This window comes from Somniosus microcephalus, chromosome 24 (genome assembly GCF_052327205.1).
Source record: "Somniosus microcephalus isolate GS21.2 chromosome 24, FLI_Smic_1.0, whole genome shotgun sequence".
Taxonomy (NCBI): domain Eukaryota; kingdom Metazoa; phylum Chordata; class Chondrichthyes; order Squaliformes; family Somniosidae; genus Somniosus; species Somniosus microcephalus.
The window spans coordinates 26,373,181-27,526,613 of record NC_141010.1 but is presented as its reverse complement, the minus strand read 5'-3'; the positions used below and the strand labels follow the sequence as shown (position 1 = coordinate 27,526,613).

Here is a 1,153,433-nt window from a genome sequence, read left to right as displayed (position 1 = left end):
CTGTGCAGTCATCAGCGAATATCCCCACTTTCCAGGAAGATTTAGGTAATTGATTCAACCAAATTGTACACACAATAAAGCGTTCAAAAACTAGGGGACATCATTTAAAAACTAGGAACTAATAGGGAATTCAAGCAGAACTATTTAACCAAATAAGTAATATACATATGGAGTAAGACAGCAAGGAAAGCCATTGAAACAAATGGGTCCAGGAGATAACTGAATGTATTTCTGAAGAGAAAAAAAAGGATTGAGGGATATGATGAGAATACAGGAACGGTGGGGTTGAGATCAATGAAAAATGAACAAGCTTGACAAACAGCATTGTAATGATCAATAACATGTCATTCTAGAGTGGTACACTAGATGGAGCCGTAGAGCTGTAGAGCTGTATATTTAGTTGTATGTGTTTAAGACTACACTACCCATGATGCACTAGGCTACCCACAAGGCAGTAGTCAAGATGGCTGCCTGCACACAGAAGTACACATGCTGAATCTCTACAGATGCTGTACCTAGAGAACGTGTACTGAATAAATGACTAGCTAGAAGCTAGCTGTTCATCATAAGAATGTCTAGTTATTAATGAACATAACATGGTACCAGGATTGGTGAAGATCTGCTGAAAATTGTGAAAAGCGACATGGAGAATTTAAGGCCACTGGAGTTTTTGAAACTCACGGGAAATGTCGACTACAATTGGCGGACTTTCAAACAACAATTCGAACTCTACATTGCTGCCATTGGGTTCGGTACGAAGCCAGATGCAAGGAAAATAGCGTTGCTGCTCACGGTTGCAGGCCCACAGGTGATAGAGGTATTTAATACATTTGTATTTAATCCAGAGGAGAACAGAAACAAATTAGACGATGTGCTAAAGAAATTTGATACACATTGTTCTCCCAAAAAGAATGAAACCTATGAGAGGTATGTGTTCTGTTCAAGGACACAGCAGCAAAATGAGACTTTTGATAGCTTTGTGACTGATCTGAAACTGAAAGCACAGACATGTAATTTCTCTGAGCTGAAAGCATCCATGATTCGTGACCAAATTGTGTTTGGTATTCATGATAAAAAGGTCAGGGAATGTCTGTTGAGAGAAACTGAACTAACATTGGAAAATGCTGTGAAAATATGCCAAGCCAGCGAGCTAGCTCAAAAGCATGCGAAGACTTTCAGTGAAATCATTAATGATGCGATTGTAGTCAGTGCTGCTGTCGGTGCTGTGTCCTACAAAGGAAAGAAACGTGGGCAGAACAGAAATGAAAAGCAATCGGAGGATGACATTTTTAATTGTAAACGCTGTGGTTACAAACACCAGTTAAAACAATGCCCAGTGTTTGGAAAAACATGCACAAAATGTAATGGAAAGAATCACTTTGCCAAACAATGCTTTTCAAAAGTAAAAACAAAGAAAGGGCAACAAGTCAATATGATTGAGGACACTGATTTAAGTGAGACATTTTTTGTAGGAATGGTGTCATGTGACAATATAAAAAAGGATACAGAAAATGTGCAGCCCTCAGGAATAAACAATGCTGAACATAAAGTTAATTTAGTAAAAGAGGACAAATGGATGATCCCACTGCAGGTAAATGGAGCATTAGTTACATTGAAACTAGACACTGGGGCAAAAGCAAACTTAATCAGTATGAGTGACATTAAAAATATGAAAGAAAAGCCCAAAATACAGAAAAAGTCAGTACTACTGAAGGACTATAATGGACAGAAAATAAATAGCTTAGGTGTATGCAGACTTAAAGTGACAGTCAAAGACAAAGTGCATCATCTCATGTTTTCTGTTGTGGCTGAAGGACTTGATTCACTACTGGGTGACAAAGCTTGTGAGGACTTAGAACTGGTCAAGAGAGTCTACCGTATAAACTGTGCCATAAGCAGACCAGATGACTCAGTGGATTCTGTAGTGAGTAATTTCCAGGATGTGTTCAAAGGATTTGGAGTTCTACCATTCACTTACAAGATCCAGCTAAAGGAGGATGCTCAGCCAGTGGTACATGCTCCACGAAGAGTTCCAGCACCCCTGCGTGACGGGCTCAAGAATGAACTGGACAGAATGACCACACTAGGAGTCATCAGGAAAGTCGAAGAGCCAACAGACTGGGTCAACTCCATGGTATGTGTAAAGAAAAAGAACAATGATCTAAGAATATGCATGGATCCAAAGGACTTAAATGCAAACATAAAACGTGAACACTACCAGATTCCCAAGCGAGAAGAAATCACCAGTGAAATGTCAGGTGCCAGATACTTTACAAAGCTCGATGCCTCACAAGGATTTTGGCAACTAAAACTGGATGAAGAGAGCATCAAATACTGTACCTTCAACACACCATTTGGCAGGTATTGTTTCCTCAGAATGCCTTTCCGGATAATATCTGCATCTGAAATCTTTCATAGAGCGATGGAACACATAATTGAAGGTCTGGAAGGAGTTCGGGTCTATGTTGATGACATCATCATCTGGGGCTCCACACTGGAAGAACACAATGAGAGACTGACTAAAGTGCTATAGAGCATACGCCGGAATGGACTGAAGCTCAACAAAGCCAAGTGTCAGTTTGGCATCCAGGGAGTCACTTTCCTAGGAGATAATCTATCTGGTAAAGGAATAGAGCCAGATATGGAAAAAGTAAACGCCATACTCAACATGCCCCGACCCACTGATAAAAAAAGAGTGCTACGCATCATGGGGATGATAAACTTCATTGGAAAGTTCATTCCTAACTTGTCAGCCAAGACAGCCTGTCTGCGAGACCTGCGACATAAAAGAAATGAGTTCGCATGGACAGACAGACATGAACAAGAGTGGATGAATCTTAAAACAGTGCTGACAACCATACCTGTACTCACTTTCTTTGACCCAACAAAGAGAATCAAAGTGTCAACGGATGCATCAAAAGATGGCCTAGGCGCGGTCTTGCTACAAGCAGAGGGTGAAGATTGGAAGCCTGTTGCCTATGCCTCCAGGTCTATGACTGATTCTGAGTGTCGATACGCCCAGATTGAAAAGGAATGTCTAGGCTTGGTAGTTGGACTAGAAAAGTTTCATGGCTACATATATGGACTTCCCACCTTCACAGTTGAGACAGCCCACAGCCCACTGGTTGCCATCATAAAAAAGAACCTGAATGAGATGTCTCCAAGGATTCAATGACTCATGATGAAGCTGCAAAGATATGACTTTGAACTGATCTACACACCAGGCAAATACATAGGGCCCGATTTTCGGCTTGTGTGGGAAATGGTCAGATTTCCCCGAATGTGGGGTTTCTGACACACATAAAAAAGTGTCAGCCAGCCCCACGCAATTTTCCCTCAATTGGCCAATTAATTCCCAGCATGTGGGAAGCCTTGCTAATTGTCTAAATCGAGTCAGAAATCCCCACACTATGATGTCATCATTCGTGGTGCTTTCAAAGTGTCCAGCAAGCTTCTCCACCTCTGCAGGCTTCTCAACCACTCTTGCACAATGGCAGAGGAGCCTGCACCAGCTGCTGCCAGCGGCAGAGGCCGAGTTGCGGGCAAATTAAACGAGACGTCATTGCAGACCTTGGTGGATGGGGTAAGGGCCCACAGGGAGGTCCTCTACCCTCGCTCAGGGAGGAAGAGGCCTCCCAAAGAGTCCACAGCTGCCTGGATGGAGGGGGCAGCAGGAGTAAACTCTCTGGATGTCACCCGTCGCACCTAGCTGCAGTGCAGGAAGCGCTTCCATGACCTTCACCGCACAGGGAAAGCAAGTATGAAGTTTCCATCACCCTCAACCTCATCCCCATTGCCTTTCCCCAACAGCACTCAGCTTCAGCAATCTCTTCTTCCACATCCCACTTCACAGTCACATCCATGCACCCTTACCCATTCCGTCTCTCTCAATGCTCACATTCACATAACTATTACACCATCCAGTATTGTAAGTAGTTTTAATGGCATAATTTTCCTGTACATAAACTTTATGTTGCCAGCTGCTGCAGTTATGGCGTCTGTCATTTGGCGAATGTGGATGTCACATAGAGGCCTTAGGATAAATTGCAGATGACTGCAAACTGGTCAAAGTTGTTGGTAAGTGCAGGCATGGGCCAATGTCCATGGTCAGTTCAGAAGCAGTGAGGCTGCAGTGTTTGATGTATCAGACTACGCAAATCTGGCCAGGATGAGTGCGTTCCTTGCATTCCGCCCAGCAATGTTCTCGCGCACTGGTGCCGCTGGTTGGCAGGCCTCTGCAGGATGCTCGTTTCCGACCTCCTCCTCCTCCTCCTCCTCAGGATCATCCTCAGCATCATCCTCATCCAAGGCGGCTCTGTGAGGAGCCTCTTGGTCCTGCGGAATCTGCAAGCCACGACGCTGTGCCATGTTGTGAAGCACACAGCATACCACAATGATTTTGGAGACCCTGGCTGATGAGTACTGTAGGGCTCCACCTGATCTATCGAGGCATCTGAAGCGCATCTTCAGCAAACCGATGGTTTGCTCGATTATGCACCTGGTGGTCATGTGGCTGGAGTTGTAGCGCTCCTCAGCTTCGCTGACTGGTCTCCTCAATGGCGTCATTACCCAAGTGCGCAGGGCATAGCCCTTGTCTCCAAGGAGCCATCCTTGAAGTTCGTTTGGCGGACTGAATAGCGGAGGCACAGTAGATTCGCGCAGTATAAAGGAGTCATGGCAGCTGCCAGGGTACTTGGCACAAATGTGCAAAATCACCTTCTTGTGGTCACACACCAGCTGAACGTTAAGGGAGTGGAAGCCCTTGCGGTTGACAAAAACTCCTGGATTGCGGTGGGGTGCCCTAAGGGCCACATGTGTGCAGTCAATGACGCCCTGCACCCTTGGAAAGTCTGCCAGCTCTGCGAATCCACGCGCTCGCGCCCTCACACTTGCGTGATCCCGGGTGAAATGGATGTGATTGTGCGCGAGGGCAAAGAGGGCATCGGTGACCTGCGTGATGCATGTGTGTGCAGCCGCCTGTGAGATGCCGCTGATGTCTGCTGCTGATCCCTGGAAGGAGCCTGAGGCATAAAAGTTGAATGCGGTGGTGACTTTGATGGCCACTGGCAAGTAGTGTGGACCTGTTGCTCTGGGCTCCAGGTCTTGCTGCAGCATTGCGCAGATGTCAGTCACAACCTCTCGCGAAAGTCGGAGCCGCCTCTGGCACTGTTGCTCAGTCATGTTGAGGTAGCTGACCCTGTGTCTGTAGACCCTGTTTGGGGGGTATCTCCTGCGCCGACGACCTTCCATGTGCTGGCCCCTTCTGGCCTGTGCTGCCCCAGGTGGCTGAGCCGCAACCTGCCGCTCCTGCTGGTGCGGCTGGTGTTGCTGTTGCTGGAGTTGCTCCAGTCTCCTCTGCTGTTGGAGATCCTCCAATGCCAGGAAGGGAAGGAAGCAAAGGCCTCCCATGCTTCTGGCAGATGCGTTGGTTGAGGAGGTCCTGAGTTACAGTGGTGAAAGGGGCTTCCCAGGAGCTCACACTGGAGAAGTGTGTGAGGCTCCAACTTTCTGCAGCTTCTCCTAAGGCTTCAAAAAGTTCCCCCAAGCCTTGGTCAACAAGGTCCTGCAGCCTGCAAAGGCTGCCTATTTAAATGTCTTCAGCCCTCAGCAAGCCAGCTGGTTTCACGCCAGCTCTCATCGGCGGAGTTCCCCGCAGGCGTGTTTCATGTGGGGAAAGCCCCAAAGTCGCAACGGCGCTGGAAAATCGCACTTAACAAGGTGATCATTGCTGATTAGTGCTCCGACGAGCAGTCCCGCCAGCGGCGGGCGGGACTGAAGCGGGGCGCGGGGAAACGGCAGTCCGAAAGTCGGACGGGGCGGGGATTCAGGCAGGGGGGTCCCGACCCGCTTTTTATGCGATTTTCGGACCACGGCCGCATGAAAAGCCGCCCGACAGCTGCCCTAAAATCGGGGCCAAAGCGTTAGCAGATGCACTATCCCGAGCAGCCACAATGAGTCATGTGAGCTCTACTGAAGAAGACGTGGATGTTCATGTGAGTATGGTCACTGCTGCGTTGCCCGTGTCAGACACAAAATCAAAGCAAATAGCAGAAGAAACAGTAAAAGATACAGTGTTACAAACAGTAATAGAAAACATTCATCATGATTGGCCAAAAGGTTCCTGTCCAAAGTACTATCACATAAGGTCAGAATTGAGTGTCGCAAGTGGACTATTACTAAAACAGAACAGAATAGTCATTCCACAGGCTCTACGTCAAGACATGCTCAAAAGGATTCACGAGGGACACCTCGGAATTGAAAAATGCAAAAGGAGAGCAAGAGACACTGTTTATTGGCCTGGCATAAATAAGGACATTGAGAACATGATAGGCAAATGTGAGATATGTCAGAAACACCAAAAGAAACAAACAAAGGAACCAATGATAGTAGCTGACATACCAACAGCACCTTGGCAAAAGGTTGGTATGGGCCTCTTTCATTTGAATGGTAAAGAATATCTAATAGTGATTGACTACTATTCTAAGTATCCTGAGACGGCGCTGCTCTCAAGCACCACAGCAAGCAGTGTCATAATGCATGTGAAATCCATCTTCGCCAGACATGGAATTCCCAGGATTGCCGTTAGCGACAATGGTCCGTGCTTCAACTGTAAGGAGTGGCAACAGTTTGCAGCACATTATGACTTTCAGCACATCACATCCAGTCCTTTGTATGCTCAGTCAAATGGTAAGGCAGAGAAAGGTGTTCAAGTTCTCAAGCAGCTACTGAAGAAAGCGACAGAAAGCAAGTCTGATCCTTATCTCACCCTGCTGAGCTACCGAGCCTCACCTTTAGACTCTGGTTCTTCACCTGCTGAACTACTAATGGGTTGCAAGTTGCGTACCACGCTACCCTGCTGTGCAAAAGAAAAGCAAAGTAAGGAACTGAGACAGAGACTTCAACTGTTAAAGCTGAAACAGAAATCATACTATGACAAGTCATCCAAAACTCTAAAATCATTGACAAGGGATGATGTTGTCAGGATTGAGGATCCAGATACATGGAACAGGAAAGCTACAGTTCTTGAGGAAGTACGACCAAGGTCATACACTGTTAGAACTGAGGAAGGACAGATTCTCAGGAGGAACCGCCGTTCCCTCCTGAAAACACAAGAAACTATCCAAGAGCAGATTGATGACAATGCCGCAACTGAATCTTGTCATTCACCACCAGAACAATCTCATGAAAACACATCAGACTTACCTGTGTTGAGAAGATCCACACGTGAAGTAAAAAAGCCTGATAGACTTAATCTTTGAGTGCAAAGAAAAACTATATTGAAAATGTATTGACTGTTGTGAAAATGTTTATGTTTATAGAGCACTAACAAAAGTGTTACTGACATCATCTTTATCGTGTTTCTTGAAAGTTGATTGATATTGATTTTGTTTAACCTCAAAGAAAGGGGGATGTAATTATCAATAACATGTCATTCTAGAGTGGTACACTAGATGGAGCCGTAGAGCTGTATATTTAGTTGTATGTGTTTAAGACTACACTACCCACAATGCACTAGGCTACCCACAAGGCAGTAGTCAAGATGGCTGCCTGCACACAGAAGTACACATGCTGAATCTCTACAGATGCTGTACCTAGAGAACGTGTACTGAATAAATGACTAGCTAGAAGCTAGCTGTTCATAATAAGAATGTCTAGTTATTAATGAACATAACAAGCATTTTTAAAAAAAGCTTCAAACTGGGCTGATGTGGATAAGGTCATTTTCTGGAGTGTAACTCTGCTCTTTCAAAGTATTTTGCTTAATATGCCTGGGAGTTGGTGAAACCCATCCTGTGTGATGAAAATCTGTTGGAATGTCTTCTGGAATTATCACCTTTATTTTAATTTAGCATGTTTTTTGTGGAAAATGTGCTGTAACAACAAACACAGTCGAGCAAAGGCCCCATGTGGATTGTACAATTAGAAGTCTTGTGCCCTGAAATTAAAGTGTGGGATATTATCATACAAATGCTTTATGTGCTTGTCTGAAACTCCTGCGTCTGCTAAATTTAGGTTTTAATCTGATTAAGATAAATGAGGTACAGGGGGTAATTTTAACTTTAGGCGATAGTGTAAAACGGGCAATGGAGAGGAAAATTGGAAGAGGTGTATAACGGGCAACCAATCTGATATCACCCGTTTTACACTATTGGCAAAAGTTAAAATGACCCTTAATGCCTCTGCCAAAATAGCACAGACAGGATTTTCAGACTAACATGCTTTGTATTTGAATACTGGGTATCTCTTGGCATAATGTCAGTCTAGATATAGTAGAATGTGACTTAAGTATATAAAGTCTTAATGGAAAATGTTTCTGTTGTTAACTAACATGAGAATTAACTGATCCAGTCATCGCTCAGCGAGATTAACCATATTTATTGTGTGCACACTTTGAAGATGGAACTGGCCTCCCAGACTCACCACCCCCGCCTCCAGTGGAACTGCCTCCTCCTCCTGCTCCTCCTCCACAGCTTTCCAATGAGGTCTGTCTCCCTCCTCCACCTCCCCTGTTAATGTCTGACTCTCCTTCATCAGGTGAGATGCCAGCTGGTTTACTTTTGTACTCAAAAGTCATTTAAATGAATGTGACGTGCGTTTTTAAAATTTCAGTTGGAAACAATTTCCAAGCAGCTCCCAGTTCTTACTCTTCTGGTCAAAAGGTGGTTGGAAACTTCTGGCAGTTCAATTAGAATTTTGAAAGCTCAGCAAGATATTTTTTGAAACAAAAGGAAATGTTGCTTTGCATAAAAGAAAATCAAACGATACATGCAATTGAATTCCCCCTGTGGTGTCTGTGCGTTTCTCTGTATCTGTGATATACGCTAGATTTTCAACTTGCCGCCATTAACGAATATATTAAAAAAACTGACGTTGCGGTTCGGCCGCCCATTATAGAAACCCCCCCGATATTAATTTCCAATGATGCCATGCGCAATCAAGCGGTTTTTACAATGGGTGCTGATCCACAACGGCAGGTTAACCTCCAGGCGGCAAGTTGAAAATCTACCCCATGGCCTCTGTAGACTAAACCAGTTGAGTAACATTTTTCACCTTGGCTCACTAAAGTGATCATTCACATTTCTTCGGAATGTGGTTTAGGGGAAGCCATTCCTTTTAAGGGTAAGTTGGTTTGTACTTTTCTCTGATTTCTTCACGCCGCCACCACTATCTGCAGAAGAGGAAAGGCAATAGGCAAGAAGCCAGCTCCTGAGCCTCTGTGACCAGCTGCTGGTGGTACATGATCAACCCCCTGGTCTTCTCTCCCTCTCTGTAGAGAAACATCGACCATCACCTGCTGCATCCCACAATAAAGTACAGATTGTCTACTGACACCACTGTGTCAGCCAATGAGTTGGAGGCGGGGCCATGATTTATGGCAGGACTCAGAGCAAACAGTTTATTTTACAGCAAATAAAGTCTATTTACTCAGCAAACAGTCTATTTAAACAGTGCACTACAGCAAACAGTCCACAGAATCTATTTAAAAAGAGTCTCTATGAAATACAGCAAACAGAACTCATGCCTGAAACTACAGCAATGCCACCCGCTAAAACCAAGGTGATTTCTCCAGCAAAATGCAGTGAGTGGAGGATAGTTATACACAAATTATGTGCATAAAATCAATCACCTACAACAGTGTGGTGTCCAAGCGTGAGTGATGGGGGCATTACCCAATCATCTCCATTCTGGCCGGGAATAGAAGTGTCACTATATGTAGCCAATAGAGTAACCAAGTGTCTGTGGAACTCACCAAGTAGGAGCATTGAGGGGTACGACTACTGCCCTGCAACTTTATGACACAGCACATTGGAGTACCAACCCTGAGGCACCTCTGTCCAACCCATACAAAACCAGAATGAAAACATGGATATCGAGATGGATGGGACGAAACCAGTAAATGAACAATCTGTTGGATTGTTAAGAGAACAATATACTGAATGGGACAATTTTAGAGCAGTATGAAGCCAGCTGTAAACATTGTTAGTCTGTGTATGGATAGTGCATGCTGATGGATTTATTTACTGTCCTTCTTAATCTTTAATGCAGCTAGCTCTGCTTCAGGCTGGCAATACCATTTTATGTGGCAGAGCTCTCGGCACAGCCATAGTGCAGCATCTCCTGCAAGCCTCAGGTGCAGGCACTCTGCAAGCTCTCCCACTTTACTGCAACCGCTTGTAAATGGTGTGTCACTCTCCTCTCCGATCTCAAGTAAGATTCCTTCATCTATGTGAACTTCAGAATTCCGCTTTGTGCAATTTAGTCTGATCCATTTGCGGTAATGACTTACAAAGGCTTCTATGTATCTCTACCACTTCCTTAGTCTGCTCCCCAGCACCTATCCTTTCCCCTTTATTGCAGTTTATTCCACAGATCCCCCTGACTGGCTTTGTTGCCCGCTTTCAGGAGAGCAGTAAGTTTCGACCTTCTGCACTTGCATGCTTGTCCATGTGGATATACTGGGCCTGATTGGATTCTCTTTTTTTTTTCATTGTAAAAATAATTCTATCAATGTCATAAAAATAATTTTTTTTTTTGCAACAGTGCGATACTTTTACATTTAATTACTGGTGTGTGCATAAACTAGTTAAAAGGTCGCCATCCCTGGACCCATTAGTTACTGGGCTGTAACCATTCAAACTCAGCTTACACTGGGTTCTTTCAGCCAGCAGATTAAGAAGAATTATTCAGCTCAACAGACGAGGCTGAATTCACACCCAGGCCATATAAGTAAAAGGACCGTGTGATCCACAGTGGAAGTTTGTCTCCAATAATTGTACTTTTTAAGCTTGGATAGATGTTTGTTCCCTGAGGAAAAGAATCTTGAATGGGACTTTGATTTTTTTACTATGATAGTTTGTAAGTTATGGACTCACCAAGAGCTTGGGTAGCAATTCCTCCATATTGCTGAGCACAAAACTATTGGGAATAAAGCACCAATAGCAAAACAATTCTTGTGCTATACTCCAATAATTAATTTACGTAAATACATTCGATTCACGCTGTGCTAATAGCAAATGTAAAACCTGGCCCATTGTAATTCAGCTGTATTTTAAAACCATATTTTCTTGTTACCATTATAAAATTCTTTACATGTACACTTCTCTAGTTAAGTTGCATATGAACTGGCATGTAATAGAGTTACAGGTAACAAAACAAAAGTGTATAAGGCCTAGCCACACCAATGAATAACTGTATGGCAGTTATTTGGAATGGCCCCCCAGATTCTCACCAACTTCTACCGGTGCACCATCGAGAGTATCCTGTCTGGCTGCATCACTACCTGGTATGGCAACTGCACCGCCACAGACCGCAAGGCTCTACAGATGGTGGTGAAAGCGACACAACATACTATAGGAATTAAACTACCTGCTGTCCAGGATATCTACCCCGAGAGGTGCCGGGGGAAGGCCCTGAGAATCTTTAAAGACGCGAGCCACCCCAGCCACAACCTCTTCGCCCTGCTCCCGTCCGGTAAGAGATACCGAAGCATACGGTCTCGTACCAGCAGGTTTCGAAACAGCTTCTACCCCCAGGCCATAAGACTCATGAACGTATAATTTATTATTATTTATTATTACTGTATTTCTATTTGTATTTTATCATTGTTATGCCATATTTATTCCAATGTTGGAAGGACTCATAAAAATCAACATTTAATTGTGCAGTACACACGTCTGCTGCATATATGACAAATAAAATTGAAAAAAAAAATATAAGGGGTAATAGTGGGACTTGCTTACTTCCAATGACCAAGCCTTCACAGGCTCTGAGTCAGCAAAGAAGCATTTGAAGAGCTGTGTCATCTGCTAGATACCTGCCACCAATCCACCATGTGGGTGGCACTGTCAGTGACAGTCAACTGTTACACCTCAGCCTGCTTGCAGGCCAGCCTGGGGAAAATGGTCACTTATTGAAGTTTCCAGACTCTGCTTGTAATAACTACCATTCCATTTCCCGCTCTGCATTCCCCGCCAGTGGTAATAGCTCTACGCACAGAATGTGCAAGAGCGTCATTACTAGTATGTAGCGCATGCAAGTGTGAGGACATCGCTATGCAGCCCTCCCTTTTCTGCGACTCGGGCAGAAATTCCAACCAGTGGTAAGCCTGACCTTTGAAACTAGGCACTGAAGGCTGGCAACATTATCACATTTGGGGGGGGGAAGAGGCTCTTAAATGCACACTGCTGTTTTTTTAAATCAGCTATTTTTCAGTAGATGAGGGGTTTCTTTTTCAAAGGTTTCCATGCCTGAGGAGGAAGAAGTAAAAAAAAAAGCGTGCCGGAAGATCAGCTGGCACTGGCGCTGGACAGGCTGCACCAAGCCATTATGCCAGTAACTATAACTGCAGGCCCTGGCACACCTGCCTCCCAATGGTGCCCCCGAACTCTGAGCCAGCGCACAGGCCATTGCAGAGCTTTCGGCCAATGCACAGATTTGCTCATCGTTCCTCCTGGGTATTTTTAAAAGATAGGAATTGTACTGTTTGATTACACACATTGCTGATTGGTTACACTGCGAATCTCAGGAATGCATGTTACCATTTTGAAATGACATTTGTTTTATGTCACTGAGTTACCACTGTAAAGTGGTACAAATAGCAGAGTGAAGAGGTTGAGGGTATTTTTATCTGTGGGTGACAGTGTAAAATGGGCAATATTGAATTAACTGCCCAATATACGCCACGCCAACAACAACAACTTATATTTATATAGCGCCTAGGAAAACACCCCAAGGCGCTTCACAGGAGTATTATAAGACAAAGAAATTTGACACCGAGCCACATAAGGAGAAATTAGGGCAGGTGACCAAAAGCTTGGTCAAAGAGGCAGGTTTTAAGGAGCGTCCTTAAAGGAGGAAAGAGGGGTAGAGAGGCGGAGAGGGTTAGGCAGGGAATTCCAGAGCTTAGGGGAACAGAAGGCACAACCACCAATGGTTGAGCGATTATAATCAGGGATGCTCAAGAGGCCAGAATTAGAGGAGCGCAGATATCTCGGGGGGTGGGGGGGCTGAAGGAGATTACAGAGATAGGGAGGGGCGAGGCCATGGAGGGATTTGCAAACAAGGATGAGAATTTCAAAATCGAGGCTTTGCTTAACTGGGAGCCAATGTAGGTCAGCAAGCACAGGGGTGATGGGTGAATGGGACTTGGTGCGAGTTAGGACACAGGCAGCCGAGTTTTGGATGACCTCTGGTTTACGTAGGGTAGAATGTGGAAGGCCAGCTAGGGGTGCGTTGGAATAGTCAAGTCTAGAGGTAACAAAGGTGTGGATGAGGGCTTCAGCAGCGGATGAACTGAGGCAAGAGCGGAGATGGGCGATGTTACGGAGGTGGAAATAGGCGGTCTTATTTATGCCGCGGATACGTGGTCAGAAGCTCATTTCAGGGTCAGATATGACATCTAGGTTGCGAACAGTGTGGTCCAGCCTCAGACAGATGCTAGGGAGAGAGATGGAGGAATGGAAGGGGAAACTGGGCAGGCGCATAATGGGCGACTAATTCACTATCACCCAGATAACGCTGTCACCTGAAGTTGAAATTACCTCCGATGTGTCTAAAAGCATAGGGATACAATTCTAAAGCTGAGGCTTAGAACCTATGGAACTACAGACTTACTTGCATAATAATCTGTGTTTATTCTCTATGAATTGGTTTAATTGCTGTAATACTTTATGCTTTTCATCAGTTATTCCACTGTTCTGATTTTAAGCTTGTTCTGCTCTTTCAGTCAGTGATTGTCCACCTCTACCTCCTCCTCCTGACTTTATGCCTGATGTTGATGAATTGTCCCCACCCCCACCACCTCCTATAGACTACTTAGACGAGCCTCAATGGATACCGACTAACTACATTGAAAAAGGTACTGGTAGGACTGTAAGAGTCATGAAAGTTTAAGAAAGTGTAAAGAAGAAAGAAAATACTTTAAAATATTGGTTAAATATTATGGTACAGTATGTATGTACATTTGTTTATTATTGATGCATATTCTAGTATAATATAGTTAATTTACCTGACTGACTGACTTATTGTATTGAGAAACCCCCTCTTTTCTTGTTCCAATTGTATAGTCTGAGAGACCCCCTTTATTCTTGCTACAATGGTACAGTCCTTAAGCTTGTCACATGATATCCAGCCATTTTTACCGTTCGAGCTCCACGAGACTGGAAAAGGTAGAAGCTTTGAGGGCTGTGGTGCAATACTGTTTTTGACCACGTTAAACGTGTTTTACTTTGAAATCCTGTTTGAAATGTATTACAGTAAACAATTAAAAGACAAAGTTACATTTTGGAACGTTTTATTTCGACACGCGTCTACTCGTTGCTAAAAGCCTCAAAGCTCAGTGGCTGCATATTGGAAATGACGGAGTGCCACTACAAGGACTTTTGTTTTCAGTTTTTATGGAATTCATTTCTTTTTTCTAAACGTTGATATTATTTCACATGAGTTGTATCAACTGCATGATTTTGAAAAATGTAAATGATTTTATTGTTAATTTGTAGGGCAGATTTTGACTTTGTGCAATAGTGTAAAATGGGTAATAGCGAGTTGCCAGCCTGTTTTACATCTCCCAATTTTTATTTCCATTGACTTCAATTTTAGCTGTTTGACACTTTCAGCTCACATTACTGCTAATGAGGATCAAGTCGAAATTATTGGCTTGAGAGGCACATTCAGATAAAGGGAGTTTTACTACTGTGAGCCGGTCCATAGTATACATTTTGGAACTGATACAGTAATGACACAAAATGCTTCACTGGACTATCTCTCATCTTCAAACCTAGACTCATGGGAGAAATTCAGTATTGCCCCGTTTGGGGCGCAATTATCGGCCAGGCGCAAAGTTTAGCGCCTGGCGCTAATTATCGCCTCCGAATGCAAACTTGGCTCTATCGCCCCTGGAGGTGATTGGAGTGCTAAATCAGGCGGTACACTCCTCTCTTAAGGCGCTAACGCCAAGGAGCGAGGCGCTACCTCAGAGCGCTGGCGAAGCTCATGTGATGTCAGTCAGCAATGGAACACAGACACACTGGCGCCAGCCAGTTCTTAAAGGGGAGGGTCGGTCTTGCTCGCCAGCCACACCCTGCTCATTGCAGCCTTGAATCTCAGCCTGGAGAGACCTGTACATCAATTCTGCTGGAAAGAACAATGGAGAGACCCAGGGAAAGAGCTCAGAGTGCAGCCCCCACAGTCTCTTCTAAATCGATGCAAGGAAGGTCAAATCAAAATGAACCTGCAAAGTGCTGCTCAGTACCCAAAACTTCTTCACATAGCATTGAATCTCTCCAGAAGTCTCTCTCTCTCTCTCAGAATGCGTGGTGCAAAAATGTCGCCGACAAAAAAAGGCAGGAAGCGGTCACCTTTAAATAGCGTTCCCCCAGTCCCTTCCCGACTGCAAAATGTTCCCCTCTACCTGTCGTTGCTAGTGGTAGGCGGAAAGGCAGGGGGCGCCACTCAATATCCGGTCCGGGGTGCTACCGGGGCGTTGCACACTCGACTGACGTCACGATCTGCGGTCGCAGGAGATCATGGTGGTAGTGTTTAGCGCCGCCACAAAATGTCTGGTCAATTTCGCGAGCGGCGCAAACATTGTCGCACCTGGGCGCTAGTTGCTTTGCGCCCCGTTAGTGCCCTCTTAGGGCGCTCACGGGAGGCGCCAATCAGCTGAATTTTTCCCCCATAGAATCCTAGAATGGTTACAGCACAGAAGGAGGTTATTTGGCCCGTCGAGCCCGTGCTGGCTCTCTGCAGCAGCACTGCAGCTAGTCCCACTCCCTCACCCTTTCCCCGTAGCCCTGCAATTTTTTTTCTTCAGGTACTTATCCAATTCCCTTTTGAAAGCCACAATTGAATCTGCCTCCACCACCCTTTCAGGCAATGAATTCCAGATCCTAACCATTCGCTGTGTAAAAAGGTTTTTCCTCAGGTCGCCTTTGGTTCTTCTGCCAATCACCTTAAATCTGTGGCCTCTGGTTCTCGACCCTTCCGCCAATGGGAACAGTTTCTTTCTATCTAATTTGTCTAGACCCCTCATAATTTTGAACACCTCTATTAAATCTCCTCTCAATCTTCTCTGCTCTAAAGGGAACAACTCCAGCTTCTCCAGTCTGTCCACATAATTGAAGTCCCTCATCCCTGGAACCATTCTTGTAAATCTTTTCTATACCTTCTGTAAGACCTTCACATCCTTCCTAAAGTGCGGTGCCCAGAATTGGACACAATACTCCAGTTGAGGCCGAACCAGTCTTTTTTAAAGGTTCATTATAACTTCCTTGTGTAGTGTATGTACCCGTCTACCTTTAAGGGAACTATTGAATGTAACCGTTCACCTTTAAGAGAACTACTTTAGGTGTGGCACTATTTGTTTGGCTTCTGTATACTGTAATACCGATAGTGACCACACCAGTATATAAGTGTTGTGGCAGGATTGCTGGGGCAGATTCGCCCGGACCTTCGAATAGTAAAGACCTGTTTGTTTGTTACTTCTGAAGTCTGTGTATTTATTAACTGCACAACCCACAGACTTTACACCTTGCTTTTGTACTCTATGCCTCTATTTATGAAGCCCAGGATCCCGTATGCTTTTTTAACCGCTTTCTCAACCTGCCCTGCCACCTTCAACGATTTGTGCACATATACCCCCAGGTCTCTCTGTTCATGCACCCCCTTTAGAATTGTACCCTTTAGTTTATATTACCTCTCCTCATTCTTCCTAACAAAATGTATCACTTCACACTTTTCTGCGTTGAATTTGATCTGCCATGTGCCCGCCCATTTCACCAGCCTGTCTATGTCTTCTTGAAGTCTATCACTATCCTCCTCACTGTTCACTATTCTTCAAAGTTTTGTGTCATCTGCAAATTTTGAAATTGTACCCTCTACACCCAAGTCCAAGTCATTAATATATATCAAGAAAAGCAGTGGTCCTAGTACCGACCCCTGGGGAACACCACTGTATACCTTCCTCCAGTCTGAAAAACAACCATTCACCACTACTCTCTGTTTCCTGTCACTTAGCCAATTTCATATCCATGCTACCACTGTCCCTTTTATTCCATGGGCTTCAACTTTGCTGGTAAGCCTATTATGTGGCACTTTATCAAACGCCTTTTGAAAGTCCATGTACACCACGTCAACCTCATTGCCCTCATCAACCCTCTCTGTTACTTCATCAAAAAACTCAATCAAGTTAGTTAAACACGATTTGCCTTTAACAAATCCGTGCTGGCTTTCCTTAATTAATCCACACTTGTCCAAGTGACTGTTATTTGGTCCCGGATTATTGTTTCTAAAAGCTTCCCCACTACCGAGGTTAAACTGACTGGCCTATAGTTGCTGGGTTTATCCTTACACCCATTTTTGAACAAGGGTGTAACATTTGCAGGGATGAGGTCCTGCAGGCAAATTTTAGGGAGCTAGGAAAGAGATTAAAAAGCAGGACCTCAAAGGTAGTAATCTCTGGATTACCTCCGGTGCCAAGAGCTAATGAGTATAGAAATAGGAGGATAGAGCAGATGAATGCGTGGCTGGAGAACTGGTGCAGGAGGGAGGGCATTAGATTCCTGGGATATTGGGACCGGTTCTGGGGAAATGGGACCTGTATAGGCCGGACGGGTTGCACCTCAATAGAGCCGAGGGGTGGGGGTGGGGGGGTGGTTGCTAGTGCTGTTGGGGAGGGTTTAAACTATTTTGGCAGAGGGATGGGCACCAGGTTTAGCATTAGAAAGGAGAAACAAGGTGCACAAAGGATTGGGAGAGACAGATAGCACTAGAGTAAGAAATAGTACGGTAATAGGTGTGGGCCAGACTAAGAGATAATACAAGAAAGTCTAAGATAGGTTTACAGTGCATGTGTGTGAATGCATGAAGCGTGGTAAATAAGGTTGGTGAACTGCAGGCGCAAGTAGACACATGGGAATATGATGTTGTGGCGATAACGGAGACCTGGCCCAAAAAGGGCAGGATTGGGTACTAAATATTCCTGGATATAAGGTGTTCAGGAAAGATAGGGAAGGAAAGAAAGGAGATGGGGTGGCAGTATTGATTAAGGAGAATATTTAAGTGCTGGAGAGAGAGGATGTCCTGGAGGGGTCAAGGACAGAATCTATTTGGTTAGAGTTGAGAAACAATAGAGGTGCCATGACACTACTAGGTGTATTCTGTAGGCTGCCAACTACTGGGAAGGATAAAGAGAAGCAAATTTGCAGGGAAATTACAGAGAGGTGCAAGAACTATAGAGTAGTGATAATGGCGGACTTCAACTATCCTAATATAAACTGGGATAGTAGTAGTGTAAAGGGCAGAGAGGGGGAAGAATTTCTGAAGTGTGTTCAGCAGTACGTTTCCAGCCCAATGAGGAAAGAGGCATTGCTGGATCTGGTTCTGGGGAATGAGGTGGGTCAAGTAGAGCAGGTGTCAGTAGCGGAATATTTAGGGAACAGTGATCATAATATCATAAGGTTTAGACTAGCCATGGAAATGGACAGGGAGCAATCTAGAGTCAAAATACTTAATTGGAGGAAAGCCAATTTCAGTGGGTTGAGAATAGATTTGGCCTGGGTAAATCGGAATCAAAGATTGGCAGGCAAAACAGTAATTGAACAATGGGCTGCCTCTAAAGAGGAAACAGTTTGGGTACAGTCGAGGTACATTCCCACGAGGGGGAAAGGTAGAGCAACCAAAGCCAGAGCTCCTTGGATGACGAAAGAGATAGAGAGTAAGATGAAGCAGAAAAAGGGGGTGTATGACAGATGTCAGGTTGAGAATAAAAGTGAGAACCAGGCTGAATATAGAAAGTTCAGAGGGGAAGTGAAAAAGGAAATCAGAGGGGCAAAGAGAGAATATGAGAATAGATTGGCAGCTAACATAAAAGGGAATCCAAAAGTCTTCTATAGGCATATAGATAGTAAAGGGGTAGTAAGAGGAGGGGTGGAGCCGATTAGGGACCAAAATGGAGACCTACGCATGGAGGCAGAGGGCATGGCTGAAGTACTAAATGAGCATCTGTCTTTACCAAGGAAGAAAATGCTGCCAAAGTCATAGTGAAAGAGGAGGTAGTTGAGATACTGAATGGGATGAAAATTGATAAGGAGGAGGTACTAGAAAGGCTGGCTGTGCTTAAAAGTAGATAAGTCACCAGGACTGGATAGGATGCATCCTAGGATGCTGAGAGAAGCAAAGGTAGAAATTACAAAGGTACTGGCCATAATCTTCCAATCCTCCTTGGATACGGGGCTGGTGCCAGAGGACCGGAGAATTGCAAACCTGTAGCTTTTTTTCTCTAAGTTTACTTTTTGTCTTCTTTTCTATTAATTTTTTTCTTTCTCTCTCCACCTCCCCGTTCCCTTTGACCTTATATTCTTCTATTCTTCATTGGTAGTCATCGGAATTTACATCAATTTAACTTTTTTCCAGAAAATGTCTTCCATTTTGGCTTATGTGTTCCCATTTGCTATGCCATACCTTATTTCTTTCTTTGTCTGAATCTACTTTTTAAGTTTAAGCTTGGGCTTAAAACTTATCTCCCAACTGCCTTGCATACCTGGCTGACCAATAACCTAACTTCCTCTGGTGCAGAGCAACCCATTAGAAAGGGAATGCAGACCAGTTTCAAGCAAGGAATGCCAAAGGCATAGTCAGAGCTGCATTAGTGGTTCCTATGAAGATGTTCCTATTAAGACACTTCTGCTCCACATTACTTAGCTCAGTGTTGCTGTATCTGTGCTTTGTGTCAGCCAACATTTGGATCTGTGTAATAACAGAAAATGCTGGAAAAACTCAGCAGGCCAGGCAACATCCGTGGAGAGAAAATAGAGTCAACGTTTTAGGTGAAAACCCCTTTGTCAAGACTAAAGAAGCACAGGAAATGAAATGGATTAAGAGGCCAGGCTGGGAGAGAACAAAAGAGAAGAAGAGACATTAAGAGGTATTCAAAACGAGACAAGATGATGATAGGACTAGTGGAGACAAAAGACGGCTCTAGATTAGGGCAGCACGGTGGTATAGTGGTTAGCACTGTTGCCTCACAGCGCCAGGGACCCGGGTTCGAATCCGGGCTCAGGTGACTGTCTGTGTGGAGTTTGCACATTCTCCCCGTGTTTGTGTGGATTTCCTCCCACAGTCCAAAAATGTGCAGGTTAGGTTGATTGGCTATGATAAATTGACCCTTAGTGTTAGGGGGATTAAATATGTGGGGTTACGGGGATCGGGTGGGATATGTGTCAGTGCAGGCTCGATGGGCCGAAATGGCCTCTATCTGCACTGTGGGGTTTCTGTGATTCTGTGATTAGGTGTGAAATGTGCTGGCAGAATGGGAGACAGCTGACATGTGGGAGAGAGAGAAAAAAAAAGAAAGAGGGAGGGGGGGGAGGCCAAAACAAAGGTGTGGATAAAAAATATAAGTAAAAATGTAATAGGGACCGAGGTTATGATCTGAAATTGTTGAACTCGATATTGAGTCCGGAAGGCTGTAAAGTGCCTAATCGGAAGGTCTGTGTGTTTTTCCCCCTCAGTTGTTGCACTGTACGCTTACAATAAAAGCAATGACGACGATTTGACTTTTCAAGAAGGAGAAGTCATCTACGTCATCACCAAGAATGAGAACGGATGGTATGAAGGCGTCATCAACGGGGCTATTGGCTACTTCCCTGGAAACTATGTACAGCTGGTGGATTAAGACAGCAGGGTGCAGAAAGGGTGTTACATGTTCCTGGAACCACCAGCAATGGGTAAATTAGACATTTAAAAAGTGCAAATGTTCAGTTAAAGACAGTTTTGCTTTAGCAATAAACACCTCTGGAAGGGGCTTTGATGTTTTTTTATTCTGTGGGCACTGTTGGTGTTTCTCAAACCTTGAAACTGACTGAAAATAGAACAGATGTCACAAGAACTCCTGAGGACATGAAAAAGCCACTTGGCCCATTGAAGCTTGGCTATTTGCTATCCCATGCTCATCCCTCTAGTATTCTAAACACAAGAGATATCACCTATCACCAGCATAGAGCAATTATGGGTACGGTAGCATAGTGGTTATGTTACTGGTCTAATAATCCAGAGACCTGGATTAATTATCGGGAGACGTGAGTTCCAATCCCACCATGGCAGTTGTGGAATTTAAATTCAGTTAATTACAGTAAATAAATCTGGAATTAAAAGCTAGTATCAGTAATGGTGACCCTGAAACTACCGATTGTTATAAAAAGCCAACTGGTTTAGGTGAAGGAAATCTGCCGTCCTTACCCGGTCTGGCCTATATGTGACTCCAGACCCACACCAATGTATGTGGTTGACTCTTAACTGCCCTTTGAAATGGCCTAGCAAGCCACTCTGTTGTACCAAACTGCTACGACAAGGTCAGTGCTGTGGGAGTACCTTCACCACATGGTTTGCAGCGGCTCACCACCACTTTCTCGAGGGCAATTAGAGAGGGGCAATAAATGTCAGCTTTGCCAGTGATGCCCACAACCCAGGAACAAATTTTTTTTTAAATTGCAAAGCCTAACCCAACAGCAACCACAGAATAACTAGAGTATAGGGCCAAGCAGTCCTTATTCTACCTTGAACAAAGTTCCACAGAACTTGTGAAAGGCAAACAGAAACTTCCAGGGGTGTAATCTCCCTTGTTAATTGTATGTGTCTTTATTCAGATCTGCAAATGTAAAACAAAAAAGTGCTCGGTCACTCGTAAAAATAAAATACATTAGAGAAATAAACTTTTGTATTTTTAAACATAATAATTGGAAGCCTGCAGAATTATGGCATAGATCACCTCACTGCAGAATCTTCTTGTTCTTCTTTTCTTGCACAAGATTAATTTCATAAAAACCTACACCATGGTGATATTAGTGATGAATCCAGATTAAAAATTCCTCCTGGATTGCTCACGTTCTTGGAAATCTGAAATCCTGTGCATATTAAACAAATCAGAAAGAACTTGCATTTATATAGTGCCTTTCACAACCTCAGGATGTCCCAAAGTGCTTAACAGCCAATGAAGTGTTTTTTAAAGTGTAGTCTCTGTTGTAATGTCGGGAAATGCGGTAACTAGTTTGTGCACAGCAAGCTCCCACAGACAGTAATCTGATAAAGACCAGATAATCTGTTTTAGTGATGTTGGTTGAGGGTTAAATATTGGCCAGGACACCGGGGATAACTCCCCTGCTCTTCTTTAAAATAGTGCCATAGGGTCTTTTATGTCCACTAGAGAGGGCAGATGGGGCCTTGGTTTAACGTCTCATCTGAAAGACGGCACCTCTGGCAGTGCGGCACTCCCTCAGCACTGCACTGGAGTGTCAGCCTAGGTTCTGTGCTCAAGTCCTTGGAGTGGGACTTGAACCTACAACCTTCTGAAATTCTGAAAGTTATGGACTGAAATTCTTCTCCATTGAGCATGCCTTTTATGTATCATGAATCAGTTCAGATCTGGCATTGTTATTATTAAAAGAAATGATAACGCCATCAAAGTGAAACACCTTCAATAATATACATGCTTACCTAACAAAATGAAAGTGTTGATTCATTTTAAAGAGCAGCTAATGGCAGATGTACACTTATGACAGCAAGTCTACAGTTTGTGACACATAAAGATTACTGCACTTCAACAGTTGAAAAATTAAAGCTTTGGTTTCGGTTTAATGAAACAAAATCTCCCTTAATTCTGATAAGGTCAAACATTCACCACAGAAAGAAATGTGCTCAAGAAACCCTGATTGTAAGTAGGTCAATGCCTCTGCTATTCCTGAGTACTGAACGACAAAAAGAGTGACGATTATAGCCGCAAAAAAATCACCAAATTACATAAAAATCTCGTGCAAATTAATCTCAACTTACTACCTAATCTTTTAATCCACTGTGAATATTTTATTAAATTTAAAACTTTGTAAAATATATTATTTAATAAATAATGATATTTTTAAAAATGATATTGCAATTGTTGTCAGCTATAATACATTGTCAGTGTTGGGTAGAGTGTGACTGGCTCAATGCACAGAGTGAGTAGGGCTGTGCCTCACACAATGGTTTCTGAAGAATCCAAGAGGCTGGTTCTGGTTAGTCTAATTGCTTTTTACTGTTGTGGCTGCATGCTACAGAGATAACGATGTCTATTCAAGCTTTTTTGATTGTATCTCCAACACTTTATAGACTTCAGTGGGCAGGTGTTTTCTTTCTTTCAACTGGCAATTTATACTCATAACTACATTGTGTTATTTCCCCCCCATACTATTCCAGCAGCTTTTGTACTTGATGCTGGATTTGCTGTCTCTTATTAAAGTATAAAGAACATCAATAGAGAAAGTTTAGTTCTGTTGTTACTAAGCAGAAGGGTAGTTTAGTTGGGCTGCATATAGTGACACCACTATTCCCAGCCGGAACGGAGATGATTGGGTAATTCCCCCATCAATCACTGCTGTAAATGAGTTGGATTGATTTTACGCACATAATTTGTATGTAACTATCCTCCACTCACTGCATTTTGCTGGAGAAATCATCCTGCTTTTATCAGGAGAAGTTGCTGTAGTTTCAATCATGAGTTGTTTGCTGTATGTCGTAGAAACTCTTTTTAAATAGACTCTGTAGACTGTCTGCTGTAGTGCACTGTTTAAACAGACTCTGTTTGCTTTGCAGTTTGCTGAGTAAATAGACTTTGTTTGAGTCCTGCCATAAGCCCTGCCCCGCCTCCAACTCATACCGGTAAAAGATGTAAACAGAATTTAGTTCTTTGTGCAGAACTAAAAAAGATGTAAGCCCAGAAATTAGTGTTTGTAAATGAACACTTAACACTTTTGTATGGGATTCACTATTTTAACTTAAATGTTAACCTGTCTGCTTTAAATGGGTTAATGTGTTGGTCACAGATAACGGAATATCATACAACCATGTTAAGTTTTTGCCCGCTGATAATTGCCAATATAATTTCTAGGCTGTACTGTATAAAATTATTTTTTTTTTGTACATTTGGTTAACACACTGAGCACTGAAAGATTATTTTGTACTTTTATATAACATCTGCAAAACCAAGTTTCTGTAGAATTAGATAGGTGGAATATTTTGTATTTCATGCAGTTCATTAAATGTTGTAATTATGTTCTATTTCATTTGTGCTGTAGTAATATAGCAGTGGCCCTGAAAGGGACATGGGTTCTAACAAATAAAGGATATAGCTCCTGTAATCTACCACTTTTTTTGAGCTAACACATATTTGGAATGTTTCAATGGTGTTAAAGAATCAGCTTTTAGGATTTGAAATAAAATAAATTCTATGTCATTCTGCCAATACAATTAACAGTGTTTACATTTTACTGCACAACATTCTCAAAATCAATTATGCAACTGTAGCCTTCTCTAATGATTTCAACAACAACTTGCATTTATATACAGTAGCATCTTTAACACAGTAAAACAGCTCAAGGCGCTTCACAGGAGGGTCATCAGATATTTCATGGCTGAATATTTACTTCTGTTCCAAACACAAAGGATGAAACAGAATTTATTATTCTACATATTCAGCCGTGCTTTCTTGTAGTTTTTACTCATTTCACCAAGATAATTTTAGTAAGATATACACAACAAAGAATGCCTAAGGAATTAGAAGGCTCCTATGGACGTTAATCTAAATGAGGTAGTATGAAAATAGCTTGGTGCCTCAGGTGATGAATGTTCCGATTTGTGTGTAACTGAGCCATACAGAGCTGGAAAGGTTTGATCACTGGACCATGCTGTTAGCTATCCTCAGCGGAAGTACCAGTTCACCTCTGAACCTCTCAACTAGGTAGGGGAAATAGCTGCCAGATTTCCCACTCTTGACCAATGCCCCTGCTGGAAAGTGGGCGTGTACGGATATTGGGTGAGGACAGGAGCGGGCTCACCCGTGATGGCCCGCAGTTTACTGGCAGTCACTGCCCAGGAACACAAGTGAAGAATTGCTCCTTGGGCAATGCATCAGTGGAACAGTACTTCAACATGAGACAGCACCCTCGCAGCACCAGGGAAGAAAATGGGAGGGAGAAAAATAGATTTTAAAAATTAGATAACCAAAATTTTTATGACAGTCGACCTGAGTGAGTTAGGATGAAATGCTTAGTAGTGAAAAATGCAAAATGATTGTCTGCTGAGAGTGTATCACAATATTGATCAATTAATGGTTAGCACAATGTTAAAATAAGGCTATCACTGGGGTCCATATCCAACATACCATCCTCCTGCATTATCTTAGAGCGCCATAATGTTCCAGAGACACAAACAGTTTGATATGTAGGACAACCTTCAGTACATAGAACAAACTATATAATTCAGGTAAGAATATTTTTTCACAAAGAACTGGCAGGTAGATTTGATTTTTTTTTGCTTACTCTTTCAAGATAAATTTGACAATTTACCTTTACTAATGCTCCAAAAAGTTGCAGTACCAATAAGTTCCTGGCAGTGGCGATGCTGAGCTATTAGAAATTACTTTAGCTCAGCACTGCCACCATTAGGAACTTAAAGAAACTACAATCCTAATATGCATCCTGTACTGTTTCATCCCATCACGAAATTAAGTTGGATTGGGAGATTCAGTGTTAACTGTCAACCTTCTAAATCAACTGCACAAATAGTTGACCATTTTTTCAATTAAATATCTGTAGAGTTCTTAGTTATTCAGCTTTTATTTTTTGTAAAATTGTCTTGGAATTTATAAACACTCCTTTTGAATAATAAAACACAAATTAAAACTGTAGAACAAAGACATTAATATTAATCTATTGCATAAAAAATAATGTAAACGAGCAGTAAATTTTCAGGGACAAATTACTTTTACAACTGCAAAAACTTTCATATGCACTTTTTGAGCCTTTGGCCTCATTTCTTTTACATTCAATACCAGTGAACATACATTTTTCAAAAGATACTTATCTGGTCTGATAGACTGGCTGTCCATTTTAACAATACACTAACATTTTTAGGAATACTATTACAGGACAACATACATGTAGAGCAAGAGATCCTCAGACAGGCAAAGAGAGAGAGAGAGAAAGAGATAATGACAGAGAGAGACCACTACACAGGCAGATAGTAAGAGCATTAAAGACTACCAGAGAGAGAGAAAGAGAGAACACCACACAGACACTGAAGGAGTAATAGAGTAGATTGGAGGTACAAAACTTTAGTCACTTGGGGGGAAATAGTGGGTTGATTTGCGCCTCTTGTTAGCGCCTGGGCGCGGCGCTGCTAACGCCTCCCACGAAATTCAGCGGGAGATTAGTGGCGGCGGTAACTGGTAGCGCGCCGCGGTGCTGCGCCTCTGGTGATGCAATCATCACCCTGCACAGCGCCCCGCTCGCACCCCAGCCACAAACTTCCCTTGTGCCCCCTGACCTATTGCTGAACGATATGTCCGACAGGATCAGGGGGGCTTTTTTCTACAGCAGCGGCGGCGCTCGTAAAGGGGGCAGGTGTCGGGCGGCCATTTTTATTTTGACCGACTGCCAGCACCTGCCCCCTTTCCCTTTTTTACGCGGGGTGCCGGCCGCGGTCGCTCAACCCGGCACTCCTCTTGAGTGCCGGGCTGTTTCCATGGCAGCCGGCTCCCCGGTGGTCCAGCAGGGCCCTGGTGGTCCAGCAGGGCCCCAGTGTGCGTAGCGCTAGGCCCCTCCCTTTTAATTGGGGGAGGGAGGCTGCAATGAAGTGGCGCTACGTGCCGACACGCGTGGCGCTGTTGCACGTAATGCCCCAAACTTCAGTCGTAGCACCCCAAGAAGAAGGGGAAGTGCTTCCAGTAGTGGTCCACCACCTGCTTGGGGCGCTACTAGTGAATTTCTGGCGGAGGGGCGCTAACTTTTTCGGGGAATTAAAGTTAGCGCCCCGGCGACGTTAGCACCCCAAAAGGGGCACCACCCAATTTTACCTCCTTAGAATTCAGATTCATTTTAACATAAAGCCCAACAGCATCAACAGGAACGGAAGCACTAGGCTGATAAAGAATAATTTCTGGCTCATCAGAATGACATTATATTGATATGATTTTATTACAATCAGAAATCTTACAGCCCAGGCATCCAGAATGCAATAGCAGGTGTTTTCCAAGGAAGGGAACTTTTACCCTAACATTCGCAGTTTCTCCGATGTTCCAAAAATTTTGCTCTTTTCGAACGAATACCAAGGTCCGGAGATTTATGCTTTGCCATCCGTCTCATAGACAGCTGACAAGGATGCCTTATAATCTTGTGCCAGTACTTATTTCCACCATTCTGGTAGCTTTAATCTCTATGTTGTGAATCTGGGTATCAACTTGATATTGTCTGCTGCAGCGAATTCCACTCCCTCTTCTGGAGGGCATTCTACTTAGACTAGCGAAGGTTGGGAATGTTGGAAGGGAGTTTAGACTATCATAATGGCCTTTCAAATGGGAAGATCATGATTATTTCTCTTAACTGGAAACAATAGGTTGACAATGGGCAATGTGGTTGACTCTTAACTGCCCTCTGAAATGGCATAGCAAGCCACTCAGTTGTAACAAACTGCTGCAGAAAACAATAATAAACATAAAACCGGACAGACCTCCCAGCATTGGCCTTGGCACCGACTTCAGACATGACAACGGCACACCCAGCCCAGTAGACCATGCAAAGTCCTCCTCACTAACATCTGGGGGCTTGTGCCAAAATTGGGAGAGCTGTCCCACAAACTAGTCAAGCAACATGTAGGATCGATTCCTCCCCCCCCCATGGTAAAAATATTGGACTGTGAAATATAAAAACCAAGAACTGCAGAGCCTGCAAAAAGGGCTCGGCAATAAAGGGTTAATTCAAACATTGCAGCCGAAACTATGAATCTAAAGTCTGAACAAGAACATTCGCATATTCATGTACCTTAAGGGGTTACATTGTCCACCTTAGACCGTGGCCCCCGAATAACTAGTTTCAGTGCAGGCCTAGACAATGGGCTGGGCCTTGAACCTTTTGAATACGAATGCTAACAGAAACCAACAACTTCACATATTTTGGGAAGGTTGCATTGTCAGAAAGGAATCTCTAATCAATGAACAATACGAGGGACATTAGCCATCAAGAGTTCTCTGCTGGGGACAATTCACACATTTTGATATGGCCATCGCATGCTCAGGAGGGGGCCAGGAAATACTGCAAGTTGGTTTTAGTTTAAAGTAAGATCACTTCGAAGACAGTGGTGTGGGAAGCCAATGGCAGAACAGTGAACAGAAAGATTCGGGCCGACAATCAACTCCAAGAGACAGCCGATCGGGAGTGGTGATTGTATGTTTCAGGCAAATTACAATAAAGGCTCTGTGATTGAGTCTGGGTAGCTTTATATGTAACAGTCAAATTGCAGATGGATTTAACTGTGTCATATTGTGTCGATGCAAATGACTCTTGCGTAGGGGTTTGTATTTTGGGGTTGTTAGCCTGATATAAATCGTAGGGATTTATACTGGGGAAGGTAATTGTGCGTGTGTGTTCAATAAATGAACGAATCAAAGGTTGAGCCAAAACCCTGCGCCGTGTGTATTTTGTTCTTATAAATCCTGACGTCCAAGAACTGTGTGTAACGGGGAACCAGTATCGGAGAAAACCCCTTACAACTCACAGAATCATACCTTTCAGCCAATGACCCAGACTCCTCCATCACCATCCCTGGGTATGTCCTGTCCCACCAGCAGGACAGACCCACCAGAGGTGGCAGTACAGTGGTATACAGGTGGGAGGGAGTGGCCCTGGGAGTCCTCAACATTGACTCTGGACCCCATGAAGTCTCATGGCTTCAGATCAAGCATGGGCAAGGAAACCGCCTGCTTGATTACCACCTACTACCCTCCCTCAGCTGATGAATCAGTACTCCTCCATGTTGAACACCACTTTGAAGAAGCACTGAGGGTAGCAAGCGCACAGAATGTACTCTGGGTGGGAGACTTCAATGTCCATCACCAAGAGTGGCTCGGTAGCACCACTACTGACCGAGCTGGCTGAGTCCTGAAGGACATAGCTACCAGACTGGGCCTGCAGCAGGGAACCAACACGAGGTAAAAACCTACTTGGCCTCGTCCTCATGACACCATTGGTAGCAGTGATCACCGCACAGTCCTTGTGGAGATGAAGACCCATCTTCACACTGAGGACACCCTCCATCGTGTTGTGAGGCACCACCACCATGCTAAATGGGATAGATTCAGAACAGATATAGCAGCTCAAAACTGGGCATCCGTGAGGCGCTGTGGGCCATCAGTAGCAGCAGAATTGTATTCCACCACAATCTGTAACCTCATGACCCGGCATATCCCTCACGCTACCATTACCATCAAGCCAAGGGACCAACCATGGTACAATGAGGAGTGTAGAAGAGCATGCCAGGAGCAGCACCAGGTGAACCTAAAAATGAGGTGCCAACCTGAGGAAGCTGCAGCACAGGACTACATGCATGCTAAACAGTGAAAGCAGCATGCTATAGACAGAGCTAAGTGGTCCCATAATCAACGGATCAGACCAAAGTTCTGCAGTCCTGCCACATCCAGTCATGAATGCTGGTGGACAATTAAACAACTAACGGGAGGAGGAGGCTCCATGAATATCCCTAACCTCAATGATGGCAGAGCCCAGCACATGAGGGCAAAAGACAAGGCTGAAGCGTTTGCAACCAACTTCAGCCAGATGTGCCGAGTGGATGATCCATATCGGCCTTCTCCTGATGTCCCCACCATTGCAGAAGCCAGTCTTCAGCCAATCCGATTCACTCCACGTGATATCAAGAAATGGCTGAACGCACTGTATACAGCAAAGGCTATGGGCCCCGACAACATCCCGGCTGTCGTACTGAAGACTTGTGCTCCAGAACTAGCCGCGCCTCTAGCGAAGCTGTTCCAGTACAGCTACAACACTAGCATCTACCCGACAATGTGGAAAACTGCCCAGGTATGTCCTCTCCACAAAAAGCAGGATAAATCCAATCCAGCCAATTACCGCCCCATCAGTCTACTCTCAATCATCAGCAAAGTGATGGAAGGTGTCGTCGACAGTGCTATCAAGCAGCACTTACTCACCAATAACCTGCTCACCGATGCTCAGTTTGGGTTCGGCCAGGACCACTCGTCTCCAGAACTCATTAGTCCAAACATAGACAAAAGAACTGAATTCCAGAGGTGCAGTGAGAGTGACTGCCCTTGACATCAAGGCAGCATTTGACCGAGTGTGGTATCAAGGAGCCCTAGTAAAACTGAAGTCAATGGGAATCGGGGAAAACTTTCCACTGGCTGGAGTCATATTTAGCACAAAGGAAGATGATTGTGGTTGTTGGAGGTCAATCATTTCAGCCCTAGGACATCGCTGCAGGAGTTCCTCAGGATAGTGTCCTAGGCCCAACCATCTTCAGCTGCTTCATCAATTACCTTCCCTCCATCATAAGGTCAGAAGTGGGGATGTTCACTGACGATTGTACAGTGTTCAGTTCCATTCGCAACTCCTCAGATAATGAAGCAGTCCATGCCCGCATGCAGCAGGACCTGGACAACATTCAGGCTTGGGCTGATAAGTGGCAAGTAACATTTGCGTCACAGAAGTGCCAGGCAATGACTATCTCCAACAAGAGGGAGTCTAACCATTGGCCCTTGACGTTCAATGGCATTACCATCACTGAATCCCCTACCATCAACAGCCTGGGGGGTCACCATTGACCAGAAACTTAACTGGACTAACGGCATAACTACTGTGGCTACAAGAGCAGGTGAAAGGCTGGGTATTCTGCGGCAACTGTCTCACCTCCTGACTCCCCAAAGCCTTTCCACCATCTACAAAGCACAAGTTAGGAGTGTGATGGAATACTCTCCACTTGCCTGGATGAGTGCAGCTCCAACAACACTCAAGAAGCTCGACACCATCCAGGACAAAGCAGCCCGCTTGGTCGGCACCCCATCCACCACCTTAAACATTCACTCCCTCCAGCACTGGTGTACCGTGACTGCAGTGTGTACCATCTGCAAGATGCACTGCAGCAACTCGCCAAGGCTTCTTCGACAGCACCTCCCAAACCCGCGACCTCTTCCACCTAGAAGGACAAGGGCAGCAGGCGCATCAGAACACCATCACCGGCAAGTTCCCCTCCAAGTTACACACAATCCTGACTTGGAAATATATCGGCAGTTCTTCATCATTGCTGGGTCAAAATCCTGGAACTCCCTCCCTAACAGCACTGTGGGAGTACCTTCACCACACAGACTGCAGCGGTTCAAGAAGGCAGCTCACCACCACCTTCTCAAGGGCAACTAGGGATGGGCAGTAAATGCTGGCCTTCCCAGCGACGCCCACATCCCAGGAACAAATAACAAAAAATAGGTACAGAAAAGAATGCAAATAGAATTTTTGATCAAGCAAATGCAATCTAAGCTCGAGAGAGAGCGAGATTAATTACCCTTTGAAATTCTTGCTTCCAGCCAAAACAGCTAGGATTGTCCAAAGAGAGATAATGCAGCAATGTGGCAAGCACTGCATACAGTCTCCTGTTTTCTCTTAGGGCGAAGTATTAATTTATCCACTTCAGATGGATGAAAGGCTAATTAATCATGGCAGGATTCAAACCATCCTCACATCCAGCACTCAATCAACTGAGACAGCTTACCCTGCTAATCTCACTCTGATCTCTGGGGACTATTCCCTAAACCAAAACATTCAGAACATCGTCCAACTCCAGTTTTGACATTACTTTAGTCTTCAGAGTGTCCGATTCTGGCACAAAAAAATGAGCTGTGCTCTAAATAGAGAACCTGGTAGAAAAAGGATTGGAAATGAATAGGCGCTAAATAATGTCAATAGAGAGTCAAGTGGAGGACAATCATCCTTTATTTTATTTTACAATACACAGGCCTAGAAATTCAGTTAAGGCCCGCCAGCAGGCTAACGGACAAAAGTTAGCGCTGCGCGCGGAGCCAGTTGCACCCGCCAGAAATTCACTTTTAGCGCCCCAAGTCGGAACCAGGCGCTGTTCCAGGGTGTGCCCGCCTCCGCTTGGGGCGCTGAAAGTGAATTTCAGCGCTCCAGCTGCCGCTGCGCCACCCGATGCGGTGCGGCAGGCTGGGGTACTGCAAGCCTCCTCCTTCTCTTAAGGAGGAGCTGCCTGCAGCCGTGAGATCGCCGCTGGATTCTGCCGGCAAATGAGCCCGGCACCACGGAGAAGTGCCGGGCTCGCGGGAATCAGTCACCAATGCCGCGGGGGGGGTGGTGTTGGAGGCCGAGGAGGGAGGTGCGGGCAGGCGGCCGCCGAAAAAGCGGCCGGCCGCACCTCCACCTTAAAGCGCCCCAGTAGCGCAGCAGTACGGCCCCGTTTTTCAAACACTGTTTGCGGCCGCTGCAGAAGAGGCGGCCGCAACTAAATATGGGGTTTGGGCCGGAAGCGGGGCGGAACCGGGGCACTGCGCACACCGATGACGTCATCGGTGTCGGCGCAGCGCTACCGGCTACCGCCGCCATTACCGCAGCGCTGAATATCAGCGCACCCTCTTACACTGGCGCAGAAACCCTCTTTGGGCGAAAAGTGGGCGCAAAGCCTACTGAATTTCTAGGCCACAGTGCCATAAAAACACCCAGACAAAGCATTGCTTAAGCCCACTGTCAGCGTTTCACATCTCTTTTTTAAGTTGTTTTTTCTTAAGTCTCCTTTTAAGAAAGATAAGGTCCACATACAGAATTCAACCCAAAATGGCAGAGGCGCAGATGAGGCCTCCATGCATGGCTCCAGCTAATCCATTGAGAAAACATCCTGACCTGCAAAAAAGTGCACAGGGATAAGAGAATGTTACGGTCTACAGGTCTGGAAATTCCCTAGAAATTAAGTAACCACGGCCCGAGAAACTGTTTGAGATGATTGCGGAATTTCTGTCAGGCTTTTTTTTAGAAAATGAGTAACATTTTAAATGCCCTGTAACAATGGAGAAAGCCATGGAAGAGTTTGGACATACCATGGCTATTATTTGTTAAAGTTTCAGAGTTTGAACATAAAAGGCTCATCTGATTAGGGCTCAAGCTGTGAGAATAATTGCCACCATCGAAAGTTTGGCAGCCCCCGCCCTCTCCCCGTCAATCTCCATTGAATCAGTGATCTGATGGAATTGGTGTGTGTCATGCCGAGAGCACATTTTTGTGACGAGGTTCAAAGTTTGCACCAGAGCTGAGACTGAAGAGAAGCAAATTACAAGCAATAAACTACGATTTATACTGCACTTCCTTTTGCCTAGGACAGCTAGTCTTGTCCAAGTATTGCTTGCGTCAGGTAGAAGGTATAAAAGGAGAAACAAACAGTAGAATAGACAGAGGCAAGCTCATCTCGGAAAGAAATTTAATCCAGCCCGTGTCCTCAGTTTGCAGCTCCAGTATAGTGAGCTCTGGAAGCTGAGACACGGCCAATCCATTCTTGTTTCCTCATTACTCATTACGCAATGACTGTATTGTCATTCCAGAGAAAAAAAGGTCCAATATTGTTCAAGATGTGATGTTCGAAGCATAAAGGTAAACTGCCACTGAACAGAGGCCAGACCTGATAGTCATTCTTCCCTGTAATGGTGACATATTACTGGTGGGTTACCTGAGTAAATAAGAATACTTAAATAGAGAGACATAGGGGGTGATTTTCACTCAGAAGTCGGGAAGGAGGCGGGACTACAACTTTCGGGGTTATAGTCCCGCCTCCATTGAGATGCGGCCAGTCCACGCGATTTTAACTTTATTGACCTTGTTGAGCCCGCCCCGCCCAATTAAGGGCCACCCGGCAACAGGTGACGTCACAGGCTGAAATTTCATCTATCAAGACGTTTTGACAGATGAAATATCAGTGTTTCACAGCTGTTTGAAGCTGTCAAACACTGACAATCTTACTCCTAACCTGAGTCCTTCTACACAGACTCAGTTAGAAATCTCTCCGGCACAGAAAGCTGCAGGCTGTCACTTTTGACAGTTCGCAGCCATTCTGCTTTCTGTGCCGGCTGAATGATGGACTCCCGAAACCTAGAGGAAGGAAGGCTGTAAAGGTAAGTACAGGTAATTTAAACTTCTTTACACACTTTAGACACACCAAACACACTTACCTTTGCACTCATGCACCCGTCACTCACCTGAATACCGACATCTCGACCCCTCCAAGTCCTTCAACCTAACGGTCCGACTCCTCTAACTTGGCGTGGTTTGGAGCTGTCGGGAATCCCACACTTCAAGGTTTAAACTAGGGATTAGGCTATAAACTGCCTGTTAACTACCTGTTAACAGGCAGTTAATTGGCACTAATCCCTTCCCGCCTCGGGTAGGCGGGTCCCAGTGCGGGGCGGGTACCCGCCTCCTTCGAAACTGGCATGGAGGCGGGTTGGGGGCGGGATGGTGTCGGGACCCCCGAATTCGGGACTTTAACCCCACGCACGCCTCCAATCCCAACTCCACAGGTCAGTTAAAATCGAGGCTATAGAGGAGAAAGAAATAGTAAAGAGGGAGGAGGAGAAGAGGAGCAGATAAAGCCGTAGAGAATGAATGGGTGGGGGGGGGGGGGGGAGTGTAGTTGGCTACACCTCCTCTCATTATGTTTCCCTGTTGGCAAAGGCAGGACTAACAGGGATTATACCCCTGTGCTACAAGAAAACTCTGCACGTAGCTCAACATTTTATGGAAGGGGTCTTGGTGCAGGTGAAGTATATATGTACATTCCAGAGCAATGTCCCCCTAGATTGTGAACATTGGGTGAGCGCGTGTTCCTCTTTGATATCAAGCTACACATCGCGCCAATGAGAGCATGTGAGAGTCATGTGAAGCTTTAGCTAAGACGGTGGAAGCAGTCTCTGTCCCAGTGAGACACTGAAGGCAGCCACATGACTGCAGCACCCGTGATAAGCTGCAGTATCCTGATCCAGAAGTCTCAAACTGAAGTTATCTCAGATGTGTACTCGTGATCCCTACTCAACACATTCCAGCCAGCATTCTGGACTGAGCTGCAGATAGACCCAGTTCAGCAACATTTGGACCCTTAAATGTCGTAACGTAATTAGAATTGGGTCTTTTTCAATTTCTTTAAATCCAAAGTTTACCTTTACCATGATACTACATTACAAAAAAGAGTAATTACATATTTTGGGGTACAAAATTTTGAATGAAAATCATTCATTAATTTAGAAAACCTAATCAGCACATTTGATAACAAGGCAAACTAATACTAGCACTGGGAGAAAGCCAATGTAATGCTCAAAGTGATAGCCTCAGAACAGAATTATTTTACACATGTGCCATTAAAAAAATCAGGAACACATCTCCTATCATTTCAATTTAATCAATTTTCTTTTGGCCTTCTAGGCATCCATTATGCTGTGCCTCACTCAAGAGCTGCTACGATGATGTGGATTATTGGTATAAACTATGTGGCTTTCACACTGGCTCCATTGACTCAGACCTTCTCAGGTATTCTATTTGGAGGCATCCAGGCTATTAAAATGTAGGGATTCTGCACCCTGCTGCACAACAATAGCACGGTTTGAAGTGCGGCGATCCGGGTAATGACTGCAGCTGCTCTGAGAAGCCTCGATCACTGAACTCACTGGCAGCTCCAGGCACAAGAAGAGCTCCCAAATGAGGAGGAAAGTGTTGACTAAACTCTTCCTGTTCGGTTTATTGCTGCTTTTTAAGCTGTAAACATGGGGAGTTCTTTATATCGACAGTACTCCTGCTTGGCATTCCTGTGACCAATGACTCAGTGAACTGCTTACCTGTTAGGTAGAGGTTTTTCACGGGAGTTTTTGCTCTGATAGTGGCAACAACTTCAGGGGTGAAGCGGGTGAGATTCTGGTCCGTACCATACTGAAAAGATTATTACTAGTCCTAGCCCCTTTAGGGCTACCCCGGATCAGGTGTATTCCCCAGACGTTCACTTTCAACTAAAGTTAGAGGTAGCCGAATCCTAAAGACACTTAATTGGGTCTGAAGGTCCAGACTATCTCCCCCTAAAGGAAAGGAACAACCTGAAGATGTTACCATCCTCCAGATAGCACTTTTAATAAGTTTAACTAGACTGTAATGTTCCGGATATTATGAGGGTCTGGAAAACTCCCCCAGAATTCTGCAACTCCTCACCAAAGAGTGTACAGAGATTGAGTTCGGGAGTTTGATACAGAAGTACTATATGAGACAATTCTAAAAATATATAGATTTATTAAAGAACCGACATGTATTTTACAGTTGGTGATTCAATCGCAACATTAACAGTTCCAAAAACAGAAATCTTACAATTCTGTTATCAGAGATCCTTATTCTCAAATCTTAACTTCTCTAGTTTTACAGTTCTTAGTTTATTCCAGGATATCCACCAAAATCAAATACAATACCTTGATCCCCGAGATACAAAGAGTTGAAGACTTACAGAGCTTGCCTCTGAAGCCGAGAATCGCTTTGCCCCTTTACAGCGAATCTATCATCCCATTTGAAAGTTCAATTTTTATACCCTTTCTCAGTGGTATTTCCTTTGAAGTTTTCTGTTGATGTAAGCTAATTATCTCTAGCCATTTTTCTGCTGACCCCTTCTATTCTTACAGTCAGTTCAGCTGGTAGCATTGCAGACTCATGTCTCTCCTTTAGGTGTTTGAAGCTTATCATAAAAAATGGTGTGGAGCAGGTGCATCTATTTGATGTCATTCTTACCAAGGTCTTCTGTGTAATTCTTAAGTCACCTCAGCTGGTTGCAACACAGAATCGTGTCTCCTAGGTGTTCCAAGTTCAACACAAAAACAATGTGATGGCTGGTGCCTCCCCAACTTGATGACATTCCCACGAAGGCATATGTTTCTTAATTTTCTGTGTTTGTTTACAAAGTGTACTTTAAAACACATTAACTGGGTGTGCCATTGTCTTTTTTCCAAGGCTTCAGACTATCAGGAACCTCCAACCTCCTGTTTCAATAAGGCTATTGATTCAGTGTCAACAACTTATCTTATCTCAATGCTGTTCACAGCTTCTCCATTGTTAGGTTTTTAGATTTTCAGACCTAGTATGTCATGTTTTAATAAAGTCAGAATTCTTTTATAGAATGGTGTATTTTTCTGAATAGGTATATTGCTTATTCCTTCACAATACATCTCCCCACGAGGAGCAGCAAAGTAGTATTGATTAGTGAGTGGGGTTGCAGCTTCAATGTATTCAATCTAGGATTTCCATGCATACACAGTAAACAGTTACAGTACTTCTCAAAATGATGGCGTTCATGTTCATCCTATTTCCATTGTCAGACAGCTCTGTTACAATGGCATCACATCGCTGCTAGTCAGGCTAAAACACAGATTACGAATATGAGGTAACAGTGTTTGCTCTTTAAAGAGACATTCTCATTTGGGTAATTGTCTTGTAAGACCATTTACTGTGAAATAAGAAGAATGTGACTTGTTAATTCCTTTTCAATGTAAAGGAAAATTGATCGGGGTTTGTAACAGGCAGATGATCTGATATTGTCCATTTTACACCATTGCTGAAAGCTACAATTATCCCCATGTTTCAAATCACCGAGCAAAGTGTTTTTGTGCATGTCTATGAACATCTGGTTCTGCTGTGGTAAAGCCACACTATTCAAAATCCTAATTTCTCCCCCTTTTAAAATTAAACGTAGAAATATAGGAACAACCCTCACTGAAGTACATGTTTTTACACTTTCTTTAAGTCTTTGGCAGGGAAATGGGAAACCGCATAAAATAATTTTCCCTGTGTGGTAAAATTTAACACAAAAAAAAACTTGGGCCTCGAAATTCGTCTCGGGCGGAATCGTAAAACGGGTGCAATCGGATCGACAGCAATGGAACTGAATATCAGCCGCTGCGCACAACGGGCGGCTGATCCCATACTGCCCGTTCTGCGTGACCGCCCGAGAAGAATTTCTAGGCCATTATTTCTGAGGCCAAGGCTTCGAGCGAATCCACCTTTCCTCTCAGCCTGACAATAATTCTCTACCAGGACACTTGGAGAGAGGGGCTGATGCCAGGTGCAAAATGATGGCAGCAATTGGAAAAATTTAGCAGTTCTCCACTTCCCCATTCATAATCAAGGAGGAACATCTTCCCTTTCATTCTTACACAGTTACTAGTGGTAGAATCCATCCTTTTATTGGTTCATCCTGTCCTGAATTACTGTACACAACAGGTTTCCACTTTAGTACAAAAGTATTCCTGTAGTCCTCCAAGTTTCAGTCCATATCTGCAATTAGCTTTGATTTGCACTTCCCCCAATTTCTTTGTTCCAATTTTTGACCCCCCTCTATCATTTTTCCTACTTCGGTCAAGCCTGGAGCTCCACAATTTACCATGGCTGTCACTAATCTGTGACCTTCTCTCTGAAGATGCCCTTGTGAGGGGCAGGACTAGTTCCGCGAGTACATCCTGTCACAGAGATGGAAGGACAAATTCAGTGACTCCGTGCTCCCAGTGGAGAAGCAGTACTTGATGTGAGTGCAGCTCAGAGCTAGGGCCAAACCGCTGCAGCCCTGATTCTCTGACCTACACACACTTTGCACATGAATCCATGCGGTGAGTGTGAAATTTACCCTTCAGTCTCAAATCAACATGTAGAACTGGGAAAGTTTCCCCAAAAAGGGTAGTCAAGTTTGAATGTCAGTTGATGGCTGGGATTAAAAAGTCCGCTGGTTAAGAGCCCAATGTTCGACTAGCCTCCATATTTTTTTTCAAAGATTTGGATCAATCAATTATTAAAAATAAATATTTACTATATGGGTTCATGGGTTTGGTGATACCTTATCTTTGGGTTGTGGAAATATATCTGTGGCCCAGTTTATTAGTTTTCTGGCAATAGCCATCTTCAAATTCTCATAATCCACTCCTCTGTTCTTTACTTTCGTGTCCTTCCATTCCTTGATCCACTCGTAGCATGCCATGGTCAGAATAGTCAGGCAGGAATTTCCTGACAATCAGAAACATGTAAAATTATTCTGCAGCTCAGCTTTCTGCAATAGACACCTCACAACGACGATTAAAGAAAAACCTGCCTCAAGTCTTGAAATGATGACATTTGCTCTTCCAAATTGGTGTCACAGGAAATGTCAACGTTAAAAAGTGACATTAAAGACTGAAGACCTTTTCATCTCTGCACACTAGAGAAAGATTATCTGAACAAATCAGGGTTTATTTAAGAGGCAATAACCTTTCTCTTTTACATAGACAATAATTAATAACATTCTCGCTTGAACTGTAAAAATCAACCAAAAATCTATCTAATTTTTATAATGTTTTCGTGACCGTTTCTACAATTCTTATTCTTTCCCTCTTCAGATTGCCTTCCACTAATCAGGTGATGATAAATGAGGCTCTGAATTGCTTCACAATTCCTTTCAATCACTGGCAGTGATTTCATCTATGTTGCTGGTGTCTGTGTGAGGCAATCCCTCACCTTTGAATGTGTGGTCTCAAGCCACTCTCAGGCACTTCAGAACTGGGGTGTTTAAAATATCAAGATATAAGTAGAGATGACGGACTCCATTCAGTCCATCTAGCTCATCATTCCACAGAAACCCCCATCAACTATCTGCCCCTTGAATGACTCCAGGGATTTAGCCTCTGTTGTCCTATCTGTAAGACCATTCTGGGTAGTAATTACTTTGTGTGAAGAAGTGCTTCCTGACACCAGTCCTGAACTTATCTTTTTTATCAATTTGTACCTATGTCCGCAGTTCGGTTTAACTTGAAATAGTGCTAACATTAATTAGCTTTGTTTGGTTGCAATGACCCCAACTTACGTTGAATGGTAGTTGTAGACTGATTTTTGACTTAAGTGAACTTTAGTAAGACTTAAGATCAGATGAGAATTCCTATTGTGACCAGCAGCGCATCTCTCTAAAGTAAAGACAGCAAGGGCAGTTACAGCCAATAACTTTCTGCCCTCAGGACATTGGCTTGTTGCTGTCATGTCATAACTATGAGAATATTATACAGAGGCTTATTAATATTTTAAACAAACCTGCTGAAATTGCAATTATGTAGATCAGAAATACATACGTTTTTGAGACCCTATTATGAGTGGTAATGGTGATAAATCTGAAACTATGGGATGCTTCACAGTAACAGCAGGCTGACAACTATTTAATGACATGACAGGTACCCAGAGTTTCTGGAGGCTATTCTCTGAGCTGTGTTCTTGAGTCCTTCTGTGTTTAATTTAAGTTATCATAATTTTGATTATCATTTTGCCATCGCAGGTTACACATGTACTGTGCATAATTGCATACAAAATGATTTTTAGCAACACATACATACATATAAATGCAAGTTCTTATTTATGTTTACATAATACAAACAAGCAATAAGCCATGATCTCATTGAATGGCAGAGCAGGCTCGAAGGGCCGAATGGCCTACTCCTGCTCCTATTTCTTATGTTCTTATGATAACAGATACAGTTCCTGTGGCCGTGTATATGAACTATCAGAATTGTTCTTGCTTCCTTATCAAGCCTAGAAGTACTGCATCTGTCCCATTCACACACTGCACTCTGCTTTTAAAAATGGTGCATAAAACGTGATAAAATTAGGCTTACTTGCTGAAGTAATTGTGTAACTAAGCCATAGAAACCAGAAGGTCCCAGGTTTCAGTTCCAGACTTGTGATAAACTAACTGATATCAGCCAGGGTGCCAATGGATCACTATCATTGGCCTCAGAGGTCCTGAACTGTGGAAACAATCAGGGTTCCTGCTCTTGATTGCTATCTAGTGAAATCTACTGCTTTTGTGGATGTGGGATGAGGACCTAGCTCAGCTGTGATGCCCTCCACAGTAATATAGGTTGCTGGCATTCACTATGTAGGCTTCCTTGCGAATAATAATCACTTGAGTGGCATCCCGGGGAGCAACTACTGCCTGTACAGCAGACAGACAAGCACGCAGAGAACAGCATACCATTTAGATCCTTTGTTAATTACACCATTTAACGGCTGGAGTTTTGCTTTGTTAATTAACCAACTACACACAACTAATTCTGAGTTTTAGATTGAGCTTTTTCTGAAGCTTTATGCAGGAAAAAGGTGTGAATAAAGACATCATTGCAGCACCAGTGGAGCTGTACCCCAACAGGAGTCTAATGCAGTAAGGGGAATGGGGGAAAAAATGGGGAACAAAAAATTAATCTTTCATTGGCCCCAGTTTTAAGTCCAGGTGGATTCCCCACTCAGGCCTGAGTTAAAATTACAGTCGGGTCTCAATGATGTCATCGGGCCGCAACATGCATATGTAAAGAAGGACCCTGTTGGCTCCGGGCACGTATCCTGGCTGCTTGCTCAGGAGGGCAGGTTAAAATTGCAGATGTTGCGATCATGGCGGCTTTCAGACAGGTAAGAGCCAGGGCGATTTTAACTGCCCCACAAGCCAGGTTTCTGCTGAGCGAGTAGGATTAAAACTGCCCCTGCCGTGAAAAGACCCACAACACTAATCTGAATCTAGTCAATAATGAGTTGACACACTACATAAAGTGTGTTTCGTGCTCTGGGTGACCAGAAGTCTGTTGTTACCTGGGTATCGGTCCTTCCAGGAGAAATCCTTGGCTGATGGGAAGGTAATAAATAACATCGGAATTGATTCAGTAAATTCCTCTCTGCTTGCAGTAATCATAGAGTCATAGAGTCATAGAGTCATAGAGTTTTACAGCACAGAAAGAGGCCCTTCGGCCCATCGTGTCTGCGCCGTCCATCAATCCCTGTCCAGTCTAATCCCATTTTCCAGCATTTGGTCCATAGCCTTGTATGCAATGGCATTTCAAGTGCTCATCCAAATGCTTCTTGAATGTTGTGAGGGTTCCTGCCTCTACCGCCCTTTCAGGCAGTGAGTTCCAGATTCCAACCACCCTCTGGGTGAAAAAGTTCCTCCTCAAGTCCCCTCTAAATCTCCTGCCCCTTACCCTGAATCTATGCCCCCTTGTTATTGACCCCCCTACTAAGGGGAAAAGTTCCTCTTTATCTACCCTATCTATGCCCCTCATCATTTTGTACACCTCAATCAGGTCCCCCCTCAGCCTTCTTTGCTCCAAGGAAAACAACCCCAGCCTGTTTAGCCTTTCTTCATAGCTGAGGCGCTCCATCCCAGGTAACATCCTGGTGAATCTTCTCTGCACCCTCTCCAAAGCAATCACATCCTTCCTATAGTGAGGCGATCAGAACTGCACACAGTACTCCAGCTGTGGCCTCACCAGCGTTTTGTACAGCTCCATCGTAACCTCCCTGCTCTTATATTCTATGCCTCGGCTAATGAAGGCAAGTATCCCATATGCCTTTTTAACCACCTTATCTACCTGTTCCGCTGCCTTCAGGGATCTATGTACATGTACACCAAGGTCCCTCTGACCCTCTGTACTTCCTAGGGTCCTACCACTCATTGTGTATTCCCTTGCCTTATTTGTCCGTCCAAAATGCATCACCTCGCACTTTTCAGGGTTAAATTCCATTTGCCACTTTTCCGCCCATCTGACCAACCCGTTTATATCGTCCTGTAGCCTGAGGCTTTCCTCCTCGCAATTTACCACCCCACCAATTTTCGTGTCATCTGCGAACTTACTGATCATACCTTTTACATTCTCATCCAAATCATTTATGTATATCACAAACAGCAAGGGACCCAGCACCGATCCCTGAGGTACCCCACTGGACACAGGCTTCCAGTCACAGAAACAACCTTCGACCATCACCCTCTGCCTCCTGCCACTCAGCCAGTTTAGGATCCAACGCTCCAAGGCACCCTGGATCCCATGGGCTCTTACCTTCTTGACCAGTCTCCTATGCGGGACCTTGTCAAAAGCTTTACTGAAGTCCATGTAAACCACATCCACAGCATTTCCCTCATCCACACACCTAGTCACCCCCTCGAAAAATTCAATCAGATTGGTCAGACATGATTTACCCTTGACAAAGCCATGCTGACTATTCCCGATTAATCCTTGCCTCTCCAAGTGGAGACTAATTTTGTCCCTCAGAATTTTTTCCAATAATTTCCCTACCACAGATGTTAGGCTCACTGGCCTGTAATTCCCTGGTTTATCCCTGCTACCCTTCTTGAATAATGGTACTACGTTAGCTGTTCTCCAGTCCTCTGGTACATCCCCTGTGGCCAGAGAGGTTCTGAAAATTTGTGTCAGAGCCCCTGCATTCTCCTCCTTTGCCTCACACAACAGCCTGGGATACAGCTCGTCCGGGCCTGGGGATTTATCCACTTTTTGGCCTGCTAAAACCGCTAGTACCTCCTCCCTCTCGATGCTAATATGTTCAAGTATGTCACAGTCCCCTTGCCCAATTTCTATGTCTACATCGTCTTTCTCCATAGTGAACACAGATGCAAAAAATTCATTTAAGACCCCGCCTACATCATCTGGCTCTACACACAGATTGCCACTTTGGTCCCTAATGGGCCCTACCCTTTCCCTGGTTATCCTCTTGCCCTTAATATACTTATAAAGCATCTTAGGATTTTCCTTTATTTTGCTCGCCAGTGTTATTTCATGGCCCCTCCTTGCCCTCCTAATTTCTTTTTTAAGTATGCCCCTGCACTTTTTATACTCCTCTAGGGCTTCCTCCGTCCTTAGTCTTTTGTAACTGCCAAAAGCCCCCCTTTTTTTCCTAATGCATTTTTGTATACCCCTTGTCATCCAAGGTCCCCTTTGCTTGTTGGTCCCGCCCTTGACCTTTACAGGAACATGTTGGCGTTGTACTCTCTCTATTTCCATAATGGTATGGTTCATTCTGAAACTAGAAACTCTGCCATAGAAAACACTTGCACCAGTTATTCTGCACAGACACTAATCCCTTTAATTCCTTTTCCAGCTTTCAGAATATCTGCAAGTATAATTTTTGGAATATTTATGGTATTATGAAAGGTTGTTCCACTTATTAGCAATACTGACAGGAGCAAGTCTGATCCATGTCTACATTTTCTCTGTTCATTTCACTAGCACTAACTTCCTGATAAGAACCAGGCATTCATTTTATTACCGATTTATATTCCTTTAGTCTAATTGCAAAGAAACTATGAGGGAAATGTCCAATTGTTAATTATTTATTAATGGATTTGCTTGTAGCTGACAGAAAGTTACTGTGTTCCCCCGATTAAAAACTTTTATCTTAAAACTATTTATCCAGAGGCATTACCTCTGTGATTGACAAATAATAGTGAACAGGTGAATTAATAATGAGAAAATACACTTAGAAAATATCAACGGGATTAGACAAAGTCAACATGGATTTATGAAAGGGAAATTGTGTTTGACAAACCTACTGGAGTTTTTTGAGGTTGTAACTGGTAGAATAGATAAGGGAGAACCAGTGGATGTGGTGTATTTGGATTTTCAGAAGGCCTTTGATAAAGTCCCACATAAGAGGTTAGTGTGCAAAATTAAAGCAAATGGGATTGGGGGTAATATACTGGCATGGATTGAAAATTGGTTAACAGACAGGAAACAGAGAGTAGGAATAAATGGGTCTTTTTCGGGGTGGCAGGCGGTGACTGGTGGGGTACCACAGAGATCAGTGCTTGGGCCCCAGCTATTCACAATATATATCAATGATTTGGATGAGGGAACCAAATGTAATATTTCCAAGTATGCTGATGACATGAAACTAGGTGGGGTTGTGAGCAGGATGCAAAGAGGCTTCAAGGTGATTTAGACAAGTTGAGTGAGTGGGCAAATACATGGCAGATGCAGTATAACGTGGATAAATGTGAAGTTATCCACTTCGGTAGGAAAAACAGAAAGGCAGAGTATTATTTAAATGGTGATAGATTGGGAAATGTTGATGTACAAAGGGACCTGGGTGACCTTGTACACCAGTCACTGAAAGCAAACATGCAGGTGCAGCAAGCAGTTAGGAAGGCAAATGGTATGTTGGCCTTCATTGCAACAGGATTTGAGTACAGGAGCAAGGATGTCTTACTACAGTTATACAGGGCCTTGGTGAGACCACACCTGGAGTACTGTGTGCAGTTTTGGTCTCCTTACCTAAGAAAGGATATACTTGCCATAGAGGGAGTGCAGCGAAGGTTCACCAGACTGATTCCTGGGATGGCAGGACTGTCGTATGAAGAGAGATTGAGTCGACTAGGCCTGTATTCACCAGAATTTAGAAGAATGAGAGGGGATCCCATTGAAACGTATAAAATTCTGACAGAGCTAGACCGAGCTGGCTGGTGGGTCTAGAACGAGGGGTCACAGTCTCAGGATACAGGGTAGACTGAGGTGAAGAGAAATTTCTTCACTCAGAGCGTGATGAACCTGTGGAGGCCAAGTCACTGAATATATTTAAGAAGGAGATAGATAGATTCCTAGACACAAAAGGCATCAAGGGGTATGGGGAGAGAGCGGGAATATGGTGTTGAGATAGAGGATCAGCCATGATCATATTGAATGGCAGAGCAGGCTCGAAGGGCCGAATGGCCTACACCTGCTCCTATGTTTCTATGTTCTATGTTTCTGAGTGTAAAAAGAAAGAAAGACTTGCATTTATATAGCGCCTTTCACGACCATTGGACGTCCCAAAGGGCTTTATAGCCAATGAAGTACTTTTTGAAGTGTAGTCACTATTGTAATGTAGGAAACGCAGCAGCCAATTTGCACACAGCAAGCTCCCACAAACAGCAATGTGACAATGGCCAGATAATCTGCTTTAGTGATGTGGATGTTGATTGAGGGATAAATATTGGCCAGGACGCCTGGGATAACTTCCCTACTTTTCTTCGAAATAGTGCCGTGGGATCTTTTACGTCCACTTGAGAGGGCAGACGGGGCTTCGGTTCAATGTCTCATCCAAAGACAACACCTCCTACAGTGCAGCATTCCCTCGGTACTGCACTGGAGTGACAGCCTAGATTTTTGCGCTCAAGTCTCAAGAATGGGACTATGAACTTTCAACCTTCTGACTCGGGGGCGAGGGTGCTACCAACTGAGCCACAGCTGACACTTGTAGTGTAGTTCCTGTAGGTTTCCTGTAGGTTGATCATGTTCATTTGATTATACCGTGCGATTTTTCCCCGCGATTGACTGATTATATCCAGATCGTTAGTCCTGAACAAGATCATGATCCACTAATATGCGTCTGGCTTGTGGTTATATTTGAGAATATATTGTTGAGCTTCCGTTCATTAAAATTAGTCTGGATCTGTATCGGGCCTAACTTGGGATGGTGTCCCTACTTCCTGTGGTATCTGCTGGATTGCTTCTGGTTGGGCACATTACAGTTTTATTGCCCAGGTCTACTTCTCTCTGATACTGAACTGGACCTTAAATTAACTTGGCATATCTAGAAAGAAATATGATGAAATGTAATACATTTGAAACAGGACCGTAAATGGTTATTGCTAAAAAGGTTGGGTGGGGAACAAAAAAAAAGAAAACAGTCTGATTAAAATCATGAGACAGCAATAAATGGAAGAAAGCAAGCCGAACCAAGCTGGCAACAGAAATGTTTTAATGGATTGAAGTGAAACATTACTTGCAGCAATGGATTTGAAGAACATTGTTTTACACTGGAAATTGGGTTCAAGTGAAGCTCATAGTGATGGGACGGAAGTCTCCTCTTGCTAGTGGTTGTAAAGGTCCTGAGGGGAAGGAGTTAGTGCAAGTCTTAACTAGTTTGTAATGGATGTGTATCATCAGTACACAACTGTTCATAATTCCATCAGTTAACATCTTATTCCAAAAGACTGCAAGGCTGCCTTATGTGGCCTTTGAAACTGAAACTGAGAGTGTGAGTGCTATACTGGAGTTGGGGTAGAGTAGAAGTTGCTTTTCGTTACAAGCCATGCTTTAACTGACCTGGGCATACTTGATGGCAACACTGGGTGCAAATAGCAGAAATATGTTCCATTCCCCAGCACCCGACACCTTGAGCAACATTCAATTACTGGTATTGGGATTGAGGCAGTTACGTGCTGCAGTGACTTACAGCTCATCCAGTAATTGGTTGCCTTCAATCCTAACTCTTCTGTTGTACCTTTGAGACCAACAAAGACAAGGAATGATCCCGTGCTATGCTGGACCATGCCAAGCTGGGATTGAATGGCTGCATGGGGGAAAAAAATACTGATTAGCATTATTACTATTGTGTGCTATTGCATGGCAAACCATACAAACTCTACATATTTATATAGTGGATGGGAGAAATGTGGCATATTAAGATTACAGCCCAGGTATAGTAATCTGGCTGATACCTTCAGTAATACTAATGAGGCTCTTTGTCAATGAGGTCACTTGATTGTTTCCAAATGACATAGGAACATAGGAACATGCTTCTATCTATAATAAGTGATATGCAGGGCTTGATTTTGCCATTGGGGGCGGGCTGGGGGCATGTCGTGTGGCCGTCGTGTCAGGATCCCGACTCGTATGTGAAGTGGGACAAAAGTGCGATTTTGCCCTAATTGGGCACTTGATTTCCAGAGTGTGGGAACCCCTGGCCCAATGAGCCTTTTCATACAGAAAGTCGCCTCCGATGATGTAATCAATGCTGCTGGATTTAAGGCCTGCAAGCAGCCTTGCTTCTTTTTCAGTCTTTAAACTTCATGCCCATTGTTCTGAGCGCTTCCTTCAGCAATTGTGTGCACCAGTAGACCAAAGTGTGCTCCAAGATTCGATGAGGCCTCCCTCCAAGCACTGGTGCAGGGAGCAAGAGCAAATAAGGAGGTGCTCTTCCCTTCCTCATGGAGGAAAAAGCCTCCCCAGCAGACTAAAGCTGTGTGGCTGCAAGTGGCCCAAGAGGTAAACGCAATTTCTATGTGCAGCAAAACCTGGCTGCAGTGCAGGAAGAGGTTTCATGACCTTCTCCGCACAGGAAAAGTGAGTATGACTTTCCCATCACCCTCAATCTGATCCCCATCGCCTCTCATCACCAGCACTCTGATTTGAAAATCTCTTCCTCCACATCCCACTTGACCCTTACATCCCTGCAACCTTACCCATTCCCTCTCTCTCTTTGGTCACATTCACTTAACTATTCGACCATGCAGCCCTCACACTCCCTATCACTGTGATGCAATGACAACCACTTACAACACACAAGGAGGGCCCTTTGTCTCCTTCTAAGCATCTATGCTATTGATTCTCTAAACTCACGCCTTCATTCACACTCAAACTCCACTTGTGTCCCTCATTGCAGGAAAAGAGAGAATAAGAGGTAAAGAGCGAGGACAGGAGGAGGGCCACCCTCAGTAGCCCAGCTCACCACTTCAGAGGAGGCAGCCCTAGAGATTGCCGGAGTGGCGGACGATTCGCAAGTGGGGGACGAACAGACGGGCGCATCACAGCAAGCTAGTGACTGAATAGTTTTGCATCTCTCTCATTGACATTGCATGAGTGACTGATAATGATTCTGATGCTCTAACAGATTGACTTATGATCATCTGCACAATTCAATGTGCATGCAACCTTTACCTCACATCTCTAACTCTTTCCTTTACTCCCCCAGAGGACCATCGACAGCCCCCGTCCCCACTCTCCAGGAGGAACAGCCTGTGTTTCAAGACTCCTCAGAGGAAGCTGCATCCACTGAGGGAGCAGTATCAGCAGAATTCAGCGCACCCAGCACCAGCGCAGACACTCACACCTCGGTGGGACTTTTGAAAGATAGAGTAGTGTTGTCACCTGGTGTATCACAGATCACAAGTGAGCATCAACAGATGGTGGAGACAGGGATGGCAGTGGAGAGTCCTCGTCGGAGGGCACAGGACTCTGCCAGCTCGGCTCAACTGCATGTTGACCCTGTGCCTCCGGGACCATCCAGAAGGAGAGCAGTGCTGGAACTCCAGGAACAGGTGCAGGAGTCTCTGGCAGGTTTTGTCTCCAGGGTTGCTGCGAGTGTGGAGCGAATGGAGGAGTCCATCGCGAACATGAGCAGAGCCTTTGTGGAGGCATTGGCGCATGAACATATCACCATGGAAAGGATGGCAACCTCCGTGGAAAGGATGGCTACCTCCGTGGTAAGGCTGGCTACCATAGAGGAGAGGATGGCTACGGTAGAGGAGAGGATGGCTACGGCCATGGAGGAGCTTAGTCGCCAGGGTATTGAAAACATGGTCATTGTTCAGATTAGATTGACATCTCTTGAGGAGCGATGGTCAGCTATTGAGCATAGAAACCAGACCTTCATGGAAGTCCTCTGGAGTAGGACTTCCAGTGCAGAAACGGGTCCTCATGGCCCCCCTGAAGTGCAGCAAGGTGCTGTCAAGCCACTTGCTAGCTCTGAAGTGGGGCTGATCCATGAGAGGGGTGTTGGTGGCAGACAACAAGGAAGTGGGGGCTCCTCTCCGAGCGCTCACACGACCATGCCATTGCAAAGCCCTCGGTCAGAGCCCCACCAGAATCCTCACCCAACTGAGATGGGCGTCTCAGCCCCTGCACAGCTGCAGGAGCAGCAGACTGTTGCCAAGCCTTCACAGGTTCGCAACCCCAGAGGATGGCCGCCAAAGGTGTCGAGACAGGAGCAGCAAGAAAGTGAGCAAGGGGCCTCCCATTGGTTGCTGTGCCTTCTGTTGCCTAGGCCCTAAGCTCTGAAATTCTCTGCCTAAACCTCTCCGCCTCGCTACCTCTCTTTCCTCCTTTAAGACGCTCCTTAAAACCTTCCACTTTGACCAAGCTTTTGGTCACCTGCCCTAATTTCTCTCTATGTGGCTCGGTGTCAAAGTTTTTGTCATTTAATATTCCTGTGAAGCGCCTTGGGATGTTTTACTATGTTAAAGGTGCTATATAAATTCAAGTTGTTGTTGTTGTTGTTGTTGTATGACTCTTGCAAGGGCATTAGAAGAGTGGTGTACTAACTGTGGGAGGAGGGATCACCCTTGTGATATGTGCCAATTGTGTAAGCGTGTTGATTGGATTTTTTACTCAGTGATAATACGATGGTTTGTGACATGATAAAACTCACTACGCACTTGGTTTGAGTATAAAGCAAGGCTTTAATCAACTTGTTTCAGAACATGGAGGTCTAGTTGTACTTCACTAGCTCCTTGTCTTACAAAATGTCCCTGGAAAGCTGGGGCCCACGCCCGAGTATTTATACTCCTTGGACGGCGCCACCAGCTGGCCGTCCAGCGTTATTTCATAGGTAGTTTCTCGATGATGAGATTCATGACAGTTATGACTTCCCAAGAAGTGTCGAGCACAGGAAATCTTCAGAATGCCTTTGTGATGCTGGTGCTCATAGGGATCATAATCTGCTGCAGTGCATGCTTTTTGTAGCTAGTAAACACAGCAGGTACGGTGCACAGGTGGTGGAGGGAGTGGATGTTTAAGTTGGCGGATGGGCTGACGATCCAATGGATGGAGTCGAGCTTCTTGTGTAAATGATTTATGAAAGAGTCATAAAAGCAGGAAGAAACTGAGATGAAGCAAAATATTTGGATGACAGGAAAAGATAGAAAATTGCTTTGCTTTGTATTTCTGAAAGTGCTTGCACTATCAAATCCAAGTGAAATGGTGCTGGATACACTCATATTTTTTGATGGCTGCCCCAAGTAAAAACATCAGTGGCGACTCAAAAAAAAAAATTAGTTAGAAATATACAGGAGGTCATCTGGATCAGCATCTGAAAGACATTAACAGGTTAACGTGATAGTAACCTAACGGCTTTATCTGTGATTTTACCCGGTTAAGTGGGAGAGAAGAGTAAGAAGCAAAATGAAAACTTCCTCTTACCGGTAAACATGTAACAAAAGACTGCTCTGAGATCCTGGTTTTCTGTTAGTTCACTATCCACCTCTGTAAGACTTGTGCTTGCAACCTTAAATATCGTGGAGATCCAATGGATAATGCCTGTGCTGACAAGAAATTTGGCTAACGGGAAGGGGACCATTTTCAGTATAGCCATCAGAGGGACTTGTTTTGAAACTCGCTGTAAAATCAAACAGAGTTACCGAAAATGTTCCCATTTAGTGTTCTTGGAACTGATTTACAAAGCACATTTTTAAGATATTAAGAAAATATCTCTTCATAGATTATTTATCAAAAGAATGTACAACTGCAATACCCTCACTGTCCCTCTGTCAAGCTTCACTTCGCTGTGGATTGAATAAGTCATGGAATGGAATATGACTGTCCCTCATGTATCGTTATTGTGTCTCAGGTCTACACAGATTACTCTTTCAAAGAAGGAGTCTGGATATCATCTTTCTTTTGAAGATGAACATTTATTCAAGAAGGAGTTGGATATATTTCTTAAGGCTAAAGGGATCAAGGGATATGGGGAGAAAGCAGGAACAGGGTACTGAATTTGGATGATCAGCCATGATCTCATTAAATGGCGGAGCAGGCTCGAGGGGCTGAATGGCCTACTCCTGCTCCTATCTTCTATGTTTCTATGTAACATCAATACAAAAGCAATATACCGCGGATGTTGGAAATCTGAAATAAAAACAGAAAATGCTGGAAATACTCAGCAGATCAGGCAGTATCTGTGGAGAGAGAAACAGAGTTAACATTTCAGGTCGATGGCCCTTTGTCAGAACTGCAGGATTAATGACTGAATCTCTGCTGATGTCACTTCATTTCTTTCATTTTAGTTCTGGCGAAGGGTCATCGACCTGAAACGTTGGGGGCGATTTTGGCACAGAGGCGGGTTTGGAGGTGGGACTGCCGGGAAAATGGCAGAAACTGGGAGCAGGTACCCATCCCGCCCCCAACCCGCCTCCGTGCCATCTTCCCGGGAGGCGGGTACCCGACCCGCGCCAGGTCCCGTCTCCTGGAGGCGGGAAGGGGATTACAGCCATTTCACTGCCTGTTAACAGGTAGTTAAGAGGATTATCCCCATTTTTCCAACAGACGTGCGGGCTTCCCGAAGGCTGCGAACCCCGCCAGGGTCAGTGAGGCGAGCAGTGGGTCTGCGGGGGTGAGAGGGGTCGAAAAGTGCGCTGTGGAGGTGAGTGATGGGTGCAACTGTGGAGAGGTAAGTATGTGAGGTGAGTGAAAAGTCTTAGAAAAAGTTTCCTTACCTTTGTTTCTTCCTGCAGGCTTCAATCGTTGGGGATTCGGAGGCTCCGGCATCTCAATGGCAGAGATGACAGAATGGCTGCTGTATTCTCCGATGCAACAACCATCTGCTTTCTGCTCAGAAAACAGGTTTGGTGAGTCTTGAGTACAAGAACTCACCAAGCAACAGAGAATGTCATTTTTTGATAGAAGAAATGTCATACGCTGACGTTCTCTGTCACCGGCTTTCCCGTAATTGGCTTGCTAAACCCGCAGGGCCGGCTTAACAAGGTCAATCAAGGGAAAATAGCGTGGGTTGGCCGGACGTCGATGGAGGCGGGACTAAAACCCGACAAGCAGCAGTCCCGGCTCCATCACGTCCCCATTGGCAAAATCACCCCCGTTAACTCTGTTTCTCGCTCCACAGACTGCTGCCTGACTTGCTGAGTGTTTCCAGCATTTTCTGTTTTTATTTAACACCAGTATCCTTTTACTGATTTGAAAATCTTTATCTTGCTTAAATACTATGATTTGGAGAGGGGCCAGGTTTGTAGAGTTATTCTGGCTCCAATTGTGTGAGGGAAATGAAGTAACATCAGCAGAGATTCAGTTAATAATTCTGCAGTAACACTCTCATTGTTTATCTTTTCCCATTTTTCCTCTCCTGAAGGCACTGATTTCCACCAGGCCGGTAGTATCTAACAGCTAATCAGAATTCTCATTATCAGTTTGATTTTTAATTTTGGTGGTTAAAACTAAGTAACAATCAGACATATTAAAGATAAAGACCTATCATCCTGTCTCCTGAAGATTCAAACAGGATAAGCACATTCGCCTGACTGTGCTTTATCCAGCTGATCTGAAAGCAATTAGAGCAGAGAAGGTGGAAAGGAGATTTGATGGAGGTGTTCAAGATCATGAGGGGTTTAGACAGAGTAGATAGAGAGAAACTGTTCCCATTGGCAGAAGGGTCGAGAATCAGAGGAAGATTTAAGGTGATTGGCAAAAGAACCAAACGCGACATGAGGAAAAGCTTTTTTACGCAGCGAGTGGTTAGGATCTGGAATACACTGCCTGAAAGGATGGTGGAGGCAGACTCAATCGTGGCTTTCAAAAGGGAATTGGATAAGTACCTGAAGGAAAAAAATTTGCAGGGCTACGGGGAAAGGGCGGGGGAGTGGGACTAGATGAAGTGCTCTTGCGGAGAGCCGGCACGGGCTCGACGGGCTGAATGGCCTCTTTCTGTGCTGTAACCATTCTATGATTCTGGGATTCTATGAAAGAACAAACCTTGGAAGACTGCAGGTGCTACTGAAGTGTTCAGATGGGGATGATGCACAGTAAATACTTAAAGAGTGTGCAAAATGAAGACAAGGAGACACACTGTTATGACTTTAGTAGTCTCCCCAGATTGTCCCAAGTATGGAGGGAGAAATTGGGCTTCGTCGCGCCTGATTTCAGAGCGCAAAATTCTGTAGCGGGGACAGATTTTGGGCGGCGGTATCCCACGCCCAACCTTCCCCGGAAGTTCGGCAGTTGCCATATTGGTTTGGGCGACATTTAGTTGTCCCGGGCAGCTGCCTGAATGGAGTGCTCAGGCAATTAAAATATGCAAATTAGGGTCCTTTGCCTGTCCAATTGCAATTGTGGCAATGCCATTTCACTGGTTCCTAGGCCTGCTTAGTGATTCTTGGCTACAAGACTAATCAGGCAGGCTGCTTCACCAATATTTATAGGGAGCCTCAGCTGCACTCAGGTAAGTCTTTGGTTAGTTGTTTTAGGCTGCTACTGGGCTTCGCGGAGTTTGTTTTGACTTCCATGGTGGAGATATTTGTTTGGCAAAGATTTAGAAAGTGACTTCAGTTATTTATTGTGGCAACATGGGTCTGTTTCTGGGGCTGCCTTGGGAAAGAGGAGGAAGGAAAGCAAGAAATAAAGTTTTGCATTTCTATAGCGCCTTTCACAACCTCAGGACATCCCAAAGCACTTTACAGCCAATGACGTGCTTTTGAAGTGTTGTCACTGTTGTAATCTAGGAAACACAGCAGCTAATTTCTGCACAGCAAGCTCCCACAAACAGCAATGTGATAATGACCAGATATTGGCCCAGAAATTCGGGTCGGGGGCTTCCCGCGGGTGCAAGCGCCCGACCTGCACTTACCTAGCGCGCCGGCCGTTGAGCTGTGGGTCCGCATGGGATTCCGATCCTGGGCCTCCTCCAACTGCCGGCGCGCAGTGCTTGCGTATCCCAGGGGCGCAGTTAGTTCGAAGCGTCCCCTGGGATCACGTGGGCCATGGAGAGCCAATGGTAGCAGGGAATGCTTCATTCATAAGTTTGACAGGAAGACCTGTCAAACCTATAAATACTATAAGCCCCAAAACATCACTAAATCTTCAAATAATTTTTTTAAAAAAAATCACATTTTTAAAATAACTATAAATTATATGAAATAACTATTTTAAACAATAATTTAAATTTTTGAAAAAATTTATTACATTTTCTAATGGGGCTAAAAATAAAGTTACCTTTCTTTAAAGTATTTAAAAATAATAAACCTGTGGAAAAAATGTTTTAATTTTAATTAATTCACCACTTACCTTGTAAAAAGCAGGCCTGGAGACTTACCCTCACGGGAAAACCTCCAAAAAAAACCCGTAAGTTCGATGCGCACGCGCAGCCTCTCCTGTGCACGTGTTCCACCTCTGAACCCCTTCTTTCAGGGGAAAGGAAGTGCCGGTTTCCCGCGCATGCGCAGTGCATGCACGAAACCGGCACTTCCATTGGGCTTACGGGTGAGTACCCCATGCGTACTCACCCGTGGAGACCCGAATTTCTGGGCCAATATGTTTTAGTAATGTTGATTAAGGGATAAATATTGGCCAGGACACCGGGGTGAATTCCCCTGCTCTTCTTTGAAATAGTGCCGTGGGATCTATTACATCCACCTGAGAGGGCAGACGGGGCCTCGATTTAATGTCTCATTGGGTCAGAGGGTGGCTACTTGGGGACAAGAGCTATCCCCTGAACCTCTGGCTCATGACTTCTGTAAGGAACCTGAGCACAAATGATGGACAACGCTACAATCAAAGCCACGCCACAACCAGAACTCTCATAGAGCAAACCATTGGTGTTCTGAAATAAAGATTCTGATGCCTGAAGGGGTCCTTCAGTAAAGTCCTGGGAGGGTCTCCAGAATCAACTTGGTGTGATGCATTCTCCACAACTTCGCCCTGCAAAGTGGGGGATGGGGGAAGACCTTGGAGACATCTCATGCAGAAGATGTGGAGGAGCAAGATAAAGTGGAAGACCAGGCAGCCGAGGATGAAGAGGAAGAGCAAGGTCCAGCAATGGTGCGAGCTTCTGCAGCTCTGCATCAGCAGCTAATCAATGAAAGGATCGGTTATATCATCCCTCCCTCCAACACACCAACAGTCCACTTCTTATACCCAGCTAAATAATGCCCTAATCTTGAACATGAAGATCAATACAAAGTAAATAAAAGCAAGCAGCAAACTGATTGAACATGCTTCATTTCAAATGTGTTTACAGTGATGTTAAAATCTAAAAATCACCCTTGTGCAAATTGACGTAAGAAAACTACGAGGCACTTGGTCTGAGTATTAAACAAACTTTAATCAACTGTTTTTCAACATGGAGATCTAGTTGTGTCCTTCACTAGTTCCTGTTAAAGAATGTCCTGAGCAAGCTGGGCCCATGCCCGAGTATTTATACACTCCCTGGACAGCGCCACCAGCAGGCCGCCCAGTATCATTTCATAAATCATTTCCACATGAATGACAAGATTCATGTCACAAACCTTTAGTGCCTATCCTCTGAGCTCATTTGCCTATTTTGGTTCTCCTACGAGATTGTTCCCCAGTGACAACAGTATGGGAGGTGGAAGGCTGCTGAACATCCACTAAAGGCACTTGGGATGGCTTTGGTGGGTGACTTCCAGGAGCTCGGGCCTTAGAGGACACGACTGCAGATTGCATCATGCTCAGGGCAGTCTGGCCCAGCTGGCTCTCTGGCACCAACACTGGCACTGGTTGAGAGGCTAGCGGGGCAGCAGGTGTGCTGTCAGCCTGAGAATGGGATGACTCTTTGGAAGCACCTTTCCATAATCTCCATCATGCTTTGAAAGCCAGAGGAGATGCTTGGACCTAGAGCTATGATATCAGCGGTCGGTGTTTCCACCGAAGCTGTCAGAGTTGTCATCAGAGGCTCCAACACTGCAGACCTTGCTACAATGTTCGGAGAGATAACCACATGCTAAGGAGAGAGTAAGAGAGCTGTGAGTGGGAGTTGTACCTTAGCAGCTCTACTGAGATCATTGCATTGCTATCGGCATAGCAGCCAGGTCAAGGGTACAATGCTGCTGGCATTCACCTGCTCCGCCACCGCTGTCTACAGTTGCCATGCGACTTGCCCAGGCTCCCTTCTGCCATCGGGAGGAAATAGCAGCTCCCTCCTCCTGGTGACCTCCTGCACTAACACCTACCGCACAGAGAATCGGGGAACCTCTGCTTGCCATTTTTTATTGTGTAATGGTAAATCAGCTCACAGCAGCCAAAGTGCACCTCCCCTTTAAGAGATGCAGGCTGCCTTTCCTGTTCCTTCCGCGTTCGCTGGCGTCACGATCCCCAGCCCTGCAGTCTCTTGCCCTCCCAATCCTCGGCCCTGTGTTCCCTGGCCCTGCGATTCCCACCCCCCTGTGATTCCTGACCCGACCCCTGGACCCACTTACCTGAGGGCTGCTGTGAAGTTAGCAGTGGCTGGGTTCTTTGCTGGCAGGCTGTTGTGCTTGGCTGGCTCCATTATGACGCGGCCTGAAGCCCAATAAGTGGGGAACCCCCCCCCACCTGCGACCTCTACCACCTAGAAGGACAAGGGTAGTAGACACATTGGCTGGTTAGCTCAGTTGGTTAGTGCATGATGCTAATAATGTCAAGGTCATGGGTTCAATTCCTGTATAGGTCATCCTGATTTTTGGACTCTATGGGGAATCAAGTTGGGCTCTCGATGAATCAACGGATATGGTGATAGGGCAGGAAAGTGGAGTTGAGGTAGAAGATCAGCCATGACCTTACTGAATGGCGGAGCAGGCTCGAAGGGCCAAATGGCCGACTCCTGCTCTTATTTCTTATGTTCTTAAATCAAATTTTGGTGACACCATGTGGCCAAAGTCAGACTTGCAGTTTTACATTGAGAGTTACAGGAGTGTGAAGGTGATAAGGTTCACAGTGGATGCACTGGCTGTTGATGTATATTTCCGCTTTGTGCATATGTCAGTTTAAAAATGAAGTTCCCCGTCCCACTCACCAGAGCATCGCCCCGTTAAGGAATGGTGTCACCTAAGGCACCGCCACTGTTACTTTTTTTCCCCATGATCTTATTGAATGGTGGAGCAGGCTCGAGGGGCCATATGGCCTACTCCTGCTCTTAGTTCTTATGTTCTCCAAGTTCCCCTCCAAGTCACACACCATTCTGACTTAGAAATATATCGCCATTCCTTCATTGTTGCTGGGTCAAAATCCGGGAACTCTCTCCCTAACAGCACTGTGGGAGTACCTTCACCACACGGACTGCAGCAGTTCAAGAAGGTGGCTCACCACTAGCTTCTCAAGGGCAATTAGGAATGGGCAATAAATGCTGGCCTAGCCAGCGGCTCCCACATCCCAGGAACGAATAAAAAAAACCTTTCAGGTGCAAGGAATGAACTCTGCACCCCCAAAAAATGGGCGCCTCATGTTTCTGGGCCAGTATCTTTTATTGCATTGATATGAATTCACATAACAGATGTCCCATCATTTTCATTATGCAAGCAGCATAAACATTTTGAAATAAATCACCTGTAGTCGCTTAATTGGCAATATTCTGCCAAACAATTTTGGAACATTAATGTTTATGTATATAGCTATTGTGCATATAGTTCTATTTAATGTTGCATTCTGAATTATTCAGCAAAATATGTCATCAGTTGAGGTCTCTTTAAAAAGCCCTGAAAGACAGCAAGTGACCTCTAGATGGAGCTGAAGAGCCATCGAAGGGATGAATGATGGCAAAAGCTGAAACCATTTATACCTTTTCTGACTATAGTTAAAACAAATTAACATTAGAAAAAAGAACATAAATGACAAAATGTGCAGAAAATATTTGCACTATTTAGATTTCGTAGTTTTGTTTAAATCACTTCCATGACAGATGGGTATTGTGTTAATAAGAGCATAAAAACATGAGAAATAGGAGCAGGAGTAGGCCAAATGGCCCTTCGAGCCTGCTCTGCCATTCAACTCCACCTTTCCGCACTATCCCCATATTCCCTGATTCCCTCAGTAATCTATCAATCTCTGTCTTGAATATACTCAACGACTGAGCCTCCACAGCCCTCTGGGGTAGAGAATTCCAAAGATTCACCACCCTCTGAGTGAAGAAATTTCTTCTCACCTCAGTCCTAAATGGCCAAATCCTTATTCTGAGACTGATGCCTAGTTCTAGACTCCCCAGCCAGGGGAAACATCCTCCCAGCATCTACCCTGTCAAGCCTCTTAAGAATTTTGTATGTTTCAATGAGACCACCTCTCATTCTTCTAAACTCTAGAGAATATAGGCCTAGTCTACTCAATCTCTCCTCATAGGACAATCCCCCCATCCCAGGAATCAGTCTAGTAAATCTACATTGCACTCTCTCTAAAGCAGGCACGACGGGCCGAATGGCCTCCTTCTGTGCTGTAAGTGTCTATGATTCTAAGTGTATTTAATTTAAAATATATTCTGGCACAATCATCCTCCCCTCTCCCAGGAACCTCGTCAGCATACTGTGTACAGTTTTGGTCTCTTTACCTAAGGAAGGATATACTTGCTTTAGAGGGCGTGCAATGTAGATTTACCAGACTGATTCCTGGGATGAGGGGATTGTCCTATGAGGAGAGATTGAGTAGACTAGGCCTATATTCTCTAGAGTGCCAGGCAATGACTATCTCCAACAAGCGCAAGTCTAACCACCGCCCCTTGACATTCAATGGCATAACCATTGCTGAATCCTGCACCATCAACATCCTGGGGGTCACCATTGACCAGAAGCTTAACTGGACCAGCCACATGAAAACTGTGGCAACAAGAGCAGGTCAGAGGCTGGGTATTCTGCAGCGAGTGTCTCGCCTCCTGACTTCCCAAAGCCATTCCACCATCTACAAGGCACAAGTCAGGAGTGTGATGGAATACTCTCCACTTGCCTGGATGAGTGCAGCTCCAACAACACTCAAGAAGCACGACACCATCCAGGACAAAGCAGCCCGCTTGATTGGCACCCCATCCACCACCTTAAACATTCACTCGCTCCACCACCGGCGCACCGTGGCTGTAATGTGTACCATTTACAAGAGACACTGCAGCAACTCGCCAAGGCTTCTTCAGCAGCACCTCCCAAGCCTGCGACCTCTACAACCTAGAAGGACAAGGGCAGCAGGCGCATGGGAACACCACCACCTCCAAGTTCCCCTCCAAGTCACACACCATCCTGACTTGGAAATATATCGCCGTTCCTTCATCGTCGCTGGGTCAAAATCCTGGAACTCCCTCCCTAACAGCACGGTGGGAGCACCTTCACCGTACGGACTGCAGTGTTTCAAGAAGACAGCTCACCACCTTCTCAAGGGCAATTAGCGATGGGCAATAAATGCTGGCTTTGTCAGCGACGCCCACATCCCTGGCTCTTACCTGTCCGAAAGCCGCCATGATCGCAACATCTACAATTTTAATCTGCTCTCCAGAGCAGGCAGCAAGGACACACGCCCGGAGCCAACAGAGTCCTTCTTTACGTATGCATCTTTATATACGTTGTGGCCCAATGACATAATTGAGACCCAACTGTAATTTTAACTCTGGCCTGAGCAGGGAGTCCACCTGGAGTTAAAATCGGGGCCAAATTGGCACAGTTGGTAGCACTCTCAAATCTGAGTCGGAAGGTTTTGGTTCAAGTATCACCATGAACCTCAACACATAGTTAAACCTGACACTTAATTGCACCTGAGGTTATGTCCGCCTGCACATGTGGACATAAAAGGATCCTGGTTGTAAAATTCACGAAGAGGCCTTGGACAGGGTCATATCTGGGGCGGAGCCCACTGACAATATCCCTGGTCCCAATCCAAAATCCCAGGAGCAGGCCAACTTAAATATAACACATAAACCAGAGCTTTATAGACTAAAGGAAGCACAAACACCAGCAAGATACAATGTAAATAAGCACCTATACAATGTGACTGTCTAAAATGGATCAAATATCCTTCATATGAACAGCTTATAATGGAATATAAAGGGTTGATTTTAACCCTGCCCACCCGATGAAAACTGGTTAGACGGGCTCTTAAAATGGCTGCAGTGATTTATCCCCACCGATCCCGCTGACTTACCATGGGTTGCAATCTTAACCTGCTCTATTGAGCAGGCGAGAGGGACATTTAGCTCCAATGGGACCACCTGAACCTAACTGCAATTTTTACCTGAGACCCGTGTTTGGGAATTGACCTAGCTTCCCCCGCTAGGCTATCCTGGTGACAAGAGGAGCAGGGGCCGGGAATCTCTGGGGGGAAAATTCATTCTCGCCCGGAAAGCAGTCGGTGTCCTCGCCAACTGCCGTTAACAGCCACCCAAAATGGCCGCCACGTTAAACACACCCAAGAAATGTAGCCTGCCCAGCCAGTGGGACCGCAGGCAGATGATTCCATCCCGGATATGCCGGCCACAAAGGGGCTGTCTGGGATGCATCCTTCCGTCTGATTGCTCCTCTTCGGCTTCCTCCTCTTCTGCATCTTCCTCTTCCCTCTGCAAGCGGACGCTGTAAATCTGAAATGACAACATTAAATGCTGCAAATACTCAGTTGGTCAGGCAGCATGCAGACCTGAGACGTGAACTCCACGGATGTTGTGTGACCTGCTAATTATTTGCTGCATGTTCTGTCTTCTCAAAGGCGTTCACTTACAATCCAAGTCCTTGCAAGCATCCAGCAGCACTCCCTATACACTTAAAAAACTTTTCACATCTATTGCAGAAAGCCAGCACTTCAATAAAATAAAAAAAACAGTCCAAACCCTTCCATTTAAACTTAGCTGACTGATGTGTGTGTCCCTTTAACAGCTGCAGATATCACCCCTGCCGGTGTCTGTCAGCTGCTTGCAAGTTGTTGTTCTTTCACATAAGAGGGACAAGATTGTTAATCAAATGAAGGATATAATCCTATTTATCTTTTGATCAAAAGGCACAGTCTGAACTTCAAGTAAAGGAAACATGAAAACAACAGATAGAGAACAAGAGGTCAGATATGCCTAAACTATTTTCACAAAGAGGTAGCTAAGGGGTTTAATAGCCCATCTATTTCTGTTATTATCATTATAAGAAAGATCATAACGCTACTGCAGCATATTCTAAGAGGTCTGCATAGATATTTTAGAAATGTATTACCAACATCAAACTCAAACCCCTTTTCATTGAATGTGTGGCAACAGCCTCCAGCCTGGTCATGCTGCTCTAGCACCAGAACATGTTTGCCAGCTTTGGCCAGAACCGCTGCCACCGTCATTCCTCCAATTCCACTGCCAATCACAATGGCATCAAGGTGCTCTGGCACTTTGCCCGTGGTAAAACTTGAAAAGACAAGGCAAAGGTAGAATATTTAGTCCTGGCGACAATACCTTGTGTACCAACTTTGCTTTGGATTAAAACAACCTACGGTGCACAATGTGGAAACTCTTCCCAAAGACTCCCGATAGTCAAAAGTTGAAAGATCCATTCCTAATCATATAATTGAGTTCCTCCAGTGGGTAGTATGCTGCTGAGTAAACTGATGTACTTAATTCAGATACATCAGTAAAAAATAGATTGGATGATGAGTGTCAGATATATTTAGTAAAAACTCAGTCATACCCAGGACACATACGATTTAGAGTAGTTCAGCAGGGCCCCGGTAAATTGGTTTTTAATTAAACAAGAAGCAAAATTTATTGTGAAGGAGAATTTGTAACAAGTGGAAGCTTGTTGATCTTTCAGCATCATACATCTATATCACCTTCAGCAGGTCTTCCCTCATTAGGGATTCATCACAGAGAGTTGCTTTAACAATATCCAGAAGATTGTAAAGTTTTGGGGGCTAAATTTGGTTGATTTGCACCTCCCTTTAGCACCCTAAGAGGGCGCTAACAGGGCGTAAATCGACTAGCGCCTGGGCGCAGCGCTGCTAACGCCTCCCGCGAGATTCAGCTTGAGGTTAACGGCGGCGCTAACCATTAGCACCATGTGGCACTGCGTCACCGGCGATGACATCATCGCCGTGCGCAGCGCCCCTCTCACACCCCGGATGCTATGTCCGACGGGGTCAGGGGGGCCTACCTGCAGCCAGGGCGGCGCTAGTTAAAGGGGAGGTGGCGGGCGGCCATTTTTGTTGCTGGCCGCCTGCCAGCACCTGCCCCCGTTGCTGTCCCCTCTTGAGTGCCGGGCTCGTTTACCGGCACTCCCGATCCCTGGTGGCCCAGAAGGGGAGGGAGGCCTGCAGTACCGCGGCGCGCCGTGCCGCAGCGCATGGCCAGAAGGAAGAAATCCAAAAAGAAAGGAAAAAGGAAAAAAACAGACAGAGGAAACGTCGACCGTGGGCAAGTGCCCTCTGATTCATCGAATTCGAAGATTTGCAGGAGAGGCTGTCGAGAGCTGGGCTTGTTCTCCAGTCTATGGTGTTCCAGCTAATCGGGCTGGTGGCAGGTAGTACACTGATCCTTCCTGGGCTGCGGCGGGCTAGAGCTCGATCGGGTGGCTTTTCAACGGGGCCGAGTAGCGTTGTCGGGAAAGAGGAGAGAGAGAGAGAGGGTGGAGCACACAGGGCGCGGCCGGTGCTACGAAGCCGGGCAGCGTACAGACCCGAGAAGAGGGAGGAAAGTGTCCCATAGGGTCTGCTCTGACGATGGGAACAGTAATTAAAATGAAAGAAAAAGAAATTAGAAGCGCACAAAGCCGCGAGGAGCTGCAGTTTGCCACGGGGACCGCGGAGAGCGGCGTTGGCAGCAGCGCAGGGGGAAGCACGCGAAGACCATAGGGCATCGCCATCAAGGCATAAAAACGCCAGCAACAGCGCTGGCAGCAGCGGAAAGGCAGAAAGCGCGGGAGGCGCCATCTTAATCCAGCGGGGAAGAAGGCAAAGCGCGGGAGGCGCCATCTTAGATCTCCAAGATGCCGAAGACTGGCAATATCACTGCCTTCGATAATGCAATAGAAGACTGGACCACGTATGTGGAAAGAGTCGAAGTATATTGCAAGGCAAATGAAGTAGCCGATGAGGAAAAGGTATCGGTACTACTAAACTTAATGGGCGCAAGAACGTATGGCCTATTGCGGAACCTGATCACTCCAGTCAAACCGATGGCGAAGAGTTTTAACGAAATTGTTGATATCCTACAGGAACACCTAAACCCTACACCGCTGCTGATAGCAGAAAGATTTAAATTCCACAAGAGAAATCAGCATAAAGATGAGAGCAATGCTGATTACCTTACGGAACTACGCAAGCTATCAAAGCACTGCCAGTTCGGAGCAGGACTGGCAGATACCCTACGGGACAAATTTGTCTGTGGACTCCTGAGTGAAGGAACCCAGAAGAGGTTACTCTCAGAGAAAGAGCTGACGCTAGATAAGGCTTTCAGCGTGGCAGTATCGTACGAAGCAGCAGCAAGGGGAGCTGCGGAAATACAGCAAAAGCCACAGGAATACGGCACCCATGAAATGACACGGGGATTTGAAAAATGTTATCGCTGCGGCAGAACAACCCATGACTGATATACCTATCAATTCCTCCAATAAAAGGCGAAGAGTTACGAAGGTGACTAAAGGTTTTTATTGACTAAATAACAGAGCCCACTCTCGTGGGTGATCCGATCCAAGCAGGAGGAATACCAGCCAGTCGCTCACCTTTATACCTGGCCTGGTGGGTGGAGCCAAGGCGGAGTCGGCAGTGGTCATCCCAGGTATAGCAGTGTGGCAAGAGGCGACCTCGTACCGTGATACAATAGTGGTCAGTGATACAGTTATAACGAACAGTGGTGAACAGTGCTAACTACTAACAGTGATACAATAGTGAACGTGGTTTACCACATTCACCCCTTGTTTAGAATTAAGTCCGGCGGGGTGAAGTGTACTACCAATTCTGGTAGGTCAGTCTGTCCGGAGGCTTCGTAAGCCTCTCCGATCGCCGCAGCGGTGGTGTTGCCTTATCCGGTGCTGGTGCCTTATCCGGTGTTGATGCTGGTGTTTGCGTGGTCGGCGAGGGCTCGTGGGGTTCCGGCATGCCGTCTACCTGGACTGAGGTTGGGGGGGGTGGTGGCGGTGTTTCCGGATCGGCTGAGGGTGCGAGGTCTCGTAGGGAGACAGTGTCCTCCCGCCCGTCTGGGTACGCCACGTAGGCGTACTGGGGGTTGGCGTGCAGGAGGTTCACCCTCTCGACCAGGGGGTCCGTTTTATGGGTCCTCACGTGTTTCCGCAGCCAGACCGGCCCCGGGGCGGTCAGCCAGGTTGGTAGAGTGGTTCCCGTAGTCGACTTCCTGGGGAAAACGAACATTCGTTCATGGGGGGTGGTGTTAGTGGCCGTGCAAAGTAATGACCGGATGGAGTGCAGCGCTGTCGGGAGGACTTCTTGCCAGCGGGAGGTTGGGAGGCCCTTAGACTTTAAGGCTAAGAGGACGGCCTTCCATACCGTCGCGTTCTCTCTTTCCACCTGACCGTTACCTCTGGGGTTGTAGCTGGTGGTCCTGCTTGCTGCAATACCTCTCTCTAGGAGGAATTGCCGGAGTTCCTCGCTCATGAAGGAGGAGCCCCGGTCGCTGTGTATATAGTTCGGGAACCCGAACAAGGCGAAGAGGGCATTCAGGCACTTAATGACCGTGCTACTGGTCATGTCGGGGCAGGGGAAGGCAAAGGGGAAACGGGAGTACTCATCAACGATGTTGAGGAAGTACACATTACGGTCAGAGGACGGGAGGGGCCCCTTAAAGTCGATGCTCAGGCGCTCGAAGGGGCGGGTGGCCTTGATCAGGCTTGCTCGGTCCGGCCTATAGAAGTGCGGTTTGCACTCCGCACAGGTCTGGCAGTTCCTGGTCATGGTCCTGACCTCCTCGATGGAGTAGGTCAGGTTGCGGGCCTTAATGAAATGGTAGAGTCTGGTGACTCCGGGGTGGCAGAGCTGGTCGTGGAGGGTCTGAAGCCTATCGATATGCGCGCTGGCGCATGTCATTCGTGAAAGGGCATCAGGGGATTCGTTCAGCTTGCCTGGCCGGTACAAGATCTCATAATCGTAGGTGGAGAGCTCGATTCTCCATCTCAAAATCTTGTCATTCTTGATTTTGCCCTTCAGCTTGTTATTAAACATGAAAGCCACCGAACGCTGGTCGGTGAGGAGGGTAAATCGTTTGCCTGCCAGGTAGTGCCTCCAGCGCCGTACTGCCTCCACGATCGCCTGGGCCTCTTTCTCGACCGACGAATGTCGGATCTCGGGGCCCTGTAGGGTCCTTGAGAAGAAGGCCACTGGCCTCCCCTCCTGGTTTAGGGTGGCGGCTAAGGCGAAGTCGGATGCGTCGCTCTCCACCTGAAAGGGGATGGACTCGTCCACTGCGTGCATCGTGGCCTTGGCTATGTCTCCCTTAATGAGGGAGAAGGCCGCGCACGCCTCCTCCGTGAGGGGGAAGGAAGTGGCTTTCAGGAGGGGTCTGGCTTTGTCCGCGTAATTGGGTACCCATTGGGCATAGTAGGCGAAAAGCCCCAGGGTTCTCCTAAGTGCTTTAGGGCAGTGGGGGAGGGGTAGCTCCATGAGGGGGCGCATTCTTTCTGGGTCGGGGCCGATGATTCCGTTCTCCACTACGCAGCCGAGGATGGCAAGGCGCGTGGTGTTAAACACGCATTTCTCCTTATTGTAGGTGAGGTTCAGCCGTTGGGCCGTACGGAGGAATTTCTCCAGATTCGCGTCATGTTCCTGCCGGTCGCGGCCGCAGATAGTGACGTTATCTAGGTAGGGGAATGTAGCCTGCAGTTCGTTCTGGTCAACCATCTGGTCCATCTCCCTTTGGAAGACCGAGACCCCATTAGTGACACCGAAGGGGACCCTAAGGAAGTGGTATAGGCGCCCATTCGCCTCGAAGGCGGTATACTGGCGGTCCTCAGGGTGGATAGGGAGTTGGTGGTAGGCCGACTTCAGGTCGATGGTCGAGAATACTTTATACTGTGCAATCTGATTGACCATGTCAGATATGCGGGGGAGGGGGTATGCGTCCAGCTGGGTATATCTGTTTATGGTCTGGCTGTAGTCGATGACCAGGCGGTTTTTATCGCCGGTCTTTACGACTACGACCTGGGCACGCCAGGGGCTGCTGCTCCCCTCGATAATGCCCTCTTTCAGGAGGCGCCGCACCTCAGAGCTAATGAAGGCTCTGTCCCCGGCGCTATACCGCCTGCTTTTGGTAGCGACGGGTTTGCAGTCAGGGGTAAGGTTAGCAAACAGAGAGGGTGGCGGGACCTTGAGGGTGGAGAGGCTGCAGGTGTTACGCGGTGGGCGGTTTAACGTTTGCTGGTTGTTGACTGTGAGTGGGGGGAGGGGTCCACCGTATGCTAGGGTTACGCTTTGGAGGTGGGATTGGAAGTCCAGCCCTAGTAGGACGGCAGCGCAGAGATGGGGGAGGACGAGGAGTTTAAAGTTTTTATACTCCGTGCCCTTAACCGACAGGGTCACGACACAGTAGCCGCTGATGTCCGTGGCGTGGGACCTCGATGCCATCGAGATTCGGCTGCGCGTTGGTAGGACAGAGAGGGAGTAGTGGCTCACCGTGTCTGGGTGGATGAAGCTCTCCGTGCTTCCGCTGTCGAACAGGCAGGTCGTGGCGTGGCCGTTCACTTTGATGTCCATCATTGACTTGGACAGATGGTGCGGGCGGGCTTGGTCCAGGGTGACGGAAGCTAGTGTGTAGCCGAGCGAGTCGTTGTCATCTGCGGGCGAGGCGGTCGGGCGTGGTGAGTAAAATGGCGTCTCCCACGAGGTAGGGCCCCATGAGGCACTATTGGGGTCGGTTGCCTTAATCAAAGATGGCCGCCCCCATGACTCATGTGTGGGGATGCTGGCCTCAGTTGCCCTAAACAAAGATGGCCGCCCCCATGACTCATGTGTGGGGATGCTGGCCTCAGTTGCCCTAAACGAAGATGGCCGCCCCCATAGTTCGCATGCGGCACTGCTGGCCTCTGAGGATCCGCTCCTGCAGGCCTTGGAGAAGTGGCCTTTCTTCAGGCAGGTTTTACATATGGAGTTCTTGGCTGGGCAGCGCGACCTCGGGTGCTTCTCCTGGCCACAAAAAAAACAGCCGGCGGCCCGATCGCGGATGCCCGATGTCGGGGCCGGTGCCGGGGGTGGCGGGGCCGGTCGGGTCCGGGACGCCGACGCAGAGGTAGGTCCCGGGGGCGGCGCTGGGAAGGGTGCTGTGGTAGGGGTCGGGCCCGAGTCCCAGGGTCGCGAGCAGTACCTGGTGAATGCTTCCTGATCTTGGTGGGCCACTTCCAGGGAGATAGCGAGGGCTTCAGCTTTTTCCATGCTGAGGTCTTTAGCTTCCAGCAGTCTTTGCCGTGAGTACTCGGACCGTAGGCCTTTCAGGAATGCGTCGCGGATATTATCTTCAGTATTTTCGGCTGCCGACACCGATTTAAACTCACAGTTCCTGGCGAGTGCATATAGCGCCTGTGAGAATTCGGCTACTGATTCTCCTGGCTGTTGCGGCCGTGATCTTAGGAGGTGCCTAGCGTACATGTAGTTTACCGGGGTCCGGTACTTCTGTTTCAGCAGGTTGATGGCGGTCTCGTAGGTAGTCATGTCCTCGATGAGAGTGTATACTCTCGGGCTCAGTTGTGCCTGCAGGACACTTAGTTTGGATGCCTGAGGGACGCTGGATTCTCTCAGGTATGATTCGAAGCAGACCAGCCAGTGTTTAAAGTCTGCGGCTGAGTTTGCTGCTCGTGGGTTCAGGTCCAGGTACGGCGGTCTGAGGGCTCGCAGCCAAGCTGGCTGGTGTGGCTGTGCTCCTGGGAGCTGCGCTGGTGGCTCCTCCGCCGGTTGTGACTCGTTGTTGGACATCATTAAATTTAGTCAATAAAATTGATATACCTATCAATTCCTCCAATAAAAGGCGAAGAGTTACGAAGGTGACTAAAGGTTTTTATTGACTAAATAACAGAGCCCACTCTCGTGGGTGATCCGATCCAAGCAGGAGGAATACCAGCCAGTCGCTCACCTTTATACCTGGCCTGGTGGGTGGAGCCAAGGCGGAGTCGGCAGTGGTCATCCCAGGTATAGCAGTGTGGCAAGAGGCGACCTCGTACCGTGATACAATAGTGGTCAGTGATACAGTTATAACGAACAGTGGTGAACAGTGCTAACTACTAACAGTGATACAATAGTGAACGTGGTTTACCACAATGACCAGAAGGACTGCTGGTCCGAGGACAAAACATGCAGGCAATGCGGAAAGATGGGACACATTGCATGAGTTTGCAGGTCCGGGAAGAAGACTAATGACAGCAAAAAGACTACTAAGGAACAGTACAGGAAAGTACAAAAGATGACGGACAGTAGTTCCGAAGACCAGAAGAGCGATAGTGAATCCGGGAACAAGAGACTAAGCTGTCTCAAACTACACAACGTAATCACAAAAGAGGATCACCGAACCATTTGGGTCACCCTCACGATAGCAGGGTCCCAAGTCAAAATGGAATTGGATACAGGATCAGCCCTGACCGTCATGAATCGATGAGGCTACGAGCGGCTATTCTCACACATACCCTTGAAAGACACATCCATTGTCTTGAAGACATATATGGGGCAGAAAGTATACCCCAGAGGGAAAATAAGGGTGCCTGTCGAATACAACGGCAAGGAAATACAGAAATTGTATCTGTACATGCTGCAAGATGGTGGACCACCGTTATTGGGACGTGAATGGATCAGAAAGATAAGTTTAGACTGGCACTCCATTCAGGCACTGACTGTGGCTGGTAAAAAGGATGACGACGTCATACCTGGACGATTGTCAAAAATCTTAGCTAACGCTAAAGAGGTATTTCAACAAGGACTGGGAACTCTTAAAGGCGTAACCGCCTCGATAAAAATAGAAGAGAATGCAATTCCCAAGTTTTTCAAAGCAAGACCGGTACCGTATGCAATTCGCCCAGCCATCGAGGCAGAGCTGGAGAATCTGGAGAATGCAGGCGTGTTATCTAAGGTAGACTGGAGCGAGTGGGCGACACCCATCGTTCCTGTCATGAAGAAAACGTCAAATCTACACCACGATCCTATACACCTGGTGATGAAACCGAAGTACCAATTGCATCTACCTCAGAATCGGTGATATTGGAAGCAGACGAACCAAACAATGACGTTGATCCCGAATCAACTTTGCCAGAAGAACCTGATACCCCAAAGAGGCGTTATCCGGACAGAATCAGGAAGCCTCCTCAAAGACTGAATTTATAATTGATTAACTTCAGCTAATGTATATAGCAACTGTAATTGTAAATATGTTATTTAATTATTAATCGAATGTTATGTACTGTTTAGCTAAAAGGGGAGGAATTGTAGTGTATGTACCTTGAAGAAGGAACTATATTCTGCAGCCCCTGTATACTGCAGTACCAGTAGTGACCACCCCTGTATATAAGCCTGTGAAGTAACTTTGTATAGTAGTTCCAGTTTTGTCTCCTTTCAGTAAACACCTGTTATAACCAACTTCTGCAGTCCGTGTCTCAATTACACACGGACATTACAGGTACTCTAATTGGTCTCAGGGTCTTTGAACTGAGGAGTGAATCTGAGGAGTGGAAACAATCTCTCCTCATTTCTATCCAGTGACAACTGCTGGAAAGTACAGATGTGTGGACATTGGGTGAGAATCGGATTGTTGTCCAAGGATGTCCTCCATGGTTGAATTATTTGCCAAGCCAATGCTGTTATTTGGATCACAGAGGAAGAATGGCTCCAAGCAAGGTACTGGAGAGCTGCCAGTTCCCATGGAGCCTTACCCAGCAACAGTTGGTGCCTTCAGGAAAGGAAGGGAAAAAATTGGGAAGTTGTTTTCTTTATTTAAAAAATGCTTTATAAATAGCATATGTTGCTAGATTTTCAGCTGAAGTTGGAGTAATCTTATATTTAAAATAGAACAGGAAAATTAGGATTTGATATAATGGGTCTTCTTATTTCAGTACAAAGATGGCAGTATATGTTCACTTTGCGTGCAGTATATGAATTTGAGTTCAAATTCCAAAACCTAAAAATAAACATGAATCTTTATCTGATTTCAAAATTACCTGTCTTATTTGTATTAACTGTAGGCAGGCAGCCTTTTGAAATAGTGACTCTTTAAGCCACACTACAGTGAAGCTATATGAAGGGTTGCCTAATGCCTGTCCTATCTTTCTATGATCAGAGAAGGAGCAGTAAAATCTCTGACAGAGCAATACTCCCATGAAGTGATAATAATTAAGGAGGACGTGACAGCAAAGTATCTGCTTATCATTGTACACCTATGCTCAGGGGAGTAACTTGCATGGGGTATACCCATCGACACATGTTTGGCCTAAATAAATATATTGGCCTATAAATTCGGCCACGCATTGCTGCCTTTTGGGCCCTAACTGGTCTACTAAGCCCCCAATATGGCGGGCAGGAAGTGCACATATCTTTGCGGCTGGAAGTGTGGCACCCACCTCATTGGAAAGGAAAAGAAAAATAGGCATCTGGAGTTAGGCCTTTTGCATGTGCAAATAAGGGGCCGAATGCCTGGTTGAGAACCCCCCCACCACTTCAAGATTGGTTTGTCCTGAGATAGCACGGGCCAACGGCGGCTACATTCAGTAAAATTAAACCTTGGGATTGTTTGCGACCTACAAGGTAAGTTTTTCACATTTACATACCTGAATGTGGAGCCTGGAGGAGCAGGAGTGCTCCTTCTGACACCACATTCAATCAATGCTCGCCATCGCGCCCAACCCCAACAACCCCCCCTCCACCCCGATCTACAGCGCACTCGATACCCACCAGCCTCCGATCCCAACTCGTCCTCCTATCCTTCCCTCCTGGCCTCCATCCCGCCCCCCACCACCACCACCCGGCTTCCCCGGATTCCACAGGGCAGGGGGAGTTAAATTTGGGGCCTGTGATTCAGTTCCACAGCAGGCAATGCACTTACCAACTGAAGTATAAGCACAGCTAAAACAGAAATGTTATTGACATGCGCACTCCATAACGTTGTTGAGACCACTATTTGGGAATAAGGCTGGAAAACAGCTGGACTCTGATTGTGCTTGCTACAGCTTTACAGCCAGCATCTGTGGAGAGAGAAACAGAGTTAACGGGCACGATCTTGCCAGCCCTGGGGAGGCGGATATGGAGGCGGGACTGCCGGGAAAATGGCAGAATTTGGGGGCGTGTGCCCAACCCGTCCCCAACCCACCTCCATGCCATCTTGCCAGGAGGCGGGTAGCTGTCCCGTGCCGAGTCCCGTCTCCTTGGAGGTGGGAAGGGATTACAGCCACTTAACTGCCTGTTAACAGATAGTTAACAGGAAGAAAATAGGCTTATCACCATTTTGCCCACACAAGTGCGGGCTTCCCGATGGCTCCGAACCCCACCAGGGTCACCGAGGCGAGTAGTGGGTCTGCGGGGGTTGGCGGGGTGCAAAAGTGTGCTGTGAAGGTAAGTGATGGGTGCAAGTGTGGAGAGGTGAGTATGTGAGGTAAGTGCAAAGTGTTAGAAAAAGTGTACTTACCTTTGTTTCTTCCTGCAGGCTTCAGTCGGTGGGTATGCGGAGAGTCTCGCACCTCCGCGGTAGAGATAACAGATGGCCGTTGCATTCTCCAATGCAACAACCATCTCATTTCTGCAAAAGAAAGAGGTTTGATGAGGTCTTGAATTCAAGACCTCATCAAACTACAGAGAATGTCAGTGTTTGACAGCTTCACAGAGCTGACGTTCTCTGCAATCGGCTTTCCCTTAATTGGCCTGCTAAGCCTGCTGGGCACGCTTAACAAGGTCAATCAAGGGAAAATAGCGTGGGTTGGCCAGAATTTGATGGAGGCGGGACTGAAACTCAACAAGTGGGAGTCCAGCCTCCAAAAGCTCCTCATTGGCAAAATCCAGCCCCATGGTTTCAGGTCGATGACCCTTCGTCAGAACTGGAAAAGGCAACCAGTACCATGTTTGGAGCCATTCTTCCTCTGTGACCAAATAACAGCGTTAGCTTGGCAAATAATTCAACTACAGAGGACATCCTTGGACAACAATCCGGTTCTCACCCAATGTCCACACATTAGTAACACGTATTGTTGAGTATGATTCCAGTCTAGTAATGCATATTGTTGAGTGTGTTTCCAGTCCAGTAACACATATTGAGGAGCTGTCCATTACTGTTGTGTATGTACCTTTAAGGGAATAACTGGTCTTAGACTGCAGTACCGGCAGTGACCACCCCTGTATAAAAGGCCCTAGCAGGCTTCTGTAGTTTCAGTTTCAAGCTGCCTCTTGTTCAGTAAAGTACCTGTTAACTGTTCTCCCGAAGTCCGTGTATTATTGAGGCGCGGACTTTACAATTGCCATCCTTAATTCCACAATAATTTCTGAATTGTTGAATTTCTATTTATTATCTCCTATTTCTCATCTACGTGCTTCCCCTTGGTGACATCATGCAAGAACACAAAGTCAGAATCCTCATGCTGATGACACCTAGCTCTACCTCACCATCACCACTTTTGACCCCGTCACTGCCTATGATTTGTGAAGCTGCATGTCCAAAATCCAGTATTGGATGAGCAGAAATTCCCTCCAATTAAACACTGGGTAGACCGAAGTCATTGGGCTTGATTTTAACTCGGCCGTCAGGCAGACTTTGAGGCGTGTGGGGGTTAAAATTGCAAAACCCGGTGGTCGGGACCCCCCCCCCAACCTGGTTCCCGACACCTAGCCATTTTAACCCAGGTGTGTCTGATGGTCCCGAATCAATCCCGCCTGCAACAGGCGGGATTGGTCTTTAGGGCCCTTAAACAGCACTCATTGGCCTTTATAATCCCATTTTAACAGGCCCTTGCCTGTTTAACCCTTTTCCCACGTAAAACGCGCCTGGTGGGGATCACGCCTGTGAAACCTGGCGTGAGCACTATTGGCTTGCTGACTATCAGCTGCAGGTCAACCATTAAAGAGGAGATTTGATCAGCCATCATTTGCAGGTGGCAGGACTTTGTTGTTTCAGGCCTGGGGCAACTTTTACCAGGCTTAACCACACCTGTGGAAGGTTGGAGCCTCACACACTTCTCCAGTGTGACCTCCTGCGAAACCCCTCTCGCCAGCCTCACTCAGCGCTTCCTCAACTGAGGCATCTACCAGAAGCATGGGAGGCCTTTTTTTCCTTCCCTTCTTGGCATTAGAGGACCTCCAGCCCCATTCGCGAAATGACACACGCCACAACTGCAGAAGTTGCCATCAGAATTTTTATGCAAAACTAACAGCTGATGGCATTTTTACAGAATACACAACATTGCTCCCAAGTGACTACCCTTGTGACTATTTGTGCTTTATTTTCCTCTTACGCGTGCTCCTACGTAGTGGTTCCCCTGTGGCTTCAGCAGAGGTGGAGACCCCTTGCTCACTTTCCTGCTGCTCCAGTCTCTACACCTTTGGCGGGCGTCCTCTGGGGTGGCGAGCCTATGAGGGCTCGTCAGCAGTGTGCTGCTCCTGCGGCTGTGCAGGAGTTGAGACGTCTATCTCAGTTGGATGTGGACTCCGGCGGGGCTCTGACCGAGGGCTCTGCAGTGGCATGGAAGTGTGAGCGCTTGGAGAGGAGCCCCCACTTCCTTGAGGTCTGCCACCAACCTCCCTCTCATGGGTCAGGTCCCCCTCAGTGCCTGCAAGTGGCTTGAGAGCACCTTGCTGCACATCAGGGGGGCCATGGGGACCTGTATCTGCAATGGCAGTCCTACTCAGAAGGACTTCCATGAAGGTCTGGTTTCTCTGTTCAATAGATGCCCATCGCTCCTCAAGAGATGTCATTCTATTCTGAACACTCACTATGTTTTCCATACCCTGGCGACTAACCTCCTCCATGGTCGTAGCCCTCCTCTCCTCTACCGTAGCCAGTCTTACCACGGAGGCAGCAATCATTTCCACGTAGGTAGCCATCCTTTCCGTGTTGATGCGTTCATGCGCCAATGACTCAACAAAGGCTCTGCTCATGTTCGTTATGGACTCCTCCATTCGCTCCACACTCGCAGCGACCCTAGAGACAAAACCTGCCAGAGACTCCTGCATCTGTGCATGGAGTTCCATCACCTCTGATCTTACGGATGGACCCAGAGGCAGAGGGTCGACATGCAGCTGAGCCGAGCTGGCAGAGTCCTGTGCCCTCCGACGAGGACTCTCCACTGCTGTCCCTGTCTCCACAATCTGCTGATGCTCACTTGTGAGCTGTGATACACCAGGTGACAACGCTACTCTATGTCCCGAAGGTCCCACCGAGGTGTGAGTGTCTGCACTGGTATTGGGTGCGCTTATTTCTGCTGACGCTGTGCCCTCAGAGGTTGAAGATTCCTCTGAGGAGTCTGGCATCTCAGGCTCTTCCTCCTGCACACTGGGGACGGGGGCTCCCGATGGTCCTGTGGGGGAGACAAGGAAAAAGTTAGAGATGTGATGCCAAGGTTACATGCACATTGCATTTTGCAGATGATCCATATGATGTAGCTTCAGAATCATTATCAGCGACTCATGCAATGCCAATGAGAGAGATGGAAAACTATTTTGTCACCAGCTTGCGGGGATGCACCTGTCTCTCCTTCCCCAACTTCCGCATCTATGTCAACCCCGACAATCTTCAGGACGCCTTCCTCCCAGGGGGTGAGCTGGGCTAATGAGGGCGGCCCTCCTCCTGTCCTGGCTCGCTCTCTCCTGTTGTGAGCTCTCTTTTCCTGCAATGAGGGAGACAAGTGGAGGTTGAGTGAGAAAGAAGGAGTGAATGCAGAGATTGCATAGCATAGATAGTTAGCAGGAGACAAAGATGGAGTGAGGTTGCAAGACCAAGGGCCCTCCTTGTGTGTTGTCAGTTGTGTTCAAAGCATCAGAGTGAGAGGGAGTGTGAGGGCTGCATGGTGGAATAGTTATGTGAATGTGAGCATAGAGAGGGAATGGGTAAGGGTGCATGGATGTGAGTGTCTAGTGGGATGTGGAGGAAGAGATTGCTAAAGCTGAGTGCTGGTGAGGAAAGGCAATGGGGATCAGATTGAGGGTGATGGAAACTTCATACAGTACTTACTTTTCCAGTGCGATGAAGGTCATGGAATCTTTTCCTGCACTGCATCCAGGTGCGCCGTGTGAGCCCCAAGGAGTTGACTTCACCAGCCACCTGTAGCCACACAGCCTTGGTCTGACTGGGAGGCCTCTTCCTCCCTGAAGAAGGGAACAGGACCCCCCTGTGGGCCCTAGCACCATCCAACAATGCCTGGAGTGAAGCCTCATCAAATTTGGGGGCAGCTCTTGCCCTCCCGCTGGCGGTTGCTCCTGCAGGCTCCTGTGCCATCTCAATGGTGAAATTTGGAAGCCTGCAGAAGAAGGAAGGCTTGCTGTGGGCCCTAAAAGCAGCAGCAATGATGACGTCATATTCTGCGACTTTCTGACTGGAAATACTCAATTGCCAAGGCTTCCCGCACGTTGGAAATCAATTGGCCAATTGAGTTAAAATTGCATCAATCTCACAGACCCATTTAGGTTCGTGTGGGAAACACCAAATTCGGGGAACCCGACAATTCCCCGCACCTGAGTTAAAATCGACCCCATTGTCTTCGGCCCCCACCACAAACTCCAATCCCTAGCCATCGATTCCATCCCCCTCTCTGGCCACTGGCTAAGGCTGAACCAGACTGTTCGCAACATCCTATTTAACCCTGAGCTGAGCTTCCGACCATAAATCCTCTCCATCACTAAGACCGCCTACTTCCACCTCCGTAATATCGCCCATCTCCGCCCCTGCCACAGCCCATCTGCTACTGAAACCCTCATCCATGCTTTTGTTACCTCTAGACTCGACTATTCCAATGCTCTGTTGGCCAGCCTCCCATCTTCAACCCCCCGTAAACCTGAGCGGATCCAAAAACTTTGCTACCCGTATCCTAACTCACACCAAGTTCCGTTCACCCATCACCCCTGTGCTCACTGACCTACAGAGGCTCCAGCAACGCCCCAGATTTAAAATTCTCATCTTTGTGTTCAAATCCCTCCGTGGCTGCACCCCTCCATAGCTTTGTAAATCTTCCAGCCGTACAACCCTCCAAGAACTTTGTATTCCTCCAATTGTGGCCGCTTGTGCATTCCCTATTTCTTTCGCCCCAATATTGGCCTCTCATAGAGGCAGCAAGTAGATGATTAAAAATAAACATTAACCATTATATGATTTCAACATTATCAGGTAGTGCGATCTTGTTCAAATTAACTTTAGGCAGGGAACCTTTTGAAACAGTCTTTAAGCAACACTACAGCGCAGCTATATTCAAGGTTGCCATCAGCTGACTAGCCCCTAAGCTATGAAATTCTCTCTCTGAACCTCTCCACCACGCTACCTCCCTCTCCTCCTCTAAGACGCTTCTTAAAACCTACCTCTTCCCCTAATATCTCCTTATGTGGGTCGGTGTCAAATTTTGTCTGATAACGCTCCTGTAAAGTGCCTTGGGATGTTTTACTACGGCCAAATATATGCAAGTTGCTGTTGTTGAATGGCCCCCTACGCAAGGTACTGGAGAGCTGCCACTTCCCATCGAACCTTATACAGCAAGAAAGGGAAAAGAAGGGAGAAAATTGGGAAGTAGTTTTCTTTATAAAGAGATGTTTTATATCGGGGAAGTATTAAATAGCAAATGTTATTTGATCTTCAAATTCTAGTCAGTGTAATCTTACATTTAGAATAGACTGGAACATGAAATGAATGATTAAAATTAGCATTTGATAGAATGGGTCTTCTTACTTCAGTACAAAGCTGTGTAGTATGTAAATTTAACTAGAGGTCAAATTCTAAAACCTAAAAATAACCATTAACCATTATATGATTCCAACACTTATCAGGTAGTGTGATATTATTCAAATTAACTTAATGCAGGCAATCTTTTGAAACAGTTAGGGGGAGAAATTTGAATCTTAACATCTCCAGTTAGCGTCTGGCGGGGGCGCTAATGGGGACGCTGAGGCAGTAGCGCCGCAGCGAGGCGAATCCAGCGGCGCATGGAAAATTCACCCCTCCCCCGTAGCGCTGCTGCTACGAGTTAGCGCTGGGGACTTCAGCACCAGGCAGATCGTGACGTCAGTGAGCATGCAACACTCACTGGGCGCCCGATCTGCCAAATTGAGTATCGCCCCCTGCCTTAGCACCTCGCCCCGACAGTGACAGGGAGAGAAGGCGTGAAGCAGTCGGTAGTCGGTTCCACGGGCGCTACTTCAACGGATCATGAGTAATGAGTCGCAGCTCTCAGGTTAGTGCTGTTTCACTGCTTCCTGGTCAGTTTGAGATTGTGCAACAGTTTAAGTCAATCATTTAAAGGTTGTTTAGTCTCCGGAGTATTGTGGCTACTAAAAATTAGTAACATTTACTCTCACAACATATCAAAGTGCTACACTTCGTTACATTAATTGGGGCTGTACTGGCAGTCAACCTCACCCTCCAAGATCTACGGCGGAGGCAGCGAGAAAGACTGTGGTCAGAGGGAGGAGGAGGGCCATGTGGGCTCTCAACAGGAGGCCTTACCCTCCGAGGGTCTTCCGACAGCAATTCTCCTACCAGTACTCGCCGGAGCGGGTGTCACTTTACGTCGTCGTCTGCTGCATGCTGCACAACTTGGCCATCATGAGGGCCCAGCCCTTGCCACCAGGGACCACCTCAGGAGGAGGAAGAGGGAGTGGAGGAGGATGAGGAGGAGGATGAGGAAGACGAGGACGAGGAGGAGGAGGACGAACAGGAGCGAAGGAGGAGGCAGCCACCAATCGGCCTTCTGGAAGGGCGGTCCGTGACTGCCTCATTAGACTGCAGTTCCAATAAATTAAACCCAGATCCCCATTGCTCAACACATCCCCATCATTCCATCTTTCTCACAGGCCATTTCACAGCGCAAAGCTGAAATGAGACAAACCACAAAATAATCTAAACTGAATTAATAAATTTATCAATAGTCAGGTAACACATATTGTAGTGTATGTGCCTTTAAGAGCCCCTTGTGTACTGTAATGCCGGTAATGGCCACTCGGGCTATATAAGCCTGTATATTGTGTTGTATCAGTTAGTTCCCCTCCAGACTTTGTTCAGTAAACACCTGTGAAACCAACTCCTGTCTTCAGTGTCTCTATTAACACACGAACACAACAGTGGCGACGAATTGGAAACGGACTTACCTGCAATTTGGCAGCACCTCAAGGACATCGATTCCTCTGACGTCCAAAGTCGAAGCAAGGAAAAGAAAAAAGCTGTGGTTTCACCAGCTAGCCGAGCTGGTGGCAGGTACTGCAATAATCCTTCCTGGGCGTCGGGCTGGGGCTCCAGCGGCTGGCTCTGCAGCGAGGCCAAGCAGCGAAGCCGGAGGCAAGCAGTAACAGACGGGGAGGGAGCACTCGGGAGACGGCCGGCGCTGCAAGCAGGTCGGCGTTCAGACCTAGCAGAGAGAGTCCGGCGGGAACGAGTCTCCACCTGTAAATAAAAAAAACCAAAAAAAAACCGTGGAAAACAGCGTTGTCATCGGCAGCAGCGGCGGGGAAGCGCGGGAAGCGCCATATCTTTTCTGCAGAAAAGAAAGAAAAGCGCGGGAAGCGCCTTTTTTTTCCAGGATGCCTAAGGCTGGCAATATTGATGCTTTTGATAACGATATAGAGGATTGGACCACATATGTGGAAAGAGTGGAGGTATATTGTACCGCAAATGGAATAGAAAATGATAAAAAGGTGTCAGTACTTCTAAATCTAATGGGCGCAAAGACATACGGGCTGTTACGAAACTTAATCACTCCAGCCAAACCAAAGGACAAGAATTTTAAAGAAATTGTTGATACCCTACAGGAGCACTTAAACCCAACACCGCTGCTGATAGCGGAACGATTCAAATTCTTCAAGAGGAATCAACACAAAAATGAAAGTAACGCTGATTACCTCACCGAATTAAGAAAGCTATCAAAGCACTGCCAATTCGGGGCAGGACTAGCAGATTATCTTCGAGACAAATTCGTCTGCGGTCTCCTAAGTGAAGGAACACAGAAAAGGCTGCTTTCTGAGAAAGATTTAACACTGGACAAGGCTTTCAGTATGGCTGTATCATACGAAGCAGCCGCAAGAGGAGCTGCAGAGATACAACAAAAGACACAAGACTTCGGCACCCATGAAATGACACAGGGTTTCGAGAGATGTTATCGCTGCGGCAGATCCACCCATGACCAGAGGGACTGCTGGTTCAAGGACAAAGCATGCAGGCAATGCGGAAAGATTGGACACATTGCACGGGTATGCCGATCTGGACAAAAAAAATCCACGGACAGGAAGAAAAAAATCAATAAAGAAAAGTACAGAAAGGTACAAATGATAACGGACAGTAGCTCCGAAGACCAGAAGAGCGATAGCGACTCCGAAAACAAGAGACTAAGCTGTCTCAAATTACATAATGTAATTGCCAAAGAAGATTACCAGACCATTTGGGTTACCCTCACGAAAGCAGGGTCCCCAGTTAAAATGGAGCTAGATACAGGATCAGCTCTGACTGTCATAAATCGACGGGATTACGAGCGGCTACTTCCGCATATACCTTTAAAAGACACATCCATTATCTTGAAAACATATACGGGGCAGAAAGTATACCCCAAAGGAAAAATAAGGGTGCCTGTTGTATACAACGGCAAGGAAATACAAAAGTTGTATTTATACGTTCTACAAGATGGTGGTCCACCGCTGTTGGGACGTGAATGGATCAGGAAAATACGTTTAGACTGGCACTCCATTCAAGCACTGACGGTGACCAGTAAGGAAAAAAATGATGATAACATCATACCTGAACGATTAAAAGACATCTTGGCCAACGCCAAAGAAATGTTTCAAGAGAAACTAGGAACCTTGAAAGGCATCACCGCCTCAATAAAAGTGGAAGATGCGGCAATTCCCAAGTTTTTTAAGGCAAGACCGGTGCCATACGCAATTCGTCCAGCAGTCGAGGCAGAGCTGGAGAATTTGGAAAAGGCAGGCGTATTATCCAGAATAGATTGGAGCGAGTGGGCAACACCCATCGTCCCAGTCATGAAGAAAACGTTGAATAATGATAAATCTGAAGAACAGAGAAAAATTCGTATCTGTGGAGACTTCAAGGTGACTGTAAACCCGGTTCTTCACACGGTACAGTATCCTCTTCCGAGGATAGAAGATATTTTCGCCTCACTATCCGGAGGGAAACGTTTCACCAAAATTGACTTGGCACAGGCATATCTACAGATGGAGGTTGAAGAGGCCTCTAAAAAGTATCTCACGATAAATACACACAAAGGCCTGTACCAGTACAATCGACTGGTTTTCGGAGTAGCATCCGCTCCAGCTATCTGGCAAAGAGCTATGGAGCAAGTCCTCCAAGGGATTCCGGGGACTCAATGCTACCTAGACGACATCCTTGTAACAGGAGAAAACGACAACGAGCACCTTGCCAATTTGGAGCAGGTGCTCACTAGGCTGAGAGAACGGGGCCTACGAGCAAATCGCCCCAAGTGCGAATTTTTCCAGAAACAAATATCATATTGTGGCCACATTATTAATAAGGAAGGGTTGCATAAGTCACCTGAAAAAATTGAAGCGGTCATAAAAGCCCCAGCACCTGAAAATGTTTCACAATTAAGGTCGTTCCTGGGATTAATAAATTACTATCATAAATTTTTACCGAACTTATCAACTCTGCTGCACCCTCTTAATGAACTGCTACAAACAGGAGTAATTTGGAAATGGAGCGAAGACTGTAAATGTGCCTTCCATAAATGCAAAGACTTAATCACGTCCAAATAAGTTTTGGCTCATTACAACCCATCACTGCCAATCAGACTGGCGTGCGATGCATCCCCTTACGGTGTAGGAGCGGTATTATCGCATAAATTCCCTGATGGCTCGGAACGGCCGATAGCTTTTGCGTCACGCTCATTGAACTCAGCTGAGCATAACTATGCCCAAATCGACAGGGAAGCACTCAGCCTGGTATGGGGAGTGAAGAAATTCAACCATTACCTACACGGACAAAAATTTACTTTGTTGACTGACCATCAACCCCTCATCTCCATATTCAACCCTAAAAAGGGTGTTCCCATTATGACAGCGCAAAGGCTACAGAGGTGGTCCCTTTTTCTAGGGGCACACCACTATGACATAGAATACAAAGGATCAAAACAGCATGGGAATGCTGACGGTTTATTGCGCCTACCGTTGCCAACGGTAGAAGAGGCACCTACCATAGACACAATGGAAATTTTCCACTCTACCATAGTCGAATGTCTACTAGTAACAAATTCTGCCATTGAAAGGGAAACTAGAAATGACCCGACTCTCTCACGAGTCTACGATTTAACAGTGAAGGGATGGCCAGCACATGGCGAACCACTGTTGCCAGCATTCTCGCAAAGAAGAGAACAGCTGTCAGTATGCCGAGGAACCTTGATGTGTGGATCCAGAGTGGTGATTCCACCCAAACTCCAGGATAAAGTTCTAAAGGAGCTTCACGAGGGGCATCTGGGTGGAGTGAAAATGAAGAACCTAGCCAGGGCGTTTGTATGGTGGCCAGGTATCGATGGAGACATCGAAGACATGACCAAGAGCTGCCTAGGATGCCAGAAGGTCCAAAACGCTCCACCACAAGCCCCTCTACATCCATGGGAGTGGCCCTCATCTCCATGGCAAAGGGTACACATCGACTTTGCTGGTCCATTTATGGACTCAATGTTCTTAATCGCGGTTGATGCACACTCCAAGTGGCCGGAGGTAATAAAGATGTCCTCCACCACCACGGAAAAAACCATCACAGTATTAAGGACCATATTTGCCAGGAATGGGCTGCCTGAACAGATCTGTTCTGATAATGGACCGCAATTTGTGTCCGAAGAATTCAGGAAGTTCTTAAAAAACAATGGGGTTAAGCACTACACGTCCGCCCCATACCATCCCGCCACCAATGGATTGGCTGAAAGGTTTGTCCAGACCTTCAAGAAGGCCATAAAGGCCATGGGTAATGAAGACATAAAACTTTAGCATAAGGTGGATAATTTCTTGTTTGCTTACAGGAATGCAACACATGTGGTTACAAACCAAACTCCCGCCATGATGTTCTTCAATAGAAGCCTAAGATGCCGGCTGGATTTGATCAAGCCAAACATCAGAAGGGACGTGGAGAACCGGCAATTTCAAGGCATGAATGAAAGGCCAACTAGAACCTTTCAGATAGGTCATCAAGTTTTGGCCCAGGACTACTGTACCGAGAAATGGCAGCCTGGAACTATCTGCACACGACTAGGACCGCTGATGTATACCGTGGACATTGGAGAAAGCATAATAAGGCACCATGCTGACCAAATCATAGAGTCATCCGAAAAGGGACAACCTACACCACAACTCTATACGCCTAATGATGAAATAGAGATACCCATAGTATCTACCTCCGATCCGGTGATACTGGAACACGATGAACCCGACACTGGCATTCAAGCCGAATGAGCCTTGCCAAAAGAACCTACTACACCACCAGAAACTACTACACCACCGAGGCGTTATCCGGACCGAGTCAGGAAGCCTCCAGAGAGACTGACTTATAATTGATTAACTGCAGCAATGTGTAGATTATTTTTCTTGTAACATGTAACAATGATTACTTAAAATATTATGTACTGGTTGGCTAAAAGGGGAGGAATTGTAGTGTATGTCCCTTTAAGAGCCCCCTGTGTACTGTAATGCCGGTAATGGCCACTCGGGCTATATAAGCCTGTATATTGTGTTGTATCAGTTAGTTCCCCTCCAGACTTTGTTCAGTAAACACCTGTGAAACCAACTCCTGTCTTCAGTGTCTCTATTAACACACGGACACAACACATATTTACAACAAAAATATTACCTATTCAACCTTGTGCAATCCCTTAGTGCCTCTCATTACTGTGCCTTTGCCTACTCTAGTGCTCCTATGAAGTGTTGGCTCAATGGCTGCAGCAGGGCTGATGGAGGTCTGCTGAGTGTCCATGCGATGGCCTTGCAGGACGCCCTCGACCAGCTCTGGGTCTGGAAGGCCCGGCTGTAGACTGCACCACCTCAGCATGGGTGGCAGCAGTCTGGGCTGGCTGGATGACAGGCAGTGACAAGGGCAAAGGTGGAATGGCAATGGTGGGAGCAGGAATGCTGTCATCCTGAGAGAAGACAGCAGGTTCCTGCTCCACTGACCCACTGCCACTCCCCCGGGGCAGCACCTCAGCATCCCTAGCAATCTGTTGCAGATTGCTGGCCTGCTGCGACACCGTGAAAGCCCTGGTCGATAGTGAAAGACCCAGTCACAATGGCAGCAGTCAGAGCTTGTGTTGCATCAAGCTGAGACTGCAGGAGAGCAGTCTGAGATTGAATGCCACCAAGCATATCTGCATTACAGCACTAAGGCATTGTGTCGCTTCCCCTTGTGCTGCAATGGAAGCTGCCAGATCGCCCATCACAGGCGGCATCCAGTCTGGGTCGCCACGGACTCTCTGGGAGTCTACCATCCTTTGCAGACTGCCAAGGATCGGCTCCATGGTGTGCGCAGAGTTCTGTGCAATATTGGAGGTGGACTCCTCCACGCTCCTTATCATTGCCGAGAGGCTCTCGGGCACCCTTGCCTTTGCACCTATCATCTTCGTGTGCATGCCCATCACCCTTCTTCTAAAGGCCACCCCATTGAGGTCCTCATCTGAGTCCTGTGCAGCAGAACTCGCCCTCCGGGGAACTGGTCCCCGAGCTTCCCCTTCCCCCTGGCCTTGCTGCAGCCCGCTCATCCCCAGTGTATCACCCTGTGAAAATCCCACTACTATACCAGCCTCTAAAGAATGTGTAGTGCCAGTATCTGAGCTGGTGCCTGCGGGTGAGACATGCAGTGGCGTGGTGTGTTCTTCCTCTTCCTTTTCTCCTGCCTCGCTCTCTACGGTGCCCTCAGGGATAGGCTGCTCAGGTGCTTGCTAATTATCTGAAAGCATAAAGGCACAAGAGTCGGGTTAAGGTGAGGGGAGGGGGGCAGGAAGGGAGAAAGACATGCATACAGCATGATTAGCTAGAAAGTGTGAAAGGCTTGTGGGGTGAGGGGAAAGTGGGCTGTGAGAAGAAGGAATAGGGATGAACATACCTCCTGCCACTTGTCGGGTAGAGCACCGCCCCCTGTCACTCCACAGCGGAAACCAACTTCTCCAATACTTGGTCTGAAAATCTGCGGGCACTCTCCCTGGGGCGTGGATCTGCCATGAGTAGAGCTGGTTGAGTCATCCGGTTCCTTGGACTTGGCCTGCTCTTGCTTGCTGACACAGGTTCACGGGCAGCAATACAACAACAACAACAACAACATGTATTTATATAGCCCCTTTAACGTAGTAAAACGTCCCAAGGCGCTGCACAGGAGTATTTTAAGACAAAAATTTTGACACCGATCCACATAAGGATAAATTAGGGCAGGTGACCAAAAGCTTGGTCAAAGAGGTAGGTTTTAAGGAGCGTCTTAAAATCGAAAGCGAGGTAGCAAGGCGGACAGGTTTAGGCAGGGAATTCCAGAGCTTAGGGCCTAGGCAGCAGAAGGCATGGCCACCAAAGGTTGAGCGATTATAATCAGGGATGCTCAAGAGGGCAGAATTAGAGGAGCGCAGATATCTCGGGGGGTTGTGGGACTGGAGGAGATTACAGAGATAGGTAGGGGCGAGGCCATGGAGGGATTTGAAATCAAGGATGAGAATTTTGAAATCGAGGCGCTGCTTAACCAGAAGCCAATGTAGGTCAGCGAGCACAGGGGTGATGGGCAAATGGGACTTGGTGCAAGTTAGGACATGGGCAGCCGAATTTAGGATGACCTCAAATTTACGTAGGGTGGAATGTGGGAGGCCAGCCAGGAGTGCGTTGGAATAGTCAAGTCTAGAGGTAACCAAGGCATGGATGAGGGTTTCAGCAGCGGATGAGCTGAGGCAAGGGTGGAGACGGGCGATGTTACAGAGGTGGAAATAGGCGGTCTTTGTTATACTGCAGATATGTGGTCGGAAGCTCATTTCAGGGTCAAATATGACACCAAGGTTGCGAGCAGTGTGGTTCAGCCTCAGACAGATGTTAGTGAGAGGGATGGAGTCAGTGGCTAAGGAACGGAGTTTGTGGTGGGGACCGAAAACAATGGCTTCGGTCTTCCCAATACTTAATTGGAGAACATTTTTGCTCATCCAGTACTGGATGTCGGACAAACAGTCTGACAATTTAGACACCGTGGAGGGGTCGAGAGAAGTTGCGGTGAGGTAGAGCTGGGCACCGTCAGCGTACATATGAAAACTGACGCTGTGTTTTCAGATGATGTCACCAAGGGGCAACATGTAAGACATGAATCAGTCATTCATGAAAGAAAGACTTATGAAATAATACTGAGCAGCCTATGGGTGGCACTGTCCAGGGAGAGTATAAATACTTGGGCACGGGCCCAGCTTGCGCAGGACATTCTTAACAGGAACTAGTGAAGGACACAACTAGACCTCCATGTTGTAAAACAGTTGATTAAAGCTTTGTTTAACGCTTAGACCAAGTGCCTAGTAGTTTTCTTATGTCAATGTAGATTATAAGATTTGTGATATTTACAAAATCCCAATTGTAAGTTTTTTGATATTTACAAAATCTGTAATGTATATTTAAATTGTCCATTGACTATAACAGACCACTCCTGGTACAGGTATATTGTGTATAAGTATAACATATATTTAAGCACTTTACATCCAGTACAAAGAATTAATACTTAACAAGACGATAGTTGCAATCTGTTCTTCGAAACCCCAGTAGAGTGTCCACTGGGTGGCTGCAGCGCGCTCCCTTTTCTTAGTCTTGTTGTGTTCTGTTGACTGAAGTTTCTGTTCCTCTAGCTTCGCGCTGCCTCCAGTGTTCAATAGCTATTCATTTATACCTTTTTCTTCCCTCAAAATACTTAGCAACTTGCAGCTGCTTGGGCTATCTCACCATTCTTGTTGCTAATCCCTGGCCTTCAATAGTACCGTCTATGATTCCCTCCCTTTTTCTAAATGAGCTATTCTATGAGAACTTTTACACAAACAAACTTCCCACAAATTACAACAGATGCCTTTTGCCTTTCACATAGCCCATTATCTAGCCTGGACTGAAACTTCAGCGATAAGGGATGTTAGGTGTTCAAAACCCTCTATCTTACTTTGAAACTTAATTAATGTTTGTCCTTCACTGGCTTCTTGTTTTTCACATAACAGAAAATCTATCTACTTCAGCACTATTCTCGCAGTTAACATAATGTTGGCGTAATTTTACCATCATGCTTTGCTTCTCAGACTTGTGTCTTTTTAACTAAGGTTATACATATTGTAACAGGTTTTATTCTTCTAACATACATTATTATATATCATAGTAATTTTAAGAAAAGCATTACATTTAAAACATTATTAAATTATACAGATAAGCTCTATTCTACAGATGAGAAATAGGAGGGGGCCAAGGATAGATCCTTGGGGGACACCAGAGGTAACGATGCCGGAGTGGGAAGAGAAGCCGTTGCAGGTGATTCTCTGGTTACGATTAGATAGATAAGAATGGAACCAGGCGAGTGCAGTCCCACCCAGCTGGATGATGGTGGAGAGGTGTTGGAGAAGGATGGAGTGGTCAACCATGTCAAAGGCTGCAGACAAGTCAAGAAGGACAAGGAGGGATAGTTTATCTTAGTCACATTCACAAAGGATGTCATTTGTGACTTTGATGAGAGCCGTTTTGGTACTGTGGCAAGGGTGGAAACCTGATTGGAGGGATTCAAACATGGAATTGCGGGAAAGATGGGCACAGATTTGGGAGGGTGACAACACATTCAAGGACTTTGGAGAGGAAAGGGAGGTTGGAGATGGGGTGGTAGTTTGCAAGGATGGGGGGATCAAGGGTTGGTTTGTTGAGGAGAGTATGTGATAATGGCAGATTTGAGGGAGAGGGGGACAGTACCTGAGGAGAGAGAACCATTAACAATGTCAGCTAACATGGGAGCCAGAAAAGGAAGTTGGTTGGTCAGCATTTGGTGGGAATAGGGTCGAGGGAGCAGGAGGTGGGTCTCATGGACAAGATGAGCGTGGAGAGATCATGAGGGGAGATTGGAGAGAAACTGGAGAAAGATGTGAGTTCAGGGCTAGGACAGGAGAGAACCTTAGAGGAAGTTTGGCCCAGTGGGCTAGGGGAAGGAAGGGAAGTGGCAGAGGCAGTTGAACGGACGGTCTCAATCTTAGAGACAAAGAAGTCCATGAGCTCCTCACACTTATTATCGGAGGTGAGGGTGGAGGAGACAGGGGAGAGGGGTTTAGGAAGATGGTTAGCAGTAGAGAATAAGAGCCGGGGTTTATCTTTGCATTCCAGAATGATTCTGGAATAGTGAGCAATTTTGGCAGACGAGAGCAGGGCTTGATAATGCTTTATGTGGTCCAGCCAGATCTGGCGGTGAATGGCTAAACCCGTTGTCCGCCATATCCGTTCAAATCTGCGTCACTTGGACTTAAGGGAGCGAAGATGAGAGACGTACCAGGGGGATCGGCCAGGGTGAGAGAGGGTAATTGTTTTAGTAAGGACTAGGGCATCAAAGATGGTGGTGAGAGTGTGGTTGAGCAGATCGGTAGCTGCAGAAATATCATGGTGAATGGAGGGCCAGAGGCTGGACAATTGGGATTTCATAAGTGCAGTTGTAAGGCAGTTGGGAGAGAGTTTTTTCCAGGGGCGAACGCAGAAGGAAGTAGGGTTGGGGGGTGGTGGGTGGAAGGGGGATGTGGGTGGAGAGCAATATGAGGGAATGGTCAGAGATGGCCTTAACTGCAATTGAAACGATGGGAATAGCGAGGCCACGAGAGATGGCAAGGTCAAGGGGGTGGCCGTGAATATGGGTTGGGGAGTTTACATAGAGGGAGAGACTAAGGGAGGTTAGGAGGCTTTGAAGGGGTGGAATAAGGGGAGATGCTCAAAGGAGGAGAAACTGCCGGAGGAATAGGGGGACAGACCAAGGTGTGATTTGGTGATGAGAGCCACACCGCCACCACAGCAGTCTGAGCGGGGCAAGTGATGGAAGGTATTGCCAGGTGGGGAGGCTTCATTTAAGGGTAAGATGTCATCACCCCTCAGCCAAGTTTCCGTCAGGGCCATGATGTCAATGCAGTCATCCACGATAAGCTCATGGATGGCAAGGGCCTTGTTCGCAAGTGAATGGATATTCTGTGGGGAGATGCAGAGAGGGTCGGTGATGGCTGTCCCCCTGCCAGCATCCACAGGGTCAGCGCTGGGGGGAGGGATGAGTTGGAAGGGGAGGAGATTGGCAAGATTTGCCCCCAGTGGGTGCGCTGGGCGGGAAGGTCAGCGAGAGAGTAGGATGGGACAGTTGGGGTTGCTGCTCATAAGGCAGCAGTGACGAGTGCCTCGATGGGCCCTTCATAGGGTGCCAAGAGAGGCAGAGAGGTAAGCTGTGGGCTTATCTAAGGGGGAGTCAAGCCTGGGACGTCAGTAGGAGAGTAGGAAGGTCAAAGAGTAATGAAGGATTGGGGTAGGGATTTGGGAGGGCAGTGTATCCGAGAGAGGAGAGAGGAAAGGAGGCATGATGACAAGAGAGAGCGGTCAGGGAGGGATAGAGAGAAAAGGAAAATAGGGGGAAAAAGTGGAATGGCTCGGGTCCGGAGCGGCAGCCAAAGTGCGCACACGAATGGACACAGGAAAAGCTCAGGTTACATAAGAACATAATAAGAACATAAGAAATAGGAGCAGGAATAGGCCACTTGGCCCCTCGAGTCTGCTCCGCCATTCAATAAGATCATGGCTGATCTTGGGCTCAAAGCCACTTCCCCGCCCGCTCCCCATAACCCTTCACTCCCTTATCTTGCAAAAATCTGTCTATCTCCACCTTAAATGTATTTAATGACCCAGCCTCCACGGCTCTCTGGGGCAGAGAATTCCACAGATTTACAACCCTCTGAGAAAGAAATTCCTCCTCATCTCAGTTCTAAAAGGACGACCCTTTATTCTGAAACTATGTCCCCGAGTTCTAGATTTCCCCACGAGGGGAAACATCCTCTCTGCATTTACCTTGTCGTGCCCCCTCAGTATCTTATATATTTCAATAAGATCACCTCTTATTCTTCTAAATTCCAATGAGTATAGGCCCAGCCTGCTGAACCTTTCTTCATAAGCCAACCCCCTCATCTCTGGAATTAACCTAGTGAATCATCTCTGAACTGCCTCCAATGCAAATATATCCTTCCTTAAATAAGGAGACCAAAACTGTACACAGTACTCTAGGTGTGGTCTCACCAATACCCTGTAAAGTTGTAGCAGGACTTCCCTGCTTTTATACTCCAACCCCCTTGCAATAAAGGCCATCATTTCATTTGCCTTTTTGATTATTTGCTGTACCTGCATGCTAACTTTTTGCGTTTCATGCACAAGGACCTCCAGGTCCCTCTGAACTGTAGCATTTTGTAATCTCTCTCCATTTAAATAATAATTTGCTTTTGTATTTTTCCTGCCAAAGTGGATAATAGGCCTGTTTAAATATAATAATTAATGGTATACATATTTCCTGGTAGCAGGGAATAGCTTGGGGACAATAGTAGGGAGACCAGGGTCAGAGTCAGAGGTCCCATGGAAGGACAAGCCGACGTAAGTAGGTTGGGGCCAGTATGGAGCATCGACGAACCGCTGTCCAAAGCAGGTGAGAGAAGTCCAGAAGCTATTTGAAAGGTAGAGAGTTCGAGGATGGAGGTTGTTGCTGTAGGAATGAGAGTCGGTAGCGATGCAGAAAGATGATGGTGAAATTGACGCAAGTTGCAGGTCACCGTAAATCAAAGCGGCAGAGAAAAAGTAAAACCATAAACCAGTGACCAGCAAAGCTGAAAACTGGTAGAACGAGTCACCGGACAGCAAGTGGAGCTGCTACCTACAAGCCAGCAGAGCTGAAAAACCAGTGGAACCAGTTCAGCAGACACACAGCCGCAAGTTTAAAGGTAAAAATCTTTTTGCAGCAGTGATAGAGGCACAGCAGTTAAGTCTTACAGTGTAATCCAGTGCAGAAACGTAGTGTAATCCAATGTAGTTCAAAGCAGAAATGTAGTCTAGATATCCGGAGAAGTCCAGGAGATTGGAAACCAATTTGACCAAAGAATTCCGCAGCTTAAGACTTGAAGTGACTGAAAAGCAGAGCAGCGCCACGGCCGCTGAGTCAAACCGTGTAGTCAATGAAGTCCTGCCCGTGAGGAATCCAGGGATAGAGGCCAAGTTTCAGCAGAGTTCCAACAGTTGAAAGAGCTCAGTGAGGACAAAAGACACTGGGCGATGGGCAGCGGACTCTGCAGGGGGAGCTTTAAACTTGTAGTTTGAACTTGTAGTTTGGGCTGAAATACCTTCACTATCAGAGGAAGGGTATCTTAAGCAATTGAAGAGAGGAGATTGGGGGAAGAAAGGGCAGCGGATGGCAATGGATGACCACGGATACAGTTGAAGAGAACAGCAATGCTGAGAATGAGGTTCTGCAGCATGAATGAACCGTCCCTTTAAGAACTGGAAAGAGCCTGTGGCAATGATGACTTGTGATTAGACTGCACCAGATATTGGTTAGGCCTTTGAGTGTAACACCACTGAGCTAGACCGTTAGCGCTTGATTTAGCACTCCCATCCTTTCTTTGAGCAATGACACTGAATTTTGCGTGCAGCGAGATTCATTAACGCCTGGCGCTAAATCTCAAACTTTTCCAAAGTTAGCACCCATTCCTGGGCTATAATGAATTTCTCCCCCTTAATATTTAAGCTACTATATTCAGGGATGCCTACTCTATCCTATGATCAGAGATGGAACAGTAACATCTCTAACATAGCAATACTACAATTAGTGATAATAAGTAAGTGGGAAAGGATAGCAAAGTGTCTGTTTATCATTGTACACCTATGCTGAATGGAGTAACTTCTATCAGGTGGCACGTTTGGCCTGCACAAATGCATTCTAATTTTCTAAACTTGTCTGCTGATAACATTCTAGGGAGTGAAGCACATTACAAATTGCTACTCCCAGTTATTTTTCAAACACTTCCAGGTCAAGTCAAGCATATGCCAGGTACAAAGTCAAGTTTCCCAATGATATAGCTTAGATTCACTCCAGAACCGCAACCCCTGCTGTACCAATGTGTCACTTCAATGCTCTCACCAGCCATCCTTGTCGACTCACTGAGCGAGAGTGGCATATTGTGGACCCTCGTGTACAAGGAATGAGGTTGAGACCTCAGAAAACATTTCACTGGATCATTACATTTAATGGAGAGAGAACGCTTTCACTTGATCAATGATTGTTCTGAGGCGAATAGATACCGTGATGAATCATTGTGCTTGCCAGTAAATATTGGGATTCATTTTATTTGAGAGAGTTTTCCCTTGTCCCCAATAGGATTTGACTGCAATTGTTCATCTGCCTTGAAGTCATGGATAAGTTTATGCACATTTTTAAAAGAAATTCCTCCCAAATATTTTGTTGCAGGCCAGAGGTAGTCGGAATCACAATTTCAGGTGTGAAACGAACCATTCCTACCTGATAAATTTGAAAGAAATGGTGCATCCCACAAGCTGTAAGATCTTGCACCTGCCAGATAGAATAAGATGCTCTTTAATGTCCAGATTTTCCCTGAACAATCTGTTTTTCATCTTTTTGTTGGTCTCTTATGACTCAGTTCTGTAATGATCAGTAACCTGTCATTCTAGAATGGTAAACTAGGTGGAGCTGTAGAGCTGTATGTATATAAGAGTAGACTACCCAGAAGGTAGTAGTCAAGATGGATGCTGTAGAAGTCCACATGGCATGAATAAAGTGACTAGCTCAAGCTAGCTGTTCATAATGAAAACGACTAGTTATTAATGAACATAACATGGTACCAGGAGTGGTAAAATCTGCTGAATATTGTGAAACGCGACATGGAGACTTTGAAGCCACTGGAGGGTTTGAAACTCACGGGGAATGTCGACTGCAATTGGCGGACTTTCAAACAACAATTCGTACTCTACATTGCTGCCATCGGAATCTGGTAGTGTTCACGTTTTATGTTTGCATTTAAGTCCTTTGGATCCATGCATATTCTTAGATCATTGTTCTTTTTCTTTACACATACCATGGAGTTAACCCAGTCTGTTGGCTCTTCGACTTTCCTGATGACTCCTAGTGTGGTCATTCTGTCCAGTTCATTCTTGAGCCGGTCACGCAGGGGTGCTGGAACTCTTTGTGGAGCATGTACTGTAGTGTCCGTGTGTAGATAAAGACACTGAAGACAGGAGTTGGTTCATAGGTATTTACTAAGCAAGTCTGGGGGGGGCTTCTAAAGGATATACACAATACACAGGCTTATATAGCCCAAGTGGCAATTACCGGCATTACGCACACCTGGGGCTCTTAAAGGCACATACACCATAATTGCTCTTAAAGGCACATACACCACAATTCCTCCCCTTCTAGCTAACTAGTACATCATATTTTAAGTAATTATTAATTACATGTTATATGCAAAATGATATACATTGCTGTATTAATTAATTATAAGTTAGTCTCTCAGGAGGCTTCCTGACTCGGTCCGGATAACGCCTCGGGGGTGTAGTAGTTTCTGGTGGTGTAGTAGGTTCTTCTGGCAAGGCTGATTCGGCTTGAAGGCCAGTGTCGGGTTCATCGGGCTCCAGTATCACCGGATCGGAGGTAGATATGGGTATCTCTACTTCATCGTTAGATGTATAGAGTGGTGGTGTAGGTTGTCCCTTTTCGGATGACTTGATGATTTGGTCAGCATGGCGCCTTATTATGCTGTCTCCGATGTCCACGGTATACATCAGTGGTCCTAATCGTGTGCAGATAGTTCCAGGCTGCCATTTCTCGGTACGGTAGTCCCGGGCCAAAACCGGTTGGCCTATCTGGAAGGCCCTAGTTGGCCTTTCATTCATGCCCTGAAACTGCCGGTTCTCCACGTCCCTTCGGATGTTGGGCTTGACCAAATCCAGCCGGCATCTTAGGTTTCTATTGTAGAACATCATGGCGGGAGTTTGGTTAGTAACCATATGCGTTGCATTCCTATATGCAAATAAGAAGTTATCCACCTTGTGCTGAAGTTTTATGTCTTCATTACCCATGGCCTTGATGGCCTTCTTGAAGGTCTGGACAAACCTTTCAGCCAATCCATTGGTGGCGGGATGGTATGGGGCGGACGTGTAGTGCTTTACCCCATTGTTCTTTAAGAACTTTCTGAATTCTTCGGACACAAATTGCGGTCCATTATCAGAACATATCTGCTCCGGCAGCCCATTCCTGGCAAATATGGTCCTTAATACTGTGATGGTTTTTTCCGTGGTGGTGGAGGACATCTTTATTACCTCCGGCCACTTGGAGTGTGCATCAACTGCGATTAAGAACATTGGCCTAGAAATTCAGTAGCGTTCGCCAGCCGTTAACGCCTTAAGAGGGGTAGATTTCCAGCGCTGGGCACTTAGCGCCCGGGCGCAGTCCGATCTGCGCCTACGCCCAACTTCAGTTGACATTTAGCGCCGGCGCAAAGTGTTTGTGCCCGCTCAGCTGCGCGCGCAGCTTATGACGTCATTTCGTCGTGCAACGCTGTTTGTGCGCCCCAAACCGGAAATTCAGTGGCACCCGCCCAATGTGGGCGTGGCGCTGTCAAGAACTGTGAACTGGAACGCAGCAGAGGCCCTGTGGGCCTCGGGGAGCACTAATTAAAGGGCACTGAGACTGAACTATAAAGGCCAGCCATTTTGCTGCAATGACTTTAGTGCTTTGGATTTCTGGACAGAGACCAAGGAACAGACCTTACTGATTTGGGACAACATAGGAGAGGTATTTTTGGCTTCTGGCCAGAGCTTGGAAATTAGACTCATTGTGATTTCACTGTTTGCAAGTTTATTATGGGGGCTGCATGCGGTTCCAACCCTCAGTTCCAGCATTATGTGCGAAGGGCTCGCAGACGCTGTGTGAGAGGGCCAGCCATGCCTAGATGCACAGGGGCCATCAGGCGTCGGCAACGTAGGCCTTACCCACTCAGGGAATACCGCCAGCAGGTGTTCTATCTCACCATGACTGCCGCGCATTGTGTTAAGAGGCTGCGCTTCAGAAGGGAGGTGGTTGCAGAGATCTGCCAGCTGCTTCACAGAGATCTGCGTCCACAGCTGATGTGCAGGATGTCTCCGTCGGTGGAAGTGAAGGTCACGGTGGCTCTGAACTTTTATGCAAGCGGCTCCTTCCAAGCCGCTGCTGGGGACATAGCGAACATCTCCCAGTTCGCCGTGCATCGCTGCATCCGGCAGGTCACCGATGCCCTTTTCGCAAGGAGACACCAATTCATCTCCTTCCCCATGACCCTAGAGAGGCAGGAGCAGCGTGCAGTCGGATTTGCCAGGATCGCCGACTTCCCCATGGTGCAGGGCGCCATTGACTGCACGCATGTGGCTATGCGGGCACCTATCGACAATGCCGAGGATTACCGCAACCGGAAGGGCTACCATTCCCTCAATGTACAGCTGGTGTGTGACCACAGGCAGCGCATCCCAGCTGTCAATGCCCGCTTTCCAGGTAGCAGCCACAATGCATTTATCCTGCGCCAGACTACTGTGGCTGACATGTTCGAGGCACAGCCTCCACCAAGGGGATGGCTTATCGGGGACAAGGGCTACCCTTTGTGTACATGGCTCATGACCCCGCTCCGCGCGCCCAGGACCCCTGCGGAGGAGGCATACAACGAAAGCCATCAAGCCACAAGGAACATCATAGAGCAAACGATTGGCATCCTCAAGCAACGGTTCCGCTGCCTGGATCGTTCCGGCGGATCTCTACAGTATTCGCCGGATAGAGTCTCCCAGTTCGTCGTCGTTTGCTGCATGCTGCACAACCTGGCTATCCGCAGGACTCAGGCACTGCCACCTCGCGTTGGACCACCACCTCAGGAGGACGAGCAGGAGGACCATGAGGAGGAGGAGGAGGAGGAGGAGGAGGAGTACCAGCCCAGGAGGGAGCCACAAAGTCCAAGGGCCGTCCGCCGGCGGCTTATTGAACGACACTTCTAGGCCCCCTGTCAGGGAATGGCTTGTGGCAATGAACGCACCTGAATGCAGCCGCTCCGCAAGCCCTCAGCCGGTTAACGCAATGACCACTTGAAACATGACACCTGGACAAGCTGAATAAATAAAAAGCTTTATTTAACAAACTCAGGGCCCTTCCCACATGAAACAGAAAAACAGACAAGACCCCCAAAAAACACTCACAAACATATCTCACTCCCACAACCTGGGGAGGAATAACAAAAATTGTCCTTCCAATTGGCCTTCATCCTCGGCCTTACCAAAATAAGCCCCCCCTCTCCAGAACACAAACACCCCCATATAAAAAAACATTTGCCTTCATCTTCGGCCTTACCAAAATAAGCCCCCCCCCCCTCCAGAACACAAACACCCCCATATAAAAAAAACAGTTGGCAACACACTCTACTTGGTGTGCCGAGAGGGCGAGTCCTTGTGCAGGCTTCTCCGGCCCCTGCCCGACCTGTTGCTCCGCCTCAACCTGGGCCCTGTGGGTGTTGCAAGGCTGGGGGAAGGCTCCTGAGGGGCACAATGCGTGACGGCAGATGCCCTTGGGGGTCGGCCTAGACGAGGTCCGGCCCTGGAGGGGCCGGCTGCTGACTGCTGCAGCTGTGGCTGGCCAGCATCAGTCTCTCCAGCAGCTCGTCGCACCTTGGCTGGGGGAGTGGCAGTGGCAGCTGCAGCAATGGGGGCAAGCTGGCTGATGCCAGGCGCTCGCTGGTCGCCAGAGACACTGGCACTCGGCTGGCCTGGCACTGCAGCAAGCGCAGCAATCTGGTGAAGGCCAGACCGCTGTGCTGCAGCAGGGCGGCGGGTGCCCTGGCGATGCTTCCGTGACACAGCGAGTGTGGCAGAAGTGAGTGCGCGAACTGCCCTGGTCTGTGCCCGCATCAGATCAGCCAGTGTCTGGACGGCACCACTCATGAACTCGCGACTCGCGTCCTGTGCTGCCGCGAGTTGGTCGACGCCCCTGGCCTGTGATGCCGCGAGTTGCTCGACACCCCTGGCCTGTGCTGCCGCGAGTTGCTCGACACCCCTGGCCTGTGAGTCCCCAAAATTGGCCACACTATGAGCCAGGGACTCAATGGCCTGAGGCAACTGTCCCACAACCCCCATGAACTCGTTGTGGCGCCGCTCCGAGGCCGCGGACATTTCATCAAGGAGGCGCACCTCCTGGGCGAGGACCGTCTCCGGACTGGAGGGCGGACTCTCCCTCTGGGGAGAAGGCCGCCGAGCTGCCCGACCCTTCCCGCGTGCCTGGACACCACTGGGCCCAGCAACTGCCCTCCCCTGCAACACTTCCCCCCTCTGGGGAGAAGGTAGCCGTGCTGCCCGACCCTTCCCGCGTGCCTGGACGCCACTGGGCCCAGGAGCTACACCCCCCTGCAACACTTCCCCCTGGCTCTCCTCCAGGCAAGACGTGTCCCCTCCATTGCCATCCCCTGGCGCGGATGAGGGTTCCCCCGATGTGCCGCCTTCCTCTTGGTCCTCGTCGTCCTCCTCTTCCGAGGGACTGGCACTCTCAGCTTCAGGGACCTCCTCCTCACCAGCTGAAAGCAGGAAGGCACAAGAGTAGCTTTAGAGTGAGGACAGGGCGTCAGCGAGGGAGGCATGAGTGGTGCCATTATGCGCATTGGTGGGACAGTGGCAAAGGATGTAGATCTGAAGTGCAAGGGGAACCAGAGAGGTCCAAACGGTCATGTCCTTACCATTGGGTCCCAGCACAGGGTCGGCATCTCCAATAGCAACGGGGCCAGTCACCCGGCCACGCACGAGTCGAGCCACGCTCTCCTCCAGCTGACTGAGCTGCTGGAACTGGGGACGGCCTCCCCCGGTGACAGTCTGGCTCTTCAAATTCCGCGCCAGCTTGGCCTGCAAGAGAAAGGACGGCCTCTAAGTACAGTGTGGTGCCCTGTTGTTGTGTGCACTGCCTCCCATGGTCGAATAGCTTGGCCAGTGTGGTGCCCTGTTGTTGTGTGCACTGCCTCCCATGGTCGAATAGCTTGGCCAGTGTGTTAAGTGCAGAGAGTGCTATTGATGATCATGCCAGTGCCATAGCTGCGGGAGGAGGGCTGGCCATTAGGCCTTTGAGGTCCCTTTGCCCATAATGTGAGGTGCACATGCAAGGATGAGGAGGACACTGGAAAGGGTACTCACCCTGACCAACCGACTGAGGTCGTTGTACTTCTTGCGGCATTGGTCAGCAGTCCTGGAGACATCGCTGTTGGCTGACACCCTCAGGGCGATTTCCCTCCAGGCTCTCCTGTACTGCCTCCTGGGAGCCTTCTTGCCACTGTCCGGGCACAAGATCTCTCTGTTCTTTTCCAACCCCCTAAGCAGCATCCTCAAAGCATGCTCTGAGAAGTGCTGCGCTCGTTCACGGGCCTTCTGCATGGCTTCAGGCGCTATTTGGGTCCACCAGCAGTGTTCAGGCCTAGCTGCAGGGCTCCACTATCCAGGGCGTGGCTGCAGACAAAGTCGACCCTTCCCCCTTTAAGAGCTGGCCGGCGTCAAGGTGTCTGCTGTCAATCAAAACATGACCGCACCTGCGCTGCGCCCGGCCTCGGCGTTATCAGTCCGCACTGCCGGCTTAGCGCCTAAAGATAGGAGTGCAACGCCAGTGTTGTGGCGCTTCTTAGTTTCCAAACAGGCAGCCACTGAGCTGTGGGGCTTTTAACAACGAGTAGACGCGTGTCGAAATAAAACGTTCCCAAACGTAGCTTTGTCTTTTAAACTGTTTACTATAACACTTTACGAACAGAATTACAAAGCAAACACGTATAAACGAACACGGTCAAAAACTGTATTGCTCCAAACCTCACAACTTCTGCCTCCTTCAGCCACGTGGAGTTTAAACTGTAAAATGGCTGCATACCATGTGTGGCTTAGGGACTGTACCATTGTGGCAAGAATGAAGGGGGTGTCTCGGACTATACTACTGGAGCAAGAAAATAGGGGGTTTCTTAATACAATAAGTCAATCAGGTAAATTAACTGTATTATGCTATTTAACCAATATTTTAAAGTATTTTCTTAAGCCTTTATGGCTCTTACAGCCAGTTTCAGCGCTCGCCCAAACTCCTTGGCCAAAGCTACTGAATTTCGGCGAAGTGGCCTCCACTTTCCGGCGGGCGCTAACTTTAGCGCCCGCCCGACTTTACCGCCCCAAAAGTGGCTATACTGAATTTCTAGGCCATTGAGTCCATAAATGGACCAGCAAAGTCGATGTGCACCCTTTGCCAGGGAGATGAGGGCCACTCCCATGGATGTAGAGGGGCCTGTGGCGGAGCATTTTGGACCTTCTGGCATCCTAGGCAGCTCTTGGTCATGTCTTCGATGTCTCCATCGATACCTGGCCACCATACAAACGCCCTAGCTAGGTTCTTCATTTTCACTCCACCCAGATGCCCCTCGTGAAGCTCCTTTAGCACTTTATCCTGGAGTTTGGGTGGAATCACCACTCTGGATCCACACATCAAGGTTCCTCGGCACACTGACAGCTGTTCTCTTCTTTGCGAGAATGCTGGCAACAGTGGTTCGCCATGTGCTGGCCATCCCTTCACTGTTAAATCGTAGACCCGTGAGAGAGTAGGGTCATTTCTTGTCTCCCTTTCAATGGCAGAATTTGTCACAGGTAGACATTCCACTATGGTGGAGTGGAATATCTCTACTGGGTCTACTGTAGGTGCCTCTTCTATCGTTGGCAACGGTAGGCGTGATAAACCGTCAGCATTCCCATGCTGTTTTGACCCTTTGTATTCAATGTTGTATTGGTGTGCCCCTAGAAAAAGGGACCACCTCTGTAGTCTTTGTGCCGTCATAATGGGGACACCTTTTTTAGGGTTGAATATGGAGATGAGGGGTTGATGGTCAGTCAGCAAGGTAAATTTTTGTCCGTGTAGGTAATGGTTGAATTTCTTCACTCCCCATACCAGGCTGAGTGCTTCCCTGTCTATCTGGGCATAGTTACGCTCAGCTGAGTTCAATGAGCGTGACGCAAAAGCTATCGGCCGTTCCGAGCCATCAGGGAATCTATGGGACAATACCGCTCCTATGCCGTAAGGGGATGCATCGCACGCCAGTCTGATTGGTAGTGATGGGTTGTAATGAGCCAAAATTTTCTCGGATGTGATTAAGTCTTTACATTTATGGAAGGCACGTTTACAGTCTTCGTTCCATTTCCAAATCACTCCTGTCTGTAGAAGATCATTAAGAGGGTGTAGAATAGTTGATAAGTTCGGTAAAAATTTATGATAGTAATTTATTAATCCCAGGAATGACCTTAATTGTGAAACATTTTCAGGTGCTGGGGCTTTTATAACAGCTTCAATTTTTTCAGGTGACTTATGCAACCCTTCCTTATTAATTATGTGGCCACAATATGATATCTGATTTTGGAAAAATTCGCACTTGGGGCGATTTGCTCGTAGGCCCCGTTCTTTCAGCCTAGTGAGCACCTGCTCCAAATTGGCAAGGTGCTCGTTGTCGTTTTCTCCTGTTATAAGGATGTCGTCTAGGTAGCATTGAGTCCCCGGACTTGCTCCATAGCTCTTTGCCAGATAGCTGGAGCTGATGCTATTCCAAAAACCAGTCGATTGTACTGGTACAGGCCTTTGTGTGTGTTTATTGTGAGATACTTTTTAGAGGTCTCCTCAACCTCCATCTGTAGATATGCCTGTGCCAAGTCAATTTTTGTGAAACGTTTCCCTCCGGATAGTGAGGCGAAAATATCTTCTATCCTCGGAAGAGGATACTGTACTGTGTGAAGGACTGGGTTTACAGTCACCTTAAAGTCCCCACAGATGCGAATTTTTTTCTGTTCCTCAGAGTTATTTTTCAATGTTTTTTTCATGACTGGAACGATGGGTGTTGCCCATTCGCTCCAATCTATTTTGGATAATACGCCTGCCTTTTCCAAATTCTTCAGCTCTGCCTCGACTGCTGGACGTATTGCGTATGGCACCGGTCTTGCCTTAAAAAATTTTGGAATTGCTGTATCTTCCACTTTTATTGAGGCGGTGATGCCTTTCAAGATTCCTAGTTTCTCTTGAAACACTTCTTTGGCGTTGGCCAAGATGTCTTTTAATCGTTCAGGTATGATGTCATCATTGTTTTTTTCCTTACTGGTCACCGTCAGTGCCTGAATGGAGTGCCAGTCTAAACGTATCTTCCTTATCCATTCACGTCCCAACAACGGTGGACCACCATCTTGTAGAATGTATAAATACAACTTTTGTATTTCTTTGCCGTTGTATACCACAGGCACCCTTATTTGTCCTTTGGGGTAGACTTTCTGCCCCGTATATGTTTTCAAGATAATGGATGTGTCTTTTAGAGGTATATGCGAAAATAGCCTCTCGTAATCGCGTCGATTTATTACGGTTAGAGCTGATCCTGTATCTAGCTCCATTTTAACTGGGGACCCTGCTATTGTGAGGGTAACCCAAATGGTTTGGTAATCCTCTTTGGCAAGTACATTATGTAATTTGAGACAGCTTAGTCTCTTGTTTCCGGAGTCGCTATCGCTATTCTGGTCTTCGGAGCTATTGTCCGTCATCATTTGTACCTTCCTGTACTTTTCTTTATTGATTTTTTGTTTTCTGTCAGTGGATTTATTTTGTCCAGATTGGCATACCCGTGCAATGTGTCCAATCTTACCACATTGCCTGCATGCTTTGCCCTTGAACCAGCAGTCCCTCTGGTTATGGGTGGATCTGCCGCAGCGATAACATCTTCCGAACTCCTGTGTTATTTTATGGGTGCCGAAGTCCTGTGTCTCTTGTTGTATCTCTGCAGCTCCTTTTGCTGCTGCTTCGTATGATACAGCCATACTGAAAGCTTTGTCCAATGTTAAATCTTTTTCAGAAAGCAGTCTTTTTTGTGTTCCTTCACTTAAGAGACCGCAAACAAATTTGTCTCGAAGATAATCCGATAGTCCTGCTCCGAATTGGCAGTACTTTGATAGCTTTCTTAATTCGGTTAGGTAATCAGCGTTACTTTCATTCTTGTGTTGATTTCTCTTGAAGAACTTGAATCGTTCCGCTATCAGCAGCGGTGTTGGGTTTAAATGCTCCTGCAGGGTATCAACAATTTCTTTAAAAGTCTTGTCCTTTGGTTTGGCTGGAGTGATTAAATTTCGTAACAGCCCGTATGTCTTCGCGCCCATTAAGTTCAGAAGTACTGAAGCTTTTTTTTCATCTGTTATTCCATTTGCAGTGCAATAAACCTCTACTCTTTCCACGTATGTGGTCCAATCTTCTATTTCGCCATCAAAAGCCTCAATATTACCAGATTTAGGCATTTCAGAAAAGATATGGCGCTTCCCGCGCTTTTTTTTTCTTTCTCTGTAGCAACGATATGGCGCTTCCCGCGCTTTCCCGCCGCTGCTACCGATAACAACGCTGTTTTACTGTGGTTTCCGTTTATTCACTGTTGGAGACTCGTTCCCGACGGAGGCCTAAACGCTGACCTGCTTGCCGCGCCGGCCGTCTCTCGAGTGCACCCTCCCAGTCCGTTATTGCTTGCCTCCGATTTCGCTGCCTGTCTCAGCTGTAGAGCCCGCCGCTGGAGCTCCAGCCTGACGCCCAGGAAGGATTAGCGCAGTACCTGTCACCAGCTTGGCCAGCTGGTGAAACCACAGTTTCTCTTACTTCCTTGAGTCTTCTGGACGCTGGAGGAATCGATGTCCTTGAAGTGCTGCCGAATTGCAGGTAAGTCCGTTTCCACCTCGTCGCCACTGTAGTGTCCGTGTGTAGATAAAGACACTGAAGACAGGAGTTGGTTCATAGGTATTTACTAAGCAAGTCTGGGGGGGGGTTTCTAAAGGATATACACAATACACAGGCTTATATAGCCCAAGTGGCAATTACTGGCATTACGCACACCTGGGGCTCTTAAAGGCACATACACCATAATTGCTCTTAAAGGCACATACACCACATGTACCACTGGCTGAGCATCCTCCTTTAGCTGGATCTTGTAAGTGAATGGTAGAACTCCAAATCCTTTGAACACATCCTGGAAATTACTCACTACAGAATCCACCGAGTCATCTGGTCTGCTTATGTCACAGTTTATTCGGTATACTCTCTTGACCAGTTCTAAATCTTCACAAGCTTTGTCACCTAGTAGTGAATCAAGTCCTTCAGCCACAACAGAAAACATGAGATGATGCACTTTGTCTTTGACTGTCACTTTAAGTCTGCATACACCTAAGCTATCTATTTTTTGTCCATTATAGCTCTTCAGTAGTACTGACTTTTTCTGTATTTTGGGCTTTTCTTTCATATTTTTAATGTCACTCATACTGATTAAGTTTGCTTTTGCCCCAGTTTCTAGTTTCAATGTAACTAATGCTCCATTTACCTGCAGTGGGATCATCCATTTGTCCTCTTTTACTACATTAACTTTATGTTCAGCATTGTTTATTCCTGAGGGCTGCACATTTTCTGTATCCTTTTTTATATTGTCACATGACACCATTCCTACAAAAAATGTCTCACTTACATCAGTGTCCTCAATCGCATTGACTTGTTGCCCTTTCTTTGTTTTTACTTTTGAAAAGCATTGTTTGGCAAAATGATTCTTTCCATTACATTTTGTGCACATTTTTCCAAACGCTGGGCATTGTCGTGACTGGTGTTTGTAACCACAACGTTTACAATTAAAAATTCCATCCTCCGATTGCTTTGCATTTCTGTTCTGCCCACATTTCTTCCCTTTGTAGGACACAGCACCGACAGCAGCACTATCACGTACTACAATCGCATTATTATTATTTTCACTGAAACTCTTCGCGTGCTTTTGAGCTAGCTCACTGGCTTGGCATATTTTCACAGCATTTTCCAATGTTAGTTCGGTTTCTCTCACAGACGTTCCCTGACCTTTTTATCATGAATACCAAACACAATCTGGTCACGAATCATGGACGATTTCAGTTCAGAGAAATTATATGTCTGTGCTTTCAGCTTCAGATCAGTCACAAAGCTATCAAAAATCTCATTTTGCTGCTGTGTCCGTGAAAGGAACACGTATCTCTCATAGGTTTCATTCTTTTTGGGAGAACAATGTGCATCAAATTTCTTTTGCACATCTTCCAGTTTTTCTCTGTCCTCCTCTTGATCAAATACAAATGTATTAAATACCTCTATCGCCTGCGGGCCTGCAACCATGAGCAGCAACACTATTTTCCTTGCATCTGGCTTCGTACCGAATCCGATGGCAGCAATGTAGAGTTTGAATTGTTGTTTGAAAGTCCGCCAATTGCAGTTGACATTCCCCGTGAGTTTCAAACCCTCCGGTGGCTTCAAATGCTCCATGTCGCGTTTCACAATATTCAGCAGATTTTACCCCACTCCTGGTACCATGTTATGTTCATTAATAACTAGTCGTTTTCATTATGAACAGCTAGCTTGGAGCTAGTCATTTTATTCAGCCATGTGGACTCTTATACAGGCATTCATCCTGACTACTGCCTTCTGGGTAGCCTAGTACATTGTGGGTAGCCTACTCTTAAATACATACAGCTCTACAGCTCCACCTAGTGTACCATTCTAGAATGACAGGTTACTGATCATTACAGTTGGGTAGCGATGATCTGACAGGATTGCTTTACAAATTATTTCCCCCTTTTTAAAAAAATCTCTTGATATATTGTTTGCTCTCTTCTTCTAATGTCATGTCTGTAATGTTATCTTAATAACGTAATTACGAGTCTCCCAAGCCGTTGTAGTGTAGTGCCATTTATTCAGTCCTGAATCTGTGTCTCCTAGTACAGTATTTCAAGCATGACCAAGATGGTGTCGGATCCCGCCTCCAGATATGACGTCAGCCATCAACCAGCTGTCAATCAAACCCTGCTGTCTTTACGACAGCTACGGTTATCCGTACATCTTCCCCCTTCAATGAAGACATAACACAGTAACAACATAACACATAGAACACTTGTTAACATCATATAGAAACAGTCAGTGTAACTACACCGTTGAATTAATTGCAGGTAGGTATAAACCTTACCCACACCCAGGAGTCCATTAACTGTTTACAGTCTTATCAATCCCTGTCTACAGGTCAAGTTTAACTACAGGCTTTCTGGTGCGCTGTGACATGCGTGGCTGAACGGGTGTTTGCTGAACCACCCCAGTTGTATCCCTTAAGTTCATGTCTGTACCACACAGGTCCCTTGTCACATTATCACTACTGTGTCCCTCGTCACTTTGTGGCATTTCCCTCATCTCGTCTCTTTGTGGCATTTCCCTCATCTCGTCATCCTCTCTGTCCTCCTGAGGCTGAAAGGTCTCTGTGGTTTTCAGTAGGTGCCTCCTGTTTCTGCGAAACACATTGCCGTTCTCTGTCATGACACTGTATGACCTGGGGGTGACCTGTTGTAGAACGGTGGCTCTTTTAGGCCATGACTCAGGCCCTTCAATGCGAACTATATCCTTCTCCTCTAGAGGCACTAGTGTAGTGGCTGTGCGGTCATGAAGTGTTTTTTGTTTCTGTTGTAGTTTCCGAGCCTTGTCTGCCCATACCTGATCTCTGTGGTCAGGTGTGACATAACTGGGAAGTCGTGTACGGATTTTCCGACCCAGTAAGAGCTCAGCTGGAGACTTGCCACTTGCTAGTGGGCCCGCCCTGTATGACATCAGGGCCAGATATGGGTCAGTGTTGCTGTGTGCTGCTTTCTTTAATAGTCTTTTCACAATCTGTACCCCCTTCTCCGCTTTTCCATTAACCTGAGGATAGAGCGGACTGGAGGTTGCATGATTAAACTCATACTCTGAAGCAAATGACTGAAACTTATGACTGGCATAGGGAGGGCCATTATCAGAGACCAGGGTTAGAGGGATGCCCTGCCTGGCAAAGATTGACTTCAGGTGAGTTATCACAGCTCTTGATGTGGTACTGGACGAGAGAGCCATCTCTGGATAATTGGAATAATAATCAATAACTAACAAATAGTCTTTTCCTTCATAGTAAAATATATCAGTTCCGACCTTTTCCCAAGGTTGTGATGGGAGCTCTGTGGTAATGAGGGGCTCTTTTGTTTGCTTGTAGTGATACTCCTGACATGTAGCACACTCGCTGATCAACTGGTCAATGTCAGAGTTCATGTTTGGCCAGTAGAGTGCCTCACGTGCTCTCCTTTTTGACTTTTCTGCACCCAGGTGCCCTTCATGTATCCTGTTGAGCATTTCTCGTCGCATAGAGGTGGGCACTACTATCCTGTCACACTTAAGCAGTAGTCCATTGACCACAGAGAGCTCAGACTGAGTGCGATAATATTGTTTACATGACCCTTTCTTCCAGCCCTCTTGAAGATTTCTCATTACTTTACTCAGGACTGGGTCCTTTGATGTCTCTGTGACTATCACTGATAGTTGTTCCTGTGTGGCGGGCAATGCTGCGTAGACCATATCCACGTGAAGAGCCACATCCTCTTCTGATTCACTGTTTTGTGTGGCATAAGGCGCAGCCCTGGATAGTGTGTCTGCAATGAACATTTGTGTCCCTGGCACATATGTTAGCTCAAAATCGTAACGTTGAAGTCTCATCATTAGGCGTTGTATCCGTGGTGACATGTCACACAGATTCTTCTTTGCGATCCCTAGCAGTGGCTTATGGTCCGTTTCTAGGATAAGCTTGGGAAGACCATAGATGTAGGTATGAAATTTTTCACACCCAAATGCCAAACCAAGGCACTCCTTCTCGATTTGCGCGTACCAGCACTCTGTAGCTGTCATGGAGCGTGACGCATACGCCACTGGTCGCCATTCTCCTTCATCTTCCTGTAGAAGGACAGCCCCTAATCCATTCTTAGAGGCATCTGTGGACACTTTCGTCCTCTTTTTAGGGCAGAAGAACTTCAGTAGGGGTTCACTTGCTCGAATGTGTAGCAGCCCCTTCCATTCTCTCTCATGTTCATGTCCCCATTGGAACTCTGTCTCTTGGTGCAGCAGTTTTCTCAGATGAACAGTTTTCACTGCTAGATTTGGAATGAATTTTCCTAGGTAGTTAAGCATGCCAAGGGCCCGCTGAACCCCTTTCTTGTCCTTTGGTTTCTCCATGTCATGTATAGCCTTTACCTTTGACTTGTCTGGCTGAATCCCCTCCGAGGAATGTGATTTCATTGACACTGAACTGACATTTGTCTTTATTTAGTTTGAGTCCATACTGCTGTATTCTCTGAAGTGTTTTCTCCAGTCTGGTGTCGTGCTCCCCCTGAGTGGAGCCCCATACTACCAGATCATCCACATACACCCGCACTCCCTCCAGGCCCTCGATGATTTGCTCCATTGCTCTGTGAAAGATTTCTGGGGCGGAGCTAATACCAAAGGGCAGACGCTGGTAGGAATATCGACCAAACGGGGTGTTAAACGTGCACCGCTTAGCACTTTCTTCATCAAGTTTCAACTGCCAGAAACCATGCGAGACGTCGATCTTGGAGAAGACTTTCGCTTCTGTTATTTCGTTGATTATTTCCTCTCTCTTTGGAATTTGGTAGTGCTCTCTTTTGATATTGGCGTTAAGGTCCTTGGGATCCATGCAGACATGCAATTTATCAGTTTTCTTTGAATTGACGCAGACCATGGAATTTACCCAGTCAGCCGGTTCCTCAATCTTCTTTATGACAGCTAGTCCTTCCATGCGGTCTAGCTCTTTCCTCAGTTTTTCACGGAGAGCCACTGGAACTCTCCTGGGTGCGTGAATCACAGGTTGTGCATCCTCTCTCAGTTTGATGGAGTATGTAAAGGGCAGTGCTCCGAAACCCTGAAATACATCTGCATATTTGTGTGCTATAGTCTCATGAGTCAGATTTGTACTATCTTGGGGGGCACTCTGCACACAGTTCAGTTCATTGATAGTATAGACTCGTTTTACCAAGCCCAAATCCACACAGGCCTTATCCCCCAACAGTGACTCATGTCCTTCAGGCACTATAACAAAGGTCAAAGGGTGAATGTGATTTTTTACCTTAACATTCAGCCTACACGTTCCTTTTGTTTCAATGCTTTGTCCATTGTATGCCTTCAAAGACACTGTCTTGTTCAGTATTTTAGGTCGCACTTTGAGATTCCGTGCATCACTCCAACTTATGAGGTTTGCCTTAGCACCTGTATCTAGCTTAAAGGGAACAATGGTGCCATTTACCAGCAAGGGAGCTATCCAAACTTCAGTCTTTGGTCCTACAGAGTGCACTTCATTAGCATTTTTGCCCTGTTTTGACTCATTTTGCACCATTCCAACAAACAAAGTCTCTGCTCCTGGCTCTTCAGTCTCAATAGCAGGCACTGTCTTTTTACCTTCAGTTTTCTCTTCCCACAAACACATCTTGGCAAAGTGATTCCTGCCTTTACATTTTGTACAGTTCTTCCCATAAGCAGGACGCTGTCTGGCTACGCGTTTATTACCGCACCGTCTGCATTCGTAAGGCATCATCATCTTGAACTCCGTGGGCCCTCTTGTGTCCCTTTTGTGTACCACATCCACCGGCAGGTTTTTCAGCCCCAGGGTGCTCCCGCCCGCTGCTGTGCTGCTCCCTTCGAAAGTTTTCGTGTGCATGGTTGAGAGTTCACTATCATGACATATTTTCACTGCTGCATCCAAATTTAGGTCATTGTCTCTAAGCATTCTCTCCCTCACCTTCTTGTCGAGTATTCCAAAAATGACTTGATCGCGTATCATCAATTCCTTCAGGTCCCTAAAGTTGCATGTTTGTGCTTTTATTTTCAAGTCCATCAAAAAAAATCAAAGGATTCTCCTTGCTTTTGCACGCGGGAACGAAATATGAATCTCTCATACGTTTCATTCTTTTTTGGATTGCAGTATTCGTCGAACCGTTCCATCACCTTGTCCAGATCATTTTTATCATCTTTGGCTGCAAACGTAAATGTATTAAACAGCTCGATTGCCTGCGAGCCAGCCACTGTTAGCAACAAAGATACTTTATGTGTTCCAGAGCTAGTCGAAGCGTCAATCGCTGTGAGGTAGAGAAGAAAGCGTTGCTTAAAGACACGCCAATTTTCATCCACATTTCCTTCTAGTTGCCGGAGGTTTTATTCCTTCCATTGTTGTAGTATGTCCTTATCGTGAGTTCTATAAATCCTGGCACCATGTAATGTTATCTTAATAACGTAATTACGAGCCTCCCAAGCAGTTGTAGTGGCGTGCCATTTATTCAGTCCTGACTCTGTGTCTCCGAGTACAGTACTTCAAGCATGGCCAAGTGAGCGTCGGATCCCGCCCCCGGATATGACGTCATCCGTTAACCAGCTGTCACTCAAACCACGCTGTCTTTATGACAGCTACGGTTATCCGTACAATGTCCACCTTGATAGTCTCCCTGGTAAATATGAGGTAAAGTGACTATTCAATATTTCTGTCATTTTGCTGTCATTACCTGAGAGTTTATCTTGTGCGTCCCTTAGTGGCCCTATCCCTAATCTGATTTTTCTTTTCTTATTTATGGGTCTGTAGAATACTTTATTTCTTTTTATATTCCTTGATAATTTAATTTTGTAGTTCCTCTTTGCTTTCCTAATTGTTTTTTGACTTCTTTCCTAACCTCTTCATACTCCCTTTTGCCATCTTCTCCTTTATTGTACTTAGTGTATGCCTTTTTGTTTAGTTTCAATTTAACCCTTATCTCTTTATTCATCCCTTAGTTCCCTTCTATGGGTGCCAAGTCCTCCACTTGAAGACATGCCTCAAAAGTGCCATATAATCACATCTATTACAGCAACCCAACAGTCAACTCACCATGCCAAACAGTTTTCTACTCATCCGCTTTTCCCTCAACTTGTTGCTGCAACCATTAGCCATTCTTGGCGTTTTAACAGCTAGACTCTGGTCTAGAAACTTGAGAGCTCCGGGGGCACAGGGGTCAATCCCTGTGCCTGACTGGACAGACCCTAAGCCAGGTGATATTGGGCCTCAGGCCTCATTATCATCGAACAGGCGAGCTGCAGACACCTAAGAGGCTTACCCAGGCAGCTCGCCAGCGAAGAGGAATCGATGATCGGGTCGCTGCAAGGCCAACAGCAGCCCTCTGGCTACTCATTACAGGGGCACCCTGAAGGGGCACAATCGGGAATGGGGCAATCGGGTCGGGATGGAGGGTGACCAGGCCGGGAGGGAAGGTGATTGAATCAGGAGGAAGAGCGATTGGTTTGGGAGAAATTGGGTAGCGATGATCTGACAGGATGGGTAACGGGCAGAAGTCGGGATCGGACAGGTCGTTGTCCGGGATTGGTGGGGCAGAGACTCCGAGATCAGGAGGGCTGATATCACCCTTCCTGTGAGAGACTAACAAATATCAGCAATTACAAAAATTCATTGCTTAATGTTCCATAATTCATAATGATTTTATTTCTAGAATTGCTGGTAGGATAATGTGTATTTATTCACAAACATGGCAGAAAACATTTCTCAGAAACAAATCCCTATTGCAATCAGTACAAATTACCGCAACTCAAATTACAAATTCACTGAAAGATGTCAACACAGCGACAGGAGTAGCTGTAAATTTGGATAAAATGATTGGCATCCATTAATAGCTATTCACAACTCTTTTAATGAAATGATTTCCACAGAACTTGTGCTAGTAATTCAAAAACCTGTGAGAAATCCATTACAAATAAGTCAGAATTTCCCATTCCACTTTGGATCATTTCAATAAGTCCATTCAATAATTCTCTTGTAACATTATTTAAATAACACCTTTGCTCATTTACAGAAGCAGGAAATAAACGCGTGAACATTTTTAAACAATCATATCAGCTATTGTGTCAGACATCATTTTACTAAACATATAGGGATGGGCAATAAATGCTAGCCGTACCAGCGACGCCCAAATTGGATCGTATAATCACCCCTTAAATTAAAACATGAACAACCATAGGTGGCCAGGCTGCAAAGAAAGATTTCTGTTCATCAGGAGTTACGTAAGATAAAGATGATTTGACTGAGATGCGAGTTCGATTGATTAGTATATGGGTTATAGTAAGTGTCGGATGCTTGAATCCCAGACAATGCGAGTTTAATTTCGCATTGGTATTCCATGGGTTTGTTTCCATGCTGCTCTGATTTGATGTTGTGAGTGTCTCAGAGATTGTTTGATCGCAGTGGATTGACAGCACAGTCTTCAAAGGAATATAAAACAAAAGACTTGCATTTATATAGCGCCTTTCATGACCACCGGACGTCTCAAAGCGCTTTACAGCCAATGAAGTACTTTTGAAGTGGAGTCACTGTTGTAATGTGGGAAATGCGGCAGCCAATTTGCGCACAGCAAGGTCCCACAAACGGCAATGTGCTAATGACCAGATAATCTGTTTTTGTTATGTTGGTTGAGGGATAAATATTGACCAGTACACTGGGGATAATTCCCCTGCTCTCCTTCGAAATAGTGCCATGGGATCTTTTACGTCCACCTCAGAGAGCAGATGGGGCCTCGATTTAACGTCTCACCTGAAAGATGGCACCTCCGACAGTGCAGCACTCCCTCAGCACTGCACTGGAGCGTCAGCCTAGCTTTATGTACTCAAATCCCTGGAGTGGGACTTGAACCCACAACCTTCAGACTCAGAGGTGAGCGTGCTACCCACTGACACATAAAGATGTAAAACAGGAGAATAGCAGTTTTAATGGGGAAATTGAACAGATATTTGGATTGCATCAAACTCCATGGGTATTTAGGATTCATATATTCCACGGATCACAAAATGAAAACAAGGAAATTGCATACTATTTACCAAAGAGCAAGGGATTCAATTAGATTCAAGATGCTGGATAAAAAATTGAAAGTAGAATTTTCTGTATTGTTTGGTGTTAATCACAGAAAGCGTGCTGTTTGAAAAGGGAAGATTTACCCCTTGTATTGCCTTAATTGACCCCATTAACGGAAAGTCGATCTTAGGAGTGGCAGGGCAAAAAGAACGGGGTCGTAACCCGCCACGGCGACCGGCCGCAGCCGACCCAACCAGGTACAGAAAATTCCAGTCATCTTCTCTACCTCTATCCTAGCAAAACTTTTCATAATCTTAAAGACCTCAGCTTCAGGTCACCCCTCAGCCTCCTCTTTTCTAGAGAAACGTGCCCCAACCTGTTCAATCTTTCCTGATAGGTATAACCTCCCAGTTCTGATATCATCTTTGTAAATCTATTTTGCACCTTCTCTAGTACTTTGATAACCTTTTTATAATATGGAGACCGGAACTGTGCACAGTACTCCAAGTGTGGTCTAACCAAGGTTCTATATAACTTTAACTTAACTTTCCTGCTTTTCAAATCTATCCCTCTAGAAATGAACCCCAATGCTTAGTATGCTTTTTTTTAACGGCTTTACAGATTGAGCGTCCTGAATCTGGCAACCTCAGGACCAAGGCCGAGCCGGTTTTTGTGTTTTTCTGGACTTCGGAACGTGTTTCTGATTTCCGAAGTCCGGAAATATCGCAACCTGGGCTCGGGCGTTTCCGGACTTCGGACATCAGAAACACGTTCCGAGTCCGGAAATGCCTGGGCCCAGGTTGCGATAGTTCTGGTTTTTGGACATCACCTTGTAGTTCTTCTCCTCGCAGGCCTTGTAGTCCTCGCTTCTTCGCAATGCATGGTAAGCCTCCCTCTCTTGTTTTTGCAACACAGTACTCTGTAACTGTACTTAATGTGAACTTCCCGGCCTGTATCTTTTGCTACCATCTTCAAATTTGAAAAGGAATGTACAGTACTCAAAGCATGAAATATAATAAAGGTAGTAGTGTAGCAGAGCCACCAAGGGGACTCTGATCTTATGTACATAATTATCTTTAACTAATTGTTAGCTACAGAATGAATCTGTATCTCTGTTCATATTATCGCATGTACATAGCGTGGTCCCTTTAAGACTGAGGCCCAATGCGATGACGTCATCACGTTGATCACGTGATCCTCCAGCGGCGGGAAAACGTGATGACGCCATGACGTCCGACCAGGGAGGGGCTCTAGTCAGTCCTCGTGGAGCTAGCAACCAGTACAGACCTGTTATCCAGCTTTCCATTGTTTTAGTCTGTTTATTAGTATTATTAAACATCGTTTGTTTAATAGACTGACTCGATCTCAGTCCTTTAGTTAGGAATCTAGCCGTTCCTACAGTGGTGACCCCGAATTTTCGTGGACAATTTTCGCGAAAGAAGCATAACGAAACATGGAAGCACACGCCGTGGCTTTGAAACTCCCACAGTTTTGGGAACAACATGCTGCCTCCTGGTTCGTCCAAGCAGAAGCACAATTCGAACTCCATAACATCGCCACGGATCAGACCCGCTACCTCCACGTGGTCTCCGCACTCGACAGCGCCACGGCCGCACGGATCATCAGCCTGCTCAAAAACCCCCCAGAGGCCAGCAAGTATGATGCTCTTAAAGTGCGGTTAATACAGGTCTTCGGACTCACGAAGGCAGAGCGGGCCCGCCGGCTGCTCGCTATGCCCGGCCTGGGCGATTCCAAGCCATCTGAGTTAATGAGCCAGATGCTCACGCTCCTGGGCTCCGAACCCCAATGCTTCCTTTTTCGGGAGTTATTCCTGAGTCAACTCCCCGAACAGGTTCAAGCCGCTCTCGCTAGATCGGACACCGCAGATTGCGCAGCACTGGCTGCAGAAGCAGACACGGTTTATGCGGTCACACAGCAATACTGCTCCACCACGAGACAACCCTCCTCCGTGGACACTGCCCCGATGCCTCCATCCCCCGGCTTGTATTTTTACCACGCCCGTTTCGGCGCGAAAGCCAGAAGCTGCTGCCCTTCTTGCAGTTTCGCGCCTAAAAAAAAACAGCAACCCCGGCAGCAGCCCCAGAAAAGGAGGATCGAGTTTAAGGTACGGGCCGCGGCCGCGATGGCGATTGGGAATTCCGGGAAGCTCCTCTACATTACTGATTCCCTTTTGGGCCGGCGCTTTTTATGCGACACCGGGGCGCAGTGCAGCATCCTTCCCGCCTCAGCACTTGACATCCAGTCTGGGAGGCACGGTTCCTCCCTTGTGGCAGCTAATGGCGGGGCCATTTGTACCTTTGGCAAACGGCAGGTCCGGGTGTGCTTCGGCAGACAACGGTTTCAGTGGGAATTTATCACAGCCAAAGTTTCACAAGCCACCCTCGGTGCGGATTTCTTATGCGCCAACAGCCTCTTGGTAGATGTCCGAAACTGTCGACTGGTCAAAGCGGCTACCTTCCATTCCATTCCGTGCTTCCGCAGTTCCGCACCGGCCCATACTGTCTCCTGCGCGTTACCCTCGCCGGACGAATTCACCCGCCTACTAAGTGAATTCCCGGATCTGACCAAGCCCACTTTCTCCGCCTCGGCAGCTAAGCATGGTGTTCAACACCACATTACTACGACCGGCTCCCCAGTGTACGCACGAGCTCGGCGACTGGAACCCGGTAAGCTCGCGGCAGCGAAGGCCGAGTTTGCCACGATGGAGCGGCTGGGGACTATTCGCCGGTCGAATAGTCCCTGGTCCTCACCCCTACATATCGTTCCAAAGCCCGGTGGCAGATGGCGGCCATGTGGGGACTACCGTCGACTGAATGATGCAACGACGCCCGATCGGTACCCGATCCCGCACATTCAAGACTTTTCCGCCCATTTGGCGGGAAACTCAATCTTCTCCAAGGTCGACCTCGTCCGGGGCTACCATCAGGTCCCCGTACACCAGCAGGACATCCAAAAAACTGCGGTTATTACTCCCTTTGGACTGTTCGAGTTCCTCAGAATGCCTTTTGGGCTCAAGAATGCCGCGCATGCCTTTCAATGACTCATGGACACGGTCCTGCGGGATCTTCAGTTTTTATTTGTCTATCTGGACGATATCCTGATAGCCAGCTCCACCAAAGCGGAGCACGTCGACCACCTCCGCACCCTTTTTCGGTGCCTCAGCCAGCATGGCCTCATAATCAACCCGGCCAAATGCCAGTTCGGCCTACATCAGATTGACTTCTTGGGCCACCGCATTACCCAGGAGGGTGCAATCCCGTTGCAGTCAAAGGTCGAAGAAATTTCGGCATTCCCGAAGCCACAGTCCACCAAAGCCCTCCAAGAATTCCTGGGCATGGTGAACTTCTATCACCGCTTTGTGCCGAAGGCAGCACAACTCATGCAGCCCCTCTACGAGGCCCTCAAAGGCAAGAGGGGAAAGGATGCAATAACCTGGACGGCGGCAATTGACGACGCTTTCGACAACACAAAAACCACTCTAGCCAATGCAACTATGTTGGCGCACCCTCTGCCAGGAGCCACCATCGCCCTCATCACGGACGCTTCTGACTATGCCATAGGCACCGTGCAAGCACAGTGGGTCAACGGGTCGTGGCAGCCACTTGCGTTCTTCAGCCGCCAACTCCGGCGCAATGAACGCAAATATAGTACTTTCGACCGTGAGTTGCTGGCACTGTTCCTGGCCATTCGCCATTTTCATTTCCTGTTGGAGGGACATCCCTTCACCGCGTTTGTAGATCACAAACCACTGACTTTTGCAATGGCCAAGACCGCCGAACCGTGGTCGGCCCGACAGCAGAGACAGCTAACTTACATTTCGGAATTCACGACAGACATCCAGCACGTAGCTGGCAAGGACAATTTGGTAGCCGATTGCCTTTCTCACGTGCCCGTACGGGCAGTCCAGTTGGGCATCGATTATGCCCTCATGGCCACCGACCAAGCATCTGACCCTGAAATGCAGTCGTATCACGCCGACACCTCTAGCCTCCAACTGGCCGATGTGCAATTCCACGCAGCAGGCACCTCGTTGCTCTGCGATGACTCCATGGGGGATCCTCGCCCGATCGTTCCAGCTGCCTGGCGCCGCCAAGCCTTCGATGCCATCCATGGGCTTTCGCACCCAGGTGTGAAAGCATCCCAAAAATTACTGTCGGCTAAGTTCGTCTGGAGAGGAATGCGTAAGGATATCCGCGACTGGGCTAACACCTGTGTCGTCTGTCAAAAGTCTAAGGTGCAGCGCCACGTCAGGGCCCCATTGGCCACGTTCACTGTGCCAGAACGACGATTCGACCACGTCAACGTGGATCTCGTCGGACCGCTGCCGCCGTCCCAGGGTTACACACACATTCTAACCATGGTCGATCGTACTACCAGATGGCCCGAGGCAGTACCTTTGGCGTCGACTACGTCTGCCGATGTAGCCAGAGTGTTCCTCTCCTCGTGGGTCGCACGTTTCGGCGTTCCGGTGGATATTTCTTCAGACCGCGGTCCACAATTCTTGTCCGAGCACCAAACTCCACCGCACTACGGCCTATCACCCACAGGCAAACGGTTTGTGTGCATGTTTCCACCGATCGTTAAAGGCATCGCTGAGAGCCAGCCTCCAAGGCGCCGGCTGGGTGGATAAGCTTCCATGGGTCATGTTGGGGCTGCGCACGGCACCCAAAGAGGACCTGCAATCGTCTGCCGCAGAGCTCGTGTACAGTCAGCCGCTCCGCGTACTGGGAGATTTCCTGCCGCTTCCCACCGCGCCATGGTCTGCGGCCGACCAACTCAGCAACCACCGGGAAATGGCCAAGGCTTTTGTGCCCATTCCGACTTCGCATCACGGCCTGCCATCTTCGCACGTTCCAGCGGAGTTAAAACATGCAGAATTCGTATTCATTCGGCATGATGCCCATAGGGATCCGCTCAAGGCTCCCTACACAGGACCTTTCCGCAATAGAGCCCGGCGACAAGAGTTTCTCGGTTGACATCGGTGGTAAGCTAGACCACATCTCTATTGATCGTCTCAAACCGGCGCATCTGGACATCGACCGGCCAGTAGAGACTGCACAGCCGCCACGCCGTGGCCGCCCTCCAGCTGCATCCGCACCAGTCCGAAGGCTCCCATCCGCCAGCCCGCCCGCTGTTCAACAACGTTCACTCCGAGAATACAGGAGTCGCTCTGACAGGCTTGTCAGGCCTCCTAGTCGATTGACTTTTACTGTTAAAGACAATTCTGGGGGGGCGCATGTGGCAGAGCCACCAAGGGGACTCTGATCTTATGTACATAATTATCTTTAACTAATTGTTAGCTACAGAATGAATCTGTATCTCTGGTCATATTAACGCATGTACATAGCGCGGTCCCTTTAAGACTGAGACCCAACGCAATGATGTCATCACGTTGATCACGTGATCCTCCAGCGGCGGGAAAACGTGATGACGTCATGACGTCCGACCAGGGAGGGGCTCTAGTCAGTCCTTGTGGAGCTAGCAACCAGTACAGACCTGTTATCCAGCTTTCCATTGTTTTAGTGTTAAACTCTATTTATTAGTATTAAACATCGTTTGATTAATAGACTGACTCGATCTCAGTCCTTTAGTTAGGAATCTAGCCGTTCCTACAGTAGTTGGATTTAATTTTTTGGCTTTTCACTGGGCCTGGCTGGCGGCGGATTCTGGGACATTCTGGATTCCCGAACTCCGGATTTTGGATGCTCAACCTGTATTAACCTGCGTTGCTAATTCAAGTGACTTGTGTACCTGCACCCCTAGATTCCTTTGCTCCGCTACCCCATTTAGTCCTGTATTTTCCAAGGCCTATATGGCCTCCTTATTCTTCCTATCAAAATGCACCGTCTTACACTTATCTATATTGAAATTAATTTGCCAATTACAGGCACATTCTGCAAGTTTATTAATGTTTTCTTGTATTTTGTCGCTGTCTTCCACAGTTTTGACTATATCCCCTAATTTGGTGTCATCCACAAATTTTGAAAGTATACTTCCGATTCCCAAGTCCAAATCATTTCTGTAAATGGTGAACAACAGTGGTCCCAGCACCGATCCCTGTTGAAAACCACTTCCCACCTTTTGCCAGACTGAGTAACTACCCTTAACCCCGACTCTCCATTTTCTGTTTTGTAGCCAGCTTGCTCTCCACTCTGCTACTTGTCCCCTGACTCCACATGCTTTGAACTTGGTCATGGACCTACTACGTGGTACCTTATTGAGGGCCTTTTGAAAATCCAAATATATTACATCTACTACATTACATTTGTCTACTCCTTCTGTTACTTCTTCAAAGCATTCAATAAGGCTGGTCAAGCATGACCTTATCTTTTGAAATTTGTGCTGACTTCTCTATTATATTTTCGGTTTCTAGATGTTTTTCTATTACATCTTTGAGTGAAGATTCCATTATCTTTCCTAACCCCAATATTAAGCTAACTGGTCTATAGATCCTTTGACTTGTCCTAACTCTTTTTTTAAATATAGGAATCACATTAGCTGTGTACCAGTACTGGTACTATTCCCTTTTCCAAAGAATTTTTATTTACATGTAATAGTGCCTCTGCTATCTCTTCCTTAACTTATTTTAATATGCACGGATGCAATCCACCTGGATCAGGGGTTTTATCCTCTCTAAGTTTGATTGCTTTACAAATTATTTCCCCCCTTTTTATCTTAAATCTCTTGATATATTGTTTGCTCTATTCTTCTAATGTCATGTCCACCTTGTTAGTCTCCCTGGTAAATAATGAGGCAAAGTGACTATTCAATATTTCTGTCATTTTGCTGTCATTACCTGAGAGTTTATCTTGTGCATCCCTTAGTGGCCCTATCCCTAACCTGATTTCTCTTTTCTTATTTATGGGTCTGTAGAATATTTTTCTATTTCTTTTTATATTCCTTGATAATTTAATTTTGTAGTTCCTCTTTGCTTTCCTAATTGTTTTTTGACTTCTTTCCTAACCTCTTCATACTCCCTTTTGCCATCTTCTCCTTTATTGTACTTAGTGTATGCCTTTTTGTTTAGTTTCAATTTAACCCTTATCTCTTTATTCATCCCTTAGTTCCCTTCTATGGGTGCCAAGTCCTCCACTTGAAGACATGCCTCAAAAGTGCAATAAAATCACATCTATTACAGCAGCCCAACAGTCAACTCACCATGCCAAACAGTTTTCTACTCATCCACTTTTCCCTCAACTTGTTGCTGCAACCATTAGCCATTCTTGGCGTTTTAACAGCTAGACTCTGGTCTAGAAACTTGAGAGCTCCAGGGGCACAGGGGTCAATCCCTGTGCCTGACTGGACAGACCCGAAGCTGTTGTGTATGTATCTTAAAGGGAATAACTGGTCTCAGACTGCAGTACCGGCAGTGACCACCCCTGTATAAAAGGCCCTAGCAGGATTCTGTAGTTTCAGTTTCCAGGTTGTCTCCATTCAGTAAAGACTTGTTATAATCAACTCCTGCAGTCCGTCTCTAAATTATACACGGACATAATACTGGCGACGAGTAAGAAACAAACTTACCTGCAACTCGGCAGCACCTCAGACGATGTTATTGAAGGTCGAAGCCAGAAGAAAGAAAAAAATAATAATCCAAAGAAACTCGAGAAACGGGAGTCGACCGTGGGCAATTGCCCTCCAAACCATCGAATTGAAAAGTGCAGGAGAGACTGTCGAGAGCCAGGCTAGATTCTCCAGTCTGTGGTTTCCCAGCTAATCGGGCTGGTGGCAGGTAGTGCACTGATCCTTCCTGGGCTGCGGCGGGCTAGAGCTCGATCGGGTAGCTCTGCAACGGGGCCGGGCAGTGAGTCGGGAAGCAAAGAGAGAGAGAGAGGGTGGAGCACACAGGGCGCGGCCGGTGCTTCGCAGCCGGGCAGCGTTCAGACCTAAGAAGAGGGAGGGAAGTGTCCTAGAGGGTCCGCTCCACGACGGGAACGGTTCTTCAATTAACGGAGCAAATATTGAAGCGTGATAGAAAAGTAAAAATACCGTGGAGAGTGGCGTTGGCAGTGGCAGCGGCGGGAAAGCGCGGGAGACACCATCTTAACTCGGCGGGGAAGAAGGAAAAGCGCGGGAGGCGCCATTATGATCCATCGGGAACGAAGGCAAAGCGTGGGAGGCACCATCTTAGATTTTCAAGATGCCAAAGACTGGCGATATCACTGCCTTCGATAATGCAATAGAAGACTGGACCACGTATGTGGAAAGAGTCGAGGTATATTGCGAGGCAAACGAAATAGCCGATGAGAAAAAGGCATCGGTATTGCTAAATTTAATGGGCGCAAGAACGTACGGCCTATTGCGGGACCTGATTACTCCAGCCAAACCGAAGGCGAAGAGTTTTAACGAAATTGTTGCTATCCTACAGGAACACCTAAATCCTACACTGCTGCTGATAGCAGAAAGATTTAAATTCCACAGGAGAAATCAGCATAAAAATGAGAGCAATGCTGATTACCTTACGGAACTACGCAAGCTATCAAAGCGCTGCCAGTTCAGAGCAGGACTGGCAGATACCTTACGGGACAAATTTGTCTGTGGACTCTTGAGTGAAGGAACCCAGAAGAGGTTACTCTCAGAGAAAGAGCTGACGCTAGATAAGGCTTTCAGTGTGGCAGTATCGTACGAAGCAGCAGCAAGGGGAGCTGCAGAAATACAACAAAAGCCACAGGAATACGGCACCCACGAAATGACACGGGGATTTGCAAAATGTTATCGCTGCGGCAGAACAAACCATGACCAGAAGGACTGCTGATCCAAGGACAAAATATGCAGGCAATGCGGAAAGATGGGACACATTGCACGAGTTTGCAGGTCTGGGAAGAAGACCAACGACAACCAAAAAGGCTACTAAGGAACCGTACAGGAAAGTACAAAAGATGACGGACAGTAGTTCCGAAGACCAGATGAGCGACAGTGAATCCGGGAACAAGAGACTAAGCTGTCTCAAACTTCACAACGTAATCGCAAAAGAGGATCACCGAACCATTTGGGTCACCCTCACGATAGCAGGGTCCCAAGTCAAAATGGAATTGGATACAGGATCAGCTCTAACCGTCATGAATCGACGAGACTACGAGCGGCTATTCTCACACATACCCTTGAGAGAGACATCCATTGTCTTGAGGACGTATACGGGGAAAAAAGTATACCCCAGAGGAAAAATAAGGGTGCCTGTCGAATACAAAGGCAAGAAAATACGGAAATTGTATCTCTACATTCTGCAAGATGGTGGACCACCATTATTGGGACGTGAATGGATCAGAAAGATAAGTTTAGACTGGCACTCCATTCAGGCACTGACAGTGGCTGGTAAAAAGGATGACGACATCACTCCTGGACGATTGTCAACAATCTTAGCTGACGCCAAAGAGGTATTTCAACAAGAACTGGGCACTCTTAAAGGCGTAACCGTCTTGATAAAAATAGAGGAGAATGCAATTTCCAAGTTTTTCAAAGCAAGACCGGTACCATATGCAATTCGCCCAGCCATCGAGGCAGAGCTGGAGAATGTGGAGAATGCAGGCGTGTTATCTAAGGTAGACTGGAGCGAGTGGGCGACACCCATCATTCCTGTCATGAAGAAAATGTTAAACAATAAGTCTGAGGAGCCAAGGAAGGTTCGCATCTGTGGGGACTTCAAGGTGACAGTGAACCCAGTCCTTCACACAGTACAATATCTGTTAAGTCTGTGTGTTCTAGTTGTAATTACTAACACAGACTACAAGATTAAAGTTCAACAGGTCTTTACTGGTTGGAGGTCAGGACTATACTAAAATACAATATTACTACACAGTGCTTATATACCGGTGGTCACCACCGGTATTACGTATACAGCAGCCAGAGAAAGTAGTACATCTCTTAAGGTGGAACAGGCTTAAGTTCTCTTAAGGTGGAACAGGTTACATACACCACAATCCTCCCTTTTTAGCTTAACAGTCATATCCCCATTTAACATAACATAATAACATATATAACTTCAGGTATAAACAGTTCAAAGGTTCAGTCTCTCAGGAGGCCTTCTGATTCGGTTTGGATAACGCCTTTCAGTGGTCTCTGATTCCTGTTGCTGAGGTGATTCCTCTAGTTGGTCTCCCATGCATTGGGTGTTATCATCCTCAGGTACATTCCCTGCCGAGGTAGATGCTTCAGGTTCATTAACGTCTTCCACAGTTGTCTCTGTCGCAACCATGGGTTCGACCCTTGCTCTCGATTCTACCAGTTGATCCGTATGACACCTTATCACATTGTTACCAATATCTACTGTGTACATTAGAGGTCCTTGTCTGGCCTGAATTGTTCCGGACTGCCATTTTTCGTTTCCATAGCCCCTTGCCAACACTGGTTGTCCTAAGTCGAAACTTCGAGTGGTCTTGTTATTGATATGCCGGAACTGTTTGTTTTCCACTTCCCTCCGCACATTTGGTTTTAACAAGTCCAACCTGGACTGCAACCTCCTGTTATAAAACATCATGGCAGGACTTTGGTTAGTCACTGCATGAGCGGCGTTTCGATATGCCATTAGGAAATTGTCCACCTTGTGCTGTAGCGGAATCTGATCATCGTTCATGGCCTTTATTGCCTTTTTGAATGTTTGGACAAATCTCTCGGCCAACCCGTTTGTCGCCGGATGATATGGGGCAGAGGTATAATGTTTCACCCCATTCTTCTTTAAGAATTTTTGGAATTCTTCCGACACGAACTGTGGTCCGTTGTCCGAACAGATCTGTTCTGGCAATCCGTTCCTTGCGAATATTGTTCTTAACACCGCAATTGTCTTTTCTGAAGTAGTGGTATTCATCTTGATTACTTCTGGCCATTTGGAATGTGCGTCCACCGCAATTAGGAACATGGAGTCCATGAATGGACCAGCAAAGTCAATATGTACGCGTTGCCATGGGGCTGAAGGCCATTCCCATGGGTGTAGTGGTGCGATCGGAGGTGCATTTTGCACTTTTTGGCACCCAGCGCAGCTTTTCGTCAACTCCTTTATCTGTTGGTCAATACCCGGCCACCATACATAAGCCCTAGCAAGACTTTTCATCTTAACTCCCCCCAGATGACCTTCATGCAGTTCTTTTAGAACTCTTTCCCTTAACTTGGGAGGAATAATCACTCTTGTCCCGTACATCAAAGTACCATGGCAGACGGACAGCTGGTCTCGCCTTGCCGAGAATGCCGGTAACAGAGGATCACCACGTGTTGGCCATCCTTTCACTGTCACCTCATAGACTCTGGACAGTGTCGGGTCGTTCCTGGTTTCTCTTTCAATACTTGCATTGGTGACTGGTAAACACTCGATGATGGTCGAATGAAATAACTCAACAGGGTCAACTTTCGTCGTTTCTTCTTCTTCAGGTAGTGGCAGGCGCGACAGCCCATCAGCATTGCCATGCTGCTTCGTACCTTTGAATTCTATTTGATATTGATGTGCCCCTAGGAAAAGGGACCATCTCTGGAGACGCTGTGCTGTCATCACTGAAACACCCTTCTTAGGGTTAAAAATGGATACCAACGGCTGATGGTCTGTCGGAAGTGTGAATTTTTGGCCCTGCAGGTAATGATTAAACTTCTTCACTCCCCATACAAGGCTGAGAGCCTCCCTATCGATCTGCGCATAGTTGCGCTCAGCGGAGGTCAATGATCTGGATGCAAACGCGACTGGCCTTTCCGTGCCATTTGGCAACTTGTGTGAGAGTACTGCCCCAATACCATATGGAGAAGCATCACAAGCCAACCGAATAGGCAGTGTCGGGTTGAAGTGAGCCAACACTTCCTCTGAGGTGATCAATTCTTTGCTTTTGCAAAATGCCTTCTTACAGTTTTCGCTCCATTCCCATGGTACCCCCTTCTGTAAAAGAGCGTTTAGCGGGTGCAGTACTGTGGATAGATTTGGTAGAAATTTATGGTAATAGTTAATCAATCCTAGAAACGACCTCAACTGAGAGACATTATCCGGAGCGGGAGCCTTTACAACTGCCTCTATCTTGTCAGGAGACTTATGAAGCCCCTCCCGGTCAATGACATGACCACAGTATGAGATCCGCTTCTGGAAGAACTCACATTTCTGCCGATTAACTCTAAGTCCATACTCTTTCAGTCTGTTGAGCACCAGTTCCAAGTTTGCGAGGTGTTCTTCATCACCGTCACCTGTAATCAGAATATCGTCCAGGTAACATTGTGTGCCTGGAATTCCCTGTAATACCTGCTCCATGGCCCTCTGCCAAATTGCTGGAGCCGATGCCACTCCAAAAACCAGCCTATTGTACCGGTACAAACCTCGATGCGTGTTGATCGTGAGGTATTGGCGTGACTCTTCTTCAACCTCCATCTGCAAGTACGCCTGCGCCAGGTCTATCTTGGTGAAGTGTTTCCCGCCAGACAACGAAGCAAAAATATCCTCAATCCGCGGAAACGGATACTGCACCGTGTGAAGCACCGGATTAACGGTGATTTTGAAATCTCCACAGATGCGAACCTTCCCTGGTTCTCCTGGCTTGTTGCTCGAAGGACGTTTCATAATGGGAACAATGGGCGTAGCCCACTCACTCCAATCTACCTTAGACAGTACACCTGAACGTTCTAGCGCTTCCAGTTCCGCTTCTACAGTAGGTCGTATTGCATAGGGTACCGGTCTGGCTTAAAAAATTTTTGGGTGTGCATGTTCATCAATCTTGATGTTTGCCGTAATTCCTCTCAGTGTTCCCAGTCCCTGCTGGAACACCTCTTTAGCATCATCCAATATTTTGGACAATCGTTTAGGTTTGACATCTGTTTCCCCGGAATCTACCGTTAGTGCCTTCAAGGAGTGCCAGTCAATATTCATTTTCCTAATCCACTCCCATCCCAGTAGTGGTGGACCTCCTTCAGGTAGCACATATAAGTCCATTACTTGGCTTTCTTCGCCCTTGTGGACCACTTTTACCTCTATCTTTCCGATGGGGTACACTCTTTGCCCCGTGTATGTTTTCAATATAATCTCCATATCCTGTAAGGGAATATGTTGGAATAACCTTTTGTAATCTTTCTTATTCATGACCGTCAATGCCGATCCAGTGTCCAATTCCATCTTTACTTGGACTCCTGCTATCTGAAGGGTGACCCAAATTGTCTGGAGATCTGCATCCTTACCAACGTTGTGTACTCTTAAGCTACCCAGTTCATTACTACTAGCGTCTGAATCTGACTTCTGTTCAGTCGAACTGTTCTTTGTCACCTTGTGTACCTTTATGTATTTTCCTTGCGGTGACTTTTTGTTGCTGGTCTTCTTTCCTGACCGGCATACTTTAGCTATGTGGCCAAGCCTGCCACACGTTCTGCATTCTTGGTTTTTAAACCAACACTGGTTCTGATCGTGCGTTGTCTTTCCACAACGATAACATTTTACAGTACTCAAACCCAATTTATTTGTACTGAGTTCCGGTGACCGTAGCTGCATTACTGCCGTGCCTCTCGCTGCGGCTTCGTGTGCTGCTGCCATAGTGACCGCTTTCTCAAGCGTCAGCTCATTCTCCTCGAGCAGTCGCTTTTGTGTATCTTCTTTCAATGAACCACACACAAATTTATCTCGTAGCGCCTCTGTCAGTCTCGTTCCAAACTGACAGTACTTTGCTAGCTTACGCAATTCCATTAAATATTCAGCATTGCTTTCATCCTTCAGCTGCCTTCTGCTGTAAAATTTAAATCGTTCCGCTAGCATCAGCGGCGTGGGGTTTAGATGATTTTTCAGGACAGTAACAATCTCCTCGAACATCTTATCTGCCGGTTCATCTGGTGATAAAAGGTGTTTCAATTGCCCGTATGACTTCGCACCCATTAAGTTTAATAATGTTAGTGCTTTCTCTTCATCTGGGATTTTATTTGCTTTACAATAATTTTGTATGCGTTCTACATACATGGCCCAATCTTCGATGTCGCTATTAAAGGTATTAATGTTCCCATGTTTAGGCATCGTTGCAATTTAATTTATTTTTATTTTTATCCAAGATGGCGGCTTCCCGCTCTTGCCTTCGTCCTCCGCCTACAAAATGGCGGTTTTCCCGCGCTTGGCAGTCTTCACCCGTCCCCCGACGCTGTCTCCGCTTCACTGCGGCTCTCGCGCCTTCAGTTGCCCCAGACGCTGCGCCTTTTTAGCCCGAATGCGGCCCGGCCCTTATCACCAGCCGCAATCGATGTCCCCGCGCTGCGCCTTTCGGCCCGAATGCGGCCCAGCCCTTATCTCCGGTCGCGATCGATCTCACCGCCCTTATTCCTCCGTCTTCCCTCCCCGTCTGTACAGCCAACGCGGCCGACTTTCTGGTCGCGTCGCTGCCCGGCTTACCCACCACCGAGGAAGAAAGAAGATAGCTGACAGCCGCTGATGGAGGCTTCGAGTTCAGGATGTCTTCTGCACTCTGGTTTCTCGATGTCTGCCGCGCGCCGTGTCTTCCAGCAGGGTGATGAGGGTGGAAACCTCTCTTCGACGTCCGTTCTGTCGACGAAGCCGCCGTGGATATAAACTGCCGCAGGGTAAGAATCGGACTCGTCGCCACTGTTAAGTCTGTGTGTTCTAGTTGTAATTACTAACACAGACTACAAGATTAAAGTTCAACAGGTCTTTACTGGTTGGAGATCAGGACTATACTAAAATACAATATTACTACACAGTGCTTATATACCGGTGGTCACCACCGGTATTACGTATACAGCAGCCAGAGAAAGTAGTACATCTCTTAAGGTGGAACAGGCTTAAGTTCTCTTAAGGTGGAACAGGTTACATACACCACAATATCCTCTTCCAAAGATAGAAGATATCTTCGCCTCACTATCTGGAGGGAAGCGTTTTACAAAAATTGACCTAGCACAAGCATATTTGCAGATGGAGGTTGAAGAATCCTCTAGGAAGTATCTCACGATAAACACTCACAAAGGTCTTTACCAGTGTAATCGACTGGTATTCGGAGTAGCATCAGCTCCGGCGATATGGCAAAGAGTGATGGAACAAGTCCTGCAAGGGATTCCGGGGGCTCAGTGTTACTTGGACGACATCCTAGTGACAGGTGAAGATGACAGTGAACACCTTGCCAACCTAGAGCAGGTGCTCACTAGACTACGTGAACATGGGCTACGAGCCAATCGCCCCAAGTGCGAGTTTTTTAAGAAACAGATATCGTATTGTGGCCACGTGATTGATGAAGAAGGGTTGCATAAGTCCCCTGACAAAATTGAAGCGGTAGTTAAGGCTCCAGCGCCTGAAAATGTGTCGCAACTGAGGTCATTCCTCGGATTGGTGAATTACTACCATAAGTTTTTGCCGAATTTGTCCACAATTCTGCATCCACTGAACGCCCTACTATGAACGGGAGTAGCATGGAAATGGAGCGATGAATGTAAGCGGGCCTTTCAGAAGAATAAGGACCTAATCACTTCAAGAGAAGTATTGGCTCACTACAACCCATCACTACCGATAAGACTGGCGTGTGATGCGTCTCCCTACGGCATTGGGGCGGTACTGTCACATAAATTCCTTGATGGTTCAGAGAGGCCGATAGCTTTTGCGTCACGCTCGTTAACTTCAGCCGAGCGTAACTATGCCCAGATTGACAGAGAGGCCCTCAGCCTGGTGTGGGGGGTGAAGAAGTTCAATCACTACCTGCACGGTCAGAAATTTACTCTACTAACTGATCATCAACCTCTCGTCTCCATTTTCAACCCTCAGAAGGGCGTACCGATAATGACGGCACAACGGCTACAGAGGTGGTCCCTTTTCCTAGGGGCACACCAATATGACATCGAGTACAAAGGAACTAAACAGCATGGGAATGCTGATGGATTGTCGCGCCTACCGTTGCCGATGGTGGAAGAAGAACTGGCAGTGGATCCAGTGGAGTTATTCCACTTGACTATAGTCGAATGTCTCCCTGTGACGAATGCAAACATAGAAAATGAAACACGAAATGACCCGACACTCTCCTGGGTCTATGATTTAACGGTGAAGGGATGGCCAGCACATGGCGAACCACTGCTGCCAGCATTCTCGCCAAGAAGAGAACAGCTGTCAGTGTGCAGAGGAACCTTGATGTGTGGATCCAGAGTAGTAATTCCACCCAAATTGAAGGATAGAGTGCTCAATGAGCTTCATGAGGGTCATCTGGGATGGGTAAAAATGAAGAACTTAGCCAGAGCGTTTGTGTGGTGGCCGGGAATCGATAGAGAAATCGAAGAGATAACCAAGAGCTTTACAGGATGCCAGAAGGTCCAAAACGCCCCACCACAAGCCCCTTTACATCCATGGGAGTGGCCCTCATCTCCATGGCAAAGGGTGCACATTGATTTTGCTGGTCCCTTTATGGACTCGATGTTTTTAATTGCGGTGGATGCACATTCAAAGTGGCCAGAGGTAATAAAAATGTCCTCAACCACCACAGAAAAAAATATCACAGTCTTACGAACCATATTCGCCAGGAATGGGCTGCCTGAACAGATTTGCTCTGACAATGGACCACAGTTTGTGTCTGAAGAGTTCCGGAGGTTCTTAAAGAACAATGGTGTTAAGCATTACACATCCGCCCCATACCATCTAGCCACTAATGGATTGGCCGAGAGGATTGTTCAAACATTCAAGAAGGCTATCAAGGCAATGTGTAATGAAGATATACCCCTGCAACACAAGGTGGATAACTTCTTGTTTTCCTACCGGAATGCGACACATGCGGTTACCAACCAAACTCCAGCCATGATGTTCTTCAATCGAAGACTACGATGCCGCTTGGATTTGGTTAAGCCAAACGTCAGAAGAGATGTGGAGAACAGGCAGTTTCAGAATATGAATGAAAGGCCGACCAGGAGTTTTAAGATAGGTCAACCAGTTTTGGCCCGGGACTACCGCACAAACAAATGGCAGCCAGGAACGATCTATACACGGCAAGGACCTCTAATGTATACCGTGGACGTTGGAGAGAGCATTGTAAGACGCCATGCTGACCAGATTCTAGAGTCACTGGAAAACGTCAACTCCACACCACGATCTGATACACCTGGCGATGAAACCGAAGTACCAATTGCATCTACCGCAGAATCGGTGATATTGGAAGCAGACGAACCAAACAACGACATTGATCCCGAGTCAACCTTGCCAGAAGAACCTGATATCCCAAAGAGGCGTTATCCAGACAGAATCAGGAAGCCTCCTCAAAGACTGAACTTATAATTGCTTAACTTCAACCAATGTATCTAGCAACCGTAATTGTAATTGTAATTAGTTATTATTTAGTTGTTAAATGAATGTTATGTACTGTTTATCTAAAAGGGGAGGAATTGTTGTGTATGTACCTTTAAGGGAATAACTGGTCTCAGACTGCAGTACCGGCAGTGACCACCCCTGTATAAAAGGCCCTAGCAGGCTTCTGTAGTTTCAGTTTCCAGGTTGTCTCCATTCAGTAAAGACTTGTTATAATCAACTCCTGCAGTCCGTGTCTCAATTATACACGGACATAATAGAAGCGAGCTGATATTGGGCCTCAGGCCTCATCATCATCGAAGAGGCGAGCTGCAGACACCTAAGAGGCTTACCCAGGCAGCTTGCCGACGAAGAGGAATCGATGATCGGGTCGCTGCGAGGCCAACAGCAGCCCTCAGGCTACTCATTACAGGGTCCCTGAAGAGGCACAATCGGGAAGGTGCAATCGGGTCGGGATGGAGGGTGACCAGGCCAGGAGGGAAGGTGATTGAGTCAGGAGGAAGAGCGATTGGCTTGGGAGAATCTGACAGGGTGGGTAACGGGCAGAAGTCGGGATCGGACAGGTCGTAGTCTGGGATTGGTGGGGGCAGAGACTCCGAGATCGGGAGGGCTGATATCACCCTTCCTGTGACTGACTAATAAATATCAGCAATTACAAAAATTCATTGCATAATGTTCCATAATTCATCATGATTTTATTTCTAGAATTGCTGGTAGGATAATGTGTATTTATTCACAAACATGGCAGAAAACATTTCTCAGAAACAAATCCCTATTGCAATCAGTACAAATTACTGCAACTCAAATGACAAATTCACTGAAAGATGTCAACACAGCGACAGGAGTAGCTGTACATTTGGATAAAATGATTGGCATCCATTAATAGTTATTCACAAATCTTTTTATGAAATGATTTCCACAGAACTTGTGCTAGTAATTCAAAAACATGTGAGAAGTCCATTACAAATAAGTCAGAATTTCCCATTCCACTCTGGATCATTACAATAAGTCCATTCAATAATTCTCTTGTAACATTATTTAAATAACACCTTTGCTCATTTACAGAAACAGGAAATAAACGCATGAACATTTTTAAACAATCATATCAGCAATTGTGTCAGACATCATTTTACTAAACATATAGGGATGGGCAATAAATGCTAGCCGTGCCAGCGACGCCCACATTGGATCGTATAATCGCCCCTTAAATTAAAACATGAACAACCATAGGTGGTCAGGCTGCAAAGAAAGATTTCTGTTCATCAGGAGTTACGTAAGATAAAGATGATTTGACTGAGATGCGAGTTCGATTGATTACTGTTTGGATTATAGTAAGTGTCGGGTGCTTGAATCACAGACAATGCGAGTTTAATTTCGCATTGGTATTCCATGGGTTTGTTTCCATGCTGCTCTGATTTGATGTTGTGAGTGTCTCAGAGATTGTTTGATCGCAGTGGATTGACAGCACAGTCTTCAAAGGAATATAAAACAAAAGACTTGCATTTATATAGCGCCATTCACGACCACCGGACGTCTCAGAGCGCTTTACAGCCAATGAAGTACTTTTGAAGTGGAGTCACTATTGTAATGTGGGAAATGCGGCAGCCAATTTGCACACAGCAAGGTCCCACAAACGGCAATGTGCTAATGACCAGATAATCTGTTTTTGTTATGTTGGTTGAGGGATAAATATTGACCAGTACACCGGGGATAACTCCCCTGCTCTTCTTCGAAATAGTGCCATGGGATCTTTTACGTCCACCTGAGAGAGCAGATGGGGCCTCGATTTAACGTCTCATCCGAAAGACGGCACCGCCGACAGTGCAGCACTCCCTCAGCATTGCACTGGATTGTCAACCTTACTTTATGTACTCAAATCCCTGGAGTGGGACTTGAACCCACAACCTTCAGACTCAGAGGCAAGTGTGCTACCAACTGACACATAAAGATATAAAACAGGAGAATCGCTGTTTTAATGGGGAAATTGAACAGATATTTGGATTGCATCAAACTCCATGGGTATTTGAGATTCATATATTCCATGGATCACAAAATTAACACTGGGAAATTGCATACTATTTACCACAGAGCAAGAGATTCAATTAGATTCAAGATGCTGGATAAAAAATTGAAAGTAGAATTTTCTGTACTGTTTGGTGCTAATCACAGAAAGCGTGCTGTTTGAAAAGGGAAGATTTACACCTTGTAGGCTTTTTTCAGTTCTCTTATACAAACACTGTGCTAGTTAATAGTTTTGCTATTTCAAATCAAAAATAAAAATCATTAGCCTGTACAAAGTGATCTATCATCATCATATAGGCCAACCACTGGATTGAGGAAGACATCTGTGCTCTCTAATTGGCAATTTGCTGTAATTGGGATTAATTAGATTGAGCAAACTCTTTGTGACAAAGGATAAAATACACAAGTATCAGTTGAAAAGGGATGGGGGTGGGGTGGGCTTATTTTGGTATTCTTGTGGGCGACTTTCCCATTGGAGACAGGTTGTAGGCGGGTTCCAGTTTGGGTCGGTTCCAAACCCGCCTCCACTGTCAGGTGGGAAAAGTTTGCAATTTTCCCCTAATTGGCCAGTTACTTTCAGTCTTTTGGGACTGAAACTCGCCTCTGCTGACATCACTTATCTAGCTTCATTTAAGGGCTGCTTGCTGCCTTGGCTCATTCCACTGGTTTCTGGTCGATGCTGCACCACCGCCAAACTTTCATCACAGAGAAGAATGGCCAGCTCCAAGGCAAGGGCCTCCCCGAGGTGCTCGGATGAGGCGCTGGGTATCCTGGTTGAGGGGGTGAGAGCTAGCAGAGGGGTGCTCTTCCCCTCATCTGGGAGGAAGAGGCCTCCCAAAGAAACCAAGGCTGTGTGGGCCCAGCTGGCAAGGGATATAAGCTCCAGATCTGTGTGCAGATTGGGTGATTGTTTCTATTTATTGATGAACTGCCATCCCTGTGTGAATGTATTAAAATTAGGTGATGACAAACTTTTGGCGTGATGGCATCTGTTATTTCGGCTTAGGCAGCTCCACTTTGCGGGCTCCGTGATACTTGCGTGGTCAGGTTGGTGGTCAGAGTGAAAGGAGGCCAGAGAGTCATGTCCATTGTCTATCATGTGTTAAGAAGGAGCCAAGCACATGTGCCAACTTGGGCAACCTATGCAAATCTGGCCAGGATTAGTGAATCCCTTGCATCACGGTCAGCAATGTGCTCGCCTGCTGCCGATACTGCTGGCAGATACCTCCGTTGGGGAAGCGCTCAGCCCAAGCGGGGAGAGGATTTTTCAAGGAGGTTCCACAGTTGAGAGATAAAAGCTGCAGCACCTCCAACTTTGGTAGGCCTGCTAAAAGTGCTGAAAGACCTGTGCAACAAAAGTTCTGCCACCTGCAACTGATCCCTGTTGAAAGCTCCATTTTAATGGTGGAGCTGCAGCTGTGGGGAGGCCACCCACTTGTCAACCCGCCAAGATTAGCTGGCGTGGTTTAGGAGGGCCGTGCAACACGCTGAAAATGTGGTAAAATAACAAAGGCCTGGCAAAATAGGATTATAGAGGCCCTTAACCACTATTTAAGGGCCTTAACTACCTCTCCTGACTGATGGAGGTGGGACCGAATTGCACCCATGAAACCCACCTGCGGCTTGGAGGCAGGCTCTGAACCCGCCCTCACCTTTTGCGATTTTCCCAACTGTCCCGCCTCCAAACCTGCCTCCACGGGGCTGGGAAAATCGCCCCCCTTGTGTAACGCCAGCTGGAGGTGGGCAGGGCAAAAGGTGCAGCCACCTGGTGGAGCCAGAGGGGGATGCGCCCCAATTTCTGGGTCATCCCTCATTTTACATGAGTTACATGAGCTGACAGTGTAAGTTGTGCTCATCACAAACAGCTCGCCAATTCGGGGTGGGAAGTCAAGCTACTGCTGTATGTTCTGGAGCACCTGCAGAAATATAAAGGGTGTTATAAATCTCATCATCATGAAGAAACGACTCATGAAATAACACTGGACGACCAGCTGGTGGCGCCATCCAAGGAGTATAAATACTCAGGTGTGGGTCCAGCTTGCCCAGGGACATTTTGTAAGACAGGAACTAGTGAAGTACAACTAGACCTCCATGTTTTGAAACAAGTTGATTAAAGCCTTGCTTTATACTCAAACCAAGTGCGTAGTGAGTTTTATTATGTCAAAGGGGAGGTGCATTTTTTGTGACCAAAGAAAGCAGGGAAGCAACACTGTGAAGCTGCAGGAGGATGTTTGGGGGCAGTAAGCTTACCAGTAGGGCCCCAAGGCTTTTGTATTCTGCTGTGGACAAGCTGGTGGAGCAAATTCTGGAGATGAGAGACATCCTCCTCCTCTTAAATGATCAGCATGTTTCAAGAGTTAGGGGGACACATTTGATAAAGGTAGTGCAGCATGTGAATGTGAAAGTGAATGATATTTGCAGCAGTGTAGGAAGAAGTTAATGATATATCAGTAGTGCCAAGGTCAAATTCTGTGACATGCTCCTCCTTTTGCACTGCCCCACATATCCTTACCTTTGCCTCTGTACAATAAATGATTTCCTTCTCTGCTCTCATGATTGCCCCTAAGCCAGCAGGGAAAACTTCATTGTATCCCCTTTCTGTTTTCACTTACAGCCTCAAAAGCTGCTACGCTCCTCACTTCTCCCTCGGCCAAACTTGCGGCTTCTTCCTGTCATTATGCACACGATGGTCATCAGCTCATATATGTTGAGGGTTGAAAGCCATTGCCTAGGACAAATATTTACCCACTTTCACTCTTCTTACAGGAGAAGCTTTCCCATAACAGGAGGGAGACAATCAGCCTCGGAGTAGGTCCTCCACTCCACAAACACTCATCTTTATGGATGTAGTAACCTGGGAGGTTATGAGTAACCTGATCCACCAGGTGGTGCTGTGGCAATTGCTCTCCTGAGTTAAGTCTGATCTGTACTGTTGTACTCTTTGTTTTTGCTGCCTCATGGCAGAAGCTTTTATGTGCAAGGGTTGATTAAACCATGTTACGGAGTTAACCTGTGTCTGTCTCCATCTATGGCCAGCTCAAGATACCACATATGGCGACGAGAATAAAGGATGGAAGAGTTTTGGAGTATTCGGAAGAGGTGCTCGGGTTGGTTAGCAAACTAGTCGGAAAAGCACGAGGCTAGGCCGCGGGAGTCGAAACGGAGTTTGATTTTTTGGCTGAAGTGACCGGACTCCAAGGATGGCAGGAACAGTAGGCTCCGTGGCACCTTTTGACAGAAAGTCGCAGTCTTGGGAGGAGTATATTGAAATACTGAGCCATTTCTTTATGGCAAACGAGGTGGACAGTGCTGAAAAGAAAAGGGCCATTTTACTGAGTTGTGTGGGAGTGCAAACCTATACACGGATGAGGAATCTGCTGAGCCCGGAGCAGCCAGGAGAAAAATCTTTTGACGAGTTGGTGAGTCTACTAAAGAATCATTTCAATCCGAAACCTAGTGAAATAGTACAGCGATGGAAATTCAATTCGAGGATTAGGAGGCCGGAAGAAAGCGTTACCGAGTATGTGGAGGAGCTTCGGAAGCTCGCACAGGACTGTAATTTTGGAAATGCGCTCACAGTCATGTTAAGGGACAGACTAGTATGCGGAGTTAACGACGACAGTATACAGCAAAGGTTGCTGTCAGAAGAAGGATTAACGTTTGAGACGGCACTTAAAAAAGCACAAGCCATGGAGACGGCTAACAAGGACATTAAGGACTTAAACAGTATGAGCAAGGAGAAATGGAGTAAACCAGGGGGAGGAGCTGTTTTCAAGATGGAAGCTGGCGCGAAAAGTCCACCAGTCGGGGTTGGGGATTGCTACCGATGTGGCGGGACGAGCCATTATGCAAAGGACTGCAGGTTTGCAAAGGCAAAGTGCCACAATTGTGGAAAAATAGGGCACTTAAAGAAAGTCTGTAAAAGGGCAGTGAGTGAGAGAAGCAGTGCTAAAGGGGCAAAGTATGCAAAAGGGGGGAGGGAGAAGTACACAAAGCGGGCAAATTACATACAAGAGGAGGAAGAGTCTAGTGAGTCTAGTGAGGAGGTTTTCACTACATACAGTATAGACACTTCAAGGCCCAACGTACCCCCTCTCACTCAGTATTTGATAGTGAACGGAGGTCAAGTAAAGTTTGAGATTGACACCGGATGTAGTATAGCCATAATGTCGCAGACTGAGTACGCCAAGCTATGGGGGGAAGCAAAAGTACCAGAGCTAGGTACATGCCCCATTAGTCTCAAAACCTACACAGGACAGAAGGTGGACATTTTGGGGGCGGCCGAAGTACAAGTGGAACACAAAGGAGTCACCAAAGAGCTTACGGTGGTAGTGGTAGCAGGGTCAGGGCCAAACCTGTTAGGGCGAGGGTGGATCAGTGAGTTGAGTGTGGACTGGCAGGCAATGAATAAAATGGAGGACAGTACAGAGGCACTGCAAGAAGTGCTGATGAAGCATGAGTTAGTGTTCAAGGATGAACTGGGCACCTTAAGGGGAGCCACAGCCAAGATTCATGTAGCCAGTGATGCCACGCCTCGTTTCTTTAAACCAAGGTCGGTACCTTTTGCAATGAAAACCAAGGTTGAGGCGGAACTAGATTGCCTGCTAAGGGACAAAGTAATAGAACCAGTGAAATTTTCAGACTGGGCGGCACCAATAGTCCCGGTATTGAAGCCCGACGGTAACGTAAGGGTGTGTGGTGACTATAAGTTAACAGTGAACAGAGTATCATCACTGGAACAGTACCCCATTCCGAGAATGGAGGACATGATAACATCGCTCGCTGGAGGAGAAAGATTCAGCAAACTGGACATGAGTCATGCGTATCAGCAGATATTGCTAGATGAAGAATCAAAAAAGTTTGTCACAGTGAACACGCACAAGGGGCTGTACACGTATGCCAGGTTACCATTTGGTGTCAGTTCTAGCCCAGCAATATTCCAACGGACTATGGAGGGCATTCTGCAGGGCATTCCAAAGGTGGCCGTGTACTTAGATGATATTCTGCTAACAGGAAGTGACGATCAGGATCACTTAAAAACACTGGACAAAGTGCTACAGAGGATGGAAGAGGCGGGGCTATGCCTGAAATGGAGTAAGTGTAGTTTCATGGAGAAGGAAGTTACATTCCTGGGACATCGGGTGGATGCCACAGGCCTCCATCCATTACCAGGGAAAGTGCGGGCAGTGCAGGATGCACCTGCACCCACCTCAGTGACTGAACTGAAAGCCTATCTAGGGCTCCTGAATTATTATAACCGGTTTCTTCCAAACTTATCGATGCTGCTGGCACCCCTGCACAAACTGCTGAGAAAGGAGGAGCCATGGCGTTGGGGGCCAGAGCAAGCGAAAGCGTTTCAGCAGTCAAAGGAGCTACTTCAGTCCAGCAGGGTGTTGGTGCATTATGACGAGAAGAAGGAGCTGATAATGTCCTGCGACGCATCACCCTATGGAGTGGGGGCAGTGTTGGCCCACCGCATGCCCGATGGAGCAGAAAGGCCCATCGGGTTTGTTTCACGCACGCTCACAGCTGCGGAAAAGAACTATTCACAGCTTGATAAAGAGGGGTTGGCCATTATATTTGGAGTAAAGAAATTCCATAAGTACATATATGGGAGGAAGTTTGTAATCAGTACTGACCACAAGCCTCTTATTAGCTTACTGAATGAGCTGAAAGCGGTGCCTCAAATGGCATCACAGAGAATAATGAGATGGGCAGTAATACTAAGAGCCTATGAATATGTGATCACGTACAGAGCCGGCAAAGAAAACGGGAACGCGGATGCTCTCAGCCGCCTGCCACTCTAAAAATCTCCTCGCAGTACTTCCCCTGAGGAGCACGTCCTGATGCTGGATCAGGAGATCAGTCCCCTGATGACTTCAGTGCAAATCCAGGGCTGGACAGCCAAGGACCCCGTTCTGTCAAGGGTCCGTGAGTATGTGTTGAAAGGCTGGCCAGATCACCGTGAGGGACCGGAGTTCGCGCCGTACAGACAGAGACAGCACGAGCTCAGTGTCCAAGATGGATGTGTGCTATGGGGAGCATGCATCATAGTCCCAGAGCGGGGACGCTCTACTTTGATGGAACAGTTGCATCAATCGCACCCAGGAATGACTAGAATGAAAGGACTGGCTAGGAGCTACCTGTGGTGGCCTAACTTGGATGCTGAAATTGAGTCAAAGGTAAAGTCATGCACTATATGTCAGGAACAGAGGAAAGCGCCTGCCGGGGCACCACTCCATCCCTGGGAGTGGCCCAGCAAACCCTGGAGGAGAATTCACATAGACTATGCGGGACCTTTTATGGGCAAAATGTTTTTGGTGCTGGTTGATGTTCACTCAAAGTGGATCGATGTTTATCCAGTGAGCTCTGCAATGACTGATGCCACACTGAATTGTCTCAGGAACAGCTTCAGCACGCATGGTATTCCAGAAATGATTGTATCCGACAATGCACAGTGTTTTGTTAGTGAAGGGAGCAAAGAATTCATGGTAAGGAATGGAATCACACATGTCACCTCGGCTCCATATCACCCAGCCTCAAATGGGTTAGCTGAGTGAGCCGTGCAGACTTTTAAGGAGCTCATGAGGAAGAGCTCAGGTGACACCCTGGAGACCAAGCTCAATAGAGCCTTGTTTAGTTATCGTATAACACCCCAAGCTACCACGGGGCTTTCTCCAGCTGAGTTGATGATGGGGAGAAAGTTGTGGTGCACGTTAGACCTGATACACCCAGATCTCAAAAGCAAGGTTGAGACAAAACAAACAAACCAAAAAGCGTACCATGACAAACATACTAGAGCTCGCCATTTCGCCATAGGGGACTCTGTGTACACCCGGAACGTCGGTTATGGACCTAAATGGATACCAGGACTAATCCAGGACATTGCAGGACCTGTGTCGTACTCTGTGTTACGAGGGGATGGTCGAGGGGTTTGTCGGCATGTGGATCAGCTTTTCAGCTGGCAGCAGGGGGAACTGCCTCAGAGGGAACAAAGGGCAGTAGAGGAGGCTGTTCCAGGACCCAGCACGGCTTATAAGGTGCCAGTGGACACTGGTACTGCCAGGCCACAGCGGGACAGAGTAAAACCAACATCAGAGACTACTCCAATCTCAAGTGCGAATGAATCTGAGAATCCACCACAAGTGGAATTAAGACATTCACAAAGGATTCGCAAGCAACCAGAAAGACTTATACAAACCTGTTAAATTAGTCAGGGGTTAACCATGGTTAGAGCATACTGGTTAATTAAAACGTAGTACCTAGTAAGGGTTATTGTTTAAGAATTGCATACGGCAATCTTAAGGGGGGAGGAGTGTAGTAACCTGGGAGGTTATGAGTAACCTGATCCACCAGGTGGTGCTGTGGCAATTGCTCTCCTGAGTTAAGTCTGATCTGTACTGTTGTACTCTTTGTTTTTGCTGCCTCATGGCAGAAGCTTTTATGTGCAAGGGTTGATTAAACCATGTTACGGAGTTAACCTGTGTCTGTCTCCATCTATGGCCAGCTCAAGATACCACAATGGAAGAGATCACCATTGGCATTTTGTGATGCGACATGACAGTCAGCACTAGAGATGGTGAAGCTGGAGGCCTAGTGGCACAGCAGGCTTTGTGGGCATCTTCGTTATATCTCCTCTTCATGCTTCACTCTTTCATTCACACCCTCACCCATTTCCAGAACATGACAACCTGCTATAGCCTAGCGCTGACACTGATTTCACATGTGATTGCCATCAAAACTAGATCCCAACCCTTGTTCAGCTCCCCTTTCTCTAGCTCCAACAGAGGACATGGACGCTAATGCCAGGCAGAACAAAGATGAAAGCTTTGATAAAGAGGCACCATTATTCGTTCTTGCCATGCCAAACATCAGCTCAGAAGTCTGCATCCCGTGTGACTTAGATAGTGACTTTGAGGGGATTTCACGAGTGAATCACTGAGAAGAAATGAGGAGGAGCAGGTGAAGGTGGCAAGGAAGGCCAAGGAATGAGCTATCTGGAGAGTCAGCTCATATCCTAGTTCTGTTAAAGAGGGCAGAGATGCAGTCTTCAGGGGTCCAACATTTAAAAAAGGATACTATCTGTGCACCAGCAATTGCCGCAGGCATTGGAATGCCTTTCTCGGAGCTTCAAAACATATTGGATTGTATGGTGTAGTCCACTACTCACTTGTGTGGGGTTCTCACGCATGGCATTAAAACTGCATCATGTGTGTGGTCACTTTGGGGCCATTTGTAGCTGAGATCCCCATGCTAGAGCATGTGATGCCAGTAAAAACAACTCACAGGAATGTTCATACTGGAGCTATGCAGGCCGGGACTCAACCATCTCCTTATCCTTGGAAAGGCTGGAAGATCGAATGGGTAAAGGCTTCTCTCATCTCATTGCTCTCCCACAGATCAGTGGGAGCGTTGAACTGCAGCCTAGTAACAGGGGCAGTCATGCAATAGGAATGGAAAATGTTGCTAGCTCCCACAATGACAATTCACATGTATCCTTGTCAACCCCTCAACCAGTGCTTGCCATCAGTGCTAGAAAGAAAGATGGGCCAGACTATCCCAACAGGGACCGAATTATTGCAGCCTGCAGCTGGGGTCTCTCAGGCCTGGGTTCACAGAAGTTGCGAACCATAGAATCATAGAATGTTACAGCACAGAAGGAGGCCAAGGGATATACAAGAATGGATTAGGAAAAAAAGGGAAACTTTTGGCAGATACAAAGGACTAAAAACAGTGGAAGCCCTAGAGGAGTATAGAAAGTGCAGGGGGGTACTTAAAAAAGAAATGAGGAGAGCGAAGAGCGGGCATGAAAAAACACTGGCGGGCAAAATAAAGGAAAATCCCAATGTGTTTTATAAGTATATTAAGGGCAAGAGGATAACCAGGGAAAGAGTAGGGCCCATTAGGGACCAAAGTGGCAATCTGTGTGTAGAGCCGGAAGATGTAGGTGAGGTTTAAAATGAATATTTTGCATGTGTTCACTATGGAGAAGGACAATGTAAGCATAGAGATCAGGCAGGGGGATTGTGATATACTTGAACAAATTAGTATTGAGGGGGGGGGGAGGTACTAACGGTTTTAGCGGGCTTAAAAGTGGATAAATCCCCAGGCCCAGAGGAGATGTATCCCAGGCTGCTGTGTGAGGCAAGGGAGGAGATTGCAGGGGCTCTGACACAAATTTTCAGAACCTCTCTGGCCACAGGGGAGGTGCCAGAGGACTGGAGGACAGCTAACGTAGTACCATTATTCAAGAAGGGTAGTAGGGGTAAACCAGGAAATTACAGGCCAGTGAGCCTAACATCAGTGGTAGGGAAATTATTTGAAAAAATTCTGAGGGACAGAATTAGTCTCCACTTGGAGAGGCAAGGATTAATCAAGGATAGTCAGCATGGCTTTGTCAGGGGGAGATCATTGAATGAATTTGATTGAATTTTTCGAGGGGGTGACTAGGTGTGTGGATGAGGGTAGTGCAGTTGATGTAGTCTACATGGACTTTAGTAAGGCTTTTGACAAAGTCCCGCATGGGAGACTGGTCAAGAAGGTAAGAGCCCATGGGATCCAAGGCAATTTGGCACATTGGATCCAAAATTGGCTTAGTGGCAGAAGGTTGTTTTTGTGACTGGAAGCCTGTGTCCTGTGGTGTACCGCAGGGATCGGTTCTGGGTCCCTTGCTGTTTGTTGTGTACATTAATGATTTAGATATGAATGTAGGAGGTATGATCAGTAAGTTCACAGATGACACGAAAATTGGTGGAGTGGTAAATAGCGAGGAGGGAAGCCTCAGGCTACAGGATGATATAAACAGGTTGGTCAGATGGGCAGAACAGTGGCAAATGGAATTTAACCCTGAAAATTGTGAGGTGATGCATTTTGGGAGGGCTAACAAGGCAAGGGAATGAACATTGAATGGTAGGACCCTAGGAAGGACAGAGGATCAGAGGGACCTTGGTGTGCATGTACATAGATCCCTGAAGGCAGCAGGATAGGTGGATAAGGTGGTTAAGAAGGCATATGGGATACTTGCCTTCATTAGCCGAGGCATAGAATATAAGAACAGGGAGGTTATAATGGAGCTGTACAAAATGTTAGTTAGGCCACAGCTGGAATACTGTGTGCAGTTCTGGTCGCCACACTATAGGAAGGATGTGATTGCTTTGGAGAGGGTGCAGAGGAGATTCACCAGGATGTTATCTGGGCTGGAGCATTTCAGCTATGAAGAGAGACTGGACAGGCTGGGGTTGTTTTCCTTAGAGCAGAGAAGGCTGAGGGGGGACCTGATTGAGGTGTACAAAATTATGAGGGGTAGAGATAGGGCAGATAGAAAGGAACTTTTCCCCTTAGTAGAGGGGTCAATAACCAGGGGACATAGTTTCAAGGTAAGGGGCAGAAGGTTTAGAGGGGATTTGAGGAAAAACTTTTTCACCCAGAGGGTGGTTGGAATCTGGAACAAGAAGCATTTAGATGAGCACTTGAAATGCCATAGCATGCAAGGCTACGGACCAAGTGCTGGAAAATGGGATTAGAATAGATAGGGCTTGATGGCTGGCGCGGACGCGATGGGCCGAAGGGCCCTTTTCTGTGCTGTATAACTCTATGACTCTATCTATGACTCTATGAAGCCATTTGGTCCATCATGACTGCGCCAGCTCTTTGAAAGAGCTATACAATTAGTCTCACTCCCCTGCTCTTTCCCTATAGCCCTGCCACTAGAAACAGTTTCTCCTTATTTACTCAATCAAAACCCTTCTTGATTTTGAACTCCTCTATCAAATCTCCTCTTAACCGTCTCTGCTCTAAGGGGAACAACACCAGTTTCTCTCGTCTTTCACATAACTGAATTCTATCATCCTGGTACCAATAAGCCTTAGAATTTCCAAAAAGCCTTCGATAAGGTGCCGCACAGTAGACTCATGACTAAGGTCAGAGTCAGGGGACAATTAGCAGAATGGATAGCAAGCTGGCTACAAAACAGAAAACAGAGACCAGGGGTTAAAGGTAGTTACCCAGATTGGCAAATGGTGGGAAGTAATGTTCCACAAGGATCGGTGCTGGCATCACCATTTACATAAATGATTTGGACTTGGGAATCGGAAGCACAATTTCAAAATTTGCGGATGACACCAAATTGGGGGGTGTAGTTAATACAGAGGAGGGCTGCGACAAAACACAGAAAGACATTAACAAACTTGCAGAGTGGTTGTGTAATTAGCAAATGAATTTCAATATATGTAAGTGCGAAGTAATACATTTTGTTAGGAAGAATAAGGAGGTCATATACTCCTTGAAAAATAAGTGTCTAAATGGGGTGGAGGAACAGAAGGAATTGGGGGTACAGATACACAGATCACTAAAAGTAGCTATGCAGGCTAATAAGGCCATAAAAAACCCAAAAAACTCTGGGGTCCATTTCCAGAGAGATAGAATTGAAAAGCAGAGGTTATGTTAAACTTGTATAGAACTTTGGTTAGACTTGCTCCATATTATAAAAAGGATATAGAGGCACTGGAGAAGGTACAAAAAAGATTTATTAGAATTATACTAGAACTGGGAGATTATACCTATCAGGAAAGATTGAACAGGCCGCGGTTCTTTTCTCTAGAAAAGAGAAGATGGAGGGGTGACCTGATAGAGGTCTTCAAGATTATGAAAGGGTTTGATAGGGTAGACATAGAGAAGATGTTTCCATTTGTGGGTGAGACCAGAACTAGAGGCCATAATATAACATAGTCACTAATAAATCCAATAGGGAATTCAGGAGACACTTCTTTACCCGGAGAGTTGTTAGAATGCGGAACTCGTTACCACAGGGAGTAGTTGAAGTGAATAGCATAAATGCATTCAAGGGGAAGCTAGATAAGCACATGAGGGAGAAAGGAATCGAAGGATATGTTGATGGGGATGGATGAAGAAGGGTGGGAAGTGGCTTGTGTGGAGTGTAAACAACGCCATGGACCTTTTGGGCTGAATGGACTGTTTCTGTGCTGTAAATACTTTGTACTACCAATCTAGCAAATCTCCTCTGCAACCATTCTAACGCTTGACATCCTTCCGAAAGTGTGGTGCCCAGAATTGGACACAATACTCCAGCTAAGGCTTAACCGGTGTTGTAGAAAGGTTTACCATAACGTCCTCGCTTTTGTACTCTGTGACCGCGGTTTTACGAACTTCGGCGGGTCCGTGGCTGGCGACGTCAGTGGAGGGTTCCGACCCCGCTGCTGTCTCCATCACAGCCTCTGAAATGAATTTCCCCTGATTGGGCTTGTTAAGCCCGCCCAGCCAATTAGAGGAAGCGGGTCTGGTGGTGTCATTTGATGACACGTCATCAGCCGGTTTCCTTAAAGGGACCATGGCCAACTTTCTTTTGACATTTGTGCTGCCAGTGTTCTACAACATTGAGGTGCTGCAAACACTGACAATCACTGCACAGAGGTGCACGGCTGCACCCAGGCTCTCCCATGGCTCCCTCCATATGCTTATGGAGGGAGTCACAGTACACAGGGAGGAAGAGACCTCCCCTGGAGATCAACACAGCTTGGTTGCGGATTGCAGAGGAGGCCACAAGCAGGGATGCGGTCAGGAGGACCTGGTTGCAGTGCCGCAAATATTTCAATAATCTCAGTAGATCATGAAATGTTAGTACAAAGCCACACTCAACCTCATCCTGCTGTGCCTCTCATCACATCCCCATCACTCTGCCTTCCCTACCCTACTCCTGCACATCCTTACTCACACCAACTTACCTTGCACCTCCACCCATCCCTCTCTCTCTATCTACATCATCACATTCCCATCTCACTAGCCACCCCTCACACTCACCCTTATCCGAGTGCAATCATACCAACTAACAACACACAAGGGTAGACATTTGGGTGTTTTATGCAAGATTCATGTGAAGTTTCTGTTAATGCGCTGTCAAACATTGAAATCTTTATTTTCAACACTTTGCATTCTTGGACAGATTTGTTTGCACCTTTGGAAGTGGCTTAGTGAGTTGCAATGAATGGTGAGACATAATGGTACCCCACGCAATGGTGATGAGTGTGAAAGGAATGGCTTGGGCATTGTAGCGATGCTTTATGGTGTTGGTGTGGGGTGATGCCAACCTAGCGCATCATGTGGAAGTCAGGGTGTACAGCGTCAAGTGAAGTAAATCTGGCCATGGTGAGGCCACCCCTGGCCTCCCGGGCAGCAATGTGGTCGGGTGCTGATGCCCTGTGTCCTGTGCAGCATCAGGTGATTGCGGAATAGTTTGGTGCTGTTGTTGGTGCTGCTGGTGTGCCTGGTGATGCTGGTGTTGGGACTGATCATGATGGGATTCTGAGAGAGTGAGTTTCAATGGCACTCATGCTGATGAAGTAGATGGCAGGTGAAGTAGAGATTACAGAAGCGATCTGTCAATGGCGGGAGAGGTAATGAGGTCAGACTGGATGGAGACTTGTGTAAAGATTTGCAGCAACCTGAATCTGTAGTGGAAATGCAGTTAAGAGAAGCTGGTGGTTAAGGGAACATTTCTCAATTAGCTGGGAGCTTTGACTTGACATTTGAAGCTGTCAACTCATCAGCTGATTCAATGGCCACTGACCTCCCATCTCAGCTTCACAGACGTCGTCTAGGCACAGCGGAAAACTGGTGGGCGACCTGTCAAATCCAAAAAGCTGGGGGAAAAAATATTGATAAGCGGCTGTAAACAAGTCACTAATGATTTTAATTGCCTTCACCGCCGCTGCGTGTCGGATCTGCTCAGCGCTGACGGACGTGATATTTGATAAAGGCACGTGGCGGTGGGTTCACAGTGGGGTCCAGACCCGCTGGGGAAAAAAAACACCTTGCCATCTGACCCACCACTGATTGCACCCTTAGTGAATGGCAAGGTAGGTGTGTGAAATATACAAACAATCTTGACCCAGGAAGTATAGAACCAGCATGATCAGGACCAGTGGCACACTTAATGGGTATGCCATTGCACTGTTTTCATAGATATAAAGCACTGGAGAGGTACCAACAATGCTGTCTCCGCAAGATCCTGCAAATCCATTGGCAGGATCGGCGCACCAACATCAGTATTCTCACTCAGGTCTCCTCAGCATCAAAGCTTTGACCACGCTCGATCAGCTCCAAAGGACGGGTCACATCATCCACATGCCCGATACGAGACTCCCAAAACAAGCGCTCTACTCGGAGCTCCGACACGGCAAGAGAGCCCCAGGACACCCTCAAAGCCTCCTTGAAAAAGTGCAACATCCCCAGTGACACCTGGGAATCCCTGGCCCAAGACCGCACAAAGTGGAGGAGAAGCATCTGGGAAGGCGCCGAACACCTCGAGTCTCTTCGCCGGGAGCAAGCGGAAGCCAAGCACAAACAGCGGAAGGAGCGCACGTTAACCCAAGCACCCCACCCACCCGCCCCTTCAACCACCGTCTGCCCCACCTGTGACAAAGACTGTAGGTCTCACATTGGACTCATCAGTCATCTGAGAACTCATTTTTAATGTGGAAGCAAGTCATCCTCGGTTCCGAGGGACTGCCTAAGAAGAAGATAGGAACATTGGATTTTCTAGATGAAAAAAGACCACGGTCCCTCTAGTTCACTTCCTACCATCCTGGTAGTTGCATGATATAATAATAATGGAGTTGTTGACCCATCATAGCAATCAATCTCTATTAATTAGACTACCACAGACCCAGAAATGACACTAGGAAGACCCCAGTGGTGGAGTGTTTTGTGTAAGATTTGGATCACAGGCCACACAGATTACCCAAAGGCTCTTAGGAGTTGTAAGGCTTTTTATTAGAGAGCTACAGTTTAAGCATAACTTAGATACTATTACATGCAATTGAAATAGATAGAGTAGACATACAACCCGTGACAGATTAGGGCGATCTACGACCCTGGAACAGAACAAAACGGACGGTGAGGCAGTACGGTGGTCTTGGATTGGGTGGATTCCTGATTCTGTGGCAGCTGTCACTTCCATTGGGTCATCCCTTGAGTTGTTGGAGGTGTTAGGCCATCAGCCAGCATTGATTCACCTCAGAGGCTAAACTTGACCGAAGTGTTAGGCTGTAGCCACCTTGGGGAAGCCTTCGCCCCTAACTGCCTGTTTTCTTCTCTGTTTTTATACCTTATTTCGATGGGCTGGTGGATACCTGGTGTCAATCATTTTTACCCATCCCATTATCCAATTACAAGGGAGAAGCTACCCATGACAGCCCCCTCCCAGCCTCATGAGGTCATTTTCCTCCTTATCTCTGTTCTAAAGGTCTTGTTGCCCTCTCGTAGACAGCTTGTTTATCCTACAGCTCCTTGCTGCATCCCTTATCAGGCCTAGCTATGCCCACTCGAAGGCCTGTTTTTGTGTTCTGACCTCGTAATTCAGCTCTCTGTACAGCTATTTTTCTGACATGACTGGAATCTTTCTGTGTCATCAACTTAGGCAAACTACTGATCTAGGGAATCCGTAACAGACTATAATTTCTTTCAATCCACGATTTCTTACATTTGGGAGCCATAGGTTCAAAGTCACCTTTTTCTTCCAAATGCTACACTTACCACATGTCATGTCTCAAATTATTCATATACCTTATCCCAAAATGCTATTTTCTGAGAAAAAAAAAATCTAATTTGCATTTGAATGAGTGAACCTCTTCTGAGTGTCGAAACAGCTTTGCGATCTGAAAATTATTGTTTTCTGTCACTAACAAGAGTGTGGATAGCAAGAGTGGGACAAAAGTGCTGACAAGGCAGATAAAAAGAATAAAAACCCTCTAGGAACAATTCACTACCTGCTGGAGGGAGACTCCACAGCTTCATTGGTTCCTTTCTGGGCCTCCAAGGTTGAGCGTCATGTCAGAACCATAAATCACAATTAACAGGGTTCTTTACAACAATAATTAACAGAATTAAATGGGTGCAGCAGCAATAAATCATAATACCGTTGAAAGTTTAACAATTTCACAATTGTCATTAAGTTCAATGAGGAACTCACGGCGAAAAAGGGCTTTTATCAGCTTTGGCTATGCTAATGGTGGACTGGCGTAATTTATCGTGGTGTATCTCTTACTCAGCAAATTGCTGGAGTTTTTTACGAATTAATAATGTCGAGCGCTGTTAAAGCGTAATTCTATTGCCTTGATTTGGCAGCAATTTCTGGCCCACTAAAAAAGATAATAAAGTCTGAATTGCAAATCAGTTACTTGGATAGAAAGCATTTAATGTACAGATGCTGTCCTGTCCAGAAATTTCAAATTGGTGTTTCTGATATTTAAAAAGTAATTAAGCACAAGCGAGGAAAAATTGAGTCGCGCCCACTTTGGGGCGCGAACTTCGCCGGGGCGCTGCTTTTAGCGCCTCGAAAAAATTAGTGGCCCCACGGCCGAAATTCACCGGTAACACCACAAGAGGGAGGCAGGGTGCTACTGGAAGCGCCCCGCCTCCCTCTTGGGGCGCTGCGAGTGAATATCACGGCGCTTCGTGCCGCAGCACCACGCTGCGGCACGAAGGGGAGGGACCTAGCGCAGCATGACCCGGGGCGCAGCTGGGCCACCAGGGATCAGTGTACTGGCAAAAGAGCCCGGTACTCAAGGGAAGTGCCGGGCTCACGGAGCGCAGCCAGCACTCCGCGGGGAGGCTGCAGAGGAGGTCGGGGATGGCAGAGGGGGCAGGTGCTGGCAGGCGGCCAGCAACAAAAATGGCCACCCGGCACCTCCGCTTTAATTTGCGTCGTCCCAGCTGCAGGTAGGCCCCCTGACCCTGTCGGACATAACGTCCAGCGGTAAGTCAGGGGGTGCTACCGAAGATCGCGGCCGGGGCACGAGCGGGGCACTGTGCACGGTGGTGACATCATCACCGGCGGCGCAGCACTGCGGGGCGCTAACAGTTAGCGCCGTCGCTAACCTCATGCTGAATTTCGCGGGAGGCGTTGGCAGCGCTGCGCCCAGGTGCTAGTTGCTTTCAGCCTCTTAGGGCGCTAACGGGAGGTGCAAAGCAACCGGATTTTTAGGCCAAGCAATATACAATTAAGAAGCTTTGAAGACTGTAGGACCTGTAATTATTGGACTAATTTTAAACCATTCTAGTGCAGAAGAGGTGATAGATCAGCAGGAATTCCAATCCATTGAGGTAAGAAAGCCGCCTCGTACTTAAATTCTTTTAGAAATGGTGATTCAGGCAAAGTATAGTTAGTGAGGAAAATTGTCTCCCCACCAGCCAGGTAGCCAGCCCAGTAACCAAATGTACCTATTGTCATTATAGTGTGATTACAATGAGCAAGGATAGAAAAGTCTTGAGCTACACTGGATTGTTTTGGGTCATCTGAAAAGAAAACATCACCTGTGGAATCATTAATGTTCTTCTTACACCAATCCATTCCATTACTTGTCACTACAAAAACAACATCCTTGTATTTATTTCTGAAGTAAGCCATTGCTTTTTCTAAATATTTCTTATCAGCTACGACTCCTTTCCAAATATTTGTCATGACATTTACGTAATCTCCTCTTCGAACATGGACACCAACATATGTCACATTCTTTCGCTCTCCCCTAATGCGTCTAAGGAATACATTTGTCTGATCTGTAATAAAGTCATGAATGGTGAACTCGCGGAGGATTTCATCTCGGATATCATGATAGAAGGTCCAGGAACATGGGTATCCCGAGAACTTAACATAGTCTCCGGGAATACTACGGTACTGATCATCCATCCAGTCATGGAGATGATAATGATTCCAATGTATTCTTTTGATCACACTTTGATGGACGGTCGGAAGGGTAACTTTGAAGATAGGGGACAGGTAATTGGCCATGGAAGGCAAAATGTATGCTTGATGACCGTTCAATTTTGCCAGTGCATATAATGTTGCATACTCCCCCATCTGGTTGCCAAGTCGTCCAATAGAGTTAATTGTCCAGATTCCTTTTGAAGTAGTCTTCATCCTTTCAGAGTCATTCACTGTTTCACTTTTCAATGTGGTGGTTACAGTTCCAAAAAATTGAAGATATTTGTTTGTTATGTTAGCATATCTTAGCTGATAATGGTACACTATGGAAGTTAATGCTACAAAAAAGAACATTAAAAAGATCAGCATTTTCTTGCTTAGCCAAGCAAAAACTCTGTTCAAAAGATCCATTTCCATAGACTCTTCACGTTGTGATTTTATGATTCTTTCCTCAATTCAGGTAGGAGATTCTGAAAGTCCAAAAAATATAAAACATAGATCATTACTACAGAACCTATGATGAATTTGAACAATTCTTCAAAATTTGCAGAAGGAGCATTTCTTTTTGAGAATGCTATTTTTGAGAAATACATAGAACATATTATTAGTGTAATTGATGGCATAACATTTTGCTCACTGATGTCCAGTTTGGATTCCGCCAGGAGCACTCGGCTCTAGACCTCATGCGGCAGAGTAGTAGGCGCAGGCAGGTAGTGCAGGGGTCCCCTGTGGCCATCCCCCTCTCAAACAGATATACCACTTTGGATATTGTTGAGGGAGATGGCTTATCGGGGGAAGGCAGCAACAGCTAACTTCCTGGCACCATGAGTGGTTCTGCTGCACAGGATGGGAGGAAAAAGACTGGGAGAGTTATAGTGATACAGGATTCTATTGTAAGGGGAATAGATAGGCATTTCTGCGGCCGCAAACGAGACTCCTGGATGGTATGTTGCCTCCCTGGTGCAAGGGTCAAGGATGTCTCAGGGCGGCTGCAGGGCATTCTGGAGGGAGAGGGTGAACAACCAGTTGTTGTGGTGCATATAGGTACCAACAATATAGATAAAAAATGGGATGAGGCCCTAAAAGCTGAATATAGGGAGTTAGGAGGTAAATTAACAAAGAGGACCTCAAAGGTAGTAATCTCAGGATTGCTACCAGTGCCACGTGCTAGTCAGAGTAGAAATATAAGGATATTTCAGATGAATACGTGGCTAGAGGAATGGTGCAAGGGGGAGGGATTCAAATTCCTGGGACATTGGAACCGGTTCTGGGGGAGGTAGGACCAGTACAAACTGGACGGTTTGCACCTGGGCGAGACCAGGACCGATGTCCTAGGGGGAGTGTTTGCTAGTGCTGTTGGGGAGGGGTTAAACTAAAATGGCAGGGGGTTGGGAACCAGTGCAGGGAGACAGAGGAAAGGGAAGCAAGGATACAAACAAAAGACAGGAAGGAGAAAAGCAAAAGTGGAAGGCAGAGAAATCAAGGGTGTAAATCAAACAGGCTACAGTAAATAATAATTCTAAAAGGTCTAAGAGTGTTAAAAAAACAAGCCTGAAGGCTTTGTGTCTTAATGCGAGGAGCATTCGTAATAAGGCGGATGAATTAGCTGCGCAAATAGATGTAAACGGATATGATGTAATTGGAATTACGGAGACATGGCACCAGGGTGACCAAGGCTGGGAATTCAACATCTAGGGGTATTCAATATTCAGGAAGGACAGGCAAAAAGGAAAAGGCGGTGAGGTAGCATTGCTGGTTAAAGAGGAGATCAACACAACAGTAAGGAAGGATATTAGCTCTGATGATGTGGAATCTGTATGGGTAGAGCTGAGAAATGCCAAGGGGCAGAAAATGTGAGTGGGAGTTGTATACAGACCCCCAAACAGTAATGCTGAGGTTGGGGATGGCATTCAATGGGAAATTAGAGACATGTGCAATAAGGGCACAACAGTTATCATGGGTGACTTTAATCTACATACAGATTGGGCTAACCAAATTAGTAACAATACTGTGGAGGAGGAATTCCTAGAGTGTATACGGGATGGTTTGCTGGACCAATATGTCAAGGAACCAACTAGAGATCAGGCCATCTTAGACTGGGTATTATGTAATGAAAAAGGATTAATTAGCAATGTCGTTGTGCGAGGCCCCTTGGGAAGGAGCGATCATAATATGATAGAATTCTTCATTAAGATGGAGAGTGAAGTAGTTGACTCAGAGACTAGGGTCCTGAATTTAAATAAAGGAGACTACGATGGTATGAGGCGCGAGTTGGCTAGGATGGATTGGGGAATGTTACTTAAAGGGTTGATGGTGGATAGGCAATGGCAAACATTTAAAGATCACATGGATGAACTACAGAATTTGTTCATCCCTGTTTGGCATAAAAATAAAACAAAAAAGGTGAATCAACCGTGGCTAACAAGGGAAATTAGGGATAGCACAAGATCCAAGGAGAGGACATATAAATTGACCAGAAAAAGCAGCAAAACTGAGGATTGGGAGCAGTTTAGGATTCAGCAAAGGAGGACAAAGGGATTAATTAAGAGGGGGAAAATAGAATATGAGAGTAAGCTTTCAGGGAACATAAAAACTGACTGTAAAAGCTTCTATAGATATGTGAAGAGAAAAAGATTGGTGAAGTCAAGCGTAGGTCCCTTGCAGTCAGAATCAGGGGAATTTATAATGGGGAACAAAGAAATGACTGATCAATTAAATACATACTTTGGTTCTGTCTTCAAAAAGGAGGACACAAATAACCTTCCAGAGATTTCGGGGAACAAAGGGTCTAATGAGAGGGAGGAACTGAATGAAATCAGTATTTGTAGGGAAATGGTGTTAGGGAAATTGACGGGATTGAAGGCCGATAAATCCTCAGGGCCTGATAATCTACATCCTAGGGTACTTAAGGAAGTGGCCCTAGAAATAGTAGATGCATTGCTGGTCATCTTCCAACATTCTATAGACTCTGGAATAGTTCCCATGGATTGGAGGGTAGCTAATGTAACCCCACTATTTAAAAAAGGTGGTAAACAGAAAACAGGGAATTGTAGACCGGTAAGTCTGACATTGGTAGTGGGGAAAATGCTAGAGTCCATTATAAAAGTTGTACTAGCAGAGCACTTGGAAAATAGTGACAGGATCAGACAAAGTCAACATGGGTTTACAAAAGGTAAATCATGCTTGAATAATCTACTGGATTTTTTTGAGGATGTAACTGGTAGAATAGATAAGGGAGAACCAGTGGATGTGGTGTATTTGGATTTTCAGAAGGCTTTTGATAAAGTCGCGCATAAGAGACTGGTGTGCAAAGTTAAAGCACATGGGATTGGGGGTAAGGTACTGACTTGGATAGAGAACTGGTTGGCAGACAGGAAGCAAAGAGTTGGAATAAATGGGTCTTTTTCCAAGTGGCAGGCAGTGACCAGTGGGGTACCGCAGGGATCGGTGCTAGGACCCCAGCTATTCACAATATGTATTAATGATCTAGACGAGGGAACTAAATGTAATATCTCCAAGTTTGCAGACGACACAAAACTGGGTGGGCGTGTGTGCTGTGAGGAGGATGCAGAGAAACTCCAGTATGATTTGGACAAGTTGGGTGATTGGGCAGATGCATGGCAGATGCAGTATAATGTGGATAAATGCGAGGTTATCCACTTTGGTGGCAAAAACATGAAGGCAGATTATTATCTGAACGGCAATAGATTGGGAAAAGGGGAAGTGCAACAAGACCTGGGCGTCCTTGTGCACCACTCGCTGAAGGTAAGCATGCAGGTGCAGCAGGCGGTTAAGAAGGCAAATGGTATGTTGGCCTTCATAGCGAGAGGATTCGAGTACAGGAGCAAGGATGTCTTGCTGGAGTTGTACAGGGCCTTGGTGAGACTACACCTTGAATATTGTGTGCCGTTTTGGTCGCCTTATCTGAGGAAGGATGTTCTTGCCATGGAGGGAGTGCAGCGAAGATTCACCAGACTGATACCTGGGATGGCAGGAATGATGCATGAAGAGAGATTGAGTCGATTAGGCTTATATTCGTTAGAGTTTAGAAGAATGAGAGGGGATCTCATTGAAACTTATAAAATTCTAACAGGACTAGACAGACTAGATGCAGGAAGGATGTTCCCGATGGTGGGGGAGTCCAGATCCAGGGGTCACAGTCTAAGGATAAGGGGTAAGCCATTTAGGACAGAGATGAGGAGGAATTTCTTCACCCAGAGAGTGGTGAACCTGTGGAAGTCTCTATCACAGAAGGCAGTTGAGGCCAACTTATTAAATATATTCAAGAAGGAGTTAGATATAATTATTAAGGCTAAAGGTATCAAGGGATATGGGGAAAAGCAGGGACAGGGTACTGAATTTGGATGATCTGCCATGGTCTCATTAAATGGCAGAACAGGCTCGAAGGGCTGAATGGCCTATCTTCTGTGTTTCTATGATTCTATTACAGCCTTGGTCCAAACATGGACAAAAGAGCTGAATTCCAGAGGTGAGGTGAGAGTGACTGCCCTTGACATCAAGGCAGCATTTGACTGAGTGTGGCATCAAGGAGCCCTAGTAAAACTGAAGTCAATGGGAATCAGGCGAAAACTCTCCACTGGCTGGAGTCATACCTAGTACAAAGAAGATGGTTGTGGTGGTTGGAGGTCAATCATCTTAGCCCCAGGACATCGCTGCAGGAGTTCCTCAGGGCAGTGTCCTCGGCCCAACCACCTTCAGCTGCTTCATCAATGACCTTCCCTTCATCATAAGGTCAGAAGTGGGGATGTTTGCTAATGACTGCACAGTGTTCAGTGCCATTTGCAACTCCTCAGATAATGAAGCAGTCCATGCCCGCATGCAGCAAGACCTGGATGACATTCAGGCTTGAGCTGATAAGTGGCAGGTAACATTCGCACCACACAAGTGCCAGGCAATGACTATGTCGAACAATTATGCGTCTAACCACCGCCCCTTGACAATCAACGGCATTCCCATCGCTGAATCACCCACCATCAATATCCTGGGAGTCACCATTGACCAGGAACTTAACTGGACCAACCACGTAAATACTGTGGCAACAAGAGCAGGTCAGAGGTTGGGTATTCTTCAGCAAGTGTCTCACCTCCTGCCTCCCGAAAGCCTTTCCACCATCTACAAGGCACAAGTCAGGAGTGTGATGGAATACTCTCCACTTGCGTGGATGAGTGCAGCTCCAACAACACTCAAGAAGCTCGATACCATCCAAGACAAAGCAGCCCATTTGAGTGACACCCAATCCACCACCTTAACCATTCACTCCCTCCACCACTGGCGTACCGTGGCTGTAGTGTGTACCATCTACAAGATGCACTGCAGCAACTCGCCAAGGCTTCTTTGGTAGCACCTCCCAAACCCACGACCTCTTCCACCTAGAAGGACAAAGGCAGCAGGCGCATGGGAACACCACCACCTGCAAGTTCCCCTCCAAGTCACGCACCATTCTGACTTGGAAGTTTATCGCCATTCCTTCATCGTCACTGGGTCAAAGTCCTGGAACTCCCTCCCTAACAGCATTGTGGGACTACCTTCACCACACGGACTGCAGCGGTTCAAGAAGGCGGCTAACCACCACCTTCTCAAAGGCAGCTAGGGGTGGGCAATAAATGCTTGTCTTGCCAGCGACGCCCACATCCCAATGAACGAATTAAAAAAAAAAGTGTATTGCTCCTATTTTACAAAGTACAGTGAAACCTGTAAATTAGGGACTGCTAAGGGACTTGCATCGGGTGTCCTTTATTTACAGGTCTTCTTACTTTCAAAATGATCATTGTATTTACAGTTAAGCCGGATGAGCCAAATATTCCAGTATGGCTTGTATCTCCTGCAGCGTTCCTTCTTTCTTCGCCCTTCAACCAGGTTCATATCTATTTCTGGAGACCTGCCAGCAGGGTGTGACTTCAGTTCATTTTCTGTTTGCTGGGTTTCCTAGGTCATTGCCACCCCAGGTTCCTTTTGCATTGAGGGAGGGATGTCCTGATCCTGGGATCTGCTATGTTGGCAGCCTGCGCAGGGCAAGATGGCTACTCTAGGGTCAGAGTGCCTGGCGGATCCCAGCCAAATTCGCCGGTGGGGAGGGGGAGTGGTGCGGAGGGGTGGAGGTGATTAATGTTCTGTAGGCCTCTGTCCAGGAACCCCCACCCTCAGTGTGCTGCAGCTGCTCATGTTTGAAGTGTTGAGGGTTGGGTGGGTAGAGGGCTGTTAGTGTTGTGTATGTACCTTTAAGAGAGAACTGTTTTACAGCTCCTGTATACTGTAGTACCGGCAGTGACCACACCTCTATATAAAGCCAGAGCAGGCTTCTGTACTTCAGTCTTGAGACTACTCTACTCCAGTAACTACCTGTTGATTGTTAAGTTACAGCATCCGTGTAGTTCTTGGGGAAACATCCTATTTAAAGAATCATGGATCTAACAGTGGCGACGAGTGTCGATTCGAATCTACCTGCAACTCTGCATTTCCCTTCGAGGATTCGCTCCGGGAGGGCGGTGGAAGAAAGTCGAGGCCAGAAACACGGGCGTTGACCACGAGCAACCGCCCAGTTGTCCGGCAGAGAGTGAACATCGCAGGGGAGGCTGTGGAGAGCCGGGCTTGGTTCCCCAGCCACGACGATCAGCAACAGACTGACGACAGGTACAGCGCAGACCCTTCCCGGACAGCGGCGGCTGGAGCCGACCGAAGGCAGAGAAAAAGCCGAGCAGCGTCGACGGGGTAAGATAGAGGGTGAAGCGCACAGGGTGCAGCCGGGGGTTGAAAACCGAGCGGCGTCGAGGAAAAACAAAACGGAGAGAGAGAGGGTAAAGCAGCAGCCGGGTTCAGGACCGAGCGGTGGAAACGGGAAAGGCGCACAGAAAAAAACAAAAAAACACGCAGAGCACAGCCAGGGCTCAAGGGCTGAACAGTGTCCACGGGGAGAAGAAGGGAGAGCGCGGGAGACGCCATTGAGCCATGGAGAAGAAGGAAGAGCACGGGAGACGCCATTTTTAGAAGCCGCAGCGGAGAAGAAGGGCGAGTGCGGGAAGAAAGGAAAGTGCGGGAGACGCCATTTTGTGCCAGCAGAGAAAAAGGGAAAGCGCGGGAGATGCCATTTTTGACAGTTAAATCACACCCAGGGATGCCGAAGAGTGGCAGTATCTCTACGTTCGACAATGAAGTCGAAGATTGGGCGACATATGTGGAACGTATTGAGGTGTACTGCAGGGCGAATGATGTGCCAGATGCTAGGAAAGCACTGGTTTTGTTAAATTCCATGGGTGCAAAAACTTATGGGTTACTGCGAAACCTAATAACTCCAGAGAAGCCTGTGAATAAGAATTTCGAAAGCATAGTAGAAATCCTACAGGACCACTTAAACCCCACACCGCTGCTGATAGCAGAATGATTTAAGTTTCATAAAAGGAACCAACACAAAGATGAAAGCAATGCTGAGTACTTAACGGAACTGTGCAAGCTATCGAAACACTGCCAGTTTGGAGTGGGACTAGCAGATACGTTAAGGGACAAGTTTGTTTGTGGGCTTCAAAGTGAAGGAACCCAGAAACGGCTTCTAACAGAAAAGAATCTTACGCTAGACAAGGCTTTCAGTATGGCAGTATCACACAAAGCAGCCGCAAGGGGCGCTGCAGAGATACAACGGAGACCGCAAGAATATGGCACCAATGAAATGTCCTATGGAACAGGGAAGTGTTATCGCTGCGGCAGAACAACACACGACCAGAAGGATTGTTGGTTCAAGGACCAAGTGTGCAGACAGTGTGGAAAAGCAGGACACATAGCAAGAGTCTGCAGGTCTGGGAAGAAAACCAACAGCAAGAAATCTCCACAGGAGAAGTACAAAAAGGTACACAAGGTGATGGACAGTAGTTCAGACGAACAGAAAAGTGATACAGACTCCGGAAGCAAGGAGCTGGGTTGTCTGAAACTACATAAGGTAACCAAAATGGAGGATCACCAGACTATCTGGGTTACACTCAAGATAGACGGAGTCCAAGTGAAAATGGAATTGGACACAGGATCAGCCCTAACATTCATAAACCAAAGGGACTACAAGCGGCTATTTTCACATATACCCTTGAAAGCTACAGAGATTGTCTTGAAGACGTACACGGGGCAAAAAGTCTACCCCAAAGGAAAAATAAGGGTGAAAGTGATATACAAAGGCCAGGAAATACCGAAAATGGACATATATGTATTGCCAGATGGAGGACCACCACTGCTAGGACGTGAATGGATCCGGAAGATACAATTAGATTGGCATTCCATACAGGCACTGAAGGTTGAGGCCAAAAAGGATGATGACGTCACACCTGGACGACAGTTAAAAATGCTAACTGATGCAAAAGGAGTGTTCCAGGAGGGACTCGGAACACTAAAAGGCATAACAGCAACGATTAAAATAGAGGAAAATGCAAGCCCAAAGTTTCTTACGGCCAGACCAGTGCCTTATGCGATCAGACCAGCCGTCGAAGCAGAGCTGGAAGGGTTGGAACGTTCAGGAGTACTGTCCAAAGTAGACTGGAGCGAGTGGGCTACACCCATCATTCCTGTAATGAAGAGGTCGTTGAGTAATACGTCTGGGGAACCAAAGAAGGTCCGCATCTGTGGGGATTTTAAGGTGACAGTGAACCCAGTCCTTCACACGGTACAATATCTGCTTCCACGAATTGAGGATATTTTCGCCTCGCTATCTGGAGGTAAACGCTTCACCAAAATTGATCTAGCCCAGGCGTACTTGCAAATGGAGGTAGAAGAAGCCTCGAAACAATACCTCACGATCAACACTCATAAATGTCTCTATCAATACAACCGGCTGGTGTTCGGGGTAGCATCGGCTCCGGCTATTTGGCAAAGGGTGATGGATCAAGCCCTGCAAGGGATTCCAGGGACCCAATGTTATTTGGATGACATCCTGGTCACGGGCGAAAATGAGAGTGATCACCTCACCAACTTGGAGAAGGTGCTCACCAGATTAAAGGAATATGGGCTACGAGCTAATCGCCACAAGTGCGAGTTTTTCCAGAAGCAGATCTCGTATTATGGCCACGTCATCGATGAAGAGGGGTTACATAAGTCCCCTGAAAAGATTGAGGCAGTAGTCAAGGCTCCAGCACCGGAAAATGTGTCACAACTGAGGTCGTTCCTCGGGCTGGTAAACTACTACCACAAGTTCTTACCAAATTTGTCCACGGTATTACACCCACTGAACACCCTACTGCAAACAGGGGTGCCATGGAAGTGGAATGACGAACGTAGACGAGCTTTCCAGAAGTGTAAAGAATTGATCACATCAAAAGAGGTGTTGGCCCATTTCAACCCAGCACTACCAATTCGTTTGGCATGTGATGCATCACCCTATGGTATTGGAGCGGTGCTGTCGCACAAATTCCCAGACGTGTTGGAGAGGCCAGTAGCCTTTGCGTCTCGGTCACTAACCTCAACCGAGCGCAACTATGCCCAGATTGACAGGGAGGCCCTCAGCCTAGTATGGGGAGTAAAAAAATTCAACCACTATCTGCATGGGCAGAAGTTCACCTTGCTGACTGATCACCAACCACTTGTTACCATCTTTAATCCTAAGAAGGGCGTTCCAGTGATGACTGCACAACGGTTACAAAGATGGTCCCTGTTTCTAGGGGCGAATCAATATGAAATAGAATATAAAGGCACGAAACAGCATGGAAACGCTGATGGGCTATCACGCCTGCCACTGCCTACTGTGGAGTAAGCACCAGCAGTGGACCCTATCGAGATATTTTATTCGTCAATAATTGAACGATTGCCAGTAACGAACGCGGATATAGAGAAGGAGACCCGCAATGATCCGACACTGTCTCGGGTATATGATTTGACAGTGAGGGGATGGCCAACACATGGCGACTCACTGTTGCCAGCACGCTCATCCAGAAGAGAACAGCTGTCAGTATGCCAGGGGACAGTGATGTGTGGATCCCGAGTGGTGATTCCACCCAAGTTAAGGGAGAGAGTGCTAAATGAGCTTCATGAAGGTCATCTGGGAGGGGTGAAAATGAAAAGCCTTGCTAGGGCTTATGTGTGGTGGCCGGGGATCGATCAACAAAGTGAGGACCTGACCAAGAGCTGCTCAGGATGCCAGAAGTTCCAAAATGCACCACCACATGCCCCTCTACACCCATGGGAGTGGCCCTCCTCTCCATGGCAATGGGTGCATATTGATTTTGCTGGTCCATTCATGGACTCAATGTTCTTAATAGCAGTGGATGCTCACTCGAAATGGCCTGAGGTATTAAAAATGTCCTCAACCACTACAGAGAAAACGATTGCAGTCCTACGGACCATATTTGCCAGGAACGGCTTGCCAGAGCAGATTTGCTCTGATAATGGACCACAGTTTGTGTCCGAAGAGTTTCGAAAATTTATGAGAAAGAATGGGGTAAGGCATTACACATCCGCCCCGTATCATCCAGCCACAAATGGATTGGCTGAAAGGTTCGTACAAACCTTTAAAAAGGCGATAAAGGCCATGTACGACGATGAAATTCCACTGCAGCATAAGGTGGACAATTTCCTATTAGCCTACAGAAATGCGACACATGCAGTTACCAACCAGACCCCGGCCATGATGTTCTTTAACCGAAGGTTGGGATCTCGTCTGGATTTGCTCAGACCCAATGTGCGAGGAAATGTTGAGGACAAACAATTCCAGCACATCAATGAGAAGCCAACAAGGAGCTTCAATGTAGGACAACCAGTCTTGGCCCGTGACTACCGAACAGAGAAATGGCAACCCGGAACGATATGCACAAGGCAGGGGCCATTAATGTACACAGTGGATGTCGGGGAGAACATTGTGAGACGCCACGTCAATCAGATCTTAGCGTCACAGGAACAAGTCAACCCCATGTCTCGAGTACCTGGGGATGAACCCGACATACCGGTAGCATCTACCTCCGAACCAGTAGCAGTGGAAACCGATGAACTAACCGACGAAAAGGGGCCAGAATCGCCTCCGCACCAAGAACAAGAACCTCAGGAAAGGCGCTATCCCAAAAGGATCAGGAAGCCGCCCCAAAGACTGAATCTAAAAATGGACTATTTTCAGTTAATGTTGCATGTTAAAAATGTTAATTGTTAAATGAATGTTATGGTACTGTTAATCTAAAAGGGGAGGAATTGTTGTGTATGTACCTTTAAGAGAGAACTGTTTTACAGCTACTGTATACTGTAGTACCAGCAGTGACCACACCTGTATATAAAGCCGGAGCAGGCTTCTGTACTTCAGTCTTGAGACTACTCTACCCCAGTAAATACCTGTTGATTGTTAAGTTACAGCATCCGTGTAGTTCTTGGGGAAACATCCTATTTAAAGAATCACGGATCTAACAGTTAGCAGTTCATAAGTACCTGAAATACTGGTGGATTAGGGTTGCCAACTCTGGTTGGAAGCCTTCCTGGAAGGTTGATCATGTGACCATCTGACCACTTGACATCAGAAAACGTAGGATGACCATGAGTGGTGAGAGGTGGGGTATAACACAGGATGACATCCTTGGGTTAGAAAAATGCCTATGCTATTTGTAATTGTGCAAACAATACTAGTGGTTGTTTTGATTATTATATGCTGTATTAAGCAAACTTTGAAAAAGCACATTAAAGATTTGTGTTTTTTTTACAATTGTCCTGGAAAACACAAAGCTTGGTTGTACCAGAAGGCGAAGTATTAACTAGAGAGCGATGTATGTCTTGGCAAAAGTGAATCAGTATGAACATCTAAAGACTCACTTGAGGAGGGACTGATTGATATATACGTCAACCTTTCTTGGTAGCTCAACATTCCTTGGAAACCATGCGACTCAGACTGCTTATACTGGAACAGAACACAGTGACCCCTAATACCACCGGAGACACACTGGCCCAGATTTTGCAGTAGCAATAACGGTGACACAATCAGCGTTCACCATTATTAAGGAGTAAATCAGAAAGCAACTTTCAGCGTCTACACATGCGCAGTTAAATGGGGAATCAAAAAGTTTCTGTCCGAGTTGCCCTGCTCCTCCAGAAACTGTGCTATAACAGTATCTTGCCAAGAGACTCGGCATTCATATACAGGGAAGGATGTGAAGTTAAGATACTTTTGTAAGAAGTCACACAACACCAGGTTATAGTCCAACAGCTTTATTTGAAATCACAAGCTTTCGGAGCGCTGCTCCTTCGTCAGGTGAAGTCACTTCACCTGACGAAGGAGCAGCGCTCCGAAAGCTTGTGATTTCACATAAGATACTTTTGTAATAGATACCCACTAATCACACTAGAGAAAGTTAGGGGTTGTCCATTCAAGCGTAAGTGAATTTTTAATGGTGTGATAAGTCTTAATTACTGTCAAACAACTGCTCTGGCACTGAAAATTTACTTTTAAAAGTGTAGAGTCTCATTCCGTCTAATTTTAATTATTGTTGGAGATTTTAAAAATGTTTTAAAGTTTTTTGAACTTTTTTTTCCTGTCTCTGTTGCCTCTAACTCTTACTCCCATCTTTCATTCCCTCTTTTTATTTTGCTTTCTGTACATGATTTGGCATTGAATTAAATATCCTAACTTACACTTCCTGGTTTAAACTCTGCGTGCCTCAGAAAGGATTCTTCAATCTGATTAGTTAAGGAGATATGCTATTGCTTTCCCTGTTCCCACAGGTCCCAGATCCCCTGTTTTGGCTCTCAGGTTACCACAAGTTGCAATGCAAAAGCCCACAGAAAGCCTGTGGGCAAGCGTAAGTGCAATGGCTGACCACAAAATCCGGGCCATTATAATGTCTGGGACCTACATAAAGAGTTTGTTGCACATGTTGAAAAAGTACTTTGAAACCAGACATGTCAATCAATTGATGCCTGCCTGTAGCAGAAAGATATAAATAGACCCTTATCCGGACGCTCAGCACTGCAGTCGGTGGGGAACACAGAATAACCGTCTCAGAGAATGGCCAAGAAAGAAGATCTCAAGTACCACGGAATTGATCACTCACTGACTTGACAAGGAACCCTCAAAAGGAACAGGTTGTATGTTTTATTGTTTATGAAATCAAACAGTAGTTTAGTTTATTAGACTGTTGTATCGTATTATTTGACTATTGCTTGGTCCATAAGTCCTGGTGGAATAGAATTCCTATCTGCCATCTGCTGCTCCCACCCAGTCTGTGCCACGTTCTACAGGGATCAAGGGGTATGGGGAGAAAGCAGGGACCGGGTTCTGAATTTGGATGATCAGCCTTGATCGCATTGAATGGCGGAGCAGGCTCGAGGGGCCGAATGGCCTACTCCTGCTCCTATCTTCTATGTGTGGTAAACCACTGTTATACCTGTCTGTATGTGTATGTGTATTCCACTAGGTACAGGTCTGGACATGCCTCGGCTGACTCCTCCCACTATTCCAGGTATATAAGTGACTACCTCCCAGTCCCTTAGTATTCTGGACGGGTCGACCACTCGAGACTAGACCTTCATTCTTTAGTTAATAAAAGCCTGGTTGTTACTCGCTTAACCTCAGTCTTTTGAGTAATTGATGGCGCATCAATTTTATTAACTAAATTTTTATAATGGAGAAGATCCTCACACCAGCATGCCTGGACCTGGACAGTCGGGAAGCAGACGCTTCCACCAAGTTTGCTCACTGGCTCATGTGCTTCGAGGCATTCCTGACTGCCTCCACTGCGGTCGTAACGGATGCGAACAAACTGTCTGTCCTGATCTCCAAGGTGAACCACCGAGTGTACTCAGTCATCCGGGACGCGACCTCGTACACAGCCGCCCTCCAGCTCCTCAAGACCCAGTACACGCGCCCTGTGAACGAAGTTTACGCCAGGCACCTCCTGGGGAGTCGCAAGCAACAACCTGGGGAATCGACTGAGGAATACCTCCAAGCACTGTCCGTGCTTGGCCGGGCCTGTGGGTGTAAGGCGGTAACGCCCACTAAGTACACGGAGGAACTGATCCGGGATGCCTTTGTAGTGGGCCACAGGTCCAACTACACCCGACAGCGACTGCTGTAGCAGTGACCTCACCCTCGACAAAGCCTCCGAAATCGCACTAACGCTGGACGCAGCCTACCGGGGCATGGATGCCTACTCCTCTGCACCGTGGACGCCGCGGGGAACGACAACCTGGGACACGGTAGGACAGCCCCATAGCACCGTGCCACCCCAGCCACAGCCCAACAACGGCCCAACCACCGCAGCAGTGTCCCAAAGCCAGACAGCAGTATCCCAAGGCCAGAAATGCTACTTCTGTGGCCAGGCCAAACACCCCAGAGCACGCTGCCCGGCGAAGAATGCGACCTGCTCGGGCTGCGGGAAAAAGGGACACTACGCTAGCGTCTGCAAGGCCAAAGCCACCCCGAACGCCAGCAGCGCCGCGTGTGGGCCGTGCGAGCCGCCATCTTGGGCCCCCAACAGCGCCGCGTGTGGGCCGTGCGGGCCGCCATCTTGGGCCTCCCCAGCCATGTGCGAACCACCGCAGCAGCAGCCATCTTGGACGACTCCAGCCACATGGGAATCATGGACGCTGCCATCTTGGACACCAGCCGGGACGCAGCAGGCCGCCAACCCCCCCCCATCTGATACTCGCAGCGACACACCGACCCCTACGCTGGCCTCTGTTACGCTGGACCAAACGAGACCGCACCAACTAGCTTGGTCCAAAATGGACGTTAAGGTAAACGGCCATGCAATAAACTGCCTTTTTGACTCCGGGAGCACAGAGAGCTTCGTCCACCCCGACACGGTGCGGCGTTGCTCTCTCCCAGTCCTGCCTGCGCACCAGCGGATTTCTATGGCTGCCGAGTCCCAGTCAGCGGACATTGGCGGCTACTGCGTGGTGACACTAGTAGTAGACGGGACTGTGTTCAATAATTTTAAACTCCTGGTCCTGCCCCAACTTTGCGCTGCCGTTCTACTGGGGTTGGATTTCCAGTGCCACCTCAAAAGCGTTACGATGGCGTACGGTGGCCCCCTCCCCCCACTCACAGTCCGCAGCCAGCAGCCTCCAAATTGCCCGCCGCGCACCAGATGCAACCTCTCCACACTCAGAGTCCCACCCCCCCCCACTGTTTGCTAACCTCACCCCCGACTGTAAGCCCACGCCACAAAGAGCAGGCGATACAGTGCCGGGGACAGGGTTTTCATCAAAACCGAAGTGGAGCGGCTTCTGAAGGAGGGGATTATTGAGGGCAGCTCCAGCCCCTGGCGAGCCCAGGTTGTGGTCGTTAAGACCGGCGAGAAACAACGCCTGGTCATCGACTACAGCCAAACAATAAACCGCTACACCCTGCTGGACGCCTACCCACTCCCCCGCATAGCTGACATGGTCAACCAGATCGCGCAGTACCGCGTCTTTTCGACCATTGACCTGAAATCAGCGTACCACCAGCTCCCCACCCGCCCCGAAGACCACCAGTATACTGCTTTTGAGGCAAACGGCCGCCTCTATCACTTCCTTAGGGTTCCCTTTGGCGTTACCAACGGGGTCTCCGTCTTCCAAAGGGAGATGGACCGGATGGTCGATCAAAACGCGCTGCAGGCCACTTTCCCTTACCTAGACAATGTGACCATCTGCGGCCATGACTTGCAGGACCATGACGCAAACCTCGAGAAATTCCTCCGCACCGCCCAACCCCTGAACCTGACATATAACAAGGAGAAGTGCATATTCCGCACAGACCGCCTCGCCATCCTTGGCTGTGTTGTGGAACACGGGGTCATCGGTCCCGACCCGGACCGGATGCGTCCCCTTATGGAACTCCCACTGCCCCACTGCCTAAAAGCTCTGAAGAGGTGCCTAGGGTTTTTTTCCTACTACGCCCAGTGGGTCCCCTACTATGCAGACAAAGCCCATCCGTTGATCAAATCCACCTCTTTTCCCCTGATGGCAGAGGCCCGCTCGGCCTTCCACCGTATCAAGGAGGACATTGCCAAAGCCACCATGCACGCAGTGGACGAATCCATCCCCTTCCAGGTGGAAAGCGATGCGTCCGACTTCGCTCTGGCCGCCACCCTTAATCAGGCGGGGAGACCTGTGGCATTCTTCTCACGAACCCTCCAGGGCCCGGAGACCAGACACTCCGCGGTCGAGAAGGAGGCCCAGGCTATTGTGGAGGCTGTGCGTCATTGGAGGCACTACCTGGCCGGAAAACGATTTACCCTGCTCACTGACCAGCGTTCAGTTGCTTTTATGTTCAACAACAAGCAGAGGGGCAAAATCAAAAATGACAAGATCTTGAGGTGGAGAATCGAACTTTCCACCTACAATTACGAGATCTTGTACCGGCCTGGGAAGCTCAATGAACCCCCAGATGCCCTATCGCGTGGCACCTGCGCCAGCACGCAGATCGATAGGCTGAGGGTCCTCCACAATGACCTCTGCCACCCGGGGGTCACCAGGTTCTTTCACTTCATCAAGGCCCGCAACCTGCCTTACTCCATTGAGGAGGTCAGGACCATGACCAAGAACTGCCAAGTCTGCGCTGAGTGCAAACCGCACTTTTATAGACCAGACAGAGCCCACCTGATAAAAGCCACTCGCCCTTTCGAACGCCTGAGCGTTGATTTTAAAGGGCCTCTCCCCTCCTCCGACCGCAATGTGTACTTCCTCAACATCATTGACGAGTACTCCCATTTCCCGTTCGCTATCCCCTGCCCGGACATGACCAGTGCCACGGTCATTAAATGTCTGAACAGCCTCTTCACCCTGTTCGGTTTCCCCAGCTATATCCATAGCGACCGGGGCTCATCGTTTATGAGCGACGAACTCCGCCAGTACCTGCTCGCTAGGGGTATAGCCACAAGCAGGACCACCAGTTACAACCCCCGGGGGAACGGACAGGTGGAAAGAGAGAATGCAACAGTTTGGAAGGCCGCCCTACTAGCCTTAAAGTCTAGGGGCCTTCCGACCTCCCACTGGCAGGAGGTGCTCCCCGATGCGCTCCACTCGATTCGGTCACTGCTCTGCACTGCCACCAATGCCACCCCTCACGAGAAAATGTTTGTCTTCCCAAGGAAGTCCACATCGGGGACAGCGTTACCGCCATGGCTGACGTCCCCAGGGCCGGTACTACTGAGAAGACACGTGAGGACCAATAAAACGGACCCCCTGGTCGAGAGGGTCGACCTCCTCCATGCCAACCCCCAGTACGCTTACATTGCGTACCCGGACGGGCGGGAGGACACAGGCTCCATACGAGACCTCGCACCCTCGGGGACCGCTGTAACCCACTACCCATTACCACCCCCCCCCACGACCCGATATCCAACCCCAGCAGCCGGCTCGCCTTGGACTGTCACCCACGAGGACTACACTCCAGTGCCCCAGCCTACACGGGACGCGACGCCGGAAGCTCCACCACCCCTGCTGTCGCCACGTCGATCACAGCGGCAGACAAGACCTCCGGAGAGACTCCAATACATGAACTTTTAAATACACTTCACCCCGCCGGACTCATTTTTAAACAAGGGGTGAATGTGGTAAACCACTGTTATACCTGTCTGTATGTGTATGTGTATTCCACTAGGTACAGGTCTGGACATGCCTCGGCTGACTCCTCCCACTATTCCAGGTATATAAGTGACTACCTCCCAGTCCCTTAGTATTCTGGACGGGTCGACCACTCGAGACTAGACCTTCATTCTTTAGTTAATAAAAGCCTGGTTGTTACTCGCTTAACCTCAGTCTTTTGAGTAATTGATGGCGCATCACTATGTTTCTATGTTTCTATACACAAATGCAGCCCCATTCTGGCCTCAATCCAAAAATCCTTGTTTCTTTCTCCACCAATTCCTACAGGGACTATTCCCCGACCGATCATGGTACTCTTCTAGCAATTGCCCAGCGCTTCAATAAATTGAATACGTAGAAATTAAGCACATCAGTAAATTATCATTGACTATCTGGGACCTGTGACAAGCAAAGGCGAGTCTCCTCAACTGATCAGATTGAAGAATCCTTATTGGAACACTCGGAGTCTAAACCAGGAAGTGTAAGTTAGAATATTTAATTCAATGCCAAATCACGTACAGAAAGCAAAGTAAAAAGAGGGAATGAGGGACTATGTAAAATTAATACAAATGTATATGTAACACATGTGCGCTGGATGCAAGACCACAAGCTACCAATTTTATCCACAAAGTTAAGCCCAAGATCAGACAATGCCTTCCCTCCCCATCAGTCTTCTGCTGATTAGATAGATATAAAAAGAAAAACGGAGCTAAGTAATACACTTGAAAAAGATTAAGTAAAAGATTAATGTTCCTTGAAGGTATTTCTATAACTTAAACTGTGACAAAAACCTATTTTGAGGTTCATTGAGTAACTATTAAAGCAGGTTATGCAATTCTAAGGTAGGTGCTATTCTTACCGTTGCTGGATACAGTTCTTCTTTGGGAGAGTAATTGTTCATGGAAATTAAGAATGTTCTGATACCTCTTCGATGTTGAAGTCAAGAACAATTGTCTTCTAACTTTATTCCTCCTTAGCCTTTACAGCAGCACGAATATGTCGTGTATCCTTTTTTACAGTCAGTCTGAGGCTTAATTCAATACCTGTATTCTTAAGATTAATGATTTACAAGAGGTGCGCAGTATTAATTCCAATGAATAGGGTTTTGCTCAGATAGGATTTTCAGGAAAATTAACCTCAGTCTAAATTAGGCTGATATAGTTTTAATTTCCTTCAAGCCATCACTCAACATTGATGCTTGTGAAGTGGGGTTTAATTTTAACATTTTTCTCAATTGGACGGCTGAAATACTTTTAAACATCACTTTAAAAAACTTGTTGGCAAAGTTGTCTTTTATATCGGGTGTCTTGACACGATGTCACTGTGTGCCCATGAATCTTCAGGACTGGTCCAGATGGTACTCTTAAAGGGAAGGTGAGCAAATATTGATACAAAGGGGAAGAAATTCAGTATCGCCCGGTTTGGGGCGCGATTATCGGCTGGGCGCAAAGTTTAGCGCCTGGCGCTAATTATCGCCTCCGACTGCAAACTTGGCTTTTATCGCCCCTGAAGGTGATTGGCGCGCTAAATCAGGCGCTGCACATCTGTCTTACGGTGCAAAGGCCAAGGAGCAAGGCGCCAACTCAGAGCATGGGTGCAGCGCAGGTGATGTCAGTTAGCGATGGAACACAGACACACTGGCACCGGACAGTTCTTAAAGGGGAGGGTCGATCTTGCTCTCCAGCCACACCCTGCTCATTGGAGCCTTGAATCTCGGCCTGGAGAGACCTGTGACTAGAATTTCCAGCCAAGTACTATGGAGAGGGTGAGAGAATGAGCTCAGCGCTTCAGCGAGCGGGCCTTGGAGGCTCTGGTTGGCGCGGTGGAGCGCAGAAGATCTACCCTGAGAGTGGCAGGAGGCCTTTGCTGCGTGACTACAGAAGAGTGTGGAGGGAGGTGGCTCAGAGCAACTCCTCCAGGAGCATGGTGTCCAGAACCCATACTCAATGTCAAAAAAAGTTCAACAACCTCACTCGGGTCATCAGGGTGAGTGGCTTTTTTTCAATACCTCTCCATCCCTCCATCTCAACCTCACTCTATGGCCAGAGGGTCTTAAAACCCCAATGCCCAACACTAATCCAACACCTATGGCCCTCTCATGAAATACACTCGCACATTCTACACTTTGAATACAGTAAGGGCTATTCAACAATGGGAGGCACATCAGGCAAGACCATGGCTGCATACATTAAGGGCTATTCAATTATGGGAGACACATCAGGCAAGACCATGGCTGTATATTTATTCAGACACCGTCCTTTTTCATGCACACCAAGCTATCTCATAATAGGAGGCAGCAGCAATGGACGGGTGGAGGGCGGCCTCAGCTGCAACCCCTCAGCGATCTTGAGGCGCGCGTCCACATGATTGTGGCAAGCCAAGTGATCGGTCCCGCCGCCCCTGGTGAGCCCGACCCCGTTCGGGACAGCAATGGTAAGGTCATCACCTTTTTCTCATTCCACTTGTCCCTCACAACACCAGCCTTTGACACTTTCAATCCAACTTACTAAATCGCTGCTCTCCTTCCTCCCTTACTGCCCCCCTGTCCTCACGCTAAAGCCGCTCTTGTATCTCCCTGCTTTCAGATGGTGATTCACCAGCTGAGGAGACGGGCCCTGAAGCTGCCAGTGGGAGTGAAGCTGCAGGCGAGGAGGAAGAGGAAGCCGGAGCATCAGCGCCACCCTCTCCCGAGGAAGCCCATGCCCACACTGGGACCATGTCTTCCCTCAAGGGGAGCAGAGGGGAAGGATCTGATGAGGGTGAAGCTCCAGGACCCAGCGGGCTGCAGCAACGCGATGGGGGTAGGGAAGCTCGGGGGGCCTTCTCCCCGGAGGGAGAGTAGGCCAGCGAGTCCTGCTGCACTGGACGCAGAGGAGGAGCAGCTCATCGCTGAAATGAACACCCAGGCGGTGGACATGCACACTCAGCTCATGGGTGCAGTGGGAAGGGTGCCCGATTGCATTGATGCACTGGCAAGGAGTGTGGAGCACTATGCTGTAGCACAGGTGGATGCCATGCTAATGCTTAGTGCTGCAATTCAGTCACTGGCGGCCATGATCCCATCTCAGACTGCTCTCATGCAGACTCAGATTGAGGCCACGCAAGTACTGACTGCTACCATTGTCGCTGGTTCAGACACATTTCCCCGGGGCTCTCACCATGCCGCAGCAGGCCAGCAATCTGTGCTCCAGCAGATTGCCCCGGATGCTGAGTTGCTGCCCCATGGGAGTGCCAGTGTGTCGGTCGAGCAGGGAGTTGCTGTCCTCTCTCAAGATGACAGCATTCCTGCTGCCACCACTGTCACTTCCCCATTGCACTTACCACTGTCTGTAGTCCAGACTGCTGCCGCCCATGCAGAGTTGGTGCAGTCTGCAGCCGGGCCCTCCAGGCCCAGAGCTGGTCGAGGCCGTCCTTCAAGGGCATCTGTAGTCTCAGGTTCTGACAATCAGCAGCCTTCCGCCAGCCTTGCTGCAGCCACTGGGGTCCCATTACGGAGGAGCAGTAGGGTGGGAAGGGGGGAGGTGCGCAAGGGAAGGAGATCACCCTCGAAGGGCAAAAAGTAGGAGGTCTGACGAAATGTTGGTCAATTATTTATTAAAGGCTGAGGTTAGTGTTCAAACTTTTGTTCAGTGTTTTGGACATTATCTCTAGGTTGTGAGAACCAGTTATGTTAATGAATGATTTTTTGTGTTTTTTTCTATCAGTTTTTCATGAAGAAATAACACACACAGAGTCTGTCAAATAAAAAAGTTTTTGTATTCAAAATGTACAGGTTTGGACTTTGGAATCATTGTTGCCTTGGCCAGCTTAGGGGTTGCGGGTTGCTTTCATTCATGTTGTTCTCCATGCCAGAAGCTATTTCCTCAGTAGGGGCCTAGAAGTGGCTTATCAGCCGTTGACGGACGGCCCTTGCAGTTTCAACATTGTGGGCCTCCCTCCCGCCTTGGTGCTGCTGCTGCTGATTATCCTCCTCCTCTTCCTCCTCCTCTGGTGGTGCTCCAAGGCCTGGTAGCATTGGCTGAGTCCTGAGGTTTGCCAGGTTATGAAGAATGCAGCACACAACTATGCAGAGGGAGTCTCGCTCATGCGAGTACTGTAGGGCTCCTCCTATGACATATGAGGAGATTGGGTCGATTCGGCTTATATTCGCTAGATTGGGTCGATTCGGCTTATATTCGCTAGAGTTTAGAAGAATGAGAGGGAATCTCATTGAAACTTATAAAATTCTAACAGGACTAGACAGACAAGGGATATGGGGAGAAAGCAGGGACAGGGAACTGAATTTGGATGATCAGCCATTATCTCATTAAATGGTGGAACAGGCTCGAGGGGCCAAATTGCCCACTCCTGCTCCTATATTCTATGTTTCCTGAGTGGTCCAGACAGTGGAACCATTGCTTGAGCACACCGATCAAAAGTGTGCAGTCTCATTCCTTCAGATTGAATCTTATAAATTTCTAACAGGACTAGACAGACTAGATGCAGGAAGGATGTTCCCGATGGCCGGGGAGTCCAGAACCAGGGCTCACAGTCTAAGGATAATGGGTAAGCCATTTAGGACTGAGATGAGGAGGAATTTTATCACCCAGAGAGTGGTGAACCTGTGGAATTCTCTACCACACAAGGCAGTAGAGGGCAATTCATTCAATATATTCAAGAAGGAGTTAGATATATTTCTTAAGGCTAAAGGGATCAAGGGATATGGGGAGAAAGCAGGGACAGGGAACTGAATTTGGATGATCAGCCATGATCTCATTGAATGGCGGAACAGGCTCGAGGGGCTGAATTGGCTACTCCTGCTCCTCTCTTCTATGTTTCTATGTTTCCTGAGTGGTCCAGACAGCGGAACCATTGCTTGAGCACACTGATCAAAAGTGTGGAGTCTCATTCCTTCAGATTTTAATTATTGTTGGAGATTTAAACATTTTTTAAAAGTTTTTTTAACTTTCTTTTCCTGTCTCTGTTGGCTCTAACTCTTAATCCCATCTTTCATTCACTTTTTTTATTTTGCTTTCTGTACATGATTTGGCATTGAATTAAATATCCTAACTTACATTTCCTGGTTTAGACTCTGTGGGGGAAAAATTAGATTGCTTTGCGCCTCCCGTTAGCGCCCTTAGAGTGGTCACAGTCTAAGGATAAGGGGTCAGCCATTTAGGACAGAGATGAGGAGGAATCTTTTCACCCAGAGAGTGGTGAACCTGTGGAATTCACTACCACACAAGGCAGTTGAGGCCAATTCTTGAGGCGCCACCAATCAATTTCGGTCATGGGGGCGCTAATTTTTCTGGGGCGCTAAATGTAGCGCCATGGCAATGTTAGCACCCCAAAGGAGGCGCAACTCAATTTTCCACCCTGTGTGCCTCAGTAAGGATTCTTTAATCTGATTGGTTAAGGAGATATGCTATTGCTTTCCCTGTTCCCACAGGTCCCAGATCCCTTGTTTTGACTCTCAGGTTACCACAAGTCGCAATGCAAGAGCCCATAGAAAATCTGTGGGCAAGCGTAAGTGCAATGGCCTACCACAAAATCCAGGCCATTATAATGTCTGGGACCTAGATAAACAGTTTGTTGCACATGTTGAAAAAGTACTTTGAAACCAGACATGTCAATCAATTGGCACCTGCCTGTAGCAGAAAGATATAAATAGACCCTTATCCGGATGCTCAGCACTGCAGTTGGTGGGGAACACAGAATAACCGTCTCAGAGAACGGCCAAGAAAGAAGATCTCAAGTACCACGGAATTGATCACTCACTGACTTGACACGGAACCCTCAAAAGGAACAGGTTGTATGTTTTATTGTTTATGAAATTAACCAGTAGTTTAGTTTATTAGACTGTTGTATCGTATTATTTGACTATTGCTTGGTACATAAGACCTGGTGGAATAGAATTCCTATCTGCCATCTACTGCTCCCACCCAGTCCATGCCATACACAAATGCAGCCCCACTCTGGCCTCAATCCAAAAATCCGTGTTTCTTTCTCGATGTATTACACCAAATTCCTACACAGACTATTCCCCAACCGATCATTGTACACTCCTTGCAATTGCCCAGCGCTTCAATAAACTGAATACAAGAATTGAAGTCAAGCAGAATTGTCTTCTAACTTTATGCCTCCTTAGCCTTTACAGCAGCACGAATATGTAGTGCATCCATTTTTACAGTCTGAGGATTAATTCAATATTTGTATTTTTAAGATTGGTTAATGATTTACAAGAGGTGCGCAGTATTGGTTCCAATGAATAGGGCTTCGCTCAGTTAGGATTTTCAGGAAAATTAACCTCGGTCTAGATTAGGCTGATATAGTTTTAATTTCCTTCAAGCCATCAGTCAACATTGATGCTTGTAAAGTGGGGTTTAATTTTAACATTTTTCTCAATTGGATGGCTGAAATACTTTTAAACACCACTTTAAAAAACGTGTTGGCAAAGTTGTCTTTTATATCGTGTCTTGACACGAAGTCACTGTGTGCCCATGAATCTTCAGGACTGGTCCAGATGTTAATCTTAAAGGGAGGGTGAGCAAATATTGATGCAAAGAATTTTGCAATTAGAGTTCCATTGTCCTTTAGTTTATCAGAAGGGGAAGAGGACAGATGCAATGGAGGTGACCTTGCATCAGAGGCGGATTTCCTACTATGGCAGAGATATGCAAGAGCTATAGAGTGGTGATATTGGGGTCTTTAATTACCCAAATATCAATTGGGATAATGCTAGGGTAAAGGGAAAGGAGGGGGAGGAATTTCTGAAATGTGTTCAGAGAATTTCCGTGACCAGTATGTTCTTGGCCCAACTAGAAAGGAGGCATTGCTGGATCTGGTGCTGGGGAATGAGGTGGGCCAGGTTGACCAAGTGTCTGTGGGAGAACACTTGGGTACGAGCGATCATCGTATCACAATATTTAGATTAGCAATGGCGAGGAGCAAGGGAAAATCTAGAGTGGAACTTCTAAATTGGAATAGGGCTAACTTCAATGGGATGCAAAAGGATCTAGCCAGAGTAAAATGGAACCAAAGACTGACAGGAAAAACTGTAACGGAACAATGGGAAATCTTTAAGGAGGAGATGTTCCAAGTACAGGCTACGTACATTCCAACAAGAGGGAAGTGTAAGGGAACCAAAGCAAGGGCTCCTTGGATGACAACGGAGATAGAGAAGATGATGAAACAAAAAAAGAGGGAGTATGATGAATGTCTGGTGAATTCTTCAAGGGAGAACCTGACCAAATACACAAGTTCAGAGGGGAAATGAAGATGAAAATAAGATTGGCAAAGAGAGAATATGAGAGTAGAATAGTGGTTAACATAAAAGGGAACCCAAAAATCTTCTACCGGCATGTAAACAGTAAGCGGGTAGTAAAAGGCGGGGTGGGCCTATTAGGGACAGAGAAGGTGACACATGCTTAGAGGTGCAGGGTAAGGCTAGAATACTCAATGAGTACTTTGTATTGGTGTTTACTAAGGAGGTGGATGCTGACAAAATATCAGAAGTGGAAAAGTTAGAGGCAATGGAAGGGGTGAAAATTGATATACAGGATGTACTAGAAAGACAGGGTATGCTTAGAATGGATAAGTCGCCTGGTCCAGATGGCTTGCATCCCAGATTGCTAAGGGAATTGTGGGAGGAAATAGCAGAAGGGCTTGCTATAATTTTCCAATCTTGCTAGATGCGGGGGAGGTGCCTGAGGATTAGAAAGTGGTAAATATGACACCATTGTTCAAGAAAGGGTGTAAGGGCAATCCTAGTAACTACAGGCCGGTCAGTTTAACATCAGTGGTGGGTAAAGTTTTAGAAACAATAATTGTTGTATCCGTGTGTTAATGGAGACACGGAATGCAGGAGTTGGTTTACAGGTGTTTACTGAACAAAGTCTGGAGGTGAACTAAAAGATACAAGACACTATACAGGCTTATATAGCCCGAGTGGCCACTACCGGCATTACAGTACACAGGGGCTCTTAAAGGTACATACACCACAATTCCTCCGCTTTTAGACAACCAGTACATAACATTTTAAGTAATCATTAATTAACATGTTTACAAGAACAATAATCTACACATTTGCTGCAGTTAATCAATTATAAGTCAGTCTCTCTGGAGGCTTCCTGACTCGGTCCGGATAACACCTCGGTGGTGTAGTAGTTTTCGGTGGTGTAGTAGGTTCTTTTGGCAAGGTCGATTCGGCTTGAATGCAAGTGTCGGGTTCATCTGGTTCCAGTATCACCGGATCGGAGGTAGATACTATGGGTATCTCTGCTTCATCATTAGGCATATAGAGTTGTGGTGTAGGTTGTCCCTTTTTGGATGACTCTGATCTGGTCAGCATGGCGCCTTATTATGCTTTCTCCAATGTCCACGGTACACATCAGCGGTCCTAGTCGTGTGCAAATAGTTCCAGGCTGCCATTTCTCGGTACGGTAGTCCCGGGCCAAAACTTGTTGACCTATCTGGAAGATTCTAGTTGGCCTTTCATTCATGCCTTGAAATTGCCAGTTCTCTACGTCCCTTCTAATGTTTGGCTTGATCAAATCCAGCCGGCATCTTAGTCTTCTATTGAAAAACATCATGGCGGGAGTTTGGTTTGTAACCACATGTGTTGCATTCCTGAATGCAAACAAGAAGTTATCTACCTTATGTTGTAGATTTATGTCTTCATTACCCATGGCCTTTATGGCCTTCTTGAACGTCTGGACAAACCTTTCAGCTAATCCATTGGTGGCGGGATGATATGGAGCAGACGTGTAGTGCTTAACCCCATTGTTTTTTAAGAACTTTCTGAATTCTTCGGACACAAATTGCGGTCCATTATCAGAACAGATCTGTTCAGGCAGCCCATTCCTGGCAAATATGGTCCTTAATACTGTGATGGTTTTTTCCATGGTGTGGAGGACATCTTTATTACCTCCAGCCACTTGGAGTGTGCATCAACCGCGATTAAGAACATTGAGTCCATAAATGGACCAGCAAAGTCGATGTGTACCCTTTGCCATGGAGATGAGAGCCACTCCCATGGATGTAGAGGGGCTTGTGGTGGGGCGTTTTGGACCTTCTGGCATCCTAGATAGCTCTTGGTCATTTCTTCGATGTCTCCATCGATACCTGGCCACCACACAAACGCTCTGGCTAGGTTCTTCATTTTCACTCCACCCAGATGCCCCTCGTGAAGCTCCTTTAGCACTTTATCCTGGAGTTTGGGTGGAATCACCACTCTGGATCCACACATCAAGGTTCCTCGGCACACTGACAGCTGTTCTCTTCTTTGCGAGAATGCTGGCAACAGTGGTTCGCCATGTGCTGGCCATCCCTTCACCGTTAAATCGTAGACTTGTGAGAGAGTCGGGTCATTTCTCGTTTCCTTTTCAATGGTAGAATTTGTTACTGGTAGACATTCCACTATGGTTGAGTGGAACATCTCCACTGGGTCCACTGTAGGTGCCTCTTCTACCGTTGGCAACGGTAGGCGCGATAAACCATCAGCATTCCCATGCTGTTCTGATCCTTTGTATTCTATGTCATATTGGTGTGCCCCTAGGAAAAGGGACCACCTCTGTAGCCTTTGCGCTGTCATAATGGGAACGCCCTTTGTAGGGTTGAATATGGAGATGAGGGGTTGATGGTCAGTCAACAAGGTAAATTTTTGTCCGTGTAGGTAATGGTTGAATTTCTTCACTCCCCATACCAGGCTGAGTGCTTCCCTGTCGATTTGGGCATAGTTATGCTCAGCTGAGTTCAATGAGCGTGACGCAAAAGCTATCGGACGCTCCGAGCCATCAGGGAATCTATGCGATAATACCGCTCCTACGCCGTAAGGGGATGCATTGCACGCCAGCCTGATTGGCAGTGATGGGTTGTAATGAGCCAACACTTCCTTGGACGTGATCAAGCCTTTGCATTTATGGAAGGCACATTTACAGTCTTCGCTCCATTTCCACATTACTCCCGTTTGTAGCAGTGCATTAAGAGGGTGCAAAACAGTTGACAAGTTCGGTAAAAATTTATGATAGTAATTTATCAATCCCAGGAACGACCTTAATTGTGAGACATTTTCAGGTGCTGGGGCTTTTATGACCGCTTCAATTTTTTCAGGTGACTTATGCAACCCTTCTTCGTTAATTATATGGCCACAATATATTTGTTTCTGGAAAAATTCGCACTTGGGGCGATTTGCTCGTAGGCCCCGTTCTCTCAGCCTAGTGAGCACCTGCTCCAAATTGGCAAGGTGCTCGTTGTCGTTTTCTCCTGTTACAAGGATGTCATCTAGGCAGCATTGAGTCCCCGGAATCCCTTGCAGGACTTGCTCCATAGCTCTTTGCCAGATAGCTGGAGCTGATGCTACTCCGAAAACCAGTCGATTGTACTGGTACAGGCCTTTGTGTGTGTTTATTGTGAGATACTTTTTAGAGGTCTCCTCAACCTCCATCTGTAGATATGCCTGTGCCAAGTCAATTTTGGTGAAACGTTTCCCTCCGGATAGTGAGGCGAAAATGGGATACTGTACCATGTGAAGGACCGGGTTTACAGTCACCTTGAAGTCCCCACAGATGCGAATTTTTCTCTGTTCTTCAGATTTATCATTATTCAACGTTTTCTTCATGACCGGGACGATGGGTGTTGCCCACTCGCTCCAATCTATCTTGGATAACACGCCTGCCTTTTCCAAATTCTCCAGCTCTGCCTCGACTGCTGGACGAATTGCGTATGGCACCGGCCTTGCCTTAAAAAACTTGGGAATTGCCGCATCTTCCACTTTTATTGAGGCGGTGACGCCTTTCAAGGTTCCTAGTTCCTGTTGAAACACTTCTTTGGCGTTGGCCAAGATGTCTTTTAATCGTTCAGGTATGACGTCATCATCATTTTTTTTCTTACTGGTCACCGTCAGTGCCTGAATGGAGTGCCAGTCTAAACGTATCTTCCTGATCCATTCACGTCCCAACAGCGGTGGACCACCATCTTGCAGAACGTATAAATACAACTTCTGTATTTCCTTGCCGTTGTATACAACAGGCACCCTTATTTTCCCTCTGGGGTATACTTTCTGCCCCGTATATGTCTTCAAGATAATGGATGTGTCTTTCAAAGGTATATGCGGAAATAGCCGCTCGTAATCCCGTCGACTTATGACGGTCAGAGCTGATCCTGCATCTAGCTCCATTTTAACTGGGAACCCCGCTATCGTGAGGGTAACCCAAATGGTCTGGTAATCTTCTTTGGCAATTACATTATGTAATTTGAGACAGCTTAGTCTCTTGTTTCCGGAGTCGCTATCGCTCTTCCGATCTTTGGAGCTACTGTCCGTCATCATTTGTACCTTTCTGTACTTTTCCTTATTGATTTTTTTTTCTGTCAGTGGATTTTTTGTTTGCAGATCGGCATACACGTGCCATGTGTCCCATCTTTCTGCATTGCCTGCATGCTTTGTCCTTGAACCAGCAGTCCCTCTGGTCATGGGTGGATATGCCGCAGCGATAACATCTCTCGAAACCCCGTGTCATTTCATGGGTACCGAAGTCCTGTGGCTTTTGCTGTATCTCTGCAGCTCCTCTTGCTGCTGCTTCGTATGATACAGCCACACTGAAAGCCTTGTCCAGTGTCAAATCTTTCTCAGAAAGTAGCCTTTTTTGTGTTCCTTCACTTAGGAGACCGCAGACGAATTTGTCTCATAGAGAATCTGCCAGTCCTGCCCCGAATTGGCAGTGCTTTGACAGCTTTCTTAATTCGGTGAGGTAATCAGCGTTACTTTCATTCTTGTGCTGATTCCTCCTGAAGAATTTGAATCGTTCCGCTATCAGCAGTGGTATTGGGTTTAAGTGCTCCTGTAGGGTATCAACAATCTCCTTAAAATTCTTGTCCATCGGTTTGGCTGGAGTGATTAAGTTTCGTAACAGCCCGTATGTCCTTGCGCCCATCAGATTTAGAAGTACCGATGCCTTTTTATCATCCTCTACTTCATTCACTGTGCAATATACCTCCACTGTTTCCACATATGTGGTCCAATCCTCTATATCACTATCGAAAGCAGTAATATTGCCAGTCTTAGGCATCCTGAAAATCAAAAATGGCCCCTCCCGCGCTTTCCTTTCTTCCCTGCTGAGAAAAAATGGCACCTCCCGCGCTTTCCCGCCGCTGCCGCTGCTGACAACGCTGTTCTCCGTGGTTTTTATTTACACAGATATTTTTAATAGTTGGAGACTCGTTCCCGCCGGACTCTCTGGGACTTTTCCCTCCCTCTGCTTGGTCCGAACGCCGACCTGCTTTGCAGCGCCGGCCGTCTCCCGAGTGCTCCACCCTCCGTCTCTGTTTGCCTCCGCCTTCCGGCTCGCTGCTTGGCCCCGCTGCAGAGCCACCCGATCGAGCCCCAACCTGCCGCCCAGGAAGGATTAGTGCAGTACCTGCCACCAGCCCGGCTAGCTGGTGAAACCACAGTTTTTTTTTTTTCGTTTTTTTTTCTTCGACCTTCGTCTGAGGAATCGATCTCCTTGAGGTGCTGCCGAATTGCAGGTAAGTCCGTTTCCAGTTCGTCGCCACTGTTGTATCCGTGTGTTAATGGAGACACGGAATGCAGGAGTTGGTTTACAGGTGTTTACTGAACAAAGTCTGGAGGTGAACTAAAAGATACAAGACACTGTACAGACTTATATAGCCCGAGTGGCCACTACCGGCATTACAGTACACAGGGGCTCTTAAAGGTACATACACCACAATAATCAAGGAAAAAATTAATGGGCACTTGGAAAGGTTTAAGCTAATTAAGGAGAGCCATCACGGATTTGTAAAAGGCTGATCGTGTTTGACTAATCTAATTGAATTTTTTGATGAAGTAACAGGAAGGATTGACGAAGGGAATGCAATGAATGTTGTCTACATGGATTTTCGAAAGGCGTTTGACAAAGTACCACAAAGGAGGCTGGTTAACAAAATTGAGGCTTATGGAATAGGTGGGTCAGTGGCAGCTTGGATAAGGAATTGGCTTAAGGACAGAAATCAGCGAGTTGTGGAAAATGGCTGTTTTTCAGAGTGGGGATGGTAGACAGTGGTGTTCCCCAAGGGTCAGTGCTGGGGCCACTGCTTTTTTTGATATATATAAATGACCTGGATATTGGAATACAGAGTAGAATTTCTCAATTTGCCGATGACGCCAAACTTGGGGGTGTGGCAAACTGTGAGGATGATACCAATTGACTGCAACAGGACATAGAAAGGCTAGCAAAATGGGCAGATGGAATTTAATACAGAGAAGTGTAAGTTGATGCATTTTGGCAGAAGGAACAGGGAGAGGCAATATACACCTAATGGCTAAGTTTTAAAGAGTGTGCTGGGACAGAGAGACCTGGGAGTTAATGTGCATAGGTCCCTGAAGGTGGCGGGACATATTGCAAGAGTTGTTAGCAAAGCATATGGGATCTTGGGCTTCATAAATAGAGGTATTGTGTACAAAAATAGAGAAGTTATGCTGAGCCTTTATAAAGCACTGGTTAGGCCACAATTGGAGTATTGCATCCAGTTCTAGTCACCACACTTTAGGAAGGATGTGAAGGCCCTTGAGAGGGCGCAAAGGAGATTTACCAGAATGGTTCCGGGGATGGGGGATCTTAGCTACAAGGACAGGTTGCCGAAGCTGCATTTGTTTTCATTAGAGCAAAGGAGGTTGCGGGGTGATTTGATAGAGGTGTACAAGATTATGATGGGTTTGGATAGGCTAGACGGGAAAAGGCTGTTCCCACTAGTTGATGGTACAAGGACTAGGGAACACAGATTTAAGGTTTTGGGCAAGAGATACAGGAGGCATGTGAGGAAAAACATTTTTACATAGCGAGTGGTGAGGACCTGGAACTCGCTGCTGACGGAAGTGGTGGAAGCAGACACACTGAATGTTTTCAAGGATAGAATGGATAGGCACTTGAGGGAAATAAACTTGCTGGGCTACGGTGATAGAGCGGGGGAATGGGACTGACTGGATTGCTCTACAGAGAGCCGGCACGGACTCGATGGGCCGAATGGCCTACTTCTGTGCTGTTATGACTCTATTACCCATACAGCCATTATTATAGACAGGCACACCTGCATGGGAGTATCTGAAGTTACTAATGCTTTGGGCAAACACCATAGGAATGCAGGTAAGGACAGGAAACAAAAGGACTTGCATTTATATAGCACATTTCATGACTTCAGGACATTCCAAAGAAATTTACAGTCAATGAAGTACTTTTGAAGTGTAGTTACTGTTGTAATATAGGGAAACATGGCAGCCAATGTGTGCACAGCAAGGTCCCAGAAACAGCAATGAGATGCATAACCAGATAATGTATTTTAGTGATGTTGGCTGAGGAATAAATATTGGCGAAGATATCGGGAGAACTCCACTGTTTTAATTTGAATAGTGCCATAGAATCAGTCTCAAATCGGCTCCCTGTTGGTCCATTCCAAACAAACATTCACTTCTGCCTTGGGTATAAACTCACCTCCTTTGCGTCCCTTCTTTCATCTTCTTTGTCAAGAAATCTCAAGTATGGAGTAATACTCATTAAAATATCTATTTTTGTTGCAATTACCAAAATATATCTGATTTGTGCTTTCACCTTGCCTCTTGAGCTTCATCTGAAGCTCCCTCACTGAAATTCTCAAGGCCAAGGTAAACACTTTCTCACAGTTCAACTGGTAAATACTGTTAATGATCTTAATGGGTCTAATTTGGAAGACCTCACACTTTCCCACATTGAACTCCATCTGCCACAGGTTTGCCTACTCATTCAATCTATCAATGTCCCTTTGAAACTTTCTGCTCCCATGTACACTATTTACTGTGCTACCTAACTTGGTGTTGTCAGCAAACTTAGATATACGCGTCTCTATTCCTTCTTCCAAGTCAGATATAAATATATTGAAAAGCTACGGCACCAGTAAAGATCCACTAGTCACATCCTGCCAATTTGAATACATACCCATCATCCCTACTCTGTCACCTACCTCCAAACTAATTCTCTATCCAAGCCAATAGGCTGCCTCCAATTCCATGTGCTTTCATTTTTGTTAAGTATGTGGAACCTTGTCAAATGCCTTCTGGAAGTCCATATAAATAACATCCATAAACACTCCCTTACCTATCACATTAGTTACCTCCTCAAAAAATTCAACTAGGTTCATTAGACATGAATTACCCATTACAAATCCATGCTGACTCTCATTAGCTCATATTTGTCCAAATGCTCACTGTCCTAATAACAGATTATAGTAACTTCCCCACAACTGATGTTAGACTAATAGGCCTGTAAGTTCCTAGCTTATTTCTTTTGCCCTTAAATAGTGGAGGGACATTGGCAATTTTCCAATCAAAGGGAACAATTACTGAATCAAGAGTTTTGGAAGATTATGATTAACACATCAACAATTTCCTCACCTACTTCTTATAATACCCTGGGGTGGAAACCATCAGCTCCTGGGAATTTTTCTATCAATAATCTCATCAGTTTTTCTATTAGCATTTTTATTTTATAAAAAAAATATTGAATCTAGTTAACTTCCTCCTCTTGAATTTTTTTTTAGTTCTCCTTGCATCTCTGGTATACCATGTGTGTGAAAAAGTGTTTTCTGATTTCATATCAAAATGGCCCAGCTCTAATTTTAAGACTATGCCCCCTTGTTCTGGATTTCCTCCACCAGAGGAAATAGTTTCTCTCTATCTACCCAACAAATTCCTTTACCATTTTAAACACATTGATTAGATCACCCCTCAAACGTCTTAACTCATCGGAAGACAAGTGATCATAACCTAAGCCGATATAATTCTGGTGAATCTACGTTGTACCCCCTCCAAGACTCTGTACAACTGCAGTATTATTTCTGTATTTCAATCCCCTTGAGAAATCCCAGCATTCCATTAGTCTTATTGAGGTATACAGAATCAAAAGTTTTTAGTGTAAACCAAAACTCAGTTTCTTGTAGAAGACGTGTCTGATGTCTATGAATATCAAAAATAAGAGAAGGTTAAGAGTGAGGTAAGGAAAGCCGAGAAGGAGTACAAGGACTTTAAAAAAAAGCAGCAGTAAGGTATTTAACAAATATCAATAAAATAAGAAATTTTAAAAGCAAAGTGAAACCCCCAGAAGGGAGAAGATTGCCAGTTTGTAGAGTATTATCAATAATGGCAGAGGTATTTAGTAAGTACTTTGCATTGGTCTTTACTAAAGAGAAGAGTATCAGATAGGAGATGAATCCTGAAGTGGTTGAAATCAAGAAGAGTGATACAGGAAACTGTTTTTTATCCGGCACGGATGGGACCGACGTGGTGCCGGTTCATCAAAAATTCCAGATAACCGAAAGCTATAGTAAAAGATACGGAGCTGAGAGCTCCGTATAAAGCAACAAACTCTGTAACTTCAGAACAATGGCCAGAAGTTGCAAGCCTCTCTGTAGCTTAGCAACAGCTGCAGCCACACCCATGCACAGCAACAAATGGAGGAAGGCAAGTAATAAAAGTTACCTGAACCTACTCCTGAATTTTGCCGGTTAACCGAGATTTCCGGTTATTTAGGTGCTGGTAAATCGAAAGTTTCCTGTATTGTGATGGATAAAAGGAAAAAATTAGATAAGTTAGTTAAACTAAGGAAAGAAAAAGGTGCCAGGGTACATCCAAGGATCCTGAAGGAGTTTTGAGGGAGTAAATCACAAAGGTCCTAGAATTTATAATTCAGGGCTGTAGGGGTTTGCAAAATTCCCCTATTTTCCCTGAAGATTGAAAAATATTGGTCCACATCGTGGACGAAGAATTGGGTGATGTGAATTGTCTACAATGTTTTAAAATGTGCCTAGAACCGCAAAAGACTGCTCTGAGATGGACAGAATGTGGACAACACCGGAGTCGAGGAGCTCTGTGGAAAATATTCACACACCTTAAGACAGTACTTTTATTAATAAAATTGTTCCCTGGAGTTTGGTGAATCAAAAGGGGTTTTAAAATGGCCATCAGTAAAAACATGGCAGAGACAATGCGGCTTGAAAAGGCAGCTTGAGTTGTCTGCGTGAAAAAGTGGGAGGATACAGTGGCAGTCAGACCTGTCAATCAAACCAGGGAGTTTCCCTCTCAGAAGCACTTGAAGTTGCTTATTGATTTAAGGGATTAACCCACTTGAGACTAACCGCAAAGACAATCGATTGAAACTGCTTCTGTTTACACAGCAATTCAGCCATTCAATAGCCCTTACGCACACACAATGGATATATCTAAACTCCGGAAAAGGACTTTTGAAAGGGAACAGTTTAAGAATTGAATGGGTTTTCGAATCACCCATCATTCTGAACAATGGGGCAGTTGGATTCCCTTTTGTTTTAGCCCAGGTGAGCTCTGGATGTGGGCGGGAACATTTTGGCCCCACAGTGCAGACACATTAACCCATTCCAACCACTTTGAATCAGCCAATCACAGCGTTTCTCTTGTATATTGGAACTTTGGGTGTGAATTTTGCAGACAGACTTTTTCAGCTATAAGGATAGCTCCTGAGAAGCTATCTCTCTCTTACTTCGCTGGACCACAGGTGAGCAGGTTTTCTGACTCCTCAGCAAGGCAACCTAGTTAGGGGGTGGTAATTAAGGGGATATTGCTAAGATTGTTCAATCAACATTGTAGCCATTAATCCCATGTTTTTGCTGTCTGCCTTCCCCTGTTAAGCTTTGTACTGTAATTGCTGTGTTCGTGTGGTATAGTTTAAGCAATTTACTGTAATTACTGTGTTCGTGTGGTATAGTTTCTTTTAGTTAATAAAGCTTGATTTTTCTCTCATCCAGACCATTTGTCCATTTTAATATCATCAATTATAAGTCCTTCAGTCAGAACTGGAAGGTGGGGTAGCGATTCAAAACCGCTGTTTAAATTGGTTTACAGTGTAGCAGCAAAAGGCTGCCTGACCAGGTGAATTACCGTAAACCAGGTAAAAGGTGGGAATTGGTCAGAGTGCAGGCAAAGGCTGCCTGACCAGGTAAATTACCTTAAACCAGTTAAAAGATGCCCCCCTACAAAATGGCGACCGCAGCATGACTGGAAGCAGTTTTTGATATAATAAGTGGTCTGGATCTGAAGAAAGCATCAGCTCTTGTTTCTCTCATTTTCAGTATGTGGGTAGCCCTGCGGATGTTAGCGGCAGCGTGTAGGCTGACCTATCATGGTGTAGGTGGCTGGGTTAAGAAGGGTGAGATGAGGGTGCAGGAGGAGTTTAAAGAGGCCAAGAATCGAGAGTCCCAGCTTGAAAAATGCCAGGCGGAGGTAGAACGCCTCAGAGAGGTGAATGAGGCCAGAGCTAGTGGAATGAGGGTGCGGGAAGAGAATGCATGCCTCATACTAGAGGTCACAAAATGCCAGGCATTTATAGAGCGCCTTGTGCTGGAAGTCACAGAGGCTGGAGACAGTGAGATGAGGCTACAGGAGGAAATTGCACACCTCACCCAAGAAGCTAGCGAGGGAAAAAGCCATGCAAGGAACGAGATAGAATTCCTAAGGTACCAAATTATAGAAGCAAAGAGGAGAGAGATGAGACTGTGGGAAGAGAATGCCCGCCTCACCTCAGAAGTAACAGAGCAGGAGGAGAAGGTTAGGAAGGTAAAGGCAGCTTATAAGCTGGCCTGCGACCAAAGGTTTAGTGGAGCAGATCATACCCCATGTAACAGAAAGATAGAGGGTTTGGGTATGGAGTTAAGGAGGACTAAGCTGCTTAAGCAGGGGAACAGGGAAGGAGAGTTCTGGGACCCCTGTAGAGCAGGTCCGGTAGCAGAAATCCGGGACAAGAGAGGCACACAGGGGATAGTTTTGGCCCCAGACCAAAGGCAGGTCCAAGTCCAAAATTCCCCATTTAAAGCCACCCGGGTAAGAGAACATGGCCTAGAAATTGGGTTGGGGCGCCAAAGTGGCACAAAAGTCGCCTGAGCGCAGGATTTAGCGCAGCGTTCGCGGCTTCAGTGATCGTCCGATATTCAGTTTCATTGCCCCTTGAGGGACACGGGGCGAGGCTTGAGGCGCTCCGCGTCCCTCTTAGGGCGCTGAAACTGAATATCACAGCGCAGCGTGCCGCAGCGCCACACGCTGCGGCACAGCACGCTGCGGTACTGCAGGCCTTCCTCCCACTGTTAAGGGGGAGGTGCCTGCAACAGCGCGAACCCCGATCGCGAGTGCCGGCAAACGAGCCCGGCACCAAGGAGAAGTGCCGGGCCCTCGGGAAACAGCTGGCAATGCCGCGGGGGGGGGGGTTAGGAGGCCGGGGATGGAGGTGCTGGCAGGCGGCCGCCGAAAAAGGCGGCCGCACCTCCACCTTAACTTGCGCCGCTGCCGGCACAGTAAGGCCCCGTGAACTGGGCGCGGGTAGTGAATGGCGCAACTGCGGCGTTCGCTACCAAATATCATGAATGGGGCACTGCGCACACTGATGATGTCATCGGTGGCGGCGCAGCGCAAAAGACTAACGCCACCATTATCGCCCCAACTCAATATCGCGGGAGGCGCAGCCAGTGGTGCTACAGCCACTGCCTGCCTCTTTAGGCGATAACAAGTGGCGCTACTTACCCAATTTCTCCCCCTATGAGTTTGCTGACCAGACAAGTTCAAGTTCACAGCCTGTAAAAACAGGCGCTGTGGCTTGTTTCCAGAGTAAAGTTGTCCAGCCCACAAATTGGGACACTTCCCCGCCCCAGTGGGACCTAAGTTTTGGCAAAAGCTTAAATTCGAACCAAAGTTTAAATTTGAGCAAGTTATGTGGCTCAAAACCAGAGAAACAGCAACCTCAGATTTGAAATCTGCAGGCTGCTGCCAATCCATTCACTGAAAATCACCTGGGGGGCTCGAGGGAGGAGAAGCCCTTTGAAAAGACTCCCCGCGCATGCGCAGTCGCTGGTCTGGAGACAGGAATTCCCCAGTTTTTTAAACAAGAGGTTTGCGCAGGCGCAGTCGCGCGCCTAAGGGGAGAAGTTTCCCAAGACCAGGTTTGCGCAGGCGTGGTTCCCCAGCCCGTAACCCCAGCGGATCCTTTTCAGTCTTCCCGCGCAGGCGCAGTCACGCACCCGAGGGAAGAGGTGCCCCAACACCGGGTTCGCGCAGACGCAGTCGCGGACCCGGAACCCCCAGCGGCTCTTGCTCAGTTTGAGGCCGAGCACGCAGGCGCAGTCGGCCGTTTAAAGATCCCCGCTTCCCAAACAATACGCACAGGCGCAGCGGCCTGCTTGGAAGACTCAGCGGTTCTTCCAACCCTTTTTAAAGAGATTGTTCACGCAGGCGCAGTTGCCTGCGGGACCCCAGCGGCTCCTCATAAGTTTTCCCGCGCAGGCGCAATCACCTGTTTGAAGCCAGAGGCTTCACAGCCTCTGCCGAGGGACTCCGAAAAGATAGTTTGCGCAGGCGCAGTTGCGGGCGGGACCACAGCGGCTCTTCCTCAGCTTTTTCACACAGGCACACCTGCTTGTTTAAAGACAGAGATTTCACAGCCTCTGCCGCGGGACTCCGGGGAGGAGATCCACGCAGGCGCAGTGGCCTGTTTAAAGGGACCAGCTTCCCAGCCCGCTTCCAGAGTGGCCCCCCCCCCCCCCATGATGTGGGACCCTGGGGAGGCAGGGATAGCAACCCCTCTTGCAGGAGTCATAGGGAGGGGGCTGTCACCAGGTTTTGGATCGGGAGAGAGAGATTTGTACCAGCAGGCTGCCAGGTACCTTATACAGTGCAGGCTGTTGGCACCAGGGGAAGAAGGTTCCCAGCCAGCTAGGGCTGCAACCCAAGCTCAGGATCTGCCAGCCAAAGTTTCCCCCACAGAGACGCCCCTCAGAAGGTCTCAGCGGGCCCGCAAGCCCAAGAAAAGGTGGTCACCAGGGTACCTGCCACAGAGAGCAATCTCCCGAGCCCGGGAGGAAATGGAACGCAGAGGTCCCCAATCAACAGCCATAAGCTGTGGGGGACCAGAGACAGGAGGCAGTCCAGCTTCGCTGCAGCCAGCAGCAATCTGCGACCACGCCAGAGATTAGCCTGGCCGTCCGGAGACGGGCAGCATTTGTATTATAGCTATGTGTGTATATAGCTTGCTTTAAGGTGTAAATTGTAAGCTTAGAATTAACTGGTAATTTTAAGTAAGTATAAAGTTTAAGTTTATAATTGTGCCAAATGTTTGTATTTTGGTCCGAGGTCGAGGGACCCGACCATGTCTCCACCTAAGGCAGCAGGTCAGTGAGACCTGGCTGCATGCCCTTTTAAGTTTTTGCAGGAGATTGGACAAAGAAGCAGCCCTGTTTGCCCAGCCTGAGCTGGGCATCGAAGGAAGATGTGGATACAGAATGTTGGGGATCACCTCACCACTGGACAAATCCAGAGGGAAACCCCGCAGCGACCTTCGGGAAAAAATGGACAGGGTCCGGAGGAACTTGCCTACTCCTCCTACGTGGAAGAGGTGGCCCCAGCTGGGTGGGGCACGGCCCCCAACCCAGCACTATCCTGACCGAAGTTCACTTGCGGGAGACCTCGCTGTTGAGGAGTCATGGTGGGGAAGCGTGGGCGCCTTGTCAGATAGGGATGCGTTCCCCGGGAGTGGGTGGTGATGGCCCGGGAAAGATTGTAAAGAGCAGGGGGAGACCCAAGAGTTGCGTGGGTGCGTTCGGGGGAGGGAGGAACTCACCCGGGGCCCACGGGCAAGGTTAGAGGGTAAGTGTGGCTGGGGAGGATGAATGGGTGGCCGGATCTGGGATCCAAGTTTGAGTGTGGGGCCAGGGAGAGCCGCCACACAGGCACCCATCATCTTCTGCAGCCAGTCGAGGGAAGACTGGAGGGGGAGGGTCTGGGAGTCGCGATCCCATACTCCCCGGTCTCGGTCTGTGCCAAGGTAATTTTAAACATGAGGGGTACCCCGCCTCCACAAAGGGACAAGGGAACGGCTCGGGGCTGGCGGAGCAGGCTGGTCTGTATATCCATTCTGTATGTTTAAAAGTTTAAGACCATCAAAGGGGGGTGGGAGGTACATTTACTGCCCGGGTGGGAGGAGCAATACCCTCTCGAATTTCGCGACCCATCATTGGCACGTGATGATCGGGGTTTTATTTAAGCATGTTGTTTCAAATGTTTAATGAAGATTTTTTGTATTTTGTTTTATAGTTCCAAGTCGAGCAGAAGCGTTGGACCCTCTCCATGCTTGGGATCATTTTGATTACATTGTGTAACTAAGATTGCAACATTTTGTAATAAGTTATAATGTAACAAGTGTTTGTAAATTTTGATTACATTGTATAATTTTACAAGCATGTAGGGGTATGAGACCCCTTATTGTAAACTGATGTATCTGTAAGATGCCTACCGTACCACGGTTTTTCTCGAATTTTAGGGGAATAGACGGTTTGGGGGATCAGTGGCAGATAGCTATTAGGTAAATACAGGGGATGGTTGTTTGTGAGGTGGTCTGAAAATTTTGCTCACTCCTTCGAGTTGATACTTCAATCAAGCTGAGAGTATCAAAAGGGGGGAATGTAGGGGTTCACAAAATTCCCCTATTTGCCCTGAAGATTGAAAAATATTGGTCCACATCGTGGACGAAGAATTGGGTGATGTGAATTGTCTACAATGTTTTAAAATGTGCCTAGAACTGCAAAAGACTGCTCTGAGATGGACAGAACGTGGACATCACCGGAGTCGAGGAGCTCTGTGGAAAATATTCACACACCTTAAGACAGTACTTTTATTAATAAAATTGTTCCCTGGAGTTTGGTGAATCAAAAGGGGTTTTAAAATGGCCATCAGTAAAAACATGGCAGAGACAATGTGGCTTGAAAAGGCAGCTTGAGTTGTCTGCGTGAAAAAGTGGGAGGATACAGTGGCAGTCAGACCTGTCAATCAAACCAGGGAGTTTCCTTCTCAGAAGCACTTGAAGTTGCTTATTGACTTAAGGGATTAACCCACTTGAGACTAACCGCAAAGACAATCGATTGAAACTGCTTCTGTTTACACAGCAATTCAGCCATTCAATAGCCCTTACACACACACAATGGATAAATCTAAACTCCGGAAAAGGACTTTTGAAAGGGAACAGTTTAAGAATTGAATGGGTTTTTGAATCACCCATCATTCTGAACAATAGGGCAGTTGGATTCCCTTTTGTTTTAGCCCAGGTGAGCTCTGGATGTGGGCGGGAACATTTCGGCCCCACAGTGCAGACACATTAGCCCATTCCAACCACTTTGAATCAGCCAATCACAGTGTTTCTCTTGTATATTGGAACTTAGGGCGCAAATTTTGCAGACAGACTTTTTCAGCTATAAAGATAGCTCCTGAGAAGCTATCTCTCTCTTCGCTGGACCACAGGTGAGCAGGTTTTCTGACTCCTCAGCAAGGCAACCTAGTTAGGGGGTGGTAATTAAGGGGATATTGCTAAGATTGTTTAATCAACATTGTAGCCATTAATCCCATGTTTTTGCCGTCTGCCTTCCTCTGTTAAGCTTTTTACTGTAATTGCTGTGTTTGTGTGGTATAGTTTAAGCAATTTACTGTAATTACTGTGTTTGTGTGGTATAGTTTCTTTTAGTAAATAAAGCTTGATTTTTCTCTCATCCAGACCATTTATCCGTTTTAATATCATCAATTATAAGTCCTTCAGTCAGAACTGGAAGGTGGGGTAGCGATTCAAAACCGCTGTTTAAATTGGTTTACAGTGTAGCAGCAAAAGGCTGCCTGACTAGGTGAATTACCGTAAAACAGGTAAAAGGTGGGAATTGGTCAGAGTGCAGGCAAAGGCTGCCTGACCAGGTAAATTACCTTAAACCAGTTAAAAGATGCCCCCCTACAGGGCTGTATTGTGTGTTAATTTTTTCCCTAGAACTGGAGAGAGGCCAATGTAGCACCCATTAAAAAAAAGGGAGACGGAGCTAATCTGGGTAATTACAGGCCAGTTAACTTAGCTGTGGTTAAAAAAAATAAGAGTCTTTAATATTAAGGATGAAATTACCACATATCTTGATAAAGAGAAAATAGTTGGAAGAAGCCAGCACAGATTTCTAAAGGGACAATTGTGCATGACAAACCTCACAGCATTCTTTGAGAAGTTTACAGACTTGAGAGAAATGCAGTGGATGTTGTTTACATGGACTTAAGAAAAACCTTTGATAAGTTGTCACATAGGAGATTATTAGAGAAGATTAATGGGTATGGAATTTGCCAGAGGATCACAAACTGAATTTAAATTGGTAAGAAAGGAAAAAAGAGCAGGAGTCAAGTGTAGCTTTTCCAGAGTGGTTGAAAGTGGGTAAGGGTGCCCCTCAGGGTTTAGTTCGGATGCCACTTCTGTTCGCTGTCCATTGATGCATATTGATAAGGTGGGGAATGGGCTAATAAGTGGCAGATGGAATTCAATGTCAGTAAGTACGAGGTGATGCATTTTGTTAAAAAAAATATCAGTAATGATGCTTTGAATGGAAGTAGGCTCGGTGCGGTGGAAGAGAAGAGGGACTTGGGGATATAAGTTCACAGGACATAGAATACAGCCCCTCAGGTTGTAAAAGAAAAATGAATAGAATTTTGGGCTTTATTTCAAAGAGGTATAGAATATAAATGCCAAGAGATAATAAGCCTATATAAAACCTTAATAAGTCCTCAGTTAGAGTACTGTGTGCATTATTGAGCTCCACAGGAGGTGTATTGAGGTTTCAGAGAGGGTGCAGCACTGATTCATTTGGATGTTGCCTGTCTGAAGAGCAACAAATTTGAAAAAGAAACTTGAAAAAGTTGTTTTTTTTAAAAATTGGAACAATGCAGATTACAGGGTGAAATATAAGAGATTTAGAACAGAGGGCAACTCCTTCACACGGAGCGGTATGGTTGTGGAATTCACTGCCATGGTTAGTAATTGAGGCTGAAACTATGGGGGTAATTTTGCCAAAGAGGGCGTGTTGGAGGCGTGACTGCTGCTTGTCGGGTTTTAGTCCCGCCTCCATTGACTTGTGGCCAACCCACGCTATTTTCCCTTGATTGACCTTGTGAAGCCCGCCCAGCGGGTTTAGCAGGCCAATTAAGGGGAAGCCGGTTACAGAGAACATCAGCGTATGACGTTTCATCTGTAAAAAAATGTTTTGACAGATGAATTGTCATCATTTGACAGCTTTTTGAGAAGCTGTCAAACACTGACATTCTCTGTTGTTTGGTGAGTTCTTGTACTCAAGGCTCACCAAACCTGTTTTCTGAGCAGAAAGCAGATGGCTGTTGCATCGGAGAATGCAGCAGCCATCTGTCATCGCTGCCATTGAGATGCCGGAGCCTCCGCATCCCCAATGATTGAAGCCTGCAGGAAGAAACACAGGTAAGGAAACTTTTTCTATCACTTTCCACTCACCTCACATATTACCTCTCCACACTTGCACCCTTCACTTACCTCCACAGCGCACTTTTGGACCCCTCTGACCCCCGCAGACCCTCTGCTCGCCTCAGTGACCCTGGCAGGGTTTCCCAACGTCGGGAAGCCCGCACCTATGATGGAAAAATGGGGATAATCCTCTTAACTTCCTGTTAACAGGCAGTTAAGTGGCTGCAATCCCCTTCCCGCCTCCAGGCGACGGGACCCGGCGCGGGTCAGCTACCTGCCTCCTGGAAAGATGGCACGGAGGCGGGTTGGGGGCGGGATGTGTACCTGCCCCCAGATTCTGCCATTTTCCCGGCAGTCCTGCCTTCAAACCCACCTCCCCAGGGCTGGCAAAATCACCCCCCATGTGTTAAAATAATCAGGATCGAGTGCAAACCAATATGGTGGGTATATTGGGGGAAAATTCAGTTGTTTGCACCTCCCATTAGTGCCTTTAGAGGGCGCTAATGGGGTGCAAAGCCACTAGCGACTGGGCGCGGCGATGTTTGCGCCGCTCGTGAAATTAACTAGACATTTTGCGGCGGCGCTAAACACTACCGCCACGATCTCTTGTGCTGGCAGATCGTGACGTCAGTCGAGTGTGCAATGCCCCGGACCGGATATTGAGTGGCGCCCCCTGCCTTACTGCCTGCCGCTAGCAACGACAGGTTGAGGGGGGCATTTTGCAGTCAGAAAGGGACTGAGGGAGTGCTATTTAAAGGTGACCGCTTCCTGCCTTTTTTTGTCGGTGACATTTTTGCATTATGCATTCTGAGAGAGAGAGAGAGAGAGAGACTTCTGGAGAGATTCAACGCTGTGTGAAGGAGTTTTGAGTACTGAGCAGCACTTTGCAGGTTTATTTTGATTTGCCCTTCCTTGCTTCGCCAGCGCTCTGAGGTAGCGCCTCGCTCCTCGGGCTTTGCGCCTTAAGACAGGTGTGAAGCGCCTGATTTAGCGCTCCAATCTCCTCCAGGGGCGATAAAAGCCAAGTTTGTCGTCGGAGGCGATAATTAGCGCCAAGCGCTAAACTTTGCGCACGGCCGATAATGGCGCCCCAAACGGGGCGATACTGAATTTTTCCCCTATTGTGTTTATTCAGAGTTTAAGACAGAACATAACACACTAGTTATACAGCAAAAACATATGACTGTGACAAGTAGCTGGTACCGGTCCTGATCGGCCAGATGGCTGGCATGCATGAACAGCTCTTTTTCTTCCCCTCTCTTCCTGAACTGCCCAAGTTTTAGACCGAAATCAGCATTAACTCCACTCTCAGGAGTCCTTTCTTCACCGTTTGTGCTAGGGACTTGTTAGGTCTCTCTTTTCTACCTTTTTGCTTTTAGGAGTGGACCTGATATAGAATATTGACAAGACCATTTAACCTATAGAGGTTCCCCTTAAAATAAGGTGCCCAATGGCATGCCAAGTTCTTTGTTTAAACCATGGAAAAAGGGTCAACCCTCATGTTATCTCCCACCTGTCAGGGGTCCTATTTAAACATTACACATGGTTTCTGTACCTTGCCAATCATGGCCTCATAGCACGTTGAGGACTGTTTTTTCCATTATCTCATCTGGCCCATTCCTTCCAAACAAATTCAGTTGCTTTGCACCTCCCGTTAGCACCCTAAGAGGATGCTAATGGGGCGCAAAGCAACTAGCGCCTGGGCGCGACGCCGCCAACGCCTCCCGTGAAATTCAGCAGGAGGTTAGCAGTGCCAGTAACTGTTAGCGCCCCGTGGTGCTGCGCCACCAGCGATGACATCATCGCCATGCGCAACGCCCCGCTCGCGATCTTCGGTAGCGCCCCCTGACTTACAGCCGGACACTTTGTCCGACGGGGTCAGGGCGGCCTACCTGTGGCCAGGGCACTGTGCTAATTAAAGGTGAGGTGCTGGGCAGCCATTTTTGTTGCTGACCGCCTACCAGCACCTGCCCCATCTGCCATCCCCGGCCTCCTCTGCAGCCCCCCTGGCTGCGCTCCATGAGCCCGGCACTTCTCTTGAGTGCCGGGCTCTTTTGCCGGCACTCCGATCCCTGGTGGCCCAGCTGGGGCCCGGGTCACACTGCGCTAGGCCCCTTCCCTTTAAGAAGGAGAGGAAGGCCTGCAGTACCGCGGCATGTAACGGCATGATATTCACACGCAGCACCTCAAGAGGGAGGCGGGGCACTTCCAGTAGCACCCCGCTTCCCTCTTGGGGCGCTACCAGTGAATTTCAGCTGCGGGGGCGCTAATTTTTTCGGAGCGCCCCGGCGGCGTTAGTGCCCCAAAGGGGGTGCGACTCAATTTTTCTCCCATAGTCTCTTATTTCATCCTGTCTTGTCCTGCCCAGTCAGGAAGCTCTTATCTCCTACTCATTTTACAGTAAAACACAACTTATACATTAACCCCTTTACTTGTCTCGAGCTCTAATACAATCATTTAAACACAGCATTATTTGCATCATACTTTCATTCGCGTAACCATATATTTTTTTGGTACCTAGGTACCCCTAATTCCTAACAGACTCCCCACCTTGAGAGGGATAAAAACACTATTTCGACCTCAATTCCGATTTTCCATCCATTGTGCCAACTCTAATTTATTGGTTTGATTGTTCAATCAGTGTGTCTATTTCAGGTTAGTTAGTAAGTGAAAGTAGCTTTCTCAGTATTCTCACAGTCCACACACTTGAGGGGGAGGAGCAGTCATCCAACCTCTCACCCAAATTCACTGTTCCAGTGTTCCAATTCCGCCCCGCCTGGGTTATCCACTGTTTGTTCTGTCTTTCCTGATCTTACCCCACTTGGGGTCTCCTCTACTTCATCTCGGGTCTTCTCTTTCGGTGTGCTCAATTAATTTGTTAGTGTTGATTAGTCATAGGTATGAGTACACAATTGGTTTATGCACAGACAAGAAAACAGACATTGTAAAGAAAGCTACAGTTTAACATCTAATCAACAAATCATGGATTAAAAGATTCTCAAGATCTGTCTTTCACTCGTATCCATCTTGTGGATAATTCTTGCTAAATATGATCTTTCCTTCGCCCTTAATTGTCCCAATACAAATTCTATGTAACTCTTTTTTACTTAAATTTTAATCCCTCTGACAGGTACCAGTGTATCCTGATAGTTTCTCAATGGAGTATGTGTCAATGCTTTAAAAGTTGTCCCACTCTCCTGAGCCACATTAACCATTTCATGTCTTGCTGTTGTCAAGCACATGTCTGGGACCTGTTCTTCAGTGCAAATTCACCAGACATTTTCGCATGCTAATTGCTTCACACATAACAAATCACATTTACACACTCACACCAGTATTCAAAATCATGCCACACGTGCCATCCGATAAAAGCCATTCTTGGGCTTTCAGGTGATCTCATCAAAAGATTGTAGTCGTCTTTGCTCATCTCCCTCTGCATGGTCCCGATGTCTCGGATAGTGGCCAGACTGTCAAATTCAATTTCTTAAAAAGTTCATTTAGGCAAGGACACAAATGTCTCCAAGAGAAAGCTATCAATTTGCTATTTTTAACTACTCTTTCCTGACTTCCCCTAGAAAGTACATGAATACCAGATTGCATTCAAGTTGATTTATGCCAATTCACCTAAGAAAATGATTCCCATTTAGTGGTGTAATGAAACATTTCCTGTTTCTATCTTACATCTTAAGTGGGGCTTCCCATTAATTACTATTCATATTTCATTCGTGAGCCCTGGAGGAAGTTTACTGTCCAATACAATATTAAAAATAGGAAACATAGATCAAACATTCCCACTTGCTCTAAGTTATTAACTTTTAAAAAATTCTTTATAACCCACTATATTGTGCCCGAGTCCACTTTATCATTTCAAACTTATCCCAAAGCCAAACAGCAGTATTGTTGGACTGACAGGTTTTATCGATGTTCAATTTTCTTTCCCCAAAAACTTTCTTCTTTAATACACAGCAATTGGCAGGACCACCTAGACTGCTTTCCACCAGTTTTTTTCTAGTGCAAATTTGACTATCCCCTTAAACTTTAGTTAGATTTTCCCTTCTCAAATGCTTGAAACAGCATATCAATTTATCTTTATCAATTTCTCTTATCATTTCCAATTTCAGAAACAAGTGATTGCCAGGCTTGGCGGTTTACATGGTGTTTTAACATTATAGACAGAAGTGCTCGCAATTAGTTTACAAGGTAACTTCCATATAACAAAAGAAAGCAGATAATCCATTGTGGCTTCGCTTAAGAGGCCAAAGGGTTAATTTATCAAATCAAAATTTTCTTTCTGTCACTGTGGGGAAATATTCACTTAAAATTAAGAAACTTAAATGTAATAATGTCCAATATCTTTAAATTTCATTCAACAATACTAAAGTTGTTGCGTGGTGAACTTAAGAAAAAAGCTGTCAGTGGAAAGGGTTTACTCCTTTGTAGGTTTATAAGGCAGAGCAAATATTGTCAGACACACACAATTGCGTCACGTCACGTAAAAAAAAATTTTAAATTCCCAATTGGAAAAGACAGTCTGGTTTTCACAATTTAATCGGTTAGTTAACTTTGATGATTCCAATTTAATTTCAGACCAATATTTTATCAACTAAATACGATACAAAACAGATACGATAAAACAAAAATAGCACATGCTTACAAAAACCCAGTAAATTATATCCTATTCTGCTTTGTTCTTTCTTCAGAAGCCTTTCCAAATGACTGTAAAAATACTGAATATAACTGGAGAAAAATTAGTTTTCATATTTAAACAAAAATCATGAACATTTTACACAAAAAGAAAAAAAAGTGCTTCCCTCAGCTTATAGCTTCGAAACATTCATACAGGCTTTTTTTATTAGAAAAAAGGGACACTGCACTGAAAGTAGAAAAGGGACAGAATCTTTCCCTTTCTCCTTTCTTTATTTCACCATAGACAAATTTATCCTTTCTCTTTCAACCCAATTTATAATTACTGATTACAGTAATCCCTCCCCAACCGCGGGGGATACGTCCCTGAAAACCCCCGTGGTTGGTAAAACCGCGGTTGGCAAATACAGTATAAATGCTCAAATAACACAATAAAAAAGAATATAAAAGCAATAAAATCATGTTATTTACCTTAATCCTAAATTAAAAACCGCATATACGCAAAATTCACTGCCGCGGTTGGCAGAAGTTGTCGCAGAGAGGAAACCGTGTATGCTTGAAATCCACGTATGGCAAAACCGCGGTTGGGGCGGGATTCCTGTACTATTTACTTATCAAAAACTTAGAGGGTGGGCGTCTCAGACGTTCAGTAACCAAATTAAGGAAACAGTGCTTTGCAAACGTTCGAATTGATTTAAAATGAGACCACACATTTTTAACTTAAACTATATAAGACAATAGCAATTTTTTACTCTATGGCACCATGGCAACCATAACTTCAAGGCTGAAGCTTATCTTTTGTAAAATAAACTGCCTCTGATTTACAGTTTGCTGTACAAGCCGTCCCAGTCAAAATATATCCGCCACAGCGTCTTTCACTTAAAAATGCAGATCGCAAAGTTTTCCCCACTTCTCCGGCGCTACCGCGCTTTGCGCCCCTGACACTGCCTCGAGAGGAAGTGGAGCCCCCGAGATAGCGCTACGCTCTCTCGCCGGGGCAGTAGCTGAATTTAGCGGCTGGGGCGGTACTTCCGCGCTGGGCACTGAATCTCCGGCGATAATTCGGTTACCGCCCCCAAACGGGGCGTAACCAAATTTCACCCCCCTAATCTTTTATACTTTTTTCCAACCCTGCTACGTCTTGTTCCCAACATGAACAACAGAGCTGAATTCCAGAAGTGAGGGGAGAGTGACTGTCCTTGACATCAAGGCAGCATTTGACCGAGTGTGGCACCAAGGAGCCCTAATAGGGGGATCAGGGGGAAAGCTCTCCACTGGCTGGAGTCATACTTAACACAAAGGAAGATGGTTGTGGTTGTTGGAGGTCAATCATCTCAGCCCCAGGACATCGCTGCAGGATTTCCTCAGGGCAGTATCCGAGGCCCAACTATCTTCAGCTGCTTCATCAATGACCTTCCCTCCACCTTAAGTGTCGGAAGTGGGGATGTCTGCTGATGATTGCACAGTGTTCAGTTCCATTTGCAATTCCACAGAAAATGAAACAGTCCATGTCCGCATGCAGCAAGACCTGGACAACACCCAGGCTTGGGCTGATAAATGGCAAGTAATATTCACACCACACAAGTGCCAGGCAATGACTGTCTCCAACAAGAGAGCATCTAACCACTGCCCCTTGACATTCAATGGCATTACCATCGCCAAATACCCCACTATCAATATCCTGGGGCTCACCATTGACCAGAAACTTAACTGAACCAGCCACATAAATATTGTGGCTACAAGAGCAGGTCAGAGGCTGGGTATTGTGCGGTGAGTGACTCACCTCCTGACAAAGCCTTTCCACCATCTACAAAGGCTTAAGTCAGGAGTGTGATAGAATACTCTCCACTTGCCTGGATGAGTGCAGCTCCAACAACACAAGAAGCTTGACACCATCCAGGACAAATCAGCCCACTTGATTGGCACCCCATCCACCACCTTACACATTAACTCCCTCCACCACCGGCGCACCGTGGCTGCAGTGTCTACCAGCTAAAGATGCACAGCAGCAACTTGCCAAGGCTTCTTTGGCAGCACCTGCCAAACCCGCGACCTCTACCACCTAGAAGGACAAGGGCAGCAGGCGCATGGGAGCACCACCACCTCCAAGTTCCACTTCAAGTCACACACCATCCTGACTTGGAAATATATCGCTGTTCCTTCATCGTCGCTGGGTCAAAATCCTGGAACTCCCTCCCTAACAGCACTGTGGGAGAACCTTCACCACACGGACTGCAGCGGTTCAAGAAGGCGGTTCACCACCACCTTCTCAAGATGGGCAATAAATGCTGGTCTTGCCAGCAACACCCACATCCCCTGAATGAATAAATAAAAAAACCCTGATTGATGTGTCAATCAAATCATTAGGCTGAAGACAGTTACAGAGAAATTCATGAACAAATGCCCCTTATAGGCAATGTTATTACTTATCTACGTTCCTTACGCAGATGTGACATTGCAAGAGTCAACAGTCTCTAGAATATATTTCCAGCACACATATCAAAATATATCTTTGCCCATCATGTCTTCATTGGCCTGGAATATGACATCATCATCGGCGACCACTCGAATTCGAGTATGGTATGTCCTTCATCAGTCATCTACTTGTGGGTCTTCAGGTGGCTGTGGAGGCCAATCCGAGATCCACAGACTACTACAGTGTGGGCATGTAAGGCTATTGGTAGTGACTGGAGTATGGCTCTTCTTAAGTTGTTGTCTCTCCTTACGGCGCTGGCATTTACCCTCAGCGGCACGCTGGAGATTCTTTTCATGTAGTGCGGCACCGTTGTGGATGCATTTTCTCCAATTGTCTCTGTCCAGTGCAATTTCCTCCCAGTTATTAATATCGATATGGAACTTTTTAAGGATTACTTTGATGTTATCTTTGTAACGCTTCTTTTGACCACCAGGAGACCTCTGCCCTTCCTTCAACTGGGAGTACAGAACCTGTTTTGGGAGACGTGAGTCTGACATGCGAATGACATGTCCAATCCATCGGAGTTGATGCTGCATGATGAGCGTAGTGATGCTGTAGATATTGGCCTCTTGAAGTATAGTCCAGTTGGTACGCTTGTCCTCCCAGCTGACCCTCAAGATTTTGCGTAGAGAGCGTTGGTGGTATTGCTCGAAGGCTTTGAGATGTCTACTGTACGTAGTCCAGGTTTCAGCTCCATATAAAAGGGTGGGAAGGATGATGGGTTTGTATACAAGAATTTTAGTTTAGACTTGGAGGTCATGATTTTCAAAGACTCTCCTCCTCAGTTTAGAAAAGGCTGCACTTGCACAACTCAGGCGGTGATGGATTTCAGAATCAATGTCAGCTTTGGAGGATAAATGGCTACCAAGATATGGAAAGGTGTTGACATTTTCAAGGGTGTTATTATCAATCTTTATAGAGGGAGGAGTTGCAAGCTGATTAGGTGATGGCTGGTGGAGCACCTGGGTTTTCTTTATATTCATGGTGAGGCCCAGAAGTTTGTAGGCTCTGGAAAAAGCATTCAAGGTGTTTTGTAGATCATGCTCGGAAAGAGCTGTGATGGCGTTATCATCTGCATACTGTAACTCCATAATGGTAGTGATGGAGACTTTACTCTTGGCCTTAAGCCTGTTGAGATTGAAAAGTTGGCCATCAGTACGGTAAAGGATTTGAATTCCGGTGGGCAGATCATTGCCGATGAGGTGGAGGATAACTGAGATGAACACTGCAAAAAGGGTTGGAGCAATGATGCAGCCCTGTTTTACTCCTGTCTCAACTGTAAAGGGCTCTGAAATAGAACCGCTGCTGCTGAGAACTGCTGCGGACATGTTGTCATGTAGCAGCCTCAGAACTAAGATGAATTTATCGGGGCAACCAAGCTTAGACAAGATATGCCATAAAGTCTGGCGGTGGACGGTGTCAAAAGCTTTAGTTAAGTCTATGAAAGCTATGAACAGTGGTTGCTTTTGTTCATGGCATTTCTCCTGTAATTGACGTGCTGTGAAGATCATATCAGCTGTTCCTCTGGATGGTCGGAAACCACACTGCGACTCCGGAAGCACCTCCTCAGATAACGGCAGAAGTCTGTTAGCAAGGACACGGGCAAGCACTTTTCCTGTGGAAGAAAGAAGGGAGATATCTTGGTAGTTACCACACACCGACTTTTCCCCCTTTTTAAAGATAGTAACAATCAAAGCGTCTGAGATCTTGTGGAATTTCTTCCTGCTGCCATATTTTTAGGAGGAAGGCATGTATGTGTGTCAGGAGCTCAGGGCCACCTTTTTTAAGGATTTCTGCTGGAATCCCATCTGAGCCAGCAGCTTTGTTGTTTTTCATGGACCTGATGGCATTCTGCACTTCTACAATGCTTGGGGTGCCCCCATTTCCTCCCTTTCTGGTCTCTGCGGTAATTGATTGATGGACTCCAGATCTGCGCTACTGTGTCGGTTGAGCAATTCTTGAAAATGCTCCCTCCATATGACATAATCACCATGAAGATGACACACTGCTCCTGCTTCCCTGTAAAGCTGAGAGGGACATATGGTAGGGGCTGCCATGCTGTCTTTTTCTTTCAAAGATTGAGCGAGCAAGGAAAGCTTGTCTGTCCGCTGTTGAATTTATCAACTGAATATTCTCTGACTATCTCTATATGGAACCAAGTATCGTTCACCCACCACACCTGTGCTTGCTAACCTACATTGGCTGCCAGTCCATAAACGACTCAATTTTAAATTCTCATCTTGTGTTCAAATCACTCCATGGCCTCGCCCCTCCCTATCTCTGTAACCTCCTCCAGTACTACATCACTCTGAGAACTCTACGTTCCTCCAACTCTGGCCTCTTGTGCATCCTCGATTTCCTTCGTCCTACCATTGCGTTCAGCTGTCTAGGTCCTAAGCTGTGCAATTCCCTCCCCAAACCTCTTTGTCTCGCTACCTCTGCTGGAGTGCTTAAAACTACTTTGACCAAGCATTTGGTCACCTGTCCTAATGTCTTCTTCTTTGGCTTAGTGTCAATTTTTCTCTGATTTACGCCCCTGTGAAGCACATTGGGACACATTACTACATTATAGGTGCTATATAAATGCAAGTTGTTGTTAAACATAACAAGAGTTTGAAATTACACTGCTCAATAACTGTGGACAGATGCTTAGAGGACGATTTTTGGCAGCGCGTTCAGGCGCTAATGATCCTCTGAGGTGGCCAAGATGGGACCTTGAGCTGAAATGTTGGTTTAGCCTGCGTTTAGTGGAAGATGCCATCTTGGTAAAGGAGTTGGAGCCTGCACTAGGAATGGCCGCTCCTTGTTAAGGAGCTGAATGCCACTTAAAGTGCCTGCTGGCGCTCATTAAAGAGGCTGCACGGTATTTTGGTGGCTAGTGCTTGTTCTAACGCCCTCTCCTAACAGCGACCAGCGTTGATGTCGATTTCAAGTGCTACTTAAAGGGATACTCACCATTTCATGTTCTGAAATACATCGGGAGACTTTCTGGGACACTTTGTCAAGACTTCACCAACACTCGAGCAACATTTATCCCAGATATTCTCTGAGGACTTCACCTAAAAAGTGTAAGTGCTGAGCTACTCCACGGGCTGGATTTTATCAATGAGGACACGTTGGGGGCAGGACTGCAGGTTGTCGGGTTTCAGTCCCACCCCCAACGACGTCTGGCCAACCCACGCGGGCTTAGCAGGCCAATTAAGGGAAAACTGGTGATAGAGGGCATCAGCGTATGACGTTTCATCTGTCAAAGATGAATTGTCAGCATTTGACAGCTTTGAGAAACTATCAAACACTGACAATCTCTGTTCTATGGTGAGTCCTTGTACTGAAGACACCAAACCTCTTTCCTTAGCAGAAATCAGATGGCTGCTGCATCTCTGCCATTGAGATGAGGAGCCTCTGGATCCCCAAGGGTTGAAGCCTGCAGGAAGAAGCAAAGGTAAGGAAACTTTTTCTAACACTTTACACTCCCCTCTCATACTTACCTCTCCACACTTGCAACCATCACTCACCTCCACAGCGGACTTTTCGACCCCTCCCACCCCCGCAGATCCACTGCTCACCGCGCTGACCCTGGCGAGGTTCGCAGCCATTGGGAAGCCCACACTTGTGTGGGTAAAATGGGGATAAGCCTCTTAACTGCCTGTTAACTACCTGTTAACAGGCAGTTAATTGGCTGTAATCTCCTTCCCGCCTCGAGGAGACGGGTCCCTGTGCGAGTCGGGGACCAGCCTCCTGGGAAGATGTCACGGAGGCGGGTTGGGAGTGGGGACAGTACCCGCTCCCAGTTTCTGCCATTTTCTTGCTAGAGGGCCCCCTTGGTCTGGACAAGGAATGGGAGGAGGACATGAGGCCAGGCAGAGCAGCACCAGCTGCTGCAGGAGAGAGGGACAGGAGAGCAAAATGGCATCCTTCCCCCCTGCATGTACAGGATATCCTGCCTTCTCTGGATCTCCTCTACCAGGACCTACCGTGCCACCCCCGAGAACCTGTGCATCCTCTCCCTCGGTCCCTGAGCCATCCTGCAAAGTGTCGCTGTGTGCCAACCAATGCATTCCACACTTTCAGTGGAAGTGGGTGCGAAGAGCCCACATATATTGCTCCACGAAAATTACGTCTAATCAGCACTTAAGTGCTAAACCTGCAGGATTCTGGTTTAGCACCTCCAGACAAGTTCAAATTATGGTAATCAGCAATTAGGACCAAAATTGTGTGCTAAAACTAGACTTTCAAACAGGCTTGTCTTATTAGCACAGCAGTCATTTAGCTCCTGTTTTCACCCTTTGGCCAAAATAACTCCCCCCCCACCCCCATGTCTAGAATTAATAGGTTAATGCTCCCACTAAAATAAGACACAGAGAACATTTATATCAACCTGTTAAGTGTTCATATACTGCTATGGCACACGTCGTTTCCAGGCCTGAGTAGACACTGTATAAAAACCTGATATTCTCGATACATGCTGGCATCACACTCTGACCTCACAGAAACTTTATTTCATTAGCACAAGATATATACAAGACAAGTAGATTATTTGTTTTGGAAATATGCACCAGTAATATGACTGACATGCCTATCAGACACGCTACATATGCACACGTAAAGCTCCTTCATCACCAGCACAACTTGTCACACTGTCACAGAGCAGCCTGTTGCTATAGTATATATACCACTGGCCCAGTTTACAAGCACAGCCAAGGGCACTGAGGCAGAAGTTCAAGCCCCATTCCAAGACTTTGGCACATAACCTAGGTTGATACTTCAGTGTAGCATTGAAGGAGTGCTGCATTGTCTTTCAGGCGAGATGTTAAAACAAGGCTCCATTTGCCTGTTCAGTTGGATGTAAAAGATCTCATGGCATTATTTGAAGAGGAGCAGGGGAGGTCCTCTGGTAGTCTGGCTAACATTCACCACTCAACCAACACTGTTAGAAAAGATGATTGGTCATTTATCTCATTTGCTGTTTGTGAGATTTTGTGGGATTTTGTTGTACACAAAGGGGGCGATTTTGCCAGCCCTGGGGATGCGGGTATGGAGGTGGGACTGCCGGGAAAATGGCAGAATTTAGAGGCGGGTAGCCATCCCATGCCGGGTCCTGTCTCCTTGGAGGTGGGTAGGGATTAAAGCCTATTAACTGCCTGTTAACAGGTAGTTAACAGGCAGAAAATAGGATTATCCCCATTTTGCCCTCGCAAGTGCGGGCTTCCCGACGGCTCCTAAACCCGCCAGCTCAGCGAGGCGAGTACTGGGTCTGCGGGGGTCGGGGGAGAGGTGCAAAAGTGTGGTGTGAAAGTAAGTGATGGGTGCAAGAGTGCAGAGGTGAGTACCTGAGGTAAGTGGAAGACGTTTTTAAAAGTGTACTTACCTTTGGTTCTTCCTACAGGCTTCAGTCGGTGTGTATGTGGAGAGTCTCGCACCTCCATGTTGCAGATGAGAGATGTCCATTGCATTCTCAGATGCAACACACATCTCATTTCTGTAAAAGAAAGAAGGTTGATGAGGTCTTGTATGCAAGACCTCATCAAACTGCAGAGATTGTCACACTTTGACAGCTTCACAGTGCTGTCAAATGATGACAATTCATCTGTCAAAAATCTTTGACAGATGAAACGTCATACTTTGACGTGCTCTGCAACCAGCTTTCCCTTAATTGGCCTGCTAAGCCCGCTGGGCAGGCTTAACAAGGTCAGTCAAGGGAAAATAGCGTGGGTTGGCCACAAATCGATGGAGGCGGGACATCGACCCAACAAGCAGCAGTCCCGCCTACAACGCGCCCCCAGTCACAAAATCGCCCCAAATTGGCTGCTGTGTTTGCCTACAGAACAACAGTCACTCGACTTTGAGTAATACATTGGTTGTGAAGCATTTTGGGATATCATGAGGACATAAAAGGTGCTAAATAATTGCAGCTTTTTTCTTATTTTGCTGCCTATTTAACTCATTAATTTCTCTAACAGTTGTCAGTATTTCTTATTCTAAGCTTCCACCTGTTATTCTCTTCGCTTCCCACACCTTTGATTTGTTTAGGCTGCCGACCCCATTAACATCAGGCAATAGAAGTTAAAATTGACCGAGAGGAGTCTGGGGTGGCAAAGGAGAAGTAAAACTGGGTGTTATTGGCCGACATAAGGAAACTGACCCAATCCTTACAAATATTGTCACTGAGTGGCATGTAACTGAGGAATAGGAGATGATCAATGATGGGACCTTGCGTCATGCTAAAGGTGACTGCACAGAGTACGAGAAGGAGCCCCAGCAGATGTGCTGGCTCCATAAAGGCAGGTAGGAACAGAGCCAATGAAGAGTGTCATAAATCTCATCATCGAGAAACTACCTATGAAATAACACTGGACGGCCAGCTGGTGGCACTGTCCAAGGAGTATAAATACTCGGGCGTTGGCCCCAGCTTGCCAGGGACATTTTGTAAAGACAAGGAAGCTAGTGGATACAACTAGACTTCCATGTTCTGAAATAAGTTGATTAAAGCCTTGCTTTATGCTCAAACCAAGTGCGTAGTGAGTTTTATTATGTCAAAGAGTGAAGGCAGAAATGAATGGTGGAGAAGGAGAATGGTGTTGTAACGAAAATGCCCTAAGCTTTGCCTTAAATGTGTCTCTCAAAGTGGAGTCAGGCATCAGAATGAATACTTGAAACTGGGCTAATGCTAATTAAAATCGTGAAAAAGAGAGAGAAAAATAACAGAAGTTATAATTATACCATTGTACAAAAACAAGTGTGTCACTTAAATGTCCAAGCTTCCCTAAAATCACTGGAAGTGAGATTTAAGCCAACTACTCCAGATGGCATGAAATTACCCAGGAGCAGAAAAGTCAAGGGGAACAGATAACACCTTTCCAGAAAGAAGCCCACCACGCTGATGTCTCAGAATGATACAAGCATCATTCCAGAGGAAGGCAAGGCAACCAGCTCCAACTCGTAAGGATGAGATTGTATAAGTTCTGGAAACATGGCTGACTATGAGCATAGAGACTTTAATCTATTCAATAGTCTAGCTATTTGATCCTTTGTCAACTATTTAAGGATTTGCATATATAATAATTGACTATATTCCAAACTGTCAAATTTATGATCAGTGAGCAGTTAATGTGGAATTACGGAACATCCTTTTTAACATCTGTTATTCATTCGGTCAATCCTGAGGAGGACTGCAATAAACTACAGGAAGACATTAATAAACTTGCAGAATGGGCATATAATTGGCAAATGAATTTCAACACAGATAAATGTGAGGTATTCCATTTTGGTAGGAAGAATAGGGAGGTCACATTACTTGGAGGGTGCGAGTCTAGGTGGGGTAGAGGAGCAAAGGGATCTCGGAGTACAAATACACAAATCACTAAAAGCAGTGACACAGGTTAACAAGGCCATAAAAAAAGCAAATCAAGCACTAGGGTTTATTTCTAGAGGATAGAATTGAAAAATAGTGAAGTTATGCTAAACTTGTATTGAACCTTGGTTAGACCACACTTTGTACACTGCATACAATTCTGGTTGTCATATTTAAAAAGAATATAGAGGCACTGGAGATCATGCAGAGAAGATTTACAAGGATGATACCAGAAATGCGAGGTTATACCTATCAGGAAAGGATGAACAGGCTGGGTCTCTTTTCTCTTGAAAACGAGAAGGCTGAGGGGTGACCTAATTGAGGCCTTTAAAATCATGAAGGGTTTTGATAGAGTGGATACAGAGAGAGTGTTTCCACTTGTGGGGAAGAGCATAACTAAAGGCTATCAATATAAGATAGTCACCAAGAAATCCAATAGGGAATTCAGAAGAAACTCCTTTACCCAGAGAGTGGTGAGAATGTGGAACTCGCTGTCACAGGGAGTAGTTGAAGCGAATAGTATAGATGCATTTAAGGGGAGGCTGGACAAGCATATGAGGGAGAAGGGAATAGAGGGTTACGCTGATAGAGTGAGATGAGGAAAGACCGGAGGAGGCTCGAGTGGAGCATAAACGCCGGCATGGACTGGTTGGGTCGAATGGCTTGTTTCTGTGTCATATATCCTATGGAATCCTATGTAATCATTCAGCCGGTGAATCTTATCTACTAAACAATTTGTACACTCAATGTTCACGTTTAAATGCTGCCAATTTTGTTCCTAAGTTAATAAAACAAGTGGCTGTTCATGACTTTATTGTCTGGCTTCCTTGATGAGTTGGTAAGAAACAGTTGATTTAAGACAGTTCAGCGAGCCACATTTAGGCATCATTAACTCCCAGGCATAGACTAGGCAGTTCCGTGTTGAGGAGTTAAAGTGAGGGGTTATAGACTCGTCTGGTGACCTTGATAAATATTCTTGCTGGGGTGCCGATCCCAGTGTTCTTACAGTGTGGACAATGCAATGCAAAGCTGCAGACAGGACGGGGACCAGGTGGGATAATGCACCATGGTCACTGTTACACATGATATTATTGGTCAATTTGATGAAAGTGGTTTAAATGCTACAGGTAGGATGGAAGTATAGTCAATGAGCTGGGCAAAGAATTAGAGGAAAAGTGACATTTAAAAAAAGCCACAGGATACATACACCTTAATTATCATGAATTATCAAGTCAACCCATTCAATATCAATCATACCTCAGAGCTATTCAACATGTATTGTGTGGACACATCAGCTTTGGATTTATACTGGTGAAGACCAGATTCAGTGATGGGGTAATCAAACTGTAACAATGATGAGAACTGGCATACATAAGAACATAAGAAGTAGGAGCAGGAGTAGGCCATACGGCTCCTCGGGCCTGCTCCGCCATTTAATAGGATCATGGCTGATCCGAACCTAGACTCACGTCCACTTCCCTGCCCTCTCCCCGTAACCCCTAATTCCCTTATCTGCTAGGAAACTGTCTATCTCCGTTTTAAATCTATTTAATGTTGCAGCTTCCACAGCTCTCTGGAGTAGCAAATTCCATAGATTTACTACCCTCTGAGTGAAGAAGTTTCTCCTCATCTCAGTTTTGAACCCAACCCAAAGTACTGTGGTTCACTCTCAAAACTTTCAATAGCCATCACACATTGTTTCTTAAAATTAATCACACAAAATTAATTAAGTCACCAAGGCTTATTGACACCGGAATGCTGGAAATACTCAGCAGGTCAGGCAGCATCTGTGGAGAGAGAAACAGAGTTAACGTTTCAGGTTGATGACTTTCATCAGAACTGTGCTCTCTACTGAAAGGGGAACCAAAATCCATGGAGTATATTTTGTAACCGGCAAAGTTTATTTTAGCTTTGTAATCAGAGGGCTAAATCCAACCTACTTTTCAGTTTCATCTGGGCTGCTAAGATGCGCTTCATCATTCCGGGGAAAATGCTCTGCTCATCCTCCCACTGCCAGCGGAGAGCCACAAATACACCCTATTAGTGAGAAGTGCTTGCCTGCTAAAGAGCCCCTGCCAGAAACAGGGGCTGTGACGCGATTCCAAACAGGCAGTGCGGGGCTGGCTGCTTCAGCATGAGCACAGAGGAGTGACACGTGCCTCCCGCTTCCAGCAGCGCTGCTCTCCCTCTCCAACTGGCACTTGGAGTAAGGCAGATTCCTGAGGCAGGTCCTGACTGAAGAGGAAAGAGCAGTGTTTCAGCAAGTGGGAGGCAGGTGTCAGCTCAAGTGCCCTCCTCCAAAGAGGGCACCTTACAATTTTTGATTCACCGCCTGCATACCAGCTATTTCTGCCACCATGTTTATTACCTTCCTGGGGTGAGCACTTTTCATTAATAGTGCTCGCCTCAATCATGTGCGGCTCTGCACTGGGAGTGGCGGTAGATCAATCCAAGAGTAAAGATGGTCTCACAGACTGGGACAAAGTTCAGCCTCTGTAGATCATATAATAGTGCACAAATATTACTTTGCACCCCTCCCTCCCCTGTCCTCCAGTGATGTAATGCAAAATAAAGCAAGCTACATGTTTTCAAAGCTCGGGATAGCATTGCTTGCAGTTGGATGTCACCATTTTATTCTGGCTTTCGGTAGACTGAGCTTTTAGAAACAGAACTGAGGGAGTAAAAAACATTAGTGAAGAGGGGAAGAGAGGGAAAGGAGAGAGAGAGAGAAAAAGAGAGAGAGAGAAGTGAAGGGCAAAAGTGAAGCTATAACAAAATAAACATAGATTGGTTACCACAAGACATGCCTTTGACTTGTCATGATTTCTACTACAGATTCCATAACATTTGACTTTTTTACTATGTGTAAGTGTAACCCATATATACTATGTCATATTTACAGCCTAGAAGTTTATTATGCTGCCTCCTCACTCTTGGGATGATAAGCATGAAGAACAGGGCTTCAGGGCAATCATGAGCGACATCTCTGAACAACATGACACACAACACCAGTAAACTGTAGGTTTCAGCTGTGACTGCCACGAGAATAGTGGAACAGATCAATTTTACGAAGAATCCCAGCTGATACTTGCTTTCTTACATTAGAAAATACTACTCAAACTTTCACAAAGGATATCAAGGGGTATGGAGCAAATGGATTTGAGGTACAGGTCACCCATGATATACTAGAATGGCGGAGCAGGCTCAAAAGGCTGAATGGCCTACTCCTGTTTCTATGGCACCGATTTTAACTCCCCTCCCCCCCACCCCTACCCGCTAGGTAGAAACCCAGCAGGTTGGGAGTGAAAATTAGGAAAATGACTTACTCCCTCTGATCGCCCAGCCTTCCCGATGGGTCCGAATATTAATTGGCTCTTCTGAGCAGGCGAGCAGGACGCACGTTCCAAGCTGGTGGGGTCCTCTTTAAATATGCAGATCCGGTCCCGATGATAGCGATGTCAACCAGGCTGCTGAGTGGGAAACCTGCATAAAAAATGTAAAAGATGTTCTGAAGTTAATATCTGCAGGACATCCAGGAAACCAGTATTTCCGGGTTTCCCCATCTAGAATTCCACCCCCCCTCCCTTCTCCCCTACCTCCCGCAGCTCCCTCCCCACCTCCCTCTAAATATCGGGGCCATGGTACAACATAATAAGGGTAATCTTCCAATTCTGATCCCCGTACCATTTGAAAGGCCATTAATGCTTTAGAAAGGATGCTGGGATGTACAACTGGGTTGATTGGTGAACTTAGACCATTTTGTTGTGTAGATAAGTTCAGGGTTCATATTCTGCTACTTAGGGAGACATGACACAAGAAGTTAAAACGAGGAAGGAAAGGGATGAAAGGAAGATAAAAGGAAGCGATTTGTACAAAAAAGGGAACAAGCATCAAATACTGACATTGTGAGATGGTGAAGCATTCTCAATGAGGTTTTTCCAAATACAAAATAATATTCAGACAGTAAATGGGGAAACCATTTACAAAAAACACAAGCTTTTTGACTCGAAAGCGAACAGCAGGATAGAGAGATACTGATCTAGACTGGGATAAGGAAAAATTGTCTGGATATTAGTTAAACTGAAAATAACTTCAATTATTTTGATGGGAATGTCTGGGGTACACATGAAGAGTACAAGTGGAATTGACACTATTGGTAAGCTCGATCAGGAAATCTGAATTATAATGGAGTGAGCTGAATGATCCTTTTTCATTCCTCGTCATATTTCATAGCTTCTCACGATAGCATTTTGCAAGATTATAAGTGTTAACTCCTGCTGATGCCTCTCCACTGTCAGAAGATCCCTAATGATTCATTTGATGTTTCAAATAAATCAAATGCCAACAGCTGTGATTCAGGTCTCTGCTTCACATCTGATGATCTCTGTTCATGGCGAGATTTATGCATTAATGGCTCCAATGCATTTAACTCATTTATCAACTACAACACATTAACCAACTAGGAAAAAAGCAAACAGCATCACACATTGTATATCGCAAAGAATGTCATGGATTGTAGGGTTTTTAACATAAGATCTTTGTTGGGTTTATAACATGAGCTTTCTCCATAGTTCTCTCTCTCCAGAGATGTTCAAAGCAAGGGATTACTTTGGATTCCACTTTCCGTGCCCATGGTACACTATGGATAGCTCCTGGGTTCACTCCTCGCTTAGTACGATTAATTAATCTCACACTCACCTCCTGTCTGTGTCAGCCATGGCTCAGTGGGTCGCACACTTGCCTCTGAGTCAGAAGGTTGTGGGTTCAAGTCCCGTTCCAGAGACTTGAGCACAAAAGTCTAGGCTGACACTCCAGTGCAGTACTGAGGGAGTGCTGCACTGTCAGAGGTGCCGTCTTTCAGACGAGACGTTTAACCGAGGCCCCGTCTGCTCTCTCAGGTGGACGTAAAAGATCCCATGGCATGAGACTGAAGAAGAGCAGGGGAGTTATCCTTGGTGTCCTGGCCAATATTTATCCCTCAATCAACATCACTAAAACAGATTATCTGGTCATTATCTCATTGCTGTTTTGTGAGAGCTTGCTGTGAGCAAATTGGCTGCTGCATTTCCTACATTACAGCAATGACTACAATTCAGAAGTACTTCATTGGCTGTAAAGTGCTTTGGGGCGTTCTGAGGTTGTGAAAGGCGCTATATAAATGCAAGTCTTTTTTTTTTAAGGGTCCGATTTGGCTCAGTTGGTAGCACTCTTGTCTCTAAGTTAGAAGGTCATGGTGTCAAGCCTCATCAGAGACTCGAGCACATAATCTAGGATGACTGAGGGAGTGCTGCACTGTAGGAGGAGCTGTCCCTTAGATGAGGCATTATGCTGAGGCCAATTTCCCCCCAAGGTGAGGTCCACATAGGCTGCTCACCAGCTGCTGCTGCTGGAAAAGATATCGCGCATGCGGGCAGCGGCCGCACAGCAAATTTTAAGAGATCGTGAACCAAAAAAAGAGAGGGAACATTGTCTGCCCTCTCAGATAGCACTATTCAAAGAACAGGAAGCTTTCCCAGTGTCTTGGCTAACATTTATTGCCCAAACAACATCAGTAAAATTGTTGGTAGTTGGACCTTGGTACATAATTATAGAATTTTTTTATAATGTCGGTCTGTGGGTGTAATGATGTTGAAACTTAGCACTGAATTAAACGTTGGGATTTGTTCCCCCTATCACTCAAGTACGTGACACTAATCGCAGGTTTTATTCTGTATTCGGTACAAAGGTATTTCTGCTACCTTGTGTACTAGTGCGCCAGACTGGGAGTAAAACAATGCAACATCTATTAAAGCCTTTTTTAATTAGTGACTAGATAGTTCATGACACATGAGAATGAGAGCTGATCTTATTGAAACATATAAGATACTGAGGGGGCTCGACAAGGTAGATGCAGAGAGGATGTTTCCCCTCATTGGGAAATCTAGAACTCGGGGGCATAGTTTCCGAATAAAAGGTCGCCCTTTTAGAACTCAGATGAGGAGGAATTTCTTCTCTCAGAGGGTCATAAATCTGTGGAATTCTCTGCCCCAGAGAGCCATGGAGACTGGGTTATTAAATACATTTAAGGTGGAGATAGACAGATTTTTGCAAGATAAGGGAGTGAAGGGTTATGGGAAGCGGGCAGGGAAGTGGCTTTGAGCCCAAGATCAGCCGTGATCTTACTGCATGGCGGCGCAGGCTCAAGGGGCCAAGTGGCCTATTCCTGCTCCTATTTCTTATGTTCTTATGTTCTTATTGCTGTTGCAACAACTTTCATTTATATAATGCTTACTGGAAAAAACATGCCAAGCACTCCATAGATAGGTAGAAAGCTGCTTCTGTCTTTCGGGGCATGCACAACTCATTACTGCCAGTGTGATGGCACACAGCAGCATGAGCATTCATGCAAAGGGACTCTCAGCAACTTGGCCTAGAAATTGGATAGCGCCTGAATTGGTGTGCGATCCCAGTGCACTGTCCGCTGCAAGCGCTTAATGACGATCACGGCTATTTTGTCTGCCAGCTTCATTGGTACAGTAACGAAAAGCAGCAAACACCACTGGCGGCCTCTGAGGCAGCTCATTGGTTGCGGGAATCAAGATTGTCCAGCTCGGATGTCAGCTGAAGATCTTGGGGGAGTCCGGATGGGAGAAGGCAATCAGCAAGGGGGCGGGTTGACAAGCGGTGGCCACAGCGGCCTGATAATTATGTCTCTCACTGTCTCTGCTTTTCCTCGGATTCCTAGTTAATGGTTGCCATGCAGATGGTAACAGACCAAGATGCTGTGAGGACAGATGCCACTTGTTAGATCCGTGATTCTGAAGGTATGCTGTTTTTCAATAACCACACGGATGCTGTAACTTAACAATAAACAGGTATTTACTGGAAGAGGGTAGTCTCAAGGCTGGGGCTACAGAGGCATGCGCAAAGCTTATATACAGGTGTGGTCACTGCCGGTACTACAGTATACAGGAGCTGTAAAAGTAGTTCTGTCTTAAAGGCACATACACTACAATTCCTCCCCTTTTAGATTAGTAGTACCCCTAATATTCAAATAACAATTAACACTTTAACATGTACATTAAACAACAATAGTCCATTATAGATTCAGTCTTTGGGGCGGCTGCCTGACCCTTTCGGGATAGCGCCTTTCCAGAGGTTCTTGTTCTTGGTGCAGAGGCAATTCTGACCCCTTTTCATCGGGTAGTTCATCGGGTTCCACTGCTACTGGTTCTGAGGTAGATGCTACCGGTATGTCGGGTTCACCCCCAGGTACTCGAGACATGGGGTTGACGCGTTCCTGTGACGCTAAGATCTGATTGACGTGGCGTCTCACAATGTTCTCCCCGACATCCACTGTGTACATTAATGGCCCCTGCCTTGTGCATATCATTCCGGGTTGCCATTTCTCTGTTCGATAGTCACGGGCCAAGACTGGTTGCCCCACATTGAAGCTCCTTGTCGGCTTCTCATTGATGTGCTGGAATTGTTTGTCCTCAACATTTCTTCGCACATTTGGTCTGAGCAAGTCCAGACGAGATCTCAACCTTCGGTTAAAGAACATCATGGCCGGGGCCTGGTTGGTAACTGCATGTGTCGCGTTTCGGTAGGCTAATAAGAAATTGTCCATCTTATGCTGTAGTGGAATTTCATCGTCGCACATGGCCTTTATCGCCTTCTTAAAGGTTTGTACGAACCTCTCAGCCAATCCATTTGTGGCTGGATGATACGGGGCGGATGTGTAATGCCTTACCCCATTCCTTCTCATAAATTTTTGAAACTCTTCGGACACAAACTGTGGTCTATTATCAGACCAAATCTGCTCTGGCAAACCGTTTCTGGCAAATATGGTCTGTAGGATTGCAATCGTTTTCTCTGCAGTGGTTGAAGACATTTGTATCACCTCAGGCCACTTTGAATGAGCATCCACTGCTATTAAGAACATTGAGTCCATGAATGGACCAGCAAAATCAATATGCACCCGTTGCCATGGAGAGGAGGGCCACTCCCATGGGTGTAGAGGGGCATGTGGTTGTGCATTTTGGACCTTCTGGCATCCTAAGCAGCTCTTAGTTAGGTCTTCGATTTGTTGATCGATTCCCGGCCACCACACATAAGCCCTAGCAAGGCTTTTCATTTTCACTCCCCCCAGATGACCTTCATTTAGCTCATTTAGCACTCTCTCCCTTAACTTGGGTGGAATCACCACTCTGGATCCACACATCACTGTCCCCTGGCATACTGACAGCTGTTCTCTTCTGGATGAGAATGCTGGCAACAGTGAGTCGCCATGTGTTGGCCATCCCCTCACCATCAAATCATATACCCGAGACAGCATCGGATCATTGCGGGTCTCCTTCTGTATATCCGCGTTCGTTACTGGCAATCATTCAATTATTGACGAATAAAATATTTCGATAGGGTCCACTGCTGGTGCTTCCTCCACAGTAGGCAGTGGCAGGCGCGATAGCCCATCAGCGTTCCCATGCTGTTTTGTGCCTTTATATTCTATTTCATATTGATTCGCCCCTAGAAACAGGGACCATCTTTGTAACCGTTGTGCAGTCATCACTGGAACGCCCTTCTTAGGATTAAAGATGGAGACAAGTGGTTGGTGGTCAGTCAGTAAGGTGAACTTCTGCCCATGCAGATAGTGGTTGAATTTTTTTACTCCCCATACTAGGCTGAGGGCCTCCCTGTCAATCTGGGCGTAGTTGCGCTCGGCTGAGGTTAGTGACCGAGATGCAAAGGCTACTGGCCTCTCCAACCCGTCTGGGAATTTGTGCGACACCACCGCTCCAATACCATAGGGTGATGCATCACATGCCAAACGAATTGATAGTGCTGGGTTGAAATGGGCCAACACCTCTTTTGATGTGATCAATTCTTTACACTTCTGGAAAGCTCGTCTACGTTTGTCATCCCACTTCCATGGTACCCCTGTTTGCAGTAGGGTGTTCAGTGGGTGTAATACCGTGGACAAATTTGGTAAGAACTTGTGGTAGTAGTTTACCAGCCCGAGGAACAACCTCAGTTGTGACACATTTTCCGGTGCTGGAGCCTTGACTACTGCCTCAATCTTTTCAGGGGACTTATGTAACCCCTCTTCATCGATGACGTGGCCACAATACGAGATCTGTTTCTGGAAAAACCCACACTTGTGGCGATTAGCTCGTAGCCCATACTCCTTTAATCTGGTGAGCACCTGCTCCAAGTTGGCGAGGTGATCACTGTCATTTTCGCCCGTGACCAAGATGTCGTCCAAATAACACTGGGTCCCTGGAATCCCTTGCAGGACCTGATCCATCGCCCTTTGCCAGATAGCCGGAGCCGAGGCTACTCCGAACACCAGCCGATTGTATTGATAGAGACCTTTATGAGTGTTAATCGTAAGGTATTGTTTCGAAGCTTCTTCTACCTCCATTTGCAAGTACGCCTGGGCTAGATCAATTTTGGTGAAGCGTTTACCTCCAGATAGCGAGGCGAAAATATCCTTAATTCGTGGAAGCGGATATTGTACCGTGTGAAGGACTGGGTTCACTGTCACCTTAAAATCCCCACAGATGCGGACCTTCTTTGGTTCCCCAGGCGTATTACTCAATGACCTCTTCATTACAGGAACGATGGGTGTAGCCCACTCGCTCCAGTCCACTTTGGACAGTACTCCTGAACGTTCCAACCCTTCGAGCTCTGCTTCAACAGCTGGTCTGATTGCATAAGGCACTGGTCTGGCCTTCAGAAACTTTGGGCTTGCATTTTCCTCTATTTTAATCATTGCTGTTATGCCTTTTAGTGTTCCTAGTCCCTCCTGGAACACTTCTTTGCGTCAGTTAGCATTTTTGACAGTCGTCCAGGTGTGACGTCATCATCCTTTTTGGCCTCAACCTTCAGTGCCTGTATGGAATGCCAATCTAATTGTATCTTCCGGATCCATTCACGTCCTAGCAGTGGTGGTCCTCCATCTGGCAATACATATATATCGATTTTAGGTATTTCCTGGCCTTTATATATCACTTTCACCCTTATTTTTCCTTTGGGGTAGACTTTTTGCCCCGTATACGTCTTCAAGACAATCTCTGTAGCTTTCAAGGGTATATGTGAAAATAGCTGCTTGTAGTCCCTTTGGTTTATGACTGTTAGGGCTGATCCTGTGTCCAATTCCATTTTCACTTGGACTCCGTCTATCTTGAGTGTAACCCAGATAGTCTGGTGATCCTCCATTTCGGTTACCTTATGTAGTTTCAGACAACCCAGCTCCTTGCTTCCGGAGCCTGTGTCACTTTTCTGTTCGTCTGAACCACTGTCCATCACCTGGTGTACCTTTTTGTACTTCTCCTGTGGAGATTTCTTACTGTTGGTTTTCTTCCCAGACCTGCAGACTCTTGCTATGTGTCCTGCTTTCCCACACTGTCTGCACACTTGGTCCTTGAACCAACAATCCTTCTGGTCATGTGTTGTTCTGCCGCAGCGATAGCACTTCCCTGTTCCATAGGACATTTCATTGGTGCCATATTCTTGCGGTCTCCGTTGTATCTCTGCAGCGCCCCTTGCGGCTGCTTCGTGTGATACTACCATACTGAAAGCCTTGTCCAGCGTAAGATCCTTTTCTGATAGAAGCCGTTTCTGGGTTCCTTCACTTTGTAGCCCACACACAAACTTGTCCCTTAACGTATCTGCTAGCCCCGCTCCAAACTGGCAGTGTTTCGATAGCTTGCGCAGTTCCGTTAGGTACTCAGTATTGCTTTTGTCTTTGTGTTGGTTCCTTTTATGGAACTTAAATCATTCTGCTATCAGCAGCGGTGTGGGGTTTAAGTGGTCCTGTAGGATTTCTACTATGCTTTCGAAATTCTTGTTCACCGGCTTCTCTGGGGTTATTAGATTTCGCAGTAACCCATAAGTTTTTGCACCCATGGAATTTAACAAAACCAGTGCTTTATTAGCATCTGGCACTTCATTCGCCCTGCAGTACACCTCAATACGTTCCACATATGTCGCCCAATCTTCAACTTCATTGTCGAACGTAGAGATACTGCCACTCTTCGGCATCCCTGGGTGTGAATTAACTGTCAAAAATGGCGTCTCCCGCGCTTCCCCTTCTTCTCCGCTGGCACAAAATGGCGTCTCCCGCGCTTTCCTTCCTTCCCGCGCTCGCCCTTCTTCTCAGCTGCGGCTTCTAAAAATGGCATCTCCCGCGCTCTTCCTTCTTCTCCGCGGCTCAATGGCGTCTCCCACGCTCTCCCTTCTTCTCCCCACGGACCCTGTTCAGCCCGTGAGCCCTGGCTGTGCTCTGCGCGTTCTTCTTTTTTTTTATCTCGACGCCGCTCGGTCTTGAACCCAGCTGTTCCTTTACCCTCTCTCTCTCCGGTTTGTTTTTTTTTTCTCTCGACGCCGCTCGGTTTTTAACCCCCCGGCTGCGCCCTGTGCGCTTCACCCTCTGTCTTACCCCGTCGACGCTGCTTGGCTTTCTCTCCGCCGTCGGTCGGCTCCAGCCGCCGCTGCCCGGGAAGGGTCTGCGCTGGACCTGTCGTCAGTCTCTTGCTGATCGTCGTGGCTGGGGAACCAAGACCGGCTCTCCACAGCCTCCCCTGCGATGTTCACTCTCTGCCTGACGACTGGGCGGTTGCTCGTGGTCGACGCTCGTGTTCCTGGCCTCGACTTTTTTTTTAGTTGCAGGTAGATTCGAATCGCCACTCGTCGCCACTGTTAGATCTGTGATTCTGAGGGTATGCTGTTTTTCAATAACCACACGGATGCTGTAACTTAACAATAAACAGGTATTTACTGGAGGAGGGTAGTCTCAAGACTGGGGGTACAGAGGCATGCGCAAAGCTTATATACAGGTGTGGTCACTGCCGGTACTACAGTATACAGGAGCTGTAAAAGTAGTTCTGTCTTAAAGGCACATACACTACACCACTCTTCTTTGGTTCTCTCATCGAAACACCTGTGTGAGGAACAATGGAGCTCAGAACTCCTTAACTTTGTACCTACCCACCAAGACCTGCAATTCGCATTGTAATCTGGTACAGGAAAACCCACGTCAGAGAAATACTACTGAAATTTGCCTGGCCTGTTAGCAGTACTGGACCCATAATCTTAGTGCCAGACAGCTTTTACTCCTTTAAAGAAATTTGGCATTTTTGCATCAACAAAAACATCACCTTTAAGTCATGGTTTATCTCTAATAGTTTTTAATATTCCTGTCTTTTTGTTTCAAGCTATTCAGACGAGCCCTTGTCTATGTTGTCAGCAACTGACAGAGCCTATTTGCACAGTGACCACCAGGTGTTGCTATAGTGTAATACGAGCTTGATGTGATGATCGGTTTATTTCTAATAATGTATTTACCCTGCAGTTATTGGTTGTATTTAATCCAAGAATTAATTAATTAAAAAGAATTAAAGCTCTCTTACAATCAGTAGCAATGAGCTATTAATTAATGCACTTACCTATGAAGTATATGTCCATAGAAAATAATTACCATGGCACAATACAAAATACATGCAATACAAAATCATAATGAACTCCTTTTATAATTAAATCTTGATCTGACAAAATGACACTACATCACAGCAGAGTGATTCATTGTGCGTGAAGAAAAACACACATTAAGTTAGAGGCAAGAAGAGGCGGCAGCACGAGAGCAACATTTGCACAACCTATGAATTTGTGATTCAAGTCTGCTTAAATCTGAGCAATTTCTTCAAGTTAATACAAAAGCATTTCCAAAAATAGCAGTAACGGGAAAAGTGTAATTAATCAAGTGTAAGAGACTTACATGGCTGGAGAATGAACGGAAAGTCAAGGTAATGTAATTCATTGGAGCTGTCGGTTGTGTAAAGGAACTTTTAGCAACTCCAAGCGCACAGGTCTTATGCAGTTGATTGCACCAACAAATGTAAACTTACAAGTCTCCATTTAGCTGCTGACAGTGTACACCCATTTTCTCATAGGTCACCTGAACTGCTGTCAGATTAAGGACCTCATGCTCTGAGCCCCTAAATGCACTCAGCTGGTTCAGTGAAGTCATTGCCCTTGTATCATGATGCAAAATAACACCATGAAGAGAGTAATTTGTCATGTAGGACCTGCTCAGGTCATTTCTTCATATTGGATGTAGCAGGTGTGCCAGACAAATAGGTGGAGATAAAATTCTATGAAGATGCAAATTATGCAGTGCCTCTATGCATGAAGAGGGCGCTAATAGGGCGCAAAGCAACTAGCGCCCGGGCGCGGCGATGTTTGCGCCGAGGCAAAATTGACTGGAGTTTTTGTGGTGGCGCAAAAGTTTAGCGCCCCGATATCCTGCGCCCGCAGATCGTGACGTCAGTCGAGTGTGCAACGCCCTGGTGTCGCCCCGGACCGGATATTGAGTGGCGCCTCCCTCCTTTCCGCCTGGCGTAAGCAACAACAGGGAGACTGGAACGTTTCCCAATCGGTGAGGGGTTGGGGGGGGCACTATTTAAAGGCGGCCTCTTCCTGGCTTTTTCTGTGGTAGACATTTTTGCACCACTCATTCTGATAGAGAGATTCTGAGAGACTTCTGCATAGAGTCAAAGCTGTGTGAAGTAGTTTTGGCTACTGAGCATCACTTTGCAGGTACTTTTGGATTTGACCTTCATTACCTTGATTGCCAAGAGACTATGGGGGCTGCACTGATTCAGGGTGTTGTCCTGTGCCTGCAGAATCGGAGGCAACAGAGACGTAGAGAGAGAATGGCAATCATGGCCAGACGGAGGAGGGCCAACAGGCCTCTGCATAGGAGACCTTACCCTCCCAGGGTATTCCGGGAACAATTCTCCTACATTCATTTGTCTGAGGAGCAGTGTTTGCACAGGCTGCGCTTCAGCAAGGAGGTGGTCATTGAGATCTACCACCTGCTGCAGCCAGATCTGCAGCCTCTACTGAGGACCAGGAAGTCTCTGTCAGTGGCAGTGAAGGTCACAGTGGCTCTGAACTTTTATGACACCGGTTCCTTTCAAGCAGCTACTGGGGACATCGCCAATATTTCCCAGTTCGCGGTCCATTGCTGTATCCGTCAGGTCACAAATGCCCTCTATAAAAGGAGACGCCAGTACATCTCTTTCCCGATGACCCGGGCCAAACAGCATGAATGCGCATTGGGCTTTGCTAGGATAGCGGGCATCCCCATGGTGCAGGGCGCCATTGACTGCACGCATGTGGCATTGCGGGCACCGCATGAGAATGCAGAGGTTTTCCGAAACCACAAGGGGTTCCACTCCTTAAACGTCCAGTTGGTCTGTGACCACAGACAGCTGATACTCGCTGTCAATGCCCGCTATCTTGGCAGCAGCCACGATGCTTTCATCCTGCGCCAGACCGCTGTGCCAGAACTTTTCCAGGCACCGCATCAGCCAAGTGGTTCACTCCTCGGGGACAAGGGTTATCCACTCTGCACCTGGCTAATGACACCGCTCCGTAACCCCAACACCCCTGCTGAGCTGCAGTACAATGAGAGCCATCTCGCCACCAGGAACATCATTGAGCAGACGATCGGCGTGCTCAAGCAACGGTTCCGCTGTCTGGACCACTCAGGAGGAGCCCTGCAGTACTCGCCTGAGCGAGTCTCCCTCTTCATAGTTGTGTGCTGCATGCTGCATAACCTGGCAATCCTCAGGACCCAGACAATGCCACCAGGCCTTGGAGCACCACCGGAGGAGGAGGAGGAAGAGGAGGAGGATGATCATCAGCAGCACCAAGGCGGGAGGGAGGCCCACAATGTTGAAACTGCAAGGGCCGTCCGTCAACGGCTGATAACAAGCCGCTTCTAAGCCCCTGCTGAGGAAATGGTTTCTGGCATGGAGAACAACATGAATGAAAGCAACCCGCAACCCCAAAGCCGGTCAAGGCAGCAATGATTCCAAAGGCCAAACCTGTTGAGTCTGTGTGTTCCAGATATACTTATTTTAAATAACTGGACACAGACAACAGGAAAAACTTAAACAGGTCTTTACTACTTGAAGGTCAGGGCTGAACTGCTTTACAAATTACTACACAGAGCTTATATACCGGTGTGGTCACCACCGGTACTACAATATACAGTAGCAAGAGAAAGTAGTCCATCTTCTTAAGGTAGTTCTCTTAAGGTGGTACAGGTTACATACACCACAATTCCTCCCTTTTTAGCTTAACAGTGTACACCCCAATTTAAACATAACATGGAGAACATATATACAACTTTCATGCAACTGTTCAAAGATTCAGTCTCTGAGGAGGCCTCCTGATCCGAGTTGGATAACGCCTTTCAGGGGTCTCTGATTCTGGTTGCTGGGGTGACTCCTCTAATTGATCTCTTATGGATTGAACATCCTCATGTACGTTCGCGTTTGAGGTAGATGCTACAGGTTCAATAATTTCTTCCACTGGTGTCTCTGCCGTAGCCATGGGTTCGACCCTTGTTCTCGATTCTACAAGTTGGTCAGCATGACGTCGTATTATGTTTTCACCAATCTCTACCGTGTACATCAGGGGTCCTTGTCTGGCACGAATTGTTCCAGATTGCCATTTCTCATTCTTATAGTCCCGGGCTAACACTGGTTGTCCTATTTCGAAACTCCGAGTGGTCTTGTTATTTACATGCTGGAACTGTTTGTTTTCGACTTCCCTACGCACATTTGGTTTTAACAAATCCAACCTGGACCGCAACCTCCTGTTATAAAACATCATGGCAGGACTTTGATTTGTCACTGCATGTGTGGCATTTCGATATGCCATTAGGAAATTGTCCACCTTGTGTTGTAGTGGAATATGGTCTTCGCTCATGGCCTTTATCGCCTTTTTGAACGTTTGTACAAATCTCTCGGCCAACCCATTTGTAGCCGGATGATATGGGGCAGATGTATAGTGTTTCACCCCATTCTTCTTCATGAATTTCTGGAATTCTTCTGACACGAACTGTGGTCCGTTGTCTGAACATATCTGTTCTGGCAATCCATTTCTTGCAAATATGGTTCTTAGAACTGCGATCGTCTTTTCCGAGGTAGTGGTCGCCATCTTAATCACTTCTGGCCATTTAGAATGTGCGTCTACCGCTATCAAAAACATGGAATCCATGAATGGACCTGCAAAGTCGATATGTACACGCTGCCATGGGGTTGAAGGCCATTCCCATGGATGCAGCGGTGCAATTGGAGGTGCATTTTGAACTTTTTGGCACCCTGAGCAGCTTTTCGTCAGATCCTCTATTTGTTTGTCGATACCTGGCCACCACACATAAGCCCTAGCAAGGCTTTTCATCTTGACTCCCCCCAGATGACCTTCATGCAGTTCCTTTAGAACTCTCTCCCTTAATTTAGGAGGAATAATCACCCTTGTTCCATACATTAATGTTCCTTGACAAACGGACAGCTGTTCTCGTCTGGCTGAGAATGCCGGTATCAGTGGTTCGCCATGTGCTGGCCATCCCTTCACTGTCAATTCGTAGACCCGAGACAGTGTCGGGTCATTCCTGGTCTCTCTCTCAATACTCGCATTGGTGACTGGCAAACATTCGATGATGGTCGAGTGAAATAACTCAACAGGGTCAACTGTCGGTGCCTCTTCCGCTGTAGGTAGTGGCAGGCGCAACAGCCCATCAGCATTACCATGTTGCTTTGTACCTTTGAATTCGATCTCATACTGATGTGCCCCTAGGAAAAGGGACCATCTCTGGAGCCTCTGCGCTGTCATCACCGAAACACCCTTCTTAGGGTTAAAAATGGAAACCAACGGCTGGTGGTCTGTCAGCAGCGTAAACTTTTGGCCTTGCAGGTAATGATTAAATTTTTTTACTCCCCACACGAGGCTGAGAGCCTCCCTATCTATCTGAGCATAGTTGCGCTCAGCAGAGGTCAATGATCTGGATGCGAACGCGACTGGTCTTTCCAAGCCATTTGGCAACTTATGTGATAGCACTGCCCCAATACCATATGGAGAAGCATCACAAGCTAATAGAATAGGCAGCGTTGGGTTAAAGTGAGCCAACACTTCCTTAGAGGTGATCAATGCCTTGCTTTTGTGAAAAGCCCGCTTACAGTCCTCGCTCCACTTCCATGGCACTCCCTTTTGTAAAAGAGCGTTCAGTGGGTGCAGCACCATGGATAAATTTGGCAGAAACTTATGGTAATAGTTAATCAACCCTAGGAACGACCTCAACTGGGATACATTTTCCGGAGCGGGAGCCTTCACAACAGCTTCGATCTTGTCAGGTGACTTGTGAAGCCCCTCCTGGTCAATGACATGACCACAGTACGAGATTCGCTTCTGAAAGAACTCACATTTCTGGCGATTAACTCGAAGTCCATACTCTTTCAATCTGGTGAGCACCTGTTCCAAATTAGCAAGGTGTTCCTCATCATCATCTCCTGTAATAAGAATGTCGTCCAGATAGCATTGTGTGCCAGGAATTCCCTGTAATACCTGCTCCATGGCCCTTTGCCAAATCGCTGGAGCCGATGCCACTCCAAAAACCAGTCTATTATACCGATATAAGCCCTTATGCGTGTTGATCGTGAGATACTGGCATGACGCTTCATCAACTTCCATCTGTAAGTACGCCTGCGCCAGGTCTATCTTGGTGAAGTGTTTCCCGCCAGACAACGAAGCGAAGATATCCTCAATCCGCGGAAGCGGATATTGCACCGTGTGAAGAACCGGATTAACAGTGATCTTGAAATCGCCACAGATGCGAACCTTCCCCGGTTCCCCCGGCTTGTTGCTCAATGAACGCTTCATGACGGGAACAATGGGCGTGGCCCATTCGCTCCAGTCCACCTTTGACAGTACTCCTGAACGTTCTAGCCCTTCCAGCTCAGCTTCCACAGCAGGTCGTATCGCATAAGGTACCGGTCTGGCTTTGAAAAATTTCGGGTTTGCATGTTCTTCAACCTTGATGTTTGCCGTAATTCCTTTCAGTGTTCCCAGTCCCTGTTGGAACACCTCCTTAGCATCGTCCAATATTCTGGACAGTCGTTTAGGTTTGACATCGTCCTTTTTACCGGAATCTACAGTTAGTGCTTTTAAGGAATGCCAGTCCATATTTATTCTCCTGATCCATTCCCGTCCCAGTAGTGGTGGACCTCCCTCAGGTAACACATACAAGTCCATTCCTTTGCTTTCTTTACCCTTGTGGACCACCTTTACTTTTATCTTTCCGATGGGGTACACTCTTTGCCCCGTGTATGTTTTTAATACAATCTCCGTATCCCTTAGGGGAATGTGTGAGAATAACCTTTTGTAATCTTGCTTATTCATGACCGTCAATGCCGATCCCGTGTCCAATTCCATCTTCACTTGGACTCCTGCTATCTGGAGTGTAACCCAAATAGTTTGGTGGTCTGCTGTGTTACCCACATTATGTATTCTTAGACAACCCAGTTCCTTACTGCTGGAGTCTGAATCCGTCTTCTGTTCATCCGAACTGTTCTCTGTCACCTTGTGTACTTTTTTGTACTTCTTCTGTGGTGACTTTTTGTTGCTGGTCTTCTTTCCAGACCGGCATACTTTCGCTATTTGACCGAGTCTGCCACATTTTCTGCATTCTTGATCTTTGAACCAGCACTGGTTCTGATCGTGCGTTGTCCTTCCGCAACGATAGCACTTTACTGCACCCAATGCCATTTGATTGGTGCTGAGTTCCGATGGCCTTAGCTGCATTTCCGCGGTGCCTCGTGCTGCCGCCTCATGCGATGCTGCAATGGTGACAGCTTTATCTAGCGTAAGGTCCTTTTCCTCTAGCAGTTGCTTCTGAGTTCCTTCTTTTAACAGTCCACACACGAACTTATCTCTCAGAGCATCTGCTAGTCCTGTACCAAACTGACAGTACTTTGATAGCTTGCGCAGTTCAATTAAGAATTCAGCGTTGCTTTCCTCTTTCAGCTGCGTTCTTCTGTAAAATTTAAATCGTTCCGCTATCAGCAGCGGCGTGGGGTTTAAATGCTTTTGCAGGATAGTAACAATATTTGCGAAAGTCTTATCCGCCGGTTTATCTGGTGTTACAAGGTGCCTTAATAACCCGTACGTCTTCACACCCATCGAGTTTAATAGGGTTAGTGCTTTCTTTTCAGCCGGTATCTCATTTGCTGTACAATAAACTTCAATACGCTCCACATAAGTGGCCCAATCTTCGACATCGCTATCAAAAGCAGTGATGTTACCGTTTTTAGGCATCCTTGTAAGTTTCTTTAAGTATTTTATTTGTATTTTTTTTTCCAAAATGGCGGCTTCCCACGCTTGGCGGCTTTCCCCCGCTGGCTACAATGGTGATTACTGCGCTGTTGCCGTTCTCGCCTCCCAGCGGTCCTTAATTTTCCCCGACGCTGCTGCTTTTACTCCCCGCTGTCCTCGTGGGTATTAGCGCTTCCTTTCTTGCTGCGCGTCTATTCCGATTGCAGCCCGGCCCTTTACACCGGCTGCGGTCGAGTTCTCCGCCCTTTTTCCTCCGGTCTCGCCCCCCTTCTCCACTGACAACGTGGCCGACTTTCTGCCCGTGTCGCTAGGTCGGCTTACCCACCGCCGTGGAAGAAGGATGATCACTGCCTGTCGCTGATGGTGGACTTCGTGGTCAGCAATTCCAACCCGGGTTCTCGATGCCTCCCGTGCGAATGCGGTGCTCAGCAGGATGATGAGGGCGGATGCCTCTTCTCGGCGCCCGTTCTGGGGACGAAGCTGCCTTGGATGCAATTGCCGCTGGGTAAGATCGACTCGTCGCCACTGTTGAGTCTGTGTGTTCCAGATATACTTATTTTAAATAACTGGACACAGACAACAGGAAAAACTTAAACAGGTCTTTACTACTTGAAGGTCAGGGCTGAACTGCTTTACAAATTACTACACAGAGCTTATATACCGGTGTGGTTACCATCGGTACTACAATATACAGTAGCAAGAGAAAGTAGTCCATCTTCTTAAGGTAGTTCTCTTAAGGTGGTACAGGTTACATACACCACAAAACCTGTACATTTTGAATACAAAAACGTTTTTATTTTACAAACTCTGTTGTATCATTTCCCCTTCATGACAAACTAATAGAAACAAACACAAAAATCATTCATTAACATAACTGGTTCTCACAAAAGTTTGAACACGCACCTTGACCTTTAATAAAAAATTGACCAACATTTCATCACACCTCCTACTTTTTGCCCTTCGAGGGTGATCTCCTTCCCTTGCGCACTTCCCCCCCTTCCCACCCCACTGCTCCTCCGTATTGGGGCCCCAGTGGCTGCAGCAAGGCTGGTGGAAGGCTGCTGATTGTCAGAACCTGAGACTACAGATGCCCTTGAACGATGCCTTCGACCAGCTCTGGGCCTGGAGGCCCCGGCTGCAGACTGCACCAACTCTGCATGGGCGGCAGCAGTCTGGGCTACAGGCAGTGGCAAGTGCAATGGGGAAGTGACAATGGCTGCAGCAGGAATGCTGTCATCTTGAGAGAGGACAGCAACTCCCTGCTCGACCGACACACTGGCACTCCCACGGGGCAGCAACTCAGCATCCGGGGCAATCTGCTGGAGCACAGATTGCTGGCCTGCTGCGGCACGGTGAGAGCCCCGGGGAAATGTGTCCGAACCAGCGACAATGGTAGCAGTCAGTGCTTGCGTGGCCTCAATCTGAGTCTGCATGAGACCAGTCTGAGATTGGATCATGGCAGCCAGTGACTGAATTGCAGCACTAAGCATTAGCGTGGCATCCGCCTATGCTACAGTGTAGTGCTCCACACTCCTTGCCAGTGATTCAATGCATTCGGGCACCCTTCCCACTGCATCCATGAGCTGAGTGTGCATGTCCACCGCCTGAGTGTTCATTTCAGCGGCGAGCCGCTCCTCCTCTGCGTCCAGTGCAGCAGGACTCGCTGGCCTACTCTTCCTCCGGGGAGAAGGCCCCCGAACTTCCCTAGCCACATCACGTTGCTGCAGCCCGCTGGGTCCCGGAGCTTCACCCTAATCAGACCGTTCCCCCCTGCTCTCCTCCAGGGAAGGCATGGTCCCAGTGTGGGCATGGGCTTCCTTGGGAGATGGTGGCAATGATGCTCCGGCCTCCTCTTCCTCCTCGCCTGCAGCTTTGCTCCCACTGGCAGCTTGAGGGCTCGTCTCCTCAGCTGGTGATTCAACATCTGAAAGCAGGGAGTTACAAGAGTGGCTTTAGCATAAGGACAGGGGGACAGTAAGGGTGGAAGGAGTGCAGTGATTTAGTAAGTTGGATTGAAAGTGTCAAAGGCTGGTGTTGTGAGGGACAAGTGGAATGAGAGAGGAGAGAAATGTAGGGGGTGGCGGGTGGCGCGTGCGCCCAGTCAGTTATGCCCCTGACTACTTGTGAGCGGTTCAAATCGCTCCCATGCCCCTGGGTTCTAGACACCGGACTTAGGTGCAGGCGGCGATACAGAAAAATCAAGTAGACAAGTGGTTTGGTGTAAGAAAACCAAGATTTTATTAAAACAGGAAAAAAACACAGTCTTATGAGAAATTACTGGCAAACAATTACAGGCATAAACAAATAACTATACTTATGCAGGGAATGGGGAACACACGGCACATCGAGGGAAAAACAACAACATTAACAATCCCCTTATCCTTATCCCACCCCCTATAGCTAACTAGATTAAGCTATGAGGGGCCAGGAATTCATGCTCACCAATCCAAGGCCTGTTGCTTTAACAGTTGCGAGTTTTGAGGTTTGGTCTCCTGTCCTTTGGGGTACTCCGTCACCACGTGGTCTCAGGGCGCGGTGCTGGAGCTGTTGCTGTGTCACACCTTTCACAGAATCACAGAAACCCCACAGTGCAGATAGAGGCCATTTCGGCCCATCGAGCCTGCACCGACACATATCCCACCCGATCCCCGTAACCCCCACACCAACACATATCCCACCCTATCCCTGTAACCCCATGTATTTAATCCCCCAAACACTAAGGGTCAATTTATCATAGCCAATCAACCTAACCCGCACATCTTTGGACTGTGGGAGGAAACCGGAGCACCCGGAGAAAACCCACGCTCCTCAGCTACCGTCGTCGTCTCGTCGTGATGGGTTCTCTTCTTCTTCTCCCTCGGGCGGTCGTTGGCGGTGACGGGGCAGTTGGCGGTCTTCACTGCTGGTTTGATTTTACTACCCAAGCGTAAAAACGCCAGCATATTCGTCTAAATTCTTCCCCAAGCATCAGCTTATAACTAGGCGCTCGGTCTTTATCAATGTGTCTTTTGCTGCCCTTCTTGTCTTTTGCTGCCCTTCTCTGCTCTTGTCGGGTCTTTAAAACAGCCCACCAAAAGTTAAACAATGGACTGACCTGATTTGGCGCGCAGATTAGGGCCTCGTTTCGTCTGCTCCTTTTCGTGGCCCATCTGTCCTGGGTGACTTTGGACTCAGGTCTCGTTACCCTCTCCACGATTGGTATGGATGGCCTTGGTTGTTGAACAAAGCGGGGAACGAGAAGGGAACCCGCCACGAGGCCAGGGCGCGAGTACGAGCGGCAGCAGCCCAAGAGGTCAGAGTCGAGAGGGCAGAGCAAGAGAGGGCGATTGCTACTGAGGGCCTACAATTATACTCCTTCCGAAGGCCCTAATCTGCGCGCCAAATCTGGTCAGTCCATTGTTTAACTTTTGGTGGGCTGTTTTAAATGATTATACCAATCTAAACTAACTGGCTTTAGATGGCCGTTTATCGCACCTGATGGCCCGATGTCCGAGTTGTATTGTCATTGATGCATTTTAATTGGCCTGTCCAGCCTTGGTGGCTTCCTTAAGCTGTTTCTGATTAGTTGTGCGGACAAACTAATGGCCTCATGCTTAGGCCTAACTGGGTTCGATCTGTTCCAATCTGACGCAATGCATATTCAATGTTTGCCTAGCTGTCTGGCTTTTCAAACACAAAGTCCTTTTCACAGAAATGCATTTTAAGTTTCAATTTCCCATAACTGCCTGCTCCGTGCTGCAGAGTCCAAGCTTTTAAAAATCTTACAGGCTTTTGGTCACGAGGTACGGACGCCATCTTTTTAGCTACCCTTTTTAAATTGTCCATGCAGGGTCCCTTTTATTAATAACCTTGGGGGAATGTGGGAATTTTGCGAATCTTACACTTTCCCCTGTGATACTAAAACTTGCTTGAAGTATCATCCTTACAAGGTGAGCAAAATTTCTGACCCTCCATATTCCACCTTCCCCTGTAATTACCTATCTAATATACCCACGACACATGCACTTCCCATTCCGTGAAAATGTAGTGTACATAAGCTTACATCGAATAACTACAGTTGTTTACACACATCCAAGCATGGAGGGGATCCAACACCCCTGCACCACTTGGTACACATACATCTTTATTAACAATGCGTCGCAAAATCTTTATTAAAAACAACAAACACACAAAAAAACAACAATCTTTAATCAAGAATACAAAAAAACTCACACAGACGTATCTCCCTCCACCTTCACATAATGTTCCTTCCAGATCCTCTGGTTCCGGAATTCTAGCATCTGACCTTTTCCCTTGCACTGAATGCAGACTAGATACAACACTATCCCTAACTGGCAAACCACGAGAATGTGGGAAGCCAGTCTGATCCACAAAGGGACCTCTATGTTATTGAAAATGTCCCACCAGGGTGGAATCACAATATCCAATATCTTAGCCCCTATCTCTATTGTTTTCTGCTCCAGAGTGTAAAAATGTTTCTGCGAAACTATAACGGCTTTCAGTATTTTGGTAAGGTGCTCTGGGAGAGGGGGAATTTCGTAGCCGAAATGCACTACGTACTTCTGCAAATTGGTAAAATTCTCCTTCACAGTGAGGTGAACAGTGGAGGGTTCAGGAATGGGGACAATTCGCTCCTGGGCCACTTAAACTTCTGCCTCGGGTTTAAAGCAGAAACTGCTGCCACTTACTGGACACCAGCTGTGCTGTCCATGCTGGTAGTGGGACACACCGGTGGTGACACAATATGTCCCACCTCCTATATATGCTACCTGCGGGGGAACATGGCCTTGTGCCATTGCCTCCATGGTATAATTTATAGGTTTCGCGCCAGCAGCTCTGAACCCGCACTGCGGTTTTGAATAGGCATTCAAGTGCTGGGGACACAGGATTATGTGTGCTCCCTGGCTCCGGCACCCTGAGAGGTCAGTACCTGTCATAGCGTGCTCCCATTTTATGACATATGGTGGGACCGCTGTGAAACAAATGTGCGCACCCCCTTGAATGACTCCAATGTTCTCCACCCTGTATACCGGCGCGGGTCGGGCTGTCCTACCCATGACCAGCATCCTAACTACTACTCCCATGATAGTGTGGTTGGACCGTCCACAATCCATTGGGACTGGGTAGGCTTCGGAAGCTAGCCGGAGTTGGCACGGGCTTAATACATTCTCAAACAGATGGAGGGCTGCGAGGTGTTTGTTGCTGATCCAGGAGGGGACTAAACCCTGTTTTAAATCCTCCAGATTACTGCGGCCCTCGCCCAGCAACCATGCCCCATACAGCACGCACACCTTGTTCTGCGCAGCCTGGTCAGAAGCATTTCTGTCCTCCCTTATGAGGGCATTTACCATCTTTGCGTGCTTCTCCAATTCCGCTATGATCTCTTTTAAATGGACTGTCATGGCCTGGTCCTCATGCAACTCTGAGCCCACTACCTTGTTCTCATCCATTAATATCTTCCTTAACTGAGTTTTTAAACCATTTATCTGCGTCTGCAGCTCTATGTCATCTAAACTGTTGATGACAGAGGACCCAGTATTAAACGCAGCAAAAACATCATTCCATACTCCCCTTCTTTGTCTCCCTGCATTACCCAAAAACTCGCGGTGTGTGGTGTACAGTTCGGTTTTGTCGACATTGGCGAAATCGAACTCATAAAACTTCTTGAACAAGTCCTTTAATAGGGCCTGGTATAGCTGCTCTGTTTCTTTGGGACACCACTCCGGCAAATGTACCTCGGTGAGATTTAAAATCACGGAGGCTACCGTGTAGTGTACCCCCTGGTACAGCATCTGGTCGGTAGGCACTAGTACCAGTCCATTCCCTGGTCCCTTGGTGGTGGTGGGGCACCCGTCCCTGGGTAACCTCGCCGCCTGCGCCGTGGGCAGGGGCTTTTGGGGGCGGGTAACAAGCTCAGTGGTGTTGACTGGGATCGGGGAGTATGGGACTGTGCACACCTTCCAGCTGGTATCCCACTTCATCCCCTCCCCGGTGTCTCACCACTGTCGGTGGAAAACAATGGATATGCCTGAGGGGCAGACCCTCTCTGACCCCCACATACAGATGTAAATCCCTTGATCCGGTTCCCACCACTTGTCCCAACACACGCTTAATCCCCCGTGAGTCCCTGTAATTGTCCGGTGGGTATTGTTCCCCAACCGTTCCCACTCGACTGCGGGGTTCCTCATATCTTTGCTCAGCTTTCTGAGCCACCACCACCTATCCAGAGGAATGTGTCCCTTGCACGTTAAACATACACGCTTCCCTAAGGTGATGCTGACCCTTGTGGTAATGACCCGTATGCTGGGGCACAGGAGGGGGGCCTCCCCGTACGTGAACCCGGTCTGGCTGGAGTACTGAGACGAATTGGACCCCAGCCACCCTGGCCACCTTCCCTCGTGGACGTAGACGGCGGTCTCCTCTGCATCCCATTCGCCGCTTCCGTCGGTTGCTATCGGCGCTCTCTCTCCGGAGCACCCATAGATGTGGGAGTCCTCTACGTCGCCCCTCTTTCCCAGGCTCAGTCCCATCAGGGCGAGTAGGATTACGATCCCCTTCATCCTGAAAATCTTTCTGCAACAGATACAAAAACTTGCAGCCAGGTCCCCAAGAGATTCTCTGGTTTGGGTGAAGCATAGTCAGGTCCTGCGACCTCGACTCAAATACACACACTCTTAGCAGATTACTACTTAATTAAAACTATCCATCACCTTACTTAACTTAAGCTAAAACACCCGAACTTAAGCTAAATACCTAAACTTAAAATATAAACTTACATTACCTAAACTATATACATCCGTCGCCCGTCTCCAGGCGGCCAGGCTAATTCCTGGTTTGACTGCGGCCGCTTCCTCCGGCGTGGCCGCACTGTCCTGCTCTGTTGGTCCCTCGCCACCCGTGGCTGCTGGCTGGAGACCTCTGTCCTTTGACTTCCCCCTGACTTGGGAGGCCGTCCCTTTGAACTGGGGAGCTGGTGACCATGGCTTCCTTGGCTGGGGCGTCCGTGGGGTCCTTCTAGAGGCTTTGGCGGGTGGGGTTTTCTTGGCTGGTGGGCCTTTAACTCGAACCGCTGCTCCCTCAGGCTTGACCTCTCCCGAACCTGGGCTAGGGGCAGGTAACTCTTCGCAGCCTGTTGCTGCAGGCTGAGAGTCTCCGCCCCCAGGTCCCAAAACTGGGTCCGGGGCGGGGTTTTCGCCCTCGTGTCCCTTCTCCTCTACACCTGGGTTAGGGGTGGGGTTTTTGCCCTCGGGTCCCTCCTCATCTGGAGCCCAGAAGAGCGGGGGAGTGTCCCAATCGGTGGGCGGGATGGCCCCTCCCTTTAAGCAAGCCACAGCGCCTGCCTGTGCAGTCTGTGAGCTCGCTCCTGCTGCAGGCTGAGGATCTCTATCCTCAGACCTTACCCCAACTGGCTGTTTCCTCCTTTCAGGTTTAAACAGTTTGCACTGATTAATATGAAACCATTTTGTGCGCCGAGGCATCTTAACGGTGTATACCATGGGGCTGGCTTTATCTACAATGCTGTAGAGCCCCATGTATAATGGTTCCAAACTCCCTACTCGGGCATAGTTCCTCACCATGACCTGATCTCCTACCTCCCACTCGTGGTGCTTTCGGGGTTCGAGCAGCAATCGGTTACTCCCATGCTGCTTTCCCATGTTCCCAGCCGCCTGCTCCTGGACCTGTTTAAGGTGCTCAAAGAGGTTTCGGGCGAACCTGTCCCGGTTTACCTCCCTGAGCTGACCCTCCATGAGCACCAGGGCTAGTACATGGGTGGGGGTCCGCATAACCCTGCCAGTCATCAGCTCGTACGGGGAGTACCCCGTGCTTTTAGACTGGCTGGCCCGGATCCCCATCAGAACCAACGGTAGGACTTCGGCCAATTTACGGGGCGAGTCCACCGTCTCCTTCCTCAATCTTTCCTTTAGGGTCCTATTCATTCTCTCCACAATCCCTGATGACTGTGGGTTGTGGGCCACGTGCCACTTCCCCTCAATGCCCAGCAGCATAAGGGTATTCTGCATCACCTGTCCGGTGAAGTGGCTCCGTTGGTCGGACTCCACATATTGTGGTAGTCCCCACCGCGAGAACACTTCCCGGACCAGGATCCTGGCAGTACCCAGAGCTGTGGCTGTTCTGCAGGGGAAGGCCTCTACCCATTTGGTGAACACATCCACCAGGACTAGGCAGTACTTATAGCCTCCCTGGGCGGTGGGCAGGGGCCCGATGTAGTCGAATTGTATCGACTGCCATGGTCCCTCTACCCTCCTGACGTGTCCCATAGGTACCTTCCTTTTGTGGGGGTCAGGGTTATTAGCAGCGCACACAAGACAGCCTGCACAGAACTCGTGGACATCTTCCCTGAGTCCTGGCCACCATCCCGCCTGTTCCATCCGTTGCCAGGTGGTCTCAGGCCCGGGGTGTCCCGCTCCTGGACCCTCATGGGCCAGTTGAAGGAATTCCCTCCGGTGCTGCTGCGGCACAACCCACTGTTCCCCCCGGAACAGCATGCCCTCTTTTACGGAGAGGGTTGCTGTGCCGTACGGACCCTCTACCCTTTTTCCCTCAGTCACTGCACTGAGGACTGCTTTGAGGACGGGGTCTTGAGCTTGGACCGTCTTAAGGTCCGGGGCTAACGCTACCCCTGCACTCCCTTGGGTCCCGTTCCTACCTCTGACCGCCGCCTTGGGTCTGGACCCAAATGGGTCCCAGAAAATGCCTGTGCGGGCACCCTCCTTGCCGAGCAAGTCAGCCTGCTGGTTGCCCTGGCCGCGGGGTTCTGTGGAGGAATGGGCTTTCACCTTGTGGATGTAAACCTCCCCTTCCTCCCCCACTGCTGCCAGGATCTTTTCCAGCAGGGGTTTTACTGTGAGGGGTCTCCCGTCGGCGGAGGTGTATCCGCGACGGGACCAGATGGCTAGGTACTCCGTATACGAATTGCACGTGAACATGCTGTCCGAGCAAATCGTGTAGGGGGTGGGGAAGATTTCGGGGTGTGTAACGACGTACACTACCGCGGACAGTTCAGCCTGCTGGGCGCTCATGGTGCTGGGGAGCTTAATCGCCAGGGTAATGTTTGCCGCTGGGTCGTAAACTCCACACCCCGTGAGACGCTCGCCAGCAGATACCGTGCTGGAACCGTCTACATAGGTCTCGCGGCCTGTGGGATGTATCCCAGCCCGTAAACCTATGTTCACTTCCCAAACCCCTTCTATGGAACACCGGTGGGCTGTTCCAGGATATACCAGGTTGGCTGCGAGCTTTGGCTCACAGAGACCCTTCACCTTAAGGTCCATCTGTGAGAGGAGCAGGGTCCAGCGGGCAATGCGGGCACTGCTTACTGTTCCATCCTTGATCCTCCCATCTAGAAGCATCTGGATGGGTGTGTGATGGGTGAGGAGGGTGATGGGAGAGGTGCCTGTGAAGATCAACAATCTTTTCACAGCCCAATGTGTGGCCAAGAGGTGCTGCTCACAGTTGGAGTAGCTCCTCTCCACATCCGTGAGTATCCTGGAGGAGTAGACCACCGGCCTCAGCCTGCCGTGCTGCTCTTGGAGCAGCACAGCACTCAGGCTGTCCCCGCTGGCTGCTACCTCCAGGAAAAACTCTTTCCCCCCATCTATGGCCCCTAGAGCTGGTGCGGTCTGTAAGTCTTTCTTGAGCCTGACAAATGCTGCCTGGCAACCCTCATCCCAAAGCCACTCCACTCCCTTGTGTAGGAGTCGGAGCAGAGGGGCCGCTGTGGCTGCATAGTCCTCAATAAAGTCCCTGCAGTACCCGGTTAGCCCTAGAAACGACCTCACACCCGTCACTGTGTTGGGGACCGGTAACTCTCGTACCGCCTCCCTCCTAGCCTTATCTATGGCCCTTTCTCCAGCGCGCATGGTCAGGCCTAGGAATTTCACCTCCTGCTGGCCGACCTGCGCTTTCTTGGGGTTTACCTTAAAACCCTTTTGCCCAAGCAGCTCCAGAAGTTCGGCCAATAGTGGGTCATGCTCCTCTCTTGAATCGGTGAAGAGAAGCAGGTCATCCACGTATTGTACCAACTGTCTGGGATGACTGAAGTCCTTTAAACTGTTTGCCATGCACTGATGGAACATGCTGGGGCTGTTGTGGAAGCCCTGAGGCAAGCAGTTCCAGGTGTACTGTTGCCCTTTGAACGTAAAGGGTAACTTGTACTGATCCTCCCTCCTTAAAGGGATGGACCAAAACCCGTTGGAAATATCCAGCACCGTGAAAGTGGTCGCGGATGCTGGAATACTTCTTATCAGGTCGGCAACTGCTGCTACCGTGGGTGCACAGGCTGGGATGTTACTATTGAGCACCTGATATTCCACCATGGCCCTCCAGGAATTGTCCGGCTTTCTAACCGGCCACAATGGAGAATTCACGTGGGTGGCTATCGGTCTCAGAACTCCCTGCTATACTAACGAGGACATGGCTGCTTCCATGTCTGGCTCCGCTTCCCTGGGGAAGTTATACTGTTTCTGTGGTCGGGCCATGGGGTCCCCGTCTACGCTGACCTCAAACCCGTTGACTCTCCCGCAGTCGTGTTTGTGTGTGGCAAATGTGGCCAGGTGGGCCTGCACAAATGCCTGGAACTCCCGTGGGGTGTTACTGACCACAAGCTCAAGGTTATAACCCTCTTTGGGCTTCATGGTGCACAGGGTCCCCTTCCCTTCTTTTCCTGGGATCACTACTACCTCACTGTTCTTTCCTTTACCTGCCCCCATAGGCAATGATTTCTCAAATCTACTAGGATCCCGTGACCTACAATAAAGTCAGCTCCCTGGACCCCTCTTCCACCTTCCACTTCCCATTTCATCAGGACACAGGTCCACTTAGAGCGGAGCCGTCCTAAACGAATGGCGAGCGGGATGGAAAACGAGCCGGCCTGTTCTTTGCCTGTGAACCCCGACATACTGTATGGGACCCTGTTAGATAGAGGCGAGGTGGTGGGGTTAGCTGAGTAGACCACGGTGCATGATGCCCCCGTGTCTAACAGGTAGGTCCCTGTCACCTTTTCTACCTCCATCTCCAAGAGGAGTCTTTTCCATTCATCATACCGGAGAGAACACAGGTAAACAGGCTGCACTGGCTCTAGTCAGGGCTGCGGGTTGGATGGGGCTGATGGGGTCAGAGCACCGGTAACGGCTGCTACTCTCCCCTGGCCAGTCAATAAGGACCTCATGGTGTCCAAAAGTGACTCGACCACTGCGGAAGTGATTCCTGCCTCCGCCTTTTGGGCTGGGGCTGTGGAATTCTTTCCCTTGATATCTTTCCAAGGGTTTTTGCACTCCTTCCGCCAGTGACCATCCTTCCCGCACCCGTAACAATTCGTCTTTGTGTTGGGGGGGGTTATTCCCTTCCTGGTGCCACTCTATCCTACCCGCTCCGGGTTTTACCTCATGCACCTTTCCCTTAGGTGGGTGTGCATCGGCTCCCCTACCGTTTTTATAGGCCAGAGTCAACTGTCTGATCACCGTAAGTTCGGTGGTCTTAGGGTTCTTGGGGTCGAACCAGACTTCTGCTTTGGCCCGGACCTGTGGCAAGCTGTTCGCCACCAGGCAACGGAGCCAATGGGCCAGGGGATCCCCGTTCAGGAACACCCGGTTCGGCGCCCCCGGGCAGGCCCTCTAGTACACCGGCCATAACCGGTCTGCGAAAGCCTGCGGGGTTTCCCCTGCGAGCTGGACTGTCTTCTCCACACGGGAGAAAGGACTTCCCTCATTCATCCCCATGGCCTCCAGAACTTCATCCCTGAGCGCCTCATACCCACTCTGCCCCCTCTTACACTCGTCAGAGAGGGATTGGAGGAGACTACTCTCCAGGGAGAATAGCAGCATCTTGGCCTGCTCAGCGCCATTGCAGTCGTTGACGCTGGCTGCCTGCTCTATGTCCCTGAAGTGGATCGAGGGGTCTCCCTTTTCGGAGAGCTTCGGGATATGGTTCACCATAGCCCTAAGCTGTTGGGTGCTATAGGGTAATACAAACTGGTTTTGGAGGGGTCCCTCATCGTCGCCATTGACGGGTGGGCCGAACCTCCGATGCCGTGCTGGGCACATCGGTCCCGGCTCCGACCTCTCTGGCGGGGGTTGTTCCACCTTCGCTCCCACCTCTGGCTCCACCCCCCCTTGCTGCCAGACCGCGCTGAAGCTTGGCACTACGGGTAGTAGTCGTGAGACCTCCTGTCCCTCAACCGGGTCGTCCCTGGGCACTACCGGTGACGTTGGAACAGTCCTCCCCTCGTTCCCCATAAAATCCGCCTGACCTGCCTTTGGGCTTATGAGGCACGCCATGCCTTTTGCCTTCCTGAGGGCCAGGCTCAGATTTTCTATCGCTCTTTGCAGGGGCCGTGGTCTGCCTCCTCAAACCCCCGTTCGCTCGCTAGCTTGTAAGCTGCCTTTACCTCCTGCACTTTCTCCTCCTGTTCCCTAACTTGCCTTGCCAAGCGGGTGTTCTTTTCCCGCGACCTTAACTCGTTTCCCTTGGCTTCGGTGACTTAGCACTGTAGGTATTCCAACTGGGCCTTGTGTTCTCCCATTAAATACACTCTCTCCTGATCCAGGGCCTGCAATGCTACCAATAACTTCTCCCCTGCTAGAGCCTTATCCTGGATCTCCAGGGCTGACTCCTTTAACTCGGCTGCCTGTGCTGCTACGAGTCTGTCCAAAAGCTGGACCTGCATTTTGAAACACATCAGCCAGACTGCCTTCTCTAAGGACTTCTTGTGTTCCTTTCCCTCTGTCCACTTAGCTGCTGCATCTACCGGACGCCCAGCCCTTAACAGAGTGGTGATCCACTTCTTTGTGATATTCACCTTGCTAAACACATAATCAGAAATCCTTTCCTCCATCATAGTTTGCTCATCCAAACCATTGTCTACTGTACCGCAACACTGCTGCCGGAGTCCTGCCGCGGTCGCCATTTTCTGTAGGGGGTGGCGGGTGGCGCGTGCGCCCAGTTAGTTATTCCCCTGACTGCTTGTGAACGGTTCAAATCGCTCCCATGCCCCTGGGTTCTAGACACCGGACTTAGGTGCAGGCGGCGATACAGAAAAATCGAGTAGACAAGTGGTTTGGTGTAAGAAAACCAAGATTTTATTAAAACAGGAAAAAAAAACCAGTCTTATGAGAAATTACTGGCAAACAATTACAGGCATAAACAAATAACTATACTTATACAGGGAATGGGGAACACACGGCACATCGAGGGAAAAACAACAACATTAACAATCCCCTTATCCTTATCCCACCCCCTATACTTAACTAGATTAAGCTATGAGGGGCCAGGAATTCATGCTCACCAATCCAAGGCCTGTTGCTTTAACAGTTGCGAGCTTTGAGGTTTGGTCTCCTGTCCTTTGGGGTATTCCGTCGCCACATGGTCTCAGGGCGCGGTGCTGGAGCTGTTGCTGCAACACACCTTTCCTCTCCTCAGCTACCGTCATTGTCTTGTCGCGATGGGTTCTCTTCTTCTTCTCCCTCGGGCGGTCGTTGGCGGTGACGGGGCGGTTGGCGGTCTTCACTGCTGGTTTGATTTTACTACCCAAGCGTAAAAACGCCAGCATATTCGTCTAAATTCTTCCCCAAGCGCCAGCTTTTAACTAGGCGCTCGGTCTTTATCAATGCGTCTTTTGCTGCCCTTCTTGTCTTTTGCTGCCCTTCTCTGCTCTTGTCGGGTCTTTACCTTCTTCTTCGTCTTGCCTCATCTCGCCTCATTTTGTCTGCCCCTTTTCGTGGCCCGTGTGTCCTGGGTGACTTTGGACTCGGGTCTCATTCCCTTCCCTGCAATTGGTATGGATGGCCTTGGTTGTTGAACAAAGCGGGGAATGAGAAGAGAACCCACCATGAGGCCAGGGCGTGAGTACGAGTGGCAGCAGCCCAAGAGGTCAGAGTCGAGAGGGCAGAGCAAGAGAGGGCGATTGCTACTGAGGGCCTACAATTATACTCCTTCCGAAGGCCCTAATCTGCGCGCCAACTCAGGTCAGTCCATTGTTTAACTTTTGGCGGGCTGTTTTAAATGATTATACCAATCTAAACTAACTGGCTTTAGATGGTCGTTTATCGCACCTGATGGCCCGATGTCCGAGTTGTATTGTCATTGATGCATTTTAATCGGCCTGTCCAGCCTTGGTGGCTTCCTTAAGCTGTTTCCGATTAGTTATGCGGACAAACTAATGGCCTCATGCTTAGGCCTAACTGGGTTCGATCTGTTCCAATCTGACGCAATGCATATTCAGTGTTTGCCTAGCTGTCTGGCTTTTCAAACACAAAGTCCTTTTCACAGAAATGCATTTTAAGTTTCGATTTCCCATAACTGCCTGCTCCGTGCTGCAGAGTCCAAGCTTTTAAAAATCTTACAGGCTTTTGGTCACGAGGTGCGGACGCCATATTTTTGGGTACCCTTTTTAAGTTGTCCATGCAGGGTCCCTTTTATTAATAACCTTGGGGGAGTGTGGGAATTTTGCAAATCTTACAGAAAGCTGATGACCTTACCATCGCTGTCCCGAACAGGGTTGGCCTCTCCAGGGGTGACGGGACCGATTACCTGGCTTGCCACAATTCTGTGGATGCGCACCTCAAGGTCGCTGAGGGGTTGCATTTGAGGCCGTCCTCCACCCGTCCATTGCTGCTGTCTCCTATTATGAGATAGCTTGGCCTACAAGAAAAAGGACGGCGTCTGAGTAAATATACAGCCAAGGTCTTGCCTGATCTGCCTCCCATAGTTCAATAGCCCTTAATGTATGCAGCCATAGTCTTGCCTGATGTGCCTCCCATAGTTGAATAGCCCTTACTGTATGCAGCCATGGTCTTGCCTGATGTGCCTCCCATAATTGAATAGCCCTTAATGTATGCAGCCATGGTCTTGCCTAATATGCCTCCCATAGTTGAATAGCCCTTACTGTATGCAAGGTGTGGAATGTGCATGTGTGTTTCATGAGTGGGCCATAGGTGTTGGATGAGTGTTGGGCATTGGGGTTTTAAGACCCACTGGCCATAGAGTGAGGTTGAAATGGAGGGATGGAGAGGTATTGACAAAAAGCCACTCACCCTGACAACCCGAGTGAGGTTGTTGAACTTTTTGCGACATTGAGTACGGGTCCTGGACACCATGCTCCTGGAGGAGACATGCTGAGCCAGCTCCCTCCACACTCTTCTGTACTCGTGCGGCAAAGGCCTCCTGCCACTCTCAGGGTAGAGTATAGATCTTCTGCGCTCCACCGCGCCAACCAGAACCTCCAAGGCCCGCTCGCTGAAGCGCTGAGCTCGTTCTCTCACCCTCTCCATAGTCCTTGGCTGGAAAATCTAGGCACAGGTCTCTCCAGGCCGAGATTCAAGACTGCACTGAGCAGGGCGTGGCTGGAGAGCAAGATCGACCCTCCCCTTTAAGAACTGGCCAGCACCAGTGTGTCTGTGTTCCATTGCTGACTGACATCACCTGCGCTGTGCCCACACTCTGAGTTAGCGCCTTGCTCCTCGGCCTTTGCGCCTTAAAACAGGTGTGCAGCACCCAATCACCTCCAGGGGCGATAGAGGCCAAGTTTGCAGTTGGAGGTGATAATTAGCGCCAGGCACTAAACTTTGTGCCCAGCCGATAATTGTGCCCCAAACGGGGCGATACCAAATTTCTCCCCCCAGATGTCCAATGGTGGGGTGAAGCGAGTGGGGAATGCACAAGGGTCCAGATTTGGAGGAGCACAGAGTTAGCATGCAGGTACAGCAAGCACTTCGGAAGGCAAATGGTATGTTGGCTTTTATTGCAAGGGGGTTGGAGTACAAGAGTAAGGAAGTCTTGCTACAATTGTACAGGGCTTTGGTGAGACCACACCTGGAGTACTGGGCACAGTTTTGGTCTCCTTATCTGAGGATGGATATACTTGCCTTAGAGGCAGTGCAACGAAGGTTCACTAGATTGATTCCTGGAATGAGTAATTTAAAGTAATTGGTAGAAGGAATAGAGGGGAGTTGAGGAAAAAAAGTCACCCAGAGGGTGGTGGGGGTCTGGAACTCACTGCTTGAAAGAGTGGTAGAGGCAGAAACCATCATCACATTGATAAAGTACTTGGATATTCACTTGATGTGCTGTAACCTACAAGGCTACGGACCAAGTGCTGGAAGGTAGTATTCGGCTGGATAACTCTTTTTCAGCTGGCACAGACACGATGGGCCGAATGGCCTCCTTCTGTGCCGTAAATTTCTATAATTCTATGAGAGGTTTGTCCTAAGAGGAGAGATTGAGTAGATTGGGCCTATACCCTCTGGAGTTTAGAAGAATGGGAGGTGATCCCGTTGAAACGTATAAGATTCTGAGGTGGATTGACAGGGTAGGGGTTGTTTCCCCTGGCTGGAGAGTCTAGAACTAGGGGGCGGAGTCTCAGGATAAGGGGCCGGCCATTTAAATAATTTCTTCATTCAGAGAGTTGTGAATTTTTCAAATTCTCTGCCCCAAAGAGCTGTGGATGCTGAATTGTTGAGTATATTCAAGGCTGAGATAGATAGATTTTTGTACTCATGGGGAATCAAGGGATATGGAGATCAGGTGGGAAAGTGGAGTTGAGGTTGAAGATCAGCCATGATCTTATTGAATGGCGGTGCAGGCTCAAGGGGCTATATGGTCTACTCCTGCTCCTAATTCTTATGTTCTCATTCCAGTCCACTTTTGCTTTGCTATGGTACAGCCTAAAAAAATATCATTACATGCTAATTGTTACAAATTTCAGGTCTGTCTTAGATATTCAATCGGATCCAGCAACGCAGGTCACTCCCACAAGTGGACCCCACATATAAACATACGAACATACGATTTAGGAGCAGGAGTAGGCCACTCGGCCCCTCAAGCCTGCTCCGCCATTCAATAAGATCATGGCTGATCCGATTACTCCACATTCCCGCCTACCCCCGATAACTTTTCACCCCCTTGCTTACCAAGAATCTTTCGACCTCTGCCTTAAAAATATTCAAAGGCTCTGCTTCCACCGCCCTCTGAGGAAGAGAGTTCCAAAGACTCACGACCCTCTGTGAGAAAACATTTCTCAGCATCTCTGTCTTAAATGGGTGACCCCTTATTTTTAAACTGTGACCCCCTAGTTCTAGATTCTCCCACAAGAGGAAACATCCTCTCCACATCCACCCTGTCCAGACCCCTCAGGATCTTATATGTTTCAATCAAGTCACCTCTTACTCTTCTAAACTCCAGCGGATACAAGCCTAGCCTGTCCAACCTTTTCTCATAAGACAACCCGCCCATTCCAGGTATTAGTCTAGTAAACCTTCTCTGAACTGCTTCCAATGCATTTACATCTTTCCTTAAATAAGGAGACCAATACTGTACACAATACTCCAGATGTGGTCTCACCAATGCCCTGTATAACTGAAGCATAACCTCCCTACTTTTGTATTCAATTCCCCTCGCAATAAATGATGACATTCTATTAGCTTTCCTAATTACTTGCTGTACCTGTATAGTAACCTTTTGCGATTCATGCACTAGGACACCCAGATCCCTCTGCACCTCAGAGCTCTGCAATCTCTCACCATTTAGATAATATGCTTCTTTTTTATTCTTTCTGCCAAAATGGATAACTTCACATTTTCCCACATTATACTCTATTTGCCAGATCTTTGCCCGCTCACTTAACCTATCTATATCCCTTTGTAGCCTCCTTATGTCCTCTTCACAATTTACTTTCTTACCTATCTTTGAGTCATCAGCAAATTTAGCAACCATACCTTTGGTCCCTTCATCTATGTCATTTATATAAATTGTAAAAAGTTGAGGCCCCAGCACTGATCCCTGTGGCACACCACTCATTACATCTTGCCAATCAGAAAATGACCCATTTATGCCTACTCTCTGTTTCCTGTTAGCTAGCCAATCTTCTATCCATGCCAATATGTTATCCCCTACACCATGAGCTTTTATTTTCCACAATAACTTTTGATATGGCACCTTATCAAATGCCTTCTGGAAATCTAAGTACAGTACATCCACCGGTTCCCCTTTATCCACAGCACATGTTACTTCCTCAATGAACTCCAATAAATTGGTTAAACATGATTTCCCTTGCACAAAACCATGTTGACTCTGCCTGATTACTTTGAACTTTTCTAAGTGCCCTGCTATAACGTCTTTAATAATAGCTTCTAACATCTTCCCTATGATAGATGTTAAGCTAACTAGCCTGTAGTTTCCTGCTTTCTGTCTCCCTCTCTTTTTGAATAAAGGAGTTACATTCGCTATTTTCCAATCTAATGGAACCTTCCCCGAATCTAGGGAATTTTGGAAAATTAAAACCAATGCATCAACTATCTCACTAGCCACTTCTTTTAAGACCCTAGGATGAAGTCCATCAGGACCCGGGTCTTGCCAGCCCGCAGCTTCAACAATTTGCTCAGTACCACTTCCCTGGTGATTATAATTTTCTTGAGTTCCTCCCTCCCTTCCATTTTCTGATTTACAGCTATTTCTGGGATGTTACTTGTATCCTCTATAGTGAAGACCGATGCAAAATATCTGTTCAATTCAACTGCCATCTCCTTATTTTCCATTATTAATTCCCCAGACTCACTTTTTATAGGACCAATGCTCACTTTGTTAACTCTTTTCTTTTTTAAATATCTATAGAAACTCTTACTATCTGTTTTTATATTCCTAGCTAGCTTTCTCTCGTATTCTAATTTTTCTCTCTTTATTAATCTTTTAGTCATTCTTTGCTGTTTTTTATATTCTGTCCAATCTTCTGACCTGCCACCCATCTTTGCGCAATTATATGCTTTTTCTTTAAGTTTAATACTATCTTTAACTTTTTTAGTTAACCACGGATGGTGGGTCCTCCCCATGGAATTTTTCTTTCTTGTTGAAATGTATATAACGTGTGTATTTTGAAACATCCCCTTAAATGTCTGCCACTGCAACTCTATTGACCTATCCCTTAACCTAATTTGCCAGTTCACTTTAGCTAGCTCTGCTTTCATGCCCTCATAATTGCCCTTATTTAAGTTTAAAACACTAGTCTTGGACCAAATCTTCTCTTTCTCAAACTGAATGTAAAATTCAATCATATTATGATTGCTACTACCTAGGGGCGCCTTCACTATGAGGTCATTCCTGCTTTCCGGTGTTCATGCGTACTGCCCAATATCTGAAATACAATCATGTAGTCTGGCGGGGGGGGGTGGGCAGGGGAGGAACAATCAGCTCCAGTTGTTATATGAACTGGATACGATGATCCCGCGTGCCTTTATGTGTGCCTCTCCAGTCTTCCAAATGGTGGAACTGATGAACAGTCTGGCGACACGAGGTCAATATAAAGTCAAGAAGTTGGTTTATTTTACAGAATACATGTGACTGAAGAGAGCGGCAATTTCAGACCCTTTTTTTTTAACACCTTCAATAATGCTTCCCATAACATACAAAACAAGAAAGCATGCTTCATGAGCCCAGTTAGCAGGCTAAATATTCACCTTTTCTCTTTCTGGCCAGCCCTACCTTAAATCTGACCAGCTGTATCTTAATTTGCAGCTGAGTCCCAGACCTGCCTCTCTCATCAGACTTCATAAACTCAATTTGAACACATGGGTCTTAGTTCTTTTGTGGCCTTGCTGGATAGGAAGTTCAGCAGTTTGACCCCTGACTCTTTTCCTGTCTGTGGATTGACCCGCAAAGCTGTCAATTAATTTGCCGACTGCCCTCCCAGGAGTAGATTTCTACGAGACAAGCCCATGCTGTGTATGTAGGAATGCAGTTTCTGCCACCTTCTCATGTGTGAATGCCCACTAGAAGCATCTGAAATGTGACAACAAACGCCCTAATGTCCCAGATTGTTATGGGTAACAGTTTTAAAGGCTACAATAGCAAAATACTGCGGATGCTGGAAATCTGAAATAACAACAGAAAATGCTGGAAACACTCAGCAGGTCAGGCAGCATCCGTGGAGGGAGAAAAACAGAGTTAACAGGCTGGATTTTGTCAATGGGGACATGATGGAGGCGGGACTCCCACTTTTTGGGTTGTAGTCCCGCCTCCATCGACTTGTAGCCAACCCACGCTATTTTCCCTTGATTGACCTTGTTAAGCCCACCCAGCGGGCTCAGCAGGCCAATTAAGGGACACCTGGTTACTGGTAACATCAGTGATTGACATTTGATCTGTCAAGAGCTTTTGACAGATGAAAAATCGGCACTTGACAGCTCTGTGAAGCTGTCAAACACTGACAATCTGTCTTCTAACTTGAGTCCTTCTACTCAGACTCAGTTAGAGAGATCTCCAGACCAGAAAGCAGAGGCTGCAGCTTTTGACAGTTCAGCGGCCATTCTGCTTTCTGTGCCGGTGAGCTGAGGGACTCCCGAGAACTGAAGGAAGGAAGCCTGCAGGAGAAAGTAAAGGTAAGTAAAACTTATTAAAGCACTTTACACTTGCCTCACACACTTACCTCTGCACACATGCACCCATTACTCACCTGCACAACGGACATCTCGACCCCTCCAACCCCTTCAGACCGACGGTCCGCCTCGCTAACTTGGCGTGGTTCGAAGCCGTCGGGAAGCCCACACTTCAGGGCTAAAAATAGGGATTAGGCAAAAAACTGCCTGTTACTACCTGTTAACAGGCAGTTAATTGGCACTAATCTCCTTCCCACCTTGGGGAGGCGGCTCCCAGCACAGGTCGGGTACCCACCTCCTGGGACATTGGCACGGAGGCGGGTTGAGGGCGGGATGGGTTCGTGCCCCATGATTCTGCAATTTTCCCACTACTCTTGCCTCCAAACCCGCCTCCTCGGGGCTTGGAAATTCGAGCCCAACGTTTCAGGTCAATGAAACTTCATTGGAACAGTTTTAAAGGCTGACTCGTTAACTCTCGGATGAGCTCATTAACATCCCAATTCCCTCTTTGTCTCAGTGACACCAGTCTGTCTTTCCCTGTTAAGGTGGCAGAAAGGGTTTTTGATCATTTGAGGAATAATCCGTAACAATCATGAACCTGACTTCATATCAGAAACTCATTATAAATTACACTGAAAATCCCTGACAGGTCAAATAGCCAATAACACCTAGTTGTGACTTTGGCCTAGTGAATGCTGGTATTTAATCACTTTCACATTCATATCATTCACATTTACGCAAGACCTTATAGATACTTCTGTCTCTGATCCTTTCAAGTACAGCCTGATATTGTGCTCTATGGATACATCAGAGGGAATAGGGTATCCCATCCTTGAGGAGCAATATCTGTGCGTTAAATGTGGTCATTGCAGGGTTTTTTTCTATGAAGCCTTTTGTCCTTTAATTCTAGATGTGGCACATTCAGATTAAGGGTGCCAGGATGCGTGGTACCAGATGGTGCACTGGAAATGCATTGGAGCTCAAATTTGGGGACAGCATTTGTTCTTAATAGTTAAATAAAGTAGAATAAAATTCTAGGGAAATGAAGAAAATACTCCCTCATCAGTCAAATAAAAGTAATATTTGGTTTACATGGTACAGAATACCTTTACATCTGTTCATTCCCTCTATAAAAGGAGAGATCCAAGTATTTTTTAAATGATGTAAAGCTAGGAACAGTGGAGGTCCTAAGAGATTAAGGCTCCATGTACACAGATCACTAAAATGTAGTGGGCAGGTACAAAAAAATAATCAAAAAGGCTAATGGAATTTTAGCCTTTATATCTAGAGGGCTAGAGCCTAGGACAAGGGGACATGACCTTAAAATCAGAGCCAGGCCATTCAGGAGAGAAGTTAGGAAACACTTCTTCACGCAAAGGGTGGTAGAAGTGTGGAACTCTCTCCCACAAGAAGCAGTAGGTGCCAGCTCAATTAATCATTTCAAATCCGAGATTGATCATTTTTTTGCTAGCCAAGGGTATTAAGGAATATGGAGCTATGGTGGGTAAATAGAGTTAGGATACGGATCAGCCATGATCTCATTGAATGGTGGAACATGCTCGAGGGGCTGAATGGCCTACTCCTGTTCCTAGGTTCCATTTCACCCAAACCACACTAATGAGTTATCATGGAGGAAGGCTGTGTGCTGTTGGAATGGCTCCATTATAGATACATCAGTGCTGTTAACTGGCATGAACTCTGAACCCAGAACTGCAAGACGTATTCTGTCCCACACCAAGTCAGCCCCCGTACTTGATGACCTACACTGTCTCCCCTCCCCCAAATGCATTCAATTCAAATCCTTGTCCCCATCTACAAATCCCTCCATGGCCTTGCCCCCATCTTAGTTCTGCAATGCCTTTCAGTCTTATATCCCTACTGAATGTCCGTCTACACAACCCTGCCTTCCAACACACCATTGGTAGCAGAGCCTTCAGTCACCTTGGTCCTACTCCTTGGAACTCTCTCCCTAAATCTCTCTGCCTCTGCATCTCTCTCTCTCTTTACCTTTAAAATAAAACTCCAAACCCATCCCTTTCATCTAATCTTTCTTCCTGGCTTGATGTCCATTTTCAAGCTATCTATTTAAATGTGTTTTACATTAAAGATGCTTAAAGAATGCAAGTTGTTGTATTGGCCAGAAGATGGCTGTTCACAAAGTTGCCACTCTTCAGGTATGGGGTCTGCAGTCCAGCCCAAAGCAACAAGTTCCAAATTACTGGATGGAGCCACTCTGGGATGCTTATGGGCCACCATCACAACATAGCTAATTGGAGTGAATCAGGGGATGAGTGGAGAGCTAAAATACGGAGCAGGCTCGAAGGGCCGTATGGCTTACTCCTGCTCCTAATTCTTATGTAAAATAGGGGGAAGGGGCAGGGGCTAGAGCAGTAACTTAATCATTTAATGGTGGTAGATATCTTGTTTTTTTTAAATGATACAAATAGGAGTATTTGTAGTGAAAATTTTCCTCATAGGCTTTCCTCCTTTAACAACAACAACAACTTGTATTTATTATTTACATATAATAAAACATCATGCTTCACAGGAGTGTTATAAAAATGTTTTTGACCATATAAGGAGTTCTTTGAGGAAGTAACATATAGGGTGGACAAAGGGGAACCAGTGGACGTAGTGTACTTAGACTTCCAAAAGGCATTTGACAAGGTGCCACACAAAAGATTATTGCTTAAGATAAAAAATCACGGGATTGGGGGTAATATTCTGGCATGGATAGAGGATTGGTTATCTAACAGAAGGCAGAGAGTTGGGATAAATGGTTCATTTCATTCTCAGACTGGCAATCAGTAACTAGTGGTGTTCCGCAGGGGTCAGTGCTGGGTCCCCAACTCTTTACAATCTATATTAACGATTTGGAGGAGGGGACCGAGTGTAACATATCAAAGTTTGCAGATGATACTAAGATGGGAGGGAAAGTAGTGAGTGAGGAGGACATAAAAAACCTGCAAGGGGACATAGACAGGCTAAGTAAGTGGGCAGAGATTTGGCAGATGGAATACAATACTGGAAAGTGTGAGGTTATGCACTTTGGCAGGAAAAATCGTAGAGCAAGTTATTATCTTAATGGCAAGAAACTGGAAAGTACTGAAGTACAAAGGGATCTGGGGGTCCTGGTGCACAAAACTCAAAAGGTTAGTATGCAGGTGCAGCAAGTGATTAAGAAGGCCAATGGAATGTTGGCTTTCATTGCTAGGGGGATAGAATATAAAAATAGGGAGGTATTGCTTCAGTTGTACAAGGTATTGGTGAGACCGCACCTGGAATACTGCGTACAGTTTTGGTGTCCATACTTAAGAAAAGACATACTTGCTCTCGAGTCAGTACAAAGAAGGTTCACTCGGTTAATCCCGGGGATGAGGGGATGGACATATGAGGAGAGGTTGAGTAGATTGGGACTCTACTCATTGGAGTTCAGAAGAATGAGAGGCGATCTTATTGAAACATATAAGATTGTGAAGGGGTTGGATCGGGTGTGTTAAGTCTGTGTGTCCCAGTTATGCTTATTATAAATCACTGGACACAGACCACAAGAATAACTTTAACAGGTCTTTACTATTCGGAGGTCAGGGCTGAACTGCCCAGCAAATCCCTACACAACACTTATATACCGGTGTGGTCACCACCGGTATTACAGTATACAGCAGCCAAGAGAAAGTAGTACATCTCTTAAGGTAGTTCTCTTAAGGTGGAACAGGTTACATACACCACAATCCTCCCTTTTTAGCTTAACAGTTATATCCCCATTTAACATAACATAATAACATATATATATACAAATTCATGCAAAACAGTTCAAAGATTCAGTCTCTGAGGAGGCCTCCTGATTCGAGTTTGATAACGCCTTTCAGGGGTCTCTGATTCTCGTTGCTGGGGTGACTCATCTAGTTGGTCTCTTATGGATTGGACATCATCATCAGGTACATTCACTTCTGAGGTAGATGCTTCAGGTTCACTAACTTCCTTCACGGTTGTCTCTGCCGTAACCATGGGTTCGACCCTTGTTCTCGATTCTACCAGTTGGTCAGCATGACGCCGTATTACATTTTCACCAATATCTACCGTGTACATCAGGGGTCCTTGTCTGGCCCGAATTGTTCCAGATTGCCATTTCTCGTTTTTATAGTCCCGGGCTAACACTGGTTGTCCTATTTCGAAACTCCGAGTGGTCTTGTTATTTATATGCTGGAACTGTTTGTTTTCAACTTCCCTCCGCACATTTGGTTTTAACAAGTCCAACCTGGACCGCAACCTCCTGTTGTAGAACATCATGGCAGGACTTTGGTTTGTCACTGCATGAGTGGCGTTTCGATATGCCAGTAGGAATTTGTCCACCTTGTGTTGTAGTGGAATCTGATCTTCGCTCATGGCCTTTATTGCTTTTTTGAACGTTTGTACAAATCTCTCGGCCAACCCGTTTGTAGCCGGATGATATGGGGCAGAGGTATAATGTTTCACCCCATTCTTCGTCATGAATTTCTGGAATTCTTCTGACGCGGTCCGTTGTCTGAATATATTTGTTCTGGCAATCCATTTCTTGCAAATATCGTTCTTAGCACCGCGATCGTCTTTTCCGAGGTAGTGGTAGTCATCTTAATCACTTCTGGCCATTTAGAATGTGCGTCCACCGCAATTAAAAACATGGAGTCCATGAATGGACCAGCAAAGTCAATATGTACATGTTGCCATGGGGTTGAAGGCCATTCCCATGGATGCAGCGGTGCAATTGGAGGTGCATTTTGCACTTTTTGGCACCCTGAGCAGCTTTTCGTCAGATCCTCTATCTGTTGGTCGATACCCGGCCACCACACATAAGCCCTAGCAAGGCTTTTCATCTTGACTCCCCCCAGGTGACCTTCATGCAGTTCCTTTAGAACTCTCTCTCATAACTTAGGAGGAATAATCACCCTTGTTGCATACATCAATGTTCCTTGACAGACGGACAGCTGTTCTCGTCTTGCTGAGAATGCCGGTAACAGTGGATCCCCATGAGCTGGCCATCCCTTCACTGTCACTTCGTAGACCCGGGACAGTGTCGGGTCGTTCCTGGTTTCTCTTTCAATACTTGCATTGGTGACTGGTAAACATTCGATGATGGTCGAGTGAAATAACTCAACAGGGTCAACCGTCGGTGCCTCCTCCTCTGTAGGTAGTGGCAGGCGCGACAGCCCATCAGCATTACCATGCTGCTTTGTACCTTTGAATTCGATCTGATATTGATGTGCCCCTAGGAAAAGGGACCATCTCTGGAGTCTCTGTGCTGTCATCACCGAAACACCCTTCTTAGGGTTAAAAATGGATACCAACGGCTGGTGGTCTGTCAGAAGCGTAAACTTTTGGCCCTGCAGGTAATGATTAAACTTCTTTACTCCCCACACGAGGCTGAGAGCCTCCCTATCTATCTGAGCATAGTTGCACTCAGCGGCGGTCAATGATCTGGATGCAAACGCAACTGGCCTCTTCAGGCCATTTGGCAACTTGTGTGAGAGTACTGCCCCAATACCATATGGAGAAGCATCACAAGCCAAACGAATCGGCAGCGTTGGGTTGAAGTGAGCCAACACTTCCTCTGAGGTGATCAATGCCTTGCTTTTGCGAAAGGCCCTCTTACAGTCCTCGCTCCACTTCCATGGTACTCCCTTCTGCAAAAGAGCGTTCAGCGGGTGCAGCACCGTGGATAAATTTGGCAGAAACTTATGGTAATAGTTAATCAACCCTAGGAACGACCTCAACTGGGATACATTATCCGGAGCGGGAGCCTTCACAACAGCTTCGATCTTGTCAGGAGACTTATGAAGCCCCTCCTGGTCAATGACATGACCACAGTACGAGATCCGCTTCTGAAAGAACTCACATTTCTGGCGATTAACTCGAAGTCCATATTCTTTCAATCTGGTGAGCACCAGTTCCAAATTTGCAAGGTGTTCCTCGTCATCATCTCCTGTAATCAGAATATCGTCCAGGTAACATTGTGTGCCTGGAATTCCCTGTAATACCTGCTCCATGGCCCTCTGCCAAATTGCTGGAGCCGATGCCACTCCAAAAACCAGTCTATTATACCGGTACAAGCCTCTATGCGTGTTGATTGTGAGATACTGGCGTGACTCTTCCTCAACTTCCATCTGTAAGTACGCCTGCGCCAGGTCTATCTTGGTGAAGTGTTTCCCGCCAGACAACGAAGCGAAGATATCCTAAATCCGCGGAAGCGGATACTGCACCGTGTGAAGCACCGGATTAACAGTGATCTTGAAATCTCCACAGATGCTAACCTTCCCCGGTTCCCCCGGCTTGTTGCTCGATGAACGCTTCATGGCGGGGACAATGGGCATGGCCCACTCACTCCAGTCTACCTTAGACAGTACTCCTGAACGTTCTAGCCCTTCCAGCTCAGCTTCCACAGCAGGTCGTATCGCCTAAGGTACCGGTCTGGCTTTGAAAAATTTCGGGTTTGCATGTTCTTCAACCTTGATGTTTGCCGTAATTCCTCTCAGTGTTCCCAGTCCCTGTTGGAACACCTCTTTAGCATCGTCCAATATTCTGGACAATCGTTTAGGTTTGATATCTTTTTTACCGGAATCTACCGTTAGTGCTTTTAAGGAATGCCAGTCCATATTTATTTTCCTAATCCACTCCCGTCCCAGTAGTGGTGGACCTCCCTCAGGTAGCACATATAAGTCCATTCCTCGGCTTTCTTTGCCCTTGTGGACCACCTTTACCTCTATCTTCCTGATGGGGTATACTCTTTGCCCCGTGTATGTTTTCAATACAATCTCCGGATCCCGTAGGGGAATATGTGGGAATAACCTTTTGTAATCTTGCTTATTCATGACCGTCAATGCCGATCCAGTGTCCAATTCCATCTTCACTTGGACTCCTGCTATCTGAAGTGTGACCCAGATTGTTTGGAGGTCTGCTTCATTACCAACATTGTGTACTCTTAGACTACCCAGTTCATTACTGCTGGAGTCTGAATTTGACTTCTGTTCGTTCGAACTGTTCTGTCACCTTGTTTACCTTTCTGTACTTTTCCTGCGGTGACTTTTTGTTGCTGGTCTTCTTTCCTGACCGGCATACTTTAGCTATGTGACCAAGCCTGCCACATTTTCTGCATTCCTGATTTTTGAACCAGCACTGGTTCTGATCGTGCGTTGTCTTTCCACAACGATAACATTTTACTGTACCCAAGACCATTTGATTGGTGCTGAGTTCCGGTGACCGTAGCTGCATTTCCGCAGTGCCTCTCGCTGCGGCTTCATGCGATGCTGCAATAGTGACAGCTTTATCAAGCGTAAGATCATTCTCCTCAAGCAGTCGCTTTTGTGTTCCTTCTTTTAACAATCCACACACAAATTTATCTCTCAGCGCATCTGCTAGTCCTGTTCCAAACTGACAGTACTTTGATAGCTTATGCAGTTCAATTAAAAATTCAGCGTTGCTTTCGTCTTTCAGCTGCGTTCTTCTGTAAAATTTAAATCGTTCCGCTATCATCAGCGGCGTGGGGTTTAAATGATTTTTCAGGACAGTAACAATATTCGCGAAAGTCTGATCCGCCGGTTTATCTGGTGACAGAAGGTGCTTCAATAGCCCGTATGTCTTCGCACCCATTGAGCTTAATAAGGTTAGTGCTTTCTCATCATCTGGTACCTTATTTGCTTTACAATAAACTTCCATGCGTTCTACATACGTGGTCCAATCTTCGATATCGCTATCAAAGGTATTAATGTTCCCATGTTTAGGCATCCTTGCAAGTTTTTTAATTTTTCTTTTTCTCAAAATGGCGGCTTCCCGCGCTTGTCTTCTTCCCCCGCCTACTAAAATGGCGGCTTCCCGCACTTGGCGGTCTTTCCCGCGCTCGTCTTCTTCCCCCGCCGACTACAATGGCGGATTCCCGCGTTTGCCTTCTTCCCCCGCTGGCTGCAATGGCGATTGCCGTGCTGCTGCCGTTCTCGCCTCCCCAGCGGTTCTCAATTCCCCGACGCTGCTTTTACTCCCCCGCGGTTCCCGTGGGCATTCACGCTTCCCCTGCTGTTGCGCCTCTCAGCCCCGCATGCAGCCCGGTCCTTTACACCGGCTGCGTTTGAGTTCTCCGCGGCTCTCGTGCCTTAAGCTGCCCCAGTCGCTGCGTCTCTCGGCCTCGATTGCAGCCCGGCCCTTTTCACCGGCTGTGGTTGAGTTCTCCGCCCTTTTTCCTCTGTTTTCCCTCCCCCACTCCACAGTCAACGCGGCCGACTTTCTGCTCGTGTCGCTGATCGGCTTACCCACCACCGTGGTAGAAGGGATGATCACTGCCTGTCGCTGATGGAGGGCTTCGTGGTCAGAATTTTTCTTTTTAACCCGGGTTCTCGATGCCTCCCGTGCGATGGTGCTCAGCAGGATGATGAGGGCGGATGCCTTTTCTCGACGCCCGTTCTGAGGACGAAGCTGCCTTGGATGTAAAACTGCCGCAGGGTAAGATCGGACTCGTCGCCACTGTTAAGTCTGTGTGTCCCAGTTATGCTTATTATAAATCACTGGACACAGACCACAAGAATAACTTTAACAGGTCTTTACTATTCGGAGGTCAGGGCTGAACTGCCCAGCAAATCACCACCGGTATTACAGTATACAGCAGCCAAGAGAAAGTAGTACATCTCTTAAGGTAGTTCTCTTAAGGTGGAACAGGTTACATACACCACAGGGTGGATGCGGGGAGGATGTTCCCGATGATGGGTGAAACTAGAACTAGGGGGCATAGTCTTAGAATAAGGGGCTGCTCTTTCAAAACTGAGATGAGGAGGAGCTACTTCACTCAGAGGGTGGTAGGTCCATGGAATATGCTGCCCCAAAAAGCTGTAGAAGCTACATCATTACATAAATTTAAAACAGAAATAGACAGTTTCCTAGAAGTAAAGGGAATTAAGGGTTACGGGGAGCGGGCAGGAATTTGGACATGAGTCTAGGTTCGGATCGGTCATGGCCCTGTGGGTAGCGGAGCGGGCCCAGGGGCCGTGTAGCCTGATCCTGCTCCTATTTCGTGTGTCTAATTCTGTTAGATTCAGGAGATGGTTCTGTGATAGTAGATTGGCGGTTAGGATCAGATCAGCCATGATCTTATTAAATGGCGGAGCAGGCTCGAGGGGCCGATTGGCCTACTCCTGCTCCTATTTCTTATGTTCTTATGTTCTTAGAGGCAGAGAGGTTTAGGGAGGGAATTCCAGAGCTTAGGTCCTTGGCAGCTGAAGGCACAGCCACCAATGGTTGAACGATTAAAATCAGTGATGCGCAAGAGGCCAGAATTAGAGGAGCGCAGATATTTCAGGGGGTTGTGGGGCTGGAGGAGATTACAGAGATAGGGATGGGCAAGGCCATGGAGGGATTTGAAAACAAGGATGAGAATTTTAAAATCGAGGCGTTGCTTAACCGGGAGCCAATGTAGGTCAGCGAGCACAGGGGTGATGGGTGAACAGGACTTGGTGTGAGTTAGAACACGGGCAGCCGAGTTTTGGATGACCTCTAGTTTACGTAGGGTAGAACGTGGGAGGTCAGCTAGGAGTGTATTGGAATAATCAATTCTGGAGGTAACAAAGACATGGATGAGGGTTTCAGCAGCAGATGAACTGAGATGGGGCGGAGATGGGCGATGTTATGGAGGTGGAACTAGGCGGTCTCAGTTATGGCGTGAGTATGTGGTTGGAAACTCATTTCAGGGTCAAATATGACACCAAGGTTGTGAACAGTCTGCTTCAGCCTCAGACAGATGCTAGATAGAGGGATGGATTTGGTGACGAGAAAATGGAGTTTGTGGCGGGGACTGAAGATAATGGTTTTGGTCTTCCCAATATTTAATTGGAGAAAATTTCTGCTCATCCAGAACTGGATGTCGGACAAGCAGTCTGACAATTTAGAGACCGTGGAGGGGTCAAGAGATGTGATGATGAGGTAGAGCTGGGGGTCATCAGCATACATGTGGAAATTGACACTGTGTTTTTGGATGATGTTGTTGAGGGACAGCATGTAGATGAGGAATAGGAGGGGGCCAAGGATAGATCCTTGGGGGACACCAGAGGTAACGATGCGGGAGCAGGAAGAAAAGCCATTGCAGGTGATTCTCTGGCTACGGTTAGATAGGAATGGATTCCAGGTGAGTGCAGCCCCTCCCAGCTGGACGATGGTGGAGAGGCGTTGGAGGAGGATGGAGTGGTCAACCGTATCAAAGGCTGCAGACAGGTCGAGAAAGACAAGGAGTGATAGTTTACCTTTGTCACAGTCACAAAGGATGTCATTTGTTACTTTGATGAAAGCCATTTTAGTACTGTGGCAGGGCGGAAACCTGATTGGAGGGATTCCAACATGGAGTTCTGGGAAAGATGGGCATGGATTTGGAGGCGACAACAAGTTCAAGGACTTTAGAGAGAAAAGGGAGTTTAGAGATGGGGCGGTAGTTTGCAAGGATGGAGGGGTCAAGGATTGTTTTTTTGAGGCGAGGGGTGATGACTGCAGATTTGAAGGAAAGGGGGACAGTACCTGAGGACCCTTTAACGTGGCATGAATCTGTAATAGATTAAAGAAAACACATCTGATGCATGTAATGTTATCAGGGAGTGAGTATTTACAGAGATAGGTGAAATGTTGCTGCATGTGAGCTACCCTCATACCATACCTCAATGGCCAACATGCAGGTTTCCTCTCACCCTGAGTCATTCCCATGACGTATGTTATAAGGGCTTCTCATCTGCATCCCAGATCGATTCAGTCCAATAATACGAAGCTTGGTGCTTCTTAAAGGGGTTTGCTCCAAGTTGAGCGAAGCAGGAGCTGATCAGCACTATCAGAGTGCACATGTCAGCAGCTGCCACCTTTAAGGTCAAAAAACTCTCAAAATCATAACCCATTGTCCCATGGCGAATGAAAAAGACAGAGCACACCAAAAAAAATTGACCTGCCTTCAGAGGGGCATTATCATACTAACAGAAAGAATAGACATCTGAAGCATTTTTCCAAAGTTTCATATGTCATTTCAATGTAGTTTAATGTGACTCAAACTGACTAAGTGGAAGTCACCAGTGTAGTTGCCAATGTTCGAATATGTTAAAGTGGCTTCGATGGTCAAGTATCCCAGTGGGCTTTGCATTTAACATTTTAGCCAAAAAGCAGTGTGAAGTATGAAGCAGTATAACAGCATAACTGAAGGAACGTAGAGTTCTCACAGGGTTGTAGGGCTGGAGGAGGTTACAGAGATAGGGAGGGGTGAGGTCATGGAGGGCTTTGAGCACAAGGATGAGAAATTTAAATTCGAGGTATTGCTGAACTAAGAGCCAATGTAGGTCAGCGAGCACAGGGGTGATGGGTGAATGGGACTTGGAGCGAGTTAGGATACGGGCAGCAGAGTTTTGGATGAGCGAAAGTTTACAGAGGGTGCAAGATGGGAGGCTGGGCAGGAATGCTTTGCAATAGTCGAGTCTGGAGGTAACAAAGGCATGGGTGAGGGTTTCAGCAGCAGATGGGCTGAGGCAGAGCAGAGATGGGCAATATTACAGTCTGCTGTTTAAATCCTGACTGATCATCCTGTGTCTCATTAATCAAATCCCCTCTATTTTAGTGGCGTTAAAATTGTGTTGGGGAGAGTTTCCCTGGATATTTTAGGGCCTAAAAATTCGGTTGCTTTGCGCCTAAGAGGGCGCTAATGGGGCGCAAAGCAACCAGCGCCTGGACACGGCACCGCCAACGCCTCCAGTGAAATTCAGCGGGAGGTTAGCGGCAGCAGTAACAGTTAGTGCCCCGCGGCGCTGCGCCGATGGCGATGATGTCATCGCCGTGCACAGTGCACCGGCTGCAATCTTAGGTAGCGTCCCCTGACTTACCGCCGGACGCTATGTCCGATGGGGTCATGGGGGCCTACCTGCGGCCAGGGCGGTGCTAATTAAAGGGAAGATGCCGGGCGGCCATTTTTGTTGCTCGCCTGCCAGCACCTGCCCCCCTGCTGTCTCCAGCCTCCTCTGCAGCCCTCCCGCAGAGTGCCGGCTGCACTCCGTGAGCCCGGTACTTCTCTTGAGTGCCGGGCTCTTTTGCCAGCACTCCGATCCCTGGAGGCCCAGCTGGGGCCTGGGTCGCGCTGCGCTAGGCCCCTCCCCTTTAAGAAGGGGAGGAAGGCCTGCAGTACTGCGGCACGTAGCGCCGAGATATTCTGTCGCAATGCCCCAAGAGGGGCTTCCCTCTTGGGGCACTACCGGTTAATTTTGGCCGCGGGGGCGCAAATTTTTTCGGGGTGCTAAAAGTAGCGCCCCGGCGAAGTTAGCACCCCCAAAGAGGGCATGACTCAATTTTCCCCCCCAAAGGTTCTAAAGAGCCTCCAAGTTGACCAAAATGGGGCCTTAAGCTGAAACACCGGTTTAACTCACATTTAGCGCAAGATGCCATCTTGGTAAAGGAGATGAAGCTTATGCTAGGATTGTCGCCCAGAGGATTGTTAAGGGGCTGATTGCCGCTTAAATTGTCTGCTAGCGCTCATTAAGGAGGCGGCACGGCATTATGGTGGATAGCGCTTGACCTAACGCCCCCTCCTAACAGCGGCCAGCTGATGGGGAGTAAACAAGTCATTGCAGAGGATTTTGAGCGCCACTTAAAGGTTTATCATCTTTTACTGTTCACTTGCTGCTGGAGGTTTGAAGAGGACTTTTGAAACACATCGGGAGACTTTCTGGGACACTTTGTCAAGACTTCACCAACACTCTATCAACATTTATTTGGAAATTCTCTGAGGACTTCACCTAAAAATAATGAGTGCTGTGCTAATAATAATAAAATAATAATAATAAAAATAATGAGTGTTGGACACCTCAGCAGGAAAAATGGAGAGCTTGGTCATCGGCATCTTGCTAGGGGTCCCCCTTGGATTTGCAGGAGGAATGGGAGGAGGACAGGAAGACAGGCAAAGCAGCACCAGCTGCTGCAGGAGAGAGGGACAAGAGGGACAGGAGGGCGAGGTGGACTTCACCCCGCTGTGGGTGCAGGACATCCCTCCTCCTCTGGACCTACTTTACCAGGACCTCCAGTGCTGCGTCTGAGATCCAGTGCACCCTCTCACTCAGACCCTGAGGCATCCTGAAACCTGCCGCTGTGTGTCAGCCAGCCCATTCCACACCTTCAATGGAAGTGGGTGCGAGGAGCCCACATGTACAGCTCCACAAAAATTGCATCTAATCAGCGCTTGAGTGCTAAACCTGCAGGTGTCTCTGTTTTAGCACCTCCAGGCAAGTTCAAATTATGGCAATCAGCAATTAGGACCAAATTGCGTGCTAAAACTAGACTTTCAAACAGGCCTGTCCTTTTAGCACAGCACCCATTTGTTAGATCCGGGTATCTTAATGTTGTGTCCTTCAATAATCAGACAAAGACGGCAGGGGACGATCAACAGGTGTTGACTGAATGAGGTTCAAACTGCAACTGACTGTACAGAGCACTACTCAGGGTTTATATACAGATGTGGTCACTGCCGGTACTACAGGATACAGGAGCTGTAAAAAGTAGTTCTCCCCCTTAAAGGTACATACATTACAATTCCTCCCCTTTTAGATTAACAGTACCATAACACTCATTTAACAATTAAATATCAAACTAATTACAATTAACACTTTTAACATGCAACATTAACTGGAAATAGTCTATTTATAAATTCAATCTTTGGGGAGGCTTCCTGATTCTTTCTGGATAACGCCTTTCCCGAGTGTCTCGCTCTTGGTGCGGAGGCGATTCTAACACCCTGTCGTCAGTTGATTCATCAGCTTCCAATGCTATTGTTTCTGAGGTAGATGCGACCTGTACATTGGGTTCCTCACCAGGTACGTATGGCCGAGACATGGAGTTGACTCATTCCTATGACTCTAGGATCTGGTCAGCATGGCGTCTCACAATGTTCTCCCCAACATCCACTGTGTACATTAGTGGCCCCTGCCGTGTGCATATCGTTCCTGGTTGCCATTTCTCTGTTCGGTAGTCGCGGGCCAAGACTGGTTGCCCTACATTGAAGCTCCTTGTCGGCTTCTCATTGATGTGCTGGAATTGCTTATTCTCAACATCTCTTCGTACATTTGGTCTGAGCAAATCCAGACGAGATCTCAACCTTCGGTTAAAGAACATCATGGCCGGGGCCTGGTTGGTGACTGCATGTGTCGCATTTCTGTAGGCTAACAGGAAATTGTCCACCTTATGCTGCAGTGGAATGTCGTCATCGCACATGGCCCTTACTGCTTTTTTAAAGGTTTGTACGAACCTCTCAGCCAATCCATTTGTGGCTGGATGATACGGGGCGGATGTATAATGCCTTACCCCATTCCTTTTCATAAATCTTCGAAACTCTTCAGGCACAAACAGTTGTCCGTTATCAGAGCAAATCTGCTCTGGCAAGCCGTTCCTGGCAAAAATGGTCCGTAGGACTGCAATAGTTTTCTCCGTGGTGGTGGAGGATATTTTGATCACCTCAAGCCATTTCGAGTGCGCATCCACGGCTATTAAAAACATTGGCCTAGAAATTGAGTATAGCCACTTTTGGGGCGGTAAAGTCGGGCGGCCGCTGAAGTTTGCGCCCGGCGCAAAGTCGAGGCCACTTCGCCGATATTCAGTAGCATCGCCCTAAGAGGTTGCTGCAGCGCTAAAACTGGCGATGCACGACTATCTTTAGGCGCTAAGCCGGCGGTGCTGAGCTATACCGCCGAGGCCGGGCGCAGCGCAGGTGCGGTGATTTCTTCATTGATGGCAGACACGCTGGCGCCGGCCATCTCTTAAAGGGGGAAGGGTCGATTTGTTTGGCTGCCACGCCCTGGACACTGCAGCCCTCCACCTAGGCCTGAGCACTGCTGCTGCAACTCTTTACCGCCCAGGACGATGCAGAAGGCCCGGGAGAGAGCGCTGCGCTTTAGCGAAGGTGACCTGAGGCTGCTGGTTAGCGCAGTGGAGCGAAGACGCCATGTTTTGTTCCCTGACAGTGGCAAGAAGCCGGTGCCCAGCGTCTACCGCAAAGCCTGGAGGGAGGTCTCCAACAAGGTGACATCCAACAGTGTGGTTGCCAGGAATCCTGTACAATGCAGGAAAAAGTTCAACGACCTCACTCGGATTGTCAGGGTGAGTACCCTTTCCAGTGTCCTCCTCATCCTTGCATGTGCACCTCACATTATGGACAAAGGGACCTGAAAGCTCTAATGGCCAGCCCTCATCCAGCAGCTATGGGACTGGCATGAGCATCAATTGCACATTCTGCACTTTACACACTGTCCAAGCTATTCGACCATGGGAGGCAGTGCAGACAAGATCAGGGCTACACACTGTCCAAGCTATTCGACCATGGGAGGCAGTGCAGACAAGATCAGGGCTACACACTGTCCAAGCTATTCGACCATGGGAGGCAGTGCAGACAAGATCAGGGCTACACACTGGCCAAGCTATTCGACCATGGGAGGCAGTGCAGACAAGATCAGGGCTACACACTGTCCAAGCTATTCGACCATGGGAGGCAGTGCAGACAAGATCAGGGCTACACACTGGCCAAGCTATTCGACCATGGAGGCAGTGCAGACAAGATCAGGGCTACACAATGGCCAAGCTATTCGACCATGGGAGGCAGTGCAGACAAGATCAGGGCTACACAATGGCCAAGCTATTCGACCATGGGAGGCAGTGCAGACAAGATCAGGGCTACACAATGGCCAAGCTATTCGACCATGGGAGGCAGTGCAGACAAGATCAGGGCTACACACCGTACTTAGAGGCCGTCCTTTCTCTTGCAGGCCAAGCTGGCTAACAACAGGCGTAGCCAGATTGGGACCGGTGGAGGCCGACCTCAGCACCAGGAGCTCACCGACCTAGACCAGCGCATGGAGCGCATTATGGGAGTCCGTCTGATTGGCCCTGTTGCCACTGGAGATGCCGACCCTGTTCTGGGCACCAATGGTAAGGGCATCACCTTTTGGACCTCTCTCGTTCCACTTGCGCATCAGATCAACATCCTTTGCCACTGTCCGACCAATGCGGTGAATGGCACCACTCATGCCTCCCTCGCTGACGCCCTGTCCTCACTCTAAAGCTACTCTTGTGCCTTCCTGCTTTCAGATGGTGAATCGCCAGGTGAGGAGGCGGGCCCAGAAGCTGCCAGTGACAGCCCCTTGGAAGAGGAGGAGGAGGAGGAGGAGGAAGAGGTAGCCGGCCCATCAGTGGCACCCTCTGCCGCGGCAGCCCATGGCGATGTAGGGGACACGTCTTCCCTGGAGGGGAGCCTGGGGGAAGGGTCGCAGGAGAGTGAAGTTCCTGGGCCCAGTGGCCTGCAGCAACGCGGGGGGGGTGGGGAAGCTCGGCGGCCTTCTCCCCAGAGGGTGAGTGCGGCCTCCAGTCCTGCGATGGTCAGCGCAGAGGAGGTGCGCCTCCTAGAGGAAATGGCTGTCGACTCGGAGCGCAGGCACACGGAGCTCATGGGGGTAGTGGCACGGATGCCTGACTCCATACAGTCACTGGCTCGGAGTGTGAAGGAATTCGGGGCAGCACAGGCCAGGAGTCTGCAGGAATTCGGGGCAGCACAGTCGGCGAATACCCAAGTGCTCACTCGTGCCGTCCAGTCACTGGCTGGGAGTGTGGAGGAATTCGGGGCAGCACAGTCGGCGACTGCCCAAGTGCTCAGTCGTGCCGTCCAGTCACTGGCTGGTCTTATGCGGTCACAGACCAGGGCAACACGGGCACTAACTGGTGCCACACTGGCTGCATCAGCCAGGCATCGCCAGGGCACCCACCGCCCTGCAGCAGCCCAGCGGGCTGTCCTTCAGCAGTTTGCTGCGCATGCTGCAGTGCTGGCCCGGGCGACTGCCACTGTCTCAGGTGACCAGCGAGCGCCTGCCATCAGCCAGCTTGCCCCCATTCCTGCAGCCGACACTGCCACTCCACCAGTGCAGCTGCCACCAGCTGCTGGACACACTGATGCCGCCCAGCCACAGCTGCAGCAGTCACCAGCCGGCCCCTCGAGGGCCAGAGCTCGTGCAGGCCGACCCCCAAGGGCATCTGCCGTCTCGCCATGTGCCCCTTAGGAGCCTTCCCCCAGCCTTGCTGCAGCCACTGGGCTCCAATTGAGGAGGAGCAGCAGGGCGGGCAGGGGCCGCACAAGTATACGCAAGGCATCGCCCTCGCGGGACAAAAAGTAGAAGGTGTGGGCAAATGTGTTGTTTTTATGAAGGCCGAGGATGTTGTGTTTGTTTTTATGAAGGCCGAGGATGTTGAGTTTGTTTTTATGAAGGCCGAGGATGACGGTCATTTTTGTTTCACTGTTTTGTTAATCCTCTCCAGGTTGTGGGAGCGAGTTATGTGTCTGACTGTTTTTGGTTTTTTTTTTCTGTTTTTGTTTGTCATGTGGGAAGGGCACAGAGTTTGTGGAATAAACAATTTTCTTTAATCAGATTGTCCATGTTTGAACTTTGAAGTTTTTGTTGCCTTGACCGGCTGAGGGCTTGCGGAGCGGCTGCATTCATGTTCTTTCATTGGCACAAGCCATTCCCTGAAAGGGGGCCTAGAACCTACGTTCAATAAGCCGCCGACGGGCGGCCCTTGGACCTTGTGCCTCCCTCCTGTGCTGGTCCTCCTCCTCCTGCTCCTCCTGCTGAGGTGGTGCTCCAATCTGTGGTGGCAATGCCGGAGTCCTGCGGATAGCCAGGTTGTGCAGCATGCAGCAAACGACCACAAAATGGGAGACTCGCTCCGGAGCATACTGCAGGGCTCCGCCGGAATGATCCAGGCAGCGGAACCGTTTCTTCAGGACGCCAATTGTTTGTTCGATGATGTTCCTGGTCGCTTGATGGCTCTCGTTGTATGCCTCTTCAGCAGGGGTCCTGGGCGCGTGGAGCGGGGTCATCAGCCAGGTACACAAAGGATAGCCTTTGTCCCCGATAAGCCATCCTCGTGGGTGAGGCTGTGCCTGGAACATGTCAGCCACAGTAGTCTGTCGCAGGATGAAGGCATCGTGGCTGCTGCCTGGAAAGCGGGCATTGACAGCTAGGATGAGCTGCCTGTGGTCACACACCAGCTGCACGTTCAGCGAATGGTAGCCCTTCCGGTTGCGGTATTCATCAGCATTCTCCAGAGGTGCCCGCAAAGCCACATGCGTCCAATCAATGGCGCCCTGCACCATGGGGAAGCCCGCTATTCTTCCAAATCCCATTGCACGCTGTTGCTGCTTGTCCAGGGTCATGGGGAAGGAGATGAACTGACGTCTCCTTCTGAAAAGGGCATTGGTCACCTGGCGGATGCAGCAATGCACGGCGAACTGGGAGATGTTAGCAATGTCCCCAGCAGCGGATTGGAAGGAGCCGGTGGCATAGAAGTTGAGAGCCACCGTCACCTTCACTGCCACCGACAGAGACGTCCTGCACCTCAGCTGTGGCTGCAGATCTCTCCGAAGCAGCTGGCAGATCTCTGTGACCACCTCCCTTCGGAATCGCAGCCTCCTAACACACTGGTCGTCAGACATGTTGAGATAGGAGAACTGCTGGCGGTAGACCCTGGGTGGGTAAGGCCTCCCTTGGCGACGCCTGTTGCCCCCTCTCCGTCTAGCCAGGGCTTGCACTCTCTCACGGCGTCTGTGAGCCCTTTGGATGTAATTGTGAAAGCCAGCGTTGACACCCATTGCAGCCCCCATAATATGCTGGCAAACAATGAGATATGAATGAAGGCAAAGACAATTGCAAAGCTGTGGCCTGAAGCCAGAAGTACCTGTCCTAGTGTTGGGCCAAAGCAGTAAGCTCTCCAAAGATCCGTTTCACAAGAATGAGTGCTGCAAAATGGCAGCCTTTTATAGTGCAGGTGAAGTGCCCTTTAATTTGCGCTCCCCGCGGCCCGCATCGGCTGAGCACCGTTCCACTCAACAGTCGCTAGGGACGCCAGGCGCACAATGGGCTGGCACGACTGAAGTTCCGGTTGGGGGCGCACAAAGGGCGTTGCACGAGGAAATGATGTCATGATCTGCGCGCGCAGCTGAGCGCGCGCAAAGACTTTGCGCTGGCGCAAAATGTCTACTGAAGTTGGGGCGAGGCGCAGATCGCGCTGCGCCCAGGCGCTAAGCGCCTAGCGCTCGACATCTACTCCTCCTAAGGCGCTAACAGCTGGCACAACCAACTGAATTTCTAGCCCATTGAGTCCATGACTGGACCAGCAAAATTAATATGCACCCGTTGCCATGGAGATGAGGGCCACTCCCATGGGTGTAGAGGGGCATGTGGTGGTGTATTTTGGACCTTCTGGCATCCTGAGCAGCTCTTTGTCAGGTCCTCGATTTGCTGATCGATCCCCGGCCACCACACATAAGCCCTAGCAAGGCTTTTCATTTTCACCCCTCCCAGATGACCTTCGTGAAGCTCATTGAGCACTCTCTCCCTTAACTTGGGTGGAATTACCACTCGGGATCCACACATCAAGGTCCCCTGGCATACTGACAGCTGTTCTCTTCTGGATGAGAATGCTGGCAACAGTGAGTCGCCATGTGCTGGCCATCCCTTCACCTTCAAATCATATACCTGAGACAGTGTCGGGTCATTTCGGGTCTCCTTCTCTATAGCAGCGTTAGTTACTGGCAAGCATTCAATTATAGTCGAATGAAATATTTCAACAGGATCCACTGCTGGTGCTTCCTCCGCAGTAGGCAGTGGCAGGCGTGATAGCCCATCAGCGTTTCCATGCTGTTTTGTGCCCTTATACTCGATATCATATTGGTGTGCCCCTAGAAAAAGGGACCATCTTTGTAGCCGTTGCGCAGTCATCACCGGAACGCCCTTCTTTGGATTAAAGATGGAGACAAGTGGTTGGTGGTCAGTCAGCAAAGTGAAGTTCTGCCCGTGCAGATAGTGATTGAACTTTTTCACTCCCCACACTAGGCTGAGGGCCTCCCTGTCAATCTGGGTGTAGTTACGCTCGGCTGAGGTTAGTGACCGAGACACAAAGGCTACTGGCCTCTCCGAGCCGTCCGGGAATTTGTGCGACAGCACCGCTCCAATGCCATAGGGTGATGCATCACACGCCAACCGAATTGGTAGTGCTGGGTTGAAATGAGACAACACCTCTTTTGATGTGATCAATGCTTTGCTCTTCTGGAAAGCTCGTTTATATTCGTCACTCCACTTCCATGGTACCCCCATTTGCAGTAGGGTGTTCAGTGGGTGTAGTACGGTAGATAAATTCGGCAAGAACTTATGGTAGTAGTTCACCAGCCCGAGGAACGACCTCAGTTGTGACACATTTTCCGGTGCTGGAGCCTTGACTACTGCCTCAATCTTTTCAGGGGACTTATGTAACCCCTTTTTATCAATAACGTGGGCACAATACGAGATCTGCTCCTGGAAAAACTCGCATTTGTGGCGATTAGCTCGGAGCCCATATTCCTTCAATCTAGTGAGCACCTGCTCCAGGTTGGCGAGGTGATCACTGTCATTTTCGCCCGTGACCAGGATATCGTCCAAATAACACTGGGTCCCTGGAATCCCTTGCAGGACTTGTTCCATTGCCCTTTGCCAAATAGCCGGAGCTGATGCTACCCCGAACACCAGCCAGTTGTATTGGTAGAGACCTTTATGAGTGTTGATCGTGAGGTACTGTTTCGAGGCTTCTTCTACCTCCATTTGCAGGTACGCCTGGGCCAGATCAATCATAGTGAAGCGTTTCCCTCCAGATAGCGAGGCGAAAATATCTTCAATCCGCGGAAGCAGATATTGTACAGTGTGAAGGATTGGGTTCACTGTCTCCTTAAAGTCCCCACAGATGCGAACCTTCTTTGGATCCCCAGGCGTGTTACTCAACGACCTCTTCATTACAGGAACGATGGGTGTAGCTCACTCGCTCCAGTCCACTTTGGACAGTACTCCTGAACGTTCCAAACCTTCCAGCTCTGCTTCGACGGCTGGGCGGATCGCATAAGGTACCGGTCTGGCCTTAAAAAACTTTGGGCTTGCATTTTCCTCTATTTTGATCGTTGCTGTTATGCCTTTTAGTGTTTAGAGTCCCTGCTGGAACACTTCTTGTGTGTCAGTTAGCATTTTTGACAGTCGTCCAGGTGTGACGTCGTCATCCTTTTTGGCATCTACAGTCAGTGCTTGTATGGAATGCCAATCTAGCTGTATCTTCCGGATCCATTCATGTCCTAGTCGTGGTGGTCCTCCATCTGGCAATACATATAGGTCCATTTTTGGTGTTTCCTTGCCATTATATATAACGTTCACCCTTATTTTTCCTTTGGGGTAGACTTTTTGCCCCGTGTACGTCTTCAAGACAATCTTTGTATCTCTCAAGGGTATATGTGAGAATAGCCGCTTGTAGTCCCTTCGGTTTATGAATGTTAGGGCTGATCCTGTGTCCAATTCCATTTTCACTTGGACTCCTGCTATCTTGAGCGTGACCCAGATAGTTTGGTGATCCTCCGTTTTGATCACATTATGTAGTTTCAGACAACCCAGCTCCTTGCTTCCAGAGTCTGTATCACTCTTCTGTTCGTCTGAACTACTCTCCGCCACCTTATGTACCTTCTTGTACTTCTCCTGTGGAGATTTCTTGCTGCTGGTTTTCTTTCCCAACCTGCAGACTCTTGCTATGTGTCCTACTTTTCCAGTGTCTGCACACTTTGTCCTTGAACCAGCAATCATTTTTGTCATGTGTTGTTCTGCCGCAGCGATAGCACTTCACTGTTCCGTATGACATTTCATTTGTGCCATATTCTTGCGGTCTCCGTTGTATCTCTGCAGCGCCCCGTGCAGCTGCTTCGTGTGATACTGCCATGCTGAAAGCCTTGTCCAGCGTAAGATCCTTTTCTGATAGAAGCCGTTTCTGGGTTCCTTCACTTTGAAGCCCACACACAAACTTGTCCCTTAAAGTATCTGCTAGTCCCGTTCCAAACTGGCAGTGTTTCGATAGCTTGCGCAGTTCCGTTAAATACTCAGCATTACTTTCATCTTTATGCTGGTTCCTTTTGTGAAACTTAAATCTTTCTGCTATCAGCAGCGGTGTGGGGTTTAAGTGGTCCTGTAGGATTGACACTATGTTTTCAAAACCCTTTCCTACTGGCTTCTCTGTGGTTACTAGGTTTCGTAGTAAGCCATACGTTTTTGCACCCATTGAATTCAACAATACCAGCGCTTTCTTGTCATCTGGCACTTCATTCGCCTTGCAGTATTCTTCTATGCATTCGACATATGTTGTCCAATCTTCGACTTCATTGTCGAACGCTGTGAAACTGCCACTCTTCGGCATTTTTGGGTGTGGTTAGACTGGCTTAAAATGGCGTCTCCTGCGCTTTCCTTTCTTCCCCGCTGCGGCTTAAAATGGCGTCTCCCGCGCTTTCCTTTCTTCCCCGCTGCGGCTTAAAATGGCATCTCCCGCGCTTTCCTTTCTTCCCCGCAGCGGCTTAAAATGGCGTCTCCCGCGCTTTCCTTTCTTCCCCGCTGCGGCTTAAAATGGCATCTCCCGCGCTTTCCTTTCTTCCCCGCAGCGGCTTAAAATGGCGTCTCCCGCGCTGCTGCCAACGCTGCTCTCGGCGGTCCTCCTGGCAAATGGCGACGCCCTGTGGGTTTCGTGCGCTGCTCCTGCGCTGCTGCAAATGCCACTCTCTGCGGTCCTCGTGGCAATGGCAGCGCCTCGCGTTTTCCTGCGCGCCTCTCTCCCCCGTTGACGCTGCTCGGCCCTTGAACACCGGCTGCGCTCTGCTCTCTCTCGCCTCTCTCCCCCGTTGACGCCGCTCGGTCCTGAACACCGGCTGTGCTCTGCTCTCTCTCGTTCACACTGTTCGGCCCTTGAACACTGGCTGCGCCCCGTGTGCTCTGCCCTCTCTCTCTCTCCCCCATCAACGCTGCTCGGCCTTTTTCTGTGCCGCTCGGTCGGCTCTAGCCACCGTTGTCTGGGAAGGGTCTGCGCAGTACCTGTTGCCAGCCCGTTTCGCTGGACCACCGTGGCTGGAAAGCCAAGCCTGGCTCTCAACAGCCGCCCCTGCGATGCTCGTGCTTCTGGACTCGACCTCCTTCCACTGTTCTCCAGGAGCGAATCCCTGGGAGGTGATGTAGAGTTGCAGGTAGGTTCGAATCTTCTCGTCGCCAATGTTAGATCCGGGTATCTTAATGTTGTGTCCTTCAATAATCAGAGAAAGACTGCAGGGAACGATCAACAGGTGTTTACTGAATGAGGTTCAAACTGCAACTGACTGTACAGAGCACTACTCAGGGTTTATATACAGGTGTGGTCACTGCCGGTACTACAGGATACAGGAGCTGTAAAAAGTAGTTCTCCCCCTTAAAGGTACATACATTACACCATTTAGCACCTGTTTTCACCCTTTCACCAAAACTCCCCCCGTGAATTCGCTGCCTCAAAACACAACACTTAAAGATGATTAATTCCCAAATCCTTTCTGTGAAGAAAGAAAATCAAAAGTCCTGATACATAGGCCGCGATTTTTTCAATGAAGGTGGGTTGGGTGCGGGTCAGGTGGTTTCCGGCTTCCAGTCCCGCCCCCAACTGCATCCGGCCCACAGGCGTGATTTTACGTTGATTGACCTTGTTAAGCCCACCCTGCGGGCTTGCCAACCAATTAAGAGGAAGTTGGTCAGATGACGTCATTTGATGCACAATTTTTTTTTGACAGCTGATTTCTCAGTGTTTGACATCATTGAGGTGCTGCAAACACTGGCAATCACTGTACAAAGGTGAACTCTTGCACCCAGGCTCTCCAGTGACTCCCTCCATAGGCTGGAATAGATGACAGCTGCAGGTGAGGTGACAGATGCGATCTGTCATTGGTGAGAGAGGTTCTCCCAATGAGGTGGCACTGGACATGGATTTCAAAACTTGTTACCTAAAGAAATGTGTAAATGCATTAAAAATGAATTTCCCAACATTTTCTTACCTCTGAGACTCACCAGTGCACCATTGGATCCTTCACACTTCTGCAGCTGTCATCAATCCAGAAACACTACAGCAGACTCACAACACGCCACACTTACCTGGCATGGTGTCCAGACGTCAGGAAACCCGAGGCAGAAGCAGCAAAATTAAATAATAGCCTGTCTATTACTGTCAACTACCTGTTAATAGGCAGGTAATTGGCTTTAATCCTCTTCCCGCTGCTAGGTGTCGGGTCCACGCGCAAATCGGGGACCCGACACTTGGGAAAATTGTTTGGAGGTGGGTTGACGGCGGGATCGCAACCCACTGTTAATCAAAATGATTTTACACTTTGACCCACCTCCAAACCCGCCCTCTGAGCGCCGGCAAAATCCAGCCCATAGAATATCACATTTCACTCATTAGTAGTCGCATTCACTCATTTTGGTTTAAAAAAGTGACCCATTTTGATACATTTCACTCTTAAAAACACAAAGAGCTGGATTTTCATTGAGGAGGCGGGACTGCAACTTTCGGGGTTGTAGTCCCGCCTCCATTGAGTTCTAGCCAACCCACACGATTTTGACTTGATTGACCCGGTTGAGCCCGCCCAGTGGGCTCAACAGGCCAATTAAGGGCCACCTGGCAACAGGTGATGTCACAGATTGACATTTCATCTGTCAAGACCTCAGGATGATTTAGAGATCTCCCCGGAACAGAAAGCTGAATGCTGCAATTTTTGACAGATCGCGGCCATTCTGCTTTCTGTGCCGGTGAGATGAGGGACTCCCGAGACCTGAAGGAAGGAAGGCTGTAAAGGTAAGTAAAGCTCCTTTAAACACTTTCAACACACCAAACACACTTACCTCTGCACTCATGCACCCATCACTCACCTGAACACCGGACATCTCGACCCCTCCAAGCCCTTCAGCTCGACGGCCCACCTCACTAACTTGGCGTGGTTTGGAGACGTCGGGATCCCACACTTCAAGAATGAAAATAGGGATTAGGCTAAAAACTGCCTGTTAACAGGCAGTTAATTGGCACTAATCCCCTTCCTGCCTCGGGGAGGCGGGTCCCAGTGCGGGTCGAGTACCCAGCTACTTTGAAACTGGCATGGAGGCAGGTTGGGGGCGGGATGGGTTCGTGTCCCCCGATTTCGGGATTTTAACCCCCCATACTCCTCCAATCCTGCCTCCACGGCCCAATGAAAATCCTGCCCAAAGGCTCCATTTATTTAAGTCGATTTACAATCTGTAACATGCTGTTGCTCATGCATTTCATGTCTAGCATTTCCTCCATGTTGGCAGCCTTGTAAATGGCAAGTTCTAAAAATATGTCAGTTTGAAAACTATGCCATAAAGCTGGAAGATGGACGAGTCTTTCTGGATCTGGTTAGTGTGAAGACTAACAGCAGCAATGAGTTCCAGTTGTCAATATGTTAATACTGGAAAAATAAACTTTGAATTCCAGCTTTTGGAAAATAAATGATTTTTTAAAGTAGGTCCATATTGCTCCATCTATTGCTTTGTGAGTAAATGCAACACCCAGTGTAATACTCAAGCTATACAAACCAAGACAATCACGGGTTCAATCCCCAGTCTCTGCTGCATTAGGTGATCTCAGCCAGTACAGCAATTAAGCTGTCACAGTTGACTTCAGTGCCTGTGGCCTATGGAGAGAAGAATAAGATCTGGCACAGGTCCCATTGCTGATTGTTGGCCAGTTAATCCTACAGGAGTGAGGAAGAGAGAAAAAACAAATATTGCATGGTTAAGATCAGGCTCAACTGTAATGCACCCTCTACAGTTGAATAACCCACCAACATTCACTATCTAGGCTCATACCTAAAGAATAACAAAGTTAATAAAGTAACAGAGAGCTCTCGGCATCCATGGAAGTTTATGCCAGCACAAGTATGTACCCTCTGGGAAGGATGATAGAAAATGTGACCATAACTATATTGCTGCTAAATCCACAGAAAAGTTACACAATTATAAAACCCAGATGATAATTGCCGCAATGATGTTCACTAATGTTACATCCGTGTATAATCAGACACAGACTGCGGACAATGGTACAAACGATGTTTACTCAACGTGGCTCAGGCTGCAACTGATCTGTACAGATTACTACTCAACATTATATACAGGTGTGGTCACTGCCGGTATTACAGTATACATGAGCTGTAAAAAGTAGTTCCCCCCCTTAAAGGCACATACATTACAATTCCTCCCCTTTTAGATTAACAGTACCATAACACTCATTTAACAATTAAATATCAAACTAATTACAATTAACACTTTTAACATGCAACATTAGCTGAAAATAGTCTATTTATAAATTCAGCCTTTGGGGAGGCTTCCCGATCCTTTCTGGATAGCGCCTTGCCCGAGTGTCTTGCTCTTGGTGCGGAGGCGATTCTGGCCCCCTGTCGTCGGTTGGTTCATCAGCTTCCGATGCTACTGTTTCTGGGGTAGATGCTACCTGTACGTCGGGTTCATCACCAGGTACGTATGGGTGAGGCATGGGGTTGACTTGTTCCTGTGACTCTAGGATCTGGTCAGCATGGCGTCTCACGATGCTCTCCCCAACGTCCACTGTGTACATTAGTGGGCCCTGCCGTGTGCATATCGTTCCTGGCTGCCATTTTTCTGTTCGGTAGTCACGGACCAAGACTGGTTGCCCTACATTGAAGCTCCTTGTTGGCTTCTCATGGATGTGCTGGAATTGCTTACTCTCAACATCTCTTCGTACATTTGGTCTGAGCAAATCCAGGCGAGATCTTAACCTTCGGTTAAAGAACATCATGGCTGGGGCCTGGTTGGTGACTGCAGGTGTCGCATTCCGGTAGGCGAACAGGAAATTGTCCACCTTGTGCTGCAGCGGAATGTTGTCATTGTACATAGCCTTTATTGCCTTCTTAAAGGTTTGTACGAACCTCTCAGCCAATCCATTTGTGGCTGGATGATACGGGGCGGATGTGTAATGCCTTACCCCATTTTTTTTCAAGAACCTCCGGAACTCTTCGGACACAAACTGTGGTCCATTGTCGGAGCAAATCTGCTCTGGCAAGCCATTCCTGGCAAAAATGGTCCGTAGGACTGCAATAGTTTTCTCCGTGGTGGTGGAGGACATTTTGATGACCTCAGGCCATTTCGAGTGCGCATCCACGGCTATTAAAAACATTGAGTCCATGAATGGACCAGCAAAATCAATATGCACCCATTGCCATGGAGATGAGGGCCACTTCCATGGGTGTAGAGGGGCCTGTGGTGGTGCATTTTGGACTTTCTGGCATCCTGAGCAGCTCTTGGTCAGGTCCTCGATTTGTTTATCAATTCCCGGCCACCACACATAAGCCCTGACTAGGCTTTTCATTTTTACCCCTCCCAGATGACACTCATGAAGCTCATTGAGCACTCTATCCCTTAACTTGGGTGGAATTACCACTCGGGATCCACACATCAAGATCCCCCGGCACACTGACAGCTGTTCTCTCCTTGTCGAGAATGCTGGCAACAGTGAGTCGCCATGTGCTGGCCATCCCTTCACCGTCAAATCATATACCCGAGACAGTGTCGGGTCATTTTGGGTTTCCTTTTTGATACAAGCGTTAGTTACCGGTAGGTATTCAACTATAGTCGAATGGAATATTTCGACAGGATCCACTGCTGGTGCTTCCTCCGCAGTAGGCAGTGGCAGGCGCGATAGCCCATCAGCATTTCCATGCTGTTTCGTGCCCTTATATTCAATCTCATTGTGGTGCGCCCCTAGAAAAAGTGACCATCTTTGTAGTCGTTGCGCAGTCATCACCGGAACGCCCTTCTTTGGATTAAAAATGGAGACAAGAGGCTGGTGATCAGTCAGCAAGGTGAATTTCTGCCCGTGCAGATAGTGATTGAACTTTTTCACTCCCCACACTAGGCTGAGGGCCTCCCTGTCAATCTGGGCATAGTTACGCTCGGCTGAGGTTAGTGATCGTGACGCAAAGGCTATTGGCCTCTCTGAGCCGTCCGAGAATTTGTGCGACAGCACCGCTCCAATGCCGTAGGGTGACGCATCACATGCCAACCGAATTGGTAATGCTGGGTTGTAATGGGCCAATACCTCTTTCGATGTGATTAGTGTTTTGCTCTTCTGGAAAGCTCATCTACATTCGTCACCCCAGTTGGCAGTGGGTGTTCAGTGGGTGTAGTATTGTAGACAAATTTGGCAAGAACTTATGGTAGTAGTTTACCAGCCCGAGGAACGACCTCAGTTGTGACACATTTTCCGGTGCTGGAGCCTTGACTACTGCCTCAATCTTCTCTGGGGACTTATGTAACCCCTCTTTATCGATAACATGGCCACAATAAGAGATCTGTTTTCTAAAAAACTCGCATTTGGGGCGGTTAGCTCGGAGCCCATATTCCTGCAATCTAGTGAGCACCTGCTCCAGGTTGGCAAGGTGATCACTGTCATTTTCGCCCGTGACCAGGATGTCGTCCAAATAACACTGGGTCCCTGGGATCCCTTGCAGGACTTGTTCCATTGCCCTCTGCCAAATAGCCGGAGCTGATGCTACCCCAAATACCAGCCGATTGTATTGGTAGAGACCTTTATTGGTGTTGATTGTGAGGTATTTTTTGATGCTTCTTCTACCTCCATTTGCAGATACGCCTGGGCCAGATCAATCTTAGTGAAGCATTTCCCTCCAGATAGCGAGGCGAAAATATCTTCAATCCGCGGAAGTGGATATTGTACGGTGTGAAGGACCAGGTTCACTGTTACCTTAAAGTCCCCACAGATGCGAACCTTCCTTGGTTCTCCAGGCGTGCTGCTCAATTACTTTTTCATCACAGGGACGATGGGTGTAGCCCACTCGCTCCAGTCTACCTTGGACAGTACACCTGAACGTTGCAGACTCTCCAGCTCTGCTTCGACGGCTGAGCGGATCGCATAAGGTACCGGTCTGGCCTTAAAAAATTTTGGACTTGCGTTTTCTTCAATTTTAATCGTCACTGTCATGCCTTTTAGTGTTCCGAGTCCTTGCTGGATCACTTCTTTCGCGTCAGTTAGGATCTTTGACAGTCGCCCAGGTGTGACGTCGTCATCCATTTTGTCAGCCACAGTCAGTGCCTGTATGGAATGCCAATCCAGTTGTATTTTCCGGATCCATTCACGTCCCAGTAATGGTGGTCCTCCATCTTGCAATACATACAGGTCTAGTTTTGGTGTTTCCTTACCGTTATATATAACGGTCACCCTTATTTTTCCTTTGGGGTAGACTTTTTGCCCCGTGTACGTCTTCAAAATAATTTTTGTGTCTCTCAAGGGTATGTGTGAGAATAGCCGCTCGTAGTCCCGTCAGTTTATGACTGTTAGGGCTGATCCTGTGTCCAATTCCATTTTTACCTGGACTCCTGCTATCTTGAGAGTGACCCAAATGGTTCGGTGATCCTCTGTTGTGATCACATTATGTAGTTTCAGACAACTCAGTTCCCTGCTTTTGGAGTCGTTATCACTCTTTTGTTCGTCTGAACTATTCTCCGTTATCTTATGTACCTTCTTGTACTTTCCTTTGGTCGGTTTCTTATTGCTGGTTTTCTTTCCCGACCTGCAGGCTCGTGCTATGTGTCCTACTTTTCCACACTGTCTGCACACTTTGTCTTTGAACCAGCAATCATTCTGGTCGTGTTTGTTCTGCCGCAGCGATAGCACTTCTCTGTTCCATATGACATTTTGTTTGTGCCATATTCTTGCGGTCTCTGTTGTATCTCTGCAGTGCCCCGTGCTGCTGCTTCATATGATACCGCAATGCTGAAAGCCTTTTCCAGCGTAAGGTCCTTTTCAGATAAAAGCCGTTTCTGGGTTCCTTCACTTTGAAGCCCACACACAAACTTGTCCCTTAAGGTATCTGCCAGTCCCGCTCCAAACTGGCAGTGTTTCGATAGTTTGCACAGTTCTGTTAAATAATCAGCATTGCTTTCATCCTTATGCTGGTTCCGTTTGTGAAACTTGAATCTTTCTGCTATCAGCAGCAGTGTGGGGTTTAAATGTTCCTGTAGTATCGTTACTATGTCTTCTAAACTCTTTTCCATTGGCTTCATTGTGGTTACTAGATTTCGTAATAAACCATACGTCTTTGCACCCATTAAATTTAACAATACCGACGCTTTCTTGTCATCTGACACCTCATTTGCCTTGCAGTATACCTCTATTCGTTCGACATATGTAGTCCAATCTTCAACTTCATTGTCAAATGTGGTGATACTGCCACTCTTCGGCATTTTGGGTGTGGTTTAAAATGGCGTCTCCCAATGGCTTAAAATGGCATCTCCCGCGCTTTCCTTCCTCCCCCGCTGCTGCCGGTTCTCGTGGCAATGGCGGCGCCCTGTAGGTTTCGTGCGCTTCTCCTGTGCTGCTGCCAACGCCGCTCTCGGCGGTCCTCGTGGCAATGGCGGCGCCTCGCGGATTTCTGCGCGTCTCTCTCTCCCTCTCTCCGACGCTGCTCGGCCCCTGAACACTGGCTGCGCCCTGTGCACTCTGCCCTCTCTCTCTCTCCTCCATCGACGCTGCTCGGCCCTTTGCTGTGCCACTCGGTCGGGCTCTAACCCGCCGCTGTCCGGGAAGGGTCTGCGCACTACCTGTTGCCAGCCCGTTTCGCTGGACCACCTCGACTGGAAAGCCAAGCCTGGCTCTCGACAGCCTCCCCCGCAATTCTCGAGTCTCTGCTGGATGACTGGGCGGTTGCCCGTGGTTGACACCCGAGTCTCTGGCCTTGACCTCCAATCCACTGATCTTCAGGAACGAATCCTCGGGAGGTGAAGCAGAGTTGCAGGTAGGTTCAAACCTGCCTTGTCGCAAATGTTACGTCCGTGTATAATCAGACACAGACTGCGGAGAACGGTACAAATGGTGTTTACTCAACGTGGCTCAGACTGCAACGGATCTGTACAGATTACTACTCAACATTATATACAGGTGTGGTCACTGCCGGTACTACAGTATACATGAGCTGTAAAAAGTAGTTCCCCCCCTTAAAGGTGTTGTGTATGTAATATGTGTGCTACTTTGAACCTATGGACAGGACTGCACTACTTGTTGGGCGTAGTGATACGCAGTACCACTCCTGGCCATAGGGGTATAAATAGTACTGTGGGTACTGATCCCCCTCAGTTCCCACCTGTGGGCATGAAGTAAAGACCTATGTATAGTCCCTACCTCCAACCAGTAAAGACCTGTTTGAGTCATACGTTTAAGTCTTTGTGTTAATTGTTCAATACAATACACATACTTAACACTGGCGACGAGTCAGGCTCTTACCCTGCGGCAGTTATTCCAGGCGGCTTCGTCCAAAGACAGGACGTTGAAGAGAGGTTTCAATCCTCAACACCCCACTCAAAACTGAAGGGCAGCAGAAATCCTGACAGCTTCCAGCGACTGGAAGCGACAGGCATTAGGACCCTGAAGCCTCCATCAGCTTGTGAACCGGAGTAAAGACAGGACTGGGGAAGAGAGAGAGGTAGGGCGATAGCGATCGGCAGATAAGGGCCGGGCCGCTTTGAAGTGAGGGGCGCAGCCGGGCCAGCGATCGGGACCAAAGATAAGAGCCGCACTCGGACTGAAAGGCGCGGCGGCTGCAGAAGCTCAAGGTGCGAGAGTCGCGGTGCACAGCGCGGGCTATCGATCGCGGCGAAGATAAGGGCCGCACTCGAGGGCTGAAGGGAGACGGCGTCGGGGGACGGGTGAAGACCGCCAAGCGCGGGAAAACCGCCATTTTGTGGGCGGAGGACGACGGCAAGAGCGGGAAGCCGCCATCTTTGATAACAAGTAAAGAAAATAAAATCTGAGAAATTGCAAATCTACAATGCCTAAACACGGGAATATTAGCACCTTTGATAGTGACCTCGAAGATTGGGCCATATATGTTGAAAGAGTAAAAAATTATTGTAAGGCCAATAAAATTCGTGACCAAGATAAAGCTCTAACATTATTAAATTTAATGGGTGCGAAGACGTACGGGCAATTGAAACACCTGTTATCACCAGATGAACCGGCGGATAAGACGTTCGATGAGATTGTTACTGTCCTGAAAGATCATCTAAACCCCACGCCGCTGATGCTAGCGGAACGATTTAAATTTTACGACAGAAGGCAGCTACAGCATGAAAGCAATGCTGAATATTTGCTGGAATTGCGTAAATTAGCGAAATATTGCCAGTTTGGAACGGGATTGACAGATGCACTACGAGACAAATTTGTGTGTGGTTTATTTAAACAGGATACACAAAAGCGACTGCTCGAGGAGAATGAGCTGACGCTTGAGAAGGCGGTCACTATGGCAGCAGCACACGAAGCCGCAGCGAGAGGCACGGCAGTAATGCAGCTACGGTCACCGGAGCTCAGTGCACACAAATTGGGTGTGAGTTCTGGCAAATGTTATCGTTGTGGAAAGACAACGCATGATCAGAACCAGTGTTGGTTTAAAAACCAAGAATGTAGAACTTGTGGTAGGCTTGGACATATAGCTAGAGTATGCAGGTCAGGGAAGAAGACCAGCAACAAGAAGTCACCGCAAGGAAAATACGCAAAGGTACACAAGGTGGCCGAACAGGAGTCCAATTCAGACGCTAGCAGTAATGAACTGGCTAGCTTAAGCTGTAATGAACTGGCTAGCTTAAGAGTACTCAACGCTGGTAAGGGTGCAGACCTCCAGACAATTTGGGTCACTCTTCAGATAGAAGGAGTCCAAGTAAAACTGGAATTGGACACTGGATCGGCATTGACGGTCATAAATAAGAAAGATTACGGAAAGTTATTCCAACATATTCCCCTACAGGATACGGGGATTAGATTGAAAACATACACGGGGCAAAGAGTGTACCCCATCGGGAAAATAGAGGTTGCAGTGGTCCACAAGGGCGAAGACAGTCAAATAATGGACTTATATGTGATATCTGAAGGAGGTCCTCCACTACTAGGACGGGAGTGGATTAGGAAAATGAATATGGACTGGCATTTCCTACAAACAATAACGAGTGAGAACTCGGTGAAGATAGTCGGCCCAGATTCTGGAACGGATGATGGTAAGCCCAACTCAGGTGCAAAAGACAAAGTTTCAGCACAGAATTCCACTGAGCAACAACAACATAGTTTAACTGTGGATTCTGAGTCTGGCAAGTCTACTGATGTGCCCATTTCTGAGGGACACCGGGCTCGAACTCAACTCCATTTCAAACTACAACAGCAATTAGAACAAATGCTTCGCCGTTTTGAGCAAGAGTTGAATGCAACGAAAGAGTTCTTTGATATAGAGTTGGAGAATCTGGAAAGACAACAGAAGCAGCTGATGGAGAAAATGGAGCAGGAGCACACAAAACGTCTGATGTCAGAGGAGTTAACGGTCAGCCAACTCCTGCATATGCTGAAGGACAGGACTCTGAAATGGGAAAAACTTGAACATGAACTTCAATATTCAAACGAAAGGGGTTCGGAGCTCTCAAAGGTTATTGGAAGAGCTGAGGTGGCAACACAGACTGAGATGACTGCAACAGAGCAGCCCTTGGATGCCAAAAGTACGCTGACTCACGTCAACGTAGAACAACAGACCGCTGAAACAGCTGCTCCGGTAGAGGGATTGCATAGTCCGATCAATCAATCTCCAAAGGAAGTTGAAGTATTAAAATCACAAATGAGGTCACTAGTAAACGACTTGCTGAAAGCCCAGAAAAAGCTGGATGCAGAGGTACACATGAAGAAGTCTCTTCAGGAAAGATGTCTGGATTTGGAACAAGAGCTGGCTAACGTCCAGCTAGGTATGGAGGAAATAGACGACCCTCTCACTGGTCTAGCTCAGGACGACACCGAATATTACGATGTCCTGTCCTGCCCAGCTTGTAACTTCGACTCCCAAAGTGCAGAAATTATGGAGGAGCACCAAAAGTCTACGGAACATCGGGAGAAGCTGGCTCTACGACGGAAACAGGAGGAAGAGAAGGAGGAACTGCGCATGCAGCTGGCAGCTGTGGCAGCTGACAATGGAGCCCAGAGAGTCTCCAAGAAGCAGAAAAGGAAAAGTAAAAACAGAAGATGACCCATCTGAACCATTATCACCTCTACCAGATCACACACGTGGTCCCTCCGAACGGAGCCAATTCAGTTCGGAAGTTCAAACTGTTAAATCCATGGAAGGACTATTGAATGAGTCACTCTAGCAACGTGAACCGACTACACCACAGAGATTGAATCTGTGAACTGTTTTCCGCAGAGACTGAATCTATGTTATTCTGTTATGTAAACCTGAAGTTATATATGTATATATGTTATTACGTTATGTTAAATGGGGAGATGACTGTAAAGCTAGGAAGGGAGGAATGTTGTGTATGTAATATGTGTGCTACTTTGAACCTATGGACAGGACTGCACTACTTGTTGGGCGTAGTGATACGCAGTACCACTCCTGGCCATAGGGGTATAAATAGTACTGTGGGTACTGATCCCCCTCAGTTCCCACCTGTGGGCATGAAGTAAAGACCTATGTATAGTCCCTACCTCCAACCAGTAAAGACCTGTTTGAGTCATACGTTTAAGTCTTTGTGTTAATTGTTCAATACAATACACATACTTAACAAAAGGTACATACATTACAACTAAATTCCCACTTCCCACTTGCTTCCATCCCACCCACTGGGGTCAAACACAAAACATATGTACCTCAAAAGACACCAAGATTAGATCAGTATGTTTTCTCTGTCAATTGTGCCAGGATAAGAAAGGGCTTGGTCTGCATGCAATCGCAGAGAGCAACAACAGTCGGGAGGTGGCCAAGCCAGGATTCAAACCCTGATTGACCTCGAGGAATCTGTCCTTCAAATTATTGGAGGGGCAGTCACAGAGTCCGTGGCCAGTGGAGAAGTTGAAACCATTGCCGATGATAACGGTATGGTCATACCTAATCCTTCTTCTCACATCTCGCTTCCGCCTCATCTCACAATAGGAAAAGGAGTAGGCAATTTAGCCCCTCGAGCCTGTGATGAGATCATGGCTGATCTGCGACCTAACCCCATATACCCGCCTTTGCCCCATATCCCTTAATACCTTTGGTAACAAAAATCTATCAATCTCAGATTTAAAATTAACAATTGATCTAGCATCAATTGTTGTTTGTGGAAGAGAGTTCCAAACTTCTACCACCCTTTGTGTGTAGAAGTTTTTCCTAATTTTACTCCTGAAAGGTCTGGTTCTAATTTTTAGACTATCCCCCTAGTTCTATACTCTCGAACCAGCAAAAATAGTTTCTCTCTAGCTACCCTATCAGTTCCCCTTAATATCTTGAAATCTTTAAATCACCCCGTAACCTTCTAAATTCCAGGGAATACAACCCAATCTCTTCTCACTTGCAGACACCAGCTCAGAAAACGGCACTGCGCGGAACATAGAGGGTAGTATAGAGGCGGGTTCCGCATAGGGTGTGTCACTGGGTATGAGTGGGCTGCAGCCAGGCCAGGGTGAAAGGGTAGCTCGGGTGCCAGCTCCCCAAAGGGCGAGTTCACACACAAGTTCTGCTCCACAGGACTCAGATGATGACCTCGATGGGGTGGCCTTCAGAAGAAGGGTGATGGGCATGCTAGGTGCACTGGCAAGCCTGCCAGAGAGCCTCTTGTCAGTGTCAAGGAGCATGGAGGAGTCCAGCTCCAACATTGTACGGGCCTTTGAACAGAGCAATGGACAACACCAGGAGAGGCCTTGTGGACCCACGGATGATGCAGGCTGTGATGGGCGATCTTGCAGCTTCCATTGCAGCACAGGCCAAAGTGACCCAACGTTTCACTGCCACAGTGGAAGTGCAGACTGCTCAGCTGGTCGTGGTTAGGAGAGGGCGGTAAGTAGAGTGGCAATGTCTAAAATAGCAGATCGTGTGTCAAATCAGCGTTGGACACTCATTGACATCACGATATGCCTAATCTAAATATCTGTGATGAGCGCAGGCAACAGCAGCGCTGACGAACTGCCCAAAATGGCAGCCGCCGTGTGATACAGGTGGAAGCGATTCGGCCGCCATTCTTTCTTCAAAATGGGCCTTAACGGTCAGCGCTAAACTCCAGAATTTCTAGGCCAAAATGTGTTCATCAAGAAGTAGCGGCTAAGTGACACAATGTTTGAGCCTTAAAAGCCGGTAGGTTGCAATATTAAGTGTACACAGTTCCTACATTTTTGGCATAAAACAAATCTTGGTTCGCAGTGAGACCACAGTAAACATGTCACTGAACTTATCTTTCTAACCATGACAGCTTATTTAATTGATATTCAGGTTGTCTTTATTATTTGAGCCCAATAAAAAAGAAAATATATAAAAGAGGAAAATAGAAAGACAAAGTAAACAGTAGTGAAGAGGTAAGATTATCCTAATTCCAGGAACAATACTTGGCAGAATATTTAAACCCTGTAGCTGTATTCTTTCCTGGTCTTCCTGGTGTAGTAATGTAGGGCTTAAAAATTCAGTTTGGGGCGCCCAGCTCGCCTGGGCGCCGGAATTACCGCTGCGCGCAGAGCCACTTGCGCCATCGGGATATTCAGTTCCAGCGCCCCAAGTGGAAGCCGGCCGCTAAACAAGGGTTTTGGCGCCCCACTTGGGGCGCTGAAACTGAATATCAGCGCGCAAAGTGCCGCAGCGCCACCCGCTGTGGCACGGCAGGCTGCGGTACTGCAGGCCTTCCTCCCACTGTTAAGGGGGAGGTGCCTGCAACAGCGCGATCCCCGCTTGCGAGTGCCGGCAAATGAGCCCGGCACCAAGGAGAAGTGCCGGGCTCTCGGGAAACAGCCGGCAATGCCGCGGGGGGGGGGGGGTGTAGGAGGCCGGGGATGGAGGTGCGGCCAGGCGGCCGCCGAAAAACCGGCCGGTCGCACCTCCACCTTAACTCGCCCCACTACCGCCACAGGTAGGCCCCTGTGTACCGGCCGCTGTTTGCAGCCGGCGCGGAAGAGGCGGCTGCGACCTAATATGGCGCTCGGGGCGGTAGCGGGGCGCTGCGCACACCGATGACGTCATCGGTGGCGGCACAGCGCTACAGGCTAACGCCGCCATTAGCGCCCCGCTAAATATCGCGGTGGTTGTGGCCAGAGGTGCAAAAGCCCTCTTTGGGCGCAAACTGGTGGCGCAGGCCACTGAATTTCTAGGCCTAGGTGTTTAGTGGAATTCTCATAGCAATAACAGCTGGGTAACCATTTCTAATTATATCAAACGTAAACCTTTACTGGCATGTGTACAGTTATGAAACAGCAATATTTCATGAATGTTGTGTTTCTTACTGACTCTCGGGACATCTAACATCACCGATGTATACTTTTACTGCGCTCAATGAAATTCAAAGGGCCCGATTTTGTGGATTGTGTGGGAAGTGGTCGGATTCCCCAAATGTGGGGTTCTGACCTGAAAAAAAATGGGTCAGCCAGCTGCACGCAATTTTCCCTCAAGTGGCCAATTAATTTCCAGCGTGTGGACAGCCTTGCTAATTGTCCATTTCCAGTCAGGAAGCCCCACAGTATGATGTCATCATTCGTGGTGCTTTCAAGGTCCACAGCAAGCATTGCTTCCTCTGTTGGCTTCCAAACGAACCATACAGGATGGCAGAGGAGCCTGCAGCAGCTGTGGCCAGTGCTAGACCCCAAGCTGCCTCCAAATTCAACGAAGCTTCACTGCAGGCATTATTGGATGGGGTTAGGGCCCACAGGGAGGTCCTCTTCCCTAGGTCAGGCAGGAAGAGGCCTCCCACTGAGACCAAGGCTGCATGGATGCAGGTGTCAGCAGATGTCAACTCGAATGTGCATGTAGCCTTGGCATCACATCTCTAACTCCTTCCTCTACTCCCCCACAGGACCATCCACAGCCCCCGTCCCCACTGTGGAGGAGGAAGAGGCTGTGCAGCCAGACTCCTCAGAGGAAGCTCCAACCTCTGAGGGCGCAGCGTCAGCAGAAGTAAGCGCACCCAGCACCAGCGCAGACACTCACACCTCGGGGAGACCTTCGTGACATAGAGTAGTGTTGTCACCTGGTGTTTCACAGCTCACAAGTGAGCCTCAGCAGATTCTGGAGACAGGGACAGCAGTGGAGAGTCCTCGTCAGAGGGCGCAGGACTCTGCCAGCTAAGCTCAGCTGCGCTGCATGTCGACCCTCTGCCTCTGGGTCCATCCGCAAGAGAAGAGGTGATGGATCTCCATGCACAGATGCAGGAGTCTCTGGCAGGTTTTGTGTCCAGGGTCGCTGCGAGTGTGGAACGAATGGAGGATTCCATAGCAACCATGAGCAGAACCTTTGTGGAGTCATTGGCGCATGAACGCATCACCATGGAAAGGTTGGCAACCTCCATGGAGGAGATAAGTCACCAGGGTATGGAAAACATGGTGAGTGCTCATAAGAGAATGATATCTCTTGAGGAGCGTTGGCCATCTATTGACCAGAGAAACCAGACCTTCATGGAAGTCCTTCTGAGTAGGACTGCCAGTGCAGATACGGGTCCCCATGGCCCCATAAAGCGTAGCAAGGTGCTCTCAAGCCACTTCCAAGCGCTGGCCCCTTCTGGCCTGTGCAGCTTCAGGTGAGTGAGCAGCAGCCTGGTGCTCCTGTTGCTCATCCTGCTGTTCCTGGTTCTGCTGCTGCCACCTCTGCTGCTGGAGATCCTCTAATGGCAAGAAGGGAAGGAAAAAAAGGCGTCCCATGCTTCTGGTAGATGCCTCCGCTGAGGAAGCGCTGAGTGAGGGTGGCGAGAGGGGCTTCCCAGGAGATCACATTGGAGAAGTGTGTGAGGCTCCAACCTTCCACAGCTGTGCCTAAGCCTTGAAGAAGTAGCCCCAAGCCTGCAACAACAAGGTCCTTCAACATACAAATGCTCTCCGATTAAATCGCAGCTTTCCCGAATGACCTGCAGCTGAGAGCAAGCAAGCCGGCAAGCTTCACGTCAGGTTTCATCAGCGGGGTTCCCCGCAGGCGTGTTTAGCGTGGGGAACCCTTGAAAATAGCAAGGGCCCCTTAAAATGGCATTAAACATGCCAATAATTGGTGATTAGGGTCCTGACGGCCAGTCCCGCCAGCGGCGGGCGGGACTAATTCGGCTCGCAGAGAAACGGCGGTCCGAAAGTCGGACGGGGCGGGGAATCAGGCGGGGGGGGGGTCGCGACCCCTTATTCTGCGATTTTCGGCCCCCGCCCGCCTGAAAACCCGCCCGACGGCTGGCAGAAAATTGGGGCCAAAATGTTTCCTGTGTTCATAATAGAGAAGATTCATTCAATATCAATATTTTGAAATAAAGTTCAGTAAAAGTGAACAAAAGAAAGCCTTTGCACATCACTGAAAGTTGTATACACAGCAAAAGTATTCATTATGGTCTCACGTAATAACCGGGGTATGGTAGCATAGTGGTTATGTTACTGGAACATTAATCCAGAGATCTGGGTTAATGAACGGGTGACCAGGAATTTCAATTCAGTTAATTAATAAATCTAGAATAAAAAGCTAGTACTGTATCTGTATTGTCGTAAAAACACATTTGGTTCACTAATGTCCTTTAGGGTAGGAAGTCTGCCATCCTTACCTGGTCTGGCCTTTATGTGACCTGCAGCAACGTAGTTGAAATAGCCTAGTAAGCCACTCAGCTGACAAAGATTAAAACTGGATGGACCACCTGGCATCGACCTAGGCACTGGACATGACAAAGGCACGCTCAGCCCAGTCGACCCTGCAAAGTCCTCCTCACTAACATCTGGGGGCTTGCACCAAAATTGGGGGAATTGAGCAACAGCCTGACATAGTCATACTCACACTCACAGAATTGTACATTTTAGCCAATGTCCCAGACTCCACACCATCCTTGGATATGTCCTGCCCCAATGTGATGAAATAACTCTGTGTTCTATCATTTGTATTGTTGTTGTTGTTGTTGTACTTGTAATGTCTGGAATGTTCCACCGGGGTAACCACTAATGCTCCTCCCTAGCCCCGCCCCTCTTCTGGAATGTTCTACCAAGGGCTGGGTCGGTGATGAACTGTGTTAACTTGATGCCATGTTCTTACTTAATAAAAGCCTTCAGTTTTAAGCTTTAACTTCACGGATTCAGGCAGTTATTTGGCACATCAATTTTATTAAGTAACAACTTTTGGAAGATGGATCAATTTTTGAAACCAGAGCATCTGGATATCGATCCCCATTTGGCAGACGCGTCGAAGAAATTTACACATTGGCTTCGATGTTTTGAACACTTCATCGCATCGTTCGATCAGACGGTTAACAAGTTGGGTCTTCTAACCAACTTGGTAAGTCATCAAACTTACTCTATAATTGAAGACATTACTACATATGAAGAGGCCCTCGCAGCTCTTAAGGCCCAGTACCTTAAGTCGGTTAACGAAGTATACGCCAGGTATCTCTTGTCTACTCGCAGGCAATTACCCAAGGAATCTCTGGACGATTTCCTGCAGGACCTTAAGGCTTTGGCTAAGGATTGCAACTACAAGACTGTCTCTGCCAAAGTGTATCAGGAAGAAGCCATCCATCATTCTTTCATATCTGGCCTCCGATCTAATTATATTAGACAGAGACTCCTCGAGAACGACTCGTTAGTTTTAAAAACGGTCGTCGCTACTGCTCGATCGTTAGATGTAGCCCAGAAGAATTTAGAAGTGTATGCATCAGCCCATGCGTCTCTCTCAGCCTCGTGTGTTCCGAGTATGGAGGCATCCATAACACCAATGGAGCCTCCACTTAATCCTATTGTTGCGGCTGTACCCCATAGGTCTAAGTGTTATTTTTGTGGCCAATCTAATCACCCCAGGCAAAGATGCCCAACCAGAGAGGCTACCTGTTTTAAATGTAAGAAACGGGGACATTTTAGTAAAGTGTGTAAGGGTAATCCTGTACCCGATGTATTTTCTGCTGCCGCCCATCGTTTTACTCTAGCCTCGGCTACGGTTGACCAGACCATACCGTGTTCCTTGTCGAAATCTATGATGGACATCAAGATTAATGGTCGTCCTACTGGGTGTTTGATAGACTGTGGCAGTACTGAAAGTTTTATACACCCCAACCTTGTTAACTCCTGTTCATTGAAGGTGTATCCTACTCGAAGTGAAATTGTGATGGCGTCCAAGTCCCTTACTTCGGAGGTAACTGGATATTGTAAAGTCACATTGACCATTAAGGATACGGAGTATAAGGACTTTAAACTCCTCATATTACCTCGTTGTGTGTGAACTTAATATTAGGCTTGGACTTCCAGTGTCAGCATGAGAGCGTTACCCTTAAGTATGGTGGATCTCAGCCTCCACTCACAAGTCTGCGGCCTTTCTACTTTAAAAGTAAGTCCGCCTTCTTTGTTCGCGAACCTTGCTCCTAATTGTAGACCTATAGCGACTAAGAGTCGACGGTATAGTTCAGAAGATAAAACATTTATAAAAGAGGAAGTGGAAAGGCTTCAACGGGAGGGAATCATCGAACACAGTAATAGCCCGTGGCGTGCCCAGGTGGTGGTGGTTAAAACTAATGAGAAGAAAAGACTTGTGGTCGATTATAGCCAGACTATAAACTTGTATACCCAATTAGACGCCTATCCTTTGCCTCGTATTTCTGAGATGGTGAACCAGATAGCTCAGTACTGCGTGTTCTCCACGATCGATTTAAAGTCTGCGTACCATCAACTCCCCATTAAAATAGAAGACCGACCTTATACGGCCTTCGAAGCTAATGGGCGCCTGTACCAATTCCTTAGGGTGCCGTTTGGAGTGACGAATGGGGTATCCATCTTCCAACGGGAGATGGATCGTATGGTGGATGAATACGCGTTGGAAGCAACATTCCCGTGCCTGGACAATGTTACTATCTGTGGGCGCGACCAACGAGAGCATGATCAAAATCTCGCGAAGTTCCTAGAGACTGCAAAGAGGTTAAACCTGACCTACAATGAAAGCAAGTGTACCTTCAATACTACACGTTTGTGTATTCTTGGTTGCGTTGTGGAGAATGGGGTAATCGGGCCAGATCCTGAAAGATTACGCCCACTTAAGGAATTACCTTTACCTCATACTGTAAAAGCTTTAAGAAGGTGTCTGGGATTCTTCTCGTACTATGCCCAGTGGGTAGCTAACTACTCAGATAAAGTCCGACCTCTTATTAAGTCGACGTCTTTTCCGCTATCGGCCGAAGCTCAGGAGGCTTTCCTTAATATCAAACGGGACATTGAGAAGTCAGTGGTATGTGCCGTGGACGAGAAGATCCCTTTTCAAGTGGAAAGTGATGCATCAGATTTTGCGTTGGCAGCAACTCTTAACCAAGCTGGTAGACAAGTAGCTTTCTTCTCTCATACATTGCAAGGACCAGAAGTTCGACATTCTTCAGTGGAAAAGGAGGCACAGGCGATTATCGAAGCAGTCAGGTATTGGAGACATTATCTCGCTGGCCAACGCTTTACGCTCATTACTGACCAGCGATCCGTGGCCTTTATGTTCAACACTAAGCAGAGAGGCAAGATCAAAAATGATAAGATTTTAAGATGGCGAATAGAACTGTCAACATATGACTATGATATTCAGTACAGGCCTGGAGTATTTAATGAGCCATCGGATGCTTTGTCACGAGGAGTATGTGCTAGTTTAGGTATAGATAAGCTTCAAAGTCTCCACGACGCACTCTGCCACCCTGGGGTTACCAGAATGAACCACTTCATTAAGTCCCACAATCTACCCTACTCTATTGAGGAGGTCCGGACAATGACCAGAACCTGTCGTATTTGTGCTGAATGCAAACCCCGCTTCTATAAGCCATCCGAGCCAGCTCATCTTATTAAAGCAACTCGACCATTTGAGCGTTTGAGTCTCGATTTTAAAGGTCCCCTTCCATCGAGCGACCGTAATGTCTATTTTCTTAATATTATAGACGAGTACTCTCGGTTCCCTTTTGTTATCAACTGACTAGCGCTGTTGTAATTAAATGCCTCTGCCAACTGTTTTCCTTGTTCAGCATGCCTAACTATATACATAGTGATAGGGGTTCTTCCTTTATGAGTGAAGAATTGCGACAGTTTTTGCTATCGAAGTGGATTGCAATGAGTAGAACTACCAGCTACAACCCTCGTGGTAATGGGCAGGTCGAGAAAGAAAATGCGACAGTGTGGAAGGCTATCATACTGTCTCTGAAGTCACGAGGCCTGCCGACCTCTCGCTGGCAGGATGTCCTGCCAGACGTGCTGCATTCCATAAGGTCTCTTTTGTGTACAGTGACGAATGTCACCCCTCATGAAAGGATGTTTAGTTTTCCAAGAAAAGCTACTAATGTAGTAATGTTACCCACATGGTTGATGACCACGGGCCCTGTGTTGTTGCGCAGACATGTGAGAGGCCACAAGACTGATCCACTGGTGGAGGAAGTACAACTCCTCCATGCTAATCCCCAGTATGCGTATATTCAATATCCGGATGGGCGAGAGGATACGGTCTCTATTAAAGATCTTGCACCTGCTGGAGCTCGAAAAGAGTTCGACTCTGAGAGTAGAGTTTTCAATCGTGGTATTGGACCTTCAGAGACACAAACCCTCAGTGTGGAAAATACTGATGAGTTGTTCCCAGAGGATTATCAGACCTCCTGACAGACTGAATCTATAGCAGGGGGTGAATGTGATGAAATAACTCTGTGTTCTGGCATTTGTATTGTTGTTGTTGTTGTTGTTGTACTTGTAATGTCTGGAATGTTCCACTGGGGTAACCACTAATGCTCCTCCCTAGCCCCGCCCCTCTTCTGGAATGATCTACCAAGGGCTGGGTCGGTGATGAACTATGTTAACTTGATGCCATGTTCTTACTTAATAAAATGTAAGAAGTCACACAACACCAGGTTATAGTCCAACAGCTTTATTTGAAATCACAAGCTTTCGGAGCGCTGCTCCTTCATCAGGCGAAGTGGAGAAATGCATAAAGACACAGCTTATATAGTCAGAGAATCATGTCAGATGTTTACAGGTAATATTTACAGGCAGTTGGAAATATTACCTGTAAACATCTGACATGATTCTCTGACTATATAAGCTGTGTCTTTATGCATTTCTCCACTTCACCTGATGAAGGAGCAGCGCTCCGAAAGCTTGTGATTTCAAATAAAGCTGTTGGACTATAACCTGGTGTTGTGTGACTTCTTACATTTGTCCACCCCAGTCCAACTCCGGCATCTCCACACCATGCTTAATAAAAGCCTTCAGTTTTAAGCTTTAACTTCACGGATTCAGGCAGTTATTTGGCACATCACCCACCGGCAGGACAGACCCACCAGTGGTGGCGGTACAGTGGTATACAGTCGGGAGTGTGTCCCTGGGAGTCCTCAACATTGACTCCAGACTCCAAGAAGTCTCATCAGGTCAAACATGGGCAAGTAAACCTCCTGCTGTTTACCACCTATGAACCAATACTCCTCCATGTTGAACACCACTTGGAAGAAGCACTGAGGGTAGCAAGGGCACCGCACATACTCTGGGTGGGCGACTTCAATGCCCATCACCAACAGTGGCTCGGTAGCACCACTACTGACCCAGCTGGTTGAGTCTTGATGGACATAACTGCCAGACTGGGCCTGCGGCAGGTGGTGAGAGAACCAACACGAGGGAAAGACCTACTTGACCTCGTTCTCACCAATGCTTCAGATGCATTTGTCCATGACAATATTGGTAGGATTGACCATTGAACAGTCCTTGTGGCGATGAAGTCCCATCTTCACACTGAGGGCACTCTCCATCGTGTTGTGTGGCACTAGTCCTGTGCTAAATGGAATAGATTAAGAACAGATCTAGCAGCTCAAAACTGGGCATCCGTGAGGGTTAGGGTTAGGGTTGGGGTTAACCCTAAATTCAGGGCCATCAACAGCAGCAGAATTATATTCCACCACAATCTGTAACCTCATGGCTCGGCATATTCCTCATTCTACCATTACCATCAAGCAAGGGGACCAACCCTAGTTCAATGAGGAGTGTAGAAGAGCATGCCAGGAACAGCACCAGGCGTACCTAAAAATTAAGTGCCAACCTGGTGAAGATACAACACAGGATTCCACACATTCTAAACAGCAGAAACAGAATGCTATGCACAGAGCTAAGCGATCCCACAACCAACAGATCAGATCAAAGTTCTGCAGTCCTACCACATCCAGTCGTGAATAGTGGTGGACAATTAAACAATTAATGGGAGGAGGAGGCTACGTGAACATCCCCATCCTCAATGATGGTGGAGCCCAGCACGTGAGTACAGAAGACAAGGCTGAAGCATTTGCAACCATCTTCAGCCAGAAGCATCAAGTGAATGACCCATCGTGGCCTCCTCCTGAGGTCGCCACCATCACAGAAGCCAGTCTTCAGTCAAATCGATTCACTCCACGTGATATCAAGAAATGGCTGAGCGCAGTGGATACAGCAAAGGCTGTGGGCCCCGACAACATCTTGGCTGTTGTGCTGAAGACTTGTGCTCCAGAACTAGCCGTGCCTCTAGCCAAGCTGTTCTAGTACAGCTACAACACCCGACAATGTGGAAAATTGCCCAGGTATGTCCTGTTCACAAAAAGCAGGACAAATCTAATCCGGCCAATTAGTGCCCCATCAGTTTATTCTCAATCATGAGCAAAGTGATGGAAGGTGTCGTCGACAGCGCTATCAAGTGGCACTTACTCACCAATAACCTCCTCACTGATGCTCAGTTTGGGTGTGGGTTCCGGCAGGACCACTCAGCTCCAGACCTCATTACATGAGACAAAAGAGCTGAATTCCAGAGGTGAGGTGAGAGTGACTGCCCTTGACATCAAGGCAGCATTTGACCGAGTGTGGCATCAAGGAGCCCTAGTAAAACTGAAGTCAATCGGATTCGGGGGAAAATTCTCCACTGGCTGGAGTCATACCTAGCATAAAGGAAGATGGTTGTGGTCATTGGAGGCCAATCACCTCTGCCCCAGGACATCGCTGCAGGAGTTCCTCAGGGCAGTGTCCTAGGCCCAACCATCTTCAGCTCCATCATCAATGACCTTTCCTCCATCATAAAGGTCAGAAGTGGGGATGTTCGCTGATGACTGCACAGTGTTCAGCACCATTCGCAACTCCTCAGATAATGAAGCAGTCCATGCCTGCATGCAGCAAGATCTGGACAACATTCAGGCTTGGGCTGATAAGTGGCAAGTAACATTCATGCCACACAAGTGCCAGGCAATGACTATCTCCAACAAGCGAGAGTCTAACCACCGCCCCTTGACATTCAACAGCATTATCATTGCCGAATCCCCCAATATCAACATCTTGGGGGTCATCATTGACCAGAAACTTAACTGGACCAGACATATAAATACTATGGCTACAAGAGCAGGTCAGAGGCTGGTTATTCTGCAGAGAGTGTCTCATGTCCTGACTCCCCAAAGCCTTTCCACCATCTACAAGGCACAAGTCAGGAGTGTGATGACACATTCTCCACTTGCCTGCATGAGTGCAGCTCCAACAACACTCAAGAAGCTTGACACCATCCAGGTCAAAGCAGTCCGCTTGATTGACACCCCATCCACCGCCTTAAACATTCACTCCCTCCACCACCGGCGCACTGTGGCTGCAGTGTGTACCATCTACAAGATGCACTGCAACAACTCATCAAGGCTTCTTTGACATCACCTCCCAAACCCGTGACCTCTACTACCTAGAAGGACAAGGGCAGTAGACGCATGGGAACACCACCACTTCCAAGTTCCCCTCCAAGTCACACACCATCCTGACTTGGAAATATATCGCCATTCCTTCATCGTCGCTGGGTAAATATCCCGGAACACCCTCCCTATAAGCACTGTGGGAGTACCTTCACCACACAGACTGCAGTGGTTCTAGAAGGCAGCTGACCACCACCATCTCAAGGGCAATTAGGGATGGGCAATAAATGCTGGCTATAGCAGCGACGCCTACATCCTACAAACGAATAAAAAAACATGTACTAACTAGTAGAATGGAAATATGCTCTCAGTATTTCTCTAACAATGTAGTTTGTGCAACTGATTTCCAACTTCTTAAACTTTACTTTCATTGGATTCCACATCCGATTAGCTTTTGTAAGCAGATAACTCCTTGTTTTCTATGTTTTATGCTTCAATTGCTATCAAAGTTAATAAATACTTTATGTAGTGAGTGAGTTTGTGGGGCTTAGGAGGACTGCATGTTGTTGATGGCGAGCAAATTGTGAGCACACACTATTGACTGTTTATAGAAGATGGCACTCTCAAAAATGCAGTGCCTCCTGGGTAAATTGTGTTTCAGGCTATTTCACAGAAAAATTGGGTTAAGGAAGTTTCCAATATTTATCTCCGTTAAATGGCTTGTTAACAGCTTGAGACGAGTTTGGAGGATCTCTAGATTCTGGCCCTTTCAAAGTTAATGGGTCGGAAATCCAGCCCAATTACTGGTGAACTGCACCGCTGACACGGGCTGCAACTAAACCGGATTGGGACCATGGTTCTACAAGAAAAGATAAATAGGACAGTAGAAAGGACTTTAAACCAGAACTTTAAATTAGTCATAATGAAATTACTGGAATCTATCATCAGGACATGAGCACTTGGACAAATATGAGCTGATCAAAGAGAGGCAGCATGGGAAGTGATGTCCGATTAATCTGGTTGAATTTTTTGCGGAGGTCCTTAACACATGAATAGAAGAGTGCCTGTGGATGGTATCTATATGGACGTCCAGAAGGTATTTGACCAGAGATTATTAACAAAATATAAACGCATGGAATTGGAGGTAACCTTATGACATGGGTTGTTAATTGGTTGGGAGGTAAAAGTCAAAGTGGGAATAGAGGGAATGTTCTCTCATTTGCGGGATGTGACAACTGGAGTTCCCACGGATCTGTACTGGAGCCTCAGCTTTTCACCATATATATCAATGACTTGGGTGAAGGAATAGAGTGTTGTATATCCAAGTTTGCAGATGACACTAAGTTACAAGACACAGTAAGCTGTGTAGATGGGAGCTGGAAGTTAAAAAGGGACATTGACAGATTAAATGAGTGGGCAAAACTGTGGCAGATAGAGTTCTATGTGGGGAAGTGAGGTCATCCACTTTGGATCTATAAAAGTCAAATCGGAATATTTTCTTAAAGGTAAGAGATTAAGAACAGTGGAGGAGCAAAGGGATTTGGGTGTCCATGTACACACATCAGTAAAAGCTAGTGCACAGGCACAAAAAGTAATCAAAAAGGCCAATAAATTGTTGGCCTTTATCTCAGGAGGACCGGAATACTTCAATTGTACCGAGCCTCAAAAGTACTGCGCTCAATTTTGTTGTTGGGGCCCATGGGCTTTGCTGTGTGCAGTGCACTCCGCCATTTCTTGATATCATGTGGAGTGAATCAAATTGACTAAAGACTGGCATCTTTGATGGTGGAGACCCAAGGAGGAGGCCAAGGAGGTTCATCCACTTGGCACTTCTGACTGAAGATGGTTGCAAATGCTTCAGCCTTGACTTTTGCACTCACATGCTGAGCTCTGCCATTATTGACGATGGGAATGTTCATAAGAGGCTCCTCCTCTTGTTAGTTGCTTAATTGTCCACCAGCACTCGCATCTGAATGTGGCAGGACTGCAGAGCTTTGACCTGGTCCGTTGGTTGTGTGACCGCTTAGCTCTCTCTAACATGTTGGTTCTGTTAGTTAGCAGGAGGAACAGTGTGTGGGATGATGTATGTTGAACTGAGGATGAATGAGAAAGGAATGTTTAGAGGAGCAAGGACCAAAGATGAGCCAGATCGTGACATCACAGTCATAATTCATAATTGCTGTGGCAATACCCTCATGAATTGATCGAGGAGGTGCATCTCATAAGATCATAAGTACATAAGAAATAGGAGAAGGAGTAGGCCGTTTGGTCCTTTGAGTCTGCTCCGCCATTCACTAAGGTCATGTATGATTTTCTACCGCAACTCCACCTTCCCGCACTATCCCCATATCATTTGATTCCCTTAGTATCCACATGTCTTATTAGTATTCCAGGGGATTGTTTCCATGCTGTTCTGAGTTAATGTTGTGAATGTCTTAGAGATTGTTTGATCACAATTGATTAATGGCACTATCTTCAAAGGAACAGAAGGATAAATGACTGGAGCTATGCAGGCCCTGGACTCAACTATCTCCCTTGCCTTGGATAGGATGAAAGATCAAATGGATAAAGGCTTCACTCATTGCAACACTCTAACCATGTTTGCTCTCCACAGATCTATCGCACTGTTGAACTGCAGCACAGTGACAGGGACTGTCATGCAAGAGCAATGGAAGATCTTGCAATCTCCCACAATGACAACACATCTGTATCCTTCTGGATTCTGCTGTTGGATGGGGGCGGGAGGGGTGGTGTTAGTCAATTGGCATTGAGAAAAGACAGAAGATTGCATGGAGTGGAGGTTGTGCCTGGGACTGAAGGACAGATTTACTGCATACCAGAACATTGGGAGGTGTTATATAAAACCATCCACCCTGTAAACTGATACTAAAATAAAGATCCTACCTGTTTGACTTGATTTGCAAAGTTTAGTGGTTTCATCTTGTGTAAGTCACCAGCTTCACACAATTTGTGTGCCTAAGCCTTTGGTCACAATGTGATAATTGAGGCTTACGCACACACCTACTACTAGATGGGGGAGAGATTCCCTCGGTATGGTATTGTAGCACAATTATAAATGTTCTCTTTGTGTGATTTTGCTGTAAGTCGCAGAGAGGAAATTATGCCCATGATGTTGTAAGAAATCGTGAATTGGAAGAAATAACTTGAGACAAAAAAGTCTCTTCAGACTGGTGTTAGAATCACTGGATAGACGCTTAGAATTTGCTGACGCTCTTGGTTCCCCGCGGATGTTCTAACATTCTGCACCGTGGTGGTGACCTTGTTTCCGGACTAGCTGTCTGCTGTTTGTGTGCTAGAAAGGTTGTTGACTGTATCTTTGAAAATCTACCCTAGGCCCAACCCTAAAAAGAGAGTAAAAGAGATATCTAAAGAGCTTTTAGCAGAGATGGTGAAGGGAAGGGAAGAGCTGTTCGCGCTCGCCAGCCGTCTGTCTGATCGGGACCGACACCAGCTGCTTGTCACGGTCGTATATCTATCTTGATTGCGTGTTGTACTTAACTTAAACGGCCGCTCCTTAATAAAATGCCTTACAACTCCAAAGACCCTTTGGGTAATCCGTGTGTGACCTGTGTTCCAAATCTTACAGTGGTATCAGAAGTGGGATCACAGAGTTGGGAGTTGGGTGTTGTAAGGTTCCGGTTGTGGGGACCGGAGGAACTTGGTCGACCACACGTGATTGTCGCTTAAGACTAAGTAGAAGACTCCCTGAAAGAAGGGAGAGGGAAAGACAGAGGGGTAAAGGTAAAGCCAGAGGTACAATGGCGTTGGCCTACCATCGAGAACAGCGAGTAGACAGCCTGACAGAAAAAGTCGGCACATCCACAGCAGCGGACCTCCTAAAAATCTTAGAAGATGGTAACAGGGGCTATGACTACACCCTTGAGAAACTCTCTGAGGATGTTCAGAAAACCAAACTTAAAACACAGAGAGGCCGAGACAGGTTAGCTTATGGGGCACATTTGTGCACTGCCCAGTTAAAGAGGGAGACTAAAGAGTTAAAAGGTTTAGTAAGCCAGATGCACAGAGAAAGAAGTGAATGGCGAGAGAAGCTTTCTGCTCTCCGCAACCAGTAGCAAAGGATTCATGACAAAATGCAGTATACACAGAAAAAATTAGATCAAATACTCGAGCAGAATATTGAACTACAGGCAGAAAACACCAGATTGTATGAGGAGTTAGAGGTTGCAAGGGGAGCGTTAAGGGAATGTAACTGTTTTTTGCGGTGGCCAATTTCCTATGGCCCCTGCTGCAATCGCCAATTACTGTAAGTGGTTTCGCCCTGCCCGTAGCGAGCACACAAACCCCCTTACTACAAGTTCTGGACGATAGGGATTACTGAGGACAGATTGGAACACGGACAGCGTTTTCGGGCTCACCCGTACAGTGTTTATTAAGGTTAACAAAAACCACTCCACTCGCATACAGTACGAGCAGTGTGAACACAACAGTACAGTTTAAAACAGTACAACCCTGACTTGTCCAACAAGCCCCTGCCGTGCTGACTTACCACGGCCAAAAAAACACCCTCCCGTGAACTAAACTATCACAGGACCCTTCCAACGCTAAACCCCCTCTGGTTTGGTAGGAACACACAGGCACCCCCTCACACAGCTAAGTGATCTTGTGGGTGTGCAGGCTTGGCAATGCTCACCTAGATTGCCCTTGATCTTACTTGCAGCTTCCTCCCGTACGTCTCAGCTACCTGGTTCCTTACCAGCCTTGCGGCATGCGAGTCCCAGCCTTAGTCGACGTTCGTCTCGGTTGGAAGAGCAAGGCTCAGCTCTTCTTGATGTTACGTTGTGTGGAGGGCAGGAGAGAGAAAGAGAGAGCGAGCTATCCAAACTGCTCTTTTTATACCCCTCCAATACACAAACTGTTGCCTGTGGTTTTAATGGACACATGGCCTGGGGGAATGGATTTTCGATCTCTTGAATGGTTTGAAATGGTTTTTGATCTTTCGATCTTCCTGCCAATTAACTTAACGAGTTCATCTTGACTAGAACAATGAGTCGTCAGCCTTGTTAATCAAGACTTGGGAGTGGGCCTCTCGGGCCATTGTTCACAGGACAGTTAGTTTCCATACGAATGAGTCATCTCCAGCTTGAGTGGGTTTTACACTGCTCCACCGCCCCCCCCCCCAAACAGCCTGTCCAGTTTTTAATAGGGGTTAAAAATCCAAAAATCCATGAAGTCTGCGTCGACTGCTACAGGAATTAAACCGGCGGTAAATCACTGCCTCCCCCGAAGCAGACCATGGCCCGTGCTTCGAAAAAATCCAACCGCTGCAGGCACAAATCGACCAATAATGGGCAGTGGTGGCTGCTGTCTCCAAACTCAAACCGGAAGATCCCGGCCTTTGCTGGGACAATCTAGCAGAGGATCCCATTCCCTCGGCTCCCTCTGCTCCGCCTCCACCGCCTCCACCATACAAGGATGGTGAAGCAAACAAAGCAAACAAGACAATACTGGTGTGTGTGGTCACTCGGGCCAATGCTGCCCATCAGCCTCAGCACCAGACTGAAGAGAAGGTGGAAGGCGTCCAATCCTTCTCCTCGACCACTAATGACAGGGGGAAACGGTCACCACCACCACTCATAGGTCCCTTTCCGCTGTTGAGGTCAGGGTACTAAAGGATGACCATGGGGCAGTGGACATGAACACCAGTCCCCTCGACTTCAGGCAGCGATGGAGGATTTTATAATCACCCAACCAGAACTAGAAGGGGACGACCTTAAACAGGTCTTCCTGGCTGCGTATTCCTCAGAATTAAAACAAGAAATGGATCAGGACATTCAGGTGTTTGGTGTGATAGAGGATATTGAGGTAGAACTATGCCAAGCACTCGGGGAGGAGGGTATCGACTTCCAACAGGTCCTAACTAGCACCAAACATGGCCCTACCGAAAGCCCGAATGTCTTCGCGCATAAACTCCATGACATTTTCCAGCGCACCAGGGGTGGTAGAGGGGATTACTTTAACTCCCCGGGCTTCCAAACCCTCTTTTGAACAACTACCAGCCACTGCTCCGTAATGCGCTGGGCGTTTACGTCTCCAAAGACACCTCGTGGGAACAAGTACGCACCCATGCCAGAACTGCTTGGGATCAGCCCCGTGCCAATATCCTTGAGACACCTGCTAAAGCTACAGTAGCAGTCGTCAAAGGCCCGCTGCCTAACCCAAAGTCAGGGCCGTCCAAAACTCCCGCGCCAGGAAAAGGTGCCTCAGTGCGTTGCTACATCTGCCACCGTCGAGGCCACTATGCCCATCAATGCAACAACAACCTCCCCAAGACCAGCAGGCCCCGACCGGTCGAACAGCGACTAGAGAGAATAGAGGCAGCCATAGGGGCTTTGACCATCGGACTGGGAGCCTGACCCGGTCGAACAGCGACTAGAGAGAATAAAGGCAAGCCTAGTGGCTTTGACCATCGGACTGAGAGCCCGACTAGTTGCTGCAGCGCATCAGCAACCCGAGTCGACGGATTCGTTTCCCCCTCCCCTGTGCCTCCCACAGGCCTCTCAGGTGGAGGTAACTTCCCCTCTCCGACACGATGGTGGTGGGAGACCGGTAATCCGCACTGTTGATTCTGGAGGCTGTCAACAATTAATGTTAGTCGACTCCGGCTCCTCTGCCACCATCATCATTCACGATCCCCACCCCGATCCTACAAAGGCGTGCCCCATTTTATCGGGCTTTGACAATTCAACCCAGACAACTATACAAGGATCCCTTGGAGCTAAAGCAGGGGGTTGTTCGCAAAGGCACATTCATGACCACTCCCCAGTTTGACCGCTTAGAAAACCGGATGACTATTGGCTATCGCAAACTCAACTCAGGCATCCCTGCGTGTGCCCCGGTGGTTTGGGAGACACCCATCCTACTCTCCCAGATTCCCAGTGGCAGTAATCAGTCAAAAACATCAGAAATTGACAATTGGCTTATGGGAAAAGCGATAAGATTAGTCTATGATGGCATAAAGAAAGGAGAAAAGGAAAGATTCTGTCAATTGTCTACTTTCAGTGTAGTGTCCCTTTAAAAAAAAAGCCTGTATGAATGTTGCGAAGCTAAAAGCTGAGGAAAACAAAAAAGTCTGTTTAACAAAAGATGAAGGAGGCTAAATTCGGTTGATTTGCGCCTCCCATTAGCGCCCTAAGAGGGTGCTAATGGGGCGCAAATCAACTAGCACCTGGTTGCGGCGCCGCTAACGCCTCCCGCGTAATTTAGCGGGAGGTTAGCGGCGGCACTAACTGTTAGCGCCGCGCAGTGCTGCGCCGCCAGCGATGAGGTCATCGCCGTGCACAGCGCCCCGCTCGCGCCCCGGCTGTAATATTGGGTGACACCCCCCAACTTTACTGTCAGACGCTATGTCCACCGGGGTCAGGGGGCCCTACCTGCGGCCGGGACGGCGCTAGTTAAAAGGGAGGTGGCGGGCGGCCATTTTTGTTGCTGGCCACCTGCCAGCACCTGCTCCCGTTGCTGTCCCTGGCACTCCTGATCCCTGGTGGCCCAGCTGGGCGCCGGGACGTGCAGTGCCAGGCCCCTCCCCTTTAATAAGGGAAGGCCTGCAATACCGCGGCACGTAACGCCACGATATTGGCTCGCAGCGCCCCAAGAGGGATGCGGGGCGCTTCCAGCAGTGCCCCTCCTCCCCGTCGGATGCTACCTGGGAAAATTGGCCGTGGGGGCGCTAACTTTTTCGGGAGCCAAAATTAGTGCCCCGGCGAAGGGATGATGGTGCAAGGCAAAAGGAGATGGTAATGGGACAAGTTAAGAAACAAAAGATGACTCTAGATGAGGTGTAAATGGCAATTGCAGAATCATCAACAGCTGCCATGTGAGAGAGAAAAAAATTGGGGCCGAGGTTAAGGTCTGAATTTGTTGAACTCGATGTTGAGTCCAGAAGGCTGTAAAGTGCCTAATCGAAAGGTGGGGTGCTGTTCCTCGAGCTTACGGTGAGCTTCGTTAGAACAGTGTAAGAGGCCGAGGATGGAGAGGTCAGAGTGGGAGTGGAGCGGAGAATTAAAGTGACAGGCGACCGGAAGCTTGGGGTGACCCTTATAGACTGAATGGAGGTGTTCCGCAAAGCGGTCACCCAATCTGCGTTTGGTCTCCCCAATGTAGAGGAGACTGCATTGTGAGCAGCGAATACAGTATACTAAATTGCAAGAAGTACAAGTAAATCACAGTTTCACTTGGAAGGAGTGTTTGGAGCCCTGGACAGTTGAAAGGGAGGAGGTAAAAGGGCAGGTGTTGCATTTCCTGTGCTTGCACAGGAAGGTGCCGTGCGAAGGGTGTTGGAGGTGATAGAGGAGTGGACTAGGGTGTCTCGGAGGGAGCGGTCCGTTCGGAATGCTGAAAGTGGAGGTGAGGGGAAGATATGTTTGGTGGTGGGATCACGCTGGAGGAGGCTGAAATGACTAAGGATGATCCGTTGAATGTGGAGGCTGGTGGGGTGAAAGGTGAGGACAAGGAGAACCCTATCGTGGTTCCGGGACGGAGGGGAAGGGGTGAGATCAGAAGTGGGGGAAATAGAACGGACATGGTCAAGGGCCATGTCAACCATGGTAGAGGGGAATCCTCGGTTGAGAAAAAAGGAAGACATATCGGAAGCATTAGTATGGAAGGTGGCATCATCAGAGCAGATGCGGCGGAGATGGAGAAACTGGGAGAATGGAATAGAGTCCTTACAGGAAGCAGGGTGGGAGGAAGTGTAGTCCAGGTAGCTGTGGGCTTATAGTGAATGTTTGTAAATAGCCTATCCCCAGTAATGGAGGCAGAGAAGTTGAGGAAGGGAAGGGAAAAATCAGAGATGGACTATGTGAAGATGAGGGAAGGGTGGAAATTGGAAGCAAAATGAATGAAATTTTCTAGTTCAGGGCGAGAGCAGGAAACGGCATCAATACTGTCATCAATGAACTGGAAAAAGAGGTGAGGGAGGGGACCTGAGTAGGACTGGAACAAAGAATGTTCCACATATCTCACTAAAAGGCAGGCATAGCTAGGGGCAATATGGATTTCCATAGCAACACATTTAATTTGGAGGAAGTGAGTGGAGTCAAAGGAGAAGTTGTTCAATGTGAGAACTAGTTCAGCCAGGCGGAGGAGGGTGGTCGAGGATGGGGATTGGTTGGGCCTCTGTTCAAGGAAGAAGCGGAGCGCATTAGTTACAGGCACTAATGCTTCTCAACTTTAAAAAAATTCTAGCACCAGTTAAAGCTAGCCTGCACCTCTTAAAGGAGAGGTGCATTGTGGCTGAAGCAGCTGCTGGCAGTCATTCAAGAAGTGAATCTGATCTGGGAAACATTGAAGAATGGCACAACACATCCTCCAAACACATGCTCAGAAGGCCGTGGGAGCAGATAGCTGTGGAGGTCAATGCCTGGAGTCAAACCCTGAGGACCTGGATTCTGTGCAGCAAGAAGTTCAATGGCCTCACATGAGTGGTCAAGGTAAGTGAATGCATTTTCAAGTGCCATATCCTACCAAATGCACCACTAGTATCAGCAACTGCTCAATGTACCATGGCCCCATCACTTACCTACCAACAATCTCTATCAATCTGGACTCATACCTAACCTTCATAGCTTCACCTCACCCTCACCCACTTAGCACTGCTGCAAGCCTCACACCCTTATCTTTCAGCTTGCACACACTGCCAGCTAATCAAGCATGACAGCCACATCACTTAAATAGATTGCACGACACTCACTGACACACTTCCCTCTCTCTTGCAGGACAAGGTGACACACAACCCTACACCATGGGAAAGCCCGCTCTCCCGGCAAAGCCAAATGCATGCTCGTCCTGCTTCTCTCTGGTCATGGGGAAGGAAATGTACTCTCTTCTCCTTCTGTAGAGAGCCTCTGTGACCTCCCGGATGGTGCAATGGATGGCAAACTGCGAAATGTTAGGCATGTTTCCTGTTGCAGACTGGAAGGATCTGCTGGCATAGAAATTGAGCGCGACGGTGACCTTCACTGCCACTGAGAGCCGTGGTGGTCCTGATCTGAGGCTCGAGGTTTGGCTGCAGGAGGTGGCTGAGCTCTGTGGCCACCTCCTTGGTGAAGCGGAGCCTTCTAAGGCACTGCTCCTCAGTTAAATTTATGTAGGATAAGTGCTCCTGGAATAACCTGGGAGGGTAAAGCCTCCTGTTGACAGCCCTGTTGTCCCTCCTCCCTCTGGTCACATTTTCCAATCTTTGTCTCTGCCTCCAATGCCTCCGACGTTAATGCTGGAGGGCGAGGTCGAGTGTCAGTACTGCCTCCATTAACGTATCCAAGTGTAGGAGTTCAAAATTTCAGCACAATGAAACCAACACATTTTTAGCAGTGAGAACACTCCTGAAAGTAATGAACGTTTACCTCACTGAAAATGGCTGTTTCCCTCAGTCAAACGGAGAAGGCAGCATTGATTGGTGACTAAAATGAAACCGGATGTTGATCCCTTTAAATCCCGCTCCTACAGCGGCCGTCCGAATGCATCACGCCTCCTCTTCCTGCCGTTGTTCACGCCGGGTGCTAAGGCAGGGGGCGGCAGTCAATTTTGCATCTGGGCCGTTAATGGGGCGTTCTACACGTGTTGATGTCACGATCTGGCAGCTGCTAAAGGCGTAGGCGCTAAATGGCGGGTGAATGTCGCGTGTGGCGTTGGATTCACCGTGCCCCACCGCAAATCCGTTAGTGCCCCCCCCAGGCGCGAACATGCCAAATTTCTCCTCCACAGTATTTATGTGTCTGGTCCAGTTAAGTTTCTTGACAATGACACTGAGCACCGGGTCGGGGGCAATGACACTGAGCACCGGGTCTGGGGCAATGGCACTGAGCACCGGGTCTGGGGCAATGGCACTGAGCACCGGGTCTGGGGCAATGGCACTGAGCACCGGGTCTGGGGCAATGACACTGAGCACCGGGTCTGGGGCAATGACACTGAGCACCGGGTCTGGGGCAATGACACTGAGCACCGGGTCTGGGGCAATGGCACTGAGCACCGGGTCTGGGGCAATGACACTGGGCACCGGGTCTGGGGCAATGGCACTGAGCACCGGGTCTGGGGCAATGACACTGAGCACCGGGTCTGGGGCAATGGCTCTGGGCACCGGGTCTGGGGCAATGGCACTGAGCACCGGGTCTGGGGCAATGGCACTGAGCACCGGGTCTGGGGCAATGGCACTGAGCACCGGGTCTGGGGCAATGGCACTGAGCACCGGATCTGGGGCAATGACACTGAGCACCGGGTCTGGGGCAACGACACTGAGCACCGGGTCTGGGGCTATGGCACTGAGCACCGGGTCGGGGGCAATGGCACTAAGCACCGGATCTGGGGCAATGGCACTGAGCACCGGGTCTGGGGCAATGGCACTGAGCACCGGGTCTGGGGCAATGACACTGGGCACCGGGTCTGGGGCAATGGCACTGAGCACTGGGTCTGGGGCAATGACACTGAGCACCGGGTCTGGGGCAATGGCTCTGGGCACCGGGTCTGGGGCAATGGCACTGAGCACCGGGTCTGGGGCAATGGCACTGGGCACCGGGTCTGGGGCAATGGCACTGAGCACCGGGTCTGGGGCAATGGCTCTGGGCACCGGGTCTGGGGCAATGGCACTGAGTACCGGGTCTGGGGCAATGACACTGAGCACCGGGTCTAAATGCTGCTCAACAAACTGAGGAAAGACATCTCCTTTTTATGAAAGCACAAATTATCGACTCCAACAGGGATAGGAGCAGTTGGGGACTGCATCTGAAAATGATGTTGAAGGATGTTATACACTTATCACTACCATACATACAGAAAGCAGGCTGAATCTTCCTTAAATAAGGTCATAATACTGAGTCACTGGTCTCAGCCAGGGTTGTGATAGGTGCTACAATTATCAGCACTACCCCAGGGTTTGTAAAGGAAAAACAGCCAGGGTTCTCTGCCCAGTGACCCCTGTTTTGAAGTGTTTGGACATCAGGTGAGTACTGGATCAAATTCAGCTGTAACGCCTCCCATTGTCAAATAGCTGGCCACAATCAATTAGTGATGAGTGAGGTACTGGAAGGCGGTCAGCAGTTAGTTTACTATTTCTTTCACAAATGCCCAACTAAAGGGCGTCAACAGTACGCTTACACTATAGAACAAGAAACTTAAAACACACAATTTTTGGTGATAGTTTGTGTTTTTTTTAATTATTTTAAAATTAGAAATACACAAATGTTTCAGAAAATAAGGATAATAGATGGCCCTTCTGTACAACAGTGAAACTCTGTAGATTTAATTAATAAACCAATTAACTCTAGTTTCAACTCCAGTATATAAGACAACACGACTAGACCTGGGAATATCAGGGAAGTATTGCGTAATAACAGTAATATTGCAGTTTAAGCAGTGATCATTCAATAGATACTCCAAACATTAAAAAAACTGATTATAGATAAATCACAACAGTAACTTTACAGACAACATGGATTTTCCTTTTGTTTTGTAAAAAGACATACTATTGCTCACCGAGAACAGGAAGTGACATAACCTACCATTAATAGGGTATATAATATTGGACATTCACACACAATATGTTTCGTCATTTGTACAAAGTAAAGGTTTGACCAAATTGAACAACTTTGCTCTTACTTCATTTAGAAAAAGCTACAACCAAAAAATACTGTTCACAATTTGTTTGAGACATGGATACAAAAAGTAACCACAGTGTCAAGTAAGCATCCACTGAATCACCTGCATTATAAGACAAACTACATCATTTTGCTACTAAGAAAAATATTTTGACTTACTTCTGTTTGTAAAGGTAAAATCTAGACCAGAATACAAATAATCTCAATGTGCACATCATACAGAAAGTTCTCCACTGTTTGGAGAAGGCAAAAAGTTTTAAAGGAAGCTGAAAGGTAATATACAATTGCCGTGTATTAAAAAAATTAAAAATGTACGCGTCAGAAATGCACTTCTCAAATATAATTTCTATTTTTAAAATCATTTTAAAACTGTAGGTTTAAGCAAAGTAAAAAAAAAAGTGGTCACCATTTTTATACGCATACAACTGAAAAACAAGACAAATAACTGAAGCTTTACTTGAATGTTCTTAATAATTTGAAGAGAAACATTATTTATGGAGCAAATTGAGTTATTAGGCATACTATGAGCATGAAGCAAAGAATCCATTTTGTTCTCACGTTGCAACCAGCAGGAGGAAAAATATATTGGTCGTGTACGTAAATAATTCCTATCAAGCTTTATGTGTGAATGGTAAACTTTAAAATTTTGTTTTTTGATTAAATCCAGATGTATCCAGCATTAGATAATGCAGGTTAATGATATACAGGATATATACTTGCGACTGTGTAGTTATAATCATCATTTAGGAATGTATAAGAGACTCTCAAAGAGCAAACGCTGTAAGTGTGAATGAACTACGAGATCTTTTGCAACAATTGAAAACTGCAGTGGAGTAACAGCACCATTCTGTGTACTCTGCCTTCACTGTAGAAGGTGGTACATTCAGTAATAATTTACATGGTCTATTTAAAACATATGAATAATACCTGCAATTTGCTATACATCTCACACACTGCTTACAACAACAGAAAATGCTGGAAACACTCAGCAGGTCAGGCAGCATCGTGGAGAGAGAAACAGAGTTAACGTTTCAGGTCGATGACCCTTTGTCAGAACACTGCTTATTTGGGCCTTACTGTTCCTATACCTCTAAGTGGCGTTTTGATAGAATAGAACATAAGGACATAAGAAATAGGAGCAGGAGTCGGCCATTTGGCCCCTCGAGCCTGCTCTGCCATTCAATGAGATCATGGCTGATCTTCTACCTCATCTCCACTTTCCTGCACTATCCCCATATCCCTTGATTCCCTTAATATTCAAAAATCTATCGCTCTCTGTCTTGAATATACTCAACGACTGAGCCTCCACAGCCCTCTGGGTAGAGAATTCCAAAGATTCACCATCCTCTGAGAAAATGCTGGAAACACTCAGCAGGTCAGGCAGCATCGTGGAGAGAGAAACAGAGTTAACGTTTCAGGTCGATGACCCTTCGTCAGAACACTGCTTATTTGGGCCTTACTGTTCCTGTCATACCTCTAAGTGGCAGTTCCGTAGAATAGCTATTAATGGAGTGCAGCTTTAAGATTCTAAAATATTTCTTAAAGCACAACAGTGTTCTAACCTAAAAACAGTAAAAATCATATTGTTCAAAGTGTCAGAATCCCCATCATAGAAATCTATTTTCAAAAGTAATGCTATAGGCCTCTGAATCTTGGCCAAAACAACCCATCACTAATTTATAAGACTTTAAATTAACTCAAGTGAATAATTGAAATGCACAGATATTTTGCTGCTCAAAATTTTAAATGAAAAGTCATTAACGTGAAAATATTGAATATTTTGGGCAGTCAAAATTAAATGAACTCGATTGTTCCAGGAAAGTTTGATGCAAGGAGTCACCAGGAAACAACAGGAGGCTGAGACGGGAAATTATAATGGGGAATAAGGAAATGGCAGAGACATTAAACAAGTATTTTGTATCTGTCTTCATAGTGGAAGACTCAAAAAGCATATCAAATATAGTGGGGAATCAAGGGGCTAATGAGAGAGGAACTTAAAGTAATTAAGATCAGTAGAGAAAAAGTACTTGAGAAACTAATGGGACTAAAAGCCAACAAATCCCCTGGACCTGATGGCCTACATCCTAGGGTTCTAAAAGAGGTGGCTGCAGAGATAGGTTGTGATCTTCCAAAATTCCCTGGTTTCTAGAACAGTCCCAATGGATTGGAAGGTAGCAAATGTAACCCCGCTATGTAAGAAAGGTTGTTACGCAAGATAATGGCTCATAGAGTTTGGGGTAAGGTATTAGCATGGACAGAGGATTGGTTAACACACAGAAACCAGAGAGTAGGGATAAACGGGTCATTTTCAGGTTGGCAGGCTGTAACTAGTGGGGTGCCGCAAGGATCAGTGCTGGGGCCTCAGCTAGTTACAATTTATATTAATGACTTGATGAAGGGAACGAGTGTGCTGACAATACAAAGCTAGGTGGGAAAGTAAGCTCAGAGGAGGACAGAAAGTGCCTGCAAAGGGATATAGGCAGGTTAAGTGAGTGGGCAATAAGGTGGCAGATGGAGTATAATGTGGGGAAATGAGAGGTTATTCACTTTGGTAGGAAGAATAGAAAAACAGATTAATTTTTAAATGGTGTGAAACTATAAAATATTGGTGTTCAGAGAGATTTAGGTGTCCTTGTACAGGAAACAGAGAGTTAGCATGGAGGTACAGCAAGCAATTAGGAAGGCAAATGGCATGTTGGCCTTTATTGCAAGGGGGCTGAAGTACAAGAGTAAGGAAGTCTTGCTACAATTCGACAGGGCTTTGGTGAGACCACACCTGGATTACTGTGCACAGTTTTGGTCTCCTTATCTGAGGACAGATATACTTGCCTTAGAGGTGGTGCAACGAAGATTGATGCTTGGGATGAGAGGATTGTCCTATGAGGAGAGGTTGTATAGACTGGGCCTATACTCTCTGGAGTTTAGAAGAATGAGAGGTGATCTCATTGAAACATACAGATTCTGAGGGGGATTGACAGGGTAGATGCTGAGAGGTTATTTTCCCTGGCTGGAGAGTCTAGAACTAGGGGGCACAGTCTCAGGATAAGGGGTTGGCCATTTAAGACAGAGTTGAGGAGGAATGTGTTCACTCAGAGGGTTGTGAACCTTTGGAATTATCTGCCCCAGAGGGCTGTGGATACTCAGTCGTTGAGTATATTCAAGACTGAGATCAATAGATTTTTGGTCTCTAGCGGAATCAAGGGATGTGGAGATCAGGCGAGAAATTGGAGTTGAGGTTGAGGATCAGCCATGATCTTATTGAATGGCGGAGCAGGCTCAAGGGGCCGTATGGCCTACTCCTGCTCCTAAGTCTTATGTGAGCTGAAACCTCACACTGACCAATGTGTATCAATTCCAACATCTCAGTATAACCCTGTGCGGTATGGTTATCAACTATATCTTTGGTAAAACAAAGTCAATGAACAAACGGCACGATAAGGCAACTACATCGGGTGCTACTTCCACTCATTGTCAGCTTCAACATGAATCCACAGATGGGTCATTGCACTGATTTGTTGACATTTCCCTGGTAATGCAACAGATCAATTTATTGATCAATTCAATGAGGCAGTAAATGAGACACATCTTTGCAACTTGTTGCTTGATGCTGCAGTGTGAATAAAACACACAAAAACCTCCTTGGTGTGATAAAACACTTGCAACGATTGACATCAAGAACTTGTACAGGAAAGATGTGTGAAAGGAAGCAAGGTTTATTTTGATCTTACCGAAGGGCACCTTCAAAACCCTTCAGAGATTGTGGCAAGATGGCAACAGTAACAAAATCCAAAACAAGTCATGTTTGAGAGAGATGCCTTGGCCCTATTCATTGACTTCAATAGAAAGAAAAATGGGGTGCAATGTACAACAGGCAGTTGAACCGCAACTGCCAGTTCATTCACCACCCCCGCACCCCCCCCCCCATCTCCCACCCCCCCAATTATCTCTGGCAAATATGGAACACATCATAGAACCATGATAAAGAGGAAGGATTTTGCATTTCCAAGTGCACAACATGTTATACCTGTTTCTGTCATAAATCTTTGTGTATCTACATATATGGATAAGACTATGACTATCAATCTGTGACTGAAACCTCAAATGCAGTAGCACTGAGATTCCTAAATGGCAATCCAAAAAGTTATGTTAGATTGGACATTGCTTTTCTTTCTTGCCAAATTTTTTCCCTTCCTTTTCCTCTCCTGAAAGTGCTGATTCCTTGCTGGCGTTTGATATTTTGCTACCCAGTGGAACCTCACCCAAATGGCCATTCTTCATCTGTAAACTTAAATAGGGAGTATTGGTAGGCTAATTGACCATAGGGGCAGCACAACTTTTTTCTGTCCTTACCTAATGCCTACACATGTGCATTTTGCAATAGGATCATTCGCTAATGATCAGGAGAGTGATCCGTGGCTTATTTTTCTCTCCCTAGCCTAGCTGAAGCCAATCTTAGTGCCCCCATCATTACCTCAACTCAGATCAACACAGACCAGGAATCACACTTGGGACCTGGTGGCCTATATGCCTCGGTAACATGCTGCCATTATCAATTGAACCACTGGGGAGTTCAGATTGGACACACTTCTGGATATGCACACAGCCATATCTCTCAGAATGGTAGAAGAGATGTGAACTGATAAGTTAAACAAAAAAGACTCAGTTGACGGGCAATAACTATAGGAGTGATTCCACAATCTGTGGCTCCCATCAGGCAGCAATGCTCCCAAGAAATGCATTTGGGAAATTGTGGATGAACAATCTGTGATATTCCATCCATTCACTGTAATAGATTGAGAATCTTGGGCTCAGGAGATTACTGCACTCAGCCCAGCATGGTTGACTGAAGAAAATGCAACTGTTCTTCCAGAAGAATTTGTGTGATAGGCAGCAAAACAATTTGGTGAATAAATCCAGCAAAAGGACATCAGAGTAGTGATTACATACTTAGAACGTAAAATATGTCCGTCAGTTGTGGAGATTATTAGCAACTGCAGTGGTGAACACCCCTTACACAGTGACGTATGGATCAATGAAAGGTCGGAATGTAATTTGGACAGAGTGTCTTATCCAGGTGTTGCTTATCAATGTGAATGATGATGATTCCTACAGTATCACTGATGAAGAGATTGAGTTTTCTGATGATGTTGTGGTCAGGGACTGACTTGATAGTTTAAAAGCATACACTGTGCCACTGACAAATTATAATCATGTCTAATGAAAGAGGTTTTGTGTTCCTACCATCGTTTCCAAACTGAAGGATGGTCTCCTTATAGTGGTTCCACCATGCACTAAAGATAGATCCAGAGATTTGTAAACACAAACAGCTTCAAAACTTCGCCATAAAACCAATACGTTAAAAATTTTAGATGGAAATGTGGTCACTTATATTTAATTTCTAAGCATCGGAAATTTTTGGCAATTTGAAATGGGACATGTATGTACAGCTATACATTAAAGGTGCTTCAAAATAATTGTCTGATTATAGAAAATTGTAAATGAAATTTTCTCTATATCGTAAACAAATACATATCAACAAATTGCATTCATATAGTGCCTTTAACATAGAAAAACATCCAAATGCATTTCACCGAGGCGCGAGGAAATGAATGCTGAGCTAAAGAAGGAAATAAGAGGAGTGACTCAAAGTTTGAACAAGAGGTGGGTTAGAAGGAGCTTCTTGAAGGAGGAGACAGGTGGAAAGGCAGAGAGGTTTAGAGAAGGAACTCCAGAGAGTGGGACCTAGGCGACTGCAGTCACAACCGCTTACGATGGGGTGAAAGGTTGTTGAAGCACAAGAGGTCACAGTCAGGAGAAGAGAAAGCTTGGAGAGGGGTGATCAATACCCAAAGTCATTCAAGAGCATATATAGATACATGGGCAACCCATCTCACAGTTTTAGCCATTAAAGTTTGGAGAGATGAATGAAACAAATTTCCCTCCCTCAAAAATCTGCAGTTTTAAACATGACCCAACTCCTACACACAATGGGTGGATTTAAAAAATGTTTTTGCTGCATTTTCATGATGTACAGATTATGGCAGAAGACTTTCTCTGTGCAGTGACAGTGACACTAGAAAGATGCTTATAAAGAATACATTTACAATTTTGCTTCAAATCTACTTGTGTGTATGTTCAGACCAAACCTCTCATGTCCAGGCATGAGATTTTTTTCTATTTGCTTTTGAGAAGCACAGGAATATATATAGGATTAGAAGATATCATTGAACTCCATTTGGTTGGTGGAGAATCCTGATAAAATGATGGGTTTGGAATGTATGAGGTTAAGTACGTTAAAAAGTAATCCTTTGTTCCAGAGCTGAGCCAGTTAATACTTGAAATAAAAACAGAAAATGCTGGAGATACTCAACAGGTCAGGCAGCATCTGTGTAGAGAGAAACAGAGTTAATGTTTCAGGTCGATGACCTTTCATCAGAACTGGTGAAAGGTCATCGACCTGAAACGTTAACTCTGTTTCTCTCTTCACAGATGCTGCCTGACCTGCTGAGTATCTCCAGCATTTTCGGTTTTTATTTCAGAATTCCAGCATCTGCAGTATTTTCTTTTTGTATCAATACTTCAAATCACCACTTCAAATATAACTTGAATCAACCTCCTTCTGAAAGGGACCTTGCAGGTCCCAGCCTTCCTCAGTGTCCTCCTGAATTATAAAGTAAAAATCGCTGAAGCATAAATTACTGCTTGAGAATGATCACAAATTTTTACAATCCTATTTATCTACAATGATTAGCTTTCATTCAGCAAAACACGATTCTGTGAAGTTCCAAAGAAAATATTAGTTTTGCAAAACTATACATATATTGGTGTTTGCTAAATGCAATATACAGCAATTATACACTTACAGCAATTGTATACTATCTCATCTATTTCTTTCAAATTACATTTATATTGAGTCTCTTTTTACATTGATAATTCCTTCACGTTACATATATAGAGATTTTTTTAATCTGTTACAAAGTTAAAAATACAATAAAAAACAACATTTTAAAAGCACCCTCATCCCAGGGATTTATTTTAAAAAATGATCTTCAATATATTAACTGACCAACTATAGAGGATGGGTCTGATTTTTAATCACTAGAAGCAATATCTTTTTACAATCGGCTAGCACTGGAAATACATTATAAAACAAAATCTACAAGGAATATCTAGATATTTAAGTATGAGCAATACTCTCTGCATTTCATCATTTACGTAAGATTAATCTCAGATCTACGAGGTGAAATTCTTCCTGTTAATTTTAGTGGAAAAATCACAAGTACAAATAGAATTTTTCGGGTTGTAGTCACATTGATTTTTTAAATTAAAATGATCAACCGGAGGGATTTTATCCCTGAATTTGTTTAATGATTACTGACTAGTGTGTATGAAGTAGAGGGTGGCACAAGAGCATGATCTAAATGAGTTTTTATAGATAGATTTACAAGGCATCTCTACAGTATATTAACAAAATATTAAACATGACAATGGTGATAATACTCTAGAAATACTCCATTAATACTAATTGTTCATCTGAAATGTATATTTTTAAATGAGTGTGTGGAATATTTGTGAAGGCAAAATTCTGTTCGTCCATTCACCAGCAACGAAGGTATTTTGCTCTGGGTGCTCTCTGTTGTAAATTTTATATCGCAATTTCACTCGAGTTTTATTTTATTGGGAAGCAGAGGTGAAGTTGGGTAAACGTCTAACCTTCCACCTCGAGGACCTGGCTTGTGATTTCAGCCCACACTGATGGCATGAAATGAAATTCGACAATGGCTGTCAATAGGCTGCAGTTAACATTGATGAACTCGAACCAATTCAGCTCACATATCAAGGGCATTAATCCACATCACTACTGCTCTGAAACTGTGATTCACAAAGGGGATAGAAAATTGGTTATTTTGTTTTAGGCACAGCTACGCTGCATGAATTATATCCAAATTATATTAAATTTTAAAAAAAACTACATTTGTCTATCACTGATGGGAGAGGGTAGTGGTAAAAAAAAATCCTATATGCTTTAGCAGTGAACTTAAACACAGTTCTGTGTCCTAAGAAGGCTCAATTAAAACCTGTTTTCCATTTTTAAAATATAGTCCAAGTGAGCCAATAAAAAGAGATACTGTCCCATAGAGGACCCTTGTTATTAGTAAATGTTAGTTCAAGTCTGATTGAAAAAGTCCTCTGGAATAAGAGTTGTAGAAAGCAAATTCCCAATGCTAGTACAGAGTGATATAATAGTGTCCAATTCAATTAATAACTAGTAGGACTCACAAACGTGGCAAAATCTGGGCTGAAACAGCACATGAGCATGTAAATGTGTTTGTACAAAATTCCTTCTCCATCATTTAATTAAGACATTAACATATTTATAATAAATAGTTTACTGTCTTCTGAAATAGCAGAGAAATGAAATTCATATAATTGTGTTAAAGCTGTCATGTGTGAATATTGCACAAGGTTTTCATTATATATTGTGTAGTTATTGCATGAAAACCAAGATCTCAGTGTCCAGCAGCCTATGGCAAGTGCAAATCTGTACAATGGAACTAAATTCTGATAAATCTTAACCAATGCTTTTGAAAATAATGGCAATAGTTTAAAGTTAGAATCCGGATAAGCTTTGAATTCAAACTCTGTCTCTCTCATCATTGTGAGGAACTTTAAACTAATTTAAATGTTAACAACTTAAACAAGAACAACCGCTTTGAATTCCAACACAAATGTGACCATTATTATTTTACCTTATAAGGAATGCAATAATTCGTTGTTTATTTTCCTGGTGAAATCCTGCAAAGAATAAAATAAGTGAAATCTTGGTTTCCTCGTGAATTTATTTGATAATTAATGGACTTGTAGGATCAATTAAGTTGCTTTAATAATCCAGCAGAATTTGCCATTAACCAACGCACTTTGTACACCACTGCCCAAGAATCTTAAATTTGCCTGATCCCTGTATTGTTCCTAAAATAAAAATAATGGTAGCCAGAGAGTATTCCCATCCTTTCCTTTAAAAACCCTTTTTATTTAACCTTCATTGCTGATTGGCAAAATATAATAGTTGGAACCATGAGCTGCTGTCCCAATTATGACTAGTCCAAATGGAGGTCTCCTTAGTTCTAAAGGACTTTTTCTATAAAGTTAATGGTGCTCTGTGTAAACCATATTCCTCTACCCTTTGGGAAGTGTTAGTAGACCCAGCTCACTGGCACCCACTGGGGTTCTGTGCAGAGTTTCTCCATGGCAGCCCGAAGTTTTTGGAAGGCCTTGTCAAGGTTATCATTCCTAATGTTGTGATCGAAGTAGTGGCTGTATGCTCGCTGGATGCGGGAGCTCTCATCCACAGTTTTCTTCAAATCGGTGTCCTTGAAAGAAATATAAAAGATTGGGACTTATTTGCTATACTGTGGAATACAAAATATTGCCTCACAAAATATTCCACATTTCATAGTGTAATGGATTAGTAGGCAAGTTCGAAAAGATTAAGAGCGTTAATATTACACTGCTCAATAACTATGTACAGATGCTTAATGTCTCAAATCAACAGGTTAATGTTCCCACTAAAATAAGACGCAGAAAATTTATATCAACTTGTTAAGTGTTGTTATATGCTGCTATGACACGTCGTTTCCAGGCTCGAGTGTAGATACTGCATAAAAGCTGACGTTCTTGATACATGCCGTGCATCATAAGAACATAAGAATTAGGAGCAGGAGTAGGCCATACGGCCTGTCTAGCCTGCTCCGCCATTCAATAAGATCATGGCTGATTTTTGATCTCAACTCCACTTTTCTGCCTAATCCCCATATCCCTTGATTCCCCACGAGTCCAAAAATCTATCTCAGCCTTGAAGATACTCAACGACTGAGCCTCCATAGCCCTTTTGGGTAGAGAATTCCAAAGATTCACAACCCTCTGAGTGAAGAAATTTCTCCTCATCTAAAGTCTTAAATGGCCAACCCCTTATCCTGAGACTATGCCCCCTAGTTCTAGACTCTCCAGCCAGGGGAAACAACATCTCAGCAACTACCCTGTCAATCCCCCTCAGAATCTTATATGTTTCAATGAGATCACCTCTCATTCTTCTAAACTCCAGAGAATATCGGCCCAATCTACTCAATCTCTCCTCATACGACAACCCTCTCATCCCAGGGATCAATCTAGTGGCAAGTATGTCCTTCCTCAGATAAGGAGACAACTGTGCACAGTACTCCAGGTGTGGTCTCACCAAAGCCCTGTACAATTGTAGTAAGACTTCCTTACTCTTGTACTACAATCCTCCTGCAATAAAGGCCAACATGCCATTTGCTTTCCTAATTGCTTGCTGTACCTGCATGCTAACATTCTGTGTTTCCTGTACGAGGGCACCTAAATCTCTCTGAACAACAACATTTAATAGTTACTGACGTAAGAAAACTACTGAGCACTTGGTTTGAGTATAAAACAAGGCTTTAATCAACTGTTTCACAACCATGAGCTCTAGTTACATCACTAGTTCCTGGTTACAAAAATGTCCTGAGCAAGCTGGGCCCACGCCCGAGTATTTATACTTTCCTTGGACGGCGCCACCAGCTGGCCGCCCAGTGTTATCTCATGAGTCATTTCTACATGAATGGTAAGATTCATGACAGTTACCATTTAAAAAATAATCTGTTTTTCTATTCTTCCTACCAAAGTGAATAACCTCACATTTCCCCACATTATACTCCATCTGCCACTTTATTGCCCACTCACTTAACCTGTCTATATCCCTTTGCAAGCTCTTTGCATCCTCCTCACAGCTTACTTTTCCACCTAGCTTTGTATTGTCAGCAAACTTGGATATATTGCACTCAATCCCTTCATCTACCTCATTAATATAGATTGTAAATAGCTAAAGCCCAAGCACTAATCTTTGCAGCACCCCACTAGTTGCATCCTGCCAAACAGAAAATTACCCATTTATCCCTACTTTTTTCATTTAATAAATCATCTATCCATGCTAATATATCACCCCCAACCCCATGAGCCCTTATCTTGCATAGCAACCTATTATGTGGCACCCTATCGAATGCCTTTTGGAAATCCATATATACTACATCCACTGGTTCCCCTTTATCTACCCTGCTAGTTACATTCTCAAAAAACTCGAATAAATTTGTTAAACATGATTTCCCTCTCATAAAACCGTGTTGACTCTGCTTAGTCATCGTATGATTTTCTAAGTGCCTTGTTACCACTTCCTTAATAATGGATTCCAGAATTCAGACCACGCAGACACTTACAAGAGAAGTCAATTATTTGTACAGGAAATATGCACCATTAATATGACAGACATGCTACATATGCACACTTAAAGAATAAAATGCTCCTTCATCACCAGCACAACTTGTCACACTGTCACAGAGCAGCCTGTTTTCTATTGTAGATATACAACTGACCTAGTTTAAAACAATACTGAAACTTGTATAACCTGTATAACAGTACAAATTAAATGTCAGATTTTGCCCCCAAGTGTTTATTTCATCATCTTTATATTTCAATTTCAAAACTAATCTGTGAAAAGGACTTAAATATCTACCATGTCTGATGGCTTACAACTAAATCAAATTCCTTTATTTATATTAATTAATCACTTAAAAGGTGTATTTGTCTTTTACTTTACTACACCGAACAAAATTGAAATGTTGTCATCAAATTGAGATTTGATGATGTTGGCTGGAAATAGATAGATTTACACAAACTCAACTTACGGTTAATTGTTTTGTTGTAACTCCTGCATCAATAGCAGCTCTGTGCATTGCCCGGAGTGTGTCCAAATCTGGAGCCTCAATGAATACCACATAAGGCATGAATTCAGATGTCCTCAGCACCTTCAGCGCCTGCAAAAGACAGGCACACAGAACGATTAATTTTCCCTATCAGTATCGTGGCCTTGATATTTACTTTATCTAAATCCTTCATGATTTTAAACACCTCTTGTGGGATTGATTTGGGAGTACATGACTGAGATACACTCTGTACACATAGTATGACAATCTTTGAAGGAACGGCAGTGTGATAACAACTCATATTGATATAATTAGAAATTATTTGAAAAATTAATAGATGAAGGTGAGGCTGACCCTGAAACTGCAGTGAAGTCAGCGCTCACATAACAAATACACTGGGGCGATTGTTTTGATGTGGGGGTGAAGGAAAGAGCTGAAACATTGACTGGCACATTGCAGCCCTTTCATATATACTATTGCTATTCATCCTTTACCATGCTGACTGACCTGTAAGTAAAAATCAATTTGTTTTACAATTACAATTTCAAAATCTTTCTGAACCTCTAAAATTAGAGCTAACGGATTTCAGGTTAAAATTTATATTCAAATTAAGTTACATCAGGATCTTGATTTAAAGGGTACAAAGACACAATTGAAATCCTAACTTCATTATTGTAAGTGAGTTTTACATTACTGTGATAACCACCCACGGCATGGATTTTACAGATTTCCAATAGAGGCTGCAGTGCATTTATTGCACCTTTTTAATGTGCATTGAAGGCAAAGAGCATTCTCTAGACCAATCCACAATGAATTGATTGCCAAATTGAAATTAATAGCAATATTATGTTGCAATTATTAAAATATCTAATCCTTCCTATACCTGCGGGTTTGCATCCAAGATGCATATTTTTCCACATTCAACAACCTCATGAATGGAATCAATCTTTGTTCCATAAAGGTTTCCTTCATATTCACCATGCTCCAGATACCGCCCGCCTTTGATGTCATTTTCCATTTCAGCACGGGACACAAAGGCATAAATATGACCATCGTTCTCTTCCTCCTTTGGCTTTCGTGAGGTGACTATAATGAAGAGATACAACAAGAATCTTCAAGCAGTTCAAAGAAAATGAAAAGACTGCAAACAAAAGCAGAGGTACACAACAGGTCTGTCAATGTCTGAAAAGAGAAAAGTTAATGTTTCGGGTGTAGACCCTTCATGTAGCACTGGAAACTGAAAGATAAGTGAGCACCTTAGCAGGACTTAACAGAGCAAAATGGGTGAAATCCTTCAATTAAAACCATGTTGGTTGGGGGTGGGGGGGGGGGGGGTGGGGGAGTCTGCTCCTGGATGCCAGCCTCATTTTGCTCATTTTGGGTGCTGAATGTTTCTACCATTTTACATTTTATTTCAGTTTTTCGGCATTTGTGGATTTTTGATTTTTATTTCCTCCATTTTCTTGTCTTTTATCTGTGTGTATTTTCCTATGCCCTTTCACTGACTTACTTAGTTACTTCCATGCCCTTTGGTTCTTTCATGACTTTCTCTGTCTCATTGAGTGTGTGTCATGCATCGGTTTAAATCTCTTCTCAAAAAACATTTAGCAATACCTGTAATAGCACTCTTGCCTCTGAGTTAGTCAGGCATGAGTTAAGGCCCCACTCCAAGAGGGGGATTTTTTTTGGGGGGGGGGTGTCGTCAGCGGGCACGATCGGTGGCTGATTGGGTGGGAAAATGCACTTTTTGACAGTGGGTCGGGACCCTGTTGTCAACCCGCCACCACACGCCTTTCCCAGATGTTGGGTCTGTCAGCGCTGAACAGACCTGACATGCAGCAGCGGGGGAGGCAATTCAGGTCATGAAGATCTTGTTAACAGCCTATTAAGAAATATTCTGAGCTCACCTTTACACTTTACGAGGTCGCCTACAAGGTCTACACTGCTCGGGGATCATATCAGGTAAGGAGGTCGAGAGTTGTATGACCATGGAATCATCTCATTACTTGACAGCTGCAAATGTGCTATAAAAGCTCCCATCTCACAGCTGTTCACTTTCCAAGCTCAGAAGTTGTTCTTTACTGCATTTGGAAGACAGGTTGAGCTTTATGCAGCTTGCAAGTGTTTGGAGTAAACTCTCTAACTAGTTTCACCTCATTGGAACAACCTCTCTCACCACTGACACATTGCTTCTGTCATCTCAAGTTTACTTGCCATCTATTACATCAGCATCGGTGCCCTTGACACTATCTCATCTTGGTCCTCAGAGTCCCACCACGATCAGCCCCAACACCAGCAGCACCAGGCACACCAGCAGCGTCAACAAAAACACCAACCTTCTCCGCAATCAACTGATGCTGCACAGGACACAGGGCATCAGCACCCAACCACATTGCTGTCCGGGTCACCAGGAATGGCTTCACCATGGCTAGATTTACTTCACTTGAAGCTGTACACCCTGGCTGCCACATGATGCACCAGGTTGGCACCACCCCACACAAACAACATAAAGCATCCCTACAATGCCCAAGCCATTCCTTTCACATCACCACCATTGCGGGGGTACCGTTATGTCTCACCATTCACTAAGCCACTTCCAAAGGTGCACACAGATCTGTCCAAGAACGCAAAGTGTTGAAAATAAAGGTTTCGATGCTTGACACCATTTTAACAGAAATTTTACATGAACATGCCTACCCTTGTGTGTTGTTAGTTGGTATGATTGGACTAGGATGAGGGTGAGTGTGAGGGGTGGCTAGTGAGATTGGGAAGTGATAATGTAGATAGAAAGGGATGGGTGGAGGTGCAAGGTAAGTTGGTGTGAGTAAGGATGCGCAGGAGTAGGGTAGAGAAGGCAGAGTGATGGGGATGTGATGAGTGGCACAGCAGGATGAAGTTGAGTGGTGATTTGCAGTAACGTTTCGTGATCTACTGAGATCGTTGAAAGGTTTGCACCACTACAGCCTGGTCCTCCTGATGACATCCCTGCTTGTGTCCTCCTGTGCAATGTGCAACCAGGCTGCGTTGGTCTCCTGGGTAGGTCTCTTCCGCCCATCGGAAGGGAAGAGAACCTCCCTGCGTGCTGTGACTCCCTCCATAAGCATATGGAGGGAGTCATGGGAGAGCCTGGGTGCAGCTGTGCAGTGCTCGTCAGTGTTTGCAGCACCTCAATGCTGTGGAACACTGACAGCACAAATGTCAAAATCAATTTGCGCCTGGTCCCTTTAAGGAAACCTGCTGACGACGCGTCATTAAATAACATAATCAGACCCGCTTCCTTCAATTGGTCGGCAAACGCGCTGGGCGGGCTTAACAAGCCCAATCAACGGAAAATCATTCTACACAGCGGGCTGGAGCCGGCAGCGAGGTCGGGACCCGCCACCAACATCGCCCGCCACGGACCCGCCAAGGTAGGGGAAATCGCGGCCCATGTCTTCAGCAGATACTCTAGGCTGGTAGGGAGTGCTGCATTGTCGGAGGTGCTGCCCTTCAGATGAGATGTTAAAACAAGGCTCTGTTTGGCTGTTCAGGTAAAAGATCTCATGGCATTATTTGAAGAGCAGCAGGGGAGGCGTTCTGGCATTCTGAGTACCATTTATACCTCATCCAACACCGCCAGAAGAGATGGGCTGGTCATTTATCTCACTTGCTACTTGTGGGACTTTGTTGTACACACATTGATTGCTGTGTTTGCCTGTTCTCCTATGAGTTGTATAATATAATTGAATGTTCTTCTATGGGTCAAACAAAGTGAATGATATTCTATGGCTTATATAACATAATTGACTAATTTTCTATGGGTCACATGAGATACAGATTGTGTCTGCCTGAGCGACACATGTCCTTTCTTACTGTACGTGATGCAAACTTTGAGGCTACTGTTGGAGATGCAGTAGAGAAATGGACTCTTATGGGAATATGAAATCACACTGATACTCTGAACTAATTAAAAATAGTAAACTAAAACCAGAACTTGGTTCAGATAATACCTAAAATGGGAACTCAAATGTCTTCTCTCTGTTAATTTGTGAGTTTCGATTAATCCCATCATCATGTAATATACATTAAAGGAAATGGAAATGCGCAAGAATTACCATCACTACTCAGTCCTCGCAGATCATCGTGCAATCATAGAAAATAACGTCACTCGCTAGATACCACAACACAGAGGGCTAGATTTTCGGGGAGCCATCAGGCGGGGAAGTCCCAAATTTGGGGGTCCCGACACCATCCCGCCCAAAACTCCGCCCCACGTAAGTTTCAGGGGCGGCGGGTACCCGCCCCGCACTGGGGCCCGCCGAAACCAGGCGGGAAGGGATTAGTGCCAATTAACTGCCTGTTAACAGGTAGTTAACAGGCAGTTTTTAGCCTAATCCCTATTTTGAGGGGTTTCGTGTGGGTTTCCCGACGGCTCCAAACCACGCCAGGTAGAGCAGGCAGGCCGTCGGGTTGAAGGAGTTGGAGGGGTCACGATGTCGGTGCTCAGGTGAGTGATGGGTGCATGAGTGTAAAGGTAAGTGTGTTTGGTGTGTCTAAAGTGTGTAAAGAACTTTTACTTACCTGTACTTACCTTAACAGCCTTTCTTCCTGTAGCCGTCGGGAGTCCATCACTCAGCCGGAACTGAAAGCTGAACGGCTGCGATCTGTGAAAAGTGACAGCCTTCAGCTGAGTGCCGGTGACAGTTCTAACTGAGTCTGTGCAGAATGACTCAGCTTAGAACTAGAGTGTCAGTGTTTGACAGCTTCAAACAGCTGTGAGACACTGATATTTCATCTGTCAAGATGTCTTGACAGATGAAGTTTCAGTCTGTGACGTCACCTGTTGCCGGGTGGTCCTTAATTGGCCTGCTGAGCCCGTTGGGCGGGCTCAACAAGGTCAATCAAGGGAAAATCGCGCGGATTGGCCGGACGTCGAAGTAGGCGGGTCAAAAACCCGAAAGGGGAAGTCCCGCCTTCTTCCCGACAGGTTCGGCAAAATCTACCCCAGAGTTACTGAAAACATCCAGAGCTAGAAATTCGGTGCATTTGCACCTCTCGTTAGTGCCCCCGGGGGTCCCGCAGAGTTGTGGGCTTGGGCCCTCCCCTTTAATGAGGGGAAGAGCCCTTCCATGCGGCAGCGCTACGTGGCCCAGTGCGTAGCGCTGCAGAACGCACCGCCATGATGTTCGGGGTTAGCGCTCTAAGAAGGAAGTGGAATGCTTGAATTAACACTCCACCTCCCTCTTGGGGCACTAAAACTGAAGTTAGCGATCGCCGGCGCTATTTTTCACCGGGTGCTAAATTTAGTGCCCAGGCAATGTTAGCGATCCAAAATGGTCGCTAACAAATCATCCCCCCGCCCAGTGCCTTCTTTACTGAAAGGGGAGCTCAACTCCATGGAGTATATTTTCCAACTGGCAAAGTTTATTTTTAAAGAGATATCATTTGCCTACAAAATGGTGCACAGGAGAACGCAGTACGAGTGCATTAAGCATTGTACTTGGAGGGCTAAATCCACCCTACTTTTCAGTTTTATCTGGCCTGCTAAGAAGCGCTTCATCATGCCGGGGAAAATGCTCTGCTCATCCTCCCACTCCTAGCAGAGAGCCACAAATACACCCCATCAATGAGAAGCCCTTACCTGCTAAAGTTCCACTGCCAGAAACAGGGGCTCTGACATGTTCTTATTTTCTTATGAATACCAAAAAATAGGAGCAGGAGTCGGCCATTCAGCCCTTCGAGCCTGCTCAGCCATTCAATAAGATTGTGGCTGATCTTCTAGCTCATCTCCACTTTCCTGCACTATCCCCATATTCCTTGATTTCCTTAATATCAAACAATCTATTGATCTCTGTCTTGAATATACTCAATGACTGAGCCTCCACAGCCCTCTGGGGTAGAGAATTCCAAAGATTCACCACCCTCTGAGTGAAGAAATTTCTCCTCATCTCAGTCCTAAATGGCCGACCACTTATTCTGAGACTGTGACCCCTGGTTCTAGGCTCCCCAGCCAGGGGCAACATCCTCCCTGCATCTACCCTGTCAAGCCCTGTAAGAATTTTGTATGTTTCAATGAGATCACCTCTCATTCTTTCATTAATAGCGCTCGCCTCACTCATGTGTGGCTCTACTCTGGGAGTAGGATGGAGGATTGCCATCAGGGCTCAGAGAACCCACATAGAAGTTTTGGACTCAGCCAAAACAGCTCTTAAAGGTTCACATAGGAGTGCTGAGCCAGAGCATGCCAGCACCCTGCTCCCTCCTCAACAGTCTATGGGGGAGAAATTTGGTATCGCCCATTTTGAGGCGCGAATATCGGCCGGGCGCAAAGTTTACCGCCTGGCGCAAATTATCGCCGCCGACTGCTAAATTTGCCTCTCTCGCCCCTGGAGGTGATTGGAGCGCTAAATCAGGCGCTACACAACTCTCTTAAGGCGCTAAGCCCGAGGAGCGAGGCGCTACCTCAGAGGGCGGGCACAGCGCAGGTGCTGTCAGTTAGCGATTGAACACAGACACACTGGTGCCGGTCAGTTCTTAAAGGGGAGGGTCGATCTTGCTCTGCAGCCACTGGGGTCCCATTACGGAGGAGCTGCAGGGTGGGAAGGGGGCAATTTCGCAAGGGCGGCAGATCACCCTCGAAGGGCAAAAAGTAGGAGGTGTCACAAAATGTATTTCATTGTTTTATTGAAGGCCGAGGGTCGTGGTCAAATTTTTGTTACTGTTTTGGACATTGTCTCCAGGTTGTGAGAGCCAGTTATGTGAATGACTGTTTCTTTTGGTGTTTCTTTCAATTACTTTGTCATGCGGAAATGAGACACAGTTTGGGAAATAAAGAAGTGTCTGTATTCAAAATGTGCATGTTTGGTCTTTGCACTCATAAGAACATAAAAAGTAGGAGCAGGAGTAGGCCATACGGCCCCTCGGGCCTGCTCCGCCATTCAATAGGATCATGGCTGATCCGAATCTAGACTCACGTCCACTTCCCTGCCCTCTCCCCGTAACCCCTAATTCCCTTATCTGCTAGGAAGCTGTCTATCTCCATTTTAAATTTATTTAATGTTGCAGCTTCCACAGCTCTCTGGGGTAGCAAATTCCATAGGTTTACTACCCTCTGAGTGAAGAAGTTTCTCCTCATCTCAGTTTTGAAAGCACAGCCCCTTATTCTTAGATTATGCCTCCTAGTTCTAGTCTCACTCATCAGTGGAAACATCCTCCCCGCATCCACCCGATCAAGCCCCCTCACAATCTTATGTTTCGATAAGATCGCCTCTCAATCTTCTGAACTCCAATGAGTAGAGTCCCAACCTACTCAACCTTTCCTCATACGTCAACCCCCTCATCTCCGGAATCAACCGAGTGAACCTTCTCTGAACCGCCTCGAGAGCAAGTATATCTTTTCTTAAATATGGAAACCAAAACTGCACGCAGTATTCCAGGTGTGGCCTCACCAATACCCTGTATAACTGCAGCAAGACTTCCCTGTTTTTATACTCCATCCCCCTTGCAATAAAAGCCAAGATTCCATTGGCCTTCCTGATCACCTGCTGCACCTGCATACTAACTTTTTGTGTTTCATGCACCAGGACCCCCAGATCCCTTTGTACTGTAGCACTTTGCAGTTTCTCTCCATTTAGATAATAACTTGCTCTTTGATTTTTTCTGCCAAAGTGCATAACCTCACACTTTCCAACATTATATTGCATCTGCCAAATCTCTGCCCACTCACTTAGCCTGTCTATGTCCTTTTGCAGGTTTTTTTATGTCCTCCTCACTCATTGCTTTCCCTCCCATCTTTGTATCGTCGGCAAACTTGGATATGTTGCACTCGGTCCCTTCCTCCAAATCGTTAATATAGATTGTAAAGAGTTGGGGTCCCAGCACTGACCCCTGCGGAACACTACTAGTTACTGATTGCCAGCCCGAGAATGAACCATTTATCCCAACTCTTTGTTTTCTGTTAGATAGCCAATCTTCCACCCATGCCAGTATATTACCCCCAATCCTGTGATTTCTTATCTTGATCAGTAATCTTTTGTGTGGAACCTTGTCTCATTGTTGCCTTGACCGGCTTAGGGGTTGCGGGATGTTTTCATTCAGGTTGTTTGAATGGCAGAAGCCATTCCCTCAGAGGCGGCCTAGAAGCGACTTGCTATGAGCCTTTGACGGACAGCCCTTCCACTTTGTGCCTCCCTCCCGCTTTGGTGCTGCTGATGTTCATCATCCTCCTCCTCCTCCTCTGCTGCTGCTCCAATGTCTGGTGGCATTGGCTGGGTCCTGAGGATTGCCAGGTTATGCAACATGCAGCACACAACAATGAAGTGGGAGACTCGCTCAGGCGAGTACTGCAGGGCTCCTCCAGAATGGTTCAGACAGCGGAACCGTTGCTTGAGCACACCGATTGTGTGCTCAACGATGTTCCTGGTAGCTTGATGGCTCTCGTTGTATCGTAGCTCAGCAGGGGTGCTGGGTGAATGAAGTGGGGTCATCAGCCAGGTGCACAGAGGATATCCCTTGTCCCCGAGAAGCCAACCTCCTGGGTGAAGCGGTGCCTCGAAAAGGTCTGCCACAGAAGTCTGGTGCAGGATGAAGGCATCGTGGCTGCTGCCTGGAAAGTGGGCACTGACAGCGAGTATCAGCTGTCTGTGGTCACAGACCAACTGAACGTTTAAGGAACGGAAGCCCTTTCGGTTGCGGAAATCCTCGGCATTCTCTTGCAGCGCCCGCAAAGCCACATGGGTGCAGTCAATGGCACCCTGCACCATGGGGAAGCCCGCTATCCTAGCAAAGCCCGTTGCGCGTTCTTGCTGCTTGTCCGGGGTCATGGTGAAAGAGATGTACTCTCGTCTCCTTTTAAAGAGGGCATTTGTGACCTGACAGATGCAGCAATGCACCGCGAACTGGGAGATATTGGCGATGTCCCCAGTAGCGGATTGAAAGGAGCCGGTGGCATAAAAGTTGAGAGCCACTGTGATCTTCACTGCCGCCGACAGAGACGTCCTGCTCCTCAGTTGAGGCTGCAGATCTGGCTGAAGCAGGTGGCAGAGCTCAGTGACCACCTCCTTGCTGAATTGCAGCCTTCGCAAACACTGCTCCTCAGGCATGTTAATGTATGAGAACTGTTGACGAAAAACCCTGGAAGGGTAAGGTCTCCTGTACCGACGACGCCTTTTGGCCCTCCTCTGTCTGGCCATGATTGTCACTCTCTCTCTGCGTCTCTGTGCCCTCTGAATGTGATGGAGAAGGACAACGTTCCCATCCATTGCAGCCCCCATAGTATCTAGGCAATCAAAGTTATGACGGTCAAAAAGCAAAGTACCTGCAAAGTTATGGTCAGAAGCCAAAACTACCTCAGACAGCATTGACTCAATGCAGAAGTCTCTCTCTTTCTCTCTCTCCAAATCTCTCTCTCTCTCTCTCTCTCTCTCAGAACGAGTAGTGCAAAAATGGCTACCACACAAAAGCCAGGAAGAGGCCCCCTTTAAATAGCGCCCCCCCTAGCCCCACAGTGACTGGGAAGCGTTCCAGTCAACCTGTCGTTGGTCATGCCAGGCGGAAAGGAGGGGGGCGCCACTGAATTTCCGGTCCGGGGCGCCCCAAGGGCGTTGCACTCTCGAATGACGTCAAGATCTGCGTGCGCACGAGATCGGCGCAATTTTTTAGCGCCGCCGCAAAATGTCCAGTCAATTTCGCGAGAGGCGCAGATATCGCCGCGCCCGGGCGCTAGTTGGTTTGTGCCCCACTTAGCACCCTCTTAAGGCGCTAATGGGTGGGGCTACCAACTGAATTTTTCCCCCTTATGTTCCTTCACTACTGAGAAGACTCTGCTCCTGCTCCTCCTCCTCTTCCCCAGTATACAACAGCTTTGCATTCCACCAATTGGCGGATGCATCAGCTACTGATTCAACTTCCTCCAAACTGCTGCCCGCCCTCGTGAGTCTCAATGCTGTGGACTCTTCCCACCTTCAACTAGAGACGCGCAAGGGGGATAGGCAAAAACAAGAGAATAAATAAGAGGAAAAGCAAATGGAAAGTGCAAAGAAGCGAGAGAAGAAGAGGTAAAAGAACTGGGAGAAAGAGACAGAAGAGAAACAGACATTAATGATGAAACACGGATGAAAATGAAGAGAACAAGACCAATGATGGAGGAGAGAGCTAGAAAGAGAAACAAAAACAGAAGTGGCGGAGAGAACAACCAAAGAAATGCTTGCATCTTTTCTCACATGACTGGAAAATCGCCAAACACTTCACAAAGTAAATTACTTTTGGACTGCAGTGAATGTTCTGTCAGCAAACACAGCAGCCATTCTGTGCCAGCAACACCCCAGAAGTAGCCCTGAAATGAAAGATAATGGCCTAGAAATTCAGTTAGGGGCGCCCAGCTCGCCTGGGTGCCGGAATTACCGCTACGCGCGGAGCCACTTGCGCCAGCGGGAAATTCAGTTTCAGCGCCCCAAGTGGAAGCCGGCCGCTAAACAAGGGTTTCGGCGCCCCGCTTGAGGCGCTGAAACTGAATATCGGCGTGTAAAGTGCCGCAGCACCACCCGCTGCGGCACAGCAGCCTGCGGTACTGCAGGCCTTCCTCTCATTCTTAAGGGGGAGGTGCCTGCAACAGCGCGATCCCCGCTCGCGAGTGCCGGCAAATGAGCCCGGCACCAAGGAGAAGTGCCGGGCTCTCTGGAAACAGCCGGCAATGCCGCGGGGGGGGGTGTAGGAGGCCGGGGAAGGAGGTGCGGGCAGGCGGCCGCCGAAAAAGCGGCCGGCCGCACCTCCATCGTAACTCGCCCCACTACCGGCACAGGTAGGCCCCGTGTACCGGTCGCTGTTTGCGGCCGGCGCGGGGGAGGCGGCAGCAACCAAATATGGCCAGCGGGGCGATAGCGGGGCGCTGCGCACACCGATGACGTCATCGGTGGCGGCGCAGCGCTACTGGCTAGCGCCGCCATTAGCGCCCCGCTAAATATCGCGGTAGGTTTGCACAGTGGCGCAAAAGCCCTCTTTGGGCGCAAACTGGTGGCGCAGGCCACTGAATTTCTAGGCCAATTAACCTGCTTTTCAGTGGTATTGGCTAAGTGAGCAATTTGGTCAGGATAACAGTGGGATTGTGGCAACATTTGGGAGAGAATCAGCGACAAACAGTTGTGAACAAGTTACTGGATGTAGCTCAGTCCAAGGGTAAAGACTGTGGGACAAAGTTCAGCCTCTGTGGATCATCTAATATTACACCAATGTTACCTTGCCCCCCTCCAGCACTGTAATATAAAATCAAATGATCTACATGTTTTCAAAGCTTAGGAAAGCATTGCTTGCAGTTGGATGCCACCATTTTATTCTGACTTTCAGCAGGCTGAGCTTTTAGAAACAGAAATAAGAGGGAAAAAAACATTAGTGTAGGCAGGGGGCGCTTGGGGTGCCTTTAACATAGTAAAACCTCCAAAGGCTCTTCACTGGAGTGATTATCAAACAAAAATTCGACAACGAGCTACATAAAGAAATATTAGGAGAGGTGACCAAAAGCTTGGTCAAAGGGTAGGTTTTCAGGAGTGTCTTAAATGAAGAGAAAGAGTTAGAGATGCGAAGAGGTTTAGGGAGGGAATTCCAGAACTCAGAGCCTTGGCAGCTGAAAGCACGGTCACTGATGGTGGGGCAATGGAAATTGGGGATGCGAAAGAGGCCAGAATTCGAGGACAGCGCTCTTGGAGGGTTGCAGGGGCGGAGGAGGCTACAGAGATAGGGAGGGGCAAGGCATGGAGGGATTTGAACACAAGGATGAGAATTTCAAAATCGTGACATTGCCAGAATGGGAGCCAATATAGGCCAGCAAGCACAGATATGACGCATGAATGGCACTTGGTGCGAGTTAGGATATGGGCAGCAGAGTTTTGGATGAGCTGAAGTTTATGCAGGGTGGATGTTGGGAGGCCGGCCAAGAGAGCAATGGAATAGTTGAATCTGGAGGTAATAAAGGCATGGATGAGGCTTTCAGCAGCTGATGGACTAAGTCAGGGATGGAAACATAGAAGATAGGAGCAGGAGTAGGCCATTCGGCCCCTCGAGCCTGCTCCGCCATTCAATGAGATCATGGCTGATCATCCAAATTCAGTACCCTGGCCCTGCCTTCTCCCCATATCCCTTGATCCCTTCAGCCTTAAGAAATATATCTAACTCCTTCTTGAATATATTTAATGAATTGGCCTCTACTGCCTTCTGTGGTAGAGAATTCCACAGGTTCACCACTCTCTGGGTGAAGAAATTCCTCCTCATCTCTGTCCTAAATGGCTTACCCCTTATCTTTAGACTGTGACCCCTGGTTCTAGACTCCTCCACCATCGGGAACATCCTTCCTGCATCTAGTCTGTCTAGTCCTGTTAGAATTTTATAAGTTTCAATGAGATCCCCTCTCATTCTTCTAAACTCCAGCGAGTATAAGCCCAATCGACCCAATCTCTCCTAATACGTCATTCCTGCCATCCCAGGTATCAAGTCTGGTGAATCTTCGCTGCACTCCCTCCATGGCAAGAACATCCTTCCTCAGATAAGGCGACCAAAATTGCACACAATACTCAAGGTGTGGTCTCACCAAGGCCCTGTACAACTGCAGCAAGACATCCTTGTTCCTGTACTCAAACCCTCTCGCTACGAAGGCCAACATACCATTTGCCTTCTTAACCGCCTGCTGCACCTGCATGCTTACCTTCAGCGACTGGTGCACAAGGACACCCAGGTCTCGTTGCACTTCCCCTTCTCCCAATCTATTGCCATTCAGATAATAATCTGCCTTCCTGTTTTTGCCACCAAAGTGGATAACCTCGCATTTATCCACATTATACTGCATCTGCCATGCATCTGCCCAATCACCCAACCTGTCCAAATCATATTAGAGTTTCTCGGCATCCTCCTCACAGCACACACGCCCACCCAGCTTTGTGTCTTCTGCAAACTTGGAGATATTACATCTAGTTCCCTCGTCTAGATCATTAATATATATTGTGAATAGCTGGGGTCCTAGGACCGATCCCTGCGATACCCCACTAGTCACTGCCTGCCACTCAGAAAAAGACCCGTTTATTCCAACTCTTTGCTTCCTGTCTGCCAACCAGTTCTCTATCCAAGTCAGTACCTTGCCCCCAATCCCATGTGCCTTAACTTTACACGCTAATCTCTTATGCGGGACCTTATCGAAAGCCTTCTGAAAGTCCAAATACACCACATCCACTGGTTCTCCCTTATCTATTCTACCAGTTACATCCTCAAAAAATTCCAGTAGATTAGTCAAGCACGATTTACCTTTTGTAAATCCATGTTGACTTTGTCCGATCCTGTCACTGTTTTCCAAGTGCTCTGCTATTACATCTTTTATAATGGACTCTAGCATTTTCCCCACTACCGATGTCAGGCTTACCAGTCTATAATTCCCTGTTTTCTCTCTACCATCTTTTTTGAACAGTGGGGTAACATTAGCTACCCTCCAATCCATGGGAACTGTTCCAGAGTCTATAGAATTTTGGAAGATGACCAGCAATGCATGGAGATGACAAAATAAACATAGATCAGTTACCACAAGACATGCCTGCGACCTCTGCCGATTTCTACCATAAATTACATAACTTTTGACCTTTTACTTAGTCTAACCCATAATTTGCTATGAAAAAGTTACAGCACTAGGCCTAGGAGTTTGCTGTGCAATATCTTATTGGGATCATAAGAATGAAGAACAGGTTCAGCGCAATTATGAAGGTTTAAAGGGATTAGATTTTGAGCGATAAATCTCTGAACAACATCAGACACCGAACCAGCAAGCTGTAAGATTCAGCTGTGACTGCCATTAGAATAGGAGCAGATCAATTTTACAAAGAATCCCAGTTGATTGCATTCTTACATTAGAAAATGCACCACCAATTTTTCATTGTCATAAAGGTATTTAGAGCTTGTAAAAAATAATGCCTGGTGTCAGCACTGACTTCATGTTGGAAGTGATCAGGGATGCCTTATGAGAGAACATGGAGAATTAGGAAAACCGCCTATGTGATAATTTTGTCTTCCAAGGTAAAAAGTATTGTGGTTGAGTATTGAGACCTTGCAGTATATAATGGAAGAACTTGGAGTTGAAGGTGTCAATGGCATCACCTGTACCTTCTCTATGGATTATGGTGACTGAAAATCACACAGCATTGCCAAACAGAAGTGCATTTCTAGTTACAGACATCCCAGAATACTCCTGGGGGGAAAAATTTGTGTTCGCCAGCAAAATTGCCGGTGTCACCAGCTACTGGAACTAACGGCTGCTGAAAAATATTCAACGTTAAAAAGAAGTCCCAAATGTGAATATTCAGCTCTTAAAGCTGAATTACCTTCCTAACCTCAACAGATGGGAAAACTGCCTCAGCACTAACACAAATGGCTCAGCAAGCCAGGGAAGGGGCACCGAGGGTCTCGCACGCAGCACTCCAACTTTGTGCAGGGGGTCAACACTGCAAGACAGGCCCTCTACCCACAGGGGTCAGGAGACCCTCCAGAAGAAAGGATGTGGGAGCACATCACCAAGGCTGTCACTGCCAGCAGTGTCGCTCCCACCACCTGGCTCCAGTGCCCAAAGAAGCTTCATGACCTCGGACCACTGGTCAAGGTCAGTGAATGCATCTTCAAAAGCCGTCTCCTACCAACTGCACAACTAGCATCAGACACTGCTCAATGCATGACCCTCAATCACTCACCTACCAACAATCTGTACCAATCATGAGGCACATCTCCCATTCCTAGCCTCACCTCACCCCCTTGGAGGAGACGGTGCAGGCCATTCTTGGCAGGGGCATGGCTGAGCCCTTGGCCAGTGGTGGGGCTGAAAGAATACAAGATGCTGGTATTCTCATACAATATCCTCCTTCTGGCATGCACCTCTTGCTTTCCCGCACTCCCGTCACCACAACTCCACCCTTGTGCCTTCCTCATTTCACACACCCAAGAAATGCAGCCTGCCCAGCCAGTGGGTGACCAAGAAGAGGGAAAGGAGAGTGAAGAAGAACAAGAACAGAAGAAGATTGATTTGACGCTCCCAGCCACCAGCTCCTCAAGGTCAACCAGCAAGTGTATTTGCAGTGTCCCCCACTGAAAGTCAGCAGCCTTCCACCAGCCATGCTGCAGCCACTGGGGTAGCAATGCGTGACATTAGCAGGATAGGCAAAGGCACATTCAAGACACTCGCTAAGAGAATGCATATGGATGCTGCGTTGATTTCTTAATGTCACATTGGATGGCTAGACGTATATAGGTGGATTGGGAAGTTTGCTTTGTGGTGCCTTTTATTTCAGCATCGTGGCCAAGTGGACGTTGTGATGTTCAGTAACAGATGGAAGGTAAGGCGTGGGTCTAATGTTGCGATCACTGGGATCGGAGGCGGATGATTCCATCCCCGATATCCTGGCCACAAAAGGGCTGTCTGAGATGCATCCTTCCGCCTGATTTCTCCTCTGCAGCTTCCTCCTTTTCTGTGTCTTCCTCGTCCCTCTGCAAGCGGATGCTATAAATGTGAAATGACAGCATAAAATGCTGGAAATACTCAGCTGGTCAGGCAGCATCTCGACCTGAGGCCTGAACTCTGTTTTTCTCTCCACAGATGTTGCGTGACCTGCTGAGTATTTGCAGCAAGTTCTGTCTTCTCAAAGGCCTTCATTTACCACCTGAGCCCTTGCAAACATCATGCAGCACTTCATACACACTTAAAGTACTTTTCACATCTATTGCAGCAAGCCACCACTTCAATAAAATCAAAAATACCCAGTCCAAAACCTTAAATCCAAACTTACCTGAACGGTGTGTAGGTGCCTTTAAGAGGTGCAGTCATCACCACTGTTTCCCAGGCGTGCTTAGGACACAGTGCTAGGGTCGAAGTTTGTGCTTGTGATGTAAAGTTGGCGTTGCATGCCGATTTACATCACACGCTGCCATTTTGTTCGGGATGGCACTGCCAGTTAGCAGCAGCGCAAATATAGGACTGAAAATGGTGGCCGTCGCGGGGGCTGCCAGCAGCTGGCGAAAGAGCGGCGGTCGCTGTTTTAGCACTATTTAATGGCACACCGGAGTGGCGCTAAGGCCATGAATTTCTCGCTGCTGCTGCTTTATGTAGTAATTTTACTATCAGGTAGAAATGTCATGCTCCAAAGACTCTAAAAATGCAAAATGCATTGAGAGTTGTATGTGGTGTTTAATCCTGATCAGTTGGACTACAAAGCAATTTACTCTTATATGGCCCACTCATTGTTCTGGCACATGGATCTGGTCTACTGCTCCAAAAGATTGGATACACTGATCTGATTTCTCTCTCTAAGGTTGGACTGCACTTCTCAGTTTTCATAATCTCCCTGTCCCATCTCCCCTTTCCTCCGTATCTACAGTGGTTCAGTCACAAACTAGCTAAATGACCATAAAGGTGATCATCAGACCACCTAGTAATCAGGGTTTATGCATACATAAAAGTTTACATCTACTCACAAGGAATGGTTGTTCCAAAACGCATTGGGTCAGACATAATAAGTCTGTTTTTTAAGCTTCTTCTCCCAACCCCCTGTGCTCCTATAAGGACCAGAGTTTTCCTTTGAAACGGTGGCATCTTCGCTACTTCCTCATAGATCAGAAGTTCATGTCGATCAAATTCTAGGAATTAAACAGAACAATAATCAGGGTACAGGGTTACTATGAATGCTGTTGAGTGTTCTGAATTGCAAACGTGGACTCTGCCATGTCTCCTGCCAAGAGTTTTTTCAGGAACACCAAAGAGCTCGTAATACAATAAATACACTACTGAACAATAGGAAATGTGATCCCTCCCACAGTGTCAGCTGTGGCTCAGTTGGTAGCACACTCGCCTCTGAGTCAGAAGGTTGTGCCACTCCAGGGACTTGAGCACATAAAGCAAGGCTGGCACTCCAGTGCAGTGCTGAGGGAGTGCTGCACTGTCGGAGGTGCCGTCTTTCAGATGAGATGTTAAACCGAGGCCCCGTCTGCTCTGTCAGGTGGACGTAAAAGATCCCATGGCACTATTTTGAAGAAGAATAGGGGAGTTATCCCTGGTGTCCTGGCCAATATTTATCCCTCAACCAACATAACAAAAACAGATTATCTGGTCATTATCACATTGCTGTTTGTGGGACCTTGCTGTGCGCAAATTGGCTGCCGCGTTTCCCAAATTACAACAGCGACTCCATTCCAAAAGAGTACTTCATTGACTGTAAAGCGCTTTGAGATGTCTGGTGGTCATGAAAGGTGCTATATAAATGCAAGTCTTTCTTTCTTCTTCCCTGAATCCCTTTACATGATTGGGATAAAAAGTAGCGGGCAAGTTACCGGGACCGTTCTTACATAGCTTTTGGTGACTGGTTATATGGGACTATTGCCAGATTTCAGGGAATTAATTGGCTGCCCATATTCTCAGATGGGTAATGGTGTTTGCTCCAGAGGGAACCCAAGAGGCTCAAAGGAAACTAAAAAGGGGAGGAGAAATGAAGAGATTTATAGGCCTAGAAATTCGGTGGCCCCCCATTTGGGACGCCAGTCTCGCCAGGGCGCCAGAAGTACCACCCCGCAAGGAGTCGCGAGCGCCCGCCAGAAATTAAGTTTGAGCGCCCCAAACGGAAGCGCGGCGCTACTCGAGGCGCCCCGCATCCGTCTTGGGGCGCTGCAACTGAAAATCGCAGCGCAACGTGCTGCAGCGCCACACGCTGCGGCACGGCACGCTGCGGTACTGCAGGCCTTCCTCCCCTTCTTAAAGGGGAGGGGCCTGCTGCAGCGCGATCTGAGATCGCGAGTGCCGGCAAAAGAGCCCGGCACCGAGGAGGAGTGCCGGGCTCTTGGGAGACAGCCGGCACAACGCGGGGTGTGGGGGGGGGGCTCAGGAGGCCGGGGACGGCTGCGCGAAGAGGTGCTGGCAGGCGGCCAGCAAAAAAAATGGCCGCCCCGCACCTCAGCGCCTCTACCACTGCAGGTAGGCCCCCCTGAACCGGCCGCAAATTGCGACCGGCGTTACAGCGGGGGGTGCTACCTAATTTGGCGATTGGGGCGGTAGCGGGGCGCTCCGCACACCATTAGTGCCCCGCTAAATTTCGCGGGAGGCGTGGCCAGTGGCGCTAAACCCACTAAGTGCCCTCTTTGGGCGCTAACTGGTGGCGCAGCCCACCGAATTTCTAGGCCATATATTTTTAATATATACGAAGAGCCTTCCTTCATGATTAAGAAACCGTACTTGGCAGGAACAGCTCCGATGGCTCAGCATGGTTAAACAGCGAGTTGTTGTGTGGTGTTTTTCTTGTTGGGTGGGGGCCTAAGACCGAAAATGGGAATGCCATGGGACTCTATTTTGAGATGGGGATTACAGGAGAGTGTGCCCGTGTCTGGTGGAGCAGCGATTAATTTAATGTACACTGTGGTCAGATTTGTGATCGTTCAACGAAGGAATGCTATGTTTTATAAGGGGAGAAAAATAATCCTGAAAGAGTATTTCAAACATAGACTAAAAGAGCATTACAAGGCTTTGTGGATTAATTATTCGGAACAGAATTTAAGGATGGCATCTTTTGACCAGTTTTTGAAGTTCAATAGATTAATATATGTCATGGGTGACACACTGTACTTTAATTTCTGAAGCTAATAAATGGTAAAGGAAAGTAGGTACAGTATAACGGAATAATAGTAAGGTTGTTAATACCTTCAATGATGACTTTAATTTCTGTAGCTAAAAACTGGTAAAGGAATGATTGTATGATACAAAGGAATGAGTACAATGTTGTAAATGTGTTTAATGTTGAATAAATCCATTAAAAAGAAACGGAGTAGCTGAGTGGTACAGACCAGAAAGACCCGAGGTTCGTTCCCTGATCCTTACTGAGTTAGCTAAAAGCAACTGGCAAGGCAGCTGGGAGCACTACCATTAGCCTCAATGCCCTCGGGTTAGGGAGGGGAATATCACCCACCCGTCCCCCATTGTTCTTGCTCCTGACCACTCCTGCAGCAAGTTCACGTAGGTGGACAGGATCAGGCGCCACTGTAATGCTGCCCATAATCAAACAGCCTGCCAATACTTAAGGACAGCCACTTGGGGGGAAATGCTAGAGGATGCTCAGCACTCATGGGACTATACCCTAGCAAGGAGTCAACACTTTGCACAGCAAAAAAGAAAGAGGAGACAATGGTGAGAAAAACTTGAAGACAAAAAAAGGGAAAAAAAGTGTTTGGAAAATATCCAACATAATGACCTAATTTGCGTGGAATATATCACCGTATCTCTAACATATCTAGGACTTGAGCACATAATCCAGACTGACACTCCAGTGCAGTATTGAGGGAGTTGGAGGGACCATCTTTTGGATGAGATGTTAAACTGAGGTCCCATCTGCCCTCTCAGGTGGACATAAAAGATGTTACGGCACCATTTTTTGAAAAAAAAAGCAGGGGCGTTCTCTCCAGTGTCCTGGCCAATATTTATCCCTCAACCAACTGCACTAAAACAGATTATCTAGTCATTGCTGTTTGTGGGACCAATTGGCTGCCATGTTCCCTACATTACAGGATTAATTAATGATCTCATAGTAAAGGATTCTCTAGGGAAGAGTGATCATAACATGATAGAATTTCACATTCAGTTTGAGGGAGAGAAACTTGGGTCTGAAACTAGTGTCTTAAACTTTAATAAAGGCAATGCCAAGGGTATAAGGACAGAGTTGGCTAAAGTGGACTTGGAAATAGATTAAAAGGTAAGATGGTAGATAAGCAGAGGCAGACTTTTAAGGAGATATTTCATAACTCTCAACAAAGCTATATTCCAGTGAGAAAAAAAGACTCTACGAGAAGGATAAACCATCCGTGGCTAACTAAGGAAGTTAAGGAGGGTATCAAATTGAAAGAAAAGGCATACAATGTTGCGAAGATAAGTGGTAGGCCAGAAGATTGGGAAACTTTTAGAAACTTGCAAAGGATGACTAAAAAATAATAAAGAGGGAGAAAATAGATTATGAGAGTAAACTAGCAAAAAATATAAAAACGGACAGTAAGAGCTGCTACAAGTATATAAAAAGGAAGAGAGTAGCTAAAGTAAATGTTGGTCCCTTAGAGGATGAGACTGGGGAATTAATAATAGGAAACAAGGAAATGGCAGAGACTTTGAACAAATATTTTGTATCTGTCTTCATGGTAAAAGACACTAAAAGCATCCCAATAATAGTGGAAAATCAAGGGGCAAAAGGGAGGGAGGAACTTAAAACAATCACTATCACTAGAGAAAAAGTACTAGGCAAATTAATGGGACTAAAGGCTGACAAGTCCCCTGGACCTGATGGCTGGTATCCTAGTGTCTTAAAAGAAGTGGCTGCAGAGATAGTGAATGCATTAGTTTTAATCTTCCAAAATTCCCTAGACTCTGGAAAGGTCCCAGTGGATTGGAAAATTGCAAATGTAACGCTCATATTCAAGAAAGGAGGGAAACAGAAAGTAGGAAACTATAATGTGGGAAAATGTGAGGTTATCCAATTTGGTAGGAAGAATAGAAAAGCAAAATATTATTTAAATGGAGAGAGACTACAGAATGCTATGGTACAGAGGGATCTGGGTGTCCTCGTACATGAAACACAAAAAGTTAGCATGCAGGTACAGCAAGTAATTAGGAAGGCAAATGGAATGTTAGCCATTATTGTAAGGGGGATGGAGTATAAAAGTAATGAAGTCTTGCTACAACTGTACAGGGCGTTGGTGAGACCACACCTGGAGTACTGCATACAGTTTTGGTCTCCTTATTTAAGGAGGGATGTACTTGCATTGGATGCAGTTCAGAGAAGGTTCACTAGGTTGATTCCTGGGATGAAGGGGTTGTCTTATGAGGAAAGGTTGAGCAGGTTGGGCCTATACTCATTGGAGTTTAGAAGAAAGAGAGGTGATCTTATTGAAACATATAAGATTCTGAGGGGTTTGACAGGATAGATGCTGAGAGGATGTTTCTCCTAATGGGGGAATCTAGAACTAGGGGGCATAGTTTAAGACGGAGATGAATTTTTGGAATTCTCTACCCCAGTGAGCGGTGGAGGCGGAGTCATTGAATATATTCAAGGCTGAGATTGACAGATTTTTGAACTACAGGGAAGTCAAGGGTTATGGGGAACAGGCAGAAAAGTGGAGTTGAGGCCAAGATCAGATCAGCCATGATCTTATTGAATGGTGGAGCAGGTTCGAGGGGCCGAATGGCCTACTCCTGCTCCTATTTCTTATGTTCTTATGTATTACAACAGTGACTACACTTCAAAAAGCACTTCATTGGCTGTAAAGCTCTTTGGGACATCCAGAGATTGTGAAAGGTGCTATATAAATGTAATCCTTCTTCCTTTCAACACATGACATCACGGTAACACCAGTAATTCATGGCTCTTCCTCCCCCCACCCCGGAAAAAAAAGTTTACGTTAACACTTTTTCATAAAGACAGTGCATCATTAAATTTCCATCAGGTATATTATATATGTACATGGTAAATTAACAATTGCTTGGGCCACTCAGAATGTCTAACAAACAGCAGCCAACTATATCAAATGGTTGAATTATCAGTAATCTAAATAGAAAAAAACTGGAGCTGGTCAGACAGAATCTGTAGCAAGAAAAGACAGATTACTGATGTGTGTGGGTGTAACCATCATCAGAACCAAATGTGTTAACAACTCGACAACTTTGTTGATAGTAACCTGCATTTTTAGTGGTCAGATACATCATCTTCTTCTTCCTTTTTCCACCCATACTCCCACATAGTGCTCCTGTCAATAAAATGAAATATTGTACATTTATAGTTGTAAAGGACAGAGATTGCTTTAAAAAAAATTAAAATCTGTATGACGTAATAAAACTCACTACGCACTTGGTTCGAGTATAAAGCAAGGCTTTAATCAACTTGTTTCAGAACATGGAGGTCTAGTTGTACTTCACTAGTTCCTGTCTTACAAAATGTCCCTGAGCAAGCTGGGCCCACGCCCGAGTATTTATACTCCTTGGATGGCGCCACCAGCTGGCCATCCAGTGTTATTTCATGAGTCATTTCTTCATGATAATGAGATTTATAACACTGTATATAACACCAAAGGGTTTAAACTGCCGTGTGATAGCTTCAGCAAGCGTGTCAGCATGGTCAAATTAGTTTACTCTGTCCCTAGTGTAATTCTTTTGTTAAAATAGGAGACAGAAGACTCCATCTGAATATGTTATTGGCCCAGAGATTGCTGGAAAAATAATGGCAAGTTCCCGGCGCCTGCCATTATTAGTTCGTAAAAAATCCAGCAATTTGTGACTTTCATCTGATTATCACTTGGCAGCGTTTATCACTATAATGCTGGCCCGAAGACTGGTGTGGACCCTCATTTCAGAGGCCTCTCAAACCAGTACAGCCTCTGTAGTGCAGTGCACATTACTGATAGTGGCTCATTTTGTACTTCTCATGTTGTGTGGCTGGGTTCTGTGCTGGAAAAACCGTCAATCTTTTTAGGAATCATTCTGCGCTAAATGCCCGGAGTTCTGACTCCCCACAAATTGCTGGACGATTTGTGCCGCTCCACCGTCAGGCTCACCAAAACCGAAAAAATTACAACTTCGCTGTGAGCCTCTCCATTGCACTAAATTGAGTGTCGCGAATTACGCCGTTGATGCGAATTAATCTCACCGCAGCCATTGAGGGCTAGTAATTAATGTTGTAAGGACCTGGTTAATGACATGATTTATGGTCCTGACATGCCGCTCAACCTTGGAGGCCCAGAAAAGGAACAATGAAACTGTGGAGTCTCACTCCTGCTGGTAGCAAATTGATCCTAGAGGTTTTTAAAAACATTTTTACCTAACTTGGCAGTAATTGTGTGCCAGTCTTGCCATCCACACTCCTGTTACTTGCATCATGTGACTAGCAGGATGGTAGAAGGCAAACTAGATGGATCTTGGTCTTTTTTCATCTAGCAATTCCTATGTCCCTACGAAAGCAGTTGTGGATTATTACTCTTAAGTAATTTACTTCTATTAATCAAGAATGTCAGAATCTGCTTTGTGAAGTGGAATGGGAACACAGTGACTTATAGATAACATGGCACTTACCAGAAGAAGTGGAGAAATCCCAGTCACGCTTTACAAAAGCTTTCCTCTTTTCCTCCAACAGCTGACTCGGGATCAGGCCCGCACTCCCTCCCTCCTTCACATGGCAGGCCTAGAAGACAACGGAGCAAAAAGGGTGACCAAAACCTTAGCAAGTGCTCCAATTCTAATCATTGCCTTGAAGTTTAACTTTTTATGGCAGTTTCGGTGAGGGGGGAGACTTTGAGGCCTCCTGCCTGGTGGAAATTGGGCTGTGGTGCCCTCAAAATAGTGGGGTACGAAATTGCACCCTGTTCCCACCAACTGTGTGGGCGACGCTTTATTCCCAAGAGCCAAGTTCTTTTAATATGCAATTCAAGTTCCCACGACGTACATAGCATCATAGACCATTTTAGGACACAACGGGGTGGAGCCTGCACCCCTATGCTCTTCTAGGCTTTACAGTAACAACCTGGGCCATTGCCACCTCCGCCTGCCCTCCTCCTGAGGATAGACCCCTCTCCCAGGGTCTACTTTTTTCCGGCCGCCCTGAGCCACCGGACTGCACTTTACTCCAGCAAACCCGCCAGCCACATGTTAGTAAGACCAGGCCCTCCAAATGGACTAGACGTCCTGCCAGGACTATCAGGTGACCTGCCGCCTGAATACCGCTCGGAGCAAACCTCTGCTCCTATATGTATTATGACCAGTCAGCTATACATGTTGACCATCGGCACGTCATGCTGACTTGTCAGTGTTCTGGGAGCTCAGTCAGTGTTTGTTGATTAATATCCAGTGCAGCCAGATCCCTTTCGCCTACCCAGTCTTGTTCCTCCTGATCTGTGCAGGAACAGGTTCATTGTCAGACCTTGCCACTCCCAGTGCCAATGGTTGGGGTTATGGCCTCTGTAGATAGTATGAGAACTCTTATGAGAAATGGCTTTCCCAACTATGGTGTGCAGAGGCCAAAATCCCAACTATTAGCACTGAGGGCGGCATGAACAACAGACAAGGGCCTGTTCCTCTGCATTAGCCAACAGACTGTATGAACTGCCGGGGTCCAGAGTAGATGGCAGTGAAATGGGGAAATGGATAGCAATGAAGGGGAGAAGGAAGGGAAAGTGAAAGGAGGAATGAAGAGAAGGGGGAAAGTGGTTAACAATAAATGGAAGAATTGGATGGAAATTGAAGAATGGTAAAGGGGAGATGGAAAGGGGCAGAATCAGGGAATGGTACTTTGGAAGGGAGAAAAGAAAGAAACTGGGAATGAAAAAGATTGGAGCAAGGGAAATAAAGTAAGTGATTAGTCAACTATCTCTTTATAGAATCATAGAATGGTTACAGCACATTCGGCCCGATGAGCCCGTGCTGGCTCTCTGCAAGAGCACTTCACTCAATGAGGAGGAGACTTTGAGGCCTCCTGCCTGGTGGAAATTGGGCTGTGGTGCCCTCAAAATAGTGGGGTGCGACTTTGTGCCCCATTCCCACCAACTGTGTGGGCAACGCTATATTCCCAAGAGCAGAGTCCTATTAATATGCAATTAAAGGTCCTACGACGTACATAGAATCATAGACCATTTTAGGACACAACTCCCCCGCCCTTTCCCCGTAGCCCTGTAATTTTTTTCCCTTCAGGTACTTATTCAATTCCCTTTTGAAAGCCACGGTTGAATCTGCCTCCACCATCCTTTCAGGCAGTGCATTTCAGATCCTAACCACTCGCTTTGGAAAAAAAAATTTCCTCATGTCGCCTCTGCTGGATTTAAGGCTAACGCATTGAATTGAAGTCCAAAGTGAGGAATTTTAATTCCCCATAATGCAAGGTAGAACACAATAAGGATAATCATCCAATTCTGATTCCCATCCTTTTGAAAGGGTTTTAATACTTTAGAAAGGTTGCAACTAGTATAATTGGAGAATTTAGACAATTTTGTTGTACAGATAGTTGAGGGTTCAGATTCTGCTTCTTAGCCCAAAATTGCTGTTAAAATAATGGCGAGGCGAATAGTGCTCACCGTTATTTACGTGCAAATGTCACAGCAACTTCAGGCGAGGGCAGATGTGCGATTAATTGCGGAAATCCAAAAGTTGCTGTCCGAGATGTGCTGCTCGACCGTTAGCTTCGCGAAAACGGCATCTTGCTGTCTGGCTCCCCAAACAAATGCATTGAGCAGCATGAAGTTCCTGTACTTGCACAGTAGACACAAACTAAACTAGCCACAGAAAGTTAGGGCTTGTCCATTTCAGTCTAAGTACCCCTTTAACGGCATGATAAGTGTTAATTACTTCCAGTCAAACTCTCTGGCACTGAAAATGAACAAGTGTGGAGTCTCATTCCTTCGGGTTTTAATTCTTGCAGATTTTAAAATTTTTAAAACTTTTTTAAAACTTTTCTATCCTGTCTCTTTTCTCTCTCTCCGTCAAGCCCATCTTTCTTTCCCTCTATTTCTCTTTATCTCTCTTTATGTGCCTGATTTAACATTAAATTCACTATTCTAACTTACACTTGTTCAAATCTTGCACTGTTCATTTCACAATCTTTCAATCTGATTGGTTAAGGAGATACACAGTTGCTTGCCCTGACCACACAGGTCCTAGATGCCCTGTAGAAGGCGCCACGAAGTTTCCATCTTGCATTTCTAGCAACTTGCAGGGCAAAATATCGTGGCGATTGAATGGGCACGGGCAAGTCTAACAGCAGGCACCCTTGGCTGGCCTGACATAGCAATTTTTGGGCCAATATTGCAGGGGAACATGGCACAAGAAGTTAAAACTAGGAAGGGGATAGATAAAATGAATCGATTATGTACAAAATCAGAGGACAAACACCAAAAATTGACGTCATGCGATGGTGAAATATTCTCACTGAGGTTTGTCCAAATACAAAATAAATGGTTAGTCAGTACAGTAAATGGGGAAACCATTCACAAAAATCACTTTTGACTCAAATGTGAATAGCAGGATAGAGATATTTTGATCTAGACTGGGATAAGGAAAATTGTCTGGATATTAGTTAAACTGAAAATAACTTCAATTATTTTAATGGGAATATCTGAGGTACACATGAAGAGTACAAGTGGAATGGACACTATTGGTAAGCTCGATCTGGAAATCTGAATTATAATGAAGTGAGCTGAATGATCCTTTTTCATTCCTCGTCATATTTCATAGCTTCTCATGATAGCATTTCACAAGATTAAGGGGGAGAAATTCCCCTCCTTTGCGCCTCCCGTGGGGATGCTAATTGGGCGCAAAGGCTTTTTTGCCCTCCCGACAAATTCCGCGGGAGGTTAGTGGCGGCGCTACCGGGTTGCGCCCCGAGATCGTGACGTCATCTCCGGGCGCATCGCCCCGGCACAAAAATTCCCCTTCGCCGCCTGCAGCAGTGCCGGGCGATGGCAGCGACTGCTGCAGGGGACGTGAGCTGGGCGGCTGGCTGCTAGTGGGGCGGAATTTAAAAGTCGGATTTTTAAAAACTTTTTATTTTGCGTCTCTGGACACGGGGTCCATGCCGCGATCAGTCAGCCTGGCACTCTGCTCGAGTGCCAGGCTGATCGCACAGCATTGCCGCTCCCTGGTGGTCCAGATAAGTTTACAAACAACTGCAGAGTTCGCAGCGTGGGGCCCTTCCCTTTCATTCAGGGAAGAGCCCCTGCAACGCGGGAGTGCCACGCTTGGCCACTCAGGGTGCTGCTGAGTACATCACCCCAGGTGCACCCCGCGGGGTCACGAACTTCCCCTCCTCTTGCGCTCCACTTCCCTCTCGGAGCAAAAAATGGGAATTTCAGAGAGGCTGGAAGAGGTTAAGCGCCTGGCGCTAACTTTTCCAGCTTTTCTGATTTAGTACCCCAAACGGGGCTCGAGGGGAATTTCTCCCCATAAAAGTGTGAACATCTGCTGATGCCTCTCCACTGTCAGAAGATCCCTAATGATTCGTTTGATGTTTCAAATAAATCAAATGCCAACAGCTGTGATTCTGTATTGAAAGGTCCCTACAGTCATTACTTCACATCTGATAATCTCTGTTCATGGTGAGATTTATGCATTAATGGCTCCAATGCATTCGTCTCATTTATCAATTACTACCCGTTAGCCAACTAGGAAAAACTAAACAGCATCATACACTGTATATCACCAAGAATGTCACTGAATGTAGGATTTATAACATTAAAATCTTTGTTGGGTTTATGATGTAACATAAGATTTTTGTTGGGAGTTTTTCCCATTGTCCTCTATCTCCAGTGATGTTCAAAGCAGCAGATTACATTGGATTCCAATTTCCATGCCCATGCTACACCACGGATAGCTCATTGAGTCCACTCCTCTCCTCTCCGCATTTCCATATTTCAGTGGCTGTGAAGCACTTTGGGATGTCCTGAGGCCATGAAAGGCACAATAGGAAAACAGGATCTTCCTTATTTTAAATATTATTTTCATAAAGTTGCTTTGCAGGTGCAATGATGCTGAAACTGGACACTGAATGAAACTGGATTTTTTTCTTCTCTATTCCTCAAGCGCTTGATGCTAACCCCAGTTATAATCTCTAGTTTTATTCTGTATTAGGTACAAAGCTATTTCCCCTACCTTGTGTACTGATACTCCAACTGGGAGTAAATCAAATGCAACATCTACTAAAGCCCTTTTTAATCAGTGACTGGATGGTTCATCAGGTAGTGGGGCACATTGCAGACAACCACTTACATTTATATAACGCTTACTGGAAAAAATATACCAAGTGCTTTGTAGATGGATAGAAAGCCGGCTTTCTGGGCATGCACAACTCATTGCTGCCAGCGTGATGGCCCACATCTGCATAAATATTCATGCAAAGAGAATCTTAACATATTATTTGCAAAAATTAAAATTTGTAGCCAAAGCATTGGACTGGGGAAAGAAGGAACTATTCCATTGGGATGGGCTCAGCTTAAACTGGGCTGGGACCAGTGGCCTGGCAAATCGAATAACTAGGGCTGTAGATAGGGCTTTAAATTTAAAAGTGGGGGAGGGGTCAGGTGAGGGGTAATTTAGAAATCTAAAGAGAAATGTCAAGGCAATGGAGCAGTGTAGCGATTTGGGTAAAGATAAGCAGTGACAGGGATAGAGAGTTTAACGGTAATAGTGTTTCAGCAAATAAGGTAAAAAGCCGGGAATAATGGTAAAAAGTTAAAATTAGAGGCCCTTGTTACAAAGCACAGAAAGGGAGTGGGGAGGGGGAGGGGTAGCCTTGAAAATAAAGGATGACACAAGGACAGTAGTGAGAAAGGATCTTGGTTCGGAGGATCGTGAAGTCGAATCGGTATGGGTGGAGATAAGAAAAAACGAGGGGCAGAAAATACTGGTGGGAGTAGTTTATAGGCCAAAGATAATGCAATAATTGTGGGGGACCTTAATATCATATAAACTGGGCAAATCAAATTGGCAAAGGTAGTCTAGAGGACGAGTTCATGGAATGCATTTGAAACAGTTTCCTAGAACAATACGTGATGGAACCAAGCAGGGAACAGGCTATTTTAGATATTGTATTGTGTAATGAGACAGGGTTAATTAGTAATCTCATAGTGAATGATCCTCTGGGGAAGAGTGATCATAATATAATAGAATTTCACATTGGTTTTGGGAGTGAAATAAGTCAAAAACTAGAGTCTTAGGGCTCGAATTTATCAATGGGGACGTGATGGAGGCGGGACTCCCACTTTTTGGGTTGCGGTCCCGCCTCCATTGACTTGTGGCCAACCCACACTATTTTCCCTTAATTGACCTTGTTAAGCCCACCCAGCGGGCTCAGCAGACCAATTAAGGGACACCTGGTTATTGGTGACGTCAGTGATTGACATTTCATCTGTCAAGAGCTTTTGACAGATGAAAAATCAGCGTTTGACGGCTCTGTGAAGCTGTCAAACGCTGACAATCTGTCTTCTAACTTGAGTCCTTCTACTCAGACTCAGGTAAAGAGCTCTCCAGACCAGAAAGCAGAGGCTGCAGCTTTTGACAGTTCAGCGGCCATTCTGCTTTCTGTGCCAGTGAGCTGGGGGACTCCCGAGAACTGAAGGGAGGAAGCCTGCAGGAGAAAGTAAAGGTAAGTAAAACTTTTAAAACACTTTACACTTACCTCACACACTTACCTCTGCACACATGCACCCATCACTCACCTGCACAACGGATATCTCGACCCCTCCAACCCCTTCAGACCGACGGTCCGCCTCGCTAACTTGCCGTGGTTCGGAGCCATCGGAAAGCCCACAATTCAGGGCTAAAAATAGGGATTAGGCAAAAAACTGCCTGTTAACTACCTGTTAACAGGCAGTTAATTGGCACTAATCCCCTTCCCGCCTCGGGGAGGTGGCTCCCAGCACAGTTCGGATACCCGCCTCCTGGGACATTGGCACAGAGGTGGGTTGGGGGCGGGATAGGTTCCTGCCCCCCGATTCTGCAATTTTCCCACCACTCCCGCCTCCAAACCCGTCTCCTCGGGGCTTGGAAATTCGAGCCCTTAAATTTAAATAAAGCCAATTACATTGATATGAGGGGCGAGTTAGCAAAGGTAGATTGGGAAATTAGATTAAAAGGTATGGCAGTAGATAAGCAGTGGCAAACATGTAAAGAAATATTCCAAAATTCATTGAGAAATAAAAACTCCACAGGAAAAGTGATCCATCCATGGCTAACTAAAGAAGTTAAGGATAGTATTAGATTAAAAGAAGAAGCTTATAATGTTGTGAAGAATACTAGTAAGCCTAAGGATTGGGAAAGCTTTAGAAACCAGCAAAGAATGACCAAAACATTGATGAAAAGGGAGAAAATAGAATATGAGAGTAAACTAACAAGAAGTATAAAAACAGATTGTAGGAACTTCTACAAGTATGTAAAAAGGAAGAGAGTAGCAAAAGTAAACATTGGTCCCTTAGAGGCCGAGACAGGAGAAATTATAATGGGGAATAAGGAAATGGCAGAGACTTTAAACAAATATTTTGGCCGGAACTTTCTGTACCTGGGCAGTTCGGGTGCGGGTGCAGGTGGTCGGCGTGGCGGATTGTGACTCCATTCTTGCTTCTATCCTGCTGCAGAATTAACTTGGCCCTAATGGGGCCTATTAAGCCTGCCCTATTAAATGGTGCGGGTCTGATGACGTCATGCATGACGCATTTTTAGCTGGGATATTTAAAGGAGCCATGGCCACATTGCATTTGAAGGTTCATCTTGGAAGCACACTGGAGGTTTTGATTGCTCCAAACAGTTGGGGAGATGGCCACACAGAGGCAAGGGGTAGCACCCAGGTTCTGCAATGACTCCCTCCATATGATTGTGGAGGGAGTCAGAGCACGCAGGGAGATCCTCTTCCCTTCCAATGGGTGGAAGAGACCTCTCCAGGAGACAAGAGCATGGCTCCAATTTGCAGAAGAGGTCAAAAGCAGGGATGTGTTAAGGAGGATCTGGGTGCAGTGCAGAAAACATTTCAATTATCTCATTAGATCTGGAAAGGTGAGTGCAAAGCCACACTCAACTGCATCCTGCTGTGCCTCTCATCACATCCCCATCACTCTGCCTTTCCATCCCTATTCCTGCACATCCTTACTCACACCAACATACCTTGTATGTCCACCCATCCCTCTCTCTCTATCTACATTATCACATCCCCTTCTTACTAGCCACCCCTCACACTCACCCTCGTCCTAGTGCAATCATACCAAATAAGAACACGCAAGAAGGCCACTTGGCATTGCCACCCCACTCCCTCATAGTCTCCCACTAAAGATGTAACCCATCCATTCCTTACACTCATTCCATCACTCAAACACAACCTTCTCTTCTTTCCCTCCTTGCAGGAGAAGAGAGCGCACAATAAGAGGGAGAGGGAGAGAACTGGAGGTGGGCCTCCATTATTTGCCACCCTCACAACAGCAGAGGAGGTTGCGTTGGAAGTCTCGGGAGCGGCTGAGCAGCTGGAGGTGGGGGATGGAGAGAGTGGGACATCTCAGCAACCTGGTGACACAATTACATATCATACAGCTACATGGCATACATCAATCACTCAGATGGGGACTGATGTCATCAGCCACTGAATGGTCATCCTGTGCATAATAGTATGTGCACCCATTCTTCATATGGCATCTCTAACTCATCGCTTTACTCTCCCACAGATCCATCAAGAGCCCCCCGCAAAACTCCCCCAACCCCACTGTCCAGGAGGAAGAGGAAGATGACTCCTCAGAGGAACCTCCAGCCTCTGAGGGTGCAAGGTGCAGAGTCACCCGACATGAGCGCACCCAGCACCAGCGCAGAGATGCACATCTTGGTGGGTCCCACGCGAGATAGAGTAGTGTTTTCACCGGGTCCATCACAAATAAGAGCAGATGGTGGGGACAGGGACAGCAGTGGATACTCCTCGCCGGAGGGCGCAGGATGCTCCGAACATTGCTCAGCTGCATGCAGACGCTGAACCCCGGGGGCCATCCAGAAAGATGTGCAGCAAGGTGCTCTCCAGCTCCTGGCTAGCAGGGAAGTGCGGGTGGCCCATGAAAGGGATGATGGGGAGAGGGGGGTGTGAGCTCCTCTCAAAGTGCTTACACTTCTCCCCCATTGCCACCCCCTTAGTCAGAGCCCCAGATGCCTCCTCGGATCGCGATGACCAAATCTGCTACTGCACAGTCGCAGGAGGAGCAGACTTTGGTGGGGCCGTCAGAGGCTCCAAAACCCAGAGGACATCTGCCAAGAGTGTCGAAGCAGTTGCAGCAGGGAAGTGAGCAGGCTGCCCCTACCTCTGCTGAAGCCACAGAGGTAGCACCTCGTAGAAACATGCAGAAGAGAAAGAAGACGCACATGTAGATTCACAAGGGTAGCCACTTGTTAATGTCAAGTTTCCATTAATGTATTGTCAACCATAAAAATCTTTATCTTCACCACTTTCCCACCTTGGATACATTTGTGTGCACCTTTGGAAGTGGTTTAATGAGTTGCAGTGAGTGGTGAGACATAACGGTACCTCTAGGAATGGTGCTGCGTGTGAAAGGAATGGCTTGGTTATTGTCGGGATCCTTTACGGTGTTGCTGTGGGGTGGTGCCAACCTGACGCAGCATGTGGCAGCCATATGGGTGTACAGCATAAAGTGAAGTAAATCTGGACGTGATGAGGCCATCCCTGGCAGCAATATGCTTGGGTGCTGGTGGGATCTGGCCCGCAGGTTCTTCCTGCTCCTCCTCCTTGCCTTCCAGCTGATGCTCCTCCTCCTCTGGAGAGGCTGTGCGCTCAGTGCTTTGCTCCTCATGCAGCGCTAATCCTCGCTGCTGTGCTATGTTGTGCAGGGCGCAGCAGACCACGACGATTCAGGAGACCCTGACTGGTGCGAACTGAAGGGCTCCTCCAGATTTGTCAAGGCATCTGAAACGCATTTTAAGCTTGCCTGTTGTCTGCTCTGTGATGCATCTGGTGGAAATGTGGCTTTCATTATATCTCTCCTGAGCCTCAGTACTTGGTCTCCTCAAGGGTGTCATGAGCCATGTCTTCAGTGGCTAGCCCATTTCTCCAAGCAGCCAGCTGGAAAGTCTGTTTGGAGGAGTGAAGAGCTGAGGGAGGGTGGACTGGCACAGGATGAAAGAGTCATGGCAGCTGCCAGGGAATTTGGCACACACATGCATGATGATCTTCCTATGGTTGCAAAACAGCTGCACATTGAGGGAGTGGGAGCCCTTGCAGTTGACAAAGACTCCTGGGTGATGTGGGGATGCCCTGATGGCCACATGTGTGCAGTCGATGACGCCCTGCACCCATGGGAAGCCAGTCAGAGTGGCAAAGCCGAGCGCCCGTTCAGTAACACTGGCTTCATCAGTGGCAAAATTGATATAATTCGCTGACTTGTCAAAGAGGGCATCGGTGACCTGTGTGATGCATCTGTGGGCAGCCGACTGCGAGATGCCGCAAATGTCTGCTGCAGATCCCTGGAAGGAGCCCGAGGCGAAGAAGCTGAGGGCATTGGTGACTTTGACAGCCACTGGTAAGACATGTCCACCCGCTCCTCTGGGCTGCATCTTGCTCGAGCAGTGTGCAAATGTCTGCGACGACCTGGCGTGATAGGCTGAGCCTCCTTTGGCACTGCTGTTCCGTCATGTTGAGGAAGCTCATCCTCTGCCTGTATACCCTCTGGCATGGTACAGCCCTGCGCTGATGCCCTCTGTCCTGTGCAACATCAGGTGGTTGAGGAGAAGGTTGGAGGCGTTGTTGTTGCTGCTGCCAGTGTACCCGGTGCTGCTGGTCTTGGGGCTCACCGTGGTCCAATTCTGAGGACCAAGGTGACACTGTATAAATGGCGCCCATGCTGATGGAATAGACAGCAGGTCAAGTAGAGATCAGAGGAGCAGGATGTCAAAGGTGTGATAGGTTGCAATAATGAGGTGAGATTGGATAGTGATTTTGATGTAAGCACATGTGTGCTGGGAATGCAGCCAGCAACAACTTCTGCCTGAGGAAAGTGATCAGCTGTGAGGTGGGAGGTTTTACAGTACATTTCATGCTGACATCTAATCAGCTGCAGCAATGGCCACTCAACTCCTGCCTCAGGCTGACAGACGTGGTTCCCGAGCTGCGTGAATCCCGTGGGCAGCCAGGGAAATTCAAAAGGTAGGCAGAAAAAAGGCTCTTAAGGGTCTGACAACTACCTGGTAATGATTTGAATTCAGGTCACCCGCCTCTGCCGGTTGGGTCGCTGCCACACCAGCAAACGCGCCTGAGGAAAAGGCGCGTGGGGGCGGGATGACGGCGGGTTCCGACCCGCTGCAACTTATTTCAAATTTCCCACCTAACCCACCTCCAATCGCGCCCGCGTGGACCCCAGAAAATTCCAACCTTTGTATCTGTCTTCACAGTAGAAGACACAAAAAGCATATCAAAAATAGTGGGGAACCAAGCAGCTAATGAGTGTGGGGAACTTAAAGTAATTAAAATCAGTAGAGCAAAGGTACTTGAGAAACTAATGGGACCAACAGCCAACGAATCCCCTGGACCTGTTGGCCTACATCCTAGGATTCTAAAAGAGGCGGCTGCAGAGATAGTGGATGCATTGATTGGAATCTTCCAAAATTCCCGAGATTCTAGAACGGTCCCAGTGGATTGGATGGTAGCAAATGTAAACCCGCTATTCAAGAAAGGAGGGAGAGAGGGAACAGGGAACTACAGGCCAGTTCGTCTGGCATCAGTCATCGGGAATATGCTGGAATCCATTATTAAGGAAGTGGTAACAGGGTGCATAAAAATCATAAAATGATTAGGCAGAGTCAACATGGTTTTATGAGAGGGAAATCGTGTTTAACAAATTTATTAAGAGTTTTTTGAGGATGTAGCTAGCAGGGTAAATAAAGAAAAACCAGTCAATGGCCCATATTTTCCGATCCCTACGGATATGTACGAAGTAGGGACCTCGCAAATGCCGGTGTCAGGCATGCACTGCGCATGCGCTGAAAACCGGCATTTCCGATCTATCAAGAATCCTCTTGACAGATCGGACGCCTGCCCTGGAGGAGGGCCTCTGCGGGCAGAGAGTTCCGCTTTCTGCAGAACCTCCGCCCGCAGAAAACCCTTAAAAATCTTATGCCTGGAAAAAGCCTGCTTTTACCAGCATAAGAGTTTTTAAAAAGTTTTTAAAAAAAGTTTCCACTCATTTAGAATTTAAAAATACTTTTAAAAAAAGGTAAGTTTATTTTTAGCCCCGTAAAAAACTTGAATTACTTTTTCAAAAAATTAAATTTTTGTTTAAAATATTTAATTTAATGTAATTTTAACTAATTTTAAAAACGTAATTAAATATTTTTTTTAATGTTTTGCTGTCTTTTTGGAGTGATCTCCATTCATACTTTTGACATGTCTAAGCTGTCAAAAGTATGAAGGGAGATTCCCTTCTCCCATTGGCTCCCCATGGCCCACGTGATCCCAGGGACACTTGTGAACCGCATGCGCCCCTGGGATACCTGGGCCCTGTGCATTTCATCGTGGCGAGGCCCAGGAGCGGAAGTGGCTGTACCTTGGGAGCCCTCGGGTAAGGGCATAGATTTTTTCCAGATCGGAGGCCTCCGCATGCAGGAAGCCTCCGATTGGAAAATATGGGCTATTGTAATATATTTGGATTTCCAAAAGACATTCGATAAGGTGCCACATAAAAGGTTGTTACGGAAGATAAGGGCTCATGGGGTTGGGGGTAATATATTAGCATGGATTGAGGATTGGTTAACGAACAGAAAAAAGAGGAATAAGAATAAATGATTTTCTGGTTGGCAGGCTGTAACTAGTGGGGTGACGCAAGGATCAGTGCTTGGGTCTCAGCTATTCACAATTTATATTAATGAGTTAGGTGAAGGGACCAAGGGTAATGTATCCAAGTTTGTTGACAATGCAAAGCTAAGTGGGAAAGTAAGCTGTGAGGCGGGCACAAAGATCCTGCAAAAGGATATAGACAGGTTCAGTGATTAGGCAATAAGGTAGCAGATAGAGTATAATGTGGGAAAATGTGAGGTTATTCACTTTGGAAGAAAGAATAGAAAAACAGAATATTTTTAAATGGTGAGAAACTATTAAATGTTGGTGTTCAGAGAGATTTGGGTGTCCTCGTACAGGAAACAGAGAGTTCGCATGCAGGTACAACAAGCAATTTGGAAGGTAAATGGCATGTTGGTGTTTAATGCAAGGGGGTTGGTATACAAGACTTGCTAGAATTGTACAGGGCTTTGGTGAGACCACACCTGGAGTACTGTGTACAGTTTTGGTCTCCTTATCTGAGGAAGGATATACTTGCCTTTGAGGCGGTGCAAAGAAGGTTCACTAGATTGAGTCCTGGGATGAGAGGGTTGTCCTATGAGGGGTGACTGAGTGCATTGGGCCTATACTCTCTGGAGTTTAGAAGAATGAGAGGTGAACTCATTGAAACATATTGGGCTAGAAATTCATTGTAACCCAGGAATGGGTGGTAAAATTAGAAAAGTTGGAGAATTAGCGCCAGGAGCTAATGCTTTAGACTGCACACAAAATTCATGCTCACCACTCAAAGAAATGATTGGAGTGCTAGTTCAAGTCTTTAAGCCCAATCTTAAAAAAATTCCAAACAAAAAGGGTTAAAAGTCGGTTGGACGGCAGACCGGATAGGTCTCGGCAGACCTGGAGGCTCTTGACATTAGTCTGGAAAAAAGCTAGAAATTCGGTATCGCCCCAATTGGGGCACCAAATTTTAAAAAGTTGTAGAATTAGCGCCAGGTGCTAATCCTTCTGACCTCCCACTAAATTGATTGTTAGCGCTCCAAGAAAGAACTGGAGCGCTAAATCAAGTGCTAATCACCTAACTTAGGGCGCTACACACAGAGATCTGGGTGCTACCCACAGAGCAATAACCAATTTCAGGTGCACGCCAATCAAGACTCATCATTCACACTGGCTCCTTCCAGTTCTTAAAGGGGAGGTTCAATCATTCTGCATAACCTCATTCTCAACATTGTTGGCTCTGAAGGCGACCTCCAAGCAACTCAACAGCTACACCTATTATCCTCATGGCTGATCCCAGTCCCAGGGAGAGAGCTTGCCATTTCAGCGACCAGGCATTGGAGGCAATGGTCGCGGCAGTCGAAAGAAAGAGGGCAGTGTTATTCCCAGCCACTGGCAGGAGGCCTTTGCCCCAGGTCTTCAGGGTAATGTGGAGGGAAGTGGCGCAGGACATCTTGACCAGCAGTGTGGTCCTCAGGACCCTCACACAGTGCCGTAAAATATCAGCGACCTCACTCAGGTGGTCACGGTGAGTACATGCTTCAACAAGTCCCACATACCAGCATCTGAACCTCAGTCTGTACACACTGCACAAACCACCACACCCCATCACTCACCCACCAAGCATCTCCACCTCCTAAAACTCACACCCACATCTCACGCCTTGCCTACAATCACAGCTATTCAACTATGACAGGCACATCTCCCAAACACACAGCTGCACACTCACTCACACACTTTCCTTTCTCTTGCAGGCCAAGCTGGGCCACCATAGGAGGGAGCAGCAACGAACAGTCGGGGGTGAAGCGGACATCCAACAGCTCACAGACCTGGAGGAGCAAGTGCTGAGAGTCATTGGGCGGCAGGTGCTGGGCGCCATGGCCATCGGTGATATTGAGCCCCTTGGGGGCAACAGTGGTATGTTCATCCCCTCTCTGTCTCTCATCCCAATTCCCCCTCACAGCGCAAGCCTTCCCCACTTTCCAGCTCCTGATACTGCGTTCCTTGTTCGCTTCCTGCCCCCCTGCCCTCACCTTAACGTGAGTCTTGTGCCTTTATGCTTTCAGAGAATCAGCAACCAGCTGACCAGCCTGTCCCTGAGCCTCCCACTGAGAGTGAGACGGGAGAAGAGGAGGAGGAGCAAAGCACCGCGTCACCATCGCTCACCCGCAGGCACCACCTCAGACACTGGGATTACGCGATCGTTATAGGCAAGGTTAGTAGAGGGGTCTGCGCAGGGTGATGCACCGGGGATGAGCGGAATGCAACAAGGCATGGGGAAGGGTAGCTCAGGAGCCAGCTCCCCGGAGGGCGAGTTCTGCTGCACAGGGCTCAGATGAGGACCTCAATGGGGAGGCGTTCACAAGAAGGGTGATGGGCATGCACAGCGAGATGATAGGTGCAATGGCAAGGATGCCCGAGAGTCTGTCGACAGTGGTAAGGAGCGTGGAGGAGTCTGCCTCCAACACAGATGTGCAGCCTGCCAAGGATGATGGACTCCCTGAGAGACCGTGGGGACCCAGAACTCATGCCGTGTGTCATGGGCGATGTGGCAGCATCCATTGCAACACAGGTGGAAGTGACGCAATGTCTTAGTGCTGTAATGCAGTCAATGGTTGCTGCCATCGAGTCTCAGACTGCTCTCATGCAGTCTCAGCTTGATGCCACGCAAGCTCTGACTGCTGCCCATTGTCGCTGTGTCCACCACAGTCCACCAGGTATCTCACCGGTGTCTCAGCGGGTCAGCAATCTGCTCCAGCAGATTGCTATGGATGCTGAGGTGCTGCCCTGGGGGAGTGGCAGTGGGTCAGTCGAGCAGGAACCTGCTGTCCTCTCTCAGGATGACAGCATTCCTGCTCCCACTAATGCCACTCCGCCATTGCCCTTGTCACTGCCTATCATCCAGCCAAGCCAGACTGCTGCCGCCCAGCTTGAGGTGGTACAGTGTACAGCTGGGCCTTCCAGGCTTAGAGCTGGTCGAGGGCGTCCTGCAAGGCCATCTGTAGTCTCTGGCACCGACACTCAGCAGCCTTCCACCAGCCCTGCTGCAGCCATTGGGGACAGACTACATAGGAGCAGTAGATCAGGGAAAGGAACTGTGAAGAGTGGAAGTAAGAGTTTGCACAAGAGTGCTTAGTTAATATTGTTCTTGTATATACGTGTTTACTGAATGTTGATAAATTTATGAATTGAATGTTGCAGATTTTGTGCTGTCTCTCATTTCAGCTTTGCGCTGTGATATGGCAAGCAAAATGGATGGAATGTTGGGGATGTGGTCAGCAACCGGGATGTGGGGTAGAATTTATTGGAACCGCACTCTGATCAGGCAGTTACGACCCGCCCTTCCAGAAGGCCAATTGAGTGGCTGCCTCCTCCCTCGCTGCTGTTCCTCCTCCTCCTCCTCGTCCTCTCCCTCTTTCTCTTCCTCCTCCTGAGGTGGTCCCACTTTGCCTGGTGGCAATGGCTGGGCCCTCATGATGGCCAAGTTGTGCAGCATGTAGCACACCATGACGAAAAGGGACACCCGCTCAGCCGAGTACTGGATGGCTCCTCCCGAGCAGTCAAGGCAGTGGAACCGTTGCTTGAGCACTCCAATGGTCTGCTCGATGGTGGCGGCATGGCTCTCATTACATCAGTGCTGGACAGGAGTGTTCGGATTGCAGAGGGGAGCCATGAGTCAGGTGGAGACCGGATAGCCCTTCTCTCCAAGCAGCCAGCCGCGAGCTTGACATGGTGGCTGGAAGAGTGCTGGCACACCGGTCTGGCGCAGGATGAAGGCATCGGGGCTGCTGCCAGGATAGCGGGCATTGACAGTGAGGATTAACTGTCTGTGGTCGCATGCCAACAGCACATTAAGAGCGTGGTAGCCTTTGCGGTTACGGAAGATCTCAGGATTGTAAGGTGGCGCCCACAAAGCCACGTGGGTGCAGTTAATGGTGCCCTGCACCATGGGGAATCCCGCTATCCTGGCAAAGCCACACGCGTGCTCGTCCTGCTTCTCTCTGGTGATACAGAAGGAAAAGGAAATGTAGTCCCTTCTCCTACTGTAGACAGGTTCTATGATCTCCCAGATGAAGCGATGGATGGCGACCTGCGAGATGTTAGCTATGTCTCCTGTTGCAGACTGGAAGGATCTGCTGGTGAAGAAATTAAGGGAAACGGTGACCTTGACTGCCACTGAGAGAGCCATGGTCGCCCTGATCTGAGGCTGGAGGTCTGGTTGCAGGAGGTGGCAGAGTTTTGTGGACACCTCCTTGGTGAAGTGGAGCCTTCACCACTGCTCCTCACTTAATTGGAGGTAGAAGTGCTCTCGGAATACCCTCGGAGGGTAAGGCTTCTTATTGAGAGCCCTGAAGGCCCGCCTCCTCCCTCTAAGCACATGTTTCAGTCTTTCTCGCTGCCTCCGCTCCCTCTGCCAAAGATCATGGAGGGTGAGTCGACTGCCAGTACACCCCCCATTAATGTAACCAAGTGTGGCAGTTTGATTTTTTAAGAATAAATGTAGCTACTTTTTAGCTGCCACAGCACTCCTGCTATTAAATAACCTTGAAATCACAGAATGGGAATGTTGCACTATGTGAAACTGACAAGAAAGCACTGAAACTCCACTAACCTATAGTTGCCACTCATTACTGATAATCCCTTTAAATAACATCCCTGGAGCCGGCTTCCTGCTGCGTCATGTCAGCTCTCCCTGTCGCTGTTTACTCCAGGCGCTAAGGTAGGTGGCGACAATCAATTTTGCAGATTGGGTGGTCAGTGAGCATTGCACACTCACTGACATCACGATCCACCTTGTGTTGAGGCTCCCGGCGATAACCGTTAGCAGCAGAGCTGTGGTGGGGGGGGGGGGAGGGGATTTGGTGTGCGGCATTGGATTCGCCTTGTCCCAGCGATAATGCTCCAGCGCCCTGTTTAGCGCCATCTACTTCCACTAACGGGAGGCACTAAGGTACCAAATTTATCCCCCATAAGATTCTGAGGGGGAATTGACAGGGTAGATGCTGAGAGGGTGTTTCCTCTAGCTGGAGAGTCTAGAACTATAGGAGATAGTCTCAGGATAAGGGGTCGGCCATTTAAGACTGAGATGAGGAGGAATTTCTTCACTCAGAGGGTTGTGAATCTTTGGAATTCTCTACCCCAAAGGGCTGTGGATATTGAATCGTTGAGTATAGTCAAGGCTGAGAGAGATAGATTTTTGGACTCTAGGGGAATCATGGAGATTGGGCGCGAAAGTGCAGTTGAGCTCGAGGATCAGCCATGATGTTATTGAATGGTGGAGCAGGCTCGAGGGGCCGTATGGCCGACTCCTGCTCCTAATTCTTATGTTCTTACTCTGTTTTGCAGCAAAAGAACTGGACTTGCTGAGAGAAGTTGCACTGCTAGCTGCTGGGCATTGCTTATAATGTTAAGCAGTCATGTAGCTCCATTTGAATGCTGGCAGGCTGGTGTTGTGTTGCTGCTTGCATGCAACAGAAAGGGTGTGAAACTGAACGTGGTTTTAGTCCTCCTGCTGTAATACATTAATGTCAACAATCCTGAGTTATACAACTACTCTTGTTTTTGTGTAAAGCAGAAAAGTATAACAACGTACTAAATTCGGAACATGAAAAGGCTCTAAATATAATAAGCATGTAAATCTACATGCAGAATCAAAGCTGTTCTAGAGAAATTCCATCCATGTGGAAGAGTTTTTGCCAGTAACACAGCAAAGTAGTGAATGTAATGACTGTGCTTACCTGCCACCAGTTGAGGTCTTCCTGATTCACAATCTGTAATATATCGCCACAGGTAAACTTCAAACCAGCTTCTTTGCAGGGGATCAAGTTATCATTGACAGGTTCATACTCAAAATGGGACTTCACAAAGACCTGAAAGATTTAAAAAAATTACACTAAGTTATTTCTATTCCAATAACATACTCACAAACGAGTGTGATCAAATTTGGAGCATTACCAGAACAGGAACTTTCATTTATATAGCACCTTTGACGTAGTAAAACGTCCCAAGGTGCTTCACAGGAGCACCAATCAGACAAAATTTAGCACTGAGCCACATAATGAGATATTAGGACAGGTGACCAAAAGCTTGGTCAAAAAGGTAGGTTTTAAGGAGCGTCTTAAAGGAGGAGAGAGAAGTGGAGAGGTGGAGCGGTTTAGGGAAGGAATTCCAGACCTTAGGGCCTAGATAACTAAAGGCACAGCCACCAATGGTGGGGTGAAGGAAATCACAAATGCACAAGAGGTCAGACTAGGAGGAATGCAGAGTTCTTGGAGAGTTGTAGGGCTGCAGGAGGTTACAGAGACAGGGAGGATGGAGGTCATGGAGGGATTTGAACATAAGGATGAGAATTTTAAAATGGAGGCGTTGGACCAGGAGCTAGTGCAAATCAGTGAGTACAGGGGTGATGGGTGAACAGGATTTGGAGCAAGTTAGGATACGGGCAGCAGAGTTTTGGATGAGTTTAAGTCTATGGAGGGTGCAAGATGGGAGGACGGCCAGGAGAGCATTGGAATAGCAGAGTCTGGAGGTAACAAAAGCACGGATGATGGTTTCAGCATTAGATCGGCTGAGGCTGGGGCAGAGACTGGCGATATTATGGAGGTTCAAGAAGGTGGAGAGGAAATGGGGTCAAAAGCTCAGCTAAGGTTCATATAGGACACCAATGTTGCAAACAATCTGATTCAGCCTGAGACAGTGGCCAGGGTGGGGGATGGAATTGGTGGCTGGTGCTGAAGACAATGGCTTCCGTATTGCCAATATTAATTGGAGGAAATTTATGCTCATCCAATACTGCATTTCGGATATGCAGTGTGACAAGGTGGTGAGGTAGAGCTGGGTGTCATCAGCGATCATGTGGATCCTGGCATTGTGTTTTCGGATGATGTTGCCGAGGAGCAGCATGCAGATGAGAAATAGGAGGGGGCCAAGGATAAATCCTTGGTGGGACTCAAGAGGTACCTGTGCGGGGCGGGAAGAGAAGACATTGCAGAAGATTCTCTGGCTATGACTTGATAGGTAAAAGAGTGAAACCAGGCGAGGGCAGTCCCATCCAGCTGGGCAACGGAGGAAAGGCATTGGAGGAAAATGGTGTGGTCGACCGTGTCAAAGGCTGCGGACAGGTCGAGAAGGATGAGGAGGGATAGCACACCATGGTCACAGTCACATAAGATGTCATTTGTGACATTTATTAGGGTCATTTCAGTGCTGTAGCAGAGGCAGAAACTTGATTGGGGAGACAATTATTACAATGTATTATTCAATAACAACTTGCATTTATATAGTGCCTTTAACATAGTAAAATGTCCCACGGTACTTTACAGAGTGTTATCAGACCAAACTATGACACCGAGCCACATAGAGAGATATTAGGACAGGTATTCTGACCAGAATTAGAGCAGGAAAGAATGAATTAACAAGACTATAAAAAAATGCAAACAAAGCATAATGATTCATTTCTAGAGGCATAGAATTGAAAAACAGAGAAGGTATGTTAAATTTGCATAGAACCTTGATTAGACCACACTTGGGGGAAGAAATTGTGTACCTTTGCACCTCCCGTTATCGCCTCCGGGGCGCGGTAACGGGGCAGTAATAACTTACCGACCGAGCACGGCGAGACGATCGACTCCCGCAATATTCGGCAGGAGGTTTGCAGCGGCGGTATGGCGTTGCGTCCTGATCTCCTTTGCCCGGAGACCGTGACGTCATCACTGTGCGCATCGCCCCAGTAGTGACCTGGACCTGAACTTTGGTTCCGCCCCCTGCAGCATCGCCAGGCAAAAACACCGACAGCTGCAGGAGGCGTTCATTGGGAGGCCGGGCGCTGCGGGGGCAATACTTAAAGGCGAGGTGGCCGAAGTGAGTAATAAAAAATCTGAAATGATGTTTCTGGGTTTTTTTCAGTTTTCTTCTTCAGCGATCGATCAGCCCGGAGTACTGTGCACAGTTCTGGTCTCCATATTATAAAAAGGATATAGAGATACTGGGGAAAGTGCAAAAAAGATTTACAACGATGATACCATTATCTATCATGAATGTCTGAACTGGCTGGGGCTCTTTTCTCTAGAAAAGAGATTGAGGGGTGACCTAATATTTAAAATTATCAAGGGGATTGATAAGGTAGACAGAGAAAATGTTCCCACTTGTGGGGAAATCCAAAACTAGGGATCATAAATATAAGACAGTCACCAATAAATCCAATAAGGAATTCAGGAGAAACTTCTTTACCAAGAGAGTGGTTAGAATATGGAACTTGCTACCACAAGGAGTAGTTGAGAATAGTATAGATGTGTGTAAGGGGAAGCTAGTTAAGTACATGAAGGAGAAAGGAATAGAAGGTTTTGCCGATAGGGTTAGATAGGGTTAGATAAAGTAGGCTGGAGGAGGCTCGTGTGGAGCTTAAACACTGGCATGGGCCAGTTGGGCCAAAAGGCCGGTTTCTGTGCTGTAATTTCCATGTAATTCCACGTGATTCTATGAATTAACAGTTGGTCTGGGCAGGAGAGAAGACCAATCACTACAGCTGTTTAACAGTGCATTATTCACTATAGTGTACATGATCTAATTTGGCATGATGGATGCAAACTGTATTTAGAAGAAGTTTACAGCCAAACCATTGGTTAGAGCAAAAATCACTGCACAGATTAGAGACAGAATCACTCCAAAAACAATCATTTTGTAAAAAGCATCAGACTATGTTAATTACAATACTGCACAATATAGTAATCTCAGAACGTTCAAGGTTTAAAAAAAGCTAACAGAATGATCAAATAGCACGTAGACCTATGTATTGTAAAAATTCTTGAAATATAATTAATAATAGTGATGTAATAAAACTCACTACGTACTTGGTTTGAGTATAAAGCAAGGCTTTAATCAACTTGTTTCAAAACATGGAGGTCTAGTTGTACTTCACTAGTTCCTGTCTTACAAAATGTCCCTGGCAAGCTGGGGCCACGCCCGAGTATTTATACTCCTTGGACGGCGGCACCAGCTGGCCGTCCAGCGTTATTTCATGAGTAGTTTCTTGATGACGATGAGATTTATAACAAATAGGATCCCTCTTCACAAATCAGCATCATCCTGTTTTACCCTTGCTATTTCTTGAAAAACAACAACAACTTGCATTTATATAGCGCCTTTAATGCAGTAAAACATCCCAAGGCGCTTCACAGGAGCGTTATCAACAAAATGTGACACCGAGCCACATAATGGGATATTAGGGCAGATGATCACAAGCTTGGCCAAAGAGGTCAATTTTAAGGAGCGTCTTAAAAGGAGCAAAGAGTGGTAGAGGGGGCGGAGAGATTTAGGGAGAGAATTCCAGAGCTTAGGGCCTTGGCAGCTAAAGGCACGGCCACCAATGATCGAGCGATTAAAATTGGGATTTTGCAAGGGTCCAGAATTGAAGGATCGCAGATATCTCAGAGGGTTGTAGACAGCTGTCTACAGGTCCCGCACAACCTGGGGACGGCTTTTCAAATGTGAAATTTTGCCCATGCGTGAAACTTTGATTAGGCCACACAACCTGTTAAAGGGACCACGCACCCAAAAAATATTAGGGGTAACACTGGCTGTGGGGCTGGAAGAGGTTACAGAGATAGGGAGGGGAAGGCCATGGAGGGATTGGAAGACAAGAATGAGAATTTTAAAATTGAGGCGTTGCTTAACCGGGTGCAAAATGTAGGTCAGCGAGCACAGGGGTGGTGGGTGAACGGGACTTGGTGCGAGTTAGGATATGGGCAGCAGAGTTTTGGGTGAGCTTAAGTTGATGGAGGGTGCAAAGTGGGAGGCTGGCCAGGAGTGCGTTGGAATAGTCAAGTTTAGAGGTAACAAATGCGTGGATGAGGGTTTCAGCTTCAGATGACCAGAGGCAGGGGCAGAGTCGGGCGATGTTACAGGGGTGGAAATAGGCGTTCTTAGTGATGGTGCAGATATGTGGTCGGAAGCTCATCTCAATGTCAAATACGACACTAAGGTGAAGGCAATGGCTTCGGTCTTCCCAATATTGAAGAGGAGGGGGACAATATCTAAGGTGAGGGAACTGTTAACAATATCAGCTAACATGGAGGTCAGGAAAGAAAGTTGGGTGGTTAGCAGTTTAGTGGGAATAGGGTCAAGGGAGCAGGAGGTGGGTCTCATGGACAAGGTGAGCTCGGAGAGGGAAGGAGGGGAGATAGGAGCGGGAAGGAGGGGAGATAGGAGAGAAACTAGAGGAAAATGCATGTTCAGGGATAGGGCGGGGGGAACAATCAAATCTTGTAAATCTACATGTAGGATCAATGCTGTTCTAGAGAAATTCTTTTAAATATTAGTACTTGACCTTTACACCGAGATCATTGTACTGCTTTAATTAGTAGCTATTTTCTTTGTGTGGTAGTGATCTTTCTAAATCACTGTTGTTCAATACAAATCACTAACCAGCCACAGGTATTGTAATACTGTTTTAACCACATGCATTAAATTTTAGCAGAAAGCGCCTTACACACACTCACACAATACAGGTTAATATACTTCACGGGGTAGAGTTTCTGCTTTGGGCGCAAACAGGAAATTGCCTCCATAATGCGCTTGAAATTGCGCTGGTTGGGTTAGGCTTCAAGTTTCCACAAAAATTCATTTACTTGATCACAAACGTAAGCTCTTCCATGAACCAGGGGACTCGGGCAGTGTAAGAAAACGTAAATGTTTCTTTTTTTTCTTTCCATTAAAAATTATTCCTTTGGTGAATTCAAGAGTGGTCACCTGGTGCAGTTTTAATAATACAGCTGAAAATGGGTTTAGCAACAAAAATAAGCATTTTTAATAAGGGTGTCCAGTTCTCCACCTGCTGATTTAAAAACACCAAAAATGACTTTAAAAAAATACTGAACCATTTAATAGTTTCATTGGTGAACACGAGTCAGTTTCTTAGTAAATTAAATCATTTTTGCCTGCTAGTTCCTGTGTGCCTAAGAAAATGAGCGCAAATTGAAAAATCTTCCCGAACCAGCGTAATTGGCGGAATTTCACAATTTTGTCCTGTGTGGGGGGGAGCTAATTTTGTGGACGGGGCCTGATCCCAGCGAAGTGAATCTTGAACCAGTGCAAACGATTGTGGAAAACACAAATGCAAGTGGTTTTGGGCGTAACTCACATACGTTTAAAATTCCACGATCCTTTGCGCTGGATTGGCCAACTCCGCCCGGGTGGAAGGAGAGCCAGGGAGAAGCAGGCCCCGGGACGTCGGTACCACGGCGGCTGAAGATCGTCGGGCAGGAGTGCGGGAAAGGCGGAGCGAGGCGAGAGCGGACCCTATTGTGATGGCGCCGATGAAAATGGCTGCCGTCCTTGCGGGCTCCGTGCGTACCAGGCAGCTAAGTGTCCTTTGCTGATTGGTGCGCTCGGCTCGTTAAGAAAAAAGCATTTCACTGACTGGATTTCACTTGTTGTATTTGGTTATGTGACAAATAAAATTGAAATTGAAATTGAAATTGAAATTGATTGCGCTGATATTACTAGCGGAAACAAGTGGAAACTCTACCTCCAGATGTGTATATTTATTTAACAAACACCTACCATTATTCAGTAATCAAGGAAGTAAAATGCTCACAACAATCAAAAAGCACTCACACACTCTGCTTTTCATCTTCTCATTTTGCCAACAAACAGATAAAAGGTTAGAATACACCATGCAAATATGAGCATTGTGATCAGCGTATAACATACTGAGGATATCAGAACATATAAAACAGGGAGAAGAACGTCAAGTGTAATTTAAATATAATAATTATGTCTCTGCCTCCGCTTTTCTCAGGGTTCCTAGTTAATGGCTACCATGCAGGTGCCAACAGGCCAAGATGCTGTGAGGACAGATGCATTCAGCTGATGCCTCTCTTTCATTCTTTCACCGAAACATCTGTGTGAGAAACTCCTTCACTTTATACCTATTATTACAATGCTGCAATTAGCTTTGTATCCTGGTACAGGAAAACCAATTTCAGATCGACTCTAGTGAAATTTGCCTGACCTGCTCGAAAACTATTTTTCATATTCCTATCTTTTTGTTTCAAGCTATTCAGACAAGCCCTTGTCTATGTTGTCAGCAACTGACAAAGCCAATTTGCACAGTGGCCACCAGATGTTGCTCTAGTGTGATACGAGCTTGATGTGATGATCGGTTTATTTCTAATCAGCGTTTACCCAGCAGCCTGCAATTATTATTGGATGCACTTAATCAAAGAATTAAAATTAAAAGCTCTATTTACAATCAGTAGTGATGAGCTATTAATTAATGCTCTTACCTATGAAGTATATGACCATGGAAAATAATTACCATGGTACAATAGAAAATACTGTGGTCTTTTACTGCAATGCAAATCATAATGGACTCCTTTTATAATTAAATCTTGATCTTACAAAATTACACTACTGCAATATATGTGGGTAGAACAAATGAAGGACAGAGACACGACGAGTTGCTAGTCCATGTGCTTGCTTTATTAGGCCAGAGCGAACTGAACATGCTCACACCAAACCATGTGATAATGGCCCAGAAATTCGGGTCTCCACGGGTGAGTACGCATGGGGTACTCACCCGTAAGTCCAATGGAAGTGCCGGTGTTGTGCATGCACTGCGCATGCGCGGGAAACCAGCACTTCCGTTCCCCTGAAAGGGGTTCAGAGGTGGAACGCGTGCGCAGGAGAGGTAGCGCGTGCGCATCGAACTTATGTTTTTTTTGCAGGTTTTCCTGGGAGGGTAAGTCTCCAGAAGTTAGACATGTAAAAAGCAATCGCAAGGCCTGCTTTTTACAAGGTAAGTGGTGAATTAATTAAAATTAAAACATTTTTTCCACAGGTTTATTATTTTTAAATACTTTAAAGAAAGGTAAGTTTATTTTTAGCCCCATTAGAAAATGTAATTAATTTCATGTAATTTATAGTTTATTTAAAAAATGTGATTTTTTAAAAAAAAAATTGAGTTTTTAGTGATGTTTTGGGGCTTATAGTATTTATAGGTTTGACAGCCCTTCCTGTCAAACTTATGAATGAAGCATTCCCTGCTACCATTGGCTCTCCATGGCCCACGTGATCCCAGGGGACGCATCGAACTAACTGCGCCCCTGGGATACGCAAGCACTGCACGCCGGCAGTTGGAGGAGGCCCAGGATCGCAATTCCACGGGGGCCCACTGCTCAACGGCCGGCGCGCAAGGTAAGTGCAGGTCGGAGGCTTACACCCACGGGAAGCCTCCGACCTGAATTTGTGGGCTAATACATTACACTGCTTCCCCCTTAAAAAAAATGTATGTATTCCCCTCTCAAATACAACAAAACTATGGTCGCACCTTTCCCAGCATTATATGCACCACCTAACAGAACTGGCTTTTTTTCTTTTAAATGAACTACAAATCCAGTTTAATAACAGGTTTGCGGAGCCTTCCTGATCTCCTTACAGAAGGTTTTGGTGTTGAACCAATTTTCGGGCTTTTTTTGTTTTGGTTTTGAACTCAAAGATGATCCTGTTTCTATCTCAGACTTGTTTGAACCTGGTACTTCAGTTATTGAAGTCTGAACTGAGGCAAACTCATATGTAGGTTTTCATGATTAAGTAGTTCAAGATCACTGTCCAATCCAGGCCAGTAAACAAAGCTTCTTGCAATTGATTTTATACTGATGATCTCTGGATGTTCAATACGAAGTTCAGGCCAGAATTCTATCTCTCAAAGAAGTAGGTACATAGAAACATAGAAGATAGGAGCAAGAGTAGGCCATTCGGCCCCTTGAGCCTGTTCCGCCATTTAATGAGATCATGGCTGATCATCCAAATTCAGTACCCTGTCCCTGCTTTCTCCCCATATCCCTTGATCCCTTTAGCCTTAAGAAATATATCTAACTCCTTCTTGAATATATTTAATGAATTGGCCTCAACTGCCTTCTGTGGTAGAGAATTCCATAGGTTCACCACTCTCTGGGTGAAGAAATTCCTCCTCATCTCAGTCCCAAATGGCTTGCCCCTTATCCTTAGACTGTCATCCCTGGTTCTGGACTCCCCTGCCATCGGGAACATCCTTCCTGCATCTAGTCAGTCTAGTCCTGTTAGAATGTTATAAGTTTCAATGAGATCCCCTCTCATTCTTCTAAACTCTAGCGAATACAAGCCCAATCGACCCAATCTCTCTTCATACGTCATTCCTGCCCTCCCAAGTATCAGTCTGGTGAATCTTCGCTGCACTCCCTCCATGGCAAGAACATCCTTCCTCAGATAAGGTGACCAAAACTGCACACAATACTCAAGGTGTGGTCTCACCAAGGCCCTGTACAATTGCAGCAAGATACCCTTGCTCCTGTGTTCGAATCCTCTCGCTATGAAGCCCAACATACCATTTGCCTTCTTAACCACATGCTTACCTTCAGCGACTGGTGCACAAGGACACCCAGGTCTCGTTGCACTTCCCCTTTTCCCAATCTATTGCCATTCAGATAATAATTTGCCTTCCTGTTTTTGCCACCAAAGTGGATAACCTCGCATTTATCCACATTATACTGCATCTGCCATATCACCCAACCTGTCCAAATCATACTAGAGTTTCTCTGCATCCTCCTCACAGCACACACGCCCACCCAGCTTTGTGTCTTCTGCAAACTTGGAGATATTATATCTAGTTCCCTCATCTGGATCATTAATATATAATGTGAATAACTGGGGTCCTAGCACCGATCCCTGCGGTATCCCACTAGTCACTGCCTGCCACTCGGAAAAAGACCCGTTTATTCCAACTCTTTGCTTCCTGTCTGCCAACCAGTTCTCTATCCAAGTCAGTACCTTACCCCCAATCCCATGTGCTTTAACTTTGCACACCAATCTCTTATGCGGGACCTTATCGAAAGCCTTCTGAAAGTCCAAATACACCACATCCACTGGTTCTCCCTTATCTATTCTACCAGTTACATCGTCAAAAAGTTCCAGTGGATTAGTCAAGCGTGATTTACCTTTTGTACCACTACTGTGTTTCCCCACTTGATACAACCTTGCTCACAAAACAATTCAGTACGACGGTTATGGAATGGTTTCAACTCTGTGTCCAGACACTGACCAGTCCATCCATTCAAGGTGTTTTCACACACTCTTTTCAGTACTGAGTCCTTGTGAGTCTCATTTGCAATCTCAGTTGCATTCATAGGAAAGACTTTGTCAACTGCACCTAGTGTGAAAATTGCACCTTCATTCCCAACACATGAATCCTCATGTGGCAACCTGGACAAGGCATCTGCGATTACGGTTTGCTTTTGTAGTCATATTGTGACAACAACACTGCCCAACATTGCATTCTTGATACGGCCATTGCAGGGATGGCAGCTTTGGGCCCCAATATTGCTAGGAGCGGTTTGTGATCGGTTATCAGGGTAAACTTTCAGCCGATCAACAACTGTTGGAATTTCTTGATTCCAAACACTATGGCGAGTGCTTACTTTTTAATTTGCATGTAGGTTCGTTCGCTCTTTGTGAGGGTTCGCGATATGAACGCGACTGGTTTCTCTTGGCTGTCATCCATTACGTGGCTTATGACAGCTCCCACACCATAGCTAGAAGGATCACATGCTAACTTAAGCTCACGCTCTGTGTTGTAGTGCACAAGTAGAGCATTGCCAGAGAGACTTCTCTTACTAGCATCGTAAGCTTCCTGTTGCTTTTTTGTCCACTTCCACTGGACATCCTTCTTGAGGAGCTCATGCAATGGAGCTAACATGGTCGCTAACTCGGTAAGAAACGTGCGTAGTACTGGACCATTCCAAGGAAAGATCTTAACTCAGACACATTCTGCGGCTTTGGAGCATTGATGACAGCATCAACATTTACCTTCTCTGGTTGCAAGCCATTTGCATCAACTTTCATACCAAGGTGCATAACCTCGAGCTGCACAAAAGCACATTTGCTCCTTTTCAATTTGACATTGTGAGCATTCAACATTTGAAGCACTATATCTAACACTTCTAGATTTTCTTCCTCACTGCATGTTGCGATCAGCACATCGTCTTGATTGCATAAGCAATTTGGAAATCCTTGCAAAATCATATCCATCGTAGCCTGGATGATTTTAGGGGAGGACTTTACAAAATACGGCAGCTTGGTGTATGAGTACAGTCCCTTGTGTGTGTTGATGTTGAGAGACTGTTGACACTCTGTCAACATTCAGCTGAATGTAAGTATACGGCAGGTCAAGTTTGGCGAAAACCTTTGACCAGAGTGCTGCAGACAAATCTTGCGATGTAGGTAACAGGTACTGTTCATTGTCAACTGCTTGGTTGACAGTAACTTTGTAGTCACCGCACAAGCGTACAGTTTTGTCTGCTTTGGGCTCTACCACAATCGGGGTAGCCCATTCACTTTTGTCAGTTTTTACTAGCACTCCGTTCTCTCTGCACTTCGCAAGCTCTTCCTCCACCTGACTTTTCAATGCATAGAGGACCAGCCTTGCCTTACAATAGACAGGCTTCACGTTGGACTTGATGCGGATATGCGCGTCATACCCAGTGATGCCCTCATAACTGTCTGTGAACATGCTTTTGTACTTGTTCAGCATTGTGTCGAGTCGCTTCTTTAAAGCATCTACACTGAAGATGTTTTTCCAGTCTAGTTTTAACTTTCTCAACCAGTCTTTGCCCATGAGAGTTGGCCTGTTGTTGTAGCTCGCTACAATAATAGGCAGCTTTACTGACTGGCCATTGTGTTGAACTGTACATTCCATTTGTCCACATGTCACTAGGATTTTTCTGGAGTAGGTTTTTTTAACTCTACAGTACTCTTTGTAAGTGGTATTTGATTAAACTTACTCTCATATGTGTCCTTACTCATGATAGAGCAGTCTGCCATCGTGTCGATACACATGTCAGTATATTGATCGTTGATCAAAAGTTTTGTACGAAAATCTTTCTCATGACTACTAGCATTGCTGCTAGTGGCATAGATACTGTAGATGCCTATTTCTTCAACATCAGGTGCCTTCACTTCAATATTGTGAACTCTTCCCTTTTATTGTCGCTGCTTTGCATTGCCACTAGAATGGTTCTTACTTCCTGCTTTCGATCTAGCTCTGCAAGCTGTTGAAATATGGCCTTGCTTCTGGCAGTGAAAACACTTCGCATTTCTGTATTGGCAGGACTGTGGTGAGTGATTTCCATTGCAGCGATAACAATTCACTGAACTGCTCTCACCAACATGCTTTTGACTCGGTCTCACAGCTTTAGATTTGGCGGTGGCTTTGTGACTGTAGACCTCAGCTACACTAGTTACTTGAGTTGGACGGAGCTCCTTAGCATTCTTAGACGCCATCTCCATAGATAGGGCAATTTTGCATGCTATGTCAAACGTTAGGTTCGGAGTGTTCAGTAACTTGGACTGTGTGCGCTCATCCACCAGTCCACACACAAACATATCTCGCAGCGCACGATCCAAAAATGTGCCGAAGCTACAATGCAAAGACAGGTTTTTAAGAGCTACAATGTACTCACTGAGGGTTTCTCTTTGTTTTTGGTTTCTGGTACCAAACTTATAGCTCTCTGCTATTTCTAACGGCTTTGGGTCGAAATGGTTCTCGGGTTTCTTGACAAAGTCTTCAAACGACGCACCCTTCGTTTTCCCTGGCGCGAGTAGGTTTGTCAACGTTCCATAGACATCTGGCCCGATGTCCGTTAGAAAAATTGCTTTCTTCCGTTCACGAATTACTTTATTTTGAGCTTGATCATTCTCATCTGCACCTTCAGTCTCAATAATGTTATTGGCCCTAAAAAACACCTCCATCCGCTCAATGCAAGAACTGAATGATTTGCGAGCTCGGTCGTACATGCCAAGGCTTTTGATGAATCCCATAGGTGCGGCCATGATTGTCCCGATCCCGTCAAACAGTGACTCAGCATGCAGCCTGTGTACCTGTGCAAATCAATGCCACTGTTGCTGTGTATACACACACACACACGAAGACGAAGCATAGACGATGCTGCATGAGCATTTACGGTAAAACATTGTAAAAATTCAGTTTAGGTGTCACAAATTCACCTTAAATGTGTCCACTTGAAGGTTGAACACTGTGTCCTTCCATGGTCTCTAAAAATGGATTTGGGATCCCATCCTCGTCGGGAAAATGTAATATATGTAGGTAGAACAAATGGAGGACAGAGACACGATGAGTTGCTAGTCCATGTGCTTGCTTTATTAGGCCAGAACGAACTGAGCATGCTCATACCAAACCATGTGACAAACCATGTGATAATACATTACGACTACATTACGGCAGAGTGATTGCACGTGAAGGAAAACACACATTGGGCCGGATTTTGCAGTAAAAATAACGGTGAGGATAACTGCGCTCACTGTTACTAATGTGTAAATCGGAAAGCAACTTTCAGTGACTATACTTACACAATTAAATGCGTAAATCAGGAAGTTGCTGTCTGAGATGCCCTGCTCCTCCAGAAGCTATGTGATAACAGTATGTCATCGAAAGACTCGCCATTGAAATACATTGACCAGCATGAAGTTGCTGTACTTATCTGATATATACATACTAAGCTCATCAGAAAAAGTTGGGGCTTGTCCATTTCAGTGTAATTACCCTTTTAACAACGCGGTAAGTCTTAATTACTGCCAAACAACCCCTGTGGAATGGAAAATTAACAAGTGTGGAGTCTCATTCCTTCAGATTTTAATTATTGTTGGAGATTAAAAAAAATTAAAAATGTAATTTTTTAAAAAACTTTTTCTTTTGGTCTCTTTTATCTCTCTCTCTCTTAATCCAACCATTCTTTCGCTTTCTATACCTGATTTGACATTGAATTAAATATTCTAATTTACACATCCTTGTTTAGACTGCTCAGCTCATTAACGATTCTTCAATCTTATTGGTTAAGGAGATACACAGTTGTATCTCTCTTCATAGATGCTGCCTCACCTGCTGAGTTTCTCCAGCATTTTGTTTTTATTTTACACAGTTGTTTGCCCTGTTCACACAGGTCCCAGGTGCTCTGTAGAGGGCGCTGTGCTTTTTGGATGGATGGCTAAGAGGAACTTCCAGTGCAAAAGCCCATAAAAAGTCTATGGGCAAGTGCATGTGTAACAAATGGCTGGTGCCATTCGGTCGCCATCGAACACAAAATCCAGCCCTAATTTAGAGGCAAACAGAGGTGGCAGCACGGGAGTAAAATTCACACAATCTGTGAATCGGCAATTCAACAATTTCAGATCATCACCTCGGCCCCTATTACATTTTTACTTATATTTTTTTCCACCCCTTTGTTTTGGGTCTTCCCTTCCCCCCGCCCCCTTTCCTTTTTTTTTCTCTCTCCCACATGGCAGCTGTCTCTCATCCTGCCAGTACACTTCACACCTAATCTCAGCCGTCTTTTGTCTCCACTGTCCTATTACCATTTCGTCTGGTTTTAAACACCTCTTAATGTCTATTTTCCTTCTTTTGTTCTATCGCAGCCCTGCCTTCGATCTATTTTATTTCCTTTCCAGTTTTGAAAAAGGGTTTCGACCCGAAACGTCAACTCTAATTTCTCTCCACGGATGTTGCCTGGCCTGCTGAGTTTTCCCAGCATTTTCTGTTGTTAATCGGCAATTCAAGTCTGCTTAAAGCTGAACAATTTCTTTAATTTAATACAAAAGCATTTACAAAAATAGCAGTAACCTGAAAAAGTGTAATTAATCAAATGTAAGAAACTTATATGGCTGGAGAATGAAAGGAAAGTCAAAGTAATGTAATTCATTGGCGCTGTCAGTTGTGTAAAGGAACTTTTAGCAACTCCAGGCGCACAGGTCTTATGCAGTTGATTGCACCAACAAATGTAAACTTACAAGTCTCCATTTAGCTGCTGACAGTGTACACCCATTTTCTCATAGATCTCCTGAACTGCTGTCAGATTTAGGACCTCATGCTCTGGGCCCCTAAATGCACTCAGCTGGTTCAGTGAAGTCATTGCCCTTGTATCATGATGCAAAATAACACCATGAGGCGAGTATTCTGTCATCTGAGACCTGCTCAGGTCAATTTCTTCACATTGGATGTGGCAGGAGATAAATTTCTATTAAGATACAAATCACGCAATGCCTCTACCAGATCTCCATTTTCCAAAATGGTTTGCATCATGCTTGCATGAAAGTGGAAGCACAGACTAATATAAACATTGGATAATGGCGCATGGAGGCTTGATCTTGTCATAACTCTGCCAAAAGCTGGAATTCAATATGAAAAAGGAATATCTGTTCCCTATCCCAGAGATGCAAGCCCTCCACTGGAACACAGCAACATAGAAACAAGAGTAGGACATTCAGTCCTTCGAGCCTGTTCCGCCATTCAATTAGATCATGGCTGATCTGTATCTCAATTCCATTTATATGTATATTTTTTCACTGTCCCAGCGATGCAATCTCACAGTCCTCCACTGTCCCAGGTGTCTGCCATTTTTATGCACAGGGTCCCTTGCACATCATGAACAATCTTCATCCCAGGGAGATTAATTCCATTTGAGTTGGTTGACACACACCTGCAGTTGCTTCCTGATTCTAGATTATACAATCACCGAATCATAGAAATTTATGGCACAGAAGGAGGCCCATCGTGTCTGTGCTGGCTGATAAACAGCTATCCAGCCTGATCCCACTTTCCAGCTCTTGGTCCGTAGCCTTGTAGGTTACAGCACTTCAAGTGCATATCCAAGTACTTTTTAAATGCGATGAGGGTTTCTGCCTCTACCACCCTTTCAGGCAGCGAGTTCCAGAACCCCACCATCCTCTGGGTGAAAAATGTTCTCCTCAACTCCCCTCTAATCCTTCTACCAATGACTTTAAATCAATGACCCCCCCCTGGTTATTAACCTCTCTGCTAGGGTAAATAGGTCCTTCCTATCCACTCTATCTAGGCCTCTCATAATTGAGGTGTATAAAATTAAGTCTCCCCTCAGCCTCCACTGTTCCAAAGAAAAAAAACCAGCCTATCCAATCTTTCCTCATAGCTAAAATTCTCCAGTCCTGGCAACATCTTCGTAAATCTCCTCTGTACCCTCTCTAGTGCAATCACATCTTTCCTGTAACGTGGTGACCAGAACGGTACGCAGTACTCTAGCTGTGGCCTAACTAGTGGTTTATACAGTTCAGGCATAACCTCCCTTCTCTTATATTCTATGTCTCAGCTAATAAAGGAAAGTATCTCGTATGCCTTTTTAACCACCTTATATACCTGTCCTGCTACCTTAAGGGATCTGTGGACATGCACTCCAAGGTTTCTCTGTTCCTCTACACTTCTCAGTATCCTACCATTTATTGTGTATTCCCTTGCATTGTTAGCCCTCTCCAAATGCATTGCCTTGCACTTCTCCGGATTGAATTCCATTTGCCACTTTTCTGCCCACCTGACCAGTTATTGATATCTTCCTGCAGTCTACAGCTTTCTTCCTCACTATCAACCACACGGCCAATTTTTGTATCATCTGCAAACTTCTTAATCATGCCCCCTACATTGAAGTCTAAATCATTGCTTTCTACCACAAAAAGCAAGGGACCTGAGCCCTGTGGAACCCCACTGAAAACAGCTTTCCAGTCACAACAACATCCGTCGACCATTACCCTTTGCTTCCTGCCACCGAGCCAATTTTGGCTCCAACTTGCCACTTTCTGTTGGATCCCATGGTCTTTTAGTTTTCTGACCAGTCTGCCATGTGGGACCTTGTCAAAGGCCTTGCTAAAATCCATGTAGATGATATCAAATTCACTATCTTCATCAACTTTCCTCGTCACCTCCTCAAAAAATTCAAATCAAGTTAGTCAGACACAATCTTCCCTCAACAAACCCATGCTGACTGTCCTTGATTAGCTCGTGCCTTTCTAAATGACGATTAATACTGTCCCTCAGAATTTTTTCCAATAATTAGCCACCACCGAGTTATTATAGTTTCTTTATTATATTTGGAGGCTTCTCCACGGAACCCGATAATTTCCATGTGCAACAATCTTGTATAAAGCTGCAGTTATGTATCTAATGGAATCAATTAAATGTGCTTGCCCTATAGCACTCCAAACTCTGTGGAATTTAGTGCATGTTTATCCCCCACAAATTTCTGCTCTGTATTAGTGATGCAGCACAATCTCTGACTTCAAATCTAGTCTTAATTCACTTTTACATCAACTTGAAAATAACAAATGCCATCTGGGCTAAAATGACATATCAGCACATTCCTTTGTTCATACTTCTGATACTTTAATCCTCATTAACTGCAAGACTTTATTCCATGTCTCTGACAGGCAGTAACTCCCCCGTTTAAAGGAGGCAGTAGCTGCCCCATTATGGTTATCAATAATAAAACTGAAAATGCTGGAAACACTCAGCAGGTCAGGCAACATCTGTGGAGAGAGAAACAGAGTTAACGTTTCAGGTCAATGACCCTTCATCAGAACTGGAAAAAGCTGGAGATGGAACAGGTTTTTAAGCAAGTGCAGGGGCAGGGAAAGGGGGAGGGGAGGAAAGAACAAAAGGGAAGGTCTGTGAAGGCCTTGCACCATCTCTTAATCCCCCTTAATGTCTCTCAATCTCTCCTGCCTTCCATCCTATCACAGACCTTCCCTTTTGTTCTTTCCTCCCCTCCCCCTTTCCCGGCCCCTGCACTTGCTTAAAAACCTGTTCCATCTCCAGCTTTTTCCAGTTCTGACGAAGGGTCATCGACCTGAAACATTAACTCTGTTTCTCTCTCCACAGATGCTGCCTGACCTGCTGAGTATTTCCAGCATTTTCTGTTTTTATTTCAGATTTCCAGCATCCGCAGTATTTTGCTTTTGTATTAATGGTCATTAATAAGTTGTCCCACTGCCAATTTCTATCTCGTCCCCTTAGCTATACATTCAGGATAAACATCCAAGACAATTCACTTGCTTAGGGACCATGATTTCCTCCAATGGGACCTGTTTTCCTGACTGCCATAGGCATATTGCACTTGCGAGCTTCGCAATGAACTCTCTATCCCATATATGGAGATCGAACACAAGTTGCAATCTCAAAGTGCAGCTCTACGATGCAGTAGGAATATCCATATGGCTCAGAAAGTTGGGTGCGCACAAAAGTAATGAATAAGCAAATTGATGCTTTTGATTCTAGAATGCTTTGCGAATATTAAAGGTTAAGTCTCAGGACAAATCTTGAATGAGACTGTACGCCACCTAACAAATCAAGCACCACTGTCCCGGTTGGTTAATCATTACCAATTCCTCTGGTATGGACACTGACATGAATCAACTGAGCGGCCTGCGGGTGGCGCTGTCCAGGGACAGTATAAATACTCAGGCACGGGCCAGCTTGCGCAGGACATTCTTAACAGGAACTAGTGAAGGACACAACTAGACCTCCATATTGTAAAACAGTTGATTAAAGCTTTGTTTAATGCTTAGACCAAGTGCCTAGTAGTTTTCTTATGTCAGACACCTCATGTGCCACCCCGAGTCTGACCTTCCCAGAGCATTCACCACCAACATGGAAGAGGTCATTAGGTAGACCCAGAACAAGATAGGATAACATCAAAATGCTCCTTAATAGCACGGACCATACTACCGATGAGGCATAAGTGAGAGTTCTGAACCTTTAAAGCTGGAAGAGGCTGGTAGTGGAAATGTCCTCTGATGGAGGAACCTCTAGATAATGACGGCCCAATATAAAGTACAGCATTTGGATTTTACATCATTAAGTAATACACATGGAGTCTCTATTCACTTCACTGGGAATACAAATCCCAAATCATTTTTTGGGAATACATTCTATTAATTAAAACAGAATTATACTCAGCTTTACATGTAGATTCGGCTGTATAATCATAGGAGTGCACACTGATATACAGAGGCCTAGGAATTTGTTGGTGTAGCTAGGGCAGTAACCTAATCATTTAATAGTAGATATCTTGGTGTTTTTTTTTTTTAATTATACAAATTGGAGTATTTGTAGTTGAGGTTTTCCCCCATAGGTTTTCCTCCTTTAACTTGGCAGCTCCATGTTCAGGGCCAAAATTTTCCTTATTTTGATCTGAAAAACATGAATTTGTAATAGCCCACAAAATGCACATCTGATGCCTGTAATGTTATCAGGGAGTGAGCATTTACAGAGGTAGGTGAAATGCCGCTGCATGTGAGCTACCCTCATTCCATACCTCAACGGCTCACATGCAGGTTTCCTCTCACCCTGAGTCACTCCAATGAAGCTCGTTGTAAAGGTGCCTCATATGCATCCCAGATTGATTCACTCCAGTAATATACAGCTTTGTTTTGCTCCAACTCGACTGTAGTAGGAGTTGATCTGCTTTCATCTTTAAGGTCCAAAACCTCTGAATATCATAACCTACTGTCCCATGGTTCCACAACTGCACTCAGTACTCAAACTGTAACCTAACCGATGTTTTGTGTAAATTCATCATTTACCTCTTCACACTTGCACTCTATGCTGTTATTTATAAAACCAAAAATGCTACTTGCATTTTTTTTACGTTAGCTACCTGTCCTTGCATTTTCATGGGATTGGCTCCCGGTTAAGCAATGCCTCAATTTCAAAATTCTCATCCTAGTTTTCAAATCCCTCCGTGGCCTCACCCCTCCCTATCTCTGTAATCTCCTCCAGCTCCACAACCGCCCCTCCCCCCTCCGCAATATCGGCGCTCCTCTAATACTGCCCTCTTGAGCATCCCTGATTATAATCACTCAACCATTGGTGGCCGTGCCTTCTGTTGCCTCTACCCTAAGCTCTGGAATTCCCTGCCTAAACCTCTCCGCCTCTCTTTCTTCCTTAAAGACGCTCCTTAAAACCTACCTCTTTGACCAAGCTTCCTGCCCTAATTTCTCCTTATGTGGCTCGGTGTCAAATTTTTTGTCTTACAATACTCCTGTGAAGCACCTTGGGACGTTTCACTACGTAAAAGGCACTATATAAATATAAGCTGATGTTGTTGTTGTATGTATTTGAACCCCTTGATCTCTGTGCTCAGCCACACCCGCCAGTGTCTTTCCATTGAGTGTACACCGCTTTGCTTTGTTTTTCCTCCCAAAATGTATCAGTAAATTATACATCACCTGTCTGCCCATTCCGCTATCCTGTCAATGTCTTCCTGAGTCTTTTACAGTCCTTTGTACTATTTGCCAACGCTCTGCTTTTGTGTTGTCAGCAAATTGGGATTGTGTTCAAATTCAAAATTATCCATATATACCGAGAACAAAAATGGACATTGCATTTAATACTGGGGTGCATCACTTCTGACCCTTCTCCCACCTGCACAACACCTATTTCCCAGGCAATTTGTTTTCTGTCCGTGAATCAACTTCCTTATTCATGCTGCTACATTTTCATGCACCGTACACCTGATGTTTTCTAATAGGCCTCTTACGAGACACATTTTGAAAATCCATATACACTATTACTTCTTTCTCTGTCTAACCAAACAGTCATTTAAAAAAAAATGTAAAGTTGCCAAATACAATTTGCCTTTAACAAATCTATGCTGTCTATCTTTTATTAGCTTATTCATTTCTAAATCATCACTAATGTTATGCCTTTTTTCCATAATTAATAACCCAGTAAGAAAATCATGGAAACATGTAAGTTTTAAATGTGGGATTTCTGCAAATAGGATTTTATCAAGGTCATTCATTATAGAGAAAAAGATGCATCTCCCGTTATTTTTTAATTTGACCCCATTTATTGGCTTCTGTCCATGTTACTCACAGGTGGTGGAGTAGACACTGATTAAAATGCTTATTTTTTGTGATAGACCCTAATTCAGCTGTAATAACTAAACTGCACCAAATGACCACTCTTAATATAGCAAGGAATATTTTTTAAAGCAAATATTTTAAATAAAAAAATACTTTCTGAAACGCTGCCTGATTGCACTGGTTCATGGCAGATTTTATGTTCGGCTTTGAGTGGAAACTCGAGGGGAAAAAAAAATCACTTCTCAAAACTAGCGCAATTTTGGGTGCAAATTACCCCGCTATGCTTATATTCTATCCTGCAGTTTAAATCTAGCTTTATTATATATAAAACAAGTGTTGGTCTCCAGTGACAAAATTCTATAGACTCTGGAACAGTTCCCATGGATTGGAGGGTAGCGAATGTAACCCCACTATTCAAAATAGGTGGTAGAGAGAAAATGGGGAATTATAGACCGGTAAGCCCGACATCGGTAGGGTCTAATGAGAGGGAGGAATTGAATGAAATCAGTATAGGGAAATGGTGTTAGGGAAATTGACGGCATTGAAGGCCGATAAATCCCCAGGGCCTGATAATCTACATCCTAGGGTACTTAGGGAAGTGGCCCTAGAAATAGTAGATGCATTGCTGGTCATCTTCCAAAATTCTATAGACTCTGGAATAGTTCCCATGAATTGGAGGGTAGCTAATGTAACCCCACTATTTAAAAAAGATGGTAGAGAAAACGGGGAATTATAGACCAGTAAGCCTCACATCGATAGTGGGGAAAATGCTAGAGTCCATTATAAAAGATGTAATAGCAGAGCACTTGGAAAACAGTGACAGGATCAGACAAAGTCAACATGGATTTACAAAAGGTAAATCGTGCTTGACTAATCTACTGGAATTTTTTGAGGATGTAACTGGTAGAATAGATAAGGGAGAACCAGTGGATGTGGTGTATTTGGACTTTCAGAAGGCTTTCGATAAGGTCCCGCATAAGAGATTAGCGTGTAAAGTTAAAGCACATGGGATTGGGGGTAAGTTACTGACTTGGATAGAGAACTGGTTGGCAGACAGGAAGCAAAGAGTTGGAATAAACTGGTCTTTTTCCAAGTGGCAGGCAGTGACTAGTGGGGTACCACAGGGATCGGTGTTAGGACCCCAGCTATTCACAATATATATTAATGATCAAGACGAGGGAACTAGATGTAATATGTCCAAGTTTGCAGACGACACAAAGCTGGGTGGGTGTGTGTGCTGTGAGGAGGATGCTGAGAAACTCCAGTATGATTTGGACAGTTTGGGTGATTGGGCAGATGCATGGCAGATGCAGTATAATGTGGATAAATGAGAGGTTATCCACTTTGGTGGCAAAAACAGGAAGGCAGATTATTATCTGAATGGCAATAGATTGGGAGAAGGGGAAGTGCAACGAGACCTGGGTGTCCTTGTGCGCCAGTCGTTGAAGGTAAGCATGCAGGTGCAGCAGGTGGTTAAGAAGGCAAATGGTATGTTGGCCTTCATAGCGAGAGGATTCGAGTACAGGAGCAAGGATGTCTTGCAGTTGTATAGGGCCTTGGTGAGACCACACCTTGAGTATTGTGCTTATATTCGCTGGAGTTCAGAAGAATGAGAGGGGATCTCATTGAAACTTATAAAATTCTAACAGGACTAGACAGACTAGATGCAGGAAGGATGTTCCTGATGGCAGGGGAGTCCAGAACCAGGGGTCACAGTCTAAAGATAAGGGGTAAGCCATTTAGGACAGAGATGAGGAGGAATTTCTTCACCCAGAGAGTGGTGAACCTGTGGAATTCTCTACCACAAAAGGCAGTTGAGGCCAATTCATTAAATATATTCAAGAAGGAGTTAGATATATTTCTTAAGGCTAAAGGGATCAAGGGATATGGGGAGAAAGCAGGGACAAGGTACTGTATTTGGATGATCAGCCATGATCTCATTAAATGGCGGAGCAGGCTCGAGGGGCCGAATGGCCTACTCCTGCTCCTATCTTCTATGTTTCTATGACAACCTTCACTCCTTCACAGGACAGCTATAAGTGGCTCTGTTTAACTATCTCTCCCTCCCAGGCCATCCAAGTTGACACAGGGAACAAGAGACCTACAGAAAGAGGCAGAGAGGAGTGAGAAAAAGAGTTAGTGATATACAGAGATGAAAGAGAGGGAGAGAAAGAAAAGAAAAATAAAGAAAGTGAAATATAGATTAGGCACGCATTAAAGTGCACTGATGGGGGCAGCCAAGTGTATTGGGAGACAAGGCAGAAATATTTGTTGATGCTATCATGACTGTTCCTATTTCAACATGTTGGGCAGAATACTGAGGAAATTAATATAATGGGCCAGAAATTCAGGTCCCCACGGGTGAGTACGCACTGGGTACTCACCCGTAGGCCCAATGAAAGTGCCGGTTTCGTGCATGCACTGCGCATGCGCAGGAAACCGGAACTTCCATTCCCTTAAAGGAAGGGGTTCAGAGGTCGAACCCGTGCGCCGGAGAGGCTGCACGTGCGCCTGGAACTTACGTTTTTTTTCCAGGTTTCTCCGGCAGGGTAAGTCTCCAGCAGTTACACTGTTAAAAAGCAGGCGCAAGGCCTGCTTTTAACAAGGTAAGTGGTGAATTAATAAAAATTAAAACATTTTTTCCACAGGTTTATTATTTTTAAATAATTTAAAGAAAGGTAAGTTTATTTTTAGCCCCGTTAGAAAATGTAATTAATTTTTTCAAAAATTTAAATTATTGTTTAAAATAGTTATTTTATGTAATTTATAGTTATTTTTAAAATGTGATGCTTTTTAAAAAATGTATTTGAAGTTTTAGTTATGTTTTGGGGCTTATAGTATTTATAGTTTTGACAGCTCTTCCTGTCAATTTTATGAATGGAGCATTCCCTGCTACCATTGGCTCTCCATGGCCCACGTGATCCCAGGGGACACTTCGAACTAACTGCGCCCGTGGGATACGCAAGCACTGCGCGCCAGCAGTTGGAGGAGGCCCAGGATCGGAATCCCACGCGGGCCCACAGCTCAACGGCCGGCGTGCAAGGTAAGTGCAGGTCGGAGGCTTGCACCCGCGGGAAGCCTCTGACCCGAATTTCTGGGCCATTGGATTTAGTCCTTAGTGACCCTGGAATGGTATCTTACTTTTATGTGTAGGATCATTTGGGTAACAGTGATCATTGCATCATCAGATTTCAGTTGTTTAGTCAAATTACTGCTGCAGATAATTGAACATTAATATCAGATTTCAGGAGTGCTCATTTTTCAAGTCTTAGAAAAGGCACATGGAGATATTCTGTTAGGCAGAAGTAAACAGTGATACACAAGAAAATTGAGTTAATTTAAATTGATACTTTAACAATTACACATGCTGTGCTTACTTTTTAATGTTGTTGGCATTTGAACTTATGTTGGTAGCTGAAAAACAGCAACAGTCTGATTTGTGGTTCTTTTCCCTCTTTGAAAAAGTTTCTACTTTCAATATATCCAGTTCACCTGTTTTTGTAGCAGCGTAGTGATAATGTGGAGTAAAATGATTCCTCGTGGTCCAAGATGGTAATCTATCCATGGTGTTTCTTTCCCCAGTGACCTAAGGAGCTACTAATGAATAGTGTCCGCAGGTTAAGTCTGTGGGGTCGATTTTAACTCGGGTGCGGGGAATTGTCGGGTTCCCCGAATTTGGTGTTTCCCACATGAATCTAAATGGGTCTGTGAGATTGATGCAATTTTAACTCAATTGGCCAATTGATTTCCAACGTGTGGGAAGCCTTGGCAATTGAGTATTTCTAGTCAGAAAGTCGCAGAATACGACGTCATCTTTGCTGCTGCTTTTAGGGCCCAAAGCAAGCCTTGATTCTTCTGCAGGCTTCCAAAGTTCACCATTGAGATGGCACAGGAGCTTGCAGGAGCACCGGCCAGCGGGAGGGCAAGAGCTGCCCCCAATTTTGATGAGGCTTCACTCCAGGCATTGCTGGATGGTGCTAGGGCCCACAAGGAGGTCCTGTTCCCTTCTTCAGGGAGGAAGAGGCCTCCCAGTCAGACCAAGGCTGTGCGGCTACAGGTGGCTGGTGAAGTCAACTCCTTGGGGCTCACACGGCGCACCTGGATGCAGTGCAGGAAAAGATTCCATGACCTTCATCGCACTGGAAAAGTAAGTACTGTATGAAGTTTCCATCACCCTCAATCTGATCCCCATTGCCTTTCCTCACCAGCACTCAGCTTTAGCAATCTCTTCCTCCACATCCCACTAGACACTCACATCCATGCACCCTTACCCATTCCCTCTCTCTCTCTATGCTCACATTCACATAACTATTTCACCATGCAGCCCTCACACTCCCTCTCACTCTGATGCTTTGAACACAACTGATAACACACAGGGAGGGCCCTTGGTCTTGCAACCTCACTCCATCTTTGTCTCCTTCTAAGTATCTATGCTATGCAATCTCTGCACTCACTCCTTCATTCTCACTCAACCTCCACTTGTCTCCTTCATTGCTGGAAAAGAGAGCTCACAACAGGATAGAGCGAGCCAGGACAGGAGGAGGGCCGCCCTCATTAGCCCAGCTCACCCCCTGGGAGGAAGGCGTCCTGGAGATTGTCGGGGCTGACATAGATGCAGAAGTTGGGGAAGGAGAGACAGGTGCATCCCCGCAAGCTGGTGACAGAATAGTTTTCCATCTCTCTCATTGGCATTGCATGAGTCACGGTGGCATAGTGGTCAGCACTGTTGCCTCACAGCGCCAGGGACCCGGGTTCGAATCCGGCCTCGGGTGACTGTCTGTGTGGAGTTTGCACATTCTCCCCGTGTTTGCGTGGGTTTTCTCCGGGTGCTCCGGTTTCCTCCCACAGTCCAAAGATGTGCAGGTTAGGTTGATTGGCTATGATAAATTGACCCTTAGTGTTAGGGGGATTAAATACGTTGGTTTACAGGGATAGGGTGGGATATGTGTTGGTGTAGGGGTTACGGGGATCGGGTGGGATATGTGTCGGTGCAGGCTCGATGGGCCGAAATGGCCTCTATCTGCACTGTGGGGTTTCTGTGATTCTGTGATTCTGTGATAATGATTCTGAAGTTACATCATAGGGACTTCCATGCCACTGCAGAGCCCTCGGTCAGAGCCCCGCCGGAGTCCACACCCAACTGAGATAGACGTCTCAGCTCCTGCACAGCCGCAGGAGCAGCAGACTGCTGACGAGCCCTCACAGGCTCGGCACCCCAGAGGACGCCCGCAAAAGGTGTCGAGACAGGAGCAGCAGGAAAGTGAGCAAGGGGCCTCCAATCTGCTGAAGCCACAGGGGAACCACTATGTAGGAGCACGCGTAAGAGGAAAATAAAGCACAAATAGTCACAAGGGTAGTCACTTGGGTGAAATGTTGTATATTCTGTAAAAATGCCATCAGTTGTTTGTTTTGCATAAAGATTCTGATGGCAACTTCTGCAGTTGTGGCGTGTGTCATTTCGCGAATGGGGCTGGAGGTCCTCTAATGCCAAGAAGGGAAGGAAAACAAGGCCTCCCATGCTTCTGGTAGATGCCTCAGTTGAGGAAGTGCGGAGTGAGGCTGGCGAGAGGGGTTTCGCAGGAGGTCACACTGGAGAAGTGTGTGAGGCTCCAACCTTCCACAGGTGTGGTTAAGCCTGGTAAAAGTTGCCCCAGGCCTGAAACAACAAAGTCCTGCCACCTGCAAATGATGGCTGATCAAATCTCCTCTTTAATGGTTGACCTGCAGCTGATAGTCAGCAAGCCAATAGTGCTCACGCCCGGTTTCACGTGGGAAAAGGGTTAAACAGGCAAGTGCCTGTTAAAATGGGATTATAAAGGCCAATGAGTGCTGTTTAAGGGCCCTAAAGACCAGTCCTGCCTGTTGCAGGCGGGACTGATTCGGGACCATCTGACACACCTGGGTTAAAAGGGCTAGTTTTTGCGATTTTAACCCCCCACACGCCTTAAAGCCCGCCTGACGGCTGAGTTAAAATCGAGCCCTGTGTGTTCAAAGCATATGATTTCCTTGTGGTCTCAACCCAGTTTAAGTCTAGAGAAACGCTCCCTGCTGACTCTGCACATTGGTAATGTTAATTTTAGATTTCAGATTTGGTCTAAATCCAATGCCAAACCAATCTGAATGCCTACCATTAAAACCGTGATTACACTTCAGAAGTACTTCATTGCTGTAAAGTGCTTTTGGACATTCCAAGGTCGTGAAAGGCACTATATGGATACAATTTCTTTCATTCTGCCAGTACCATTTGCACTGCATCTAGAGCCATCTTTTGTTTCTTAACTTGTTCCATTACCATCTCCTTTTGCCTTGCACCATCTCTTAATCTCTCTCAATGTCTCTTAATCTCTCCTGCCTTCCATCCCATCATAGACCTTCCCCCTTTTGTTCTTTCCTCCCCTCCCCCTTTCCTGTACTTGCTTAAAAACCTGTCCCATCTCCAGCTTTTTCCAGTTCTGACGAAGGGTCATCGACCTGAAACATTAACTCTGTTTCTCTCTCCACAGATGCTGCCTGACCTGCTGAGTATTTCCAGCATTTTCTGTTTTTATTTCAGATTTCCAGCATCCGCAGTATTTTGCTTTTGTATTAATGGTCATTAATAAGTTGTCCCACTGCCAATTTCTATCTCGTCCCCTTAGCTATACATTCAGGATAAACATCCAAGACAATTCACTTGCTTAGGGACCATGATTTCCTCCAATGGGACCTGTTTTCCTGACTGCCATAGGCATATTGCACTTGCGAGCTTCGCAATGAACTCTCTATCCCATATATGGAGATCGAACACAAGTTGCAATCTCAAAGTGCAGCTCTACGATGCAGTAGGAATATCCATATGGCTCAGAAAGTTGGGTGCGCACAAAAGTAATGAATAAGCAAATTGATGCTTTTGATTCTAGAATGCTTTGCGAATATTAAAGGTTAAGTCTCAGGACAAATCTTGAATGAGACTGTACGCCACCTAACAAATCAAGCACCACTGTCCCGGTTGGTTAATCATTACCAATTCCTCTGGTATGGACACTGACATGAATCAACTGAGCGGCCTGCGGGTGGCGCTGTCCAGGGACAGTATAAATACTCAGGCACGGGCCAGCTTGCGCAGGACATTCTTAACAGGAACTAGTGAAGGACACAACTAGACCTCCATATTGTAAAACAGTTGATTAAAGCTTTGTTTAATGCTTAGACCAAGTGCCTAGTAGTTTTCTTACGTCAGACACCTCATGTGCCACCCCGAGTCTGACCTTCCCAGAGCATTCACCACCAACATGGAAGAGGTCATTAGGTAGACCCAGAACAAGATAGGATAACATCAAAATGCTCCTTAATAGCACGGACCATACTACCGATGAGGCATAAGTGAGAGTTCTGAACCTTTAAAGCTGGAAGAGGCTGGTAGTGGAAATGTCCTCTGATGGAGGAACCTCTAGATAATGACGGCCCAATATAAAGTACAGCATTTGGATTTTACATCATTAAGTAATACACATGGAGTCTCTATTCACTTCACTGGGAATACAAATCCCAAATCATTTTTTGGGAATACATTCTATTAATTAAAACAGAATTATACTCAGCTTTACATGTAGATTCGGCTGTATAATCATAGGAGTGCACACTGATATACAGAGGCCTAGGAATTTGTTGGTGTAGCTAGGGCAGTAACCTAATCATTTAATAGTAGATATCTTGGTGTTTTTTTTTTTTAATTATACAAATTGGAGTATTTGTAGTTGAGGTTTTCCCCCATAGGTTTTCCTCCTTTAACTTGGCAGCTCCATGTTCAGGGCCAAAATTTTCCTTATTTTGATCTGAAAAACATGAATTTGTAATAGCCCACAAAATGCACATCTGATGCCTGTAATGTTATCAGGGAGTGAGCATTTACAGAGGTAGGTGAAATGCCGCTGCATGTGAGCTACCCTCATTCCATACCTCAACGGCCCACATGCAGGTTTCCTCTCACCCTGAGTCACTCCAATGAAGCTCGTTGTAAAGGTGCCTCATATGCATCCCAGATTGATTCACTCCAGTAATATACAGCTTTGTTTTGCTCCAACTCGACTGTAGTAGGAGTTGATCTGCTTTCATCTTTAAGGTCCAAAACCTCTGAATATCATAACCTACTGTCCCATGGTTCCACAACTGCACTCAGTACTCAAACTGTAACCTAACCGATGTTTTGTGTAAATTCATCATTTACCTCTTCACACTTGCACTCTATGCTGTTATTTATAAAACCAAAAATGCTACTTGCATTTTTTTTACGTTAGCTACCTGTCCTTGCATTTTCATGGGATTGGCTCCCGGTTAAGCAATGCCTCAATTTCAAAATTCTCATCCTAGTTTTCAAATCCCTCCGTGGCCTCACCCCTCCCTATCTCTGTAATCTCCTCCAGCTCCACAACCGCCCCTCCCCCCTCCGCAATATCGGCGCTCCTCTAATACTGCCCTCTTGAGCATCCCTGATTATAATCACTCAACCATTGGTGGCCGTGCCTTCTGTTGCCTCTACCCTAAGCTCTGGAATTCCCTGCCTAAACCTCTCCGCCTCTCTACCTCTCTTTCTTCCTTAAAGACGCTCCTTAAAACCTACCTCTTTGACCAAGCTTCCTGCCCTAATTTCTCCTTATGTGGCTCGGTGTCAAATTTTTTGTCTTACAATACTCCTGTGAAGCACCTTGGGACATTTCACTATGTAAAAGGCACTATATAAATATAAGCTGATGTTGTTGTTGTATGTATTTGAACCCCTTGATCTCTGTGCTCAGCCACACCCGCCAGTGTCTTTCCATTGAGTGTACACCGCTTTGCTTTGTTTTTCCTCCCAAAATGTATCAGTAAATTATACATCACCTGTCTGCCCATTCCGCTATCCTGTCAATGTCTTCCTGAGTCTTTTACAGTCCTTTGTACTATTTGCCAACGCTCTGCTTTTGTGTTGTCAGCAAATTGGGATTGTGTTCAAATTCAAAATTATCCATATATACCGAGAACAAAAATGGACATTGCATTTAATACTGGGGTGCATCACTTCTGACCCTTCTCCCACCTGCACAACACCTATTTCCCAGGCAATTTGTTTTCTGTCCGTGAATCAACTTCCTTATTCATGCTGCTACATTTTCATGCACCGTACACCTGATGTTTTCTAATAGGCCTCTTACGAGACACATTTTGAAAATCCATATACACTATTACTTCTTTCTCTGTCTAACCAAACAGTCATTTAAAAAAAAATGTAAAGTTGCCAAATACAATTTGCCTTTAACAAATCTATGCTGTCTATCTTTTATTAGCTTATTCATTTCTAAATCATCACTAATGTTATGCCTTTTTTCCATAATTAATAACCCAGTAAGAAAATCATGGAAACATGTAAGTTTTAAATGTGGGATTTCTGCAAATAGGATTTTATCAAGGTCATTCATTATAGAGAAAAAGATGCATCTCCCGTTATTTTTTAATTTGACCCCATTTATTGGCTTCTGTCCATGTTACTCACAGGTGGTGGAGTAGACACTGATTAAAATGCTTATTTTTTGTGATAGACCCTAATTCAGCTGTAATAACTAAACTGCACCAAATGACCACTCTTAATATAGCAAGGAATATTTTTTAAAGCAAATATTTTAAATAAAAAAATACTTTCTGAAACGCTGCCTGATTGCACTGGTTCATGGCAGATTTTATGTTCGGCTTTGAGTGGAAACTCGAGGGGAAAAAAAATCACTTCTCAAAACTAGTGCAATTTTGGGTGCAAATTACCCCGCTATGCTTTTATTCTATCCTGCAGTTTAAATCTAGCTTTATTATATATAAAACAAGTGTTGGTCTCCAGTGACAAAATTCTATAGACTCTGGAACAGTTCCCATGGATTGGAGGATAGCGAATGTAACCCCACTATTCAAAATAGGTGGTAGAGAGAAAATGGGGAATTATAGACCGGTAAGCCCGACATCGGTAGGGTCTAATGAGAGGGAGGAATTGAATGAAATCAGTATAGGGAAATGGTGTTAGGGAAATTGACGGCATTGAAGGCCGATAAATCCCCAGGGCCTGATAATCTACATCCTAGGGTACTTAGGGAAGTGGCCCTAGAAATAGTAGATGCATTGCTGGTCATCTTCCAAAATTCTATAGACTCTGGAATAGTTCCCATGAATTGGAGGGTAGCTAATGTAACCCCACTATTTAAAAAAGATGGTAGAGAAAACGGGGAATTATAGACCAGTAAGCCTCACATCGATAGTGGGGAAAATGCTAGAGTCCATTATAAAAGATGTAATAGCAGAGCACTTGGAAAACAGTGACAGGATCAGACAAAGTCAACATGGATTTACAAAAGGTAAATCGTGCTTGACTAATCTACTGGAATTTTTTGAGGATGTAACTGGTAGAATAGATAAGGGAGAACCAGTGGATGTGGTGTATTTGGACTTTCAGAAGGCTTTCGATAAGGTCCCGCATAAGAGATTAGCGTGTAAAGTTAAAGCACATGGGATTGGGGGTAAGTTACTGACTTGGATAGAGAACTGGTTGGCAGACAGGAAGCAAAGAGTTGGAATAAACTGGTCTTTTTCCAAGTGGCAGGCAGTGACTAGTGGGGTACCACAGGGATCGGTGTTAGGACCCCAGCTATTCACAATATATATTAATGATCAAGACAAGGGAACTAGATGTAATATGTCCAAGTTTGCAGACGACACAAAGCTGGGTGGGCGTGTGTGCTGTGAGGAGGATGCCGAGAAACTCCAGTATGATTTGGACAGTTTGGGTGATTGGGCAGATGCATGGCAGATGCAGTATAATGTGGATAAATGAGAGGTTATCCACTTTGGTGGCAAAAACAGGAAGGCAGATTATTATCTGAATGGCAATAGATTGGGAGAAGGGGAAGTGCAACGAGACCTGGGTGTCCTTGTGCGCCAGTCGTTGAAGGTAAGCATGCAGGTGCAGCAGGTGGTTAAGAAGGCAAATGGTATGTTGGCCTTCATAGCGAGAGGATTCGAGTACAGGAGCAAGGATGTCTTGCAGTTGTATAGGGCCTTGGTGAGACCACACCTTGAGTATTGTGCTTATATTCGCTGGAGTTCAGAAGAATGAGAGGGGATCTCATTGAAACTTATAAAATTCTAACAGGACTAGACAGACTAGATGCAGGACGGATGTTCCTGATGGCAGGGGAGTCCAGAACCAGGGGTCACAGTCTAAAGATAAGGGGTAAGCCATTTAGGACAGAGATGAGGAGGAATTTCTTCACCCAGAGAGTGGTGAACCTGTGGAATTCTCTACCACAAAAGGCAGTTGAGGCCAATTCATTAAATATATTCAAGAAGGAGTTAGATATATTTCTTAAGGCTAAAGGGATCAAGGGATATGGGGAGAAAGCAGGGACAAGGTACTGTATTTGGATGATCAGCCATGATCTCATTAAATGGCGGAGCAGGCTCGAGGGGCCGAATGGCCTACTCCTGCTCCTATCTTCTATGTTTCTATGACAACCTTCACTCCTTCACAGGACAGCTATAAGTGGCTCTGTTTAACTATCTCTCCCTCCCAGGCCATCCAAGTTGACACAGGGAACAAGAGACCTACAGAAAGAGGCAGAGAGGAGTGAGAAAAAGAGTTAGTGATATACAGAGATGAGAGAGAGGGAGAGAAAGAAAAGAAAAATAAAGAAAGTGAAATATAGATTAGGCACGCATTAAAGTGCACTGATGGGGGCAGCCAAGTGTATTGGGAGACAAGGCAGAAATATTTGTTGATGCTATCATGACTGTTCCTATTTCAACATGTTGGGCAGAATACTGAGGAAATTAATATAATGGGCCAGAAATTCAGGTCCCCACGGGTGAGTACGCACTGGGTACTCACCCGTAGGCCCAATGAAAGTGCCGGTTTCGTGCATGCACTGCGCATGCGCAGGAAACCGGAACTTCCATTCCCTTAAAGGAAGGGGTTCAGAGGTCGAACCCGTGCGCCGGAGAGGCTGCACGTGCGCCTGGAACTTACGTTTTTTTTCCAGGTTTCTCCGGCAGGGTAAGTCTCCAGCAGTTACACTGTTAAAAAGCAGGCGCAAGGCCTGCTTTTAACAAGGTAAGTGGTGAATTAATAAAAATTAAAACATTTTTTCCACAGGTTTATTATTTTTAAATAATTTAAAGAAAGGTAAGTTTATTTTTAGCCCCGTTAGAAAATGTAATTAATTTTTTCAAAAATTTAAATTATTGTTTAAAATAGTTATTTTATGTAATTTATAGTTATTTTTAAAATGTGATGCTTTTTAAAAAATGTATTTGAAGTTTTAGTTATGTTTTGGGGCTTATAGTATTTATAGTTTTGACAGCTCTTCCTGTCAATTTTATGAATGGAGCATTCCCTGCTACCATTGGCTCTCCATGGCCCACGTGATCCCAGGGGACGCATCGAACTAACTGCGCCCGTGGGATACGCAAGCACTGCGCGCCAGCAGTTGGAGGAGGCCCAGGATCGGAATCCCACGCGGGCCCACAGCTCAACGGCCGGCGTGCAAGGTAAGTGCAGGTCGGAGGCTTGCACCCGCGGGAAGCCTCTGACCCGAATTTCTGGGCCATTGGATTTAGTCCTTAGTGACCCTGGAATGGTATCTTACTTTTATGTGTAGGATCATTTGGGTAACAGTGATCATTGCATCATCAGATTTCAGTTGTTTAGTCAAATTACTGCTGCAGATAATTGAACATTAATATCAGATTTCAGGAGTGCTCATTTTTCAAGTCTTAGAAAAGGCACATGGAGATATTCTGTTAGGCAGAAGTAAACAGTGATACACAAGAAAATTGAGTTAATTTAAATTGATACTTTAACAATTACACATGCTGTGCTTACTTTTTAATGTTGTTGGCATTTGAACTTATGTTGGTAGCTGAAAAACAGCAACAGTCTGATTTGTGGTTCTTTTCCCTCTTTGAAAAAGTTTCTACTTTCAATATATCCAGTTCACCTGTTTTTGTAGCAGCGTAGTGATAATGTGGAGTAAAATGATTCCTCGTGGTCCAAGATGGTAATCTATCCATGGTGTTTCTTTCCCCAGTGACCTAAGGAGCTACTAATGAATAGTGTCCGCAGGTTAAGTCTGTGGGGTCGATTTTAACTCGGGTGCGGGGAATTGTCGGGTTCCCCGAATTTGGTGTTTCCCACATGAATCTAAATGGGTCTGTGAGATTGATGCAATTTTAACTCAATTGGCCAATTGATTTCCAACGTGTGGGAAGCCTTGGCAATTAAGTATTTCCAGTCAGAAAGTCGCAGAATACGACGTCATCATTGCTGCTGCTTTTAGGGCCCACAGCAAGCCTTGATTCTTCTGCAGGCTTCCAAACTTCACCATTGAGATGGCACAGGAGCTTGCAGGAGCACTGGCCAGCGGGAGGGCAAGAGCTGCCCCCAATTTTGATGAGGCTTCACTCCAGGCATTGCTGGATGGTGCTAGGGCCCACAAGGAGGTCCTGTTCCCTTCTTCAGGGAGGAAGAGGCCTCCCAGTCAGACCAAGGCTGTGTGGCTACAGGTGGCTGGTGAAGTCAACTCCTTGGGGCTCACACGGCGCACCTGGATGCAGTGCAGGAAAAGATTCCATGACCTTCATCGCACTGGAAAAGTAAGTACTGTATGAAGTTTCCATCACCCTCAATCTGATCCCCATTGCCTTTCCTCACCAGCACTCAGCTTTAGCAATCTCTTCCTCCACATCCCACTAGACACTCACATCCATGCACCCTTACCCATTCCCTCTCTCTCTCTATGCTCACATTCACATAACTATTTCACCATGCAGCCCTCACACTCCCTCTCACTCTGATGCTTTGAACACAACTGATAGCACACAGGGAGGGCCCTTGGTCTTGCAACCTCACTCCATCTTTGTCTCCTTCTAAGTATCTATGCTATGCAATCTCTGCACTCACTCCTTCATTCTCACTCAACCTCCACTTGTCTCCTTCATTGCTGGAAAAGAGAGCTCACAACAGGATAGAGCGAGCCAGGACAGGAGGAGGGCCGCCCTCATTAGCCCAGCTCACCCCCTGGGAGGAAGGCGTCCTGGAGATTGTCGGGGCTGACATAGATGCAGAAGTTGGGGAAGGAGAGACAGGTGCATCCCCACAAGCTGGTGACAGAATAGTTTTCCATCTCTCTCATTGGCATTGCATGAGTCACGGTGGCATAGTGGTCAGCACTGTTGCCTCAAAGCGCCAGGGACCCGGGTTCGAATCCGGCCTCGGGTGACTGTCTGTGTGGAGTTTGCACATTCTCCCCGTGTTTGCGTGGGTTTTCTCCGGGTGCTCCGGTTTCCTCCCACAGTCCAAAGATGTGCAGGTTAGGTTGATTGGCTATGATAAATTGACCCTTAGTGTTAGGGGGATTAAATACGTTGGTTTACGGGGATAGGGTGGGATATGTGTTGGTGTAGGGGTTATGGGGATCGGGTGGGATATGTGTCGGTGCAGGCTCGATGGGCCGAAATGGCCTCTATCTGCACTGTGGGGTTTCTGTGATTCTGTGAATTCACTTGCTTAGGGACCATGATTTCCTCCAATGGGACCTGTTTTCCTGACTGCCATAGGCATATTGCACTTGCGAGCTTCGCAATGAACTCTCTATCCCATATATGGAGATCGAACACAAGTTGCAATCTCAAAGTGCAGCTCTACGATGCAGTAGGAATATCCATATGGCTCAGAAAGTTGGGTGCTCACAAAAGTAATGAATAAGCAAATTGATGCTTTTGATTCTAGAATGCTTTGCGAATATTAAAGGTTAAGTCTCAGGACAAATCTTGAATGAGACTGTACGCCACCTAACAAATCAAGCACCACTGTCCCGGTTGGTTAATCATTACCAATTCCTCTGGTATGGACACTGACATGAATCAACTGAGCGGCCTGCGGGTGGCGCTGTCCAGGGACAGTATAAATACTCAGGCACGGGCCAGCTTGCGCAGGACATTCTTAACAGGAACTAGTGAAGGACACAACTAGACCTCCATGTTGTAAAACAGTTGATTAAAGCTTTGTTTGATGCTTAGACCAAGTGCCTAGTAGTTTTCTTACGTCAGACACCTCATGTGCCACCCCGAGTCTGACCTTCCCAGAGCATTCACCACCAACATGGAAGAGGTCATTAGGTAGACCCAGAACAAGATAGGATAACATCAAAATGCTCCTTAATAGCACGGACCATACTACCGATGAGGCATAAGTGAGAGTTCTGAACCTTTAAAGCTGGAAGAGGCTGGTAGTGGAAATGTCCTCTGATGGAGGAACCTCTAGATAATGACGGCCCAATATAAAGTACAGCATTTGGATTTTACATCATTAAGTAATACACATGGAGTCTCTATTCACTTCACTGGGAATACAAATCCCAAATCATTTTTTGGGAATACATTCTATTAATTAAAACAGAATTATACTCAGCTTTACATGTAGATTCGGCTGTATAATCATAGGAGTGCACACTGATATACAGAGGCCTAGGAATTTGTTGGTGTAGCTAGGGCAGTAACCTAATCATTTAATAGTAGATATCTTGGTGTTTTTTTTTTTTAATTATACAAATTGGAGTATTTGTAGTTGAGGTTTTCCCCCATAGGTTTTCCTCCTTTAACTTGGCAGCTCCATGTTCAGGGCCAAAATTTTCCTTATTTTGATCTGAAAAACATGAATTTGTAATAGCCCACAAAATGCACATCTGATGCCTGTAATGTTATCAGGGAGTGAGCATTTACAGAGGTAGGTGAAATGCCGCTGCATGTGAGCTACCCTCATTCCATACCTCAACGGCCCACATGCAGGTTTCCTCTCACCCTGAGTCACTCCAATGAAGCTCGTTGTAAAGGTGCCTCATATGCATCCCAGATTGATTCACTCCAGTAATATACAGCTTTGTTTTGCTCCAACTCGACTGTAGTAGGAGTTGATCTGCTTTCATCTTTAAGGTCCAAAACCTCTGAATATCATAACCTACTGTCCCATGGTTTCACAACTGCACTCAGTACTCAAACTCCAAGGTCGTGAAAGGCACTATATGGATACAATTTCTTTCATTCTGCCAGTACCATTTACACTGCATCTAGAGCCATCTTTTGTTTCTTAACTTGTTCCATTACCATCTCCTTTTGCCTTGCACCATCTCTTAATCTCTCTCAATGTCTCTTAATCTCTCCTGCCTTCCATCCCATCATAGACCTTCCCCCTTTTGTTCTTTCCTCCCCTCCCCCTTTCCTGTACTTGCTTAAAAACCTGTCCCATCTCCAGCTTTTTCCAGTTCTGACGAAGGGTCATCGACCTGAAACGTTAACTCTGTTTCTCTCTCCACAGATGCTGCCTGACCTGCTGAGTATTTCCAGCATGTTCTGTTTTTATTTTATATGAATACAAGCCTTTGCTTTACCACCAGGCACGTTGAGTAAAGTGGCATCCCAGTTTATAAATACAGTTCATATGAAAAGCATAGTTTCCAGCAACTGAAATCATGTGGTACTGAAGCTTGGATAGACGCAAGTAAAGGATAGCTGTTAGTTTAGGTACTGCACCAGAAGTAATTATTCCACAGCCCATCTAATAAAACCAAGCAAATTAAACATGCAAATTGCAGGTACATGTAAACTGCCTTTCGTTTACAAATTAACATTCCATGATTAATCACTACGACAAGCCAAACTTGCAGCCTCTGCTTGTGCATGAATCAATTAGCAGCTTTTCAGGATTCCTGTGGTGAAATGAAAGGTCTCTAATTATGAAGAAAAAGTGATTCTAATTATTCATTTAAAGCCACAATGTATTGGCTTTTCCCACCCTAAATCTCTCAGCCTCTCCACCTCTCTCTCCTCCTTTAGAACGCTCTTTGAAACCTACCTCTTTGATCAAGCTTTTGGTCATCTGTCCTAACCAACTCTTTATGCGGCACAGTGTCAAATTTTGTTTGATAATGCTCGATCTTGTCCTCACCTGTTGTCTATGCACATGTACTTTTATGCAGGGGTCACTGGATAGCGATCAATTTGGGGAACCCTGGGTGCTTCTTCCTCTCCCTAGCCCAGGGTTGTGGTTACTAATCGTAGCATCCTCTCATGAAATCAGCTAATTCAGCAGAAACTGGGGTTCAAATTCCTGATAAAATCTCTTGAATACATCATAATAGCTACATTTATTCTATTTACATTAAAAAAATTCAGGGGGAAAAATTCAGTTGTTTGCGCCTCCCATTAACGCCTTAAGAGGGCGCCAATTGGGGCGCAAAGCAACTAGAAGCCGGGCGCGGCGATGTTTGTGCCGCTCGCGAAATTAACTAGACATTTTGCGGCGGCGCTAAACACTACCGCCACGATCTCCTGTGCCAGCAGATTGTGACGTCAGTCGAGTGTGCAACACCCCATTAGCGCCCCGGACCGGATATTGAGTGGCGCCCCCTGCCTTACCGCCTGCCGCAAGCAATGACAGGTTGAGGGGAGCGTTATGCTGTCAGAAAGGGACTAGGGGAGCGCTATTTAAAGGCGACCGCTTCCTGCCTTTTTTTGTCGGTGACATTTTTGCACCACGCATTCTGAGAGAGAGAGAGAGAGAGACTTCTGGAGAGATTCAACACTGTGTGAAGGAGTTTTGAGTACTGAGCAGCACTTTGCAGGTTTATTTGGATTTGCCCTTCCTTGCTTCACCAGCGCTCTGAGGTAGCGCCTCACTCCTCGTCCTTTGCGCCTTAAGACAGGTGTGAAGCGCCTGATTTAGCGCTCCAATCACCTCCAGGGGCGATAAAAGCCAAGTTTGCTGTCGGAGGCGATAATTAGCGCCAGGCGCTAAACTTTGCACATGGCCGATAATGGCGCCCCAAATGGGGCGATACCGAATTTTTCCCCCTCAATGTTCTACGATTAGCTCATAGTTTAAGATGCATGCTTCTGAAAACGCAGTTCTAAAGCAAACGAGTCACCTATTGGACCCGAGATTGCATCTGATCCAGAAGAAAGCTTTCTCTCTCAGCCGTTTTAGCTCATCTAGCTATTAAAGCTCCTATGCAATCTAATTCATGGAATATCAAGCTATCTCCAGATAGACATCAGTACAACACTCAAATAAAGAGTTCTTTGAATATAGCAGGTGTAGATAGCTCAAAATAATATACTGCTGCAGTTCTACTGTTGTTATAGAGGCACATTGTTAGGGGAAAGCTGGGCAATTTTGTGTTACACAAACCAGTTCTATAAGTGACCTGAAATGCTTGACGCAATTGTTGATTGCAACAATCTTTTGATTACCCCTACATCATTCCTCAGCCAAATTCATTTTAATTGAATAAAGTCAGCATTTATTAAATTGTATTTGTAGATTTGAATCCCAATATTATTCACTATTTAATCAGCTAGGTAATTGGTGGATAAATATTTGCTAGGTTTAATTCATAAATTATTTTCTATTTTTTGCACCATAATAGCAATTTTTTGGGGGGAAAAAATGAATTAACTAATTGTAGTGAACTTTACGGCACCACATCATCTTGGCCCTTTCAAGATCTCTGGATAAAGTGGAAAATACTTACAGAAATAGCCGGCAAAAAAAATATCATCAACAATGATGGTTTTGGAAATCATTCAAAATGGATTCTTAATCGGATGTGAGAAATACATGCACAGACATGTAAATGTCAATTTACAGCCATCAAAAAACATGCTGCTAGTAGTGCAGTGTGAGAGATAATGTTTCTCACTTATTGTTCCAATAATGTCTAACAGTTACAATTGATTGGGAGCACAATTGTAGCACTCGCACAGCATGTTCGGATAGGTGGGAGACACTGAGCGTAAGTGCTATTGTTGGAATTAATGTTACCTGCTCTCAGAATGCTAATTTACTCAGCTAAAGATAATGGGGCCAAAGCTAGAGAGACAGACATGATAATGTCAGAACAGACCAGGAGTTCCAATCAAAATACAGCACACTTCTGTGGGATGCAGACTGCTGATTTTGTATCTGTTCTCCATCCCAGCTGAGAACTTCTCAAGTTACTCGGCTAATCATTATGGTAACTACGGACGGAATATTTACCTGCTCACGCGCTGGGAGGGCGCGGGTCCGGGAAACCCGGAAGTAGCTGCAGTGAGTCTGTCAGTGGCTTTTTGACCTAGCCACTGCAGTTGCATCTGACTTCCAGGTTTCCCAACCAATTAACATGAGCGGGCTTGATGACGACACGCGTGGGTCTATTTCAGTTGAAGTATTTAAAGGAACACTGCAAAGATGACATCCATCTGACTCACTCGAAGGTCTCTTGTTTCCTTCCTTGCAGGAGAAGAGAGCACAGGATACCAGGGAGAGGCAGAGAACCAGAGGTAGCCCTCCAGTCATTGCCACACTGACAGCTGCAGAGGAGGATACTCTGAAGTTAAGCTGAGTGTCGGCAAGCCTGGCAGTGGGAGATGGAGAGATGGGGGTCTCCCAGCTAGCTGGTGGCAGAATTAAATATCACACAGCCACATGGCATGCAATAGTCACTCACTTTGACTTGATGTCAGCAGCCAGTAAAATATGATCATGTGTATAATGTTCACTTAAATCATTCTTACCATGACAGTTCTAATTCATGTCTTTAATCTCCCACAGGTCCATCAAGTGTCCTGCAGGAGGTGATGTTGGAGGAGGATGACGACTCCTCAGAGGAGGTCACTCACTCAGAGGGTGCATCGTCACAGGACTCGGGCATACCATGCACCAGCGCAGACACACACACGTCGGTGGGACCAGTAAGGCTACGTAAGTTGTGTTGTCAGCTGGTCTCTCACATATCACTTGTGAGCAAGAGCAGATGGCGAAGACAGGGACAGAAGTAGAGAGTCCTTGTCAGAGGGTGCTGAACACTCCAAGCTCTGCTCAGCTGGGCGCAGAAGCAGAACCTCGGGGGGCCGTCGACAAAGAGGATGATTCTGGAGCAGCAGCAAAACATGTGTGAGGTTCTGGTAGGAGTTCCAGCCACACTGAGAATGGAGGATATCCTCTCAAGCATGAATGATGTGATGTCGCAGACGTTAGCTATGATGTGTTCGCCCATGGAAAGAGTGGCCACCTGCATGGAGCATCAAACGCGGCAGTCAAACGAGTGCTTGCTGGCCCTCACCAATGGCTTGCACATTCTGAATGCCCTCTTAACTAGGATTGATCAAAACCTAGCCTTGGCCGTTCAGTGCCCCACAGTAAAGTATTCTCCATCTTATAATTATCTTTGTGGTTGCAGACGAGCTACACAATGATGTAGTGGAAGCCCTTATGGTTCACGAACACCCCTGGGTGATTTTGGGGACGCCTTGATTGCCATATGTGTGCAGTCGATGACACCCTGCACCTGTGGGAAGCCAGCCAAAGCCAAAAACCCGAGCGCCCGCTCATTCTGGCTGGCATCATTGGTGGCAAAGTGCCCTGGCAAACATGGCATTGGTCACCTGTGTGATGCATTTGCGGGCGACCGACTGCGAAATCCTGCAAAAGTCTCCTGCAGATCCCTGGACGGAGCCTGAGGAAAAGTTATTGAGGGCGGTGGTCGCTTTGACAGCCACTGGTAAAGCGTGGCCAGCAGGCCCAGTTGGCAGCCGGTCTTGTTCCAGCAGGCTGCAAATGTCTGCCACAACCTGCACAATACCCTGAGCCTCCTGAGGCACTGGTGTTCGGACATGTCAAGGAAGCTGATCCTCTGCCTATATACCCTGTGTTGCGGGTATCACCTCCTGCAGCTGCACCTCTGTGCTCATCCCCTTTCTCCTGTGGAGCAGCAGGTCTGTAAGGAGAAGGCTGCTGCTGCTGCTGCTGCTGGTAGTGTTGCTACTGGTGCTCATCAAGGTGAACCAGTATAAATGGCACCCATGCTGATCTGATATATGACAGATGGAAAGTGGAGATCAGGCATACAAACCTCCAAAGCAGTGAGAGTGACCTCCAAAGTAGTAGAAATCAACTGCAAAGTACTGAAAAGACATTCTCAGAAAAAGTGCTGTGAGCAAAAGCCTTTCACTTCGGCAAGGAAGCAGGTGTGAAGCCTCAGTACTTAGGCGATTTTTTTTGCCTGTCGTGTTTTCTGCCCCCTTGCTTTCACTGGCGAGGTTCAGGAAGCCTGGGAAACCCGATGCACCCACAGTGAAAGTTGAAAACCCCTGTTAAAAAAGCTGTTATTTACTTCTTAACTGCCTCTTAACAGCTTTAAATCGGCAACCCGCCTCTCCCGAGGGGGGTTCTTGCACGCAGCCAAACGTGCTCCAGTTAAATGCAGAAGTCAGCGGGTTGGAGCCGGCTTCCTGACACGCTGTCAATTTCAGCGCATTTAACCACCCACCTGCTCCCAAACCCACTCACTCTTTTTTGTTAAAAATTCACCCCTATGAATCCATATACTGTGGAAATGGTTTTTAATATACAGCTATTGTGTCGTACAAATCACCATATCTAAAGCATCACTGAGTAATCAGAAGGTTAATCAGACCAAGGGAAGAATATTAAGGCTTCTTATGAAACAAGCAAAATAGCAGACAACATTCCAAAGAGGGGAAAATTATCAGATTACTGAAATATAATCACATGTTGTCATAAGGCTTAAATAATTGGAGTGAACACAATATTGGCCCAAAACCTATGGCAGAAGGCCAATTTGTATTATACAACAACCAATTGGATTTAATAAAGCTGTCAGCCATATCAAGGGATTTGGCAGAGTTGTTATTGTTAATCACTGATTTTATTGTTCACAATTTTACCCACCATTGACTCACAATGCTGCAAAATGTTCACTTTGAAGTGACATAGAAAATGAATATTGGGAAATATGCTTTGATTGGGGTGGGAAAGGGGTACAATTCATTTACTTACGCAGTGGACTTAATTTTCTCAATAGGGACTCTCTTGAGCTACAGAAAGTAGAAACTTGGGGTGGGGGGGAGAAATTCATATTAGCCAGGAAAGTTGCTGGGGAGTTAACGGCCGCCGAAAATGGCCGCAACGCCAATGAAGCTAAATTCGTCTGGGGGGGATGGAGATTGTTGGCACAGCGCTTACCTGCTGTGCAATGCCATCCTGTAGGCATCCCTGGAGACATCCAAGGCGAAGTTTGTGTGCAGGTGCGGCGTTGCAGCTTCTTACAGCCCCCGGAAGTGAGGCTGTGGAGCACGCAAGGAATTGTGGGTAATGAAGAGACCCGAGAATTAAAGGGGCCATGCACACTGAAGCAATACAAATTAAAATTAAGTGAAACAATGCAGTTTTCATCCTTTAAAAAAAATATTTAACATTAAGAAGTCCCAAATGTGAATATTCAGCTCAGAATTACCTTCCTAACCTCAAAAAATGGGAAAAATGCCTCAGCACCAACACAAATGGCTCAGCAAGCCAAGGAAGGGGCTCTCAAGGTCTCGCACGCAGGACTCCAGCTTTGTGCAGCGGCTCAACACTGCAAGATAGGCCCTCCACCCACAGGAGGCCCTCCACCCACAGGAGGCCCTCCAGAAAGAATGATGTGGGAGTGCATCACCGAGGCAGTCACTGCCAGCAGTGTCGCCCCCACCACCTGGCTCCAGTGCCCAGAGAAGTTTCATGACCTCAGACCACTGGTCAAGGCCAGTGAATGCATAATCTAAAGCTATCTCCTACCAACTAATGTAAAGGGCAGAGAGGTGAAAGAATTTCTGATGTGTGTTCAGGAGAACTTTCTTGGTCAATATGTTTCTGGCCCAATGAGGAAGGAGGCATTGCTGGATCTGGTTCTGAGGAATGAGGTGGGTCAAGTGGAGCAAGTGTCAGTAGGGGAACATTTAGGGAAGTGATCATAGTATCATAAGGTTTAGATTAGCTATGGAAAAGGGCAAGGAGCAATCTAAAGTAAAAATACTTAATTGGAGGAGAGCCAATTTCAGTGGGTTGAGAATGGATCTGGCCCAGATAAACTGGAATCAAAGATTGACAGGCAAAACTGGAATTGAACAATGGGCTGCCTTTAAAGAGGAGATGGTTCTGGTACAGTCAAGGTACATTCCCATGAAGGGGAAAGGTGGGACAACCAAAGCCAGAGCGCCCTGGATGAGGAAAGAGAGAGAGAGTAAGATGAAGCAGAAAAAGGGGGTGTATAACAGATGTCAAGTTGAGAATACAAGATAGAATCAGGCTGAATAAAGAGGAGGTACTAGAAAGGCTGGCTGTACTTAAAGTAGATAAGCCACCAGGACCGGATGGGATGCATCCTAGGATGCTGAGGGAGGGAAGGGTGGAAATTGCGGAGGTACTAGCCATAAACTTCCAATCCTCCTTAGATACGGGGGTGGTGCCAGAGGACTGGAGAATTGCAAATATTACACCCTTGTTTAAAAAAGGGTGCAAGGATAAACCCAGCAACTACAGACCAGTCAGTTTAACCTTGGTAGTGGGGAAGCTTTTAGAAACGATAATCCTGGACAAAATTAACAGTCACTTGGATTTGTCAAAGGCAAATCATGTTTAACTAACTTGATCGAGTTTTTTGATGAGTTAACAGAGAGGGTTAATGAGGGCAATGTGGTTGATGTGGTGTACATAGACTTCTAAAAGGCATTTGATAAAGTGCCACACAATAGGCTTGCCAGCAAAGTTGAAGTCCATGGAATAAAAGGGACAGTGGCAGCATGGATACAAAATTGGCTAAGTGACAGGAAACAGAGAGTAGTGGTGAACGGTTGTTTTTCGGATTGGAGGAAGGTACACAGTGGTGTTCCCCAGAGGTCAGTACTAGGACCACTGCTTTTCTTGATATATATCAATGACTTGGACTAGGGTGCACAGGGCACAATTTCAAAATTTGCAGATGACACAAAACTTGGAAGTATAGTGAACAGTGAGGAGGATAGTGATAGACTTCAAGAGGACATAGACAGACTGGTGGAATGGGCGGACACGTGGCAGATGAAATTTAACACAGAAAAGTGCAAAGTGATACATTTTAGTAGGAAGAACAAGGAGAGACAATATAAACTAAAGGGTACAATTCTAAAGGGGGTGCATGAACAGAGACACTTGGGGGTATATGTGCACAAATCGTTGAAGGTGACAGGGCAGGTTGAGAAAGCGGTTGGAAAAGCATACGGGATCCTGGGCTTCATAAATAGAGGCATAGAGTACAAAAGCAAGGAGGTTATGATGAACTGGTTCGGCCTCAACTGGAGTATTGTATCCAATTCTGGGCACCACACTTTAGGAAGGATGCGAAGACCTTAGAGAGGGTGCAGAAAAGATTACCGAGAATGGTTCCAGGGAAGAGGGGCTTCAGTTACATGGATAGACTGGAGTTGTTCTTCTTACAGCAGAAAAGGCTGAGAGGAAATTTGATAGAGGTGTTCAAAATCATGAGGGGTCTAGACAGAGTAGATAGAGAGAAATTGCTCCCATTGGCGGAAGTGTCAAGAACCAGAGGCCACAGGTTTAAGGTGATTGGCAGAAGAACCAAAGGCGGCATGAGGAAAAAAAAATTACGCAGCCAGTGATTATGATCTGGAATGCACTGCCTGAAAAGGTGGAGGAGGCAGATTCAATCTGGCTTTCAAAAGGGAATAGAATAAGTATCTGAAAGAAGACATTTTGCAGGGCTATGTGGAAAGGGCTGAAGTGTTCTTGCAGAGAGCTGGCATGGGCTTGACGGGCCGAATGGCCTCCTTCTGTGCTGTAATCATTCTATGATTCTAACTGCGCCACTAGCCTCACACACTGCTCAATGCACGACCCCCACCCCCAATCACTCACCTACCAATAATCTGCACCAATCACAAGGCACATCTCCCATTCCTAGCCTCACCTCACCTCTTTGGAGGAGACGGTGCAGGCCATTCTTGGCAGGGGCATGGTTGAGCCCTTGGCCAGTGGCGGGACTGAAAGGATACAAGATACGGGTATTGTAAAGTCTGTGGGTTGTATAGCGAAGTAATACACAGACTACAAGAGTAACTTAAACAGGACTTTACTATTTGAAGGTCAGGGCGAATCTGCCCAATAAATCCTGACACAGCACTTATATACTGGTGTGGTCACCGTCGGTATTACAGTATACAGCTGCCAAGATAAAGTAGTGCCACACCTAAAATAGTTCTCTTAAAGGTGAACGGTTACATACGATAGTTCTCTTAAAGGTAGAACAGTTACATACACTACAATCCTCCCTTTTTAGCTTACAACATACTTATTCCCCATTAACCATATCATTAGAACATATATACAAATTATGTAAAACAGTTCACAGATTCAGTCTCTCTGGAGGTCTCCTGACTCTGTCCGGATAACGCCTCGGTGGTGTAGTAGTTTTCGGCGGGGTAGTAGGTTCTTCCGGCAAGGCCGATTCAGCTTGAAGGACAGTGTCAGGGTCATCTGATTCCAGTATTACCAGATCGGAGGTAGGTGCTCTGGGTATCTCTGTTTCTACATTAGCCGTGTAAGGTTGTGGAGTAGGTTGGCTCTTTGTGGATGACCCTATGATCTGGTCAACATGGCGCCTTATTATGCTGTCACCAATGTCCACTGTATACAGCAGCGGCCCTAGCCTTTTTACAATAGTTCCAGGCTGCCATTTCTCGGTACGGTAGTCCCGGGCCAAAACTTGCTGACCTGTCTGAAAAGATCTAGTTGGCCTTTCATTCATGCCCTGGAATTGCCGGTTCTCTACGTCCCTTCTGACGTTTGGCTTAATCAAATCCAGCCGGCATTTCAGTCTTCTATTGAAAAACATCATGGCGGGAGTTTGATTTGTGACCGCATGTGTTGCATTCCTGTACGTCAACAAGAAGTTATCTACCTTATGTTGTAAGTTGATGTTCTCATTACCCATGGCCTTTATGGCCTTCTTGAAGGTCTGGACAAACCTTTCAGCTAAGCCATTGGTGGCGGGATGGTATGGGGCTGACGTGTAGTGCTTGACCCCATTGCTTTTTAAGAACTTCCTGAATTCTTCGGACACAAATTGTGGTCCATTATCAGAACAGACCTGTTCCGGCAGCCCATTCCTGGCAAACATGGTCCTTAATACTGTGATGGTTTTTTCCGTGGTGGTGGAGGACATCTTTATTACCTCCGGCCACTTGGAGTGTGCATCCACCGCTATTAGAAACATTGAGTCCATAAATGGACCAGCAAAGTCGATGTGTACCCTTTGCCAAGGAGATGAGGGCCACTCCCATGGATGCAGAGGAGCTTGTGGTGGCGCGTTTTGGACCTTCTGGCATCCTAGACAACTCTTGGTTATTTCCTCGATGTCTCCATCAATACCTGGCCACCACACAAACGCTCTTGCTAGGTTCTTCATTTTCACTCCACCCAGATGCCCCTCGTGAAGTTCCTTTAGCACCTTATGCTGAAGTTTGGGTGGAATCACCACTCTCGATCCACACATCAAGGTTCCTCGGCACACTGACAGCTGTTCTTTCCGTTGCGAAAATGCTGGCAGTGTTGGTTCGCCATGTGCTGGCCATCCCTCCACTGTTAGATCGTAGACCCGTGAGAGAGTCGGGTCATTTCTTGTTTCATTCTCGATCATCGAATTGGTTACTGGTAGACATTCTACTATGGATGAGTGGAACATTTCTACCGGGTCCACTGTAGCCGCCTCTTCTACTACCGGCAACGGTAGGCGCGATAACCCATCAGCATTTCCATGCTGTTTGGAGCTTTTGTATTCAATGTCATATTGGTGTGCCCCAAGTAACACGGACCACCTCTGTAACCTTTGCGCTGTCATAGTGGAAACGGCCTTGTTAGGGTTGAATATGGACACCAACGGCTGGTGGTCTGTCAGTAATGTGAACTTCTTGCCCTGCAGGTAATGATTGAATTTCTTTACTCCCCACACAAGGCTGAGGGCCTCCCTGTCTATCTGAGCGTAATTTCACTCCGCGGAGGTCAACGATCGGGACGCAAATGCGACTGGCCTTTCCGAGCCATTTGGTAACTTGTGTGAAAGTACTGCTCCAATTCCATAAGGGGAAGCATCACAAGCTAGACGAAGAGGTAACGTTGGGTTGAAATGAGCCAACACTTCCTCAGAGGTAATCAACGCCTTGCTTCTGCGAAAGGCCTTTTTAACAGTCCTCGCTCCACTTCCATGGCACTTCTTTCCGTAACAGAGCATTCAGCGGATGTAGCACCGTGGATAAATTTGGCAGAAACTTGTGATAATAATTAATCAACCCCAGAAACGATCTCAACTGTGAAACGTTTTCCGGAGCGGGGGCCTTCACGACAGCTTCTATCTTGTCAGGCGACTTGTGCAGCCCCTCTTGGTCAATGACATGACCGCAGTACGAGATCCGTTTCTGGAAGAACTCACATTTCTGGCGATTAACTCGAAGGCCATATTCCTTCAACCTGGTGAGCACCAGTTCCAAATTTGTGAGGTGTTCCTCCTCGTCTTCTCCCGTAATCAGGATATCGTCCAAGTAACACTGCGTGCTTGGAACACCTTGTAAGACCTGCTCCATTGCCCTCTGCCAAATTGCTGGAGCCGAAGCTACTCCAAAAACCAGTCTATTATAACGATACAAGCCTCTGTGCATGTTGATTGTGAGATACTGATGCGACTCTTCCTCGACTTCCATTTGTAAGTATGCCTGTGCCAGGTCTATCTTGGTGAAGTGTTGCCCGCCAGACAATGAAGCAAAGATATCCTCAATCCGCGGAAGCGGGTATTGTACCGTGTGAAGCACCGGATTAACTGTGATCTTGAAATCTCCGCAGATGCGGACCTTCCCCAGTCCCCCTGGCTTGTTACTTGATGAGGACTTCATGACGGGAACAATGGGCGTGGCCCACTCACTCCAGTCCACCTTAGACAGTACCCCTGAACGTTCAAGCTCTTCCAGTTCTGCCTCCACAGCAGGTCGTATCGCGTAAGGTACCGATCTGGCTTTGAAAAATTTTGGGCTTGCATGTTCTGCAATCTTGATTTTTGCTTTAATTCCTCTCAGTGTTCCCAGTCCTTGCTGGAATACCTCTTTAGCTTCGTCCAATATTCTGGACAACCGTTCAGGTTTGACCTCTTCCTTCCCGGAATCTACCGTCATTGTGTTTAGTGAATGCCAGTCTATCTTTATTTTCCTGATCCACTCCCGTCCCAGAAGTGGTGGACCTCCCTCGGGCAGCACATACAAGTCCATCCTTTGGTGATCTTTGTCTTTGTATCTCACCTTGACTTCTATCTTTCCGATGGGGTATACTTTGTGCCCCGTGTATGTCTTCAATACTATCTCCGTATCCCGTAGGGGAATATGTTTGAATAACTTTTTGTAATCATGCTTATTCATGACCGTCAACGCCGATCCGGTGTCCACTTCCATCTTCACTTGGACTTTTGCAATCTGTAGTGTGATCCAGATAGTTTGTCGGTCAGGTTCTTTACTCACATTATGACTCCTCAGACTACCCAGTGCCTTGCTGTTGGAGTCTGAGTCCGAATTCTGTTCATCTGGACTCTTCCCAGTCACCTCATGTACCTTTCTGTACTTCTTCTGCGGTGACTTATTATTGTTGTTCTTCTTTCCTGACCGGCATACCTTAGCTATGTGGCCAAGCTTGCCACATTTCCTACAGTCCTGGTTTTTAACCCAGCATTGGTTCTGGTCGTGTGTTGTCTTCCCACAACGAGAACATTTCGTTGTACCCGAAGTCATTTGATCCACACTGAGTACCGCTGTCTTCCGCTGCATTTCCGCCGTGCCTCTCGCTGCAGCTTCGTGCGATGCTGCAATAAGGACAGCCTTATGAAGTGTAAGATCGTTCTCTTCGAGTAGTCGTTTTTGCGTTCCTTCCTTTGACAATCCACACACGAACTTGTCTCGCAATGCCTCTGTCAGATTTCCTCTAAAAACTGGCAGTATTTCGCTAGTCTACGCAGCTCGACCAAGTACTCCGCGTTGCTTTCCTCTTTTCGTTGCGTTCTCCCGTAAAATTTAGATCGTTCCGCTAACATCAGCGGTGCGGGGTTAAAATGATCCTTCAGGACAGCAACAATATTATCGAAAGACTGATCCGCCGGTTTAGCTGGTGATAGGAGATGCTTCAATAACCCGTATGTCCTCGCACCCATTGAGTTTAATAAGGTTAGAGCTTTTTCATAATTTGCTATCTTATTAGCCGTACAATATATCTCGATGCGTTCTACATACGTGGGCCAGTCTTCCACCTCGGCATTGAAACCGTTGCTGTTACTATGCTTAGGCATCTTCACACTCTTCCTGAGAAACAACAACAATATTCTTTCTTTAACTCTTTTTTTTTCCAAGATGGCGGTTTCCCCACGCTTATCTTCTTTCCCCGCCCCTTTCAAAATGGCGGTTCCCGCTTCTGTCTTTTTCTCCGCCTACTGGCGGCTTCCCGCGGTTTCCCGCGCTTATCTTCTTTCCCCGCCCACTTTCAAGATGGCGGTTCCCGCTTTTCTTCCCCTGGCGGGAGGGGTAAGCTTTTCCCTCGGGCGACGGCCGCTGGCTTTCGGGGTTCGCAGCCTGCTCTTCGGCTTCAGCGCGTTCCCTCTCTCGGCCGGGCAACCGGCTCTGGGTACAACCCGTTGACGGCGAACGGTCTCAGCTGCTGGCTGGATCTCGCTCAGTCTCCCTCGGGCTCTGTCTCTCCCGCTCGCGCAGCTCTCGCTCGCTCTCTCTCGGGCTCTGTCTCTCCCGTTCGCGCGGCTCTCGCTCGGGCTCTGTCTCTCCTGCTCGCGCGGCTCTCAATCGCGCCTCCCAGCCCTCTCGCAGTCCGGTGCTTCCCTCCCCGGCTGCGGCTGAGTTCTCCGCGATTTATTTATTTTATCTCTTCCCGCGCCTTACGATCCCGGTCGCAGCGCTTCGTGGCCTCGGTCACTGTCCGACCTTTTTCACCCAATCGCTCCTCCCAGCCTCTCGCAGTCCGGTGCTTCCTCCCCGGCTGCGGCTGCGTTCTCCGCGGTTTATTTATTTTTATCTCTTCCCGCGCCTTACGATCCGGTCGCAGCACTTCGTGGCCTCAGTCACTGTCTGGCCTTTTTCACCCCAATCGCGCCTTCCAGCTTCTCGCAGTCCGGTGCTTTCCTCCCCGGCTGTGGCTGAGTTCTCCGTGGCTTATTTATGTTTATATCTTCCCGCGCCTTACGATCCCGGTCGCAGCGCCTCGTGGTCGCGGTCTTTACTATTCGAAGGTCAGGGCGAATCTGCCCAATAAATCCTGACACAGCACTTATATACTGGTGTGGTCACCGTCGGTATTACAGTATACAGCAGCCAAGATAAAGTAGTGCCACACCTAAAATAGTTCTCTTAAAGGTGAACGGTTACATACGATAGTTCTCTTAAAGGTAGAACAGTTACATACACTACAGGTATCTACATACGTTATCCTCCTTCTCGTATGCACCTCATGCTCTCCCGCCCTCCCATCACCACAAATCCACTTGGGCCTTCCTCATTTCACACACCCAAGAAATGCAGCCTGCCCAGCCAGTGGGTGACCAAGAAGAGGGAGAGGAGAGTGAAGAAGAACAAGAAGAAGAAGATTGATTTGACACTCCCAGCCACCAGCTCCTCAAGGTCAAACAGCAAGGACATTTGCAGGGTCCCCCACTAAAATTCAACAGCCTTCCACCAGCCATGCTGCAGCCACTGGGGTAGCACTGCGTGACATCAGTAGGATAGGCAAAGGCACACACAAGACACTTACTAAGAGAATGCATACAGGTGATGAGTTGATTTCTTGATGTCACATTGGATGGATAGAGCTGTATATAGGTGGATTAGAAAGTTTGCTTTGTGGTGGCTTGTATTTCAGCAGCGTGGCCAAGAGGACATTGTGATGGTCAGTAACAGATGGAAGGTAAGGTGGGGGACTAATGTTGGAAGGTGAATTGGGGTTGTGGTCACTGGGACTGAAGGCAGATGATTCCCTCCCGTATATTCCGGCCACAAAGGAGCTGTCTGGGATGCATCCTTTCATCTGCTTCCTCCTCTTCGGCTTCCTCCTCTTCTATGTCTTCCCCTTCCCTTTGCAAGCGGATGCTGTCAATCTGAAATGATAGCATAAAATGCTGGAAATACTCAGCTGGTCAAGCAGCGTCTCAACCTGAGACGTGTACTCTGTTTTTCTCTCCATGGATGTTGCCTCACCTATTGAGTATTTGCAGCATTTTCTGTCGTCTCAAAGGCCTTCATTTACCATCCAAGCCCTTGCAAGCATCCAGCAGCAATCCCTACACACTTAAAAAACTTTTAACATCTATTTCAGCAAGCCACTACTTCAATAAATAAAAAAACCACTCCAAAAGCTTAAATACAAACATACCTGAAAGATGTGTGCGTCCCTTTAAGAGGTGCTGCCATCGCCACTGTCAGCCTGCTTGCATAATCTGCCATGCTTAGGACCCAGTGCGGAATTCAGCGCTAGGATCGAAGTTCGCTTTGGAAACATTAAGTCAGCATTGCACACCTATTGACGTCACCACAATGCCATTTTTTCCAGCATGGCGCTGCCAGTTACCGGCAGCGCAAAGGTAAGCTCAAAAATGGCGGCATCCGCAGGAACCACCGCCTGCTGGTGAAAGAGCGTGCCCGCCATTTTGCCGCCATTTAATGGCGCTGAGGGGAGCAATTTCTAGCCCTTGGTCTTTAACTGTAAGCACTTGTAATCAACACTTCTAAGGAATATGCTTGAAAGACAGTGTTCAGGTTTCTTTTTATAGCTAGACAGATAATGGTAAGGTATATAAGACATCTACATGATATATATCAGAGTTTAAATATTTAGGAGACATAAAGTAGCTCCCACATACTAAAATGATGAGTACAAGGGATTCATTTTAATATCTTATAAACTCTTGAACTCTCACATATTTGCAGTTACACTTCATGATATGTTTTATATTTCATGAAAAGTAGGTTTAAGTTTCCTATTTTTTTTCAAGTCAGCTGGCTGGATCAAGCAGCCTTGTAATGGAGGATTATATTAGTGAAGGTGGACTCCAATTTATTCAAGAGAATATTTACTTCTAGTTCAAATTTAAGATCCCTTATGTATTCACATTTGTAACTGGGATAATTCAAATATCTACTGAAAAGGAAGTACTATACCAATTTCCAATAATGTATCTCTGGTATAACAACAGAAAATGCTGGAAATACTCAGCAGGCCAGGCAGCATCCGTGGAGAGAGAAACAAGAGTTAACGTTTCAGGTCTGGGACCCTTCATCAGAACTGGAAAAAGCTGGAGATGTAACAGATATTAAGCAAGTGCTGAGACAGCGGGGGGGTTTAGGAGGGGAGGAAGGAATTGAAAGAACATGCTGTGAAAATGTCGCAAATGGGAATGGCAAAATCATACTGAATGAAAAATGGGGGCAGGGATTATTATCTGAAATTGTTGAACTCTATGTTGAGTCCGGCAGGCTGTAAAGTGCCCAATCGAAAGGTGAGGTGCTGTTCCTCGAGCTTACGTTGAGCTTCATTAGAACAATGTAATAGGCCGACGACAGAGAGATCAGAGTGGGAGTGAAGTGGAGAATTAAAGTGACAGGTGACCGGAAGCTCAGGGTCACCCTTACGGACTGAACGGAGGTGTCCCGCAAAGCGGTCGCTCAATCTGCGTTTGGTCTCCCCAATGTAGAGGAGACCGCATCGTGATCAGCGAATACAGTATATTAAATTGCAAGAAGTACAAGTAAATCGCTGGAAGGGGTGTTTGGGGCCCCGGACAGTGGGAAGGGAGAAGGTAAAAGGGCATGTGTTGCATCTCCTGCGCTTGCACGGGAAGGTGCCAGGTGAAGGAGAAGGGCTGTTGGGGGTGATTGAGGAGTCTCTGCACCTGCTTAATATCTGTTATATCTCCAGCTTTTTCCAGTTCTGATGAAGGGTCCCAGACCTGAAATGTTAACCCTGTTTCTCTCTCCACGGATGCTGCCTGGCCTGCTGAGTATTTCCAGCATTTTCTGTTGTTATTTCAGATTTCCAGCATCCGCAGTATTTTGCTATTTTCATAATGTATCTCTGGTATTTCATTAAAAAAAAACGAATCTGCCCCATGACATTAGGGTAACTGGCATCATCTAACCACTACTTCTTGATTTGTTTTGCCTGCTACCCTACTCTTTTCATCGCACAGTGTCAGCTGTGGCTCAGTTGGTAGAATCCTTACCTCGGAGTCAGAAGGTTGTGGGTTCAAGTCCCACTCCTGAGACTTGAGCACAAAAAATCTGGGCTGACACTCCAGTACAGTGCTGAGGGAGTGCTGCACTGTCGGAGGTGCCGTCTTTCGGATGAGATGTAAAACCGAGTCTGCCCTCTCAGGTGGAAGTAAAAGATCCCATGGCACTATATCGAAGAAGAGCACAGGAGTTATCCCTGGTGTCCTGGCCAATATTTATCCCTCAATCAACATCACTGAACAAGCAAATTATCTGGTCATTATCACATTGCTGTTTGTGGGAGCTTGCTGTGCGCAAATTGGCTGCCACGTTTCCTACATTACAACAGTGACTACACTTCAAAAAGTACTTCATTGGCTGTAAAGTGCTTTGGGATGTCCGGCGGTCGTGAAAGGCGCTATATAAATGCAAGTCTTTCTTTCAGTTTTGCTGTTGTCCTGCACTGTGCGCCTTAGCTCATCACCTAAATTTCTCTATTAAATTAAACCCTAATCTAGTCCTCAGAGGCTGATAGTTCAATGAGAAAAAAAAGGATGAAGGAAGGTCAATGTTAATCATTGGTAATATTAATATAGCCAACTATTCCATCATTCGCAACTAAGTGTAGTAGCTGCAGCTCTTACCTGTCGTGGAGGATGTGGTTCCTGGTAGCTGGGCAGGATTTTAAGGATAACACTTCCGCTGGCATTCTGGAGCATTTCCTGCAGGACCTTTGGATCATTCCCAACCTCTTTTCCATTCACCTCCTTGATGATATCGCCTACATGAAGTAAACCCTGCTGGTCGATCATGCCTCCATGGAGAATTCGAGCAATCACAAGCTCACTGTTTTCCACCCTGAATGTCACACCCTGGAAAGGATTATTACTACTTGTTATTGACTGGCAGCCGTTCGTTCTAAAATAATCACTTTTTTGTCACAGAATGAGAAAGTTTTCCAACTGCATTTAAATTTAAAATAATGATTCAAACAGACAATATTACATCTGGAGCCCAAGAACACACCACCACATCAAACACCTGATCATTTTTCTCAGCTCACTGTGACTATTCTCAATGAAAAAATTGACACAAAATGCTCTGCATTTGATGATCCCAGTGCATCTATGTGGTGATTATTCCTTGTTTAGTAAAAGTATTGTGATTGGTTGTTTGTTAACTGCCTTGGGATATATGTTGTAATCTCATTGGTAGTTGATGATCACATGATGTGTTGTGGCCACCTTAAATTCAGTTCTTTTCCAGCTTTGGTTGGGACTGGATGTGGGAAGATGTGCTGCAGATTTTAAAGTTAATAAAGCCTAGCTTTGGAAGGCAAATCTATTCTTTATTTCAATTTATTAACTTTATGTTAGAATGGAGCGATATCTTCAACCAGAACGATTCAAGGCTGACCCCAATTCTGCTGGAGTGGATGATAAATGGAAACATTGGTATTGTACATTTAAAAACTTTTTGGGCGTGTTGGATCAAGAGTCTCTAAATAAGCTGAATATGCTGATCAACTACATTGCTCCGGATGTATATAAATATATTTTGGACTGTAAAACTTATGAAGTGGCTATTTCTACATTGGAAAAGATTTTTGTTAAACCAAAGAATGAGGTATTTGCACGTCACCTTCTAGCTGCCCGTAGGCAGCAGGTGGGAGAATCTTTGGATACTTATTTACAAGCACTTCGGTGCCTTAGTGTTAACTGTAATTATAAGGCCGTGACGGCTGAAGAATATAAGGAAGAATCGGTACGGGATGCTTTTATTAATGGATTACTGTCTAGATCAATTCGTCAGCGGTTGTTAGAAAATAAGACTTTGGATCTTAAAAGTGCTTTTGAGCAAGCTTCTACATTGGATGTGGCTCAGAGAAGTTCGGATTCTTATGCTCTCTTTAATCGGCCTGCGACTATGGTTTCGGCAGTTTCGGATGAAAAGGAATTATGTGGACTTAATGGGAGTGGTTTACTAGATTCTGAAACAGTTTCTACTTCGGCGGCTGTTGCCTCTAGGATTCAGAAGTGTTATTTTTGTGGGAATATCCGGCACCCTCGTCTGAAGTGTCCTGCTCGGGAGGCTGTGTGTAGTAAATGCGGCAAGAGAGGTCATTATGCACGCGTGTGCAAATCATCAGGTTCAATTACCTCCTCCTCTCCTGGTGTGGGAGGGCCCTCCTCCACTACCTCCTCTGTGACTATTCAGCCTTTAGATAGGGCGTTTATTGCATCAATTTCTGCTGCATTTGCTCATGGCCTAAACAAAGCTATAGTTACGGCTCAAGTTAATGGGTTGGAAGTGAAGGCCCTTATAGATACGGGCAGTACTGAGAGTTTTATAAGTCTTCAGTTTGCGAAGGAGAAGCATTTGAAAATTTCGCCTGTTACGTATCAGGTGTGTATGGCTCAGACGACCCTTACTTCACAAATAGCTGGTTGTTGCTTTGTGAAAATGATTCTTCTAGGTAATATGTATACTGATATACGCCTATCTGTTTTGCCTAATCTCTGTGCGGATATTTTGATTGGACATGATGTGCTTCAGTTACACGAGTCTCTTAGTCTTTCATTTGGAGGGACTAAGCCACCTTTATCTATTTGTGGATTAACCCCTTTATCTATTTCTCCATTATCACTTTTTTCCAATTTGATGTCGGATTGTAAGCCAATTGCTACCAAGTCAAGAAGATATAGTAGTCAGGATAGAGAATTTATTAATTCTGAAGTTCAACATCACTTATTGGAAGGAATCATTGAACCTAGTTGTTCGCCTTGGCGAGCACAGGTAGTTGTCACGACTAATGAGAGACACAAGAAACGAATGGTGATAGACTATTCCCAAACTATTAATAGGTATACTCAATTAGATGCGTACCCTTTGCCTAAGATTGATGAGCTTATCAACAAAGTATCTCAGTATAAGGTTCTTAGCACTATTGATTTAAAGAGTGCTTATCATCAGATTCCTATTGTTAAGAAGGATCAACCATATACGGCCTTTGAGGCTGGTGGAAAGCTGTATCAGTTTTGCCGAATACCATTTGGTGTTACTAATGGTGTTGCTTGTTTTCAACGGGCAATGGATGCTTTTATAAGTGATAACTCCCTCTCTGACACCTTTTCATACTTAGATGATATCACAGTGTGTGGCAAATCAAGGGTGGAGCATGATTCTAATTTAAAAAGATTCCTTCAAGCTGCGGAAAAAGTTGGTTTAACTTTTAACAAAGAGAAATGTATCTTTTCGACTACTGAGGTAAATCTATTGGGGTATATTATCTCGGGAAACAAGATTAAACCAGATCCAGAACGTCTGCGACCATTGATTGATTTACCTTGTCCTACTAATTCTAAGGCTTTGCAACGAGTTGTTGGACTGTTTTCTTATTATTCTAATTGGATTGCAAATTTTTCACGGAAGATCTGGCCTCTTATTTGGGTTACGACATATCCTCTATCATGGGAGGCCAGGACATGTTTTGAGAATTTTAAAAAGGATATTTTAGGAGCAGTTGTGCATTCTATTGATGAGCAGGTTCCCTTTGTGATTGAGACGGATGCTTCGGATTTTGCAATTGGGGCTACTCTGAACCAAAATGGAAGACCTGTGGCCTTTTTCTCACGTACTTTGAACAATAGTGAAAAAAGACATTCTTCAATAGAGAAAGAGGCATACGCAATAGTAGAAGCATTGCGTAAATGGAGACATTATTTATCGGGGCGACATTTCACGTTGGTAACTGATCAAAAATCTGTGTCCTTTATGTTTGATGTTAAACATTTTGGAAAGATCAAAAATGATAAAATAATGAGGTGGAGGATTGAGTTGGCATGTTACCATTTTGACATAGTTTATCGTCCGGGGAAGGATAATGTTGTTGCTGATGCACTGTCGAGGGCTTATTGTTCTGTGATTCACGGAGATACGCTTATTAATCTTCACAATGCCTTATGTCATCCTGGGGTTACGAGGATGATACACTTTGTATGCAGTAAGAACTTGCCTTTTTCAGTTGAAGACGTCAAGCGGATGACTTCATCATGTTCTATCTGTGCTCGGTGTAAACTGAATTTCTTTAAGCCTCAACGAGCTCATCTTATAAAGGCTACTTCTCCTTTTGAACGTTTGAGCGTCGATTTTAAGGGGCCTCTTCTTTCAACTACTCAAAACCGATATATATTTACTGTTGTGGATGAGTTTTCAAGGTTCCCTTTTGCTTTTCCTTGTGCAGATGTATCAGCTGCTACAGTTATTAAATGTCTGACTCAACTTTTTGTCATCTTTGGGATGCCTGCGTATATCCATTCGGATCAGGGAAGTTCTTTTATGTCTTCCCAGTTGAAGGAATACCTTCAGAGTCGGGGAATTTCTACTAGTAGAACTACCCCGTATAATCCCCAGGGTAATGGACAGTGCGAACGATACAATGGGGTGATCTGGAAGGCAGTTATGTTGGCTTTGACATCCCGGAACCTTAAGAATACACAGTGGGAAATGGTACTGCCTGATGCCCTGCATTCCATTAGATCATTGCTTTCAACGTCTACTAATGTGACCCCCCATGAAAGGCTCTTTAACTATCTGCGGAGATCTACTACGGGATATTCGGTACCTTCATGGCTTACTATGCAGGGACCTGTGTTGCTTCGATGCCATGTTAGATTGTCAAAATATGATCCTTTGGTGGAGGAGGTGGAGCTGTTGGAGGCAAATTCCCAATATGCTCATATTCGATTCCAAGATGGGAAAGAAAGTACTGTTTCAATTAAAGACTTGGCTCCTTGTGGTGGCCAGCCCTCTTCTGAGGATATTAACAATAGTCATGATTCAGATAATGTGGATGCTGTTACAGATACTACGAATATTTCCAATCCGATTGCAGATAATTATACTTCTATTAGTCAGCCCTTGATAGATGTTTATGACCGTCCCAGTTTACCTTCTGATGGGATTTCTAATCTGGAAACCGTTGAAAATCGGGATATGGATAGCCTTCCTGCTGAAGATACTTCTGTGCCTTCTGGTGTGGGAGGGCAAGGAATTTCACCAAGGTTAAGAAGGTCGACACGAACAAGATATCCGGTCGACCGATTGAAACTGGACTTTTAAATTGATAGTAATGTTTTAAAATTGTTGAAATATTATAGTATATTGTTTTAGTTGAGAGATACTTAATACTTATGTGCAATGTTACTATTTGTTGTTCACTTAGTATTGTGTCATGTGAACAGTTTTATTCTTGTTGTGCATAGTTTTAGTTGTAAATAATTAATTATAAATTGTAAAGGTTATTTAGGTTGGAGTATATTTTAAAAGGAGGGGTGAATGTGGTGATTATTCCTTGTTTAGTAAAAGTATTGTGATTGGTTGTTTGTTAACTGCCTTGGGATATATGTTGTAATCTCATTGGTAGTTGATGATCACATGATGTGTTGTGGCCACCTTAAATTCAGTTCTTTTCCAGCTTTGGTTGGGACTGGATGTGGGAAGATGTGCTGCAGATTTTAAAGTTAATAAAGCCTAGCTTTGGAAGGCAAATCTATTCTTTATTTCAATCTATTTACATACTATTAGCAGTTGACCTGTCCCAGGAGACTACAGGTTCAAGCAACAGTGTCTCCACGACCAGGCTCGATCTAATTCCTACATGATCACCCATGATTACAAAAGTTTGCCACTCTACCAACAGCCAGACTGCATATGTGAGCACTAAGTATAGGATTAAATGGAATATAATAACTAAGAAACAACACTGTGCTCAGAGAAAACACAAACACTACAGGTGATACTGAATAATGTCACAGTTCGCGCCACAGAAGTGCCAGGCAATGACTATCTCCAACAAGTGAGAGTCTAACCACCGCCCCTTGACATTCAATGGCATTACCATTGCTGAATCCCCCACCATCAACCTCCTGGGGGTCACCATTGACCAGAAACTTAACTGGACCAGCCACATAAATACTGTGGCAACAAGAGCAGGTCAGAGGTTGGGTATTCTGCGGTGAGTGTCTCACCTCCCGACTCCCCAAAGCCTTTCCACCATCTACAAGGCACAAGTAAGGAGTGTGATGGAATACTCTCCAATTGCCTGGATGAGTGCAGCTCCAACAACACTCAAGAAGCTCGACACCATCCAGGACAAAGCAGCCTGCTTGATTGGCATCCCATTCCACCACCTTAAACATTCACTCCCTCCACCACCGGCGTACCGTGGCTGCAGTGTGCACCATCTACAAGATGCACTGCAGCAACTCGCCAAGGCTTCTTCGGCAGCACCTCCCAAACCCGCGACCTCTTCCAACTAGAAGGACAAGGGCAGCAGGCGCATGGGAACACCATCACCTCCAAGTCACACACCATCCTGACTTAGAAGTATATCGCCAATCCTTCATCGTCGCTGGGTCAAAATCCTGGCACTCCCTCCCTAACAGCACTGTGGGAGTACCTTCACCACACGGACTGCAGCGGTTCAAGAAGGCGGCTGACCACCACCTTCTCAGGGGCAACTAGGGATGGGCAATAAATGCTGGCCTTGCCAGCGATGCCCACATCCCAAAAGCAAATAATTTTTTTTTTAATGTGCTGTACTGTGTTCCATTGTTTCTGGGAGGAAAGTGGATACCTATCAGGAAACAGAGGAGCATGAAAGATAAACCATTTCACCACTATGGGGCTCCATAACACACAAATGCAATAGGTGAAAGTGAATTGTATCACCTATGCTTTGGGTATTTTATTTTCCCAATTAACCCACTATTTTAATAGATCTTTTGTTTGTCCTACAGATATTGGTGCCACTGTTATAAAAGTAATATTTGTTGTCTTCTGTGAGAATTCTATAGGGCTTGGTTAGACTCTATGTTGCAGAACATGGTTGACCAGTCAATACTTTTGATGTTGACTGCCGTTGGGGATATTACAAGTCCCATTCTTTACATGGGGGAGGATCTTTTGACAGGAATCTTCAGTGGAAAGGAGTAGGGAGGAAGGAGAAGGAAGAAAGATAAGAGGGAGAATGAAAGCGGGATGAAGCTGAAAAAGACAGCTGCATGCAGGCAAGGAGAAAGACAGGAAGGTGCTGGGAGGACATTAGTAACTGCCAGCTGGCTGGTCTACGGAGAGGGGTTTGGTGGATATATTGCAGCACTGCAAATTAGTTCAAGCAGCAGTGTGTGAGATCCCTGAGCTGCCGAGGGTAAGGCACTATTGTAAACCTTTAATGTGTAGCTTAATCCTACAAAACTCACCCTCTAGGGAAAAATCTAAATGAAATTATCTGAGGCTTGAATCAAGCTGACAATATTACTTATGATAATTTACATTTCTTCTTCTGGATTTATGCATATCCTAAAACCTTTTTTTTGTGGTTCCTTCCGTTAATTACTGAAGCAACTGAATTGAAACTAATTGGAGTACAGTTTTCTAAAGGATTATTTCACAGTCCCATGAATGTCTCCAATTCTCCTTTTATAACGGCTATCACTAGAAATTTCCAGAAAATCAATTTTTTTCAATATTTTGTAACAGGGCTGATATGCCATCTTACATTCTGAAACTTCTTCCATGAATTAGATTTTGAAGGGGAATGCCTGCAGGATGGTATTAATTGCGATGCAAGTTCACAATGCACTTTCCCTTTACATTGCAATTCATAAATGTCCACCTCTATGTGGGATTCTATGAATAGGTAACATATAAAATAGATGAGGGCTGCAGAGTGTATTTCTTGAGCAGTAAAACAGGCTTGTATAATCCTCACTTATTTTCCCTCATTTGCTTTTTATGTTCTCTTTCATTTTTGCTCAATTCCTGATTTCCCCTTCAGCCATTTTCTTCCTCATTCTTTTCCTCTACAGTGCATTTATTTAAATGGTGATTTATTCGCACAGGATAGGGAGTAGACTCAGGGGAACCATTTTCATTTTCATACATAAAGGAAAAAAAGAACTTGTATTTATAGGACAGGAATTCAAGCTGGCTCCTGGGCAGTCAGTTCCCTAGGGAGCTCCTTACGATGTAGCTCTATCCTTGGCCTTCCGCGGCCATCCTTTGCCCATTCTCCCCCAATCTCCTCTTTTCATTGTTTAAGTTCCCCTGGCTCTAATAGTGGGTGCTTTTTAGCCCTAACTACAAGTTATCTGCTAGTTTAAACTGCCGCTGCCCATCGCCCGACCATGCCAGCCCTTTGCTTTCCTCAGTGGGCACTGGACCTTTTCTAAAATTTGGCTTCCAAATTCCTGGATTTCTCTGGACACCAAGGGCTAGAAATTCATTATAGCCAAGAAATGAGCAGCGTTTAGACTCTAAGGTAAAGCTGTGCCACCTGAAAATTGTCTAGAATGCACGCAAAATTTGTGCTAACTCCTCATTAACAGGATTGCAGTCATGATTCTAGTCTAACAGCTCAAGCCCATTGGTGTTACACTGAAAAGCTGAGCTGGAGCACGCGGTGTCCGCCGGCATGCTTGAGGCCTTCCGCGACCGGTGGGCGCCGCGGGGACTGGAGTGCATCATCACCCCCGGTCAATGAAATTTTAATTCAATTTGTTAAGGTTCTTTTAAAGTTTTATTAGTTACAGTTTATTTGTTTTATCACCCAAACCAAGAGTACACTGAAAAGCTGGACCAATATCGGGGGCAGTCTCATTGCAAGTCATGGTTGTCACAGGCTTTTTCCACTACTTAAAGGGGAGGTTCATTGAAGCTGCAGCACCTCATTCTCAGCATTGTTGTATGTGCAGCTGCCCCAACAGCAAATCAAAACATTAGTTAGAAGATATCTGTAGGAACCATGGCAGACCGGAAACGGAGGGAGAGAGCCCATAGGTTCTCGGGTGAAGCTCTGGAGGCATTGGTTTTCGCGGTGGAGAGAATGTGGGCGGTCCTGTACCCGCCAACTGGCAGGAGGCCCTCTCCACAAGTCTGCCGCACTATGTGGAGGGAGATAGCCGACCATGTCACGGGCAGCACTGTGGTCCCCAGGACCCACATCCAATGCAGGAAGAAGTTTAACGACCTCACACGGGTGGTCAGGGTGAGTGAAGGCTTCAACAAATGCTACATCCCACCATCTGTACCACAAGCTTCACACACTGCCCAATGCACCACACCCCCAGCACTCACCCACCAACAATCTCTACCTATCAACACTCACACCTTTCACAAAATGACAGCTACTCAACTATGGCAGGCACATCACCCAAACACATTGCACCACACTCACTGACACACTACCCTTGCTCTTGCAGTCTACGGTCGCTCACAATCGCCGGGAGCAGGAACGGACAGGCAGGGGCTAGGCTGATGTTAAAGAGCTGAGCCAGCTGGAGACTCGAGTGCAGGTTATCACACTGTGGCCACCGGCGACGTTGACTCCCTTGGGGACAACAATGGTATTTTCATTCCTAATCCTTCTCCTCACATCCCACTTCCCCCTCAGCCCACAATCTTTTCTCACTTTCAAGCTACTCATGCGGTATGCATGCATTTCTGGCTTCCCCGCCCCCTCCCCTCACCATAACCCGACTCGTGTGCCTTTATGCTTTCAGATAGTCAGCCTGTCCCCGAGGGCACCGCAGAGAGCGAGGGGGGGCAAAAGAGGAAGAGGCAGAAGACACCGCGTCCCTGCATCTGTCACACGCAGGCACCAGCTCAGATACTGCACAATGTGTTCTTTAGAGGCTAGTATAGTAGTGGGATCTGCACAGGGTGAGGCACCCGGAACGAGCGGGCTGCAGCAAGGCCAGGGGGAAAGGGTAGCTCGGGGGCCAGCTCCCCGGAGGGTGAGTTCTGCTGCACAGGGCTCAGAAGAGGACCTCGTTGGGGTGGCCTTCAGAAGTAGGTTGATGGGCATGCACACGGAAATGATAGGGGCAATGGCAAGGCTGCCCGAGAGCCTCTCGGCAATGTCAAGGAGCGTGGAGGAGTCCGCCTCCAACATTGCACGGGGCTCTGCACAGAGCATTGAGCCCAGGATTTCCAGTCTGGAAATGACGGTACACTCCCAGAGAGACCGTGGCGACCCAGTCATGATGGCGCGCATGATGCGCGATGTCGCAGTGTCCATTGCAGTGCAGGCGAAAGCGAATCAGCGTCTTAGTGCTGCAGTGGATGCTCAGACTGCTTTCATGCAGTCTCTGCTTGGTGGCATCCAAGTTCTGACTGCTTTCATGCAGTCTCGGCTTGAAGACTCCCACACTCTGACTGCTGCCATCATGGCTGGGTCTACCACCGTCGACCGGGATTTTCATGGTGTCGCAGCAGGCCAGCAATCTGTACTACAACAGATTGCTAGGGATACTGAGGTGCTGCCCTGGGGGAGTGGCAGTGGGTCAGTGGAGCAGGAACCTGTTGTCCTCTCTCAGGATGACCGCATTCCTACTCCCACCACTGCCACTCCGCCACTGCCCTTGTCGCTGCCTGTCATCCAGCCAGCCCAGACTGCTGCCGCCCATGCGGAGGTGGTGCAGCCTACAGCCGGGCCTTCGAGGCCCACAGCTGGTCGAGGTCATCCTGCAAGGCCATCTGAAGTGTCCCGCACGGAAACTCAGCAGCCTTCCACCAGCCGTGCTGCAGCCACTGGGGGAGAACTGCGTAGGAGCACTAGATCAGGAAAGGGCACACGAAAGACAGAAACGAAGAGCTTGCACAAGGGTGATTAGTTAATAGTATTCACGTAAATATATGCCAGATGATTATAAATTCATTAATTGTGTTTGGAATCTTTTGTGGTATCTCTCATTTCAGCTTTGCGCTCAGGAGGATACTGTGATATAGCGTGAGACAGGGATGGTATGATGGGGATGTGGTGAGCTATGGGGATCTGGGGTTTCATTCATGTGAATAAGAGTCTGACGAGCCAGTCACGGACAGCCCGTCCAGAAGGCCAATTGTCTGGCTGTCTCCTGCCTCCCTCCTGTTCCTCCTCCTCCTCCTGAGATGGTCCCACAATCCCTGGTGGCAAGGACTGGGCACTCATGATGGCCAAGTTGTCGAGCATGCAGCAGACCACTGCAAACTGGGGCACCTGCTCAGCCAAGTACTGGAGGGCTCCTCCCGAGAAGTCAAGGCAGAGGAGCCGTTGCTTCAGTAGGCCGATGGTCTGCTCGATGATGCTCCTGGTGGCAGCATGGCTCTCATTATATAAGTGCTGGGCAGGAGGGGAGTCATGAGCCAGGTGGAGAGCAGATAGCCCTTGCCTCTGACCAGCCAGCCACGAGCTTGACGTGATAGTTGGAAGAGTGCTGGCACACTGGTCTGGTGCAGAATGAAGGCATTGTAATTGCTGCCAGGATAGCGGGCATTGACACTGAGGATTTGCTGTGTGTGGTCGCACACCAACTACATATTAAGTGAGTGGTAGCCTTTGCGGTTACGGAATACCTCAGGATTGGTATACGGTGCCCTCAAAGTCACGAGGGTGCAGTCGTTTGCCCCCTGCACCATGGGGAAGCCCGCTAGCCTGGCAAAGCCACATGCACATTCATCCTGCTTGTCTCTGGTGATCAGGAAGCCAATGTAGTCCCTTCTCCTGGCGTAGAGAGCCTCAGTGACCTCCCGGATGCAGCAATGGACAGTGAACTGCGAGATGTTAGCTCTGTCTCCTGCTGCAGACTGGAAGGATCCACTGGCGAAGAAATTGAGGTGACCTTGACTGCCACTGGGAGGGCTGTGGTCTGAGGCTAGAGGTCTGGTTGCAGGAGGTGGCAGAATTTTATGACCACCTCCTTGATGAAGCAGAGCCTCCTCATACACTGCTCCTCGCTTAATTGAAGATAGGAGAAGTGCTGTTGGAACCCTAGGAGTGTAAGGCCTCCAGTTGAGAGCACTGATGGCCCTCCTCCTCCCTCTGCGCACATGTTCCCATCTTACTCGCTGCCTCCGCTCCCTCCACCATAGATCCTGGAGGGAGAGTTCAACTGCCAGTACAGCCCCGATGACATTTAGCAAGTGTTGTAAGTTGAAGCTTTTCAGGAATAATTATGGAGTTTTGTAGCTGCCAGAACACTTCCCGATACCAACTAACCTAGAAATAATTAAAGAAAACTCTTGCAGTTGCAGGAAGTAACTCACAGCCACTCAACCTGCAAAACCCTGTTAGGTGCGAGTGATGGGTGATGATCCCTTTAAATATCATCACTGGAGCCGGCTTCCTGCTGCTGCACGCCACCTCGACCTGTCGTTGCTTTCTCCAACCGATAACTGCAATGGCCAAAACGAAACTGGGAGATCGGGTGTCAAATGAGCGTTGCACACTCACTGACGTCATGATCTCCGTGATTGTGATGACCCCGGCGAACGAGTTTTGCGGCAACGCTACCAGCAAGATGGATATGGCATGCACCGGTGGAACTGCCATGAGCTGGCAGTAGAGCGCCCATCAGCATTTTAGCGACATCTTGTGGCGATAATGTATGATGCTAAACACACAAATTTTGCACCCCCCCCCCCAAGACAACGCTTCTGCACTGGACTACACCACAGGACTCAACTGCTGTGTCTCTGATCTGCTGTTCAGTTGCTTAAATTTTAAAGTAACTTTGATTAGCTTACAGCCCAAGCCCCACCACTGCTGTTACCTGGTGAGCCTGTGACTGGCCTACTGGTTTTTCAGCTGTAACTACAGTCTGGGTCTTGGCCAGAGTTTCAAGCTCCTGGGCCCAAATTTCTCCACCGCTTCTGGAACTTATGGTTATCTCCAACTTCGCCACCGTTTTTTTTCTGCCCTGCAACCGATTCTGCACACCTCCTGGATCTTCATTCCCACGGAAATACCTCCATCAGTGTATCCTCTGATAGTCAACCCTTCAAATAGCTTCTGAGCCACCACACCTGTCTCTGAACTTGGACAACAGTTTGTCGATGCTCCATGCCGACTCCACCCTACCTACATCAACTTTATCCCACCATGGAACCTCTGACTTTAACTCTGGACTCCCTCCTATTGTCGCCTCTCTATTTCCTGTTTACTACCAGAATCTTGCCCGTTTACTACCAGGATATATGTATCCTAATAATTGCTACATAACCAGGCCTATGTAACTTGAGTTTTCCGATGTCCTTTCGCATGCGTGTTTTGGCTGCCGCTCCAGACCCGAGCTCATCACTTCTATTTCCACTTTTTTCTTCCCCTTTTTTACTTCTTTTCTCTTTACCCCTCAAAAACCCCTCTCTCCTGTCATCATGCCTCCTTTCATTTCTCCCCTCTCAGGTACTCTGCCCTCCCAAATCCCTACCCCAACCCTTCAGCGCTCCTCGACCTTCCTACTCTCCTGCTGCTGTCCCAGGCTTGACTCCCTTTTAGATAAGCCTACAGCTTCCCTCTGTACCTCTCTTGGCATCCTCCAAAGGGCCCACCCGTGGCACTCGTCACTACCTCCTTACGAGCAGCAACCCCAACTGCCCTACCGTACTCTCACTGACCTTCCCACCCAGCACACCTGTGTCATGCCCATGTCACGTGGCCTCGCTACTCTCATTGTGTGAATCACAGATAAGATCATCTCTGATCACTTCCTTGTATCGCTCTCCACCCACATCCCCCTTCCACCTCCTAACCCTACTTCCTTCTGTGACCACCCCCCCGCCAATTCACTCACAACTGCACTTTCAAAATCACAACTGTCCAACCTTTGGCCCTCCACAACATTTCTGCAGCTACTGATCTGCTCAACCACACCCTCAGCTCCACCTTTGATGCCCTAGTCCCTAATAAAACCATTACTCTCTCGCACCCTGGCCGTTCCCCCTGGTATGGCCCTGTTCTCTTCTCCCTTAAGTCCAAGGGACGCAGACTTCACGGATATGGCAAATAACAGGTTTAGCCATTCACCGCCAGATCTGGCTGGACCCTGTAAAGCACTATTGGGTCCTGCTTTCCTCTGCCAAAACGGCTCACTAATCCAGGATCACCCTGGAATGCAAAGATAACTCCCGGCTTCTTTTCTCTACTGCAAACCGTCTTCTTAAACCCCTCTCCCCTGTCTCCTCCACCCTCACCTCCAACAACAAGTGCGAGGAGCTCATGGACTTCTTTGTCACGAAGATTAAGTCCATCCGATCAGCTGCCTCTGCCACTTCCCTCCCTTACCCCGAGCCCACCGGGCCAAACTTCCTCTAAAGATCCACCTTGCCCTAGCCCTGAACTCATATCTTTCTCTAGTTTCTCTCTAATCTCCCCTCATGCCCTCTCCGAGCTCATCTTGTTCACGGGACCCACCTCCTGCTCCATCGAACCTATTCCCACTAAACTGCTGACAACCCATTCCTGGCTCATCCTCCGCCATTTCCGCCATCTCCAGCATGATCCCACCACCAAACACATCTTCCCCTCCCCTTTCAGCATTCCAAAGGGACCACTCCCTCCGCGACACCCTGGTCCACTCCTCAATCCCCTCCCCACAGTACCTTCCCGTGTAAGGGAATGCAACACCTGCTCTTTTACCTCCCCCCTTCCCACTGTCCAGGGCCCCAAACACTCCTTCCAGGTGAAACAGCGATTTACTTGTACTTCTTGCAATTTAGTGTACTGTATTCACTGCTCACGATGCGGTCTTCTCTTTATTTGGGCGACCGAATGCAGATTGGGTGACCGCTTTGCGGAACACCTCCTTTCAGTCCGTAAGGGTGACCCCGAGCTTCCGGTCGCTTGTCACTTTAATTCACCGCTCCACTCCCACAATGACCTCTCTGTCCTCAGCCTCTTACACTAGAATCATAGAATGGTTAAAGCATGGAAGAAGGCCATTCGGCCTGTCGAGCCCGTGCTGAATCTCAGCTAGTCCCACTCCACTGTCCTTTCCCCATAGCCCTGCAACTTTTTTTCCTTCAGATACTTATCCAACTCCCTTTTGAAAGATAAAATTGAGTCTGTCTCCGCCACCCTTTCAGGCAGTGCATTCCAGATCTTAACCACTCACTGTGTAAAAAAGTTTTTTCTTACGTCACCTTTGGTTCTTTTGCCAATCACCTTACATCTGTGTCCTCTGGTTCTCGACCCTTCTGCCAATGGGAACAGTTTCTCTCTATCTACCCTGTCCAGACCCCTCATGATTTTGAACACCTCTATCAAATCTCCTCTCAATCTTTTCTGCTCCAAGGAGAACAACCCAGTCTATCAATGTAACTGAAGTCCCTCATTCCTGGAATAATTCTCATAAATCTTTTCTGCACTCTCTCTAAGGGCTTCACATCCTTCCTAAAGTGTGGTGCCCAGAATTGGACACAGTACTCCAGTTGGGGCCGAACCAGTGTTTTATACAGGTTCATCATAATTTCCACACTTTTGTACTTTATACCTCTACTTATGAAGCCCAGGATCCCGTAAGCCTTTTTAACAGCTTTCCCAACCTGCCCTGCCACCTTCAACGATTTATGCACACACACCCCAGGTCTCTCTGTTCATGCACCCCCTTTAGAATTGTACCATTTCGTTTATATGTCCTCTCCTCATTGTTTCTATCAAAATGCATCACTTCACACTTTTCTGCGTTAAACTTCATCTGCCACTTGTCCGCCCATTTCACCAGCCTGTCTATGTCTTCCTGAAGTCTATCACTATCCTCCTCACTGTTCACTATACTTCCAAGTTTTGTGTCATCTACAAATTTTGAAATTGTGCCCTGTACACCCATGTCCAAGTCATTAATATATATCAAGAAAAGCAGTGGTCCTAATACCGACCCCTGGGGAACACCACTGTGTACCTTCCTCCAGTCCAAAAACCAACCATTCACCACTACTCATTGTTTCCTGTCACTTAGCCAATTTCGTATCCATGCTGCCACTGTCCCTTTTATTCCATGGACTTCAATTTTGCTAGCAAGCCTATTATGTGGCACTTTGTCGAACACCTTTTGGAAATCCATGTACACCACATCAACCATTGCCCTCATCAACCCTCTCTGTTACCTCATCAAAAAACTCAATCACGTTGGTTAAACACGATTTAACAAATCTGTGCTGGCTTTCCTTAATTAATCCACCCCTATCCAAGTGACTGTTGATTTTGTCCCTCATTATTGTTTCTAAAAGCTTCCCCACTATCGAGGTTAAACTGACTGGCCTGTAGTTGCTCGGTTTATCTTTACACCATCTTTTGAACAATGGTGTAACATTTGCAATTCTCCAGTCCTCTGGCACCACCCCCGTATCTAAGGAGGATTGGAATATTATTGCCAGTACCTCCGCATTTTTCGCCCTCAATTCCCTCAGCATCCTAGGATGAATTCCATCCGCTCCTGGTGGTTTATCTACTTTAAGTACAGCCAGCCTTTCTAATACCTCTTGTTTATCAATTTTTATCCTATCAAGTGTCTCTACTACCTCCCCCTTCACTATGTCTATGGCAGCATCCTCGTCCTTGGTGAAGACAGACTGTTCCAATGAAGCTCAACGTAAGCTCGAGGAACAGCACCACATCTTTCTATTAGGCACTTTACAGCCTTCTGGACTCATTGTGTTCAACAATTTCAGACTGTAACCTCTGCCCCTATTTTTTCAGGCGGCAGCAGTTGATGATTCTGCCATCCTCATTGGCAACATTTAACCACTCCCGCCTGCCACCCTCTCACAGACCGTCCCTTTAGTTCTTTCCTCCCTCCCCCTTTCCCTGCCTCTGCACCTGCTTAAAATCTGTTACATCTCTAACTTTTTCCAGATCTGAAACGTTAACTCTGTTTCTCTCTCCACAGATGCTGCCTGACCTGCTGAGTGTTTCCAGCATTTTCTGTTGTCCTGGCTCCCATGTAAACTGATATTATGAACTGTTCTCTGTCCACCCTCCTACAAATCTGCCTTCATCAACCCCTCCTCAAAAAACCCCGCCATCCTTGCAAACTATCACCCCACCTCCAACCTCCCCTTCCTCTCCAAAGTCCTTGAATGTGTTGTCCCCTCCCAAATCCGTGCCCATCTTTCCCAGAACTCCCTTGTTTGAATCTCTCCAATCAGGTTTCCGCCCCACCACAGTACCGAAATGGCTCTTATCAAAGTCACAAATGACATCCTATGTGACTATGGCCGTGGTAAACTATCCCTCTTCATCCTTCTCAACCTGTCTGCAGCCTTTGATACAGTTGACCACACCATCCTCCTCAAATGCCTCTCCACCATTGTCCAGCTGGGTAGGACTGCACTCACCTGGTTCCACTCTTAACTATCCAGTCATAGCCAGAGAATCACTTTCAATGAGTTCTCTTCCCACTCCCGCACCATTACCTCTGGTGTTGCCCAAGGATCTATCCTTGACCCCCTCCTATTTCTGCCCCTCGGCGACATCATCCAAAGACACAGCATCAGTTTCCACATGTACTCTGACAACACCCATATCTACCTGATCACCACCTCTCTCGACCCCTCCACTCTCTGTAAATTGTTAGACTGCTTGCCCGACATCCAATACTGGATGAGCAGAAATTTCCTCCAACTAAATATTGTAAAGATCAAAGCCATTGCCTTCAGGCCCCGCCACCAACTCCATCCATAGCCACAAACTCCAGCCATAGCCACAAACTCCAGCCATAGCCACAAACTCCATCCATAGCCACAAACTCCATCCATAGCCACAAACTCCATCCATAGCCACAAACTCCATCCATAGCCACCAACTGCATCCCCCTCCCCGGCAATTCTTAGTGGCTGAACCAGACTGTTTGCAGCCTTGGTGTCATATTTGACCCTGAGATGAGCTTCTGACCACTTATCCACACCATCACTAAGACCGTCTATTTCCACCTCCATTACATCGCCCAACTCTGCCCCTGCCTCAGCTTATCTGCTGTGGAAACCCTCATCCATGCCTTTGTTCCCTCTAGACTTGACTATTCCGATGCACTCTTGGCCAGCCTCCCATTTTCTACCCTCTGTAAACTTGAGGTGATCCAAAACTTGGCTGCCCGTGTCCTAATTTGCACCAAGTCCTGTTCACCCATCACCCCTGTGCTCACTGGCCTACATTGGCTCCCGGTTAAGCAATGCCTCGATTTTAAAATTCTCATCCTCGTTTTCAAATCCCTCCATGACCTCGCCCCACCCTATCTCTAATATCCTCCAGCCCTACAACCCTCCGAGATATCTGCACTCCTCCAATTCTAGCCCCTTGAGCATTCCTGATTTTAATCACTCCATCATTGGCAGCCGTGCCTTCAGTTGCCTGGGCCCTAAACTCTGGAATTCCCTCCCTAAGGGGGAAAAATTGGGTTGTGTCCCCTCTGGGGCGCTAACTTTGCTAAAAGTAGCGCCCCGAAAAAGTTAGTGCCCCCACGCCTAAAATTCACCAGTAGCGCCCCAAGAAGGAGGCGGGACGCTACTGGAAGCGCCCCGCCTCCCTCTTGGAGCGCTGCGAGTGAATATTGTGGCGCTACGTGCTGCAGCACCACGCTCTGTGGCATGTCGTGCCGGGGAGGGGCCTTGCGCAGCACAACCCGGGGCCCAGCTGGGCCACCAGGGAATGGAGTGCCGGCAAAAGAGCCCGGCACTCAAGAGAAGTGCCGGGCTCATGGAGCGCAGCTGGCACTCCGCGGGGAGGCTGCAGAGGAGGCCAGGGACAGCAACGAGGGCAGCTGCTGGCAGGTGGTCAGCAACAAAAATGGCCGCCCGGCACCTTCCCTTTAATTTGTGCCGCCCGGCCACAGGTAGGCCCCCCTGATCCTGTCGGACATAGCATCCGGCGGTAAGTCAGGGGGTGCTACCGAAGATCGCAACCGGGGCGCTGCGCACGGCGATGACGTCATTGCCAGCGGCACAGCGCCGCGGGGCGCTAATGGTTACCGCCGCCGCTATGGCCCTCTTAGGGCGCTAACGGGAGCCGCAAATCAACCGAATTTTTCCCTCTAAATCTCTCTGCCTCTCTACCTCTTTTTCCTCCTTTAAGATGCTCCTTAAAACCTACCTCATCATCTGCCCTAATATCTCCTTCTGTGGCTCGGTGTCAAATTATGTTTGTTGACGCTCCTGTGAAATGTCTTGGGACCAAGGTCGCGCGCAGGCCGCTCACCGGATTTACAATGGCAATAGCTGAACATGCGCGAAAAATTGAATGGGCCATGCAGCGAATTAAAGGGCCCACCAAAACAAATTAGAAGGTACATTGTGTGGGATGCTTTAATACGTTAAAGGTGCTATTATAAATACAAGTTGTTGTTGTATATAGCGCCTTTCACAACCTCGGGACGTCCCAAAGTGCTTTACAGCCAAAGAAGTACTTTTGAAGAGTAGTCACAATTGTAATGTAGGAAACATGGCAACTAATTTGGGCACAGCAAGCTCCAACAAACAGCAATGTGATAATAACCAGATTAATTGTTTTAGTGATGTTGGTTGAGGGATAAATATTGGCCCAGGACACTGGGGCGAACGCCCCTGCTCCTCTTCAAATAGTGCCATGGGATCTTTTACATCCACTTGGGAGAGCAGATGGGGCGTCGGTTTAACGTCTCATCCGAAAGACGAGGCTTACCATGAAGCTTAACCCTTGTATTCAAATTTCTATTGGGCCGGGAGCTGAGGATTCAGTCCTGTGAATTTTGGACTTACATTGATAATTTCACACTCCATAGTCACAGCTTTAATCCACTACTGTATAAAATCATATTTTTAAAATTCTTAACGCTAGCAGTAAAGTAGAATGAGAGGAATACAATATATAACAGGATATTCTATCTCTCCTAAACAGGATAGTAATTCTTAGGAAAATTGTACATTCCAGTCAGCTGACCCAAGTGGATCATATGACCGCCCCATTCCTGCTACATGAAGTGAGGCTTCACAGAACTTTCAAGGTTACTGTCCCACAAGAAATAAAATAACTTTTTCTTAAATTTCCTTTTCTGCCATCCCTTCGCATTTAATCCACTTAGTACCATCCTGTCAGCCTCTCATCCTCAACCCATACTGATACTTAACAGCATCATTGCTGATGTTCACTGTCACAGCAGACAGAGGGACAGATGGCAGAGAGTCTCCTTTGCTCCTTTACATCCCATCATTCTGAAAAGGTTACGAGAAAACAAGCAACTCTCCAGAGCGGACTGGATGCTCCATTTTGATTAACATGTAAATCACAAGGCTGGCATCTGTGTCCCAAAAGGAGATGGAAGCCAGAGATATAATAATAGTAGATTCACAATACTTGAGAGCTATTGTATTATATAGTGTCTTTAATCCTTGTTTGGGGTATAATTTATTACCATTTTAATAATAATTTCTCAAGCCGTGCCCATAGTAATTTACAATCACATCTTGTTATTACAAACTCATTGGAAGAAGTAGTTTTTTTCCCCCATGGTCTTATCTAATATTGGTTTCAGCACCTTCATAGAATCAAAACGAGCTTCTTCTGAGAACATAACAATGTTATTAAAAAAGTTATTTACGACAACATTCTATAACTCGCACATGAGTAATCCCTTTAACAATGAACATTAGTTACAATTACTTTCTGTACCAGCTGCATGAAGTCCCTCTTTTTTCCTTCTGTAGTTCACCATTCATAAAAACACAGTTTCCTGCATCATGGGTACAGCTTTAAGGTGGTGTGAATAGCTGCATTTGTGAAACCAAAAAAACAAAAGACATCATAAAATAAACAATGACATCTCTGGGTTCACATGCAGCCACTTAATGCACTGCCAAGTAGACTTCTCTTTAAGATCCTGTTCCTTAAATGTGTTGAGATAGGGCAACAACAATGCATTCCTGATTCTTGGACTGGGCTCCCTGTGAGCTCCACTCCTCTCTGGGAACATGGGATTACCTTTCCAATTTTGGCAATGCCAGAGTGGGAAGGACAGGCACTCCCTGACAGCAAAGACGGCGGATGGAAAGAGAGTCGCTCAAGCTGCTTTTAGCTACTTGTGGCAAGTTACGGAGCAGCATTGGCAGAACCCTGGAACAAGCCACCTTGGCCCAAAATGGTGAGCCATACGGTGAAATTAAAAACTGGGAAAAGGCATGAAAAACTATGTAGAAACTCGCAGATTCGTAAAAACAGTCGTTACCATTCAATACTTTTAATGTTACCAACTCTAAGGTATTTGTTTTGGATCTTTATACCTACCAAATGTTCACCCTTGACCTTGCGAATCCCGACCATTCGGACAGCATCAGGCGGTACAGGCTGATTGTTGAACGTAGAGTCCATAAAAGACTCTGGACTTGGGGGAGGAGTTTCGTAGTTTTTGGAGGCAACTGAGTCATGAGCTTCCAGCAGGGACTGTAGGTAGAATGGGACATGTACTCAGCATCACAGTCTGGGGAACTCATTTCAAAAGAAAACCTGATATTTCAAATTGCAAAAATATGCCATTAACCAGCCTGGAGACTCATTTTGTCTCAAGTATTACGCTTATATAAACAAGACAAATCTTTTAAGTTTTATCACAACTATACTATTGTAGGAATGGCTAGATTCCTAACTAAAGGACTGAGGTCGAGTCAGTCTATCAAACAAACGATGTTTAATACTATTCAACAGAGTTTAACACGAAAACACAGGAGAACTAAATTACAGGTCTGTACTCTTTGCTGGCTCCACGAGGACTGGCTAGGGCGGCTCCCCAGCCTGACGTCATGACGTCGTCATGTTTTCCCGCCGCTGGAGGATCACGTGATCAACGTGATGACGTCATCGCGTTTGGTCTCATTCTTAAAGGGACCGCGCTATGTACATGCAATAATATGAACAAAGATACAGATTCATTCTGTAGCTAATAATTTGTTAAAGATAATTATGTACATTAGATCAGAGTCCCCTGGTGGCTCTGCCACACTATACTAAAAATAACTATTCATTTGACCATTTGGAAGAATCCTTTTCTGATGTACTGGTGCTGGCCCAGGGTGACGAATGTAACTGCAGCCTAATTTGATACAATCGAATTCAACAGTGTTAACTGATACTAATTATCATGACTTTTTGTGAGTGTATTTAGCCTCCTTATTAGTTGCTTGGGATAACTCCCTTGTCACCCTGTGGCACTTCTGGCAGAATTCTATGACATTCAGGTCATCTATGACACTTCTGACAGATTAGGTTACATTTTACTATTATCTGACGTAAAGGTGTATTCTCACTGCACAAGTTGAATGTGTGCGCGATGTCAAAATGGCTTTGTATCAATGCTAAATCTGGAATGTGAATCGGTGTCAAGGCCCAAACCAACTCAAAAGAGAAGCGGAGTGAAACAATCTCCTCCATGGAGTCTCAGTTCACTTTATTCCACTTGTAGGTCAGGCACTGACACCAGATTCAGGCTGTATTTACACTGTAAATGCAGTCATATAGAGATGCTACAGTTATATTGTGAATATCGCCCTAATTGCTTATCTTCAGCCCATAAGGCTTTGTCTCTGTGTTATCAGGGTGCAAATGTCGTGCAAGAGGCTGAGTGGTTACGACACAAAGCTGGGTGGGCATGTGTGCTGTGAGGAGGATACCGAGAAACTCCAGTATGATTTGGACAGGTTGGGTGATTGGGCAGATGCAGTATAATGTGGATAAATGCGAGGTTATCCACTTTGGTGGCAAAAACAGGAAGGCAGTTTATTATCTGAATGGCAATAGGTTGGGAGAAGGGGAAGTGCAACGAGACCTGGGTGTCCTTGTGCACCAATCACTGAAGGTAAGCATGCAGGTGCAGCAGGCGGTTAAGAAGGCAAATGGTATGTTGGCCTTCATAGCGAGAGGATTCGAGTACAGGAGCAAGGATGTCTTGCAGTTGTACAGGGCCTTGGTGAGACCACACCTTGAGTATTGTGTGCAGTTTTGGTCGCCTTATCTGAGGAAGGATGTTCTTGCCATGGAGAGGGTGCAGCGAAGATTCACCAGGCTGATACCTGGGATGGCAGGAATGACGTATGAGGAGAGATTGGGTCAATTGGGCTTATACTCACTGGAGTTTAGAAGAATGAGAGGGGATCTCATTGAAACTTATAAAATTCTAACAGGACTAGACAGACTAGATGCAGGAAGTATGTTCCCAATGGCGGGGGAGTCCAGTCTAAAGATAAGGGGTAAGCCATTTAGGACAGAGATAAGGAGGAATTTCTTCACCCAGAGAGTGGTGTACCTGTGGAATTCTCTACCACAGAAGGCAGTTGAGGCCAATTCATTAAATATATTCAAGAAGGAGTTAGATATATTTCTTAAGGCTAAAGGGATATGGGGAGAAAGCAGGGACAGGGTACTGAATTTGGATGATCAGCAGGCTCGATGGGCCGAATGGCCTACTCCTGCTCCTATCTTCTATGATGAGCCACAGCTACCTACTGACTTAGCTGTGCTCAGTAAGCAACAACTTCTGTAATTTGTCAGTGTGTTTTTAGCTTCCATGATTCTGGCTGTAAACTTTGTGTGAATGTTATGTTCTCACAAAATTGCTTTAATTTATAGTTACTGCAACATGCACATGTTAAGCACAAAGAAGTGATCACTATATCATTGCATTTAAACTTTAATGGAAATTAGAAATAACACTCATATCAGCTCTCCTGAATTGTGGCTGAAGATGTGACAAAGTTAGTAAATTTGTGGAATATTTGATATTTAACTGCAAAATTCTTAAATCGTGAGAAAATATGAATTAAAGGGACAATATTGCCAAATCAGTGTGCCTCATTTTGATATTTAACTGCAAAATTCTTAAATAAGAAGAACTTATGATTTAAAGGGGTAGTACTGCCAAATCGAAGTGTCTCACAGGACATTTTATTCATTAAGGCAGGACAGCACAATCAGGAAAAAAAGTGGCAATCATGTCTTCCACCACTGGCTTTCATAAACTCAACTCAATAAAACAAGAATTAAATCATACATTTAAAATTCAGTGCTGCTCACCAGAGCCAACATTGTGGCTTTGCTGGGGAGTTCTTAGAATAACCCGATCATCCCATAATTCCCCTTTAACCAAGCTGCTGACTATTAAGGGGCAGATAGGACTACATCGCTGTAAGTGGATGTTAAGAAAGGCGACAAAAATTTGAGGTTGATTAAAGAATTCCAGGGGAATCAATTAGCACTGAAAGAAGCAAGCTCAAGGTTGATCATTTACCCCCTTGAGATTCAGCATTTCCCCTGATTTTCCTGAGGACTTGCGACATTGTAATGGCGCATACCATGTAGAGACACGTGAACGGCGCACAAAAAAAGAGGAAATTACGGCGTAAGTGACTTACGCCATTAATTAGGCCACTCCACCACACGGACTGCAGCGGTTGAACAAATAAAAAAAAACCTCCATATTTTCCTGGGATTTTAAGCGCTGCTCCGTCGTTGCCTTTACCAAAAGCAGTGCGAAGTTAATCATAGACCTGCCCCCATTAAAATCAATGGTGATCGCGATTTTCCTGGATTAGTGCCAGTATTCATGCTGCTGCCACTTAGTCTTAAAAATAATGGCCCTCGTGGGCCCCTTGGTAACTTGGCAGCGGCATAAGTTATTGCTCTTAAAACAGTTGGCCTAAGCTTGTTTGCGTAGCTCTCAGTGAGCCTGATCCTTAGTCAAATGCTGCCTTTTTGCAGGTGTGAAATCACATAGCCACTTCACTCACAGTTTATCAAAATCGGAATAATTCAATCACAAAATAAATCAAAAACACGACTCCCTGGGTCAGCATTTCCGATTCGCTCCTGGATGTTTTCCAGGAAGAACATCAAGGTGCTTCCCCGGGACAAAGGAGCCATTTTATAGACTCGGATGGATTCCTCTTCAGGGATGTGTTGGAAATATCTGAGAGGCGGGTGGTTGGTTTTGCCCGACCACTTTCCTGGAGAAGGAGGTGCTGCTGGGAGAGATTGAGCACATCCAGGTCAGCAGACTGAACAAATGTATTTGTCGAATCGCTGAAAAACAAAAGGCCACACTGCTTCCAATTTGCTGCCATGCTTGCTGCGGAGGTTTCTAATCAGAAACGCAGGAAAATATGGAGCAAGGTATCAGAAACGTGATTGGCGCACTAGATAACTAAATTTAAGTCACTGCTGCACGAAAATCTGGGCCCAAGGCTCTGAGCTCAGCACAATAATCATCTAGAGATATAAAGTTTGAACCTATAGTTCACTGAACATTGATAAGGAGCTATAATTAATGGCTAAGACAAGTGATTCATTATGATGAGATACCTAGTAATTTTCTACACTTACTGCTTATGGTGTGATTTGCTGCCTGTGTATCACACTTTTTGTAAAAAGCCCCAATGAAAAGGCAGTTTCTGAGCAGATCTGAACAGTAACAAATCGCTTGCCCTATTAAGGGGTGACGATTTAATTTAAGGTCTGTCCAACTATTAAGTCCTTTATTTATTATGAAACCTGCATCGATGGGGTGTGATTCACCCAATTGTGGTTTAGCTGCAGCAAATCGATCAAATGAGGTACTTAATCAAGTGAGAGTACCACATATTTGATAGCTGTAGGTAATTGTGCGAGGGAGCCATTGCATTCATATCATTAAAATAATCAGATAAAGGTCTTGTTTCAGTAAATGTTTTCAATATTAGCACTGACAGAGCTTGAGTTGACTGAAATGTTCTAGTTACCCCAGTGCACTATTTGTTAAATTGATAATAAAGAAACAGTCATACCACTCATTAGGGTAAATGAGAGCATGGTGTCCAGCTGGAAAAATACAGCAAATAGAGCTGATTGTAGTTTAGCCTCAAGACCAGCAGAGGACTGAATGGACACAGAGGTCAGACAAAATAGCCTAGATTTTCCAACTGGCATCATTTTATTGTCCAGATTATTCATTATTGTTAAAGCAGGATGATTGAAAAATCTAGGCTAATGTCTCCATGAGGCTTCTGCCTGGTTTTTGATTGGCCCCTTTTCCACAAATTATATTTCTGTTACGTCTGCAGAGTGTCTAATTTTTTTTTAACAAGTGACTTTGGGTTGTTTTATGCTTTATTTAATATTTTATTGCAGTTTGTGCGAGGTTGTAGTTGAAGGTAAGACATCAGGTGATGAGGAAATTAACATTGTCTTGGGGGGGGGGGAAGGGCGGAGAGAATCAAGCGGCTGCAATGGCTGCCAGTCCACAACCTGGACATTTGGAGCAGAGGGGATCAAATTCAGAATAAGGTGATCAGCCTCAACAACATTTGTGACTTTGTGAATTTGCCCGATTCACAGATTGGGAGAGAAATAAAGAGAGAAATTCTCTCTCCCCATGAAACAACCAAACAACCGAATTAGAACAATAGTACACAATCAATAAATTGCAATGAAGTGGTGAGTGTTGGGCGAAATGGGTGACAGCATATTATTTGACAACTTTTATATTTTATAAATTCCTGGTCAAAACATATTCAGACCAGAGTTACAACAGATTAAAGCGTGGTTTGGCAATGGTCTAATACCATTATTGACCATTAAGAAGTTTCACTATGGTGCCAGTCACATTACAAATGGTTGATCATGGTTATTGGGTAGGATCCATACTTTTTAAAATGTTTCCCTCCTTTCAGCAATGGGCTTTTTCCTTTAACCTACACTGGCAAGATTACAGCCTGTGGAAGCTAGAGTGTGATGTCACTCAAGATTATAATTTGAACTGGCATGAAATGCATCGTCGCTACAGTACAAATAAAGAACATCAGACAATAGTGAGGCCGCCCTTTACCTGAAAATGTGGTTCTTGGAGAATATGACTGAGTTCAGCTGCAGAATCATTCTCCTTGGCAATTGGGGTGATATCATCAATGATCTCCTTCACTAACTCCAAATTATTATCACGCACAGCCTCCAGCTTAGTGTCTTCCAGCTTCTCATGGGCCTATGTGGTAAAAATAGATTCACAGTATTACAGAGAGATGGAACATGGTAGGATGGTGTAATTACAGAGTGAAAAGTTTACTTAAGAAATTTCCATTATAGCTGTGGGCATAAGAATTTATATTTGGGAAAGTTCACAGGACACACGTGCAGACAAAACTTGGGGGAGAAATTCGGCTGCTTTGCGCCTTCCGTTAGCGCCTGGGGGGTGGTAGTAATGGGGCGCTAAGGGGTTAGCGGCCGGGCACGGCGAATTTAGCAACACCCGCGAAAATCCCTGCCAGTTTAGCACTGGTGCTAACACCGCCTCGCCCTCTAGCGCCTCGCAGATTGTGACGTCATAAAGCACACAGCACCCTGTTACCGCCCCGGATGTGAAATTGCCTCCCGCCCCCTGCTGTATTGCCAGGCGTCAGCAACGGCAGGAAGAGGAGCCGTTTTCACCTCGGTTGGCCGCTTGGGGAGTGCTAATTAAAGGCAGTGGTTTTCAGGTAGGCCAAACTTTATTCTTTGCACCAGTCTGCACCTGCGCAGTCGCGCAGGTCGCCTGGCAACACAGAACTGATCAGAAGTATGTTGTGCACCATCAATGGCCCTTCCCTTTAAGCGAGGGAAGCAGCCTCCGATGCTGGTATCTTTGCACTCCACATTGTTCAGCGCTCTGCCGCTACCGCCCCGCTCTCGCACGTTAGCGCCCTAAGAGAAGTGGTTAGCACTTGATTTAGCGCTCCACTTCCCTCTTAGAGTACTAAAGCTCAATGGCCTAGAAATTCAGTGGGCTGCGCCACCTGTTAGCGCCTTAAGAGGGCGCTAGGTGGGTCGGAAGCCACTGGCCACGCCTCCTACTAAATTCAGCGGGACACTAATGGTGGCGCTAGCTGTTAGCGCTGCGCTGCTACCGATGACGTCATCGGTGTGCGCAGCGCCCCGATCGCAATATTTAGATGCGCCCCCTGCTTTAACGCCGGACGCTATGTGCGACCGGTTCAGGGGGGCCTACCTGCGGCGGTAGAGGCGCTAATTAAAGGAGAGGTGCGGGGCGGCCATTTTTGTTGCTGGCCGCCTGCCAGCACCTCTCCGCGCTGCCGTCCCCGGCCTCCTGAGCCCCCCCCGCCCCCACCCCCCCCCCCCTGCGGAGTGCAGACTGCGTTCCAAGAGCCCGGCATTTCTCCTTGGTGCCGGACTCTTTTGCCGGCACTCACGATCCTCAGGGGCCCAGCTGGCCCCAGATCGCGCTGCACAAGGCCCCTCCCCTTTAAGAAGGGGAGGAAGGCCCGCAGTACCGCAGCACGACGTGCCGCAGCGATATTCAGTTGCAGCGCCCCAAGAGGGATGCGGGGCGCCTCCAGTAGCGCCGCGCTTCCCTCTGGGGCGCTCCAACTGAATTTCTGGCGGGTGGCCGCGACTGCTTCCGGGGCGCTACCTTTAGCGCCCTGGCGAGGCTGGCGCCCCAAACGGGGCTATAGTGAATTTCTAGGCCAATCTCCCAGGACCAGAAAATGATTATTGCCTGGCAATACTTTTCCGAGATTACAGCAGTTATTGCCCCAAATGGGGCGTTACGGAATTTCTAGCCCAAGATTTTTTATTTAGATAGCTAGATTGCTTCATAGCCACTGAGTGAAAGGTACAATTCAAATGGTGCAACTTGCTAAGATAGAACACTTCACTACAGCATAAGACTTCTAGTGGCAACATACAGCACCATCAAATCTGAACCAAGAAAGAGCAAGGGGCAAGTAACGATGGTTGTGATATAATTACCCAACACCTTGAGCTACCAGGTTTGGATGAGGGTAACCAAAGATTAATGCATGTGGCACTATGCACTGGTATACAAGCTTACAATAATTGGAAAACAGTAGAGTATTTATAACAGTGTTCACTCCATATACCCAGTGAATGGAATAAAGGCTGATTCCGCACACAAATGGATGCCCCTGCTATAAAATAGATAATAGCATTCAGACAATTCCAGCAGAAGTAACAACAAACACCCTTGTTGTGAAGTTTAAATCATCCACTGTACAAGAAGAGATACATTTTCCTTTTCTTGAATAAGTCAATATCCCTCCACATGCTCCAATCACTCAGAAGTTTCCATTAAAAATGTAATCAACAAGCATGGATTACATTAGGACGTTTACTATTTCATTTCTTCAAAATAGAAAGTAATCTATTAGTGACATTAATTTCCCATTAGAATCTCCTGGAGCTTTACTGTTCCCCAAATTAATTTAAAACTGTAACTTCATTATAATGTTCTAAATTATTTTTCATTTGAACGTGGTAGCCTAAAATTGATTTTTGGTGATATTAACTGTTGGAGGCCGAATGCCTTCATACAACATCCTTTTGCTGTTTCCGTGCAACGTTATCCCACTTTAAATGGGTTAATTTCACCACCCAAATAATAGGCAAAGGGGTGTGATACAAAGACATTACATTTTAATCTGTTATAGTACCAACAATGCTTTCTTCAGTGATTGTATGATCCTTCAAAGCAGATACCACTGGATGCGCATTTTCCAATTCATTTCGGTTCAGTAATAATTGATTAAAAGAAAAGAGAACAAAAATGTTTAGGGCAAGGAATGATTAAATTCTATTCTGTATTTATTCAGTTTTGTAGCATGATGAGAACTTAGTTTTCAAGTGTACATATACTGCTCGAGTAATGGTACACATTGAAAGTAATACAGTGAATTATTTTCAAACCACATGTTTATAAAAATATTCAATTGCCTGGTATGGTGCACTGTTATGCCAACGTGCAGTCCCAAAGAGCAAAGGGCACAACTTTGGGCTCCCACTTTAGTGAATTCCAGCAACAAACAGCTGAGATCAGGAAGGCACTGGGCATTTCCCCCATGGTGAAATGGAAGATTGGAAGGAAAGTCCCTAAAAGACCACCACAGCATGCTTTAACCAAGAGTATGAGAGAGAGAAATGGCACCAGTATTATTAATCCACCTCACCAAGTCATTTCTTCACCAACGCCTTCTTCAATTTCACCACATCAACACAAAATTCATCAACAGTTATTTTTTTTTGTTCTCGGAACGTGGCTGCCACATTTACTGTGTCTCCCGAGTTGAAAGAAAAGACTTACATTCATATAGCGCCTTTCATGACCTGAGGATTTCTCAAAGCGTTTTACAGCCAACGAAGTACTTTTTGAAGTGTAGTCACTGTTGCAATGTAGGAAATGCGGCAGCCAATTTGCGCACAGCAAGCTCCCACAAACAACAATGTGATAATGGCTAGATAATTTGATTTTAGTGATGCTGATTGAGGGATAAATATTGGCTAGGACACCGGGGAGAACTGCCCTGCTCTTGTTCGAAATAGTGCCATGGGATCTTCTATGTCCACCTGAGAGAGCAGATGGAGCCTCGGTTTATCGTCCCATCTGAAAGACGGCACCTCCGACAGTGCAGCACTGCAGTAGAGTGTCAGCCTAGATGATTGTGCTCAAGTCTTTGGAGTGGGGCTTGAATCAACAACCTTCTGACTCAGAGGCAAGAGTGCTACCAACTGAGCCATAGCTGACACTCAGAAGGTAATGGTGGGCCTTCTACCTGTACTTATGGCACTCCCACAAGGGTGTTTACCCAGCGACAATAAAAGAACAGCAGTATATATCCAGGTCAAACTTCCAGCTGATGATGTTCCAAAGATCTTGCTGCTCTTGTCCTTCTCAGTGGCAGAGGTTGTCGGGCTAGGAGGTGCTGTCAAACTAAGCTTGATGAGTTGCTGAAGTGCATCCTGCAGTAATATATAGTGAAGCCCAGTGTGCTGGTGGTTGAGGTGGTTAAGTCCAGTGGCAGGGTACACTGATCAACTAAATAATTTATCCTGAATAGTGTTGAACATCTGGAGTGTTGCTGTGGCTGCACCCATACAGGTGAGTGGTGAGTATTCCATCATACTCCGAATCCTGACTTCATAGGGTTCAATGTTTATTCAGTAATGCTGAATGTGGAGACAAAAATCAGTGCCTCAGTCCCTGCACTAGTATGCTACGAATCAGTAAATTCTGCACAAAGCAAAAGACCCGGGGCAGACGTAAAAGCTACAAGCATTCAAGTTTTCGCCCACTCCTTGTTGCTAACATAAACAGTTATTTGCTTCTGACACACCCTGTGAACTGTGCAGGTGCCTTTAAACAGAAACACCTCCATAATTACACAACATATGTGAATCCTAGGGATTTTGCCCTATCTACTCTTTCAGTCTAAAAATACTCAGCTGATATTTCACATTGTGCTGCTTTAGTTTACCACAGATGCACACTGCAAATTAACTGATATAATACTCACTTTTCAAGCTTCTTGTCACATTCCCACTGGTACATGTATAATTTACATCTTTCCAAGATCAAAAGCAACTGTCTGAGGCAGTCTGCAACATTTCATCCTGAAAGTTACATATGAATGTCTAATAATTAACTGCTTTCTGAAATAAAATTGTCTTCTGAAGCAAATTGCTAAATATCAGAGAGTTTTCACTTCCAGGTCACTGAGGTCATTAATTAATAATGGTGGAAAATACCAGAGTTCATCACCCAGTACTGCAGAGAGCCAAAGCGATAAAATAGACAATTCTTTTAAAAAAAAATCCCAGACAACTTTGCTTAGAAGAACTTTAATTCAATTCTGAAAATGAACTATACAATGAAAAAAGCCATTCAGCCTAACATTCCTTCCATAAATTATGTGTGATTTGCTCTATCATGAACACTCCTCAATCCCGCTAATCTCCACATGTAGGCAAACTGTGGCAGGTAAACCTCCAAGATGATGAAGTTCTATGAAATTTCGCCACACTTCAAAGATCATCAAGCAACAGTAGCTAGAGTAGCCAACTTTACAATTCTAAACATTTGCTCAAAACTGCATTAGGCAGAGATGACTCCAGCTTCAGCACAGAAGTTTTCAAAGGCTGTGAACTCACTAATTGCAGAGTTCATTGCTACTAGTTAAATGGAGGTAGTTTGTGACATTCCAAGTTACCATTTTGTAGGGAATCTGATGATGAAAGTCAAAGGATTCCACATTCGCCTTGCTCCCTTTGAAGATTCTTCACAAGTGGCATAAAAATTGAGGGCTATGGTGACCTTCAAGTGATGTCATAGACGCCAGATATGCAGCTCCCGATAGGGGTGCAGCCAATGAGTAGCGCGGGGTAGTGCTGGCTGCATGCCTACATGATTATAATTAACAGACAGCACGAAAATTACATGCTGCCCGAATCACTAACAGGCCTGTTTTTCGGGTGCAATCGGATATCTAGCCCGGGATCTTTTACGTCCACCTGAAGTGGCAGACAGAGCCTCGGTTTAACATCTCATCCACTTCCCTCAGTATTGCACTAAAGTGCTAGCCAGGATTATGTGCTCAAGTCCTGGAGTGGCGCTTGAACCCATGACCTTTTCACTCAGAGACGAGAGTGCTACCACTGAGCCAAGGTTGAGACCCTGCACCTTTCTAAAAAAAAATGTAGGCTTCAAAGTTCAAAGTTTGGACATCCAAATATGAGAAAGCATAATAGAGCAATGCGCTTAATCAAAACCCATAGCAATTGTACCTTGAGATGGCTGGGAGAGGGAACAGTGTACTGACGTTCAAAGTATTGCTTGGCTCCAGGTCATCAGAAAAGCAATTTTCAATGTGATTAGGAACTTTACCAAATACACCATAAGAACATAAGAAATAGGAGCAGGAGTAGGCCATTTTGCCCCTCGAGCCTGCTCTGCCATTCAATAAGATCATAGCTGATCTTCTACCTCATCTCCACTTTCCTGAACTATCCCCATATCCCTTGACTCCCTTAATATCCAAAAATCTATTGATCTCAGCCTTGAATATACTCAACGACTGAGCATCCAAAGCCCTCTGGGGTAGAGAATTCCAAAGACTCCCCACCTTCTGGGTGAAGAAATTTCTCCTCATCTCAGTCCTAAATGGCTGACCCCTTATTCTGAGACTGTGACCCCTGGTTCTAGACTCCTCAGCCAAGGGAAACATCCTCCCTGCATCTACCCTGTCAAGCCCTGTAAGAATTTTGTATGTTTCAATGAGATCACCTCTCATTCTTCTAAACTCTAGAGAATATAGACCTAGTCTACTCAATCTATCCTCATAGGACAATCCCCCCTTCCCAGGAATCAGTCAGGTGAACCTTCATTGCACTCCCTCTATGGCAAATATATCCTTCCTTAGGTAAGGAGACCAAAACTGTACACAATACTCCAGGTGTGGTCTCACCAGGGCCCTATATAATTGCAGTAAGATGTCTTTACTCTTATACTCAAATCCTCTTGTAATAAAGGCCAACATACCATTTGCTTTCCTAATTGCTTGCTGTACCTGCATGTTAACTTTCAGTGATTCGTGTACAAGGACACCCAGATCCCTCTGAACACCAACATTTCCCAATCTCTCACCATTTAAAAAGTATACTGCTTTTCTGTTTTTCCTACCAAAGTGGATAACTTCACATTTCTCCACATTATATTCCATTTGCCATGTTCTTGCCCACTCATTTAGCCTATCTATATCCCCCTGAAGCCTCTTTGCATCCTTCTCACAACTTACATTTCCACCCAGCTTTGTATCATCAGCAAACTTGGATATATTACATTTGGTCCCCTCATCCAAATCATTGATATAGATTGTGAATAGCTGAGGCCCAAGCACTGATCCTTGCGGTACCCCACTAGTTACAGCCTGCCAATCTGAAAATGACCCGTTTATTCCTACCCTCCGTTTTCTGTCTGTTAACCAACCCTCAATGCATGCTAGTATATTACCCCCAATCCCCTGAGCCCTAGTTTTGTTTAATAACCTCTTGTGTGGCACTTTATCAAATGCCTTCTGAAAATCCAAATACACCACATCCACTGGTTCTCCCTTATCTATTCTGCTAGTTACAACCTCAGAAAACTCTAACAGATTGGTCAAACATGATTTCCCTTTCATAAATCCATGTTGACTCTGCCCAATCCTATTATTATTTTCTAAGTGCCCTGTTACCATGACCTTAATAATAGATTCTAGCATTTTCCTGACTACTGATGTCAGGCTATCTGGTCTGTATTCCCTGTTTTCTCTCTCCCTCCTTTCTTAAATAGTGGGGTTACATTTGCTACCTTCCAATCCACAGGAACCGTTCTAGAATCTATGGAATTTTGGAAGATGACTACCAATGCATCCACTATCTCTATAGCCACCTCTTTCAAAACCCTAGGGTGTAGGGCATCTGGTCCAGGGGATTTATCGGCTTTCAGTCCCATTAATTTCTCCAGTGCTATTTTGTTACTAATACTAATTTCTTTCAGTTCCTCATTCTTGTTAGACGCTTGGTTCTCCACTATTTCCGGGAAGTTTTTGGCGTTTTCTTCCGTGAAGACAGACACAAAGGCCGGAATTTTGCCAACGCGCAGAGGCCAGTTTGGAGACGGGACATCTGGCAAAATTGCAAAGATTGACAGCAGGTCGTAAACCCATTGTCAACCCGCCTCCAATCAATCTTCCCAAGTGTCGGGTCCCCGATTTGCGCTTGGACCCGACACCTAGCGACGGGAAGAGGATTATAGCCAATTAACAGGTTGTTAACAGGCAGTGAACAGGCTTTTTCCAATTTTGACACTTCTACTGCGGGCTTCCCAATGTCTGGACACCACGCCAGGTAAGTGTGGCGTGTTGTGAGTCTGCTGTGATGTTTATGCATTGATGACCGCTGCAGAAGTGGTGTGAAGGATCTGGTGAGTTTCAGAGGTAAGAAAATGTTGGAAAATTAATTTTTAATGCATTTAGACTTTTCTGTAGGTAACAAGTATTGATTTGTATGTGCAGTCCCACCTCATTGGGAGAACCCCTCTCACCAGTGACAGATCGCTTCTGTAAGCTGCCATCTGTTCTAGCCTAAGGAGGGAGTCTCTGGTGAGCGTGGGTACAAGAGCTCACCTGTGAACAGTCATTGTCAGTATTTGCAGCACCTCAATGCTGTCAAACACTGAAAAGTCAGCTGTCAAAAAAAATGTGCATGGCCCCTTTAAGAAAACCGGCAGATGATGCGTCATCAAATGATGTCATCTGACACTGGCTTCCTCCTAATTGGCCGGCAAGCCCACAGGGTGGGCTTAACAAGGCCAATTGATGCAAAATCATGTCCGTGGGCCGGATGTCGTTGGGGCGGGACTGGAACCCGGAAGCCACCTGACCCGCTCCCAAGCCGCCTCGAACCAAAGTATTTGTTTAATTTCTCTGCCATTTCCTTATTCCCCATTATAATTTCTCCTGTCTCAGCCTGATTGTGCTTGATGACATGTTGGGAGCCTCGGTATTTAAGGGGGCCATGTCCCCTTTGATTAGGAATTTCTTTTTTCTGCTCCCGAATGCTGGTTGCTGCAGGCATGGCAGCACAACGGACCAAGGCTGCTCCCCAGTTTGATGATGACTCCCTCCATGCTCTTGTGGAGGGAGTAAGAGGACGCAAGGAGGTCCTCTTCCCCTCAAATGGAAGAAGGAGGCCTCCTCAGTACACAAAGGCAAATCTGGCTGCAAATTGATGAGGAGGTCAGTGCAAAGTCGGTCTGTACACAAACTTGGGTGCAGTGTAGGAAAAGGTTTAATGATCCTTCGGTGGGTCATTTGCGAGATAGAGTAGTGTTGCCACCTGGTGTATCACAGCTCACAAGTGAGCAGGAGCAGATGGTGGAGACAGGACAGCAGTGGAGAATCCTCGTCAGAGTTTGCAGGGCGCTCCTAGCTCTGCTCAGCTGCATGTAGGTGCTGTGACTCTGGGGCCATCCAGAAAGAGAGTGGTGCTCGAGCTTCAGGAACGAGTGCAGGAGGCTCTGACTGGGTTTGTAACCACGGTAACTGTGAGTGTGCAGAGAATGGAGGAGTCCATCTCAAACATGAGCAATGCTGTGGTGCACGCAATGGCTAATGTAGGTACCACCATGGAAAGGATGGCAACCTCCATGGAGGACATAAATCGCCAGACACAAACCAACATGGTGAGTCTTCTAGATAGATGATCAGCTATGGAGGATAGATGGGCATCTATCATGGAGAGGAACCAGAGGTACATGGATGTCCCTGTTATGAGGACTGTCAGTAGAGAGATGGGTCCACATGGCCCCACTGATGTGCAGCAAGATGCTCTCCTACTTGTTAGCAGGGAACTGTGGGTGACCCATGAGAGCGATGATGGTGGTCGAGAACAAGAAAGTGGGGGCTCCTCTGCAAGCCCTCACACTCCCATGCCACTGCCGAGCCTTCAGTCAGAGCCCCAGATGCCTCACCCAACAGATAGGGCCATCTCTGCCCCTGCACAGCTGCAGGAGGAGCAAACTTTGACGGGGCCCTCCAAGGCTCCCAAACCCAGAGGACGACCGCCAAAGGCGTCTAAGCAGCTGCAGCAGGGAAGTGAGCAGGCTGCCTCCATATCTGCTGAAGCCACAGGGGAAGCACCACGTAGAAGCATGCGTAAGAGAAAGCTAACACACAAATAGTCACAAGGGTAGTCACTTGGGTGTTTTCATATAACCCAAAGTTATGTTTGTGCTCTTTATTTTTATTGTATTAAAGTCATGCGATGTGAATGTTTGAATGCGTTGCCCTATGTGTGCTCAGAATTGGAAGTGGCACAGTGAGGGGTGAGGGCACCTTTCATCTGCAGTAATGGTGGGGAGAGTGATAGGAATGCGCAGCTCATTGTACAGATGCTGTATGGTGTGTAATGAAGGTTGTACAAATACTCCTATCCATGTGCCAGCCACATGTCTGTGCTGCGTAAAGTTATGCGAATCTGGCATGGATTGGTCGATCCCTTGCCTCACAGCCAGCAATGTGCTCGCGTGCTGGCCGCACTGGGACAGCCGCCTCCACCAACTCTTCCTCATCTGCAGCCTCATTCAGCTCTTTCTCCTCCTCTGAGGAGGCTGTGAGCTGAGCCACTTGTTCCTCAGGCAGCGGTAAGCCACGCTGCAGTGCGATGCTATGCAGGGCACAGCAGACCTCGATGATTCTGGACACCCTGGCTGGTGTGTACTGTAGGGCTCCACCAGATCTGTCCAGGCACCTGAGGTGCATTTTGAGCAAGTCTATGGTTTGCTCTATGATGCTTCTGGTGGAAATGTGGCTCTCATTGTAGCGCTCCTCAGCTTCGTTTGATGACCTCCTCATCAGTGTCATTAGCCATGACTTCAGGGGATAGCCCTTGGAGCCATCCGGAAAGCTGGGTTGGCGGATTGAAGAGCTGAGGCACAGTGGACTGCAGCAGGATGTACGAGTCATGGCAGCTGCCAGGGAACGTCGCGCACGCATGCATAATGTTCTTCCTGTGGTTACACACCAGCTGGACGTTAAGGGAGTGGAAGCCCTTGCGGTTCACAAATACAGCTGGGTTGTGATGGAGTGCCCTGATGGCCACATGTGTGCAGTCGATGATGCCCTGCATTCTTGGGAAGCCTGCCAGATTGGCAAACCCAACCGCCCACGCGGTAACACTTGCTTCATCCATTGGGAAGTGAATGTAATTGGCCGACTTGGCAAACAGGGCATCAGTAACCAGCGTGATGCATCTGTGGGCGGCCGACTGCGAGATGCCGCTGATGTCTGCTGCTGATCCCTGGAAGGACCCTGATGCAAAGAAGTTGAGGGCGGTGGTGACTTTGACAGCCACTGGTAAGGAGTGTCCACCCGCTCCTTTGGGTTGCAGGTCTTGGTACAGCATTGTGCAGATGTCTGCGACTACCTCTCGCGAAAGTCTCAGCCTCCTTTGGCACTGCTGCTCAGTCATGTTGAGGAAGCTCATCCTCCGACTGTAAACCCTGTGTTTGGGGGTATCTCCTGCGGCACAGTGCAGCCCTGCGCAGATGGCCGCTGCCCTGTGCAGCATCAGGTAGCTGAGGAGAAGGTTGGCGCTTGTTGTTGCTGCTGCTGTTGTGCCCGGTTCTGCTGCTGCCGCGGCTGCTCGTCCTCCGAATCTGAGGACCAGGATGAGAGGGTATAAATGGTTCCCATTCTGCTGGTATATATGTCACTTGAGGCTGAGATATTATAAGCACTCAGTCAATGTGGAGAGAGGTTATTCCAAGGAGGTCACAGTGCATATAGATCTCATAGCACACACTTACAACCTCAATACACCTGAAATATGTCTTCCAAATCCTGAAATCCCCAAGTTATAGCATTTGAAATTGAACTGATGCAGCAGGTTAGCTTTAATGCTGCAGTTGCAGCTGTGAACTAGTCAGCTTGTTGGAACACCTGACAGACTCAGCTGGCGTGTTTGTTGAAGACGGTGAAAATGTGGCAAAATTGAAAAACCCTCTCAAAATAGCATTAAACAGGTAGTTAACAAGCAACTACCTTAAGTGCCTCCCCCGCCGCTTGGTGTCGGGTCTGATCTGGAGTCGCAGACCCGACATTTTGGAAAGTTGCGTGGAGGCGGGTTCGCAACCCGCCATCAATCATTTTGGATTTAACTCCTGACCCGCCTCCAAACCCGTCCTCTGAGTGCCGGCAAAATCGCGGCCTAAAGGTTTATGGTTTGTACAATCTTTGATATGTTATGTGATGGAGAGAATTTCTTTTTGTTATTATGTATAGGGAGAGGGTAAATGCAGTCAAAAAGTTTGGGCTAAAAATTGGAGAGCGTTAAAATCTGCCGGTGCCACCGTGGGCCAGAGTTAATGGCCGCTGAAATTCATGGCACTGGCAGGACTGGGGTATTGGTGCTGGTTGCTAATTAACATTAGCCTAGTGCTAAACTCACTGTGCAAGGCCAGTTCTCCTGGTGGTAGTCACAGCAGGAGGCCCCAATGTACCGTGGCCGTAGTGTCATTGCAGCAAGAACAGCCTTCCCTCAAAGCAAGGCTGTCATTTTAGAAAGCATTGGGGAGAGGTCCTCTACCCACAGGGGCCAGGAGGCCCTCCAGAAAGGAGGATATGGGACCAGATCATGGAGGCCATCACTGCCAGCAGTGCCATCCCTATGAACTAGTTCCAGATCCCAAAGAAGCTTCATGACCTCAGACCACTGGTCAAGGTCAGTGAATGCATCTTCAAAAGCCATCTGCTGCCAACTGCACCACTAGCCTTGCACACTGCTCATTGCATGACCCCGCTCTCCCTGCCCCCCCCCCCCCAATCATTCACCTACCAACAATCTGTATCAAACATGAGGCACACCTCCCATTCCTAGCTTCACCTCATCCCCTTGGAAGAGAAGGTCTGGCCATTTTTGGCAGGGGCACAGCTGAGGCCTTGGCCAGCGGCAGGTCTGAAAGATGCTCATATTCTTGATATCCTCCTTCTCACACGCACCTCTTGCTTTCCCGTCCTCCTCTCATAACTCCACCTTTGTGCCTTCCTCATTTCACACACCCAAGAAATGCAGCCTGCCCAGCCAGTGGTTGACCAAGAAGAGGGAGATTAGAGTGAAGAAAAAGAAGAAACACTGTCACTCAATTTTACACTCCCAGCCACCAGCTCCTCAAGGTCAACCTGCAAGGCCATTTGCAGTGTCCCCCACTGAAAGTCAGCAGCCTTTCCACCAGCCATGCTGCAGCCACTGGGGTAGCACTGTGTGACATCAGTAGGATAGGCAAAGGCATATTCAAGACAGTCACTGAGGGAATGGACAAAGGTGATGAGTTGATTTCTTGATGTCATATTAGATGTATAAAGTTGGATTAGAATGTTTGCTTAGTGGTGGCTTTTATTTCAGTATTGTGGCCAAGAGGACACTGTGATGGTCAGTAACAGAGTGAAGGTAAGGTGTGAGACAAATTTTGAAAGGGGAATTGGGGTTGTGGTCACTGGCACCGCAGGCAGATGATTCCATCCCGGATATCGCGGCTAGAAAGGGCTGTCTGGGTTGCATCCTTCCTTCTGCTTCCTCCTCTTCCACTGCCTCCTCTTCCGCATTATCCTCTTCTGCATCTTCCTCTTCCCTCTGCGAGCGGATGCTTGAAATCTGAAATAAAAACAGAAAATGCTGGAAATACTCAGCGGGTCAGGCAGCATCTCAACCTGAGACATGAATTATTTTTCTCTCTCCATGGATGCTGCTTAACCTGCTGAGTATTTCCAGCATTTTCTGTCTTCTCAGAGGCCTTCCTTTACCATCCAAGGCCTTGCAAGCATCCAACAGCACTCCCTGCACACTTTAAAAACTTTCAACCAGCATTGCACCAAGCCACTACTTCAATAAATAATTAAAAAATCCAGTCCAAAAGCTTAAATGCAAACTTACCTGAAAGATGTGTGTGTCTCTTTAAGAAGTGCTGGCAACGCCTGTGTCAGTCTGCTGCACGCTCACTTTTCAGGGCGAGCTTAGGACCCAGCGATAAACTCAGCGCAAAGGTCCAAGTTCACAGAGCACGGCATTAAGTCGGCGTGATGTCATGCTCTCCATATTTGCATGCCCAGGGCCAGCGCTGCTATCGGCAGTGCTGTGGCCCTCACTAAAATGGTGGCCACCGAGTCCCGCGCCAGAGAAGGGTGTTAGAGCGGCAGCCGCCATTTTTTTTTCAGGAAACCAGTGGTAACTTGTGGCGATAAATAGCCGAATTTTCCCTCCGTGGTATTTACAATGACGCTGCACATAATAATCGGAGGAATTCTTCTCCCCTCCCAGATCAATGATGGTGCAGAAGGGCAATAATAAATAGCAATATTTTTACTGTAGTGCTGATTGCTTTAACACTCAGCATCACTTTCTACCCTTAGTATTCACATAATCATGTTCCTTCACCTGATTAACTCATTCATTAAGCTCTAACTCCATCATATAATTTGTGACACCAAAGATCACAGGAGTTTCTTTTCCTGGGTGCAGAATCAGCAGGGGAAATCATTAAAGAATTAGTTAATGCAATACACATACAAATATCAACTACTCTAATTTTGATAAGTGTATGTGTGTAGGTTTGAATTGTACAATGTGCCCTGAAACTATACAAATAGATTACTATGCTAACGGTTTAGTTCTTTTTGGTGACAGATTAGCTTCCTACTCACCAAATTGGATAGCCTAGTAAATGTTCTTGTGACCCAAGTAGCAAATCTCTATTCAGGCCTTTTCATAATTTACCTCAGTGAACAACTGGTTACTGCAGTGAAGATTCATTATAACCATCTGAATATAATAAAAAATAGAATGGGCTTTTAGCAATTGATTTTTAGTAGCATTACTGCATCTCCTTGCATTTATATAGCATCTTTAATGTAAAGAAGTCCCAAAATGCTTCAGAGATAGGAAGTGAGAGATTAGGAGGAGTGACCAAAATCTTGGCTGAAGATGCATAAAAGACCAGAGCCAGGGGAACAGTGTTTAGGGGAGGATTATAGAGTTGCAGGAGATTGTAAATATTGGATGTAGTGAAACCATGGAAGGATTTAAAGATGAGAACTTCAAATGCAGTGTTTTTGAGGTTGGCAAGTGAATGTAGGACAGGGAGAATGGGAGGCGATAGTGAGCAGGACTTAATGCAGGACAGGATGTGTGCGGCAGCATTTTGGACAAGTGGACATTTCCAAAGGGTGGAAGATGGTAGCCCAGCGGGGAAAGCACTGTAGTAGTTGGAGATGGAACCGGTTTTTAAGCAAGTGTAGGGGCAGGGAAAGGGGGAGGGAAAGGGGGAGGGGAGGAAAGAACAAAGGAGAAGGTTTGTGATAGGATGGAAGGCAGGAGAGATTAAGAGACAAAAGGGATGATGGTGCAAGGCAAAAGGAGATGGGAATGGGACAAGTTAAGAAACAAAAGATGGCTCTAGATGAAGTGTAAATGGCAATGGCAGAATGATCGACAGCTGCCATGTGAGAGAGGAAAAAAAATGAAAAAAAAGATGGGGGCAGAGGTTATGGTCGGAAATTGTTGAACTCAATGTTCAGTCCAGAAAGTTGTAAAGTGCCTCATCGAAAGATGAGGTGCTGTTCCTCGAACTTACGTTTCTCCTGCCTTCCATCCTATCACAGACCTTCCCTTTTGTTCTTTCCTCTCCTCCCCCCTTTCCGTGCCCCTACACTTGCTTAAAAACCTGTTCCATCTCCAACTTTTTCCAGTTCTGACGAAGGGTCATCGACCTGAAACGTTAACTCTGTTTCTCTCTCCACAGATGCTGCCTGACCTGCTGAGTATTTCCAGCATTTTCTGTTTTTATTTCAGATTTCCAGCGTCCGCAGTATTTTGCTTTTGTATTAGAACTTTGTGTACTAAGTTACTGTGGTTGGTTATCCATTTTGCAAGCAATTTAATTTAATTATGTATGCAAATTTGACTTAACTAGCATACTTAAGATATTTTTCATAGCATTAAAAAATTCAAGTTGTTTAAAAATAGCGCTTAGATTATAAATGAGTAAAAAGATGCAAGCATTTCTGTCAATGACTGTTCATCTTTCTGCACTACCTTCTTACCCAAGCAGCCAACAATGAAACCAATGATGAAAGTCTATAATGATCAGACTCTGATCATCACTGAATAATCACTTAACTCTCTGAATGTTCACAAAATGTTTTTGCATTCTGAACGTACCAGGCTATGTCTTCTATTGTAATTTTCTGGAGTCGGATTGATGTTCTCAAAATGACACTAAAGATCATTGGTAGAGGTTGAAACAGATGGACACAAGAGGGAAGATTGGACAATGTGATGAAATAACTCTGTGTTCTGGCATTTGTATTGTCTGTTGTTGTTGTACTTGTTAATGTCTGGAATGTTCTACCGGTGTAACCACTAATGCTCCTCCCTAGCCCCGCCCCTCTTCTGGAATGTTCTACCAAGGGCTGGGTTGGTGATGAATGATGGTTGCCCTGTGTTAACTTGATGCCATGTTCTTACTTAATAAAAGCCTTTAGTTTTAAGCTTTAACCTCATGGATTCAGGCAGTTATTTGGCACATCAGACAACACCACCACAAGCTATAGATCTCAAGAATAGTGATCCTACTAGACAAGGTCAGGCAATCCTTATGCATTCCCGACCAGCTCCCACATCCCTCATGGCCACTGCCAATAAATCACCCTGATCCTGAAAGGTTTAGCACTTCAATACCAATGTATATAACAATGCAAGTGAACTCACTATTAATGTATACTCCTGAAACATTACATAAGCAAATTGTACAATTGCTCTATCATGAAAATAACTAAAAATTCTCAAATAAAATTAAAAGCACTTTCAACTGGCATTTACAAACTGATGTTCCCAATTGACTACAGAGCAAAGTATCTTCTTTATTCAATATTTGCATAAAAATGCTTACTTATTCAAAGAAGAACAGAGTAGTTCTCCTGGTTTCCTTGGAAAATATATATCCCTCAACCAAGATCATTACAAAGCAGATTATCTGGTCATTATCTCATTGCTGTTTGTGGGACCTTGCTGTGCACAAATTGGCTGCCCCATTTTCCCACAACAGCGACTACACTTCAAAAAGCACTTCATTGTACTTGCTTTGGGACATCCTGAGGTCATGAAAAGTGCTATGTAAATGCAAGTTCTTGCTTTCTTCTCTTTGTACCTATAAGTAGACAAGAATGCCACTAAAATTAATATGAGAAAGTCTTAAAAAGGCAACATTTATATCCTTACAAAGAGAAAACAATTACAAAAAGAAAATACTGCAGATGCTGGAAATCTGAAATAAAAACAGAAAATGCTGGAGATACTCAGCAGGTCAGGCAGCATCTGTGAAGAGAGAAACAGAGTTAACGTTTCAGGTCGATGACCTTTCGTCAGAACTCATTACACATCTTTTGCTTCATCTATTTTCTCCCCTTGCTTCCTCTCTGGGCTTATTTCTTAGGTACAATTACACAGGCAGCAGTTACTTTCCAGTGCATTGTTCAATTGACCATTATTCATGTATGAGGAGATTGAAAAGTGCACGTTGGCAGCCTATTGGACCATTAGGAGCACTTCCAGATGGATAGTTATCAGGGCCACGAAGCCTGGCTGATTTTTGTCACTGCTCCGGCCAAGACCAACGAACTCAGCACAGACTAGTGATTGAACCAGGCATCTTCCAGGTCTATAGGCCTCAGCTGCTCACTTGATAATTTGCTGAGCCATTAGGACATTTTCTTTAACACAATTATTTTTTTTAATTTTTTTTATTAACTCTATTGTTAAACAAAACAGTAATAAGAATATGCTAACATGCCTCCAATGACTGAACTACTTTAATTTATCATCTTTGAATATCTGGCAAATGGAAAAGATTCACCAAAATTTTCTGGATGAAGTCTTCACCCCTTTAAACCTGCATCTAAGCAAATTTGCATATCTTCAACCTGTGTTTATCCTACCTGGATTCAACAAAGGCCATTGAGGAATAAGTCGGTTATATATCCCGATGTTGGAAGGGGCTTGAACAAACTGGTTTACTCAGCTTATTTTAATTATTATTTTCAGTGATATTTTTAAACTACTGACAGGATATTACTCCTGGTAACTGTTCATGGGGTCTTACCCATAAGCTAATAAAGTCTGATGTAAGAATACTACTAGGCACTTGGTCTGAGTATTAAACAAGGTTTTAATCAACTGTTTTTCAACATGGAGTTCTAGTTGTGTCCTTCACTAGTTCCTGTTAAAGAATGTCCTGAGCAAGCTGGGCCCATGCCTGAGTATTTATACTCTCCCTGGACAGCGCCACCAGCAGGCCGCCCAGTATTACTTCATAAGTCATTTCCACATGAATGACAAGATTCATGTCAAAGTCCATCAAATGTTTCTTCTTAGAACAACAAAGATTTTGCTCTAATTTTAAACTAAACAGTAATAAGAATATGCTAGCATGCTGCCAATAACTGAATTACTTTCAATTATAAACCATAATTCTGCTAAGGGAAGAAGTGAAGGTGGAAATATTAGAGCCATTAAGAATAGGAATCTAGGAATTAGAATCATTTTCCTGCTTTACTGAAGCAGATGCATTGCCCGATATCGTTCTGTCTTTACCCGCGAAACAATGATCTCTCTGGTAATTCAGCTGGTCTCCAGTCAATGTCTGAAGTTCGGAGAAGTAGGTAAGAACATATACACTTAAACTACGGTCTGCTGATTGGCAACATGAGGTACCAATGGTCCAACATAATTTAGCATTTGTCAAACTGGATCAAATGCAACAGTAAAATACAAGAGGATTTGCCCAGAATGAATAGATGCATCAGATACTACTTGGTCAACCTACCTAGCTAAGCATACTAGCCTAATGAAGGATAGGTCATATCCCTATTGTGCACAGGGCAGTGAATACCAAAATAATAATGTCAATTAAACATTGCATTATATAAACAGCTAGTTCCAGTGATTATCATACTTGGCTGAACACAAGTGATTAGGTTGAGAAAATGCAGATCAAACAGGCCAATACAATCGCTAAGTAAAATATAAAAAATTCAAGCAAGACTATCTTACTTCAGCAATAAATGTATTTTTCCATAGAAATTATATTTTATTCATTTCATTGCTGTGAGATACAATAATTAATGACAGTGGGAAAATGACAAGCTTTCCCACTGGTCCTCATGTATTTGAAAAGACATGTCTCCATGGCGACCTCTCGCTGAGTAAAATATCAGTAACACTCCATCAGTCCGGAATATCATTTAACGATAGGGAAAGCTTTAGGATCAAACCTTCCCATGAAGTTGTTTGAAGAACTGTGTGTTACTTTCTGCTGGGAACTCAGCTGGAATTTAACTGTTTTAGGCAGGAAATTATTAATATTTTGATTTTAGTCTGAGTGAATTTTAACTTTAATATAAATCATGAATATGGAATGATAGGAAAATAGCATGAATTGTAGAATATTCTAATATTCATTCTCGCTCATGAATTTTTTTTTTAAAGGGGAAAGGAAATTTTCAGGGCTGTACTTTTTGTTCAAAGTACTTCCTTATTTTATAGAAAAAAATATTAGCTTGAAGTAAATAAATTCCTTCAAACAAATATCAATTTATTACCTCCATAAAGATCTGCAATTTGGATTTCTCTCCCTTCCTGGCCATGCCAGTAATGCCACTAATGGGGAGTGTTTTGTGTGTTCTGGAGCTGCTTCATATAAAACAGCAAGGATTGCGACTCTGGACTGGCTTCAGACCTATTCTGGTACTACCCAACTCTGTGGAGTCACACCACCATCTGATAAATCTCCATTCTTGGGCCCAACTCTGTGGAGTCACACCACCATCTGGTAAATCTCCATTCCTGGACCCGACTCTGTGAAGTCACACCACCATCTGGTAAATCTCCATTCCTGGACCCGACTCTGTGAAGTCACACCACCATCTGATAAATCTCCATTCCTGGGCCCAACTCTGTGAAGTCACACCACCATCTGACGAATCTCCATTCCTGGGCCCAACTCTGTGGAGTCACACCACCATCTGACGAATCTCCATTCCTGGACCCAACTCTGTGAAGTCACACTACCATCTGGCCAACCTGCACTCGTAATCTATAGTATGATTTACTGGTGTTGGGTGGCTCCGTAGCAGCAATCCAAAAAGATATTTACACCCACTTCCCCCACTGTTCCTTGTGGAGCCACACGGGGACATTACTTTTTGGCAATTGAGCAGATTTGGAGATGTGACTCAAGGAAAATTGGGGCTGAATTTTCGGCCCGGAGGTGGGATGGTGGCGGATCCGTTGTTTGGCAGGTTCCGGTCCCACTGCCAGTTCCTGCCACCCTGCAATAATGATTTTCCCCAGATTGCCCTCATTAAGGACGCTGTGCGCGCTACCTGGCCCAATCGGTGGGTGCGGGTTGGCTGATCGCGCTTGATGACGCGCTGGGAGCCTCGATATTTAAGGGGGCCATGTCCCCTTTGATTAATTTTTTTTTCTGCACCCGAATGATGGTTGCTGCAGGTATGGCAGCGCAACAGACCAAGGCTGCTCCCGGCTTGATGACGACGCCCTCCATGCTCTTGTGGAGGGAGTAAGAGGACGCAAGGAGGTCCTCTTCCCCTCAAATGGAAGGAGGAGGCCTCCTCAGCACACAAAGGCAGCCTGGCTGCAAATTGCTGAGGAGATCAGTGCAAGGTCGGTCTTTACACACACCTGGGTACAGTGTAGGAAAAGGCTCAATGATCTGCTGTGCTCAGCAAAAGCGAGTATAACATCACACTTACCTTCAATCTGCTTCCCATCTCTTCTCATCCCCATCACTCTGCATTGGCAACCTACTCCTGTACATCCCAACTCACGCTAATATCCCTTGCACCCTCACCATCCCTCTCTCTCTACATGCAGAATCAATTCACCATCCTACTATGCACCCCTCACACTCGCTCTCACTGTTATGCAATGACAACAACTAACAACGCACAGGGAGGGACATTAGTATTGGCACCTCACTCCATCATAGTCTCCCTCTAAGCATCTATCTTATCCATTCTTTACGCTCACTCCATCAATCTCTCTGAAGCTCCACTTGTGTCCCTCATTGCAGGGAAAGAAAGCCCACAATAAGAAGGAGAGGGGGAGGACAGGAGGAGGCCCACCATCCGTGGTCCATCTAACCAACACTGAGGAAGCAGCTCTGGAGATCATTGGAGGTGCAGGGGAGTTGGAGGGGGCGGAGAGACGGGTGCAGTGCAGCAAGCTGCTGACAGAATTGATTTCCAACCCTCTGATTTTGCATTCATGAGTGACTCATATGAGATCTGATGTTCATAAAAATTGAGTTCTGATCAGCTGCACAATGGGATGTGTCTGCAACCTACATATCACATGTCTAACTCCTGCCTTTAGTCCCCCACAGGACCATCCAGAGCCCCCCTCCCCACAGTCCAGGAGGAAGAGCAGGAGGACTCCTCAGAGGAACCTGCAGCCTCTGAGGGAGCAGCGTCAGCAGAACTGAGTGCACCAAGGACCAGCGCGGAGATGCACACCTCGGTGGGTCATGTGCAAGATAGAGTAATGTTGTCACCTGGTGTATCACAGCTCACAAGTGAGCAGGAGCAGATGGTGGAGACAGAGACAGCAGTGGAGTGTCCTCGTCGGAGGGCGCAGGGCACTCCCAGCTCTGCTCAGCTGCATGTAGACGCTGTGCCTCTGGGGCCATCCAGAAAGAGAGCGGTGCTGGAGCTTCAGGAACAAGTGCAGGAGTCTCTGACAGGGTTTGCAACCACAATAACTGTGAGTGTGCAGAGAATGGAGGAGTCCATTTCAAACATGAGCAATGCTGTGGTGCACGCAATGGCGAATGTTGGTGCCACCCTGGAAGGATGGCAACCTCCATGGAGGACGTAAATTGCCAGACACAAACCAACATGGTAACTCTTCTAGATCGATGGTCTGATTTGGAGGATAGATGGACATCTATCGAGGAGAGGAACCAGAGGTACCCATTATGTCAGTACAGAGACGGGTCCACATGGCCCCACTGATGGGCAGCAAGATGCTCCCCAGCTACTTGCTAGCAGTGAAGTACGGGTAACTCATGAGAGGGATGGTGGTGGTCGAGAACAAGGAAGTGGGGGCTCCTCTCCAAGCGCTCACACTCCCTTGCCAATGCCGAGCCTTTGGTCAGAGTCCCAGATGCTTCACTCAACAGAGATGGCCGTCTCTGCCCCTGCACAGCCGCAGGAGGAGCAGACTTTGGCAGAGCCCTCCCAGGCTCCCAAACCCAGAGGACGACTGCCAAAGGCTTCTAAGCAGGTGCAGCAGGGAAGTGAGCACGCTGCCTCTACATCTGCTGAAGTCACAGGGGAAGCACCACGTAGAAGCATGCGTAAGAGAAAGCTAAAACACAAATAGTCGCAAGGGTCGTCACTTGGGTGTTATCATATTATACAAAGTTACGTTTGTGATTTTTATTTCTATTGTATTAAAGTAATGCGATGTCAATGATTCAATGTGTTGCCCTATGTGTGCTCAGAATTGGAAGTGGCACAGTGAGGGGTGAGGCGCCTTTCATCTGCAGTGATGCTGGGTAGAGTGATAGGAATGCACAGTTTATTGTACAGATACTGTAAGGTGTGGAATGGAGGTCCTGCCAACCCTCATGTGCATGTGCCAGCCACATGTTTGTGCTGCTCTGAGGAGGAGGAGGCTGTGTGCTCTGCCACTTGTTCCTCAGGCAGCGGTAAGCCACGCTGCAGTGCGATGTTGTGCAGGGCACAGCAAACCACAATAATTCTGGAGACCCTGGCTGGTGCGTACTATAGGGCTCCACCAGATCTGTCCAGGCATCTGAAGCGCATTTTGAGCAAGTCTATGGCTTGCTCTATGATGCTTCTGATGGAAATGTGGCTCTCATTGTAATGCTCCTCAGCTTCGTTTGATGGCCTCCTCATCGGTGTCATTAGCCACATGTTCAGGGGATAACCCTTGGCTCCAAGTAGCCATCTGGAAAGTTGGGTTGGCACACATGCATAGTGCTCTTCCTGTGGTTACACACTAGCTGCACGTTAAGGGAGTGGGAGCCCTTGCGATTCACAATTACAGCTGGATTGTGATGGGGTGTCCTGATGGCCACATGTGTGCAGTCGATGATGCCCTGCCATATTGGCAAACCCAACCACCCGCACGGTAATACTTGCTTCATCCACTGAGAAGTGGATGTAATTGGCCAACTTGGTAAACAGGGCATCAGTAACCTGCGTTAAGAATCTGTGTGTGGCTGACTGGAAGATGTCGCTGATCCCTGGAAGGACCCTGACGCAAAGATGTTGAATTTTGACAGCTACAGGTAAGGAGTGTCCACCCGCTCCTTTGGGTTGCAGGTCTTGGTGCAGCATTGTGCAGATGTCTGCGACTACCTCTCGCGAAAGTCTCAGCCTCCTTTGGAACTGCTGCTCAGTCATGTTGAGGAAGCTCATTCCCGGCTGTACACCCTGTGTTGGGGGTATCTCCTGCGGCACAGTGCAGCCCTGCGCAGATGGCCTCTGCCCTGTGCAACATCAGGTGGCTGAGGAGAAGGTTGGCGCTTGTTATTGTTGCTGCTGTTCTGCCTGGTTCTGCTGCTGTCACGGTTGCTCGTCCTCCGAATCTAAGGAGCAGGATGCAAGAGTATAAATGGTTCCCATTCTGCTGGTATATATGTCACTTGAGGATGAGATGTTATAATCGCTCAGTCAATGTATAGAGAGGTTATTCCAAGGAGGTCACAGTGCATATAGATCTCATAGCACAAACTTACAACCTCAATACACCTGAAATATGTCTTCCAAATCCTGAAATCCCCAAGTTATGGCATTTGAAATTGAACTGATGTGGCAGGTTAACTTTAATGCTGCAGTTGCAGCTGTGAACTATTCAACTTCTTGGAACACCCGACACACTCAGCTGGCATGTTTGTCGAACGTCGTGGAAGACGGTGAAAATGTGGCAAAATTGAAAAGCCCTCTCAAAATAGCATTAAACAGGTAGTTAACAAGCAACTACCTTAAGTGCCTCCCCCGCCGCTTGGTGTCGGGTCTGATCTGGAGTCGCAGACCCGAAACCTTGGAAAGTTGCGTGGAGGCGGGTTCGCAACCCGCCGCCAATCATTTTGGATTTAACTCCTGACCCGCCTCCAAACTCGTCCTCTGAGTGCCGGCAAAATCGCAGCCTTGATGTTTATGGGGAAAAAAGTCCATTATTTTGAACAAAAAGTACAGGAAACTCTTTTTCATCCAGCACCGACGGGACCGGCATGGTGCTGGTTTATCAAAAAGTCTGGATTACAGAGAGGCATAGTAAAAGGTATGAGAGCCCCGTACATGGCCACAGATCCAGGCATCCCTGTTGCATGGCAACAGGTGCAGGAACCCCGGCCACAGATCCAGGCATCCCTGTTGCACAGCAACAGGTGCAGGAACTGTCAGGGTTGCTGTCACGGGGCCGTGTAGACACGGGGCCGTGCTGTCAGGGCGAGGCTGGTTCTGGACCCAAGTGCAGACAGATGAGGCGAGAAGCAGGTATGATGTCTTAAATAACAATACTTTACTAGAATCATACAGGTAAACAGTTACAAAACATAGGAGCTCAAGACAAGCTACCACATAGGCAAATGGCTAGTCAAGATAGGAACTCAAGACAAGCTACCATGAGGCAACCGGCTTGTCAAGACTGAGCTCAAGACAAGCTACCACAGGGCAACCGGCTTGTCCAAACTGAGCACCTTGTCAAGACCGAAAACAAAGGGAAGAACCACAGAACTTAAATAAAAGCAAAAACATAACACAGATAAACAGTTATAGACATAGGAGCTCAAGACAAGCAACCACTAAGGTAAACAGCTTGTCAAGACTTAGCCCAAGACAAGCTACCCCTAGGCAACCGGCTTGTCAAGGCAAGCTATGACAGGGCAACCAGCTTGTCAAGACTAAGCTCAAAACAAGCTACCACTGGCACCGGCTTGTCGGAACTGAGCACCTAGTCAAGACAGAGCACCTTGTCAAGACTGACTCCCTTGTCAGGACTGAGCCCAGAGGGAAGAAACCACAGAACTTAAATACAAGCAAAAACAGGTGAAACCAATAAACCAGATAAAAGGCAGTTAAATAATAAACACAGGAGAAACTAGTAACAATTAACAAAGGGAAACCAACCAGTGAAGGTGCCATCTAGGGGTTACTGAAGGAACTGACCGGCACCCTCACAGGAACCCCGGTTACACGGCCACTGATCCAGGAACGGCCACTAATATGAAGTAAAACTTACCTGAACCTACTCCTGAATTTTGCCGGTTAACAGAGTTTTCCGGTTATTTAGGTGCCGGTAAATCGAGAGTTTCCTGTACTTCCTTCCAACTTATCTTCTTTCAGAAGCAAAGGCTTTCTATGTGCACCATTACCATGTGTCTGATTTTAACATTGAAGGTCGAGTCAAAAGGTTGTGGGTTTGGTCCCACTCCAGAGACTTGAGCACAAAATCTAAGCGTTCACTTCCAGTGCAGTACTGAGGGAGTGCCGCACTGTCAGAGGTGCCATCTTTTGGATGATACGTTAAGCCGAGGCCCCGCCTTCCCTCTATGATGGACATAAAAGATCCCATGGCACTATTATGAAGTAGTGCCGGGGAGTTCCCTCAACCAACAGCTAAAACAGATTACCTGGTCATTATCACATTGCTGTTTGTGGGAGCTTGCTGTGCACAAATTGGATGCCGCAATTCCTACATTACAACAGTGACAACACTTCAAAAGGTGCTTCATTGGCTGTAAAGCGCTTTGGGATGTCCTGAGGTCATGAAAGGCGCGATACAAATGCAAGTTTTTTCTTTCTTTTACTTTCTTTCTGTGGAATCCCTTTTCCTACTTAACTGCTGACCAGTAATTAATGCAAAAGTTCTCTGTTTCTTGTACAGTGCTCCTGAGCAACAGACCCACTCCATTCCTTGTCCGCCAGTGAGTAAAGAAATATACAGATGTTACAAGGTTTGGAATTGCCTTAGATATTCTTTTGGAATAGCAGTGCTGGTCACTTCCATAAGTGATCCGAGTGTCTTACATTGAAGAGTGTGCCCATACTGCCCAATATTTAATGATATGATAGCATAGCCCAAGGGTGTAACACTAGGACCTCTCTGTTATCTGAACTGAATATTGTGTCTTTCACATGTGCCCTGGTATTTACTTCTCCAATTTTCCAAAGGCAGCCTGAGAAAAACAGTTTAGTGAGGCAAGGCCAAATATTAAGTCAGTTATTTTACAGAAAGCAAGTGAACGTACAGAATAACAATTGTAATTAAACCTCCCGTGCTTCACTCAATTTTCACTTCTCTGCTTGAAAAAAGAGAAAAATAATAAACCAACGTTTTCTTTGGAACTTCACAGAATCGTGTTTTGCTGAATGAAAACTAATCAATTCAATTCAATTTTATTTGTCATATATGCAGCAGACTGTGTACTGCACAATGAAATGTTGATTTTTACGAGTCCTCCCAATCATTGTAGATAAATAGGATTTAAAAAATTTGTGATCATTCTCAAGCAGTAATTTATGCTTCAGCGATTTTACTTTATAATTCAGGAGGACACTGAGGAAGGCTGGGACCTGCAAGGTCCCTTTCAGAAGGAGGTTGATTCAAGTTATATTTGAAGTGGTGATTTGAAGTATTGATACAAAAAGAAAATACTGCAGATGCTGGAATTCTGAAATAAAAACAGAAAATGCTGGAAATACTCAGCAGGTCAGGCAGCATCTGTGGAGAGAGAAACAGGATTAACGTTTCAGGTCAATGACCTTTCGTCAGATCTTTTGTCCCTTTTGTGGACTGACTTATTGTTTTAATATTACAATCCTTTCTGCACAACTTATTTATTACAAAAACAGGTCTGCTAATCTTAGCTTGCAGCTCTATGTCCAAGACAAGTCTCCCGATTTAAAACCTGACTTGCCATCCTTATGTCTCTTTTCCTCTTTTCTCCCTCTCTGTTTCCAGCAAGAGGGAGGGTTGTACATTCAACTCTTTCACCTTTCAGGGATTCACTAGTAAGCTTTTCAACCAAACTGAGTACATATTCTTAGCAGATAGGTCATGCTGGCCGAATGTGAAAAGGATTATCCCTACCATGATGTTGCATTGTTGTATTAAGCCATCAGAGAAGAGATAGCCAATTGCTTAATATCGCCAGTTGTCGTAGGCAACAATAAGGATGGTTGGCTCACTAATACACCAAATCCCCACTTATTTCAGTTGGAATAGCTGGTAGCTTTTTAAACCGGCGAGTTCACGGTTTCAAAACACAAGTCATTCCCAAATCTTTTCCGTGAAGAAAGAAAATCAAAATTCCTGAAACGTGACGATGGATGTGTCGCGTTTCACTCATTAGGAGTCGCACTCATTCAGTTTGGTTTAAAAAGGTGACCCACTTTGACACATTTCACCTTTGAAAACACAAAGGCACCATTTATTTAAATTGATTTACAATCTGTAACATGTTGTCACTCATGCATTTCATGTCTAGCCTTTCCTCCATGTTGACTGCCTTGTAAATGGCACGTTCTGAAAATGTATGAGTTTGAAACTATGCCATAAAGCTGGAAGATGGACAAGTCTTTCTGGATCTGGTTATTGTGAAGACTAACAGCAGCAATCACTTCCACTTGTCAATATGTTAATACAAAAAAACTTTGAATTTCACACGTCAAACTTTTGAAAAATCATTAATTCATATTTTCCCCCCCAATTGCTTTGTGAGGAAATGCAACACCCAGTGCGATACTCAGCTATACAAACCAAGACAGCCACAGATTCAATTTCCAGTCTCTGCTGGGTTAGGCAATCTCAGCCAATCAACCTCAGTGGCCATGGACCATGGAGGAAAGTATATAATCTGCTCGAGGTCCCATTTCTGCTTGTTAGCCAGTCACCCCTAATGGAGTGACAGAGAGAATGAGAGAGAGAGAGAGAGAGACGGGGAAGGAGAGATAGAAAACAAATATTGCATGGCTAAGATCAGGCTCAACTGTAATGCACCCTTTACAGTTGAATAGCCTGCCAATATCCACTATTTAGGCTCATACCTAAAGAATAGCCAAGTGAATGAGGTAACATAGAGCTCCCGGCATCCAGGGAATCTTATGCCAGCACAAGTGTGTACCCTCAGGAAAGGATGGTAGAAAAGTGACCATATTGGTGACTATATTGGTGTTAAATCCACAGACAAGTTACACAATTATAGTAAAATCCAGATGATAAGTAAATCACAGTAAATTCCCACCTCCCACCCACAGTAGTAGCTTTAATGGGGGTCAAACTTTTCAAACATATGCACCATCACGTTCACCTCACAAGACTCCAATAGATCAGCATGTTTTTTCTGTCAATTGTGCCTTTAGCATAAAGTGAAATGTCTATCAATGGATATATAGATATTATTAAAGGATTAAATCCACGACACTGAGCAGATTTGTCTGGCTTTCGATTGGAATGGGTCAATTTAAAAAGAAAAATCGCCTTAAGTCCAACCAACTTTCCTTTTTAAAACACAATTATTCAAATAATTGTTCCCATGTCCTTCAGTTGCTATCAATGTGATGTGAAACTAGGAAATCAGAGATCCAGTGTCCTCCCCAGTTCCAAAGAAGAGAACAGCAGCTTTTAGCAGCATTATAACAGTATCATGCATCATTGGCTCTCTGTCTAAGAAGTCATCAGACTGAAAGGTTACTCTTATACAATCAGCAAACTGTTCAGTTAAAACGAGATGCTGAGAGATAGCAAGATGTATTTTACCCTTCAAAACAGATGAAGTGAGAGGAGGATTTAAAATGTATTACTCATTCCCAATCTACTGAAGTGAACACAAATGGCTATTATGTTGCCATAAAAAAGCAATGCAATTGGCTGAAAGTAGAAATAGTCAAGTTAATGTTAATCAGAGAAAGCAGCAAAGAAAGATCTCATATTCCATCCTGCCAGTAGTCATGATCTTATGAACGATTTATTCACTTTACACTATTGCTTTAATATGTATAATTCTCAGGATAGGAGGGAGGGAGAATGAGTGAGACTGAAAGCAAGAGAGAAGTCTTAGAGAGAGAGAGAGCGCACACAATGGAGGGGGGGGGGAGAAAAGAGAAGGGGGGAGAAAAGGAAAAAAGAGGGAGAGAGAAAAAGAGGATGAGAAAAAGCAAGAATGGGAGAGTACCGGAGACAGTGGAAGAGAGGGGAAAAAGCAAGGGAGGGACGGGGAGAGAGAGAGTAAATTTTTCTGTCTTCCACCTTCTACCCCAGTGAGCTGGGTGCAGTAAAACGAAAGTGCGAAATCAATAAAATCGCTAATTAAATTGAGTGTTGGCAAATCTGGCGAAATTAAACTGACCAAAAGAAAATAGATGATCAGCAGTAACATTAGATACAAGTTAATAACTTTTCTGCCAAGAAAGAATTGGTTTGCATGCATTCGTTTTTGAGTTGTTAAATAGGCAGTGTTTAATGTTTTTAGTTAACATTACAGCAAATAGTTTTCACTGGGAGCATTTGTGGGGTGTAATGAAAGGAACTGTGCATGTTGACTTTTGTGTTGAATTTCATAAGAATGAGAACATTAAGACACAGACCTGATGAGATGGTAAAAAAAAAGTTAAATTCTTTTGAAACTGGATATCTCCCGTCTCTTAGCACACACGATGCCTCAGACTCAGCAACATTAAAAAAAAAAGTTCTGTGTCACACCCTGAAACCTCAACAAGTTTATCTAGTGAGTGAGTGAGACCTACAGCCTGGGAATATCCAAAGTCTGTGTTAAATCATCTGCGACACCTGTTGGGACATCACAATTGGCCTCATGCTCTTAGATTTTGGAGGGGGAGACAGCCAGATTTCTGCTGCTGAATCAATGACCTAAGCTGATGTGCATTTTGTGCAATCAGCTTATTGATGTCTTTGGAGGTTTTGCTGATTTTCCAACAAGTGCAAGGAACTAACGGACTTCATTGTCACTAAGATTGAGGCCATCTGTTCAGCTGCCTCTGCGGATTCCCTCCCTTCCCCATGCCCACCGGGCCAAACTTCCTCTACGGTTCCCCCTGCCCTGGCGCTGAACTCGCATCTTTCTCTAGTTTCTCTCCCATCAACCCCCATGCACTCTCCGAACTCATCTTGTCCATAAGACCCACCTCCTGCTCCCTTGACTCTATTCCCACCAAACTGCTGACCACCCAACTTCCCTTCCTGGCCCCCATGTTAGCTGATATTGTTAATGGTTCTCTCTCCTAAAGTACTGTCCCCCTCCCCTTCAAATCTGCTGTTATCACCCCGTTCCTCAAAAATACAACCCTCGACTCCTCTGTCCTTGCAAACTACCGCCCCGCCATAGTACCGAAATGGCCCTCATCAAAGTCACAAATTACATCCTATGTGACTGTGACCATGGTAAACTATCCCTCCTCATCCTTCTCGACCTATCTGCAGCCTTTGACACGGCTGATTACACCATCCTCCTCCAACCCCTCTCCTCCGTCGTCCAGCTGGGTGGGACTGCACTCACCTGGTTCCATTCTTATCTATCCAGTTGTAGCCAGAGAATCACCTTCAATGGCTTCTATTCCCACTCCCGCACTGTTACCTCTGATATCCCCCAAGGATCTTTCCTTGGCCCCTTCCTATTTCTCATCTACGTGCAACATCATCCGAAAACACAGCGTCAGTTTCCACATGTATGCTGACGACACCCAGCTCTCGCTCACCACCACCTCTCCTTTGTTACCTCTGGACTTGACTATTCCAACGCACTCCCGGCCGGCCTCCCATCTTCCACCCTCCATAAACTTACGCTCATCCAGAACTCTGCTGCCCGTATCCTAACTCGCACCGAGTCCTGTTCACCCATCACCCCTGTGCTCGCTGACCTACATTGGCTCCCAGTTGAGCAACGCCACGATTTTAAAATCCTCATCCTTGTTTTCAAATCCCTCCATGGTCTCACCCCTCCCTATCTCTGTAACCTCCTCCAGCTATACAACCCTCCTCCAATTTTGGCCTCTTGCATATTCCTGATTTTAATCACTCCACCATTGGCAGCTGTACCTTAAATGCCGAGGCCCTAAACTCTGGAATTCCCACCTCTCTACTTCTCTTTCCTCCTTTAAGACGTTCATTAGAACCTACATCTCTGACTTTTGGCCATCTGCCTTAATATCTCCTTATGTGGCTCGGTGTCAAATTTTGTTTGATAACGCTCCTGTGAAGTGCCTTGTGACGTTTTACTACATTAAAGGTGCTATATAAAAGTAAGTTGTTGATGTACAATATTTTTTCACCACCTGTCTTTGTTCGGATGCTTTCTCGTATAGTTAAAATGTGCTAGAAAATTACCACACACTGCCAGGAGTCTGTTTCACCTACAGGCCATCCCGATCACTCCAACCCAACTGTGGCAGCTGAGCAGAGGATGGACAACATGTTGATGGTGCAAGGCAACAATGAGCATGTGTGGGTCACTCAGAACTACAAATATCTGACATCTACAACAGAGAATGATGCACAGTTCATGTGAGTGAAGGAAATGTATACGATTAGGTGAAAGGCCAAGGTTCATAGTGCAGGGCAATACCAAGGTTGACAAGGAGAAGAGAGAAAATGCGTTTATCAAGAAGTAACAGCTAAGTGACACAACATTTGAGTTTTAAAAGCCGGTAGGCTGTAGTATTAAGTATACACAGTTCCTACATTTTGGCATAAAACAAATCTTGGCTCACAGTGAAACCACAGTAAACAAATCAATGAACTTATCTTTCTAACCATGACAGCTTATTCCATTGATATTCAGGTTGTCATTATTTGAGCCCAATAAAAAAGAAAGAAAGTCAATGGCCTAGAAATTGGCCTGAGGCGCCCAAGCGGTGCAAAGTTCGCCTGGGCGCTGGAATTTGCGCCGCGATCGCTGCATTAGCGATCGCCGCAAATTCAGTTGAAGTGCCCCTAGAGGGAGACGGGGCGCGGCTCGAGGTGCTCCGCGTCCCTCTTAGGGCGCTGAAAGTGAATTTCGCAGCGCTACGTGCCGCAGTGCCACACGCTGCGGCACGGCACGCTGCGGTACTGCAGGCCTTTCTCCCACTGTTAAGGGGGAGGAGCCTGCAGCAGCGCGAGCCCCGATCGCGAGTGCCGGCAAAAGAGCCCGGCACTGAGGAGAAGTGCCGGGCTCTCGGGAAACAGCCGGCAATGCCGCGGGGGGTGGGGGGGGACCAGGAGACCGGGGATGGAGGTGCTGGCAGGCTGCCGCCAAAAAAGCGGCCGCCCCGCACCTCCACCTTAACTTGCGCCTCTGCCGGCGCAGCAAGGCCCCGTGAACCGGGCGCGGGTAGCGAACGGCGCTACAGCGGCGTTCGCTACCAAATATCGCGATCGGGGCGCGAATGGGACGCTGCGCACACCGATGATGTCATCGGTGGCGGCGCAGCGCAAAAGGCTAACGCCACCATTAGCGCCCCTGCTGAATATCGTGGGAGGCGCAGCCAGTGGCGCTACAGCCACTGACTGCCTCTTTAGGCGCTAACAGGTGGCGCTACTCACCCAATTTCTCCCCCAATATATAAAAGAGGAAAATAGAAAGACAAAGTAAAAAATAGTGAAGAGATAAGATTATCCTAATTCCAGGAACAATAATTGGCAGAATATTTAAAACCTGTAACTGTATTCTTTCCTGGTGTTCCTGGTGCAGTGATGGTGTTCCCATGCACCTGCTGCCCTTGTCCTTCTAGGTGGTAGAGGTCACAGGTTTGGGAGGTGTTGCTGAAGAAGCCTTCGTGAGTTGCTGCAGTGCATCTTGTAGATGGTACACACTGCAGCCACGGTGCACCAGTGGTGGAGGGAGTTAATGTTTAAGGTGGTGGATGAGGTGCCAATTTACTTTGGCCTGAATAGTGTCGAGCTTCTTGAGTGTAGTTGGAGCTGCACTCATCCAGGCAAGTGGAGACTGTTGCATCACACTCCTTACTTGTGCCTTGTAGATGGTGGAAAGGCTTTGGGGAGTCAGGAGATGAGACACTCACCATAGAATACCCAGCCTCTGACCTGCTCATGTTGCCACAGTATTTATGTGGCTGGTCCAGTTAAGTTTCTGGTCAATGGTTACTCCCAGGATGTTGATGGTGGGGGATTCAGTGATGGTAATGCCATTGAATGTCAAGAGGTGGTGGTTAGACTCTCACTTGTTGGAGATAGTCATTGCCTGGTACTTGTGTGGCATGAATGTTACTTGCCACTTATCAGCCCAAGGCTGAATGTCGTCCAGGTCTTGCTGCTTGCAGGCATGGACTGCTTCATTATCTGAGGAGTTGCGAATGGAACTGAACACTGTGCAATCATCAACGAACATCCCCACTTCTGACCTTATGATGGAGGGAAGGTCATTGATGAAGCAGCTGAAAATGGTTGGGCCTAGGACACTGCCCTGAGGAACTCCTACAGCGATGTCCTGGGGCTGTGATGATTGACCTCCAACAACCACAACTATCTTCCTTTGTGCTAGGTATGACTCTAGCCAGTGGAGAGTTTTCCCCTGATTCACATTCAATTTTACTAGGGCTCCTTGATGCCACACTCAGTCAAATGCTGCCTTGATGTCAAGGGCAGTCACTCGCACCTCACCTCTGGAATTCAGCACTTTTGTCCATGTTCGGGCCAAGGCTGTAATGAGGTCTGGAGCCGAGTGGTCCTGGTGGAACCCAAACTGAGCATCGCTGAGAAGGTTGTTGGTGAGTAAGTGCCACATAATAGCACTGTCAATGACACCTTCCATCACTTTGCTGATGATTGATACCTGGACTTCAAGGATCAAGTTATGAGGAGAGATTACACAAACTAGGGTTGTATTCCCTAGAATTTAGAAGGTTAAGGGGTGATCTGATTGAAGTTTTCAAGGTATTAAGGGAAACAGATAGGGTAGATAGAGAGAAACTATTTCTGCTGGTTGGGGATTCTAGGACTAGGGGCCATAGTCTAAAAATTAGAGCCAGATCTTTCAGGAGTGAAATTAGGAAACTCTTCTACACATAAAGGGTGGTATAAGTTTGGAACTATCTTCCGCAAATGGCAATTGATGCTAGATCAATTGTTAATTTTAAATGTGAGATTGATAGCTTCTTGTTAACCAACGGTATTCAGTGATATGGGCCAAAGGCGGGTATATGGAGTTAGGTCGCAGATCAGCCATGATCTCGTTCACTGGTGGAACAGGTCGAGGGGCTGAATGGCCTACTCCTGTTCCTATATTCCTATTGAGAGTAGACTGATGGGCGATAATTGGATGGATTGGATTGGTCCTGCTTTTTGTGGACAGGACATACCTGGGCAGTTTTCCACATTGTCGGGTGGATACCAGTGTTGTAGCTGTACTGGAACAGCTTGGCTAGAGGCGCGGCTAGTTCTGGAGCACGTCTTCAGCACGACAGCCAGGATGTTGTCGGGGACTATAACCTTTGCTGTATCCAGTGCGCTCAGCCGTTTCTTGATATCACGTGGAGTGAATTGAATTGGCTGAAGACTGGCTTCTTTGATGGTAGGGACCTCAGGAGGAGGCCGATATGGATCATCCATTCGACATTTCTGGCTGAAGGTGGTTGCAAATGCTTCAGCCTCATCTTTTTCACTTGTGTGCTGGCTCCGCCATCATTGAGGATGAGGATATTCCTGGAGCCTCCTCCTTAGTTGTTTAATTATCCACCACCATTCATGACTGGATGTGGCAGGACTGCAGAGCTTTGATCTGATCCGTTGAATGTGGGACCGCTTAGTTCTGTTATAGCATGCTGCTTCCACTGTTTAGCATGCATGTAATCCTGTGTTGCAGCTTCCCCAGGTTGGCACCTCATTTTTAGGTACACCTGATGCTTCTCTTGGCATGCTCTTCTGCACTCCTCATTGAACCAGGGTTGGTCCCCTGGCTTGATGGTAATGGTAGAGTGAGGGATATGTAGGCCATGATGTTACAGATTGTGGTGGAATACAATTCTGCTGCTGCTGATGGCCCACAGCGCCTCATGGATGCCCAGCTTTGAGCTGCTAGATCTGTTCTGAATCTATCCCATTTAGCACGGTGGTAGTGCCACACAACATGATGGTGGATGTCCTCAGTGTGAAGATGGGACTGTGCGGTGGTCACTGCTACCAATGCTGTCATGGACAGATGCATCTGCGACAGGTAGATTGGTGAGAACGAGATCAAGTATGCTTTTCCCTTGTGTTGGTTCTCTCACCACCTGCCGCAGGCCCACTCTAGCAGCTATGTCCTTCAGGACTCAGCAAGCTCGGTCAGTAGTGGTGTTACCGAGCCACTCTTGGTGATGGACATTGAAGTCCCCCACCCAGAGTACATTCTGTGTCCTTGCTACCCTCAGTGCTTCTTCCAAGTGGTGTTCAACATGGAGGAGTACTGATTCACCAGCTGAAGGAGGCTGGTAGGTGGTAATCAGCAGGAGGTTTCCTTGCCCATGCTTGACCTGAAGCCATGAGACTTCATTGGGTTCAGAGTCAATGTTGAGGACTCCCAGGGCCACTCCCTCCCGACTGTATATCACTGTGCCGCCACCTCTGGTGCTTCTGTCCTGCCGGTGGGAGTCTGGGACATTGGCTGAAAGGTATGAATCTGTGAATATGACTATGTCAGGCTGTTGCTGGACTTGCCTGCGGAACAGCTCTCCCAATTTTGGCACAAGTCCCCAGATGTTGGTGAGGAGGACTTTGCAGGGTCGACTGGGCTGGGTGTGCCTTTTTCGTATCTGCAGCAGGTGCCTAGGCCAATGCCGGGTGGTCCGTCCGGTTTTATTCTTATTATTGTTTCTTGTAGCGGTTTGTTACAACTGAGTGGCTTGCTAGGCCATTTCAGAGGGCAGTTAAGAGTAAACCACATTGCTGTGGGTCTGGAGTCACATATAGGCCAGATGTTGCCTGGCCTGCTGAGTTTTTCCAGCATTTTCTGTTGTTATTTCGGATTTCCAGCATCTGCAGTATTTTGCTATAGGCCAGACCAGGTAAGGACGGCAGATTTCCTTCCTTAAAGGACATTAGTGAATCAGATGGGTTTTTACGATAATCCAGTAGTTTCATGGTCACCATTACTGATACTAGCTCTTTAATTCCAGATTTTTTATTTAATTAATTGAATTTAAATTCCCCAGCTGCCGTGGTGGGATTTGAACTCACGTCTCCAGATTATTACTACCTGGCCTCTGGATTACTAGTCCAGTAACATAACCACTATGCTACCGTTCGTCACGGTAGCTCTATTACTACAGGAGATTTAAAAATATATCATTGTATGAATACATTTTCAAACAATATTATTTTCCAATATTACTAATTACATATACAATTGTATATAGATAGCAAAAAGAATGGTTTGCGCCACTCCCAGTACAATGGCAGGGGAGTTCTCATCGCCGTCTTAGACACAGGAGTGGATCCTGGAGCATAAGGACTCCAGGTAATGGCACGCAATTGTAGTTCCGGCCTTGCGAAGCCTCGGGCTCCCCTACTCAGCACACTAAAGAGAAAACCTCTCGCGTTGGAGGCCACGTAGACTTTCAGTACAATATTTAATCGATCGATCAATCATTTCATTCATTTAATAATGGAAGATTCCACTATTTTACACTACTTATGTGTATTTAAAACAGTATCTGACTACTATCTGAATTTATGTTTATGTTATGTTAAGTCTAATTTTTTTTCGTGCGTGGTCCCTTTAAATTTGCATGCTCATATCTCTTCCAGCGACAGGAGTTGGTGAGCGGCCTGCGCATTTGACCTCGCGATTGGTGCGCGAGCATGTGGCCACGCTCTTTAGGGGGAAACATTGGTGTGCAGCCTTCAACAGCTCACCAAAACTTGTTAAGTGGCCCTCCAGCCCAAATAATTGCCCAGCCCTGGTCTCGGGTCACACATGAAGAATTGGTTGTTGAGTGAGGTGCTGGAGGGGTTACAGTGCCTTTGGATCAGAGCGCAGGATGTGGCAGAAAGATAGCACTTTCAAGAGAAAACATTGGGAAAAATATAAATTTTGCATGGGCATTTGCAGAGTTGCCTACGTTTGATTCAAAGCCAGCAGAAGAGGAGGTAGAGGCAAAAACAAAATAAAAGAAGAAAAATAAAGACCCCTTCACGTACAAGCTCCATGTCAATAATCCCTAGGAACGTACAGAAATAGCAGCTTTGCTGTACGTTAGTGCTGAAAGCTGTATCATGATTCAAGTATGGCACTCTCTGGAGCTAGTGAACATTAAGCAGGTAAACGTCTAGTACTCGCAAGCACTTTACTTACAATATGTACTAACTATACTAATTTCAAGACTTGGGAATTAATAAAGACACTTCTCCTGCCTTTGCCCTCCACATTGAACTGACTCTCAAAATGCAGTTGCTAAATTTTTACGTGGGTACCCAATGTCCTCTGGATCACCTCTTATCCCAATGGCCTTACGTTAACTACAGTACTTGTGCAAAACCACCCAAGATGGAGCCCCAAATTGCTTTGAAGATAAAAGAATATTCAAACTGTTTTGCTAATAATTACATTTAGGTGGTCAGACACTCAAAGGATTCAAACCCGTGTTTGCCCAGACAGATACAACTGCCAAAGAAACCTGTCCTGTCATGTCACAACCCCATTGGATGTTTGTATTTGAATGGAAAGGCTTGATTCCTCGCTCAGTTTCAAACAATGCGACCTAGAAATTTGATAAGGCCCGAAAACAGGCAGTGGCACCTTGGGGCGAAATTTGCTCGCACTCATAAAAAAAATCACAGGCAAAATGTTACTTTGGCGCAGCCTGCTCATTTGAATGATTTCAGCTTACAGACCAGCGACAAACACGCTGCTTCAGGCTGTGCGCTCAGCAGAAGGCCCAATGTCGCGTCCCTTTAGCGTCCCTGGAGAGAGGCAGAATTTTCTTAAAGCAAGGATGCCATTTTAGAAAGCAGTCTCCAGCCCTTAAAGGGGAACTGCCTTCTGGAAAAAAAATTAAAAATCATTCCAAATTAGGCAGTCTTCAGTTCTTAAAAGCTGAACTGCCTGCTGCACATAACAAAATGGTAAAAGTGCTTCAGCGCTAACACAAATGGCTCAACAGACCAGGGAATGGGCACCCAGGGTCTCGCACGCAGCAGTCCAGTTTTGTGCAGGAGGTCAAAAGTGGAAGAGAGGTCCTCCACCCACAGGAGGCCAGCAGGCCCTCCAGAAAAAAGGATGTAGGACCAGATCACCAAGGCCGTCACTGCCAGCAGTGTCGCCCCCCCACGACCGGACTCCAGTGCCCAAAGAAGTTTCATGACCTCAGAAGAGTGGTCAAGGTCAGTGAAGGCATCTTCAAAAGCTGTCTCCTACTAACTGCACCACTAGCTTCACACACTGCTCATTGCACGACCTCCCCACCCATCCCATCATTCACCTACCAACAATGCCTACCAAACACGAGGCACACCTCATATTCCTAGCTTCACCTCACCCACTTGGAGGGAAAGGTGCTGGCCATTCTTGGCAGGAGCATGGCTGAGCCCTTGGTCAGCAGCGGGGCTGAAAGACTACAAGATGCCGGTATCCTCATACCTTATCCTCCTTCTCACATCCCACTTCCCCCTCATCTCACAATATCTTCTGATTTACAAGCTGCACATGGTGTAAGTATGCAGCTCTTGCTTTCCCACCCTCCCCTCACCACAACCCTACCCTTGTGCCTTCCCCATTTCAGACACCCAAGAAATCCAGCCTGTGGGTCAACAAGAAGAGGGAGAGGAGAGTGAAGAGGAAGAAGAAACACCATCACTCAATTTCACACTCCCAGCCACCAGCTCCTCGAAGTCGTCCTGCAAGGTCATCTGCAGTGTCCCCCACTGAAAGCCAACAGCCTTCCACCAGCTATTCTGCAGCCAGTGGGGTAGTACTGCGTGACATCACTAGGATAGGCAAAGGCGCACACAAGACAGTCACTAAGGGAATGCACAAGGGTGATTAGTTGATTTTTTGATGTAATATTGAATGCATATATGGATAAAGTTGGATTGGAAATTTTGCTTTGTATTGGCTTTTATTTCAGCATTGTGGCCAAAAGGAGGCTGTGCTGGTCAATAACAGAGGGAAGGTAAGGTGTGGGACAAATGTTGAAAGGGGAATTGGGGTTGTGTTCACTTTTACTGCAGGCAGATGATTCGATCCTAGATATCCCAGCCAGAACAGGGCTGTCTGGATTCCATCCTTCCTTCCGCTTCCTCCTGTTCTGCATCTTCCACTTCTGTGTTCTCTGATTTCTCCTCTTCCCTCTGCTTGTCCCTTTGCTGCCTCTGCTTCATCTCCATGTGCTCCCCAGGACAGTGAGCAAGTGGTCTTCTCGGAGGCCTTCCTTTAACATCCAAAGCCATGTAAGTGTCCAGCAGCACTCCCTGCACATTTTAACAACTTTATAAATGTATTGCACCAAGCCACTACTTCAATAAAATACTTTTAAAAAACACTCCAAAGCTGAAATCGAAACTTAGCTGAAAGATGTGTGTGTCCCATTAAGAAGCGCTGACAGCGTTTCTTCAGTACTGCTGCACGCACGTTCTTCTGTGCATGGCTAGCAGAGGCTGTTATGGCATGCGGTGATGTCCAAAATCGCAGTAGTGCGTCAAATCAGGCGTTGCACTGGCGTCACGATCTGCAAGTTTGCATTGCAGAGGCGAGTGCTGGCAACGACTGCGCTATCGACCTCTCTAAGATGGCAGACGCTGTGTCCCGCGGCGGAAGCGAGGTGGGCCGCGATTTTCTCAAGAAAACCGGCATTAACGGTCGGCGCTAAGGTAGGGAATTGCTAGGCCTTTGAATAGTCTGCAAGATGAATCCCCTTCCAAGGCCAATGGTACCAACTAATCCATGTGCATCAAGGCCTTTGGCATATCAGAATGTAATGGATACTTTCTGCTGCTTGCAGAAACAGCTGTCCCTGCGTGTGCTGTGACAAGCAAGAAATAATCCAGTAAATAATTCACCATAAACAAAAATGCTTTATTTCTGTCACAGCTTCAGAGAAACAGGTCACAGCAGTTGAATCAAAGGTACAGCAGCAGTCAGACTTGTCTCCTGTATTGATTGCATATCAAGAGATCAAATTTTGACAGCTGTTTAATGGTTTTAGAATGTCTTCCTCCATGGCTATATAGTTAAACGATATCGTGTGGGATGAATGTAAACATGGAACATGGAAGGGTGAAATATCTGACCTTTTTACCATTACAAATGGTTTTATATGAAGTAACCTGTAATTAGGCAGTACTATCCTTCATGGCTGGAGATGCAGTGCCCTCTGCCAGAGGCAAGTTCTACTTTACTTCATTAAAGACTTAAATAAAGACAGCTTGTTTAATGAATATGAATAAAAACTGCTGCCTCCTTCTTCCACTGGAATGGAGTGGCAGCGGCCTGGAACCATCATTGTTGATGCATAAGCGACTGACAGGAGGGGGAGCGAGAATAAGAAAGAGAGTGCGAGAGCCCGTGAGAGAGAGAGAGAGGGAGAGGGTGTGAGAGCACGCGCCAAGAGGGAGGGAGAGAGAGAGAGCGCAAGGGACAGGAGGAGAGGAGAGGTAGAGATAGAGAGCGTGAGGAGTGAGAGAGCGTGGGAGGGAAGGAAAGGGAGAGAATATACGAGATAGATCAAAACAGTTAAAGAAAGCAAGCAAAAAAGAAAGAAAGAAATGAACAGGTCATGGTCCCAACACGCCCGAAAGCGCTGGTAGAACTCCAGGCTACCTTAAACTACAACTTTCTCTCCTCCACGACTTCAAATTAAATGTTAGATATTTCCTTAGATTTTGTTTTTAATCTATAAAAAGTGGAGAAAGTCACAGGTTTAACTCTTTGCCCTTATCCTAGAACCTTCCCATCATTTGATAAAAGATTGCCCCCCCTCCCCGCCCCCAAGATGGATAAATATGAACTACATCAAGCAGAACGACTTCATCCAGGTTCTGCTCAATGGCTTTACCAACAATATCCAGGATGGCTTTTGCTTAGAGACATCATGGCCTAGAAATTCGGTAGGCTTAGCGCCGCTTTTGAGGCACTAGAGGGCCTAGCGCCGGAGTTATGGCCAGTTTGGAAATTGAGTGGGTCCCTAAATCGGCGTTAGGCCGTTAGCGCTGCGCCGGCACCGATGACGTCATCGGTGTGCGCAGCGTCCCGGTTGCCATGGTAACCCGCCCGAACTCCGAAATTGACTTGCGGCCGCCTCGCCCGTGGCAGCCGCAAGCAACGTTCTGGCAGAGGTGCCTTACTGGACTTTGCGCCGGCGCATTAAAGGCCCCGCGGCGGCCGGCCGCTTTCCCGCCGGCCGCCTGGCCGCAGCTCCCTCCCCGGACTTCTCCCCCCCCCCCCCCCCGGGACAGATGCAAGCCCGGCACTTGTCCGAGGTGCCGGGCTCATTTTTACAATGATTTTCGCGGGCCGCGGCCGGGTGCAGGCAGCTCCTCCTTAAGGGAAGGAGGAGGCCTGCACTTCCCGAACCTGCCGCACTGCAGCGGGCGCCGCAGCGCCGGAATAGCGCCGCAATTCAGCGCGTAGCGCCAGTTTTCAGGCGCAAACAGCTTTCAGCAGCGCCGGCAGCCGTTTGGGCGCAGAACTAGTGAATTTTTGGCCCGCCCAGCGCGACTTAGCTCCGGCACTAACTTCCGGCGCTAAAGCCGTCGCTGCGCCAAAACCCAATTTCTAGGCCCATCACTTTGATTTTCACTTCTTTGGTTTTGTATTAATCAATGTCAGGGTGGACTTTCACCGAGACTAATTAGGTAACTTTCTAATGAGATGTTAACTGAGTGAATCTATAATGTACATCCTCCTGTGACTGCATTTCTACTTTACATGAAGATTCATGGGTTTATGTCAGTGCATTTCCATATGGCGTGTGTTAACTACGTTCTGAAGTCATCACATATTCCCTGTGTCTCCAAACTGCTGTAAGGTCCTGGTTGCTGTTGACCAAAGTGAGGCTAACTGGCCTCATGTCTGTGTTACAGTGTTTCTACAGCCCACATTGATTGGATGCAGTCAAGTATGAAATGTTTAAACGCAAGAAAGATTAGGAACAAGTTTCCAATAAATCTTGCATTTGAATTTGATGAGGTAAGGGACTTGAGCACATAGATCCATTTCCCCCTATTGGACTACCAAGGCTTTAAATACATTACCAGCCTCCATGAGAATGATTGGGATTGTACTCAGGATAGATCAGTATAATTGTTTCCAAATTGACTGCCATTTCAGAACTGGTCTTCATACATAATAAAGACACATCAGTGCTGGAAATGTCTTTCCATTCTCTGGGCACATAAACACTCAGAGAAGGCGGTAATTGATTCAGGGTCAACTGACAGCTTGAAACGGGAGCTGGATTTGGTGAGAAATGTGTTAGAGATATCAACAGCACTGCTTGTTCTTTGCACAGGCAAGATAGGGGAAACAGACCTAGTATTCCTAAAATTAAGGGGTCAAAGGGTCGTGATGCCAAGTAATGGGCCAGTGCATGATAGAACTATCATACAGGGACTCTGAATTGAGTGTTGAAATGAGGATGGCCCTTTCTTGAGCTTGACACAAGAACAGTATATGCATTATAATCCGAGGCCTAAACCCATTTGCAAAAAGAAGTTTCAATGATGCACGCTCAGTTTCAAGGCAAAATGTTTCAGACAAACACAAATGGGCTAGTCACTCTTGTTTCAATCAGAAATCAAGATTCACCAGAGCTTTATCAGGGCAATGTGGCTCATTATTGAAACTGGAGACAAACGGCTATATGGTGGAAGTAGTCCAGAATTTGAGGTTTGAAAAATGAAAAATCTAAAACAATGTAATGATGCACTGTACTATATGAAGTCAACATTAAATTTGTAAAAAAAAACAAAAGGGATGCCATTGGTGTTTGGCGCAAGCGCAAAACGAGCCAGAGCGAATCAGCAGGCTGTTTTACACAGTGCCCAATTATCAGTTCCAATTGAAGTCAATAAGCCCCATGTTTAGCTGGAGAAAGTGAAGGCTCATCCAACAGCAGTCCGACAGCACAGAGGCAGTGGTGGGGTCAAAAGAGGTCGTGGAGAGGTAGAGCTGGGTGTCATCAGTATTCTCTGCTGCTACATGCAAAACTGGAGACCATTGTAGTGTCTGCTAACCTGTTGCTGTGTTTTCATAATTACTTCATGAATAGTTATGCAAACCTGATTACCTAAAAGGGGTGGGGGGGGGGTCTAATCTTGTGCTGAGAATTAGATGGCAAGGTCGTGGACTCATATCAATTAAAATCAGACTTCATTACTAAGAATTCTGATAATTCTAACTCTTTCTCATAGATTTCTCATCTACAAGTTAATCTCCAAATGACACTGTCCAAATCATTTCACCTCCTGTATAAAGGCACAGCACAGATCTACATAAGAACATAAGAAACAGGAGCAGGAATAGTCCATTTGGTACTTCGAGCCTGCTCTGCCATTCAATATGATCATGGCTGATCTTCTACCTCTACTCCACACTATCCCCATATTCCTTGGTTCCCTTAGTATCCAAAAATCTATCAATCTCTCTCTTGAATTTACTCAACGACTGAGCCTCCACAGCCCTCTGGGGTGGAGAATTCCAAAGATTCACAACCCTTTGAGTGAAGAAATTTCTCCTAATTTTCATCCTAAATGGCCGACCCCTTATTCTGAGACTGTGGCCCCTAGTTCTAGACTCCCCAGCCAGGAGAAACAACCACTCAGCAGCTACCCTGTCAAGCCCATTGATTCCTAAATGATACAAAGATCCAGATCACCTATCTAATCATCCCAGCATACATTATTTGTTGTTGACAGATGCCTCTCATGGCAAGACAATTCCATGGCTTCAGCCATTCAAGAAACATCATATTTCCCACATGTGCACAGCTCTATCTGTACTTATCCTATAACTCTGAATCCCATTCTACTTAATGAAAATATGAGTCTCCATGTGTTAAAATACTGTTAAGTACTAGAACCACACATACTGTTTTTCTCTGAAACCTCATTAATGTCCTTTTGAAAGCAAAGTGCCCAAAACTTCAAACAATAGTCACAAAACTTCGCACAATCTTTCCAAATATGGCATCACCAAGCAATCTTTGCAAAGTTTAGTACCATGAGATGTTAATGGTTATAAGATTTAGAAATAAAACATCCAACCAATACTGAATTTACACAAGTGACTAATGCAACAATATCTCTAGTGGTTGGTCAACTTTAATATGTTGGCGGTCCAACCAGCTATCAATAAAAAGACAATTTCTACACTTGCTGCACCACCATGGGTTTCATACCAATAGGATACCAGTGCTGGTGCTGTGTAAATGAAGGCCTGGTCTAACACCACCACCACATGATCCTTTGATGCCCTTCCCATGTCCCCCAGCAACAGTGGAGGCTTCTGGTGACTCAGTATTTGTGTGTTGGCATTCTTGCTCACTGCTTGTAGAATTAGATTTAAAGGTTTCAAGTTCTGTAGTGAATGACATGTTACATAAATTGTACATGCAATTCATAGTAATTCAACACTTTGACATGGTGAACATGATATAAAACAGCCTCATTCTTTAGAAATATTTGTTTCTGAAACTTATTGAATTCTAGGTGTTCATTGCCAGCTGATGGAAAATTACAGAAAAAATGCCAGGATTGTCTGACTTATATATGGAGTGGTTGTTCAACCACATAATATGATACAAGTGAAAAAATTTCCATTCTTCTTCCCAATCATCAGTCACGTTGAGCAATGCTAGATTCTAGCTGTACTTTCCAGGCTATTGGACTTCTAACTTGAAGAAAATAGCCAGCAATCTGTCAAAAATGACATGGAGGAGCTTTAATTTTAACCAGACTAATTTTTCCGAAGGAGGCCATATAGTAACAAAATACATTTCCTCAAATAGAACTAACCTTTCAAACCTCCTGTATCACGAGGTTGTCCAATTACATTGCCCATCAATCTCTTTTATTTATTAGTGGAAAATAGTGAAATTCTGAGAACAGCGGTAGACAATTACTGGAAACACATTCGTATGTCTACTCTCATAGAGCGCTGGGAATTATGATTTTGATTAGTTTAATTCAAAATTGTTGCATTTCCAGGAAGATCTGGAGCTGCCTCAGTTCCCGGAATAACCAGGAACATCACCAAATCATATTGGTACACGTCATTTTACAATTCTGGTAAAATGTCATGCAGGTTAGTGCAACAGCATGATTTGTCCTTTTAAATAGACTGGTATAAGGATTTTTTTCATACAGGAAAATTTTTCAAAGAGTTTAAAAACCAGAGGATAAAAATTCAAAATTAGGAAATTTTGACTAAGAAAGGAACTTAAACAGAACTTAATTTTACATAAAGGCTAAGAGAGTTGAGGGATAAATATATCAAGGGAAGGGAGCTGAATTGAAGAACATAAATTGGTTCAAGAAGCAACAAGATGCATCTCTAGCAACGGAGTCAAATGTCAGCAGAAGACTACAGGTTTAAGCCCCACTCCAGGATTTGAATACATATCTAGACTGACACTCTAATCCAGTACTAGTGGAGGTGCCAGCTTTTAATGGACATCAAACCAGTCACATCTGACTGTTCTGGTGATTCAGATGGATGTTATAAACTTCCATGGCATTATTTGAAAGAAAGACTTGCATTTATACAATGCCTTTCACGATCTCAGGATGTTCCAAAGTGCTTTACAGGCAATAAAGTACTTTTGAAGTGTAGTCACTGTTGTAATGTAGGAAACATGGCAGCCAGATAATTATTTTAGTTATGTTGATTGAGGAATAAATATTGGCTAGGACACTGGGGATAATTCCTCTGCTCTTCTTTGAATAGTGTCACAAGATTTTTTACTACCTGAGAGAGCAGACGGGGCCTCGGTTTAATATCTCATCTGAAAGACGGCACTCTCTGATTACTGCACTGGAGTGTCAGCCTAGACTTTTGCGCTTAAGTGTCTGGAGTAGGACTTGAACCCATAACCTTCTGACCCAGAGGCAAGGGTGCTACCAACTGAGCCACTGGCTGACACACAACTCCTCTGTTCTTCTTCGAATAGTGTCATTGGATCTTTGACGTCCACCTGACGGAGCAGATGGGGCCTCAATTTCCGAAAGACAGCACCTCCGACAGTGCAGCACTCCCTGAGGATGGACTGCTTCCACTGTCCCAGCCAAGATTCCTTCCTCAACAAACACCATCAAAACATCGATCAACTGGTCCGTCATCTCATTACTGTTTGTGGTGCTTAGCTGTGCGCAAAATACATGCTGCACAACGTGATTGACTGCGCTTCGGGATGTTTGAGGGGTGTGATTAAGAGCTATGTAAAAATGCTGCTGCTACCTCTTCTGTGGAGGGAGAATAATCCTGGCAAACATCTACATGCAAAACATTAATCAAACTTCGCTCTTTTCAGATGCTGTGTGTTTGGAAGCAAAAAATTTACAACACTGACAGAAGCCATTTGGCTCCTCATGCCTGTGTAGGTTCTAATTCTTCAGTTAGAGTTGTTGACTCAAATCTCAGTGCCTTGTCCTTTCCCTTACAGAATCATAGAAATTACAGTTCAGCACTTTGTTTTAAATTTAGTTCCAGGATTTTCAGATTTGCTGCTGTGACTCCCACCAAATTTTTTAATAACCTCTAGCCTCACTAAAAGTTAACATGCAGGTACAGCAAGCAATTAGGAAGGCAAGTGGTATGTTAGCCTTTACTACAAAAGGATTGTAGTAGAAGCGTAAAAAAAGTCTTACTGCAATTATACAGGGCCTTGGGGAGAAATTTGTTCACTGTTGTGAATCTTTGGAATTCTCTACCCCAGAGGGTTGTGGAGGCTCAGTTGAGTATATTCAAGACAGAGTTTGATAGATTTTTGGATGTTAAGGGAATCAAGGGATATGGAGATAGTGCGGGAAAGTGGAGTTGAGGCAGAAGATCAGCCTGATCGTATTGAATGGTGGAGCAGACTCGAAGGGATGCATGGCCTACTCCAGCTCCTATTTCTTATGTTCTTATGTACCCCACTAGCTATTGGTAATTAGGGGTATCACCTTCTGAAGATTCCACATCTTTTTTCTTTCAGCTACAACAATTGGAACACAATCCTTTCAAATTTATCAAGATCTACCTGAAAATCTTGTTACCAAGTTATTTCCTATTAATTAAAGGCCAATGCGAACACAAGTCCACAAGGAATAAAAGTCCTAGCAGAACTGGTTCCCTGATGTTATTGGTCTAACCACCATTGTTTCTCAGGACAGACCTGGCACCTAATGAACTTTCCCTCACATCACAAAGTGTCTCTTTTACTCTTACGTTGGGGATTGCATGAACTTTTATTGAACTTATTATTGCCAAGATTTTTGTTGTTGTTATTTTTATAAACTAAAAGTAACATGAACAGGATTTAAAGCCTATTTATTGTCCTGTTGACTTTTCAGTCTGGTAAGAGACAGCAGAGCACATGCAGGATCCAGAATGAATAGAGAATGATACAGGCAATGTACAGGTAAACTTTTTTTTTAAACTATATACACTATGTGGCTGAACTGTAACTAGCACGTGGGAGCGTTTAATGATATGGTGAGATACATATATAAATCTCACATCAAAATGCCCACCAACTTCATCACAAGCTCCATTGCCCTTGGGCGGATCTAATGGTACAGGAAACTCTCGATTTACCAGCACCTAAATAACCGGAAATCTCTGTTAACCAGCAAAATTCAGGAGTAGGTTCAGGTAAGTTTTACTTCATATTAGTGGCCATTCCTGGATCGGTGGCTGTGTAACCGGGGTTCCTGCACCTGTTGCTAAGCAACAGGGACGCCTGGATCTTGTGGCCGGGGTTCCTGCACCTGTTGCTAAGCAACAGGGAAGCCTGGCTCTGTTGCTGTGTACGGGGCTCTCGTACCTTTTACTATACCTCTCTGTAATCCGGACTTTTTGATAAACCGGCACCACGCCGGTCCCATCGGTGCCGGATAAAAAAGAGTTTCCTGTATATTCAGCGTTCTGTGCACAATGGGGAGAAGAGCAGGTTCAGAACAGAGTGTTGCAATCGCTGGTGATCTGACACATTGCAAATCCTACGCGGGATCACACGTCAAGCGACAATCCAGCACCACTTATTCCAGGTCCCACTGCACATTCCACCTACACTGTCGGTATCTTGTTGCCCTAGCAGCAACAACAGCAGCTTGGAACTCAGCACACGGCACAATGTTTGGTGTGAGATTACAGCAAGTTTCTCACTCCATATCTTAAACTTGCTGCTTCCCACTGGAACACTTCTCGCACCTCGCAGTTTGAGAACTGATGGTTGAATGGCACTTTGGTGCCCCTAAAAATTTGTAGGTTATTACCTTTGTTTAAAGAGATGAATTTGATTTCTTTAGCATGGTGTGTGCTGAGCGAGCACTACGGAGTGAAATAATTATACTCTTGTGTAATATGATGCAGTTTTATATCTTGAAATGAATATTTAAACACATTTTTGGTGTGCTGGAATTAAATCTATGGGCATGTCAGAAACTACCTTGCTCAGCACAGAAAGCTTAAAAGGGCCATCTCCATCCTAGTTCCAAGAATACATAGAACAAAATTAAGATAAATGGCACACAAAATGTTGGAAGCTCCACTTTCCGCACTCTCTTATCTTATGTGCACAAATTAATGTTTTTAGGACCACTTTAACTGCATCTCAAAGTAAAACACCATGGGAAGCCAGTGTTAGAAAGTCTGTTCAACCTAAAATTGGACACACATGGGTAGCAAGGAAATGCAGCCAGTGTAGCTAACAGCTGGAAAAATTGTTTTTTCACCTCAATTAAAGCCACGGCTCATATTTAGAGTTAACCCATAACTAACCAGTAAATAAGGACCTCCTGAAACTCTCCAGTACGCGGAGGGTCCTGGCACAAGCACCACCACCAGATTTCTTCAGACGCTCCTCCTTTGGAGTGTCCCATAGACACAGCAAGAGGAAAGTGAGGCAAGAGGCTGAGAATGGCCCTCCTGCCTAATCTGCACTGTTATGCTGAGTCTGTCCCTGTTCCAGGTGCAAGCCCAGTTACTTCATTTTGGGGAAAGCCTCGGAAATCCAAGAGCAGCGTTGTGGTGATGGAATTGCACCATTTTCTCTTCATGTTCCATGGGTGCAACCAAATGAAAAATCCACCTCAAGATTTGAAATCACCTGATAATTGTGCTGCATCTTTAACTCAAACATCAACGCACGGTGTTGACTGCGGATGCAGGATGAATAAATCTATGAAATCGTATATTTTTGCATTTATTTCTCAGAGGTTCTCAACTTTTGGTCCATTAATCCCTCATTTGTGGTCAGATTCACAGTTGCAACATGAAACCAGCTTGAATGTGCACAATAAAACAGATTATAATAAACTGGAGAATTAACTTTAATGTTATCTGAAGATTTACCAATCATGCGCCTATGGCATTTGAGGGTGACACAGCTGACCTTCAAGGCACAACTACATTGAGATTTTTTGATGTCTCTTCATAGATGCAGTTGTGGGATCTGGAAGATGCAGTGAATATAGTGCTCAGCTAATCAGAGCTGGAAGGCTATGTTTCATGTTTTCAGTCTACTCTGCTCTCAAATTAGTTCTTAAAACAGACGTCCTGTAAATGATGTTGCATGGAAAGCTTAAAGTAAATTAAGAGTAAACAAAATCCTAATTTTACCAACCCCTATTTTTATATTTCTTTTCTGAAAAAGAAAGTAAACCAGAACATTAATGTTCTTCTATTCAAGTATCTAGTGGAGACTCCCGAGAGTTTTGCTCTATTTCCAGTCAAATCTCAAAAAGCAAAACATACTTCCCAAATCTGCAACCTCTCAAACTTTATAATTTCTCAGATCTTCACAGACATACAATGAATGTATTTACAAATATAAACTAGCAGATCTTCGGTGGCACTGCTCATGGTAAATCAAGCGGTTATGCTGTTTTATAAGGACGGGGTATTATCACATGCTGCTAAGGTCAGCTATGTTTCATTAAAGCCATAAGATCTAATCTAATATCTATAAATAGGTAAAATGGTCAATTAGCAGACAATTGTTTCTCGAGATAGATTGTCAGCCAGGCTGTAAATCTCTGGCTTCTCCCTCTGCTCAGAAAACCAGCAGGAAACTGGTGCTTTTCTGGAAAAAAGAAGATTGCTTTGCATCTGACGATGTCTGCAGTATGTGGGATATAGTCATACTGTTATACAGGTAGATCAAATGTAATAAAGTTCAATTGTAATATTCTTAAAATACTTTACTACATTGGGATTTATTCTTTTTATGGCTTTTGAAAATTTGAAATTTAGGTTTGGCTTTTCCTTATATAGTAGCTGTGATTTTTACGGATCAGGTCCAGATGATTCCTGTCACTTCGCCTGCTTGGAATGTACCAACATGGCGTCTGATTAATAGCCTTAGCTGGTTCAGGCAAATCTGAATACATTCAGGAATCATGCTGGACTCATTCCTACTTTCTACGAGTATGGAGGAGTATAGCAGTGATCACCTTAGTACCAAACATGTTCTCCGCCCCTGTTCCCAGACAACACAAAAGATAATTTAATAAATCACTCATGTACAGTGGTCTACCTGCAGAGTAATTTCACTGAGATTCTTCAGTATTAACAACAAAAACTAAAGAGGCATTTTTAATCTTGCCCGCCGAGCGGAACACAGGGCGGGCGGTCATTTAAAGCCACCCGCAGGACTTACCCGCTGAGATCCCACTCGCTTCCTGCAGTCTTTGATTTAACCTGCTCTTCTGAGCTGGCAGGAAGGACACCAATGTTGCCCCTAGTTTTTGTTTTGGGTTGCGCGGTGCCTTTAACGGGCTGCGTGGCCCATTCAAAATTTCTCACCTCCCATTGAAAAGCTGGTGGGCGGCCTGCGCAGGACTGCTGTGCAAGGACACCAGCCAGAAACAGGTGGGGTCCTTCTTTAAATATGCAGAGCAGGCTCCGATGACATCAGCAGGCCCTGACTGTTATTTTAACCAGCGGCCTGCGTGGAGAAGCCATTGTGTTTTTCCTGCCAGGCCAACCTAGCAGGAAGAGGAATTGGGGCTAGAAGAGGTCAAAAAGTTCTCTTTTTATTTTTGACTTTCCTTGTGGGGCCAGGAGGAGCAGGAGTGACTCCCCTGCCTCGGGCTTCTCCCCACCCCCACCAACCCTTCGCAAGGCCCTCCGAAAACCCCCTCCTCACGACACACTTGAGTGCGGGGGACCGTTCCTTCTGCAGCCTGCTGCTGCCAGACATTGCGCTCCAGCCCGACTGCCAGTTGCGGCTTCCAGCTGGTTTCGGGCGTGAACCTGTCTGAGGTTATGTAATGGAGACCCAGGAGTTGCCCAGAGAATGTAGAACTGCTCGTAGAAGTTGAATCCAGACCCAGTGACGACAGCAGCATCCTTGTTAGCACTAAAAATACATCTCTTTCTTACACAATAGCCTCGATTTTCATTGGGCCGTGAGGCGGGCTTTGAGGCGGGTGGGGGGTTAAAATCACAAAAAATGGCGGGCGGGACCCGCCCCTCCCGCCTGGTTCCCGACTCCGAGCAATTTTAACTCAGGCGTGTCTGATGGTCCCGACTCCGTCCTGCATCCAACAGGCGGGACTGGTCTTTAAGCCCCTTAATTTCCACTAAATGGCCTCTATAATCCTATTTTAACAGGCCCTTGCAACTTTAACCCTTTTCCCACGTAAAACACGCCTGGTGGGAATCACGAATGTGAAACCTGGTGGGAGCACTATTGCATTGGTGACTATCAACTGCGGGTAAACCATTAAAGAGGAGATTTGAACAGCCATGATTTGCAGGTGGCAGGACTTAGTGGTCTCAGGTCTGGGGCAACTTTCAGAAGGCTTAACCACACCTGTGGAAGGTTGGAGCCTCACACCCATCTCCAGTGTGACCTCCTGGGAAACCCCTCTCACCACCTTCACTCAGCGCTTCCTCAACGGAGGCATATACCAGAAGCATTGGAGCCATTTATTTCCTTCCTTTCTGGGCATTAGATGAGCTCAAACACCAGCCGCGGCACCAGCAGAACCAGGAACAGCAGCAGCAGCAACAGGAGCACCAGGCTGCTGCTCACCCACCTGAAGCTGCACAGGTCAGAAGGGGCCAGCGCTTGAAAGTGGCTTGAGAGCACCTTGCTGCACATCAGGGGGCCATGGGGACCCATATCTGCACTGGCAGTCCTACTCAGAAGGACTTCCATGAAGGTCTGGTTTCTCTGTTCAATAGATGACCATCGCTCCTCCAGAGATGTCATTCTATTATGAACACTCACCATGTTTTCTGCACTCTGGCGACTTATCTCCTCCATGGAGGTTGCCATCCTTTCCATGATGATGCGTTGATGCGCCAATGACTCCACAAAGGCTCTGCTCATGTTCACTATGGACTCCTCCATTCGTTCCATACTCACATCGACCCTGGAGACAAAACCTGCCAGAGACTCCTGCATCTGTTCTTGGAGTTCCAGCACCCCTGATCTTATGGATGAACCCAGAGGCAGAGGGTCGACATGCAGCTGAGCCGAGCTGGCAGAGTCCTGCGCCCTCTAACTAGCACTCTCCACTGCTGTCCCTGTCTCCACAATCTGCTGATGCTCACTTGTGAGCTGTGATACACCAGGTGACAACACTACTCTATGTCCCGAAGGTCCCACCGAGGTGTGAGTGTCTGCGCTGGTGCTGGGTGCGCTGCATTCTGCTGATGCTGCGCCCTCAGAGGTTGCAGCTTCCTCTGAGGAGTCTGGATGCTCATGCTGTTCCTCCTGGCTAGTGGGGACGGCTGCTTGCGATGGTCCTGTGGGGGAGTAAAGGAAAGAGTTAGAGATGTGATGCCAAGGTTACATGCACATTGCATATTGCAGATGATCATAAATCCATCTGTTAGAACTTCAGAATCATTATCAGCGACTCATGCAATGTCAATGAGAGAGATGGAAAACTATTCTGTCACCAGCTTGCTGTGATGCACCTGTTTGTCCATCCCCCACTTGCGCATCTTCCTCCACTCCTACGATCTCCAGGACCGCCTCCTCCCAGGGGGTGAGGTGGGCTAGTGAGGGTGGCCCTCCTCCTGTCCTTGCTCTTTCTCGCTTATTGTGAGCTCTCTTTTCCTGCAATGAGGCAGACGTGGAGGTTGAGTGAGAATGAAGGAGTGAGTGCAGAGAATCCATAGCATAGATACATAGAAGGAGACAAAGATGGAGTGAAGTGGCAAGACCAAGGGCCCGCCCTGTGTGTTGTCAGTTGTGTTCAAAGCATCAGAGTGATAGGGAGTGTGAGGGCTGCATAGCCGAATAGTGATGTGAATATGACCATAGAGGGAAAGGGAATGGATAAGGGTGCATGGATGTCAGTGTGAAGTGGGATGTGGCGGAAGAGATTGCTAAAGCTGAGTGCTGGTGAGGAAAGGCAATGGGGTTCAGGTTGAGGGTGATGGGAAATCCATACTCACTTTTCCAGTGCGCAGAAGGTCATGAAATCTCTTCCTGCACTGAATCCAGGTTCTGCGGGGTACTGATAATGAGTTGACCTCCTCTGCCACCTGGATCCACACAGCCTTGGTCTGCTGGGGAGGCTTCTTCCTCCCTGAAGAAGGGAAGAGCACCTCTTTATGAGCTCCTGCTTCCTCAACTAAAGCTTGCAGGGCCACATCATCAAACCTGGGAGCAGACCTAGGTCTCTCGCTGGTCATTCTGCCTCCAGGTCCCTCTAGCATGAAAGGCCAAAAGGTTGGCAGTCTGCAGAAGAAGCAAGGCTTGTTACAGACCTTAAATGCAGCAGCAATGATGACGTCATCGGAGGGGACTTTCAGTCAAAATCCCTTTGCAAAGGCTTCCCACACGTTGGAAATCAATTGGCCAATTGAGTTAAAATTGCATCAATCTCCCACATCCATTTAGATTCGTGTGGGAAACACGAAATTCGGATCACACACCTTCCCACACCTGAGCTAAAATCACCCCCCATGTGTCACCTCTAAAGATATGGCTCAGAATGAAGGGATAAAAGTCTGCTGGTTCTAAGGGTCCTATGTGAAATGAGTTTGAGTAGTGGGTATGGAGCCACAGCACAAAACTGCTCCGAACTCAGCAATGAATTGACAGACTCACTCAGACAGACCATAGGATGGTACCTGTGGGAAATAAGAAAATGTTGTGCTGGTGCTGACATATATTGCTGGGGAACAGTACAGGAAGGTTCACTCTGTACCTATTCATGCTATACCTGACGCTAACAATAGTCGCCCAAAATGGAAACTGTTCCAATTCTCCAGAACCAGCATGTCTCACCTAGCTAGATACAACAATCACAAAAGTAAAGTAATTAAAAATATCTACGGTCAGTATTGTCAATTGATAATATTTGTAATCTTATGCTACACTCTACTGTTAGAATTAAACTGTAAAAAAAACCAGAAAAGGCGAGACATCAGCCCTTAAAGATTTACTTTGCCACAGGCCATCGACAGCTGAAAATATCGGAAAGATATGCCCTCCTTATCAATAAATGTAAACTGTAATCATAGGAACTCACACTTAACTGCCTATTTTACTGTATCCTACTTTAAATTATGGACACAAGGCTATGGTCTATCACTCTGTGCACAGTGTAACTGTAATATGAACATGTTCTTTTTGCTAATGTTTCATTTAAGTTCAAAAATGTAATTTAGAGTCATTCCCTTAACATATTTCAGAAAGCTGGGGCCATGACTCACCAGGAAAATTTAATTTTTTTTAACAGCCTTTTATTGCACTTTTCTTATGTTCTTATATATGGCAGCCTAGAAAGTTCATAAAAGCTGACAGATAACTCAAAAGCAAATTGCTGACATGTTCTCAAAAATAAAAGCTGATGACTGGAATCAACCTTGAATATAGGCTTATCGCCAGCAGCACTTTTATGCTGAATGAATAAGTTAAATTCCATTTTTAAATATGGAATTCCAAGATTTTTACCAATGCTTTTGGAGATCACTTTCACAATTGGTCCATTCTTCAGAGAAATCCAAAGCCCAGTGATTTTGAATCTTGGTTTTTGTACCATCAGCAGCTTAAGGTATGCTTCTATCAACAACAACAGCAACAACTTGTATTTATATAGCGCCTTTAATGTAGTAAAACGTTCCAAGGCGCTGCACAGGAGTATTTTAAGACAACAAATTTGACACTGATCCACATAAGGATAAATGAGGGCAGGTGACCAAAAGCTTGGTCAAAGAGGTAGTTTTAAGGAGCGTCTTAAAGGAGGGAAGAGAGGTAGCGAGGCGGAGAGGTGTAGGGAGGGAATTCCAGAGCTTAGGGCCTCAGCAACAGAAGGCACGACCACCAAAGGTTGAGCGATTATAATCAGGGATGCTCAAGAGGTCAGAATTAGAGGAACGCAGATATCTCGGGGGGGTTGTGGGGCTGAAGTAGATTACAGAGATAGGAAGGGGCGAGGCCATGGAGGGATTTGAAAACAAGGATGAGAATTTTGAAATTGAGGCACTTCTTAACCGGGAACCAATGTAGGTCAACAAGCACAGGAGTGATGGGCGAATCACCCATCACATATCATAGCTGCAAGATAGGCACTAGACTTATTTTATAACAAACATAATAACATTATTGAAATAAGTAAATAATAACATTTTAATGCAAACACATTAATGTAAATAACACAACTTGCATTTCTATTACAGGTGCTCTCATCTATCCTTACATGGATCTTGTAGCTGGAGTACTTCCCAAACAAAACCCATGTGTTTCCATTGATTTCAGCTTCTTCATGAGGCATTAAAAGAAAGAGCTTACATTTTATATAGTGCAAATGCAGCAGCCAAAATTGCGCACAGCAAGCGCAGCAGGTAGCACTGGTTTTTTTTTTAATCGTGTTGGTTGAAAGATAAATATTTGCCAAGACACTGGGAGGACTCCCCTGCACTTCTTCGAATAGTGCCATGAGATCTTTTACTTCCACCTGAGAGGGTAGACGGGATCTCGATGTAACATCTCATCTGAAAAATGGCATCTCTGGCAGTGCAGCACTCCCTTAGTACTGCACTGAAGTGTCAGTATAGATTATGTGTGCAAGTCTCTGAAGTGGGGCTTGAACTCACAACCTTGTAGCCTATGAAAATCGATGAAACCAATGCAAGTGGCTTCCCCCTGAGCCTTTTGACCCTGGCTATCACAAATAAAGTCACAACCTACCCTATATATTCATCACAAGAGTAAAATGCAGCCTGGTCATTTCCAATTACTCTGCAAGCTTCAAAAAGATTTGATATGCGTCCCATGAGAACCTGAAGAACCACATTAAGCGAGATATTCCTCAGTCATATTCAGACTGACTAGGATCTGCTTCTTCTGGATAGAAACCAAAACTGCACTGAGGGTATGCATGCCTCATACAGAATCCTCTTCACCGAGTTCAGAAGAGGAAGCTCCAAGGCAAGTTGATAATTCCTGACACTAAGGGGGAAAAATTCAGTTGTTTGCGCCTCCCGTTAGCACCTTAAGAGGGCGCCAATTGGGGCGCAAAGCAACTAGAGGCCGGGCACGGCGATGTTTGTGCCGCTCACAAAATTAACTAGACATTTTGCGGCGGCGCTAAACACTCCCGCCACGATCTCCTGCGTCGGCAGATTGTGACGTCAGTCGAGTGTGCAACACCCCGTTAGCGCCCCGGACCGGATATTGAGTGGCGCCCCCTGCCTTACCGCCTGCCGCTAGCAACGACAGGTTGAGGGGAGCGTTATGCTGTCAGAAAGGGACTAGGGGAGCACTATTTAAAGGTGACCGCTTCCTGCCTTTTTTTGTCGGTGACATTTTTGCACCACGCATTCTGAGAGAGAGAGAGAGACTTCTGGAGAGATTCAACGCTGTGTGAAGGAGTTTTGAGTACCGAGCAGCACTTCGCAGGTTTATTTTGATTTGCCCTTCTTTGCTTCACCAGCGCTCTGAGGTAGCGCCTTGCTCCTCGGTCTTTGCGCCTTAAGACAGGTGTGAAGCGCCTGATTTAGTGCTTCAATCACCTCCAGGGGCGATAAAAGCCAAGTTTGCTGTCGGAGGCGATAATTAGCGCCAGGTGCTAAACTTTGCGCACCGCCAATAATGGCGTCCCAAATGGGGCGATACCGAATTTTTCCCCCCTAAGACCATTACCCCCTCCACCCATCTAGAACACCAAACACTGATGCAGCATGTACAGCATTATATAAAACTCAGTCTAAATCGTCAAAGTCCTGGGGTATATTTCTGCTCTATAAAAGATCTGACGGACCAAGCTTTCTTTCATGGCATGACAATAACTGAAGTTTGGCAGCCATGAGGAAGGCCCAATGATCATCAAACTTTAATGAGCTAGATTTATACTTAAATCTACAGAGAATGCTTCAATCGTTCTGTAAATGGAGGAAAATGTGTTTCTAGTTTTAGTGTTTATTGTGGCGTTGCCACATTGGGGAAACACTGTGGCCCCGATTTTCGGCTTGTGTGGGAAATGGTCGGATTTCCCCGAATGTGGGGTTTCTGACAGACATAAAAAAGTGTCAGCCAGCCCCACACAATTTTCCCTCAAGTGGCCAATTAATTCCCAGCATGTGGGAAGCCTTGCTAATTGTCTAAATCGAGTCAGAAATCCCCACAGTATGATGTCATCATTCGTGGTGCTTTCAAGGTCCATGGCAAGCACTGCATCCTCTGAAGGCTTCCAAATGAACCATACAGGATGGCATAAGGAGCCTGCAGCAGCTGTGGCCAGTGCCAGACCCCGAGCTGCCTTCAAATTCAATGAGGCTTCACTGCAGGCATTATTGGATGGGGTTAGGGCCCACAGGGAGGTCCTCTTCCCTAGGTCAGCGAGGAAGAGGCCTCCCACTGAGACCAATGCTGCATGGATGCAGGTGTCAGCAGATGCCAAGTCGCTGGGAGTCACCAGAAGAACCTTGGCATTATATCTCTAACTCCTTCCTTTACTCCCCCACAGTACCATCCAGAGCCCCCGTCCTCACTGTGGAGGAGGAAGAGGCTGTGCAGCCAGACTCCTCAGAGGAAGCTCCAACCTCTGAGGGTGCAGCGTCAGCAGAAGTAAGCGCACCCAGCACCAGCGCAGACACTCACACCTCGGGGGGACCTTCGAGACATAGAGTAGTGTTGTCACCTGGTGTTTCACAGCTGACAAGTGAGCCTCAGCAGATTCTGGAGACAGGGACAGCAGTGGAGAGTCCTCGTCGGAGGGCGCAGGGCTCTGCCAGCTCAGCTCAGCTGTGCTGCATCTCGACCCTCTGCCTCTGGGTCCATCTGCAAGAGAAGAGGTGATGGATCTCCATGCACAGATGCAGGAGTCTCTGGCAGGTTTTATCTCCAGGGTCGCTGCGAGTGTGGAGCGAATGGAGGAGTCCATAGTGACCATGAGCAGAGCCTTTGTGGAGTCATTGGTGCATGAACGCAGCACCATGGAAAGGTTGGCAACCTCCATGGAGGAGATAACTCGCCAGCATACGGAAAACATGGTGAGTGCTCATAAGAGAATGACATCTCTTGAGGAGCGTTGGCCATCTGTTGAACAGAGAAACCAGATCTTCATGGAAGTCCTTCTGAGTAGGACTGCCAGTGCAGAAACGGGTCCCACTGGCCCCCTAAAGTGCAGCAAGGTGCTCTCAAGCCACTTCCAAGCACTGGCCCCTTCTGGCTTGTGCAGCTTCAGGTGAGTGAGCAGCAGCCTGGTGCTCCTGGTAATCATCCTGCTGTTCCTGGTTCTGCTGCTGCCACCTCTGCTGTTGGAGATCCTCTAATGCCAGGAAGGGAAGGTGCCAAAGGCCTCCCATGCTTCTGGTAGATGCCTCGGTTGAGGAGGTCCTGAGTTAGGGTGGTGAGAGGGGCTTCCCAGGAGCTCACACTGAAGAAGTGTGTGAGGCTCCAACTTTCTGCAGCTGCTCCTAAGGCTTCAAATAGTTCCCCCCAAGCCTTGATCAACAAGGTCCTGCAGCCTGCAAATGCTGCCTCTTTAAATATCTTCAGCCCTCAGCGACCTGCTGCTGCAAGCAAGCAAGCCAGCTGTTTTCACGCCAGCTCTCATCGGCGGGTTTCCCGCAGGCGGGTTTCAGGTGGGGAAAGCCCCAAAGTCGCAACGGCACAGGAAAATCCACTTCAACAAGCAGATAATTGCTTGTTTGTGCTCCGACGACCAGTCCCGCCAGCGGCGGGCGGGACTGAAGCGGGGCGCGTGAAAACGGCAGTCCGAAAGTCGGACGGGGCGGGGAATCAGGCGGGGGGGGGGTCCCGACCCGCTTTTTCCGTGATTTTCGGACCACGGCCGCATGAAAAGCCGCCCGACGGCGGCCAGAAAATCGGGGCCTGTGTGTATGTAGATAAACCGGTGGTTAGCACTGTTGCCTCACAGCGCCAGAAACCCGGGTTCGAATCCGGCCTCGGGTGACTGTCTGTGTGGAGTTTGCACATTCTCCCCGTGTTTGCGTGGGTTTCCTCCGGGTGCTCCGGTTTCCTCCCACAGTCCAAAGATGTGCGGGTTAGGTTGATTGGCTATGATAAATTGATCCTTAGTGTTAGGGGGATTAAATACGTGGGGTTACGGGGATAGGGTGGGATATGTGTTGGTGTAGGGGTTACGGGGATCGGGTGGGATATGTGTCGGTGCAGGCTCGATGGGCCGAAATGGCCTCTATCTGCACTGTGGGGTTTCTGTGATTCTGTGAATCCCATTTTAACTGCTGTATTCCCCTCCCCCCGCAAGACAGTTGCAAGCTGAGAGGAATAAGGCATGTTCAGACTTGCCTGCTGCTGAGAGAAGGAAAACCAATCAGGTTCCAGAAGGTGACCAATCCGTGAGTCATCACAGGCTCGCGGGCTTTACGAATTCAGTACTGTATTGTGAGAGTTGGAGTAAAGACCTATTTCTTGTAGCTCGCTGTGTTGCCTATTTCTTTACGCGGGAGACTGTAGTCTCCCACATTGGTGACCCCGAATGTCGGCGGCCGAAGCCACCGACTCACGTAGCCCTACAGAGGCCAGCAACGACCCGACGGCAACCAGCAGCAGCCCGATGTCGGCCGGCGCCGCGTCCTTGAAGCTCCCCACCTTCTGGGAACACCAAGCACCAGCTTGGTTCGCGCACACGGAGGCCCAATTCACCCTTCGCAGGGTTCAAGACGATGAAGAAAGGTACCTCCACGTAGTCTCAGCACTAGCAAGCTCCACCGCCGCCGAAGTTCTCGACCTGCTGGGGAACCCACCACAGGCCGGCAAGTACTCAACCATTAAGGGCCGCTTGCTGCAGGCTTACGGCCTGTCCGGGGAGGAGAGGGCCCGTAGGCTTCTTTCACTACCAGGCCTCGGCGACTCTACCCCGACCCAGTTGATGAGCCGGATGCTTGCGCTCCTGGGCTCTGAACCGCAGTGCTTCTTGTTTCGGGCCCTTTTCCTCAGCCTGCTTCCTCAGCAGGTACAGACTGCCCTCGCGGGGTCCCCGATCATGGACTGCGTACAACTGGCAGCCGCCGCGGACAAAGTCTTCGCCGTCGCCCAACTCGGCTGTGCAGCCGCGAGGCTCCCCGACACCACCGAGCGCGCGCTGCCACGCCAGGCCGCAGAACTATGCTACTACCATGCGCGTTTCGGCCACAAGGCCCAATGCTGCAGAGCACCCTGCTCTTTCGATCAAACCAAGATGGCCGCCCGGCCCAACGCGCCAGCCCCGCGCCGCCGTCTAGGCCCGCTCGACTGCACCCCCGCCGCCACGATGGCCATCGGCACCGCAGGTAAACTGCTGTACATAACCGACTCCCTTTCAGGGCGCAGATTCCTTTGCGACACCGGAGCCCAATGCAGCATAATTCCTGCCTCCCAGCTCGACATCCAGGCAGGCTGCAGCGGCCCACCCCTCGTGGCGGCAAATGGCGCAGCCATCGCTACTTTTGGAAAGCGACGGGCCGAGGTTTGTTTCAACGGCCAGCGATTTACGTGGGATTTCGTGACGGCCTCGGTGGCACATCCCTTGCTGGGCGCCGATTTTCTTTGCGCCCACGGACTCCTGGTCGACGTCCGCGACAGGCGCCTGATCGACGCAGCAACTTTCGCTTCACTGGCCTGCCAGCAGAGCAACAGCCCGGCCCTCGTCGGGTCCTGCTCTGCCCCGGCGGATGACGACTACGCCCGCCTACTCGCAGATTTCCCGAGGCTCACACAACCGACCTTCTCAGCCGCGGCAGCCAAGCATGGTGTCGAGCACCACATCGCCACTACGGGACCACCAGTGTTCGCCCGGGCCAGACACCTGGACCCAGCCAAGATGGCGGTGGCCAAGGAAGAATTCGCCATGATGGAGAAACTGGGCATCATCCGCCGCTCGAACAGCCCCTGGTCGTCCCCCCTCCACATTGTGCCCAAGCCAGGCGGTGGCTGGCGCCCCTGCGGCGACTGCAGACGGCTCAACGACGCCACCACGCCCGATAGATACCCCATTCCGCACATCCAAGACTTCTCAGCGCACCTAGCAGGAAAGTCCGCCTTTTCCAAGGTCGACCTGATTCGTGGCTACCATCAGGTCCCCGTCCACCACGCAGACGTCCAGAAGACGGCGGTCATCACCCCCTTTGGACTGTTCGAGTTCCTGCGCATGCCCTTCGGGCTCAAGAACGCCGCACAGGCCTTCCAACGGCTCATGGATTCCGTCCTACGGGACCTGAGCTTCCTGTTCATCTATCTGGATGATATCCTCGTGGCCAGCACCAGCAAGGCCGAGCACATCGCGCATTTGCGCTCTCTTTTCCAGCGCCTCAGCCAACACGGGCTAATCGTCAACCCGGCCAAATGCCAGTTCGGAGCAGCCCAAATTGACTTTCTCGGCCACAGAATCTCACCAAGGGGAGCCATTCCCCTACCTTCCAAGGTACAGGCGGTGGCGGACTTTCCCCAGCCCACCTCGGTCAAGGTGCTGCAGGAATTTTTGGGGATGGTCAATTTCTATCACCGTTTCGTGCCCAAGGCCGCCTCACTCATGCGCCCCCTCTACGAAGCCACCAGGGGCAAAACGGGCAAAGAGCAACTCACCTGGTCCAGCGAGATGGCGACAGCCTTCCACCAGACCAAAAGCGCCTTGGCCAACGCCACACTACTGGCCCACCCCATCCCGGGCGCCAAGACTGCCCTCACCATGGATGCCTCGGATTACGCCGTCGGCGCTGTCCAGCAACAGTGGGTCGAAGGCGCGTGGCAGCCACTGGCATTTTTCAGCCGACAGCTGCGCAAGAATGAGCAGGCCTACAGCACGTTCGACAGAGAGCTCCTGGCCCTGTTCCTGGCAATCCGGCACTTCCGTTTCCTCCTGGAAGGCCGGCCGTTCACTGCATTCGTGGACCACAAGCCGCTCACTTTCGCCATGGCCAAAGTAACCGAACCCTGGTCCGCACGCCAACAGCGCCAACTCAACTTCATCTCGGAGTTCACCACGGACATCCGCCACGTCGCCGGCAAGGACAATTTGGTGGCCGACTGCCTCTCAAGACCCTCGCTCCACGCAGTGCACCTGGGCGTCGACTACGCCAGCATGGCGAGAGACCAGGCCGCCGACGCGGAGATCCAGGCCCTCAGGACGTCAACCACCAGCCTCACTCTGGCCGACATCCACTTCCACGCAGCCGGCACAACCCTCCTGTGCGACGTCTCAGTCCCCTCGCCTAGGCCGGTCGTCCCATCCGCCTGGCGCAAGCGAGTTTTCGACATCATCCACGGCCTCTCACATCCAGGGATGCGTGCGTCTCAGAAACTCATGTCCGCCAAGTTCGTCTGGCCTGGACTCCACAAGGATGTGAGAGACTGGACCAACACATGCGTGGCGTGTCAGCGCGCTAAGGTCCAGCAGCACACCAAGGCGCCATTGGAGTGTTTCCCGGTGCCCGAGAGGCGTTTCGACCACGTCCACGTCGATCTGGTAGGCCCCTTGCCGCCGTCGCACGGTTTCACACACCTGCTCACGATCGTCGACCGCACCACCAGATGGCCCGAGGCGGTTCCCCTCACCTCCACCACCACGACCGACGTCGCGCGAGCATTCGTCTCGACATGGGTGGCCCGGTTCGGCATGCCGACCGACATATCCTCGGACAGAGGCCCCCAGTTCACCTCCCACTTGTGGAATGCCATCACCGCCAGCCTCGGCACCAAGTTGCACAGGACAACAGCCTACCACCCGCAGGCCAACGGGCTCTGCGAGCGCTTTCATCGTTCCTTGAAAGCCTCCCTCCGCGCCAGCCTGGCCGACACCAGCTGGATCGACAAACTACCCTGGGTCCTCCTGGGATTGCGCACCGTGCCCAAAGAGGATCTCCGCACCTCCGCGGCCGAGATGGTCTACGGCCAACCGCTCAGAGTACCAGGCGACTTCCTCCCCCTGACAACGAAGCCGTGGTCGGCCGCCAGAGAGCTTTCCCTGCACCAGGACGTGGCCCAGCAATTCCGTCCAGTGCCCACTTCGCAACACGGCCCGCAGCCGTCCTACGTGCCTCGGGACTTACGACATGCGGAGTTCGTCTTCGTGCGCCGGGATGCGCACAGAGGCCTGCTGCAGGCACCATACACCGGCCCCTTCTCAGTATTGGAGACGGGGGACAAAGCTTTTCTTATCGACGTCGGCGGGAAGCCGGACCTCATTTCAGTAGGCCGCCTCAAACCGGCGCACCTGGACCTCAGCTTCCCATTTTGTCCGGCTCTTCCCCCACGGCGGGGCAGACCTCCTGTGTTGGCGGCGGCCCCACAAGAGGACCAAGACACGACAGAACCTTACTTCCCGGCCGCCGCCCCACCTTCGCCGGCAGCCCGTCCAGCCAGCCCACCGGCAGACCAGCCGCCAGACCAGCCGACGAACCAACCGGCCGACCTCCCAGACAGCCCTCCTCACACGCCAGATGGCTACTACAGCCGCTACGGCCGTTTGGTCAAACCTCCGCAGAGACTGACTTTTACAGTTAACGAGGATTCTGGGGGGGCGTATGTGGCATTGCCACATTGGGGAAACACTGTGTGTATGTAGATAAACCTGTATAATCCCCTTTTAACTGCTGTATTCCCCTCCCCCCGCAAGACAGTTGCAAGCTGAGAGGAATAAGGCATGTTCAGACTTGCCTGCTGCTGAGAGAAGGAAAACCAATCAGGTTCCAGCAGGTGACCAATCCGTGAGTCATCACAGGCTCGCGGGCTTTACGAATTCAGTACTGTATTGTGAGAGTTGGAGTAAAGACCTATTTCTTGTAGCTCGCTGTGTTGCCTATTTCTTTACGCGGGAGACTGTAGTCTCCCACATTATCAAAGCAAAAATTGAATTGGATTAGGCATCTTTCAAAATGTTTATGCAGAAATCTACATCACCGTGGAAGAAATTAATCTCAAAGTCTCAGCAACTGATCCAACGGTGTTTATAAACTGAATAATTTATCAGTCAGCATGACTTTGTAATTTGTGGCCTCTCAGCTGTACATTAATCATTGAGTTTTAAGCATGTAAACTCAGTGATTTTGGTTCAGTTATCTGCTACTGGGTGCCTGGGTCATGAGCCAGTGTGGGACCAATATGGTTGCATGGCTGAGCAGACACAGAAGAGATTTCTACAGCATTCTGCGATGATCTCAATGGAATGGCCAGGCAGTGTGGGAAGTATTAATCTCGTTGCTTTTTGTCAGCACTTGCTGACAAGCAGGCACAAGCCTAGAAACATCGACTGTCAGTGTGAAGTGCTGCTGGTTGGCATGTATGCTAACAATGCATCAATTAGAAACCCGTTTGTACCAGATGGCTGTTGCAAATTTCATTTAGAATTTGTTAGCAACGGAACTGTTGAAACTGCTACAAATATTGTTGTTTTAAAACATAATAATTACATTAATATAATAATGTTACTCCTTTTCATCCAATCTTGGATTGCAAATAAACTTCAAACAAGAACATCACTCACAGCATGTTGGTGATGTAAAACATGTCACCACACATTGTTGGCTTAAAAAGAAACGCCATTCATCTGCTTTCCCAATTAATCTTCAACCTTACAATGGAAGGCATCTTTATTGAGTGGTGCCTCGCAGTCCCTCATGTCCCACGTTATATTGTAAAACAGGTGGCCCAATTCAACCTTACAGACAGATAGCTATGTGTAGAATTCCCCTGCATAATGAGCGCTGGTCATGGTCCAGTATCCCCATTCCTGATGTCACTGGAGCAGAATCTTTCATCAGAGAACTTGGTCGATAAAATTCCTCTCCCCAGACAGCCTCTCACTTTTAAAGCAAGAAACAGTGAAAAATGGCTGATCTAAAAAAAACAAGATGTCCCTTCACAAGTCAGATGAATGCTGTTCTTTTTTAATTCTTTGGAAACTAAGTAAAACACACTAGATTCCATTTTCTTTTTGGTGTTGGAATATACAGCATTCTTCCAAGTATTAAGGGTAGCACTTATGGCTGTTTCTCTGCATTCTCTTGTTAAAAAGCTCTTCTCATATGAGGGTGCTTTGAGAAAAGTACATGCTCAATTTGTCAGAGTTCTTTGGATCAATTCAGTGGCTGAACATTAGGTTTCAACATATACTGTAAGCAACACTTCTTAACCTCAGTGGGCAATCAACCTGTGTTTCTCATTTAAGCATTTTGTGGCATTTGTCAGCAGTTAAGTTGAAAAACACATTTGAATATCCTTTTCATCTAATATGCTAAGACCCAACACCTGCACAGCAGAAGAGACATGCTTGCAACAAATCAAGCTTTAGCATATTATACGGTGGAGCTCTATAGACTGACACATTACATAAAACAATCCACAAAGCAAGAACTACAATACAAGAGTCTGTATAGGTTAAATAACTACCTTAGCTAGTGATCGTACAATTGGGCTCTCCATGATTCCCCTCAGGAAGAGTAAATCTAGATCCTTGGCTCCTGTAGCGTTTGGCAAGTCATTCAAGTTGTCCAGGACCTGCTGCATAGCTATTGAAAGAACAGAGTGCACATTTCAGTATGGAGTGCCCCATATATGGGAAGCCATTAAATACTACAGAAAAATCTGTACAAACTACTTGGTCAAATGCATTTTCTGATCCTGAGAATGTGCTATAAATGCAAACTCATAGGCCAAGTTGTTCCCCTGAAAAAGTATCATAAAATGTGAAGTAAGTTGCCTTGTGTGAATTACATTAAAGGTTACAAATATCTAACGTAAAACCACAACTTGCAGTTCCATAGCACCTTTAATGAAACTGTGGCCTTGCCATGGACCATGTACAGCAGGCATCTCAAAGCACTGGAGAGGTACCACCAACGCTGCCGCCGCAAGATCCTGCAAATCCATTGGCAGGATAGGCGCACCAACATCAGTGTTCTCGCACAGGCCAATATCCCCAGCATCGAAGCTTTGACCCGCTCGATCAGCTCCGATGGACGGGTCACGTCGTCCGCATGCCCGATACGAGACTCCCAAAACAAGCGCTCTACTCGGAGCTCCGGCACGGCAAGAGAGCCCCAGGTGGGCAGAGGAAATGCTTCAAGGACACCCTCAAAGCCTCCTTGAAAAAGTGTAACATCCCCATCGACACCTGGGAATCCCTGGCCCAAGACTGCGCAAAGTGGAGGAGAAGCATCCGGGAAGGCGCTGAACACCTCGCGTCTCGAGTGGCAAGCGGAAGCCAAGCGCAGGCAGTGCAAGGAGCGCACGTCAACCCAAGCACCACACCCACCCGTCCCTTCAACCACCGTCTGCCCCACCTGTGACAGAGACTGTAGGTCCCGCATTGGACTCATCAGTTACCTGAGAGCTCATTTTTAATGTGGAAGCAAGTCATCCTCTGTTCCGAGGGACTGCCAAAGAAGAAGAAGGCCTTGCCCCACAAAACCTCTGCCACCTTCTCTAGCCCCATATCCTAGCTCACACGTTATACTCTTCCAACCCTTGCATTTACAGACAAGGATGAGAACTTAGAAATCAATGAGCTGGAGCCTGTGGAGCTGGGCAAGGACAAGGGTGTTAGCTGAGCAGGATTTATTGTGGGATAAAATGCAGAGGGTAAGTTCTCGATGAGACGTTGCTTGTGTAAACTGAAGCTTAGGAGGCCTGCAAGGAGAGCATTGGAGAAGTCAGGCATAAAGGTGTCTGGCAAGGTGTTTGACTTTCTCACCTTGTTTCCCTTGTCCAAGATCAGCTTATATCTGAATAAACAAAGCAGGGCCTGTGGGTTTCATCAACCTCAACAATAGGGAAGTAATGAAGCTGGCTAGCAACAGCTGGGACAGTTTACAGTTGGTACAGCTAGCAGCAGGCACAGCTAGAGCAGAGACACTGCATTGTTCTATTGCCTTTTGTTTCAGCAGCAGGTAGCACTGCGGGATAAAGGTTATGCTTGACACTGGGAATAAGCTGCTAGAACGACTTGTGTAGATGCCATAACAAATTCATTCAGCACTATGCACAATATCGAAAATTTGCAATATTTTAAATACAGAGCATATTTTATTTATGCAAGACACAGCTGTAAGTAAACCAAGCAATCTGGACTAGACAATGTATAATTTTGCTATATTCTACATTCTACCCTACGTAAACTTGAGGTCGTCCAAAGCTCGGCTGCCCGTGTCCCAACTCGCACCAAGTCCCGTTCGCCCATCACCCCTGTAGTCGCTGACTTATATTGGCACTCGGTTAAGCAGTGCCTCGATTTCAAAATTCTCATCCTCGTTTTCAAATCCCTCCATGACCTCGCCCCTCCCTATCTCTGTAATCTCCTTCAGCCCCACAACCACCACCCCCCCCCCCCCGAGATATCTGCACTCCTCTAATTCTGCCCTCTTGAGCATCCCTGATTATAATCGCTCAACCTTTGGTGTCCGTACCTTCTGTTGCCTAGGCACTAAGCTCTGGAATTCCCTGCCTAAACCTCTCCGCCTCGCTACCTCTTTCCTCCTTTAAGACGCTCCTTAAAACCTACCTCTTTGACCAAGCTTTTGGTCACCTGCCCTAATTTCTCCTTATGTGGCTCGGTGTCAAATTGTTTGTCTTATAACACTCCTGTGAAGCGCCTTGGGACATTTTACTACGTTAAAGGCACTATATAAATACAAGTTGTTGTTATAACCACACACACTGGGAACGCCGTTTACACATGTAGGCAGAATGTGTTGCCTGCACGTGAAGCCTAGATGCTTGAAGATGCTTGTTCTCTACAGACTGGTCACGTAATCCTAAAATGTTATAAAGGGAGTTATCTATACACTTATCTCCATATTGTCCCTTGTTACCATGCTTTTGTGCTCAAACTGCTGGTTAGGGAAACCGTGGCAACAGGTGCTTTGTTGCCCAACGTGGTATCAAATTCTGACGCAAGAGAATTATGAATGCGGATTAATGGAATTGAGATTAATGAGAACTTCTCAATCATGACATGACGGCAGAACTTCATCTTGTCACATTGGTACACTTTCCCATATAATGTCTGGTCATAGCTGCCTCTAACCAGTAGTCTTTTAAAAGCATAAACAATAACAAGGGATGATTGAGAGACACTGATAAGTGACTGAGACTGAGACATTTGAAAGTGCGGTCTCTAACATTTAGAGATTACACAACAATTCAGCGGATAGCATTTATCTTTTAAAACACATCAACATTGCAGGTATGAGAGAAGTGTGCTGACATTTCCCAAATTAAATAGATTCACTGTCACATCTCCAGCACCACTCTGACTAAGGTTAACTAACTGAGGGCAGGCCATCAGTCAAACTTGTGAACTTCTGGGAAGGTGTGCCTCAGTATCACGAAAGACAATGGGCCGTATTTTCCGATCGGAGGCTTCCCGCGTGCGGTTCGCAGCGTCCCTGGGATCACGTGGGCCATGGGGAGCCAATCAAAGAAGAGAATCTCCCTTCATACACTTGACAGATAGACCTGTCAAATATATGAATGGAGATCACCCCAAAAACACTTTAAAACATTAAATAAATTTTTTTTAAAGTCACATTTTAAAAATTAGTTGCAATTACAATAAATTAAATAATTTAAACAAAATTTAATTTTTTGAAAAAAATAATTAAAGTTTTTTACAGGGCTAAAAATAAATTTACCTTTTTTTAAAAAGTATTTTTAAATGATAAATGACTGAAAAAAATGTTTTTTTAAAACTTTTTTTCAACTCTTATCCTGGTAAAAGCAAGCCTTATGCCTGCTTTTACCAGGCGTAAGAATTCTAAGGGTTTTCAGCGGGCGGAAGTTCTGCAGAAAGCGGAACTATCCGCCCGCAGAGGCCCTTCTCCAGGGCAGGCGTCCGATCAGTCAAGAGCATTCTTGACAGATTGGAAATGCCGGTTTTCAGCGCATGCGCTGTGCATGCCTGAAACCGGCATTTTCGATGTCCCTACGGGTGGGTACACAGCGCGTACACACCCGTAGGGATCGGAATATCCGGGCCAATGCATTTACCCACAGAGCTTCCGAGGCGACTAGCATAGATGCATTTAAGAGGAAGCTAGATAAACACATGAGGAAGAAAGGAATAGAAGGATATGATGATGGGGTTAGATGAAGAAGGGTGGGTGGAGGCTCGTGTGGAGCATAAAAAGCGGAATGGGCCTGTTGGGCCGAATGGCCTGTTTCTGTGCTGTAAATATTATACAACACGAGAGGGTGAAGGGGGCACCACTGGCATATGAGTCCAGTTCAAATACAGTGGCTCCTGGTTATTGTCTCTTTTGGGTTACCAGCTAAAAATAAATAAAAATAAAAATGAAATAACTATAACTAGAGTTTCACTTCAATTAATTTATAAAATATTCAAGATAAATCCTTTCACAACAAAATCACTTGGTTGTTCGTTTTAGTCAAATTACTTTTGTACTTCAGTGAGAATGATATTGCCCACAGCATATTTAACACCAATGACAAAGCACTGATATTTATATGTGAGTAAAAAAGTGAAAAAAGGTTTAAGTTGATAATCAAAATCTAATTAGTCAAAAAATTTAAAGAACTAGGATTCTACAATTAATGAGGGGAGATGTTGATAAATATAGTCCCTGAATTTGCGGTCGGAGGGAAATGCCTGCGATCCACAAATAAAATGCCCACATACCTGGGGCTTCGGGATCCATGGTGACTCGCGCTCCTGGGGCTCTCCGAGTATGCATGCATAGAGGCCCATGTTCCTCAGGGGCGCAGGCGGTTCGCAAGTACCTCTGGGATCACGTGGGTCGGACCAATGAATGACAGAAGGGAATCCCCATTCATGCTTATGTACGGAAACTCCATAAGCAAGAATGGGAATACCTCCAAAAAATACACCTGCACATCAAATAATTTTTTTTAAATCACATTATTTAAAATGAATTAAAATTGCATGTAATTAAATATTTAAAACAAAAATTAATTTTTTGAAAAATAAATGTACATGTTTTAAATGGGCTAAAAATAAACACCTTAGTTCACAGGTTTTTAAATGTATAAATTATTGATAACATTTTATTTTTCTGTTTTTTAGAACTCTTCTGCTGGTGAAAGCAGGCCTTACAACCAGGCATAAGAATTTCATGGGCATTCGCTGGGCAGAAGTTGGGCAAATAGCTCAACTCTCCACCCATGGATGCTCTTTTCCCAGGGATGCGGAGGATCTGTCAAGAAAACTTTGCGCGCCTAAACCCGGAACTTGCGCGGCCCTTACGGGCGTGTGCGCAGCTGTAGGGGCTGAAAAATATGGACCATAGTTTTTAATGTTGTCGGTTTTACGGTAATTCAACCATTGCGAAATTTCATTTGTGACATCACCCTTCCATCTTCCCTTATTACAGCAAAGACACGAATAAGGATAAGACCATTTAGTGAATGCTCTCTCCACAATTGTTACATTTTGTTCACTTCATTATAATTTTTTTACCCTCAAGGTACCTTTTGACACCATGTTTTACTTTTTAACTAACAAAGTGGAATGGGCTCAACCCCCAGTCCCCCCCCCACCCCGCCCCCATATCCGTATCCATCACCACCAGGTAATAAACTGAGAGAAAGTCCCCTTTTGGAAGTTATTATTACCATGTCCATCCATTTGTTTATTGGTAGAAGACACCCCTACCTTAGACTTTAAGAACGTACTGCGTGACACAAAAAGGACAACAAAAGGTTACGATTGATAGACGGAATTCCTGGTTCAATTTCCTTTGGGAGAGACATGCCGCAGAATTTATTTAAACATTTTTTTTTTTTTTTTAAGATTTTGCTTTTCTTGAATAGTTCACTTATAGCAAGCATCCATTTTACAATTGGTAAAATTTGCACAGGGCTAACACTGTCCTTGAGGGAGATGTGAGTGCAAAATTTCACAAATCAGATAAGGGAGTCTCCATTACAATTTAATTGCACATTATCTGTAGAATTGAGAGTAAAGTTCATATCAAGTGTTCCACCTAATCACCTAGCTAAGAACCACTGAAACTATCCAACAAGATTCAAACATCAGTGAAGGATAAGACTTTATGTTGGATTCTCTCTGGTCCAGATTGCACAGCAATATCACAAGGCTAATGAATGGATATTCATTTTTAAAAAATGATAAAATGTGAAGTTGACAGTTACCAAATGATCTTTTTTTTTTAATTGTACTAATCAAGGTCATTACTTTCTGAAACTACATTCTGAAGCATCAGGCCCACACGAAATGATCACAAATGCTTCAGATGAAGCAATTCATTAAAACTTTCTGAAGTATGACCCTATTTATAAACCTTAACATACAATTAACCAGAAAATGGGCTGAATTTGCTGTCAAAATAACAGCAAGGCTAATGGCACTTGGAGTTATTTATGGGTAACTATTAGAGCAATTTCAGGTGAGGAGCAGATGTTCGGGTAAATGTGAATATCAAAAGTTGCTGTCCAAGTTGTGCCACTCTGCCGTTAGCTTCACAAAAATGGCATCTCGCACTTAGCCTCCCCATTTATTATTTTTTTTTGGAACTTGCTGTATTTATCCATTAAACCCGCCACAGAAAGTTAAGTCTGGACATTACAAGCGTAAGTACCCTTTTAACGATGCGATGAGTGTTAATGACTGCCAATCAACCTCTGGCACTGAAAATTAACTATTACAAGTGTGGAGTCTCATGCCTTCAGGTTTTGAAGTTTTCAGGGAGATTTCAAAAATGCCACATTTTTCCTACTTTTCCTTTCTTAATCCAGTCTTTCTTTTTCTCTCTCTATTTCTCTTTCTGCACTTGATTTGACGTTGAATTCACCCTCCTTTAATTCACCCTCCTTCTCAGTCCTTCCTGTGTTTATTTCCCAATCCTTCAATCTCATTGGTTATGGAGATACAATGTTGGTTGCCCTGTTCACTCAGGTCCCAGATGCCCTGTTTCTCTCGCTGTGCCATTATCAGCTCACACTTTCAGCAACTTTGCAGGCAAAACATTTTTTGAGCTGAAGGATACGGCGGCAAGTCTAACTAGCGGCAGACACCGTTAGATGCCCTGCTGCAGCAAATTCTGGACCAAGGTGTTTCACTCTTGCTGGAAGTGGAAATGTGTGAATATCACCCTAGGACAGGTTGGGCTCATCTAGGTTACAAAGTTATCTATGTCATTTTTTGCTCTCTGTATTTTTTATCTGCAGTAAAATGAATACGCTAGCAATAAATTCTTCCTTACCTCTTTACGCCAATATATGATTGAGATACCTGGACAGCCATTCTATAGAAAATGATAATGACATGTTTTCATTTTTAAAAATTGATAATGACCATTTGTCTCATTAATGATGCACTCAAATACCGGGTCTCTTCCCTAGTGCGGTGTCACAGTGTGCAACATTTATCCAGAGCTGATTCAGAACTGACTCCGCATCAGGGGGCCAAATCAGCCCTGAAAATACAAAGGCAGTGTTTAATTAAGTGTCCAACTACACTGCATGTGACTTTGCATGAAGCTTGCTGCTAGGATAGGACATTTAATGGAGATTGTGATTGGGGCATTTTAAACTAGACTGTGGTGTTATACATTATTAAATTAGATCCAACCCAGGTAGACTTTTGATTAGTTCACTCATGAAGAGACCAGCATCAAGCATCCATCCACTTGACTTCCTCAAGGGGTCTATGCAGTGACATTTGCTGTCCTTGTAGGAAAGGTACAAGGACAGCCATTTCAAAAAAAGCTACAAGTAGCAGAAAATAATTTTGATTTTAGAGAAGGAAAAGCAAAATGAAGTCAGAGAAAAATCAGAAAATATTGAACATAGGAATGAGCTTCAAGCACTCAGCAAGCTTCCCACAAACGGTAGACAGCCCAACTGTTCATATGGAGCTGTAAAGACCAGGAATGTCTCGGGTATGATTACTGATCTGCACTGAGTTAGTTGATCTCCATCACCAAGGCAATCGGCTACAACTGACACAGCATTCTGGGCTTGTGAGCAGGGGAAGTAAAGGCTTTTAATGGGAAGTGCAAATGTGTAGATATCAACCTGGGGCAGGATTATCTGTGAAGCCCACCGCCCCACAGCTGAATAGCCTGGCAACACTCAGACATGAAGAATCGTCAATGAAACAACACAGAGCTGCTGGTGCTCAGAGTCATACACCGGTAGAATCAGTTCTCAGGAAGAGGAGAGATGGAAAAAAAGGGATACAATTGAGGGGGTAAAAACAGCAGCAGCTAAATTCTGAAGAAAGTAATACCAATATATTAGTTATATCCTGGCATTACTTCATTTGTATCATCTGAATGACAAAATACTCCAGGGTTCATTTGCTCCCAATGTCTTTTTATTTTTTAATATTCAACATTTTGGAAGTTGCAGAGATAATTTAGTACTCGGACGATTTTATTTTCAGTGAAATACTGTGAATATTATTAAAGCAAAGCATGTTTCAGTTCAAGTTTAATGTGCAGATGAAAAAAACAAATGCTTTCAACATATTACTAAAACCCTCAGCTGGCAGTATAATAGCTACCTAAAAATAGATGTGCATATGTCTCTTCCCACCATTAACAAAGACCAACTATAGTTGATAAATTTCCTGTTCTGAAGATTTCAAAGATATGTGGAGTCATTCCTTATATAAAAGATGTGATGATATTTTATTAATACCAGTGATTAGGCATTTGATGGAAAAACTAGAACTTGATCAGAGAGTATTCCATTAGCTAATATATTTTGGGCTAAAAATTGGGTAGCGCACTTTCCTTTGGGGCGCTACCTTCGCCGGGGCAAAAGGTAGCGCCCCCGGGGCCGATTTTCCAAGGTAGCGCTCAAGAAGGAGGAGGGGCGCTACTGGAAGCGCCCCGCGACCCTCTTGGGTGCTGCGAGCCAATATCGCGGTGCTACGTGCCGCATCGCGGTACTGCAGGCCTTCCTTCACTTAGTAAGGGAGAGGGGCCTTGTGCAGCGCGTCCCAGTGCCCAGCTGGACCACCAGGGATCGGGAGTGCCGGCAAACAAGCCCGGCACTCAAGAGGAGTGCCGGGCTCACGGAGAGCAGCCGGCACCCCGCGGTGGGGGGCGGCTTCACGGGTGCCAGAGACAGCAACGGGGGCAGGTGCTGGCAGGCGGCCAGCAACAAAAATGGCCGCCCGCCACCTCCCCTTTAACTAGCGCCACCCTGGCCGCAGGTAGGCCCCTCTGACCCCGGCGGACATAGCGTCCGGCGGTAAGTCGGGAGGGCGCCACCCAATATTACAGCCGGGGCGCGAGCGGGACGCTGCACCCGGCGAGCCGCGCAGCGCTAACGGTTAGCGCCGCCGCTAACCTCCCACTGAATTTCGTGGGAGGTGTTAGCGGCGCCGCGCCCAGGCGCTAGTTGATGTGCGCCCTGTTAGCGCCCTAAGAATGCGCCAACAGGAAGTGCAAATCTACCGAATTTAGCCCCCTTTAGGTTTAAAGGATGTAAATACTGCATTGCTGGGCTTTGCACAGGTTGCAATCTGTATATCCCCACCCCGCCCCCCCCCGCCCTCCATACTGTAAATACTGAAACCTATACTATTAACCTGGTTTGATAAATAGGTTAAAAAACTGTGAATCTTAAATCATCAGAATAGTTGTAAATTGGCAGAGTTTATTAAGTACGTGGAACTACTTCAAATTCTGTATCCTGCACACAAAACACAACAATAAAATGCTGGAACTCCTCTCCATCAGCTGCAAATTTAATCCTTGTAAAGATTCTCTCTCTCTCCCCTTACAGACTGCACAATGCGTGGAAGGTAATAGTGATATGCATTTTGAAGGATAGAGATATTGGGGGTATGTGCTTTGTTTGTACTGTTACCATACCTACAAGATGTTAGACAGACAAGTATCAACTACTCAATCATCAAACCAGCCCAGCTTGCTTTCAAATTCCAGCTCATCCATCCACAGCACAATCTGTCCCAATCTCAAATTCCAGCTCATCTATCAGTAACAAAGTTTGTCCCCATCTCAAACATCACCTTTACTGTGACAGGCATAACACAAAAAGTGTAGAATGAGAAAAGGTCATTTATCCCATGAAGATCTGTCCTTTCACAGGTCATGTACAATCTGTTCTGATATATATCCTATCCCACTCATTCATCTTTTGAAGGAAAACGCTGCATAAAAAGTAATCAAGCAAAGCTCCAGAATATTAATCCATCCTTACAGTTCCACTATTCAACGCTGGTCTACTTCTTTCCACAGACAACACACTACACAAACCCTCCCATCCCCACAGCATGGAAATAATTAGGTACCGTGGACTGTTCCTCGGAACATATGATCCTCTCAGTCTTCCTTATACTTATGAACCTCCAATTGTCATTCCCAATCATATATTTATCCACCTCCATTTTTAAAGTGTTTATCATTGCAATACCAGCTGCCTTTCACGCGAGTATGTTTCTCTTATCTATTATGTGGGAAAAATCTTATAAACTCTAGTTTCACTTTAGGCTTGCTAATTTTGACCTTGTATTATCTGGGGGAGAAATTCATTATAGCCCCGATTGGGGCGCTAAATTTTAAAAGTTTGGAAAATTAGCGCCAGGCGCTAATGTTTCTAAACTTTTAAAAAATTCGGTTTTGCGTTCCAAGAAGGTAGTGGAATACTAAATCAAGCGCTGCACTTCCTGCTGGAGCTCAATCAGCAGCAGGCGGGGCGGAGACTTCAGCAGCGCGGCACACTGGGCCGTGCAGTGCTGCTTCGTTCAAAGGCTCCTTCCCTCCCTTAAAGGGAAGGGCCATCGCTGCAGGCTCCGCAACAGAAAAATTATCTACCTGGACCACCGTGGCAGCCGCGATCCCGCACGATCAGCCCGGGCTGATCGATCGCGGGCAGGAACCCGCGAAAAAAAGCAGAACAAGAAAGGTAAGTTTATTTTTACTTACCTCGGCCACCTCGCCTTTAATCGTCACCCCCCCAAAGCGGCCGGCCGACCGATGCACGCCTCCTGCAGCTGTCGGGGTTTTCACCCGGCGCTGCTGCAGGGGGTGGAAGTCAATCTCGGGTCCGGGGCACTACCGGGGCGATGCGCATGGCGATGACGTTACGATCTCCGGGCAAAGGAGATCGGGACGCAACGGCCACCAACAAGCAGGTTGCATAGCCGCTTGGCCAACTTTGCGCCTGTGGTGATTATTCCTTGATTAGTAAAAGTATTGTGATTCGTTGTTTGTTAACTGCCCTGGGATATGTGTTGTAATCTCATTGGTAGTTGATGATCACATGATGTGTTGTGGCTACCTTAAATTCAGTCCTTTTCTAGCTTTAGTTGGGACTGGATGTGGAAAGATATGCTGCTGATTTTAAAGTTAATAAAGCCTAGCTTTGGAAGGCCAATCTATTCTTTATCTCAATTTATTAACTTTATGTTAGAATGGAGCGATATCTTCAACCAGAACGATTCAAGGCTGACCCCAATTCTGCTGGCGTGGATGATAAATGGAAACATTGGTATTGTACATTTAAAAACTTTTTGGGCGTGTTGGATCAAGAGGCTCTAAATAAGCTGAATATGCTGATCAACTACATTGACCCGGATGTATATAAATATATTTTGCACTGTAAAACTTATGAAGAGGCTATTTCTACATTGGAAAAGATTTTTGTTAAACCAAAGAATGAGGTATTTGCACGTCATCTTCTATCTGCCCGTAGGCAGCAGGTGGGAGAATCTTTGGATACTTATTTACAAGCACTTCGGTGCCTTAGTGTTGACTGTAATTATAAGGCTGTGACGGCTGAAGAATATAAGGACGAATCGGTATGGGATGCTTTTATTAATGGATTACTGTCTAGATCAATTCGTCAGCGGTTGTTAGAAAATAAGACTCTGGATCTTAAAAGTGCTTTTGAGCAAGCTTCTACATTGGATGTGGCTCAGAGAAGTTCGGATTCTTATGCTCTTTTTAATCGGCCTGCGACTATGGTTTCGGCAGTTTCGGATGAAAAGGAATTATGTGGACTTAATGGGAGTGGTTTACTAGATTTTGAAACAGTTTCTACTTCGGTGGCCATTGCCTCTAGGATTCAGAAGTGTTATTTTTGTGGGAATATCCGGCACCCTCGTCTGAAGTGTCCTGCTCGGGAGGCTGTGTGTAGTAAATGCGGCAAGAGAGGTCATTATGCACGTGTGTGCAAATCATCAGGTTCAATTACCTTCCCTTCTCCTGGTGTGGGAGGGTCTTCCTCCACTACCTCTTCTGTGACTATTCAGCCTTTAGATAGGGCGTTTATTGCATCAATTTCTGCTGCATTTGCTCATGGCCTAAACAAAGCTATAGTTACGGCCCAAGTTAATGGGTTGGAAGTGAAGGCCCTTATAGATACGGGCAGTACCGAGAGTTTTATAAGTCTTCAGTTTGCAAAGGAGAAGCATTTGAAAATTTCGCCTGTTTCCTATCAGGTGTGTATGGCTCAGACGACTCTCACTTCACAAGTAGCTGGTTGTTGCCTTGTGAAATTGATTCTTCTAGGTAATACGTATACTGATGTACGCCTATCTGTTTTGCCTAATCTCTGTGCGGATATTTTGATTGGTCATGATGTGTTTCAGTTACACGAGTCTCTCAGTCTTTCATTTGGAGGGACGAAGCCACCTTTATCTATTTGTGGATTAACCTCTTTATCCATTTCTCCATTATCACTTTTTTCCAATTTGATGCCGGATTGTAAGCCAATTGCTACCAAGTCAAGAAGGTATAGCAGTCAGGATAGAGAATTTATTAATTCTGAAGTTCAACGTCTCTTATTGGAAGGAATCATTGAACCTAGTTGTTCGCCTTGGCGGGCACAGGTAGTTGTCACGACTAACGAGAGACATAAGAAACGAATGGTGATAGACTATTCCCAAACTATTAATAGGTATACTCAATTAGATGCATACCCTTTGCCTAAGATTGATGAGCTTATCAATAAAGTATCTCAGTATAAGGTTTTTAGCACTATTGACCTAAACAGTGCTTATCACCAGATTCCTATTGTTAAGAAGGATCAACCATATACGGCCTTTGAGGCTGGTGGAAAGCTGTATCAGTTTTGCCGAATACCATTTGGTGTTACTAATGGTGTTGCTTGTTTTCAACGGGCAATGGATGCTTTTATAAGTGATAACTCTCTCTCTGACACCTTTTCATACTTAGATGACATCACGGTGTGTGGCAAATCAAGGGTGGAACATGATTCTAATTTAGAAAGATTCCTTCAAGCTGCGGAAAAAGTTGGTTTAACTTTCAATAAAGAGAAGTGTACCTTTTCGACCACTGAGGTAAATCTACTGGGGTACATTATCTCTGGACACAAGATTAAACCAGACCCAGAACGTCTGCGACCATTGATTGATTTACCTTGTCCTACTAATTCTAAGGCTTTGCAACGAGTTGTTGGACTGTTTCCTTACTATTCTAATTGGATTGCAAATTTTTCACAGAAGATCCGGCCTCTTATTCGGGTTATGACATATCCTCTATCATGGGAGGCCAGAACGTGTTTTGATAATTTTAAAAAGGATATCCTTGGAGCAGTTGTGCATTCTATTGATGAGCAGGTTCCTTTTGTGATTGAGACGGACGCTTCTGATTTTGCAATTGGGGCTACTCTGAACCAAAATGGAAGACCTGTGGCCTTTTTCACACGTACCTTGAACAATAGTGAAAAAAGGCATTCTTCAATAGAGAAAGAGGCGTATGCAATAGTAGAAGCACTGCGTAAATGGAGACATTATTTATCGGGGCGACATTTTACGTTGGTAACTGATCAAAAGTCTGTGTCCTTTATGTTTGATGTCAAACATTTTGGAAAGATTAAGAATGATAAAATAATGAGGTGGAGGATTGAGTTGGCATGTTACCATTTTGATATAGTTTACCGTCCGGGGAAGGATAATGTTGCTGCTGATGCGCTGTCGAGGGCTTATTGTTCTGTGATTCACGGAGATACGCTTATTAATCTTCACAATGCCTTATGCCATCCTGGGGTTACGAGGATGATACACTTCGTACGCAGTAAGAATGTGCCCTTTTCAGTTGAAGACGTCAAGCGGATGACTTCATCATGTTCTATCTGTGCTCGGTGTAAACCGAATTTCTTTAAGCCTCAACGAGCTCATCTTATAAAGGCTACTTCTCCTTTTGAACGTTTGAGCGTCGATTTTAAGGGGCCTCTTCCTTCAACTACTCAAAACCGATATATATTTACTGTTGTGGATGAGTTTTCAAGGTTCCCTTTTGCTTTTCCTTGCGCAGATGTATCAGCTGCTACAGTTATCAAATGTCTGACTCAACTTTTTGTCATCTTTGGGATGCCTGCGTATATCCATTCGGATCAGGGAAGTTCTTTTATGTCTTCCCAGTTGAAGGAATACCTTCAGAGTCGGGGAATTTCTACTAGCAGAACTACCCCGTATAATCCCCAGGGTAATGGACAGTGCGAACGATACAATGGGGTGATCTGGAAGGCAGTTATGTTGGCTTTGACGTCCCGGAACCTTAAGAATACACAGTGGGAAATGGTACTGCCTGATGCCCTGCATTCCATTAGATCATTGCTTTCAACGGCTACTAATGTGACCCCCCATGAAAGGCTCTTTAACTATCCGCGGAGATCTACTACGGGACATTCGGTACCTTCATGGCTTACTATGCAGGGACCTGTGCTGCTTCGACGCCATGTTAGATTGTCAAAATATGATCCTTTAGTGGAGGAGGTGGAGCTGTTGGAGGCAAATTCCCAATATGCTCATATTCGATTCCAAGATGGGAAAGAAAGTACCGTTTCAATTAAAGACTTGGCTCCTTGTGGTGGCCAGCCCTCTTCTGAGGATATTAACAATAGTCATGATTCAGATAATGTGGATGCTGTTACAGATACTACGAATATTTCCAATCCGACTGCAGATAATTATACTTCTATTAGTCAGCCTTCGATGGATGTTCATGACCGTCCCAGTTTACCTCCTGATGGGATTTCTAATCCGGAAACCGTTGAAAATCGGGATATGGATAGCCTTCTTGCAGAAGATACTTCTGTGCCTTCTGGTGTGGGAGGGCAAGGAATTTCACCAAGGTTAAGAAGGTCAACACGAACAAGATATCCGGTCGACCGATTGAAAATGGACTTTTAAATTGATAGTAATGTTTTAAAATTGTTGAAATATTATATTATATTGTTTTAGTTGAGAGATACTTAATACTTATGTGCAATGTTACTATTTGTTGTTGCTCACTTAGTATTGTGTCATGTTGAATAGTTTTATTTTGTCTGTGCATAGTTTTAGTTGTAAATAATTAATTATAAATTGTAAAGGTTATTTAGGTTGGAGTATATTTTAAAAGGAGGGGTGAATGTGGTGATTATTCTTTATGTTTAGTAAGAAGTATTGTGATTGGTTGTTTGTTTCCTGCCTTGGGATATATGCTGTAATCTCATTGGTAGTTGATGTCATGTGATTTGTGGTGGCCATCTTAAATTCAGTTCTTTCCAGCCTTTAGTTGGGACTGGGTGTTGAAAGATGTGCTACAGGATTTTTAAGCTAATAAAGCCTAGATTAGAAAGGCAAATCTATTCTTTATTTCAATCATCATCATCAATTAAATACCAGGACACATGCCCTAATTCCACCCTCTGACCTGTCCATCCAATTTATGTCCTTCTGTGTATAATGGGTGACTCAGATACCCACCATAACATATGACCAGTATATGTGAACAGGACAAGCTGTTAAAAATTAATCGAGTATCTGAGAGAGGAATAGCAGATATATGAGTCATGTACAGCTCCTGTACAAATGGTATAGGTTTCTAATACAAGTGGCACATTGAGCCAACAGCTGTCATAGAGCTGTAACACTCAAATCCTAATAAACACATTAGCTTGCCAAGAAATGTTCTGCTTGGATTAGAATTTCTATTAACTCCAGATTATTATTTTTTTCAAACGACCAATTATTAAATCTTTTTAACCAATGCCCATTTAATCCTTCATTTGGTAATTCATTCTGAACAAAAACAGGAAACAATTAACAGCAAGATATTTAATATGAAAGCGTTTTCATTTCGACAGAACATGGTTGTCCCCAGGTGAACTTTATACCAGTGGTGATGGTAACCACAGCACTGAGGGCCAGCTCTCAGAACACCAACTTCTTGGGGCAAAAGCAAAATACTGCGGATGCTGGAAATCTGAAATAAAAACGGAAAATACTGGAAATACTCAGCAGGTCAGGCAGCATCTGTGGAGGGAGAAACAGAGTTAACATTTCAGGTCGAAGACCCTTCATCAAAACTGGGTCCTTAGGGCAATTTGGCAAGGGCAATAAATGGGACACCCACATTCTGGGAACAAATAAAACAAAAATTCTTGCCCCAAAATAAAAATTGTAATCAATAATCAATTGTTTCTATCTATTTGAAAAATGCTCTAAATTAACACTATTCGATTCCGTACACTTCTGTTCTTTTATTTGATAACCTCAATATCAGGTAACGCAGATAAATGGGCTGCTATGTCAAGTGTGCGTATTGGAACTTTGACCGCACACTGCCCACGATCGGATATGGTAAGATCATTGTGGGCTCTATGCACTCGCATGTGTGCTCTTTATGGGTGAATCCTGTGGCAGTGTGAAGCCGGAAAATTGCCTCATATCCGCAAATGTTTCCAAAGGAGGCCATTTGGCCCCAGTGTCTTTGCAGTGGTACTAGGAGCCCACCCCTACAGGAGCTACGTACTCTAATCCCAGTTCCCTGATGTTTCCCCATAACCTTCAATATTTCTCTTCAGATCTCTTAAATGTTGCTTAACTTGGCTTCAACAGACACTTTGTGGTAAAGCATTCCAACTCCTAATAAGCCACTTTGTGTAAAAACAGAGTGCCACTGTACTATTCCACAATTCTTTTGTTACACTTTATTGGCTGACTTTAAAAGCTCTTTTTTTCCCCCTTGGAAGTTTACAAAATGGATGTTTTGCAAACTGAAATGCTTTTTCCCAGTAATAAACCAACAAAACCCAAATAATCTGGGAACATTTGACACTTTTAACTGAGCATCTTTTTCTAGCTGAATCTCATACCTGCATTAGGAATTACATATATCATAGAAGCAGCTGGGATAGGATTTATTAAAGAGAAATTTAATGCTTGGGTTTGGATATTAGGGTCAGGCATTAATTTATTTGCCGTCAAATGCAGTAGAAATGTTCCTTTCCATGAATCAGATTGTTCATTACTGCAGCTATTGTGTCTGAATAATGCTAAGACCTTCACACAAAATTCCAATGTACATGGAGTGAACCTGACACAGAGAGCAAGTGCATAGAGCCGGAATACTGGATACTCTCTGCAGGTCAGCGGATGCGGCACCTTTTCCACTTTACTTGTTCAAAGATCAAAGTGGTAGAATGAGGACTGAGTAGTGGGAACCCACAGTCCATTAATCTCACTAATGGTTTCAGAGCAGGCTAACTTTAAAACCCATTTTGTATTCAATCATTCAGTAGGGGTCTAAACCTTGCTGCAATGTGAAATTCAACGTTTATGGACTCTCCACAATTCTTTTTGAAAATTTACACATTTTGAATGCTTCTAATGTAATTTGGAAACAAACAACTTATTCGGTTTCTTTAAAAATTCAGCGATGTGCTGTAAAATGGAAAATAGGTCATATTGAGTCATGTTGCTCCGGTGTTGGCTCAGTCAGAGTGTTGCCCACCCATGTATTATTTCACCATCTGGAAGTCGAACAAACCTTAGTTTATAGAGATCACACGAAAGCTCACAAAGATGGTATTAATTAAATTTTAAAAAGAAACAGTCTGGGATACTGTGTGGGTGTTTGGGCTAACAGTCTGCCACTCAAAGGGCTGCGAGGGTGAACTGAGCTACTCTGCATGACGCTTTTCTTTATAAAGAGGGTGTGCTCTCGCATTTGATGACATCAAGACAGTATTGCACCATTAACAGTGCCTCCATCAGTAAGGTATTTTTTTAAAAAGCTAATCCATTGGAAAAGTTTGTCCTGATCTTCCACAACAACTTGCCAACCTGACAAACTGATAGCATTGTGGAGCATTCTGTTTCGTTCCGCAAACTCCCTAATGAGCTGACGGTTTCTATATAAGAGGGATATCTAAACTACTTAAGTGCTACTTGAAAGCGCTGCCAGCCAGCCTGCGCCAGACTTCCCACTGAGTTACTAAAACAGCTCCCAAGAACTAAAACGCTCCTACAATCACTTACTGGACAACACTTTGCAGAATGCCATCTCTTCACAGCTACAGTTTCTTTTGTTATAATCTATTTGCATTTTGAGTGCAGTTTTTAAAGTTATCTTTCGATTAGGCACTTTACAGCCTTCTGGACTCAACATCGAGTTCAACAATTTCAGACCATAACCTCGGCCTCTTTCTCTCTCACATGGCAGCTGTTGATGATTCTGCCATTCCTATCACAGACCCTCCCTTTTATTCTTTCCTCCCCTCCCCCTTTCCCTGCCCCTGCATTTGCTTAAAAATCTGTTACATCTCTTAACATTTTCCAGTTCTGACGAAGGGTCATCGACCTGAAACGAAGGCCGCGATTTTGCCTACTGCGGCAGGTCCAGTGCGGCTGGGGTGCGACCCCGCTGCTGGATCCAGCCCACGCTGTGAAAAGATTTTACATTGATTGGGCTTGTTAAGCCCGTTCAATGCGTTTCCCGGCCAATTGAAGGAAGTGGGTCTGATGACATCACTTCATGACGCGCCATTAGCCGGTTTCCTTAAAGGGACCATGCGCAAATTGATTTTGACAGTTGTGCTGTCAGTGTTCTACAGCATTGAGGTGCTGCAAACACTGACAAGCACTGCACAGAGGTGCACGCCTGCACCCAGGCTCTCCCATGACTCCCTCCATATGGAGGGAGTCACAGCACGCAGGGAGGTTCTCTTCTCTTCCCATGGGCAGAAGAGAGCTCCCCAGGAGATCATCACAGCCTGGTTGCACATTGCAAAGGAGGACACAAGCAGGAATGTGGTCAGGAGGACCAGACTGCAGTGGCTCAAGCCTTTCAATGATCTCAGTAGATCACGAAACATTACTGGATAGCCACACTCAACCTCATCCTGCTATGCCACTCATCACATCCCCATCACTCTGTCTTCCCTACCCTACTCCTGCACATCCTTACTCACACCAACTTACCTTGCACCTCCACCCATCCCTCTCTATCTACATTATCACTTCCCCATCTCACAAGCCACCCCTCACACTCACCCTCATCCTAGTCCAATCATACCAACTAACAACACACAAGGGTAGGCACTTGGGTGTTTTATCCAATGTTCATGTAAAGTTTCTATCAATGTGCTGTCAAACATTGAAACCTTTATTTTCATCACTTTGCATTCTTGGACAGATTGGTGTGCACCTTTGGAAGTGGCTTAGTGAGTTGCAATGAATGGCGAGACATAACGGTACCCCCCGCAATGGTGATGAGTGTGAAAGGAATGGCTTGGGCATTGTAGGGATGCTTTATGGTGTTGATGTGGGGTGGTGCCTACTGGCACATTATGTGGCAGCCAGGGTGTACAGCATCAAGTGAAGTAAATCTGGCCATGGTGAGGCCATCCCTGGCAGCTATGTGGTCAGGTACTGATGCCCTGTGTCCAGTGAAGCATCAGTTGATTGCAGAGAAGGTTGGTGTTGTTGTTGGTGCTGCTGGTGTGCCTGGTGCTGCTGGTGTTGGGGCTGATTGTGCTGGGATTCTGACGGCCAAGGTGAGATAGTTTCAAGGGCACCGATGCTGATGTAATAGATGGCAGGTGAACTTGAGATGACAGGAGCAAATCTGTCAAATGAAGTGGCACTGGATAGAAAGTTGGCTCCAAACACTTGCAAGCTGCATAAAGCTCAATCTGTCTTCCAAATGCAGTAAGCAACAGTTTCTGAGCTGGGAAAGTGAACAGCTGTGAGATGGGAGCTTTTATAGCACATTTGCAGCTGTCAAGTAATCAGATAATTCAATGCTGTATCCACTCACGACCTGCTGAGCTGACGTGATCCCTGTGCAGCGTATAACCAGAGGGGGAACTTGTAAAATTGAAAGTTAAGTTTAAAATAGTATTTAAGTGCCTCTTAACAATCTCTTAATGATCTAAATTACCTCCCCCGCCGCTTGGTGTCGGGTCTGTTCAGCACTGACAGACCCAACACCTGGGAGACTAGCGTAGAGGTGGGTTGACAGCAGGTTCCCTAACTGCTGTCAAAAAAATTTTCCTACCCGACCCGCCATTGATTGTGCCCGCTGACCCCCCCCTGAAAAATTCCCCCCATTAACTCTGTTTCCCTCTCCACAGATGCTGCCTGGCCTGCTGAGTATTTCCAGCACTTTCTGTTTATATTTCAGATTTCCAGCATCCGCGGTATTTTGCTTTTGTATTTAAAGTTATCCTCCATTTGAGTTTCTCCCATGGACTTTGATGATGTCCAATTAGGTTATGTTTTGGATAAAGTATTAGCGGATCTCCTGGGGCATTAGGCACGGTGGGTAGTCTCGAGTATGCTGCATGATTGTGATGATTAGCTAGTAAACTAACCAGTGCCTTTAAGGCCACTGCTCTAACCAGGCAAATTCAGGTCATTGTCGCTGTGGTCAATTAGAGGCCAATTGTAACTGCTCGTAGATTTCAGAAAAAGATTGTAGTGCATTTACAGTCCGCACCACTTAAACCACTCACGTTTAAATCGGGCAAACAGCGCAAACCATTTGGCATTACCTTTACTGTCAATTGCAAAGTCTCCGCTTACAGCGTGTTAACTGCGCCGGCTATTTCGGGCAGAAACCGGTGTTCAATGAGTAGTTCACACCTCATTAAGGTGCAATTACCTATTATATTTTTTCACCTCTAACTAGGGAGGTCAACTCTGCTTGGAGGCATTCATGGAGGTTTGTGACATTCTGACCACATGACATCTGACCATGATAACGTGATATCATGACTTCTACAAATGTTATTGCATTTACTGTAGAAAGGTTGGGCCCCCTGTAGTTGAGTATTTTTGCTTGTGGTTTCACATCAGCAGCTGTTGTGCGACGAGTTCCAAGAACCAGGAGGCCACCCATGAGCAGGCAAAGACGGGAGACCCGAGGGTGGGGAGGAGCGGAGATCCGAGGGTGGGGAACAGGGGAGACCCGAGGGCGGGAATGAGGGGAGACCCGAGGGTGGGGAACAGGGGAGACCCGAGGGCGGGAATGAGGGGAGACCCGAGGGTGGGGAACAGGGGAGACCCGAGTCGGGAATGAGGGGAGACCCGAGGGCGGGAATGAGGGGAGACCCGAGGGCGGGAATGAGGGGAGACCCGAGGGCGGGAATGAGGGGAGGCCCGAGGGAGGGGAATGAGGGGAGACCCGAGGGCGGGAATGAGGGGAGACCCGAGGGCGGGAATGAGAGGAGACCCGAGGGCGGGAATGAGGGGAGACCCGAGGGCAGGAATGAGGGGAGACCCGAGGGCGGGAATGAGGGGAGACCAGAGAGCGGGAATGAGGGGAGACCCGAGGGTGGAGAAGAGGGGAGACCTGAGGGACAGGAATGAGGGGAGGCCCGAGGGTGGAGGAGGGGAGACAGAGGGCAGGAATGAGGGGAGACCCGAGGATGGGGAATGAGGGGAGACCCGAGGGTGGGAATGAGGGGAGGCCCGAGGGTGGAGAAGAGGGGAGACCTGAGGGACAGGAATGAGGGGAGGCCCGAGGGTGGAGGAGGGGAGACAGAGGGCAGGAATGAGGGGAGACTCGAGGGCAGGAATGAGGGGAGACCCGAGGGCGGGAATGAGGGGAGACCTGAGGGTGGAGAAGAGGGGAGACCTGAGGGACAGGAATGAGGGGAGGCCCGAGGGTGGAGGAGGGGAGACAGAGGGCAGGAATGAGGGGAGACCCGAGGGGGGGAACAGGGGAGACCCGAGGGCGGGAATGAGGGGAGACCCGAGGGCGGGAATGAGGGGAGACCCGAGGGCGGGAATGAGGGGAGACCCGAGGGCGGGAATGAGGGGAGACCCGAGGATGGGGAATGAGGGAGACCTGAGGGTGGAGAAGAGGGGAGACCTGAGGGACAGGAATGAGGGGAGGCCCGAGGGTGGGGAACAGGGGAGACCCGAGGGCGGGAATGAGGGGAGACCCGAGGGGGGGAACAGGGGAGACCCGAGGGCGGGAATGAGGGGAGACCCGAGGGCGGGAATGAGGGGAGACCCGAGGGCGGGAATGAGGGGAGACCCGAGGGCGGGAATGAGGGGAGACCCGAGGGCGGGAATGAGGGGAGACCCGAGGGCGGGAATGAGGGGAGACCCGAGGGCGGGAATGAGGGGAGACCCGAGAGCGGGAATGAGGGGAGACCCGAGGGCGGGAATGAGGGGAGACCCGAGGGCGGGAATGAGGGGAGACCCGAGGGAGGGGAATGAGGGGAGACCCGAAAGCGGGAATGAGGGGAGACCCGAGGGCGGGAATGAGGGGAGACCCGAGGGCGGGAATGAGGGGAGACCCGAGGGCGGGAATGAGGGGAGACCTGAGGGCGGGAATGAGAGGAGACCCGAGGACGGGAATGAGGGGAGACCCGAGGGCAGGGATGAGGGGAGACCCGAGGGAGGGAATGAGGGGAGACCCGAGGGTGGAGAAGAGGGGAGACCTGAGGGACAGGAATGAGGGGAGGCCCAAGGGTGGAGGAGGGGAGACAGAGGGCAGGAATGAGGGGAGACCCGAGGATGGGGAATGAGGGGAGACCCGAGGGCGGGAATGAGGGGAGACCTGAGGGTGGAGAAGAGGGGAGACCTGAGGGACAGGAATGAGGGGAGGCCCGAGGGTGGAGGAGGGGAGATGGAGGGCGGGAATGAGGGGAGACTCGAGGGCAGCAATGAGGGGAGACTCGAGGGTGGGAATGAGGGGAGACCCAAAGGTGGGGAATGAGGGGAGACCCGAGGGCGGGAATGAGGGGAGACCCGAGGGCGGGAATGAGGGGAGACCCGAGGGCAGGAATGAGGGGAGACCCGAGGGCAGGAATGAGGGGAGACCCGAGGGCAGGAATGAGGGGAGACCCGAGGGCAGGAATGAGGGGAGACCTGAGGGTGGAGAAGAGGGGAGACCTGAGGGACAGGAATGAGGGGAGGCCCGAGGGTGGAGGAGGGGAGACAGAGGGCAGGAATGAGGGGAGACCCGAGGGGGGGAACAGGGGAGACCCGAGGGCGGGAATGAGGGGAGACCCGAGGGCGGGAATGAGGGGAGACCCGAGGGCGGGAATGAGGGGAGACCCGAGGGCGGGAATGAGGGGAGACCCGAGGATGGGGAATGAGGGAGACCTGAGGGTGGAGAAGAGGGGAGACCTGAGGGACAGGAATGAGGGGAGGCCCGAGGGTGGGGAACAGGGGAGACCCGAGGGCGGGAATGAGGGGAGACCCGAGGGGGGGAACAGGGGAGACCCGAGGGCGGGAATGAGGGGAGACCCGAGGGCGGGAATGAGGGGAGACCCGAGGGCGGGAATGAGGGGAGACCCGAGGGCGGGAATGAGGGGAGACCCGAGGGCGGGAATGAGGGGAGACCCGAGGGCGGGAATGAGGGGAGACCCGAGGGCGGGAATGAGGGGAGACCCGAGGGCGGGAATGAGGGGAGACCCGAGGGCGGGAATGAGGGGAGACCCGAGAGCGGGAATGAGGGGAGACCCGAGGGCGGGAATGAGGGGAGACCCGAGGGCGGGAATGAGGGGAGACCCGAGGGAGGGGAATGAGGGGAGACCCGAAAGCGGGAATGAGGGGAGACCCGAGGGCGGGAATGAGGGGAGACCCGAGGGCGGGAATGAGGGGAGACCCGAGGGCGGGAATGAGGGGAGACCTGAGGGCGGGAATGAGAGGAGACCCGAGGACGGGAATGAGGGGAGACCCGAGGGCAGGAATGAGGGGAGACCCGAGGGAGGGAATGAGGGGAGACCCGAGGGTGGAGAAGAGGGGAGACCTGAGGGACAGGAATGAGGGGAGGCCCAAGGGTGGAGGAGGGGAGACAGAGGGCAGGAATGAGGGGAGACCCGAGGATGGGGAATGAGGGGAGACCCGAGGGCGGGAATGAGGGGAGACCTGAGGGTGGAGAAGAGGGGAGACCTGAGGGACAGGAATGAGGGGAGGCCCGAGGGTGGAGGAGGGGAGATGGAGGGCGGGAATGAGGGGAGACTCGAGGGCAGCAATGAGGGGAGACTCGAGGGTGGGAATGAGGGGAGACCCAAAGGTGGGGAATGAGGGGAGACCCGAGGGCGGGAATGAGGGGAGACCCGAGGGCGGGAATGAGGGGAGACCCGAGGGCAGGAATGAGGGGAGACCCGAGGGCAGGAATGAGGGGAGACCCGAGGGCAGGAATGAGGGGAGACCCGAGGGCAGGAATGAGGGGAGACCCGAGGGCGGGAATGAGGGGAGACCCGAGGGTGGAGAAGAGGGGAGACCCGAGGACGGGGAATGAGGGGAGACCCGAGGACGGGGAATGAGGGGAGACTCGAGGGTGGGGAATCCAAAGGTAGGGGATGGATTTGCAGAGGGGAACCCATAGGTGGGAGGAACTTTGATTCCAGTAACTAACTGAAATTACACTAATAACTAATAGTAATGCTGGTAAAACTGAGATTCCCATCATAATCAACAGTAATACAATAACTCACTGATAGTCTATGTGTACCTGACAGTAATAGGTGCAATGCCCCAATAATCTACCTGTAACTAGTAGTACTCCTTTAACTCGCTGATATTCACCCTGAAACCATAGCCAGAATCTCCCTGCACTGCACAAGGTGCAGACAGGCTCCCCAGTCAGCCACTTTTAAAAGCCCCGATCTCTCTGCCCATCTCCTTGGACTCTGGTTTGGACTTTGTTTCTGTTTGAAGGTGACAACTCTGAACTGGGAGCCTCAGTGAGAGCTAATCTGTACTTGGCTATCACACGTCAAAACTGACCAGTATAGACCAACCTGAACCAAACCGAGACAACGCACAAAGGGCAGTGGGCTCGGTGTTTGGGGCAATTCCACAGGGCACATCATCCTGAATTCAGTTTAGCCCAAACATTTCTAAAACACTGAGCTCGGACTCAATAAATGTGAGTTTTCATAGAATTATAGAAATTACAGCATAGGCCACGGTGCTGGCGTTCTCTCCTATAACCCTATTCCCACCCCCAAAGATCTTTTTACATTCCTCCTATTCAAATCCCATTAGTCTCATATCAATAGTCACATGTGGTGAAGTATCCCACGGTCTAACAGCCCTCAGTTCAAGAACTTTCCTCCTCCCTTTCCCTCTTGTTTCTTCCAGTGAGAATCCTTCTTTTCTGTTACTTAGTTCCCCATTTACCCACCAATGGAAATAATCTTTCACGATCTACCCAGAGTAAGGTCTCCGGGTTTCACTCACCCTTTTCCTGGCTGCTCCTGTATACTGTAGTACCGGCAGTGACCACACCTGTATATAAACCCTGAGTAGTGATCTGTACAGTTAGTTCTAGAGTAACCCTCATTCAGTAAACACCTGTTGATCGTTCCCTGCAGTCTGTTGTCTGATTATTGAAGGACACAACATTAAGGTACACGGATATAACACCCCCCATTCCCCATTCTCCATTCTCCCCTTGATTCCCCATTCTCCCTTTGATTCCCCATTCTCCCCCCCATTCACCCCTTGATTCCCCATTCTCCCCCCCCATTCCCCCCTTGATTCCCCAGTCTCCCCTTGATTACCCATTCTCCCCTTGCTTCCCCATTCTCCCCCCCCATTCCCCAATCTCCCCTTGATTCCCCAATCTCCAGCTTTGCCCTGATTCCCATTCCCATCCCCCTTGATTCCCTATCTCTTCTCCCCTGCTCTTGAGCCCCTCTCACCGATTTCAGACCTCCCCCTATTTCAAGCTCCCCCCCCCGATTTCCTGAATGCTGACACCGGCGATTCCCGACTCTCCAGCCCTCCATCGACTGTGCTCCAGGAGGTCGCGGCTCTCTGCAGCAGTGCTCGGGTAACGCCACCGAGCCTAAGGCTTTAACAGCAGCCACGATATTGTGGAACGGTGGGGCACTGCAGCAGGAAATTAAAATCGCCGATCTCCCGGGGTTCTGGAGGCACAGCTCGGGAGAGGTCCTCCCGATTCTGGGAAAATCCCGGTCATTCCGGGAGGGTTGGAAACCCTTCCTCTAACTGGCGTCTACTAATACTTCAAAGGTGTCTGAAGAAATTGTGCACACAGTGATTGACAAATACGTGAACAGGGACAGCTTTCAAGCCTCAATTCGATTTTTTAAATGAGTTGCTAATAGGGGATTACCTATTCTAAGGTTAGCATCTGAAAGCCACGTTCACTTTCGGTACTTCCCGAATACTGAGCAAGACTTCTTAGCATAATACAAAAGCAAAATACTGCGGATGCTGGAAATCTGAATTAAAAATGCTGGAAACACTCAGCAGATCAGGCAGCATCTGCGGAAAGAGGAAAAAAGTTAACGTTTCCGATCGATGACCTTTCAGAACTGATGAAAGGTCATCGACCTGAAACGTTAACTTCTTAGCTTAATGTTCAGTTTTATTCAGTAGCATAAAAAGCAAAAGTGAGGAAATGATTCATCTCTCATACTGTTAGTTTTCAACTTCCATTTTCAAAATGTATTTTTTTCCCCCAGAGACCATAAGCATAAACATGCCCAGGTCAACAGGAGGGGTGTAAAAATGGCCTGCAAGGCTCGTCCTCTTGTTTACCCTCTACTTGTGTGAGGGTGTGACAGGCAACAACCTGCTGTGCAACAAACCCTGGAGACAATTTCCCCTTCCCAAATTCTAGCAGTCAACACATCACTGTACCCTGGATAATGCAAAGCCCCAGCGCAGAATAATAGCTTCCAGAGGATTGGCTGCAAAAATTCTTTGATCCCAGAGGCCACAAAGCATCCTTCTGATTATTTCAAATTTATGAGGAGTTCTGTTGTGGCTCATTTACTACTGGGTATAACATCACACAATAATGGAACCAGATTCATTTCCTTCTTTAATGATTTAGAATTTTTAATCAACACTAATGGAAAAATGCAAGCTGAATAAATAAAGGATTATCGTGACTGGAATATTATTTTACTACTTAGCAGCATTTGGGAGAAATAGTTGTCAGATGCCTTTCCTGAATAATTAAATGTTCATTGTTGACCTAATAAAAATGAATTGAGCAAAGCAGATTCAGCCCACAGGCGTTCTTCTCTATACACCAACACAAGTTGACATAAATGGATGGCAGTCTCAGCCAAGTACAGCAGGAATTTCTCACAGTCCACAAAGCAGGTTAAAACATTCTATCACAGCAGAGGAAGACAAAGCTTTTAGCATCAAGGATTGGATAGATCGAGGCAAAAACATCACAGTAAGTTTCTATCTCTTGATACCAACCTGCAGTGAATCCAAAAACCATTGCATTAAATTGGAAAAATTCTCAATTGTGAAGACGACTCAGTTTCCAATTGAGGAAGTCACTGATGTCTGTGTAAATTTTTAACGAACCATTTCAAAGCTGTGTTTTAAGTGCTCATTTATGGAAAGGCAGATCAGCATAACATAAATCCACCCCCCGCCTCCCCGGGGAGTTATAAAAGATAGCCAATCACCATACTTTGGCCTTGAAATTACGCCGTGCGAATATTAAAGTATGAACCTTGAATATTTTGCAATGTCATTCCTTTCAAGTTACAGGTATTTAACAGCAGCTTTAATCCGTTTAAAATAATGGACTAACACCTCCATTGAAATAGCAGAAAAAGGAACATCAAAGTGATAAGTGTTTATACTTTAATATTCACACAGCATTATTCCAAGGCTTTACAGAAGGAAATTTTTGGACCCTGTAGATATTCTTTTTTTGAAGTTTAGATTTTTGTTTGTAAGGACCCCGATAACTAACTGCTTTATTCTTTTTGAAGCTTTAGGAACTGTGTTTGCGAGTATAAACACCTCCAAGTACTCTTGTCAGAACTGGGATGTATTTGGAGGGCGTCCAGAGAAGAAGCTACTGAACTTAAGAAGCTGAGTTACGAAGATAGCTTGCCCACTCTGGGACTTTAATCTTTTGAGAAGAGGAAGGTGAAGGGAAACTTGCCAGAAGTCTTAAGATTTACACAGGAATGGAGAAATTAGATCCAGGAAAGTTCTCTGGACAGCTGAGTTTAAAGTTTCATCTTCTGTCAGGCTGAGTAAAAGGGAAATAGAAAATTTACGCAACTTTTTATTTGAAAGTTAAGAGGGTGATAGTATTTAGAACAGGTTACTGGAGGAAGGGGTGGAACAGGAGACTATGGCAGGTTTAAAAAATGACTAGATGAATTTCTAATAGGAAAGGGAGTAACTGGAATGCTAGTTCTAGAACCAGGCAAGGAATTTAATGGAAGGTTTGGAAGGGTAGGACAGTTAGATCACTGGTCTTTTGAATGAAAACATTACTATATTTCTACAATGTAACTAGGGTTTACTAGAACACTTGGAGTTATACAAAGTCCATCAATGGCAAAGATACCTCTCATGTCTCACCCTCTCAAACTATGATGCCCACTTTCTTCCCTAAAGTTATCTTTCTCACCTTTATAACCAATTTCTTACAGTGGCATATCAACTACAAATGTGAAGCTGGGTGGGTAAGCATCCTACAGACCTCCACTAATGATAATTTCTAGTGCTGTTCAAGAAATCCCAACAAAAGATCATCCATTGGGAAAATCTTTCCTACAGTGGCTTGGAGATGGTTCACCCGTCAATTCTCCCTGCCTCTTCCTTCCTCGCCAAAGTTTGCAAGTCACTGGACTTGGATCAGTACTTCTCACCTTGAGAAAATGGAGATGATCAGGAACTAAGCAGTATGAGGGACTTGTATCCAAGAGACAACAGGAACTCAATGTTGGAATAGTTTACTATATTATTCACTCTTGTCTTGTCGTTTAGATGCATTCATTATCATCTACTTATTTTAAGAGTATTCTGTGCTCTTATTAAGGACTATTTTCCTCTTAAAAATGACCAGAAGATCTCTGGTGGCATTGCTCATAGTTCTTTCTGGGATGTTGAGCTTGGTTTCTGAGTTTTACCACAGTCTGCTGAGGCCCCAGAATTCCTGTTCCTGCTCTGAACCGGCATCCCCACTGTGGCCCTGATGCAGACACTGCCAACACTCTTTGAATGGTTACTAGGGCTTTAGTCAAAGATAAAACCAACGATGAGGAAAACTAATAGAATTTCAAAGTAAAAAATGACAGGCATTCACAACAGATACTAATGTTGCAGACTGGAGTAATAACCCATCCAGTCCCAAGTGGACTCCAGAAGGAGGATAATATTTCAGCTCACTTTATTCATGGACCTTTTATGAATTTAATGCGTGTGTAGTTTTTGTCTGATTTTATTTCTATGGAGTGCCTTGGAACATTTTCTATATTCAAGGTGCTATATAAATGCAGTTATTGTCATAGTGAATGAGATGTAGAGTATCTCAGGGCTAACAATCTACACAGTTACTGCTGGATCAGACCAGAAATAGGATGGTTTGTCCACCATATCGTCCTGATCGCTCCAGTAGGTGGAGCACACTACATTGGCAGACCAAATCACTCAGGTTAAAACTAAGCATTTGTATAGAAGCAAAATAAATCAGATAAAATGGCAATTCTGTACTTCACTTTCTCTGATATTTTCAACCATTTTGAGAGACCAAAGCATCAAAAATATTTTGAAATCCTTGCGTTCACGGGCTGGATTTTGTCAATGGGGAGCTTTTGGAGGCGGGACTCCCACTTGTCGGGTTTTAGTCCCACCTCCATCGACCTGTGGCCAACCCATGCTATTTTCCCTTAATTGACCCCAGCGGGCTTAGCAGGCCAAGTTCGGCGAGTCGGGCAGAGGAGTGCAGCGCAACGAGCAGCAGCAGCAGACTCACGACACGCTGCAGCACGTCGGCCGGCAGCTCCATTTCGGGTAACTCGCAGTCCGGATGGGAGGAGGGGAGCCGGGCATGGTGGCCAGGGCGGGAGAAGCAGGCCACCACACGGGGAGCCGGCAACAGTGAGGAGGAGGCCGCGGTGAAGAGGAGACGGAGCGGCTGAGGGACATCGTGCTCCCACTGCCACGGGAAGCCATTGTATTGACTCTGAACGCGGCGCTGTATGTATAGCTGACGCGTCCCTACGGGGAACAAGCATTCCATTGTACTTTTGTACTTGTTACATATGGCAAATAAATCTAATCTGAATCTGAATCTGAATCTGAAATAAGGGGAAGCCGGTTACAGAGAACGTCAGCGCATGACATTTCATCTGTCAAAATTTTTTGACAGATGAATTGTCATCGTTTGCCAGCTCTGTGAAGCTGTCAAACACTGACATTCTCTGTTGTTTGATGAGTTCTTGTATTCAAGACTCATCAAACCTCTTTTGTGAGCAGAAATTAGATGGTTGTTGCATCGGAGAATGCAGCAGCCATCTGTCATCTCTGCCGGTGAGGTGTGAGACTCTCCGCATCACCAACGGTTGCAGCCTGCAGGAAGAAACAAAAGTAAGTAAACATTTTCTATCACTTTCCACTCACCTCACATATTTACCTCTCCACACTTGTACACATCACTCACCGCCACAGCGCACTTTTTGGACCTCTCCGACCCCCGCAGACCCACTGCTCGCCTCGGAGACCCTGGTGGGCTTTCCCGATGTCGGGAAACCCGCGCCTCTGGTGGAAAAATGGGGATAATCCTCTTAACTACCTGTTAACTACCTGTTAACAGGCAGTTAAGTGGCTGTAATCCCCTTCCCACCTCCAGGAGACGGGGCCTGGCACGAGTCAGCTACCCGCCTCCTGGGAAGATGGCACGGAGGCGGGTTGGGGGCGGGATGGGTACCCACCCCCAGATTCTGCCATTTTCCCGGCAGTCCCACCTCCAAACCCGCCTCCCCAGGGCTGGCAAAATCACCCCCACCCCCACTTTTCTCTGAATACTTTGAGAGGCTTGGATGCATATAAATATGGGCATTAAGCATCGTGGAGTTACGCCTTACTACAGCCACTTAAACATGTTGCTGCATCAAGTGAGCTGAAAAATAAACAGCTGCTCACACTACCTTTATGCCAAAAATGTGGAATTCGCTACCACACGGAGGTACCACATGGATTAGTTGAGGCGAATAGCATACATGCATTTAAGGGGAAGCTAGATAAGTACATGAGGGAGAAAGGAATAGAGGGATATGATGATAGGTTGAGCTGAAGGTGAAAGGAGGCGCGTGTGGAGCATAAACACAGGCGTAGACCTGTTGGGCTGAATGGCCTGTTTCTGGGCTCTAAAATTCTATGGCCTAAAAATTCGGTTGCTTTGCGCCTCCCGAGGGTGCTAACGGGGTGCAAAGCAATTAGCACTGGGGTGTGGCGCCGCCAACACCTCCCGTAAAATTCAGCGGGAGGTTAGCGGCGGCGGTAACCGTTAGCGCCCCTGCGGCGCTGCGCCCCGGCGATGATGTCATCACCATGCGCAGCGCCCTGCTCGTGCCCCGGCCGTGATCTTCAGTAGCACCCCCTAACTTACCGCCGGACGCTATGTCAGGGGGCCCTACCTGCGGCCGGGGCGGCGCAAATTAAAGGGGAAGTGCCAGGCGGCCATTTTTGTTGCTGGCCGCCTGCCAGCACCTGCCCCCTCTGCCGTCCCCAGCCTCCTCTGCAGCCACCCCCCCCGCGGAGTGCCGGCTGCACTCTGAGAGTCCGGCACTTCTCTTGAGTGCCGGGCTCTTTTGCCGGCACTCCGATCCCTGGTGGCTAAGGGGAGGAAGGCCTGCAGTACTGCGGTGCGACGAGCCGCAGCGCGCACCCCGCCTCCCTCTTGGGGTGCTACCAGTGAATTTCGGCCACGGGGGCGCTAATTTTTTGGGGGCGCTACTGCGAAGTTAGTACCCCAAAGGGGGCGCGACTCAATTTTTCCCCCTATGTAAAAGAAGTCTTTCATGTCACATGTGTTAATTGCAGCAATAACTGTCTTTTTAGCAGGATACCTGTGATGGGATAGCTATCAGTTGTCTCCTTCTTGTAGTGGCAAATGTGCATACATTGTCTGAGCAATTAATCAAACTACTTATTCCTGATCGAAGTCTGCCTGCAACTAATAATATAAATAGAGTTGACCAGTCTCCCATTGAAGCCAACACACAGACTGCATTTGCTTTATTTACAGACTCTCAAACCAAAGGAAAACTAAAACAAAAACAACAGCCATATTTAAAAAATGCAAGCTGAGGGAAATAAACAACACTGAGCTGTTCATGATGATGTGTGTAAACTCCTGCATGTGTGCATTATTAAAAGGCAGCAAATGTGCAGTGGCCCCATAAGCATTACAATAGGGCCTACGGCAACTACAGGTGCTGCAGGAATGGAGCAAAATGCCAGGTCGAGACTGATAAGAAAGTTAAGACCCAGGATGGGGGTTGGAGGATCAGAGAGGACTGCTGAAGAAATATGACAGCAGGGACAAGTAGGGATAGGGAAATCAACATTCACAGGTCAGGGATCTCTAAAATGGTGGGGGCAGAATTAAAAGATGGGAAATGACAAACTGTCTGGTATCCAAAGGCTGTTCCCTTTTTTATTGTTAAGAGATAAGAATGTGAATTATGTGAAATAGTGAAGGGGATAAAAAAGATGGGTGGGGGTCACAATATTGGTTAAGAAAACAATTATAGCTGTGAGGAGGGATGATATGTTAGAAGGATTATCATCATCATATGTTAGAAGGTTGAACTGAAGAGCAAATAAGGGGCAATCACAATGCTGGGAGTGTACTATAGACCCCCAAACAGTCAGATGGAGATAGAAGAGCAAATATGTAGGCAAGTTTCTGAGAAGTGCAAAAACAATAGGGCAGTAATAGTAGGGGATTTCAACCACCCTAATATTAACTGGGATAGAATTACTGTCAAAGGAATAGAGAGCGTAGAATTCTTAAAACACATTCAGGAGAACTTTTTAGCCAGTACGTAACAAGCCCAACAAGAGAGGGGGCAGTTCTAGACTTAGTTTTAGGGAATGAAGCTGGGCAGATGGAAGGGTATCAGTGGGAGATAATTTTGGTGGTAGTGACCATTCTTCAGTTAGATTCAGCGTAGTTATGGAAAAGGACAAAGATAGAGCAGGAGTAAAAGTTCTCGATTGGGGAAAGGCCAATTTTACTAAACTGAGAAGTGATACAGCAAAAATGGACTGGAAACAGCTACTTGAAGGTAAATCAGTGTCAGAGCAGTGGGAGGCTTTCCAGGAGGAGATAGTGAGGGTCCAGAGCAAATATGTTCCCACAAAGAAAAAAGGTGGGACTCCCAAATCTAGAGCCCCTTGGATGTCAAGGAGCATACAGGGTAGGATAAGGCAAAAAAGGGAAGCTTTTGTCAGATACCAAGAGCTCAATACTGCAGAAAGCCTAGAGGAATATAAAAAGTGCAGGGGTGAAATTAAAAAGGAAAATGGGAAAGCAAAGAGAGGGCATGAAAAAATATTGGCAAGCTAAATCAAGGAAAACCTAAAGATGTTTTATAAATACATAAAGAACAGGAGAATAACTAAGGAAAGAGTAGGGCCGATTAGAGACCAAAAAGGTAATCTGTGTGTGGAGGCGGAAGACGTGGGTATGGTTCTTAATGAATACTTTGGGCTCGAATTTCATCGGGCCGTTGAGGCAGGATTGGAGGCGTGTGGGGTGTTAAAATCGCGAAATCGGGGGGCACGAACCCAACCCGCCCCCAACCCGCCTCCTTGCCCATTTCACAGGAGGCGGGTACCTGACCTGTGCTGGGAGCCACCTCCCCGAGGCGGGAAGAGGATTAGTGCCAATTAACTGCCTGTTAACAGGTAGTTAACAGGCAGTTTTTAGCCTAATCCCTATTTTTATCCCTGAAGTGTGGGCTTCTCGACGGCTCCAAACCATGCCAAGTTAGCGAGGCGGACCGTCGGGCTGAAGGACTTGGAGGGTTCTAGATGTCTGGTGTTCAGGTGAGTGATGGGTGTATGAGTGCAGAGGTAAGTGTGTTTGGTGTGTGTAAAGTGTTTAAATAAGTTTTACTTACCTTTACTTACTAATGCAGTCCTTCCTTCCTTCAGGTCTCGGGAGTCCCTCATCTCACCGGCACAGAAAGCAGAATGGCCGCGAGCTGTCAAAATCTGCAGCCTCTGCTTTCTGTTCTGGAGAGATCTCTAAATCAGCCTGAGAGGAAGGAATTAACTTAGAGTGCAGATTGTCAGTGTTTGACAGCTTCACAGAGCTGTCAAACGCTGATATTTCATCTGTCAAAAGCTCTTGACAGATGAAATGTCAATCTGTGCCATCACCTGTTGCCGGGTGGCCCTTAATTGGCCTGCTGAGCCCGCTGGGTGGGCTCAACAAGGTCAATCAAGGGAAAATCGAGTGGGTTGGCCACAACTCGATGGAGGCGGGACTACAACCCCAAAAGTTGTAGTCCCGCCTCCTACACGCCTCCATTGATAAAATCCAGCCCTTTGTGTCTGTCTTCACAGAAGAGAGGGACGATGCAGACATTGTAGTTAAGGAGGAGGAATATGAAACATTAGCTGGGATAAACATAGAGAGGAAGTATTAAGAGGTTTAGCATCTTTGAAAGTAGATAAATCGCCAGGCCCAGAGGAAATGTGTCCCAGGCTGTTAATAGAGGCAAGGGAGAAAATAGTAGAGGCTCTAACCATCATTTTCCAATCCTCTCTGGCTACAGGTGTGGTGCCAGAGGACCAGAGGACTGCGAACGTTGAGCCATTGTTTAAAAAGGGAGAAAGGGACAGACCAAGTAATTACAGGCCAGTCAGCCTAACCTCGGTGGTGGGAAAATTATTGGAAAAAATTCTGAGGGACAGTATAAATCATCATTTAGAAAGTCACGGATTAATCAAGGACAGTCAGCATGGACCAACTTGATTGAATTTTTTGAGGAGGGTTGATGAGGGTAGTGCATTTGATGTAGTCTACATGGATTTTAGCAAGGCCTTTGACAAGGTCCCACATGGCAGGTTGGTCAAAAAAGTAAAAGCTCATGGGATCCAAGGGAAAGTGGCAAGTTGGATCCAAAATTGGCTCAGTGGCAGGAAGCAAAGTGTAATGGTCGACTTTTTGTGACTGGAAGTCTGTTTCCAGTGGGGTTCCACAGGGCTCAGTACGAGGTCCCCTGCTTTTTGTGGTATATATCAATGATTTAGACTTCAATGTAGGAGGCATGATTAAGAAATTTGCAGATGATACAAAAATTGGTCGTGTGGTTGATAGTGAGGAAGATAGCTGTAGAATGCAGGAAGATATCAATGGACTGGTCAGGTGGGCAGGAAAGTGGCAAATGGAATTGAATCTGGAGAAGTGCAAGGTAATGCTTTGGGGAGGGCTAACAAGGCAAGGGAATACAGAATAAATGGGATAATACTGCGAAATGTAAAGGAACAGAGGGACCTTGGCGTGCATATCCACAGATCCTTGAAGGTAGCAGGACAGGTAGATAAGGTGGTTAAGAAGGCATACGGGATACTTTCCTTTATTAGCCGAGGCATAGAATATAAGAGGAGGGAGGTTATGCTAGAACTGTATGAAACACTAGTTAGGCCACAGCTAGAGTACTGCGTACAGTTCTGGTCACCACATTACAGGAAAGATGTGACTGCACTAGACAGGGTACAGAGGAGATTTACAAGGCTGTTGCCAGGACTGGAACATTTTAGCTATGAGGAAAGATTGGATAGGCTGGGGTTGTTTTCTTTGGAACAGAGGAGGTTAAGGGGAGACAAAATTAAAATGTATAAAATTATGAGGGGCCTAGATAAAGTGGCTAGGAAGCATCTATTTCCCTTAGCAGAGAGGTCAATAACAAAGGGGCATAAATTTAAAGTAATTGGTAGAAGATTAGAGGGGAGTTGAGGAGAATTTTTCTTACCCAGAGGGTGGTGGGGGTCTGGAACTCACTGCCTGAAAGGGTGGTAGAGGCAGAAACCCTCATCACATTTAAAAAGTACTTGGATATGCACTTGAAGTGCCATAACCTACAGGGCTACGGACCAAGAGCTGAAAAGTGGGATTAGGCTGGATAACTCTTTTTTGAACAGCGCAGACACGATGGGCCGAATGGCTTCCTTCTGTGCCATAAATTTCTATGATTCTATGAAGTCCACTGTATGCATCCCTGAGTTCATATATTTGATTATTTTTTAAAGAGAATGTGAAATTTGAACAAATCAGCATGCTTCATACGCTACAGACAAATTTGACACTTACCATGCTCTATAGTCACATTCCCACGACAAGGCAGGTCCGTCAAACACACAACTTTTCAGTGTGTAGATTGGTAAAATGTGTAAAAAAAAAAAAAATCACATTTATTTATGGTTCCTCCAATACAGAATAAGTTTGTTCAGGTGGCACCTGCCCAACCATTTTATAAAAGTTTGTTATTCCATGACTGGTAATGACAGCATAGTTTTAGATTATAAAAAACAAATGTTTCAAGAAGATTGTGTGTTCTCTGGTGTAGGAGGAAGGAGAAAGATAGGAATCAGAAACTAAAGACATAAATTGCATCTGGAAAATATGGTTGGAGTAGAAATGTTGGAGGAAGAGATAAATAAAAAAGTTATCAATGTTTCTAGAATATTCGTGCTGAATACTGATTTTAACAGGGAAAAATTAGAACTTAGCACCATAACTCTCACATAAGTTATGCTATCCTTTTAAGACCCCCGCCAAAAAAAACCAGATATTATAATGAGTGAGATAGAACAGACTTGTCAATTCAATATACTTTTGTCTCTTCCTTCCCCTCCAAAGATAACCATTGAAATCAGAGGGTCAAACATTGATTCCCAAACCAATAATCACTACACAACCCATGTAATTGTGTACCTCAATTTACTCCATCAGAAGACTGGAGAACTCTGGAAAGCATACAATAAACTACTTGATTTTCAATTCATGCCATCCTATTCATTCTTCTACAATCAGGTTGGGATGTCTTAAATCAGAGTGCGATTCCTGCTGGTAATATCACTGCAATGAATGACTCAGTCTATTTCATGGTGGAATAAAGGTTAGAAAGCTGAGCAAAGCACGAGGCGCAGCTGGATGCTTTAAGTCAATTCAAGATCCCCCTGAGAGCTTGGAATATTCTTTACCTTAGAAAAACTACCAGATACACTTACATAAAAGAAAAAATAACACTGCAGTAAAATGAAAGGTACGGAAAAAGGCAATGAGACATTATCGTATTTTGAGGGAGGGTGAAATGAGGTGAAATTGGAAGGGTGAACTTGAGCAAATTTTCATGGAGATGAAAAGGCAGACTGGGAGTAAGAGAGATTGAAGAGATGAAGAGATCGGGACAAGAGATTTTATTGGCGTTCAGGGGGAGAATTCAACCGATCTGGCAGGGATAAAACCAAATGCTGATCATGTGGTAGAACGCAATGGAGGAAGGTTCTTCACTAAATTCATGAAGTGTACATAGGGTTGCCAACTCTGGTTGGAGGTTTCATCACACGGCCTTCCACCTCCAACTGACCCGCCCCCACACTCCCGCCATTGGTTGCCAGGCACATCCATCCTTGGGGCACATCGTCTTCCTATGCGAATTGGAAAGCGAACAGATTCTTCCTTACCCGACTAGATGATTCTTGACTGTCAGAGATGGTAAAAAAAAGGCCATTTGCCTGATATTTTTACAACTAATAAACTGTCGTAAGAAAATGTAAAAAAAAAAAATCACAATTTTTTAAAAATGATTTTCTCCAAGGTTTCTTGCAGCAGTGTCCTGAAGATTAATCTTTAATTCTTGGAGACTCCAGGACAATCCTAGAGAGTTGGCAACCCTAACTATACAGTTGGAGAGAAACTCTGATAGAGGACTCAGCTTTCTCTATAAGTAACATAACAACTATATCATTGGGATGAATTCAGCTGGGCTAGAGACATTGCTAATCATCAGGGCACAAAGATGCATTCCTCCATTATACAGACCACCAGGATCAGGTATATACTGCCATCAAACAGGGATGTATTCACACCAGGAGACTGCCAAGAATGGGATGCACGTAAGTCCAATAAATCACCACTCGCCAATGCACAAAACACAGAAATATAGCACAGTACATAGCATAATGACTAAAAGTAACTGGAAGTTTAAAACCTTGCGGTAGAACTGAATTTGTCACACTTCTTCCATAGGGTATGAAGCAAGCAGATTTTATAAATTCTAAATGCACATTACTATAGTTCTGTACCTCCATGCAAAGAAAATGTGTTGCTGTTTTGTAAAGTTCTCATTTAAAGAAACACAAGCTGTTCCCCAAAGCAAAAGGGAGAAATCAAATTTGTTTTTCCATAAAAGTACACTTAGACTAGATAACATTAACTGATTCTGAATTCGATTTCAGGCTGCAGAACTGAAGGTTCCACTAGGCAGTTCAAAACCCAACTGAAAGAAGTCCAGACCATTTCAATCTATTTCTTATTTAACTGAATCCCCAACTAAAACTTTGACACTACAGTCTCACCAACAAGCAACCAATTCTGCCACAATAGGTCAGAAGGATGATGTACTCTGCAGCAGAGTGTAGGGCATTATTGAATGCACTCAATGCCAATGGGCCAACATTTGCGATCGGAGGCTTCCCACGGGCGGACGCCTCCAACCTGCAAAATGTGTACGAAAGTACCTGGTGGCCCGGGATGAATGGCGGCTTGCGATCCTGGGCCTCTCCGGGTACACGCGGGTAGAGCCTCACGTATCCCACGTATGTACAGAACTGTCAAAAGTATGAATTGGGATCACCTAAAAAATACACCAACACATTTAAAAAAAAAATTCATATTTAATATTAATTAAAATGCCATTTAATTTAAAAAATATGTATGGGGGGGGAAATTAAATGTTTATGGGGCTAAATATAAACTTACCTCTTTGAAGAGTATTTTTAATTTATAAATGAGTTATCAAATTTCATTTTTCTATTTTTTAAAACTCAAGCTGGTAAAAGCAGGCCTTCCTGAGCAGCAGCCAACTTCCTGGCACCGGGGGTGCTTCTGCTGCTCAGGAAGGGAGGAAAAAGAGTGGGAGAGCAATAGTGGTAGGGGATTCTATCGTAAGGGGAACAGATAGGAGTTTCTGTGGCCGTAGACGTGACTCCAGGATGGTTTGTTGCCTCCCTGGTGCCAGGGTCAAGGATGTCACTGAACGGCTGCAGGGCATCCTGAAGGGGGAGGGTGAACAGGCAGAGGTCGTGGTTCACATTGGGACCAACGACATAGGTAGGAAGAGGGATGAGGTCCTGCAGCAAGAATTTAGGGGGCTAGGTAGCAGATTAAAGAGTAGGACCTCAAAGGTTGTAATCTCTGGATTACTCCCGGTGCCACGTGCTAGTGAGTATAGGGAATAGGAGGATAGAGCAGATGAATGCGTGGCTAATCAGTTGGTGCAGGAGGGAGGGCTTTAGTTTCCTGGATCACTGGGCCTGCTTCTGGGGAAGGTGGGACTTGTACAAGTCGGACGGGTTGCACCTGAACCAGAGCGGGACAAATATCCTTGCGGGGAGGTTTGCTAGCACTGTTCGGGAGGGTTTAAACTAAAATGGCAGGGGGTTGGGAACCTGAGCAGGGAGACAGAGGAAAGGGAAACAGGGATAAAAGCAAAAGATAGGAAGGAGAAAAACAAAAGTGGCAGTCAGAGAAATCAACGGTTTAAATCAAATGTGGCCACAGTAAATAATAATTCTAATAGGTCTAAGAGCGTTAAAAAAACAAGCCTGAAGGCTTTGTGTCTTAATGCGAGGAGCATTTGTAATAAGGTGGATGAATTGGCTGCGCAAATAGAGGTAAACGAATATGATTTGGTTGGGATTATGGAAACATGGCTCAAGGATGGCCAGGACTGGGAACTCAACATCCAGGGGTATTCGATATTCAGGAAAGATAGGCAAAAAGGAAAGGGAGGCGGGGTAGCATTACTGGTTAAAGAAGGGATTAATACAATTGTAATGAAGATTGTTAGCTCTGATGATGTGGAATCTGTATGGGTAGAATTGAGAAATACTAAGGGGAAAAAAACATTAGTGGGAGTGGTATATAGACCTCCAAACAGTAAGGCGAACGTTGGGGATGGTGTAGTGTATGTGCCTTTAAGTCAGAATTACTTTTACAGCTCCTGTATACTGTAGTACCGGCAGTGACCACACCGGTATATAAGCTTTGCGCATGCCTCTGTACCCCCAGTCTAGAGACTACCCTCCTCCAGTAAAGACCTGTAATTTGTTAATGTACAGCATCCGTGTGATTATTTAATAAGAGCATATCCACTGAACCACGGATCCAACAGTGGCGACGAGTGTCGATTCGAATCTAACTGCAACAAAAAAAAAAAAAAAATAGTCGAGGCCAGGAACACGGGCGTCGACCACGAGCAACCGCCCAGCAGTCAGGCAGAGATCCAATTTCGCAGGCGAGGCTGTGGAGAGCCAGGCTTGGTTCCCCAGCCACAACGAGCAGTAAGAGACCGACGACAGGTCCAGCGCAGACCATTCCCGAGCAGCGGCGGCTGGAGCCGACCGACGGCGGAGAGAGAGCCGAGCAGCGTCGACGGGGTAAGACAGAGGGTGAAGAGCACAGGGCGCAGCCGGGGGTTGAACACCGAGCAGCGTCGAGGAAAATAAAACAAACCGGAGAGAGAGAGGATAAGAAACAGCCGGGTTCTAGACTGAGTGGCGTCGAAAAATATAAAAAGAAGAACGCGCAGAGCACAGCCAGTGCTCACGGGCTGAACAGGGTCCGCGGGGCGAAGAAAGGGGAGACGCCATTGAGCCGCGGAGAAGGAAGAGCGCGGGAGGCGCCATTGAGCCGCGGAGAAGAAGGGAGAGCGCGGGAGACGCCATTGAGCCGCGGAGAAGAAGGAAGAGTGCGGGAGACGCCATTTTTAGAAGCCGCAGCGGAGAAGAAGGGCGAGCGCGGGAAGGAAGGAAAGCGCGGGAGATGCCATTTTGTGCCAGCGGAGAAGAAGGGGAAGCGCGGGAGGCGCCATTTGTGATAGTTAATGCACACCCAAGGATGACGAAGAGTGGCAGTATCTCTACATTCGACAATGAAGTCGAATATTGGGTGACATGTGTGGAACGTATTGAGGTGTACTGCAGGGCGAATGAAGTGCCAGATGCTAATAAAGCACTGGTCCTGTTATATTCCATGGGTGCAAAAACTTATGGGTTACTGCAAAATCTAATAACCCCAGAGAAGCCGGTAAACAAGAATTTTGAAAGCATAGTAGAAATCCTACAGGACCACTTAAACCCCATACCGCTGCTGATAGCAGAACGATTTAAGTTCCATAAAAGGAACCAACACAAAGACGAAAGCAATGCTGAGTACCTAACGGAACTGCGCAAGCTATCGAAACACTGCCAGTTTGGAGCGGGACTAGCAGACACGTTAAGGGACAAGTTTGTGTGTGGGCTACAAAGTGAAGGAACCCAGAAACGGCTTCTATCCGAAAAGGACCTTACGCTGGACAAAGCTTTCAGTATGGCAGTATCACACGAAGCAGCCGCAAGGGGCGCTGCAGAGATACAACGGAGACCGCAAGAATATGGCACCAATGAAATGTCCTATGGAACAGGGAAGTGCTATCGCTGCGGCAGAACAACACATGACCAGAAAGATTGTTGGTTCAAGGACCAAGTGTGCAGACAGTGTGGGAAAGCAGGACACATAGCAAGAGTCTGCAGGTCTGGAAAGAAAACCAACAGTAAGAAATCTCCACAGGAGAAGTACAAAAAGGTACACCAGGTGATGGACAGTGGTTCAGACGAACAGAAAAGTGACACAGACTCCGGAAGCAAGGAGCTGGGTTGTCTGAAACTACATAAGGTAACCGAAATGGAGGATCACCAGACTATCTGGGTTACACTCAAGATAGACGGAGTCCAAGTGGAAATGGAATTGGGCACAGGGTCAGCTCTAACAGTCATAAATCAAAGAGACTACAAGTGGCTATTTTCACACATACCCTTGAAAGCTACAGAGATTGTCTTGAAGACGTATACGGGGCAAAAAGTCTACCCCAAAGGAAAAATAAGGGTGAAAGTGGCATATAAAGGCCAGGAAATACCTAAAATGGATATATATGTATTGCCAAATGGAGGACCACCACTGCTAGGACATGAATGGATCCGGAAGATACAATTAGATTGGCATTCCATACAGGCACTGAAGGCTGAGGCCAAAAAGGATGACGACGTCACACCTGGACGACTGTCAAAAATGCTAACTGACGCAAAAGAAGTAAAGAAGTGTTCCAGGAGGGACTAGGAACACTAAAAGGAATAACAGCAACGATTAAAATAGAGGAAAATGCAAGCCCAAAGTTTCTGAAGGCCAGACCAGTGCCTTATTCGATCAGACCAGCTGTTGAAGCAGAGCTAGAAGGGTTGGAACGTTCAGGAGTACTGTCCAAAGTGGACTGGAGCGAGTGGGCTACACCCATCGTTCCTGTAATGAAGAGGTCGTTGAGTAATACGCCTGGGGAACCAAAGAAGGTCCGCATCTGTGGGGATTTTAAGGTGACAGTGAACCCAGTCCTTCACATGGTGCAATATCCGCATCCACGAATTGAGGATATTTTCGCCTCGCTATCTGAAGGTAAACGCTTCACCAAAATTGATCTAGCCCAGGCGTACTTGCAAATGGAGGTAGAAGAAGCTTCGAAACATTACCTTACGATCAACACTCATAAAGGTCTCTATCAATACAACCGGTTGGTGTTTGGAGTAGCCTCGGCTCCGACTATCTGGCAAAGGGCGATGGATCAGGTCCTGCAAGGGATTCCAGGGACCCAGTGTTATTTGGACGACATCTTGGTCACGGGCGAAAATGACGGTGATCACCTCGCCAACTTGGAGAAGGTGCTCACCAGATTAAAGGAGTATGGGCTATGAGCTAATCGCCACAAGTGCGAGTTTTTCCAGAAACAGATCTCGTATTGTGGCCACGTCATCGATGAAGAGGGGTTACATAAGTCCCCTGACAAGATTGTGGCAGTAGTCAAGGCTCCAGCACCGGAAAATGTGTCACAACTGAGGTCGTTCCTCGGGCTGGTAAACTGCTACCACAAGTTCTTACCAAATTTGTCTACGGTATTACACCCGCTGAACACTCTACTGCAAACAGGGGTACCATGGAAGTGGGATGACGAACGTAGACGAGCTTTCCAGAAGTGTAAAGAATTGATCACATCAAAAGAGGTGTTGACCCATTTCAACCCAGCACTACCAATTCGTTTGGCATGTGATGCATCACCCTATGGTATTGGAGCGGTGCTGTCGCACAAATTCCCAGACGGGTTGGAGAGGCCAGTAGCCTTTGCGTCTCGGTCACTAACCTCAGCCGAGCGCAACTATGCCCAGATTGACAGGGAGGCCCTCAGCCTAGTATGGGGAGTAAAAAAATTCAAACACTATCTGCTTGGGCAGAAGTTCACTTTGCTGACTGACCACCAACCACTTGTCTCCATCTTTAATCCAAAGAAGGGCGTTCCAGTGATGACTGCACAGCGGTTACAAAGATGGTCCCTGTTTCTAGGGGCGAATCAATATGAAATAGAATATAAAGGCACAAAACAGCATGGGAACGCTGATGGGCTATCGCGCCTGTCACTGTCTACTGTGGAGGAAGCACCAGCAGTGGACCCTATCGAGATATTTTATTCGTCAATAATCGAACGATTGCCAGTAACAAACGTGGATATAGAGAAGGAGACCCGCAATGATCTGCGCTGTCACGGGTATATGAATTGACGGTGAGGGGATGGCCAACACATGGCGACTCACTGTTGCCAGCATTCTCATCCAGAAGAGAACAGCTGTCAGTATGCCAGGGGACAGTGATATGTGGATCAAGAGTGGTGATTCCACCCAAGTTAAGGGAGAGAGTGCTAAATGAGCTACATGAAGGTCATCTGGGGGGAGTGAAAATGAAAAGCCTTGCTAGGGCTTATGTGTGGTGGCCGGGAATCAATCAACAAATCGAAGACCTAACTAAGAGCTGCTTAGGATGCCAGAAGGTCCAAAATGCACCACCACATGCCCCTCTACACCCATGGGAATGGCCCTCCTCTCCATGGCAACGGGTGCATATTGATTTCGCTGGTCCATTCATGGACTCAATGTTCTTAATAGCAGTGGATGCTCATTCAAAGTGGCCTGAGGTGATAAAAATGTCTTCAACCACTACAGAGAAAACGATTGCAGTCCTACGGACCATATTTGCCAGAAACGGTTTGCCAGAGCAGATTTGCTCTGATAATGGACCACAGTTTGTGTCCAACGAGTTTCAAAAATTTATGAGAAGGAATGGGGTAAGGCATTACACATCCGCCCCGTATCATCCAGCCACAAATGGATTGGCTGAGAGGTTCGTACAAACCTTTGAGAAGGTGATAAAGGCTATGTGCGACGATGAAATTCCACTACAGCATAAGATGGACAATTTCTTATTAGCCTACCGAAACGCGACACATGCAGTTACCAACCAGACCCCGGCCATGATGTTCTTTAACCGAAGGTTGAGATCTCGTCTGGACTTGCTCAGACCAAATGTGCGAAGAAATGTTGAGGACAAACAATTCCAGCACATCAATGAGAAGCCGACAAGGAGCTTCAATGTAGGACAACCAGTCTTGGCCCGTGACTATTGAACAGAGAAGTGGCAACCCGGAATGATATGTACAAGGCAGGGGCCATTAATGTACATAGTGGATGTCAGGGAGAACATTGTGAGATGCCACGTTGATCAGATCTTAGCGTCACAGGAACGCATCAACCCCATGTCTCGAGTACCTGGGGATGAACCCGACATACCGGTAGCATCTACTTCAGACCCAGTAGCAGTGGAACCCGATGAACTACCCGAGGAAAAGGGGTCAGAATCGCCTCTGCACCAAGAACAAGAACCTCTGGAAAGGCGCTGTCCCGAAAGGGTCAGGAAGCCGCCCCAAAGACTGAATCTATAAATGGACTTTTGTTGTTTAATGTACATGTTGAAATGTTAATTGTTATTTGAATATTAGGGGTATTACTAGTCTAAAAAGGGGAGGAATTGTAGTGTATGTGCCTTTTGTTGAATCCGTGTGTTAAAGGAGACACAGAATGCAGGAGTTGAGTTTAACAAGTGTTTACTGAACAAAGTCTGGAGGTGAACTACTATACAAGACGCTATACAGGCTTATATACCCGAGTGGTCACTACCGGTACTACAGTACACAGGGGCTTCAAAAAAACATAGTTCCTCTTAAAGGTACATACACTACAATTCCTCCCCTCTGAGATAAATAGTACATAACATTTTAAGTAATCATTAATTAACATGTTTACAAGAACAATAATCTACACATTTGCTGAAGTTAATCAATTACAAATTCAGTCTCTCTGGAGGCTTCCTGACTCAGTCCGGATAACGCCTCGGTGGTGTAGTAGGTTTCAGTGGTGTAGTAGGTTCTTTTGGCAAGGTCGATTCGGCTTGAATGCCAGTGTCGGGTTCATCTGGTTCCAGTATCACCGGATCGGAGGTAGATACTATGGGTATCTCGGCTTCATCATTAGGCATATAGAGTTGTGGTGTAGGTTGTCCCTTTTCGGATGACTCTATGGTCTGGTCAGCATGGCACCTTATTATGCTTTCTCCAATGTCCAAGGTATACATTAGCGGTCCTAGTCGTGTGCAAATAGTTCCAGGCTGCCGTTTCTCGGTACGGTAGTCCCGGGCCAAAACTTGTTGACCTATCTGGAAGGTTCTAGTTGGACTTTCATTCATGCCTTGAAATTGCCGGTTCTCTACGTCCCTTCTGATGTTTGGCTTGATCAAATCCAGCCGGCATCTTAGTCTTCTATTGAAAAACATCATGGCGGGGGTTTGGTTTGTAACCACATGTGTTGCATTCCTGTACGCAAACAAGAAGTTATCTACCTTATGTTGTAGAGTTATGTCTTCATTACCCATGGCCGGCCTTTATGGCCTTCTTGAAGGTCTGGACAAACCTTTCAGCTAATCCATTGGTGGCGGGATGTTATGGGGCGGACGTGTAGTGCTTAACTCCATTGTTTTTTAAGAACTTCCTGAATTCTTCGGATACAAATTGCAGTCCATTATCAGAACAGATCTGTTCAGGCAGCCCATTCCTGGCGAATATGGTCCTTAATACTGTGATGGTTTTTACCGTGGTGGTGGAGGACATCTTTATTACCTCCGGCCACTTGGAGTGTGCATCAACCGTGATTAAGAACATTGAGTCCATAAATGGACCAGCAAAGTCGATATGTACCCTTTGCCATGGAGATGAGGGCCACTCCCATGGATGTAGAGGGGATTGTGGTGGGGCATTTTGGACCTTCTGGCATCCTAGACAGCTCTTGGTCATTTCTTCGATGTCTCCATCGATACCTGGCCACCACACAAACGCTCTGGCTAAGTTCTTCATTTTCACTCCACCCAGATGCCCCTCGTGAAGTTCCTTTAGCACTTTATCCTGGAGTTTGGGTGGAATCACCACTCTGGATCCACACATCAAGGTTCCTCGGCACACTGACAGCTGTTCTCTTCTTTGTGAGAATGCTGGCAACAGTGGTTCGCCATGTGCTGGCCATTCCTTCACCGTTAAATCGTAGACTCGTGAGAGAGTCGGGTCATTTCTCGTTTCCTTTTCAATGGTAGAATTTGTCACTGGTAGACATTCCACTATGGTCGAGTGGAACATCTCCACTGGGTCCACTGTAGGTGCCTCTTCTACCGTTGGCAACGATAGGCGCGATAAACCGTCAGCATTCCCATGCTGTTTTGTTCCTTTGTATTCTATGTCATATTGGTGTGCCCCTAGGAAAAGGGACCACGTCTGTAGCCTTTGCGCTGTCATAATGGGAACGCCCTTTTTAGGGTTGAATATGGAGACGAGGGGTTGATGGTCAGTCAACAAGGTAAATTTTTGTCCGTGTAGGTAATGGTTGAATTTCTTCACCCCCCATACCAGGCTGAGTGCCTCCCTGTCGATCTGGGCATAGTTACGCTCAGCTGAGTTCAATGAGCATGACGCAAAAGCTATCGGCCGCTCCGAGCCATCAGGGAATCTATGCGATAATACTGCTCCCACGCCGTAAGGGGATGCATCGCACGCCAGTCTGATTGGCAGTGATGGGTTGTAATGAGCCAACACTTCCTTGGACGTGATCAAGCCTTTGCATTTATGGAAGGCACGTTTACAGTCTTCGCTCCATTACCAAATTACTCCCGTTTGTAGCAGTGCGTTAAGAGGGCGCAGAACCGTTGACAAGTTCGGTAAAAATTTATGATAGTAATTTATTAATCCCAGGAACGACCTTAATTGTGAGACATTTTCAGGCGCTCGGGCTTTTACGACCGCTTCAATTTTTTCAGGTGACTTATGCAACCCTTCTTTGTTAATGACATGGCCACAATATATTTGTTTCTGGAAAAATTCGCACTTGGGGCGATTTGCTCATAGGCCTCGTTCTCAGCCTCGTGAGCACCTGCTCCAAATTGGCAAGGTGCTCGTTGTCGTTTTCTCCTGTTACAAGGATGTCGTCTAGGTAGCATTGAGTCCCTGGAATCCGTTGCAGGACTTGCTCCATAGCTCTTTGCCAGATAGCTGGAGCTGATGCTACTCCGAAAACCAGTCGATTGTACTGGTACAGGCCTTTGTGTGTGTTTATCGTGAGATACTTTTTAGAGGCCTCCTCAACCTCCATCTGTAGATATGCCTGTGCCAAGTCAATTTTGGTGAAACGTTTCCCTCCGGATAGTGAGGCGAAAATATCTTCTATCCTCGGACTGTACCGTGTGAAGAACCAGGTTTACAGTCACCTTGAAGTCCCCACAGATGCAAATTTTTCTCTGTTCTTCAGATTTATCATTATTCAACGTTTTCTTCATGGCCGGGATGATGGGTGTTGCCCACTCGCTCCAATCTACCTTGGATAACACGCCTGCTTTTTCCAAATTCTCCAGCTCTGCCTTGACTGCTGGACGAATTGCGTATGGCACCGGCCTTGCGTTAAAAAACTTGGGAATTGCCACATCTTCCACTTTTATTGAGGCAGTGGCGCCTTTCAGGGTTCCTAGTTCCTGTTGAAACACTTCTTTGGCGTTAGCCAAGATGTCTTTTAATCGTCCAGGTATGACGTCATCATCATTTTTTTTCTTACTGGTCACCGTCAGTGCCTGAATGGAGTGCCAGTCTAAACGTATCTTTCTGATCTATTCACGTCCCAACAACGGTGGACCACCATCTTGCAGAACGTATAAATACAACTTCTGTATTTCCTTGCCGTTGTATACAACAGGCACCCTTATTTTCCCTCTGGGGTATACTTTCTGCCCCGTATATGTCTTCAAGATAATGGATGTGTCTTTCAAAGGTATATGCGGAAATAGCCGCTCGTAATCCCGTCGACTTATGACGGTCAGAGCTGATCCTGTATCTAGCTCCATTTTAACTGGGGACCCCGCTATCGTGAGGGTAACCCAAATGGTCTGGTAATCTTCTTTGGCAATTACATTATGTAATTTGAGACAGCTTAGTCTCTTGTTTCCGGAGTCGCTATCGCTCTTCTGGTCTTCGGAGCTACTGTCCGTCATCATTTGTACCTTTCTGTACTTTTCCTTATTGACCTTTTTACTGTCAGTGGATTTTTTTCCAGATCAGCATACACGTGCAATGTGTCCCATCTTTCCGCATTGCCTGCATGCTTTGTCCTTGAACCAGCAGTCCCTCTGGTAATGGGTGGATCTGCCGCAGTGATAACATCTCTTGAAACCCCGTGTCATTTCATGGGTGCCGAAGTCCTGTGGCTTTTGCTGTATCTCTGCAGCTCCTCTTGCTGCTGCTTCGTATGATACAGCCACACTGAAAGCCTTGTCCAGTGTCAAATCTTTCTCAGAAAGTAGTCTTTTCTATGTTCCTTCGCTTAGGAGGCCGCAGACGAATTTGTCTCATAGAGAATCTGCCAGTCCTGCCCCGAATTGGCAGTGCTTTGACAGCTTTCTTAATTCGGTGAGGTAATCAGCGTTACTTTCATTCTTGTGCTGATTCCTCCTGAAGAATTTGAATCGTTCCGCTATCAGCAGCGGTGTTGGGTTTAAGTGCTCCTGTAGGGTATCAACAATCTCCTTAAAATTCTTGTCCAGCGGTTTGGCTGGAGTGATCAAGTTTCGTAACAGCCCATATGTCCTTGCGCCCATCAGATTTAGAAGTACCGATGCCTTTTTATCATCCGCTACTTCATTCGCCTTGCAATATACCTCCACTCTTTCCACATATGTGGACCAATCCTCTATATCACTATCGAAAGCAGTAATATTGCCAGTCTTAGGCATCCTGAAAATCAAAAATGGCGCCTCCCGCGCTTTTCCTTCTTCCCTGCCGAGTCAAGATGGCGCCTCCCGCGCTTTCCCGCCACTGCCAGCGCTGTTCTCCGCGGTTTCCATTGCGACCTGCAGCTTTTCGCGGTATTTCTATTTTAAATTTTTTTTATTTTTATTTACACATATTTTAAACAGTTTCTCCGTCACTTGGAGAATCGTTCCCGTCGGACCCTCTGGGACTTTCCCCTCCCTCTGCTCGGTCCGAACGCCGACCTGCTTTGCAGCGCCGGCCGTCTCCTGAGTGCTCCACCCTTTGTCTCTGTTTGCCTCTGCTTTCCGACTCACTGACCGGCCCCGCTGCAGAGCCACCCGATCGAGCCCCAGCCCGCCGCCCAGGAAGGATCAGTGCACTACCTGCCACCAGCCCGTTTAGCTGGTGAATCCACAGTTTTTGTTTTTTTTTCTTTTCCTTTTTTCTTCGACCTTCGTCTGAGGAATCGATCTCCTTGAGGTGCTGCCGAATTGCAGGTAAGTTCGTTTCTAACTCGTCGCCACTGTTGAATCCGTGTGTTAAAGGAGACACGGAATGTAGGAGTTGAGTTTAACAAGTGTTTACTGAACAAAGTCTGGAGGTGAACTACTATACAAGACGCTATACAGGCTTATATACCCAAGTGGTCACTACCGGTACTACAGTACACAGGGGCTTCAAAAAAACATCGTTCCTCTTAAAAGGTACATACACTACACCTTTAAGTCAGAACTACTTTTACAGCTCCTGTATACTGTAGTACCGGCAGTGACCACACCGGTATATAAGCTTTGCGCATGCCTCTGTACCCCCAGTCTAGAGACTACCCTCCTCCAGTAAAGACCTGTTATTTGTTAATGTACAGCATCCATGTGATTATTTAATAAGAGCATATCCACTGAACCACGGATCCAACAGATGGCATTAAAAGGGAAATTAAAGAAGCGTGCAATAAGGGCACAGCAGTCATCATGGGTGACTTTAATCTACATATAGATTGGGTCAACCAAATTAGTAACAATACTGTGGAGGAGGAATTCCTGGAGTGTTTACGGGATGGTTTCCTGGACCAATATGTCGAGGACCCAACCAGAGATCAGGCCATCTTAGACTGGGTATTATGTAACGAGAAAGGATTAATTTGCAATCTTGGTGTACGAGGCCCCTTGGGTCGGAGCGATCATAATATGATCGAATTCTTCATTAAGATGGAGAATGAAGTCGTTGACTCAGAGACAAGGGTCCTTAATTTAAATAAAGGAAATTACAATGGTCTGAGGAGCGAGTTGGGTAGAATTGATTGGGGAATGGCACTCAAAGGGTTGATGGTGGATAGGCAATGGCAAACATTCAAAGACCGAATGGATGAGCTGCAGAATTTGTTCATCCCAGTTTGGCATAAAAATAAAACAAAAAAGGTGACTCAACCGTGGCTAACAAGGGAAATTAGGGATAGCATAAGATCCAAGGAGAGGACATATAAATTGGCTAGAAAAAGCAATAATCCTGAGGATTGGGAGCAGTTTAGGATTCAACAAAGGAGGACAAAGGGATTAATTAAGAAAGGGAAAATAGAATATGAGAGTAAGCTAGCAGGGAACATAAAAACTGACTGTAAAAGCTTTTATAGATATGTGAAGAGAAAAAGATTGGTGAAGTCAAGCGTAGGTCCCTTACAGTCAGAATCAGGGGAATTTATGATGGGAAACAAGGAAATGGCAGACCAACTAAATACATACTTTGGTTCTGTCTTCACAACTCTCAGAGATGCCAGAGAACATAGGGTCTAATGAGAGGGAGGAACTGAAAGAAATCAGTATTTGTAGGGAAATGGTGTTAGGAAAATTGATGGGACTGAAGGCCGATAAATCCCCAGGGCCTGATGGTCTACATCCCAGGGTACTTAAGGAAGTGGCCCTAGAGATAGTAGATGCATTGCTGGTCATCTTCCAGAACTCGATAGACTCTGGAACAGTACCCATGGATTGGAGGGTAGCTAATGTTACCCCACTATTCAAAAAAGGTGGTAGAGAAAAAGCGGGGAATTATAGACCGGTAAGCCTGACATCAGTAGTGGGGAAAATGCTAGAGTCTATTATAAAAGATGTAATAGCAGAGCACTTGGAAAGCAATGACAGGATCGGACAAAGTCAACATGGATTTACAAAAGGTAAATCATGCTTGACTAATCTACTGGAATTTTTTGAGGATGTAACTGGTAAAATAGATAAGGGAGAACCAGTGGATGTGGTGTATTTGGACTTTCAGAAGGCTTTCGATAAGGTCCCACATAAGAGATTAGCATGCAAAATTAAGGCACATGGGATTGGGGGCAAGGTATTGACTTGGATAGAGAACTGGTTGGCGGACAGAAAGCAAAGAGTTGGAATAAACGGGTCATTTTCCAAGTGGCAGGCAGTGACTAGTGGGGTACCGCAAGGATCGGTCCTAGGACCCCAGCTGTTCACAATACATATTAATGATCTGGACGAGGGAATTGGATGTAATATCTCCAAATTTGCAGACGACACAAAGCTGGGTGGGAGGGTAAGCTGTGAGGAGGATGTCGTGAAACTCCAGTACGATTTGGACAGGTTGGGTGATTGGGCAGAAACATGGCAAATGCACTATAATGTGGATAAATGTGAGGTTATCCACTTTGGTGGCAAAAACAGGAAGGCAGATTATTATTTGAATGGCAATAGATTGGGAGAAGGGGAAGTGCAAAGAGACCTGGGTGTTATTGTGCACCAGTCGCTGAAGGTAAGCATGCAGGTGCAGCAGGCGGTTAAGAAGGCAAATGGTATGTTGGCCTTCGTAGCAAGAGGGTTCGAGTGCAAGAACAAGGATGTCTTGCTGCAGTTGTACAGGGCCTTGGTGAGACCGCACCTTGAGTATTGTGTGCAGTTTTGGTCACCTTACCTGAGGAAGGACGTTCTTGCCATGGAGGGAGTGCAGCGAAGATTCACCAGGCTGATACCTGGGATGGCAGGAATGACGTATGAGGAGAGATTGTGTCGATTGGGCTTATACTCACTGGAGTTTAGAAGATTGAGAGGGGATCTCATTGAAACCTATAAAATTCTGTCAGGTCTGGACAGACTAGATGCAGAAAGGATGTTTCTGATGGCCGGGGAGTCCAGAACCAGGGGTCATAGTCTAAGGATAAGGGGTAAGCCATGTAGGACTGAAATGAGGAGGAATTTCTTCACCCAGAGAGTGGTGAACCTGTGGAATTCTCTGCCACAGAGGGCGGTGGAGGCCAGTTCATTAAATATATTCAAGAGTTGGATATATTTCTTGAGGCAAAAGGGATCAAGGGATATGGGGAGAAGGCAGGGACAGGGTACTGAATTTGGATGATCAGCCATGATCTCATTGAATGGCGGAGCAGGCTCGAAGGGCCGAATGGCCTACTCCTGCTCCTATCTTCTATGTTTCTATGTAAGACAACCCAAATCATGAGGCCGAAGATCTGTCTAAATGACCACTCAGCAAGAGTCCTCGGGAGGGACCAGTAGACCAAACATTTAATTCAGTGCCTAAAATATACACCACAGTCATCTTCATATGTGGCCAATATGCTTATGATATTAAGCCACACCTCATTTAGTACTTGCCAAACCTCAAATCCTATGAATCCTGAATAATTTCTCCACAATTACTGCAACATGCTTCATACTAAAATAAGTTTTATGACACATTCCAGTACCAGATGCCACAACTCTTACTCACCCTCCGATTGACTTTCTCCAGTGCTCCCCCTTAGTGGAAGATTATAACATTGATCTTTTACTTCCCAACAGTGGGCTCCTTCTAAATATTTCCCCAATGGAAGAAGAATGTAAGGTGGATGATTCTTGCTGTGTGCGTGTCTGTGGCTAGGGCTGGAAGTGGCCCAGTGCAATCGGAAATAAATAACGCTTTAAAAAAAGTTTTGGGGTTTTATAAATAGAGCAAAGAGGGTTGTGATCCATTTGTACAAGGCCATAATTAAGCCACAGTTAGAGTATCGTGCGCAATTTTGGATGTCCCATTATAAAAAGGATATCAAAGCCATCGACAGCACACAATACAGATTCACCAGAATGATATCTGGGATGATAATAGTTATAAGAAGTTTCTTGGAGATGCTGAGACTATTCACTGGAACGGAGAATGTCAAGAGGTGGTTTAATAGCTATTTTTTAAATTATGAAGCGTTTTGATAGATGAGTATAGAAAGATGAATTCCTCTGGTGACAAGGGATCAAGCATTTGAAACTGTCACCAAGACTAAGAGAGAGGTTAGGAAAAATTTCTTTGTGCAGAAGGTTGTTAGAGCATGGAATACTTTGCCACAGAATGCGGTTGAGGCATCTTTTAAGGAAAAATGGCTAAACATTTGAAGCAGAGGAAGATACAAGGCAATGGGAAGAGAGCACCGATAAAGGAAATGTTCTACTTTGCACATGTGCCACAGGAACAGAAATAATAGCATTTTTTGAAACCTTTAGCAGACTAGTGGCATGCATCCAAGTCTCGATTTTCTAGTGGGCATTCATTCCTGGCTGTTAATGAGGAGCAAGTGTCAGTTTGTGACTAGTTGTATAATACATTCCTGTTCCCTAGAGTTAAAAGGAAAAATTGTGAAATATGAAATAAAGACAGAAAATGTTAGAAAAGTCGATCAGCATCTGAAAGAGAAAGATAGATTCACATTTCAGTTGTGACCATTCATCAGAGGTGGCCAATTATGCCCTTTGACAGAGGGTCACACAATAACATGAACTCATCTTTCTCTTTCAGATGATCATCCTGCTCTGCATTTTGCAGCTTTTTCTGTTTTCATTCTTGTTCTCTACTGGTTCAGAGAGCCAAGTGCGCTGACTGGAAGGATCAGACTCAGTTTCATGAACACTCGAAGCCCAAACCATCTCAACGTCTGCACCTTAGCTTCATTCAACTCTTAATTTCATCAAAGGTTTAGAGTTTGAGGGGACTGATTCAAAATTGATACTGAGATGCTTCGGAGTATCTCCAAGGAAACAAACTCTTCACTCTCCTATAATGTTTTGGATCTTGTGATTAAGTATTTTAACTTCAACTGAGATGCCAACTCGGCAAAAAGAGTCTTGACAAAGGGTTTCGACCTGAAACGTTGACTCTATTTCTCTCTTCACGGATGTTGCCTGGCCTGCTGAGTTTTTCCAGCATTTTCTGTTGTTATTTCGGCAAAATTATTGACAGTGTTGTGCTCGGAACTCAGTTAGGTTGAAATTATCCAGACCCATTTCATTTAGGACCCTTATAATTACGAGAGAGAGAGAAAGAATACTTTCATCTCTTCAATAATAAAAACATAAAATACTGGAAATACTCAGCAGGTTGGGCAGTATCTATGGAGAGAGAAACAGAATTAACATTTCAGGTCGATGACCCAGAACTGTATTCAATCCGAATACACTGCCACTTTCATCTCTTCAATGTGGCCTGGATATGAACCCATGTTCCAGAGGTGAAGAAACAGTGCTCTAACTCACATCACCACCCAGTTCAAGAAGTATGCTAGCAATTTATAAATTATTTTCTTTAGATTCCATCACATTCTGGTTCATAGCACAGTAGTAAAAGTCACAATTATTTTTGTAAAAAGATACAGTCTAGACTGTATAATTTTAGATCTGCAAAAGCCAGATACAGTCAATAGGTGAAAACTTTTCCATTTTTCAGTGTCACGTTGTACCTTGATTAATCAACAAGATTTATCTCAAGCTCTTGCACCCTACTGGCCCCAAATTTTCAAGAAATATGCTGGGCTGCTCATTAGTGTTGATTAACATGACCCTGAACCACAGACATCCAGAGACCAGATTACCCATAGGGAGGGTTTTTACAGTATCTCTGCTACATTGTCAGATGGTAAATCATATTCCATTTTATCACTAACTGCAGCTGACATGTTGCAACAACAGAGAATTCAGAATGGACTAGTCAAGTAAAGGAGCACATACATTGAAAAGATGGAAACATATGCAGTGGAAGGCCAGAAATTATATTGGGAAAAGAACCCTTCCTACCTATTTTTAGATTAGATTTATCTGAGCAACCAGAAATTAATGTGCTACATCCTCGCCTTAAAGTACCATACTAGCTGCTGATTGAATACGGTAATAAAAAAGTAGTTGACAAAAATTGAACTGGTTCACCATAACCCCCCAAAGCAATTCTAATAGGATCTTTTTATATCATTCTAGCTACAGTACATTGAATGAGTCACTCCAGCACAACATCAGCCGAGGGCAAGATTCTATTTCAGTTGATGGTAAGCATCGAGAAGGAACTGGCAGTAATTCTTTATTTTAAACTTTTGTTTCTTTAGTATTAGAAAGGCCTGCAGCCCCCATCTATTGCTGTCTCCAATGCTCTCTGGAATGAACACTCTTGAATGTAAAAGCTTCTGTTTGCTTTACTCATTTGGGGCAATTTTACACGTCTGCACTCCTGGCAGAGAGCCTCGTCCACCTGAAGCACAACTCAAACATTTGGGAGTGTGCTGCCCATTATTTTCTGACCAGTGGACCAGAAGTGTGGACTTATAGCTTATCAGGCTCGCTCCATTACCACATCTCTTATTTCTGCATGACTGCCCTCCGGTCAGGTCACTCAGTATCTCACATGGTCTTTGAGGAGAAGTCGCCAAATCACACACCTGGCTAGTCCAGGGGCAAATTTAAATACTTCCTTCCTATCAGCAACATTAAGCCTCCCCTCCCCTTCATTGAGCTGCTTTGTAGTTTCCTGCGGCCTTTATCCATCAGTATAGCAGCAGGCTGACTGTTATCTTACTCTCTCAACACTAAGCAGCATTATGATCCCCATCCCATTGAGTAGAATCCTGACTCTCGTCTATCAGCCCCCACTGAGCATTGGTCTGGCCCTTGAAATTAACAACTTATGGTACCCACTTACCTCCCTCCACCCGCTGGTGAGTAGCTTTCTATGATGAAATAACTCTGTTCTGATATTTGTACTTGTAATGTCTGGAATGTCCACCGGGGGGAACCACTAATGCTCCTCCCTGGCCCCGTCCCTCTTCTGGTATGTTCTACCAAGGGCTCGGTCGATGATGGACTCTGTTAACTCTGCCATGATTCTTATTTAATAAAAGGCTTCAGTCTTAAGCTTTAACTTTGGATTTGGGCAGTTATTTGGCACATCACTTTCTGACTTTTGCCCCTCTGTCACAGTATTGCGACACCCCATACTTCCCCCTCCACTAATTATAATTCTGCACCCTCCTCCTCTGTCATTCCTGTCCCCCCATTTACCAATCCTCGTCTTCTTATCCCCATATTTTCACCCTCTTCTCTCCCTTCTCTCCTCCTCTTCCCCATCCCCTCCTCTTCCCCTGTCTCTTCAGCCGCTCCCTCTCCTCCTTAATCCCCTCTTTGTCTGGATCCAGTTAACCCCCACTGCCTAATGCTGCTTGATCAGAATACTGCACTTGATCTCAACTGTGTGTGCAACGCCACAGGAGATCAACTAGTAAATATATAAATCTGCGATTCCGGTGTCACTTATATAGAGGTAAATTCTCGAGCCAGTTTTCACACACAAAGTATTAAAGTTATAGACAAACAGCTTGGTAGGGAGTCTTTTTATTCATCGCAGTAAAAAAACTAATTTCACTCGTTAAAGGCTAAGACATTTGGAGAAGAGAAAACATTTGCAAATTGCAATTACTTTCACAATGCAAAGTCAGGAACAGCATTTAGGACAAAAGCAATCTCCAGAGATGACTCAATAAAAATGGGTATCACTCAGACTCATCGGTCTCGCTCCAAATCATATCTAACTCATCAGGAGAGGCACTCGTGCATTTTGGTTTAAAAATGAGACTGAATTTCATGCATCTAAATCTTTTTGTTTGTGCTTCCAAAAACACAATGCCAGGTGTCAGTCTTGGCTCAGTGGCAGCACTCTCACCCAAGAGTCACAAGATCATGGGTTCAAGCCCCATTTCAGAGACTTGAGCACACAGGCGGGCACTTCAGTGCAGTACTGAGGAAGTGCTGCACTGAAGATACCATCAAATAAAACTGAGGCCCCATCTGGCCTCTCAGGTTGAGATAAAAGATCCCAAAGCACTATTCAAAGAAGAGCAAGGGAGTTCTCCCAGTGTTTTGGCCAAGTTTTATCCCTTAGCCAATACCTATTACAGACAATCTGGCCATTTATTTCATTGCTTTTTGTGGGACCTTGCTCTACGCAAATTGGCTCCCGCGTTTCCTACATTACAACAGTGGCCACACTTCCAAAGTACTTCATTGGCCGTAAAGCACTTTGGGACATCTTTAGATCATGAAAAGGAGCCACACAAATGCAAACACTCTCTTTCTTACTCTCCCTAGCTCAAGGGCAAAGCATCAAAATCTCGTGCCCCACTGATGCCCCAGGCAAGATAAGACTGCATTTGCTTGGGAATCTAATCTGGGCCTGCATTGCCTGTACTGCTCAACATTGCATTAGCGCCTTTACCCACTGGATCATTGGAGGAGACTAATCTGACGTTGATTGAGTGACAACTGTTTTTATTATTGAAAATAAAATGACCTGTACCTATTACAGGGATTTCTGGGTCCCTCTTTTTGTACTAGAAAACAAATTGACTTATCTACTGTACACTCATCTTCTATGGTTTAAATTAAACAGACACGGCTGTGAGCTCTGAAACAGTTTAACCCCATCTTTCTCAACTGTTTCAACTTGAGAAAATACATACAGATGTGCTTGTGCCACTCACACATGCATTTTTCCCACTTTGAATTTTATAGCCAATTGCACGGTAATTTTGGATTGTACAAGTACAGCTTACACTGAATATTAAAAGCTCACTTTTTGGGAGTTTTTAATTTCCTTGGTGTTGGCAGTCAGTGCCTGTTGTGTTCTGGAGAGCTGTGTTTGCAAATACCTCAGGAAAGATTTAAAGCACTATCTTAAGTTGATTTGATATTTGCTTATTTTGAATGTTGGTCAAGCAAAGTGCATGTTTTTCTTCAAAATCCATTACATTCCTTCTGCCCAAAGTTATCCATCGCTGTTCACCTCCTCTGTGCCCCAAGTCCAAGATTGTAATGGTTCATCATACAGCGCGAGTGAATTTAGCAGACATATTCCAATAAAACGGAGAGCTGAATTTCATAAGTGCTTATCGTCTTGACAACCCAATTTTGTTGCTGTAGCGACTGCATAGTGAGCAAATGCACTGGCACTGGCCCCAAACAATTTTCTATTCTGCTTTACTCTGACTCAGTGACAGACTGACATCTGAATTAGCATATGCTGACAATTCACTGTTGTGATTTGGAAGCGGAGAGATCAAGCTGTCAGTGTCAACTTAAAGTACTGTGTGTTTTTAAATGTTTATAATGTTATGTTATTAAAATGTTATAATTTTTTAATAATGCACTTTGTCAGTATTCAGCCAACTATTGGCATTAACACATTGTTCACACCATAGGGAAGCTGCCATTTTCAAACTTAATGTGTTAATATCAAAACTTATCTTATATGCCTTTTCTGAGAGTAGCACATGATGTACCAACGAGGAGGCCCAAAAGGTGAACCACACCCGGAATACTGTGCACATTTTTGGTCTCCTAATCTGAGGAAGAATATACTTGGCTTAGAGGGGGTGCAACTAAAGCTCACTGGGGGAGAAATTCGGTATCGCCCCATTTGGGGCGCTAAATTTTGAAATGTGAAAAATTAGCGCCAGACGCTAATGAGTCTGAGGTTTCCCGAAATTGGCTGTTAGCGCCCCTGGGAAGAGCTGGAGCGCTAAATCAAGCGCTAATGACCTAAGCTGGGCACTACAGGGGCGCTACCAGCAGGGCGATAATGACCTAAGCTGGGCGCTACAGGGGCGCTACCAGCAGGGCGCTACAGGGGCGCTACCAGCAGGGCGATAATGAATTTCAGGTGCTACGCAATCGGGAATGATCCTTCACACTGGCCCCTTCCAGCTCTTAAAGGGGAGGTTGCATCATTGTGCAGGTCCTCATTATCAGCATTGCTGGCTGTGAAGGTGACCTGCAACCAACTCAATCCCCTGATCGTGATGGCTGATCCAGGGAGAGAGCTCGTCATTTCATGGAGGAGGCATTGGTTGTGGGAGTGGAGCGAAGGAGGGCAGTGCTGTTCCCAAACACTGGAAGGAGGCCATTGCCCTAGGTATTCAGGGCAATGTGGAGGGAAGTGACCCAGGAGGTCTCGGCCAGTAGTGTGGTCGTATGCAGCCTGACACAGTGGCGGGAGAAATTCAACGACCTCACTCGGGTGGTCAAGGTGAGTACATGCTTCAACAGATCCTACATACCAGCATCTGAACCTCAGTCTGTGCACACTGCACAAACCACCACACCCCCAGCACTCACCAACCAAGCATCTGCGCCTACTCAAACTCACATCCACATCTCACGCCTTGCCTACAATTATAGCTATTCAACTACGGCAGGCATATCTCCCTAACACACAGCTGGACTCTGACTCACACACGTTAGTTTCTCTGGCAGGCCAAGATGGCCCACAATAGGAGGGAGCAGCAGAGAACAGGCGAGGATGATGCGCAGCTCCAGAAGCTCTCAGACCTGGAGGAGCGAGTGCTGCGACTCATTGGGCAGCAGGTGGTGGGCGGCATGGCCGTCAGCGACGTCGACCCCCTTGGGGGCAAGAACGGTATGTTCACCCCCTCTCCTTCTCTCATCCCACTTCCCCCTCACACCACAAGCCTTTCCCACTTTCCAGCTCATTATACTACATCCCTTGCTCCCTTCCTGCCCTCACATTAACACGAGTCTTTTTCATTTATGCTTTCAGAGAATCAGCAACCAGATGACCAGCCTGTCCCTGAGCCTCTCACTGAGAGTGAGGAAGGAGAAGAGGAGGAGGAGCAAAGCACCGCGCCACTGCATGTCTCACCCGCAGGCACCACCTCAGATACTGGCACTATGCGATCTTTAGAGGCAAGTTTAGTAGCGGGGTCTGCACAGGGTGAGGCACCGGGGACGAGTGGGCTGCAGCAAGGCCAGGGTGAAAGGGTAGCTCGGGAGCCAGTTCCCCGGAGGGTGGGTTCTGCTGCACAGGACTCAGATGAGGACCTCGATGGGGAGGCGTTCACAAGAAGGGCGATGGGCATGCACACCGAGATGATGGGTGCAATGGCAAGGGTACCCGAGAGCCTCTTGGCAATGATGAGGAGTGTGGAGGAGTCCGCCTCCAACATTGCAGAGATCTCTGCGCACATCATGGAGCCGATCCTTGGCAGTCTGAAAAGAATGGTGGACTCCCCAAGAGACAGTGGGGACCCAGACCTCATGCTGCGTGTCATGGGCGATGAGACAGCATCCATTGCAGCACAGACAGAAGCCACGCAACATTTTAGTGCTGTAATGCAGTCAATGGTTGATGCCATCCAGGCTAAGACTGCTCTCCTGCAGTCTCAGCTTGATGCCACGAAAGCTCTGACTGTTGCTATCACGCTGGGTCCACCACAGTCCACCGGGGATCTCACAGTGTCGCAGAAGGCCAGCAATCTGTGACGCAGCAGATTGGTAGGGATGCTGAGGTGCTGCCCCGGGGGAGTGGCAGTGTGTCAATGGAGCAGGAACTTGCTGTCCTCTTTCAGGGTGACAGCATTCCTGCTCCCACCACTGCCACTCCGCCATTGCACTTGTCGCTGCCTGTCATCCAGCCAGCCCAGACTGTCGCTGCCCAGCCTGAGGTGGCGCAGTGTACAGCCGGGCCTTCCAGGCCCAGTGCTGGTCGAGGGCATCCTGCAAGGCCATCTGTAGTCTCTGACACAGACACTCAGCAGCCTTCCACCAGCCCTGCTGCAGCCACTTGGGAGACACTATGTAGGAGCACTAGATTAGAAAAGGGGACTGTAAATAGGGGAGGCAAAGGTTTGCACAAGGGTGATTAGTTAATATTGTTGCTGAAAATAGGTGGTTGCTGAATTTGGATAAATTTATTATTGGAATGTTGCAGATTTGGCGCTGTGTCTCATTTCAGCTTTGGGGTGTGGTATGGAATGAGAAATTGATGGAGGGTAGTGGCCTCGAATTCATTGGAACCGCAGTCTGATGAGGCAGTCACGGACTGCCCTTCCACAAGGCCGATAGAGTGGCTGGATCCTCCGTCGTTGCTGTTTGTCCTCCTGTTCCTCCTGCTCCTCTTCTTCCTCCTCCTCCTCGACCTCCTCCTCCTGAGGTGGTCCCGCTATGCCTGGTGGCAATGGCTGGGCCCTCATGATGGCCAAGTTGTGCAGCATGCAGCAGACGATGACCTAGAGCGACCACTTTTTACTCGTATCTACCATATTTGACTCACAAACTTTACCTGTTCTCCCCTTTCCCTTCTTTGTTTGGTTCAGTCCTTTAATTTGGAAATTCGCAGGCAACCTACAAGATATCTACGCTGTTACACTGGAAGCTTTGGCTTGAAAATCCAACTTGGATATTGGCATTTGATTTGCTTTGCTACTATCGTACGAAAGAAGAAGTCCTATAATTGGGTTCACGGTTTTCCTTTTTGTAATGAAAGGCCAATGCCCAAAATAGCCTTTTGTGATGCTGACTAACCTGCTGTATACTTCCAGCCTTTTATCTATACAAGTCCATTGCTCGGCTTGCGAGAGACATCTTCATTCTACGTATTATAGCACAGAGATGATGTGAGCCAAAATATAGTGTAATGAACCCATGCACAATAGATTTGAAGAAGGGTTTACACCTGAAATGCCAACTAACTTGCGCTTTCTTGACGGTTGATGCTGTCTGACCTAATGAGTGTCCCCAGCATTTTCTGTTTCAATTTCAGATTTCAGGCATCTGCAGTATTTTGCTTTTTGTTGACAATAAATTTGAGATGTTATAAACTGAAGCATGTCCCATGTCCTTTTTCTGGTAAGCATCCCAAATTTCAGATAGGACCCAAAATCCTATTCCAACTACAGTGCACTGAACGCTATTACCACAAGAACATTGGACCTTCTCTCTCCCAGAAACAGCCCGCTTTATTGCAGTGAATTTTAGCTCTCCCCAAGAGCTGCTGAGCATTTGAAAATAATTAAGAATGAAAATTCAACACTCTCTGAATTTGGCTTTCTATGTTTACAAATTTGAATTTTTACTAATCCAGTTTAAAGACTTGACCCCTGCTGTGTGTGAGCTGTGAATTCACTGAACTTGATGAACATGTTCCAGCCACTGAGTACCAATCATTAGACTATCTCGGAAGAAAGACCTGTACTAAATCATCAGGGGATTACATCACTTCTTCCTTTGATTACTAGGAGGTGCATGCCTCTACTGGACCCATCCATGTGTATGTACGAATAACTATAAATAATGGTCCTCCCTTTCTTCTTTGGCATATAATTTCACAGCTCCATTGCAACCTCTAACTAAACATAAAGCTCATTGGGTTTCTGGTGCGCTTTTTTTCCAATCACCCTGCAGAATTTCATTTGCTCACCCGTGCCTAAATGGTTTCACACAGCATATAAACACAAAGACAGCCATTTCCACCTAGGGACAGAGAAGCAGGAGCACTGTTTTTAATGAAGAAAAGACCAGTTCAACACATTATCATCAGGTGTAAAGTAGGAAAATGCAAAAAAAGCCTTGTGCCACTTATTCTGCTGAGCAGAATTCTTCCTCACTGTGGTTACGCAGCAGGAGGCACCATTGAAACAAAATAAGATGCCAATAGCTGCCTCCCGGCACCTACAATAATACTGCCTTTCTCGCACCTGTGATAGCACACTGCAAACCAAGTCGCTGTGGAAATGGGAGGTACAATACAACTGAAACTTGCATTGCAGAAATTTGTGGCAAACATGTTTTTGTCATGAGTAAAACAAATCTGAATTGGACAAAATTCAATCATTCAGAAGTTAACCGGAAATGATATATTTCCAATCACTGGCAGTTTAAAAGTGTGTGGGGGAGAAATTCGGTGGAGCCGCAAACGAGGCGCCAAGCTCGCCTGGGCGCCGGAATTAGCGCAGCGATCAGAGCAGTTGTGACCGCCGGAAATTCAGCTTGAACGCCCCAAGAGGGACACGGGGCGAGGCTCAAGGCGCTCCGCGTCCCTCTTAGGGCGCTGAAACTGAATATCGCAGCGCAACGTGCCGCAGCGCCACACGCTGCGCTGCGGTACTGCAGGCCTTCCTCCCATTCTTAAGGGGGAGGGGCCTGCACCAGCGCGATCAGAGATCGCGAGTGCCGGCAAAAGAGCCCGGCACCGAGGAGAAGTGCTGGGCTCTCGGAAAACAGCCGGCACTAACGCGGGGGGAGATCAGGAGGCCGGGGACGGAGGTGCTGGCAGGAGGCCGCCGAAAAAAATGGCCGCCCCGCACCTCCACCTTAATTTGCGCCACTGCTGTCACAGGTAGGCCCCGTGAACCAGGCGCGATTTGTGAAGGGCGCTACAGAGGCGGGCGCTACCGAATATCGAGATCGGGGTGGTAGCGGGGCGCTGCGCACACCGATGACGTCATCGGTGGCGGCGCAGCGCAACAGGCTAACGCCGCCATTAGCGCCCCAGCTAAATATCGCGGGAGGCGTGGCCAGTGGTGCTAAAGCCACTGAGTGCCCTCTTCAGGCGCTAACTGGTGGCACAGCCCACCGAATTTCTAGGCCCGTAAGTTTTACAATTGAGAGCTCTTGAAGCAATGCTTCCTATATCACGATGTGCCGGTGTTGAGAATTCAGGTGCTAAGATCTACATGCCCAATTTGCAGCCCACATGGGATGGACAGTTTCACAGGCCATAACCTGGGTGTTTGAATTCCCAACGCATGCTCTTGGTCAGCCTTGGCTTAGTAGCAGCATTCTCGCCTCTGAGTCAGAAGATTGTCGGTTCAAGCCCCACTCCAGAAACTTGAGCACATAATCTAGGCCGGCACTCCAGTGCACTACTGAGGGATTGCTGCAGTGTCGGAGGTGCTGTCTTTCAGATGAGATGTTAAACAGAGGCACTATCTGCCCTCTTCGGTGGACGTAAAAGATCCCACGGCACTATTTGAAGAAGAGTAGTTCTCCCGGTGTCCTGGACCACGTTTATCCCTCAACCAACACTTAAAACAGATGAAATAACAACAGAAAATGCTGGAAACACTCAGCAGGCCAGGCAGCATCCATGGAGAGAGAAACAGGGTTAATGTTTCAGGTCTGGGACCCTTCATCAGAACTGGAAAAAGCTGGAGATGTAACAGATATTAAGCAGGTGCAGCGACAGGGGGGGGGGGGGTGGGTGCAAGGGGAGGAAGGAATTGAAGGAACATACTGTGCTGAGGTAAGCGGCAGAAAAGATAAAATGCTGCAAATGGGCATGGCAAAATCATACAGCATGAAAAATGGGGGCAGGGGTTATAGTTTGAAATTGTTGAACTCAATGTTGAGTCCAGAAGGCTGTAAAGTGCCCAATCGAAAGATGAGGTGCTGTTCCTCGAGCTTACGTTGAGCTTCATTGGAACAATGTAAGAGGCCGAGGGCAGAGAGATCAGAGCGGGAGTGAAGCGGAGAATTAAAGTGACAGGCGACCAGAAGTTCAGGGTCACCCTTACGGACTGAACGGAGGTGTTTCGCAAAGCGGTCGCCCAATCTGCGTTTGGTCTCCCCAATGTAGATTTCCAGCATCCGCAGTATTTTACTATTGACTTGAAACAGATGATCTGGTCATTTATTTCATTGCTGTTTGTGGGAGCTTGCTGTACGCAAATTCACTGCCACATTTCCAACAATACAACAGTGACTACACTTCAAAAGTACATCACTGGTTGTAAAGCGCTTTGGGACATCCTGAGGTCGTGAAAGGTGCTATATAAATGCAAATCTTTCTTTCTTTCCTTCCTATCATGCAAAGCTCTATGGCAGGAGCTCCAAGTGTAAGATTTAGCCTGACTTGTTCGTAGTATACCTTGTGCCCGTTACACCACAGGTTTTGTGCTGAATTGATGCCAGTGGCAGCTGAGACAATGCTGGAGTACAGACAGCACATCCAATTTGTAGCACCATACTGAGCTGGCACAACTCTTGTGTTGCTTGCATCAGGGCGGAGCAAAAACTCCAACCCAAATTTGGACTCACATCGACCAGAGCTAGAGATAAATAAAAAATCCGAAAAAAAGGAAGTTTCTCGAATGGACTTTCTGTTCCACTTAAAAAGTTAGTGCCTTTTACGACCTCAGGTCCCAAAGTGCTTTAGAGCCACTGAAGTCCTTTTTGGGGGGAAATAAATTTGTGCACAGCAAGATCCCACGAATAGCAATGTGATAATGGCCAGAGAATCAGTTTTTGTGATGTTGGTTGAGGGATAAATATTGGCCAGGACACCAGGGAGAACTCCCCTGCTCTTCTTCGAAATAGTGCCATGGGATCTTTTACGTCCACCTGAGAGAGTGGACGGGGCCTCGCTTTAACGTCCCATCCGAAAGACGGCACCTCCGACAGTGCAGTACTCCCTCAGCACTGCACTGGGGTGTCAGCCTAGAGTTTGTGCTCAAATCAAATAGAGGAAAAGATCAAATATAACCTACTTGCCTTTTGGTTTCACTTCAATCTGACAGAAATATACACAGGTAGTTCATTGCAGTGTAACCCAGTCAGTCAATAAAGCATAGCGTTTTTTAAAAAATATATTTAAATTCAATTGCTACAGACTGGTGAAATGATTAGTGAAGGAAATCAATTATTTTTGTGGAATTGGCTAATTGCATAAATTAAACCAATTGCAATTTGCCCTATGTATCTATTTACAAATACAGCAGTCTTTGAAAGCAACATCATCTTTATGAAAAATTGGGTTTGGTCATTTTCCCCGCTTATTTTTACTGCTGGATAGATCACAAATGTAATGATTAGCCCTTTCACCAGTACCAGCTAAAATTGTTTTTAAAAAAACACTTTTGTATCTACCAGTTCCTTTAAAGTGACATTGCCTTTGTGATTCAAACCCAGAGAAGCCCCCTCTACCCAGCTGTCTGTTCCAATAGATTATGAAGTCATTATTACTTGGTTACAAAAATAAAAATGCCTGTTAAATTGACAGCTGATCGCCACTAGTAACTGACAGCAGGAAGAATTCTAAATTTGAATTTATAATCTTGATTTTAAGCTGATTGAGTGGAACGGTCACTTTTACGTTGCTGGGCAGTTCTACTGTCACATACAGTTTGCATTTTTGCTTGTGAATTTTTTTTTTAATTGAGAAAGCAATACGAAGGGTCAAAGCCTATAGTGCAGCACACCACCAAGGTTGAAATGAGTAAAGGAGAAGACGAGGTAGATGAGGAAGCAGCAATTAGATAACAAGAGCCTGAGGGTTAATAGCCTGGAGCGTGTAGGTGGGGGAAAAGACTGAGGGAGGTAAGGAGTTCTACAGTGTTGACGTCCTGAGAAAGAATGAGTTGGAGTAAAAGAATGCAGGATGAGTCTCACTTTCAACACAGTGGAAATGTAAGATGGTGGAACAGCATACAACAAGGCACCTCTACAGTTTAGAAGGAACAAGAGGTGTGCATAAGGTGTATGCCAGACGCAGTGGGCTGAATTTCCCAGGGAGGTAGTGGGTGAGATCGGTGGCGGGTCGGGTGGGAAAGTTGTTATTTTTGACAGCGGGTCAGGAACCTGCAGTCATCTCGCTCCCACGCACCTTTCCCACAGATGCTTCTGTCATCGTGGAGCCGACCCAACCGGCAGCGGCGGGCAACCCAATTGAAATTATTATGAGGTATTTTACAGGCACTTAAGAGCCTTTCCCCCCTACTTTTTAAATTTCCCTGCATGGCCACGGGATTCACATAGCTTGGGAACCACGTCCGTCAACCTGAGGCGGGAGTTCCGTGGCCATTGATTACTTGACAGCATGAAAAACAAACCAAAATAAAAACATGTTGATTACATCAGCTAACAGATTGATGGAGATTCTGTTCTACTTGAAAAGCTACTGGTAAATGTTAATTCAGAAATTCCTTAAGGGATGTAAGTGCGACCCTGGATGGTGAGGGAAATACATTTTTCACTGGCCATTCTCGACTGTTGCCTTCCAAACAGTAATTGCAGTGAATTGATCTGCTCTATAAAAAGTAGGATAAATTTTGGATAAATTTTTGTGTTGTTTCTGGTCAAGTTTTTCTCACAGTATACTGTGATTGTCCAGTTACACATTAAATCAAGTCATCAACCGTTAACAATTTCATTCTCATCACTCATTCCATTGGTTCAATTTGCTTTCAGTCCTTGAATATGACTAATTTAATTTTTCAGTCTGAGACTTTAGGGTGAATTTCTGCAGAGGTTCTCTCACTTGTCCATTGTTAACTTCAACGGAAGAGCTGCAGAAATCTCAGACACACATTGTAAGCACCACTTACACTGTTTGCCAGGGATTCCGCAGCTGTTCTGCTGAACTTGCATAAGATTGTAAATCCACCCTTTTACAATTACATTTCAAATCTGCTTAATTTTATGTATTACCTATACACATACATCTTTTATTTGTACCAGTTACAGATACCTGGGAAGGTGTTCAGAGGCCTCACGGAGGGGGGGGGCGGTCTCCGATCGCAGAGGGTGGGTATGGTCAGGACCCTGGATCCAGGAGGTAGGTATAAAGCCACTTACCTCCTGGATGCAGTAGTCCCTGCCTGTTTAACTGCCGAGTTTCAAGAATTGTGTGAAACCCGTCCACAGGCAGTTAAACACAAAATGGAGGGGAATATAGAGGCTTCCAGCCTCATTACAATGTTTAAATTGAGGTAACGCCCCTCCCCCCCCGGGAGTGGTTTCATGTCGGGAATCCCATTTTTAACACTTTAACTGCCCCCCATGCTCCAAACCCACCCATTTTTTTAGGGGAAAATTCCAGCCATGTCTTCAGCTGATAGAGAAGCAGGGTGTTGCCTAAATAAACAGAGGAGCAGAGTGTCTCCCACATGACTTTGGTCAATTTATTCATAACTTTCTCTACTGTCAACAAGACCAGGACGGGGCCACAATTTACTTTTGGGTCACAGGGGAAAATGTTTTCAAAACCTTTTGTAAAAATTCAAAATAATTTCTTGGTCATTGGGTATATTCAAAACAGAAGTCGATAGATTTCTGACTAGTGAGGGCATCAAGGGATATGGCGATAAGGCCGGTGAATGGAGTTGAGGCAGAAGATCAGCCATGATCTCATTGAATGGCGGCGCAGGCTCGAAGGGCCGAATGGCCTACTCCTGCTCCTATTTCTTATGTTCTTATGCAGTAGTTCAGGTGAGTATGTTCAATTCCCTGGCAGTCTATTCAAATCTCCACCAGTGTGTGCAATTCCTCATGGTCGTGTCAGACTTCCTCATGGTCAAATAATCAGATTACCTCCAATTCCCTGCTGTCCCACATACTGTAGCGATCTAGAGGAGAGATGATTAGTTTTGTCTAATAGATTCTCAACTTGACCAGACAGAACTCAATGGAAAAGAAAAGGCCATGCAACAAAAGCAACAGACTGTGTTTATATAGCACCTGTAATGTAGTAAAATGTCCCAAGGCGCTTCACAGGAACATTATCAAATAAAATTTGACACCGAGCCACATAAGGATAGATGAGCAAAAGCTTGGTCAAAGAAGTATGTTTAAGCAGACTATCAAGCTTACCCCTTTAACCCAGCCTAATGTTATTTCAAACTCCCTAACATCTCTGATTCTATTACCTTATCTACTACAACATTATTACCCTTTGAATAAAGAGTTTACTTTATTTCTGAACCCCATTTTAGATTTTAGGGCCTCTTGCTCTATTGGTCTGACTGAAAGTAATATTCGAGGCTCATCTTACCTATTACACAAACTCTACTTAAATCACTACCTGATTATACTGTTGCCTGATGGAGACTGAATTTAGCACCAAACAGACCACTATGTACTATATACTTTTCTTTCCCTGAAATAGCACAGCCTGACGCATCCCAACTATAGCAGAAGCTGCCAATGCCCACAGAATGACAGAGATGCTCGCAGCAGCTTTTAATCAGAGGCATGAAATAAACTACACAAACTGTTTTTTTAAACAAATATAAAGAAGCTAGTTTATATAAGGGTATCAAAGGATATGGAGCAAAGGTGGGTAAATGCATTTGAGGTACAGATCATCCAGGATCTAACTGAATGGCAGAACAGGCTCGAGGAGCTGAATGGCCTTCAACTGTTCCTATGTCCCGATACCTGTAATTTCCCATGTTCTGTGAAAACTCTTTTTACTAGTTGTAATGATGTATCGTTTTGAGTATGTGCATTTGGAGATGTTGCTTTAAGAGTCAATGTTTCACTAACCATACTAGTTAAATCCAAACTGGAGAGGTGAGTCCGTCTGCAAGATGGAGTTCGTTAGCCAACACTTAGCTGCTGAATGTACTGGTTAGTACAGAATAGGATCATCTACAAGTAGGACATCACTAACGATCATCGTCAATCTATCCAAACTAAAATAAACATAAATTAACTCAAAAGTACAGTGGTCTCATCTGGTTGAATGAGGCAATGAAACACATGTAACGGCTACTGGTCACAGACTTCCAGAGAACTGGTGTACACTGCGTACCTGTCCTCCAGGGGCACCTGGACACGTACCAAAGTTCTAAATGTGGGCAAGCAGTTTGATGCCATATGTAGCATCTATTAAAGCTACAACAAATACAATTGCCTTTATCATTCAAATTGGAAACTTTAAAAGCAATACGAGAACTCTACACTAGTCGTACAATGCTGAATTTCATCAAGTCCGTTGTCACACTTACCTGTATTGCTCCATCACTTATGGTCTTTTTACTTCCACCTTGAGCTATATTTGTGTGACTGGCAGGTGACAACGTGCATGATGATGTTTAAAGTATATTATTTACACCCTAAATCCTAACTACAGTACATGGTTTACGAGTATTCACACCCAACAGCTGAAGAAAATAACTACAAAAATCAGCAGCTAGCACGAGTAAACAAAGCAAACTTAATCGATTAGTAGAAACACTACGAGAGATGCATTATAAAAGAAATGGCTGGGAAAGGTAACACAAGCAATTCCGTCAGGAGAGTGAAATGTGCTAATGGTGAAATCCTGTAGTCATGGTCGCTAACAGATTCTCTTGATTTAATTCCTATTTTGTATTTCACTCACCGATCTGTTGACCTATACTTACTGTTTTCAGATGATGTTCTCAGTAGATATGACCTGGCAGGGGAGCTATCACTGCTCCCCTGCTCAGGCCTCAGGTTAAAATGGCAGATCAGGCCCCAATGACATCATCAGAGCCCAACCTGCACATTTAAAGAGGTGTCCTTGCCCTCTGCAATTTAAAATTTCAGTCAACCAGGTCATGGCAGGAATGGAGTGGGCAAATCCCCTGCTTGATTTTAAATGACCCCTCCCTCCAGCCTGGCACAAACCAGACGGGTAGATTTAAAATCAAGGCCATATTACCAGACACAAGGGAATTGTCCACTTTTACACAGTGGATGTATATTCTGCTCCCAATGAAGTGATGTCACAAAGGTACAGTCTCTTACAAAAAGCTTATGTCACCCAATTTGTGTAATTTCATGTACTTTATTAAATTCTGGAATGTTTTACATGAATTTTCATTTGCTTTTGCCTCTAATTTAGACTTTTAAAAAAATACCCAGAGTGAGGAAAAAGGAGATTGGTTTAAATACCTTTTACTAAACTCTCCAGCTCAATTAGTATCTCACTGTATTCCACTGCTAAGAACATATTCATTAAACAACCTCCACTAACATCCAATATGGCACAGTCGCTTGTGTTCTAATACATCATAGTATTTGATGCATTAGATACACACACACACACACACACACACACACAGTTCTCTGTACAACTATTATTTTTCAGTAAATTGGTTGACAGATTATCTTTGCTTTACAGCTGTGAGCTGGTTTCTAGGGAGTGGAGGTCTAACGGCACTGCTTAAAAAAAAGCAGAGACAAATGCAAAATGCTATGCTGTCCCTTCCGTAATAATCACGTTGTCACTTTTATAAATAAGCTTAAGCAACTGAGCAGGGAGGCTCCTACATCTACGCACCTCTCGTGTCTGCAGTCTGGCATTTCTGAAGGAAGATAGCATTGAACATCTGTAGGAACAGCCCATGCGCAAACAGCCCCACCAAAGAGGCATGATCAGTAACTCCAGTAATATAACTGGGTATAGTAACATAGTGGTTATATTGTGCTGAACTAGTAACCCAAAGTTTGAGAATTCAAATTTTTAAAAAATTCATTCACAGGATGTGGGCGTCGCTGGCAAGGCCAGCATTTATTGCCCATCCCTAGTTGCCCTTGAGAAGATGGTGGTGAGCCGCCTTCTTGAACCGCTGCAGTCCTTGTGGTGAAGGTACTCCCACAATGGCAGGTTATGAAGCTAAATTCAATACATTTGGTAATTTATGGGCTAGTATCAGGTAAAATGTTAAATGATAATTACAAAACTAGTTCACTAATGTCTTTTAGAGAAGGGAAACTGCACCCAGTTTGAATGGTTGACTCTTAGCAAGCCACTCAGTTGTTAAACAATTACAGAACAGAATCAGTGGAGAAATATTGGACAGATCTGTCAGCAGGGAGCCAGGACATGACCCAAACAATCACAGCCTTACAGGCGAAATGGAATAGTGCCCAAGTTGGGAGAGCTGTCCCACAACAGTTAAGCAACAGACACAGTTGTACTCTCATCATCCAATTGGATAGACCCACTAGAGATTGTGACTCCAGACTCCCATGATGTTTCATGGCTTCAAGTCAAATAAAGCCAATGAAACCTCCTGTTAATTGCCACACACGTCACCCCCTCAACTGACAAATCCATGTTGAACACCTCCGAGGTAAGCAAGCGCACAGAATGTGTTATAGATAGCTCAGTATTACCCTCACTGACCAGGTTGGCTGAGTTCTGAATGACATCGTTGCCAGATTGGGCCTGCAGGAGTTGGTGAAATAACCAACACGAGGCAGAAATCTACTTGATCTGATCCTCACCAACCTACCTGTTGCAGATATATCTGTCCACGCAATCCTTGTGAAGACAAAGGGCTAGATTTCCGTGGAGCCATCAGGCGGGGTTTCAGGCGTGTTGGGGGGGGGGGGGGGGAAATCCCGAATTTGGGGGTCCCGACAACATCCTGCCCAAAACACTGCCCCATGTAAGTTTCAGGGGTGGCGGGTACCCGCCCCGCACTGGGACCCGCCGAAACCAGGCAGGAAGGGATTAGTGCCAATTAACTGCCTGTTAACAGGTAGTTAACAGGCAGTTTTTAGCCTAATCCCTATTTTGAGGGGTTTCGTGTGGGTTTCCCGACGGCTCCAAACCACGCCAGGTTAGAGTAGGCGGGCCGTCGGGTTGAAGGAGTTGGAGGGGTCGCGATGTTGGCGCTCAGGTGAGTGATGGGTGCATGAGTGTAAAGGTAAGTGTGGTTGGTGTGTCTAAAGTGTGTAAAGAAATTTTACTTACCTGTACTTACCTTCACAGCCTTTCTTCCTGTAGCCGTCGGGAGCCCATCACTTAGCCGGCACTTAAAGCTGAATGGCTGCGATCTGTGAAAAGTGACAGCCTTCAGCTTTGAGTGCCGGTAAGAGTTCTAACTGAGTCTGTGCAGAATTACTCATGTCAGAACTCAGACTGTCAGTGTTTCACAGCTTCAAACAGCTGTGAAACACTGATATTTCATCTGTCAAGAACTCTTGACAGATGAAATTGCAGTCTGTGACATCACCTGTTGCCGGGTGGCCCTTAATTGGCCTGCTGAGCCCGCTGGGCAAGCTCAACAAGGTCAATCAAGGGAAAATCGTGTGGGTTGGCCGGACGTCGAAGTAGGCGGGTCAAAACCCCGAAAGGGGAAGTCCCGCCTTCTTCCTGACAGGTTTGGGAAAATCTACCCCAAAGTCTCAACTTCACAGTAACGACACCTTTCAACGTAAAGTCTGGCACTACCACTGTGCTAAATAGGACAGGCTAAGGACTAATCTAGCAGCCTAAAACTGGGCATCCATGAGACACAATTTAATAAGCCTGTGACCTCAGAGAGCTGTCTCAGAGCATGTTACATAACACTGAATAGCACATGGACAGAGTGTGCTGGGGAAGAGGGAAACTGGTTTCCTTCCTAATCTGTGAGAAGCACTGTGTAATTACCCATTTAGGTTTTAGGGAAAGATTTTCTAAACGGTTTTAAAATTAGTGTGAAAACTATTGATAACAGCTTTGAATCAGCCCTTATTTACATACACCATGACCAGGTAACTCACAATCCTTCATTGAAATTTGAGTAGGACCTTTTGTACATTTTGCTGGAAAATGTTTTTAAAAAGCAGATTGAGCACATTCCAGCCAGCTATGTATTATCAAATAAATGGTTAATCTCTCTGAATGAGGAGGAATAAAAGACTACCTTTATCTCACTACTCTGCTGAGCTCATGAATTTGGTTTAGTTCTGAACATGCGGGAGTTAAAATAACTGCACTGTATTTAGAAGAATTTCTTATTTACAAGCCAAAAGTTCCTGGTGAGAATATGCTTAATGCACCTTATAGTTACTTACACACACATGCAAAAAGCAGCACCGTCTCAATGATGCTACTGTTCACTAAAATCTTAAATGCTAGATCTTTTTTCCCCCAGTTGAGCACAATCATTGGAAGTTTACAATCCTATCTGCAAGTGATTATCAAAACCAACACTTGCTTCTGTCTGTGACCACAAAGTAGTAAAAAAAATCAAGAGGCATACAGTGAGATCTCTTTCAAAGGAATAAATTAACCTTAAAATTATAGACAATAAAATCCAAGGGTTCAGATAGAAGAGTGGCAAAGTAGATTCTCATTGCTGAGAACCTCAATTCCCATTGCAAGCCTTTTCAATACCGTCCACAGAATATTATGATTGGTTTTGAGGATTCTTCCCTCTAGGGTTTTACGTGGCTCCAGGAAAGACAGAATCCCAGCACAGGCGCCAAAGGATCTGCAGCAGTTTCTTCACCACCTTGGACCGTGTAGAAGGCATTTTGTATTGTATTCAGTTGTTTTTTCTCACCTGCTCTGTTGCCATGTCTGTCAAATTCTTTCCAGACTATGAGCTGTTTATAATGCTTCCTATTTTCCTCAGGTGGCATCTGATATGTGCCTACAGTTAGACAGTTATAGTGAACTCCTGACATTTTGTTTTGGAAAAGATTGAATTTTAGGCTTTAAAATATGATTCCAAACTGCTTGCAACAAAAAATAATTTCACTTACTACTGAATTCAATTCCATTTGTAACCACAATGTCCACGCTCTGCATTTATAGTCACCTAACACTATATGAATTGTGACAAACTTATTTTTCTATTGACACAGAATAGATACAGAAGGCTATTTTCGTCCATTGTAGCTCATCCAATCTGAAAGACCCTGCAGCCCACCCCAACCCCGAAGCACTGAAACCAACAGTTTCTTCAATGTTTCCAAGGTTTTTGCTTCGCCTGCCTTGCCCTGAAGTCCATTCCACATTTTTGTGTAAACAACACCCTGAAATCAATCCTAAATTGCTGTTTTACATGTTGGAACATAATCCCCTTGTCCTTCTGTCCAGGTTTAGTTTGAAGTCTTATTTTGGATTTGGATTTATCTCTTCTATACCAGTTACTATCCCATACCTCTCGATAAGATCACCTCTCAGTTGTTTCCTTTCATGGCCAAAAAGCCCAAGTTTCTTCAGTCTTTCCTCTAGAACTCAGTCTTCTGACACTGGAGATCAGTCACATGATTCTGCTCTGAACAACATCCAAGGTTTGATTACCTCCTTTATGTTGCACAGTCTGATTTAACGTTCAAAATGACACTAGCATTGCACAAATATAACCTGTCACATCTAATCATTCAGAAGGGAATTTACTCAATACAAAGGCAGGAGGAAAAATGCAGCTTTTTGCTGGAAGATGCCTTCAAAAATAAATGACCTGCACCAAATAATCCTCACATCCTATAATCTATAAACTTTTTAAAGCTCAAAGCCTAGCATCACGTAATCAGTACTTCCAAACTTACATCGACTTCTGTTCTTTATTATGGGCCTTCACGTAGACTGTTCAATTTGGTAAAATTGCAGTTAATACAAATGAAAACAGTAAATTAAAGCTGCAGTAGCCCACATACCCATTTCTATCTTCTGAAGATTAGTTTTGAAGGATGCTACTTACAAACCCTGCGTTTCTAATCGTCTCTTTCAGTTTCTATGGTTTAAGATTGCAGCCTTGATCAAACTTCTCAACGGTGCATTTCCCTTCGAAACGGTGCTGGCTTCCACACTGCACCAGCAGTTTCTCGCCCTGTGATGAACTGAATTTTAAGGCTGTAGCACCCCATAATTATCTTCGTACAGCATTTCCCAAAATAACCTTACATTGCGAAAGGAAACAATGCTGAGGCCCTTTTAATTACTGAGGAATAATACCAGTTATATTTGTCTTATTTTCGAGCTATGAGTCAACCATGTGGGTACGGCCGGAGCCACAGACTGCTGCCAGGCTGAAACCTCTGTCACACCCACAAGGCTAAGTAACCGCAAGCAATTCAACAGACTTTACATTACATCAGCTCAGAACCTGGACGAAGTTGAAAGCTCATTCTTTCAAAGCAAAGGGTAGTTTAGAAGGCACTTTCGAATTAAAAGGAAGAAAATGATGGCGCCATGCAGCTTTAAGTGCAGTGGGATGAAGATTCCTGCTTCTTACTAAGAAAATGCCCAGTTAAGGATTTCAGTCTTAGAACCTCTTGTATTTATAGAGAAATAAAGCCTCTTGAAGGAATTGTGTTTAAACACGTCTTGGCAAGTTCTATCCTTTACAAGGGATAGAATTTACCTGTGGGAACACTGCCGATCATACCACACCCAGAGACAGCTCTCCCACCACCTTACAATTATCACAAGACCAATGAAGTAATCAAAGATGACGTCATTCTTTTAACCATACAGTCAGAATAAAACCCGTTTGCAATTCATTATTAGATTTCTCAGTCTACCATTACCGCAAATATGTTGTTTCTGTCAAACTCAGATTTATCATTTGGGAACACAAAGCTAATCCTGTTAGGGTGCGACAATATCAGATGTTACAGGATTGATGTCATGTTACAACAATACACCAGGATGTAAATGTCTTCACTTTTTCTCTACTGGGTTTAAAGTACCCTACAAACACCTTCTGATATTACATAAAGCCTATTTTCTACAATCTGCCCCTTACTAAATCATGCTTTCTGTGCATTTATGAAAGACAACCTTTAGAGCAGGTCTCATATACTGCCCCTTACTGGTGCTATGACACAACATGGGCACTTTATATGTGTCGCAATGAGACCCACAAATCTAACTTTTATGGTCTGAAGCAGTTAGATAGCCGAGCTAACTACAGCATTATTTCAAAAGGAGCAAATTTTCTGGGACAGCACATTGGTGCAATATTTCAGAGTCCCATTGTGATAGAACGCCGATTCATAAGTGAATGCCCGACACAATCTCAACCAATACAGTTGCGGGAAGAGACTGAGCAGAGAGCAGGCACCTCCTCACCTGGGGGAAAGGAGAAACATAACACGCCACTCCTACCCACCTCCGAGCAGCTGGTTACAAAGCAACAATATCAGGGAGCAGGTTGTTTGTGCTCCTATCTGCTCTTCTCCGCCAGCCACCATTAATGGCACAGGGAGACCCAATAATAGGGGAGAATTAAAAACTTTCCAAAGAGGGCATCATTCAAAAAACAAAAGCAAAATAGAAAGGATTGCATTTAAAAAAAAAATTCTTCTAACTTTAATTCTCAAATCTATCGAATAATGCAGCCTTTCCTTGTCACGTAAAGCAACTAAAGTTTCTGGTGCCTCCTTTATATATTGCAACAGAAGCCTCTCATATTCAAATATCCCTCTCGATCATCCTAGCAGCTCCTAGCTATTTTCTGTCCAATTTTAATTATTGCCTCTTCCACAGAAATCCCACCTGGAAGCCACATGTCCTGTATGTGTCCCTGGCAGCACTTTGTCACTCACTACAGAAAGAGATCCTGAATGGCACTGTAATAGAACCAATTCAGTACTTCCTACATTACAACAGTGACTGCGTTTCAAAAGTACTTCATTGGCTGTAAAGCGCTTTGGGACGTCCTGAGGTCAAAAAATGGTGCGATATAAACGCAAGCTTTTCTTTCTTCACTCGAATTTGCCAGCTCAAGCACCTCCAGATCACCGCCCAGGCCAATCTCGAGTATCAATTACCACACAGAATACGAACTGCCCACATGCTCAAACAGAACACTGGAGTGGCTTCAAATGAAAGGAGATACTTGAAATTATGGGCCTCTGCAGGAAGGAAATGACTGACTGAAAAGATCTCCTGAAATTGAAGAGATGGATAGCTCTTTTCAATGGGTTTGTCTAATGAGTAGATGAGCCAAACAGACCAAGAAAGTTTCCGGTTCAATTTCCTGTCTGCACCGACTTAGCTGATTTCAGCTGGGCGAGTGGTTGAGGAGCTATTATTGGTCCCAGCTTTAGGGAGGGTAAAATCATACAGGGTTCTTGCTCCTGATACTATCCAATGCTGCCTGCTGGAATTATGGACATTGGGTGAGGATAAGATCAGGCTCGGCTCTTATGCCCCATCTGATTGAATAACCTACAGGAGGCAGGTAGGGAGCGGGGTGGAGTGGGGTGGGGGAGGGGTTAGAAAGCAGTCGGGAAACCTGGGAGAACGGGGCCAGAGGGGGATTACATAAGAACATAAGAAATAAGAGCAGGAGTAGGCCATACGGCCCCTCGAGCCGGCTCCACCATTCAATAAGATCATGGCTGATCATCGACCTCAACTCCACTTTCCCGCCTGATCTCCATATCCCTTAATTCCCCTAGAGTCCAAAAATCTATCGATCTCAGCCTTGAATATACTCAAAGACTCAGCATTCACAGCCCTCTGGGGCAGAGAATTCCAAAGATTCACAACCCTCTGAGTGAAGAAATTCCTCCTCATCTCAGTCTTAAATGGCCTACCCCTTATTCTGAGACTATGCCCCCTAGTTCTAGACACTCCAGCCAGGAGAAACAACCTCTTAGCATCTACCCTGTCAATCCCCTTCAGAATCTTGTATATTTCAATGAGATCACCTCTCATTCTTCTAAACTCCAGAGAGTATAGGCCCATTCTACACAATCGCTCATCATAGGACAGCCCTCTCATCCCAGGAATCAATCTAGTGAACCTTTGTTGCACCACCTCCAAGGCAAGTATATCCTTCCTCAGATAAGGAGACCAAAACTGTGCACAGTACTCCAGGTGTGGTCTCACCAAGGCCCTGTACAATTGTAGCAAGACTTCCTTACTCTTATACTCGAACCCCCTTACAATAAATGCCAACATGCCATTTGCCTTCCTTATTGCTTGCTGTACCTGCATGCTAGCTTTCTGTGTTTCTTGCACGAGGACACCCAAATCTCTCTGAACACCAACATTTGAAAGTTTCTCACCATTTAAAAAATATGCTGTTTTTCTATTCTTCCTACCAAAGTGAATAACCTCACATTTACCTACATTATACTCCATCTGCCACCTTACTGCCCACTCTTTGTGTTCTCCTCACAGCTTAGTGTCACGCCTAGCTTTGTATCATCAGCAAACTTAGATAATTACACTTGGTCCTTTCATCTAAGTCATTAATATAGATTGTAAATAGCTGAGGCCCCAACACTGATCCTTGCGGTACCCCACTAGTTACCTGCCTGCCAACCTGAAAAAGATCCATTTATCCCTACTCTCTGTTTTCTGTCCACTAACCAATCCTCTATCCATGCTATTATATTACCCCCAACCACATGAGCCCTAATCTTGTGTAATAAGCTTTTATGTGGCACCTTGTCAAATGCCTTTTGGAAATCCAAATATACTACATCCACTGGTTCCCCTTTATCTACCCTGCTAGTTACATCCTCAAAAAACTCTAATAAATTTGTCAAACACGATTTCCCTTTCATAAAACCATGTTGACTCTGCCTAATCATGTTATGATTTTCTAAGTGACTTGATACCAATTCCTTAACAATAGATTCCAGCATTTTCCTGACGACTAACTGGCCTGTAGTTCCTTGTTTTTCCTCTCCCTCCTTTCTTGAATAGCAGTGTTACATTTGCAACCTTCCAATCCACTAGGACCATTCCAGAATCTAGGGAATTTTGGAAGATCAAAACCAATGCATCTACTATTTCTTCAGCCACCTATTTTATAACCCTAAGGATGTAGGCCGTCAGGTCCAGGGGATTTGTCGGCTTTTAGTCCCATTAGTTTCTCTAGTACTTTTTCTCTATTTATATTAATTACGTTAAGTTCCTCACCCTCATTAGACCCTTGGTTCCCCACCATTTTTGATATGCTTTTTGTGTCTTCTACTGTGAAGGCAGATATAAAATATTTGTTTAACATTTCTGCCATTTCCTTATTCCTTATAATAATTTCTCCTGTCGCTGCCTCTAAGGGACCAACGTTTACTTTTGCCACTCTTTTCCTTTTTACACACTTGTAGAAACTCTTAAAATCTGCTTTTATATTTCTTGCTAGTTTTCTCTTATATTCAATTTTTTCCCCTTTTATAAATGTTTTGGTCAACCTTTGCTAGTTTCTGAAACTCTCCCAATCCTGAGGCTTACTATTAGAAACATAGAAAAATAGGAGCAGGAGTAGGCCATTCAGCCCTTCAAGCCTGCTCCACCATTCAATATGATCATGGCTGATCCTCTATCTCAATACCATATTCCCGCTCTCTCCCCATACCCCTTGATGCCTTTCGTGTCTAGAAATCTATCTATCTCCTTCTTAAATATATTCAGTAACTTGGCCTCCACAGCCTTCTGTGGTAGAGAATTCCATAGGTTCACCACCCTCTGAGTGAAGAAATTTCTCCTCATCTCAGTCCTAAATGTCTTACCCCGTATCCTGAGACTGTGACCCCTCGTTCTAGACCCCCCAACCAGGGGAAACATCCTCCCTACATCTAGTCTGTCTAGCCCTATCAGAATTTTATACGTTTCAATGAGACCCCCTCTCATTCTTCTAAACTCTAGTGAATACAGGCCTAGTTGACCCAATCTCTCCTCATGTGACAGTCCTGCCATCCCAGGAATTAGTCTGGTGAACCTTCGCTGCACTCCCTCTATGGCAAGTATATCCTTTCTTAGGTAAGAAGACCAGAACTGCACACAGTACTCCAGGTGTGATCTCACCAAGGCCCTGTACAACTGTAGTAAGACATCATTGCTCCTGTACTCAAATCCTCTTGCAATGAAGGCCAACATACCATTTGCCTTCCTAACTGCTTGCTGCACCTGCATGTTTACTTTCAGTGACTGAAGGACACCCAGGTCCCCTTGTACATCAACATTTCCCAATCTATCACCATTTAAATAATACTCTGCCTTCTGTTTTGCCTACCGAAGTGGATAACTTCACATTTATCCACATTATACTGCATCTGTCATGTATTTGCCCACTCACTCAACTTGTCTAAATCGCCTTGAAGCCTCTTTGCATCCTCCTCACGACTCACAATCCCACCTAGTTTTGTGTCGTCAGCAAACTTGGAAATATTATATTTGGTTCCCTCATCCAAATCATTGATATATATTGTGAATAGCTGGGGCCCAAGCACACCTGCGGTACCCCACTAGTCACCACCTGCCACCCCGAAAAAGACCCATTTATTCCTACTCTCTGTTTCCTGTCTGTTAACCAATTTTCAATCCATGCCAGTATATTACGCACAATCCCAGGTGCTTTAATTTTGTACACTAACCTCTTATATGGGACTTTATCAAAGACCTTCTGACAATGCAAATACGCCACATCCACTGGTTCTCCCTTATCTATTCTACCAGTTACATCCTCAAAAAGCTCCAGTAGGTTTGTCAAACACGATTTCCCTTTCATAAATCCATGTTGACTTTGTCTAATCCTGTTGATATTTTCTAAGTGTCCTGTTATCACATCCTTTATAATAGACTCTAGCATTTTCCCTACTACTGATGTTAAGCTAACTGGTCTGTAGTTCCCTGTTTTCTCTCTCCCTCTTTTTTTAAATAGTGGGGTTACATTTGCCACCCTCCAATCTGCAGGAACTGTTCCATAATCTATAGAATTTTGGAAGATGACAACCAATGCATCCATTATTTCCATGGCTATCTCTTTTAGTACTCTGGGATGCAGATTATCAGGCCCTGGGGATTTATCAGCTTTCAGTCCCATTAATTATTCTTTGCAACATTATAAGCTTCTTTTCAATGTAATGCTATCCTTAACTTCTTTAGTTAGCCATGGTTGTATCACTTTTCCCATGGAGTTTTTGTTTCTCAATGGAATGTATTTTTGTTGAGAATTATGAAATATTTCTTTAAATGCTAGCCACTGCTTATCTACCACCATACCTTTTAATCTACTTTTCCAATCTGCCTTAGCCATCTCGCCCCTCATACCTATATAATTGGCTTTATTTAAGTTTAAGGCTCTAATTTTGGACTTGGGTAAGTCACTCTCAAAATTAATGTGAAATTCTATCATATTATGATCACTCTGCCCCAGAGGATCCTTTACTATGAGATTGCTAATTAACCCTGTCTCATTACACAAAAGAAGATCTAAAATAACCTGTTCCCTGGTTGGTTCCATGACATATTGTTCTAGGAAACTGTCTTGAATGCATTCCATGAACTCGTCCTCCAGACTACCTTTGCCAATTTAATTTGTCCAGTCTATATGAAAATTAAAGTCCCCCAAGATTATTGCATTACCATTGTTGCAAGCTCCTACTATTTCTTGATTAATATTCTGTCCAATGTTATAGCTACTGTTAGGGGGCCTATATACTACTCCTACCAGTGTTTTCTGCCCCTTGTTATTCCTTATCTCCACCCATACTGATTCTACTTCCTGATCTTCCGAGCCGAGATCCTTTCTCGCTACTGTCCTTATGTCTTCCTTTATTATCATGGCTACTCCCCCTCCTTTTCCATTCTGCCTGTCTTTTTGAAATGTCAAGTACCCTGGAACATTTCGTTCCCAACATTGGCCACCTTGCAACCATGCCTCTGTCATGGCTATTAGATCAAATCCATTTATCTCTAATTGTGTCATTAGTTCATCTATCTTATTACAAATGCTTCATGCATTCAGGTAAAGAGCCTTTAATTTAAATTTTTTATCATTATTCCCTGCTTTGACCTTATTCTCTGTGGCACTCTTACCATTAAGCTGTCTGTCCGTTCCTGTCACACTCTGCTTATTTTTACCCAAATTGCTACACTGCTCTATTGGCTTGACCTTTCTCTTTACATTTCTAAATTTCCCCTCGCCTGACCCCTCCCCCTTTTTTTTAGTTTAAAGCCCTATTGGGGTAACTGGTCGGGGACTGGAGGAGGATTGTGAGGGGAGCGAGTGGTCGGGGGCTGGAGGAGGATCGGGGGAGGGTGAATCGGGGCCGGAGGAGGATGAATCGGGGCCGGAGGAGGATCGGGGGAGCTGGTCAGGGGCAGAGGATGATCAGGGCCAGAGGGGGGAGGCCGGGAAGGCAATCGGAGGCCGCTTGGCGGGGGCAGGGGAGGTGGCGGGAGGTCGTGGGTGAGCGGAGTCCTCATTGGGGAGGTGGGTTGGGGGGGGGGGGTGGTCCGACCGCGGTGAGTGGAACTGTACACAATGCCTTCCGGACAGGAGGTCAGAGGGAAAACTAGTGAGAAAAGAATCAATACATACAGGAGATGGAAGCACTGAAAGTGCTCCCCTTGCCCTGGCCCTTACTTCCCTTTGAAAAGCACTACCTGGTGAAGTGTCTTGGAATTGGTTGACATGACAGTATCACTGTGTCTAGAGTAAGTTCTTTTAATTATCAAATTGCAGGGGGGGTGGGGAGGATAGAGGGGGAAAACAGGACCTTACCGCAGTTGGGGAATGGGAAGCTTACAACAAAGTTTAATGCTGCAGCTACATCTGCTACAGTGTGAATTCATCTCATTTGTACTCTTTAGGCCTCCCCCCCTCCCCAGACATTTCCATCCATTTTGAAGTAGTACTAACTGGTTTGTGCTATTCCTGGCTGTCCAAAGAATTTGATCTGTTCAAACACTCCCCAATTCAACATCAAAACCATTCACATCAACGCTCTAAGAGAATGTAACAGGATAGCCATAGCAATGGCATTCTCATTCAATAACCGGATACACCGTTTTGAATGAGCTAATTTCTGAATGAACAAAACATCAAATACCGCTTCAGGACAGTCAGTCATAGTTTAATCAAAACCATACACTTGTCACCTCAGCAAACTTCACTTCTAACTGTGCACCTCTACCTAAAGACATTACAAGACATTCATTACTGCAGCCAAGTAATTTGTACCAAGTGGAGAAAATGACAAACTGCCGTGGGATTTTAAGTTTACTGAAAAATCAAAACTATTAAAATGTAAAAGAAAGACTTGTATCTATATAGCACCTTTCACGACTTCAGGACATCCAAAAGCGCTTTACAGCCAATTAAGTACTTTTGGGGCTGGATTTTCCAAGCCCCGAGGAGGCGGGCATGGAGGCGGGACAGCCGGTAAACTCGGAGAAAGTGGGGGCAGATGGCAAACCCACCCCCATCCCGCCTCTGTGCCCATTTGCCAGGAGGCGGGAAGATGTGCAGCTTCGGGTCCCATCTCCTGGAGGCGGGAAAGGCATTTAATCCTTTTAACTGCCTGTTAACAGGCAGAAAAAGGATTAGTGCTATTTTACCTTCACAGGTGAAGGCTTCCCGACCTCAGAGAACCCCACCGGGTTGGAGGAGACGTGGAGGAGGTCTGCGGCGGTCGGAGGCACCTGGAAGTAAGGTGTAGAGGTGAGTGATGGGTGCAAGCGTGGAGTGGTAAGTATGCAAGGTGAGTGATAAGTTTAAAAAAAGTATTCACTTACCTTGTTTTCCTTCCATAGCCTTTAGCCACGGAGGATCGGGAGAGACTGATGTGATCTTTTTTTTCCCACACTTAGACACGACAAACACGTACCACTCTTTAACCTATCATAGTAAAAGATCAAACTTAACATGAAATCCTTATATATTTCGACCTGGAATATCCAAGGTCTACGCTCTTCACTGCGAGAAGTGAAAAGTAGGACCCCAGAGTTCATAGATGAAACAAAAGACCTAGATATTATCATTTTACAGGAAACTTGGTATAAAGGAAAAGGACACACTGGCTGTCCCCAAGGGTACACTGAGCTGGTGGTCCCCTCCAATAAATTACCAAGTGTAACCCAAGGCAGAGACTCCGGAGGCATACTGATCTGGTTTAAAACAGAACTTAAGAATTACATCAAATTTATAAAAAAGGGCGAAAACCATATGTGGCTCAAACTTGAGAGGGAGATTATCTCAAACACCCAAGATGTTTACATTTGCGCACTTTATATCCCTCCAATCGATTCCCCGTACTTTAAAGAGGACACCTTCTCCAACATGGAGGGGGAAATTATCCAATACCAGGCCCAGGGGAACGTGTTGATCTGTGGGGACCTCAATTCAAGAACGGGCGAAGAACCAGACTTCACCAATAATCAGGGAAACAATTACGTTTTCGGGAATAACCACTTTGACATCCCTTCCCTTCCATACAGGCATAACTGCGACAAGCAGTCAAATACCAATGGAAAACAGCTACTACAGCTCTGTCGAAACCTGGGTCTGTACATTGTCAATGGTAGGTTCATAGGAGACCTCCTAGGAAGATCGACCTATTGCTCACCTCTTGGCTGCAGCACAGTAGACTATATGATTACAGACTTAGACCCATCCTCTTTCAGAGCATTCACAGTCAAACCACAAACAACACTGTCAGATCACAGTCAAATTACTATGTTCCTCAAAAAGACAGAAACAAACAACATAGAAACACAACCCAGTAAACTGTACAACACCAAAAAATCGTACAGATGGGCCAAAAACGACACGGAAAAATACCAGAAAACAATTAGCAATGCATCAACTCAAGCTCTCTTAGACACCTTTCTGGATAACATATACACTCACAATAAAGAAGGTGTAAACCGGGCAGTTAGTAAACTAAACAATATTTTTGATAATTTGGCAACAAATGCAAACTTGAAAGCTCGCAAGAACAAGCCCAAAACAAAAAACTATGAAAAATGGTTTGACCGAGATTGCCATAACATGAGGAAAAAACTTAGAAAAATATCAAACCAAAAACACAGACATCCAGAAAACGAGGAACTACGCCTTACTTATTGTCAGACACTAACACAATACAGAAACACACTCAGAACCAAAAAAGAGCAATATATTAAGAATACACTCAGCTCCATGGAGGAATCCATTGATTCCAATTGTTTCTGGGAAAACTTGAAAACACTACACAAAAAACAACACGACGATTTGGCCATTCAAAATGGGGACACATGGGTAAACCACTTTGAAAAATTATACCAGAAAAACACACTAAGACCAGAGCAACACCAAATATGCAAAAAACTGGAAAAGCTAGAAATGGCCATAAAAGATAACCAAAACCCGCTGGACGCCATAATAACAGAAAAAGAACTTCTTGAAAAACTCAAGGACCTGCGACCAGGAAAAGCCTGCGGGACAGACGGCATACTAAATGAGATGATTAAACACACAGACAACAAAATGAAACTGGCTATCCTAAAACTCTTCAACTTGGTTCTGAGTGTCGGTTATTTCCCTGATATCTGGAACAAAGGACTCATAACGCCCATATACAAAAGTGGGGACAAAATTGACCCAAACAACTATCGAGGCATCTGTGTAAACAGTAACCTGGGGAAGGTATTCTGTAGCATCATAAACAAAAGACTTATAAACTTCCTTGAGGAGCACAATGTCTTGAGTAAAAGCCAAATTGGATTCCTGCCAAACTATAGAACATCCGATCATATCTTCACCCTACAGACCCTAATTGACAAACACGTTCACCATAACAAAAGCAAAATCTACGCATGCTTTGTAGATTTCCAGAAGGCTTTCGACTCCATCTGGCATGACGGTTTATTCCTGAAACTTATCGAAAGTGGGGTAGGAGGGAAAACATATGATGTAATTAAATCAATGTATACAAACAACAAATGTGCAGTTAAAATTGGAGACAAACAAAATACTTCCCACAGGGGCGGGGGGTGACGCAGGGCTCGCCAATCTCACCGACACTCTTTAATATTTACATTAATGGATTGGCAAAACTACTTGAACAATCTACAGCACCCGGCCTCACCCTATATGAATCCAAGGTTAAATTCCTCCTCTATGCAGACGACCTGGTTCTGCTGTCACCTACTAAAGAGGGGCTACAGCAAAACCTGGACCTGCTGGAGTTGTACTGCCAGACTTGGGCCCTGACAATAAATCCCCAAAAAACCAAAGTCCTTGTGTTCCAGCAAAGATCCAAACATCAGGGACCCAAAATAAATTTCACAGTAGGAACAACCAAAATTGAACAAACCACTAACTACACATACTTGGGCTTAAAAATCAGTTCTACGGGAAACTTCAAACTGGCTGTGAATGAACTGAAAGAGAAAGCAAGAAGGGCTTTCTATGCCATCAAAAAATCAATCCAAATAGAAATCCCAATTAGCATTTGGCTCAAAATTTTCAAATCAGTAATTGAACCAATTGCACTCTATGGCAGTGAGGTATGGGGACCGCTAACTCAACAAGAATTTGCAAAATGGGACAAACACCCAATTGAGATCCTACATGCAGAATTCTGTAAAAGTATCCTCCGGACTCAAAGGAAAACAGTAAACAATGCATGCAGGGCGGAACTAGGCCAATATCCATTAATAATCACTATCCAAAAAAGAGCCACCAAATTTTGGAATCACCTACAAATGAGCAATCCCCAATGCTATCACTACGATGCCCTGAAATGCCAAGAGCTGACCATAAAGAAGAATACCCTCAGTCAACTAGTCCTGGGACTCAGTGAAGTAACTACTAACAATACTAACAATAACCAGCCCCAGGACAGTGACAGGGTAACACAAAGAATTCGACCCAACACAATCGTCGCTAAGCAAAAGGAAAAATATCTGACATATTGGGCAGAAACAACAAAAACCCAAAGCAAACTCAATTGCTACTTGGCCCTAAACAGACAATACAACATAGCTGATTACCTGACCATGGTAAAGGATAACAAACTGAGAAGAACCTTGACAAGGTACAGACTTAGCGAACATAGCCTAGCGATCGAAAAAGGCAGACACAGGCAGACCAGGCTGCCAAGAGAGGACAGGATATGCTCTCACTGCAGTCAGGGAGTGATGGAGACAGAGATGCACTTCCTCACAGCTTGTGGAAAATATCAGGGCATCAGGGAGAATTTCTACCAAAAATTCTCACAAATATGCCCTGATTTCAGAAATCTGAATGACAACCAAAAACTCCCATTCCTACTGGGAGAGGAGAGAAGCTGTATAACACTGGCGGCACACTATGTTACAGCTTGCCATGAACAGAGGGACAACCAGTAAACTAAGAAAAGAATATATATAAACAATGCGAATGTATATTTATACACTCAGGGATATACCTGTTTATACACTGTATGAATAGAACTGCGTTTATGTGCTAAACCATAAATGTATTTTGATGCTTTGGCAACATAAGATGTAACTTATCATGCCAATAAAGCGATTTGAATTGTGAATTGTGAATTGTGAGAGCCGACATCCTGCTTGTCAATTTCAGGTAATGGCTGATGGACCCTCCGATCTATCAGACATCTGAAATTTACAAATTTGCAATGTTTGATGAGTCCTCACCTCAAAGACTCATCAAACTAAAGAGAATGTCAGTGTTTGACAGCTTCACAAAGCTGTCATTTCTTCTTTCAAGAAGTCTTGACAGATAGCACGTCTGACGTTGACGTGATCTGTCAGTGACTTCTTCCCTAATTGGCCTGCTGAGCCCGCAGGGTGGGCTTAACAAGCTCAATCAGAGGAAAATCCCTCTGAATGGTCAGGCGAGGATGGAGGCGGGACTGATGCTTGTCGTGTCAATGTCCCGCCTCCAACTCGTCACCATTCGCAAAATTCAGCCCTTGAAGTGTAATCACTCTTGAGATATAATGAAAGTTCAAAGATATAATAGACAGAAGGCAGAATAAAAAAATATGGTCAGTGATTTGTAAAAGGTGAGGGAGGCTAAATTCGGTTGAATAGCGCCTCTCGTTAGCGCCCTAAGAGGGCGCAAATCAACTAGCGCCTGGCCGTGGCCACGCTAATGCCTCCCGCAAAATTCAGCGGGAGGTTAGCAGCGGTGCTAACCGTTAGCACCTCATGGCGCTGTGCCGCTGGCGATAACGTCATCGCCGTGCGCAGCACCCCACTCGCGCTCCGACTTACCGCTGGACGCTATGTCTGCCAGGGTCAGGGGGGCCTACCTAGGCCGGGCGGCGCTAGTTAAAGGGGAGGTGGTGGGCGGCCATTTTTGTTGCTGGCCGCCTACCAGCACCTGCCCCCGTTGCTGTCCCCGGCCCCCTCCTCTTGAGTGCCGGGCTGGTTTGGCGGCACTCCCGATCCCTGGTGGCCCAGCTGGGCACCGGGACGCACTGCGCCAGGTCCCTCCCCTTTAATAACACATATATTCAGGACCTCTCTGGCCACAGGGGATGTGCCAGAGGACTGGAGAACCGCTAATGTAGTACCATTATTCAAGAAGGGTAGTAGGGAAAAACCGGGGAACTACAGGCCAGTGAGCCTAACATCAGTGGTAGGAAAATTACTGGAAAAAATCCTGAGGGACAAAATTTGTCTCCACTTGGAGAGGCAAGGATTAATCAGGGATAGTCAACATGGCTTTGTCAAGGGAAGATCATGTCTGACTAATTTGATTGAATTTTTTGAGGGGGTGACTAGGTGTGTGGATGAGGGTAACGCAGTGGATGTGGTATACATGGATTTCAGTAAGGCCTTCGATAAAGTCCCGCACAGGAGACTGGTCAAGAAGGTAAGAGCCCATGGAATCCAGGGTGCCTTGGCACATTGGATACAAAACTGGCTTAGTGGCAGAAGGCAGAGGGTGATGGTCGAAGGTTGTTTTTGTGACTGGAAACCTGTGGCCAGTGGGGTACCACAGGGATCGGTGCTGGGTCCCTTGCTGTTTGTGGTCTACATTAATGACTTGGATATGAATGTAAAGGGTATGATCAGTAAATTCGCGGATGATACTAAAATTGGTAGGGTGGTAAATAGCGAGGAGGGTAGCCTCAGTCTGCAGAACGATATAGATGGGTTGGTCAGATGGGCGGAACAGTGGCAAATGGAATTTAACCCGGAAAAGTGCGAGGTGATGCACTTTGGGGGGTCTAACAAGGCAAGGGAATACACAATGAAGGGAAAGACCCTAGGCAAGACGGAGGGTCAGAGGGATCTGGGTGTGCAGGTACACAGATCCCTGAAGGCGGCGGAACAGGTGGATAAGGTGGTAAAAAAGGCATATGGGATACTTGCCTTCATTAGCCGAGGCATAGAATATAAGAGCAAGGAGGTTATGATGGAGCTGTATAAAACACTGGTTAGGCCACAGCTGGAATACTGTGTGCAGTTCTGGTCGCCACACTACAGGAAAGATGTGATCGCGTTAGAGAGGGTGCAGAGGAGGTTCACCAGGATGTTACCAGGGCTGGAGCGCTTCAGCTATGAAGAGAGACTGGGCAGATTGGGTTTGTTTTCCTTGGAGCAGAGGAGGCTGAGGGGGGACATGATTGAGGTGTACAAAATTGTGAGGGGCATAGATAGGATGGATGCTGAGGAGCTTTTCCCCTTAGTAGAGGGGTCAATAACTAGGGGGCATAGATTCAAGGTAAAGGGCGGGAGGTTTAGAGGGGATTTGAGAAAGAACTTTTTCACCCAGAGGGTGGTTGGAGTCTGGAACTCACTGCCTGAAAGGGTTGTGGAGGCAGAAACCCTCACAACATTTAAGAAGCATTTGGATGAGCATTTGAAATGCCATAGCATACAAGGCTACGGGCCAAATGCTGGAATATGGGATTAGATTAGACAGGGCTTGATGGCCGGCATGGACACGATGGGCCGAAGGGCCTCTATCCGTGCTGTATTACTCTATGACTCTATGACTCTAATAAGGGGAGGAAGGCCTGGAGTACCGCGACGTGCCACGTAGCGCCACAATATTGGCTCGCAGCGCCCCAAGAGGGATGCGGGGTGCTTCCAGTAGTGGGGGCGCTAACTTTTTTGGGGCGCTACCCAAATTTTACCCCTAGGATTTCCCAGGCCAATCATGTAGATACTGACGTAAGAAAACTACTAGGCACTTGGTCTAAGCGTTAAACAAAACTTTAATCAACTGTTTTTCAACATGGAGATCGAGTTGTGTCCTTCACTAGCTCCTGTTAAAGAATGTCCCGAGCAAGCTGGGCCCATGCCCGAGTATTTATACTCTCCCTGGACAGCGCCATCAGCAGGCCGCCCAGTATTATTTCATGTCATTTCCACATGAATGATAAGATTCATGTCAGATACTATACAACCATTGGGTAGATTGGGCCTATACTCTCTGGAGTTTAGAAGAATGAGAGATGATCTCATTGAAACATATAAGATTCTGAGGGGGATTGACAGGGCAGATACTGGGAGGTTATTTCCCCTGGCTGGAGAGTCTAGAACTAGGGGGCATAGTCTCAGGATAATTGGTCAGCCACTTAAGACTGAGATGAGGATGAATTTCTTCGCTTAGAGGGTTGTGAATCTTTGGAATTCTCTACCCCAAAGGGCTGTGGCTGCCGAATCATTGAGTATATTCAAGGTTAAGATAGATTTTTGGAGTCTAGGGGAATCGAGGGACATGGAGATTGGACGGGAAAGTGGAGTTGAGGTCAAAGCTCAGCTATGATCTTATTGAATGGCGAAGCAGGCTCGAGGGGCCAAATGACCTACTTCTGCTCCTAATTCTTATGTTCTTATGTTCTTAACCTGGCACTGCCTCTAAGTTTTGCAGAACTAATCTCTGGAATTGGCACTAATGTTATGGCTTCCACATATGGATAACAAAAACAGCAAAACAATGTCAAAGGGCAACACACCCTTTTGGTGTCCCTAAGAAATATCTGTGACTCATACCCACATTTTTATACATGCTATAACTTAAAGATACATGGCAAATTGCCTTTATGTATGGTATGTATACAATGAAGAGAGCATGCAGATCACATGAGTGATGAAGTAATGAAAATAAACACTGCATTCACTGCGTGTTCTCTTTGTACCATGGCTCTGGCCAGGTCACTGTGGTGAATATGAAAAAAAATTATCCATAATGGAGAATTCATTTGCAAATGTGATTGGGTTGAGCTAAAGCAGTTCATAGCAGGATCTGAGCAATGCTGGATGAATTGCCAACTATTCTGATAGGCTTGGCTGGGTCTGTCAAGAAAAAAGTGCAGGAGAAAGCCCGAGCAAGAATGAGAAAATGGAGAAAGACTGTGTCGAACCAGACACCAACAGCATTTCAAAATAAAAAGGGAGGTAATGATATGTGAGAATATGCACGAATATGGCAGGCTGGTCTTGAACATGTGTCAGGAGCCATTAGTGAAATCTCAAGGGTTCTTAATTGAACTTGCATTTTCCATATTTGGAATTAAACTGGTACTGTTAAAAAAAAATCACATCTGACAGATGTTATCCAATGGGTTCAGAGTCAGAAGCACAGTCTAAAATCTAGCCTAAGACACAAAGGAGTCAAGATGGTGGCCGAGACGGTCCGGTGCTAAGCGCGCTCTCCCTGCTTCGGGCGGCCCGCTCTCACCGCTCGCTCCCGCAACCGGAGCGAAGTGTTCGGCGAGTCGGACGGAGGCAGTGTAGCGCAACGAGCAGCAGCAGCAGCCACGACGACCCGCTAGAGCACGTCGGCTGGCAGCTCCTCGGCGGGAAGGCATTCCGACTGGGAGGAGGGGAGCAGAGCATGGCGGCCAGAGGCCGGACCTTGAGCGGGAGAAGCAGGCTCCGGGCCGTTGGACCGTGGAGCCGGCGACGGTGAGGAGGAGGCCGCAGCGACCGGAGCATTTACATCCCGACGATGTGTTCGGCGAGTCGGGAGAGGCAGCGCAGCGCAACGAGCAGCAGCAGCAGCCACGACGACCCGCTACAGCACGTCGGCCGGCAGCTCCTTGGTGGGAAGCTCGCAGTCCGACTGGGAGGAGGGGAGCCGGGCATGGTGGCCAGAGGTCGGATCGTGAGCGGGAAAGCAGGCCACCACACGTGGAGCCGGCAACAGTGAGGAGGAGGCCGCGGTGACGAGGAGGACAGAGCGGCAGAGGGACATCGTGCTCCCACTGCCGCTGGATGCCATTGAATTGACTTTCTGAACACGGCGCTGTAAGAATAGCTGACGTGTCCCTACGGGGAGTAAGCATTCCATTGTACTTGTACTAGTAGAGTCATAGAGTCATAGAATTATACAGCATGGATAGAGGCCCTTCGGCCCATCGTGTCCGTGCCGGCCATCAAGCCCTGTCTAATCTAATCCCATATTCCAGCATTTGGCCCATAGCCTTGTATGCTATGGCATTTCAAGTGCTCATCCAAATGCTTCTTAAATGTTGTAAGGGTTTCTGCCTCCACAACCCTTTCAGGCAGTGAGTTCCAGACTCCAACCACCCTCTGGGTGAAAAAGTTCTCTCTCAAATCCCCTCTAAACCTCCCGCCCTTTACCTTGAATCTATGCCCCCTAGTTATTGACCCCTCTACTAAGGGAAAAAGCTCCTCAGCATCCATCCTATCTATGCCCCTCATAATTTTGTACACCTCAATCATGTCCCCCCTCAGCCTCCTCTGTTCCAAGGAAAACAAACCCAATCTGCCCAGTCTCTCTTCATAGCTGAAGCGCTCCAGCCCTGGTAACATCCTGGTGAACCTCCTCTGCACCCTCTCTAACGCGATCACATCCTTCCTGTAGTGTGGCGACCAGAACTGCACACAGTATTCCAGCTGTGGCCTAACCAGTGTTTTATACAGCTCCATCATAACCTCCTTGCTCTTATATTCAATGCCTCAGCTAATGAAGGCAAGTATCCCATATGCCTCTTTTACCACCTTATCCACCTGTTCCGCCGCCTTCAGGGATCTGTGTACTTGCACACCCAGATCCCTCTGACCCTCCATCTTGCCTAGGGTCTTTCCATTCATTGTGTATTCCCTTGCCTTGTTAGTCCCCCCAAAGTGCATCACCTCGCACTTTTCCGGGTTAAATTCCATTTGCCACTGTTCCGCCCATCTGACCAACCCATCTATATCGTCCTGCAGACTGAGGCTACCCTCCTCGCTATTTACCACCCTACCAATTTTTGTATCATCTGCGAACTTACTGATCATACCCTTTACATTCATATCCAAGTCATTAATGTAGACCACAAACAGCAAGGGACCCAGCACCGATCCCTGTGGTACCCCACTGGCCACAGGCTTCCAGTCACAAAAACAACCTTCGACCATCACCCTCTGCCTTCTGCCACTAAGCCAGTTTTGTATCCAATGTGCCAAGGCACCCTGGATTCCATGGGCTCTTACCTTCTTGACCAGCCTCCTGTGCGGGACTTTATCGAAGGCCTTACTGAAATCCATGTATACCACATCCACTGCGTTACCCTCATCCACACACCTAGTCACCCCCTCAAAAAATTCAATCAAATTAGTCAGACATGATCTTCCCTTGACAAAGCCATGTTGACTATCTCTGATTAATCCTTGCCTCTCCAAGTGGAGACAAATTTTGTCCCTCAGGACTTTTTCCAATAATTTTCCTACCACTGATGTTAGGCTCACTGGCCTGTAGTTCCCCGGTTTTTCCCTACTACCCTTCTTGAATAATGGTACTACATTAGCGGTTCTCCAGTCCTCTGGCACATCCCCTGTGGCCAGAGAGGTCCTGAATATATGTGTTAGAGCCCCCGCAATCTCTTCCTTTGCCTCACACAGCAGCCTGGGATACATTTCATCCGGGCCTGGGGATTTATCCATTTTTAGGCCAGCTAAAACCGCCAATACCTCCTCCCTCTCGATGTTAATATGTTCGAGCATATCACAGTCCCCCCGCCCTATTTCTATGTCTACATCGTCCTTCTCCATAGTGAAAACAGATGCAAAAAATTCATTTAGAACCCCTCCTACATCTTCCGGCTCCACACACAGTTTGCCACTTTTGTCCCTAATGGGCCCTATTTTCTCCCTAGTTATCCTCTTACCCTTAATATACTTATAAAACATCTTCGGATTTTCCTTTATTTTGCTCGCCAGTGTTATTTCATGGCCCCTCCTTGATCTCCTAATTTCTTTTTTAAGTATCCCCCTGCACTTTTTGTACTCCTCTAGGGCTTCCTCCGTCTTTAGCCTTTTGTATCTACCAAAAGCCCTCCTTTTTTTCCTAATCCATTCTCGTATATCCCCTGACATCCAAGGTTCCCTGTGGTTTTTGGAACCACTCTTGACCTTTACGGGAACATGTTGCCATTGTATGATCTCAATCTCCCTTCTGAAAGCCTCCCATTGCTCCGATGCGGATTTTCCTACAAGTAGCTGATCCCAGTCCATTTTGGCCAGATCCTGCCTTATCCTATTAAAATCGGCCTTCCCCCAATTTAGAACCTTTATTTCCGGCCCATCCCTGTCCTTTTCCATGACCACCTTAAATCTTACCATATTATGGTCACTATCACCAAAGTGCTCACCTACTAGCACTTTTTCCACTTGGCCGGCCACATTCCCTAGAATTAGGTCCAGTACCGCCCCCTCTCTTGTAGGACTTTCTACATGCTGGCTCAAAAAGCTCTCCTGGATGCACTTTAAGAATTCTACACCCTCTGAGCCTTTCACACTCTGACTATCCCAGTTAATATTGGGGAAGTTGAAATCCCCCATTATTATTACCCTATTATTTGCACATTTCTCTGAGATTTGCCTACATATCTGTTCCTCTATCTCCCCCTGACTGTTTGGAGGCCTATAGTACACTCCCAGCAAAGTGCTTGCCCCCTTTTTGTTTTTAAGCTCCACCCATATGGCCTCATTAGAGGACCCTGCTAATATATCATCCCTCCTTACTGCAGTAATTGACTCCTTAATTAATATTGCGACACCCCCTCCTCTTATACCTCCCCCTCTGTCTCGCCTGAAGATTCTGTACCCCGGAATATTGAGCTGCCAGTCTTGCCCCTCCCTCAACCATGTCTCCGTGATAGCAACAATATCATACTCCCATGTGTTTATCAACACCTTCAGTTCATCCACCTTATTTGCAAGACTCCTTGCATTAAAATAGATGCCATCCAGCCTTGCCCTTATATATTTGCCCTGTCTACCAAGCTGACTTGTTTTTTTCTCTATAATTGGCAGCACATCCCCCCCTATTTCAGCTCCCCTCTGTATCCCATCCCCCTGCCAAGTTAGTTTAAACCCCCCCCAACAGTGCTAGCAAACCTCCCCGCAAGGACAAGTACTAGTTACATATGGCAAATAAAATTGAATTGAATTGAATTGAATCTGCCTAGAAGCACAAGAGGCCACCACTCAGCACGTTGTGCCTGATGCCAGTGCAAGGTCTTTAACTGGAGCTTTCTACTGTAATCCTATTTTCCTCTCACATCCCTCTATATTCTTCCTTTTCATATATTTATCAAATTTCTTTTTAAATTCGGTTATATTCTCTGGGATAATTTTCCAAGTTTGTCCTTCCGGGCAGGGAGCCTCATCAGCGGGCCATGTACGTTGGGAAATAGTGGGCAATGCAAGGCTCTCGCCAGTAAAGCAAACTCAGAAATAGCCTCTCGTGGTAAAGCATTCCATGGTCAGATAATCCTTTGTGTAAATTCATTTATTTTAACTTCTCCCCTCATGATAATCCTGAGTCTATGCCACTTGTTAGCGACTTGTCAATCAGTGGAAACAATCTTTCACTATTTACCTTCTCAAACCCTTTCATAATTTTGGAAACTCTATTGGATTCCCTTAAGCTTCTCTGTTCTAGTGAAAACAAAATCCCAATTTTTCCCCAGCATGTTTTAATGGGGCATCCACAGTTACATGTAATATTCTAATCTTGAATTAATCAATGTCTTGTACAAATTGATCACTTTTTTGCATTGGCATTCAATGCCCTTGCAACTCGCTAATGCAATCCTGCAAAACACTGGAAGAAGCCTTCTCAATTAATAGTTAATTTTTTCCCCAAAACATTCATTCATGCAGAGCCCGTCAGTAGATCCTGAGACAACTCTGATGCTACCACGTTCAAGTTCCTAAACTTAGCAATAACTGCGTCTGATCCCGAGGCACCAAGTTCAAGACATTCCGAATAGGATTGCGACAGCCTGTAACTTGATTTCTCAAACTCATATTTGGTTTTCTTTCTGCTGCAAAAAGTTTTCTTCAGATGGCACATGAATCTTATATTTGTAATCACCCATGGGTTCCTGCTGTGTCCTTATTATGTCATTCAGCTCACCAAGAATGTTCACTGCAATAATAAGTTGCACTGGTCATACTTGCCCATACTTTTTTAATCCATTAAGGAAAGAAAATAATCACAAAGACAACTTCCAAGAACTCTTCTTGGCCACTGAAGGTAATGTTAGTCTAAACATTACAATCTATATTACCCTGATCCAGTGACGTGCCACAGATGACGTTTCTTGGCTCCAAGTATCTGATTCTCTGTCCCTACATTTTTACAACTTCAAACTCCATTTTTAACGAGATGATTGCCCAGCTCCCGGCTAAAGGCAGCACTGTTTCAGCATCATCACTGTCAGAAGTGAATTCTTCAGAATACTTCAACAGTCATCACTACTGGCACCATAGAAAACTGAGACACCCACTTGGAAATGAAACTGTTACTGGCACAAATCCGTGTTCTAACATGTTACAGCTCAACACATTGCTTCATTGGCATGTCACACTACCTAGTGAATACACAAAGGAGTTAACAATTTGCTGTTCCTCCTGTCACAAAATCTGCAGAGAATCTGCAAATGACAACTTATTTCAACATAAAAATAAATTCAGAAAAACAATTGAACATTTTCTTTGGAACGTCTGTGCCAAGAAGTATGCAGCTTGGAGGCCATTTTAGGGCTCCTAGTGGGAAGTCTTGCCTGCCGGGATCATATATTGGAAATTTGGGCATACACTAGCCAAAATTTTCTGACTATTAAAATGAATGATTTTAATATTGTGGGCAGTCCCAGCCTGAATTTCTGATATGCATTTCTGATGAGCGAGGTTTACTGCTGAGAGTGCAGCCTTGTAAAGTTACCCTCTCCCACCACCCGTGTACATACCCTATTCTAATGTACCACTTTTAAAAAGCCAGTATTTCCTCCTATTTACTTTTCTCAATACGTGTTCTATTAAGTGCGCAATATTATCACTATATAGTTTTGTAACATACATATGCAACTTGCATGTATTGAAATGTTGCATTAAGATTAAGAGAGTCATTAGTATTTAATGAGCTTGGGATCCAATTAATTAGCACTCATTAGTTTACAGCATTTTACAGTTGAAAATAAGAGTATATGGTATTTGGAAATCACAAGAAATCAGTTGATTTAACAGTTCTGCTCGGTACCTCTTGGACTATGCCTTCAGTCACCTCCGTTAGATTTTCTACTTCTGCTAAGCATCCATTCCAGATTTAGCAAAGTGCCTTGGGACATTTACTATGTTAAAGGCAAGTTGTGACTGTTTAATATTTACATAAGTCTCCTATTCTGACACTCTCTGAGAAACCAAGACGAACAATATAAAATACCCAGAAATTCGGGTCTCCACGAATGAGTACGCACGGGGTACTCACCCGTAGGCCCAACGAAAGTGCCGGTTTCGTGCATGCGCGGGGAACCGGATCTTCCATTCCCTTGAAAGAAGGGGTTCAGAGGTGGAACGCGTGCGCGGGAGAGGCAGCGCGTGCGCATTGAACTTACGTTTTTTTTTCCAGGTTTCTCCGGGAGGGTAAGTCTCCAGGAGTTACACTTTTAAAAAGCAGGCGCAAGGCCTGCTTTTAACAAGGTAAGTGGTGAATTAATTAAAATTAAAACATTTTTTCCACAGGTTTATTATTTTTAAATACTTTAAAGAAAGGTAAGTTTATTTTTAGCCCTGTTAGAAAATGTAATTAATTTTTTCAAAAATTTAAATTATTGTTTAAAAGAGTTATTTTATATAATTTATAGTTATTATAAAAATGTGATTAAAAAAAACATTATTTTAAGTTTTAGTGATGTTTTGGGGCTTATAGTATTTATGGTTTTGACAGCTCTTCCTGTCAATTTTATGAATGGGCATTCCCTGCTACCATTGGCTCTCCATGGCCCATGTGACCCCAGGGGACACATCGAACTAACTGCGCCCCTGGGATACACAAGCACTGCGCGCCGGCAGTTGGAGGAGGCCCAAGATCGGAATCCCACACGGGCCCACAGCTCAACGGCCGGCGCGCTAGGTAAATGCAGGTCGGAGGCTTGCACCCGCGGGAAGCCTCCGACCCGAATTTCTGGGCCACGGTTTATACCTTCCATGAATAGAGGAAGTATATCAAAGTTCCCCTGTTAACACACTCATCACAATAAACTGCTACTTACAAGATTCTCAAAGACACTGTTCACTAGAGCATAGTGCACTTAACTGTAAAATATAATCTAATTCTGGCCCAAATATTCAGCTAAAAATCCATATTCAGCGTTCATGCAACAGAAAATCACACCAGATTTAAAGAGGTTTCCAGGAGCTGAACATTTACGGCATCACAAGGTAACAATTTCTCTGGTTGCTATGCGTGGCACTGATTTGCATGTGTTCATGAAGGTTTCCTTTGCTTGGTATATCTCGTAAAATTGTAAACAAGAATGTATCGTGCTACTTCAGAGTGATGAGAGAAATTCTTACCACTACATTCAGAATCAATAAGTACTTTGTTTTGTCAAAAAAAAAACCTGGTTCAGTCTAAACTTCGTGTAAAGACAAGGGCCTAGAAATTCAGTTGGGCGCGCCAGCCGTTAGCGCCTTAGGAGGAGTAGATCTCGAGTGCTAGGCGCTTATCGCCCGGGCGCAGCGCGATCTGCGCCTCTCCCCAACTTCAGGACACATTTAGCGCCGGCGCAAAGTCTTAGCGCGCGCCCCGCTGCGCGCGCAGATCATGACGTCATTTAATAGTGCAACGCCCTTTGTGCGCCCCAAACCGGAACTTCACTCGCGCCGGCCCATTGTGCACCGGGCGGCCCGAGCGACTGTGAAGTGGAACGGTACACAGCCGAGCCGGGCCGCGGGGAGCGCTAATTAAAGGGCACTTACCCTGCACTATAAAGGCCAGCCATTTTGCAGCATTCACTCTTGTGCGACGGTTTTTTGGACAGAGACCAAGGAGGAGAGCTTACTGGTTTGGACCAACACTAGGACAGGTATTTTTGGCTCAGGCCAGAGCTTAGCAATTATCTTTGCCTTCATTGAGAGCTCAGTGTTTGCCAGCATATAATGGGGGCTGCATTGGGTGCCAACGCTGACTTTCAGCCTTATGCCAGAAGGGCTTACAGACGCCGTGAGAGAGTGGCAGCCCTGGCTAGACGCAGAGGGGGCAACAGGCGTCGCCAAGTGAGGCCTTACCCACCCAGGGTATACCGCCAGCAGTCCTCCTATCTGACCATGTCTGCCGCGATGTGTGTTAGGAGGCTGCGATTCAGAAGGGAGGTCGTTGCAGACATCTGCCAGCTGCTTCACAGAGATCTGCAGCCACAGCTGATGCGCAGGACGTCTCTGTCGGTGGCAGTGAAGGTGACGGTGGCTCTGAACTTCTATGCCACCGGCTCCTTCCAATCCGCTGCTGGGGACATCGCTAACATCTCCCAGTTCGCCGTGCATTGCTGCATCCGCCAGGCGACAGAAGCCCTTTTCACAAGGAGACATCAATTCATCTCCTTCCCCATGACCCTGGACAAGCAGCAGCAGCGTGCAGTGGGATTTGCAAGAATAGCGGGCTTCCCCATGGTGCAGGGCGCCATTGACTGCACGCATGTGGCTTTGCGGGCACCTCTTGAGCATGCCGAGGATTACTGCAACCGGAAGGGCTACCATTCCCTCAATGTACAGCTGGTGTGTGACCACAGGCAGCGCATCCTAGCTGTCAATGCCCGCTTTCCAGGCAGCAGCCACGATGCCTTTATCCTGCGACAGACAACTGTGGCTGACATGTTCCAGGCACAGCCTCCCCCAAGAGGATGGCTTATCGGGGACAAAGGCTATCCTTTGTGTACCTGGCTCATGACCCCGCTCCGCGCGCCCACGACCCCTGCTGAAGAGGCATACAACGAGAGCCATCAAGCGACTAGGAACATCATAGAACAAACAATCGGCGTCCTCAAGCAACGGTTCCGCTGTCTCGATCGCTCCGGGGGAGCCCTCCAGTATTCGCAGGATCGAGTCTCCCAATTCGTCGTCGTTTGCTGCATGCTGCACAACCTGGCTATCCGCAGGACTCAGGCACTGCCACCTCACGTTGGACCACCACCTCAGGAGGAGGAGCAGGAGGAGCATGAGGAGGAGGAGGACGAGGAGTACCAGCCCAGGAGGGAGGCACAAGGTCCAAGGGCCGCCCGTCGGCGGCTTATTGAACGTCACTTCTAGGCCCCCTGTCAGGGAATGGCATGTGCCAATGAAAGAACATGATTGCAGCCGCTCCGCAAGCCCTCAGCCGGTTAAGGCAACAAACACTTCAAAGATCAAACATGGACAATGTTAATAAATAAAATGCTTTATTGTTCAAACTCAGCTCCCTTCCCACATGAAAACCAAAAACAGACGAAACCCCCAAAAAACACTCAAACAAATTACTCGCTCCCACAACCTGGAGAGGATTAACAAAATAGTGCAACTAAAATGGCCGTCATTCTCGGCCTTCGTAAAAAACAAACATCACATCATCGGCCTTCAAAAAACAAACATGCAAATCTCGGCCTCAAAAAACAAACACAACTGGCCACACATTCGACTATTTGGCCCGCTAGGGCGATGCCTTGGCCATCTTTGTGTGGCCCCTGCCCACCCTGCTGCTCCTCCTCAAAGTAAGGCCATTGGCTGCTGCAAGGCTGGGGGCAGGCGCCTGAGGGGCACATGTCGTGACGGCAGATGCCCTTGGGGGTCGGCCTAGTCGAGGTCTGGCCGTCGAGCGGTCGGCTGTTGAATGCTGCAGCTGTGGCTGGCCAGCATCAGTCGCTGCAGTAGCTCCTGCCAGCTCCACTGGGGGAGTGGCAGTGGCGGCTGGAGGAATGCGGGCAAGCTGGCGGATGGCAGGCGCTCGCTGGTCGCTTGAGACACTGGCACTCGCCCGGGCCAGCACTGCAGCATGCGCACCAATCTGCCGAGGGACAGACCGCTGTGCTGCTGCAGCGCGCCGGGTGCCCTGGCGATGCCTAGCTGACACAGCGAGTGTGGCAGCAGTGAGTGCCCGTGTTGACCTGTTCACTGACCGCATCAGAGCAGCCATTGACTGGACGGCACCACTGATCACCTGGCCAGTCGCTGCCAGAGCTGCCCCGAATTCCGCCCGACTCGCTGCCTGATCTGCCCCAAATTCCGCCCGACTCGCTGCCTGATCTGCCCGGAATTCCGCCCGACTGATGGCCTCTGAGGGCCCGAACTCGGTCACACTCCGAGAGAGGGACTCGATGGCCTCAGGCAACCGTGCCACTGCCGCCATGAGCTCCGTGTGCCGGCGCTCCAAGTCCACGGACAAGTCCTCGAGGCGTTCCATCTCCTCGGCGAAGACCATCTCCGGACTGGTGGCCGGACTCTCCCTCTGGGGAGAAGGCCGCCGAGCTGGCCGACCCTTCCTGCGTTGCTGTTCGTCGCTGGGCCCAGCAATTGGACTCCCCTCCGACGCATCCCCACTCTGGGGAGAAGGCCGCCGAGCTTCCACCCCCCTCCCGCGTTTCTGCAGGCCGCAGGTCCCATGAGCTCCCCTCCCCTTCGAAACTTCCGCCACGCTCCCCTCCAGGGAAGACGTGTCCCCTACATTGGCCTGGGTGGCCGCGGCTGAGGGTTCCCCTGATGGGCCGCCTTCCTCTTGCTCCTCCTCCTGCTCCTCTTCTGAGGGGCTGTCACTGGCAAGTTCAGGGACCTCCTCCTCACCATCTGAAAGCAGGAAGGCACAAGAGTAGCTTTAGACTGAGGAGAGGGCGTCAGCAAGGGATGCATGAGTGGTGGCATTCAGCGCATTGGTCAGACAGTGGCAAAGGATGTAGATCTGATGCGCAAGTGGGACGAGAGAGGTCCAAACGTGGATGTCCTTACCATTGGTGGCCAGAACAGGGTCGGCATCTCCACATGCAAGAGGGCCAATCACCCGGGCACCCATGATGCGCTCCACGCGATGTTGAAGCTCGGTGAGCAGCTGGATCTGGGGTCGGCCTCCCCCGGTCGCAGTCCGGCTCTTCCGATTATTTGCCAGCTTGGCCTGCAAGAGAAAGGACGGCCTCTAAGTACAGTGTGTCGCCCTGATCTTGTGTGCATTGCCTCCCATGGTGGAATAGCCTGGCCAGTGTGTTAAGTGCAGATTGTGCAATTGATGTTCATGCCTGTTCCATCGCTGCTGGATGAGGGCTGGCCATTAGGGCTTTCAGGTCCCTTTGCCCATAATGTGAGGTGCACATGCAAGGATGAGGAGGTCACTGGAAAGGGTACTCACCCTGACAATCCGCGTGAGGTCATTAAACTTTTTGCGGCATTGGACACCGCTCCTGGGGACCTCACTGTTGGCTGACAGCTTGCTGGCGACATGCCTCCAGGCTCTCCTGTAGACGCGGCACGGCGCCCTCTTGCCATTGTGCGGGTACAAAACATGGCGCCTCTTCTCCACAGCAGCAACCAGCACACTCAGATCACGCTCCGAGAAGCGCTGCGCACGTTCACGGGCCTTCTCCATGGCTTCAGGCGCTATTTGGGTCCAGCAGCAGTGTTCAGGCCTAGCTGCAGGGCTCCACTATCCAGGGCATGGCAGCAGACACAGTCGACCCTTCCCCCTTAAGAGCTGGCCGGCGCCAGGGTGTCTGCTGTCAATCACGAGATGGCCGCACCTGCGCTGCGCCCGGCCTCGGCGCTATCGATCAGCACCTCCGGCTTAGCGCCCAAACAGAGGCGTCCAACACCAGTTTTAGCGCTCGAGCGAACTCTTAGGGCGAAGCTAATGAATATCGGAGAAGTGGCCTCGATTTGGCGGCGGGCGCAAACTTTAGCGGCCGCCCCACTTTACCGCCCCAAAAGTGGCTACAATGAATTTCTAGGCCAAGAAGCCATTCCTTTAATACAAAAGCAAAATACTGCAGATGCTGGAAATCTGAAATAAAAAGAGAAAATGCTGGAAATACTCAGCGGGTCAGGCAGCATCTGTGGAGAGAGAAACAGATGACCCTGAAATGTTGACTCTGTTTCTCTCTCCACAGATGCTGCCTGACCTGCTGAGTATCTCCAGCATTTTCTCTTTTTATGTCATTCCTTTGCTGGTTTATTCTTACTACATAGTCTAACTGGAAGCTCAAGAAACAGCTTGGGGTTTCTCTGAACTTGAGCTCTGCCAGCTAAATAGAAGTCTGTTTATTTTGATATCCACTACTGACTGAGAGAAGCTACTCTAATAAGAGCTACTTTCAATGTAAAATTTATCCCTTTTTATATCTCAGTGATATATTAGAGTACAATATAATATAATACATAATATACTAGATGGAGTGCCCGGTGGTGCCGAGGCTTTTTCGAGGGCATGTTGTTGTTGGAAGAGAGAGAGGGAGCGACTGGGGGGAAGAGAGAGAGCGACGAGGGGGAGGGGGAGGGGAGGGGGGAGGAGGGGGAGGAGGGGGGAGGGAGGGGGGAGGGAGCGGGGAGGGAGGGGGTAGGGGAGGAGGGGAGGAGGGGGAGGGGGAGTGGGGGAAGGGGAAGGGGAAGGGGGGCGATGAGGGAAGGGGAGGGGGGAAGGGGAGAGGGGGAAGGGGAGGGGGAGGGAGGGGGCAAGGGGGGGAAGGGGAGAGGGAGGGGGCAAGGGGGGAAGGGGAGGGGGAAGGGGAAGGGGGGAAGGGGGACAAAGGGGGTGTGGGGGAGGGAAGGGGGAGGTGGAAGGGAGGGGGTGTGGGGGGGGAAGGGGGGTGTGGGGGGAAAGGGGGAGGGGAAGGTGGGAAAGGGGGGTGGGGGGAAAGGGGGTGTGGGGGAGGGAAGGGGGAGGTGGGAGGGAAAGGGGGGTGGGGGGAAGGGGAAGGGGGGAAAGGGGTAGGTGGGGGTGAAGGGGGGGTTGGGGTTGAAAGGGAGGGGGAGATGGAGGGGGGAAAGGGAGGGGGGGAAGGGGGTGTTGGGGGGTAGGGGGTGTGGGGGAAGGAGGGGGGAGGGGGGAGGGGGGAGCCAGCAGACGCTCTCCCCTTTGCCAGTGTTGGTCCCTGTCTGGGCCGGAAGCCTGGGACTGGAGTTGCGCTGCTGGCCGTTGGAGAAGCCTCGGGCCCCTGCACTGACATGGCCCAGCCTACCTTTTAATACCTTGAAACATGAAACTTAAAGTGCTTATAAAACATTTTTGGTAAATCTTTCTATAACATACACTTTACAACCTCACCAATCTTTTTATTAAAAAAGGGGTCCTCACCTGTCAGTGTGTTGTATCACAAACAATGGCCGCCGCTTGCTTTTCAGTTGGAAAGATTAGGCCCTGCCCACACAGTCAATTGTCTGTCCCGGTCACCAGGACCCGATTGGGAGCACTGAAGCCCCACCCATTCTATGTTCCTGTACTAAGATGGCCACGCATGCACTCTGTTACACACTGAATCAAAATGGCGTCGCACTGAAACTTTTCACCCTCCTTGACAAAGATGGCTGCCATTAACCTGGGGCTGTCAGCAGAAGAAATTCCCTCAGCTGCAAACACAGGATCTTCAGATTATTATTTGGGGCTTGCGACCTACCCCAGTTGCTTATGAAGCCTCCCCACCTACCGACCCCGGGAATGGAGCTGAGGCAGCACACCCTCTCCCCTGTGCCAGTGTTGGTCCCTGTCTAGGCCGGGAGCCTGGGACTGGAGTTGCGCTGCTGGCAGTTGGAGTAGCCTAGGCCCCGGGGCTGGAAAAACGGTGAAAGGTAGGAAAATTATAGAGGTTAGAGAAAAGATTTACAAATTAATTAACTTTTTTAAAAAAGAATGGCCTAGAAATTCAGTATAGCCACTTTTGGGGCGGTAAAGTCGGGCGGACGCTAAAGTTTGCGCCCGGCGCAAAGTCGAGCCCCCTTTGCCGATATTCAGTTGCATCGCCCTAAGAGGTTGCTGCTGCGCTAAAACAGGCAATGCACGACTATCATTAGGCGCTAAGCCAGCAGCCCGGGGCGCTACCACCGGAAGTTGGGCGCAGGGCCGGTGCGGCGAGCGGATCCTCCTCCTCCTCCTCCGTTGCAAAACGGCTGCCTTTTCTACTGCAGGAGTGCCCTTTAATTTGCACTCCCCGCGGCCCGCATCGGCTGAGCACCGTTCGACTCAACAGTCGCTAGGGCCGCCAGGCGCACAATGGGGCGGCGCGAGTGAAGTTCCGGTTCCGGGCGCACAAAGGGCATTGCACGACGAAATGACATCATGATCTGCGCGCGCAATGACTTTGCGCCGGCGCTAAATGTCTACTGAAGTTGGGGCGAGGCGCAGATCACGCTGCGCCCGGGCGCTAAGCGCCTAGCACTTGAGATCTACTCCTCCTAAGGCGCTAACGGCTGGTGCAGCCAACTGAATTTCTAGGCCAATATGTTTTAAAAGCAACTTTTTTTTTTGCTGGAAATGTAGATTTGAAAAGAAACACGCAGAAAGCGGGAAAAAGAAATGAACAGTTTGGAATCAAGATGGCGGCCACTCACCTCGGTTCAGAACAATAAGGCCCGCCCACACACGCACTGATTGGTCAACCGTCAGGTCACTGAACTGTAGGATTGGTCAATCGTCCTGTCACTCGACTGTAGGATGGCCCGACCGCACACGCAGATGAACCCGCCCCCGTGACGCAGCGATTGGTCGACCGTCGGGTCGCTCGACTGTACGATTGGTCAACCTTCACGTCACTCGATGCTAATGAGCGGATAATGAGCAGAATTTTGAACGTTTTTTGGATACCATCGGAACAATTTTTGTCCGACCAAAAAGTAAATACGCCTACAAGAGTCCCCTAATGATGAGCTTTCTTTTGATATAACATATGTGTAGGTACGCTCTATAACTTTTGATTGTATAGCCGGACAGAGAGGCAGAAAGACAGACAGAGCGACATACCGTTTTATATATATAAGATATAAATGAATATACACGCACATATATACATCCATATATACATACATACATAGTAATGTTTTGGACATGAGACATTGGTCCATCTGGTCTAACCTTTCAAACCCCCCATCAGTTTTCTTACCATGATCTAAGAGCCATGTAGACCCTTAATTAAGAGGAATAAATAATAAACTAATAGGTTTAAACCCTATAATGTTTTCTGTTCCACCTCCCTCGTCAGTAATCTGTTCCACAATTCTAGCGTCCTTTTACTAAACATTTGTTGCCTAAATTTCCTTAATTTTGAATCATGTCTTCGAACTCTCAAATCCTATCCGACAGAACTACTTTCCAGGACCTCTATCTATTTCCTCGTCACTTGCTTCTCCAGAGAGGAGATTATAACACTGCGTAACAAACATCTGCTGAACGAGCACCTGTGGGTTCCTCACTAAGTCAGCCGCTATGCAGAACTGCAACAACTGGAAACCCATTCCAAAATCATCATTTCAAGATATTCATATACAGATCTGACACTACTTATAGTTTATTCACAAAAATCATGAACTTTGGAAATATTTTTTTTTTTTTTTAAACACACAGACGTTGGAGGAGTTGATCGAAAGCAAGAGCAAACTATCTTGTTTCTAGGTGCTCTGTTTCAATTCTTGTTTACTTTTGTTACAATTTCTCTACTCCTCCTTTTAAGATATTTTGAATTGTAATTTTTGGCAGGTTCTTGACGTCACATAAAAGTACCTTCAAGTAACAAAAATTGCAGCTTAAAACTTCGGGGGGAAAAAAACAAAGCTAAAAATGATGGTTGCCAATGTGGTCGCATGATCACTTAATGTGCTCAAATTCCATTATCTGCTATTTTTTACCTGTTTATTGTAAATGGGTTAACACCTCCGTTACAACAGCAGGAAAAGGAGTTTGATACAAATGCACTGAGCATCTGCACGATAACATGGATGCAGTCATTTCCAGGCAATAGAGTGAAGGAATTTACTCTCCATGCTGTAATTTTGCAAAACACCATAACTAAAGAAAAGTTTTTAAAAAACGACAAGCAGGATCAAGTAATTGTTTCGCCAACAATTGGTCTCAGAAAGGACAACTCAAACAGTTAGCTCATCTTTAATTAATGCTCAGACAGCAGCAGACTGATTTAAATGCAAATCCTCTCTGCTCACCCACAGTATGTGTGTAGCCTGGCGAAGGCTTTGCTCCTCCAAAGCTTCACGAGGTGACACGAACATGAAAAGGTAAAATATTTGACACGCTCTACCCGGTATGGTTATGTCACGACAAGTTAATGTCAGCCTTGTTTCTGCATCTAGATTTGACACTTGGTGCCTGCTTCTGTAACTAAGTGGAATTGTCTTGAATAGCAATTCTCCAAGTATTCCTTACTGTTCTTGTTCTGTCACTGTTTTCTTTATCATTTAAAAGGAATAAAGTAGAGTAAAAAGGTACAATTATTCAAGTGAATCTAGCAAAACATGCATGATGGTTGGAACAAAGCTTTCATTTCAGCCTAATTCTTATATAAAATGCTGAACAGAGTTACATATACAAGAGTGCTATGCATTGACAGTAATGTACCAACCATAACCTTGAAAACAACAACAAAATCCTCATTACAGCAAACAGTGTGATGATAATTACAATCCAAATAGCTCATTGATAAGAGAAATCTTACCTCCTTCACTCTGGTTTGACTCAGTCCCTTCAAATGATGCTAAAGAACCCACTTCTAATGAGGTGCTGTGTGGCTGACCATTAGCCATGCTGGGCTTTACTTAAGCTCGAGAATATCTTTCTGCCTCTGCTGTGTGTGGTAAACGTATAGGCTCCCGATGCCCTCTTTCTACTTCAGGAGGTCAAACAGGCTACATGCCAGCTGGCTATTACAGAGTTCATCAATGAGAAGAGAGTCTGGCACATTTCATCTTTGACTGAGCAAACAGTTTAATGTGTATAGGGTCCCCTCCGTGGCTTCTGTCCAGCTAAGTGCTCCAAGCCCGGCTTTTTCCACACACACATACACAACTCGAATTGGCCTGAATTCTCAAATGGGAGGTGATATGGGAGCTGATGCAGTTGATATCAGCTCCTTTAGCTCTATTGTATGTTCGCTACACAAGTTCCTTCCGTCCCCCACCCCCGCCCAAAGTAATCTGATAGGCAGCAATTGTAAATTTTCTCTTATAGTTTAAATAACCCTTAGAGTACCGAACATCCATTTTGAATTAGTGACCTTCTTATTTTAATTCCTATCCATTTTCCCTCCCAATGGTTTTTCATGGTGCCCCAGACATCACTACGTGGTCTCTTAGTAGAAGATAACACAGACTGACCTAAAGCTTCTCATTGTGTGTCTGTGATCCCATCTTCCTAGCTTTTGCGCTAAATTTCCTTCCTTTGGTAGTTCCAGATAGCAATTGATTCAGGCCAATGATCAAATTTCTCCCTCCCCCCCTCCCCCCCCAATTTCAATATTTTCCTGACATCCCAAGCAGCCTAATGGACAGATGCATCTGGCTTTCCTGCTAGTTAACTGGATGGTAGCAATTCATTGAGAGGTCTGATTGAATGTTGCCTCATTCTATAATAGTAGGGTGATCATATTTTCTAAACTGAATCTGGGGATACTCAGGGTGGGAAGCACAGCAAAGAAGCCAGGATGGATAATATAGGTCGCACAGCGCAGCGAGGCAAAAACATTTTGCTATTTTGATGCAACCTGAATCCGCAAAAAGCAGCGGCAGAACTTTCCACCTGAATAATGCGGCTCCTCTCCCCTCCTCACAGCCCGACACTCACCCACACCATCCGAGCCCGCTGGCTCCCGAGACATCCACCTGCCTTGGCTCCAGTCGCCGCTCATTCGTCAGCGGCCCCCATTACGCGGACATTTAGGCTCCGGGGCCGATTTCTCGTTAACCAAACTTCACAGGACTATCCAGGGATTCGGTGGGGTGGGGGGGGGGGTGGCGGTTGGGATAGGGGGTGGGGGGGGAGGAGCATGCGGCCACAGAGCGCGATCTCCGTATAGATTAAATTCCCTCAGTGAGTCCACCCCTTCTACTGGTTGCAAACAGGAGATTGACATCCCTCCCACCAATCGGAAGCCGCCCCGCCACAAAGCCCCGCCCACTTTATTGACCGACTGCAGGGCCACTTGGGGGTCATGTGATTCCTGATTTGAACCCATGCCTATTTGCAGAGGAGATTCCTGAACCGGGAACTCTTCCGGGGACTGTCCCCGGAAAACGGGGATGTATGGTCTCTCTAATAATAGTCCATCGGGAGAAGTATGGGGAAAAGCATTTTACATGATACATTCACTTCAATTGCCTGATAGAGAGGGTATATTTAGTGCAATTGCCCCAGTTCCTTGATAGTCTGTCAGATAAATACCCATGCTGGTTTAACAACCTCGACAGACTACAAGAAATGTAATGCTGCAAAATACCATAAAAAGCAAACTATTTAGACGGTAAGCAATTTAAAAATTGCCAAAAGTACACACATAATCTCTGGAACAAGGTTAATGAGGAAAAGCCAGGTCATTAAGCAGGATACCTGCCATTGCATGGGGCTCAAATCACAATCAGATATCCATTGTTGGCCTCCTGTGATTCTCAGAACTACAGGGTGGTTTGCTCCGACCTCCCACTGCTATAATAATTGACTTTGCGGAAAATAGGGGGGTGTTGGGGGGTAACCATCTTTAGTAGCTTTCACAGGAGAGATTGACTGAGGCTGATTTCAGGTGTTCCCTCTCTGCCTGATACTTTCTCTACCCACTATAAAAGAGTATCGGTTTTGTCACTGGTGCAATGCTCGAACAAGCAGCTCACAGATGGGAACACAAGGGTGACGCATATTGGGCACTAAACCTGTCAGTGAGTCTCACTGGGATCTACAGTGTCACAGCAGCTCATGGCCCCAAAGGGGCCCAAGTATATGAACTCACATTCTCCTAGGCCACCACCTTCTCAATACAATCATACACACTCTCCCTATACTGTCACACCCCAGACCCCTTAATATGATCACTTCTGAGCTGCTCAATGCTCCTACACCTCAAGATTCCTCTCCTCAATCTTCCAAAAACATACAAACTGCTTTCCTAATTCTCCAATACTGCCTCCCCTCTATTAACTACATCCCAAGAACCTCCTCCCATTATTCCCACACTGTAGAACCACTGTCTCAGTGCTCCTACATGCTCGTGTCCTTCTCCCAGTACTCTCAATCTCTGAACTGCCCTCTCACCAGTATTATAATCTGGGTACCACCCCCTCTCCCCCCACAAGCATAAACCCCATTAAACCCACACCCCACTATCCCCTGAATTCCCATCCCTCAATTGCTCCCATTTCATCAAACCACCTCATTATTCCTGGAGACCTCCACTCCATTCCACTCCCAACATCTTGGTACCATCTTCCAAGCATTGCCATGCTTCTTAACCCCTCCCCTCATCACTATCACTTCCACACTCCCATAAACCATTACCAGATTTCAGGATCTCACCTCTCATTCCTCACGTATCCCATGACTCCTGCACTTAATCCTCCCATGCCCCAGAAACACTTAAACACTGTGCCCCAATTCTCTGCCTCCACATACTCACCAACACAAACCAGCCTTCCACCCAGAACGCAACCGAGTCACATCTATAAATAATTTTTACATCTATACACAAAATACTTCATACAAATTCTATCAGATACATATATCAGAGGAAAATATTTGCTCTACACAAATTGTACACACTAACACAATCTATATACAAATTACAGACATACACAGTTTAATGCAGTCATATTTCACATTAATTTATTTTAACTCCCATTCCCTTCAAAAGCCACACTACAAAAACATACAATATACATCTTAACTTTCATTTAATTATATTAATTTCAATTTCTACAACACTTTATCTATTTTACACTCTTTTCTTGAGTTTTAACCTTTACGTTATTCCAAACTACAACTAAAATGTATCACCACAGTAAAACATTGTCCATTACATCCTCCTTTTCCTAGCAAATTTATCCTCCAACTTCCCATGAACGATGACAGCAATCCACAAGTCATGCTTAAAATTTATTTTTTGCACTTTACATACCTTTCTATTTTGGAGATTGCATGTGAATTTTGTTTATTAATGGTTTGGGATTGGCTGGAAAAATGCTCCTGAGGCTAGTTTTGCAGCCAATTAAGGCAAAGAAGTATCATGGCAAGATAACTACTATGTTTTGCCACGCTGCTTGTCTGACATCCAGTATTAGATTAGCAAAAATTTCCTGCAATTAAATATTGGAAAGACCAAAGCCATTGTCTTTGGCCCCAGCCACCAACCCTAGCCGTAGATTCCATCCCCCTCCCTGGCCAATATCTCAGGCTGAACCAGACTCTGCCTCCTATTTGACCCTGAGCTGAGCTTCCGACCCTATATCCGCACCATCACCAAGACCAGCTACGTTCACCTCCACCTCCCATCTCCGTCCCTGCCTCAGTCTATCTGCTGCTGAAACCTTCATCCATGCCTTTGTTACCTCCAGACTCTAATGCTCTCCCGGCCAGCCTCTCATCTTCTACCCTGGGTAAACTTAAGCTGATCCAGTACTCTGCTGCTCGCATACTAACTCGCACCAAGTCCCATTCTCCCATCACCCCTGTGCTCACTGACTTACACTGGCTCCCATTCCAGCAAAACCTCAAATTTAAAATTCCCATTCTTGTATTCAAAGACCTCCATGGCCTCGCCCCTCCAGCTCTACAACCCTCCTACAAGTCTTTGGGCGAAAAATTCAGATACTTACTGCCACCTGTTAGTGCCAGCGATTCTCAAAAAAATGGCGGCCGCCGCTCTAGCGCCGGCTGGAGGCGGTCCCCCTGGGGGCCGCCATATTCGTGCACCACCGACTTAATGTCACCTATGCAAACTTCGACCCTAGTGCTCAATTCAGCACTGGGTCCTAAGCACGCCCGGTTAACCTGCCGTGCAAGGAGGCTGACAGAGGCGATATCTGCAGCTGTTAAAGGGACACACACATCAATCAGCTAAGTTTGAATGGAAGGATTTGGCCTTGGTTTTTTCAATTTTATTGAAACATAGAAACATAGAAGATAGGAGCAGGAGTAGGCCATTCAGCCCCTCGAGCCTGCTCCGCCATTCAATGCGATCATGGCTGATCATCCAAATTCAGTACCTGCTTTCTCCCCATATCCCTTGATCCCTTTAGCCTTAAGAAATATATCTAACTCCTTCTTGAATATATTTAATGAATTGGCCTCTACTGCCTTCTTTGGTAGAGAATTCCACAGGTTCACCACTCTCTGGGTGAAGAAATTTCTCCTCATCTCTCTCCTAAATGGCTTACCCCTTATCCTTAGACTGTGACCCCTGGTTCTGGACTCCCCGACCATCGGGAACATCCTTCCTGCATCTAGTCTGTCCAGTCTTGTTAGAATTTTATAAGTTTCAATGAGATCCCCTCTCATTCTTCTAAACTCCAGCGAGTATAAGCCCAATCGACCCAATCTCTCCTCATACGTCATTCCTGCCATCCCAGGTATCAGTCTGGTGAATATTCGCTGCACTCCTTCCATGGCAAGAATATCCTTCCTCAGATAAGGCGACCAAAACTGCACACAATACTCAAGGTGTGGTCTCACCAAGGCCCGGTACAACTGCAGCAAGACATCCTTGTTCCTGTACTCAAACCCTCTCGCTACGAAGGCCAACATACCATTTGCCTTCTTAACCGCCTGCTGCACCTGCATGCTTACCTTCAGCGACTGGTGCACAAGGACACCCAGGTCTCGTTGCACTTCCCCTTCTCCCAATCTTTTGCCATTCAGATAATAATCTGCCTTCCTGTTTTTGCCACCAAAGTGGATAACCTCACATTTATCCACGTTATATTGCATCTGCCATGCTTCTGCCCAATCACCCAACCTGTCCAAATCATCCTGGAGTTTCTCGGTATCCTCCTCACAGCACACACGCCCACCCAGCTTTGTGTCGTCTCCAAATTTGGAGATATTACATCTAGTTCCCTTGTCTAGATCATTAATATATATTGTGAATAGTTGGGGTTCAAGGACCGTGGCTGGCTTGCTGCAATATATGTGAAATTTTTTTTTAAGTGTTTTAGGAGCGCTGCTGGACGCTTGCAAGGGCTTGGATGGTAAGTGAACGCCTCTGAGAAGACAGAACATCCTGTGAATAGTCAGCAGGTCACGCTACATCCGTGGAGTTCACATCTCAGGTCTACATGCTGCCTGACCAACTGAGTATTTGCAGCATCTTAAGCTGTCATTTCACATTTACAGCATCCGTTTGCAGAGGGACGAGGAAGTCGCAGAGGAGCAAGACGCAGAAGAGGAGGAAGGCGAAGAGCAGGAATCAGACAGAAGGATGCAACCCAGGCAGTCCCTTTGTGACCGGGATATCTGGGATGGGATCATCCGCCTGCGGTCCCACTGGCTGGGCAGGCTACCTCTTCTTGCTGACCCATGGCTGCGCAGGCTACCTCTTCTTGCTGACCCATGGCTGCGCAGGCTGCGTTTCTTGGGTGAGTGAAATGAGGAAGACACAAGGGTTGTGCAAATATTCAATATTTAAAAGAAGTTCCAAATGTGATTATTCAGCTCTTAAAGCTGAATTACCTTCCTAAACTGAACATCTGGGAAAACTGCCTCAGCACTAACACAAATGGCTCAGCAAGCCAGGGAAGGGGCACCCAGGATCTCGCACGCAGCACTCCAGCTTTGTGCAGGGGGTCAACACTGCAAGACTGGCCCTCTACCCACAATGTGGGAGTATCTTCTGACGGGAGGGCGGGAAACCTAGCGGTTCATGCCAGAAGGGGATAACGTATGAGGGTATCCGCAACTTGTATCCTTTCAGCCCTGCCACTGGCCAAGGGCTCAGCCATGCCCCTGCCAAGAATGGCCAGCACCATCTCCTCCAATGGGATGAGGTGAGGCTAGGAATGGGAGATGTGCCTCGCCATTGGTGCAGATTGTTGGTAGGTGAGTGATTGGGGGTCCTGCATTGATCAGTGTGCGAGGCTAGTGGTGCAGTTGTTAGGTGATGGCTTTTGAAGATACATTCACTGACCTTGACCAGTGGTCTGAGGTCATGATGTTTCCTTGGGCACTGGAGCCAGGTGGTGGGGGCAACACTTCTGGCAGTGACGGCCTTGGTAATGTACTCCCACATTGTGGGTAGAGGGCCAGTCTTGCAGTGTTGACCCCCTGCACAAAGCTGGAGTGCTGCGTGCGAGATCCTGGGTGCCCCTTCCCTGGCTTGCTGAGCCATTTGTGTTAGTGCTGAGGCAGTTTTCCCAGATGTGCAGTTTAGGAAGGTAATTCAGCTTTAAGAGTTGAATAATCACATTTGGAACTTCTTTTAAATATTGAATATTTGTAAAAAGACAGAAAGGGCTGAAAAATGTATTGAATCAGTGCATTTTATTTTGTCTTGCTTCAATGTGCATGGCCCCTTTAAATTTCAGAGCTCCTCGCTGCCCACAATGCATTGCGAGCTTCACAGTCTCGCACAGAGACGCTCGGGGAAGGAGCGACGCCACACCAGGACTACAAATTGGTCCCGGATCCCTCGTGCAACGCCCCCAGGATGGCGTTGCACCCAAGGTTAGCATTGCGTCACCTACCTCCATGCCCCCCACACCAATTTAGGTTGGTTAGCGCTGCGGCCATTTCGGGTGGCCGTTAACGGCAGTTGGCGGTGAGACCGACTGCTTTGCTGGCACTCACCAATTTTTCCCCTACATTCCTCCAAATCTGGCCTCTTCTGCATCCCCTATTTTCTTCGCACCAACATAGGGGGCCGTATCTTCAGGTGTCTAGGCCCAAACTCTAGAATTCTATCCCTAAACCTTTCCGCTTCTACCTTTCTCTTCTCCTTTAAGACACTCCTTAAAACCTACCTCTTTGACAAGCCTTTGTTCACCTGTCCTAATATCTTACGTGGCTTGGTGTCAAATGTGGTCTGATAACGTTAAAGGTGCTATGTAAATGCAAGTTGTCATTGTTGTTAGCTTGCTCATGTATACAGCTTACTCTGATACATCAGTCATTTTTACACTTAAAAACAGAATTATCCAATAATCTGAATTAAGCAATGTAGCTAACACAGCAAAACCTGCGTTACCTGTACCGAAGATTAGAATATGATTTTTAATTGGTTCCCAGGCAGTGTAATTTTAAAACGAGAAGAATCTAAAATGGCCTGACATCATCAGCAGGGTCCACCGAGGGCTAGTGGTGGGGTCAGACTCCTTGCAGATGGAGAGTTGTGTTGTCACATTAGTGTCACAGAACTCCAAGTAAATGCTTGTGAATATTCACAGCGACAGTGTATTTTATGCATGCTTCGATACAACTCAAAACCAAAGTACAAATGCTAACCCTTTTAACATCATCAGATTTGAATGTGTCAGTTTGGCTCAATTGGTAGCACCCTTGCCTCTGAGTTAGAAGCTTGCGCAGGTTGAAGCTCCTCATCAGGGCTTGAACTCAAGCTAGGCTGACACTGCAGTGACATACTGAGGGAGTGCTGCATTGTTGGAGGTGCTGTGTTTTGGATGAAATGTCTGCCTGGTTCCTGTGCTTTAGGAGGTTGTTAAAAGATCGCTAGGCGGTATGTGGAGAACCAGGAGACCTTCCAGTATCCTGGCCAATATTCTTCCCTTGACCAACAGCACCAAAAACAAATGAACTGTTTTGTAATCTCATTGAAGTCTGCAAGATATTACTATAGGCATAGTGCCTGCTGCATTTGCAAGTATAGCAAGTCACTGAACTTCAAAGTCATTCATTGTATTTAAAGTGCCCTGAGACGTTTGTAAGGGGCATGATATAAGTCACTGTATAAATACAAGCTTTGCTTTACGTTGCGCTAAATCACTTTCAGCCTTGTACTGTACATATATATTGATCTTAAAAGAATAATGGATTACAAAACCACATTCTAATTTAAGGTTCAGATGTCAAAAACCACAAAAGCAAAGCCTGAGTGATGCATAATCCTTATCTGAACCCCAGGATGGGATTACTGCTTTGTGGAAAGGAAGGTGATTTTTTATTCCATTCAGCATCTACAGCCTGATATCCTGTGAGGGCCTATAAATCATCCCATGTACTGAAAGGTCCTTTATCGTTGCCCTATCTGATGCATTAAAAAAAGCCATTTTAACCACATATAACATTACGGGAGGATTACTGATAATCATCAAATCTCAAGATTTTGACGATGAACTGCTTGTGCTTCATCAACATGTTTTCAGATTCCATTACAGCGCCTTGATTAGATTACTATCTGTGATTGACTGTTAGCTATCCAGTGGTCACTCCAGGGTACAGCGATTTCTTTCTAATACACACTGAAAAGTTTATCGATGATTTTATTCCATATTTGGTCTGTTCTTGTGTTAACATTGGAGACACCGAAACTCAGGGTACTCTGTTAATATGTGATAATGTAAAAACTGAAAAATTAACACCTGGACATCATTACTGCAAGTTTATGAATGATTAATTTTGCTGTTGATTCCCAGGAAATCCGATGGCTACATATCTGCATATAATAAAAGCAATGTTGAGTACAATGCCTAGCAGAATTGCTACTGTGCTTCCCTATGCAAGAGTCACCACAATTCAAACAGTAATTCATTGTGTGAAGAAAGAACTGCGTTTATGTGCTAAACCATAAATGTATTTTGATGCTTTGGCAACATAAGATGTAACTTATCATGCCAATAAAGCGATTTGAATTGTGAATTGTGAATTGTGAAGTGCTTTGATTTGTTTCAAATTATAAGGTGTTATATAAAAGCAGGAATTGTTACAAGAAGTCATGGATCTTCAAAATAAAGTGACACGCCAAACTCTTTTCCACCCTGTTGTGATGGTGATATGATGTCTGAAGATGATAGCAGGCCACACCGCAGAGAAAAATTGTAATCAAGTGGTTGGAAACACGATTATGGCACATCATTGTTAAAGTGAATGGGACTGTGTCTACCCTCTAACCCACCAGTCACCTGAAGGAATAAACAGAAATCGGGAGCACTGCCTCAGGGCGAATGGGCTATAATTCTGGTGGAAAGGTGTATGAAACCTGTCCAGGTTAACTATTGAGCTGAAAATAGCTGCCAATGCGGAGTGTTCAACCGGGAGGGAACGAGCTTCACACGTAGCAAAGTCCTTACTTAAAATCTATTACTAATTACAGTAGTCTATAGTTGATTAAAAGGCAGGCCTTTGTTCAGGACACGGAATAAAACAATTCTACCATTTGGGCTTTTAAAAAAAAACTTGTTCAAACATTCTTGGCCAATTTACAGGAACACATATGTATACGTATTAATATATATTGTGTAAATACACATATTTTAGGATTAAACAAATTGATTTGTGTGCAGTGAAGATACCAAACTGCATTGCTTTCTCTATGCTCTCCCACAGAAAACACATTAAAAAAAAAGTATCACAATAACATACTTTCTCACAGTAACTTGCATATTTATGCAGTAATAAAAATTTTTGCATAATCAAAACAGGTCGCCAAGAGGTTACAAAAATAAACAGAACACAATAACCAAGTACAGCCACAGTACTAATCCCACTCAATTCAGTTAATTGTGGGTATCATTCGTTGCTGAATATTGAACACTGTGTGGGAATTCTGACAGCAATGCTACAGTAAGCAGATCCCTCACTGGCCTCCACGCTGCTAATTTTATGCACCGTGTGTCAGTAAAAAGCAGGAAAATGTAGTAGTCAGGATCCACATGTTTTCAACAGCTCCGACCCCCACTCGCAAAATTCCACTGTAAATTCTTAGGTAGTTGTATTATATGTGCCACCTTAGCTTAGTTTAAACATCTGAAATAATTGTGGCTTTCCACAGCAGTTTATTTTTTTTTTAAAGTTAATTTGATTAATGGATCGATTCACTCCATATTTTTGGTTTTTCCTCTCATCCCAACAGATTTCCGGGCCAATGGACTGTGAAGGCAACAGATCACAAAGCTGAGCCAATGCCTCTCTGGACCTGGCTGCTAAAAGGTGTGCGATAGAATGCAATATCCCATCTGTCCCTTCTGGCAAAGTACCTAGGTTACTGCTTCCCCTTGACTTCCTGGCCAAGATTTAATTGGAGCTTGCAATGTCAGGATTCATGAGCATCAACTCAAATTTGATCCTTTCGCAGTGCAATGCATTGATGTATTATTCCACTGGACTGCTTGTGTGAGTCATAGGGCCCGATTTTGTGGCTTGTGTGGGAAATGGTCGGATTCCCCGAATGTGGGGTTCTGACACACAAAAAAATGTCAGCCAGCTGCACGCAATTTTCCCTCAAAGTGGCCAATTAATTTCCAGCGTGTGGACAGCCTTGCTAATATCATTCGTGGTGCTTTCAAGGTCCACAGCAAGCATTGCTTCCTCTGTTGGCTTCCAAATGAACCATACAGGATGGCAGAGGAGCCTGCAGCAGCTGTGGCCAGTGCTAGACCCCAAGCTGCCTCCAAATTCGACGAAGCTTCACTGCAGGCATTATTGGATGGGGTTAGGGCCCACAGGGAGGTCCTCTTCCCTAGGTCAGGCAGGAAGAGGCCTCCCACTGAGACCAAGGCTGCATGGATGCAGGTGTCAGCAGATCTCAACTCGAATATGCATGTAACCTTGGCATCACATCTCTAACTCCTTCCTCTACTCCCCCACAGGACCATCCAGAGCCCCCGTCCCCACTGTGGAGGAGGAAGAGGCTGTGCAGCCAGACTCCTCAGAGGAAGCTCCAACCTCTGAGGGCGCAGCGTCAGCAGAAGTAAGCGCACCCAGCACCAGCGCAGACACTTACACCTCGGGGGGACCTTCGGGACATAGAGTAGTGTTGTCACCTGGTGTTTCACAGCTCACAAGTGAGCCTCAGCAGATTCTGGAGACAGGGACAGCAGTGGAGAGTCCTCGTCGGAGGGCGCAGGACTCTGCCAGCTCAGCTCAGCTGCGCTGCATGTCGACCCTCTGCCTCTGGGTCCATCCGCAAGAGAAGAGGTGATGGATCTCCATGCACAGATGCAGGAGTCTCTGGCAGGTTTTGTCTCCAGGGTCACTGCGAGTGTGGAGTGAATGGAGGAGTCCATAGCGACCATGAGCAGAGCCTTTGTGGAGTCATTGGCGCATGAACGCATCACCATGGAAAGGTTGGCAACCTCCATGGAGGAGATAACTCACCAGGGTACGGAAAACATGGTGAGTGCTCATAAGAGAATGACATCTCTTGAGGAGCGTTGGCCATCTATTGAACAGAGAAACCAGACCTTCATGGAAGTCCTTCTGAGTAGGACTGCCAGTGCAGATACGGGTCCCCATGGCTCCCTAAAGCACAGCAAGGTGCTCTCAAGCCACTTCCAAGCGCTGGCCCCTTCTGGCCTGTGCAGCTTCAGGTGAGTGAGCAGCAGCCTGGTGCTCCTGTTGCTTATCCTGCTGTTCCTGGTTCTGCTGCTGCCGCCTCTGCTGCTGGAGATCCTCTAATGGCAAGAAGGGAAGGAAAAAAAGGCGTCCCATGCTTCTCGTAGGTGCCTCCGCTGAGGAAGGGCTGAGTGAGGGTGGCGAGAGGGGCTTCCCAGGAGATCACATTGGAGAAGTGTGTGAGGCTCCAACCTTCCACAGCTGTGCCTAAGCCTTGAAGAAGTAGCCCCAAGCCTGCAGCAACAAGGTCCTTCACCATACAAATGCTCTCTGTTTAAATCGCAGCTTTCCCGAATGACCTGCAGCTGAGAGCAAGCAAGCCGGCAAGCTTCATGCCAGGCTTCATCAGTGGAGTTCCCCGCAGGCATGTTTAGTGTGGGGGACCCCACAAAATCGCAACGGCCCCTGAAAATAGGTTTAAAGATGGTAATAATTGCTGATTAGTGTTCCGACGGCCAGTCCTGCCAGCGGCGGGCGGGACTGATTCGGGTCGCGGAGAAACGGCAGTCCGAAAGTCGGACGGGGCGGGGAATCAGGCGGGGGGGGGGGCCGCGACCCCCTATTTCTGCGATTTTCGGCCCCCGCCCGCCTGAAAACCCGCCCGACGGCTGGCAGAAAATCGGGGCCATAGTTTGCCCCATAACAGTAACAATGGCCTCAACTTTAACCCCTTTGCCCAGCAAGAATGGTGCGTGGGTGAGGTTAAGATTTGGCCGAATCCACTTACCAGCTTGAGGCCACACCGTTCCCACCTGGCGACATCATATCTTCACCGACTTTGAAGTCAGCCAAGTTGCAGACAAGCGAGGGGCTAACTTAAATTTTAAAAAGTCATAGCACGATCACGTCATCAGTGCCACAACATGATTTTAATGACAAGTCAGGGGGAGGCCCGCCCGGTGTCAAACCCACCAGAGAAACCGGACTGGAGGCCAGAAAAGACCACGGTAAGTTTTTTAAATAACTTTGCCGTGAACTTCTTGTGGGCAAGGAGGAGAGTGCGCCCCCCAGGCCCCACAAGGAGTCCTTGGGCCTCCCTAGCCTGGCCTTGCATTTCCCTCTGTGCGCTGGCATCAGCTTCCAAAGACTTTGCCCAGCACTAACTTTATGCCAAGGACCATTCTCTTGGGTCTCCAAAGGCTCCCGACTTGATTTTTGGATCCTGCCAGCCGCCGCTGATATCAATATTTAAATGAGGCCCGGGAGTTAAAATGGCCTGGGCCTCACGCTGAGATCCCTGTGTGGGGCGGGGGGGGGGGGTTTCTCTCCCGCACGCACCCCTCCCCATCCTGAACGCGTTCCCCCAGTAAAATTCGAGGCCAGGGTGTTTCATTCACTTCTTTAAGAACCACTGCAGCTGAATGACAATTTCAGATGTAGAACTCTACCATCTGTGGGCAAGGACAGTTAAAGCAAAGGAATGAATAGATATTGTCCTCAAATTATCCCAGGCAAAATTCAAAGTGAAACACTGAAGCAGAACCAGAAGCATCCAGTAATTGGTGAACTGAATACATTTAACCTCACAGCTATGTGATGGGTCCATGTTCAGTGGAAGACTTCCTTGGCTTTGTCAGAAGTACAACTGATAAGATTTTAATTCCAACTAAATTCAGTTGGCAAACTAAAATACATAAATTTTCCCTTTTTTTTTAGAAACAGTTTTTCATATTTTGTAAAACCAATGAGCCCGATTTTAACTGTCCCCACCTGGCGACAACCCAGCAGGGGGACAGTTAATATAACGGCCGTCAGTTCCCCCCACTGATCCCGCTTCCATCCCGGTGTGTCCCCGTATTGACCTGGTCTTTGAGCAGGTGAGCAGGACACTGCAGAAATGAAGCGGGGTCCTGAGTTAAATATGCAGATCGGGTCTGATGATGTCTTCAGGAGCCAATCTGCAATATCAACCAGAGGCCTGAGCGGTGGGGCAGTGCCGGCTCCCCCGTCGGGTAAAACCTGCCAGGACCTGGATCCTGGTCCAGAAGAGGCCGAGCAAGGAAGGGCAAAATTTATTTTTCAGGTTTTATTGTGGGCGTGGAGCCTCCGAGCTTCACAAGGAAGCCTTGGGCCTCCGTTGAACCGGGCTACTCCCCTCCCCCGATCGCAGACAGACCCCCCCACCCCACCTCCCCGCCCCAGCCCCTTGATCATTACCTGGAGGCTCCTGCTCTCCCCACCCCACCACCAGTCCCTGACCCCGATCTCCAGCCTCCCCACTCCTCCCCATCCGAGCCTGGAGCTGATGCTCCCTTCCGTGTCCGTCCCTCCCCATACACCTTGAACTACAAGGGAGTCAAGGGGTATGGGGAGAGAGCGGGAAAGTGGTGTTGAGGCCAAGATTGGATCAGCCATGATCTTATTGAATGGCTCGAGGAGCCGATTGGCCTACTCCTGCTCCTGTTTCTTATGTTCTTATGGGTCCCCTGCTGAGGCTTCCTACTGCTAGTGTCTCCTCTCTCCCACCGGCCAGGCTGTCCATTTGGCCAGCTACCGGGCAGGAGATGACCCAAGTATATTCTAATGGGGCCCTGCCGTTAAGATCAGCAGGGCCTCCACGAACCCGGACTTGCCGGGTGCCTCGGCCGATTAAGCGCTCCCCCTCACCCTCCCCGCCCAGCTCCCTGTTAATATCAGGGCCAATGCTTTTTTAATTGCATGGCATATGCAAAGCTGTGCATTATGTTTTTTTTAAATTATTCGTTCCTACGACGTGGGCGTTGCTGGCAAGGCCAGCATTTATTGCCCATCCCTAATTGCCCTCGAGAAGGTGGTGGTGAGCCACCTTCTTGAACCGCTGCAGTCCGTGAGGTGTATGTACTCCCACGGTGCTGTTAGGGAGGTAGTCCCAGGAATTTGACCCAGCGACGATGAAGGAACGGCGTATATTTCCAAGTCAGGATGGTGTGTAACTTGGAGGGGAACTTGCAGGAGATGGTGTTCCCATGCGCCTGCTGCCCTTGTCCTTCTAGGTGGTAGAGGTCGCGGGTTTGGGAAGTGCTGTTGAAGAAGCCTTGGCGAGTAGCTGCAGTGCATCTTGTAGATGGTACATGTAATGATATCAGCAAATAGTGATGGTATTTGCCTGTTTGATTATTATGCCTTACCAGCATATTTGCCTGTTTGATTATTTATGCCTTACCAGCAGAGGGCATGTGAGAGAGGCAGTTTAGTTTTAGTTTTCGTTTTACATGGATCTCTAAGATGGTGTCTCCTGTAATGCTGTTAACTGAGTTGAACAAACTTTAGATTAAAAGACATTCTCTTTCATGAATGTGTCATCATTGAACCCACTTACAAAGCAATACAGTACATACTGCAGCCACAGTGCGCTGGTGGTGGAGGGAGTGAATGTTTAAGGTGATGGATGGGGTGCCGATCAAGCGGGCTGCTTATTCCTGGATGGTGTTGAGCTTCTTGAGTGTTGTTGGAGCTGCACTCATCCAAGCAAGTGGAGAGTATTCCATCAGACTCCTGACTTGTGCCTTGTAGAAGGTGGATAGGCTTTGGGGAGTCAGGAGGTGAGACACTCGCCACAGAATACCCAGCCTCTGACCTGCTCTTGTAGCCACAGTATTTATGTGGTTGGTCCAGTTAAGTTTCTGGTCAATGGTGACTCCCAGGATGTTGATGTGTGAAGGAATAAGCCATATAACCTATTCAGAAAAATACACTGGGGGAAAAATTCAGTTGGTAGCGCCACCCATTTGCGCCTTAAGAGGGCGCTAAGTGGGGCGCAAACCAACTAGCGCCCGGGCGCGGCGATATCTGCGCCTATCGCGAAATTGACCGGACATTTTGCGGCGGCGCTAAACACTACCGCCACGATCTTCTGCGCCGGCAGATCATGACGTCAGTCGAGTGCGCAACGCCCCGGTAGCGCCCCGGATGGAAATTGAGTGGCGCCCCCTGCCTTAATGCCTGCCGCTAGCAACGACAGGTTAAGGGGGGCGTTTTGCAGTCAGGAAGGGACTGGGGGAGCACTATTTAAAGGCGACCGCTTCCTGCCTTTTTTTGTTGGTGACATTTTTGCACCACACATTCTGAGAGAGAGAGAGAGACTTCTGGAGAGATTCTACACTGTGTGAAGGAGTTTTGGGTACTAAGCAGCACTTTACAGGTTAATTTTGATTTGCCCTTCCTTGTATTTATTTAGAAGAGACTGTGGGGGCTGCACTCTGAGCTCTTTCCTTGGGTCTCTCCATTGTTCTTTCCAGCAGATTTGATGTACAGGTCTCTCCAGGCCAAGACTCAAGCCTGCAATGAACAGGATGTAGATGGAGACCAAGATCAATCCTCCCCTTTAAGATAAAAACAGAAAATGCTGGAGAAACTCAGCAGGTCAAGCAGCATCTGTGAAGAGAGAAACAGAGTTAACGTTTCAGGTCGATGACCATTCATCAGAACTCCCCTTTAAGAATTGGCCGGTGCCAGCGTGTCTGTGTTCCATTGCTGACTGACATCACATGAGCTTCGCCAACGCTGTGAGGTAGCGCCTTGCTCCTTGGCCTTTGCGCCTTAAGACAGATGTGAAGCGCCTGATTTAGCGCTCCAATCGCCTCCAGGGGTGATAAAAGCCAAGTTTGCAGTCGGGGCGATAATTAGCGCCAGGTGCTAATCTTTGCGCCCGGCCGATAATTGCGCCCCAAATGGGGCGATACCGAATTTCTCCCCCACTATCTTATGAAAGCCTTCTGGCCTTATTAAAACATGACAAACTTGGTTTGGAAATTTAGAAACCGAACGATGAAAGAATTCTGGCTATTGAGATAAGACAGTTGTTGACCCTGAATAAATAACCTTATTGAAACAGAAGGTGCATGGCTCTGACAGGCTAACCTTTGGGAACAAAAACAATGGTTCACCCTGGATAAAGTGTTCTAATTTAAACTTTGTAAAGATGACATAAAATAAGGAACACCTGCCGTTCACACCTTCAGCTGCTGAGGCCCTTAGCTCTAGAAATCCCTCCCTAAACCTCTCCGCCTCTCTAGCTCTCTTTCATCCTTTAAGACGCTCCTTAAAACCTACCTCTTTGACCAAGCTTTTGGTCATCTGTCTTAATATCTCCTTTTGTGGCTCGGTGGCCAATTTTGTTTGATTACGCTCCTGTAAAGCGCCTTGGGGCATTTTACTACATGAAAGGTGCTATACAAATACAAACTGTTGTTGTTGTTGCGAACACCCACTAGGCATGTAGTTAAGATGGCCCAAGCTTATCACACTTACTATATTTTCACCCCTGGGTCAAACCCTGGTTCCAGATGTGAAAGGGCAGCGTGAAAAAACATTGCAACATGTAAGCCCCCCAGGGATCCAGGAGTTTGAATATGGCCTAGGCAAAGGCAAGTGGGGTATGTGCCCTCACCATTTATGGATTTTAGTGGATGGGTCTTCATTATAACATCGTCGGGTGTGCTGATTTGTGCACTTGAATGCAAAATATGGCTCCTACTGTGTTAAGTTCTGCACTGGGCGGGTAAGGGGGGTGGTCGTGATAAATCATAAAATGCATCTCATGTAATGCATAGGACAATTCATTGTGAGCTCTAGGGGAGAGAGGCAATACATTGGATAGGACCAAAGTATAAATCTGCCTGAATTATACAAATATAACATTGAAAATAAGTTCACAATTATTGTGGAAGAAAGAGCAAATAAAGGGGAAGCCGACAGAAAATGAATGTTTTGTGTATTTTCTTGAAAACTTGACAATGTATAAATAAGGTCCGATTTTGCAATTTTAACACAACTGGGTCTGAGTTGGGCTGTGGTGTGGAGGTGCCCGTACCATCAACTCAGGGTGCCAGCCATGACAAATTCTGCAAAGGAAGCTCCCACCCCTTCATAGGTTACAGGCACATGAAAAGCTTGTTCAGAGAACTTGGCCTATGGCATGGTTGGGGAGTCTTAAATCCAAGGAAGCAGCAGCTCCTAAAAAGGGATGCAGCTCATCGTTAAAGGGGAAGTTATGGTGTTGGTCAAAAAAAATGGAAAAATTGTTTATAACGGCACAGCAGAAAAAATTGGGCAACATTGCTCTGTTTGGTGTGGAAGAGTTGAAGATCCTGCTGCAGGAGGTAAACCAAGGGAGGGTGGGGTGGCTCCATTTGGGAGTAACACATACGTGCAAATGCATGGAGAGAGGCTGTCAACTGAGCCAATACAGTCACTCTGGTTCTTGGTTGCAAAGGAGGAACTAGTTTGATGCACACATTTCTTATGGGGCCCATCAACCTTAGCACAGAGCTAAGTTGGGAACTGCCACACCCTCTGGGAAGTAGCACTGTGCACAGACATTGTCTTTTTGCACCTGCTTTTTAATTGTGCCAATGCTCCAGGTCACACTTTTCTTGAAGATGGAGATGGTGGTTGAGGAACAGGTGCTGTGGCATCATTGCCAAAGTCCTCCTTTTGTTTTTAAGGGCTTCCTCAGTGGGATCAGCAGCCTTGGATGCAGAAGATAGTCCTGTTCTCTTAAGTGTTTCTTCTCCTTCAAGTAATGCAGACACCATGGACTGCACACAATCAAGGCGCCATGGCTGCTTCCTAAATGACAGCCACTGACACACACACACTGATGTTTTCTTTGGTCAGCTATCACCTGAACAGTAATTGAGATCAAACCCTTTCATGAAGGCCACTGGGTTGATACAAAAAGCCCTGATGCCCACAAGGGCACCACATGTGGCATTTGATATTCGGGGAAACCCTGCCACTCAGTGAAAGCTCTGCATCTTGTCTAGATGATGCCTCTTTTTCATGGGTAAAGTGATGACAGTGTTGCTCCTTAAAAAGACAGCATATGTCACTTCTCTGAGACATATGTGCACTGCAGACTGTCTGATATGGCAGGTGTCTCCTGAAGTCACTTGGAAGAGTCTGGTAGTATGAAAGCTTCATGCTGGGGTAACCCTCACTTCAATGGGAAGAGCCACTCCTGGTGCAGATGAAGTCAGGTCACTGTTGACATGCCCAGGTACATGTAGAGAAGTCCATACACACAGATCCTCAGGTAGTGGCAGGTGTGGCCAAAATACCCAAAGTGTTATTACACATGCATTTGTTGGCCCCTCACAAACTTCACTTCTCATCTCAATTATGCAGCCTGTTCAGAACCTCCCCCAAAGGAATATCTCTCCTCACCTCTTTGTAGGGTGTGAATTATATGCCAGCAGCCACCAAATATAATGAAGGAAAATACTGAAAGAGAATCAAACAAAAATGAAAGAGTATCCAGCAAAACCAATTAAGGCATAAAGTTGAATGCAGGAAAGTATATTTGAAGATGTAAAAAAATAATTACCATCCACCTTTAAGAAGCCTACTTCAGCAGGCCACGTCCTGCAGCTCACTGTATGGCAAACTGTTTATGATTGAGGCTTGCGCTATGGGCACAATCTTGCTCAACAGGTTTAACAGGTTGTTTAAATACTGTTATGAGGTTGTCGTGCTATCGCAGTATTTGTCCAAATTACCCATCATAAAATAGGGTGCCCACATATTGATTACACAAGGTTGGGTGCCTGATTTTACCAGCTGTGCCAGGTGTCAGTAAGGCCCCACAAAACCTGGGCTGTAAAGCCATATTGTGCTTTAAATATTGAAATAATTCCAAGAGTAGGTTTTACCACACATTAATTCTTGCTGTTTCTGTCAATTGGATCTACTGACTATAATACATCTATTAATATTTTACGTGCGACCACCCACTCAGGGGGAAACATAACCTCAGAAGACTTGTCGTGTTTCAGGAAAATTTTCCATTGTACACATCATGATCATGCCTCCTTCAGATAAAAGGGGTAAATTAAAGGCATTTCTTTTTCCATTATGGATTTAGATTGTCAGAATGAAAGTCTCATGTAGCCCTTTACTCTCTTCAAATGTAAAATAAATGAATCCTGACTCAGGTCTTTCAGAGGTGAACAGCGGTTTCCCAAACCACTCGGCTCCACCAATATTGTGGCAAATTGCCAGTTCATATTTTACTACCCTCCCACTCATATTCTTTTACCTTCCAATGCATTGCTAAACTGTAGTCTTGCTATACATCTACAATTTGTCTCCCATTTTTATAATGGCTAAAACTTTATTAAAGACACAAGCATAAAAATGACTGTGATATTAACTTATGAATGCTTTACACCATTTCAACAAAAGCCTTCTTTTGAGCTGGTGAGGGTGCTTAAACATAGAAACATAGAAGATAGGAGCAGGAGTAGGCCATTCGGCCCCTCGAGCCTGCTCCACCATTCAATGCGATCATGGCTGATCATCCAAATTCAGTACCCTGTCCCTGCCTTCTCCCCATATCCCTTGATCCCTTTAGCCTTAAGAAATATATCCAACTCCTTCTTGAACATATTTAATGAATTGGCCTCAACTGCCTTCTGTGGTAGAGAATTCCACAGGTTCACCACTCTCTGGGTGAAGAAATTCCTCCTCATTTCTGTCCTAAATGGCTTACCCCTTATCCTTAGACTGTGACCCCTGGTTCTGGACTCCCCGACCATCCTTCCTGCATCTAGTCTGTCCAGTCCTGTCAGAATTTTATAAGTTTCAATGAGATCCCCTCATTCTTCTAAACTCCAGCGAGTATAAGCCCAATCGACCCAATCTCTCCTCATACGTCATTCCTGCCATCCCAGGTATCAGCCTGGTGAATCTTCGCTGAACTCCTTCCATGGCAAGAACACCCTTCCAACGAAGAAATATCATGTGAAAATACTGAAGGGGTTTAAAGTTAGATTAGCGGCTTAACAGACTAGCTGACTGATGTTATAAAGGAGAAGTCTGGCAGAACAAAGACAGTTGCTGACAGTGGGTAAAAGCATATTACCCGATGATTGGGGGAGTGAAAGAAGGTGAAGAGGCCATGTATTGAACAATGGGCTGCCAATGTGATTTGCAAAGATGTGGTTAAGTGTATGAAATTGGATAAGAGCTAAAGAGTAGAACAATGACAGATGTGGAAACAGGGCAAATGAGATAAACAAGATGTGTTTTGTGGAGATGTGATTAAGTGTACGTGACTTGGACAATTAATTGGCCAAGCCCCGAAGATGTGAAGGAAACAAGATGTAAGATTGTATAAAAGCCAATTGCTCGAATGTAAAAATTAGACTCCCGTCTCTGCTCAGACTGAGAGGGCCTCTCCCTGCACGTGCTTGAATAAAGATCACTTGGAACCAGTACATGCTTGTCTCTGTCTGCTTTGGGGCAGAGAGAAATCCCACAACAACTTGGCGTAGTTGGCAGGATTCCCAGGACGCAGTCGAACGACCAACCATAATGGGACTGCAAGTCGGGTGAGTACCTTATATTACCACCCATAGTTAGGTGCGGAACCCCAGAAGGCTGCATGTGAGACTGTAGGGAATCTGAATAGGAGATTAACGGGTACTGGAGTGATCTCTGCGCAGTAGAATCGCGAGCCGCTGTAGGTAACCAGAACCGCGTTGTAGCAGGAAGGTCCGAGTTACCGTTTGCACAGGCCAAAGGAATAACAAAAATGGCCACAGGAGGGGAAGATTGGGGACCGGAAGGGTGCATAACCAAATTTATAGCAGGAAAAAATAAGAAACTAATCGAGAAAATGAGAAACAAAGGCTGGAGTCCAAACGACAGTCCGGACAGGCAAAGGGAATGGGGGGGGGGGGCGCCCAGTGTAAGGGTAAGGAAAAGAAGGGAATACTTATAATTATTAGTAGCTACTTAGGACTCAGTAAACATGTACAAAGTTATGTAGAAAAGGAAAAGGTTAAGGTCAGTGCGTTGCGAGCACCGGGACCAAGGTTTAGAGCGACAGACAATAATGACGACATTGACTGGGGAGAATTAGAGAAGGAAGCCGCAGACTACGACAGACAGGACGATGACAGGGGTTGGGAGCCCCCACCTAAATATGATGCAGTGGGGCCATCGGCCCCGCCACTGCCCGAAACCAGGACGAAGGGCGTAATGGCCATGGCCCCTATTACGACAGAGATTAGACAAGTGGGAAATGGGCAGGCTCAGACTACAGTACGATATGTCCCGTTCACCCCAGCCAAGAAACAGATGATGACGAGGGACCTCCCGATCCCTAAAACAAACTATGCAAACACCGACTTTTGGAATAAGTTAGAGGAGATGATAGATGTACACTCACTTCACCCAAAAGATATACACGTCCTCGTAAAGTCCAAGGTACCCCGGCAAACCTGGCTAGCGATGCCCAACTTAATCGTTAGTGGAAATTGGAAGGATGCACAGGGATTGAATCAGCTAGGAAGATAAAACCGTTTTAAGCGATTGGTAAAGGGAGGACTAGGGGAAGCCCGATCTAACTGGTCAGTGGTGGTGGGACTAACCCAGAATAAAGGTCAAGGCACACCAGAAAGTCCAGGATGATATCCAAAGGGGAAATCAGTGGGCAGACGAGGCAGCAAAGGGGACTGTGGAGATGGAGACCCTGAAGCTGGTGGCAGCTTGTGCCTTCGGTCCAGATGAAGTAAATGTGCAAAAATTACATGAGGAAACGACTGAAACAGAGAAGGAAGGGTGGAAAAGGAAAGGGGTAGACAAGGATGAGCACGGGATTTGGAAAAAGGAGGGACGAGTAGTAGCCCCTGAATGCATATGGCAAAACCTGCTCAAAATCTATCATAGGAATCAATACTCTGGAAGAATGCTATGCACTGGAGTATAGAACGGTGCTGGTGGTGGCCGGGGATGGGCAGGGACGTAGTAAAATATTGCCACAGATGTATTACCTGTGCCTAGTACAACACCGGCAAGGCCGTAAAGATCAGATTGTCCCACCAGCCTCGGCCTAAGGGGCCTTGGGAGCAAGTCCAGGTAGACTTCACCGGACCTCTGCCCCCTAGCTGAGATAAAATTATTGCCTAGTGGTGATAGATCAGTTCACGCGATGGGTAGAAGCATTCGCCAAAAGGGATTGCTCTGCTACCACCGTCGCAAAGATTCTCGCCGAGGAAATAGCGCCCCGATGGGCGATGCCACTGCAAATAGACTCAGATCAGGGAACACACTTCAATGGCAAAGTCCTCAAGCAGACATGCGGCCTATTAGGAGTAAAACAGAGGTTTCACAAACCATACCACCCACAGAGCTCGGGAATGGGAGAGAGAATGAATAGAACCTTAAAGGCCTCACTCACAAAGGCCATTGCCGAGACTGGCAGGGGATGGGCGGACCTACTACAGGAAACTCTCTTTTTACCGGCAGCTAAATAACTGGAAATCTCTCTTAACCGGCAAAATTCAGGAGTAGGTTTAGGTAAGTTTTACTTCATATTAGTGGCCGTGTAACCGGGGTTCCTGGATCTGTGGCCGTGTAACCGGGGTTCCTGCACTTGTTGCCATGCAACAGGGATGCCAGGATCTGTGGCCGTGTACGGGGCTCTCGTACCTTAGTAAGTATACCTCTCTGTAATCCGGACTTTTTGATCAACTGGCACCACACCGGTCCCATCGGTGCCGGATAAAAAAGAGTTTCCTGTACCTAGCATCCTAATGAGGTTGAGGGCTATGCCCAATCGCACAACCGGACTAACCCCGTTTGAACTAATGACCGGGCGGGTCATGAGACTGCCCGAGGGCACGATCATGGGTAGTGAGGACGTGGGACCAACCCAGGACAGGATTAGGTGGTTTATTAATGAACTATGCAAACAACTGCATGATCTGAGACAGGAAGTCAGGGACCAACAAATAGTCAGGGATATGGAATTGGAGGAAATGGAGGAAGAACAAAATTTACCAGTAGTAGGGTAGATGGTAAGAGTCTTACCCGCCAGGCCAGGATGGGCACCTCGCTGACAGGGACCCTATGAGGTCCTAATGACCAGCAACACTTGTGCATGCGTAAATATGAAAGGAAAAGGTTGGTGGAAACACAGGACGCAACTTAAGAAATTCAAAAGTACAGTAAATGATAAGGACTAAACCAGTGACGACTGGCGTCCACTGTTTATCTCCCTCTACAGGACTCAGATATGGATGACCTTACTGATATGCCTGGCCACAGCGACCACAGAAGGAGCCACATCGGTTACCTATGGGGCATGGCTAGTGGGGAAGGTGTGACATAATCTAGCACAGCTCCACAATGGAGAAGTGCCGGATTGGATTACGGATAGTGCACTGCAAGACTGGGTGCCAGAGAGCGGCAATTGCTCTTCGTGCACCTTACGAGGACTTATAAGGGTCTAGCCGACAACTAAACATTGTGTTACCACTCACCTCAGGCTGATAGGAATGATATTAGCTGTACCCAGTCTACAGGAATGGGAATCCAAGCCCCTCTACGAGGTAGAGAACGTCGGGTTCATAAGAGAGGGCAATTGGCTCAGGTACCACCACACACCCAGTTATGCAACCCAGAAAGGTTCCTTCTTGACGGGGATCTCGCTAGAGGGATGCAGAGAAAGGAGGAGTAACGTAGTGTGGTAAACCACTGTTGTTGTTGTTGTTGTTGTTACACACTGTTGTACCTATGCATGCCTCAACATGTCTCGGCTGGCTCCACCCACACAGGCCCAGGTATAAAGGTGATTGACCTGCAGCCCCCTGCCTTCTTGGAACCCAGTCAACCACGAGAGGCATGCTCTGTTCTTTGCTAATAAAAGCCTTTAGTTACTCTCTTAACTCTTAGTCTTTTATGAGTAATTGATAGCGCATCAATTTTATTAGCAAAAACAAAATGTCGACATTTGCTGAACAGCAGGCTGCTGCACCAAACGCTGAACAGCAGGCTGCTGCACCAAACGCTGAGCAACAGGAGCTGCTGCGAGCCCTCAGACCAACATGCCTGGACCTAGACCCCCAAGAAGCAGGTTCGGCTACCAAATTCGCGCATTGGCTGCGTTGCTTCGAGGCCTACCTGCAAGCCTCAACTGTGACCCTGGACGAAAACAAGTTGGAAATCCTGGCCTCAAAGGTGAGCCACCAAGTTTATACAATAATCCAGGACGCGACGACCTACGCGGCGGCTATCGGTCTGCTAAAAGGGCAATACGCACGCCCGGTAAATACGGTCTATGCCCGGCACCTCTTAAGATCCCGCAGACAGCAGCCCGGGGAATCGGTGGAGGCCTTCCTACGGGCACTACGGATACTCGGCCGAGACTGCGATTGCAAAGAAGCATCAGCCGCAGCACACACGGAGGGACTGATCCGAGATGCTTTCGTTGCGGGTCTAAGGTCCGACTACTCCCGGCAGAGACTGTTGGAAAAGGGAGAAATGGACCTGAGAAAGGCAGTGTCCCTCGCGCTCTCGCTCGACGCGGCCCACAGGAATATGGACGCCTTCTCCCCTAACCGCTCCGCAACATGGACGCCACAACCTTGGGTCATGGGACCGCCACCTTCAACTGCTGCTGCGATGTCCAAGGCACAGAAATGTTATTTTTGTGGCCAGGCAAAACACCCCAGAGCACGCTGCCCGGCGAGAAACGCTACCTGCTCCGGCTGCGGGAAGAAAGGACACTATGTCAGCGCCTGCAAAGGTAAAACCGCTAACGCCAGCAGCGCCGCGTGCGAACCGTGGGGGGCAGCCATCTTGTCCGCCATCTTGGACTCCCCCAGCCGCGTGGGGATCGGGACCATGGGCGCCGCCATTTTGTCCGCCATCTCGGACGTCTCCAACTTCAACCACGGGGGACCCGGACTCAACCACCGCCTCATCTGACGACCACATCGACTCGCTCGACCATACGCTGGCCTCCGTGACGCTGGACCAATCTCTCCCTCATCAACTGTCCAGGTCCATGATGGACATTAAGGTAAACGGCCGCGCCACTACCTGCCTTTTTGACAGCGGGAGCACGGAAAGCTTTATCCACCCCGACACGGTGCGGAGTTACTCTCTCCCGGTCCTGCCGACGCGACATCGGATCTCTTTGGCTTCCAAAGCCCAGTCAGTGGACGTCGGTGGCTACTGTGTAGTGACTCTTTCAGTAAGGGGCACAGAATACAAAAATTTTAAACTCCTGGTCCTGCCCCATCTTTGCGCTGCCGTTCTACTGGGGTTGGATTTTCAGTGCAACCTTAAGAGTGTCACATTAGCGTACGACGGACCCCTCCCCCCACTCACAGTCTGCAGCCAGCAGCTTTTAAATCGCCCGCCGCGCAACATTTGCAGTCCCCCCCCCCTCCTTGTTCGCTAACCTCACCCGCGACTGTAAGCCCATCGCTACCAAAAGCAGGCGTTACAGTGCCGGGGATAGGAGCTTCATTAAATCCGAGGTAGCAAGACTCCTGAAGGGAGGGATTATTGAAAGTAGCAACAGCCCATGGCGAGCACAAGTGGTGGTAGTGAAGACTGGCGAAAAACAGCGCCTAGTTATTGACTACAGCCAGACGATCAATCGCTACACCCAGCTAGATGCATACCCACTCCCCCGCATATCTGACATGGTCAATCAGATAGCACAATACCGGGTGTTCTCGACGATTGATCTGAAGTCGGCATACCACCAGCTCCCCATCAGGGCTGAGGGCCGCCAGTACACAGCTTTTGAAGCTGACGGTCGTCTCTACCACTTCCTCAGAGTTCCCTTCGGCGTCACCAACGGGGTTTCAGTCTTCCAACGGGAGATGGACCGGATGGTCGACCAGAACGCGCTCCAGGCCACTTTCCCCTATCTAGACAACGTCACCATCTGTGGCCGCGACCAGCAGGACCATGATGTTAATCTAGAGAAATTCCTCCGTACGGCCCAGCGGCTGAACCTAACATACAACAAGGACAAATGTATGTTTCGTACCAAGCGCCTTGCCATTCTTGGCTGTGTAGTGGAGAACGGAGTCATCGGCCCCGACCCCGACAGGATGCGCCCCCTTATGGAGCTCCCCCTCCCCCACTGCCAAAAAGCACTGAAGAGATGCCTAGGGTTTTTCTCGTACTATGCTCAGTGGGTGCCCAACTATGCGGACAAAGCCAGACCCCTCATCAAGTCCACCTCCTTCCCCCTGACAGCAGAGGCCTGTGCAGCCTTCACTCTCATAAAAGGAGATATTGCGAAGGCCACAATGCACGCAGTGGATGAGTCCATCCCTTTCCAAGTGGAGAGCGACGCATCCGACTTTGCCCTAGCTGCAACCCTTAACCAGGCGGGGAGACCCGTGGCCTTTTTCTCAAGGACCCTCCAGGGCCCCGAGATTCGACACTCCTCTGTCGAAAAGGAGGCCCAGGCCATTGTGGAAGCTGTGCGACATTGGAGGCATTACCTGGCCGGAAAACGATTTACCCTGCTCACTGACCATTGTTGTTGTTGTTGTTGTTACACACTGTTGTACCGATGCATGCCTCAACATGTCTCGGCTGGCTCCACCCACACAGGCCCAGGTATAAAGGTGATTGACCTGCAGCCCCCTGCCTTCTTGGAACCCAGTCAACCACGAGAGGCATGCTCTGTTCTTTGCTAATAAAAGCCTTTAGTTACTCTCTTAACTCTCAGTCTTTTATGAGTAATTGATAGCGCATCACGTAGTCTGCCCACATCCCGTGGGGACAGGGCCAGGAGCCACATGCGGCTTCAACACCACCCTCAACTGTCCCCTTGAAATTTCCAGCACCTGCCATGAGCCAACGCAAGCAGCACACCGGGGAAAAGGAGAATACTGTGTGACCACCAGTGAATCTCAATACCAGTATGGTAACATCCAGTGCCCAGTGCCCAGCTCAACTTTCCGCTTCCGCCCCCGGGCCCCAACAACGATCGGACATGCAACCATAACCTACCTACGGTCGCCCCGCGAGGAACGGTGAGTCCAACAGAGGACCTGAAGGACAGCATGCTCGAATATGTACTCCTGAGGGGAAGGACATCCCAAAACTACCAGAACACCTACTGGAACTGAGGAAAGAGGCCGGGGCGATAATTAAGCAATATCACCGAATTGAGCAAGAGGTCAAACAACTGGGGAAGGATGTGGAGGCCAAGCTGGCAGACACTTTGGGACTGGGGTATTAGGGTGGACATACACCCCTGGATCAGAACTGCATCTGATGTATTGGTGGTGGTGCATTTGCTAATTGTCATCATCCTTATGTTTGAGTATTGTACTCGATGTAAATGACGCCATAACCGAACAATTGCTAAAACCGTTGTTAAAACACAACGATTGGGAGAGAAGCAGGGAATGTTAGAGGTAGTTTAAGTAGCCACACCCGTACAAATCCAACCACCTGCCTGGCCAGCAGTGATGAGGCGAGGAGCACGGGCAGGTGAAGTTAGTTGGCCATCTTGGGCTATCACCAAGGGCCAAAAGGGGGGACTGAAGGGGTTAAAAGTTAGATTAGCGAATTAACTGACTAGCTGGCTGATGTAATACAGGAGAAGTCTGGCAGAACAAAGACAGTTGCTGACAGTTGGAAAAAGCACATTACACGCTGATTGGGGAAGTGAAAGAAGGCGAAGAGGCCATGCATTGAACAATGGGCCGCCAAATGTGATTTGCGAAGATGTGGTTAAGTGTACGAAATTGGATAAGAGCTAAAGAGTAGAACAATGGCAGATGTGGAAACAGGGTAAATGAGATAAAGAAGATGTGTTTTGTGGAGATGTGATTAAGTGAACGTGACTTGGACAAGTAATTGGCCAAGCCCCGAAGATGTGAAGGAAACAAGATGTAAGATTGTATAAAAGCCAACTGCTCGAATGTAAAAATTAGACTCCCGTCTCAGCTCAGACTGAGAGGGCCTCTCCCTGCACGTGCTTGAATAAAGATTGCTTGGAACCAGTACACGCTCGTCTCTGTCTGCTTTGGGGCAGAGAGAAATCCCACAACAATACTAAGCGTTCCTGCAACAGTTATATTTGGGCTCCAAAGGGAATCCCATTTTCAGGGTGATTTGCACATTGTAGAGATCTCTGCTGGTTGTTGTTGAATAAATGAGCAGAAAAGCGAGAGGAGCGGTCTTATCTTGTATACAACAATAAAACATTCCATCATTTCCCAGAGCTGTGTATGTGGGAATTAGCATACAGACAGGTTATCATCAACGTTCTTCCCTCCCGATAAGATTGAAGTCTACATCATGTCTCCTATCTTCCTTCACCAAAAGTCAGTTGAGCTCATTTACAGTCTCTAGCATACACCTGCCCAATTGTTGATACCATTCCATGGAGACCTCTTTTACACTGAATTATTCCAGCAACATATTTGGAAATTCATCATTACATTGTTTTTACACATGAGCAAAATATCCTTACTTAGCCATTACCACTGTTCATCAATCCCCTTTCTACAGCTAATTCTTCTAGATTTTAAACTCTTAATAGATATCTACAAGTCCACACTTCAAACACCAAGTCCATTGACATCATTTTTTTTCACTCATTAACTTATGCCTGAAGCCTCTGTACACTTTCTACATTCCTGTGTAGCAGACAATTATCTAACCACTGACAGCTGTTAATTTGTATTCCTCTCACTACTACACCAATACTAGCGAGTCCTCTCATCTCAGCTTTGCTATGTAACTGTAGAGCTTACAAGCTTATCAAACTCTTTTAGAAAATCCTCAACCACTCTGACACATCCCCAGTCTAACTCAAATTCCTGGTGAATATTAAGTGTCTGCTATTGAGCTACCATGTGTTGCAAAGTCCACCTGAACCAGCACTTTAAAAATTATAAATAGATTTAAACGGTTCAGAGTAATTGATGAACACAGTAAAGATTTTCCTATCAAGTGCTATTGTCTTCTCAATCAGTAGCTACAGGCACACAATCGCATCTTTTGTCTCAACTTGCCTTGTAGTAATCTTGCTCATATCTCTGAATGCTATCAATGTTATTCCTCAAAATATCATTATTTTGCTTAGGTGACTAATCAGACCAATTGCTTGAATTCTGTGAGCTGTGATTTCCTTTGGACGTTGACTGATTTGGGTCAACCTTTTTCTTTTAGGCAAACAGGAATAAGACTTTAAATGATTTAACAATGCAATTTAAAAGAAAATCTACTATTGATGTGACAACTTCAGCACAGAAACCAGTTCTACCTCAATGTCAAAAACCAATGGAAAGACATTGAAACACTAGTCCCGCTGAGTGTGGGTACCACACAGGGAACAACAAAACCCAACAGGATGTGGTATAGACAACGTTCAGATAGTTGCGCTTAAACCCAAAATAGCTTACCTCAATTTAAAGCCTACCCTGACAACCCTGCACACAGTCCATGACATGGATCTGAAGATTTGGTCATCTTTATATTAAAATTCAGAGAGTTAAAAATAAAACTTAAGAAAGAAAGGAAAACATAGGTCTTCCATTTATATAGCACCTTTCATGGCCTCAGGGAGTCCCAAATGGCTTTACAGCAAATTAAGTACTTTTGAAGTGCAGTCACTGTTGTAATGTATGAAATGCAGCAGCCAATTTGCACACAGCAAGATTTCACAAACAGCAATGAGAAAATGGCCAGACCATCTGTTTTAGTGATGCTGGTTGAGAGATAAATATTGGCCAGGACACCGAGGAAAACTCCCCGCTCGTCTTCAATATAGTGTCATGGGATCTTTTACATCCACTTGATAGGGTAGATGGGGCCCCGGTTTAACGTGTCATCTGAAAGACGGCACCTCCAACAGTGCAGTGCTCTCTCAGTACTCTACTGGAATGCCGGCCTAGATTCTTGTGCTCAAGTTTCTGGAGTGGGACTTGAACCCACGACCTTCTGACTTAGAGCTCAGAATGCTCCCAACTGAGCCAAGGCTGACACCTAGGGGGGAATTTTCCCAGCCCTGGGGAGGCGGGTATGGTGGCGGGACTACCAGGAAAATGGCAGAAACTGAGAGCAGGTACTGAACCCGCTCCCAACCTGCCTCCGTGCCATCTTCCCGGGAGGCAGGTCCCTGACTCGCGCAGGGACCCGTCTCCTCGAGGCGGGAAGGGGATTAGAGCCAATTAACTGCCTGCGGGCTTCCCGACGGCTACAAACCTCATCAGAGTCAGCGAGGCGAGCAGTGTGTCTGCGGGGGTGAGAGGGATCGAAAAGTCCACTGTAGAGGTGAGTGATGGGTGCAAGTGTGGAGAGGTAAGTATGAGAGGTAAGTGTAAAGTGTTCTAAAAAGTTTACTTACCTTTGCTTCTTCCTGCAGGCTTCAACCCTTGGGGATCCGGAGGTGCCTCATCTCAACGGCAGAGATGACAAAATGGCTGCTGCATTCTCAGATGCAGCAGCCATCTGATTTCTGCTGAGGAAAGAGGTTTTGCTGAGTCTTTGTGCAAGGGCTCACCTTAGAACAGAGATTGTCAGTGTTTGACAGCTTCACAAAGGTGTCAAACACTGACAATTCAGCTGTCAAAAAATTTTGACAGATGAAACGTCATACGCTGACGTTCTCTGTCACCGGCTTTCTCTTAATTGGCCTGCTAAGCCCATAGGGCGTGCTTAACAAGGTCAATCAAGGGTAAATAGTGTGGGTTGGCCTGACGTCATTGGGGGCGGGACTGAAACCCGACAACCAGCAGTCCCGTCCCCAACGCACCCCCATTGAGAAAATCCAGCCCCTAATTTTTAATAATGTTTTACAAATCACTAATATTGGAAATCTCTGCTCGTGACCCTTTCAAGTTGAACTATCCCATTACAACACAAGAAGACAACCTGTCCGTTACTGGATGTCTTCACATTTCTTAACCAACTTAAAAGACTCTCAAGGCCAATGATGGATAGAGTCACATGCAATATATAGCTCAATAAAATGTGCACCAAAAATAGTTCTGATTTTTTAAATAATGGTGTGGGCAGAAGCATTCCTTCATGGTTTTCTTGCCACCCACACTCTCAAAAATGTGTATGGTTCCTGCAAGATATTTTGTTAATGGCAGTGCCAGAGCCAGTGCTCAAGTTTTTACCCTATCTGTTTGTTCTGCAGTGCCAGAAGCAAAAGGAAAGTATTCTTATCTAACTGTATCAACCAGTCCATCACACTATGCCACTAAAGCAATTATCATTTACTATAAGGTAAAGCATAAACTCAATCATACAGTGTTAGTAGTGTGACACAATTTGTTAGCCATATTAATTAATGGCATTTCTTCCTGATGCAACTACAATGCATGTGGGCTTCATCCTGCACCATATTAATTATTTATATTTTAAAGGTTGTTTTAAATCTAAATTTTAACTAAGCATGGGGATCTGGTTATTTAGAATGGAAGTCAGCACTGCTGTTTCTGATAAGATTTCCTTTGTTTTGAGAGCTGTAGGTGAAGTGAATATTCAATTCTGTCTGGATGCATTACATGTTAATGGTACAGAAATTCTCCCCAGGGCTGTGTGTCATTTGGCAGTATGCGATAGCTTGCTGACAGATAGAAGCTGATAATGCAATGGGTAGCACCTGCACCCCTATTACTGGTCGCAGAGGCTTGAAACATCTCCAGGGCGCTTACCATGCCCCAGTGCGGCCAGCCAACATGAAGCATGCTTGGAGCCCGGCCACAAACCAGCAAGGGCTCATCAGACCCTGTAAAACAAAAAATTAAACCAGGGAGTCTCACAGCCACACAGAAATTGTTTGAAATAAACATTGAAAGAGATATCCCAATTAGTCCCATGCCCTGTCATTCTCCCCCACCCCCTCACCTGGAAAATCATGCCAGCACTCAATAGGCAACCAGTAGCCCTGGGTTAGCTGTTGGCGCCTTAAGTTCTGCTCCCTCCCCACTGACGCTTCGCGCACATCATGCGCTATCCATGGAGTGTGCCAAATTAGAATAATGAGTTGACCTACGTTTTATGAAGTGAGATCAACTCATTCCTCTGCTGGCGCATGGAGTTTCCGAACAGTATCTGCTGTGTGGGGACTTCATTATCAGTCCCATAGTCCTTCACAAAAGCCAGTTGCATGCCAGAAATAAAATTCTAATATCGGCTTAGTTTCAGGTCCGAATTGGTTAAGACAGCTTCCAATCAGAAATAATTAATATAGATTTAGGTAAGGCCGACTTCAATAGGATCAGACACAGTAAACTGGGCAAATCTGTTAATGGGTAAAATGACAGAAGTGGTAGGTGTTCAAAAAAGAATTTAACATGACACAGAACCAGTTTATACCCCAGAGCAAAGAGCTTTACTTGCCACAAAAAACAGTCATGGTCGACTAAAGAGGTATGAGACAACATAAAATTAAAAGAAAAAGCATACTAGAATGCAAAAAAATAGCAGAGATCCTAGCGAATGGGAGCGATACAAAGAACAAAGGCTGACAAAACAGATAGTAAGAGCTACAAAAAGGGAGTATGAAAAGAAACTTGCAAGGATATCAAAATCAACACAAAAAACTTTTACAATTATGTTAGGAAAAAGAGGGTGGCTAAGAGCAATGTAGGCCCCATAAAAACTGACAATAGTGATATTATAATTTTAAATAAGGAAATGATGGACATGTTAAATAATTACTTTGCATCAGTATTTACAGTAGAGGAAGAGGATGGCATGCCGGACATCCCAAGGAAACTAGTATTGAATCAGGGATGGGAACACACCAAAATTAATGCAAGCAAAATAACAGTCATGAAAAAAATAATGGCACTAAAGAGTGACAAATCCCCAGGACCAGATAGTTTTCATCCAGGGTTTTAAAGGAAGTAGATGAGAACATTGCAGATACCCAAACACTGATCTTCCAAAGTTCTCTCGATTCAGGAACCATTCATTTAAATTGGAAAATTGCACGTCATTTAAGAAAGGTGAGAGGGGGAAACCAGGGTATTATAGACTGGGTTAGCCTAACTTCTGTTGACGGTAAATTACTAGAGTCCATGGCCGCGATTTTATCGATCAATGTGGCATGGGAGCAGGTCAGGTGGCTTCTGGGTTTCAGTCCCGTCCCCAACGACATCTGGCCCACGGACGTGATTTTGCAACAATTGGCCTTGTTAAACCCACCCTGTGGGCGTGCCGGCCAATTAAAAGGAAGCCGGTGTCAGATGACGTCATTTGATGACTCGTCACCTGCCGGTTTTCTTAAAGGGGCCACGCACATTTTTTTTGACAGCTGATTTCTCAGTGTTTGACAGCACTGAGGTGCTGCAAACACTGACAATCACTGTACAAAGGTGAGCTCTTGCACCCGGGCTTACCAGTGACTCCCTCCTTAGGCTAGAACAGATGGCAGCTGCAGGTGAGGTTGCAGAAGTGATCTGTCACTGGTGAGACAGGTTCTCCGAATGAGGTGGGACTACACATACAAATCAAAACTTGTTACCTACAGAAAAGTCTAAATGCATTAAAAATGAATTTCCCAACATTTTCTTCCCTCTGAAACTCACCAGTGCATCACTGGATCCTTCACACCACTACTGCAGCTGTCATCAATGCATAAACATTACAGCAGACTCACAACATGCCACACTTACCTGGCGTGGTGTCCGAACATCGGGAAGCCCACAGTAGATGTGTCAAAATTGGAAAGAGCCTTGTTAACTGCCTGTTAACAACCTGTTAACAAGCAGTTAAGTAGCTATAATCCTCTTCCCACCACTGGGTGTCGGGTCCATGCGCAAATCAGGGACCCGACATTTGGGAAGATTGATTGGAGGTGGGTTGACTGGGTTTCCGACCCGGTCAATTTTTGCGATTTTGCCGGATGTCCCGCCTCCAAGCCCGCCCACTGAGCACCGGCAAAATTCCGGCCTATAATTAAGGGTGCAGTGACTGAACACCTTTAAAACTATTGTCTTCTTAGTTACCTCAGCTGGTTGTAACACAGACTCGTGTCTCCTGTGTTTCATTTGATGTCATTTTCACGAAGGCATATGTTTCTTAATCTTATGTGATTCTTTCCAAAGTATAATTTAAAACATCTTAACAGGGTGTACCACTGTGTTCTTTCCAAGGCTTCAGACTATCAGGAACCTCCAACCTCCTGTTTCAATAAGGTTATTGATTCAGTGTCAACAACTTATCTTATCTCAATAGCTTGAATGCTGTTTACAGCTTCTCCATTGTTGGGTTTTTAGATTTTCAAGCCCAGTTTGTCATGTTACAAAGGCCAGAATTCTTTCATAGAATGGTGTATTTTTCTGAATATGGCTTATTCCTTCACATGAACACCTTGAAAATTTTCAGCTGATCAGACAGAGCCAGCATGGATTTGTGAAAGGTAGGTCATGCCTGATGAAACTGATTGAATTTTTTGAAGAGGTGACTAAAGTAGTGGACAGGGGAATGTCTATGGATGTTATTTATATGGTATTCCAGAAGGCTTTTGATAAAGTCTCTCATAAGAGACTAAGCTAAAATTGAAACTCATGGAATTGAGGGCAAATTATTGACCTGGTTAGGAGATTGGCTGAGCGGCAGGAGACAGAGAGTAGGGATAATGGGCAGGTATTCTAATTGGCAGGATGTGACTAGTGGTGTCCCGCAGAGGTCTGCATTGGGGCCTCAACTATTCACTGTATTTATTAACGACTTAGATGCCGGGATAGAGAGCCACATATCTAAGTTTGCCGATGGCACAAAGACAGGCAGCATTCTAAGCAGTGCAGATGGAAGCATAAAATTACAGAGATATTAATATAGTGAAAGGGCAAAACTGTGGCTAATGGATTTCAATATAGGCAAGTGTGAGGTCATCCACTTTGGACCTAAAAAGGATAGATCCGAGTACTTTCTAAATGGTGAAAAGCTAGAAGCAGAGAAGGTCTTCCTCAAACAGCAGTTGATGCCGGGTCAATTGTTAATTTTAAATCTGCGAATGATAGATTTTTGTTAACTGAAGGTATGAAGGGACATGGGGGCAAAGGCGGGTATATGGAGTTAGGTCACAGATCCGCCATGATCACATTGAATGGCGGAACAGGTTTGAGGGGCTAAATGGCCTACTCCTGTTCCTGTGTTCCTATTACTGTGCTGTTGAGAAAGGATTAAGCATTTCCTCCAAGATATTTGCCGATTGTGAAAGGTTTGCTTTTGATCAGAAGCATCAGTAACTAACTGGACCAAATGAATTTAGTGCTGCCTTCAGTTCAATGGTCTTCACTGTTTAACTCATGTCATACCAGTGAAATAGAATGCCAGGGAGCTGGAATGCTGATATTATGTAGACCAAGACACAGTTCAAGGACTCTGAAAAAGGACACCAAGAATTTTGAAATAATTGATTATTTTGGCTTCATAAAGTAGTTCAAAATGTGTGCACAAGTTGTATATGAGTTACTGTTTATCTGCCCACGTATCTTACTTTGGTATAAATTCACATCTTACAATAAACAATTTTTGTGGTTTAGCCCAAATGATATAGTGCATCAGTACAATGTTTCTTCATCTATTGGAGAAGTCAGGAGTGTAAAGTTAGCAATTGTATGACTTTGAGGAGGAAAAATTCAGTTGTTTGTGCCTCCCTTTAGTGCCTTAAGAGGGCGCCAATTGGGGCGCAAAGCAACTAGAGGCCGGGCGCGGCGATGTTTGTGCCGCTCGCAAAATTAACTAGACATTTTGCGGTGGCGCTAAACACTCCCGCCACAGATTGTGACGTCAGTGGAGTGCACAACGCCCCAGACCGGATATTGAGTGGCGCCCCCTGCCTTACCGCCTGCCGCTAGCAACGACAGGTTGAGGGGAGCGTTATGCTGTCAGAAAGGGACTAGGGGGCACTATTTAAAGGCGACCGCTTCCTGCCTTTTTTTGTCGGTGACATTTTTGCACCACGCATTCTGAGAGAGAGAGAGAGACTTCTGGAGAGATTCAACGCTGTGTGAAGGAGTTTTGAGTACTGAGCAGCACTTTGCAGGTTTATTTTGATTTGCCCTTCCTTGCTTCGCCAGCGCTCTGAGGTAGCGCCTCACTCCTCGGCGTTTGCGCCTTAAGACAGGTATGAAGCGCCTGATTTAGCGCTCCAATCACCTCCAGGGGCGATAAAAGCCAAGTTTGCTGTCGGAGGCGATAATTAGCGCCAGGCGCTAAACTTTGCGCACGACCGATAACGGCACCCCAAATGGGGCAATACCGAATTTTTCCCCTTAAATATGTACCCCAGCAATTGCAAAGTCAATTAGTTAATCCTGAGGCACATTATACCAATTTCAGTTCATGGCAAATGTTGTGTATGTACCTTTAAGAGAAGAACTGATTCTATACTGCAGCACCGGCAGTGGCCACCCCTGCATATAAAGCCATAGCAGGCTTCTGTACGTCAGTCTTGAATTACTCTCTGTTCAGTAAATACCTGTTTTATTGTTCTCCTGCAGTCTGAGTATTATTGATCCTCGGACACTACACTGGCGACGGGCAGGTTTGAACTCACCTGCAGTACTGCATCACCTCACGGGGATCTTTTCCCTGAAGAGAAGCTTCTTGGAGGTCGAAGTAAGAACGGCGGGCGTCGGCCGCGGGCAACCACCCAGGGATCCATCGGAGAGTTGCAGGGGAGGCTGTGGAGAGCTGGGCCTGGCTCCCCAGTCAAGGTGTTCCAGCAAGCCGTGCTGCTAGCAGGTAGTGCGCTGACCCTTCCGGACTGCGGCGGGCTCAGGCTCGATCGAGCGGCTCTGCAAAGGGGCCATGCAGCGTCGTCAGGAGGAAGAGAGAGAGAGAGGGTGGAGCGCACAGGGCGCGATCGGTGCTCAAGAACTGGGCAGCTTGGAGAGGATAGAACGCGAGGAAGGAACAGCGAGACACGCCGAAGCCGCGGGTCATCGCCATTACCCTGTAGAACGCTAGGAGCAGCGTGGCAGCAAGGGGAAGAAGGAAAAGCGCGGGAGGCGCCATTTTATTCCATTGGGGAAGAAGAAAAAGCGCGGGAGGTGCCATTTTTAATCACCCAAGATGCCGAAGAGTGGCAGTATCACTGCTTTCGACAACGAGGTAGAAGACTGGACCACGTATGTGGAAAGAATTGAAGTGTACTGCAATGCCAATGAGGTGGCCAATGGAAAGAAGGCGTCGGTATTATTAAATTTGATGGGCGCGAGAACGTACGGCCTATTGCGGAATTTAATTACCCCAGCTAAACCAATGGAGAAAAATTTTGAAGAGATTGTTAATATCTTACAGGAATACCTAAACCCTACACTGCTGCTGATAGCAGAAAGATTCAAGTTCCATAAAAGAAACCAGCACAAAGATGAGAACAATGCTGACTATCTTACGGAACTACGCAAGTTATCGAAGCACTGCCAGTTCGGAGCAGGACTGGCAGACACCTTACGGGATAAGTTTGTCTGCGGGCTCCAGAGTGAAGGAACCCAGAAACGACTACTTTTGGAAAAGGACCTGATGCTAGAACAGGCTTTCAGCGTGGCAGTATCCTACGAAGCAGCAGCACGGGGAGCTGCGGAAATACAACAGAAACCACAAGAATACAGCGCTAACGAAATGGCGTATGGAGCAGAAAAGTGCTATCGCTGCGGCAGAACAACCCATGATCAGAAGGACTGCTGGTTTAAGGACAAAGTATGCTGGCAATGCGGGAAAATGGGACATATAGCAAGAGTCTGCAGGTCGGGAAAGAAAACCAACACTACAAGAACTACTAAGGAAAAGTACAAGAAAGTAAAGAAATTGACAGACAGTAGTTCGGAAGATCAGGAGAGTGACAAGGACTCCGGGAGCAGGAGACTAAGTTGTCTAAAGTTACACAACGTGATCGCAAAGGGGGATCACCGAACCATTTGGGTCACCCTCATGATAGCAGGGTCCCAAGTAAAGATGGAATTGGATACAGGATCAGCCCTAACTGTCATGAATCGACGAGACTATGAGCGGCTATTCTCACACATACCCTTGAAGGACACGTCCATTGTATTGAAAACATACACGGGGCAAAAAGTCTACCCCAGAGGAAAAATAAGGGTGCCAGTTGAGTACAAAGGGAAGGAAACACAGAAACTGTATCTATATATACTACCGGATGGAGGACCACCACTATTGGGACGTGAATGGATCCGAAAAATACAATTGGATTGGCATTCCATTCAGGCGCTAACTGTGACTGATAAAAAGGATGATGACGTCACACCTGGACGACTGTCAAAAATTCTAACTGACGCGAAAGAGGTGTTCCAACAAGGACTTGGGACTCTAAAAGGAGTAACGGCAACGATAAAAATCGAAGATAACGCAAACCCAAAATTTTTTAAGGCCAGACCGGTGCCTTACGCGATCCGCCCAGCCGTTGAAGCAGAGCTGGAGAGTCTGGAGCGTTCGGGAGTGCTGTCCAAGGTGGACTGGAGCGAGTGGGCCACACCCATCGTTCCTGTAATGAAGAAATCATTGAGCAGCACGCCTGGGGAACCGAAGAAGGTTCGCACCTGTGGGGACTTCAAGGTAACTGTGAACCCAGTCCTGCACACAGTACAATATCCACTTCCACGGATAGAAGATATTTTTGCCTCACTATCTGGAGGGAAACGCTTTACAAAGATTGATCTGGCCCAAGCGTATCTACAAATGGAGGTGGAAGAAGCATCTAGGAAATACCTCACGATAAACACTCACAAAGGCCTTTACCAGTACAATCGACTGGTATTCGGGGTAGCATCAGCCCCGGCTATTTGGCAGAGGGCGATGGAACAAGTCCTGCAAGGGATCCCGGGGACCCAGTGTTATTTGGATGACATCCTGGTTACGGGCGAAAATGACAGTGAACACCTTGCCAACCTGGAGCAGGTGCTCACGAGATTACAGGAATATGGGCTACGGGCCAACCACCCCAAATGCGAGTTCTTCAGGAGACAAATCTCGTATTGTGGCCACATGATTGATGAGGAAGGGTTGCATAAGTCGCCGGACAAGATTGAGGCTGTAGTCAAGGCTCCAGCACCGGAAAATGTGTCGCAACTGAGGTCGTTCCTCGGGTTGGTGAACTACTACCATACGTTCTTGCCGAATTTATCTACAATTCTGCACCCACTGAACGCCCTACTGCAAACTGGAGTAACATGGAAATGGAGTGATGAGTGTAAGCGTGCCTTTCAGAAATGTAAATGCCTAATCACTTCAAAAGAAGTATTGGCCTACTACAATCCAACACTACCGATTCAGTTAGCATGTGATGCGTCTCCCTACGGCATCGGAGCAGTGCTGTCACACAAATTCCTTGACGGTTCAGAGAGGCCAATAGCCTTTGCGTCACGCTCGTTAACCTCAGCCAAGCGTAACTACGCCCAGATTGACAGGGAGGCCCTCAGCCTGGTGTGGGGGGTGAAGAAGTTCAATCACTATCTGCACGGGCAGAAATTCACCCTACTGACTGATCATCAGCCCCTGGTCTCCAATTTTAACCCAAAGAAGGGCGTTCCGGTGATGACGGCGCAACGGCTGCAAAGATGGTCACTTTTTCTAGGGGCACATCAGAACAACATAGAGTACAAGGGTACGAAACAGCATGGAAACGCTGATGGGCTGTGGCGCCTACCATTGCCTACGGTAGAGGAAGCACCTGCAGTGGACCCTGTTGAGATATTCCATGCAACCACAGTCGAATGTCTACCTGTTACAAACTCAAGTATAGAGAAGGAAACCCGAAATGACCCGACACTCTCTCGGGTCTATGATTTGACGGTGAAGTGATGGCCAGCACATGGCGACTCACTGTTGCCAGCATTCTCGCCAAGGTGAGAACAGCTGTCAGTGTGCCGGGGGACCTTGATGTGTGGATCCCGAGTGGTAATTCCACCCAAGTTGAGAGATAGAGTGCTCAATGAGCTTCATTAGGGTCATCTGGGAGGGGTAAAAATGGAGCCTAGCCAGGGCGTTTGTGTGGTGGCCGGGAATCGATAAAGAAATCGAGGATGTGACCAAGAGATGCACAGGATGCCAGAAGGTCCAAAACGCTCCACCACAGGCCCCGCTACATCCATGGGAGTGGCCCTCATCTCCATGGCAACGAGTACACATTGATTTTGCTGGTCCATTTATGGACTCAATTTTCCTAATCGCTGTGGACGCCCATTCAAAATGGCCAGAGGTCATCAAAATGTCCTCCACCACCACGGAGAAAACTATTGCAGTCCTACAGACCATCTTCGCCAGGAATGGCTTGCCAGAACAGATTTGCTCCGACAATGGGCCACAGTTTGTGTCTGAGGATTTCCGGAGGTTTCTGAGGAATAATGGGGTGAAACATTACACATCTGCCCCATATCATCCAGCCACAAATGGATTGGCTGAGAGGTTTGTTCAGACCTTTAAAAAGGCAATAAAGGCAATGCATAATGACGACATACCATTACAACACAAGGTGGCTAATTTCTTGTTTGCTTACCGGAATGCGACACATGCAGTCACCAACCAAACTCCAGCCATAATGTTCTTCAACCGAAGGCTAAGATGTCGCCTGGATTTGCTCAAACCAAACAGAAGACGAGATGTTGAGGATAAGCAATTCCAGCACATAAATGAGAAACCAACCAGGAGTTTCAAGATAGGGCAGTCTTGGCCCGCGACTACCGAACAGAAAAATGGCAGCCAGGAACGATATGCACACAGCAGGGACCACTAATGTACACAGTGGACATTGAAGAGAGTATCGTGAGACGCCATGCTGACCAGATTCTAGAGTCACAGGAATAAGCCAAACCCATACCATGAGCAGGTGCACCTGGTAATCAACCCGAAGTACAGATTGCATCTACCTCAGAAGCAGTGGTATTGGAAGCTGACGAACCAACCAATGACAATGAGCCAGAATCAACTCCGCCGCAAGAACAGGATACTCAAGAAAGGCGTTATCCAGTCAGGATCAGGAAGCCTCCTCAAAGACTGAACTTATAAATGATTATTTCAGTTGATGTATATAGTACAGAGAAAATTGTAATTGTAATGAGTTATTATTTAGTTGTTAAATGAATGTTAGGTACTGTTTATCTAAAAGGGGAGGAATTGTTGTGTATGTACCTTTAAGAGAAGAACTGATTCTATACTGCAGTACCGGCAGTGACCACCCCTGTATATAAAGCCATAGCAGGCTTCTATACGTCAATCTTGAATTACTCTCTGTTCAGTAAATACCTGTTTTATTGTTCCCCTGCAGTCTGAGTATTATTGATCCTCGGGCACTACAGCAAACACAAGTCTGTCTATTGAAGCTGCTTTTAATGGTGAATATGAATAAAGAGTGTTAAAAGAAAGTCCTAATTGTGACAGCCTCATTATTTTGCCTTTTATAACAATATAACATATGACCTTGTCATTTAGATGTAATCTCTTAAATTTATGCTGATTTAAATATTCAAGTTATTATTACAGACAATTATTTGCAACCATTAAAGCATTGAAATAGACTTAAGCACTCAATAATGGCAGTCAACAGAATGGAATCATTCCTAAAATCTGGAAAGTTAACAGAATTATTACCGTACTACAATGCACACATATTGCCCCACCCTCCCCGGTCCTGCAACCATTAAAAACCTAGGGTGGTTTCTTCAGATAATGATGATGTAATTGTAGGTCTGCATATCCGGCAATAAGCATTTCCTGTTGACAGGAAGTTAGAATGAGCTGTCACGTGGGTGTTTCCAAATTCTAATAGGCTTTCTCAAAAAATAAAAGCTGTACTTAGTAATGTTCTTATTTTGGACTTGGTTCACGATTCTGTGTGACCCATGATTGAATACAAAGGGAAAACCGTTTTTAAAATTTTAAAACATTATACACAGCAGCTTTCAGCCACTGCTAGGAAGCCTCCATCTTCAGTACATTGGTGGCAGAGGTGTTGTCTGGAGAGCATTCTGCCCCCTGGGGTAACAGTATCTTCCTTCTCCTGTCCACTGCCTGGACCAGGGCCTCCAAAGCAGCATCAGAGAATCTGTGTACCCTGTCAGTGCTTCTTCCAGCCAATTCTTGCTTCAGAAGCTTTCCCTGTTGTCTGCAGCCAGAGTGCCACTCCCCTTTAAGGGGGTGCTGGCTGCCTTTAAGTGGCATCAGAGATACCCAATTTACAGCCCCGCCCCACAAAAAACAGGCGTCCAGCCAATGAATGGTGCGAGTGGCACTGACTGCATGCCTGTATCATTTTAATGAGGTCCCAGCACCAATTTAACGTGCTCACTGGGACCACGTGAACAGGCACATGCAATTCTCGCCACACACCCCAAACACCCGGTTTTGGGCACAATCAAATTTTGAGGCCCTTGTCTTCCGGAGAATTGACTGGAAAGTGACACTAAACCAGAACTGAGAGGTTATAAAGATCAGAAAAGATTGAACAGGCTGGGGCTCTTTTCTCTAGAAAAGTAAAGGCCGAGGGGTAAGCTAATAGAGATCTTTAAAATTATGAAAGGGTTGGATAGGGTCAGTGTAGAGGAGATGTTTCAACTTGTGGGTGAATTTGAAACTAGGGATTACAAATATAAGGCAGTCTCTAATAAATCGAATAAGGAATTCAGGAGAAACTTCTTTCCCCAGAGGGCGGTTAGAATGTGGAACTTGCTAACACGTGGAGTGGTTGAGATGAATAGCATAGATGCATTTAAGGGGAAACTAGATAAGTACATGAGGGCAAAAGGATATGCTGATAGGGTTAGATGAATTAGGGTGGGCAGAGGCTCATGTGGAGCATAAACACTGGCATAGACCAGTTGGGCCGAATGGCCTGTTTCTGTATAATTCTATGTAATTCAACACTGATTAGAGCAGTCTGTCTCACATCAGTTGTCTAACTGATACATTATCAGATATTGATAGTTAAGGGAATGTTTCTAAATCACATACTCAAACTGATATGAAATATTGATACTAAGGGAATGATTATAATTGCCCACGCACATTTAATGGACTACACTTACAACCAGAATCCAAATGTACTTGGAAAGGATCATGCTTTTAAAATGCGGTTTTCCTTTTTGCTGGTTCCACATTTGCCCTGAGCTAACTTTGTGCATTTCACATGTGTTCAGCCCTCACGGACGTCTTGTGGTTCAACTCCTGACTAAAATTGATTCAAATTAAATTGAACAGCTAGACTTTGTTACCATGTACTTGTGTCACTACTTTCACCAAATACTAGAGATATCAAACATAAGGCAAGAATTGCAGGCTAAAATCACGACAAGAATTATTTACAAATCAAATAGTCAAGCAGCAGAATTAACAAATAAAACACCATGCAACATTTACTGGAAAAATGTGCAATAAGATGTTCAATTTTCCCTTTTCCAATTTCTGCTCTAGTCCAGAGAAGAACTTTGATAAACAAAAACCGTCTTGTGAAAAGTTTCTGTAAAACATCGTCTGGCACTGACTTTTTTTGACTCTTGGAAGTGACCTTTGTGCTGGCAGCAAAGCCTTGTAAAGTTATCTCTTAACAGCCAATTTGAAAACCATTATAATTACAATTCAATAAATCTTGAAAAATATGCACAAATTTCACTGGACAAGATTTACATTTTCCTTCACAGGCATCATTTAAACAGTTCGGAGGGACTGCAGCATTCTGGAATCAATTCCACTCAGACCTGGACAACATAAATGGCCAGCTGAAATACAAAGTGGTCAAACTATTGAGTACAGAGGTATAAAAAATCTAAACCAAAACTCGGTGGTGCAGTGGCCTTGCACCTCTTGGAATGGGGTTCAAATGAAACCCAGGCTAATGGGATGAAAGTCTTATCTGACCTTCGTAAAAAGAATTTGAGCAGTCTCAAATCTAATTCTACTGAGAATGGATCTACAGTAGTAATCTCTTCCTAATTCAACACTAATTGGTAATCTCATAGCATGACAGGTGTTGGAAATGGAAAAAAATGTCACACTGGACCAGTGGGCAACGCTTTTATGAGATTGGTATATTGTCATATGGCCATATTGTCGGACAGAGTTGAGGCAACTTTTTTTTAATATACGTTCATGGAATGTGGGCGTCACTGGCACGGTCAGCATTTATTGCCAATCCCTAGTTGCCCTTGATAAGGTGGTGGTGAGCTACCTTCTTCAATCGTTGCAGTCCATGTGGTGAAGGTACTCCCACGGTGCTGTTAGGGAGGGAGTTCCAGGATTTTGACCCAGCGACGATGAAGGAACGGCGATATATTTCCAAGTCAGGATAGTGTGTGACTTGGAGGGGAACAAGCAAGTGATGGTGTTCCCACGCGCCTGCTGCCATTGTCCTTCTAGGTGGTAGAGGTCGCGGGTTTGGGAGGTGCTGCCGAAGAAGCCTTAGCAAGTTGCTGCAGTGCATCTTGTAGATGGTACACACTGCAGCCACGGTGCGCCGGTGGTGGAGGGAGTGAATGTTTAAGGTGGTGGATGGGGTGCCAATCAAGTGGGCTGCTTTGTCCTGGATGGTGTTGAGCTTCTTGAGTGTTATTGGAGCTGCACTCATCCTGGCAAGTGGAGAGTATTCCATCACACTTCTGACTTGTGCCTTGTAGATGGTGGAAAGGCTTTGGGGAGTCAGGAGATGAGACACTTCCCACAGAATACCCAGCCTCTGACCTGCTCTTGTTGCCACAGTATTTATGTGGCTGGTCCAGTTAAGTTTCTGGTCAATCGTAGCCCCCAGGATGTTGATGGTGGGGGATCGGCAATGGCAATACCGTTGAATGTCAAGGGGCAGTGGTTAGACTCTCACTTGTTGGAGATAGTCATTGCCTGGCATTTGTGTGGCGCGAATGTTACTTGCCACTTATTAGCCTAAGCCTGAATGTGATCCAGGTCTTGCTGCATGTGAGCATGGACTGCTTCATTATCTGAGGAGTTGCGAATGGCACTGAATACTGTGCAGTCATCAGCGAACATCCCCTCTTCTGACCTTATGATGGAGGGGTGGTCATTGATAAAGCTGAAGATGATTGGACCTAGGACACTGCCCTGAGGAACTCCTGCAGCAATGTCCTGGGGCTGTGATGATTGACCTCCAACAAACACAACCATCTTCCTTTGTGCTAGGTATGACTCCAGCCAGTGGAGAGTTTTCCCCCTGATTCCCATTGACTTCCGTTTTACTAGGGCTCCTTGATGCCACATTCGGTCAAATGCTGTCTTGATGTCAAGGGCAGTCACTCTCACCTCACCTCTGGAATTCAGCTCTTTTGTCCATGTTTCGACCAAGGCTGTAATGAGGTCTGGAGCTGAGTGGTCCTGGTGGAACCCAAACTGGGCATCGCTGAGCAGGTTATTCGTAAGTGCCGCTTGATAGCACTGTCAATGACACCTTCCATCACTTTGCTGACGATTGAAAGTAGACTGATGGGGCGGTAATTGGATGGATTGGATTTGTCCTGCTTTTTGTGGACAGGATATACCTGGGCAGTTTTCCACATGTCGGGTAGATGCCAGTGTTGTAGATGTACTGGAACAACTTGGCTAGAGGTGCAGCTAGTTCTGGAGCACAAGTCTTCAGCACGATAGCCGGGATGTTGTTGGGGCCCGTACCCTTTGCTGTATCCAGTGCGCTCAGCCGTTTTTTGATATCACATGGAGTGAATCGAATTGGCTGAAGACTGGCTTCTGTGATGGTGGGGACCTCAGGAGTAGGCCAAGATGGATCATCCACTCGGCACTTCTGGCTGAAGATGCTTGTAAATGCTTCAGTCTTGTCTTTTGCACTCACATGCTGGACTCCACCATCATTGAGGATGGGGATATTCATGGAGCCTCCTCCTCCCGTTAGTTGTTTAATTGTCCACCACTATTCATGACTGGATGTGGCAGGATTGCAGAGCTTTGATCTGATCCGCTGATTGTGGGATCGCTTTGTTCTGTCTATAGCATGCTGCTCCCGTTGTTTAGCATGCATGTAGTCCTGTGTTGCAGCTTCCCCAGGTTGGCACCTCATTTTTAGGTATGCCTGGTGCTGCTCCTGGCACGCTCTTCTGCTCTCCTCATTGAACCAGGGTTGCTTCCCTGGCTTGACGGTATGCTAGAGTGAGGGATATTCTACAGATGGTTGTGCTGTACATAACTTTGGAGTGTTTGTACCTGACCCTGGGTGGCTGACATTGGAAGTGTTCTCTCGTCTAAGCACCAATATCCTTTTCCTTGATGAGCACAAAATCTTAAAGGGAAAAAATGAACTAAAGCTATGATATACAGAACATTGGAGCAATAGGATTCCAATTTTGGATTAGGGCGGTTTGAAAAATGGAATGTTAATCCTGAACTTCTGATTGGATCTTCTCTCTCTTGCAGAATTCTTACATCTGCCTCTGCAGGATCTCATTTGAGCTTACATGGGCTGAGTTTATACTCCTGTATCCTTCGGAGTGATACCAGCAATCTGTCTGTTTGCCACTCTGGAGTGACGCATTCCTAATCTTTTTTCCCCCAATACCTCTTACATCTTGCAGGTCATCCATTTCTCCTTCAATCTACAGGCTTAAAACTCAAGCTTAGTGCCACGTAATCATGAGTTATTCATTTACCTTGCCTTTTCTCTGACTCTTTTCAGCCCAGGTGGTGTTCTGCACTATGAGTCTTTACCTATCCCTGCGTTTGTCAAATAAACAAAACAATGGGCCAGATTTCGCTGTAGCAGAGCATCTAACGGTATCTGCTGTTAGTTAGACTTGCCCCTGCGCCCTTCGGCTCAAAAATGTTTAGCCCAAAAAGCTGCTGAAAATGTGTGCTGATAACGGCACAGCGAGGGAATCAGGGCCTCTGGGACCTGAGTGAACAGGGCAGCCAACAGGGTATCTCCCTAACCAATGAGATTGAAGGATTGAGAAATAATCACAGGAAGGACTGAGATGGAAGGTAAATTAGGGTGGGTGAATTAAATGTCGAATCAGGTTCAGAAAGAGAAATAAAGAAAGGGAAAGAAAGATTGGATTAAGAGAGATAAAATAAAAAGACAGAAAGGAGAAGTAAGAAAATTTTTTTAAATGATATTTTTTAAATCTCCCCCCAAAAATTCAAAAACCTGAAGGAATGAGACACCACACTTGTAAGAGTTACTTTTCGGTGCCGGGGATGTTGATTGGCAGTCATTAACACTTATCGCATCGTTAATAGGGTACTTATGCTTGTAATGACAAAACGTAACTTTCTGTGGCGAGTTTAATGGACAATTAATGGGCAAATACTACAAGTTCCAAAAAAAACAGGGAGGCTAAGTGTGAAATGTGCAACTTGGACAGGAACTTTTTCATATTTATATTTAACCGCTCATCCGCTCCTCGCCTAATGTTGCTATACCATTTACCCATAAATATCAGGGCACGCCATTAGATTTGCCGTTACTTTGACAGCAAATTCTGGCCCACAGCTTGCATCACCAGTTTTACTTCTGAGCTCGGTCTATGGCGAACACAGTCCAATAAATCTTGGAGGCGTAAGCAGGGTTTAGGTGGGAAGAGATAATGACTGTTTTAGCCAGAATTGCTTCCCAATCTAGTGATTAAAAGGGAGCGATCACCTCGGGGTGAGATTGGATAGCCTCAGTTTCTGGAATAGTTTATTTGGGTTTTATGACTTCATTTTGGCTACAGTGCACACTGCAGCAGAGAATAACCATGTTGGAGCATAAACTATTTCAAGGCAATATTTTGTCTTCAATTCTCTTGAACACATTTTAAAATTTGCCATGGCAGATGCAGACATTTCTATAATTCTATGTGATCAGCAATGCTATCATTTCTTTCTACTGTTTCTATATATACAGAGCAAAGTGTCTGCACTATTTCCTTTTACACCTTGGCCAGCATCACTATCCAGAAGATTAGAAACACACCTTCAGGATGGATTAACCCACCCATTGGGTGAAAAAGTTGCATGCCAATAAGGCAGCCCACCTAATTTTCTATCCATTTAAATGAAGAGACAGAAAATTGGGTGAGATCCTTTACAAGCATGCAATCCACTCTGCCTAATTTTCCTCTCGGTGCTGCGCACAGGCAATCCAATATACCTAGTATAGGATCAGGAAATTCTGCCCCAAGCAGTGTGCAAGAGCAGTTCCCTGTTACTGATCTTCTCTCATTTCTTCTGTAGTTTTCCTTCTCTCAGTTGAGATTAGGAACTCGCTATGCGGGGAATCACAGGTCCAAATCATTCCAATCAGTTGTTTAATAATGGGGCACATTTCCTTTCCTCAGCTTGACTGCAACATCTGCACCCTAGGAAAATGCAAAGCTGTTGTTTATTATATCGATCAGCTGTATACCAGGAGTGGCCACCTCCTGCAAGCTGCCTCCGGCTCTTCTGCTGCTGGAGTGTGGTTTTTGAATGCTGCCCTGCCCATGCACTTTGTCCCAATGTGAGGTGCTGGCTAAAAAAGATGAAAGCATTACATAGGACCAGGCTGGTGGGGTGGCTGGTTAAACAGAGCATTTCAGGCACAAAAGTGAGAGCTCATTTAGACCTCATCTCATTTCTGCATGAATTCTGATATCTGTTACATTATCAAATATGAAAAATGATTTCCTTTTGCAAACCATAGTCTTTTGTAATCTGCTGATTTGATGTTAGATGCAGAGCACAGTGTGTGTATTGGACAGTGATTTTGCATTAGTACTCTAAAGCAAATCAGATTTCAATTTCACCAATATATCCAGGCTGTAATTCAACCCGAGTTTAAATTTGAAGAATGGAGAGTAATCTTACCGTAGTATAACTCATTACTTAACAATGGGAAAAATGGTTTGCTTGGCAGTTGGATCTTGATCTTTACTGATTTTCCTAATAAACTACCTTAAGACTGATATTCATTTATACCACACCCCACATGAAGTAAATGATAGAAGTTCAAGTTGGAAATAACCATCTATGAAGTTATGATGGAGCAGGTGCGAATATTTTGCGAATTTACTATTTTTTTAAAACACCAATCAGAATGCAAATTTTCAAATCGAGAGAGAAGTAAGAAAGAGGGAGGGGACAGGAATTAAAATGGGAATTGAAGATGGGGAAGGCATGAGAGAGAAAGAGTGAAAGGGGGCGAGACAAACGGGGACAGAGAATGAGAGGAGGAAGGAAAGAAGAAATTAAAGAGAACAAATCAGGAGAAACAGGGATGGTGTGAGAGAATGCCATAAGCAGGAAAGCATACACTCACATAAAATGCTCATGCAAAGGACTCGCAAATGTGAAACAGAAAGAAAAGATTTGGGTGCGCTCCTTAATGTGAACTCCATTCTGATGAAGAGTAATGCCTGAACCATTTTAACCTATTTGTTTCCTTCAGATGCTGATCAACTTGCTCTGTATTTCCAAAATTTTCCATTTTATTTCAAATTTCCAGTTCTTGTGATTTTTTTTTCTCATTCTGACTGTTATTTTTCACAGGTAATTTCCTTGATGCGTGCCCACCAAACCTTTAGTGTCAACTGTGGCTCAGTGGGTAGCACACTCGCCTCGAGCCAGAAGGTTGTGCGCTCAAATCCCACTCCAGGGGCTTCAGCACATACATCTAGGCTGACACTCCAGTGCAGTGCTGAGGGAGTGCTGCACTGTCAGAGGTGCTGTCTTTCGGATGAAATGTTAAACTGAGGCCCCGTCTGTTCTCTCAGGTGGATGTAAAAGATCCTATGGCACTATTTCGAAGAGGAGCAGGGGAGTTATCCCCGGTGTCCTGGCCAATATTTATCCCTCAATCAACATAACAAAAACAGATTATCTGGTCATTATCACATTGCTGTTTGTGGGAGCTTGTGCGCAAATTGGCTGCTGCATTTCCCACATCACAACAGTGACTACACTCCAAAAGTACTTCATTGGCTGTAAAGCGCTTTGAGACGTCCATTGGTCATGAAGGGCGCTTTATGAAAGGAAGTCTTTCTTCCTTTATTTCTTTCCACCTCCACACCCATGTTCTTCTGGAATGGCAGATGAATAAACCAAGGCCTTCTACACAGTTGATGACTCTCAGTACACTGTAGTTGTGAGCATCCTTACTGGGGTTAGATTATCAGCTGTGACTTGACATAGATGTACATACTGTAAACAGACAAAACTCAACACAGCTGTTGCATGATGGATTAGGGGTGAGGCAGGGACTGAAATATCATATTTAGTAAAACAAAAACTCCTTTGAGAAGTAATTCGTTACTGTCAGGAGCCTAATTATGACGTACTGATACATACGTCCCAGACTGAACACTAAGGGCTGGATTTTGAGGGCGGGTTTGGAGGTGGGTCAAAGGTTAAAATCGTTTTGATTGACGGCGGGTTGCGATCCCGCCGTCAACCCGCCTCCAAACGATTTTCCCAAGTGTCAGGTCCCCGATTTGCACATGGACCTGACACCTAGTGGTGGGAAGAGAATTAAAGGCCATTACCTACCTATTAACAGGTAGTTGCTACTAGTTGACAGGCTATTTTTGAATTTTGCTGCTTCTGCCTCGGGTTTCCCGACGTCCAGACACCACGCCAGGTAAGTGTGACGTGTTGTGAGTCTGCTGTAATGTTTCTGGATTGATGACAGCTGCAGAAGTGGTGTGAAGGATCCAATGGTGCACTGGTGAGTCTTAAAGGTAAGAAAATGTTGGGAAATGCATTTTTAATGCACTTACACATTTCTTTAGGTTACAAGTTTTGAAATCCGTGTCCAGTGCCACCTCATTGGGACAACCTCTCTCACCAGTGATAGATCGCTTCTGTCACCTCACCTGCAGCTGCCATCTATTCCAGCCTATGGAGGGAGTCATTGGAGAGCCTGGGTGCAAGAGGTCACCTTGGTGCAGTGATTATCAGTGTTTGCAGCACCTCAATGCTGTCAAACACTGAGAAATCAGCTGTCAAAAAAAGAAATCGTGCGTGGTCCCTTTAAGAAAACTGGCAGATGACGCATCATCAAATGACATCATCTGACATCGGCTTCCTCTTAATTGGCCAGCGAGCCCGCAGGGCGGGCTTAATAAGGTCAATCAATGTAAAATCACATCTGTGGGCCGGATGCAGTTGGGGGCGGGACTGGATGCCGGAAACCACATGATCCGCTCCCAACCGCCTCCATTGAAAAAATCGCTGCCTAAGATTCACCAGAACTGTGAATTTCCCACAAGCAACATTGCATGAACTACAGTGAACCTCATGGGCGTCAGGTGCCCTCATCCAAGGAAAGGCCTCAACAATCTAAGATCAGTCCCACAATGATCACAAGTACCAGCTCAGTATTTGTGTTAAACAAAACGGCCCCGATTTTAAAGAGGGAATGGGAACGGAGCGCATGATCCCTGAAGCGGGCGGTCAACACAGGGTTTCTAGGGACGTGGAGGCCTTAACGGCCTCCTATTTTCCCAGAGTCTGGGTCAGAACCACCACCTGCTCGGCTGCCGTGAGTGGGAATTCGGTGACACAGCAAGGGACCCACGGGAACGGTCCCCTGCCGTCCATTGCGGGGTGCCCTGGAGGCGATCTGGGGGAGCTTTCTGCCCGTGATTAGCAGGGGAGGCCCAAGACTTTCTTCTGACGGCTCCTGCTCATCCACAACCACAAAGAAACCTGAAATTATTATTTTTTTAAACAAAACTAACCTGCTTAGCTTCTTCTGGCCCATGAAGCTGCTCCCCTGCTCAGGCCTCCGACTAACAGCGCAGTCGGTTGCCGGTGACATGTTCGGGCTCCGAACCGCATATTTAAAGTAGGGCCCCACTTCTGTCCTGCGGGTGTCCCACTTGCCTGCTCAAACGAGTAGAAAGGCAGTGGGATCAGAGAGGGTAAGTGATTGCCCTCATCTTAACTGCCCCCCCGCCCAGTTTCCACCAGGCTGGGATGGTGATGGAGGGGCGGGGGGAGGCATTCAAACCGAGCCCACTGTTTCAATCTCAAGGGAAGTGGAAGCAGAGACCCATCCAGCATTCCAGTCCAAACAAAGTCTTAAGCACATGTATGCAAATACCAGCAAAATGTGCTAAAGATAGATAACTGAGCCTGGGCGCATTAATGCCACCTAAATTGCTGCCTGGAGGGGGTCTAGTCAATGAGTGTGAATAGTTACTAACAGACCCTGTATGGGTATTTTGGGCACTAAATAACATGCAATATCTAAACATTGGCTAATTCTGGAGTTCCATAACAGCCACAGTAATCGATCAAGCCCATAAATAGGGTCAATTATACAAATAACCCCAGACATATATTTAGGTTTGCGAACTCTGATTGGCCGTGGCTTGTTCAGGTAAAATTTTGATCATGTGACATTTGCCCACTGTTTACAAATGTTACTGCATTTTCCTTAGTTTCCTATATTAAAGTACTTCTTTGGACCTGAAAGGAGTCGGCAGCCCCGGAGAAGGCAAAGGATAAAAAGCGCGGGAGGCCAAGGACAGCGGACCTGAAAGGAGTTGGCAGCCCCGGAGAAGGCAAAGGATAAAAAGCGCGGGAGGCCAAGGACAGCGGACCTGAAAGGGGTTGGCAGCACCGGAGAAGGCAGAGGATAATTCAGAGCAGCTGAAGGCAGTTAATTAGGGAAACTAGATTAAACTGGTTTTCCTGTAGCAGGGCTCAGCCAGCTCCCTTGTTTAAGGGCCTATAAAAACAGGCTTCGCAGTCCTGGGAGTTGGGTGAGTGAGTGAGTGAGTGAGTGAGTGAGGGAGGAGAGAATCCCTTGCTTTGCCTTTGCTTTCCCTAACTTTTCACCCTGTAGGAATGAATTCTTACTTTACACTCAGGAAAGAGCCAGAGAGCGGGAGCAGTCAAACAACAACAACTGCAAAACCGCTAAAGTGACGTCACAACCAGGGAAGGAGTTGATTGGTAAGAAGGACCTGGTGAGTATTTCTACAGTCCAGTCGTTAAAGTAAAAGTAAGGTCTCTAGTTTAGAGTAAGTAGTGTGTAAAGTGAAGTAAGGTCCCTAGTGTATTCTTTAATTTAGAGGAAGTAAAGGGAGTAAATTAAGGGTAGGACATGGCAGGGCAGCTCAGCAGTGTGGAGTGCTCCTCCTGTGCTATGTGGGAAGTCAGGGACACTTTCAATGTCCAGGGCAAACACATGTGCAGGAAGTGTCTCCAGGTGCAGCTGCTCAAAATCAGCATTTTGGATCTGGAGCTGCGGCTGGAGTCACTGTGGAGCATCCGCGAGGCTGAGATCTACGTGGATAGCACATTTAATGAGGTGGTCACACCACGGGTAAAGAGTGCACAGGCAGAAAGGGAATGGGTGACCGCCAAACAGAGTAAAAGAACTAGGAAGGTAGTGCAGGAGTCCCCTGGGTCCATCTCCCTCTCCAACAGATATTCCATTTTGGATACTGCTGGGGAAGATGGTTTCTCACGGGAATGCAGCAAGAGCCAAGTCCATGGCACTACGAGTGGCTCAGCTGCACAGGAGGGGAGGAAAAAGAGTGGGAGAGCAATAATGATAGGGGATTCTATCGTAAAGGGAACAGATAGACGTTTCTGTGGCCGCAAACATGACTCCAGGATGGTATGTTGCCTCCCTGGTGCCAGGGTCAAGGATGTCACTGAGTGGCTGCAGGACATTCTGAAGGGGGAGGGTGAACAGCCAGATGTCGTGGTCCATATCGGTACCAATGACATAGGTAGAAAGAGGGACGAGGTCCTGCAAGCAGAATATAGGGAGCTAGGAAATAAATGTAAAAACAGGACCTCAAAGGTAGTAATCTCAGGATTACTCCCAGTGCTATGTGCTTGTGAGAGCAGAATTAGGTGAATAGACCAGATGAATGCGTGGCTGGAGAGATAGTGTAGGAGGGAGGGATTTAAATTCCTGAGGCATTGGGACTGATTCTGGGGCAGGTGGGACCTGTACAAGCTGGATAGGTTACACCTCGGCAGAATCGGAACCAATATCCTCACAGGGTGGTTTGCTAGTACTGTTGGGAAGGATTTAAACTAGTTTGTCAGGGGGCTGGGAACCTAAGTGTGGGCCTAGAACAGAGAGAAACAAAGCTGAAAGTGCAAGTTAGAAAAGTAGTCAGCAAAACTAGTAGGGAGCAGAAACAAAGGCCAACAGTAAAGAGGGTCAAAGTGCCAAAAAAATATTAAACAGGCAAAGTTAAAGGCACTTTATCTAAATGCACGTAGCATTCACAGCAAGGTGGATGAATTAATGGCACAAATAGAAGTAAATGGGTATAATGGAATTGCCATTACAGAGACATGGTTGCAGGGTAACCAAAGCTGGGAACTGAATGTTCCAGGGTGCTCAACATTTAGGAAGGACAGACAAAAAATAAAAAGGAGGTGGCATAGCACTGTTAATAAGGGATGAGCTCGGTATGGTAGAGATAAAAGATCTTGGCTCGGCAGGTCATGATGTAGAACTGAAATCAGTTTGGGTGGAGCTAAGAAACAGCAAAGGGCGGAAAACATTGGTGGGAGTTGTGTATAGGCCACCAAACAGTAGTGGTAATGTAGGGCACAGAATCAAGAAATTAGAAGTGCATGTAGCAAGGGCAATACGGTAATCATGGGGGACTTTAATCTACATATTGACTGGGCAAATCAAATTACCACTAATGGTGTGGAGGACAAATTCTTGGAATGCATGTGAGATGGTTTCCTGGATCAGTATGTGGAGGAACCAACCGGGGAACCGGATATTCTGGATCTGGTTCTGTGTAATGAGAAAGGGCTAATCAATAATCTTGTGGTAAAGGGGCCTTTAGGGACAAGTGACCATAATATGATTGAATTTTACATTAAGTTTGAGAGTGATGTAGTCCAATCTGAAACTAAGGTCTTCAATCTAAACAGAGGAAACTACAAGGGTCTGAGGGACAAGTTGGCCATGGTAGATTGGAAGACTACACTAAAAGGTATAAAGGTGGACATACAATGGCTAACATTCAAGGAAATAATGCATGATTTGTAACAAACATATATTCCTCTAGGACATAAAAACCCAAAAGGAAAAAAGTGATCCAACCATGGCTAACAAAAGAAATTAAAGCTAGTATTACGTCAAAGGATACATAGATACATAGAGATAGGAACAGGAGTAGGCCATTCGGCCCTTCGAGCCTGCTCCGCCATTCAATGAGATCATGGCTGATCTTCGTCTGAGATCATAGCTGATCTTACCAGTTCAGTACCCCGTCCCCGCCTTTTCTCCGTAACCCTTAATCCCCTTAGCCTTCAGAAATATATCCAATTCTCTCTTGAAAATATTTATTGAATTAGCCTTCACAGCCCTCTGTGGCAGGGAATTCCACAGGCTCACCACTCTTTGAGTGAAGAAATTCTTCCTCATCTCTGTTTTAAATGATTTGCCCGCTATTTTTAGACTGTGGCCCCTGGTTCTGTGCTCCCCGGCCATTGGAAACATTCTCTCTGAATTCAGCCTGTCCAGGCCTGCCATAATTTTATATGTTTCGATGAGATCCCCTCTCAATCTTCTAAACTCCAGTGAGTACAAGCCCAAACTATTTAATCTCTCTTCGTAGGTCATTCCCGCCATTCCAGGTATCAGCCTGGTGAATCGCCGTTGCACTCTTTCCATGGCAAGAACATCCTTCCGCAGATGGGGCGACCAAAACTGTACACAATACTCCAGATGCGGTCTCACCAGCACCTTGTACAGCTGTAGTAAGGTATCCCTATTCCTATACTCGAACCCCCTTGATATGAAGGCCAACATACCATTTGCCTTCTTAATCGCCTGTTGCACCTGCATGCTCTCCTTCAGTGACTGGTGCACAAGAACACCCAGGTCCCTCTGCACTTCCCCATCTCCCAATCTATTGCCATTTAGATAATAATCTACCCTCCTGTTTTTACCCCCAAAGTGGATAACCTCGCATTTATCCACATTATAGTGCATCTGCCACGTATCCGCCCATTCCCCCAACCTGTCCAAATCACACTGTAGCCTCCTGACATCCTCATCAGAGCCCACCCCTCCTCCTAGTTTAGTGTCGTCAGCGAATTTGGAAATATTGCATCCAATTCCCTGATCCAGATCATTTATATATATTGTGAACAGCTGGGGTCCCAGGACAGATCCTTGCGGCACCCCGCTGGTCACTGCCTGCCACTCCGAAAACGAGCCGTTTATTCCAACTCTCTGTTTTCTATCCGCCAGCCAGTTCTCTATCCACGTTAATACTTTGCCCCCAATCCCATGAGCCTTAATTTTGCATGATAATCTTTTGTGTGGAGGAAGCTTATAAAGTTGCCAGAAAAAGCGGTCAGCCTGAGGATTGGGATTTTTTAGAAATCGGCAAAGGGGGACCAAGAAATTGATAAAGGGAAAATGGAATATGAGCACAAACTAGCGAAAAATATAAAAACGGATTGTAAAAGCTTCTATAGGTATGTGAAAAGGAAAAGACTAGCAAAGGTAAATGTAGGTCCTTTACAGTCAGAGACGGGAGAATTTATAATGGGGAATGAGGAAATGGCAGTGAAATTAAATAATACTTTGTTTCTGTCTTCATGGAGGAAGACACAAAAAACCTCCCAGAAATATGAGAAAACCAAGGTTGTGGCGAGAATGAGGAACTTAAAGAAATTATTATTAGTAAAAAAACAGTACTAGCAAAATTAATGGGACTAAAAGTCGATAAATCCCAAGGACCGGATGACCTACATCCTTGGGTTTTGAAAGAGGTGGTCACTGGGATAGTGGATACATTGGTTGTCATCTTCCCAAATTCTATAGATTCTGGAACGGTTCCTGCAGATTGGAGGATAGCAAATGTAACCCCACTATTTAAGAAACAAGGCAGAGAGAAAACAGGGAACTACAGACCTGTTAGCCTCATCAGTAGTTGGGAAAATGCTGGAATCTATTATAAAGGATGCAATAACTGGGCACTTAGAAACTAATAGTAAGATTGGGCAGAGTCAATATGGATTTCTTTGAGGATGTAACTAGTGGAGTAAACAAAGGGGAACCGGTAGCGCTGGTGTATCTGGATTTTCAGAAGGCCCTTGATAAGGTCCTACAAAAGAGTTTGGTGAACAAAATTAGGGCATGGAATTGGGGGTAATATACTAGCATGGATTGAGAATTGGTTAACAGACAGAAAAGAAAGAGTAGGATTAAATAGGTCTTTTTCAGGATGGCAGGCTGTGACTAGTGGGGTCCCGCAAGGATCGGTGCTTAGGCCCCAGCTACTCACAATCTATATCAATGATTTGGATGAGGGGACTAAATGTAACATTTCCAAATTTGCTGATGATACCACGCTAGGTGGCAGTGTCAGTTGTGAAGAGGCTTCAAGGGGATCTCGACAGGCTCAGTGAGTGGGCGAGAACATGGCAGATGGAATATAATGTGGCTAAATGTGAAATTATCCACTTTGGTAGAAAAAACAGAAAGGCAGAGTATTTCCTAAAAGGTGAAAGATTGGGGAATGCAGATGCTGAAAGGGACATGGGTGTCGTTGTACATGAGTCACTAAAAGTGAATGTGCAGGTACAGCAAGCCATTAGGAAGGCAAATGGTATGCTGACCTTCATTACAAGAGGATTTGAGTATAGGAGTAAAGAAGTCTTACTCCAATTATATAGGGCTTTGGTGAGACCACACCTAGAGTACTGTGTACAATTTTGGTCTCCTTACCTAACGAAGTATATACTTGCCATAGAGGGAGTGCAACAAAGGTTCACGAGATTGATTCCTGGGATGGCGGGACTGTCGTATGAGAAGACATTAAGTAAACTAGGCCTGTATTCTCTTGAATTCAGAAGAATGAGAGGGGATCTCATTGACGCATACAAAATTATTACAGGGCTTGATAGGGTGGATGCTGGGAGAATGTTTCCCTTGGCTGGGGAGTCTAGAATCAGGGGCCACAGCCTCATGATAAAGGGAAGGCCATTCAGGATTGAGATGAGAAGGAATTTCTTCACACAGAGGGTGGTGAATCTTTGGAATTCTCTACCCCAGAGGGCTGTGGAGGCTCAGTCATTGGGTATATTCAAAACAGAAGTCGATAGATTTCTGACTAGTAAGGGCATCAAGGGATATGGCGATAGGGCCGGTGAATGGAGTTGAGGCAAAAGATCAGCCATGATCTCATTGAATGGCGGAGCAGGCTCGAAGGGCCGAATGGCCTACTCCTGCTCCTATTTCTTATGTTCTTATGTTTTTAAAGTGCTTTGGGATGTACTGAGGTCATGAAAGACGCTATATAAATGCAAGTCTTTCTTTCTTTCTTAGTTGAGCGTCTCAGTATTACCAAGGGCTAAATAAAATTTATAAATCAAATCAAGAACACAAATGAATAGAATGATTTAAGGGTAAGTAATGTTTAAATAAAAATTACTCTTGCGATGTTACTACAATATCGACTGCAAAGTAAATTCGATTGATTCTACCTGAAGTTCTTGTTCAATTTTATGGCCTTTTGTAATACACAGCAAGTTATAAAAATAATAAATAGAACCAAAACCCAATCAATTCAGTTCACTGAATCCCACGTCCCAGCTACTTGGACATCTGCCACTCCCTTTGCTCCATCCAGGATCTTGCTGTCGCTGCCTATGGCCCACTCTCTGGAATTCCCTCCCTAAATCCCTCCACCTCTCCTCGTTTAAGCCCGTCCTTAAAATTCAACTCTTGGTACCTCTTCCGAATCTTCCCTTCCTTGGTTCAGTGTCCATTTTCCCTTACACCTTTGTGAAGCACTTTGGGACAGTTTCTAGGTTAAAGGTGTGACTTAAATACAAGTTGTTGTTCAGCAAATGTTATAATGATATAAGAAACTAGTGTAAGTTGGTGCCAAAATATTAGTGATGGCAGGTTTGCTCAGTTGGTAGCACTTTTGCCTGTGAGTCGAAAGATTATGGGGAAAAATTCGGTTGCTTTCTGCCTCCTGTTAACGGGGCGCAAAGCAACTAGCGCCCGGGTGGGGCTCTGCCAACGCCTCCCGCAAAATTCAGCGGGAGGTTAGCGGTGGAGGTAACCACTAGCGGCCCGCGGCAATTATGTTATCGCTGTGTGCAGCGCCCCACTCGCGCCCCGGCCGCGATCTTCGGTAGCGCCCCCTGACTTACCGTCGGACGCTATGTCCGACAGGGTCAGAAGGGCCTACCTGCGGCTGGGGTGGTGCTAATTAAAGGCGAGGTGCCGGCCGGCCATTTTTGTTGCTGGCCACCTGCCAGCACCTGCCTCTGTTGCCGTCCCCAGCCTCCTCTGCAGCCCCCCCGCGGAGTGCCAGCTGTGCTCCGTGAACCCGGCACTTCTCTTGAGTGCCGTGCTCTTTTGCCGGTACTCCGATTCCCGGTGGCCCAGCTGGGCCCCAGGTCGTGCTGTGCAAGGCCCCTCCCCTTTAAGAAGGGGAGGAAGGCCTGCAGTACCATGGTGCGACATGCCACAGAGCGTGGCGTTGCGGCACGTAACGCCGCGATATTACCTCACAGCGCCCCAAGAGGGAGGCGGGGCGCTTCCAGTAGTGCCCCGCTTCCCTCTTGAGGAGCTACCGATGAATTTCGGCTGCGGGGGCGCTAATTTTTTCGGGGAGCTAAAGGGCGCGACTCAATTTTTCCCCCTATGGGTTCAAGCTACAGGATTTGAGGATATATTGTAAACTAGAATTCTAGTAAAGTACACCTGCAGCTTTATCAGGAGTGCTGTATTTTGGATGAAACATTAAATCAAGATCCAACTGCTTGTTGCATTGGACAATTCTCTTTATATTCTGGCCAACATTCCCCCTTCTACCAAATAACAGATAAACTGTCTATTTGCCTATATAACAGTTGCTGTGTTTCAAATAAATTGTTGTATGTGAAGCACTTTGAGAAGTTTGAGAGGAAGGGGAGGACTGGATGCTTAATATTCCTTGGTACAAGGTAGTCAGGAAAGATAGGGAAGGTAAAGAAGGAGGAGGGCTGGCAGTTTTGATTAAGGAAAATATTAGTGCTAGAAAGAGAGAATGTCCTTGATGGGTCTATTTGGTTGGAGTTAAGAAACAATAGAGGAGCTATTATGCTACTTGATGTATTTTATAGGCCACCAAATAGTGGGAAGGAGATAGGGGAGCAGATTTGCAAGGAAATTACTGAGGTGCATGAACTATAGTGGTGACAACAGGAGACTTTAACTACCCCAATATTGAATGGGGCAGTGATTGTGTTAAGGGCAGAGAAGGGGAGGAATTTCTGAAGTGTGTTCAGGAGAATTTTCTTGATCAGTATGTTTCCTGCCCAACAAGGAAGGAGGCATTGCTGGATCTAGTCCTGGGAAATGAAATGGATCAAGTGGAGAATGTCACAGTGGGGGGAGCATCTCGGAAATAGTGATCACAGTATCAGAAGGTTTAGATTAGTTATGGAGAAGGACAAGGAGCAATCCAGAATAAAAATACTTAACTGCAGGAGGGCTAATTTCAGCGAATTGAGAAGGGATCTGGCCCAGGTAAACTGGAGTCAAAGACTGGCAGGCAGAAATGTAATGGAGCAATGGCTGCCTTTAAAGAGGAGATGATTCGGATACAGTCTAGGTACATTCCCACAAGGGGTAAAGCAGTGCAACCAAAACCAGAGCTCCCTGGATGATGGAGTTAGAGAGTAGGATGGAGAAGCAAAAGGGGGCGTATGACAGATGTCCGCTTGATAATACAAGGGAAAATCAAGCTGAATATAAAATATACAGAGAAGTGAAAAAGGAAATAAGAGGAGCAAAGAGACAGTACATGACTAGATTGGTGACTAACATAAAAGGGAATCCAAAGGTCTTCTATAGGCATATTAATTGGCTAAGTGACAGGAAACAGAGTAGTGATGAACAGTTGTTTATTGGACTGGAGGAAGGTACACAGTGGTGTTCCCCAGGGGTTGGTACTAGGACCACTGCTTTTCTTGATATATATCAATGACTTGGGCTTGGGTGTACAGAGCACAATTTCAAAATTTGCATATGACACAAAACTTGGAATTATAGTGAACAGTGAGGAGTATAGTGATAGACTTCAAGAGGACATAGACTGGCTGGTGGAATGGGCGGACACATGGCAGATGAAATTTAACGCAGAAAAGTGCGAAGTGATACATTTTGGTAGGAAGAACGAGGAGAGGCAATATAAACTAGAGTACAATTCTAAAGGGGGTGCATGAACAGAGACCTGGGGGTACAAGTGCACAAATCATTGAAGGTGGCAGGGCAGGTTGAGAAAGCGATTTTAAAAAAGCATACGGGATCCTGGGCTTCATAAATAAAGGCATAGAGTACAAAAGCAAGGAAATAATGATGAACCTTTACAAAACACTGGTTCGGCCTCAACTGGAGTATTGCGGGTGATTTTCTCAATGGGAAGCTTTTGGAGGCGGGACTCCCACTTGTCGGGTTTCTGTCCCGCCTCCATCAGCTTCTGGCCAACCAGCGGGATTTTCCTGATTGGCCTACTGAGCCCGCCAAGGTCAATTAGGGGGAAGTCAGTTGCAGAGCACGTCAACATATGACGTGTCATCTGTCAAGAATTTTTGAAAGAAGAAATGTCATCGTTTGACAGCTCTGTGAAGCTGTCAAACACTGACATTCTGTGTAGTTTGATGAAGTCTTGCATACAAGACCTCATCAACCTTCTTTCTCTTACAGAAATTAGATGTTTGTTGCATATGAGAATGCAACACATTTCTCATTTGCAACACGGAGGTGCGAGACTCTCCGTATAGAAACCGACTGAAGCCTGCAGGAAGAAACAAAGGTAAGCACACTTTTAAAAACACTTGGGACTTACCTCAGATACTCACCTCTACACTCTTGCAACCATCACTTACCTTCACACCACACTTTTGAACCCCCACCCCCGGCCCCGACCCCCGCAGACCCAGTACTCGCTGAGCTGGCGGGCTTTGGGGCCATCGGGAAGCCCGCACTTGTGAGGGCAAAAATGGGATAATCCTATTTTCTGCCTGTTAACTACTTGTTAACAGGCAGTTAATAGGCTTTAATCCCTTCCCGCCTCCAAGGAGACAGGACCCGGCGCAAGATGGCAACCCGCCTCCTGGGAAGATGGCATGGAGGCGGGTTGGGGACGGGTTTGCCACCCGCCCCCAAATTCTGCCATTTTCCCAGCAGTCCTGCCTCCTCTGGGCTGAGAAAATCGCCCCCATTGTGTCTAATTCTGGGCACCACACTTTAGGAAGGATGTGAAGGCCTTATAGAGGGTGCAGAAAAGATTTACAAGAATGGTTCCAGGGATGAGGGACTTCATTTATGTCAATAGACTGTAGAATCTGGGGTTGTTCTCCTTAGAGCAGAGAAAGTTGAGAGGAGATTTGATAGAGGTGCTCCAAATCATGAGGGGTCTAGACAGAGTAGATAGAGAGAAACTGTTCCCATTGGCAGAAAGGTCGACAACCAGAGGACATAGATTTAAGGTGATTGGCAGAAGAACCAAAGGCGACATGAGGAAAAACGTTTTTACACAGCGAGTGGTTAGGATCTGGAATGCACTGCCTGAAAGGGTGGTAGAGGCAGAATCAATCATGGCTTTGAAATGGGAATTGGATAAGTGTCTAAAGGAAAAAAATGTGCAGGGCTATGGGTAAAGAACGAGGAGGAGTGGGACCAGCTGAAGTGCTCTTAGAGAGCCGGCACGGGCTCGACGGGCCAAATGGCCTCCTTCTGTGCTGTAACCATTCTGATTCTATGATATTAACAGTAAAAGGGTGATACGCTTATCAATTACTTCATAAAAGGTGATGAGTCGAAGAAGAGATGATGAGTCGAAAGAAGAGATGAATAAGGCTTTTATTAGCTAAGAAGAGACCATGCTTCTTCGTGAGTGACTGAACAAGTCTGAACGAAACCCACACAGTGGTGGGTGGAGTCAGCTGAGGCATGCCTCCATACACAGCGCCACCCAGAGGTGGCAATATACAATACAGTGGTTTACCACATTCACCCCTTGTTTAATGTGAAGTCCAGCGGGGTGAAGGGTACTACAAGTTAAGTCTATCAGGAGGCCTTGTCTGACGTCCTGATCGTCGTGGTGGCGGCGGTGGTGTTGCAGCATCTGACGTCGGGTCTGGTGTCTGGGTGGTTGGCGAAGATTCCTGGGGCTTTGGCATGCCGTCTGCAGGGGTTGGGTTGGGAGGGGTGGTGGGGGATAACAGTGGTAAGGGGGATAACGGTGGTAAGGGGGATAACGGTGGTAATTCAGGGGTACCCGAGGGTGCGAGATCTCGTATGGAGACCGTGTCCTCCCGCCCGTCTGGGTATGTCACCCAGGCATACTGGGGGTTGGCGTGTAGGAGGTGCACCCGCTCGACCAGGGGGTCCGTTTTATGCATCCTCACGTGCCTCCGCAGTAGGACGGGCCCAGGAGAAGTCAACCATGCCGGTAGCGAGGTTCCCGATGTAGACTTCCGGGGGAAAACGAACATTTTCTCATGAGGGGTCGCATTAGTGGCAGTACAAAGCAGTGACCGAATGGAGTGAAGCGCTGCAGGGAGGACCTCCTGCCAGCGGGAGGTCGGAAGGCCCTTAGATTTTAGTGCTAAGAGGACTGCCTTCCAAACCGTAGCGTTCTCCCTTTCCACCTGGCCGTTCCCCCGGGGGTTGTAACTGGTGGTCCTGCTCGTGGCGATACCTCTTGTTAGCAGGTACTGCCGAAGTTCGTCGCTCATGAACGATGAGCCCCTGTCGCTATGTATATAGCTGGGGAACCCGAACAGAGCGAAGATGTCATTCAGACACTTGATGACCGTGGTACTGGTCATGTCTGGGCAAGGGATGGCAAAGGGGAAACGGGAGTACTCATCAACTATGTTGAGGAAGTACACATTGCGGTCAGCGGAGGGGAGGGGCCCTTTAAAATCGACGCTCAGGCGTTCGAAGGGGCGGGTGGCCTTGATCAGGCTTGCTCTGTCCGGCCTATAGAAGTGCGGTTTGCACTCGGCGCAGATTTGGCAGCTCTTGGTCATGGTCCTGACCTCCTCGATGGAGTAGGGCAGGTTACGGGATTTGATAAAATGGAAAAACCTGGTGACCCCCGGGTGGCAGAGGTCATTGTGGAGGGACTGCAGCCTATCACTCTGCGCGTTGGCGCATGTACCACGTGATAGGGCATCTGGGGGCTCATTGAGTTTCCCTGGCCGATACAAGATATCATAATTGTAGGTGGAGAGTTCGATTCTCCACCTCAAGATCTTGTCGTTCTTGATTTTACCCCTCTGCTTATTATTAAACATAAAAGCTACTGAACGCTGGTCAGTGAGCAGGGTAAATCGTTTCCCGGCCAGGTAATGCCTCCAGTGACGCACCGCTTCTACAATAGCCTGGGCCTCCTTTTCGACGGAGGAGTGTCTCGTCTCGGGGCCCTGGAGGGTCCTTGAGAAAAAGGCCACGGGTCTGCCCGCCTGGTTAAGGGTCGCGGCTAGGGTGAAGTCGGAGGCATCGCTCTCCACTTGGAAGGGGATGGACTCATCCACCGCGTGCATTGCGGCCTTCGCGATATCGTTCTTGATAAGAGTGAAGGCTGCACACGCCTCTGGTGTCAGGGGGAAGGAGGTGGCTTTGATGAGGGGCCTGGCTTTGTCTGCATAGAGGGGCACCCACTGGGCGTAGTAGGAGAAAAACCCCAGGCATCTCTTCAGTGCTTTTTGGCAGTGGGGAAGGGGTAGCTCCATTAGGGGGCGCATTCTGTCGGGGTCGGGCCCGATGACTCCGTTCTCCACCACGCAGCCGAGGATGGCCAGGCGCTTGGTGTGAAACATACATTTTTCCTTATTGTACGTTAGGTTCAGCCGTTGGGCCGTACGGAGGAAATTTGCTAGATTAACGTCGTGGTCCTGCTGGTCGTGGCCGCAGATGGTGACGTTATCCAAATAGGGGAAGGTTGCCCGCAGCGCGTTCTGGTCAACCATTCGGTCCATCTCCCTTTGGAAGACCGAAACCCCGTTGGTGACGCCGAAGGGGACCCTAAGGAAGTGGTAGAGGCGGCCGTTTGCCTCGAAGGCAGTATACTGGCGGTCCTCATGGCGGATGGGCAGCTGGTGGTACGCTGACTTAAGGTCGATGGTGGAGAATACTTTGTATTGCGCAATCTGATTGACCATATCAGATATGCGAGGGAGGGGGTACGCGTCCAGCTGGGTGTACCGGTTTATGGTTTGGCTGTAGTCGATTACCATGCGGCGTTTTGCAGTGGTTTTAACGACTACAACCTGGGCTCGCCAGGGGCTAGTGCTACCTTCGATAATGCCCTCCTTCAAGAGCCGCTCCACCTCAGAGCTGATAAAAGCTCTGTCCCCGGCACTGTACCGCCTGCTTTTGGTAGCGATGGGTTTACAGTCGCGGGTGAGGTTAGCGAACAGGGGAGGGGGGGGGACTTTTAATGTGGAAAGGCTGCAGGTGGTTTGCAGCGGGCGATTTAAAAGTTGTTGGTTGCAGACTGTGAGTGGGGGGAGGGGTCCACCGTATGCTAGTGTGACACTCTTAAGGTGGCACTGAAAATCCAACCCTAGCAGGACGGCAGCGCAAAGACGGGGCAGGACTAGCAGTTTAAATTTTTGATATTCAGTGCCCCCTACTGACAGGGTCACCACACAGTAGCCGCTGATGTCCATTGACTGGGACTTGGACGCCATAGAAATGCGATGGTGCGTTGGCAGAATCGTGAGGGAGTGGCTACGTACCGTGTCGGGGTGGACGAAACTCTCTGTGCTCCCGCTGTCGATCAGGCAACTGGTGGCGCGGCCGTTTACCGCGATATCCATCATGGAGCTGGATAGATGGTGAGGGTGGCCTTGATCCAGCGTCACGGAGGCCAGTATGTGGCTTAGTGAGTCACTATAGTCATCCGCCGAGACGGTGGTCGGTTCCGGTGACGAAATGGCGGTTGAGTGCGTTGGATACGATGGCGGCGGATGCCATGCGGCCGGGGGTACACAAAATGGCGGATAAGATGGCTGCTCCCACGGCCCGCACGCTGCGCTGCTGGCTGGCTTCCCCTTGCAGGCGTTAGCGTAATGGCCTTTCTTCCCGCAGCCCGAGCAGGTAGCTGTCTTAGCTGGGCAGTGCGCTCTGGGATGTTTTAACTGGCCACAGAAATAGCATTTTTGGGCCTGGTTACTGGGCATCGAAGCAGTTCTTACCGGAGGCTGCTGTCTCGGTTGGGTCGCTGCAGCGGTTGGTGCCGGGGGCGGCGGTCCCGTGTCCCACGGTTTCGATTGCCATGTCTCGGCGCCGTTACGGGGGTATGCCTCGAGGTTTCGGTGGGCCTCCTCTAACGAGAGCGCAAGGGCAATGGCCGTCTTCAGGTCGGGTTCCTTGCTTTCTAGCAGTCTCTGCCGGGTGTGGTCTGACTGGAGGCCCCTGACGAAGGCATCACAGGCGAGTCCCTGCGCGTGCTCCACAGCCGTTACCGCTTTACAATCGCAGTCTCTGCAGAGTGCCAGTAGCGCCCGTGCAAATGCCCCTACCGATTCTCCCGGTTGCTGCCTGCGGGATCCCAAGAGGTGTCGGGCGTAAATTGTGTTCACTGGGCGCGTATATTGCCCTTTTAGTAGCTCGAGGGCCGCCACGTACGTATTAGAGTCCCGGATTAGCATATATACTTGATGGCTCACCTGGGCGGTCAAAATTTTCAGTTTGTGATCCTCCTCTGTAACCTGTGAGATTGCGAGGAAGGATTCAAAGCAGCTCAGCCAGTGTTCAAACTTGGCTGATGCACCCACATCTTGAGGGTCGAGGTCCAGGCGTGGTGGTCTGAGGGCTCTCAGCAATGTCTGCTGTATCCGTTGCTGTTGTTGCTCCTCAGGTGTCGCCATTTAACTTTTAGCTAATAAAATTGATACGCTTATCAATTACTTCATAAAAGGTGATGAGTCGAAGAAGAGATGATGAGTCGAAAGAAGAGATGAATAAGGCTTTTATTAGCTAAGAAGAGACCATGCTTCTTCGTGAGTGACTGAACAAGTCTGAACGAAACCCACACAGTGGTGGGTGGAGTCAGCTGAGGCATGCCTCCATACACAGCGCCACCCAGAGGTGGCAATATACAATACAGTGGTTTACCACAAAGGGTTGTTAGGGTTGCTGTGAGGCTGATTATCGACCAAAATGGAGATCTATTGGTGGAGGCACTACAGTAAACAAGAAGGTTTTCAGGACATTGGATCGGATAAAAATAGATAGAGGAGGTACTAGAAATGCTGGCAGTACTTAAAATGGATAAGTCATCCAATCCGGATGGGATGCATCCTAGGTTGCGGAGGGAAGTAAGGGTGGAAATTGCGGAGGTGCTTGCCACAATCTTCCAATCCTCCTTAGGTACAGGGGTGGTGCCAGAGGACTGGAGGATTGCAAATGTTACACCGTTATTCAAAAAAAGGGGAGAAGGATAAACCTGGCAATTATAGACCAGTCAGTTTAACATTGGTGGTGGATAAGCTTTTAGAAACAATAATTCAGGAGAAAATTAGCAACCATTTGGACTAATAAAGAAGAGATTTGTTAAGGGCAAACCTGCTTGATTAACTTGATTGAGTTTTTTGATGGAGTAGCAGAGAAGGTGTATAAAGTACCACATATTGGCTTGTTAGCAAAACTGAAGCTCATGGGATAAAATGGGCAGTAGCAGCATGGATACAAAATTGACTAAGTGATAAAAGAGTTGTTGTGAATGGCTGTTTGTCAAACTGGAGGGAGGTATACAGTGGAGTTCCCCAAGGTTCAGTACTAGGACCACTGTGGTTTTTGATATACATTCATGACTTGGACTTGAGGGTACAGGCCACAACTTCAAAATTTGCAGATGACACGAACTTGGAAGTGTAGTAAACAGTGAGGAAGATAGTAATAGACTTCAAGAGGATAGAGGCAAACCTGGTGGAATGGGTGGACACACAGCAGATGAAATTCAACACAGAAAAGTGTGAGGTGATACATTTTAGTAGGAAGAATGCAGAGCGATCATACACACTAAATGATACAATTTTAAAGGCAGTGCTAGAACAGAGACTGGGGGTGTTTGTGCACAAATCTTTGAAGGTGGCAGGACAGTTAACAAAGCATATGGGATCCTGGGCTTTATAAATAGAGGAATAGAGTACAACAGCCAGGAAGTTATGCTGATCCTATATAAAATGTTAGTTCAGCCCCAGCTGGTGTGTTCAATTCTGGGCACCACACTTTAGGAAGGACCTGAAGGCTTTGGAGAGGGTACAGAAGGGATTTACTAGAATGGTTCCAGGGATGAGGGATTACAGTTAAGTGGATAGACTGGAGAAGCTAGGGTTGTTCTCCTTAGAGCAGAGAAGGCTACAATGGGAGATTTGAAAAAGGGCTTTAGATAGAGAAACGGTTTCCAATGGCTGAAGGGTCGATAACCAGAAGGCACAGATGATTGGCAAAAGAACCAAAGGTGACATGAGGAAAAACTGTTGTACACAATGAGTGGTTAGGATTTGGAATGTACTGCCTGATAGGGTGGTGGATTCAGATTCAATAGTAGCCTTCAAAAGGGAACTGGATAAATACTTGAAGGAGAAACAATTGCAGGGATATGGGGAGGGAGCGGGGGAGTGGGACTAACTGGATTGCTCTTCGAAAGAGCTGGCACAGATTCGATGGGCTGAATGGCCTTCTGTCCTGTACTATTTGATGATTCTATGATACATTAGTGATAAGGCACTAATTGAAGATCTATCTTTTAATACTACACAATCCCACATATTTTGCTTGCTTTGGATTCCGCTGTTTCAGAATTATTTAACACATGTTAAAGAAGAACAATTTATTTGAGTTGCTTTTCATGTGGTGTTAATAACCCCCAAGACACACATCACAAAAAAGTACTTCTGTCTGTGTAGTCCAGACACTTGGTTATGAATTGTAGTCCTCTGTTCACTCCATCTTGGCTAACTATACAGCAAGGTCAGTTTTGCAGCCATAAATCCTGCCAGATGCCCAGATACTTGTCATCCAGTTACAATATTACACCACACTATTTTATGATGTAGGAGCTAGTGCAGAAAATTTGAGAGGACGTAATGATCACTGGAGGAAAGTTGCTTACTGGCATCTTTGTGTAAACAGGACAATCTGTATTTTACTGTTGTAAACAGTCCAGGCAAAACTGAGCTTTGTTTGGGAAAGATTCGAGATTCAAATCTTTGTGTCTTAAATTGTTTTCTCAGTCGTTTTGAGAAGAAAGATCTTGAAATAGGAAAAAGTGCTTTTACATGGGTGCTCTCGAGTCACAAATGCTCACTTCTGATGTGGGCATATGAGCTGGAAATTTTGGCACACTGAGCTCCACCTTTCGAAACTACTTTGTTGAAGCAAAGACGTAGCTGGGTACTGAATTCCATCAGTCTGGCGAAGTGAAAGCTTTCTAGCACAATTACTGCAGGTCATCGCTGAATTGAGTTCTGGTAGAGTTAACTATGTCGCTAATAGAAAAGTCACAAGTTCACAGCACAAAAAATGACATCCAATTCAACAGTGTCAAGTTGAGCCCAGAACTGCGGCCACAACAATTTCCTTTTTAATGGAGCCTGAAAAGACTTACAGGCCCCACTAACACAATGTTCAGGTCTTCTATTTTGCACATCACTGAGCCTATAATGGAACAAGATTAGCAGCTGCAAACTCACATACACCGTCAATGTTCTCAATGAAAATGAAAATAAAATTTCACATCTGCATCTAAGAATTCTAACTGTGGTAACTTTCAACATTTTAGCATCAATTTACACAAGTTTCTTACTTCTATCTAATTAAAATTTCACTGCCTGTAAAACTGGGATTAGAGAGTCCCTGGAGCATTGACAATTGGTCCATCCTAGCTAGTCGTTAGTACAGACCAATCAAATCCAGAGAATTAGTTTCAGAGAAACGGATAAGACCACGTTCCTGGCCCACCAGCTCCCAAGTCCTCCTGTGTTATCTGCAACACCATGGGCAATCCACTGATTACTGTAAAATTTGCTGAACAATAAATTTGTTTGTTAATTGTCATGCATTTACAACAGGCTTTACTGTAGGTTCACCTCAGGACAACTGGTTTATTTTGATAATAAGGAAACTCAAACTAAAGACTGGCATACGTGATTCATCCAAATTGACCAGGCCCAAACCTGAATCATTGCGGCTTGGCTCAAGTTTACATTTTTTTTTCCCACCCAAATCATTTAGTATTGAAACACGGCCTGCGCAGAGATTCTGCAAACATGTCGCTGCGATTCTGAAACCACATGTCTGGGTTCTTATTTCTAGTCACTTTTGGGGCGAGGGGATACAGGGAAGATTGCAGAAACCGCTGTGTTTTTCAGGATCACAACTGCACAGGACTTCTGCAGGTGAAGTTTATTTTGGATGGCAGGGGCAAAATTTTCCCTCATTTACAAAGAACAGGGTGAAATTACACTCCAAGGGGGATATTTTAAACTGCCAGCAGAAACCCACTGATTTCAGTTAGAGTCCCGCCTGCCTCAAAGTATGAGGCCACGCAATTTTAACTGTCAGGTTGGTGCACTTCCTGGCCGGAATGGATGGAAGGGGCTGCTGGCCTCTGGAAAATCAGATGGCCCTAGGCCGCCTGCCAGCACTCGGGTAAGTGTGGGGATGGGCGTTCAGTTGGGTTTAGTGTTGGGGGCATTCCCAAGAATTCTAAATTTTAGTTATGGGGCCCGGAGGAGAATTTCTGCTTAACTTGGGGGGGGGGGGGGGGGGGGGGGGGGCCTCTTCAACTTCCCGATCCTCTTCGCCTGTCTTTCCCAATCAGACCAAAGTTAAAAGCACTGTCAGTCCAATGATGTCAGATGCATCCTAAGTTCTTAATTTAATCTGTTAGTGACTATGTTATATTTATGCGTCCTTATTTGAGACTCACCCTCAAGTGGAAACAGTTTCTCCGCCCTACTAAACCCCTTCATAATTTTAAAGACCTCTATCAGGTCTCTTAGTCTCTTTTGCAGGGAAAAGAACCTGCACAATCTTTCCTGACAGTTGCAATATCACAATTCTGGTAACATCCTTGTAAATCTTTCCAGTTGTTCAATATCCTTTTTCATAATATGGAGACCAGAACTGCACAGATTACTCCAAATGTGGTCTCACCAAGGTTCTATATCATTTTAACATTACATCCCACTTTTGTATTTGATTCCACTAGAAATGAACTCCACCCACTTTGTTTGCACTCTTTAGCCTCATCAACTTGCATTGCTACTTTTAGCAATTTATGTATCTGTAATCCCATATCTCTTTGCTCATCTACCCCATTTAGGTTCTTGTCGTCCCAGCAATAAATGACCACCTTACTTCTACCAAAATGAATCACCTCACACTTCGCTATATTGAATTTCACTTGTCATTTATCTGCCCACTCTGCAAGCCCGCTTACATCTTCCTGTATTTTGGTGCATGCCTCTATTAGCTAGCAAGTTTGGTCAAATTTCTCTTCCCACCCCCCCCCCCCCCCCCCCCAATCCCATTTGTAGGTGAATGGAAGTATTGCATGGTCAATTGTGGTGTGGGTTAGATTCCTTTGTGAAATAAATCTAGATCTAGAAATGTTTTCAGAGCATGGCCCCACATGGAAAGAGCCCTCTTCTCCAGGGTTTCCCCCAATTTGCTAAAATTATGGTGAGCGATCGGGGAACCCCTGCAGACATTTTACCTCGAGGGAGTTAAAGGCCGGCTGCAACTAGAATCTTGTGTTTCAGGTTTTGTTCAGCTGTGTGCAAAAGTTGTGGAATTCAGGTACTTTTGAATAAGCACAGACAGTATGACTGTTTAGTTATATGTATGACAACCAGTTCTTTTCAAATGCGGTTGACAGTTCCTCAATCCAAGAAATCTTGGTCACTGTTATCAAGGACATTTACGAAGCTATATCAATTATCTGAGAGTTTGTTTGAAATTTTCTAGATAATAGTTCACACTAAAATCAGCTCCCACAGTCTTAACAAATACAAGAAAAGAAACATTGCACATGTAAAAGTATTCTACAAAACAATATACTAGATTGTGATGTGATAGCAAAATACTGCGGATGCTGGAAATTCAAAATAACAACAGAAAATGCTGGAAAAACTCAGCAGGCCAGGCAGCGTCTGTGGAGAAAGAAACCGAGTTAACGTTGACCTTTCGAAAGGTCATCAACCTGAGACGTTAACTCTGTTTCTCTCTCCAGAGATGCTGCCTGACCAGCTGAGTGTTTCCAGCATTTTCTGTTTTCATTTATAGGACTGTCTAGTGTTCAGTTAACAATATGCAAGTACAATACATATCACGACTGAGAAGGAAAAGTCTTTACACAGCTTCAGTCACTTAAAATAAAACCATTTGGTAACAACACTTCATATGATGAGGAACCAGATATTGAAACCAGCACCCAGAGGCTTGGCCTTCCATTGAATGTTGCCATTCTGGTGTCACTGTGATTAGCTCAGGTCACTTGGGCTGAAAAGTGAAACGAACATCCCAGCTCACTTATCCCTGGTTGGAGTTTTATCAGTCATTAATTTCAATTGCAGGGTACCGGGCCTGACAGGAAGGGCACAAGTTGAAGCAAGTGTCAAGAAAGCAGTGTTATTTTATCCAAGGACTTACAATCTGTGGCTCCGTTACAGCCCCAAGAGTCTGAAGTCATCGTATCAAAGAACACATGTCACTATATACAAAATGGAAAAATCTTCCAGTTCAGCACAATCATCCATCTCTTTAACGAGCACTAAAAAAAAAGGCTCACATCACATTCGTGGCTTGTGGCAAATGGGATAAAATCAGACACTTGAGCATCTCATAAATATGCAATGAGATGAATATTTCCCCCTCACCCCTCCGCCCCCCCACAAAAGCAATGGGAAACATACTATTGCTCATTAAGCTATTAAGCATCTTATTACAACAGTAACCCAGACAAGTCTGACCCTAAAAAGGAAAGAGTTACAAATCACTGCTAGAACAGACGAGCAAGACATAGATACAGGGTGCTGCCAAATCTCACAGAATCATTCCATTAGCTGCAGCCTGCAAATGAAGAGGATCAGTTTTCCTATTGATTACAATGAGGAAAGAGATGCTTCTTAGATGTAGTCCTGAAACACAAAAAATGTAATCACTGGCTCTGAAATGCTGAAGAGATTCACATTACACAAGGACTCATTGCATCATCTTCTTTGCATCTCATTCTTCCCAGCACTTAAAAACTATGGAACTCCTCGCTGTTGTGTATGTACCTTTAAGGGAATAACTGGTCTCAGACTGCAGTACCGGCAGTGACCACCCCTGTATAAAAGGCTCTAGCAGGCTTCTGTAGTTTCAGTTTCCAGGTTGTCTCCATTCAGTAAAGACTTGTTATAATCAACTCCTGCAGTCCGTGTCTCAATTATACACGGACATAATACTCGCCTCCCAAAAGGGGCTCCCCTGCCTGCAATCTACAGGTTTTTAAAAAGCCGAGTAAGGCACCACTTGCCTACTCCTTCTCTCCTATTTCTTTAGTGGTACCCTGCATTTCTGGAGCCCTCGCACTGCTGCCCAACCACTCACCCACCCAAAACTGGCCCGGAATTCAAATCGGGGCCTATGTTCTAAACAAGAACGCTATTTGCTTGAGCTTTGCTTCCCCACTCTGGTAATGCTATAGATATTTAGCTATAGATATTTAGCTACAAGTAATTATTCAAGCAGCACATCAGATGGTACTGTACTAGGAATCCGTGTGTAATCTTGCTCTCAAGCTGCTTCAACGCAGCAGTCCACTTTGCCACAATAGGGATAAAGTTGCCAGTTTTTGCTGCACGGGAACAGATGGGAAAAGAGCAGCAGACAAGCGAAATAAAGGGCAAACAGGAAGATAAAGCCAAAATTAAATCTAGCAAACATTAGGCCAATTGCAAAGCAGCCTGGGTGAATCAGGGATGGTAAGAAATAATGGTAACAGAGTGAATGTTGGATGAAAACTATGGAAATTATGAGCAACATTAACAGGACAGATTCAAGGGAAATATTGGAGAAGGGATAAGGGGCAAATTGGAAAAACTGTATGAATGTGTATTGAAGGTGTATACTGATACAGATTAAATGGGAAATCATTAACTGACAGGATTAGGAAAATGTGTGAAGGAGCACTGGGTGCAAGTGTGATGCACATTGGTGAAAATAGCGTTGTGGGAAACGGTTAAGGAAAGAAAACAATACAACTGATCGCACAAGGGAAATCAAGTTAAAGTTGTGATTATAGCAAAAAGAATTAAGTGTAAATAATTTAAACTGGGATCTGGGTGAATGCATCAACTCAGCTTGCATCTGTCATTTTAGTGAAGCATGACCTTCAACCCGAAATAGAGCCTACCGCTTTTCATGCATCATCCACAGCGGGATCTCTAACCCTGCACCATCAAAAGTAGCAGCGCTGCCCACTTGTTTCTGCTCTCCCATTGTGAATAATTAGTCCACTTTTCTGTCACCACCTGACCTTCCCCTTTAATAGCGAGCTGCAGCCCTTTAAGAACTGCTTACCCTGTCATATTTTATTCTCCCCGGCCAGGTTTGCCAGAGGCCAAGACTTTTAGACACGCATTTCATGTGCTGGAAGCTTATTCAAATGAGGGGATGAGACATCGATTGGAAAATCCGATGTAGCGCCTCCTCTTGTGCGCCTGACATTGGTGAGCCAATTCCATGGCCCAAATGAACCCAATTTTTGAGCAAACAGATCCAAAAATATTCTAAAGAGATCTTTCCTCTAAATATGAAAAATCTCTTTTGCCAAAGCTTATTTTTGAGATGAAATCCGGTTGCATGGTGATTCTTACTTCCTATTATACATACTAGTGCTCTCTCTGGTTTGGGAAACTTTTTGTCACTGAATGGCTATATAGATTAATTCTGTCTCAAAGCCAAGTTATAATCTGTCATCAATTTATTCATCACAACTAATGTTCCCTTTAAGCTGCACAGCACTCCAGGGGTCCCGCGCAGCCAGTGAGCCGCCTTTTAAATTGAAAAAATGCACATGCGCGGACTTTTGAATGGGCCGCGCAGCCCAAAAAAATGACGGGGAACACGGCTCACAACTCATCTCATTGCACCCCAGATTTTGATGTATTGGCACTGAAACTTGGCAATAAAACTTTCCTGTTCTGCGCTTCATTATGTCCCAAGATTAAATACTGGAGTGTCAATATTCATTTCAAACACAGCATGACAACCACACATTAAAAGAGCCTTCTAAAAATAAGACTGCTCATATACCATGACATTGAGTCACCGGCTTCATTATAATGGAAGTTTTGCAAGTAGATGCAACACTTCAAAAGCCATAGTTCAGGTATTTATAGAAATGTAGTTTTTCATTTAAGCTACTCACTCTTCTCAGATAGATATATTATTATGGTCACTGGTTAGATTAAAACTGGAGCAGTTTTCAAATCAGAAGGGAAACCTGAGCCAAGTCCATAATGACAGATTGATTTCCAGGATTTCCTGTTAATTACCTTTGGGTTTGAGAGACAAGATTTAAGTTTTCTCTCCCTGTGGTTATCTTTAACCTTCAGCTTAGACTAGGACACTGCAAACTATACATGCTCCATTGGACAAAGTGGGCTTGTCGGCCACTTGTCCCACTCTCACTGGTGAGTTTCAGATCCAGCACTCCTGTTTCCTTTTACAGTAGGCCAGTCTGCAAGCTTGTGCGCATTTTTGCAATGGCAAAGCTGAGGGAAAGATTTTCTTCCATACTTAGTGACTGTAATCAAGTGTTTTTCTTTACTAACAGATTTGACAGCAGCACTTGAGTTCCCTGTTAATGAATGACTGCAGAGACTTTAAGGTTTGGGGTCTCCTCATTCCAAAGTCTAAACTAAGGAGCAGAAGTAATGGCCATTTTGACTCTCAAATTGCAGATCAGACAAATGTACCATCACAAGGTCATCATCTTCTTTCCGTGTCTTCTCTTTGGGAGTAGTGGGAGGATTCACAGGCTGACAGCCCGCGTTAAACGCTCCTTCCATGGTCGTAACCACCTTTATACCAGCCGATAAGCGTGGTTAGTCTTATACGGCGGGAGGGTTTTATGGGCTCCCACAACCCATATGATGGGGGTGCGGGCTGACTCCCCTCGCTGGGACAGTCTGGAGTGGGGTTCGAACCCGGCACTTTCTGGCGCAGAGGCGGGAATGCCACCACTGTGCCAAAGGCTCACTCCCCCATCACAAGATCACCGAAGGAAAGGAATTGAATACATTTTCACCATTCCGTCCAAGAATCAGACCCACCAGCCTGCCGCTATATAAAGTGCACACACACACACTGGGCTGGATTTTCATTCAGGAGTCGGGTAGGAGGCGGGACTACAACTTTTGGGGTTGTAGTCCCGCCTCCATTGAGATGCGGCCAAGCCACGCGATTTTAACTTGATTGACCCTGTTGAGCCCGCCCAGCGGGCTCAGCAGGCCAATTAAGGGCTACCCGGCAACAGGTGACATCACAGACTGAAATTTCATCTGTCAAGACGTTTTCACAGATGAAATATCAGAGTTTCACAGCTGTTTGAAGCTGTCAAACGCTGACACAGTCTTACTTCTAACCTGAGTCCTTCTCCACAGACTCAAATCTCTCCTGCACAGAAAGCTGCAGGCTGTCACTTTTGACAGTTCGCGGCCATTCTGCTTTCTGTGCCGGTGAGATGAAGGACTCCCCGAACCTAAAGGAAGGAAGGCTGAAAAGGTAAGAAAATGTATGTAAAACTTATTTAATCACTTTAGACACACCAAACACACTTACCTTTGCACTCATGCACACATCACTCACCTGAACACCGACATCTCGACCCCTCCAAGCCCTTCAACCCGACGGCCCGACTCCTCCAACTTGGCGTGGTTTGGAGCCATCGGGAATCCCACAGTTCAAGCTTAAAAATAGGGATTAGGCTAAAAACTGCCCGTTAACAGGCAGTTAATTGGCACTAATCCCCTTCCCGCCTCGGGGAGGCGGGTCCCAGTGCGGGGCGGGTACCCGCCTCCTTTGAAACTGGCATGGAGGCGGGATGGGGTCGGGACCCCCGATTTCAGGAATTTAACCCCCTACACGCCTCCAATCCTGACTCCACGGCATACTGAAAATCGAGCCCACTGTGTTTCCTGAGAGCGAGAAAAGACAGCTCGAGCATTAAGTATCTGAATTGGCTCTAATTTCCATCCGTTTTGAATTTGGAATTCAACCCTCATCCCAACTGGGGATTAGTGGGTTACTTACACATCTTCTAACTGGAAAAGGTCTCCGATTGCTCGGGTTCCCCACACATACATAGACAACCTCAATCCTGTTTGCAGACTATAGTAACAGGTTTCAGTTAAAGGTCTTCTGAAATCTTGGGCTTCGAGTCAATAAATCAATTGAAATGGACATTGTTATTTCATAGTTTAATTCAGATGTCTGCCAAATCCAATGGATTATTTTTGTAATTAAATATCTTATCAGATGTTGAAAGAGTGAGCCGCATATTAACCACTAGAATTTATTCAATGCAATGTCAATGTGCAAATCACTAGATTAGAGAGGTATCCAACAACTGTTATTAATGAGCACCAGGTTCAAAGACCTAACAACAGAAGACAGAATTATGCTGCGCTAGAGGCAATTTTGGACAACAAAATTCCAATATGAATAATGGGGCCATGTGAGAAAAATGGGCATGCCACACATGAAATAAAAGCTAGGTTCAAAACAAGAATTAAGAAAGCACTAATACAAGAGCAAAATACTGCGGATGCTGGAACTCTGAAATAACAACGGAAAATGCTGGAAACACTCAGCAGGTCAGGCAGCATTGAGGAGAGAGAAACAGAGTCAACGTTTCAGGTCGAGGACCCTTCGTCAGAACTGGAAAAGGTTAGAGAAATAACAGATTTTTAAGCAAGGGCAGGGGCAGGGAGGAGGGGAAGGGAGGAAAGAGCAAAGGGAGGGACTGTGATAGGCTGGAAGGCAGGAGAGGTTGACTGACGAACGGGATGATGGTGCAAGGTAAAAAGAGAGAGGTTTTTGCTTTGCACCATCATCCCTTTTGTCAGTCCATCTCTCCTGCCTTCCAGCCTATCACAATCCCTCCCTTTGTTCTTTCCTCCCCTCCTCCCTGTCCCTGAACTTGCATAAAAATCTGTTACTTCTCTAATCGTTTCCAGTTCTGACGAAAGGTCCTCGACCTGAAGTGTAAACTCTTTGTTTCTCTCTCCTCGATGCTGCCTGACCTGCTGAGTGTTTCCAGCATTGTTAATTATGAAAGCACGCTACAGGAAACTCTTGATTTACTGGCACCTAAATAACCGGAAATCTCTGTTAACCGTCAAAATTCAGGAGTAGGTTCAGGTAAGTTTTACTTCATATTAGTGGCAGTTCCTGGATCTGTGGCTGTGTAACTGGGGTTCGTGCACGTGTTGCTAAGCAACAGGGACGCTTGGTCTGTGGCCGGAGTTCCTGCACATGTTGCTAAGCAACAGGGAAGCCTGGATTTGTTGCTGTTTACGGAGCTCTCGTACCTTTTAAGTATACCTCTGTAATCCGGACTTTTTGATAAACCGGCACCACGCCGGTCCCGTTGGTGCCGGATAATAAAGAGTTTCCTGTACTACAATGAAGACAAGAATCTCTAATTGTACTTATAAACACTTTCTAAAAGAAGAGTAATAACCAGTACAGTTTTATACACACTATATATAAATATTTTTGATTGGCGGAGGCCATTGCGGGAGAGAAGGACCGAGAGAGGCCTCGATCGGCGGGGAGGAGGCCGAAGGCTTTCTTACGGGGCCATGGGGGGAGCATTCCTGCTCCTCCTGGCCCACAAGGACTGCTGCAAAAAGCACTTACCTTCTTGAGCCTGCAGCTCCCTTTTACTGCCGGGTTTCCCAAGCCCTGGAAAAGCCACACGACAACCGTTAAATTTTAATCGGGCTCCAATTGCACTGTGCGAGCCTCATTTGAATATGCTAATGAAATGCCCCACCTCTCCAAGATAGGACACTTGCACGACACGAAACCCACCGCCGTAAAAATGGTAACGGACGCGTGCACAGCTGGTTGGGGACAAGTTCCCCGTTTTAATTTTTAAACCCCCCCCAACCCCATCATGGGGGGGGGTTAACAGTGAGGTCATTCAGTTTGTTAACACTGGAGAGCAGCACATGCTGAAGGTGTGGCTACCAGTAGCTCCTGTGCACATGAAAAGTCATCCCTAGTTGATCTGGGATTAGAGTAATCTGCATATGCACCCAATCAAATGCTAAAATTCAACTGCAGCAGCTTAAAGGGCCAAGCAGCTTCCAGGAAAAGGCAGTTGATGATGTAGATCCAATTGTATACCTGCGTAGATTCCACAACAATAGTCCTGCTACTAATTTGACTCCAGCTTTAGACTTAAATTTAGCAACGCTGGACTCATTGTATACAGACGTTCCCAAAGCCCAGCATTGCCATGACCATACTGATGAAAATGTGACATTTGACAGCATTCTACCATTAAGATTTCATTAGAATATACTCACCTATGCTTGGGAAGGTGCTTCTGACATCTGTCATTTCTCGCAGGAAGTACAAAAATGGGCAAGGATCCAACATGATGGATCCCGGCCTAATTTTCCTCTGCGGGCCACCTCAGTACTGGCACTAAACTGGCGAAGAATGACAGGACAATCCTGTTTAATATGTCCAAAGTGAAGTATGCAGAATTATGTCAAATTTCCATCTTGTGTCTGGGGCAAGTAAAGATGTCGGAGTAAACCAAATTATGAATGATGCTTTTTCAACTTTTCCTTTGGAAATTTCAATTTTCTGTCAGCAAGGCGCCAATGAAGCCAATTAATGGGAACATCCTTGTGCATCCCAGAGCAGTTGTACCGCAAACAGCAGAGGCAGGACTTCAATCCAGACGAGATTTAATGCAGAGCACACCTAAGCTGGAAAACCATGCTACGGGCTGGGAGTTTGCACCTCCAGCCTGAAGCGTGGGTTACTCAAGCGGGCAGGTCTGCAGCACTTCTGAAGGTAAGCTGAAGTCACATGCCCACAGTTTGCCATGCAATAGCTCTCGGTCGATCCCAGTAATTGGTGTCACAGAAGCGGCCTATCGAGAAAGAAGAACCGACTCGAGAATCTCCATGCAAGCAAGAAAAAAGAATCAGAGCTATCCAGTATTATTTTCTTTCCTAAACAGGGGGAACGCTTAAAACAAAAAAGTACCTCCCCCATACTTTCCTTCCCTTCCCTTTAAATGGCATTGAAAATAATCTTCAGTGAATTTATAGTTCAGAAGCAATATTTCTATTGAAGGTAACTATGACATTTAATTAAAAAGGAATGGTGATTATAATCTAGCAAAAAATGGAACCTGCTGTGAGAGATTTATTTTGCTAATGGACTAGGATACTAGGTCATTCTCCACTAATGAGACAAACACTCCAGAGCCCAAAGTACCTTGGCAACAGGGTAGAAACAGTTGAATACATTTCACTTATGAAGGTACACACATTATTATACTGTTATTAATATTTAACAGAAGAAATGATTTGTCTTAGGAATCCTTCTGTGTTCCTAATTCTTTCCAATGTTTTACCCAGACATGTTCAAGGTGTACAGCTAGCTGAACCACTAGGGAACAAAAGCCATGGCACAATGGTCTGTTTTGGGGCCTTTAGTAGGCAGAAGCCACAGGCATACCTGAAATTGGGCCCGAGGCATTATCAGCATATTGCCAGTGAGCTGCTGACGCCAATCGGGTGTTGCGAGCCAGCTCGCCAGTTCTAAGAGGACGAAGTTGGGCCAGCTGCCTCAAGGTCAGCGGCCCTCAGATAGATCCAGGGAGAGGTGTTCGGGAGACAATCGGTCCCTGGGAGAGGTGTTCGGGAGACAATCAGTCCTGGGAGAGGTGTTCGGGAGACAATCAGTCCTGGGAGAGGTATTCGGGAGACAATCAGTCCCGGGAGAGGTGTTCGGGAGACAATCGGTCCCTGGGAGAGGTGTTCGGGAGACAATCAGTCCCGGGAGAGGTGTTCGGGAGACAATCAGTCCCGGGAGAGGTATTCGGGAGACAATCAGTCCCGGGAGAGGTGTTCGGGAGACAATCGGTCCCAGGAGAGGTGCTCGGGAGATAATCAGTCCTGGGAGAGGTGTTCGGGAGACAATCGGGAGGTGCTCCTTCTCCAACCGGCTCCACATTCTGTAAAGTATTTTTTTTAAACTAGCTCATTTGATGGCAGCCTCCAGGTCAGCCCAATTTCCAGATATTAACCAAATAAGGCTCAGGACACACACCTGATTTTAAGAACGTTCAGACACCTTTATGAGCTGAATGATCCCCCTCATTTGTGATCCCTGAGAGGTGCAGGCTGTTCATTACACTATTTCCCTCAGCCATGTGTCCCCAGTTTATAATCCCTCTGAACACTTGAGCCCGATATTAATGCAACGGCGGGTTCTGAGCAAGGTGGTGGGAGGGGTAATTGCATACGTGAAATCTGGAAGTTCGTGGGATTCTCTGATTTCGACTTGATTGAATCATAAATTTTTCCTTCTGGGTTTTGTGGCTCCAAGCTGCGCAGCAGGTGTGATGCACATGACGTGATCTGAAGTCCACAATACGGAAATGGAATTTGGAGGAGCCAGCAGGTATTTGGCATGGATTCATGAAGAGCAAGGCCAGCAATGATACTTCCCTTGAATTATTCCTGGGTGCAGTCAGGAGCAGGAGGGACATACTTTTCCCCAGCAATGGGAGGCCCCCTGCTGCTATCACCAAGAAGGTGTGGTTGGAGGTGGCTGAGGAGGTGAGCAGCAGGAGCATTGTGCAGAGGGACAGGACTGGATGTGGCCCAGCACAAATTGTGCAGCTCACTGATGCAGAGGAGGAGGCCATGGAGATAACTGGCACATCTGCGTCCCTCTCAGTCAGAGATGGAGAGACTGGGAACTCTCAGATGCCTGATGACAGAATTAATATCTCTGACACACACATGCTGACTTTATTTCATCAATGACTGAACTATGAGAAGCCTGCAAATGGCGATTGTCAAAATTGTTACATTGCCATGACTAATTCATATCCCTTTCTTTTGTCTTTCAGGGCCTTCAGGCGTAGAGCAAGAGTCAGTGGAGATGCATGAGGATGATTCCTCAGAGGACCTCATTCCTTTTGAGGGTGCACTGTCACAGGACGTACAGCCAAACACCAACACAAATACTCGCACTTCGGTTTTCACCTGGTGATTCACAATTCACGAGCAAACACTGGTGGCAGGGACAGCTATGAGGAGTCCACGTCGGGGAGCGCAATCCTCTCCAAGCTCTGCTCAGCTGGACACAGATGCTGAACCCCGGGGACTATCGTTGAGGAGCAGAATGATAGAAGCAACTTTGCGAGGTACTGACAGACGTGCCACACACACTCTCCACAACAAGGGAGAGGATGGAGGAGTCCAATTTGAACAGCAGTGGATTGGCGGCGCAGGTAATTACGAGAATGTCTACCATGGAGAGAACGTCCATCTCTGTGGAGCTTCAAGCACAGTTCCCAAATGGGGCTATGCAAGCCATGACCACAGCCATGCAAGAGATGTCTGCCACCTTAAGCAGGATGACAGATACCTTATCCGAGGCCTTACAACGCATCAATGATCTTCACCAAGCTGGTCTGCAGCAGAGTGGAGGAGTGATGTGGTGCTGGCCCAGGAGAGGGCTGGTGGCAAACGGGGACATGGAAATGGGAACTCCACTCAAAGCCCTCCCACTTCTCAACTATTGCCGCTGCCGCCCCCCTTCTCTCGCCCCCCCACACTCCCCCGAGCTGTCTCGTCTCCCAGCGGCTGAGTCTGCTCCTGCACAGATGCAGGTGGAGCAGTCTTTGGCGGTGCCCTCATGGGTTCCAAAACCCAGAGACTGGTGGCAAGGGACAGAGTTCATAGGTCAAAAGCATCTCAGCAGGCAGGGCAGGGATCTGACCAGCCTGCCGTGACAGCTCTGCTGAAGCCACACGTGATGCACCACGTGGAAGCGGTAGGGAGCAATTGTAATTCACCAAGGGTATGCACATGGGAGTCTGGCAAAATGTTATGTTGTTATGTTTCCTTTTTTTTAATAACAGCACATCAAATTTATTGATTAGCACCACTTCCACGGCTTGCCCATTATTGCATCCCAAGTGCCAACTTGCCCTTTCACTTGTTTCATGATGAATGTCAATACATGACTGGGCCCACTGAGGAATGTGTAATGGATGTATGCTTGGTTGAAGGACTGCTTAGTGCAAAGTTGGGGGGAGGCTGCAGTTGGTGATGGTGGGTTTCATTTGTTATTTTTTCCAGTCTGTAACTGAACCTTCGAGCTATGAGGGCACCACGGGCAGCAGTGTACGTGACTGGTCTGGCGAATGATGCCCCATCTTCATATTCCTCCTCCTCTTCAACGTTTTCATCATAAGATGATTGATGAGCGCCTTGGGCATGCGCCATCTATAATCCTCTGAGCTATGTCATGTTGTGTAGGACGCAGCACAACTAATGATTCTGGACACAATCACTGCCGGTCATGGATGGTGATTGTCTTCCGCATCCAATGTCCTAGCAAAAACATCCATAGCCTCCCCCATCCTGACGTCTTCCATTTGAAAGCCTCCAAACCTCTATGCTCACAAGAACTCTGCAAAACGTTTGTCAGAGGGAACTGATAAGCAGCTGTAAGCATTGGGGCTTTATTGATATCGGACAATCTGATTTTTAAACATCCCCATGAAGCATTGCTCAATCTCACCTCCTTTTCACTGGCGAGTTTCCCGAGCTCCGAGAAACCTGTGCTGGAGTCATTGGGCTCGATTTTCCAAACCCCGAGGAGGCGGGTTTGGAGGCGGGAAAATTGCCGAATCGGGGGGGGCAGGAACCCATCCCGCCCTCAACCAGCCTCTGTGCCAATGTCCCAGGAGGCGGGTACCCAACCTGTGCAGGGAGCCGCCAGTAGTTAACAGGCAGTTTTTTTCCCAATCCCTATTTTTAGCCCTGAAGTGTGGGCTGTCCGAAGGCTCTGAACCACGCCAAGTTAGCGAGGTGGACCGTCGGTCTGAAGGGGTTGGAGGGGTCGAGATGTCCATTGTGCAGGTGAGTGATGGGTGCATGTGTGCAGAGGTAAGTGTGTGAGGTAAGTGTAAAGTGTTTTAATAAGTTTTACTTACCTTTACTTTCTCCTGCAGGCTTCCTTCCTTCAGTTCTCGGGAGTCCCTCATCTCACCGGCACAGAAAGCAGAATGGCCGCTGAACTGTCAAAAGCTGCAGCCTCTGCTTTCTGGTCTGGAGAGATCTCTAGCAGAGTCTGAGTAGAAGGACTCAAGTTAGAAGACAGATTGTCAGTGTTTGACAGCATCACAGAGCTGTCAAACGTTGATTTTTCATCTGTCAAAAGCTCTTGACAGATGAAATGTCAATCGCTGAGGTCACCAGTAACCAGGTGTCCCTTAATTGGCCTGCAGAGCCCGCTGGGTGGGCTTAACAAGGTCAATCAAGGGAAAATAGCGTGGGTTGACCACAAGTCGATGGAAGCAGGACTACAACTCAAAAAGTGGGAGTCCCGCCTCCATCACGTCCCCATTGACAAAATTGAGCCCATTAAATTCAAATGCCTGTATAAAGTAATTCAAAATTGTTTCATTACCATGTGCTAATGATGTAAACGGCTGCGCTGATTACCAACCCGCCTGTCAGAATTATCGCCCACCTCCAGAGAGTAGGTCACCGCTCGCAGCCAAACACGCCTCCGTTAAACCTGGAGCTGGGTGCGTTGGAGGCGGGTTGCGGTCGCGCTTTAAAATTCTACGGCTTTTACTTCCCATGCGACCCCAACCCATCCGTTCTTGGAGGTTAAAATTCCCCACTTGGTGTCAATCATTCATATTTATCACTAAACATGGAATGGGCAATTCTTATTACAATACTTTTGTCAGCATCTCCTTGTCCATTTTTGTGTTTGAAAACTGCTATTCAGATGCAGCCCATGAGCAGACATTTTGGGCTTGATTTTCCAAGCCCCGAGGAGACGGGTTTGGAGGCGGGAGTAGTGGGAAAATTGCAGAATCGGGGGCAGGAACCCATCCCGCCCCCAACCCGCCTCCGTGCCAATGTCCCAGGAGGCGGGTACCTGACCTGTGCTGGGAGCCGCCTCCTCGAGGTGGGAAGGGGATTAGTGCCAATTAACTGCCTGTTAACAGGTAGTTAACAGGCAGTTTTTTGCCTAATCCCTATTTTTAGCCCTGAAGTGTGGGCTGTCCGACGGTTCCGAACTACACTAAGTTAGCGAGGCGGACTGCTGGTCTGCAGGGGTCGAGATGTCCATTGTGCAGGTGAGTGATGGGTCAATGTGTGCAGAGGTAAGTGTGTAAGGTAAGTGTAAAGTGTTTTAATAAGTTTTACTTACCTTTACTTTCTCCTGCAGGCTTCCTTCCTTCAGTTCTCGAGAGTCCCTCAGCTCACTGGCACAGAAGCAGAATGGCCGCTGAATTGTCAAAAGCTGCAGCCTCTGCTTTCTGGTCTGGAGAGATCTCTAACTGAGTCTGAGTAGAAGGACTCAAGTTAGAAGACAGATTGTCCGTGTTTGACAGCTTCACAGAGCTTTCAAACGCTGATTTTTCATCTGTCAAAAGCTCTTGACAGATGAAATGTCAATCGCTGACATCACCAGTAACCAGGTGTCCCTTAATTGGCCTGCTGAGCCCGCTGGGCGAGCTTAACAAGGTCAATCAAGGGAAAATAGTGTGAGTTGGCCACAAGTCGATGGAGGCGGGACTACAACCCAAAAAGTGGGAGTCCCGCCTCCAAAAGCTCCCCATTGACAAAATCGAGCCCTTTGTGGATAACCCTCTCTTCGGTGACATCACGAATAAAGAGGCTGACCTCTGGACAACATTCCCAATTTATGGAATTACATCACCATGTCACTCAAGCAATTTTACGCAAAATATTCCAACCAGCAAACCATTCTAAAGGAGGTGGTGCTGATGGGCACCAATAATATACTCATTTCACATAGAGGAGAATGTAGCAACTCAACTTTTGAGGAGGAAACAACACAGTAAAACAACTAAATATGATGGTAATCTGGGGCTCTCAATTAATTTAAATTCAACATTCCAACACAGTGTTTGTCAATTTTACGCATGTCCTCTTCAGTTTGTAGGTACTGCTTTGCCATGCGTCTACAACAACTTGTAGTTATTTAGCACCTTTAATAGTAAAACGTCACATGGTGTTTCACAGGAGCATTATCAAACAAAATTTGACGGTAAATGCTGAGAGGCTGTTTCCCCTGGCCGGAGAGTTTAGAACTGGGGGTCATAGTCTCAGGATAAGGGGTCGGTCATTTGGGACTGAGATGAGGAGAAATTTCTTCATTCAGAGGGTTGTGAATCTTTGGAATTCTCTACCCCAGAGGGCTGTGGATACTCAGTCGATGAGTATATTCAAGACTGAGATCGACAGATTTTGGGCACTATGGCCTAGAAATTCAGTGGGCTGCGCCACCCGTTAGCACCCAAAGAGGGCACTTAGTGGGTTTTACGCCACTGGCCACGCCTCCCGCTAAATTTAGCGGGACGCTAATGGCGGCACTAGCCGTTAGCGCTGCACCGCTACCGATGATGTCATCGGTGTGCGCAGCGCCCCGCTACCGCCCCGATCGCGAAATTTGGTAGCGCCCCCTGCTTTAATGCCGGTCGCAATTTGCAACCAGTTCAGGGGGGCCTACCTGCAGCGGTAGAGGCGCTGAGGTGCGGTGCGGCCATTTTTTTTGCTGGCCGCCTGCCAGCACCTCTCCGCGCCGCCGTCCCCAGCCTCCTGAGCCCCCCCACCCCCCGCGTTGTGCCGGCTGTGTCCCAAGAGCCCGGCACTTCTCCTCAGTGCTGGGCTCTTGTGCCGGCACTCGTGATCGCTGATCGCACTGCAGCAGGCCCCTCCCCTTTAAGAAGGGGAGGAAGGCCTGCAGTACCGCAGCGCGCCGCAGCGTGTGGCGCTGCGGCACGTTGCGCTGCGATTTTCAGTTGCAGCGCCCCAAGAGGGATGCGGGGCGCCTCGAGTAGCGCCGCGCTTCCGTCTGGGGTGCTGAAACTGAATTTCCGACAGGCGGTCGCGACTCCTTCCGGGGCGGTACTTCCTGCACCCTGGCGAGACTGGCGACCTCTAGGCCTATGTACTTATGTTCTTTAAGGACAGATGACCAAAAGCTTGGTCCAAGAGATAGGTTTTAAGGAGCGTCTTAAAGGAGGAGAGAGAGGCGGAGAGGCAGAGAGGTTTAGGGAGGGAATTCCAGAGCTCAGGGCCTAGGCGGCTGAAGGCATGGCCACCAATGGTGGAGCGATTACAATTGGGGATGCGCAGAATTGGAGGAATGTAGAGATCTCGGAGGGTTGTCGAGCTGGAGGAGGATACAGAGATAGGGAGCGGCAAGGCCATGGGGGGGATTTTAAAACAAGAATGAGAATTTTTAAATCGAGGCATTGCCGGACCGGGAGCCAATGTAAGTCCACGAGCACGAACTCAAGTTCATGTAGGGTGGAAGACGGAAGGCTGGCCAGGAGAGCATTGGCATAGTCACGTACAGAGGTAACAAAGGCATGGATGATGGTTTCAACAGCAGATGAGCTTTTAACCCACTCTTTCAGTGCTAATTGATTTCAAGATGATGCAGTTCCAATTTCGATTGGACCTGGACATTATTCCCTGTACCTTACACATTTCACCATTGCCATACTACGGTTGACTGAAAATATATATATTACATAGAGGTTCATTTAATTCTGCAGAACCTGATTTTGAAACAATTGCTGGAAAGACTCAATATCGAATGCATTATTTTGTGTTAATATTGGTTGGAGAAAATAATTCTGTTTCTGCCTTGGGGAAAGCAAAGTAAATGCTAAGGATAAATGATCACCCGCCCTACATAAAAACAATATTAAACATTGCCAAAATTGTTATATCAGCTTTCTAATGGTAACTGAGTACAGTGGGTACCGAACTCCATATTTAAAATCTTAATCTAAACATATTTTACTGAATTTTCATAATACTGTAACGCCACATCTGAACCCTTGGTAACGGTTTAATTTTCAATAGAAATATTAACGCTTGCGTTACACTGTTTTTCCCACTACCGTAGTATTTTTTTTGGAATAATTTTGTTGAAACAGTGACATAATCGCATAACTGGCTCAGAGGAGCTGCTAAGCCGGACAGAGTGGAGAACTGACTTAATTAACACGCACAGCTGGCAAGACAAGAATTGGTGTAGTACCGCAGGTTACTGACTGTATCTACTCATTAATTCAGCTCATTCACACGGTTTGGCTCCTGCAAACCAATTCTCATGATCCTACTGACATCATTATGGAATAAACAAAGGAGAGGACTCCAGATCTCCTCCATAGAATGTACAGGTTATCTTATTAGTGAGGAGGAAATGTAGGACTCTGTCCCAAAATTCTGTGGATGCTGGATCAATTGAAATCTTCAAGACTGAGTTCAATAGATTTTTGTTGGGTATGGATACCAAAGGACATGGAACTAAGGCGGGTAAGTGGAGTTGAGGAACAGATCAGCCATGATTTAACTGAAGGGAAGAACAGGCTGGAGGGGTTGACTGTCCTTTTCCTGTTCTTATGTTCCTAATACCCATGAGCTCAGCATTCCCAATGTCCATCCTCATTTTTGATTAAAAGATATTCAGTGCTCACAGTATTAACCTCCAGCATATTAAACCTATTTAACACAGATTTCATTAAAGCAATTAACAATAGGATCAGTACTAAATACTCAAAAAAGATGTTATTTGCTCAGGTTTGGTGATAAACTGCAGAAAAACCAGTGAAGATCTTAAAGGATTAGAAAGGATCATGCACTGCATGGACTCGAGCTGAATGAGAGCTGTGTCTAGAATTCTAAATGTCAGAGTTCAACAGGCCAAGTAATTGCCTTTCCTTGTGGAAAAAAAGCACAGCATTGCGTGGGTTCCTTTTTATTCTATTAAGTGACTTAACATAAAATGCTCGTCACTTCTTTCTAACCACCAGTCAAAAAAAGGAAATTGGAATGTTTAATTTAAAAAAAAGACTTTAAATATAATATGTGAGGGTATTTCACCATTGCAGTCCATCAAGATGTACATCTTATATATTCCATCACAATTACAGAGACCTTTAACACGGAGTTACATCGCCGCAGCAGATACTGTAGCTTCTGTTTCCATAACTACAGCCTAGCTGCTGGCACGATGCAGAGAAGAGCGTTGACCCTTAGCTAGCTGCCAAATGCCCTATGTAAATTAGAATGTATAGCACTGTCGAGACTGAAATAAATGTGGACACAAAGGAATTGTATTAAATCAATCAGCATTTTCAGATGGTGCAACATGATTTTCTCTGGTACTGGACAAGCATGTGCACATTTTTCAGGAATGCTGCACAGAACTACTGGCTTTTAGTCACAACCTCACACACAAGCCGATTCCCAAATCTCTATTTTCTCTTCTAGTAATGAGCCCGTTTGCCACAGGGAAGCTGGTACTGAGACAAGGCATCTAACTAGCCTGTGCCTTGATGAACAGCGCACGGACACGTAGCGCCATGCAAGAACCCAGATTTCTGAAGATACAGTTGTATCTCAGCATATACTTTTCTTATTGCTGTTATCATCACATGGAGATAAATTCTCAGAGACTCCCCCTTCCTGGCTCGGTCGCTGGGAGTGCTGATTGATGACTGGAAAATCCCACAGCAAATCATGCACGCTGACCTCTCCGACCGATTCTCCAATCCGTGCTCCTATTGAGCAAGGCTTTCCACCAGGAACGGGGCACAAAGACTTGCTCCATAATATAGGATGGATATTTATTGTTCTCGAGAGGGTAGAGAGGGGAGTGACAAAGATGATTCTAGTGATCTGAAATTTAAGTTATGAGGAAAAGTGGCCAAAGTCAGGGTACTTAGTTGAGAAAAGGTGCTGTCAGGTACGTATACCCTGCACTAGAGCGGGTGGGTTTCAGAAGCACAGGTCTTGTGCAACTGACTGCAAGCCAAATATAAAACTGTTGGGACTTAACAGGACTGGTAGTTAAGATCTGCTAAAAATGGGTCTTCCCAGCAGTCAGGCTTAGCAAATCCTGGCAATTCTCCATTTCGTTTGCAGCTATCTGTGCAAGACCCTCACGTGGGGAACCTGACAGCAGTAGCGTGCATCTCACACAATAGAAAAGGACTTTTTAAAAAGGCAATCTAATTGAAGTTTTGGCAAGTGTAATGGAATCGCTGAAGTGGATCAACAAGTTGCTCACTGTGCCAAAGCATTGGAAATAAAAAGGTAAAAATTAGGAAGAAGGAAACTCAGGTAGGAATTTGTTCACCCACACCCAAAGTTACCAGGGAAGAGCTGTTGAAGTGTACAACATAAATGAGCTTTCATAAGAGTGAAGGAATGGAGGCATTTGAAGAAAAGAAAGGTTATTTTGGATTGAGCTATTGGATGGGACAGGCTTGTTGCACAGAATGGCTTTTCCTCGCTCCTAAAAATATCCTATGTTCTTAGCCACAGTGACATGTGCCTTCTCCCCAACACTGAATCCCTAAATTCAGCTGGGCTGTCATTGCACGATGCGGACATAGAAACATAGAAGATAGGAGCAGGAGTAGGACATTCGGCCCCTCGAGCCTGCTCCGCCATTTAATGAGATCATGGCTAATCATCCAAACTCAGTACCCGGTCCCTGCTTTCTCCCCATATTCCTTGATCCCTTTAGCCTTAAGAAATATATCTAACTCCTTCTTGAATATATTTAATGAATTGGCCTCAACTGCCTTCTGTGGTAGAGAATTCCACAGGTTCACCACTCTCTGGGTGAAGAAATTCCTCCTCATCTCTCTCCTAAATGGCTTACCCCTTATCTTGAGACTGTGACCCCTGGTTCTGGACTCCCCCGCCATCGGGAACATCCTTCCTGCATCTAGTCTGTCTAGTCCTGTTAGAATTTTATAAATTTCAATGAGATCCCCTCTCATTCTTCTAAACTCTAGTGAATATAAGCCTAATCGACCCAATCTCTCTTCATACGTCATTCCTGCCATCCCAGGTATCAGTCTGGTGAATCTTCGCTGCACTTCCTCCATTCCAAGAACATCCTTCCTCAGATAAGGCGACCAAAACTGCACACAATACTCAAGGTGTGGTCTCACCAAGGCCCGGTACAACTGCAGCAAGACATCCTTGCTCCTGTACTCAAATCCTCTCGCTACGAAGGCCAACATACCATTTGCCTTCTTAACCGCCTGCTGCACCTGCATGCTTACCTTCAGCGACTGGTGCACAAGGACACCCAGGTCTCGTTGCACTTCCCCTTCTCCCAATCTATTGCTGTTCAGATAATAATCTGCCTTCCTGTTTTTGCCACCAAAGTGGATAACCTCGCACCTGACACGAGGTAGTTGTTGGAAGAGTGGTCTAAACTGGGCAAACCAAGCTGCTCTCAAACATCTCCCCGTGACTATGGTTTTTTTGTACATGTTGGAATATTTGACCTGTGGTAGGAATAAGCAAGCAGCAGATTTTCCACAGTCTGATTCAGGATGTAGTTTTTAATTCTGCAGCTGAACTTCAGTGCATGAGGTATATAGTTCCAGATAATGGCATTTGTTGATGAGAGCCCTGCAGGCAAGAAAATAAAACGTGGCTTGTTCAATTTGTCTCAGAGTAGAAGAGCAATTGACACAGCTTGCTGCGCCCCCCTGCTGTGAGAAAAATAGACCATTTTTATAAACAAAATAATCATTTCTATGACAGTACAATTCTTGAGCAAAGGCAGTTTTATTGCATGTCGAGAAGGATTATTCCTGTGCTCTACTGAGGTTAGCAAGGTTAATAAACCTTTAATGGCGAGATATGTTAATGACTCATTGTTGTTTGGAGACTATCAGTTGGGGGTGGAATAAATCCCCAAATGACGGCTTATTGTAAAGTTTTATAGATTTTCTTTTAAGAGGGAGGCATTCTTCATGTACGTAGCTAGATTGTTAGAAGGATTCATTTAGAAAGCTGTGCTTAAAAATAGTTGCTTAATTCTTATGCCCAAAAAGAATAACGTGCTATGGTCACAAGGAAAGTACAGCTAATGTAATTAAATAGATGTATTAACTGTAACATTTGACCTCTCTCAGTTCATTTTGCAACCTTTATTGGGTTGGTCAATCACATTTAATGGGTTGTGCGTTATCAGGTTAGCTGTGTTGCTTGAGCTACAAAAGTATTGTTTCATCAGATATTATTAAAGCTTTCAAGAGTGCACTTCCTGACACTGGCAGTTCAGCATGTCGTGGAGAAGGCAGGGCACAGTTTCATGCCAAATATTTCCCATCAGTGTCACGGCTGAATGTCACAAGGAAGTAACGTCAGGCGGCCGGTCACTCTAGAAGCAGCAGTAGAGGGCAATGTGCAGTTAGGCTGCTCACACCATCACCAGGAATTATGGAGGGGATGAAGAGAGAGAGAGAGAGTGTGCGAGAGAGAGAACAAGCACACAAGAGATGAAGCGAGAGAAAAAAACAAAATCATTTCTGTGGTTATTAAAGGGTATGGCTCCAGATCTCCATGGTGGGAAAGGGGAAAAGGAAAAGGTGAGAAACACAGAAAGAGAGGCACATAACAGACAAACAGAGGGAAAGGGGGAATCTTGTAAGGTATAGAGGAGACATACAGAAAGAGGCAGAGAAAGGACAGTGAGAAACAGATGTAGACACATTTGATCAAGCCCAACATCAGAAGGGACGTGGAGAACTGGCAATTTCAAGGCATGAATGAAAGGCCAACTAGAACCTTCCAGATAGGTCAACAAGTTTTGGCCCGGGACTACCGTACCGAGAAATGGCAGCCTGGAACTATCTGCACACGACTAGGACCGCTGATGTATACCGTGGACATCGGAGAAAGCATAATAAGGCGCCATGCTGACCAAATCATAGAGTCATCCGAAAAGGGACAACCTACACCACAACTCTATACGCCTAACGATGAAGTAGAGATACCCATATCTACCTCCGATCCAGTGATACTGGAACCTGATGAACCCGACACTGGCATTCAAGCCGAATCAGCCTTGCCAAAAGAACCTACTACACCACCAGAAACTACGACACCACCGAGGCGTTATCCGGACCGAGTCAGGAAGCCTCCAGAGAGACTGACTTATAATTAATTAACTGCAGCAATGTATAGATTATTTTTCTTGTAACATGTAATTAATAATTACTTAAAATATTATGTACTGGTTAGCTAAAAGGGGAGGAATTGTAGTGTATGTGCCTTTAAGAGCCCCATGTGTACTGTAATGCCGGTAATGGCCACTCGGCTATATAAGCCTGAGTATTGTGTTGTATCCGTTAGTTCCCCTCCAGACTTTGTTTAGTAAACACCTATCAAACCAACTCCTGTCTTCAGTGTCTCTATCAACACACAGACACAACAGTGGCGACGAAGTGGAAACGGACTTACCTACAATTCGGCAGGACCTCAAGGACATCGATTCCTCTGGCGTACAGAAGAATCAAGAAGTGAAAGAAGCTGTTGTTTCACCAGCTGGCCAAGCTGGTGGCAGGTACTGCGGTAATCCTTCCTGGGCGTCAGGCTGGGGCTCCAGCGGCTGGCTCTACAGCTGGGCCAAGCAGCGAAAGCGGAGGCAAGCAGTAACAGATGGGGAGGGAGCACTCGGGAGACGGCCGGCGCTGCAAGCAGGTCGGCGTTCAGACCTAGAGAGAGAGTCCGGTGGGAACGAGTCTCCAACTGTAAATAAATAAATAAATAAAAAAGAACGGAAACCGCGGGAAACAGCGTTGTCATCGGCAGCAGCGGTGGGAAAGCACGGGAAGTGCCATATCTTTTCTGCAGAAAAGAAAGAAAAGCGCGGGAAGCACCATATCTTTTCTAAGATGCCTAATTCTGGCAATATTGATGCTTTTGATAACGAGATAGAGGATTGGACCACATATGTGGAAAGAGTGGAGGTATATTGCACCGCAAATGGAATAGAAGATGAAAAAAAAGCTTCAGTACTTCTAAATCTAATGGGCGCAAAGACATACAAGCTGTTACAAAACTTAATCACTCCAGCCGAACCGATGGACAAGAATTTTAAGGAGATTGTTGATACCCTACACTGCCAATTCGAGGCAGGACTGGCAGATTCTCTACGAGACAAATTCGTCTGCGGTCTCCTAAGTGTAGGAACACAAAAAAGGCTACTTTCTGAGAAAGATTTAACACTGGACAAGGCTTTCAGTGCAAGAGGAGCTGCAGGGATACAGCAAAAGCCACAAGACTTCGGCACCCATGAAATGACACGGGGTTTCGAGAGATGTTATCGCTGCGGCAGATCCACCCATGACCAGAGGGACTGCTGGTTCAAGGACAAAGCATGCAGGCAATGCGGAAAGATGGGACACATTACACGTGTATGCCGATCTGGAAACAAAAAATCCACTAACAGGAAAAAAATCAATAAGGAAAAGCACAGAAAGGTACAAATGATGACGGACAGTAGCTCCGAAGACCAGAAGAGTGATAGCGACTCCGGGAACAAGAGACTAAGCTCTCTCAAATTACATAATGTAATTGCCAAAGAAGATTACCAGACCATTTGGGTTACCCTCACAATAGCAGGGTCCCCAGTTAAAATGGAGCTAGATACAGGATCAGCTCTGACCATCATAAATCGACGGGATTATGAGCGGCTATTTCTGCATATACCTTTAAAAGACGCATCCATTATCTTGAAAACATATACGGGGCAGAAAGTATACCCCAAAGGAAAAATAAGGGTGCCTGTTGTATACAACGGCAAGGAAATACAGAAGTTGTATTTATACGTTCTACAAGATGGTGGTCCACCGCTGTTGGGACGTGAATGGATCAGGAAAATACGTTTAGACTGGCACTCCATTCAGGCACTGATGGTGACCAGTAAGGAAAAAAATGATGATGACGTTATACCTGAACGATTAAAAGACATCTTGGCCAACGCCAAGGAAGTGTTTCAAGAGAAACTAGGAACCTTGAAAGGCATCACCGCCTCAATAAAAGTGGAAGATGCGGAAATTCCCAAGTTTTTTAAGGCAAGACCGGTGCCATACGCAATTCGTCCAGCAGTCGAGGCAGAGCTAGAGAATTTGGAAAAGGCAGGCGTATTATCCAAAATAGATTGGAGCGAGTGGGCAACACCCATCGTCCCAGTCATGAAGAAAGCATTGAAGAATGATAAATCTGAAGAACAGAGAAAAATTCGCATCTGTGGAGACTTCAAGGTGACTGTAAACCCGGTCCTTCACACGGTACAGTATCCTCTTCCGAGGATAGAAGATATTTTCGCCTCACTATCCGGAGGGAAACGTTTCACCAAAATTGACTTGGCACAGGCATATCTACAGATAGAGGTTGAAGAGGCCTCTAAAAAATTTCTCACGATAAATACACACAAAGGTCTGTACCAGTACAATCGACTGGTTTTCGGAGTAGCATCCGCTCCAGCTATCTGGCAAAGAGCTATGGAGCAAGTCCTCCAAGGGATTCCGGGGACTCAATGCTACCTAGACGACAGGAGAAAATGACAACGAGCACCTTGCCAATTTGGAGCAGGTGCTTACTAGGCTGAGAGAACGGGGCCTACGAGCAAATCGCCCCAAGTGCGAATTTTTCCAAAATCAAATATCATATTGTGGCCATATAATTAATAAGGAAAGGTTGCATAAGTCACCTGAAAAAATTGAAGCGGTCATAAAAGCCCCAGCACCTGAAAATGTTTCACAATTAAGGTCATTCCTGGGATTAATAAATTACTATCATAAATTTTTACCGAACTTATCAACTCTTCTACACCCTCTTAATGAACTGCTACAAACAGGAGTAATTTGGAAATGGAGCGAAGACTGTAAACGTGCCTTCCATAAATGCAAAGACTTAATCACGTCCAAAGAGGTTTTGGCTCATTACAACCCATCACTGCCAATCAGACTGGCGTGCGATGCATCCCCTTATGGCATAGGAGCAGTATCATCGCATAAATTCCCTGATGGCTCGGAACGGCTGATAGCATTTGCGTCACGCTCATTGAACTCAGCTGAGCGTAACTATGCCCAAATCGACAGGGAAGCACTCAGCCTGGTATGGGGAGTGAAGAAATTCAACCATTACCTACACGGACAAAAATTTACCTTGTTGACTGACCATCAACCCCTCATCTCCATATTCAACCCTAAAAAGGATGTCCCCATTATGACAGCGCAAAGGCTACAGAGATGGTCCCTTTTTCTAGGGGCACACCAATACAACATAGAATACAAAGGATCAAAATAGCATGGGAATGCTGACGGTTTATCGCGCCTACCGTTGCCAACGGTAGAAGAGGCACCTACAGTAGACCCAGTGGAGATGTTCCACTCAACCATAGTGGAATGTCTACCAGTAACAAATTCTGCCATTGAAAAGGAAACAAGAAATGACCCGACTCTCTCACGAGTCTACGACTTAACGGTGAAGGGATGGCCAGCACATGGTGAACCACTGTTGCCAGCATTCTCGCAAAGAAGAGAACAGCTGTCAGTGTGCCGAGGAACCTTGATGTGTGGATCCAGAGTGGTGATTCCACCCAAACTCCAGGATAAAGTACTAAAGGAGCTTCACGAGGGGCATCTGGGTGGAGTGAAAATGAAGAACCTAGCCAGAGCGTTTGTATGGTGGCCAGGTATCGATGGAGACATCGAAGAAATGACCAAGAGCTGCCTAGGATGCCAGAAGGTCCAAAACGCTCCACCCCAAGCCCCTCTATATCCATGGGAGTGGCCCTCGTCTCCCTGGCAAAGGGTACACACCGACTTTGCTGGTCCATTTATGGACTCAATGTTCTTAGTCGCGGTTGATGCACACTCCAAGTGGCCGGAGGTAATAAAGATGTCCTCCACCACCACGGAAAAAACCATCACAGTATTAAGGACCATATTTGCCAGGAATGGGCTGCCGGAACAGATCTGTTCTGATAATGGACCGCAATTTGTGTCCGAAGAATTCAGGAAGTTCTTAAAAAACAATGGGGTTAAGCACTACACATCCGCCCCATACCATCCCGCCAGCAATGGATTGGCTGAAAGGTTTGTCCAGACCTTCAAGAAGGCCATAAAGGCCATGGGTAATGAAGACATAAAACTTCAGCACAAGGTGGATAACTTCTTGTTCGCATACAGGAATGCAACACATATGGTTACAAACCAAACTCCCGCCATGATGTTCTTCAATAGAAGCCTAAGATGCCGGCTGGATTTGATCAAGCCCAACATCAGAAGGGACGTGGAGAACTGGCAATTTCAAGGCATGAATGAAAGGCCAACTAGAACCTTCCAGATAGGTCAACAAGTTTTGGCCCGGGACTACCATACCGAGAAATGGCAGCCTGGAACTATCTGCACACGACTAGGACTGCTGATATATACCGTGGACATCGGAGAAAGCATAATAAGGCGCCATGCTGACCAAATCATAGAGTCATCCGAAAAGGGACAACCTACACCACAGCTCTATACGCCTAACGATGAAGTAGAGATACCCATATCTACCTCCGATCCAGTGATACTGGTACCCGATGAACCCGACACTGGCATTCAAGCCGAATCAGCCTTGCCAAAAGAACCTACTACACCACCAGAAACTACGACACCACCGAGGCGTTATCCGGACCGAGTCAGGAAGCCTCCAGAGAGACTGACTTATAATTAATTAACTGCAGCAATGTATAGATTATTTTTCTTGTAACATGTAATTAATAATTACTTAAAATATTATGTACTGGTTAGCTAAAAGGGGAGGAATTGTAGTGTATGTGCCTTTAAGAGCCCCATGTGTACTGTAATGCCGGTAATGGCCACTCGGCTATATAAGCCTGAGTATTGTGTTGTATCCGTTAGTTCCCCTCCAGACTTTGTTTGGTAAACACCTATCAAACCAACTCCTGTCTTCAGTGTCTCTATCAACACACAGACACAACACAGACAAAGCGTGAGAGGTATACACAGAGAATGGAAGATATACATTAAGAGTGAAGAACAAGGAAAGGAGAGACTTATAGAAAGAGGGAGTGAGTAAGATTTGGAAACAAACAAAAACAAACAGAGAACAGAACGTGTGTGTGTGAGAGAGAGAGAGAGAGAGAAAGAGAGAAGGATATTACTGATCATGAAACTTGTGACCAGGTCTGTGTGACTGCCAATATGGCAGACTTGATGACAAGCAGCTATGACCAAGAGCGTCTTTGCCTCTGCTGCTGAATCCATAAACAAACTGAAGCTAGAGCCTACGAGGAGCTCATCCACGAGGCAGCGTCCTGTTAAAGTAACTGCAAAGGGAATGAGAGCCGTTCATCAAAAACAATTTCCTCTGTAAGTAGCAGTTGAAGCCTTTTCAAGACAATGAAGAGCTGCAGCAGATGTTGATCATGTAGCAGCATGTTGTGAGGTCAGAAGACTCATCAGTGAGAAGAAGCAGGACATCCACAAGAGCACGTAATAACACAGAAATTCTAAAATGTTTTTCTGTTCACATCTGTCATCAATCGTGGTCATAAAAATTCCACTGAGCTAACGCCAATGACTGAGAAATCCTGTATGCTCCAACAAACCCACGAGGGAACCTCTGGGGTCCAGAGAGATGACATCTGCCCCATCTGGCTGTAATAAGGACTCATCTGCATGGAGGTTGAAAAAGCCGATGGAGTCTGCTGCACAGATTGAAGGCTTTAATAAAGCAGTTTGATGGAAAGAAATAGATTGTGCACTGCATCACCAAGCTAATGGTAGGTCAGCAGGTGTAGACAATATTGATATGAATTTGCTAAAAGATACTCTAGGCAAGAAAACACTGTTCCTGGGACCAGTGCCAGGAATGATCAATTTACCGTTGAGCATAGAGGATTGAGCAGTTAGTGATAAGTATGCAGCATTGGACCTGGACATCTGCATCAAGATGCCTGGCACAATACAAGCTGTCCTGTGTAAATCATTTGACCACACTGAAGGCAGATGTCCATTGTACAGCTGGTAAGGAAACTCTGGCACTTGGATGACAGCTGCTGGAAAGCACATACCTGAAGCCAGGTATGAAAACATACTTAGTGCCTAACATGACTGGGTTGCAGAGAGGCAGCCAGCTGTTGCAGATGTTCTGCATCGCTAAATGTTGGAACAGCCATTCAAAGAGGTACCTTGTTTACCTATGCCGTGGCAATACACTCTGATGCTTTACGATTAGTTGTGTTTTTCACTTTGCTATTCTTATGCTTTTCTGGGTACCTGCTGGTTACCTAGTGAGTCCTCAACCCAATGATTTGTTGGTTGTCTATTGGTCAGCTAATGACAGTACTCCTTGGGAGGGGTGGGGGGGGGGGGAGGAAGAGAGATGGGGAGATCGAGAGAGAGTAGCGAGAAAGAGAACGAGAGAGCGAGATAGACAGAGAGAGATAGAAAGAGAGAGATAGAGAGAGACACACAGGACATAGAGGGAGAGAGAGTGGAAGAGCGACAGCAGAGGAAGAACAAGAGAGAACAGAAGAAGAGTGAGAGAGAGTGTAAAGGAAATAGCCATATTTCAGAAAGATACACCATCCTATGAATGGAATTTTTGACTTTATTGAAACATGAAAACTGGGTTTAAAAATCTAAAAAGCCTCAAAGACACAGGCTGTAAACAGAATACAGGCTTCTGAGATAAGGTGAAGGTTTGTTCACACAAAAGTTGTAAACACCATACAAGTTTTTGAAATGGGAATCGGTTGTTAATACTAAGAAAATAGCCCTGTTGAAACAGCAGGTTGGAGGTTCCTCTATGTCTGAACATTGGAAGAAACACAATAGCAATGCCCAAGTTAAGTGTTATAAACTAACACTTTGGACAGAAACACAGAACATTAAAAAAACATGTGCCTTTGAAAAAATGACATCAAGTAAAAGAAATACCTGCCGTAAAATAGTTTTATGTTAAACATAGAACAAGCAGACACGACGTCTGTGATATAACCATTGAAGTAGCTAAGAAATGCATAGAACACCCTGGTTGAAGTGTTTTTGATTTACATATTGTAAAAGCTACAAACAGAAGACTTTGTAAATATGACATCAATAGGTGCACCAAGCAATCACATTGTTTATGTGTTGAACCTGGATCACCACGGAGACAGGAGTCTGTAATATAAACAGTTAAGGTGATTTAAAAATTGAATGGAAGTCCTTCGTAAGAATGGCATCAAATAGATATATCAGTCATAACCATTTTTTATGATAAGTTTTTGAACACCTACACAGGAGACAGGATTCTGAAAGTTAACAGCTGAACTGACAGTAAGATTAGAAAGGAGTCAACAGAAAGCATGACTAGAGATAATTAGCTGACATCAGTAGAAAACTTCAAAGAATATACCACCACAAAAAGGGTATAAAATATGGAACTTTCAGATAGAAAGTCAGAAGTCACTGGAAGGGGCAAGCGATTCTCAACTTCAGAGGCAGGCTCTGTAAGTTTTTAACTCTTTGAGTCTCGGGGATCAAAAGTGTTGTATCCGTGTGTTAATGAGACACGGAATGCAGGAGTTGGTTTAACAGGTGTTTACTGAACAAGGTCTGGAGGTGAACTAGAAGATACAAGACACTATACAGGCTTATATAGCCCGAGTGGCCACTACTGGCATTACAGTATACAGGGGCTCTTAAAGGCACATACACCACAATTCCTCCCCTTTTAGACAACCAGTACATAACATTTTAAGTAATCATTAATTAACATGTTTACAAGAACAATAATCTACACATTTGCTGCAGTTAATCAATTATAAGTCAGTCTCTCTGGAGGCTTCCTGACTCGGTCCAGATAACGCCTCGGTGGTGTAGCAGTTTTCGGTGGTGTAGTAGGTTCTTTTGGCAAGGTCGATTCGGCTTGAATGCCAGTGTTGGGTTCATCTGGTTCCAGTATCACCGGATCGGAGGTAGATACTATGGGTATCTCTGCTTCATCATTAGGCATATAGAGTTGTGGTGTAGGTTGTCCCTTTTCGGATGACTCTATGATCTGGTCAGCATGGCGCCTTATTATGCTTTCTCCAATGTCCACGGTATACATCAGCGGTCCTAGTCGTGTGCAAATAGTTCCAGGCTGCCATTTCTCGGTACGGTAGTCCCGGGCCAAAACTTATTGACCTATCTGGAAGGTTCTAGTTGGCCTTTCATTCATGCCTTGAAATTGCCAGTTCTCTACGTCCCTTCTGATGTTTGGCTTGATCAAATCCAGCCGGCATCTTAGTCTTCTATTGAAAAATATCATGGCGGGAGTTTGGTTTGTAACCACGTGTTGCATTCCTGTATGCAAACAAGAAGTTATCTACCTTATGCTGTAGATTTATGTCTTCATTACCCATGGCCTTTATGGCCTTCTTGAAGGTTTGGACAAACCTTTCAGCCAATCCATTGGTGGCGGGATGGTATGGGGCGGACGTGTAGTGCTTAACCCCATTGTTTTTTAAGAACTTCCTGAATTCTTCGGACACAAATTGCGGTCCATTATCAGAACAGATCTGTTCAGGCAGCCCATTCCTGGCAAATATGGTCCTTAATACTGTGATGGTTCTTTCCGTGGTGGTGGAGGACATCTTTATTACCTCCGGCCACTTGGAGTGTGCATCAACTGCGATTAAGAACATTGAGTCCATAAATGGACCAGCAAAGTCGATGTGTACCCTTTGCCATGGAGATGAGGGCCACTCCCATGGATGTAGAGGGGCTTGTGGTGGGGCGTTATGGACTTTCTGGCATCCTAGACAGCCCTTGGTCATTTCTTCGATGTCTCCATTGATACCTGGCCACCACACAAACGCTCTGGCTAGGTTCTTCATTTTCACTCCACCCAGATGCCCCTTGTGAAGCTCCTTTAGCACTTTATCCTGGAGTTTGGGTGGAATCACCACTCTGGATCCACACATCAAGGTTCCTCGGCACACTGACAGCTGTTCTCTTCTTTGCGAGAATGCTGGCAACAGTGGTTCGCCATGTGCTGGCCATCCCTTCACCGTTAAATCGTAGACTCGTGAGGGAGTCGGGTCATTTCTCGTTTCCTTTTCAATGGTAGAATTTGTTACTGGTAGACATTCCACTATGGTTGAGTGGAACATCTCCACTGGGTCCACTGTAGGTGCCTCTTCTACCGTTGGCAACGGTAGGCGCGATAACCCGTCAGCATTTCCATGCTGTTTTGATCCTTTGTATTCTATGTCATATTGGTGTGCCCCTAGGAAAAGGGACCATCTCTGTAGCCTTTGCGCTGTCATAATGAGAACGCCCTTTTTAGGGTTGAATATGGAGACGAGGGGTTGATGGTCAGTCAACAAGGTAAATTTTTGTTCGTGTAGGTAATGGTTGAATTTCTTAACTCCCCATACCAGGCTGAGTGCTTCCCTGTCGATCTGGGCATAGTTACGCTCAGCTGAGTTCAATGAGCATGACGCAAAAGCTATCGGCCGCTCCGAGCCATCAGGGAATCTATGCGATAATACCGCTCCTACGCCGTAAGGGGATGCATCGCACGCCAGTCTGATTGGCAGTGATGGGTTGTAATGAGCCAAAACCTCTTTGGACGTGATTAAGTCTTTGCATTTATGGAAGGCACGTTTACAGTCTTCGCTCCATTTCCAAATTACTCCCGTTTGTAGCAGTTCGTTAAGAGGGTGCAGAACAGTTGACAAGTTCGGTAAAAATTTATGATAGTAATTTATCAATCCCAGGAACGACCTTAATTGTGAGACATTTTCAGGTGCTGGGGCTTTTATGACCGCTTCAATTTTTTCAGGTGACTTATGCAACCCTTCTTCGTTAATTATATAGCCACAATATGATATTTGTTTCTGGAAAAATTCGCACTTGGGGCGATTTGCTCGTAGGCCCCGTTCTTTCAGCCTAGTGAGCACCTGCTCCAAATTGGCAAGGTGCTCGTTGTTGTTTTCTCCTGTTACAAGGATGTCGTCTAGGTAGCATTGAGTCCCCGGAATCCCTTGCAGGACTTGCTCCATAGCTCTTTGCCAGATAGCCGGAGCTGATGCTACTCCGAAAGCCAGTCGATTGTACTGGTACAGGCCTTTGTGTGTGTTTATCGTGAGATACTTTTTAGAGGCCTCCTCAACCTCCATCTGTAGATATGCCTGTGCCAAGTCAATTTTGGTGAAACGTTTCCCTCCGGATAGTGAGGCGAAGATATCTTCTATCCTCGGAAGAGGATACTGTACCATGTGAAGGACCGGGTTTACAGTCACCTTGAAGTCCCCACAGATGCAAATTTTTCTCTGTTCTTCAGATTTATCATTATTCAACGTTTTCTTCATGACCGGGACGATGGGTGTTGCCCACTCGCTCCAATCTATCTTGGATAACACGCCTGCCTTTTCCAAATTCTCCAGCTCTGCCTCGACTGCTGGACGAATTGCGTATGGCACCGGCCTTGCCTTAAAAAATTTGGGAATTGCCACATCTTCCACTTTTATTGAGGCGGTGACGCCTTTCAAGGTTCCTAGTTCCTGTTGAAACACTTCTTTGGCGTTGGCCAAGATGTCTTTTAATCGTTCAGGTATGACGTCATCATCATTTTTTTTCTTACTGGTCACCATCAGTGCCTGAATGGAGTGCCAGTCTAAACGTATCTTCCTGATCCATTCACGTCCCAACAGCGGTGGACCACCATCTTGCAGAACGTATAAATACAACTTCTGTATTTCCTTGCCGTTGTATACAACAGGCACCCTTATTTTCCCTCTGGGGTATACCTTCTGCCCCATATATGTTTTCAAGATAATGGCTGTGTCTTTCAAAGGTATATGCGGAAATAGCCGCTCGTAATCCCGTCGACTTATGATGGTCAGAGCTGATCCTGTATCTAGCTCCATTTTAACTGGGGACCCCCCTATCGTGAGGGTAACCCAAATGGTCTGGTAATCTTCTTTGGCAATTACATTATGTAATTTGAGACAGCTTAGTCTCTTGTTTCCGGAGTCACTATCGCTCTTCTGGTCTTCGGAGCTACTGTCCGTCATCATTTGTACCTTTCTGTACTTTTCCTTATTGATTTTTTTTCTGTCAGTGGATTTTTTTGTTTCCAGATCGGCATACACGTGCAATGTGTCCCATCTTTCCGCATTGCCTGCATGTTTTGTCCTTGAACCAGCAGTCCCTCTGGTCATGGGTGGATCTGCCGCAGCGGTAACATCTCTCGAAACCCTGTGTCATTTCATGGGTGCCGAAGTCCTGTGGCTTTTGCTGTATCTCTGCAGCTCCTCTTGCTGCTGCTTCGTATGACACAGCCACACTGAAAGCCTTGTCCAGTGTTAAATCTTTCTCAGAAAGTAACCTTTTCTGTGTTCCTTCACTTAGGAGACCGCAGACGAATTTGTCTCGAAGAGAATCTGCCAGTCCTGCCCTGAATTGGCAGTGCTTTGACAGCTTCCTTAATTCGGTGAGGTAATCAGCGTTACTTTCATTCCTGTGCTGATTCCTCCTGAAGAATTTGAATCGTTCTGCTATCAGCAGCGGTGTTGGGTTTAAGTGCTCCTGTAGGGTATCAACAATCTGCTTAAAATTCTTGTCCATCGGTTTGGCTGGAGTGATTAAGTTTCGTAACAGCCCGTATGTCCTTGCGCCCATTAGATTTAGAAGTACCGATGCCTTTTTAATCATCCTCTATTTCATTCGCTGTTCAATATACCTCCACTCTTTCCACATATGTGGTCCAATCCTCTAGATCACTGTCGAAAGCAGTAATATTGCCAGTCTTAGACATCCTGAAAAAAAAAAGTGGCGCCTCCCGCGCTCTCCTTTCTTCCCTGCTGAGAAAAAATGGCGCCTCCCGCCGCTGCTGCTGACAACGCTGTTTTCCGCGGTTTTTATTTATACAGATATATTTTAATAGTTGGAGACTCGTTCCTGACGGACTCTCTGGGACTTTTCCCTCCCTCTGCTTGGTCCGAACGCCGACCTGCTTTGCAGCACCAGCCGTCTCCCGAGTGTTCCACCCTCCGTCTCTGTTTGCCTCCACCTTCGCTGCTTGGCCCCGCTGCAGAGCCAGCCGATCGAGCCCCAGCCCGCCGCCCAGGAAGGATTATTGCAGTACCTGCCACCAGCCCAGCTAGCTGGTGAAACCACAGTTTTTACTTTCTTTTTTTTCTTCTTCGACCTTCGTCTGAGGAATCGATCTCCTTGAGGTGCTGCCGAATTGCAGGTAAGTCCGTTTCCAATTCATCGCCACTGTTGTATCCGTGTGTTAATGAGACACGGAATGCAGGAGTTGGTTTAACAGGTGTTTACTGAACAAGGTCTGGAGGTGAACTAGAAGATACAAGACACTATACAGGCTTATATAGCCTGAGTGGTCACTACCGGCATTACAGTACACAAGGGCTCTTAAAGGCACATACACCACAAAAAGGTACTCTTATTTGATTTTGGTGGATATTCTAGATTAGAAATAAGTAGAAATGTAAAAATGTAACAAAGTTAAGATTTGAGAATAAGGATCTCTGAGAAGAATTGTAAGCTAATTGTATTTTGAACTGTTAAAGTTGCGATTGACTCACCAGCTGTTAACTGCATGTCGGTTCTTTAATATATCTATGTATTTTTAGAATTGTCTCAGAGTATTTCTGTATCAAACTCATGAACTCAATCTCTGTACACTCTTTGGTGAGAAGTTGCAGAGTTCTGGGGGGGGGGGGTTTCCGGACCCTCATAATATCCGGAAGGTTACAGTCTAGTTAAACTTATTAAAAGTGCAATCTGGATGACGGTAACATCTTCAAGTAATTCCTTTCCTTTAGGGAGAGATAGCCTGGACCTTTAGACCCAATTAAGCATCTTATAGAATTCGGCTATCTTTAACTTTAGTTGAAGGTGAATGTCTGGGGAATACGCCTGATCTGGGGTAGCCCGAAAAGGGCTAGGATGAGTAAATATCCCTTCCAGAGAATGGGAAGAGCATGTGTGGAAAGCAGGGTCTTTTTGGGGTGGCACAAAGATGTGCAAGTGTGTTTATTTTGGGGGATGTCAGGGGGTGGGAGAAATACATTTGTGTGTTCAGGTGGTGTAGGGAGGCCAATACATTGGCTTCACCATCAGGATGAGTTTTCAGTTTCTTGAATACAGAGCCTATTGTCTCAGAACTGCAGTTTCCTTCCATCTCTTACCCTCCCTCCCGCCCTCCCCCTCAACCCACCAAGAAAAACAAAGCAGCAATTGCTCCCTCGGCTTCATTCCAGGTGCCTAAACTGGGATCAATCGGTGAACTTTGTAAACTGGACAAAGACTGCTGCAATTTGACCTGATGGTAATGAATTCCCTTTGGTGCAGAAGCCTCGTAGTTCCATTTTGGTGGATCTTATTGTATTTAGGCTGAATCTCTCGAATGTAATCCGTGGAAACTACAAAAAGAGAAGCATTTGTCTCCATTGGTAGTATTGCTCTGATCAGGTCTTTGATGAATAAATATTTAGTTTCTTATACCAAGAAAGATCCCATCTCTATTCCAGTTCACTTTATGAAATGTTGGTATTATTGATGTGGTCAAGTGATGAAGATTGGATAACATTGCATATTATTTAAAACTTTAAACAAAATACTGATCTTCCACTTACCAATGCTAGGAAAATTTGAATTGAACTTAAATAATGCAAGTATCTAACAGCATCTCATATGTAGTTAGTTTCATTGATGTCAAAGTCTCTGCTTGACTGCATTGGAGAAAATTTTAATAGCATATTAAAGCATCATAAAAATCCCAATGCCAATTTGTGAAAAGTAGCAAATTATTCAAATGGAACAAAGCTGCATAACCTGGATATTATAGACTTTGTACTGGGAAATCTGTCCACTATGAATCGGAGACATGTAAGACAGCAAAATGTCTCTTATGGAGAATCGCTGTAGTGGTAGAAATTGGATTTCGTCACAACATAAAGGGTCATTTGAAGATGTGGCTCAAGCGCGGAGGCTGGGATTTTGCTGACCTCAGCGGTGGCGGGTCCCGACCCCGCTGCTGGCTGAAATAAATTTCCCTTGATTGGGCTTGTTAATCCCGCCCAGCGTATTTCCCGGCCAATTAGAGGAAGTGGATCTGGTGATGTCATTTGATGACACGTCATCAGCCGACTTCCTTAAAGGGACCATGGCCAACTTTATGTTGACATTTGTGCTGTCAGTGTTCTACAGCATTGCGTTGCTGCAAACACTGACAATCACTGCACAGAGGTGCAGGGCTGCACCCAGGCTCTCCCATGTCTCCCTCCATATGCTTATGGAGGGAGTCACAGAATGTAGGGAGGTCCTCTTCCCTTCCCATGGGCGGAAGAGACCTCCCTAGAAGATCAACACAGCACAGAGGAGGGCACAAGCAGGGATGTGTTCAGGAGGACCAGAGTGCGGTGCCGCAAATGTTTCAATGATTTCAGTAGCTCACGAAACGTTAGTACAAAGCCACACTCAACCTCATCCTGCTGTGCCTCTCAACACATTCCCATCACTCTGCCTTCCCTACCCTATTCCTGCACATCTTTACTCACGCCGACTTACCTTGCACCTCCACCCATCCCTCTCTATTTACATTATCACATCCCCATCTCATTAGCCACCCCTCACCTCATCCTACAGCAAGCATACCAACTAACAACACACAAGGATAGGCACTTGGGTGTTTTATGCAATGTTCATGTAAAGTTTCTGTTAATGTGGTGTCAAACATTGAAACTTTTATTTTCAACACTTTGCATTCTTGGACAGATTTGTGTGCACCTTTGGAAGTGGCTTGGTGAGTTGCAGTGAATGGTGAGACATAACGGTACCCCCTGCAATGGTGATGAGTGTGAAAGGAATGGCTTGGGCATTGTAGGGATGCTTTATGGTGTTGATGTGGGGTGGTGCCAACCTGGCGCATTATGTGGCAGCCAGGGTGTACAGCGTCAAGTGAAGTAAATCTGCCCATGGTGAGGCCATCCCTGGTCTCCCGGGCAGCAATGTGATCAGGTGCTGTTGCCCTGTGCAACATCAGTTGATTGCGGAGAAGGTTGCTGTTGTTGTTGGTGCTGCTGCTGTGTCAGGTGCTGCTGGTATTGGGGCTGACTGTGGTGGGATTCTGAGGAGCAAGGTGAGAGAGTATAAAGGGCACTCATGCCGGTGGAATAGATGGCAGGTGAAGTACAGATGACAGAAGCGATCTGTCAATGGTGAGAGGGGTAATAAGGTCAGACTGAATGGAGGATTGTGTAAAGACTTGCAGCACGGTGACTCTGTTGTGGAAATGCAGTGAGGAAGAGCTTGTGGCTGAGGGAAGATATCTCTAAGGTGGGAGCTTTTGTACATTTGAAGCTGTCAACTCATCAGCTGATTCAATGGCAAGTGACCTCCCACCTCACCTTGACAGACGTAGTCCACGACTAGCATGGACCCTGTGGGTGAGCTGTCAAATGCAAAAGCTAAGCTGAAAATCATTCTTACGTGGCTCTAAACAAGCCACTAATTACATGAATTGTGTCGCCCACCGCTGCCCGTCGGGTCTGCTCAGTGCTGACAGACCCGACATTGGGAAAGGCGCGTAGCAGCAACTTGACTGCGGGGTCCCGACTGGCTGTCAAAAATATCAAATTTCTCTCCCAATCCACCACCAATCCAGCCTGCTGACCCCCGGAAAATTCCGGCCTTTGTGTCCGAGTAATTTATTGAAAATTGCCTGTGAAGCAGCATAATCTGGTTTGGTTTAATACATTCAGGTAATGCCACTGTGCCAATTCGGTGCTACCACACAGTTGGAATTCATCTGTAGATCTGTGCTGATGAGTAATCCACACAATAATGGCCAAATATAAAGAAAACAAGTCCCCCGTAAGAAATTATTTACTGTGTCAAAGCCTACAGATAGAGTGATACTTCATTGAGTTAGGAGCACACGGGGACTCTGGAATTTGGTGGCAACAAAAGCTGATATTTTCCTGCCAAAAAACTGCAGCAATTTAGAATAATTATCTCTTGGCTGAACTAGTTGAGAAGAAACCCAATTCAGCAGGTTTTATTTAAAGTGATGGAGGGTGATACAAAGCATTGCTATTAGCATCTGGTATAGATTTAACACATTCAACTGATATGAAGATCTGCCCATCATTCCTACATTACAACTGTGACTACGGCCGGAGTTTTCTGGGGGGTGGGGGCGGTCAGTGGGCACGATCGGTGGCGAGTCAGGTGGGAAAGTGTTTTTCCCCCCCCAGTGGGTCGGGACCCTGCTGTAAACCCACCGCCACGCACCTTTTCCAATGTCGGGTCTGTCAGCACTGAGCAGACCCGACAGGCAGCGGTGGGGGGCCCAATTCAGGTAATTTGTGGCTTGTTTAGAGCCACTTAAGAATGTTTTTCAGCTTACCTTTTACATTTGACAGCTCGCCGATGGAGTCCACACCATCAAGCTGAAGCGGGTGTTCAGTGGCCTTTGAATCAGCTGATGAGTTGACAGCTTCAAATGTACAGTAAAAGCTCCCACCTTACAGAGATATCTTCCCTCAGCCACAAGCTCTTCCTCACTGCATTTCCACAACGGATTCACCATGCTGCACGTCTTTACACAAGTCTCCATCCAGTCTGACCTCATTACCTCTCTCACCATTGATAGATCGCTTCTGTCATCTCTACGTCACCTGCCATCTATTCCATCAGCATGGGTACCCTTTATACTCTCTCACCTTGGTCCTCAGAATCCCATCACAATCAACTCCAACACCAGCAGCACCAGGTGTTATAAATCTCATCATCAAGAAATTACTTATGAAATAACGCTGGACAGCCAGCTGGTGGTGCTGTCCAAGGAGTATAAATACTCGGGCGTGGGCCCCAGCTTTCCAGGGACATTTTGTAAGACAAGGAACTAGTGAAATACAACTAGACCTCCATGTTCTGAAACAAGTTGATTAAAGCCTTGCTTTATGCTCAAACCAAGTGCGTAGTGAGTTTTATTACGTCACCAGGCACACCAGCAGCACCAACACCACCACCAACCTTCTCTGCAATCAACTGATGCTGCACAGGACAAAGGGTATCAGCACCTGATCACATTGCTGCCCAGGAGGCCAGAGATGGCCTCACCATGGCCAGATTTACTTCATTTGACGCTGTCCACCCTGGCTGCCATGATGCGCCAGGTTGGCACCACCCCACGCCAACACCATAAAGCATCGCTACAATGCCCAAGCAATTCACTTCACACTCATCACCATTGCGGGGGATACTGTTATGTCTCACCATTCACTGCAACTCACTAAGCCACTTCCAAAGGTGCACACAAATCTGCCCAAGAACACAAAGTGTTGAAAATAAAGATTTCAATGTTTGACACCACATTAACAGAAACTTTATATGAACATTGCATAAAACACCCAAGTGCCTACCCTTGTGTGTTGTTAATTGGTATGATTGCACTCGGATGAGGGTGAGTGTGAGGAGTGGCTTATGAGATGGGGATGCGATAATATAGATAGAGGGATGGGTGGAGGTGTGAGGTAAGTTGGTGCGAGTAAGGATGTGCAGGAGTAGGGTAGGGAAGGCCGAGTGATGGGGATGTGTTGAGAGGCACAGCAAGATGAAGTTGAGTGTGGCTTTGTACTAACGTTTCGTGATCTACTGAGATCATTGAAACATTTGCGCCACTGCAGCTAGGTCCTCCTGACCACATCCCTGCTTATGCCCTCCTGTGCAATGTGCAACCAGGTCTCCTGGGGAGGCTCTCCTCTACCCCTGGGAAGGGAAGAGAACCTCCCTGCGTGCTGTGACTCCATCCATAACCATGTGGAGGGAGTCATGGGAGAGCCTGGGTGCAGCCCTGCCCTGCTGTGTAGCAATTGTCAGCGCTTGCAGCACCTCAATGCTGTAGAACACTGACAACACAAATCTCAACATAAAGTTGGCCATGGTCCCTTTAAGGAAGCCGGCTGGTGACGCATCATCAAATGACGTCATCAGACCCGCTTCCTTTAATTGGCCGGGAAAGATGCTGGGCGGGCTTAACAAGCCCAATCAGGGGAAATTCATTTCAGCCAGCGGGATGGAGCCCCGCCCCCGACGTCGCTCGCCCCAGATCTGCCGAGGTCAGCAAAATCGCAGCCTACACTTCAAAAGTACTTCATTGGCTGTAAAGCGCTTTGCAATGTCCTGAGGTCATGAAAGGCGCTATATAAATGCAAGTCCTTCTTTCCATAAGTATGCATTCAACCTTGGTGTAACAGAACACAACAACAGCAGAATGCTCCCCGACACCTCCTCCTCCCTAAGAGATTCAGAACATCAGAAAGCAACTGGGGAAAAAGGCAATTTAGCCCATCAAGCTGATTCCTTTCACAAACCATGTAGAGCTTACACTATTGTGATTTATTTAATCTCCTGGAGGGGAGTCTTCAAATTTCTTGTCAAAGATAACTGAGCAAAAGTCCAGAACATCTATCCAACCTTATCACATTACTTGTGTGAGACCAGTTGCTTTTCATAGCCCAAGTAACTTGGGAGCAATTGTGTAGCACACAGTATTTGATTGTCTTTCTCTATAATCACCCTTTGAACACAAAATGCCTTGCCTAATCCAATAATTATTCTTTTTTTTATATATATAATAAAATGAAATATTCTGTTGCCTCATCTCCAATCTCAGTTGAGGCTTGTGAAATTTGTACTTTTATCCTCCAGATCTGCAGTCAGAATCAATGCCTCCCTCAATAAATAAGTGTGCCCATCTTTTAAGGTGGAAAAGGCAAGAAAGTTTTTCATATAGTACCATTTTCTGCTGGCAACTGGTACTTTGCTTTTTTACAAATGGCACTGCAGTACTTGTACAACCTGTGCAGGTGTGCACAATGCCAATTAGAATTAGGATTGTCTATTGATTGGAGGAAGATTTTTTGAGATGTTCATTACTAATAAATATTATCACAATTGTGCACTGGTGCGCACCAAGAACTGTGCATATATCAACAGCCATCACCAAAGTTGAAAGCTCAGGGGTTCAACTGTATACAAGAAGTTCCCTTGGACAAGATTTCTAGTACTATACAGGCTCTTCTCCCCACCCCCTCCCCTCTAATTAAACATAAAACATATATACAAATATAACCCACAACATCATAGGAATACAATTTAATATCTGCAAGAGGATTCTACAACATTGATCTATTTGCCTTCCTGGTTTGGAAACACTACTGGCCAGCACAGGCCCGATGGGCCAAATGGTCACCTTCTGTGTTGTATGATTCTATGGGGGAAAAATTGGGTTGCTTTGCGCCTCCTTAAGAGGGCGCTAACAGGGCGCAAAGCAACTAGCGCCCAGGTGCGGCGCCGCCCACGCCTCCCGCAAAATTCAGTGGGAGGTTAGCGGTGGCGTTAACTGGTAGTGCCCCGCGGCGCCGGCGATGACATCATCGCTGTGCACAGCGCCCTGCTCACGCCCCGGCCGTGATCTTCAGGAGCGCCCCCTGACTTACCGTTGGATGGAGAGGCGCAATTTAAAGGTGAGGTGCGGGGCGGCCAGTATTGTTGCTGGCCGCCTGCCAGCGCCTGCCTGCACTCCCATCCCTGGCCTCTTGAACCGCAACCCCCCCCCTCCCCCCGCTCCAAGAGCCCGGCACTTCTCTTGAGTGCCGGGCTCTTCTGCTGGCACTCCCAATCCCCGGGGGCCTAGCTGGGCCCCGGGTCGTGCTGCGCAAGGCCCCTCCCCTTTAAGGGGAGGAAGGCCTGCAATACTGCATTGCGATGTGCCGCAGCGCCGCGATATTGACTCGCAGCATCCCAAGAGGGATGCGGGGTGCTTACAGTAGCGTCCCGCTTCCCTCTTGGGGCGCAACCACTCAAGTTCCGGCGCGGAGGCGCTGATTTTTCTGGGGCGCTACTCAATTTTTAGCCCTATGAGTTAACAGTAACTAAAGTCATTGCCAATCTACCACAAATCTTTATACAGGCCATTTCTCTGTATATCATATTTACTATTCATCTGCCGCTCTATGCCATGGAGATGGAGAGAAAAAGAATTATGTAATACAGTTGCCAGTATCTGCCTTCATAGAGTCATTTGTCATTTAAATTTGAAAGAAATTCTTTCAGCATGAGCACGTTTCATGAGGAGATTAAATCCATTCACAGATTCTTGGGACTCTTGTCCTATTGCTGGAGAATCATTTTTCTTTTGGCCAACAAAATATCAAAACGGCCAAAATGTAGTAATGTTCGCAAAAATCCCCTTTCTGTTCTGAGCGAGTTTAATTTCATCTGAGCTATCTTTGGTACACTGATTAATATGCTTTTATAACGTTCCTGTTTGTGATATTTTAGTGCAGTTGTTGATTCATTTAAATGTGATAATGCCTGTGGTAAAATAATTCAAACAGGAATTTGGCAGGAATGCATTTTTTTTTAATTCATTCACAGGATGTGGGCATCGCTGGCAAGGCCGGCATTTATTGCCCATCCCTAATTGCCCTTGGGAAGGTGGTGGTGAGCCGCCTTCTTCAACCGCTGCAGTCAGTGTGGCGAAGGTACTCCCACAGTGACTTTGTCGTAGCGGTTTGGTACAACCAAGTGGCTTGCTGGGCCATTTCAGAGTTAAGAGTCAACCACTTTGCTGTGGCTCTGGGGTCACATATAGGCCAGACCGGGTGAGGACAGGAGATTTTCTTCCCTAAAGGACATTAGTGAACCAGATGGGTTTTTATGACAAGCTGGTAGTTACATGGTCACCTTACGGATACTCGCTTTTTTTCTATTCCAGACTTATTTAAATAACTGAATTTAAATTCCCCAGCTGCCATGGTGGGATTTGAACACATGTCTCCAGATTATTAGTCCAGGCCTCTGGATTACTAGTCTAGTAGCACAACCACTATGCTACCGAATTTGGCAGGAGTGCATTGCACAGTACACTAAAATTGCACACAAAAACAATGATGGTGAAAGCCATCTAGCTCATCCTTCCACAGCATTTATCTGCCCCATGAATGACTGCAAAGTTCTTGCTGCCACTACTTGTGTGCAGGAGTCCTTCCAGACACCTGTCCTGCACTTGAATTGTACCAGTTTGTACCTATGCCTGCATCTTGGTTTAAACTTAAAATTGTGCTCGGGATGAACCTATTCTCTTCCACTTAGCACTTTATATTATCTGGTCAAATTATCTGGCCATTTATTTCATTGCTCTTTGTGGGACCCTGCTATGTACAAATAGGCTACCGCACTTCCCTACATTACAGCAGTTACTACAATTCGAAAGTACTTCATTGACCATGAAGAGCTTTGGGATGTTCTGAGGTCATAAAAGGCCATATATAAATACAAGTTGTTTTCTTTCTTATACACCTCCATAAGGCCCCCTCTCAATCACCACCTTTTAACGTTGAAGCGTCCAAATTTTTCCTCAGAACTCAGTCCCTTTACAGCTCAGTCTTGTGGCCATTTTCTGCATTGCTTGGAAAATTTCCTGATGCCTCAGTGACCAGCACCAAACGATACTCAAGGTGCATCAAAGAACTAGCATAATGTCCTCAGACCGAAATTTTATTGATTTGGCAATATTAGAGGGAGGAAATTAAACCCCCAGATGTCCATTATACTAGCGTTTAGATCTTTTAGGATATCTCTAATAAATGCCTTTCTAAAATGTATCTGAACCCTTCCTATCCGGAATTATAAGATAACTGGATCCCCCATAAAACACAAAGCCGGTCTGGCTCTGACAAGGTACAATGTCAACAAAAATCATCGTGCTTATTTTTTGCCTTCTAAAGTGTGAATGGAGTCAAATATACTTTGTGCATAATTTGAGATCGAATTAATTTCTAATGAACTCCTGTACTTTTGGTGTAAGTATTCTATTGATTTATACTCCATATATACTTTTGTCATAGGCATTGCTCCCAGTCTAGATGTAATGAACTCCAATATAGATCACTAACTCAGTACAAATTCTGAACCTTTTTTCACTTTGTCTTTTTGGTATAATTCTAAGTTTAGTCTGTTCTGGTTTTAATAATTTAGGACACAAGGTGGGTAACATTGAAGAAAAATTCCCCTTCCCTCTCCTCCACCATTACTGATGGGGCTTTAAGCTATCTCAGCTTCATAATCTGGATCTTTGTCCCTCAACCCATCTTGCTACTTCTCCCCCCATCCTCAAATCTCCCTCAAAACCTAACTGTTCCATCATTCCTTCAGCTCACCTCCCTTAATTCTTCTCTTACTACTTCCCACCAGCTGTTTCTCCTCTGTTGAAGATGCTATACAAAAATACTAGATGTTGCCATAAAAGATTTAAGTTTACACACAGAGGGGAATATATACCCCAAATGTTGTGGAAGGGAGAAAAAGGTTGGATTTGGCCATATCTTATCCCAGCACATCCCAAAATGCTTTGCATCCAATCAATGTATTTTTGAAGTGCAGCCACTTATTATGTAGGTAAACATGGCAACCAACAGTGTCCAAGATTAATAACAAATGAGATGAACGACTTGCACAGTTTTTTGTTGGCATTCATTGAGGGAAGAGAGACATTTAAGGGGCAACAATCTTTATGGAGAAAAAATAATTAATGATTTTTTTTTTTAAATGCAACACAATGGGAGGCGCAAATTGTAACAACTTTGCCTCATGTCACTGTGACAACAGCACACAAATATTTTGGCTCATCTCTCTCTCAAACAAAAAAAAAATCATGTCATGAAGACAGTGCTGCTTTAAAGTATTCCTTCTATTCAAGGAAATAAGGTAGGTTTAATTCATTAATTCCACACAATCCTAGGAGCTGTTCATTTTAGTAAGTTCCAAATTTACAATTCACCATAATTCAGTAAGTACGAAATACCAGATTTATTTCCACTGCTTTCTACATTTAAATACCTGTCACGGTTTTATTAATGTCTTGGCGAGCTGAGCCATTGCATTAATTTTACATAGATCTCTTGGATTTCATATACAGACAAATGTAAACTGAGAGAATGATTGATCATCATGGCCCAGGGCCTTTATTGATCATCATGGCCCAGGGCCTTCATTGATCATCATGGCCCAGGGCCTTCATTGATCATCATGGCCCAGGGCCTTTATTCCAAAGTAGTTTGGATAATCCCAGACCAAGATCCAAAAAGGAGCCGAAACACATTCAGCTCTGTACAGTGCATGGATTTACCACCAATACTGCCTAATGGTGAACCAAAGAGATAGCAGGGAGCAATCCGAGGTACAGGTTCAAGAGTCAGGCTCAGTTCAGGGCCTGACTGTTCAGCCAAACATGAATGAAGCTGTCAACTCAAAACTTTATTAAAAATTAAAATTTAAAAATTACAAAAGTGGCGGCTGATTCAGCGAGGCGCGGCCCGACCAGAGCATCGGACCTGTGGGGGAGCAGTGACCGGCGGCAGTTTAAAAGCGGCGGCTGATTCAGCGAGGCGAGGCCCGACCAGAACATCGGACCTGTGAGGGAGCAGTGACCGGCGGCAGTTTAAAAGCGACGGCTGATTCAGCGAGGCAAGGCGTACCAATTCAACAGCAGGGGAGAGAGGTAAAAAGTAATCCAAGTGTGACGTCACCAGGAAGCAGGTAAGTGATTGGTTGGTGAGTATTTCTTTCTCCTTTTCATTACAAGCTTAAATTCTGCGGTTTATATTTTCTTGGGTCTCTGTGGTGTGGTGGGGACAGTTACTAAATAAGCGCCCTAGAGCATATCTTTAACTGGTGGTATTGAATTAATTTAAATTAATTAAAGGGGTAAGTCATGCCAGGTGAGCCCAGCCCCGTGCTATGCTCCTCTTGCTCTATGTGGGAATTCAGGGACACTGCCAGTGTCCCTGATGACCACGTGTGCCAGAAATGCATCCAGCTGCAGCTACTAACAGGCCGTATTGAGGCGCTGGAGCTACGGATGGATGAGTTGTGGAGCATTCACGATGCTGAGAGGGTCGTGGATTACACGTTTGATGAGTTGATCACGCCGCAGGATAGGGCTGCACTGGCAGAAGGGAAATGGGTGACCACCAGGTGGAGCAATAGAAGCAGGCAGGTAGTGCAGGGGACCCCTGTGGCCATCCCCCTTTCAAACAGGTATACCAATTTGGATACTGTTGAGGGGGATGACTCACCAGAGGAAGGCAGCAGCAGCCAACTTCCTGGCACCAGGGGTGCTTCTGCTGCTCAGGAAGGGAGGAAAAAGAGTGGCAGAGCAGTAGTGGTAGGGGATTCTATCGTAAGGGGAACAAATAGGTGTTTCTGTGGCCGTAGACGTGACTCCAGGATGGTTTGTTGCCTCCCTGGTGCCAGGGTCAAGGATGTCACTGAACGGCTGCAGGGCATTCTGAAGGGGGAGAGTGAACAGGCAGAGGTCGTGGTTCACATTGGGACCAACGACATAGGTAGGAAGAGGGATGAGGTCCTGCAGCAAGAATTTAGGGAACTAGGTAGCAGATTAAAGAGTAGGACCTCAAAGGTTGTAATCTCTGGATTACTCCCGGTGCCACGTGCTAGTGAGTATAGGAATAGGAGGATAGAGCAGATGAATGCGTGGCTAAAGAGTTGGTGCAGGAGGGAGGGCTTTAGTTTCCTGGATCACTGGGCCTGCTTCTGGGGAAGGTGGGACTTGTACAAGTCGGACGGGTTGCACCTGAACCAGAACGGGACAAATATCCTTGCGGGGAGGTTTGCTAGCACTGTTCAGGGGGGTTCAAACTAAAATGGCAGGGGGTTGGGAACCTGAGCAGGGAGACAGAGGAAAGGAAAACAGGGATAAAAGCAAAAGATAGGAAGGAGAAAAACAAAAGTGGCAGTCAGAGAAATCAACGGTTTAAATCAAACGTGGCCACAGTAAATAATAATTCTAATAGGTCTAAGAGCGTTAAAAAAACAAGCCTGAAGGCTTTGTGTCTTAATGCGAGGAGCATTTGTAATAAGGTGGATGAATTGGCTGCGCAAATAGAGGTAAACGAATATGATTTGGTTGGGATTACGGAAACATGGCTGAAGGATGGCCAAGACTGGGAACTCAACATCCGGGGGTATTCGATATTCAGGAAAGATAGGCAAAAAGGAAAGGGAGGTGGGGTAGCATTACTGGTTAAAGAAGGGATTAATACAATTGTAATGAAGGATATTAGCTCTGATGATGTGGAATCTGTATGGGTAGAATTGAGAAATACTAAGGGGAAAAAAACATTAGTGGGAGTGGTATATAGACCTCCAAACAGTAAGGCGGAGGTTGGGGATGGCATTAAAAGGGAAATTAAAGAAGCGTGCAATAACAGCACAGCAGTCATCATGGGTGACTTTAATCTACATATAGATTGGGCCAACCAAATTAGTAACAATACTGTGGAGGAGGAATTCCTGGAGTGTTTACGGGATGGTTTCCTGGACCAATATGTCAAGGAACCAACCAGAGATCAGGCCATCTTAGACTGGGTATTATGTAATGAGAAAAGATTAATTAGCAATCTTGTTGTACGAGGCCCCTTGGGTCAGAGCGATCATAATATGATCAAATTCTTCATTAAGATGGAGAATGAAGTAGTTGACGCAGAGACAAGGGTCCTCAATTTAAATAAAGGAAACTACGATGGTCTGAGGAGCGAGTTGGGTAGGATTGATTGGGGAATGGCACTCAAAGGGTTGACAGTGGATAGGCAATGGCAAACATTCAAAGACCGAATGGATGAGCTACAGAAATTGTTCATCCCTGTTTGGCATAAAAATAAAACAAAAAAGGTGACTCAACCGTAGCTAACAAGGGAAATTAGGGATAGCATAAGATCCAAGGAGAGGACATATAAATTGGCTAGAAAAAGCAATAATCCTGAGGATTGGGAGCAATTTAGGAGTTAACAAAGGAGGACAAAGGGATTAATTAAGAAAGGGAAAATAGAATATGAGAGTAAGCTAGCAGTGAACATAAAAACTGACTGTAAAAGCTTTTATAGATATGTGAAGAGAAAAAGATTGGTGAAGTCAAGCGTAGGTCCCTTACAGTCAGAATCAGGGGAATTTATAATGGGAAACAAGGAAATGGCAGACCAACTAAATACATACTTTGGTTCTGTCTTCACAAAGGAGGACACAAATAACCTCCCAGAGATGCCGGGGAACATAGGGTCTGATGAAAGGGAGGAACTGAAAGAAATCAGTATTTGTAGGGAAATGGTGTTAGCAAAATTGATGGAACTGAAGGCCGATAAATCCCTAGGGCTACATCCCAGGGTACTTAAGGAAGTGGCCCTAGAGATAGTATATGCATTGCTGGTCATCTTCCAGAGCTCGATAGACTCTGGAACGGTACCCATGGATTGGAGGGTAGCTAATGTTACCCCACTATTCAAAAAAGGTGGTAGAGAAAAAGTGGGGAATTATAGACCGGTAAGCCTGACATCGGTACAAAAGATGTAATAGCAGAGCACTTGGAAAGCAGTGACAGGATCAGACAAAGTCAACATGGATTTACAAAAGGTAAATCATGCTCGACTAATCTACTGGAATTTTTTGAGGATGTAACTGGTAAAATAGATAAGGGAGAACCAGTGGATGTGGTGTATTTGGACTTTCAGAAGGCTTTCGATAAGGTCCCACATAAGAGATTAGCGTGCAAAATTAAGGCACATGGGATTGGGGGCAAGGTATTGAATTGGATAGAGAACTGGTTGGCGGACAGAAAGCAAAGAGTTGGAATAAACGGGTCGTTTTCCGAGTGGCAGGCAGTGACTAGTGGGGTACCGCAAGGATCGGTCCTAGGACCCCAGCTGTTCACAATATATATTAATGATCTGGACGAGGGAATTGGATGTAATATCTCCAAATTTGCAGACGACACAAAGCTGGGTGGGAGGGTAAGCTGTGAGGAGGATGTCGTGAAACTCCAGTACGATTTGGACAGGTTGGGTGATTGGGCAGAAACATGGCAAATGCACTATAATGTGGATAAATGTGAGGTTATCCACTTTGGTGGCAAAAACAGGAAGGTAGATTATTATTTGAATGGCAATAGATTGGGAGAAGGGGAAGTGCAAAGAGACCTGGGTGTTATTGTGCACCAGTCGCTGAAGGTAAGCATGCAGGTGCAGCAGGCGGTTAAGAAGGCAAATGGTATGTTGGCCTTCGTAGCAAGAGGGTTTGAGTACAGGAACAAGGATGTCTTGCTGCAGTTCTACAGGGCCTTGGTGAGACCGCACCTTGAGTATTGTGTGCAGTTTTGGTCACCTTACCTGAGGAAGGGCGTTCTTGCCATGGAGGGAGTGCAGCGAAGATTCACCAGGCTGATACCTGGGATGGCAGGAATGATGTATGAGGAGAGATTGTGTCGATTGGGCTTATACTCACTGGAGTTTAGAAGATTGAGAGGGGATCTCATCGAAACCTATAAAATTCTGTCAGGTCTGGACAGACTAGATGCAGGAAGGATGTTTCGGATGGCCGGGTAGTCCAGAACCAGGGGTCATAGTCTAAGGATAAGGGGTAAGCCATTTAGGACTGAAATGAGGAGGAATTTCTTCACCCAGAGAGTGGTGAACCTGTGGAATTCTCTGCCACAGAGGGCGGTGGAGGCCAGTTCATTAAATATATTCAAGAGTTGGATATATTTCTTGAGGCAAAAGGGATCAAGGGATATGGGGAGAAGGCAGGGACAGGGTACTGAATTTGGATGATCAGCCATGATCTCATTGAATGGCGGAGCAGGCTCGAAGGGCCGAATGGCCTACTCCTGCTCCTATCTTCTATGTTTCTATGTTTCTATATAAATCCACTGTGCACCTGGATTCTGAAAATAATGCAACGGCTTCAAATGTGTATTTTGGGGAACAAAAAATAAAACCAACGCCAGCAAATAATGTGCAATTTGGCTATTTTTAAAAATTGAATCCCTCAAGTGTACATGGCCTCAGCGTACAGATCACTGTTTGCCTTAAACCTCCACTCCAAGTAATTCACTAAATTGAATGTTAAACTGTAGTGTTCTTCCCTGTAGTAAAGATATAGAACAAGTTTATGAAGCAGCAGCATTAGATGATCAATACCACACTTGACTTTTTCTTCACACCTGCAGCCCAGCATAGCGGAGTAGCTCCAATTCTGCGTGCATCATGGGAGCTTAACAGTTCCAGATTGTCCATCCTTGAAAAAGCACTTTGTAAGGATGAGAAAATCAATTTGGTTTCAACTAATGTGCCAGCCCTTTAACCTTGAAGCCATATTCCCCACTAATGAACATGTTGCACCTAATTCAACAGTACAGGTGAAAACTGGGAACAGTTCAATGTTTTTCATCCTTTCAGGCCAAGAATCCTCAGAGAAATGTTTCCTTTTCAAGAGAATCAAACAACAGGAATAGAAACATAGAACCAATTAACCATTCAAATTCACCACGAAGCCTCCAATACTGGAGTGGAGAAGGAAGGGTACATGCATCGGCCAGTATAAAATTTTGCTTATAAACAGATGCAACAAGAGCCGGAAAAGGGACAGGCCTTTACTAGAGGTTCACTTACAGCATATTTAACCTTCATATGTAACATAAATGGAACATAGGAACATGAGTAGGCCATTCAGCCCCCTCAAGCCTGTTCCGCCATTCAGTTAGATCATGGCTGATCTGTATCTTAACTCCATCGGCGCCGTGATCCTTAATACCCTTGGCTAACAAAAAGCTATCAATCTCAGTTTTGAGATTGAAATGGTACTGAGGAACATTGATGTATCTGATCCAATATGAAGATTCATTTGCATAAACAATGGCCCAGTTTCTATATGCACTGGCCCCTGTCCAGAACCACAGGTACACGGGACATTTAAAAAGACAGCCATACCCCCTAGTGGCTGTGAGTCAAAGCATGGTACTGAGCTAGACAGACCAGAAGCCCCCAGGTTCAATCCCTAGTCTGTACTATGTTGGCTGATCTCAGCACTATAATGGACCTCTTGCGTCTCCTGAGAATTGGAGCATATGCGGGGGACACAGAGGTAAAACACAGTTTGTGGTCTCTAACCAGAGAGGCTAGCTGGAACGTGCATGTGCAGACATTACATCAGGGCAGGATTAAGCAAAACCTTCCTCCCCTTCCAACTATGGAGGAATAGTTAGCTGGTACCCACTGTCCAGCCATACACATGAAAAGTGGCCACCTAGGTGAGACACTGGAGTCCCACTGGTGTCTTCAGGAGAGGAAAAGAGGAAACAGGACAAACACAGGTACACAGAAATAACAAATAGAACAATCTAATAGTATGTACAGGTCTCAACTCCAATATAAGACAATAGTCACCACTTGTTAAATAAAACCATTCCCAGTCACTAAAATTTCAAACAATAAACCCCACCCTCAAAAGTTTTAGATTTAAAAATTGACATTAATTTGAAGAGTCATTTTTGCCCTCCTCCTTAAAATCACAATAAGCCTGTACTTTGTCCTGGAGAAGCTAGATCAGAGTTTGTGCTACTTTGGCATATCCATCTTCGTAATGGATCCGACACAACAAAGTTATACAGTAGTCACTGATCCACAGCCAGCAGCACCTTACGTTTCAAGAAGCTCTGCTCCAACAGACCTCAGACACTTTATTTAAAAACTCTAGTTGACCGTGTTGCTGCAATGCAGAAAGCAATGCAACAGCCGCAGTATAACTGCACTCCAAAATACAGCTCAGGCTACTGTGCAAGTTCAGGCTCGTCAGCTCTAAATTGGTTTGCACTCAATGAGTTCTTTCAAATATTAAAAAGGTAGTTAGGTGTTTATGTTTGGAGCACAGAAACCTTTCCACAAATAACTACTGGGAATTATATATTAGCAAATCAATAAGCTTTGTGAATACCTGAAAGTCCCACATTCCTAATCATATACATATTGGTGCAAAATCTCAGAACTACATACACATCTGCAAACAGTAACTGGAGGAGAAACAAAATCGACAGTAATAGGCAAAGGAAAACAACATTTTGACAGTTTAACACAAGACTGGAATCGTGGCAGAAACAAGGTTCTGAGCCTGGCTTCTTTTCACAAATGAACGTATCAATTCTCATCAAACACTCAATACCATCAACATTGAAGTCTGCAAAACAGACATTACAGCTATAAATATAACCAGGCTTCAGGTTTGCTTTAAGTTACTAGAATGAGTGGATGAGAAGTTCAATCATTTCAAGAGTAATAATGCAGCTATCTGAAAAAGCAATACAGACGTGGGAAGAGTTTCAAGCTAAATTCTCCAAATGATGTTGGATTGGTCCTCGTAGTTAAAAATTCAGAACAGATATCCAATTATCAACACAACAGCAACAACAGCTATATTTATATAGCACCTTTAACGTAGTAAAACATCCGAAGGTGCTTCACAGGAGTATTATAAGACAAAAGATTTGACACCGATCCACATAAGGAGAAATTAGGAAAGGCGACTAAAAGCTTGGTCAAAGAGGTAGGTTTTAAGGAGCACCTTAAAGGAGGAAAGAGAGGTAGCGAGGCAGAGAGGTTTAGGGAGGGACTTCCAGAGCTTGGGGCCTAGGCAATAGAATGCACGGCCACCAGTGGTTGAGCAATTATAATCAGTGATGCTCAAGAGTGCAAAATTAGAGGAGCGCAGGTATCTCAGGGGGTTGTGGGGCTGAAGGAGATTACAGAGATAGGGAGGGGCGAGGTCTTGGAGGGATTTGAAAACAAAGATGAGAATTTTGAAATCGAGGCATTGTATTAACCGGGAGCCAATGTAGTGACAGCACAGGGATGATGGGTGGATGGGACTTGGTGCGAGTTAGGACACAGGCAGCTAAGTCTTGGATCACCTCAAGTTTATGTAGGGTAGAATATATTCAAGAAAGAGTTAGATATATTTCTTAAGGCTAAAGGGATCAAGGGATATGGGGAGAAGGCAGGGACAGGGTACTGAGTTTGGATGATCAGCCATGATCTCATTGAATGGCGGAGCAGGCTCAAGGGGCCGAATGGCCTACTCCTGCTCCTATCTTCTATGTTTCTATGTAATGTGGGAGGCCAGCCAGGAATGCGTTGGAATAGTGAAGTCTAGAGATAACAAAGGAATGGATGAGGGTTTCAGCAGCAGATGAGCTAAGGCAAGGTGTAATGAAATCTGTTTGTCTTGGTCCTGTATTCGTTTTGCACTCATGTATATTACCCTCCCCCACTGTGTATAGTTTCACTTCCTCTTTCCCGACTAACCTGGGAGGTTCCAGGTCTTGGCTCTTGGCTCCGCCCCTGACTTCTCTTACATAAAGATCCCAGGATCTGTATGACTCATTCCTGTGAACCAGTCAGCGTGTTGAGATGTTAGCTCTGATCTTAGTGATTAAAAGCCAACTTGTTTAAGTCTATAACTTCTAGTTTTGTGGTTATTGAAGGCCCATCAATTTTAATCACTGAAGAATACTAGGATGGATCGACTCCTAAAACCAGAGCGTCTGGACTTGGATCCACATTCTGCTGAAGCATCAAATCAATTTGGACACTGGCTCAAATGCTTCGAACTCTTCCGCTAGTGAGGTAGATAAACTGAGTCTACTGACTACTCGCGTAAGTCATCGGATTTATTCGTTCATCCGGGACGCCACCTCTTACACGGAGGCCATCACTATCCTGAAGGCCCAATACCAGAGGCCGGTAAACGAAGTGTACGCCAGACATCTGCTGGCTACACGCAGGCAGCGACCAGAGGAATCAATGGACGATTTCTTACAGGGCCTAAAGGACCTGGTCCGGGACTGTAACTGCAAGGCCGTGACGGCCAACGCGTACTCTGACGAATTGGTCCGCGATTCCTTCATCACGGGCCTCAAATCGAATTATATCCGGCAGAGACTGCTGGAGAAGGAGGTCCTGGACTTAAAAAAGGCAGTGGCCACTGCGTGATCACTGGACGTGGCCCAGGAAAACTCTGACTCTTATTCTTCCAGCCATGCGGCCCTCACCGCCTCGTGCGCGCCGAGGGGGCCGCCATCTTGGAATCAGCCATCTTCCCCATCCAGGTCTCAGACCAGCTCTACGCCGCCGGAGTCCCCACACAGAAGTTCCCCCAGGAGTCCTACTACAGCGGCAATGTCTCGAGGCCCGAAATGCTACTTCTGCGGCCAGGCCAAGCACCCCAGACAACGATGCCCAGTGAAGGACGCTACATGCTTCAAATGTAAGAAAAAGGGGCATTTTAGCAAAGTCTGCAGGGGGAATCCGATTTCCAACTCCGTCACCGCCTCGTGCGTGCCGTGCGGGCCGCCATCTTGGGATCCGCCATCTTTTCCCGACTCAACGGCCGCCCAGGGCCCAACAGTGGCTTCGATCACGGTGGATCAATCCAGGCCACACCCGTTGACAAAATCCATGATGGACATACAGGTAAACGGGAATTTAACGAAATGTTTAATTGACTGTGGGAGTACCGAGAGTTTTATCCACCCTAGCCTGGTACGGTGGCACTCATTAACGGTAACCCCTACACGGAGCAAAATTGCTATGGCTGCTAAGCCCCACACTTCGGACATTTTGGGCTACTGTGTGGTAACACTGACTGTAAAAGGCACGGACTACAAGGATTTTAAACTCCTCGTGATGCCAGAACTCTGTGTTAATGTAATCTTGGGCCTGGACTTCCAGTGCCACCACGAAAGTGTCACGCTAGCATATGGCGGGTCCCAGCCGCCACTCACAGTCTGTGGCCTATCAACCTTAAAAATCAGCCCGCCCTCTTTATTCGCTAATCTCGCTCCGAACTGTAGGCCCATAGCGACCAAAAGTAGACGGTACAGTCTGGAAGACAGACACTTTATCAAGGCGGAAGTGGACAGACTCCTGCGGGAAGGCATTATTGAATGCAGTACCAGCCCGTGGCGTGCCCAAGTAGTCATAGTTAAAAATAGCGAAAAGAAACGGATGGTAATTGACTACAGCCAGACTGTTAATATTTATACCCAGCTGGACGCCTACCCTTTACCCCGCATATCAGAAATGGTCAACCAGATTGCGCAATACCGAGTCTTCTCGCCTATCAACCTCAAATCCGCGTATCACCAGCTCCCCATTAGAATGGAGGACCGCCCATACACCGCCTTCGAGGCGAACGGGCGCCTCTACCATTTTCTCAGAGTGCCCTTCGGGGTAACAAATGGGGTCTCGGTCTTCCAACGTGAGATGGACCGCATGGTTGATGAGAATAAACTACAAGCTACCTACCCCTATCTGGACAATGTCACTATCTGCGGGCACAACCAGCAAGACCACGATCTAAATCTTGCGAGATTTTTAAAAACTGCCCTAAAGCTGAATCTAACCTACAACGAAGACAAATGTGTCTTCAACACAACCCGTCTCTGTATCCTCGGCTGTGTGGTGGAAGATGGGGTAATTGGACCGGACCCTGACCGATTACGCCCCCTAAAGGAACTGCCCCTGCCACACAATCCCAAAGCTTTAAAAAGGTGCCTGGGATTTTTTTCGTATTATGCCCAATGGGTGCCCAATTACTCTGATAAGGCACGACCCCTCATTAAATCGACGTCCTTCCCACTATCAGCTGAAGCTCGGGAGGCTTTCACCAGTATTAAACAGGACATTGAAAGGGCTGCAGTGTGTGTGCAGTGGACGAATGCATTCCCTTTCAAGTCGAAAGCGATGCGTCAGACTTTGCCTTAGCTGCGACCCTCAATCAGGCTGGGAGACCTGTGGCCTTCTTCTCCCGAGCCCTTCAGGGACCTGAAATCAGACACTCTTCTGTCGAGAAGGAGGCACAGGCTATAGTGGAGGCAGTGCGGCACTGGAGACACTACCTAGCCGGCAAACGTTTCATCCTGCTCACCGACCAGCAGTCGGTGGCTTTCATGTTTAATAACAAAGGGGGAAAATCAAGAATGACAAAATACTCAGGTGGAGGATCGAACTATCCACGTTCGACTATGATATTATGTGCAGGCCGGGAGCCCTTAATGAACCCCCAGACGCCCTATCGCGGGGAATGTGTGCCAGCATTCATACTGACAAATTACAGGGTCTCCACAACGACCTCTGTCACCCAGGGGTCACCCGACTATACCATTTTATAAAGTCCCGCAATCTGCCCCACTCCATCGAGGAGGTCAGGGCAATGACCAGAGCCTGCCGCATCTGTGCGGAATGTAAGCCTCGTTTCTACAGGCCTGACCGTGCACACCTTATCAAAGCCACATGGCCATTCGAGCGCCTAAGTCTGGACTTCAAGGGACCCCTTCCCTCTGCCGACCGTAACGTATACTTCCTCAATATCATTGATGAATATTCCCGCTTCCCCTTCGCCATTCCCTGCCCAGACATGACCAGTGCCACGGTCATCAAGTGTCTCTGTAATCTATTCTGCATGTTTGGCATGCCGAACTACATACACAGCGATAGGGGGACGTCATTCATGAGTGACGAGCTGCACCAGTTCTTGCTCTCGAAGGGGATAGCCACTAGCAGAACCACTAGCTACAACCCCGGGGTAATGGGCAAGTGGAAAGGGAGAATGCTACTGTTTGGAAGGCTGTCCCGTTAGCCTTAAAGTCAAAAGGCCTTCCGACCTCCCGCTGGTAGGAAGTCCTCCCAGACGTGCTCCACTCCATAAGGTCTCTGTTATGTACTGCCACTAACGCTACCCCCCACGAAAAGATGTTCATTTTCCCCTGGAAATCCACCTCGGGCATATCTCTACCCGCGTGGCTGACGTCTCCGGGGACAGTACTATTGCGGAAGCACGTGAGAGGCCATAAAACGGACCCCCTTGTGGAAAAGGTACAGCTCCTCCATGCAAACCCTCAGTACGCCTATATCGAATACTCTGACGGGCGAGAGGACACTGTTTCCATAAAAGACCTCGCTCCCTCGGGGAGCGGAGAGAACGATGGGAGACTACCCGATGAAGACCTACACTACAAAGAGACAGGACGCCCAGAGGTATCAATACCCAACTTTAACCTGGAGGACACTGCAGATAACCTGGAAGACACTGCGGAGGCCCGGACAGCAGAGGAACCAGAATCCACTCCCCTAGAGGCACCCCAACTGGCTTTGCGCCGATCACTGAGAACTGCAAAACCTCCTGACAGACTCACTTATACCAACTTTTAAGAAACATCACCCCGATGGACTAAATCTATAGAAGGGGTGAATGTAATGAAATCTGTTTGTCTTGGTCCTGTATTCGTTTTGCACTCATGTATATTACCCTCCCCCACTGTGTATAGTTTCACTTCCTCTTTCCTGACTAACCTGGGAGGTTCCAGGTCTTGGCTCTTGGCTCTGCCCCTGACTTCTCTTACATAAAGATCCCAGGATCTGTATGACTCATTCCTGTGAACCAGTCGGCGTGTTGAGATGTTAGCTCTGATCTTAGTGATTAAAAGCCAACTTGTTTAAGTCTATAACTTCTAGTTTTGTGGTTATTGAAGGCCCATCACAAGGGCAGAGACGGGCGATGTTACGGAGGTGGAAATAGGCGGTTATGCTGTGGATATGTGGTCGGAAGCTCATTTTAGGGTCAAATATGACACCAAGGTTGCGAACAGTGTGGTTCAGCCGCAGACAATGTTAGGGAGAGGGATGAAGTCAGTGGCTAGGGAACAGAGTTTGTGGCGGGGACCGAAAACAGTGGCTTCGGTCTTCCCAATATTTAATTGGAGAACATTTCTGCTCATCCAGAACTGGATGTCGGACAAGCAGTCTGACAATTTAGAGACCGTGGAGGGGTCGAGAGAAGTGGTAGTGAGCTAGAGCTGGGTGTCATCAGCGTACATGTGGAAACTGACGCTGTGTTTTCCAGATGATGTAGCCAAGGGGTAACATGTAGATGAGAAATAGGAGAGGTAATGATGTGGGAGCAGGAAGAGAAGCCGTTGCAGGTGATTCTCTGGCTACGATTAGATAGATAAGAGTGGAACCAGGCGAGTGCAGTCCTACCCAGCTGGACGATGGTGGAGAGGCATTGGAGAAGGATGGAGTGGTCAACTGTGTCAAAGGTTGCAGACAAGTCAAGAAGGATGATGAAAGATAGTTTACCTTGGTCACAGTCACAAAGGATGTCATTTGTGACCTTGATGAGAGCTGTTTCGGTATTGTGGCAAGGGCGGAAACCTGATTGGAGGGATTCAAACATGGAAGCAGAGTATTTCTTGTGTTTAACTTGAAAAGGACTTGAAAAGGTAGAAGTTATGCTACTGCTATACAAAGCCCTGGTTAGACCACAACTGGAGTACTGTGAGCAGTTCTGGGCACCACACCGTAAGAGGGATATATTGGCCTTGGAGGGAGTCCAGCATAGATTTACCAGAATGATACCTAGACTCTGAGGAGCGATTACACAAACTAGGGCTGTATCCCCTGGAATTTAGAAGGTTAGGGAGTGATTTTTATCGAAGTTTTCAAGATATTAAGGGGAACTCTTAGGGTAGATAGAGAGAAACTATTTCTGCTGGTTGGGGAGTCTAGGACTAGGGGGCATAGTCTAAAAATTGGAGTCAGGCCTCTCAGGAGTGAAGTTAGGAAACACTTCTACACACAAAGGGTGGTTGATGTTTGGAACTCTCTTCCGCAAATGACAATTGATGCTAGATTTTAAATCTGAGATTGATAGATTTTTGTTAACCAAAGGTATTAAGGGGTATGGGGCAAAGGCCCATATGGAGTTAGATCATGGATCAGCCATGATCTCATTGAATGGCGGAACAGGCTCGAGGGGCTAAATGGCCTAATCCTGTTACTATGCACCTTATGTGGGGCATTAACAACAAAATAGTTTAAATTGGGTTAACAGCCCCATTCCCCTCCCAGGAATACCAGGCCAGTTCAAAAACAAGCAGTTAGCAAGGTTAACTGTTTGTGAAGATAACAACATGCATATCTAATTTATGAACCCTGGTTCACAGCTACACCAGCCAGCACGGTGGCATAGTGGTTAGCACTGTTGCCTCACAGCGCCAGGGACCCGGGTTCAAATCCGGCCTTGGGTGACTGTGCAAACTCCACACAGACAGTCTCCCTGTGTTTGCGTGGGTTTTCTCCGGGTGCTCCGGTTTCCTCCCACAGTCCAAAGATGTGCGGGTTAGGTTGATTGGCTATGATAAATTGACCCTTAGTGTTAGGGGGATTAAATACGCGGGGATAGGGTGGGATATGTGTTGGTGTAGGGGTTACGGGGATCGGGTGGGATATGTGTCGGTGCAGGCTCGATGGGCCGAAATGGCCTCTATCTGCAGTGTGGGGTTTCTGTGATTCTGTGATATAGCACCTTTAATGTAGTAAAATGCCCCAATGTTCTTCAGAGGAGCGTTATCAAACAAAATAAAAAGCTAGGGAGAAAACCAACGAGAGTTAGAACAATCTATTACATTTACTTTCCTAACACAAGACCCGGAATGGCAGTTTACTGTATCCAAGCACAAAGCTAATGCACCGAGACTTTTCTAAGATAACCCTGCTGGCACAACAGGTTTTGTACAACTCACCTGCGTCCGAATGAGCTGAAGCCACAGGCATTTTGACACCTGTCCTCCAAAGGTGAAGATTCTCCAGTTGGAGTGATAATGATGGATTTCTACAGGTTGTTTTTATTCTTCATGCAATCAAACAGCTGGAAAAAAGAAGGTACAGTTTAACTGGGGCAGAGTTAATGAGCTAGCAACTGCACAGCCACTGTGCTGTAAATTTTAGGATTCTATGAGCATGGAGCAATATTTCCGGGTGAAGTCTCAGTGACCTTTTTGTAAAATTACTGGGCAGGCATTTCAGGCCTGCATTTCCCAGTTCAAACTCCCTGGCTGTGAAATTCCAGGGGATCACCTGCAAGGGGGATGGAATTTGGAGATGGCTCCACTTCTGCCTGGATTCTGCCCCATTAATCTAATCGGGTAAATTCCTGGGGGAGAGGGAAGCAGTTTTCCGCCTGACCCTTCCATATCAGGCGGGAGTGTCCAGGGGAATTCATGAGCTGCACCAGGAATTCCACCCAGTGTGCCCTTATAGGAGCGTCTCAATGGAACGCTCGCCAACTGACAGAACATAAGAATATTAGAATCAGGAGCAGGATGGCCTACTCCTGTTGGCATGAGTACCGTTAAGGCCCTTAGAAAGCCCCCAGATCTTACCTAGATTACAGTAATCGATCCAGGAGGGGATTGTTTATCTTTTCTAAAGAAGCATGGCTCCTTTCTGAGCTGACTGAACACATACCTGTTTTTCCCTTCGGAAAGCCTCAGAGACCCAATTGTGGATTAGGAGCGTGATGGAATACTCTCCACATGCCTGGACAAGTGCAGCTCGGCACCATCCAGGACAAAGCAGCCCGCTTGATTGGCACCCCATCGACCACCTTAAACATTCATTCCCTCCACCGCGGCTGCAGTGTGTACCATCTACAAGATGCACTGCAGCAACTCGCCAAGGCTTCTTCGGCAGCACCTCCCAAACCCACAACCTCTACCACCTTGAAGGACAAGGGCACAGGCACATGGGAACACCACCACCTCCAATTTCCCCTCCAAGTCACACACCATCCTGACTGGGAAATATATCGCCATTCCTTCATTGTCGCCGGGTCAAAATCCTGGAACTCTCTACCTAACAGCATTGTGCGAGTACCTTCACCACACGGACTGCAGTGGTTCAAGAGGGTGGCTCACCAGCACCTTCTCAAGGGCAATTAGGGTTGGGCAATAAATGCTGGCATTGCCAAAGATGCCCATGTCCCGTGAATGAATTTTTTAAAAGGGTGAGCGCCACTGATGTTCCCTTACAAGCACAGGTAGCCCACGCTGGTCATGTACATGACCCCGGCTTGCGATTCGGCATGGAGTTGGCATCCTTCGTTCTGGGCACTTCTGCCGACAGAGCAGGGTCATTGTAATTTTGGTCCTTCCCTGAACCCTCTCATTACATTAAATATGGTGTCATTTCTAGACCACGTAATTAAGACAATTGAGGAGTGGCTCCAAAAACCAATTACAATGTTGTTGTGCAAATCATCAGGACAATGAGTAAATGTGAAGCTCTCATCAGAAAGTTGGCTTCTCTGTTAATCATCTAACAGTTAGTCTTGAAATGTCTGCACCCGAAACAAAACTCCATGATTTAGCCAAATGCTCAAGGAAACAGATTCTCCTAGGGTAGGTAAAGGCAGCAGTATGTATACAATTAGAAAGACACATCTGATGTCCCAGGGTTACTCCAACATTTTGTAGAGGGCCACAATCCCAATTTATACTGATTCCTACAATATCGAAGAGCTGACAGGCTGTGGATAGGAAGTCCAGAAACATGGGCTACAGATTATGGAATGAGGTGCTCTGTAAATGGTTACCAGATTCCATTAACACCCAAGTTCTTCTGGTCATAAAGCCGATAGTAACCCATTCATTTTAATTGATCACCACTGGCAATACAATGGGAAAACCCAGATGCAAGAGTTCAAAAATCACAGATTATTATGAGCAAGGAAAAGTAACATCAATCTTTAAAGTTTGCCTATTATTCTGTAGCGAATAAAACTTCCAAATTCTTCTGGCATTGCACACAATTATTTGTGCAAATCATAACACCCACAATTGCACTCAAACGGAGGCAATTTGATGTAGATTTGGCAATGGACTTCTAACAAACTTATAAAATGTCTACATTGATTTGCTAACAATAGGAGCACAATCTATTAAATGTTCTGAGCACTTCATGAATAAAAATACAATTAGGGAAAGAAATGCATAACCAAACAATCAGGAGTGCAGCCAAACCTAAATATGTCTTCAAGTAATGAAATGGTCCTTCAAACTGTGTGGATACCATCAAGTGAAGTTACACAATACAAGCAAACTAATGGAGGCAACGACTTGAAGTCTTTAATTTGGGAACATGCTGTTACATTGTAATTGTTAGATGTAATTAAAAAGTTGCCTCTTTTCTTTCTCTTACTTGCATGCTCAGTGAATTATCCCAAAGCACAGCTGCGGTGAAAGCAATTAGTTTCTTTGAACTAAGCTTTTCTTTCCTCATACACTTTTTCTCAATATAATTCTCTCTGATCTCTGCAAGTCGAGTAATTTTTCACCAAGAAGTCAACACATTTGTCGTCAGTGACACGACCACATGCAGCTCCAGGCATACCACAAAACAAGTGTAAAATAGAAACATTTCGGAGGGTTATCTAGCAGGATATCTTAGTATTCACAATATAACAGAATAGCACTAACTCTAATGGTCTTCTGAATGTTGGCCTTCCAGCACAAGGTCAACAAGTTAAAGAGATTAATTATCATGCTGATTATTTTGGAATGCTGAATCAGATGAGGATTTCTTTCTACCTGTAAGCATCAATGTCCAGTATGGCCCGTGGAACATGTTAAAGTATTTATTTAAATCAGTTATAGTGATTTATAACATAATACAGTAAACTTTTGTTTAAATGGCACTTAATCATCCGGAATTGTTTAATAACCGGCAAAATAGATAACCGGTAATCTTGCCGAATCCATCCAGCACTCGTTTTTCTGAGTCCGAGTTTCCCGCGGTGGCCGAGTTAGTCAGTGGTTTTTATTTTTGCGTGTTAAAAATTGCCTACCTCTCTGTTATCCAGAATTTTTCCATCAACCGGCACCATCCTGGTCTCGTAGGTGCCGGATACGAAAGAGTTTACTGTATTGTGCTTTGGTCCTAGCTCCAGGTCAAGTTAGCTAATCTCAGCTGGAGTGGCAGTTTGGACCAGCAAGTGGCTGAGGCAAGAGATCAGCCATGGTTCCTGCTGTCCAGTGACATTTGCTGGATAATGTACATTTGGACAGAACTGGGCTCAGCTGTGATCCTCCAACTCCCCCCCGCCGCCAATGCCAACCAGCTGCATTACGACATGACCAGTCAGCGCTTTGGGTGCCTGAGTTAGCAGATTAAAATCAAGATGGCTCCTCCCCCACTCAGTGTCACCCTGCCTACCCAATTCCTGTTACGGCTGCTACACAGTGGGCATTCTGGTGGGATGAGGACTTCCTGCTCCAGTATGCAGCAGCTGAAATCACCAACAGGAGCAGCAACAGGACTTGGGCAGGAGATCCAGAGGGTTGATCAGGGGAAGGAATTGGGTGGATGTGGGGTGAAGGCAGGGCGGGCGGAGGAAGAGAAACCAGACGTGATTCTCTGGGACGGGGTTGGGGGTGGGGTAGGAAAGGAGAGGGAAACCAGGAACAGTACTTTGGGATGTGGAAGTTAGAAAAGTACCAGCATTAGCTGAGTTTGCATAAACAGTGCCAACATGAACTGAGGTGGGGGGGGGGGAAAGGAGAGTGCCAACTAACTGAGGGGAAGGGAGAAGAGTACAATGTTAAATTAAATGGAGAGAGAGGGAGAATAGTGGGGTGTGAAGAAGAGTATCAGTTTGAACTAGAGGGAGGGTAAAAGTGCAAGATTGAATTGAGTAGCGGACAAGGGAGAAGAGTGCCATGGGGATAGAGGGTAGAAGTATGAATTGGGAGGTATGGAGGACAAGCTCAGTGAGCTCAATGGACGATTGAAAGGGCACAAGATTGCTGAACTGAGTTCAGAGGGTCCCTTTAAGAGCGGGGTGATGGTGGGGGGAGGGGGAGAAGGTTTGGACAATAACTGTGGAGGTAGCTTTTGAGGAAGTGATGGTCTGTTAAAAAAAAAAATGATATTTGGCTTTTTAAGATTAAAAATCTTAACAATTTTGTAGAGTACAAAAGTTAATCAGAATTCCCCACTTTTAATGTAAATTTCACAGTTCTGTAGAAGAGCATGTTCCATGTAGCGTTACATAGAATTTACAGCATAGAAACAGGCCATTCGGCCCAACTGATCTCCTCCCACCCTACTTCATCTAACCCCATCAACATAACTCTCTATTCCTTTCTCCCTCATGTACCTATTTAGCTTCCACTTAAATGCATCTATGCTACTCGCCTTAACTACTCCATGTGATAGCAAGTTCCACATTCTAACCATTCCCTGGGTAAAGGTCTTTCCCCTGAATTCCTTATTGGATTTATTAGTGGCTATCTTATATTTATGGCCCCTAGTTTTTGGACTCACCCACAAGTGGAAACATATTCTCTATGTCTACCCTATCAAACCCATTCATAATTTTAAAGACCTCTATTAGGTCACCCTTCAGCCATCGTTTTTCTAAACAGCCCCAGCCTGCCATTCATGACAGTTATAGAAACATCGAAGATAGGAGCAGGAGTAGGCCATTCGGCCCCTCGAGCCTGTTCTGCCATTTAATGAGATCATGGCTGATCATCCAAATTCAGTACCCTGTCCCTGCTTTCTCCCCATATCCCTTGATCCCTTTAGCCTCAAGAAATATATCTAACTCCTTCTTGAATATATTTAATGAATTGGCCTCGACTGCCTTTTGTGGTAGAGAATTCCACAGGTTCACCACTCTCTGGGTGAAGAAATTCCTCCTCATCTCAGTCCTAAATGGCTTACCCCTTATCCTTAGACTGTGACCCCTGGTTCTGGACTCCCCTGCCATCAGGAACATCCTTCCTGCATCAGTCTGTCCTATTAGAATTTTATAAGTTTCAATGAGTATAACCACTCAGTTCTGGTATCATCCTTGTTAATCTTTTTTGCACCGTCTCCAGTGTCTCTATATCCTTTTTGTATTATGGCGTCCAGAACAGTACACAGTACTCCAAGTGTGGTCTAACCAAGGTTCTATACAAATTTAACATAACTTCTCTGCTTTTCAATCCTATCCCTCTAGAAATGAAGCCCAATGCTTTGTTAGCATTTCTTATGGCCTTGTTAACCTGCGTCACTCCTTTTAATGAAGTAGAACATGGGAAGAATAGCCTGGGGTGTAGCATTTGGACTGAATATGTAGAATTCTAAATATACTGCCTGCAGCTTTGACTGCAATGACCCACAGTTAATCAGACATGGTTCAAGTCCTTTACCTGACAATTAATGTTAATTAATTAAAAGTCTTTCTTCTGGGTAATTGATTATCTGTTGCTGCTGGGAGAAGGGAATTTTAAACATAAAGGCCGGAATTTTCTGGGGTCCATGCGGGCGCGATTGGAGGCGGGTCAGGAGGGAAATTTGAGAAACCTTGGAGTGGGTCGGGAAACCTCCGTCATCTTGCCCCCACGCGCCTTTCCCTCAGGCACGTTTGCCAGCGGGGGAGCGACCCGAACAGCAGAGGCGGCCGAGGTAATGGAGATCATTATGAGGTACTTGTTAGACCCTTAAGCATCTTTTTAATCCTACTTTCAAATTTCCCTGGATGAGCACGGGAATCACACAGCTCAGGTACCACGTCTGTAAACTTGAGACAAAAGTTGAGTGGCCATTGATGCACTTCATTAGTGCACAGCATGGAAAGTACAATAAAAATTCCCACCTGACAGCTGGTCACTTTCCTAAGGCAGATGCAGTTGCTGACTGCATTGTCAGCAGAGCTGTAGCTTTCTAGAGGTTGCAAGTGTTTCCAGCAAAGTCAGTATCCACTGTCACCTCATTGATAGAAACTATCACACCATTGACAGATTGCTTCTGTCATCTCTACTTGTCCTGCCATCTATTACATCAGCATGGGTGCCAGTTATGCTCTCTTACCTTGGTCCTCAGAATCGGTCCCCGATGAGCCCCAACACCAGCAGCACCAACAACACCACCACCAACCTTCTCCTCAACCACTTGATGCTGCACAAGACAGAGGGCATCAGCGCAGGGCTGCACCGTGCCGGAGGCGATACCCCCAACACAGGGTATACAGGCAGAGGATGAGCTTCCTCAACATGATGGAGCAGCAGTGCCAAAGGAGGCTCAGGCTATCACGCCAGGTTGCCGCAGATATTTGCAGTTTGCTGGAGCAAGACCTGCAGCCCAGAGGAGCAGGTGGACACACCTTACCAGTGGCTGTCAAAGTCACCAGTGCCCTCAACGTCTTCACCGAAGGCTCCTTCCAGGGATCTGCAGCAGACATTTGTGGCATCTCATAGTTAGCCACCCACAGATGCCTCTTTGACAAGTTAGCCAATTATATCAACGTTGCCACCGATGAAGCCAGTTTTCTGAGCAGGTGTTCAGATTTGCCACTCTAGCTGGCTTCCTTCAGGTGCAGGGCCTCATCAACTACACACATGTGGCCATCAGGGCACCCCATCATCACCCAGGAGTCTTTGTCAACCACAAGAGCTTCCACTCCCTCAATGTGCAGTTTGTCTGCACCTATAGTAAGGTCATTATGCATGTGCGTGCCAAATTCCCCGACAGCTGTCATGACTCTTTCATCCTGCACCAGTCCACCCTCCCTCAGCTCTTCGCTCCTCCAAACAGACTTTCCAGCTGGCTGCTTGGAGAAATGGGCTAGCCACTGAAGACGTGGCTCATGACACCCTTGAGGAGACCCCTACTGAGGCCGTGGAGAGATATAATGAAAGCCATACATCTACCAGATGTGTCATAGAGCAGACAATATGTATGTTGAAAATGCGCTTCAGATGCCTTGACAGATCTGGAGGAGCCCTTCAGTACGCACCAGAATCATCGTGGTCTGCTGTGCCCTGCGCTGCATGAGGAGCAAGGCTCCGAGAGCACAGCCTCTTCAAAAGGAGGAGGAGGAGGAGCAGGAGGAACCTGCAGTCCAGATCCCACCAGCACCCAAGCACATTGCTGTCCGGGAGGCCAGGGACGGGCTCATCATGGCCAGATTTACTTAACTTTAGGCATTGCACCCATATGGCTGCCACATGCTGCTCTAGGCTCACCTCACAACACCATAAAGCATCCCTACAATGACGACGCCATTCCTTTCACACTGGCCACCATTGCTGGAGGTAACGTTATGTCTCACCATTCACTCCAACTCACTAAGCCACTTCCAAAGTTGCACGCAAATTTGTCCAGTGGTGAAAAGAAATAGTTTTAGGCGTGACATCACAGTAACAGAAACTTTACAGAAACATTTATTAAAACACCCAAGTGGCTACCCTTTGTGCATCTACTTGTGTTTCATCTTTCTCTTACATGTGATTCTATGAGATGCTACCCCTGTGGCTTCAGTAGAGGTAGAGGCAGGCTGCTCACTTTCCTGCTGTGACTACATAGACACTTTTGGCAGACATCCTCTGGGTTTTGGAGCCTGTGATGGTCCCGTCAAAGTCCGCTCCTCCTGCGACTGTGCAGGGGCAGGCTCGGCCACCGCGATCCGAGGAGCCATCTGGGGCTCTGATTGAGGGAGGGACAATGGGGTAGAAGTGTGAGCGCTTTGAGAGGAGCCCTAACTTGCAGGTCCACTCTCACCATCATTGCTCTCATGGGCCACCCACACTTCCCTGCTAGCAAGGAGCTGGCGAGCACCTTGCTACACAGCAGTGAGGCCATGAGGACCCACGTTTATGTTGACATCCCTCCAAGAGAGGAGGTCAATGAGCCTCTGCCATCTATCCTCCATTGATAGCCATCTATTCTCCATAGAGACCATGTTCTCCTGTGAGTGGCGCATTAGCTGCTCCATGCAGGTGGCCATCCTATCCATGGAAGAGCCTACAGTCGCCATCGCCTGTGACACGGTGGTGCTCATGTTGGAGATGGATCCTCCATTCTCTGCACATTTGCAGACATTGTGGTCGCAAAACTTGTCAAAGCCTCCTGCACTTCTTCCTGCACCTCCAGGATCGTCCTCTTTCTGGGTGTCCCCCGAGGCTCAGCGTCTGCATGCAGCTGAGCAGAGCTGGGAGCGTCCTGCACCCTCCGGCGAGGAGTCTCCACTGCTGTCACTGTCTCCAACATCTCTTGCTCACTTGTGAGTTGTGATGGACCTGGTCACAGCACTACTTTATCTCGCGTAGCACCCATCGAGGTGTGCGTATCTGCGCTGGTGCCGGGTGTGCTTGTGTCTGGTGACGGTGCACCCTCAGAGGCTGGAGACTCCTCTGAGGAGTCGTCTTCCTCTTCCTCCTGGACATTGGGGGGGATGCTCTTGATGGACTTGTGGGAGAATAAAGAGACGAGTTAGATATGTCATATCAAGAATGGGTACCGATACGGGTATGCACATGATGAACATTCACTGGCTGCTGACATCAGTCTCCCTACGAGTGACTGCTGTATGCCATGTTGTTATATGAGATGTAATTCTGTCACCAGGTTACTGAGATGTCCCCCTCTCTCCGTCTCCCACCTCCAGCTGCTCTGCGACTTCAGGCACTTCCAGGGTGACCTCCTCTGCTGCTGTTAAGGTGGCCAGTGATGAAGGGCCAACTTCGGTTCTCTCCCTCTCCCCCTTATTGTGGGCTCTTTTCCTGCAAGGAGGGAAAGAAGAGAGGTTTGAGTGAGAGTGATGGAATGAGTGTAAGGAATGGATAGGTAACATCTGTAGTGCGAGACTATGAGGGAGTTGGGTGGCAATGTCAAGTGGCCTCCTTGTGTGTTGTTCATTGGTATGATTGCATTAGGATGAGGCGGAGTGTGAGGGGTGGCTAGTAAGATGGGGATGTGAAAATGTAGATAGAGAGGGATGGGTGGACGTGTAAGGTATGTTGGTGTGAGTAATGATGTGCAGAAGCAGGCTTGGGAAGGCAGAGTGATGGGGATGTGATGACAGGCACAGCAGGATGAAGTTGAGTGTGGTTTTGCACTCACCTTTCCTGATCTAATGAGATAATTGAAGCATTTCCAGCAATGCACTCAGGTCCTCCTGACCACATCCCTGCTGTTGATCTCCTCTGCTATTTGGAACCAGGCTCCTTTGGTCCACTGGAGTGGTCTCTTCCGCCCATCGGAAGGGAAGAGGACCTCCCCACGTGCTCCGACTCCCTCCACAAGCATATAGGGGGAGTCATCCAAGAACCTGGGTGCTGCCCTCTGTCTCTGTGCAGTTATGTTTAAACTCTTTGTCACACTGCAATGGTGCAGCGGAGTGCCTACACTATCCTAGAGGAACCTTCAAATGCAATGTGACCATGGCTCCTTTAAATATCCCGCCTGAAGATACGACATTGATGACGTCATCAGGCCCGCACCATTTAATAGGGCCGGGTAACACGCAGGGCGGGCTTAATAGGCGCCATTAACAGCAAGTCAATCTCAGGAGCGGAATGGAATCAGGAACGGGGTCACGACCCGACACGGCGACTGCCCGCACCCGACCTGCCCAGGTACAGAAAATTCCAGACAAAATTGTTCCCACAGTGAATACTTTCAATACCATTTGAAACTATACCAAATGAAGCATTAAAAAACCAAAGATCTGAGGAGACATGCCCCTGGACTCCCCGCCCCCTTGAAAATAAATCCTGTACCTTCAATATTTGTACTGCCTTCAGGCCTTTGTGTAGTTAAGTTTTTTTTTCTCCCCTATACATGAAGGAAGAGCAGTTGGGTGTACCTACAGCTTAAGCTAGAAGACCATGTCCCGCTGCACTTTCAACGCAATTGCTTATTTTCATGTCACAGGGTTCTATTTAGGCCCCATTGTGAATTGTCGGAATTTTGACACAGTCTCCGTTTATTGAAGCTTTTACTCATTTTCTAGGTCGACATGCATAACTGAATAGCCTGCCGAAACTCCTATTTTAGAACTGGGCAGGTACTTGGGGCTTCTGACTCTCATGGGATCAAACCCCAGCAGCAATCACTACCTTTAGGGAAGGAGAAAAGTAGTTGGGAGGGCGAACATTTTAAAAAGATAACAGAAGTTCCCTAAATTGTCTTAAAATACTGAAAACATAATATTAATAGAAATTCCGTTGGAAAAATCTCCGCCTGGGCCAGAGGACTCCCGGGAGGCAGAGAATTCCATTGCTGTGCCTCTTCAAACTGCCGGTGTGCAGGGCCCGCGTATCCCAGGGGCGCAGGTAGTTTGCAGCGTCCCTGGGATCACGTGGGCCATGGGGAGCCAATCAGAGCAGGGAATCTCCATTCATAGATTTGACAGGAAGACCCGTCAAATCTATGAATAGAGATCGCCCCCAAAACATAAGTAAAACTTCAAATAATTTTTTTTAAAACCTGCTTTTACAGGCGCAACAATTGTAAGTGTTTTCTGCGGGCGGAGGGTCTCCAAAAAACAGAACTCTCCACCTGCAGAGGCCCTTCTCCAGGGCAGCCGGAGGATCTGTCAAGAGCTTCCTTGACAGATTGGAAATGTCGGTTTCCAGCGCATGCACTGTGCATACTCATCCATAGGGACTGGAATTTCTGCCAATAACTAGGCAGGATCTAGTCAGATATTCAATATGTCTGATTGTGTTGATTTACTGGGAGTCCCTTATTTATTGCGTTCACGATCACCATAATAGTGGAAAAAAATACAGATGGTACAATTAGCATGTATTTCATGTATCACAACATCATCAAATATTTCCAGGCTACAAGTAGCTAAACATTCCATCTGTGACAAACACATTATGCACACTTACTTCCAATTAATATTAGCATTCCACCGAGAAAATGACATGCAACCATGTCATGTTTGAAGGAAAATTAAAAATATCATCACTCAATAGCACCCCCTGGTGATTACATTATGTATTATGCCACAATTTAAAAAAAATCTTTCACTAATCTTTCACATCAGAAAAGTTTAGGAAAGAGGGGCAACTAAAATTTCGGTGACAGAAACCAAGCACTAAAATCATCGAGAGATTAGCTCACAACTACATTTTGAAATATATAGCAAAAGATCTTAAGACGGATGGAGTTAGGATTTTTTATACAGTTTTGATTGTACTTTGTTAGACCCACCGTGCATCAATTGCCTGCGATAAAATCTGAATCACGGGGTATAGTCAAACTTAATGGTGTTACAGTGTCTTTATATTGTACGTCAACAACCTGGAACCAAGCTCTCGGAAACAAGTTTGTGAACTGAAATAATTGCCTGGGCTCAAGTTTGCCAATGTGGTAAGTGTTTTGATCAAGTCATTTCTTAAAAAGCTGTGGAAATTCTTAGTGAAGTGTTGAGTGAAGGGAGGTAGGAGAACATGAATTCAAGGGTGATACAATCAAACTAGGAAAAGAGTAGGTGAATGAAGGGATATGAAGGGATGTGAAGGAAAATATTACAGTGTGCTCTGACGAGTTTCATTAAACTAAGTACCTGAAAGTTGGCTCAATGCTATGAAATCACAATCAGGAACCTCAGTTCAATATTAAGTAATGGACTAAGATGGGTATTTGCCAAATGATGAAGTTCCAACGTGAAAAGACTGCCTTTTCCCACTTACCCTAGTCAACTATGGCCCTTCTGAGTGAAGGTGACAATTCTTTGCTGAATTGTGGATAGTTTTGTGGTGTGGCCAACCTCATTTACAGAAGAGCTTTACATCCCAATCAGTCTGAGCAGAGTTGAATCTAGATTTCCAACCATGCTATTTTTAAACCTTATTTTTGAATATTAACTGAATATTTTATTGATTTTGTTGTCAAGATTTACTACATTTATGAAATACAAATCATTTTTAGACAAGGCTTTAAATGCATCAATTTGAAAGCTGGAGATGTTAATCGATTATGTCAATTATGCAACAACTATACACTTTGAATATAGAACATTTGAACATTGACTAATCCTCCAACTTGCCCTCCAAGAGGTGGCTGACCCCCATTTGGCACCTCCCTCAGATAACAGGGCTGTGATTAGGAATTTGTTCAGATATCACGGGTAAGAAACCCTACTGGCACAATACATCAGAGTTCCAACAGGCCACCCTGTTTACAGTGCATTTCATTTTACAGATCAGACCACAACGGCCATCACCCCTGGAGGTGATTGGAACGCTAAATCAGGCGCTACACACCTCTCTTAAGGTGCTAACGCCGAGGAGCGAGGCACTACCTCAGAGCACTTTCAAAACTCATGTGATGTCAGTCAGTAATGGAACACAAGACACGCTGGCGCTGGCCAGTTCTTAAAAGGGAGGGTCGATCTTGCTCTCCAGCCACACCCTGCTCATTGCAGCCTTGAATCTCGGCCTGGAGAGACCTGTACATCAAATCTGCTGGAAAGAACGATGGAGAGGCCCAGGGAAAGAGCTCAGAGTGCAGCCCCCAAAGTCTCTTCTAAATCGATGCAAGGAAGGTCAAATCAAAATGAACCTGCAAAGTGCTGCTCAGTACCCAAAACTCCTTCACACAGCGTTGAATCTCTCCAGAAGTCTCTCTCTCTCTCTCTCTCTCTCAGAATGCGTGGTGCAAAAATGTCGCCGACAAAAAAAGGCAGGAAGCATTCGCCTTTAAATAGCGCTCCCCCATCCCTTCCCGACTGCAAAACGCTCCCCTCAACCTGTCGTTGCTAGTGGCAGGCGTTAAGGTAGGGGGTGCCACTCAATATCCGGTCCGGGGTGTTGCACGCTCGACTGACGTCACGATCTCCGGGCGCAGGAGATCATGGCAGTAGTGTTTAGCGCCGCCGCAAAATGTCGTAAATTTCGCGAGCGGTGCAAACATCGCTGCGCCAGGGCGCTAGTTGCTTTGCGCCCCATTAGCGCCCTCCTTAGGGCACTAACGGGAGGCGCAAAGCAACCGAATTCTTCCCCCAATGTGTTTAAAGGGATAAAAGCTGAATGGACGTCATCACTTTCTTCATAATAAAATCTAATATGATGTTATGTGTCAAGAAGTTATGAAGTTCAGTCAGTGTTTCTGAAATTATGGCAGGATATTCAAACAATATACATCTAGTTTTAGTCCAAGAACTTTTGATTATAATTTGTACTCAGAATGGAAAAGAGATTTGAAATCTTACAATTTGGTACTAAATAAAACGCTTCGCTCACTCACAATAGAACATCCAGTTGGGAACATTAAGTTGGGAAACAGACTAATTTTCTAAAAAACCCTTTCGATTAATCAATCATTACCATAAAACAATGCAATGCGAGATTGATTTGAATGACCAAATTCTAGATCTCAGAGGGGTTAAATATAGTACCAGTGGAAGGAGGCTCAAATATGTATGGAGGGCTCAGATATCCCAACTGACCCATGCAAATTCATCGGAAGGTCAAGGATTTCAAAAGGACCGCAGCATGATAAAATTATACAGCAAATCGTGTGTAATTATTATCCAGAAAATCTGCTGCTGAATGTTTTATGAATAGCATCAATCAACTCGTTGCTGTGGTTAGTGTAGTGTGTCCCTCATTAGAAAGAGAAAAGAACTTGGATTTCTTTACATTTCTAACTAATAACTGCTCTAGAGAGTTCAAAACCAGCCACGAGATAAGAATAGCAGCCAGTTCAGAAGCTAACTAGATTGAATTAAATATTTTTGTATTTATTGCCAGTCCGGGGTTAGGAGGCTTTAAAAAATGAAGCATAAGAGGGTCTAACCTTCCATTATTGAACATGGCAAATCTCTCACTTCTAATGCAGTAAGGGAAAAGGCTATAAATACTGGCATCCACTATTGAAGGAAAGGAGTTGCCTTAAAAAACTGAGTTAAGCTCATCAAATGTACAATTGCCGAGTGCAGGCCAAACAATTTCAACAAACAATTTGCATTTATTAGAGTACCTTTAACACATTAGGGGGGAAAAATTCAGTATCGCCCCGTTTGGGGCGCCATTATCGGCCGTGCGCAAAGTTTAGCGCCTGGCGCTAATTATCGCCTCCGACAGCAAACTTGGCTTTTATCGCCCGTGGAGGTGATTGGAGCGCTAAATCAGGCGCTTCACACCTGTCTTAAGGCGCAAAGCCCGAGGAGCGAGGCGCTACCTCAGAGCGCTGGCGAAGCAAGGAAGTGCAAATCAAAATAAACCTGCAAAGTGCTGCTCAGTACTCAAAACTCCTTCACACAACATTGTATCTCTCCAGAAGTCTCTCTCTCTCTCTCTCTCAGAATGCGTGGTGCACAAATGTCACCAACAAAAAAAGGCAGGAAGCGGTCGCCTTTAAATAGCGCTCCCCCAGTCCCTTTCTGACTGCAAAACGCCCCCCTCAACCTGTCGTTGCTAGCGGCAGGCGGTAAGGCAGGGGGCGCCACTCAATATCCAGTCCGGGGCACTAACGGGGCGTTATGCACTCGACTGACGTCACGATCTGCCGGCGCAAGAGATCGTGGCGGCAGTGTTTAGCGCTGCCGCAAAATGTCTAGTTAATTTCGCGAGCGGCACAAACATCGCCGCGCCCGGGCACTAATTGCTTTGCGCCCCATTACTGCCCTCTTAAGGCACTAACAGGAGGTGCAAACAACTGAATTTTTCCCCCTAAGTGCCCCAGGTTGGTGGGAGGGGGGTGGTGCAGTGCGGTGGAAAGGGATACGGAGTATTAGTAGCTGCAGGAGAAGAATCAGGGGAGGTGACTGAATGCATGGTCAAAGAACTAGGTTTGAGGAGGCTTTTGAAGACGAGAGAGAGGCCGCAAAGAAGAGGGGTTTAGAGCGAGTGTTCCAGAGCGTTGGACCAGGATGGCTAAAGGCTCTGCCACTGATGTTGAAATGGCAAAAGAAGGGATGCAAATGAGGCCGGATTCAAAAGCGTGCACACTGAGATGTAGGTTCTGGTGGAGAGTGCAGTGTTAAGATGGTGCAAGGCTATGGAGGGATTTCTAAAAGAGGACAAGAATTTTGAATTTAGTGCACTGGGGGATGGGAAAGCCAATGGAGATTGGTGAATAAAGGAGTGAACGAGAAATTGGAATGGACAAGTTGGACTTTATGTAGGATGGAGGATGGGAGGCGGACAAGGAAAGCACTTCAGAAGTGAAGACTGGAAGTGACAAAGGTTGATAAAGTTGTAGAGCTGGGAATAGGTATCTGTAGGACTAATAATTCAGTTAATCTAACATTCTGGTATAGCCTTTCACTTACTAATGGTGCTGGAATGGTTCTTTATCTTAATGCACTATTTCCCCTTCTTTTACTTCCATGGTGTCAATTTGACTTAGCATAACTCCAATACCGGGCTCCAGCCCCATTCCAGGTCTCCAGCACACAATCTAGGCTGACACACCAGTGTAGTTCAAGAGAGTGCTGATGTAAGAAAACTACTAGGCACTTGGTCTAAGCGTTAAACAAAGCTTTAATCAACTGTGTTACAACATGGAGGTCTAGTTGTGTCCTTCACTAGTTCCTGTTAAGAAATTCCTGCGCAAGCTGGGCCCATGCCCGAGTATTTATACTCTCCCTGGACAGCGCCACCCGCAGGCCGCTCAGTATTATTTCATAAGTCTTTCTTTCATGAATGACTGATTCATGTCAAGTGTCACATTGTCAGAGGTGCCACCCTTAGGATAAGACATAAAACTAAGGTCCTGTCCACCTGTCCTAGGGTTCAGATGGTTTTAAAGATCCCATGGTTCTATTTGAAGAAGAGCAGGGAAATTGTCTGGTGTCCGAGTCAACATTCATTCTGCAACCCACCTAACATCAGTAACTACACAGTACAACACATTTTCTTTGTTTCATCAGTTTCTGTAGGCAAGCACACACATACTGTGACCCAAAACTTGACCTGTCTGCAAAGTAACTAGGATAGCAGTCATCCAGGTGAATAATGTATCTTAAAGTATGCACTGGAAAGAGTATGGGATTCCACAGTACACTCCCAATCTCTCCAGCTAACAGAAAACACAACATTGATAAACTATTAGCAACTTTAATTCACGTTTATTGAGAAACAAGATTAAACAGAAACAGATTACAATACTTTACTTAACGTTACAGCTTTGCTTCCAAAAGAATAAAAACTCAAGTCTTCGCCAGTTCTCCAGTAACTTTAGACTATGCTTTACATGAGATATGAATCTGTGGAGCCCTTCATTTGCCTTCGGTCAAGTAGTGGCACAGCAAAGTAGGTAAATAGCAGGGCATGGGTACCAGCCTGCTTATCTCTCTCGCTCCCTTTGCTATCCAGGTTGGCATAGATGAAAGATAAGAGGTTCACCTACAATTAGACAAATCTGTTTCACTGCAGTGGCAGTCCAGAGACAAAAGGAATCCACAAATGTTACAATACTGGTATATCTCCACATTCCTATAAAATACAGAATATAGAGATTCTTCTGGACTCAAACAGGACAGATCATCAGGTCCGTCACATTTACATTCTTTGTATCCTCACTCAGCACATTAGTGCAGCATTGAGTTTCCTGAGTATAAAGATTATAGGGCGGATTTTACAAATGCATTCTCACAGCACAGAGCTTGTGACGGATGGAAAATCCCGGGGGGGCCCTGCTGACTTGTATGCACACGTTCCCAATACTTGCTCCCAGTGCAAAGCTCTATGTCGGCAGCACAAATTCAAAAGAGATCGACATATATCTTCCATCGAAATAATTTGGCAACTAATCCTTTCAGCTGCAAGTACTAACCTATGAAGCCTTGAATGTATCTAAGGCGACTTCAATGATGTAATGTATGCACCTCTATGCAAGGTAGTAGTATGACGGGAGTTCCTTTAAATCCAGAGTTCCTAGCCTCAGAAAACTGACCCAAAGAAATACTGAACCAAGCAACTTTCTCTGACAGAAAAGGATGAAATGGGAAAAATGTATCTGCACCACTCACACATCTCTTAGTAGCTGGGCACTAATTAATGTGATCACATGATGCAGAGGGACCAGAATAACAGGGAGAAAATAATAAAAGTTATACAATGTTTTTACATTTACATTAAAATATTGATTAATATGCCCAACTGAGGAGGACTACTTTCTGACCGAGTATTTTCCAATTCAGATTTAACTACTGCACTCGTACACTATGAAATGCAACATTCTACATTCAGTTTGTTAAATATATAGTACATGCTGCAATGCTCATTATTTTTCAACCATTCTCTGATCATTTATGCTCCGCAGTCCAAACATTATTAATTTCTGTAAATTATGCACACATGTACTCACAACTTCCCCTTGAAAGTAGACTTTTTACAAAATGAAAACATTTCTAACTGCCAGACTGCAATTTTCAACAATCTGAAATCTATCCCTCTGCTAATTGAAAAACAAGAGGAAGTGCTGTGCACACCAATTACAGCTGAAGAATACCAATTATATTCATCAGTTTGCGTACTGTGCCACAGTGAACTCAACTATCTCAGAGGGCCCAAAAAACATGTTGCAGCTTGTCATGCTGCCATTCAATAAAACCCAGTGATAGGCTTCCAAACTGGATGTTCACTCAGGCAGGAATGGTACCTGTGCAGTCAAGAACAAGTCGCCCTGTTGTACTACAAGGCCCTACAGAGAGCCAAATCACATTGATTACTGTCAAGGCCACATTAAAGCTCACAGCTCTGTGCTTTAATCATTCTTAATGGCATAACGATCATCATCTCAATCGTCCTGGTGGGTGGGGATAGAATGGGACAGAGATTCGTCATACCTTATGGATGCCTAGCCATATCATCGATAGTTGCAGCATTTTTTTTTTTTTTTTTTTTAAAGTGGGTCAGTAGTGAAGTCTTAATTTTTTAAAATCTCAAACCGCCGACATTGCACTCTGTATTTGTGAAAATGTTTCGTGCGTTGTGATCTGGCCGATAAAATCAACGTCTGACAGGCTGATGAAGAGCCACACTGACTTTGAAATAAAAATAGAAAATGCTGGAAATACTCAGCAGGTCAGGCAGCATCTGTCGAGAGTGAAACAGTGTTAACGTTTCAGGTCGATGACCCTTCGTCAGAACAGATCACCGACCTGAAACATTAACTCTGTTTCTCTCTCCACAAATGCTGCCTGACCTGCTGAGTATTTCCAGCATTTTCTGTTTTTAGTTCAGATTTCCAGCATCCACGGTATTTTGCTTTTGTACACTGATTCTGAAGCTAAACTAGACAACAACAAAAAAATCACGATTTAATAACTGACAGGAACTTCTGATATAGAATCCTTCAGCACAGAAGGAGGCCATTCGGCCCGCTTTTCCTGTGCAAGTTCTTTGAAAGAGCTATCCGATTAGTCGCAATCCCCGGCAAACCTTTCCTTTGAGTATATATCCAATTCCGTTTTGAAATTTACTACTGAATCTGCTTCCAGCACCCTTTCAGGCAGTGCATTCCAAATCAGAACTCACTGCGTAAATAACTCTCTCCTCATCCCCTCGCCCCTGGTTCTTTTGCCAATTATCTTAAATCTGTGTCCTATGGTTACTGGCCCTCCTGCCAGTGGAAATAGTTTTGCTCGATCAAAATCCTTATAATTTTCACATGTGGACAAGTTCAGGAGTAGCTGAGTATTCTCACTTTTGCTGGATTACTATCTTTTCTGCAACTGGGTGATCACTGAGCATTGCCTGATATACATTCATTCAGCACTAAACCTCTGGAGAGAATATCACTGATACTGCTTCTGAATATTCCTGAGGTCTGGGTAACCCGGCCGGTTAGGGTTAAACCCGTAAAACAGGTTAAATCTGAGGCTGCCAGCCTCATTAAAATATTTAAATGACCAACCCGCCTCCTGGGAGCGGCCCGCCCCTTGTTCCGTCTCTGTTAAACCGCAAAGTGGACAGGCTGGAGCTGGGTTGGGGATTGAAAAAAATTTTAACATCTCACCCGACCCCAAACCATCCATTTTTTGGGAGTTAAAATTCACCCCAGAGATACAGATATGGGCCTTGAATTTCCTGTGTTAGACCGAAAATGCTCCCATTCTCCTGATCGCAAGATACGCCGGAATTCCCTGCCAATCTAATTAGAATACACCCAGACGTAAAACTGGGCATAAATCAGTGTAAACAATCGGGCCCCAAGGAATCACATCAAATATTTCTCTCCTTTAAGTATGAAAATTGAAGTTTCAACACATTCAACCAGCATTCATGCACATTAGTCCCAATTTTAAGAATCTGCAATCGGGAAAGCTTTTCCATTTTTAATGTGCCTTATATTGACACCATAAAAATTCAAAGAAACAGAAAATATAGAGCGGTCTTAGTGAGAACAATTTTTTTTTTTTTTAAACACTCAAAACATTGCAAACCCACCCCCCTCCCCCCCAGAAAAATGACTATTTCCTGCTGCGTCTGAAAATGTGGTCATAATTTGAAGAAAGCCTCTGAGCAAGCACAATTGCAAGAATCTCGCGTGTAAGGCTCTGTAACTTGGAGGCGTGGCCAGTTTTATGGGATGGATAGACGATCATTAAAAATAGAGGAGATTTGGGCATATTGTAGTTACGTAACTCACACTTGCGCCCAAAACTCTGCAATCTGTTAAGCCACATAATTGGTTTGCACCAAGATTACATGTGTCTCTGGGTGCAAATGCAGAGGCAATTCAAGGTCAGAAACTTTACACGGTGATCTCTTTTGAATGAGATATTAAACCGAGGCCTCACCGGTCTGCAGAAGTGGATGTATATTGACCCATGGCACTACTTGAAGGGAAACAAGGGGACGGAAACTGAGGATTCTCACTGGGAGAAGCAAGAGGGTAGAGAAAAGGAAGGTTTTCAAACTGAGGGCTATTAGACCACAGGGTGCTTCACCACAAGTAGCTATTGAGGTAGAGACTGGAACATCATTTAAAAGGGAATGGGACAAATATTTGAAAAGGATCTGAGGGAAAAGGGGTTTCAGGAAAGATCGCCAGCACCAGCACAAACACTGAGGACCGAATGGCCTTCTCCTGCGCTGTAATTTCTATCTTTCTATGAAAACTCTCCTTTATTCAGCCCGAGCCCTTAAAGTGGTTTAGAAATGTTGGTGGAGAGCTGAGTTTAGGACAACATGCCCTGTGAGAAGAGCCCACTGCCCTTTGTGCGAGATCTCAGTTTGATTCAGGTTGATCTGTGCCAGTCGGATTTCATGTGTGGAATCCAAGTACAGCAAACTTTGGTTTATCCGGAGGCTAACTGTCCGGAATGCTCGATCCACCGGCAAAATGCAGGAGTCAGTTCAGTAAGTTTTTTTTCTTTTCGTTGCTTTATTTTCACTAGTCAGGCTCTGCAAGGTCTAGCTAAAGCTGTTGTTTAGCTACAGAGATGCTTGCAAGCTACGGCCGACTGTTTAGAAGCTGTAAGCAACAGGGTTTGTTGCTAGATACGGAGCTCAAAAGCTTCCGTATGTTTTAACATTAGCGCTGGTTTGTCCGGCAGTTTTGATGGGACGGCAACAGCTCGGTCCTCCCTTCGGTGCCGGATATCACAAAGTTTCCTGTACTGATTGGCTCTGACTGAGGCTCCCAGTTCAGAGTTGTCACCTTCACAGAGTCCAAACCAGAGTACAAGGAGATAGGGAACGTGATGAGACCTTGAGTAGCGCAGCAGGATTTGGGTGTTTCAGGGTGAGTATCAGTGAGTTATAGGATTACTACTAGTTACAGGTAGCATCTTGGGCACTACACCTGTTGCTACCAATTACATTTGGCTATTAGTGAGTTATTGTATTACCGTTGGTTATAAAGAGAATCTGAATGTTACCAGTATTACTATTAGTTATCGATGCAATTTCAGTGAGTCACTATTAGATACTGGTAAAATCAAAGTTCCTCTCACCTCTGCTGTTCCTCTGCAAATTGCTCCCCCACCTTTGGTTTCCCCTTTTCCCTACCCTCAGTTTTCCATCTTCGCTTGCTCATGGGTGGCCTCCTGGTTCTTGGAACTTCTCGCACAAAATCACAAACACAAGTACTCAACTACAGGGACCCAACCGTCATCAGGTAACTGTAATAACCTGTGATCAGATGTCACATGGTCAAACATCACATGGTCAGAATGTCACGTGATCAAACCTCCAAGAAAGCCTCCAACCAGAGCTGGCAACGCTATGAAGAACAGTATCATAATGTTTTGAATCATATGGTTCACATGGAATTCAATTATTAATTATACTTACAATAAGATGCATAAAAATGATTCAGATTTAGTCCATTAGTCAAAAGATGAAAAAAAATTACTTAATTCTTTTTGTCAGTCATTGACCTTAATCGTGGGACGCCTACGAGAATTATTAATGTAAAATTGCTTCTAAGTGTCTACAGTCTCACTCGGTTTGACAAGCTCAGATTTACAGGGATCACTAAAGATAAATGCTGGCAGGGAAACTAAGAAATTATCAATTCCCAATGTAATTCATGTTTTTTTTTTGCTCAAATTTTTTAATATAAAAAGATAAGGATTATTTTCAAAAGTTAACATGTCAATCAGCTAAAGCGCAATTGTAGTCATAATTAGCTTCAATCATGACATCTAAGCCATTAGACATCTGTTTGGGTACAGTGTTTATGGGAACGAGACTTACCAATGGCGTGAGCATTCATTCCAAGACTACTTAAAAAAAAGCCATGTGGTATTTTAACGTACCAAAAAATCACCCTGCACAATAATTGAAATCTGTACATGAAACTCTAAATTTTCCTGCAGAATTGCTGTCACATGCAATGGAAGCCAATTCCATCGATATATCTGAAATTACCACAGAATATGTTGGTATGGCAGCTTTAATGGAACAGATAACCCAAAATACAACCAATTGTCCATTACATAAGAACATAAGAAATAGGAGCAGTAGGCCATTCGGCCTTTTGAGCGCGTTCCGCCATTCAATAAGATCATGGCTGATCTTCTACCTCAGCTCCACCTTCCCGCACTATCCCCATATCCCTTGATTCCCTTAGTATCCAAAAATCTATCGATCTCTGTCTTGAATATACTCAACGACTGAGCCTCCACAGCCCTCTGGGGTAGAGAATTCCAACGATTCACAACCCTAAATGGCGGTCACTGCATTCTGCGTCGGAAGTGGGCGGAAGCGAGGTGGCCGCCATTTTTTCTTCTAAACCGGCCTTAACAGCTGGCGTTCCAATTTCGCAGCCTTGATCCCCAAACCGAAGGAAGGATATATTTGCCTTACAGGGAGTTCAACAAAGGCTCACTAGACGGATTCCTGGGATGGGGGGATTGTTCTATGAGGCCTACATTCCATAGGGTTTAGAAGAATGAGAGGTGATCTAATTGAAACACAAGATTCTTAAAGGGCTTGACAGGGTAGATGCTGGGAGGATGTTTCCCCTGGCTGGGAGTCTAGAACTAGCGGTAACAGTCTCAGATTAAGAGGTCGCTCATTTAGGACGGAGATGAGGAGAAATTTCTTCAAAGGGTTGTGAACCTTTGAAAATTCTCCACCCCAGAGGGCTGTGGAGGCTCAGTTTTAATCTGATCAAGATATTCATGTCCTTTGCATGCATGCTTCTCTAATCTCTTTGAATTCAGACTGAAAAAATATGATGAGACGAGATCAGGTACAAATCGCTAAACTGCTTTATTTGATCAGATTCATTTCGTTTAAACAGTACAACTTATCTTTGCGTAACACAAAGTAATGAACACGTTACACTTCTCCACATCAGTGGGTGACGTTACTCGACCTAAAATAAGTCCTACTGACGCTTCTGCATACTCCTTCTCAGCACGGCGAAAGCTTGCCCAACAGCTTGGCTTTGAAAAAGGGTGGTAGAGGCAGGAACCTTCACAACATTCAAGAAGCATTTAGATGAGCACTTGAAATGCCATAGCATACAAGGCTACGGACCAAGTGCTGTAAAATGGGATTAGAATATATAGGGCTTGATGGCCGGCACAGACACGATGGGCCAAAGGGTCTCTTTCTGTGCTGTATGGCCTAGAAATTCACTATAGCCCCGTTTGGGGCACCAGCCTCGCCAGGGCGCTAAAAGTAGCGCCCCGGATGCAGTCGCGGCTGCCCGCTGGAAATTCAGTTGGAGCACCCCAGAGGGAAGCGCGGCGCTACTGGAGGCGCCCCGCATCCCTCTTGGGGTGCTGCAACTGAATATCGCTGCGCAATGTGCCGCAGCGCCACACGCTGCGGCACGGCGCACTGCGGTACTGCAGGCCTTCCTCCCCTTCTTAAAGGGGAGGGGCCTTGTGCAGCGCGATCGAAGATCGCGAGTGTCGGCAAAAGAGCCCGGCACCGAGGAGAAGTGCCGGGCTCTTGGAATGCAGTCAGCACTCCGTGGGGGGAGGGGGGGCTCAGGAGGCCGGGGACGGCAGCACGGAGAGGTGCTGGCAGGCGGCCAGCAACAAAAATGGCCGCCCCACACCTCTCCTTTAATTAGCGCCTCTACCGTCGCATGTAGGCCCCCCTGAACCGGTCGCACAAAGCGTCTGGCGTTAAAGCAGGGGGCACATCTAAATATCGCGATCGGGGCGTCAGCAGGACGCTGTGCGCACCAATAGTCATCGGTAGCGGCGCAGCGCTAACGGCTAGCGCCACCATTAGCGTACCGCTAAATTTAGTGGGAGGCATGGCCAGTGGCTTCAGACCCACTTAGCGCCCTCTTAAGGCGCTAACAGGTGGCGCAGCCCACTGAATTTCTAGGCCTATGACTCTATGGGGGAAAAATTCAGTATCGCCCCATTTGGGGCGCGATTATCAGCCGGGCGCAAAGATTAGCGCCCGACGCTAATTATCGCCTCTGACTGCAAACTTGGCTTTTATTGCCCCTGGAGGTGATTGGAGCGCTAAATCAGGCACTTCACACCTGTCTTAAGGTGCAAAGGCCGAGGAGCGAGGCGCTACCTCAGAGCGCTGGCGGAGCTCATGTGATGTCAGTCAGCAATGGAACAAAGACACAATGGTGCTAGCCAGTTCTTAAAGGGGAGGGTTCATCTTGCTCTCCATCCACATCCTGCTCATTGCAGCCTTGAATCTCGGCCTGGAGAGACCTGTGCATCAAATCTGCTGGAAACAATGGAGAGACCCAGGGAAAGAGCTCAGAATGCAGCCCCCATAGTCTCTTCTAAATTGATACAAGGACAAATCAAAATGAACCTGCAAAGTGCTGCTCAGTACTCAAAACTCCTTCACACAGCGCTGAATCTCTCCAGAAGTCTCTCTCTCTCTCTCAGAATGCGTGGTGCAAAAATGTCACCAACAAAAAAAAGGCAGGAAGCGGTTGCCTTTAAAATAGCGTTCCCCCAGTCCCTTCCTGACTGCAAAACGCTCCCCTCAACCTGTCGTTGCTAGCAGGTAAGGGGGCGCCACCGGGGCGTTGCACACTCGACTGACGTCACGACCTGCCAGCGCAGGGGATCGTGGCGGTAGTGTTTAGCGCCGCCGCAAAATGGCTAGTTAATTTCGTGAGTGGCGCAAACATTGCCGCGCCCGGGCGCTAATTGCTTTGCGCCCTCTTAATGCGCTAACAGGAGGCACAAACCAACTGAATTTTTCCCCTATGACTCTATGCTGTCACAGCGTCTGCTGGACTGAACAGCCTGTGGCTTGGTCACTGCATTTTCTTTTCCCTCTGTTCATAGTCAAAAAGGAAGGCCCATCAGACAGACCTACCAAGTGTCTGGGACCAGAGACTTCCCAACACCATGAGTGTGAGGTGCTTATCTATTACTGAGACAATCTAATGAATGGCTTATTGCTTACAGTCTTTGGGGAAACAATTTTTATTAGCATACTAACCACCTTTCATCTAGATACCATTTTTTCCCCTGAGCTTGTGTCAATACACTTTGCTTTAAAAGTCATTTAAAAGATAACTTTTCCCCCCCAAAAAACCTGTGGAAAAATGATCAAACAAATCCTGAAATGCAATACCCTGAGAACAAGGCAATTCATTTGTGCTTTTAGGAAATCCAACCCAACTAGAAACCCCACTGCCAGGTTCACAGCTAAAGGATTACAGGATAGGAAGTGATTCTGTTTATTATTACAATAGAGGGCCAAAGATTGGCATGCAAGGCTGAAAATAGATCATGTAGAACTCAGGATTAAACCTTCACTTATCAGAAGAGAACAGACTTGCACTGCACCTGCTCCAGAAGACAGCTTCATAACAATTTCATGGATTAAATTTCACAATCTAGGAAATTAAAAATCAAACTATCCACCCTCCCTTTGAATATTCCCTAGCCATTAATACATTTGATAGATAATTCTACTTGTACATTTAATACATCTGAGAAAGCGGTCATATTGTACAAAAAGTGAAATATTTTTAAAGTTCCACGTTTTCCTCAGTGATATTCTCATTATAGATGACACACTGAATTTTGGTTGGGGGAGATCTAATGAAGAGGCCACACGTAGGTTTATACCACTGCTTCACCCGTAAGAAAGCAAAATAATTATTTGAAAGCAACCCTGCAGTGAGCACTTGAACTTGGTTTTTTTCTTTAAGTGTTATTCTTCTAAATGTAACTGACTGTTTCATCTGCAGTAAAATGGATGCTATCTGAACAAGCCTTAAGTGTACATCCTCCAGATGCAATCCAGTAGATTTGCCAACATGGTGTTCAACATGGCTGTTGACAGTTCACAAAACAGCTTATTGTTCGATCAAACCACACTGATATGCCAATGGACTGCACTGTTAGGTTATGGGCTTCTTCTATTATTACCCACACGTCAAATACCCAATCTTGGCTGGACCATTAGAAGGAGGCACAGAGCAGAACACACCCCAGTAGCAATACACAGAAACAACCCACATTTTGCACACTATGGACTCAATTTTAATAGCCCTGAGGAGGCAGGTCGGCAGTGAAAATTGGAAAAAATGGCTTCAGACTGCCAACCCACCTCCATCCCTCCCCCACCCGATTTTCGTGAGTGTCTGTTCAGCCGCTCCCAACTGACCCGACTGGAGCCGGTGGGACAGGTAGTTAAGGCCGTGAACAGCTTGTTAACTGCCTTGCTAATCCTATTTTGATGGAGGTTTCCCATTTTCGTGCTTCTGGCTCCTGTTTCCCATCTTGTCAGAAATACGCCAGCTGCAAGGAGACGAGTTTCTCGAGGACATGATTTGTAATCATTGGTGCAGCACTTTAAAAGCGCCCCTGTTGTAACATTTGCGTATTGAATTATCATTGGCCCGCAGGCATCTGTAAGGAATACCTATTATATTCACATGTGCTCACATGCTGAGTTCTCATTGGCCTGCAGGCATCTGTAAGGACTACTATTTTTTTGAAGACCCAGGCTAGGGGTCCTAATGCCAGGCTTTTCCCCATGGTGCTGTTATGAATAAGATCACAGACCTAATGCTTAAATAAAGAGTTAAACTGTAATACTCTGTTGTCCTGCAATTTATTCGTTTTATATAATTTATTAGTTTTATATACTAAGTGTGTAAAACAAGACATGGTGTCAGAACAGGGATTTGAAATGGACATCGTTGGAGCGCCCTTGCCTTGAATGAATTGGGGATCTTTGAACTTACCTGTAGAATGGCGCAAGTTCAAGCAACACGTGGAGTTGATATTCTCGGGTCCGCTGAAAAGCAAAGGGGAGGAAGAAAGATGTAGCTACCTACCCCTGTGGATCGGAGAAAAAGGGAGAGACATTTTTAACACATGGGCCTAGAAATTCGGTTGAGGCGCCAAAGTGGCGCCAAGTTCGCCTGGGCGCTGATTTTTGCACAGCGTTCGGAGTAATACCGATCGCCAGAAATTCAGTTTCAGCACCCCTAGAGGGAGACGGGGCGAGGCCCGAGGCGCTCCGCGTCTCTCTTAGGGCGTTGAAACTGAATATCGCAGCGCAACGTGCCGCAGCGCCACACGCTGCGGCACGGCGCACTGCGGTACTGCAGGCCTTCCTCGCATTTTTAAGGGGGAGGGGCCTGCAACAGCGCGATCCCCGATCGCAAGTGCCGGCAAAAGAGCCCAGCACCGAGGAGAAGTGCCGGGCTCTCAGGAAACAGCCGGCAATGCCGTGGGGAGGGGGGGGTGGATCAGGAGGCCGGGGACAGAGGTGCCGAAAAAAGCGGCCGCCCCACACCTCCACCTTAACTTGCGCCACCGCTGGCACAGCAAGGCCCCGTGAACCGGGCGCGGGTAGCGAACGGCGCTACAGCGGCGTTTGCTACCAAATATCGTGATCGGGGCACTAATGGGGTGCTGCGCACACCAATGATGTCATCGGTGGTGGCGCAGCGCAACAGGCTAACGCCACCATTAACGCCCCCGCTGAATATCGCGGGAGGCGCGGCCAGTGGTGCTACAGCCACTGACTGCCCTCTTTAGGCACTAACAGGTGGCGCTACTTACCCAATTTCTCCCCCATGGTCTCTCACCGCGGATGAAGCAAAGGTACTGAAAAGTTATTTTGACCGTTTTGAATCATATGTGATGCCCAAGACAAATACGATATTCGCTAGGTACAAGTTTCAGGAGAAAGTACAAGGAGCTAGTGAGTCACTTGACCAGTTCGTGATTGAGTTAAAACTGCTGGTAAAAGACTGTGAATATGCAGATAAAGATGAGATGGTCAGAGACCGCATTGTGTTTGGAATACATTCAGCTAAAGTGAGAGAGAAACTTTTGAATGTTGGGTCCAGGCTAACGCTGGACAAAGCTATGGACATAGCTAGATCGCACGAGATAGCCCAAGCACAGTTGAAAACCATAACTGGCGCCACGAGCAGCTCGCATGAACAGACAGTGCACACAGTTAATAGACACACACCAAAGAACACCACCCAGAGAGCATGTTTCAGAACAGAAAGAACAGAGAGAGTTCTAAAAATGAGCGACGCAGACATAAAACGCTTCAAAAACTGGATATTGTGGAAACAAGGTGCAGGGGAAAGGGAGCAATGCCCTGCCAAAGGAAGGCAATGTGCTAAATGTGGTAAACGGAACCACTTTGCTAAAGTTTGCAGGACTGTTTTTGGAATAGCAGTATACACAGTGAGTGACAGCCAAATGCCAGATAGAGAGCCAAATGCAGAGGAACTGTTTATTGATTCTGTGTCACAGAAAAAACAGATTTCAGAGACTGAGCAAGCCTTTGCAGATATTGAGATAGGAAAACAGGGCACAGAGCTTAGGTTTAAACTAGACACTGGAGCTCAGGTTAATGTAATTCCTCTGAGTATCACAGCTTGAAAGATAAGTGTGAGCTACAGCCCACCTCACGCAGACTGACCAGCTATGGGGGTGAGCAGCTCATTGTAAAAGGCACATGCGTGATGAAATGCAAGTACAAAGAAAGCGACATGATGTTGGACTTTTACATTGTTGACTCTCGAGCACCTCCAGTGCTAGATCTAAAGGTATGTTTAGACATGGACCTCGTCAAGCTAGTGCTATCATTGACAGCACCAGTTGAGAAGCAGACAATCATGGAGGAGTTTGCTGACATTTTCAAAGGAATCGGACTATTCCCAGGTGAATGCACTATTCACCTTGACCCAGCAGCAACCCCTGTGGCTTGCCCACCGAGAAGGATACCCCTTGCTCTATGTAGTCGCCTGAAGGAGGAGCTGCAGAGCATGGAGCATACAGAAATCATCGTCCGGGAAACAGAACCGACAGAGTGGGTCAACGCGTTAGTAGTGGTTGAAAAACCACGTACAGGCAAGCTCAGAGTCTGTCTCAACCCCAGAGATTTGAACAAGGCTATCAAACGCCCTCACTACCCTCTACCAACGCTAGATGACATCACACCCAAGCTAGTAGGAGCATGTTACTTCAGTGTAATGGGTGCACGATCAGGATACTAGACTATCAAGCTCACGGAAGAGTCATCTAAGCTAACAACGTTCAACACACCATTTGGATGCTACCGATTTCTGCATTTACCATTTGGTCTTATCTCAGCTCAGGATGAATTCCAGCGGAAGATCGACGAAACCTATGAAGGCCTCGACGGAGTAGTCGCAATCGTAGACGACATCCTCATCTAAGGCAGGAATAGAGAGGGACATGACAGGAACCTCCGTGTAATGCTACAAAGATCACGGGAGAAAGGTATCCGGCTCAACCCCGAGAAAAGCATAATCGGATCCACCGAGATCAGTTATTTCGGGCATCGCCTCTCAACTGATGGCATTAAGCCGGATCCAGAGAAAATCTCCGCCATCAAGGAGATGGAGCCACCGAAGAACCGCACAGAGCTAGAGACAGTACTAGGCATGGTTAACTACTTAGCCAAGTTTGCCCCGAGCCTCTCCGAAATCAACGCACCCATGCGTCAGTTGCTCAAACAATCCAATGACTTCCTGTGGGACAAACAACATGACACAGCATTTCAGAAAATGAAAGACCTAGTCACCAGAGAACCAGGACCAGTTCTTGCCTACTTCAACCCCAACAAAGAGCTCAGACTACAAGTGGACGTGTCAAAGTATGGACTAGGCGCAGTATGACTGCAAGAAGGAAAGCCCATCGGCTACGCTTCTAGATCTCTCACAGACAGTGAAATCAACTATGCTCAAATCGAGAAAGAGCTATATGCAATTCTGTTTGGATGTAAGCGTTTCCACCAGTACGTCTATGGCTGACAAGTCATTGTGGAATCCGACCACAAGCCCCTCGAGTCAATCATGACTTGTGAATTGTCAAAGGGTGTAGGCGGATCGCTGCCCTAAAAAAAAACTGTACATCATTATTGAAACGTTGAGATGTTTTCAGTGCTAGTTAAATGCTGAGTTTACTTATATGTTTATGCTACCGAGAACATTATGTAGAAGAAAGGTTTAAAAGTAATGCATAACATTTTTCTTTTAAAAGAAAGGGGATGTAACATTTGCATATTGAATTATTATTGGCCCGCAGGCATCTGTAAGGAATACCTATTATATTCACATGTGATCACATGCTGAGTTGTCATTGGCCTGCAGGCATCTGTAAGGACTACTATTTTTTTGAAGACCCAGGCTAGGGGTCCTAATGCCAGGCTTTTCCCCATGGTGCTGTTATGAATAAGATCACAGACCTAATGCTTAAATAAAGAGTTAAACTGTAATACTCTGTTGTCCTGCAATTTATTAGTTTTATGCTAAGTGTGTAAAACAAGACACCTGTAACATGGCTGACATTCAAATGCAACAACTTTGTTGTTGGAGGTTTAGAATACTGACCTTGTGACTGTTCAAGCTGATACCCAGCTGCAGTGTGACCTGATTGGAATAATTTCCGGCCACTTTGAGTGCGCGCTTGCAAGCTTCTTGCTGCAACTGAAATCTATAACAATGAGATGGGGACCATTTACATCCTCGCATCCTGGTCGTCAGATTTAGAGGAAGAGCAGCCGCGGCAGCATCACAACCAGCCACAACGGCAGCACCAACACCAGGAACGCCAACCTCCTCCTCACCCACCTGATGCTGCACTGGACACAGGGCATCAGACCCTGACAAAAATTGCTGGCCGGGAGGCATCACCATGTCCAAATTTTCTTCACTTGATGCAGTAAACTCTGGCTGCCGCATGATGCGCCAGGTTGACACCATCCCACACCAGCACCATGAAGCATCCCTTTAATGTCCAAGCCATTCCATACACATACATCACTATAGGCGGGGGGGGGGGGGGGCAGTTAGTTATGACTGAGAAGTGTTTTACTGAGTTCCAGTGATTGTTCAATGTGCCCTCAGATCTGTCCAATAAGGGCACTTTTGGAAAAAGATATTACACTGTATGACAACACATTACCAGAAACTTCACATGGACATTGGCTAAACCTCTCAAGTGCCCACCCTTGTGTGTTGTGAGTTGGTATGCTTGCATTAGGATGAGGGTGAGTGTGAGGGGTTGCTAGTGAGATGAGGAAGTGATAAAGTAGATAGAGTGGGTTGGTGGAGGTTCAAGGTAAGTTGGTGTCCTGGAGAGGTCCCTTCCACCCTTGGAAGGGAAGAGAACCTCCCTGCATGCTGTGACTCCCTCCATATGCTTATGGAGGGAGTCATTGGAGAACCTGGTGCAAGTGTTCACCTTTGTGTAGTGCTTGTCAGTGTTTGCAGCACCTCAATGCTGTCAAACACTGACAGATCAACTGTCAAAATAAAATTGTGCGTGGTCCCTTTAAGGAAACCAGCAGATGACGCGTCATCTAATGACGCAATCAGACCTGCTTCCTGTTAATTGGCCGATATGCCCGCAGTGCGGGCTTAACAAGGCCAATCAAGAGAAAATCACGTCTGCAGAGAGGAGGCAGCTGGGGGCGGGACCGGAACCCGGAAACCAGCTGACCCGCACCCAGAATTAATTTTGCGGCCTACATTTCCAATCTGGCTCACTTAATTCTCCAAATTAAGCAAGTAGTTGTTTGGGGCTACACTTGCACTAAAATTCTACCACAGAGTCCTGGTAGATTATCTTGTATCAATATTCACACGATTATTTGCCCGCCCATCATCTTCAGTTTGAAAATTAGATAATTAAAATGGTACCAAAGAGTTAAATTTAGTAATGGATGATTTTCCCTCTCCCAAGCTGGCTATAAAAATCAGCATGGTACACTTCGCTAATCCACAGCACCCAATTGTTACTTTTGCCCCATTAGTTTTAAAGTGAAATTGAGGAATGCTGTACTACTTTCAAAAGATTTGCTACCCACCAACTGATGTCCAAAAAGGAGACACAACAAATTCATAATGATGCTTAAAGTAAAAAAAAACTAATGCCCACAATGTAATCTCACTGCAAATTCTCTACTGGATAAAAAGACGGTATTGCTAAAGGGCAAAGGGGGAAAAATTCAGTTGCTTGCGCCTCCCGTTAGCACCTTAAGAGGGCGCTAATGGGGCGCAAAGCAACTAGCGCCCGTGCGTGGCGATGTTTGCGCCGCTTGTGAAATTAACTAGACATTTTGCGGCGGCAGATCATGATGTCAGTCGAGTGCGCAACACCCCGGTCCCGATATTGAGTGGCGCCCCTGTCTTACCGCCTGCCGCTAGCAACAACAGGTTGAGGGGAGCGTTTTGCAGTCAGGAAGGGACTGGGGGAGCGCTATTTAAAGGCAACCGCTTCCTGCCTTTTTTTGTTGGTGACATTTTTGCACCACGCATTCTGAGAGAGAGAGAGAGAGAGAGAGAGAGAGAAAGAGAGAGAGAGAGAGAAAGAGAGAGAGACTTCTGGAGAGATTCAACGCTGTGTGAAGGTGTTTTGGGTACTGAGCAGTACTTTGCAGGTTCATTTCGATTTGCTCTTCCTTGCTTTGCCTGCGCTCTGAGGTAACGCCTCGCTCCTCGGCCTTTGCGCCTTAAGACAGGTGCGAAGCGCCTGATTTAGCGCTCCAATCACCTCCAGGGGCGATAAAAGCCAAGTTTGCCATCCGAGGCGAAAATTAGCGCCAAGCGCTAAACTTTGCACGGCCGATAATGGCGCCCCAAATGGGGCGATACTGAAATTTTCCCCGAAAAGGTTTTAACAACTTGTACAGAATGTAACAAAATGGGAAAAGAACGATATAATGCTCGTTATAACCTCTGGGTACTAATGTATCTCTGCTCAGTTCACATCGGTCGCATTTGTTTTTAAGTCAAGCAAATTGTTTTTCTGTGCAATTATAAAGCTCAAGGTCTACAATCAGAAATTATAGCACAGGAGGCCATTAAGCCCAGTGTGCTTGTGTCGTTGCTAGCTATTCAATGGATCTATCTAATCCTATTTCCCTGCCCTTTTCCGATATTCTTCTTTTTCAAATACTGATCCAATTCCCTTTTAAATGGGATTATGGTCTCTGCCTCAATAGCCACTGGTGGTCAAGCATTCCACGTTCCAATAATCCCGTGTTAAAAACAATCTTCTAACATCCCTCTTCATAGACCCAGTGATAATCCCGAGTTTCTGCTCCCTTGTTACTGATGTCAGCCTTGCCATGAGAGATCTGCTCATGGGCTTTTCTGACCTTGGGGAGGACCCAGGGATTTATAAACAGCTGTCAAAATCAGTTAGAAACAAACATCCACTAACTGATCTCCAGATGTACCCAAGAGACATCAGAGTCAAATTGACCCAAAAATGTATTTATTTACTGCACCTTGGGACCTCAAAATGCACAACGGTCCACTTTGGCAGGAGAACAATGCCTGCAAGTTGCATTATACAATACTCCGGTTTATAAAATAATGCATCCTGCAAACTAACATGAGCAGCACAGGGGGAACAGTTCATTTTGTTAAATAAATATAAACTCACACAGTGCAAACCTCTGAACAACTTTGGTACAGTTTCATTCTTTACACAATTCTTACCTTTGATTTATCAATATCCGAGGAGGAAATGGCAGCTTTTACGTTACTGCGCTGTGGGATGTCATTTCTCCTCTGACCCACCAACACAAGGCAATATAGCTTGTTTCAGAGACACAACACAGCACCTTGAGCCGATCAATAGATTTCTTTTTGCACCACTGCACATAATTTACACTTTGTATAAATGTCAGCACAAAATGGACAACATAAAAAGAAAAAGCTGGAGTTATAACACAAAGGATAAGAAAAAGGGGAATAAACAACAAAGATTTGTCCGAAGTGAAAGGCTGGGTATTTAATCCTTCATTATCTCTGGCTATTGGCATATTGATCTTCAATCCAATGCTGAAACAGGACTTTATGAGCATTCAGCAGCTATGTCAACTGGCTTCCGAAGATGTTCAGTCAATTGCAATTTGCATCTTTTCAAACAAAAGTATTCAAAAAGGTTTTGCCCAGATTTACAACCGAAAAACCCAATTATTGTCAAGCTAGATTTTCTGTAAACCAATCTCTCAGTTCACTTAGCATATAACTAAATGAAAAGAAACTAGTTAGAATTAAGCACAAATCTTTCATTATTTAAGCCTGGAGGATCAGTGAAATCCACTTCACTTCGATAAAGACAGGTTTCAGTCCCTCACAATGTTCAAGCTCTTCCCTTATATGTCTATATAATTTGGGAAAATAAAGCATTTCAGGTCGGATACCATCTGCCCCCCAGAAATGAAATGAAATGAAAAGTTTTAATATACACATACAGGTGGGCATTTAGACCTGTATTTCCTGCTGCTTATCAACTGAATTATTAATTAAAAAAAATTAAAAATTGGTCTCAGGACTGCAGTTCTTTTCATGAAGTACGTCCTGTAGATGCAAAGTCTGGCTTACAACCAGAAGAAATCAAGAATGTATTGAGTTCAAATTAAACTGCAATTCAGGAAATGGTGTTGGGCTTTTCATTAATCCCCACAGTGATGGTTTGCAGTCAATTGTAGGGTTACAACCTCCGACTTTCCAAATTCCATCAAACTGTCAGCCAGAAAACTTAATTAGCAGTAAATAAGATTTAAATTCGAACAGGTCCTGCGAAGCTGTTATGCAGAAAATGAATAATGCAGAGTGCATTTAAACGTTTCTTCATTAGCAACATTTTCCAGAGCAGCTCTTGGCTAACATTTAATGTATAGGGTCGTTGTCAGAAGAGTTATTTGAACCCTTTGATCACAGACCAAATTCACACCTTCATACATTTTTTAAAAATTGTTATACAATGTGCAACATTGGCTCACCACAATCTCGGATATAACCAAGATGCTAACAGAAACCTGCACATCGCACACAATAGCACAGTGGTTTTCAACTTGTGTGTGTGTGTTAAGGACCCCTCCACAATACCGGCATATTCCCATGGGATTTGCGTCCATAAAATTTCAAGGGGTATCAATCAGCAACAAATGTGACCAATGCAGAAAGTTGTTTTTATTTGTACTGGCAACAGAAACAACTGTGTTCAAAATGCGCTGACGGAAATCCTGATTTGACGCGATGATTTTGCGACCTCCCACGTCTTTAGAATTGCCACCAATTCTACTTCATAACGAATTCAAGTGATTTACTGTGACATGGTTTATTAGCATTCAGATCTACTCAGAAACCGGCGTTTTCACTCCCTTGGGGATTTTGTATGCAAAATTGCAGTACTTGAGAACCAAATTGTACTAAACAATGTAAGTGGATGCAAGTATGCAAGAATTATCATGCATGTCAAATGATTTAATCTGTTCAAAACTACAAATTTGCTGAAGTGCTATGTCCAAAAACTGGCACAAGACAAAAATATTAAATAGTATTTGATGCTAAAAGATACACAGCCTCACAGGTTTTATATATGCAATACTACTGACCTACCCATTTACAAAAAAATGCTTAAGATGCAAGTAACTGTTCTGCCCTCCCTAAAACCTCTGTCTCAGTTAATTACATTAGAAAATATTGGGCTAGAATTTACTGTTAAAGTAACAGCGAGGCTAACAGCGCTCACCGTTATTTATGCGCAAAGCACAGTGCAACTTCAGGCAAGGGCAGATGCAGAGTTAGACTCGAAAAACCGGAAGTTGCTTTCCAAGATGCGCCGCTCCACCATTAGCTTTGTGAAAACGGCATCTTGCTGTCGGACTCACCATTGAAATGCATTGAGCGAGTGAAGTTCCTGCACTTATAAGAACATAAGAAGTAGAAGCAGGAGTAGGCCATACGGCCCCTCGGGCCTGCTCCGCCATTCAATAGGATCATGGCTGATCCGAACCTAGACTCACGTCCACTTCCTTGCCTGCTCCCCGTAACCCCTAATTCCCTTATCAGCTAGGAAACTGTCTATCTCCGTTTTAAATTTATTTAGTGTCGCAGCTTCCACAGCTCTCTGAGGTAGCAAATTCCATAGATTTACTATCCATGGTAGATACGAACTAAACTCACCACAGAAAGTTAGAGCTTGTCCATTTCAGTCTAAGTACCCTTTTAACTATGTGATAAATCTTAATTTACTGCCAAAGAATCTCCCTAGCACTGAAAATTAACTTTTATAAGTGTGGAGTCTCATTCCTTCAGCTTTTAATTGTTGCTGGAGATTTCAAAAAAATATTTTTTTTTTTAACTTTTTCTTTCTGTCTCTCGCAATCCAATCTTTCTTTCCCTCTGCTTTCTGTACCTGATTTGACATTGAATTCACTATTCTAATTGGCATTTCCTGGTTAAGACTCTGCGCTGCTCATTAACAATTCTTTAATAGCCCGGGAATTTGTGGTTGTAATGATGGCAAAACTGTCTGTGTTCGCCGCCATTACAACTGTGAATCTGATAGCAACTTCTGGAGTCCGCACATGTGCAGTTAAACGCGGAAATCCAGAAGTTGCCGTCAGTCATTCCCTGCTCCTCCACAGGGCGCGCTGTTGAACTCCCCAGAGCCGGCAATCAATTGAAATCACTGAACGTACGAAAACATCCCCTTTTACGGGGGAATATCGTTCTTAAAAACTGCAGAAAAAGTTAAGCCTTGTTGAATGAGGTGTAACTGGGTTTTTAATGGTGTACTGAGTCATAATTACTGCTGAACAAACGTTCTGGCCCTGAAAAGTTAATTTTATATTTGTGAAATGTCAAATTTTTCCATTATGATAAATGTTTGATGATTTTTTTAATATAATAATTTTTTTTGGGGGGGGGGGTGGGGGGAGTTTATGATATCTCAGCTTCTACCTTAATCTTATGTGCATGTCCCAATCTTTATTTCACTCTGCAAAATGATTCCCTGTAGGGTGTATGCATGTTTAGTATTTGACCTGCCCACGTGCATAACACAACACTTTTCTAAGTTATACATCATTTTCCAGGACAGGCCCAATCCCCAACCTACAGCATTGTTTACAGTCACCAAACTGAGGCTGCAATAGGAGGGGCCAAAGTTGATTTCCAAATCCATCTAAATGGTGTCAAAATTCAGTTACATTAAACACTTATATTAACAAGTTCGTTCACATCAGTTTCTCTGGACAATTTTTCCAAAAGTGTTCCATTCCGGATCATTTCTAAGCAGCGTGATGTAACTTTTGCAAATGTCAGACATTCTCACCAATGGACACCGAAGGTGAAAGTGCTCTTTAGTCGACTATAAACTTCTGAGCGTAGGTATACCTGCTTTTATACCAGAATACTTCGACCTGCATTAGAGAGAAGGAAAACTCCAAATGTGCCACTTGTTATCCTGCACATAAAACATTGTATAGAGGGAATAATGGAAAAGAAAGCCCACACATCCTGCTTCAGTTTGTCCCATTAGATTGAAGAAATAATCCCTATATGAGTAGAGGGCCAGTTTGAGTCTCTTTTGTGCAGATACGAAGCTGTTTTTTCAGTGGTACAACGTTTCTCTCCTGTGTTGTCAGCAGATGGTAGATGGAAGAATCGGAATGAGATGCTTCCATTTAAAAAACCATCAGCTATGGTCTATATTTTTTTGGCCAATTTGAAGTAAATGGGAGCAGACCTATTGGCAGTTGAGTTAGGGGAAATTGACCTACTGGCAGTTTGGAGAGGGGATACATTTATTGACAATCTAGTTGGGAAAGTTGATTACACAGAATATACAGCACAGAAACAGGCCATTCGGCCCAGCTAATCTGTGCTGGTGTTTATACTCCACACGAGTCTCCTCCCATTCCATCTAAGCTATTTGCCTCAACCACTTCCTGTGGTGGTGAGTTCCATATTCTAAACATTCTGTGAGAAAATAAATTTCTCTTCATTTCCCTATTGGATTTATTAGTAACTAGCTTGTATTTATGGCCCCTAGTTTTGGATTTTCCCACAAGTGGAAATATTCTCTCCACCTCTACCCTGTCCAACCCATTCATAATGTTAAAGACATCTTTCAGGTCAACTAAGTCTTCCCTTTTCTAAAGAGAAAAGCTCCAAGTAGCATAGTGGTTATGTTACTGGACTAGTAATCCAGAGGCCTGAACTAATAATCCAGTAGTTCAAATCCCACCACGGCAGCTGGAGAATTTAAATTCAGTTAATTAAATAAATCTGGATTGAAAAGCTAGTATAAGTAATGGTGACCATGTCACTCAAAGGGTTGACGGTGGATAGGCAATGGCAAACATTCAAAGACCGCATGGATGAACTACAGAATTTGTTCATCCCAGTTTGGCATAAAAATAAAACAAAAAAGGTGACTCAACTGTGGCTAACAAGGGAAATTAGGGATAGCATAAGATCCAAGGAGAGGACACATAAATTGGCCAGAAAAAGCAGTAAACCTGAGGATTGGGAGCAGTTTAGGATAGGACAAAGGGATTAATTAAGAAGGGGAAAATTGAATATGAGAGTAAGCTTGCAGGGAACATAAAAACTGACTGTAAAAGCTTTTATAGATATGCGAACAGTAAAAGATTGGTGAAGTCAAGCGTAGGTCCCTTGCAGTCAGAATCAGGGGAATTTATAATGGGGAACAAAGAAATGGCAGACCAATTAAATACATATTTTGGTTCTGTCTTCACAAAGGAGACACAAATAACCTCCCAGAGATGTCAGGGAACATAGGGTCTGATGAAAGGGAGGAACTGAAAGAAATCAGTATTTGTAGGGAAATGGTGTTAAGGAAATTGATGAGATTGAAGGCCAATAAATCCCCAGGGCCTGATAATCTACATCCTAGGGTACTTAAGGAAGTGGCCCTAGAAATAGTAGATGCATTGCTGATCATCTTCCAACATTCGATGGAATCTGGAACAGTACCCATGGACTGGAGGGTAGTTAATGTTACCCCACTATTCAAAAAAGGTGGTAGAGAGAAAACGGGGAATTACAGACCGGTAAGCCTGACATCGGTAGTGGAGAAAATGCTAGAGTCCATTATAAAAGATGTAATAGCAGAGCACTTGGAAAACAGTGACAGGATCGGACAAAGTCAACATGGATTTACAAAAGGTAAATCGTGCTTGACTAATCTACTGGAATTTTTTGAGGATGTAAGTGGTAAAATAGATAAGGGAGAACCAGTGGATGTGGTGTATTTGGACTTTCAGAAGGCTTTTGATAAGGTCCTGCATAAGGGATTAGCATGTAAAGTTAAGGCACATGGGATTGGGGGCAAGGTATTGACTTGGATAGAGAACTGGTTGGCAGACAGAAAGCAAAGAGTTGGAATAAACGTGTCTTTTTCCGAGTGGCAGGAGTGACTAGTGGGGTACCGCACGGATCGGTCCTTGGACCCCAGCTATTCACAATATATATTAATGATCTAGACAAGGGAACTAGATGTAATATCTCCAAATTTGCAGACGACACAAAGCTGGGTGGGAGTGTGTGCTGTGAGGAGGATGCCGAGAAACTCCGGGATGATTTGGACAGGTTGAGTGATTGGGCAAAAACATGGCAGATGCAATATAACGTGGATAAATGTGAGGTTATCCACTTTGATGGCAAAAACAGGAAGGCAGATTATTATCTGAATGGCAATAGATTGGGAGAAGGGGAAGTGCAACGAGACCTGGGTGTCCTTGTGCACCAGTCGCTGAAGGTAAGCATGCAGGTGCAGCAGGCGGTTAAGAAGGCAAATAGTATGTTGGCCTTCATAGCGAGAGGGTTTGAGTACAGGAACAAGGATGTCTTGCTGTCGTTGTACAGGGCCTTGCTGAGACCACATCTTGAGTATTGTGTGCAGTTTTGGTCGCCTTATCTGAGGAGGGATGTTCTTGCCATGGAAGGAGTTCAGCGAAGATTCACCAGGCTGATACCTGGGATGGCAGGAATGACGTATGGAGAGATTGGGTCGATTGGGCTTGTACTCGCTGGAGTTTAGAAGAATGAGAGGTGATCTCATTGAAACATAAAATTCTGACAGGACTGGACAGACTAGATGCAGGAAGGATTGTCCCGATGGTCAGGGAGTCCAGGACCAGGGGTCACAGTCTAAGGATAAAGGTTAGGCCTTTTAGGACAGAAATGAGGAGGAATTTCTTCACCCAGAGAGTGGTGAACCTGTGGAATTCTCTACCGCAGAAGGCAGTAGAGGCCAATTCATTAAATATATTCAAGAAGGAGTTGGATATATTTCTTAAGACTAAAGGGATCAAGGGGTATGGGGAGAAAGCAGGGACCGGGTACTGAAATTGGATGATCAGCCATGATCGCATTGAATGGCGGAGCAGGCTCGAGGGGCCAAATGGCCTACTCCTGTTCCTATCTTCTATGTTTCTATGTTTCTATGAAACTACCAGAGTGTCGTAGAAAAAATCCAGCTGGGAAGGAAATCTATATGTGACTCCAGATCCAAAGCAATGTGGTTGACTCTTAACTGCCCTCTGAAATGGCCGAGCAAGCCACTCAATTTTACTAAAACCACTACAAAACACAAGAACAAGAATAAAACCAGACAGACCACCTGGCATTGACCTAGGCACTGGCTACGCACATGACAACCCAGCCCAGTCGACCCTGCAAAGTCCTCCTCACTAACATCTGGGGACTTGTGCCAAAATTGGGAGAGCTGTCCCACAGACTAGTCAAGCAACAGTCTGACATAATCATACTCACAGAATCATACCTTTCAGCCAATGTCCCAAACTCCTCCATCACCATCCCTGGATACATATCCTGTCCCACCGGCAGGGCAGACCACCAGGGGTGGCGGCACAGTGGTATACAGTCGGGAAGGAGTGGCCCTAGGAATCCTCCAGACCCCAGGAAGTCTCATGGCTTCAGGTCAAGCATGGGCAAGGAAACCTCCTGCTGATTACCACCTACTGCCCTCCCTCAGCTGATGAATCAGTACTCCTCCATGTTGAACACCACTTGAAAGAAGCACTGAGAGTAACAAGGGCACAGAATGTACTCTGGGTAGGGGACTTCAATGTCCATCACCAAGAGTGGCTTGGTAGCACCACTGCTGGCCAAGGACTGGGCCTGAGGCAGGTGGTGAGAGAACCAACACAAGGGAAAAACCTGCTTGGTCTCGTCCTCACCAATCTACCTGTCGCAGATGCATCTGTCCATGACAGTATTGGTAGAAGTGACTACCCCACAGTCATTGTGGAGACGAAGTCCCGTCTTCACGTTGAGGACACACTCCATCGTGTCCTGTGGCACTACCGCCATGCTAAATGGAATAGATTCAGAACAGATCTAGAAGCTCAAAATCCATGAGGCGCCGTGGGCCATCAGCAGCAGCAGAATTGTATTCCACCCTTATGGCCTGGAAATCCCTCACTCTACCATTACCAGCAAGCCAGGGAACCAACCCTAGTTCAATGAGGAGTGCAGAAGAGCATGCCGGGAACAGCACCGGGTGTACCTGAACATGAGGTGCCAGCCTAGGGAAGCTGCAACACAGGATTACATGCATGCCAAACAGCAGAAGCAGCATGCTGTAGACAGAGCTAAGTGATCCCACAACAAACAGATCAGATCAAAGCTCTGCAATCCTGCCACATCCAGTCATGAATGGTGGTGGACAATTAAAAAACGAATGTGAGGAGGAGGCTCTATGAATATCCCCATCCTCAATGATGGCGGAGCACAGCACGAGTGCAAAAGACAAGGCTGTAGTGTTTGCAAGCATCTTCAGCCAGAAGTGCCGAGTGGATGATAAATATCGGCCTACTACTGAGGTCCCTAGCATCACAGAAGCCAGTCTTCAGCCAATTCGATTCACTCCACGTGATATCAATAAACAGCTCAGCACACTGGATGCAGCAAAGGCTGTGGGCCCCGACAACATCCTGGTTGTCGTGCTGAAGACTTGTGTTCCAGAACTAGCCGTGCCTCTAGCCAAGCTGTTCCAGTATAGCCACAACACTGGCATCTATCTGACAATGTGGAAAACTGCCCAGGTATGTGCTGTCCACAAAAAGCAGGACAAATCCAATCTGGCCAATTACCGCTCCATCAGCCTACTCTCAATCATCAGCAAAGTGATGGAAGGTGTTGTTAGCAGTGCTATCAAGAAGCACTTACTCACCAATAACCTGCTCACTGATGCTCAGTTTGGGTCCACCAGGACCACTCGGCTTCAGACCTCATTACAGCCTTGGTCCAAACATGGACAAAAGAGCTGAATTCCAGAGGTGAAGTGAGAGTGACGCCCCTTGACATCAAGGAAACATCTGACCAAGTGTGGCATCAAGGAGCCCTAGTAAAATTGATGTCAATGGAATCAGGGGGGAAAATCTCCACTAGCTGGAGTCATACCTAGCACAAAGGAAGATAGTTGCGCTTGTTGGAGGTCAATCATCTCAGCCCCAGGACATCACTGCAGGAGTTCCTCAGGGCAGTGTCCTAGGCCCAACCATTTTCAGCTGCTTCATCAATTACCTTCCTATTAAATCCGTGTGTTAATTGAGACACGGAATGCAGGAGTTGGTTTAACAAGTCTTTACTGAATGGAGACAATCTGGAAACTGAAACTGCAGAAGCCTGCCAGGGCCTTTTATACAGGGATGGTCACTGCCGGTACTGCAGTCTGAGACCAGTTATTCCCTTAAAGGGACATACACAACAATTCCTCCCCTTTTAGATAAACAGTACATAACATTCATTTAACAACTAAATAATAACTAATTACAATTACAATTACGGTTGCTAGATACATTAGTTGAAGTTAAGCAACTATAAGTTCAGTCTTTGAGAAGGCTTCCTAATTCTGTCTGGATAACGCCTCTTTGGGGTATCAGGTTCTTCTGGCAAGGTTGAGTCGGGATCAATGTCGTTGTTTGGTTCGTCTGCTTCCAATATCACCGACTCTGCGGTGGATGCAATTGGTACTTCGGTTTCATCGTCAGGTGTATCAGATCGTGGTGTGGAGTTGAGGTTTTCCAGTGACTCTAGAATCTGGTCAGCATGGCGTCTTACAATGCTTTCTCCAACGTCCACGGTATACATTAGAGGTCCTTGCCGTGTACAGATCGTTCCTGGCTGCCATTTCTCTGTGTGGTAGTCCCGGGCCAAAACTGGTTGACCTATCTTAAAACTCCTGGTCGGCCTTTCATTCATATTCTGAAACTGCCTGTTCTCCACATCTCTTCTGACGTTTGGCTTAACCAAATCCAAGCGGCATCGTAGTCTTCGATTGAAGAACATCATGGCTGGAGTTTGGTTGGCAACCGCATGTGTCGCATTCCGGTAGACAAACAAGAAGTTATCCACCTTGTGTTGTAGGGGTATATCTTCATTACACATTGCCTTGATAGCCTTCTTGAATGTTTGAACAAACCTCTCGGCCAATCCATTAGTGGCTGGATGATATGTGGCGGATGTGTAATGCTTAACACCATTGTTCTTTAAGAACCTCCAGAACTCTTCAGACACAAACTGTGGCCCATTGTCAGAGCAAATCTGTTCAGGCAGCCCATTCCTGGCGAATATGGTTCGTAAGACTGTGATAGTTTTTTCTGTGGTGGTTGAGGACATTTTTATTACCTCTGGCCACTTTGAATGTGCATCCACCGCAATTAAAAACATCGAGTCCATAAAGGGACCAGCAAAATCAATGTGCACCCTTTGCCATGGAGATGAGGGCCACTCCCATGGATGTAGAGGGGCTTGTGGTGGGGCGTTTTGGACCTTCTGGCATCCTGTACAGCTCTTGGTGATCTCTTCGATTTCGCTATCGATTCCCGGCCACCACACAAACGCTCTGGCTAAGTTCTTCATTTTTACCCCTCCCAGATGACCCTCATGAAGCTCATTGAGCACTCTATCCTTCAATTTGGGTGGAATTACTACTCTGGATCCACACATCAAGGTTCCTCTGCACACTGACAGCTGTTCTCTTCTCTGCGAGAATGCTGGCAGCAGTGGTTCGCCATGTGCTGGCTATCCCTTCACCATTAAATCATAGACCCAGGAGAGTGTCGGGTCATTTCGTGTTTCCTTTTCTATGTTTGCATTCGTCACAGGGAGACATTCGACAATAGTCGAGTGGAATAACTCCACTGGATCCACTGCCAGTTCCTCTTCCACCGTCAGCAACGGTAGGCGCGACAATCCATCAGCATTCCCATGCTGTTTAGTTCCTTTGTACTCGATGTCATATTGGTGTGCCCCTAGGAAAAGGGACCACCTCTGTAGCCATTGTGCCGTCATTATCGGTACGCCCTTCTGAGGGTTGAAAATGGAGACGAGAGGTTGATGATCAGTTAGTAGAGTAAATTTCTGACCGTGCAGGTAGTGATTGAACTTCTTCAGCCCCCACACCAGGCTGAGGGCCTCTCTGTCAATCTGGGTGTAGTTACGCTCGGCTGAAGTTAACGAGCATGACGCAAAAGCTATCGGCCTCTCAGAACCATCAAGGAATTTATGTGACAGTACCGCCCCAATGCCGTAGGGAGACGCATCACACGCCAGTCTTATCGGTAGTGATGGGTTGTAGTGAGCCAATACTTCTCTTGACGTGATTAGGTCCTTACTCTTCTGAAAGGCCCGCTTACATTCATTGCTCCATTTCCATGCTACTCCCATTCGTAGTAGGGCGTTCAGTGGATGCAGAATTGTGGACAAATTCGGCAAAAACTTATGGTAGTAATTCACCAATCCGAGGAATGACCTCAGTTGTGACACATTTTCAGGCGCTGGAGCCTTAACTGCCGCTTCAATTTTGTCAGGGGACTTATGCAACCCCTCTTCATCAATCACGTGGCCACAATACGATATCTGTTTCTTAAAAAACTCACACTTGGGGCGATTGGCTCGTAGCCCATGTTCACGTAGTCTAGTGAGCACCTGCTCTAGGTTGGCAAGGTGTTCACTGTCATCTTCACCTGTCACTAGGATGTCGTCCAAGTAACAGAGTCCTCGGAATCTCTTGCAGGACTTGTTCCATCGCTCTTTGCCATATCGCCGGAGCTGATGCTACTCCGAATACCAGTCGATTATACTGGTAAAGACCTTTGTGAGTGTTTATCGTGAGATACTTCCTAGAGGATTCTTCAACCTCCATCTGCAAATATGCTTGCGCTAGGTCAATTTTTGTAAAACGCTTCCCTCCGGATAGTGAGGCGAAGATATATTCTATCCTTGGAAGAGGATATTGTACTGTGTGAAGGACTGGGTTCACTGTCACCTTGAAGTCCCCACAGATGCGAACCTTCCTTGGCTCCTCAGACTTATTGTTTAACGTTTTCTTCATGACAGGAATGATGGGTGTCGCCCACTCGCTCCAGTCTACCTTAGATAACACGCCTGCATTCTCCAGATTCTCCAGCTCTGCCTCGACGGCTGGGCGAATTGCATATGGTACCGGTCTTGCTTTGAAAAACTTGGGAATTGCATTCTCCTCTATTTTTATCGAGGCGGTTACGCCTTTAAGAGTGCCCAGTTCTTGTTGAAATACCTCTTTGGCGTCAGCTAAGATTGTTGACAATCGTCCAGGAGTGACGTCATCATCCTTTTTACCAGCCACCGTCAGTGCCTGAATGGAGTGCCAGTCTAAACTTATCTTTCTGATCCATTCACGTCCCAATAACGGTGGTCCACCATCTTGCAGAATGTAGAGATACAATTTCCGTATTTTCTTGCCGTTGTATTCGACAGGCACACTTATTTTTCCTCTGGGGTATACTTTTTGCCCCGTATACGTCCTCAAGACAATGGATGTCTCTCTCAAGGGTATGTGTAAGAATAGCCGCTCGTCGTCTCATCGATTCATGACGGTTAGAGCTGATCCTGTATCCAATTCCATTTTGACTTGAGACCCTGCTATCGTGAGGGTGACGCAAATGGTTCGGTGATCCTCTTTTGCGATTACGTTGTGAAGTTTGAGACAGCTTAGTCTCTTGTTCCCGGATTCACTGTCGCTCATCTGGTCTTCGGAACTACTGTCCGTCATCTTTTGTACTTTCCTGTACGGTTCCTTAGTAGCCTTTTTATTGTCGTTGGTCTTCTTCTCAGACCTGCAAACTCGTGCAATGTGTCCCATCTTTCCGCATTGCCTGCATATTTTGTCCTTGGACCAGCAGTCCTTCTGGTCATGGTTTGTTCTGCCGCAGCGATAACATTTTGCAAATCCCCGTGTCATTTCGTGGGTGCCGTATTCCTGTGGCTTTTGTTGTATTTCCGCAGCTCCCCTTGCTGCTGCTTCGTACGATACTGCCACGCTGAAAGCCTTATCTAGCGTCAGCTCTTTCTCTGAGAGTAACCTCTTCTGGGTTCCTTCACTCAGGAGTCCACAGACAAATTTGTCCCGTAAGGTATCTGCCAGTCCTGCTCCGAACTGGCAGTGCTTTGATAGCTTGCGTAGTTCCGTAAGGTAATCAGCATTGCTCTCATCTTTATGCTGAGTTCTCCTGTGGAATTTAAATCTTTCTGCTATCAGCAGCGGTGTAGGATTTAGGTGTTCCTGTAGGATAGCAACAATTTCGTTAAAACTCTTCGCCTTCGGTTTGGCTGGAGTAATCAGGTCCCGCAATAGGCCGTACGTTCTTGCGCCCATTAAATTTAGCAATACCGATGCCTTTTTCCCCTCGGCTATTTCGTTTGCCTCGCAATATACCTCGACTCTTTCCACATACGTGGTACAGTCTTCTATTGCATTATCGAAGGCAGTGATATCACCAGTCTTTGGCATCTTGAAAATCTAAGATGGCGTCTCCTGCGCTTTTCCTTCGTCCCCGATGGATCAAAATGGCGCCTCCCACGCTTTTCCTTCTTCCCCGCTGAGTTAAGATGGCACCTCCCTCGCTTTCCCGCTGCTGCCGCTGCTGTCAACGCCGCTCTCCATGGTATTTTTATTTTTAACCGTTCCCGTCGTGGAGCGGACCCTCTGGGACACTTCCCTCCCTCTTCTTAGGTCCGAACGCTGCCCGGCTGCGAAGCACCAGCTGCGCCCTGTGTGCTCCACCCTCTCTCTCTCTCTTTGCTTCCCGACTCGCTGCCCGGCCCCATTGCAGAGCCACCCAATCGAGCTCTAGCCCGCCGCAGCCCAGGAAGGATCAGTGCACTACCTGCCACCAGCCCGATTAGCTGGGAAACTACAGACTGGGGAACCAAGCCTGGCTCTTGGCAGTCTCTCCTGCAAGTTTTCAATCCGATGATTTGGAGGGTGGTTGCCCACAGTCGACGCCCGTTTCTCGAGTTTCTTTGGATTATTTTTTTTTTCTTTTCTGGCTTCGACCTTCAATAACGTCGTCTGAGGTGCTGCCGAGTTGCAAGTAAGTTTGTTTCTTACTCGTCGCCAATATTAAATCCGTGTGTTAATTGAGACACGGAATGCAGGAGTTGGTTTAACAAGTCTTTACTGAATGGAGACAATCTGGAAACTGAAACTACAGAAGCCTGCCAGGGCCTTTTATAAAGGGATGGTCACTGCCGGTACTGCAGTCTGTGACCAGTTATTCCCTTAAAGGGACATACACAACATAAGAACATAAGAACATAAGAAATAGGAGCAGGAGTAGGCCAATCGGCCCCTCGAGCCTGCTCCGCCACTCAATAAGATCATGGCTGATCTGATCCTAACCGCCAATCCACTATCACAGAACCATCTCCTGAATCTAACAGAATTAGACACACGAAACAGGAGCAGGATCAGGCTACATGGCCCCTGGGCCCGATCCGCTACCCACAGGGCCATGACCATACCGAACCAAGACTCATGTCCAAATTCCTGCCCGCTCCCCGTAACCCTTAATTCCCTTTACTTCTAGGAAACTGTCTATTTCTATTTTAAATTTATGTAATGATGTAGCTTCTACAGCTTTTTGGGGCAGCATATTCCATGGACCTACCACCCTCTGAGTGAAGTAGTTCCTCCTCATCTCAGTTTTGAAAGAGCAGCCCCTTATTCTAAGACTATGCCCCCTAGTTCTAGTTTCACCCATCATCGGGAAAATCTTCCCCGCATCCACCCGATCCAACCCCTTCACAATCTTATATGTTTCAATAAGATCGCCTCTCATTCTTCTGAACTCCAATGAGTAGAGTCCCAATCTACTCAACCTCTCCTCATATGTCCATCCCCTCACCCCCGGGATTAACCGAGTGAACCTTCTTTGTACTGACTCGAGAGCAAGTATGTCCTTTCTTAAGTATGGACACCAAAACTGTACGCAGTATTCCAGGTGCGGTCTCACCAATACCTTGTACAACTGAAGCAATACCTCCCTATTTTTATATTCTATCCCCCTAGCAATGAAAGCCAACATTCCATTGGCCTTCTTAATCACTTGCTGCACCTGCATACTAACCTTTTGAGTTTCGTGCACCAGGACCCCCAGATCCCTTTGTACTTCAGTACTTTCCAGTTTCTTGCCATTAAGATAATAACTTGCTCTACGATTTTTCCTGCCAAAGTGCATAACCTCACACTTTCCAGTATTGTATTCCATCTGCCAAATCTCTGCCCACTTACTTAGCCTGTCTATGTCCCCTTGCAGGTTTTTTATGTCCTCCTCACTCACTACTTTCCCTCCCATCTTAGTATCATCTGCAAACTTTGATATGTTACATTCGGTCCCCTCCTCCAAATCGTTAATATAGATTGTAAAGAGTTGGGGACCCAGCACTGACCCCTGCGGAACACCACTAGTTACTGATTGCCAGTCTGAGAATGAACCATTTATCCCAACTCTCTGCCTTCTGTTAGATAGCCAATCCTCTATCCATGCCAGAATATTACCCCCAATCCCGTGATTTTTTATCTTAAGCAATAATCTTTTGTGTGGCACCTTGTCAAATGCCTTTTGGAAGTCTAAATACACTACGTCCACTGGTTCCCCTTTATCCACCCTATATGTTACTTCCTCAAAGAACTCCAGCAAATTTGTCAAACATGACTTCCCCTTCATAAAACCATGCTGGCTTTGTCCTATTAAATTATGATTATCCAAATGTCCTGTTACTGTCTCCTTAATAATGGACTCCAAAATTTTACCTACCACAGATGTTAGGCTAACCGGTCTATAGTTTCTAGCCTTCTGTCTACTGCCCTTTTTAAATAAGGGTGTTACATTAGCAGTTTTCCAGTCTGCCGGGACCTTTGCCGAGTCCAGGGAGTTTTGGAAAAGTATTACCAATGCATCCACAATCCCTACCGCCACTTCCCTCAAGACCCTAGGATGTAAGCCATCAGGTCCAGGTGATTTATCCGCCTTGAGTCCCATTATTTTACCGAGTACCACTTCCTTAGTGATTTTGATCGTGTTTAGCTCCTCCCCCCCCTTTAGCCCCCTGTTTGTCCAGTGTTGGGATATTCTTAGTGTCTTCTACTGTAAAGACTGATATAAAATATTCAGTGTTTTTGCCATCTCCATATTTCCCACCATTAATTTCCCAGTAAGGGACCAACATTTACTTTAGCCACCCTTTTTCCTTTTATATAACTATAAAAACTCTTACTATCTGTTTTTATATTTTTTGCTAATTTACTTCCCTCTATCATAAGGTCAGAAGTGGACAGTATTCAGTTCCATTCACATCTCCTCAGATAATGAAGCAGTCCATACCCGCATGCAGCAAGACCTGGATGACATTCAGGCTTGTGATGATCAGTGGCAAGTAACATTCGTGCCACACAAGTGCCAGGCAATGACTATCTCCAACAAGAGAGAGTCTAACCACCATGTCTTGACATTCAATGGCATAACAATCGTCAAATCCCCCACCACCAACATCCAGGGGGATCACCATTGACCAGAGGCTTAACTGGACCAGCCATATAAATACTGTGGCTACAAGAGCAGGTCAGAGGCTGGGAATTCTGCAGCGAGTATCTCACCTGCTTACTCTCCAAAGCCTTTCTACCATCTACAAGGCACAAATCAGGAGTGTGATGGAATACTCTCCACTTGCCTGGATGAGTGCAGCTCCAACAACACTCAAGAAGCTCGACATCATCCAGGACAAAGTAGCCCGCTTGATTGGCACCCCATCCACCATCTTAAACATTCACTCCCTCCACCACTGGCGCACCACAGCTGCCATGTGTACCATCTACAAGATGCACTGCAGCAACTCACCAAAGCTTCTTCGACAGCACCTCCCAAACCCGCGACCTCTACCGCCTAGAAGGACAAGGGCAGCAGGCACATAAGAACACCGCCACCTCCAAGTTCCCCTCCAAGTCACACACCATCCTGACTTAGAAGTATATCGCCAATCCTTCATCGTCGCTGGGTCAAAATCCCGGAACTCCCTCCCTAACAGCACTGTGGGAGTACCTTCACCACACGGGCTGCAGCGGTTCAAGGCGGCAGCTCACCGCCACCTTCTCAAGGTCAATTGAGAATGTGCAATAAATGCTGGTCTAGCCAGTGACGCCCATATCCCAGAAATGAATTAAAAAACCCTGTTCAATCTTTCCCCATGGCTGTCATCGCTCAGTTGTGGTACCATCCTTGTAAATCTTTTTTGCACTTTCTCTAGTCCTTCTATGATATATTGACAGTATGGTTGGGGGAATAAATCTAATTGGCAGTCTTGTTTCCCAACAGTCTTGTCAGAGTAAGTGGGACAGATGCCCAGTGGCTGCATAAAGAGGAAAAAAACAAGTAACTTCAACCTATTGCCTGAAGAAAATGACCTGGACGTTGCGGTCAGCGGTGAAGGAACAGTGCTCACCATTCATTATGCTTATAGCTGCCCACAGACGTTTTGTGGCTTTCGAGCAGCAGCTCAGGGTTACGAGAGAGCCTTTTCTGCGGGGCGCCCTCTACAGGGGCTCTGTGGCGTGTGTGAACAGGACAAGCAACAGCGTGTCTCTTCAATCAGATTGAAGAATCCTCACTGAGACAGTCTAAACGAGGAAGTATAAATTTGAATATTTAATTCAGTGTAAAATCATGTACAGAAAGTAAAATAAAGAGATGGAAAGAAAGATGTGGTTAAGAGAGAGAGAGAGCTAAAAGGAACCAAAAGTAAAATAAATAATTTAATTTATTTTAAATCTCCAATACTATTTAAATTATAAAAGGAATGAGACACCACACTTGTAAAATTAAATGTTCAGTGCCAGAGAGGTTGTTTACAACTTATCATGCCGTTAAAAATTCACTTAGACCTGAATGCACCAGCCCTAACTTTTCTGGTGTGTTTAGTGGGTAACTAGTGGGTAAGTACCACAACTTCACGCACTCATGTGTTTTAATGCTGTTGTAGTGCAGCCTGTGGAGGAGCAGGGCAAATCTGACAGCAACTTCCTGATTTCCACGATTAACTGCGCATGTGCAGACACTGGAAGCTGCTGTCCGATTTGCTCCATAATAATTGCGAGCGCTGATAGCCTCACCGTTATTCTTAATGCAAAATCCGGGCCAATGTCGCTCTCTCCTTCCCTACCATCCAATATACATTTTTGATTTGGCAGCAGTAGGGGAAACAGTAGACTGAGCATCAATGTAGTCCTAATCTGGAATCCAAATTAACCTGAACATCCATCACATAAACACTTACACAGCCTCAAAAGGACTGAGTCAAAATAGTTTGAAAGAAAGAGCAGGTTTACAATTACAACAAAGATTATTCTTAGCTGCGTAACCATGACTAACTATACTGCCAGTTCTCATTACACATAGATATATTAATATTCCAATTTCTCTCTTGTTAAATACATTTTCCATTCATTATATTCCTATTGTGAATCCTGTACTATAATACATTAGTAAATGCTCTAGTCATTGTCATCCGAGAGGCCGATAAGGCTCTGCGACAAAAAGAGAAAATGCTGGAAATACTCAGCATCTGTGGAGAGAGAAACAGAGTTAACGTTTCACGTCAATGATCTTTCCACAGAACTGGAAAAAGTTAGAGATGTAACAGTTTTAAGCAAGTACAGAGGCAGGGACAGTGGGGAGGGAGGGAGATCTGTGATAGGGTGGAAGACAGGAGTGATGAAATGACAAAATGATGATGGAGCAAAGCAAAACGTGGGTGGTAATAGGACAAGTAAAGAGACAAAAGGAGGATGGTCCAGAGGAGGTGTAAATGGCAACAGGAGAACCATTCCCAGTACCTGCTGTCTGGAAAAAATGGGAGCTGTGGTTATGGTCTGAAATTTTTGAACTCAATGTTGAGTCCAGAAGGTTGTAAAGTGCCTAATCGAGGTGCTGTTCCTCGAGCTTACGTTGAGCTTCATTGGAACAGTGTATGAAGCCGAGGACAGAGAGGTCTGAGTGGGAGTGGGACAGAGAATTAAAATGGCAAACTGTTGTGTCTGTGTATAAGACACAGACTGCAGGAGAACGGTACAACAGGTGTTTACTCAACGTGGCTCACATGGGAACTGATCTGTACAGATTACTACTCAGTGCTATATACAGGTGTGGTCACTGCCGGTACTGCAGTATACATGAGCTGTAAAACATAGTTCCCCCTTAAAGGTATATACATTACAATTCCTCCCCTTTTAGATTAACAGTACCATAACACTCATTTAACAATTAAATATCAAACTAATTACAATTAACACTTTTAACATGCAACATTAGCTGAAAATAGTCTATTTATATATTCAGTCTTTGGGGAGGCTTCCTGATCCTTTCTGGATAGCGCCTTTCCCGAGTGTCTTGCTCTTGGTGCGGAGGTGATTCTGGCCCCCTGTCGTCGGTTGGTTCATCAGCTTCCGATGCTACTGTTTCTGGGGTAGATGCGACCTGTACGTCGGGTTCATCACCAGGTACGTATGGGCGAGGCATGGGGTTGACTTGTTCCTGTGACTCTAGGATCTGGTCAGCATGGCATCTCACGATGCTCTCCCCAACGTCCACTGTGTACATTAGTGGGCCCTGCCGTGTGCATATCATTCCTGGCTGCCATTTTTCTGTTCGGTAGTCGCGGGCCAAGACTGGTTGCCCTACATTGAAGCTCCTTGTTGGCTTCTCATGCATGTGCTGGAATTGCTTACTCTCAACATCTCTTCGTACGTTTGGTCTGAGCAAATCCAGGCGAGATTTTAACCTTTGGTTAAAGAACATCATGGCTGGGGCCTGGTTGGTGACTGCATGTGTCGCATTCCGGTAGGCGAACAGGAAATTGTCCACCTTGTGCTGCAGCGGAATGTTGTCATTGTACATAGCCTTTATTGCCTTCTTAAAGGTTTGTACGAACCTCTCAGCCAATCCGTTTGTGGCTGGATGATACGGGGCAGATGTGTAATGCCTTACCCCATTCTTTTTCAAGAACCTCCGGAACTCTTCGGACTCAAACTGTGGTCCGTTGTCGGAGCAAATCTGTTCTGGCAAGCCATTCCTGGCAAAAATGGTCTGTAGGACTGCAATAGTTTTCTCCGTGGTGGTGGAGGACATTTTGATGACCTAAGGCCATTTCGAGTGCGCATCCACGGCTATTAAAAACATTGAGTCCATGAATGGACCAGCAAAATCAATATGCACCCGTTGCCATGGAGATGAGGGCCACTTCCATGGGTGTAGAGGGGCCTGTGGTGGTGCATTTTGGACTTTCTGGCATCCTGAGCAGCTCTTGGTCAGGTCCTCGATTTGTTTATCGATTCCCGGCCACCACACATAAGCCCTGACTAGGCTTTTCATTTTTACCCCTCCCAGATGACCCTCATGAAGCTCATTGAGCACTCTATCCCTTAACTTGGGTGGAATTACCACTCGGGATCCACACATCAAGGTCCCCCGGCACACTGACAGCTGTTCTCTCCTTGTCGAGAATGCTGGCAACAGTGAGTCGCCATGTGCTGGCCATCCCTTCACCGTCAAATCATATACCCGAGACAGTGTCGGGTCATTTCGGGTTTCCTTTTCGATACAAGTGTTAGTTACCGGTAGGTATTCAACTATAGTCGAATGGAATATTTCGACAGGATCCACTGCTGGTGCTTCCTCCGCAGTTGGCAGTGGCAGGCGTGATAGCCCATCAGCATTTCCATGCTGTTTCGTGCCCTTATATTCAATCTCATAGTGGTGCGCCCCGAGAAAAAGTGACCATCTTTGTAGTCGTTGCGCAGTCATCACCGGAACGCCCTTCTTCGAATTAAAAATAGAGACAAGAGGCTGGTGATCAGTCAGCAAGGTGAATTTCTGCCCGTGCAGAGTGATTGAACTTTTTCACTCCCCACACTAGGCTGAGGGCCTCCCTGTCAATCTGGGCGTAGTTACGCTCGGCTGAGGTTAGCGATCGTGACGCAAAGGCTATTGGACTCTCTGAGCCGTCCGAGAATTTGTGCGACAGCACCGCTCCAATGCCGTAGGGTGACGCATCACATGCCAACCGAATTGGTAATGCTGGGTTGTAATGGGCCAATACCTCTTTCGATGTGATTAGTGTTTTGCTCTTCTGGAAAGCTCATCTACATTCGTCACTCCACTTCCATGGCACCCCAGTTTGCAGTACGGTGTTCAGTGGGTGTAGTATTGTAGACAGATTTGGCAAGAACTTATGGTAGTAGTTTACCAGCCCGAGGAACGACCTCAGTTGTGACACATTTTTCGGTGCTGGGGCCTTGACTACTGGCTCAATCTTCTCTGGGGACTTATGTAACCCCTCTTTATCGATAACGTGGCCACAATACGAGATCTGTTTTCTAAAAAACTCGCATTTGGGGCGGTTAGCTCGGAGCCCATATTCCTGCAATCTAGTGAGCACCTGCTCCAGGTTGGCAAGGTGATCACTGTCATTTTCGCCCGTGACCAGGATGTCGTCCAAATAACACTGGGTCCCTGGGATCCCTTGCAGGAGTTGTTCCATTGCCCTCTGCCAAATAGCTGGAGCTGATGCTACCCCGAATACCAGCCGGTTGTATTGGTAGAGACCTTTATGGGTGTTGATTGTGAGGTATTTTTTTGATGCTTCTTCTGCCTCCATTTGCAGATACGCCTGGGCCAGATCAACCTTAGTGAAGCGTTTCCCTCCAGATAGCGAGGCGAAAATACCTTCAATCCGCGGAAGTGGATATCGTACGGTGTGAAGGATCGGGTTCACTGTTACCTTAAAGTCCCCACAGATGCGAACCTTCCTTGGTTCCCCAGGTGTGCTGCTCAACGACTTTTTCATCACAGGGATGATGGGTGTAGCCCACTCACTCCAGTCTACCTTGGACAGTGCACCTGAACGTTCCAGACTCTCCAGCTCTGCTTCGATGGCTGGGCGGATCGCATAAGGTACCGGTCTGTCCTTAAAAAATTTTGGGCTTGCGTTTTCTTCAATTTTAATCGTCGCTGTCATGCCTTTTAGTGTTCTGAGTCCTTGCTGGAACACTTCTTTCGCATCAGTTAGGATCTTTGACAGTCGCCCAGGTGTGACGTCGTCATCCTTTTCGCCAGCCACAGTCAGTGCCTGTATGGAATGCCAATCCAGTTGTATTTTCCGGATCCATTCACATCCCAGTAATGGTGGACCTCCATCTTGCCATACAGGTCTAGTTTTGGTGTTTCCTTACCGTTATATATAATGGTCACCCTTATTTTTCCTTTGGGGTAGACTTTTTGCCCCGTGTACGTCTTCAAAATAATTTTTGTGTCTCTCAAAGGTATGTGTGAGAATAGCCGCTAGTAGTCCCGTCGGTTTATGACTGTTAGGGCTGATCCTGTGTCCAATTCCATCTTTACCTGGACTCCTGCTATCTTGAGAGTGACCCAAATGGTTCGGTGATCCTCCGTTGTGATCACATTATGAAGTTTCAGACAGCTCAGTTCCCTGCTTTCGGAGTCGTTATCACTCTTTTGTTTGTCTGAACTATTCTCCGTCATCTTATGTACCTTCTTGTACTTTTCTTTGGTAGGTTTCTTATTGCTGGTTTTCTTTCCCGACCTGCAGACTCGTGCTATGTGTCCTACTTTTCCACACTGTCTGCACACTTTGTCTTTGAACCAGCAATCATTCTGGTCGTGTGTTGTTCTGCCGCAGCGATAGCACTTCTCTGTTCTATATGACATTTCGTTTCTGCCATATTCTTGCGGTCTCTGTTGTATCTCTGCAGCGCCCCGTGCTGCTGCTTCATATGATACTGCAATGCTGAAAGCCTTTTCCAGCGTAAGGTCCTTTTCAGATAAAAGCCATTTCTGGGTTCCTTCATTTTGAAGCCCACACACAAACTTATCCCTTAAGGTATCTGCCAGTCCCGCTCCAAACTGGCAGTGTTTCGATAGTTTGCGCAGTTCTGTTAAATAATCAGCATTGCTTTCATCCTTATGCTGGTTCCGTTTGTGAAACTTGAATCTTTCTGCTATCAGCAGCGGTGTGGGGTTTAAATGTTCCTGTAGTATCGTTACTATGTCTTCAAAACTCTTTTCCATTGGCTTCGTTGGGGTTACTAGATTTCGTAATAAACCATACGTCTTTGCACCCATTAAATTTAACAATACCGACGCTTTCTTGTCATCTGACACCTCGTTTGCCTTGCAGTATACCTCTATTCATTCGACATATGTAGTCCAATCTTCGACTTCATTGTCAAACGCGGTGATACTGCCACTCTTCGGCATTTTGGGTGTGGTTTAAAATGGCGTCTCCCAATGGCTTAAAATGGCGTCTCCCGTGCTTTCCTTCCTCCCCCGCCGCTGCCAACGCCACTCCCGGCGGTTCTCGTGGCAATGGCAGCGCCCTGTAGGTTTCGCGCACTTCTCCTGCGCTGCTGCCAACGCCGCTCTCGGCGGTCCTCGTGGCAATGGCGGCGCCTCGCGGGTTTCTGCGCGTCTCTCTCTCCCTCTCTTCGATGCTGCTCGGCCCCTGAACTCCGGCTGTGCCTGTAAAGTCTGTGGGTTGTACAGTTAATAACGACATAGACTTCAGGAATAACAAACAAACAGGTCTTTACTATTCGAAGGTCAGGGCGAATCTGCCCAAGGAATCATGCCACAACACTTATATACCGGTGTGGTCACCGTCGGTATTACAGTATACAGAAGCCAAACAAGTAGTGCCACACCTAAAGTAGTTCTCTTAAAGGTGAACGGTTACATACAATAGTTCTCTTAAAGGTAGACGGGTACATACACTACAATCCTCCCTTTTTAGCTTATTACATACAGAGTCCCCATTAAACATAACATATCTTCAACTTCATATAAAACAATTTACAGACATAGTCTCGGTGGGAAACAGTTCACAGGTTCAGTCTCTGCGGGAACAGTTCACAGATTCAGTCTCTGATCTTGACTCGGTCCGAACAACATCTCTTTGGTGTAGATGGTTCACATTGCTAGCGTGACTCCTCCATATCCTTTTCTTGATGTAACAGCTTGAACTTTCGTCCTGCTGAACCAGCAGTGCTGACTTTTACAACAACTGGGTTGCCTTGATATTTTCCTACTTCCCAACTGATTTAACTCCTTTCGTAGGGTCCACGCATGATCTGGTAGAAGTGATAATATTTGCGATAGTTATCATCTTCTGCTTCTTCTTTTTCTTTTCTGCTTTTTGGAGACTCTCGGGGCTCCCTTATCAGCTGCCAGCTGTAGCACCACCAACTCTCTATGTTCCTTCGACTTTAAGTGCTTCATCCTGATTTCGGCACTTTGGGAGTTTTCATCACAAACTGGGCAGACCACATCCTCGTAATATTCAGTGTCACTCAACAGGTCATGGTAATATTCGGGTTCGTCCTGAGTTAGGCCAGCGAGAGGGCCTTCTACTTCCTCCTTACCCATCTGGACGTTAGCTGACTGTGGTTCCTTCCCTAGACATCTTTCTTGAAAAGACTTCTTCATGCATTCATCTTCATCCCGCTCTTCCTGGGTTTCCTGCAAATCCTTCACTAATGACCTCATTTGTGATTTCAACACTTCCCCTTCCCTCGGGGATTGATTGATCGGGCTATTCAATCCTTCTACTGGAGCAGCTGTTTCAACATTCTGTTGTTCACATAGACGCGATTCAGCGTACTTTTGGCATCCCAGTAAAGTCTGTTTTGCAACCTCAGCTATTTCCCAAACTTTTGAGAGCTCCGAACTCCTTCCCGTTGAAGATTGAAGCTCGTGTTCAGATTGTTCCCATTGCAGAGTCTTTTCCCTCAGCATATGAAGGAGTTGGCTGACCGTTAACTCTTCCACGGGAACACTGTGGATCAGAGTCTTCTCCATTTCATCCACCTTTTCCTCCAATGCTTCCACCTTCTGTTCCTCTTGTACTTTGGCTTTCAGCGCTCGGAAAAGTTGCGCCCTGATGCTCTCTAGCTCATGTTCAGGGACCATTCTTACAGTCTCTGTGTTTCTTACAGTTTCCTTTTCTTCCACTGAACGGATTCCCAGTTGAATCTGTTCTTCAAGTTGTTGAACCTCGGACATTGCCGCCTCATATTTGTCTTGGGTTTCCTTCAATATTTTTATGAGTTCTTGGACATCTTGTCTTTCATGTTCTGCCATGTCTTTCACTTCTAATTTCTCATCTATGGATGGAACTTCTACCGATGAGTCTGTCTTGGCCTTGAGCTCATCAAGAATTTCCTGCAGCCTTTGGACTTCTTGCTCATGTTCAACCTTTAGTTGTTCATATGCTTCTACTGAAACTAGCTTTTCGGAGGTTGCCGAGTTAACCCCCTCCAGAATTGTAGCCTGGGCCTGTTCATACTGTTCTTTCAACTTCTCACACTCTGCTTGTAAGGAGTCGTAGAGAAGAACTGGAATAACATCCTGGCTTCCTGAAGATTCCTCTTCATTTGCTTCTTTCGCAATTTCCTGTTGGAGTTCAGCCAAGGCTGCTATGCTATCTGCCTCTCGAAGTCTCACTGCCATCAAATCTTCTTTATTCCTACAGTCTATCTCAGCCATTTTCCGATTACTTTCATTTAACTGAGTGAGTAGTCCCTTATTCTGGGCTGAGAGATATTGCACCTTCTCATGTAGACCATAGCACTCCTTCTCTGCTCGACATAGCTGGTTACTGCTGATTTGGTTCTGTGTTTCAAGTTCCAACATCCTTTGCTTAGCTTCTTTCAGTTTCGCCCCTATAAGCTCCTCTTGCAACATGGCCACATTATTCACATCAGGTAAAGAAGCGTTTCTCTTTTCCATGTCCAAGATTTTTTTCTGCATATCTTTAAGTGCACACTGCGATTCAGCTTCTCTTAACCTTGCTTGCACTAGCTCCGTCTCCAATTGCAGAACAAAATCCTCAGTGTAGCGTGGTTTGCCTTTATGCTGTATCTCTAGATCATGCAAATATTCTAACTCCTGAACATCATAAGGGAGATGTGATCGGTAATTGGTCACGATGGCTCTATGGTCGCTCTTTGCTTGAGCTAGCTGCCTCTGCTGTCTTTCCAGGTTCTCCCATTCGGTGTCCCAGAACTTTTCCATTGTTTTCATCTCTTGTACGAGACGGTAACTCAACTGTTCTAATTGTTGTCGTACTTTGAAATAAGTTTGAGTCCGAGTTCGGTGTTCTTCCGTCGTGGATAAGTCCTTAACTTGAACAGGCTCAGAATTCTCTGTCAAACTGGAGTTCTGCTCTGAAGCTTTATTCTTCTCGGTAGCATAAGCCTTTATGCATGTCTTCGTTTTCTCCACCATAGTCGGCAAGTTCATTTTAGTCTTGTCTTCCATATTTGAGTTGGTCTTATCGTCATCCATTTCAGAATCTGAGCTGATAGCTTGCACCGAGTCCTCACTCATTATGGCTTTTAGATAGTGCCATTCCATGTCTATTTTCTTGATCCACTCTCGTCCTAGAAGTGGTGGTCCTCCCTCAGATAATACGTACAAGTTCATTCTTGGGTGTTCTTTATCCCTATCTCTCACCTTGACTCTTATCTTCCCCATGGGGTATACCTTATGCCCCGTGTATGTCTGCAATACGAACTTGGTATTTCTTAAGGGTATGTGAGAGAATAGCCGGTGGTAGTCCCTTCGATTTATGACTGATAGAGCTGATCCAGTGTCCAACTCCATTCTTACTTGGACTCCAGCTATTTTTAGTATGACCCAGATAGTTTGTAGGTCAGCTTCCTTACTCACATTGTGAATTCTCAGACTACCCAGCTCCTGGCTGTTTGGGTCTGAGTCTGAATTCTGTTCGTCTGAACTCTTCTCAGCCACCTTGTGTACCTTGTTGTACTTTTCTTGTGGTGGCTTCCTTTGGTTGTTGGTCTTCTTCCCTGACCGGCATACCTTAGTGATGTGACCCAGTTTGCCACATTTCCTACATTCTTGGTTCTTAAACCAGCATTGATTCTGGTCGTGTGTTGTCTTCCCACAACGATAGCATTTTGTTGTACTTGAGGTAATTTGGTCCACCCCGAGTGCCGCCGCCTTTAGCTGCATTTCCGCCGTTCCTTTCGCTGCTGCTTTGTGCGATGCGGCTATAAGGACAGCCCTGTCAAGTATGAGGTCGTTCTCTTCGAGTAGTCGCTTTTGTGTCCCTTCCTTGGACAATCCGCATACGAACTTGTCTCGCAGTGCCTCTGTCAGATTCCCTCCGAACTGGCAGCATTTCGCTAGCCTACGCAGTTCGACCAAATATTCCGCGTTGCTTCCGTCTTTCCGTTGCGTTCTTGCATAGAATTTGAATCGTTCAGCCAACATCAACGGTGTGGGGTTCAAGTGGTCCTTCAGAACAGCCACAATCCCTTCGAAAGTCTGATCCGCCGGTTTAGCTGGTGCTAGTAGATGCTTCAAGAGCCCGTATGTCTTTGCGCCCATCGAGTTTAGCAATGTTATCGCTTTGTCGTCTTCCTCTATTTTGTTGGCTTCACAATAGATCTCGATGCGTTCCACGTACGTGGCCCAGTCTTCTATCTCAGAATTAAAATCGTTAATATTCCCTCGCTTAGGCATCTTCCTTTCCTTGGGAGCAGCACAAGTATTTCTTTAAATTCTTATTTATTATTTATTTATTTCTAAGATGGCGGTTTTTCCCGCGAAAATGGCGGTTTCCCGCTCTTTCCTTCTCTCCCCGCCCCTTCAATGGCGGTCTCCCGCGTCTGTCGTCTTCTCCGCCTAATGGCGGCTTCCCGCGTTTCTTTCCTGGTGGGAGGGGTACGCTTTCCCCACAGCGGACAGGTTCAGCCGCTGGGCTGGCTTCCGCACAGCTCCCCTTACTCGGCTCTGTCTTTCTCTCCCGCTCGCACGGCTCTACCGGCGCTGGGTACCCCGTTCACGGAGAACAGTTCAGCCGCTGGACTGGCTCTCGCGCAGCCTCCTTTGGTCGGCTCTGCCTCTCCCACACGCCCGGCTCCCGTTCGCCTCCCAGCCCTCACGCAGTCCGGTGCTTCCCTCCCCAGCTGCGGCTGAGTTTCTCTCTTCCCGCGCCTGCTCCCGGTCTCAGCGCTTCGTGGCTTCGGTCGCTGCCCGGCTTTTCCCGCCGATCGCGGTCCGGCTATCTCACGACGCCGTTGGACCCGCCTTCCTGACCAGCTCTGCTCCCCCTCGACCGTGGTCGAGTGCACAGCCCTTATCCTCCGGATTTCGTTACACTTTTCCCTACTCACAGTCTCCGCGGCCGCCTTGTTTCCTGCTGATCGGCTCACTCCGCACCGTGGTAGAAGGGTAGTCAGTGCCTGTTGCTGATGGAAGCTTTTGTTGCTAAAGTCTTCCTCCTTCCTATTGCTGCAGCCTCGTGTTTTCTTCCAGCAGAACGACGAGGGCGGTTGCCTCTCTTCGACGCTCTTTAGTTGCTTTGGTAGTCTTGTCGCAGGGTACGATCGGACTCGTCGCCACTGTAAAGTCTGTGGGTTGTACAGTTAATAACGACACAGACTTCAGGAATAACAAACAAACAGGTCTTTACTATTCGAAGGTCAGGGCGAATCTGCCCAAGGAATCATGCCACAACACTTATATACCGGTGTGGTCACCGTCGGTATTACAGTATACAGAAGCCAAACAAGTAGTGCCACACCTAAAGTAGTTCTCTTAAAGGTGAACGGTTACATACAATAGTTCTCTTAAAGGTAGACGGGTACATACACTACAGTGCCCTGTGCGCTCTGCCCTCTCTCCCTCTCCCCCATCGACGCTGCTCGGCCCTTTGCTGTGCCGCTCGGTCGGTCTCTAACCCGCCGCTGTCCGGGAAGGGTCTGCGCACTACCTGTTGCCAGCCCGTTTCGCTGGACCACCTCGACTGGAAAGCCAAGCCTGGCTCTCGACAGCCTCCCCCGCAATTCTCGAGTCTCTGCTGGATGACTGTGCGGTTGCCCGTGGTCGACGCCCGAGTCTCTGGCCTTGACCTCCAATCCACTGATCTCCAGGAACGAATCCCCGGGAGGTGATGCAGAGTTGCAGGTAGGTTCGAACTTGCCTTGTCGCCAATGTTATGTCTGTGTATAATAAGACACAGACTGCAGGAGAACGGTACAACAGGTGTTTACTCAACGTGGCTCACACGGGAACTGATCTGTACAGATTACTACTCAGTGCTATATACAGCTGTGGGCACTGCTGGTACTGCAGTATACATGAGCTGTAAAAGATAGTTCCCCCCTTAAAGGTATATACATTACACAAACGACCAGAAGCTCAGGGTCACGCTTGTGGACTGAAAGGAGGTGTTCAGCAAAGCGATCACCCCATCTGCGTTTGGTCTCACCAATTTAAGAGGAGAACACATTGAGCAGTGAATACAGTATACTAAATTGAAAGATGTATGAGTAAATCACTGTTGCACCTGGAAGGAATATTTGGGGCCCTGGATGGTGCGAAGGGAGGAGGTGAAAGGGCAGATCTTGCACCTCCAGCACTTGCATAGGAAGGTGCCTTGAGAAGGGGAGGGGGTGTTGGGGGTAATGGAAGAGTGGACTAGGGTGTCACAGAGGGAACGGACCCTTCGGAATGCAGAAAGTGGAGGGGAAGATGTGCTTGGTGGTGGCTGAAATGGTGGCGGATGAGCTATTGGGGTGGAAGGTGAGGACAAGGGGAACCTTATCATGGTTTTGGGAGGGAGGGGAAGGGGTGAAGGCAGAAGTGCAGGAAATGGGATGGACACGGTCAAGGACCCTGTCAACCACGGTAGAGGGGAATCCTCGGTTAAGGAAAAAGGAAGACATATCAGATGCATTGGGTGTGGAAAGTGGCATCGTCCGAAGACAGGTAATCTGGGAGAATGGAATAGAGTCCTTACAGGAAGCGAGGTGGGAGGACGTGTAATCAGGGTAGCTGTGGGAGTCAGTGAGCTTATAGTAGGTATTGGTCTATCCAGAAATGGTGATAGAGAAGTCAAGGAAGGGAAGGAAAGGGAAGAGTCGGAGATGGACTATGTGAAGGTGAGGGAGAGGTGGAAATTGGAAGCAAAGTTGCTGCAATTTTCCAGTTCGGGTGAGAGCAGGAAGTGGCACCGATAGTGTCACTAAAGTGCCAAAAAGAGGTGAGGGAGGGGATCCCATGAAAAAGCAGGCATAGCTAGGACCCATACAGGTTCCCATAGTGGCAACTTTTATTTGGAGGAAGTGAGTGGAGTCAAAGGAGAAGTTGTTCAATGTAAGAACAAGCTTGAGAGCATTCGTCAGAAGAATAAATTTATGGCAAAGAGAAAAGGGTGGTGATGGATGGGGACTGGTTGGGCCTCTGTTCAAGGAAGAAGCGGAGCACCCGTAGGCCATCCTGGTGGGGGATGGTGGTGTAGAGGGATTGGACATCCATAGTGAAAAGGAGACAGTTAGGGCCAAGAAATTGGAAATTGTTAAAGTGGCGGAGGGAGCCAGACGAATCGCAGATGCAGGTCGGAATAGACTGCACAGGGGGAGGAAAAAATAGAGTTGAGATAGGAAGCAATAAGTTCTTTGGGGCAAGAACAGGCTGAAACGATGGGTCTACCAGAGCAGTCCTGTTTGTGGATCTTGGGAAGGAGGTAGAAGCGTGCTGTGCAGGGTTGGGGGACTATGAGGTTGGAGGTTGTGAGAGGGTGGCGTGTGGGACCATCTCCAGAGGAGATGAAGTCAGTTACAGTTTGGAAAACAATGGCTTGATGTTAGATGGTGGGGTTCTTTGGGACAGCCATCACAGACAGATGATGATGATGATCAGGGGACAGCCATCACAGACTGATGAGCATGTGGTTCATTTAAGGAAGAAATTCCTATTGAAATATTAAACAAAAATGTGCAAATTCGCTGCTAGTAACAGAGAGTAAGGATGTGCACGCGTGTCAACTGTGCGCAAGAGGACGTTTGTAAAGGAACAATGGTCATCAATTAAAACAAACACCAGATGGATAACTTTTTAAATCCTTAGCCAGTTGACATTTGTCTTTGTCATAACTGTTAAGTATGTGTATTGTATTGAACAATTTACACAAAGACTTAAACGTATAACTCAAACAGGTCTTTACTGGTTGGAGGTAGGGACTATACTGAATACAAGATTACTGCACAGTGCTTATATACCGGTGTGTTCACCCCCGGTATTACGTCTACAGCAGCCTGAGAAAGTAGTACATCTCTTAAGGTGGAACAGGCTTAAGCTCTCTTAAGGTGGAACAGGTTACATACACAACAATAACTATGTGACCATCCTGGATGGGCTTGAGAGCGTTCGTCAGAAGAATAAATTTATGGCAAAGAGAAAAGTAATTAACAGGACATGGTCACCTTGGGAAAACGATAGGGATATAATATTACCTGGTGTCGGTACATCTCTCGGCTATAATTCGCAATTGGTAATGCAGGACACAAATTAATCATGTCTGTGTCCAAAAAAAAACGAAAATTCTGAAAGCTCTTTCAATACTTCACACTGAAAGCAGATTACCAACAGTGAGAGCAGACTTCCAACAAAATTAACCCTGATGGTAGTGAGAGCGCAAAAAAGGTCTGGTAAAATTATAATGTGCTCTCCAGAGGTAACTTAGAGCCTTCTGACATAGCCTAATGCATGCTTCCACTGTCCAGATTAAGCAGGTGCTGGTTAATCGGTGTTTCAAACTCTGCGAAAACTGGAAGAGTGTCATGGGGTGTGCCATTGGCTCCAGTTTACCACAAGATTAACAGAAGCGGGGTGTAAAACTTGGGCTTATACTTGCTGGAGTTTAGAAGAATGAGAGGCGATCTCATTGAAACTTATAAAATTCTAACAGGACTAGACAGACTAGATGCAGGAAGGATGTTCCCGATGGTCGGGGAGTCCAGAACCAGGGGTCAGAGTCTCAAGATAAGGGGTAAGCCATTTAGGACAGAGATAAGGAGGAATTTCTTCGCCCAGAGAGTATCTTCTATGTTTCTATGTTCCCAATAGATTGCCTTTAGGAATGATACAGAATATTGACATGCTCATGATGCTGGCATAAAGTTAATAACTGCATTAGAAACATAGGGGGAAAAATTCAGTTGGTTTGCGCCTCCAGTTAGTGCCTTAAGAGGGCGCTAATGGGGCGCAAAGCAAGTAGCGCCCGGGCGCGGTAATGTTTGTGCCGCTCGCAAAATTAACTAGACATTTTGCGGCGGCATTAAACACTGCCGCCACGATCTCCTGTGCCGGCAGATCGTGACGTCAGTCGAGTGTGCAACACCCCGGTAGCGTCCGGGACCGGATATTGAGTGGCGCCCCGGCCTTACCGCCTGTTGCTAGCAACGGCAGGTTGAGGGGAGCGTTTTGCAGTCAGGAAGGGACTGGGGGAGCGCTATTTAAAGGTGACCGCTTCCTGCCTTTTTTTGGTGACATTTTTGCACCACGCATTCAGAGAGAGAGAGAGAGAGAGAGAGAGAGAGAGAGAGAGAGAGACTTCTGGTGAGACTCAACACTGTGTGAAGGTGTGTTGGGTACTGAGCAGCACTTTGCAGGTTCATTTTGATTTGCCTTTCCTTGCTTCGCCAGCACTCTGAGGTAGCGCCTCGCTCCTCGGCCTTTGCGCCTTAAGACAGGTGTGAAGCGCCTGATTTAGCGCTCCAATCAATTCCAGGGGCGATAAAAGCCAAGTTTGCCGTCGGAGGTGATAATTAGTGCCATGCGCTAAACTTTGCGCACGGCCGATAATGGCGCCCCAAACGGGGCAATGCTGAATTTTTCCCCCACAGAAACATAGAAGATAGGAGCAGGAGTAGGCCATTCGGCCCCTTGAGCCTGCTCCGCCATTTAATGAGATCATGGCTGATCATCCAAACTCAGTACCCTGTCCCTGCTTTCTCCCCATATCCCTTGATCCCTTTAGCTTTAAGACATATATCTAACTCCTTCTTGAATATATTTAATGAATTGGCCTCAACTGCCTTCTGTGCTATTGAATTCCACAGGTTCACCACTCTCTGGGTGAAGAAATTCCTCCTCATCTCTGTCCTAAATGGCTTACCCCTTATCCTTAGACTGTGACCCCTGGTTCTAGACTCCCCCACCATTGGGAACATCCTTCCTGCATCTAGTCTGTCTAGTCCTGTTAGAATTTTATAAGTTTCAATGAGATCCACTCTCATTCTTCTAAACTGTAGCGAATATAAGCCCAATCGACCCAATCTTTCTTCATACGTCATTCCTGCCATCCCAGGTGTCAGTCTGGTGAATCTTCACTGCACTCCCTCTGTAAAGTCTGTGGGTTGTTTAGTTAATTAATGCACAGACTCCAAGAGTAACTTAAAACAGGACTTTACTATTCGAAGGTCAGGGCGAATCTGCCAAATAATCCTGACACAGCACTTATATACCGGTGTGGTCACCGTCGGTATTACAGTATACAGAAGCCAACAAAGTAGTGCCACACCTAAAATAGTTCTCTTAAAGGTGAACGGTTACATACAATGGTTTTCTTAAAGGTAGACGGAGACATACACTACACCCTCCATGGCAAGAACATCCTTCCTCAGATAAGGCGACCAAAACTGCACATAATACTGAAGGTGTGGTCTCACCAAGGCCCTGTACAACTGCAGCAAGACATCCTTACTCCTGTACTCGAACCCTCTCGCTATGAAGGCCAACATACCATTTGCCTTCTTAACCGCCTGCTGCACCTGCATGCTTACCTTCAGCGACTGGTGCACAAGGACACCCAGGTCTCATTGCACTTCCCCTTCTCCCAATCTATTGCCATTCAGATAATAATCTCTCTTCCTGTTTTTGCCACCAAAGTGGATAACCTCGCATTTATCCACATTATACTGCATCTGCCATGCACCTGCCCAATCACCCAACCTGTCCAAATCATACTGTAGTTTCTCTGCATCCTCCTCACAGCACACACGCCCACCCAGCTTTGTGTCGTCTGCAAACTTGGAGATATTACATTTAGTTCCCTCGTCTAGATCATTAATATATATTGTGAATAGCTGGGGTCCTAGCACTGGTCCCTGCGGTATCCCACTAGTCACTGTCTGCCACTCGGAAAAAGACCCGTTTATTCCAACTCTTTGCTTCTTGTCTGCCAACCAGTTCTCTATCCAAGTCAGTACCTTACCCCCAATCCCATGTGCTTTAACTTTGCATGCTAATCTCTTATGCAGGACCTTATCGAAAGCCTTCTGAAAGTCCAAATACACCACATCCATTGGTTCTCCCTTATCTATTCTACCAGTTACATCCTCAAAAAATTCCAGTAGATTAGCCAAGCATGATTTACCTTTTGTAAATCCATGTTGACTTTTTCCGATCCTGTCACTGTTTTCCAAGTGCTCTGCTATTACATCTTTTATAATGGACTCTAGCATTTCCCCACTACCGATGTCAGGCTTACCGGTCTATAATTCCCCGTTTTCTCTCTACCACCTTTTTTAAATAGTAGGGTTATATTAGCCACCCTCCAATCCATGGGAACTGTGCCAGAGTCTATAGAATTTTGGAAGATGACCAGCAATGCATCTATTATTTCTAGGCCCACTTCCTTAAGATCCCTAGGATGGAGGTTATCAGGCCCTGGGGATTTATCAGCCTTCAATCCTGTCAATTTTGCTCACACCATTTCCCTACAAATACTGATTTCATTCAGTTCCTCCCTCTCATTAGACCCTATGTTCCCTGACATCACTGGGATGTTATTTTTTGTGAAGACAGAATCAAAGCATGTATTTAATTGGTCTGCCATTTCTTTGTTCCCCATTATAAATTCCCCTGATTCTGACTGCAAGGGACCTACGCTTGACTTCACCAATCTTTTTCTCTTCACGTATCTATAGAAGCTTTTACCATCAGTTTTTATGTTCCCTGCAAGCTTACTCTCATACTCTATTTTCCCCCTCTTAATTAATCCATTTGTCCTCCTTTGCTGCATCCTAAATTGCTCCCAATCCTCAGGTTTGCTGCTTTTTCTGGCCAATTTATATGTCCTCTCCTTGGATCTTATGCTATCCCTAATTTCCCTTGTTAGCCACGGTTGTGCCACCTTTTTTGTTTTATTTTTATGCCAGACAGGGATGAACAAATTCTATAGTTCATCCATGCGATCTTTAAATGTTTGCCATTGCCTATCCACCATCAATCCTTTAACTAACGTTCCCCAATTCATCCTAGCCAACTCGCGCCTCATACCATCGTAGTTTCCTTTATTTAAATTCAGGACCCTAGTCTCTGAGTCAATTACTTCACTCTCCATCTTAAATGAAGAATTCTATCATATTATGATCGCTCCTTCCCAAGGGGCCTCGCACAACAAGATTGCTAATTAATCCTTTCTCATTACATAATACCCAGCCTAAGATGGCCTGATCACTAGTTGGTTCCTCGACATATTGGTCCAAGAAACCATCCCATATACACTCTAGGAATTCCTCCTCCACAGTATTGTTACTAATTTGGTTAGCCCAATCTATATGTAGATTAAAGTCACCCATAACTGCTGTGCCCTTATTGCACAAGCCTCTAATTTCCCATTTAATGCCATCCCCAACCTCAGCATTACTGTTTGGGGGTCTGTATACAACTCCCACGTTTTCTTCCCCTTGGTATTTCTCAGATTCCACATCATCAGAGCTAATATCCTTCCTTACTATTGTGTTAATCTCCTCTTTAACCAGCAATGCTACCCACCTCCTTTTCCTCTTTGCCTGTCCTTCCTGAATATTGAATATCCCTGGATGTTGAATTCCCAGCCTTGGTCACTCTGGAGCCATGTCTCCGCAATCCCAATTATATCATATTCGTTTACATCTATTTGTGCAGCTAATTCATCCATCTTATTACAAATGCTCCTCGCATTAAGACACAAAGCCTTCAGGCTTGTTTTTTAACATTCTTAGTTCTTTTAGAGTTATTATTTACTGTGGCCCTGTTTGATTTACACCCTCGATTTCTCTGCCTTCCACTTTTGCTTTTCTCCTTCCTGTCTTTTTCTATCCTTGCTTCCCCTTCCTCTGTCTCCCTTCACAGGTTCCCAACACCCTGCCATTTTAGTTTAAACCCTCCCCAACAGCACTAGCAAACACTACCCCTTAGGATATCGGTCCCAGTCCTGCCCAGGTGCAAACTGTCCAGTTTGTACTGGTCCCTCCTCCCCCAGAATTGGTTCCAATGTCCCAGGAATTTGAATCCCTCCCCCTTGCACCATTCCTCTAGCCATGTATTCGCCTGAAATATCCTTCTATTTCTACTCTGACTAGCATGTGGCACTGGTAGCAATCCAGAGATTACTACCTTTGAGATCCTATTTTTCAATTTACCTCCCAACTCCCTATATTCAGCTTTTAGGACCTCATCCCGTTTTTTACCTATATCATTGGTACCTATATGCACCACGACAACTAGCTGTTCACCCTCCCCCTCCAGAATGCCCTGCAGCCGCTCCAAGACATCCTTGACCCTTGCACCAGGGAGGCAACATACCATCCTGGAGTCTTGTTAGTGGCCGCAAAACTGCCTATCTATTCCCCTTACAATAGAATCCCCTATCACTATAGCTCTCCCGCTCTTTTTCCTCCCGTCCTGTGCAGAAGAACCACCCATGGTGCCAGGAAGTTGGCTGCTGCTGCCTTCCCCCGATAAGCCATTTCCCCCAACAATATCCAGAGCGATATATCTGTTTGAGAGGGGGATGGCCACAGGGATGGCATTGAAATCGTACTGTTGAAAATTAGCAACAAATAAAATAGACAAATTTCATTTAATACACAACAGGGGAAAAATTGAGTCGCGCCCCCTTTGGGGTGCTAACTTCGCTGGGGCGCTACCTTTAGCGCTCTGAAAAAATTAGCGCCCCCGCGGCCGAAGTTCATCGGTAGCTCATCAAGAGGGAAGCGGGGTGCTACTGGACGTGCTACTGGAAGCACCCCGCCTCCCTCTTGGGACGCTGTGAGGGAATATCGCAGCGCTACGTGCCGCAGCGCCACGCTCTGAGGAACGTCGCGCCGTGGTACTGCAGGCCTTCCTCCCCTTCTTAAAGGTGAGGGGCCTTGCGCAGTGCAACCCGGGGCCCAGCTGGGTCACCAGGGATTGGAGTGCCGGCAAAAGAGCCCATCACTCAAGAGAAGTGCCGGGCTCACGTAGTGCAGCCGGCACTCTGCGAGGGGGCTGAAGAGGAGGCCAGGAACAGCAACGGGGGCAGGTGCTGGCAGGCAGCCAGCCACAAAAATGGCCACCCGGCACCTCGCCTTTAATTAACGCCACCCTGGCCACAGGTAGGCCCCCCTGACCCCGTCGGACATAGCATCCAGTGGTAAGCCAGGGGGCACTACCGAAGATCGCGGCCGGGGCGCTGCGCACGGCAATGATAATCAGCGCAGCGCTGTGGGGCGCTAACGGTTACTGCCGTTGCTAACCTCCCACTGAATTTTGTGGGAGGCGTTGGCGGCACCACGCCCAGGCGCTCATTGCTTTGCGCCCCGTTAGCGCCCTCTTATGGCGTTAACAGGAGGCGCAAAGCAACCAAATTTTTTCCCCCCCAACATGTTTGTTACTAATATTGCCGAGTGTAATTTCAAGACCCCTCTCTACCAGCCAGGTCAATTTTGTTCGAAAGCTCCTCACACTGCACTCCATCTGGTTCGGAGCAGTCTATTGCAGCAAAGTTTGCACAGGCCTTTGGTGACGCTGTTCTGATTATGATCTCAGACTCGGCAGCCTGGCTACGGTCTTGTGGGGGGTGGGGTGGGGAGGATGGTCTCTGGGATCGAATCGGTTACACTAATCACACACACTGGTCTCGATGATGGTGGGCTGTACTGAAAACAAAGAGTTTTCTTTACACCCTGCCAACCAGGGTAACAGCATTCCACTCCCTTTACTCAGCGACTGATGACCAAGTTGGCATTTAGGCAGGCAACTATACAAACACAATGCGCACAAATGTTAGAGAGTCAAATTATGGACACATCGTCAGTGAAGGATGCCACAGGGCAATCAGCTGCGACACTGGAGAACTCTTCATCCATCTCCCTCATTAGATTTCTGCTATTTAGTGATGCAGCTGCAGTTCCAGCTGTCGGAGTCTTCCAAACCCACAGTTAGCCATGCCACTTGTTAAATGTAGTTTGCTCAAAAAACACCATAATCAGTGCCTCTAATTGCTCATATTATTTCCACAGTATTCTGATCACTTACACGATTATTGTACTCAAATCAAAAATGATTGCAACAGGCTAGAAGCTACATTAAACAAGTATTTATGCTTGCCAAGTAGCTCCAAACTGTCCTCCGGGACGTTTGACTCATTTTCCAGGACTGGACGAACATCCATAGATGAGGTTTTGTTACTCTTGTTGCTGTCGGCCTCGAGCTCTGCATGGTAACTAATCCAGGTCAGACATGAGACAACACGTGCACGAGCAAGTCCAGAGAAGTGCAGCTTCTGCCTCATGAATATATGCTTCAAGGTTCAATAGCCGAAGCTGTACAGAAATCAGCCCAGACCACAATAGAAAATCTAAATTACACAAGTGGAATTTCATTTGCTAAGCTCAGTGATACTGATTACATTCTCTATTCCACATTCAGATTCAGTCAATGGTACTTGACACTAGGGGGGCGATTTTCTGACGTCGAAGGAGGCGGGAAAGGCGGGAAAATCAGATTCAAAGAGGTTGGGTTCGGAACCCGCCTCCGCGGGATTTTGCCGGTGCCGGTTTTGGAGGTCGGGAAACGCTCCCGCCTCCAGCTGACCATTGCCCTATTAAAGATCCTTAACTGCTCATTAAGGGCCTCTCTAAGCCTATTTTGAGAGGCCCTCGTGATTTTTCCAGCTTTTCGGCGTGATCCATGGACCTCCTAAACCACACCAGGTAAACCTGGTGGGTTGACTCGTGGGTGGTCTCCTCACTGCTGCAGGTCTAACAGGATATCGTTTATTGCAGCAAGGATTACTTGCAGGTGCCAGCCTTTGGCTTTAAAATGTCTCCGAGCAGTTTTAGAAGGCCTTCCGAAGTCAGAGGTGCTGCAGCTTGACTCCATCAACTGTGGGACCTCCTTGGAAGACCCTCTCCCCGCTTGCAATGAGTGCTTCCCCAAAAGAGGCATCTACAAGCAGCATGGGAACCATTCGTTTTCTTTCTGCATGGACCTCAGATGAGGATGAGGAGAAGGAGGAGGAGGAGGTCAGAGCGCCGGTGTACCAACCAGCGGCAGTGGCAGCACATGAACACGTGGCTGCCCGGGATGCACTTATCCTGGTCAGATTTGCATAGGCTGACCAAGTTGGCACATGTCCTTTGCTCCATCCTAGGACATCATTGACAATGGACATGACTCTCTGGCCTCCTTTCGCTCAGACCACCAACCTGACAACGCAAGTGTGGCGGTGCCCACAATGTAGAGCTGCCTAAGGCGAAAGAACAGATCGCATAACACCAACATTTTGGCATCAAATCATTTTAATGCTTTCCAACAGGGATGGCATTTCATCAATACACAGAAACAGTCTTCCAATCTGCACACAGACCTGGAGGTTATATCCCTTGCCAGCTGTACCCACACAGCCTTGGTTTCTTTGGCAGGCCTCTTCCTCCGAGATGAGTGGAAGAGCACCTCCCTGATAGCTGTCACCGCCTCTAACAACATTTGCAGCGCCTCATCCGAGAGCCTCGGGGAGGCCCTTGCCTTGGAATTGGACATAACGGTTTCTCAAAAGATGTTGGAGGTGGTGCAGAAAACGCAGAAATGCTGTGGAATGAGCCAAGGGAGCAAGAAGCCATAAAATCAGACTGGAAAAGTGATGTCAGCAGAGGAGAGTTTCAGTCCCAAAACACTAATGGACCAAGGGCACCCCACACCTCTGAAACAAGTGGCCAATCAGGGGAAAAATCGCAAATTTTTGAAACCTATCAGTGGAGGCGGGTTTCAAACCCACCCAAACTGATACCCGCCTCATTCTCGCCTCCAGTGGAAAAATCGCCCCCTAGTTTACCAAACTGAAATAGGTTTTCAGAGTTGACGGACATTACATATTATAGTCCCAGAAGTTATGCTATGTCTTATGTTAGTACACAAGACTGCAACAGGTGATAAATTGAATGAAGGGATCTACTGGATCCTGAAAGCTTGAAAAACATTGGCCGTTGTCTCCTGGAAAACACTTTGGGGGCGATTTTGCCAGTCCTGGGGAGGCGGGTATGGAAGCAGGACTGCCGGGAAAATGGCCGAATTTATGCCATCTTGCCAGGAGGCGGGTAGCTGTCCCGCGCTGGGTCCCGTCTCCTTGGAGGCGAGAAGGAATTAACTGCCTGTTAACAGGTAGTTAACAGGCAGAAAATAGGATTATCCCCTTTTTGCCCTCACAAGTGCAGGCTTCCCGAAGGCTCCGAAACCCGCCAGCTCAGCTCAGCGAGTACTGGGTCTGCGGGGGTCAGGGTGGTGCAAAAGTCTGCTGTGAAGGTAAGTGATGGGTGCAAGAGTGGAGAGGTGAGTATCTGAGGTAAGTGCAAAGTGTTAGTAAAAGTGTACTTACCTTTGTTTCTTCCTGCAGGCTTCAATCGGTGTGTATGCAGAGAGTCTCTGACCTTGATGTTGGGGATGACAGATGGCCGTTGCATTCTCAGATGCAACAACCATCTCATTTCTGTAAAAGAAAGAAGTCTGATGAGGTCTTGAATTCAAGACCTCATCAAACTACAGAGAATGTCATTGTTTGACAGCTTCACAGAGCTGTCAAATGATGATATTCCATCTGTCAAAATTTTGACATTCTCTGCAACCGGCTTTCCCTTAATTGGCCTGCTAAGCCCGCTGGGTGGGCTTAACAATGTCAATCAAGGGAAAATAGCATGGGTTGGCCACAAATCGATGGAGGCGGTACATCGACTCGCCAAGCAGCAGTCCCGCCTCCAACTCGCCCCCAGTCACAAAATCATCCCCTTCATGTTTATTGTAAGATATGTTATTTTGTGAATCTTTATTGTTCTAATTGAAGCTTGTCCCTTACTTTCATCATAATCAAGTGTCCTTGTTTTGAAGTATTTGTAAAGATGTCAGAGCTCCTGTGACATTGACAACATTGAGTCAGAGGATACGCTATGTCACGAGGGCAGGAGCATTACAACACGCATATACCACAATGTGTTAGAAGAGTTAATTTCCCGTGGCATTGCTCACTGAAAATAAAAACAAAATCTCTCTTCCCATAACACTGTCTCTGCTTCTACCCTCCCCCCCTCCCCGCACCCAAGTAATTCTGTCATGATCTCTGTCTTCGTCTTCCTCTCTGTGTCTCCCTTCATCCATTCCACCCATGGTCGTCACATAATATTCTCATAGTGCTGCCTGTAACACTACGCTACTTTTTCCTCATGGTTTTCACTTCACTCTCCTCCTCCGCTTCCAGGAAAATAGGCTCGGGCATTGAAATGCAAATGGGTGTGTGCCAAGGGGGAGTGGGGAGGGGAGCGTGGAGGGCTGGACCTAGGAGCAAACGTGGAGATGTGAAATGGGAGCATTGGGGTCTGGGAGCACAATAGGATTTCATACTCAGACACTTGGTCTGGATGAGGGAACATGAAAGCCAGCAAATACTTGGGCCACGAAGTCGTCACAGTCCAGCCCAATGCACGGGTTTTCGCCACAGGTGTATCAGGACTTTGTGGCTCGATAATTCTATTGTCCAATAGAGTGGTGTACAGGATGAGGGCAAGTTGGCAATGTATTCAGTTGCTGATCAGGTTCAGTAGGTCCCTAGTGCCCGACATCCTTAAACACCTAAACCAGGGGCGGGGGTGGGGGGAGGGGGAGGGGGAGGAGCTGGGGCTATGAGTATTCGGAGATTCCAACTGGCGTATTCCTGTGAGAAGATGAGAAACTGATTGGAAAAGTAAATAACCACACGGTGGGCAGAAGCAGAAAAGTGTGTGGGGAGCCATCTCCCTGGTAAAGTCACAAGACAACGGTCTGGTAATGAGCTGCAAGATATGGGTCAGAGGGGTTTCCATCAATATTAGCAATTAGATTAGATTTTTTAATGAAAGGAATTAAAGAGGAACTTAGAAAATAATTCTTTACGCAGAGGGTGGTTAGATTGTGGAATTCTCTGTCGCAAACCGTAGCAGAGTCAATAAATACTTTCAAAAGGCAATTCGAGAGTTGCTTGAAAAAGAAACATTAAAGGATACAGGGAGTGCATAAAAAAAGTGAGATTAGACCAGGTAGTTTATGTGGGGGGAAAATACCAGTATCACACTGATGGACTAAATGGCCCGTTTCTGTGCTGCAACATTCTATGATGAAGAATCGCGAGATGAGATTTATATTTGACCAACTTTGAATTACAAATGAATTATTGATCAATCCACTCATGGACTAGATCCCCTTTCTCATTATCATTTCACAGAATCATAGAATAGTACAGCACAGAAGGAAGTCATTCAGCCCATCGAGTCTGTGCCGGCTTTTTCGAAGAGCAATCCAATTAGTCCCACTGTGAAGGAATAAGCCACAAAACCTATTCAGAAAAATACACCATTCTATGAAAGAATTCTGGCCTTACTAAAACATGACAAACTGGGTTTAGAAATCTAAAAACCTAACAATGGAGAAGTTGTATTGTTAACAGCATTCTGGCTATGGGGACGGGATGGTTGTTGACACTGAATCAATAACCTTATTGAAACAGAAGGTTGGAGGCTCCTGACAGTCTGAATCTTTGGAAAGAAGACAATGGTGCATCCTGGTTAAGGTGTTCTATGTTACACTTCGTAAACAGGCACATAAAATTAAGAAACATATGCCTTCGTAAAAATGACATCAAGTTAAAGAAACACCTGCCGTCACACCGTTTTTGTGTTAAGCTTAAGACACCTACACTGGAGATATAATTCTGTGTTACAACCAGCTGAGGTGACTAAGAATTGCATAGATCACCCTAGTTAAGGCTTTCTAATTGCAAGAGCACAAACAGAAAGCCTTAGTAAAAATGACATCAAATAGAAACACCTGCTGTCACACCATTTTTATGGTAAGCTTCGAACAACTAGGGTAGAGACACGATTCTTAATGCTACCAGCTGAGATGAGTAAGAATTGCAGGGGTAAGCAGAAAAATGACGAGAGATAATTAGCTTACATCAGCAGAAAACCTTAAAGGAATACCACTGGAAAAGTATATAAATATTGAGCTCTCAAATAGGATACTAGATTCGCTGTAAAGGGGCAAAGCGATTCTCAGGCTTCAGAGGCAGCTCTGTAAGTCTACAACTCTTTGTATCTCGGGGATCAAAGGTATTGTACTATATCTGATGTTGGTGGATATCCTGAATAAACTTTAAGAACTGTAAAACTGTAGCGAAGTTAAGATTTGAGAATAAGGATCTCTGATAAGAGTTGAAAGCTTTCTCTTTTTGGAACTGTTAATGTTGCGATTGACTCACCAATGTAAAATACATGTCGGTTCTTTAATAAATCTATATATTTTTAGAATTGTCTCACATAATACTTCTGTATCAAACTTGCAAACTCAATCTCTGTACACTCTTTGGTGAGGAGTTGCAGAATTTTGGGAGAGTTTTCCGGACCCTCATAATATCCGGAACGTTACAGTCTAGTTAAACTTATTAAAAGTGCTACCTGGAGGACGGTAACATCTTCAGGTTGTTCCTTTCCTTTAGGGAGAGATGGTCCAGACTTTTAGACCCAATTAAGTGTCTTTAGGATTCAGCTACCTCAAACTTTAGTTGAAAGTGAACGTCTGGGGAATACAACTGATCTGGGGTAGCCCTAAAGGGGCTAGGACTAGTAATTATCCCTTCACCACCATCCCACCCGCCCCCCAACCCCACCACCGCTCTTTTCCCATATCCCTGAATTATTTTTTTCCTCCCAAGAGGTCATTGAACTCTGAGAACACAAACGAAACCTGTTGTAAACGCAGGAATACTTTGAGCTAAAGTCAATAGAGCAAGGAAGCAAATGGCCTGCTGGTTTAGTTTTGACTTGATTTCAAGGAGATCTCTACACTTTAACTGTCCTTAGAATCCTGTACATCCATCTTGATTACCACTGCTGTGCCCAAGAGAAATTTAGCATTAAGCAGTTGAAACACAGCCATGTGGAGGCTTGTAGTTTATGGCCTGGAACTCCAGGCATTCAAAGAAATTTTAAAAATCACCACTTTTTACTGCATTGGAGACAGAAAGCATTTATTCTGCCACAGTTCAAAAGTCCTAATCCATTAAAATCAGCTCAAGCAGACACAGGCTGTGCTTGCAAATGCCTCTAATCCTCCATTATACTGCGGCCATCTGCGCAGCAAAAATCCAGGATGATTAATAAAGAAATTCCTGCAGACTGGACTTCAGATTTTGTTTTGTATCTCGAATCTAAAATTGGTGCAATATATTCATGTTTAAAGCACGCATGGGGTCTGTGAATCAATAAAAATGTTCAACACTACCAAATACATTTTTCCATCCATAGAACTGGCCAATAAGAACAACAATCAATCAACAGTGTCAACTTGTGAAGAAAAAATGTGAATTGCTGTCATTCTGAGGTGTTCGTTTCTCCTTTAACTCCAGTAGAGAGGCAGAGAAATAGGAAGCCTCTAAACCATATTCTTTTTAAGTTATTAGTGGATTTTCTGTTGTGTTGCGCTAAGATGGCAAATTGTGTTTTACAAGGACATGGTGGGACGTCGATGATGAGACGTGATAGGATATGGGTTGTGGGGATGGGGGGTAGAAATTTGACAATGTAGGAGGTGGTGTGAGATTAGGCCAGGGAGGATAACATTAAATACTTGGGGATCTGGGGTAGGGCACAAAGTAATGAAGAGGTAAGGAATGGTAGGGAATGCTGTAATTAGAGTATTGGGTGGATTGGGGTAGTGAGTAAATCAGGGTGAACGGTGTGGGGTATTAGGAATTCAGTTGGGACAGAAGCGAGTAATTGTGGAGGGATTAAATAGTAATTTAGGGGGGGTTGTGGGTATCTTGAGTAGCTGAGTGGAGTGGGTAATGATTAATGGGGAAAAGGGGCAGCTGAAGGGGCAGCACGGTGGCATAGTGGTTAGCACTGTTGCCTCACAGCGCCAGGGACCCGGGTTCAAATCCGGCCTCGGGTGACTGTGCAAACTCCACACAGACATTCTCCCCGTGTTTGCGTGGGGTTTTCTCCGGGTGCTCCGGCTTCCTCCCACAGTCCAAAGATGTGCAGGTTAGGTTGATTGGCCATGATAAAAATTGGCCCTTAGTGTTAGGGGGGATTAAATATGTGGGGTTACGGGGATAGGGCTTGGGTGGGATGGCTGTCGGTGTAGGGACCGGGTGCTAGGGTTTGGATGATCAGCCATGATCTCGTTGAATGGCGGAGCAGGCTCGAAGGGCCGAATGGCCTACTCCTGCTCCTATCTTCTATGTTTCTAAATATTTTGGGAAGGTGAATAGTTTGGAGGAGATGAGGGGCTGTGCAGTCGCAGGATTGGCATAAGGGGAAGTTGGTGAAGATAAGAGTGTGAGACGGGACAGAGGCAAGGGTAATTATAAATGGAGCACAGTCGACCTAGATGGGAAAATGGGTATCGAGCATAGCAGCAATGGCAGGGCTAAAGCTGACAGAGGGCTCGATTTTGCCATTGGGGCGGGCTGAGGGCGTGTCAGGTGTTTTTCGAGTCCTGAACCCGACCCCAGTGTGATGTGGGAAAAAAGTGTGATTTTCCCCTAATTGGGCAATTGATTTCCAGCGTGTGGGAACCCCTGGCCCACTTAGTCTTTCCATCCTGAAAGTTGCCTCCGATGACATCATCAATGCTGCTTGTTTTAAGGCCTGCAAGCAGCCTTGCTTTTTCTGGAGACTGCAAAATTTATGCCCATTGCTGTGATCGTTTCATTCAGCAACTATGTCCAGCAGTAGGCCAAAGTGTGCTCCAAGGTTCGATGACGCCGCCCTGCAAGCTCTGGTGGAGGGAGCAAGAGCAAATAAGGAGGTGCTCTTCCCTTCCTCGGAGGAAGAAGCCTCCCCAGCAGACTAAAGCTGTATGGATGCAAGTGGCCCAGGAGGTCAACTCTATGTCTATGTGCCTCAGAACCTGGCTGCAGTGCAGGAAGAGGTTTCATGACCTTCTGCGCACTGGAAAAGTGAGTATGACTTTCCCATCACCCTCAATCTGATCCCCATCGCCTCTCCTCACCAGTACTCTGCTTTGCCAACCTCTTGCTCCACATCCCACTTGACACTTACATCCCTGCGCCCTTACCCATTCCCTCTCTCTATGGTCACATTCACTTAACTATTCGACCGCGCAGCCCTCACACTCTCTATCACTGTGACGCAATGACAACTTACAACACACAGGGAGGGCCCTTTGTCTCCTTCTAAGCATCTATGCTATGGAATCGCTACACTCACTCCTTCATTCTCACTCAAACTCCACTTGTTTCCCTCATTGCAGGTAAAGAGAGCCCACAATAAGAGGGAAAGAGCAAGGACAGGAGGAGGGCCACCCGCAGTAGCCCAGCTCACCAACTCAGAGGAGGCGCCCTGAAAATTGCCAGGATCAAGGAGGATTCCCAAGTGGAGGGCGGACAGGCAAGCGCATCACAGCAAGCTGGTGACAGAATAGTTTGGCATCTCTCTCATTGACATTGCATGAGTCACTGATAATGAATCTCATGCTCTAACAGATTGACTTATGATCATCTGCACTATTCAATGTGCATGTAACCTTGACCTCACATCTCTAACTCTTCCCTTTACTCCCCCACAGGACCATCGAGAGCCCCCGTCCCCACAGTCCAGGAGGAAGAGCCTGAGCTTCCAGACTCCTCAGAGGAAGCTGCAACCTCTGAGGACGCTGTGTCAGCAGAATTAAGTGCACACATCACCAGCGCAGACACTCACACCTCAGTGGGACCTTCGGGACATAGAGTAGAGTTGTCACCTGGTGTATCACAGCTCACAAGTGAACATCAGCAGATGGTGGAGACAGGGACAGCAGTGGAGAGTCCTCGTCAGAGGGCACAGGATGCTCCCAGCTCAGCTCTGCTGCATGTCGACTCTGTGTCTCTGGGTCCATCCAGAAGGAGAGCGGTGCTGGAACTCCAGGAACAGGTACAGGAGTCTCTGGCAGGTTTTTTCTCCAGGGTCGCTGCGAGTGTGGAGCGAATGGAGGAGTCCATCGCTAACATGAGCAGAGCCTTTGTGGAGGCATTGGCGCATGAACGCATCACCACGGAATGGATGGCAACCTCCGTGGAAAGGATGGCTACCGTAGAGAGGATGGCTACGGCCATGGAGGAGCTTAGTCGCCAGGGTATGGAAAACATGGTAATTGTTCAGAATAGACTGACATCTCTTGAGGAGCGATGGTCAGCTATTGAGCAAACAAACCAGACCTTCATGCAAGTCCTCGGGAGTAGGACTTCCAGTACAGAAATGGGTCCTCATGGCCCCCCTGAAGTACAGCAAGGTGCTGTCAAGCCCTTGCTAGCTCTGAAGTGGGGCTGACCCATGAGAGGGATGTTGGTGGCAGGCAACAAGTAAGTGGGGGCTCCTCTCCAAGCGCTCACATGACCATGCCACTGCAAAGCCCTCGGTCAGAGCCCCACCAGAGTCCCCACCCAACTGAGATTGGTGTCTCAGCCCCTGCACAGCCGCAAGAGCAGCAGACTCTTGCCAAACCCTCACAGGTTCGCAACCCCAGAGGACGCCCGCCAAAGGTGTCGAGACAGGAGCAGCAAGAAACTGAGCAAGGGGCCTCCACATCTGCTGAAGCCACAGGGGAAGCACCACGTAGGAGCACGCGTAAGAGGAAGATAAAGCACAAGTAGTCACAAGGGTAGTCACTTGGGTGTAATGTTAGCTTTCAGTTGTCATTAAAAATTCTGATGGCAAACTGTTGCAGTTGTGGTGTGTGTCATTTCGTTAATGGGACTTCCACATTGAGGGCTTAGGCTGACTTGTGGTCAGAGTGATAGGAATCTGCAGGTTCTTGGCCATTGTCGATGGTCTGATAAGGTGCGAGGCAAAAGTGTTTGATTGTGCAGGCTAAGCAAATCTGGCCAAGATGAGTGCATGCCTTGCATCTTGGGCAGCAATGTGCTCGCATGCTGCTGCCACTGGTTGATGCGCCTCTGCAAGCTGGTCGTTGTCGCTCTCCTCCTCCTCCTCCTCCTCCTCATCTGAGGAGGCTATGTGATAAGTCACTTGTTCCTCAGGCATCTGCAAGCCACGATGCTGTGCCATGTTGTGAAGTGCACAGCAAACCACAACCATTCTGGAGACCCTGGCTGCTGAGTACTGCTGAGCTCCACCTGATCTATCAAGGCATCTGAAGCGCATCTTCAGCAAGCCGATGGTTTGCTTGATTATGGATCTGGTGGAAATGTAGCTGGAGTTGTAGCGCTCCTCAGCTTCGGTGGATGGGCTCCTCAATGGCGTCATTAGCCATGTCCTCAGGGGATAGCCCATGTCTCCAAGTAGCCATCCGAAAAGTTGGTCTGGCGGACCGACAAGCAGAGGCACACTAGACTGGTGCAGGATGAAGGAGTCATGGCAACTGCCAGGGTACTTGGCACAAATATGCAAAATTTCCTTCTTGTGGTCACACACCAGCTGCATGTTGAGGGAGTGGAAGCCCTGGCGGTTGACAAAAATACCTGGATTGTGATGAGGTGCCTTAAGGGCCACATGTGTGCAGTCAACAACGCCTTGCACCCTTGGAAAGCCTGCAGGATTGTCGAACCCAACCACATGTGCAGTTACACTGGCTTGATCCTTGGAGAAATTGATGTAATTGTGCGTGATGGCAAAGAGGGCATCGGTTACCTGTGTGATGAAAGTGTGTGCGGCCGCCTGGGAGACACCGCTGATGTCTGTTGCTGATTCCCGGAATGAGCCTGAAGCAAAAAAGTTGAGTGCGGTGGTGACTTTGACGGCCACTGGTAAGGGGTGTCCACCTGCTCCTCTGGGCTCCAGGTCTTGCTGCAGCATTGCGCAGATGTCACCCACTACCTCTCACGAAAGTCGGAGCCTCCTTTGGCACTGATGCTCAGTCATGTTGAGGTAGCTGATCCTCCGTCTGTAGACCCTGCTTTGGGGGTATCTCCTGCGCCGATGTGCTTCCATGCGCTGGTGCCTTCTGGCCTGTGCAGCTTCAGGTGCGTGAGCAGCAGCGTGGAGCTCCTGCTGTTGCTCCTGCAGTTGGTGCTGCTGTTGTTCAGGGTTCTGCTGCTGCCGCGGCTTGTCTTCGTCCAAATCTGATGTCCAGGAGGAAAGGAAATAAATGGTTCCCATTCTTCTGGTATATACCTCAGTTGAGGAAGTGCTCATTCAAGATGGGGAGAGGGGTTTCCCAGGAGGTCACACTGGAGATGGGTGTCAGACTCCAAACTTCCACAACAATGAGTATGCCTGTTAAACATAGAAACACAGAAGATAGGAGCAGGAGTAGGCCATTCGGCCCCTCGAGCCTGCTCCGCCATTCAATGCGATCATGGCTGATCATCCAAATTCAGTACCCGGTCCCTGCTTTCTCCCCATACCCCTTGATCCCTTTAGCCTTAAGAAATATACCCAACTCCTTCTTAAATATATTTAATGTATTGGCCTCTACTGCCTTCTGTGGTAGCGAATTCCACAGGTTCACCACTCTCTGGGTGAAGAAATTCCTCCTCATTTCTGTCCTAAATGGCCTACCCTTTATCCTTAGACTGTGTCCTCTGGTTCTGGACTCCCCGACCATCGGGACAATCCTTCCTGCATCTAGTCTGTCCAGTCCTGTCAGAATTTTATGTTTCAATGAGATCACCTCTCATTCTTCTAAACTCCAGCGAGTACAAGCCCAATCGACCCAATCTCTCCTCATACATCATTCCTGCCATCCCAGGTATCAGCCTGGTGAATCTTCGCTGAACTCCTTCCATGGCAAGAACATCCTTCCTCAGATAAGGCGACCAAAACTGCACACAATACTCAAGATGTGGTCTCACCAAGGCCCTGTACAACTGCAGCAAGACATCCTTGTTCCTGTACTCAAAACCCTCTCGCTACGAAGGCCAACATACCATTTGCCTTCTTAACCGCCTGCTGCACCTGCGTGCTTACCTTCAGCGACTGGTGCACAAGGACACCCAGATCTCGTTGCACTTCCCCTTCTCCCAATCCATTGCCATTTAGATAATAACCTGCCTTCCTGTTTTTGCCACCAAAGTGGACAACCTCACATTTATCCACGTTATATTGCATCTGCCATGTTTCTGCCCAATCACCCAACATGTCCAAATCATCCTGGAGTTCCTCGACATCCTCCTCACAGTACACACGCCCACCCAGCTTTGTGTCATCTGCAAATTTGGAGATATTACATCTAGTTCCCTTGTCTAGATCATTAATATATATTGTGAATAGTTGGGGTCCAAGGACCGATCCCTGCGGTACCCCACTAGTCACTGTCTGCCACTCGGAAAAGGACCCGTTTATTCCAACTCTTTGCTTTCTGTCTGCCAACCAGTTCTCTATCCAAGTCAATACCTTGCCCCCAATCCCATGTGCCTTAACTTTACACGCTAATCTCTTATGCGGGACCTTATCGAAGGCCTTCTGAAAGTCCAGATACACCACATCCACTGGTTCTCCCTTATCTATTTTACCAGTTACATCCTCAAAAAATTCCAGTAGATTAGTCAAGCACGATTTACCTTTTGTAAATCCATGTTGACTTTGTCTGATCCTGTCACTGTTTTCCAAGTGCTCTGCTATTACATCTTTCATAATGGACTCTAGCATTTTCCCCACTACCGATGTCAGGCTTACCGGTCTGTAATTCCCCGTTTTCTCTCTACCACCTTTTTTGAATAGTGGGGTAACATTAGCTACCCTCCAATCCAGGGGTACTGTTCCAGATTCCATCGAATGTTGGAAGATGATCAGCAATGCATCTATTATTTCTAGGGCCACTTCCTTAAGTACCCTAGGATGTAGATTATCAGGCCCTGGGGATTTATTGGCCTTCAATCCCATCAATTTCCCTAACACCATTTCCCTACAAATACTGATTTCTTTCAGTTCCTCCCTTTCATCAGACCCTATGTTCCCCGGCATCTCTGGGAGGTTATTTGTGTCCTCCTTTGTGAAGACAGAACCAAAATATGTATTTAGTTGGTCAGCCATTTCTTTGTTCCCCATTATAAATTCCCCTGATTCTGACTGCAAGGGACCTACGCTTGACTTCACCAATCTTTTTCTCTTCACATATCTATAAAGGCTTTTACAGTCAGTTTTTATGTTCCCTGCAAGCTTACTCTCATATTCTATTTTCCCCTTCTTAATTAATCCCTTTGTCCTCCTTTGTTGAATCCTAAACTGCTCCCAATCCTCAGGATTATTGCTTTTTCTGGCCAATTTATATGTCCTCTCCTTGGATCTTATGCTATCCCTAATTTCCCTTGTTAGCCACGGTTGAGTCACCTTTTTTGTTTTATTTTTGTGCCAAACTGGGATGAACATTTTCTGTAGTTCATCCATGCGGTCTTTGAATGTTTGCCATTGCCTATCCACCGTCAACCCTTTGAGTGACATTCCCCAATCAATCCTACCCAACTCACGTTCCCCCAGACCTGAGACAACAAAGTTCTGCCACCTGCAAATGATGATTGGTGAAAACTCCTTTTTAATGGTGGAGCTGCAGCCGTTAGTAAACAATCCACTTGTGATGCCGCCAGGATTCACTGGCGTGTTCCAGAGGAGGCGTGCAGCACGTGGGAAAAGTGGGAAAATCAGAAAGGCCTCTCAAAATGGGATTATAGAGGCAATTAGGTGGTTGCTAAGGGCCTATCCTGCCTCTTGGAGGCGGGATGGAAACGGGGTCAGAAAACTCGCATGTGAGAAAATTGCTCGGAGGCAGGATGAAGGCGGGATCGGGCCCACACGCCATTTTTTGCGATTTTGCCACCTCACACGCCTCCAATCCCGCCTCCTCGGGCCTGGCAAAATCGAGCCCAGAGAGTCATTCAAGACTTCAGAGAAAGGGTGCTGAAGCTGAAGCAGGAAGAGGCAGCCATAGAGAGGGCAGCAGAAATGGACAGAGGGGGGCATGGAGGGGAGGGCAGAGAGCAGAGTCAGGCTGGAGAGCAGAAGCAGGCTCTTGGGCCAATAATTGACGCGGATGGCAGAAAGACTCGGAGCTACAGTTAGAAGCCTGGAAAGCTGGGTGGGGAGCAGAGTCAGGGGTAGGAAGCATAGGGAGCGTCCCGGAGTCAGGGAAGCTGCAGTGGGAAGCCTCAGGGTGGGGGATAGGAATAATGGCTAAAAGGTGTTGGGTAGCCCATGGAACTACAAACCACTGGCAAGAGCGGGGTGTCAAATTTTTTTGTCTTTTAATACTCCTGTGAAGCGCCTTGGAACGTTTTATTACATTAAAGGCGCTATATAAATAAAAGCTGTTGGTGTTGAAGGCATACAGGCATGATGTAATAGGGAGCGGCAGGAAGAGCAAAACTTGATCACGGCAGCAGGTGAATCTGGTCATGGCAGTTAGCATGATTAAGGTGGTAGGGACAAAATAAACTGGCCACTGACAAAAAAAGAACCTCTAATAATAAAATAGTGAATAGTTAAAGAGTGAGAGGCCTGGAAGTGGCTGTGGGGTAGATGAGAATGGGCCCTTGATTTATTTATCAATCAAGGAAAGAACTGAAGCCAGCAAAATAGAAAATGAATTTCTATGTTTTAAATTTGAAATTAAATGAATTTTAGAATGGAATGTTTATTCATTAAAAGGCGAGCAATAGACAAAATGAATAGGGTGGAAAATCAAGATGGTGTCTGGACTTTTTTTAAATGTCTTCTTGGGAACTCATAGGGCTGGATTTTACCAGCCCTGAGGAGGTGGGTCTGCTGGGAAAAAAAAAAATGGGAGCGGGTTCGCCAATCTTCCCGGAAGTTGGGTCCCCGATTTGTGCAGGGACCAGACTCCTAGTGGTGGGAGGAGGATTATAGCCACTCAACTGCCTGTTAAGAGGTTTTTTCCCATTTTGAGACTTCTGCTGCGGGCTTCCCGATGTCGGAGGACCCCGCCAGGGTAAGTGAGGCATGCTGTGGGTCTGTTGTAATGTTCGTGTATAGGTGACAGCTGCAGAAGTGGTGTGAAGGATGTAATGGGACACTGGTGAGTATCAGAGGTAATGTTGGAAAAGTCATTTTTAATGTGTTTAGATTTTTCTATAGGTGACAAGCTTTGAAGTATTTGTGTGGCCTCACCTCATTGGGAGAAGTGGCAGATTGCTTCTGTACCCTCACCTACAGCTGCCATCTGTTTTATCCTAAGGAGAGAGTCATTATAGAGACTGAGTGCAAGGGCTCACCTTTGTACAGTGATTGTCAGTGTTTAACAGCACCTCAATGCTGTCAAACACTGACAGATCATCTGTCAAAAATAAAAGGTTCATGTCACTTTAAGAAAGCCAGCAGATGAAGCGTCATCAACTGACATCATCTGACACCGGCTTTCCCTTAATTGGCCGACAAGCCCGCAAGGCAGGCTTAACAAGGCCAATCAGGGGAAAATAGCGTCTGTGCATTGGACGTCACTGGGGGCGGGACTAGAACCCGGAAGGCAGCAGTCCCGCCCCCAACTCGTCTCGGCAGGTAAAATCCAGCCCATAAACTCATGTCATATGCCACCTATTGGCCAGAGCCTGAAACCACGTGACAGGCAATAGGGAAGTTGCCATTATAAATGAGATTATGAATGGTTACGATAGGGCAAATAGTGATAGATTGTTTCCACTACTTGGCAAGGCAGGAACAAGAGGACAAAAATTTAAGATGGCTACAAAAAGATTAAAAGGGAGATTGGAAAAGATTTCTTCACGGAGAGGGAGATTAGCATATGGAATTGTCTTCCGCAAACTATAGTTGAAGCAGGCCATTAATACCGTTGAAAGGTAATTAGATAGTTGCTTTAAAAAAGTAATATTAAAGGGTATTGGGAGAGAGCAGGGCAGTAGGATTGGACTAGACGGCTCAATTGAAGAAAAATACCAGCGCAGACTTGATAGGCTGAATGGCCTATTTCTGCACTGTAACATTCTCTGGTTGTATTATTTATATTAGGGGCCTGTTTCGAGCAGTGAAATCATGCCTCAGCATGCTAGTGCTACAAACACTGATTACACAGAGGCCAGAGAAAAGCTGGATCTGAAATAGTTTCCACATCACTTTGCCTCTGGACCCGATGCCTTCTGCATTGATTTGGGAAGATGCATACAGGCCAAACTTTTGCTGGATTGCCTGTATTGAGCCGAGCCACTCAGAAAACATGGCTGCATCCAAAGCCATCCATGGAAACAAGTTCTTGTGGACGGTCTCAGCTCTTAGCAGCTTCACCTAATATACTTCACCATGATGTTGCCAATGTTGAGGCTACTCGCAGCATTCAGTAAAATATGAACAGTATTAAGTAGCAGTTCACCATTCACCCAGACAGTCCTCCTCTCCTTGATATGACAGACTGTCATATTTTGCTGAGGAGAAAAAACACAATTATAGAGGGGATGACTTTCTCATCAGAAACGCAGGCCTGGCAAATGTGAGAAAATCAATACCTGAAGCCAATTTACTTTTAAGCAGAACTTATTCTTCAGTGAAGTCCTACCGATTTTTTGTGAAGTTTGCTCGTTAATTGGGCTGTACGAGGATTGAAATGCAGGAATGTTGGGTGGGAGCCATGACCAGGTCAGTGAGAATGGTGAATAACAATCCCTCTTCATAATATGAAAGCATCGTGTTTGCTTTATGTAAAACATTCTTCCTCGGCATCTCCAGTGTTTTACTATTTGACATTACTCACTCATTTTTCTTCAATTTCTTTCAGCTTCTTATTCAACACGAGAAAGTTCCAACATCACTCAATTTGATTAAAATTGGTAAAAGTCAGATCCATTCAGATCTGTCTGGCTCAAGTTCAATGTGCACATTTGATCTGACATTTCATCATTCACGCCATGTCCTCCTATTACAAAACATTCACCATCTCCTAGTCACCCCTGGGTTAATACAGAGATGCTGTACCAGCAAGCCCCAGCATCAGCTCAGGTTACCATTATACTGAAGCTTTAGCTCCGCATCATTGAGAATCTTTGAAAGGATGCTAGGTTTATAAAGAAGAGACCACGCTTACTACTGTACTTAGAATGACAGTACTGTTCCGATTCAGCTTGCCTCATTAAGATATACTTTCATGTAGGCACTGTATCTGAGCCAGGGAAATAGAAGCATCTAAATAATCCCAGTCCAAATCAAAGAACAAAAAAAACATTGCCTTGGGTTTAGATCTTGTTTCCTTACCTCCACCACCACACCCCCCCAAAGTAAAATCACAATGGTATGATCTAAAAAAAAATCCATGTTCCAATATCCAAAGAAAATTCTCTGTACAACTCTGTGCTTGCATTATTTATGATTTTTCAGAATAACAGTTCTGCATAAGCATGTCACACTTACACAATTTAGTTAAGAGCCCAGTTCAGTTAAGGAAAATTCAAAATTTGCATGTTCAAGTTGAAATGAAAATCTTAAATCAAGTCCCATTTGTTTACCTGTACTGAGGTTTGTTCTAATCTTGTATTTTCCTTCCTCCCCTGCAAAAAAATCACTAGAAGGATTGCTATTTGTGCATCCGCTGTACTCAGTTTGTAGCACCATTGGCTCTGGGTCAGTATGTTGTGGGTTCAAGCCCGCATACCAGAAGCTGAGACTCCAGTGCTGCATAATTGCAGTCCCCAGGAAAACCAATTAACTCAAGATCCCATCTACAGGTCACCATTAAAGATTCCATGGCACTATTCAAAAAACAATGCAGTGTTCCACCTGATCCTAGCCAACATTCCTGCCTGAAGCAAAGCACTAAGAAACAATAATTGGCTATTCATCTCTTTGCTGTTTCTGGCATGTTGCAGTATCTTTTCAAATTTGTTTTCAGGATGTGGGCGATGCGATCAAGGACACATTTATTGCCCATCCCTAATTACCGTGAAAGGTGAAGGTGGGTCTTCCCCTTGAACTGTCAGTGTCCTTGTGGTGATAATAATGTTAGCTGTGGAATTCCAGAATATTTTTTTTTATTCGTTCATGGGATGTGGGCATCGCCACCTTCTTGGACCGCTGCAGTCTGCGTGGTGATGGTACTCCCACGGTGCTGTTAGGTGGGGGATTCCAGGATTTTGACCCAGCGATGATGAAGGATCGGCGATATATTTCTAAGCCAGGATGGTGTGTGGCTTCGAGGGGAACTTGGAGGTGGTGGTGTTGCCATGCACCTGCTACCCTTGTCCTTCTAGGTGGAAGAGGTTGCGGGTTTGGGAGGGGCTGCCGAAGAAGCCTTGGCGAGTTGCTGCAGTGCATCTTGTAGATGGTACACACTGCAGCGACGGTACACCGGTGGTGGAGGGAGGTGTAACTGAATTTTTAGCGGCATACTAGGTCATAATTACTGCTCTCTGGCCCTGGAAAACTAAATTTTATAAGTGTGGAGTGTCATTCCTTCCATTCCATGCTAAAATTTGCATAGATTTTTTAAATAATTTTTTAAAATTAAGTTTGATATTTGAGCTTCTACCTTAATCCCATGTGTATGTCCCAATCTTTATTTCACTTTCTGTAAAATGATTAAAAAGTGAATGATAATCAGTGCTTTTTACTTCCTGGTTTGCTGGCTGGCTAGCTGGCTCTGGAGAAAGAATGGTCGTTTCTCATTGATGTTGAACACTGGTCACAGATACAGAGATGACCTTATGCATCAGCTCCACACCAAAAGTGCTGCAATTCATTATCCTCCACTGATACCATTTGATTTTATTGCACTTTCATTCTGAGTAGGAGAACTGCTGGAGAATTAAGAAAAATGCAACTCAGTTTTGTTCTGTCCTAAGCCAAAGGGTTTAAAATAACATTTCAGCTATCTTTTACAACATACTTGCATCACTTTAATAAATGTAGATTTTAAACATATTTTCAGCAGTCGTAACCCTTAATCTAACTGCAGGTGAAATTTCTAATGTTGGACAAGAGCCTGGAGATGGTCTCATGCCAGATATAAATGTCAAACTCACGTCAGTTCATCTGCAATTATATTGCACCAGTGACTTGGAAAGCACATTGCAGCAACACAAGATTGGAGGTACACTTGCACAATGAGGCAATTTACCATTCTAAAATCTTTAAATTAATTTCTTAATTATACCTTTCAAGTCAGCACCATTTATGAAATAGGGCATTAAGTAATTTAAAGCACCTCTTTAAGCAAAATAAATAGTCGCCAGTTCCTTTTTATGGTATTTGTAAAATCCCAATATGAACATAATGCTATACTGAAATAACCTGTGTGTCTTTTAAGTACTTCTTTCTACACAAGAGAGAGAGAGAGAGTTTGGCTGCAACTGAAATCCCTCACGTATCGCAATCAATCAATAACTGTAGACAGTTCAAAGCCAACAGCTCTATAGGTCATAGAGAGAATTTCTTTGACGTTGTTGATGGTGATCATTCACATATAGGCTAGAAAGGCTTGACAGCGTGTGCTGGGAATTGAGGGGGGTGCGGGGGGGAGGAGATGTAATTGTACCGATAAATCGAGGCAGGACAGAAGAGAATACAGACTAATCTGGGTAGAATCAATTGTTCATTTTGTTACATTTGTGTGGGCTTGTTACAATTCTCTACCTGTTTCCTTGCCAGTTTCTGTGAACCTTCAGTGTTTACATCAGAGTGCTGTGCAAAATAACAAAATTTGATCATATTGTGCACATGTTCAGAAAAAAAAACTCAATTTCACTTTAGAATTACTTGTATTTAGTGTTGTGTTTAGCAATCCCCAAACATTTTTAAGCTTAGCTTGGTGCATGATACATAGACATGGCTGGAGTCTGTTGGAATGGTGCAATCCTACCTGTTAAGTGTTAATGTTCTCTGGGAGCGCTCCACATACTCATCACAAATTCCATTTTATTCCCTCCTTATACACTGCCACATAGTCTTCACTCTTATCCCTCCAATGTCACTTTTCCCTCCAATGTCACATATCTTATGTGTGCTACATACTGGACTTGAAAGAAGTTAAGAAGCATGGCTGCAACACATTTATAAAAATATCATTTAAACACCAATATTATATTAATTTCATCAGCACATCTCTCATATCTGCTCTTTTATACCTAATGAAATGGTTCTGACATGTTCCAACTCAACAAAAATAGATGGGCTGGATTTTGCGGGGGGTCAGCGGGCGCGATCGGTGGCGGGTCGGGTGGGTAAGTGTTTTTTTCCCCAGCGGGTCGGGACCCCACTGCAAACCCGCCGCCACGTGCGTTTACCAAATGTCGGGTCTGTCAGCGCTGAGCAGACCCGAGACGCAGCGGCGGAGGAGGCAATTACAATCATTAGTGGCTTGTTTAAAGCCACTTATCAATGTTTTTTCCCCAGCTTTTTGGATTTGACAGGTCGCCCACCAGTTTCCTGCTGTGCCGAGACCTCATCTGTGAAGCGGAGGTGGGAGGTCAGTGGTCATTGAATCAGCTGCTGAGTTGACACCTTCAAATGTCAACTCAAAGCTCCCAGCTGATTGAGAAATGTTCCCTTAACCACTAGTTTCTCTAAACTGCATTTCCACTACAGATTCAGGATGTTGCAAATCTTTACACCAGTCTCCATCCAGTCTGACCTCATTACCTCTCCCACCATTGACAGATCGCCTCTGTCATCTCTACTTCACCTGCCATCTATTCCTTCAGCATGGGTGCCCTTGAAATTCTCTCAACTTGGTCCACAGAATCCCACCACGATCAGACCCAACATCAGCTTCACCAGAAACACCAGCAGCACCAGTCACACCAGCAGCACCAACAACGCCAACCTTCTCTGCAGCATCTGAGCACATTGCTGCCCGGGAGGCCAAAGTGGCCTCACCATGGCCAGATTTACTTCACTTGATGCTGTACACCCTGGCGGCCACATGATGCGCCAGGTTGGCACCACCCCACACCAACACCATAAAGCATCCCTACAATGCCCAAGCTATTCCTTTCACACTCATCACCATTGCGGGGGGTACCGTTATGTCTCACCATTCACTGCAACTCACTAAGCCACTTCCAAAGGTGCACACAGATCTGTCTAAGAACGCAAAGTGTTGAAAATAAAGGTTTCAATGTTTGACACCACATTAACAGAAACTTTACATGAACATTGCATAAAACACCCAAGTGCCTACCCTTGTGTGTTGTTAGTTGATATGATTGCACTAGGATGAGGGTGAGTGTGAGGGGTGGCTATTGAGATGGCAATGTGATAATGTAGCTATAGAGGGATGGGTGGCGGTGCAAGGTAAGTTGGTGAGAGTAAGGATTTGCAGGAGTAGGGTAGGGAAGGCAGAGTGATGGGGATGTGATCAGTGGCACAGCAGGATGAGGTTGAGTGTGGCTTTGTAATAACATTGTGATCTACTGAGATCATTGAAATCATTGAAACATTTGCGGCATCGTACCCAGATCCTCCTGACCACATCCCTGCTTGTGCCCTCCTCTGCAATGTGCAACCAGGCTGTGTTGATCTCCTGGGGAGGTCTCTACCGCCCATGGGAAGGGAAGAGAACCTTCCTGCTTGCTGGGACTTCCTCCATAAGCATATGGAGGAGTCATGGGAGAGCCTGGGTGCAACCGTGCATCTTTGTGCAGTGCTCGTCAGTATTTGCAGCACTTCAATGCTGTAGAACATGGACAGCACAAATGTCAAAATAAATTTGGCCATGGGTCCCTTTAAGGAAACTGGCTGATGATGCTTCAGCAAATGACGTCACCAGACCCGCTTCCTCTAATTGGCTGGGAAAGGCGCTGGGTGGGCTTAACAAGCCCAATCAAGGGAAATTCATTTCAGAGGCTGGGATGGAGACAGCAGTGGGTTCGGGACCTGCCACCGATGTCGCCCGCCATGGACCCGCCGAGGTTCGTAAAATCGCGGCCTATGTGTTTTTAGCCCACTCTCAAAAAAACATCCACCAAATAGTTCAACTGTGCTTTCCAATATCCTTGGCACTTTTTTTTTTTTTTTTTGGAGGGAATGGGATGGATAGGGGAGTTAGAGAAAGTTGTGTGTAGTTGCAAGATTCTAACTCCATATAAAAATTTCCCAAATGTTCAATTACAGGCATTACTGGACAACCAGGAACTAACAGGAGCAACCTTTTTTGTCAAAATGATTATTGGCCAGTCTTTGATGTCCATAGAAATGTGTTGCCCACTCAACAGACAGACAACCAAAACTGGTAAAGTTACAATTATAAATTCTCACCACGTAGGAATTCGCAGGTCGTGTGAAAATAAAACCTTTCGCAAATGTAGGTGGGCATTATATTTCTTCTGGAACATCCGTATAGATTTCCTAGCCAGGTTAAAAAGACTCACATCCACAAGCCTATTAACCTTGTGCCTGAACTCATTTACTTTATCAGTACAAATTCACAAGTAGCCTTTTTCAAATTTATTTCCCAAGAATGCTACCCACTGTATGAAATTACCCACTACACTGTATCAGAAACCTTTGCCTACCAATTTTATAGGATTAATAATTGAATTTCAATGCAAACCATCCATGGATTGTATCAGATCCACGTCAGGTTTCAAAAGCCCACTTCAGCCATACATGGCCAGAATATTCGCTCCACGCAATGTTCCAAGTACATATTCAGAGCATGTTTGTGCACATTTTCCCTCAAGGTCAGCCTAAATCAGAATGGGAAAAAAAAAACCTGTCGATCTAAGATGAAGGACGTTTCAACAAAGCAATGATCTCTGAAACTTGTGGACGAAGGGTCATCGACCTGAAAAGTTAACTCTGTTTCTCTCTCCACAGATGCTGCCTGACCTGCTGAGTATTTCCAGCATTTTCTGTTTCTGCCATTGTTTTGTACTTTGTTTCTCTGTTGGTATGTTCATTGATTTTCTGAAGAGCCATAATGCAGAACGCCAAGGTTAGAACGTGTAAAGATGGTGAGTTGAATCAAGAACTAGTCATCACATGATACCAACCTTGGGTATTAAACTTTACATTCTAGATGGGGAAAAAGCAAGAGGTTCCACAGCTTTCAGGTACGTGTTAAGAGCAGGAGATGGTGTGTTGTGTCTTGATTTCAATATAGTAAGATGCAGTGAGAAGAAAGAGCAAGCATGGTAGGGTATTTAGAGCTGCGGACGATAAATAAAAACATCAGAAGAGAACTGACTACACTGTAGTATTAGTAATAGTGAGAAAGAAAGAACGAAAGAAAATGAGAGGAAGCAAATACTAAAGGTAAAAGAAGGATCACTAAGAGTAATTAAACTTTTCCTAAGTATTGTCACGTACATTGAAAGTGTCATTTGATATCTTCTCAATTTATTCTGGCCAAGTTAGTATTTCCCTCCAAATTTCTCCCATTTCCTCTAAAATTAACCCTTACTTCTAGGAGTTAATTGCTTTTTCCGTGAACATGGATAGAAAGAAATTGTTCAGGGTCTCTGTCACTTCCCTGTTGCCCAATACCACATTCCCATCAGACCCCATCAAAGGCCTTACTTCCTCAACTCAGTTTACTCTGCATGTTCTTATAGAAGTTACTAATTTCTTTGTGTTCCCTGCAATGTTAATCTTGTCTATTTTTTTTCTGTGTAACCAATTTTTTTTTTTTTTTTTTTTAAAAACACCCCTGTCTGCTGATCACTGAATCTGAAAATCTATTTGAAGAATGCTCTTTTTATGCCCTTATTTCTTATATTGTTTCCCTTGTTGCCCATATAGTTTTTCTCTTAAGTCCTATTTTCCTTATAAATATAGACTTCTAATTTCTGCATTGTCAACTTAAAAGTATATTACAGGAAACTCTTTTTTATCCGGCACCGACGGGACTGGCGTGGTGCCGGTTTATCAAAAAGTCCGGATTACAGAGAGGTATAGTAAAAGGGACGAGAGCCCATACACGGCCACAGATCCAGGCGTCCCTGTTGCATGGCAACAGGTGCGGGAACCCCGGCCACAGACCAAGCGTCCCTGTTGCACAGCAACAGGTGCAGGAACCCCGGTTACACGGCCACAGATCCAGGAACGGCCGCTAATATGAAGTAAAATTTACCTGAACCTACTCCTGAATTTTGCTGGTTAACAGAGATTTCCGGTTAATGAGGTGCCGGTAAATCGAGAGTTTCCTGTAATTCTGCTCCAAGCTTTGTCCCTTTAATAATCTATGTAACACCAGGCCCATGACCTGCTTCCTCATTCTCTCAAAGTCCACCTTCCTAAAATTAAGAATTTTGTTGTAATCTCTCTATTCATGGGGATTCAACAATAACAACAGCTTGCATATATACAGCGGCTTTAATGTTCAAAAACATCCCAAGGCACTTCATAAAGGTTCAAAGTTCAACACCAAATTCAATTATGCACGGTCACTGTGTTTCTCTACATTACAGCAGTGACAACACTTTGGTCTCCTTATTTAAGAAAGGATATACTTGCATTGGAGGCAGTTCAGAGAAGGTTCACGAGGTTGATTCCGGAGATGAAGGGGTTGTCTTATGAAGAAAGGTTGAGCAGGTTGGGCCTATACTCATTGGAGTTTAGAAGAATGAGAGGGGATTTTATTGAAACATATAAGATTCTGAAGGGGCTTGACAGGATAGATGCAGAGAGGATGTTTCCCCTCGTGGGGAAATCTAGAACTAGGGGGCATAATTTCAGAATAAGGGGGCACCCATTTAAATCGGAAATGAGGAGGAATTTCTTCTCTCAGAGGGTCGTGAATCTTTGGAATTCTCTTCTCCAGAGAGCTGTGGAGGCTGGGCCATTGAATATATTCAAATGTGGAGATACAGATTTTTGAACGATAAGGGAGTCAAGAGTTATGGGGAGCGGGCAGGGAAGTGGAGTTGAGGCCAAGATCAGATCAGCCATGATCTTATTGAATGGCAGAGCAGGTCGAGGGGCCAAATGACCTACTCCTGCTCCTACGTCTTATGTTTTATAAAAGTACTTCATTGGCTGTGAAGCACTTTGGGACATGCTGAAGTTGTGAATGGTGGTACATAAGTGCAATTTATTTCTTGCCTTTGTATTCCTTAACCATTAGAATCAGAAAGCAGTTTATGCAATACTTGTGGAGGGCTCAGATCTGGGAATTTTGCAAGCATTTATCAAAGAGTGCCACACCAATCTTTCTGGCTGTACTTTAAGTTTCCTCCTCCTCCTCCTCCACTATTATGGCTGCACCACAGGCCTCTTTTTTTGTCTTGCTGCATACTTACTTTTCTTTGTATTGTAAGGTTATGCAGCAAACCTTGACTACTTCTAGACACCTTTGTTAGGCCATAGAGAAGCAATCAACCCGAGTGCTCTGTGAAAGGCATAGTCTTTGCTTTAGCATCCCACTGGTATGTGCTGCAATAATTCTGGTTGAAATATGTGCTTACACTCCACTGCTGAATTAAGTGTGATCATCATCCATAGCTGAAAAGCACAGCCATAATCTTCCAGCAGCCATCCTTTCAATTTGTATGAGCCTTGACATAATGTGAGCACCATGGGTTGTCACAATCACACAATCATGCTTCCTTCCTAGATAATGGATATTTCCTTGAGTTACTTGCCACTAATATTTAATGTTTCTTCAAAAAATTCACAACTTTAGTGTCAACTTTTGCGTCAACTTTTGCAACAGAAATCTAGCTTTAAAAATCCATCTTTAGCAGGCCAAGCAAGTACATCAATCACTCAATTAATATGAGCGAGGCAAACACCAGGGCCGGAGCTCACCCAAAGAGCATGAAAATTTGGCGTGGGACCAGATGATCAGAATTAGCATACTGCAAAGAGGCTGGCACGAGTCACCTGTGCTGCTTCCCTTTGCCGGACACATTTTCTTACCGCCAGCATGACCTCTCAAAAATCAGGACTTAAATGTCAGCCAATTGGTTTAACCTGCGCAAATTCTTTACTGCTGTTCCATACTCAAACTACTGCTGTAGCTCTACTGACTTTGTGTCAGTGAAGAAACCAATGTTACCCTAGTTGGCATACAAGACGTCCTCACTTGCCTGTCTGATCTGGCATTATATCTGAATTATTTGCGCCTTCCATTCTGAGGTCTCTCTCAAAGATTCTACTCATTGCACCCAATGTCTTGATCGGTCTAAAGTATCCCAAACCAACTTCATCGCTGCTTGTAACATCTATAAATCCAACATTACAACATTAAATATAACTTTATTGAAAAGCAGTATCATAACCATCTAATTCCTTGCTGTCACTTAAAACTTCTGGGGAATCCTCCTTTGCACCCTCCTGTCCCAAGGAGAAAAATTAGTCTTATATTTCTCTGACAATGCTACTCTCAAATGATCTTAGTAAAGAGCTGTCCATCATTGCTTGGCACCGAGGTTTATCCCCAAACATACTGGATCCTCTAATCGGTGAGCTTCACTAAGAACTGCAGTGCTGACAGTATCCCTCCCAACGGCCGGAATGTTCTGTATCTGGGCGGATCGTGTGCGGGTGGTCACCATGGCGGGTCGTGACCCCGTTCCTCGTTTCATTCTGCTCCTGAGATTGACTTTCCCTTAATGGCACCTATTAAAACCGCCCTGCGCGTTACCCGGCCCTATTAAATGGTGCGGTCTGACGTCATCGATGACTCGTTTTCAGCTGGGATATTTAAAGACCACATTGCAGTTGAAGGTTCATCTAGAATTCTGCAGGCACTGTACTGGAGCATTGGAGTGTTGCAAAGACTTGGAAACATGAGTGCACAGAGGCAGAGGGCTGCACCTAGATTCTCAGATAACTCCCTCCATATGATTGTGGAGGAAGTGAGAGCCGGAGGGGGGGTCCTCTTCCCTTCGGATGGACGGAAGAGGCCTCCTCAGCAGACCAAAGGAGCCTGGCTGGAGATTGCAGAGGTGGTGAACAGCAGGGATGTTGTCAGGAGGACCTGGGTGCAGTGCCGGAAACGATTCAATTATCTCATTAGATCAGGAAAGGTGAGTGCAAAGCCACACTCAACTTCATCCTGCTGTGCCTCTCATCACATCCCCATCACTCTGCCTTCCCAACCCTACTCCTGCACATCATTACTCACACCAACATACCTTGCACGTCCACCCATCCCTCTCTATCTATCTACATTATCACATCCCCATCTGACTTGCCACCCCTCACACTCACCCTCAACCTAATGCAATCATACCAATTAACAACACACAAAGAGGCCATTTGGCATTTCTAAATCATCTCTTTACTTTCCCACAGGTCCACCAAGTGCAGCGCCCCCACCACTATCCAGGAGGAAGAGGAAGACGACTTCTCAGGAGGAGCCTCCAGCCTCTGAGTGCGCACCATCACCAGACATAAGCGCACCCAGCAACAGTGCAGATACTTACACCTCGGTGGGCCCTACGCGAGATAGAGTAGTGATGTCACCTGGTGTCTCACAAATCACAAGTGAGCAAGAGCAGATGGTGGAGATAGGGACAGCAGTGGAGACTCCTCGCTGGAGGGCACAGGATACTCCCAGCTCTGCTCAGCTGCCTGCAGACACTGAGCCTCAGAGGCCATCCAAAAAGAGGGCGATCCTGGAGGTGCAGGAAGCTTTGACAGATTTTGCGACTGATGTCTGCAAATGTGCAGAGAATGGAGGAGTCCATTTCCAACATGAGCACCACCATTTCGCAGGCGATGGCGACTGTAGGCTCGTCCATGGATAGGATGGTCACATGCATGGAGCAGCTAATGGGCCACTCACAGGAGCACATGGTGACATAAGAAAACTACTAGGCACTTGGTCTAAGCGTTAAACAAAGCTTTAACCAACTGTTTTACAACATGGGGGTCTAGTTGTGTCCTTCACTAGTTCCTGTTAAGGAATGTCCTGAGCAAGCTGGGCCCATGCCCGAGTATTTATACTCTCCCTGTCTGGAGGGATGTCAATGTAGACTTGGATCCTCATGACCCCACTGCTGTGCAGCAAGGTGCTTTCCACCTCCTTGCTAGCAGGGAAGTGCGGGCGGCCCATGAGAGGGATGATGGTGAGAGGGGACATGGAAGGGGGGGCTCCTCTCAAAGTGCTCACACTTCTCCCCCATTGCCTCTCCCTCCATCAGAGCCCCACATGCTTCCTTGGATTGCGATGACCAAGTCTGCCCCTGCACAGTTGCAGGAGGAGCAGACTTTGGTGGGCCCTCAGGCTCCAAGACCCAGAGGACATCCACCAAAAGTGTCTATGCATTCGCAACAGTGAAGTGAGCAGGCTGCCTCTACATTTGCTGAAGCCACAGTGGTAGCACCGCGTAGAAGCATGCATAAAAGAGAAAGATGAAACACAAGTAGATGCACAAGGGTAAGCACTCAGATGTTTTACTAACTGTTTGCGCAAAGTTTCCATTAATCTAATGTCACAGATAAAAATTCTGTCTGTAACTTTGGAAGTGGCTTTGTGAGTTGGAGTGAATGGTGAGACATAACGTTACCTCCATCAATGGTGGCGAGTGTGAAAAGAATAGCCTGGTCATTGTAGGGGTGCTTTATGGTGTTGCTGTGGGGTGTTGGGAGCCTGGCGCAGCATGTGGCAGCCATATGGGTATACTGCGTAAAGTTAAGTAAATCTGGCCATGATGAGGTCATTCCTGACCTCCTGGGCTGCAATTTGCTCAGGTGCTGGTGGGATCTGGAGCGCAGGTTCCTCCTGCTCCTCCTCGTCTTCCAGCTGATGCTCCTCCTCCTCCGAAGAGGCTGTGCACTCTAAGCCTTGCTCCTCATGCAGCGTTAATCCTCACTGCTGCACTATGTTGTGTGATTCTGCAGACCCTGGCTGGCGCGTACTGAAGGGCTCCTCCAGACCTGTCAAGGCACCTGAAGCACATTTTCAGCATGCCTATTGTCTGCTCTATAACACATCTGGTGGAAATGTGGCTTTCATTATATCTCTCCTCGGCCTCAGTACTTGGCCTCCTCAAGGGTGTCATGAGCCTTGTCTTCAGTGGATAGCCCTCGTCTCCAAGCAGTCAGCCGGAAAGTCTGTTTGGAGGTGCGAAGAGCTGAGGGAGGGCGGACTGGTGCAGGACAAAAAAAAGAGTCATGGCAGCTGCCAGGGAAATTGGCGCACATAAGCATGATGATCTTACTATGGTTGCAGACGAGCTGCACATTGAGGGAGTGGAAGCCCTTGCGGTTGACAAAGACTCCTGGGTGATGATGGGGTGCCCTGATGGCCACATGTGTGCAGTCGATGAGGCCCTGCACCCGTGGGAAGCCAGCCAGAGCGGCAAAGCCGAACGCCCACTCAGTAACACTGGCTTCATCAGTGGCAAAGTTGATATAATTGGCTGACTTGTCAAAGAGGGCATCGGTGAATTGTGTGGTGCAACTGTGGGCAGCTGACTGTCAAAGAGGGCATGGGGAATTGGCACTGCTGCTCAGTCATGCTGAGGAAGCTTATCCTCTGCCTATATACCCTGTGTTGCGGGTATCACCTCTGGCGAGGTGTAGCCCTGGCTGATGCCCTCTGTTCTGTGCAAGTGGTTGAGGAGAAGGTTGGTGGTGTTGCTGGTGTGCCTGGTGCTGCTGTTGAGGCTCATAGTGGTCAGATTCTGAGGACCAAGATGAGACAGTATAAACAACACCCATGCTTACACAATAGATGACAAGTCAAGTAGAGATGACAGAAGCAATCTGTCAATGGTTTGACAGGTGGTACCAATGAGGTGACAGTGGATCTCGACTGCTGAAAATACTTGCAACCTCTAGAAAGCTAAATCTATGCTGATAATGCACTTGGCAACAAATCTGCCTTAGCAAAGTAACCAGGTGTCAGGTGGGGGTATTTATTGGGCTTTCCATGCTGTGCACTAATGAGTTCCATCAAAGGCCACTGAACATCCGCCTCAGGTTCACAGACGTGGTTCCAGAGCTGCGCGATTCCCGTGCTCATCCAGTGAAATTGGAAAAGTAGGGTTAAAAGGCGCTTAAGGGTCTGACAAGTGCCTAATAATCATGTAAATTAACTCGTGAGCCTCTGCCATTCAGGTCGCTGCCACACTGGCAAACACGCCCGAGGGAAAGGCGCGAGGAGGCGGCGGGTTCCCCAACTGCTCCAAGTTCTTTCAACTTTCACCCCCGACCCCCCTCCAATCCCGCCCACACAGACGCCAGAAAATTCCAACCATCATCCTTACGCTATGTGCCTAAAAACTGTTTTATCTCTTATTCCCAGTCCACCTTTCTTTCTCCTTAGTAATTTGCTTGTGTTCATCCCATCCAATGGAAAGATGACCGCTCAACCTTCATCCAATTGTCCTTAGATTTCTACTTTAAATTATGGAAGCTGTTCTTAACTGCCAAATGGTCTATCGATGGTGCACTGAAATTGTTGCTTCTTTCAGTTTGTTGACTCTTTGTCACAGGCAACTGCCTTTTAAAAGCCAACCATGTGCTCCCTTTTTAAAGCGGCACAAACACTAAGGACTGTAACTTAAAACAAATACCCTGTAAAAAGGAAACTTAAATTAAATTAAAATTCTATACCTGGGGGTGACGATGCGCTCCAGTCCCTCCGGTGCCCATCGGTTGTGGAAGGCCTCCAGCGTGCCGGTGGACACCGCGTGCTCCATCTCCAGGGCCACCTGGGAATGTTCTTTCAGTTTGTTGAAGACAGTTCTTTATGTCTCTAATAAGCTTAATAAATCATTCTTAGCCTCATTACCTCTTCTGACATCAAATTAAACTCCTACATCCCCTCCTTTGCTAAGAGCTGCTTCTAAGAAGCTCAGAATTCCTCTTTCCTGTCAAACATTGCTTTTCCTCCTCTTAATAACTCTCTATAAAGCCCACGTGCATCCAATACTTAACACCACTTCCACAATTGAGTTGACTTTTCTAATACACTCCTATCAAATATCAGATAATAGGGGTTAGAATGTGGAACTTGCTACCACATGGAGTAGTTGAGGCAAAAAATGTAGATGCATTTAAGGGGAAGTTGGATAAGTACAGGAGGGAGAAAGGAATAGAAGGATCTGTTGATAGGGTTGGATGAAGGAGGGTGGGAGGAGGCCCATCTAGAGCATGAACACCAGCATAAATAAGTTGGGCCAAATGGCCTGTTTCTGTGCTGTAAATTCTGTGTAATATGCTCATTAGAACTGTAAGAAACCAGTTCCCTCCCCCACCCCTTTTTGATGATTGCGGGCTCTCTTAACTATGTTGGTTGTGTTTCAGAAGCAGGTTTTTCCCCTCCGTTATCATGTGCCTTTTAAAATCACATATATAATACTGGTTTCAATAAGGATTTAAGTGCAAAGCAAATAGTCTCGGCGCAGCCCTTAGAAGTTTACATTCTGCAGCATTCACGCAAATAGCCTCAGGGTACTCCTTAGAAGTTTACACTGTGCTGCAGTCACCCATCATATCCCAGTGACTGTTTAATTGAGAAAAATTGAAAGGAGAAACCGCTTGCTATTTTCCATTAGGGTTGGATTATTTATTGTCAAATCATTTGGCTCTCTACCAGTACTAAAATATTAAAGCCTTCATGTGTCCACACCAGTCAAAACTAGTCCAATTACATTTCATAGAACCAAAAGATTTTTGTTTTAAAATGATCCTGCACTAGCAGCCCTAGCGGTCCATGCATTAGGACAGGAAATTGTGTGGCAGAATAAAGAATAGTTGAGCAAAAAAAATGACAACAGCTAACACACTCGCATCTCCTACCAGGTTTGATCAGCAAACCAAATTGAGCCATCTCAGGCACGTTTGGAAAATTTTAAAGTTGGCCTAATTCGGATCATTCTTGTAATGAAAAGAGCACCAATTCATTGAGGGGTAAAATGTCCTTGTGCACATTAGGGTTGCACGCAGGATTGCCCTGGAGTCTCCAGGAATTGAAGATTAATTGGGTTGTGAGCAACCCAAGGGAAGAGTCATAGAGAAAAGTCATAGGGGCATTAAAACAGATGGTTTTTAAAAACATTTTGACACTTTCGTGTATCAATTATAAAAATATCAGTGATGAGATGAGGGGAAAAGGCTGTTTGACTGAGCGTGCTGGAGACGAGAGGCCATGTGATGAAATCTCCAGGAATAGATCAAACCAAAGTCGGCAACCCCGGTACACATGTATGTGGCTATTTTATATTGCAACTAATTTCTTGGTGGCTCACCAAGCAAGTCCACGGTTGCTGTCACAGTATAAAAAGATTTCTCAGAGACTACACAAAGACAGTGCAGTAAGGTAAAAGGAGTGTCAAATAACTAACAGTCTGGGAGGAAGTAAGTGATTGTCAGTACACTTAATTATGAATTATGGGTATACAACAAGGCAGAAGGGAGATGACAATGGTACGAGCAGGTTCAAAATGTATTCTCAAGGCAATGACCATCAGTACGGACCAACCACAACTGGCAATGACCATCAGTACGGGCCAACCACAACTGGCAATGACCATCAGTACGGGCCAACCACAACTGGCAATGACCATCAGTACGGGCCAACCACAACTGGCAATGACCATCAGTACGGACCAACCACAACTGGCAATGACCATCAGTACGGGCCAACCACAACTGGCAATGACCATCAGTACGGGCCAACCACAACTGGCAATGACCATCAGTACGGGCCAACCACAACTGGCAATGACCATCAGTACGGGCCAACCACAACTGGCAATGACCATCAGTACGGACCAACCACAACTGGCAATGACCATCAGTACGGGCCAACCACAACTGGCAATGACCATCAGTACGGACCAACCACAACTGGCAATGACCATCAGTACGGGCCAACCACAACTGGCAATGACCATCAGTACAGACCAACCACAACTGGCAATGACCATCAGTACGGGCCAACCACAACTGGCAATGACCATCAGTACGGACCAACCACAACTGGCAATGACCATCAGTATGGACCAACCACAACTGTGCTCAATGCCACTGATCATTTGCCCTGAACAATGAACACTTCTGATGTCATTACAAGTTCTCTCCTCCTCTGTTTGAAAATCAAGGAACATCTTGAATTTGACTGCTGGAAACCGAGTCTATATTTTCTTGCAAATCCTTTTTTAAATGGAGAAAAAATGAATAATTGAGGGCGTGTATCTTCAAATTGTTAATCAGTGCTGCGATGTCCAACCATCCCACAGACACTTTTTTCCTACCAAGCTCCATCTTGTCAGACCAATGCAACTGCTGGCAGCTTGTACGGACAGATTTCATTAGCGGCTATATTTTAATGCGATCTCTGCATGCACACAGCAGGAATAAATACTTACCGAGCTAGTTTGTTGCCACATTTCTTTGCCTTGGGAAACACTCATTACTCTTACTCATTTCAAGCTTACAATTAAATTAAAAAGCACTTTCTAATAAACCATACATTTGCATTTTATTGCAAACCAGTAGAGCCCTAAAACAGGATCTCAAAACTAAAAGTAACACACAGCAAAGCAAGAAATAAACTGCATTTTAATTTATTACACGTTATTTAATAAGATCCACTTTTAATAGCCAAATTAATTTCTTTACAATGTTTACACTAATTTTGTTTAAATGGTAGCGATAGGAGCTTCTCAAATGGGAATAGTGAGTAAAACATTCCCTTTGCCCCAATCATTACTACTAAGCAAACACCATTAGAAGTATATGTACTAATATGGCTCCTTTAATAGCTTAGTGAACCCCTGGGTTAGGGAAGGAGTGGTAAATAATCCAGTAACTACTGCTAGAAGTGCAGGTGGACGCGCTTCGGCTCTTCCGTGATGCTCCTGCAGTCGAATAGCCTACAGAAACTCACCATCGGGGCTCACACGGGAACAGCAGTCAGTTAGACCAGGCAACAGAGGGCAGCTGTCACCCATAGAACCATAATACAGGAATGGATGAATACCTTTTAGGTGTGGATGGTTGGGGAAAATTAGTGAGCAAAAAGATTAAAAAATTTGAATGAATATGTGTTGAACCTCTCGTAGCAACCAGGTATGCCCTTATCACTACTGGTTAATTCCTACCATTGAAATTCCATACAGTTTGTGCAGATTAAGGATAAGAACTGTTCTAGTTTAGATATTGGAAATAACGGGGGTGATTTTGTCAATGGGGGCGTGTTGGAGGCGGGACTGCTGCTTGTCGGGTTTTAGTCCCGCCTCCATCGACTTGTGGTCAACCCACGCTATTTTCCCTTGATTGGCCTTGTTAAGCCGCCCAGTGGGCTTAGCAGGCCAATTAAGGGAAAGCAGGTGATAGAGAACATCAGCGTATGACGTTTCATCTGCCAAAAAATTTTGACAGATGAATTGTCAGTGTTTGACAGCTCTGTGAAGCTGTTAAACACCGACAATCTCTGTTGCTTGGTGAGTTCTTGTACTCAACGCTCACCAAACCTATGTTTTGAGCAGAAATCAGATGGCTGTTGCATTGGAGAATACAGCAGCTATTCTGTCATCTCTGCCGTGAAGATGCCGGAGCCTCCGGATCCCCAACGATTGAAGCCTGCAGAAAGAAACAAAGGTAAGGAAACTTTTTCTAAGACTTTTTACTCACCTGACATACTTAGCTCTCCACGCTTGCACCCATCACTCACCTCCACAGCGCACTTATCAGCCCCTCTCACCCCCGCAGACCCACTGCTCGCCTCGTTGACCCTGGCAGGGTTTCCCGATGTCGGGAAGTCCGCACTTCTGGAGGAAAAATGGGGATAATCCTCTGAACTGCCTGTTAGCTACCTGTTAACAGGCAGTTAATTGGCACTAATCCCCTTCCCGCCTCGGGGAGGCGGCTCCCAGCTCGGGTCGGGTACCCGCCTCCTGGGAAGATGGCACGGAGGCGGGTTAGACGTGGGATGGGGACCCACCCCCAGATTCTGCCATTTTCCGGCAGTCTCGCCTCCAAACTCGCCTCCCCAGGGCTGGCAAAATCGCCCCCGTTAGGATTAGATTTCCACTACACACCTTAAAACATTTGCCTGGCAGATTCAAAACCTCAAAAAAAATCCTATTGACAGCATTTGTTACATTTTAAAGGTTTAAAGTCCAGTCCATGTAGATCTACACAAAGAAAACCAATCCAGTCACATCCCATCTGAGCTCTGGTGGATTAAAAAGGCAAGATAGTGAACTCCCTAAACTTTCCCAGTGGTCTGACATTTACCCAAATTACTGCAGCCAGCGAGAGTACAGTCCATTAGACAGAGACAGCACAGTAACAGGCCATTCAGCCCAACTAGTCTGTGCTAGTCTTTATACTCCACACGAGTCTCCTCCCATTCCATCTACCTCATCTCAACTTTTCAGCATATCTTTTGATTTCCTTTTCTCTCATGTACTCATCTAATTTCCTTTTGAAAACATCTAAGCTATTTGCCTCAACCACTTCCTGTGGTAGCAATTTCCACATTCTAACCAGTTTCCGAGTAAAGAAATTTCTCCTCATTTCCCTATTGGATTTATTAGTAACTATCTTGTATTTATGGCTCCTTCTGGTTTCTTCCATTTATAACTCCACAGGACCAGAGACGATAAAAAAATTATACAGGAAACTCCTTATTATCCGGCACCAACGGGACCGGCGTGGTGCCGGTTTATCAAAAAGTCCGGATTACAGAAAGGTATAGTTTAAAAGGTACGAGAGCTCCGTACACAGCAACAAATCCAGGCTTCCCTGTTGCTTAGCAACATGTGCAGGAACTCCGGCCACAGGCCAAGCGTCCCTGTTGCTTAGCAACAAGTGCACGAACCCCAGTTACACAGCCACAGATCCAGGAACTGCCACTAATATGAAGTAAAACTTACCTGAACCTACGCCTGAATTTTGCCGGTTAACAGAGATTTCCGGTTATTTTAGGTGCCGGTTAAAAGAGAGTTTCCTGTACATTTAAATTCAGAGGGGGAAAAAAATTCCAGAACCCATTTTATGACTAATTAAACACCAATTCAAGGCAGAAGGATTTGAACAACAAACTATTCCTGGGTTGTGATTCTTCCCCCACCCCAACCAAATGGCCGCAATCTTCCTCTGCAAATGATTAGATAAACCCTCAAGATTTATTGAGGTTTAAAATCACAAAGCCTGCAGGTTAAAAGGACGAAATCCAAAACAGGAGCGTTTCCTGTTTAAAGCTTAATGAATATCTACTGCTGTTGTATTGTGTTCACCACACACAAGCCTGCATGGGAACAATAAAATGAGAAACAGATGATGCTCCAATCTCACTATTACCTTGAATAATTCAATTCAATTCAATTCAATGCATCTCACAGCACAGCTTAAACATGAGCACAACTCGCACAATTCACAGCACTCGAGTTCCTTGACTATTACAAATTTATTCCACCCTGCCCCTCAAATCACTTAAATCCTGCAAAAAGCAAAACCATATTAAAAATGAAGGCATAGAGTTCCTATTTTGAATCTGTATCAATCTGGGACAACATCAGTTGGAGAACAACCCATTAAACTTGGCTTTTGTTCAATATGCAATTCTTGTCTTATAGTGCAAGGGCAAAAATTAATACATAAACAGCCACAGGCTAGGATATGTGTTCCCAGAAGAATTACAATTTAACATGAAAATTAAAATTAAACCATTCCCATCAACTAAATTCAGACAATATATCTACAACAGGACCTGGTACTGAAGCCTATTGTTTTGGTATTACGTAGTTACAAAGGAAAACATTTCTAATCAGATGTCACTAAGGAGGTTGAACATCAGAGAATAAAAGAACCTTTGAGACACAAAGTAATCAAGGGCTAGAAATTCAGTGGGCTTTGCGCCCAGTTACCGCCCAAATAGGGTTTCTGCGCCAGTGTAAGAGGGTGCGCTGATATTCAGCGCTGCGGTAATGGCGGCGGTAGCCGGTAGCGCTGCGCCGACACCGATGACGTCATCGGTGTGCGCAGTGACCCGGTTCCGCCCCGCTTCCGGCCCAAACCCCATATTTAGTTGCGGCCGCCTCTTCTGCAGCGGCCGCAAACAGCGATTGAAAAACGGGGCCGTACTGCTGCGCTACTGGGGCGCTTTAAGGTGGAGGTGCGGCCGGCCGCCTGCCCGCACCTCCTTCCCCGGCCTCCTCCACCCCCCCCCCCCCGCGGCATTGCCGGCTGCTTTCCGCGAGCCCGGCACTTCTGCTTGGTGCCGGGCTCATTTGCCGGCACAATCCAGCGGCGATCTCGCTGTTGCAGGCACCTCCACCTTAAGAGAAGGAGGAGGCCTGCAGTACCGCAGCCTGCCGCACTGCATCGGGTGGCGCAGCGGCACTTAGAGCGCTGAAATTCAGTTTCAGCGCCCCAAGCGGGGGCGGGCACACCCTGGAATAGCGGCCGGTTCCGACTTGGGGCGCAAAAAGCGAATATCGGACGGTCGCACATGGCTCCGCGCCCAGCGCTAACTTTTGGCCGTTAGCCAGCTGGCGGGGCCATAGTGAATTTCTAGGCCCAAATGTTTAACTTTCTCACAGCAGAACAAATAAGGGGTTCAAAAGAAACTCTCCTATAACTAGAAACACAACCAGCATATTTCTGAAAATGTAACTCGAGCCTTCCTTGGTTACTTGGCAGTCACTGGCAATAAATTCTAAACTATATTGCTAATTTTTTTTATGTAACAAGTAATTATGTTCCCTACAGTAAGACACCTCTATTAGAAAGTCCAAAACATTTTTGTAGTGCATTCTTACTATGCATATTTTTTTAATTGTAGTTATTTAATGAATGCTGATGTATAGTGTCTTGGAACTTCCTATTGGATTCCAGAATGGGACATTGAACTGATTTCCTCCCTTTTATTTTTATTCGTTCATGCAATGTGAGCATCGTCGGCAAGGCCAGCATTTATTGCCCATCTCGAATTGCCCTCAAGAAGGTGGTAGTGAGCCGCCATTTCAGAAGGGAAGCAAGAGTCAACCACATTGCTGTGGGTCTGGAGTCACATATAGGCCAGGCCAGGCCAGGTAAGGACGGCTGATTTCCTTCCCTAAAGGACATTAGTGAACCAGTTGGGTTTGTACGACAATCCGGTAGTTTCATGGACTGATACTAGCTTTTTATTCCAGAATTCCCCAGCTGCCATGGTGGGATTTGAACTCACGTCCCCAGGTCATTAGTCCAGGCCTCTGGATCACTAGTCCAGTAACATAACCACTATGCTACCCTATTTGCGGTTCCGATTGTTGCCTTCCAGTTTTCTATGGGTCAGTATTTCTCTCCCAAACCTCAATTTATTTTACAGGGATGAGGGCTGCATTTGACCAACCCCCCCCCTCCCTAATACCCCCCCCTCCTAATATTACTTGCTCATTTTCTTCTGATTTTTATCCTCTCAAAGGCAGGTTGTCTATTTGCCTGCCCCAAATAGGCATTCCTTTTGGATGGACTGATCCTTCAGAAAATCAGCACTAAGACCTTTCCCAGTGTAAAATTCATGACTACCTGTCCTCAACCCACACAACAATGAAGGCCTTGAACAGGTTTCCTAAGGGTTTCCCCCAGCTTTATCAGCTTCTCCACAATACCTCTTGTCTTTGATCTTTTGATATTACTGTTAACCTAATCTTGCCTGATTTGCTCAACTATTACAAATTTTGAGTTTGTTATTGTTGTATTCCTATACTACTGTATATGATTCTTCTTTAAACATTTGTTCCATTGTTAGCCGATTCAAAATACAAAAGTTTTTTTGCAGTATAATAAATTTAGAGATAAGGGGGGAAATATTCAGTATCGCCCCGTTTGGGATGCCATTATCGGCGGTGCGCAAAGTTTAGCGCCTGGCGCTAATTATCGCCTCCGACAGCAAACTTGGCTTTTATCGCACCTGGAGGTGATTGGAGCGCTAAATCAGGCGCTTCACACCTGTCTTAAGGTGCAAAGGCCGAGGAGCAAGGCGCTACCTCAGAGCGCTGGCGAAGCAAGGAAGTGCAAATCAAAATGAACCTGCAAAGTGCTGCTCAGTACTCAAAACTCCTTCACACAGCGTTGAATCTCTCCAGATGTCTCTCTCTCTCAGAATGCATGGTGCAAAAATGTCACCAACAAAAAAAGGCAGGAAGCGGTCACCTTTAAATAGTGCTCCCCCAGTCCCTTTCTGACTGCAAAACGCTCCCCTCAACCTGTCGTTGCTAGTGGCAGGCGGTAAGGCAGGGGGCGCCACTCAATATCCGGTCCCGGGCGCTACCGGGGCGTTGCGCACTCGACTGATGTCATGATCTGCCGGCGCAGGAGATCGTGACGGTAATGTTTAGCGCAGCCGCAAAATGTCTAGTTAATTTTGTGAGCGGCGCAAATATCGCCGCGCTTGGGCGCTAGTTGCTTTGCGCCCCATTAGCCTCCTCTTAAGGCGCTAACGGGAGGTGCAAACAACTGAATTTTTCCCCTAAAATATTGGAAATATTTTATACATATGGGGTATGGTAGTGTAGTGGTTCAGGTGGACGTAAAAGATCCCATGGCACTAGAAGAGGAGCAGGTTAGTTCTCCTGCTATCCTGGCCAATATTTATCCCTCAACCAACATTACCAAACAGATTATCTGGTCATTTTTCTCATTGCTGTTTGTGTGAGCTTGCTGTGCGCAAATTGGCTGCTGCGTTTCCCTACATTACAACAGTGACTACACTTCAAAAGTACTTCATTGGCTGCAAAGTGCTTTGGGACATCCTGAGGTCATGAAAGACACTATACAAATGCAGGTCTTTCTTGCTTTTATGTTACTGGACTAGTAATCCAGAAGCCTGGTCTAACAATCCTGAGAATGCAAGTTCAAATCGCACCACTGAAGTTTGAGAAATTGAATTCAGTTTTTAAAAATCTGGAAAAACAAAAACTGACATCAGAAAAAGTGACTATGTAGATGTCGGACTGTTGTTTAAAAAAAACCAAGTTCACAAATGTCCTTAGGGAAGGAAACTTGCTGTCCGTTCCCAGTCTGGCCTATGTGATGCCAGTTCCACACCAACCTGGCCGACTCTTAACTTCCCTTTGAAATGGCCTAGCAAGCCATTCAGTTGGCCCACCACCAGCTTCTCAGGTCAAGTACGGATGGTAAACAAATGCCAGCCTTGTCAGGAACACCCATATTCCGAGAATTCTTTTCTTTTAATTATGTAACAATTCAAGTGGCTGTATTGTTTAAGGGACCAAAAGCATCACATAACTCACTTATGATGACTGCTACAATTGTATTCTCCTGTTAATTCAAATTCATGTTTCGCTCAAAAAATTCTAATCATCCAGCAATTCGATTTACGCAATTTAATTAAATCAGCACAGGATGTGCGTTTTGAATTAAGCAAATTTGAATTTAGAGAAATAGATGTTAGCAGATTTCCATATTCCAGCATCTGCCTCCTTTACTACATAATAGTTCTGTGACTGTCTTGACACTGCCCCCAACTTAGAACCAATTTGCACTTGTATTTACTCAGCCAACTAGATTCCATGTCCATTTGAACTCCAGTATGAATATCCTTACAGTAAGCAGTTGAAAACCACAACAGCACAGAGCCTCCTCCCCATTGCATTCAAGCTGCCCAAACAACCGAGTTTGTTTTTGGTCTGATTAGATTAGACGGTTTAAAACTTGCATAGTCAATCAGATAACTAGATTGCGACAAATATGATCCCTCGCTACAAATATTGAATGGAAAAGGCAGGAAATTTCAATTTTTACAGTACTGGGCTCCAAATGTAGCATGCTAAATATTTACCGCTAAGGTTACACTTACCAATCTATTTACAGCAGGATGATACTTTATGTGTGTTAGTGTTTGCAATCACAGGATGCTGGCTATCGATCAAGGTTTGCACATGCAGGCCGATAACCTGAGCTGAATACGCCAGCTGGAAGAACGTGATTGGCACAGATTTCGTTTTTGTAGTCAGGCTGAGTGCCTGTCCCGATGGGGTCAAACTGTCAGGCATTTTGGGGCTGGATTTTGACACCACCACAATAACGACCCTCAAGACAATACAGTGAACTTTGTCTGCAGAGTCCCCACACAGTGATCGTGCTGGTCAGAGAGGCATTATCAATATGCTGGGAAGAAAGATGAATGCTACAGCTGTGGGTTTTTGTTATGATGCCACGTACAAGAAACATATCCTAGTCATACTGCAATTCGATTCAATTTGTGTAACAGTTTCAGTGTCTGGCAAACTTTTTGTTTCGTGTTTAAGAAACAAGTATTTTTCTTTTATTTTATTTTTTTTTAAAGGTACAATTCCCCTTTAACCCAGCTCCACAAACAGTTCTCTGGTGAACTACAAAAGGTTTCATTAATTCAGAGGACAAGTTAGTACTTGATTGCCACCCTTCAAGTGATCCTGTTCCATTACTTTCACTGTTCACTGAAGTGCATAACTAATGAGCGATTTTAACCAGCTGGTGATTGTAACTACTTTAAGAATCTATCAGCTACCCTTTAAAAAAATAATTAGAGGACAAGTATGAAAACCTTTTTTGTTTCTTTCATACAAGCGAGTGGGAGGTCATTCATCACGTCAAGGAAGTGTGGTTACAGTACTGGTTTCTCAGAAGCTTCATTAATTTGATACCGCCTTCTCCATTGCACACAGGCACTTCCTCTAACTGTCAGGAGGAAGAACAGAAAGAATGCAACGCACCAGTCACAGATTGCAATCAGGAAGCTCAGTAGGGTCCAGACATTTCTGGTAAAAGAAATCCCAGTTTTGGAAATAAAAAAGGTATTTTTTTTCTGGAACACCGTACCATTAAGTAAGAAGCAGGGCAATGCCTGCACAGCAAAAGGGCTTCACTCAATGTAATGGCATAGTCTAAAGGCTGGGCAATGTTAATTGTGAATTCTAAGTTCAGAAGCACAGCTTCTGAAAAATATTTCAACAGTACAAGTATTTAAAAGGTGCACCATCTTCAAGAAAAAAATCATGACCCAAACTGTATTGAAATCCACTACCAGATGACTTGTAAAGGTGCTATATAAATGCAAGTTGTTGTTGTTGTTGTAAGTGACATCACTGTGGTAAGTGATACCTGGCAGCTCTTCTCCCCAAAGAGGTTTCGAAGACTAATACGATAACAAAATACTGCGGATGCTGGAAATCCGAAATAACAACAGAAAACGCTGGAAAAACTCAGCAGGCCAGGGCAACACCCGTGGAGAGAGAAATAGAGTCAACGTTTCGGGTCGAAACCCTTCGTCAGAACTGAGAGAAAAGGCAGGAAATCAAACAGATTAAAAGGCAGTTTGGGGGCTGGGAAATGGGGGAGGGGATAAAAGAAGAGACATTAAAAGATATTCAAGGTGAGACGAGATAGTAATGGGACAGGTAAAGAAACAAACAATGGTTTCAAAGTATCTTTGGGGAAGCTAGTATCTCTTTAATTTAATGGTAAATTCCTTTAATCTTTGTTCCAGTTACCTGGTTTCTTAAGCCACGCATTAACTGTACTTGAGATGACGAGTGAGCAATCTGCTCCCAGTACTCTCTTATACCTCTTGCTTTCTAGGATGTGTGGAAGTACATCCCAGGAAGGCACTACTTCCAATGTCCCCTCCTTCCCCATGGGGAAATGCCATGTATCTTAGTTAGATGTGAATTCAAAGACTTGAAAGAAATCAAAAGAGTGTCTCACCACTTCATACCACATGTTTGTGCTCCAAGTCACTTTAACACTCTGCTGCCCCTACTATCTCCTTTAATAGAAAGTTCTCTTAACGACAGCATCTTATTCATACAGGGGTAAAGATTTATCAGTTGCACCAATAACATTTAACAAGTATAATGAAGTTCATGGTGGAATTACAAACACCAATCCTCACTATAGTCCCAGTGTGGCCATTTGTAAAAAGGAAGTGCAAGACTTAAGTGAAAATCAAATACATTGAAAAGACTAGACAATAATGAGAGTTCATCAATGCTGATTTACTTTGTTTCAGTTGAATAATTTGAGCAGTTAATCTGACTTCGCAACAAGTGCACTGTTCTGGCTCTGTGCCAAATCCATGGTCTTTTCTGTGTGTGTTCAATGCATTTGGATGTAGTACGTCCACAACACTTTACAATACAGGTAGACTATCCTTTATCCGAAAACCTCGGGACTAGCCGTGTTTCGGTTTTAGGAAAATTTCGGATTTCGGAAGGTGCGCGAAAACACTTCGGTTTTCAGAGGTAATTCGGTTTTCGGGAGTGCGGATAAAGGATACACTATCCCTTATCCGAAAGGGGGGTCGGGGGTGGGGGTCGGCGGGGGTCGTGGTCGTGCGCATTTCGGTTTTCAGAAGTCATGCTTTGCTCCACTTTCGGCTTTCAGAGGTTTTCTGGTTTCGGATGTGCAGATAAAGGCTGGTACACTTACGCTGAGCGATTTCGGTTTTCAGAAGTGCGGAAAAATGCTACACTATCCCTTATCTGGCTAGGCCTGTAAGTCGTGCGCCACTCTGGTCATGTCGTGCGCACGACTTACACTGACCGAAAAAACCTTCGGTTTTTAGAGGGTTTCGGTTTTCGGAAGTCCGGATAAAGGGTAGTCTACCTGTAGTACCCTAACTGTGGGAGGGTGCAAAGCTTTTAGTTATCACCGGAGCTTAAAAGTACTTGCTTAGGTTTACAGTTGTCCATTAGTTATATGGGCATGTTACTGCAACCCTAGCTGTTAAAAATTTGATAGTAAAGGAAATTCAACTGGTCAAATCTGGAACGTGATCAGTGGAACTTGCTAGTGTTGAATAATGCAACTTGTAAGCTATGATTGATAGCCATGGACTACAACACCAACCAACCCCTTGCATTTATATAGCACCTTTAGCAAAAAAATATATACCAAATCACTTCATGAAATGCAATCAGGCAAAAATGGATGCCAAGCTAAAGAAGGAGATATTAGGCAGGGTGACTAAAAGCCTGGTCAAAGAGGTGGGTTTTCAGGACGGTCTTAAAAAAGGAGATGGAGAGGTTTAGGCAGGGAATTCCAGAGTAGGGCCTAGATGGCTAGAGGCACAGCCAGCAATGGTGAGGCAAAGGGAATGGGGGATGCACAAGAGTCAGAGGAACACAGAGTTCCTGAAGGGTTGTAAAGGTGGAGGAGGTCACAGGAATAGATGGGGCAAGGCCATGATGGAATTTAAACATAAGGATTAAAATGTTAAATTTGAGGCCTGGGGAACCAGGAGCCAATGCAGGTCAGCGAGCACAGGAACAGTGGGCCGAGTGGGACTGGTGGTGGAAGTAGGTTGTCTTTGTGGTGGAGGGGATTTGGAAACTACGCTATTGGTACTGTTACTTGCTTACAAGGATAGAGAGCCCAACCAGTCATGAGTTATATTGCTGATTCCACATTGCTTCCTAGCCAGGGAAAGTACTTTTACTTTCCACTATGAATCTAGTCCAAATGGATACTTTGCATTATGTTTCTGATTTGGTTACATGTCCTTCCTCTACAGTTTCTCTTACTGCCACCACCACTCTGCCCCCCCACCCCTCTCACTCTGTACCTCGGTTAAGCACAGAAATCGACGAAGCTTGGTTAGAAGCAATAAAAATAAATACAGTGGTTCCACAATGTCTCCCAACCACCAGCTACCTAAAATTTAAAAAAGAGACAAATGTTTTGGAAAGATAGCCTAAAAAGTACTAATACAGATCTTCATGCACAGCTCTTCAAATCCACTTCCACATACATCTGCACCTAGCAAGCCTGGAGGCCCATTTCCAATTGGCAGAAACATCAATCAGTACTATCAACCCAGCAAGCAGATCACTGGAAAAATCATATCCCATCAGGAGACTGCATTTCAATATTAAAGTATTTCAACTTTCCGCAACAGTGTAATCCAGAACCAGAATTGTATGTGATGTGCAAAGTAGGCACAGATCCAAGCTCATTCATGCCTACCCCAATTTCCCATTGGCAATGCTAACTAGAGGGAAAAAAAACAGGTATTACCATTTGGAAAGTTTACACTTTGTTACCACACCAGAGGAACTAACGGAAAGCAAGACAGGCCACACTGACACAAGTTTATTATTTGTCTAACACCGCAGATTGGTACAGCAGCCATACAAATGATGCGCATCTTGTCAAATTGTGTGCCTTGCATGCAACATACATGAAACTTGTTCCAACACCACCTCTTCCCAAATTTCAGAAGTTGGACTGGTTTTCTCCTCTTATCCAGCAAGCCCGAGAGCATGCAGTGATTTTTTTTTTTTCCTGCTGCTTAGAATATTAGGTTAATTCTACGAATCATGGACCTGAGCTCCTCATATTATTCCCCTTTTCAAACATCAGCTTCATTTACTTACAGTATTAAGTGTGAATTGTATTGTGGCTAGTTTTACACAGAAACCAGCTCTCCATGGTCATTATAATCAACTCAATGCTAAGGACAAGATATGCCATGGCAATCCTGATGATCAAATTACTTAAACACACAGTGCCCACTAGAGAACTAGGAGCCCACTGAGAAGTAATCACAGAAATTAATTGAACAAAAAAAAGAAAAGATTTTCACCACTGTGTTTAATTTCCATCTACGTTCTGTTCAGTTGTGCTACAATTATTGGAATTCAATAAACTATTGTTTTTTAATGTGTTTGAAAGGAAATGATCTGCAGCTAAGTGTTAGATTTTCCCAAAAACAGTTTAACTTCTTCCCTCGTGGTCTCTTTCTGCCATGGGCCTTCGCCAGTGGAGAAGGACAGATGAAGCCTGCTCCCATGGCTCTACATTGCTGCTCCAGAGGTGCAGCTTGGGAGGTGCACCTGTGGGAAAGCATCCAGAGAGGATGGGCTGGATTTTCATTGAGGAGTCGGGACTACAACTTTCGGAGTTGTAGTCCCGCCTCCATCAAGTTCTAGCCAACCCACGCAATTTAGACTTGATTGACCTTGTTGAGCCCACCCAGTGGGCTCAGCAGGCCAATTAAGGGTCACCCGGCAACAGGTGATGTCACAGATTGAAATTTCATCTGTCAAGACCTTTTGACAGATGAAATATCAGCGTTTCACAGCTGTTTGAAGCTGTCAAACACTGACAATCTGTACTCCAGGTTAATTCCTTCCTCTCAGGCTGATTTAGAGATCTCCCCGGAACAGAAAGCTGAATGCTGCAATTTTTGACAGCTCGTAGCCATTCTGCTTTGTGTGCCAGTGAGATGAGGGACTCCTGAGACCTGAAGGAAGGAAGGCTGTAAAAGTAAGTAAAGGTATGTAAAACTTCTTTAAACACTTTACACACACCAAACACACTTACCTTTGCACTCATGCACCCATCACTCACCTGAACACCGGACATCTTGACCCCTCCAAGCCCTTCATCCCGACGGTCCGTCTCCTCTAACTTGGCGTGGTTTGGAGCCATCGGGAATCCCACATTTCAACATTAAAAAATAGGGATTAGGCTAAAAACTGCCTGTTAACTACCTGTTAATAGGCAGTTAATTGGCACTAATCCCCTTCCCGCCTCGGGGAGGCTGGTCCCAGTGCGGGTCGGGTACCCGCCTCATTTGAAACTGGCATGGAGACGGGTTGGGTGTGGGATGGGTTCATGCCCCCCGATTTCGGGATTTTAACCCCCCACACGCCTCCAATCCCGCCTCCACGGCCCAATGAAAATCCTGCCTGATATGTTGAAATTGGGAACTAGCCAGTGAAGAACTGGAGGAACAATTGGACATTACACCATTGCACTATACATCTCCCATGCACTGTCACTTGACCACCTTAAATTTAATGGGCCTTAAATGTTTCTGTCCATTAAATTTCATCAGTGGCTGCCTCAATGATTTATCATGCCATCATCAATCTCAGTTACAGACATAGCTAGCCAATAGTAATGTGGCCCATACAAATGTCAGAGAGAAATAAATGCAAAGAAAAAAGGTTAGACTTGCAAAAGTGTTAAAACAAATCTGTTTAGGATTTTTTTAATGTATATTTCCGATCATGTTTTAACAAGGAGATTCATTTTCAGTCAATGATCTTTAACCTAAAATTCTGGTCTGAGGATGGGAATGGACCTAACTAACAAGCTGGAGAATTTGATTTTAGAATGAACTTCAAGTTTGCTGCAACACTCATTGGGCTCAATTTTGTCATTGGGACGGGCTGGGGGCGCGTCAGCCGCTTTTCGTGTTATCTGCCCGACTCCACTTTGATGTGGGGGAAAAATGCGATTTTCACCTAATTGGCAAATTGATTCCCAGCGTGTGGGAAGCCCTGGCCCAATGTCTTTCCATCCTGAAAGTCGTCTCCGATGATGTCATCAATGCTGCTGGATTTAAGGCCTGCAAGCAGCCTTACTTCTTCTGGAGACTACAAACTTCATGCCCATTGCTGTAAGCCCTTATTTCAGCCACGATGTCCAGCAGCAGGCCAAAGTCTGCTCCACGCTTTGATGAAGCCACCCTGCAAACTCTGGTGGAGGGAGCCAGATCCAATAAGGAGGTGCTCTTCCCTTCCTCGGGGAGGAAAAAGCCTCCTCAGCAGACTAAAGCTGTGTGGATGCAAGTGGCCCAGGAGGTCAATTCAATGTCTATGTGCCGCAGAACCTGGATTCAGTGCAGGAAGAGGTTTCATGATCTTCTGTGCACTGGAAAAGTGAGTATGACTTTCCCATCACCCTCAATCTGATCCCCATCTCCTCTCCTCACCAGCACTCAGCTTTGACAACCTCTTCCTCCACATCCCACTTGACACCGACATCCCTGCACCCTTACCCATTCCCTCCCTCTCTATGGTCACATTCACCTAACTATTCAACTATGCAGCCCTCACACTCCCTATCGCTGTGATGCTATGAATACAACTTACAACACACAGGGAGGGCCCTTGGTTTTGCTACCTCACTCCATCTTTGTCTCCTTCTAACCATCAATGATATGGATTCTCTACACTCACTCCTTCATTCTCACTCAAACTCCACTTGTCTCCCTCATTGCAGGAAAAGAGAGCTCACAATAAGAGGGAAAGAGTGAGGGCAGGAGGAGGGCCACCCTCAGTAGCCCAGATCACCCCCTGGGAGGAGACGGCCTTGGAGATCGTGGGAGTGGAGGAGGATGCGCAAGTGGGGGACGGACAGACGGGTGCATCAGAGCAAGCTGGTGACAGAATAGTTTATCATCTCTCTCATTGACATTACATGAGTCACTGATGATGATTCTGATGCTCTAACAGATTGACTTTTGATCATCTACAATATTCAATGTGCATGTAACCTTGGCCTCACATCTCTGACGCTTTCCTTTACTCCCCCACAGGTGGTACCCCAGTCACCGCCTGCCACCCCAAAAAAGACTCATTTATTCCGACTCTCCGTTTCCTGTCTGTTAACCAATTTTCAATCCATGCCAGTATATTACCCCCAATCCCATGTGCTTTAATTTTGCACACTAACCTCTTATGTGGGACTTTATCAAAGGCCTTCTGAAAATCAAAATACACCACATCCATTGGTTCTCCCTTATCTATACTACCAGTTACATCCTCAAAAAACTCCAGTAGGTTTGTCAAACATGATTTCCCTTTCATAAATCCATGTTGACTTTGTCTAATCCTGTTGATATTTTCTAAGTGTCCTGTTATCACATCCTTTATAATAGACTCTAGCATTTTCCCTACTACTGATGTTAGGCTAACCGGTCTGTATTTCCCCATTTTCACTCTTCCTCCTTTTTTAAATAGTGGGGTTACATTTGATACCCTCCAATCTGCAGGAACTGTTCCATAATCTATAGAATTTTGGAAGATGACAACCAATGCATCCACTATTTCCATAGCTACCTCTTTTAGTACTCTGGGATGCAGATTATCAGGCCCTGGGGATTGATCGGCTTTCAGTCCCATTAATTTCCTAAGCACTATGTTTTTATAAATACTAATTTCTTCTCACTAGACCCTTGGTTCCCTAGCATTTCTGGGAAGTTATTTGTGTCCGCTTCCGTGAAGACAGAACCAAAGTATTGAGTGCCGGGCTCGTTTGCCGGCACTCCTGATCCCTGGTGGCCCAGCTGGGCGCCGGGACACACTGTTCCAGGCCCCTCCCCTTTAATAAGGGGAGGAAGGCCTGCAGTACCGTGGCGCAACATTATGCTGCGATATTGGCTTGCAGCACCCCAAGAGGGACGCGGAGCGCGTCCAGTAACACCCGTCCTCCCTCTCAGGGCACTACCTGGGAAAATCAGCTGCGGGGGCACTAACTTTTTCGGGGCGCTAAAATTAGCCCCCTAAAAGGGAGAGCTACCCAATTTTTACCCCTTTGTTTAATTGTTCTGCCATTTCCTTGTTCTCCATTATAAATTCTCCCATTTCTCACTGCAAAGGACCTACATTTGTCTTCACTAATCTTTTTCTTTTTACATACTTGTAGAAGCTTTTACAGTCCGTTTTTATGTTCCTTGCAAGTTTACTCTCATACTCAAACCCCAGGCCAATTCAGGGGGGGGGAAACCCAGAGGAAATTCCTCTGTGATCCCCCTCCCCTAAAAAGTAATCAAAAAAAGTTCCAAGAGATCACAGTGACCCGTGAGACACATTGCCTAATACTCTTCCTACCATTCAGACAGTAATGTCAGCCACAGTTTGGAATTTGTCCAGCTCCCTTTGAATGTTTAGTGAATCCGCCCTAACTGCACAAGCTGGCAACTTGTTCCCAAAGGTCATCTACCCTCTTAAAACAGAAACCCAACATGTAACATATATGCATGCCTCCCCAACCTATCTAACTTAAATAGCCTATCCACGTCGACCAAACCTAATCCTCAGTATTTTAAAGACCTCAATCAAATCTCCTTGAAGTCTATGCTTTTCTATAGTAAAAAGACTAAGCTCTTTAAGCCTATTGAGGTAACTAAGGGCCTTTCAACTAGGTATCATTGTTAATATCACTTGGAGAAAACTACGTTCATACAGAACACGAGGGTGCTCTTCGATTGTGGCCCTCAGCAAATCTAGTTATTTATGAGCAGTGAACCAAAACTCCCAGTTCACCCAAAGCCCAGGGCTTACATTAAATTGAACCATATCCAGCCCGTTAAGTTTGGTTTTGGCAGCTATTTGCTTCAAAATTCAAAATGACAGACTTTCTACACATTTTACAACAGAACCAACCATTTCTTTTCCACTGTAAAGTAGCATTCCAGTTTAGATGAAACTGTACATATTCTCTATAAAATTAAGCAGTTGCACTTTTGATGTCTGCAACAAGCTGGCTCAGATCAGTTCAAAGTAGAATTAAGCTTGGGCTCTGAACCAAATTTCAAAATCTGCACCAGTTCTCTCTTTGGACCCTGCCCCGACCCAACACCATCCTTCAGGCCCTAGGCCTTGCTGTGACCCACCCTTCATCCCTCAGGCTCGAGGCCAGGTCGGTTCCTAACCTTCACGTAGAACCTACAGACCCCAGACCATTCATTCCAAGGCTACAATTACTACAACAATGTACAGTACTCTTATAAATACAAGAGCTTTTCTTACCGGGCAATTAAAACACCAAAAGGAGAAAGAATTGTACAACACTTTTCTCAGGATGAATGGTGACACTGGTGGATTTTCTGCTGTCAAGCTCACCTACATGAATTTTGGCAGGCTCCAAGTAATGCTTCTATCACCATGCTGCCCACTTCAAGTGGGGGGTGGGGGGAAGTAAATGGCTTAATCCCTGATCAGTGCCAAGTTATCTGCCTTCAGCCAAGTCAGTGATGGGGCACTACAATTGACTTCAGGGCCCCTGAGCTAGGGGAAAAAAAACTCTGCTGGTGTGCCCACTCCTGATCATTACCTAGTGACCACTTCTGGTAAACACATGTGCGTGGGTGTCAATTAAGGACAGAGCTATAACCGCTTGTGATACTCAGTCTACAAATGAAAGCTCAATTTTTGAGAGATACCAGAGCACAACGCATCTGTGGAACCAAAATCCCAACACCTTCAGGAAAAGACTGGAGAAAACAGGTAAAAAGAAAATTGAACCAAGTAGGGGCAATTTTTTGCATTGCTACTGCCCCATTTGCACTTAAAAACGGGAGGGTGGGGTAACAAGACCATAATTACACAACTGGTGAACACCTCAGTTGCCATCTCTGCCAATTTTCAGGCGGACCTTTACAGGCTTGGCTGGAGCTCCCATCGGAAACAGGTACGAGGCTTAAATATATGCCAATCTGTGTCAAAAGAGGCAATTAGGAATGCCCCCCTCCCCCTATGCCATTTTGATCACTGCCCGTATCGATTACACCACTTCCTGCGCACGCCCACCAACCATGGATGGCACAAGTCAGGAGGCAACCAGTTCCAGCAAAATTTAAAGTGATCGTCTGTTGCTCTCCAATAAAGCTGAAGAAAATTTGGGGGAATATTTTGCTCGTGTCAACTTGCGCTTTTTCATCTTAAACAATTTCAAATTGCTTGTAGTTGCTGCTAAACCTTCAGAACTCTTAAGGGGCTCTGGCACTGAGAGTGCTGCTGGGGCAAAGGTACATCACTGAAGTATGTTCTGCACTGCAGCCAGCTCCTGGGGACAATTCTAACGGCATTGATATTTTATGCCACCCTCGTTCCCCATTCACTGTTTTGCCTTGTCACCCAGTCAGCCAACTGTGGGAAAGAAGGCCTATTTCTTGATGGTCACTTACTTGATCAGCATCTCCACCGCTTCATCAGAGAATCTCAAGGCCCCGATGGAAGTCATGTTGCATGCTGTTGCACAGGCTTGCTTTTCTGTGATCCCCATGAAAATAAAAGCACCTCCCCTTCAAGGTGCTGCTGCAGGCCTATAAGCAGCAGCTACTTTTCTGGATTTTCTGCCGTCCAATTGGTGAGCTGCCTATTGGGCGCGCATTTCACACTGGTAGCTCGCTGAATGCATGATAATGAAGGTCAAGCATCAAAATTATAGGTGGTCCACTCCGGCGGCCTCCATTCACTCCACCCACTATCCGCCCGCTTTACATGCAACATGAAAATATTTTTACCAATGACAGATATGATATCTGGATTTAGTTCTTGAATTTTAACAGCCAGTAATGTTGAAATATATTCATAATTTTCTGGTCAGCTGAAAGCCAGGCACTGAATTGAGCCCAAACAGCAGCGACGTGGTAGTTTGGTAACCCACTACACCAACCAGTTCCACCATCATGTGGAAGAGCTATTCACCACATCAGTCAGTGCTGGATTTGGACCAATATGAGAGGCAATGTGCTAATTCATCGGGGTATCCATGTAGTTACATTTTTACATACCCAGTGAGTTCTGTGCCAGGAATTTAAACTGCTTCAGTGGCAATTTAAAAATGTATTTCATGTCCTCTACTGCAGTTCTCTGTTGTGGGATTTGAAAATGGCAGTCCAATGCCTCATAACAGAAATCAAAGCTACCTTCACAAAATACAATGGGGAGCACTCTTTAGCCTGATATATTCAGCTTTCTGCACAAGCTATGAAGGAGGCACGAGTGAAGGAATGACAGATATTAAATAAGTACTTTATCTCAGTTTTCATAGATGAGGTGGATATTGGGATTGTAGAACCACTAAGTGATTGTAGAACAGTTGATGGAGGTCATTATTCAAATCAAAGTATATTAGAAGTTACTCAGATTTAAGATAGGCGAATCAATGGAACTTGATTTACACCTGAAGAAATGTGAGAAATCTCAATGGCTCCGACAGTAGCTTTCCAAGATCTTGTGGAAAGGAAAATTGTGCCAGAGAACTGGAGGGTTGCAAGTGTGACACTGCTCTTTGAAAAAAGGAGACAGGGATAATCTAGGAAATTATAGCCCAGCTAGTCTCATTTCATTAGAGCCTATGGGGGCAATTTTCTCAGCCCAGAGGAGGCGGGGATGGAGGTGGGACTGCCGGGAAAATGGCAGAATTTGGGGGCGGGTGGCAAACCCGCCCCCAACCCGCCTCCATGCCATCTTCCCAGGAGGCGGGTTGCCATCCCGCGCCGGGTCCCGTCTCCTTGGAGGCGGGAAGGTATTAAAGCCTATTAACTGCCTGTTAATAGGTAGTTAACAAACAGAAAATAGGATTATCCCATTTTTACCCTCACAAGTGCGGGCTTCCCGACGGCTCCAAAACCCACCAGCTCAGCTCAGCGAGTACTGGGTCTGCGGGGGTTGGGGGGGGTGCAAAAGTGTGGTGTGAAGGTAAGTGATGGGTGCAAGAGTGTAGAGGTGAGTTTTTGAGGTAAGTCTTAAGTGTTTTTAAAAGTGTACTTACCTTTATTTCTTCCTGCAGGCTTCAGTCAGTTTCTATACGGAGAGTCTCGCACCTCCGTGTTGCAGATGAGAGATGGCCATTACATTCTCAGATGCAACAACCATCTCAATTCTGTAAAAGAAAGGAGGTTGATGAGGTCTTGTATGCAAGACCTCATCAAACTGCGGAGATTGTCACTGTTTGACAGCTTCACTGAGCTGTCAAACAATGACAATTCATCATTGACAGATGACACATCATACGTTGACATGCTCTGCAACTGGCTTTCCCTTAATTGGCCTGCTAAACCCGCTCGGTGGACTTCAATCAAGGGAAAATAGCGTGGGTTGGCCACAACTCGATGGAGGCAGGACCGAAACCTGACAAGCAGCAGTCCCGCCCAAACCCGCCTCCATTCACAAAATCGCCCCCACAGGTGGAAATTACTAAGCACTTGGACAAACAGGAGCTAATCTTGGCCAATCAGCAAGGATTTCTAAAAGGCAGGGCGTGCTTGACCATCCTTATAGAATTCTTTGAAGAAATTGGAGAGGATAAAATGAAATGCAATGGATGGGCTTTATATGGATATTTCAAAAAGGTCTTCACAAGATAATGGTCCATGGAAATAAGGGGACTGTGGCCACAGAAAGTGAGAGATGGTTGGAAGGGAGAAAGTGAAGAGTAGAGTCCAGTAAATTTTCTTGGGCTGGAAAAATTGGTTTCACAGGGGCCAGTGTTGCTGTAATTTACTATATACATAATGGATCTAGACTTTAAATGATGGTACAATGTTAAAATTTGCTGATGACACCAAACTGGGGGTATGGCAAATTATTACAAGGACTGTGAAAAAGTGCTGGAGGGAGATAGGCTAGCAGAATAGACAGATGAGTGGAGAAAAATGTGGAGTAATAAATTCTGGAAGAATAGGAAAAAAGTAGCACACATTAAATGCTTTTTTAAAATGAAGCAGAAAAACCTTGGCCCACAAAATGTGGGATAAATCCAACTTGGCCAATTACTGCCCTATTAGCCTATTCCCAAACAGCAAAGTGATGGAAGAAGTTGTTAACAGTGCCATCAAGTAGCACTTATTCACCAATGCTCAGTTAGGGCTCTGCCAGGACCACTCTATCCAGACCTCATTAACACCTTGGCCCAAACATGAACACAAGAGCTAAATTCCAGAAGTGAGGAGAAAGTGACTGCCTTTGACATCAAAGCAGCATTCAACCAAGTGTGGTGCCAAGGAACTCTAGTAAAATTAAAGCAAATGGGAATTAGGGGAAACTCCCTAATGGCTGGAATCATATCTGGCACAAAAGGATGATGGTTGTGTGGTAAACCACTGTTGTTAGTATTGTTGTTCACTGTTAGTACTGTTGTTCACTCTTGCATATTGTTGTACTTGTCTGTGCATGCCTCAGCTGACTCCGCCCCTGGCTCCACCCTCATGGCTGGGTATAAAGGTCGCTGCTCAGAAGCCTCCAGCCCTTTTGGATACCAGGCAACCACAAGAGGCATGCTCTGTTCTTTGGTAATAAAAGCCTGTTTATTACTTTCTCAATCTCCAGTCTTTTGTAGCAATTGATAGTGCATCAATTTTATTACCAAAGTTAAATGTTGGCTGCGGATGCTGATCAACCGATGGCGCAAAACGCTGAGCAGCAGGCGCTGCTGCGAGCCCTCAGACCAACATGCCTGGACCTAGACCCCCAAGAAGCGGGTTCGTCGACTAAATTCGCACAATGGCTGCGTTGCTTTGAGGCGTATCTGGAAGCCTCGACCGTGACTCTTGATGAAAATAAACTGAAAATCCTGGCCTCGAAGGTGAGCCACCAAGTCTATACTTTAATCCAAGATGCGACGACCTACGCGGCGGCTATCGACCTACTGAAAGGGCAGTATGCACGCCCGGTTAACACGGTCTATGCCAGGCACCTTTTAAGATCTCGCAGACAGCAGCCCGGGGAATCGGTGGAAGCCTTCCTACGGGCACTGCGGGTACTCGGACGCGGCTGCGACTGCAAGGAAGTATCGGCCGCGGCACATGCGGAGGGATTGATACGAGACGCTTTCGTTGCGGGTCTAAGGTCCGACTACTCCCGGCAGAGGCTGCTGGAGAAGGGTGAAATAGACCTGACAAAGGCAGTGTCCCTCGCGCTCTCGCTCGACGCGGCCCACAGAAATATGGACGCTTTCTCCCCTCATCGCCCTGCGCCGTGGACGCCGCAATCTTGGGCCATGGGACCGCCACCTCCGACTGCTGCAGCAATGTCCAAGGCACAAAAATGCTATTTTTGTGGCCAAGCTAAACACCCTAGAGCACGCTGCCCCGCGAAGAATGCTACCTGCTCCGGCTGCGGGAAGAAAGGTCACTACGTTAGCGCCTGCAAAGGGAAGACCGCTAACGCCAGCAGCGCTGCGTGCGAACCGTGGGCGCAGCCATCTTGTCCGCCATCTTGGGCTCCCCCAGCCGCGTGGGGATCGGGACCGTGGGCGCCGCCATTTTGTCCGCCATCTTGGACGCCTCCGACTTCAACCACGGGGGAGCCGGACTCAACCACCGCCTCATCTGACGACCACATCGACTCGCTCGACCATACGCTGGCCTCCGTGACGCTGGACCAATCTCTCCCTCATCAACTGTCCAGGTCCATGATGGATATTACGGTAAACGGCCGCGCCACTACCTGCCTTTTTGACAGCGGGAGCACGGAGAGCTTTATCCACCCCGACACGGTGCGCAGTTACTCTCTCCCGGTCCTGCCGACGCGCCATCGGATCTCTTTGGCTTCCAAAGCCCAGTCAGCGGACGTCGGTGGCTACTGTGTAGTGACCCTTTCAGTAAGGGGCACAGAATACAAAAATTTTAAACTTCTGGTCCTGCCCCATCTCTGCGCTGCCGTTCTACTGGGGTTGGATTTTCAGTGCCACCTTAAGAGTGTCACATTAGCGTATGACGGACCCCTCCCCCCACTCACAGTCTGCAGCCAGCAGCTTTTAAATCGCCCGCCGTGCACCATTTGCAGCCTCTCCACCCTTAAAGTTCCCCCCCCCTCCTTGTTCGCTAACCTCACCCGCGACTGTAAGCCCATCGCTACCAAAAGCAGGCGTTACAGTGTTGGGGATAGGAGCTTCATTAAATCCGAGGTAGCGAGACTCCTGAAGGAAGGGATTATTGAAAGTAGCACCAGCCCATGGCGAGCACAAGTGGTGGTAGTGAAGACTGGCGAAAAACAGCGCCTAGTTATTGACTACAGCCAGACGATCAATCGCTACACCCAACTAGATGCATACCCACTCCCCCGCATATCTGACATGGTCAATCAGATAGCACAATACCGGGTGTTCTCGACGATTGATCTGAAGTCGGCATACCACCAGCTCCCCATCAGGGCTGAGGACCGCCAGTACACAGCTTTTGAAGCTGACGGTCGGCTCTATCACTTTCTCAGAGTTCCCTTCGGCGTCACCAACGGAGTTTCTGTCTTCCAACGGGAGATGGACCGGATGGTTGACCAGAACGCGCTCCAGGCCACTTTCCCATATCTAGACAACGTCACCATCTGCGGCCACGACCAGCAGGACCACGACGTTAATCTAGAGAAATTCCTCCGGACGGCCCAGCGGCTGAATCTCACATACAACAAAGACAAATGTATGTTTCGTACTACGCGCCTCGCTATTCTTGGCTGCGTAGTGGAGAACGGAGTCATCGGCCCAGACCCCGATAGAATGCGCCCCCTTATGGAGCTCCCCCTCCCCCACTGCCAGAAAGCACTGAAGAGATGCCTGGGGTTTTTCTCTTACTATGCTCAGTGGGTGCCCAACTATGCGGATAAAGCCCGACCCCTCATCAAGTCCGCCTCCTTCCCCCTGACAGCAGAGGCCTGTGCAGCCTTCACTCTCATAAAAGGAGACATTGCGAAGGCCACAATGCACGCTGTGGATGAGTCCCTTCCTTTTCAAGTGGAGAGCGACGCATCCGACTTTGCCCTAGCTGCAACCCTTAACCAGGCGGGGAGACCCGTGGCCTTTTTCTCAAGGACCCTCCAGGGCCCCGAGATTCGACACTCCTCTGTCGAAAAGGAGGCCCAGGCCATTGTGGAAGCCGTGCGACATTGGCGGCATTACCTGGCCGGAAAACGATTTACCCTGCTCACTGACCAGCGTTCAGTGGCTTTTATGTTTCATAATAAGCAGCGGGGCAAAATCAAGAATGACAAGATCTTAAGGTGGAGAATCGAACTCTCCACCTACAATTACGATATCTTGTACCGGCCCGGGAAACTCAATGAGCCCCCAGATGCCCTATCACGTGGTACGTGCGCCAACGCGCAGGTTGATAGGCTACAGACCCTCCACAATGACCTCTGCCACCCGGGGGTCACCAGGTTCTTCCATTTTATCAAATCCCGTAACCTGCCCTACTCCATCGAGGAGGTCAGGACCATGACCAGGAACTGCCAGATCTGTGCCGAGTGCAAGCCGCATTTTTATAGGCCAGACAGAGCGAGCCTGATCAAAGCCACGCGCCCCTTCGAGCGGCTGAGCATCGATTTTAAAGGGCCCCTCCCCTCCTCTGACCGCAATGTGTACTTCCTCAATATAATTGATGAGTACTCCCGTTTCCCGTTTGCCATCCCTTGCTCGGACATGACCAGTACCACGGTCATTAAATGTCTGAATGACCTCTTCGCCTTGTTCGGTTTCCCTAGCTATATCCATAGCGACAGGGGCTCATCTTTTATGAGCGACGAACTTCGGCAGTACCTGCTCGCGAGAGGCATTGCTACAAGCAGGACCACCAGCTACAACCCCCGGGGTAACGGCCAGGTGGAAAGGGAGAATGCGACAGTCTGGAAGGCAGTCCTTTTAAACTTAAAATCTAAGGGCCTTCCGACCTCCCGCTGGCAGGAGGTCCTCCCTGCGGCGCTCCATTCCATTCGGTCGCTGCTCTGTACACCCACCAATGCCACTCCTCACGAGAGAATGTTCTCCTTCCCCAGGAAGTCCACGTCGGGGATTTCGCTACCAACATGGCTGACTTCTCCAGGTCCCGTCCTACTGCGGAAGCACGTGAGGACCCATAAGGCGGACCCCCTGGTCGAGAGGGTGAGCCTCCTCCATGCCAACCCGCAGTATGCTTACGTGGTGTACCCGGACGGGCGGGAGGACACAGTCTCCATTCGAGACCTCGCACCTGCAGGTGCTCCTGAAACACCCTCTTCGCCACCCACCGCTACTCCTGCCTACCCCCAGGACACAGTCCCCGCACGAGACCTCGCACCTTCGGGTGCCTCTGAGAGACCACCATTGCTACCTCCCATTACCCATGCTCTGACCCCTGTAGACGGCATGCAGCAGCCCCAGGGTCCGCCACCTGCTACAACTCCTCTGAACGAGACACCGGGTTCACCATTGGATGCTGCACCATCACCGCCGCTGCTGCGACGCTCAGGACGGCTTACAAGGCCTCCTGATAGACTTCAGTACACGAATTTTTAGTGCACTTCACCCCGCCGGACTCAATTCTAAACAAGGGGTGAATGTGGTAAACCACTGTTGTTAGTATTGTTGTTCACTGTTAGTACTGTTGTTCACTCTTGCATATTGTTGTACTTGTCTGTGCATGCCTCAGCTGACTCCGCCCCTGGCTCCACCCTCATGGCTGGGTATAAAGGTCGCTGCTCAGAAGCCTCCAGCCCTTTTGGATACCAGGCAACCACAAGAGGCATGCTCTGTTCTTTGGTAATAAAAGCCTGTTTATTACTTTCTCAATCTCCAGTCTTTTGTAGCAATTGATAGTGCATCAGGTTGTTGTTGTTGGAGGTCAATCAACTCAGCTCCAGGACATTGCTGCAGGAGTTCCTCAGTGCAGTGTCTTCAGCCCAACCATCTTCAGCTGCTTCATCAAGGACCATCATAACATCAAAAGTGGGGCTGTTTGCCAATGATTGCAGTGTTTAGCTCCATCCTCAATTCCTCAGATAATGAAGCCATCCACACTGCAAGACCTGGACAAATCCATGCTTGGGCTGATAAGTGGCAAGTAACATTCGTGGCACACAAATGCCATGCAATGCCCATCCCCAATGAGAGAGAGAGAATCTAACCACCTCCTCAATAGCATTGCCATCACCAAATCCCCCACCAGCAACATCCTAGGGATCACCACCGACATACAATCTTATCTGGACTAGCCACATAAATGCCATGGCTACTAGAGCAGAGTCTGGGTATTAGCTCACCTGAATTTCCAATACCTTTCCACCACCTATGAGGCACAAGTCCGGAGTATGATGGAATGCTCTCGACTTGCTGGATGGGTGCAGCTGTACTCAAGAAGCTCAACACCATCCAGGACAAAGCAATCTGTTTGATCAGCACCCAATCCATTAGTTTAACATAGACTCTCCACCAGCAGCATACCATAGCTGCAGTGTGTACTGTACTGCAGCAAGTTGCCAAGGCTTTGGCAGCACCTCCCAATCCCATGACCTCCACCAACTAGAAGGACAAGGGCAAGGGCAACAGATGCATGGGAACACCATCACCTTCAAGTTCCCTTCTAATTCACGCACCACCCTGACTTGGACATATATCGTCCTTCCTTCATTGTCACTGGGTCAAAATTCTGAAACTCCCTGCCCAACAGCCTTGTGGGAGTACCTTCACCACATGGCCTGCAGTGCCTGAAGGCCTACCACCACCACCATCTTCTCAAGGGTAAAAAGGGATGGGCAATTAATGTTTGCCTTGCCAACGACGCCCACATCCTGTGAATACATATAAAATAAATACACAAGTCATAAAAAAACAGTGGCAGTGCAAGTAGATAAAGCCATAAAAAGTTGTATAAGATCTTAGTTTGACTGCAGTCAGAGCATTGTGGTTTGGGGCACCCAATGGTAGGAATGATATAAAAACAATGGAAAAAGATACCACCTAGATTTACTAGGATGTTATCAAGGAGGACGGATTACAGTTAGAAAGATTTGGGACATTAGAGATGAAAAGGTTAAGGGGTGACCTGGTGCAGATTTTCACATTGTGAAGGGTTGTGAATAGTAATTGACTGTTTCCATCAGTGAGCTAGACAGAAGCTAGAGGGCACAAATTTAAGATGATCATGAAAAGAATTGAGATTAGAACACTTTAGTGCAGAGGACGGTTAGAATTTGGAATTCACTGCCACAAACCAGTCATTGAAGCACAGTCGATAAATACCTTTAAAAGGAAATTAGAGAATTGTTTCTGTAGTGTATGTACCCGTCTACCTTTAAGAGAACTATTGTATGTAACCGTTCACCTTTTAAGAGAACTATTTTAGGTGTGGCACTACTTTGTTGGCTTCCGTATACTGTAATACCGACGGTGGCCACACCAGTATATAAGTGTTGTGTCAGGATTTATTGGGCAGATTCGCCCTGACCTTCGAATAGTAAAGTCCTGTTTTAAGTTACTCTGGTAGTCTGTGTATTAATTAACTAAACAACCCACAGACTTTACAGTGGCGACGAGTCCGATCGTACCCTGCGGCAACAATACTTCCGAAGCAGTTAACGAGCGTCGAGAAGAGGCAACCGCCCTCGTCGTTCTGCTGGGAGAAAACTCGAGGCTGCAGAACTAGAAAGGAGGAAGAATTTAGAGACAAAGACTTCCATCAGCAACAGGCACTGACTGTCCCTTCTGCCACGGTGAGGAGTGAGCCGATCAGCACGAGAAGCAAGACGGCCACGGTGACTGTGAGTAAGGGAAAGTAAAAAGAATAACCGGAGGATAAGGGCGGTGCACTCAACCATGGTCGAGGGGGAAAGGAGCCGGACAGAAGTCGAGTCCAGAGGCGCTGAGACTGGGGCAGCGTGGAGCAAAGAAGCCGCGGTACAGACAGGCTGGGGGACGCAACGGCGTCGTGAGACAGCTAGACCGCGACGGCGAAAAAGGCCGGGCAGCGACCGAAGCCACGAAGCGCTGCGACCGGGAACGTAGGCGCGGGAAGAGATAAACTCAGCCGCAGCTGGGGAGGGAAGCACCGGACTGCGAGAGGGCTGGGAGGCGCGATTGGGAGCCGAGCGAGCGGGAGAGGCAGAGCCGACCAAGGAAGACTGAGCGAGAGCCAGTCCAGCGGCTGAAACTGTTCTCCGTCAACGGGGTGTACCTAGCGCCGGTAGAGCCGAGCGAGCGGGAGAGAGACAGAGCCCGAGCAAGGGAGACTGAGCGAGAGCCAGTCCAGCGGCTGAAACTGTTCCCCGTCAACGGGGTGTACCCAGCGCCGGTAGAGCCGAGCGAGCGGGAGAGAGACAGAGCCCGAGCAAGGGGAACTGAGCGAGAGCCAGCCCAGCGGCTGAAACTGTTCGCCGTCAACGGGGTGTACCCAGGGCCGGTTGCCCTGCCGAGAAAAGGGAAAGCACTGAAGCCGACGCGCAGGCTGTGAACCTGAAAGCCAGCGGCCGTCGCCCGTGGGGAAAGTGTACCCCTCCCGCCAGGGAAGAAACGCGGGAAGCCGCGATTAGGCGGGGAAGAAGACAGAAGCGGGAAACCGCCATTGAAGTGGGCGGGGAGAGATGATAAGCGCGGGAAACCGCCATTTTCGCGGGAACCGCCATCTTGAAAAAAAAAAATGTTTTAAGAAATAATTCGTGGTGTTTATCAGGAAGAGAGGAAGATGCCTAAGCGTGGTAACATCAACGATTTTAATTCCGAGGTAGAAGACTGGGCCACGTATGTGGAACGCATTGAGATCTATTGTGAGGCCAATAAAATAGAAGAAGATGACAAAGCTATAACCTTGCTAAACTCGATGGGCACGAAGACATACGGGCTCTTGAAGCATCTACTATCACCAGCTAAACCGGCAGATCAGACTTTCGATGATATTGTGGCTGTTCTGAAGGATCACTTGAACCCCACACCGTTGATGTTGGCGGAACGATTCAAATTCTATGCGAGAACGCAACGGAAAGACGAAAGCAACACAGAATACTTGGTCGAACTGCGTAGACTAGCGAAATTCTGCCAGTTTGGAGGGAATCTGACAGAGGCATTGCGAGACAAGTTCGTGTGCGGATTGGCAAAGGAAGGAACGCAAAAGCGACTACTCGAAGAGAACGACCTTACACTTGACAGGGCTGTCCTTATTGCAGCATCGCACGAAGCCGCAGCGAAGGGAACTGCGGAAATGCAGCTAAAGACAGCAGCACTCAGTGTGGATCAAATTACCTCGACAACAACAAAATGTTATCGTTGTGGGAAGACAACACACGACCAGAACCAATGCTGGTTTAAGAACCAGGAATGTAGGAAATGTGGCAAACTGGGTCACATAGCTAAGGTATGCCGGTCAGGGAAGAAGACCAACAACCAAAGGACCGACAACCAAAGGAAGCCATCACAGGAAAAGTACAACAAGGTACACAAGGTGGCTGAGAAGAGTTCAGACGAACAGAATTTGGACTCAGACCCAAACGGCCAGGAGCTGGGTAGTCTGAGAATTCACAATGTGAGTAAGGAAGCTGACCTACAAACTATCTGGGTCATGCTAGAAATAGCTGGAGTCCAAGTGAAAATTGAGTTGGACACTGGATCAGCTCTATCAGTCATAAATCGAAGGGATTACCACCAGCTATTCTCACATATACCCTTAAGAGATACCAAGTTCGTATTGCAGACATACACGGGGCATAAAGTATACCCCATGGGAAAGATAAGAGTCAAGGTGAGAGATAGGGGTAAAGAACACCCAAGAATGAACTTATACGTACTACCTGAGGGAGGACCACCACTTCTAGGACGGGAGTGGATCAAGAAAATAGACATGGAATGGCACTATCTAAAAGCCATAACGAGTGAGGACTCGGTGCAGACAATCAGCTCAGATTCTGAATCGGATGACGATAAGACCAACCCAAATGTGAAAGACAAGGCTAAAATGGACTTGCCGACTAAGGTTGGAAAAACGAAGGCATGCAGAAAGGCTTATGCTCCAGTAGAAGGATTGAATAGCCCGATCAATCAATCCCCGATGGAAGGGGAAGTATTGGAATCACAAATGAGGTCATTAGTGAAGGATTGGCAGGAAACCCAGGAAGAGCGGGATGAATATGAACGCATGAAGAAGTCTCTTCAGGAAAGACGTCTAGGGAGGGAACAACAGTCGGCTAACGTCCAGTTGGGTAAGGAAGAAGTAGCAGGCCCTCTCGCTGGACTAGCTCAGGACGACACCGAATATTACCATGACCTGTTGAGTGACACGGAATATTACGATGACTTGGTCTGCCCAGCTTGTGATGAAAACTCCCAAAGTGCAGAAATCAGGATGAAACACTTAAAGTCTAAGGAACATAGGGAGATGGTGGCGCTACAGCTGGCAGCGGATAAGGGAGCCCCGAGAGTCTCCAAGAAGCAGAAAAGAAAAAGACGAAGCAGAAGACGATAACCATCTAAATCATTATCACTTCTATCAGATCATGCACGTGGGCCCTACGAAGGGGGCCAAATCAGTTGGAAAGTAGGAAAAATTACCAAGGCAGTCCAGCTGTTTGTAAAAGTCAGCACTGCTGGTTCAGCAGGACGGAAGTTCAAGCTGTTAAGCCAAGGGAAAGACTATTGGATGAGTCACGCTAGAAATGTGAACCGGCTACACCACAGAGATGTTGTTCGGACCGAGTCAAGACCAGAGACTGAATCTGTGAACTGTTCCCGCAGAGACTGAATCTGTGAACTGTTTCCCGCAGAGATTATATCTGTGAATTGTTTTACATGAAGTTGATTATATGTTATGTTTAATGGGGAATAAGTATGTTGTAAGCTAAAAAGGGAGGATTGTAGTGTATGTGCCCGTCTACCTTTAAGAGAACTATTGTATGTAACCGTTCACCTTTAAGAGAACTATTTTAGGTGTGGCACTACTTTGTTTGGCTTCTGTATACTGTAATACCGACGGTGACCACACCAGTATATAAGTGTTGTGTCAGGATTTATTGGGCAGATTCGCCCTGACCTTCGAATAGTAAAGTCCTGTTTTAAGTTACTCTGGTAGTCTGTGTATTAATTAACTAAACAACCCACAGACTTTACAGTTTCAAACATATTAGGGAGTAGAGATTGCAAGCAGCAGAGTGATGGTTCATGTAGAGGAAAATAACAGCGATCAAAGGGCCTGCATCTGTGCCGCAACATTCTATAAAAGATTAAAGTATTAAAGCTTATATTAGTTCCTGAAATAAAGAATAGATTTGCCTTCCAAAGCTAGGCTTTATTAACTTTAAAATCTGCAGCACATCTTCCCACATCCAGTCCCAACCAAAGCTGGAAAAGAACTGAATTTAAGGTGGCCACAACACATCATGTGATCATCAACTACCAATGAGATTACAACATATATCCCAAGGCAGTTAACAAACAACCAATCACAATACTTTTACTAAACAAGGAATAATCACCACAGTTCCCATAAAAGTTAAGACACTATTATAGAATGATATGCACTTGTACAAACGGAATACAAATAATAGAGTTCAGAATTCATCCTCTTCGTGCAAGAAGACTATTGTGTGCGCAAGATATTTGGTTACCTCACCTCAGGAGGTGTAATTCATCATTAAATACCGAAATATTCTTTACACGAAAATGTCAAACTACTGAGTTTTGGATTGCACTGACAGGTTTACTAAAACATTCATCTCAGTCCCTATAAGAGTGCATACTGAAGAAAACTGCACCTCAGTGAATGCAAGTTATCAAAGAAAAGCTGCTGACAGCATCTATTGCTCTGTTACAATGGCAACCAATAAGATGGAAAGAATAAAAAACTAATTTGTTGACAATATCTATCCACCAGATTATCAGCTCTTCGGTCTTTCATCACCCTGTCCTCTTGCATTAAATGCTTTTATTACAAATATCTCTTTGCCCAACTTGTGTTTGAATTATTTTTCTGCTCCCTGATCTCATCTATAGAATCTCGGATAATACATACTGCATTGTTTTTCTCCCCAACATTCTAAAATGCCACGGAAAAGAAATTCAAGGGGGGCGTGTCGAAACAACAGCCGACGGTATAAAGTGCAATCACATCCAAATGTCAAAATACAATTAAAGATAACAAGTTATTGATTATAAGCAAACAAAGGTAGTCAGGGGTTGGAGTCAATGCAGGTAATTCAGTGGTGATCATCATAGCTCTCACAGAAGATTATGATATTCATGAACACATACAGTGCTAGTGGCATCTTTTCCTTTTTCTCACCAGACCCCATAGGTGCCGCAGAGTGAACAGGCTCTTCCTATGCCTCTGATAAGACTGGCGGCCTGGCTGATACAGAATTCCCCAAGGAAGATAAGCTCAGGAATAATTCCCATTCCAACTTTCCTTCCACCCTTCGGTTATCACCTGCGTGTGCCAATGCTACCCGAAATTCAGGAAATTGAAGCTCAAATTTGCATTCCCGAATCAATAGTGCCAACTACTGATGCTTCAACATGCAGTTCCACCTCACTTTTTGGGAACTTTTGTGCAAATCACGATGAAGGATTTCCTGGTTTGTAAATGAAACATTTCCACCTTTTGTTACCCGGCACAACCCATAGATTAAAGAACAATCCAGCAAAGCTCCCTCTACTCGAGCAATGCACCCTAAGCAAACCTACTGCATTACTGTGAATTTATACATTTCCCACATGGTTATTCTTGTACTAAATCAATTTAGTGGCAATTTACACAGAACTAGAGTCAGTTCTGTCCTGTGGTAACCTAATACACTGTGGGATCCCTACATTTTGAGCCCAAATAAGTGATGGAAAATGGGTGAGGGGAAAGAGGAATAGTAAAAAAGGAGGAACAAAAAAGTGCAGAAACCATAGTGTAAAAGTTTACACTATGGTGAACAGTATTCACCACAGTATAAAAACACCCCAGTGAAAAAACTGGGACGGTTACATTGGAGATTTCAAAGCAGATATTCCAGGAAAACCATCTTACCCGAAATCCCTAATGTGGCACTGAAGGACCTTTAAGAGAATAGTTATACATGCACTTTTTTTTGGTAAATTTTTTAAATATGATATTCAATTGTACATGCAATTGGGTTCACAATAGAAGCTACTCTATTCCACATTTCTTTTGTTTCATGCCTAGAAGAAATTTCATAATTAATTCTAATATTCAATTAAAAGATTCTTTTCCCTATAGCAGACAGAACTGAAGCTAAGCCAATAATTAAACACTTGGAGGCAGACTTCAAATAAATTGTCTGCTTTCCTCCTCATTGCAGAATCTGTAGTTAGAATTATACGAGAGTCCTCGAAGCTAATCAGAACTCTCAGTCACACAGATAGAGGGTGCTGCATATATCGTACGAGTTCTAACTCCAGATTTAAAGTGACCACTACATAAGAATCATCTTCTCTCCTACCCATTGCCCCCCCGCCCCCCGCCAACCCCGACACATTTCCAACTACATGCTAAAGCTCCACACCATCACTCAGGTTGGCAGCAACCTATATTCTGCATCAAATCAACAAATGAATGGATTGCTATCAATTAAGATTAAAAAAAAAGTGCTCAATTTAGTTGCTCTGAAGATATCCCAACACGATGGGTCAATTATTTTGCACTGTGCACCAAGACAGCAGTTATACCACAAGTGCAGGGGAAAGTGACAAAACTGGGAGACCACCACCTGTATCCACTTCATACTGGGCTGCAATGCTGCAGTTAGTTGCATTTTGTATGAGTGTGTTTGCGACCATTTTTTGCTTTAAATCTCATTAAGGCATCAGATATGATACAAAAATATTAAAATGATTACTTGGCACTGTTCTGTAGAATCTGCCACAGGTTTGCCCTTCCTTCCCCCCCCCCTTTCAGTGCCTATTCGGAATGGGAGTAAAACAAGTTTGATGGGCAATGGACCTCTAAAAGAACAGTCTTTCATGGGCCTTTGTTGTAGTACCGTGCTGTTAATTTTTTCCCCCCCATTTTTCTGATCCAGTTTTATTTTTACTCCTCATGATAAGTTTGTTTTAAAAGTTCCTCAAATACAGTTTTCATAGATGAGATGGTACAAGATGAAACGTGGCACGTCATGGAGAACGGCACACATCAACAGGCCTTGGCACAATGACTGGACAACTGCCTTAGCTTCTTCTGGGCCAGCGAGGAAGCCAGTTGCAAAGCTTTGCCATCTGCAGCAGGGATACCTGCAGCCAAGTTACAGATGGCACTGCCAGTGATTGTCAAGGCCATTACTTCTCGGTTATGCCTGTAGTTTATTCCTAACTGGTGCGCTGTTGACGCATGTATCAAATAAGTGACTGATGCATCAATTAGCACTTTCATCTCCTTTCCCACTGAACAGCATGACACAGATATCCAATGTTACTACACTGTTACATTCCCTAGAGTACAAGGCGTCACTGATGGTTGACATATGCCCAACCTAAACCCCATAGTGGGCCTCAGTAAGTGACTATGTTACAATGGTTTGACAAGTGAAGCCATGGGAAGATGTAAATGAGGCAAGGTTTTCAATTATAAATTGCAGCATTAGTGTATGCTTGAGGACCAACGACAAAGGTCTAATTTTTTTTTTAATGATGGTTTGGCATGGAAAAGATAGTCAAAATGTTGTGGCATGCAGTCATGGATCTTCTATTTGGTACATAATACAGTTGGGTAGTCTTACCTCGACAAGTTCCTTAATATCGTGCACTGCTGAGCTGTCTGTTGGATCATGTTCACGTCACCAGTCGTTCAGCCACTTGCCCACATGCTCTCACATGCCCGTATTGTGGATTTGCCTTTGCTTGCTTACAACTTGCCATTACCACTCCCTACCCAGCGCTCACCCCCCACACAAAATACAGCTTTTGGAACAACGGAGAAATACTAAAAAACTATTTTATGCCTTTCTAAAGGCTGGAGGATTTCCCCAACCACTCATCATTTGGTCACTTGTCTTTAAGTTGCCAAATTTCCTTAAATTTACCAGATATGCCCCACACACAGTATACTTCCTGTGCCTAGAACAATGGGACAGGGAAAGCATTCTAATTACTTCCATGATCTGACCTCCCAAATGCAGGCGAGGGCTCTAGGAGTATTGGTTCCACCACTGCTGATGTGGCCACAGAGTCAGCCATTATGGTGCCTACAGTTACATTGACAACTTGGAAGGACAAAAGAAAAGAACAATAACCGCCTCCAAGAATTAATCACAGCAAGATATGATTAGAGTAACACAAGAACGTGTGAAATGAGAAAAGTCGATGCCTTCTACTGATCATGTACAACTTGCACTATCAACGTAAAGCACCTAAAGAACATTACACAAAATTTCTCCCAGTCCTCCAAAAATACAGTAAAACTGCAGAATACCTAAACTTATAGCATTGTGGAACAATGGAAGCTGTTTTTTTGCAGATGGCTTTTCCACAGTTCCAATGGCATATACATGGAGTATATGATCCATCTGTACTATTTTCACAACCTTCAATCCATATATAGCCACATATTCACCCAACTGCAGGTACAGAAGCCAAGTGGAGAGGAAGTCCTGTCTTCACACAGAGGACACTCCTTCGTGTTGTCTGGCACTACCACCATGCTAAATGCGATAGATTCAGAACCGAGCTAGCAGCTCAAAATTGGGCATCCATTAGGTGTGTGGGTCATCAGCAGCAGAATTGTATTCCACCAAAACCTGTAAACTCACAGCCTGGCATATCCCTCACTCTACCATTACCATCAAGCCAAGGGACCAACTCTGGTTCAAGGAGGAGTGTAGAAGAGCATGCCAGGAGCAGCACCAGGCATACCTAAAAAATGAGGTACCAAGCTGGGGAAGCTGCGACACCAGGACTGTATGCATGCTAACCAGCGGAAGCAGCATGCCATAGACAGAGCTGAGCGATCCCACAACCAACGGATCAGCTCAAAGCTCTGCAGTCCTGCCACATCCAGTCATGAATAGTGATGGCCAATTAAACAACTAACAGGAGGAGGAGGCTCCATGAACATCCCCATCCTCAATAATGACAGAGCCTAGCACGCGAGTGCAAAAGACAAGGCTGAAGCGTTTGCAACCATTGTCAACCAAAAGTGCCGAGTGGATGGTCCATCTCAGCCTCCTCCGGAGATCCCCACCATCACAGAAGCCAGTCTTCAGCCAATTCAATTCACTCCACGTGAGATCAAGAAATGGCTGAGTGCACTAGATACAGCAAAGGCTATGGGCCCAGACAACATCCCGACTGTCATGCTGAAGACTTATGCTCCCGAACTAGCCGGGCCGCAAGCCAAGCTATTCCAGTACAACTACAACACTGGCATCTACCAGACAATGTGGAAAACTGCCCAGGTATGTCACAAAAAGCAGGACAAATCCAATCCGGCCAATTACAACCCCATCAGTCTACTCTCAATCATCAGCAAAGTGATGGAAGATGTCGCCAGCAGTGCTATCAAGCGGCACTTACCAATATCCTGCTCACTGATGCTTTGTTTGGGTTCTGCCAAGACCACTCGTCGCCAGAACTCATTACAGCCTTGGTCCAAACATGGACAAGGAGCTGAATTCCAGAGGTGAGAGTGACTGCCCTTGACATCAAGGCAGCGTTTGGCTGAGTGTGACATCACGGAGCCCTAATAAAACTGTAGCCAATGGGAATCAGGGGGAAAACGCTCCACTGGCTGGAGTCATATCTAGCACAAAGGAAGATGGTTGTGGTTGTTGGAGGTCAATCATCGCAGCCTCAGGACATCGCTGCAGGAGTTCCTCAGGGCAGTGTCCTAGGTCCAACCATCTTCAGCTGCTTCATCAATGACCTTCCCTCCATCAGAAGGTCAGAAGTGGGGATGTTTGCTGAGGATTGCAGTATTCAGTTCCATTTGCAACTCCTCAGATAATGAAGCAGTCCATGGCTTCATGTAGCAAGATCTGGACAACATTCAGGCTTGGGCTGATTAAGTTGAAAGTAACATTTGCACCACATAAGTGCCAGGCAATGACCACCTCCAACGAGCGAGTGTCTAACCACCCTCCTTTGACAGTCAATGGCATTACCATCACCGAATCCCACACCAACATCCTGGGGGTAACCATTGATTAGAAACTTAACTGGACCAGCTACATATAAACTGTGGCTACAAGAGAAGGTCAGAGGCTGGGTATTCTGTGGCGAGTGTCTCACATCCTGACTCCCCAAAGCATTTCCACCATCTACAAGGCACCAAGTCAGGTGTATGTTGGAATACTGTATCTACCCAATGAATCCCTTTATCATTTTAAACATCTCAACCTTCTAAACTCAAGGGAATACAAGCTCAATTTATGCAACCTGTTTTCATACTTTAATCCTTAAGCCCTGATATTCTGGTGAATCTGCACTGTACCCCCTCCAATGCCAATACATATTTCGAGATGCAGTGCTAAAAACTGAACACAGTAATCCAGATGACGAAAGCATCACTTCTTCACTTCTGAATTCAAACCTCCTTGAGATGAAGGCCAACATTCCAGTAGCCTTTTTGATTTATTTTTGTACCAGTGCATTAGCTTCAAGTAATTTGCGCACATCAACACCCAAATCCCTTTGCTGTTCCATAGCTCCTAGTCTCTCACCATTAAGGACATATTCCGATTTTTCTCAGATCCAGCGGATGACTTCATAATTCCCCACATTGAACTCCATCTGCCATAGTTCTGCCCACTCACTTAGTCTGTCTAAGTCCGTTTGTAACTTCCTGCTCCCATCTACACAACTTACTGTGCCTCCTAACTGAAGTGTCATCAGTAAACTTGGATAATGCAACACTGTTCCTTCATCAAAGTCACTTATATGGTGAAAAGCTGAGGCCCTAGTATATATTTCTGGGGAACACCACTTGTCATATCCCACCAGAGAATGTTGCCTTTGTTCCTACACTTGGTCTCGTACCTCCCAACCAATTATCGACCCACGTCACAAATGTTCTGGCGAGAGTGCTAATCAAACCCCACTTTGACCTGAAGGCTACATCTGGTCTTCACTCTAATTCCATGCATGGGAGATTGACTGGTTTAATTTTTCTTTTAAAAAAAATTGCATTATGCTGCACTTGTAGACAATGAATAGTTTATTCAATGGTATCAATGGTTTATTCAAAGTGGTTTCAAAGCCAACACTAATGCGATGCTTGAAATCGTGTGACGTCAGACCTGCACACCCAGTGACACCAGGCTTTTCATTGAGTCTCACTGTACTGCTTCCATTTATTTCCCAGCCATTAACATCTAACATAACAGTCAGAATGCCCAACAGGCTCAACTGATGAGAATAGACAGTGCTGCACGCTGCTGAAACCAATATTTCAAATGTCACAAGAATGCCTGGAATCAAATCCCATACTTAAGATTGTAATGGAAAATTATACTGAAGAACATGAAATAAGAGCAGGAGAAGGCCATTCGACCCTGCAATCTTTACCTTCTGAAGATTGAGCTCTAAAAAGTAATAGAATTTGCACATTCTCCCTGTGTCTGCGTGGGTTTCCTCCGGGTGCTCCGGTTTCCTCCCACAGTCCAAAAGATGTGCAGGTTAGGTTGATTTGGCTATGATAAATTGACCCTTAGTGTTAGGGGATTAAATACGTGGGGTTACGGGGATAGGGTGGGATATGTGTCGGTGCAGGCTCGATGGGCCGAAATGGCCTCTATCTGCACTGTAGATTCTGTGATTCTGTGATTCTGTGAATTGCAATGTAGTTTAGGCAGTGCGCCATCAAATCACTGCCATTCTTTATACAGTCTCTGGTGCTCAGGTTAGTTATAATGTCACACAGCGGTAAATTGCTGGTGTCATAAAAAGGCAGATCTGCCAAAATTAGATGATCCATCATTACTCGTGATCGCAGAAAAATGTGAGGAGTTACACCTGCCAAGATCAAATTTCGATCAAGATTATTGGCAAAATTAGACTTATGGACTTAATGTCAAACAAGCTTTCAAAAATATGATAGTTATGGTGATCGGCCCTAGATTTAGGCCCTAGATTTAGACTTGTATCAATAGAGAGCTGTAGCTGTATGCTCTAGCCCAGGGCCCTGCTTCTGGAAGACTACTGGAGCCAACATAACAAAAAGAAAATCAGGATACAATATTTATTCATTTTTCTCTACATTGCTGCGATAATCGACTCAGCGGAAGCCGCATGAGAATGGGTCGATTTGCTTTAGACTTTACTTCCCTCAAGCTAAATCCCTCTCCTCGGTTTTGTGCCTCTTCAACCAAAATCAAGAACTCCCATATGGAAGCTGGCAGGACTTGAACCTGCATCATTCAGTTTAGCATGATGGTGAATATTATAAAGTGCTACCAGATCTTTCAGATTTTTCAAGTTGGTCCATAAAAAAAAATTACAATTGGTTTTTAGATATGTACTTCTTTGGATAGGATTTTAAATATTGGAAATATCAACGGACACAAATTCCTTAAAGCCTAGTTGTTAGGGTAGATCATGGAACCCACTCAGAGAGTTGCCTGAAATCTAAATGGTTTAATCTGGCTCAGGCTCCTTAATAACCATTTGACAAAAAGCTCCATCATATAAAAGGAAATAAATGTGTGCACAATTTAGAAACATAACACATGAGATAATCATGGCCATGATATACAAAATTATATCATATGCAGCCCTGTAATATGTACCCTAAAACAGCTACACTTACAGAATTGATTGAAAAGTCTAGGCTGCATACACACAATATTGGCCCAGAACTTCGGGTCTCCATGGGCGAGTACGCACGGGGTACTCACCCGTAGGCCCAATGGAAGTGCCGGTTTCCTGCATGCACTGCGCATGCATGGGAAACCGGCACTTCCGTTCCCCTGAAAGAAGGGGTTCAGAGTTCGAACGCGTGCGCATCGAACTTACGTTTTATTTGCAGGTTTTCCCGTGAGGGTAAGTCTCCAGAAGTTAGACATATAAAAAGCAGTTGCAAGGCCTGCTTTTTACAAGGTAAGTGGTGAATTAATAAAAATTAAAACATTTTTTCCACAGGTTTATTATTTTTAAATACTTTAAAGCAAGGTAAGTTTATTTTTAGCCCCGTTAGAAAATAAAATTATTTTTTCAAAAATTTTAATTATTGTTTAAAATAGTTATTTCATGTAATTTGTAGTTTATTTAAAAAATGTGATTTAAAAACAATGTATTTGAAGATTTAGTGATGTTTTGGGGCCGTAGTATTTGTAAGTTTTGACAGCCCTTCCTGTCAAATTTATGAATGAAGCATTCCCTGCTCCGATTGGCGCTCCATGGCCCACATGATCCCAGGGGACGCAGCAAACTAACTGCGCCCCTGGGATATGCAAGCACTGCGCGCCAGCAGTTGGAGCAGGCCCAGGAGCGGAATTCCACGGGGGCCCACAGCACAACGGCCGGCGCGCAAGGTAAATGCAGGTCGGGGGCTTGCACCCGCGGGAAGCCCCCGACCCGAATTTCTGGGCCATTATACATCTTCTATTCCTGGCATATACAACATGTTAAGGCATGAAAAAATAAACTCAATGGCCTAGAAATTGGGGTGAGGCGCCAAACTGGCGCCAAGTTTGCCTGGGCGCAGATTTTTGCGCAGCGTTCGGAGCAGTAGCGATCGTCAGATATTCAGCCTCAGTGCCCCCGAGGAGTGCGAGTGCCGGCAAAAGAGCCCGGCACCGAGGAAAAGTGCCGAGCTCTTGGAACGCAGCCGGCACTCTGCGGGGGGGGGGGGGGGGCGTTCAGGAGGCCGGGAACAGCAGCGCGGAGAGGTGCTGGCAGGAGGCCAGCAACCAAAATGGCCGCCCTGCACCTCTCTTTTAATTTGCGCCTCCACCGCCGCAGGTAGGCCCCCCTGAACCAGTCGCACATAGCGTCCAGCATTAAATCAGGGGGCGCTTCTAAATATCGCGGCCGGGGCGTCAGCGGGGCGCTGCGCACACCGATGATTTCATCGGTAGCGGCGCAGTGCTAATGGCTAGCGCCACCACTAGCGTCCCGCTGAATTTAGCGGGAGGCGTGGCCAGTGGCTTGCGACACCCTTAGCGCCCTCTTAAGGCGCAGCCAACTGAATTTCTAGGCCCTTGTCTTTCACATATGCTCTTGCTTGCAGTTCAATCTTTTCAAAGGTGGACTTAAACATTGAGACACAAGTCCAAATATAAATTAAAGTGCTTAATTTTACCAATAGCAATCAAACTTACAAAGCAACAGTCAAAGCAAATTCCACTTGCTCAGCTCAATCTCTTTTTGCTCCTTGAAAAGTTGGGGGAAACACAGTTAACCACATGCCACATTTCTTCAACAAGCTACCTTACTGGTCTTTGGCATTCATTTTCTTTCGAAAGACAAAAACTGACCTCTTGGATTTTTCTTAAGCTTCTAGCTCCAGGTTTAGGGTTGTGTGCAAAACTCTCGCTTAAAACCTGTCTGCCCATGTGGCCCTTCATCTCCCCAGACAGAGATGCCCATTTCTTCCCCAGTGAATCGCTAGTAAGCCCCTTCAACAAAACCAGCTACCTGTCCTCCTCCCCCATGGGTTTAAAGAGGTCACCTTCTGCTGTTCAAGAGGAACAGGTGACATCCTGGCTAATGGGTCTGGGATGAGACAATTGACCCTCATTGTGTCAGTATGAAGCACAGCATGAACCTCAACATTCCACAAACTGGATTCTATACATTTTAGCTTTCCCCTTTTTAAACCTGTGCAAATTTGCTTTTTCAAAAACACACCTAAACAAAACTCAATCCCAAAATCCCTGCCATAAAAGAAAAACTGAACAGACATCCCAAAATGTGAAAGAGGCAAAGCCTAATAATTAAATCAGTTTGGCAGGGTCAACTCACTTATGGCATTGCAAGTTGCTGTTGAAAAGAGGATAGTTTCATTAAAGCAGTGGTGACTTCCAAGTGTAGGATTCGCAAAATTGGATTTCATATTAATAAGGGTTAAATGGCAGAAGAGGCCGTGATTCTAAGACTGTTTTAAAAGAAGCCCAGAAAAAGGGGGCATACAAAATGGCCACCATACCATGTGACCAACTTATTGGGACACTTTAAAATGGTTCCTGTGCAACCTCAGACAGTTTTGTGGATTCAACCCACAGTAAGTTCTGGAAGCCGTTCCTGAGAGAATGAAACCAGACCCACAGGTATGCATATGGATTAGATGCAGATCTAGTCAAGATCGGCCTGGAGACAGAGGCCATCAAGATGCTGCCCCAGACAAAAGGGGATAATTTCATATTCATGAGAACAGCACCCAGGACTAGATAACGAGATCAGCAGGACATTCAAAACAATGAAAGCCATTTCCAACCAGAGATGGGCCTGTTACCAGCCGCTTAAAATGATTTTAAATATAATAACTGCCCCGCTGTGCTCAAAGCCCGCCAAAGTTAAAACAAAGACTAACCTGATTTTGGGCGGGAAGTGAGGCCTTGGGAAGAAAGGTATAACTGAAGAGACCTTTCAGCAGTTGAGGCACGGAACGCAGCACCCCGGACACGCAGCTTGAGGAGGAAGAAACAGCTTGGAAGAAGACGCTGGAGGAAGCTTGAATCAACAAGCTCGGACAGTCACAAAGAGAGCCGAGAAAAAGGACAGTTTTAAAATCGGACAGTCGTCGCAGCCCCAGCAGCCTGTCCAGCTTTTGAGCTGGGCAAAGAGGAGCTGGCTTGGGGAAAGATCAGCGGACTCTGCTCCACCGTTGGAGAAATCAGAAGGACAATTCTGATTGTATAAAGAGTCATTTCGGAACCAGCGTCCCGCCCCGGGGAAGACCATCGGGAGATCATCGACTATCCCCGGGCCGTAGCTGAAGGTAGAAGGGGCCACACCAGCCCAAGGCTCCTCTGACCAGGGTCGAGCCGACGATCCTCGACCCCGCCGACATCCAGCCGCCCCCGACCCCCACCTCAGGAGAGAGGTGTGGCGCAGTTCGCAGGGGCTCCACGATCCACGTGGAGACGAGATGCCTGAAAGGACCAAACACAGACTCGTTTTCAAAACCTTGCACTTCCTAGTGGGATTGGTGAGCATGTTTCTGGCCCTTCACAATCAGATCTAGATAGGTTTAATAAGGGGGTGGATTTAAGGGTACAATTAACATGAGTTGTTGTCCCTCGATGTTCCGTGTGTTTCCTTATTTCATGATGATCTTTGTAGAATATAAGATGCCTGTATTTGCCTTAGTTAGTATAATGTCATTATGATTTGTTTGTGTTTGTTTTTCCCTCCCATGTACTGTACTCTTATCTGTGTTGCATTTGATTTGATATATTTTTTCCATTTGCAATAAAATTTCATTTTGTTTCATCAAACTTGGTCTACACGAGTTTTCTCTACATTGTAGTTCCTGCGCCTAAGTCCAGAGTACAGAATCTAAGGGGCGAGTGGGTCGAACCACTCAAGGTTTACCGTGCAAGAGAGAGAGGCCTCTAGAGAGAGAAACCTCAGGGAAACCTCTCGAGGAAGGAAAACCCCTTACACAAGTATAGCAAAGAAGGAATGTTAGAAGGGTAAGAGTAGGAAATAAGGAAAACAATACATGAAAAAAAGAATATCACAAGTGTGATAGACTTGGGTAGAACAAATGAAGGACAGAGACTTGGGTAGAACAAATGAAGGACAGAGATACAATGAGTTGCTAGTCCATGTGCTTGCTTTATTAGGCCAGAGCAAACTGAGCATGCTCATACTAAACCATGTGATAATACATTACAACAAAGGGAAAAATTTGGTTGCTTTGTGCCTCCCATTAGCACCCTAAGAGGGGGTTGGGGGGGGGTGCAAAAGTGTGCTGTGAAGGTAAGTGATGGGTGCAAGAGTGGAGAGGTGAGTATCTGAGGTAAGTGGAAAGTGTTAGTAAAAGTGTACTTACCTTAGTTTCTTCCTGCAGGCTTCAGTCGGTGTGTATGTGAAGAGTCTCGCACCTCCGCGTTAGAGTTGACAGATGGCCATTGCATTCTACAATGCAACAACCATCTTATTTCTGCAAGAGAAAGCTGTTTGATGAGGTCTTAAATTCACAGAGCTGTCAAACGATGACAATTCATCTGTCAAAAATTTTTGCCAGATGTAACGTCAAACATTGACGTTCTCTGTAACCGGCTTTCCTTAAATTGGCCTGCTAAGCCCACTGGGTGGGCTTAACAAGGTCAATCAAGGGAAAATAGCGTGGGTTGGCCAGAAGTTGATGGAGGCGGGACTGAAACTCAACAAGTGGGAGTCCCGCCTCCACAAGCTCCCCATTGGCAAAATCACCCCCCAGGTTCTTTCTTTCTAGTTACTTTATATCTGGCTTTACCCAGGAAAAAGCAAGCAGCAGCCTTTTATTCTAGAAACACCACCCCTGTGTTGCTCCAATCATGCCATGTACTGTATGCCAGGAAAGCCACCTACATACTTATATGAGCTGACCTCATATTATCACACAAAGTCAGTCCAACGCAGGTGCACGATGCACTGGTCCCAGCAGCACTACCCTGCGACCACGCTATCAGCCCTGCACAATACGAACACAATACAATACAAATACAAAAAGGTACTTTCCTCATAAATTCAGGCTGGTTTCACGTGCGTGTGTCTCTCTCCTTTCTTTCACCTGATCAGTAATCAGCATCTTTAGAGCCACACCTCCCTCCTGAAGGAGCTGGTGGTCAAACGGTAAAATTACTGCAAGCTTTGTCTCGACACAAATTACTTTTGTTGAGAAGACAAGGCAAAAATAAAGAGCTGATGATAAAAAAATCAGATGAGCTTCCTTTATTAATCAAAGTGGAAAGTTTGCCAAATCAAATTTAATGTATTCACATCTGCTCACAAACCAGCTCAGCATTTCAGTCATGATATTGTGGCACGACACATCAGAGATCAGAGGCCACATCCATTTATTTTACTGTTGCTTTTTAGATGGATTTCATAACACACGTTCAATATCTTTGCGGGTGGAATTAAATGGCCTTGGGACAAACTTCCACTCATGAGAAAATAAAGTGCTGCCATGATCAATCTATTCAAAGGGTTTTCCTGACAGTTTCTGGAATATTTAAATGGCACGTTCAGTTAATGTCAATTTATTTTCATCCCCTACTTTCAACTATGAGCTAAAATCAATATTAAATCTTGAAAAAAAATTAAGGAATTTTAAAATGAACTGGGTCACTGCTTCCCAAATTCTCTTCATTTTCATTTCTTTCTTTCCCTGTGTTACACATCATTTCTTTGGCTGAAGGTTTCGATGGGCAAACCAATGCCCATACTCTGCCAATTTCCCCTCTCTATAAGTGTTCAGTAGGAAGCGAATGAGAGAAGGACACTTACTGTTTCACCTGATGGTGTGAGCCGAGATAGCGAGCACACCATGGTGGAAATCAAAAGCACAACACAAAGTCAGCCACCCCTCGCTACCAGGCTGCCCATTCATGGTTCCAAGAAAAGATGTTGGTCATTCATTGCATCCTCCAGGGCACAAGTGTCGCTTCCAAAGACAAGTACAGGAAACTTTCTTTTATCCGGCACAGACGGGACCGACGTGGTGCCGGTTCATCAAAAATTCCGGATAACCGAATGCTATAGTGAAAGATATGGAGCTGAGAGCTCCATATAAAGCAACAAACCCTGTTGCTTAGCAACAGGTTCAAAACAATGGCCACAGGTTGCAAGCGTCTCTGTAGCTTAGCAACAGCTGCAGCCACACCCTTACACAGCAACACATGGAGCAAGGCAAGTAATAAAAGTTACCTGAACCTACTCCTGAATTTTGCCAGTTAACCGAGATTTCTGGTTATTTAGGGGCCGGTTAATGCTTTACTGTAGAATGTAAAAAGTCTAAAACTACAAATCAATAACACTTTGAAAACACCCATAATTAATATTAGCAGGTTCCTAACTTAAAAAGAATTGCCTTACCCGGAGGGCAACAAAATTCAGTGACTATATGCACAGATAAAGTTCACCACTGTCGGTTCCTTATCCTTGCAATAACTACAAATTTAAACATCTCTGTGACAGATCAGAGAATAGAACTATACACAGAAGACTGCTGAACATTGAAATGAAGAAAGGTTCTTTCAAACAGAAAACGCGTGACAGTTCAGTGCAAGTGGAGTTTTAATTCACTGCTAGAGTATAGCTCCTTAGCATCAGGGTCAAAGCAATACAGGAAACTTTCTTTTATCCGGCACGGACGGGACCGACCTGGTGCCGGTCCATCAACAATGCCGGATAACCGAACGCTATAGTTAAAAGATACGGAGCTCAGAGCTCCGTCTAAAGCAACAAACCCTGTTGCCAGCTTCAAAACAATCGGCACAACTTGCAAGCGTCTCTGTAGCTTAGCAACAGCTTCAGCTACACGCTTGCACAGCCACAAATAAGTAAAAAAAGTAAGTAAAAGTAAAAAAAGTTATCTGAACCGACTCCTGAATTTTGCTGGTGGATAGAGCGTTCCGGTTATTTAGTGGCCGGTTAATCGAAAGTTTCCTGTACTTTAGCCTCCTTCATTGGGAGCCCTGTATCAAAGTGTCAAAGCATTTGTACTCACCACTACAATCAGCTGTACCTTTAACAAGTTCCTCATTCAGTATAACTGTCGTGTTCCCACTACTCTTAATTTTGGAATATTAGCAGGTTAAGATTTGAAATGGGAGTTGCTAATTGCACAGGGAATCGACTCAAATACTTGACAGCTGGTAAAATTCTCGGTGCACAGAAACATACGAGCACACAAAATGTCAGAAAGAATTACCTGCACAAGAGATTTATTGAATTTCTTCTCAGCACAACTAAAGATTTTGCTTTTCTATAAAAAGGGAGACCATAAATGTAATCAAGAAATGACAGCTGCAGGAAAAATACGGATAAGTGATAGTTTTACGTTGCTGCTTCATCAGTCCTAGTTTTGTGCCAATATTTAACTGTTAGATAAATCACTGCTAAGAGCACATTTTTTAAACCAAGCATAATTTATATATGCGCTCGGTCCTCCAATTTTAGATTGTACATTTAGAACTGAGGAACTGATCATCTAAATCAGGCTCGTCGCCTTCCACCCTAGTGTGGAAGTGGCAGACATGATAAGTTAACCTATTGCATTCTGTGCCACCCATTTCCCGGGAAACTACAAGTAGGTGTGCACACGCAGCATCGCCCACATTCAAAATACAGGAAACTCTCTTTTAACCGGCACCTAAATAACCGGAAATCTCTGTTAACCGGCAAAATTCAGGAGTAGGTTCAGGTAAGTTTTACTTCATATTAGTGGCAGTTCCTGGATCTGTGGCTGTGTAACTGGGGTTCGTGCACTTGTTGCTAAGCAACAGGGATGCTTGGTCTGTGGCCAGAGTTCCTGCACATGTTGCTAAGCAACAGGGAAGTCTGGATTTGTTGCTGCATACGGAGCTCTTGTACCTTATAAGCTATACCTCTCTGTAATCCGGACTTTTTGATAAACTGGCACCACGCTGGTCCCGTTGGTGCCGGATAATAAAGAGTTTCCTGTAGTAGGTTCGGCAAGAGTGCTGCACTGCTGAAAACTGCACAACATTTGCATTTACTAGCATCATAAAATCTGACAGCCCATCGTGCCTGTGCCGGCTCTTTGAAAGAGCTCTCCAATGAGTCCCACTCCCCTGCTCTTTCCCCATAGCCCTGCAAATTTTCCCTCTTCAAGTATATATCCAATTCCCTTTCGAAAGTTACTGTTGAATCTGCTTCCACCACACTTTCAGGCAGTGCATTCCAGCTTCCATTCGCTAGCATGTTGGAATTAGAATTGCAATAATTAGCCTGTATGTGACAAAATATGCCATAATAAGGAACAGAACTCTTATTTGTCAAAAGCTGTTGCTGTGCCAAAAGAATTCAATGTCAAGGGTCAACACCATACATCATGTTGCAAATATGAACAGGTGGAAGGAAAGCAGCGGGGCAAATTCTGTGCCATGAGCAATGGCTTTTTACATCAACAAAATAATTTTTTTTTCTAAAACATAGCATTAGTGATTCAGCTGTGAAATTTAACTACTTTCTAAAATTTCTAAAATGCAGCACAGAAACAAGCCATTCAGCCCATGAATCTGTGCTGGTGTTTTCCTCTACATCAGCCACTTAGTCTAATGCCACACTCCTGCTCGTGCCCTATCACCTTTAATATTTATCATCTTTCTCAAGCCATTACAGAATTTCCTTTCAAAAAGAATTCATGGACTCTGCTTCAATGACAGTCTGTATCAGAGAATTCCATCTGCTAACCACCCTGTGAAGATTTTGCGCCTTCATCGAAACCACAGGGGCAATTTTCTCACCGGAGGAGAGATGGAAGCAGGTTTCGGTTTCGGTGGGTTTGAAACCCGCCTCCACTAATTGCGATTTTCTCCTGATTGACCACTTGATTTCAGAGGTGTGGGATGTCCTTGGTCAACTAGTGTTTTGGGACCGAAAACTGCCTCTGCTGACAGCACTTTTCCAGCCTGATTTTATGGCTTCTTGCTCCCTTGGGTCATTCCATAGGATTTCTGCCTATGCTGCACCACCTGCAACATATTCTGAGAAACAACTATGTCCAATTCCAAGGCAAGGGTCTCCCCGAGGCTCTCGGATGAGGTGCTGCAAATGTTGTTTGAGGGGGTGACAGCTATCAGGGAGGTGCTCTTCCACTCATCTTGGAGGAAGAGGCCTCCCAAAGAAACCAAGGCTGTGTGGGTACAGCTGGCAAGGGATATAACCTCCAGATCTGTGTGCAGATTGGGAGAATGTTTCTGTGTATTGATGAAGTGCCATCCCTGTTGGAAAGCATTAAAATGATTTGATGCCAAAATGTTGGCGTTATGGCATTTGTTCTTTCGCCTTAGGCAGCTCCACATTGCGGGCTCCGCCACATTTGCATTGTCAGGTTGGTGGCCTGAGTGAAAGGAGGCCAGAGAGTCATGTCCATTGTCAATGATGTCTTAGGTTGGAGCCAAAGACATGTGCCAACTTGGGCAACCTATGCAAATCTGGCCAGGAAAAGTTCATCGCTTGCATCCTGGGCAGCCATGTGCTCGCATGCTGTCACTGCTGATGGTCAATACACCGGCACTCTGACCTCCTCCTGCTCCTCTGCCTCCTCCTCATCTGAGGAGGACTGGAACTGAGCCACTTGCTCATCAGGAAGCTGCAAGCCACTATGCTGTGCGATTTTGTGCAGTGTACAGCAGACCACGACCATTCTGGAGACCCTGTATGGTGTATACTGCAGGGCTCCACCTGATCGATCAAGGCAATGGAAGCGCATCTTCAACAACCCAATGGTTTGCTCGATGATGGACCTGGTCAAAGTGTGGCTGGCATTGTAGCGCTCTTCAGCCTCGTTAGCTGGCCTGCTGATCGGCGTCATTAGCCACTTCTTCAGGGGGTAGCCTTTGTCACCAAGGAGCCATCCGTTGAGTTGGTTTGGTGGATTGAAAAGCAGAGGAACACTAGAGTGCCACAGGATGAAAGAGTCATGGCAACTACCACAGAACTTGGCTCAAACATGCAAGAACGCCTTCTTGTGGTTACACACCAGCCGTACGTTGAGGGAGTGGAAGCCCTTTCGGTTGACAGATAGCTGGGTTGTGATGGGGTGCCCTAAGGGCCACATATGTGCAGTCTATGAGGCCCTGCACCATTGGCATGCCTGCCATATTTGCAAAGCCAACCGAACGGGCAGTTATACTTGCTTGATCCCTTGAGAAGTGGATGTAATTGTGGGCCTTAGCAAAAAGGGCATTGGTAATCTGTGTGATGCAGCTGTGGGCAGCTGATTGGGAGATGCCGCTGATGTCTGCTGATGATCCCTGGAAGGAGCCTGAGGCAAAGAAGTTGAGTGTGGTGGTGACTTTGACAGCCACTGGTAAGGGGTGTCCACTTGTTTCTCTGGGCACCAGGTCTTGCTGCAGCAGGCCGCAGATCTCTCAGACAACCTCTCGCGAAAGTCTCAGCCTCCTTTGGCACTGCTGCTCACTCATGTTGAGGTAGCTCATCCTTTGTCTGTAAACCCTCTGTTGGGGGTATCTCCTGCGGCGAGTTGCCTTGATGCACTGGCGCCTTCTGCCCTGTGCAGCATCAGGTGGCTGAGAAGGAGGTTAGGGCTCCTGCTGATGTTGCAGCTGAGCTGTCTGAACAGGGAGGTTGGGGCTCCTGCTGCTCTTGCTCCTGAGTTGCCTGGTTCTGCTGCTACCGTGGATGCTCCTCATCCTCATCTGAGGTCCATGCAGAAAGAAAACGAATGGTTCCCATGCTGCTTGCAGATGCCTCCTTTGGGGAAGCGCTCATTGCAAGTGGGGAGAGGGTCTTCCAAGGAGGTCCCACTGTTGATAGATTCAAGCTGCAGCACCTCTGACTTCAGAAGGCCTTCTAAAAGTGCTCAGAGACATTTTAAAGCAAAGGTCTGGCACCTGCAAGTAATCCTTGATGAAATAAACAATGTCTTGTTGGACCTGCAGCTGTGAGGAGACCACCCACGAGTCAACGCACCAGGTTTACCTGGCGTGGTTTAGGAGGTGCATGGAGCACACCGAAATGCTCGAAAAATCACGAGGGACTCTCAAAATAGCCTTAGTGAGGCCCTTAACGAGCATTTAATGATCTTCAGTAGTGCTATGGCCAGCTGGAGGCGGGACTGTTTCCCGCCCTCCAAAACTGGCACCGGCAAAATCTCACGGAGGCAGGTTCTGAACCCGCCCTCATTGTTTCTGATTTTCCCGCCTTTCCCGCCTCCAAACCCGCCTCCTCTGACGTCAGAAAATCGCTCCCCACTTTCCAAGGATGCACTTCTGAAGCAATCCGCAGTTTAAACATTGCAAAAGTCTTATGTCCCGAAGAAACAAAGAAGGCCATCAAAATGCCCTTGCTGAGCAACTAGTGGATTGTCTTGCGTCTGCAGCAACTGACTGCAAAGGTCAGTAACTTAAGTCTATTTTGCCCTGGATTTGATGAGAACTGACAGTTCTGCTGCCGTGCAATTAGCCACTTTTTTTTCATGAGTGCAATGCAGATTCTGAGTTGAGTGAGGAACCGGAAAGTAAAAATATGAACTCCTCAACAAAGATATTAAGAGTGCTGAAACGCCATGCATGGTGGGACACGAGATTGATTTGATACGGCTCAAGAAACAGGAATTGAAAGATGAGCTCCAAATCAGTCAGTGTATAGTATACCGCCAGCAAGAGCTCCACTGAGATGACATTAAAATGGATCAGGTGATGACTAACGTAGTGCAGTGAACTTTATTAGGTCAAGTAGTTCAAATCACAACCAGTCTAACAGCATGCTCGAAAGGTCAAAGCGGAATATGATCGTATGGAGGTGAGGCCTCTGAGCCACAGTAAACTCATGCAATGATTTGCTGAGCTTTGTGAAAACAATTGAAGAAAAGCTAAAGTTTTTGATTTATGGTTCAATTGTAATCTATTGTTTCCAGTTAACTTTATGGAATGAGCTGAATGTTAACTTGCAAAATCATTAGCAGGTAGTCACAGAAACCATCAATCCTCTACGAACCTCTGAACTAAACCTTCAAATCTGGGAAGGACGGTTCCATAATCAGAACGTTACACACTTCCAAACCTACAGATAGCAACTAGGCACAATGAAAAGAAGTCTTTTTTCAAAGCTAACCCTAGTAAGAGAGGAAGAGTCAGTCAGTGCAGGAAGAATTCTAATGTTGCTTTGATGATTTCCAGTCTTCTCAGTATGATTTTTTTTTAATGTTTGCTTCTCCGTCCGGTGTAAACATGAATTAACACCCTCCAGAAGGAATGACAAAACAATCCAAATCTGGAAACCTACTCAGAGTTTGGAGTGCCCAAGTTTTATAAGTATTAACCTCCTGTTTATCCTTTAGGGATGGGCAATAAATGCTGGCCTTGCCAGCGACATCCACATCCCAGGAAAGAATGTAAAAATATTATCAGTCTGGTCTGTGCTTGGGACAACTTCTTTATGTTAACTCTTCAAATTTATTTTGTTAAATACATTTTTGTGTGAGGAATGCCAGTGCTTCAGAATGTCCCCCCCCCCCCCCCCAAATTTTCCTGCCCAAGCACGATGCATGCCAAAGACAGGTATAGCACGAACCACAGACAGAGTAAACAATATTTTGACCCAATAGTACATCTCAATGTTAACCTTACCTGTGTGAAATTTTCCATTCTTGTGGCTTTAGTGTCAACTTGTGCTGAATTGCAGGCAGTCTATTTTCACTGTGGATTCATGTTCTCTGGGAACTGATTGAAGCTGCCCAAGCTCATTCCATGCAGAACCTTTATAATCATTAGATAAGGACTTTCATCCCATCAGTCTGAGTGGGTTTCGAATGGAAGTCCCCAGTTGCCCACTGCACTAGTCATTATGTTCAACAAGAGTGTTATTAGTAACGAGTCCTTTAGCCCAAACCAATTTCATTAACCACTAGCCCATCCTCTGCTAAGATACAATCTCAAGTATCAGTATGAGGATATCACTTCTATTGTGCCTGCATTGAGCAGCTTTGGAAGCAAGATTGCAGATGTGCATAAATATCCTGGCAAAGTGACCTCAACCCACGCACATGAAAATGACAGGTCTGGAAGGCTAGCCAAATTGCTATACCACATTTACAATTTGCATATTTGCACTCAGCAGATTGGTAGTAAATGGATAAGGTCACAAATGAAAGTATATTACTCCCTTAAATAGCAAAAATAAGACTATATGCTAATAGGGAGATTAGATCAAATTTGAAGCTAAAAGAAGCATTTAGTGCTTACAGGGCAGGTAATAAAAATGAAAGCCAATATTAATATAAGAATATAGAAAGCTGTAAAGAAAGAGATTAGAAAGGCTAAGAGGAAATTAGCAAAAACAAAAGTAGCACTACAAGCCTTTCTACCTGCAAATTGGTAGAAAGGGAATGATCAAGATAAGAGAAGGGCCACTATGAGATAAAAGTGGTAAGCTTGTAGTGGAGAATGAACAAAATGGTGGATTCTATACATGTACTTGGGCTCATAGAATGGTTACAGCACAGAAGGAGGCCATTTGGCCCATCGAGCCCGTGCCGGCTCTCTGCAAGAGCTAATCCCACTCCCCGTCCTTTCCCTGTAGCCCTGCAAATTTTTTTCCTTCAGGTACTTATCCAATTCTCTTTTGAAAGCCATGATTGAATCTGCCTCCACCGCCCTTTCAGGCAGTGCATTCCAGATCATAACCACTCACTGCATAAAAAAGTTTTTCCTCTAGTCGCCTTTGGTTCTTCTGCCAATCACCTTAAATCTGTGTCCTCTGGTTCTCAACCCTTCCGCCAATAAGAACATAAGAACATAATAAATAGGAGCTGGAGTAGGCCATTTGGCCCTTCGAGCCTGCTCCGCCATTCATCAAGATCATGGCTGATCTTCTACCTCAATTCCACCTTCCCGCACTATCCCCATATCCCTTAATTCCCCAAAATTTATCGACCTCTAGCTTGAATATACTCAATGACTGAGCATTCACAACTATCTGGGATAGAGAATTTCAAAGATTCACAACCCTTTGAGTGAAGAAATTTCCCCTCATCTCAGTCCTAAATGGCCTACCCCTTATTCTGTGACTGTGGCCTCATGTTCTAGATTCCCCAACCAGGGGAAACATTTTCCCAGCATTAACCAGACGGACTGCAGCGGTTCAAGAAGGTGGCTCACTATCACCTTCTCAAGGGCAATTAGGGATGGGCAATAAATGCTGGCCTTGCCAGCGACACCCGCATCCCATAAACGAATTTTTAAAAATGAACCGTCAAGCCCCTTAAGAATTTTATGGCCTAGAAATTCACTTGGGCGCGGGCAGCTCGCTCGCGCCCAAAAGTTAGCGCTGGGCGGGGAGGCATTAGCGCACGCCGTATATTCGTCTTCTGCGCCCCAATTCAGAAGCGGGCGCTATACCAGGGTGTGCCCGCCTCCGTTTGGGGCGCTGCAACTGAATATCGGTGCGCTAGTTACCGCAGCGCCACCCGATGCGGTGCGGCAGGCTGCGGTACTGCAGGCCTCCTCCTTCTCTTAAGGTGGAGGTGCCTGCAACGGCCGGAGCCCCGATCGCGAGTGCCGGCAAAAGAGCCCGGCACAACGGAGAAGTGCCGGGCTCCACGGAAACCAGCCGGCAATGCCGCGGGGGGGGGGGGGTGGAGGAGGCCGGGGAAGGAGGTGCGGGCAGGCGGCCGCCAAAAAAGCGGCCGGCCGCACCTTCAGCTTTAAAGCGCCCCACTATGGCAGCAGGACGGCCCCGTTTTCTGTTCGCTGTTTGCGCCCGCTTCGGAGGAGGCGGGCGCAAATAAATATGGGGATCGGCGCGGTTTCGGGGTGTTACGGGCCACCGCGCACACCGATGATGCCATCGGTCCCGGCGCAGCGCTAACGGCTACCGCCGCCAATACCGCTGCACTCAATTTCCGCGCTACCACCCCGCCGGCGCAAAAGACCTCTTTAGGCGCTAAGTGGGCGCAAGGCCCACTGAATTTCTAGGCCTATATATTTCAATTAAATCACCTCTCATTCTCCTAAACTCTAAGGAATATAGGCCTACTCAATCTCTCCTCATAGGGTGATCCCCTCATCCCAGGAACCAGTCTAGTGAACCTTCGCTACACTCCCTCTACGGCAAGTATCTCTTTCCTTAGGTAAGGAGACCAGAACTGTACACAGTACTCCAGGTGTGGCCTAACCAATGCCCTGTATAATTGTACTAAGACTTCTTTACTCTTATACTCTAATCCCTTTGTAACAAAAGCGAATATACCATTTGCTTTCCTAATTGCTTGCTGTACCTGCATGTTAACTTTCTGTGATTCATGTACAAGGACATCCAGGTGCCTCTGAGTGCAAACATTTCCCAGTCTCTCACCATTCAAAAAATATTCTGCTTTTTTGTTTTTCCTACCAAAGTGGATAACTTCACACTTCCCCACATTGTATTCCATTTGAGATGTTCTTGCCCACTCAGTCAACCTGTCTATATCTCTCTGCAGCCTCTTTGCGTCTTCCTCACAGCTTACTTTCCCACCTAACTTTGTATCATCATCAAGCTTGGATATGTTATGTCCCTTCATCTAAGTCATTAATATAGATTTTAAATAGCAGAGGCCCAAGCACTGATCCTGTGGTACCCCGCTAGTTACAGCCTGCCAACCTGAAAACATCCCATTTATTCCTAATGAGAATAGTTTCTCTCTATTTACTCTGTCTAGACCCCTCATGATTTTTAACACCTCGATCAAATCTCCTCTCAACCTTCTCTGCTCTAAGGAGAAAAACCCCAGCTTCTATAGTCTATCCACGTAACTGAAGTCCTTCAGCCCTGGAACCATTCTTGTAAATCTTTTCTGCACCCTCTTCTAAGGCCTTCATATCCTTCCTAAAGTGCGGTGCCCAGAATTGGGCACAATACTCTATAAAACACTGGTTTGGCCTCAACTAAAGATTCATCATAACTTCCTTGCTTTTGTACTCTATGCTTCTATTTATGAAGCCCAGGAACCCGTATGCTTTTTTAACCGCTTTCTCAACCTGTCCTGCCACCTTCAACGATTTGTGCATATATACCCCCAGGTCTCTCTGTTCGTGCACCCACTTTAGAACTGTACCCTTTAGTTTATATTGCCTCTCCTCATTCTTCCTACCAAAATGTATCACTTTGCACTTTTCTGCTTTAAATTTCATCTGTCACTTGTCCGCCCATTCCACCAGTCTGTCTATGTCCTCTTGAAGTCTATCACTATCCTCCTCACTATTCATTATACTTCCAAGTTTTGTGTCATCTGCAAATTTTGAAATTGTCCCCTGTACACCCAAGTCATTAATATATATCAAGAAAAGCAGTAGTCCCTGATGTAATAAAACTCACTACGCACTTGGTTTGAGCGTAAAGCAAGGCTTTAATCAACTTGTTTCAGAACATGGAAGTCTAGTTGTATCCACTAGCTCCTTGTCTTACAAAATGTCCCTGGCAAGCTGGGGCCAACGCCCGAGTATTTATACTCCTTGGACGGCGCCACCAGCTGGCCGTCCAGTGTTATTTCATAGGTAGTTTCTCGATGATGAGATTTATGACAGTCCCTGTATCAACCCCTGGGGAACACCACTGTGTACCTTCCTCCAGTCCAATAAACAACCGTTCACCACTACTCTCGGTTTCCTGTCGCTCAGCCAATTTCATATCCATGCTGCCACTGTCCCTTTTTTTTATTCCATGGGTTTCAACTTTGCTGGCAAGCCTATTATGTGCCGCTTTATCAAACGCCTTTTGGAAATCCATATACACCACATCAACCCTCTCTGCTACCTCATCAAAAAACTCATCAAGTTAGTTAAACACGATTTGCCTTTAACAAATCTGTGTTGGCTTTCCTTAATGAATCCACACTTGTCCAAGTGACTGTTAATTTTGTCCCGGATTATCATTTCTAAAAGCTTCCCCACTACCGAGGTTAAACTGACTGGCCTGTAGTTGCTGGGTTTATCCTTATACTTTGCTTCAGTTTTCACAAGCGAGGTGGATATTGAGATTGTAGAACAAAAAGAGGTGGTTGTAGAACAGTTGATGGAGGTTATTATTCCCTGATAAATGGTACTAAAAGGCCACTCAAACTTAAAATAGACAAATCACTAGGATCTGATGATTTACATCAGAGGATCCGGAGAAAAGCTGAAGAAATAGTGAAAGCTCTGTCAGTAATTTACTAAAATTCTGTGGAAAGATTGAGCCAGAGGATTGGAAGGTGCCAAATATGACGGTGGTCTTGAAATAAAGGAGGGATGAACCAGAAAATTATGGGCCAGTTAGTCTTACTTCAGTTGTGGTAAACTGAAGAGCCTATATTACAGGCTGAAGTTCCTCAGCACTGGAGAAACATAAGCCAATCAGGGCCAGTCAGTAATTCTAAAGCACAAGTTGTGTTTGATCAATCTTATAAAAGTTTTTAAAGAAAGAACAGAGAATAGATTAAGAAAATGTAGTTTATATGGAAGTTCAAAAAGCATTTCACATAAGAGGCCTTTTGCAATGATAATGACACAGGGGAATGTGGCCACATGAATAGACGAGACGGCTGGAGGGCAGAACGCAAAGGGTAGGGAAGAGAAATGTCTCAGAGTGGAAAATGCGTAAGTTGTGTTCCAACGAGGTTAGTGTTGGGACTTTTTTTGTTTGTCTTTTTAAATGTGTGTGATCTGGACTTAGGAACTGAGGGAACAACATTGAAAACTGATTGCAAACGATTGTGGAAGTATGCAGAACATAGATTGTGAAGGAATATATTATATAGCTTTTTAAGAAAAATACACTATCTTATGAAAGAATTCTGGCCTTGTTGAGATAAGACAATGGCTGACCCTGAAGGGTACCTTGTAAGGAACTCTACCTTATAAATTCTTTAAAACATGTCAAACTGGGTTTGGAAATTTAGAAACCTAACTATGAAATAGCTATGAAAGAATTCTGGTTATTGAAACAGGACAAGATGGTCGGAGAGTCCAGAACCAGGGGTCACAGTCTAAGGATAAGGGGTAGGCCATTTAGGACAGAAGTGAGGAAGAATTTCTTCACCCAGAGAGTGGTGAACTTGTGGAATTCTCTACCACAGAAGGCAGTAGAGGCCAATTCATTAAATATATTCAAGAAGGAGTTGGATATATTTCTTAAGGTTAAAGGGATTAAGAGGTATGGGGAGAAAGCAGGGACCGGGTACTGAATTTGGATGATCAGCCATGATTACATTGAATGGCAGAGCAGGCTCAAGGGGCCGAATGGCCTACTCCTGCTCCTATCTTCTATGTTTCTTCTATGTTTCTATGACCCTGAATAAATAACCTTATTGAAACAGAAGGTGGCTGGCTCCGAGTGGCTGACCTTTTGGGAACAACACATTGGTCAATCCCTGGATAAGTGATATAAATTAAACTTCGTAAAGATGGCACATAAGATAAGGAACATCTGCCCTTGTAAAAATAACATAAAATAAGGGGCACCGGCCTTTCACACCGTTTTATATGGTGAACCCAGAACACCTGGAGATGTGACAGATTCTGGAATATTACAAGCTGATGTGGCAGTAAAGAATTGCAGAGGTCAGCAGAAAGATGAACAGTGATAATTAACTTGCATCAGCAGAACCCTTAAAGGAAATACAACTGAAAAAGGGTATAAATATTGAAGTCTCAAATGAGATAGCAGACTCGCTTTAATCGGGCAAAGCGATTCTCGACTACAGAGGCGGCTCTGTGGTCTTGCACTCTTTGTACCTCGGGGATCAAAGGTATTTTGATATTGATGGATATCCTGTATAGAAAATTTTAAGAACTGTAATACTGTAGTGAAGTTAAGATTTAAAAGTAAGATTCTCTGTTAAAAATAAGACCGTATTTTTTCTCTTTTTAGAACTGTTACCGTTGCAATTGACTGATTCACCAACTGTAAATTGCATGTCAGTTCTGTTAAAAAAAACTCTATATATTTTTAGAATTGTCTCACATGTCTACTGTATCAATAACTCATGAACTCAATCTCTGTACACTCTTTGGTGGAGAGTTACATTTCTGAGGGGAGTTCTCCGGACCTTCATAATATCTGGGATGTTACAGTCTAGCTAAACTTATTAAAAATGCTATCTGGAGGACAGTAACATTCTTGGGTTGTTCCTTTCCTTTAGGGAGAGATAGCCCGGACCTTTAGACCCAGTTAAGCGTCTTTAGGACTCGGCTACCTCAAACTTTAGTTGAAAGTGAACATCTGAGAAATACGCCTGATCTGGGATAGACCCAAAGGGGCTAGGACTAGTAAATATCCTTTCAAGATAAGCTAGCAGAATAGGCAGATAGGTGGGAGATACAGTTCCATGTAGAGAAATGTGAAGGGATATATTTTGGAAGTGAGAATAAGTAGAGGAAGTACACTTTAAATGGTAAGATTTTAAATGGAGTAGAGGAGCAGAAGAACCTTGGTATTTACACAGACGGGGAATTAAAAAGTAGATAAGGCAAACAGAATCTTTGATTTTATATAGAATACAGAGTTAAGGAGGTAATGTTGAATTTGTACATTAGTTAGGCTATGGTTGAAATATTGTACAGTTTTTGGCACCCCATTAAAGAAAAGATATAACTGCAATGGAAAATTGCAACATAGATTTACTGGATGTTACCAGGGATGATGAATACAGTTGTGAAGAGAGACTTGAGCAGTTATGGCTGTTTCCTTTGGTTAATAAGATGGTAACAAGAGGGTACAAATTTAGTACAAAGAATTGGTTATTTTTAAAAAAAAGCAATATGCAAAGGGATAGAAAGCAAACAGAACAGGGATTACAGCTGGTGACTCCTGTGGAGAAAATCACTGGCACAGACTCGATGAGCCAAATAGGCTCTTTCTGTGCTGTAACATCCAATTATTCCATACCAGTGGAGTCCTGGAGCCCTGTAGACACACAGCATGCCTGGTGATACACTGCTTTATAGCAAGGACCTGCCATGCCCTCCTACCTACTCCCAGCAGAGCCACAGATGAGTGACATGAGTACCATTAACTATAATGCTCACCTCCGAAATATCCACAGGTGATCTGCCACTGGGGAAATAAAAGGAAAAGACAGCGGTGCCGAGAAACCTTGTAGCAGAAACAGCCGTTGTGTTGCTGTGCTGGTGTTGAAGATCAGGGCAGAGGTTTAGTCAGGTGGGGAACGATCATGGCAGCTATGTCTCAGAATCTTCTGTGGTTGGGTGAGATAGCAGGCCGATTAAAAGAGTCAAAAATATTGACATCAAAATTTATACTGAGTAGTGGGGGGGTGGGGGGGGTAATTTTGCCAGCCCTGGGGAGGCGGGTATGGAGGCAGGACTGCCGGGAAAATGGCAGAAACTGGGAGCGGGTACCAACCCTGCTCCCAACCTGCCTCCGTGCCATCTTCCCGGGAGGCGGGTCCCTGACCCGCGCAGGGACCCGTCTCCTCGAGGCGGGAAGGAAATTACAGCCACTTAACTGCCTGTTAACTACCTGTTAACAGGCAGTTAAGAGGCTTATCCCCATTTTACCCACACACGTGTGGGCTTCCCGATGGCTGCGAACCTCACCAGGGTCAGCGCGGTCAGCAGTGGGTCTGCGGAGGTGAGATGGATCGAAAAGTGCGCTGTGGAGGTGAGTGATGGGTGCAAGTGTGGAGAGGTAAGTATGAGAGGGGAGTGTAAAATGTTAGAAAAAGTTTACTTACTTTTGCTTCTTCCTGCAGGCTTCAACCCTTGGGGATCCGGAGGCTCCTCATCTCAATGACAGAGATGCAGTAGCCATCTGATTTCTGCTCAGGAAAGAGGTTTGGTGAGTCTTCAGTAAAAGGGCTCACCATAGAACAGAGATTGTCAGTGTTTGACAGCTTCTCAAAGCTGTCAAACACTGACAATTCATCTGTCAAATTGACAGATAAAACATCATACGCTGACGTCCTCTGTCACCGGCTTTCCCTTAATTGGCCTGCAAAGCCCGCAGGGCGGGCTTAACAAGGTCAATCAAGGGGAAATAGCGTGGGTTGGCCGGACGTCGTTGGGGGTGGGACTGAACCCTAACAACCAGCAGTCCCGCCCCCAACGCATCCCCATTGATAAAATCCAGCCCGTGATATTAGTCCCACCAATTCTGAAAAGTTGGATGTGGGAAAATTCTTAAAGAAATAAAATGGATTACCATTTACTCAAGACTGGGAACATCAGTCAATCATAGTGGAGTAACTGATTAATGGCATACTGATCCTTTAAATCACTCTTTCCCCTTGGCTACTTTTCCCTTGTATGGTGCACCTTTTGTGTCCAGATTTATAGTGAGTTTACTTCTCTAGAATACGATATCTGGATTCAGTATCTAGCTGCCCTGATGGCTCAGTCAATTTGACTGCTGTTAAATGAGCAGTAACAAGCAAAGGATTTCATAGGAGCAGTGCGTGTTAGTGCTGTCGACAGAACGCAGAATGCAATTTAGAAATGTCAGCTTGAATAATTGAAGGTTCTGAGCATTTGCCACTTGGATAAGAGACAGGGCTCTATCTCTATAAAAGTCCATTTCTTGCATTTGGTCACAGATATGTTTGCTGAGTTTAATGGAGTCGGCATGGGTCAAAGTTATAAGAAATTTCACACATTTTTCACAGACCAAATCACACGATGAAAACCCAAACTGGGGCCCATCACTGTAGAACAATCCGGTTCTTAAAGTAGTATAATTTATTTCTAAAAAATGTTTTTATTAATCTATATTTTTTTTAAAGTATATCATTTACCAGATATAATGATCATAGTTTCCATCTCACCGGTTTCAGGTTTGGTATTTCATATCGAGGATGACATCATCTGCTACTCTGTAAAGAAAGCCTCAGGCAATCCTTCTGAGGTTATAGCTTTGATCATGAGCTCCGAAATCTGATGAATTGTAAGAAAATCCAGGTAGTAGAATTGAAACTACTGTCTGTAACATGATATCACAGCATCCCACATGATTTTGATAACTCAGTGAAGTTTAGCCCCACACGTATTTTTTCCACCTCTCTTAACCTTTGCTCATACAGTTATGCTTGTGCGGTACCACTTTCTCATAAGGTGATTTTCATCAACCATGAGGTGTACAACCTGGTCTGGGATCACACTGCTGCTGTCACTATTCTGATTCTCTATTAACATTTTTAATTTGGGTTCACAGTACAAAGGCAGTTTCCATAAGCAGATCAAGGCTCCCATGATTGGTATGGTTTGGAATCTACAAAGAAGACACCATAATCTTTCAAAAAATGGCCAATACATTGATAAGCACCTGGAACCAAGCTTCTAGCTCCTGGCCAATCTATAGATCAAAGAATCTGCCTGCAACTTGCAACCAGCTGCCCTGCAGTTTCCATTTTGAAGTTTAACTAGGAAAGATAGCTTTAGTTATTTCGGAACCAAATTTACCCTGTATATTTATGGTCACATAAAAAATACACAAGTTTGCTAAATTATTACACATCAAATTTCAAAAAATACAAAATAAAATGCAAAGTAATAAGGAAATGTGAAAATAAACATGAGAAAGTATCCAAAATTACAAAGACCAATGAAAAATTAATCATTTTCATGCTGTATATTGAAGCTCACTACCTAATCTCCAACCTACAGATCTGCAAAAGTTGAAATATCACCAATCATATTCTCTTGCATCATGTTTCATATGGTAGGTTCTCTCACTTCTTAAAAATTCCCTGAAGATTTTTTTTACTTCCCCTCTATATTACAAAGCCACCAACAGGTGTGATGCGCCTCAATGACTTCAAGACTCAAAGTTAACTGAATAAAACAAGGCTTTTATTAGCAAAGAAAAGATGCCTGTGGCTTCACCTAGCATGCTGCTGTTCTGCTGCAAGACAAGCCTGGGCTTGTCTTAAGTAGGGCCAGGTATGGGCGGAGCCGACACACAAAGGGGGCGGTCCACTATGCCCAATACAAGGTAAAGCACTGGAGCAGGCAATACAATGTATGTAGTGAACTACAGAGTCTGATGAATGACATATTTCATCACAAGGTGACCCCACATAATCAGGGACCCAACCAGAAGAAGTACAATTACAACTTAGTGGATTGTGTATTATGAGGTCGGGTCCTCTCACTGTTTAAATAGATCATATCAAGACCCAGGTAGTATCCTTTGTAGAATTTTCTTCACAATATTTTCCCATCTTTTTAAAATGGATGCTCTTTAGGCAATGTCGGTTTAATAAGAGTATTGCTCCAATAACTAGCTCTAAGCATCAACTCACTCTTATAAATGTCATCTACGCAGGAAAAACTGATTGCACTCTCTCCACAAGTCAATTCTTGTCCTCACTAACTGTGACACATCTGCCTGAAAAGTTTGTTTTATAGCACAATAAATCTATTAAAATGAATTACCATTGGACACTAGATTACAGGAGTGTTCTATCTATTGAACTGAAGTTGTTTCGAGCCTGAAGTTCCCCCACTAATGGCTGTCATCCTTTGCCACTGTTCTTTGCACAGCCAAAACAAAATCAAGATTTATAAAGTAGCTTCATCTGCACCAAAAAGCACAGCGTCAACATCAAGAGTATGTTCTATGTAGTCAATACCAGTAGGGACCAGCTTCAAAACTGCAGCTAGAAGCAGGAAGTGTCCATGACAGAGAAGGCATTATTTTATAGAGTTCACCTTGTCCTCTTGACCTCTACTACAAAACATCCTTGCTGCTTAAGAGCATTGTGATCTGAATTCTCCATAAAAATAAAAGGAATAAATAGATATTACCACCATGTTCTAATTTGACTTTGAGATGATGATAATACTGCTTCATAGAGTTATTGCTTTACCACTCAACAGGTATTCAGGAATGCACATGGGCTGTTTTGAAAATACCACTAATGCTTTTTGCAGTGTTTCCATGGGCTTTCATTCACAGCACAATGCAGGTCTGATCACAGGTGTCCCTGAGCTGGAAACATGCTATTCAAAGTTAATGGATATTTATCAATGATGATAAGCTATATGGTAGACTTATAGGCACGTTCAGGGATAATTCCACAGAAAAATTCATTAAGTTTGCACAGGCTTTCATGCATTATCCAGAATCCAAGTCAGCTTGGGGGTTCTATGTTCTCCTTTCAAGGCAATCGTTTTTCACCCTTAAGAAAATGTAAAGCTATCTGTTAACGTCTAATTAAAAATCACATATTCAAATGTATTACTGTACATGCTGGGAGTACAGCACAGTTAACTTCCTGTTCAATTGGAAAATTCTATTACAGTTCACTAGTGCTCACCTCCCCAGTGATGTGCGTGGCCTTCCACACTGGAGCCAAGCCTGATGTATAGAATATGTCTCCAATTAACATTCCCTGTGTATTTATCTATTCTTCAGTGTCATTTAGAATTGCATTTCAGTGTCTCTTGACAGCCAGAACACAACCTCTGATAAAATACTGAACATAGTTTCAGCTATGAGAGGTACAGCGGATGAATGCAGAGTGGAATACCTCCATAAGGCATAAACCTTCACTTCATCTGCAGTCAGCGTAGATGTGGAGAACGAGAGTCAGCAAGGGACACAGACACAGACTGACAGACAGAGACATGCACAGATTTGGAACATGAGAAAATAAAAATTAAATTGATATTTTGGCGTAGAAATTCCAGTCCCAATAGAGCTGGGTCTGAGCATAGGCATCTCACACCTGTTCAATGGAGAGCTCCTCGCTTGAAATTCTGAGGTCAGTTCATCTGATTAAATTCTTCATACGTCCTGCACACATTGAGGGGAATTTCCCGGGGGGTCAGCGGGCGCGAGTCAGGTGGGAAAGCGTTTTTTTTGACAGCGGGTCAGGACCCCGCTGTCAACCCGTCACCATGCGCCTTTACCAAATGTCGGGTCTGCCAGCGCTGAGCAGACCTGACACGCAGCGGCGAGGGAGGCAACTCAAGTCATTATGACCTTGTTAACAGAGGATTAACAACAATTTTGAGCCCACCTTTAGAATTTACCAGCTCGCCAATGGGGCCCAAGCTGCTCAGGATCATGTCTGTTAAGCTGGGCAGGAGTTGAATGGCCATCGAATCATCTCATTACTTGACAGCTTGAAATTTGCTATAAAAGCTCCCATCTCACAACTGTTGACTTTCCAAGCTCAGAAGCTGTTGCTTGCTCCATTTGGATCACAGATTGAGCTTTATGCAGGTTGCAGGTGTTTGGAGCAAACTCTCTATCCAGTGTCACCTCATTGGAACAACCTCTCTCACCACTGACAAATTGCTTCTGTCATCTCAAGTTCACCTGCCATTTACTCCATCAGCATGGGTATGGTTTATACTCTCTCACCTTGGTCCTCAGAATCGGACCACGATCAGCCGCAACACCAGTATCACCAGGCACACCAGCAGCACCAACAATACCAACATTCTCCGCAATCTCCTGATGCTGCACAGGACACAGGACACCAGTACCCGAGCATATTGCCGCCCGGAAGGCCAGGGATGGCCTCACCATGGCTAGATTTAGTTCACTTGACGCTGTACACCCTGGCTGCCACATGATGCACCAGGTTGGCACCACCCCACACCAACACCATAAAGTATCGCTACAATGCCCAAGCAATTCATTTCACACTCATCAGCATTGCAGGGAGTGCTGTTATGTCCCATCATTCACTGCAAATCACTAAGCCACTTCCAAAGGTGCACACAAATCTGTCCAAGAACTCAAAATGTTGAAAATAAAGGTTTCAATGTGTGACAGCACATTAACAGAAACTTTATATGAGCATTGGCTAAAACACAAGTACCTAACCTTGTGCGTTGTTAGTTGGTATGATTGGACTATAATGAGGGTGAGTGTGAGGGGTGGCTAGTGAGATGGGGATGTGATATGTAGATAGAGAGGGATGGGTGAAGGTGCAAGGTAAGTTGGTGTGAGTAAGGGTGTGCAGGAGTAGGGTAGGGAAGGCAGTGTGATGTGGATATGATGAGTGGCACAGCAGGATGAGGTTGAGTGTGGCTTTGCAGTAACGTTTTGTGATCTACTGAGATCATTGAAAGGTTTGCACCATTGCAGCCTGGTCCACCTGACATCCCTGCTTGTGCCCTCCTGTGCAATGTGCAACCAGGCTGCCCATGGGGAGGTCTCTTCTGCCCATTGGAAGGGAAGAGGACCTCCCGGTGTGCATATGGAGAGAGTCATGGGAGAGCCTGTGTGCAGCCGTGTGCCTCTGTGCAGTGCTTGTCAATGTTTGCAGCACCTCACTGCTGCAGAACACTAACAGCACAAATGTCAAAGTAAATTTGCGCATGGTCCCTTTAAGGAAACCGGCTGATGATGCGTCATCAAATGACGTCATCAGACCCGCTTCCTTCAACTGGACTGGGAAACGTGCTGGGCGGGGCTTAACAAGCCCAATCAAGGGAAGTCATTCTACAGAGCGGGCTGGAGACAGCAGCGGGGTCGGGACACGCCACCGACGCCGCCCGCCATGGACCCGCTGCGGTAGGGGAAATCGCGGCCATTGAATCAGATGCAAGCAGCACTGATGGAGCAGCTGGATTTCTGGCAAAGATGCAGCTTTTAAAGAGTTGCTATTGGCGTTTAAAATGGAACTCCAAGCAAAATTACAGCAGGTAACAATAGGCTAATGGGAAGAGGGGTATTGAAAACAGAACAAAAACAAAGACCCAACAAAAAAAAGCCCAGCAGACACAAAAAGGATTGCAACCAAAGGCAGAAAAACAGCTCCAAAAAGTAGTAATAAATTCATTTTCAATGCAGCAGCAAAAATAATACAAAACTCCTTTAAGAATCCAACTCTCAAAGGTTAGACCGTGCCTTGGCTCCAGTACCCATTTAATATGGGCTCCAACAACAGTCAGTAAAATGCAGTCAGAATTCATCAACAACAGCTACTCACATAAATTTACTTAATATTCATCCCGCTAATTAGCTTCACACACTGCGCAATTTTAACTCCCACTGGAAAAGACTGAGATTGGAAACGGGTAAGATACTGCATCTGCAGCATTTTGCTTTAAGATCCTGACCTACTGCCTACACACCCCATTGTGCGACTGTGCAAAGGGTACTTGCCATCAAGCTGGGAATAATCTGTTGTATTGCCATAAAATTAATGCACTTCACATTCTGTATAGAGAACAGTTGCATATTACCCATCTACAGACCACACATCCTGCGAAACATTAGGACTGGTAGATGTGTCATTTAGGGCTGCACACCGTCTGAACAGGAGATATTAATCTTTTCTACACCATTTGTACAACTGCTGTATCAATATTTGCTGAGGCTCTTCTTCATCACCAACACAACCGGACATGCTGTCAAATACTAGTATGTTGGGCATAAATCTTGCTTAGTTTACAACATACATGTACAGACTTGGCATGCAAACATGAACCATAATTCACCAAATACTAATGCACAATCCCTCTGGAGCCTAAACCCCCAAAGAACTAAATATCAGTGTCTGAAGCAGCGTCTCTAAAATATGAAGGTACAAAACTGACGCTCGAGAAATGCATATAATACAAGCTATTGATCTATATAGATGTTAAAGATACTGTCAGGAATTATTTGGTAAATTGCTGAACCTAACTAGTACATACTCCCAAGTCATACTTTAATGTTCCAGCATGAAATTGAGAAGCAAAATCAAATTCTCTCACTAATATCTAAAAGCTGTCATCCAATAATTCCCCAAGAGTTTCTGATGCAGCTTTCAGCAGCCACACAAATCATCGCTCGCACTTCTCATATTATTGCTTTTTTCACTTTCTCCTGCTATGATGAAAGAAAGAAAGACATGCCTTTATATAGCGCCTTGCACGACCTCAGGACATTCCAATGTGTATTACAGGCAAGGAAGTACTTTTTGAAGTGTAGCCACTGTTGTAATGTGGGAAACGTGACAGCCAATTTGCGCACAGCAAGCTCCCACAAACTGCAATGTGATAATGACCAGATAGTCTGTTTCTGTGATATGGGATAATATTGGCTAGGACACCGGGGATAACTCCCCTGCTCTTCTTTGGAATAGAGCCATGGGATCTTTTACGTTCATCTGAGAGAGCAGAGAGGGCCTCGGTTTAACATCTCATCCGAAAGACAGCACCTCAGACAGTGCCATCCTAAATTTTAACCATTTTGTGACTAGATGCAGAAGATATGTAAACAGGGCAGGTTGTTTTCTCTTTCCCTCTGAAGGTGAAGAAATGCCTCACTTCTTCACAGCAGTTAGGTTGGAAGCTAACATACGTCACCCAAACAAGACAAGCAATGCCTAGACCAAAACTCACAACCTTAGAGATGGTAGGCCTCTGTTCAATTACTCTTCAAAAGTGCACATCAAATCTTGGGGTATTTTCTCGCACAGTTAACGTGCAGCACTGCTATTGGGCATTAACAAGGCTTTGATTTACTCTATGGTTAGATTATTCTCTGCTCCAAGGGAACAGTGTTTTCTTGCAACACAAGTGTCACTCTTAATTTTTTCTAATTATACGGCATTGCACAGGATCTGCTATAATTTGTCAACCATGTTGATATGTTGAGAAAAGTAGATGTCAAATACAGAGGCAAAAGCAAAGAGGACACAATTTTAAAATAAAATCCATATTTATTCTTTACAGAAATGTTAGCTGGACACAGGTAAACAATAGTAAGTTCATTCATTTCACAGAAATCACAGAAACCCCACAGTGCAGATAGAGGCCATTTCGGCCCATCGAGCCTGCACCGACACATATCCCACCCGATCCCCGTAACCCCTACATATCCCACCCTATCCCCGTAACCCCACGTATTTAATCCCCCTAACACTAAGGGTCAATTTATCATAGCCAATCAACCTAACCCGCACATCTTTGGACTGTGGGAGGAAACCGGAGCACCCGGAGGAAACCCACGCAATCACGGGGAGAATGTGCAAACTCCACACAGACAGTCACCCGAGGCCGGATTCGAACCCGGGTCCCTGGCGCTGTGAGGCAACAGTGCTAACCACTATGCCACCGTGCCGCACAATTCAGGCAACAATCTTGTTTGGGGGGAGTTATCCCCAGTGTCCTGGCCAATATTGCAAGGGGGTTGGAGTAAAAGAGTAAGGAAGTCTTGCTACAATTGCACAGGGCCTTGGTGAGACCACACATGGAGTACGGTGCACAGTTTTGGTCTCCTTATCTAAGGGAGGATATACTTGCCTTGGAGGCGGTGCAACGAAGGTTCACTAGATTGAATCCTGGGATGAGAGGGCAGTCCTATGATGAGAGATTGAGTAGAATGGGCCTATAAACTCTGGAGTTTAGCAAAATGAGGTGTGATTTCATTGAAACATACAAGATTCTGAAGGGGATTGACAGGGTAGATGCTGAGAGGTTGTTTCCCCTGGCTGGTGTGTCTGGAACTAGGGGGCATATTCTCAGGATAAGGGGTAAGCCATTTAAGACCGAGATGGGGAGGAATTTCTTCACTCAGAGGGTTGTGAATCTTTGGAATTCTCTGCCCCAGAGGGCTGTGAATGCTGAGTCTTTGAGTATATTCAAGGCTGAGATAAATAGATTTTTGGACTCTAGGGGAATCAAGGGATATGGAGATCAGGCGGGAAAGTGGAGTTGAGGTCGATGATCAGCCATGATCTTATTGAATGGTGGAGCAGGCTCGAGGGGCCGTATGGCCTACTCCTGCTCTTCCTATGTTCTTATGTTTAGAGCAAGCACCCTTCCTTCTCTTGTGTAAATACAGTCGGGACCCAATTGCCACCAGGGGCAAGTCGCTCTTCTCACTGGACCTCCTACCCACCCCTTGAGCCGTGCCAACACTAACCCGTTCGCATAACTGGTAATGGGAAAGCACAAATCAGATTGATGATGGACTAAACCATCCAGTGTTCAGCCCCCAAATATTGGTGCCTGATGAAGCGCATAGCATTTGTAGGACTATGTTACAATGTAAAGTTAAACTCTTCAACTTCTTATGAATTTGGTAGTTAGTTGAATTTGGTAGTTAGTTGAAATGCAATGAGGCAGCACTGTTCAACCTACTTATTGTAATGTTCAGGAAATTGATTCACAGACCCTTAACTGAACACAGAAAGAAATGTCTCCCGAATGCTCAAACCACCTGCTGTTCCCAATCTAACTGATCTACACCCCACTGAGATGAATCAAAATGGTTCAGTCTAACCTTCACAGCAATTAAGAAAATCTTTGTGATCTCATCAAGCCAAATAGATTTCCAAGTGTTTAAAATCAGAGGCCGGAATTTTAATCGGGAGGCGGGTTGGGAACGTAGGCCGCTGTGGGGCGGGGGGGGGGGGTTAGGAAGCGGTTGGGAAACCTGGGTTTCCCGCAGGACCTGCCGAATTTAACGATGGAGAGGCTGATTGGCTACGGGCGGGTAGGCCTGCAGCACTCGGCCACACAGAGAGGAGGGGGGTAGAGATAGGAGGGAGGGAGGGAGGGGTCGGGTGGGGAGAAAGAGAGAGAGAACATTGGGGGCCTGGAGAACGATCTGGGGGGGTCTGAGGGTTGGGGGGGGGGAAATCGGAGATCACACTGTGAGCCACTCCCATCTGGAACAAGGTAGTTCACATGATCTATATAGGAGTTTGTGAGTAACCCCACATTTGTAAAAGTCCTTAAATAGATACTTCAAATAAATCTAATTACTAATGGACTTGCCATCTCTTGGTGTTCCTCACAATAAGTCAGGGGTTATGCTGTTTTGTAACATGGGCACAATAAACCATTCCTCATGCTCCCAGCAGAAATCAAGATATCCCCCTCCTGCAAGATTCTTTTTCTCTTTCTTCCCCCTCTCCAACTCAATGTCATGCCTCATTATCTTTCACCAGGCCCTAGCCCTCCCCCAGCATGTTCTCTTTGTCCATCATTCACAAAAAGGTATTTCAACCTTTCTCTTCTTGTTCCCCACTAACCGGAGTCTATTTCTCTTTCCTCCCCTCACAAATAGAATGACTTTCTCTTCTATCATTATGCTATCTCTGCATCCTCCTCCTCAGATGGATCTCCAAAAGGCTCTCTTCTTTTTGTTCCCCCCTCCCCCTCCCACCCCCCTTCCCCTCCTCAGGTTTAGCTCCCTCTCCCCTCAAAGAGGTCCATTTCCCTCACTCTACTAGAATCTGTCTATTTGTCTGTCCTCTTCCCTCCATTCTCCCAGTTGAGAAGTCATTCAAAGGTAACCTCTTACACATTTGCACATCTGTGTCATGATCGGTTGAAAGAAGAAGCAAGTTCTCTTTGTGCATACATTGCTTGAGGAATTGTGTTTTTTTTCCCTTTATAGGGACTGTCATGGCACCTTCATCTTGGGAGATTTATTTGGTGGAATGTGATTGGATAGAATTATTTTTTGATGTAATGAAATTGGTGAGAATATTGTAATTGGGGGAAGGCTTTTGCAACATGATTGATCTATAATCAATATCAAAAGGTTTAAAATAGCCAATTAGAAATGAGAAAAACAGAGACTTAACTAATGGAGGAAGAAAAAAAACTGAGCCAATCAGTCAGAAAGTATTATTATATAAATGGTCTTCTTCTTCTTAAGCAGTCCCTTGGAACCGAGGATGACTTGCTTCCACATTAAAAATGAGTTCTCAGGTGACCGATGAGTCCAATGCAGGACCTACAGTCTCTGTCACAGGTGGGGCAGACAGTGGTTGAAGGGGCGGGTGGGTGGGGTGCTTGGGTTGACGTGCGCTCCTTCCGCTGTTTGCGCTTGGCTTCCGCTTGCTCCCGGCAAGTAACCGTGGTACCTATTGACATAATAAAACTCACTACGCACTTGGTTTGAGTATAAAGCAAGGCTTTAATCAACTTGTTTCAGAACATGGAGGTCTAGTTGTACTTCACTAGTTCCTGTCTTACAAAATGTCCCTGAGCAAGCTGGGCCCACGCCCGATTATTTATACTCCTTGGACGGCGCCACCAGCTGGCTGTCCAGTGTTATTTCATGAGTAGTTTCTTTATGATGATGAGATTTATAACATCTTTTATATATATAAGTTAGCAGGATAGTCAATAGGGAATTGTGGATTCCAATTGTTAGGTGTACTTTAAATAAGTCTGTCACCTTATCTATCACAAGTTATCAGGTCTTCTACAGTTCCCATTGCATCTCCTCTACTTATTGCTTATGCAGCTGGCTAAACAAATACTGCATACAATAAATAATAGAAATGTTCACACAGCGCGTAGATGGGTTGATCATCACGGATAAAACTATGTTTAACCCCGTCACACGCAGATACTGAATCAATCATTAATTCATATTTCAGATGAAATCCCAACTAGTCAAGCTGCATTTAACTATCAATGTGCCGAACTCAGGCTGATAAACACTGATGCAATACAAAGAGGGAATTCAAGTGCTGTTTTTTTTCCACTTAAAGTTGAATTTATTCAGTTTAACTTTAAGTTTATTCTCAATCCTGTTTCCTTCAATATCTCTGGAAACTAAGCTGTATCATTATATTTTTTGCAGTAGTTTGAATTAAATGTAATACAGTTTTGTAACAAGCTGGCAGCCTCCTAATAATACCATATGAGGGCAATAATAGATGCAAAACCAGCTGTGAAATAGAGCACAGTGCAGGAGAGAGAAGGCTCAACCAACCGAAGGAAACAATAACTCTCTCAGTTCCCAGTCTCACAAAGAGCCTTTCAAATATTGTACTGTCCAGCTACTAGTTATATAGTAGGCCCAAAATCTGTAAAGCAGTTGTATTGTTTGACAAAGGGTAATGGGGATTGCATCTAATGATACGAGGCAGAGTATGATTCCCATCTGTCATCCCCTTCTCTGGTAGATTAGGGGGTAAGGAAACGAGATCCAAATAAGTACTACATGGAATTAAAAATGCTTCCTGTTTCTGTGTGCAGTTAGTTATTCCCTTCCTTCTATTATAAGACACAAGACCACCAGGATTCGGGCCTTCCTGCTCTGGGGAACATGAAGGAGCACAAAACACTGGCTCAATGCCATTTTACACAGGTGGGTATATGGAGGGAAGAAAAAAAAACATATTCCAGCATTTCTTGCAAATTCCCTGGGTCCATAAAACCATTGTTTTCTTATAAAACACGAGATAGGCAAATCTTAACAATACATTTCCTTATTTCAAAAGAATTGACCAAAACATTGAATTTGGCTGCAAGCCCAATGCACCCTTGTCACATTATGGTAAAATCCATTGGCTGAGGAGAAAAATGTTTTTAACAAAAAGCTAAATCGACCTACCTTAGTATTGCTCCCTTTCAAAATAAAGAAGAAAAGCCGGCAGTTTCATGTCTGGATTTAAGGCATGAAGGAGTATAAACTGGATTTATTTCTTGGAGTACAGGTGTAAGCATGGTTTGAGTCACCCGATTTAAACTGCATCTCCTTCCAGTTCTCTTTGGTAGGCTGAGCCCAGAGCTATTAATTTATCATGGAAACCCTGAGCTGTCGCTCCCAAATGGATTTTATCAAGATCAGATGCAGACGTTGCAATTTCTGGTAGTATTTTATTCCGTCTAAAGAGAATTTCCCGAGCATGTTTGTGAAGGACGTAAAGGAGCACTCTCAGTGTTGGCAAAAGTTTCACTGTTTAAAGAACAGTGAAAATTATCCATTATTTTTGTCATGCTACTTTCACATACACGCAACACAATGATGCATTTCAATGCAATTTTTATGTTAGTGCATCGGCATTTCGCCAAGTACAAGATTTGTCAGATGCTTTTGCCCCATAAAAAAAGGGTAGCTGAAATCACCTTTGGCTCCAATTGAAAAGGCTTGTTGGCCAATCCAATATGCCCAGATGCTGACACGAAAGAAAACAGCCTTTCTAAAAAAAAAACAGAACTGCGAACAAGTATTTCTCCTCCAGCACAATGTGGGATTTGTAATCAGGGAGAAGTTTAAAAAAAAAAAAATCAGTTAACAGATATAATGGGGAGAATTTTAACCTAAAAAAAAACCAAACAGGTGGGTTGGGGCATGGGGGTCGTTAAATTGTTAAAAATCGGTTCCCAACCTGAACCCGCCCACTTCCGATTTTAATGGAGGCGGGACCGGGGCGGGCAGCCAACCTGCTCCCAAGAGGCAGGGCATCAATTTAAATATTCAAATGAGACTGGAAGCCTCTTTTTTAACCTCCATTTTGTTTTTAACTGCATGTTGACGGGTTTTACACAATTCGTAAAACCCGGCAGATACAGCAAGGTGGGAACTGCTGGATTCAGGAGGTAAGTGCCTAGCCCACACTCCGTGATCGGAGATTCCACTCCCCCCCCCGCCACCGCCGCCATGATACCTCAGATTACCCCCCCAAGGCCTCCTCTCCCCCGCCCACCGATGATACTGAAACTGACCATGATCCTCCGGTGGTCGACCACGAGCTTCCCTTCACCACCGCATATCCTCTTTCTCCCCCCCGCCCCCAATCGTCTGCCCGGCATCCCCCCCCCACCCCCCAGCTTTTTAACATCATGGTCTGATCCACAATCTCTGGCCGACCCCTCCCCTGCCCAATCGTTTTAGCGGCACGGCCCAATCTCCGATCCCTGCCGCTGCCACCCTCCCCCCCTCTATCGTTTTAATGGCCTGGCCCGATTCCTCCCTCCTCTATGTGGCCTAGTGCTGCAGGCCTACCTGCCCGCTGCGGGCTGGAAACCGAGGCCTCGCATGCAAATCAGGCCCTGCTGTTAAAGTTGGCAGGGCCTGCAGGAAACCCGGCCTCCTGGATTTCCCGACCGCCTCTGAGGCCCCCACCCCTGCCTTCCCCATTAAAATCCAGCCCAATGAGTGTGATAGAGGAGGCACCAGACACGCAACTTCTGCTTGATCCCTGTCCAGTGACAGTTCTAGTGTAGAGTAAACCAAGACCAAATGCATCCCATTTTTGAACCCACAACCTTCTGACTCAAAGGCGAGAGTGCTACCACTGAGCCACGGCTGACACCTGCAAATAGTAATTTGTTGAAACCAAGCTTGGTAAAAATTAGAGGAGGAAAGACAACGCGAGGTAAGGGGTTCCACCGTTTTGAAATCCTTGGAAAGAATGAGTTAGAGCGGCAGACTCTAACCATGTGAAAAAGGAGCGGAGGAGAAGGACAATGATGGTGAGGAGTGGGGTGTTTCAAAACAACATATTTTCAGCTGTGGAACAACAGGAAAGATCATTGGAACATTAACCATAATAGTATTGGTAAATATAGAGAGGCAATAAAGATCGTGATGGAGGGAAGCAAGAAGGAAAAGAAGAAAAAGGAACATTGAGAGTAATATCCGATCAGGCAATAAACTTTTCCTTGTGACCTGTCCAGGAGTGCAAAAGTATATTAGAAAACCTTCAGACATGTGGGCTGTATGCAAGTCTGGAACAGAGAGAATTGAGCGCTGTTTCAGAGAAAGGGTGTTTATTGGAAGCAGCTTTAGCAATGGAGAACATGTGGGAGTTCCATTAAAGCCTAAAGAATATAGTCAGACGGAAAAGGTCAGTAGATGCAATATAAGTAAGGTTGGAGCTGGCAAAAGGTGATGCCTCTTGTAAGACTAATCAAAAGCTATGAAGAAAATCTGTTTTTGAAGAATTGAAAAAGAACCACGGTTGACTTTACCAGATTGAAGGACAAGGATTAGATCACGTAGTCATTCAACCATTGTACTATGAAAGGAATAAAGGTTGTGGTCATTAAAAATGTACAACCTGAAGAAAATTTAGCAGGTGTAAAATGCTTTGTAATGTCCTGAGGTCGTGATAATTTTATGTGTTAATGCAAGTTTTTCCCTTGCAATTGCACCATTCATGACAAATTCAAAACATCATTGATTGGATATCTGTAAATTTCTGCCTAACCAAAGCTTTGACAATATTGTCAATAATCTGACAGAAGCGATCCTGAATGTAATACTATATAGGCCCGTAATTTCCGATAGGGAGCTTCCTGCGTGCGGAGGCCTCCTACTGGAAAAAAATCTACGCCCTTACCTGAGGGCTCCCGAGGTCCAGACACTTCCGCTCCTGGGCCTCTCCACAGTCGAAATGCGCAGGGCCCAGGTATCCCAGGGGCGCAGGTGGTTCGCAAGTGTCCCTGGGATCACGTGGGCCAAGCCAGCCAATAGGAGAAGGGACTCTCCCTTCATACTTTTGACAGATAGACCCGTCAAAAGTATGAATGGAGATCACCCCAAAAAGACACTAAAACATTAAATAATTTTTTTTTAAACCATCACGTTTTTAAAATGAATTAAAATTACATTAAATTAAATATTTTAAACAAAAATTTAATTTTTTGGAAAAAAATAATTGAAGTTTTTTGCGGGGCTAAAAATAAACTTACCTTTTTTAAAAGTATTTTTAAATTATAGGAATGAGTGAAACTTTAAAAAAAACTTTTTTCAACTCTATTCTGGTAAAAGCAGGCCTAAGATTTCTAAGGGTTTTCAGCGGGCGGAGGTTCTGCAGAAAGGGGAACTCTCGCCCCCGCAGAGGCCCTTCTCCAAGGCAGGCGTCCGATCTGTTAAGAGCATTCTTGACAGATCGGAAATGCCGGTTTTCAGCGCATGCGCTTCGCATGCCTGAAACCGGCATTTCCGATGTCCCTATGGGTCTGTACACAGCCCATACACACCTGTAGGCATCGGAAAATACGGGCCAATATATTGGATGTACAACATTTTAAAAAGGAGTTGTGTTCCTTTTCTGTGTATGGCTGTACAAGATAGACAACAGATTAGTTCCATGTCCCCACAGATCAGTTGGAATGGCATACATGCCATAGAAAGCCTGTCACTATTACACACACTGCCTGGGAAATAGTGTCCAGTGGCAAGAACTATATGGTCATAAATCTGGTCAGTTTATCCATATTCAAAATGGCAGCCAGAAAAGATTCCAGTCATGGTACGGTACTTGACTCATCTGTAAATTAACAAGCTTTAAAACAGTGTATTTTTAAAAATTGTCCGATTGCTGGTGGTAGAGATTCTATTGCTAATGTCATTTAGGGCATACCTGCTGCTCCATCACCAAGCATAAATATTTCCGTTAAAGTCCCTCTGTAGTCTACTGTCAAACTGCTCCAGTCATGCTGTTGAGTGCTGACATGAACATTTGAAGTGACAGGAAGGGCATAGTGTCCTTCACTTTCACTGCCTCAAGGTCAGAAGGAACTAACACACAGATTTCCGTTGACATTGCCCCCCACTGGTGGAATTTCTGAGTTTGCAATGTCCAAAATTGCAGTAGCAATAAAAAATAAGCTTTAACCACAACATTCAGTCCATTTTGTCACATTTGCAGTCACCAGGGATTATATTGCAATGATGATCTCACGAGGCTCCTGCACAAACATACAAAACCTGGGGGCCGAATAAATCTTTTCTGCACAAAATAAAATCATCGATCCTGATAATATTCATAATCCCACATTTACAATCCTTAGAAATTTACAGAAAATATTTTTTGATAATTTATGCAGGCAGCTAAATACTGCATTTTAAAACATGTAAGTATTAACATCTGCTTTAATATTAATATAATTTCTGATGTATTATACAGAACTGCATGTTCACAGAAAACTGTTTTTTACTTTCAGGACGAGTAATGCCTGAGAGACAGGATCCAAGTGATCGCTGCCTGCATAAGAGAACAAGACAAGCGTATTGGGGGGAAAATGCCGCACGCACAACAAGTGTAACTTTCACAATTTCTTTTTAAATCGTGCAATACAAAATAGACAGTGCACAATATATCCAGGAGCTGTTCATGAGCATTGCATTGCCCATTAGGTTATTCATGTTGATGCTGTCATTATCTATTTAAAATCATATTTTGAGTGTTTTTGAAAGTCACATCATCGCTCCTGTACTTGAAGAAAATTTGAATAACTATGGATAACTCAGTGAAGGAGTCAGTAAAACTGACATTTGTAAAATTGGATTGGTCACGGGCTAGATGGGAGGGAGGGTTGGGTCTGTCTGGCACAGTGATTGAGAACAATGTCCAAAGATGTGCGGGTTAGGTTGATTGGCTATGATAAATTGACCCTTAGTGTTAGGGGGATTAAATGCGTGGGGTTACAGGGATAGGGTGGGATATGTGTTGGTGTAGGGGTTACGGGGATCGGGTGGGATATGTGTCGGTGCAGGCTCGATGGGCCGAAATGGCCTCTATCTGCACTGTGGGGTTTCTGTGATTCTGTGAATGTCCTTTCATCTCTGTGACCTGGAATTGTATGATGAGGTGGATGGTCTGCTTTCTCTGCTGTCTGCAGGGCTCTGACAAGAAAAGAATTCGGCCAGCTTCAACCATTTTCCTCAAGGGCCACAAATAAATGGCCCAAAATTGGCAGCAGTCAACGAGACTGAGGTAAATTTACCAATCATTCCCTCCCAGTGGTGATCTACTCTCAAAGGGAGCATGTGTCAGAGGTAAGGCTGCAACACTGCGGTCCCGATACTCTGACCAGCTCTCCCTTTCGAACACGGTTCCAGCAGTGTAAGAACACAGTAGGTGAATTTAATCTGCTGAACATTGGCGAGGTGGGAAATGGAAATATTCACACTGGTGCTATAGTCTCTCGAGACTGAGGTTGAAGCTCATTTTCTGAAGCAGTTAGAAAAGTCAACAGGCAGCTAGCCCATGCTATACAACCTGGAAGTATCTGATGTTGACGCCGAGTGCATAAAAAGAACGGAAAAATGAACAAACGAAATGAACAAATTTGCATTTATATAGTGTCTTTCACATCCTGTCCCAAAGCACTTTACAGCCACTTCATTACTCTTGAAGTTCGGTCACTGTTATCATGTAGGAAAAGCCAACAGTCAATTTTATACACAGCAAGGTTGCACAAACAGTGACATAAATCAGTCATTCATGAAAGAAAGACTTATGAAATAATACTGAGCAGCCTACGGGTGGCGCTGTCCAGGGAGAGTATAAATACGTGGGCACGGGCCCAGCTTGCGCAGGACATTCTTAACAGGAACTAGTGAAGGACACAACTAGGCCTCCATGTTGTAAAACAGTTGATTAAAGCTTTGTTTAACGCTTAGACCAAGTGCCCAGTAGTTTTCTTACGTCAAACAGCATATGAATGAATTGACCAGAAAAACTTTGATAGTGTTGGCTGAGGGAAGAACGTTAGCTGAAATGCCAGAAGGACTCTGTTTTTCTTTGAATACTGCCACAGGATCTTTTATATCCACCCAAACAGGTAGATGGGCTTTGGTTTAATGTCTCATCTGAAAGACGACACCTCAGATATACAGCAGTCCATTAGCACTGGGGCTTCAACCTAAAACCAACAATCAACTGAGCCAAGCTGACACTTACAAAGATGGGAAAATACCCTATCCCTTGCATTAACAGCTGTCACTTTTATAAGCATGAAACTGAAAGGAAAAATCAAATCCAAACTTCAAATTTGGAATTTAAATCTGAATTTCCGATTTAGGTCCTGAATCCCATTTTATCCCTTCATCTCAAGTTACGCTTCACATGCATTGCAGTTTAGAATATAACCTTTACTTAATATTCTATAAAAGACCTTGGGGGTAATTGACTTCAATAGAAAGAAAAATCGAGAGCGATGTAAAACAGGCTTCCGACACGCTATCAGCCATGGTCTTACTGAATGGCAGAGCAGGCTCGAGGCCTATTCCTGTGGCCTATTTCTGCTCCTATTTCTTATGTTCTTATGTTTTACACTATCGCAAGGTTTGAATGAGTGCTTTCTCAACTGCGATTTTACGATGCTATATGCGAATATTTTTTTAAATTGTATATATACTTCATCCGGGTTTTAAAATGGCCTGCAAATCTCGGGGAAGACTGAATTCATGACCCATTCTAAAAAAGGTCAAAATTGCTGGTGCAACCAATACACCAGATTCCATTGTACCTCTGCACTGAATGAACCTTTGTAACATTTCCTGGCACTTGAACGAGATTCAAGCAAAAGGCACTGGCCAGAATTTTCTGTACCTGGGCGGGTCGGGCGCGGGCGGTCACTGTGGCGGGTTGCGACCCCATTCCTGATTCCATGCTGCTCCTCAGAGCGATTTTGCAATGATGAGGCCTATTAAGGACATCCTGGGCAATTAAATGGTGCGGGTCTGATAATGTCAGCGATGACGCGTTTTCAGCCGGGATATTTAAAGGAGCCATGGCAACATTGCATTTGAAGCTTTATCTAGGAGTGTGCAGGCACTGTACTGCACAATTGGACTGCTACAAAGAGTGCCAAACATGACTGCACTGAGACAGAGGGCTGCACCAGGCTCTCCAATGACTTCCTCCATATGCTTGTGGAGGGAGTGAGAGCACGCAGGGAGGTCCTCTTCCCTTCTAATGGGCGGAAGAGACCTCCCCGGGATTCCAAAAAAGCCTGGCTCCAAATAGCAGAGGAGGTAAATAGCAGAGATGTGGTCAGGAGGACCTGGGTGAAGTGTCGGAAACACTTCAATGATCTCATGAGATCAGGGAAGGTGAGTGCAAAGCCACACTCGACTTCACCCTGCTGTGCCTCTCATTACATCCCCATCACTCTGCCTTCCCAACCCTGCTCCTGCACATCATTACTCACAACAACATATCTTGCACAGCCACCATTCCTCTCTCTCTATCTACAATCTTCTTAGGCAGTCCCTCGGAACCGAGGATGACTTGCTTCCTCATTAAAAATTAGTTCTCAGCTGACTGATGAGTCCAATGCGGGACCTACAGTCACTGTCACAGGTGGGGCAGGTAGTGGTTGAAGGGGCGGGTGGTGGGGTGCTTGAGTTGACTTGCGCTCCTTGCGCTTGCTCCTGACAAAGAGGCTCGGTGTTCGGCGCCTTCCCAGATGCTTCTCCTCCACTTTGTGTGGTCCTGGGCCAGGGATTCCCAGGTGTCGGTGGGGATGCTGCACTTTTTCAAGGAGGCTTTGGGGGTGTCCTTGAAGCATTTCCTCTGCCCACCTGGGGCTCTCTTGCTGCGTTGGAGCTCAGAGAAGAGCGCTTGTTTTGGGAGTCTCGTATCGGGCATGCGGACGATGTGACCCGTCCATCGGAGCTGATCGAGCGTGGTCAAAGCTTCGATGCTGGGGATGTTGGCCTGAGCGAGAACACTGACGTTGGTGCATCTATCCTGCCAATGGATTTGCAGGATCTTGCGGAGGCAGCGTTGGTGGTACCTCTCCAATGCTTTGAGGTGCCTGCTGTACATGGTCCATGTCTCTGAGGCATACTTGATTGCTGTGCCTGCATGTTAACTTTCTGTGATTCATGTACAAGGACCTCCAAATCCCTCTGAATACCAAGCTTTACTAGTCTCTAACCTTTTAAAAAATATTCTGCTTTTCCATTCTTCCTACCAAAGTGGATAATTTCACACTTCCCCACATTATACTCCATCTGCCACCTTCTTGCCCTTTGCAGCCTCTTTGCCTCCTCACAGCTTACTTTCTCACCTAGCTTTGTATAATCAGCAAACTTGGATGTATTAAACTCAGTTCCCTCATCTAAGTCATTGATATATACTGTATTGTAAATAGCAGAGACCTAAGCACTGATCCTTGCGGCAATCCACTATTACACACTGCTATCCCGGAAATGACCTGTTTATTCCTGCTCTCTATTCCCTGTCCGTTGACCAATCCTCAATCCATGCTACTATATTACCTCCAATCCCATGAGCCCCAATCATGTGTAACAACCTTTTGTATGGCACATTATTGAATGCCTTCTGAAAATCCAAATATACCATATCCACTGGTTCTCCATCTACCCTGCTAGTTATACCATCAAAAACTCTAATAGATTTGTCAAACACGATTTCCCTTTCATAAAACTGTGTTGACTCTGCCTACTCATATTGTGATTTTCCAAGTGCCCTGTTACCACGTCCTTAATAATAGAGTCTAACATTTTCGCTACTACTGATGTCAGGCTAACTGGCCTAGAACTCCCTGTTTTCTCTCTTCCTCCTTTCTTGAACAGATGGGTTACATTTGCTATCTTCCAATCCACAGGACCATTCTAGAATCTAGGGAATTCTGGAAGATCAAAACCAATGCATGCGCTATCTCTGCAACCAACTCGTTTAAAACCTAGGATGTCGGCCATCAGGTCCAAGGGATTTGTTGGCTATTAGTCCCATTAATTTTTCCAGTTCTTTTTCTTTACTAATATAAATTACTTTAAATTCCTCACTCTCATTACAACTTTGGTTCCCCACAATTTATGGTATGTTGTGTCTTCTACTGTGAAGACAGACACAAAATATTTGTTTAGCATAGCTGCCATTTCCTTATTCCCCATTATAATTTCTCCTGTCTCTGCCTCTAAGGGACCCACGTTTACTTCCATAGGGGCAATCATGAACTGTAATATTGCTCAGCAGAGCAGTCATATTTTCAGACAATCTGACACAGATTGGACATGGATGTCATCATAGATGTCTGCATTTCATTTTTGGCAACTGGACATCAGCTGTCCATTGAACCTTTCACAATTTGAGCCTGAGGGGGGAGAAATTCATCTAAGCCCAGGAGTGGGCGCTAACTCTGGAAAAGTTTGAGATTTAGCGCCAGGCGCTTATGAATCTCGCTGCACGCAAAATTCAGTGTCATCGCTCAAAGAAAGGATGGGAGCACTAAATCAAGCGCTAACGTCTAGCTCAGTGCCGCTACACTCAAAGCACTAACCAATATCAGGTGCAGTCGAATCACAAGTCATCATTGCCACAGGCTCTTTCCAGTTCTTAAAGGGGAGGTTTATTCATGCTGCAGAACCTCATTCTCAGCATTGCTGCCTATGAACCAAGCAGGAACAGGCCGAGCCCAAGGAGCCGGACCAGCTGTACTCGTGGCAGATCCACACCCCAGGGAGAGAGCCCACAGATTTTTGGACCAAGCATTGGAAGAGTTGGTGTCCGCTGTGGAGAGATGGAGGGCGGTGCTCTACCCGGCAAGTGGCAGGAGGCTCTCACTGCAAATCTTCCGTGCCTTGTAGAGGGAGGTTGCCCATCAGGTCTCGGACAGCACTGTAGTCCCCAGGACCCATACACAGTGCAGGAAGAAATTTAACGACTTCACTTGGGTGGTCAGGGTGAGTCAATGCTTCAACAAATGCTACATACCACCGTCTCAACCACAGTCTGCATACACTGGCCAAAACACCACACCCCCAGCACTCACACACCAACAATCTCTACCTACCAACACTCACACTCACATCGCACACCTTGCACACAATGACAGCTATTCAACTATGGCAGGCACATCACCCAAACACATTGCTCCACACTCACTCACATACTTTCCTTTCTCTTGCAGGACAAGGTGGCGCACAACAGGGGGGAGCAGGAATGCACAGGCGGGGGACAAGCTGACACCCAACCACTGTCTGCGCTGAAAAATAGAGTGCTGCAGATTATTGGGCACCAGGTGGTGGGCGCCATGGCCACCGGCGATGTTGACCCCCTATTCATCCCTATTCCTTCTTCTCACATCCCACTTACCCCTCACCCCACAAGCCTTTCGCACTTTCCAGCTAATCATGCTGTATGCATGCATTTCTCCCTTCCTGCCCCCTCCCCTCACCTTAACCCGGCTCTTGTGCCTTTATGCTTTCAGATAATGAGCAAGCACTGGAGCAGCCTGTCCCTGAGGGCACCATGGAGAGTGAGGCAGGAGAAGATTAGGAGGAAGAACACACCGTGTCACTGCATGTCTCACCCGCAGGCACCAGCTCGGATACTGGCACTACGCGTTCTTTAGAGGCTAGTATAGTAGTGCGATCTGCACAGCGTGATACACCGGGAATGAGCGGGCTGCAGCAAGGCCAGGGGGAAAGGGTAGCTCGGGGGCCAGCTCCCCGGAGGGCAGGTTCTGCTGCACAGGACTCAGATGAGGACCTCGATGGGGAGGCCTTTAGAAGAATGGTGATGGGCATGCACACGGAGATGACAGGTGCAATGGCGAGGGTGCCCGAGAGCCCCTCGGCAATGGCAAGGAGCGTGGAGGAGTCCGCCTTCAACATTGCACAGAGCTCTGCGCACACCCTGGAGCCAATCATTTCCAGTCTGCAAAGGATGGTTGACTCCCAGAGAGACGGTGGCGACCCAGACCTGATGCCGGGTGTGATGGGCGATCTGGCAGCTTCCATTGCAGCACAGGCGGAAGCCACGGAACATCTTAGTTCTGTAATGCAGTCTATGGTTGGTGCCATTCAATCTCAGACTGCTCTCATGCAGTCTGCTTAATGCCACACAAGATCTGACTGCTGCCATCGTGGCTGGGTCCACCACAGTCCACCGGGGCTTTCACGGTGTCGCAGGAGGCCAGCAATTGTGCTACAACAGATTGGTAGGGATGCTGAGGGGCTGCCCCGGGGGAGTGCTCCCACCGCTACCACTCCACCATTGCCCTTGCCGCTGCCGGTCATCCAGCCAGCCCAGTCTGCTGCCGCCCATGCTGAGGTGGTGCAGTCTACAGCCAGGCCTTCCAAGCCCAGAGCTGGTCAAGGGTGTCCTGCAAGGGCCATCTGAAGTTTCCCGCACGGACACGCAGCAGCCTTCCACCAGCCATGCTGCAGCCACTGGGCCAACACTTCATAGGAGCTCTAGAGTAGGCAAAGGCACAGTGACACGAGGTACTAAGGGATTGCACAAGGGTGTATAGTAAATGCTGTTGTTGTAAAGATGTGTTCACTGATTATTGACAAATTTATTAATTCACTTCAGATAATTTTGTACTGTCTCTCATTTCAGCTTTGTGCTGTGATATGGCCGATGGCAGGGATGGAATGATGGGGATGTGTTGAGCAATGGGGATTTGGGGTTGAATTTACTGGAACCGCAGTCTGATGAGACGGTCATGGACCGCCCTTCCGGAAGGCCAATTGAGTGGCTGTCTCCTCCCTCGCTCCTGTTCCTCCTCCTCCTCCTCCTCCTCTCCCCCTTCCTCCTCCTGAGATGGTCCCGCAATCCCTGCTGGCAAGGGCTGGGCCCTCATGATGGCCAGATTGTGGAGCATGCAGCACACCACGACGAAATTGGACACCCGCTCCGGCGAGTACTGGAGGTCAAGGCAGCAGATCGGTTGCTTGAGTACCCTGATGGTCTGCTCAATGATGTTCCTGGTGGCAGCATGGCTCTCATTATATGAGTGCTGGGCAGGAGTGTTGGGGTTGTGGCGGGGAGTCATGAGCCAGGCGGAGAGTGGATAGCCCTTGTCTCTGACCAGCCAGCTGCGAGCTTGATGTGGTGGCTGGAAGAATGCTGGCACAATAGTCTGGCACAGGATGAAGGCATCATGGCTGCTGCCAGGATAGCGGGCATTCACATTGAGGATTCGCTGTCTGTGGTCGCACACCAACTGCACATTAAGTGAGTGGTAGCCTTTGCGGTTACGGAAGATCTCAGGATTGTTATGCGGTGCTCACAAAGCCACGTGGATGCAGTCAATGGTGACCTGCACCATGGGGAATCCCACTATCCTGGCAAAGCCGCATGCACACTTGTCCTGCTTCTCTCTGATGATGGGGAAGGAAATGTAGTCCCTTCGCCAATGTAGAGAGCCTCTGTGGCCTCCCGGATGCAGCAATGGACGGTGAACTGCGAGATATTAGCTATATCTCCTGTTTCAGACTAGAAGGGCTGGATTTTCATTCAGGAGTCAGGTAGGAGGCGGAACTACAACTTTCGGGGTTGTAGTCCCGCCTCCATCGAGATGTGGCCAATCCACATGATTTTAACTTGATTGACATTGTTGAGCCTGCCCAGTGGGCTCAGCAGGCCAATTAAGGGCCACCCGGCAACAGGTGACATCACAGACTGAAATTTCATCTGTCAAGCGGTTTTGACAGATGAAATATCAGTGTTTCACAGCTGTCTGAAGCTGTCAAACACTGACAGTCTTACTTCTAACATGAGTCCTTCTCCACAGACTCAGTTAGAAATCTCTCCTGCACAGAAAGCTAAAGGCTGTCACTTTTGACAGTTCGCAGCCATTCTGCTTTCTGTGCCGGTGAGATGAGGGACTCCAGAGACCTAAAGGAAGGAAGGCTGAAAAGGTAAGAAAAGGTAATTTAAACTTCTTTAAACACTTTAGACACACCAAACACACTTACCTTTGCACTCATGCACACATCACTCACCTGAACACCGACATCTCGACCCCTCCAAGTCCTTCAACCCGACGGTCCGCCTCGCAAACTTGGTGTGGTTTGGAGCCATCCGGAATCCCACACTTCAGCATTAAAAATAGGGATTAGGCTAAAAACTGTCTGTTAACTACCTGTTAACAGGCAGTTAATTGGCATTAATTCCTTCCCGCCTCAGGTAGGCGGGTCCCAGTGCGGGGCGGGTACCCGCCTCCTTTGAAACTGGCATGGAGGCGGGTTGGGTGCGGGATCCCCGATTTCGGGATTTTAACCCCCCACACACCTCCAATCCAGACTCCATGGCCCAATGAAAATCGAGCCCGAAGGATCCGCTGGTGAAGAAATTAGGGGCAACAGTGACCTTGACTGCCACTGAGAGAGCCGAGGTCGCCCTGATCTGAGGCTTGAGGTCTGGTTGCAGGAGGTGGCAGAGTTCTGTGACTACCTCCTTGGTGAAGCAGAGCCATCTAATGCACTGCTCCTTGCTTAATTGGAGGTAGGAGAAGTGTTGTCAGAATACTCTTGAAGGGCAAGGCCTCCTGTTGAGAGCTCTGGTGGCCCTCCTCCTCCCTCTAGCCACATGTTCCAATCTTTCTCGCTGCCTCCGCTCCCTCCGCAGTAGATCCTGGAGGGCAAGGTCGACTGCCAGTACAGCCCCATTAATGTAACCAAGTGTAGCCGTTTGATAAGTTGTGAGAATAAATGTAATTAATTTTTAGTAGCCACAATACTCCGGAGACTAAACAACCTTTAATGGCTGAATTAAACTGTTGCACAATGTCAAACTGACCAGGAAGTAGTGAAACAGCACTAACCTGAGCGCTGCGACTCATTACTCATGATCCCTTTAAGTAGCACCCCTGGAGCCGGCTCCCGACTGCTTCACGCCTCCTCTCCCCGTCGCTGTCAGGCAAAACGCTAAGGCAGGGGGCGATACTCAATTTGACAGATCGGGTGCCGAGTGAGCGTTGCACGCTCACTGACGTCACGATCTGCCTGGCGCTGAAGTCCCCGGCACTAACTCGTAGCAGCGGCGCTACGGGGGGGGGGCGAATTTGGTGTGCAGCTCTGGATTCGCCTCGCCGTGGTGCTACTGCCTCAGCATCCCATTAGCGCCCCCGCCAGTCGCTAACTGGAGGCGCTAAGGTACCAAATTTCTCCCCATTAGAATTACTGCAGCAAATATCTAAACTGTTTTACCACAGGCAAGTGCTAAAGAAAACATATGGACTACATTATTAACATAAAACTTCCATTCCTTTCTTCCCCACCCCTAAAAGTACTTAGCATTACCAACCATGCTACACTCCAAAGGAATAGGATAAGGAGCTTTCTATAAAGGATTTACATTAATGTACCTGTGGAATTATTCCGTTGAAACAATTGTAAGCTTTCATAAAGTAGCATGGGTCCTTCCAATACAATTTCAGAAATAACTTACATCTAAATAAAATCATTTATATGCGCACACACACGCTCACACACCAAATAAAGCTACATCCACCACCAGGTCTTCCTTAATGAAGAATTGCTCCCAAGAATACCCAGGAATTTTATGCTGCAGGGCCTTTTAAGGTTATTATTGTAAGGAAACTCCTCGATTTCAAAAACAGCAAAGTCAATGGATGTAAGGACGGAGAACTCCTATGCTCACTTCCCCTAGAGGTAGTCGCTCACAACTCAAGTGTCATGCTAACATGCCCAAAAACTGTATGGGCTAGAAATTTGGTGCATTTGTGCCTCTCGTTAGGGGGGCACGAACGGGGCGCAAACGACTTTTCGCCCGGGCGCGGCACCGCTAACAACTCCCACTAAATTCAGCGGGAGTTTAGCGGCAGCAGTAACCAGTAGCGTCCCGCCCCACTGCGCAGGCGGTGACGACATCATCACCGTGCACAGGACCCCATTTTCGTCCCACCTGCAAAATTGGCCCGCACCCCCTGACACTGCGCCGGGCGATGACAGCGACCAATTCAGGGGGCGGGAACGGAGCGGCAGAAGGCTCACGGGGCGCTAACTAAATGGGAGGTGGCAGGCGGGGAAATTTTTTTTTTTTTTTTTTTTTTAAATCGACCAACTTACTTGCCTGTTGTGTCTTTGAACGCGGGGTCCATGCCGCGATCTGGCAGCCTGGCACTCCTCTTGAGTGCCGGGCTGCTGGCACGGCACCCCACTCCCCGGTGGTCCAGGTAGGGCCCCGCAGAGTTGTGGGCTTGGGCCCTTCCCTTTAATGAGAGGACGAACCCTTCCAAGCGGCAGCGCTACGTGGTCCAGCGTGTAGCGCTGCAGAACGCACCGCCCCGATATTCGGGGTTAATGCTCTAAGAAGGAAGTGGAATGCTTGAATTAACACGCCACCTCCCTCTTGTGGCGCTAAAACTGAAGTTAGCGATTGCCGGCGCTATTTTTCACCGGGCGCTAAATTTAGCACCCAGGCAATGTTAGTGACCCAAAATGGTCACTAACGAATTTTTCCCCCTCTGTGTTTGAAAAGTATATAGTATCACTGCTCATTAAAAGCATTAACTATATGTAGTTTCAAATCGTGCATGTATTTTCAAATTGTGCATGTATTTTCAATGGCCTGGCATCTGCCATTAGAAGCGCATTTACACAACCATAACCTCTGTGCAAAGCATTTTTCCTCCAGCATCAGGTTAAACCTTAACTCTGGATTTGCACTGCATATATTTAGTGGAAAGTTCGACACACCAACACTAAACTTGTAAATTTAAGTGTAAATATCCTGTAAGATTTTCCATTCATTTCAAGCTGTACCAGGTTACCCATTCCATTTTTAATGTCCTCTAACTGAACACTCAGGAACTCAACAAGAGTTGGCACCAAGTTAAATATTCTTAATCAAATATAGGCAGAGAATCATTCTTTCACAAGTCTGGAATTGTTCCAGAAGTGGCAGTTAAACAGAGGCTGCTTTCAGCTGTTTTTTTTAATTTTGGTCAGTCAGACATCTGACCTCACCATGCCTCACAGTTGCTAAATCAATCTACTGAAAAAGTGACACAGGTAGAGTTTCTGTTTTCCCAATATAAAGTACACATTCTGCCCATAGGGACACACCCCACATCCAGAGAGCTTATGGGCAGCTGTTTCCCCTTTGCCATAGATCTACCTCACAGCTTGGTCACAAATGGACCACAGGAAGAGTTCTGAACCATGAAGAACTACTGTTTGGATGCATAGTTTATATAGCAAAACTTAACCTGCATGGAGACTTTTGGTATTTCTCTTCATTCTTCATTGATGATACAGTTCTTTTGCCCTTTCTTAAGACTGTGTCCAGGCTGAAGCTGATATCCATCAGCTCTCCCCAATACCAACTGTATTGTACAAACAATGCCTTTGAAGATCTTCTCTAAACCCATTATGCTTCAGTACATTCACCATCATAACCCACCATTGCGGATTGATCAAGATGGTGGTTCTAGCAAAGGTGAGTCTGCAAACAAAACTGTAACTTTTTAATCTGTAAAAAGTGCCACAATATTCCAAGTCCATCCCTCACGATGCCATCCAAAACATCATTGATGAACACATTAAATAAGATCAGTGATAATGGATAACACTGCCTCATTGTTCTCTTTCATCTACCCTTATATGGATCTTAGAGCTGAAGTACACATCCCAGATAAAATCCTAAATTTTGCCACATACTCCCATAGTTTCCACCTTCTTCACAAGGATCCCATGAGCCAGTAAATCACAAGCCTTTTGAAAATTGATGAAAGCAATGCAAGTGGGCTTCCCAACCCTTACACTGTTCTGCAGTCCCATAAAATCCCAACTTGTCCTCCATCTTCCTCACAAGACAGAAAAGCAGCTTTTTCTTTTCTGATTACTCTGCCAGCTTTCAGACAATCCATATGTATGCTGTGGCACCCTGAAGGATACCTTAAAAACCATGGATATCAGTGAGATTCCTTGGTAGTTTACAGGTTCACTATCATCTCCCTGTGGATAGAAGCCACAACTGCATCACACCAAGAGACTCACATTCAGGACCTCAAAAGTACAATCCTGAAGTGAGTGACTGGTTCCACGTTCTTCAACATCATTGCCATTTATCTCCCTCCATACTCCCCCACTGTCACCCTCTCACCTATAGCAGCTTTCAGGAATTTGGCATGAATAGTAAGGGATTAGATATTACCAAATGGCCTACTGCAACTAATCGACTTTGGGGTCTTAATTTTTAGTAATTAGTTTTCTGAGGTTTAGGGCAAAGGACCTCTATGATATTTTAGCTTCTTTATTTACAAAGTATTTACAACTGTGACACAGGCCATTCGGCCCAACAGGTCCATGTCAGTGTTCATGCTCCACATGAGCCTCCTCCTACCCCTCTTCATCTCACCCCATCAACATATCCTTCTATTCCTTTCTCCCTCATGTGCTTTTCTAGCTTCCCCTTAAATGCATCTATACTATTTGCCTCATCTACTCCTTGTGGTAGCGAGTTCCACATTCTAACCACTCTCTGGGTAAAGAAGTTTCTCCTGAATTCCCTATAGAATTTATTAGTGACCACCTTATATTTATGGCCCCTAGTTCTGGTCTCTCCCCGGCAGTGGAAACATCTTCTCAACGTCTACCCTATCAAACCCAATCTTGAAGACCTCTATCAGGTCACCCCTCTAGAGAAAAAAAAGAGTCCCAGCCTGTCCAATCTTTCCTGACAGCCTCTCGGTTCTGGTATTATTCCAGTAAATCTTATTTAGACCTTCTCCAGTGCCTCTCTATCCTTTTTATAATCTGGAGACCAGAACAGTTCACAGTACTCCAAGGTTCTAGTTGAGAGAGAAAAATCAATTAGCAGTTCCACTGCTTTTAAGACCCTAAGTGTAAGTCCACTCCTATGCACTGTATTTCAGGATTGAATAAAAAGGAATAACTTCATTGATGTTTAAACCAACTGCTTAAAAACACCACCTTCAGACTACTAGCTTGTGCAGTCTGGATCATACTGGTTGTCTAATTGCAGGATCATCAGATTCTGATCGTTAAGGAAACACTTCTAACTGATATGAAACACGGACACTTAAATGCTCACCCTGTACCATTACACTATTCTGCTGCTACATTTTCCCTTAAGTGTCAGCTTCAAATTACTGATGAGATTATTATTTAGTTAGAATTAGAGCTGGTGGAGAATGATCTTCTCCACCCCCTCCCCATTAAAAAATACTTATTAAAAATACTGGTGCCGTTACAAATCCAAAGCAATGCAAGACCAATGTTTCTGCTTTCCCAGACATTAGGCAGCACTGCAGGGTTACAATGCATTCCTGGCAACTGTACAATGAAACTCTTGGCATGACATTAGTGGCAAAGTCAACATTAAAGTTCTGCTGAGGAAACTTCTTACTAATCTAGTTGATACTAATCGAGTTTCTCCATTGAAAAGTACAGTACTGGCTTCTAGTTCTTCTTACTGCTTGTTTCAGTTGCTCTACCTCACTTGCCGTATGCCGTGTGTGGCACCCATTAATTTGTCACTCTTTCACGCAGTTCTGATCCTTTTTTTTACCTCCCTCCAGTGTAACTCGCTTGTTTGCTAGAAAAGGACTGCTCCTGCTGGTCTCGCTTGCCTTCCTTAAGCCCAGGATAAGCCTATCTCACTTCCCCGCAGCCCAGTACCACACCCATTGGCCCGTACAGGTTTGTTTTGCAGTCACCAGATAGCCTGTAAGTTAACAGCAAAAAGAGTGAAGGGAAAGGTGTTGCAATACAAAATGAATTTGCAGAAATGCAATAGTACTGAAGGGAAGCACTGTGGTAAACCACTGTTTGTATTCCTGTTTGTCCTGTTTGTATTCCACTGTGTACATGCCTGGACATGCCTCGGCTGACTCCTCCCACAGGTCCTAGTATAAAGGTGACTGCTCCCCAGCCCTTGGTATCCTGGACCGGTCGACCACTCGAGGCAGACCTCCATTCTGTTGTTAATAAAAGCCTTTAGTTACTCTTCTAACTCTCAGTCTTTTATGAGTAATTGATAGCGCATCAATTTTATTAACAACATTTTTATAATGGAGAAGATCCTCACACCAGCATGCCTGGACTTAGATCATCGGGAGGCGGACTCAACCACCAAGTTTACTCACTGGCTTAAGTGTTTCGAAAAATTCCTGACCGCCTCCGAAGCAATCAAATCGGACGAGGACAAACTGGATGTCCTGACCTCCAAAGTGAACCACCGAGTGTACTCGGTCATCCAAGACGCGACCTCGTACGCGGATGCTATCAAGCTCCTCAAGGACCAGTACACGCGCCCAGTGAACGAAGTGTACGCCAGGCACCTCCTGGGGAGTCGTAAACAACAACCTGGGGAATCGACCGTGGAATACCTTCAGGCACTGTCTGTGCTTGGCCGGGCCTGTGGTTGTAAGGATGTAAAGGCCGCCGTGTACACAGAGGAACTTATCCGGGACGCTTTTGTAGCGGGCCACAGATCCAATTACACATGACAGCGACTGTTGGAGCAGAGTAACCTCGACCTCAACAAGGCCTCTGAACTCGCACTATCGTTGGATGCAGCCTACCAGGGCATGGATGCCTACTCCTCTGCACCGTGGACGCCGCGGGGAATGACAGCCTGGGACACAGTAGGACCGCCTCATAGCGCCGTGCCACCCCAGCCACACCCCAACAATGGCCCAACTACCGCAGCAGTGTCCCAAGGCCAGACAGCAGTGCCCCAAGGCCAGAAATGCTACTTCTGTGGCCAGGCAAAACACCCCAGAGCGCGCTGCCCGGCGAAAAACGCGATCTGCTCGGGCTGCGGGAAGAAGGGACACTACGCTAGCGTCTGCAGGGCCAAAGCCACCCCGAACCCCAGCAGCGCCGCGTGTGGGCCATGCGGGCCGCCATTTTGGACCTCCCCGGCCGTGTGCGAATCACCGGTACAGCAGCCATTTTGGACGCCTCCAGCCACATGGGGATCATGGACGCCGCCATCTTGGACGACAGCCGGGACGCAGCAGGCCCCCGACACTGCCTCATCTGATACCCGCAGCAACACACCGACCCCTACGCTGGCATCCGTTACACTGGACCAAGCGAGACCGCACCAACTGGCCAGTTCCACAATGGACATTAAGGTAAATGGTCACGATACAATCTGCCTTTTTGACTCTGGGAGCACGGAGAGCTTCATCCACCCCGACACGGTGCGGCGTTGCTCTCTCCCAGTCCTGCCTGCGCAACAGCGGATTTCTATGGCCTCCGAGTCCCAGTCGGCGGACATCGGCGGCTACTGCGTGGTGACACTCGTAGTAGACGGGACCGTGTACGATCATTTTAAACTTCTGGTCCTGCCTGACCTCTGCGCTGCCGTCCTGCTGGGGTTAGATTTTCAGTGCCACCTTAAAAGTGTTACGATGGCGTACGGTGGACCCCTACCCCCACTCACAGTCCGCAGCCAGCAGCTTCCAAATTGCCCGCCGCGCACCAGGTGCAACCTCTCCACACTCAGAGTCACCCCCCCACCACTGTTTGCTAACCTCACCCCCGACTGTAAGCCCATCGCCACAAAGAGCAGGCGATACAGTGCCGGGGACAGGGTTTTCATTAAAACCGAAGTGGAGCGGCTCCTGAAAGAAGGGATTATTGAGGGCAGCACCAGCCCCTGGCGAGCCCAGGTTGTGGTCGTTAAGACCAGCGAGAAGCAGCGCCTGGTCATCGACTACAGCCAGACAATAAATCGCTACACCCTGCTGGACGCCTACCCACTCCCCCGTATAGCTGATATGGTCAACCAGATCGCGCAGTACCGCGTCTTCTCGACCATTGACCTGAAATCAGCGTACCACCAGCTCCCCATCCGCCCTGAGGACCGCCAGTACACTGCCTTTGAGGCAAACGGCCGCCTCTATCACTTCCTTAGGGTTCCCTTTGGCGTCACCAACGGGGTCTCCATCTTCCAAAGGGAGATGGACCGGATGGTAGATCAAAATGCGTTGCAGGCCACTTTCCCATATCTGGACAATGTGACCATCTGCGGCCGTGACTTGCAGGACCATGACGCAAACCTCGAAAAATTCCTCCGCACCGCCCAACTCCTAAACCTGACATATAACAAGGAGAAGTGCATATTCCGCACAAACCGCCTCGCCATCCTTGGCTGTGTTGTGGAACACGGAGTCATCGGCCCCGACCCCGACCGGATGCGTCCCCTTATGGAACTTCCACTGCCCCACTGCCTCAAGGCCCTGAAGAGGTGCCTAGGGTTTTTCTCCTATTACGCCCAGTGGGTCCCCTACTATGCGGACAAGGCCCGTCCGCTGATCAAGTCCACCTCTTTTCCCTTGACGGCAGAGGCCCGCTTAGCCTTCCACCGTATCAAGGAGGACATTGCCAAAGCCACCATGCACGCAGTGGACGAATCCATCCCCTTCCAGGTGGAAAGCGACGCGTCCGACTTTGCTCTGGCCGCTACCCTCAATCAGGCGGGGAGACCCGTGGCCTTCTTTTCACGAACCCTCCAAGGCCCGGAGACCAGACACTCCGCTGTTGAGAAGGAGGCCCAGGCGATTGTGGAGGCTGTGCGTCATTGGAGGCACTACCTGGCCGGAAAACGATTTACCCTGCTCACTGACCAGCGTTCAGTTGCTTTTATGTTTAACAACAAGCAGAGGGGCAAAATCAAAAATGACAAGATCTTGAGGTGGAGAATCGAACTTTCCACCTACAACTACGAGATCTTGTACCGGCCCGGGAAGCTAAATGAACCCCCGGATGCGCTATCGCGTGGCACCTGCGCCAGCGCGCAGATCGATAGACTACGGTCCTCCACAATGACCTCTGCCACCCGGGGGTCACCAGGTTCTTCCACCTCATCAAGGCCCGCAACCTGCCTTACTCTATTGAGGTCAGGACCATGACCAGGAACTGCCAAGTCTGCGCTGAGTGCAAACCACACTTTTATATACCAGACAGGGCCCACCTGATAAAAGCCACTCGCCCCTTCGAGCGCCTGAGCGTTGATTTTAAAGGGCCTCTCCCCTCCTCCGACCGCAATGTGTACTTCCTCAATATTATTGATGAGTACTCCCGTTTCCCGTTCGCCTTCCCCTGCCCGGACATGACCAGTGCCACGGTCATTAAATGTCTGAACAACCTCTTCACCCTGTTCGGCTTCCCCAGCTATATCCATAGCGACCGGGGCTCATCGTTTATGAGCGACGGACTCCGTCAGTACCTGCTAACTAGGGGTATTGCCACAAGCAGGACCACCAGTTACAACCCCCGGGGGAACGGACAGGTGGAAAGAGAAAATGCGACAGTTTGGAAGGCCGTCCTGCTAGCCTTAAAGTCTAGGGGCCTTCCAACCTCCCGCTGGCAGGATGTGCTCCCCGATGCGCTCCACTCTATTCGGTCACTGCTCTGCACTGCCACTAACGCCACCCCTCATGAGAAAATGTTTGTCTTCCCAAGGAAGTCCACATCAGGGACATCGCTACCGCCATGGCTGACGTCCCCAGGGCCGGTCCTACTGAGAAGACACGTGAGGACCCATAAAATGGACCCCCTGGTCGAGAGGGTCGACCTCCTCCACGCCAACCCCCAGTATGCTTACATCGCATACCCGGACGGGCGGGAGGACACAGTCTCCATAAGAGACCTTGCACCCTCGGGGACCACAGTAACCCACTACCCACTACCACCCCCCCCACGATCCGATATCCAGCCCCAGCAGACGGCAGGCCTGGGCCCCGCGACCCGCTCGACATCTATGAGGACGACACGCCTGTGCCACAGCCTACGCTGGACTCGACGCCGGAAGCTTCACTACCCCTGCCGTCGCCACGCCGATCACAGCGGCAGACAAGACCTCCGGAGAGACTCCAATACACTAACTTTTAATACACTTCACCCCGCCGGACTCAATTTTAAACAAGGGGTGAATGTGGTAAACCACTGTTTGTATTCCTGTTTGTCCTGTTTGTATTCCACTGTGTACATGCCTGGACATGCCTCGGCTGACTCCTCCCACAGGTCCTAGTATAAAGGTGACTGCTCCCCAGCCCTTGGTATCCTGGACCGGTCGACCACTCGAGGCAGACCTCCATTCTGTTGTTAATAAAAGCCTTTAGTTACTCTTCTAACTCTCAGTCTTTTATGAGTAATTGATAGCGCATCAAGCACAAAAGGCAGGAGGACTTGGTATGAGAAGAATCAGAATCAAAAAGGCCATTTGAAGCAGTGGCACATCCCGCATATACCACCCACTACAGCCCTACTCCAATCATCTGCAACGCAGCAAACACAGGAAGCTGCAGCTCCATAGTAACATCCTGTTGCTGCTGAACTTGGGTTCTCGAACATCACAGGATAGGCTAAAAGATGCACAAGACACTGATGGTGCCAACGTGACTAGTGAGAGAGAAGGCATCATTCTATTACAGTAAAATAATTTATTTTTTAACCTTGTGGAGGGATAATGACAAGTAAAACTACGCCTCATTATCTGCTCCATTCCCCCGCTGAATCTAGAATTTTAATTTTTAATCATAAAAGTGCAAAATTTTAATCAATCATTCTAATCCATGTGTAACAATCATATAGTAATAATGTGTCTGGGGTTTCATTAGGTGTAATACTGGAAGCCTTTACATAATAGACGACAGATTCAAACTCAATAGAAACAGCAAGGTCCCACAGCCACCACCTATAACGCTTTTAATGTAGTAAAACGTCCTAAGGCGCTTCACAGGAGAATAATCAGTCAAAAATTGACACCGAGCCAAAGACTGAGACATTAGGACATGTGACCAAAAGCTTGGTCAAAGAATTAGGTTTTAAGGAGGGTCTTGATAATGCTTCTGTGAAGCGCTTTGGGGCGTTTTACTATTTTAAAGGCGCTATATAAATGCAAACTGTTATTGTTAGAGGAGGAGAGAGAGGTGGAGAGGCAGAGAGGTTTAGGGAGGGAATTCCAGAGCTTAGGGCCTAGATTGCTGAAGGCACGGCCACCAATGGTGGGGTGAAGGAAGTGGGGGATGGACAAGAGGCCTGAATTGGAGGAACACAGAGTTCTCAGAGAGTTGTAGAGCTGGAGGAGGTTACGGAGATAGGTGAGGCAATGGAGGGATTCGAACATGAGGATAAAAAAATTTTAAATGGAGATGTTCAGGGATTGGGAGCCAAGATAGGTCAGAGAGTACAGGGGTAATGGGTGAATGTGACTCAGTGTGAGTTAGGATACGGGCAGCAGAATTTTGGATGAGCTTAAGTTTATGGAGGGTGGAAGATGGGAGGCCGGCCAGGACAGTGTTGTAATAGTCGAGTCTGGAGGCAGCAAAAGCATGGAAGGGGGTTTCAGCAGCAGATATGCTGAGGCAGGTGTGAAGACAGGTGATATTATAGATGTGGAAGCAGGCGGTCTTGATGGAGAGGATCGAATAGAGTCTCAGGGTCAAATAGGACATCGAGGTTACGAACAATCTGGTTCTGCCCGAGACAGTGGCCAGGGAGGGGGATAAAAATCGGTGGCTAGGTACTTTTAGTGTTGCAGAGTGACAACAATGAGCAAAGTGTGTATCCCATTAACATTTTCAAAACAGTATATACAGATCAGATCGAGGGCCATCTCTTAGTGGTCAGCTAGGAGAAGAATTGGTATGGGCACAGAATATTGTCTCCAGCCTATTACCTCAGGAGGAGCAAGGTGCATGGCATGGGAAGACCAGGAATGCAATTCCTCTTAATGAGAAAAAAAAGACACTGGAGAATATCTGCTTTTACCTCAACAAATAACCTGCCAATAAAAAAAATCACAGGAACGTGATGTTTGAAACGTGCGATTTCTGAAAATGTGATTTAATTAGCAAATTGGTGATTACAGAGGAAAACAGGCATTCTCCGTTAACTATTACAACAGGAATTTCTCTCTAACATGGGCACAAGCACACACCACTCTCTAGAGTAGACAATAATAAAATTAACTTTGCTTCCCCCACCCTTGCCACCCCATGTTTCGATTACGATTGGTACGTGCTTGCCAAGCATTAGTATTTCACAACTAAGTCTGCATTCTGGGGGCCAGGTCAGCAATTGCTGACAAAAATCAGCATAAACCGGGGCCTCTGCCTTAGAATCATAGAATGGTTACAGCACGGAAAGAGACCATTCGGTCCGTCGAGCCCATACTGGCTCTCTGCAAGAGCATTTCAGCGAGTCCCACTCCCCCGCCCTTTCCTCGTAGCCCTGCAAATTGTTTTCCTTTAGGTACTTATCCAATTCCCTTTTGAAAGCCACGATTGAAAAGCCACGATTGAATCGGCCTCCACCACCCAGGCTGAATCTGACTCCGTCAGTCCCATTCCTATGCAAATTTGGCTGCTAACTCACCACGCCCAGACACCACTCTCCTGCGTGCCAATCCTAGCACCAATAGCAGCTGCTATACACTGCAAGTGGTCATTCTTGCAAGAACAGGCATCCCCGACTGCACTAGAGAGAGTCTGGAATCGCTATTAGTGTTCGGAATGAAGGGCCAGTGTCAGATCCATCTACACTGTGGGGGGGGGGCGCAATGGGGGAGGGGGAGAAAAGGATGGCTATGAAAGGGAACAAATTAATGGATAGCATGCAAGGGAGAAATAGCATGAGGAAAGAGCATGAGCAAGGAAATGGATGGCAATGTAGGGGAGAACGAAGAGGACAATAAAGGGGCGGGGGAAGGGGACAGGAAAATAAATGGCAATGAAGGGGAGAGGGAACTGGTGAAAGAAGATTTTTTTATTCATTTATGGGATGTGGGCGTCACTGGCAAGGCCAGCATTTATTGCCCCTCCCTAACTGCCCTTGAGAAGGTGGTGGTGAGCCGCCTTCTTGAACCGCAGCAGTCCATGTGGTGAAGGTACTCCCACAGTGCTGTTAGGGAGGGAGTTCCAGGATTTTGACCCAGCGACAATGAAGGAACGGCGATATACTTCTAAGTCAGGATGGTGTGTGACTTGAAGAGGAACTTGGAGGTGGTGGTGTTCCCATGCGCCTGCTGCCCTTGTCTTTCTAGGTGGAAGAGGCCGCGGGTTTGTGAGGTGCTGCCGAAGAAGCCTTAGCGAGTTGCTGCAGTGCATCTTGTAGATGGTACACACTGCAGCCACGGTACGCCGGTGGTGGAGGGAGTTAATGTGTAAGGTGGTAGATGGGGTGCCAATTAAGCAGGCTCCTTTGTCCTTAGTTAGGAGGTAAATTAAAAAATACGACCTCAAAAAGGTAATAATCTCAGAATTGCTACCAGTGCCACGTGCTAGTCAGAGTAGAAATAGAAGGATATTTCAGATGAAAACGTGGCTAGAGGAATGGTGCAAGGGGGAGGGATTCAAATTCCTGGGACATTGGAACCGGTTCTGGGGGAGGTGGGACCAGTTCAAACCAGACAGTTTGCACCTGGGCAGGGCTGGGACTGATGTCCTAGGGGGAGTGTTCGTTAGTGCTCTGGGGGAAGAGTTTAAACTAAAATGGCAGGGGGTTGGGAACCTTAGCAGGGAGACAGAGGAAAGGGAAACAAGGATAAAAGCAAAAGATAGGAAGGAGAAAAACAAAAGTGGCAGTCAGAGAAATCAACGGTGTAAATCAAACATGGCCACAGTAAATAATAATTCTAATAGATCTAAGAGCGTTAAACGAATATGATTTGATTGGGATTACGGAAACATGGCTCCAGGGTAGCCAAGGCTGGGAACTCAACATCCAGGGGTATTTAATATTCAGGAAAGATAGGCAAAAAGGAAAGGGAGGTGGGGTAGCATTGCTGGTTAAAGAAGGGATTAACACAATTGTAAGGAAGGATATTAGCTCTGATGATGTGGAATCTGTATGGGTAGAACTGAGAAATACCAAGGGGCAGAAAACGTTAGTGGGAGTGGTATATAGACCTCCAAACAGTAAGGTGGAGGTTGGGGATGGCATTAAAAGGGAAATTAAAGAAGCGTGCAATAAGGGCACGGCAGTCATCATGGGTGACTTTAATCTACATATAGATTGGGCTAACCAAATTAGTAACAATACTGTGGAGGAGGAATTCCTGGAGTGTTTACGGGATGGTTTCCTGGACCAATATGTCGAGGAACCAACCAGAGATCAGGCCATCTTAGACTGGGTATTATGTAATGAGAAAGGATTAATTAGCAATCTTGTTGTACGAGGCCCCTTGGGTCGGAGCGATGTAGGATTTTGCAATAATTTTGAAATTTCCTACAGTTCTGAAGATTAATTTTGATTAAAGAATACCTGGGTAATATAAAAATCCAGGGATCAAAATGGCCACCAGACCGCATGGCAGAACTCAAAGGACTTGAAAAGGCAGCTTGTGTATGTGTCTGTGAAAAAGGTGAAGATCAAAGATGGCTGACCAGACTGCCAACCAAAGGCAGTTCAGGGAGTTTCCCCTCCCTGCAGAGACAATCAATGTGTTTACAGAAACTGCTACACAAAGGATTAACCACTTGAGACTGGTTTCAGTCTGACCACAAGTACAATGCCTTTCTGTTTACAATACCTTCAAGGCTATTTACTCAAGCAATCAAGGAAATAGTTCAAGCCACAGCAGCTTTATTCAAAGGACGCATTTAAACTGCAACTTTATTCAAAGCCATCACAGACAATAAGGACACATTTAAACTGGAAACAGTTTAAACGAATGGGTAATTCATCCAAACCCATCCTAGACAATGGGGCAGCTTGGATCCCTTTTGTTTTAGCCCAGATACATCCGAATCTGGGCGGGAACATTTCATTCCCAAATTGGGGTATAAAAAATAGCTTTTCAGAAGCCATCTCTCTCTCTGTGGCCTCGCCTCTGTGCTCTCTACAACGTGGGAGTCTGCCTGAAGAAGTGGAACACCAGCAGTTTACTTTTAAAATACTGGGGTGTTTTTACTTCAGGGCAGTGAAGATCAAAGATCGCAGGGCACGGAGAAGGCGTTTTCATCGGTGAGCATATATTTTTCTGGCCCATTACAAGGCAACTTAGAATAGATATAGGGGTGGGAATTAAGTGGGAATTTGTTAGAACTGTGATTTTAGTCGATCTTCCCTCATTGTGTCCATTCTCTCCTCCCCTATTTAAGTAACAGTGTTGCACTAACAGATAAGGCTGTAGTGAACACAGAGTAGCTGTATTAAAGTGATGTGTTAAGTAAAAGCCACTAAGCAAAGGTGCTGTAGTGCAAGGTGTTTCTATATTAAAAGTGCTATTAAAAAGGGTGTTGCACTAGCAGAGAAGTGCTATAGTGGACACTGAGTTCTGTATTGAAACTGTATTTAAGTAAGACGGTGTTGCACTGGCAGAAAAGTGCTATAGTGAACACTGAGTTCTGTTTTTAAAGTACTGTATTTAAAAAGGGTGTCGCACCAAGCAGAGAAATGCTGTGGTGAACACTGTGTAGCTGTTTTTAAAGTGCTGTATTTAAAGGAGTGTTGCACTGAACAAGGAGCGCTCTAGTGGACACTGAGTGTACTGCGTTAAGCAGAAGTGCTGTACCAGGCACAAGCGGTGCTGTATCCATTATTTTAAGTTGTTTCTTTCTTTTTGTAACAATAAATACTGATCTGTTTTGCACCCAAACCACGAGTCACATTTTTCTGTCTACATCGCTACCGAATAAGTCCGGCGGTCAGAACCAGGAATAGGGAGCGCTTCAAAACCGCACGGGGGTCCCTGGAGCAGCTCAGAGGCTTCTGACTGACCAGAGACAAATAACCCCAACCCCGCTATTAATTCCTACAGCGATCATAATATGATCGAATTCTTCATTAAGATGTAGAGTGAAGTAGTTGACTCAGAGACTAGGGTCCTGAATTTAAATAAAGGAAACTACGATGGTCTGAGGCGCGAGTTGGGTAGGATTGATTGGGGAATGTCACTCAAAGGGTTGACGGTGGATAGGCAATGGCTAACATTCAAAGACCGCACGGATTAACTACTGAATTTGTTCATCGCAGTTTGGCATAAAAATAAAACAAAAAAGGTGACTCAACCGTGGCAAACAAGAGAAATTAGGGATAGCATAAGATCCAAGGAGAGGACATATAAATTGGCCAGAAAAAGCAGTAAACCTGCGGATTGGGAGCAGTTTAGGATTCAACAAAGGAGGACAAAGGGATTAATTAAGAAGGGGAAAATTGAATATGAGAGTAAGCTTGCAGGGAACATAAAAACTGACTGTAAAAGCTTTTATAGATATGTGAAGAGAAAAAGATTGGTGAAGTCAAGCGTGGGTCCCTTGCAGTCAGAATCAGGGGAATTTATAATGGGGAACAAAGAAATGGCAGACCAATTAAATACATATTTTGGTTCTGTCTTCACAAAGGAGGACACAAATAACCTCCCAGAGATGTCGGGGAACATAGGGTCTGATGAAAGGGAGGAACTGAAAGAAATCAATATTTGTAGGGAAATGGTGTTAGGGAAATTGATGGGATTGAAGGCAGATAAATCGCCAGGGCCTGATAATCTACATCCTAGGGTACTTAAGGAAGTGGCCCTAGAAATAGTAAGTGCATTGCTGATCATCTTCTAACATTCGATGGAATCTGGAACAGTACCCATGGATTGGAGGGTAGCTAATGTTACCCCACTATTCAAAAAAGGTGGTAGAGAGAAAACGGGGAATTACAGACCGGTAAGCCTGACATCGGTAGTGGGGAAAATGCTAGAGTCTATTATGAAAGATGTAATAGCAAAGCACTTGGAAAACAGTGACAGGATCGGACAAAGTCAACATGGATTTACAAAAGGTAAATCGTGCTTGACTAATCTATTGGAAGTTTTTGAGGATGTAACTGGTAAAATAGATAAGGGAGAACCAGTGGATGTGGTGTATTTGGACTTTCAGAAGGCTTTTGATAAGGTCCCGCATACGAAATTAGCGTGTAAAGTTAAAGCACATGGGATTGGGGGCAAGGTATTGACTTGGATAGAGAACTGGTTGGCAGACAGAAAGCAAAGAGTTGGAATAAATGGGTCTTTTTCCGAGTGGCAGGCAGTGACTAGTGGGGTACCGCAGGGATTGGTCCTTGGACCCCAGCTATTCACAATTCACAATATATATTAATGATCTAGACAAGGGAACTAGATGTAATATCTCCAAATTTGCAGAGGACATAAAGCTGGGTGGGCGTGTGTGCTGTGAGGAGGATGCCGAGAAACTCCAGGATGATTTGGACAGGTTGGGTGATTGGGCAAAAGCATGGCAGATGCAATATAACGTGGATAAATGTGAGGTTATCCACTTTGGTGGCAAAAACAGAAGGCAGATTATTATCTGAATGGCAATAGATTGGGAGAAGGAGAAGTGCAACGAGACCTGGGTGTCCTTGTGCACCAGTTGCTGAAGGTAAGTATGCAGGTGCGGCAGACGGTTAAGAAGGCAAATGGTATGTTGGCCTTCATAGCGAGAGTTTGAGTACAGGAACAAGGATGTCTTGCTGCAGTTGTACAGGGCCTTGGCGAGACCATATTTTGAGTATTGTGTGCAGTTTTGGTCGCCTTATCAGAGGATGTTCTTGCCATGGAAGGAGTTCAGCGAAGGTTCACCAGGCTGATATCTGGGATGGCAGGAATGACGTATGAGGAGAGATTGGGACGATTGGGCTTGTACTCGCTGGAGTTTAGAAGAATGAGAGGGGATCTCATTGAAACTTATAAAATTCTGACGTGATTGGACAGACTAGATGCAGGAAGGATGTTCCCGATGGTCGGGTGTCCAGAACCAGGGGTCACAGTCTAAGGATAAGGGGTAGGCCATTTAGGACAGAAATGAGGAGGAATTTCTTCACCCAGAGAGTGGTGAACCTGTGGAATTCTCTACCACAGAAGGCAGTAGAAGCCAATTCAGTAAATATATTCAAGAAGGAGTTGGATATGTTTCTTAAGGCTAAAGGGATCCAGGGGTATGGGGAGAAAGCAGGGACCGGGTACTGAAATTGGATGATCAGCCATGATTGCATTGAATGGCGGAGCAGGCTCAAAGGGCCGAATGGCCTACTCCTGCTCCTATCTTCTATGTTTCTATGTCCTGGATGGTGTCGAACTTCTTGAGTGTTGTTGGAGCTGCACTCATCCAGGCAAGTGGAGAGTATTCCATCACACTCCTTACTTGTGCCTTGTAGATGGTGGAAAGGCTTTGGGGAGTCAGGAGGTGAGACACTCACCACAGAATATCTAGCCTCTGATGTGCTCTTGTTGCCACAGTATTTATGTGGCTGGTCCAGTTAAGTTTCTGGTCAATGGTAACCCCCAGGATGTTGATGGTGGGGGATTCGGCGATGGTAATGCTGTTAAATGTCAAGGGAAGGTGGTTAGACTCTCGCTTGTTTGAGATAGTCATTGCCTGGCACTTCTGTGGCGTGAATGTTACTTGCCACTTATCAGCCCAAGCATGAACGTTGTCCAGGTCTTGTTGCATGCGGGCATGGACTGCTTCATTACCTGTGGAGTTGTGAATGGTGCTGAACGCTGTGATGTCATCAGTGAACATCCCCATTTCTGACCTTATGTAAGAATTCGCAATGATTTACAGTTCTGAAGATTCATTTTTTTGATTAAAGGATCCCTGAGCGATGTGCTTTTAAATTTCCAGGGATAAAATGGCAGTCACCACATGGCCGAGACAGGAAGGCTTGGAATGCAGCTTTCTGTGTCTGGAAGTAAGGTTCAATGAAGACAAAGGACAATGCTTTGTTTACAAAGCAACTGAATGCTATTAGCATTTGTTTAGATACACCTGATACTGCAGAAGAGACTTTTTGCATCTTAAATGGGAAGCGTTAACATTTGAAAGGATTTTAAATCACCCAGTATCTCCCTTTTGTTTCAGCACAGGGAGCTCTGAAAATCACATTAACTCAATCTAACCACTTTGAGTTAGCCTATCACAGCTTTGGGGTTAATTTTGCACACAGCCCTTGCAAGGCAGGATGTGAGGGGCTCACCAGGTATAAAAAAAGGGCTGAGCAGCCAGCTCGCTCTCTTGACTCTCTCTTGACTTCCTGGGACCATAGGTGAGCTCTCTCTCTCTCTCTCTCTCTTCCTCTTCGCTGGACCACATGTCGGCAGAGTTTCTGACTCCACACAAGGCAACCTAGCAGGAGTTAAGGGGGGATGGTGATTTAAGGGAATTGCTAAGATTGTTTAAATACATTGTAGCCATTGTATCCCTCGTTTTTGCCGTGTGTACCCCCTTGATATATAGTTTTACAATTTTACTGTGTTCGTGTGGGATAGTTTGATATTGTGATTGTAGTTTCTTTTAGTTAATAAAGTTTGATTTTTGTTCTCTCATCCAAACCACTTGTTCCGTTTTAATATCATTAATTATAAGTTCCTCCACTCAGAACTAAAGGAGGGGTAGTGATTTGAAACCGCTGTTTGTAAATTGGTTTAGAGTGCAGCAGCAAAAAGACTGCTGGCCAGGTAGATTACCTTAAACCAGTTTAAAAGAAGCCCCCAAAATCCTTACACTTATGTTGGAGGGAAGGTCATTGATGAAGCAGCTGAAGATGGTTGGGCCTAGGACACTGCCCTGAGGAACTCCTGCAGTGATGTCCTGGGGCTGTGATGATTGACCTTCAACCACCACAACCATCTTCCTTTGTGCTAGGTATGACTCCAGCCAGTGGAGCATTTTCCCCCCGATTCCCATTGACTTCAGTTTTATTAGGGCTCCTTGATGCCACACTCGGTCAAATGCTGCCTTGATGTCAAGGGCAGTCACTCTCACCTCACCTCTGGAATTCAGATCCTTTGTCCATGTTTGGACCAAGGCTGTAATGAGGTCGGGAGCCGAGTGGTCTTGGCGGAACCCAAACTGGGCATCAGTGAGCAGGTTATTGGTGAGTAAGTGCCGCTTGATAGCACTGTCGATGACACATTCCATCACTTTGCTGATGATTGAGCAAAGACTGATGGGGCGGTAATTGGCCAGGTTGGATTTGTCCTGCTTTTTGTGGACAGGACATACCTGGGCAGTTTTCCACATTGTCGGATAGATGCCAGTGTTGTAGCTGTACTGGAACAACTTGGCTAGAGGTGCAGCTAGTTCTGGAGCACAAGTCTTCAGCGCGATACCCGGGATGTTGTCGGGGCCCACAGCCTTTGCTGTATCCAGTGCGCTCAGCCATTTCTTGATATCACGTGGAGTGAATCAAATTGGCTGAAGACTGGCTTCTGTGATGGTGGGGACCTCAGGAATAGGCCGATATGGATCATCCACTTGGCACTTCTGGCTAAAGATGGTTGCAAACGCTTCAGCCTTGTCTTTTGCACTCACATGCTGGGCTCCACCATCTTTGAGGATGGGGATATTCTTGCTGCCTCCTCTTCCCATTAGTTGTTTAATGGTCCACCACCATTCACGGCTGGATGTGGCAGGACTGCAGAACTTTGATATGATCTGTTTAATGTTGGATCGCTTAGCCCTGTCTATAGCATGCTGCTTCCGCTTTTTAGCATGCATGTCGTCCTGTGTTGCAGCTTCCCCAGGTTGACACCTCATTTTTAGGTACCCCTGGTGCTGCTCCTGGCATGCTCTTCTACACTCCTTATTGAACCAGTGAGGGGGAAAGAGAACATAAGCTAAGAGTGGTGCTTTAGGATGAGAGAAGGAAAAAATGCCAGGATTACTTGACGGGGAATGGGGAGGAACAGTGCCGGTGTGAACTTGGACTAAAGGGGGGAAAAGGAGTGCCAGTGTGAATGGAAGAAGAAGTAGAATGTCGGCTTAAATGGAGGAGTGGACGATAAGCTTCATCTTAATTTAGATTGGAGGGGGCGAAGAGCCAGGTTGAATTGAGGAAGGAGGGGGAAAAGAGTACTACTGTAATATGAACTGGGAGGGTTAGAGGAGGAAAGAGTGCATGAACGGGTGGGGAGCTGGGTGGAGTACAGTGTGTCTGAACTGGATCTGGAGGGGGAAAGAGTGCCTCTGTGAACTGGCACAGTGGGGTGATTGGATGTGCGAGAGTGGCTGCAGAAATAACTTTTGGGGAAGTGTCAGTCTGTTGAAAATTTAAATGCCACTTTAAAAAAAAAAATCAATTAAATGCGAAGTGCTTAAAACAAAACAGAATCCATAATTTTAATGTAAAATTTCAAAATTTTCAGGGGATCATGCTAGAACGCACCACCAATTTTGGATTTCCCCTTTAAGCTGTCATGTGCTTATGTTCCCCACCCCCAAATACAAGTCAAGGAATGTTGGGTATACCTACAGCTTAAGTTACAAAGCCCATGTAACTGTTGTCACGCATCACAGGCTTATAAATTAGGATCATTCTTTAGGTGTCAGCTTTCTGGGCTTGTGCCAGCATTCTTGAAGCTGTTGGCCAGTTTCTAGTTTGGCATGTATGCAGATATTGGGTTGAGGAGGGGTTCCCATCCAAAACACAAATATCCCTAGATGCCCTGCCAAAGCTTCACCGAAAACAACTTGAATGCTCAGCCCTGGTGCTTCAATGCCACTTGGTATGATCTGCATTTTCCATTTAACTTTGGTGCAGAAACGAACGGCAGTCTTCATGAAAGGTTCATGAAAGCCCATCACCCATCATTACATTTTGAGCCGCTTTAATTAGAAGAAAATGTCCAGATAATCTTTCACGGTTCTAACCCATTGCAATAAAACATTACTTTCATTAGTGATTTACGAGCTTGAGACGCACAATTTAATATGAAGAAGCCAAGAAAATCCTCAACTACAGATTAGTGCAATCTACAATGCATAGTTTGTCGCAATTTATAGATATAGGATGGCATAGTCTGAAATTCAATACTGTGCATAGATAGATATTTGTAGTCAGGCATTAGGACAGAGTTCAGCAGCAGTGTCTGTGCATGCATTATTTAACAGTCAGATCATGTACTGCAGGTTATTTAACTGAGGATTTACACAATACCTGATGCATGAGAGAAGCGGCAGAGTCCATTGACATTAGCTGGAGGTCAAATAATCAGAAATGCATGAGACAACCCATTGCATAACAAACCCTCGTGTCTGCATGTTTAAAAGTAAAGACCTTTCTTCTGTGCCCCCATACCCGTCAAAACGCATGCTTGTTAAAATCAAGGAGCATTTTCTTGCAAAAACTGGGAGATTAAAACCCATGTTGTTTGTATGTTTAAATGAAAAGTTTCTCGAGTAGAGTTTAAAGCAAATTGTTTTTTTGCAGCTGAGCAGCTTGCATTCCATCCAGCCTCTTGAGCTGAAGATCATTACAGTTCACGACAGTGAATTAAAACTTACATGTTTACTGTAACAGGAGCACAGGCCCACATTCTACAATCTCCATGGGTAGGACTATTTGGCTATGGCAGGGACTTCCATTTTATGACTGCAAATAAATATATAACTCTCTTCCCCCCACACCCCTGCCCCCGCACAAGTATTTGTGAACTTTTGAAGTTGCTATTGCAATAATTTTCAATATTTAATATGAAATTCAGTAAGACTAGCGGAGCGAGATGGTTCTTTAAATCACAAGTGGGGTGAAAAAGTGTTGTGCAATACTGCCTTTCGAACACTTAACTCATGAAATTCCTTTGTCTGCAATGTTAATGGAGCAACAACCTGTTTAAAATAAATAGGTTAATGTCTCCTTTAAGACAACAGAAAAAAAATTGCATATGAATGCCAGTATCACACAGTGCAATTTCATCTCAAGTATTATAGGCTGCGCTATAAACTGAACTAAAAAGCATTTAGTGACCCTCTGTGACTGCACATTGGCATTTTGTATATAGTGGGACCTCAATCATCACCCATAATGGAGGGGACACCAGAGGTAATGGAAATTCATGGATAGTTGTATCCCAGTTAGAGGGGCATGCTAAAGGTAGCATGTGATCACTTCCAGCTATCCCCACTGAGATCAGTGCTGCAATGGTTGCCAACAGGATCAGTGGAGTCCAGTACATGGCTCCTTTAGCACTCACCTCTGTAGCAGGGTGCCGTGTCTCTTGGGTCTTGCAGTGAATTGAGAAGCTCCTCTTCTTCTTAGGCAGTCCCTTGGAACCGAGGATGACTTGCTTCCACATTAAAAATGAATTAGACTCTGGATCAGTTTTTGTTGTCCTTCTCTGCCCCCCACTCCAATACCTGTACATTCCATTTGTGACATGGTACCCAGAATGTAATATTATACTCCAAGTGGGGTCTGACCTGTGCATTGTAAAACCCCAGCATACCCTACAGAGACTGCTACATATCCCAACATTCTATGCACCAGCATTCTTTGCGTATTTTCAATTGTTTCTACACAATATCTAGATATTGACAGCATGAGCCTATCATCAACCCCAGGTCCCTTTCTAAGACTCACCTTCCTCAACTCATTGCCATTCCTTGTATACTTATGATGCTAATTCTAATTACCCAATATATAAAACTTTACATTTATCAATACTGAATTACATCTGCCATTTGTCTGCCCAGTTGCATAGCCTATCTAAATCATTCCGTAAATCTTTAACTGCTTCCTTGGTCCCCTCTGCGCTCCTTATTTTGTCACTGTCAACAATTGTGACATTAGTTTCACTATAGAGGTCACTAATCGAGATTAATAACAACAGGGTTCCAAGGACTTACCCCAAAGGGCCCCTCTCAACATGGCCGTGTCTTCTTACTGTATGAGCGCTCTCTGCTTCCTGTTTAGTAATCACTTTCTGATCCAGTGCCATGTTCTATTCCCGTGGCTTTAATTAGTCTTTCATGTGGCACTCTAATAAAAGCCTTTGGAAAATCCTGATAAATTATCTAGATCATAGGGAATTCCACTAGCTGCCTTATCTGCAGCATCTTCAAAATTCAAGGATGCCTATCAGGCAAGATCTTCTAAGTCCACACCTAAAGGTTTCTTATTAAATTATTACTAAATAGAAACTCCACTCCTCCTGCCTATTCCTAAGAATGGATTTCATTATTTTGCCTGTCATTAATGGAAGGCTAAAGAGCCTGTAGTTCCCTGGGGCAGATTGGTCATCATTTTTAAGTATTGGGCAACACATTAGCTTGTTTCTAGAAAAAGAAAATACTGCAGATGCTGGAAATCTGAAATAAAAACGGAAAATGCTGGAGATACTCAGCAGGTCAGGCAGCACCTGTGAAGAGAGAAACAGAGTTAACGTTTCAGGTCGACGACCTTTCGTCAGAACTGGAAAAAAGCAGGAAATGGAACAGATCTTTAAGCAAGTGTAGGGGCTGGGAAAGGGGGGAGGGGATGAAAGAATAAAAGGGAAGGTCTGTGATAGGATAGAAGGCAGGAGAGGTTAAGAGACATTAAGAGATATTCAAGGCAAAAGGGGATGGTAACGGGACAGGCTAAGAAACAAAAGATGGCTCTCGATGAAGTGTAAATTGCGCTGGCAGAATGAAAGACAGCTGCCATGCGCTTCTAGTGTGGAGCTCCCAAGTGCCTCAGGATATATAAAATCTTTCAAATTACAGCACAAAAGGTGGCCATGTGTCCCATTATGTCTGTACTGGTGCTAACTACTCCAATCATTTGTTTTTTATGTATCCTTTAATATTCTTCCTTTTCAAATGCTTACTCAATTTCTAACCTTCCACGGATCCGTCTGCCTATCTTTCCTTCTGATGGCTTCAGAAGCACTGCTGAATTTGGTGGGGGTCAAAATCCTGGAATTCCCTTACTAATCATGGGAACACCATCATCACAAGGACTGCAGCAGTATAAGAAGACAACCCACCATCACTTTCTCATGGTAACTATGGAATACCAATAAACATAGCCTTGCCAGCATTGCCCAAATCTTTTGAACACTTTTTTTTAAGTCAGTCATGATGTATTTCCTAAATAACAACAGAAAATGCTGGAAAAACTCAGCAGGTCAGGCAACATCCGTGGAGAGAAATTTGAGTTGACATTTCGGGTCGAACCCTTCTTCAAAACTGGAAAGAAAAGAAACTAGATCGAAGGCAGAGCTGCGATCGGACAAAAGAATAAAAGAAACAAAAGAAGTAAAAGAGATTAGAAGCTAGACGAGATGGTAATAGGCTGAGATTAGGTGTAAAGTGTACTGGCTGGGCAAGAGATAGCTGCCAGGTGTGAGAGAGAAACAAAAAGTGGGGGGGGGGAAAAGGAGAGGAAAAACTACAAGAAAAAATGAAATAGGGGCCGAGGTTATGATCTGAAATTGTGTCCGGAAGGCTGCAGAGTGCCTAATCGGAAGATGAGGTGCTGTTCCTCGAGTTTACGTTGAGCTTCCGTGGAACAATACAAGAGGCCAAGGATGGTGAGGTCCGAGTGGGAATGGAGCGGTGAATTAAAATGACAGGCGACCGGAAGCTCGGGGTCACCCTTACGGACTGAATGGAGGTGTTCCGCAAAGCGGTCACCCAATCTGCGTTTGGTCTCCCCAATGTAGAGGAGACCGCATCATGAGCAGCGAATACAGTATACTAGATTGCAAGTAGTACACGTAAATCACTGTTTCACCTGGAAGGGGTGTTTGAGGCCCTGGACAGTGGGAAGGGGGGAGGTATAGGGGCAGGTGTTACATCTTCTCCGCTTGCACAGGAAGGTGCCAGGCGAAGGGGAAGGGCTGTTTGGGGTGATAGAGGAGTGGACTAGGGTGTCTCGGAGGGAGCGGTCCCTGCGGAATGCTGAAAGGGGAGGGGAGGGGAAGATACGTTTGGTATCTCCAGAACAACTGAAAAATGTATCTCAAACTCAGATGGATATACCAATAAAAAATAGACATTAAAAGACCCATGAGATGTTGCTATTTAAACGGCTCCTTTGTGGAAACAAATTAGCCTGATTCTTACAATGAATTGTGAGACGCTTCCTCATCTGCAAACAATGTCAACAGTAAACATTTGCATATCAAGGCCTTTGAAAGGGAATTTTGCATAAACAGACAATAATGTGTATTCTCTGCAGTTGAGGGAGCAACTCCTAGTAACTGACATTTAAAGCAACTGCCATTTTCCAATACAGAAATATTAAAGTATACAGACATTACTAGAAATTTGACGTATTTCCTATTTGTCACAATGTGGTTTCTGGGAGTGGGGGAGGAAAATAACAAGAATAAAAAAGGACAAAAGATTAGGCAAGGAACTGCAAATTGGTGTGGTTGCAGAAAGAAACAATACCAAAGAGAATTGGAGGCGATTCATCATAGCATACTACAACTTGTATTTATATAGCGCCTTTAACACAGTAAAACGTCCCAAGGCGCTTCACAGGAGTATTTTAAGACAAAGAATTTGACACTGAGCCACATAAGGACAAATTAGAGCAGATAACCAAAAGCTTGGTCAAAGAGGTAGGTTTTAAGGAGCGTCTTAAAAGGAGGAAAGAGAGGTAGAGAGGCGGAGAGGTTTAGGCAGGGAATTCCAGAGCTTAGGGCCTAGACAACAGAAGGCACGGCCACCAAAGGTTGAGCGATTATAATCAGGGATGCTCAAAAGGGCAGAATTAGAGGAGCGCAGATATCTCGGGGGGGGTTGTGGGGCTGAAGGAGATTACAGAGATAGGGAGGGGCGAGGTCATGGAGGGATTTGAAAACAAGAATGAGACTATTCAAATCGAGGCGTTGCTTAACCGGGAGCCAATGTAGGTCAGCGAGCACAGGGGTGATGGGTGAACAGGACTTGGTGCAAGTTAGGACATGGGCAGCCGAGTTTTGGATCACTTCAAGTTTACGTAGGGTAGAACGTGGGAGGCCAGCCAGGCGTGTGTTAGAATAGTCAAGTCTAGAGGTAACAAAGGCATGGATGAGGGTTTCAGCAGCAGATGAGCTGAGGCAAAGGCGGAGACGGGCAATGTTACGGAGGTGGAAATAGGCGGTCTTAGTTATGCCGTGGATATGTGGTCAGAAGCTCATTTCAGGGTCAAATATGATACCAAGGTTGCGAACAGTGTGGTTCAGCCTCAGACAGATGTTAGGGAGAGGGATGGAGTCATTGACTAGGGAACGGAGTTTGTGGCGGTGATCGAAAACAATGGCTTCGATCTTCCTAATATTTAATTGGAGAGAATTTCTGCTCATCCTGTCGGACAAGCAGTCTGACAATTTAGAGACCATGGAGGGGTCAAGAGAAGTGGTGCTGAGGTAAAGCTGGGTGTCGTCAGCGTACATGTGGAAACTGAAGCTGTTTTTTCAGATGATGTCGCCAAGAGGCAGCATGTAGATGAGAAATAGGAGGGGGCCAAGGATAGATTCTTGGGGGACACCAGAGGTTACGATGTGGAAGCTGGAAGAGAAGCCATTGCAAGTGATTCTCTGGCTATGATGAAATAGATAAGAATGGAACCAGGCAAGTGCAGTCCCACCCAGCTGACCGACGGTGGAGAGGTGTTGGAGAAGGATGGAGTGGTCAACCTTGTCAAAGGTTTCAGACAAGTCACAGTCACAAAGGATGTCAATTGTGACTTTGATGAGAGGCGTTTCGGTACTGTGGCAGGGATTGGAGGGATTCAAACATGGAGTTGCAGGAAAGATGGGCACGGATTACGGAGGCGACAACACAGTCAAGGACTTGAGAGGAAAGGGAGGTTGGAGATGGGGCGGTAGTTTGCAAAGACGGAAGGTTCAAGGGTTTTTTTTTTTTGAGGAGAGGGGTGATGACAGCAGTCGGCATACTATTATATGAACCACCACTTTATTGCCAACTTAGATTTATACAACAGCTTTAAATAGAGAAGATGTGCCAAGAGAAGAAACCGATACCGAACAGGATGGCAAGGTGTTAGAGAAAGTTGTAAAGGTAGGGTGTCTAGGAGTAAAGCAACTGAAGATAAAGATAACAGCGGTGGGAATGAGATAAAAGTGAAAGCAGATTTTTTAATTTGTTCCAGGATATGAGCATCGCTGGCAAGGCCAGCATTTATTGTCCATCTCTAATTGCCCTCGAGAAAGTGGTGGTGAGCCGCCTTCTTGAAGTGCTGCAGCCCTTGTGGTGAAGGTACTCCCACAGTGTTGTTTGGGAGGGAGTTCCAGGATTCTGACCCAGCGATGATGAAGGTACGACGATATATTTCCAAGTCAGGGTGGTGTGTGATTTGGAGGGGAACTTGCAGGTGATGGTGTTCCCGTGCACCTGCTGCCCTTGTCCTTCGAGGTGGTAGAAGTCGCGGGTTTGGGAGGTGCTGCCAAAGAAGCCCTGGTGAGTTGCTGCAGTGCATCTTGTAGATGGTACACACTGCAGCCACGGTACGCCGGTGGTGGAGGGAGTGAATGTTTAAGGTGGTGGATGGGGTGCCAATCAAGCGGGCTGCTTTGTCCTGGGTGGTGTCGAGCTTCTTGAGTGTTGTTGGAGCTGCACTCATCCAGGCAAGTGGGGCGTATTCCATCACACTCCTTACTTGTGCCTTGTAGATGGTGGAAAGGCTTCGGGGAGTCAGGAGGTGAGACACTCGCCACAGAATACCCAGTCTCTGACCTGCTCTTGTTGCCACAGTATTTATGTGGCTGGTCCAGTTAAGTCTCTGGTCAATGGTGACCCCCCAGGATGTTGATGGTGGGGGATTTGGCGATGGTAATGCTATTGAATGTCAAGGGGAGCTGGTTAGACTCTCGCTTGTTGGAGATAGTCATTGCCTGGCACTTCTGTGGCGCGAATGTTACTTGCCACTTATCAGCCCAAGCCTGAATGTCATCCAGGTCTTATTGCATTTGGGCATGGACTGCTTCATTATCTGAGGAGTTGCAAATGGAACTGAACACTGCAATCATCAGCGAACATCCCCACTTCTGACCTTATGATGGAGGCAAAGTCATTGATGAAGCAGCTGAAAATGGTTGGGGCTAGGACACTGCCCTGAGGAACTCCTGCAGCGATGTCCTGGGGCTGAGATGATTGACCTCCAACAGCCACAACCATCTTCCTTTGTGCTAGGTATGACTCCAGCCAGTGGAGCATTTCCCCCCCGATTCCCATTGACTTCAGTTTTACTAGGGCTCCTTGATGCCACACTCAGTCAAATGCTGCCTTGATGTCAAGGGCAGTCACTCTCACCTCACCTCTGGAATTCAGCTCCTTTGTCCATGTTTGGAGCAAGGCTGTAGTGAGATCTGGAGCCGAGTGGTCCTGGCGGAACCCAAACTGAGCATCGATGAGCAGGTTATTGGTAAGTGCTGCTTGATAGCACTGTCGATGACACCTTCCATCACTTTGCTGATGATTGAGAGTAGACTGATGGAGTGGTAATTTGGAGGTTTGGATTTGTCCTGCTTTTTGTGGACAGGACATACCTGGGCAGTTTTCCACATTGTTGGGCAGATGCCAGTGTTGTAGCTATACTGGAACGCTTGGCTAGAGGCACGGCTAGTTCTGGAGCACAAGTCTTCAGCACGACAGCCGGGATGTTGTCGAGGCCCATAGCCTTTGTTGTATCCAGTGCGCTCAGCCGTTTCTTGATATTACGTGGAGTGAATCGAATTGGCTGAAGACTGGCTTCTGTGATGGTGGGGACCTCAGGAAGAGGCCGATATGGGCACTTCTGGTTGAAGATGGTTGCAAACGCTTCAGCCTTGTCTTTTGCACTCACGTGACATGCTCCGCCATCATTGAGGATGGGGATATTCCTGGAAACTCCTCCTCCCGTTAGTTGTTTAATTATCCACCACCATTCACGACTGGATGTGGCAGGACAGCAGTGCTTTGATCTGATCTGTGATTGTGGGATCGCTTAGCTCTGTCTATAGCATGCTGCTTCCACTGTTTAGCATGCATGTAGTGGATCTGAGTGGTCTTGATGGATAGCATTTTATGTTTGAAGGTCAATGCAGAGTTGAACAGTAACTTCTGGCGAGACCTGAACAAGCAGCCTTGGGGGATGGCGTTAAGGTGTTTTTGGCTGAAGTGTCTTCAACCCTCCCAACATTCAACTGGAGGAAGGTCTAGCTCATCCATGACTTGATGTTGGATAAGCAATCTGACACTACATTAGTTGTTACAGAGCTAAAGTCACATTGTCCGCATGCCCGATACGAGACTCCCAAAACAAGCGCTCTACTCGGAGCTCCGGCACAGCAAGAGAGCCCCAGGTGGGCAGAGGAAAAGCTTCAAGGACACCCTCAAAGCCTCCTTGAAAAAGTGTAACATCCCCACTGACACCTGGGAATCCCTGGCCCAAGACCGCACAAAGTGGAGGAGAAGCATCCGGGAAGGCGCCGAACACCTCAAGTCTCTTCGCCAGGAGCAAGCGGAAGCCAAGCGCAGGCAGCGCAAGGAGCGCACGTCAACCCAAGCACTCCACCCACCCGCCCCTTCAACCACTGTCTGCCCCACCTGTGACAGAGACTGTAGGTCCTGCACTGGACTCATCAATCACCTGAGAACTCATTTTTAATGTGGAAGCAAGTCATCCTCGGTTCCGAGGGACTGCCTAAGAGAAGAGAGAGTTGTTACAAAGCTAAAGGTGATGGAGAGATATCAAATCAAATCAACTTTTATTGTCATTGTTAGTGCACAAGTGCTGTACAACGAAATGTAGGCTTGTGGCTCCCGAGAGTGTACATTTACATTAAGCCATATATGTGGAAACTGATGAGGAAAAGGAGGGGCCAAGAACAACCTTGAGATGCTCCAGAGGTGGACTTGCAAGAACAGAAGGAAATGTCATTGCCAACGATATGCTGGCTACTTTGGGGCAGATAGGAGTGGAACCAAGAGAGGTCTTGCACAGCTGGACCATACAGGAAAGCTGGAGGAGGAGGATGGAGTTGTCAACTGGTTTGAATACTGTGAAATGATTATGAAGCACAAGGAAGTGAATTGTGCAAACTGCAGTTTATAGCTATCTAGCCTACAAAACCTGATGACACATTTTCTATTAGTGCTTATATTATGTATGTTACAGGTTCACTCATTTGAATTGTGTGTGCTTAGCATTTTAGAAAGGTCTTTTTCTCAGTACTGCATCCTCATTGGTGTATAACTATCACATCAGGGAGAGTGGGAAGACAGAGCAGGTCAAAGAGAGCAAGGCCAGTGCTTCAGGGAGAGCAAGGGTAGCACATCAGTTTTACTGTGTGAAATACTAAGAACTAATATAAAAAAGAATGGTGGATAATTCTCTAAAAATTTAAATCTATGTGCCACCTGTATTAAGATAGGAGAGAGTGAAATACAGTGAATGAAAGCCATCTAGCTAAAATCACTGATTATAGGTGAATAGAGTGTCTTCATTCCACAATAGATTTGGCAAGTTTTTTTTATAAAGTACTTAAAATGCACAACCACAACTTCATTAATGACCAGAACCATCAGTGTAGCTAACTTAATTGTATTCAATTTCCTGAATAAAATTTCAAAATTGATAAAAGTACCAAGTATTAAATGTTATGAACATGTACCGATTATAGCTGAAGGATGTGATTATATGTGCAATGATTAAAAATGTGCATATACACACACTCGTTGATATCTAGTGCTGTTGCACATGAAGAGTCACAACCAACTGTTTTTCAGGTGAAATGGGGTTAGCAGGCAGGGAGAATTATACCAGGCACACAGACATATTTCAGTCCTACATTTTAGAATCATACATACTTTCCTTATTTTGATATAATATTTTGATTTTATGTTACTTATTGTTACATAGCAAAGCATATGGCAGTTTGGGACAAGAGTTGGTTGGAGTGCAAGGGTTTCTCTGTAGCACAGGTTAATTAGTTAAGAAATGAATATTACAGGTGAATAGAGTGTCTTCATTCCACAATAGATTTGGCAAGTTCTTTTATTATAAAAGTACTTAAAATGCACAACCACAACTTCATTGACCACAATCAATCATCGCTGTAGCTAACTTAATGGTATTCAATTTCCTGAATAAAATTTCAAAATTGATAAAAGTACCAAGCATTAAATGTTATGAATATGTACCAATTATAGCCGAAGTACCACAGTACAAAGTACCACATAGAAGGCTAGTTAACAAAATTGAGGTTCATGGAATAGGTGGGTCAGTGGCAGCTTGGATAAGGAATTGGCTTAAAGACAGAAAGAAAGCAGCGAGTTGTGGTAAATGGCTGTTTTTCAGACTGGAGAATGGTAGACAGTGGTGTTCCCCAAAGGCCAGTGCTGGGGCCACTGCTTTTTTTGATATATATAAATGACCTGGATATTGGAATACAGAGTAGAATTTCTAAATTTGCCGATGACACCAAAGTTGGAGGTGTGGCAAACAGTGAGGATGATACCAATCGACTGCAGCAGGACATAGAAAGGCTAGCAAAATGGGCAGACAAGTGGCAGATGGAATTTAAAACAGAGAAGTGTGAGGTGAAGCATTTTGGCAGAAGGAACAGGGAGAGGCAATATACACTTAATGGCACAGTTTTAAAGAGTGTGCAGGGAGAGAGGGAACTGGAAGTTAATGTGCATAGGTCCCTGAAGGTGGCAGAACATATTGAGAGAGTGGTTAGCAAAGCATATGGGATCTTGGGCTTCATAAATAGAGGTATGGAGTACAAAAGTAGAGAAGTTATGCTGAACCTTTATAAAGCGCTGGTTAGGCCACAACTGGAGTATTGCGTCCAGTTCTGGTCACCACACTTTAGGAAGGATGTGAAGGCCCTTGAGAGGTTGCAGAGGAGATTTACCAGAATGGTTCCGGGGATGTGGGATCTTAGCTACAAGGACAGGTTGGAGAAGCTGGATTTGTTTTCATTAGAGCAAAGGAGGTTGAGGGGTGGTTTGATAGAGGTGTACAAGATTATGGCGGGTTTGGATAGGCTAGACGGGGAAAGGCTGTTCCCACTAGTTGATGGTACAAGGACTAGGAGACATAAGAACATAAGAAATAGGAGCAGGAGCAGGCCATTCGGTCCCTCGAGCCTGCTCCACCATTTAATAAGATCATGGCTGATCCAATTTTGGCCTCAACTACACTTTCCTGCCTGCTCCCCGTAACCCTTGATTCCCCTGTTGCTCAAAAATCTGTCTATCTCAGCCTTGAATATATTCAATGACTCAGCTTCCACAGCTCTCTGGGGTAGAGAATTCCAATGGGACACAGATTTAAGGTTTTGGGCAAGAGATACAGGGGGGATGTGAGGAGAAACTTTTTTACACAGCGAGTGGCGAGGTCCTGGAACTCGTTGCCGACGGAAGTGGTGGAAACGGAGACACTCAATGTTTTCAAGGGGAGACTGGATAGGCACCTGAAGGAAATAAACTTGCCAGGCTTTGGGGATAGAGTGGAGGAATGGGACTGACTGGATTGCTCCACAGAGAGCTGGCATGGACTCGATGGGCAGAATGGCCTCCTTTGTGCCATTATGGCTCTATGACTATGAGTTAAGGTCGATGATCAGCCAGGATCTTATTGAATGGCGGAGCAGGCTCGAGGCGCCGTATGGCCTACTCCTGCTTTTACTTCTTATGTTCTTATGACTCTATGAAATGCAACACTGAGGTACTACAGTGCCACCATTGGCAGGAGAGTGCAATTACAGTGTGAAGTTTACATGGACAGTTTTTATTATAAATATGGGCGCAAACATTTATTTAAAAAAGCTAACAGGGTTTACACATAGACCTAATATTTTAAATTTTTTGTATAGATATTCAAACTATGTTTATTATTTGAGGCTAATGAAAAGGTAAAAAAAAGTAACAAGTGAACAAACACAAAGAAAAGATTAAATGGAAGCAATAAGGATAAAACAAACAAACCTGAACTAAAAGTTTAAAAAGAAATTGGTAAAGACACAGGAGAGTTTGAGCTAGGTCTGTTATACTTCTAGGAACAGTAATTATTATATCATTTAATGACAGGATTGAATAAAACTTTTATTAAATCCTACAAAATCCTTTTCATATCAACATGGAAATAAATGTACAGCAAATCCACTGTAGGAATGAAGTAGTAAATGGAAATGTGTGTGCAGGTCTTTAATAGTCTGTCAAATAATTTCTAGCAGGAAATGTAAAGCCTGACTTTCATTGGATACCAAATATCATGTGACTTTTATATAACGATATGCTAACATTCTACATTTCATACTAACAGCACCAATAAATAAAGACTGTACAGCGAGTGAGTTTGGAGGGGATTGGGAGCTGTTGGTGATTGAGGGTAATCAGTGAACACTCCCACCTGACTTGTTTTTTAAACAAGTCAATAGGTGTAGCCTGGAAATATACTGCTCCTGGGGAATTGAAATTTTTATTTAGACAAAAACTGCACACTCCACAGCTGGACCACATGAAAGTTTTGGCATTTGTACGTGCTATGTGGCTCATTAGCTGCTTGAATCATTATTACTTGTACTTCACGGTTATCCAAGGCGTTTTTTTCCATTCCTGCTAACAAAACTGCGTCCTCAGCACTGAATGTTTCAAAACTGTGTAGTCCTGCAATTTTGTTAGTCAGTCAACAATAAAGAAGGCAGAAATAAAAACAGAAAATGCTGGAAACACTCAGCAGGTCAGGCAGCATCTGTAGAGAGAGAAACAGAGTTAACGGGCTCGATTTTCAGTGTGCCGTGGAGTCGGGTTTGGAGGCGTGCGGGGGGTTAAATTCCCAAAATCGGGGGTCCCGACCCCAACCCACCTCCATGCCAGTTTCATGTACCCGCCCCGCACTGGGACCCGCCTCCCCAAGGCGGCAAGGGATTAGTGCCAATTAACTGCCTGTTAACAGGTAGTTAACAGGCAGTTTTTAGCCTAATCCTTATTTTGAAGCTTGAACTGTGGGATTCCCGACAGCTCCAACCCACGCCAAGTTGGAGGAGTCGGGCCGTTGGGTTGAAGGGCTTGGAGGGTTCGAGATGTCGGTGTTCAGGTGGGTGATGTGTGCATGAGTGCAAAGGTAAGTGTGTCTAAAGTGATTAAATAAGTTTTACATACATTTTCTTACCTTTTCAGCCTTCCTTCCTTTAGGTTCGGGGAGTCCCTCATCTCACCGGCACAGAAAGCAGAATGGCTGCGATCTGTCAAAAGTGAAAGCCTGCAGCTTTCTGTGCAGGAGAGATTTCTAACTGAGTCTGTGGAGAAGGACTTAGGTTAGAAGTAAGACTGTCAGTGTTTGACAGCTTCAAACAGCTGTGAAATGCTGATATTTCATCTGTCAAAACGTCTTGACAGATGAAATTTCAGTCTGTGACATCACCTGTTGCCGGGTGGCCCTTAATTGGCCTGCTGAGCCCGCTGGGTGGGCTCAACAAGGTCAATCAAGTTAAAATCGCGTGGATTGGCCGCATCTCGATGGAGGCGGGACTACAACCCCGAAAGTTGTAGTCCCGCCTCCATCCCGACTTCTGAATGAAAATCCAGCACAACGTGTCAGGTCGATGACCCTTCATCAGAACTCATTCTGCCCTTCAACAGTTCTGACGAAGGGTCACCGACCTGAAACGTTAACTCTGTTTCTCTCTCCACAGATGCTGCCTGACCTGCGGAGTATTTCCAGCATTTTCAGTTTTTATTTCAGATTTCCAGCATCTGCAGTATTTTGCTTTTGAATAAAGATGGCAGATTTGTCTCCTAGTGATTTTTTTTTTAAATAAGGAAAATATGGCCCCAATTGTAACAATGGTTCTCATGAGAGTTTAATAGATTCAAACATGCACCACGTTACATTGGGGCTAGTCATGATTAAGCAAGAGGTTCTGTATTATTTGTCAATATAATTTCAGTTAGTGATAATGAACATGCTGTTTAATACTATTTTACCAGACTGAGAATAGAATTGAAGGTTGAGACTGCCCCAAGGTCAGGTCCACCAGTCTTTTTTATCCATTGTTTGACATGACCATATGCATGAGTTTTCTTAATGCTGTTCAATCGCACCTTAAAAGCCATTTCAATTCTGTACTTCTTAATGCCATTCTACTCTATAATCAGCTATATATTAAGAGTCAATATGATTGACTCTTAACTGCCCTCTGAAGTGGTCCAGTAAGCCACTCAGTTGTATCAAACCACTTGAAAGGAATAAAAGAATTAAACCAGACAGACCACTCGGCTGCAAGCTATGCATCGAAAGGCACAGCCAGTCCAGACAACCTTACAAAGTCCTCCTCACTAACATCTGTGGGCTGGTGTTAAATTGAGAGTTATCTCACAGACTAGTCAAACAACAGCCTGACATAGGTATGATTCTGTAAGTACAATTATTAGCTGACAACCAAGACTCCTCTCACCGTTCCTGGGTATGTCCTGTCCTACCAGCAGAACAATCTACCAGAGGTGGGGGCACATTAGTATACAGTAGGGTGGGCATGGCCCTGGGAGTCCTCAATGTTGACTCCAGACCCCATGAGGTCTCATGGTTTCAGGTCAAACATGGGCAATGAAACCTCCTGCTGATTACCACCTACCGCCTTCCCTCAGCTGGCGAATCAGTACTGCTCCATGTTAAACATGACTTGGAAGGTAGCAAGGGCACAGCAGGTACTCTGGATGGAGGACTTCAGAGAATGGCTTGGCAGTACCATCAATGACCGAGCCCTGAAGGACAAGCTGTCAGACTGGGCTTGCGGCAGGTGGCGAGAACCAACACGAGAGAATAATCTACTTAACCTCATCCTCACCAATCTACCTGTCGCAGATGCATATGTCCATGAAAGTATTGGTAGAAGTGACCACCGCACAGTTCTCATAGAAATCAAGTCCAATCTTCACACTGAGGCCACAACAGATCTAGTAGTTTAAAACTGGCAGTCATGAGATACGTTGGGCTAGTAATACCTAGTAGTACATAGCAGCAGAATTGTATACCACCACAATTTGCAACCTCCCAGCCCAGCATATCCCTCACTCCTCCATCACTATCAAGCCAGATGACCAATGCTGGTTCAATGAGGAGTGTAGAAGAGCATACTGGGAGCAGCATCAGGTGTGCCTCAACATGAGGTGCCAATCAGATGAAGCTATAACACATTCTTGCTTAACAGTGGAAGCAGCATTCTTTAGACAGAAGCGATCTCCTAACCAATGGATCAGGTCAAAGCTCTGCACTCCTGCCACATCCAGTCGCAAATAGTAGTGGCCAATTAGGCAACTAACAGGAGGAGGAGGTTCCATGATCATTCCCATCCTCGATGATGGTGGAGCCCAGCATGTGAGTGCAAAAGATGAGGCTTGATGTCAAATTGTGTTTGCTAATACTCCTGTGAAGCGCATTGGGACGCAAGGCACTATATAAATGCAAGTAGTTATTGTTGAAGTCAATGGAGATCAGGGGTTGGTGGGCGGGGGGGTGTGGGCGGGAGGGAAATCTCCAGTGGCTGGAGTAATACCTGGCACAAAGGAAGATGTTTGTGGTCGTTGGAGACCCCCATTTGCAATTCCTCAGATAATAAAGCAATCCATCCCTGCATGCAACACGACTTGACAACTTCTACGCTTGGGCTGATAAGTGGCAAGTAAAATTTGCGTTGCACAAATGTCAAGCAATGACCATCTCCAGCAAGAGAGAGCTTAACCACTTCCCCTTGACATTCAGTGGCATTACCATCGCCACGTTCCCCACTACCAACATTCGGTGGGGGGAGGGGTCATCATTGACCAGAAACTAAACTGGACCAGCCACATAAATGCCATGACTACTAGAACAGGTCAGAAGCTAGGTATTCTGTGACCAGTGGCTCATCTTTTGGCTCCTGTTCCAAGTATACAGATGAGGAAAGTCCCAAGCTCAATCACTGCTCGTTGCCAAGTTAACTAATGTCAGCAAGACCAGTGGTCGGTGTGTGACTATGTATCGCAGTCCTCTCGGGTTAGGGGCAGAGCGCTATAATGATCTCTACTGGAAGTGTGTGTGGGTAGGCAGGCTAGGTCAGGACAAAAAAGTGATCTGCACAGGGAATCATTGCTGACACCAATTATCAAGGTTGGTAATGGCCACTTGGGTGAGGTAACAAGGGCAAACCGGTCCCTTTTAAATCAGTGGAACAAAGTTCGGGGGAGAAGGGAGAATAATATGACAAAAATTACTGAGAGCAGGCTTTTACTAAGAATTTTTTAGGGCATTGCAGTTGCCGAATTTGTGTTGGAAACCCAGATTTGTAAAATATTTCTCCAGGACAGCCCCTTTTCACAAGCACAATGTTTACACGCTATGAAATCACGTAATCCCAGGTTTCACGATTGGGGGGAAAATATCAGCGTTGCAAGGTTAAGGTCAGTGGAATTTAAAAGGGAAATGGGAGATATCCATTTCACCCAGAGGGAGATCGGAACCGGAAAACCGGTTAGACTTCGGATTTTCAACGAACCAGTTTCACAAAGAGTAACACTGCAACAAACGTTTAGGCTCCAGTAAGAGATCGTGTCATTACACCAAGTTTATTTCCGCCTTCAAATCAACAATTGGAGGGGTGAAGCGAACAGGTAAACCAGCCCTGTTTCAGAAGAAGCTGTTTGATTCGTGGGCTGAAAGCCGGAGATTCGGTTCAGTATAATGAGATGTAATTTTAAACAATGTGACGGTCTCATAAATAAACATGTTATTCAGCCTTCAAAATGCTCTGGAAAGAGGCAGCACGTCAAAGCAAGACAATGATTCCAAGGAGGAAATGGTCATTTGAAGGATGTTATATTCTCAAGGGGACTTTCTCTGTTTACGTAGTCTTGTGCTTTGTTTCACTGGTCCAGTAAACGCTCTTCGCTTTTTGTCTCTTTTTTTTAAAATATGTGTACTTTTCCACTAATAGACAACTGCCAAATTCACATTTCTCTCCATTTCTATGAAGCATATTTGAAAAGGATTAATGCAATGTGGAGAGGGAAGGTCATTTCAAAATCTTTTCAATGTAGTCACACAGGAGACATACATCCGCGGGCCTCACAAAGTTAACCAGAGCGGAGTTTCTATTTCTTAACCGAGAGATCTTGGAATTACACAGAACCCTCTTCCCTTGGTTTGTTTGATATGAAGGTTGACTTGCTCAAGAGATGGAAGACGTGACCCATAACCCCAGCCCACCAGCCCCTACTGCCCCAGTATAACCTTTTCAAATTCCATTTTTTTTTCAGTTGCAAGCTGTTCGTAGACGAAATAAAGCATTAAACCAGTTTTCTTCACCAGGGGTGAGCAGATCAGGAGGTCAACGTGCCATACAAGAGCAAGGTTTGATTTCTGACAGTTCTGACAGAACAGCTTGACTCCTGTGGCTTTTTGTACCTATAGAGAAGCAGAGAGCAAGCATAGTGTTAGAATGCTTTGCAGACATTTTGAAGGCCCAATTTGAGTGGCTTTTTTTTCCAAATGGAGGGCTCATGACAGCTTTAGCTCCAGAGTTGATGGCATTGGCCATTAGGCTCCTATAGAAGCTCTGCATAGCAGGTACTGAGAGTTTTTCCTCATGGGAATATTACTAATTTTAATAGATGGGAAATCCACTGCCGTCCAAGCCTGAATTTCTGCTATTTGGGTGAAGAGGTAAAATTTGTTCTTTTATGTTCACTTTGAAAAAACTAGAAAATCTAGATCAGCAATGACAACCATTTTATATTGACTGCACTGTTACCTTCACTTATATAACTATATTAGCCTACTATGCCACGTCAAGTTTCACATTTCTATATGGCAAATTTTATGAAAAAAATTGTAACTTTGCACTCTCTCAGAAACATTTTCCTCATTTTACTTAATTAATTTCCCTATTAATAGTTAACTAAATTAAAAATCATGACTTGAAAAGATTGTTATTTTTATGATGGATAATGACATGTAAATGACTCAACTCCAAGTACAAAAGAAAATCCGAAAGTTTGTTTTACTTTAACTTAATAATTTGCTAATTGGAATAAACATTGATGTCCTCTGCACCATTCAGAGGTTGGTCTCCATTTCTAGGCTATACAGACTAAGAGGTTCAATCCCCAGTTAAGACCAACTTAGGTCATCTGAGCCTGGGCATTGGTATGCAAAGTGCAATTGGCTGCAGTGTTCCTGGGTTGAAGATAAAAGCGGGGGGGAAAAAACCAGCCAGGGTTCCTACTCTTGGTTGCTATACAGCAACTCCTATTGGAAGTATGCATGTGTGAACATCAGGTGACAGTCGGAGTTGCGAGAGGAGTGGTGGCTCAAGTCCATCAGATTGCTAGCACTCCGGATCATCAAGGCTGATCCATAACTAATGGCCACTCGGGCAAAGGTACAGGGATGGCACTCAACATTCATTGAGCAGTAGCTCAGTACGGGTGTCAATGCATCCAAAGAGGAAGGAACAGATGAACACTGGAGAGGAAGAGAGGCTGTAAAATGAATAGTTAACTATGAATTATATGGTTTGTTTTATGCTAAAATCTGTTAATAGCACACAAAATTCCAGAGTGAAACACTCTGATGTACGGTATGATTTTACGACTGATCTCTCAGAGATAACCCATGGCAATAAATTATGGCAAATATCATTGTTCATAGCTACAAATTGGGGAGGTTTAACCAACACATACAAGCAGAGACAGGTTTCTTTAAAGAAAGGAGAGGCAATAAGTCCTTGAGCAACAGCAGCAATGAACCTCTTCAACCTCTGGAACTTGAATGGATCCTGTTCTGTGTAAAAGAGCACTGAAAATATGGTAGATCATATTCAAAAATCATACCTACAAGTCAATAATGGATGTATATCTTAGGTTGTGTATAAGGTATGAAACATACACCATACTTATATATGGTAAACTAAGGCATTGCTTTGAAATTTATTTGGCGTAAGTTTGTTTTTAATTCATCTCATTTCTGACTTGCTCCATTAGGTGTTTTCTGAAGGGTATTAAAATGAAAAGGTATTTTTCTCTGTAAAAACTTCAAAATACATGCAGACCAAAATAGCTGACTCTAGCTAGATTGTACTGGAAGATCTTCTTTCACATCCAGTAACGCCCTGCATAAAAACTGGGATCAAAAAAAGCATCAGTTGGCTCTTATCATGACTGCACAGCACTGACAACAGCACTGCTAAACATGAAAAGTTTGTATCTTATGAGAAGCTCTTTCATGACATTGCCCACTGCAAGTTAGATGGTACTCTATTTTATAACAGCAGAGGCATTATACAATGTACTATTCTGCTGCTAAACGGCGGCTGTGCATAACATAGCAGCATCTCCGCAAAGTCTAATTGCTTCAAATAGGACATCTCGAGGTAAATTAGAGCTTGAAGATTGGCAAGTGATTGTAAATTCCTGGCTTCAGACAAGAGGAAACCAGCAAAAAATTACCTCTTATATTTTTTTACATTTTGAGTGCCAGTACATTATATAGAATCATAGACTGATACAGCACAGAAGGAGGCCATTTGGCCCATCATGCCTGTGCTAACTCTTTGGTGGAGCTTTCCAATTAGTTCCAGTCCCCCGCTCTTTCCTCATGTACATTTTTTCCCCTTCAAGTACTTATCCAATTTCCTTTTGAAAATTACTATTGAATCTGTTTCCACCACCCTTTCAGGCAGTGTATTCCAAATCACAACAACACAAGTACCACATTTGAAATGTTTAATTTCTAATGAACTTGTGTCACATAAGCAATGGTAATCAAAAATCTATTTATTCTTTTAGTTACTAAATGATTCATTACAGGCTTTCTAACAAGATAAAGAACTGCAATCGGTAAACCAAGCTTTATCAAGTCTAAAGACTTTGGTATAATTTTAGTTTTCAGCCATTATTCTTTAAGGCCAGACGATGGTCCATAAATTCAACGTTAATTCCTCTGGATTTACTGATGAACATGAAGGTTTATTGAAGCCAGTGACTCAATAAGTTCCAACGTTTTAACAAACATTTTATAACACACAAGCACTACACACACACACACATTCTCTTCAACTGAAAACAACTTATTTTAGCGAAGGAGGGCTCAGAGAGTTTATCTCAATGAGCAGCTGAGCTACAGAAATCAGGGCAATCTCAGGCTCAATTCCCAATCTGCACAGAGTTCGCTGAGCTCAGCCAAGAAGACAGTAGGGGCTTTACAATTGGTATCAGCACCCTGTGGTTATAGAAGGCAGGAGTTAGTCCAGCACTTCTGCTCTGATCAGAGTCACCCCAGCTGGATGTCAAATGAAGACAGATTCAGGCTTGGCTTTGAAGTCCCCTGTGATCAGTAGCTCGTCAGAAAATTCCACAGTCAATGGGCTGACAGTTTACAAGTACCAAAGAAGAACTGGGGCTTATGGAATAATTCTGATGGAGTCAATGCCTTCTGGGAGGAAAAAAAGAATATCGGCAAAGAAAAAAAAGTGTTAAATAAATTAATGGAAAATAGCAAAAATACACCCATGAAGAATCCAATTATTCAGACTATTCTTCATGGCTATTACAAGGTAAACCCCTCAAAATATCTTGATCATAAATCAAGGAGCAAATGTATTACTAGCAGATAGCTAAATAATTATCCCAATTGACACCTCAGTACACAGGACTTTAATGCTAAGGTAGCCAAAAATATTAATTAGATCCTCAGATGTGGTAGCACCAATATTAGCTGCACTACAACACTCCAACTCCCCCGGCCCCATTAACTCAGCTAGGTAAAAAGATTGGAAAAATGACCTGTTTCATTGACTACCCAGGGTGGATATCCTTTCTCAAATTCTAAAACTGATTCAAAACTTCTCAAGGAAGACAGTTTTCAGTAAGAACTCCAAACTCATGGAGTACATTCAATGTACAATTAGGCTCAGTTGCACAGCAAATGGACACAGGATATTTTGTGGAATAAAAGACAATATTTTGACCAGTAGCACAGGTTCCTTTCTGCTACCAGTTTCCACGTCATTGTTGTACTTGTCAATCCTCATTCAGTGGAGCTCATGTTTGTTAAGACACATTAACACAGGCTAACAATCACAAAACCATCTAAATAAATTGCCAGCATAGACATGTAAAGTAAGTTTCAGTTATGCATTCAGGCTGACGTTACTATTACACTAACAAAATTGTGAAAACATTTTTAGTCTCTCATTTATTGCATGGTCAATTGTTACACGTATGGCTGTAATACTCTAGCCCCTGTGAAGAATGGGCTTATGCTCAATAAAGTGGTTTCTGAGGGAGACTAATTATTAAACAATGTTTGCTGAGTTCAGTGTGTTTCATTTAGAGGCCCAACTATTGAGAGTGGGCTGGTTTTTTCATGCGGTGCTGATTTTTTTTTTTAAATCTCTAAAAATGTTTTTTTTTCCCAAAATTGCACAACTTCAGAAAATTCCCAGAACTTCATAGGTAAGTTCTCATTGCCACGAGAAATAACACAGGTACAGCAACTAATAAGCTCTCAGCCAGGCTGCTTGATGTAGCTATTGCTGCCAAAGTTTAATATGGAACAGACACTTCAATAGAGAGAATAGAATTTTAGGAACATGGCAATTTTTTAATGAATCAGTCATGCATTCTTTGCGGGATACAGCCTGTCTGATAAGACAGTGATCTATACCTTCAACTCCTAAACACAATAAGCAATACCCTAGGCCTAAAACATTATTAAAAAAATGGCACAAAATAACAAATACTCAGGACAATTCAATTTCAGAATTCAGTAACATCCATGAACTACTCTCTCATCACTCCTGCATTTTGAGACTAGCCGATTTCATTATACCCTTGAACATTTTGCACATACCGTACCACTCACTGCCAATGTGCAAGGAGATTACAAAGCTGGGTGGGAATGTAAGTTGTGAGGAGGATGTAAGGAGGCTTCAAGGGGATATCGACAGGCTAAGTGAGTGGGCAGGAACATGGCAAATGGAATATAATGTGGAGAAATGTGAAGTTATCCACTTTGGTAGGAAAAATAGAAAAGCAGAGCATTTTTTAAATGGTGAGAGATTGGGAAATGTTGGTGTTCAGAAGGACCTGGGTGTCCTTGCATATTAACTTTCCGTGATTCATGTACAAGTACAGCAAGCAATTAGGAAAGCAAATGGTATGTTGGCCTTTATTACAAGAGGATTTTAGTATAAGAGTAAAGACATCTTACTGCAATTATATAGGGCCCTGGTGAGACCACACCTGGAGTACTGTGTACAGTTTTGGTCTTCTTACCCAAGGAAAGATATACTTGCCATAGAGGGAGTGCAACAAAGGCTCACCACACTGATTCCTGGGATGGGGGATTGTCCTATGAGGAGAGATTAAGTAGACTAGGCCTATATTCTCTAAAGTTTAAAAGAATGAGAGGTGATCTCATTGAAACATACACAATTCTTACAGGGCTTTACAGGGTAGATGCAGGGAGGATGTTACCCCTGGCTTGGGAGTCTAGAACCAGGGGTCACAGTATCAGAATAAGGGGTCGGCCATTTAGGACTGAGCTGAGGAAAATTTTCTTCACTCAGAGGGTGGTGAATCTTTGGAATTCTCTACCCCAGAGGGCTGTGTAGGCTCAGTCGTTGAGTATATTCAAGACAGAGATCAATAGATTTGTGAATATTAAGGAAATCAAGGGATATGGGGATAGTGCAGGAAAGTAAAGATGAGGTAGACGATCAGCTCATGATCTTATTGAATGGTGGAGCAGGCTCGACGGGCCAAATGGCTGACTCCTGCTCCTATTTCTTATGTTCGTATGTTAAGTCAATGGTAATAGTGATAAATAGGAGTGCCTCAATTAGCTGCCCTGTACAGGTGAGAGCAAGATAGGATTTCAAATCATAATTTGCTCCATTACCCAAACAATGGGTGTAAAAAGTGGCATTTTGAACAAAAATGTCTGGTTATTCTTGATATTTTTTATAAGGAGGATAAATAACATAAAACTAATGATGCAATGGATTAGTATACAGTGCTTTCATCCCTGGGACCTGGCTCAAATCCACTCAAACTGACAGGATGACAGTCTCCTCTGACAGCCAGCTCTTAGACCCTACGTGAACTTAGTTTGGCCAGTCTCAACTTTATTACAAGACCAGAGCACAAACGGCCATGTTATTAAACTGACAATCTCACTCAGAGGCTATTAGAATGCATGATAATGGGAAATGGAAAATATATCAATGGTTTATGAATGGCTGTACCTTTTAGATAGGGCCTAATGCATGTTGTTGTGGTAGTGTAGAGGGAGCTTTACTCTGCATCTGATTGTGCTGCCTGTACTTGACCAGAAGGGCTCAATATCAACATAATTTCTCAAAGTAGGTAAGTATTCTGATTCCCAGCACTGACGCCCCTCACTTCAAGCATTAATCTTAAAAGGCACAATACAATCTTAAAAACTAAATGCACCATGGTGACAAACTAGAATCCAACATGACAACAGGTCACAATCATTTTCATAACTATGTTTATCATCAGTTTTCAAGTCTATTTAAAAAAAGTATACAACTCCTTTATATGGCCATGGTCCAAAGCTCATCGAGCCTTGCAGAATTATATCACTTACAGCAGCCCCTTCTTAAAAGAACACTGGTGCAGTTACAATTAAGCCAATAGGTTGATTCCTTATTAGCAGCAGGCTTGATGAGTGAACACTTAATTTGCAATGCAAGCTCTTCCACGAACGCCACCAAATCCCGTACAACAGGGACAAATTAACCCTCACCAACATCTGGGCACGCTTCTGGTAGATTAAACAGCTCATTTGCATTTGAACAAAATCTCACTCCGAGGGCAGAACATGATGCCAAGATGCTAACAGTACACTCTGTCCTGAAAATACAGGTTCACAACAATCCAAACATGGCTTCAACCGGCGGTAGGACCCAGAAGAATTCTCAGTCAATGTATTAAGACGATGAGTGGTCAGGAAGGGATTCGAGTGGTCAGCCAGTGAGGCCTTAAAATAACCTGAATACAAAGAATTATAATTTTTTTTTAAAAATGTATTTATAATCGTGTCCCTTTCCCTCCCGGAGATGTCTGAAGAAACGCTAATTAAATAAAACCAGAGCTGAGTGGGGGGAAAAGAATTATACTGTACACACACTTCTACATGAGAATACGCCCTTTAACATCACAGCTTCCCAATAGTCAATTACTTGCATGATCAAGGCGTCAGGGAACATGAAATGAGTGAATTCTCAAAACCTATACCATAGATCCGTGTTAATGCCACCCAAGGAGTCACATCTTGCTTGCTTACAGTTTGGATATAACATGCAATTACACTCGCGCCTGCTATTTTTCACAATGGTGCAAAAACATTTTTTAAAAAGTTGCAAGCAGATGGCACACCGCGTAAATCAGATCCTTACCTTTTATTATTTTTTTTTCGCGCAAAAGCCTCCCTTTTGCTTCAGTGTATCTTCTGGAGTGGCGTGCTGGTTCCCCAGCGGAACAGAGCTGCTGTCAGTTCAGTCTCATCCACTGACTCTTAAAGTGGCAATGCTCCGCTCGTTGGCGTGGGAGCTTTAAACCCGCAGCGCCCGTCTTTCCTTGCGGTGGCTCTGATTTCTCGTTGATGCACAGGCACAAATTTCCCCCAGCCCGGAAACTTACTGGAGCAATTTTTCATAAACTCATATCGTACTTCACGGAGCCCTAGCGCCAAAGTACCTCTGTAAGGTACTATCGGAGTTCAGGGGAGCACAGTTAAAGTGACAGCGTCTTCGTTTATAAATCAGCCCCCTCCCCCCCTTCCCCACGTTCAGGTGAGAATAAAGCCTTAGCACTTAGCAAAATATATTATGCAGTTCAGTTCAAGGATGTAATACTCATGCCTTTGCCAGATTTAGATGGAGAGCACAGTTTAATTTATTCTTTACTGCTAATCTTCATAAAATATATCTTTTGAAATTCATTCCAATGTTATACTTCCTTAATTCCTATTTGGAATAAAACTTAATTCACAATATGCAAGATCAATTCTCTAATCCTCTGGGGTTTTCAAAAAGCACGAAAAAATTAAACATTGCACAATTTCCTCTGCTTACCAGGCTTTGTGAGGGGCTTAGGATGCCTATGTGATGTTATTTGATCGTAGATGACGAATTAGGTTTCCATCTTATTGTATGGGGGAAATGTTCCCATGATGTTTTGGCTGTCTGCCTCAAATTTTCTTTGGCTTTCTGTGAAAAAGCCTTAATGAAGATGATCACTTCCTTCACCGTAAGTAAGAAGCCAAAGAGAAACTCAAAAAAAGCAGTCAGGAGAAAGGGCACTCAAAGCACATGTAAAGCAGACCAAAAATTCTTCCACCAATCAAGTTAAATTACAAATGGATAAATATTTAAGATAGCATACTCCTCGACCCTGAACCTATCGTCCTGCAGACATTTTTCTTGCCCAAGCACTCGTGCCAGCTGAAGTACAATCTATAGAGAGCTCTGTGTCAGCACTGTGTTGAATAAGATGGCATCGTGCAAGTTACCAACCTATTCTGTTACTCTCGGAATGGCAGCCTGCCAAGTGAGGAGCTAAATGATTTTTTTTGTTTGCACCTACAAAGCAAGAGTGAAACTGCTGAACTACCCCTGCTTCCAAATCACTATTATAATGAGTTTAGTTTCTGTAAATAGGATCATGACTACAAAATCAATTCAAGCAATTCTCTCGTCTGTTAAAGTGAAGGGTAGACTGTAGGGAATTACTTTTAATGTACCTTATTTCGCTATTGTATCTCACACATAAAATGTATCAATATTCTGATGACTCCTACAGGAAATCATTATATTACTGCCTCACACCACTGAGGAAACCCAACCTTTCACGGGTCTGGCAATGGTCCTGCAACATACCTAATGTCAACCACTGGCTCAGTCAGCAAGCATCACCACTGACAATAGGAATTGGCTTCCTTTTCATTACTGAATGCCATTAGGAGCTATGAATCATATCCTAACCCAGTACTGCTGCATACTCAGATCAATCCCAAATGATGGGACACAATTTTCTTTTGTTACTTGCTGTCAGTTTTCAAAGTAAAATAAGTTAGTGCAGTTCCAATTAGTGCCCAGTGGCTCCACAGTACCAAACTACCAGTCACGTGACAGAAGAATGGCTGATTTAGGAAATCACACTGAAGCAGTAGGAGTTAAAGTCCATCACTACGGCAGCGTAGAAGGAATTTGAGTCCAACTGTTATTACAACGGGAGGGTATTTTTAAAATCTATATTTCACAATGAAATGTTAAACTTACTTTGAACCCAAATACTGAATGTTCAAAGTAATATTTAGTCATACAATTTGCACCAGTTCTATTACCAAGTATTTAAATAGTACGCCATCTCAGGGATGTAACATCCTCTCATGTTTAACCTGGATTCCTACAATGGATTCTTATTACACCAGACAAGGACTGGCCCATGGAAACCGATACTGAGGGTGGATCCAACTGGTTGTAAAAAACATTAGGGATAAAGGTCACCTCCGTAACATCACCCGACTCCGCCCCTGCCTCAGTTCATCTGCTGCTCAAACTCTCATCCAAGCCTTTGTTACCTCTAGACTTGACAATTCCAACGCTCTCCTGGCCGGCCTCTCATCTTTCACCCTCCATAAGCTTGAGCTCATCCAAAACTCTGCTGCCCGTATCCTAGCTCGCACCAAGTCCCGTTCACATATCACCCCTGTGCTCGCTGACCTACATTGGCTCCCAGTCCGGCAATGCCTCAATTAAAAAATTCTCATCCTTGTCTTCACATCCCTCCATGTACTCACCCTTCCCTATACTCACCTTTAAGCCAGTGGCTCAGTTAGTAACAGTCTCGCCTCTGAGCCAGAAGGTTGTGGGTTCAAGTCCCATGCTAGAGACTTGAGTACAAAAATCTAGGCTGACACTCCAGTGCAGTACTGAGGGAGTGCTGCACTGTCGGAGGTGCCATCTTTCAGATGAGATGTTAAACCGAGGCCCCATCTGCTCTCTCAGATGGACATAAAAGATCCCATAGCACTATTTTGAAGAAGAGCGGGGGAGTTATCCCTGGTGTCCTGGGTAATATTTATCCCTCAATCAACATAACAAAAACAGATTATCTGGTCATTATCACATTGCTGTTTGTGGGAGCTTGCTGTGTACAAATTGGCTGCTGCGTTTCCTACATTACAACAGTGACTCCACTTCAAAAGTACCTTATTGGCTGTAAAGCGCTTTGGGACGTCCGGTGGTCGTGAGAGGCGCTATATAAATGCAAGTCTTTGTTTTTTCTTTTTTCCCTATCTCTGTAACCTGCTCCAGCCCTACAACCCTCCAAGATCTCTGCACTCCTCCAATTATGGCATCTTGCGCATCCCCAATTTTAATTGCTCCACCATTGGCGACGGTGCCTTCAGCTGCCTTGGTCTTAAGCTCTGGAATTCCCTCCCTAAACCTCTCTAACTCTCTCTCCTCCTTTCAGATGCTCCTTTAAACCTACTTCTATGGCCAGTCGTTCCAATATCTCCTTAAGTGGTTGATAACGCACCTGCGAAATGCCTTGGGACGTTTTACTACGTTAAAGGTGCTATATAAATGCAAGTTGTTGTTGTCACATAAATGACAACAAGTTTCTATTTGCAGCATAATATAAAAACATAGGAGCAAGGAAAAAACATTCAGTGTATCCAATTAAACAAAGCACTCCAAGAAAGACCCAGTAAAACCAGCCACATTGCACAGTTGATTTGATGTTGTATTTCTGCCCCTCCCCCTTAAGCAACAATTTACCCCAAAAAGGTGCAGAAAGAGTTCGAGGCAATTTAGGAAGTATTTTATTTCGTACAAGAAATTATTTAGATTTGAACGGCTCTATATAAAACATCAATTCAAATAGCATAAATTTCAATACACATAAAATTAGTAAACAGGAACAAAATCAGAACTAAACTCAAAACCTCAGTGACCCCAATTAAGCAATTATTTAGTCAATTTGCAAATTTTTGTGCAAGTTGTGAATTCGGCTTGGCCTAATGTGTCTCTTTTAAAAACAAGTAGGCCACTCGTACAAAACAGCTCTCTACTCACATACACCTCCAATCCCCCAACATACCACTATCTTCCCCATCATTATGGTAGCTGTGGCTGGAACCACAGAGATGCTTTTATTTAATAAAAGTGGTGGCATCTGTCGGTTTGTTCCCAATCACCCTAACAAAGAGCGAGCCAGACTTCAATTCCTGATCAGTTAGAGGTGGAGTATGTAACTTTATTGCCCTGTAACATGGGGCAGAATGATTCTTAAAAGCCGTATAATCCTTCTGCACTAGCACATTGTCACATGGATTGCCACATGGTTTAGTATGGCTCAGTTCGCTCTGGCCTAGTAAACAAGCACCTTGACTAGCAACTCATCGTGTCTCTGTCCTTCATTTGTTCTACCCACATATATTACATTTTTGGCGAGGAGGATGGGATTCCAAAGCCATTTATCGGGATCATGGAAGGACAACCTTCGAGTGGAAAAGTTTAAGGTGAATTTGTGACACCTAAACTAAATTTTTTGTGATGTTTTACTGTTAATGCTGATGCAGAATCATCTGTGCTTCACCTTCGTGTGACACAGCAACAGTGGTGTTGATTCTCACAGATACACAGGTAGCGTGTGGAGTCACTGTTCGACGGGATCGGGACAATCATGGCCATGCCTACGGGATTCATCGGAAGACTCGGCATGTATGACCGAGCTCGTGAACCATTCAGTTCTTACATTGAGCGGATGGAAATGTTTTTTAAAGCCAATACCATTATTGAGACCGAAGGTGCAGATGAGAATAGTCAAGCTCAAAATAAAGTAATTCGTGAACGGAAAAAAGCAATTTTTCTAACGGAGACTGGGCCAGATGTCTACGGAACGTTGACAAACCTACTCGCGCCAGGGAAAGCGAAGGGTGCGTCATTTGAAGACATTGTCGAGAAACTCAAGGACCATTTCAACCCAAAGCCGTTAGAAATAGCAGACAGCTATACATTTGCTACTTGAAACCAAAAACAAAGTGAAACCATCAGTGAGTACATTGTAGCTCTTAAAAAAGCTGTCTTTGCAGTGTAACTTCGGCACATTTTTGGGTCGTGCGTTGCGAGGTAGGTTTATGTGTGGACTGGTGGATGAGCACACAGTCCAAATTACTGAACACTCCGAACCTAACGTTTGACATAGAATGCAAAATTGCCCTATGATGTAAGAAAACTACTAGGCACTTGGTCTAAGCGTTAAACAAAGCTTTAATCAACTGTTTTACAACATGGAGGTCTAGCTGTGTCCTTCACTAGTTCCTGTTAAGAATGTCCCTGCGCAAGCTGGGCCCGTGCCCGAGTATTTATACTCTCCCTGGACAGCGCCACCCGCAGGCCGCTCAGCATCACTTCACGTCTTTCTTTCATGAATGACCGATTCATGTCACCCTATCTATGGAGATGGCATCTAAGAATGCTAGGGCACTCTGTCCAACTCAGGTGACTAACGCAGCTGAGGTCTAGAGTCACAAAGCCACCGCCAAACCTAAAGCTGTGAGTTAAAGTCAAAAGCATGTCAGTGAGAGCAGTTCAGTGAATTGTTATCACTGCAATGGAAATCACTCACCACAATCCTGCCAATACAGAAATGCAAAGTGTTTTCACTGCCAGAAGCAAGGCCATATTTCAACAACAGAAAATGCTGGAAAAACTCAGCAGGCCAGGCAACATCCATGGAGAGAAATTAGAATCGACATTTCGGGTCTAACCCTTTTTCAAAACTGGAAAGGAAACATATTTCAACAGCTTGCAGAGCTAGATCTAAAGCAGGAAATAAGAACTATTCCAGTGGCAATGCAAAGCAGTGACAGAAAAAGGGAGGAATTCACAAAATTGAAGTGAAGACACCTGATTTTGAAGAACTAGGCATCTACAGCATCTATGCCACTAGAAGCAACACCAGCAGTCGTGAGAAAGATTTCCGTACAAAACTTTTGATCAATGACCAATATATTGATATGTGTATTGACCCAGCGGCGGACTGCTCTATCATGAGTAAGGACACATGAGAATAAGATTAATCAAATACCACTTATAAAGAGTACCGTAGAGTTAAAAACCTACTCCAGAGAAATCCTAGAGAATGTACAGTTTATCACAATGGCCAGTCAATAAAGCTGTCTATTATTGTAGCGAGCTACAACAGGCCAACCCTCATGGGCAAAGACTGGTTGAGAAAGTTAAAACTAGACTGGAAAAACATCTACAGTGTAGATGCTTCAAAGAAGCGACTCGACACAATGCTAAACAAGTATGAAAGCATGTTCACAGACAGCTTTTTTAAATTCGTGGGCGTCGCTGGCAAGGCCAGCATTTATTGCCCATCCCTAATTGCTCTTGAGAAGGCGGTGGTGAGCTGCCTTCTTGAACCGCTGCAGTCCGTGTGGTGAAGGTACTCCCACAGTGCTGGTAGGGAGAGAGTTCCAGGATTTTGACCCAGCGACGATGAAGGATCGGCGATATACTTCCAAGTCAGGATGGTGTGTGACTTGGAGGGGAACTTGGAGGTGTTGGTGATCCCATGCACCTGCTGCCCTTGTCCTCCTAGGCGGAAGAGGTCACAGGTTTGGGAGGTGCTGCTGAAGAAGCCTTGGTGAATTGCTGCAGTGCATTTTGTAGATGGTACACATTGCAGCTACGGTACGCCAGTGGTGGAGGGAGTGAATGTTTAAGGTGGTGGATGGGGTGCCAATCAAGCGGGCTGCTTTGTCCTGGATGGTGTCGAGCTTTTTGAGTGTTGTCGGAGCTGCACTCATCAAGGAAAGTATTCCATCACACTCCTTACTTGTGCCTTGTAGGTGAGGGCATCACTGGGTATGATGCGCATATCTGCATCAAGTCCAACGCAAAGCCTGTCTATTGTAAGGCAAGTCCCCTATGCATTGAATAGTCTGGTGGAGGAAGAGCTAGAGAAACTTGAGAGAGAAAGGAGTGCTAGTAAAAACTGACAAAGTGAATGGGCTACCCCGATCGAGGTAGTGCCCAAAGCAGACAAACTGTACGCTTGTGTGGTGACTACAAAGTTACTATCAACCAAGCAGTTGACAATGAGCAGTACCCATTACCTACATCACAAGATTTATCTGCAGCCCTCTCTGGGTCAAAGGTTTTCTCCAAGCTTGACCTGTCGCACATTTACGCTCAGCTGAATGTTGACAAAGAGAGTCAACTGTATCTCACTACCAACACACACAAGGGACTGGACTCATACACCAAGCTGCTGTATGGAGTAAAGTCCTCCCCCAAAATCTTCCAGGCTACAATGGATAAGATTTTACAAAGAATTCCAAATTGCTTATGCAATCAAGATGATGTGCTGATCGCAATAAGCAGCGAGGAAGAAAATCTAGAAGTGTTAGATTTGGTGGTTCAAAGGTTGAATTCCCACAATGTCAAATTAAAAGAAGCAAATGTGATTTTGTGCAGCCCAAGGTTGTGTACCTTGGTCTGAAAGTTGATGCAAATGGCTTGCAACTAATTAAGGAAAAGGTTGATGCTGTCATCAATGCTCCAAAGCCACAGAATGTGTCTGAGTTAAGATCTTTCCTTGGAATGGTCCAGTACTACGCACATTTCTTACCTGAGTTAGTGACCATGTTAACTCCATTGCACAAGCTCCTCAAGAAGGATGTCCAGTGGAAGTGAATGAAAGTGCAACAGAAAGCTTATGACGCTTGTAAGAGAAGTCTCACTAGCGATGCTCTACTTGTGCACTACGACACAGAGCGTGAGCTTAAATTAGCGTGTGATGCTTCTAGCTACGGTGTGGGAGCAGTCATAAGCCATGTAATGGATGACAGCCAAGAGAAACCAATCGCATTCGCATCGCAACCCTCACAAAGAGCGAAAGGAACTATGCGCAAATTGAACATAAAGTATTCGCCATAGTGTTTGGAATCAAGAAATTCCAACAGTTCCTGATCAGCAGAAAGTTTACACTGATAACCAATCACAAACCGCTCCTAGCAATATTGGGGCCCAAATCTGCCATCCCTGCAATGGCCGCATCAAGAATGCAACGTTGGGCAGTGTTGTTGTCTTAATATGACTACACGATTGAATATCGTACTTCAAAGCAAAACGCAATCGCAGATGTCTTGTCCAGGTTGCCACATGAGGACTCGTGTTGGGAGTGAAGGTGCTATTTTCATGCTAGGTGCAGTTGACAAAGACTTCCCTGTGAATGCAACTGAGATTGCAATTGAGACTCAAAAGGACTTAGTACTGAAAAGCATGTATGAAAACACCTTGAATGGATGGACTGTTCAGTGTCTGGACACAGAGTTGAAACCATTCTATAACCGTCGTACTGAATTGCCTTGTGAGCACAATTGTATCAAGTGGAGAAACAGAGTGGTGGTACCTACTTCGTTGAGGGATAGAATTCTGTCTGAACTTCATACTGAACATCTAGGAATTGTCAGTATGAAATCACAGAATCACACAGAATCACAGAAACCCCCACAGTGCAGATAGAGGCCATTTCGGCCCATCGAGCCTGCACCGATGCAAGAAACTTTGTTTACTGGCCTGGACTGGACAGTGATCTTGAATCGCTTGTCAGCAAATGCAGCATTTGCCATAATTGCAGAAACAAACCACCCAAAACTCCACTACAACCCTGGTCATGGCCAAGTAGAACTTTTCAGAAAGAGTACATGTAGACTTCTGTGAGAAAGCAAATGATTATTTCCTGGTACTTGTAGATAGTCACTCAAAGTGGATTGAAGTGAAACACATGGGTTCAAATACTACAACTGAACGCACCAAAGATGAGTTAAGGTCTATCTTTGCATGTCATGGCTTACCTGAAGAGTTTGTTTCTCACAACGGTCCTCAGTTCTGTTCTGCTCTATTCTAAGAGTTCATGAAATGGAACTGTATCAAACACACTCTTGTTCCACCATATCATCCAGCTTCAAATGCAGCTGCCGAAAGGTCAGCCAAAATAGTATAAGAAGCTCTCAAAAAGCAAGTGTTGCCTTCGGAACTCAACATTGAGTTCAACAATTTCAGACTATAACCTCGGCCCCTATCATTTTTTTTCTCTGTCTCACATGGCAGCTGTTGATGATTCTGCCATTGCCATTTACACCTCATCTAGAGTCATCTTTTCTTTCTTAAATTGTCCCATTACCATCTTCCTTTGCCTTGCACCATCATCCCTTTTGTCTCTTAATCTCTCCTGCCTTCCATCCTATTACAGACCTTCCTTTTTGTTCTTTCCTCCCCTCCCCCTTTCCCTGCCTCTATACTTGCTTAAAAACCTGTTACATCTCCAACTTTTTCCAGTTCTGACGAAGGGTCATTGACCTGAAACGTTAACTCTGTTTCTCTCTCTACAGATGCTGCCTGACCTGCTGAGTATTTCCAGCATTTTCTGTTTTTAATTCAGATTTCCAGCATCCGCAGTATTTTACTTTTGTATTAGTGTTGCAGGGTTGTTCAGGACTCGGCACGAAGCAGCGTTTGGCAAATTTCTTGCTGAAGTACAGAACTACTCCGCACACTGCAACTGGACATACCCCAGCAGAACTCTTGATGAAGAGGAGATTGAGAACACGATTGAGTCTTATTCAACCAAATTTGGCTTCAAGAATTGAACAGAAACAGTTGAGTCAGAAACGTTATTACGACAGCAATCAGAAAGAACGCAGTTTCAGACAAAACGAGTGTGTTTGTGTTCTCAGTCCCCCTGGAAATTCGAGTTCACACAGTGGGATGTAGGAACCGTGGTAGAGGTTGGTGGAACCAAGAGATATTTGGTTGAAACTGGTGATAACATCCGAAGTGTTCATGTAGATCAAATGATCTCTGCTAGAGATGAACCAAGACATGATCTTGAACCACTTGATCATGGACACATACATGAGTTTGACTCCGTTCACACTTCAGAAACTGAAGTACCAGGTTCAAACAAATCTGAGATAGAAACAGGATCATCTTTGAGTTCAGAACCAGAACAAAACAGCCGGAAATTTGGTTCAACACCACAACCTTGTGTAAGGAGATCAGGAAGGCTCTGCAAACCTGTTATTAAACTGGATTTGTAGTTCATTTAAAAAAAAGCCAGGAGTTTTTGTTATGTGGTACATGTAATGCTGGGAAAAGTGGGACCATAGTTTTGTTGTATTTGAGAGGGGAATATGTGCATTTTTTTTAAGGGGAATATCTATTGGTTTATCACATGGTTTAGCATGTGCATGCTCAGTTTGCTCTGGCCTAGTAAACAAGCACCTTGACTAGCAACTCATCCTGTCTCTGTCCTTCATTTGATCTACCCACATATATTACAAGCTGCATAGGTGAAAAATGCAGTCATGTTCCCTGTCATTGTAGGAAAGCTCAGACACTGGTCAAGGGTTAAATCATCAGTTGTGTGCAAATCTACATTTTTGAATTCCAAGGAAACTCCATTTTGTACCCACATGTAATCCCTCCATAAAAGTGGAATATTCCTTCTTTTAGTAGCAATGGCTCTAATAATGCTTGTGAATGATTAACATAGACATAATGAGTCTCACAACCCTGTATCAGTATGTCATTGTAATTTATAATAATTACAATTTAAGTGAGCACAATATAATTGCATCACAAACTGTGATTATAGATTGTTCTACAGACTGCTTCCTTAGCATTGCTGGAATTTATCATTTGTTTATGTTGACAGCAATGACAGACAGACCCAGATGACTGAACCACAGAGTAATGCCTGACACAAAATTTACTCACAGGTCTGTGAATCTGGCATCTGAATATTACTTCCTGTACGATTCAAATCACAACCCTACTTGCCACCTTGTTGCTTTATAAAAGGGTTCTTCCATTTAGCAAGAGGAGCAGCAGAATACAGCTGCCAATCATTACAGCACCGTTCAAGGTATCCCAAAGTGATTGATAACAATCACATTTCATAATTTTAAAGAGACGTCACCCTTCTGAAAATGTATTTGTAAAATGACTAAGATTTGCCAAGCACAAGGTGCTATGATATAAATTACATCAAAATGCATCACTTGTACATATTATGGAGTCAAAATTGGCACAAAGTTCTTCACCCGTATATAAAAGGTACACCTAAAACTTTGAATATAAACATGAGGGTAGTGTCCCTTTAAGATTAAGGAGTTGGAATTTGCTCAGAAGTGGGAAGCACAATTTGACACATCCTGGAATTACATACCCCAGAAAGTATTATCCAATACAGCACACTTCCCAGTAACTCTAGGAGGCTCTCATCGTCGGTAGCCCATTAAAAATCTAATTATTAATAAAGAAGCACAGTTATCTTTAGCAATGTAACTTTTTCAATTTCTGTTAATTTAATTAATAGTTCTACCATTAATTTAATACTTTTACTAATGACATCCAGGAAAACTGGTTTAGGAATCCATTGAGCCTGACAATGTCATGAACTGAATTAATATTAGTAGATATTTTTCAGCTCTGTCTGTTGTTTCCGTTCGCTCATACAGTCACACTGCCCTCACTGTTTAATTAAATTTACTATGTAATTCAATTTTAGGCCTTTGTTGCAAAATAACAAAGAAATAAGCAAGGTAATTATGGAAGAATTAAACATTAGCATTATGGTAACTCTAGCACAAGGCCAGTAGAGGGGTGTGCTTGTGTCACTACCTGTAGCAAAGATATGACTATAAAACTGTACCAGTAAAATGGGAATTGAAAATGAATATATCTTTTTAAACCATTTTTTAAAATTCTCTCTCCCTCTGCTAGTCCTCCACAAATCATTCCTTGGGCTGAAAGGTTACACGTGGTATCTGTTGGCAGGACTCATCTCAAGACCTACCGACCGGGGTTTATCTCGCCCTCTCTCTCTCTCTCTCTACCTATACATGACAGCCTCAGGAAATGTTATTATAAAAGATTTTTTTTGCTTCCTCATCCCTTCCTACTTTCTGGTCTTTTTACATTGTAGCCATCCTATCTCCTCACTTCTTTAACCGCCCATTAGATTTCTTTTTGTTATGAGTCTGGATTTCTTTTTTCCATGATTTTAGATTTCCTCATAAGCCTCGTTATTCGCAGTTTTCTTGTAATGAATGTTATTACATCATGTCTATCTCAGAGTGTAGAACAACACTACATTGTCTGTGACTGGACAAGTTATGGCAGTGCTCCAAACTTTTGCTGTAATAAAACCTTTTTTTTGTGAGTGTGCAGAGCATTAGAGCTCCCAATCAGACGAATTGAATTCAACTTCAATGCCAATGGGAGGGTAATATCATCTCCCATCAGTGTCATCACTAATGTGGACGGTGTCTCAATGAATCTCCCAAAAAGCAGCCTTATCTTCATTGTAGAGTAACCCAGTTCACAATACAGGAATCCCGCCCCAACCCCAGTTTTGCCATATGCGGATTTCAAGTATACACGGTTTCCTCTCTGCGACAACTTTTGCCAACCGTGGCAGTGAATTTTGCGTATACGCGGTTTTTAATTTAGGATTAAGGTAAATAACATGATTTTATTGCTTTTATATGTTTTTTTGTGTTATTTGAACATTTATACTGTATTTGCCAACCGCGGTTTTACTAACCACAGGGGTTTTCAGGGACGTATCCCTCGCGGTTGGGGAGGGATTACTGTACTCCTTTTTAATACTTTTTTCCACTAAGCACCATTTTTTGCAATAAAACGGCAATAGTGGAGATGCAAAATCTTTCGTTTATGTTTGCAGCTAAGAAAAAGCTTGCTGAAGGGTGGATTTTGTTCCAAAATGCTGCATTTAGGGTTAGGGTTAGGAACAGGAACAAAATATGCATTCATCTGTATTTTGGATGCCCAAGCAAAACAAAATAAATGGTGGGATATATACAGATTATTTATAATGTATACACTGAATATAAATATGTATTGGACGTGTTGTACCTCTCAAATCCGTGCCCATCTTTCCTGTAACTCAATGTTTGAACCCCTGCCACTGTACTGAAACAGCCCTAATCAAAGTCACAAATGACATCCTACGTGATTGTGACTGTGCTGCACTATCCCTCCTCATCCTTCTCAACCTGCCTGCAACCTTTGACACGGTTGATCTCACCATCCTTTGCCAACACCTCTCCTCCATTGTCCATCTGAGTGGGACTGCGCTCACCTTGTTTCATTCTTATCTGTTCAGTCGTAGCCAGAGTATTCTCCTGCAATGGCTTCTCTTCCTGTTTCCACATCAGTACCTCTGGAAACCCCCAGGATCTATCCTGGGATCCCTCCTATTTCTCATCTATATGCTGCCCCTCGCTGACATCATCCGAAAACACAATGTCAGGTTCCACATGTGTGCTGCTAACACCCAGCTCTACTTCACCAGCATGTCACTTTCGACTCCTCCACTGCCTCTGTGTTGTCCCACTGCTTGTCCAACATCCAGTACTGGATGAGCAGAAATTTCCTCCAATTAAACATTAGGAAGACTGAAGCCAAAGTTAAGCAAGGCAGCTGAAGGCACGACTGCTAGTTGTGTGGCGAAGAAAATCAGGGATGCACAAGAGGCCAGAATTTGAGGGTTATAGGGCTGGAGGAGTTTACAGAGATAGGGAGGGATTAGGTCACTGTCTTAGGCTGAACCAGACTATTGGCAACCTCGGCATCCTATTTGACCGTGAGCTAAGCTTCCGACCCCATATTTTCTCAATCACTAAGAGCGCCTACTTCCACCTCCATAATATTTCCCATCTCTGCCCCTGCCTCAGCCCATCTGCTGCTGAAACAATCACCCATGCCTTTGCTACCTCTAGTCTGGACTATTCCAAAGCTCTCCTGGCCGGCTTCTCACCTTGCACCCTCCTTAAACTTGTGCTCATCCAAAACGCTGCTGCCCGTATCCTAACGTGCAACAAATCATGTTCACCCATCACCCCTGTGCTCGCTGACCTACATTGGCTCCCAGTCCAGCAACACCTTGAATTTAAAATTCCCATCCTAGTGTTCAAACCCCTCCGTGGCCTCACCACATCTTAACCCTGTAATCTGCTCCAGCCCTACAACCCTTCGAGAACTCTGCATTCCTCCAATTCTGGCCTCTTGTTCAGTCCAATCATCCTTCGGCCCACCATTGGCAGCCGTGCCTTCAACAGTCTAGGCCCTAAGCTCTGGAATTCCCTTCCTAAGCCTCTCCACCTCTCTCTTAAAACCTACCTATTTGACCAAGCTTTTGGTCACCTGTCCTAATGTCTCCTTCTTTGGCTCAGTGTCATTCTCTTGTCTGATTACACTCTTGTGATGCACCTTGGGATGTTTTACTATGTTAAAGGCACTATATAAATGAACGTTGTTGTTGTATAGTAATTAATTTCTTTATGGTTGATTAAGTATGTAGTGGGCATCAAGTGTCTAATCCATGTCTGAGTGTGTAATGGATTAAATATCCTACATTAGGTTTTAAAAGCACAGTTCAATTGTTGAATGAATAGCTCAAAGGTACAATGGAGTTTGATTAGGAATACCCTGGTGACTGTTCAGGTTAGTTAATACATAAGTTTAGCACAATTGTTTTCCAAAATTGGATAAAGCAGATGTCACAGTTGAAGGACCAAGTTATTTTATTTGTATTGTAGAACACAGGAATCTTGCAGGTGAATCTCCCTTCACCTTGCACAAAACATGCTATAGCAGGTTACATGAGGACGTAAGATCAAATGGAATGAAAAGGGCCATTTATCTGTGAAACCCACTCCTTTCCAAAAATAAACACAATTTTCATCATGATCGACTCTCCCTAGTTTATATTATTGCCATACTAGAGAGAAGCATGTAACCACAGCTAGAACATTCGAGTACTACACTGAGCTTCTATTTATATCTAGGGCAATAAATACTTTGGTAAAAACATTCAAAAGGAATGCAGTTATTTTTTATATTTGTTCTCAGGATGTGGATAGGGTTGCCATTGCCAACATTCCAGGAATTAAAGATTAATCACAATCACAGTGCTGCAAGCAATCCGGGAGAAAATCATAGGGGCATTACAAAAGTGTTTTCTTCTCTCATTTTCTTTGAACACTTTTGTTAATCAGTTATAAAATATATTGGAGATGTTAAAAAAGGCTGTTTGAATCATCCGTTCAGGTAACGAAGAGTGTTCGCTTTGCAACTGGCGTGTTAAGACAGTGGGTTATGATGATGGGTGTGCCAGTCGACCAATGGCATGAGCGTGGGGACCTGAGGTCATGTGATGTGATGTCTAGCTAGAGTTGGCAACCGCACATGTGGGCAATGCTGGAAAGGCCACATTTACGCCCCATTGATACTGATATTTAATGCACATCCATAGTTGCCCTGTGAAGGCGGTGCAGGCCTTCTCCTTCAACCACTGCAGTCCTTTAGGTGAAGGTTGCTCACACAGTGACATTAGGTAGGGAATTCTCTTTAGTTGCTTTTTTTTAAATTCGTTCACGGGATGTGGGCGTCACTGGCAAGGCCAGCATTTATTGCACATCCCTAATTGCCCTTGAGAAGGTGGTGGTGAGCCGCCTTCTTGAACCGCTGCAGTCCGTGTGGTGAAGGTACTCCCACAGTGCTGTTAGGGAGGGAGTTCCAGGATTTTGACCCAGCGATGATGAAGGATTGGCGATATATTTCCAAGTCAGGATGGTGTGTGACTTGGAGGGTAACTTGGAGGTGGTGGTGTTCCCTTGCGCTTGCTGCCCTTGTCCTTCTAAGTGGTAGAGGTTGCGGGTTTGGGAGGTGCTGTCAAAGAAGCCTTGGCAAGTTACTGCAGTGCATCTTGTAGATGGTACACACTGCAGCCACAGTGCGCCGGTGGTGGAGGGAGTGAATGTTCAAGGTGGTAGATTGGATGCCAATCAAGCGGGCCACTTTGTCCTGGATGGTGTCAAGCCTCTTGAGTGTTGTTGGAGCTGCACTGATCCAGGCAAGTGGAGAGTATTCCATCACACTCCTGACTTGTGCCTTGTAGATGGTGGAGAGGCTTTGGGGAGTCAGGAGGTGAGACACTCACCACAAAATACCTAGCCTCTGACCTGCTCTTGTAGCCACAGTATTTATGTGGCTGGTCCCATTAAGTTTCTGGTCAATGTTGACCCCCAGGACGTTGATGGTGAGGATTCGGCGGTGGTAATGCTGTTGACTGTCAAGGGAAGGTCGTTAGACTCTCACTTGTTGGAGATGGTCATTGCCTGGCACTTGTGTGCCACTTGTCAGCCCAAGCCTGAATGTTGTCCAGGTCTTGCTGCATGCGGACACGGACTGCTTCAATGGCCTGTATTTTCCAATCGGAGGCTTGCTGCATGTGGAGGCCTCCAATCTAGAAAAAATCTACGCCCTTACCTGAGGGCTCCAGAGGTCCGGCCATTTCTGCTCCTGAGCCTCTCCATGACGAAATGCACAGGGCCCAGGTATCTCAGGGGCGCAGGCGGTCCCTGAGATCACGTGGGCCATGGGGAACCAATGGGAGAAGGGAATCTCCCTTCATACTTTTGACAGCTTAGACATGTCAAAAGTATGAATAGAGATTACTCCAAAAAGACATCAAAACATTAAATGCATTTTTTATCACGTTTTTAAGATTAGTTAAAATTACATTAAAATAAATATTTTAAACAAAAATTTCTGCACCCCATTTAAAATTGCACATTTAGTTTATATTGCCTTTACTCATTCTTTCTACCAGAATGAATCACTTCACACTTCTCTGCATTAAATTTCATCTGCCATATGTCTGCCCATTTCGCCAGTCTGTATATATCCTCCTGAAGTCTGTTACTATCCTCCTCGTTGTTTAGTACATTTCTGAGTTTTGTGTCAGCTGCAATCTTTGAAATTGATAGGATGGTGGAAACAGATTCAATAGTAGCTTCCAAAAAAGAATTGTATAAATACCTGAAGGAGAAAAAATTGCAGGGATATGGGGAAAGAGCAGGCGTGGGACTAACTGGATTGCTCTTCGAAAGAGCCAGCGCAGACTCGATGGGCCGAATGGCCTCTTTCTGTGCTGTACTATTCTATGATTCTATGCACTGTATACCCAAGACCAGGTCATTAATACATATCAAAAAGAGCAGTGGTCCCCACACTGATCCCTGGAGGACACCACTGTAAACTTCCCTCCAGGTTGAAAAACAACCATTCACCACTACTCTCTGCTTTCTGTCCCTTAGCCAATTTTAAATCTTTGCACCATTCACAACTCCTCAGATAATGAAGCAGTCCATGCCCGCATGCAACAAGACGTGGACGATGTTTAGGCTTGGGCTGAAAAGTGGCAGGTAACATTCGCGCCACAGAAGTGCCAGGCAATGACTATCTCCAACAAGCAAGAGTCTAACCACCTCTCCTTGACATTCAACGGTATTACCATCGCCGAATCCCCCACTATCAACATCCTGGGGGTCACCATTGACCAGAAACTTAACTGGACCAGCCACATATATACTGTGGCAACTAGAGCAGGTCAGAGGCTGGGTTTTCTGCAGCGAGTGTCTCACCAACCTGACTCCCCAAAGCCTTTCCACCATCTACAAGGCACAAGTAAAGAGTGTGATGGAATACTCTCCACTTGCCTGGATGAGTGCAGCTCCAACAACACTCAAGAAGCTCAACACCATCCAGGACAAAGCAGCCCACTTGATTGGCACCCCATCCACCACCTTAAACATTCACTCCCTCCACCACCGGCGTACCGTGGCTGCAGTGTGTACCATCTACAAGATGCACTGCAGCAACTTGCCAAGGCTTCTTCGGCAGCACCTCCCAAATCCACAAATTCTTCCACCTAGAATGACAAGGGCAGCAGGCGCATGGGAACACCACCGCCTCCAAGTTCCCCTCCAAGTCACACATCATCCTGACTTAGAAATATATCGCCGAACCTTCATCATCGCTGGGTCAAAATCCTGGAACTCCCTACCTAACAGCACTGTGGGAGTACCTTCACCACACGGACTGCAGCGATTCTATGGTTCTAAGAAGGCGGCTCACCACCACCTTCTCAAGGGCAATTAGGGATGGGCAATAAATGCTGGCCTTGGCAGCGATGCCCACATCCCATTAAAAAAAACGAATACATTTTTTAATATTTTATTTTGCATTCCCTTCATAACCCTCTCCACTTCCCTCACTTCCTTAAAGACTATTGCACGCCCCTCCGAATGCCTCCTTCTTTGGCTCAGTGTCCATTTTGTCTGATTACAACTCTTTGAACTACTTTAGGGTTGATAGCGCTGTCATTATTGTTACAAACAATTATGGATTTTGTGTGCACCATACTTCTGTAATTAGGATTATCTCAAAGACTGAAGGGTATTTGACACAGCAGTGTATACATATAGCCATTGTTACTCAAGTTTAGGGACCAAAATACACTTTGCATTCCATAAATATGGGAGGATTGCTTTTGCAAGAGACATTTTAACAGTTAATGAGTCATTCCCTATGCACAATTTAATACTGGCACATGCGCTGCCTGCTTTATGGTTTGATAGATTACCAGCTGCATTAATATTGAGGAAGCATCTTGTGAATACATGATGGGAAACAAAATTTGCCTTTATCCAAATGTCTCCATCAAGCTTTTACTGGCCAACAAAGTGCAAAGCTATACATCATCCAAGGCAGGAGTGGAACTCATCTAACTCAGTTAATATAACGAATAGGTCATCATCGGTCATAGAATGGGAATAATCAGTTGATATTACCATTTGTTTCAATGATTTGAAGCTGTTTAGAGAATGATAAATTGTTTCTATTAGTTAAAGGAGCATGCAAACATTTTGCATATTTCTTCTCGACAGTTTTTGATTATATATGCTGTAATTTGCTGTACTGCTAAATATGAACCATATTTTGCCTTATATTGTGTATGAAAAATACTTATGATTTTAAAGGAAACCACACCATTCAATGTAGTCAGTAACAGATCTAAGCTTTAGCTGAATCTAAATTGAATGAACTTGGATCTATTGAGATGTTGATGAATCTTCCCACTTTGGCACAATTTGGAATTATGAGGACACATCCTGGCCAGTCCAGGCAAGTACAGTTACGTACTTCAGAAGCTGATTCATGTTAGCAAGTGATACAAACAGTGCAGACAGTATAATGGTCACAGCAAATATCCATACAAAACTCTAGTTATGTCTACAGTAGTATTATAAAGCATTTTGTTTTCTTTTGACCTCATATCAGATTTTAATATGCAATTAAGTTAAACTACAGACGGTAAGAGATGACCTATTTCATCTATTAAAATATAGCAGAACCTTCTGGGGAAAACAATTCAGCTGTCTGCGCCTCCCGTTAGCGCCTTAAGAGGGCGCTAATGGGGCGCAAAGCAACTAGCGCCCAGGCGCGGTGATATTTGCGCCGCTCGCGAAATTAACTAGACATTTTGCGGTGGCGCTAAACACTACCGCCACGATCCCCTGCGCCGGCAGATCGTGACGTCAGTCGAGTGCGTAGCGCCCTGGTAGCGCCCTGGACCGGATATTGAGTGGCGGCCCCTGCCTTACCGCCTGCAGCTAGCAACGACAGGTTGAGGGGAGCGTTTTGCAGTCAGAAAGGGACTGGGGGAGCGCTATTTAAAGGTGACCGCTTCCTGCCATTTTTTGTTGGTGACATTTTTGCACCACACATTCTGAGAGAGAGAGAGAGAGACTTCTGGAGAGATTCAATGCTGTGTGAAGGAGTTTTGAGTACTGAGCAGCACTTTACAGGTTAATTTTGATTTGCCCTTCCTTGCTTCGCCAGCGCTCTGAGGTAGCGCCTCACTGCTCAGCCTTTGCGCCTTAAGACAGGTGTGAAGCGCCTGATTTAGCGCTCCAATCACCTCCAGGGGCGATAAAAGCCAAGTTTGCCGTCAGAGGCGATAATTAGCGCCAGGTGCTAAACTTTGCGCACGACCAATAATGGCGCTCCAAATGGGGTGATGCTGAATTTTTCCCCCTCTGATTCTCTCTTTGGAGGCCATACGAAGAGCGAGTTACTGTGCAGTAAGACTGCTGTCCAAGAGGGTGTGTTACAGTTACACTTTACTGAGAGAACGAAAACTAAATCAGCTGAATTTTTCAGCAGGGACATCAGGGCAACAGTCAACTATATTGACACAAAATCTATTTTTCCTCTTTAGTGCTTCCTGCGCAGAGCATTCCACATCGGTAGCACTTGATGAGATATCTGAGCATGCGCCCAGTCCCCAGGCCCATGATTTGGGATCTATTAAATTTAGTAGATGGAAAATTGTGGGGATATTATTCAGGCCCAAATTCCAAATACATCCACTCCCTCTAATGCATGAAGCTCTGTATCAGAGCACCAAAGATTAAAAAATTACCCTCCAGAACTTATAAATTGAAGTGGATCACAAACTGCGAAAGAGAAGTAAAATGATTTAAACTGATCAGAAACTACATGATGGCATATGGAACTCGGTTAATTCAGCTTTTGAAAGGTGTTCGTGTTTAGTTCATTCAATATAGGGGAATAAAAGATGGTTGGCATCATTAGAGCGAGATACAGATTTCTTTGCCACCAACCGGCCTTGGATATGTTCATAATAGAATGTTTAGATTAGAAATGTTGGCCCGTAATTTCCGATAGGAGGATTCCTGCGTGCGGCGGCCTCCTATCGGGAAAAAAATCGATGCCCTTACCTGAGGGCTCCCGAGGTCCGAACACTTCCAATGCTGGGCCTGTCCATGACGAAATGCGCAGGGCCCACGTATCCCAAGGGCGCATGTGGTTCACAAGCGTCCCTGGGATCATGTGGGCCAAGCCAGCCAATGAAAGAAGGGAGTCCCCCTTCATACTTTTGACAGGTAGGTCTGTTAAAAGTATGAATGGGGATCACTGAAAAAAGACACTAAAACATTAAATACATTTTTAAAAAACCATCCCTTTTTTAAAATGAGTTAAAATTACACTCAATTAAATATTTCAAACAAAAATGTAATTTTGAATGTTTTACGGGGCTAAAAATAAACTTACCTTTTTTAAAAGTATTTTAAAATTATAAATGAGTGAAAAACTTTTAAAAAAACTTTTTTAAACTTATGCTAGTAAAAGCAGGCCTTACGCTTTTACTGCTTTTACCAGGCATAAGATTTTTAAGTGATTTCTGCGGGCGGAGGTTCTGCAGAAAGTGTAACTCTCCCCCCACAGAGGCCCTTCTCCAGGACAGGCGTCCGATCTGTCAAGTTCTTGACAGATCAGAAATGCCGGTTTTCAGCGCGTGCGCTTCGCATGCCTGAAACCGGCATTTCCGATGTCCCTACAGGTGTGTACACAGCGCGTACAGGCCGTTATGTTTATAAGAATGTCTAGAGACTAGAAGGTTTATGCGTACCACAGCAAGGCCATGATGTTTTTATGTGCTTCTAACGTTGTTGATGCATGTTGAAGAAAATGTAGACTTGTGTCTCTGGACTATGCAGTAGCCAGAGACAACCATATTAGGCAATGCCAGTTCCAGTTTGAGAAGAAAACCGTGTATAAATATAAGCTTTTTCCTTTGTTCAAGCAGCGCGAGAAGGAACCCATGCCTAGGCACGCGTGCTCCATCTGTAACTATACTCCGCTTGTAAATTGCTTTTTATGCTGAAGTTAAAGAATAAAATGATTATAACCAGAAGACTGAATTCTTTAAAACAACACAACAATCGTGGGAACAGTTTCAATTTCAGTTTCAATGTTTATCTCTACACCTCACATTTATCTGATTAAAGGGTATTACAATTGGTTTCAGCACCTTTGGGCTTGGAACCGTGAAAGACAGCCAAGGTTTCCAGCTCTTCAGAGATGACAGCAACAGTGTATGAAAGACATATAGAAAGAGGGAGACAGACAGACAGGAAGAATGGAAGAGAAACAGTAAGATAGAGAGATGGAGATTTTTAAAATCTAGATAGTGCGAGACAAACAGAAAGATAGAGAAAAAAATAAAAGCAAAATACTGCGGATGCTGGAAATCTGAAATAAAAACAGAAAATGCTGGAGATACTCAGCAGGTCAGGCAGCGTCTGTGGAGAGAGAAACCGAGTTAACATTTCAGGTTGATGACCTTTCGTCAGAACCGGAAAAAGTTAGAGATCTAACAGGTTTTAAGCAAGTACAGAGACAGGGAAAGAGGGGAGGGGAGGAAAGAACAATCTGTGATAGGGAGGAAGGCAGGAGAGATTAAATGACAAAAGGGATGATGGGAAAGGAGATGGTAATGGGGCAAGTAAAGAAACAAAAGATGATCTAGAGGAGATGTAAATGGGAATATCAGAATCATCAGGGACCATCTGAAAAAAACAGGGCAGACGTTATGATCTGAAATTGTTGAACTCAATGTTGAGTCCGGAAGGCTTTAAAGTGCTTAATAGAAAGTTGAGGTGCTGTTCCTCGAGCTTACGTTGAGTTTCATTGGAACAGACCGAGGACAGATAGAGAAATTGAGAGGAAGAGATATCACTTGAAAAAACAGCAAAGTAAAAAATTAATATATAAAAATTATGCCATCAACGAACACACCTCACTCTAAATACAATCTTAGAATTCAGTCTATTTCCATAAGTGACCCATAAGCTAACTGTGACAGCTTGCAACTGAGATACAGGAAACTTTGTGTTATCCGGAGGCTAAGTGTCCAGCAAGCTCGAGCCACCGGCAAAAATCAGGAGCCATTTTGTTACGTTTTTTTTCTTCTCGTGGCTTTTTTTTCCAACAGTCAGGCTCTGGAAAGTCTCTCTGAAGCTGTTGCTAAGCTACAGAGACGCTTCCAAGGTATGGGCCGACTGTTTAGAAGCTGTTGCTAAGCAACAGTGTTTGTTGTCAGATACAGAGATGAAAAGCTCCGTATGCTTCAACATTAACGCTGGTGTGTCCGGCAGTTTTGATAGATCGGCAACAGCTCGGTCCCGTCGGTGCCGGATAGCACAAAGTTTCCTGTATGTGAACCACATGTGAGAAAGCTGCAATCACTACATCATTTTGATATCTCCTCACCCCTTACGTAATAAATTTAACGGGAAGCATTGTCGCTATAAACAGCCCTGAAAAATTATTTTCATAAGAACGGGAAAGAGATTTTGTTCCCAAAATCTAATTATATTGGAATCACATTTTGTTACATTGTTAAAAGATTGAAGGTACATCTGAGGCCGGCTGCCAGATGAGGTTTATTAATGGGGCCAATAAATTTTGCAATGAAATCACATCCTCTTTCTGTAGTAACTGTAAAATTCAGATTTGTTGCAAATTTACATCTGTTCAAAATTAAGATGTACCAGCCATGAGCAAGCAATGGTGGCATCTATTGGTTGACTTAAGAGGTGCCATGGATTGAGAGGATATGGGTTTGTCAGTGATTTTTCCTGCAAAGTCACACTTAGCAATATTAGACATAAAGCAAATATAAACACATCATAAGAATCATAGAATTGTAGATCGGTTACAGCACAGAAGGAGGCCATTCAGCCCGTCGAGCCTGTGCCGGCTCTCTGCAAGAGCACTTCATCTAGTCCCACTCCCCTGCCCTTTCCCCGTAGCCCTGCAAATTGTTTTCCTTTGGGTACTTATCCAATTCCCTTTTGAAAGCCACGATTGAGTTTGCCTCCACCACCCTTTCAGGCAGGAAGCTTAAGAATATATGATGCATTTTTACAGAGTTCAATCTGCAAGAGCTATCTGGCAAAGGCTAAATAGTGTGAGCAAATTTATCAAAATCCTGACTTCAAGAACGTTTTTTTTTGCAACCAATCTGGACATTTTTATTAATAGGTGTGTTGGTGCTTTGATTTTCGGTTATGTTTTTCTTCCCACATATATAAAGAGGTTATCTTCTTTCTTAAGATATCCTGGGTTTTTTCTTGGCTGACACAGGATGGATTGTGAATCTGTTAATGCTCTAATACTCTGGCTTTTGAACGTGCTGCAGACTTGCTGAATGATGTTTATTTGCAAAGTGACATTTATATTAATGTATTCATAGAGTTAGTGCAGCACGGTGCTGAGAATAGCACAGCGTGGGAACGTTTTCTGTTTAGAGAACGAACGCCTTAAAGTGCGATGGTTTCCATCTCAGATATTAAATCATGATCTTAAGTGAGTAAAGCAGTGAAAATGTCAGGGTTAGATCCATTTAAAATAAATATTCATATTGTGCCTACTTTCTTCAACACGTTCATTATTTTTTTAATATATATTTTCCGAGCAGATCTCCTGTGTCACTGCTCACGTTGAGTGCTCTGCTCAACCTGACGTTTGTGTCTTCTTGTGTTGCTCTGACCTTTCTGTGTCTGTCTTTCTTCCTCAAGGATGTGCTTTCTCTTAGAAATTTAGTTTTTTGCGATGTGTGAATCTCCATAATCTTTTATCTTTATCTTTTTTACTGTGTTTGTTTGTCTATCATTAACTTGGGTGGGGGGGGGGGGTTTAACTCCCCAAAACGGATGGGTTGGAGTCGGGTGGGAGGTTAAAGAGTTAAAAATCTGAATCCCGATCCCCAACCCGCCTCCAACCCGCCTACTTGCGGTTTTAATGGAGGCGAGCGACCAACCCGCTCCCAGGAGGCGGGTTGGCAATTTAAATATTATAATGAGGCTCTGTGCCTCAATGGTGATCGCCATTTTAATTTTAACTGTGACCCAATTGCCCCCCGAACTCCCGCCAAGGCCTTCGCGCCCCCCCCACCCCATGAGGCCTCCGATCTACAATCACCCCTCCAGCCTTTGATCCTCGGTCCCCAAACCCCACTCTGGCCCCCGATCACCCTCCGACATTCCTACCCCCCCCCCCCTGCAGGCCCCGATCACCTACCGACTGCCCCACTTCAGCCCCCAATCCCCCGCCGGCCTTCTGACCTACCCCCTCTGGTCCCCAATCCCCCTCCGGCCTTCTGACCTACCCCCTCCAGTCCCGAATCCCCCTCCGGTCTCCAACCCCCGTCCCCCATCCCTCCCTCCCTCCTCTCTGCAGCCTGGTGCTGCAAGCCTACCCGTCTGGTAGCCAACCAGCCTCACCATCTGGCTGGCTGCAGGCGGGAAGCAGTGATTTTAAATGCCAATCAGCCCCTACCGTTAAATTCGGCAGGACCTGCAGGAAACCTGTTCTCCCAGGCTTCCCAACTGCTTCCCAGCCACCCCCCACCCCCCCCCCCCACCAACTCCCTACCTGCCTCCAAATTAAAATTCCAGCCATCATCTTTGTTTCAGTATCCACAAATTTCTGTGTCCTTTTGACCCAATTTATCTCTCTGTTATCCTGACGTGTCTCTTGTTACATCTTCCAAATTTCCAAATATTTACCTTCGTATCCCCGAGGCAATAACGGCGCCTCCCACGAAATTCCACGGGAGGTTAGCAGCGGCGCTACCAGGTATCGCCCCGATCTTCTGCGCCCGGAGATCATGGCGTCATCGCCGGGCGTAGCGCCTCAGGAGAAAAATTTACACTCGCGCCGGCCGATGTTACAGACTGCTGCAGGGGTCGCGAACAGTCGGCGACTTAAAGGCGCGGTAGGCGGCCGGCTGAAAAAAAAAATGCTGACTTTTTAAAAAAAATGTATTTTCGCATTTTCGCCTGTGCCGCGATTTTTCAGCCCGGCCCTCTGCTCCCCAGCGGCCCAGAAATCTACAATGAAACCTGCAGAGCTCGCTGCGTGGGGCCCTTCCCTTTAATGCAGCGTGGCACTGCTGAGCACCTCGCCCTGGATCGGGACATTCCCCGTCCCTTGCGCGCCAAGAGGCAAGTGGAGCGCTTGATTTAGTGCTCCACTTCCCTCTCGGAGCAAAAAGAGGGAATTTAACAAATGTTTGAAAAGGTTGGTGCCTGGCGCTAACTTTCCAAACATTTTTCACTTAGTGCCCCAAACAACCCTCATGGGGAATTTCTCCTCCCTTTTCTTTACCAAGAGTTTGAAGCTGGCAGAAGCGGATCCGATTTGACTCTCAGGTCACCTCGTGCCCAGAGATACATGGAGAGGCTTTCACACAGAAACAGATGTTCGAAACCCCCATTGCAGCACCACCTACAGGCGCAACAGATAAATGCATGCAAATGTTGACACTTTTAAAATTAATTTTTCCATAGACAGGACCTGACATAGGAGTATTCAATGCATTTTGAAATGGAATGTAGTTTAATTTTAATATATAATAGATTTTGTCAATATTGCTGTACTTATCATGTTGAAAGATGCTGGTACAGGGGAATGAAACTCTTTTCAATTATTGCCCTCTAATCTTAGCAGCAAGCATTCTTGGGTCAGGTTTAGGATGATCAGATGTAAAGCAAAGCGCTTTTTTGTAATCCTTCAAATAATATGTTATAATCACAGCATCAGAAGAGATCCCCCCCTGCCCCCCGCCCCCCACCCCCGCCAATCGAATTGTGACCTCTTTGACAAGAGTGCCAATTTAGCCCTAATCAGTGCTAAGATAATAGTGGCTTGTCCTACAGACTCTCCATCAACAGGTCCAGGCAGTGGATGGTCGAGGGGGTCATGAGGCCCGATTGCCTGCTTCTCTTCCGTAACTACGTTCACGCCCGGGTGGCCCTGGAGATGGAGCACGCGGTATCCGCCAGCACGCTGGAGGCCTTCCGCGACCGATGGGCACCGGAGGGACTGGAGTGCATCATCACCCCGGGTATAGAATTTTAATTTAATTTGTTAAGTTTCCCTTTAATTTGTTTTTTAATTTACGGTCTTTATTGGTTGTGCACATGCTGAACTCTAAATCGGCAATTGCCGGTAAGAGTCAGCACTTGAAACTTGGGTGTGGCTCGAACAGGCGGTGTTTCTGCTGCTGCTGCAGAGAGAGGGTCTCTTTGTGTAAGGAACAGACTCATGCTCAGTAATAACTCGGTTGAGACCACCCAAACTCGTTACATTGGTAGAGAGACAAGTTCACCCCAACAGTTTGGACAGTGATAAAGTTCAAAGCCACTGCACTCAGTGTCTACAGTCTGTCGGAGAAGTGACTGGCAATGGGTCACAGGTCACATCACCACCTTTAAACCATGCCATTAGGTCGCTTACTTGCTGTGAAGTTGAACAAAGTGCAATTTAATCGTTTCCAGGCTTTTGTTCTTGAAGTGGCTGTATTCTTGTGCACAGAGAAATGTAAGAAACAGCAACAGGAAAAATGGAAGGGAAAACCAATTACAGCAAAAGTCTGATCATACATCCTAAAATTAAACAAAATGGCAGACATTATGTGCTTCAAGAGACCCGCACTTGATAGGTTTTATCAACTGGTTCTATTCAATAAATGTAAAATGTTAAGCTTCTAATAAATATGTTTGGATTGATAAACCATGGCTAAGCTCAGCTACAAGTGACTCAGAGGATATTGAGATTCCTGAACAGGTGAGATCAGATTGCAAGGCATAATCTAATCAAGGGATCCAGATGATGTTAAACTGTGATAGCCTGTAATCTTCTGGCACCCACATAAATGCATTCTTTAAATGTAAAAATATATTTTACGGGACTTGTGTTTTAACTTTGTTTCATAGGGTTGGCAGTGGTTGCACTTTTAGATGTCATGGGTTGGGCACAGTTCCTTACAGAACATTGTGTGATGATACAGGACCTCATAGGTCACAGATACATAGATAGTTGTCAAAGAACTCTGAGATGATCCTTTTATTTAATTACTTGCCAGCACTGTACCTTAACTTTGGTCCATGGCACCACCATCAGGAATGCAGGATAAATACAAAAGTATCAAGCTCCAAATATTTTTGGTGTTACATATCATGGTTGTCAAATTAAAGAAAATAACTTATTGACAGGGACAGCCATCTAATGTATAATCCACTAAGACTGCTGAAAACTAATATAAAAAGCATTGGCAGTGTAACAAATACCACCTTTCTTCAGCAACACTTCCCAACCCCACAACCCTCACCACCTAGGAGGGACAAGGGCAGCATCACCTCCAAGTCGCACACCATCCTGACTTGGACATATATTGTCATTCCGTCATCGTTGCTGGGTTAAAATCCTGGGTCTTCCTACCCAACAGCATTATAGGAGCAACTTCATTACATGGACTGCAGCGGTTCAAGAAGGTGACTTACTTGGAATGGGTAAAGTAAGAAAGACTCGCATTTATATAGCACCTTTCACGACCACCGGACGTCTCAAAGTGCTTTACAGCCAATGAAGAATGTTTGAAGTGGAGTCACTGTTGTAATGTGGGAAACGCGGCAGCCAATTTGTGCACAGCAAGGTCCCACAAACAGCAATGTGCTAATGATCAGATAATCTGTTTTTTTTTCTGTTGGTTGAGGGATAAATATTGGCCAGGGCACCAGGGATAACTTCCCTGCTCTTCTTCAAAATAGTGCCATGGGATCTTTTACGTCCACCTGAGAGAGCAGACGGGGCCTCGGTTTAACGTCTCATCCGAAAGACGGCACCTCCGACAGTGCAGCACTAGTAATATACTGACCTTGCCAGCGACACCCACATCCCGAGTATGAATTAAGAAAAATAACAAATGACTGCAAGTCCACTACAAGGGATTCAGATTATAAGAGTGTAAGTTGAAGATCTTACAATAAAATTTGAAACTTAATGTTTATGTAACTCTTTGAATTCACTCATGGTATCAGCTATATTAAGCTGCATACTTAGGCTCTTAGGACCTCTGTGGTAGAGACAAAAAACTGTTCCTAGAGGCAAGAGAAATAGATATGACCATTGATGAACACAATAACATCAACCTATGGCAGAGGTTGCCATAACATCAGGGGCTTGGGCATGCTGTAGATCATTGGCCTCTACAAATACATCCAAAACTGCAGTGACAAGTAATATAAAGCCTGTCTTTTGTTTCTGATCCAGATCATTAACAGAGAACAAAAGGCAGAATGGCAGCTGAAAGGCCACCGCTACTTTGATGTTTGTATTAGCTATCTGCCAAGGTGCGAGCCTTTTTCTAACCTGAAGTTACCACAGTGAATTACAAAGATGACCAAAGTTAGACGTTCCTACCTCCAGTTAAAGGTACTGTGGCATGTAGCCAATGGTTATGCAATTGTCTTAGGTACAAGAAAGTACTAAGGCAAAAGTACAGTGGATTTATAGTCCTTGCCTAAGCTGTCATTGGTGTAGTGGTGTCTCAAGGAGGTCATTCCCACTGATGACATTCCGATGACTAGAACCGTGAACACATGCTCAGGCCTGACTGGGTGATTGTAGCTCCAATACCTGAGCTCAGCATCATAGTGCTTCATAAACACCCTTCTCAGGCCTGATGCAAACATCCGTGACACAAAAAAATCCTCACCCCAAACATGTTTACCGTAGAAATTATTTCAAACTATCTGTATAAGATAGTGATTTTTTTTTAATTGTTTTTTTCGGTCAGTCTTGTCCCATGGTTGAGAATAGTCAGTTTCCATGCACTGAGAGACTTAAGTATAACCCAACAAACCACCCTGACCCCTTAGACACTGGAATTCATTTACATAGCTACTGCAAGGGCTACGTGGTGATGAGGACAAACCTGTTGGGACAGGGAAGGGTGCACCTTATTGCAGACTTCCTTCGAATATTGATTATATAAGATTGCAGTAACAGTGTGCAGACATTAGTCTGGAAATTGTTACATGGTTTTTCAGTGAACACATTTTAAAAGGCACAATTCTCACATTAGCTTTTCAGTGAAGATCATTCAACTGGAAAATTGACAGCAGACATATATTTCCAACACCATCTAGAGCTGCCGAAAAATGACTGTTTTGCTTAGTTTTGCATGTTGTCATTTTTGGTTTGAAAAACCATAAAATCCTGACAGCAACGCAGCTTTAACATTGGTGAGCTGTTCTTTACTGTAACTCTTCTGCAAGATTGTAAATTGATCATTGTGAGTTTCTGTATTTGTCTCGTTTTTCTCCCTTTTGTGTTAACTTAGTTGCTATGATAAAAAAAAGCATTTAGTCTCTTGCCCAGCAGAGTCCCTGATCCATAAAGGACACCAGTTGGTGTTATTGTTGTTGGTATGCAGGGTATCGGAACACCAGGTGACTCCACAATGACTACGGGCTGAAAATATCAATAATAAAAACTTGTCTGTATTGAAAAAAGATTTGCATTTATGTAGCGCCTTTCACAATGTCAGAACATCCCAAAGTGCTTCACAGCCAGTGAAGTACTTTTGAAGTATCATCACTGTTTTAATGTAGGAACTGTGACAGACAATTTGCGCATGGCAAGATCCCACAAACTGCAATGTGATAATAACCAATCTGTTTCAGTGATGCTGATTTAGGGATAAATATTGGCCAGGTCACCAGGGAGAACTTCCCTGCCCTTGTTTGAAATGGTGCCATGGGACCTTTAACGTCCGCCCGAGGGAGCAGACGGGGCCTCGGTTTAACGTCTCATCCGAAAGACGGCACCTCCGACAGTGCAGCGCTCCATCAGTACTGCACTGGAGTGTCAGCCTGGATTTTGTTCTGAAGACTCTGGAGTTTATTAGTCGTAACTAGGGCAACAGCTGCAATTTGCCTCTGCACCTTAGGCTAAAAAAACAGTAACGAGAATCTCTTCTCGCTGATATCCCATGACTCCTACTGGAACAAGTGCATCAATTGACTATGGGTGGAGGCGAGATTGGGCACGGGTACAGTGCTTCCCATGATCAAAGAGCCTTATGTTGCTCACTATCTCAGCTCGTGCACGAGAAGCCATCATCTGGGCAAGGTGTTGCTGGGCACCCAGAAAGCTGTGCTGTCGCATGCGTACCCTTGAGGAAGGAGAGTAAATTCAAGAGGAAAAATTTAACCAGAACAAGAGTCAAGTTAAAAGGAAAAATGTTGTTTTTATTTTTTATAAATCCTTTATGCAGATGTCAGTTTGAAATGTGAAAAAATCTCCTGACTTTCAATGGTAGATAATCAAGCATCGGTTGTAGAAATAAATTGGTGTCATATATTTAATTGATCCCTAGATATCAACCAAGAGGATTTTAATTAAGAACTGCAACTTTCAACGTTGCTGCCAGGCCACAAAAAAAAGCTTACAGCCCCTAAAGGGAGATTGTCCTCATTAAAATGAGTTTGCAAAACCGTTTTTCATTTGTTTGGAAATGTACAACATGATGATAAAAATTAAGTTAAAATGCATTATTGTATCACTGGTGTGTGATGTTCCCATGGTGAAAATAATACCTGACTTTTTCTGACACCAACCCAACTTTAAACAGTTGTTTTCAAATGCCCTTCAGTGCCCTTTTAATAAGGTTATCAATCATTTGGCCAACAATAATATGACATTATTGCAAGGGGTTTAATAAAGTTGGAGTGGAATGTAGCATTGCTGTGTTGTGCTAGCCATTAAATAAATCACATTTAAACATCTCAACTAGTTACCTTTCTACAATTAACATGATTCAAGGAATCAGCGAATATGATCCATTGAACATTAGTATAGTTAATGGTAGAATAACATACCCGAGAACAGAGGTTAGTCCTCAGATGGATTATTGTGTCCAATTCTGGGTACTACATTTTAGAAAGGATGCCATAGAGGCATAGAGTTATACAGCACAGAAAGAGGCCCTTCGGCCAATCGTGTCCGCACCAGCCATCAAGCCCTGTCTATTCTAATCCCATTTTCCAGCACTTGGTCCGTAGCCTTGTATGCTATGGCGTTTCAAGTGCTCATCTAAATGCTTCTTGAATGTTGTGAGGGTTCCTGCCTCTACCACCATTTCAGGCAGTGAGTTCCAGATTCCAACCGCCCTCCAAGTGAAAAAGTTTTTCCTCAAATCCCCTCTAAACCTTCTGCCCCTTACCTTGAATCTATGCCCCCTGGTTATTGACCCCTCTACTAAGGGGAAAAGTTCCTTTCTATCTACCCTATCTATGCCCCTCATAATTTTGTACACCTCAATCAGGTCCCCCCTCAGCCTTCTCTGCTCTAAGGAAAACAACCCCAGCCTGTCCAGTCTCTCTTCTTAGCTGAAACGTTCCAGTCCAGGTAACATCCTGGTGAATCTCCTCTGCACCCTCTCCAATGCAATCACATCCTTCCTATAGTGTGGCGACCAGAACTGCACACAGTATTGCAGCTGTGGCCTAACTAGCGTTTTCTACAGCTCCATCATAACCTCCCTGCTCTTGTATTCTATGCCTCGGCTAATGAAGGCAAGTATCCCAAATGCCTTCTTAACCACCTTATCTACCTGTCCTGCTGCCTTCAGGGATCTATGTACATGCACACCAAGGTCCCTCTGATCCTCTGTCCTTCCTAGGGTCCTACCATTCATTGTGTATTCCCTTGCCTTGTTATTCCTCCCAAAATGCATCACCTCACACTTTTCAGGGTTAAATTCCATTTGCCACTGTTTTGCCCATCTGACCAACCCGTCTATATTGTCCGGTAGCCTGAGGCTTCCCTCTTCACTACTTACCACTCCACCAATTTTCGTGTCATCTGCGAACTTACTGATCACACCTCCTACATTCATATCTAAATCATTAATGTACACTACAAACAGCAAGGGACCCAGCACCGATCCCTGCGGTACACCACTGGACACAGGCTTCCAGTCACAAAAACAACCTTCGACCATTACCCTCTGCCTTCGGCCCCTAAGCTAATTTTGGATCCAATGTGCCAAATTGCCCTGGATCCCATGGGTTCTTACCTTCTTGATCGGTCTCCCATGCGGAACTGTGTCAAACGCCTTACTGAAGTCCATGTAGACTACATCAACTGTACTACCCTCATCCACACACCTAGTCACCCCCTTGAAAAATTCAATCAAATTGGTTAGACATGATCTCCCCCCAACAAAATCATGCTGACTATACTTGATTAATCCTTGCCTCTCCAAGTGGAGACTAATTCTGTCCCTCAGAATTTTTTTCAATAATTTCCCTACCACTGATGTTAGGCTCACTGGCCTGTAATTCCCTGGTTTATCCCTACTACCCTTCTTGAATAATGGTACTACATTAGCTGTCCTCCAGTCCTCTGGCACCTCCCCTGTGGCCAGGGAGTTTCTGAAAATCTATGTCAGAGCCCCTGCAATCTCCTCCCTTGCCTCACACAGCAGCCTGGGATACATCTCGTCTGGGCCTGGGGATTTATCCACTTTTAAGCCCGCTAAAACCGTTAGTACCTCCTCCCTCTCAATGCTAATTTATTCAAGTATATCACAATCCCCCTGCCGGATTTCTATGCCTACATTGTCCTTCTCCATAGTGAACACAGATGCAAAATATTCATTTAAAACCTCACCTACATCTTCCATCTCTACACACAGATTGCCACTTTGGTCCCTAATGGAACCTACTCTTTCCCCAGTTACCCTCTTGCCCTTAATATACTTATAAAACACCTTGGGATTTTCCATTATTTTGCCCGCCAGTGTTTTTTCATGCCCCTCTTCACTCACCAAATTCTTTTTTAAGTACCCTCCTGCACTTTCTATACTCCTCTAGAGCTTCCACTGTTTTTAGTCCTTTGTATCTGCCAAAAGCCTCCCTTTTTTTCCTAATTCATTCTTGTATATCCCTTGACATCCAGGGTTCCCTGGACTTGTTGGTCCCACCCTTGACCTTTATGGGAACATGTTGGCACTGTACTCTCTCTATTTTTTTTCTGAATGACTCCCACTGCTCTGATGTGGATTTTCCTGGAAGTAGCTGATCCCAGTCCACTTTGGCCAGATCCTGCCTTATCATATTAAAATCAGCCTTCCTCCAATTTAGAACCTTTATTTCCAGTCCATCTTAGTCGTTTTCCATGACTACCTTAAATCTCACCGAATTATGGTCACTGTCACCAAAATGCTCTCCTACTGACACTTCTACCGCTTGCCCGGCTACATTCCCTAGAATTAGGTCCAGTACCACCCCGTCTCTTGTAGGACTTTCTACATGCTAGCTCAAAAAGCTCTCCCAGATGCACTTTAAGAATTCTGCACCCTCTAAGCTTTTCACACTCTGACTATCCCAGTTAAGGTGTGGAGATGCCGGTGTTGGACTGGGGTGGACAAATATAAGAAGTCACACAACACCAGGCTATAGTCCAACAGTTTTATTTGAAATCACAAGCTTTCGGAGCGCTGCTCCTTCATCAGGTGAAGTGGAGAGATGCATAAAAACACAGCTTATATAGTCAGAGAATAATGCCAGATGATTACAGGTAATCTTTCTAACTGCCATTTATCACACCTCGGCAGCGAGATAATCACAGCAATCAAAGGTGTGAATGGTGTCCAAACAGGTTAGTCAGGGTCTCCAAGAAGATTGCGCATATCGACACAGACATCAAGTTTCTACAGAGATGCAAGAAAGCAGACAAGATCCCGAAAGGACTACAGATCACGAACCCACTCAAGTCGACCTACAACACAGACTACGCTGAGAGACTCTGCCGTCGTACCTCTCGCACACTCCTCAACCATCTCGTACACCAGCTTTACAGCAGACGCCGCAACCTCGAAACCGAGATAGAGTCCATGTTCTCAGCCTGTGCTCAGGACACAGCAGACCAGCTACGAGACACCGCCAAACAGACGAGGCAACGGAACTACACTGCCTACATGCACACCAAGAACAGGAAGCTTGAGAAACTCGGCATCACCACCAGCAGCAACCAAGCCTCCCCCGGTACTACGGTTGAAACCACAGGGAAGTCCATCGTCAACTTGTCTGACCACACCCTTCAACCAGAGGAAATTGAAGTTCTCAGCTGAGGGCTCAATTTCTGCCCCACCACCAAAATGGACCCCGCCGGTCTCGCGGCAGACACAGAGGAATTCATCAGGAGAATGAGGCTCCGGGAATTCTTCCACAAATCCCAAGATGTCAGCAGCGAACCCAATGAGACACCCAATGATCCGGAACAGCAGAGGGATCCGCAGTGCAGCAACCAAAGAAGAAAGAGTCAAATTGGACCCCTCCGGAGGGTCGCTGCCCTAAGCTTGACATGTATGCTCAAGCTGTCAGGAGATGCAGCAACGCCAGACTCATCAGCCGCACTCACAAGACAGTCCAGAATGTCACCCGAGCACAACGCAATGCCATCCACGCTCTCAAGACCAACCGTAACATCATCATCAAACCAGCAGACAAAGGAGGAGCCATCGTCATACAGAACAGAACGGACTATTGCAAAGAAGCATACCGACAACTGGACAACCAGGAACACTACAGACAATTACCCGCAGATCCGAACAAAGAACACACCCGCTGTAAAGTCTGTAGGTATTATGGCGAATTAATACACAGACTACAAGAGTAACTTTAACAGGACTTTACTATTCGAAGGTCAGGACGAATCTGCCCAATAAATCCTGACACAGCACTTATATACCGGTGTGGTCACCGTCGGTATTACAGTATACAGCAGCCAAGATAAAGTAGTGCCACACCTAAAATAGTTCTCTTAAAGGTGGACGGTTACATACAATAGTTCTCTTAAAGGTAGAACAGTTACATACACTACAATCCTCCCTTTTTAGCTTACAACATACTTATTCCCCATTAACATAACATCATAACATATATACAACTTATGCAAAACAGTTCACAGATTCAGTCTCTCTGGAGGCTTCCTGACTCTGTCCGGATAACGCCTCGGTGGTGTAGTAGTTTTCGGCGGGGTAGTAGGTTCTTCTGGCAAGGTCGATTCGGCTTGAAGGACAGTGTCAGGTTCATCTGATTCCAGTATTACCAGAGCGGAGGTAGGTGCTCTGGGTATCTCTGCTTCAACATTAGCCGTGTAAGGTTGTGGAGTAGGTTGGTCCTTTGTGGATGACCCTATGATCTGGTCAGCATGGCGCCTTATTATGCTGTCACCAATGTCCACGGTATACATCAGCGGCCCTAGCCTTTTCCCAATAGTTCCAGGCTGCCATTTCTCGGTACGGTAGTCCCGGGCCAAAACTTGTTGACCTATCTGAAAGGATCTAGTTGGCCTTTCATTCATGCCCTGAAATTGCCGGTTCTCTACGTCCCTTCTGACGTTTGGCTTAATCAAATCCAGCCGGCATCTTAGTCTTCTATTGAAAAACATCATGGCGGGAGTTTGGTTTGTGACCGCATGTGTTGCATTCCTGTACGCCAACAAGAAGTTATCTACCTTATGTTGTAGGTTGATGTCTTCATTACCCATGGCCTTTATGGCCTTCTTGAAGGTCTGGACAAACCTTTCAGCTAATCCATTGGTGGCGGGATGGTATGGGGCTGACGTGTAGTGCTTGACCCCATTCCTTTTTAAGAACTTCCTGAATTCTTCGGACACAAATTGCGGTCCATTATCAGAACAGATCTGTTCCGGCAGCCCATTCCTGGCAAATATGGTCCTTAATACTGTGATGGTTTTTTCCGTGGTGGTGGAGGACATCTTTATTACCTCCGGCCACTTGGAGTGTGCATCCACCGCGATTAGAAACATTGAGCCCATAAATGGACCAGCAAAGTCGACGTGTACCCTTTGCCAAGGAGATGAGGGCCACTCCCATGGATGCAGAGGAGCTTGTGGTGGCGCGTTTTGGACCTTCTGGCATCCTAGACAGCTCTTGGTTATTTCTTCGATGTCTCCATCAATACCTGGCCACCACACAAACGCTCTTGCTAGGTTCTTCATTTTCACTCCACCCAGATGCCCCTCGTGAAGCTCCTTTAGCACCTTATGCTGAAGTTTGGGTGGAATCACCACTCTAGATCCACACATCAAGGTTCCTCGGCACACTGACAGCTGTTCTTTTCTTTGCGAAAATGCGGGCAGCGTTGGTTCGCCATGTGCTGGCCATCCCTCCACTGTTAAATCGTAGACTCGTGAGAGAGTCGGGTCATTTCTTGTTTCATTTTCGATCATCGAATTTGTTACTGGTAGACATTCCACTATGGATGAGTGGAACATCTCTACCGTGTCCACTGTAGCCGCCTCTTCTACTACTGGCAACGGTAGGCGCGATAACCCATCAGCATTTCCATGCTGTTTGGACCTTTTGTATTCGATGTCATATTGGTGTGCCCCAAGTAACACGGACCACCTCTGTAGCCTTTGCGCTGTCATAGTGGAAACGGTCTTGTTAGGGTTGAATATGGACACCAACGGCTGGTGGTCTGTCAGTAATGTGAACTTCTTGCCCTGCAGGTAATGATTGAATTTCTTTACTCCCCACACAAGGCTGAGGGGCTGAGGGCCTCCCTATCTATCTGAGCATAATTTCGCTCAACGGAGGTCAATGATCGGGACGCAAATACGACTGGCCTTTCCGAGCCATTTGGTAACTTGTGTGAAAGTACTGCTCCAATTCCATAAGGGGAAGCATCACAAGCTAGACGAAGAGGTAACGTTGGGTTGAAATGAGCCAACACTTCCTCAGAGGTAATCAACGCCTTGCTTCTGCGAAAGGCCTTCTTACAGTCCTCGCTCCACTTCCATGGTACTTCTTTCCGCAACAGAGCATTCAGCGGATGCAGCACCGTGGATAGATTTGGCAGAAACTTGTGGTAATAATTAATCAACCCCAGAAACGATCTCAACTGTGATACATTTTCCGGAGCGGGGGCCTTCACGACAGCTTCTATCTTGTCAGGTGACTTGTGCAGCCCCTCTTGGTCAATGACATGACCGCAGTACGAGATCCGTTTCTGGAAGAACTCACATTTCTGGCGATTAACTCGAAGGCCATATTCCTTCAACCTGGTGAGCACCAGTTTCAAATTTGTGAGGTGTTCCTCCTCGTCTTCTCCCGTAATCAGGATATCGTCCAAGTAACACTGCGTGCTTGGAATACCCTGTAAGACCTGCTCCATGGCCCTCTGCCAAATTGCTGGAGCCGAAGCTACTCCAAAAACCAGTCTATTATAACGATACAAGCCTCTGTGCGTGTTGATTGTGAGATACTGGTGCGACTCTTCCTCGACTTCCATTTGTAAGTATGCTTGTGCCAGGTCTATCTTGGTGAAGTGTTTCCCGCCAGACAATGAAGCAAAGATATCCTCAATCCGCGGGAGCGGGTATTGTACCGTGTGAAGCACCGGATTAACTGTGATCTTGAAGTCTCCGCAGATGCGGACCTTTCCCGGTCCCCCTGGCTTGTTACTTGATGAAGACTTCATGACGGGAACAATGGGCGTGGCCCACTCACTCCAGTCCACCTTAGACAGTACCCCTGAACGTTCAAGCTCTTCCAGTTCTGCCTCCACAGCAGGTCGTATTGCGTAAGGTACCGATCTGGCTTTGAAAAATTTTGGGCTTGCATGTTCTGCAATCTTGATTTTTGCTTTAATTCCTCTCAGTGTTCCCAGTCCTTGCTGGAATACCTCTTTAGCTTCATCCAATATTCTGGACAACCGTTCAGGTTTGACATCTTCCTTTCCGGAATCTACCGTCATTGTGTTTAGTGAATGCCAGTCTATCTTTATTTTCCTGATCCACTCCCGTCCCAGAAGTGGTGGACCTCCCTTGGGCAGCACATACATGTCCATCCCTTGGTGATCTTTGTCCTTGTATCTCACCTTGACTTTTATTTTTCCGATGGGGTATACTTTGTGCCCCGTGTATGTCTGCAATACTATCTCCGTATCCCGTAGGGGAATATGTTTGAATAACTTTTTGTAATCTTGCTTATTCATGACCGTCAACGCCGATCCGGTGTCCACTTCCATCTTCACTTGGACTTTTGCAATCTGTAGTGTGACCCAGATAGTTTGTCGGTCAGCTTCTTTACTCACATTGTGAATCCTCAGACTACCCAGTTCCTTGCTGTTGGAGTCTGAGTCCGAATTCTGTTCATCTGGACTCTTCCCAGTCACCTTATGTACCTTTCTGTACTTCTTCTGCGGTGACTTATTATTGCTGGTCTTCTTTCCTGACCGGCATACCTTAGCTATGTGACCAAGCTTGCCACATTTTCTACATTCCTGGTTTTTAAACCAGCATTGGTTCTGGTCGTGTGTTGTCTTCCCACAACGATAACATTTCGTTGTACCCGAAGTCATTTGATCCACACTGAGTACCGCTGTCTTCCACTGCATTTCCGCCGTGCCTCTCGCTGCGGCTTCGTGCGATGCTGCAATAAGGACAGCCTTATCAAGTGTAAGATCGTTCTCTTCGAGCAGTCGTTTTTGTGTTCCTTCCTTCGACATCCCGCACACGAACTTGTCTCTCAGTGCCTCTGTCAGATTTACCCCAAACTGACAGTATTTTGCTAGCCTACGCAGTTCAACCAGGTACTCCGCGTTGCTTTCCTCTTTTCGTTGCGTTCTCACGTAAAATTTTGATCGTTCCGCTAACATCAGCGGTGCGGGGTTAAAATGATCCTTCAGGACAGCAACAATATTAGCGAAAGACTGATCCGTCGGTTTAGCTGGTGATAGAAGATGCTTCAATAACCCGTATGTCTTCGCACCCATTGAGTTTAGTAAGGTTAGAGCTTTGTCATAATTTGCTATCTTATTGACCTTACAATATATCTCGATGCGTTCTACATACGTGGCCCAATCTTCCACATCGGAATCGAAACCGTTGATGTTACTATGCTTAGGCATCTTCACACTCTTCCTGAGAAACAACAACGAAATATTTCTTTAACTTTTTTTTTCAAAATGGCGGTTTCCCGCGCTTGTCTTCTTTCCCCGCCCACTTTCAAAATGGCGGTTTCCCGCTTCTGTCTTCTTCCCCGCCTACTGGCGGCTTCCCGCGTTTCTTCCCCTGGCGGGAGGGGTAAGCTTTTCCCTCGGGCGACGACCGCTGGCTTTCGGGGTTCGCAGCCTGCGCGTCGGCTTCAGTGGGTTCCTTGTTCCCTTTTCTCGGCAGGGCAACCGGCGCTGGGTACAACCCGTTGACGGCGAACAGTTTCAGCCGCTGGGCTGGATCTCGCTCAGTCTCCCTCGCTCGGGCTCTGTCTCTCCCGCTCGCTCGGGCTCTGTCTCTCCCTCAGCGGCTTCCAATCGCGCCTCCCAGCCCTCTCGCAGTCCGATGCTTTCCTCCCCGGCTGCGGCTGAGTTCACCGCGGTTTATTTATTTTTATATCTTCCCGCGCCTTACGATCCCGGTCGCAGCGCCTCGTGGCCTCGGTTGCTGCCCGGCCTTTTTCGCCGGTCGCGGTCTAGCTGTCTCACGACGCCGTTGCGTCTCCCAGCCCGCTTGTACCGCGGCTTCCGTGCTCCACGCTGCCCCAGTCTCAGCGCCTCTGGGCCCGACTTCTGTCCAGCTCCTTTCCCCCGACCGTGGTCGAGTTCACCGCCCTTATCCTCCGTTTATTTTTTTAATTTTCCCTTTACTCACAGTCACCGTGGCCGACTTGCTTCTCGTGCTGATCGGCTCACTCACCACCGTGGCAGAAGGGACAATCAGTGCCTGTTGCTGATGGAAGGCTTCGTGTCTGAATTCTTCCTTCTTCCTTGCTCTGCAGACTCGAGTTTTCTCTCAGCAGAACGACGAGGGCAGGTGCCTCTTCTCGACGCTCGTTAACTGCTTCGGAAGTATTGTTGCCGCAGGGTAAGATCGAACTCGTCGCCACTGTAAAGTCTGTAGGTATTATGGCGAATTAATACACAGACTACAAGAGTAACTTTAACAGGACTTTACTATTCGAAGGTCAGGGCGAATCTGCCCAATAAATCCTGACACAGCACTTATATACCGGTGTGGTCACCATTGGTATTACAGTATACAGCAGCCAAGATAAAGTAGTGCCACACCTAAAATAGTTCTCTTAAAGGTGGACGGTTACATACAATAGTTCTCTTAAAGGTAGAACAGTTACATACACTACACCCGCCAACTCAACAGACTGATCAAGACCTTTGATCCAGACCTTCAAAGCAACCTGCGCGCTCTCATCCCACGTACTCCCCGCGTGGGAGACTTCTACTGCCTCCCAAAGATACACAAAGCCAACACACCCGGACGTCCTATCGTATCAGGCAACGGAACCCTGTGTGAGAACCTCTCTGGATACGTCGAGGGCATCCTGAAACCCATCGTACAGGGAACCCCCAGCTTCTGTCATAGAGTCATAGAGTTATACAGCACAGAAAGAGGCCCTTCGGCCCATCGCGTCCGTGCCGGCCATCAAGCCCTGTCTAATCTAATCCCATTTTCCAGCATTTGGTCCGTAGCCTTGTATGCTATGGCATTTCAAGTGCTCGTCCAAATGCTTCTTGAATGTTTTGAGGGTTCCTGCCTCTACCACCATTTCAGGCAGTGAGTTCCAGATTCCAAACACCCTCTGGGTGAAAAAGTTTTTCCTCAAATCCCCTCTAAACCTCCTGCCCCTTACCTTGAATCTATGGCCCCTTGTTATTGACCCCTCCACTAAGGGGAAAAGTTCCTTTCTATCCACCCTATCTATGCCCCTCATAATTTTGTATACCTCAATCAGGTCCCCCCTCAGCCTTCTCTGCTCCAAGGAAAACAACCCCAGCCTGTCCACTCTTTCTTCATAGCTGAAGCGCTCCAGCCCAGGTGACATCCTGGTAAATCTCCTCTGCACCCTCTCCAAAGCAATCACATCCTTCCTATAGTGTGGCGACCAGAACTGCACACAGTACTCCAGCTGTGGCCTTACCAGCGTTTTGTACAGCTCCATCATAACCTCCCTGCTCTTATATTCTATGCCTCGGCTAATGAAGGCAAGTATCCCATATGCCTTTTTAACCACCTTATCCACCTGTTCTGCTGCCTTCAGGGATCTATGTACAGGCACACCAAAGTCCCTCTGATCCTCTGTCTTTCCTAGGGTCTTACCATTCATTGTGTATTCCCTTGCCTTGTTAGTCCGTCCAAAATGCATCACCTCACACTTTTCAGGGTTAAATTCCATTTGCCACTGTTCCGCCCATCTGACCAACCCATCTATATCGTCCTGTAGCCTGAGGCGTCCCGCCTCGCTATTTACCACCCCACCAATTTTTGTGTCATCTGCGAACTTACTGATCATACCTTTTACATTCACATCCAAATCATTAATGTAGACCACAAACAGCAAGGGACCCAGCACCGATCCCTGCGGTACCCCACTGGACACAGGCTTCCAGTCACAAAAACAACCTTCCACCATCACCCTCTGCCTTCCGCCACTAAGCCAGTTTTGGATCCACTGTGCCAAGGCACCCTGGATCCCATGGGCTCTTACCTTCCTGACCAGTCTCCTTTGCGGGACTTTATCAAAAGCCTTACTGAAATCCATGTAAACCACATCCACTGCACTACCCTCATCCACACACCTAGTCACCCCCTCGAAAAATTCAATCAAATTGGTCAGACATGATCTTCCCTTGACAAAGCCATGCTGGCTATCCCTAATTAATCCCTGCCTCTCCAAGTGGAGACCAATTCTGTCCCTCAGAATTTTTTCCAATAATTTCCCTACCACTGATGTTAGGCTCACTGGCCTGTAATTCCCTGGTTTATCCTTACTACCCTTCTTGAGTAATGGCACTACATTAGCTGTTCTCCAGTCCTCTGGCACATCCTCTGTGGCCAGAGAGGTTCTGAAAATTTGTGTCAGAGACCCTGCAATCTCCTCCTTTGCCTCACATAGTAGCCTGGGATACATCTCGTCCGGGCCTGGGGATTTATCCACTTTTAAGCCTGCTAAAACCGCTAGTACCTCCTCCCTCTCGATGCTAATATGCTCAACACTACAGACTTCTTACAGAAACTCAGCACCCACGGACCAGTTGAACCAGGAACACTCCTCGCCATGATGGACGTCTCGGCACTCTACACCAGTATCCCCCACGATGACGGCATTGCTGCGACAGCCTCAGTACTCAACACCAACAACAGCCAATCTCCAGACGCCATCCTACAACTCATCCGCTTCATCCTTGACCACAATGTCTTCACCTTCGACAACCAATTCTTTACCCAAACACACGGAACAGCCATGGGGACCAAATTCACACCCCAATACACCAACATCTTCATGCACAAGTTCGAGCAAGACTTCTTCACTGCACAGGACCTCCAACCAACGCTATACACCAGATACATCGACGACATTTTCTTCCTATGGACCCACAGCGAAGAATCACTGAAAAGACTACACGATAACATCAACAAGTTCCATCCCACCATCAAACTCACAATGGACTACACCTCAGAATCGGTTTCATTCTTGGACACACGAATCTCCATCAAAGACGGACACCTCAGCACTTCACTCTACCGCAAGCCCACGGACAACCTCAGGATGCTCCACTTCTCCAGCTTCCACCCTAACCACGTTAAAGAAGCCATCCCCTATGGACAAGCCCTGCGAATACACAGGATCTGCTCAGACGAGGAGGAACACGATGGACACCTACAGACGCTGAAAGATGCCCTCGTAAGAACGGGATATGACGCTCGACTCGTCGATCGACAGTCCCGACGGGCCACAGCGAAAAATCGCATAGACCTCCTCAGAAGACAAACACGGGACACAACCAACAGAGTACCCTGCGTCGTCCAGTACTTCCCCGGAGTGGAGAAACTACGCCATGTTCTTCGCAGCCTTCAACATGTCATCGATGATGATGAACACCTCACTAAAGCCATCCCCACACCTCCACTACTCACCTTCAAACAGCCGCCTAACCTCAAACAGACCATCGTTCGCAGCAAATTACCCAGCTTTCAGGAGAACAGCGACCACGACACCACACAACCCTGCCACGGCAACCTCTACAAGACATGCCAGATCATCAACACAGATACCATCATCACACGTGAGGACACCACCCACCAGGTACATGGTACATACTCATGTGACTCGGCCAACATTGTCTACCTCATACATTGCAGGAAAGGATGCCCCGGAGCATGGTACATCGGCGAGACCATGCAGACACTGCGACAACGGATGAATGGACACCGCGCAACAATCGGCAGGCAGGAGTGTTCCCTCCCAGTCGGGGAACACTTCAGCAGTCAAGGACATTCAGCGTCCGATCTTCAGGTAATCATTCTCCAAGGCGGCCTTCGAGACTCACGACAACGCAAAATCGTCGAGCAGAAACTGATAACCAAGTTCCGCACTCATGAGGACGGCCTCAACCGGGATCTTGGGTTCATGTCACGCTACATGTAATCCCACCTGATGTAGGGTCACCCAGACTCGAGTTGTCGTTGGCTTGTTCTCTCTACACAGATGCGGCCGGACCTGCTGTGATTTCCAGCAAAAAAAATGTTTTTTTGTCTGTTTTTTGTTTTTCATACAGACCCCAGCATCTGCAATATTTGACCTCTTGTGACCCCACCTCATTGTTCTTTGATGTAATGTTTTCCTGACTAACCTGTTTGGACACCATTCACACCTTTGATTGCTGTGATTATCTCTCTGCCGAGGTGTGATAAATGGCAGTTAGAAAGATTACCTGTAATCATCTGGCATTATTCTCTGACTATATAAGCTGTGTCTTTATGCATCTCTCCACTTCACCTGATGAAGGAGCAGCGCTCTGGAAGCTTGTGATTTCAAATAAAACTGTTGGACTATAACCTGGTGTTGTGTGACTTCTTATATTTATCCCAGTTAATATTGGGGAAGTTGAAATCCCCTACTATTATTACCCTATTATTTCTACACTTCTCTGAGATTTGCCTACATATCTGTTCCTCTATCTCCCCCTGACTGTTTGGGGGCCTATAGTACACTCCCAGCAAAGTGCTTGCCCCCTTTTTGTGACCTCATTAGAGGAACCTGCTAAGATATCATCCCTCCTTACTGCAGTAATTGACTCCTTGATTAATATTGTGACATCCCCTCCTCTTTTACACCCCCCCTCTGTCTCACCTGAAGATTCTATACCCCGGAATATTGAGCTGCCAGACCTGCCCCTCCCTCAACCATGTCTCTGTGATAGCAACAATATAATATCCCATGTGTTCATTAACACCTTCAATTCATCTGCCTCGCTCGCAAGACTCCTTGCATTAAAATAAATGCCATCCAGCTTTGACGTACTCCCTTGTGCCATTCCATATTTGCTCAGCCTTCCAGACTGACTTGTTTTTTCCTCTATATTTGGCTGTGCATCGCCGCCTACTATAGCTCCACTTCGTATCCCATGCCCCTGCCAAGTTAATTTAACCACTCCCACCATCCCCCCCTCCTGCAACAGCACTAGCAAACCTCCCCGTAAGGATGTTGGTCCCGTTCCAGTTCAGGTGCAACCCGTCAGACTTGTACAGGTCCCACCTTCCCCAGAAACAGACCCAGTGATCCAGGAAACTAAAGCCCTCCCTCCTGCACCAACTCTTGAGCCATGCATTCATCTGCTCTATCCTCCTATTCCTATACTCACTATCAAGGCCTTGGAGAGGGTGGAGAGGAGATTTACTAGAATTACACCAGGGATGAATGACTTCATTTATGTGGAGAGACTAGAGAAGCTGGGATTGTTTTCCTTAGAGCAGAGAAGGTTAAGGGGAGACTTAATAGAAGTGTACAAAATTATGAGAGGCCCTATTGCCATATCCCTGGATGCCCTTACTAGTCAGAAATCTATCGACTTCTGTTTTGAATGTACCCAATGACTGAGCCTCCACCGCCCTCTGGGGTAGAGAATTCCAAAGACTCAGCACCCTCTGTGTGAAGAAATTTCTGCTCATCTCAGTCCTGAATGGCCTACCCTTTATCCTGAGGCTGTGGCCCCTGGTTCTAGACTCCCCAGCTAAGGGAAACATTATCCCAGCATCCACCCTTTCCATCCCTGTATTAATTTTGTATGCTACAATGAGACCCCCCTCTCATTCTTCTGAATTCAAGAGAACACAGGCCTAGTTTACTCAATCTCTTCTCATACGACAGTCCTGCCATCCAGGAATCAATCTTGTGAACCTTCGTTGCACACCCTCTATGGCAAGTATATCTTTCCTTAGGTAGGGAGGCCAAAGTTGTACACAGTACTCCAGGTGTGGTCTCACCAAGGCCCTATATAATTGGAGTAAGACTTCTTTACTCCTGTACTCAAATCCTCTTGTAATGAAGGCCAGCATATCATTTGCCTTCCTAATGGCTTGCTGCACCTGCACATTCACTTTCAGTGACTCATATACAAGGACACCCAGGTCCCTTTCAGCATCTGCATTCTCCAATCTTTCACCATTTAGGAAATACTCTGCCTTTCTGTTTTTTCTACCAAAGTGGATAACTTCACATTTATCAAGATTATATTCCATCTGCCATGTTCTCGCCCACTCACTGAGCCTGTCGAGATCCCCTTGAAGCCTCTCCACATCCTCTTCACAACTGACACTGCCACCTAGCTTTGTATCATCAGCAAATTTGGAAAAGTTACATTTAGTCCCCTCATCCAAATCATTGATATAGATTGTGAATAGCTGGGGCCCAAGCACCGATCCTTGCGGTACCCCACTAGTCACAGCCTGCCATCCTGAAAAAGACCCATTTATCCCTACTCTTTGTTTTCTGTCCATTAACCAATTCTCAATCCATGCTAGTATATTACCCCCAATTCCATGTGCCCTAATTTTGTTTACCAACCTCTTGTGTGGGACCTTATCGAAGGCCTTCTGAAAATCCAAATATGCCACATCTACTGGTTCCCCTTTGTCTACTCCACTAGTTACACCCTCAAAGAACTCCAATGGGTTTGTCAAACAGGATTTCCCTTCCATAAATCCATGTTGACTCTGCCCAATCTTACTATTAGTTTCCACGTGCCCAGTTATTGCATCCTTTATAATAGATTCCAGCATTTTCCCAACTATTGATGTGAGGCTAACAGGTCTGTAGTTCCCCATTTTCCCTCTCCCTCCTTTCTTAAATAACAGGGTTACATTTGCTATCCTCCAATCTGCAGGAACTGTTCCAGAATCTATAGAATTTTGGAAGATGACAACCAATGCGTCCACTATCCCAATGGCCACCTCTTTCAAAACCCTAGGATGTAGGTCATCCAGTCCTTGGGATTTATCAACTTTTAGTCCCATTAATTTTACTAGTACTGTTTTTTTACTAATAATAATTTCTTTAAGTTCCTCACTCTCGCCACACCCTTGGTTTTCTCGTATTTCTGGGAGGTTTTTTGTGTCTTCCTCCGTGAAGACAGAAACAAAGTATTTATTTAATTTCTCTGCTATTTCCTCATTCCCCATTATAAATTCTCCTGTCTCTGACTGTAAAGGACCTACATTTACCTTTGCTAGTCTTTTCCTTTTCACATACCTATAGAAGCTTGTACAATCTGTTTTTATATTTTTTGCTAGTTTGTGCTCATATTCCATTTTCCCTTTCTTTATCAATTTCTTGGTCCCCCTTTGCTGATTTCTAAAAAGATATCAATCCTTAGGCTGACTGCTTTTTCTGGCAACTTTATAAGCTTCCTCCTTTGACTTAATACTAGCTTTAATTTCTTTTGTTAGCCATGGTTGGATCACTTTTCCTTTTGGGTTTTTATGCCCTAGAGGAATATATGTTTGTTGCAAATTATGCATTATTTCCTTGAATGTTAGCCATTGTATGTCCACCTTCATACCTTTTAGTGTAGTCTTCCAAACTACCATGGCCAACTTATCCCTCAGACCCTTGTAGTTTCCTCTGTTTAGATTGAAGACCTTAGTTTCAGATTGGACTGCATCACTCTCAAACTTAATGTAAAATTCAATCATATTATGGTCACTTGTCCCTAAAGGCCCCTTTACCACAAGATTATTGATTAGCCCTTTCTCATTACACCAGATCCAGAATAGCCTGTTCCCTGCTGTTTCCTGCTCTCGCCCTCAACTAGAAAATTTCATTTACTTTGCTTCCAATTTCCACCCTTCCCTCACCTTCACATATTCCATCTTCAATTCTTCCCTTCCCTTCCTCGACTTCTCTGTCTCCATCTCTGGGGATAGGCTCTTGACAAACATTCACTGACTCCCACAACTACCTGGACTACACTTCCTCCCACCCAGCTTCCTGTAAGGACTCTATTCCATTCTCCCAGTTTCTCCATCTCCACTGCATCTGCTCTGATGATGCCACCTTCCATACTAGTGCTTCCGACATGTCTTCCTTTTTCCTCAACCAAGGATTCCCCTCTTCCATAATTGACATGGCCCTTGACCGTGTCCGTTCTATTTCCCGCACTTCTGCTCTCACCCCTTCCCCTCCCTCCCGGAACCACAATAGGGTTCCCGTTGTCCTCACCTTTCACCCCACCAGCCTTCACATTCAACAGATCATCCTCCGAATTTTCCGCCACCTGCAGCGTCATCCCACCGCCAAACCCATCTTCCCCTCACCTCCCCTTTCAGCATTCCGAAGGGACTGCTCCCTCCGCAACACCCTGGTCCACTCCTCTATCACTCCCAACACCCCTTCCCCTTCGCCCAGCACCTTCACGTGCAAGCGCAGGAGATGCAACACATGCCCTTTTATCTCCACCCTTCCCACTGTCCAGGGCCCCAAACACTCCTTCCAGGTGAAACAGCGATTTACTTGTACTTCTTGTAATTTAGTATACTGTATTCGCTGCTCATGATGCGGTCTCCTCTATATTGGGGAGACCAAATGCAGATTGGGTGACCGCTTTGCGGAACACCTCCATTCTGTCCGTAAGGGTGACCCCAAGCTTCCAGTCACCTGTCACTTTAATTATCCACTCCACTCCCACTCAGACCTCACCATCCTTGGCCTCTTATACTGTTCCAATGAAGCTCAACGTAAGCTCGAGGAACAGAATCTCATCTTTTGATTCGGCACTTTACAGCCTTCTGGACTCAACATAGAGTTCAACAATTTCAGACCATAACCTCTGCCCCTATTCTTTTTCCTTTTCCATTCATTTTTTTTGCACCTCATCTAGAGCCATATTTTGTTTCTTAACTTGTCCCATTACCATCACCTTTTGCCTTGCACCATCCCTTAATGTCTCTTAATCTCTCCTGCCTTCCATCCTATCACAGACCTTCCCTTTTGTTCTTTCCTCACCTCCCCCCTTTCCCTGCCCCTGCACTTGCTTAAAAACCTGTTCGATCTCCAGCTTTTTTCAGTTCTGACGAAGGATCATCGACCTGAAACGTTAACTCTGTTTCTCTCTCCACAGATGCTGCCTGACTTGCTGAGTACTTCCAGCATTTTCTGCTTTTAATATAACCTGGTTGGTTCCTCCACATACCGATCCAGGAAACCATCTCACATGCATTCCAAGAATTTGTCCTCCACACCATTAGTGGTAATTTGATTTGCCCAGTCAATATGTAGATTAAAGTCCCCCATGATTACCGTATTGCCCTTGTTACATGCGCTTCTAATTTCTTGATTGATACTGTGCCCTACATTACCACTACTGTTTGGTGGCCTATACACAACTCCCACCAATTGTTTTCCGCCCATTGCTATTTCTTAGCTCCACCAAACAGATCCAGTTCTACATCATGATCTGCTGAGCGAAGATCTTTTATCTCTACCGTACCGACCTCATCCCTTATTAACAGCACTACACCACCTCCTTTTCCTTTTTGTCTGTTCTTCCTAAATGTTGAGTACCCTGGAACATTCAGTTCCCAGCTTTGGTTACCCTGCAACCATGTCTCTGTAATGGCAATTACATCATACCCATTTACTTCTGGCACCAGGGAGGTAACATACCATCCTGGAGTCACATCTGCGGCAACAGAAACATCTATCTGTTCCCCTTATGATAGAATCCCCTATCACTATTGCTCTCCCACTCTTTTTCCTCCACTCCTGTGCAGCTGAGCCACTCATCGTGCCACAGACTTGGCTCTTGCTGCATTCCCCTGAGAAATCATCTCCCCCAGCAGTATCCAAAATGGAAAATCTGTTGGAGAGGGAGATGGACCCAGGGGACTCCTGCACTACCGTCCTAGTTCTTTTACTCTGTCTGGCGGTCACCCATTCCCTTTCTGCCTGTGCACTCTTTACCGGTGTTGTGACCACCTCATTAATTGTGCTATCCACGTAGATCTCAGCCTCGTGGATGCTCCACAATGACTCCACCCGCAGCTCCAGATCCAAAACGCAAGTTTCGAGTAGCTGCAGCTGGAGACACTTCCTGCACACGTGTTCACCCTCGACACCGAAAGTGTCCCTGACTTCCCACATAGCACAGGAGGAGCACTCCATGCTACCGAGCTGCCCTGCCATGTCCTACCCTTAATTTACTCCCTTTACTTCCTCTAAATTAAAGAATATTAAATAGACAAGGGACCTTAATTCACTTTACACACTACCTACTCTAAACTAGTGAAATTACTTTTACTTTAACGACTGGACTGTAGAAATACTCACCAGGTCGTACTTACCAATAATTTCCTTCCCTGGTTATGACATCACTTTAGCAGTTTTGCAGTTGTTAGAGTCATACAGTCATAGAATTATACAGCACAGAAAGAAGCCCTTTAGCCCATCGTCTCCACACCAGTCATCAAGCCCTGTCAATTCTAATCCCATTTTCCAGCACTTGGTCCGTAGCCTTGTATGCTATGGCGTTTCAAGTGCTCATCTAAATGCTTCTTGAATGTGGTGAGGGTTCCTGTCTCTACCACCCTTTCAGGCTTCCAGTCACAAAAACAACCTTCGACCATCACCCTCTGCCTCCTGTCACTAAGCCAATTTTGGATCCAATGTGCCAAATTGCCCTGGATCCCATGGGCTCTTACCTTCTTGACCAGTCTCCCATGTGGGACTTTGTCAAATGCCTTACTGAAGTCCATGTAGACTACATCAACTGCACTACCCTCATCCACACACCTAGTCACCCCCTCGAAAAATTCAATCAAATTGGTCAGACATGATCTCCCCCTGACAAAGCTATGCTGACTATCCCTGATTAATCCCTGCCTCTCCAAGTGGAGACTAATTCTGTCCCTCAGAATTTTTTCCAATAATTTTCCTACCACTGATGTTAGGCTCACTGGCCTGTAATTCCCTGGTTTATCCCTGCTACCCTTCTTGAACAACGGTACTACATTAGCTGTTCTCTAGTCCTCTGGCACCTCCCCTGTGGCCAGAGAGGTTCTGAAAATTTGTGTCAGAGCCCCTGCAATCTCCTCCCATGCCTCACACAGCAGCCTGGGATACATCCCATCAGGGCCTGGGGATTTATCCACTTTTAAGCCCGCTAAAACCGGTAGTACCTCCTCCCTCTCAATATTAATTCAATCAAGTATATCACAATCCCCCTGCCTGATTTCTATGCCTACATCATCCTTCTCCATTGGGAACACAGATGCAAAATATTCGTTTAAAACCTCACCTACATTTTTCGGCAATGTTGTTGTTTGACTGCTCCCACTCTCGGACTCTTTCCTTAGTGTAAAGTAAGAACCAATTCCTACAGGGTGAAAAGTTAGGAAAAGCAAAGGCGAAGCAAGGGAGCGCCTCCTTCCACTCGTCACCTAACTCCCTCACTCACCTAACTCCCAGCGCTCTGTTCAAACTGCACTGCGAAACCTGTTTCTGTCTTGGTGCACTAACGGAGGGCGCAAAGCAACCTAATTTTGCTCTCACGGAAAAGAAGTTGGGGAGACTATCATTTATCTTCTATATTATTAAAGTTCTTAAGACTGATTCTCCAATCAGGTGTTGCCAGCAAAGAGTGGCTGGTAGTGAAGTCGCAGGCTCACAATCTGTGATTTTCAAATGAATGGATAGAAAATTGGGGGCTTTTGATCAACGCTCCCTATGAATGCCACTCCCTGTTGGGAGCACCTAATTGGGGAATCATCCCTTTGTGCCTGTAATATTACATTGCGCTTCTAATGACATTGATTGGTCCATGCTAACCACATGACACCATGACCAATCAGATCGCAACAAAAATCCCTGCTAACCACATGATACTATGGTCCAATCAGATTCTCATAAGAATTTTTTTTTTTAATTCTACTTTTATCCTCAGTGTTTTCCCTGTTTTGTAATTATTTTTTGTTCCTATACTGTCCAGTCCTGACTCACTCAATGTTTCTGCTGTGCTGCACACTGTGATCCCAGTGTATTCAGCCTTGGTAGGCCCAATTTTAACCCGACCCACCCAGTGGAAATGGAACGGGCAGGTGGTTAAAATGATGGTCATGCACTTAATGCTTGCTCCTGACGCGTTTGTGCCTACCGCCATTTTATCTGACGGGTTTCCGGCAGCTTCAGAGCTGCCCCCTGCAGTGAGGTGGGGACCTCATTAGTATTTAAATGTCAGGGTCTGATGATGTCACTCTGACCCCAATGCAATCTTAACTGCTGATTGCGACAGTGACACTCTGTGCCTGGCCCGTCGGTGAAACTTGGTAGCAGGCAGCATCGTGGCCAGAAGAGGGTCAGGATCGTTTTAGTTTTTTAATTTCTTGAAGGTTTCCTTGTGGGCAAAAAGGAGCAGGTGTGCTCCTCTGGGCTCCACAAGGAAGCCTTAGGCCTCCCCTGCCCCAGAATTTCCCACGACCTCGATCGCCTCAGGACCCGCTCCCCCTTGCGCACTTACCTGTTGCCGGGACCATTCCCTCGGGTCCCTGGCAGCGGCTTCCTGCCACCGGAAATCCCGGTCCTGCCCAGCGGCCAGGTGACAATTTAAATAAGGCCTAGGAGTTGATTCCCGGGTCTCATGGTTGGGTGGGTGGATGGTTTGCCGCCCACCTCGGCCCCTTACACGTCACACTTACGTCCCATGTCTAACCCAACCGGAGACTGTTTACTATCTCCCAGCCCAATGTTCTGTTCCTGATCCAACAGTTCTGCTCCCTGGTCCCATGTCCTGCTACAGGAGATCTGCTAGTATAATTTTCTTTTTTAATACATATATGTATATCCACCCCTCTTATAGATTTCCTACTAGATTTTTACCATTATTATATATTTTCCATTTTTGTCATCATTATGTCTGGTGAAAGTTTCTGTACAGCTCTACATTGTGACCTGTCTTTTACATGATAATGGACCAGGACTATAGTAGTGTCAGCTTACAAAAAAGAGGCTTTTACTGAAGTATACATGATTCGTGTCCCCTCATAACATTGAGTGCATGTGTTTTACAATACTGTTCTATACCGTACTTGTGGGCTTTGTAGGCTAACTGGCCTTTTTAGAATCATTTGGGGAAAAATTGGGTTGCACCCCCCTTTGGGGTGCTAACTTCGCCGGGGTGCTACATTTATTTGAGTGGTAGCGCCCCAAGCAGGAGGCGGGGTGCTACTGGAAAGGTTCCCGCTCCTTCCTGGGGCGCTACTATTCAATATCGCTGTGCTACATGCAACAGCCTATGTATTACAGGCCTCCCCTTTAATGCTTTTTTAACCGCTTTCTCAACCTGCCCTGCCACCTTCAACGATTTTGCAGATATACCCCCAGGTCTCTCAGTTCATGCACCCCCTTTAGAATTATACCCTTTAGTTTATATTGCCTCGCCTCGTTCTTCCTACCAAAATGTATCACTTCGCACTTTTCTACGTTAAATTTCATCTGCCGCGTGTCCACCCATTTCACCAGCCTGTATATGTCTTTTTGAAGTCTATCACTATCCTCCTCACTGTTCACTATACTTCCAAGTTTTGTGTCATCTGCAAATTTTGAAATTGTGCCCTGTACACCCACGTCTAAGTCATTAATACAGGTAGACTACCCTTTATCCGAAAACCTCGGGACCAGCCGTGTTTCGGTTTTCGGAAAATTTCGGATTTCGGAAGGTGGGTCGGCGGGGGTCCGCGGGGGGGGGGTCGGCGGGGGTCGGGGTCGGCGGGGGTCCGCGGGGGGGTCGGCGGGGGTCGGGGTCGGCGGGGGTCCGTGGGGGGGTCGGCGTCGGCGGGGGTCCGCGGGGGGGGGGTCCGCAGTCGTGGCTTGTCCGTCGCTGCTAGCCTGGAATGCAATGAAGTTCCGCATTTCCACCAACAGGTCTGCTCAGCGTAAGTCGGCGGGGGTCGGGTTCGGCGGGGGTCCGTGGGGGGGTCAGCGGGGGTTGGGGTCGGCGGGGGGGTCGGCGGGGGTCCGCGGGGGGTCGTGCGCACGACTTACGCTGACCCTCTGCTCAGCGTAAGTCGGCGGGGGTCCGCGGGGGGGTCGGCGGGGGTCCGCGGGGGGGTCGGCGGGGGTCGGGGTCGGCGGGGGTCCGCGGGGGGGTCGGCAGGGGTCCGCGGGGGGGTCCGCGGGGGGTCGTGCGCATGACTTACGCTGACCCTCTGCTCAGCGTAAGTCGTGCGCCACTCTGGTCATGTCGTGCGCACGACTTACGCTGACCGAAAAAACCTTCGGTTTTTAGAGGGTTTCGGTTTTCGGAAGTTCGGATAAAGGGTAGTCTACCTGTATATATATCAAGAAAAGCAGTGGTCCTAGTACCGACCCCTGGGGAACACCATGTATACCTTCCTCCAATCCGAAAAGCAACCAATCACCGCTACTCTGTTTCCTGTTACTTAGCCAATTTCGAATCCATGCTGCCACTGTCCCTTTTATTCCATGGGCTTCAACTTTGCTGGCAAACCTATTATGTGGCACTTTATCAAACGCCTTTTGGAAGTCCATGTACACCACATCAACTGCATTGCCCTCATCAACCCTCTCTGTTACCTCACCATACTTTCAACGTAAGTCCTTACGCATATATACCAGGCTTTACAAAAAATGGAAACTCTCCTATGCAATGCTCTTTTTCACAGTAGTCTAACACTCCTGTATACATTAAGACTGCAAATGCTGCTTTAAAAATTCAAACATTTCCTAAATGGAAAGGGGAATAATGAAACATGGGAACAAGGTGGCACATGTGATTAGAACTACTGCTCATTCGGAGCACCAACACCAACACGGACTTGTTGGGCCGAGCAGCCTGTTTCACATTGTACTTTCTCTGTAATTCTACGGATTTGGTTTAAAATCCAATTTTACGTCAGCAAGATATTATAAAGCTGAACTTTAAAAGCTTAATGGGGTCATCTAGCTTTAAAACATTTCTAGGATACTTCATGCAATGCTAATTGTGAGGGAATACTGATAACCAGGATTTTAACAGGTAAAACATCTGCCAGGGCCTGGAAAACTGCATTGGACTGCTTTCAAGGTAGACAAGGCATAGACTATAGAGGATGTTTTATATTGTTGCTCTATTATGGGGGGAGTTTCTAATATTTTATTGACTAGTTTTAAGTTGATATAAGCATCAAAGTATTTGAAATTTCAATAGTCTTTTTTGCCTCATTAGCATGTCGGAAGTAGTTCTAAGTATTTTCACTTGTAACATAAGGTGTCTGAAAGTATAAGTGAATGCACAGTTGTTATAATGTTTGCATGTTGTTGGCCATATCATTTCAAGCAATCTGAAGAAATTTCCAACTGAAAGCAATGAATTTAAAACAGCTCCTCCTCCCCCTGGAAAAACATCAGCATGCATTGTGTAAAAAGAGCCGACACTCTCCTTCTGTCGAAGCATATGTTGAAATATTAACAAGTTACCCCAGCTCAGGATTTTAAAGAATGTTCTTTCAACATACAACGCTAATATTTTGATAAATATACCGCAGCGAGCACATTGATATTTAACATATGCCGCACAAATGGTTTGAACAAAGTTTGTGAGAGAATGCTATATTGAGGTGTCAGCCTTGGCTCAGTGGGGAGCACTCTTGCCTGCCTGAGTCAGAAGCTTGTGGGTTCAAGTCCCACTCCAGAAATTTGAGAACAAAATCTAGGCTGACACTTCAATACAGTACTGAGGAGTGCTGCACTGTTGGAGGTGCTGTCTTTCTAATGGGATGTTAAACCTGCCTTCTCTGGTGGACATAAACAATTCATGGCACCAATCGAAGAAGAGCAGGGGGAGTTCTCCAAGGCGTGTCCTAGCCAATATTTATCCCTCAACCAGCATCACTAAAATGGGTTATCTGGACATTACCTCATTGCTGTTTGTGGGACCTTGCTGTGTGCAAATTGACTGTGGCATTTCCCACATTACAATAGTGACTACATTCCAAACTACTTCATTGGTTGTGAAGCACTTTGGGAAGACCTAAGATCATGAAAGGCACTATACAAAAGCAAGATCTTTCTATATTGAGGAGTCAGTGCACTAAGAAAGCCCAGGCAGTGAAAATGTAATTCCACAGAAGCACAGACTTCCTTTTGGATGCAAATTTGATTCATCCATTAAACTTTAATTGCACATAAACATTTTTACAATACAAACAGAAGATTTTTCTCAGAGAGACCCCACATTTTGTTTTTTGATTGCCATATATTATATTTAACAATAAATTATGTACAATTGTCTGCCACAAAAAAGCTTCAATGGTTTCTCAATGCATGAAAAAGGTTTGCATGCAGTGATCCTTTTGGTTTGGAGTAGTCTTCACATAATTCTTTAGAGGTCAGGTCCTTCTGCACCATAATTAAAACGCAAAGACACAAAAGGTAGACAAGGTACAAAGAGGATGGAATCACCACATCAAGGAATCATCGTACCTGTGGGAAGTGATAATGAAGCTGTTAGAAGTAAGTCTAAAGCATGCATTAGATTGTACCATACAGTAAGTACAGATAATATCCATTAAAATACCAGACAAAGAAACTGCAAACAAACCAACTAAACGGTTTGTTACCAATATGCACAGTGTGATTTTCAAGACTTTACAGTATAATTCCGTAGTGTACATTTTGTTCATTATTAATAAAACAACTTTACTCTTGTAAATGGGATATTACAACCAAATTACAGGGTCGGACTCAGTAATAATATCAATTATGGTGAAAATTACTGGAAAATGGGCAAAAGCCTAACATAAAATGTTATTAGCATGAGTACAACTGACATGTTTTCACATTTAAATTACCATTTCGCATGAGCTTACAAATCAGTTACATTATACAGCACTGGAAATCCAAAAGCAATCAGTCCTCGAAGAATGGAGAGTCCTCGTCTTAATACAGAAATGGATGTCAATTTAAAATATTAAAGACTAGACTAAGCTCTGAGCACTCCATCTTACATGCTCTTCCTGTTCTTTACAACTTCACTGTGTTTAAATCATGACTCATCCCACTGAAGTTCATTCATTCTCAAGACCTCAAGGAACTCGTGACATAGGATTACATAGGGTATACAGCACAGAAACAGGCCATTCGTCCCAACCAGTCTATGCCAGTCTTTATGCTCCACTCGAGCCTCCTCCCGTCTTTCCTCATCTAACCCTATCAGCATAACCCTCTATTCCCGTCTTCCTCAATAGCTTATCTAATTGTCCCTTAAATGCATCTATACTATTTGCTTCAACCACTCCCTGTGGTAGCGAGTTCCACATTCTCACCACTTTCTGGGTAAAGAAGTTCCTTCTGAATTCCCTATTTAGATTTTTTGGTGACTATCTTATATTGATGGCCTCTAGTTTTGCTCTTCCCCACAAATGGAAACACTCGCTCTGTATCTACTCTATCAAAACCTTTCATGATTTTAAAGACCTCTATTAGGTCACCCCTCAGCCTTCTCCCAGCCTGTTCACCCTTTCCTGATAGGTGTACTCTTGCATTTCTGGTATCATCCTTGTAAATCTTCTCTGCACCCTCTCCAGTGCCTCCACATCCTTTCTATAATATGACCAGAATTGCACACAATACTCCAAGTGTGGTCTAACCAAGGTTTGATACAAGTTTAGCATAACTTCACAACTTTTCAATTCTATCCCTCTAGAAATAAACCCTAGTGCTTGGTTTGCTTTTTTATGGCCTTGTTAACCTGTGTCAATACTTTTAGTGATTTGTGTATTTGTACTCCTAGATCCCTTTGTTCCTCTACCTCATTTAGATTCTTATTTTCCAAGTAATATGTGACCTCCTTATTTTTCTTACCAAAATGTAATACCTCACATTTATCTGTGCTGAATTTCATTTGCCAATTATATGCCCATTCTGCAAGTTTATTAATGTCTTCTTGTAATTTGTTGCAGTCCTCCTCAGTAGTGGCTCCCCCCACCCCCCCACCCCCAATTTGGTGTCGTTAACAAATTTAGAAATTGTGTTTTTGATTCCAAGGTCTAAATTGTTAATATAACTTGTGAACAACAGTGGTCCCAGCACTGACCCTTGTGGAACACCACTTCCCACCTTCTGCCACTCTGAATAGCTAGCCTTTACCCCTACTCTCTGCTTTCTGTCTTGAAGCCAGCTAGTTATCCATTCTGCTACTTGTCCCCTGACTCCACATTCCCTGACTTTATTCATTAGTCTATTATGTGGATTCCTTATTGAAGGCCTTTTGAAAATCTAGATAAATTACATCTACTACATTACCCTTGTCTACTCTCTCTGTTGCCTCTTCAAAAAAAATCAATTAGGTTGGTCAAGCAAGACTTTACCTTTTGAAATCCATGCTGACTATTTATTATTATATTTTTTGTTTCTAGATGTTCTTCTATTTTCTCCTTTAGTAGGGATTCCATTATTTTTCCTACCACCAATGTTAAGCTGGCTGGCTTGTAGTTCACTGGACATGCTCTATCTCCCTTCTTAGATATAGTTATTACGTTAGCTATCCATCAGTCCTCTCTCACTACATCTTTTTCTAACGAATTACTAAATATGCGTAGTAATGCCTCTGCTATTCCTTCCCTAGATTCTTTTAAAATGCATGGACGTAATCCATCCGGACCAGGGGTTTTATCCTCTGAGTTTCATTAGTTTATGTAGTATATCTCATCATTTTATTTTGAATGCAGTTAACTCATTATTAATCCCATCATCCGATGTTATCTCCACCTGTTCTATCTCCATGGTAAATACTGAAGCAAAGTAATTATTTAATATCTCTGCCATCTCTCTATTGCTGCCTGTGGTATTAGCCTCTCCATCCCTTAGAGGCCCTATTCCCATCCCGAACTTCCTTTTTTTATTTATGTGCCTGTAAACTATTTTACTATTTTGTTTTATGTTCCTTGATAATTTAATTTCATAGTTCCTCTTTGCCTTCCTAATTGTTTTTTTTACTTCTCTCCTAATCCCTTCATATTCTCCCTTATCATGTTCTCCCCTGCTGTCCATGTACTTAATATATGCCTCTTTCCTTACCCTCAATTTTTCCCTTATGGCTTTATTTATCCACAGTGTCTCATTAGTGTTTAGCTTGTTCTTGTTGATTAGTGGAATATATTTTTTCTGGACTCTGTTGAACATCATTTAAAATGTTTCCCATTGCTGTTCTACATCATTGTTTGCCAATACTTTTGTACATTTAATTTTCCCAAGTTCTATTCTCAGCCCCTCAAAATCAGCTTTTCTCCAATCTATTACCCTGATCTTTGTTATACCTATGTCCTTCTCAATTGTTATCTTAAAGCTTATTATATTATGGTCACTATTGCCTAGATGTTCCTCTACTTTTACTTCTCTTATCTGCTCTGGTTCATTCCCCATTACTAGATCCAATAGCGAATACTCCGTTGTTGGGCTTTTTACATATTGGTTTAGAATGGAGTCCTGTACACATTGTAGGAACTCCATTCCCTAATCCCCTTAACCTACCTGAGTAGTAAGAGGCGGAGTGGGGCCTATTAGGGACAAATAAGGCGATATATGCTTAGAGGTGCAGGGCAAGGCTAGCATACTCAATGAGTACTTTGTATTGCTGTTTACTAAGGAGGTGGATGCTGACAAAATATCGGTAGAAGTGGGAAAGGTAGAAGCAACGGAAGGGTTGAAAATTGATAGACAGGATGTACTAGAAAGGTTGGGTAAGCTTAGAGTGGATAAGTTGCCTGGTCCAGATGGCTTGCATCCCAGGTTGCTAAGGGAATTGGGGGAGGAGATAGTGGAAGGGCTTGCCATAATTTTCCAATCTTCCCTAGACATGAGGGGTGATGCCTGAGGATTAGAAAATGGCAAATGTGACACCATTGTTCAAGAAAGGGTGTAAGGACAATCCTAGTAACTACAGGCTGGTCAGTTTAACATCAGTGGTGGGTAAAGTTTTAGAAACAATAATCAAGGAAAAACTTAACGGGCACTTGGAGAGATTTAAGCTAATTAAGGAGAGCCAGCACGGGTTTATAAAAGGCAGTTCATGTTTGACTAATCTAATTGAATTTTTTGATGAAGTAACAGGGAGGATTGATGAAGGGAATGCAATGGATGTTGTCTACATGAATTTTAGGAAGGCGTTTGACAAAGTACCACATAGAAGGCTGGTTAACAAAATTGAGGCTCATGGAATAGGCGGGTCAGTGGCAGCTTGGATAAGGAATTGGCTTAAGGACAGAAAACAGCGAGTTGTGGTAAATGGCTGCTTTTCACACTGGAGGATGGTAGACAGTGGTGTTCCCCAAGAGTCACTGCTGGGGCCACTGCTTTTTTTGATATATATAAATGACCTGGATATTGGAATACAGAGTAGAATTTCTAAATTTGCCGATGACACCAAACTTGGGGGTGTTGCAAACAGTGAGAATGATACCAATCGACTGCAACAGGATATAGAAAGGCTAGCAGAATGGGCAGACAAGTGGCAGATGGAATTTAATACAGAGAAGTGTGAGGTGATGCATTTTGGCAGAAGGAACAGGGAGAGGCAATATACACTTAATGGCACAGTTTTAAAGAGTGTGCAGGGACAGAGGGACCTGGGAGTTAATGTGCATAGGTCCCTAAAGGTGGCAGGACATATTGAGAGAGTGGTTAGCAAAGCATATGGGATCTTGGGCTTCATAAATAGAGGTATTGAGTACAAAAGTAGAGAAGTTATGCTTAACCTTTATAAAGCACTGGTTAGGCCACAACTGGAGTATTGCGTCCAGTTCTGGTCACCACACTTTAGGACGGATGTGAAGGCACTTGAGAGGTTGTAGAGGAGATTTACCAGAATGGTTCAGGGGATGGGGGATCTTAGTTACAAGGACAGGTTGGAGAAGCTGGATTTGTTTTCATTAGAGCAAAGGAGGTTGAGGGGTGATTTGATAGAGGTGTACAAGATTATGATGGGTTTGGATAGGCTAGACAGGGAAAGGCTGTTCCCACAAGGACTAGGGGACACAGATGTAAGGTTTTGGGCAAGAGATACAGGGGTGACGTGAGGAAAAACGTTTTTACGTAGCGAGTGGTGAGGACCTGGAACTCGCTGCCAACGGAAGTGGTGGAAGCGGAGACACTCAATGTTTTCAGGGGGAGACCGGATAGGCACTTGAGGGAAATAAACTTGCAGGGCTACGGGGATAGAGCAGGTGAATAGGACTGACTGGATTGCTCTACAGAGAGCCGGCATGGACTCGATGGGCTGAATGGCCTCCTTCTGTGCCGTATGACTCTATGACATGGATTCTATTTCTGTCTTGCTGATAGCTGTGTCACTTTTTTCTACTGCCATTATGTTATCCCTAATAAGTACAGCTACTGCACCTCCCTTTTCCCCCTCTCTATCTTTTCTAAATATGTTATACCCTGCAATGTTTAATTCCCAGTCCTGGTTTTTCTGTAGCCATCACCCAACCATTACTCCTTGATTTATTTGTCGTCTCTCCTACTCTTTTTAACCACAGCGTATCCTTCACTTGGGCTCAATAAAACAAAATACAATTTTCTTCTCACTGTGCTCCTGAAAGTTAACCTTGTGTTTCTTCAATCATGTTGATAAAATACAGTGGTACCCATTACTTCAGAGTCATGTTATCCTATCAGACTGTGACCCCACAGGAGTTCAGGAATAAAATGGAAAAAGAAAAATTGAACCAGTGAAGAGAAAATAATAAATGAGAATAGAGACTGAATTCTGTAAGGCAGAATAATAGAGTTAAGAAATAGGGTGAATGGAATTTTACAAAACAGACAAAATGATTAACGGTGTGAATTGTCCATACAAATATATCATTAAGAAGTTAAATTTAAAATTAGACACATCTAAACTTAATATGAGCTTAGATTCAAGTTTGTTTCAGGTTAGCCAAGATATTTATCTTCAAAAAAGTGATTGTGTTAAATAAAATATAATACAGATGCATGCAGCTGGGTGAATCCTAATTGAGTTTCGATTAGAATAGCAAATTTGTTTTCAGATTTCAGACTAATTGATCTTTTCATGCTGTGTGAATGTACTGAAGCTGTAATAATCAGTAATGGTGTCATCTGAAGTTTACATTGATCTGAATGTGAATTTGGAAATACTAAGACTGATCATAAACGGGCAATTTCAATACAGACAGCATCTCAATTCTACTCTAATGGAAAATAGGCTACATGATATAGAAATGACCAGAGGTCTTGCATATTGAGGGCCAAGAAATAAAGTAGGATATAAAATATATAATTTGCAGCTTTTACTGTAATTAATCAAAAGTACCGTCCATTCAAGTCTACAATGTTCTACTTATCGCCTAGCCTGCAGTTAGTTATTTTGAGCTTTGTTGAGTTGAAGAGAAAAAAAAAATGATACACTGGCTTGTGAGTAATATTCATGCATTCGTCCTTCCATCTCCGGCATTCAAATGGTTTCTTTCCCTTCTTTCAGGCTGCATCAGACCTTTTGCAATAGCTTTTCCCCAATTATGTCACTTAGATGTAGTTTTTGAAAAGCCAGTCTTATTGAACATCAATTTGACAACTTTTGCTGGCCCCCTGTTTCCCCCTGAATCATCAAAGGATTAACTAAAGCACACAACAAAGCACCTTACAAATATCTGCTAATTGCTATAAAGTCTGCAGAAGATGTTGTAAACTGGTTGCTATTTGCTGTTGAGTGCGCTATTTAAGGATGAGTTCTATTAGAGTACAAAAAGAGTAAATTAAAAATAGAGAGGTTGATTTTAACCCGAATCGCCCAGCAGAAACTGGATGGGTGGGTTGTTAAAAATGAGCATGTTACTTACTTTGGTAGGAAGAATAGAACAACAGAATATTTTTTTAATGGTGAAAAACTTTCAAATGTTGGTGTTCAGAGTGATTTGGGTGTCCTCGTGCAAGAAACACAGAAAGCTAGCATGCAGGTACAGCAAGCAATAAGGAAGGCAAATGGCATGTTGGCATTTATTGCAAGGGGGTTGGAGTATAAGAGTAAGAGTAAAGAGTAAGGCCGGGCAGCACGGTGGCATAGTGGTTAGCACTGTTGCCTCACAGCACCAGGGACCCGGGTTCGAATCCGGCCTCGGGTGACTGTCTGTGTGGAGTTTGCACATTCTCCCCGTGTTTGCGTGGGTTTCCTCCGGGTGCTCCGGTTTCCTCCCACAGTCCAAAGATGTGCGGGTTAGGTTGATTGGCTATGATAAATTGACCCTTAGTGTTAGGGGGGATTAAATACGTGGGGTTATGGGGATAGGGTGGGATATGTGTTGGTGTTGGTGTAGGGGTTATGGGGATTGGGTGGGACATGTGTCGGTGCAGGCTCGATGGGCCGAAATGGCCTCTATCTGCACTGTGGGGTTTCTGTGATTTCTGTGAATTGTACAGGGCCTTGGTGAGACCACACCTGGAGTACTGTTCACTGTTCTGGTCTCTTTATCTAAGGGAGGATATACTTGCCTTGGAGGCGGTGCAACAAAGGTTCACTAGATTGATTCCTGGGATGAGAGGGCTGTCCTATGATGAGAGATTGTGTAGAATGGGCCTATATTCTCTGGAGTTTACAAGAATGAGAGGTGACCTCATTGAAACATACAAGATTCTGAAGGGGATTGACAGGGTAGATGCTGAGAGGTTGTTTCCCCTGGCTGGAGTGTCTAGAACTAGGGGGCATATTCTCAGGATAAGGGGTAGGCCATTTAAGACTGAGATGAGGAGGAATTTCTTCACTCAGAGGGTTGTGAATCTTTGGAATTCTCTGCCCCAGAGGGCTATGAATGCTGAGTCTTTGAGTATATTCAAGACTGAGGCAGATAGATTTTTGGACTCTAGGGGAATCAAGGGATATGGAGATCAGGCGGGAAAGTAGAGTTGAGGTCGATGATCAGCCATGATCTTATTGATCGATTATGGCCTACTCCTGCTCTTACTTCTTATGTTCTCTTATGATTACCTTCTTAGAACTCAACCCTTTCTGCCGTATCTATTATTAACCTGAGGTGCCCACCCAAAGCAGGCAGAAGCCTAATGCTTTTTTGCAAATTGGGGTCCTGTTATGTCATTAGGACCCTGGTGGCATTTTAACCAGGGCCTGAGTGGGGAAATTGCCGCAGTTTTCCCACCAGACCGAAACAGGTCAGAAACTGGTGGTAAGGTTGAAGAGTCCCTCCAGATAAGTCAAAATATTTCCTTTGTGGGGCCAGTAGGAGCAGGAGTGCTGCTGCGGGCCCCACAAGGAAAATCACGGCATCCCCTGCCCTGGACTCCTCACCTCCCCCCACCTTCCATCTCGTGAAATTCTTCCAAAACCCCCTCCCTGCCACTTACCCGGAAGATGCCAGGAGGCCAATGGTGCACAATCGTCTCCTGCCAGCAGCCACTCCGCTCTGTGCCCATCCTCCTTCCCGGAATGGGTGGGAAGTGGACTGGCAGCTTTTAGTTAAAATCACCGTAGCTTCCGGCTATCTCTGGCAGGCAGGGAATTAACTTGCCAGAGAGGTTTCCCGCTGGAAACCCACTCCAAGTTAAAATCCACCCATGCATCTAACATCAGCTATTAAGAACAAAGATAACATTTGGAATGGTTCCTGACTGGCATATATAAAAGATGTTTCAACAGGTTCTTTTTTTAGTGGAAGGTGTCATCAAGTTTTTCTTTATAATCACAAATTGTGGTGCTTTAGAGAGCTTTATAAAGCAGAATGACTGGATTTACATTATGTTGCACTATAATACCAGTCCTGTTACTACAGGAAACTCTCGATTTACCGGCACCTAAATAACCGGAAATCTCTGTTAACCGGCAAAATTCAGGAGTAGGTTCAGGTAAGTTTTACTTCATATTAGTGGCCGCTCCTGGATTTGTGGCTGTGTAATCGGGGTTCCTGCACTTGTTGCTAAGCAACAGGGACGCTTGGTCTGTGGCCGGGGTTCCTGCAGCTGTTGCTAAGCAACAGGGAAGCCTGGATTTGTTGCTGTGTACGGAGCTCTCGTACCTTTTAACTATACCTCTCTGTAATCCGGACTTTTTGATAAACCAGCACCACGCCGGTCCCGTCGGTGCCGGATAAAAAAGAGTTTCCTGTACATCACATGCTGCGAACACCAACTCACTGTTTTCTGGATTTTCCTCTATGAGACTGATATAAACCAGCAGAAAAGGATATAAAGTTCAGGAGTGTTAAAAGGCTGGTATACATTCGCAGTACACTTCCGACTATATAGTGAGTTGATATAGACCTCAGGACTAAATAAAGATTTCTGCATCATTTTTGGAATTGTTTGTATAAGAATATTCTATTCTATATGACATTTTAATTTTAATTTGGCTTTACTGTTATGGTTTCTGTGACTCCAAGCAATGATTATATAATAATAAAGCGATCCAAATGTAGTTAATCCTATTCTCAATGACTCTGCAGAGGTTCCATATGTTCTGCTGTTGGCAACAATTAAAATATTGTTCTACATCGTGCAATACAGTACAGGTTATTCAGACTGACATCCAAATATTAACAGCATACTACTGCCAGTGTGTGACAGTGTGACTCCATCAAATGCCAGGAGTACCACACGACCCATAGCTTCAGGTCATTTATATTGAGAAATGTCTCACAATAGGGGATTACAAATGGGTGTAATGTTCTATACGTACAGCTTCCCTATACATGATTCCTTCCCAGGAAGGCAGTTCTGTGGAAATGAAATGCAGTCAAATTTTTGCTAAGTTTATTCCACAGTGAAGAGTTCCTGATCCACGTCCGGCTTTTAGACTCAAAATCCCAAATCTTTGTGCCGTCCAATGTTGCTTAGTTATCCAGATTTTAAAACTAAACACACTAAGTAAAGTAAATCCCTGCCAAACTTTACATACCAGTAGCAGCTACTTTAGAAATGCTCCTATTTGTGCAAAGCAAGTATTGCTTCTGCCTTTTCTGTTACTTAAAGGGAACGGGGCAACATTTTGTAAATTGGTTTTATCTGCTGTTACTATAAATGGTGACCTGGGCCTAGTCCTGATTCCAGCATAACTTTTAGAATTCAACTGGATTTCCCTCATCTCCAGAGATGAGGAAAGCTTTGAAGCTGATTTAATGAACATACTGAAACATACAAAATTCTTACAGGGCTTGACAGGGTAGATGCAGGAAGGATGTTTCCCCTGGCTGGGGTGTCTAGAACCAGGGGTCACAGTCTCAGAATAAGGGGTCGGCCATTTAGGACTGAGATGAGGAGAAATTTCTTCACTCAGAGGGTGGTGAATCTTTGGAATTCTCTACCCCAGAGGGCTGTGGAGGCTCAGTCGTGGAGTATATTCAAGACAGAGATCGATAGATTTTTGAATATTAAGGGAATCAAGAGATATGGGGACAGAGCAGGAAACAGGAGATGAGGTAGAAGATCAGCCATGGTCTTATTGAATGGCGGAGCAAGCTCGAAGGGCCAAATGGCCGACTCCTGCTCCTATTTCTTATGTTCTTATGTTCTTTATATTGGGATTGCTGCTTTAAGAGTTCCAGTCAACATATTTTTTTACTTCACTAATACTGTTGTTTTTTTAAATGTGGATTCTTCCGTAAGGAGAAGGAATTAAAGTGATTTAAACAAAAATCAAAGTACTTTTGAATAAGTTAGGAACAAAAGATAGAGTGGCCCTGAATTTGCAGTCGGTGGCTTCCTGCGGGGAAATGCCTCAGATCCGCAAATAAAATGCCCGTGTACCTGGTGGTCCGGGAGGTATGGAGACTCGCGGTCCTGGGGCTCTCCAGGTACAGGCCCACGTACCTCAGGGGCGCAGGCGGTTCACAAGCACCCCTGGGATCATGTGGCCCAGCCCAACAAAGAAAGAAGGAAATCCTCATTCATGCTTATGAGGATTCCATATGTACAGAATCTCCATAAGCATGATTGGGAATACCTCAAAAAATACATCTACATATCAAATAAATACATTTTTTTTACATATTTAAAATACCATTTAATTAAATATTTAAAACAAAAATTTAAAGGAGCTAAAAATAAACTTAACTTATTGTACAGGTTTTCTAAAGTGTAAATGATTGATAAAAAATTATTTTTATGTTTTTTTAAACTCTTATGCTGGTAAAAGCAGGCCTTACGCCTGCTTTTATCAGGCGTAAGAATTTCACAGGCTTTCGCTGAACAGAAGTTGGGCAAATAGACCAACTCTCCGCCTGCAGATGCCCTTTTCCCAGATCGCAGGTTCTGGGCTTTCGCGCATGCGCTTCATGCGCCTAAACCCGGAACTTGCGCGGTCCTTACGGGCACCTGTAGGGGCCGCAAATTACGGCCCAGTGAATCATTTTTGCAGTTTTATGATAATTACTGAGTAAGTTGAAAAGTTGTTTGTGTGAGGATGTGAGTTGCTATCATTTCACTGTAGGACACTGAGCTCTTAAGCAGTAGAAATACTTCTCGAAACTGTATTTACCTTGACCTCCCAATTTGATCCCTGCTATCATCAAAGACGGAATCTGACAAAGCTTCTGGACTATCTCTCTTCCCATATCTATTGGAAAAAAAAACAAGTCAGTTCAATTCCAAAATTCAAATTTCCTTTTATATTAAGCAACAGAATTTCAAAATAACTTCCACGCAGTAATTTTTGGCACCGCTATAATTAGAATAAAATAGGAGCTCCCACAGGTTTCCAGCATGTACGTATCTCAATTAATCTGAATATTAATAAATGGGAAATGTATAATTACATTTGGTTCATTGTAGCTGTATATGCACATCTTTGGAAGAATGTCACTTCTGAATATACATAATGAGGAACAAAGAGTGAATACTGATTCAACTCCATGAATAAGGGACTCAAAATGACAGTTACAAGTGAGTTGTAAATAGTTTCCTTCAACGGAATGATAAAATGGGTATTCCACTTTCCATATATATTGTTTGCCATACAGGTAAATATTGAGGCGTATAATATACAGTATTTGTTATAGCACGGAAGAAGGCCATTTGGCCTGTCGAGCCCCTACCGACTCTCAGCTAGTCCCACTCCCCCACCCTTTCCCCGCAATCCTGCAAATTTTTTCCTTCAAATATTTATCCCACTCCCTTTTGAAAGATAAGGTTGAGTCTGCTTCCACCACCCTTTCAGGAAGTGCATTCCAGATCTTAACCACTCGCTGCGCAAAAAAGTTTTTTCATATGTCACCTTTGGTTCTTTTGCCAATCACCTTACATCTGTGTCCTCTGGCTCTCGACCCTTCCGCCAATGGGAACAGTTTCTCTCTATCTACTCTGTCCAGACCCCTCATGATTTTGAACACCTCTATCAAATCTCCTCTCAATCTTCTCTGCTCCAAGGAGAACAACCTCAGCTTCTCCAGTCTATCATTGTAACTGAAGTCCCTCATTCCCGGAATCATTCTCGTAAATCTTTTCTGCACCTTCTCTAAGGCCTTCACATCCTTCCTAAAGTATGGTGCCCAGAATTGGACACAATACTCCAGTTGGGACCAAACCAGTGTTTTATACAGGTTCATCATAATTTCCACACTTTTGTACTCTATACCTCTATTTATGAAGCCCAGGATCCCATAAGCCTTTTTAACTGCTTTCTCAACCTGCCCTGCCACCTTCAACGATTTGTGCAAATATAACCCCAGGTTTCTCTGTTCGTACACCCCCTTTAGGATTGTACCATTTAGTTTATATTGCCTCTCCCCATTCTTTCTACCAAAATGTATCACTTCACATTTTACTGCGTTAAATTTCATCTACCACATGTCGGCCCATTTCACCAGCCTGTCTATGTCTTCCTGAAGTCTATCACTCTCCTCCTCTCTGTTCACTATACTTCCAAGTTTTGTGCCATCTGCAAATTTTGAAATTGTGCCCTGTACACCCACGTCCAAGTCATTAATATATATCAAGAAAAGCAGTGGTCCTAGAACCAACCCCTGGGGAACACCACTGTATACCTTCCTCCAGTCCGAAAAACAACTGTTCACCACTACTCTCTGTTTCCTGTCACTTAGCCAATTTCGTATCCATACTGCCACTGTCCCTTTTATTCCATGGGCTTCAACTTTACTGGCAAGCCTATTATGTGGCACTTTGTCGAACGCCTTTTGGAAATCCATGTACACTACGTCAACCGCATTACCCTCATCAACCCTCTCTGTTACCTCATCAAAAAACTTGATCGTGTTGGTTAAACCTGATTTGCCTTTAACAAATCCGTGCTGGCTTTCCTTAATTAATCCACACCTATCTAAGTGACTGTTAATTTTGTCCCTGATTACTGTTTCTAAAAGCTTCCCCACTACCGAGGTTAAACTGACTGGCCTGTAGTTGCTGGGTTTATCTTTACACCCTTTTTTGAACAAAGATGCACTGCAGCAACTTGCCAAGGCTTCTTCGGCAGCACCTCCCAAACCCGCAACCTCTTCCACCTAGAAGGATAAGGGCAGCAGGCGCATGGGAACACCACCACCTCCAAGTTTCCCTCCAAGTCACACACCATCCTGACTTAGAAGTATATCGCCGATCCTTCATCATCGCTGGGTCAAAATCCTGGAACTCCCTCCCGAACAGCACTGTGGGAGTACCATCACCACACAGACTGCAGTGGTTCGAGAAGGCGGCTCACCACCACCTTCTCAAGGGCAACTAGGGATGGGCAATAAATGCTGGCATTACCAGCAACACCCTAATCCCATAAACGAATAATAAAAATTAAAAAAATTTGCAATTCTCCAGTCCTCTGGCACCATCCCCGTATCTATGGAGGATTGGTATATTATGGCCAGTACCTCCGCGATTTCCGCCCTCAATTCCCTCAGCTTCCTAGGATGCATCCCATCTGCTTTTGGTAATTTATCTACTTTAAGTACAACCAGCCTTTCTGATAACTCTTCTTTATCAATTTTTATCCTATCAAGTGTCTCCAGTACCTCCTTCTTCACTATGTCTATGACAGCATCCTCTTCCTTGGTGAAGACAGATGCAAAGTACTCATTTAGTACCTCAGCCATACCCTCTGCCTCCATGCATAGGTCTTCTTTTTGGTCCCTAATTGGCCCCACCCCTCCTCTTACTACCCTTTTACTATTTATATGCCTATATAGAAGACTTTTGGATTACCTTTTATGTTAGCTGCCATTCTATTCTCATGCACTCTCTTTGCCCCTCTTATTTATTTTTTCACTTCTCCTCTGACCTTTCCATATATAGCCTGATTCTCAGATGTATTTGCAGCCTGACATCTGTCATACATGCTCTTTTTCTACTTCATCATATTCTCTATCTGTTTTGTCATCCAGGGAGCCCTGACTTTAGTTGTCCTGCCTTTCCCCTTAGTGGGAATGTAACCGAGCTGTACCTGAACTATTTCCTCTTTAAAGGTAGCCCATTGTTTGATTACAGTTTTGCCTGCCAATCTTTGATTCCATTTTACCTGGGCCAGATCCGTTCTCATCCCACTGAAATTAGCCTTCCCCCCAGTTAAACATTTTTACTCTAGATTGCTGCCTGTCCTTTTCCATAGCTAATCTAAACCTTATGATACTGTGATCACTGTTCCCTAAATGTTCACCTACTGACACTTGCTCCACTTGACCTACCTCATTCCCCAGAACCAGATCCAGCAATGTCCCCTCCCTCGTCAGGCCGGAAAAAGTTCTTCTGAACACACTTCAGAAATTCTTTCCCTTCTCTGCCCTTTACACTATTATGATCCCAGTCTATATTAGGATAGTTGAAGTCCCCCATTATTACAACTCTATAGTTCTTGCACCTCTCTGTAATTTCTCTGCAAACTTTCTCCTCCATATCTTTACCACTATTTGGTGGTCTATAGAATACACCTAGTGTAATGGCACCTCTATTACTTCTTAACTCTAGCCATATAGATTCTGTCCTTGACCCCTCCAGGACATCCTCCCTCTCCAGCACTGTAACATTCTCCTTAACCAATACTGCCACACCACCTCCTATCTTTCCTTCCCTATCTTTTCTGAACACCTTATAACCAGGAATATTTAATACCCAATCCTGCCCTTTTTTGAGCCAGTTCTCAGTTATTGCCACAACATCATAATCCCATGTGGCTATTTGTGCCTGCAGCTCACTTACCTTGTTTACTACGCTTCGTGCATTCACATACATACACTGTAAACACATCTTAGACCATCCTGTATTCTCTCTTAGTTTGACCCCACCTAATACCTTACCATTTCTTACTTTAGTGCTCTCTGCCCCTTCCAATCCTTTGAGCATTTTATTTCCCCTTTCTAATATTACATCCTGGTGCCCATCCCCCTGCCAAATTAGTTTAAACCCTCCCCAACAGCATTAGCAAACCTCCCCGTGAGGATATTGGTTCCGGTCCTGTTGAGGTGCAACCCGCCGGGCCTGTACAGGTCCCACCTCCCCCAGAACTGGCCCCAATGCCCCAGGAACCTGAAGCCCTCCCTCCTGCACTATCTCTCCAGCCACGCATTCATCTGTTCTATCCTCCTACTTCTATACTCACTCGTGCGTGTCACCGGGAGTAATCCGGAGATTGCTACCTTTGAGGTCCTGCTTTTTAATCTCTTTCCTATCTAACCCTCTTTCTACCTATGTCGTTGGTACCAATATGGACCATGACCTCTGGCTGTTCATCCTCCCCCCTCAGAATGTTCTGCAGCTGCTCAGAGACATCATTAACCCTGGCACCAGGGAGGCAACATACCATCCTGGAATCAAGTCTGCGGCCGCAGAAACGCCTATCTGTTCCCCTAACTATCAAATCCCCTACCACTATTGCTCTCCCACTCTTCTTCCTCCCCTGTTACTGTTAAATATGTTGGTGCAGTATTTGTAAGAGAACAAGATATTGTTGAAACTAAACAAGTTTGTTATTTAAAAGATTATATAATGATGACACTTTCCTGATGGGTTTGAGGATGATTAAAATGTCTGGAGCAAATGATTAAATGCTTTATTACATAGAATTACATTTGGCCCAACTGGTCTATGCTGGTGTTTTTATGCTCCACACGAGCCTCCTCCTTCATCTAACCCTATCAGCATATTCTTCTATTCCTTTCTCCCTTGTGTACTTATTTAGCTTCCCCTTAAATGCATCTATGCTATTTGCCTCAACTGTTTCCTGTGGTAGCGAGTTCAACATTCTAACCACTCTCTGGGCAAAGCGGTTTCTCCTGATAAATACTTTATGGAGTATGATATTTCCTGAAAGTTTGAAGTTTAGAAATCTCTTGGCAGACAAGTGGTCCAGAATGAATAATGCATGATAAAAGGTTAGATAAATATTCTGGATTTACCTTTGGGAGGTAGGGAGAAACTTTATAAATGTTTCTTCGGGAGTTGCAATGGATTGGCTAAAGATGATGACCCAATTGATTGTACCATGCTTTTCATTCCGTGCTTGTTTATATTATTCCTCCCTGGATTTTCTAGTGAGCAGGAAACTCAGGAGAGCTCGTATGAAATGGTAGGGAGATGTGGAAAAGATGGGTGAGAGGATGGTGAAAAGGATCTGACATGCTAAAATGAAAAGCAGGAGACCACCAGGAAGGCCATAAATTAAATGGCACCAAGTGATTGAGAAAGATCTCAGAAACACAAGGATGATTGTAGAGGATCATGGTAAGTGAGAAAAAAAGAGCATAAGACCAGAGTAAATGGAGAGATGCTGTGAATAAGGCTTCGTACTACCATCCAAAATGAGAAGATAAATCAAGTGTATTTTCAGAACTCAATCCACTCACTGAAATCCAATACCATGTTTAGTGCTGAGGTGCCATGTATCACCATGGCCTACTTACTATAATGGACTTTGTTAAATAATACTTTTAGATTCAGGAATTTTTTTTTTAGTGTGAACTGTTAGACCATTTTTTTGCCAATTCTCTCCCCTCCTCTCCTGAAGTTTATACTGGGAAATGGTACCATGGGCATTGGTGGCCCTTCAGTGCCTTTTCCAAATGATTGTTCTTTCTATGTGAGTCTGGACAAAGAGTATTGGCAGGCAATTTATCAAGGGTCTCATCATAATCGAGTCTAATCCTGTCCTCACCCAAACTCCACAAATGTGCCCTTGACAGGATGTCATGAGAGCACTGATATTATTCCACGATTAAATTGTCTCCGATTTGTTGCTATTGATGTTTGTTTCCATTTCCATTGCTTTTTTACTAAGCTCTGGAATTCCCTCCCTAAACCTCTCAGCCTCTCTACCTCTACCTCCTCCTTTAAGACAGTCCTTAAAAGCTTCCTCTTTTTCCAAGCTTTTGGTCATCTGTCCTAATACCTCATGTGGCTCGGTGTCAAATTTTGTTTGATAACGCTCCTGTGAAGTGCCTTGGGACATTTTACTACATTAAAGGTGCTATATAAATGTAAGTTGTTGTTTGTATATCAGTGAGGTCAGCTTGAGTTAAATGTTTGGTTTTGCAGCCCATCTCCTAGTCATGCCACTTAACCATTAATCTAATGACATTTCTATAGTTAAGAAACAGCTGACTATCTTGCCAACTATTTTCCCTCATTAAAGTTGGCCTTGCACTCACTATGTGCAGTTATACAGCAGCCCGTGTACAGTGCAAATGGTGCTCGACGGACTTTTCTACTTTAAGAAAAATGTTGAATCGATGTACATTTGGCCCAGTTATACTCAAAAACTACTAATACAAGATATGTAGTATAACTGCAACAATTTAGCATAAATGGTGAGTTACAAATGTCTGTACAACCCCGAGTATTGGGTTAGTGTGTGTACAAGCTGTACAGCTGCAAGTCCTAAAAATAAGGAGGAATCAAATAAACATCTGCCACTCAGTTCTTTACCAGTGCCATTGTGTACTTGTACATAAAACATGCTAGATTTAGGTTGGCTAAGTTCATCGCACTTTCACCTGAGTCAGAAGAGAGCACAAACCTCGCTCTGGGACTTGATAACAGAATTTAGGTTGACACTTCAGTGTCGTACTAAGGGAGTGCTGTACTTTATTTTGGATGAAATATTAAACTGAGGTTTCATATGCCTGTTCAAGTGGAAGTAAAAGATCTGTAGCACTATTGAAAGAAGAGAAGAGAGTTCTCCTGATGTCACGCCTCAACCAACACCACCAAAATGCATTAACTGCCCATTCATTTGTTTGCTGATTGTGGGACCTTGCTGTGTGCAGTTTGGCTGCTTAATTTGCCTGCAGTGACAGCACTTTAGAAGAAATCCAATGATTGTAAAGCGCTTTGGGACACAATACTTTCTCTACATACGAGTCATTAGCTGTTTTTAGATAGGTGAACAAAGCCACTTTAAATATGTTTTCACTATCCAGATGAAATAATAAAAATGAATTTAGTGCTTAGAACTAGATACTAATGGAGCATGTTAATTCATTAAATTTAATGGTCTGAAAAATTAAAAGGGCTGAATTTTGACGGCGCTTAGAGGGTGGGTTCGGAGGCAGGTCAGCTGTCAAAATAGCAAAGATTGACAACGCGTAGGGAACCCACTGTCAACCCACCTCCACGCGAGTCTCCCAAGTGTTGGGTCTGTCGGTGCTGAACAGACCCGACACAAGTGGCAGGGGAGGCAATTCACATCATTAAATGGGTTGTTAACATCCAATTAAGTATTATTTTAAGCCTACATTTCAATTTTACATGCTCCCCCATGGGTTACCCAAGGCTCAGGGAACACGTCAGCTCAGCATGTCGTGAATGGATTCAGCATTGAATTATCTCATGACCTGACAGCTGCCAAAGTTGTAGAAAAGATCCCATGTTACAGCTGTTCACTTTCAAAGCTCAGAAACTGTTGGTTACTGCATTTGGAAGACATATTGAGCTTTCTGCAGCTTCGAAGTGTTTGCAGCCAACTCTCTATCCAGTGTCACCTCATTGGAACAACCTCTCTCACCATTCTGTCATCTCAACCTCACCTGCCAACTATTCCATCAGCATCGTTGCCCTTGAAAATATTTCACCTTGGTCCTCAGAATCCCATCACGATCAGCCCCAACACCAACATCATCGAGCACACCAGCACTAACAACAACACCAAACTTCTCTGCAATCAACTGATGCTGCACAGGACACAGGGCCTCAGAACCCGACCACATTGCTGCTCGGGATGCCAGAGCTGGCCTCACCATGTCCAGATTTACTTCACTTGATGCCGAACACCCTGGATGCCACATGATGCGCCAGGTTGGCACCACCCCACACCAACACCATAAATCATCCCTACAATGTCCAAGCCATTCCTTTCACACTCATCACCATTGCAGGGGGGGAGGGAGAGCCGGGGGGGGGGGGGAGGGGGGAGGGGTTTTACTGTTATCTCACCATTCACTGCAACTCACTAAGCCACTTCCAAAGGTGCACACAAATCTGTCCAAGAACACAAAGTGCTGAAAATAAAGGTTTCAATGTTTGACAGCACATTACCAGAAACTTCATATGAACATTGGCTAAACCACCCAAGTGCCTACCCTTGTGTGTTGTTAGTTGGTATGCTTGCAGTAGGATGAGGGTGAGTATGAGGAGTGGCTAGTGAGATGGGGAAGTGATAATGTAGATAGAGAGAGATGGATGGAGGTGCAAGGTAAGTTGGTGTGAGTAGGGATTTGCAGGAGTAGGGTAGGAAAGGCAGAGTATTGGGGATGTGATGAGTGGCAGAGCAGGATGAGGCTGAGTGTGGCTTGGCAGTAATGTTTCGTGATCTACTGAGATCATTGAAAGGCTTGAGCCACTGCAGCCTGGTCCTCCTGATGACATTCCTGCTGTGTCCTCCTGTGCAATGTGCAACCAGGCTGCGTTGGTTTCCTGGGGAGATCTCTTCCACCCATGGGAAGGGAAGAGAACCTCCCTGCGTGCTGTGACTCCCTCCATATGCATATGGAGGGAGTTATAGGAGAGCCTGGGTGCAGCCGTGCACGTTTGTGCAGTGCTTGTCAGTGTTTGCAGCACCTCAATGCTGTATAACACTGACAGCAGACCTGTCAAGATCAATTTGTACATGGTCCCTTTAAAGAAACCGGCTGATGACGCGTCATCAAATGACGTCATCAGACCCGCTTCCTATTAATTGGCCGGGAACCTCACTGGGTGGGCTTAACAAGCCCTATTAATGTAAAATCACTTGGAGAGTGCGGACTGCAGTAAGGAGCGGGCTGGGACCGCGACTCTGACCCCAGCCGCCCCAGACCCGCCTCAGTTGGTGAAATCGCGGCCAAATTGTCTGTCTTATTTCGTCTTAGGTTTCAGCACAGATAGTCTTTTTGGACACTAAGGGAATCAAGTGATATGGGGATAGTGCAGGAAAGTGGAGTTGAGGTCGATGATCAGCCATGATCTTATTGAATGGCAGAGCAGACTCGAGGGGCTATATGGCCTAGTCCTGCTCCTATTTCTTATGTTCTTATGTCTTATGTTCTTATGCTCCTCCTGGTCCACAAGGATTTCAAAGAGATGGACATTTTTGAAATTTACCTTGGCCTTTTCTGGTCAGTCAGCTCATCCCACCATTGTAAGAATACATCATCGCTGTAAATTAACTTGACTAAACTCAAAGTTGACCAAATTTAATGGACTGGCATACCTTGAGAGACTAAGAGCCGTGTTACTGGGGAAATTCCGTAAAAATCACGGATAAGGACGTGGGCCTTGAGAGTTCTGTAAAAGAAACCTTCGAGCCATCGTTAACAGGAATTTCTTCAGACAATGGTGTAACCGGCCTTGAGGCACACTGACTAACAGATAAGGAGAGGAGAAAGAAAAACAACTACTGGCCATTGTTAATGTGGTCTGGGACATGTACGCATTGGGCGGTCTGCTAAGTTTTGGGGTATAAAAAGTGCAGTCGAGAGACACTCTGGGCTGCTGTAGTGAGTCGGGCGACTTGATCGGTCGCACAGAGAAGAGAACCTACTGGTCACCGCCGAACTGATCACTCGCTGGTGTTAGTACGTATGTATGCTTGTACTTGCTTGTAACCACTGTTGATTTTAAGTAAAGAATAGTTACCTTGAAATCTTTGTCTTGAGTTGTCTGTTACAATACAGGTCTGAACTCTAAGTACTGTTAGACTGGAGTAAAGATTTACATGTGTTACACCATGGCCCTGCTGCTGGGCAGCAGACATTCGGGGACTCCCCCTGATTGATGTTAATATTATGTCGTGGAGCTGATGGCATCATCGGGCTGTGACGTTTGCATTTTAAGTAGGCCCCCTGCCTGCTTTTAGCGGGAGCCTCATTGATGGCCTGAATCACCGCCGTTAATATTATGATGGACAGGAATGTGTTGGGTTGGAGGCAGGATTTTGATTTTCAAGATTTTAAACCCTCGCCCAACCCTTTCCTGCCCGTCGCGGGGGTGGGTGGGGGCGGTGGGGGTGGTAAAATTGAGGTCTTATAGAATCTCTGAGTGCATAATGCCATTTCATCTCCCTGGTATGATGTACCCTCTTGAGATGGAGCTTGGTAATATAGCACCATATTCCCCTTGACCTAGTTAAGAGCTAGAGAAACTCACTTAGTGTAGACAAAGACTTGGACCTGCGACCTTCTGCATTGGAATTCAATGCTGTATCACTACAGCTGGCAGGCTGCCAATCCAAATCCTCTTTTCTAAATACATATATAACCTAATTAACATTATCCATCAAGAGAAATTAATACAGAAGATTCTTATTACTTTCACTTTTAGTCTGGCAGTTAGATAGATAAAGAGACAGTAGGCTTCACTCCAGTCCAACAGGGTGTCAATTCCCTTAGAGGTGAACATTCAGGTTGAATCATTTTGTGATAAACTGTGCAATGAGTAAGCCCCATTTTGCAATGACTGATATTGCAATCCTGAAGCGATTTCTGTTCACATCCTCCATTTACAGGGAGTTGTGAGCGCTTGAGTCTGAATGGAGTGACAAGAAAATGAAGGAATACAGTGGCACGTAAATAATTTAGTACAAAAAGTGGTGATACGTGATGTGAATAAGAAAATGGCATGTTTAGATCAGAAAGTGAATGGGGAGATATTAAAAAGAGCTCAGACTTTGTTTTAAACCAAAGGCAGTACGTGGACCTCACTACACTTAATTTTGCATAAGAAGCCAATTGTGTTTTGGTACAGGCCAGTCATACACCAATCACTTTGTGTAAGTGTTCAGTGCACAGCTTCCCAGTAGCAATTCTACAATTATTTTCTCATGTTTACTTTTTTTACAAATTGCGTGGCAAAATGAGTTTTGAAGACAGTCCTGGCACCTCAGTCCCAGGTTTCAATCTAGCCTAGCTTGATGAGTTCAGAGTCTCCTTCAATTCATCTGAACAGCTGGATACTGGTGGAGGATACTCATGTGAAATGAGTTTTTCCATCTCAACCCAGTTCACAGGGCAGTCATTCCACCGAACAAAACTATTCATAACTCAAGACTAGTTGGCACTAAATTGCCAGTCTGACTGACAAGAAATGACTATCTGGTGCGGAGAATGGAAATCTCAAACTGACGCAGTAGGAAGTGTTGTTCTCAGAATTGGGTTAACTCATGTTATGGAGGAGAGCAAAGGGAGTTTTACTTTGCAACTGACCCTAACAATAGAGCAAAAAGTGAGAAAAGTGAGAAAAGTGTTCAATTCACAATTATTGATGCCTTTGATATTAATTTGAATAAAAATTTACTAAGTGAAAATAAAATGCTCACAGCAATCTATGTAGTAATATAGTAATGGCTCCTTCCTGAAACAGCCTAAGGAAAAACAAATCTGAAAGACCTCTGATTGGTAAGTTTGAACATTTCAACTGGTCTTATATTGATAATTTCATCAGCCCTCAAATTCAATTCAGGATTCTAAGCATCAGTTTAAGATACCTTCATGAGACTCTATCATATGGTGTGTGGGGGAGGCTGTGGCGAGTTTCAATCAATCACTCCCAATCAATAACAACTATGGAATATTCTTCCAAGAATGTATGTTTGAGCTGAGGCAGTAAATTTGAACACTGTGAAGCACATGGAGAAAAAACAAGAAAGGCTGAAACAGCAGTTGAAATTTGAACTAAATACTAATAGCAGTCTCTTCCTGTACTGTATTAGGGAATTAAATACATCAAGTTAAGACTGCTGAATTGTTGCTATTAGGCTTAAGATGAGAGGCTTAGGCTGGATTTTGCCGGCGCTCAGAGGGCGGGTTTGGAGGCGGGAGGGAGTTTGGAGGGAGTCACTGGAGAACCTAGGTGCAAGAGTTCACCTTTGTACAGTGATTGTCAGTGTTTGCAGCACCTCAATGCTTTCAAACACTGAGAAATGAGCTGTCAAAAAAAAATTGTGCGTGGTCCCTTTAAGAAAACCGGCAGATGACGCGTCATCAAATGACGTCATCCGACCGGCTTTCCCTTAATTGGCCGGCAAGCCTGCAGGATGGGCTTAACAAGGTCAATCAAGGGAAAATCACATCCGTGGGCCGGATGCAGTTGGGGCCGGGACTGGAACCCGGAAACCAGAAACCAGCCGCATCCATTTGCAAAATCGTGGCCTCAGTGTACTAGGGAATGGAGGAGCGAGGATTTAAGGGTGAGACTATTGTACAGTACTGAAAAACTGGTGGATGAAGGATGAGACCAAAGCTTCCTATGCATTTCTGTTGCTCCACACAGTACAGACCAGCTGTCCATTGTCCCTTAAGTAAACTGTTAACAAAAGGGCTCTGTGGCATCTGGTCAGATATATTACCAATTAAAACAATACAAGAGTGGTTTCGAAGTGCCTTAAAAAATAAAGAAGAATCCATTCTGTTCTTTCAATATAGAGCTAGGAAAAGATGCTCTGGAATCATTTGCCAAATTCAACAGTGTGAGGAAAACAAACCAGTGCTGTTAAATGTGTTGCATATTCTTGATGTTGTAGAAAGTGTATAAATACTAGGGGGTGAAATTGGGTATCGTCCCGTTTGAGGCGCTAACTTTTGAAATTTTGAAAATTTCGCGGCAGACACTAAGGATTCTGAACTTCTACTAAATTGGGTGTTAGCACCCCAGGAAGGAAGTGGGGCGTTAAATCAAGCGCTAATGACCTCAGTGGGGCACTACAGGGGCGCTACCAGCAGAGCGCTAATGAATTTCACGTGCAATGCATTCAGCAATGATTCGTCACGCTGGTTCCTTCCAACACTTAAAAGAAAGGTTGCGTCATTGTGCCGATGCTCATTTTCAGCATTGCTGGCTTCGAGGCGACCTGCGAGCAAGTGAATCCCCTGATGGCTATGGCTGTTCCCACTCACAGGGAGAGAGCTCGTCGGTTCACAGATGTGGCATTGGAGGCATTGGTGGCTGGAGTGGAGCGAAAGGAGGGCAATGCTGTTCCCGGGCACTGGAAGGAGGCCATCGCCTCAGGTGTTCAGGGCAAAGTGGAGGGAAATGGCCCAGGAGGTCTTGGCCAGTAGTGTGGTGGAACGCAGCCTGACACCGTGCCGCAAGAAATTCAACGACCTCACTTGGGTGGTCAAGGTGAGTACATGCTTCAACAGCTCCTACAGACCAGCATCTGAACCTCAGTCTGTGCACACTGCGCAAAGAACCACACCCCACCACTCACCCACCAAACATCTCCACCTACTCAAGCTCACATCCACATCTCACGCCTTGCCTACAATCGCAGCTATTCAACAATGGCAGGCATATCTCCCAAACACATAGCTGGACTCTGACTCAAACACATTTGTTTCTCTTGCAGGCCAAGATGGCCCACAATAGGAGGTAGAGGTGATGCGCAGCTCCAGCAGCTCTCAGACCTTAAGGAGTGAGTGCTGTGGCTCATTGGGCAGTAGGTGGTTTGCACCATGGCCGTTAGTGACGTCGACCCCGCTGGGAGTAAACACGGTCTCTTCACCCCCTCTCCTTCTCTCATCCCACTTCCCCCTCACACCACAAGCCTTTCTCACTTTCCAGCTCCTGATACTGTCTGCATTCCTTGCTCTCTTCCTGCCCCCCTGCCCTCACCTTAACGCGAGTCTTGTGCCTTTACGCTTTCAGATAATAAGCAACCAGATAACCAGCCTGTCCCTGAGCCTCCCACTGAGAGTGAGGAAGGAGAAGAGGAGGAGGAGCAAAGCACTGCGTCACTGCATCTCTCATCCGGAGACCCCCGGAGATGCCCGCAAAGCGACGTGGGTGCAGTCAATGGCGCCCTGCACCATGGGGAAGCCCGCTATCCTGGCAAAGCCACATGCACGCTCGCGCTGCTTCTCTCTGGTCATGAGGAAGTAAATGTAGTCCCTTCTCCTTTTGGACCACCTCAGATACTGGCACTACGCAATCTTTAGAGGCAAGTTTAGTAGCGGGGTCTGCACTGGGTGATGCACCGGGGACGAGCGTCTGCAGCAAGGCCAGGATGAAAGGGCCAGCTCCCCAGAGGGCGAGTTCTGCTGCACAGGACTCAGATGAGGACCTCGATGGGGAGGCGTTCACAAGAAGGGTGATGGTCATGCACACCGAGATGATAGGTGCAATGGCAAGGGTGCCCGAGAACCTCTCGGCAATGGTAAGGAGCGTTTGAGGAGTCTGCCTCCAACATTGCACAGAGCTCTGCGCACACCATGGAGCCCATCCTTAGCAGTCTGCAAAGGATGGTGGACTCCCTGAGAGACCATGCGGATCCAGACCTCATGCTGCGTGTCATGGGCGATGTGGCAGCTTCCATTGCAGCACAGGTGGAAGCGATGCAATGTCTTAGTGCTGCAATGCAGTCAATGGTTGCTGCCATAGAGTCTCTGACTGCTCTCATGCAGTCTCAGCTTGATGCCATGAAAGCTCTGACCGCTGCCATCTCGTTGGGTCCACCACAGTCCACCGGGGATCTCACGGTGTCGCAGCAGGCCAGCAATCTGTGCTCCAGCAGATTGGTAGGGATGCTGAGGTACTGCCCCGGGGGAGTGGGAGTGGGTCAGTGGAGCATGAACCTACTGTACTCTCTCAGGATGACAGCATTCCTGATCCCACCACTGCCACTCTGCCATTGCGCTTGTCGCAGCCGAGTTCTGGAGGGCTTCTCCCAAGCGGTCCAGGCAGCAGAACTGTTGCTTGAGCACTCCGATGGTCTGCTCAATGATGTTCCTGGTGACAGCATGGCTCTCGTTATATGAGTGCTGGGCATGAGTGTTGGGGTTGCGGAGGGGCGTCATGAGCCTGATGGAGAGCGGATAGCCCTTGTCTCCAAGCAAACAGCTGCAAGCTTCATGTGGTGGCTGGAACAGAGCTGGCGCAGGGTGAAGGCATCGCGGCTGCTGTCAGGATAGCGGGCATTGACAGTCAGGATTCGCCGTGTGTGGTCGCACACCAACTGCACATTAAGTGAGTGGTAGCCTTTGCGGTTACGGAATACCTCAGGATTGTTATGAGGTGCCCGCAAAGCAACATGGGTGCAGTCAATGGCGCCCTGCACCACGGGGAAGCCCGCTATCCTGGTAAAGCCACATGCACACTCGCGCTGCTTCTCTCTGGTCATAGGGAAGGAAATGTAGTCCCTTCTCCTTCTGTACAGAGCAGCTGTGACCTGGCGGATGGAGCAATGGATGGCAAACTGGGAGATGTTGAAGATGTCGCCTGTCACACACTGGAATGATCTGCTGGCGTAGAAAGTGAGGGCGACGGTGACCTTGACTACCACTGAGAGAGCTGTGGTGGTCCTGATGTGAGGCTCGAGGTCCGGCTGCAGGAGGTGGCAGAGCTCTGTGAACACATCCTTGCTGAAGTGGAGCCTTCTAACACACTGGTCCTCAGTGAAGTTCATGTAGGAGAACTGCTGCCGGAATACCCTGCGTGTTTAAGGCCTCCTGTTGAGAGCCCTGTTGGCCCTCCTAACTCTGGCCACATTTTGCACTCTTACTCTGTGCCTCAGTTGCCTCCGATGTTGACGCTGGAGGGCGTGGTCCAGTGTCAGTACAGCCCCCATGAAAAGATACAAATATTGCACTTTCAAATCTCACCTCAATGAAACTGAAGAAGCTTTATGTGCCAGAACACTCGTTGAAATGCAAAATGCACAAATCGGTCAAAAGACCTCTTTGCCGATGTGAAACTAACAACGCAGCATTGTTGGCCGACGAAAGCTACACCGGGTGTGGACGCCTTTAAATAGCGCTCTTCCAGGGGACATCCGACTGAAAGCCGCCTCCTCTACCTGTCGTTGTTAACAGCAGGCGCACAAGCAGGGGGCGAGAGGGAATTTTTCATCCAGGGCGCAACCAGGGCGCTGCACATGACAATGATGTCATGATCTCCGGGCGCAGGAGATCAGGGCGCAATGTCTTACTGCCACCGCAAAACTCCCCCCGAATTTAGCGGGAGGCGTTGATATCGCCACGCCCGGTCGCAAACCCATTTGCGCCCCGTTAGCGCCCCCGGAGGCGCTAATGGGAGGCGCAATGGAGCCCAATTTCTGGCCCCTATAGGATCCCATTAAACACTCTGATGTCACTCCAGGTATACTGATTACTCAGTGCAATTTGATATGAACATTAAAAACAGAAAATGCTGGAAATACACAAGTCAATCAGCACCTGGAAAGAGAAGCAGCAAGTTTTCATAAAGGGTGGACACCTGAAATATCATCATCTATTTTTTCTCTACAGATTCTGATTTAAATTCTGTGTATTTCCAGAATTTTTGGCTTTTAATTCACACTTCCAGCATTTGCAGTTTTCTTTTTTTTACATTATTTCAGGTGAACTTACTCTCCTCTAACACTTTCCCAGGTAATTGTTTTTACTGTGTTCTTTTGAAGCTATACTGTTGAAAAAAACATTAGAAGGCCACCACTGTGGAGATACGACCAGTAAGCTGCTGACATGTGCACAAATAAAGATGCAGTGAATGAACTGTCAGATTTTAGATTTGAGCAGGGGCGGGAGCGTAACTAAAGTATAAGGTCAGTACTTTAATTAGCTCTAACATTCCAATCTGACACGGCGGCGACAGTCAATTATACAAGGTTCAGCTTAATTCAAGTTTATATTTATTTTATGTTAACGTTTTACAATGTTAGATGCAGGCTCAAAGGATTGTCTGAGTATTGGAAAACAGAACAGAGTGATGAGTCAATAAGATCACTCAATTTTCAAGAGCATTTCATCTATAAAGCAATAATGAATGACAAGGTGTACATATAGCAAGGCTTTTACTACACCAGGGATTATGAGATGAAGCAGAGTTTAAAAAAAACCTGAAATACAGACATCTTAAGAGTTCATTGTTGCCTTCAATCAGTAAACTGGAAATGATGCACAAGTAACTAAGGTATGCTTAAAAACAAATTATTGAAACGAGAAGGTATCATTAAAATTATGGATTAATACTTTGAGCGAGTATACTGGGTCCTTATAACACCAATAGCCATTTTCAGCACTCCTATAGTCATAACAGGATAGATTACAACACATGTTATTCGGTGAAACATAATTCAGAAGTAAAACAAATCTTCAGAATATCCTTGGAATGCCATTTGAAATATATGTGCCCTAGAATGATGATTTACAAGCTTATAAAATGCCTGGGTACTTGTTTCTCTGTGGTTTATAATGGTGATGCTCGCCAGTGAGTAGATCTGCCGCGTTATCTACATTACAAGAGTGCCTACACTTCTAAAGTACTTAATTGACTGTAAAGCACTTTGGGATGTCCTGAGGTCGTGAGAGGCGCAATATAAATGGAAGTTCTTTTTTTCAAACATCCTAATGTACAGGGAGGTGTGTAGCTACATTCCCTATAAACCTATGACAGTCTTAATAGATTTAATTGTTCTCAATTTGTTGCTGATGTAAAGCCAACATTACAGGCAACATTTAGAAATTAAATAGCACTTTTATATTTTTATGTAAAAATAATGAGTTCTATTCCCACAGTCTAATAAGAAAAGTTTAAAGTTTTTTTTAAGTTTGAGCAAGCCTCTGGCATTATTGATTTATTCATGAATGTTATCGAAATATATAAGATTGTGAGGGGGATTGATCGGGTGGATGCGGTGAGGATGTTTCCACTGATGGGTGAGACTAGAACTAGGGGGCATAATCTTAGAATAAGGGGCTGCCCTTTCAAAACTGAGATGAGGAGAAACTTCTTCACTCAGAGGGTAGTAAATCTATGGAATTTGCTACCCCAGAGAGCTGTGGAAGCTGCGACATTAAATAGATTTAAAATGGAGATAGACAGTTTCCTAGCAGATAAGGGAATTAGGGGTTACGGGGAGAGGGCAGGGAAGTGGACGTGAGTCTAGGTTCGGATCAGCCATGATCCTATTGAATGGCGGAGCAGGCCCGAGGGGCCGTATGGCCTACTCCTGCTCCTACTTCTTATGTTCTTATGTTATGTTCTTATGTATTAGTCATGTATGAGTCACTATTATTAATACAATTATTATTAGCGAGCAATAGCCAAAGGTGAACAATGATGATACAGTAAAGGTTTGTTGATGAATTGTTCCATATTCACCAGGTGCATTTATTACTTCACCGAGTACTTTCAGTCAGTTTTGTTTTGTGACTTCTGTGCTCCCCAGATGAATTAGTTTGCAATGTTTTCAAACCAAATGCCTGGAACAATACTGGTCCTGAATTTAAGGACTCCATCATAGGAGAAATCAGCTTTGCGGGTCACACTGAGGAGTGGTCTAATTCAAAGACAATTTGTAAAGCTTGCTCACACATAGCTGCACTGTGTGAAACAGGAGCTTTAAGCTTGTTCTGAGTTCTTTTCGCTGACTCACGCTCCACAGGCACCAGTCACTGCCAGTGCCTCACTCAACTGCCCAAATTCCAAGTGTAAACCTGGAAAGTACATGCTGGCAGACTATTTAAATCCAGAAGGCTTCACAGCCGAGCATGATCCTGTTCTCACCCAATGTCCAGTCACAGACACTTTCAAGCAGGAGTCATCAGATACTGGTCATGATTAGGAAGCCCAACTGAGAGCTAACTCTGTTTAGACCGTGGATTGAACCTGAGACTTGCCTAATCTGTACAGCACAGTGACACAATTGGGAGTACACTTGCCAACTAAGCAACTGGGGAACCTTATGCTTGTTTTTAAAAGAAAACTATATTATGTTAATTAAAGGGAGTAAAGTAATCAAATCAATCACATGAGGTGACTGCTTAGCACTGTTAATGATCTGCAGCAGGAACTGACTGTAGTGTGAGTTAGAAATATGCAGTGTGACTAGATGCTGACTTGGTTGTTATCTTGCATATTCAATGATGTGTGCCTCCAGCTTACCTCTGCCGTGTGATGAGATTGATGTAATGCCTGAGAGCGGAGTAGTACTTCGCCAGTTCCTCAGGGGGTGCATCCTCTCCGGGATTCTCAGGTTTGGGAGGATAGGCATCCACCAAGGTCCCTAGGCACACCAGCACACAGATAGCAAGAGCAATCAGGGTTGTCCAAGGTTTCTGCACAGCCACCATCTGCCACACAGGGAAGGAACAGCCAAAATCAGCGCAAACGCCAAGAGTAGACACTTGAAAATCAGCAAAAGACTGTTCATAAATGAGTTTAATGTATCTAGGTTATCTAGAAGCTGGTTTAAGAATTTATATCACTAATGCTGTACTACTATAACCCTGGAATAATTTCAAAGGTGTTTCTCACATTTACAAGTAGAGTCTTAAGTACGAGTACTGATTAGAGAACAGAGAATTTAAATTGTGCATGCAATTTTAAATAGAGTAATAGACACGAGGAATTTCTTCAGTTCTTTAAAAAAGGTGCTCATTTGCCTTCACTAAAATTAATCAGATTAGAGTTCCACTAAACTTTGCTGCTGCATTGGCATGGAAACACAATGCACCATGGAGTGGTGGGATGTACAATCCTGTTCTCAATCTGGCTGTCGATGGGAGAAGCACCGAGCTGGTGGTGGTTGGGGGGGAGATGGGTGGAGGAGGGGGGAGGAGGCGGGAGAGAGGTGAGCGTTGGAGAAGGAGGCAGCCACCAGAAGAGAGGAAATCTGAACAAGGTCAATTTGCCCCAGTCTATCGTGCAGTCCATGAGCAGAATCTGGAATTAGTTGGAACTCTGCCTATTCAGTCAAAGAATAGTTTGATAGAAAAGTATGTAAAAGAGATAAATAGAGGCAAAGAACATTCTTTGGGTCTTGTATGGTTTCCATTACCTGAAAATGTGTAACTTTTTATTGTAATATAGCACTCAAGGTTGAAAATCAGTATGTGGTAGATGCCAGAATGAAAGTTTAAAGTTGTATGGGATGAACAAGGACACAAATATTTAAAATGAGTATATATATATGATGTTTCAAACAAATAAAGGAATTCAGAAAATCATGAATTAGACTAGAAGTGTAAGGCAGCAGCACAAAAGCAAAACAATATCAAAATTAAGAGAGGGATAAACACAAGAGTGGAAGAGGGAAGCAAATATCTGATGAAGTGACCATCGGTAATTGTATATTGATCATAAAACGCTACCTGTGATTAATAATATTTAAAACTAACACCTGCAAACCATACAGTCTACATTCGAAACGTTCAAAAGCCTATAGTCTGATTGTAAGAGAAAAGAAAAAGAAAATATTCCATTTGTATTTAGACATAATACAACTGAGCACATGCCAGATGTGAATGTACCAAAGGAAAGAAAGTGAGACTTTCAATTTAGGCCTGAGTAACTAATATTAGCATCTGGGAGAACAAATAATGGATGCCGTGTTTTGATGATTTTAAATAAACCACCTTAATATCAACATAATACACTTTTAGCTCTGTCACTTTAAGCTTTAAAAACTTTCCGTTCTACTTTAATGATAAAACTGGAGATTCTGAATTATTCCCTCATTTTCTGCTGATCTGTATGAATGGATGCTTTGTCATTTCTTATGTTTTTATACCTTCTTTGCTGTCAGTTAACTCATATTCATTCCCTATATGAATTCTTTGGACTGGTGTCATTATATGTAACATTGTCAGCTACAGTGATGAAATAAACCAATAAAGCAACTGAGCCAAGTGTACTATAAAAAGTTATCCATATTTCTCTAAGTGCCTTATTGCTGCTATATAATAATTTACGTTTCCTTCACTTGGAACCAAGCCAATGTATAACACTGAACAATGCAGTGGGTTTGGGTAAATGAACTGTGACTCCGAATATAGAGGTCTGTGCTCGTCCCACTCCCACTCATTTGTGATTCAGGCATAAACATGATTGGAAAATTAATTATGTGGAAATCTAATTATGTTAATTCAGATTCCATTGTACCATTAAAGTTCTGCAGGAACTACACAAACCACGTCAGTGCCGCAGAATAGTCTGCAAGCAAGTCATACCCCGACAAGAAATGCTTACTGTTGAAGGTACCATGTCAAATAATTTACACCACTGTACTTGGTATTAAAGGGGCCCTTCAATTAAAAGGAGTTCAGTAAACTTTTATTGTGTGGTTTTGAGCACCGACAACACAATAACTTGTAATCAAGCAATGGCTCCTGTTCACCTCATGCCACAAAGCAAAAATTATGCAGTCATTCCCAAATCCCAAAAAGGTTTTGCAAACACCTGAATTTAAAGCAGTTTAGTTTGAAGTTATTCAGTAATAGTGTGCTGAAAGCTTTTATGTTGTTGCTTTTTTATCTGGTGGTCAATTCGATTTCTTTTCTCCCCTTCCACCTCACACATTACAGTTAAAGTGATGGTCAAAATCTACTACTTACATGTTCTTGAAATGACAGCAACAATTATTGAATGCTTAGACCTACAAAACTAGCATACACCACTATTCAGATGTGAAGTTGTGGTCATTGAAGTTTCTATCCGTGGGCTGTTGCTGTCATTGCCTCGACAATCTTACCCTTTCATTTTAAGAGATTAGAACATTTCTAAAAGTGCGTTTCTGTGGGGGAGAAAGCAACATCAAGTAACTTGGGAATTCGAAACAGTGCACTTGGATAAAATACACGTGTACTTACATTTTCTATTGTCTGGATGCCTTGTCGACGAGCAGAGAAAATCCTAGTGTGTCTGTCCTGAATCTATTGCTCAGCCGTGTTCAGTTCTCTTCTGAAGCTACTCCAGAGCTCAGCTCATTTTTATATCCGCGGCTCTAAGACCACGAGGGAGGCGCTTCTTTGTCATCACCTCCTTAGACTTACTTTGCATTAATGAGTTATTGAAAAATCGATATCCACTCACTTTTCTTGTTTTTTTTCCCCCCCGGACCTGACAGATAGCTTATCTTCTGTAAAAATCATAAAATACGCCTCCCTCCTCAATAAAAAAGTAGTCAAGAAGGAACAAATAGACAAGTATCAGAACTGACATTTAGGATTCATTTCCGAGGTACCCTAATCCCTACTTTGATCATTTCCAGCAATGTCTGCAATATTTGGGGAGGAGATAGTGTGTATGATAAATGTCTCAAATTACAAATCTATTTTAATTCCACCCTTTTAAAATGACAATTTGTTCTAACATTGTGATATAAACATGTTGTTTCAATAATTTAGCAGACAGAAATGCAATTTTATTCATAAATTACTATCACTGCAATAGTATTTAATACACAAACTAAGATTTCAACATTAACAGAATTCGATCAAACACTGAAAAGTCGTGAGTTACTTTTTACTGAAGGTATCCTTAAAACCATAAAACTTGATTAGGATGCTTTTTATACAAAGCATGCAGCTGAATTAACATCGGCCTTTAATTCTGGGCCATGACAACATAAAACTATAATTACACTCTTCTAGTCCTAGCGAATTTGTGATTAATTTAAATAATCTAAAATCAAGAGATTAAATGTCTGATAACATGAGGAAATCATGAAAGTGAATTAAATCCAATCTAAATAGAAGTTGGGAAATAATTAAACTGAAACTACAAAAGGCTTTTGGGCAGCAAAGACGGTGACACAAAAAGGCCCCGTTTTCAAACTCAAACAGATGAAAGTTTCTTTCAAAGTTTGTATCCGCTCAGGCAGGAACCAGTGCCTCATTGTTATGGGCTGTAGCTGGCTCAACATTAACGCATGTTAAAATTCCACTCAGTTATTTTTGGTTTATATTTGCCCTGTAGTTATAGAATAGAATCATAGAATAGTACGGCACAAAGGAGGCCATTCGGCCCATCGAGTCTGCGCCAGCTCTTTCGCTGAGCAAGCCAGTTAGTCCAACTCCCCTGCTCTTTCCCCATATCCCTGCAATTTTTTCTCCTTAAAGTATTTATCCAATTCCTTTTTGAAAGCTACTATTGAATTGTGCAAATTTGTGATAACTATAGCCCAGAAACACTTTAAACCTCAATTCAGATTTTTACAACAGTAATTCCTGGTGGGCCCCACTAGATGACGTGACCTGGATACATAACAGCCGCTGCCATTTCACACAAGTTATGATGTAAAACCTACTTTCCACCTTTCATGACTTTGCCTAACCGGAAGTTGAGGTCATACAATCCTTTGAACACGTATCAAGTAGCATTGCAGACAAGCAAATGGTCTTTAAATATGGTTTGAGTTCCTTTGTGATATTCATGCCAAAATTATTTTGCATCAATTCTACACGTGACAGAATATGAATGACCGCCTTAACATTAGCAACTTTAACCCTGCACCGTCAGTTCATAGAGGTCACCATTTTAATCACTATCTGGGAGTGATATAGAAAGGAGACGTTAATTACACTGAAAAATACTCCCAGATGTGGAACTGGTAAATTTTCCTAACCATTAGCCGACAGGATATATAGAAAAATCCATTCTGTTATTTGTAGATGGGTTAGAAAGACGCCCTTGTAAACTTTAAATTCGCTTTGAAGTTTTAATTGCAGTGGGGTCTAGATATATTACAGATCTAACAAGTCAGCGTTAGACTGGCTCTGCTGTGACTGCATTAAAACACCGTCCTGCAACATGCTAGTGTCAGTGCAGCTTCACAAGCGCGTATCCTGGTCGCTATTTCTCATTCGGAATTGCTATTTACCCTGAAAACGTGTAGGTGTCGCAATTAACCACTCCTCACTTCCACAACCTGCGCCCAACTTAAAACTCACGTCTAGATACAATTCCTTTCGTTGCAAATTATTGCCAATATATTTTTTCTCCTTATATTTTGCATTTTGATCTGTAATTTAAAGGTGGATTATGATACATTTATACATAAGAACGTCTTATGCTTAAGTTGATTTTATGGAGATGGCACCTGAAAAGTCAATTTACTGAGGTGAAAACACAAAGGCACAGATCTATAGATGTTACTCATGCTGACATACTTTTTTTTAAGATGACTAGCCACGGCATTTCTCTTCAGACATTTTGAGTAGGATTCTCTCAGGGCAAATATAATCAGAATATAGCTCATATATAGACAAACAGGCTGTTGTAACTTTTCATTACATACCTTCAGTGTTGGGGACCAGTGGGTAAATGTTAAAGCATTGGTATCCTTGTAACTTACCCATGTCAGCTGTGGCTCAGTGGGCAGCACCCTCGCCTCTAACTCAGAAAGTTGTGGATTCAAGTCCCGCTCCAGAGACTTGAGCCATAAAACTCTAGGCTGACACTCCAGTGCAGTACTGAGGGAGTGCTGCACTGCCGGAGGTGCCGTCTTTTGGATGAGACGTTAAACCGAGGCCCTGTCTGCCCTCTCAAGTGAATATAAAATATCCCATGGCACTATTTCGAAGAAGAGCTGGGGAATTGCCCTGGCCAATATTTATCCCTCAATCAACATCGCCAAAACAGATTACCAGGTCATTATCACATTGCTGTTTGTGGGAGCTTGCTGTGCGCAAATGTGCTGCTGCTACATTACAACAGTGACTACGCTTCAAAAAGTACATCATTGGCTGTAAAGCGCTTTGGGATGTCTGGTGGTTGTGAAAGGCGCTATATAAATGCAAGTCCTTTTTTAATGGATTGTAAGGTAGAGATGCCCAAGGATGAATGGTGATGGTACAGTGGATGTTGGAATGGTGTAATTGTGTATCACTTTCTTACAGAAGCCCTCTTAAGGGCATCGTGGCGGTGCTGAGTGTTGGTGCATTAACATTCAGTTCCACTAAGTGGAATTGATTCAGGTTCAATCCGCCACTCAGTTCCCAACCTGAGCTGCGTCAAGTAGGAACTGGCTGAGTCAAGTCTCCCTGCGGCATCTCCCCGCAGGGAGGGGGGAAACAATCAATCAGAGATGTCCTGGGTGGTGTCTTCTGGTTTTTCACAGCTGGGCAAAGATCTGGGAGCAGGCTTGTCCTCTCACTGGCCAGCACAGGTGTGAACAGAGGTTCGCTAAGGAAATATGGGATAACGTACTGAAATAAACAAATACTGAAAACTGGTATTTCTATCAAAGAGGACAATCATACTCCTTTTAGATGTATATATTGTTCATAAAAGTTTGTAATGAAAAATGATGACAGTGGATGACACTTCTTTATATTACCTATATTCTGTGATCATAGTCAATGCATCTGTGTAAGATAGATTGATTGAAGTAGAGAAGAGAAGTAGTAGAATGTCAGTGACAAGATTACAAATATTAAATAATCGCTGTCTACGATAGTGCCCATTGCAAGGTAACATCTTATCTTCTTGAAATATAAAAAAAATCTCAGCTACTCCTGTATCCTTATGGAACACATGTGGACAACCAGAATGATCATTTTTAAAAATCATTTGTTCCATCACTTACATTTAAGTCATTGGTGTTGTGACCTCACTTTCATGTGTCAAATCCAACATCTGATCAAGCACCCAATTCTCTGCTTAATGTCCATTAGCTGAGTGAACACCCACACAGAAAATGGGGGGAGGCACTTATCTCCTGACTACCCACCAAGTAAAGGTCTTTCCAATCGTGCGTCCATTACTTATCCTTGTCTTTATGCCATTAACTGTTCTCTTAAAGATAGTACTGGTGCTGAGTAAACAGCCATTTTGTTACCATTTGTATTTTTGAGAAAGTTTAAAGCTATTTTCCTCTTGTTTGCTACATCATCAATCACTTTACTCAAGTTTCTTACCCAGTAAAGTGAAAAAATAAAGCTTAAAAAAGTTTCTTGCAATTTTTTTTGGAATCCAGTGGTTCTGGTGAAGGCTGCGCCGTGAAACATGAAGCTGACTGACTCACAGTGCATTTCCTGCATTATCTGTGTTCATTCAGATTTCCAACATTCGTGGATTTTCTTTTTATCTCTACACCTTATTTTTAAGATGGATGTAAATGTTTTCGACTGTGAACCATATGATTGTTTTCATAGTCATTTGTGCCGGCTGAATACTAAACACCTCCTGGTGTAATAAATTCCATTTCTACTAATGGCCATAACTCAGTCGTGACATAAAAAAATCATGAGTATACAGTTAATCAGATTCACATGTGAAAATAAAAACCATAAATGGATGTGAGGAAATCCTATATTCTGAATTCATAACACTGGTGGTGTGCTTTGTTCCAATAAAGGATAATTTTTAATGCTTTGACTTTTTTTATAGTCGAGAAACCACAGTAAATCACCTGACGACATCATTGCTCCAATAAGGCCTCACGTTGTGGAATTAATGCTTTTATTTCCAGAGTTATAAGACCAAACATAAAATATATTATGCATATATAGCAAGTTTCTCATCTTATCCAGTGTTGAGGGAGTGATTAATAGACTGTGAGATATTACCTAAACAGGGGGAGGCAAAGTCAGATTAAGTCTGTCCAATCTCACTTTCACTTCCTATCAGATGGGTACAGGGCAGTATTGGTTGCTGGAAAAAGCTGCAATTTCTGCATGGTAAAAAGCCTGGTGGCAGAAACAGGACATATAAAAAAATACACACATTTTCTCAGCTCCATTTCTCTGTGAAATTGGCACCTGTAATATGAACAGAAATCCATAGGCCTGCCACAGAGAAGCCAGTTTTGAGAATTTTTATTAATAACCTGTTCAACCATGTGAAGCACTGCATTAGTATGAAATGGGTGTTAAACAAAATATTTGTGTTAAACTGGTTTAGTCCCTATGATCACCTCATTCCCTTCATTTGAACTGGGTGAAGGATTATGTTGAGCATGTGTATTAAGTGTGTTCTGTAGTCAGGCAAAGATCATCATTAATGATCATTTTTGCCAAAAAAAAGTCTCCATGTATCAACACTCAACTGCAGTTAACTCTCTTTTTATAGTGTATTATCATTATTATTCACTACCCAATAGTAGAAAACTAAGGTGATGAGGAATTGTGTGGCACAATGGGTTAAAATATTGTCCTTTCATTCATCGGGTTTGAATCCAATTTGGAGTGACTGAATGAATGTCTCTTCTCCCAGTGGTCTATATGATAAAAGCAAAAGACAAACAAGCTACAGGAAGAGTGAAAAAACATCTAAAACAAATAGGCACTCCAAGAGGAGAAAAGCGAAAATCCAAAATAACAGGGACAAAAACAAAGTTAACATGATCCCTATCAATCATATATTGTCTTGATGGCGCATGACAATATCTCAACACTTGATTCTTTTCCATGTTTCCCTTGATTGTTTTGTCACTTGTGAAAGTTCTGAATAAAAACCCAACAAAGAAACACAGGAGACAAAAGGATTACAGCTGACGGGGAAGTCTGATCCTGATTTGAAAACACAGCAGACTACACAGCTCTCAGATGTCAGTTTACCCGAGGAAATCCGCAAGGTGCGAAAAATGCGGCACTTCAAACACTAGCACAAAAAAAACTCTGATTCTGTCAGTCTTTATCTTCATCACTGTTACCAGTGAGGAGAAATGTATTTTTATCCATCAACATGAGTTTTGTACCACAGAAAAAAAAACTTGATGATTGATACCATGAATTACATCCGCAGCTCCCATACTTCATGCAGCTTCAGGCACAGGATCATGAATAGACACAGGGACAACAATTTAATGATATCGATTTCCCCCCGTCCCCATCCATTATTTCCTCCCCTTGCCCTATGTTGGTTTACATGTGCCACACACCATCCCTAGCTGAGGGCATAAGCAAGCAACCTGCTCTCTTTGTTATACCATCTTGCCATCCATCGTGTCAGCTGTGGCTCCGTGGGTAGCGCACTTACCATCTAGAGTTAGAAGGTCGTGGGTTCAAGTCCCGCTCCAGAGATTTAAGCACATAATCTAGGCTGACTGAAGTGCCGTCTTTTGGATGAGACGTTAAACCGAGACTCCGTCTGCTCTCTCAGGTTGGACGTAAAAGATCCCATGGCACTATTTCGAAGAAGAGCAGGGGAGTTCTCCCCGGTGTCCTGGCCAATATTTATCCCCCAATCAACATAACAAAAACAGATTATCTGGTCATTATCACATTGATGTTTGTGGGAGCTTGCTGTGCGCAAATTGGCTGCCGCATTTCCTACATTACAACAGTGACTACATTCCAAAAGTATTCAATTGGCTGTAAAGTGCTTTGAGATGTCTGGTGGCCATGAAAGGCACTATATAAATGCAAGTCTTTTTTTCTTTAGCTTATATAGAGTATAAACTCATAGCCACGTAACGCTCATCCTGCTATGTGTTGAAAGGGTGGAATTTAGGTCAGTTCTTTGGCTGGAAACATGGTTATCTGCAGAACTGGCAAACAACTGATCGTGCCGGCATGAGTGCCTGACACACCATTGTTCATTTTCTCAGCAGCAATGTTTAATGTTGGGATGTCACAAGTAAAATGGTACAGTTGAGAGGCACAGATAGAAGGGGATGGTCGGAAGCTTGCTGAAGGAGGAGATCTTCATATAAATGTATTTTTTTATTACAGTTAAAATATTAGGTCAGCAGAGTATGAAATTATGATTATAGTCAATTAATCCTACTTGCCCTGTTATAATTATGCAACTTTTTCGGTAAACAATTTTTACAAAAACTTTCAAAAGTGATAAAAATGTATTGAAAGGAAAATGGTCATTGCATTTAAACAAAAACAGCAGCAGGTTTTTCAGAGTAACCTCAGAATCAGAGGAGTCCATTGTTACTCTGAATAATTTCAGTACCAGAAAAATGCATTGTCACTCAGAGGAAATGTGGAGAGAGGACTGTCACTCAGAGTTACCTCTGAATTAGTGCATCATTTAATCAGAGCAACATCAGAATCAGAGAATGCATATTATTCAGAATATCCTCGGAATCAGAGTGCACCATTACTCAGAGTAATCTCAGACACAGACGAATGTACTACAGAGCAACCTTAGAATTAGAAGAGTGTACTGTTACTCAGGGTAATGTATAAATTAAGATTCCCCAGGGTAAAGGAACAGTCCAGTGTAGCAGTAAGCCTTGCAAATCAGAAGGCCACAGGTTTGATCTTTGGTCTGTGAGAAACTAGGTGGCAGTATTTGGTGTGCAACAATTGATCTCAATGCCAAAGAAAGAAAGGCTTGCATTTATATAGCATCTTTCACGACCACCGGACATCTCAAAGTGCTTTACAATCAATGAAGTACTTTTGAAGTGTAGTCACTGTTGTAATGTAGGAAACGCAGCAGCCAATTTGCGCACAGCAAGCTCCCACAAACAGCAATATGATAATGGCCGGATAATCTGTTTTTGTGATGTTGATTGAGGGATAAATATTGGCCAGGACACCGGGGATAACTCCCCTGCTCTTCTTCGAAATAGTGCCATGGGATCTTTTACGTCCACCTGAGAGAGCAGATGGGGCCTCGGTTTAATGTCTCATCCGAAAGACGGCACCTCCGACAGTGCAGCACTCCCTCAAAGAGGAGGAAAAAAATCAGCCAGAGAACCTCCTTCAATCCAGTAACCTGACAAGAAGAGCACTTGTGGAGATCAGGTGAGGATGGGATAATGATCAAGAATATGATGCACCCAATAGTTGGACAGCCATCAACAATCACTGTCTAGGCTCACACATGAAGAATGGTCATATGTTCAGATAGTGAAGGGCTGCTAGTGTCTGTAGTACTGCACTCCAGCAAAAGGCAGTGCCTCCAGTAGAGGAGGGAAAACATTGGGGGATAGGGTGGGGAGGAAGTGTAAATTAGCCAAAGAGGCACTTGTGCTAATCTCTTTGACCTGGGTCTTCTGCTACTCTGCTCATCATCTGAGCGATTTTCCATCCATATATCCATGTTACACCAACTCCTTATGGAATCAGCTGAAAAAGTCGTGTTAAGATAAAATGTTCAACAAAGTGTTACTTTTAATACAAATGGATTTTTCTTTTGTGTGGCTACAACTATTATTTTAAAGAGAGATAATTAAGTGACTTGGACAACTGGATAACGTTATCTGGTCAGGCTGTGACTGGATTAATCTAGACAGATGATTTTACAATTCTGGGCGGTGCATCATCACTCAGAGTAACCTTAGAATTATGGTTTGAAAATTGGAGCAGCAGGCACCCAGATATGTATTACCTACACAAGGCTCCCCAATACCAGCATGGACTCGTAAATTACCCCTTATATCTTAACTTGGAAAAAGCCCTTTTTTTTCCAAAAGCCAGCATTCAGATTTGCTATCTCCAGCCCTTTGAGTAATGACAATTTACTAACATTTTCAAGACACTTATGCAGGGACTAAGCTCATTATTTTTTGAACTGCGTGGTCTGGACAAGCCTGCAAGTACTTGCTCTAAGGGTAATGACACAAGTAAGAGCAGCGTGAAGAAGACACTACAAGCTGAATCATTTATAAGAAATATTCAGATTTCTATATTTTGGCATGTGTTTCTTTTTAATTGCCATTTCCTGCAATGAAGTAATGTCTTTGAACTTCCAGAAACCTCACAAAGTTTCACATATTTCCCTTACAATTATAATGCTCTTAAATTGGATGGAGGAGGGATGGTTATATTGTTTTAGAATATGGATGACATCTCTCAGAATAAGGGATGTTGAAGTACTGTTGTGGCACAGCATGCTGGAGCCTGGGCATAGTGTGCCAAGGACTGAAGGTGGTGGGTTCAAGGAATGGAGTCAAGGGAAGTTGTGAGTGGAAAGAAGGAAGTTTCCCACAGAAATAGAAGGGAAGTTGGAAAGAGGGGTCAAATTCACAATCCTAATTAACCTGAATGCTGGTCCCTAGCTTTTGGATTGGTACCCATTTACACAAATAGCCTCAGTCACCAGAGAGGAGATACTTTAATCCATTTTGTCAGGACTGAATTCTGATTTGACTTCTAAAGGCAGATAGACAATACTGCACTGTGCCATCCAATTACGGTGCCATATATATTCTCTCTGGACTAAAGCTTTACCGTTAAAAATGTTGCTCCACACACAAACTCAAACCTCTTTTTAGAGCTTAAATATTCTGGTGTTTGAATTTGAAGAGACAAAAGAACTTGAACCTTGTATAAAGCCTCAAGATAATTTTTGGGAAATCATAAAAAATCGAATTCATAGTTTGGAATTTCCCTTGGTGTTAATGGCTTTTGAACTCTGCTTAGCATGCTGTGCAAGTTATTTAATCTAACTGCAATGCAATTGCAGCATAATCAGGTCAGTTGAATTTTAATTAAAGGTGATCGTTAGCACTGTGATATGCTTAAAGAAATACAACTTGTAAATCATTAAAGACTACCAAGTTGTAGCTGTGGACATCTTCCAAGTTTTTGTTAATGGTTTTCCATGATCAACATCAAAAGACTTACTTCCTCAGGATAGATGTGGACCTGCCAGCGCCCCAGTGCTGCACAGAGCTCCGTGTGCTTCATGTAAAACTGTTGAAGGAAAAGCACCATGTTTGATGTATTGTTAAATTGGTACATGTTTGCTGTCTAGGGTTCTGAGAATGTTAGCACCAGGACGACCATAGGTTTCAGCTTGCTCACAGTAACTGCTATAGGACCTTTCCATTCCCCTGGTAAATCAAGCCACTTCTCCGGATTGAATTCTATTTGCCACATTTCTGCCCACCTGACCAGTCCATTGATATCTTTCTGCAGTCTACAGCTTTCATCCTCACTATTAACCACACAGCCAATTTTTGTATCATCTACAAACTTCTTAATCATGCCCCATACATTGAAGTCTAAATCATTGATATATACCACAAAAATCAAGGGACCATTAACTGAACCCTGCGGAACCGCACTGGAAACAGCCTACCAGTCACATATTTTCCAAAATTTTCCAAGTATGCACTGGTGGCAGGAAACCTTAACCTCCACCAGCACTTATAGAAAATTGCAGCCATCTTTGAAATCAATGGATGGAAAACCATGATTTTCCAATATGCGTTGATAGAAAGTGAGGTTGCTCACTGCCAACATGCACTTGGAAAATTAGCCCCCCTTATTTGATCTCTATATTGCTGCCACACACTGCACTGATGGTTTTAGTCATCTATCTACCAGTATCCTCTCTCCTACATAGCATCCACTAGACTATCATTTAGCTTATATTCACACTGTTATTCCCCTTCCCCAATCTTATAATTTTGCATTTATCTACGTTAAACAATCTTTGTCCTTTGGGGGGAATTTTGCCAACCCTGGGGAGGCGGGACTCCTGGAAAAATGGCAGAAACTGGGAGCGGGTACTGAAGCTACTCCCAAACCACCTCTGTGCCATCTTCCCGGGAGGCAGGAAGGGGATTACAGCCAATTAACTGCCTGTTAACAGGTGCGGGCTTCCCGACATCGGGAAACCCCTCCAAGGTCAGCGAGGCGAGCAGTGAGTCTACAGGGGTGAGAGGGATCGAAAAGTCCGCTGTGGAGGTGAGTGATGGGTGCAAGTGTAGAGAGGTAAGTATGAGAGGTGAGTCTAAAGTGTTAGAAAAAGTTTACTTACCTTTGCTTCTTCCTGCAGGCATCAACCCTTGGGGATCCGGAGGAGCTTCATCTCAATGGCAGAGATGACAGAATGGCTGCTGCATTCTCAGATTTCTGCGGAGGAAATAGGTTTTGGTGAGCCTTCAGTAAGGGCTCACCATAGAACAGAGATTGTCAGTGTTTGACAGCTTCTCTAAGCTGTCAAGCGCTGACAATTCATTTGTTTGACAGATGAAACGTCATACACTAACATCCTCTGTCACCGGCTTTCCCTTAATTGGCCGGCTAAGCCTGCAGGGCGGGCTTAACAAGGTCAATCAAGGGAAAATAGCGTGGGTTGGTCGGACGTCATTGGGGGCGGGACTGAAACCCAACAACCAGCAGTCCTGCCCCCAACCCGCCCCATTGATAAAATCCAGCCCACATTTGTCTTCCAACTTCTCAATCTATTTGAACCCCCAGAATTTTGTGTGATTGTTTTCCATTACTTGAAACTCCATTTCTAGCTACCATCGCCTGCCCCCGGTTTGGCCCTTTTCACACTTGATCCATATTTCTTCTTGATGCGGGAATAGAAGTATGCAACATCTCCCATCTGAGTCTCTCAGCCAGGCTTCCTCCTAGCTGTGAGAATTTTCTCAGTTATGTAGGGTTACAATATCATTCAACCAAAGAAAGCCTACTGATCCAATGTGATCCTAGCTCTAGATTCCAGACGGTCTTCCTCATTGGTATCTGGCTGTAATCTTCAAGATCACCCAGAGGGGCCCAGAATATTTTATTTTCTGGTGCAAAAACAAAAGTTCTTGTCGAATTATAATCCAGTATCAGTGTCCCCACAGCACACGGATTTTTGATTTATCCAAAGTAACTGAATTCAGATTACTTTGAATTACCATCTGTGTTTCTATCACTAACAGTTATGTTAATGTACTAGAGTAACAATGTTCTAGATTGTACAATATTTATTAATATAATAATCCTACTACTACCTGGATTTTCTTTTTATAGTATATGTAGGCCTAGAAATTCAGTCGCGTTTGCGCCCACTTACTGGCTAAAGAGTGGTTTGCGCCGGAGGTTTTTTAGCGCCCGAAATTCAGTTGGTCCCTAACATCGGCGTTAGCCGGTAGCGCTGCGCCGGCACCGATGACGTCATCGGTGTGCGCAGCGCCCCGGCTCCAATGCGATTCCGTGCCGACTGCCAAATTCAGTTGCGGCCGCCTCGCCCGTGGCGGCCGCAAACAGCGTTTGAAAAACGGTGCTTTGCAGCTCCGAGAGGCCGGCGCATAAAGGTGGACGGGCGGTCGGCCGCTTTCCCGGCGGCCACCTGGCCGCACCTCCCTCCCCGGACTCCTGCACCACCCCCCCGCGGCATTGGTGTCTGACTCCCGCGAGCCCGGCACTTCTCCATGGTGCCGGGCTCATTTGCCGGGGGAATCCAGCGGCGATCTTACGGCTGCAGGCAGCTCCTCCTTAAGAGAAGGAGGAGGCCTGCAGTACCCCAGCCTGCCGCACCGCATCGGGTGCCGCAGCGGCAGCTGGACGCCTGCAATTGACTTTCATTGCCCCAAGCGAGGTGGCCAAACCCTGCAATAGCGCCCGCCTCCGTCTTGGGGCGCCGCAACTGAATTTCAGGCGGGCGCTACGGGAATCCGGGCGAGCGCTAAATTTCGGGCGCTAAAGACCTGGCGGGGCCTTACTGAATTTCTAGGCCATTGTTCTTTAAAAATGGTGTTTAAGATATTCAGTGCTCAATCTTTTTTTTATATCTTTCCCTGTTGCTATTTGGAACTTGACAGTCACAAAAATCTTGAACCTTAGCTGAAATAAACCTAAAAAGGAATAGAGCATTGGATGTCTTCACTAAGAGGAGAAGGAAGACCTATAGAGAAAGTAATGGATGGAAACAACAATTACAGTTACTCAAATCAAACACAATGAGCCAGATTTTCCTGAAAAAATAACAGGGTCTGAATGACACAGGCCTTTATTAACGAGCAAATCGACCAGTAACTTGTGGCGAGGAAGAGATACCCCATGAATTGCGAATCATCACAAGTTGCTGGCCGATATGAGCCGCTCCGCCATTAGCTTTCCAAAAATGGCATCTCGCCATAGCTTTCATGAAGTTGCTGTATTTGTACATTATATGCCCATGGAACTCGCTACAGAAAGTTAAGTATAGTAATTAACAGCGTAAGTACCCTTTTACAATGTGATAATTGTTAATTACTGCCAATCAACCTCTCTTGCCCAGAAAGTTAACAATTAAAAGTGTGGAGTCTCATTCCGTCAGGTTGTGAATTGTTATTGGAGATTTTAAAAATGTCTGATTAAAAAAAATTATTTTCCTTTCTGTCTATTTTTTTCTCTGTCTCTTTGTCCAATCGTTCCTTCCCTCTCTTTATTTCTCTCGGTACCTGATTTGACATTGAATTCACGCACTCTAATTCACCCTCTTACTCAGTCCATCCTCTGTTACTTCTCAATCCTTTAATCTCATTGGTTTAAGGAGAGACACTGTTTCACCAAGGTCCCAGATGCCCTGTTGCCCGCGCCGCATCAGCTCGCACTTCCAGCAACTTTGTGGGCAAAAAATGTTAAAACCTAAACTTCCACAAACTGGTCCAACTAACAGAGCATACAGCAAGTTGCCCCGCTCCTGCAAAATCTGAGACAATATTTTCAGCTCACTGAAGTTGGATGACATCAGAACCATCGGAAAAGGAGAAGATGGGGAAAAGACTGGCGCCGTCCTTGGTTGTTGGTCTTGGTTAATAGATTAAACAGAAATGCAAGTGTACAGGAATATGTCCTTGTATAAAGTTTAAACCTCTGCAGAGCGAGTTAAAATTATTTTGAGAAATCACTTTCATTGTTTCACCACAATGGCTTAATGTACTTTGGTTAAAAGCTCAACAATCAAAATGTCATTAATTTTTATGAGCTGGCAGGATTGCCGTTAATGGGATTGTGGTCAATGTGATATGAAGAGCATCACTTCTATTTCATTGTGTTAAATAGCCGAAAAAGTTCACATTGGCTGAAATTATTAGCTGAAATTATTGATAATAAATGTTTCACGCATCATGTTTATTACACTCTGCAGCCAGTGGAGCATTTACGCATTAAAGGCGTTAAAGATTTTGCAACACAAAATGATATAATTCTAATAAGGAAACATAAATTCGTTTTTATTGGAGATTGAAATCAAATTTGGCATGACAGGGGCCAGGGAGTGTTTGATGCAAATTATGCTCATGACCCAGGTTCACTGCTGTTTATGCTGTGCTGGTGACAGATGTTACAAGTCAATACAAGAAATTATCCAAACTGAGCCTAATTAAACCTCATGTACTTGTCAATGACTATTATGTAGTAACATGTGGATTGAAAAGCTACAAATATTATTGTTTATATTATAGGAACAATGATATTATTCAAACAGTATCAAAAATCCTTATAAATAATGCAAATAAAATACATAAATATAGAAATGGATGCATCATAAGCTGTACATCGTTATTTGGAAATAAATCATGCTTGTTATACATTTGATCCCTTTTCTGAAATGTATCTGTTTTTGTTGCAGTCTAAGTGGAGAAGTTTTCCACATTCATTTCTGTGGCATTCTGTTTCTGTTGAGATTCTTTGAGTGGCTCAGCGAGTTTATCCAGTCAGCAGTTGTACGCAGAAGGAAGCTTCCCATTCAGTACCTGGAACATCAGTTGAGCCACTACAATTGGCCCCCATACTCCGAGACTAGGGAGGGGAATATTGGGCAGGGTTATCTGTTCCTGATTGCTATCCAGCAAAGCCTGATGGAAATGCGCATGTGTGGACTTTGAACAACGATTGGGCTTGGCTGTGATGCCCCCAGAATGATTGTAGCTTGCCAATGTCCACGCAAAGAAAAATGGCCACTTAGCTGAGGAACCAGAGGGCAACTGGTCCCCAGCAAGGAGACAACATCTTCAGGATGGGAGGAAAATTAGCAGAGACAAAGGGGTAGATTTTGCCGAACCTGTCGGGAAGAAGGCGGGACTTCCCCTTTTGGGTTTTTGACCCGCCTACTTCGACGTCCGGCCAATCCGCGCGATTTTCCCTTGATTGACCTTGTTGAGCCCACCCAGCGGGTTCAGCAGGCCAATTAAGGGCCACCCGGCAACAGGTGACGTCACAGACTGAAATTTCATCGTCAAGAGTCCTTGACAGATGAAATATCAGCGTTTGACAGCTGTTTGAAGCTGTGAAACACTGACAGTCTGAGTTCTGACATGAGTCATTCTGCACAGACTCAGTTAGAACTCACACCGGCACTCAAAGCTGAAGGCTGTCACTTTTGACAGATCGCAGCCGTTCAGCTTTAAGTTCCGGCTGAGTGATGCGCTCCCGACGGCTACAGGAAGAAAGGCTGTGAAGGTAAGTACAGGTAAGTAAAAGTTCTTTACACACTTTAGACACACCAAACACACTTACCTTTGCACTCATGCACCCATCACTCACCTGAGCGCCGACATCGCGACCCCTCCAACTCCTTCAACCCGACGGCCTGCCTGCTCTACCTGGTGTGGTTTGGGGCCGTCGGGAAACCCACACGAAAACCCTCAAAATAGGGATTAGGCTAAAAACTGCCTGTTAACTACCTGTTAACAGGCAGTTAATTGGCACTAATCCCTTCCCGCCTGGTTTCGGCGGGTCCCAGTGCGGGGCAGGCACCCACCGCCCCTGAAACTTACATGGGGCGGGGTTTTGGGTGGGATGGTGTCAGGACCCCCAAATTCAGGATTTCCCCCCCCCCACATGCCTGAAACCCCACCTGATGGCTCCCCGAAAATCTAGCCCAAATTGTGAGGAACTGTGGTAAACCACTTTTACCGTTCACTATCGTTACACTATAGTTATCACTGTTAGATCGTTTCCCTATAGTTATCACTGTTCACATTGTTGTATCACTGTACGAGGTCGCCTCTTGTCATGCTGCTATACCTGGGCTGACCACTGCCGACTCCGCCCATGGCTCCGCCTACCTGCCCGGGTATAAAGGTGGTCGACTGGCTGGTATTCCTCCTTCTTGGATCCGATCACCCACGAGGGTGGGCTCTGTTATTTAGTCAATAAAAACCTATAGTTACTTTCTTAACTCGTCGCTTTTCATTGGACGAATTGATAGGTATATCAATTTTATTGACTAAATTTTAAAATGTCGTCACTTGAGCAGCCAAACAACCAGTCAACGGAGCAGCCAAACGACCAGCCAGACGCCCAGCTACAACAGCCACAGCAGCCGGCTTGGCTGCGAGCCCTCAAACCACCGTACCTGGATCTAAACCCACAAGCAACAAACGCAGCCCTCGACTTCAAACACTGGCTGTGCTGCTTCGAATCCTACCTGGAAGAATCCGGCGTCCCTCAGAGATCCAAACTGAGAGTTCTGACCGCCCAAGCGAGCCCTAAAGTATACGCACTCATCCAGGACATTACTACTTACGAGGCCGCTATCAACCTACTGAAACAGCAGTACCGGAGCCCGGTAAATTCCATGTATGCCAGACACCTCCTAAGATCCCGCCCGCAACAGCCAGGAGAGTCTGTAGCTGAATTTTTACGGGCGCTACGAACACTCGGCAGGGACTGTGACTTTAAAGCAGTATCGGCTGCAGAAAACACTGAAGATAACATCCGTGATGCCTTCGTGAAAGGCCTTCGATCCGACTACTCACGGCAGAGACTGCTGGAATCAAAGGACCTCGACCTGAACACAGCTGCAGCCTTGGCCTACTCCCTAGAAGTGACCCAGCGGGACCTCGAGGTGTATTCCAGGTACAGTTCGCGACTCTGGGACTCGGGCCCGACCCCGACCGCAATACCCCTCGTAGCGCCGCCCCCGGGACCTACCTTAGCGCGGCGTCCCGGACCCGATCGGGACCGCCACCCCCGGTACCGGCTGCAACTTCGGACCCCCGCGACCGGGCCGCCGGCTGCTTCTTCTGTGGGCAGGCGAAACACCCGAGGTCGCGCTGCCCAGCCAAAAACGCGACGTGCTCCAGCTGCCTGAAGAAAGGCCACTTCGCGAAGGCCTGCAGAGGGAGAGCAGCAGAGGCCAGCAGTGCCTCATGCGAACTGTGGGGGCGGCCATCTTCTATCAAGGCCACAGATGAGCAATGGGGGCGGCCATCTTTGATCCAGGCAACCGACGCCAGCAGTGCCTCATGTGGGTTGTGGGGGCAGCCATCTTCTCCACCATTTTGCCCCACCTCGTGGGCGCCTCCATTTTACCCACCATGCTCGACCGCCACCTTACCTCCAGACCTGACGACCGCTTCACCTACAGACTACAGCGACCCGCTCAGCCACACACTAGCCTCCGTCACACTAGACCAAGCTCGCCCGCATCAGCTGTCCAAGTCAATGATGGACATCAAAGTAGACGGCCACGCCACGACCTGCCTGTTCGACAGCGGAAGCACGGAGAGCTTCATACATCCAGACACGGTGAGCCACTACTCCCTCACTGTCCAGCCAACGCGCAACCGGATCTCGATGGCATCGAGGTCCCACGCCACAGACATCAGCGGCTACTGTGTTGTGACCCTGTCGGTTAAGGGCACGGAGTATAAAAACTTTAAACTCCTCGTCCTGCCCCAGCTATGCGCTGCCGTCCTACTAGGGCTGGATTTTCAATCCCACCTCCAAAGCGTCACTCTAGCATACGGTGGACCCCTCCCCCCGCTCACAGTCGACAACCAGCAGCCTTTAAATCGCCCACCGCGTAACACCTGCGGCCTATCCACCCTCAAGGTCCCGCCACCTTCCCTGTTCGCTAACCTCACCCCCGACTGCAAACCCGTCGCTACCAAGAGCAGGCGGTACAGCTCCGGGGACAGAGCTTTCATTAGCTCTGAGGTGCAGCGTCTCCTGAAGGAGGGCATCATCGAGGGGAGCAGCAGCCCCTGGCGTGCCCAGGTTGCAGTCGTTAAGACCGGCAATAAAAACCGCCTGGTCATCGACTACAGCCAAACCATAAACCGGTACACCCAGCTGGACGCATACCCCCTTCCCCGCATATCTGATATGGTCAATCAGATTGCTCAATACCGGGTATTCTCTACCATCGACCTTAAGTCGGCCTACCACCAACTCCCTATCCGCCCCGAGGACCGCCAGTATACCGCCTTCGAGGCGAATGGCCGCCTCTACCACTTCCTTAGGGTCCCCTTCGGCGTCACCAACGGGGTTTCGGTCTTCCAAAGGGAGATGGACCGGATGGTTGACCAGAACGGGCTGCAAGCCACGTTCCCCTATCTAGATAACGTCACCATCTGCGGCCGCGACCGGCAAGACCATGACGCTAATCTGGAAAGATTCCTCCGTACGGCCCAACGGCTGAACCTCACCTACAATAAGGAGAAATGTGTGTTTAACACCTCGCGCCTTGCCATCCTCGGCTGCGTAGTAGAGAACGGAATCATCGGCCCCGATCCCGAAAGAATGCGTCCCCTCATAGAGCTACCCCTTCCCCACTGTCCAAAGGCGCTGAAGAGAACCCTGGGGCTCTTCGCCTACTATGCCCAATGGGTGCCGAATTATGCGGACAAAGCCAGACCCCTCATGAAGTCCACCTCCTTCCCCCTTACGGAAGAAGCGCGCGCGGCCTTCTCCCTCATCAGGGGAGACATTGCTAAGGCCACTATGCGCGCAGTGGATGAGTCCATCCCCTTCCAAGTGGAGAGCGATGCATCCGACTTCGCCCTAGCCGCTACCCTCAACCAGGAGGGGAGACCGGTGGCCTTCTTCTCAAGGACCCTACAGGGCCCTGAGATCCGACACTCTTCGGTCAAGAAGGAGGCCCAGGTGATTGTGGAGGCGGTACGCCGCTGGAGGCATTACCTCGCAGGCAAGCGATTTACCCTCCTCACCGACCAGCGTTCGGTCGCTTTTATGTTTAATAACAAGCTGAGGGGTAAAATCAAGAACGACAAGATCTTGAGGTGGAGAATCGAGCTATCCACCTACGATTATGATATCTTGTACCGGCCTGGTAAGCTGAACGAACCCCCTGACGCTCTATCGCGAATTACATGCGCCAGCGCGCAAATTGATAGACTTCAGACCCTCCACAACGACCTCTGCCACCCCGGGGTCACCAGGCTTTACCACTTCATTAAGGCCCGCAACCTGACCTACTCCATCGAGGAGGTCAGGACCATGACCAGGAACTGCCAGACCTGTGCCGAGTGCAAACCGCACTTCTTTAGGCCGGACAGAGCAAGCCTGATCAAGGCCACCCGCCCCTTCGAGCGCTTGAGCATCGATTTTAAGGGGCCCCTCCCGTCCTCTGACCGTAATGTGTACTTCCTCAACATTGTTGATGAGTACTCCCGTTTCCCCTTTGCCTTCCCCTGCCCAGACATGACCAGCACCACGGTCGTTAAATGCCTGAACAACCTCTTTGCCTTGTTCGGGTTCCCAAACTATATACATAGTGACCGGGGCGCCTCCTTCATGAGCGAGGAACTCCGTCAGTTCCTACTAGCGAGAGGCATCGCCACTAGCAGGACCACCAGCTACAACCCCCGAGGGAACGGCCAGGTGGAAAGAGAGAACGCGACGGTATGGAAGGCCGTCCTCTTAGCCTTAAAGTCTAAGGGCCTCCCAACCTCTCGCTGGCAGGAGGTCCTCCCGGCGGCGCTGCATTCCACCCGGTCACTACTTTGCACTGCCATTAACGCCACCCCCCATGAACGAATGTTTGTTTTCCCCAGGAAGTCGACTACGGGAACCACGCTACCAACCTGGCTGACCTCTCCGGGGCCTGTCTTGCTGCGAAAGCACGTGAGGGCCCATAAAACGGACCCCCTGGTCGAGAGGGTGAACCTCCTGCACGCCAACCCCCAGTACGCCTACGTGGCATACCCAGACGGGCGGGAGGACACAGTCTCCTTACGAGACCTCGCACCCTCGGGCACTCCGGAGACACCACCGCTACCCCCCCCCACCACCCCCCCAATTCCAGCCCAGGTAGACGGTACGCCGGAACCCCAAGAGCCTTCGCCTACCTCGCAGACGCCAGCATTAACACCGGAGAATGCAACACCGCCGCTGCGACGATCAGACAGGCTTACGAGGCCTCCGGACAGACTGACATACCAGAACTGGTAGTACACTTCACCCCGCCGGACTCAAATCTAAACAAGGGGTGAATGTGGTAAACCACTTTTACCGTTCACTATCGTTACACTATAGTTATCACTGTTAGATCGTTTCCCTATAGTTATCACTGTTCACATTGTTGTATCACTGTACGAGGTCGCCTCTTGTCACGCTGCTATACCTGGGCTGACCACTGCCGACTCCGCCCATGGCTCCGCCTACCTGCCCGGGTATAAAGGTGGTCGACTGGCTGGTATTCCTCCTTCTTGGATCCGATCACCCACGAGGGTGGGCTCTGTTATTTAGTCAATAAAAACCTATAGTTACTTTCTTAACTCGTCGCTTTTCATTGGACGAATTGATAGGTATATCAGGAACAAATGTTATTTTATTTCAAGTAATTCTCTGGAGGAGTATATTAGCTGAATGCCTCACAATACTGCCTTCTAACACATTCTGACCTTTGTGTTATTGCAGTTGTATTGCACTTATTGGTTTGATACTACAGGTAGACTATCCTTTATCCGAAAACCTCGGGACCAGCCGAGTTTCGGATAAAGGAGAATTTCGGATTTCGGAAGGTGGGTCGGCGGGGGTCCGCGGGGGGGTCGGCGGGGGGGTCGTGCGCACGACTTACGCTGACGCTCAGCGTAAGTCAGTCGGGGTCGGCGGGGGTCGGGGCCGGCGGGGTACGCCAGGGGGGGGGTCGGCGGTTGTCGGGGCTGGCGGGGTCCGCGGGGGGGTCGGCGGTTGTCGGGGCTGGCGGGGTCGGCGGTTGTCGGGGCCGGCGGGTCCGGGGGGGGGCGGGGTCGGCGGTTGTCGGGGCTGGCGGGGTCCGCGGGGGGGTCGGCGGTTGTCGGGGCCGGCGGGGTCCGCGGGGGGGTCGGCGGTTGTCGGGGCTGGCGGGGTCGGCGGTTGTCGGGGCTGGCGGGGGGGTCGGCGGGGGGTCGTGCGCACGACTTACTCTTTATCCGAACTTCCGCAACCGGAACCCTCTAAAAACCGAAGGTTTTTTCGTTCAGCGTAAGTCGTACGCACGACTTACGCTGAACGAAAAAACCTTCGGTTTTTAGAGGGTTTCGGTTTTCGGAAGTCCGGATAAAGGGTAGTCTACCTGTATTAGTATATTTAGAGAAGTACAAGTGGACATCACTGAGTTATATTGTCCTACTCACTCTCCTGTCTACTTAATCAAAGTAGAGAGTTCCGCTCATTGGTACCTGACAGGAACTGACATTTTTCATGTCAGAAAAGAGCAGATTGGACAGTCACTCCTTTTCTAACATTATAAACAAAAAAGTGGTGTAGCATAATGTTGAAGTTAAGCAAAGCTTAAGTAGAGCGAGACCACCTCCTTCAGATGTAAATCCAACTGATGCTGGTGTAGTTGTATTAAAATTCTAACAGGAACGTATAAAATTCTAACAGGACTAAACAGTCTAGATGCAGGAAGGATGTTCCCGATGGCGGGGGAGTCCAGAACCAGGGGTCACAGTCTAAGGATAAGGGGTAAACCATTTAGGACTGAGATGAGGAGGAATTTCTTCACCCAGAGAGTGGTGAACCTGTGGAATTCTCTACCACAGAAGGCAGTTGAGGCCAATTCATTAAATATATTCAAGAAGGAGTTAGATATATTTCTTACGGCTAAAGGGATCAAGGGATATAGGGAGAAAGCAGGGACAGGGTACTGAATTTGGATGATCAGCCATGATCTCATTAAATGATGGAACAGGCTCGAGGGGCCAAATGGCCTACTCCTGCTCCTATCTTCTATGTTTCTATGTTTCTACTGCTAACTTTGAGCCACTGTGATATGAAAACCATATCGCAGCAAGGATAACTGTTTAGAATAATCTACCTAGAGACAGAAATGGTGGGGTTACTTAATATACAATTAGATTCACGATAGCAGCGTACTGCAGAATGAGCTTTGGTGAGCTGAATGGCCTGTTCTATTTCCTGACTTTTCTTATGTACAGTTTAACTGTGCTGTGTGACAATTTGTAGTTTGTTCCCATTGTATAATGCAACATGCATTTTTCATGGCACTTATATATGCAACTGTGCATGTAAAGCAGTTTTGCCTGTGGTCCTGATCCATTTGTTTGCTCCAGCCCCCCACCCCCCACCCCCATCTCTAACCTCCCCCTCTTGTCCAAGGTTTTTGAATGTGTCTTTGCCTCCCATCTCAGTGCTCACCTCTCCCACCACTCTCTGTCTGAATCCCTTCTGCCTGGCTTCAACCCTGTCCACAGCATCAAAACCACCTTGGCCAAAGTTACCAACTATATCCGCTGACTTCGACCGTGGTGCATTATTTCACCTTGAGCTCTCTGTGGAGTTTGACACAGGCAATCATACCAGCATTCTACACTACTTCTGCTCCATGGGACTGTCCTTCCATGCTTTCATTCCCATCTGTTCTAATGCAATCAGTATATATCCAGCAATGGTTTCTTCTCCAGATCCTGCATGGGCACAGTCGGAGTTGCCCAAAGGATGCATCTGTGGCTATTTCCTCTTGCCCATCTACATGCTGCCCATTGGTGACAGGATCGAGTAGATTTTAATTATCAGTGTTGAGTCTGTATGTCCCAGTTAGGTTTAGGATCAATCACTGGACATAGACAACAAGAATAACTTTTAACAGGTCTTTACTATTCGAAGGTCAGGGCTGAACTGCCCAGCAAATCATTGCACAACACTTATATACCGGTGTGGTCACCACCGGTATTACAGTATTACAGTATACAGCAGCCAAGAGAAAGTAGTACATCTCTTAAGGTAGTTCTCTTAAGGTGGAACAGGTTACATACACCACAATCCTCCCTTTTTAGCTTAACAGTTATATCCCCATTTAACATAACATAATTATAACATATATATATACAACTTCATGCAAAACAGTTCAAAGATTCAGTCTCTGAGGAGGCCTCCTGATTCGAGTTGGATAATGCCTTTCAGGGGTCTCTGATTCTCGTTGCTGGGGTGACTCATCTAGTTGGTCTCTTATGGATTGGACATCATCATCAGGTACATTCACTTCTGAGGTAGATGCTTCAGGTTCACTAACTTCTTTCACAGTTGTCTCTGCCGTAACCATGGGTTCGACCCTTGTTCTCGATTCTACCAGTTGGTCAGCATGACGCCGTATTACATTTTCACCAATATCTACCGTGTACATCAGGGGTCCTTGTCTGGCCCGAATTGTTCCAGATTGCCATTTCTCGTTTTTATAGTCCCGGGCTAACACTGGTTGTCCTATTTCGAAACTCCGAGTGGTCTTGTTATTTATATGCTGGAACTGTTTGTTTTCAACTTCCCTCCGCACATTTGGTTTTAACAAGTCCAACCTGGACCGCAACCTCCTGTTGTAGAACATCATGGCAGGACTTTGGTTTGTCACTGCATGAGTGGCGTTTCGATATGCCAGTAGGAATTTGTCCACCTTGTGTTGTAGTGGAATCTGATCTTCGCTCATGGCCTTTATTGCTTTTTTAAACGTTTGTACAAATCTCTCGGCCAACCCGTTTGTAGCCGGATGATATGGGGCAGAGGTATAATGTTTCACCCCATTCTTCTTCATGAATCCCTGGAATTCTTCTGACACGAACTGCGGTCCGTTGTCTGAACATATTTGTTCTGGCAATCCATTTCTCGCAAATATCGTTCTTAACACCGCGATCGTCTTTTCCGAGGTAGTGGTAGTCATCTTAATCACTTCTGGCCATTTAGAATGTGCGTCCATCGCAATTAAAAACATGGAGTCCATGAAAGGACCAGCAAAGTCAATATGTACACGTTGCCATGGGGTTGAAGGCCATTCCCATGGATGCAGCAGTGCAATCGGAGGTGCATTTTGCACTTTTTGGCACCCTGAGCAGCTTTTCGTCAGCTCCTCTATCTGTTGGTCGATACCCGGCCACCACACATAAGCCCTAGCAAGGCTTTTCATCTTGACTCCCCCCAGATGACCTTCATGCAGTTCCTTTAGAACTCTCTCTCTTAACTTAGGAGGAATAATCACCCTTGTTCCATACATCAATGTTCCTTGACAGACGGACAGCTGTTCTCGTCTTGCTGAGAATGCCGGTAACAGTGGATCACCATGTGCTGGCCATCCCTTCACTGTCACTTCGTAGACCCTGGACAGTGTCGGGTCGTTCCTGGTTTCTCTTTCAATACTTGCATTGGTGACTGGTAAACATTCGATGATGGTCGAGTGAAATAACTCAACAGGGTCAACCGTCGGTGCCTCCTCCTCTGTAGGTAGTGGCAGGCGCGACAGCCCATCAGCATTACCATGCTGCTTTGTACCTTTGAATTCTATCTGATATTGATGTGCCCCTAGGAAAAGGGACCATCTCTGGAGTCTCTGTGCTGTCATTACCGAAACACCCTTCTTAGGGTTAAAAATGGATACCAACGGCTGGTGGTCTGTCAGAAGCGTAAACTTTTGGCCCTGCAGGTAATGATTAAACTTCTTTACTCCCCACACAAGGCTGAGAGCCTCCCTATCTATCTGAGCATAATTGCGCTCAGCGGAGGTCAATGATCTGGATGCGAACGCAACTGGCCTCTCCTGGCCATTTGGCAACTTGTGTGAGAGTACTGCCCCAATACCATATGGAGAAGCATCACAAGCCAAACGAATAGGCAGCGTTGGGTTGAAGTGAGCCAACACTTCCTCTGAGGTGATCAATGCCTTGCTTTCGCGAAAGGCCCTCTTACAGTCCTCGCTCCACTTCCATGGTACTCCCTTCTGCAAAAGAGCGTTCAGCGGGTGCAGCACCGTGGATAAATTTGGCAGAAACTTATGGTAATAGTTAATCAACCCTAGAAACGACCTCAATTGGGATACATTATCCGGAGCGGGAGCCTTCACAACAGCTTCGATCTTGTCAGGAGACTTACGAAGCCCCTCCTGGCCAGTGACATGACCACAGTACGAGATCCTCTTCTGAAAGAATTCACATTTCTGGCGATTAACTCGAAGACCATATTCTTTCAATCTGGTGAGCACCAGTTCCAAGTTTGCAAGGTGTTCCTCGTCATCATCTCCTGTAATCAGAATATCGTCCAGGTAACATTGTGTACCTGGAATTCCCTGTAATACCTGCTCCATGGCCCTCTGCCAAATTGCTGGAGCCGATGCCACTCCAAAAACCAGTCTATTATACCGGTACAAGCCTCTATGCGTGTTGATCGTGAGATACTGGCGTGACTCTTCCTCAACTTCCATCTGTAAGTACGCCTGCGCCAGGTCTATCTTGGTGAAGTGTTTCCCGCCAGACAATGAAGCGAAGATATCCTCAATCCATGGAAGCGGATACTGCACCGTGTGAAGCACCGGATTAACAGTGATCTTGAAATCACCACAGATGCGAACCTTCCCCGGTTCCCCCGGCTTGTTGCTCGATGAACGCTTCATGACTGGGACAATGGGCGTGGCCCACTCGCTCCAGTCTACCTTAGACAGTACTCCTGAACGTTCTAGCCCTTCCAGCTCAGCTTCCACAGCAGGTCGTATTGCATAAGGTACCGGTCTGGCTTTGAAAAATTTCAGGTTTGCATGTTCTTCAATCTTGATGTTTGCCGTAATTCCTCTCAGTGTTCCCAGTCCTTGTTGGAACACCTCTTTATCATCATCCAATATTCTGGACAATCGTTTAGGTTTGACATCTTTTGTACCGGAATCTACCGTTAGTGCTTTTAAGGAATGCCAGTCCATATTTATTTTCCTAATCCACTCCCGTCCCAGTAGTGGTGGACCTCCCTCAGGTAGCACATATAAGTCCATTCCTCGGCTTTCTTTGCCCTTGTGGACCACCTTTACCTCTATCTTCCCGATGGGGTATACTCTTTGCCCCGTGTATGTTTTCAATACAATCTCCGTATCCCGTAGGGGAATATGTGGGAATAACCTTTTGTAATCTTTCTTATTCATGACCGTCAATGCCGATCCAGTGTCCAATTCCATCTTCACTTGGACTCCTGCTATCTGAAGTGTGACCCAAATTGTTTGGAGGTCTGCTTCCTTACCAACATTGTGTACTCTTAGACTACCCAGTTCATTACTGCTGGCGTCTGAATCTGACTTCTGTTCATTCGAACTGTTCTCTGTCACCTTGTGTACCTTTTTGTACTTTTCCTGCGGTGACTTTTTGTTGCTGGTCTTCTTTCCTGACCGGCATACTTTAGCTATGTGACCAAGCCTGCCACATTTTCTGCATTCCTGATTTTTGAACCAGCACTGGTTCTGATCATGTGTTGTCTTTCCACAACGATAACATTTTACTGTACTCAAGACCATTTGATTGGTACAGAGTTCCGGTGACCGTAGCTGCATTTCCGCAGTGCCTCTTGCTGCGGCTTCTTGCGATGCTGCAATAGTGACAGCTTTATCAAGCGTAAGATCATTCTCTTCAAGCAGTCGCTTTTGTGTTCCTTCTTTTAACAATCCACACACAAATTTATCTCTCAGCGCATCTGCAAGCCCTGTCCCAAACTGACAGTACTTCGATAGCTTACGTAGTTCAATTAAAAATTCAGCTTTGCTTTCGTCTTTCAACTGCGTTCTTCTGTAAAATTTAAATCGTTCCGCTATCATCAGCGGCGTGGGGTTTAAATGATTTTTCAGGACAGTAACAATATTCGCGAAGGTCTGATCCGCCGGTTTAATTGGTGATAGAAGGTGCTTCAATAGCCCGTATATCTTTGCCCCCATTGAGCTTAATAAGGTTAATGCTTTCTCATCATCTGGTACCTTATTTGCTTTACAATAAACTTCCATGTGTTCTACATACGTGGTCCAATCTTCGACATCACTATCAAAGGTATTAATGCTCCCATGTTTAGGCATCCTTGCAAGTTTTAAAAATATATATATATTTTTTAAATGGCGGCTTCCCGCGCTTGTCTTCTTCCCCCGCCTACTAAAATGGCGGCTTCCCGCGCTTGGCGGTCTTTCCCGCGCTCGTCTTCTTCCCCCGCCGACTACAATGGCGGATTCCCGTGTTTGCCTTCTTCCCCCGCTGGCTGCAATGGCGATTGCCTTGCTGCTGCCGTTCTCGCCTCCCCAGCGGTTCTCACTCCCCGATGCTGCTTTGCCTTGCAGCCCCGCTTGCAGCCCGGTCCTTTACACCGGCTGCGTTTGAATTCTCCGTGGCTCTCGTGCCTTAAGCTTCTCAACTCCCCGACGCTGTTTTGCCTCGCAGCCCCGCTCGCAGCCCGGTCCTGTACACCGGCTGCGTTTGAGTTCTCCGCGGCTCTCGAGCCTTAAGCTGCCCCAGTCGCTGCGCCTCTCGGCCTCAATTGCAGCCCGGCCCTTTCTACCGGCCGTGGTCGAGCTCTCCGCCCTTATTCCTCCGTTTTCCCTCCCCTACTCCACAGTCAACGCGGCTGACTTTCTGCTCGTGTCGCTGATCGGCTTACCCACCACCGTGGTAGAAGGGATGAACACTGCCTGTCGCTGATGGAGGGCTTCGTGGTCAGAATTCTTTTTCTTTTTAACCCGGGTTCTCGATGCCTCCCGTGCGATGGTGCTCAGCAGGATGATGAGGGCGGATGCCTCTTCTCGACGCCTGTTTTGAGGACGAAGCTGCCTTGGATGTAAATTTGCCGCAGGGTAAGATCGGACTCGTCGCCACTGTTGAGTCTGTATGTCCCAGTTAGGTTTAGGATCAATCACTGGACACAGACAACAAGAATAACTTTTAACAGGTCTTTACTATTCGAAGGTCAGGGCTGAACTGCCCGGCAAATCATTGCACAACACTTATATACCGGTGTGGTCACCACCGGTATTACAGTATTACAGTATACAGCAGCCAAGAGAAAGTAGTACATCTCTTAAGGTAGTTCTCTTAAGGTGGAACAGGTTACATACACCACAATCAGGTAGTCAGCTAGAGGAGCGGGCGGGATAGCCGCCCAATCCTGTGGTGGGAGGCCTGGTCCGCCTTGAGGGCCAGGCTCATTAACATGTCATGAGCGAGCTTCACATCCTGAATGGGATTCTCACTGCAGCTTGTCAACTCCGGGTTATTACAAGATTGGACAGCCCGGCCACCATCCCGCTCATCAGGAAGGTAAGTCCGGCGGGGGGAGGGGCTGGCAATCATGGAGGGGAGGAGCCCAGGGCATCAGCGGACCACATTATTCTTGTGGAGCCCAGGGGTTAGGATAGTAAACTTATATGAAATGGGCTCACGACTTTGTTAAAATAGCACATACAGGAAATTTTAATTTTAATTCGTTCCTGGGATGTGGGCGTCGCTGGCAAGGCCAGCATTTATTGCCCATCCCTAATTGCCCTTGAGAAGGTGGTGGTGAGCCACCTTCTTGAACCGCTGCAGTCCGTGTAGTGAAGGTACTCCCACAGTGATGTTTGGGAGGAAGTTCCAGGATTTTGACCCAGCGAAGATGAAGGAACTGCGATATATTTCCAAGTCGGGATGGTGTGTAACTTGGAGGGGAGCTTGCAGGTGATGGTGTTCCCAGGTGCCTGCTGCCCTTGTCCTTCTAGGTGGAAGAGATCACGGGTTTGGGAGGTGTTGTCGAAGAAGCCTTGGTGAGTTGCTGCAGTGCATCTTGTAGATGGTACACACTGCAGCCACAGTGTGCCAATGGTGGAGGGAGTGAATGTTTAAGGTGATGGATAGGGTGCCAATCAAGCGGGCTGCTTTGTCCTGGATGGTGTCGAGCTTCTTGAGTGTTGTTGGAGCTGCACTCATCCAGGCAAGTGGAGAGTATTCCATCACACTACTGACCTGTGCCTTGCAGATGGTGGAAAGGCTTTGGGGAGTCAGCAGGTGAGACACTCGCTGCAGAATACCTAGCCGCTGACCTGCTCTTGTTGCCACAGTATTTATGTGGCTGGTCCAGTTATGTTTCTGGTCAATGGTGACTCTGGGATGTTGACGGTGGGGGATTCAGCGATGGTAATGCCATTGAATGTCAAGGGGCGGTGGTTAGACTCTCGCTGGAGATAGTCATTGCCTGGCATTTGTGTGGCATTTGTGTGACGCAAATGTTACTTGCCACTTATCAGCCCAAGCCTGAATGTTCTCCAGGTCTTGCTGCATGCGGGCATGGACTGCTTCATTATCTGAGGAGTTGCAAATGGAACTGAACACTGTGCAATCATCAGTGAACACCCCACTTCTGACCTTATGATAGAGGGAAGGTCATTGATGAAGCAGCTGAAGATGGTTGGGCCTAGGACATTGCCCTGAGGAACTCCTGCAGCGATGTCCTGGGGCTGAGGTGATTAACCTCCAACAACCACAACCATCTTCCTTTGTGCTAGGTTTGACTCCAGCCAGTGGAGCATTTTCCCCTGATTCCCATTGACTTCAAATTTACTAGGGCTCCTTGATGCCACACTCGGTCAAATGCTGCCAAGGGGTGTCACTCTCACCTCACCTCTGGAATTCGGCTCTTTTGTCCATGTTTGGACTAAGGCTGTCCTATGATGAGAGATTGTGTAGAATAGGCCTATACTCTCTGGAGTTTACAAGAATGAGAGGTGATCTCATTGAAACTTACAAGATTCTGAAGGGGATTGACAGGGTAGATGCTGAGAGGTTGTTTCCCCTGGCTGGAGTTTCTAGCACTATGGGGCATAGTCTCAGGATAAGGGGTAGGCCATTTAAGACTGAGATGAGGAAGAATTTCTTTACTCAGAGGGTTGTGAATCTTTGGAATTCTCTGCCCCAGAGGGCTGTGAATGCTGAGTCTTTGAGTATATTCAAGGCTGAGATCGATAGATTTTTGGACTCTAGGGGAATCAAGGGATATGGAGATTGGGCAGGAAAGTGGAGTTGAGGTCGATGATCATCCATAATCTTATTGAATGGCGGAGCAGGCTCGAGGTGCCGTATGACCTACTCCTGCTCTTACTTTTTATGTTCTTATGTAATGAGGTCTGGAGCCGAGTGGTCCTTCCGGAACCCAAGCTGAGCATCAGTGAGCAGGTTATTGGTGAGTAAGTGCCGCTTGATAGCATTGTCGACGACACCTTCCATCACTTTGCTGATAATTGAGAGTAGACTGATGGGGCGGTAATTGGCCGGATTGGATTTGTCTTGCTTTTTGTGGACAGGACACACCTGGGCACTTTTCCACATTGTCGGGTAGATGCCAGTGTTGTAGCTGTACTGATACAGCTTGGCTAGTTCTGGAGCACAAGTCTTCAGCACGATAGCCGGGATGTTGCCGGGGCCCGTAGCCTTTGCTGTATCCAGAGCGCTCAGCCGCTTCTTGATATCACGTGGAGTGAATTGAATTGGCTGAAGACTGGATTCTGTGATGGTGGGGACCTCGGGAGGAGGCTGATATGGATCATCCACTCGGCACTTCTGGCTGAAGACGCTTGATCCAAACATGTTTACCAATGCGCTAGAAAGAAAGAAACTTGCATTTATATAACACCGTTCACAACTTCAGGATGTTCTAAAACCAATAAAATACTTCTGAAGTGTAGCCACAGTTATAACCATGTATAAATAATTCGCAGAAGAATTAGCCCTTTGATGAAATTTAGTGACTGCTGAAGGACATTCGTTTTGGTTGGAAAGTACAATCTTTACACAATAGAACAGCAAGCCATTAGCAATTCAATAGTACATGAGAGAATTGAAGGCGTATGCTCCTAAATTAGGGGGAATTCAGATTATATGACATTTTTATGAATTGATTAGCAAGCGTTTAATATCATTTTTCAATTTATCCTCCAGGCTTGTGATTAGCCTGTCGCAGTTTGCAGTAAAAGTTCAAATAAATTTCTGCATGATTGACTGCCTATTTATAGTTATAGAGCATTTTTGATCTTTAATAAAAGTTGTTGTATCTGTTTTTCAACACCATTCTCAGGGAGACAACAGTCACATTGCTAAACATCATTCAGAATTGGTCAGTAATGTGGAACTTAAGAACCTAAATCAGCATGTTTTCAAATAAAATCTCACTTTTGTCTATTATTGTTAATATTTAATAATTCCTGCAAGGGTAAATATTTTCTCAACCTTCCTAAACTGAACAAAACATAAGAACATAAGGAATAGGAGCAGGAGTAAGTCATTCAGCCCTTTGAGCCTGCTCCACCATAGGCTGATCATTTACCTCAACTCCACTTTCCCGCACTATCCCCATATCCCTTGATTCCCTTAACATCCAAAAATCCATCGATCTCTGTCTTGCATATTCTCAACGACTGAGCATCCACAGCCCTCTGGGGTAGAGAATTCCAAAGATTTATATCCTTTTGAGTGAAGAAATTTCTCCGCATCTCAGTGCTAAATGGCCGACCCCTTACTCTGTGACTGTGACCCTTAGTTCTAGACTCCCCAGCCAGGGGAAACATCCTCCCTGCATCCACCCTGTCAAGCCCTGTAAGAATTTTATATGTTTCAATGAAATCACCTCTCATTCTTCTAAACGCTAGGGAATATAGGCCTAGTCTACTCAATCTCTCCTCATAGGGATCAATCTAGTGAACATTTGTTGCACTCCCTCTAAGACAAGTAGATCCCTCCTTTGATAAGGAGACCAAAACTATACACAGTACTCCAGGTGTGGTCTCACTAAGGCCCTATGTAATTATAGTAAGACTTCTTTACTCTTATACTTCAATCCTTTTCTAATAAAGGCTAACATATCATTTGCTTTCCTAATTGCTTGCTGTACCTGCATGTTAACTTTCAGTAATTCATGTACAAGGACACCCAGGTCCCTCTGAATAGTAACATTTCCCAATCTCTCACCATTTAAAAAATATTCTGCTTTTCTATTTTTCCTACCAAAATGGATAACTTTACACTTCTCCACATTATACTCCATCTGCCATGTTCTTACCCACTCACTTAACCTGTTTATATCCCCTTGCAGCCTCTTTGCGTCCTTCTCACAGCTTACTTTCCGACCTAACTTTGTATTGTCAGCAAACTAGGATACATTACACTCGGTCCCCTCATCTAAGTCATTGATATAGATTGTAAATAACTCAGGCCCAAGCACTGATGATTGCAGTACCCAACCAGTTACAGCCTGCCAACCCAAAAATGACCTGGTAATTTCTACCCTCTGTTTTCTGTCTGTTAACCAATCCTCAAGCCACGATAATATATTACCCCCAATCCCATGAGCCCTAATTCTGTGTAATAACTTCTTGTATGGCACCTTATCGAATGCTTTTTGAAAATCCAAATACACTGCATAATTGGTTCCCCCTTATTTACCCTGCTAGTTACAACCTCAAAAAACAGATTTATCAAACTGCCTTTGAAAAATGAATGAAAATGTACTGAGCAAGGAACTCTAATGCTCCTTTCTGCTGCAGCCATAACATTTCACATCCACAGTATGCACAGCTACAGAATAGTGATAAAGATTTATGAAGATTTTCACAGAAGCATTGATTATTAGAAATTATGCAAATGACCATGGAAACATGCAATCAAGTAGTCAACATGGAGTTCTGCAATCAGAAATCCTTCATTATACTCATGGGGGGATATTTCCCACGGTGTTCTCCTGATCCCCCACTGGAACTTTGGCGGAAGATTGGCAGAAACCAGACATGAACAGTCATTTTCCAGGGGTAACGCTGATCTTATGCCGGAGAACCCCACAGCAATTCCACGCACGTGTGTCACAGATAAAGTAAGTTTGCATCAGGAAAGCAAGATTTTTCAGATAATCTTTCCTTACTACATCTTAGAGATTCATGAATGGAGGCTTGAAGCTCTGATTAAATTTGTAGCTTTTGCAATGGAACAGTCCCTAGTATTACATAAATGAATGTGCCCTCCAAATGAGTCTTCGACCACAGTGAACCTGAAGCTAGTGTTCTGTGAAACAAAACTAAGGATTTAAGCTTGAACTCTAATTAGTGAGAGACGCATTGGCCTGGAATTTAGTCTTGTTGGAAAGTTTGGAACCTGAAGTCTTTTGTTTAAAGGCTTTCATTGCAGATATCATGATTGTTGTACCTTCTCAAATAAAACAGACGACATGGATACAGGGAGCTCACTGTGTGTTGGTGGAAGGGATACAGGGAAAATTGGGAGAGGAAACTATAAATAAAATACAATAAACCGACACAATTAGAACTTAGTGCACTATCATCTGCAATGGCCCAGTAATTCCTGTCCCAACGCGTGAGTACGGACGGGGTACTCACGCGTGTGCCCGGAGGAATTGCCGGTTTTCAGCATGCACAGCGCATGCGGGGAAAACCGGCATTTCCTCTCCTCTGACCCAAGGGGTTAAGAGGCTGAACGCGTGCGCGCAGGAGTCTGCGCGCACGACTTGGATTTCCTTTATTTTTAGAGAGTTGCGCATGTGTAAAGGCCTCCGGTTTTTACGCATTGGAAAACCACACGTAAGTACTTAGTTTTACAGGTAAGTGGTCTATTAATACAATTTATTTAAAAAATTTCCACAGGTTTATTATTTTTAAAGAATTTACAGTAAGGTAAGTTTAGTTTTAGCCCCGATTTTTTATATAATAATTTTTTTCAAATTTTAAAATTATTGTTTAAAATAGTTTTTTTCATTTATTTATGGTTCATTTAAGTAGTGCAATGTTTTTTTAAATTTTCTTTCAAGTTTAAGTAGTGTTTTGGGGCCAGGAGTTTTCATGAGTTTGACAGCTCTTACTGTCAAACTCATGAATGAACTTTTGCAACCTCCCATTGGTTGCCCTGTGCTCATGTGATCCCAGCCGGCTCATCGCACTAAGTACGCCGCTGGGTCATGCACACACAGCGCGGCAGGACCTCAAGCGGGCCAGTGAGAGGAAATGCAATGCGGGCCACGATTCAAATGTCAGCGCGCCGGGTAAGTGCACATCGGGGGCTTGCACGCGTGGCAAGCTCCCGATCCTAATTTCAGGGCCAATATTTTTATTCAATTTCGATTTAGCGTGCAGCTATACTCCCTCTTCTGAGTAGAGGGACAATAGTTTCAGGTGTCCATCAGTGTGAAAGTGGCAGTATAACTCAGGACTCAGAAGAATGATCTGACTCCTGCGCCGCTTGTGCAAGCTTCATGAGAGCATCTCCAGGAGGTAATCTCACATCACTTGGGCTTCCTATTAGGGGCAGTACAACACTAACTGGGTGGAAAGCTAAATCTTAAAAGTGACTGTATAGTCCACTGGGCATCCAGGAGATGTTAGAAATTTAGGAGCTGAAACATCTTGAATCCCACTCCACCATGGGGTTTGACGTTTGGCTGCCAGTGTGTTCAGGCATTGACCCCATCCCAAATCCGGGGCACGAAGTCATTAGCATAAAGTGCTCCTCAAGTGCTTTTCAGGTGTCCATCTCGAGGAGTTAGGAAACTCGGAGCTGCGTCACTTCCAGCAGATATTTTCAAGTACCCCTTATATCATGCAGGAGTGCTTTCCTCTGGCAGCAGGAAAGGCCGAACTGGCAGGAGATGTTATTCTGCCAGTCGTGCCTCTTTGTGTGACGCCAGGATGGCCAGGGGGTGGGGGGTGGGGAGTGGCATCACTGGAATTTTCAAATGCTAAATAAAGGAGCAGAGTCCTGGTGAAACTGCGTCCCACCCAAAATTATCTCCTCCTTCCACCTTCCCAAATTCAGGAAATTCAGGGGCTTCACTTCCAATCTTTTTACTGTTCTGAGAGAATTGAGTTTGTCCCACCCACACTCCCATCACGTTAAAGATCAGCTGCTTAGGGAGTGAAGCTCTGCATCGGCACTCAAGCACTGACGTGCAGCATTGCAGTGTTGCTGAACTAGGCTAACAGTGCAATTGATGTCTGCCAAGTGAACATTTCAGTAAGAGATTCGGATTCTAAGAGATTCTAATATAATCGCAGCCTTAAATGTGACCTTATTCCACCGCATCCCACTGATACGTCCCGAGTGCTTTAGAGTTTTTGCCCTTTAACAATCCATAGAATGGATTTTTTAAAAACTAGAATTTAGATGCAAAGCGTTAGTGACAAGCATGACAGACTATTTCACGCTGAGAATTAGCTGCAAATCGAGTCTGCTTTAGCAGTGTGTCAGGTATGCCACAGGACCAAGGCGTTTATGACATCACTGATCCACCTCAGCCTCAATGAGTTGAACCACAGTAGGTAGACAATCAAAATGATTCAGCTTAAGTCACTAGGATTTCAAAATGTCTATTTAAAGCACCAGTCTACAGTCAAAGAGACCTAAATTACATTAATTTCACTCTGACAACCTTGCTTGAAATACAAGTGATGATTTATACAGTGTCATGTATTTACATAAGCAAAGTAAGTGTGGGTAGCTGTTAACTACTTGGATCTACATCTCTCTACACACATGTGGAATTGAGATGTATTAAGCTTTTTCTGTAGATTGCTTTAATCTTAACTGTGTCTCCAATCTGTTAACGCTTCATTGACACTACTACAAGCAATTGTTCAGCATTTGTGCAAATATCATCTTCTGTTTTTCTGCAATTGAGAAATAAATCATGCTGAAAGTAAAAAATTGGATATTTCAGATGAACATCTCTACCTTCCCAAGGGGAGGGTTGCAGGGGTGAATGGATTAATGCATTATACATGAGCTAATTCCCTTGTTGGCTAACTGGCTGGCGTGCCTCCAAAGAAGATTCTTTTAATGTATTTAAATCTCACTAATGGCACTCACGTACGTCAATATGATCTAGGGTGGTTGAAAACACTGTAGAAAGAGTGTTTGTAGTGCCTATTTATGTATGCACCTTGGACACAGAAGTTGCGTTGAGAGCAGCTGGATTGCTGGGTATATGGACTTATCAGCTGATGGACACTGCACAGCAAAAGAGGCTATTGAGACAAAGATTGTGCAATTTCCATTGGCTGAGCCATGGAAGGTAACCAATCATGCCAGTCTCTCTTTATTCGGAAGCATTAGCCAGAGGGTCAAACAAAAAAGATGCTTGTGATGGAGACCGAGATCAGGAGGCAGGGAAAAACATCACGAGACAAAATTGGCAGCTCGGGCAGATGGAAATGTTCTGTAAGATGCAGAAAGAATCAATCCGACTGAGGCAGAGAAGGTGTTAAAAAAAAACAGCACCAAACAGATCTGAGCACAAACAAGGTGTTATTCTGAATATAGAGAGAAGAGTAGAACAAAGGCTCCCATGCAACAACAACCTTCATATGCTTCTGTGCTCAAACTACAAAAAGCAAAGAAAGACTTGCATTTATATAGCGCCTTTCACGACCACTAGATGTCCGAAAACGCTTTACAGCCAATGAAGTACTTTTGAAGTGTAGTCACGGTTGTAATGTAGGAAAGATGCTCTCTACTGCTTTTCAGCACCTTGTTAATACCACATATGAGGGATTTCCCTATTCAGGCCTTTGTATACAACATTAACCTCTTTCACATTCAACGTATTGTCAGAGGAAACAATATATTTGTCACCTCAGCACGTTTGCCGAGTCTTTCTGAAACAAAAGACTTGATTTTTCCACTTTTTCAGAGGGAGTCCAAAACTCGGGGTCATAAATATAAGGTTAAATGTAAATATAATCAATCCAATAAGGAATTCAGGAGAAACTTCTTTACCCAGAGAGTGGTTACAATGTGGAACTTACCACATGGAGTAGTTGAGGTGAATAGCATAGATGCATTTAAGGGGAACCTAGATAAGTACATGAGGGAGAAAGGAACAGAAGGATACGCTGATAGGGTTCGATGAAGTAAGATGGGAGGAGGCTCATGTGGAGCATTAACACCGGCATAGACCATATCATCTGAAAAGTCCAATCTTTTATCTTCAGCATGATTTTTTTCTCAATAGTAGAAAAACAGATTTTCACAAAAGCTGAACATAGTTGGGCCGAATAGTCTGCTTCTGTGCTGTAAATTCTATGTAATTCTATGTAACAGACACAAGTTGAATGAGAAAATGGAAGCAATTCCTAAGCCTTTATATATGTATGTATGTATGTGTTTGTATATGTGTATAAATATATGTCAAGCTTTAAAATAATGGTGGGAATATATGTAAAATATCAAGTGGATGAAGCTGACTGTGATCAAGGGTGAGGTGATTTTACTTTTTGTTGTCCCTGTGTTCTTCAACCCTGCCCTTCTAAAAGATGTTCTTCCTTTGATGCAGCCTTGCTTTATTTGGTTTTACATAGTATAATGTCTATAAAACAACCAGAGGCGTTCTGAACGCTGGTAGATATGTAAGCATTGTTACGTGTAGATTTGGATTTGCTTTGCAATTTTACACAGAGATTTCGGTTTGCTACTTGTAGTGAAACTGTAAATGTGAGTACAAAGAATGCATTTAATATTGCACTACAAATAGTAAACAGTGGATCTCTTCCATCCTCGGGTATAACAGGAGAGAAAGCAAATATGACTTACTGTCCTGCGTGGAGGATAGTTAAATACAAATGATGTGCATAAAATCAATCCCAGCCACTTACTACAGCAGTGCAGTCTCCAGGCATGATTGATGGGGGAATTACTCAATCATCTCCATTCTGGCCAGGAAGAGTGGTGTCACTATATGCAGCCATCAATAATCCAACACAATGTTGAAGTATGAATGGGTATATTGTATGCCGTGTACGCTCCACCCATTTGTATTTGGCGTTGATCACCCTTACCGGTGGCCCTTAAAGGGGCCATGGCAAGCCACTCAGAAAAAGTTTCAAAAAAGGTTTGTAAATGATATTTGTTGGGTCAGGAGGAACATTACTGCTTCTCCCAGGGTCACCTTTTAACTTACCCGGACCATCTGGGCTCCAAATGCGTGAGTAGCTTGCTCACGGAATGCTAATGAGTGGCGACCATGAGAATTAGTCTGGCCTCAGACCACGTCCATTGGGCAGGTAGCAGACTCGCTCCACGCTATGGAAACGGTCACATGAAAGTCTTTTGTACTGTGATTCCCAATTTTCTTTAATTATCTGAACATGCATAATTGGTGATGTCAAGATATTCTGGGAGCCATGGTATGCGATACTTTGCAAAGTGTCATCTGCTCTTTAATATTTGTCAGTCAATCTCGGCTTCTTAAAGGGGAGGGGCCTAGCACAGCACGGCCCGGGGCCCAGCTGGGCCACCAGGGATCGGAGTGTCGGCAAAAGAGCCCGACACTCAAGAGAAGTGCCGGGCTCATGGAGCACAGCCGGCACTCCGCGGGGGTGGTGGGGGGGAGCTGCAGAGGAGGCCGGGGATGACAGGGGGGCAGGTGCTGGCAGGCAGCCAGCAACAACAATGGCGCCCGGCACCTCCCCTTTAATTTGCACCACCCCAGCCGCAGGTAGGCCCTCCTGACCCCGTTGGACATAGCATCTGGCTATAAGTCAGGGGGTGCTACTGAAGATCGCAGCTGGGACACGAGCGGGGTGCTGTGCACGGTGATGATGTTATTGCCGGCGGCGCAGCGCCGCGGGGCGCTAATGGTTACCACCGCCGCTAACCTCCCACTGGATTTCGTGGGAGGCGATGGCGACGCTGCGCCCAGGCGTTAGTTGCTTTGCACCCCATTAGCGCCCTAAGAGGGCACTAACGGGAGGCGCAAAGCAACCAAATTTTTAGGCCTAAGTTTTTATAAATTTTGCAACATTATGCTGCCGAATCTGGTTTGTTTGCGTGATGGGGATTATATAACAGTTACATTCTATCAAAAATGAGGAAATTGAATAAAAACACTTTGCAACTGAACAAAGAGCGGTTGAATTGTTCGTGTACTCTGTATTCTGAATCCATGACAGCAGTAAAATTAATACTGGTGTGTTGCATTAAGGGGTCAATTTCCTCATTGTTTCCAGCACAGGAAGATTTTTTTAGTGAGGAATTTCAGGTGGCAATCATTTCCACTGCGTGTGGGCCTTTAAAATGCTTCCCCCAAGTTTCCTTCCATTTTTGAGCCTTCCTGTGAACTGCCAGCTGAGTCCTATTTGCATATGTCAGAGTGAGAACTAGTGACATAGCAGCTGCAAGTTCCCTGGGTTCACATTGATAGTGCACTCTGAGTAACTTAGACTGATATTTATGTGGCACAACAGCTGCCGGGATCATGAGCTTTAAGAGTCTGGAAACTTTATACAGTGATTTCTGCAGCTTAGAAATGCTTTTCCAACCCATTTTGTACTGTATTTTTCTCTACAAAGGCCTTCTGACGGCTCATCAGAAGCACTTTGAACCGCCCACCCGCAGTTGGGGTATCTCAGGAGCAGGTATGGCTTTTCCTATGGGCATATCATTCTATGCCATTATCATGGAGGAGGAGAAGCAGCACAGGATGGAGCTAAATACAGTCGAGCACCATTCAAAGATGATACAGCCCACCAGGTATTATTCCCCCTCCCCCCCTCCCATGAAGAATATACAGGCAGCACAGCTCATATCAGGACCTCTCTGAGGAGCTCTGCATAAGAAGAGTGTTATAAATCTCATCATCATGAAGAAACGACTCATGAAATAACACTGGGCGGCCAGCTGGTGGTGCCGTCCAAGGATTATAAATACTCGGGCGTGGGCCCAGCTTGTTCAGGGACATTTTGTAAGACAGGAACTAGTGAAGGACAACTAGACCTCCATGTTTTGAAACAAGTTGATTAAAGCCTTGCTTTATACTCGAACCAAGTACGTAGTGAGCTTTATTACATCAAAGAGCATGCTTTACCAAAGAGGTAATAGGACATTACTGTGGCCTTTTACACTGCAGCCTAACCTGCTTCTTATCCACTTGCAAATAAAGAGGCATTCCCTCAATCTACTACCCATCCTACAAAATGGAAGCGGATCAGCCTTCTTGGCCCCAACATGACCATGCCAGTAATCATCAGACAATGAGTGCACCTTTTCTGTATGAATAACAAAGCACCATGCCAGTACACAGTCTCGTTTAATACAATAATTGCAAAGTGCAAACATTCATCCTACATTTTCCTAACATTGTGTTCCGCCTGGGTGCTTACATTTTTCTTTCTATTACCTATCCTAGTGCTTCTTCTAAGCACCACCTGAGGGCCTGGATTCCCAGAGGTGATTGGCTCCTCATGCTGTACAGAAGGGTCATAGGTCTGAGGTGGCCCACGTTGCACAGCAGCTGGCTCCTGGCATGGAACTGCTGGTGGCTGCGTCTCTGGACGGTGTTCCTGGGTAGCCTGGACTTGCCTCCCACGTTCCACCGGTGTGGTGCTCTGAAGGAGAAGTTGGAGGCCTGGCATCTACTGCTGTCCTGAAAGGCGGGTGGACTCCAGCCATCATCATTCCACTGGGCCCTGGATCTGTGGCCCTGATGACCAGTGGGACAGCTGGTCTCATGGCAGCTATCAGATCCTGAAAAGGCTGAGATGCAATGGTCACCACGGTCTGGAAGCCGCGATTCATGCTGCCCTCTATTTTACCTCCTATTACCACCAGAGCTGCAGTCTGTGTTTCCATGAAGATGGAAGAGCCGACTGGCCAGTGACCACTTCTTAGCTGGGGATCTGCTGGCAGATTGCACGAAGCTGCCACTGCTCCATTGGTGCCTGCAAGGAAAAGAAAGCTTTCATGATGTTGCCGCAAAGGACAACTACGGAGTGTCGCACCTGTCAGTTGCCGCACATGCTCATTGATTGAGCTTGCATGTAGGTGCGATGTTCCTCCGTTCAGTTGGTAGCACTCTTGCCTCTCAGTCAAAAGGTTCTGGATTCAAGTCCCACTTCAAAGACTTGAACGCAAAATCTTGGCTGACACTCAGTGCAGTGCTGAGGGAGTGCTGCACTGTCGGAGGTACGGTCTTTTGGATGAGACTTTAAACCGAGGCCCCCACTACCCTCTCAGGTGGACCTAAAAGATTCCATTGCACTATTTTGAAGGCCAAGGGAGTTTGCCCCAGTGTTCTGGCCAATATATATTGCTCAACTAACATCACTGAAACAGATTATCTGGTCATTACCACTTGTTGTTTGTGGGACTTTGCTGCGTGCAAATTGGCTGCCGCATTTCCTACATTACAACAGTACTTTAGAACGCTTCAAAAAGTACTTAATTGGCTGCAAAGTGCTTTGGGATATCCTGAGATTGTAAAAAGTGCTATATAAATACAAGTTCTTTCTTTTTTCTTTCCTCAAACGTCCCTCCTTTCAGGCAAGTACCTGTGAATTCTGGATCCTATGGATTGGATTTTACTCACCGAGATGCATTGTAGGTGGGACTGCTGCCTTCCGGGTTCTAGTCCCACCCCCAGTGACCTCCAATGCACAGATGCTATTTTCCCCTGATTGGTCTTGTTAAGCCCGTCCTACGGGCTTGCTGGCCAATTAACGGAAAGCCGGTGTCAGATGACGTCAGTTGATGCTGCTTCATCTGCCGGTTTTCTGAAAGGCACATGAACCATTCATTTTTGACAGATGATTTGACAGTGTTTGACAGCATTGAGGTGCTGTCAAACACTGACAATCACTGTACACAGGTGAGCCCTTGCACTCAGGCTCTCCAGTGACTCTCTCCTTAGGATAAAACAGATGGCTTCTGCAGGTGAGGGTACAGAAACAATCTGTCACTTCTCCCATTGACACTTCAAAGCTTGACACCTACAGAAAAATCTAAACACGTAAAAAATGACTTTCCCAACTTTTCCTTACCTCTGATACGCACCAGTGTCCCATTGCATCCTCCACACCACTTCTGCAGTTGTCATCTATACACCAACATAACAACAGACCCACAGCACACCTGTCTGAGCATTGGAAGGAACACAATGAATGACCAGTCAAAAGTGTCATAAACCAACACTTTGAAATAAATCACATAAATTAAAGAAACATATGCCTTCATAAATATGACATCAAATGAAAGACAGGAGACATAATTCTTAATACAACTAACTGAGGTGGCTAGGGGAACAATGGTGCATCCGGTTGAAGTGTTTTTAATTTACATGTGTAAAAAGATACAAACAGAAGACTTTCATAAATATGACATCAATAGACGCACCAAGCAATCACATTGCTTTTGTGTTGAACCTGGAACACCACGGAGAAACGAAGTCTGCTTACAACCAGCTGAGGTGACTTAAGAATTGAACAGGAGACTTTGATAAAAATGAAATCAAATAGAACCATTGCTGTCACATTGTTTTTATGATAAACTTCGAGCACCTAAAGGAGGAGACATAATTCTGCAAGCTAACAGCTGAACTGACAGTAAGAATAGAAAGAAGTCAACAGAATAATGACTAGAAATAATTAGCTTAAAACTTCAAAGGATATACCACTGCAGAAAAAGTATAAATATAGAACTTTCAAATGGGAAGACAGAATTCGCTGGAAGGGGCAAAGCGATTCTCGGCTTCAGAGGCTCTGTAAGCTTACAACTATTTGAGTCTCGGGTAATCAAAGGTATTTGATTTTGGTGGATATCCTGGAATATAGATTAAGAAATGTAAAAATGTAACGACGTTAAGATTTGAGAATAAGAATCTCTGAGAATAAGAATTGTAAGCTATTTGTTTTTGGAACTGTTAAAGTTGCGATTAAATCACCAGCTGTACTTATATGTCGGTTCTTTAATAAATCTATATATTTTTAGAATTGTCTCACATAGTACTTCTGCAGCAAACGCGCGAACTCAATCTCTGTACACTCTTCGGTGAGGAGTTACAGAATTCTGGGGGAGTTTTCTGGAGCCTCATAATATCCGGAAGGTTACAGTCTAGTTAAATTTATTAAAAGTGCTATCTGGAGGATGGTAACATCTTCAGGTCATTCCTTTCCTTGAGGGAAAGATAGTCTGGACCTTTAGACCCAATTAAGCGTCTCTAGGATTCAGCTACCTCTAACTTTAGTTGAAGGTGAACGTCTGGGGAATACGCCTGATCCAGGGTAGCCCGAAAAGGGCTAGGACTAGTAATTAACTTTTCACCCCGACATCAGGAAGCCCACAGCAGAAGTCGCAAAATTGGAAAAAGCCTCTTAACTGCCTGTTAACAGGCAGTTAAGTGGCTATAATCCTCTTCCCGCCGCTAGGAGTCGGTTCCCTGTGCAAATCGGGGACACGACTCCCAGGAAGATTGGTTGGAGGCGGGTTGGATGTGGGTTCGGGACCCGCTCCCATTCTTTTTGACTTGCCCAGCAGTCCTGCGTCCAAACCCGCCTCCTCAGGGCTGGTAAAATCCAGCCCTATGACTTTGATGCTCTTGGCAGGCTTTTTCCTAGCCTCCACTGGAAAGGTGGCACTTCCTCACCCATTTGCCACTCTTCTTGGTCCCTTGTGCCATTGAATCACCCAGTGCAACCTTCTCACTACCACAATCTAATACCCCCTGGGTGAGAGTATCTGAGCTGCTACCTCAAACATAGATGTTAAAATTATGCTTCACAAAGAAAATGAAATGAAAAGGTAAACTCTTTTTTATTTCAATAAATTTGCCATCGTCCCTTAGAGTCAATGCAATCTAATGTTATAAACAAGTGAGAAATATTTTTACTGGAGTTCTATATTGAGTTGGAGCTGCTTTATAAAGCTTCAAAGGGCCAAAGAGGATTTCTTTCTAAAATATCTATAATTCCAGAGTTTCAAATAATTAGGTTTTACTCTAACTTTTTCCAATTTTATTTATTTTTACCGACTTTTTTAAACACCCTGCTTAAAACCAGACTGTTAAAAAGAGCAGTGCATCGTTGTTACTATTTTGAAAATTGAGAAATTGCTTTAGAAGAATATCCTGTGTTTTCTGCACCTGTTCTGTGCTCTTTAAACGCAATTTGCGAATATTACACTGCGGTAGAAAAATGACAAATATGTGTTGCATCAAAAAAAAACAGGCCCATGAGTTTCTTATAAAGCTCTGACCTCATGTAGTCTTCATACACTTGAGTGCGAATCATCGGTTGGTGTTCTCAGTTCAAACTCATTGTCCAGCTTACAGCTGCAAATGGAGAAAAGGCAAATGAACAGCAGAAAGCTTAGATGCTTCCAGGAAACCATCTAAATTGGCTCCAATATTTATGCTGAATAAAGGTGTCAGCCGCAGCTCAGTGGCAGCAATCTTGCCATTGCGTCAGAAGGTTGTGGGTTCAAGTCCAGAGACTTGATCTCAATATGTACACTGACACTCCTGTGCAGTACTGAAGGCGCGCTGCACTATTGGAGGTGCCGTCTTTCGGCTGAGACATTGAACCGACGCCCCGTCCACCCTCTCAGGTGGACATAAAAGATCCCATGGCACGATTTAGAAGAATAGTAGGGCTGGCGCGGCCAATAATAATCCCTCAACGAACATTATGGCCCTGAAATGAAGGTGTGAATGATGCCGTACAGAGTACACCTTCGCATTCCCTTTGAAATGCCTCTCAAGTTCGAGGTTTCCGCATGTGCAAAATCCATGTGTCTTCACAATCCATGCATGTGTCTTCACAAAGGAGGGCACAAATAACCTCCCAGAGATGTCAGGGAACATAGGGTCTAATGAGAGGGGGGAACTGAATGAAATCAGTATTTGTAGGGAAATGGTGTTAGGGAAATTGACGGGATTGAAGGCCGATAAATCCCCAGGGCCTGATAATCTACATCCTAGGGTACTTAAGGAAGTGGCCCTAGAAATAGTAGATGCATTGCTGGTCATCTTCCAAAATTCTATAGACTCTGGCACAGTTCCCATGGATTGACGGGTAGCTAATGTAACCCCACTATTTAAAAAAGGTGGTAGAGAGAAAACGGGGAATTATAGACATCGGTAGTGGGGAAAATGCTAGAGTCCATTATAAAAGATGTAATAGCAGAGCACTTGGAAAACAGTGGCAGGATCGGACAGCATCAACATGGATTTACAAAAGGTAAATTGTGCTTGACTAATCTACTGGAATTTTTTGAGGATGTAATTGGTAGAATAGATAAGGGAGAACCAGTGGATGTGGTGTATTTGGACTTTCAGAAGGCTTTCGATAAGGTCCCGCATAAGAGATTAGTGTGTAAAGTTAAAGCACATGGGATTCGGGGTAAGGTACTGACTTGGATAGAGGACTGGTTGGCAGACAGAAAGCAAAGAGTTGGAATAAACGGGTCTTTTTCCGAGTGGCAGGCATTGACTAGTGGGGTACCGCAGGGATCGGTGCTAGGACCCCAGCTAGTCACAATATATATTAATGATCTAGATGAGGGAACTAGATGTAATATCCCCAAGTTTGCAGATGACACAAAGCTGGGTGGGCGTGTGTGCTGTGAGGAGGATGCCGAGAAACTCCAGTATGATTTGGACAGGTTGGGTGATTGGGCAGATGCATGGCAGATGCAGTATAATGTGGATAAATGCGAGGTTATACACTTTGGTGGCAAAAACAGGAAGGCAGATTATTATCTGAATGGCAATAGATTGGGAAAAGGGGAAGTTCAATGAGACCTGGGTGTCCTTGTGCACCAGTCGCTGAAGGTAAGCATGCAGGTGCAGCAGGTGGTTAAGAAGGCAAATGGTATGTTGACCTTCATAGCGAGAGGTTTCGAGTACAGGAGCAAGGATGTCTTGCTGTAGTTGTACAGGGCCTTGGTGAGACCACACCTTGAGTATTATGTGCAGTTTTGGTCGCCTTATCTGAGGAAGGATGTTCTTGCCATGGAGGGAGTGCAGTGAAGATTCACCAGAATGATACCTGGGATGGCAAGAATGACGTATGAGGAGAGATTGGGTCGATTGGGCTTATATGCGCTGGAGTTTAGAAGAATGAGAGGGGATCTCATTGAAACTTATAAAATTCTAACAGGACTAGACAGACTAGATGCAGGAAGGATGTTCCCGATGGCAGGGGAGTCCAGAACCAGGGGTCACAGTCTAAAGATAAGGGGTAAGCCATTTAGGACAGAGATGAGGAGGAATTTCTTCACCCAGAGAATGGTGAACCTGTGGAATTCTCTACCACAAAAGGCAGTTGAGGCCATCTTATTAAATATATTCAAGAAGGAGTTAGATATATTTCTTAAGGCTAAAGGAATCAAGGGATATGGGGAGAAGGCAGGGATAGGGTACTGAATTTGGATGATCAGCCATGATCTCATTGAATGGCGGAGCGGGCTCGAGGAGCCGAATGTCCTACTCCTATCTTCTATGTTTCTATCCAGAACTTGCGGCCTGTATGCATTGACAGGCCATCCACAGGGGCCACGAAAAAACAATCGCTGTCGCAGAGTTGGGTTATTTGCCCACCAACTGGCCAACGATTGCGCATGGAAGTCTTACAGTTGATGCAAACAGTGGCAGGGCCTGTTTGCATCAGTGTAAGGGAATATCTAAGGCTTTAATTAAACATGATCATATCCAAAATTATGCGCATACACTGTATGAAATGAGTTTATGCAAACATTGGCTTGGATTACACTTTTAATTTAATTTTTAGTGATGTTGGTGGAATGAAGGTAATTATGAATAAATTTCCAATTTTGTACATTATTTAATTATTAGGTTTGGGGATTCCATTGCATTTCATTAGGGGATTCCCTTCGTAAATGATTGAAATGGAATTCTGCCTATTGATTGGAGGACCGGGCCCATGTGATCCCAAGTACGCTTCCCAGGTATGTCCCTGGGGTCTGTGGGCCATTTCGCTGCCCTCCGCCTCGAGGCCGGAGACCGCAACTTTTCGGAGGTATTTTCGTAATTGTTTCGTGGGTTGGAGGTGTGCTCCGGAGGTACACCTCTGACCGCAATTTCTAGCCCATCATGAAAACAGATTACCTGGTCTTTATAACATTTCTGCTTGTAGGTGCTGCGATTCCTACATTACTTCAAAAAGTACTTCATTGGCTGTAAAGCACTTTGGGACGTCATGCAGTCGTAAAAGATGCTATATAGGTGCAATAGGAAAGTCTTTTTTTTTGAGCCCATGTCAGATCGCTGTGAGCTGTAAACTTATTTGTTGAAAAATGTAAAGTGAGGCAGGATCAAATCAAGTTGTCTATGAGCTTCCTTGTTCTAAATTAGTTGAAGCTGATCTTGGTGCATGGAAAGCATATCTGCTCTCTGAAACAGTCCATTTTAATCAAAGTGACGGATGCAATTTCACTTCACAATTTACAAATGTGTTGAAGGAACTGCCCTTTTAACGCTATAATCAAACCTTTTGAAAATGTTCAGCACTCATTTTATTCATTGATTCTGTTTCTTGCAGTAAGATTACCTGCATTCGCAAACGTGAGTTTCTGTTCAAAATGCAGACTCGGAGCTTAAATAATCTATCGACAATTCCACTGGTCATTTGGTCCCAGGATTAAGAGAACATCTTATGGAAATTTAGAATGAAAAGAAAGCAGATGCTGGGAGATACAAATATACTGAAATAATATTCCTAAAAAAATTGCAGAAGTTGTAATAGTCTCTGATATCCAGCAGCCTTGGACTCAACACGCACTGTTCATGGTTTTTTTGAAGACCCTGAATCATTTGTCTTTGATTTCCTTGCAAGCACAGAGCAAATGACTAATTTCACTAAATAAATACAAGTGAAATTATAGACACTTCATTATACCATTACTTTTCACTATGAAACAGTTCTGTTATTGTTCCCAAAGGAAGCATTCTGGTGGAAGGGTTTACTGTTACAGCCTGGATCTATATGAATCAGAGAGATCAGCTTTAATTGTAACAGCAACATTTCTGAAAGGTTGACTTTCAGAATAAATCAATGTCGGGTTTTGCAGTATAACATGAGCTACACTCACACTGTACAAAGGACATTTTTAAGGTGGGGGAGGTCAAGGAGGGCATTTTTTAATTTGAGGTATTCTAAATGATTGGGGTCGAATCAGTTCCTACCCATATATTTTATTTTCTATTACACTGCAAAGGGCATAAGCTATCTTATTTACATCGACAAAAAAACAGTGTCACTGCCACTGTTACATTAGAAATATGAAACACACTGTTCTACAGAATCATATTTCATTAGCATCAATTCTAAAAGCTTTGGCCCTGAAATTACGGTGTGTATGAAGCATACAGAGTATGCTGTTGTATTCCCTTTGAAATCCACCACAAGTTCGGGATTTCCGTATGCGCTTACACATGCGCGAAATCTGGAACTTGCTGCTTGTCAATGTACGCGTTGACAGGCCATCCGCGGGGGCCATGAAAAAGCAATCGCTGGTGCAGAATTGGGCTATTTGCCCAGCGACTGCATATGGAAGTCTTACGGTTGATGCAAGCAGGCTCAGGGGATAGCTAAGCCATTAATTAAACATTTTCATATCCTAAATTATGCACATACACTGTAAGAAATGAGTTTAAGCAAATATTGGCCCGGATTACAATTTTAATGATATATATAAGGTAATCAAAACATAAAATTTTTGGTCGGGTTGGTGGAATGAAGGTAATTACGAATAAAATGCCATTTCTGTAAGTTGTATAATTATTAGAATTTGGGATTCCATTGCATCTCATTAGAGGATTCCCTTCGTTTAATTAAAATGGAATTCTGCTTATTGATTGGAGGACCAAGCCCATGTGATCCCAGGTACGCTTCCACACCACTTGCATCCCTGGGATCTGTGGGCCATTACACTGCCCTCCGCCTCGAGACCTGAGACAGTGATTTTTCGCAGCCTCGTTGCCAGCAGGTACTGTACTTTCGTAATTCTTTCGGGGGTCAGAGGCGTACTCAGGAGGTAGGCATCCACCCGTAATTTCTAGCCCAAATTTAATTTTATGCAACTTGCCTATCAAATAGCAGTGTTATTCCTTGTTAAAAATGATTGGCTTCTCATTGAATTTATGGCTAATCAGTGAGTCAAGAACAATAACTTGCGTTTAAAAAGCGCCTTTAACATAGGAAAACATCTGAAGGTGCTTCACAGGAGTGTAATCAGACAGAAATTGACATTGAGGCAAAGAAGGAGATTAGGATGCGTGACTAAAAGCGTGGTTAAAGCGGTAGGTTTTAAGGAGGGTCTTAAAGGAGGTGGAGATGTATAGGGAGGGATTCCAAAGTTTAGGGGCTGGACAGCTGAAGGAATGGCTGCCAATGGTGTGGCAGAGGGAGTTAGGGATGCACAAGAGGCCAGAGTTGGAGGAACATTATGGCCCAGAAATTCGGGTCCCAACGCGTGAGTACGCACTGGGTACTCACCCATAGGCCCAACGAAAGTGCCGGTTTCGTGCATGCACTGCGCATGCGCGGGAAACCGGCACTTCCATTCCTCTGAAAGAAGGGGTTGACAGGCGGAACGCGTGCGCCGGAGAGGCAGCGCGTGCGCATTGAACTTACTTTTTTTTGCAGGTTTCTCTGGGAGGGTAAGTCTCCAGCAGTTACACTTTTAAAAAGCAGGCGCAAGGCCTGCTTTTAATAAGGTAAGTGGTGAATTAATTAAAATTAAAACATATTTTCCACAGGTTTATTATTTTTAAATACTTTAAAGAAAGGTAAGTTTATTTTTAGCCCTGTTAGAAAATGTAATTAATTTTTTTTTAAATTTAAATGATTGTTTAAAATAGTTATTTCATGTAATTTATAGTTATTTTAAAAATGTGATTTAAAAAAAAATGTATTTGAAGTTTTAGTGATATTTTGGGGCTTATAGTATTTATAGGTTTGACAGCTCTTCCTGTCAAACTTATGAATGAAGCATTCCCTGCTACCATTGGCTCTCCATGGCCCACGTGATCCCAGGGGACGCTTCGAACTAACTGCGCCCCTGGGATACGCAAGCACTGCGTGCCGGCAGTTGGAGCAGGCCCAGGATCGGAATCCCACGTGGGCCCACAGCACAATGGCCGGCGCGCTAGGTAAGTGCAGGTCGGTGGCTTGCACCCACGGGAAGCCCCCGACCTGAATTTCTGGGCCATTGAGTTTTTGGAGAATTGTAAGGCTGGAGGAGATTGCAGAGATAAGGAGGGCTGGGACGTGGAAGGATTTGAACACGAGAATGAAAATTTTTAAATCAAGGTTTGGTAAAGTCAATTTCAATGTAGAGAGTGGAGACGTAAAAGAGGAATGAAGTTACAAGACAGTTTTAACAAAATATCAATTAAATAAATGAATTACTCAGGCACAAAAATATATTAGCTTACAGCTGGTAATTCAGCCTCAACTTCAATCATTTCAGCATCAGTGAATTTTATTTCTTTCATTATTATTTAAAAATATTAACAATTATTATAACGTCACCTGCAATTTAAGTCATCCTCTGCATTTTAGTAAACACTCTGGATGTTACTTCATTTGTATGTGTGGGCTGAGGCCTTTCAGCAGTAGTTGGGTGAAGGTTGCAATCAATAGTAGGTTAAATGCTGCTACCAGGAGTTATATGAGAGCTATCACTGGGGGTCAAGTGAGAACAGCCAAGGAGGTCAGGTGAGGGCTGCAATCAGTGCTGGGCTGAGGACTGCTACCGAAAGTGGTCATCGGAAGTTAGATAAGGGGTATCAGTGAGGACTACCATAGGGTATGGGAGATCTGGTGAGGGCGACCATGGGGACCTGGTCAGAGCTGTGAAGGATGCCGGGTGAGATATCCCACAAGGAGTTGGGTAAAGCCATCAATCAATGAGAGTCTGAAGCCTACTATAGGGAGTTAGGAAATGGCTGTAATCGCGATTCGGGAGAGGGTGTCACTGATTCTTTTAAGACATTTTGGACAGACCTTTTATGTTCTGGAGCATCGCTGGAGTAGAACGATTGTCACATTTGCCTACATTACCAGAGGAAAATAGAAGCCAGAATCTCGAGTTAACACAGAGTGTAAATACCAACTTTTATATCAGTGATACATACAAGCTCAAACCGTTCCCTTTACAGTCCATAACACAGAATACATCATTCAAGTATTTTATATCTGCTTGCTATTGAAAAGGGAAAGATTGGTCAGTTCTAACACATGCAGCCTCAGCAACTTAATTTATAGATTTTATGGCAGAAGAAATATTTTAAAATTATTACAAATGTATAATTTATTACTTTAATTAAAACGGTGATTGATTTTATGCCAAGGAGAAATTAAAGATGGAATCTTAAATATGGATAAATAAAAGTGTAAACACAGTTGTGAACCTGCAGGTCCCGCTCTGCAAATCTTGAGCATTTGAAATTACAGGAAGGGGTCTCACTGAACTTTCTTTCTTTCTGAACTAATAAATATTGGCCCGGATCTTGCGGTGGATATGGCGGCATATTCTCGGAGTCTCCTTTGAATCCACCGCAAGGTCAGGCCATCCGCACAGCCCACTGACAACAACAACAACAATAACCTGTATTTATATAGCGCCTTTAACGTAGTAAAATGTCCCAAGGCACTTCACACAAGTATTCAAAGACAAAGGGGCCGAAATTCCCCTAGAGGGCCATTTGGGGCGCTAACTGCAAAAAGTTTGAAAAGTTGGCGCCCGGCGCTAATGATTCTGAACCTCACCTAAATTCCCTGACTTCGCCTCAGGAAGGGAGAGGGGCGCTAAATCAAGTGCTAATGTCGTCAGAGGGGCGCTACTGGGGCGCTAACACCAGAGAGCTGCCGAATTTCAAGTGAGTTTCAAACAGATTTGATCGCTCGCGCTGCTTCTTTCCAGCTCTTAAAGGGGAGGTCCGATCATTCACCAGATGCTCATTTGCAGCTTTGCTTGCTTCGAGGAGAGCAGACACATACTGCAGACCCTTTTCATTGCTCTGAGAAGAACTGCCTAATAACCAGCAAATCACACCCTAATGCAAATGAAGATCCCTTATTCAGCAGCAAACTCTGAAATCTCAAAAACGCTTCCAATAATCAAAAGGGCTCTTTGCTTCTGAGCAGCAAAAAGCTCGCTGTCCCAGCCGACACAAACACCAACTGGAAGTGGACGCCTTTAAATAGCGCTCCTCCAGAGGTACGCTTCCGACCGCAAATTTTGGCCCATAATCTTTATAAAATTGTAGATACTGGGCGGGGGGGGAATTTGTCAGCGCTCAGGGAGCAGGTATGGAGGCGGGACTGCTGGCAAAATTGCAAAGATTGACAGCGGGTCCCGAACCCGCTGTCAACCTGCCTCCATACAATCTTCCCAAGTGCTGGGTCCCCGATTTGCACAGGGATCCAATACCTAGCAGCGGGAAGAGGATTATAGGCACTTAACTGCCTGTTAACAGGTATTTAACAGGCAGTTAAGAGGCTTTTTTTCAATTCTGCTAGGTCGACTGCAGGCTTCCCAATGTCCGGACACCACGCCAGGTAAGTGTGGCGTGTTGTGAGTCTGCTGTAATGTTTCTGCATTGATGACAGCTGCAGAAGTGGTGTGAAGGATCCAATAGTACACTGGTGAGTTTCAGAGGTAAGAAAATGCTGGGAAAAGCATTTTTAATATATTTAGACTTTTCTGTAGGTAATAAGGTTTGAAATGTTTGTGTAGTCCCACCTCATTGGGAGAACCTCTCTCACCAGTGACAGATCGCTTCTGTAACCTCACCTGTGGCTGCCATCTGTTTTATCCTAAGGAGAGAGTCTCTGGAGAGCCTGGGTGCAAGGGCTCACCTTTGTACATGGATTGGCAGTGTTTGCAGCACCTCAATGCTGTCAAACACTGAAAAAGCATCTGTCAAAAAAATGAGCATGTCCCCTTTAAGAAAACCGGCAGATGACGAGTCATCAACCGACATCATCTGACACCGGCTTTCTCTTAATTGGCCGGCAAACCCGCAGGGCGGGCTTAACAAGGCCAATTGATGCAAAATAGGGTATTGCTATACCACACACTATATTTTCATGTGCTTAGGTATGTACAGTGGCCAGAGCCTGTATATATTATTAATATGGGAAGTATTCCAATTGGGTCTGCTTTTATTATATACTTTCTACAATATTACTAGAATTTTTACTCTGTTTTTTCTGCTTGCTCATGTTGTGGGTGAGGGGTGATGACACCTTACCCTTAAATGAAGCCTCCCCGCCTGGCTATACCTTCCACCACTTGCCCCACTCAGACCGCCGTGGTGGCAGTGTGGCTCTCATCATCAAATCACACCTGGGTCTGTCCCCCTGCTCCTCCGGCACTTTCTCCTCCTTTGAACATCTCACCTTATTCCACCCCTCTCACCTCACATTTAAAATTCTCATTCTCTACCGCCTACCCAAGTACCATAAGAATTATATTACTGAGATAGCTTCACTGCTTTCCTCCCTCAGCCTCTGCACCGAGCGACTTCTCATCCTCGGTGATTTCAACCTCCATCTCAATTCATCATGCTCTCTCTCCTCTGAGTTCACAAGCCTCCTATCCTCCCTTAATCTCTCCCTCCATGTAAACTCCCCAACCCATATTCACGGCCATCCCCTTGACCTTGCCATCTCTCGTGGCCTCGCTACTCCCATCATGTCAATCGCAGATAAGACCCTCTCTGACCACTTCTTCGTATCGCTTTCCACCCACATCCCCCTTTCCCCCAATCCTAATTCCTTCTGTGTCCACCCCAGAAAAAACTCTCTCCCAACTTTCTTACAACTGCACTTATGAAATTCCAACTGTCCAGCCTTTGGCCCTCTATTCACCATGTCATTTCTGCAGCTACCGATCTGCTCAACCACACCCTCACCACCACCTTTGATGCCCTAGTCCCTATTAAACCAATTACTCTCTCTCACCCTGGCCGCTCCCCCTGGTATGGAGCTCATCTTTGCTCCCTTACGTCCAAGGGACGCAGACTTGAACGGATATGGCGGACAACTGGTTTAGCCATTCATCGCCAGATCTGGCTGGACCACATAAAGCAGTATCGGGTCCTGCTCTCATCTGCCATAATTGCTCACTATTCCAAAATCATTCTGGAAAGCAAAGATAAACCTGGCTTCTATTCTCTACTGCTAACCGTCTTCTTAAACCCCTCTTCCCTGTCTCCTCCACCCTCACCTCCGACAACAAGTGTGAGGAGCTCATGGACGTCTTTGTCTCTACGATTGAGACCACCCGTTCAGCTGCTTCTGCTACTTCCCTTCCTTCCCCTAGCCCACCAAACCAAACTTCCTCTAAGGTTCCCCCTTGCCCTAGCCCTGAACTCACATCTTTCTCCAGTTTCTCTCCGATTTCCCCTCATGACCTCTCCACACTCATCTTGTCCATGAGACCCTCTTCCTGCTCCCTCAAGCCTATTCCCAACAAACTGCTGACCACCCAACTTCCTTTTCTGGCTCCCATATTACCTGACATTTTTAACAGTTCTCTTTCCTCAGGTACTGTCCCCCTCTTCCTCAAATCTGCCATCATCACCCCTCTCCTCAAAAAAAAACCCTTGACCCCTCCATCCTTGCAAACTACCACCCCATCTCCAACCTCCCTTTCCTCTACAAAGTCCTTGAATGTGTTGTCACCTCCCAAATCCATTCCCATCTTTCCTGCAACTTCATGTTTGAATCCCTCCAATCAGGTTTCTGTCCCTGCCACAGTACCGAAATGGCTGTCATCAAAGTCACAAATGACATCCTTTGTGAATGTGACAAAAATAAACTATCCCTCCTCGTCCTTCTTGACCTGTCTGCAGTTCTTGACATGGTTGACCACTCCGTCCTTCTCCAACACCTCTCCACCATCGTCCAGCTGGCTGGGACTGCACTCGCCTGGTTCCATTCTTATCTATCTAATCGTAGCTGAGAATCACCTGCAACAGCTTCTCTTCCCACTCCCGCATCGTTACCTCCAGTGTCCCCTGTCGTGTATTGATTGCGAGTTTGACACCAGTCAATACGGTAATGTAATGTGCGACTTTAACACCAGTTAATACGGTAATGTAATGTGCATTGCATTATGGGAATTACCCAGGAAAGCAGCAGTCAGCCATTTTACCAATAAAGTAAAGATCACAGTTAGAAGCCTGTCTGCCTGATTCTATGCTTGAATGCGTTCATACAACATTGGCGACGAGGATAACGAACAGGAATCATTTTAGATAGGTAGTTGCCCAAGTTTTAGTTAGTTAGGATGGAGAAGACCGACATTCAAAATTTTGCATGTTTCGCCGAGCCAGCCACGTTGGGTCCAAGATGGATGAGGTGGTTAACGTCTTTTGAGCTTTATGCCGACGGCAAAGGACTCATTATCGACGATACCTCTACAGCTGCCACAAAGCAGAGGAGAAGAGCTCTACTTCTACACCTAGCAGGACCAGATGTCCAGGATATCTTTTCGACTCTACCGGACACAGGAGAGCCAGCAGACTACACGGCGGCGGTTAGTGCTTTGAATCACTACTTCGTGCCCCAGGTCAACACAGCATTTGCTAGACAGACTTTTCATAAGTTGTCCCAGAAGGCAGGTGAGACTGTGCAACAATTTGCTACTCGCTTGCAGCAGGCTGCTAAAGACTGTGCTTTTGGGGGGGATGCGGATAATCAAATAAGAGATGCTATCCTGAGTAGGTGCATGTCAGCCTATGTGCGGAGGAAATTGCTAGAGGAAGTGCATGGTCTAACGCTCGCCCGCACGTTACAATTGGCCTCACAATGTGAAAACGTCAAGGAGCAGATGTCAGCCATGTCATGTACAGAGAAGGCGGAGACAGATACTGTTCGTCGTGTTACACTGAAAAGAGGGTATTATGCGAAAAGCTCGACAGAGAAACCAAAGGGAAATGGCGATAGGAACGAAAGGAAATGTTACAGATGTGGACACACAGACCACATGGGCAGAGATCGGAAATGCCCAGCACGCGGACAAACGTGTCATAAGTGCAAGGGAAAGGATCATTTCTCCAAAGTATGCCGCACAAAGGTTACAAAGAAACACAGTGTGAACAATGTAGAGGAACAAAATGACTTTGCATTTGCTGTTACTGGAAATAACATGACAGAGAGACTTACCTTTTGTGTGGGGGGAGTAAACCTGAGAATATTAATTGATTCGGGTGCAACTAGTAATGTGATAGATGAGAATACATGGGAAGGATTAAAGTCAGAACACATTAAGTGTCAGTCACATGTCCCAAAGACAGAGAGAAAGTTATTCTCTTATGTTTCTAACCAACCACTGTCAGTTAAAGGTGTATTCACATGTGGGATTACAATAGGTAAGAGAACTGAGCAGGCAGAGTTCATTGTGGTTAAAGGCCTTGGAGAGCCGTTGATAGGAAGGGAGACAGCCATGAAACTGGGAGTTTTAAAAATCGGCGCCAATGTCTCAGCTGTGGTAGATGTAAGACAGCTACTAGAACAGCGGTATCCAAAGGTGTTCCAGAGAGTAGGAAGGCTGAACACAAAACAGATCAGTTTGTATATAGACCCACAAGTGAAGCCTGTGGCCCAGCCACTCAGGCGTATACCATTCAACTTAAGGGGGACAGTAGAGGCCAAAATAAAACAATTGAGGGACATGGACATTATCGAACCTGTAACTGGTCCCACCCCATGGGTAAATCCTGTGGTTATTGTACCAAAAGCGGATAAGGATGTAAGGTTATGCCTAGACATGAGAAGAGCAAACCAGGCAATAGTGAGGGAACGATATCCAATCCCCACCATTGATGAGACACTCCAAGGTATGAATGGCTCGACGGTGTTTAGTAAGCTAGACCTGAAATGGGGTTATCACCAGCTAGAACTGACCCCTGGGTCATGAGAAATCACAACGTTTGCAGTACATAACGGAGTATACAGGTACAAGAGGCTGATATTCGGTGTATCTTCAGCTAGTGAGCAATATCAGCACGAGATAGCTAATGCCTTAGCTGGAATAGAGGGTGTTGAAAACATCTCAGACGACATTATTGTGCATGCACACGACCAGGAAACGCACGACAGACGCCTGCACACTGTCATGACCCGACTAATGGAAAGTGGACTGACACTAAACTCAGAGAAGTGCCAATTCAACATGGACCGATTGATTTTCATGGAAATCCTGTTGTCTGAAAAGGGCATCGGACCAACAGCAGAGAGAGTGCGAGCGGTGGCAGAAGCTCGGGAACCAGAGAATGCTACAGAGGTGAGGAGTTTCTTGGGACTCGTTGGGTACAGTAGCAGATTTATCCCGCAGTTTGCAATGCTATTAGAGCCACTGCGACGCCTGATGAGAAAAGGCACACCATTTAAATTTGGATCACAACAGAGACAGGCATTCAGTGCACTCAAGGAAGAGTTGGCCAGAGCCGGCACTTTAGCATATTTTGATAAGGACGCACCAACCAAGGTGATAGCAGATGCCAGTCCTGTAGGTTTAGGCACAGTACTAGTTCAGGACCAACAGGGACAAGAGGTGCCAATATGCTATGTAAGTCGTAGTTTAACAGACTGTGAGAGGAAATACTCTCAAACAGAGAGAGAGGCCTTAGCTCTTGCATGGGCTTGTGAGAGGCTGCATCCATATGTGTATGGCCAAAAATTTAACTTGGTAACTGACCATAAGCCATTACAAGTGAAATACGGCACACACTCTAAACCCTGTGCCCGTATAGAGAGATGGGTACTTAGATTACAGCCGTACGAGTTTAAGGTGATACACATTCCAGGCAAGCAAAACATTGCAGACCCACTGTCACGATTGCTGGGGAGACAGCAAAATAGGAGAGACATTCTCATGGCTCAGATGAATATGTGAGATTTGTAGCTGTGAGTGCGACACCAAAAGCACTCACTACTAGAGAGTTGGAGGAAGCCTCTGCTACCGACCCAAAGCTGACTGAGGTACGGAAGGCAATCACAAACAGACATTTTGAGAACTGTAAAGCTTATGCAGCAATTGCAAACAAGCTGTGCGTAGTGGGGTACCTAGTTCTTCTGGGAACACGCATCGTGCTACCCACACTGTTACACGCACGAGCCCTGGTGTTAGCACATGAAGGACACTTGGGAATAGTTGGAACAAAGCAACATCTCAGAACCAAGGTTTGGTGGCCTGGCATGGACAAGGCAGCTGAAAAACACTGTAAAGCATGCCACGGCTGTCAGATAGTAGCCAGACCTGACCCACCTGAACCGTTGAGACCAACACCATTACCGGAGGGCCCCTGGCAGGATGTAGCTATAGACTTACTGGGACCGTTGCCATCCAACCACTCCATTCTTGTGGTAGTTGATTATTATAGTCGCTACTATGAATACGACATCATGACCTCCACAACAACAGAGAAGGTTATTGATAGTTTAGAGTCAATCTTCAGCCGTCATGGTTTGCCAATGACCTGCAAATCTGATAATGGTCCCCAATTCAGATCTGAATTATTCAAAGAATACTGTGAAAACAATGGGGTCAAACACCTGAAAACGACAGCAAAATGGGCTCAGGCTAACAGAGAAGTCGAGCGCCAGAATGCATCGCTGATGAAGAGACTCAGAATTGCTCAGTCAGAAGGACTAGATTGGAAACGTGAACTTAGAAAATATGTGACTGTGTACAGGAGCATTGACCATGCCACGACAGGAAAGAGCCCGGCAGAGCTGCTCTTTAAACGGAAAATGAGAGGAAAGCTGCCAGACATCACAGAGTCACGCGCAGACATGGAAGTGCGTGACCGGGACGCAGAACAAAAAGGCAAGTCCAAACTGTACGCAGATGAACAGCGGAGAACACAATACTCAGAGGTGGGAGCTGGCGACACGGTGCTGGTATGGCAGGACAAAGTGGACAAGTTCACCACTCCTTTTAATGCCACACCGCACAAAGTTTTGAGTAAAACAGGGAGTCAAGTAGTAGTAGAATCTCCAGACGGAGCACGCTACTCGAGAAACACTACGTTTGTGAAGAAATACAGAACCAATGGACCAAAGGAGACACTCCATGAGCAGGAGGAAACACAAGAGACTGAGGACAGTATAGTAGACCCTGACACACATACCACTGTGACACAGGCAATACCCACTGACACCAACATGTCAGACATACCCAATACAGCCAGACCTCAAAAGGTTAAAAGAAAACCCCAAAGACTGTCTGATTATGTCACAACATAAACTGTGCGAGAACTGCATGGGTGATGTTAAATGTTTAAACCTGGGAATTATTTAGTTGTGTGGTAAGACACAAGTTTGTAAAAAGTTTATAAATCAAATAAGTTATGCAGTGTTATTGTAAGCAACTGTTTGTAAACTGCAAGTTTATTTCCAAGGAAAAGGGGGATGTCGTGTATTGATTGCGAGTTTGACACCAGTCAATACGGTAATGTAATGTGCGACTTTAACACCAGTTAATACGGTAATGTAATGTGCATTGCATTATGGGAATTACCCGGGAAAGCAGCAGTCAGCCATTTTACCAATAAAGTAAAGATCACAGTTAGAAGCCTGTCTGCCTGATTCTATGCTTGAATGCGTTCATACAACATCCCCCAAGAATCTATCCTTGGCCCCTCCTATTTCTCATCTACATGTTGCCCCTTGGTGACATCATCCGAAAACACAGCATCAGTTTCCACATGTACACTGATGACCCCCAGCTCTACCTCTCCACCACTTCTCTTGACCCCTCCACAGTCTCTAAATTGTCAGACTGCTTGTCCGACATCCAGTTCTGGATGAGCAGAAATTTTCTCCAATTAAATATTGGGAAGACCGAAGCCATTGTCTTTGGTCCCCGCCACAAACCCCGTTCCCTAGCCACTGACTCTGTCCCTCTCCCTAACATCTCTCTGAGGCTGAACCACACTGTTCACAACCTTGGCGTCATATTTAACCCTGAAATGAGCTTCCGACCACATATCCATAGCATAACTAAGACCGCCTATTTACAACTGTCTCGGCTCCTGCCTCAGCTCATCTGCTGCTGAAACCCTCATCCATGCCTTTGTTACCTCTAGGATTGATTATTCCAACACACTCCTGGCTGGCCTCCCACGTTCTACCCTATGTATACTTGAGGTCTTTCCAAAACTCGGCTGCCCATGTCCTAACTCGCACCAAGTCCCACTCACCCACCACCCCTGTGCTTGCTGACCTACATTGGCTCCCGGTTAAGCAACAACTCGATTTCAAAATTCTCATCCTTGTTTTCCAATCCCTCCATGGCCTCGCTCCCCCCTATCTCTGTAATCTCTTCCAGCCCCACAACCCCCTCGAGATATCTGCGCTCCTCTAACTCTGCCCTCTTGAGCGTCCCTGATTATAATCGCTCAATCATTGGTGGCCATGCCTTCTGTTGCTAGGCCCTAAGCTCTGGAATTCCCTCCCTAAACCTCTCCGCCTCTCTATCTCTCTTCCCTCCTTTAAGACGCTCCTTAAAACCTACCTCTTTGACCAAGCTTTTGGTCTTCTGCCCTAATTTGTCCTTATGTGGCTCAGTGTTAAATTTTTTGTCTTATAACACTCCTGTGAAGCGCCTTGGGACATTTTACTATGTTAAAGGCACTATATAAATACAAGTTGTTGTAGTTGTTGTTGTTCCCTTCCCTCAGGGACATTAATTCACTGTGAAAAGCTTTTTGAGACATTTTGACATGAGAGATGCTATAGAAATGTACATCGTGGAGACATCTCCCTTCCGAAACAAAAGACAGTTTGCCAAACATATTTTCACGAAGATGATATCTTTTGAAGTAATAAACGCAACCTTTTTTACTACATTGCAGAGCGTTCTTTTCATCCAGCAGACCAAGAGTTAAAGGAGCAATGATGTTTAACATTGCAGGAGCCTCATAACATGCAGCAAAATCTAATTTCTCCAACAGATTAATAAAGAAATAAGCTAGTCTCATGGTCTCCTGTATTAAGATCTATTTTGTTGAACGTCATAAAACAGGCAAAAATAAGACGTTTCCTTTTCTCCACTAAACATATATTTTTTATACTGGACAGCACCAACAGTGTCAGTCCTACAATTCTTATTTCTCTCCTTGCCTACTTGACAAGGGGCTGCTGAACTCACAGGGCTGGATTTTCATTGAGGAGTCGGGTAGGAGGCAGGACTACAACTTTTGGGGTTGTAGTCCCGCCTCCATCGAGTTCTAGCCAACCCACGCGATTTTGACTTGATTGACCTTGTTGAGCCCGCCCAGCAGGCTCAGCAGGCCAATTAAGGGCCACCCGGCAACAGGTGACGTCACAGATTGAAATTTCACCTGTCAAGACCTTTTGACAGTTGAAATATCAGCGTTTCACAGCTGTTTGAAGCGGTCAAACACTGACAATCTGTACTCCAGGTTAATTCCTTCCTCTCAGGATGATTTAGAGATCTCTCCGGAACAGAAAGCTGAATGCTGGAACTTTTGACAGTTCGCGGCCATTCTGCTTTCTGTGCCGGTGAGATGAGGGACTCCCGAGACCTGAAGGAAGGAAGGCTGTAAAGGTAAGTAAAGGTTAGTAGAACTTCTTTAAACACTTTACACAGACCCAACACACTTACCTCTGCACTCATGCACCCATCACTCACCTGAACACCGGACAGCTCGACCCCTCCAAGCCCTTCATCCCGATGGCCCGCCTTGCTAACTTGGCGTGGTTTGGAGCTGTCGGGAATCCCACATTTCAACAATAAAATAGGGATTAGGCTAAAAACTGCCTGATAACTACCTGTTAACAGGCAGTTAATTGGCACTAATCCCCTTCCCGCCTCGGGGAGGTGGGTCCCAGTGCGGGTCGGGTACCCGCCTCCTTTGAAACTGGCATGGAGGCGGGTTGGTGGCGGGATGGGTTCGTGCCCCCCGATTTCAGGATTTTAAACTCCCACATGCCTCCAATCCCGCCTCCACGGCCCAATGAAAATCCAGCTCACAGCATTTGATGGGCTTATTTCCACTACAGAGATGCGCCAAAAGATATGGAGCACTTATCTCTTCATCTCTAAATGAATGACAGGCTGAAATAGCACGATACATTCAAGTCCCCGCTCACCAGCCAAGCTTGTCCAATTCATATTTAACAAGCCTGAAATCACATTGTAACCTATTATCTCCATGGACAACCAGCATAAAATACCACTAATTTCTCGAATTTTAAAACTTTACAATGTTTTTCTTTGCCTCTTGTTAAGTAATGGTGCAAGATTGAAAACATGGCCTATACACTTATTTAAATTGTGGGGTTTTTATTTTAGAGCCTGACAAATTGCCTTTAATGGAACTTTATTTCACGTGACACAACTCATTGTTTGAAACTCAGGTTAGAAGAATCTCGTAGATTTCAGGAAACAAGAACCAGGTGTTCTTAAAGTTGATTTGACTTTGGTGAACCATTAATTTCATTCAAGATATTCCCCAATCAGGTGTCCATGTTAAATCCCCAAAAGATTATAAAGCGTTAAACTCTTTCTATCTGTGAGATAACACTTGAAATAAATGAATTGTTTGCTCATGTGTATCTGTAATATATTAAAAATCCTGTCTACACCACCTCCAATCAATTTTTCCATATAAATTCTTATGTCCTGTACCGATGGGAGACTGCAAAAACAGTGACAAGTTTACATAGGCACTTTCCGTAATAAATATGGACATGGGAATATATAATAGAAATATAAAACTGAGGAAAGATTTTAAATTGGGGCTGAATTACATTGGTGTGCTGACGTACACTTATTCCCCACCCTCTAACCCCATTTCATCTGACTACACTTAGTCTTGACTCTCCATGAGCAACGTCACAAGAGATCAACCAACTAGCTTTTTACTGGCTTTTTTTTTTACATGATTCGCACCTTAAAATGTTAACATTTTTGTACATTCATAGGCTTTTTTAGAAATTGCTTACGCTTTTGCCTGTTGTGGATGTGGTCAGAATATAAAAATATCCCGTTTTCCTGGAATAATAAACAGAGAATGCCAATTGCTTAAAGGCCAACACTACTTGGGGTAACTGTCGCATGCAAATTTTGTGGGGGTCCTTCCGGTCATCATCATCTTCTTCTTAGGCGGCCCCTCGGAACCGAGGTTCACTTGCTTCCACATTAAAAATGAGCTCGCAGGTGACTGATGAGTCCAATGCGGGACCTACAGTCTCTGTCACAGGTGGGGCAGACGGTGGTTGAAGGGGCGGGTGGGTGGAGTGCTTGGGTTGACGTGCGCTCCTTGCGCTGCCTGCGCTTGGCTTCCACTTGCTCCCGGCGAAGAGACTTGAGGTGTTCAGCGCCTTCCCGGATGCTTCTCCTCCACTTTGTGCGGTCTTGGGCCAGGGATTCCCAGGTGTCAGTGGGGATGTTACACTTTTTCAAGGAAGCTTTGAGGGTGTCCTTGAAGCGTTTCCTCTGCCCACCTGGGGCTCTCTTGCCGTGCCAGAGCTCCGAGTAGAGCGCTTGTTTTGGGAGTCACGTATCGGGCATGTGGACAATGTGACCCGTCCATCGGAGCTGATTGAGCGTGGTCAGAGCTTCGATGCTGGGGATGTTGGCCTGAGCAAGAACACTGATGTTGGTGCACCCATCCTGCCAATGGATTTGCAGGATCTTGCAGAGGCAGCGTTGGTGGTACCTCTCCAGTGCTTTGAGGTGCCTGCTGTACATGGTCCATGTCTCTGAGGCATACAGCAGGGCAGGTATTACTGCTGCCCTGTAGACCATGAGCTTAGTGCCGGGTTTGAGGTCCTGGTCTTCAAACACTCTCTTCCTCAGGCGACCAAAGGCTGCACTGGCACACTGAAGGCAGTGTTGGACTTCGTCGTCGACGTCTGCCCTTGTTGACAGTAGGCTCCCGAGGTATGGAAAGTGGTCCAAGTTGTCCAAGGCCTTGTCGTGGATTTTGATAATCGGGGGGCAGCACTGTGTGGCGGAGGCAGGTTGGTGGAGGACCTTTGTCTTACGGATGTTTAGTGTAAGGCCTATGCTCTCGTATGCTTCAGTGAAGGTGTTTACGATGGTTTGGAGTTCGACCTCCGAGTGAGCGCAGATGCAAGCATCGTCTGCATACTGTAATTTGACGACAGAGGATGGGATGACCTTGGATCTGGACTGGAGGCGACAGAGGTTGAACAGTTTCCCGTTTGTTCTGTAAATTAGCTCCACTCCAGTGGGGAGCTTACTGAGGGTGAGATGGAGCATTGCAGCAAGGAAGATTGAGAAGAGCGTTGGTGTGATGACACAGCCTTGCTTGACCCCGGTCCATACGTGAATTGGGTCTGCAGTGGAACCGTTGGTCAGGATCACGGCTTGCATGTCGTTGTGAAGCAGGCGTAGGATAGTGACAAACTTTTGAGGGCAGCCGAATTTGAGGAGGACACACCATAATCCCTCACTGTTGACAGTGTCGAAGGCCTTTGTGAGATCAAAGAAGGCCATGTACAGTGGTTGGTGCTGTTCCCTGCATTTCTCTTGTAATTGACATGCGGTGAAGATCATGTCCATTGTGCCCCTTAGTGGGCGGAATCCGCATTGTGGCTCTAGGAGGAGCTCTTCGGCCACTGGGAGAAGGCGATTGAGGAGGATTATTGTGATGACTTACCCTGTGGCAGATAGCAGGGAAACTCCTCTGTAATTACCGCAATCGGACTTGTCACCTTTCTTGAAGATGGCCACAATTACGGCATCTCTGAGATCCCCTGGCATGCTCTCCTCCTTCCAGATAAGAGAAATGAGTTCATGAATTCGCGCCAGTAGTGCTTCTCCGCCATGCTTTAGTGCCTCGGCGGGGATTCCATCTGCTCCTGAGGCCTTGTTGTTCTTCAGTTGTCGGATGGCCTTTTCAACCTCATGCCAGGCTGGGGTTGTGCTGAGATGGTGGCGGGTAGCATGCTGTGGGATGGAGTTTGTTGTGTATGTACCTTTAAGGGAATAGCTGGTCTTAGACTGCAGTACCGGCAGTGACCACCCCTGTATAAAAGTCCCTAGCAGGCTTCCGTAGTTTCAGTTTCAAGCTGCCTCTTGTTCAGTAAAGTACCTGTTAAAATGTTCTCCCGAAGTCCGTGTATTATTGAGGCGCGGACTTTACAGTGGCGACGAATAAGGTCGAACTCACCTGCAGTGTGGCATCATCTCACGGGGATCTCGCCTGAAAGGAAGGTCCTGGAAGGTCATAGTCTGAGCAACAGGCGTCGACCGAGGGCAACCGCCCAAAGAATCCATCGGTGTTTGGAGAATTGCGGGAGAGACTGTGGTTCCAGCGAATCGTGCTGGTAGCAGGTAGCGCGCTGACCTTTCCGGACTGCGGCGGGCTCAAGCTCGATCGAGCGGCTCTACAAATCGGGCCACGCAGCGTCGCCGGGAAAAGAAAACGAGAGAGAGGGTGGAGTGCACAGGGCGCGGTCGGTGCTCGAGAACAGGACAGCGGAGAGAAACCAAATGGGGGGGGAAGGAAAGCGAGATGCGCCGAAGCTGCGGGTCGCCGCCATTACCCCGTAGAACGCTAGGAGCAGCGTGGCAGTAAGGGGAAGAAGCAAAAGCGCGGGAGGCGCCATTTTATCCTGTTGGGGAAGAAGCAAAAGCGCGGGAGGCGCCATTTTAAATCGGCCAAGATGCCGAAAAGTGGCAGTATCACTGCTTTCGACAACGAGGTAGAAGACTGGACCACGTATGTAGAAAGAATCGAAGTGTACTGCAAGGCAAATGAGGTGGCCGATGGAAAGAGGGCGTCGGTATTATTAAATCTGATGGGTGCGAATACATACGGCCTATTGCGGAATTTAATTACCCCAGCTAAACCAATGGAGAAAACTTTTGAGTAGATTGTTCATACCTTACAGGAACACCTAAGCCCTACACCACTGCTGATAGCAGAAAGATTCAAGTTCCATAAAAGAAACCAGCACAAAGATGAGAGCAATGCTGACTATCTTACGGAACTACGCAAGTTATCGAAGCACTGCCAGTTCGGAGCAGGACTGGCAGACACCTTACGGGATAAGTTTGTCTGCGGGCTCCAGAGTGAAGGATCCCAGAAACGACTACTTTCAAAAAAGGACCTGACGCTAGAACAGGCTTTCAGCGTGGCAGTATCCTACGAAGCAGCAGCACGGGGAGCTGCGGAAATACAACAGAAACCACAAGAATACAGCGCTAACGAAATGGCGTATGGAGCCGAAAAGTGCTATCGCTGCGGCAGAACAACCCATGAGCAGAAGGACTGCTGGTTTAAAGACAAAATATGCAGGCAATGCGGAAAAATTGGACATATAGCAAGAGTCTGCAGGTCGGGAAAGAAGACGAACACGACAAGAACTACTAAGGAACAGCACAGGAAAGTAAAGAAACTGACAGATAGTAGTTCCGAAGATCAGGAGAGTGGTAAGGACTTCGGGAGCAGGCGACTAAGTTGTTTAAAATTACACAACGTGATCGCAAAAGAAGATCACCGAACCATTTGGGTCACCCTCATGATAGCAGGGTCCCCAGTGAAGATGGAATTGGACACAGGATAAACCCTAACTGTCATGAATCGACGAGACTATGAGCGGCTATTCTCTCACATACCCTTAAAGGACACGTCCATTGTATTGAAGACATACACGGGGCAAAAGGTGTACACCAGAGGAAAAATAAGGGTGCCAGTTGAATATAATGGAAAGGAAACACAGAAACTATACTTGTATATACTACGAGATGGAGGACCACCATTATTGGGACGTGAATGGATCCGAAGACTACAATTGGATTGGCATTCCATTCTGGCACTAACTGTGACTGACAAAAAAGTCTTAATATCCGTTTTGGTCTCTTCTTCTAATGTCATGGCCACATTGTTCGTCTCCCTGGTCAAAACTGAGGCAAAGTATTCCCTTTTGTCATCCTCTTCTTTATTGCCTATGTACTTAAGCATCAAGAATTTGCATGAGAATAGCAATGATTTAATTTCTACCCTCAAAAAACATTGTGCCATTTCCTCTTCTAAATCATTCTTCACTCTTTCCCACAATCTCAAAACGTCCCTCAGTCCTTCCTTCTCCTTCGATCTTCAGGTATCTTAAACACAAGCTTGATATTGGCTAATCACAACTTCTGGATTTACATCATCGCTTTTACTGTTTTCAACCGTTGTGCTGTACTGCATTATGGGTGTTGGCCCTTTATCTCAATTTCTCAGTTTAAAAAAAAAGCCATGCTGATGATGAATCATGAGATAGACCTGAGTGTGATATTGATCTATCATTGAAAATCATAGTGGAGTAGGACGTGAGGAAGTTCTTTGGAACCTAATATTTGATATTCATTACCACCTGGCCAATTCCACTATTAGGAGCTAAGAATCTTCACTCTGAATTATAATCAAAGGAAAAAAATTGTAATTCTGATAGATGCACAGAAAATATACAGTCCATGAGTTATATTAATAAACAAAATTTCAAAGCCCATCTGAGGATTTCAAAGTGGCAAATGTGACACCATTATTCAAGAAAGGGTGTAAGGACAATCCTAGTAACTACAGGCCGGTCAGTTTAACATCAGCGGTGGGAAAAGTTTTAGAAACAGTGGCCTAAAAATTCAGTTGCAAGGCAACTAGCGCCCGGGCGCGGCACCGCCCACGCCTCCCGTGAAATTCTGCGGGAGGTTTGTGGTGGTGGTAACCAGTAGCGCCCTGCGGCACTGCGCCACCGGCAATGATGTCATCACCATGCGCAGCACCCCGCTCGCGCCCCGGCCGCAATCTTCGGGAGTGCCCCCTGACTTACCGCCGGACGCTATGTCCGATGGGGTCAGGGGGGCCTACCTGCGGCCGGGGAGGCGCAATTTAAAGGCGAGGTGCGGGGTGGCCATTTTTGTTGCTGGCCGCCTGCCGGCACCTGCTTGCGCTCCCGTCCCCAGCCTCCTGAAACACCCCACCGCCCCGCGGAGTGCCGGCTGCGCTCCAAGAGCCCAGCAATTCTCTTGAGTGCCGGGCTCTTTTGCCGGCACTCCCGATCCCCGGGGGCCCAGCTGGGCCCCGGGTCGCATTGCGCAAAGCCCCTCTCCTTTTAAGAAGGGGAGGAAGGCCTGCAAAACCACGGTACAGCGTGCCGCTGTGCGTGGCGCTGCAGCACGTAGCACCGCGATATTGAGTCGCAGTGCCCCAAGAAGGATGCGGGGTGCTTCCAGTAGCGCCCCACTTCCCTCTTGGGGCGCAACCACTCAAATTCCGGCATGCGAACGGTAACTTTTCCGGGAGTAGGGCGCTACTCAATTTTTAGCCCAGTAATCAAGTGATGCGCTATCAATTACTCATAAAAGACTGAGAGTTAGAAGAGTAACTAAAGGCTTTTATTAACAACAGAATGGAGGTCTGCCTCGCGTGGTCGACCGGTCCATGATACTAAGGGCTGGGGAGCAGTCACCTTTATACTAGGACCTGTGGGAGGAGTCAGCCGAGGCATGTCCAGGCATGTACACAGTGGAATACAAACAGGACAAACAGGAATACAAACAGTGGTTTACCACATTCACCCCTTGTTTAAAATTGAGTCCGGCGGGGTGAAGTGTATTAAAAGTTAGTGTATTGGAGTCTCTCCGGAGGTCTTGTCTGCCGCTGTGATCTGCGTGGCGACGGCAGGGGCAGTGAAGTTTCCGGCGTCGAGTCCAGCGTAGGCTGTGGCACAGGCGTGTCGTCCTCGTAGATGTCGAGCGGGTCGCGGGGCCCAGGCCTGCCGTCTGCTGGGGCTGGATATCGGATCGTGGGGGGGGGTGGTAGTGGGTAGTGGGTTACTGCGGCCCCCGATGGGTGCAAGGTCTCTTATGGAGACTGTGTCCTCCCGCCCGTCCGGGTATGCGATGTAAGCATACTGGGGGTTGGCGTGGAGGAGGTCGACCCTCTCGACCAGGGGGTCCGTTTTATGGGTCCTCACGTGTCTTCTCAGTAGGACCGGCCCTGGGGACGTCAGCCATGGCGGTAGCGATGTCCCCGATGTGGACTTCCTTGGGAAGACAAACATTTTCTCATGAGGGGTGGCATTAGTGGCAGTGCAGAGCAGTGACCGAATAGAGTGGAGCGCATCGGGGAGCACATCCTGCCAGCGGGAGGTTGGAAGGCCCCTAGACTTTAAGGCTAGCAGGACGGCCTTCCAAACTGTCGCATTTTCTCTTTCCACCTGTCCGTTCCCCCGGGGGTTGTAACTGGTGGTCCTGCTTGTGGCAATACCCCTAGTTAGCAGGTACTGACGGAGTTCGTCGCTCATAAACGATGAGCCCCGGTCGCTATGGATATAGCTGGGGAAGCCGAACAGGGTGAAGAGGTTGTTCAGACATTTAATGACCGTGGCACTGGTCATGTCCGGGCAGGGGATGGCGAACGGGAAACGGGAGTACTCATCAATAATATTGAGGAAGTACACATTGCGGTCGGAGGAGGGGAGAGGCCCTTTAAAATCGACGCTCAGGCGCTCGAAGGGGCGAGTGGCTTTTATCAGGTGGGCCCTGTCTGGTCTATAAAAGTGCGGTTTGCACTCAGCGCAGACTTGGCAGTTCCTGGTCATGGTCCTGACCTCCTCAATAGAGTAAGGCAGGTTGCGGGCCTTGATGAAGTGGAAGAACCTGGTGACCCCCGGGTGGCAGAGGTCATTGTGGAGGGCCCGCAGTCTATCGATCTGCGCGCTGGCGCAGGTGCCACGCGATAGCGCATCCGGGGGTTCATTTAGCTTCCCGGGCCGGTACACGATCTCGTAGTTGTAGGTGGAAAGTTCGATTCTCCACCTCAAGATCTTGTCATTTTTGATTTTGCCCCTCTGCTTGTTGTTAAACATAAAAGCAACTGAACGCTGGTCAGTGAGCAGGGTAAATCGTTTTCCGGCCAGGTAGTGCCTCCAATGACGCACAGCCTCCACAATCGCCTGGGCCTCCTTCTCAACAGCGGAGTGTCTGGTCTCCGGGCCTTGGAGGGTTCGTGAAAAGAAGGCCACGGGTCTCCCCGCCTGATTGAGGGTAGCGGCCAGGGCAAAGTCAGACGCGTCGCTTTCCACCTGGAAGGGGATGGATTCGTCCACTGCGTGCATGGTGGCTTTGGCAATGTCCTCCTTGATACGGTGGAAGGCTAAGCGGGCCTCTGCCGTCAAGGGAAAAGAGGTGGACTTGATCAGCGGACGGGCCTTGTCCGCATAGTAGGGGACCCACTGGGCGTAATAGGAGAAAAACCCTAGGCACCTCTTCAGGGCCTTGAGGCAGTGGGGCAGTGGAAGTTCCATAAGGGGACGCATCCGGTCGGGGTCGGGGCCGATGACTCCGTGTTCCACAACACAGCCAAGGATGGCGAGGCGGTTTGTGCGGAATATGCACTTCTCCTTGTTATATGTCAGGTTTAGGAGTTGGGCGGTGCGGAGGAATTTTTCGAGGTTTGCGTCATGGTCCTGCAAGTCACGGCCGCAGATGGTCACATTGTCCAGATATGGGAAAGTGGCCTGCAACGCATTTTGATCTACCATCCGGTCCATCTCCCTGGAGACCCCGTTGGTGACGCCAAAGGGAACCCTAAGGAAGTGATAGAGGCGGCCGTTTGCCTCAAAGGCAGTGTACTGGCGGTCCTCAGGGCGGATGGGGAGCTGGTGGTACGCTGATTTCAGGTCAATGGTTGAGAAGACGCGGTACTGCGCGATCTGGTTGACCATATCAGCTATACGGGGGAGTGGGTAGGCGTCCAGCAGGGTGTAGCGATTTATTGTCTGGCTGTAGTCGATGACCAGGCGCTGCTTCTCGCCGGTCTTAACGACCACAACCTGGGCTCGCCAGGGGCTGGTGCTGCCCTCAATAATCCCTTCTTTCAGGAGCCGCTCCACTTCGGTTTTAATGAAAACCCTGTCCCCGGCACTGTATCGCCTGCTCTTTGTGGCGATGGGCTTACAGTCGGGGGTGAGGTTAGCAAACAGTTGGGGGGGGGGTGACTCTGAGTGTGGAGAGGTTGCACCTGGTGCGCGGCGGGCAGTTTGGAAGCTGCTGGCTGCGGACTGTGAGTGGGGGTAGGGGTCCACCGTACGCCATCGTAACACTTTTAAGGTGGCACTGAAAATCTAACCCCAGCAGGACGGCAGCGCAGAGGTCAGGCAGGACCAGAAGTTTAAAATGATCGTACACGGTCCCGTCTACTACGAGTGTCACCACGCAGTAGCCGCCGATGTCCGCCGACTGGGACTCGGAGGCCATAGAAATCCGCTGTTGCGCAGGCAGGACTGGGAGAGAGCAACGCCGCACCGTGTCGGGGTGGATGAAGCTCTCCGTGCTCCCAGAGTCAAAAAGGCAGATTGTATCGTGACCATTTACCTTAATGTCCATTGTGGAACTGGCCAGTTGGTGCGGTCTCGCTTGGTCCAGTGTAACGGATGCCAGCGTAGGGGTCGGTGTGTCGCTGCGGGTATCAGATGAGGCGGTGTCGGGGGCCTGCTGCGTCCTGGCTGTCGTCCAAGATGGCGGCGTCCATGATCCCCATGTGGCTGGAGGCGTCCAAAATGGCTGCTGTACCGGTGATTCGCACACGGCCGGGGAGTTCCAAGGTGGCGGCCCGCATGGCCCACACACGGCGCTGCTGGGGTTCGGGGTGGCTTTGGCCCTGCAGACGCTAGCGTAGTGTCCCTTCTTCCCGCAGCCCGAGCAGATCGCGTTTTTCGCCGGGCAGCGCGCTCTGGGGTGTTTTGCCTGGCCACAGAAGTAGCATTTCTGGCCTTGGGGCACTGCTGTCTGGCCTTGGGACACTGCTGCGGTAGTTGGGCCGTTGTTGGGGTGTGGCTGGGGTGGCACGGCGCTATGAGGCGGTCCTACCGTGTCCCAGGCTGTCATTCCCCGCGGCGTCCATGGTGCAGAGGAGTAGGCATCCATGCCCTGGTAGGCTGCATCCAACGATAGTGCAAGTTCAGAGGCCTTGTTGAGGTCGAGGTTACTCTGCTCCAACAGTCGCTGTCGGGTGTAATTGGATCTGTGGCCCGCTACAAAAGCGTCCCGGATAAGTTCCTCTGTGTACACGGTGGCCTTTACATCCTTACAACCACAGGCCCGGCCAAGCACAGACAGTGCCTGAAGGTATTCCACGGTCGATTCCCCAGGTTGTTGTTTACGACTCCCCAGGAGGTGCCTGGCGTACACTTCGTTCACTGGGCGCGTGTACTGGTCCTTGAGGAGCTTGATAGCGTCCGCGTACGAGGTCGCGTCTTGGATGACCGAGTACACTCGGTGGTTCACTTTGGAGGTCAGGACATCCAGTTTGTCCTCGTCCGATTTGATTGCTTCGGAGGCGGTCAGGAATTTTTCGAAACACTTAAGCCAGTGAGTAAACTTGGTGGATGAGTCCGCCTCCCGATGATCTAAGTCCAGGCATGCTGGTGTGAGGATCTTCTCCATTATAAAAATGTTGTTAATAAAATTGATGCGCTATCAATTACTCATAAAAGACTGAGAGTTAGAAGAGTAACTAAAGGCTTTTATTAACAACAGAATGGAGGTCTGCCTCGCGTGGTCGACCGGTCCATGATACTAAGGGCTGGGGAGCAGTCACCTTTATACTAGGACCTGTGGGAGGAGTCAGCCGAGGCATGTCCAGGCATGTACACAGTGGAATACAAACAGGACAAACAGGAATACAAACAGTGGTTTACCACATCAAGGAAATAATTAACGGCCATTGGGAGAGGTTTAAGCTAATTAAGGAGAGCCAACACAGGTTTGTTGACTAATCTAATTGAATTTTTTGATGAAGTAACAGGGAGGATTGATGAAGGGAATGTAATGGATGTTGTCTACATGGATTTTAGGAAGGCATTTGACAAAGTACCACATAGAAGGCTGGTTAACAAAATTGAGGCTCATGGAATAGGTGGGTCAGTGGCAGCTTGGATAAGGAATTGGCTTAAGAACAGAAAACAGTGAGTTGTGGTAAATGGCTGTTTTTCAGACTGGAGGATGGTAGACTGGTGTTCCCCAAGGGTCAATGCTGGGGCCACTGCTTTTTTTGATATATATAAATGACCTGGATATTGGAATACAGAGTAGAATTTCTAAATTTGCCGATGAGACCAAACTTGGGGGTGTGGCAAACAGTGATGATGATATCAATCGACTTCAACAGGACATGGAAAGGCTAGCAGAATGGGCAGACGAGTGGCAGATTAAATTTAATACAAAGAAGTGTGAGATGATGCATTTTGGCAGAAGGAACAGGAGAGGCAATATACACTTAATGGCACAGTTTTAAAGAGTGTGCAGGGACAGAGGGACCTGGGAGTTAATGTGCATAGGTCCCTGAAGGTGGCAGAACATATTGAGAGAGTGGTTAACAAAGCATATGGGATCTTGGGCTTCATAAATAGAGGTATTGAGTACAAAAGTAGGGAAGTTATGCTGAACCTTTATAAAGCGCTGGTTAGGCCACAACTGGAGTATTGCATCCAGTTCTGGTCACCACACTTTAGGAAGGATGTGAAGGATCTTGAGCAGGTGCAGAAGGGATTTACCAGAATGGTTCCAGAGATGGGGGATCTTAGCTACAAGGACAGGTTGGAGAAGCTGGATTTGTTTTCATTAGAGCAAAGGAGGTTGAGGGGTGATTTGATAGAGGTGTACAAGATTATGATGGGTTTGGATAGGCTAGACAGGGAAAGGCTGTTCCCACAAGGACTAGGGGACACAGATGTAAGGTTTTGGGCAAGAGATACAGGGGGGATGTGAGGAAAAAAAATTTACACCGTGAGTGATGATGACTTGGAATTTGCTGCCGACGGAAGTGATGGAAGCGGAGACACTCAGGCCTAGAAATTCAGTGGGCTGCGCCACCCGTTAGTGCCTTAAGAGGGCGCTAAGTGGGTCGGAAGCCACTGGCCATGCCTCCTGCTAAATTCAGTGGGACGCTAATGGCGGCGCTAGCCGTTAGTGCTGCGCCGCTACCGATGATGTCATCGGTGTGCGCAGCGCCCTGCTGACGCCCCGATCGCGATATTTAGATGCGCCCCCTGCTTTAACGCTGGACGCTATGTGCGACCGGTTCAGGGGGGCCTACCTGCGGCGGTAGAGGCGCTAATTAAAGGAGAGGTGCGGGGCGGCCATTTTTGTTGCTGGCCGCCTGCCAGCGCCTCTCCGCGCTGCCGTCCCCAGCCTCCTGAGCGCCGCCCGCCCCCCCCTGTGGAGTGCCGACTGCGTTCCAAGAGCCCGGCACTTCTCCTCGGTGCCGGGCTCTTTTGCCGGCACTCGCGATCCTCGGGGACCCAGCTGGGCCCCAGATCGCGCTGCACAAGGCCCCAAGGGGAGGAAGGCATGCAGTACCGCAGCGTGACGTGCCGCAGCGTGTGGCGCTGCAGCACGTTGTGCAGCAATATTCAGTTGCAGCGCCCCAAGAGGGATGCGGGGCGCCTCCAGTAGCGCCGCGCTTCCCTCTGGGGTGCTCCAACTGAATTTCCGGCGGGCGGTCGCGACTGCTTCCGGGGCGCTACTTTTAGCGCCCTGGCGAGGCTGGCGCCCCAAACGGGGCTATAATGAATTCCTAGGCCTCAATGTTTTCAAGGGGAGACTGGATAGGCACTTGATGGAAATAAACTTGCAGGGCTTCGGGGATAGAGCAGGGGAATGGGACTGACTGGATTGCTCTACAATGGAGAGGCCCAGGGAAAGAGCTCAGAGTGCAGCCCCCATAGTCTCTTCTAAATCGATGCAAGGAAGGTCAAATCAAAATCAAAAGCTGTTGGACTATAACCTGGTGTTGTGTGACTTCTTACATTTGTCCACCCCAGTCCAACTCCGGCATCTCCACACCAAATCAAAATGAACCTGCAAAGCTGCTCAGTACCCAAAACTCCTTCACGCAGTGTTGAATCTCTCCAGAAGTCTCTCTCTCTCTCTCAGAATGCGTGTTACAAAAATGTCGCCGAAAAAAAAAGGCAGGAAGCGGCCGCCTTTAAATAGCACTCCCCCAGTCCCTTTCCGACTGCAAAACATTCCCCTCTACCTGTCATTGCTAGTGGCAGGCAGAAAGGCAGGGGGCGCCACTCAATATCCGGTCTGGGGCGCTACCGGGGCGTTGCACACTCGACTGACGTCACGATCTGTGGGCGCAGGAGATCGTGGCGGTAGTGTTTAGCGTCGCCGCAAAATGTCTAGTCAATTTCGCGAGCGGTGCAAACATTGCCGCTCCCAGGCGCTAGTTGCTTTGCGCCCCATTAGCGCCCTCTTAGGGCACTAACGGGAGGCGCTAAGCAACCAAATTTTTCCCCCTATGACTCTATGGATGTCATGTCACTAGCAAATATATTGTACCATTTCAAAGTTGCGTGTTGTAACACGAAAAGCTCGATCATTTCCAGATTTTTGCAGGTAGTTAAAATTCAGACAGGGCTCTTGCAACACTGTCTTGTTCTATGTTCCTATTTGCTTGAGTTATACTATTGTAATGTACTGTAATCCCATTGTGTACCATAGATTCAGGCTGGGTGGGAGGATGGGCAACTGGGGACATGTCTATGCCATCTGCCTTTGCTGCTCTGTGAGTAACACATGACTTTCATTACTGCAGTGCGCACATCAATCAGATGCAGTCTTGGCAAATACTTCTTCTGTTTGTGAAACTTAGGGGGTAACTTTCAACTTCGCCGGTAGAGTAAAGCCTGCGGGATCAGATCAGCCGCTTGTTATACACCATGCCTGATGTTCCTTATTTTAGTGTGCTGGGTAAGAGGGATGGCTGGCCTCAGCTTGAACCTGCATCAGTGCCAACATCTAAGGAGAAAAGTGAAATTGACAAAACAAGGCTTCTTCCATGGACTGTATTTCCCAGCTCATAAACCAGGGCCCTGAAACTCCAGGGTTGTTCGGGCAGACCCCCGCCATAGGTCTTCTGTGTTGTATGATTCTACGGCAATATAAATATTTGTCACAATTAACTGGAAATCAAAAATCTGATCCGAAGCGTTTGACTATGATAGGTTTATAGGCTTCATTACTGAAGTAATCTGGCTATGATTCTGTGTGAACAAATGTTAGTCATTTGTAAAAACTTGGACTACAAAATTCCTGGGTCCAGTGAGAGCAGAAAAGAAGATTTCCACCTGGAGGGGCCTGGAATTTGGGGCAGAATGCCAGGATGCCATCTCTTCTACAATGCCCCTTTAACAGCTGATGGGGGGGGGGGGCAGCAAGGGGATCAAGTGAGTGTTTCTGAGGGAGTTCTCAGGCTACCCAGGTTAAATTCTGCCCATTCCACCCTTATAAGGCCCCAGGGGAACTCACAACAGCTGAAAGTTGTCATGAGTCTTGCTGAGGGCCTTGACAAGACCCCAAACCTTTACTAGGAAAGATAATCAATCCCACAGAGGAAAAATTACCTTCCCCAAGAGGTCCACTTATGCCAAAGGGGGGAAGAAGATTGACTTAATGAAGGCTTTTATAGGCACTTGCCACCTTCCTTTCCCCAACCTTGCAAATGATCCCATCCTCGTGAATTGATACAGGATCTACATCTTTGCGCACTGGGCAGAGTGGGACCCCAGGAATTTCAGGGTCTTGGTCTTCCTTCGAATCCAGAAAAAGTAGTTGTTACTTTCAAGTGTTAGATAAAGTAGCACATTTTACACAAAGCTTCATAACAAGATGGGGACATGGACAATTTCTCTGGAAGCTCTTATAAATCTCTTTGGGACTCTTCATTTGCCATTCTGTGGGCTTCTTTGACCTATTATTTTTACAATTCCATCAGCAATGAGTGTCTCAACAGCTTAAAAGTTAAAGCTTGACAGCTTCAAAGAGGAATAGTGCTATTAACTGCCATTTATATCTAAAGTCAATTGTACATTTTAGGAGACCAAACACAGATTGGGTGACCGCTTTGAGGAACACCTCCATTCAGCCGCAACCATGACCTCGAGCTTCCCGTCACTTGTCACTTTAATTCTCCGCTTCACTCCCACTCTGACCTCTCTGTCCTCGGCCTCCTACACTGTTCCGACAAAGCTCAACGTAAGCTCGAGGAACAGCACCTCATCTTTCGATTAGGCACTTTACAGCCTTCCGTACTCAACATCGAGTTCAACAATTTAAGATCATAACAACAGAAAATGCTGGAAATACTCAGCAGGCCAGGCAGCATCTGTGGAGAGAGAAACAGAGTTAATGTTTCAGGTCGATGACCCTTCATCAGAACGGGTCTGACGAAGGGTCATCGACCTGAAACGTTAACTTGTTTTTCTCTCCACAGATGCTGCCTGACCTGCTGAGTATTTCCAGCATTTTCTGTTTTCAGTTCAGATTTCCAGCATCTGCAGTATTTTGCTTTTGTACATTTTTAGTTGCTTATAGTGATCATTATCGGTAGTTGCTACTCTATTGTAATAAAATTTGCATCACTAACATCTGCCCTGATCGGGTATTGACTGAGATGTATTTTTCTTATTTTAATTATTATTATGGGCGATTATATTCGGGAGATTTTACAAATTTGCATCTCAGAACTTTGTTACACTGCCAGTACACATCAGGAAATCAGATACAGGCAATTTCAAATTTCAATTTTGGGCCATTACATCGCCGGCAGTTGCTCTCAGGTAGGGCCTGGGAAAGGAAGCAATCGGGAGGGAAGGGCAATTTGGAGAGGGGGAAATCGATCGGGAGGGAGGGGACAATGTGCAAGGAGAGGGGAAGGATGGCCGGTTAGGCTATATGTTGACCACATTTTCCTGAATGCAGCTAGCCAGTGCTGGCCATGTTCAAGGCAGCACAATTTTAGAAAGGGGTCCTCAAACAGGCATTAGCCCCATATTTGCATATGTAAAGGGGGCCAATGCCTGTTCCAGCAGCGGGCCCTGGACCACTCCTTTTCTACATTTACCAATATGGCGGGTGGTGCACTTACAGCATATGATGAGCACACCACCGCGTCCCGCCCGCCATTTTGGATGCTTAGGCGCATGTACAGTGCCTGAAAATCGGGCGCACCACCTCCAAATTCCAGTATTTACAAAGAGCTTTGGGGGGAAAATTCAGCACCTTAGCACTACCTGTTAGCACCAGCAGATGGCGCTAACGGGGCACTCGAGCACTATCGCCGGGGCGATCCGAATCCAGCGCTGCACGTCAAATCCCGCCCCACCCCCCACAGCGCCGGGAGCCTCAACGCTCCATCTGCCTCACCCTGTGCAGATCCCGCTACTATACTAGCCTCTAAAGAATGCGTAGTGCCAGTATCTGAGCTGATGCCTGCGGGTGAGACATGCGTGACGCAGTGTATTCTTCCTCCTCCTCTTCTCCCGCCTCGCTCTCCACGGTGCCCTCAGGGACAGGCTGCTCAGGTACTTGCTCATTATCTGAAAGCATAAAGGCACAAGGGTCGGGGTAAGGTGAGGGGAGGGGGGCAGGAAGGGAGAAATGCATGCCTACAGCATGATTAGCTGGAAAGTGCGAAATGATTGTGGGGTGAGGGGGAAGTTGGATGTGAGAAGAAGGAGTAGGGGATGAACATGCCGTTGTTGTCCCCAAGGGGTCAACCTCGCTGGTGGTCACGGCGCCCACCACCTGGCGTCCAATAATCTGCAGCACACTTTCCTCCAGCGTAGAAAGTGTTTGGGTGTTGGCTTGTCCCCCGCCTGTGCGCTAATGCTTCCTCCTGTTGTGAGCCACCTTGGCCTGCAAGAGAAAGGAAAGTGTGTGAGTGAGTGTGGAGCAATGTGTTTGGGTGACGTGTGTAATGATCAGTAACCTGTCATTCTAGAATGGTACACTAGGTGGATCTGTATGTCTAGCTGTATGTATGTTTAGTAGTGGACTACCCACGATGCACTAGGCTACCCAGAAGGCAGTAGGCAAGATGGATGCTGTACAAGTCCACATGGCATGAATAAAGTGACTAGCTCAAGCTAGCTGTTCATAATGAAAACGACTAGTTATTAATGAACATAACATGGTACCAGGATTGGTAAAATCTGCTGAATATTGTGAAACGCGACATGGAGCATTTGAAGCCACTGGAGGGTTTGAAACTCACGGGGAATGTCGACTGCAATTGGCGGACTTTCAAACAACAATTCGAACTCTACATTGCTGCCATCGGATTCGGTACGATGCCAGATGCAAGGAAAATAGCGTTGCTGCTCACGGTTGCAGGCCCGCAGGTGATAGAGGTATTTAATACATTTGTATTTGATCAAGAGGAGGACAGAGAAAAAATAGACGATGTGCTGAAGAAGTTTGATACACATTGTTCTCCCAAAAAGAACGAGACCTATGAGAGATACGTGTTCTGTTCACGGACACAGCAGCAAAATGAGACTTTTGATAGCTTTGTGACCGATCTGAAACTGAAAGCACAGACATCTAGGCCTAGAAATTCATTGACGCCACTTTTGGGGCGCTAAAGTGGGGCGTCCGCTAAAGTTTGCGGCCGCCGCCAAATCGATGCCACTTCTCCGATATTCATTAGCTTCGCCCTAGGAGTTCGGGCGAGCGCTAAAACTGCTGCTGGACGCCTCTCTTTGGGCGCTAAGCCGGAGGTGGTGATCGATAGCGCCGAGGCCAGGCGCAGCGCAGGTGCGGCCATCTCGTGATTGACAGCAGACACCCTGGCGCCGGCCAGCTCTTAAGGGGGAAGGGTCGACTGTGTCTGCTGCCACGCCCTGGATAGTGGAGCCCTCCAGCTAGGCCTGAACACTGCTGCTGGACCCAAATAGCGCCTGAAGACATGGAGAAGGCCCGTGAACGTGCGCAGCGCTTCTCAGAGCGTGATCTGAGTGTGCTGATTGCTGCTGTGGAGAAGAGGCGCCATGTTTTGTACCCGGACAATGGCAAGAAGGCGACGGTCCGCGTCTACAGGAGAGCCTGGAGGCATGTCGCCAGCAAGCTGTCAGCCAACAGCGACGTCCCCAGGAGCGGTGCCCAATGCCGCAAAAAGTTAAATGAACTCACACGCATTGTCAGGGTGAGTACCCTTTCCAGTGACCTCCTCATCCTTGCATGTGCACCTCACATTATGGGCAAAGGGACCTGAAAGCTCTAATGGCCAGCCTTCATCCAGCAGCTATGGGACAGGCATGAGCATCAATTGCACATTCTGCACTTAACACACTGGCCAAGCTATTCCACCATGGGAAGCATTGCACACCAGATCATGGCGACACACTGGCCAGGCTATTCCACCATGGGAGGCAGTGCACACCAGATCATGGCGACACACTGGCCAGGCTATTCCACCATGGGAGGCAGTGCACACAAGATCACGGCGACACACTGTACTTAGAGGCCGTCCTTTCTCTTGCAGGCCAAGCTGGTGAATAATCGCAAGAGCCGGACTGCGACCGGGGGAGGCCGACCCCATATCCAGCCACTCACCGACCTGCAACATCGCATGGAGCGCCTCATGGGTGGCCGGGTGATTGGGCCCGTTGCATGTGGAGATGCCGACCCTGTTCTGGGCAGCAATGGTAAGGACATCACCTTTTGCACCTCTCTCATCCCACTTGCGCATCAGATCTACATCCTTTGCCACTGTCTGACCAATGCGCTGAATGCCACCACTCATGCATCCCGCACTGACGCCCTCTCCTCACTCTAAAGCTACTCTTGTGCCTTCCTGCTTTCAGATGGTGAAGAGGAGGTCCCTGAACTTGCCAGAGACAGACCCTCCGAAGAGGAGCAGGAGGAGGAGCAAGAGGAAGGCGGCCCATCAGGGGAACCCTCAGCCGCGGCCACCCAGGCCAATGTAGGGGACACGTCTTCCCTGGAGGGCAGCGTGGCGGAAGTGTCGAAGGGGAGGGGAGCTCCTGGGACCTGCGGGCTGCAGAAAGGCGGGAGGGGGGTGGAAGCTCGGCGGCCTTCTCCCCAGAGGGGGGAAGCGTCGGAGGGGAGTCCAATTGCTGGGCCCAGCGGCCTCCAGCAACGCAGGAAGGGTCGGCTAGCTCGGCGGCCTTCTCCCCAGAGGGAGAGTCCGGCCTCCAGTCAGGAGATGCTCTTCGCCGAGGAGATGGAACGCCTCGAAGACTTGTCCGCGGACTCGGAGCGCCGGCACACGGAGCTCATGGCGGCAGTGGCACGGTTGCCTGAGTCCATCGATTCCCTCTCTCGGAGTGTGGCCGAGTTCGGGCCCTCAGAGGCCACCAGTCGGGCGGAATACCGGGCAGATCAGGCAGCGAGTCGGGCGGAATTCGGGGCAGCTCTGTCAGCGACTGGCCAGGTGATCAGTGGTGCCGTCCAGTCACTGGCTGCTCTGATGCGGTCAGTGAACAGGTCAACACGGGCACTCACTGCTGCCACACTCGCTGTGTCAGCCAGGCATCGCCAGGGCACCCGGCGCGCTGCAGCAGCACAGCGGTCTGTCCCTCGGCAGATTGGTGCGCATGCTGCAGTGCTGGCCCGGGCGAGTGCCAGTGTCTCAGGTGACCAGCGAGCGCCTGCCATCCGCCAGCTTGCCGCCATTCCTCCAGCCGCCACTGCCAGTCCCCCAGTGGAGCTGCCAGGAGCTGCTGCAGCGACTGATGCTGGCCAGCCACAGCTGCAGCAATCAACAGCCGCCCGCTCGACGGCCAGACCTCGACTAGGCCGACCCCCAAGGGCATCTGCCGTCACGACATGTGCCCCTCAGGAGCCTGCCCCCAGCCTTGCAGCAGCCAATGGCCTTACTTTGAGGCGGAGCAGCAGGGCGTGCAGGGGCCACCCAAAGATGGTCAAGGCATCGCCCTAGCGGGCCAAATAGTCGAATGTGTGGCCATTTGTGTTTGTTTCTTGAGGCCGAGAATTGGATGTTTGTTTTTTGAAGGCCGATGATGTGATGCTTGTTTTTGACGAAGGCCGAGAATGACGGCCATTTTAGTTGCCCTATTTTGTTAATCCTCTCCAGGTTGTGGGAGCGAGTAATGTGTTTGAGTGTTTTTTGGGGGTTTCGTCTGTTTTTGGTTTTCATGTGGGAAGGGCCCAGAGTTTGTACAATAAACCATTTTATTTATTCACATTGTCCATGTTTGATCTTTGAAGTGTTTGTTGCCTTAACCGACTGAGGGCTTGCGGAGCGGCTGCAATCATGTTCTATCATTGGCACAAGCCATTCCCTGACAGGGGGCCTAGAAGTGACGTTCAATAAGCCGCCGACGGGCGGCCCTTGGACCTTGTGCGTCCCTCCTGGGCTGGTACTCCTCGTCCTCATCATCCTCATGCTCCTCCTGCTCCTCCTCCTGAGGTGGTGGTCCAACGTGAGGTGGCAGTGCCTGAGTCCTGCGGATAGCCAGGTTGTGCAGCATGCAGCAAACGACGACGAATTGGGAGACTCGATCCTGCGAATACTGGAGGGCTCCCCCGGAGCGATCGAGACAGTGGAACCGTTGCTTGAGCACGCCGATTGTTTGTTCTATGAGGTTCCTCGTCGCTTGATGGCTCTCGTTGTATGCCTCTTCAGCAGGGGTCGTGGGCGCGCGGAGCGGGGTATTGAGCCAGGTACACAAAGGATAGCCTTTGTCCCCGATAAGCCATCCTCTTGGGGGAGGCTGTGCCTGGAACATGTCAGCCACAGTTGTCTGCCGCAGGATAAAGGCATCGTGGCTGCTGCCTGGAAAGCGGGCATTGACAGCTAGGATGCGCTGCCTGTGGTCACACACCAGCTGTACATTGAGGGAATGGTAGCCCTTCCGGTTGCGGTAATCCTCGGCATGCTCAAGAGGTGCCCGCAAAGCCACATGCGTGCAGTCAATGGCGCCCTGCACCATGGGGAAGCCCGCTATTCTTGCAAACCCCACTGCACGCTGCTGCTGCTTGTCCAGGGTCATGGGGAAGGAGATGAATTGATGTCTCCTTCTGAAAAGGGCTTCGGTCACCTGGCGGATGCAGCAATGCACGGCGAACTGGGAGATGTTAGCGATGTCCCCAGTAGCGGATTGGAAGGAGCCGGAGGCATAGAAGTTGAGAGCCACCGTCACCTTCACTGCCACCGACAGAGACGTCCTGCGCATCAGCTGTGGCTGCAGATCTCTCTGAAGCAGCCGGCAGATGTCTGCAACCACCTCCCTTCGGAATCGCAGCCTCCTAACACACATCGCGGCAGACATGGTCAGATAGGAGGTCTGCTGGCGGTATACCCTGCGTGGGTAAGGCCTCAGTTGGCGACGCCTGTTGCCCCCTCTGCGTCTAGCCAGGGCTGCCACTCTCTCACGGCGTCTGTAAGCCCTTCTGGCATAAGGCTGAAAATCAGCGTTGCCACCCAATGCAGCCCCCATTATATGCTGGCAAACACTGAGCTCTGAATGAAGGCAAAGATAATTGGTAAGCTCTGGCCTGAGCCAAAAATACCTGTCCAAGTGTTGGTCCAAACCAGTAAACTCTCCTCCTTGGTCTCTGTCCAAAAAACCGTTGCACAAGAGTGAATGCTGCAAAATGGCTGGCCTTTATACTGCTGGGTAAGTGCCCTTTAATTTGCGCTCCCCGCGGCCCGGCTGGGCTGTGTACCGTTCCACTTCACAGTCGCTCGGGCCGCCCGGCGCACAATGGGCCGGCGCGAGTGAAGTTCCGGTTCGGGGCGCACAAAAGGCGTTGCACAAGCAAATGACGTCATGAGGTGCGCGCGCAGCAGGGCGCGCGCTAAGACTTTGCGCCGGCGCTAAATGTGTACTGAAGTTGGGGCGAGGCGCAGATCGCGCTGCGCCCGGCCGCTAAGAGCCTAGCGCTCGAAATCTTCTCCTCCTAAGGCGCTAACGGCTGCCGCGCCCAACTGAATTTCTAGGCCCTAATTTCTCTGAACTGAAATCATCCATGATTCGTGACCAGATTGTGTTTGGTATTCATGATAAAAAGGTCAGGGAACGTCTGTTGAGAGAAACCGAACTAACATTGGAAAATGCTGTGAAAATATGCCAAGCCAGTGAGCTAGCTCAACAGCACGCAAAGACTTTCAGTGAAATTAATAATGATGCGACTGTAATGAGCGACTGTGCTGCTGTCGGTGCTGTGTCCAACAAAGGAAAGAAACGTGGGCGGAACAGAAATGAAAAGCAATCGGAGGGAGGAATTTTTAATTGTACACGCTGTGGTTACAAACACCAGTCACATTTGGGAAAATGTGCACAAAATGTCATGGAAAGAATCACTTTGCCAAACAATGCTTTTCAAAAGTAAAAACTAAGAAAGGGCAACGAGTTAATGTGATTGAGGACACTGATATAAGTGAGACATTTTCTGTAGGAATGGTGTCATGTGACAATATCAAAAAGGATACAGAAAATGTGCAGCCCTCAGGAATGGACAATGCTGAACATAAAGTTAATGCAGTAAAAGAGGACAAATGGATAATGTCACTGCAGGTAAATGGAGCATTAGTTACATTGAAACTACACTGGGGCAAAAGCAAACTTAATCAGTATGAGTGACATTAAAAACATGAAAGAAAAGCCCAAAATACAGAAAAAGTCAATACTACTGAAGGACTATAATGAACAGAAAATAGATAGCTTAGGTGTATGCAGACTTAAAGTGACAGTCAAAGACAAAGTGCATCATCTCATGTTTTCTGTTGTGGCTGAAGGACTTGATTCACTACTAGGTGACAAAGCTTGTGAGGACTTAGAACTGTTCAAGAGAGTCTACCGTATAAACTGTGCCATAAGCAGACCAGAGGACTTAGTGGATTCTGTAGTGAGTAATTTCCAGGATGTGTTCAAAGGATTTGGAGTTCTACCATTCACTTACAAGATCCAGCTAAAGGAGGATGCTCAGCCATTGGTACATGCTCCACGGAGAGTTCCAGCACCCCTGCGTGACCGGCTCAAGAATGAACTGGACAGAATGACCACACTAGGAGTCATCAGGAAAGTCGAAGAGCCAACAGACTGGGTTAACTCCATGGTATGTGTAAAGAAAAAGAACAATGATCTAAGAATATGCATGGATCCAAAGGACTTAAATGCAAACATAAAACGTGAACATTACCAGATTCTCAAGCGAGAAGAAATCACCAGTGAAATGTCAGGTGCCAGATACTTCACAAAGCTCGATGCCTCACAAGGATTTTGGCAACTAAAACTGGATGAAGAGAGCACCAAATACTGTACCTTCAACACACCATTTGGTAGGTATTGTTTCCTCAGAATGCCTTTCGGGATAATATCTGCATCTGAAATCTTTCATAGAGCGATGGAACACATAATTGAAGGTCTGGATGGAGTTCGGGTCTATGTTGATGACATCATCATCTGGGGCTCCACACTGAAAGAACACAATGAGAAACTTACTAAAGTGCTACAGAGCATACGCCGGAATGGACTGAAGCTCAACAAAGCCAAGTGTCAGTTTGGCATCCAGGAAGTCACTTTCCTAGGAGATAATCTATCTGGTAAAGGAATAGAGCCAGATATGGAAAAAGTAAACGCCATACTCAAAATGCCCCGACCCACTGACAAAAAAGGAGTGCTACGCATCATGGGGATGATAAACTTCATTGGAAAGTTCATTCCTAACTTGTCAGCCAAGACAGCCTGTCTGCGAGACCTGCTACATAAAACAAATGAGTTCGCATGGACAGAAAGACATGAACAAGAGTGGATGAACCTTAAAACAGTGCTGACAACCACACCTGTACTCACCTCCTTTGACTCAACAGAGAGAATCAAAGTGTCAATGGATGCATCAAAAGATGGCCTAGGCGCGGTCTTGCTACAAGCAGAGGGTGAAGATTGGAAGCCTGTTGCCTATGCCTCCAGATCTATGACTGATTCTGAGTGTCGATACGCCCAGATTGAAAAGGAATGTCTAGGCTTGGTAGTTGAACTAGAAAATTTCCATGGCTACATATATGGACTTCCCACCTTCACAGTTGAGACAGCCCACTGGTTGCCGTCAAAAAAAAAGTCTGAATGAGATGTCTCCAAGGATTCAACGACTCATGATGAAGCTGCAAAGATATGACTTTGAACTGATCTACACACCAGGCAAATACATAGTGTTAGCAGATGCACTATCCCAAGCACCCACAATGAGTCATGTGAGCGCTACTGAGGAAGACGTGGATGTTCATGTGAGTATGGTCACTGCTGCGCTGCCCGTGTCAGACACAAAATCAAAGCAAATAGCAGAAGAAACAGTAAAAGATACAGTGTTACAAACAGTAATAGAGAACATTCATCATGGTTGGCCAAAAGGTTCCTGTCCAAAGTACTATCACATCAGGTCAGAGTTGAGTGTCGCAAGTGGACTATTACTAAAACAGAACAGAATAGTCATTTCACAGGCTTTACGTCAAGACATGCTCAAAAGGATTCATGAGGGACACCTCGGAATTGAAAAATGCAAAAGGAGAGCAAGAGACACTGTTTATTGGCCTGGCATAAATAAGGACATTGAGAACATGATAGGCAAATGTGAGACATGTCAGAAACACCAAAACAAACAAACAAAGGAACCAATGATAGTAGCTGTCATACCAACAGCAACATGGCAAAAGGTTGGTATGGACCTTTTTCATTTGAATGGTAAAGAATATCTAATAGTGATTGACTACTATTCTAACTATCCTGAGATGGCGCTGCTCTCAAGCACCACAGCAATCAGTGTCATAATGCATGTGAAATCCATCTTCGCCAGACATGGAATTCCCAAGATTGCCGTTAGCGACAATGGTCCGTGCTTCAACTGTAAGGAGTGGCAACAGTTTGCAGCACAGTATGACTTTCAGCACATCACATCCAGTCCTTTGTATGCTCAGTCGAATGGTAAGGCAGAGAAAGGTGTTCAAGTTCTCAAACAGCTACTGAAGAAAGCGACAGAAATCAAGTCTGATCCTTACCTCGCCCTGCTGAGCTACCGAGCCTCACCTTTAGACTCTGGTTCTTCACCTGCTGAACTCCTAATGGGTCGCAAGTTGCACACCACGCTACCCTGCTGTGCAAAAGAAAAGCAGAGTAAGGAACTGAGACAGAGACTTCAACTGTTAAAGCTGAAACAGAAATCATACTATGACAAGTCATCCAAAACTCTGAAACCATTGACAAGGGATGATGTTGTCAGGATTGAGGATCCAGATGCATGGAACAGGAAAGCTACAGTTCTTGAGGAAGTAGAACCAAGGTCATACACTGTTAGAACTGAGGAAGGACAGATTCTCAGGAGGAACCGCCGTTCCCTCCTAAAAACACAAGAAACTATCCAAGAGCAAATCGATGACAATGCCGCAACTGAATCTTGTCAATCACCACCAGAACAATCTAACACAAACACACATACAGGCTCTCATGAAAACACATCAGACTTACCTGTGCTGAGAAGATCCACACGTGAAGTAAAAAAGCCTGATAGATTTAATCTTTGAGTATAAAGTAAAGCTTTGAAAATGTGTTGACTGTTGTGAAAATGTTTATGTTTATAGAGCACTAACAAAAGTGTTACTGATATCATCTTTATCGTGTTTCTTGAAAGTTGATTGATATTGATTGATATTGATTTTGTTTAACCTCAAAGAAAGGGGGATGTAATGATCAGTAACCTGTCATTCTAGAATGGTACACTAGGTGGAGCTGTATGTCTAGCTGTATGTATGTTTAGTAGTGGACTACCCACGATGCACTAGGCTACCCAGAAGGCAGTAGTCAAGATGGATGCTGTACAAGTCCACATAGCATGAATAAAGTGACTAGCTCAAGCTAGCTGTTCATAATGAAAACAA

The 1,153,433-nt window shown here is 46.0% G+C and overlaps 4 protein-coding genes across 7 annotated transcripts in view; 1 reads left to right on the top strand and 3 right to left on the bottom strand.

Annotated features, from left to right (window-relative positions):
• LOC147101146 (abl interactor 1-like) overlaps positions 1–24,168 on the top strand; it is a 65,157-nt gene extending 40,989 nt beyond the window's left edge. For 2 of the 3 annotated variants that reach the window (XM_085966362.1, XM_085966363.1), the window contains exons 7-9: positions 8,398–8,535; positions 13,727–13,858; positions 20,508–24,168. In XM_085966362.1, coding sequence (XP_085822488.1) covers positions 8,398–8,535; positions 13,727–13,858; positions 20,508–20,671 — 434 coding nt within the window. In that variant the 3' untranslated portion in view covers positions 20,672–24,168. Of the gene's footprint in view, positions 1–8,397; positions 8,536–10,047; positions 11,473–13,726; positions 13,859–20,507 lie in introns of those variants that run through there. The other variant, XR_015073452.1, reaches the window with a different exon arrangement.
• Positions 24,169–145,065: 120,897 nt separating this feature from the next.
• On the bottom strand, positions 145,066–169,061 carry LOC147101145 (galactoside alpha-(1,2)-fucosyltransferase 2-like). The gene is made up of 2 exons (XM_085966352.1): positions 166,405–169,061; positions 145,066–148,486 (listed from the first exon to the last, which is right to left on the bottom strand). The coding sequence occupies exon 2, from the start codon at positions 148,431–148,433 to the stop codon at positions 147,372–147,374; it is 1,062 nt and encodes a 353-aa protein (XP_085822478.1). The 5' UTR covers positions 148,434–148,486; positions 166,405–169,061; the 3' UTR covers positions 145,066–147,371.
• Positions 169,062–310,707: 141,646 nt separating this feature from the next.
• On the bottom strand, positions 310,708–977,945 carry mpp2b (MAGUK p55 scaffold protein 2b). 2 transcript variants are annotated; one of them, XM_085966350.1, is made up of 13 exons: positions 977,649–977,945; positions 741,468–741,592; positions 502,079–502,197; positions 436,534–436,686; positions 430,971–431,126; positions 410,545–410,772; positions 356,770–356,901; positions 338,821–338,929; positions 337,434–337,502; positions 332,211–332,372; positions 316,630–316,832; positions 315,729–315,857; positions 310,708–313,361 (listed from the first exon to the last, which is right to left on the bottom strand). In XM_085966350.1, the coding sequence occupies exons 2-13, from the start codon at positions 741,496–741,498 to the stop codon at positions 313,185–313,187; spliced, it is 1,668 nt and encodes a 555-aa protein (XP_085822476.1). In that variant the 5' UTR covers positions 741,499–741,592; positions 977,649–977,945; the 3' UTR covers positions 310,708–313,184. The 2 variants fall into 2 exon arrangements, with proteins under 2 accessions (XP_085822476.1, XP_085822475.1); XM_085966349.1 differs by lacking the exons at positions 741,468–741,592; positions 977,649–977,945 and adding an exon at positions 610,315–610,664.
• Positions 977,946–1,033,326: 55,381 nt separating this feature from the next.
• LOC147101143 (peptide YY-like) lies at positions 1,033,327–1,066,302 on the bottom strand. The gene is made up of 4 exons (XM_085966711.1): positions 1,066,200–1,066,302; positions 1,063,495–1,063,682; positions 1,044,689–1,044,766; positions 1,033,327–1,033,671 (listed from the first exon to the last, which is right to left on the bottom strand). Exons 2-4 carry the CDS (start codon positions 1,063,680–1,063,682, stop codon positions 1,033,647–1,033,649), a joined length of 291 nt encoding a protein of 96 aa, XP_085822837.1. The 5' UTR covers positions 1,066,200–1,066,302; the 3' UTR covers positions 1,033,327–1,033,646.
• Between the last annotated feature and the right edge of the window lie 87,131 nt (positions 1,066,303–1,153,433).

What these genes read in the sequence shown, in the direction of transcription:
- LOC147101145 (XM_085966352.1), bottom strand. Translation starts at nt 148,433, where the DNA reads ATGGAAATGGATCTTTTGAACAGAGTTTTTGCTTGGCTAAGCAAGAAA.
- mpp2b (XM_085966349.1), bottom strand. Translation starts at nt 610,402, where the DNA reads ATGGCTAATGGTCAGCCACACAGCACCTCATTAGAAGTGGGTTCTTTA. An exon ending in TCCAAGAACCACATTTTCAG is followed by an intron (nt 431,127 to 436,533) that starts GTAAAGGGCGGC and finishes TTCTACCTACAG; the next exon opens with TCCCTGCTGGAAGCTCATGA. An exon ending in TTACAACAAAACAATTAACC is followed by an intron (nt 313,362 to 315,728) that starts GTAAGTTGAGTT and finishes ATTTCTTTCAAG; the next exon opens with GACACCGATTTGAAGAAAAC.
- LOC147101143 (XM_085966711.1), bottom strand. Translation starts at nt 1,063,682, where the DNA reads ATGGTGGCTGTGCAGAAACCTTGGACAACCCTGATTGCTCTTGCTATC. An exon ending in AATCTCATCACACGGCAGAG is followed by an intron (nt 1,044,767 to 1,063,494) that starts GTAAGCTGGAGG and finishes TTTTTCCAATAG; the next exon opens with ATATGGGAAGAGAGATAGTC. An exon ending in GATCAAATTGGGAGGTCAAG is followed by an intron (nt 1,033,672 to 1,044,688) that starts GTAAATACAGTT and finishes CACTTCCCACAG; the next exon opens with GTACGATGATTCCTTGATGT.